At 46.6% G+C, this 1,025,762-nt stretch overlaps 2 protein-coding genes and 2 long non-coding RNA genes across 5 annotated transcripts; 3 read left to right on the forward strand and 1 right to left on the reverse strand.

Moving 5' to 3' along the window:
* The first annotated feature begins 106,897 nt into the window (after window positions 1–106,897).
* On the forward strand, window positions 106,898–144,578 carry LHFPL7 (LHFPL tetraspan subfamily member 7). Its single transcript, XM_063913462.1, has 3 exons — window positions 106,898–107,140; window positions 110,289–110,427; window positions 143,640–144,578. The coding sequence occupies exons 1-3, from the start codon at window positions 106,931–106,933 to the stop codon at window positions 143,897–143,899; spliced, it is 609 nt and encodes a 202-aa protein (XP_063769532.1). The 5' UTR covers window positions 106,898–106,930; the 3' UTR covers window positions 143,900–144,578.
* A 23,713-nt stretch (window positions 144,579–168,291) lies between these two features.
* SGSM1 (small G protein signaling modulator 1) lies at window positions 168,292–614,820 on the reverse strand. Of its 2 annotated transcripts, none has more exons than XM_063913222.1 (25): window positions 614,652–614,820; window positions 614,504–614,547; window positions 469,569–469,644; window positions 344,914–345,076; window positions 343,206–343,358; window positions 339,776–339,843; window positions 288,884–289,029; window positions 272,222–272,353; window positions 267,594–267,718; window positions 264,809–264,876; window positions 260,814–260,977; window positions 247,295–247,424; window positions 237,175–237,313; window positions 236,269–236,333; window positions 217,723–217,868; window positions 217,053–217,181; window positions 206,613–206,795; window positions 205,629–205,700; window positions 190,085–190,678; window positions 186,747–186,871; window positions 185,767–185,849; window positions 182,922–183,031; window positions 174,469–174,565; window positions 172,000–172,167; window positions 168,292–171,491 (listed from the first exon to the last, which is right to left on the reverse strand). In XM_063913222.1, exons 1-25 carry the CDS (start codon window positions 614,665–614,667, stop codon window positions 171,403–171,405), a joined length of 3,285 nt encoding a protein of 1,094 aa, XP_063769292.1. In that variant the 5' UTR covers window positions 614,668–614,820; the 3' UTR covers window positions 168,292–171,402. The 2 variants fall into 2 exon arrangements, with proteins under 2 accessions (XP_063769292.1, XP_063769291.1); XM_063913221.1 differs by having other exon boundaries at window positions 288,872–289,029.
* Window positions 430,692–431,215, forward strand: LOC134890632 (uncharacterized). Its single transcript, XR_010171383.1, has 3 exons — window positions 430,692–430,754; window positions 430,842–430,901; window positions 431,113–431,215. It is a non-coding gene; the product is annotated as an uncharacterized LOC134890632 (long non-coding RNA).
* LOC134890735 (uncharacterized) lies at window positions 435,020–435,543 on the forward strand. The gene is made up of 3 exons (XR_010171395.1): window positions 435,020–435,082; window positions 435,170–435,229; window positions 435,441–435,543. It is a non-coding gene; the product is annotated as an uncharacterized LOC134890735 (long non-coding RNA).
* Window positions 614,821–1,025,762: the final 410,942 nt, after the last annotated feature.

Consider the following 1,025,762-nt stretch of genomic DNA (forward strand, 5'->3'; position numbering starts at 1 on the left):
AAGTGCTGGAAGGAGCACCCGCAGTCCAGTTCCTGATAGTCAGATTGAAGATGTCAGTGTTGAAGTACACCAGGATGAGGAGGATATGGGTGTTGCTGGCGCTGGGGAGGAAATTGACAAGGAGGATTCTGATGGTGAGGTGGTTTGTTTAAGTCAGGCACCCGGGGAGACACCTGTTGTCCGTGGGAGGAATAGGGCCGTTGACATGCCTGGTGAAAATACCAAAAAAATCAGCTCTTCGGTGTGGAAGTATTTCACCAGAAATGCGGACAACATTTGTCAAGCCGTGTGTTGCCTTTGTCAAGCTGTAATAAGTAGGGGTAAGGACGTTAACCACCTCGGAACATCCTCCCTTATACGTCACCTGCAGCGCATTCATAATAAGTCAGTGACAAGTTCAAAAACTTTGGGCGACAGCGGAAGCAGTCCACTGACCAGTAAATCCCTTCCTCTTGTAACCAAGCTCACGCAAACCACCCCACCAACTCCCTCAGTGTCAATTTCCTCCTTCCCCAGGAATGCCAATAGTCCTGCATGCCATGTCACTGGCAATTCTGACGAGTCCTCTCCTGCCTGGGATTCCTCCGATGCATCCTTGCGTGTAACGCCTACTGCTGCTGGCGCTGCTGTTGTTGCTGCTGGGAGTCGATGGTCATCCCAGAGGGGAAGTCGTAAGCCCACTTTTACTACTTCCACCAAGCAATTGACTGTCCAACAGTCCTTTGCGAGGAAGATGAAATATCACAGCAGTCATCCTGTTGCAAAGCGGATAACTGAGGCCTTGACAACTATGTTGGTGTTAGACGTGCGTCCGGTATCCGCCGTTAGTTCACAGGGAACTAGACAATTTCTTGAGGCAGTGTGCCCCCGTTACCAAATACCATCTAGGTTCCACTTCTCTAGGCAGGCGATACCGAGAATGTACACGGACGTCAGAAAAAGACTCACCAGTGTCCTAAAAAATGCAGTTGTACCCAATGTCCACTTAACCACGGACATGTGGACAAGTGGAGCAGGGCAGGGTCAGGACTATATGACTGTGACAGCCCACTGGGTAGATGTATGGACTCCCGCCGCAAGAACAGCAGCGGCGGCACCAGTAGCAGCATCTCGCAAACGCCAACTCTTTCCTAGGCAGGCTACGCTTTGTATCACCGCTTTCCAGAATACGCACACAGCTGAAAACCTCTTACGGCAACTGAGGAAGATCATCGCGGAATGGCTTACCCCAATTGGACTCTCCTGTGGATTTGTGGCATCGGACAAAGCCAGCAATATTGTGTGTGCATTAAATATGGGCAAATTCCAGCACGTCCCATGTTTTGCACATACCTTGAATTTGGTGGTGCAGAATTTTTTAAAAAACGACAGGGGCGTGCCAGAGATGCTGTCGGTGGCCAGAAGAATTGCGGGACACTTTCGGCGTACAGGCACCACGTACAGAAGACTGGAGCACCACCAAAAACGCCTGAACCTGCCCTGCCATCATCTGAAGCAAGAAGTGGTAACGAGGTGGAATTCAACCCTCTATATGCTTCAGAGGTTGGAGGAGCAGCAAAAGGCCATTCAAGCCTATACAATTGAGCACGATATAGGAGGTGGAATGTACCTGTCTCAAGCGCAGTGGAGAATGATTTCAACGTTGTGCAAGGTTCTGCAACCTTTTGAACTTGCCACACGTGAAGTCAGTTCAGACACTGCCAGTCTGAGTCAGGTCATTCCCCTCATCAGGCTTTTGCAGAAGAAGCTGGAGGCATTGAAGGAGGAGCTAAAAGGGAGCGATTCCGCTAGGCATGTGGGACTTGTGGATGGAGCCCTTAATTCGCTTAACAAGGATTCACGGGTGGTCAATCTGTTGAAATCAGAGCACTACATTTTGGCCACCGTGCTCGATCCTAGATTTAAAACCTACCTTGGATCTCTCTTTCCGGCAGACACAAGTCTGCTGGGGTTCAAAGACCTGCTGGTGACAAAATTGTCAAGTCAAGCGGAACGCGACCTGTCAACATCTCCTCCTTCACATTCTCCCGCAACTGGGGGTGCGAGGAAAAGGCTCAGAATTCCGAGCCCACCCGCTGGCGGTGATGCAGGGCAGTCTGGAGCGACTGCTGATGCTGACATCTGGTCCGGACTGAAGGACCTGACAACGATTACGGACATGTCGTCTACTGTCACTGAATATGATTCTCTCACCATTGAAAGAATGGTGGAGGATTATATGAGTGACCGCATCCAAGTAGGCACGTCAGACAGTCCGTACTTATACTGGCAGGAAAAAGAGGCAATTTGGAGGCCCTTGCACAAACTGGCTTTATTCTACCTAAGTTGCCCTCCCACAAGTGTGTACTCCGAAAGAGTGTTTAGTGCCGCCGCTCACCTTGTCAGCAATCTGCGTACGAGGTTACTTCCAGAAAATGTGGAGAAGATGATGTTCATTAAAATGAATTATAATCAATTCCTCCGTGGAGACATTGACCAGCAGCAATTGCCTCCACAAAGTACACAGGGAGCTGAGATGGTGGATTCCAGTGGGGACGAATTGATAATCTGTGAGGAGCGGGATGTACACGGTGATATATCGGAGGATGATGATGAGGTGGACATCTTGCCTCTGTAGAGCCAGTTTGTGCAAGGAGAGATTAATTGCTTCTTTTTCGGTGGGGGTCCAAACCAACCCGTCATTTCAGTCACAGTCGTGTGGCAGACCCTGTCACTGAAATGATGGGTTGGTTAAAGTGTGCATGTCCTGTTTATACAACATAAGGGTGGGTGGGAGGGCCCAAGGACAATTCCATCTTGCACCTCTTTTTTCTTTCATTTTTATTTGCGTCATGTGCTGTTTGGGGAGTGTTTTTTGGAAGGGCCATCCTGCGTGACACTGCAGTGCCACTCCTAGATGGGCCAGGTGTTTGTGTCGGCCACTAGGGTCGCTTATCTTACTCACACAGCTACCTCATTGCGCCTCTTTTTTTCTTCTTTGCGTCATGTGTTGTTTGGGGAGTGTTTTTTGGAAGGGCCATCCTGCGTGACACTGCAGTGCCACTCCTAGATGGGCCAGGTGTTTGTGTCGGCCACTAGGGTCGCTTAGCTTACTCACACAGCTACCTCATTGCGCCTCTTTTTTTCTTCTTTGCGTCATGTGCTGTTTGGGGAGTGTTTTTTGGAAGGGCCATCCTGTGTGACACTGCAGTGCCACTCCTAGATGGGCCAGGTGTTTGTGTCGGCCACTAGGGTCGCTTAGCTTACTCACACAGCTACCTCATTGCGCCTCTTTTTTTCTTCTTTGCGTCATGTGCTGTTTGGGGAGTGTTTTTTGGAAGGGCCATCCTGCGTGACACTGCAGTGACACTCCTAGATGGGCCAGGTGTTTGTGTCGGCCACTAGGGTCGCTTAGCTTAGTCATCCAGCGACCTCGGTGCAAATTTTAGGACTAAAAATAATATTGTGAGGTGTGAGGTATTCAGAATAGACTGAAAATGAGTGGAAATTATGGTTTTTGAGGTTAATAATACTTTGGTATCAAAATGACCCCCAAATTCTATGATTTAAGCTGTTTTTTTAGGGTTTTTTGAAAAAAACACCCGAATCCAAAACACACCCGAATCCGACAAAAAAAATTCGGTGAGGTTTTGCCAAAACGCGGTCGAACCCAAAACACGGCCGCGGAACCGAACCCAAAACCAAAACCCGAAAAATTTCAAGTGCACATCCCTACTGTATATCACGGTGACTAGTGTTCCTAGGCACACTATATTATACTATAGCAGGGGTGGGGAACCTTTTTTCTACCAAGGGCCATTTGGATATTTATAAAATCCTTCGGGGGCCATACAAAAATTATCAACTTAAAAATTAGCCTGCCCTCAGTTAGTAGTTATGCCCCCAATCACTTGTTATGCCAAATTAGATTTGCCCCCAATCAGTTGTTATGCCCCATTAGATATGCCCACTGTCAGTTGTTTTGGCCCATTAGATATGCCCTGTCAGTTGTTATGCCCCATTAAATATGCCCCCTGTAGTTATGCCCCATTAGATATGCCCCCTGTAGTTATGCCCCATTAGATATGCCCCCTAGTAGTGTCGCTTACACACACACCTCCTCGGAACTATGGGAGAGATGTCATGACGTCTCTCCCATAGTGCCGCACAGCCACACATGTACACTGCCTGAGCCAGAAGCTGGAGCTCAGGAGTGAGCTCCTGCGTCCGGCTGCTGCTGAGGAGCCGGGCACCCGCTGGTGGTAAACTCTCAGCGGGCGCTCGGCATCTCCTCTCGTTTAGTTGAGCCGGGCCGGATCAAGTGGCTCTGAGGGCCTTATACGGCCCTCGGGCCTGAGGTTCCCCACCCCTGTACTATAGGGAGGGGAAGGCACATTATATTTTATACAATAGGCAGGGGGAGGCACATTATATTATACAGTATAATATAGTGTGCCTTCCCCTCCCTATTGTATAAAATATAATGTGCCTTCCCCTCCCTATAGTATAATATAGTGTGCCTCCCCCTCTCTATAGTATAATATAGTGTGCCTCCCCTCTCTCTATAGTATAATTTATACTATAGAGAGAGGGGAGGCACACTATATTATACTATAGAGAGGGGGAGGCACACTATATTATACTATAGGGAGGTGGGAGGCACATTATATTTTATACAAAGGGAGCGGGGAGGTACACTATATTATACTATAGGGAGGGGGGAGGCCCAATTATAATATACTACAGGTAGGGGGGAGGCACATTATTTCTCTAATGTCCTAAGTGGATGCTGGGGACTCCGTAAGGACCATGGGGAATAGCGGCTCCGCAGGAGACTGGCCACATCTAAAGAAAGCTTTAGGACTATCTGGTGTGCACTGGCTCCTCCCCCTATGACCCTCCTCCAAGCCTCAGTTAGATCTTTGTGCCCGAACGAGAAGGGTGCACACTAGGGGCTCTCCTGAGCTTCTTAGTGAAAGTTTTAGTTTAGGTTTTTTATTTTCAGTGAGACCTGCTGGCAACAGGCTCACTGCATCGAGGGACTAAGGGGAGAAGAAGCGAACTCACCTGCGTGCAGAGTGGATTGGGCTTCTTAGGCTACTGGACATTAGCTCCAGAGGGACGATCACAGGCCCAGCTTGGATGGGTCCCAGAGCCGCGCCGCCGGCCCCCTTACAGAGCCAGAAGGCAGAAGAGGTCCGGAAATTTGGCGGCAGAAGACGTCCTGTCTTCAACAAGGTAGCGCACAGCACTGCAGCTGTGCGCCATTGCTCTCAGCACACTTCACACTCCGGTCACTGAGGGTGCAGGGCGCTGGGGGGGGGCGCCCTGAGACGCAATAAAAACACCTTGGATGGCAAAAAAATGCATCACATATAGCTCCTGGGCTATATGGATGCATTTAACCCCTGCCAGAATACATAGAAAAACGGGAGATAAGGCCGCCGATAAGGGGGCGGAGCCTATCTCCTCAGCACACTGGCGCCATTTTCCCTCACAGCTCCGTTGGAGGGAAACTCCCTGGCTCTCCCCTGCAGTCACTACACTACAGAAAGGGTTAAAAAAGAGAGGGGGGCACTAATTAGGCACAGTATTAACTATACAGCAGCTATAAGGGGAAAAACACTTATATAAGGTTATCCCTGTATATATATAGCGCTCTGGTGTGTGCTGGCAAACTCTCCCTCTGTCTCCCCAAAGGGCTAGTGGGGTCCTGTCCTCTATCAGAGCATTCCCTGTGTGTGTGCTGTATGTCGGTACTTTTGTGTCGACGTGTATGAGGAGAAAAATGATGTGGAGACGGAGCAGATTGCCTGTAATAGTGATGTCACCCCCTAGGGGGTCGACACCTGAGTGGATGAACTGTTGGAAGGAATTACGTGACAGTGTCAGCTCTGTATAAAAGACAGTGGTTGACATGAGACAGCCGGCTACTCAGCTTGTGCCTGTCCAGACGTCTCATAGGCCATCAGGGGCTCTAAAGCGCCCGTTACCTCAGATGGCAGATATAGACGCCGACACGGATACTGACTCCAGTGTCGACGGTGAAGAGACAAATGTGACTTCCAGTAGGGCCACACGTTACATGATTGAGGCAATGAAAAATGTTTTACACATTTCTGATAATACGAGTACCACCAAAAAGGGGTATTATGTTCGGTGAGGAAAAACTACCTGTAGTTTTCCTGAATCTGAGAAATTAAATGAGGTGTGTGATGATGCGTGGGTTTCCCCCGATAACAACTGATAATTTCTAAAATGTTATTGGCATTATATCCTTTCCCGCCAGAGGTTAGGGTGCGTTGGGAAACACCCCCTAGGGTGGATAAAGCGCTCACACGCTTGTAAGGGCTCTACCCTCTCCTGAGATGGCCGCCCTTAAGGATCCTGCTGATAGAAAGCAGGAGGGTATCCTAAAATGTATATTACACACATACTGGTGTTATACTGCGACCAGCAATCGCCTCAGCCTGGATGTGCAGTGCTGGGTTGGCGTGGTCGGATTCCCTGACTGAAAATATTGATACCCTTGATAGGGACAGTATATTTTTGCCTATAGAGCATTTAAAAGATGCATTTCTATATATGCGTGATGCACAGCGGAATATTTGCCGACTGGCATCAAGTCTAAGTGCGTTGTCCATTTCTACCAGTAGAGGGTTATGGACACGTCAGTGGTCAGGTGATGCGTATTCCAAACGGCATTTGGAAGTATTGCCTTATTAAGGGGAGGAGTTATTGGGGTCGGTCTTTCAGACCTGGTGGCCACGGCAACAGCTGGGAAATCCACGTTTGTACCCCAGGTCGCCTCTCAACATGAGAAGACGCCGTATTATCAGGCGCAGTCTTTTCGTGGACAAGCGGGCAAAAGGTTCCTCATTTCTGCCCCGTGACAGAGGGAGAGGAAAAAGGCTGCAGAAATCAGCCAGTTCCCAGGAACAGAAACCCTCTCCCGCCTCTGCCAAGCCCTCAGTATACGCTGGGGCTTTACAAGCAGAATCAGGCACGGTGAGGGGCCCGTCTCAATGAATTTCAGCGCGCAGTGGGCTCACTCGCAAGTAGACCCCTGGATCCTTCAGGTGATATCTCAGGGGTACAAATTAGAATTCGAGACGTCTCCCCCTCGCCGTTTCCTAAAGTCGGCTTTACCGATGTCTCCTTCTGACAGGGAGACAGTTTTGGAAGCCATTCACAAGCTGTATTCCCAGCAGGTGATAATCAAGATACCCCTCCTGCAACAGGGAACGGGGTATTATTCCACACTGTTGTGGTACCGAAGCCGGACGGCTCGGTGAGACCGATTCTAAATCTAAAATCTTTGAACACTTACATACAGAGGTTAAAATTCAAGATTGAGTCACTCAGAGCAGTGATTGCGACCTGGAAGAAGGGGACTACATGATGTCTCGGGACATCAAGGATGCTTACCTTCATGTCAAAATTTACCCTTCTTACCAAGGGTACCTCAGGTTTATGGTACAGAACTGTCACTATCAGTTCAGACGCTGCCGTATGGATGGTCCACGGCACCCCGGGTCTTTACCAAGGTAATGGCCGAAATGATAATATTCCTTCGAAGGAAGGGAATTTTAGTTATCCCTTACTTGGACAATTCCCTGATAAGGGTAAGATCCAGGGAACAGTTGGAGGTCGGTGTAGCACTATCTCAGGTAGTGTTGCGGCAGCACGATTGGATTCTCAATATTCCAAAATCGCAGCTGGTTCCGACGACTTGTCTTCTGTTCCTAGGGATGATCCTGGACACAGTCCAGAAAAAGGTGTTTCTCCCGGAGGAGAAAGCCAGGGAGTTATCCGAGCTAGTCAGGAACCTCCTAAAACCGAGCCAAGTCTCAGTGCATCAATGCACAAGGGTTCTGGGTAAAATGGTGGCTTCCTACGAAGCAATCCCATTCGGCAGATTCCACGCAAGAACTTTCCAGTTGGACCTGCTGGACAAATGGTCCGGGTCGCATCTTCAGATGCATCAGCGGATAACCCTGTCACCAAGGACAAGGGTGTCCCTCCTGTGGTGGTTGCAGAGTGCTCATCTTCTAGAGGGCCGCAGATTCGGCATTCAGGACTGGGTCCTGGTGACCACGGATGCCAGCCTGCGAGGCTGGGGAGCAGTCACACAGGGAAGGAATATCCAGGGCTTATGGTCAAGCCTGGAGACATCACTTCACATAAATATCCTGAAGCTAAGGGCCATTTACAATGCTCTAAGCTTAGCAAGACCTCTGCTTCAAGGTCAGCCGGTGTTGATCCAGTCGGACAACATCACGGCAGTCACCCACGTAAACAGACAGGGTGGCACAAGAAGCAGGAGGGCAATGGCAGAAGCTGCAAGGATTCATCGCTGGGCGGAAAATCATGTGATAGCACTGTCAGCAGTATTCATTCCGGGAGTGGACAACTGGGAAGCAAACTTCCTCAGCACGACCTCCACCCGGGAGAGTGGGGTCTTCACCCAGAAGTCTTCCACATGATTATAAACCGTTGGGAAAAACTCGACAGGTATTGCGCCAGGTCCAGGGACCCTCAGGCAATAGCTGTAGACGCTCTGGTAACACAGTGGGTGTACCAGTCAGGGTATGTGTTCCCTCCTCTGCCTCTCATACCCAAGGTACTGAGATTGATAAGATGGAGAGGAGTAAGCACTATATTCATGGCTCCGGATTGGCCAAGGAGGACTTGGTAACCGGAACTTCCGGAGATGCTCACGGAGGATCCGGGGCCTCTACCTCTAAGAAGGGACCTGCTCCAGCAAGGACCCTGTCTGTTCCAAGACTTACCGCGGCTGCGTTTGACGGCATGGCGGTTGAACGCCGGATCCTGAAGGAAAAAAGGCATTCCGGATGAAGTCATCCCTATCCTGATCAAAGCCAGGAAGGATGTAACCGCAAAAACATTATCACCGCAATTGGCGAAAATATGTTGCGTGGTGCGAGGCCAGTAAGGCCCGACGGAGGAAATTCAACTGGGTCGATTCCTACATTTCCTGCAAACAGGAGTGTCTATGGGCCTGAAATTGGGGTCCATTAAGGTTCAAATTTCGGCCCTGTCAATTTTCTTCCAAAAAGAACTAACTTCAGTCCCTGAAGTTCAGACGTTTGTAAAAGGGGTACTGCATATACAGCCTCCTTTTGTGCCTCCAGTGGCACTTTGGGATCTCAATGTAGTTCTGGGTTCCAAAAGTCACATTGGTTTGAACCACTTAAATCTGTGGAGTTAAAATATCTCACATGGAAAGTGGTCATGCTGTTGGCCCTGGCCTGGGCCAGGCGCGTGTCAGAATTGGCGGCTTTATCCTGAAAAAGCCCTTATCTGATTTTCCTTTCGGACAGGGCGGAATTGAGGACTCGTCCTCAGTTTCTCCCTAAGGTGGTTTCAGCGTTTCACCTGAACCAACCTATTTGTGGTGCCTGCGGCTACTAGGGACTTGGAGGAATCCAAGTTGCTAGACGTTGTCAGGGCCCTGAAAATATATGTTTCCAGGACGGCTGGAGTCAGGAAATCTGACTCGCTGTTTATCCTGTATGCACCCAACAAGCTGGGTGCTCCTGCTTCTAAGCAGACTATTGCTCGTTGGATTTGTAGTACAATTCAGCTTGCACATTCTGTGGCAGGCCTGCCACAGCCAAAAATCTGTAAATGCCCACTCCACAAGGAAGGTGGGCTCATCTTGGGCGGCTGCCCGAGGGGTCTCGGCTTTACAACTTTGCCGAGCAGCTACTTGGTCAGGAGCAAATACGTTTGTAAAATTCTACAAAATTGATATCCTGGCTGAGGAGGACCTGGAGTTCTCTCATTTGGTGCTGCAGAGTCATCCGCACTCTCCCGCCCGTTTGGGAGCTTTGGTATAATCCCCATGGTCCTTACGGAGTCCCCAGCATCCACTTAGGACGTTAGAGAAAATAAGAATTTACTTACCGATAATTCTATTTCTCGTAGTCCGTAGTGGATGCTGGGCGCCCATCCCAAGTGCGGATTGTCTGCAATACTGGTACATAGTTATTGTTACCAAAAAATCGGGTTATTGCTGTAGTGAGCCATCTTTTCTAGAGGCTCCTCTGTTATCATGCTGTTAACTGGGTTCAGATCACAAGTTGTACGGTGTGATTGGTGTGGCTGGTATGAGTCTTACCCGGGATTCAAAATCCTTCCTTATTGTGTACGCTCGTCCGGGCACAGTATCCTAACTGAGGCTTGGAGGAGGGTCATAGGGGGAGGAGCCAGTGCACACCAGATAGTCCTAAAGCTTTCTTTAGATGTGCCCAGTCTCCTGCGGAGCCGCTATTCCCCATGGTCCTTACAGAGTCCCCAGCATCCACTACGGACTACGAGAAATAGAATTATCGGTAAGTAAATTCTTATTATTATACTGTAGGTAGGGGGGAGGCACATTATATTATACTATAGCATACCTCCCAACTGTCACGATTTTCGCGGGACAGTCCCTTTTTTTGGGACTGTCCCACCAAGACAGGCTAAAGCCATGTGTGTTTTACTGAGTAATCCAGTTTGTTTTTTTAGGGAAGGAACCTTAAAAAAAAATCTTATCATGGGTGGGTACTGATACAAATTATTTGCTGTATGATGTTTGCTTCCCTTTTATATGTGACCATACTGTAGTATTACATTTTCAAAAACCAATGTACAGCAATAATATTAATTGAAACAATGCAGATTTCAACATAATATGCAGGAAGATATGAACAACTGTTATGGAGCCCATATGTAATATATCACTATTGGGTAATCAATCATTTTAAAGTCATAAGTTACTGAGGTACCAATTGTGGAGCAACGGCGGATCAAATGGGGTGGCGGGGTGATGCACAATAAGTAAATGTTATATTTTGTGTGGTTTAATACTGCATCCAGATGAAAGGTAAAGCGTTTAGTCCAACTTTTTGCAAAATAGCATACAAACATTCAAACATCACTTTACAGGCATTTTTCTGTACCACAAAATGGTAAAAAGGCTTTAATTAGGCTTTAATAAGCTTGGACACTGGGGTGGATGCGGCCAGTGGTCTGGGGGGACGGGTCACAACTCCGCAGAGAGAGGGAGGGGAGGTAGCATAGCACACCTGAGCATAATTGAGCTTCTATGCATGAAGCCGTCTTCCAACACTGCCCAAATGGAGCTGAGCTCTGATCGCGGCAGCCGGCCAACCTGGCGAAGTGGAGAGTGAAGGCCACTGAGGGGATGTTGGGACCAGCCACTGAGGGGACGTTGGGACCGACCAAACGGGGGTGGGTGCGGCATCTCATTCCACCCCTGGAGCAGACACATCAAGTGGATGATCAGTAAGTATGTATGTAAGAATCGGCCACTTGGTCGGCGGATATAGCAGTCGACAGACAGGTCAGAAAAGTATGTACCCAGCAGTGATGTTCGTTCAGGTGAGGTAGAGCCTCTTCTGTCATACTCCAGAATATTCAAGAGTTTTGGCTATAAAAATTATATGAAAAATACAAGATGATATTATAAATATCTTCTTTTGTATTATTTTAATATTTTTTATAGTCAAAACTCTGGAGTATACTGGTTTATGACAGGAGTGCTCTGCCTCACCTGCCTACCTTGTCAACACATCTCTGATGAAAACCAACCAAAGTTCCAGCAGTATATACCATTGTATGATGCCCACATGATCCCTTGGACTCATATATTGTGTGTAAATCTGGCTCTGGTACTAGCCTGTGCCTCACTAGCCATTTTCATTTCCCCACTGGGCATATAGGCCAGGCACTAGGACCCAGGAAGGTCTGTCCTCCAATCTGATCACTGCTGAGCATGTGCAGGGGCCATCTTGTGATCCTAGTCAGTGTGTGTGAGGCAGTGAGTGTAATGTGATAATGGTTGAGAAGATACATGTCTCCAGGTTGATGCTAGATCCACGTGTCTCCATGCTTAGCTTTAGAGAGACCTGCACATGAAGCTGTTCTAGCACCTTTGGTCCACTACCTGTTTGCAGTATACACTCACTGGCTGTATGAAACCCTGCTACACCACAAGATCCCTTCATCAGCAGTGTGCATAGTGAGCATGGCTGTCCCTGTTCTATTTCAATAAACCAGCACCACTACTAGTCACCCACTGGTGTGTGCCTGTATAACTCTACAAATAACAACACCTGCACGCACATCATTCCCAACTTTAACCTACGTACTTGCCTATTCACCCGGAACGGTTGAGAGGCTCCCATAAATCAGGTGGTGCTCCCGGCCTCCAGGAAAAGTGGGCAAGTCTCCTGAGCCAGCTGCCACCTGCAAGCCACCAACCTACCTGGTAAAAGTGGCCAGATGAAGCAGCATTGTGTAGCACTTTTGCCCACTTTCCAGAAACATGCCCCTTTCCCCACTGATCTGACCTGGCATCCCCATCCTGAAGGGGGGAACGAGGAAATCGGAAAGCATGGTGTGCTATAAAACATTCTGTTCTCAGTCATCAGTATCCTGCACCAAGCATGTCCACTTAACACCACATGGATCGCTTTTCAGCATTCCATCCATTGTATAACTCCCAAGACAATATCCAATACCCACCGATATATCGCTAGCAGGTCAATGAGTGTATACAAACTATATGTCTGTGAAGATTGGGCGATATATCTTCAGAAATATCGGCACATCTGGCTGTGTGTAGATCAGTCCATCGACCGCCCATACACTTGCTGCAGGGGCTGAAATCACAGCTTGGTGGGCAAATTAAAAAGAAAAGCCTGCCCAGCTGGATGACAGGACTGACACATCAAGCGGCTGATCTTTAAGTGTATATACTTAACCAGATCAGCTGCTCTGTCGGCGTGACAGTGGGTCCACTGGTAGGTCGTTACGATGTGTACCCAGACTAAGCCATAACTGGCATGTTGCTAGAATATCCAGTGAAAATGTTCTGGAGCATCTACAGACATCACACAGAAGTATAAGCAGTTCAAGGAGTTGGCTAAAGAGCTTTGTGTTGGCAACGATTTCTTTAAATTTGATGATCAGATGACACTTGCAATAATTGAACTTTGTGGATGTTTTTGTATTTAATTAACTTGAATATATGCAATAGGAACAATACCAAATACTTTTTAGAAAGAAAAAAAATATGTATACAGTATGTATACACAGTAGAAGCAATGACATTTTACAACTTTGTAAATCACATACTGAACAACTGAATCCTGTATGTAAATAGCATATGGTCATACAAAGAGAGCAACAAAATAATTACTCATCAGGGGACTAGACAAGTTCCTCATTGGGGCTGAACTTGTAGCCTTAAATTAATACACCGGTGAATAAACCTAGAATATAAAGATGCTAGTAACATAGCTTTAAAAATCCTATAGGGAATGATCATACAATTTCCTCCTATTGTAGCTAGTAACCAAACAGAATGCTGTGTTTGAGGCAATGCGCTTGGCCTGACAGATAAAGAGCCTGATTGCGAGTTGATCGCACGAAGCTGCTTTTCTCTAACGTCCTAAGTGGATGCTGGGGACTCCGTAAGGACCATGGGGAATAGCGGCTCCGCAGGAGACTGGGCACAAAGTAAAAGCTTTAGGACTAGCTGGTGTGCACTGGCTCCTCCCCCTATGACCCTCCTCCAAGCCTCAGTTAAGATTTTGTGCCCGAACGAGAAGGGTGCAATCTAGGTGGCTCTCCTGAGCTGCTTAGAGTAAAAGTTTAAATAGGTTTTTTTATTTTCAGTGAGACCTGCTGGCAACAGGCTCACTGCACCGAGGGACTAAGGGGAGAAGAAGCGAACTCACCTGCGTGCAGAGTGGATTGGGCTTCTTAGGCTACTGGACATTAGCTCCAGAGGGACGATCACAGGCCCAGCCATGGATGGGTCCCAGAGCCGCGCCGCCGTCCCCCTTACAGAGCCAGAAGACGGAAGAGGTCCGGAAAATCGGCGGAAGAAGACGTCCTGTCTTCAATAAGGTAGCGCACAGCACTGCAGCTGTGCGCCATTGCTCTCAGCACACTTCACACTCCGGTCACTGAGGGTGCAGGGCGCTGGGGGGGGGCGCCCTGAGACGCAATAAAAACACCTTTTTGGCAAAAAATACATCACATATAGCTCCTGGGCTATATGGATGTATTTAACCCCTGCCTATTTTTACATAAAAAAGCGGGAGAAAGGCCGCCGAAAAAGGGGCGGAGCCTATCTCCTCAGCACACTGGCGCCATTTTTTCCTCACAGCTCCGTTGGAGGAAGGCTCCCTGACTCTCCCCTGCAGTCCTGCACTACAGAAACAGGGTAAAACAAGAGAGGGGGGGCATTAAATTGGCATATAAATATATACAGCAGCTATATTAGGGAAAAACACTTATATAAGGTTATCCCTGTATATATATATATATATAGCGCTCTGGTGTGTGCTGGCAAACTCTCCCTCTGTCTCCCCAAAGGGCTAGTGGGGTCCTGTCCTCTATCAGAGCATTCCCTGTGTGTGTGGTGTGTGTCGGTACGTTGTGTCGACATGTATGAGGAGGAAAATGGTGTGGAGGCGGAGCAATTGCCTGTGTTAGTGATGTCACCCCCTAGGGAGTCGACACCTGACTGGATGGTCTTATGGAAAGAATTACGTGATAGTGTCAGCACTTTACAAAAGACTGTTGACGACATGAGACAGCCGGCAAATCAGTTAATACCTGTACAGGCGTCTCAAACACCGTCAGGGGCTCTAAAGTGCCCGTTACCTCAGGTCGATACAGACACAGACACGGACACTGACTCCAGTGTCGACAGTGAGGAAACAAACGTATTTTCCAGTAGGGCCACACGTTACATGATCACGGCAATGAAGGAGGTTTTGAACATTTCTGATACTACAAGTACCACTAAAAAGGGTATTATGTGGGGTGTGAAAAAACTACCCGTAGTTTTTCCCGAATCAGATGAATTAAATGAGGTGTGTGATGAAGTGTGGGTTTCCCCCGATAAAAAACTGCTAATTTCTAAAAAGTTATTGGCATTATACCCTTTCCCGCCAGAGGTTAGGGCGCGTTGGGAAACACCCCCTAGCGTAGATAAGGCGCTCACACGCTTATCAAAACAAGTGGCGTTACCGTCCCCTGATACGGCCGCCCTCAAGGAACCAGCTGATAGGAAGCTGGAAAATACCCTTAAAAGTATATACACACATACTGGTATTATACTGCGACCAGCAATCGCCTCAGCCTGGATGTGCAGTGCTGGGGTGGCTTGGTCGGATTCCCTGACTGAAAATATTGATACCCTGGACAGGGACAATATATTATTGACTATAGAGCATTTAAAGGATGCATTTCTATATATGCGAGATGCACAGAGGGATATTTGCACTCTGGCATCAAGAGTAAGTGCGATGTCCATTTCTGCCAGAAGAGGATTATGGACGCGACAGTGGTCAGGAGATGCGGATTCCAAACGGCATATGGAAGTATTGCCGTATAAAGGGGAGGAGTTATTTGGGGTCGGTCTATCGGACCTGGTGGCCACGGCAACGGCTGGAAAATCCACCTTTTTACCCCAAGTCACCTCGCAGCAGAAAAAGATACCGTCTTTTCAGGCTCAGTCCTTTCGTCCCCATAAGGGCAAGCGGGCAAAAGGCCACTCATATCTGCCCCGGGGCAGAGGAAGGGGAAAAAGACTGCAGCAGTCAGCCTCTTCCCACGAACAGAAGCCCTCCCCCGCTTCTGCCAAGTCCTCAGCATGACGCTGGGGCCTTACAAGCGGACTCAGGCACGGTGGGGGCCCGTCTCAAGAATTTCAGCGCGCAGTGGGCTCACTCGCAAGTGGACCCCTGGATCCTGCAGGTAGTATCTCAAGGGTACAAATTGGAATTCGAGACGTCTCCCCCTCGCCGGTTCCTGAAGTCTGCTTTACCAACGTCTCCCCCCGACAGGGAGGCGGTATTGGAAGCCATTCACAAGCTGTATTCCCAGCAGGTGATAATCAAGGTACCCCTCCTACAACAGGGAAAGGGGTATTATTCCACGCTGTTTGTGGTACCGAAGCCGGACGGCTCGGTGAGACCCATTTTAAATCTGAAATCCTTGAACACTTACATAAAAAGGTTCAAGTTCAAGATGGAGTCACTCAGAGCAGTGATAGCGAACCTGGAAGAAGGGGACTATATGGTGTCTCTGGACATCAAGGATGCTTACCTCCATGTCCCAATTTGCCCTTCTCACCAAGGGTACCTCAGGTTTGTGGTACAGAACTGTCACTATCAGTTTCAGACGCTGCCGTTTGGATTGTCCACGGCACCCCGGGTCTTTACCAAGGTAATGGCCGAAATGATGATTCTTCTTCGAAGAAAAGGCGTCTTAATTATCCCTTACTTGGACGATCTCCTGATAAGGGCAAGGTCCAGAGAACAGTTAGAGGTCGGAGTAGCACTATCTCAAGTAGTACTACGACAGCACGGATGGATTCTAAATATTCCAAAATCGCAGATGATTCCGACGACACGTCTGCTGTTCCTAGGGATGATTCTGGACACAGTACAGAAAAAGGTGTTTCTCCCGGAGGAGAAAGCCAAGGAGTTATCCGACCTAGTCAGGAACCTCCTAAGACCAGGCCAAGTGTCAGTACATCAATGCACAAGGGTCCTGGGAAAGATGGTGGCTTCTTACGAAGCGATTCCATTCGGCAGATTCCACGCAAGAACTTTTCAGTGGGATCTGCTGGACAAATGGTCCGGATCGCATCTTCAAATGCATCAGCGGATAACCCTGTCTTCAAGGACAAGGGTGTCTCTCCTGTGGTGGTTACAGAGTGCTCATCTCCTAGAGGGCCGCAGATTCGGCATTCAGGATTGGGTCCTGGTGACCACGGATGCCAGCCTGAGAGGCTGGGGAGCAGTCACACAGGGAAGAAATTTCCAGGGCTTGTGGTCAAGCATGGAAACGTCACTTCACATAAGTATCCTGGAACTAAGGGCCATTTACAATGCCCTAAGTCAGGCAAGACCTCTGCTTCAGGGTCAGCCGGTGTTGATCCAGTCGGACAACATCACGGCAGTCGCCCACGTAAACAGACAGGGCGGCACAAGAAGCAGGAGGGCAATGATGGAAGTGGCAAGGATTCTTCGCTGGGCGGAGAATCATGTGATAGCACTGTCAGCAGTGTTCATTCCGGGAGTGGACAACTGGGAAGCAGACTTCCTCAGCAGACACGATCTTCACCCGGGGGAGTGGGGACTTCACCCAGAAGTCTTCCACATGATTGTGAACCGTTGAGAAAAACCAAAGGTGGACATGATGGCGTCCCGCCTCAACAAAAAACTAGACAGATATTGCGCCAGGTCAAGGGACCCTCAGGCAATAGCGGTGGACGCTCTGGTAACACCGTGGGTGTACCAGTCAGTGTATGTGTTCCCTCCTCTGCCTCTCATACCCAAGGTACTGAGAATCATAAGAAGGAGAGGAGTAAGAACTATACTCGTGGCTCCGGATTGGCCAAGGAGGACTTGGTACCCGGAACTTCAAGAGATGCTCACGGAGGACCCGTGGCCTCTACCTCTAAGAAGGGACCTGCTCCTGCAGGGACCCTGTCTGTTCCAAGACTTACCGCGGCTGCGTTTGACGGCATGGCGGTTGAACGCCGGATCCTGAAGGAAAAAGGCATTCCGGATGAAGTCATCCCTACCCTGATCAAAGCCAGGAAGGATGTAACCGTGCAACATTATCACCGTATCTGGCGTAAATATGTTGCGTGGTGTGAGGCCAGGAAGGCCCCTACAGCGGAATTTCAACTGGGTCGTTTCCTGCATTTCCTGCAAACAGGACTGTCTATGGGCCTAAAATTAGGGTCCATTAAGGTTCAAATTTCGGCCCTGTCGATTTTCTTCCAAAAAGAACTAGCTTCACTTCCTGAAGTTCAGACGTTTGTCAAAGGGGTACAGCATATACAGCCTCCTTTTGTGCCTCCAGTGGCACCTTGGGATCTCAATGTGGTGTTGGGATTCCTAAAATCACATTGGTTTGAACCACTCACCACTGTGGACTTAAAATACCTCACATGGAAAGTGGTAATGCTGTTAGCCCTGGCTTCAGCCAGGCGTGTTTCAGAATTGGCGGCTTTATCTTATAAAAGCCCTTACCTAATTTTCCATACGGACAGGGCAGAATTGAGGACTCGTCCTCAATTTCTCCCTAAGGTGGTTTCAGCATTTCACTTGAACTAGCCTATTGTGGTGCCTGCGGCTACTAGGGACTTGGAAGATTCCAAGTTGCTGGACGTGGTCAGGGCCCTGAAAATATATGTTTCCAGGACGGCTGGAGTCAGAAAATCTGACTCGCTGTTTATCCTGTATGCACCCAACAAGCTGGGTGCTCCTGCTTCTAAGCAGACTATTGCTCGTTGGATTTGTAGTACAATTCAGCTTGCACATTCTGTGGCAGGCCTGCCACAGCCAAAATCTATAAAAGCCCATTCCACAAGGAAAGTGGGCTCATCTTGGGCGGCTGCCTGAGGGGTCTCGGCTTTACAACTTTGCCGAGCAGCTACTTGGTCAGGGGCAAACACGTTTGCTAAATTCTACAAATTTGATACCCTGGCTGAGGAGGACCTGGAGTTCTCTCATTCGGTGCTGCAGAGTCATCCGCACTCTCCCGCCCGTTTGGGAGCTTTGGTATAATCCCCATGGTCCTTACGGAGTCCCCAGCATCCACTTAGGACGTTAGAGAAAATAAGAATTTACTTACCGATAATTCTATTTCTCATAGTCCGTAGTGGATGCTGGGCGCCCAACCCAAGTGCGGATTGTCTGCAATACTTGTACATAGTTATTGTTACAAAATCGGGTTATTATTGTTGTGAGCCATCTTGTCAGAGGCTCCTTTGTTATCATGCTGTTAACTGGGTTCAGATCATAGGTTGTACGGTGTGATTGGTGTGGCTGGTATGAGTCTTACCCGGGATTCAAAATCCTTCCTTATTGTGTACGCTCGTCCGGGCACAGTATCCTAACTGAGGCTTGGAGGAGGGTCATAGGGGGAGGAGCCAGTGCACACCAGCTAGTCCTAAAGCTTTTACTTTGTGCCCAGTCTCCTGCGGAGCCGCTATTCCCCATTGTCCTTACGGAGTCCCCAGCATCCACTACGGACTATGAGAAATAGAATTATCGGTAAGTAAATTCTTATTTTTGCAGCCCGTGCGATCAACTATACTCCGCCTATGGGGGTGTTTTTTTTCCCATAGCAAGGCTGCGATTGCTTGTGTAGCCCTGCTTTGGGGGGGAAAAATTGTGCAGTTTCTAAGTAGGTCTAGACATATTTACCAGCCGCAACGTTTTCAGCCTGTTCGGTCCTGGCTCTGACGTCAAACACCCGCCCTGGGCATGCCTGCGTTTTTCTTACCACGCCCAGAAAACGATTCCGAACGCTGTGTTGCCGCCCAGGAACGCCCACCCCCTGTCAATCTTCAAGCGATCGCCGCAGCGATCACTTTCTTCGTTCCCTTCGTCATTGCCCGTCGCCAGGCAATGACGCACGTGCGCATTATGGCCCCCGCGCATGCGCAGCAGTGACCCAGTCGCAGCTGTGCGAGCGAAAGCACGCTGCAATCGGGTCGTAATGACCCCCAAAGTGTACATGTATGCTAAGGAAAATGTCTTCAGTATGAACTATTATGTCTTACTAGGCTTTAAATATAGAGAACCATGCGGCTCTTGTAGTGTTGTAGTATAAGAGTATGGGTGGTATCCATGCAATTTCATCTGATCGAAATGACCAGACATTGCGATTAATGTATACAAAAGATTGGCGCTCTACAATACACACACTATATGTGGTTGGATTCAGACGGCTGCTCACCAGTTGTGGGCGGGCTGCCCCAACAATGGATCAAAGTAAGTGTGAAAAAAGAAAGAGTGGGAGCGCAGAATGAATCCAATATATTGTTTTATTTAAAATATCAATATGTCATCCACATAAAAATGCAATACATGAACTAGCCTAAGAATAAACAATTGATATTATATAAATGTAAACGAGACTGCCATATCTCCTAAACAAATATGAATAAAAAACCTTTAATAAACCCTAGTTAGGGCTGCATTAATGCTTCATGAAAATCAGCCGTGCGTCCACGAGCTGAAATGATTGTAAAAAGGAGACTGATAAAAAGTGCCTCTGTTATAAGTCACTGTCCTCCTTATACACAATAGAATCTCATTGGTAGAGAGTGTCCCAGTACTGGACTTGCGGACAACCGTGCTGTAGTATTATGTGGCAAATGGATAGTGATGGTCAAATTCACTTTGTGGTATATCACCTGATGTAGAAGCCTCTCCGTCAAAGGCGCTGTACTGAGCCGGGTTTGCAGCGGCTCTGTGCAGTGAACGTACAGCTGGTCTCGTCACCGGTGAACCATCCAGATGAACACGGTTGTTTAATTCTGCTGAAGGATGCTGTACCAGTCTGGATATGCAACAGTGTAAAAAGACTGGAGCAGCAGATTCTCCGGCCGCTGGTGGAAGAATCCGTATTATTTGCGGCTACGGTCCACTCGATGCATGCGGCTCACAGGGTGTCAGGAGAATATAGCAGTCCAAATGAGGTCCTTCAAAGGAGTACCTTAACGCGTTTCTCGGCCCACAACGCTGGCCGTTTCATCAGAAGGAAATTCATTTCCTTCTGATGAAACGGCCAGCGTTGTGGGCCGAGAAACGCGTTAAGGTACTCCTTTGAAGGACCTCATTTGGACTGCTATATTCTCCTGACACCCTGTGAGCCGCATGCATCGAGTGGACCGTAGCCGCAAATAATACGGATTCTTCCACCAGCGGCCGGAGAATCTGCTGCTCCAGTCTTTTTACACTGTTGCATATCCAGACTGGTACAGCATCCTTCAGCAGAATTAAACAACCGTGTTCATCTGGATGGTTCACCGGTGACGAGACCAGCTGTACGTTCACTGCACAGAGCCGCTGCAAACCCGGCTCAGTACAGCGCCTTTGACGGAGAGGCTTCTACATCAGGTGATATACCACAAAGTGAATTTGACCATCACTATCCATTTGCCACATAATACTACAGCACGGTTGTCCGCAAGTCCAGTACTGGGACACTCTCTACCAATGAGATTCTATTGTGTATAAGGAGGACAGTGACTTATAACAGAGGCACTTTTTATCAGTCTCCTTTTTACAATCATTTCAGCTCGTGGACGCACGGCTGATTTTCATGAAGCATTAATGCAGCCCTAACTAGGGTTTATTAAAGGTTTTTTATTCATATTTGTTTAGGAGATATGGCAGTCTCGTTTACATTTATATAATATCAATTGCGATTAATGACCAATGGTCATTATCCAGGTATCCAATTAGAGTCCGTTTTGGACCTGCCATCGCACAAAAACACATGGGATCGGGGATAAGTTCCTGATCCCATGTGTTATCATCGCTCCTGCGGACCCTTATCACGGATTATGCATCGGGTACCTAAAGCACCCGAAACATAATCCCCGATAAGTGCCGTCAGCGGAAGAAAACATTGTCGGCATCAGGGCTAATAAGATAACCCCGGCATCCTATTAGCAGCGGGAAAGTACCGCTGCTAATTGGATACCGCCCTATGAGTGGCTACGTCACCACAACACATTGGCCATGATTCCAGTGAGGTTGCTTAGAAGCAGCATCTATTCTTTCATATTCTTTCATATTTTTATGCAGCAGAAGGGTCTGGTATAAGTAGACGCCTCCTGTATGCATATGTGATCCACTGCTGCATCTGAGGACACAGCATCGGATCACCTGCGGCACCATAAGCCGGCTGATTAAACCATGATGTCATGCAGATCAGCTGCTGCAGCTCTGTGCTCTGTCGCTTGGGCCAGGAAATCTCTGTTGGAAGACGGACACGCTAGCTGCGAGCCTCCCACAAAACGGAGGCGACACGCCTACATTTTGGGAAATGGAGACCTTTGCTGCCCCCTTCCCGCCCTCAAACATCAGTTGATTGACAGTTTGCAGTCTTACTACATCTAAGGTTGCAATATCCACACTACACATGCACAATGTACTGAATATTGGTACATTGTGTACTTCTTTAGATTGTGACCGACCCGAATCAGGCCCATTGCTTTTAGGTACATTTACACACTCCCACTGTACTCAGGTTATGGGGCCAATTCAGTAAGGTTAGCAAATTCTGCTAATCAGCAGAATTTGCTAACCATTAGCACGCATGCTGGGGGCCGCCCAGCACTGGGCAAGGCCACCCAGCATGCTGACCGGCGCCTCCCCCCCTACTTCAAGCAGAAATTGCGAACAGCACGCAATTTCTGCTTGTTAGCAGAAATTAAGGATGACTCCTGCCGGCACAGCTTAGCTGCGGCTGCAGGAGTCCCAGCGCCATTTTTGCTGTCGCAGCGGCTGCGTGTGATGTCACGCAGCCACTGCGGCCGCACCCACGACAAGCCCCCGTTCGCGCGTACCAGCCCACCGTTTGGGCTGGCATGCCCCTGCGTTGCCGCCCCCATCCAGCCCCGCGACTGCCTCTGCCTGATTGACAGGCAGAGGCGATCGTATTTTCTGCGGCTCCCCGCAGAAAATGCAGGCGCATGCGCAGTAGGGCCTGCTGCGCATGCACCCTCGGCCCCTCAGCAAAAATTCCATACGAATCGCTACTTGCGATTCATACTGAATTTGCCCCTATGTCCCCTGCCTCCTTCTCTCCCAATTCCACCTGTACAAGCACAGAGAGATGCAATGGGTAGATACATCTGAGATGTAGTCCTGCACTGCACATGGAATCCTTACAGGTCCTGATTCCGTGTTGTACGCTAATGTACGCTATTGTAATTGTGATATTGTAGACTACGGAGCTGCAAACGTTAGCAAGTGAAGCTGCTGCCCACCAGACCCATCGCAAACTCATTTCCAACTGTGTTCATATTCGCATCCTACACACAAGAACGAGGAACATTGATTGTAAGAGTAGCCTCATGGCTACACAGACTGACCGCAGCAGTAGCAACGCAGACGCCATGTTGTATGTACGAGCTGCAGCTGACAGCAGATACAAGCCCCAAAAACGGGCATGACATGCCTGCGTATTTGCAACCACTCCCAGTTAACACCTACAAATGGTCACTTCCTGTCAATCACATTGCAAAGAAATCCTCATTGCGTGTATGATCACAGCTGCACCTTGACGCAGCGCAGTGCGAACGCTGCACTTGTGTGAACATCAGCCATAGTGTACAAATCAACTCTGAATTATGCTCATAGGTGGTCATTCCGAGTTGTTCGCTCTGTAATTTTCTTCGCATCGCAGCGATTTTCCGCTAATTGCGCATGCGCAATGTTCGCACTGCGACTGCGCCAAGTAAATTTGCTATGCAGTTAGGAATTTTACTCACGGCATTACGAGGTTTTTTCTTCGTTCTGGTGATCGTAATGTGATTGACAGGAAGTGGGTGTTTCTGGGCGGAAACTGGACGTTTTATGGGTGTGTGTGAAAAAACGCTGCAGTTTCTGGGAAAAACGCGGAAGTGTCTGAAGAAACGGGGGAGTGTCTGGGCGAACGCTGGGAGTGTTTGTGACGTCAAACCAGGAACGAAACTGACTGAACTGATCGCAGTTGCCGATTAAGTGTGGAGCTACTCAGAAACTGCTAAGAAGTGTCTATTCGCAATTCTGCTAATCTTTTGTTCGCAATTTTACTATGCTAAGATTCACTCCCAGTAGGCGGCGGCTTAGCGTGTGCAAAGCTGCTAAAAGCAGCTTGCGAGCGAACAACTCGGAATGAGGACCATAGTCTCCCACAATACTTTCCTAAAAACAAAGAAAAACACAACACACACATGAGATCATAATAACTACTACTTTTGGAGCATGGAGTTTTTGCGTAAATTACATTCAGTTCAGCATAGGCCCCCATGCAGAGCCGGCCCTAGGCATAGGCAAACTAGGCAAATGCCATGGGTATTTGGTATGCCTAGGGGCACAAGCAGCTTCTGCTGATTAAAATGATATGAGGCATGCCTTTATTCTGTGTGTGACTGTGGCTGTATCTGCATACGAAACACTACATTACAGTGTATTCCTGGAAATCACTGTAGCATTTCATATGCAGATACAGCCACAGTCGCAAATAGGCATGCCGCATATCATTTTAACAGGCACCCCCTAATGTCCAACCCCCCCCCCCCCCCGCACACCCGTCTGCTGCTACTGCTGCCGCCGATTCCCGTCTCTTCTGCCCCTCACTGTGTCGCCGTCTCCGGAAGTCATTTAAAATGTCTCTCAGCTGTCAGCCAATCAGAGCTTGCGGTCCGGCTCTTGATTGGCTGCCGGCCGTGAGCTTTTATTGGCTTACAAGCCAGCAGAGGAGGGTGAGCACAAATGGGGGCATTTGTGTATCTGGCACCACTGGGTGCATATATGTATCTGGCACCCCTGGGGGCATATGTATCTGGCACCACTGGGGCATATATGTATCTGGCAACACTTGGGGCATATATGTATCTGGCACTGCTGAGGGCATATGTGTATCTGGCACCACTGAGGGCATATGTGTATCTGGCACCACTGAGGGCATATGTGTATCTGGCACCACTGGGGGCATATATGTATCTGGCACTACCGTGGGCTTATGTGTATCTCGCGCCACTGGGAACATTGAGTAAGAGGCACCACTGGGGCATATGTGTATCTGGCACCACTGGGGGCATATGTGTATCTGGCATTGCTGGGGGCATAGGTGTATCTGGCACTACTGGGAGCATATGTGTATCTGACACCACTGGGAGCATATATGTATCTGGCACCACTGGGAGCATTTGTGTATCTGGTACCACTGGGGGCATATGTGTATCTGGCAACACTGGGGGCATATATGTATCTGGCACTGCTGAGGGCATATGTGTATCTGGCACCACTGAGGGCATATGTGTATCTGGCACCACTGGGGGCATATATGTATCTGGCACTACCGGGGGCTTATGTGTATCTCGCGCCACTGGGAACATTGAGTAAGAGGCACCACTGGGGCATATGTGTATCTGGCACCACTGGGGGCATATGTGTATCTGGCATTGCTGGGGGCATAGGTGTATCTGGCACTACTGGGAGCATATGTGTATCTGACACCACTGGGAGCATATATGTATCTGGCACCACTGGGAGCATTTGTGTATCTGGTACCACTGGGGGCATATGTGTATCTTGCACCACTGGGAGGGGCACCGCATATGTGAATCTGTCACCGCCGGGGGCATATGTGTTTCTGGCACCACTAGGGGCATATGTGTATCTGGCACTATGGGGCAGTATGTTTATCTGGCACCACTGGGGTCATATGTGTATATGGCACCATTGGCAGCATTGTGTAAGGGGCACCACTGGGGCATATGTGTATCTGGCACTATGGGGGCAGTATATTTATGTGGCACCACTGGGGTCATATGTGTATATTAGACCACTGGGAGCATTGTGTAAGGGGCACCATTGGGGGCATATGTGTATCTGGAACCGCTGGGGGCATATGTGCATCTGGCATCGCTGGAGGCATATGTGTATCTGACACCACTGGGGGGGATATGTGTAACTGGCACCACTGGATGCATATGTGTATCTGGCACTATGTGGGCATATGTGTATCTGGCACCGATGGGGGCATTTGTGTATCTGGCACAACTGGGGGCAGGCTGACAGTCACAGAGTGAAGGGGGCAGGCTGAGAGGCAGAGTGCAGGGTGGGAGGTTGAGAGGCACAGAGTGAAGGGGGGAGACAGAGGCACAAAGTGAGGCGGATTGAAAGAGATGCGTGACAGGTAGACGCAGGCGGGAGATGAATGTGGATGAGAGACAATGCCAGGAGGGGATAATGGTGGGGGTGAAAGACAACACAGGGAGGGGAGGAGATTGTGTGGCTGGGAGATGAGGGTGTGGCTGAGAGACACAGGGAGGAGATGATGATGTAGAGACACAGGGGGTAGGAGGTGACATGAGTCTGGTTGATCCTCTGTGACATGATGATGATCTTGGTTATATTCTTACACAGAAAGGCATCTGCTGGTCCATGTAATTTGCTACATGAATAGTGATTACAGATAGAAGATGCTTTCTGCCCAGGGAGGACATTTCTTCAATGGAACCCCGTTGTGACAAAACACCATATACTGTAAGTAAGGTGCATATGGAATGGAAAGGAATGCTCCAAGAGTGATGAGAAACAGGTGGTGTGTCATGTTGACACGCTCACATTTGCAGTGGCCACGCCCCTTGTGGTATGTGATTTATATGGCTTTGAGTTCCAATGGGAGGTGCTAGACACGCCCAGTAGGTGTTGCTAAACACACCCCTCCGAAGGTGCACCCTCAAATAAAATGTTCTGCGCACGCCTAGGATTGTAGTCAGAGCCGGCCATAGGCATAGACAAACTAGGCAATTGCCTAGGGCATTTGATATGCCTAGGGGCATCATCAGCTTCTGCTGATTAAAATGATATGCGACATGCCTATATTCTGTATGTAGCATTTCATATGCAGATACAGCCACAGTCTCACACAGTATATAGGCATGCTGCATATCAGTTTAATCAGCAGAAGCTGCTTGTGCATCCTAGCCACATAGCAATGCAAATAAGATGCATTTTCATAAAAAAAAGGTGCCCAACATTAGCATTGAGGCAAGATTTATGAGGACACATCTGTATCCAAGCAGAGGCAGAGGTCACAGTGTTAGTGGCAGTGTGAGTGCTGTGTGCATGTGAGTGGGTCCGTTGTGCAGTAGTGTTCGGAATATGTGTAAGGAGCATTATGTGTGTCATGTAAAAATGCATTAATAATGTGCAACATATGTGTAAAGGGGCACTGTGTGTGTCATTATGTGTATAAGGGTATTAATAATGTGCGGCATATGTGTAACAGGGTACTACTGTATGTGTGTCATTATGTGTATAGGGGCACTAATAATGTGCAGCAAATGTGTAGGGGGCACTGTGTGTGTCATTATGTGTATAAGGGCATTAATAATGTGCGGCATATGTGTAAGGGACATTATGTGTAAAAGGGCATTAATAAAGGTTGTCATAATGTATAAGGCGCATTCTATTTATAAGGACATTAATAATGTGTCTCATATGTGTAAGGGCCATTACTGTGTGGAATTATGTGTATAAATGCATTACTAATGTGTGGCATTATGTGTATAAGGTGCTCTACTATGTGGCGTTGCATATAGAAAGGGCACTACTGTGTCGTCTAATGTGAATAAAGAGCAATAGGGTGTGGTGTTATGTGAATAATGAGCAATTCAGTGTGATGTAATATGAATAAGGGGCTCTACTGTGAGGAGTAACGTTTATAAGGTAAAGTGATACTACTGTGGGATGTAATATCAATTATGGACACTATCGCATGATCAAATGTGAATAAAGTTGCAGTACTGTGTGGTGTAATTGGAATTGGGGTTACTATTGTGTGGCCATGCCCCTTGCCAGCAAAAACACACCCCTTTTTGGGCTATGCGCCAAATGTGCGAACTGTTCCTATTTAAAATATAGGGGGTACAAACACCAAAATAAGGACTGCTATGGGTGAGGGGTGATAGTGCTGGGAAAGAGGTGCAAGGTCAGAGGTGGAACCAGCGGTGGTGCTAGGGGGCACCAGCCAAAATCTTGCCTAGGGCATCATATTTGGTTAGGGCCGGCTCTGATTGTAGTGTTATTAATATGTTTCTATAAAGCAACACACAAGCAATTGCCTGTTCTTTGCTTTAAAATCAGTAATACAAACACAGATGGATTGCACTTCTCCAGTAATATTGGGCCTAATTCAGAGTTGATCGCAGCAGCAAATTTGTTAGCAGTTGGGCAAAGCCATGGGCCTACTTCAGACCTGATCGCTCGCAAGCCATTTTTGCACTGCTGTGATCAGATAATCGCCGCCTACAGGAAGAGTGTATTTTAGCTGTGCAAGTGTTGGAACGCATGTGTTGCAGAACTGTACAAACCAGTGACGTGCAGTGAGGTCTGTGGCAGGGGAGGCACTGGATGAATCACTAGCGCCGCCGCCCCTCCCCCCCCTCCCCCTTTAATATAAAAAAAAAAAAATGGGGCTCCCCCTATTTAAGAAAAACCAGCACCAGGCTGAACCAGCCAGGGAGAGTAATGCCATAGCAGGGGAGACACTCGGTATGGGGTCCCCCTGCCATAGCATTAAACACCCCCCAAACCAGTCAACCCAGGGCTGAAATTACTCGGAAAGTAGGGACCCCAGAAAAATTGAACGGGGTTCCCCCTCCCGAGCAACAACCAGCACTGGGCTGTAGTGCTATGCCCCGCACACCTGGTGGCGGTGGGTGCGGGGTTCATGCCATGCTAATATTGTTCAGCATGCCGGCACTTGGAGAACCATAAGTGCCAGCAGCCCCGACATAAAGTGCCTGCTGGCACCTGTAGTCCTCCTGTAAAGAAAAAATGAAAATAAACACACAACACATTTAAAACAAAAAAAGGTTATTGTACAGGTTCTTCACTTGGGGGGCGGCAACCTTTGGGCAGCTCTTTGGCATGGCCGCCGCCTCCCCAGGGCTTCCACTGCGTCTTCTGGCTTCACCTGATGGGCGGCGGACGGACAGCCACTCCCTCGCACTGACTTATAAGTCAGCCAGAGGAGGCGGAACGATGACGCTGCGAGCCGTGATTGGCTCATGGCTGCCATCTTGAATTTCAAAAATGGCGCTGAGGCGCCATTTTTGAAATTGGAAGCCACTCTCCGCTGCCGAACACTGCAAAGTGGCTGGCAGGGGCTGGATCCTCTGCGCAGGTTAGACCTGATCACAGGCTGTACGAAAACGCAGCCTAGTGATCAGGTCTGAATTAGGCCCATGGTTTTGCCCATCTTCTAACAAATTTGCTGCTACGATCAGGTCTGAATTAGGCCCAATGTGCACTGCAGGTGTGGCAGATATAACATGTGCAGAGAGAGTTAGATTTCGGTGGTTATTTTGTTTCTGTGCAGGGTAAATACTGGCTGCTTTACTTTTACACTGCAATTTATATTTTAGTTTGAACACACCCCACCCAAATCTAACTCTCTCTGCACATGTTATATGTGCTCCAGCAGCAGTGCACATGGGGCCATATTCAGACCTGATCGCTAGCAAGCAATTTTTGCACTGCTGCGATCAGATAGTCACCGCCTAGCTGTGCAAGTGTGTGAACGCATGTGTAGCAGAGGTGTACAAAGAGATTTTGTGCAGTCGCTGCGCAGCCCAGGACTTGCTCAGCCGCTGCGATCACATCAGCTTGTCCGGGACCGGAATTGATGTGAGGAACCCTCCCTGCAAACGCATGGACATGCCTGCATTTTTCCAGACACTCCCTGAAAACGGTCAGTTGACACCCACAAGCGCCTTCTTCCTGACAATCTCCTTGCGTTAGCCCATGCATCTCTGTAATCAACTAGTTTCACCTTGTGCAGGCTTTGCAGATGATACAGAGATACTGATCCCGAACAGAGCCGCACCAGTGCACTCAGCGGACTGCTCGGTAAGCTCCGCCGGCGGACACCCAGCAAACCTGACCGATCTCTGCAGCCAGGAGGACCGAGAAGCCCCATAAGCCGTGACAACTTGCCGCAAAAGGTACTTACCAGCACCCACTTCCACACAAGCCACTTCAACATTCATTCACTGGCAGCGTGTGTTTTCAATGAACATCTACTTTCCAGCATGAGGGCCTGACATTGCAGAAAAAAGCACACCAACCTCCTAATAGGCTTTGGGGCACTCGTTCATCACTGGTGCCCCGTCGCCTGTGCATGCAGGCCAATATGGACGATCTCGTCCATATTTGCCTGCACTTCTATGGAGCCGGGTGACGAGGGGAGTGAAGAAACTTAACTCCCCCCTTCACTGCCCTCCCGCCGCCGGGTCTCCCGTTGGCCGTATCCCCGTCGGGCAGCTCGGCGGCGCATCGCGCTATGTATAGGGCCCATAGGGAAAACTTTGTGATTTCAATAACAGCCATCCAGACCTCCAAAGTATCTTTTTTACTGCAATTTACTTTACCTTTCTATATATGCGTGTTATTTGTTTTGGTTTGTGGATTAGTTTGTCTACCAGTACTAGGAACACTCCCCGCAAATAGCAATTATACCCAAGAAATTCATTTTTTAAGACCAGTAATAATAACAACAGCCTGGTCTAGGCTCACATCATTTACTTGCCTTAGAATAGATCTTAGAAATTCCACAATGCCACGATGATTTTAAGCTGTTTTGTGAATTTGTGTACAATAAATACACCCTCTTTTAAGTATTGTGTGTTTATCCACGGTAGCGCTAGGAGTACACTCCCCTTTTATGTACCCTGCAGGGACGTGCAGTCAGGGTACATAAAATAATATTAAAATAATAAAAAGAAGATATTTATAACACAGAGTCTGTGATAAATATCTTCTTTTATTATTTTAATAATTTTTTCCCTGTGACTATGCCTGCATCTTAGGGTGGGAGGCAGCGGGAGAGGTGCCTCCCGCTGCTAACATTAAAGTCCGGGCAGCTGGGGGCGGGCAGGGGGCAGGGCTAAGCAATGGGCTGTAAAAGCCCATTGAAAATGCATGGTGAAGCTGCACCTATACTGGTGCCTCAATGACAGGGGCATGCATTCAGCCCACATGAATGTACGCCCCTGTCAGTCCCCCAGATGTGGCGCGACGCGGCGGGCATCGTGGTGGCAGGACGCAAGGGTGGCTGGCGGCAGACCTGGATCCGAGAGGATCCAGCCCCTGCCCGCCACTTTGCAGAGTTCGGCAGCGGAGAGCGGCTTCCAATTGAAAAAATGGCGCCTCTGCGCCATTTTTGAAATTAAGGTGGCCGCCGCGAGTCAATCACGGCTCGCCGCGTCATCGCTCCACCCCTTATAAGTCAGTGCGAGGGAGCGGCTGTCAGTCTGACGGCGGAGGAGGAGCAGAGAAGAGCCCCTGAAGCCAGAAGACGCCGTGGAAGTCCTGGATGGGCGGCGGCCATGCAAAAGAGCTTAACGGCCGCCGCCCACCAGTGAAGCCAGAAGATGCCGCGGAAGCCCGGGGGATGCTGCCGCCATGCAAAAGAGTTGCCCAAAGGTTGCCGCCCCCCAGGTGAAGAAACTGTACAATAAACCTTTTTTTTTTTTAATGTGTTGTGTGTTTATTTTAATATTTTCTTTACAGGAGGACTACAGGTGCCAGCAGGCACTTTATGTCCAGGCTGCTGGCACTTGTGGTTCTCCAAGTGCCGGCATGCTGGGGCAGGCTTGCTGGGACCTGTAGGCCCCCTGTAAAGAACAATATTAGCATGGCATGAACCCCGCACCCACCGCCACCATGGTTGTTGCTCGGGAGGGGGAACCCCATTAAATTTTTCTGGTGTCCCCACTTTCCGAGTAATTTCAGCCCTGGGCTGACTGGTTTGGGGGGTGTTTAATGCTATGGCAGGGGGACCCCATGCTGAGTGTCTTCCCTGCTATGGCATTACTCCCCCTGGCTGGTTCAGTCTGGTGCTGGTTTTTGTTAAATAGGGGGAGCCTCATTTTTCTTTTTTATATATTAAAGGGGGTGTGGGGGGGGGGGTGCTAGTGATTCATCCAGTGCCTCCCCAGCCACAGACCTCTCCGCATGTCACTGGTACCCTGGCCACGACCTGTTTGAAATGCCCCCATCAGGCATGCGTTTCAGGTCCATTCTCGCCAGGACGACCAGAACCACTAAATGCTTCTTCCCACTAGCTGTTCATGTACTAAACAATGTCTAAAATGTCTGGTGCTATGTACTGAATGCAATTTTACACAGTATTCCCACAGTAAAGCATGTTATGTATGTATGTATGTATGTATACATGTATGTTATGTATCACGTTTGTATCTCCCCTTAATGTTGTTATTTGGCGATGCATTGTAACCACAAACAATTCCTAGTAAACGCAAGTGTACCTGGCCAATAAAGCTGATTCTGATATGCGATTAACATCACAATGCGGTGACGGAGGCCCCCAGCGATACCTGTGAGGTAGTGTGCGTGGGTCTCCGTCACCTCCCTGGGGTCGTCATATCCTCCCTGCACGGCATGCAGGCAGCAGGCTGTCTCGGACGCCTCTTCCTCCCTGCAGCCGGAGGGACCTCCAGCTGTGTTGCTAGGGGGAGGAGGAGTTTGGTTTCCGGGACCAGGGCTTCCTGGACGGAGGTATGCTGGGGGAAGGGGGGTCGGCGTCAGCGGGGCGGCAGAGGCGGCGGGTTGCGGTGGCCGGCAGTAAGAAGCTGATAGGCTTCTATAGGGTATCGCCATCTTTTGATGGAGATACCCTCAGGGGCGAAAACGTGGCGGCCAGGGGTTAGTACATATGAAAATGCAGATGTTTACCGCATGTTCCCTTTAGTACCTCCCACCCTAAGTGTCTCTGCCTACAACCACCTCACAGCTGTCACCCTCTGTCTCTCCCTATCACACCCTGTCTCTCCCCGTCACCCTCTGCCTCTCCCCGTCACCCACTGACTCTCCCTGTCACCAACTGACTCCCCAGTCACCCCAGGATGTTGCAGGTCCAAGCAGAAGGCTAGGACATCTCTGTCCTCTGACAAAGATTCTGGCCTCGTCCCTCCCCACAATAGTGGCGACACACCTTTGTTTTGAGAAGTTGCTGCCCACTCCCTGCCCCCAAATGGCATCAGACTGTCAATCATTAACAGTCTTATGCCGTACTGCAACCAACATTGCAGACTCGTACTGCACATCAGCAGTATAGGTCCAGCGCATGCACAAAGTACCAAACATCTGTACCTTGCGCTATGCACAGCAACTCCATCCACATCTTAATAAGGCCCATTGACTTTCAGGAGCTATGACCCATTTCTCCTTAGAGAGCTGCTTTGATTCATGCACTATTAATCCATGTGTAATTGTACAGTATAAAATACTTTTGTTTATGGACTGTGCTTTCCACTTTACTTTCTGCTGAGGGTTCTCGGGCAGCGTGCTGTGCAACGAATACAACGAATACACAAGTAGCTATTACCAGGGTGTGATCGGGAGGAACCCACTCCTGGTAAATTATGTGATATGTAGTTTTTAGGATGAAATGGTATTTGGTAAATCTCAATATTCCAGGTTCCATAGAGTTCCTCTGATGTCTATATTTTGTGGGTAAAACAATTTCTCTGTACTGGCTGCAAATACATGTACAGCAGTTCTACACAGGATCATGATCAGTGCTAACTAACAATCCATGCCTGGAATTTGAACCCTTTTTTTTTTTCTGTACCTTGTTTATAATGTGGGAGTATTTTTTTTCAGTAGTAAATCAGGATAATATTGAACAATGTGGGTAGTATATGAAAACGTACATTTTGGGGTGTAGTTGTTGTTTAAGAACAATTGGGAAGCTAGGGGGTTATTGAGAGTTGTTAGAAAACCAAAAAAATGTTGGCAATTGGACAAAACCATGTTGCACTGCAGGTGGGGCAGATGTAACATGTGAAAGGGGTGCCCACTTTCACCCTTACTCTATGCCCTATGTATCAAACCTTTGGCGGCTAATGTTAGAATTAACTCTGCCATTAACAGTATCTCAGTCCAGGGATAACAGTATATAGTATCCTTATTTGCTGATGATGTGCTGTTATTAATATTATTGTCCCCACTGACCTCACTACCTAACTTGCAGTCAGAACTATATGTGTATGGTGGACTCTCAGGCCATAAGCTTAATAATTCTAAATTGGAGGCTTTGGCTCTTCACCTTCCTTCCCCCACGCTGCAACTAATAGAATTGAATTTTGATTATATTTGATGCTCACAGCCAATTAATTACTTAGGGATCCACATTACGAAGATGTATGACCAACTATACACAGCTAATTACATTCCCCTGTTACAATGCATTAAGGAAGATCTGGATGGCTGGGCTCCACTATGTATATCTTGGACTGGTAGAATTAATTCAGTTAAAATAAATATATTGCCTACCTGTTCCAAACTGTCCCTATAGTTGCCCCGGCTCTTTACTTCGGAGAGTACAGTCCTTGTGTAGCAAGTTCATTTGGTCACATAAAAAACCTAGGCAATGCAGAGAGTATCTAGCTAAACCAGCTGTCAATGGGAGTGTCACAACTGAGGGCCTGAGCTGACGGGAGGCAGCCTCAGTTGTAGGGGCTGAGATGTACCGAAACCTGGGAGGTTGTATCAGACCCCTGGACATGTAAGTTACATGAATAATAACTGCCCGAAGGCGTGACCACGACAACTTGGATAAAAGTCAATGATGTTTATTATGACAACTCCGCAACACAGCAGCAGTAAAAGAAAACGTAAAAGTCAGCAAATAATAAATACAGTTTCTGGGTACTACAGGATGGCAGGAGCCACAGGGCACTGGTAGTGTGAGATAGTTCTTATGATCTTCTAGATGGAAAGTCCTTACCAGGCCCGACTGTAGCAATGGAGATAACCCAGGATTGTGCCAGCTGATGTTCCAGGAAAAGCTGGGTTGCTGAAGGTAAAACAGCTGCTGTGGATACTGGCTGGAACCAGACTGTTGTTAGCACGGAGTGGATACTGGCTGGAACCAGTTAAATAATAGATGAACTTGGGAGCGATGAAATATGAACTGAAATGTAGAACTTGAGAGCGGAGAAATAATAATACCGGTGGAGAGTGGTAAAGTGTAGAAAGGACACCGGCCCTTTAAGGGAAGCTGTACTCTGCTGGAAGCTGAGCTGGAAGCAGGTAATGCTGTAGCTGGAAACAGATGAATCCACAATGGATTGGAGAGTCAGGCTACACCGCAGGTGGAATGCTGGTGCGGGTCTCTATGGTGGAAGTCTTGAGACAGGAGCTGGAACCTGGAAGACAATCACAGGAGAGAGACAAACAGGAACTAGGTTTGACAACCAAAGCACTGACGCCTTCCTTGCTCAGGCACAGTGTATTTATACCTGCAGCAAGGAAGGGATTGGCTAGGCAATTATGCAGATTAACAATACTGACAACAGATTGGAGGAAATGATCAGCTGACAGAATCCAAGATGGCTGCGCCCATGCAGACACTTGGAGGGAAGTTTGGTTTGTAATCCATGTGGTAATGAAAACAGTAATGGCGGCGCCGGCCACTGGAGACAGGAGACGCCAGGCTGACAAGTGCACATCCAACCACGCGGACACAGCGGAGGCCGCGGCTGACGTAATCGCCACTCTGACACTCTGCATGCAGAAGCTCAGGGACGGCGGCGGAGGCCGCGGGAGACGCCATGCCAGATGTAATAAGGCGTTACTGTGACAGCGTCTCAGAGAGACAGGAGAGGATGCAGGAATGTGAACATTAGGATAACAGATGGGATCCGGTCCTGGAGCGCTGAGCCAGCCTTAGGAGGCATCTGATGGGTAAGAAATGGCGTCCAGATACCCGGATCGTGACAGCACCCCCCCCTTTAGGAGTGGCCCCAGGACACTTCTTTGGCTTTTGAGGAAACTTGGAATGGAATCTCCGGACCAAGGCAGGAGCATGGACATCAGAAGCATTGGTCCATGAACGTTCCTCAGGGCCGTAACCCTTCCAGTCAATAAGATACTGTAGTTGACCGTAACGGTGACGTGAGTCCAGGATCTTGGCCACTTCATACTCAACGCCTCGTTGAGTTTGGACTTTCGGAGTTGGAGGAAGTGAGGAATGAAACCGATTCAAGATCAGCGGTTTCAACAGGGAAACATGGAATGTCCTGGGTATTTTTAAGAAGGGAGGCAACTGGAGTCTGTAAGCAACAGGATTGATGACTTGTTCAATCTTGAAAGGACCGATATAGCGAGGTGCAAACTTCATACTGGGAACTCTTAACCTCAAATTCTTCGTGGATAACCATACCCGATCACCCACCTTGAGAGCAGGAACTGCTCGACGCTTCTTATCCGCAAACTTCTTGTACCTGAACGATGCCTTGAGCAGAGCTGATCGTACGCTCTTCCAGATATTGGCAAACTGATGCAAGGTGATATCCACTGCGGGAACAGAAGTTGCTGGAAGCGGTTGGAACTCAGGGACTTTAGGGTGGAATCCAAAGTTGGTGAAGAATGGTGTTGAAGAAGATGAAGAATGATACTGGTTGTTATGACAGAACTCGGCCCAGGGAAGTAATTGAACCCAGTCATCTTGAGAGGAGGACACATAGATGCGGAGGAAGGCCTCCAAGTCCTGATTCACCCTCTCGGTTTGACCATTGGTCTGAGGATGGTAAGCCGTGGAAAACTTTAGCTTGACTTGGAGGACTTGACATAAACTTCGCCAGAATTTGGCTGTGAATTGAACTCCTCGATCTGAGATAATTTCTTCAGGAAGACCGTGGAGTCGGAAGATCTCTTGTATGAATACTTGAGCCAACTTGGAAGCTGACGGAAGACCGGTGAGAGGAATGAAGTGTGCCATCTTGGTGAACCGGTCAACTACCACCCAGATGGTATTGAACTTGTTGCACATGGGTAAGTCTGTAATGAAATCCATCGACAAGTGGGTCCATGGTCGACGGGGAACGGATAGTGGAACCAGTTGCCCCGCAGGCGACTGGCGGGATACTTTATGTTGGGCACACTTTGGGCAAGATGCAATAAACTCCAAGACGTCTTTTTTCAGAGTTGGCCACCAATAGGACCTAGAGATAAACTCCAGGGTTTTTTGGATACCTGTATGTCCGGCAAAACGGGAAGCATGGGCCCAATGCATGAGCTTCTTCCTTAGCATCGGCTTCACAAAACTTTTCCCTGATGGGGGCGTAGAGTCCATCCCTACCGTGGAGAATGCCAACGGATTTATAATAGGATGCTTGTCTGAAGACTCTGACTCATTTTCTTGCTCCCATGAGCGGGAAAGGGCATCGGCCTTGCGATTCTGAGAGCCCGGACAGAACTGGAGTTTAAAGTCGAACCTGGAAAAGAAAAGTGCCCATCTGGCCTGACGAGGGTTGAGACATTGTGCGCCCTTCAGGTATAAAAGGTTCTTGTGGTCTGTAAGTATGGTGATTAAATGAGAAGCTCCCTCCAACAGATACCTCCACTCTTCTAGAGCGAGCTTGATGGCTAGCAACTCCTGGTCGCCAATGGCATAGTTGCGCTCAGCTGGGGAGAACTTCCGGGAGAAGAAACTGCAAGGATGTAAATGGCCATCTTTAGCCCTCTGAGATAACACCGCTCCTACTCCAACGGAGGAGGCATCCACCTCTAGGATGAAAGGAGAGTCGATGTCAGGCTGTTTCAGGACAGGCGCAGAGATGAACCTCTGTTTTAAAAGATGAAAAGCTTGCATGGCTTCTTCAGACCACTTGGACGGGTTAGCACCCTTCTTGGTGAAAGCAGTAATAGGCGCCACAATGGTGGAAAAGTCTCGTATAAACTTTCGGTAATAATTGGCGAACCCTAAGAACCTCTGGACCCCTTTGAGGGTTAAGGGTACCGGCCAATTCTGAATTGCTTGTAGTTTCTCAGGATCCATCTCTAGTCCGGAACCGGACACAATGTACCCTAGAAACGGAATGGACTTGACTTCAAAGACGCATTTTTCTAATTTGCAATAGAGATGATTGACACGGAGACGGGACAGAACCTCTTTAACCCAAAAACGATGTTCCTCTAAATCGTTGGCAAAAATGAGGATATCGTCTAGATAGACCACGACATGACGGTATAGAATGTCTCTGAAGATCTCATTGACAAAATGCTGGAAGACAGCTGGAGCATTGCTCAATCCGAAGGGCATGACGAGGTACTCATAATGTCCGTCACGGGTGTTAAAGGCGGTCTTCCACTCGTCACCCTCACGGATCCGGATGAGATTGTATGCACCTCGCAAGTCCAGCTTTGTAAAGATGGTAGCTCCGCTAACTCTGTCAAAGAGCTCAGTAATCAGGGGTAAAGGATAACGGTTCTTGATGGTAATGTCGTTCAAACCTCTGTAGTCGATGCACGGCCGCAGACCACCATCTTTCTTTTTTACAAAAAGGAAGCCTGCGCCGGCTGGGGAAGAAGAAGGTCGAATGAACCCCTTTGCTAGGTTCTCTTTAATGTATTCCTCCATAGAATGCGTCTCAGGCAGAGACAACGGGTAAGTTCGGCCTCGAGGTGGAACCTTCCCTGGAACGAGATCAATCGGGCAGTCCCATTCTCTATGAGGAGGAAGGATATCAGCAGAAGCTTTACTGAACACATCCGTGAAATCTTGATATGGAGGAGGTGGAACATCAGACGACCTGGGGGAGGAAGAACAGACAGGCAATACTTTAAACAAACATGTCTCTGCACAGGAGGAACCCCATGCCAGGATTTGCGTAGTCGTCCAATCAATTGTAGGATTGTGAAGACGGAGCCATGGAAGGCCCAGGACCACAGGATGTGTGGCTCTTGGAATCACTAAAAGTGAAATAAGTTCGGAATGAAGAACTCCCACTCTCAGACGAACTGGTAGAGTCCTTAGAGCAATAACAGTATCAAAAATTTTACTGCCATCCACGGCAGTTAAGGAAAAGGAGGAAGGAAGTCTCTCGGTGGGTAGGGACCACAGTTTAACATAGGCTTCAGTAATAAAGTTCCCAGCTGCTCCGGAATCAAGGAGGGCAATGACGTTCCGATAACGTTGAGCAACTTGAAGCGAGACTGGGAGATTACAATCATGAGGAGATGGAGAGGAGATCATTACTCCTAGCCGGCCCTCTCCTGGGCGAGCTAGGGTTTGGAGTTTTCCCGGACGTTCGGGACAGGCATTGATGGTGTGAGACGGAGCTGCACAGTAAAGACAAAGAGACTCAGAGAGGCGTCTTCGGCGCTCAGCAGGAGTTAAACGGGAACGGCCAATTTGCATGGGCTCATCTTTAGATGGTGACAGTTGACGAGGAGGAGGAGCAGAAGATTTTGGAGCAGATGATCTTCCACGCTCAGTTGCTCTCTCTCTGAAACGTAAATCAACTTTCGTGCAGAGTGAGATTAGCTCATCTAACTTAGAAGGTAAGTCTCTGGTAGCTAACTCATCTTTAATAAGCTCAGATAAGCCATGCCAGAATGCAGCATACAGGGCCTCGTCGTTCCATGCCAGTTCGGATGCCAGGATCTGGAACTGTATCAGATATTGTCCTACAGTACGTGACCCCTGGCGTAAACGGAGAATCTCGGATGAAGCTGAGGTTACCCGGCCTGGCTCGTCGAAGATGCGCCTGAATGTTGACACGAATGCAGGGTGTCGGACCTCTCCCATAACGGTGATGCCCAGTCAAGGGCGGAGCCACTGAGAAGAGAGATAATGTAGGCAATTTTTGTACGGTCACTGGGAAAATTGCCAGGTTGTAGCTCAAACTGAATCTCACACTGGTTGAGAAATCCCCTGCAGAATCTTGGAGATCCGTCAAATTTTGCTGGCGTTGGAAGATGAAGACGTGGAGCAGAAATGGGTAAGGTGGGTGGGGTTATAACTGGAGTCACTGTGGTTGACGCACCAGATGCGCCTGATCCACGGAGAGTTGTCTGAATCCCATCCAGCCGAGTAGAGAGATCCTGGAGACAGCGGATGATGTGGTAACATGAATAATAACTGCCCGAAGGCGTGACCACGACAACTTGGATAAAAGTCAATGATGTTTATTATGACAACTCCGCAACACAGCAGCAGTAAAAGAAAACGTAAAAGTCAGCAAATAATAAATACAGTTCCTGGGTACTACAGGATGGCAGGAGCCACAGGGCACTGGTAGTGTGAGATAGTTCTTATGATCTTCTAGATGGAAAGTCCTTACCAGGCCCGACTGTAGCAATGGAGATTACCCAGGATTGTGCCAGCTGATGTTCCAGGAAAAGCTGGGTTGCTGAAGGTAAAACAGCTGCTGTGGATACTGGCTGGAACCAGACTGTTGTTAGCACGGAGTGGATACTGGCTGGAACAAGTTAAATAATAGATGAACTTGGGAGCGATGAAATATGAACTGAAATGTAGAACTTGAGAGCAGAGAAATAATAATACCGGTGGAGAGTGGTAAAGTGTAGAAAGGACACCGGCCCTTTAAGGGAAGCTGTACTCTGCTGGAAGCTGAGCTGGAAGCAGGTAATGCTGTAGCTGGAAACAGATGAATCCACAATGGATTGGAGAGTCAGGCTACACCGCAGGTGGAATGCTGGTGCGGGTCTCTATGGTGGAAGTCTTGAGACAGGAGCTGGAACCTGGAAGACAATCACAGGAGAGAGACAAACAGGAACTAGGTTTGACAACCAAAGCACTGACGCCTTCCTTGCTCAGGCACAGTGTATTTATACCTGCAGCAAGGAAGGGATTGGCTAGGCAATTATGCAGATTAACAATACTGACAACAGATTGGAGGAAATGATCAGCTGACAGAATCCAAGATGGCTGCGCCCATGCAGACACTTGGAGGGAAGTTTGGTTTGTAATCCATGTGGTAATGAAAACAGTAATGGCGGCGCCGGCCACTGGAGACAGGAGACGCCAGGCTGACAAGTGCACATCCAACCACGCGGACACAGCGGAGGCCGCGGCTGACGTAATCGCCACTCTGACACTCTGCATGCAGAAGCTCAGGGACGGCGGCGGAGGCCGCGGGAGACGCCATGCCAGATGTAATAAGGCGTTACTGTGACAGCGTCTCAGAGAGACAGGAGAGGATGCAGGAATGTGAACATTAGGATAACAGATGGGATCCGGTCCTGGAGCGCTGAGCCAGCCTTAGGAGGCATCTGATGGGTAAGAAATGGCGTCCAGATACCCGGATCGTGACAGGGAGTCTAGGCCTTCTCATCTTTGAATGTTACTTTACCTCCACCCAGCTGAGCCATATTATGTCCTGGCGCACAAGGGAAGGTTTCAAGAAATGGGTGTCCATTGAGAATGGAACATAGTCAGTGGCTCTCTCCTGGCTCTTTCCGCGTTTGAGACCAGCCTCAACACATGGGGTCTAAAGATTTGGGATAGAGTAAATAATAGATTGGAGTTAGCACCTTACCTCTCTCCTCTGACTCCTCTCTGATGACATCCACATTTCATGTTGTGTTGTTTGTCATCCAACATTTGTCCTTGAGCCTTGTTTGGTATAACTAGGTTCCTACACATTTTGGGAGACTTTGCTCCCCTTAACTCCGAGGGAATGTACAGTTTGCAGGTTGAGCGCCAGTTTGCATACATTCAAATAACTGACTTCTTTCAGACTGAAAGTCGAGCAAATTTAGGAATACCAGCCCATTTGAACATCTATACATACATGACCCAAGCCGTATGGGTGCTATTTTAATTTTATATTCCCTTTTGACCACCCCATCCATAACTTTCAAAGCACCATTCAAACAGACCTGGGAGCAAGATTTGGGGATTGCCATAGATGACTCAGATTAGTCAGAGTTTAGACAATGGGTTTCCAAAACTTACTTCTAACATCAAAGAAAATTCTTACAAAATGTATTTGCGTTGCCACCTGGGGGTACATTTACTAAAGCTTCTAAAACCGAGAATTGGTGATGTTGCCCATAGCAACCAATCAGATGCTGTCTATCATTTCTCTATTGCCTTTTAGAAAATGATAGACAGTATCTGATTGGTTGCTATGGGCAACATCACCAATTCTCTGTTTTAGAAGCTTTAGTAAATTTACCCCCTGGTCCCTGAAAAGGTACGTTGCATGTACCCTTCATTTTCTGCTCTATGGTAAGACAGTGCGGGCAGATAGGGATTTATAAACATATTTTGTGGGATTTTCTACTGATATCGTCTTACTGGAATGATGTTATCTCCCTGATTAGTGTTATGCACACCAGTGCCTGCAGGAAAGTACTGGTGTCAGAACTGCTATGCACTCCAGTGTCTGCAGTAATGTACTGGTGTTAGAACTGTAATGCAAAACAGATGGACTCACAGACAAACTGGGGGATATGACATAATGTACACAGAAGGTGATAGGGTAACAAAATACACACAAAGTGAACAGAGAAGCCCAGAGGCTAAGGAACTGGGTATCTCCCTTGTATTAGAACTGCTCAGATGGAAAAGCAAGATGTTGTGTTTTAATACGTAGAGAACCCGAAATGCTGTTGCTAAGGGCAACAGCAAAACCCTAAAGGGTTACCAACGGGTGTGGCAGTAAACTCCTTGGTCAGAGATGGAATGATAGACACAAGGAGAATCTCCACAATCCTAATTCTCACTTGCAGTGCACAGGTTTTAGCTTACTGCCACTAAACTGACCCCTGACACCTAGCACAGTGAGACAGGATTAGACAGGCAAGTCTTAGAATACAGCCGCAAACTTGCTAAGTTCACAGAGTAGTAACAGAACCCCAGCAAGCTAAACGACTGACTCCAGTCTTACTGCTAGGTCTGGATTGGCAGAGTGTAATACCAAATCCCCAGGCCTATTTGCAGTAAGCAACAAACAAATACAAAGCTACACAGTACTGGCTAACTTTCATGAACTGACTAACCAACAAAGATTCAGCAGCATCTGCTTACCCTGAAAAGAGGCCTTGTAAAGCAGGTGCTGTCCACGCCCCACTCAGACCTCACAGACTGTGAGCACAAAAACCAGCACCGGATCCCCTGCCGTGCACAGAGCCTATAACCACTGCACAGCAAAAGACCCGAACCGGAGTATCAGCTGCGCTCAGGTTACTCCACTAGCACTTGTCTCCCGGTTGCCATGACGACGTGGCAGCACAGGGCAGGAGACCCTAACAGTACCCCCCCTCTGACGAGGGGTCAAAGAACCCCTACCACCGGGTTTATCGGGGAACTGCGAGAAGAAAGAGCGTATCAGTCTGGGGGCATGAAGATCACAACTGCGCACCCACGACCGCTCCTCCGGGCCATACCCCTTCCAGTGCACCAAAAATGACAGCCGACCCCGAACCACCTTGGAGTCAAGAATCCTTTCAACAACAAACTCCCTCTGGCCACGTATCAGAAGAGGGGAAGGTCTTCCACTGGAAGAAGGATTACTAATCGCCCGTTTTAAAAGGGAACAATGAAATGTTTTATTGATACCCAAAGATCGGGGCAGATCTAACTGAAATGCCACCGGATTGATAACCCTGGTGATCTTATAAGGGCCGATGAACCGGGGCCCTAACTTATGAGATGGCTGTCTCAACTTCAAATTCTTGGTAGACAACCAGACGAAGTCTCCTAATTTGAAGCTGCAGGGTCTTTTCCGCTTATCAAAAACCCTTTTGGTCACTAATGACACAGACACAAGGGCTTTCTTCACTTTCCGCCAAATACCTCTAAGGACCGAAACCACAGAGGAACCACCAGGCGTGGAGTCCAGGGGGTCAAAAGAATTGGCCTTAGGATGATGCCCATACACACAAAGGAAGGGAGAGATCCCTGTAGCAGAGTGAGCCGCGTTGTTATAGGCAAACTCCGCCATGGACAGATGAGCAACCCAGTCAGTCTGACACTTGGAGACATAACACCTGAGGAACTGCTCCAAGGACTGGTTCACCCTTTCAGTCTGCCCATTAGACTGCGGATGGTAGCCTGACGACAAGCTGACAGAAATCTGGAGATCGGAACAAAATGCCCTCCAGAATTTGGCCACAAACTGGGATCCGCGGTCAGAGACCACATCAAGTGGCAACCCGTGGAGACGCACAACATGCAGCATAAATAATTCAGACAGGCGTCTGGCTGATGGCAGCCCAACCAGTGGAACGAAGTGCGCCATCTTCGAAAACCTGTCAACGACAACCCAGATGGCTGTCATCCCCGAGGATTTGGGCAAGTCCACCACAAAATCCATTGAAATGTGGGTCCATGGCTTAGATGGGATAGAGAGTGGATGTAATGGGCCAACAGGAACCCCTCTAGGAGTCTTATTTCGGGCACAGATGTCACATGCCCGAACCCACTGATCCACATCCTTAGCCACCGAGGGCCACCACACCGCCCTAGATAGCAACTCCCGAGTTCTGGCAATACCCGGGTGACCTGCCGACTTCTTGGCATGGAATTCCAGGAACACTCGCTGTCTTAACCTAGGAGGCACAAACAAAAGACCTACCGGAAGGTCTGGAGGAGCCTGCTCCTGTGCTCTAAGGACTAATGATAAGAGGTCCTGGGTAATGCCCACTTTAATACATGATGGGGAAACAATGGGCAACGGCTCCTCGGTGGTATCCTGGATTGGAGCAAAACTCCGCGAGAGTGCATCAGCCTTGATGTTTTTTGACCCAGGGCGATATGTTATCAAAAAATTAAAGCGAGCAAAAAACAAAGCCCATCGTGCCTGCCTGGCATTGAGACGCTTCGCTGACTCTAAATATGCCAGATTCTTATGGTCAGTGAGAATTGAGACCACAAACTTAGCCCCCTCAAGCCAGTGTCTCCACTCCTCGAGTGCATCCTTAATAGCCAACAATTCCCGGTTACCCACGTCATAATTCATCTCGGCAGGCGAAAATTTACGGGAAAAGTAAGCACAGGGATGAAGGCGATTATCAGACACTCCCATCTGAGAAAGCACTGCCCCAATACCCATCTCAGAGGCATCCACCTCCACCACAAAAGGACGCTCTGGATCTGGGTGTCGCAGCACCTTGGCCGAAACAAATGCCCTTTTGAGACGGGCAAAAGCCGCTTTAGCCTCACAAGACCAGTGAGCAACATCCGCCCCTTTCTTAGTGAGTGCCACCAAGGGCGCCACTATAGACGAAAATCCAGCGATAAATCGTCTATAAAAATTCGCAAAGCCCAGGAAACGCTGAAGCGCCTTCAAACTAGTGGGCTGCACCCAATCCAGGACTGCCTGTACCTTGGAACCCTCCATTTGGAAACCTTCTGGGGAGATAATATATCCTAGAAATGCGATTTGCTGAACTTCAAATTCGCACTTCTCCAGCTTCGCCCCAAGCCGGTGGTCTCTGAGTTTCTGGAGGACTAAGCGTACATGCTTCCGATGTTCCTCCAGGGAATGGGAGAAGATTAGGATGTCATCTAAGTATACAACTAAGAATCTATCCAAATATTCCCTGAGCACATCATTCATGAAATCCTGGAAGACTGCCGGGGCATTACAGAGCCCAAAAGGCATCACCAAATATTCATAATGCCCTGAGTGGGTATTAAAGGCAGTCTTCCATTCATCCCCCTCTCTTATTCGGATTAGATTGTACGCACCGCGTAGGTCAATCTTAGAAAAAATGGTGGCAGTACGAAGCTGGTCAAACAAGACCGAAATGAGAGGCAGTGGGTATGAGTTTTTAATCGTGATACGGTTCAATTCCCTGAAGTCGATGCAGGGTCGCAACGAACCGTCCTTTTTACCCACGAAGAAGAACCCCGACCCAACTGGAGACTGTGAAGGTCTGATAAATCCCTTAGCCAAGTTCTCCTGAATGTACTCTGCCATAGCCTGAGTCTCAGGACGTGACAGGGAGTACAACCTGCTCTTGGGAAGCTTAGCATTTTGCAACAAATCAATGGCACAGTCATAGGGGCGATGGGGAGGTAGTACCTCTGCAACTTTTTTGGAGAACACGTCCGCAAAATCTGCATAACACCCTGGCAATCCTGGCAAACTTAGCTGCGAGAGCCTGACTGGAAGGCTCAAGCAACTCCTGAAACAATCAGTACCCCAACTAAGAATCTCCCCAGAGACCCAGTCAAATTGAGGATTGTGGGCCCTTAACCAGGGTAACCCCAACACCAATGGGGCAAAAGTACAGACAGTCACATAAAAGGACAATTTTTCAGAGTGTGTGGCTCCAATAAACAAAGAAATCTGGCTAGTGCAAGAGGTAATTTTACCTTGGGATAATGGTTCCCCGTTTAACCCACAAATCTCAATTTCCGATGCCAAGGGTACTAAGGGAACAGAGTGTTTCAGGGCAAATTGGCGGTCCATAAAAACCCCGTCGGCCCCACTGTCCACAAAGGCCTCAGTCTTGACAGTTTGACCGAGGATCTTCAAGGTCACCGGAATGATAAAAGTCTTCTTGGGAAATTCTGACTTCTGGCCTGACAGGATATTTCCCATCACCCTCAGGCCCTGAAGTTTTCCGGCTTTTCTGGGCATGATACTACCACATGACCTTTATTCCCACAGTACAAACACAACCCCTGCTGTCTCCTCCGCGTCTTCTCACGCGAGGAGAGGCGGGTAGCCCCAATCTGCATAGGCTCCTCAGAAAATTCCTCAGAGTCTGAGGTTCCCTTGGGAAGGAAGGGAATCTCAGTCTCCCTTTCAAGCCTACGCTCTCTCAGCCGTCTATCCACCCGGATGGATAACTGCATGAGCTGATCCAAGCTATCAGGCAAGGGATATTGTACCAGTTGGTCCTTTATCTGGTTAGAAAGACCTCTTCGGTACTGGTGTCTCAGGGCAGGGTCATTCCACTGGGTATCATGGGCCAACCTCCGAAACTCCGTACAGTAAACCTCAACTGGCCTTCGCCCTTGCTTAAGGATCGAAATCTGAGCCTCGGCTGAGGCCGTCTTGTCAGGGTCATCATACAACATGCCCAGTGCCGTAAAAAAAGCATCAACACTTTTAAGCGACGGACAGTCAGGCTGCAACCCATATGCCCAGACCTGTGGGTCTCCTTGTAGCAAGGAAATCACTATGCCCACCCGCTGAATCTCCGACCCAGAAGACTGAGCCCTAAGCCGGAAGTATAGCTTGCAGCTCTCCTTGAAACAAAAGAACTGCGAGCGATCTCCAGAAAAACGATCCGGGAGATTTACTTTCGGCTCCTTAACCCCTGCAGGTGCTGCTGCTGCGGGAGCTCCGCCAGCAGCCTGGGAGGTGTGCATTTTAATGGACAAATCATTAAATTGTCGAGTCAGGACCTGCACCTGATCGACCACCTGTTGCAACGTATTTTGAGGGGTATGCTCCATATTCCCACAAAATTTCAACAGGAGTATTAGGCTGCTGAATATGTTATGCACACCAGTGCCTGCAGGAAAGTACTGGTGTCAGAACTGCTATGCACTCCAGTGTCTGCAGTAATGTACTGGTGTTAGAACTGTAATGCAAAACAGATGGACTCACAGACAAACTGGGGGATATGACATAATGTACACAGAAGGTGATAGGGTAACAAAATACACACAAAGTGAACAGAGAAGCCCAGAGGCTAAGGAACTGGGTATCTCCCTTGTATTAGAACTGCTCAGATGGAAAAGCAAGATGTTGTGTTTTAATACGTAGAGAACCCGAAATGCTGTTGCTAAGGGCAACAGCAAAACCCTAAAGGGTTACCAACGGGTGTGGCAGTAAACTCCTTGGTCAGAGATGGAATGATAGACACAAGGAGAATCTCCACAATCCTAATTCTCACTTGCAGTGCACAGGTTTTAGCTTACTGCCACTAAACTGACCCCTGACATCTAGCACAGTGAGACAGGATTAGACAGGCAAGTCTTAGAATACAGCCGCAAACTTGCTAAGTTCACAGAGTAGTAACAGAACCCCAGCAAGCTAAACGACTGACTCCAGTCTTACTGCTAGGTCTGGATTGGCAGAGTGTAATACCAAATCCCCAGGCCTATTTGCAGTAAGCAACAAACAAATACAAAGCTACACAGTACTGGCTAACTTTCATGAACTGACTAACCAACAAAGATTCAGCAGCATCTGCTTACCCTGAAAAGAGGCCTTATAAAGCAGGTGCTGTCCACGCCCCACTCAGACCTCACAGACTGTGAGCACAAAAACCAGCACCGGATCCCCTGCCGTGCACAGAGCCTATAACCACTGCACAGCAAAAGACCCGAACCGGAGTATCAGCTGCGCTCAGGTTACTCCACTAGCACTTGTCTCCCGGTTGCCATGACGACGTGGCAGCACAGGGCAGGAGACCCTAACAATTAGCAAGGTGGCTGACTACTCTCTTCCCAATAACCAATAAAAGAAGTTTCCAATTTCATGAACAAACTCAGTAATCATATATTTATTGGGGGTAAACGTCTAGTTTCTGCCAATTGGAAACACTTCGCCCATGCAGGCCTTAATTAACAAAATCTGGTATAAAGCCTCTATGGAATATGTTACTGCTCTTCTGCATGACAAAGTAGGCACATTTCATGCTATCTGGGGCCCCTGGTATTCCTACTTTCCCAGACAGATCCCTGGAAACATTTAGATAACGGTGTGATGGTAATCGCAATGAAATAGGTTTCTAGTGTTTTGGCCTCTTCTCTAAAATTATTGGTCTTAGTCCTTATATAGTGACTGCCTATATCCATGTACCTTTTTCCTTTCCCCCAGTTCAGTATCTACAGAGACTATAAATACACTTTTCCACTAAACACTAAACAACCATCTAAAGCGTGGAGGTGAGATGATATGATTTATTCTTATTGGTTCTGATAAAAAGAAATGGTTCAATTGCATACGACCTTAGAAACCTTTCTGTGGAGGTTTCAATAAAACAATCAGAATAAAAAAGAAAAGAAAGGTCGCGCTAGAGAACCTTTAAATTTATCACTGCCAGCGGTTTTGTAATCAATATTTATTATTGTGTTTTCTTTATATAAAAATATTTAAAAAATACAATTTATACTAATAAACATACATTTAAAAAAGATATTTCATGAATGGAATTATATGTATCAAGGTCAATCCTCTAGGGAGAATTATTTGTATAAATTCCTCCATTAGAAACTATGTTATAAATGGATAGTTACTATCAGAAGTCAATCCTCTAGGGAGAGTTGTTTTGTATAAATTCCTCCACTACAGACAATGTTATAAATGGATAGTTCCTATTCCGAGTAGTAACATTCGTTAAACAATGAATATTATGGGTCATTCCGAGTTGTTCGCTCGTTGCCGATTTTCGCTATACTGCGATTAGTCGCTTACTGCGCATGCGCTTAGTTATTTTACACAAAAGTTAGGTATTTTACTCACGGCATAACGAAGCTTTTTCATCGTTCTGCTGATCGGTGAGTGATTGACAGGAAGTGGGTGTTTCTGGGCGGAAACTGACCGTTTTCTGGGAGTGTGCGGAAAAACGCAGGCGTTTCAGGGAAAAACGCGGGAGTGTCTGGAGAAACGGGGGGAGTGTCTGGCTGAACGCTGGGTGTGTTTGTGACGTCAAACCAGGAACGAAACTGACTGAACTGATCGCAATGTAGGAGTAAGTCTGGAGCTACTCAGAAACTGCTAAGAAATTTCTATTCGCAATTCTGCTAATCTTTCGTTTGCAATTCTGCTAAGGTAAGATACACTCCCAGAGGGCGGCGGCTTAGCGTGTGCAATGCTGCTAAAAGCAGCTAGTGAGCGAACTCGGAATGAGGGCCATTGACGGGGTTATTATCACCGGAGTCCAGGATAAAAACAAAGATGGAGTTGTACTTCTGGGTAAACAGTACTTTAATACCCGCCTGGAGAGTTCTATGTATTATGTCCGTTAGGAATCCCGGTATCAGAAACGTCTGTCCGTTAGGAATCCCGGTATCAGAAACGTCTGATTGCAAGAAAGGTTCGGTTACATTTACTCACTCTATCCCGACAAGCAGGGACCTATAACAAAGTTGGAGGAGGAGGCCGTGTTCCGAGCGTCCCCGGGTGCAGCGGCAGTCAATTACTCAGTGTCTCCGAACATCAGCGGGATGATTTTTAGGTTCCTCAGCGGGCGGCTCTCCAGGGTTAACGTATCCGAGCTCCGATATGACCCTCAATTGTAATAATGGGCGGTAACAAATGGGAGTCCTAGATGCGTTTCGTCACCTCCGGTGACTTTCTCAGTAGGTCCTCAGTAGGTTATCATGCAATATACAGTACAGTATCTTGTTACTTTTTGTCTATTTTACTGAACGTATTTCAATTATCTTTCATACTGTTTTATATCTGTCAACCACAGCTATAAAGAGAATTTTTTTTTAAATGGTAGGTATTAGCAATTATCATGGTCAAACCAGTGCATGTGTGAAAACAATTTAGTAGAGAATAGACAATAGGGTAAAAATAAACAACACATTGTTTATGTGACAGCACCTAGAAGGTCTTGAATTAAAGATGGTATTTACACAGGCCAAAGATGGTATATACACCTGCCACACATTGCTGGTTAACATAATTATAGAAATCTCGGTAGACCAACACAGTATGGGAAATCAAAGTCAAAGAGCAGATTTCAGGAGAAAGTATTATTTTGGACCGCACTATCTTTCATGTGCTGGAGAGTGGCAGTAACACGCGATTCATCAGTGAATGAGCAAGGAGCATTGTCAAGTTGGGGAACTGCCACTATATCCAAGGCAAAAGAAAATTCTGCTCCAGTAGATTAAGACAGTTGTGACTCTACCAGAGTTCCTGGGGTGTCCAGTGACTGAAAGGGTGCTGGTTTCATAAACATTTAGGAACGTCAGCCTCCTCATGAAATGATGGAGGGATTTTTATTTGCTTTGTTCAAGTTTGTGGATTCCAGTTTAGTATGAGCACCAGTCCCTAAATCCATCTATCAATATGGGCAGTGACGGCTTCTGTCAGCTCCAGACTGGGAATAACTGGGAATAATCAGGAAATATTCTCAGACCAGGCTTAAGATACACGTTAAATCTCAACGACCTTTGTGGGAGAATAATGGTCTGAAAAGCCTAATTTGGGCCCACTCAATCTAGTGTTTGAGATGTAAGCTACAATATGTCAATACACAACAACACTGATGCAATTATCAATATAGAGAGTGGTAAACAACCTGTAATGTGTTGGGGAGTACAGTAGAGCAGGGCAGCCTGGACTCAAATAATGAGCAAAATATGAACAAGTATAGAAATCCCTGGACTATTTTAAAGTATTATATGAAATATAAATGGAGGTTTATCACTGGCAGAATGAACAGTCAACAATAAGTAATTATTAGTATGTATAATAAATACTTGTAGGTTTACAGAACCTACAAACTTTAAATAAGGGTGACCATATTAAAAAAACAAAATTGTAATGGGAAATAATATGAAAAAGAAAAGACCATGGTGGTCATTCCGAGTTGTTCGCTCGTTGCCGTTTTTTGCAATGCAGCGATTAGGTGGAAAATGCGCATGGTACACAGCGTGCATGCGCTAAGTTATTTAACACAAAACTTAGTAGATTTGCACGTGTTCGTGCGGCGCTTTTCAGTCGCACTGCTGAACGGTGAGTGATTGACAGGAAAGGGGCGTTTCTGGGAGGTAACTGAGCGTTTTCCGGGAGTGTGCTAAAAAACGCAGGCGTGCCAGGGAAAATGCAGGAGTGGCTGGAGAAACGGGGGCGTGGCTGGCCGAACGCAGGGCGTGTTTGTGACGTCAAACCAGGACTGAGGTGATCGTAATCTAGGAGTAGGTCTGGAGCTACTCAGAAACTGCATGAAAATTTTTAGTAGCAATTCTGCTACTCTTTCGTTCGCAATTCTGCTAAGCTAAGATAAATCGTGAGATGACCACCATCTGCTTTCTTTCACCCTCTCATCTTCCCCTCTCTGCTCCACACCCAGACCCACCATCACCAGACGCAATCTCGGGTCCCTCAACCCCGCTATCATGTCCTCCCTCGAGACCTTCCTCTCTCCTCTTTCCACTATGACTTGTCCCAACCAGGCAGCCTCCTTCTATAACTCTTCCCTTACTGCTGCTCTTGACTCTGTGGCCCCCCTCTCATCTGTCCCCTTCCGCCGCTCCAAACCCCAACCCTGGCACACCAAACTCACACGATTCCTACAAAAATGTTCACGGTCTGCAGAACGCTCCTGGAGGAGATCCCACTCTCTGGCGGACTTTCTCCATTTCAAGTTTATCCTCTCTTCCTATAGCTCTGCTCTTTCTCTCGCCAAGCAATCCTTTTTCCAAACACTCATCTCTTCTCAGTCCTCCAGTCCACGCCGACTCTTTGAAACTTTCAACACTCTCCTTCGCCCTCCTCCTCCTCCTCCCCTCCCCTCTTCCCTCACTCCCACTGACTTTGACTCCTTCTTCATCTCCAAAATTGAGGATATTCAAAATTACATCTCCTCCCGTCACCCCTCTGCTGCCCCCCTGCTCCCACCATCCCTCCCGTCCATCTATCCCACCCTGTCCTGCTTCCGTCCCACCTCAGACAAGGAAGTCCACTCCCTCATCTTATCCTCTCCCCCCACAACCTGCCACTTGGACCCCCTCCCCTCCCGTCTTCTCCGCTCCCTCCCCCCCACTGCCTGCTCCCACCTTGCTCACCTCTTTAACCTATCGCTCTCTACTGGCATCTTTCCCTCACCATTCAAAAATGCTCTGGTGTCCCCTATTCTCAAAAAAGCCAACCTCGACCCTTCATCACTCACTAGCTACCGCCCCATCTCTCTTCTCCCTTTCGCCTCCAAACTACTTGAACGACTGGTCTACAGCCGTCTCACAAGCTACCTCTCTGACCACTCCATCCTTGATCCACTACAATCTGGCTTTCGCCCACTCCACTCCACCGAGACTGCCCTGGTGAAAGTCACCAGTGACCTGCTTTCGGCCAAATCCAAGGGCCACTTCTCTTTGCTCATCCTTCTGGACCTCTCTGCTGCGTTTGAAACCGTGGATCACCCTCTCCTCCTCCGCACACTCCAAAATGTTGGCCTCTCTAGCACCGTCCTTGACTGGTTTACCTCATACCTCACTAACCACTCTTTCTCCGTGTCTGCCTCCGGAACCACCTCACACCCTTCCATCCTTCCTGTTGGTGTCCCTCAGGGTTCTGTCCTAGGCCCCCTTCTGTTCTCCCTCTACACCTCTTCCCTGGGTGCGCTCATTAACTCCTTTGGCCTTCAATACCACCTCTATGCTGATGACACACAACTCTACCTCTCCTCTCCTGATCTGTCCCCCTCTCTCCTCTCTCAGGTCTCCAGCTGCCTCTCTGCCATCTCCTCCTGGATATCTGAGCGCTCTCTGAAGCTCAACATGGATAAAACTGAACTTATTATCTTTCCCCCAGCCAGAGCAACACCCCCTACAAACATCTCTATCACTGTTGACAACACTATCATCTCCCCCGTTCCCCAACTCCGCTGCCTGGGCGTCACTCTTGACTCCTCCCTCTCCTTTGCACCCTACATCCAAGCTCTGGCGCAATCTTGTCGGTTCCAGCTACGCAACATTGCTCGCATCAGGCCATTTCTCTCCCAGAGTGCAACTAAACTTATCATCCACTCACTGGTCATCTCACGACTTGACTACTGCAATGTGCTCCTCACTGGCCTCACTTGCTCCCACATCGCTCCCCTCCAATCTGTCCTCAACTCTGCAGCTAGGCTCATCTTCCTCTCCCGCCGCTCCACTTCTGCCACTCCCCTTCAACAAAATCTACACTGGCTCCCATTCCCCTACAGAATCCTCTTCAAACTATTCACCCTCACATACAAGGCCATCTCTAATTCCACTGCTCCCTACATCTCCAACCTCCTATCCCTTCATACTCCCTCCCGCCCACTACGGTCGGCTGATGACCGTCGCCTCTCCTCTGCCTTGGTCACTGCTTCCCATGCACGAGTTCAGGATTTTGCCCGTGCTGCACCCCTTCAGTGGAATGCGCTCCCCCGCTCCATTAGACTCACCCCGACCTTGCAAAGCTTCAAACGGGCATTGAAAACCCACCTATTCATCAAAGCGTACCCCTCCAATGCATAACCTAGTCCTTAGGCTGCTCCTCCATCCCCCTGCCCCATGCCTTGGACATCTCTGCTTTGCTCGCATACCACCATCAGGCTTCTACCTGCTTGCACCTCATGTCATCTGTCTGTTGCCCCTCCCCACTAGATTGTTAGCTCTTCAGAGCAGGGCCCTCTTTCCTCTTGTCTAAACCCTCTTCTTGACACATTTCACTCAGCGACCATCTTTACCTGCTTTCTCTCCTGCTGGTAAAGGCTCATCTCTATCTATGGCCGCCAGCCCCAAGTAGTACAATGATTACTCCTTCGCTACTTACATCTAAGCTGTATTATGTTTTGAGAATTGTGTTGCTCTTTGTTACCTGCACTCCATTTTTGTTATTTATTTACTGTTATGCTAAGTTTTGTCTCCCTGTACTGTCCTTTGTACGGCGCTGCGAAACACTTGTGGCGCCCTATAAATAAAATGTAATAATAATAATAATAAACTCCCAGAGGGCGGCGGCTTAGCGTGTGCAATGCTGCTAAAAGCAGCTAGCGAGCGAACAACTCGGAATGAGGGCCCATATCCAATCCCAGTCTGCAGAAGTAAATGGCAGTTATGTAGAAGCACTGTAGACAAAGTACATGGGCCCTCATTCCGAGTTGATCGCTCGCTAGCTACTTTTAGCAGCCATGCAAACGCATAGTCGCCACCCACGAGGGAGTGTCTTTTCGCTTTGCAAGTGTGCGAATGCCTTTGCAGCTCTGCTGTGCAAAAACATTTTGTGCAAAACAAGACTAACCCTGCAATTACTTATCCTGTGCTATGAATCCAGCGACTAAGGTCCCGGAATTGACGTCAGACACCCGCCCTGCAAACACCTGGACACGCCTGTGTTTTTCCAAACACTCCCAGAAAACGGTCAGTTGACACCCATAAACGCCCTCTTCCTGTCAATCTCCTTGCGATCGGCTGTGCTAATGGATTCTTCACTAAAACCATTGCACAGCAACGATGCTCTTTGTACCCGTACGACACGCGTGTGCATTGCGGTGCATACGCATGCGCAGTTTTGCCATTTTTTTAAATGATTGCTGCACAGCTAGCAATCAACTCGGAATGACCCCCATAGCCCAGTGTGTAAATGTCCAGATTTAAGTGATTCTACCTATCTGAGGAGTCAGCAAACCCTCAAACTTTTTTCAGCAAGAGGTAAGAGGTGTGAACCCAACCGTAGGCACCCAGGCGTAGGATTGAGATTTGCAGACTTAAGCTGGGTACACAGTAGACAACATGTTGCTCGTTCCTGTGAATTGGAGCGACATATCGGGTATATCTTCAAGTACATACCCATGATATGCGCGCTTCTGTGCAGCAGGGCCGTCGGGGGGAGGGGGGGGGGTGTCGCTAGCAATTACATGCTGCGGAAAGCAGCATATAACTTGTCTTCCCCTTATTGGACCCAGCATCAGCAAGTGTGTATGTATGCATTTGCCTCATGCTGGGTCCAATTGGCGCCTTTGCCAGGCTTGGTACACATCACTTAGAAGAGATGAACATGTAGATCCAGCACTGCAGCGTCTGTGCAGTAGACAAGGTGCCATTCAGATGTGATGGTGTGCATCCCAGCACAGTAGCTCCACAGTAGACCCCAGTCACAGGGCACAAGTATCAACAACCGGGCAGCAGGCACCAGAGGGAATCCACCACTGCAGCAGAATCACCCAGCAAGATGGTTCACCCAAGCACCCTGCATGATCACAGCTGCCAGGAGACAACAGTGGCACCCAGGGAGAGCACAACACCAGCAGGACAGGCCACAAAGAAAAGCTCCCCTCAAACTCTGTAGCCAGAACTTCAAGAGCCGCCGATCAGAGCAAGTTAGAGACCTGGGACTCACACCTACAGGACACACCAAGTTTTCCAAGCACAGGAGGATGACAGCAGTCCGTTCCCGACACCCATGACTGGACACCAGATTCGGGCTGGAAGTGGGACACCTGACTAGGTAGCACAACCTCAACGCCACCTGACGATCGCCAGTCATAGGAACCTCCAGTGGTTTTTCAGGGGTAGATGCTAGAAGGGCCTAGTAGATAAGCTGACAGTCAGTCACTGGGGATAAAATATATCATCCGGGGATAAAACATAGCTCCTATAAAAATAAAGGCATCAGCAGCAACCTCTGGTTTTCCATATTAAGCAAATCTAAAAATATCAAAGAAAGCAGCTATAGTAGAGGTAGGATGGCGTTAGATTTAGGAGAAGCTGGAGGAGCCCATCGGAACTCAGTCCGACCTGTGATTTTTAATATCTTTATTAGTGACATTGCAAGTAGTATTGAAGGGAAAGTATGCCTTTTTGCAGATGACACAAACATATGCAACAACGTAGACACCGGGAGAGGTGAAACAAATGATTGGGGACCTAGGTAGACTAGAGGAATGGTCATGACCGTGGCCACTACAGTTTAATGCCAAAAAAATGCAAAATCATGCACTTGGGTCTAAAAAACCCAAAGGCTAAATATAGTATTAATGGCACTAAAATGGAAACTACTGGGGAGGAAAGGGATATAGTTGTCACTATTTCAGGTGACTTAATGGCAGATAAGCAATGTAACAAAGCAATGAGGAAGGCTAGTCTGATGCTTGGTTACATAAGGAGAGGAATCAGCAGCAGAAAGAAAGAAGTAATTATGGCACTGTATAAGTAATTGGTACAGCCACATCTACAATACTGTGTTCAGTTCTACAGGCCATATCTCGAAAAGGATATTAATGCATTAAAGACTGTACTAAAATGGTGCATGGTCTACATCACAAAACTTACCTGGAAAGACTAAAAAAATCTTAATATGTATAGTTTGGAGCAGAGAAGGGAAAGGGGGGAAGGGTTGAAACTTTTAAATATATCAAGGGTTTTGACAAGGTACAGGAGGGAAACATTCTTCAAAGCAGAGGCGTAGCTAGGGTTTTCGGAGCCCAGGGCAAGATGGAAAATGGCGCCTCCCCCCCCCCCCCAAAAAAAAAAAACCCACCAAAAGAAGCATGTGCGCGTGCCGAAAAATGGGCGTGGTCACACACCAGAAGGGGTGTGGCCACTGAAAATGGCCCACAGTGCCAGTTACATTGCCCCACAGTGCCAGTTACATGCCCCACAGTGCCAGATACATGCCCCACAGTGCCAGATACATGCCCCACAGCGCCAGTTACATTGCCCCACAGTGCCAGTTACATTGCCCCACTGTGCCAGATACATGCCCCACTGTGCCAGATACATGCCCCACAGTGCCAGTTACATTGCCCCACAGTGCCAGTTACATGCCCCACAGTGCCAGATACATGCCCCACAGTGCCAGTTACATTGCCCCACAGTGCCAGATACATGCCCCACAGTGCCAGTTATATTGCCCCACAGTGCCAGTTACATTGCCCCACAGTGCCAGAAACATGCCTCACTGTGCCAGATACATGCCCCACAGTGCCAGTTACATTGCCCCACAGTGCCAGATACATGCCCCACAGTGCCATTTACATTGCCCCACTGTGCCAGATACATGCCCCACTGTGCCAGTTACATTGCCCCACAGTGCCAGTTACATTGCCCCACTGTGCCAGATACATGCCCCACTGTGCCAGTTACATTGCCCCACAGTGCCAGTTACATGCCCCACAGTGCCAGTTACATGCCCCACTGTGCCAGATACATGCCCCACTATGCTCTCCCCCCCCCCCTCCCCGGTCACTCACCGCTTGTGGCTCCACTGGCTCGCCTCTGATATGTGAGGGGAGCGCAGCACAGCGCCTCTCCTTCCCCCCACCGCTCCAGGTCTCCGGCCGGCGGTGGCTGTGTGGCGCCGGTTCGCTAGCCAATCAGAGCTCGCGGACCGGCAGCCAATCAGGAGCTGGTCCGCAAGCTCTGATTGGCTAACGCCGCCGGAGACCGGACACACGCAGCGCTGCTGGCAGCGGTGGTGAGGGGAGGGAGAGACGCTGCCAGCACTAGCGAGTGGGTACGTGCCCCACTCACCCTACCCTAGTTACGCCTCTGATTCAAAGGAAGATAAGTATTAGAACCAGGGCTTAAAGTGGTCCTGGAGAGGTGGGGGAACTCACCTCGCCCGCAACGCAGCAGAAAGGGGTGTGGCCTCACAAGGAAGGGGCGTGGCCACACAAAAGTACCACCAATTCAAAATAAAGCTTTACAGTAGCACAATCTTATTCACATTTCCCGCCCCACAGACTAGTGCCCTTTACACACACACAATGCCCACAATAGCAGAGTCCCCCTTTTACACAGTACAGCAGACAGAGCCCCATTTTACACAGTACGGCAGACAGAGCCCCCTTTTACACAGTACGGCAGACAGAGCCCCCTTTTATACATTACGGCAGGCAGAGCCCCATTTTAGACAGTAGAGCAGGTAGAGCCCCCTCCAAGGACAAACGCAGGATTTTATGAGGGGGTTTTCCAGATAGATATACGTGTATATATATATATATATATATATACTGCTCAAAACAATAAAGGGAACACTTAAACAACACAATGTAACTCCAAGTCAATGACACTTCTGTGAAATCAAACTGTCCACTTAGGAAGCAACACTGATTGACAATCAATTTCACATGCTGTTGTGTAAATGGAATAGACAACAGGTGGAAATTATAGGCAATTAGCAAGATACCCCCAACAAAGGAGTTGTTCTGCAGGTGGTGACCACAGACCACTTCTCAGCTCCTATGCTTTCTGGCTGATGTTTTGGTCACTTTTGAAAGCTGGCGGTGCTTTCACTCTAGTGGTAGCATGAGACGGAGTCTACAACCCACACAAGTGGCTCAGGTAGTGCAGCTCATCCAGGATAGCACATCAATGCGAGCTGTGGCAAGAAGATTTGCTGTGTCCGTCAGCGTAGTGTCCAGAGCATGGAGGCGCTACCAGGAGACAGGCCAGTCCATCAGGAGATGTGGAGGAGGCCGTAGGAGGGCAACAACCCAGCAGCAGGACCGATACCTCCGCCTTTGTGCAAGGAGGAACAGGAGGAGCACTGCCAGAGCCCTGCAAAATGACCTCCAGCAAGCCACAAATGTGCATGTGTCTACTCAAATGATCAGAAACAGACTCCATGAGGGTGGTATGAGGGCCCGACGTCCACAGGTGGGGGTTGTGCTTACAGCCCAACACCGTGCAGGACGTTTGGCATTTGCCAGAGAACACCAAGATTGGCAAATTCGCCACTGGCGCCCTGTGCTCTTCACAGATGAAAGCAGGTTCTCACTGAGCACATGTGACAGACGTGACAGAGTCTGTAGACGCCAAGGAGAATGTTCTGCTGCCTGCAACATCCTCCAGCATGACCGGTTTGGCAGTGGGTCAGTAATGGTGTGGAGTGGCATTTCTTTGGGGGGCAGCACAGCCCTCCATGTGCTCGCCAGAGGTAGCCTGACCGCCATTAGGTACCGAGATGAGATCCTCAGACCCCTTGTGAGACATATGCTGGTGCGGTTGGCCCTGGGTTCCTCCTAATGCAAGACAATGCTAGACCACATGTGGCTGGAGTGTGTCAGCAGTTCCTGCAAGACGAAGGCATTGATGCTATGGACTGGCCCGCCCGTTCCCCAGACCTGAATCCAATTGAGCACATCTGGGACATCATGTCCCCCTCATGCACCACAGACTGTCTAGGAGTTGGCGGATGCTTTAGTACAGGTCTGGGAGGAGATCCCTCAGGAGACCATCCGCCACCTCATCAGGACCATGCCAAGGTGATGTAGGGAGGTCATACAGGCACGTGGAGGCCACACACACTACTGAGCCTCATTTTGACTTGTTTTAAGGACATTACATCAAAGTTGGATCAGCCTGTAGTGTGTTTTTCCACTTTCATTTTGAGTGTGACTCCAAATCCAGACCACCGTGGGTTAATAAATTTGATATCCATTGATAATTTTGGTGTGATTTTGTTGTCAGCACATTCAACTATGTAAAGAACAAAGTATTTAATAAGAATATTTCATTCATTCAGATCTAGGATGTGTTATTTTAGTGTTCCCTTTATTTTTTTGAGCAGTGTATATAGGCACTCAGAGTTTTGAAAAAGTGCAAAAACAGACAAAAAGAGTGACATGGCAAGAGAGAGAGAGAGAGAATATCATCACCAGCAGCAGAAAGGGGTGTAGTATGGCTGACCGGCGGTCTCCTGACCGCCGGTCAGCTTACCGACGCCGGGATCCCGGCAACATACCGACGCCGGGATCCCGGCGGGGAGGGGCGAGTGCAGCAAGCCCCTTGCGGGCTCGCTGCGCTCGCCACGCTGCGGGCTCGGTGGCGACCTGCGGTCACCACGGGTTCTATTCCCACTCTATGGGTGTCGTGGACACCCACGAGTGGAAATAGTCCCTGTTGGTCGGCATGCCGACCATCGGGAAAGTGAGCCGTCAGGCTCGTGGAGGAGGTCATGTGACTGTCGGTCAGCTGACCGGCGGTCACATGAATACCACCCGCAGAAAGACTGGGCACCCAGAGCTGTGAAATGTAGCAGCAGTTACCTGGAGGTCTTCATGTGGAGGGTGAGTTGTCTCTCCTGCCAGACGCCCAGGGGTGTGCCACGGTTAGGGCCTCGGACCATCATTCACTTGCAGTGGAGGTGGGGAGGGCATTACAGGCCGCGAGTCACTAAGCCTAGGGGTGGGGTGAACTTTAAGCTGCTGCGCTGGCAGGGAGATGGGGAGTGGGCACGGGCATTACTGGCCGCCGCTCAGCCTCACAGTAAACTCCGGCGGCTGCGGGGGGATCGGGCGTTACAGCCCGTGGCTCACACTCCGGCTGCTGCGGCGGAGGGGGGGGGGAGAGAGGGCACTTTGAATCTGGCGCCAACTGTGCACCATTCACGGTTCATGGACCGCCAGCTAATGAGAAGCTGCCACTTGGCAGCTTCTCATTGGCTGGCGGTCTGCGAGCCATGATTGGCTCGCGCCAGATTTTATAAAAGCCTCCCCTTCTTCTGATTGGTGCTGCAGCCGGTCCGCGAGCCGTGATTGGCTGGCGGCCGCTGCTACGTTTACAATGGAACAGGGACATGATGCTGTGGCCGGGCGGAGGCAGAACTGGTTCCGCCTGCAATTAGAGGTGACGGAATGCAGTTCCGCCCCATTCCGGAACACTTTAACCCCTGATTAGAACACAAGGACATGCACTGAGACTGGAGGGAGATAGGTTTAGGGGAAATTTGATGGAAAATTACTTCACAGAAAAGGTAGTGGACAAGTGGAATAGCCTCCTATCAGAGGCTAAGACAGTACAGCAATTTAAACATGCATGGAATAGACATAAGGATATCCTTACAAAGAAATAAGGATCTAATAGGGTTTGAGGTAACAGTGTAGTTAAAATTCTATGTTTCTATATTAGCAATATACGCCTGCAGATACAATTTATCCTAGTATCAGCTGGCCATACACTTGTGCGATGCCCCACGATGTCGCATCTGAACTGCCAAAGTGATTACCATGCGATCATTCGATAGATCCCATGGTAATCACGTGATGAGCACGTCACCGCAGAGAGGGGAGCGGCCAGAGTGCCCATCGCGCATCGCAGTGCGATATATTGCATGTGTTTTTAAAAACACATGCAATCGCACTGCGATGCGATAAATATTAAGTGCAGCACATAGGTGGTCATTCCGAGTTGTTCGCTCGTTGCCGTTTTTCGCTGCGCAGCGATCAAGTGAAAAATCGGCAATTATGCGCATGCGCATGGTACGCAGCGCGCATGCGCTAAGTACTTTCACACAAAACTTCGTAGTTTTACCCAAGCTCCAGCGACGTTTTTCAGTCGCTCAAGTGTTCGTAGTTTGATTCACAGGAAGTGGGTGTTTCTGGGCGGAATCTGGCCGTTTTCAGGGAGTGTGCTAAAAAACGCAGGCGTGTCAGGGTAAAACGCAGGAGTGTCTGGCCAAACGCAGGGTGTGTTTGTGACGTCAAAAAAGGAACTAAACGGACTGAGGTGATCGCAATCTAGGAGTAGGTCTGGAGCTACTCAGAAACTGCAAGGAATTATTTATTAGCAGTTCTGCTAATCTTTCGTTCGCTATTCTGCTAAGCTAAGATACACTCCCAGAGGGCGGCAGCCTAGCGTTTGCAATGCTGCTAAAAGCAGCTAGCGAGCGAACAACTCGGAATTACCACCATAAGACCATGCGACGGGACATTCGACCGGTGTGTACGCACATCGCGTCACATGGTACCTAAAATGTGCATACAATTTCGATTTATCTCACAGATGTGGTCGAAATCGAAGGATTGTATGCCGTATCGCACAAGTGTATGGGCTACATAAGAGTTAAAGCGGTGTAAAAATCAAATAGAAGGTGAGAGGAAGGAGGGGCGGGGAAAAGCCACAATTATTTATTTCAATCCTTTTCAACAGAGCAAACATGTGAAGGTCATTTTCCTCTGTACCAGAAAAGCTAATGGAAAGTTGAAAAGTCAACAATGATAAAATAGGAACCTAAGAACAGTGTTTCTGAGATCTGATGTGCAGACATATTATTGCCACTGTAGGAGCGGAAAGGACATAATATGGATTGATACATACATGGATGAAAGTAAGTTGGGTGGAGATATCTAGAGACAGAGCATTGATAATTCTATAAGCAATATAATGTGCACAGCTTATTGAGATAAAATGTGTTCATATGCAATAAATCCATGTCAATTTAGAACTACCATAAGTATGGCTTACACTATAATATAGTCATTTTCAGTTTCATGATCCCTCATTGCTGGTAATATTTGTCAGGAGCCAGCTTGCAATCATGTAATTAGACACAATTAACATTGTTGTTTCTGTATCTTAACTTTTTCATTTTTGTTTTGTTACTGTACTGAATGTAAAACCTCCTGTAAGAGTAAACACACAATGGAAATCATTCCCTCTTGGAAATAATCAATGGGAATTATAGTTTAAGTAAAATGTAGATACAACATACCTCCCAATGCTAATACCATGTGTAGGTCCTCATTATCCAGCAGACAAGTTACCCACACACAGTAAAGAACTGCTAATCAAACATGACATTATTAACAAATCAAAGCAGACTGTAGGATCATAGTGGACATCTCTCCCTAATATACTGTACATGGAGAGTCTTGTCTTCATTTACACAAGCTCCATATCATTTAAGTTTTAAGACAATTCATGTTGTTAACATATGTACATCCTCTGTCCATCTGATCAGTTACAAATGTTGTCTTGCAAAACAAAATCTCCTTTTTAATGGGTAGTTCAGCAAAGCATTGTACTTGTATGTAAACGTGTACCCCTCACCCCATGTGCATAACATGCTGGTAACGCCACCTGACTGCATGCACAACCAAGTGAAGACAGTAATAGGAAAATATACATAGTTGTGGCAGTGTTTATTTGTGTGTCTGCCCAGTGTTGCATCTGTGGTATGGAGGACAAAAAAGACTAAACAACATGGAGAAGTGAAGCTGCCACAAACCCTGAAATACGGGGGTATGGCTCAATGGGTCGACCCAACTTAGGTCGACAGTCATTAGGTCGACCACTATAGGTTGACATGCATTAGGTCGACAGGGACACTAAGTCGACATAGTCATTAGGTCGACTTGGGCTAGGTCGACAGGTCAAAAGGTCGACATGAGTGGCTCTCTCTCTGGGTCTCCCCCTTCTCTCTCTGTGGGTCTGTCTTTTCTCTCTCTCTGTGTGTGGGTCTCCCCTTCTCTCTCTCTCTGGGACTCCCCCTTCTCTCTCTCTCTCTGTGGGTTTCCCCCTTCTCTCTCTCTCTCTCTCTCTGGGTCCCCCCTTCTCTCTCTCTGCCCTCTTTTATCACTCTCTCTCTCTCTCTCTCTCTCTCTGGGTCTCCCCCTTATCTCTCTCTCTCTCTCTCTGTGGGTCTCCCCCTTACCTCTCTCTCTCTGTGGGTCTCCCCCTCCTCTCTCTCTCTCTCTGGGTCTCCCCCTTCTATCTCTCTCTCTGTGGGTCTCCCCCTTCTACCTCTCTCTCTCTCTCTCTCTCTCTCTCTCTCTCTCAGTGGGTCTCACCTTCTATATCTCTCTCTCTGTGGGTCTACCCCTTGTCTTTCTCTCTCTCTCTCTCTCTCTGGGCCACCCTCTCTCTCTGGGTCTCCCCCTTCTCTCTCTCTCGGTGGGTCTCCCCCTTCTCTCTCTCTCCTCTCTCTCTGTGTGCCCCCCCCTCCCTCTCTCTCTGGGTCTCCCCCTTCTCTCTCTCTCTCTGGGTCTCTCCTCTTTCTCTCTCTGTGGTTCACTCCCTTTTTCTCTACGTGTGTCTCCGCACTTCACTCTCTGTCTCTCCCTCTCTTTCCCTCCCTCTCTCTCTGTCTCCCCCTTTCACTTTGTCTCTCCCCTTCTCTCTCTCCCCCCCTTTTCCCTCTCTCTCCCCCTTCTCTCTTTCCCCTCCTCTCTCTCTTCTCCCCTCCCCCTCTTCTCTCTCTGTGTGTCTCCTCCCCTTCTCTCTCTCTCTGTCTCCCCTTTCTCTCTCCCTCTCTCTCTCTGGCTCCACTTCTCCCTCTCTCTGTGTATCTCCCCCCTTTTCTCTCTCTCTCTGCCTACCTCTTGTGTCTCCCCGCATCACTCTTTGTGTCTCTCTCTGTACCTACCCCTTTATCTCTCTCCCACTTCTCTACCCTCTCCCTATTCCCACCCCCCCCCCCCTTTGTCTCCTCCCTTCTCTCTCCCCCACTCATTCTCTTTCCCCCCTTTCACTAATATAAGTATGGCAGGGAAGGTCAGTGTTAGGCTGCGGGAGGGTAAGGTTAGAATTAGGCAGGGAAGGGGAAGGTTAGGGTTAGACTGCATGAGGAGAGGGTTAGGTAATGGATAAGGGGTAGGGTTAGTTTACTTACCAAGAAGTGTCAGTATTCTGACTGCCGGCATCCTCTGTTGGGATGCCATACCCAACTCATAGAGGGGCTCATACAGACATAAGCACATACAGACATATGTACATATGGACATACAGGAGCACATTCAGACGTAGGCACGTAGAGACATAGCAGAGCACATATACTTCGGGCACATATGGACATACAGGAGCGCATACGGACATAGAGGAACCCATACGAACATAGAGGAGCACATACAGACATAGGCACATAAAGACACATACGGACACCCCTGGATGCTGCCCCACAGCACAGTTAACACCTCCACATCAGTAGTCACGCTGCCACAGCACTGGTCACACCCCTGTCGTGGCACACAATAGGCCCTTCAGCAATTTCAGCTCGAGGCCCATGTGGACCTTAATCTATCACTGACCAGCCCCACCATCTTCCAACTGATCTTGGGACAGTATGACATGAGGCGCAATCTAATGGCTGTGAGGGGAAGCAGTGGTCTACCTGTTCTGGCCTGGCGGGAAATTAGATTGAAAAAGAAAACATTACACACGTGAGATGAAGTCTTTTACCTTACTTACTGAACCATTCTCGTATGTATAACATGTATGAATATATTCAGCCTGCAGCCTTTTACGTATATGGCCATAGAATTTATCAATGACTTGTAATATCCTTATATTTGACAGTAGGAGATGCATTATCCCTTGTATCTTCAGACACTGGGAGTTATCAGTGTCCCTTATATAAAGTATATTGTAATGTGATGTGATCATGTATTGCTGAGATATGTAGCAATGTATAATAATAGCTGATGCTCACACAATATAGATTCCTTGGTATGAATTTATTAATTCATTATTAAGAAACTACTAATACCCCTTTCACACCACACAAATAACCCGGTATCGACATGGGTCGGTGTGCGGTGTGAAGGGGCCATGGTCAAATTTCCGGGTCACCTGACCTGGTAATTCAATTTGGGAATAAAGCAGTGTTATTCCCGGTTTGAATACCAGGTCAGTGGCAGCGTGAACAGGTTCGACCCGGGACCCGTTCACTACATAGGGAGAGGCGGCACGAAGATGAGCTCATCCCTCAGCACTGCCTCCGCTCCTGCTTTCCTTATCTGTTCTATTCTAATTTTATCTAGGCTGCATGACCAAATCCCCCCCACCCCACCCCCTTCCCCAGTAAAATCTGCCACACCATTGAAAACCTTCCCATTTGAAGCGCTCACTGCTAATAATATGATGCACAGGTTGTCACGGAGGGAGGTGTTTTTTCCTGCTGGGTCTGCCAGCCTGGACTGCAATTAGCAGAGTGACTGCTTCCAATGAGAAACCACACCATTGCTATAATGGCAGAGGCTGCAGATGATACAGTCCCTAGAAGACTATGCACATTTCAGACAGGCAGACGTCCAGTGAAACATAGGTAATGTTTATAACCATTAACTGTCTGGGTAGTTCAGTGATTGTCACCATTTCACATTGGTGGAGATTCCCTGACATAGGGGGTCATTCCGAGTTGTTCGCTTGTTGCCGATTTTCGCAACGGAGCGGTTAAGGCAAAAATGCGCATGCGCATGGTATGCAGCGCGCATGCGCTAAGTATTTTAGCACAAAACGTAGTAAATTTACTCACGTCCGAACGAAGAATTTTCATTGTTGAAGTGATCGGAGTGTGATTGACAGGAAGTGGGTATTTCTGGGCGGAAACTGACCGTTTTCTGGGAGTGTGCGGAAAAATGCAGGCGTGCCAGGATAAAACGCGGGAGTGTCTGGAGAAACGGGGGAGTGGCTGGCTGAACGCAGGGCGTGTTTGTGACGTCAAACCAGGAATGAAACGGGCTGAGCTGATCGCAGTGTAGGAGTAAGTCTCGAGCTACTCAGAAACTGCTAAGAATTATTTATTCGCAATTCTGCTAATCTTTCGTTCGCTATTCTGCTAAGCTAAGATACACTCCCAGAGGGCGGCGGCCTAGCGTGTGCAATGCTGCTAAAAGCAGCTAGTGAGCGAACAACTCGGAATGAGGGCCATAGTATCATGCTCATTATTGTGGTTGTGATACTGCTGCACAGTGTTTTACTTTTGTGCTTGTTCATGAAAATGATATGGAACCTTGCCATTGGCTCGTTGTGTTTGTGTCAGTATTAGACTGAATTTGTATTTCCTATATATGCTTAGGTATTCACACTAACCCTTGATAAGCCATTACTACACAAGCAGAAGTCCTGGCGGCATCCAAGTATTAGTAAGCATAGAGTATGTGGCTTGGAGGGAGAGTCACCCACAAGAGCACCATCACTTCTACCAGCCAAACAGATGTATTTGTTATGGTATATAATGTGGATTGTTTGTATGAAACTTATTTCTTCTAGAACCTGAACATAAATAGAATAGTTCTACATTTTCTTCTCTTCTAAATTCAGGTAAATAATGTTTCAAAAATAATAAAAAAAAATAGGCAGTTTTACCTATTGAATAGAATGCAAATGTATATTAAGCCAAGTGAATGCTCTAATTAAAGAAACCCATGCATGGTGATATTGTATTTCACACATGAAGTCATGACCATCTGTCCTCCTCACTGCAATACATTATGTAATATTCTCATTACATAACACAGAAGTAACTCTTAGCCCTAAAAAACAAAGCACTAATACAGAATGCTGCCTCCAGAAAACAGCCTGGTCGCAGCGGCTGCGTGTGACGTCCCGCAGCCGCTGCGACCCCCCCCCCCCCCCGCATGGTCAACGCCTGCATTGGCTGGACCGTGCCCCCAAAATGGCGGGCAAACGCTGCCGTGCCGCCCCCTCCCGCCCAGCGACCGCCTCTACCTGTCAATCAGGCAGAGGCGATCGCTAGGAAATGACGGCCTTCAGCTGTCTGGAATGTGTAGGCGCACAACGGCGCCAGCGCAGTTCTGACCCGATCACTGCGCTGCGAACAACTGCAGCGAGTGATCGGGTTGGAATGACCCCCATTGAGCGATGTTAATGAAGGATGGAATGATCACTGTTCTGTCCCTCATTAGCATGCATGTTGTCGCTAGCGATATCGTCAGGTTTGATGTGCAGCGATCGTGCATACCTGCATATCGGGCACACACATTGCCCGATATGTGCCGATGCGAGTAATAATCCTAATCCTTAACCATCCCCTTCCCCCAGCCCTATACCTAGTTGTGCGGTATACTTACTATGGTCGGGATGCCGGCTGTTGGGATTCCAGCATTGGTCTCCTGACCGCATCCTGTACGACTGATTTTTTTTTTCACCTTGCACCTTGAACTACCCTATGCTTACTGTAACACACGGACACATTGAGCCTGATTCTAAGTGATATTCTCGCTAATTGTCAGTTCTTTTCAACCTTGTGTGTGTCTGTCACTAAAAGTCGCTCGCAGCAGCTTTGTAAATGCAGTCCTTAGTAATGCAAATGCAGGAGGATGCGCACGGCGCCTCCTTCCTGCATTAGCAATGCGATCGCATATGGGATTTGTCGCGATGTTCTACGATGGCAGGCTTAGTTAGCCTGGGCTTACTGAGGCTTGCTGTCACAGGGCACCTTGCGAGGCCAAGGAAACTGCATCTCTCGATGCAGTCCTTGGCCTCACCACTTCCAGAAACCAGGCGCAACACCCCCCCCATTTCTGGCAACACCACCGGATCCCGTCCCTCCCTGCAAACTCCTCTGCCTGTCAAGTCATGCAGAGGCGATCGCGTTCCTCCAATGCGATCACAGGGCCCGTTCTACAGATGCACAGAAAGGGTCCTGCACATGCACAGTTTCCCGACTATTGGGAAACTGCAGTAAGGATCACGGACGCAATCCTTACTGAATCAGGGCCTGAGGCACATTAGCAATTGAGACACGTGGTCTCATAGAACTTTAATCCAGTGGTTCCCAAACTCTGTCCCCAACAGTGCAGGTTTTAAAGACATCTCAATGCAGATGGTTTGTCATATTGACTGAGGTACTGATTAAGTCACCTGTGGCCAAGCATGGATATACCCAAAACCTGGACCGTTAGGGCACCTTGAGTACCTCTGTTCTTATTTATAGCTTACGGTGATATAAATTAGGTTATCTGTATGTGGTACAGTAACTAGGCAATTGCATCTCCCTTAAGTCTAAAGGTAGAAGCCAGCAATGGTCCTCACACAGTAAGCCTTAATATGCCTTGCATCACGTGACGCCTGGCATGAGTAAGCTGTGCCGAGCGGTCTAGGGTTTCTTTAAATTTGGGCTGAGCTCAGTCTAGATGTTTGAGGGCAGGAGTGGATACCTGTGTGCGGAGTTGATGCTGAAGCAGAAGCTGGCCACATAGGTTAGACACTGACTGACCCTAGTGCTAGTGGCTGCAGGGGTGCACCATTGCTGTGATGGAGGGGACAAATGGATCTGGAGGTTAAAGTGACATGGGGCTGGAGGGGACACAAGGCATGTGGCTAAGGTGACACAGGGGGCAACATGGCTGGTGTGACACTGCGCAAGAGGGAACATGGAGCATGTGGCTTGACTGACGGGGCAGGAGGGGACAGGTGGAGCATGTGACATGAGTGACATGGGGATAGAGTGACACAGGGAATATGTGGCCGTAAAGACATGGGGCTGAAGAGGACATTGGGTATGTGGAGGGAGTAAAATAGGGGGCATGTGTCTGGACTGACACAGGGACCTGTATGGGACAAAGGGAGTATGTGGCTGGAAAGACACAGTGGTCTGGTGGAGTGACACAGGAGGCTGTAAAGGACACAGGGCGCAAATCTGGTTGAACCTCTGTTGTATGACGATGACATTGGTTATATTCTTACAGAAACAAGCTCTTCCGGACCATGTAATATCCTACCTAAATAGTGAATACCAACTGAAGACACTGTTTGTCCAGAGAGGATCAATTTCTTGAGAGGTTTACTGTTGCAGAGAAACCACCATACAGGTAAGATGTATTTTTATTTAGTACACACAAAGAGTCAGTCTATCTATCTATCTACTTTTTTTTTTTCAAGGAAGACACCCAAGGGACTTTGAGCACCAGCATAATAAAGCAGACTGGTAAGTTAGACTGGCAGAAATGATATAGAAATTGGAGTTATTTTTATTATTTACAGAAGATGGGACTGCAGAGCAATATATGCCGTGGCGCTGAAGGGGGGCGGGGTGTACAAATTACTTGGGCCCGGGCTGATGGAGGGGGTCTGGGTCCGATACCACAGACTTCCCCCCAGTATACCTGTCCTGTTGTTAGCGGACATTCCGAGCGCCGGCATTTCGATCAATGTCTGGATGCCTGCGTCGGCATTCTGAGTAGTGTCCGGATTCCAGCGTCGTTATTTCGCCTGCCGGGAACTCAAACTCCAGTATCTTGAACGGATCCCGTTTGGCCTCAGCTAGTTCTTTAGCTCTGACTATGATCCTGTGCTGCCTACACTGAACTGGAGTGTTTTTGATCGATTTAGCTAAGCTTCTGTTTCCTTATCTTCTCTATTTACAACCATTAATTCTCTGGGTATTTTAGTGGTTGTCACCAATGGTGGAGTTTCCCTAGTATAATGCTTTATTCTGGATGTGATACTGCTGCAGAACCTCTTTTCAGAGGGTTTTACTTTTACGTTGAATCATTATAATTATATTTAACTATTTAACCTTACCATTTGCTTTTTGTATTTGTTTCAGTAGTAGACCTGATTTTAATGTCCCATATGTGCTTTGTCCAAGAATTGGTAAGCATATGTAGCTTTGAGGGAGAGGTCGCTGTTATAGGTGAAGCAATTGGATTATAGTTCTAGAGGCGGTGTAACAGGTCGGCATGCATCCTGTGCCAGCCCCGCCCCTGAGCACATTACAACATGACTTCATGCAGAGGGAGCAGGGAAGGCAGCACCGGAAAGTGCAGCACTGATCAGAGCATCCCAAGGATGCAGCTGTAAAGAGGGCTGCTCCCAGAGTGGAGACAGGAAAAGTAGGAAAGCATGATCTATCCCTTGTATGTCTGTAAAAGGCAGAATTTTCAGGATGCGTAGTAGAACATAAATTTACATTACATTGAACATGTACTTGCAGTCCTGTACGTGTGAACATTATGTACAGCATTTGTATGTACAGATACAGTAGGTACAGTGACTCCCTAAAAATGCATCCTTGTTACAGCAGGCCACGTCAATAGATACAGATGTGTCCTCATACATCTAGCCACTATACACCATGCAGTGGGAGATGTCTAGTATGAGTGAGTCACCAGGTCCCGTGCATTTCCCGAGACTTTCATACCGGGTAGACAACCCAGGTATAGTGTGAATGATGTGACCATGGATTTTACTCCCAGGTAGCACTCTGATAGGCTGTGTGGGCTGCCTGCGGGGAGTAGCGTTCATTATACAGGTAGGAGTTAGGGGCAGTGATGCAGGGAGGGGCAGGGGCCATTATACAGAAAGGGGGCGGAGCAGTGATGCAGGGATGGGGCTCTGGTCCATGTGTGTGATTGCTTGAATGTGTATGAGTGTGACATGTATGTATGTGTGACATGCATGTGTATGTATGTGTAACATGTATGTGTGTGTGTGTGTGTGTGTGTGTGTGTGTGTGTGTGTGTGTGTGTGTGTGTATTATTGTGACATGTGTGTATGACATGTATTCAGCCTGGCAGCCCTAGCTTGTAGAATGCCAGGGCAGACCCGGCTTTTGTGTGAAAGGAGACAACCCCCGTAATTTCCCTGGTTTCAGGTGTAGCTTTAACATTGGATTTTGCTGAAGTGAAAACCCTGCGTCTGAGCCCGGAAATTCCCAGGTCCTATGTCTGAAAGTGGTATTAGATGCCACATGGGGATGCGGTCAAGATCCCGCCGGACAGAATCCCGGCGGTCGAAATACCGACACCGAAATCCCAACCGGCACAATCCCGACATATTCTCCCTCCGTGGGTGTCCACGACACCCATAGAGGGAGAATAAATTATTGTGTCGAGCGTAGCGAGGCACCGTGCCTGCAGCGTGGTGAGCGCAGCGAGCCCGCAAGCGGTTGCGTTCCGCTCGCCACCCCTGTCGGGATTGTGCTGGTCGGGATTCCGGTGTCGGTATTTCGACCGTCGGGATCCCGTCCAGCGGGATTGCATACTGATCCCGCCACATGATGCGGCTAGGACTCACCAGGAGACTGTGTTGATTAATTTGATATGCTTGTATACACTTGAATATCTGTTTGTGACTGAGTCAGTATATAAAGCACAAGAGAACTTGGTATGTAAATAAGCCATGGATGCTGCATATTAGCAGTTTGTACACAGAGTGAGACTCAGTCGCACACTGATAAAGAAGTTTACTTATCAAATTAATCAGCACAGTCTCCTGGTGTGTCCTAGTTGCATCACATTGTGTCTAAAGGTGTGTACACACGGTGAGATTTCTCCTTTCGATTTTGACTATGTAGTCAAAATCGCAAGGAAAGTTAGTGGAAATCGCAAGGTGTAAGGCAGCTTGCGATACCGATTCGATCCAGATACGCACTCCCGCAGGGTCGGTATCGCAAGGCTAGATAGACTGTGCAGGCAAGTCAATCTTGACTATCTAGTGTACTGAAAAGGAAAAATAGAGGCGCTCATTTCATTTCAACACTGCAAAAATCTAAATTCATCACAACCAAGGGGTAATAAAAATTGAATATTTATTCTTAAATTAAATGAATAAAAATATATGTACAAAACCACTTTGTTATGCACAGAATATATATAAAAATCTCAGTTAATAATCCCTATTCTCACAAATTTGCCACATATACAATAAACCAATTAAATGGAAATATTTGTTGAATTACCTCTCCAGTTGGGCTAGAAGACCCGAGCGTCCTCAGGTCGATGCAAATTGCCCAATAAGCAGTGGAACGGAGGGTCTGTCCATACACTTCAGAATCCCGCAGTTGACTCCTCCCCCTTTCTCACCACTTGCCGCACGCTTTGGGATACCGTCTACAGCTCCAATTTACTGGTTATAGGAGCGAACGGTGAACGGTGGACGTAACCGCAGCATCAGCTCAGCATACGGGCAGCGGCCGGACGTCAACTTCTCTCCCTCTCACCACTCACGGACAGCACAAGTCCAGAGAGCATCAGAGAAGCATTACAGATTGCCGGATTCCCATAGCGGCTTCGAATTAATCAGCCGCACACCTGTCTCTCCCCACACACTGCAGCGGGCGGTGCACGCCCAGGGGAAGAATTAGACAACTGCGGGATTCTGAAGTGTATGGACAGACCCTCCGTTCCACTGCTTATTGGGCAATTTGCATCGACCTGAGGACGCTCGGGTCTTCTAGCCCAACTGGAGAGGTAATTCAACAAATATTTCCATTTAATTGGTTCCTGGAACATTGAGACATTGTATCATACATCCAAACATTCACAAGACGCAATTCATTGTCTTCAATATATGCACTCTCTTTCAGTAATTGTGCTCTACCTGACTGGTGGTTTATAACAGTCTTGGCTACAGTGTTACAACAGCTGATACACTGAGACTGCCGATAACTGATCAGTGTGTATCACTTTCTTAATTGTTTGTTATAGTAGCACAAGCAATTTATATGAGCACTTTATTGTATATGTGGCAAATTTGTGAGAATAGGGATTATTAACTGAGATTTTTATATATATTCTGTGCATAACAAAGTGGTTTTGTACATATATTTTTATTCATTTAATTTAAGAATAAATATTCAATTTTTATTACCCCTTGGTTGTGATGAATTTAGATTTTTGCAGTGTTGAAATGAAATGAGCGCCTCTATTTTTCCTTTTCTGTTCTATTAATTTTGAGAGTAACACATAACTCCCTATAGAGGCGAACGTATACATTTTTTGCACTGTAAAATTCGAGAATTAAGACATTAGTCTGGAATAATATATAAGTGATTGACACAGGCGCAGCAACTTTTTTTTTTTTTCCCCATTATCTAGTGTACTATCTAGTACAAAGTGTAGTCATAATCGGAAGTACAGATAGTCAAAATCTGTGCTATCTGGCCTCTGGGGGAGTTCAAGAGAAATGGCAGAGGGGGTCATTCCGAGTTGTTCGCTCGTTGCCGATTTTCGCAATGGAGCGATTAAGGCAAAAATGCGCATGCGCATTGTTCTCAATGCGCATGCGGTTAGTATTTTACCACAAAATTTAGTAGATTTACTCACGCCCGAACGAAGATTTTTCATCGTTGAAGTGATCGTAGTGTGATTGACAAGAAGTGGGTGTTTCTGGGCGGAAACTGGCCGTTTTCTGGGAGTGTGCGAAAAAACGCAGGTGTGCCAGGGAAAAACGCGGAAGTGTCTGGAGAAACGGGGGAGTGGCTGGCCGAACGCTGGGCGTGTGTGTGACGTCAAACCAGGAACGAAACTGACTGAACTGATCGCTATTTGTGAGTAAGTCTCGAGCTACTCAGAAACTGCTAAGAATTTTCTATTCGCAATTCTGCTAATCTTTCGTTCGCAATTCTGCTAAACTAAGATACACTCCCAGAGGGCGGCGGCTTAGCGTGTACAATGCTGCTAAAATCTGCTAGCGAGCGAACAACTCGGAATCACCCCCAGAGTCAAAATAGTACATAGACAAAATCGAAAGTACACATAGTCAAAATCTGTGCCATATGTGCCCTGGGGGATTTCAATGGAAATGGCATAGTCAAAATTGGGCATAGCAGGGATCTCACCGTGTGTACACATGCTGCATTTCTGGTAAAAAAAGACCTGGGCCAATATTTACTAAAAAATCGAGTTTGTCCGATTTGTGTTTTTTTTTCTAAGTCCCAACACGGGAATTCACTAAGCACAAATCTCGGCAGTGTTTGGGCTATTCGTAATGGTTTCAATGGCAAAGTTCAAAAATACGAATAAATAGACCATCGGTCAAACGCGGCTGTTATTTCATACAACACGGATATTCACTATTCATTCGTATTCGGGTGTTAGTCCCTGAGTGCTCAATCGCGGTCGCATTTTTTTGCGATTCGTTAAAAAAAGCGCAAAAAAATAGACCTGCTTTTTTCAGGCGTGTTTACATGTGTTGCAACTTACAAATCACTCACACCTGAATAAGGATGCCTATAAAAGGATATTAGGCCCATTTCAATCCACCTACACTCAGAAATGGCAGCAGGACTGTGGGCCAGTGATATTTTGTGTGCTGTGGGATTCATCAGACTCAGACATCAGCCTGTAAGTAACCAGGGCCAGGAAACTGAACATGGTCAGCAGGTTGTACAGGTTCCGCGGAGGCTGCGCAGGCCTCGTTTTTTTAGGGGGCGTTTAAACTTGAACGCATTGTCCGATGATACGGTCATACAGATGTTCCGTCTAAATTGTAACAACATTTTCTGTCTGTATGACCTTGTCAAACTGGGCCTAGACCTTGAGACAGCACGCTCTCGCTCTGTCTCAGGCCTGCACAAACTCCTGGCTGTGTTGCACTTTATGGCTACTGGGAGCTTTCAGGCTGTGTCTGGGGATGTCATAGGAATCTCACAGCCCTCATTTTCAAGAATATTAACACAGGTGATGTATACCTAACTACCTCCTCTGTTTTTTGTTGTTTAAAATTTCTCGGTGGCCAGTTCTGTCCTAAAATCTCATGTTTATTTTTCTTTCAAATATACACACAGGTGTTGGCTGTTTTGCAGCCCCACATCGATGCCTCAATCTGCTTCCCTACCCAGGAGTCTCAGTGGCATGCCGTCAGGGTAGATTTCTATGAGCTGGCTGGCATGCCCAATGTGCTGGGAGCCATAGATTGCACACACATTCAGCTGAGACCACCTAGGGGCAGGCAGCACATCTATACTAATCGTCATCTAGAGCACTCCACAAATGTGCAGGTGGTTTGTGATGCAAATCTCAAAATAATGAGTGTTGTTGCTGGTTACCCTGGGGGCTGCCATGACTCCTTCATCCTCAGTCAGTCATCCCTCTTTGATAAGTTTGAGGATGGACAAATGCCAGATGGGTGGCTGCTGGGTATGTAATTTGATATGTGTAGGCCTGCGTCTACTTTGTCCAAATACAGGGGCAGATGTATTAACCTGGAGAAGGCATAAGGAAGTGATAGACCAGTGATATGTGCAAGGTGATAAAGGCACAAGCCAATCAGCTCCAATATGTAAATTATCATTTAGGGACAGATTGCCAGCTGCCTTTATTACCTTGCACATATCACTGGTTTATCACTTCCTTATGCCTTCTCCAGGTTAATACATCTACCCCACAGTGTGTTACTTATGTGTTGCTGTATCTTAACATGAATCACGTTACTATAGGTGATGGAGGATATGGCTGCTTCTCTTGGCTTCTAACTCCATTGTCCCGACCTGATACCCCTGCTGAACACAATTACAATCATGCACATAAGTCCACGCGGAATGTGATAGAAAGATGTTTTGGTGTGCTGAAATCTAGGTTTCGGTGTCTGGATAAGTCTGGTGGCCTTTTGTTGTATAGTCCCTTGAAGGTGACTCAAATTGTGTTCTGCTGCTGCTTTCTTCATAACATGTGTTTGCAACAACATCTGCCACATGTTGAGGAGGAGGAGGATGAAGAAAGCAGCCAGCAAGCAGAGGAATTAGAGACATCTGGTGATACTTGGAGTACAGATGTAGGGAGGCAGGTTAGGCAAGACCTCATAAATCGTTATTTTTAAGGTAAGTTTTGTTTGCTTCTTTCATTTGTTGTGTAAGCATAAATATATGTTTCCCCATTTTTCAATTAAAACCATTACTCAGAATGTGTCTGTCTCCTTGAGACATACAAACATACCCTCGCTTTATGCTAGACAAATGTAGCATGTGTATTGTGTTTATTTTAAAACTCAAAACAACAGATTATGAGTGGTATGCATGAAGTCTGGATAAGTGTTAATAAACTTGGATTGAAAATTTATTACAAGCACACATAATCCACAGAGTAATTTATTTGGTATTTTACTTTATGATTGTGTGTAACGTCCTAATGCACAGGTTCTGAAACTCGGCACTCAGGACCCCACACAGTGCATGTTTTGCAGGTAACCCAGTAGAAGCACAGGTGTATGAATTACTCACAGACACATTTTAAAAGGTTCACAGGTGGAGCTAATTATGTCACTTGTGATTCTGTGAGGAGACCTGCAAAACATGCACTGTGTGTGGTCCTGAGGCCCGAGTTTAAGAACCTGTGTCCTAATTAAACAGTCCTCCACATATAATATGTTAGCCTTGAGGAATACATGTGTCCCTATGTGTGATGCTCCATCGTATTTAAGGGACACAAACTTAGTCTCATCCAAAATAATTTATTTCGTAATGTTCGCTGCAGTAAACTTGCTGATTTGTAAGTAAATACACAGTTTGCCACATATATACATTATTATACACATTTTTTTTTTTTTTTTTTAAACAAATTACATTTCTTTGTTTCTGCATCATGTGTAAGAAAGTGATTACTCATTTTTAACACACACAAACATGGCCCAAAAATAATGACATTCATTTTGGCACTGAATTATCTATATTCAATCACAACATATTAAAACCTTTTTAACCAACTTAATTGTGTTATTCTTGTAATGTTGTATATAGAAGAAAGGTAAAATAGTTAACAATCACATTGTAATTTGTATTGGCTGCAGGATATGAGAATGATTGGAATCTAGAAAGAGTAATGATTAGAAAAAAATAAAGTAGTCTGGTTACTTCCTGCTAAAGACATTCTGCCTGGCTGCTAATTATTGTGTCTGCAGGATATGAGAATGATTGGAATCTAGAAAGAGTAATGATTAGAAAAAAATCAAGTGGTCTGGTTACTTCCTGCTAACATCTATGTGCAGCTCAAACAACATTTCCCTCCTCCCAAAAAAATCAAAGATAGTAAAGAATAAATGTACGTACAAATTTCCTGTTGTTGTTTGTACCACTTATAATTAATGATGTTGTACAAATTGTCAAGGAGCTAAGTGTTATATCTATTTTGACAAACATACACTTACTAAGTATTTTGATTTACTTCTCTGAAATTAAAAATGTGTGGTTTATTTGTTAATTTTTTTTTGGGTCGCTGCTTGTCCTGCCCTTTGCCTTTACCACTGTCATGTTGGCGTGCTCTGGTGGAGCGTCTTGGTGGTGATGACACTGGCGTGATATTTGGAGTAGTCGTACCAGAACTGCTGCTTGTTTGCTGTTGGTGCATGGATCTGAGTGTTTCATTGAGGTTAGTGAGGGTGGCATTGAGTTCACGTGTAGCAGCATTTTGATTGTCTACAATTCGGAATAAAGTTTCATTTATCTTTTGATTGTTTTGAAAAATGTTCATATAGCTTTGCTGTTGTCTGTGCTGTTCTTCCATTAGTCTGTGCTGTTCTTCCATTATGCACTGTAAGTTGGCCATGACCTGTGTTATGTCTGCACGCATGAGTTCCATGGTATTGCCAATTCTCGTGGTTTGTTCATTGTCTACTCATATTTCTGGTTATTCTTCTGAGGTGACATGGTAGGCTTGCAAACATTTGTGTCTGCCTACGCAGGCAATCTTCATTAGTGGCCTGCTGTCTAGCCCAAATGTTCCAAAACACGTGATCAGGGCCTTGTGTTACTGGTGTTGTTGGGCTGTGTTGTGGTGGTGGTGTGCTTTGCTGTGGTGGTGTACTCACAGGTGCTGGGGGCTGATTCCTTGGCTTAATGGCTGCATTTCTAACATGATTGTCTCATCCATGTCACTGTGTTGCTGTTGTCTCGGAGGGATGCTGTTACCAGGAGTAGAAACTGAAATTTTGAAAAAATATCCGTTAGCTATCCATATCTTTGATAAATTATAACAAATCACTACACATGGAACACATGTCATTGACTGTTGCTTTCAGATATCCTGCCTAGCAACATCATCACTCATAACTTAAATACATACATATGCCTGTTTGTGGCAAATGTGTCTGGTTACTTCATTGTGAAAGCAAACACATTACTTTTATTGTAGATCAGACATACTCCACCATAAAAACACATTGTAATCCATAATGTGTTACCTTATAGCTTTTCAAAAACAAACATAGTAATGTTTTTATATGTATTTGGCAATGTTAGGTCAAACACACATGTGAAAATTTGTTAAACAACCTTACTATTTTCCAAAATTAAACATGAGTTTCTGTTGCAGCATCTTACACACAATGTGCTACTGTATGGCTGAAGTGGACATACATATATTTACAGGATGTGGACAAGGCCATTTCTGTAGGATTACATTTCATGTTTTACTGACTTTGGTAAGTATATCAGATTTTGATGTGTTTTGACTTAATGCGTTTAAGTAAAAATAAGATTTTAAACCTACCGGTAAATCTATTTCTCCTAGTCCGTAGAGGATGCTGGGGACTCCGTAAGGACCATGGGGTATAGACGGGCTCCGCAGGAGACATGGGCACGTAAAATAACTTTTCCTATGGGTGTGCACTGGCTCCTCCCTCTATGCCCCTCCTCCAGACCTCAGTTAGAGAACTGTGCCCAGAGGAGATGGACAATACGAGGGCAGGATTTTATAAATCCAAGGGCAAGATTCCTACCAGCCCACACCAATCATACCATGTAACCCGGAACATACATAACCAGTTAACAGTATGAACAAACAACAGTAGCGGTCCAAGACCGATTCCAACTGTAACATAACCCTTATGTAAACAACAACTATATACAAGTCTTGCAGAGTTTCCGCACTGGGACGGGCGCCCAGCATCCTCTATGGACTAGGAGAAATAGATTTACCGGTAGGTTTAAAATCTTATTTTCTCTTACGTCCTAGAGGATGCTGGGGACTCCGTAAGGACCATGGGGTTTATACCAAAGCTCCCAATCGGGTGGGAGAGTGCGTATGACTCTGCAGCACCGACTGAGCAAATGCTAGGTCCTCATCAGCCAGGGTATCAAACTTGTAGAATTTAGCAAAAGTGTTTGACCACGACCAAGTTGCTGCCCGGCAAAGCTGTAATGCCGAGACGCCCCGGGCAGCCGCCCAAGAAGAGCCCACCTTCCTAGTGGAATGGGCCTTAACCGAATGCGGTAACGGCAATCCAGCCGTAGAATGAGCCTGCTGAATCGTGTTACAGATCCAGCGTGCAATAGTCTGCTTCGAAGCAGGCGCGCCAATCTTGTTGGCAGCATACAGGACAAACAGAGCCTGTTTTCCTAATTCTAGCCATCCTGAATACATAAATCCTCAAGGCCCTGACTACATCCAGGGACCTGGAATCCTCCAAATCACTTGTAGCCACAGGCACCACAATGGGTTGGTTCAAATGGAATGAAGAAACCACCTTAGGCAAAAATTTAGGGCGTGTCCTCAATTCCGCTCTATCAACATGAAAAATCAAGTAGGGGCTCTTGTGAGACAAGGCCGCCAATTCTGACACTCGCCTTGCAGATGCTAAGGCCAACAACATGACCACCTTTCAGGTAAGAAATTTCAACTCAACCTTGTTAAGTGGTTCAAACCAGTGTGATTTTAGGAACTGCAACACCACGTTCAGGTCCCATGGTGCCACCGGAGGCACAAAAGGAGGCTGGATGTGTAGCACTCCCTTTACAAAAGTCTGGACTTCTGGAAGAGAAGCCAAATCCTTCTGAAAGAATATCGAGAGGGCCGAAATCTGTACCTTAACAGAGCCTAATTTCAGGCCCATATCCACTCCTGTCTGTAGGAAGTGGAGAAAACGACCCAAATGAAAATCTTCCATAGGGGCGTTCTTGGTTTCACACCAAGACACATATTTTCACCAGATACGGTGATAATGTTTTACAGTCACCTCCTTTCTAGCCTTTATTAGAGTAGGGATGACCTCCTCCGGAATCCCCTTCTCAGCTAGGATCCGGCGTTCAACCGCCATGCCGTCAAACGTAACCGCGGTAAGTCTTGGAACACGCAAGGATCCTGCTGCAACAGGTCCTACCTTAGAGGAAGAGGCCAGGGATCTCCTGTGAGCATCTCCTGAAGATCTGAGTACCAGGCCCTTCGAGGCCAGTCTGGAACAATGAGTATTGTCTGTACTCTTTTTCGCCTTATGATCCTCAACACCTTTATGATGAGAGGAAGAGGTGGAAACACGTAGACCAATTGGAACACCCATGGCGTTACCAGGGCATCTACTGCTACTGCCTGAGGGTCCCGGGACCTGGCACAATACCTCCGAAGCTTCTTGTTGAGGCGCGACGCCATCATGTCTATTTGAGGAACTCCCCAAAGACCCGTTATCACTGCATAGACTTCTTGATGAAGTCCCCACTCTCCTGGATGGAGATCGTGTCTGCTGAGGAAGTCTGCTTCCCAGTTGTCCACTCCCGGAATGAAGACAGCTGACAGAGCGCTTACGTGATTTTCCGCCCAGCGAAGAATCCTGGTTGCTTCCGCCATCGCGGCTCTGCTTCTTGTCCCGCCTTTGCGGTTCACATGAGCCACTGCTGTGACATTGTCTGATTGAATCAGAACCGGTATGGCTCTTAGCTCCAACACGTTGATGTGTAGACAGGACTCCTGGTCTGACCACAGTCCCTGAAAATTTCTTCCTTGGGTGACTGCTCCCCATCCTCGGAGGCTCGCGTCCGTGGTTACCAGGATCCAGTCCTGAATTCCGTACCTGCGACCCTCCAGAAGGTGAGCACTTTGCAGCCACCATAGAAGAGACACCCTGGTCCCGGGGGACAGTGTTATTTTCCGATGTAAATGTAGATGGGACCCGGACCATTTTTCCAGAAGGTCCCATTGAAACCTCCTTGCATGGAACCTGCCGAAGGGGATGGCCTCGTAGGCTGCCACCATTTTCCCCAGAACATGAGTGCATTGCTGAACTGACACTCTTTTTGGCTTTAGCAGGTCTCTGACCATGTTCTGGATGTCCTGGGCTTTTTCCAACGGGAGAAAAACTTTCTTTTGTTCTGTATCCAGTATCATACCTAGGAACGTTAGTAGAGTTGTCGGAATCAACTGTGACTTCGGTAGATTTAGAATACAACCGTGTTGCTGGAGCACTCTCAGAGAGAGTGTCACATTGCTCAGCAATTGCTCTCTTGATCTCGCCTTTATCAGGAGATCGTCCAAGTATGGGATAATTGTGACTCCATGCTTGCTCAGGACCACCATCATTTCCGCCATTATCTTGGTGAAAATCCTTGGGGCCGTGGAAAGCCCAAACGGCAACGTCTGAAATTGGTAATGACAATCCTGTACAGCGAATCTCAGGTACTCCAGATGGGAAGGATATATGGGGACATGAAGGTAAGCATCCTTTATGTCCAGTGACACCATAAACTCCCCCTCCTCCATGCTGGCTATTATCGCCCTGAGCGATTCCATCTTGAATTTGAATCTTTTCATGTACAGGTTTAGGGATTTTAGATTCAAAATAGGTCTGACTGAACCATCCGGTTTCGGGACCACAAAGAGGGTTGAATAGTACCCTCTTCCCTGTTGGTTCAAGGGAACCCTGATAATTACTTGCTGTTGACACAGCATTTGAATTGCAGCTAACACTACATCCCTGTCTGGGGTAGAAGCTGGTAAGGGCCTTGGGAAACTATTTCCAACGCCCAAGGATTCAGGTCTGAGCTGACCCAGACCTGGCTGAAGAGTCGAAGACGAGCCCCCACCATGCGGACTCCCGCAGGGGAGCCCCAGTGTCATGCAGTGGGTTTTGTAGAAACCGGGTAGGACTTCTGTTCCTGGGCACCAGCCGAAGCAGGTGTTCTTTTTCCTCTACCCTTACCTTTGGCAAGGAAGGAGGATCCCCGACCTCTTCTGAACTTTTGTGACCGAAAGGACTGCATCTGATATGTTGGAGTTTTCTTCTGCTGTTGGGGAATAAATGGTAAAAAGTTAGATTTACCTGCGGTAGCTGTGGAAACCAGGTCCGCCAGCCCATCCCCAAACAACACGTCTCCCCTATAGGGTAGAACCTCCATATGCTTTTTCGAATCCCCATCACCCGTCCACTGGCGGGTCCATAAGGATCTTCTCGCTGAAATAGCCATGGCATTGGCTCTGGAAGCCAGTAATCCAATGTCCCTTTGAGCGTCTCTCATATACAAGACTGCGTCTTTGATATGGGCTAGAATTAACAAAACAGTATCTCTATCCATGGTATCAAGGTCAGCCGACAGGTTATCTGTCCAGGCTGAAATTGCGCTACATACCCATGCCGACGCAATTGTCGGTCTTAGCAAAGCTCCAGTATGTGAATAAATAGACTTTAAAGTAGTCTCTTGCCTGCGATCCGCAGGATCCTTGAGGGCCGCTGTGTCTGGAGACGGTAGCGCCACTTTCTTTGACAGGCGCGTTAAAGCCTTGTCCACAGTGGGAGACGATTCCCAACGTACCCTGTCCTCTGTAGGGAAGGGGTATGCCATATTAATTCTTTTGGGAATCTGCGGTCTCTAATCCGGAGTCTCCCAAGCTTTTTCAAAAAACTCATTAAGTTCATGAGATGGGGGAAAGTTTATTATCTGTTTCTTTCACTTAAACATGTGTACCCTCGTGTCAGGAACAGAGGGTTCATCAGCAATATGCAACACATCTCATATTGCTATAATCATACACTGAATGCTCTTTGTCACCTTAGGGTGCAATTTAGCTTCATCATAGTCGACACTGGAATCAGAGTCCGTGTCAGTAGTTGTGTCCACAATTTTTGCCAAGGGATGCTTTTGAGACCCCGACGGGCCCTGTGAGTCGGTCCAATCCGAGGATTGACCCCCTGACGCCTCCCCGAATTCAGCCTTATCTAGCCTCTTATGTAAAGATGTCACACTTGCATTCAACATATGCCACATGTCCATCCATTCCAGAGTCGGCACTACCGACGGGGACACACCACTCATCTGCTCTACATCCTCCTTGGAGAAGCCTTCCGCTTCAGACATGTCGACATGCACGTACCGACCCCCCACACACACAGGGATATACCTATAAGGGGACAAAACCCCAACCAGGCCCTTAGGAGAGACAGAGGGGTAAATTTACTAAGATTCGTATTTTCCCGTTTCAGGTCAAAGTTCAATCACGAATGACATCGAAAGTGTAAAACTGCAACTTTTTGAATTGATTACGACTAATTTACTAAGCTGTCGTATTCGGGTTTTTCTTTTGTTCCGATGTCGATGTCATTCGTGGTTTTTTTTCTATTTTTACGGCAGTGATTAGCAAAACACTGCCGACTTTTTTACAATGAATCTCGGCCGGATCTGTGTGATCCGTGCTGGGGTTCATTTTTTTTGTTTTTTTTTAAATTAAACACTGTCAAATATTTAAAAAAAAATTGCGTGGGGTCCCCCCTCCTAAGCATAACCAGCCTCGGGCTCTTTGAGCTGATCCTGGTTGCCGAAATATGGGGAAAAAAATGACAGGGGTTCCCCCATATTTAAGCAACCAGCATCGGGCTCTGCGCCTGGTCCTGGTTCCAAAAATACGGGGGACAAAAAGAGTAGGGGTCCCCCGTATTTTTAAAACCAGCACCGGGCTCCACTAGCTGGACAGATAATGCCACAGCCGGGGGTCACTTTTATATAGTGCCCTGCGGCCGTGGCATCAAAAATCCAACTAGTCACCCCTGGCCGGGGTACCCTGGGGGAGTGGGGACCCCTTCAATCAAGGGGTCCCCCCCCAGCCACCCAAGGGCCAGGGGTGAAGCCCGAGGCTGTCCCCCCCCCATCCAATGGGCTGCGGATGGGGGGGCTGATAGCCTTTGTTGTAAAAGAAAAGATATTGTTTTTAGTAGCAGTACTACAAGTCCCAGCAAGCCTCCCCCGCATGCTGGTACTTGGAGAACCACAAGTACCAGCATGCGGTGGAAAAACGGGCCCGCTGGTACCTGTAGTACTACTACTAAAAAAATACCCAAAAAAACACAAGACACACACACCGTGAAAGTATAATTTTATTACATACATACACACATACATACATACATACTTACCTTATGTTCCCACGCAGGTCGGTCCTCTTCTCCAGTAGAATCCAAGGGGTACCTGTTGAAGAAATTATACTCACGAGATCCAGGGGTCCAGGGTCCTCGGGGAATCCAGGTGTAATCCACGTACTTGAAAAAAATAACAAAACGGACACCCGAGCCACGCACTAAAAGGGGACCCATGTTTGCACATGGATCCCCTTTTCCCGACTGCCAGAAACCCACTCTGACTGATGTCTAAGTGGGTTTCTTCAGCCAATCAGGGAGTGCCATGTTGTAGCACTCTCCTGATCGGCTGTGTGCTCCTGTACTGAGTGACAGGCGGCACACGGCAGTGTTACAATGTAGCGCCTATGCGCTCCATTGTAACCAATGCTGGGAACTTTCTGCTCAGCGGTGACGTCACTTTAGGTCAACCGCAGGGCAGAAAGTTCCCACCATTGGTTACAATGGAGCGCATAGGCGCTACATTGTAACACTGCCGTGTGCCGCCTGTCACTCAGTACAGGAGCACACAGCCGATCAGGAGAGTGCTACAACGTGGCACTCCCTGATTGGCTGAAGAAACCCACTTAGACATCAGTCAGAGTGGGTTTCTGGCAGTCGGGAAAAGGGGATCCATGTGCAAACATGGGTCCCCTTTTAGTGCGTGGCTCGGGTGTCCGTTTTGTTATTTTTTTCAAGTACGTGGATTACACCTGGATTCCCCGAGGACCCTGGACCCCTGGATCTCGTGAGTATAATTTCTTCAACAGGTACCCCTTGGATTCTACTGGAGAAGAGGACCGACCTGCGTGGGAACATAAGGTAAGTATGTATGTATGTGTGTATGTATGTAATAAAATTATACTTTCACGGTGTGTGTGTCTTGTGTTTTTTTGGGTATTTTTTTAGTAGTAGTACTACAGGTACCAGCGGGCCCGTTTTTCCGCCGCATGCTGGTACTTGTGGTTCTCCAAGTACCAGCATGCGGGGGAGGCTTGCTGGGACTTGTAGTACTGCTACTAAAAACAATATCTTTTCTTTTACAACAAAGGCTATCAGCCCCCCCATCCGCAGCCCATTGGATGGGGGGGGGGACAGCCTCGGGCTTCACCCCTGGCCCTTGGGTGGCTGGGGGGGGGGGACCCCTTGATTGAAGGGGTCCCCACTCCCCCAGGGTACCCCGGCCAGGGGTGACTAGTTGGATTTTTGATGCCACGGCCGCAGGGCACTATATAAAAGTGACCCCCGGCTGTGGCATTATCTGTCCAGCTAGTGGAGCCCGGTGCTGGTTTTAAAAATAAATACGGGGGACCCCTACTCTTTTTGTCCCCCGTATTTTTGGAACCAGGACCAGGCGCAGAGCCCGATGCTGGTTGCTTAAATATGGGGGAACCCCTGTCAATTTTTTCACCATATTTCTGCAACCAGGATCGGCTCAAAGAGCCCGAGGCTGGTTATGCTTAGGAGGGGGGACCCCACGCAATTTTTTTTGAAAAAATAAGCACTTTCCCACCCCTTCCCACTGATATACATGCACGGATCTCATGGATCCGTGCATGCCTATCCAATCACGAATAAAAAAAAAAGGTCTGTTTTTTTTTAGCACTTTTTTACGAGTTGTAATTTTTCACGGCAGTGTTTGGTTTTTTTTTGCTTTGCACTTCTTAGTAAATGACCGAGATTCATACTTAAACAGCCGCGTTTTGACCGATGGTGTATTCATTCGTGATTTTTTTCCTAGGACTTCAAAATATTACGAATGCCCTCATCACTGCCGTGATTATTGCTTAGTAAATTACCGAGATGACAATTTGATGTAAAAATGGCATCTCGGTCAAAATCGGGAGCTTAGTAAATTTACCCCAGAGAGAGAGTTGCCAGCACACACCCAGCGCCCAAATGACACTGGAAAAACCAGATAGCGCTTTTATATTATATATATATCCAATTTCCCACTCACTGCGCGCCAATGTGCCCCCCCCCTTTCTTTTTTCCAACCTCTGAAGCGTTCAGCAGGGGAGAGTTAGGGGAGCCAGCGTTTCTCATGCAGCTCTGTGGAGAAAATGGCGCTGGTTAGTGCTGAAGGATCAAGCTCCGCCCCCCCAGCGGCGGTCTTCGGTCCCCCTTCAATTTTCACAAAAATGGCGGGGGATCATCTATTTGCTGCCTCCGCAGCCTAATAGCACCTTATTGCCCAAAAACGAGGTTTATTGCTGCCCAGGGCGCCCCCCCCTGCGCCCTGCACCCATCAGTACTGTCTGTGTGTTGTGTATGGGAGCAATGGCGCGCAGCTTACCGCAGCGCGCCTTACCTCATGAAGATCTGAAGTCTTCTGCCACCTGAGATGTCTTCTTGTTTCTCATACTCACCCGGCTTCTATCTTCCGGCATCTGTGAGGAGGACGGCGGCGCGGCTCCGGGACGAACCCCAGGGTGAGACCTGTGTTCCGACTCCCTCTGGAGCTAATAGTGTCCAGTAGCCTAAGAAGCAAAGCCTATCAGTTAAGTAGGTCTGCTTCTCTCCCCTCAGTCCCACGATGCAGGGAGCCTGTTGCCAACAGGACTCCCTGAAAATAAAAAACCTAACAAAATTCTTTTTCCACAGAAAACTCAGGAGAGCTCTCTGCAGTGTACCCTTCTCCTCTGGGCACAGAATCTAACTGAGGTCTGGAGGAGGGGCATAGAGGGAGGAGCCAGTGCACACCCATAGGAAAAGTTCTTTTCGGTGCCCATGTCTCCTGCGGAGCCCGTCTATGCCCCATGGTCCTTACGGAGTCCCCAGCATCCCCTAGGACGTAAGAGAAAGTTTAATTAGGATCTGTAATTTCTTAAATTTATTTCAGTTTCATACTCACTATCAAGAAGAGGGGAGTGTGGTTCACGTCTTGGAGGTGTGTGCAAAATTTGGAGTGGGGGGACCGGACATACTGTCGATAATCTTCGTGGCGGGGTAGCCTGCTGTGGTTGGCCCTGGACATCAGACCTTGCTTTCTTTGCTGCCACATGTTTTTTTTGGTGGTGTGTTACAGAAGTCAGACTTATGCTGCTCCAGACTTCTTTTGATGGACCTAGTATTGAAAGTTAAATGTTGTTATGGCCATTCCTTTACAAACATACCCTATACTACAATGGACACTTAACCTGCTTCCGTAGCGTCATCATCATCAGATGTCATGGGAGTTACTGTAGGACGAGCAGTACTGCTTTTTTCCAACACTGTAAAACCAAAATAAAAACTCATGTATTCATGCTATTGTTGATACGTCCACCCATTATGCTTATAAACATTAATTCTGTAAAAAAAACGTAAACCAAAAAACCACTACATAAAACAAAAAACATTGTCCAATAGCCATATGCACTATGGAAAGTGCAACACAGGAAAACATGTACAGGACACAGACATAGGACACAAGTAAAAATACATACACTAACAACCAAGAAACACACACATCTTCATTTTGTAATGAAAGGAAAAATTTTACATATGCAATATAGAAATTGCTCTGTGATGTGGCACTCCAAACACACATTACCAGTGGCGGAACTGTGGGAGGCAGTGGAGTCGGCTGCCGCCGGGCTCCTGACCTCAAGGGGGCACATCTCCACCGTCTCCCGCTGCCTGACCATCGCCGCTGCTACTTTTTTTTTTTCAAATCATTCTTGCAGACGGAGGGGCTAGGGGCGGTTGGCCCAGAGGGACACCATGCGAGTCCCTGCTAGGTCGGTCCCATGCAAACATCCGCGGCCGGCTGACGCTTGCTGCTGGCCTCCGCGCTTCCGGGTTTGCATTCCAGCAGCTGAAACACAACACAGAAGCTATTACCTGCGCCATCTAGCTGCCACTTCCGGGTGCCGTTAGCCAAGAGCAGTGTGTGCGGCTGCTGGGCTCGAGCTGTGTGTTAGTGGAAACATGTGACATGCACACCTGTTTCCATTGCCATTTGCTGTGTAGGGGCCGTTGTGGCCGGACAGAGCTGCCAGGGTGGTCAGAGGTGAAGCTGCTCAATCACCAGCGTCAGGTAACTCACTGTCTCGGGACATCTCCACACACACTGACATCTGATCTGCATGGCCACAGTCGATCCATGTTGTGTGCAGCCCACTGCCTATTCAACTCCCCCTCCAGCAGCTTCTGCTGTTAACTGTTTGTTTACTGCAATTCCTAAAGCCAGGGCCCAGGGTGGGAGCGGGATCCAGGAGTATGAAAAAGAATATATACCAGCGCTGGCTGAACAAATTACTAAAAAGATGGTTTGCTTTATGTAAAAGAAATAACAATTTATTAACAAATCTCATATAGACAATTTAAAAGAAAAGGAATTCCTATTGCCACTAGGTGGCGATGTGAATTAAAATGTCTTATCTGGACAAGTTGATTGAATGAATTTATCACTCTCCTATATTGGCAATGTCCATTCCTAAAGGCTAGGACAGCCTCCCCATGTGCATTCACTGTATTAGGTAAATAATTACCAGATCCAAAAGGTGATGAGCATCAGCATTAGGATAAGTCCATTTATAGCTGTAGAAGTGGATCAGACCGGTTCGATGAATATATCCAGTGATGGGAGAGAAGTCCAAAATGTGCCGAGGGATGACAGAAACCTTGCAGGCCGGTTTGGAGAGTGAAGTCCAGATAAATGGAATAAGCTCAACGCGTTTCACTGGTATAATCCAGTTTCCTCAGGAGCATGAATCCCATGAACATTGGTTACTCTATTTATACCCTTCCTAATAATTTAATAAACACCACCTGTTTGGGCCTCCCCCTCACTCACACCCTCCACCTCACCCACCTCTGAGTCACACATAATTGTGTGTCTAAACACTTAACACAGAAAAATAAAAAGACAAACAACACACTCCTCCACTACCACTGCACAAATCACACACACACACACACACACACACACACACACACACACATACACACACACACACACACACACACACACACACACACACACACACAGTGACAAGGGACTATAAATAACAAATACTTGGACCAAAAATTAGACAAAACCACAAAAAACAAGACTACAAGAATGACAAGACGACTTTCAAACACAATACTACACTCAGAAATCGCAAACAACGCTCCTCACCAAACCAAAAACTCACCTACCTCCACAGCACAACCTCCCTCCTCACCACTAACTAAACCCACGAGGTGCGGACGGTTTGGGGCGTATTTATATTGTTGCGCACAGACACTCCTACATCTGAAACACAACCAATCACGAATGGGGATGAAAAACGAAACTAAAAGTGAAAATGCGGCCGGGGTTTAAAAAAACCCTGCCGCGTTTAACTTAGAAAATAAACCAGCAAAAACAACAAAAACACGTACGCAAACGACAATGACGGCTGTAAATGTGCCAAAAAAACCCGACTGGCATCGACATCGGAAAACACGAAAACCATAAAGTCGACTACTTCGTAACTTTGCGTATATAGTTTAAAAAAGTTGCATGAAAATGCACCCGATACAAAACGAGTTAAAACACTACACAAACCGGCTCAAACACGAATATTAGTAAATATTGGCCCTGATGTGCCAAGATGTGTTGTTTGGCGTGACTACAGCAAAGATCAATGAGGACATATTTGTACAGATGTTTCCACATGCATGTAGCCTCCTGTTATATTAAACAGTCCTTCTAGTCACGCCATGCTGTGGTGTAACTTGGTAGCGCTCAGCGTAATTTTTTGAGACTTTTTCCACTAAAATGCGTTCTTTGCAAATAGGATGTACACGCAGCTGATGCTAATAAAATGATATGCGGCATGCCTATATTCTGTGTGCAACCGTGGCTGTATCTGCATACGAAGGGCCCAATTCAGCAAGGATCACAAAGTAGCAAAAATCGCAGAAGATGCGGAAAATCGCAAAATCTGCACCATATACCACAAAAACGGAGAAAAAAAATGCAACTTCTGAGATGAAGCAAAAACTGCGTATGCACTACGAAAAACGAGTTTTATGGTAAGAACTTACCTTTGTTAAAACTCTTTCTGCGAGGTACACTGGGCTCCACAAGGAAAGACATAGGGGTGTAGAGTAGGCTCTTAATTCGAGGTACCAACAGGCTCAAAAGCTTTGACTGTTCCCAGAATGCACAGCGCCGCCTCCTCTATAACCCCGCCTACCTGCACAGGATCTCAGTTTTTAGTTAACCAGCTCAATGCAGTAGCAGGAAAAGAGACAACAACCGTTAGTAGCCACATACACCACACTCTCACGACAGGAGAAGTGTTAGCGGCTAATGCCATACTAACCCAAAGAAGCTAAGCGCCTTGTGGAGCCCAGTGTACCTCGCAGAAAGAGTTTTAACAAAGGTAAGTACTTACCATAAAACTCGTTTTCTGCTGCGGGGTACACTGGGCTCCACAAGGAAAGACATAGGGGATGTCCTAAAGCAGTTCCTCATGGGAAGGGACGCACTGTAGCGGGCACAAGAACCCGGCGTCCAAAGGAAGCATCCTGGGAAGCGGCAGTATCGAAGGCATAGAACCTTATGAACGTGGTCACAGAGGACCACGTAGCCGCCTTGCACAATTGTTCAAGGGTTGCACCACGGCGGGCCGCCCAAGAAGGTCCAACAGACCGAGAAGAATGGGCCGTAATGTGAGCAGGAGCTGACAGACCAGCCCTCACTTAAGCATGTGCAATCACCATTCTAATCCATCTGGCCAAAGTCTGCTTGTGAGCAGGCCAGCCCCGTTTGTGAAACCAAAACAGAATAAAGAGAGAATCAGATTTACTAATAGAAGCAGTTCTCTTCACATAGATACGGAGAGCCCGTACCACATCCAAAGACCGCTCTTTGGCTAATAGAAGCAGTTCTCTTCACATAGATACGGAGAGCCCGTACCACATCCAAAGACCGCTCTTTGGGAGACAGATCATGAGAGACAAAGACCGGTACCACAATCTCCTGATTAAGGTGGAACGAAGAAACCACCTTACGCAAATAACCGGGACGAGTCCTAAGAACCGCCCGGTCACGGTGAAATATCAGATATGGGGAACTACAAGACAAGGCTCCCAAATCCGACACTCTTCTAGCTGAAGCAATAGCCAGCAGAAACACCACCTTAAGGGAAAGCCACTTAAGATCAGCTGAACCAAGAGGTTCAAACGGAGACTCTTGTAATGCCTCCAAAACCACCGACAAGTCCCAAGGAGCCACAGGCGGGACATAAGGAGGTTGGATACGCAACACACCCTGAGTAAAGGTATGCACATCAGGTAAGGTCGCAATCTTTCTCTGAAACCACACCGACAAGGCAGATATTTGAACCTTGAGGGAGGCCAGACGCAGGCCGAAGTCCAGGCCCTGCTGAAGAAAGGCCAACAACTTGGCTATACTAAACTTGGAAGCATCATAATTGTTAGAAGCGCACCAAACAAAGTAAGAATGCCAGACCCTATAGTAAATCCGAGCAGAAGCCGGTTTCCGGGCCTGCAACATATACTGCTCAAAAAAATAAAGGGAACACTAAAATAACACATCCTAGATCTGAATGAATGAAATATTCTTATTAAATACTTTGTTCTTTACATAGTTGAATGTGCTGACAACAAAATCACACAAAAATGATCAATGGAAATCAAATTTATTAACCCATGGAGGTTTGGATTTGGAGTCACACTCAAAATTAAAGTGGAAAAACACACTACAGGCTGATCCAATTTTGATGTAATGTCCTTAAAACAAGTCAAAATGAGGCTCAGTAGTGTGTGTGGCCTCCACGTGCCTGTATGACCTCCCTACAACGCCTGGGCATGCTCCTGATCAGGTGGCGGATGGTCTCCTGAGGGATCTCCTCCCAGACCTGGACTAAAGCATCCGCCAACTCCTGGACAGTCTGTGGTGCAACGTGGCGCTGGTGGATGGAGCGAGACATGATGTCCCAGATGTGCTCAATTGGATTCAGGTCTGGGGAACGGGCAGGCCAGTCCATAGCATCAATGCCTTCGTCTTGCAGGAACTGCTGACACACTCCAGCCACATGAGGTCTAGCATTGTCTTGCATTAGGAGTAACCCAGGGCCAAACGCACCAGCATATGGTCTCACAAGGGGTCTGAGGATCTCATCTCAGTACCTAATGGCAGTCAGGCTACCTCTGGCGAGCACATGGAGGGCTGTGCGGCCCCCCAAAGAAATGCCACCCCACACCATTACTGACCCACTGCCAAACAGGTCATGCTGGAGCATGTTGCAGGCAGCAGAACGTTCTCCTTGGCGTCTCCAGACTCTGTCACTTCTGTCACATGTGCTCAGTGAGAACCTGCTTTCATCTGTGAAGAGCACAGGGCGCCAGTGGCGAATTTGCCAATCTTGGTGTTCTCTGGCAAATGTCAAACGCCCTGCACGGTGTTGGGCTGTAAGCACAACCCCCACCTGTGGACGTCAGGCCCTCATACCACTCTCATGGAGTCTGTTTCTGATCGTTTGAGTAGACACATGCACATTTGTGGCTTGCTGAGGTCATTTTGCAGGGCTCTGGCAGTGCTCCTCCTGTTCCTCCTTGCACAAAGGCGGAGGTAGCGGTCTTGCTGCTGGGTTGTTGCCCTTCTACGGCCTCCTCCACGTCTCCTGATGTACTGGCCTGTCTCCTGGTAGCGCCTCCATGCTCTGGACACTACGCTGACAGACACAGCAAACCTTCTTGCCACAGCTCGCATTGATGTGCCATCCTGGATGAGCTGCACTACCTGAGCCACTTTTGTGGGTTGTAGGGAGGTCATACAGGCACATGGAGGCCACACACACACACTACTGAGCCTCATTTTGACTTGTTTTAAGGACATTACATCAAAGTTGGATCAGCCTGTAGTGTGTTTTTCCACTTTAATTTTGAGTGTGACTCCAAATCCAGACCTCCATGGGTTAATAAATTTGATTTCCATTGATAATTTTTGTGTGATTTTGTTGTCAGCACATTCAACTATGTAAAGAACAAAGTATTTAATAAGAATATTTCATTCATTCAGATCTAGGATGTGTTATTTTAGTGTTCCCTTTATTTTTTTGAGCAGTGTAGTTTGAATGACAACCTCAGAAAACCCTTTAGCCCTTAAGACAGAAGCTTCAAGAGCCACGCTGTCAAAGACAGCCGGGTTAGGTCCTGGTAGACACAGGGGCACTGAACCAGGAGGTCTGGGCGTTGTGAAAGTAGAATTGGACGCTCTGGCGATAGGCCCTGCAGGTCTGAGAACCAGTGCCGTCTGGGCCACGCCGGAGCTATGAGAAGCAGAATTCCTCTTTTCTTGCTTGAACTTCCGAATTACCCTGGGCAGGAGTGACACCGGAGGGAACATGTACGGCAGCCAAAACCTCCATGGCACCGCCAGCGCATCCACGAATGCTGCTTGAAGATCCCTTGTCCTTGCTCCAAAGATCGGAACCTTGTGATTGTGTCGAGATGCCATCAGATCTACATCTGGAAGGCCCCACTTTTCCACTAGGAGTTGAAACACTTCTGGATGGAGGCCCCCACTCTCCAGCGTGTACGTCCTGAAGACTGAGAAAGTCCGCTTCCCAATTCAGGACTCCCGGAATGAATATTGCCGATATGGCCGGTAGATGGCGTTCCGCCCAATGTAGAATCTGTGGGACTTCCTTCATTGCCAAACGGCTTCGAGTGCCGCCTTGATGATTTATGTAAGCCACTGTGGTGGCATTGTCCGACTGTACTTGAACAGGACGGTTCTGAATGAAAAGCTGGCCCAGGTTAAACGCATTGAAGACCGCCCGCAATTCCAGAATGTTGATCGAGAGGAGAGATTCCTCCTTGGTCCACCGACCCTGAAGGGAGTGTTGCTCCAGCATCGCTCCCCAACCTCTTAGACTGGCATCTGTCGTCAACAGGACCCAGTCGGATATCCAGAAGGGACGGCCCCTGCACAATCGTTGGTCCTGGAGCCACCAGTGCAGCGACAGACGGACCTCCGGAGTCAATGAGATCATGTGAGACCTGATCCGGTGAGGCAGGCTGTCCCACTTGGCCAGAATCAGCCTCTGGAGGGGGCGAGAATGGAAATGAGCATACTCCACCATATCGAATGCTGATACCATGAGGCCCAGCACCTGCATCGCTGAATGTATCGACACTTGCGGATGAGAAAGGAAGCAACAAATCCCGTTCTGAAGCTTCAGGACTTTCTCCTGAGACAAGAACAACCTCTGGTTGTGAGTGTCCAATAGCGCTCCCAGGTGCACCATGCTCTGAGCAGGGACCAGGGAGGATTTCTTCCAGTTGATGAGCCACCCGTGGGCTTGTAGAAACTGGACAGTCATATCCAGATGACGTAGGAGAAGTTCTGGGGAATTTGCTAGGATTAACAAGTCGTCCAGATATGGCAGTATCCTGACCCCTTGACGGCGGAGTACCACCGTCATCACTGCCATGACTTTGGTGAAGACTCGCGGAGCCATAGTTAAACCAAAAGGTAACGCCCGAAACTGGTAATGGAGGTTGCCAATCGCAAACCTCAGGTATTGCTGATGTGACACTGCTATAGGAATATGCAGGTAAGCATCATGTATGTCCAGGGAGACCATGTAGTCCCCAGGTTACAAGGCCAGAACTATAGAGCGAAGGGTTTCCATACGGAACTTGGAAACTTTCACAAACCTGTTCAATGCCTTGAGGTTGAGAATGGGCCGGGAGGACCCATTCGGTTTCGGGACCAGAAACAGCGGAGAATAGTACCCCCGGCCCCTCTGAGCAATAGGCACCTGTACTACAACTCCTGTATCCAGGAGGGTCTGTACCACCGAATGTAGAGTGTTTGCCTTTGTCTGGTCCAACGGGACGTCTGTCAGGCAAAATCGATGAGGGGGACGGTTTTTGAAGGCTATGGCGTAACCTCGAGTGACGACTTCCCGTACCCAGGCATCTGAAGTGATCTTCAACCATTCCTGGGTATACCCTAGAAGCCGGCCCTCCACCCTGGGATCCCCCAGGGGGAGGCCCGCCCCGTCATGCAGCAGGCTTATCGGTCTTGGAAGCTGGCTGATGGGCAGCCCAGGCTCTTTTGGGCTTCGGCTTACCAGGTTTGGAAGTGCGGTCCTGCTTGATGTACGCCTGACCTTTTGCTTTACCTGAAGGACGAAAGGGGCGAAAGGAAGTACCTTTAGCCTTCGACACAGAAGGAGCGGTACTTGGCAGACAGGCAGTTTTGGCAGTAGCCAAGTCAGCCACTATCTTATTTAAGTCCTCCCCAAACAGAATATCTCCCTTGAAAGGGAGTACCTCCAGGGTTTTTCTAGAGTCCAGATCCACAGACTAGGATCTCAGTCACAATATCCGGCTAGCCAGGACTGATGTAGTAGAGGCCTTGGCTGCTAGAATACTGGTATCAGAAGCCGCCTCTTTAATATAGTGAGAAGCTGTGACAATATATGACAAGCATTGTCTAGCATGGTCAGAAGAAATTTCAGCTTCTAACTCTAGGAGCCATGCTTCAATAGCCTCTGCAGCCCATGTTGCTGCAATAGTGGGCCTTTGTGCAGCACCCGTGAGGGTGTAAATCGCTTTCAGACAACCCTCCACACATTTATCCGTAGGCTCTTTTAGAGACGTGATGGTAGTGACAGGTAGAGCTGAGGAAACCACCTTCCTAGCCACATGCGAGTCTACTGGAGGAGGCGTTTCCCAATTTTTAGAGAGCTCTGGCGCGAGGGGATAGCGAGCCAGCATCTTCTTTTGAGGCACAAACTTCTTTCCCGGGTTTCCCCAGGGTTCCTGACGTATATCCACTAGGTGGTCAGAGTGAGGTAAAACTTGTTTAACCACCTTCTGACGCTTGAACCTATCTGGTGTCTTAGGAGGGGCGGATGGCTCGGGATCATCCGTAATCTGTAAAATCAACTTAATAGCCTCCAAAAGATCAGGAACATCCACATGTGAACTACCCTCCCCCTCAGCAGTATCTGTGTCAGAATCTGTGGGGTCAGTGTAAGTTCCATCTTCATCATACGAGGTGTCAGTGACAGCAGCGGATTGTGAGGACATAAGAGCTCGCTTAGAGGACCCCTTGGTCTTAGGCGAGCGAGGGTCAGACTTTTTAGTAGTCAAGGACTGGTTCAACTTCTTCAATTGAGCAGACAAATTATCTGTCCACGGCGGGTTAGCTGCAGGGACCACATACGGTTGCACCGGCATAGGAGGTCCCATAGGGGGTGTTAGTTTAGTAACTAGCGTATGTAAAAGCGTGGAAAAAGTAGCCCACGGTGGGTCATTATGCACCCCCGTTGCCACAGTCCCACTGGGGGGCAAGGAGCCCCCAGTACCAGAGCCCACAGCTGCTATAGTCTCCTCATAGGGATCTGTGGCTTCAGCAACACCGGCAGTGTGTTCAGCCCCAGAACCCTTACCTTCAGAAGCAGACATGATGTAACTTGCAGTATCAGGTAACACAGTACAATTGTCAGCAGCACAATACCTCTTGCCCAAACCCTTGCACAGTGTAGTCAGCACAAGCAGGGATACAGGAGAGATATGGTGACTAAAATCACAGAGAAAAATACGTATTAAAGTATATCTTGTGAAAATCCTATATAATTATAAAACCTGACGCACCAAGCCCCCTCAGGTTATAGAATATAGGGATAGCAAGTTGAGTGAGAGACACGAAATGGAAACCACTCAGCAAGCTAATGCACACACATATAGTCACAGTTATACAATGCAGAGGTTATTACTAACAATAATACTGCACTGGACCAGCTTATATAGCTATGTAGTCAATAGATAACACTGAACAGTAAGAACTGGATGTATATCATAGGGTCTTGTACCAGAGAACCCTGACTAAATGCACTCTTTCTTAACTAACACTGTCTAATTGACATGTAGAATACTTAAGTGTCATGTAAAGTCACAGCGCTGACAACCAGGCGGCTTTACAAAGGAGGATTTGCCCAAGCAGTCCCAGGAACAGTGTAGCTGAGAGAAATGGCGCCCAAACACTTACAGGGAGTGAGGAAGAGACAGATATGCAGCTCCAGGGCGGGAACATTTGCTGGAAATGGCGCCCTGGGGCAGGGGCTCCAGGACTAAGTCTTTTCCCCTCTGCTGGCAAAACCACCAGGTACTGCGGGCTACCCACAAAAAGGTTTTAAGAGAAAACCTGACCTGCACCCATGCCCTGGTGATCTAGTGGGATCGCCTGTACTGCCACAGTGTCCACCGCCAGCGCGCGCAGCCCGCCTCCCACCGACCGCGCCGGATCGCGATAAAGTACGGGTCCCACTCACCACCTCCTGAAGCGCGACCACGCGATCCCGGAGAGCCCCCGTCGTGTGTCCCTGACCAGAAGAAAACCGGAGCCTCCTGCTGTAGTTACCCGGCAACCAGGGCTCGGGAGTGTACAGCGCCGCTGGGGAGAGATGGAGCTGCAGCAGTGAATGTCACTAGACATCTACACACTGCTACAGCCCTTGAAGTCTTCACATTTCTTCTCAAAAAAGCTTTTCTTAGGGCTGCCCAGAGCAGCCCCTCTGTTATGTGCCTGCTATCTGCGGCACCAACTACAAAACTGAGCTCCTGTGCAGGGAGGCGGGGTTATAGAGGAGACGGCGCTGTGCATTCTGGGAACAGTCAAACCTTTTAAGCCTGTTGGTGCCTCGGATCAAGATCCTACTCTACACCCCCATGTCTTTCCTTGTGGAGCCCAGTGTACCCCACAGCAGAAAGTAGGCGTGTAGAGGGCGTACTAAAGGGCTGGACTCACAAAAACTACGATCAGGGGCGTGTTGTGGGCGTATGCTGATGATCGGTGGGTGGTGCATTCGCGGGCTCAAGCGTTTTCAGGGAGGGTGTCTGACGTCGGCTCTGGCCCCAATCAGCAGGATTGAATTGCATAGGATAAGTAAGTCCTGGGCTGCGCAGAGACTACACAAAATCCGTTTGTGCAGCTCTGCTACACATGCGTTTGTACACTTGCACAACGATTTACCCCTCCCCCTGTAGGCGGCGCCTATCTGATCGCAGGGCAACAAAAACGCAGCCCAGCGATCAGATCTGAACTAGGCCCGTGTGATAGTAATAACCTCTTTAAAATACATTGGGGTATATTTACTAAATGTAAATTTTTATCTATTTAAAATCTATCTGAATTTATATTGTGTCTCAGGGGCTATAACACACCTTTACTAAGATATTATACTAGCTGAATACCTGTGCTTTGCTACGGGATGAGGATGGTAAATTAGAACTATAGTTGTTCGTTAATTTACTTTGGTTGGAGATCTAGAATATAGGGATCTAGAATATAGGCATATCTTGCTTCCCTGACCCACTTTGTGTAGTGGCCGGACCCCTTTTTGGTCCGCCAAGGGACCCTGCTCTTCCCACTATACAACTCTCATTCTGTGGCTTTCTGCTGCCTCCATTCCCTTCCTCACATCTTGTCAGTGCCTGGGAAATTATAGATTTATTTACAGTTTCTTATAAAGCACAGCACATTATGCATCTCCTGATATACTCTGTGCTGCTGGTGGTCCCTGCCACTTCCACTATATAACTCTCAGTGTATGGGTTCGTGCTACCTCCACTCCCCTCCTCACATCATGTCACTGCCCCTGTCACATGCAGCCCTGTCCTGCCTGACATATTATGCATCTCCTAATATACTGTGTGCTGCTGGGGACCCTGCTCCTCCCACTATATAACACTCAGTGTATGGCTTCCTGCTACACCCATTCCCCTCCTCACATCATATCACTACCACTGTCACATGCAGCCCTGACTTCACTGACATATCATGCATGTCCTGATATAGTCTGTGCTGCTGGCCCACCCCTAGGAGTGTGTTACCCCCACAGTGTTTGTTCCCAGATTGTAAGTCATATGTGTACCAATTTTTGTGTACATTGCTCCAGCAATTCCGGAGTTATGCTGTCTCCTGATATACTCTGTGCTGCTGTCCCCCCCTTAGGGGTATGATACCCCCACAGTGTTTGTTCCCAGATTGTAAGTCATATGTGTACCAAGTTTAGTGTAAATTGATCCAGGCATTCCAGAGTTATGCTGTCTGCTGAAATACTCTGTGCTGCCTCACCGCTAGGGGTGTCTTACCCCCACAGTGTTTGTTCTCAGATTGTAAGTTATATGTGTACCAAGTTTTGTGTAAATTGGTCCAGGCATTCCAGAGTTATGCTATCTCCTGATATACTATGTGCTCCTGTCCCACCCCTAGGGGTGCTAGGGGTGTCTTACCTCCACAGTGTTTGTTCCCATATTGTAAGTCATATGTGTACCAATTTTTGTGTGCATTGCTCCAGCCATTCCAGAGTTATGCTGTCTCCTGATATACTCTGTGCTGCTGTCCCCCCTAGGGGTGTGTTGCCCCCCCACAGTGTTTGTTCCCAGATTGTAAGTCATATGTGTACCAAGTTTGGTATAAATTGCTGCATGCATTCCAGAGTTATGCTGGAAAATACATATACACATACATAAATACATACATACACACATCCATTTTTGGCGATTACCGTGGATGGATAGTGACATTTGTAAAACCGGTTCTTAGCAAGCACCTGGGACCTAAGGAGAAGCTACCTGCCAAGTTACAAGATTGTAGGCCTTGTGGTTTAAGAGATTTCGTGATGAGTCAATCTCCTTTTTTGCCTTTTATATATATACATTTTTAAATGTTAGTACAGTACATGTGTGTTTCAGCCTGTGACACACCACATCATATTGTTTTACATCGCTATCCATAATTTGAAAATGATTAAAGACGTTCTAAATCGACCTCTAGTAAATATACCCCATTGTGTCATTATTCCTGTTCCCGTTGATGCTTTGCTGATGTCACCTAAGTTGTGCTTAGCTGACTTTCTCTTTGAGTGCAAACAGTTTCTACATGGTTAATGTGGGGTCCTTGGCCCTCATTCCGAGTTGATCGGTCGCAAGGCGAATTTAGCAGAGTTACACACGCTAAGCCGCCGCCTACTGGGAGTGAATCTTAGCTTCTTAAAATTGCGACCGATGTATTCGCAATATTGCGATTACTAACTACTTAGCAGTTTCAGAGTAGCTCCAGACTTACTCTGCCTGTGCGATCAGTTCAGTGCTTGTCGTTCCTGGTTGACGTCACAAACACACCCAGCGTTCGCCCAGGCACTCCCACCGTTTCCCCGGCCACTCCTGCGTTTTTTCTGGAAACGGTAGCGTTTTCAGCCACACGCCCCTGAAACGCCGTGTTTCCGCCCAGTAACACCCATTTCCTGTCAATCACATTACGATCGCCGGAGCGAAGAAAAAGCCGTGAGTAAAAATACTTTCTTCATAGTAAAGTTACTTGGCGCAGTCGCAGTGCGAACATTGCGCATGCGTACTAAGCGGATTTTCACTGCGATGCGATAAAAAATACCGAGCGAACAACTCGGAATGAGGGCCCTTATTCCATGTTCCTTTCAGTGTGTGTTAAGAAGTTTCCTATTACACTAGCTCACGCGAGGAAGGGAGGGGGGGGGGGGTGTTCTGAGTACCCAGAAACACCCCCCTTGCAGACCTAATAATTTTTTTCATCTACAGAAGCTGAAGCCGCAGCCCACTATTTAAGCCCCACCCCATGATTTGGCTCTGCTCCTTCAAAGACCCGCAAATTGCGGGTTGCCCATTTCTCCTAGCTGTCTTGGCACTTGGCAGCTGCTGTAATCTCCTGACTGCCTGAGTCTCTCCACTAGCTGCTGCTTCCTATTACTACAGCCCACTAACTGGTCCTCTTCCAGGTGGAACCTGTAAGTGATATTGGGGCAGATGTATTAACCTGGAGAAGGCATAAGGAAGTGATAAACCAGTGATATGTGCAAGGTGATAAAGGCACCAGCCAATCAGCTACAATATGTAAATTAACAGTTAGGATCTGATTGGCTGGTGCCTTTATCACCTTGCACATATCACTGGTTTATCACTTCCTTATGCCTTCTCCAGGTTAATACATCTGCCCCATAATTACAAAATTACATATACCTGTATATCTAGTATAATTTCAATTGTGTGTGTTTGTGTGTGTGTATACAAGTGTGTCACAAAAACATCAAACGCTTTGATGTTACTGTCACGCCCTTGAATTTAATTTTTTTTTGCATACAAGCCTAGTAGTGCCGCTGCCTGTTTTTTGGATAACCAATTCCACACAGAGGGCACTTGGGTACTTTAACAGGATCACTAGGAGTGCCGGATTACCTACGAGAAGAAAAATAAATAAAAATAACATATATATATATATATATATACATACACACACACACACACACACACACACACACACACACACACACACACACACAAAGGGTAGATGTATTAACCGTTGGCATGGAGGAGAAGGGCTAGTCTGCCCCGCATGTCAAGCTCTACCCCCCTTCCTGCAGAGATGCGAAAGCATTGCACGGTGTTGATGCTTTAGCACCTGGCGAGTGGCTTCCTTGCCTACGCAGCCTATCTGCGGTGGCAGGCGGCTACCAGCCATGTTTTGGGTCACAGTAGCTGCGTGTGACACCACGCAGCCTCTGCGGGCTGCTCCAGCAACGGTCCGGACACGACTGCGTTGTCCAGACCACGCCACCCCCCAACAGCAATTAAATGCCGCTGGCAGGCCCCCTTCCGCCCCGCGACCGTCTCTGCCTGTCAACCAGGCAGCTTTCGCATCTCACTGTGTGCGCACACGCAGTAGTTGCTCGAGGGTGACAGGGGACACCAACATTTTTCTTGCCTCCAGGCGGCTGGGACGAACTTACGCCACTGTTTACACACAATGGGGCAGATGTGTTAAGAAGGAATAGAGTGGTGTATTCATGAAGCAGTGAAACGTGTGGAGAAGTGAGCCAGTGGAGAAGTTGCCAATGGCAACCAATCAGCATTGAAGTAACATTTATAATTTGCATACTATACAATTGTACGGCGCAACTGATTGTTTGCCATAGGAAACTTCTCCACAGACTCACTTCTCCACTCTTTTCACTGCTTCATGAATAGATTCAAAAGAAGTGATAAAGCAGTGATAAGTGCAAGGTGATAACGCACCAGCCAGTCAGCTCCTAACTGTCATTTTTCAAATCTGTAATGATTGGCTGGTGTGTTATCACCTTGCACTTAAAGTATCACTGCTTTATCCCTTCTCCAGGCTTAATACATCTGGCCCAATATAAATTATGAGCCCAAAGGTTCGTGTGTGCATTATACAAAGGTGCAGCAGCATATAGTTTTGATCAGAGATGTGCGGAAAAGGTGCCTCACCTGCCATAGACTTTTGACTCCAGAGTTTTGACAATAAAAATTATTAAAATAATGCAAAGAGGATATTTATAATATATTCTTTGTATTTTTCATATACTATACTGTATATAGTCAAGACTCTGGCATATACTGGAGTATGACAGGAAAGGCTCTGCCTCCCCTAGCGGCACCTCACATCACTGATGCAAGTGTATTCGCCTACAGTGGCTGAATCCCTAAAGCCAGCCATATACTGAATGATTATTGGCCCTCATTCCGAGTTGTTCGCTCGCAAGGCGATTTTAGCAGTATTGCACACGCTAAGCCGCCGCCTACTGGGAGTGAATCTTAGCTTCTTAAAATTGCGAACGAAAGATTCGCAATATTGCGATTACACACCTCGTAGCAGTTTCAGAGTAGCTTCAGACTTACTCGGCATCTGCGATCAGTTCAGTGCTTATCGTTCCTGTTTGACGTCATAAACACACCCAGCGTTCGCCCAGACACTCCTCCGTTTCTCCAGCCACTCCCGCGTTTTTTCCGGAAACGGTAGCGTTTTTTCCCACACGCCCATAAAACGGCCTGTTTCCGCCCAGTAACACCCATTTCCTGTCAATCACACTACGATCGCCTGAGCGAAGAAAAAGCCGTGAGTAAAAATCCAAACTTCATAGCAAATTTACTTGGCGCAGTCGCAGTGCGGACATTGCGCATGCGCACTAAGCGGAAAAACGCTGCGATGCAAAGAAATTTTCCGAGCGAACGACTCGGAATGACCTCCCTTGTTCAGAGATAGCTGATGCACCACAGTCTTGAACGATTAGCTTTCAGTGTACCGTATGTAGGGGGTTAGTCAGAGATGGACACAGCGGCGCGGTTCTTTGCAGCGGCCGCGTCCATCTGGTCTGCACATGCGACCTTAGACATTGCTGTCAAATCCAGTAAGGATGCGGCCGCCGTGTGATTGACGGAGGGGCATCGTCGTGGCGTTGGTGGGAGGGGCATACCAAACGGGAGCGTGGCGTCACACGTAGCTGCTCCGGAAAAAAACATGGTTGCTGACCGCATGACAATTAGATTGCGGACACATCGGGAAGCGGCCCCACACATACTGGGTGGCCTTGCCCTGTGCAGGGCGGCCCTCAGCATGTGCAGAGATGAACGCAGATCTGGCTGTGTATTCAGCCATCTACGTTCATCTCTGAATAACCCCTGTAATGAACAACAGTCGTTCAGCTCTGAACATGGCAGAAAAACTGGATCCTATGATTTTTCAACATGCCGGATTGTTCAAACCACTGTTCTGCCACTTTCATTCACTGCTGCCCGTACAGAAAGCAGTGTATGGAGACACGCCGTGATAGCAGCATCTCTCAGTTCCCAGTTTGTCAGATCATCTATTAAAATTGTGTAGTGTATAGTTGGCAGTACCTAGGCCCAATCTCTTGGGATTGCAAAATAGAATTGTTAACAATTCGTACACAGACAATATGAACTTCATATATACAAAAGCAGTTGTCACATCTGCCCTAAAGTAAACTTGTGCTTGAACACCCTTGTGAACAGGGTAGCTACAATGTAGACTTACCCCCAATCAGCACTACAACTGATTGTACCAATGGACAAGAGCTTTCTGCTGAAATGCAGCCCCTTTCTCCTATAACCAGGCAAGGAGACAGAGCCCTCCTATTAGGAAGCATTTAGTGCACATACTGTACAGTATAAAACACAGAAAGAGAGGGCCTTGGGAGTCATTCTGACCCTTTTGCTTGCTGCTTTTTATCGCAGCCGAGAGAACGGGTACCCACTGTGCATTCACCGGCGCCGCAGTGCGCCGGCGTTTGCCAGACGGCCGTAGCTGGGCTGCGATCGCCTCTGCCTGATTGACAGGCAGAGGTGGTCGCTGGGCGGGAGAGGGCGGAATGGCGGCGTTTGGCCGCTGTTTCATGGGTGCGGTCCGGCCAACGCAGGCATGGCCGTACCGTGTGGGGAGCATCCTGCAGCGGCTGCGTGACGTCATACGCAGCCGCTGCAGGCCGGGGAGCGACGAGTAGCTCCCGGCCAGCACGCTAAAGCTGCGCTGGTCGGGAGCTACTCTTGAAGTGCAAAGGCATCGCCGCTGTGCAATGCCTTTGCACCTCTGCACGGGGGGGGGCGTCACTGACATGCGGGGCGGACTAGCCCTGTGCTGGGCGTCGCAGCTGTGCTAAATTTAGCACAGCTACGATCATCTCGGAATGACCCCCCTTGTCTGAGAGCTAACCTGTGCATTCATTGCCAGGGATTTGACTACATGTTTGCACATACACAGCCCTCGTTTACCTGGCATAATGTGTATAATGGGTTCTATCTGGCATAATGTGGACTCTATCTGGCATAATGTGGACTCTACCTGACATAATGTGGGCTGTACCTGGCATATTGTGTATAAGGCCTTTACCTGGCAAAATGTGACTCTAACACACACACACACACACACACACACACACACACACACACACACACACACCTATCTGGCATAATGTGTATCATGGATTCTAGCTTGCATAATGTGGGCTCTACCTGGCACAATGTGTATAAGGGCTCTACCTAATATAATGTGGTCTCTACTTGGCCTAATGTGTATTATGGGCTCTACCTGGCATAATGTGGGCTCGACCTGGCATACTGTGGACTCTATCTGGCATAATGTGGGCTCTACCTAGCATAATGTGTATAAGGTCTCTACCTGGCATAATATGTATCATGGGCTCTACCTGGCATAATGTGACTCTAACACACACACACACACACACACACACACACACACACACACACACACACACACACATATACCCCTCGTCTACCTGCATAATGTGTATTATGGGCTCTACCTAGCATAATGTGTTTAAGGACTCTGTCTGGCATAATGTGACTAACACACACACACCTCATCTATGTGGCATATTGTGTATCATGGGCGCTACCTGGCATAATGTGTATAAGGCCTCTGCCTGGCATAGTGAGACACACACCTCGTCTAACTGCCATAATGTGGGCTCTACCTGTCACAATGTGTATAAGTGCTCTACCTGGCATAATGTACATCATGGGCTCTATTTGGCATATGTTGGTTCTAGCTGGCATATTGTGTATAAGGGCTCTACTTGGCATACTGTGGGCTGTTCTTGGCATAATGTGACGCTAAGACACACCCACACCCCTCATCTACCTGGCATGTGTATCGTGGGCTGTACCTGGCATAATGTGGGCTGTACCTGGCATAATGTGTATAAGTGGCTCTACCGCGGCGTAACATGAATAAGGGTTACTACTGTGCCGTGTAACGTGTATTAGGTTTTCTACTGTGCTGTGTAATGCGAATTGCCAATATTCTGTGACCACTCCCCTTAAAGCCACGCCCTTATATTTTTGGCACGCCTTCCGCATGCACTGCCTCTATTTTCAATATGGCAGGAGAGGGGACACCAATTATTTTTCTGCCACTAAAAAAGTCTAGTATGGCATTGCTCATTGAGTTTTGTTTTCTTCAAATAACTGCAAAAAATATATTGTGGATTTCTAAATGTAAAATACACAAAATGGAAAGCTGCTCAATCAGATTGTAATGTCACTCAGGTGCTAAAAGGGGAGGGGTAATTCTGTGTAGGAAAAAAACTGTGTTCCCTAATGCACACCGAGTGAATAATATTACTATATAATAATAGTCAGATAATACGGAGATCTTAGTTGCGTATATCTGCAGATATAGGGTTAAGCCCCCAGGCCGATCGACAAGGCTTCTCCGTCACTGGGGGTCCCTAATACTAGGTATGGGCCTGGGGTGCAGGACCCCACGATGTCGGCACAGGTCGGCCACCCCAGGTCAGCACACAGGTGAAAATTAATAGGGGTTAATAAGAAGCACAGAAGTGCTATGTAAGTGGTGTGATTAAAATAATATATACAAAGTGATAGGAAAAATAACAAGTGTTAATAAAGTGTTAGGGTGTGCCGACCTGAAGCAGCCCAGCCATACCGACACAGGGGCCACCGCACCCCACACCCACCCCATAAATAATTACAAATATATCTGGGTTAAATTCCCAGTGTGACGGAGAAGCCTTGTCGATCGGCCTGGGGGCTTAACCCTATATCTGCAGATATACGCAACTAAGATCTCCGTATAATCTGACTATTATTATGTAGTAATATTATTCACTCGGTGTGCATTAGGGAACACAGGATTTCTAAATGTGACTGATTCTTTATATTGTTATTAGAACTCTTAAAAAAAATACAAATACTTTGTATTTTGCAGGCTATGAAGAACTGTATTATATTTTGATCCACTGTCCTGATGGTGTCGTGTATGGGATCTCTCTGGGCAGCCCTGTCTTTCATCTTATCCCTCATCTTAGGATTCAGTCTAATGTCTTCTGCGTGGTTTAAAAATGACAACTCATCCTTTGGGGTCTTTGTTCAGTGCAGCTGGCAAATCCGCTCTGCATGTAATCAGACCTGCATTGTTTTCAGGACCTTGGAGGAAATCCCTGATCTGTCTTGGAAGGTAAATCGAAATACTTAATAAATCAATGATGCCACAACACACTATGCACCAAATAGCTTTTGCACTCACCTAGAAGTGAGAACAGTGTTTCTCAGATCTATCCCATACTTGCCTACCCTCCCGGAAGCTGAGGGAGACTCACGATTTTTGGGGTAGTCCCCCGCAGCCCCGGAAGAGTAGGTGGGTCTACTGCATCCTGCCCGCTTCCAAGTGTTCCTGCCAGGATGGTGTGACAATTACTGGCAATCGCGGGGTGCTAGAAGGAAGCGGGGCTAAATGAGTGGCATATCGTCATTTAGCCCCACCCCTTTCCACAGACCCGCAAATCGCGGGTGATTTCTGCATTGGGGTGGGCCTATAGCTTCACCCCTCACTAATGACCCAAGAATTGAGGGTGTTTCCCAGTATTGGAGGCAGGGCCTAATGACGAGACAGTTCTGCTCTTCCCCATAAAGTGGCATGTCTGTAAAGGGCAGAATTTTCAGGATGCACAATAGAGCATAAATTAACATTACATTGAACATGTACTTGCAGTCCTGTACGTGTGAACATTATGTACGGTAGTTTTATGTACAGATACAGTAGGTGCAGTGACTCCCTAAAAATGCATTCTTGTTACAGCAGGCCACGTCCATAGATACAGATGTGTCCTCATACATCTAGTCACTATACACCATGCAGTGTGAGATGCCTGTCAAGAGTGAGCCGCCAGGTACCGTACATTTCCGCTAGCGCCTGGCATTTAATTTTGCCGAAAATATATCTAATACCCCTTTTCAGACATACTGTAAAATCCCGGGTTTTTGCACATGAACGAGCAACATCCTGGGTTTTTTGTAGAGATGAGCGGATTCGGTTTTACTCGGTTTTACTCGGTTCTCAAAACCGAATCTTATTGGCTATCCAAAACACGTGACATCCGTGAGCCAATTAGATGCCGTTTTGAGAACCGAGTAAAACCGAGTAAAACCGAACCCGCTCATCTCTAGTTTTTTGTTTATCTGAAAGGCACCAACCCAGGAACATATTTCCGGGTCGGTGCCCCTGCTATTCTCCAGGGACAACCCAGGTATAAAGTGAATGGTACGACCTTGGATTTTACTCCCAGGCTGCCTGGAGGGAGCAGCGTTCGTGATACAGGGAAGGGGCAGCATCCGTTTTACAGGGAGGGGACAGAGGCCATGATGCAGGGAGGGGCAGGGGCCGTTATACAGGGAGGGGGCAGGGGTCGTGATGCAAGAAGGGGGCTGTGGTCCATGTGTGTGATTGCTTGAATGTGTATGAGTGTGACATGTATGTGTATGTATGAGTGTGACATGTACAGTATGTGTGAGTGTATGACATGTATGCAGCCTGGTAGCCCCTGCTATAATCGTGCGCAACGTCTCCCATTTTCTATTACTGTGGGTGCATGGTCATGACCTCCAGGACCGGCGTTACCCGCTCAGCAAAGGGATGCAAAGCAGAGAGGTGCCAGGCTCAAGAGGCGCTCTCCCTGCTATGCATCCTTGTGCTGAGCTGTTCTCCCTGCTGCTGGCGGCTGCTGTGCCTGTCACACTCTATGACAGGCAGCGGTGCCAGAAACTTTAAGCCTCCATTCCCCTTCCTTGTGACAGTGCAGTGTGCGGACCTAAAAAGAGGCAGAGCTACACGGGAATAAGGAGTGAAGCTATACAGGACCAGGCTGCATGCTGCTACATAGGAGGATGAGCTGCTACAGCTTCAGCCAGCCCAACTTCCTTAAGTAAGTGGATGGAAAGAGAGTGAGTGAAAGTTTGTGTATGCATATGTATACAGTATCTGTGTATATGTATGTGTGTGTGTGTGTGTGTGTGTATGTATGTGTGGTGTGTGTATTTGTAACTGTGCAAAATAATGTGTATAAGTGGCACTGCTACGGTGGGTGTTACGTATGTAAGCGTCACTGGTACATTGGGCGTTACGTGTGTAAGCGTCACTGCTACAGGGGGCGTTACGTGTGTAAGTGTCCCTGGTACAGAGTTCATTGTGTGAATAAGCGGCACTGCTACAGGGGGCATTATGTGTATAAGTGTCACTGTTACATGGGGCATTATGTGTATAAGTATCACTGCTACAAGAGGCATTATGGGCCCAATTCAGACCTGATCGTTTTCGCACAGCAGGCGATTATCGAACTATTTCGCATGCATATGCAATGCAAGATGGACAGCAGCGACGGGAGGGTGCAAAAATTGCGATCACATTGGAGTTCACAAGGTGATTGTCAGTAAGATGCCATTTGTGGGTGTTAACTGAACGTTTTCTGGGAGTGTATGGAGAAATGCAGGCGTTCCCAAGCATTTTCCGGGAGGGTGTGTGACGTCAGCTACGGCCCTGATCAGCCTGCTTTTTTCACACTGGAGTGTACTGAGCTACGCACAGGCTGCACACACTGGAAAAATCAATAGATGGTGAGTGCGTTGCGAACAGATTTGCAGCTGTCCGTTGACTGAGGGGAATTTTCGCACAGAGTACAAATGCATTCGCACACTTGCATGGGGCGAATTTTCACTCCCCCTGGGCGGCGACTATCTGATCACAGCTAATTTGCAGCACAGGTCTGAATTAGGCCCTATGTGCGCTGTCCCTTTGAAAGTATGGGAGGGCGCAAATTTATAGTTTGCAGGGCGGCGCCAAACACCCAAGCACCGGCCCTGATGCCCCTTGTCCTTCTTTCCCATGAATAGATCCTATGTGCATGCGCACAGCATCTATTCACTAAGCTGCTCGGCTAAGCAGAGCAGCGAGTGACAGGGGGCCTCCCAACAGGATTGTCATGAGTCGGGACAGTTGGGAGAAATAAGTATTGTGCTGCAGTGCCATTGAAGGGGTGTATTTATGGTGGTTTAATCTTAGAATTAGTGTGCCGGTCCAGTCCAGTGTACTGTATATATGTACAGTATATAAAAGCGTTCGCTCTGCTAGCTTTGCAATATAGTTTGTTCTAGATACAGTACAAAGGGGTAGATGTATACACAGTGCTGGATTTCCCACTAGGCACGTGCTTAGGGGTGACAGAAGCATGGGGAACAGGAGCTATTTAGTTTTAGTACTATTGGATAATGTATGTCATCATATCATGCAGGGGATGACACAGTTTATACTTTGATACTTCTCTTTTCTTTAGATTGCAGCTGTGATACTATTTTCGGGATGGCTGCTGATGAGTTTTGGAGCTTTACTTGTTTTGTCATGGACTGTAATACCAGCAGGTCTGTGTCAGAGGAGGGTGTGCTCTCCAGCCAGATATACACAGATCACTGCAGGTACTGAAACCCAATATTTACTTACCTTTATATCAGAAAAGAATGTGAAGAATGCTGCCTTACTAAAGTAGTAGGATATACAGATGTGTCCACTTACTGTACATCTCACCTCCCTGCATGATAAACAGTCCTTCTAATTACGGGTGTGGTTCGTTTTATCGACAGTATCTAGGTCGACAATGTTTAGGTCGACCACTATAGGTCGACAGTCACTAGGTCGACATGGATGGAAGGTCGACAGGGTTTCTAGGTCGACATGTGCTAGGTCGACAGGTCTAAAGGTCGACATGAGGATTTTTTTTTTGTGTGTCGTTTTCTTCGTAAAGTGACCGGGATCCCAAATTAGTGCACCGCGTCCCCTCGCATGGCTCGCCATGCTTCGGGCATGGTGCCTTCGCTCCGCTACCGCTTCGCTCGGCACACTTTACCGTTCCAATCGTAGTCCACGTGGATCGTTAAGTATGAAAAAAATCCCAATTTTTATTTTATTTTAAAAACCTCATGTCGACCTTTAGACCTGTCGACCTAGCACATGTCGACCTAGAAACCCTGTCGACCTTCCATCCATGTTGACCTAGTGACTGTCGACCTATAGTGGTCGACCTAAACATTGTCGACCTAGACACTGTCGATCTTCAGACCGGATCCCCTAATTACGCCATGCTGTGGAGTGACTTGGTGGCATACGCAATACTGTTACAGTGTTTTCTCAGTGCTCACGGAGATGCACAGGACCTGTCAGCTCACTCACGCCAGGCATCTCCCGCTGTGTGGAGTGTTGAGATAAGATGTATGAGGACACATCTATAGGCATCGGATGTGACATTTATTTACCTTTATATCAGAAAAGAATGTGATGAATACGGACCTTACTAAAGTACTAGAATATAGGCATTGGATGTGCCATTTATACTTTTGTCCACTGCACATGTGGGGATATAATTACTACAGTGGGGGTTTATAAAGGTTGAGATGTTACCTATAGCAGCCAATCAGATTCTGGCTATTATGTTCTGATTAGTTGCTATAGGCAACATCTCCACATTTGAAAACCTGCACTTTAGTAAATATACCCCTGGAGTCTTACGGTGGGTACACACTGGCCGATATATCGGGCGTTCTATTGAACGTCCGATATATCGCGGGTCCATCGGCCAGTGTGTACGGGCGATATGTCTGTGAACTCCGTCGTTCACAGACATATCACGTCGGCCCTGCAGCACAGCCGACGGCCAATATATCTACCGATATATTGGCGCATCGCTGTGTGTGTACGGGCCACCGGCCGGCCGCCCATACACATGCTGTGGCAGCCCAGTTCATGACGTCGGTCCCCGACGGATCGGCCAGTGTGTATGCACAGCACACTGCCCGATCTGTCCATAGATATATCTGCAGATAAATTGATCTGCAGATATATCTATCAGTGTGTACCCACCTTTACTGTATTTCCACCTCTCCTCAACCTAGGTGCACTGCTAGTTTTTGGAAGAATCATGAGGTGAAAGCCAAGCGGTTCTGCAGTGCCCATCCAGTGTGTTTTGTAAATGACCCACGGCAGAACATAAATGGTGCTCTCATATTGGATACAGGGCCTAATTCATGTTTGTACGCAAATGCAAATGTGATTTTCTAGGTCACGGAACTGCTAATGTTAGCAAGTGAAGGTGCCGCCCAGAAATGAAGAGATGGTCACCGGAGATTCCACTAATTTACAGCTTTGTACATATGCGTGGGCTATACACAAAAATGAGGAACATCGACTGTAAGGGTTGCCCTATGTCTGCGCAGCAGTACCAGATGGACACAGCAGTACCAGCTGCCAAGGTTTTGCATGTACATGATCACAGCTGATGGCAGATACACGCCTCAAAATGGCAATGTCACGCCATTTCCTGTTACCACCCGTAAACGGTAAACTTCCTGTCAATTACTTTCCCATGAAATCCTCATTGCGAGCGGGATAGCAACAGACCCTTGACACATACGCAGACTGCCGATAATTTCTTACTTGCGTAAACATCGGCCATTGTGTACAAACATGATTTAGGCCTATAGTACGCAATAGTAATAAAAACCTACCACTGACTTATCCAAGCATACATTTACCACTTAACTGATGTTTTTTCCCCTCAATCCTGTTCATAACGTTGTTTGTTTGTTTTTTGAAATGTTATTTCATATACAGTAGTTTAAAAAGTATTTATTTATTTAAATATTTAAATATTATGCAGAAGAGATCTCGTCAGATATTGGGGGACACAGTGGGGCGGCGAGTTGCATGTGGTAAAGTGGTAACTACTGCACGCATTGCTGGTGTTTTCTGGATCACCTAAGCTGTGTCTGTCCCCAGTAAATGCTGATTTATACATAGAAATATATTTGTCTATATTATATCTTACATCTGAGTAAGAACAAACGTGCCTTCAACTTCAGATCTAGTGAGACATTTGTAATGTGCGTAAAATATTGCTCATGGTTATATTTATGTATTTACATTTTATTTTAAGCATTGCAGAGGTCCTTGCTGATAATCATCATCGGTTATCTTTGTTCCAAAGCTCCAGCACCCACAAGAGATATGGAAATCTGTGGGTAAATTCTAAGAAATCATTGCTTAGAAGTTAAGCACGGATCTCTCCGTGTGTATACCCCCGTTCCCTCTCTCGATCAGCACACACCACGCTGTGTGCTGAGTGGGGGGGAGAGGTGTGTGCTGAGCGGTCTGTGCTAGATTGCTCAGCACACATCACTGGGGAAATCTCCACGTCTGCACGGGGCTTAAGGGAGATATTTATTAACCTTTCTGGTGGATACCTGCAAAATGTATGCAACCCCAGGATGTATGTAAGGGGTAGGTTTCCATTGGGACTGCTATACTGTGACATTTACCATGCTCGGCCCTGGTAGCTAACGCATAAAGGCTACACACATCCCTTGAAATGCAAGTATTTGACCTACGTTTATTGTGTTGAATTCAGCATTAAATTTCCTTTCATTTGATATATGAATCATTGCACTGCGTGAAGTTTAACAGTTTTTATAAGCATTCAAAGTTGAAAAACACTCAAATTTCAAAAAGTGTCCGCAATTTTGGCCACCACTATGTATATATGTATATATATATATATATATATATATATATATAAAAACGAGATTTATGGTAAGAACTTACCGTTGTTAAATCTCTTTCTGCGAGGTACACTGGGCTCCACAAGGATTAACATCGGGGTGTGGAGTAGGATCTTGATCCGAGGCACCAACAGGCTCAAAGCTTTGACCTTCTTCCCAAGATGCATAGCGCCGCCTCCTATGTCACCCCGCCTCCATGCGCAGGAGCTCAGTTTCGTTGACCAGCCCAAAGCAGTAGCAGGTACCAAAGATGACAATCGCTCGTAGCCAATTACACCACACACTCGCCGCAGGAGAGGGTGTCAGCGGCTATGCCAATACCAACCCAAAGAAGCTAAGTGCGTCAGGGTGGACGCCTTGTGGAGCTCAGTGTACCTCGCAGAAAGAGATTTAACAACGGTAAGTTCTTACCATAAATCTCGTTTTCTGTTGCGGGGTACACTGGGCTCCACAAGGATTAACATCGGGGATGTCCTAAAGCAGTTCCTCATGGGAAGGGACGCACTGTAGCGGGCACAAGAACCCGGCGTCCAAAGGAAGCATCCTGGGAAGCGGGGGTATCGAAGGCAAAGAACATAATAAACGTTGTCTTTGAGGACCACGTAGCTGCCTTGCACAATGTTCAAGGGTCGCACCACGGTGGGCCGCCCAAGAAGGTCCAACCGACCGAGAATGGGATTTAATGGTAGCAGGAACCGGACGACCAGCCTGTACATAAGCATGTGCAATTACCATTCTAATCCATCTGGCCAAAGTCTGCATGGAAACAGGCCAGCCACGTTTGTGAAAACCAAACAATACAAAAAGAGAATCAGATTTCCTAACGGAGGAAGTTCTCTTTACATAGATACGGAGTGCCCATACCACATCCAAAGACTGTTCTTTGGGAGACAACTCAGGAGAATTAAAAGCTGGACCCACAATCTCCTGGTTAAGGTGGAAGACACCACCTTGGGTAAATAACCCGGTCGCGTTCTAAGAACCGCCCGATCCCGTGAAAAATCAAATAGGGAGACATGCAGGATAAGACATCCAAGTCCGAGACCCTTCTAGCTGAAGCAATAGCCAGCAAGAACAGGACCTTAAGGGAAAGCTACTTAAGGTCAGCAGAGGCAAGAGGCTCAAAGGGAGACACTTGCAAGGCCTCCAAAACCACCGACAAGTCCCAAGGGGCCACAGGTGGCACATAATGAGGCTGAATCCTCAACACACCCTGAGTGAATGTATGGACATCAGGTAGGGTGGCAATCTTTTTCTGAAACCAAACAGACAAAGCAGAAATGTGAACCTTGAGGGAGGCCAAACGCAGGCCTAAGTCCAGGCCTTGTTGTAGAAAGGCCAACAGGTTGGCCGTACTAAACTTGAAAACGTCATGATTGTGAGATGCACACCAAGTAAAGTAAGCATTCCAGACCCTATGGTAGATCCAAGCAGAAGCCAGCTTACGGGCCTTCAACATAGTTTGAACGACCGCCTCAGAAAAACCCTTGGCCCTCAGGACGGAAGCCTCAAGGGCCATGCCGTCAAAGCCAGACGGGCCAAATCCTGGTAAACACAAGGGCAACAAGGAGGTCTGGTCATTGTGGAAGGCGCCACGTGTCCACAAGAAGTTGAAACACCTCCGGATGGAGGCTCCACTCTCCTGCGTGTACGTCCTGACGACTGAGATAGTCCGCTTCCCAGTGCAGGACGCCCGGAATGAACACTGCGGATATGGCCGGCAGATGGCGTTCTGCCCACTGAAGAATCCGTGATACTTCCCTCATTGCCATGCGGCTTCGAGTGCCGCCTTGATGATTGATGTACGCCACCGTGGTGGCGTTGTCCGATTGTACTTGAACAGGTCTGTTCTGTATTAGATGCTGGGCCATTGTCAACGCATTGAACACTGCCCGCAGTTCCAGAGTATTTATCGGGAGTGGAGACTCCTCCTTGGTCCACCGACCTTGAAGATAGTGTTGTTCCAACGCCGCGCCCCAACCTCTCAGACTGGCATCCATTGTCAGAAAGACCCAGTCAGATAACCAGAAGGGACGGCCCCTGCTCAATTGTTGGTCCTGCAGCCACAAGCTCAGTGACAGGCAGCCCTCCGGAGACAATGAGATCATGTGAGATCTGATCCGGTGAGGCAGGCCGTCCCACTTGGCCAGAATTAACTTCTGCAGAGGTCGATAGTGGAACTGAGCATACTCCACCATGTCGAAAGACGACACCATGAGACCTAGCACTTGCAATGCCGAATGTATCGACACTTGCGGACGAGATAGGAAGCATCGAATCCTGTCCTGAAGCTTCAGGACTTTCTCCTGAGACAGGGACAACCGTTGGTTGTGAGTGTCCGATAACGCTCCCAGGTGCAATATGCTCCGAGCAGGAACCAGGGAGCATTTCTTCCAGTTGATCAGCCACCCGTGGGCTTTCATGCACTGGACCGTCAGATCGAGATGACACAGGAGAAATTCTGGGAAATTTGCCAGGATCAACAAATCGTCCAAGTACGGTAGGATCCTGACCCCTTGACGGCAGAGTGTAGCCGTCATGACCGCCATTACTTTGGTGAAAACTCTGGGAGCCGTTGTCAAACCAAAGGGTAACGCCCGAAATTGGTAATGAAGGTTGTCCACCGCAAACCTTAGGTTCTGCCGATGAGATATCGCAATAGGAATATGTAGGTAGGCATCCTGTATTTCCAGGGAGACCATATAGGCCCCAGGCTCCATGGCCAGAACAATAGAGCGCAGTGTTTCCATACGAACTTGGAGATCCGCACATGCATGTTTAAGGACTGCAGATTGAAAATGGGCCGCGAAGACACGTTTGGTTTCGGGACTAGGAACAACGGTGAATAGTACCCCTCGGCTCTTTGGGCCAGAGGCACCTGTACTACCACTCCTGTGGTCAGGAGGGAATGTACCACCGAGTGCAAAGTGTTTGCTTTTGCCGGATCCAGAGGAACATCTGTCAGGCAAAATCGATGAGGGGGACGATTCTTGAAGGGTATGGCGTAACCTCGAGCGACGATTTCCCTTACCCAGGTATCTGAAGTGGTCATCAACCATTCCTGGGCAAAACCTAGTAGTCGGCCCCCCACCCTGGGATCCCCCAGAGGGAGTCCCGCCCTGTCATGCGGCAGACTTGTCAGTTTTGGAAGCTGGCCGACGGGCGGCCCAGTCACGCTTCGGTCTGGGCTTGGTACGCCTGACCTTTTGCTTTTCCTGGAGGACGAAAGGGCCGAGGGAAAGTACTTTTAGCCTTCTGTGCGGAAGGAGCCGTACTAGGTAGGTAAGGTGTTTTAGCAGTAGCCAGATCAGCCACAATCTTATTGAGGACTTCTCCAAAGAGAATGTCTCCCTTGAAAGGAAGCACCTCCAGGGTTTTCTTGGAATCCATATCCACCGACCAGGATCTCAACCAAAGGATACGTCTGGCCAAGACAGACATAATAGTAGCTTGGCCACCAGCACCCCGGCATCGGAGGCCGCCTCCTTAAGGTACAGAGAAGCCGTGGTAATATAAAAGAGACATTGTTAAGCATGCTCAGATGCGTTAGAAGGCTACTCCGCTTCTAGCTTCTGAGCCCACGCCTCAACAGCCCAAGTCGCTGCAATGGTTGGCCTATGCACAGCCCCCGGTAGGGTGTAAATCGCTTTCAAACAACCCTCCACACGTTTGTCCGTCAGTTCCTTCAGAGAGGTGACGGTAGTTACTGGCAGAGCAGAGGAAACTACCATACGAGCCACATGAGAATCTACAGGGGGAGGAGTTTCCCAATTTTTTACATAGCTCCGCAGAGAGAGGATCGCGAGCCAACAGTCTCTTATGCGGTGTGAATTCAGTTCCCGGATTATTCCACAAGTCCTGACATATGTCAGCCAGGAGTTGAGAATGAGGTAAAACTTGTGTAACCACCTTCTTACGTTTAAACCTATCCGGCTTTTTATGGACAGCCTCAGGCTCAGGAACATCAGACACCTGAAGAATGAGCCTAATTGCTTCAATCACATCCGGGACATCCACCGATAATTTCCCTTCCCCACCAGAAACATCTGTGTCAGTGTCTGTGGGATCAGCATATGTACCGTCCTCCTCAGAGGAAGTGTCTGGGATAGCAGTGGATTGGGAGGAGGTAATGGCCCGTTTAGAAGACGACTTAGTCTTAGGCGGGCGAGAGTGACACTTAGATTCAGTCAGTGACCGGTTCAAATGCTGTAACTGAGTGGGGATTTGATCTGCCCATGGCGGATTAATACAGGGACCATAAATTGTTGCATCGGCACAGGTGGTCCCACAGGGGGTGCCAATTTAGTTACAAGTGTGTTTAACAGCGTAGAAAACGTAGCCCAAGGTGGGCCCTGTGAAGCCCCAGGTGCTACCGACCCACTGGGGGGAAAGGAACCCCCTGAACAAAAACTCTCAGCTGCCATATTTTCCTCCATCACGTCTGCGGCCTCACTACCACGCAGTGTGGGAGAAGCCCCAGCGTCTTTGCCACGTGTAGCAGACATAACTATGTGCACAATGGCCCTCATTCCGAGTTGTTCGCTCGCTAGCTGCTTTTAGCAGCATTGCAAACGCTAGGCCGCCGCCCTCTGGGAGTGTATCTTAGTTTAGTAGAATTGCTAACGAAAGGTTAGCAGTTCTGCTATTAAATATTTCCCTGCAGTTTCTGAGTAGCTCCAGACCTACTCCTAGATTGCGATCACTGCAGACTGTTTGGTTCCTGGTTTGACATCACAAACACGCCCTGCATTCGGCCAGCCACTCCCCCGTTTCCCCAGCCACTCCTGCGTTTTCGTCTGGCATGCCTGCGTTTTTTAGCACACTCCCGGAAAATGCTCAGTTAACACCCAGAAACACCCCTTTCCTGTCAATCACTCACCGATCAGCAGAGCGACTGAAAAGCGTTGCACGGCCCTGTGTAAAATTGCTTCGTTTTGTGTGAAAATACTTAGCGCGTGCGCCCTGCAGCCCATACGCATGCGCAGAACTGCCGTTTTTTAGCCTGACCGCAATTCTGCTAAAAACGGCAGCGAGTGATCAACTCGGAATGACCCCAATATTGGGAAACCAGGTACAAAGTGTAGCAGCACTATACCTATCAAGAACTCTCAGTAAAGCGTGCCTAAGGTAGCACAGACCGTGAGTTCAAGAGATATAGATTATATGGTGACTAAAAATCACAAGTAAAAATACACCTTTTGTATATCTTGTGATACAATCCTATATTAAACAGAAAGAAAACCTGAAACACTTGGCCCCCTCAGGTATAGCAATATAGGAATAGCCCACTGAGTGAAATACCCTTTAATAAGGCAACAATGCAGCAGCTACATGGACACACACGTATATGGATGGTCATTCTGAGTTGTTCGCTCGCTAGCTGCTTTTAGCAGCATTGCAAACGCTAGGCCGCTGCCCTCTAAGAGTGTATCTTAGGTTAGCAGAATTGCAAACGAAAGATTAGCAGAACTGCTACTAAAAATTTTCAAGCAGTTTCTGAGTAGCTCCAGACCTACTCCTACATTGCGATCACCTCAGTCCATTTAGTTCCTGGTTTGACATCACAAACACGCCCTGCGTTCGGCCAGCCACTCCGTTTCTCCAGACACTCCTGCGTAGAGCAGCCGTGAAGTGGCCTGGAGGCTTATCATATCTTTTACAAAACATATGTAATGAAGAGCTCTAAATTTTCTATTATTACATAGTATATAGTTCTTCTTACTAACAGCCAGCAGAGTGTGTGGGAAAATAAGATTTTAAACCTACCGGTAAATCTATTTCTCCTAGTCCGTAGAGGATGCTGGGGACTCCGTAAGGACCATGGGGTATAGACGGGCTCCGCAGGAGATAGGGCACCTAAAAAGAACTTTGACTATGGGTGTGCACTGGCTCCTCCCTATATGCCCATCCTCCAGACCTCAGTTAGAGAACTGTGCCCAGAGGAGATGGACAATACAAGGCAGGATTTAGCAATCCAAGGGCAAGATTCATACCAGCCCACACCAATCATACCATGTAACCTGGAACATACATAACCAGTTAACTTTATGAACAAACTACAGTAACGGTCCAAGACCGATGTCAACTGTAACATAACCCTTATGTAAGCAACAACTATATACAAGTCTTGCAGAGTTTCCGCACTGGGACGGGCGCCCAGCATCCTCTACGGACTAGGAGAAATAGATTTGCCGGTAGGTTTAAAATCTTATTTTCTCTTACGTCCTAGAGGATGCTGGGGACTCCGTAAGGACCATGGGGTTTATACCAAAGCATCCAATCGGGCGGGAGAGTGCGTATGACTCTGCAGCACCGACTGAGCAAACGCTAGGTCCTCATCAGCCAGGGTATCAACTTGTAGAATTTAGCAAAAGTGTTTGACCCCGACCAAGTCGCCGCTCGGCAAAGTTGTAAAGCCGAGACGCCTCGGGCAGCCGCCCAAGAAGAGCCCACCTTCCTAGTGGAATGGGCCTTAACCGAATTTGGTACCGGCAATCCAGCCGTAGAGTGAGCCTGCTGAATCGTATTACAGATCCAGCGAGCAATAGTCTGCTTCGAAGCAGGAGCGCCAATCTTATTGGCCGCATACAGGATAAACAGAGCCTCTGGTTTCCTAATTCTAGCCGTCCTGGCTACATAAATTTTGAAGGCGCTGACTACGTCCAGGGATCTGGAATCCTCCAGGTCACTTGTAGCCACAGGCACCACAATAGGTTGATTCATATGGAACGAAGAAACCACTTTAGGCAAAATTTGCGGACGTGTCCTCAATTCAGCTCGATCCACATGAAAAATCAAGTAGGGGCTCTTGTGTGACAAAGCCGCCAATTCTGACACTCGCCTTGCTGATGCTAATGCCAACAACATGACCACCTTCCAGGTAAGAAATTTCAAGTCAACCTTGTTAAGCGGTTCAAACCAGTGTGATTTTAGGAACTACAACACCACGTTCAGGTCCCATAGTGCCACTGGAGGCACAAAAGGGGGCTGGATGTGCAGCACTCCCTTTACAAACATCTGGACTTCTGGAAGAGAAGCCAATTCCTTCTGAAAGAAAATCGAGAGGGCCGAAATCTGTACCTTAACAGAGCCTAATTTCAGGCCCATATCCACTCCTGTCTGTAGGAAGTGGAGAAGACGACCCAGATGAAAATCTTCCGTAGGTGCATTCTTGGTCTCACACCAAGACACATACTTTCGCCAGATACGGTGATAATGTTTTATCGTCACCTCCTTCCTAGCCTTTATTAACGTAGGGATGACCTCTTCCGGAATCCCCTTTTTCGATAGGATTCGGCGTTCAACCGCCATGCCGTCAAACGTAACCGCGGTAAGTCTTGAAATACACAGGGCCCCTGCTGCAACAGGTCTTCCCTCAGAGGAAAAGGCCAGGGATCTCCTGTGAGCATCTCTTGTAGATCTGAGTACCAGGCCCTTCAAGGCCAGTCTGGGACGAGTATCGTTCGTACTCTTCTTCGTCTTATGATCCTCAACACTTTTGTGATGAGAGGAAGAGGAGGAAACACGTCGACCGATTTGAACACCCACGGTGTTACCAGAGCGTCCACTGCTATTGCCTGAGGGTCCCGAGACCTGGCGCAGTACCTCTGAAGTTTTTTGTTGAGGCGTGACGCCATCATGTCTATTTGAGGAGTTCCCCAAAGACGTGTTACGTCTGCAAAGACTTCTTGATGAAGTCCCTACTCTCCTGGATGGAAATCGTGTCTGCTGAGGAAGTCTGCTTCCCAGTTGTCCACTCCCGGAATGAAGACAGCTGACAGAGCGCTTACATGATTTTCCGCCCAGCGAAGGATCCTTGTGGCTTCCGCCATCGCGACTCTGCTTTTTGTCCCGCCTTGGCGGTTCACATGAGCCACTGCTGTGTCATTGTCTGATTGAATCAGAACCGGTAGGTTTCGAAGAAAACTCTCCGCTTGTCGAAGGCCGTTGTAAATGGCCCTGAGTTCCAACACATTGATGTGTAGACAGGACTCCTGGTCTGACCAAAGACCCTGAAAATGTTTTCCCTGTGTGACCGCTCCCCATCCTCGGAGGCTCGCATCCGTGGTAACCGGGATCCAATCCTGAATTCCGAACCTGCGACCCTCGAGGAGGTGAGCACTTTGCAACCACCACAGGAGGGACACTCTGGTCCCTGGGGACAGAGTTATTTTCCGATGTAAGTGCAGATGGTCCACTTGTCCAGAAGGTCCCATTGAAAAGTCCTTGCATGGAACCTGCCGTAGGGAATGGCCTCGTAGGCCGCCACCATTTTCCCCAGAACTCGAGTGCATTGGTGAACTGACACCCTTTTCGGTTTTAGCAGGTCTCTGACCATGTCCTGTATGTCTTGGGCTTTCTCTATTGGGAGGAAGACCTCCATTTGTACCGTATCCAGTATCATACCTAGGAACGGTAGTCGAGTTGTCGGAATCAACTGTGACTTCGGTAGATTTAGAATCCAACCGTGTTGCTGGAGCACTCTCAACGAGAGCGCCACACTGTTCAGCAATTTCTCCCTTGATCTCGCTTTTATCAGGAGATCGTCCAAGTATGGGATAATTGTGACTCCATGCTTGCGCAGGACCACCATCATTTCCGCCATTATCTTGGTGAAAATCCTCGGGGCCGTGGAGAGTCCAAACGGCAACGTCTGAAATTGGTAATGACAATCCTGTACAGCGAATCTCAGGTATTCCTGATGGGGGGCATATATGGGGACATGAAGGTACGCATCCTTTATGTCCAGAGACACCATAAACTCCCCCTCCCCCATGTTGGCTATTATCGCTCTGAGAGATTCCATTTTGAATTTGAATCTTCTTATGTACAGGTTTAGGGATTTCAGATTCAAAATAGGTCTGACCGAACCGTCCGGTTTCGGGACCACAAATAGGGTTGAATAGTAACCTCTTCCCTGCTGGTACAGGGGAACCTTGATTATCACTTGCTGTATACACAGCGTTTGAATTGCAGCTAACACTACCGTGTTTCCCCGATAATAAGACACTGTCTTATTATTATTTTTTTAAAGAAAAACACCAGAGGGCTTATTTTCAGGGGAGGGCTTATTTTAATGAACATTGACAGCAATTTTAATAAACAGGTAAATGTGAACAAAAGAAATGTACCTTTATTCAATAATGATCATGTCATCTTCTTCAACAACATCGTCATAAGTGTCCATACCCTGAATTCCGTCCTGGATGTCTTGCGCCTCCATTTCCTTCAGAAGAAGTGGACCCAATCTGTCATGTCCAGCAATATAGCTCTCTTTAAATGAACATGTCTTGTCCAGGTAACCTGCTCGTAGTGCCTTGGCGACACAGCTGTCAGTAATTTTATCCCATGACTTCTTCACCCAAGTCACGACTTCTTGCAGACAGGGCTTCACAAAGTTTCCACGCTGATTTCTTTCCATTCTATTTTCAATGTAGTCATTGACTTCCATGCGCAAATGGTCCTTGAATGGCTTGTTTATTGCAATATCAAGGGTCTGGAGATAGGCAGTCATTCCTGCAGGAATCATTACTTGATCTATTCTTCTCTCTGCAAGGAAGTTCTTCATGTCTTTAGCGCGGTGAGTGCTGGCTGAATCCCAGACTATCAGACCTCTTTGGTTACCTCGCATAACAAGTGGCAGCATTAAATCAACCCACTTTCTTATAACGGCTTGTGTACACCAGGCTTTTTCGGTTTCAAGAACGTAAATGCCTGATACACGTTCAATCTTATCTTTCTTGCCCTTACTGATGATTAGAGGTGTGACTTTCTTTCCATCCAAACGAATTGCCAAAACACAGGTGACCCGTGCACTTTCATAGCCAGTGGTGGGAATGTAGATTGACGTTGCACCCCTGTGATGAATTGTTGTTTGAGATCCTTGTCCCATAAACACTGCAGTTTCATCCATAGCAATCATATTGCAGGTTTGGTACTTGGAAATGTCGATCCTATCAATAAAGGACTTGAATGCAAGTGCACGTTTAATAACTTCAGCATCTTCCAGCTTAAACAGTGTTGTTGATCTTCTTAGGGACAGTTCATACCGTTGAAGGAAACCGTCCAACCAGTGTTGTGATGCTTTGAATCCTTCTGAGACCATTTCAAACTCTGGTGCCATTGAAAGGGCAAATGCTTGAATATCAGCCCTGCGCACAACCAAGGCCTTTGCTCTCCTGTCAGCAATCCATTCACCAATGAGGATCTCCAAGTCAGGATATAAGGGTTGCCGACCTGATCCAGACCTGCGCTTTTTCCCTTTTCCCTCATCCACCTGTTGATTGAGGTTATTATAATCTGCTCTCCATTTTCTGACCATTCGAAGATCCAAAAGTTTTTCTTTACAGAAAACTGCAAGATTCTTGCCATGTGACTCCTCTACAATTGCTTTCTTGTACTCAACAGTATAGCTCTTCCTTTTTGTACTCATGTCTGAGGGTCAAAACAGACAGAATAATAAAATTATGACCATCAGTCCTTCTTTTCACTCCATCATGCCCCTCAATAATGTTTTAACCCCATCATGCTCCCTGAGTGCTCCTTCTATCCTCCATCATGCCCCCTGAGTGCTTATTTTATCCTCCATCATGCCCCCTGAGTGCTTATTTTATCCTCCATCATGCCCCCTGAGTGCTTATTTTATCCTCCATCATGCCCCCTGAGTGCATATTTTATCCTCCATCATGCCCCCTGAGTGCTTATTTTATCCTCCATCATGCCCCCTGAGTGCTTATTTTATCCTCCATCATGCCCCCTCACTCCCGCTTACATACCGGGTTTTTTGTCCTGCCTCAGCTCTCCTCCGCGGCACTGCTCTCAATGGCGCCAGCAAGTACGGTAAATCACTGGGGAAGACAGGATGACGCGCTCACTGCTGCAGCTCTGATTGGATGCAGCTCGTAGCGCGGCGTGCGTTTCACCCGGGGGGGGGGGGGGGTGCATACAGAGGGTACCGTAATGTCGCGTGTACCGTAGCGCAGGGGATCACCTTCACTACAGTACCGTAGCAATCTCGGTAGGGCTTATTTTCGGGGGAGGGCTTATTTTAGAGGAATCTTACACAGTAAGGGGAGGGCTTATTTTCGGGATAGGTGTTATTATCGGGGAAACACGGTACATCCCTTTCCGATGTGGAAGCTGGTAGGGCCGATTTGAAAAATCGGCGCGGGGGCACCTCCTCGGATTCCAATTTGTAACCCTGGGAAACTATTTCCAACACCCAGGGATTCTGGTCCGAACTGACCCAGGCCTGACTGAAAAGTCGAAGACGTGCCCCCACCGATGCGGACTCCCTCAGGGAAGCCCCAGCGTCATGCTGTGGGTTTTGGAGCAGCCGGGGAGGACTTTGGTTCCTGGGCACCTGCCGAATCAGGTGCTGTCTTGCCTCTGCCCCTACCTCTGGCGAGGAAAGAGGATCCCCGACCTCTTTTGGACTTGTGCGACCGAAAGGACTGCATCTGATAGGGTGTTACTTTCTTTTGCTGTTGGGGAATATATGATAAAAAATTTGATTTACCTGCTGTGGCTGTGGAAACCAGGTCCGTCAGCCCATCCCCAAATAATACATCACCCTTGTAGGGTAGTACTTCCATATGTTTCTTGGAATCCGCATCACCCGTCCATTGGCGAGTCCATAAGGATCTTCTCGCTGAGACAGACATGGCATTGGCCCTAGAAGCTAGCAATCCAATGTCCCTTTGAGCATCCCTCATAAATAAGACTGCGTCTTTAATATGGCTAGAGTTAGGAATATAGTATCCTTATCCATATTATCAAATTGATCTGTCAGCTCATCTGTCCAAGCTGCCATTGCGCTACACACCCATGCCAACGCAATTGTCGGTCTTAGCACAGCACCCGTATGAGAATAAATACACTTTAAGGTAGTTTCTTGACTGCGATCTGCAGGGTCCTTAAGGGCTGCTGTGTCAGGAGACGGTAGCGCCACTTTCTTGGACAAGCGCGTCAGGGCTTTGTCCACAGTGGGGGGTGATTCCCAAATCTCCCTGTCCTGCTTAGGGAAAGGGTATGCCATATAAATTCTTTTGGGGATCTGCGGTCTCTTATCCGGAGTCTCCCAAGCTTTTCCAAAGAATTCATTTAATTCATGAGATGTGGGAAAGTTAATAATAAGAATTTACTCACCGGTAATTCTATTTCTCGTAGTCCGTAGTGGATGCTGGGAACTCCGTAAGGACCATGGGGAATAGACGGCTCCGCAGGAGACTGGGCACATCTAAAGAAAGATTTAGGACTATCTGGTGTGCACTGGCTCCTCCCCCTATGACCCTCCTCCAAGCCTCAGTTAGGACACTGTGCCCGGAAGAGCTGACACAAGAAGGAAGGATTTTGAATCCCGGGTAAGACTCATACCAGCCACAACAATCACACGTATAACTCATGATAGGAACCCCAGTTAACAGTATGATAACAAAAGGAGCCTCTGAACAGATGGCTCGCAATAATAACCCGATTTGTGTAACAATAACTATTTACAAGTTTTGCAGACAATCCGCACTTGGGATGGGCGCCCAGCATCCACTACGGACTACGAGAAATAGAATTACCGGTGAGTAAATTCTTATTTTCTCTGACGTCCTAGTGGATGCTGGGAACTCCGTAAGGACCATGGGGATTATACCAAAGCTCCCAAACGGGCGGGAGAGTGCGGACGACTCTGCAACACCGAATGAGAGAACTCCAGGTCCTCCTCAGCCAGGGTATCAAATTTGTAGAATTTTGCAAACGTGTTTGCCCCTGACCAAGTAGCTGTCACGATCCGGGTATCTGGACGCCATTTATTACCCATCAGATGCCTCCTAAGGCTGGCTCAGCGCTCCAGGACCGGATCCCATCTGTTATCCTGATGTGTACATTCCTGTATCCTCTCCTGTCACTCTGGGACGCTGTCACAGTAAATGCCATATTACACCTGGCATGGCGTCTCCCGCGGCCTCCACCGCCGTCCCTGAACTTCTGCATGCAGAGTGTCTGAGTGGCGATTACGTCAGCCGCGGCCTCCGCTGTGTCCGCGTGGTTGGATGTGCATCTGTCAGCCTGGCGCCTCCTGTCTCCGGTGGCCGGCGCCGCCATTACTGTTTTCATTACCACATGGATTACAAACCAAACTTCCCTCCAAGTGTCTGCATGGGCGCAGCCATCTTGGATTCTGTCAGCTGATCATTTCCACCAATCTGTTCTCAGTATTGATAATCTGCATAATTGCCTAGCCAATCCCTTCCTTGCTGCAGGTATAAATACACTGTGCCTGAGCAAGGAAGGCGTCAGTGCTTTGGTTGTCAAACCTAGTTCCTGTTTGTCTCTCTCCTGTGATTGTCTTCCAGGTTCCAGCTCCTGTCTCAAGACTTCCACCATAGAGACCCGCACCAGCATTCCACCTGCGGTGTAGCCTGACTCTCCAATCCATTGTGGATTCATCTGTTTCCAGCTACAGCATTACCTGCTTCCAGCTCAGCTTCCAGCAGAGTACAGCTTCTCTTAAAGGGCCGGTGTCCTTTCTACACTTTACCACTCTCCACCGGTATTATTATTTCTCCGCTCTCAAGTTCTACATTTCAGTTCATATTTCATCGCTCCCAAGTTCATTTATTATTTAACTGGTTCCAGCCAGTATCCACTCCGTGCTAACAACAGTCTGGTTCCAGCCAGTATCCACAGCAGCCGTTTTATCTTCAGCAACCCAGCTTTTCCTGGAACACCAGCTGGCACAATCCTGGGTTATCTCCATTGCTACAGTCGGGCCTGGTAAGGACTTTCCATCTAGAAGATTATAAGAACTATCTCACACTACCAGTGCCTGTGGCTCCTGCCATCCTGTAGTACCCAGGAACTGTATTTATTCTTTGCTGACTTTTACGTTTTCTTTTACTGCTGCTGTGTTGCGGAGTTGTCATAATAAACATCATTGACTTTTATCCAAGTTGTCGTGGTCACGCCTTCGGGCAGTTATTATTCATGTTACTTACATGTCCAGGGGTCTGATACAACCTCCCAGGTGCCGGTACATCTCAGCCCCTACAACTGAGGCTGCCTCCCGTCAGCTCAGGTCCTCAGTTGTGACAGTAAGCACTGACCTAATGAATCCAGCCGGAGACCAGGATCAAGCGGCCAGGCCGATGCAAGAACTGGCAGCCCGACTAGAACATCAGGAGGCTGCACAGGGCCACATCATCCGCTGTCTCCAGGATCTCTCTACTCGGCTGGATGGGATTCAGACAACTCTCCGTGGATCAGGCGCGTCTGGTGCGTCAACCACAGTGACTCCAGCTATAACCCCACCCACCTTACCCATTTCTGCTCCACGTCTTCATCTTCCAACGCCAGCAAAATTTGACGGATCTCCAAGATTCTGCAGGGGATTTCTCAACCAGTGTGAGATTCAGTTTGAGCTACAACCTGGCAATTTTCCCAGTGACCGTACAAAAATTGCCTACATTATTTCTCTTCTCAGTGGCTCAGCCCTTGATTGGGCATCACCGTTATGGGAGAGGTCCGACACCCTGCTATCTTCCTACACTGCCTTCGTGTCAACATTCAGGCGCATCTTCGACGAGCCAGGCCGGGTAACCTCAGCTTCATCCGAGATTCTCCGTTTACGCCAGGGGTCACGTACTGTAGGACAATATCTGATACAGTTCCAGATCCTGGCATCCGAACTGGCATGGAACGACGAGGCCCTGTATGCTGCATTCTGGCATGGCTTATCTGAGCGTATTAAAGATGAGTTAGCTACCAGAGACTTACCTTCTAAGTTAGATGAGCTAATCTCACTCTGCACGAAAGTTGATTTACGTTTCAGAGAGAGAGCAACTGAGCGTGGAAGATCATCTGCTCCAAAATCTTCTGCTTCTCCTCCTCGTCAACTGTCACCATCTAAAGATGAGCCCATGCTACTTGGCCGTTCCCGTTTAACTCCTGCTGAGCGCCGAAGACGTCTCTCCGAGTCTCTCTGTCTCTATTGTGCAGCTCCGTCTCACACCATTAATGCCTGTCCCAAACGTCCGGGAAACTCCAAATCCTAGCTCGCCAAGGAGAGGGCCGGCTAGGAGTAATGATCTCCTCTCCATCTCCTCAAGATTGTAATCTCCCAGTCTCGCTTCAAGTTGCTCAACGTTATCGGAACGTCATTGCCCTCCTTGATTCCGGAGCAGCTGGGAACTTTATTACCGAAGCCTATGTTAAACGGTGGTCCCTACCCACCGAGAGACTTCCTTCGTCCATTTCTTTGACTGCCGTGGATGGCAGCAAAATTTTTGATGCAGTTATTTCTTTAAGGACTCTACCAGTTCGTCTGAGAGTGGGAGTTCTTCATTCCGAACTTATTTCTTTTTTAGTGATTCCAAGAGCCACACATCCTGTGGTCCTGGGCCTTCCATGGCTCCGTCTTCACAATCCTACAATTGATTGGACGACTACGCAAATCCTGGCATGGGGTTCCTCCTGTGCTGAGACATGTTTGTTTAAAGTATTGCCTGTCTGTTCTTCCTCCCCCAGGTCGTCTGATGTTCCACCTCCTCCATATCAAGATTTCACGGATGTGTTCAGTAAAGCTTCTGCTGATATCCTTCCTCCTCATAGAGAATGGGACTGCCCGATTGATCTCGTTCCAGGGAAGGTTCCACCTCGAGGCCGAACTTATCCGTTGTCTCTGCCTGAGACGCATTCTATGGAGGAATATATTAAAGAGAACCTAGCAAAGGGGTTCATTCGACCTTCTTCTTCTCCAGCCGGCGCAGGCTTCTTTTTTGTAAAAAAGAAAGATGGTGGTCTGCGGCCGTGCATCGACTACAGAGGTTTGAACGACATTACCATCAAGAACCGTTATCCTTTACCCCTGATTACTGAGCTCTTTGACAGAGTTAGCGGAGCTACCATCTTTACAAAGCTGGACTTGAGAGGTGCATACAATCTCATCCGGATCCGTGAGGGTGACGAGTGGAAGACCGCCTTTAACACCCGTGACGGACATTATGAGTACCTCGTCATGCCCTTCGGATTGAGCAATGCTCCAGCTGTCTTCCAGCATTTTGTCAATGAGATCTTCAGAGACATTCTATACCGTCATGTCGTGGTCTATCTAGATGATATCCTCATTTTTGCCAACGATTTAGAGGAACATCGTTTTTGGGTTAAAGAGGTTCTGCCCCGTCTCCGTGTCAATCATCTCTATTGCAAATTAGAAAAATGCGTCTTTGAAGTCAAGTCCATTCCGTTTCTAGGGTACATTGTGTCCGGTTCCGGACTAGAGATGGATCCTGAGAAACTACAAGCAATCCAAAGTTGGCCTGTACCCTTAACCCTCAAAGGGGTCCAGAGGTTCTTAGGGTTCGCCAACTATTACCGAAAGTTTATACGAGACTTTTCCACCATTGTGGCGCCTATTACTGCTTTCACTAAGAAGGGTGCTAACCCGTCCAAGTGGTCTGAAGAAGCCATGCAAGCATTTCATCTTTTAAAACAAAGGTTCATCTCTGCGCCTGTTCTGAAACAGCCTGACATCGACTCTCCTTTCATCTTAGAGGTGGATGCCTCCTCCGTTGGAGTAGGAGCGGTGTTATCTCAGAGGGCTAAAGATGGCCATTTACACCCTTGCAGTTTCTTCTCCCGGAAGTTCTCCCCAGCTGAGCGCAACTATGCCATTGGCGACCAGGAGTTGCTAGCCATCAAGCTCGCTCTAGAAGAGTGGAGGTATCTGTTGGAGGGAGCTTCTCATTCAATCACCATACTTACAGACCACAAGAACCTTTTATATCTGAAAGGCGCACAATGTCTCAACCCTCGTCAGGCCAGATGGGCACTTTTCTTTTCCAGGTTCGACTTTAAACTCCAGTTCTGTCCGGGCTCTCAGAATCGCAAGGCCGATGCCCTTTCCCGCTCATGGGAGCAAGAAAATGAGTCAGAGTCTTCAGACAAGCATCCTATTATAAATCCGTTGGCATTCTCCACGGTAGGGATGGACTCTACGCCCCCATTAGGGAAAAGTTTTGTGAAACCGATGCTAAGGAAGAAGCTCATGCATTGGGCCCATGCTTCCCGTTTTGCCGGACATACAGGTATCCAAAAAACCCTGGAGTTTATCTCTAGGTCCTATTGGTGGCCAACTCTGAAAAAGGACGTCTTGGAGTTTATTGCATCTTGCCCAAAGTGTGCTCAACATAAGGTATCCCGCCAGTCGCCTGCGGGGCAACTGGTTCCACTATCTGTTCCCCGTCGACCTTGGACCCATTTGTCGATGGATTTTATTACAGATTTACCCATGTGCAACAAGTTCAATACCATCTGGGTGGTAGTTGACCGGTTCACCAAGATGGCACACTTCATTCCTCTCACCGGTCTTCCGTCAGCTTCCAAGTTGGCTCAAGTATTCATACAAGAGATCTTCCGACTCCACGGTCTTCCTGAAGAAATTATCTCAGATCGAGGAGTTCAGTTCACAGCCAAATTCTGGCGAAGTTTATGTCAAGTCCTCCAAGTCAAGCTAAAGTTTTCCACGGCTTACCATCCTCAGACCAATGGTCAAACCGAGAGGGTGAATCAGGACTTGGAGGCCTTCCTCCGCATCTATGTGTCCTCCTCTCAAGATGACTGGGTTCAATTACTTCCCTGGGCTGAGTTCTGTCATAACAACCAGTATCATTCTTCATCTGCTTCAACACCATTCTTCACTAACTTTGGATTCCACCCTAAAGTCCCTGAGTTCCAACCGCTTCCAGCAACTTCTGTTCCCGCAGTGGATATCACCTTGCATCAGTTTGCCAATATCTGGAAGAGCGTACGATCAGCTCTGCTCAAGGCATCGTTCAGGTACAAGAAGTTTGCGGATAAGAAGCGTCGAGCAGTTCCTGCTCTCAAGGTGGGTGATCGGGTATGGTTATCCACGAAGAATTTGAGGTTAAGAGTTCCCAGTATGAAGTTTGCACCTCGCTATATCGGTCCTTTCAAGATTGAACAAGTCATCAATCCTGTTGCTTACAGACTCCAGTTGCCTCCCTTCTTAAAAATACCCAGGACATTCCATGTTTCCCTGTTGAAACCGCTGATCTTGAATCGGTTTCATTCCTCACTTCCTCCAACTCCGAAAGTCCAAACTCAACGAGGCGTTGAGTATGAAGTGGCCAAGATCCTGGACTCACGTCACCGTTACGGTCAACTACAATATCTTATTGACTGGAAGGGTTATGGTCCTGAGGAACGTTCATGGACCAATGCTTCTGATGTCCATGCTCCTGCCTTGGTCCGGAGATTCCATTCCAAGTTTCCTCAAAAGCCAAAGAAGTGTCCTGGGGCCACTCCTAAAGGGGGGGGTGCTGTCACGATCCGGGTATCTGGACGCCATTTATTACCCATCAGATGCCTCCTAAGGCTGGCTCAGCGCTCCAGGACCGGATCCCATCTGTTATCCTGATGTGTACATTCCTGTATCCTCTCCTGTCACTCTGGGACGCTGTCACAGTAAACGCCATATTACACCTGGCATGGCGTCTCCCGCGGCCTCCGCCGCCGTCCCTGAACTTCTGCATGCAGAGTGTCTGAGTGGCGATTACGTCAGCCGCGGCCTCCGCTGTGTCCGCGTGGTTGGATGTGCATCTGTCAGCCTGGCGCCTCCTGTCTCCGGTGGCCGGCGCCGCCATTACTGTTTTCATTACCACATGGATTACAAACCAAACTTCCCTCCAAGTGTCTGCATGGGCGCAGCCATCTTGGATTCTGTCAGCTGATCATTTCCACCAATCTGTTCTCAGTATTGATAATCTGCATAATTGCCTAGCCAATCCCTTCCTTGCTGCAGGTATAAATACACTGTGCCTGAGCAAGGAAGGCGTCAGTGCTTTGGTTGTCAAACCTAGTTCCTGTTTGTCTCTCTCCTGTGATTGTCTTCCAGGTTCCAGCTCCTGTCTCAAGACTTCCACCATAGAGACCCGCACCAGCATTCCACCTGCGGTGTAGCCTGACTCTCCAATCCATTGTGGATTCATCTGTTTCCAGCTACAGCATTACCTGCTTCCAGCTCAGCTTCCAGCAGAGTACAGCTTCTCTTAAAGGGCCGGTGTCCTTTCTACACTTTACCACTCTCCACCGGTATTATTATTTCTCCGCTCTCAAGTTCTACATTTCAGTTCATATTTCATCGCTCCCAAGTTCATTTATTATTTAACTGGTTCCAGCCAGTATCCACTCCGTGCTAACAACAGTCTGGTTCCAGCCAGTATCCACAGCAGCCGTTTTATCTTCAGCAACCCAGCTTTTCCTGGAACACCAGCTGGCACAATCCTGGGTTATCTCCATTGCTACAGTCGGGCCTGGTAAGGACTTTCCATCTAGAAGATTATAAGAACTATCTCACACTACCAGTGCCTGTGGCTCCTGCCATCCTGTAGTACCCAGGAACTGTATTTATTCTTTGCTGACTTTTACGTTTTCTTTTACTGCTGCTGTGTTGCGGAGTTGTCATAATAAACATCATTGACTTTTATCCAAGTTGTCGTGGTCACGCCTTCGGGCAGTTATTATTCATGTTACTTACATGTCCAGGGGTCTGATACAACCTCCCAGGTTCCGGTACATCTCAGCCCCTACAACTGAGGCTGCCTCCCGTCAGCTCAGGCCCTCAGTTGTGACAGTAGCAGCTCGGCAAAGTTGTAAAGCCGAGACCCCTCGGGCAGCCACCCAAGATGAGCCCACCTTCCTTGTGGAATGGGCTTTTACAGATTTAGGCTGCGGTAGTCCCACCGTAGAATGCGCCAGCTGAATAGTGCTACAAATCCAGCGCGCGATAGTCTGCTTAGAAGCAGGAGTACCCAGTTTGTTGGGTGCATACAGGATAAACAGCGAGTCAGTTTTCCTGACTCCAGCCGTCCTGGAAACATAAATTTTCAGGGCCCTGACTACGTCCAGTAACTTGGAATCCTCCAAGTTCCCAGCAGCCGCAGGCACCACAATAGGCTGGTTCAAGTGAAACGCTGATACCAACTTCGGGAGAAACTGAGGACGAGTCCTCAATTCTGCCCTATCCATATGGAAAATCAGATAAGGGCTTTTATAGGACAAAGCCGCCAATTCTGACACACGCCTGGCCGAAGCCAGGGCCAACAGCATGACCACTTTCCACGTGAGATATTTCACATCCACAGTCTTAAGTGGTTCAAACCAATGTGATTTCAGGAACTCCAAAACCACATTGAGATCCCAAGGTGCCACTGGGGGCACAAAAGGAGGCTGAATATGCAGAACTCCCTTGACAAAAGTCTGAACTTCAGGCAGGGAAGCCAGTTCTTTCTGGAAGAAAATTGACAGGGCCGAAATCTGGACCTTAATGGACCCCAATTTGAGGCCCAACGTCACCCCTGCTTGTAGGAAATGCAGGAATCGCCCCAGTTGAAATTCCTCCGTTGGGGCCTTCCTGGCCTCACACCAAGCAACATATTTTCGCCAATGCGGTGATAATGTTTTGCGGTGACATCCTTCCTGGCTTTGATCAGGGTAGGGATGACTTCCTCCGGAATGCCCTTTTCCTTCAGGATCCGGTGTTCAACCGCCATGCCGTCAAACGCAGCCGCGGTAAGTCTTGGAACAGACAGGGCCCCTGCTGCAGCAGGTCCTGTCTGAGCGGCAGAGGCCAAGGGTCCTCTGAAAGCATCTCTTGAAGTTCCGGGTACCAAGCTCTTCTTGGCCAATCCGGAACCACGAGTATAGTTTTCACTCCTCGCCTTCGTATTACCTTGGGAATGAGAGGCAGAGGAGGAAACACATAAACCGACTGGTACACCCACGGTGTTACTAGAGCGTCCACAGCGATCGCCTGAGGGTCCCTTGACCTGGCGCAATTCCACCTGTGGTCTTTCCCACCGGTTTACCAGTATTTGGAAGACTTCTGGATGAAGTCCCCATTCTCCCGGGTGGAGGTCGTGCCTGCTGAGGAAGTCTGCTTCCCAGTTGTCCACTCCCGGAATGAACACTGCTGTCAGTGCTAACACATGATTTTCCGCCCATCGGAGAATCCTTGTGGCTTCTGCCATTGCCCTCCTGCTTCTTGTGCCGCCCTGTCTGTTTACATGGGCGACCGCCGTGATGTTGTCTGATTGGATCAGTACCGGCTGGTTCTTAAGCAGGGGCCTTGCTTGGTTTAGGGCATCGTAAATGGCCCTTAGCTCCAGAATATTTATGTGAAGCGAAATCTCCTGATTTGACCAGTCCTTGGAAATTTCTTCCCTGTGTGACTGCCCCCCAGCCCCGAAGGCTGGCATCCGTGGTCACCAGGACCCAGTCCTGTATTCCGAATCTGCAGCCCTCTAGTAGATGAGCCCTCTGCAGCCACCACAGCAGCGACACCCTGGTCCTTGCCGACAGGGTTATCCGCTGTTGCATCTGGAGATGGGACCCGGACCATTTGTCCAACAGGTCCCACTGGAAAGTCCTTGCGTGGAACCTTCCGAATGGAATTGCTTCGTACGAAGCTACCATTTTTCCCGGGACTCGTGTGCATTGATGTACCGACACCTGTCCCGGTTTTAGGAGGTCTCTGACTAGAGATGACAACTCCTCGGCTTTTTCCACTGGAAGAAACACTTTTTTCTGGTCTGTGTCCAGAATCATTCCCAGGAACAGAAGACGTGTCGTCGGGACCAGCTGTGACTTTGGAATATTGAGAATCCAGCCGTGCTGTTGTAGCACTTCCCGAGAAAGTGCTACCCCCACTACCAACTGTTCCTTGGACCTCGCCTTTATCAGGAGATCGTCCAAGTACGGGATAATTAAAACTCCCTTCTTGCGAAGGAGTATCATCATTTCGGCCATTACCCTGGTAAAGACCCTCGGTGCCGTGGATAACCCAAACGGCAGCGTCTGGACTGATAGTGACAGTCCTGTACCACAAATCTGAGGTACTCCTGGTGAGGGGGGTAAATGGGGACATGTAGGTACGCATCCTTGATGTCCAGGGAGACCATGTAATCCCCCTCGTCCAGGCTCGCAATAACCGCCCTGAGCGATTCCATCTTGAACTTGAACCTTTTGATATAAGCCTTAGAAACAGAGCCCAACTTGACAAGCCAGCTCTGCTTCTCTCTCCTCGGTCCCACGATGCAGGGAGCCTGTTGCCAACAGGACTCCCTGAAAATAAATACAAAGTAATACTCAGTATGGCTATATGTGATAACAGATATAACAAGCGCAGTAGGCACTGGATGTATATCACAGGGTGTTTGTACCACACAACCCTGACAGTATGCATTCTTTCTTAACTAGCACAGTCGCAGTGACAGGTAGAATACTCAAGTGTCCTGCAGGAAGCACAGCACTGGCAGTCAGGCGGTTCCACAGGAGGATTTGCTCGAGCAATCCCAGGAACAGCAAGGCTCTGTTTGTAATGGCTGCTGACCGGGAGGGAGAAGGAAGCATCTCCAGGGCGGGAACATTGCAGTAATGGCGCCCTGCGGCCGGGGGGAGGGGCCTCAGGTCCAGCCTGCTCCCCCTGCTGGCATCCCCACCGGGCGTGCGGGCAGTAATGAAAGCGTGGGGCATACTTACCTACCCTCCCGCATTCAGCGGGAGGCTCCCGTTTTTTAACTGAGCCTCCCGCTGCCCCGCAAACCCTCCCTGTCCTCCCGGTTTTTCACATTGTTTTTTTGTAAATACGAGCTGCGCATGCGCCTGGCCAAAGTGCCGGTGATGGAGGCGGAGCCTGCACAGCATGCTGCAGTCGCGGTGGGAGGCGAAGATCTGATTGGCAGGACCGTAGCTTGGTGCTTAGGAGCAAGTACAGGTGCCCCTAGGGTCCGGCTCTGGTGGTGGTTTGTGGGCACCCGCCACCCGCGGGTGGTTTGTGCAGAGCCACTGGAGGGTGGTTTGGTTTGTGCAGAGCCGCTGGAGGGTGGTTTGGTTTGTGCAGAGCCGCTGGCGGGTGGTTTGTGGCACCCGCCAGCGGCTCTGCATTTGTACTGTTACACGCCGCTGCCCATCTAAGCAGAGATCGGGCAGCAGCACGCAGGACAGCTCACACAGCCAGGGGCCGGTTAGCAGTAATATAAACATGCCGCTCCGTTTGGGCGGCCGCTGGCAGGGCAGCTCAGTAAGCTGATGTGAGCCAGCAGCAGCGGGGAGCGCCAGAACGGATGCGCGTCTGGCAATAGTAAAACCTGCCAGAGTGCAGAAGGGAGGAGGGGGGAGAAGGAGGAGAGAGGCTGCCTCTAACGCTAATTTACTGCACTGGCTGATGCCAGTAACAAATCTGGGCTCTGGTCCTGGGTAAAGGTTACATGCCCAGATGCAGCAGCTCCTCCTCCCTTGGGCATATGCTGTCAGCCAGCCACCGTGTCCCGCCTAGATCCTCCTGACTATGACCTGGGTCCACCGGCCTCCCCCAGTGACACCCTGCAGCTCACCTCGATGTTGATTGGACAAAGTGTGGTGAGTAACCTGATAGCCCTGTAGGTGACCCCCTACCTGTGTGTCTGAGCCCCTATACCCCCTACCTGTGTGTCTGAGCCCCTATACCCCCTACCTGGGTGTCTGAGCCCCTATACCTCCTACCTGTGTGTGTGACCCCATGTACCCCCAACCTGTGTGTGACCCCATGTACCCTCTACCTGTGTGTGTGAGACCCCATGTACCCCCTATGTGTGTGTGAGACCCATGTACCCCCGACCTGTGTGTGTGACCTCCTGTACTCCACTACCCCTGTGTATGTCACATTGTACCCCCCTACCCCAGTATGTGTGACACCTTGTACCCCCTAGTCCCCCCAGTGTTTGACACCCTGTACCCGCTACCTTTGTGTGTATGTCACCCTGTACCCCCATCCCCCATGTGTGATACACGGTGTGTGTGATACCCTATACTCCCTAACCCTCCCCCCGTGTATGACACACTGTACACCCTCTACCTCTGTGTGTCACCCTGGACCCCCCAACCTCATTCTCAGGGGTAATACGGGTGATTATATTTTTTGATCTGTGAGAGTTGTTAAATTAGTTTTTTATTGTAGTTTGTCCCCAACCTTCCTCTCCCTACTCATACCTTCTGTCCGTGGTTCCTAGTCAGCAACCCCCAACTCCTCTGTCCCCTGGTCACAGTCCATCACTCCACACCCTTTGACCCCAATCAAAGTCCGTCACCCCAAAATCTCTGCCTCACAGTCACAGCCCGGCACCCATAATCAAAAATATTGTCACCTCTGTCCCCCGGTCACAGAAACCTCGGCCTCACAGTCACAGCCTGTCACCCCACACCATCTACCCCTGCTCACATGCTATCACCTCACACAATCTGCCACCCGTCACAGTCTGTCATTCCACACATTTATCTACTTGACACAGTCCATCGCCCCACAACCTGTCCCCGTCACAGTCCGTCACCCCACAACCTCTGTCCCGCAGCCTGTTACCACACAACCTCTGATACTTTTAAATGTATTTTGTGTGAATCTGGCATTTTACTGTAGTTTTATGTGGATCTGGCTTTTTTTATGGTGTTTTATGTTCATCTGGTATTTTCAGTGGATCTGGATGTTTTCAATGTATTATGTGTATGTGGTATTTTCAATGTATTTTAATTTGGATGTATCTTTTTTTAATGTAGGCCAGAGTTTCACATACGCCGCCATCCAGTCCAGGTTTTAAGGATAGCCATACTTGAGCACAGGTGACGTAGGGCCTAATTCAGACCTGATCGCAAAAGCAAAATCTTTCTCTCTCTTATGGGCAAAACCATGTGCACTGCAGGTGTGGCAGATATAACATGTGCAGAGAGAGGTAGATTTGGGTGGGTTATTATGTTTCTGTGCAGGGTAAATATACTGGCTGCTTTATTTTTACACTGCAATTTAGATTTCAGTTTGAACACACCCCACCCAAATCTAACTCTCTCTGCACATGTTACATCTGGCCCCCCCCCTACCCCTGCACTGCACATGGTTTTGCCCATCAGAGAAATTTTTTTGCTGTTGCGATCAGGTCTGAATTAGGCCCTTAATTAGTAACACAGTCAATTTGATTTAACTATCTGGACTCAAGCATGGAAATCCTGAAAACCTGGACTGTAATGTCAGAGTTTGGGAAACTCTGATGGGACCCATAGTAGCGGTGTCATCAGTTCAAATTAAAGGTGATGAAATCAATCATCACTCTTCAAATCGATGGCGCGCCGCTGTGGCTACATCTCAAGCTATTTTCTGCTGGCTGTGCACAGCATGCTGGGAGGAGGGACGGCATTGTCTGCTAGGGGCACCAACAAAAATCTTGCCTAGGACATCAAATTGTCTAGGGCCAGCTCTGCGGGTGGGGCTCTGATATGAGTGACAGCGCTGCTGGGTACGTGAGGGTATTTTTTTAGCTTGTAGTTCCTCTCTGTGGAAGCCGGAGTGACAGAGAGAGGCGGGAGGAGAAGCAAGACAACCTCTGGGACTCAGGTGAAGGAGCTATGCAGGGTCATATAATCGGTATATTATAGTGAGTAGGGTATGCAGGGTGATATAATAGGTATATAGTGAATAGGGTACAGAGAGTATATACAATATATAGATATTATATCACCCTCTGTACCCTACTCACTATATACATATTATATAACCATCTGTACCCTACTCACTATATACATATTATATAACCCTCTGTACCGTACTCACTATATACATATTATATAACTTTGTGGTATGCTGCTCTTCGTACTGTAGTTTTCACCTGCCACTGCAGGACACACTCCTTAGTGGAAACAGACACGCCCCTTTGGCTGGAACATGACACGCCCCCTCAACGGTACTCCTACAATCTCCCTGAAACTACTTTTCAAAAGTAGGCAAGTATGGCGTGGGGTGGGGGTAATAGTACAACGTCCCCCCTGACCTGTGCCCATACAGAATCACCCTGGTGGCTAGTGGAACATCAGCCCAGTAATCTGTGTCCACGCCAGCACGCACACGGCCCGCCTCCTACGGCCGTGCGGGATCGCGGTGCAAAGTGTGGCACAGAAGCCCTTTACCTCCCCCTTTTCAGCGGCCCCGCGATCCGGGAGATGGTGGCGTGTGTGTGACTCACGGCAGAGAGAGGAAGAAGCCGGCGCCTCCGCTGTAGTGACCCGGAAACCGCGGCGCGGGAGTATACAGCGCCGCTGGGGGTGATGTAGCAGCAGCAGAGACGTCTATCAGACACAGCCTGCTGCAGCCCTTGTAAAATCCTCTTCATTTTTCTTTAAAGTTAAAGCTAAGAATAGGCTGCCTGAAGCATCCTCCTGTTAAGTGACCTACTACTGCAGGCACCAACTACAAACTGAGCTCCTGTGCATGGAGGCGGCGCTATGCATCTTGGGAAGAAGGTCAAAGCTTTGAGCCTGTTGGTGCCTCGGATCAAGATCCTACTCTACACCCCGATGTTAATCCTTGTGGAGCCCACTGTACCCAGCAGCAGAAATATACATATACATAGTGAAAAAACAAACGAGCCGCACACACATAATATCCTCTCCAGGGAGTGCTCAACACAACATAATGTCAATTTGTATAGCTAAAGGAGTAAGCCCCACCCATTTTTATGCAAACCCCCCCCCCCCCCCTTTATAAATCTTTACATAATGAGCAGTTACAGCCAAACGAGATCACAGTGGTGGGCATATTCATATAAGCAAGTACGTGCGGGGAAGAGCCTGTGGGCAGCCCGGTATCTCTGAGAGTGCTGGCCACGCCTCCAGAGTGATCAAAACTTATGGGGGGTACCATGAAACCACACCTCTTTGATGAGGTGAGATATAAGATCCGCAAAGTAGCAATTATTGCATATTTATTCATCTATGTGTACGCAGACGTTTTTTCAAAGAGCCAAAGTAGCTTTTCATCTTCCATTATAAGCATAACCTATAAATAGTTACTTTGAAAATATGAAAATGGTTAGGGTGCCTCTCTGACAGATATCTCTGAAGATGCAGGCTGATGTCAGGTCTGTGATTGAAAGACATGCATCCAAGAATGTGGTTTTCATGCGTTACATATGTGTGACTGCACCACGGGTGAACTCTGATGCATACCTCCCAATTATGCCAAGTTTGGGCATGACACCCCCCTTTGTAGGGCATGAAAGGGGACAGTTTTTACCAAAAGAGAATGTTTCTGGATAGGATTTGGGCATATTGGGGTCAGGGCTTATTTTTCCGGATATGACATGTTGGGGGGTATTCAGATGTGTGTACTGTATGTACATTATAACATTGTGTTTATTTGAAGCCGAATCTTTCTTCAAAATGCTCGCCAATTATATCTTTATTTACTTGTTTTTTCATGGTAAGAATGTGCACGTTTTATATAGACTCCTTTTATCACACTAGGGAACATTTATATAAACGGATAAACTGTGAAGAAAAGGCACAACACATCTAATATTTACTTTCACTTTCTAAACTGTACTGGAAAAATGATACACCAAACAGGCAGGAAAACAAACTCTGAGTTATTTAAGTTGTAACTCATAACCTATAATTTATAGTTTAAGTTTTTAACTTTGGTAGGGAAAAAAAACTCCACCCAAAACAATAATTGATGGGTATTTTCTTTGTTTTGTTTCTTAAAAAAGAAAAGAAAGATGTAATATACAGTACGGAAGGTAATCAGGAGACCGCTGTTGGGATCACGGCGGTCACAATGTCGACCCCAGAATCCCGATAGGCGGTGAAATGCCGCCGCCGGAATACCGGTGCCCCAGGCTTTTCTCCCTCTGTGGGTGTCCACGACACTCATAGAGGAAGAATAGATCCTGTTATGAGCGCAGCAAGCCACCGTGCACACATGGGGCTTTCTAGCGCTCGCCCCGTTGCCGGCATACCGGTGGCCAGGATCATGACAGGCAGGATCCCAGCCGCCGGTAAAAGGTATGTATTCCACACAGTACATAGTAGGAACTATCAATTAAAGTAAAACAATATGTACATGACCTTAAGGGGAATGTCCACTTAATCAGTGCAAGTACCCAAGCAATCACCATTACCTGAATCAACAAGTCTGGTCAGGTGGGTAGGGAGTTCAGTAAGTGTGGGCTTCGCTGGAGAAATGTTAGAGATGGGAGTGAGAGGTGGCTCTCAGAGAGGAGGAGTGGTGTGTGTCAGAGGCAGGTCACAAAGGGCAAGATGGCGTGTCTCTCGTTACGAGGTTAGAGATGTATAAAGGGAAGGAGTTGGTGAAGGTTTAGAAGATTAGTCTAACCACAATATCAGTCATAGGGTGGTGAAGCTGGATGAAAGATAGCCCCTATAGGGGTAGGTTACAGTGGACGCAGTGTCAAAGGCAGGACCATCTTAACAGCATTGTAGGTCCTGGGCAAAGTAATGCACTAGGGCTCCTACACACCCATACGCAGGAACCTATATGTAAAAACAACAAAAAAAACAACAACCCACATGCTTCCATACAGTGAATTGCTGTCAGCACTCTGATTGATTGGTGAAAAGTTCCAGCCATCAACCCATCACCATGCTACAGAATGATGCCTGGCCTTTCTGATTGTGTGAACACCACCCACCCCTGCCATCCCTCGAATTGTGGGGCCCTGGGCAGCTGCCTAGTTGCCTTTATGTAAAGATGGCCCAGGCCAGAGGGAGTGACAGAGGCAGATTTCAGAAATGGTACGGCAAAGTATAGATAGTGAATAGGTGCAATTCTGCTGCAGACAACTCTAGCCTCCCATAGCACTCTTTTCTAGACAAATGAAAATAGTGTTAGAAAGGCTGCGAGTACGTGGGAATTTTTTAAAATCTTTTTTTTTTTTTATATGGACAACAGAGGGAAATAATGTAGGTTGGTGAGAGGTTACCTGAACATAAGGTATATAAGTATAATCTAATACAACCAAGTTAACAATTTCACATAAATCCATTTTTATAGGGGGCAATTAGCATAATTATATAGAGAACAGAAAAGGGAGCATGCCCTACTACCAAGAGCTTGCAATCTATAGGGAATATGGGTGGATACAATAAGGAGAAGAGGTAAGAGTAGATCAGGACAGAGCCTGCAGAGTTAGGAGGAGGGATGGTCAGCTAGAATTAAAAATAAATAGCTTTAAGGCATGTTTGAAAGATGGGAGTCTGGAGAATAGTCTAGTGGAGACTGTTGGGTGGTGGTGGGGGGCACTCTAGAGCCTGAGAGCAGCCGGGAAAGACGTGGAATGTGAGAGTGGAAAGTGGTGATAAGGTAGTAGATGAGGGGGAAGTCATCCAGAGGTAGGTTAGTAAACTGTGCATGGATGGGTGGTACAAGAGACGATATGGGGATGAGAGTAAATTAATGAGCTAGAACAAGGCAGAGTAGGGAAGGTAATAAATAAGGAGGATGACTAGCAGGAGGAACATGGAGGAAGCGATAACTGAAAGGTAAGAGAGTGGTAACTGAGAGCTTGGATACGAAAATGTCAAAATACTGTAGTTATTCATGTAAAAAATAAACCAGAACATATGTAAGATGGAGTGAGAGGTAAGTAGCAGGGGTGCTTGAGGTGGTGGTCACAAACAGCAACAAAACTACAAGGTAAAAAGGCACTCACAGGACAGTGCTGGAGGTAATATCACTCCTAGGTTGCATACACACTAGGGGATATTTTAGACAATTTTCACCCTTCTGAAAATATTGTTTCAAATATCGCCCAGTGTGTATGCTACTGCCAATGGAAGATGCGTGTTCCCGTGGGTCGTTATTTACGCCCCCCTCTGTCATCTGTACATGCAGCTCAATTTGGACATATCGTCCAAACCTGCATATACGAGCTGGTCACGATATGACGTCACTGAACGATACCGTTATCGCTATCGTCCAGTATGTAATCACTATATCGGCTACCTGGGAGTCGAGGGAAAACACTAGATGATATTGCTCATGGAGCCTATCGTTAAGTGTGTTCCCACCATTACATTTTTATATAACATACTGTTCTTATACCAAATATTGTTACTTTTCTATTTTTAGTTGAAACAAGTCACCACCTTAAAATCGTATTGTTTGATATGGGCGTAAGTTACCTGAGGAAATACCACAATATTCTGGAGCAGCGTGTGGCTTATAATGTTGTCTCTCGGTTTATTGTTTTCAGTTGCCGCAACAATCCTGGGTCTGCTCCTGTATCCCTTCAGCCTGCGCTGTACATTTGCAAATCAGATCTGCGGCTCATCCTCTGAATACAAGAGTGGGGACTGTTCCCTTGGCTGGGGCTATATGATGGCCATCATTACAGTCATGCTCTCCTGCTTCCTGCCCATCATTGGCTGTTACAATTTGAATGAAATGAAGACAAAAATATTAAGGTCCAAATTAACCCAGCGTACGCTGGCTTGTGAGGAGCACATGTACTAATGTTTCCATTCACAGCTGCAAGTGAAAGACAATTCATCAGCTAGAGGAACAACAAGTTGTGCAACATGTTTTACCCTAAAAATGGACAGTCAGGACTAGAATTATACACGTCTGGAAATGCATAGATTAATGCTGAGCATATTTGCTTCCTTTTCTGATTTTGCATGTATATGTCTTGTGTGCCGGATTCAGAGATATACACCTGCCACTGCAGCTGTGCATTGGCTGAATGAATATAAGCGATTGTCGCAGCCACCAGGATATGTACTGAGACGCTCGCTGGCAGTGTCTGAGATCTGCCGCTTGTATAGGAGACATTGGTTGATAAGCGACTATCTGTGTAACCCTATGGACACACAGCCGTGCCGCAGGAAGACATACACTGGAGCCATTGTAACTGCATACCGGATCACACTCACATGCTAACATGCGTCACCCATGGCTGTGAGACACCCGTCCCCTGTTACCTCCCTCAGACGCCTCCTGTCTGTCACTCCAGTTGTGAATAAGTCCTGACTTCAACCACAAACGCGAGACCATCGCAGCGCATGAGCAGTGTGACACACAGTGACAACAAATCGCTCCACAGCGCACATCAACATTACGGCCATCTCTGAATCAGGCCCTATGTGTGTTAGAGAGAACTTGTAACATGCATACAATTGTACATCATACAACTATCGGAGAATACAAATATATACTGTTACTGTTTTTTTTTCTTTTTTTAAATAAATTACAATTTATTTAAAATTTAGCCCCTTCTGGGAAGTTATTAATCATTCTTGTCCGAGAGGTGACGGCCAGTGAGTCACACTAGTATGTCCCTGCGACCCACTGTACAATGCTGAAATCACCAGACTGCCCATATCACCGGGAATGAGGATGGGATGCAGAAGGTTGGTCTACTGACATCAAGCAGTTGTTCAGAGCTCATAATGGGGCTTAGCATACAGAAAGGGGTGCAGAGATGTCAGGGCCACTGATCCTGTGCTACTATGAGCTGACGTGAACCTGTACTGCTGTAACATATGCTGTTTGGAGAACTGCCTAATAAACTGAACTGCAAGCCTGGTGTATGAAGCTGTAACCTGCCTGTGCTGGTAATAGGGGGGTGTCAAAGTCGAAAAATATCGTAATACATATGCCTTGTACTAACCCCATGCACATGCCCGCTGCGCGTGCGCTCGCTCTGCCGTGCGTGCGCATATCCGCACTTTGCGTAACTGAGCTTTCACGGCCATGCGCCTTGGCGCGTGGTATGCGCATTTACGGTAGAGTTTGTGAGCGTGTAATGTGTTATTAGAACATTACATATTTAACCCATATAGCGTACATTTTAGATATAGTTCCCCTAGACCATGTCAGCGAGTATTACTAGTTTAAACAGTTCCTGGACAGAGAGATTCGCCTTTGCATGATAGGAAGGGTCAGATAAAGGTTGGAAGGTGATGTCTAGTATCCAGCTGTAGGGTATTTTGAGGGTAACATTCCGGTGTTAGTTAGAGAAAGATCGCTTGTTCCTGCGTATAGTTATGTACAAAAGTAGATTATGAACATTAACTGTATTTACTGTAAATTACATATGCGGCGGGAATCCAGAGGATACCACCCACAAGAGCAGTTGGGGAAAGACATCGCCCACCCTTTCAAATCCACCTATGACCTTTTCTGTAATGTAGAGACACATCTCTGTGTCCAATGAACAATGAGATTACAGTGACCATTGTATTGTGTATGCATGTTGTGTATAAAAGGACCATTGTTGCCTGGCCGGTCAGAAGACTCTGAACGCTATCTACCTGATGAGTGGAGGACCGGAGGCGGGTTGAGCTTGCGAATATTCTCACATACGTACATTCTCTGTAGCCATTATTCTGTTTAGATTTACTTGTTAGTCTGTAGTGTATAAATTGTATTGTTTTATCTTTTGGAATCAATCCACTGTGGCCTTAGAACCCGGTGGTTTCAACTACAATTCAGTGTTGTGTTTTCACTTTCCTGCATGGGCTTTAAAGTAGATTTATCTGTATAAGGTGTATAAGCATTGTTAAGGTGTACGCACTGCGGGTACATTGTACCGCCAGCGCTACTTAAGGTTTAAAGGTATAACATCATTACAGTACTTTACTGTTAAGGGTTTAAAGTGTAAGCATATCATTACATTGTATCACTAACAAGGTTTAAAGGTTATTCATTGTGTGCGCACGCTGAGCGTACTCCGTACACTCAGCGCGGCATGTGTACGTCAAGTACGTACCACGTACGGGACTCTGTACGCAAATAGCGTACGGAGTGCGTAGCACGTGCACGTAATATAGCGGCCATTAACGGCTCCACGGTAATAGTGTATTTAAAGGTATAGCTTTGCGGTCTAAGATAATATCGACATTATCAGGGGTAATTCAGAGTTGATCGCAGCAGCAAATTTGTTAGCAGTTGGGCAAAGCCATGTGCACTGCAGGAGGGGGGTGGTCTTCAGTATGCCGAATGTCGGGATCCCGGCGCACATTATACCGGCGCCGGAATCCCGACACACCAACAGCTATTCTCCCTCGTGGGGGTCCACGACCCCCCTGGAGGGAGAATAAAATAGTGTGGCGCGCATAGCGCGCAACCGTGCCAGCAGCATGGCGAGCGCAGCGAGCCCGCAAGGGGCTCCTTAGCGCTCGCCACGCTGTCGGTATGCTGGTGGTCGGGCTCCCGGCACCGGCATGCTGGTCGCCGGGAGCCCGAGCGCCGGCATACCGTACTACACCCCAGGAGGGAGGGGTGGGGGCATATATTTCTCTAACGTCCTAAGTGGATGCTGGGGACTCCGTAAGGACCATGGGGATTAGCGGCTCCGCAGGAGACTGGGCACAACTATAAAGAAAGCTTTTAGACTACTGGTGTGCACTGGCTCCTCCCACTAAGACCCTCCTCCAGACTTCAGTTAGATTCTTGTGCCCGGCTGAGCTGGATGCACACTAGGGGCTCTCCTGAGCACCTAGAAAGAAAGTATATTTAGGTTTTTTATTTTACAATGAGATCTGCTGGCAACAGACTCACTGCATCGAGGGACTAAGGGGAGAAGAAGCGAACCTACCTAACAGGTGGTAGTTTGGGCTTCTTAGGCTACTGGACACCATTAGCTCCAGAGGGATCGACCGCAGGACCCGACCTTGGTGTTCGTTCCCGGAGCCGCGCCGCCGTCCCCCTTACAGAGCCAGAAGCAACGAAGAGGTCCGGAAAATCGGCGGCAGAAGACTTCGGTCTTCACCAAGGTAGCGCACAGCACTGCAGCTGTGCGCCATTGCTCCTCATGTACACCTCACACTCCGGTCACTGATGGGTGCAGGGCGCTGGGGGGAGGGGGGGCGCGCCCTGAGGGCAATATATGACACCTTGGCTGGCAAATATACATCATATGTAGTCCTAGAGGCTATATAGATGTAAAAATACCCCTGCCAGTATTCCAGAAAAAGCGGGAGAAAGTCAGCCGAAAAGGGGGCGGGGCTTCTCCCTCAGCACACTGGCGCCATTTTTCCCTCACAGTTCCGCTGGAAGGAAGCTCCCTGGCTCTCCCCTGAAGTCTGAACACTACAGAAGGGTAAAAAAGAGAGGGGGGCACTAAATTTAGGCGCAGTATAGATAATATATATATATGATATATATAAAAAAGCAGCTATAAGGGAAAACACTCATTGATAGTGGGATCCCTGTGTTATATAGCGCTCTGGTGTGTGCTGGCATACTCTCTCTCTGTCTCCCCAAAGGGCTTTGTGGGGTCCTGTCCTCTGTCTGAGTATTCCCTGTGTGTTTGCGGTGTGTCGGTACGGCTGTGTCGACATGTTTGATGAGGAGGCTTATGTGGAGGCGGAGCAAATGCCTGTAAACGTGATGTCACCCCCTGCGGGGTCGACACCTGAGTGGATGGTGCTGTGGAAGGACTTACGCGACAGTGTCGACTCCTTGCATAAAAGGTTTGATGACATACCTATTGTGGGACAGCCGGCTTCTCAGCCTGTGCCTGCCCAGGCGTCTCAAAAGCCATCAGGGGCTCTAAAACGCCAGCTACCTCAGATGGCTGACACAGATGTCGACACTGATACTGACTCCAGTGTCGACGACGATGAGACTAATGTAACTTCCAGTAGGGCCACACGTTACATGATTGAGGCAATGAAAAATGTGTTGCACATTTCTGATGTTACCCCCGGTACCACAAAAAAGGGTATAATGTTTGGAGAGAAAAAAACTACCAGTAGCTTTTCCTCCACCTGAAGAGTTAAATGAAGTGTGTGAAGAAGCGTGGGCTTCCCCTGATTAAAAGCTGGTAATTTCTAAGAGGTTACTAATGGCGTACCCTTTCCCGCCAGAGGATAGGTCACGCTGGGAAACATCCCCTAGGGTGGATAAAGCGCTCACACGCTTGTCAAAGAAGGTGGCACTACCGTCTCCGGATACGGCCGCCCTGAAGGAATCTGCTGATAGAAAGCAGGAGGCTATCCTGAAATCTATATATACACACACAGGTGTTATACTGAGACCGGCTATTGCTTCAGCCTGGATGTGCAGTGCTGCTGCTGCATGGTCAGATTCCCTGTCAGAAAATATAGATACCCTAGACAGGGACACTATATTGCTAAACGTAGAGCATATAAAAGACGCACTTTTATACATGAGGGATGCACAGAGGGATATTTGCCGGCTGGCATCCAAAATTAGTGCAATGTCCATTTCTGCCAGGAGAGGGTTATGGACTCGGCAGTGGACAGGAGATGCAGATTCCAAACGACACATGGAAGTTCTGCCTTATAAGGGTGAGGAGTTGTTCGGGGATGGTCTCTCGGACCTCGTTTCCACAGCAACAGCTGGGAAGTCTACATTTTTACCCCATGTTCCCTCACAACCAAAGAAAGCACCGTATTATCAGGTACAGTCCTTTCGGCCCAATAGGGGCAAGCGGGTTAAAGGCGCGTCCTTTCTGCCCAGAGGCAGAGGTAGGGGAAAGAAGCTGCAGCATACAGCCAGTTCCCAGGAGCAAAAGTCCTCCCCCGCTTCCTCTAAGTCCACAGCATGACGCTGGGGCTTCACAGGCGGAGCCAGGTACGGTGGGGGCCCGTCTCAAAAACTTCAGCAATCAGTGGGCTCGCTCACGGGTGGATCCCTGGATCCTTCAAGTAGTATCTCAGGGGTACAAGCTGGAATTCTAGACGTCTCCCCCCGCCGTTTCCTCAAATCTGCCTTGCCAACCACTCCCTCAGGCAGGGAGGCAGTGTTACAGGCAATTCACAAGCTGTATTCGCAACAAGTGATAGTAAAGGTGCCCCTACTTCAACAAGGAAGGGGTTACTATTCCACAATGTTTGTGGTACCAAAACCGGACGGTTTGGTGAGACCCATTTTAAATTTGAAATCCTTGAACACATATATAAAAAAATTCAAGTTCAAGATGGAATCGCTCAGGGCGGTTATTGCAAGCCTGGACGAGGGGGATTACATGGTATCACTGGACATCAAGGATGCTTTCCTACATGTCCCCATTTACCATCCTCACCAGGAGTACCTCAGATTTGTGGTACAAGATTATCATTACCAATTCCAGACGTTGCCGTTCGGTCTATCCACGGCTCCGAGGGTCTTTACCAAGGTAATGGCCGAAATGATGATACTCCTTCGAAAGAAGGGAGTTTTAATTATCCCGTACTTGGACGATCTCCTGATAAAGGCGAGGTCCAGAGAGCAGTTGTTGGTAGGGGTAGCACTATCTCGGGAAGTGCTACAACAGCACGGCTGGATTCTAAACATTCCAAAGTCACAGCTGGTCCCTACGACACGTCTGCTGTTCCTAGGGATGGTTCTGGACACAGAACAGAGAAAAGTGTTTCTCCCGGAGGAGAAGGCCAAGGAGCTGCCATCTCTAGTCAGAGGCCTCCTAAAGCCAAAACAGGTGTCGGTGCATCACTGCACGCGGATCCTGGGAAAAATGGTAGCTTCCTACGAAGCAATTCCATTAGGCAGGTTTCATGCAAGAACCTTTCAGTGGGACCTGTTGGACAAGTGGTCCGGATCGCATCTTCAGATGCATCGTCTGATAACCCTGGCTCATCTTCAAGAGGGCCGCAGATTCGGCATACAGGACTGGGTCCTGGTGACCACGGATGCCAGCCTTCGAGGCTGGGGAGCAGTCACACAGGGAAGAAACTTCCAAGGACTATGGTCAAGTCAGGAGACTTCCCTGCACATAAATATTCTGGAACTAAGGGCCATTTACAATGCCCTAAGTCAGGCAAAACCCCTGCTTCAAAACCAGCCGGTACTGATCCAGTCAGACAACATCACGGCGGTCGCCCATGTAAATCGACAGGGCGGCACGAGAAGCAGGACGGCAATGGCAGAAGCCACAAGGATTCTCCGATGGGCGGAAAATCACGTATTAGCACTGTCAGCAGAGTTCATTCTGGGAGTGGACAACTGGGAAGCAGACTTCCTCAGCAGGCACGACCTCCACCCGGGAGAGTGGGGACTTCATCCAGAAGTCTTTCAAATGATTGTAAACCGGTGGAAAAAGCCACAGGTGGACATGATGGCGTCCCGCCTAAACAAAAAGCTAGAAAAATATTGCGCCAGGTCGAGAGACCCGCAGGCGATAGCTGTGGACGCTCTAGTAACACCGTGGGTGTACCGATCGGTTTATGTGTTCCCTCCTCTTCCTCTCATACCAAAAGGTACTGAGGATAATAAGGAGAAGAGGAGTAAGAACTATACTCATTGTTCCGGATTGGCCAAGAAGAGCTTGGTACCCGGAACTTCAAGAAATGATGTCAGAGGACCCATGGCCTCTACCGCTCAGACAAGATCTGCTGCAGCAGGGGCCCTGTCTGTTCCAAGACTTACCGCGGCTGTGTTTGACGGCATGGCGGTTGAACACCGGATCCTGAAGGAAAAGGGCATTCCGGAGGAAGTCATTCCTACGCTGATTAAAGCTAGGAAAGAAGTAACCGCAAACCATTATCACCGCATATGGCGAAAATATGTTGCGTGGTGTGAGGCCAGGAAGGCCCCAACAGAGGAATTTCAGCTGGCCGTTTCCTGCACTTCCTACAGTCAGGGGTGACTATGGGCCTTAAATTGGGTTGCATTAAGGTCCAGATTTCGGCTCTATCGATTTTCTTCCAGAGAGAACTGGCTTCACTACCTGAAGTTCAGACTTTTGTTAAGGGAGTGCTGCATATTCAGCCCCGTTTTGTGCCTCCAGTGGCACCTTGGGATCTCAACGTGGTGTTGGATTTCCTAAAGTCACATTGGTTTGAGCCACTGAAAACCGTGGATTTGAAATATCTCACGTGGAAAGTGGTCATGTTGTTGGCCTTGGCTTCGGCCAGGCGTGTATCAGAATTGGCGGCTTTGTCATGTAAAAGCCCTTATCTGATTTTCCATATGGATAGGGCAGAATTGAGGACTCGTCCCCAGTTTCTCCCCAAAGTGGTATCAGCTTTTCATCTGAACCAACCTATCGTGGTGCCTGCGGCTACAAATGACTTGGAGGCTTCCAAGTTGTTGGATGTAGTCAGGGCCCTAAAAATCTATGTTTCCAGGACAGCTGGAGTCAGAAAGACTGACTCGCTCTTTATCCTGTATGCGCCCAACCAGTTGGGTGCACCTGCTTCAAAGCAGACTATTGCTCGCTGGATCTGTAGTACGATTCAGCTTGCACATTCTGCGGCTGGACTGCCGCATCCTAAATCAGTAAAAGCCCATTCCACGAGGAAGGTGGGCTCTTCTTGGGCGGCTGCCCGAGGGGTCTCGGCTCTTCAACTTTGCCGAGCAGCTACTTGGTTGGGGTCAAACACGTTTGCTAAATTCTACAAGTTTGACACCCTGGCTAAGGAGGACCTTGAGTTTGCTCATTCGGTGCTGCAGAGTCATCCGCACTCTCCCGCCCGTTTGGGACCTCTGGTATAATCCCCATGGTCCTTACGGAGTCCCCAGCATCCACTTAGGACGTTAGAGAAAATAAGAATTTACTCACCGGTAATTCTATTTCTCATAGTCCGTAGTGGATGCTGGGCGCCCATCCCAAGTGCGGATTGTCTGCAATACTTGTATATAGTTATTGCTTAGCTAAAGGGTTATTGTTGAGCCATCTGTTGAGAGGCTCAGTTGTTATCATACTGTTAACTGGGTATTGTATCACGAGTTATACGGTGTGATTGGTGTGGCTGGTATGAGTCTTACCCGGGATTCAAAATCCTTCCTTATTGTGTCAGCTCTTCCGGGCACAGTATCCTAACTGAAGTCTGGAGGAGGGGCATAGAGGGAGGAGCCAGTGCACACCAGTAGTCTAAAAGCTTTCTTTATAGTTGTGCCCAGTCTCCTGCGGAGCCGCTAAACCCCATGGTCCTTACGGAGTCCCCAGCATCCACTACGGACTATGAGAAATAGAATTACCGGTGAGTAAATTCTTATTATCGTGCAGAGAGAGTTAGATTTGGGTGGGTTATTTTGTTTCTGTGCAGGGTAAATACTGGCTGCTTTATTTTTACACTGCAAGTTAGATTTGTTTGTACACACCCCACCCAAATCTAACTCTTTCTGCCCATGTTATATCTGCCTCCCCTGCAGTGCACATGGTTTTGCCCAACTGCAAACAAATTTGTTGCTGCAATCAACTCTGAATTACCCCCAAAGAGTGTCGGACTGGTATCCTGAATGCGATTTCTGGTCACAATGGTAGTAGTATAGCTGAGTGAAATACAGGAATATTTTATCTGTAATTAAATAAAGCATCTATTTCCATTTAAACACGTTACATTTTAAACATTTATTACATTGTTTCTTTCATTTTTTTTATTTTTACTTATTGTTTTTACATTTTGTAGAATCTGTACTGGTAGCCAAATACCAAGCCTCAAGGCACACCAACAGTACAGGTTTTAGTGATATCCAGGCTGCAGCACAGATGGTTAAATCAAAATAACTGAGCAACTAATTAAGTCACCTGTGCTGAAGCCTGGATATCACTAAAACCTGCACTGTTGGTGTGCCTTGAGGATCGTGGTTGGGAATGCCTGCTCTAGAGCTTACGAGACCCAGGTCACACAACCTTAGTAAAGGGCTCTACACATATGGCGATGTGCCGCCGAGGTGCCCGACGGCCGATACGGCCGACGGGCGACCCGGCGGCAGGGGGGGGGGGGGGCAGTGACGGGGGGAGTGAAGTTTCTTCACTCCCCCCGTCACCCGGCTCCATAGACGTGCAGGCAAATATGGACGAGATCGTCCATATTGGCCTGCATGCACAGCCGACGGGGGACCAGCGATGAACGAGCGCGGGGCCGCGCATCGTTCATCGCTGGAGCCTCCACACTGAAAGATATGAACGAGTTCTCGTTCATTTATGAACGAGATCGTTCATATCTTTCAAAAAATCGGCATGTGTGTAGGGCCTATAAGATCTTGACAGGGCCAGTATTGCCATAAAGTTGAATAACATTTTTTTTTTTTTAATTCTAACCCTAAATAGCTGGGCATCCATGACAGGACGGAGCAGGGGCCTTTTATGAATGCACTAGGCCTGCATGCAAGAATCAGGCACAAAATGCAGGATTACTACTTTAATGCTTTTTTAAAAACAAAATTCAGCAAAACTGGTGCAATAAACTAGAACAGACACATTTTTGGAGACCGTTTTATATACATAACAAGTACGGTTGAATCCAAAAGCATTGTTTATTCACGTAGTCTTATGTAATTAGATAAAATGTACATTTAAAAGGATAAAATAGTTTTTACAAACCATAAAATAGCATTTTACCTGCAGTGAATATAGCTGCATCCACCACACTATGGGGTAAATTTACTAAGATGGGAGTTCTATTTAAGATGGGATGTTGCCCAGAGCAACCAATCAGATTCTACTTCTCATTTATCTAGCACCTTCTAGAAGATAATACCTGGGATCTGATTGGTTGCTATGGGCAACATCCCATCTTAAATAGAACTCCCATCTTAGTAAATTTACCCCCATGTGTTTTAGGTGCTGTTAGGACTGCAGCAAGACACATTTACCATAGGAATAGGAGATCTTGCTGTGCCCACCATTTCCTCTATGACTCTATAGTTCTGCATTCTCATGGTTACCCAGTGTCTTTGAGCCCTTATATCAAATACTGTAAACTCAAACATTTACAATAACAGGCACAATTACACATATCCATGCTTGTGGGGGACTGCCACGGAGCACTGCTGTGTAATAGACACTTTCTGCAACGTTTGTCAGCAGATCCAGTAGGCAAGGAGCAGCGTAAGGATAAAGTGATTCAATGGACACCCTACGTCTCAGTGTGTATACAGTATTTGGAGATTTAGCTGCGTACCGTACATTAAGATGAGGTGTGGGATGTTAATGTCCACAGGGCAGAAGAAATGAATGGTTACAGCCTGTGGTTAGGGTTGCCCATCTATGGTTTTTCTGTCAATGATTTCATGCCATCAGTGGAAAGTAATGAAGACCCCATCAATGGCAAATCCTTCATAGAAAAGCAAGTATAGAAAACCCCACCATCTGATTGTGTCACAGGTTTTCTTACCTATAGCCCCAATGTTATAGCTGCAGAATGGTGAATACAGTTTAGCTGCTAGATGGGTTGGCAGACCTTGCACCTCTCACTCATTCTGTACCCGGTGTCAGTAAGCACTGCTATGTATGTATCCTTAATCTCTTATACCACTTTCAGACAGAAAAGTCTGAAAGTCCCGGCAATTACCAGGCATTTCAATGCCGGTTAGTTTTGCTGGGACCTGCCTGAACCCCCCTTTCACACGGACAAGCAAATTTGCAGATCAACACGGGTATTTTGTCTGTGTGAAAGGGTCAACCCGGGTCAAACTTCCTGTGTCTCAGACCCTGGTAAATTCCTTGGTCGAAGTACTGGGAATTTCAACCCAGGTTGACTCTTTCACACAGAAAAAGGACCCGGGTTTTTCATGAAATTACCGGGTCGAACTGCTTCACCCGGTAATTTCAGTTTCTGCGTGAAAGGGGGCTAAGTGATCCAATGCTCCACTCGTTCTGTACCCTGTGGCAGTAAGTACTGCTGTGTATCCTTAATCTGTATTAGTGATTCAACACTGTGCTTGTTCTGATAAAAAAATATCTACTTTCATATAATATCTTTATGTAAACTATACGTGTTTATTAAATACAAGCAGGTTAAAAAAAAAGTTAGAGAATTATATAGCCATCATGTTGTAGTTTTGGAATAACTAGTACCTAATAAATGTGTCATTCTTTAAGTAAATGAAATGTTGTGAAATATGCTTTTAGCTTGTGTCGATTGTTTGCACTCAGCAGGTTACGACCCCACCTATAGCTGTCATGTAGACAATAGAGGAAGGAATGCAACCACACCTGGGCCAGTCTATCTGGTTGCATGTCAGTTTGCTGTAACACAGGGGAAATAGGCAGTGTACATTGTGTTTCTGCCATATACTTGCACTTAAAGTTCCTGTGCACTGTGGATATCTTTTTTGACAAATAAATTATTTTATAGATTAATGCTATGAATCCATTTGCATGTGTTGTGCAGCCACTAATCAGTCCCCTCTGGCAACAGCACCATGTTCTGATATCTCAGCCACACCCAGGCTTGGATGGAACACTAAAAATGAGATTATTAAAGGCCATAATAAAGAAGCATATGTCTGTGCTAGTAACAACAAAGAGTTTTATTTGTTTGAAAATACATATACCATGTAGAATATATTCTTTTCATTTGCCTCTCTGAACAACAGTACAGAGAAATTTACATAAAAAATAAAATGTGAATAAAATAATATAAAATATTTACCATTGTTGAGTTCTGCAGGCAACTTAAATAGTAAAATCAATATAAATAATAAATCTAAGACTATACAAGTATAGCCTACCATGTTTTGTATCAAACTTTAAAAGTAGATTTTTCATAGGCTCCAAAACGGACTATTGCAATAAGACTGGCTGCAGCGAATATTGTCATGTATGCAGTAAACATTTAGCAATACAGATTATATCACACACACATGGTATGTATAGCATTGCTACAAGACCAAGTCAGCAACACGAGAAGTACAGTAGAGGTCACTAAAGGACATTCTGCAGCATCACATATCAAGGCTCATCCTAGGCGACAACTCTACTTGTGTAATGCATCTGCTAGTAACATCACCGTATGTATAAAGGATACAGGATGTTTTCATATATTCTGAGTCAGTCTGTGATCTATAAGAAGAGCAGGACCACTTGTAACAATTCAGGCTCACAATTTCTTATGCTATATTAAGAAAGACCATGGGGTGGGTACATTTACTAACTGGAGGTAATTTTAAACCAGCAATCGGAATAAATGCTAAACAAGCATGGCTTTGTATTTATTCCTATTTATTAACCCTCTTGTGGTAAAATATAGGACAAGCGTGTAGACAACTTTATATGTCCTAGTATGGGTATGCAAACAGCAAAATGGTTGGATCAACTTTTACCAGTGCCAGAACTGCTATTGGAATCTTGGGCCCCACTATAACTCCATCTATAGGCCCCATAAACATGCACTTTATATGTCCTAGTATGGGTATGCAAACAGCAAAATGGTTGGATCAACTTTTACCAGTGCCAGAACTGCTATTGGAATCTTGGGCCCCACTATAACTCCATCTATAGGCCCCATAAACATGCACTTCTTGCCTTAAGTAGGCTGGCTGACCATATTATCCCTTTAACCAGGGATACTCATGAATTACACAGGTTCTGTGGCTGCTTAAAACCAGGTGAAATGCAGGCTTGTAGTCAGCCAGCCACAGCACTTCTGTAATTCATGAGTGTCCCAGGTTAAAGGGATAATATGGTCAGCCTACGTGAAGCTGTGACAAACGGTCATTTGGAAGCTGAAAGCTTTTTCAGCTGGGACCATTAGCCAGCCTCATTAAACTTACCCTCCCCGCTATGGATGGAGCACATGGGGTACTTTATAGTTTAATATGACATGTAACATTGGGTGTACTGTGTATTTCTGGATTTTCTTAACCACTTGCCTGGCATGGTCGCATCAGATGCGACCACACCAGGCAGTGTTTTATCTGACCTGGTCGCGTCAGATAAAAGTGCTAGCAGCGGCAGGGAAGGGAAACTTCCCTTTGCTGCTGCTGTCAGGGGGACCGGAAGGTCCCTCTGCCATTCCTGCACCCTCCCCACAGTGTTGCTGTGCTGCCAATCATTGCTGATCGGTCAGTACGGCAGGAACCCCCCCACACACACACTCCCCCCGTCAGTGACTGCCCCAAGCCAGCCTATCCTGTGTACCTGGGCTGTCTGGGCTCTAAAAGGTAAAATCGCAATGTTACCAATGTTCGTTATGTTTCTGATCGATGTTTTTTTCTTTTTTAAACTAAAATCATTTTGCATAGGGTTAAATTCATGTTCTTAACCTTATTCACTCATAAAAAAAAAACAATTTCTGAGCGTTTTTTTTTTAGGAAAAAAATCGTCAGTTAAGTAATTAAGGGGGGTACACATGTACCGATGCGTGCTGAGCGATCTAGCACAGACCGCTCCACACACATCTCTTCCCCCTGCTCAGCGCGATGTGTGCTGAGCAAGGGGGACGGGGGGACACTCACTTCACCCAGCGGTGAAGTAAGCGTTCTAACTAGATTGTGCCTGTATGCAAGCCAATCTAGAACCGGCGATAGCGGCGCGTGGGGCCGCGCATCACTATCGCTATGGGGCATACACGCGGAGAGATGTGTGCTTAATTTCTAAGCAATCTAGCCAGATTGCTTAGAATTTAAGCACACATTGCTACGTGTGTACCCCCTTTAGTTCAGTCCAAGTACTTCCATGAATAAGGTTGCATCTATATTTTAACAAAGTGTTCAAAATAATATCTAGGTCTATGGAGATTTCACAGAATGTGAGGGCCACAAAGAGTTTAGGGAGATTTAGCTATGGGCCAGCTGTTGGACAGCCCCGTCTAAGCCCTGAATAAGGTTCTTATAGTCCCCGAGCATATTCAAAGCATCATGTCCAAATTACAGGATTCATGTCATGGTGTTGTTTATTTATTTTAAACAAATGATTCCATATAAATAAGTTCACACCTAGCAGTTTCTGAAGGAAAACAAATGTTAAAAGCCAGCCTTCCAAACTTAAACATCTATCTATGAACATACTCCCCTTTGTGGGATGTCATTATTTCAATGAAACTCAAGGGGTGGACAGAAAGTATTTGGGCCCCTAGACCATGGTTAGTGTGGGTCAAAGAGCATTTCTGCCAATGTAATAAAACTATTTTAAAAGACAACTCTCCTAAAAGTGCTCCCCTCGAATTTCCTCTCTCTTTTTATTGTTTTAAATCTATCTACCCGAGGCAAGTGGGCCTGGCCTAAACTAGACTTCATAAATGATCTGCACCTCACAGAGAGAAAACACTGCAGTGGGAAGGATGTAGTGACGTTGCTACACAGCAAAACAAGTACTTTCTGTAAAGGGTTTTATGTAGTATGGTGGATGTCTGGGATAGACTGGTGCATTTCCAATCTTTCCTTCCACTCTGCCTTCAGATCCAACTTACTTGACCACAAGCCCAAGTGTATCAGAGTGGGGATAGGCATGCATGCAAGCTAATACAATTAATAATCATCATCAAGTAACATGGTGGTGCGCTGTTCTCTCCCCTCCTCCTTGATCCTAGCCCTCCATTCAAATCTGAGATTGTGGGTTCCCGCTCCCCCTGCCTTATATATGTCCTTCTTCTGTTCTGAGCATTGGGGCTTTAACTACTGCAAAACTCAATGGGCTCCAGTTAACAAACTTAATGGTTATTAAAAACACAAAAGCTTGTGACTACAGAAGCACAGAATGTAATGTGATGCTGGCTTTGTGAGTAGAGACTATATATGATGCAAGGCCCCGGTATGCTGTTTTGGTCTTGGCTAAGTAGAACTCAACAATGGTGACACATTTTATAGAAGATTATTCAGTTTCTGAACACTCTCTAAAAGAATAGCACTCTAGAAAACATTAATCATTACCACTTTGAAATGCTTCACATAATACCAAGAAAGAAAGTATACAGTATTTATTTTGTTGCATCTTCATAACAGCTACACTGAGGTATTGTAGAATGCTTCCTAGGGAAATAGGCTATTTCTCTCCTGTGTCATGCTGATTTACAGAGGAGTATCACAGCCCCATGTCTTCTCATGTGCTCTAGTTCCCTGGCATCACAGAGGAGAAGCATTGCATTTGTATGTCCAGAATCACCTGTTGTTTTGGAATGCCAGTGGAAATGTGCACCTCTCACTTATCACAAGCAACTCACATACACAATGACAGCAAATCATGTAAATTGTTTTTCATTATTAGGGGATATTTTATAAAAGTTGAGGAACCTGAAACGTTTCTTTCAAAATGTTTTTGAGGAAACCACAGGATCTGACTCTATGCGAGCTTCAGCCTAATGTCAGTGAGCCACCACCTATGTCACTGAATGACAGTTTTCAGTCACAAGGGGGTTGTTAGCCTCTATAGGTGGAACTACTATATTATTTTATATCATATTAAATTACAGCGTATTACATTATTTAGGATGCAACAACTGAATTTTTTGGTCATTTTTTAGGTTATAAAAGAGGTACTTTTATGTGTATGTCCTTAAAACAATGAACATTTTATAGACACTTAGTTTCAGAAAGGTTCGGTTGAAAAACAAATACATGTAAAATATACATAATTTGTATTTTCCTAAATTAGTTTTTTTTGTGTGTTCATTAAAGAGGCAAAAAATGACAATAGAATTGCCCCTGATGGGAGGGTCAGAGCTGAACATCAGTTGGCAGGAATTACAGTTTACCTGCAATGTTTGCATGAAGGACACATACTGTAGAAGCATTGTAATATACTCACCTATTCGCTCGAAATGACTTTTCAGAAAGTCCACCGAATAAATGGGTGGATCTCTTGCACCCCGCTCACTTCCTAAGTGGGCAGGATGTGGCAAATAATACAGAAAATTACAGGTCCATAGCATGGGGATGGAGCCAACATGATGCATTTCTATGCGAATCACATCATTTCAGCCTCACACCCTCCACATGGACATGCACATTAGGCCGAGATGGGAACAGTCTAATTATGTCGAGATCAGCCCCACGCCTGCAGTGTTTGCCTATATCTCCTCTCTCCATACAGGTATGAGCTATACGCATCTCTATGTCTACATCACCAATGTACATATGCTTGGTATCATAGCAGCCATCATTATCTGCCCTATCGCTGGTGCAAGAGTCCTTCAAAAAGCAGGCGTATCTTAGCTCTGCATAGACCACAATGCCCTCAAAATGCCCTTGCTATACTTGTGAATAGAAACAGAGACTCTGACGGCAGATAAGAACCACATGGCCCCATCCAGTCTGTCCCTTTAGTGTTAGAGTATTAGGGTTAGGGTTATTAGCATTTCGCAAAACAGGCACAAAACTGTCACATGTAGTGAGTGATGCTAATAACATGATATGCTCTCTTTTTGACTGCTTTATTTAATAGGCTTGAATTGGTTTGAGCTTATGTTGGCATTAATGAAAGGGCACGGCATTTTGGTTTGGGAACTGGGGTCTATTAGTCAATACCTGCACGATGCATTTATTCCACAATCTCTGCTAGGTTATACTACAAGCTGCAGTTAATGAGTAGTCCTGAATGGAAGGTGACCTGGAGAAGCTACAGTACGGTGTGGTAACTGTGAACCACGGGAGAGGGGATGGGATATATGTCGCTACTATATACAACCAAAATAATAAGAATTTACTTACCGATAATTCTATTTCTCGTAGTCGGTAGTGGATGCTGGGGACTCCGTCAGGACCATGGGGAATAGCGGCTCCGCAGGAGACAGGGCACAAAAATAAAGCTTTAGGATTAGGTGGTGTGTACTGGCTCCTCCCCCTATGACCCTCCTCCAAGCCTCAGTTAGGATACTGTGCCCGGACGAGCGTACACAATAAGGAAGGATATTGAACCCCGGGTAAGACTCATACCAGCCACACCAATCACACCGTATAACTTGTGATCTGAACCCAGTTAACAGTATGACAAACGTAGGAGCCTCTGAACAGACGGCTCACAACAAATAACAACCCGATTTTTTTTGTAACAATAACTATGTACAAGTATTGCAGACAGTCCGCACTTGGGATGGGCGCCCAGCATCCACTACGGACTACGAGAAATAGAATTATCGGTAAGTAAATTCTTATTTTCTCTAACGTCCTAAGTGGATGCTGGGGACTCCGTCAGGACCATGGGGATTATACCAAAGCTCCCAAACGGGCGGGAGAGTGCGGATGACTCTGCAGCACCGAATGAGAGAACTCAAGGTCCTCCTCAGCCAGGGTATCAAATTTGTAGAATTTTGCAAACGTGTTTGCCCCTGACCAAGTAGCAGCTCGGCAGAGTTGTAATGCCGAGACTCCCCGGGCAGCCGCCCAGGATGAGCCCACTTTCCTTGTGGAATGGGCCTTGACAGATTTAGGTTGTGGCAAGCCTGCCACAGAATGTGCAAGTTGAATTGTGCTACAAATCCAACGAGCAATCGTCTGCTTAGAAGCAGGAGCACCCATCTTGTTGGGTGCATACAATATAAACAGTGAGTCAGACTTTCTGACTCCCGCCGTTCTTGAAATATATATTTTCAATGCCCGGACCACGTCCAACAACTTGGAATCCTCCAACTCGTTAGTAGCCGCAGGCACCACAATAGGCTGGTTCAGGTGAAACGCTGACACCACCTTAGGCAGAAAATGAGGACGCGTCCGCAGTTCTGCCCTGTCCGTATGGAAAATCAGATATGGGCTCTTATATGATAAGGCCGCCAATTCTGATACTCTCCTGGCTGAAGCCAGGGCCAGTAGCATGGTTACTTTCCATGTAAGATACTTCAACTCCACCGATTTGAGCGGCTCAAACCAATGGGATTTGAGAAAATCCAAGACTACATTAAGATCCCACGGTGCCACTGGGGGCACAACCGGGGGCTGTATATGTAGTACTCCTTTTACAAAAGTCTGGACTTCAGGAACTGAAGCCAATTCTTTCTGGAAGAAAATCGACAGGGCCGAAATTTGAACCTTAATGGACCCCAATTTGAGGCCCATAGACAATCCTGTTTGCAGGAAATGTAGGAATCGACCCAGTTGAAATTCCTCCGTGGGGGCCTTCCTGGCCTCACACCACGCAACATATTTTCTCCAAATGCGGTGATAATGTTGTGCAGTCACCTCCTTCCTGGCTTTTACCAGTGTAGGAATGACCTCTTCCGGAATGCCTTTTTCCCTTAGAATTCGGCGTTCAACCGCCATGCCGTCAAACGCAGCCGCGGTAAGTCTTGGAATAGACACGGTCCCTGCTGAAGCAGGTCCCGTCTTAGAGGTAGAGGCCACGGATCCTCCGTGAGCATCTCTTGAAGTTCCGGGTACCAAGTTCTTCTTGGCCAATCCGGAGCCACTAGTATCGTTCTTACTCCCTTTTGCCGTATAATTCTCAGTACTTTTGGTATGAGAGGCAGAGGAGGGAACACATACACTGACTGGAACACCCACGGTGTTACCAGAGCGTCCACAGCTATTGCCTGAGGATCTCTTGACCTGGCGCAATACCTGTCCAGTTTTTTGTTGAGGCGGGACGCCATCATATCCACCATTGGTTTTTCCCAACGGTTCACAATCATGTGGAAGACTTCTGGATGAAGTCCCCACTCTCCCGGGTGTAGATCGTGTCTGCTGAGGAAGTCTGCTTCCCAGTTGTCCACTCCCGGAATGAATACTGCTGACAGTGCTATCACATGATCTTCCGCCCAGCGAAGAATCCTTGCAGCTTCTGCCATTGCTGTCCTGCTTCTTGTGCCGCCCTGTCTGTTTACGTGGGCGACTGCCGTGATGTTGTCCGACTGGATCAACACCGGCTGACCCTGAAGCAGGGGTTTTGCCAGACTTAGAGCATTGTAAATCGCTCTTAGCTCCAGTATATTTATGTGAAGAGACATCTCCAGGCTTGACCATACTCCCTGGAAGTTTCTTCCCTGTGTGACCGCTCCCCAGCCTCTCAGACTGGCATCCGTGGTCACCAGGACCCAGTCCTGTATGCCGAATCTGCGGCCCTCTAACAGATGAGCACTCTGCAACCACCACAGAAGAGACACCCTTGTCCGTGGCGATAAGGTTATCCGCTGATGCATCTGCAGATGCGATCTGGACCATTTGTCCAGCAGATCCCACTGAAAAGTTCGTGCGTGGAATCTGCCGAATGGAATCGCTTCGTAAGAAGCCACCATCTTTCCCAGGACTCTTGTGCATTGATGCACAGACACTGTCCCTGGTTTTAGGAGGTTCCTGACAAGTTCGGATAACTCCCTGGCTTTCTCCTCCGGAAGAAACACCTTTTTCTGAACCGTGTCCAGAATCATTCCCAGGAACAGCAGACGTGTCGTCGGGGTCAACTGAGATTTTGGAAAATTCAGAATCCACCCGTGTTGTTGCAGCACTAGTTGGGTTAGTGCTACTCCGTCTTCCAGCTGTTCTCTGGACCTTGCCCTTATCAGGAGATCGTCCAAGTAAGGGATAATTAATACGCCTCTTCTTCGTAGAAGGATCATCATTTCGGCCATTACCTTGGTAAAGACCCGAGGTGCCGTGGACAATCCAAACGGCAGCGTCTGAAACTGATAATGACAGTTTTGCACCACGAACCTGAGGTACCCTTGATGTGAAGGGCAAATTGGGACATGCAGGTAAGCATCCTTTATGTCCAGGGACACCATAAAGTCCCCTTCTTCCAGATTCGCTATCACTGCTCTGAGTGACTCCATCTTGAACTTGAATTTTTGTATGTACAGGTTCAAAGATTTCAGATTTAGAATAGGTCTTACCGAGCCGTCCGGCTTCGGTACCACAAATAGCGTGGAGTAATACCCCTTTCCCTGTTGTAGGAGGGGTACCTTGACTATCACCTGCTGAGAAAACAGCTTGTGAATGGCTTCCAATACCGTCACCCTGTCTGAGGGAGACGTTGGCAAAGCAGACTTTAGGAACCGGCGAGGGGGAGACTTCTTGAATTCCAACCTGTAACCCTGAGATACTACCTGCAGAATCCAGGGGTCCACCTGTGAGCAAGCCCACTGTGCGCTGAAATTCTTGAGTCGACCCCCCACCGCTCCTGAGTCCGCTTGTAAGGCCCCAGCGTCATGCTGAGGGCTTTGCAGAACCCTGGGAGGGCTTCTGTTCCTGGGCAGGGGCTGCTTGCTGCCCTCTCTTACCCCTTCCTCTGCCCCGAGGCAGATATGACTGTCCTTTTGTCCGCTTGTTCTTATAGGACTGAAAGGACTGCGGCTGAAAAGACGGTGTCTTTTTCTGTTGGGAGGGGGTCTGAGGTAAAAAAGTGGATTTTCCGGCAGTTGCCGTGGCCACCAGATCCGATAGACCGACGCCAAATAATTCCTCCCCTTTATACGGCAATACTTCCATATGTCGTTTGGAATCCGCATCACCTGACCACTGTCGCGTCCATAAACTCCTTCTGGCAGATATGGACATCGCATTTACTCTCGATGCCAGAGTGCAAATATCTCTCTGCGCATCTCGCATATAAAGGAAAGCATCCTTTAATTGCTCTATAGTCAATAAAATACTGTCCCTATCCAGGGTATCAATATTTTCAGTCAGGGAATCCAACCAGACGACCCCAGCACTGCACATCCAGGCTGAGGCGATGGCTGGTCGCAGTATAACACCAGTATGTGTGTATATACTTTTTAGGGTAGTTTCCAGTCTCCTATCCGCTGGATCCTTGAGGGCGGCCGTATCAGGAGACGGTAACGCCACTTGTTTTGATAAGCGTGTGAGCGCCTTATCCACCCTAGGGGGTGTTTCCCAGCGCGCCCTAACCTCTGGCGGGAAAGGGTATAATGCTAATAACTTTTTTGAAATTAGCATTTTTCTATCTGGGTTAACCCACGCTTCATCACATACATCATTTAATTCCTCTGATTCAGGAAAAACTACAGGTAGTTTTTTCACCCCCCACATAATACCCCTTTTTGTGGTACTTGCAGCATCAGAGATATGCAAAGCCTCCTTCATTGCCGTGATCATATAACGTGTGGCCCTACTTGAAAATACGTTTGTTTCATCACCGTCGACACTAGATTCAGTGTCTGTGTCTGGGTCTGTGTCGACCGACTGAGGTAAAGGGCGCTTTACAGCCCCTGACGGTGTCTGAGACGCCTGGGCAGGTACTAACTGGTTTGCCGGCCGTCTCATGTCGTCAACTGATTTTTGTAATGTGCTGACATTATCACGTAATTCCATAAACAAAGCCATCCATTCCGGTGTCGACTCCCTGGGGGGTGACATCACCATTATCGGCAATTGCTCTGCCTCCACGCCAACATCGTCCTCATACATGTCGACACACACGTACCGACACACAGCAAACACACAGGGAATGCTCTTATCGAAGACAGGACCCCACTAGCCCTTTGGGGAGACAGAGGGAGAGTTTGCCAGCACACACCCAAGCGCTATAATATATATGGGAACAACCTTATATAAGTGTTGTTCCTTATAGCAGCTTAAATATATCCAATATATCGCCAAAAAATGCCCCCCCTCTCTGTTTTACCCTGTTTCTGTAGTGCAGTGCAGGGGAGAGTCCTGGGAGCCTTCCTCACAGCGGAGCTGAGCAGGAAAATGGCGCTGTGTGCTGAGGAGAATAAGCCCCGCCCCCTATTTCGGCGGGCTTTCCTCCCGTAGTTTTAGATAACTGGCATGGGTTAAATACATACATATAGCCTTAATGGCTATATGTGATGTATTCTTTTGCCATAAGGTATTAAAATATTGCTGCCCAGGGCGCCCCCAGCAGCGCCCTGCACCCTCCGTGACCGCTTGGTGTGAAGTGTGTGACAACAATGGCGCACAGCTGCAGTGCTGTGCGCTACCTTCATGAAGACTGAAGAGCCTTCTGCCGCCTGTTTCCGGACCTTCAATCTTCAGCATCTGTAAGGGGGGTCGGCGGCGCGGCTCCGGGACGAACCCCAGGGTGAGACCTGTGTTCCGACTCCCTCTGGAGCTAATGGTGTCCAGTAGCCTAAGAATCCAATCCATCCTGCACGCAGGTGAGTTGAAATTCTCTCCCCTAAGTCCCTCGATGCAGTGAGCCTGTTGCCAGCAGGACTCACTGAAAATAAAAAACCTAAAAAACTTTTTCTAAGCAGCTCTTTAAGAGAGCCACCTAGATTGCACCCTGCTCGGACGGGCACAAAAACCTAACTGAGGCTTGGAGGAGGGTCATAGGGGGAGGAGCCAGTACACACCACCTAATCCTAAAGCTTTATTTTTGTGCCCTGTCTCCTGCGGAGCCGCTATTCCCCATGGTCCTGACGGAGTCCCCAGCATCCACTTAGGACGTTAGAGAAAAGGCATTCCCCTCACCTTGAGCTGCTACGGCATAGCGCAGTAATACAGCAGCAGCTAATTTCAGTGCAAAACAGCAAAATGCATCTCTATCTCCTACAGAACACACATATTTTGTTCCTGTTTGGTGCATATCTCTGATATTATGCAATGCATAGATTTTACCCTTGGGGATGTCTGCAGGGCTGGTAAAATTGTAAATATTCACATGGCATAACTACAGCAGCTAAATTTGGGTTAGACGACCACGTACCAGATTTTGTTATGGCACATGACAGCACTAAAATTAGATTCAAGCAGTAGTTGCTATTTAGCCAAATGTAAGGTTCCTCCACAAAAGGCCTTGTTTTTATCCACGCAGGTGGTGGAAATCATTATTCTGCCTGAATTTTCAACCTAATTAAAACTATTTAAATACAAACAAGTGACAAATACAATCAGTCCAAATGTTCTCTCCCTCCTACGGGTGACTTAATGAATGAACGTGGCTGGCACAAGCAGTGTTTTAGTAAGCAAAACAAGTGTAAATTAATGAAGGAGGTGGCCCTAAAGTATTAGCAGGCAAAACTTCCAAGTGACATTTTCATTATTTATAACATCTGCATTTGTAGTCAGAACCCAGACATTTCCAAATCTGACATGCAAGTACGTCTCTGTACATCAGGCACAAAGGGCATTGGCAAATTAAATTATGTTGTAGCCTGCATTTTGTCCACTTTGCAAATAGTCCACACAGTCTGAAATGTATTAGAGTTACAAGTATACATTCCCTGAGGGAGGCAGAAAGGGGCATTTGGTGGATGGAAAGAACAGTGTTGGGAGAGTTCAGTTGTGTGAACACAAAATAAGTTTAAAAAAAAAAACTATTAAAATGGTTATGGATCAATGGGTCGATCTGCATAAGGTCGATAGTCAATTAGTCGACCACTATTGGTCGACATGGGAACAGGGTCGAAGGGTCGATACAGTGAAAAAGTTGGCACGGGACAGGTCAACACATAAAAAGGTCAACATCAGGTTTTTTGTATGTTTTTGGTGTCATTTTGTCCACAACATGACCAGGAACCCCAATTAGTGCACCGTGTCACCTTGCATGGCTCTGCTACCACTGTGCTTGGTACAAGTAACAATAGCCAATCGTAGTCCACGTGGATGGTAAATTATAAAAAAGTTAAAAAAGAAAAGAAAAACTAATTTCGACCTATTCATGTGTCAACCTTTTCACTGCGGCAACATTTTTCTAGTGTCGGCCTATTTCCCATGTTTACCTTGTCCATATCGACCAATAATGGCTATTGACTGTTGGGAATCCGGTCTGAAGGTCGACAATGTTTAGGTCGACCACTATAGGTCGACAGTCACTAGGTCGACAGGGTTTCTAGGTCGTAATGTGCTAGGTCGACAGGTGAAAAGGTCGACATCAGTTTTTCTAATTTTTTATCTTTTTTTTGAACTTTTTCATACTTATCGATACACGTGGACTACCATGCGAGGGGACACGGTGCACTAATTGGGGTTCCCGGTCACTCTACGATGAAAACGACACCAAAATAAAAATATCATGTCAACCTAGCACATGTCGACCTAAAAACCCTGTCGACCTTCCAACCCTATCGACCAAGTGACTGTCGACCTATAGTGGTCGACCTAAACATTGACGACCTAGACACTGTCGATCTAATGATCCACACCCGACTGTTGACCTAAGTGCTGTTGACCTACCATCCGGATACCTTTAAAACATAATTTAAACTGTTCATTTACTGAAAACAATTTACTAATGTGCACCTTTCCCTATGCCATGGCCACAGGAAATTGGGTGTATGTAGCAGCTTCTGTTCCGCTGTGCCAGCAACAATTTGCACCCTCGACCCCAACCCCCCCCCCACCCCCCAACCGGCCACCCTTGAAGAAAAATGCATTGTATGCAAATAAAGGAGGCATCTGTAGGAGTGTATAATGGGAGAACACTCTGCACAGCATGGTGTTATGAATGGCAGGCAAACATATCACTAATAGACTAACTGTGGTAATAACATTTCACACAAGCAGCAACCATATTATTTATACCTTACATATTTTATACAGTCTTTGAAAATTATAGAGCCAACTTAAAATGTATATCAAAATATTGGCTCCCATATGGCCTATTTAACAAATGTTTGAGAATCCAGCATGCCTCCAGAGCCTTGACATCATGTGACAGACGAGCCGTGCTATTCCCGCTCTAGAGAACATTCCACCATATTGCATAGTTGCTCTAATCCTCAGTGTTTAGGTTTGGCGTGTAACATAATGTATCAAGATTTTTTTACAGTTTTGGCAAAACAATGGCAAAAATGTTGTGCAGAGTTTCTGTAGATGCAACAAAATAAATACCTCAGATGATTAAACATAGATAAAGGCAATATATTGAGTATATGTTTTGTGATCCAGTCATAAAAACACAGATTTCCTTGGAAAAATAACACCACTTTGTGTTTTCTTCTCTTCTCACAAACAAATTTCTCAGAGCACATTTACAAGATATGTCTGCAACACTTAGGAGATAAAATGATTCACGCACTGACTTTTACACGGACACACGGAAATGTACAGGAAATAGAATAAATAAATAAATACTTTTAATCCTTGTCATAAGCTATTTAAAAACACTGATATTTGAGGACACAAATGTACTTTTCCAAACAGCCTAGGATAATTTGCAGATTACTATGTGGTAGCGTTAGAGCCATGGTTACATTGCTTAACACCTATGACGCTAAGCTGCTTTGCTTATAGGACCCTGAAGTCAAAATCCCAAATTTCATACTCAACAGAATTGTCAGTAGAATGATGTAGCCAAGAAACAGTAATTGCAGCTACTGAACAAGTTAGCTGATGTGGCAAATCGGTTTGTAGGCTCTATATAGATATAGTGGTGAGTGTCAGTACTCCCTGCACATGTCCCATTACCCCTAAGGTTTTCTCTTTGAGGATACATCACATTCAGAACAGCAAAATGAAAACAATTTAAGACAAATTGGTGAGACTGTTCCCAGGCTAGGCTTACTATCAATCAGTTAATGGCCATAAATCCTCGCCTGGAACAACTTCTGCTGATTTGTGGGTTGCAGCTCTTGGAAGATATAGTCTACAACTGGTTTTCTGATGACCGAGGAAGGTAAACGTCACAGTACAAAAGAACAAACTCGCTGACATGTGTATCATGGTGTTATGGCTGAAAGCATACTACAGTACATGAAAGAAGAATGCTTATGTTTTCACAAACATACAAGGGAAGCTGCCATAAAAATCTTTTCAGTTTTTTTGATTGCGCTGAGTAGTCTGCTGTATTACCACATACACATAGCTTTAATCTATTTAATCTTACTATTCCACTGACTCATTTCATTTTGTAAATATAGTATGTTCTGAGCTTCGTTAAATGCATTACAGTACACTGCTAAGAACAAATGCATTCTGTGGGCAGTATGCGCCATAGCAAAACTGGTGCAGAGGATATATTGTTTTAAATGCTACATAAATGGAGTCTTCTTCATTACCACTAGTGTGATCCTGGCATTCTGCTGCCTGAGGAAGCATACCTGTTCATCTGCTACACAAAGTTACCAACATGTCATGTAAACAATTAAATACAAATAGAATCACTTAAATCAATGTTATTACTCTCTTTTACTGACTTTGTACACGTTGCTTCTCCTCAAATCAGACAGTCAGTATAGGGGCAACACAGGCAAACGCAGGGGGATATGGATGCCAGGAAGTCTCTGCCTGGATCTGACCTCCTGATGAAAGGATGAAGAGAGCTGGTGGAAATTGCATTGCAGATGCATTTGAACTACTTTTTGCACCGCAGGACACATATGTCTATTTATAATGTATTCAGTGTCTATAGGATATACATGACCTGTGATGTTTTTCAGTGGAAATTCCCCCTGCAATTACCTCTTGGCCACCAAACTAAATGAGTTGCAACATTAAAATTGTCACTTTGAATAGGACCTTTAAAATGAAGCATTGTCTTATGCGTGGATTGCTCTAGTGAAGCCGCACTGCGGCTGCTGTTCTGTTGTAGTATAAACAGGAAAAGGATGGATAAGGTCAGGCTTGATCTTATCCACATAAACGTGAAGGATACTGCCCCTTGTATTGTAGCCTAACTACCCCTTTCCTGCCAAACTGCATCTCATATAGCTACAGGGCGCTGGTGATAGAAGTGTAAAATAATTGGCAACTGGCTCCTTAAATTTCAGCAACAAATTGATGAATTTTGATGACGCAATCATTCTCAAACTGTATATTCAGAAACATGTAAAACAATAAATTCAATAAAAAATAAATAATTTCTATATATATATTAATATTTTGCTATGCTAAACTCCAATAGATTGTGCCTATAATTCTTCCCTGCAATGATAAAGCTGTGGACAGGCAAACCAGAAGCCCCTCCTGGGGGCTTTGCATACATTAATGAGCAGCTGGTCCCTGCAGATAGGGGACTCACCATGGCAATCACTATAATCATCAGTGAGGGAAAATAAAACCATGTGCTCTATTTGTGCTAATGTGTGTTTTGTATCTATGGCCTTTGCAGATCCCTTGCTTGTAGTGTGTTTAATGACATCAGATGTCACCTCATTACCTCTACGTAAGGTTCACTAGTGAGCTTGCACTCACCAACATTTGCAGGCAGAATACGAAATCAGCAAGAAAAAGCAATCTTGTGTTGAGGTCTTTGGTTTTACAATAAAGTAACAAGGCCAAATGAAAAAATAATGCTAAATAAGGATAATTACGGGAAACCCTTTCTTGTAGTAGCTGTTTCCTCTGCTACTAGAACTGGCTTCAGTTTCTGGCACTTACTTAAGCAAAGAATCTGGAGATTGAGATATGTTATAACCCTTTCACTTCTGTTGGGACCTGATTGCATTGCTGAAAAAATGATTTCCAGGGCTCCATGGCAGTGGAAGTTTTCAGGTATGGTGGATGTGGCTGTGCTTCTCCCTCCGATAGACCCTCTATTTGTTCTCAATCAGCGTCTGGACCTTATAGACAAGATCCCGGGCAAGCTTCTGAATATGCTTTATGTTGTGCCTTTCTGCCATCTCTGAAACACAGAAAATAGCTAAAAGCGACAGCAAATGCTAATAAAGGATGACTTACATAACAAATGACACTCTGAGTTATGTTCTTTGGAACTTAATTAACACTAAACAATATAAAAAGGAGTCAACCAGTCTCAGTGAAGAGCACTTCCCCCACATAGCAGAACTGTCAGGGATGAACATATTTCATATAACTGACCTAACCATTTCTTTCATTGGTGCTCAGTACGGGATTTGTTCTAACAGCGAGCAGCATTTCCTATAACAACAATAACTCTGACCTGACTGTATACCATTTGTGAGCATGAGGATCAGAGTCTAGTGTAATATGACTCTGATAAATCCATTGTCAATGGCTGTTAGGATGTTACGTTGTTCATTCCATTTTCTAAAGATGTATTCCATAGAGAAGTTGTACCTGGTTCTTGAAAAGCTGATAAAACAATACTTATCTTTTCCCTTTGTAAGCCAGATAAAGAAGCCAAAAACAGCACTTTGGAAAACACTTACCGTTAAAGAACTTTATTATATCAGTAAAATCCATATTATTTTCCAGGATAATATCACGATAAACTTCCACCAGTGCCAAGGCAATGAAGAGGACAAAGTGAGAGGATGACACTTGCTTAGCAGCCCAGATGGTTTCCCATACTGAGAACACATCATCATACACAAGTTCTGTTAAAAATAGGGATGGGGTTATAGATAGCAACAAAAATATCTTTGCCTATATAAAACATTCTTAAGTTATTCTTTAACTTTTATTACATAAACAAAACTCTTAAGATAGTCACATATACTGCACTGGTCTGGGAACTGAAATCTATATGCATTTGATTTGTTTGTATCTGGTTTAACCTACTGGCCAAGAAGCCACAAATGGTCAGCAATGCTAAACTAGTGGGACAATAACTGCACACACATTTAACACCATGCCTGACAATAAGCCAACCATTGTCCACTGCATTATTATCAGGCATTGGGGCTGTTTAGTGCCACATTGCTGGTGTGTTACAGCTGGGGTTGGAGTATTCAGACTGGCTACCTGGTAAAACTATTTAGTAAAGAATATCTGGTATAAGCATCTGGTATAAGTAGATACCTCCTGCATGCATATGTAATACTATGCTGTGTCCGAGGACCTGCGACACCATTGGCTGGCTGAGTAACCCATGAGGTTGTGCAGGTTAGCTACTGCAGCCAGAATATCTCTGCTGAAATATAAAGACCATGGCCTTGGCAATCCCACAAAACATAGGTAAAATGGAGGCCATCGCTGCCTCTTCCACATCCCCAAATGGCTACAGACTGTCAATCAACTGACTATATGGAGGGAAGGGGGGGGGGGGTTATGGGTGCGCCTTGGACTTAAGAGTATGCAGCTGCATTTTCAATTTTTCTGTAGGCAACTTCTAGTCTCATCATGATTGTAGGCACTATGATGGCAAGTCTTGAATAAACTGATACCATTTGTTAGCTTTAGGGATTATTTCGGGGCATGGTGTCTCTTGGGTTGGTGTGGCCTGGCTGCTTTGGGGCATCACATTATAATACTTAATCTAGCACCTAATATTTTGTCTACCTATGTAACACCTTTTAACATTGTAATTATTACTTCTCACCTATGTAACACTCTAAACACATAGCTTCTGCTTCTTACTTATGTAACATGTATTAACAATTTAACCTCTCATTAGTGTGATACCCTTGGGGTGGCTGGGCTGTGCTGACTTGGGTGGTCCTGGGCCCTGGACTTTAACCTTAATATTATGGACCCACCAGATGTGGTTACCTGGTCATGGTTGGTGGACCTATACCTTTTGCCAAAAATGATGCTAAGTGCCGCAATTTTGCTCTATGTTATAATTATTCTGATTAGCAGTGCTTAGAACAATAGAGTGTGCATCTGCATTTTAATTTTTTTCTATATCAATAAACTGGCGTCTGCAGTCGCTCTACGTGCAATGACACAGTACGGGTCAGGGGTGCATCCATAAATTACCAAACATCAGTACTTGCTTTTTTACCACAGCAGTGTTGGGACTTGAATCAGGCCCAATGTGTGGGAACAGAATAGCTAAACATTAGTGGAAGTAGATCAAATGCTTATTTAAGAAAGTATTTATGGAGCTAACTGTAAATGTAATTGAAGGAAAACAATAAAGCATTAATAATCTCTTTATAAAGTGAAAAAATGTTTAATGTTTGAAAGAAAAGACCATATTACATAAAATTATGCCAATTTGTCCATAAATCTTTGGCTCTATGGTCCTATTTTGAATAGGTTTCTACTTTAATCCCCTATATTTTCATAATTACAAATTTATAATGTAATACAGGAATGCAATGAACACTGCTCTTAGCTTCAGTTACGCTTGTACCTTTCAACATTTGTGAGTGTTGCAAGGCCACTTCTTTAAGACACTCTGGGTTATTCAGAGTTGCTTGCAAACCAAAAACGTTAGCAATTGGGCACAACCATGTTGCACTGCAGGTGAGGCAGATGTAACATGTGCAGAGAGACTTAGATTTGGGTGTGTTATATTTCTGTGTGTGGTAATACTGTTTTCTTTATTTTTACAATGCAGTTTAGATTTCAGTTTGAACACACCCCACCCAAATCTAAATCTCTGTGCACGTTACCTCTGCCCCACCTGCAGTGCAACATGGTTTTGCCCATTAGTGTGCTTTTTTAGTTTGCTAATAACTCTGAATAAACCCTTCAGTATAGTCACATATTGCACCAGAGACCTACAACTAATACTATGGTCACATGGTTGCTCATACATCCTATCCTCAGGAAGTCCATGCTTATATAATCTGTGGTGAAGAGGAAAATAGTGCAAGTCATGGCCTTGGAGGAATAAGAGAGAGCATAGCATGGCCTTGGACACTTATAAAAGACAGAAGACAATTACATATTTATATATTCAAATATATTTACTGCCCTACATTGTATATATCTTGATCACTACTCACCTCTTTTGAAGTCTAAGAGGAACCAACGATAACAGAAGTAGAAGTGAGTATAGTCACCATTTTGATGCATGAGTTCAAAAAGCTCAGAATCCAAAATCTCATTTAAGAAAAGAAAGAAAGAAAGAAAATAAGTTATAGCCAACACACTGCCATACTTTACTATTCAAATACACTCTTAGGGTAATATTTATCAAAGCTTTCATAGAGATACAATAATGGGAGATAAAGTATCAACCAATCAGCTCCTATCATTTTTCAAACATAGTCTTTAAAATGTAAGTCAGAAGCGGATTGGCTGGTACTTTATAACAATTTTATCTCTCTTTGAGCGTTGATAAATACCCCCCTTAATCTAAGACACATGTGGGCTGCTTTTGAGTCACACGCAAAATAGCTACAGTTGTGGGCAGCTGCGGAAGCATGACTTACTAACTTATACTAATGCGAGTACCTGTTCTGCTATGTCATGCTAGATGCAAGAGATCTGTCAGAAGCAGGCTTGCCATCCCCGTACACACCAATCAGAATCACTTTTCATACATGTCTGGGGCACTCCCATAGGTCAGGGTGGTTATGTGCGATTATATTTTCATCATCCTCTTCCTGCCCTGAGATCCCTTATTTAATGGAAAAACAGATCTGGACAAGTTCTATCTGACTCAGAATAGAATGACATACGCAAAAGTGCATAAACTCACTTCTGTCTGGCTCTGAATCAGGTCTATGAACTGCAATCAATTAAATATTCAGTTACTTATTGCAAGCCCTGACATGACTTTGTACCACTGAGATTCATTAATTGAAAGATAACATGATAATATCTGTGTTAATATGTTTTACATCTACTATAATACACAGTTTGATTGTGCACCATGGGGAGATGTATCAAACCTTGGAGAGAAAAAGTGGACAGAGATAAAGTACCAACCAACCCAACATCTATCCTTTTACAGGCTGTGTTTGAAAAATGACAGTCAAAAGTGGATTGGTTGGTACTTTATCTCTGTCCATTGTTTGAGCTCCTCCCATTTTCTATAACTGTAAAGTATGTAATACATATGTCCAGTCAGCCCACTGAGAGGTCTGCGCAGTACAGTGAAAGATGACTTCCCACATCTTCAGGGAATTAAACACTAGATAATATTTCCTTATTTCATTTTGTGGGATCAAATGTCACTTATGCATTTCAAGGACCATAATTCAGTGCTCTCTCATTATACAGCTGTTTTCAGACTATGCACATGAAAAAAAAAGGATTTTAATTACCTACCGGTAAATCCTTTTCTCGTAGTCCGTAGGGGATACTGGGTATCCATTTAGTACCATGGGGTATAGACGGGTCCACTAGGAGCCATGGGCACTATAGAAGTTTGATTGTATGTGCTGGCTCCTCCCTCTATGACCTACCTACCAGACTCAGTCTAGGAAACTGTGCCCAAGGAGACGGACATACTTTGAGAGAAGGATATAGAAAAGGAAAGTAGTGAGAATTCGAACCAGCACAACCAGAACAAGAGGAAAGGCATGCTAACCAAACTTGCAAACAGGGACAGCAACAGCTGAACCAAACAACATTACAGTACTAGTTAAGCAAGTAACAGCGCTGGAAGAACGAAGCACCGGGCGGGTGCCCAGTATCCCCTACGGACTACGAGAAAAGGATTTACCGGTAGGTAATTAAAACTGTATTTTCTCTTACGTCCTAGGGGATACTGGGAATCCATTTAGTACCATGGGGAAGTACCAAAGCTCCCAAACCGGGTGGGAGAGTGCTGAGGTTCCTGCAGAACTGATTGACCAAACTGAAGGTCCTCAGAGGCCAAAGTATCGAAATTGTAAAACTTAGCAAACGTGTTCGAACCCGACCAAGTAGCTGCTCGGCAGAGCTGTAAAGCCGAGACACCCCGAGCAGTCGCTCAAGATGAACCCACTGACCTAGTAGAGTGGGCTTGATTAGATTTCAGAATCGGCAAACCTGCCGTGGAATAAGCATGCTGGATAGTGGGCCTGATCCAGCGCGCAATGGACTGCTTTGAAGCAGGACACCCAATTTTATTGGGATCATAAAGAACAAACAGCGAGTCCGATTTTCTGTGGCGAGCTGTTCTCGTCACATAGACCTTCAAAGCTCTTACAATATCCAAAGACTTTGAAGTAGCCGAGGCATCCGTAACATCAGGCATGGTACCAAAGATTTGGCGCATAGCTGAGGTAGTGCCTTTATTTAAAAAGGGAACAAAAAGCAATCCTGGAAACTATAGACCAGTTAGTTTAACCTCTATAGTGGGTAAAATATTGGTAGGCATTTTTAGGGCTAGCATAGAGGAGCACCTACAGGCTACTAAGTTTATTAGCAAAAGTCAGCATGGGTTTGTAAGGGACAGATCATGTCAAACCAACTTAATTAGCTTCTACGAGAAAGTGAGCGAGAATCTAGATCAGGGAAAAGCAGTGGATGTGGTGTATTTAGATTTTACAAAAGCCCTCGATACAGTGCCTCATAGGAGACTGATCAACAAACTAAGGGAACTTGTCCTAGGATATACTATTTGTAGATGGATAAGAAATTGGCTGGATAACAGAGTACAACGAGTAGTGGTCAATGGAATGCTCTCCAGCTGGGCACCAGTAGATAGCGGAATACCACAAGGGTCTGTACTTGGCCCGCTACTGTTCACTATATTTATCAATGATCTAGGAATAGGCCTGGAAAGCACAGTGTCAATCTTTGCAGATGATACTAAACTGTGTAAGGTAATTCATTCAGAAGGTGATGTGGAGTCTCTACAGAATTACTTATTTAAACTTCAAACCTGGGCGTCTAAATGGAGAATGAGGTTCAATATAGTAAAATGCAAAGTTATGCATTTTGGGACAAAAAACACACTTGCATACTATATTCTATATGGGGAAAATATAGGGGTAACTATGGTGGGAAAATATTTGGGGGTGATAATAGGCTTAATAACAGTACACAATGTCAAATTGCAGCAAAGAAGGCAAGTAAAGTGCTTGCGTGCATTAAACGGGGCATTGAGACAAGGGACGAGGATGTAATCCTGCCACTGTACAAATCATTGGTACAGTATGTCCGCACCTGGAATATTGTGTTCAGTTCTGGGCACCGTGTTATAAAAAAAAGATATCGGGGAACTAGAAAGAGGTCAAAGAAGAGCTACTAAATTGATTAAAGGGTTAGAAACACTGGAATATGAGGAAAGGCTTACTAGGTTAAATATGTATACACTAGAAAAGAGGCGACTAAGAGGAGACATTATTAATATCTTCAAAACGGTCATTACAAGGAGCTAGCAGCGGATTTGATTATTAAAAGAACTCTGTATAGGACGCGTGGGCACTCAATGAGGCTAGAGGAGAGAAAATTCCGTACACATCGTAGGAAAGGGTCCTTCACGGTAAGGGCAATTAAGATTTGGAACTCCCTGCCGGAGAAGGTAAAAATGGCAGACTCTGTAAATGCATTTAAATACATTTAAAAACGGATTGGGCAAATTTCTAACTGGAAAATGTATCCAGGGCTATAGCATTTAACATATTGACATTAAATTGTATGGGAGTGGTAAGATTCATAGCTGTCAATTGGTACTAAACCATTACTCTAACAGGCGCGTTATAATATGAACATCTTAACACAGAATACAGGTTGAACCCGATGGGCATTTTGCCTCTTTTCAACCTCACTGACTATGTAACTATGTAACAGCCGGAACCACAATAGGTTGGTTGATGTGAAACGCAGACACCACCTTAGGAAGAAATTACTGATGAGTCCTGAGTTCAGCTCTGTCCTCATGAAAAATTAAGTAGTGGCTCTTGTAAGACAATGTCCCCAACTCCGACACATGTCTTGCTGTAGCCAAGGCCAACAGTGTGATGGTCTTCCACGTAAGATACTTTACGTCTACCTCCTGTAACGGTTCAAAACAGTCCGATTGGAGGGACTGCAGCACCAAATTGAGATCCCGAGGTGCCATGGGAGACACAAAGGGAGGTTGGCTGTGCAGAACACCTTTCAGGAACGTCTGGACCTCAGGGAGAGAAGCCAATTGTTTCTGAAAGAAAATAGACAAGGCAAAAATCTGAACTTTTATGGAGCCTAGGCGTAGGCCCACATCCACTCCCGACTGCAGAAAAAGCAGGAAACGTCCCAGATGAAATTCCACCGTAGAATATTGTCTGCTCTCACACCAAGAGACATATTTCTTCCAGATACGATGGTAATGTTTAGATGTTACCCCCTTTCTGGCTTGGATCAGGATGTCCTTGTCAGGAATCCCTTTCCTGGCTAGAATCAGCCGTTCAACTTTCATGCCGTTAAACGTAGCCGTGGTAAGTCTTGACAGACGAACAGACCCTGTTGCAGAAGATCCTCTCAAAGAGGCAGAGGCCCCGGATCTTCAATCAGCATCTCGAAAAGTTCAGCATACCAGGCCTTTCGTGGCCAGTCCGGAGCAATGAGGATTGCTTGAACCTTTTCCCTTTTTAGAATTCTTGGGATCAGAGGAATGGGAGGAAACAAGTACACCAGCTGGTAGATCCATGGAAGCCTGTGGGTCCCTCGACCTGGAACAGTACCGATTGAGCTTCTTGTTGAGTCGAGAGGCCATCATGTCGATTTGTGGATACCCCCCACCGACATGTCAACCACCGGAACACCTCCGGGTGAAGGCCCCATTCTCCTGGGTGCCGATCATGTCTGCTGAGGAAGTCTGCTTCCCAGTTGTCTACTACTGGAATGAAGATCGCCGACAACCCCACGGCGTGTTTTTTCGCCCAGAGGAGAATTCTTGACACCTCTGAAATTGCGGCTCTGCTTTTCGTTCTGTACGTTACCGCCGTCACATTGTCCGACTGGACGTGAATGGCCTGATTCTGAAGAGACGAGGCCTGCAGAAGGGCGTTGTAGATAGCCACGAGTTCCAGGATGTTTATTGGAAGGATGACTTCCTGCTTTGACCATCTTCCCTGAAACTGCACCCCCTGGGTGACTGCTCCCCAACCTCTGAGGCTTGTGTCCGTGGTTGGCAGAATCCAATTCTGAATCCCGAACCTTCGACCCTCAACTAGGTGAGAAGTCTGTATCCACCACCGGAGGGAGATCTTGGCTTTTGATGACAGATGAATCCTCTGGTGCATGTGAAGATGCGATCTGGACCACTTGTCCAACAGACCCAGCTGGAAGGGCCTCGCATGAAACCTTCCGTACTGAATTGCTTCATAAGAAGCCACCATTTTCCCCAGAAGACGTATACAGAGATGCACTGAGATTCGGGACGGCTTCAAGACGGACCGAACCATCGACTGGATTTCTATTGCCTTTTCCAAGGGAAGGAATACTTTCTGAGACTCTGTGTCCAGTATCATTCCCAGGAACTGAAGCCTCTGCATTAGTAATAGGTGAGATTTTGACAGGTTCAGAATCCACCCATGATCCAGTAGTAGTCTGTTTAAGAGGGCAATGTTCTCCAACAGCTGTTCCCTGGACAGTGCCTTTATCAGAAGATCGTCCATGTATGGAACTATGTTCACTCCTTGTCTGCGGAGCAACATCACCATCTCTGCCTTCACTTTGGTGAACACCCCCAGTGCCGTGGAGACCAAATGGCAGGGCCTGAAACTGGTAGTGGCAGTCCTGCAGTGCAAACCGTAGATAAGCCTGATGAGGCGGCCAGATTGGAATATGAAGGTATGCATCCTTGACATCCAGAGACGCTAGGATTTCCCCCTCCTCCAGACCTGAGATTACCGCTCTCAACGACTCCATCTTGAATTTGAACACTCGTAAGTTTCAGTACTACATACAAGCTGGAATATTAACCCTTGTTGTGTAGATGAGGTGGAACTGGAATAATGACCTGGGTCTGTAACAGTTTTTGAATGGTGTCGTGTAAGTTTACTCCCACCTCTTTTGAAACTGGTAAACCTGATTTGAAGAATCTGTGAGGTGGGAACTCCTGGAACTCCAGTCTGTAGCCATGGGATATAAGGTTTATGATCCAGGAATCCTGGCATGATCATGTCCAGATGTGACTGAAGAATTTTAGCCGGGCTCCCACCCTCATGTCTTCCAGGCATCGCGGTCCACCATCATGCAGAAGATTTTGAGGAAGCAGAGCCTGAGCCCTGTTCCTGTGAACCAGCAGTCGCTGGTTTGCGTGGTTTACCTTTAGCACCTCTGGCAGTGGTAGAAGAACATCTGGCCTTGCCTCTAAACTTGGCAGTCTGAAAGGACTGTAGATTAAGTCCTGAGTAGGCTTTCCTTGCAGGCGGAGCTGCAGAAGGTATGTATGTAGACTTACCCGCAGTAGCTCGGGAGATCAATTTGTCGAGTTCATCTCCAAATAAGGCCTCTCCTGTGAAAGGTAGGCCTTCCACTCCTTTCCTGGAGTCCGCATCAGCAGTCCACTGACGTAGCCATAATCATCTGTGTGCCGACACTGCCATAGCTGTGGTGCGTGCATTAAGCAAACCTATTTCTTTTATGGCTTCCCCCATAAAGTTCGCAGAATCCTGTATATATTGCAGGAGCAAAATAATTTCCTCTTGAGGTAAAGTGTCTAACCCCTCAATTAAATTACCTGACCATTTAGCAATGGCTCGTGTAATCCACCCACATGCTATAGTGGGTCTCTGGGCCACCCCGGCAGCAGTATACAAAGATTTGAGTGTAGTCTCTATCTTGCGATCGGCCGCATCCTTTAGTGAGGATGCACCAGGCACAGGTAGTACAAGTTTACATGAGAGCCTGGAGACTGACAAATCCACTATCTGTGGATTTTCACATTTTTTCCTATCCTCAGGAGGAAAAGGAAAAGATAATAACAACCGACTGGGATTTTGAAATTTCTTATCTGAATTAACCCACGGTTCTTCAAACAGGGTATTTAGGTGGTCATTCCAAGTTGATCGCAGCCACCAACTTTTTGCTGCTGCTGCGACCAACTAGTATACGCCTATGGGGGAGTATATTTTAGCTTAGCAGGGCTGCGATCGCTTGTGCAGCCCTGCTAAGCTTAAAAAATTTCAAGAAAAAGAAGACTAGGCCTATACCTACTTACCCTGTGCGACGATCCCTGTGATGCTGGTGCCGGCTGTGACGTCAGACATCCGCCCTCCGTTCTCCTGGACACGCCTGCGTTTTCCTCACCACTCCCAGAAAATGGCAGCCAACGGTCCGGATCCGTCCTGGAACGCCTTCTTCCTGTCAATTTTCTTTGCGGTCGGCTCTGCGACCGCTTCCTTTGTTAGCCGCGACGTAACCTGGCAACCCCTGTCGCCGGGCAACGTCGCGCACGCGCACTGCGCCCGCTGCGCATTCTGTACCTGTTCGAACCGCAGCCATAAACCGATGCGTGCGAACGGGTCAGAATTACCCCCTTAGTTCTATAGTGCCTATGGCTCCTAGTGGACCCGTCTATCCCCCATGGTACTAAATTGTACCAGTACAGTATAGTATAGGTACTTAATGGATTCCCAGTATCCCCTAGGACGTAAGAGAAAAAAAAACACTTTTGAAAAATCAGTCGAGCATCTGTGACTTTATCCAAATGCTGCTACAAAGTCCTTCCCTGGTGTATATCTGTAAATATGACTGTGCAGGGACTGAGTTGCCCACTGTCAGCAACCAATTGGTGCATCTTTAGAAACATCACAGAAACTTCTACCTGCTCTATATCAGTTGCAGTCTGCACCACGAGTGGTTCAGCGTCTGTGTACGCAAACACTTTCACTGACATGCTCGCAGCAGATCCATAACATGGACCAAGTCCGTGTGTGCACTAAGCGACGTCTCTGTCACCACCCATCAATTTTTCAAAGACATTTCTGATACCATGCATCTCGATCACAACAATGCCTTTGTGTGTACACTGTTTGTAACACATACACCGTAAGGGTTTTTGCTTTGCGTACAACTCTGTATCTGGCCCAATACATTCCTAGACAACAGCTGTGTAAGTGTTTTCTAAGACTCTAATTCACAACAAAATTGAATATATACGACACCTGTAAGGGCTATCCCTATGATTTGAATGTCCCTTTTTCAGGCAATGTTTACCAGGTTTGTTTAAACAATTTTTGAAAGGGGGCATTGTGTCCATAAAGTGTATCTAAAGACTATGTAACCTTTAAACTATGTCCTTTATACACAATATTGTTATTTTCTTCTTCACAGAAATACTGTAGGTTCTGAAGCTGCTGTCCTGGATAACACAATGACACTGTAACTCTGCAATTCTCTTGTAACTCTTATCCCCGATCCCATGTATTACCGCGGGTCCGTTTTCGCCAGATGACGGCCTGTAATAGGATACCACGATAATGACCATCAGTCACTAATCACAATATACTGCCTTTTTTCATCCGCCAAAACGGCATCGCAGGCAACTGGATACCCCCCTTTGTGTGAGAGCTTGCTATAGAAGATGCTGTACCTGTATAAGAGATCTCATGTTGGCAAAGTGTGTATCCATGGCACCTCCGTGAGGGAAGTTCTGGTTCATTCTTTTCATAAGCTCAGTGAAGCAGCTGAATGCCAGGGCCTCTGAGGGAGAAATAACAGAGGACACACAAGAAAAACATTTGCAAGTTCATATTCATGCCCAGTATGTATCTATGGACTATACTGTGCCTGGCTGTCCTAGATGCTAAGACATTTGCAAGTCTGCACTACAGCATAGAACAGTGGTCGCCAACCTTAATTGGGGTTTGAGCTACTCAAAGAAAATAAAACCTCCTGAAAAGCTACTGAAATGAAAAAAATATATAAAAAAAAATCTGGCTAGTAACCCAAAAATTGAAGGTAATTTAATGAAATTGAATTTTTTCCCCATAGAATGTGTTTGTTAGATGGAATCTCACATATCATATATTTTGATGTGTGGGGCGGCTGACTCTCCAGTCGGTGTGCTCAATCCGCTCTTGCTGGCTTTTTCCTATGTTGTTATAATGCTGGTATTCGGGGACAAGGAGAAGTGTGGTTGAAACCGTACTTGTGGACAGCGGTCAGCAGGGAGTGGGGAGGATGCTGGCTTGCAGTGTGCTCAATACCCACTGCTCAGCGCAGGACCTGGGCTCACAACAGAAGGTTTCTGCCACATATTGCCTATGCTGTAGGCCCTACGGCAATCACCTGATGCACTTTCCTGTGGCTCCACCCACGGCTTCATCAGAGGTCACTTCCTAATAGTTGACTCAGCTGTACTGCAGCAAGACGAGCTAGCCAAATTACGACCGCTAGCGACCTGTACCTCGCAAGCTACAGGTTGGCGACCACTGGCATAAAACATTATTACCCAGATTTACATGTAAAGAACATTTAAAACAAATTAAGCCATATGTATGACCATTAGCCAATACTTCCACCAGAAAGATGCACTTGTGGATGGCTGTCCGTAGGCAACCTGTGTTTTTCCTTACAGCATTTATTGGAACTATATTGTATGATATGTATGTATGTATAATATGTATTTTCAGTTATTTTCTTATTTCTTAAAGATTATCATAAACATGTATATCCCTGAATTTTGAGTTACTGTGGGGCAGATGTATTAACCTAGAGAAGGCATAAGTAAGTGATAAACCAGTGATATGTGCAAGGTGATAAAGGCACCAGCCAATCAGCTCCAATATGTAAATTAACAGTTAGGATCTGATTGGCTGCTGCCTTTATCACCTTGCACATATCACTGGTTTATCACTTCCTTATGCCTTCTCCAGGTTAATACATCTGCCCCTGTATTTGTAAAATGAAAAACAGACCACCTTATAATTGTACCCTAAACTCACCTTTTACAAAGTTTCAACTGACATTCTATCCTACTGTACATTGCTCTACAGTATGTGAGATAGCCATTGTAGTTTCAGAATGTGGTAGGCAATATCTGTGTTTGGGGGTAGGTTTCTAGTTAGTACTTTATGGTATCTTAGACTATGGTTTGGGATGTCTGAACTCTTGCTAGGCCAAAAGGTTAAAGTCAGGCTTAGATTTTAGGTTAAAACAATTGTAGGACTATGGTTATAACCAGGGGTGTTTTAAGAGAGGAGGAGGCCCATGTACAGCCTCTGTCCGGGCCCCCTCCTCCCTAGCTAGCAGTGCTGTGAGCTCAGACTCTAATGGGCATGCGCAGATCTCTGGAAAAATGGAGCGGCAGCCATTTTCCCGGCGATTTCTCTACTGCGCAAAGAGGTGGGAAAATGGCTGTCGAGTAATTTTACTAGTGATTTGTGCTCTGTTGCTGCCACTGACGGGGACTCTGGACAGGAGAGTATTAAAGAAGTGGGTGCAGGGTGTGCAGTGTCTGCCCCCCTGGATCCAGGGGCCCGTGCACTGCACACACTGCACCCATTATAGATATGCCAGTGGTTTTAACACATGCACTCTAGTTGTAAGACCACAGAACATTTTGATATACAGTACATGTAAGTAAAATACATTTATGCTCATGATCTTCTATTGTTATTTAAGTCCTAATAGAATGGTGCTATACAAATAAACATAAGAATGGGCTAGATAAATACCTAATGGATAAGGATATACAGGGTTATGGTTTATAATCACGCACTATAGTTATAAAAAAAAGGAATAAGAAATAAACACAACGGCCGACATTATTAACAGACATAATTAGTCCGTGTAGGAGACCACAAATAGGTTGAACTTGATGGACAAATTGTCTTTTTTCAAGCTCAGAGACTACTATGGTCATTCTGAGTTGTTCGCTCGTTGCCGATTTTCGCAACGGAGCGATTAAGGCAAAAATGCGCATGCGCATGGTAGGCAGCGCGCATGCGCTAACTATTTTAGCACAAAACTTAGTAGATTTACTCACGTCCGAACAAAGAATTTTCATCGTTGAAGTGATCGGAGTGTGATTGACAGGAAGTGGGTGTTTCTGGGCGGAAACTGGCCGTTTTCTGGGAGTGTGCAGAAAAACGCAGTCGTGCCAGGATAAAACACAGGAGTGTCTGGAGAAACGGGGGAGTGGCTGGCCAAACGCAGGGCGTGTTTGTGACGTCAAACCAGGAACGAAACGGGCTGAGCTGATCGCAGTGTAGGAGTAAGTCTCAAGCTACTCAGAAACTACTAAGAATTATTTATTCGCAATTCTGCTAATCTTTCGTTCGCAATTCTGCTAAGTGAAGATACACTCCCAGAGGGCGGCGGCCTGGCGTGTGCAATGCTGCTAAAAGCAGCTAACGAGCGAACAACTCGGAACGAGGGCCTATGTTACTATAATCAGTACATACAGCAGATAGACCTGATAAAGAATTCCATACCATCATCAAGTATTACCAAGAGAGGAGCCAGAAGGTCACACATCCCTTGCACATAGCCGATCTCAATGTGCTGCCACACATAGCTGTAATATAAGCACAAAGAGAGGGTTAATGTCAGTGACACAAATGGCAGCAATCAATAGCTGAACAAATATATAGACATCCACATGTAGTTAATCTCATCGCACCCGTGGCATGGACGCGGGAGCACACATGGCGTGCCGTGCCACAGATGCTACTTAATATGGTAGGCTGCGACTATCCGCACCCCAATGTATTTCCTATGGCGGTGCATACACGCATCTTAGTACAGGGACACACTAGCCGTGCCAGCTTTGCTGCAACTAGGACGCTCAGCGGCAAAGCTGGGCACAGCTACACCTGTATCCGAAACAACACAGGATTTTGTGAACTATTCATCTTTTCAATATTTTTCCCACCATGGTTCTATGATAATACAATGATACTTTTTATATTTTGGATTTTCACAGTAGGCCACACAGTGTAACATAGTTACAGTAAGTAGTGTAGTAGTACTGCAAGGTGAAAGGATCATCATTTGCGTTTGTTTCATCCAGCTGGTCTCTGCAGACATGCCAAACTGCACAACCAGAGCGGAAAACATCCTGTCATTATGTAGTGAATTGTTTACTGATTTTCAACTTACTTCTGCCAAATGCATATAACTGTGGGGACACATGGTGGAGATATCTGCAGACCACTAGGGGTTGTGTCTGATTCCCCCCTGCTGACAACCAACAGAAGCAGAAGTGCAAACTGTTGTTTTATTTGTAACACAGGAGCTGACACCATGGCACACAGCTCTGACCAGGTATCGCCTGTGTTTGAACAACAACTGGAATTTTTATTCTTCTGAATTGTCAAGTGAGATGGTAGGGTATGGTAGATAAAATCATATTTGGTTGGAATATTGCTTAATAGCTAGACAGAGACTACTTGTATACTGTATGTGTGTGTACCTGCACATGACATTACGAAGCTTCTCCAGGTTGGTGGGTGTAAAATACCAATAGTTACGGTCACACCTCTGTACATCTTTCTCTATACGGTGCAAGTTGATAGTATACAGGTCCAGAACTTCTTGCTATATATAGTTGTGGGGAAAAATAAACCAGTTAGAAAAATTATAGTAATGCCAGTAAAAGACATAGGGGTATATGCAATTGCGGTCGAATTCCCGAAAATGTTGAAAAACGGGACATTTTTCGCCAAAAAAAAAAATTCGACCATGCAATACAGTACTTTTCGCAAAAAAAAACGGCCATTCCAAATTCGACTTTTTGAAATTCGACATTTGTCAAATTCGACATTTCTGCAATGGTACAAATGCGGCATTTCGACAAAAGTATATTCAATTGAAGATTGTAAATTTGACAACAGTGCTTTTAGACAGTAAATTCGTCATTTTCAATCCGCCACACTTTGCTGGCGGAATCTAATAAATTTTTTAAAAAACATGGTTTTTTTTGTGGTTTTTTTTTTGGTAATAGCATATCTATTTATATTAGAAGGGATTAGGTACTTGGTTTGTCTATTTAGGAAGCACAAGTATTATTTATATATTTTTAAAAATATAATTTTTTTTTTTTTTTTTTAATGGAATGGTGTAAAAATCAGAAGAAAAAAAATGCGTGGGGTCCCCTCTCCTAAGCATAACCAGCCTCGGGCTCTTTGAGCCGGTCCTGGTTGCCAAAATACGGGGAAAAAAATGACAGTGGATCCCCCGTATTTTAACAACCAGCACCGGGCTCTGCGCCTGGTCCTGGTGCAAAAAATACGGGGGACAAAAAGAGTAGGGGTCCCCCGTATTTTTTGTACCAGCACCGGGCTCCACTAGCTGGACAGATAATGCCACAGCCGGGGGTCACTTTTATACAGCGCCCTGCGGCCGTGGCATTAAATACCCAACTAGTCACCCCTGGCCGGGGTACCCTGGAGGAGTGGGGACCCCTTCAATCAAGGGGTCTCCCCCCAGCCACCCAAGGGCCACGGGTGAAGCCCGAGGCTGTCCCCCCCATCCAAGGGCTGCGGATGGGGGGCTGATAGCCTGGTTCAAAATGGAAGAATATTGGTTTTTGCAGAAGAACTACAAGTCCCAGCAAGCCTCCCCCGCAAGCCGGTACTTGGAGAACCACAAGTACCAGCATGCTGGGGGGAAACGGGCCCGCTGGTACCTGTAGTTCTACTGCAAAAAAAATACCCAAATAAAAACAGGACACAGACACCGTGAAAGTATAACTTTATTACATACATTCCGACACACATACTTACCTATGTTGACACGCCGACTCTGGGCTCGTCTCCAATGTCAACGTCCGGGGTACCTGAAAATAAAATTATACTCACCTGATCCAGTGTCCGGTTCTTTTATTGTAATCCATGTACTTGTCAAAAAAAAAAAAAAAACGCATACCCGAACCAGACGGACTGAAAGGGGTCCCATGTTTACACATGGGACCCCTTTCCCCGAATGCAGAGACCTCCCGTGACTCCTGTCACAGAAAGGTCCCTTCTGCCAATCAGGAAGCGCCACTTCGTGGCACTCTCCTGATTGGCTTTGCGCGTCTGAGCTGGCAGACAGCGCATCGCACAGCTCCCTCCATTAGTTTCAATGGTGGGAACTTTGCGGTCAGCGGTGAGGTCACCCCCTTTCAGTCTGTCTGGTTCGGGTATGCGTTTTTTTTTTTTGCCAAGTACGTGGATTATAATAAAAGAACAGGACACTGGATCAGGTGAGTATAATTTTATTTTCAGGTACCCCGGACGTCGACATTGGAGACGTGGACAGAGTCGGCGTGTCAACATAGGTAAGTATGTATGTGTCGGCATGTGTGAAATAAAGTTGTATTTTCACGGTGTCTATGTCCTGTTTTTATTTGGGTATTTTTTTTTGCAGTAGAACTACAGGTACCAGCGGGCCCGTTTCCCCCCTGCATGCTGGTACTTGTGGTTCTCCAAGTACCGGCTTGCGGGGGAGGCTTGCTGGGACTTGTAGTTCTTCTGCAAAAACCAATATTCTTCCATTTTGAACCAGGCTATCAGCCCCCCATCCGCAGCCCTTGGATGGGGGGGACAGCCTCGGGCTTCACCCGTGGCCCTTGGGTGGCTGGGGGGGGGACCCCTTGATTGAAGGGGTCCCCACTCCTCCAGGGTACCCCGGCCAGGGGTGACTAGTTGGGTATTTAATGCCACGGCCGCAGGGCACTGTATAAAAGTGACCCCCGGCTGTGGCATTATCTGTCCAGCTAGTGGAGCCCGGTGCTGGTCCAAAAAATACGGGGGACCCCTACTCTTTTTGTCCCCCGTATTTTTTGCACCAGGACCAGGCGCAGAGCCTGGTGCTGGTTGTTAAAATACGGGGGATCCCCTGTCATTTTTCCCCCCGTATTTTGGCAACCGGGACCGGCTCAAAGAGCCCGAGGCTGGTTATGCTTAGGAGGGGGGACCCCACGCAATTTTTTTCCGGGTTTTTTACCGTTTTTCCCCATTTTTTTAACATTTTTAAAAATCTAATCAAAATCCGTCAAAACGGACGTTTTTCGACAGCGGGACTGTCGAATTCGTTTTTTATTGAATATGTCGAATTCCGGCACCCACCTGCCGGAATTCGACGGTCGAATTGTGTCGAATTTAAAAACGGACGAAAAAGTGCCGCAATTCGCCCGGAATTGCATATACCCCATAGTGCACATATATTTACAGATAAAGCCATATGTCAAGAAAACAGTGACATATTTATAAAAAGTGTCTCATGCTATTTGTGAACGAAACAGGTCTGACAATGGTTTAGTTTATGAAGGGTTGTGCAAATGTTTTGCTCCTGTTGAGACACTGCAAAAACTATATTTTGTGATCAGTCTTCGGTGCCCAGTCAGGGTTTAGCTGCGTAAAGTGGCTAAACCCATGTAAACTAATGGGCGCAGGCAAAAAGTGGCATTTGGGCACACAAACGGGTCAATTCCAGTCACGCATTTCAGTTCACCACTCCCGAGGGCTACAAGCTGAAATGCTGGCTCTGGCAGCTGTTTGCGGCCAAACAAAGCAACAATTGAATTGCTCTATCGGAGACCCGGCAGTGAGAGCTGTGTCACATTAATTTCCAAAGGAAGATACATGATTGTACAGTATGTATTTTTTGACATAGATAAATCTGGAGAATGACATGGGATTGTCAACTATTAAGCACAGATATTATGGTGAAGTAGAACTCTGCAGGCTGATTATTTATAAAACGCTTATCTGTAATAAATCACCACACGTGAGGTAACATGGATAACAATGTTTGCAAGGTACTTACAGAATACGTCACTCCTGTTGAAGAGACAGGAGATACTTCAGATACAGTTGCATCAATGACAATCAATGAATCGTGTGGTGGATAAAGACTTTCCATTTCTGGCTCCTCTGACAAGTTGTCCTCACTTCCAACCAGACTTTCCTTCTCAGCTTCACTGTCTGGCCAAGCTTCCACAGAGAGCACTGCAGTCTCCTTATCAAGCAAGATGTCCTCTGTGCTTTCAGTAATTGATAAAAAGTCATCCAAGCTTTCGTTGGCTGTTGTTTCTGTGTCTAAGCTATCCTGAATTTTAAGTTCCTCTTCCATCTTTTTGTTATCCAACATACTGTCCAAGCTGTTCTGTTTCTTTCCACTTGTAGTTCCTGGTTTCATGTGCAGGTAAAGTGCATTTTTATTGGTCTCCATTGAGGCATTGTCATCTGTGCTGAAACTATGTTCTGAATAACCAGAAGTGATAGAGAAGTTCCTGGAGGATGGATGTCCTGAATCTGGAGAGCATGTCCCATTAGGTACTGTTCCATTGGGTATCTTCGACGGTTTATTGTCCTCACTTCTAGTGTCTGCTTGATCTGCTTCTTCTACCGACTCAAACACCTGCGCAGTGAAGATTATGTCCTGTTTAGCTACTGGAGACTGGGTTTTAGGCATGTCATGAAGAAAAAGAATCAGATCCTTGCAGTTGACAAAAATGGGATTGAACTCACATTTTTTCAACTGATACATTCCATTCTTTGAGACTTTGTCTTCATAACTACACAATTCAGGCTGCAGACAAAAACTATAACTGTTAGTATATTGGGCATACATTTTATAGTGGAGATTAAGGAGGTAAACAAGTGGCTGAGAAGTTGTGTTTTAGAGACCAGGGTCAGTTTTTCTCTTGGCTATAGGGATCTACAGTCAGGATGGACTAATTACAATGGAAAAGATGCAGCTGATACAGAGGAAAAATAGGATTTTAATACCTACCGGTAAATCCTTTTCTCTTAGTCCGTAGAGGATGCTGGGGATGCTTCAAGAACCATGGGGTATAGACGGGATCCGCAGGAGACATGGGCACACTATAAGACTTTGAATGGGTGTGAACTGGCTCCTCCCTCTATGCCCCTCCTCCAGACTCCAGTTATAGGAACTGTGCCCAGGGAGATGGACATTTCGAGGAAAAGGATTTAATTATTTTAAACTAAGGTGAGATACATACCAGCTCACACCAACAACACGCCGTACAACATGGCATTCACCAACAACGCATGTAACGGCATGACCAACAGCAGTCACAGACATGACTGAACTCAACGCAACATGAGCGTAACTATAACCAAACTGCAGATACAGCCCGCACTGGGATGGGCGCCCAGCATCCTCTACGGACTAAGAGAAAAGGATTTACCGGTAGGTATTAAAATCCTATTTTCTCATACGTCCTAGAGGATTCTGGGGATGCTTCAAGAACCATGGGGTTTATACCAAAGCTCTAGAACGGGCGGGAGAGTGCGGATGACTCTGAAGCACCGATTGACCAAACTGAAGCACCGATGCCAGGGCATCAAACTTGTAAAACTTCGCAAAGATGTTTGATCCCGACCAAGTAGCAGCTCGGCAAAGCTGTAATGCCGAGACCCCTCGGGCAGCCGCCCAGGATGAGCCCACCTTTCTGGTAGAATGGGCTTTCACCGATTTCGGCAACGGCAATCCTGCCGTAGAATGAGCCTGCTGAATCGTATTACAGATCCAGCGTGCAATAGTCTGCTTGGAAGCAGGAGCCCCAATATTGTTGGGAGCCCACAGGACAAACAGAGCCCTAGTTTTCCTAATCTGAGCCGTTCTGGCGACATAGATTTTCAAAGCTCTGACCACATCGAGAGACTTTGACTCCGCCAAGGCCTCAGTAGCCACTGGCACCACAATAGGCTGGTTTACGTGAAAAGATGAAACCACTTTTGGCAGAAATTGTTGACGAGTTCTCAACTCTGCCCTATCCGCATGGAAAATCAAATACGGGCTTTTGTGAGACAAAGCCACCAATTCAGACACTCGCCTTGCGGACGCCAAGGCCAACAACATTACCACTTTCCAAGTAAGGAATTTTAACTCAACCTTTCGCAAAGGTTCAAACCAATGTGATTGCAAAAATTGCAGCACCACATTAAGATCCCACGGTGCCACAGGAGGCACAAATAGAGGTTGGATGTGCAGCACGCCTTTTACGAAGGTCTGAACTTCTGGAAGAGAAGCCAATTCTTTCTGGAAAAAAAATCGACAAGGCTGAAATCTGTACTTTAATAGAGCCTAACTTTAGGCCCTCATCCACATCTGCTTGTAGGAAATGGAGCAAACGCCCCAGGTGAAATTCTTCCATAGGAGCCTTCTTGGATTCACACCAAGACACATATTTTCTCCAAATACGGTGGTAATGCTTTGCCGTTACTTCTTTTCTAGCCTGAAGAAGTGTGGGAATGATTTCATTGGGAATACCCTTTCGGGCTAGGATTTGGCGTTCAACCGCCACTGCGTCAAATGCAGCCGCGGTAAGTCCTGATACACGCACGGCCCCTGTTGTAACAGGTCCTCCCAAAGAGGCAAGGGATCTTCTATGAGCAACTCCTGAAGATCTGGATACCAAGCCCTTTTTGGCCAATCCGGAACAATGAGGATCGCCTGAACCCTTGTTCTTCTTATAATTTTTATCACCTTCGGAATGAGTGGAAGTGGAGGGAACACATATACCGACGGAAACACCCATGGTGTCATTAGGGCGTCCACCGCTATCGCTAGAGGGTCCCTTGACCTGGAACAATATCTCTGAAGTTTCTTGTTGAGGCGGAACGCCATCATGTCTACTTGAGGAACTCCATAACGACTTGTCACTTCTGCAAAGACCTCTTGATGAAGACCCCACTCTCCTGGATGGAGATCGTGTCTGCTGAGGAAGTCTGCTTCCCAGTTGTCCACTCCTGGAATGAAGACTGCTGACAGAGCGCTGGCATGTCAGAATCTTCGTGGCCTCGGCCATCACCGCTCTGCTCCTTGTTCCGCCTTGACGGTTTATGTACGCCACTGCTGTCACGTTGTCTGACTGAATCAAGACAGGCAGACCTCGAAGAAGATGTTCTGCTTGCAGTATGCCGTTGTAAATGGCTCTTAATTCCAGAATGTTTATGTGTAGACAAGTTTCCTGGCTCGACCACTTTCCCTGAAAGTTTCTTCCCTGTGTGACTGCTCCCCAGCCTCGAAGGCTTGCATCTGTGGTCACCAGGATCCAATCCTGAATCACGAACCTGCGTCCTTCCAGAAGGTGAGAACTGTGCAGCCACCACAGAAGGGAGATTCTGGTCCTGGGAGATAGAATTATTTTCCGGTGCATGTCCACTGGTCCAACAGGTTCCACTGAAACACCCTGGCATGGAACCTGCCATATGGAATGGCCTCGTAGGCCGCCACCATCTTCCCCAGCAACCGAGTGCATTGAAGAACTGACACCTTTGCTGGTTTCAGAATCTGTTTTACCATGTTCTGTATTTCCAGAGCTTTTTCCACTGGAAGAAAAACTCTCTGCAATTCTGTATCCAGAATCATACCCAGGAACAACAGCCATGTCGTCGGATCCAACTGTGACTTTGGCAAATCTAGGAGACAACCATGTCAGTGAAAGGGCAACATTCTTCAACAATTGGTCCTTGGACCTCGCCTTTATAAGGAGATCGTCCAAGTACGGGATAATTGTGATTCTTTGCTTGCGCAGGAGAACCATCATTTCCATCATTACTTTGGTGAGAATCCTCGGAGCCGTGGACAGACCAAACTGCAACGTCTGAAATTGGTAATGACAATCCTGCACAGCAAATCTCAGGTAAGCCTGATGAGGATATATGGGGACATGTAAGTAGGCATCTTTTATGTCGACAGACACCATAAAATCCCCCTATTCCAGACTGGAGATGACTGCTCGGAGAGATTCCATCTTGAATTTGAATTTTTTCAGAAAGAAATTGAGGGATTTTAGGCTCAGAATCGGTCTGACCGAGCCATCCGGCTTCGGGACCACGAACAGGCTCGAATAAAAGCCTTCCCCCTATTATGACGGGGGCACCGTGACAATTACTTGATTTTGACACGACTTTAGTATTGCAGCGCTGACTATCTCCCTTTCTAGAAGAGAAGCTGCCAAGGCGATTTGAAAAATCGGTGAGGGGGCACGTCTTGAAACTCTAACTTGTACCCTTGGGTTACTATGTCTACTATCCAAGGTTCCAGGTCCGAGTGCACCCAGACCTGACTGAAGAGTTGGAGACGTGCCCCCACCGGTGCGGACTCCCGCAGAGGAGCCCCAGCGTCATGCGGTGGATTTGGTAGAAGCCGGAGAGGACTTCTGCTCTTGGGAACTTGCCACAGCCTGTAACCTTTTTCCCCGTCCTCTCCCCCTCGCAGCAAGGAAGGAGGACCCACGTCCTTTTTTAAATTTATTGGGCCGAAAGGACTGCATCTGATAGTGAGGCGATTTCCTCTGCTGTGCAGGAACATAAGGTAAAAATGAGGACTTACCCGCGGTAGCCGTAGACACCAGGTCAGTGAGGCAGTCACTAAACGGTAGAGACTCCATCGCCTTTTTAGAGTCAGCATTCCATTGATGAATCCACAATGCTCTCCTTGCTGAGACTGCCATGGCATTGGCCCTTGATCCCAAAAGGCCAATATCCCTCACAGCTTCTTTTAAATATGCTGCAGCATCCCTGATATGACCCAGAGTGAAAAGCACACTATCCCTGTCTAGGGTATCTACCTCAGATGACAAGTTATCTGCCCACTTTTCAATAGTGCTACTCACCCATGCCGAAGCAACGGCAGGCCTGACTAGCGACCCCGTAGTGACATAAATGGATTTTAGCGTATTTTCCTGCTTACGATCCGCAGGATCCTTTAGGGCTGCCGTGTCAGGGGACGGAAGCGCCACCTTTTTGGATAGACGCGATAAAGCTTTGTCTACTGTGGGGATTGATTCCCACCTTTCCCTGTACCCAGAGGGGCACAGATATGCCACTGGAATTCTTTTGGGAACATGTATCTTTTTGTCAGGATTTTCCCAAGCCTTTTCAAAAAGTGCGCTCAGTTCATGAGAGGGAGGAAACATTACCTCAGGTTTCTTTCCTTTAAACACAGAGACTCTAGTGTCAGGAACAGCAGGGTCCGCAGTGATATGTAATACTTCTTTTTTCGCCACAATCATGTACTGAATACTCTTAGCCAGTTTTGGATGTAATCTGACATCACTATAGTCGACACTGGAATCAGAGTCCGTGTCGGTATCTGTATCTGCTATCTGTCGGTATCTGTATCTGCTATCTGGGTAAATGCACGTTTCTGTGACCCCGAAGGGGTCTGGGCCTGTGACAAAGCATCTTCCATGGACTTCCTCCACGTCTGGTTCTTAGACTCAGATTTATCAAATATCTTAGTCAACCTAGTCACATTTGCTTTTAAAACACTCAACATATTCACCCAATCATCCGTCGGCGGTGCCGACATGGCCACTCTCACAGTATTTTCAGTCCCCACTCCAGCCTCCTCCTGGGAAGAGCATTCAGCCTCAGACATGTCGACACACACGTACCGACACCCACAACCACACTGGGGCTATAGGAGACAGACCCACAATAAAGCCTGCAAGAGAGACACAGAGAGAGTTCTGCCAGCTCACACCCAGCACCTATCCCGGTACAGAAGCAAGTAACAAGACTGCCCAGACCTGTTAGCGCTTTCTATATATATATTCTAGCACCAAATCACTTGTGCCACCCCCCCCCCCCCCCCCCCCGTTTTGCACCCTGTTACTTGTACAGCAGTGTGGAGGTCAGGGCCAGCTGTGTGGGCTAAGCCCCGCCCACTATATGGCGTGCTTCAGTCCCGCTTAAAATTATCTTTATACTGGCGGGGGTCCCTTAACTAGTGCCTGGGCACTGTTATAACTTATGCCAGTGGAGTTTGTGGTGTTCATGCTGCCCAGGGCGCCCCTCCTGCGCCCTGCACCCTGCAGTGCCGGGTAATGTGTGGGAGCATGGCGCGCAGTGCGGCCGCTGCGTGGTACCTCAAACACCGTCTTCTGCCGTCACTGAAGTCTTCTGATCTTCTCATACTCACCCGGCTTCTGTCTTCTGGCTCTGTGAGGGGGTGATGGCGCGGCTCCGGGAACAAGTAGCTAGGTGTACCAAGTGATCGAAACCTCTGGAGCTAATGGTGTCCAGTAGCCTACGAAGCAGAGCCCTTGAACTCAGAAGAAGCAGGTCTGCATCTCTCCCCTCAGTCCCACGATGCAGGGAGCCTGTTGCCAGCAGGTCTCACTGAAAATAAGAAACCTAATAAAAGTCTTTTTCTGAGAAACTCTGGAAAGCTCCTCAGTGTGCATCCAGTCTCACTGGGCACAGAATATAACTGGAGTCTGGAGGAGGGGCATAGAGGGAGGAGCCAGTTCACACCCATTCAAAATCTTACAGTGTGCCCATGTCTCCTGCGGATCCCGTCTATACCCCATGGTTCTTGAAGCATCCCCAGTATCCTCTAGGACATATGACAAAGATTATTTGATAACAGGAGGAGATTGTAAAGTAAGAAATGGAGGAAGTGGAAGAGGAGTGGAGGGTGTTGAAGGCAGCAATGGTGGAGAAAAAGATTAGAAAACACAATAAAGAGGTTTGTGATATGTAAAATAGCAGTAAAAATAACAAAAGCTAAGAGTCTTCTAAAGAAAACAGGTGAATTGCAGTTGATGATGTTGGAAGAGAATTGTGATCTTGTGGGTATATCCAAGACCTGGCCGGACGACTGGGCAGCATGTTTAGAAGAATGGAGCATTTTTAGAAGAGGGTGCTGTGTATGTGTGTGAAGAATATGTCAAGTAAAGTCCTTAAAGAGAAAGGGGGTCCAGTAATGTACTGTTTGGAGTTTGTTATAAGCCTCCTAACATAACAACTGCAAAACAATTCAAAATGATTCTTACAAAATATGACCTGCTTCATGGGTACTTAAACTATACAGATCTAATTTACTGCAAAAATAGTGATTCTGACAAATGATTATAAAAAAACAACTGCCTTGGTTCTTCTAAGACTTGCTGGACTTGGTACTACTTAACAGAACAGATATTATATCTAGTGCAAAGGTTAGTGAAACTTTCGGAATAGTAATAAGAGCATGGTAACATTCCACTTAAATTGCAATAAAGAGTTTTGTACGAGACCTACAAAAAACTAGGAATTTTACAAGCATAACATCAGTCCAAAAGAGCATTGCAGCTTGAAGACTGGAAAGGACACCTTTATATAAAGGTTACCATATGGCAACAACACTTCTAAAAATAAATGACAACCAATATGATTAAATAATCAACTTAACCGACTGAAAATTGTCTATGGAAAAACTAGGGGGTACATTTTTTTTTTTTTTAGAACTGGTGTCCCATAGCAACCAATCAGATTATACTTACCATTTATCTAGCTACTTCTAGAAGGGAATAGATAGAATCTGATTGGTTGTAATGGGCAACATCCCCAGTTCTAAAAAAACCTCCCACCTTAGTAAATTTACTCCTAGGAGTGTAGCAAAAATGTGTAAAAGAGGTTAGCAAAGACTGAAGCTGACAAATTTGTTTCTAAAGGCAAAGGAAAAAGCCTAATCCCAAAACAACATTCAAATACATAAAAAAAATTATAATATTTGGTCACTATATAACAGTGGTTCCCAAACTCGATCCTCAAGGACCCCCACCAGTTCATATTTTCCAGGTCACCTAGCAGGTGCACAGGTGTATACATTACTCACTGACACATTTTAAAAGATCCATAGGTGGAGCAAATTATTTCACTCGTAATTCTGTGAGGAGATCTGGAAAATGTGAACTGTTGGGGTTCTTGAGGACTGAATTTGGGAACCACTGCTGTACAGTAACTATATAACGGTCAATAATGGATCAACCACTTTTTTTTTTACATTTACAGACATCTATAACTGGTTAAAAAAAGGGAACAAAATTGGAATCTGGAAATTATAGATGAGTGTGAGTCTGACTTTAGCTGTGAACTGGATAAATAAATTGGGATTCCTGAAGTGTGTAATAATAAGAATTTACTTACCGATAATTCTATTTCTCGGAGTCCGTAGTGGATGCTGGGGTTCCTGAAAGGACCATGGGGAATAGCGGCTCCGCAGGAGACAGGGCACAAAAGTAAAGCTTTCCGATCAGGTGGTGTGCACTGGCTCCTCCCCCTATGACCCTCCTCCAAGCCAGTTAGGTACTGTGCCCGGACGAGCGTACACAATAAGGGAGGAATTTTGAATCCCGGGTAAGACTCATACCAGCCACACCAATCACACCGTACAACTTGTGATCAAAACCAGTTAACAGTATGATAACAGAGGAGCCTCTGAAAGATGGCTTCTTAACAATAACCCGAATTAGTTAACAATAACTATGTACAATTATTGCAGATAATCCGCACTTGGGATGGGCGCCCAGCATCCACTACGGACTCCGAGAAATAGAATTATCGGTAAGTAAATTCTTATTTTCTCTATCGTCCTAGTGGATGCTGGGGTTCCTGAAAGGACCATGGGGATTATACCAAAGCTCCCAAACGGGCGGGAGAGTGCGGATGACTCTGCAGCACCGAATGAGAGAACTCCAGGTCCTCCTTAGCCAGAGTATCAAATTTGTAAAATTTTACAAACGTGTTCTCCCCTGACCACGTAGCTGCTCGGCAAAGTTGTAATGCCGAGACCCCTCGGGCAGCCGCCCAAGATGAGCCCACCTTCCTTGTGGAGTGGGCCTTTACAGATTTAGGCTGTGGCAGGCCTGCCACAGAATGTGCAAGTTGGATTGTGCTACAGATCCAACGAGCAATCGTCTGCTTAGACGCAGGAGCACCCATCTTGTTGGGTGCATACAATATAAACAACGAGTCAGATTTTCTGACTCCAGCTGTCCTTGCAATATATATTTTTAATGCTCTGACAACGTCCAGTAACTTGGAGTCCTCCAAGTCACTTGTAGCCGCAGGCACTACAATAGGCTGGTTCAGATGAAATGCTGACACCACCTTAGGGAGAAAATGCGGACGAGTCCGCAGTTCTGCCCTGTCCGAATGGAAAATCAGATATGGGCTTTTGTAAGATAAAGCTGCCAGTTCTGACACTCTCCTGGCCGAAGCCAGGGCTAGTAACATGGTCACTTTCCATGTGAGATATTTTAAATCCACCTTTTTTAGTGGTTCAAACCAATGAGATTTTAGAAATTCCAAAACCACATTGAGATCCCACGGTGCCACTGGAGGCACCACAGGAGGCTGTATATGCAGCACTCCCTTAACAAAAGTCTGGACTTCAGGAACTGAAGCCAATTCTTTTTGAAAGAAAATCGACAGGGCCGAAATTTGAACCTTAATAGATCCCAATTTGAGACCCATAGACAATCCTGATTGCAGGAAATGTAGGAATCGACCCAGTTGAAATTCCTCCGTCGGAGCACTCCGATCCTCGCACCACGCAACATATCTTCGCCAAATGCGGTGATAGTGTTGCACGGTTACTTCCTTCCTTGCTTTAATCAAAGTAGGAATGACTTCTTCCGGCATGCCTTTTTCCTTTAGGATCCGGCGTTCAACCGCCATGCCGTCAAACGCAGCCGCGGTAAGTCTTGAAACAGACAGGGACCCTGCTGAAGCAAGTCCCTCCTTAGAGGTAGAGGCCACGGATCTTCCGTGATCATCTCTTGAAGTTCCGGGTACCAAGTCCTTCTTGGCCAATCCGGAACCACTAGTATCGTTCTTACGCCTCTTTGCCGTATAATTCTCAATACTTTTGGTATGAGAGGCAGAGGAGGAAACACATACACCGACTGGTACACCCAAGGCGTTACCAGCGCGTCCACAGCTATTGCCTGCGGATCTCTTGACCTGGCGCAATACCTGTCCAGTTTTTTGTTGAGGCGAGACGCCATCATGTCCACCATTGGTCTTTCCCAACGGGTTACCAGCATGTGGAAGACTTCCGGATGAAGTCCCCACTCTCCCGGGTGAAGGACGTGTCTGCTGAGGAAGTCTGCTTCCCAGTTGTCCACTCCCGGGATGAACACTGCTGACAGTGCTATCACATGATTCTCTGCCCAGCGAAGAATCCTTGCAGCTTCTGCCATTGCACTCCTGCTTCTTGTGCCGCCCTGTCTGTTCACATGGGCGACTGCCGTGATGTTGTCCGACTGGATCAACACCGGTTTTCCTTGAAGCAGAGGTTCTGCCTGGCTTAGAGCATTGTAGATTGCTCTTAGTTCCAGAATGTTTATGTGAAGAGACGTTTCCAGGCTCGTCCACACTCCCTGGAAGTTTCTTCCTTGTGTGACTGCTCCCCAGCCTCTCAGGCTGGCGTCCGTGGTCACCAGGATCCAATCCTGTATGCCGAATCTGCGGCCCTCCAATAGATGAGCACTCTGCAACCACCACAGAAGAGATACCCTTGTCCTTGGAGACAGGGTTATCCGCTGGTGCATCTGAAGATGCGACCCTGACCATTTGTCTAACAGATCCCTCTGGAAAATTCGTGCATGGAATCTGCCGAATGGAATTGCTTCGTAAGAAGCCACCATTTTTCCCAGGACTCTTGTGCATTGATGTACAGACACCTTTCCTGGTTTTAGGAGGTTCCTGACAAGCTCGGACAACTCCTTGGCTTTTTCCTCCGGGAGAAAAACCTTTTTCTGAACCGTGTCCAGAATCATCCCTAGGAACAGCAGACGAGTTGTCGGCATTAACTGGGATTTTGGAATATTCAGAATCCAGCCGTGCTGTTTTAGCACTTCTTGAGACAGTGCTAATCCCCTCTCTAGCTGTTCTCTGGACCTTGCCCTTATTAGGAGATCGTCCAAGTATGGGATAATTAATACGCCTTTTCTTCGAAGAAGAATCATCATCTCGGCCATTACCTTTGTAAAGACCCGAGGTGCCGTGGACAATCCGAACGGCAGCGTCTGAAACTGATAGTGACAGTTTTGTACAACGAACCTGAGGTACCCCTGGTGTGAGGGGTAAATTGGAACGTGGAGGTACGCATCCTTGATGTCCAAGGACACCATAAAGTCCCCTTCTTCCAGGTTCGCTATCACTGCTCTGAGTGACTCCATTTTGAACTTGAACTTCTTTATGTACAGGTTCAAGGACTTCAGATTTAGAATAGGTCTTACCGAGCCGTCCGGCTTCGGTACCACAAATAGAGTGGAATAATACCCCTTTCCCTGTTGTAGAAGAGGTACCTTGACTATCACCTGCTGAGAGTACAGCTTGTGAATGGCTTCCAAAACCGTCTCCCTTTCGGAGGGGGACGTTGGTAAAGCAGACTTCAGGAAACGGCGAGGCGGATCTGTCTCTAGTTCCAACCTGTACCCCTGAGATATTATCTGCAGGATCCAGGGATCTACCTGCGAGTGAGCCCACTGCGCGCTGAAATGCTTGAGATGACCGCCCACCGCCCCCGAGTCCGCTTGAGAAGCCCCAGCGTCATGCTGAGGCTTTTGTAGAAGCGGGGGAGGGCTTCTGTTCCTGGGAAGGAGCTGCCTGTTGGTGTCTCTTCCCCCTTCCTCTGCCTCGTGGCAGATATGAATATCCCTTTGCTCTCTTGTTTTTAAAGGAACGAAAGGACTGCGGTTGAAAAGTCGGTGTCTTTTTCTGTTGGGGAGTAGCTTGAGGTAAAAAGGTGGATTTCCCGGCTGTAGCCGTGGCCACCAAATCTGATAGACCGACTCCAAATAACTCCTCCCCTTTATACGGCAAAACTTCCATATGCCGTTTTGAGTCCGCATCGCCTGACCACTGTCGCGTCCATAAACTTCTTCTGGCCGAAATGGACATAGCACTTACCCGTGATGCCAGTGTGCAGATATCCCTCTGTGCATCACGCATATAAAGAAATGCATCCTTTATTTGCTCTAAAGACAGTAAAACATTGTCCCTATCCAGGGTATCAATATTTTCAATCAGGGACTCTGACCAAACTACTCCAGCACTGCACATCCAGGCTGACGCTATAGCTGGTCGTAGTATAACACCTGTATGTGTGTATATACTTTTTTGGATATTTTCCATCCTCCTATCTGTTGGATCTTTAAGTGCGGCCGTCTCAGGAGAGGGTAACGCCACTTGTTTAGATAAGCGTGTGAGCGCCTTATCCACCCTAGGAGGTGTTTCCCAGCGCGCCCTAACCTCTGACGGGAAAGGGTATAAAGCTAATAACTTCTTTGAAATTAGCATCTTTTTATCGGGGGCAACCCACGCTTCATCACATACATCATTTAGTTCTTCTGATTCAGGAAAAACTATAGGTAGTTTTTTCACACCCCACATAATACCCTGTTTAGTGGTACCAGTAGTATCAGCTAAATGTAACGCCTCCTTCATTGCCAAAATCATATAACGTGTGGCCCTACTGGAAAATACGGTTGATTCGTCACCGTCGCCACTGGAATCAGTGCCTGTGTCTGGGTCTGTGTCGACCGACTGAGGCAAAGGGCGTTTTACAGCCCCTGACGGTGTTTGAGGCGCCTGGACAGGCACTAACTGATTGTCCGGCCGTCTCATGTCGACAAACGACTGCTTTAGCGTGTTGACACTATCCCGTAATTCCATAAATAAAGGCATCCATTCTGGTGTCGACCCCCTAGGAGGTGACATCCCCATATTTGGCAATTGCTCCGCCTCCACACCAATATCGTCCTCATACATGTCGACACACACGTACCGACACACAGCAGACACACAGGGAATGCTCTTAACGAAGACAGGACCCCACTAGCCCTTTGGGGAGACAGAGGGAGAGTTTGCCAGCACACACCAAAAGCGCTATATATGACAGGGATAGCCTTATAATAAGTGCTCCCTGTATAGCTGCTTTTATAATATAATTTTTGCCACTATTTTGCCCCCCCTCTCTTGTTTTACCCTGTTTCTGTAGTGCAGTGCAGGGGAGAGACCTGGGAGCCGTCCTGACCAGCGGAGCTGTGTAAGGAAAATGGCGCTGTGTGCTGAGGAGATAGGCCCCGCCCCTTTTCCGGCGAGCTCGTCTCCCGCTCTTTAGTGTATTCTGGCAGGGGTTAAATATCTCCATATAGCCCCGGAGGCTATATGTGAGGTATTTTTTAGCCAAATAGGTTTTCATTTGCCTCCCAGGGCGCTCCCCTCCCAGCGCCCTGCACCCTCAGTGACTGCCGTGTGAAGTGTGCTGAGAGGAAAATGGCGCACAGCTGCAGTGCTGTGCGCTACCTTTAGAAGACTGAGGAGTCTTCTGCCGCCGATTCTGGACCTCTTCATGTTTCAGCATCTGCAAGGGGGCCGGCGGCGAGGCTCCGGTGACCATCCAGGCTGTACCTGTGATCGTCCCTCTGGAGCTGATGTCCAGTAGCCAAGAAGCCAATCCATCCTGCACGCAGGTGAGTTCACTTCTTCTCCCCTAAGTCCCTCGTTGCAGTGATCCTGTTGCCAGCAGGACTCACTGTAAAATAAAAAACCTAAGCTAAACTTTCTCTAAGCAGCTCTTTAGGAGAGCCACCTAGATTGCACCCTTCTCGGCCGGGCACAAAAATCTAACTGGCTTGGAGGAGGGTCATAGGGGGAGGAGCCAGTGCACACCACCTGATCGGAAAGCTTTACTTTTGTGCCCTGTCTCCTGCGGAGCCGCTATTCCCCATGGTCCTTTCAGGAACCCCAGCATCCACTAGGACGATAGAGAAATTTAAATATATCGTAGAAAACTATTTCACAAATAACACAGGGCCTGATTCCAACTTGTATGGAATTGCAGTTGCAGGGAAGCGGCTGTGCAATTCTGTACAAATAAAATGCATCTGTGAGATCCGATTGCTGCAACTGAGCACACAGTAGCGGATCACCATCATAGCCATCGGCTACGACTCTTGATGTTAGCAGACCACGGTCAATCTGTGTAAGCTAAGTATACAGACAGCTGGATTCAGGAAGTCTGTATCTGAGATGATGTAGGCCCTGGGCCCAAAATGCATACACAACGTGGGTTACAAGAGAGCAGTGCGGGTTGTTGCCGCCCCAAATGAAATAATTGGACAGTGTATGCTTAGTATTAGGGATAGTAGTTGACAGATGGCAGGAGGACACAGAGCAAGGCAGCAGCTGCAAAGGCAAATAATGAGGGATAAATGCATATATCCCTCATTATTTGCCTTTGCAGCTGCTGCCTTGCTCTGTGTCTTCCTGCCATCCCAAATGCTTACTGGATTAGAATTTGCAATCCTTACTAAATTAGGCCCTTGGTGCAGAAATGTTAAGTCATTAGTGATTGGTCCATACAGCACAAGAGAAAAAGCTTTTTCCAGAAGCAGAAGCTGTGGGTCCCTATTTCCCAACCATAAGCTCCAACTGCTATTCCACTGAGTTACGTATGTTCCCTCAGCAATTATACTGTAAGCTCATTTAGGAAAAGGTAGCCTCTGACTTTTGTTTCATGTCATTGTATTTTATTTATTTGCATCATGATACCCCTTAATGAATAGTGTGGTGTAATATATTGTCACGATTAAAGTAATGGATTTTTTTTTTACAAAAATAATAATAATAATAATAATAATAAAAAAAATAATAATAATAATAGACTACATAATGAATTTGGGATATGGCGTTTGGGACCCCTGTAAAAAAGACATATAACTAAAGAGGGTTTAGAAGCAGGAAACATCATTAATAAATGATAAAGAGTGGGTACAAAGACTAGATTTGCTAGCTTTAGAGGTGACAAAATGTGAATGTATAAATATATTTGAAGTTAATATAAATAAAATATTTCTCTAATTAACTTCCTGTACCATTTACCATACATATGGCAAGTTGCATTGGTTTCACCACCTGCATAGGAAAGAGCTCTTTACTGTAAAGGAAGTGACATTACAGCATTCCTTACTATGAGGTGGTCTTGGCAAACGTAAACATAGGCTGTATGTCTGTCTTGGACGATATGCTATTTGTAGAATGCATTATTGGGGTGGTTGACCAAGGCTCTTTATCAGATTGCCCTTTTTGGAGTCACCTAAATGGATGGGGAACATTACCTATATATCCCTAAGGATCTTGCAGTCACATCAGATTTTTCTTTCTTTTTGCTCTCCAAAGATTTCTGGAGAATTGAAATTTCATGTTCTTACATATACTCCAAATGATTTCCAAAATCCTCAAAGTATTAAAACTTAAATGACCACAAGGAATGCAATTTCATATTTATAAATCTCCATATCATAAGAAGTTTAACAATGTATTTAGTTTTTGCTACACAGCTTAATGCAAGCTATTGTTATTTGTTATCAGCCTGGGAGAGACTCATTCCAGTGCACTTCAAAAGAAGCTCCAAAATAGTTTTGCATTTATTTGCAGATAATTTATAAAACTTTTTAGTAAAAAGCAACTCATACTGAAGTTTAGGGATCCTTAGAGCTCTGCTAGCAGCCACATGTCCACCATATGCATCTCTTGTACACATGCTGTGATGTTACCTGTGTACTTGTGCTGGAATCACTCTGTAGGCGTGCGTGGTCTTGTCTGTCAGAACTGCAGCTTTGGGAAGACTGAAAAGAAAGTAAATGGTTAAGGTTTAAAGATAATCTTTTTTTTATATCAGACGCTACAAGCATCAAGCAAAAAAACAAGAAACACCACCATAGAGTTAAACCTGGGAAAAGTGCCTTTGGATTATAAATAGCTATTCTGACGGGTTCATTATGATATACCACATGTCGGGATGCTGGCAGTCACATGACCGACACTGGCATCCTGACATTGAAGATCCTGATGTTGGAGGGAGTAAATATTTTTTTACCCCACCTCCCCTCCCCTAACCCTCAGGGATGGCGGTTAGGGCTAACCCCCCAGTTCCTAATCCTAACCTTCCCAACCGAGCCCTAACCACAATACTTATTTTTTGGTGTCGGCTAAACGCATCCCTTTCTCACAATGGTAGCGATGCCAAATATAATCTCTCTAATGGAGCTGGTATAATTGTGAGAGAAGTGCTTTGCTAAATGTACGCAACTCTGACTCGTATCCACTTGCAGATAAAGGATGTAACTGGATGGCAATGGGGCATTCGTGTATAGGCTAAGTTTAACAAGGATATGCTGACAGAACTGCGCACTATGCAGACTTCAGCTACATGGGAAGTTTATGAATCGGGGTTGTGCATTCCCATAGATGCGTACAAGTCTGCTTATGAGGAATAAACGCATTCATATTTATGCACACAAGGCAGGTGTAACTCTGAATTGGTCCCTTTATGCCTTTCTGGTTTTTGATAATTTCTGGATGCCGGATCCAGTTATACTTGTCTACTCCAATACCTATGTGCTTGTGTTTTAAAACTGCCAATATACAACAGCATGTAAGTTTTCCATTTGGTAATGTTATTAATGGCAAACTATTTCTACTTGACTCAATATATCACATGATGAGTATTTGCTGTATATAAGAGGTTTGCAGCTGACCTCATTGCTGACTGTGGAGTCTCTGTGCAACATCCTCTGGATCTGGATGTCTAAGCTGGCTCCAGAAGAGCACTTCAATAGAGCAGCTGCATGAGACTCCTTCTCCCTCTGACGCACAATAGCCTCACACCCGAGCCACTCTGCCATGGTTTGCTCGTAGCAGGCGCGGATTTGATCATCCACCTATGGTGATTGCAACAGGAAAAAGCAAAAGTATAATAACAGTTTATACTTACAGATGACATCATTAACTCCACATAACTCAAAGATTATCAGTATGGGCGACCTGCTACTTATTTTATCCTCAGCTTTGTAGAATCACAACTTCATATACAGTATATACAGTATATAGGTCCACGCATTAAAGAAATCACTACATTCTGTCCTCTTTATTGGTATCAGTTAGTGCTCTCAATTTTGGTTATTTACACATTGCTATGAGACAAAATGCTGCTCCGTTGTTTATTCTATGTCATGCACATCATGGTCCATTTGATTTGCCTGCAATGCTGGCTAGATTGTATTGTATTGTTTTGAGTGTTATTTTTCTGCACTGTCGTGGATATTTTTAATGTCACTTTGTATTTCTTTGTTTGAAAATAAGAATAGATTTTTTTTTTTAAAGAAATCACACAAAAAAAAAACAAGATTATGAGGGTATCCTATTAGCCACAAAAACAAAACAAAAATAGCAAAAAACACATAAGATCCACAAAAAGTTGTGGACCTATGTATTTTCCATGGCTGTGATGGGGGAAAAAAAGGCTTCTTATCACAGATTTGATGTTAGGGAGGCAAAACAAAATCCCTGATAAGTGCCGGCATCAGGACTAATTGGATAGTCCCAGACGCGGGAATTAAGCTACCGTGGCTAGTAGGATACCGCCTTATATATTCAGTCACAGAGATTCACCAAACTAACTTTAATAAACCTTACCATAGATAATGAAAGTACTTATAACTGCTACTTTGCTATTCTCAAAATAGTTATAGTAGATATTTAATAATGTGAAACGCAGATTAGAAGTAATCCAAAAATACTCAAACTGTTCACAATATATCCTAAAAAATAAGAATTTACTTACCGATAATTCTATTTCTCATAGTCCGTAGTGGATGCTGGGACTCCGTAAGGACCATGGGGAATAGCGGCTCCGCAGGAGACTGGGCACAAAAGTAAAAGCTTGAACTAGCTGGTGTGCACTGGCTCCTCCCCCTATGACCCTCCTCCAAGCCTCAGTTAGGATACTGTGCCCGGACGAGCGTACATAATAAGGAAGGATATTGAATCCCGGGTAAGACTCATACCAGCCACACCAATCACACCGTACAACCTGTGATCTGAACCCAGTTAACAGTATGATAAACGAAGGAGCCTCTGAAAAGATGGCTCACAACAATAATAACCCGAATTTTGTAACAATAACTATATACAAGTATTGCAGACAATCCGCACTTGGGATGGGCGCCCGGCATCCACTACGGACTATGAGAAATAGAATTATCGGTAAGTAAATTCTTATTTTCTCTAACGTCCTAAGTGGATGCTGGGACTCCGTAAGGACCATGGGGATTATACCAAAGCTCCCAAACGGGCGGGAGAGTGCGGATGACTCTGCAGCACCGAATGAGAGAACTCCAGGTCCTCCTCAGCCAGGGTATCAAATTTGTAGAATTTAGCAAACGTGTTTGCCCCTGACCAAGTAGCTGCTCGGCAAAGTTGTAAAGCCGAGACCCCTCGGGCAGCCGCCCAAGATGAGCCCACCTTCCTTGTGGAATGGGCTTTTACAGATTTTGGCTGTGGCAGGTCTGCCACAGAATGCGCAAGCTGAATTGTACTACAAATCCAACGAGCAATCGTCTGCTTAGAAGCAGGAGCACCCAGCTTGTTGGGTGCATACAGGATAAACAGCGAGTCAGATTTCCTGACTCCAGCCGTCCTGGAAATATATATTTTGAGGGCCCTGACTACGTCCAGTAACTTGGAGTCCTCCAAGTCCCTAGTAGCCGCAGGCACCACAATAGGCTGGTTCACGTGAAACGCTGAAACCACCTTTGGGAGAAATTGAGGACGAGTCCTCAATTCTGCCCTATCCGTGTGAAAAATCAGGTAAGGGCTTTTATAAGATAAAGCCGCCAATTCTGAGACACGCCTGGCTGAAGCCAGGGCTAACAGCATTACCACCTTCCATGTGAGATATTTTAATTCCACAGTGGTGAGTGGTTCAAACCAATGTGATTTTAGGAACCCCAAAACCACATTGAGATCCCAAGGTGCCACCGGGGGCACAAAAGGAGGCTGTATATGCAGTACACCTTTGACAAACGTCTGGACTTCAGGCACTGAAGCCAGTTCTTTTTGGAAGAAAATCGACAGGGCCGAAATTTGAACTTTAATGGACCCTAATTTTAGGCCTATAGACAGTCCTGTTTGCAGGAAATGTAGGAAGCGACCCAGTTGAAATTCCTCTGTAGGGGCCTCATTGGCCTCACACCATGCAACATATTTTCGCCAAATGCGGTGATAATGTTTTGCGGTTACATCCTTTCTGGCCTTTATCAGGGTAGGGATGACTTCTTCTGGAATGCCTTTTTCCTTCAGGATCCGGCGTTCAACCGCCATGCCGTCAAACGCAGCCGCGGTAAGTCTTGGAACAGACAAGGTCCCTGCTGGAGCAGGTCCTTTCTTAGAGGTAGAGGCCACGGGTCCTCCGTGAGCATCTCTTGAAGTTCCGGGTACCAAGTCCTTCTTGGCCAATCCGGAACCACGAGTATAGTTCTTACTCCTCTCCTTTTTATGATTCTCAGTACTTTTGGTATGAGAGGCAGAGGAGGGAACACATACACTGACTGGTACACCCATGGTGTTACCAGAGCGTCCACCGCTATTGCCTGAGGGTCCCTTGACCTGGCGCAATATCTGTCCAGTTTTTTGTTGAGACGGGACGCCATCATGTCCACCTTTGGTTTTTCCCAACGGTTTACCATCTCTTGGAAGACTTCTGGATGAAGTCCCCACTCCCCCGGGTGAAGGTCGTGTCTGCTGAGGAAGTCCGCTTCCCAGTTGTCCACTCCCGGAATGAACACTGCTGACAGTGCTATCACATGATTCTCCGCCCAGCGAAGAATCCTTGCAGCTTCTGCCATCGCCCTCCTGCTTCTCGTGCCGCCCTGTCTGTTTACGTGGGCGACTGACGTGATGTTGTCCGATTGGATCAATACCGCCTGACCCTGAAGCAGGGGTTTTGCTTGACTTAGGGCATTGTAAATGGCCCTTAGTTCCAGAATGTTTATATGTAGAGATGTTTCCATGCTTGACCACAAGCCCTGGAAATTTTGTCCCTGTGTGACTGCTCCCCAGCCTCTCAGGCTGGCATCTGTGGTCACCAGGATCCAATCCTGAATGCCGAATCTGCGGCCCTCTAGTAGATGAGCACTCTGCAGCCACCACAGAAGAGACACCCTTGTCCTTGGCGACAGGGTTATCCGCTGATGCATCTGAAGATGCGATCCGGACCATTTGTCCAGAAGATCCCACTGAAACGTTCTTGCATGGAATCTTCCAAATGGAATCGCTTCGTAAGAAGCCACCATTTTTCCCAGGACCCTCATGCACTGATGCACTGACACCTGGCCTGGTTTTAGGAGATTCCTGACTAGCTCGGATAACTCCCTGGCCTTCTCCTCTGGGAGAAACACCTTTTTCTGGACTGTGTCCAGAATCATTCCTAGGAACAGGAGACGTGTCGTTGGAATCAGCTGCGATTTTGGAATATTTAGGATCCACCCGTGCTGACGTAACACTAACTGAGATAGTGCTACTCCGACTTCTAACTGTTCCCTGGACCTTGCCCTTATCAGGAGATCGTCCAAGTAAGGGATAATTAAAACGCCTTTTCTTCGAAGAAGAATCATCATTTCGGCCATTACCTTGGTAAAGACCCGAGGTGCCGTGGACAACCCAAACGGCAGCGTCTGAAACTGATAATGACAGTTTTGTACTACAAACCTGAGGTACCCTTGGTGAGAAGGGTAGATTGGGACGTGGAGATAAGCATCTTTGATGTCCAGAGACACCATATAGTCCCCTTCTTCCAGGTTTGCTATCACTGCTCTGAGTGACTCCATCTTGAATTTGAACCTCTTTATGTAAGTGTTCAAGGATTTTAGATTTAAAATTGGTCTCACCGAGCCGTCCGGCTTCGGTACCACAAACAGCGTGGAATAATACCCCTTTCCCTGTTGTAGGAGAGGTACCTTGATTATCACCTGCTGGGAATACAGCTTGTGAATGGCTTCCAAAACTGCCTCCCTGTCGGAGGGAGACTTTGGTAGAGCAGACTTCAGGAACCGGCGAGGGGGAGACGTCTCGAATTCCAGTTTGTACCCCTGTGATACTACCTGCAGAATCCAGTGGTCCACTTGCGAGTGAGCCCACTGCGCGTTGAAATTTTTGAGACGGGCCCCCACCGTGTCCGAGTCCGCTTGTAAAGCCCCAGCGTCATGCTGAAGACTTGGCAGAAGCAGAGGAGGGCTTCTGCTCCTGGGAAGAGGCTGCCTGGTGCAGTCTTTTTCCTCTTCCTCTGCCCCGGGGCAGAAATGAGTGGCCTTTTGCCCGCCTGTACTTATGGGAACGAAAGGACTGAGTTTGAAAAGACGGTGTCTTTTTCTGCTGAGAGGTGACCTGGGGTAAAAAGGTGGACTTTCCGGCCGTTGCCGTGGCCACCAGGTCCGATAGACCGGCCCCAAATAACTCCTCTCCTTTAAACGGCAATACTTCCATATGTCGTTTGGAATCCGCATCCCCTGACCACTGTCGCGTCCATAACGCTCTTCTGGCAGAAATGGACATAGCACTCACTCTTGATGCCAGGGTGCAAATATCCCTCTGTGCATCACGCATATATAGTAATGCATCCTTCAAATGCTCTATAGTTAGTAATATACTGTCCCTATCCAGGGTATCAATATTTTCAGTCAGGGAATCCGACCACGCCACTCCAGCACTGCACATCCAGGCTGATGCGATTGCTGGTCGCAGTATAACACCAGTATGTGTGTATATACCCTTCAGGATATTTTCCAGCCTTCTATCCGCTGGTTCTTTGAGGGCGGCCGTATCAGGAGACGGTAACGCTACTGGTTTAGATAAACGTGTGAGCGCTTTATCTACTTTAGGGGGTGTTTCCCAACGCGCCCTAACCTCTGGCGGGAAAGGGTATAGTGCCAATAATTTATTAGAGATTAGCACTTTTTTATCGGGGGAAACCCACGCTTTATCACACACCTCATTTAATTCATCTGACTCAGGAAAAGCTACTGGTAGTTTTTTCACTCCCCACATAATACCCTTCTTTGTGGTACTTGTAGTGTCAGAAATGTTCAATGCCTCCTTCATTGCCGTGATCATGTAACGTGTGGCCCTACTGGACATTACGTTTGTCTCCTCACCGTCGACACTGGACTCAGTATCCGTGTCTGGGTCTGTGTCGACCCACTGAGGTAACGGGCGTTTTATCGCCCCTGACGGTGTCTGAGACGCCTGGACAGGCACTAATTGATTTGTCGGCTGTCTCATGTCGTCAACAGTTTTTTGTAAAGTGCTGACATTGTCACGTAGTTCTTTAAATACAACCATCCAGTCAGGTGTCGACTCCCTAGGGGGTGACATCACTAATACAGGCAGTTGCTCTGCTTCCACATCATTTTCCTCCTCATACATGTCGACACAATCGTACCGACACCCAGCACACACACAGGGAATGCTCTGATAGAGGACAGGACCCCACTAGCCCTTTGGGGAGACAGAGGGAGAGTTTGCCAGCACACACCAGAGCGCTATATATATATAGGGATAACCTTATATAAGTGTTACTCCCTTTTATAGCTGCTGTTTATAATTTAGCTGCCAATAGTGCCCCCCCTCTCTCGTTTTTACCCTGATTCTGTAGGGACTGCAGGGGAGAGTCAGGGAGCCGTCCTTCCAGCGGAACTGTGAGGGAAAATGGCGCTTGTGTGCTGAGGAGATAGGCTCCGCCCCTTCACGACGGCCTTATCTCCCGCTTTTTTCTGGAAAACTGGCAGGGGTTAAATACATCCATATAGCCCAGGAGCTATATGTGATGTATTTCTTTTGCCATCCTAAGGTATTTCTGTTTTTTATTGCGTCTCAGGGCGCTCCCCCCCAGCGCCCTGCACCCTCAGTGACCGGAGTGTGAAGTGTGCTGAGAGCAATGGCGCACAGCTGCAGTGCTGTGCGCTACCTTAGTTGAAGACAGGAACGTCTTCTGCCGCCGATTTCACCGGACCTCTTCGTTCTTCTGGCTCTGTAAGGGGGCCGGCGGCGCGGCTCCGGGACCCATCCAGGCTGAACCTGTGATCGTCCCTCTGGAGCTAATGTCCAGTAGCCTAAGAAACCCAATCCACTCTGCACGCAGGTGAGTTCGTTTCTTCTCCCCTTAGTCCCACGATGCAGTGAGCCTGTTGCCAGCAGGACTCACTGAAAATAAAAAACCTAAAATAAACTTTTACTCTAAGCAGCTCAGGAGAGCCACCTAGCATGCACCCTTCTCGTTCGGGCACAAAAATCTAACTGAGGCTTGGAGGAGGGTCATAGGGGGAGGAGCCAGTGCACACCAGCTAGTTCAAGCTTTTACTTTTGTGCCCAGTCTCCTGCGGAGCCGCTATTCCCCATGGTCCTTACGGAGTCCCAGCATCCACTTAGGACGTTAGAGAAATAAATGGAATTGAAGAGGGAAGTGTATGGAGGCTTTATGTAACAATCTTCTGAAAAATGTTTTGCTGTTTATTAATGGATGAAGATGTGACCTAGGGATTTTGGGGACTACTCAGAGATGGATGCAGATCTTGTCCATATACTCACAAGCTGGGGGCCGCTCAGCACAGGTCAAGGCCATCCAGCATGTGTGTTGCGTAATCGTTGCGTTTGCAATGTCATTGTGAACGCATCGATTAGAGGACGACCCCCTGCCTGCATAGCTTGGCTGTGCTGGCAAGCGGTGTGGCACCATCTTTTGTCTTGGAGCGGCTGTGTGTGACATCACGAAGCTGCCCCGAAAATGGTCCAGACACGCCTGCGTTGTCCGGATCACGCCCCACAAATGCTGCAGTGCCGCCCCCCACAACGCCCGCAGCTTTCAATTATTATGCGACCGCATCCGTACGGGATGCAATTGCATGGTGAAGGGTTGCACAGACCCGATGGATGCAGTCGCTGCATGTGAACGCAGCAGGCGCATCCATCTCTGATTAAGGCCCGTTAGTTTAAATGTTGGTATTCTATTTACTGATAAATGTGTGGGTAAAAGTGCTACAGAAAAGTCATCCACCTGCAAGTCGATTGCCACTACTAGCGTGCCCGCGGCCATGGAGGTGAACTGTCCATGCACCTGCGATCCATAGGATCACATGAGTGCGTGCGTTCCCGCGAACGGGTCGAAGGTAGCAGCGGCTAGTCGAAATACAATACATTGACATCAGCAGTTATTAGCATAGTATCAATTCTGCAAATCTCTTATAAATATATTCTATTGAAAGGCCGATATATCACGGGTCTGTCGGCCAGTGTGTACGAACGATATGTCTGTGAACGCTGTCGTTCAAAGACATATCGTGTCGGCCCTGCAGCACAGCCAATGACCAATATATCTACGGATATATTAGTGCATCGCTGTGTGTGTACGGGAGGGCCGCCGACCGCCCGTACACATGCTGCAGCAGCCGGCAGCGACTGACAGCTGAACTGGGCGGGCGCCCAGTTTGTGACGTCAGTCCCAACTGATCGGGCAGTGTGTATGCTCAACACTCTGCACGGTCCATCCATAGATATATCGGCAGATCAATTGATCTGCCGATATACAGTATCTACTAGTGTGTACCAAGCATTTCTTATCCATTAACCTGTGCTGGCAATCATAAATTAAGAGAAAAGTGCAGAAGCAGAGCATTTTGTCCCTCCTGGAGAGGGTCATGTTGGGAGGTATGTAATTATTATTATCCTTTATTTATATTGTGTCACAAGGGATCCGCAGCGCCCAATTACAGAGTACATAAATGAAAAATCAAAACAGGACAACAGTGACTTACAGTTGAAGACAATATAGGACAAGTACAGGGTAAATAACACTGACATAAGTATCAGAGTGGCAGAAAACCACAGGATTAGGTGCCGTTGAGGATGGTTTAAGTAAGAGAAGGATAAGCACATGAGGGTTAGGGGCCCTGCCCGTGAGAGCTTAGTGAGAATAGTGTATTTGCGAGAATCACCACATTGTAATACAGGTTGAGTCTCCCATATCCAAAATGCTTGGGACCAGAGGTATTTTGGATTTCAGATTTTTCGGTATTTTGGAATATTTGCATACCATACAGTAACTTGGGGATGGGACCCAAATCTAAACATGAAATGCATTTATGTTTCATACACACCTTATACCAGGCACTCCCAACCTCGACCCTCAAGGCACACTAACAGTCTAGGTTTTAGTGATAACCATGCTTGAGCACAGGTGACTTAATTAGTACCTTCAGTTATTTTGATTTAACCATCTGTGCTGAAGCCTGGATATCACTAAAACCTACACTGTTAGTGGTATATTTACTGAAGTGTGGGATTATGTTGCCTACAACAACTAATTAAATTCCACTTATTTATCTAGCACCTTTTAGAAGATAATATGCAGAATCTGATTGGTTGCTATGGGCAACATCTCCACTTCTATAAACCCAAACTTTAGTAAATATACCCCTTAGTGTTAATAAAATTTTGTGCACTTAGCGCTCCATTGAAAGGATAATAAAAATATTACTTCCCTTTTAAATTTTCTCCTGGGTCCATGAGTTTCATCAATATACAGAGGGTTTCTCCAGAGGGTATATAGAAAGTAAATAAAACAAAAAAAAATGGTGTGATCTGTACAGGCTGGGAAGCCGCGGCCTGACCTTGTCATTGCTTCCTCAGATCCCAATCATCAGTAAGGACAAGGTCAGGCCGCGGCTTCCCAGCCTGCACAGATCACACCATTGTTTTTATTGTTTTATTTACTTTTTATATACCCTCTGGAGAACCCCACTATATATTGATGAAACTCATGGGCCCAGGAGAAAATTTAAAAGGTAAGTAATATTTTTATTATCCTTTCAATAGAGCGCTAAGTGCACATATTTTATTAAAACTTTGTATCTCCAGCCAGTCCTTAGATAACACCTGGTCTCACTTACGGCTGCACTTTTTCTGCGCATTCGGGATAATTGTATTTTTACATATACCCCTTAGTGTGTGCCTTGAGGACTGAAGTTGGTAATGCCTGCTTTCTACACATAACTTGAAGGTAAATTTTTACAATATTTTTATTTTTTTGTGCATGAAACAAAGTTTGTGTACACTGAAACATCAGACAGCAAAAGTGTCACTATCTCAGTAGCGATCAGGCAATTACGTATTTTGGTATATTTCTTATTTCTGAACTCTGGATATGGGATACTCAACCTGTAGTTTTAATAGTGAACTCTTTGTTTCTGGTTTAGTTTATGTTTAGAATACAAACACATCATCACACATAGACTTATCAGTCTTGTCCTACCTACCACCCTTCCACATTAATGGATATGTAGCAGTCAATGTCTGCAATGGTATACTGTGTGCAGGATCTTCTTACAGTATGTCTTCAACTCTGGAATCATAATCATATGTGTATTGGAATCCCAACTAAACATAGGAGACAATCCTGAAGGCTTCCTAGATTTCCTGTTGCGTTTCATCAATAAAAGTTATTTCATCAGAGAATGCTTGCATTCATTTGGAAGTATGGTATCTAACAATGATGATGGTGAGAATCCATATTTAATAGTTATTTATACGATTTCTGCAGGTTTATCTTATGCTTTTAACTAATATTGGGGCAGATGTATTAAGCCTGGAGAAGTGATAAAGAAGTGATCAGTGGAAGGTGATTATGCACCAGCCAATCAGCTCCTATCTTTTTTCAAACCTGTAATGATTGGCTGGTGTCTTATCACCTTCCCCTGATCACTTCTTTATCACTTCTCCAGGCTTAATACATCTGCCCCATTATACTCTAAATGTATTTTACTTCTATTGATGTGTAATAAAATTAACTTTTATGAATAATGGGACAGTTTTAATATTGAGTACTTAGAATGTGTTTTAATTTTCTATATTTTATAGTCCATATTAAAGAAAGTAAGTCAGCCATGTAAATTAATGACTAAATAGCAAGTCCGCAATGTTCTCTAGACAACAGTCTAAGGTTTTTCCTAAGCAAATAGAATTATGTTACTAAAAGATATAGCAGAAAGGTGAAAAAAATATCAACCTTTTGTCAAAATGTGCAATTGATCAAAGCAGTGCGCCATGTCAATGCTATTGTGTGATATCAATCACCTCTGAGGAGCACCAACCTCTCTTCTCTCTGCTTCCATCATCCCAAACCGATAATGTCCAAGGAGAAAAGGCCAAACTTCCTTTCTGATCTCGTGCTGAATTCCCCCATAATAAATAAGACGTAACAGTTCCTGCTCTTCATAACTCTGATGGAAAGACAATACACAAATGCTTTACTGCGCCTACTATTTTCAACCAGTGATACAATGTACAGCATAGAAATGTAACATGACTTTGGAAACAAGCAAACTGACAAGCTTCTATAATTTAGATTTAACACTGCTGAATATCCCAAAAGTTCAGTAGATCACCAACTTTTGCCTAAAGGTCCATTGCTGAATATAAAGATGTTTTTGGAGTGCTTTACTTCGTCTTCAAGGGCACAATATTAACAGTGTAGTAAAATTACCTGCTTTTTATTAGTCTACAAAAAAATAAAAATTAAGATACAGAAAATAGTTCAGCAGAGAGGCAATATTTGGATAAAATCAGAGACGGCCCAGATGTCTTTATTACATGGTACTTTTCATGACAGTTCAGAGGAGATGCAGTCGATTTACCCCTGTAATACGCTGTTAATATTTTCTGTCCAAACGTCCTTCAACCATAATGCAAACTACATGCATGCACAATATGAGAACAGTTTCAAATTTCTTAATAATTTCTTAATCAAAATGTATTACTCACCGTACTGTCTTTTAAAAACGTTTGCCATATATCCACTGTTAGACCACAGCTGGCGTTACTCGGAACATCAGGATACACAATTGAATGATTTACCAAAGCTGATAAATGTGTTCTCACAGTAGACAGGTGTCTGCAGTAGGCAAGCCCTAGAATATTAAAAATGCACTATTCACCTGGAAATCATGTACTTAAAAAAATACTGAGATAAACAAAGAACTGTATTACAAAAATAAAGTTATCCCACTCACTTTGCAATCAGCATTAAGGTGCATACACATTGGGCGTTTTTGGTCAGCGTGTATGCACAGCGATGATTGCTGAGATCGCTGGGCTGAAAATCGCTCAGTGCATACACACTGAGCCAGTGCGGGACTGGCCCACAGGGGACTCCCGCGGTGGGCCAACCCCATCCTCTAGGGCAGTGATTTTCAACCTTTTTTTACTCGCGGCACACCAAACAATATTTTAAAATTTCCAAGGCGCACCATCAGTTACCCACAGAAAAAACACACACATTGGCCCTCACAGTAAAAACAAATCCACACATACATTGGCCTACACAGGAAAAACAATCACATTGCTCCTTACATAAATCCTATTGCTCCCCACATGAATTATTCACATTGTACCCCCATAAATCCTTTTTCTCCCCACATAAATCCTATTGAAATCCTGTTGTTCCCTACAGGAGAAATAAAATAACAAATATTAGCCCATACTGGTCAGCTGTCCTCCTCCCTGTTCCTCAGTGGCGTGGGTTGTTCATAGTGGAGTGCTGCGAATATTGAGCAGTGGGCGGTCGGCAAGGAAAGCTGTGTATGCAGGCGGGAACTGGAAGATGTGTATGCAGGTGGGTGGGCTGGCTGGGTGGTGGGACGCGGCAGCTGTGACCTATGATATCACAACGCCGCATCTTCAAGGCATAGGTCATGGTCGGAGCACGACTGATCCTTTAAGAAGAGCCTGGGCCAACAGTTCACTCTGAAGGTGCAGGAAGCTGCTCTGGCTCCGCGGCACACCTTGCAACTGGTCGCGGCACACTAGTGTGCCACGGCACATTGGTAGTAAAAAGCCTGCTCTAGGGATTAGGTTTCAGACACTATCCTAGTGCATTTTAATTATACATTATACATATGTTACATTACACTCTCAGGACTTTGGTGTATTTTCTACAGTGCATTACAATTATTTATCTGGTACATTATCATGCATGCAGTAGCAGTGTTTACTAAATATATTTATCAAGGGGCTCAGCCAATGCACTCTGTAATGCTTAGTCAAACCTCTGTGGTGATTGGCCACATCCCCATGGGAGCCTGGCCACACCCTTAAGCATGGGCCCCCTACCACTGCATTTCCCCGGTGGGCCCTTCATGACTCAGTCCGACACTGCACTGAGCGATTTTCCCCCCTGCCCAGCGATGTCAGCTGGGGGTGAACGGCTTTCCATAGCAGGACGCCATTCATCCTGCCGTTCATCTGCTGGTAATACCGGCAGATGAACGGCGGCCGCTGGCGCTGAAGTGGGGGCGCGCATCAGTGCTCATCGCTGGGGCAAAAAAAACATCGCTGGGGCATACACACTGGGCGGCTTTGAGCTGAAAGCAGCTCAAAACACCAAAAGTGACCTGCTTTCAGCTCAAAACCGCCCAGTGTGTATGGGCCTTAAGTCTCTGAGTTCTGAGCAGATGATATACATAACTGGCAGCAACCAAGGGTTGTAAAATGTTGTAGCTTGCATTCTGGCTGTGCTCAGTATTTGTTTCCATTATATTATATAACTATCATCTGGCACATGAACTAAGGAGCATTAACTGGTATACACTGGAAAGGGAGCATTAATGTTGTTTTTCCAACATATTACTATAAATATCACCCCAAACTGCTGTTGTGTATTATAGGTAGCATGATGGAAGGAATGGGCTACAGGAATCAAGTTGTGGAATATCGGGCCTACTTCAGACCTTATCACAGCAGCAAATTTGTTAGCAAATGGGCATGACCATGTGCACTGCAAGGGGGGGGGGGGGGGGGGGCAGATGTAACATGTGCAGAGAGAGTTAGATTTGGGTGGGGTGTGTTGAAACTGAAATCTAAATTGCAGTGTAAAAATAAAGCTGCCAGCATTTACCCTGCACATAAACAAAATAACCCACCCAAATCTAACTCTCTCTGCACATGTTACATCTGCAGCCCCTGCATTGCACATGGTTTTGCCCATTAGCTAACAAATCTGCTGCTGCAATCAGGTCTGAATTAGGCCCATTGTACCCAGAGGGGATGCTGAACATAAGTCCATTTGCTTAGTGTATCTTGTAAATGATTTGAAAATGTTTTCACACAACCATGGGCGATTCAGAGTCATATACAATTAGCGCACATTTGTGCTATGCAGAGTTTACCTGTTTTCATATGGATCTTTTGCACTAGGCATAAGGCTAATAATGGTGGCATCTATGAGAACATATGGATAAGGGCGGTCAGGATCAGACTGTCCTGCCGAGTGGCTGGGCTAATCCCTTGTACCCCCTTCTTCAGAGCTCCACCCACTACCATTGGGGCATGGCCTATGCAGGGGTAGACTGGTCCCTATAGTACTGCCTTTGGCCATTGTACATAGGTCACCTTTTGGTTACTACAGCTGCTGCTGTGTGCTTGTAAAGCTAAGGAGGGTGCAGGAACTCAAGAAACTCTATCCTCAGCATTGTCTGCTCAGCCGTGCTCTGAGTGACATATTAGGCACAGTCACTTATCCAATCGAAGCACAGACATGCCTCCATCCTTTACATCTCTGCTGTGAATGAAGTAAGCTGGCCGGGAGAAAGATGGAGCTGTGTAGATACTACTCATCTGCAGTGTCTGCAGAGAGTCACACTGGCACAGCTCCAACAAGGGGGGAGCGCCATGTTCTGCAGTCATACTAGTGTGACTGCAATGTCCTGCAGCCCTACTCATGTAAATACAATCTCCTGCAGCCTTCGGAGTAATGTCATGCAACTAACCCGTGTAAATGCTATGTCCTGCAGCTATACTAGGGTAAGTGCAGTGTCCTGCAACTATACTGGTGCGAGTACATCCTGCAACTCTAAGAGTAATGTCGTGCAGTCATACTGGTGGGAGTAATATCCTGCAATCATACTGGTGTTAGTGCAATGTCCTGCAGCCTTGGTAGTAATGTCCTGCAGTCATACTGTTCATACTTGCCCCCTGGGAGAGGACAGCCAGGTCAGCTCAGCTGGTGAGGTGGGTCATCATGGGAAAGTTGGCAAGATGACATGATTGTGTCATAGTGGAAAAATAAGAATTTACTTACCGATAATTCTATTTCTCATAGTCCGTAGTGGATGCTGGGACTTCCGTAAGGACCATGGGGAATAGCGGCTCCGCAGGAGACTGGGCACAAAAGTAAAAGCTTTAGACTAGCTGGTGTGCACTGGCTCCTCCCCCTATGACCCTCCTCCAAGCCTCAGTTAGGATACTGTGCCCGGACGAGCGTACATAATAAGGAAGGATTTTGAATCCCGGGTAAGACTCATACCAGCCACACCAATCACACTGTACAACCTGTGATCTGAACCCAGTTAACAGTATGATAAACGTAGGAGCCTCTGAAAAGATGGCTCACAACAATAAACAACCCAATTTTTTTGTAACAATAACTATATACAAGTATTGCAGACAATCCGCACTTGGGATGGGCGCCCAGCATCCACTACGGACTATGAGAAATAGAATTATCGGTAAGTAAATTCTTATTTTCTCTGACGTCCTAGTGGATGCTGGGACTTCCGTAAGGACCATGGGGATTATACCAAAGCTCCCAAACGGGCGGGAGAGTGCGGATGACTCTGCAGCACCGAATGAGAGAACTCCAGGTCCTCCTCAGCCAGGGTATCGAATTTGTAAAATTTTGCAAACGTGTTTGCCCCTGACCAAGTAGCTGCTCGGCAAAGTTGTAAAGCCGAGACCCCTCGGGCAGCCGCCCAAGATGAGCCCACTTTCCTTGTGGAATGGGCTTTAACAGATTTTGGCTGTGGCAGTCCTGCCACAGAATGTGCAAGCTGAATTGTACTACAAATCCAACGAGCAATCGTCTGCTTAGAAGCAGGAGCACCCAGCTTGTTGGGTGCATACAGGATAAACAGCGAGTCAGATTTTCTGACTCCAGCCGTCCTGGAAACATATATTTTCAGGGCCCTGACTACGTCCAACAACTTGGAGTCCTCCAAGTCCCTAGTAGCCGCAGGCACCACAATAGGTTGGTTCATGTGAAACGCTGAAACCACCTTTGGGAGAAATTGAGGACGAGTCCTCAATTCTGCCCTGTCTGAATGAAAAATTAGGTAAGGGCTTTTATATGACAAAGCCGCCAATTCTGAGACACGCCTGGCTGACGCCAGAGCTAACAGCATGACCACCTTCCATGTGAGATATTTTAATTCCACAGTGGTGAGTGGTTCAAACCAATGTGATTTTAGGAACCCTAAAACTACATTGAGATCCCAAGGTGCCACTGGTGGCACAAAAGGAGGCTGTATATGCAGTACCCCCTTGACAAACGTCTGAACTTCAGGCACTGAAGCCAGTTCTTTCTGGAAGAAGATCGACAGGGCCGAAAGTTGAACCTTAATGGATCCTAATTTTAGGCCCATAGACAGTCCTGCTTGCAGGAAATGCAGGAAACGACCCAGTTGAAATTCCTCTGTGGGGGCCTTCTTGGCCTCATACCAGGCAACATATTTTCGCCAAATGCGGTGATAATGTTTCGCGGTTACATCCTTCCTGGCTTTGATCAGGGTAGGGATGACTTCATCTGGAATGCCTTTTTCCATCAGGATCCGGCGTTCAACCGCCATGCCGTCAAACGCAGCCGCGGTAAGTCTTGGAACAGACAAGGTCCCTGCTGGAGCAGGTCCTTTCTTAGAGGTAGAGGCCACGGGTCCTCCGTGAGCATCTCTTGCAGTTCCGGGTACCAAGTTCTTCTTGGCCAATCCGGAGCCACGAGTATAGTCTTTACTCCTCTCCTTCTTATGATTCTCAGTACTTTTGGTATGAGAGGCAGAGGAGGGAACACATACACCGACTGGTACACCCACGGTGTTACCAGAGCGTCCACCGCTATTGCCTGAGGGTCCCTTGACCTGGCGCAATATCTGTCCAGTTTTTTGTTGAGACGGGACGCCATCATGTCCACCTTTGGTTTTTCCCAACGGTTTACAATCACTTGAAAGACTTCTGGGTGAAGTCCCCACTCCCCCGGGTGGAGGTCGTGTCTGCTGAGGAAGTCTGCTTCCCAGTTGTCCACTCCCGGAATGAACACTGCTGACAGTGCCACCACATGATTTTCCGCCCAGCGAAGAATCCTTGCAGCTTCTGCCATTGCCCTCCTGCTTCTTGTGCCGCCCTGTCTGTTGACGTGGGCGACTGCCGTGATGTTGTCCGATTGGATCAATACCGACTGACCCTGAAGCAGAGGCCTTGCTTGACTTAGGGCATTGTAAATGGCCCTTAGTTCCAGGATATTTATGTGAAGAGACGTTTCCATGCTTGACCACAAGCCCTGGAAATTTCTTCCCTGTGTGACTGCTCCCCAGCCTCTCAGGCTGGCATCGGTGGTCACCAGCATCCAATCCTGAATGCCGAATCTGCGGCCCTCTAGAAGATGAGCACTCTGTAACCACCACAGGAGAGACACCCTTGTCCTTGGAGATAGGGTTATCCGCTGATGCATCTGAAGATGCGATCCGGACCATTTGTCCAGCAGATCCCACTGAAAAGTTCTTGCATGGAATCTTCCGAATGGAATCGCTTCGTAAGAAGCCACCATTTTTCCCAGGACTCTCGTGCATTGATGCACTGACACTTGGCCTGGTTTTAGGAATTTCCTGACTAGCTCGGATAACTCCCTGGCCTTCTCCTCCGGGAGAAACACCTTTTTCTGGACTGTGTCCAGAATCATCCCCAGGAACAGTAGACGTGTTGTTGGAATCAGCTGTGATTTTGGGATATTTAGGATCCACCCGTGCTGACGTAGCACTACCTGAGATAGTGCTACTCCGACCTCTAACTGTTCCCTGGACCTTGCCCTTATCAGGAGATCGTCCAAGTAAGGGATAATTAAGACGCCTTTTCTTCGAAGAAGAATCATCATTTCGGTCATTACCTTGGTAAAGACCCGTGGTGCCGTGGACAATCCAAACGGCAGCGTCTGAAACTGATAATGACAGTTTTGTACCACAAACCTGAGGTACCCTTGGTGAGAAGGGTAGATTGGGACATGGAGATAAGCATCTTTGATGTCTAGAGATACCATATAGTCCCCTTCTTCCAGGTTCGCTATCACTGCTCTGAGTGACTCCATCTTGAATTTGAACCTTTTTATGTAAGTGTTCAAGGATTTTAGATTTAAAATTGGTCTCACCGAGCCGTCCGGCTTCGGTACCACAAACAGCGTGGAATAATACCCCTTTCCCTGTTGTAGGAGGGGTACCTTGATTATCACCTGCTGGGAATACAGCTTGTGAATAACTTCCACTACCGCCTCCCTGTCGGAGGGAGACGTTGGTAGAGCAGACTTCAGGAACCGGCGAGGGGGAGACGTCTCGAATTCCAATTTGTACCCCTGTGATACTACCTCCAGGATCCAGGGGTCCACTTGCGAGTGAGCCCACTGCGCGCTGAAATTCTTGAGACGGCCCCCCACCGTGCCTGAGTCCGCTTGTAGAGCCCCAGCGTCATGCTGAAGACTTGGCAGAAGCGGGGGAGGGCTTCTGCTCCTGGGAAGAGGCTGCCTGGTGCAGTCTTTTTCCCCTTCCTCTGCCCCGGGGCAGAAATGAGTGGCCTTTTGCCCGCTTGCCCTTATGGGAACGAAAGGACTGAGTTTGAAAAGACGGTGTCTTTTTCTGCTGAGAGGTGACCTGGGGTAAAAAGGTGGATTTTCCAGCCGTTGCCGTGGCCACCAGGTCCAATAGACCGACCCCAAATAACTCCTCCCCTTTATACGGCAATACTTCCATATGTCGTTTGGAATCCGCATCACCTGACCACTGTCGCGTCCATAACGCTCTTGTGGCAGAAATGGACATCGCACTCACTCTAGATGCCAGGGTGCAAATATCCCTCTGTGCATCTCGCATATATAGTAATGCATCCTTTAAATGCTCTATAGTTAATAATATACTGTCCCTATCCAGGGTATCAATATTTTCAGTCAGGGAATCCGACCAAGCCACTCCAGCGCTGTACATCCAGGCTGAGGCGATTGCTGGTCGCAGTATAACACCAGTATGTGTGTATATACCTTTTAGGATATTTTCCAGCCTTCTATCAGCTGGTTCCTTAAGGGCGGCCGTATCGGGAGACGGTAACGCCACTTGTTTTGATAAGCGTGTGAGCGCCTGATCTACCCTAGGAGGTGTTTCCCAACGTGCCCTAACCTCTGGCGGGAAAGGATATAGTGCCAATAATTTATTAGAAATCAGCAGTTTTTTATCGGGGGAAAACCACGCTTTATCACACACCTCATTTAATTCATCTGATTCAGGAAAAACTACTGGTAGTTTTTTCACACCCCACATAATACCCTTTTTTGTGGTACTTGTAGTGTCAGAAATATTCAATGCCTCCTTCATTGCCGTGATCATGTAACGTGTGGCCCTACTGGACATTACGTTTGTCTCCTCACCGTCGACACTGGATTCAGTATCCGTGTCTGGGTCTGTGTCGACCATCTGAGGTAACGGGCGTTTTAGCGCCCCCGACGGTGTCTGAGACGCCTGAACAGGCACTAATTGATTTGCCGGCTGTCTCATGTCGTCAACAGTTTTTTGCAAAGTGCTGACACTGTCACGTAATTCTTTAAATACGACCATCCAGTCAGGTGTCGACTCCCTAGGGGGTGACATCACTAACACAGGCAATTGCTCTGCTTCCACATCATTTTCCTCCTCATACATGTCGACACAATCGTACCGACACCCAGCACACACACAGGGAATGCTCTGAAAGAGGACAGGACCCCACGAGCCCTTTGGGGAGACAGAGGGAGAGTTTGCCAGCACACACCAGAGCGCTATATATATACAGGGATAACCTTATGTAAGTGTTACTCCCTTTATAGCTGCTGTTTTATATTAGCTGCCAATAGTGCCCCCCCTCTCTTGTTTTACCCTGATTCTTGTAGCAGGACTGCAGGGGAGAGTCAGGGAGCCGTCCTTCCAGCGGAGCTGTGAAAGAAAATGGCGCTTGTGTGCTGAGGAGAAAGGCTCCGCCCCCTTCACGGCGGCCTTTTCTCCCGCTTTTTTCAGGAAAACTGGCAGGGGTTAAATGCATCCATATAGCCCAGGAGCTATATGTGATGCATTTCTTTAGCCATATAAGGTTTTTATAGTGTTTTATTGCGTCTCAGGGCGCTCCCCCCCAGCGCCCTGCACCCTCAGTGACCGGAGTGTGAAGTGTGCTGAGAGCAATGGCGCACAGCTGCAGTGCTGTGCGCTACCTTATCTGAAGACAGGAACGTCTTCTGCCGCCGATTTCTCCGGACCTCTTCGCTCTTCTGGCTCTGTAAGGGGGCCGGCGGCGCGGCTCTGGGACCCATCCAGGCTGAACCTGTGATCGTCCCTCTGGAGCTAATGTCCAGTAGCCAAGAAGCCCAATCCACTCTGCACGCAGGTGAGTTCGCTTCTTCTCCCCTTAGTCCCACGATGCAGTGAGCCTGTTGCCAGCAGGACTCACTGAAAATAAAAAACCTATTTAAACTTTTACTTCTAAGCAGCTCAGGAGAGCCACCTAGCATGCACCCTTCTCGTTCGGGCACAAAAATCTAACTGAGGCTTGGAGGAGGGTCATAGGGGGAGGAGCCAGTGCACACCAGCTAGTCTAAAGCTTTTACTTTTGTGCCCAGTCTCCTGCGGAGCCGCTATTCCCCATGGTCCTTACGGAAGTCCCAGCATCCACTAGGACGTCAGAGAAATCACATTGTTTCATTAATCGCGAATCACATCAGCCGCCATTCGGATTGACCACTTTTGCTTGCTAAATTGGCGGATGACAGCTGGCTCTGGGAGACTCTTCCCCAGGGCATGATTTTCGTGAGCCTCCTGGCTGTTTCGGAAGAGTATGCAAGTATAATACTGTCATTAGTGCAATATCCTGCAGCCCTAGGACTAGGGCTGATATCATTGGTGTATTGTGGTGCAGCTCTGGAAGTAATGTCTTACAATTATAATTCTGTGAGTACAATGTCCTGCAACCCTAGGAGTAAAGTCCTGCAGTCATACTGGTAATAGTGTAATATGCTACAACCTTGGGGCTTATGCTACTAGTTTTGCTGTGCTTAGTGTGCTCCTGGCATCAGTGCGATGTTCTGCAGTACTTTGTATGTTGGGATCAAAGCAATATCCTGCAGTAATACTACTATGTCCTGCAGCACTACTTGTGGTTATACTAGCATTACTTGCAGTGTTCTGCAATACTTTTGCATAAACTCTTTCTTTATTGAATTGTTCTGATATGCTGGTATTAATGTCCTGCAGTACTGTACTTGTGATATGCTGTATGATGTATTATAAGTATGAATTACTACACTAATGGGTTATACATACTGTATAATGGGGTCATTCAGAGTTGATCGCTAGCTGCCGTTGTTCGCTGCGTAGCGATCAGTGTAAAAACGGCTAATCTGCGCATGCGTAGGCACCGCAATGCGCACACGCGTCTTACGGGTACAAAGTCCATTGTGGTTTTGCACTGGTTCTAGCGACGATTCCAACCGCACAGACGGCTGTAAGGTGATTGACAGAAAGAGGGCGTTTCTGGGTGTCAACTGACCGTTTTCAGGGAGTGCTTAGAAAAACACAGGCGTGGCTGGGCGGATGTGTGACGTCAAAAACCGTCGCTCCCTCGTTAGAATCAACGCACAGGATAAGTAACTAAAGGGCTGTTTTTGCACAAAAGGATTTTGCAGGCGCTCTGCTGCACAGGCGTACGCACTTCTGCAAAGCAAAAATACACTCACCGGTGGGCAGAGACAATGCGTTTGCACGGCTGCTAAAAACTGCTAGCGAGTGATAAACTCGGAATGACCCCCAATGTGTTAAATGTATGGCTTGTTTTATATGAAATATACTAAAGGGAACATTATATTTTTATTATTATTCTGATGGGAACATATTATAATAAGATTTTACTTACCGGTAAATCTATTTCTCGTAGTCCGTAGAGGATGCTGGGACTCCGTAAGGACCATGGGGAATAGACGGGCTCCGCAGGAGATAGGGCACTTTAAGAAAGCTTTGGACTCTGGGTGTGCACTGGCTCCTCCCTCTATGCCCCTCCTCCAGACCTCAGTTAGGGAAACTGTGCCCAGAGGAGATGGACAGTACGAGGAAGGATTTTTGTAAATCTAAGGGCGAGATCCATACCAGCCACACCAAACACACCGTATAACTTGTGATAAACTTACCCAGTTAACAGTATGAACAACAACATAGCCACGGTTCAACCGAAAAACTATAACATAACCCTTATGTAAGCAATAACTATATACAAGTCTTGCAGAAGAAGTCCGCACTTGGGACGGGCGCCAAACATCCTCTACGGACTACGAGAAATAGATTTACCGGTAAGTAAAATCTTATTTTCTCTAACGTCCTTGAGGATGCTGGGACTCCGTAAGGACCATGGGGATTATACCAAAGCTCCCAAACGGGCGGGAGAGTGCGGATGACTCTGCAGCACCGATTGAGCAAACAGGAGGTCCTCCTCAGCCAGGGTATCAAACTTATAGAACTTTGCAAAGGTGTTTGTCCCCGACCAAGTAGCTGCTTGGCACAAGTGTAATGCCGAGACCCCTCGGGCAGCCGCCCAAGAAGAGCCCACTTTCCTAGTGGAGTTGGCCTTAACCGATTTCGGTAACGGCAATCCTGCCGTAGAATGCGCCTGCTGAATCGTGTTACAGATCCAGCGAGCAATAGTCTGCTTTGAAGCAGGAGCGCCAACCTTGTTGGCCGCATACAGAACGAACAAAGCTTCAGTCTTCCTGATTCTAGCCGTTCTTGGTCACATAAATCTTCAAAGCCCTGACTACATCCAGGGACTCGGAATCCTCCAAGTCCCGTGTAGCCACAGGCACGACAATAGGTTGGTTCACATGAAAAGATGAGACCACTTTTGGCAGAAAGTGAGGGCGAGTCCTCAAGTCTGCCCTATCCACGTGAAAAACCAAGTATGGGCTTTTATGTGATAAAGCCGCCAATTCGGAAACACGTCTTACCGAAGCTGACGCCAACAACATGACCACTTTTCACGTGAGGTATTTCAACTCCACAGTTTTGAGTGGTTCAAACCAAGGTGACTTGAGGAAACGTAACACCACGTTAAGATCCCAAGGCGCCACCGGAGGCACAAAGGGAGGCTGAATATGCAGCACCCCCTTCACAAAGGTCTGTACTTCAGGAATAGAGGCCAATTCTCTTTGAAAGAAAATGGACAAGGCCGAAATCTGGACCTTTATGGACCCTAATTTTAGGCCCAAAGTCACTCCTGTTTGAAGGAAGTGAAGTAGACGGCCCAAATGGAACTCCTCCGTAGGAGCAGCTCTGGCCTCACACCAAGAAACATATTTCCGCCATATACGGTGATAATGTTTTAACGTCACGTCTTTCCTAGCCTTGATCAGGGTAGGAATGACTTCCTCCGGAATCCCTTTTTCCGCTAGGATCCGGTGTTCAACCGCCATGCTGTCAAACGCAGCCGCGGTAAGTCTTGGAACAGACAGGGCCCCTGCCGCAGCAGGTCCTGCCTTAGAGGAAGAGGCCACGGATCCCCTGCGAGCAACTCTTGCAGCTCCGGATACCAAGTCTTCCGTGGCCAATCCGGAACAATGAGTATTGTTCTGACCCTGCTTCTTCGTATTATTCTCAACACCTTGGGTATGAGAGGAAGAGGAGGAAACACATAGACCGATCTGAACACCCAAGGTGTCACCAAAGCGTCTACCGCTACCGCCTGAGGGTCCCTTGACCTGGCGCAATACCGCTTTAACTTTTTGTTGAGACGGGATGCCATCATGTCGATTTGAGGCAGTCCCCAACGATCCGTGATCTGTGCGAAGACTTCTTGATAAAGTCCCCACTCTCCCGGATGCAGGTCGTGCCTGCTGAGGAAGTCCGCCTCCCAGTTGTCCACCGCCGGGATGAACACCGCTGACAGCGCGCTTACATGGCCTTCCGCCCAGCGTAGAATCCTGGTCGCTTCTGCCATGGCCATTCTGCTCCTTGTTCCGCCTTGGCGGTTTATATGAGCCACTGTCGTGACATTGTCCGACTGAATCAGAACCGGTTTTCTCCGAAGCAATTCCTCCGCTTGACGCAGGGCGTTGTATATGGCCCTCAACTCCAGGTCGTTGATGTGGAGACAAGACTCTAGGCTTGACCAGAGACCTTGGAAATTTCTTCCCAGTGTCACTGCTCCCCAGCCTCGGAGGCTTGCGTCCGTGGTCACCAGGACCCAGTCCTGAATGCCGAACCTGCGACCCTCTAGTAGGTGAGCACTGTTCAGCCACCACAGGAGAGATACCCTGGTCCTGGGAGACAGGGTGATCCTTTGATGCATTTGTAAATGGGACCCGGACCACTTGTCCAAGAGGTCCCACTGAAAAGTCCTCGCATGGTACCTGCCGAAAGGGATGGCCTCGTAGGAAGCCACCATCTTCCCCTGGACCCGCGTGCAATGATGCACTGAAACCTTTTTTGGTTTTAATAGGTTCCTGACCATGGCTATGAGTTCCTGAACGTTTTCGATCGGAAGAAAAACCTTTTTCTGGTCTGTGTCTAGAATCAGCCCCAAAAAGGTCAGACGCGTTGTAGGGACTAGCTGGGACTTCGGTATATTGAGAATCCAGCCGTGTATCTGCAACGTCTTCATGGACAGAGACACGCTGTCCAGCAACCTCTCCCGAGATCTCGCCTTTATGAGGAGATCGTCCAAGTATGGGATAATTGTGACCCCCTGCCTGCGCAGGAGCACCATCATTTCCGCCATTACCTTGGTGAAAATTCTCGGGGCCGTGGAAAGACCAAACGGCAACGTCTGAAATTGGTAGTGACAGTCCTGCACTGCAAATCTCAGGAACGCCTGATGCGGGGGGAATATCGGAACATGAAGGTAAGCATCCTTTATGTCCAGGGACACCATCCAACCCCCCCCCCCCTCCAGGCTGGCGATGACCGCCCTGAGTGATTCCATTTTGAACTTGAACCTCTTCAAGTACAGGTTCAGAGATTTCAGGTTTAAAATGGGTCTGACCGAACCGTCCGGTTTTGGGACCACAAACAGGGTTGAGTAATATCCCTCTCCTTGCTGGAGATGAGGAACTGTGACAATCACCTGTTGAATATACAATTTTTGGATTGCTGCCAACACTATCTCCCTCTCTGACGGGGAAGCCGGCAGAGCCGATTTGAAACATCGGCGAGGAGGCAAGTCTTCGAATTCCAGCCTGTATCCCTGAGAAACAAACTCAAATGCCCAGGGATCCACCTGCAAGTGAACCCAGACGTGGCTGAAAAACCGAAGACGAGCCCCCACCAGATCTGCCTCGCCTCGGGAAGCCCCAGCGTCATGCGGTGGACTTTGCAGATGCAGGGGAGGACTTCTGCTCTTGGGAACTAGCTGTGTGCAGCTTTTTTCCCCTGCCTTTCCCTCTGGCAACAAAGGATGATCCCCGTACCTTCTTGTTCTTATTGGAACGAAAGGACTGCATTTGATAATGAGGTGCCTTTTTTGTATGCTGCGGGGGACATAAGGTAAGAAATTTGACTTACCAGCCGTAGCCGTAGAGACAAGATCCGAGAGGCCGTCTCCAAACAACTCCACCCCTTTGTAAGGCAAGGACTCCATATGCCGCTTTGAATCGGCATCTCCCGTCCACTGTCGGGTCCACAAGAGCCGCCTAGCAGAAATAGACATAGCATTTATTCTGGAGCTTAATAAACAAATGTCTCTCTGAGCATCCCTCATATACAAGGCAGCATCTCTGATATGCTCTATGGTCATTTGAATGGCGTCCCTATCTAAGGTGTCAATTTCCGTAGATAAGGAATCTGCCCATGCCACAACCGCACTACAAACCCAGGCCGACGCCATAGCCGGTCAAACAATAGTACCGGATTGATTGTAAATGTGCTTTAAGGTAATTTCCTGCCTGCGATCAGCAGGTTCCTTGAGGGAAGCCGTATCCTGAGAAGGCAGTGCCACCTTTTTGGACAAACGTGTCAGCGCCTTGTCAACTTTTGGCGTAGATTCCCAGCGTATCCTATCAGTTTGTGGAAAAGGATACGCCATGAGAATCTTTTTGGGAACTTGTGGTCTCCTATCCGGAGATTCCCAAGCCTTTTCGCACAAGTCACTAAATTCAAATGAGGATGGAAAAGTGACCTCAGGCTTTTTCCCTTTATACATGTGTACCCTCGTGTCAGGGACAGGGGGTTCCTCAGTAATATGCAAAACCTCTTTAATGGCAATAATCATGTACCGTATACCCTTAGCCACCTTCGGCTGTAATTTTGCATCTTCATAGTCGACACTAGAGTTAGTGTCTGTGTCGGTATCTGTGTCATCGATCTGGGATATGGTGCGCTTCTGAGACCCCGAAGGACCTGGCGCCCCAGGGACAGGCATGGACTGGCTACCTGACTGATCCCTAGCTTCTGCCTTGTCTAACCTTTTATTCAATAGATTGACATTTGCATTCAAGACATTCAGCATATCCACCCATTCCAGTGTCGGCGTTGCCGACGGCGACCAGACATTCAAGCACTCCCCCTCCACATTAAGCGAGCCTTCCTCGTCAAACATGTCGACACACGCTTACCGACACACTTCACACACACACACACACACACACACACACACACACACACACACACACACACACACACACACAGGGAACCCCTTTCCTGAAGACAGTATCCCTGTCAAGGCCCTTTGGAGAGACAGAGAGAGTGTATGCCAGCACACACCCCAGCGCAATAACCCTGGAGACCAACACAAAATGTTTTTCCCCAGCAGCGCTGTATAATATGTAAACCGCCAATTATGTGCCCCCCCCCTCTCTTTTAAGCACCCTTTCACCGTGTGTAAGCAGGGGAGAGTCCGGGGAGCTTCCTCTCAGCAGTGCTGTGGAGAGAAAATGGCGCTGGTGAGTGCTGAGGGAGAAGCTCCGCCCCCGCGGCGGCGGGCTTCTGTCCCGCTCAAACTTAGTAAAATATGGCAGGGGCTCTTTTATATACATGTACAGAGCCCACCTGTACATGTATATAGTCTTTTTGCCATGCAGAGGTTTATATTGCTGCCCAGGGCGCCCCCCCCTGCGCCCTGCACCCTTACAGTGACCGGAGTATGTGAGGTGTATGGGAGCAATGACGCACAGCTGCAGTGCTGTGCGTTACCTCAGTGAAGCTGAAGGCTTCTGCCGCCTGACGACTTCTGTCTTCTGTACTTCTAGCTCTGCGAGGAGAACGGCGGTGCGGCTCCGGGGGTGGATGCCCAGTAAGAACCTGCGTTCACCCCCTCTGGAGCTAATGGTGTCCAGTAGCCGAGGAAGCAGAGCCTATCTTTGACAAGAAGGTCTGCTCCTCTCTCCTCAGTCCCTCGATGCAGGGAGCCTGTTGCCAGCAGTGCTCCCTGTGAAAAAGTAGTAAAAGGTAGAAAAAAATCCAAACAAAAATGCATCTAGGCAGAGAACTCTGGAGAGCTCTCTACAGTGCACCCATCTTGCTCTGGGCACAGTGTAAAACTGAGGTCTGGAGGAGGGGCATAGAGGGAGGAGCCAGTGCACACCCAGAGTCCAAAGCTTTCTTAAAGTGCCCTATCTCCTGCGGAGCCCGTCTATTCCCCATGGTCCTTACGGAGTCCCAGCATCCCCAAGGACGTTAGAGAAATTCAAAAGCTTTACTCTTCTAATAAAGCAGGCACATATTATTACTATTATTATTCTTCTATTATTACTATTATTATTCTACTAAAAAGGGAAACATTATGATAGTAGACTAAAAGGGGTACAGATTACCTTATTAGACTAATGCTGGCACAGATTATTATACTATGAACGCGGCCACAAATTATTGTTATTAGACTAATCGAGGCACATATAAATGTATTAGATAAATTGGGAATGTGAGGGCGTGTACTTTGTGGGATGGCCATGCCCCTCCAGTTGATGACCACACCCGAGTTGTGGGTAAGCGGCGATAACTAGGGCATTATGTGTAAGCGGCGCTACTACTGGGGGTATTATGTGTAAGCGGCGCTACTACTGGGGCGTTATGAGTAAGTGCCACTACTACTAGGGCTTTATGTGTAAGCGGCACTACTACTGGGGCGCTATGCGTAAGCGGCGCTACTACTGGTGTGTTATATGTCAGCTGAGCTACTACTGGGGCATTATGTGTAAGCGGCGCTACTACTGGGGCGTTACGTGTAAGCGGTGCTTCTACTGGGGCGTTACGTGTAAGCGGTGCTACTACTGGGGCATTATGCGTAAGCTGCGCTACTACTGTGGGCATTATGCATATGTGGGGCTACTACTGGGGGTGTCATGCGTAAGCTGCGCTACTACTGGGGCATTATGTGAAAGTGGAGCTACTACTGGGGGCGTTATGCATAAGTTGCGCTACTACTGGGTCATTATGTATATGCGGCGCTACTACTGCAGCGTTATGTGTAAGCAGCGCCACTACTGGAGCATTTGAATTAGCAGCATTACTACTGGGGGAATTATGTGTATAAACAGCACTACTACTTGCAGTGTAATGTGAATAAGATTGAGCTACTGTGTGGCGTAATTTGAAATGGGGGTACTATTGTGTGGCCATGCCCCTTCCTTGTGAGACCCCCCCTTTTTTTTGACGAGCGATGTCCCTTTGTAAAGTAAGGGAGGGCGCAAATTTATAGTTTGCAGGGGTGTGCTAAACACCCCAGCACAGGCCCTGGTGGTCAGCATACATGAGACTTGCATTCCACTCTGCATTCTGTCCTTTGCATTTTTGACATAGAGTTGTTCACTGCAAAAGCTGAGATGCTGTTTTGTTACACTTTTTCATTCTTAACTATGTCATACTGTAGATAGAAATTATAAGGCTATCGGTACAATCCTTATGTGCATTATTTTGTTTATGAAACTAAACTTCTGTAGATTTTTATTGCATTACACACTATGGTTCATTAGACACTATTTCAACCTTTTCAGTATTATTTTTTTTATAAATATACTTTACACACCACAAAGACCAGAATACTACATGCAGTTAAAAGCCCCATTTATTAACATAATAATCATCATCATCATCATCATCATCATAATAAGTACATTTGCTATGGATTTAGGGGGTCATTCCGAGTTGTTCGCTCGCAAGCGGATTTTAGCAGATTTGCTCATGCTAAGCCGCCGCCTACTGGGAGTGAATCTTAGCATCTTAAAATTGCGAACGATGTATTCGCAATATTGCGATTACACACCTCGTAGCAGTTTCTGAGTAGCTTCAGACTTACTCGGCATCTGCGATCATTTCAGTGCTTGTCGTTCCTGGTTTGACGTCACAAACACACCCAGCGTTCGCCCAGACACTCCCCCGTTTCTCCGGCCACTCCTGCGTTTTTTCCGGAAACGGTAGCGTTTTTTCCCACACGCCCATAAAACGGCCTGTTTCCGCCCAGTAACACCCATTTCCTGTCAATCACATTACGATCGCCAGAACGATGAAAAAGCCGTGAGTAAAAATCCTAACTGCATAGCAAATTTACTTGGCGCAGTCGCAGTGCGGACATTGCGCATGCGCATTAAGCGGAAAATCGCTGCGATGCGAAGAATTTTACCGAGCGAACAACTCGGAATGACCCCCTTAGTACAGATAGGTAACCCTTACTCTGCTGTGCGTCAGTGGATACAATGTATATTTTCCATCTTCGGAAGTTGATTGTTTGTTTGCAGTTCTATATAGTTGAAGAATCAAAAGGAACAATTTGAGTGACAGCCGCGAGCTGCTGGTGAACTGACTGTTTTTCCGGCAACTCGTGACCATCAACATCGCAGATTTTTGTCCTCCCACAATGTCAGACTGGGATATGAACTGGGATTCATATCCCCCACTGAGGGAATGAAATGGTAGGCACAGGCTGGAACCTGATACCTAGATGAGGAGGAGGTGGGCCCCTCAGACAGAGGGTCGCGCTAGGGGTTTCCCCTGTACCCCTGTGAGCCAGTACAACCCTGCTTGAACCCCACAGATGTGAACAGGGAAATCTGCATTGTTGGGCTACCGTAATTCTAAGGCATCTGAGCAGCTGTATGTTGCCACCATACATCGCTTGGAATTGAATTGTCATCGAATTGAATTGAATTGTCGTCTAATAATAATAATAATAATAATAATAATAATAATAATAATACATTTGCTATAATATAAGGTTAGTGAAAGTTCGAAATTTGTCTCCAAAAGGCATCAGCAGCCAAGTAATGCACAAATAAAACACAAAAAGCATACTTACACCCATAAAAGGCTCTTGAAACAATCTGATACTTCATATTGTCACATAACATTTTAAGAGGTGCTCTGAAAATAAAAAATCATGTATTATATAAAACAATACCTGATGTTTAGTCATGTTTCTTTGTTAATGTGTTTCTCATTTCATATTGAGTCTGTCCATTTAACTATAACTCATGAATCTGCTGCTCCCTACCAGTGGAACTCTCTCCCTCCCCCATCAGACTCTGCACCTAAATTTGAAGTTTCAAATGGGACCTTAAGATCCACTTTTAACAAAGCCTTCCAGCTCTCATTCTAACTCACTGCCCCATGCTCCTTGCTTGCTGTTTGTCCCGTGTGTCACTTCTCTTTGCCTGCCACTTCCCTTTAGTTTGCAAGCTCTCACAAACAGGATCCTCTTCCATCATGTGCTTTTCCTTCCTTTAATTATACCATGCGTATATCATTGATTACAGATATTGCATTTAAAATAAATGGAATGCACATAAGAGGAGATTTGATTCTCTGCGATGTTCTGTTGCAATGTTCGGCTGTGCACATCACTATATATTCGCCAAACATTACTAATTTTCCTGTGCACCTCTATGAGGAAATTTGTTTTGAAGTTGTTGGTCATGAATTACCTCACCCATGTACTCCGGGAGGGCAATCGCAGACAATTGAATCTCCCCCATGGACTGACCACATTTGCAGATTGGGAGGGCCTGTAATTGTAGTAAAAATGACTAACATTTTGCAACAATTTCTTATCCTTTAAAAGAAAAAGTTCATAAATATTAATTTTCATTTATTTCTATTTACAGCACTTAAGAAATTATTGCTAATTTACATTGATTCCTTTTTCCATTTACGACAGTATAATCTAGACAAGTGGATCTGCCAGGCTTATATCATAATTACGTACCTCTCATGATTGCAGCCATTGGCTGGACCTCCATCTGAAGACCCACTCTGAGAGCAAGAGGAACAGGAGGATTTGCGTGTACTGGGTTGCCACATGGAGGGTAATCCGACACCCTGAGGATCTATAAAATCCTGAGGCACTAAAGAGAAACAAAAAGAAATCAAATAACGTTCCTGTTCTACCACATATTTTTATAATCCCATCTCCACTGAAGCAAATCACTGACTGCAGGTGACCATACCAAATGAATAGGAATTTATTGTACAACAATGAAAGTGCATAGTCCATAAGAATTGTGTCTGCCAATACAGCGCTAATTCTCTTGGTAAATCTATGGTACCTGAAAGGAGGTGAGGAACTAAGAGAGGCAGAATTCATGGGTTGACACAACCAGTAAAAAACATCTTATGGTCAAGGAAAAACAAATATACTGAAATGTGGAATTATATGTGTTTTAATGAAATTTAAGTGACTTAATAGATGATATTTGTACTCTTATTTTGGAGCTAGATCCACCTCATCACACTTATCTCCTTTGGGTTCTAGAGCAAATATTTAAAAAAAAGTTTTAACTTTTATTATTTCTTTATGCACTGGACATTACGAAATAATGGAATTTTAGGTTTGTTACAAACAGTAGGTCGACCTAAGTGTATCAGATTTATGGGATGTTGAAAGCATGGACAAAAATAACTCTAATATGTTAATTTAACCTTACGACACCATTTAGTTGTGCATAAATATTTATATTTACAATATGAAATGTCAAAGGCCAATTAGATTCCTTATGCCTTGCTCCAATGCAGATAAGATGAAATATGCTAATTGAAGCACATTTAAATAAAACTCAGTTTAATATCTTGAAAGGGAACTCCATTTTTTTTTTTTATTAAACCAACCAATTTTAAACAATAATAATAATAATAATAATAATAAAAAATAAAAATCAACCTTATGGTTGCGGAATAAAGTACTCTTTCTGTGATTTGCTGCTCTAAAAGCCATGACAATTTCCAATCTACTGTAATTAAAAATCAATGCTTTGGGTTAATACCAGCTGGCTGCAGAAACACAATGTATTAACCAGAAACACAATGCATTGACTCTCAATTATATTTGAAATTGTCTCCGTTATAAGACCATTAAAAAGCAGGGAGCTGAGCACCTGGTGATAGAGGATGACTATATCCCATACTGCAAACATGGAAAACCCACTGTTTTACTATGGACGGTCCCTGTAGGAAAGTGGATTTGGATTTTCTCCTGCGTCTTTCTTCCCTCTTCTATTTTATTGACAGATCAATTCTTAGTGCACATTATAGGTCAGTGCCTGTAAAATAACGCAGTGATGTGACACAGTGGGAGGCGATTCCAGTGGAAGCACATTCATACGTATTTAAATTGCTCATATACCAGCAGTAAAATGGTTATTTGCATAAAAATTTTGTATCAGCTGACAGATATAAATAACAAATTGATGGGATCCCAATTAATTTTGTGATTGAGAGTTACAGTACAAGTTAGACTACAGACAACAGATCATGATTAGACATTACTGTGAAAGAAGTGATTTATGTTCATTTAGCACATCACACCAATTTCTTTAGCTTTGATTTGCATAATCAGAATGCAAGAGAATATCAGAAGCAGCACACCCATATTTACCAAGAAGCAATAAGTATTGTAGCACAGGTACAGTAGCTCAAGTGGTGCTATACTGTTTATTACAGCTGCCATTCCAGATTGGCAGAAGGGAAGCAATATGAGCTGGTGGTCACCATGTTGCCCTTTGTTGAAAATATTAAGCAGATGGTAGAAAATAAGATCATGACCATGTGAATTAATAGTTAAACATAAAATACTGTCTTTTTGGTGCTTTGTCACGGTTATCAATAAACCAGATTAAAAAATGTATACTAATTATCAATACAACCCCAAATGCTTTACCACTTGGCATGTGCAAGCAGCAATTCAGTATCACTGTATAATTCTTGTCAGTTCAGCATCAAAGTGGTGCATTTGTAGAAAATTCATGAATGTGGATACAAAAGGTATATAAAATATTACAAATTAAGTTATGGGATTATGTATTCCCTAATGTAGGATGCAATATTAGGAGTAGATATGTGACCAGATACAGGCAGTAACAGACAGGGCTCATGTAGGTGAAACTCTTAAGCACTAAATTTTAATCCGTAATTTTCCAAACTCTGCATGTGCAATGTGTACCTGTCTGATCCGACGAGTGACAGGATCGTGCATCGTGCGGTGCACGATGCAGGGGACGATGGTGCGATGTAGGATGCCATGTAGCATGGCATCATACACAATTATCTATTGGTTGGCCGTGCAGCACGGCTGACCGGAAGATATTGCATCTGACCCGGGGAGCATGCAATTGGGCATACACACTTAATGATATACCTGATTTGTCATTCCCAGAACACACAAATGATACTGGCCTGAATTGTTGTTTTTGGGCAAATCGGAATGACAAATCAGGCATATCGTTAAGTGTTTATGTCCGATTGTGCACTCCCTGGGTCACATGTGATATCTTCCTGTCAGTGTGCTGCATGGCCAACCAGAAGATATTGTATACAATGCCATGCTGCCAAATGCAGAATGGTATCCTACACTGCGTTGTCGTCCCCTGCATTGTGCAAGTGTGTGTACTGTGCAAGATGCAGGATCCCGTTGCCCATTGGATTGGCTGGGTACACATCGTTCTAATGTGTACCCAGTCTTAGAGAGGCAGAACAGGGGAGGGAAGGGGCAGTCTAGCATAGCCTGAGTATAGTAAGGGCATTCCACACACCAGGGGCCAAATGTAAAGCAGCGCGAGACAGCCGGAGCTCCGAAATTCCAGCCGAACTCGTACGTTTTTTTAAAAAAAGCGGCAATCATTTACAAGGCAAAATCAGGTGCGTTCTACTTAAATGATTATCACTTTAAAGAAGTACAAGTTTGGCTGGAATCTCAAAGCTCCGGTCGTCTGGCACTGATTTACATCTGGCCCCATATGTCTATAAAGGGGTAAAAAGAGGTGATTCTCCCTGGTGTAATACACACTTTATGATAATAATCAGACTGACCTTGATTAGCACAAAAAGAACGAAAATAAGAATTTACTTACCGATAATTCTATTTCTCGTAGTCCGTAGTGGATGCTGGGAACTCCGTAAGGACCATGGGGAATAGCGGCTCCGCAGGAGACTGGGCACAAAAGTAAAAGCTTTAGGACTACCTGGTGTGCACTGGCTCCTCCCCCTATGACCCTCCTCCAAGCCTCAGTTAGGATACTGTGCCCGGACGAGCGTACACAATAAGGAAGGATTTTGAATCCCGGGTAAGACTCATACCAGCCACACCAATCACACCGTACAACTTGTGATCTGAACCCAGTTAACAGTATGATAACAGAGGAGCCTCTGAAAAGATGGCTCACAACAATAATAACCCGATTTTTGTAACAATAACTATGTACAAGTATTGCAGACAATCCGCACTTGGGATGGGCACCCAGCATCCACTACGGACTACGAGAAATAGAATTATCGGTAAGTAAATTCTTATTTTCTCTGACGTCCTAGTGGATGCTGGGAACTCCGTAAGGACCATGGGGATTATACCAAAGCTCCCAAACGGGCGGGAGAGTGCGGATGACTCTGCAGCACCGAATGAGAGAACTCAAGGTCCTCCTCAGCCAGGGTATCAAATTTGTAGAATTTAGCAAACGTGTTTGCCCCTGACCAAGTAGCTGCTCGGCAAAGTTGTAAAGCCGAGACCCCTCGGGCAGCCGCCCAAGATGAGCCCACCTTCCTTGTGGAATGGGCTTTTACAGGTTTTGGCTGTGGCAGGCCTGCCACAGAATGTGCAAGCTGAATTGTACTACAAATCCAACGAGCAATAGTCTGCTTAGAAGCAGGAGCACCCAGCTTGTTGGGTGCATACAGGATAAACAGCGAGTCAGATTTCCTGACTCCAGCCGTCCTGGAAACATATATTTTCAGGGCCCTGACTACGTCCAGCAACTTGGAGTCCTCCAAGTCCCTAGTAGCCGCAGGTACCACAATAGGCTGGTTCAAGTGAAACGCTGAAACCACCTTAGGGAGAAATTGAGGACGAGTCCTCAATTCTGCCCTGTCCGTATGAAAAATTAGGTAAGGGCTTTTATAGGATAAAGCCGCCAATTCTGAGACACGCCTGGCTGAAGCCAGGGCTAACAGCATTACCACTTTCCAAGTGAGATATTTTAAGTCCACAGTGGAGAGTGGTTCAAACCAATGTGATTTTAGGAACCCCAAAACTACATTGAGATCCCAAGGTGCCACTGGAGGCACAAAAGGAGGCTGTATATGCAGTACCCCCTTGACAAACGTCTGAACTTCAGGAACTGAAGCCAGTTCTTTCTGGAAGAAAATCGACAGGGCCGAAATTTGAACCTTAATGGACCCTAATTTTAGGCCCATAGACAGTCCTGTTTGCAGGAAATGCAGGAAACGACCCAGTTGAAATTCCTCTGTAGGGGCCTTCCTGGCCTCGCACCACGCAACATATTTACGCCAAATACGGTGATAATGCTGTACGGTTACATCCTTCCTGGCTTTGATCAGGGTAGGGATGACTTCATCCGGAATGCCTTTTTCCTTCAGGATCCGGCGTTCAACCGCCATGCCGTCAAACGCAGCCGCGGTAAGTCTTGGAACAGACAGGGTCCCTGCTGGAGCAGGTCCTTTCTTAGAGGTAGAGGCCACGGGTCCTCTGTGAGCATCTCTTGAAGTTCCGGGTACCAAGTCCTTCTTGGCCAATCCGGAGCCACGAGTATAGTCTTTACTCCTCTCCTTCTTATGATTCTCAGTACCTTGGGTATGAGAGGCAGAGGAGGGAACACATACACTGACTGGTACACCCACGGTGTTACCAGAGCGTCCACAGCTATTGCCTGAGGGTCCCTTGACCTAGCGCAATACCTGTCTAGTTTTTTGTTGAGGCGGGACGCCATCATGTCCACCTTTGGTTTTTCCCAACGGTTCACAATCATGTGGAAGACTTCTGGGTGAAGTCCCCACTCCCCCGGGTGGAGGTCGTGTCTGCTGAGGAAGTCTGCTTCCCTGTTGTCCACTCCTGGAATGAACACTGCTGACAGTGCTATCACATGATTTTCCGCCCAGCGAAGAATCCTTGCAACTTCTGTCATTGCCCTCCTGCTTCTTGTGCCGCCCTGTCTGTTTACGTGGGCGACTGCCGTGATGTTGTCTGACTGGATCAGCACCCGCTGACCTTGAAGCAGAGGTCTTGCTAGGCTTAGAGCATTGTAGATGGCCCTTAGCTCCAGGATATTTATGTGAAGTAATGTCTCCAGGCTTGACCACAAGCCCTGGAAATTTCTTCCCTGTGTGACTGCTCCCCAGCCTCTCAGGCTGGCATCCGTGGTCACCAGGACCCAGTCCTGAATGCCGAATCTGCGGCCCTCTAGAAGATGAGCACTCTGCAACCACCACAGGAGAGACACCCTTGTCCTTGGTGACAAGATTATCCGCTGATGCATCTGAAGATGCGACCCGGACCATTTGTCTAGCAGATCCCACTGGAAGGTTCTTGCGTGGAATCTGCCGAATGGGATTGCTTCGTAAGAAGCCACCATCTTTCCCAGGACCCTTGTGCATTGATGCACTGAGACTTGGCCTGGTTTTAGGAGATTTCTGACTAGTTCGGATAACGCCCTGGCTTTCTCCTCCGGGAGAAACACCTTTTTCTGGACTGTGTCCAGGATCATCCCTAGGAATAGAAGTCGTGTCGTCGGGATCAGCTGTGATTTTGGAATATTGAGAATCCAACCGTGCTGGCGCAGCACTATCTGAGATAGTGCTACCCCGACTTCCAACTGTTCCCTGGATCTTGCCCTTATCAGGAGATCGTCCAAGTAAGGGATAACTAAAACTCCCTTCCTTCGAAGGAGTATCATCATTTCGGCCATTACCTTGGTAAAGACCCGGGGTGCCGTGGACAATCCAAACGGCAGCGTCTGAAACTGATAGTGACAGTTCTGTACCACAAACCTGAGGTACCCTTGGTGAGAAGGGTAAATTGGGACATGTAGGTAAGCATCTTTGATGTCCAGAGACACCATATAGTCCCCTTCTTCCAGGTTTGCAATCACTGCTCTGAGTGACTCCATCTTGAATTTGAACCTTTGTATGTAAGTGTTCAAGGATTTTAGGTTTAAAATTGGTCTCACCGAGCCGTCCGGCTTCGGTACCACAAATAGTGTGGAATAGTACCCCATTCCCTGTTGTAGGAGGGGTACCTTGATTATCACCTGCTGGGAATACAGCTTGTGAATGGCTTCCAATACTGCCTCCCTGTCTGAGGGAGACGTCGGTAAAGCAGACTTTAGAAAACGGCGAGGGGGAGACGTCTCGAATTCCAATTTGTACCCCTGAGATACCACTTGAAGGATCCAGGGGTCCACTTGCGAGTGGGCCCACTGCGCACTGAACTTCTTGAGACGGGCCCCCACCGTGCCTGAGTCTGCTTGTAAAGCCCCAGCGTCATGCTGAGGACTTTGCGGAGGCGGGAGAGGGCTTTTGTTCCTGGGAACTGGCTGTTTGTTGCAGCCTTTTTCCTCTCCCTCTGCCACGGGGCAGAAATGAGGCGCCTTTTGCCCGCTTGCCCTTATGGGGCCGAAAGGACTGCGCCTGATAATACGGCGTCTTCTTAGGTTGAGAAGCTACCTGGGGTAAAAATGTGGATTTTCCAGCAGTTGCCGTGGCTACCAGGTCTGATAGACCTACCCCAAATAACTCCTCCCCCTTATAAGGCAATACTTCCATGTGCCTTTTAGAATCCGCATCACCTGACCACTGCCGCGTCCATAAACCTCTTCTTGCAGAAATGGACAGCGCGCTAACTCTTGATGCCAGTCGGCAAATATCCCTCTGTGCATCACGCATATATAGAAATGCATCCTTCAAATGCTCTATAGTCAGTAATATACTGTCCCTATCTAGGGTATCAATATTTTCAGTCAGGGAATCCGACCACGCCAGGCCCGCACTGCACATCCAGGCTGAGGCGATTGCTGGTCGCAGTATAACACCCGTGTGAGAGTATATACATTTTAGGATATTCTCCAGCTTTCTATCGGCAGGTTCCTTTAGGGCGGCCGTATCAGGAGAGGGTAGTGCTACCTGTTTAGACAAGCGTGTGAGCGCTTTATCCACCCTAGGGGTGTTTCCCAACGTGCCCTATCCTCTGGCGGGAAAGGGTACGATGCCAATAACCTTTTAGGAATTATCAGTTTTTTATCGGGGGAAACCCACGCCTCATCACACACTTCATTTAATTCCTCGGATACAGGAAAAACTACAGGCAGTTTTTTCTCACCAAACATAATACCCTTTTTAGTGGTACTTGTATTATCAGAGATATGCAATACATTTTTCATTGCTTCAATCATGTAACGTGTGGCCCTAGTGGAAGTCACGTTTGTCTCCTCATCATCGACACTGGAGTCAGTATCCGTGTCTGTGTCTGCCATTTGAGGTAACGGCGTTTTAAAGCCCCTGATGGCGTTTGAGACCCCTGGACAGGCACAAGCTGAGTAGCCGGCTGTCTCATGTCGTCAACTGTCTGTCGTAAAGAGCTGACACTGTCACGCAATTCCTTCCATAAGGTCATCCACTCAGGTGTCGACTCCCTAGGGGGTGACAACTGTATAACAGGCAATTGCTCCGCCTCCATCTCATTTTCCTCCTCAAACATGTCGACACAATCGTACCGACACACCGCACACACACAGGGAATGCTCTGATAGAGGACAGGACCCCACTAGCCCTTTGGGGAGACAGAGGGAGAGTATGCCAGCACACACCAGAGCGCTATATATAGACAGGAATACCACTATAAAATGTGCTTTTCCCTTTATAGCTGCTGTTAGTATCAAAACTGCGCCAAATTAGTGCCCCCCTCTCTTTTTTACCCTTTTCTGTAGTGCAGGACTGCAGGGGAGAGTCAGGGAGACGTCCTTCCAGCGGAGCCGTGATGGAAAATGGCGCCCGTGTGCTGAGGAGATAGGCTCCGCCCCCTTCTCGGCGGCCTTTTCTCCCGCTTTTTTGGTGAGTTCTGGCAGGGGTTAAAATACATCCATATAGCCCTGGGGGTTATATGTGGTGTATTTATGCCAGCCAAGGTGTTTTACATTGCTGCTCAGGGCGCCCCCCCCTAGCGCCCTGCACCCTCAGTGACCGGAGTGTGAAGTGTGCCTGAGTAACAATGGCGCACAGCTGCAGTGCTGTGCGCTACCTTGTTGAAGACTGATGTCTTCTGCTGCCGATTTTTCCGGACCTCTTCTTGCTTCTGGCTCTGTAAGGGGGCCGGCGGCGCGGCTCTGGGACCGAGCTCCGAGGCTGGGCCTGTGTTCGGTCCCTCTGGAGCTAATGGTGTCCAGTAGCCTAAGAAGCCCAATCCACTCTGCACGCAGGTGAGTTCGCTTCTTCTCCCCTTAGTCCCTCGATGCAGTGAGCCTGTTGCCAGCAGGACTCACTGAAAATAAAAAACCTAAAACTAAACTTTCACTAAGAAGCTCAGGAGAGCCCCTAGTGTGCACCCTTCTCGGCCGGGCACAAAAATCTAACTGAGGCTTGGAGGAGGGTCATAGGAGGAGGAGCCAGTGCACACCAGGTAGTCCTAAAGCTTTTACTTTTGTGCCCAGTCTCCTGCGGAGCCGCTATTCCCCATGGTCCTTACGGAGTTCCCAGCATCCACTAGGACGTCAGAGAAACATGTTTTAGAAGTGCGCCCCAAAAGTCAAGCTTTGGCCATGACAGATTAGGTTAATATCAGCAAAATGGGTGGGGGGGGGGAGTTAATAAGAACACAATACCTAATTTGACGAAGCATCACTTGGACTGCAATGTAACCGTCATTCTGTGGCTAATACAGAGCAAGGCATGGAATGACTGATGGGCCACAAGAAGAGGACTTCCTGCATCCCAGAGTTAAGTGAGCCAAAAAGAGTTACAGAGCATCATATGAAGATGTCTTTATAATGAAAATTTTAGCATGCTGTTCTTTTTTAAAGCATTTATCCAAGGTCCACTACAGGTCCCAAGTGGGTTTTGGATGGCAGGGCATTCCCTGGCAGTCACGAGTTTGCTGCCACTTGTAATACCACAAATGTCAGCATCCCAATCACTTTAAAGGATCCAGTGCATGCTGACACCAGTAGTATGTAAATTACTACAATATCACTTAATTTTTTTTCTTGTTTTTTGTTTACTATAAATATGTCTGTTTACCTGATTTTGATGATTGCCTTCTGTTAAAAACGATACGCTAAACTAGTAGAGACCAATTTAAGCCCATGCTCATTATGCACATTAAACAATGCTGCAGCTATCTAAATGCACCTTAGCCTGCACAGTCTACAAGCGGATTCTGACTTTGAAGCAAAGTAAACAAAGCGCAAGTAACTGTGCACCTTGGGGAAACCATGTTGGCTGGCAGGTTTACAATGTGCAGAGACACTTAAGCTGGGTACATATTTAGCAATGTGTACCCAGTCCGACATCATCGTCGCAGGGACCCGGCATACAGCAAGTGTATACACACTTGCTGACGCCTGTTCCGACAGGAGGGATGTGGGACATAGCCCTGCTTTGCCGGGATTTCATCTGTCGACATTGTCGGCTGTTGGGATTCCGGCGTCTGTATCTTGACCACCAGGATCCAGACAGCCGCCAAATTGAATGCATCCCGATTTATTTATTACAGCAAAGCAGCCTGTCTGTGAGTATCCCCAGAGCATATCTGGCAAATACCCAAATCCCAATACTATTACTATTTTAGTGTCAGTACTAGACAAATCCCTATAAGTGAAGGTATTCATCAGACTGTGGAGCCAGGCAAGACCAGCATTTACACCATGACTGCTGGCACTAAGCAATTTTTCTAAGCCAATGCTTTATATACTGAAATGTGGTGGAAATACATTTATGATACAATGTGATGCACGGCAACACTAACCTGCCTTACCTTCTAAAGATGATAATATAAAACAAAATATATTTTAATAAGCACAAAACTATAAAAATTGTCTCTATTAGAAGATCCATACCAAACTCAGACTGGCTCCCGGGGTAGATTATTCTGAACACATAGTCCGTTGCTTCATCTTCTTCTTTATCTGAGGTGGATTCTGAGGACCCCTGAGGACTTCTCTTTCTCAGCTTGGGAAACACTTTACCCTGTGTATTACACAGATGAAATTAAGAAGAATATCTTTCCATGACTTTAGAAGAGTGGAAAATCATAGTGTGCAAACATCAAACTGGGGTCATTTAGAACGGCTCTTCACAGTGTAAGAAAGAGCATCTCTTCTCTCCCTATTGTGCCCATATTCATGTAGTGCACACGTCTATACTGTGTTGTGTCTAATATGGTTTCACCTGGATGCATACCAGGGCCGGTGCTAGGGTGTATGGCCCCCCCTGCAAACTATAAATGTGCGCCCTCCATCCCATACTTAATAAAGGGACAGCAACTGGTAAAGGGGTGCACTGCAAAAAGGGCTGTGTGGGCTCACAAAGAAGGGGCGTGGTGAGATCCGGTGCTAGGGTGTTTGGCACCCTCCTGCAAACTATAAATTTGCGCCCTCAGTAAAGGAACAGCGCGTCAAAGGGGCACACAGCAAAAAGGGGTGTGGTCTCACAAGAAAGGGGCGTAGCCACACAAAAGTACCCACATTTCACATTACATCACACAGTAGCACAATCTTTTTCACATTACACCACATAGTAGTCTACCTTATTCACATATGTAGTGCCCCTAACGACACACAGTAGTGCCCTTATTCATGTTACGCTACACAGTAGTATCCCTTATACACAATGCCCACAGTAGTAGTGCCACTTGCTGTAAGTTGAGTGGAGACCCCATGGAAGGGTAGAGAGAAGAAACCAATCTGTGCGCAACAGGATCACAATTAAATATAAATTGTTTTATTAATAATCCAATATTGGATATAGATTTGAAAAATATAAAATGTAATATATAATCTTTAGGAGTGACCACACAATTATAATAATAAAACAATTATCACAAATAAATTTTAAACCATCTAAAACTCATAAGTAAAACCCGCAAAGATATCGCAGTCTCTCTGAGATAGAACTAATCTGAACTGGTGTTGGTACAATAATTCAGAATATATTCCCCAAATAATAATCTCAATTCAGTGCACTGATTCATTTATTATGAACTGTCCACATAGGCTGGCCAGCCTGTATTTAAATGAGATGTAATTCACCAAAAAAGTTCATCCAAAGGAGTCAGTTAATTTGTATGGAAAAGTGTCTGTGACACAATACTGGAATTAGAGTAATGAAGAAAAGGTCACCGTGCAGTAGGACCGCTTACATACCGACCAATTCAGTAGCGTAGGTATATAACGAGTGTCCATCTACCTCTGATGAAACGACTGGGGCTAAAGGTCGAGAAACGCGTTAGGTGACGGCTTTGGAATTACCTCTTCATTTGGATCATCTAATACTGCCGTATTGCTGGGTAATAATTATAACATTTAAACCCGCTGCAAGGGACTCCGTATATTTCTGTACATTGGATTCCGGCTCTAAAGGACTACCCAGCCGCGCTATCTGGCTAGCACCCAGGCAGCGCGGTGAATGCCGTTACGTGGAGTACAGACAGCGGAGGTCTCGGGTGATCCCAGCAAGCTAACCAGTGCGGGTGTCGGCAAGAGGCAGCACGAGACGGTTGCTTGACATAATTATCCCCAACAAACAGCTCTATACACCAGCGGCACGGGGAGGATAAATACCGCTCGGCTGGATGGGACACTCGTTATATACCTACGCTACTCAATTGGTCGGTATGTAAGCGGTCCTACTGCACGGTGACCTTTTCTTCATTACTCTAATTCCAGTATTGTGTCACAGACACTTTTCCATACAAATTAACTGACTCCTTTGGATGAACTTTTTTGGTGAATTACATCTCATTTAAATACAGGCTGGCCAGCCTATGTGGACAGTTCATAATAAATGAATCAGTGCACTGAATTGAGATTATTATTTGGGGAATATATTCTGAATTATTGTACCAACACCAGTTCAGATTAGTTCTATCTCAGAGAGACTGCGATATCTTTGCGGGTTTTACTTATGAGTTTTAGATGGTGTAAAATTTATTTGTGATAATTGTTTTATTATCATAATTGTGTGGTCACTCCTAAAGATTATATATTACATTTTATATTTTTCTTATCTATATCCAATATTGGATTATTAATAAAACAATGTATATTTAATTGTGATCCTGTTGCGCACCGATTGGTTTTTTCTGCTTATTTCGTTTTTGGGGGTTAGCAACCTTCCCCCCTTTTGGCCAAATTGTGCAGCATTAGGAAGTTCCCATAGGGTTGAAGGCGACGGGCGCCCATTTACCTTGGTTTATTTTTTGAAGGTTAGAGAGAGTCCAATCAGGTGGGGGGCCCGGGCAATGTGCTCACCTGCATTCAGCACCCTCGAGTATGGACTCACTGGTGGCGACTGCCGCTGGTTGGGAGTAGGTGCTGAGTGGGAGTCGTCGGTCAGAAAATACATGCAGGAAGGAGTGGGGGAGTGGGCCAGCTCAGCACTCTTTGGTGCAGGGGCTGGCTGGCAAATTTTATCTTGGGGGTCAAGGCCAAAGCACTGGCCCATAGATACGTCCAGAGGCACATATGGGCAAAGGGAGTGGCACGCATGTGCAGGAGCAGAGGTACACATAGTTAAGAACAGATGAAGACAGGTGCACAAATTGGTGATAAAGTGGAAAAACATTGAGGAGGGTGAGGGGAGTGACAGCTACTGGCACACGGGAGGGAGGGGACCGACAGCAGGCACAGATGTTTGGGGCAGACAGATGTGGGCTGAGGGAATTGGTCAGGGCAGTTGGGACAATGTGTAGCCGTGATGGGCTTGGAGCAGATGTGGACATTTGGTCAATTACACCTTTAGTTGCTGGTCCTCCTGTACTGTGCGGTCTTCGACGTGTATGCAAAATGCAGGGCAGGCATTACATATATCATTCTGTCAATGGAGGCACATGTAAAGTAAATCACAGCAACATTTTATTCTATCGATGTTTCAGCGTTTTAATGCACTTTATTAAAAATCATAATGATGTGCAGTCAGCTGTATAGCTGAAGTATAAGGAAGGCACATGGCAAATACCATACTAAGGAGTGCAGCTGAGTGCCAGTACCCAGTCGGTCACCACGGGATATACAGATCACAATGGGAGTGGGTGGAGAGGCCATGGCAGAGATGGGGAGCCACTCTTCAAGCTGCCTGCACTGCTGTGCTGTCATACAGTCATAGTGTGACAGGCGCAGTGGCAGCAGGCAGTAACAGTGCACAGCAGCAGACTAACAGAGCAGGGAGAGCGCCTCTCCAGTCCGTCGCCTCCCTGCTTGGCAGACTCTTCTGAGCGGGTAGCGCCGGGCCTGGGCACACAATAGCACCCACAATTAAAATTATGCCACACGGTAGCACAATCTTATTCACATGACACGTCACATAGTGCCTGATTCATATTACACCACATCCATTATTCACATTATAACATAGTGCCCCTTATTCATGTTATGTCACACAGTAGTACCCCTTATACACATTACGCCACACATTAGTGCCCCTTATACACAATGTCCACAGTAGTGCCCCATATACACAATGCCCACAGTAGTGCCACTTATATACAATGCCAACAATAGTCCCCCTTATACACAATGCCCAAAGTAGTGCCCCTTAATGAACACAGTAGTAGTGCCACTTATACACATAGTGCCCACAGTAGTAGTACCTCTTACACATATTGCAATAAGTAGTAGTGTTCCTTATACACATAATGTCCACAGTAGTAGTGCCCCTTACACTTAATGCCCACAGTAGCAGGGTTTATACACAATGCCCACAGTAGTAGTGCTCCTCACACATAATGCCCACAGTTGTGCCACTTATGCACATAATGCACACTGTAGTGTCCCTTATATACATAATGTCCACAATAGTAGTGTCCCTTTCACATAATGCCCACAGTAGTAGTGCTGCTTATACACATAATACCCACAGTAGTCGTGACCCTTATACACATAATGTCCACAGTAGTAGTGTTCCTTACACATAATGTCCACAGTAGTAGTGTTGCTTACATATAATGCCCACAGCAGTAGTGCCCCTTATACGTATAATGCCCACGGTAGTAGTGTCCCTTACACATAATGCCCACAGTAGTAGTGCTCCTTACACATAATGTCCAAAGTAGTTGTGCCCCTTATACACATAATGCCCACAGTAGTAGTGCCCCTTGCACATAATGAACACAGTAGGTGAAAGGAGAGAGGAAGTTGGTTGGTGCTAAAGACTGAAGTGCCTGCACCGCTGCTTGTCCGTCATACAGATGCAGCGGGGAGGAGAGGGGAGGGAGAGCGGGACCTGACATGGGAAATTAGTGGGTGGACTGTAATCTGAAGAGCCGCGCTTCACGTTGGACAGCAGCAGGGCAGCAGAGCCAGGAGAGCGGCTCTCCTGCCTGGCGCCTCCCTGCTTTGCATACTCTGCACTGGGCATAATGCATACAATTCTCTTTTAGTCCAAATGTATAAACTCATGTTTAAACACTGTCCACCTATGTTATTTCAAACCTTACCAACGTTAAAGAAATCCCCCAAACACTGTAAGACTGTGTTATTATATTAATTTGACAAATTTTCTACTGGTACTGCTCTGCTCTGCTTTTAAAAGCTGTTTCCATTGCACTGATGTAAGGTGAGGTACATAAGGTCAATAGGGGTCATTCAGAGATGAGGCAAAAAAAAAAGGCACTGCTGGCCGCAGAGTGATTGACAGGAAGAGGGCGTTTCTGGGTGTCAACTGACAGTTTTCAGGAAGTGTTCGAAAAAACGCAGGCGTGCCAGGAAAAACGAAGGCGTGGCTGGGCGAACGCAGGGCGTGTTCGTGACGTCAAAACAGGAACTGAATAGTTTGAAGTGATCGCAAGCGCTGAGTAGGTATTGAGCTACTCTAAAACTGCACAAAAATTTTTTGGTGCCGCTCTGCAATCCTTTCGTTCGCACTTCTGCTAAGCTAAAATACAGTCCCAGTGGGCAGCGGCATAGCGTTTGCACGGCTGCTAAAAACTGCTAGCAAGCGAACAACTCGGAATGACCACCTATGTTCATTGTGTTGACATTCTGTCCCTGGTGGTCTAGCAGTGACCTACCTGCTCATGGCGGTAATGGCATCTCCAGTGGTGCCTTATGGTCCAGAGGTCATGAGCAGAGCAGTTCCAGTGCAGACCTCTGTCGGAGCGCGCGGTTCTGGTATTTTTTTCCCCTATGCCCAACCCCTATCTCTAATTCTAAGCCTATAACCCTACCCCTAGCGCTTCCACAGCCTAACAATAATGTTGACATTCTGAAGATGTTGGGACTTCACATGTCAACATGTTCCCTGCTGCCATTTCACCAATATGGACATCATAACGGTCGATAATATGAATGTTGCCCTTATGACTGCATACATTACTGCTCTTTTTAACAATCACTATCATTACAGGACATTCGGAAAATAATACAAAAAATAAGAATTTACTTACCGATAATTCTATTTCTCGTAGTCCGTAGTGGATGCTGGGGACTCCGTCAGGACCATGGGGAATAGCGGCTCCGCAGGAGACAGGGCACAAAATTAAAAGTTTGACCACTAGGTGGTGTGCACTGGCTCCTCCCCCTATGACCCTCCTCCAAGCCTCAGTTAGGATACTGTGCCCAGACGAGCGTACACAATAAGGAAGGATTTTGAATCCCGGGTAAGACTCATACCAGCCACACCAATCACACTGTACAACTTGAGATCTGAACCCAGTTAACAGCATGATAACAGAGGAGCCTCTGAAAAGATGGCTTCCAACAATAATAACCCGATTTTTGTAACAATAACTATGTACCAGTATTGCAGACAATCCGCACTTGGGATGGGCGCCCAGCATCCACTACGGACTACGAGAAATAGAATTATCGGTAAGTAAATTCTTATTTTCTCTGACGTCCTAAGTGGATGCTGGGGACTCCGTCAGGACCATGGGGATTATACCAAAGCTCCCAAACGGGCGGGAGAGTGCGGATGACTCTGCAGCACCGAATGAGAGAACTCCAGGTCCTCCTTAGCCAGGGTATCAAATTTGTAGAATTTTACAAACGTGTTCTCCCCTGACCACGTAACTGCTCGGCAGCGTTGTAATGCCGAGACCCCTCGGGCAGCCGCCCAAGGTGAGCCCACCTTCCTTGTGGAGTGGGCATTTACAGATTTTGGCTGTGGCAGGCCCTGCCACAGAATGCGCAAGTTGAATTGTGCTACAAATCCAACGAGCAATCGTCTGCTTAGACGCAGGAACACCCAGCTTGTTGGGTGCATACAGTATAAACAGCGAGTCAGACTTTCTGACTCCAGCCGTCCTTGAAATATATATATATATATATATATATATTTTTAAGGCTCTGACAACGTCGAACAACTTGGAGTCCTCCAAGTCGCTAGAAGCCGCAGGCACTACAATAGGTTGGTTCAGGTGAAACGCTGATACCACCTTAGGGAGAAACTGAGGACGCGTCCGCAGTTCTGCCCTGTCCCAATGGAAAATCAGATATGGCTTTTATACGAAAAAGCCGCCAATTCTGACACTCTCCTGGCTGAAGCCAGGGCCAGTAGCATGGTCACTTTCCATGTAAGATATTTCAAATCCACCGATTTGAGTGTCTCAACCAATGGGATTTGAGGAATCCCAAAACTACATTGAGATCCCACGGTGCCACTGGAGGCACAACCGGGGCTGTATATGTAGTACTCCTTTGACAAAAGCTTGGACTTCAGGAACTGAAGCCAATTCTTTCTGGAAGAAAATCGACAGGGCCGAAATTTGAACCTTAATGGACCCCAATTTGAGGCCCATAGACAATCCTGTTTGCAGGAAATGTAGGAATCGACCCAGTTGAAATTCCTCCGTCGGAGCCCTCTCCTTCAGGATCCGGCGTTCAACCGCCATGCCGTCAAACGCAGCCGCGGTAAGTCTAGAGGTAGAGTGCACGGATCCTCCGTGCGCATCTCTTGAAGTTCCGGGTACCAAGTCTTTCTTGGCAAATCCGGAACCACGAGTATCGTTCTTACTCCCCTTCGCCTTATAATTCTCAGTACCTTGGGTATGAGAGGCAGAGGGGGGAACACATACATTGACTGGTACACCCATGGTGTTACCAACGAGTCCACAGCTATTGCCTGAGGGTCTCTTGACCTGGCGCAATACCTGTCCAGTTTTTTGTTGAGGCGGGACGCCATCATGTCCACCTTTGGTTTTTCCCAACGGTTCACAAACATGTGGAAGACTTCTGGATGAAGTCCCCACTCTCCCGGGTGGTGATCGTGTCTGCTGAGGAAGTCTGCTTCCCAGTTGTCCACTCCCGGAATGAACACTGCTGACAGTGCTATCACATGATTTTCTGCCCAGTGAAAAATCCTTGCAGCTTCTGCCATTGCCCTCCTGCTTCTTGTGTCGCCCTGTCTGTTTACGTGGGCGACTGCCGTGGTGTTGCCCTACTGGTTCAACACCGGCTGACCCTGAAGCAGAGGTCTTGCCATGCTTAGAGCATTGTAAATTGCCCTTAGCTCCAGTATATTTATGTGAAGTGAAGTCTCCAGGCTTGACCACACTCCCTGGAAATTTCTTCCCTGTGTGACTGCTCCCCAGCCTCTCAGGCTGGCATTCGTGGTCACCAGGACCCAGTCCTGAATGCCGAATCTGCGGCCCTCCAAAAAGGTGAGCACTCTGCAACCACCACAGAAGAGACCCCCTTGTTCTTGGAGACGGGGCTATCCGCTGATGCATCTGAAGATGCGATCCGGACCATTCGTCCAGCAGATTCCACTGAAAGGTTCTTGCGTGGAATCTGCCGAATGGAATCGCTTCGTAAGAAGCCATCATTTACCCAGGACTCTTGTGCATTGATGCACTGACACTTTTCCTGGTTATAGGAGGTTCCTGACTAGCTCGGATAACTCCCTGGCTTTCTCCTCCGGGAGAAAAACCTTTTTCTGAACTGTGTCCAGAATCATCCCTAGGAACAGCAGACGTGTCGTCGGGCTCAGCTGGGATTTTGGAAAATTTAGAATCCACCCATGCTGTTGCAGCATTACTTGGGTTAGTGCTACACCGGCCTCTAACTGTTCTCTGGATCTTGCCCTTATCAGGAGATCGTCCAAGTAAGGGATAATTAATACGCCTTTTCTTCGAAGAAGAATCATCATTTCGGCCATTACCTTGGTAAAGACCCGGGGTGCCGTGGACAATCCAAACGGCAACGTCTGAAACTGATAGTGACAGTTTTGTACCACGAACCTGAGGTACCCTTGGTTTGAAGGGCAAATTGGGACATGGAGGTAAGCATCCTTGATGTCCAAGGACACCATAAAGTCCCCTTCTTCCAGATTCGCTATCACTGCTCTGAGTGATTTCATCTTGAACTTGAACCTTTGTATGTAAGTGTTCTAAAGATTTCAGACTTAGAATAGGTCTCACCGAGCCGTCCGGCTTCGGTACCACAAACAGCGTGGAATAATACCCCTTTCCTTGTTGTAGTAGGGGTACCTTGACTATTACTTGCTGGGAATACAGCTTGTAAATAGCTTCCAACACCGTCTCCCTGTCGGAGGGAGATGTTGGTAAAGCAGACTTCAGGAATCTGCGAGGAAGAGACGTCTCGAATTCCAATCTGTACCCCTGTGATACTACCTGCAGGATCCAGGAGTCGACTTGCGAGTGAGCCCACTGCGCGCTGAAATTCTTGAGACGACCCCCCCACCGGACCTGAGTCCGCTTGTAAGACCCCAGCGACATGCTGAGGACTTTTCAGAAGCGGGGGAGTGCTTCTGCTCCTGGGAAGGAGCTGCTTGCTGCAGTCTCTTACCCTTTCCTTTGCCTCGGGCAGATATGAATGGCCTTTTGCCCGCTTGTTCTTATGAGAACGAAAGGACTGAGGCTGAAAAGACGGTGTCTTTTTCTGTTGGGAGGTGACCTGAGGTAAAAAAGGTGGATTTTCCGGCTGTTGCCGTGGCCACCAAGTCCGATAGACCGACCCCAAATAATTCCTTTCCTTTATACGGCAAACTTCCATATGCCGCTTGGAATCCGCATCACCTGACCACTGTCGCGTCCATAAACTTCTTCTGGCAGAAATGGACAGCGCACTTACCCTTGATGCCAGAGTGCAAATATCCCTCTGTGCATCTCGCATATAAAGAAAATGCATCCTTTAAATGCTCTATAGTCAATAAAATATTGTCGCTATTCAGGGTATCAATATTTCCAGTCAGAGATTCCGACCAAACCCCCCCAGCACTGCACATCCATGCTGGGGCGATTGCTGGTCGCAGTATAACATCAGTATGTGTGTATATACTTTTTAGAGTATTTTCCAGCCTCCTATCAGCTGGATTTTGAGGGCGGCCGTATCAGGAGACGGTAACGCCACTTGTTTTGATAAGCGTGTGAGCGCCTTATCTACCCTAGAGGGTGTTTCCCAGCGCGCCCTAACCTCTGGCGGGAAAGGGTATAATGCCAATAACTTCTCTGAAATTAGCAACTTCCTATCGGGGGTAACCCACGCTTCATCACACACTTCAATCAATTCATCTGATTTCAGGAAAAACTACAGGTAGTTTTTTCACACCCCACATAATACCCATTTTTGTGGTACTTGTAGTATCAGAAATATGTAACGCCTCCTTCATTGCCGTGATTATGTAACGTGTGGCCCTACTGGAAAATACGTTTGTTTCTTCACCGTCGACACTGGAGTCAGTGTCCGTGTCTGTCGACCGACTGAGGTAATGGGCGTTTTAAAGCCCCTGACGGTGTTTGAGACGCCTGGACAGGTTCTAATTGGTTTGTCGGCCGTCTCATATCGTCAACCGACCTTGTAGCGTGTTGACACTATCACGTAATTCCATAAATAAAGCCATCCATTCCGGTGTCGACTCCCTAGGGGGTGACATCCCATTACAGGCAATTGCTCCGCCTCCACACCAACATCGTCCTCATACCTGTCGACACACACGTACCGACACACAGCACACACACAGGGAATGCTCTGATAGAGGACAGGACCCCACTAGCCCTTTGGGGAGACAGAGGGAGAGTTTGCCAGCACACACCAAAGCGCTATAATTATACAGGGACCACCTTATAGTAAGTGTTTTCCCTTATAGCAGCTTAATATATAATAATATCGCCAAAAAATGCCCCCCCTCTCTGTTTTAACCCTGTTTCTGTAGTGCAGTGCAGGGGAGAGCCTGGGAGCCTTCCCACCAGCGGATCTGTGTGGGAAAAATGGCGCTGTGTGCTGAGGAGATAGGCCCCGCCCCCTTCACGGCGGGCTCTTCTCCCGTTTTTTTCTGTAATCCTGGCAGGGGTTAAATACATCCATATAGCCCAGGGGCTATATGTGATGTATTTTTAGCCAGTAAAGGTAATTACATTGCTGCCCAGGGCGCCCCCCCCCCAGCGCCCTGCACCTTCAGTGACCGCGGTGTGAAGTGTGCTGAGAGCAATGGCGCACAGCTGCAGTGCTGTGCGCTACCTTAAGAAGACTGGGAAGTCTTCAGCCGCCGATTTCTGGACCTCTTCTCTCTTCAGCATCTGTAAGGGGGCCGGCGGCGCGGCTCCGGTGACCCATCCAGGCTGTACCTGTGATCGTCCCTCTGGAGCTAGTGTCCAGTAGCCTAAGAAGCCAATCCATCCTGCACGCAGGTGAGTTCGCTTCTTCTCCCCTTAGTCCCGCGTTGCAGTGAGCCTGTTGCCAGCAGGACTCACTGAAAATAAAAAACCTAACAAACTTTTATTCTAAGCAGCTCTTTAGGAGAGCCACCTAGATTGCACCCTTCTCGGCCGGGCACAAAAACCTAACTGAGGCTTGGAGGAGGGTCATAGGGGGAGGAGCCAGTGCACACCACCTAGTGGTCAAACTTTTAATTTTGTGCCCTGTCTCCTGCGCTATTCCCCATGGTCCTGACGGAGTCCCCAGCATCCACTTAGGACGTCAGAGAAAATAAAAGGAAATGTTGGAGCTTCATGTAACTGCCTCTGAAATTGCAGTTTAGCAATGGATGCACATACAGTATATCACTAATTTGTGCATCTGGAAAGCTGCGGGCCCCAAATGCAAAACAAAGGGGCTGAATCAGAGGTGGACGCAGATCACTGCATATGCATGCTGGTGGCCTCCCAGCACAGGGCAAGGCCGCCCAGCATACGTGATGGGCCGCCTACCGATGCGTCCGCAATTAGATTGTGGATGCATCAAACGAAGGTTGACCCCTGGTGCACTGTCAGGTGGTCGGCCGTCATTTTTTTAATTGGAGTGGATGTTCCTTCCCCCAGAAAAACGGTTATGGCAAACCCCTGTTCAGACCGCTCCGCCACCCCAACGCTACAGCGCTGATCCGCGAACAGCCGCCACTGTGAATCATCTTGCAGCCGCATCCTTCCTCAATGCGGTCGCAAGGAGAAGGGTGGCGCACATGCACTGCAAAGTTTCGCTTTCTGGAGCTTAGTGCATATAGGAAGTGCAGTCAAACCTATGGAAACTGCATTTTTGTAGGTTTGACCACATTTTTTACTTTGATTCATCCTACCCAGAGAGAAAGAGAAGAGAAGACAGACAAGTAGATAAATAATAAAACACTAATTATGGATTTCTGGCAGGTTTTCCTATGTAACACACACACATGAAATAATCAGGAAAAAAAAAAGCGTCTTAGCTGTCCTAAAATTAAATAAAAATTCCCTCTGTCTGAATAAATTAAAACCTATTGTAGTGAAAAAAACACCCTGTCTTGAAATTTAATTTGTAACCTTCTCCAAGGAACAAATCTGTTAAAGTTTGCTTTGCTGGTACAGTATGTCATTTATTTGAACTGAAATGTCTCTGAAATTAGTCCTCTGTCAGTAAACCTTTCAATGAATGCAATGGGTTCTGAATATCGACAGCAGTGCCGTAACTAGACATTTTAGCGCTGTGTGCAAAAAACGGCATCGGCGCTCCCCCCTTACGTAATATAAGGAAAGTGCGCGCCGCAGGCGCTCGCAAAAAATATAGGGGTGTGGCTTCATGGGGAAGGGGTGTGGCCACAAAATAATACCAATTCATATTACGGTGCACAGTATTCAAATTACGTGACACAGTAGCACCACTACATCACGTAGAGCCCCTTTTACACATTACGGCGTACAGCGTCCCCTTTTTACACATTACGGCAGACAGAGTCCCCTTTTACACATTACGGCAGACAGCGTCCCCCTTTTTACACATTACGGCAGACAGCGTCCCCTTTTTACACATTACGGCAGACAACGTCCCCTTTTTACACATTACGGCAGACAGCGTCCCCTTTTTACACATTACAGCAGACAGCATCCCCTTTTTACACATTACAGCAGACAGCGTCCCCTTATTACACATTACGGCAGGCAGCGCCCCCTTATTACACATTACGGCAGATAGCGTGCCGTTTTTTTACACATTACGGCAGCCAGTCCCCCTTTTACAAATTGGATAGATAGATAGACAGAATAGACTTACCATCTCTCCGCTGGCTCAGGCAGTCAGGTTCCTCTGTGCTGGCAGCTCCGGAGGCAGGGGAGGAGGAGGAGGAGGGAGGGGGACTCGGAAGCCACAGCAGCGCACTGTAACTGGTAGCGGCGCTGCTGCAGCAGTCCCTCTCCTTCCGCATTGGCTGTCCGCCCTGAATTTTGGGATGAGGGAAGCGCATCCCAGTATACTCAGCAGCGGCGGCCAGCCTATGGTGGAAGGAGAGGGACAGCTGCCACCAATTACATAGCACTGCTGCGACTCCCTCCTCCTCCCTCCTCCTCCCCTGTCCCCGGAGTTGCTCCTCTCCGGCGGCAGCACATGCACACAGGCGGCTTGTAATGAGTCAGTTTGACTCGTTACAATGCCGCTGATGACTTTAAGGAATGTGGGCAGTTGCGCCCTCAGGGCGGCTGCGCTGTGTGCCAGGCATATTCAGGTATCACTATTTTCCTTGCTGACCTTATGTCCATGATAACATTCTAACGAGACATTCTGATTGGAATAATTTTAATTCCTTACATAAATAGCTAAAAATGCTCTAGAGCAGGCATTCCCAGCCTCGAATCCTCAAGGCACACTAACAGTTGAGGTCTTAGTGATATCCATGCTTGAGCACAGGTGACTCAGGGGTCTATTTACAAAGCCTTCGAGAGCGATAAAGTGGATGGAGATAAAGTACCAGCCAAACAGCTCCTAACCGCCATGTTACAGGCTGTGTTTCAAAAATGACAGTTGGTTGGTACTTTTGTCACTGTCTACTTTATCTCTCTCCAAGGCTTCGTAAATAAACCCCTTAATTAGTAATTCGGTTATTTCGATGTAACCATCTGTGGTGAAGCCTGGATATCACTAAAACCTGCACTGTTAGTTTGCCTTGAGGACAGAGGTTGGGAATATCTGCTCTAGGGTGAAGCTACAATATCATAAATACCTTTCCTCTTTGGGACCACAATGGTGGATCGAGTTGTCCATGCGGGAGTAGACCATTTTCTAAACATGAAAGAAATTGAAGGAGATGTCCGCCACGGGGAAACCTGAGAGGAGGTCTCTGTATTCCATCCTGACTGACCAGAACAACAGTGCCACCGCTGTCTACTTTTGATGGAAGACATAAACAAACATTAGCAACAGCAACAGATTAGATATCAGGATTATGTTAATGATAGATATTTATTACTTCATGTCTAAAATAGTGTTTCTTACCATTTCTTTACTTTTTTTTGGGTTATGACCAAATAAACCACCAATGTACTGTATCACTTTTAATGAATAATAATTATTTTGCTTTTATTTCTATATAATGATTGAACAAAAGAGGAAATGCAGGAAGATAGCTAATTTTAACAAAATACTGAGAGCTCACCACACTCAGAGGGTGGGAACAGCGCTCACCCCCCTGCCAGCATTCTGGCGGCCAGTAACCCGGCGTCGGCATTCTGACCGCCAGTCTCCCGAACCCAACCCGACAGTACTGCTATTTTGTTGAGAAGGTTTAGCAATAAAACCTGGATTTTTTTAGTATGTTACTGTATATAAAGCCTACATTTAATGCAATGGAAACTTGATGAACACAATTATGAGTTAAATTGGTTGCATTTAATCAGTTTTTAAATATTTAAAAGGATATTTATAAAAAATTACATTTATTAAACATTTAATAGAAATCACATACTGTAAAAGGGGAAAATTTGTTTTAACAGAAAAAAAAAAAATATCCCGGCAGAAATTAAGAAACATGAAGAAATATTTCCAGTGAGTTTGCAATCCAAACACCCACATTTATTATCCAGCAGACTGTATAAAATATGAGCGCTAACTAAAATCAGTGGCAGTGTGCTGCAATTTAAAACTTCTACATCACATCTGGTTTATAGAAAAGGTTTCTATTCTTGTGTGATTGATGGTTACCATGGGAGCAGGGCTGCCAAGAGAAATCCTGGGGCCCGGTACAACAACTTCCCAGGACCCCCCCTAGAGTGGGTGTGGCCACAGTGTGTCTATCTATCTATCTATCTATCTATCTATCTATCTATCTATCTATATATAATACTAACATTAATGGTAATGTATGGCTGCATGTATTATAGAATATTTGTATAGAATTTTTAAGACCCAGTGCTGTGTCTGTCACTCACAGTCACAGTTCTCAGCTCACAGTGTTTCAGCCTAACAGGCTAGCTCCCGACAAGGTGACCAGCCCTTCTGCTGATTCTTACAACTGAGCTGAGCCACTTCTTAAACCCACGGCAACGCCCAGCCAGCTGCATGCCTGCCCATCCCAGTCCCTGCCACCTCCTAGAGCTTGCTGATTCTGAAGACGCCATCCAGAGCCAGTTGCAGAGATTGATTCGTGAGATGATGATATCATCTCACGAAATCCTAGCAGCGGTGCGGCAGCTGGAAGTGGCTGTAAGGGACGTCCACGACAAGGAACAAACAGCCAGGTGACACACACATACATTCCCCCTCCCGGTGGCCCGACCCCTTGCTTGCACGCCAGCCCACTGACTTATAATAAAGAAAAAAAAAATGATCCCACAAAAAAAATGGCTACTGGTGTGCTCTGGCCCAGGCCCCTGGCATGGCCGGGCCAGGTAATCTGTACCCCCTCCCCACCTCTTTCAACAACACTGCATGGGAGGCATTTGATATGCCAGCTGTCGGGATTCCGGCGCTCAGTATACCGGCGCCAGAATCCAGACAGCCGGCATACCGACAACTATTCAAGTCCCCCCTGGAGGGAGAATAAATTGCAAGGCGCTCGTAGCAAGGGGCTCTTTTGCGCTCTCCCCGCTGCCGGCATGCCAGCGGTCGGGATCCTGGCGCCGGAATCCCGACAGCTGGCATAACATATTACACCCGTTACCATAGTTGAATGAAAGGAAATGTACCTATTTAGTGAATAAAAGCTATAGCAATAAATATAGCATGTACCGCATTGCTTTAAATAATGTAATCTGACCCATTACATAAGTACCCCATTTCTATTAAAAGATATTACACAGAAACATAGGGGTAAATTTACTAAAGTGGGAGTTTTTTTTAGAACTGGTGATGTTGCTCTTGGCAACCAATCAGAATCTACTTTTATCTAACTGTTTCTAGAAGATAATAGAATCTGATTGGTTGCTATGGGTAACATCACCAGTCCTAAAAAAAACTCTCACCTTAGTAAATTATCCCATAGAATTTGATGGCAGATAAGAACCACTTGGCCGATCTAGTCTGCCCTTTTTTTTTTTTTATCCTTTAGGTAACCCCAACCCTGTTTGATCTTTAAGGGTAGATGTAAGAAATGTAGTTATGGTGGAGAAGCGGTATCGGTGCCGTTATGTGCGCTGATACTGCTTCTGCCCCATGTATGAAGGAAGACATATGTGCCCAGTGACAACATAAACGCCAATATTGTGGGCAACGTATGAACGGTCACTATCGATTTCAAGAGATGTCGTTGCTCATCTGCCACAGCCAGTGATAGCTGTGTCCCTGGCTGTGGCAGCTTCCGGCTGCGGACTGCATGTGAGATCTCGCGAGAGTAGCAAGACTTTGCGCATGCGTACCGGAGTTGGATGGGGAGCGACTCAGCGAATCAGTTATAAGCTGCTGCACTGTGGGGCACAGGCAGCAGCAAAGCAAGACGCGTTATACCCGCATGATAAGTGTGGGTATAATACATGCCCCCCTTAGTTCTTTGTAAGCATATTCATACTTTATGCCTATCCCAAACATGCTCAAGTTGCTCCACTGTCTTAGCATCTACCACTTCTGACGGCAGGCTTTTCCACATATCCACTACACTACTATTAGTGTATATTGTAACGATTTTGCCGATTTGTATTTTTGGAATATAAAACAATCGATGCCAATGTGCAGTGGATTGGGACTGAAAATGGTGGTTTTGCAGGGCTATTTCTTTGACAAATCCTGCGCCTTGTACATTTGCGTAAGAGGGGTAGTTCTAAGATTGTGATGCTTATTCTAAAGTTAGTGATGGCAAATTGTGTATGCACTTTACAATTAAGGATTCTTATTTTTTTTTAACAGAATAAAATATAGAAAATCTCAACAAATAACTTCTTGGTTATAACAGATCCTTCTGCATAATGCTCCTGCACTTCAACAAGTACCGGCCCTCCCACTGGTGCTGCTCACACAATAATCAGATGGGCAATTTGATTTTAGGCGCAGTGCACTGGCTTCCTGCTTCATTGTCTCATGACTGCATCAGGGCACTGGGGGTTTCCCCTTAGGCTCCAAAACCACTGCAATTCATTTGTTGGTGAAACAATACATAAATGCTCTGCTGCTATAATAAAGAAGTGCATCAGATTAGTGTGAGGTGGCAAGTGGTACTGGAACTGAATAGGAGTAGAGTCTCTGAAATATTTTGCACTTATTGAAGTATCCTCAAGTGAAATAGTAACTAAGAATAAGTTACACACAAAATATGTCTTATTTGTGTGTAACTTATAGTAACTAAGAATAAGTTGCACACAAATAATGCCTTAATTCACGGAGGAATGACATAATTAAGTATTATTTATTTATTATTTTATTTATATAGCGCACACATATTCCGCAGCGTTTTATAGAGAATATTTGGCCATTCACATCAGTGGAGCTTACAATCTATACATGTACACACAGACACATTCATGCTAGGGTTAATTTTGTTGGGATCCAATTAAAATACCAGTATATTTTGGATTGTGGGAGGAAACCGGAGTACCCGGAGGAAACCCATACAAGTACGGGGAGAATATACAAACTCCACACAGTTAGTGCCATGGTGGGAATTGAACCCATGACCTCAGTGCTGTGAGGCAGTAATGCTAAGCATTACCCCATCCGTAAGTAGTAGAAAGCAATGTATATGTAATAATAACTCTGGAATAACAATACCATACAAATTTGTCAAATACATACCTTGCTGATGGCAATGCAGATATACTATTTCTTCTAGACGAATAGTCATTGCATAGTCCCAGTAAACACTAAAAAATAAATACAGTTATAAATGAGAGTAGAAAAAAAAAACAACTAAAAAAGCATTTTAACAAAGTTAAAAAAAGAACAAATGTATAACCCTTTAGTGATATCATGTAGATTTAATGTATAATAGTAAAATGTAATTACTCAATATAACCTCTTTGCTTTTAGTGAAATTATATTAAGCCCTGCAAAGAGCCTTTAAATTATATTAATCACTGGAAAGGGCTTTAAAATGCATTATAACTGACCCCAAATATTTATTTTTTTAAAAATCAGGATGCGTCTGTATTTATGGCCTAGCAAGGTCAGTCATTTTAAAATTGCTTTTAGCATACATATCACAAAAGCACGATCCCTTAAATACAATATTCTATGGGTACGGTATTATTATACGTATCAATACATGTATCAATTACATAAAAGCAAACCGAAGAACTGGTTTCTCTCTCTAAGCTCTGCAATGGAAATGTCAGCTCTATATGTGGATAAAGGAAAATAAGTTGAAAATAAGTAATTGTGGGAGATGTATTAAGTCTTGGAGAGTGATAAAGTGAAGAGAGATAAAGTACCAACCAATCAGCTCCTAACACAGCCTGTAACATGGCAGTTAGGAGCAGATTGGCTGGTACTTTATCACTCTTCACTTTATCACCCTACAAGGCTTAGTATATCTACCCCATAATGTCCTCTATAGCAGCAATTATCTACAGGCTAAATCAGAGGTTCTCAAACTCGGTCCTCGGGGGCCCACACAGTGCATGTTTTGCAGGTCTCCTCACAGACTCACAAGTGAAATAATTAGCTCCACCTGTGGACCTTTTAAAATGTGTCAGTGAGTAATGAATACACCTGTGCACCTGCTGGGTTACCTGCAAAACATGCACTGTGTGGGCTCCCGAGGACCGAGTTTGAGAACCTCTGCGCTAAATCAACAGAACTGTACTGATTCCTGAGACTTGCAGGCTATTAAGATGGGAGAAATATCATCCGGAGTACTTCACATACAGTATGTTATTTAGTAAGTTGACATAAATCCATGGCTGAAGGAAACTCACATGACATCTTGCCTACAGTTTGCCAGAATGCACTAGAACAGACAAAGGCAACATGGAGGAAGAGTATATGGTCTGGCCATAATGCTAGACAGAAGCCTGACACAGTACATACTGTACATCATCACTGGAACATTATCAGAATATCCCCTAGTAAATGTATTATTAAACACACATGACTTGAAATATATAAATAAATAATTATATAATACGTCATTATGTCAACCCCCTTTTCATCCCCCTAGTGGAGGTTTATTAAAATTCTAATTACGCAGTTTTCCTATTTCCCACCTGAAGAATACCTACTGTATGTTAAATTTTAGCTTCCTAACATATCGGGAAGTAAGAGAATTAATGATGAGTCAGTCAGTCAGCGAGTGAGTGAGTGAGAGAATTCTACACAATGGAGGTGCAATCCAAATTTGATCCGATTATCCCTTTGGGCCGCTATCGTTCACGCAAGTCATGCATCGGTAATGATGTCATTATGTCAACCCCCTTTTCATCCCCTTAGGGGAGGTTTATTACAATTCTAATTACATAGTTTTCCTATTTAACCCCTGAAGAATACCTATGTTAATTTTCAGCTTCCCAAGATACTGTATCGGAAAGTAAGAGAATTAGTGATTAGTCAGTGAGTGAGTGAGTGAATGAGGGCTTTCGCACACACACACACACACACACATATATATATATATATATATATTAAATACAAATAAATATAAAAAATAAATTCTAATGCAAATATGGAGCATCACCATATAATGCCCCTTGCACCTTATTAAGTCCCCACAGTAATGCCCCTGACACCATATTATGCCCGCACAATTATGTCCGTCGCAATATTATGCCCAGCACAGTAATGTCCATAACATCATATTATGCTCCCCCATTAATGCCCTTGTCATCATATACCTACACAGTAAATATTGCAGTACCTGCTCGTTGTCAGGGGCTCTGTGCGTTGTCAGGGGCTCTGCTCATTGTCAAGGGGTTCTGCTCATTGTCAGGCCTCCCAACCGGCCACCGCTGCCGTAGCGGGTCTGCGGTTCGCTCCTGCCTGCTCAAACTATTGAAAAAGTCCCTCCCAAAATGGCCACCACCTCAGAGGAGACAGTTATTAAAAATAATAGAGCCTCCTCTAGTATATTTAATAACTGTCTCCTCTGAGGCGGCAGCCATTTTTGGAGGGACATTTTTAATAGAGCAAAGTGGCAGAAGGATAAGGACGGACAGTGGATGGCGTCATGAGCAGCTCGGGCCCTCTCCTCTCTGTCAGAGAGGCTGGGTCCAGGACAGCTGTGCCCCCAGTACCCCGTAATGGCCGCCCTGACTTGAGCACTGTCAGGATAGTGAATGTGGAGCCATTAACACTCTCCTAGGCAGCAACGTACAATACGAATTTAATTACACTGATGGTCAAACATAAATCTGCCAGCTTTTATAGTTCTCGAGCTCACACTTCCCTGTCTTTGTTAAACCGAGTGATCACAACAAAGTCTCTAAGGTTGATGAAGTATTGTCACTTTCATTACATAAATTATTTTCACTTTCACATCATTCTATACGAATATATATACGAATATATTTGCTACAAAATTAATTTAATTAATGACACAGATTTTCGAACCACAATTCATATAGATAGCCAAACAAAATGCAATTACCTTTTCTCATAATCTAAATCTCCCACTGAGCCATTCATAAGTTGGTTTGGTGTCCATTTTAAGGTCATGATATCTGCAGTCTGATGAAGCGACAAGTACCCTGGGATAGCTTCCATGTCATCTCTCTAACCAAGGAATGAACAAACATAAGGTTAGAAAATAATATCCCATTTCTCCCATATGAAGGATAAGAAGCATAAGCTATCCGTTACAGAAAATATAGGTTTTCCCACCTTAAGGAGCTGTCTTTGTAGTTTTTCTTTTTTTCTATATCCTTCTTTTTCATACCGTCTTGCGAGAAGATGACCACTTCACCTTAACCTTATGTATGGTATACTTAATGACACTATTTTACTATACTAAACCTTGACCCTTTTAACTTTGGGTATTTTAGACCCCAGGCCTTATCGAATGATTTTGTGACGTTTATACCCTACTTTTACACTCTGACCCTGCCATATTTATTTTACATGCCCAGGTGGTCTATGTGCCTTAGGGCATCTTGTAAAATATTAGTCACTCATAGCTGTTTTTGCTATATATACGGAAGTTTGCATTGTCAGCATATTGCTGCAGTGAAGGGTCCTCACTTCTGATGTCCGTTTTGTTACCTATTATTGTTTCTTTTATTATGGTTTTATTCTAAATTTTCTTATTGCGCTGTGTTTTAGATCTTTGGGAAGGGGTTAGTTTTAGGGAGTACTTACGGTCTCAGTGCAGTAAATCTGTATAGTCTATTGCCTATGTAGTGCTACTGTTTGTCCACTTTGAAGGTCTGTTCATTTAATGTAGGAGGGATTAACTTCCCTATTAAACGCAAGAAGATTCTTTTATATTTGAAAAAAACGCAGGTACAGTAGATGTACCAATGTTACAGGAAACTCATTTTATGGATCTTGAAAATGTCAAGCTGGAAATTCTGGATTATACTGTAGCTGCCTATGCCTCATATTCCTCTAATGCTAGGGGGTGGCTGTTTTAGTCAGGAAATCCCCTTTAATTCTCGGATTACGCTCATCTACCCTGACTCTGAAGGCCGTTTCGTTAATACAGAAATTGTAATACTTACAGGTAAATTTGTTAATTGCATTGTGTATGCCCCTACCAATTATTCTAAGGTCTTTATTCAAAGATTATTGTCAAAGTTATATCCCTACAGTATGTTGATGCACAATTGTTTGGGGGGTGGAATTAAAATATGGTAGAACTTCCTTTAATGGACAAGTCTTCTCGCCCTAAATGTTCTTCTCCTAACCCTCCAATGGGAGTCCGCTATTTTATTGATCAGTTACACCTAATAGATTACTGGTGGGCCCTCCATTCAACTGACAGAGACTTAATGTGCATTTCTTCTGCACATGGAGCCCTATCCCATATAGAGTACTTACTGCCTGCGGCTACTATTTTTTTCTAAAGTGCTAGATGTGGGTATTGCTCCAATCTGTATCTTGGATCATGCCCTAGCTTGGTGTACCATAGCGACTGCAATGGGGCTTCCCTTCTTATCTATGGGCAACTAGTCAGTTACTCAGGTCTGTTAGCAAACCAATAAAGTTAGCAATTAGGCTAAACCATGTTGCACTGCAGGTGGGGCAGAATGTAACGTGCACAGAGAGTTGGATTTCGGTGGGGTGTGTTCAGACTGAAATCTAAATTGCAGTTAGGAAATTAAGCAGCCACTATTTACCCTACACAGAAACAATATAACTCTCCCAAATCTAAATCTCTCTGCAAATGTTACATTTCCCCCACCTGTAATGCAACATGGTTTTTCCCAATTGCTTACTATTTTGGTTTGCTAACAAACCTGAATAACTCCAATAGTTCTGCATCTCTACTTTGCATATGTGGCATACAACTTGGTAAACTCAGTGAGTGAACTTTCTGATATCACTAAAATTGGCATGGAAACATGCCCCATACCAGTGGCGGCTCCTACATGCAGTCTTCAGTTATGTATATGTCACTGCACAGTCATCTTCTGGGGGCCTTTTACTGTATGTACAGAGACCAGCTTACCATAACAGCCCCACGCACCACCTCTGGTAACTCCACCCCTTTTCTATAAGCTCCCTCCAAAGTCTGCGATTAAGGCTTTTTATTGCAGGAATAAAGGTGCAATCAGAAAAAAAAAAAAAAAACACAAACAAGAGAGTGCTGCCGCACGGCTACAGTTACAGCAGAGTTTAGCCGCACATTCCCTGACATCGGCACGCATGCGCACTGACTTCGATGGTCTGGACCAGATGCAGCCCATAAAAACATTATCACTTGCGGGGAGAACTTGCGCAACTGCACCCCTCTTCTTACCTGCAGTTTCTAGGGACTGTGTCAGCTACAACTCTAGAAGCACAAGAGCTGGCAAAAAGGCTTCCCAGTGGAAGCTGTATCCAGCAATCACTATGGACTTACTAGTGGTGGCGGCTTATTACTGGTGCTGCAGCCCCTAGGTAAAATCCACCACAGCCCAATACCATAACATTGCATTCACTAGTTTGAAGAGTTGTGACGATGCAAGAAGGATCTATGCTTTTGTGATGTTGTCTCCATAACCTACCCTATCACCTGCATGGTGTTATTGAAAAAAACACATGACCCATCTCCAATCATTTACTGTCCAATTCATGTGTGCCTGTGCAAACTGGAGGTGTTTCACTTTGTTTGCAGCTTATAGCACTGGCATACGGACAGTCCATATGATGTAACGTGTGGCGTACTGTTTGTTCAGGAGCCATCTGAATTGGTTCCTGATGCAGATTATCCATATAATTTGGCAGCACTGTTGCCTGCCTGTGGTACTGAACAAATCGGCCCACTCTCTGTTCTGCTTAAGCATTCAGTAATCTTTTATGACCATATGCCATGCACTTAGACCCAGTTTTTTTGGCTGCTGGTCCACTCCGTGTACACTTTCACAACTGCAGTTCTCAAACAATTCACCAGTGCAGCCATTTTACTAATGCTCACACAATCATTCCACATCTTTCAAAATACAAAGATTTAGTAACTAGATATGCTATACTAGAAATATCTTCTCTGTATTATTCTAAAAGTTTTAATAGTCAAAACTGTGGAGTAAAAAGTGTATGGCAGGTGAGACAGTGCTTCCCATGCCTACCTTTTCCTCACATCTCTGATCAAAAATCACCAAATTTACAGCAGTACATACTGCTGCACCTGTGTATAATGCCCACATGAACACTTTGGCACAGATATTGTGTAGAAATCTGGGTCTGGTACTTGCCAGTGCCTCCTCAGCCATTTAGCTTACTGCACATCCTTGGTGTGGTATGATATGTCAACATTCAACATGAAAATGTGGACATGGTCACAATGTCGACACTGATCAAATGACAACATGGTAGAATGTTCACATTATCGTCCCTGGTGTCACAGTGATCACATACCTGGGCTACAAGGTCCTGGTGGTCATGTGACACTCCCCCATCCCTAACGCAAACTCTCCTACTAATGCCTAACCCCCTCCTCCCCATAGCCTATCCCTAACCTCCCCCTGGTACCTAACCCTAATCATCCCACTGACTTACCCTAATGTCAACATACTGAGAATGTAAGGATATCACCTGTCAACAGTTAAGATGCTGACATTGAGAATTATGTTGACATGATGCCTATCGACATTTTAACAATGATGACTGTATAACTGTCAACATTATTATTGTCAACCTTATGACTAGTAGTCTCTGCATACTTTTGCCTTTCTGTTTTTATACACTCATACATCCTATGTCAGCATTATCTGCAGAATAGTTACTTTGCATAAAATCGCCTGGTGGTCATAGTAATTTGGCCATTCAGTGTATGTCTCTGCACTGAGAAATGTCAAGTGGAATACAGTATTGTGATGAATAAAATCTCTAGTTAATACGAATATTTACTTATAGTATATGCCATGCAAACAGTCCAAGATTTTTATCAGAGTTTTTGTCCACTCAGTGGCAGAGTTCTTGGCGCTGAATAATAAAAATAGCATTTTACCCTATACCCATATGATTTACCGCATAGAGAAAAGAAGAAAGTGTAAAAATCCTCTACTTTCAATGGTATATCCCCATTTAGCAAGGACCTTTAGTACTGAGACATCCATAGAACCTTGTAATCAATTAATAAATGTTCACAGTGCTGCTGTTGAACAAGCTTTCTCCTGCACTATAACGCTTTTGAACATACTTATGGGGAAATGTAATTACCTACTGTAAAATAACAAACAGTCTTTAATGGAGAAGGCTATTCAATTAGCCTCCCTGACTTATCCCAAAAGACTGGTTAGCGCCCATTAACTTTGTGTGTTAACAGGCTTTAACATGGGTCATCAGTCATGGAATGCATGAAAAGTTCATGGATTCCAGTGTTAACAGGGTCTCAGGACTCGATAACTCCTATGTATTGGCTTATTATGTATTGAACACTCATACTTTACAGACAACCAATTAGAACTGAGACATTTAAATATGGTGCTTTCTTCAGAACATAATAAAACTCACAAACTTATAGTCTTACATCTATTATATAACTGTCACACTTTATGAAGAAAACGTATTCATGCCATTAAAAAAAGATCAGAAAAAAAGCTGAAAGTATCATACATTACAAGGCGTTCTACTTACTGGTTGAACCATAACATTATTTTTGCCATAAAGAAGAGTTGCCCTTGAATTTTGATGTAATGATTCAACATAATCACGTGCTGACATTGATGGTCTGTCATCCATACTTCCACTTGAGTGCCTTTTCTGGATCTGGTATTGAAACAGAATATATACAGTATAAATACAAGCAAATAGGGGGCATTTGGGTGTTAAAGGCTTGGCAATTGAGGAGACTTTATAAGCTTCAATAAGTAAGGACCTATAAGAGCACTTTACCCAACTAAAGAAGAGATGTTGATATTTTAGCAAATAGAACACTAACAATACTTAAAAAACATCTGCACATGCACAGAAGTAATTTTTTTAAAGTAATACTCTTGTGTTTCTGCATCCATTATGCAAATACTGTATGTAAAACTGCTAGTAGCAGCACTTCAACACTAAAGGAGACAATAAGCACTACATACATACAGAACTTATTTTCTCTCCATTCTCCCTGAGCTATGTGACAGTTGCCAAGTAGAAGCACTGTTATGTATCATTCTTAAAAGTTTTTTGCTGTGACCTCCAACATCACATGGTATTTTGGAGGACAAGAATGCTTTGCGTGTTTGACATTCTGCAGCGCAAAATACAAAGGTGCTCAGAGGGGATCACCAATCCCCTCCAAAAAGAGCTCAGCTATATAGTAAGTTCATGAATATGATGTCATGGTGATGCCCCACTGCACTATCCACATGTACGGATTGGATAATGTTGAATGGAGGCAAGATAATAGGGGATAATGATGATGATGATGAAAATAGGATTTTAATTACCTACCGGTAAATCCTTTACTCGTAGTTCGTAGAGGACACTTGGGTCCATTTAGTACCATGGGGTATAGACGGGTCCATTAGGAGCCATGGGCACTTTAAGAATTTGATAGTGTGGGCTGGCTCCTCCCTCTATGCCCCTCCTACCAGACTCAGTCCAGGAAACTGTGCCCGAGGAGACTGACATACTTCGAGAGAAGGCTAGATAAGGTTAGTGGTGAGATTCTGAACCATCACACACAACAAGAGGAAAGACATGCTAATCAAACATGAAACAGGAACAGCAACAGCTGAACCAGTATCATACTTTGAGAGAGGGATAGATAAGGATAGTGGTGAGATTCCGAACCAGCACACACAAAAGGAAAGCCAAGCTAACCAAACTTGAAATAGGAACAGCAACGGCTGAACCAACATTACTTAACCAAGTAACAGTGCAGGAAGAACGAAGCACCGGGCGGGCGCCCAGTATCCTCTACGGACTACGAGAAAAGGATTTACCGGTAGGCAACTAAAATCCTATTTTCTCTTATGTCCTAGAGGATACTGGGGTCCATTTAATACCATGGGGATGTACCAAAGCTCCCAAACCGGGTGGGAGAGTGCTGAGGATTCCGCAGAACTGATTGACCAAACTGAAGGTCCTCAGAGGCCAAAGTATCGAACTTGTAGAACTTAGCAAACGCGTTCGAACCTGACCAAGTAGCCACTCGGCAGAGCTGTAAAGCCGAGACACCCCGGGCAGCCACCCAGGAAGAACCCACCAACCTAGTTGAGTGGGCCTGTACAGATTTTGGACACAGCAAACCTGCCGTGGAATAAGCATGCTGAATAGTAAGCCTGATCCAGTGTGCAATGGCCTGCTTTGAAGCAGGATACCCAATTTTATTAGGATCATAAAGAACAAACAGCGAGTCAGATTTTCTGTGACGAGCTGTTCGCTTTAAATACACCTTCAAAGCCCTCACAACATCCAAAGACTTTGAAGTAGCAGAGGTGTCGGTGACAAATGGAACCACAATAGGTTGGTTGATGTGAAATGCGGACACCACTTTAGGAAGAAATTTCTGACAAGTTCTGAGTTCAGCTCTGTCCTCATGGAAAATTAAATAAGAGACTTTTGTGAGACAAAGCCCCCAGCTCCGACACACGTCTTGCTGAAGCCAAGGCCAACAGTGTGACAGTCTTTCACGTAAGATATTTTACGTCCACCTCCTGTAATGGGTCAAACCAGTCCGATTGGAGGAACTGCAGCACCACATTGAGATCCCAAGGTGCCGTGGGAGGCACAAAAGGAGACTGGATGTGCAGAATACCTTTCAAGAACATCTGGACCTCCGGGAGAGAAGCCATTTGTTTCTAAAAGGAAATGGACAAGGCCCAAATCTGGACTTTTGTGGAGCCCAGACGCAGGCCCACATCCACGCCTGCAGAAAAAGCAGGAAACGCCCCAGATGAAATTCCACCGCAGAATAATTTCTGCTCTCACAACAAGAGACGTATTTCTTACAAATACGATGGTAAGGCGTTAGACGTTACCCCCTTCCTGGCTTGGATCATAGTCGGGATAACCTTGTGAGGGATCCCTCTCCTGGCTGGAATCAACTTCCATGCCGTCAAACGTAGCTGCGGTAAGTTCTGAAAGACGAACGGGCCCTGTTGCAGAAGATCCTCGAGAAGAGGCAGAGACCAGGGATCTTCGAGGAGCATCTCCAGAAGGTCCGCGTACCAGGCCCTTCTTGAATATTGCTTGAACACTTTCCCTTTTTATTCTCTTTAGAATTCTTATGATCAGAGGAAGTGGAGGAAACACGTACACCCTCTGATAGACCCATGGAATTGTCAAGGCGTCCACCACCTCTGCCTGTGGGTCTCTCAACCTGGAACAATACCGCTTGAGCTTCTTGTTGAGATGAGAGACCATCATGTCGATCTGTGGATATCCCCATTGACCTGTCAAGCACCTGAACACTTCCGGGTGAAAGCCCCACTCCCCCGGGTGCAGGTCGTGTCTGCTGAGGAAGTCTGCTTCCCAGTTGTCTACTCCCGGAATGAAGACCGCTGACAACGCCACAGCGTTTCTTTCTGCCCAGAGGAGAATTCTTGACACCTCTGACATTGCTGCTCTGCTTTTCATTCCGACCTGTCGGTTTATGGACGTCACTGCCGTCAAATTGTCCGACTGGACCTGAATGGCCCGATCTTGAAGAAGATGTGCGGCCTGCAGAAGGGCGTTGTATATGGCCCCGAGTTCCAGAATGTTGACTGGAAGGACGACATCCTGACTTGACCATCTTCCTTAAAACTGCACCTCTTGAGTGACTGCTCCCCAACCTCTGAGAATTGCGTCTGTGGTTAATAGAATCTAGTTCTGAATTCCGAACCTCTGACCCTCGACGAGGTGAGAAGTCTGTAGCCACCACAGAAGGGAGATCCTGGCTTTTGGCGACAGACGGATCATCTGGTGCATGTGAAGATGCGATCCGGATCATTTGTCCAACAGATCGAGCTGGAAGGGTCTTGCGTGAAACCTTCCGTATTGAAGCACCTCATAAGAGGCTACCATTTTCCCCAGAAGGCAAATGCATAGATGCACCGATATCCGAGGTTGGCTTCAGGACATCCTGAACCATCGACTGGATTACCAATACCTTTTCCAATGGAATGAACACTTTCTGCGACTCCATGTCCAGTATAATTCCCAGGAATGGGAGGATCCTTGTTGGCTCTAGGTGAGACTTTGGAAGGTTCAGAATCCACCCGTGATCCTGGCGGAGTTTGGTTGAGAGACCAATGCTGGCCAGCAACATTTCCCTGGACGGTGCTTTTACCAGAAGATCGTCCAGGTATGGAATTATGTTCACTCACTGTTTGTGGAGCAGAAACATCATCTCTGCCATCACTTTGGTGAACACCCTCGGTGCCGTGGAGAGACCAAATGGCAGGGCCTGGAACTGGTAGTGACAGTCCTGCAATGCAAACCGAAGATAAGCCTGATGAGGCGGCCAGATCGGAATGTGAAGGTACGCATCCTTGATACCCAGAGACAATAGGAATTCCCCCTCCTACAGACCTAAGATTACCGCTCTCAGAGACTCCATCTTGAATTTGAACACTCGTAAGTACGGGCTCAAAGACTTGAGGTTCAGAATCGGTCTTACCGAACCGTCCGGTTTCAGTACTACAAACAAGTTGCAGTAGTACCCCTTGTTGAGCAGATGAGGTAGAACTGGAACAATGACCTGAGTCTGTACCAGTTTTTGGATGGCATGCCGTAAAGTAATACTTGCCTCTTGTGAAACTAGCAAGCCTGATTTGAAGAATCTGTGAGGTGGGAGCTTTTGGCACTCCAGTCTGTAGCCCTGGGAAATAAGATCTATGACCCAGGGATCCTGGAACGAACGTGACCAGATCTGACTGAAGAATCGTAGGTGGGCTCCCACCTCACAGCCTTCCAGGCATTGTGGTCCACAGTCATGCTGAAGTCTTTGAGGAAGCAGAGCCTGAGCTCTGTTCCTGAGCAACTGCAGTGGCTGGTTTACATGGTTTACCTCTTGCGCCACTGGAGGACGTAGAAGCACCTCTGGATTTGCCCTTGAACTTGGCCGTCCGAAAGGACTGTAACTTAGAAGGTGAATAAGTCTTATTGGTTGGGAGGGGGGGCGGGGGCTGCAGAAGGAAAATACGTAGACTTATCTGCAGTAGCTGTGGAGATCCATTTGTTTAGTTCATATCCAAACAAGGCCTCTCCTGTGAATGGTAGGCCTCCCACGCCTTTCCTGGAGTTCGCGTCAGCAGTCCACTGGCGTATCCACAAGCCCATGCATGCTGACACTGCCATAGCGGTGATGCGTGCGTTAAGCAAGCCTCTCTTTTTTTATGGATTCCACCATAAAGTTCGCAGAGTCCTGTATATGCTGCAGGAGTAAAACATCCCCCTAGACAAGGATTCCCTCAATTAGGTTACCTGACCATTTTGCAATGGCTTTTGTGATTCATGCACATGCAAGAGTGGGTCTTTGGACCACCCTCAGCAGCTGTGTACAATGATTTGAGTGTAGTCTCAATTTTACGATCAGCCTTGTCTTTTAGGGAGGCTGCTCCTGGAACAGGCAATACAATTTTTCGTGACAGCCTAGAGACTGATTTGTCCACTATTGGTGGATTTTCCCATTTTTTCCTATCCAGAGGAAAGGGAAAAGATGAGAGTAACCTTTTAGGGATCTGAAATTTCTTATCAAGATTAATCCACGGTTCTTCAAACAGGGTATTCATTTCCTTTGACACAGACTTCTTTTGTACATTAAAATAAGATTCCTCACACTCCTCTGACACCTTATCAGGAATATGCAGAACATCTCTGATAGCCTCTATAAGAGCCTCTATTGCTTGTGACAGAGCAGCATCCCCCTCCCCCCTCCAAGACCACCTCACCCTGCTCCAAGTCTGACCCATCAGCGTCAGAGTCAGATTCCAGGATATGGGCCAGAGATCGCTTTTGCAGACAAATGGGAGAGGATTGAGAGGCTGTTTTGGGGACTGAGTCTTTGTTCATAAACTCATTCACAGTCTGTTTTAAGTATTGCGTCTCTTTCTCATTGCAGGACAATTTTGTAGAAAGAGTGTGAATCATTCCTTTAAGAGAATTAACCCACTCCGGTTCAGCCCCGCTATTCTGTGAACCCTGAGTATCCAGTAGTGAGCCCCCTGGTAAAGAGGGACACTCCGCTGTACAAGAAACACACTCTTTGCCTGACATAATGTAAATGTGACAACAAACACACACACACACACACACACACACACACGAAACGGTTAAGCACAAGTAACCCACAAAGAGCCCTTCAGGGAGACACAGAGTCTGGGTCGCAGACCAAGTCCCGCTAACCGGGACGCCGACTCAGTACTCACCACTCTTCATTCTTCTGGCTCTGTTAGGGGTGGCTGCGTGCTGCGTGAATGTGCGCTTGCCGTAGTGGGGCTTGCGAATAGTTCCCTCAGAAGCTCAGTGTACTGTCAGAACGGGACCATTAACCCTTCAAGAGGTTGGGTCGTTTACCCCCCTAAGTCCCACAAAGCAGGCAGGCTGATGCCAACCAGCCTTGCCTGAACATAACAAACAGAAAATAAATGCAGAAAACTCTTCAGGAGCTTCCTTTAGCGTGACCGGGTCCTCCGGGGCACATTTTCTAAACTGAGTCTGGTAGGAGGGGCATAAAGGGAGGAGCCAGCCCACACTAGCAAATTCTTAAAGTGCACATGGCTTCTAGTGGACCTGTCTATACCCCATGGTACTAATTAGACCCCAGTATTCTCTAGGACATAAGAGAAAGGTAGCATGGTGAACCAGAGGATTATGATGATGATAAAAGGTGGCATAATTATGAAATGGATATGACATGCAGTGATAAGGAATGATAATTTTTGGGACCACAATGCAATTAATAATTCATGTGAATAGTCCCTACAGGGAGATTATGATGACGGACATAATAAAAGAGTATGATGATGGAACGGAGTAAAGATGGAAGGAGCCATGATAGGAAGGATGATGATGATAGTAAACAAGATAAAGGAAGGTTGTGATTCAAGGCTTAAAAGATGGAAGGGCGGTGATGAAAAAACAGGGGGAAAGGTGATAATTATTAAGGGGAAAGATGAGGATGATTATAGACACATACAGTACCGAAAGCACTGAGAGCACCAGAAGACTGTGCAGATAGTCACAATCAATTAAAAACTTTAGCCGGTATCCTAATAGCCGCTGTAAATTACCGTGGCTAAAGGTCTCGCCGGGGAGTATCCTATTGGCTCCGATAAACCGGCACGAGGCGCGCCTTATCTGTAATTTTTTTTTAACCTGCTTAGGCATGCGAAAACAGGGCTGTTTTTACTGAAAATACACAGGTTTCACTGAACCTTTGTGTTTTCTGGAGGAAAGCTGTTTTTTTTTTTTTACAGGCGATCCTAATTGGATAGCCTGCATAAAAACATCGGTAAAACATCAGAAAAAAATTTGAAAAACGAATGTTTTTCGCACGCGATATTTTATCTCCTTTATTAAGATACCGTCCTTTGAAAGTTATAGATGCCCCGTGTGTCTCAGGAATCTACCTGATCAAACTCCAAAGAAAGAGTATGCTGCGATGGAAGACTGCGATCCACAAAGGCTTGGCTCGAGTATAGGGATTAAGGGTTCATGTAGTAATTGGGGAGAGAGGGCAGGTTCCATTCCTAAAACCCAGTTCAAGTTTCCTGGCCTCCCAGCCGGACACCAATCTGCAGTTGCAGATTGTAAATGGGTATTCCAATATCGGGATCACACAGTTTATGATACCCACAATATCCAGGTATTACAGAATTTAAAACACACTGGGGCTTGGCCAGTGGGCTACTCACGTTCTCATCAGTGGGTGCGATGTCTGGTCCTCTGCCAGCCACCACAATAGAAGAGCTGGAGTCTCATAGCAGTCCATGTGATGCGGTGGCTCTCTGTCACTAAAAGACTGGTTGCATGCCACATGGTAACCTAATCAGTGACCGAGAACAGCCGCATTATGTAATCCAGTTCTTTTACTGCAACTGGGCCAGGGAGAGAGCTGACAATGCACCAACTGACGAGAGAAGCTCCTTTCACTGTGTGTACAAGGTAAATGAAATAGGAGATATACCTCTATGGGGAGAAGGATAGCAGGTGATAGTTAATGAGGAAATGTAATGCTTTTTTAATCCCATTTCCCCTTAATCCCAATCCCGAGATTGGATCCCAGTAATCCAGAAATTGGAGGATTGATAAATAGTTTTGGGAATGGAATCCCTAGTATTAAATATAAGACAGTATTTGTCTTGTATATTAGATCAGAAGCTGTAGGGAATGATGTACACTGTAGCGCCATATTGGAGGATATTGAGGTCCTTGTAAATTATCTCTTAATTTTTAAAACATATGAATGTTAGACCCAATATAGGGACTATTTGGGGGTCATTCAGGTGCAGTCGCAGAGCCGTGACTGTACGCACAGCGATCAATGTTTTCGCATTGCACATGCGTTTGAGCCGCAGTTGTCACGATCCGGGTATCTGGACGCCATTTCTTACCCATCAGATGCCTCCTAAGGCTGGCTCAGCGCTCCAGGACCGGATCCCATCTGTTATCCTGATGTGTACATTCCTGTATCCTCTCCTGTCACTCTGGGACGCTGTCACAGTAAACGCCATATTACACCTGGCATGGCGTCTCCCGCGGCCTCCGCCGCCGTCTCTGAACTTCTGCATGCAGAGTGTCTGAGTGGCGATTACGTCAGCCGCGGCCTCCGCTGTGTCCGCGTGGTTGGATGTGCATCTGTCAGCCTGGCGCCTCTTGTCTCCGGTGGCCGGCGCCGCCATTACTGTTTTCATTACCACATGGATTACAAACCAAACTTCCCTCCAAGTGTCTGCATGGGCGCAGCCATCTTGGATTCTGTCAGCTGATCATTTCCACCAATCTGTTCTCAGTATTGATAATCTGCATAATTGCCTAGCCAATCCCTTCCTTGCTGCGGGTATAAATACACTGTGCCTGAGCAAGGAAGGCGTCAGTGCTTTGGTTGTCAAACCTAGTTCCTGTTTGTCTCTCTCCTGTGATTGTCTTCCAGGTTCCAGCTCCTGTCTCAAGACTTCCACCATAGAGACCCGCACCAGCATTCCACCTGCGGTGTAGCCTGACTCTCCAATCCATTGTGGATTCATCTGTTTCCAGCTACAACATTACCTGCTTCCAGCTCAGCTTCCAGCAGAGTACAGCTTCCCTTAAAGGGCCGGTGTCCTTTCTACACTTTACCACTCTCCACCGGTATTATTATTTCTCCGCTCTCAAGTTCTACATTTCAGTTCATATTTCATCGCTCCCAAGTTCATTTATTATTTAACTGGTTCCAGCCAGTATCCACTCCGCGCTAACAACAGTCTGGTTCCAGCCAGTATCCACAGCAGCTGTTTTATCTTCAGCAACCCAGCTTTTCCTGGAACACCAGCTGGCACAATCCTGGGTTATCTCCATTGCTACAGTCGGGCCTGGTAAGGACTTTCCATCTAGAAGATCATAAGAACTATCTCACACTACCAGTGCCCTGTGGCTCCTGCCATCCTGTAGTACCCAGGAACTGTATTTATTCTTTGCTGACTTTTACGTTTTCTTTTACTGCTGCTGTGTTGCGGAGTTGTCATAATAAACATCATTGACTTTTATCCAAGTTGTCGTGGTCACGCCTTCGGGCAGTTATTATTCATGTTACTTACATGTCCAGGGGTCTGATACAACCTCCCAGGTTCCGGTACATCTCAGCCCCTACAACTGAGGCTGCCTCCCGTCAGCTCAGGCCCTCAGTTGTGACAGTAAGCACTGACCTAATGAATCCAGCCGGAGACCAGGATCAAGCGGCCAGGCCGATGCAAGAACTGGCAGCCCGACTAGAACATCAGGAGGCTGCACAGGGCCACATCATCCGCTGTCTCCAGGATCTCTCTACTCGGCTGGATGGGATTCAGACAACTCTCCGTGGATCAGGCGCGTCTGGTGCGTCAACCACAGTGACTCCAGCTATAACCCCACCCACCTTACCCATTTCTGCTCCACGTCTTCATCTTCCAACGCCAGCAAAATTTGACGGATCTCCAAGATTCTGCAGGGGATTTCTCAACCAGTGTGAGATTCAGTTTGAGCTACAACCTGGCAATTTTCCCAGTGACCGTACAAAAATTGCCTACATTATTTCTCTTCTCAGTGGCTCAGCCCTTGATTGGGCATCACCGTTATGGGAGAGGTCCGACACCCTGCTATCTTCCTACACTGCCTTCGTGTCAACATTCAGGCGCATCTTCGACGAGCCAGGCCGGGTAACCTCAGCTTCATCCGAGATTCTCCGTTTACGCCAGGGGTCACGTACTGTAGGACAATATCTGATACAGTTCCAGATCCTGGCATCCGAACTGGCATGGAACGACGAGGCCCTGTATGCTGCATTCTGGCATGGCTTATCTGAGCGTATTAAAGATGAGTTAGCTACCAGAGACTTACCTTCTAAGTTAGATGAGCTAATCTCACTCTGCACGAAAGTGGATTTACGTTTCAGAGAGAGAGCAACTGAGCGTGGAAGATCATCTGCTCCAAAATCTTCTGCTCCTCCTCCTCGTCAACTGTCACCATCTAAAGATGAGCCCATGCAACTTGGCCGTTCCCGTTTAACTCCTGCTGAGCGCCGAAGACGTCTCTCCGAGTTTCTCTGTCTCTATTGTGCAGCTCCGTCTCACACCATTAATGCCTGTCCCAAACGTCCGGGAAACTCCAAATCCTAGCTCGCCAAGGAGAGGGCCGGCTAGGAGTAATGATCTCCTCTCCATCTCCTCAAGATTGTAATCTCCCAGTCTCGCTTCAAGTTGCTCAACGTTATCGGAACGTCATTTCCCTCCTTGATTCCGGAGCAGCTGGGAACTTTATTACCGAAGCCTATGTTAAACGGTGGTCCCTACCCACCGAGAGACTTCCTTCGTCCATTTCTTTAACTGCCGTGGATGGCAGCAAAATTTTTGATGCAGTTATTTCTTTAAGGACTCTACCAGTTCGTCTGAGAGTGGGAGTTCTTCATTCCGAACTTATTTCTTTTTTAGTGATTCCAAGAGCCACACATCCTGTGGTCCTGGGCCTTCCATGGCTCCGTCTTCACAATCCTACAATTGATTGGACGACTACGCAAATCCTGGCATGGGGTTCCTCCTGTGCTGAGACATGTTTGTTTAAAGTATTGCCTGTCTGTTCTTCCTCCCCCAGGTCGTCTGATGTTCCACCTCCTCCATATCAAGATTTCACGGATGTGTTCAGTAAAGCTTCTGCTGATATCCTTCCTCCTCATAGAGAATGGGACTGTCCGATTGATCTCGTTCCAGGGAAGGTTCCACCTCGAGGCCGAACTTATCCGTTGTCTCTGCCTGAGACGCATTCTATGGAGGAATATATTAAAGAGAACCTAGCAAAGGGGTTCATTCGACCTTCTTCTTCTCCAGCCGGCGCAGGCTTCTTTTTTGTAAAAAAGAAAGATGGTGGTCTGCGGCCGTGCATCGACTACAGAGGTTTGAACGACATTACCATCAAGAACCGTTATCCTTTACCCCTGATTACTGAGCTCTTTGACAGAGTTAGCGGAGCTACCATCTTTACAAAGCTGGACTTGCGAGGTGCATACAATCTCATCCGGATCCGTGAGGGTGACGAGTGGAAGACCGCCTTTAACACCCGTGACGGACATTATGAGTACCTCGTCATGCCCTTCGGATTGAGCAATGCTCCAGCTGTCTTCCAGCATTTTGTCAATGAGATCTTCAGAGACATTCTATACCGTCATGTCGTGGTCTATCTAGACGATATCCTCATTTTTGCCAACGATTTAGAGGAACATCGTTTTTGGGTTAAAGAGGTTCTGTCCCGTCTCCGTGTCAATCATCTCTATTGCAAATTAAAAAAATGCGTCTTTGAAGTCAAGTCCATTCCGTTTCTAGGGTACATTGTGTCCGGTTCCGGACTAGAGATGGATCCTGAGAAACTACAAGCAATCCAAAATTGGCCGGTACCCATAACCCTCAAAGGGGTCCAGAGGTTCTTAGGGTTCACCAACTATTACCGAAAGTTTATACGAGACTTTTCCACCATTGTGGCGCCTATTACTGCTTTCACTAAGAAGGGTGCTAACCCGTCCAAGTGGTCTGAAGAAGCCATGCAAGCATTTCATCTTTTAAAACAAAGGTTCATCTCTGCGCCTGTTCTGAAACAGCCTGACATCGACTCTCCTTTCATCTTAGAGGTGGATGCCTCCTCCGTTGGAGTAGGAGCGGTGTTATCTCAGAGGGCTAAAGATGGCCATTTACACCCTTGCAGTTTCTTCTCCCGGAAGTTCTCCCCAGCTGAGCGCAACTATGCCATTGGCGACCAGGAGTTGCTAGCCATCAAGCTCGCTCTAGAAGAGTGGAGGTATCTGTTGGAGGGAGCTTCTCATTCAATCACCATACTTACAGACCACAAGAACCTTTTATACCTGAAGGGCGCACAATGTCTCAACCCTCGTCAGGCCAGATGGGCACTTTTCTTTTCCAGGTTCGACTTTAAACTCCAGTTCTGTCCGGGCTCTCAGAATCGCAAGGCCGATGCCCTTTCCCGCTCATGGGAGCAAGAAAATGAGTCAGAGTCTTCAGACAAGCATCCTATTATAAATCCGTTGGCATTCTCCACGGTAGGGATGGACTCTACGCCCCCATCAGGGAAAAGTTTTGTGAAGCCGATGCTAAGGAAGAAGCTCATGCATTGGGCCCATGCTTCCCGTTTTGCCGGACATACAGGTATCCAAAAAACCCTGGAGTTTATCTCTAGGTCCTATTGGTGGCCAACTCTGAAAAAGGACGTCTTGGAGTTTATTGCATCTTGCCCAAAGTGTGCCCAACATAAAGTATCCCGCCAGTCGCCTGCGGGGCAACTGGTTCCACTATCCGTTCCCCGTCGACCATGGACCCACTTGTCGATGGATTTCATTACAGACTTACCCATGTGCAACAAGTTCAATACCATCTGGGTGGTAGTTGACCGGTTCACCAAGATGGCACACTTCATTCCTCTCACCGGTCTTCCGTCAGCTTCCAAGTTGGCTCAAGTATTCATACAAGAGATCTTCCGACTCCACGGTCTTCCTGAAGAAATTATATCAGATCGAGGAGTTCAATTCACAGCCAAATTCTGGCGAAGTTTATGTCAAGTCCTCCAAGTCAAGCTAAAGTTTTCCACGGCTTACCATCCTCAGACCAATGGTCAAACCGAGAGGGTGAATCAGGACTTGGAGGCCTTCCTCCGCATCTATGTGTCCTCCTCTCAAGATGACTGGGTTCAATTACTTCCCTGGGCCGAGTTCTGTCATAACAACCAGTATCATTCTTCATCTGCTTCAACACCATTCTTCACTAACTTTGGATTCCATCCTAAAGTCCCTGAGTTCCAACCGCTTCCAGCAACTTCTGTTCCCGCAGTGGATATCACCTTGCATCAGTTTGCCAATATCTGGAAGAGCGCACGATCAGCTCTGCTCAAGGCATCGTTCAGGTACAAGAAGTTTGCGGATAAGAAGCATCGAGCAGTTCCTGCTCTCAAGGTGGGTGATCGGGTATGGTTATCCACGAAGAATTTGAGGTTAAGAGTTCCCAGTATGAAGTTTGCACCTCGCTATATCGGTCCTTTCAAGATTGAACAAGTCATCAATCCTGTTGCTTACAGACTCCAGTTGCCTCCCTTCTTAAAAATACCCAGGACATTCCATGTTTCCCTGTTGAAACCGCTGATCTTGAATCGGTTTCATTCCTCACTTCCTCCAACTCCGAAAGTCCAAACTCAACGAGGCGTTGAGTATGAAGTGGCCAAGATCCTGGACTCACGTCACCGTTACGGTCAACTACAATATCTTATTGACTGGAAGGGTTATGGTCCTGAGGAACGTTCATGGACCAATGCTTCTGATGTCCATGCTCCTGCCTTGGTCCGGAGATTCCATTCCAAGTTTCCTCAAAAGCCAAAGAAGTGTCCTGGGGCCACTCCTAAAGGGGGGGGTGCTGTCACGATCCGGGTATCTGGACGCCATTTCTTACCCATCAGATGCCTCCTAAGGCTGGCTCAGCGCTCCAGGACCGGATCCCATCTGTTATCCTGATGTGTACATTCCTGTATCCTCTCCTGTCACTCTGGGACGCTGTCACAGTAAACGCCATATTACACCTGGCATGGCGTCTCCCGCGGCCTCCGCCGCCGTCTCTGAACTTCTGCATGCAGAGTGTCTGAGTGGCGATTACGTCAGCCGCGGCCTCCGCTGTGTCCGCGTGGTTGGATGTGCATCTGTCAGCCTGGCGCCTCTTGTCTCCGGTGGCCGGCGCCGCCATTACTGTTTTCATTACCACATGGATTACAAACCAAACTTCCCTCCAAGTGTCTGCATGGGCGCAGCCATCTTGGATTCTGTCAGCTGATCATTTCCACCAATCTGTTCTCAGTATTGATAATCTGCATAATTGCCTAGCCAATCCCTTCCTTGCTGCGGGTATAAATACACTGTGCCTGAGCAAGGAAGGCGTCAGTGCTTTGGTTGTCAAACCTAGTTCCTGTTTGCCTCTCTCCTGTGATTGTCTTCCAGGTTCCAGCTCCTGTCTCAAGACTTCCACCATAGAGACCCGCACCAGCATTCCACCTGCGGTGTAGCCTGACTCTCCAATCCATTGTGGATTCATCTGTTTCCAGCTACAACATTACCTGCTTCCAGCTCAGCTTCCAGCAGAGTACAGCTTCCCTTAAAGGGCCGGTGTCCTTTCTACACTTTACCACTCTCCACCGGTATTATTATTTCTCCGCTCTCAAGTTCTACATTTCAGTTCATATTTCATCGCTCCCAAGTTCATTTATTATTTAACTGGTTCCAGCCAGTATCCGCTCCGCGCTAACAACAGTCTGGTTCCAGCCAGTATCCACAGCAGCTGTTTTATCTTCAGCAACCCAGCTTTTCCTGGAACACCAGCTGGCACAATCCTGGGTTATCTCCATTGCTACAGTCGGGCCTGGTAAGGACTTTCCATCTAGAAGATCATAAGAACTATCTCACACTACCAGTGCCCTGTGGCTCCTGCCATCCTGTAGTACCCAGGAACTGTATTTATTCTTTGCTGACTTTTACGTTTTCTTTTACTGCTGCTGTGTTGCGGAGTTGTCATAATAAACATCATTGACTTTTATCCAAGTTGTCGTGGTCACGCCTTCGGGCAGTTATTATTCATGTTACTTACATGTCCAGGGGTCTGATACAACCTCCCAGGTTCCGGTACATCTCAGCCCCTACAACTGAGGCTGCCTCCCGTCAGCTCAGGCCCTCAGTTGTGACAGCAGTGAGCACATGCAGTGAGTGATTTGCGAGTGCGATCACAGCGAGATTTTAGTCACAAAGTGAGTGACAGGAAGTCAGCATTTGGGGGTGGTAATGGGAAGTGGTCATGTGAACGCACGTCTAGAGATGTACTCGGGCTCTCCATGGCGGCCTGATGTGCGATGATGTAAACTGTGTTTCTGCAATCATGTGGCACCGTACGTAAATAATGAGATTGCAGTAGGCGTTCTTTTGCACAGGTTAGCTTTTGCCCATATTAGCATATAATCACAACTGCATAGAGCAAATCATTGCAACAGGAGTAGGAATAACAATCGCACCTGAATGACTCCCCTTGTTTAGAGTTAGGAATACCCATATCAGAGATGCCTTGACATGGCAGATAGCTTATCATATATTTCTTAAAGTTTGCAACTGCGTCTTTTTCATTTTATTTACATGTAGAATGTGGCTATTATACTGATTTATAGCAGTGTGCTGGAGGAAACTTATGTTGTGTCTTTTCTTGTCTAGATAGATGCACCTGTGTAATCCAATGTACTGATTGAGCAGCTTATATTTTGTGTATATTTTTTTTGGTCTTAGTACCTGGGGAAAGATGAAGCAAATGCAGAAGAGGGATTTACTGTAACTTAGACCATTGTGTATGTGTTATATGTGTATTACAAAGTTAGCAGACGTGTATTTCAAAGTACTGTACATAGAACAGATTTAGCATTGAAGACAAGATCTCATCAGGTAATAAGGACTATCTTTGTATCATATAAACTACACTTCATAAAGAACAAAAAGGACAATCTAGAAGACATTAAACTAATATTAGGATTGCCTGGTAATGTCCATTGGGATGTTTAATCTTTTTGACCTTTCATTAAATGTAATGGGATTTAGCGAATAGCTAATAATGTGGTAGCATTTTTATTTGCATATCAATTACATACTTTCAGCATTAAGTAACATCAATGTGCTACTAAAGAAGGGAGTCAAGAGCTCTTACTTATCTTTAACAATAACCTCTTAGTATTAGATAAACCTTAAAGACTTTAATGACCTGTTAACATTACTTAAATTATATGATAAAGTTAAGGTCACCAGGGCCTACAGTATGTTACCGGATGTACAACCAAGATCTATATCATGCTGTACAACTAGGTGGATCTGTTATACATTAATTAATGTAGAGAAAGAGGCTTTATTTACTAGTACATAATCTAAAAGTGCATGGAATACAGTTTATTTTCGATTGCTTTTGAATGTGAGATCATCATTTCTTGCCGTATAGCAGCCTTCAGGTCATTAATATTTCTAGGTCGATGTTTGCAGACCTCAGCTGTCAGATGGCCTCGTTGTCTGTGTAGAGGCCTTTCATGGAACTGATGAGGATTGTTTTCCGTCCTGTAACGAAAATTCTGCGTGTTGACGTAATCAGACAAATGAAAGTGAGCTTCGTCAAGACATTGCAGCAATAATGCCGGAAATGACTCACCAAGTGATGCAAAACTTCAGAAATCAGCTACAAATGTGTATCATGAATGAAGGCCACCATCTGGACGATATCATATTCAAAACCAATTGAAAATAATCTGTATTGCAAGCACTTATAGATTATGTACAAACATTTTGAATAGCATTTACCATGCCCTTTTTGTTAACCGTCAAAATGAGGATTTTTTTTTTTTTTTTTTTATCACTGTACATAGAAGCTTCTGTATAGAAACATATGGCTGCAGGCCAGTAATTACAACAAATGCAAATATAAATTGCTGAAGTAATACTATGTATAAATCCCTGGAAGATAAACACATACAATTGAGTCCCTGATTCTTCAAATGAAATTGCTTTATGTCAAAGTTTCCACACCAACATGATGCTATGTGACATGCTTCATGTAAAAGTAAGGTCAGAGACAGACATACTGGGTGACTCACACACAGGGCAGGCCTCTTAGTGGGAGAGTCTTGCCGGCAGTGGGAACCATGGATTCGGTGTCTCTGAACAAGCTCATCTGCGGATGGGTCAGTCCAGAAGTGATCTGCTGTCTTCATTTTTGTATACTCCAAGGCACAGGGACCAACTGTAAGGCATTCATACAGTAAATAAGCTGTATTAAAATGTCTCCAACATATACAGTAATTATTCAATAATAATAAAGACAGCAAAAAACTGGAATTATTAACGTAATACATTTTTATAGATAGCTGAAACATGTGAAATGTATACTTCTAAAGGGCTCTACACAGTGTCTTCACTCCCCCTGTCACCCGATCCATAGCACGGCATGCTAATGTGGATGAGATTGTCCATATCGACTTCCATGTTTAAACGAGCAGGCACTAACGATGATCGAGCGCGGGGGTCGCGCATCGTTCATCGTTGGTGCATACACACTGAAATAAATTAATAATATCTTGTTCATTAATGAACGAGATCGTTCATATCTATAAGTGAAATCGCTAAGTGTGTAGGGCCTATAAGATTAATTTCCACAAAGAATCTAAACAATGTAAAAAGTTGAGGACCAATGCTGGAAAACACAGATAAATAAATAATACAGTTTAATACATTTTTGTATACGAACATGGAGGAGGCTACAACAAACCGTTATCTCCATAAGCAATCTTTAGATAAAACTTTGTCTCTGAAAACCAGGTGGCCAACCATAATAGTTGCTATGGGCGACATTACCAGTTCTAAAAAACCCTATCCGTTTGATAGATAGACAGTGTCTAGTTAGACAGTCAATAGATAGACACCATATTAGACAGACATTAGGTCGACAGGGTCAAAAGGTCGACAGGGTCAAAATGTCGACATGGAAAAAGTCGACAGGTCAAAGGGTCGACATGGTCAAAAGGTCGACATGAAAATGGTCGACATAAAAAAGATAGACAAGTGTTTTTTTTTTAATGTAACATGTTTCTGGATTATTTCATACTTTCTCTATCCATGTCGGCATAGAGTTGGTTATAAACCTTGTGGCGAGCGCAGCGAGCCACCGTGCCCGAAGCGTGGCGAGCGAAGCGAGCCCCGCGAGGGTATGCCTTTCTACAATTGGGGGTCCCAGATGACAAAACTATCCACACAAACGACAAAAATGCAAAAAACATGGTGTCTACCTTTTCCATGTCGACCATTTTCATGTCGACCTTTTGACCCTGTCGACCTTTTGACCCTGTCGACCTTTTCCATGTCAACCTTTTGACCCTGTCGACCTAATGCCCATCTAACATATGGTGTCTATCTATTGACTGTCTAACAGACACTATCTATCTTTCATACCGGAACCCTAAAAAACTCCCACCTTAGTAAATTTACCCCATGACTGTGAACTGTGACGGAAGGCAAATGTATCATAAAGACAATTTTCACGTTTACCTTGTGCGTCAATACTGCAGTACACCACACTGAATCTGTGTATGATTAGGAAAGTCCAGCACATGGTCTATGACGTTCTGCTGTCAATATTTTATAAAGCAAAGATGCGAGGCTGATGGGGTTTCTATGGGCAATTCTTACTGGAGCCAAATACTATCACATGGAAACTTAACCAGCCACTGAGAAGCTGGCATATGGAACTTTTCACTGTATGTTGGCATACTTTCAACAAAACCTCATCTAAATTCTATCCCGGACATGCTCCCGGCCAGAGATGACCCAAGCCCAATTTTTTGGGTAAGCAAATATATATTTTGGTGCCCCTTAGAGGAATAAATTATTATACACAGATAAAGATAAACCATTATGGGGCTTATTTATCAAGGCAGTCCTGTCCATCTGCAGATAGGATGGAAGGACAATACACAAAAAGCGGGATAGTGTGAAATATTCAAATTTGATTTCTTATTACATTAAAGATCTGGCTTCTCATTCATGACTCACAATCTTTGTCTATGATACTGTATGGCTATAAAGGCAACCCTCAGACTTGACACCCAACATAGTGCATTCTGGTAACTTTAATAGAAGAACCTTAATTTAATTAAAATATCATTTACTTGTACAAGCTTATGGTTCCACAATTAGGCTGAAGTTCAGAACATGGGACCCCCTCGGCTAGCATAACTAAACTGCCTCAGAGCACTATCCACGTGGACATCTATTGGGAATAGTAACCTATAGTGAGCAAAGCAAGACACCGAGCCCGAATCGTGGCGAGTAAAGCGAGCCTGCGAAGGTACACGTTTTAATGTTGTGAACAAGTTTGATCATGTTCTGAAGCAGTTTAGTTATGCTAATCCAGGGGTCCCATGTTCTGAACTTGAACCACACGATTAAACCACCATCACATTAATATTTATCATGATTGGCTAGAAGGCGCTGTAGCACCAAGCTGCAACCATATTAAACAGTGATTTAAAAGTCCCGGTGGTCTCCCCTCCATCTTCCCAATGGGGAAGGGTTGCTGGGAGGCTCTGGTGCTGCTGGTAGAGGTAGTCCTCCCAGCAGCCGACTTTGGGGATGACACTGTATGGTGGTGGTGTTGTTGGTAAACACATACTTACACAACACTACATACTCATCGCTGCTACAGACGACCGGATCCCAATGCTAGAGGAGAAGCCACCGCTTCGGAAGGTGAGTAATTACAGACTAATTAAGCTAACAGTAAACTTCAAATTGCTTAATTCATCCTCGGAGGGGGGCAGGGAAGGAGGGGTTGCCGCGAGGGTGCCAGAGGTAGCGCCTGTGATTTTTCCTAAAAAATAGTAATTTAAGGAAAAATCTGACATGCTCTAGAGGTGCGAGAAAAAAAGATGCAGTAATTTCTAGAGAAATCACTGCTTCCTATTTTCAGTCCTCTAATTGAATTGGAAAACCCAGCAACTGTGAGAAAAATTCAGCACCGCAGGGTTTTTCAAATTTCCTGCCATAAAGTGAATTACCCCTAGGTCTGCAGGTGTAGATAGTCAGCAGGGGGAATCGCCACATACCCTGGCTATGCTACTGGGCATAGTTCTTATTTTAAATAGTACTAGGTCCCTCTCTAAATCATTTACATGACGGTGATAGGCCCCTCCGGCCCCCACAGCTTCTCTGTGGGCATGATCATATTATCCAATATTTCATTGTGGCTTCCTGGTGCCCTTAATGAAAATGACCTAATTCTTTTTACAAAATGAATTGCTAAAATTAAAATATATTTCATACACAAATCCATTAAAATGTGTGCACAGCAAAAACAATGCAAATCCTTCAAAACACCATTACAAAGTCAAAGATTCCAGGCAACTATAAGTTCATAATTTTAAAAAGATAATATTAAAATGCCAGAGTCCTATAAGCTAATAAAGCAACTTAATTTGAAAAATCAAATCAAATGCATTGTCTTGATATATGCAAGGAATATATAGGACAAATAATAATGGATGATCATACTAACACAACGCAAATATTAACAGTGACACGTAAAAATAAATAGATAAGGAAAAAAACAGTTGGGTACTATACAATGTGAATAAAAAAAAAAATTACAGCCGGCACCCCCCTCACACCCCCCCCCCCCCCAAAGAAAAAAAAAAAACCCCTCAAGCAATTTGGGGTGGAGGATGTCACATCTGGCTAGCCAATTCTCCAGATATGTAAATCTGAAAATTGCAACCAGTGACTATTGGTTGTTTCAGAGGAAAACATACTGGAGACCGGCAGACAGGATGCTGCCGTCTGTATAGTGAGCCAGAATCCCAGCAGTGAGTCCCCTCGCGGGCTCGCCACACTTCGGTCCGGTGGCGAGCCTCACTCGCCACAGGTTATATTCCCACTCGGGTGATTTCACCATCTGTCAGGTTTCCGCATCGGTATCCTGAACGCCGCCGGGATCACGACAGGTGATATTTTAACCACATCCCGCTTCAGACACGGTAATTGCTAACAGCAAGAGGAATTCAGTGTTATGACACTAGGTAATCTTAGCTTCTACCTACAAAGACAATTATTAATATTTCACGAAAACAGGTAACATGAGTTACACAGGGCCGTAGGTCTAAGAATACAGAAAATCAGAACTAGAAATAAGGATTTAACTTTAGAGTTTACAGTTACAAAACTGGATTACAAAGAGTACATGATTATTTTAAAAGTACACACAGATATCAGACAATCTCAGAGAAAATAATAAAAGTATAAACAAACCCAGAGTTCTCATTACGCAAGATGAGAACTCTTGTTGTGCAGGAGTCATGTTAGGAGTGGTCGATACACAACCAGTCACGCTGGACTCTCCTTAAGTAATGCACACTGGATTTAGCTAAATAGGAAGATTTACTGTATCTCCAGTACTGCTGCTTGGTCACAACCCTTGGGAATTTTTAACCCTTTCAAAACCAGTTGATTGTTTTTGCTTAGGTATCTGAAGGTCTCCAGGGTTTTCCCAGTCAAACAAGCTGGGGCTCTTACTTATCTTGGTTCATTCTGATTGAAGACTAAGACCTGTGATTTACCAATACAGATGTAGCCACGGTCATTGAGTCTACAGCTTGCATGTTCACGACAATTCTGGGCATTGCAAGTGTGCACGCAACTAGGATGCGTGCGTGTGTCTAAGTATGCATGTCCATAGAATATATGGACAGCGTAATAAGTTGCACCCGCGCCTCTAAGCGGCACGTGCCGCAGGCTGGATGAGCATGGCCACTTCAGTATACTGGGCAGATTATTGGTTTCAGTCAGGAAAGAGATCCTCTGATCAGATGCCTCCTTGAGAAAGTTCTACAAACTTCTTTCAAAAGAAGGTCCTGACTTCTCTTTGGGATGGTTGGAACGATAGGGTCAGCTTCATGCGACCTCCTGCAATGTACAGTAAACATAAATTTCCTTTTACAATCCAAACGACCCCTGACTCAATTCAACTACCGTGAGGCTTACATGCTTGTAATTTGTCAAACAGCATGAAAGCACTTTGATTCATAAAGAATAGACATTGATTTAACGTGATGCAGTTATATTACCGGCAGTCGGGATCTCGGCGGTCAGGTTACTGACTCCGGAAACCTGACTGCTGACAATGCTGCCAGAGGGGCTATTCCCCACTCGTGGGTGTCCACGACACCCACAGAGTGGGAATAGAAACTGTGGCGAGCGCAACAAGCCTGCAAGGGGCTTTCTAGTGCTCGCCCCACTGCCAGCATACTGACAGCCGGCATCCCGACCATCGGTAGTACATACTGATCCCGATACAACATACAATTTGAATAATACCATACTTTGGGATCAGATAACATGATGGATCATGACAGAGGGGTTGAGAAAAAAAGGGGGGCCTAGTAAAGTATGGGCATATAAGTAAAAATCTGATACTAGACGAGGGAGAGTATTGTTGTTATACCATGAGGAGTATACAGAATGAAACTCGTCCACTATTGTTTTGAAGTCTAGTTATATACTCCACTATAGATACAAACCAAATTGTGTTTAGAAGTACCTGATGGACTGGAGGGTAAGACTTCTTCCAATTACGGGCCAGCTGGTATTTCACAGCATGAGATATGGTGGACCAACTTGTTGACGTGTTTAACAATCTGACAGACTGGGACACACAAAAGTAAATTAGCAGGAGAAAAGGGGGTAGTAAGGGAAGTCACAGAAGATATGAGTGACAGGACCATATTCCAAAATGGAAGAATATTTGGATATGCCCAGCAAATGTGGATAAACATACCAGTTTAGCCACAGTGTCTCTAACAGAGGTGGTAGCACATATCTGGTGAATATGCTATGTGTCACGGCTGTGGTTATTTGTGAATCCGGTCTAGGCATGGTCTCTGGGTCTGGACTTGAGAGTTGTGGACAGAATTGCGCAGGCTTAAGATACGATCTCCTCATGCTGACGTGGCAGATGGCTTAGGAACATAAGAGATGAAGTGACCAGCTATTTGGGTACTGAAACACTGGTGGCGTGAACCACCAGTGCAATAGGTAGCTGGATAGTCACTAAGAATGGAAAGTCTATGAAGACTAGCAGTAGGAATGCTGGGAGTCACCAGCAAACAGATTTGCATAAGGCTGGATGGAACCAGCATGGCAGGACGGAACCAACATGGCAGGTTGGTTCCGTCCAGATGCTGGACGGAACCAACAGAGTAGATTTGCAGAAGGCTGGGCGGAACCAGCACAGCAGGTTTTCTAGATGCTGGACAGAACCAGCAAAGTAGATTTGCAGAAGGCTGGGCGGAACCAGCAGAGCAAGTTTTTCCAGGATTCGGGATTGGCTTTCCGACAAGGCAGGTTTTCCAGATGTCAGGATTGGCAATCCGACAAGGCAGGTTTTCCAGATGTCGGGATTGGCTTTCCGACAAGGCAGGTTTTCCAGATGTCGGGACTGGCTTTCCGACAAAGGCAGGCTTTCAGGATTCTGGACGGAACCAGCACGAGTTCTGGATGCTGGACGGAACCAGCTGGGCAGGAGTTTCTGGAGTGCTGGCCGGGACCAGCAATGCAGGTTTTCTATGAATGATGGATGGAGACAGCAATGCAGTTTTTCTGGAATGCTGGGTGAAGACATCAATGCAGGTTTTCAGGAATGCTGGATATAGACAGTAATGCAGGTTTTCTGGAGAGCTGGACGGAACCAGCAGTGCAGTTTTACTGTGAATGCTGGATGAAGATAGCAATGCAGGTTTTCTGAATGTTGGGCGGAGCCAACAAGGTAGGTGTTCAGAATGCTGGACGGAACCAGAAAGGCATAGATGCCGCAATGGAATGCAGAACAGTCTTTTGGTGCACTAGGATGGCATACCAGTGCTGTGATAGAAATAGCAGTACAGCCCTGTAATATCAGCCAGAGAGTCAGGTGGTGCTGTGATGGTAATAGCAGTCTGTCTAATACAGCTGAAGATGCAGGAGCTCATTACAGACTGAGAGACAACTGACAGCTTGACAGTGCTGGGACTTGGAACTTATACCCCTTGCTCCATGTTGACTGGATGAGGGAGGAAGTGATTCCGGATTGGGCCCAGGAAGGTCAACTGACCAGGAACTGTCATGGCGACGTACATAGCTGGTTTTAGAGGGAACTCCAGCGTGGTGTAGTTTGCAGAGATAGACAGTAATGGCCGCAGGCCTAAGAGCACAAGGAGTTGTAACTGGTGACCACGGAAGTATAGGACAGCATGCAGAGACTTGCTGAATTGAGCATTCACACAGAAGGTTAATTATCACAAGTGGATCTCGTTAGCTAGTCTTACTTTCCAGATAGAGAACTCAGCACTCAGGGAACTCATGGTACTGATGAGCTGTTTATCCCAGCCAGCAGAAAACACACAGGATACAGGACAGATGGCAGAGGTAAGTCACCAAATTATATGATTTTAGTGAGGATTGTGACACTATGGAACCAAATACCACCTGGTAAAGACCATATACAAATTTTCCATAATAGTCATATACTAATACAGCATTTCGATATGGTGGGTCATATCACATCACAAGTGTTATCATCCAGCGAGAGTCCCGAATTCATCTCCCTTGCAATTCATAGTCGGCAACAAGTGGGAACTCCAATGCCTGAACAGAATGGTATATGAATGAAACTGTTCTACTATCATTGGGTCTATATACCGTATAAAGTCTTTCTATTGGGGAAGGGCTACAAAGCGGGGTAGTGGGTAATGAGTTTACAAAATGGCACATTTTCTCTGCAACAGCTATTTCTCCAGATAAAAGGAGATTCACTACAAAAATAACAAGTGTTGTAACAGATACTCTTCTCTGCCAAAATTACCTCTCCAAATGAAAGGAAAATAATGGTCTGACTATCACTACCTTTACAAACTGTAATAGGAGGCTATCCCGGACAATTAAACAGTATATACAACCTACACTGAAGTGCCGAAGTCATGGGATAGCAGTATGTAGATGGGAGCACTACCAAACTGTGATGTCTTGGAAATGCCCAAACCTGCATCAGTTGCAATATGACATCTTGTGAGTCAGTATTAACACCGGTTAGGCTGCTCACGGCAAGATAACATGAAATGTCAGGAGTTTGGATGGGCCTGATAGTGGGTGGTAGATGGATGGGACATTCCATTTCCAGAGATGTGCAGACATTCAACATTCAAATTACGGTGCCACCGGGAATACATCATGGAAAGCATTACCAACCACCGTGGACAGCGCAGTGGCCAAGCAGAGGTGCTTAATGATCGAGACCAGCGGCAACTGCCCTGAATTGTAAAAGACAAGCAACAATGGCTCAGTGCAGTGTTCTTTAGCTTCCATGTGATATGGGAGCAGAAGACAAACCAGAATTCCTGTTAACTCTACAACACCGGACACAATGCCTTACCGGGGTTCGAGACTTCACTACTTGGACCCCGGAGGACTGGCAACATGTGGTGTGTTATGATAAGTCACAGTTACAGTTGTTTCGGGCTGATGGTAGGGTACAGGTGTGAAGCATGAGCCCATGGACCCCACTTGTCAAGAAGGCACCATACAGGTTGGTTTTGGATCTATAATGGCACTGAATCTGTTCAAGTGGCATGGGTTGGGTATGGTGACCACTACGTTGCAATGTTTGGTGACCATCTGCAGCCCTTCATGGCCTTCCTGTACCCCCACAATGATAGAGTATTCCAGGAAGATGGTGCAAAGTGTCATAGGTCCCAAGTTGTGCAGAATTGGTTTGAGGAGCATTCTGGAGAGTTCTGTGTAATGGTTTGGCCACCACGTTTGCGTGACATGAACCCAAGCGAGCATTTATAGGAAGAGGTGGAATGGTCCATTTGCTTCCAAAAGCCTGCACCCACATATATCAGGGAGTTGTGTGCAGCTATCCAGATTGAATGAGTCAACATCTCTCCAGAGGTTTACCGTTCACTTGTGGAATCAACGCCACGTCGAGTTGCTGCACTTTGGCCCTCATTCCGAGTTGTTCGCTCGATAATTTTCTTCGCATCGCAGCGATTTTCCGCTAATTGCGCATGCGCAATGTTCGCACTGCGACTGCGCCAAGTAAATTTGCTAAGAAGTTTGGTATTTTACTCACGGCATTACAAGGTTTTTTCTTCGTACTGGTGATCGGAGTGTGATTGACAGGAAGTGGGTGTTTCTGGGCGGAAACTGGCCGTTTTCTGGGAGTGTGTGAAAAAACGCTGCCGTTTCTGGAAAAAACGCGGGAGTGGCTGAAGAAACGGGGGAGTGTCTGGGCGAACGCTGGGTGTGTTTGTGACGTCAAACCAGGAACGACAAGCACTGAACTGATCGCACTGGAAGAGTAAGTCTCGAGCTACTCAGAAACTGCACAGATAAATCTTTTCGCAATATTGCGAATCTTTCGTTCGCAATTCTGCTAAGCTAAGATTCACTCCCAGTAGGCGGCGGCTTAGCGTGTGCAATGCTGCTAAAAGCAGCTTGCGAGCGAACAACTCGGAATGAGGGCCTTTGTTGGGCTAGAGGGAGTCCTACACGATACTAGGCAACTATCCCATGACTTTCGGCCCTTCAGTGTAACCCATAACAGCTATTCAAACAAGTAATCATATTTCAGGAAACCACAGCAGTTATACTTTTAATATACAGTTTTTTTCTAATTTTATTCACTCACTCTATGTGAAGATGTATATAAATTAGCAAAATAATTCTGCTTAAAGGAGGAACACTTGTAGAAAAAACTATACATCACTCTGACAAGAAATTTCGACATTAAACTATCTGGGTATGTTCATCATTCTGGTCAACTCATTAAAATTTGGTAAACAGAATGGTGTGATTTTGGATCTGTTCAGGATCCTGGCAGTCAAAATACCCGTGGAATCCCGACACTTCTCTTAACGCCTGCTCCTAGATCCCAACATTTATCAATATACTGGCGCTGGGATACAACCAACCAGGATCCCAAACTATGCTGTCACATGCCGCCAGGGAGGTAAGCCATGAGGGGGGTGGGTTGGGTTTAACTGCAGGGAGGGAGGGGGGTGGGGCAAGGGGGGTTTGGTTTAGGCTACGAGAAAGGTGGGGTTAGTGTTAGGGGGGTTAAGGATCAGGGTTAGCTTTTCAATTTAGCCTGTGTCGGGATTTTAATCATGCCGACAACCGCCATCCCAACCGCCGGGATCTGGATACTAGCACTTGAATATTAGATGATTATTGACACTGTTCTTTCTACTCAAGCATCCTACTTTCTGTAGGAATACATTCTGTTATGTATTATTTGAATAAGTCTAATCTGTTGGAACTTCTTTTCAAGCAAATAGTTTTCTTTTGACTCGCAACATTTTTTTAATGATATTTTTCTAGTTGTGTTGTGTCATTGCCCATTTTGTGGTGTCTTTTGCAAACGTATAGAATAATTCCTTTAATCGATAAATGTAATTTTCTAAGCATTTTATTGAGGACTCTGGGCCTGATTCAGAGGTGTACGCAAATGGAGCTGTGAGTGTAGCTTTGCATGAAGTCCGACAGCACCACACTTATGCTAATACCTCAGCCGCGGGAATCTGAACAGAGACAACTACCGGCTGCGTCTCTAATCCTCCTGTTGCATACAAAGATGCACCATCAGTCACACCATCAAACTTTTGAGAATCTCTATAGCTGCTGAGAATGACCGTCGGAACTAAGCTGCAGGGGCCATTACAACTGAGTGTTCAGATGCAGTCATTGGCGGCGACACGCCCATAAGACGCTTGCAACATGTCTGGCCACTCGCTGTTACTTCCCATAAACGCACACTGATTATCAATCAGTCTGTGTCCAACTTCTCACTGTGCCCAAAACTATCTCAGACACAGTGCAGTACAAACAACATTCTTCTACTGCACAAACATCGACATACTGTAGCGTTCACCTCTGAATTAGGCCCTTGAATGGGTGATGTGTATTTTCCACACTTTATCACTTATCTCAATCTGAGCTGCTCAAAGATCAGGATTACTTACATTTCAAAAATCAAGCATTAATTACTTTGATATTCCGTTGACAGGCCATTCATTAGGTACATTTATATTGCAAAAAGAACACACAATTTAATTTTAATGTCTAACAGTGTTAATACTAGGCGTGTAATTTAGACTCTGCAGTGGGGACAGTTAATTAGAGTTAGACATTCGATTAGACCAATCCACCTTCAAACGTAGAGCTAATGAATTAGCTAGCAAACCTACTGAGAGATTATCATTCTCAATTTGTCTGTAAATTTTGGGAAAATTAGTTAGCTAGGTTATCTCTTCATCTTAGTATGAATCAGAGTACTGATACTAGGCAACAATTGTGCATACCAAAGTTATACAGTTTATGTGTACATGCTTGGATTAAGCAAATATATATTTGTTGTGGTGGAATAGTGGGTGCATTTTCCTTAGGTTGGATGTCTTATATTTACCCAGGAATCTAGTGCGGTAGCTTTAGGTTCTACTTCTCTGTTCTGCTTCAGTGCCTAACTCTCCAGTCCCATAGCTGTAACCGTCACTATAGTGACTAACCCTAAACATTTCACATTTTGACATGGACTGCTTCCCCTCCCGAGGAAATGGCATTTCCTTGATATTGTGAAGAGGATTTATACTGTTATAGTTTTCATTTATTTTGTCACTATGTAAAACTAGTCCCAGCCTGGTCATCATGTGCCAGAACATCTCTCAAACAATTGGTGACGGAGCCTTCTCGCAAAGATAATTTAAATTCATGCATTCAAAAGGTGACAAAGTGTCAGATACAAGGGTGGGTGAGAATGTAGAATCCAGTGAGTAATCAAACAGTATGGTCTACAGACAGAGGCTGACTCATACCACACAAACATAATGGCGTTGGATTTTAAGAGGACAGACGTTGAAGAGATAGAAAATATAGGATTCTTTGGGAGTGAAAGAGTGGAGTGCAGCAAAGGGGATAAAAATTAAAACGTACTATGCTAAAAGAAACAGACATCATAACAAACAAGTTAGGAAAAGTACAAACAAAACAAAGCTAATTAGGTTCACAAAATAGCTAGCAAGTAACGAAGTAGAAGGACCTAGACACATCTTCACTTATAGAAAGGAAGCTTATACGTAACTCAGCTCTGAAAACTGCTTTTTTGGGGAGTACGGATAGATTTACCCACTTTTCACGGTAACAACATTTTGGCTCAATTGCATTTGAATAGGACGAATCGCAGGAGCAAAAAAGGCAATCGCTGTAAAATGCCGCAATTTCGCCACTAACTGAATTCCCCTCAGAGAGCTTAAAGTGGTGTTTATTCAGCCTGTCACTAATAACAGGCACAATTTCAGAGGAATGGAAAAAAAAATAACTGTTGAATAACAGTGGTGCTCTTTTAGCACCTAAGAAACCTGGCTACAGTTTATTTTTATAACACCACCTCTACTAAATGTTCTCATTTATCTGTCCGATCTGTCTGCTGGGTATAAAACTCTGGTAATGTATAGAAGCAAATAACAATTAACCATTTGCTCCCAAACAAATGTATCCAAACAATCATTTTTATCCAATTTCCAGTATTTGGGAGCAAATGGTTCATAGGGCCTAATTCAGACCTGATCATAGCAGCAAATTTGTTAGCAGTTGGGCAAAACCATGTGCCCTGCAGGGGAGGCAGATATAACATGTGCAGAAAGAGTTAGATTTGGGCGGGTTATATTGTATCTGTGCACGGTAAATACTGGCTGCTTTATATTTAAAGTCAATAATTTTTATTGAATTTTACAACAAATGTAAAAAAAGGGGGGGGGGGTACAAAAAAAGAATAGGGAGGGGGGGATGTACACGTCAATAAAGTCAAACATATATATGAAACAGGGAACATAGCGACTGAGCAGGTATTCAGGTTCATTAGTCATACAAACAGATAAATGTATACAGAGCTAGATCAATAGGGTTTACCAGCCCCAGCCCAAGTACCAGAAGGGGAAAAACTAATAATACCACAGGTACAACAGCCAACAAAAACCTAGAGAAAAAGGATGAAAAATTAATCAATTAAGAAGTAGTAGATTTTTCGTTCAGGCTAAATTGTAGAGGGGATGTCCTCAATGGATGTGATATAAGGGCAGAACCTTCTCCCTCCGTGACGTAATCATGCCAATGGAACCATTTCATAATGGGAGAGGAGACAGAGGGGGAATATGGCACACATTCAGTTTCCATGATATAGTGAAAATGAACCTTATGAAATACTTTTAGAGCAGGAGGCACTACCACTTGTTTCCAAGCTTGGGCTAAAGTTGCCCGTGCTGCTATACAGATGTGTCCCAATAAATACCTTTGGGAGGCTGGAACCTCCGAAGGATATATATGGAGGAGTGCCAAAGTGGGGGATGGGCTTAAAAATAAACGTAAAACTTTATTTATCAGCTTAAACACTTCTGCCCAAAAAATTTGTAGAAGGGGACATGTCCAGAAAATATGATACAAATGCCCTATTTCACCGCAATTCCTCCAACAGAGTAAGGAGCAGGAGGGCTAAAATGTATGCAATCTATCTGGGGTCAGATACAATCTATTCAGTAATTTAACATGCATTTCTGAATGGTTTAAACATCTTGACATGTGGAATGTTGAACAATATAATTTCTCCCATTGTGTCTCTGTAATAGGAATGTCTAAATCCTTCTCCCAACGCTTCTGGGCATTAGACTTTTGGTACGGAACCAATGAGATGAGTGTACTGTACCAATAAGTTATACCTTTAGAGGATGTAAGCAATACCACACGGGATAGAACAGACTGAACTATAGAGCTGGGGGGAGTTTGTAAAATGGGTAAGCTCTTAAACCAGTGTCTGATTTGAAAATAGTGAAATAGTTCAGTATGCAGGAGGGAGAATTTGTCGTGTAACTGAGCAAATTAAAGAAAAGCAGTTCCATCCAATTAATCTTCGATGGTATGACTATTGCAAGCATTCCACGCAGAAATATGTAAATTGGGAATTAATTTACTCACAGCTTTAAGTGAAAGAGCAGCATAAGGGGCAGTAAAGCCAGTGAGCTTACTTATTAAATTATCCCATACTCGTAGAGAAGAAGCCGTAGAGGGAAGAATGGACAAATTAATGGGGCGTAGGGCTTTTGGAGTCCACAACAGATCTGCTAAGGGGTAACCTATGCAGCCAAGGACACGGAATGTGAGAGATTCCAGGATTTAATTTGAGCAAGCAAACAAGCTTCTTAAGTTCAAATCGGGTAGTGCGAGACCTCCTCTGTGTCGAGGGAGGGTCATTCTAGCGTGTGCCAATTTAGGGGGGCATGATTTCCATAGGTATCTTGTCAAAATAACCCTGCATTTAACGAGATAAGGTTTGGAGAAAGAATAAGGTATGGTGTGAAATAAATACATAAGTTTGGGTAGTAAAGACATTTTAAAGGCAGACAAACGACCTAGCCAGGATATTTCATATAAAAGCCAAGATGATGTCAGGGTTTGGTGGGTAAGTATCAGGGGAGGAAGATTCACATCGAAAACTGTAGAGGCGGAAGGGGGAATATTTATCCCAAGATATGTAAGCGAGTCAAGTTTCCAGTTTTATGAGTATTGAGATCGTAAAGCAGCCGTGAGTGTATCTGGTAAATGAACAGGTAAAGCGTCAGTTTTAGTTGTGTTCAATTTATAATATGAGGCCTCGCTAAAACCGTGTAGTAAAGAGTATAGATGAGGAAGAGAGGAGGAGGGGCGAGATACAAATAGAAGCACGTCGTCAGCAAAAAGACAAAGCTTATGAGAAAGTTGTCCATGAGTCAAACCAGGAAATGCAGTGTCTGATCTAATTTTAGCAGCCAGGGGCTCAATCCCAAGGACATATATCAAAGGTCAGAGAGGGCAACCCTGACGGGTTCCATTAGTAATTGGGAAAGCGTCCGACAGGAATCCATTACTAAACACCCTTGCAGACGGTAAGGTATATAATGCTAAGATTGACGACAAAATCTGGTCCGAAAAAACAAATTTAACTAAAACAGTACGCATATATAGCCAAGTTAATCTGTCGAACGCTTTCTCGGCATCCAGTGAAAGTAAAAGAAATCCCTCGGTGTCAGAGGCCCTATCTATCAAATTAAAGACTCTGCTGGTGTTATCGGAGGCCTGCCTGCCAGATACAAACCCAACCTGGTCATGATGAATCAACAAGGGTAAAAGCATAAAGCTTAACACCACTGTTAAGCAGTGCAATTGGCCGATAATTGTGGCAATGGGCAGGGTTTTCCCCAGGTTTGGCTATAGCTACCACTTGGGCCTCCAGCATTTCTCTAGGAAAAGCACCAATACCGGTGATATCATTAAATAGAGCGGTTAAGATAGGAGAGAGACGGTCTGTAAAGGTAACATAGAAATCGTTAATAAACCCATCGGGGCCAGGGGCCTTGTTTATAGGAAGGGATTTAAATCGCTGATTCGACCTCAAGTGCGGTCCAGGGGGCATTTAAGGTATCCAACTGATCAGGGGTCAAAGAGGGAAGGTTAACAGAGGAAAGAAAGGACTGTATAGAGTCAGAGGTAGGCTGGAATATGAGGGGGTCGGAGTGTAAATTATATAATTGAGTGTAGTAATCTGCAAATTGATTAGCAATATCTAGTGGGTTCGGAAGCTTAGAACCTGTGGAGGAAAGGATAAATTTAATTCTGTTGCGAGCTCGTTGGGCACGTAGTCTGCGAGCAAGCATTTTACCAGGTCTGTTACCCACCAAATAAATTTTTTGTCATAATCTATTTAGAGCTGCTTGGGTTCTGAAAACTAAAAGTTTTTGTAGCTGGCTACGAATGTCATAAAGTTCCTTACGCAAGAGCCGAGTGGGGTGCTGCTTGTTTTTATCTTCACCTACTTTAAGTCTATGTTCTAGATCTAGTTGGAGTTGTTTGGCTTGTTTTTTAAGTGTAACCCCAGCCTTTATAGCGGAACCGCGGACTACTGCTTTAAATGCACACCATTAGTTTGGCAAAGAAGTATCTGAGGGGGAATTAGTATCTATGTAGAGAGAGATGCAGTCCGAGATAATTTTTTTTGCCAACGGGTCAGACAAGAGATGTGGAGATAGTCGCCATGGTCTAGGGGGCATGGAAGCAGAATTAATATTCCATTTCCAATATAACGGTGCGTGGTCGGACCAGGTGATGGGTAAGATATCCACTGTACCAGAGTCCTGTAAGGTCCATTTATCACATAACACTAGGTCAATTAGCGAATATGAATTATGAACTGATGAGAAGAACGTATAGTCTCTGCCGGAGGGATTGCGGATGCGCCAGACGTCATACAAATCAAACTCAGCTAACACATTGCGTAGCGCCAATGAAGGACCAAGGCGGGATTTGGATGCAGCCGAGGAAGTCTGAGTCGATTTATCTAGTTTTGGATCTAATACTAAATTAAAATCTCCTAGGAGAATTAGGGAGCCGACTCGAACCTTTTGGATAAGCAAGCATAGCTTCCGAATAAAGGCCACCTGATTCGAATTGGGTGCGTATAATGAGACTATAGTAACAGATTTATTTTCCAAAATACCGGTGAGAATCAAGTAGCGACCTGCTTTATCCGCAATTTGAGAGTGGAGGGTAAAGGGAACATTATCCCTAAATAAAACAGCTACTCCGTTTCTTTTAAAGGGACCGTTAGCAAAATATCCTACAGGATATCTGTGGTCTTTCAATACAGGAGGGTTGTGGGAGGAAAAATTAGTTTCTTGCAAGGCGACTATATCTGCTTTATACTTATAGAAAGAGGACAGAGCTAACCATCGTTTATTACGGGAATTTAATCCTTTAACATTCAACGAAAGAATACCTACCATAATTATTCAGTCATAATGCTATGTAGGTGACGGCATCCCAGCAGGAAGGGGGGGGGGGGAGGGGGATAGAAAGGGCAATAGAACCAGGAACAGTATAACAAAGGGGAAGGAAAAACAAAATGACCCAATACATCGGGTCTGCATAGCTACTGCAGGGGAAATATAAATGCAGTAGATAAACGAGGGGCAGGCGGACTCGACAAGCCACCCAGGGTCAGGGAAAAAAACAAAAAACCTATGTGAAGAAAGAATAAAAGCACATCTCCAGCTATATAAAAGTGGCGCACAAAAAATAAAAAAAATACAAAATAGAAAGGCATATCTGGACAGGAGAGATGCAACCTTCATCTATAGTCAGCGTGTGCTACAAAGATAGGCTAATAAACATATAAACTAAGGTTTAGACCTATCAAATACACATAAACAGTAGAGCATATACAGTAAGAACCAGCAGGGAGAGAATGTAACTCACCTAGAAGAGTACAATAATCAGAACAGGAACAATAGTCATACTCACTGTAAGACCTATAACTCTAACGGAGTATAGAAAAACAGAATAGAACACCAATTACGGAACACGTTCAAGCAGTAGATCATTCCAAACGAGGAGGAGGACGTCTCTCGGGAGGGGATGGTAGTTTTACGGAGATGTCCCAGTCCGCAAGCAGTTTCGCTTCGGCTTCTAGCTCCGATATAATAAACGAGGAACCATCATAAGTGACAATCAGCTTCACTGGGAAGCCCCATCTAGATCGAATTTCTTGGGCCTGGAGGGCGGATGTGATCAGAGCGAAGCTACGCCTTTTAGAGAGAGTAAATGCGGAAAAGTCCGGAAACAGTTGCAATCCTCCTAAAGTGTTCTCTGCGTCACGAGTTGCTTGGAGAATACGTTCTCTGACGGTAAAGAAGTGCACCCGGAGTAATGTGTCTCTAGGTGAGGAGTTAGAAAGAAATCGAGGCTTAGGCAGGCGATGAATCAGGTCAATGAGCAGTTCTGCATCAGGTACGCCTGGTAGAAGTTTACGGAACAGGGCCATAGCATAGTCCATCAGATCCGTGTTATCTACCGAGTCAGGTATTCCACGTATTTTGATATTGTTCCGTCTGGAGAGGTCCTCTATATCCGCCATTTTGTTTTTGAACGCTTCCATATCGCTTTGTTGCTGGTCATGAGCTGTAATGAGTTCATTATGTGACGTCACCAGTTCCTCCAATTTGCGCTCGAGAGTGTCGGTTCTGTCCCCGATGGCTGTAAGCTCAACTTTGAATTTACGTATAACAGCTGACAGGTCGTAAGGTCTGATTTGAAGGCCGTCAAGACCAGACAGAGGATCTTTACAGTGAGGGGATCATCAGAGTTAGGATCTACACCCGATACTGAAAGCGAACTGGTCAAGTCTGTCGGATAAGGGCTTTTCGTAGAAGGAACCAACACTACTCGAGATGGGGGAGACACCTGAGGTTGTTTTCGAATTAGGAAGGATATCGGAGGAGGCAGCGAGCCTTTTGCTCTTTTAGGCGGCATAATGGAAAAATCAATAAAGGGCCGGAGAGTAATGCAGCAGATGGAGGCCTCTAGGCTGGTGCGTTATAAAGTAGACAGAGTGCTGGATTTAAATGACATCACATATTTAGCAATAAGACCCTGGGTGGAAAAGGCACATATTAGGGATCACATTTTGACGTACTGTAGGGGTGCAGAGGTGAGGGCAATCTCAAACCCTGATTATGATGGTAGAAAAACACCAGACGAAACAAGATGACAGTCACGGGTTAGTGTGAAAAAGGCACTTTTAGATGAAAAAGCAGGCCGTGATCAAAAAAGGGCTCAAATGTGATACTGTGTGGTCAATGTATAAAGGAAAGGCACAAAATGCACATCCAATCAACTGGAGCCAGCAGTGTATACTATGTCTCCAAAAGACTGAGGGCAATTGCAGATGCACAGCAGGCACGTTTTGTGAGATTGAAAGAAAACTGCAAGGCTGCTGTGAGGCTCCTTTACTGAATGCTGCCTGTGACAGTAGCAGCTAAGGGCATTCCAAGATGGCCGCCGCCAGCATTACATGCAGGGGATCACTCCCTGTAACTGCAATCCCTGGCCCTGGAGGGGGATTTCCAACTATAATCAGGTACCTGGGGGTCTGGAGCGGGTCTTCGCCGAGCACAGAGTGTGAGGGGCGTCCACAGGCAGCAAGCCGGGTCCCGCCGCGGCCACAATCCGGTCCCGGAGCTCGTCGCCGGGATGCCTCCAAAGTCAAGGCCCCGGTTTCCGGACGGGGGGTAGGCCGCAGTCCCGAAGCGGCGTAGAGGGCCCCACAGCAGCGCGGCACTCTGCCACAAGTAGCCCACAGCTGTGAGCAGCTCCCTGGGTAGCAACAGGAGCCAGAGGGGACTGTAAAAAACAGCACTTTGGGCACAATTAGCAGGAGCCCCAGTGCTGCAGGTCTGCACTGCACAGCGTCCAAGCCACGCCCCCGGCTGCTTTATTTTTACACTGCAATTTAGATTTCAGTTTCAACACACCCCACCCAAATCTAACTCTCTCTGCACACGTTATAGCTGCCTCCCCTGCAAAGCACATGGTTTTGGCCATCTGCTAACAAATTTGCTGCTACGATCAGTTCTGAATTAGGCCCATTGTCCCATATATTACCAGTTTTCTGGGGATGTAGTTATGTGACTGACGGTCACATAACCTCCCCATAAATCCCGCCCCCTCACAATCCCGACGGTCGGCATGCCGACCAACAGGGACTATTCCCATTCGTGGGTGTCCACGACACCCATAGAGTGGGAATAGAACCCGTGGGACCGCAAGCAGCCACCGAGCCCGCAAGGGGCTTGTTGCGCTGCCCCCCACCCCCATGCCGGCATTCCGCTGCCGAGATCCAGGCGGAGGTATGCTGACTGGCGGTCACGCATACCACACTCGTTATCTGTCACCACAAGACAGAATGGACAGATAAATCTCTAGGTGTGTACCCAGCTTTAACCTCTTTGATTGTACATTCTTTATCTTTTGATTCATATTACTGTATGTTATTTATTTGTATCACAATTGCCTCCATATACAGTGCTAAACAACATGTTGACGCTTTGTAAATAAACCATAATAATACATTGAATTCAACAATATATTTATAGTGTAGTTTGAGTTGCACATTCATAATATCAGTGCTATTTTTGTAGTAAAATAGGTTCAGGAACTCCCAGCGGTGAGCAGCGGTAGGGGGGAGCTGTGGGTAATGTGGGGGGAGCTATGTAAGAAGAAAGAATTTGCGCAGCCCCAAAAGGGTGTGACACCTCACTGTAAGGGGTGTGACCTCGCTGTAAGGGTCGTGATCTTTTAGGAAAAAATCTTATACCCCAGTTTGGCAACCTGCATGCCCAGACATTGGCCACCACAGGGAAAAATAAGATTTTACTCACCGGTAAATCTATTTCTCGTAGTCCGTAGTGGATGCTGGGACTCCGTAAGGACCATGGGGAATAGCGGCTCCGCAGGAGACTGGGCACAACTAAAGAAAGCTTTAGGACTACCTGGTGTGCACTGGCTCCTCCCTCTATGACCCTCCTCCAGACCTCAGTTAGGATACTGTGCCCGGAAGAGCTGACACAATAAGGAAGGATTTTGAATCCCGGGTAAGACTCATACCAGCCACACCAATCACACCGTATAACTCGTGATACTATACCCAGTTAACAGTATGAATAATAACTGAGCCTCTCAACAGATGGCTCAACAATAACCCTTTAGTTAAACAATAACTATATACAAGTATTGCAGACAATCCGCGCTTGGGATGGGCGCCCAGCATCCACTACGGACTACGAGAAATAGATTTACCGGTGAGTAAAATCTTATTTTCTCTGACGTCCTAAGTGGATGCTGGGACTCCGTAAGGACCATGGGGATTATACCAAAGCTCCCAAACGGGCGGGAGAGTGCGGATGACTCTGCAGCACCGAATGGGCAAACTCTAGGTCCTCCTCAGCCAGGGTGTCAAACTTGTAGAATTTAGCAAATGTGTTTGACCCCGACCAAGTAGCTGCTCGGCAAAGTTGTAAAGCCGAGACCCCTCGGGCAGCCGCCCAAGAAGAGCCCACCTTTCTCATGGAATGGGCTTTCACTGATTTAAGATGCGGCAGTCCATCCGCAGAATGTGCAAACTGAATCGTACTACAGATCCAGCGAGCAATAGTCTGCTTTGAAGCAGGAGCACCCAGCTTGGTGGGTGCATACAGGATAAATAGCGAGTCAGTTTTCCTGACACTAGCCGTCCTGGAAACATACATTTTCAGGGCCCTGACTACGTCCAACAACTTGGAAGCCTCCAAGTCTTTAGTAGCCGCAGGCACCACGATAGGTTGGTTCAAATGAAAGGCTGATACCACCTTAGGGAGAAACTGGGGACGAGTCCTCAATTCTGCCCTATCCATATGGAAAATCAGATAAGGGCTTTTACATGAGAAAGCCGCCAATTCTGACACACGCCTGGCCGAAGCCAAGGCCAACAGCATGACCACTTTCCACGTGAGATATTTTAACTCCACGGTTTTAAGTGGCTCAAACCAATGTGACTTTAGGAAATCCAACACCACGTTGAGATCCCAAGGTGCCACTGGAGGCACAAAAGGGGGCTGAATATGCAGGACTCCCTTAACAAAAGTCTGAACTTCAGGTAGTGAAGCCAGTTCTCTCTGGAAGAAAATCGATAGAGCCGAAATCTGGACCTTAATGGAACCCAATTTTAGGCCCATAGTCACCCCTGATTGTAGGAAGTGCAGAAAACGGCCCAGCTGAAATTCCTCCGTTGGGGCCTTCCTGGCCTCACACAACGCAACATACTTTCGCCAAATGTGGTGATAATGGTTTGCGGTCACTTCTTTCCTAGCTTTAATCAGCGTAGGAATGACTTCCTCCGGAATGCCCTTTTCCTTCAGGATCCGGTGTTCAACCGCCATGCCGTCAAACGCAGCCGCGGTAAGTCTTGGAACAGACAGGGCCCCTGCTGCAGCAGGTCCTGTCTGAGCGGCAGAGGCCATGGGTCCTCTGAGATCATTTCTTGAAGTTCCGAGTACCAAGCTCTTCTTGGCCAATCCGGAACAATGAGTATAGTTCTTACTCCTCTTCTCCTTATTATCCTCAGTACCTTGGGTATGAGAGGAAGAGGAGGGAACACATAAACTGACCGGTATACCCATGGTGTCACTAGAGCGTCCACAGCTATCGCCTGAGGGTCTCTATGACCTGGCGCAATATCTTTCTAGCTTTTTGTTGAGGCGGGACGCCATCATGTCCACCTGTGGCCTTTCCCAACGGTTTACAATCAGTTGGAAGACTTCTGGATGAAGTCCCCACTCTCCCGGGTGGAGGTCGTGCCTGCTGAGGAAGTCTGCTTCCCAGTTGTCCACTCCCGGAATGAACACTGCTGACAGTGCTAACACGTGATTTTCCGCCCATCGGAGAATCCTTGTGGCTTCTGCCATCGCAGTCCTGCTTCTTGTGCCGCCCTGTCGGTTTACATGGGCGACTGCCGTGATGTTGTCTGACTGGATCAGTACCGGCTGGTTTTGAAGCAGGGGTTTTGCCTGACTTAGGGCATTGTAAATGGCCCTCAGTTCCAGAATATTTATGTGTAGGGAAGTCTCATGACTCGACCATAGTCCTTGGAAGTTTCTTCCCTGTGTGACTGCCCCCCAGCCTCGAAGGCTGGCATCCGTGGTCACCAGGACCCAGTCCTGTATGCCGAATCTGCGGCCCTCTTGAAGATGAGCACTTTGCAGCCACCACAGCAGAGACACCCTGGTCCTTGGAGACAGGGTTATCAGCTGATGCATCTGAAGATGCGATCCGGACCACTTGTCCAACAGGTCCCACTGAAAAGTCCTTGCATGGAACCTGCCGAATGGAATTGCTTCGTAGGAAGCTACCATTTTTCCCAGGACTCGCGTGCAGTGATACACCGACACCTGTTTTGGTTTCAGGAGGCCTCTGACTAGAGATGACAGCTCCTTGGCTTTCTCCTCCGGGAGAAACACTTTTTTCTGTTCTGTGTCCAGAACCATCCCCAGGAACAGTAGACGTGTCGTAGGGACCAGCTGTGACTTTGGAATATTTAGAATCCAACCGTGCTGTTGTAGCACCTCCCGAGATAGTGCTACCCGACCAACAACTGCTCCCTGGACCTCGCCTTTATCACGAGATCGTCCAAGTACGGGATAATTAAAACTCCCTTTTTTCGAAGGAGTATCATCATTTCGGCCATTACCTTGGTAAATACCCTCGGTGCCGTGGACAGACCAAACGGCAACGTCTGGAATTGGTAATGACAATCCTGTACCACAAATCTGAGGTACTCCTGGTGAGGATGGTAAATGGGGACATGCAGGTAAGCATCCTTGATGTCCAGTGATACCATGTAATCCCCCTCGTCCAGGCTTGAAATCACCGCCCTGAGCGATTCCATCTTGAACTTGAATTTTTTTATATAAGTGTTCAAGGATTTCAAATTTAAAATGGGTCTCACCGAACCGTCCGGTTTCGGTACCACAAACATTGTGGAATAGTAACCCCGTCCTTGTTGAAGGAGGGGCACCTTGACTATCACCTGCTGGGAATACAGCTTGTGAATTGCCTCTAGCACTGCCTCCCTGCCTGAGGGAGTTGTTGGCAAGGCAGATTTGAGGAAACGGCGGGGGGGAGACGTCTCGAATTCCAGCTTGTACCCTTGAGATACCACTTGAAGGATCCAGGGATCCACCCGTGAGCAAGCCCACTGATTGCTGAAGTTTTTGAGACGGGCCCCCACCGTACCTGGCTCCGCCTGTGGAGCCCCAGCGTCATGCGGTGGACTTGGAGGAAGCGGGGGAGGACTTTTGCTGTTGGGAACTGGCTGTATGCTGCAGCTTTTTCCCTCTACCTCTGCCTCTGGGCAGAAAGGACGCGCATTTAACCCGCTTGCCTTTCTGGGGCCGAAAGGACTGTACCTGATAATACGGTGCTTTCTTTGGCTGTGAGGGAACATGGGGTAAAAATGCTGACTTCCCAGCTGTGGCTGTGGAAACGAGGTCCGAGAGACCATCCCTAAACAACTCCTCACCTTTATAAGGCAAAACTTCCATGTGCCTTTTAGAATCTGCATCACCTGTCCACTGCCGAGTCCATAATCCTCTCCTGGCAGAAATGGACATTGCACTTATTTTAGATGCCAGCCGGCAAATATCCCTCTGTGCATCTCTCATGTATAAGACTGCGTCTTTTATATGCTCTACGGTTAGCAATATAGTGTCCCTGTCTAGGGTATCAATATTTTCTGACAGGGAATCTGACCACGCAGCTGCAGCACTGCACATCCATGCTGAAGCAATAGCCGGTCTCAATATAATACCTGAGTGTGTATACACAGACTTCAGGATAGCCTCCTGCTTCCTATCAGCAGGCTCCTTTAGGGCGGCCGTATCCGGAGACGGTAGTGCCACCTTCTTTGACAGGCGTGTGAGCGCTTTATCCACCCTAGGGGATGTTTCCCAACGTGACCTATCCTCTGGCGGGAAAGGGTACACCATTAGTAACCTTTTAGAAATTACCAGTTTCTTATCGGGGGAAGCCCACGCTTCTTCACACACTTCATTTAATTCCTCAGATGGGGGAAAAACCACTGGTAGTTTTTTCTCCCCAAACATAATACCCTTTTTTGTGGTACCTGGGGTAACATCAGAAATGTGCAAAACATTTTTCATTGCCTCAATCATGTAACGTGTGGCCCTATTGGAAGTTACATTAGTCTCATCGTCGTCGACACTGGATTCAGTATCCGTGTCGACATCTGTGTCTGCCATCTGAGGTAGCGGGCGTTTTAGAGCCCCTGATGGCTTTTGAGACAGTTGGGCAGGCACGAGCTGAGAAGCCGGCTGTCCCACATCTGCTATGTCGTCAAACCTTTTATGTAAGGAGTTGACACTTTCACGTAATTCCTTCCACAAGTCCATCCACTCAGGTGTCGGCCCCACAGGGGGTGACATCACATTTATCGGCAACTGCTCCGCCTCCACATAAGCCTCCTCATCAAATATGTCGACACAGCCGTACCGACACACCGCACACACACAGGGAATGCTCTGACTGAGGACAGGACCCCACAAAGCCCTTTGGGGAGACAGAGAGAGAGTATGCCAGCACACACCAGAGCGCTATATAACACAGGGATTAACACTGTAACTGAGTGATTTTCCCAATAGCTGCTTGTATACACAATATTGCGCCTAAATTTAGTGCCCCCGCTCTCTTTTTTACCCTATGTAGTCTGGAAACTGCAGGGGAGAGCCTGGGAGCGATCCTTCCAGCGGAGCTGTGAGGGAAAATGGCGCCAGCGTGCTGAGGGAGATAGCCCCGCCCCTTTTCCGGCGGACTTCTCCCGCTTTTTTGTAGGTATATCTGGCAGGGGATTTTACACATATATAGTCTCTATGACTATATTATGTGTAGTTTTGCCAGCCAAGGTACTTAATATTGCAGCCCAGGGCGCCCCCCCCAGCGCCCTGCACCCATCAGTGACCGGAGTGTGAGGTGTGCATGGGAAGCAATGGCGCACAGCTGCAGTGCTGTGCGCTACCTTGATGAAGACCGAAGTCTTCTGCCGCCGATTTCCAGGACTGTCTTCTTGCTTCTGGCTCTGTAAGGGGGACGGCGGCGCGGCTCCGGGACCGGACGATCGAGGTCGGGCCCTGTGTTCGATCCCTCTGGAGCTAATGGTGTCCAGTAGCCTAGAAGCCCAAGCTAGCTGCAAGCAGGTAGGTTCGCTTCTCTCCCCTTAGTCCCTCGTAGCAGTGAGTCTGTTGCCAGCAGATCTCACTGAAAATAAAAAACCTAAAATAAACTTTCTTTTTCTAGGAGCTCAGGAGAGCCCCTAGTGTGCATCCAGCTCAGCCGGGCACAAGATTCTAACTGAGGTCTGGAGGAGGGTCATAGAGGGAGGAGCCAGTGCACACCAGGTAGTCCTAAAGCTTTCTTTAGTTGTGCCCAGTCTCCTGCGGAGCCGCTATTCCCCATGGTCTTTACGGAGTCCCAACATCCACTTAGGACGTCAGAGAAATAAAATTCCTGATTCATGCTCCTAACTTTATTTGTCATTTTTCATCCTTATAGTAATGCCACTTACACATTGTGCCACACACTGCAATGATCATTGCACATTATACCACACACCGTAATGCCCCTTATACATTATGCCACACTGCAATGCCCATTACACAATGACACACCATAATGCCCATTACACTATTTGCCACACCGTAATGTCCATTACACATTATGCCACACACTGTAATGCCCATTACATATTATGTCACACACTGTAATGCCCATTACATAGTATGCCACACACCGTTAGGCCCATTACGTATTATGCAACACACCGTAATACCTATTACACATTATGCCACACACCATAATGCCCATTACATATTATGTGACACACTATAATGCCCATTACACGTTATGCTCCACACACAAATTATGCCCCAGAGTAAGGCTTCTAATTACTTTTAAATTGCCTGCTCGTTGTCAGGGGTCTCATGCTAATTGGCAAGGGTTCCATGTTCGTTGCCAGGGGTTTCATGATCTGGGTTCCATGCTTGTTGCCAGGGATTTCCCTGCTCGCTGCCAGGGGTTTTCCTGCTCGCTGCTAGGGGTCTCATGCTCATTGCAAAAGGATTTCACTGCTCACTGCCAGGTGTCTCATGCTCATTACCAAGGGGTTTCCCTGCTTGCTGCCAGGCATCTCATGCTCATTGCCAAGGGAATTCCCTGCTCACTGCCAGGGGTCTCATGCTCATTGCCAAGGGGTTTCCTTGCTTGCTGCTAGGTGTCTTATGCTCGTTGCCAAGGGGTTTCTTGTTTGTTGCCAAGGGGTTCAACTGCTTGCTGCCAGGTGTCTCATGCTCGTGGCCAAGGGGTTTCCTGCTGGGTTTTCCTGCTCTACAGAGAGCTCTATGAGCAGCTGGGGGTGGTCTGCAGTGTAAAAAACAAGCCCACCCAAAATGGCCAAAGCGGAGCAGGAGACAGATGCTAGAGGTCCAGTAGGAGCAACTGGAAGAGCCCATCGCTGACCAGCAAGAACAAGTTAGCACTGGCTGCGCCACGGCAGGTTGTGCAGCAGTTAACTAATTTTGAAATTCCAGCATTGCTGCTGCAGAATCCTGAGATTGAGGCTATATCCTGGGGATCGGGGTCCCGGTACTGGCTTCCTAGTCAGTATTTTCTGAGCAGATGCTTCATACACACAGGCACCTAACAATGATAGCCTCTTTACACATAGACGTTTGGAGAAATCAACCACCTCAATTCATCTATTCCATACCCAACCCCTGGACTCCAAATAAAAAGGCTGAGGGAACAGTGATGAATGACTATTATGTGGAAGGAATGATTGGGACTCATATTCATAGATAATGCTCAGAATGATGTAATATGTGGATATACTGTAGGCGCACACAGAAGCACATACCTAGGAACACATGGGAGTATATGTATGAGGTTATAGGTATTCTTATACTAATTAGAATAGAGGAGAGTAGTGTAAAATTAGCCAATTTTTATTTATGTTGTCCTCTAGGCAAGGAAAAATGAGACAAAATAAAAAAAAAAAATCTACTTTTATTTCATGATGTCTTCTGACAATCTAAATTATAAGAATGCATCTACTGTATGACAAAGGGCTGTGAAAATACAACTTCTCCAAAAACAGTGGTCTTGTGCCTCAATTTACCCCAGATTAGGGATAAATTGATCCGAGGCATTGGGTAAACTGAGCCATCTGGGAGTAAAGGTCCGAACACATTAGACGATGTCGCTGTATGAGCGATGTCGTCTAATTTTTCCCCTCCCGGGCCGGCCGGTCGGCGGCCGACTGTACACACTGAGCAAAATGACCGCTCATATCGCTCAGTGACGTCACGCCTCCGCCCGCTGTGCATGCAGGTCCTGGACGACAGTCCAGATCCTGCATGCATGCACTGCCGACAGCAATGAACGTTGCCGACCCGCGGGGGCGCGCATCGGTCGTCGCTGGCGGCATACACACTTGCCGATAAAATGAGCGACGTCGCTCAGGGAGGGGGAAAATTGAGCGACGTCGCTCATTTTATCGGTAAGTGTGTATGGGCCTTAAATTGGCCAATTGACTTTTCAAGTTTAAACATGAGTATAACTAAAAAAAAATATATTTACCTAATAGTCTTATTTAGTTTCTTAAAGGTAACTTTAAACAATGTAAAGTCAACCGAATAATGTTTATCATTCAACAATTTTCATACATCATCTGTTTGACATGTCAACGACTATTTAACATTCCACCCATCAACGTTGCAGGGAAATATGAAGCGTTGCTCCCTCTACTCTAACCTTTTAAGGTTGGAGTAGCTTCTTAAGAAAATCACTTTGGTATAGATTTATCAAAGCTGGGACAGAGATAAAGTGGAGAGGCATAAAGTACCAATTAATAAGCTTCTGTCATTTTACAGGCTGTGTTTGAAAAATGACAGGAAATGATTGGTTGGAACTTTATCTCTCTCCAAGCATTGGTAAATGTCCCCCTTTGTGAGAACAATGTCGTATTAAAATGCGTTTCTCTTTGCTAGTACTCCCTGGATTCTGGTTCCACTGCCACCATTTTGGAAACAACTGCCTATATTAGCAATTGAGGGTAATCTTTAGCTACATGATCCACATGGTTGTACACAGTGGCAAATCACCAACATATATGACATATTTTTAGACCTGGATAAATTTGCTTTGACATAACAGTCATTATACCCGACATGTAGAAAACGTACTTGACAAGCAAAAAAATGTCTACGGACTACGAGAAAAGGATTTACCGGTAGGTAACCAAAATCCTATTTTCTCTTACGTCCTGGAGGATGCTGGGGTCCACATTCGTACCATGGGGATGTAGCAAAGCTCCCAGAATGGGAGGGAAAGCGCGGAGGCTCCTACAGAACTGATTGACTAATCTTCAGATCATCAGAGGCCAAAGTATCGAACTTGTAGAACTTTGCAAACGTGTTCGACCCAGACCAACTTGCAGCTCGGCAAAGTTGTAACGCAGAGACACCCCGGGCAGCCGCCCAGGAAGACCCCACCTTACGAGTAGAGTGGGCCTTGACAGTCGTAGGACACGGCAATCCTGCCATAGAAAACACATGCTGGATAGTGAACCTGATCCAGCGAGAGATCGTCTGCTTAGAAGCAGGTCACCCAATTTTCTTGGGATCATACAGGACAAAGAGAGAGATTTTCTGTGATGAGCAGTCTTCTTCACATAGATTTTCAGAGCCCTTACAACATCCAAGGACTTTGATGAAATTGAGGAGTCAGTAGCCACTGGCACCACAATAGGTTGGTTGATATAAACTGCCGTCATGTCTGGAGCTCAGCTCTATCTTCATGGAAGATCAAGTATGGGCTTTTACAAAGCCCCCAACTCCGACACACGTCTAGCAGAAGCTAAAGCCAACAATGTGACGAGCCTCAACCTCCTGTAGAGGCTCGAACCAGTCTGACTGGAGGAACTGCAACACCACGTTAAGGTGCCAAGGGGCCGTAGGCGGTACAAAGGGAGGTTGGATGTGCAGAACTCCCTTCAAAAAGGTCTGAACCTCAGGGAGTGCAGCCAATTGGTTCTGGAAGAACATGGATAGGGCCGAAATCTGGACCTTCACAGATCCCAACCTCAGGCCCATAACCACACCAGCTTGTAGGAAGAGTAGAAACCGTCCCAGTTGAAACTCCACTGCAGGAAATTTCTTGGACTCACACAAAGATATTTTTTCCAAATTTGATGGTAATGTTTAGACGTTACTCCTTTCCTAGCATGTATCAGGGTAGGAATAACCTTGTGCGGAATGCCCTTCCGAGCTAGTATCAGGCGTTCAACCTCCATGCCGTCAAACATAGCCGCGGTAAGTCTTGATAGGCAAACGGCCCCTGCTGCAGCAGGTCCTCCCGAAGAGGGAGAGGCCTCGGCTCTTCTTGTAGAAGATCCAGAAGATCCGCATACCAAGCCCTTCTTGGCCAGTCTGGAGCAATGAGGATGGCTTGAACCTTTGTTCTCCTTATGAGTTTTAGAACCCTTGGGATGAGTGGAAGTGGAGGAAACATGTACACTGACTGGAACATCCACGGAGTCACTAGGGCGTCCACTGCCACTGCTTGCGGGTCCCTCGACCTGGAACAATACCGCCGAAGCTTCTTGTTGAGACAAGAGGCCATCATGTTGATCTGGGGTACGCCCCAAACATCTGTTACCTCCTTGAACACCTCTGTATGGAGACCCCACTCCTCTGGATGGAGCTCGTGTCTGCTAAGGAAGTCCGCTTCCCAGTTGTCTACTCCCGGAATGAAGACTGCTGATAGCACCAACGCGTGCTTTTCTGTCCAGAGGATGATTCTTGTAACCTCTGACATTGCAGCTCTGCTCTTCGTTCCGCCCTGTCGGTTTATGTAATCCCACTGTTGTTACATTGTCCGACTGCACTTGTATGGCCCGATTTCTCAGAAGATGGGCCGCTTGGAGAAGACCGTTGTAGATGGCTCTTAATTCCAGAATGTTTATTGGCAGGCTGACTTCCAGACTTGACCACCTTCCTTGGAAGGTTTCCCCTTGAGTGACTGCGCCCCAGCCCCGGAGACTTGCATCCGTGGTTAGAAGGATCCAGTCCTGAATCCTCAACCTGCGGCCCTCCAGAAGGTGAGGTAATTGCAGCCACCAGAGGAGGGAAATCCTGGCCTTTGGCGACAGACGTATTCTCTGGTGCATGTGTAGATGGGATCCCGACCACTTGTCCTGGAGATCCAGTTGGAAGAACCGAGCGTGAAACCTCCCATACTGCAGAGCCTCATAAGAGGCCCCCATCTTCCCCAGAAGGCGAATGCACTGATGAACTGACACCCGGGCTGGCTTCAGGACATCCTGGACCATCGTTTGAATCACCAACGCTTTTTCCTCTGGGAGAAACACCCTCTGCACCTCCGTGTCGAGGATCATTCCCAGAAAGGACAACCTCCTGGTTGGTTCCAGTTGTGATTTTAGAAGATTCGGGATCCAACCATGTTCCCTGACATGCTGGGTCGTGAGTGTTATGGACCGTAACAGCTTCTCCTTGGACGATGCCTTCATCAGCAGATCGTCCACATACGGAATTATGTTCACCCCCTGTCTGCGGAGGAGAATCATCATTTCCGCCATTACCTTGGTGAATACCCTCTGTGTTGTGGAGAGCCCGAATGGGAGGGCCTGGAACTGAAAATGACAGTCCAACAATGCAAATAGAAAATAAGCTTGATGTGGCAGACAAATCGGAATGTGGAGGTACGCATCCTTGATATCCAGGGATACTAGGAACTCCCCCTCCTCCAGACCTGATATCACTACCCTTAGAGACTCCATTTTGAACTTGAACTCCCTCAGAAAGGGGTTTAGTGATTTTAAGTCCAGAATGGGTCTGACCGAACCATCCGGTTTCGGTACCACGAAAAGGTTTAAATAGTAACCTTTGTTTTGCATATGAGGTGGTACTGGCACAATAACTTGTGCCTCCACCAACTTCTGGACGGCTTCTTGCAGGACAGTCCTGTCTGCCAGCAGAGCTGGCAAGCCTGATCTGAAAAATCGGTGAGGAGATTTTGAAATAACAGCCTGTACCCCCGGGACACAATATCTTGCACCCAGGGGTCCAGGCCGGAGGACACCCAGACATGACTGAAATGTCTGAGTCTCGCTCCCACCGGCCCCACCTCCGGGGCGTGCAGGCAACCGTCATGCGGAGGACTTTGGTGTACCTGAAGCAGGTTTCCGTTCCTGGGAACCTGCAGCCGCAGGTTTCTTGAACTTGGGCCGACCTTCCCGAAAGGTGGTGTTGGACGGCTTGGCCTTTCTGGGCTTGTTAGACCGAAATGGCTGTGATGTAACAGAAGAAAAGGGTTTCTTCAGAACAGGTGTAGCTGAGGGAAGAAAGGTGACTTACCAGCCGTAGCCGTGGAGATCCACGCATCTAACACTTCCCCAAAGAGAGCCTGACCTGTGTAGGGTAGGGTCTCCACACTTCTCCTGAATTCCGCGTCGGCAGACCACTGGTGCAACCACAGTTCTCAATGAGCTGATACGGACATGGAGGAAATTCCCGCAGCCATGGAACCCAGGTCTTTCATGGATTCTACCAGAAATCCTGCCGAATCCTGAATGTTACATAAAAACAATTCAACGTCACATTTCTCCATAGTATTTAAGTCCTCAAGTAATGTGCCTGACCACTTTACTATAGCTTTGGCAATCCAAGCACTGGCAATAGTGGGATGTAGGATTGTCCCAGAAGCCATGTACATGGATATGAGCGTATTATCAATTTTACGATCAGCCGGCTCTTTCAAGGCGGTAGATCCTGGAACAGGTAAAACCACCTTTCTTGAGTCTGGATACTGACGCGTCAACAATAGGCGGGTTTTCCCATTTTTCTATCTTCTACCAGGAAAGGAAATGCCACCAGAACCCTTTTAGGTATCTGGAATTTTTTATCCGGGTTTTCCCAAGCCTTTTCAAATAATAAGATTTTACTCACCGGTAAATCTATTTCTCGTAGTCCGTAGTGGATGCTGGGACTCCGTAAGGACCATGGGGAATAGCGGCTCCGCAGGAGACTGGGCACAACTAAGAAAGCTTTAGGACTAACTGGTGTGCACTGGCTCCTCCCACTATGACCCTCCTCCAGACCTCAGTTAGGATACTGTGCCCGGAAGAGCTGACACAATAAGGAAGGATTTTGAATCCCGGATAAGACTCAATCCAGCCACACCAATCACACCGTATAACTCGTGATATTATACCCAGTTAACAGTATGAACATAACAGAGCCTCTCAACAGATGGCTCAACAATAACCCTTTAGTTAACAATAACTATATACAGACAGTCCGCACTTGGGACGGGCGCCCAGCATCCACTACGGACTACGAGAAATAGATTTACCGGTGAGTAAAATCTTATTTTCTCTGACGTCCTAAGTGGATGCTGGGACTCCGTAAGGACCATGGGGATTATACCAAAGCTCCCAAACGGGCGGGAGAGCGCGGATGACTCTGCAGCACCGAATGAGAGAACTCAAGGTCCTCCTCAGCCAGGGTATCAAATTTGTAGAATTTTGCAAACGTGTTTGCCCCTGACCAAATAGCAGCTCGGCAAAGTTGTAAAGCCGAGACCTCTCGGGCAGCCGCCCAAGAAGAGCCCACTTTCCTTGTGGAATGGGCTTTTACAGATTTAGGCTGCGGCAGGCCAGCCGCAGAATGCGCAAGCTGAATCATGCTACAAATCCAGCGAGCAATAGTCTGCTTCGAAGCAGGAGCACCCAGTTTGTTGGGTGCATACAGGATAAATAGCGAGTCAGTCTTCCTGACTCCAGCCGTCCTGGAAACATACATTTTCAAGGCCCTGACTACGTCCAGTAACTTGGAGTCCTCCAAGTCCCTAGTAGCCGCAGGCACAACAATAGGTTGGTTCAAGTGAAAAGCTGATACCACCTTAGGGAGAAACTGGGGACGAGTCCTCAATTCTGCCCTATCCATATGGAAAATCAAATAGGGGCTTTTACATGACAAAGCCGCCAATTCTGACACTCGCCTAGCCGAAACCAAGGCCAAAAGCATGACCACTTTCCACGTGAGATATTTTAAATCCACGGTTTTTAGTGGCTCAAACCAATGTGACTTCAGGAAACCTAACACCACGTTGAGGTCCCACGGTGCCACTGGAGGCACAAAAGGAGGCTGAATATGCAGCACTCCCTTAACAAATGTCTGAACTTCAGGCAGTGAATCCAGTTCTTTTTGGAAGAAAATCGACAGAGCCGAAATCTGGACCTTAATGGAACCCAGTTTTAGGCCCATAGTCACCCCTGACTGTAGGAAGTGCAGAAATCGACACAGCTGAAATTCCTCCGTTGGGGCCCTCCTGGCCTCACACCACGCAACATATTTTCGCCATATGTGGTGATAATGTTGTATGGTCACATCTTTTCTAGCTTTAATCAGCGTAGGAATGACTTCCTCCGGAATACCTTTTTCTTTTAGGATCCGGTGTTCAACCGCCATGCCGTCAAACGCAGCCGCGGTAAGTCTTGGAACAGACAGGGCCCCTGCAGCAGCAGGTCCTGTCTGAGCGGCAGAGGCCATGAGTCCTCTGAGATCAATTCTTGAAGTTCCGGGTACCAAGCTCTTCTTGGCCAATCCGGAACAATGAGTATAGTTCTTACTCCTCTTTTCCTTATTATCCTCAGTACCTTGGGTATGAGAGGAAGAGGGGGGAACACATAAACCGACCGGTACACCCACGGTGTCACTAGAGCGTCTACAGCTATCGCCTGAGGGTCCCTTGACCTGGCGCAATATTTTTCTAGCTTTTTGTTTAGGCGGGACGCCATCATGTCCACCTGTGGCCTTTCCCAACGGTTTACAATCAGTTGGAAGACTTCTGGATGAAGTCCCCACTCTCCCGGGTGGAGGTCGTGCCTGCTGAGGAAGTCTGCTTCCCAGTTGTCCACTCCCGGAATGAACACTGCTGACAGTGCTAACACGTGACTTTCCGCCCATCGGAGAATCCTTGTGGCTTCTGCCATCGCCGTCCTGCTTCTTGTGCCGCCCTGTCGGTTTACATGGGCGACTGCCGTGATGTTGTCTGACTGGATCAGAACCGGATGGTTTTGAAGCAGGGGTTTTGCCTGACTTAGGGCATTGTAAATGGCCCTCAGTTCCAGAACATTTATGTGTAGGGAAGTCTCATGACTTGACCAAAGTCCTTGGAAGTTTCTTCCCTGTGTGACTGCCCCCCAGCCTCGAAGGCTGGCATCCGTGGTCACCAGGACCCAGTCCTGTATGCCGAATCTGCGGCCCTCTTGAAGATGAGCACTTTGCAGCCACCACAGCAGAGATACCCTGGTCCTTGGAGACAGGGTTATCAACCGATGCATCTGAAGATGCGATCCGGACCACTTGTCCAACAGGTCCCACTGAAAAGTTCTGGCATGGAACCTGCCGAATGGAATTGCTTCGTAGGATGCTACCATCTTTCCCAGGACTCGCGTGCAGTGATGCACCGACACCTGTTTTGGTTTCAGGAGGCCTCTGACTAGAGATGACAGCTCCTTGGCTTTCTCCTCTGGTAGAAACACTTTTTTCTGGACTGTGTCCAGAATCATCCCCAGGAACAGTAGACGTGTCGCAGGAACCAGCTGTGACTTTGGAATATTTAGAATCCAACTGTGCTGGTGTAGCACCTCCTGAGATAGTGCTACGCCGACCAACAACTGCTCCCTGGACCTCGCCTTTATCAGGAGATCGTCCAAGTATGGGATAATTAAAACTCCCTTTTTTCGAAGGAGTATCATCATTTCGGCCATTACCTTGGTAAATACCCTCGGTGCCGTGGACAGGCCGAACGGCAACGTCTGGAATTGGTAATGACAATCCTGTACCACAAATCTGAGGTACTCCTGGTGAGGATGGTAAATGGGGACATGCAGGTAAGCATCCTTGATGTCCAGTGATACCATGTAATCCCCCTCTTCCAGGCTTGCAATAACCGCCCTGAGCGATTCCATCTTGAACTTGAATTTTTTTATATATGTGTTCAAGGATTTCAAATTTAAAATGGGTCTCACCGAACCGTCCGTTTTCTGTACCACAAACATTGTGGAATAGTAACCCCGTCCTTGTTGAAGTAGGGGCACCTTGACTATCACCTGCTGGGAATACAGCTTGTGAATTGCCTCTATCACAGCCTCCCTGCCTGAGGGAGTTGTTGGCAAGGTAGATTTGAGGAAACGGCGGGGGGGGGAAATGTCTCGAATTCCAGCCTGTACCCCTGAGATACCACTTGAAGGATCCAGGGATCTACTTGTGAGCGAGCCCACTGATTACTGAAGTTTTTGAGACGGGCCCCCACCGTACCTGGCTCCGCCTGTTGAGCCCCAGCGTCATGCGGCGGACTTAGAAGAAGAAGCGGGGGAGGACTTTTGCTCCTGGGAACTGGCTGTATGCTGCAGCTTTTTTCCCCTACCTCTGCCTCTGGGCAGAAAGGACGCGCCTCTACCCTGCCTGCTCTTTTGGGGACGAAAGGACTGTACCTGATAATACGGTGCTTTCTTTGGTTGTGAGGGGACATGTGGTAAAAATGCTGACTTCCCAGCCGTTGCTGTGGACACTAGGTCTGAAAGACCATCCCCGAACAACTCCTCACCCTTATAAGGCAAAACTTCCCTGTGCCTTTTAGAATCTGCATCCCCTGTCCACTGCCGAGTCCATAACCCTCTCCTGGCAGAAATGGACAGTGCACTTATTTTAGATGCCAGCCGGCAAATATCCCTCTGTGCATCTCTCATGTATAAGACAGCGTCTTTAATATGCTCTATGTTTAGCAATATAGTGTCCCTGTCTAGGGTGTCAATGTTTTCTGACAGGGAATCTGACCACGCAGTTGCAGCACTGCACATCCATGCTGAAGCAATAGCTGGTCTCAGTATAATACCAGTGTGTGTATATATAGCCTTCAGGAGAGCCTCCTGCTTTCTATCAGCAGGTTCCTTTAGGGCGTCCGTATCCGGAGACGGTAGTGCCACCTTTTTTGATAAGCGTGTAAGCGCTTTATCCACCCTTGGGGGTGTTTCCCAACGTGACCTATCCTCTGGCGGGAAAGGGTACGCCATTAGTAACTTTTTAGAAATTACCAATTTTTTATCTGGGCAAGCCCACGCTACTTCACACACTTCATTCAACTCTTCAGAAGGGGGAAAAACTACTGGTAGTTTTTTCTCTCCAAACCCTTTTTTGTGGTACCTGGGGTCACATCAGAAATGTGTAAAACATTTTTCATTGCCTCAATCATGTAACGAGTGGCCCTATTGGACATTACATTAGTCTCTTCGTCGTCGACACTGGTATCTGTATCCGTGTCGACATCTGTGTCTGCCATCTGAGGTAGCGGGCGTTTTAGAGCCCCTGATGGCTTTTGAGACGTCTGGGCAGGCACGAGCTGAGAAGCCGGCTGTCCCGCATTTGGCATGTCATCAAATTTTTTATGTAAGGAGTCGACACTTTCACGTAATTCCTTCCACAAGTCCATCCACTCAGGTGTCTGCCCCGCAGGGGGTGACAACACATTTATAGGCATCTGCTCCCCCTCCACATAAGCCTCCTCATCAAACATGTCGACACAGCCGTACCGACACACCGCACACACACAGGGAATGCTCTGACAGGAGACAGAACCCCACAAAGCCCTTTGGAGAGACAGAGAGAGAGTATGCCAGCATACACCAGAGCGCTATATAATACAGGGATCAACTAAATTATATCCCCTTATAGCTGCTATATATGTATATTGCGCCTAAATTTAGTGCCCCCCCTCTCTTTTTTACCCTTCTGTAGTGTAGACTGCAGGGGAGAGCCAGGGAGCTTCCTTCCAGCGGAGCTGTGAGGGAGAAATGGCGCCAGTGTGCCCCTTTTTCGCGGACTTCTCCCGCTTTTTTCAGGAATTCTGGCAGGGGTAATTTATCACATATATAGCCTCTGGGGCTATATATTGTGATGATTTTGCCATGCAAGGTGTTTATATTGCTGCTCAGGGCGCCCCCCCCCCCCCCCCCTGCACCCATCAGTGACCGCAGTGTGAGGTGTGCATGAGGAGCAATGGCGCACAGCTGCAGTGCTGTGCGCTACCTTGTTGAAGACAGGAGTCTTCTGCCGCCGATTTTTCGGATCACTTCTTGCTTCTGGCTCTGTAAGGGGGCCGGCGGCGCGGCTCCGGGACCGAACATCAAGGCCGGTTCCATGCGGTCGATCCCTCTGGAGCTAATGGTGTCCAGTAGCCTAAGAAGCCCAAGCTACCACCAGTTAGGTAGGTTCGCTTCTTCTACCCCTTAGTCCCTCGCTGCAGTGAGTCTGTTGCCAGCAGATCTCACTGTAAAATAAAAAAATAAGATTTTACTTACCGATAAATCTATTTCTCGTAGTCCGTAGTGGATGCTGGGACTCCGTAAGGACCATGGGGAATAGCGGCTCCGCAGGAGACAGGGCACAAGAATAAAAGCTTTAGGATCAGGTGGTGTGCACTGGCTCCTCCCCCTATGACCCTCCTCCAAGCCTCAGTTAGGATACTGTGCCCGGACGAGCGTACATAATAAGGAAGGATATTGAATCCCGGGTAAGACTCATACCAGCCACACCAATCACACCGTACAACTCGTGATCTGAACCCAGTTAACAGTATGATAAAACGAAAGGGAGCCTCTGAAAAGATGGCTCACAACAATAATAACCCGAATTTTTGTAACAATAACTATATACAAGTATTGCAGACAATCCGCACTTGGGATGGGCGCCCAGCATCCACTACGGACTACGAGAAATAGATTTATCGGTAAGTAAAATCTTATTTTCTCTGACGTCCTAGTGGATGCTGGGACTCCGTAAGGACCATGGGGATTATACCAAAGCTCCCAAACGGGCGGGAGAGTGCGGATGACTCTGCAGCACCGAATGAGAGAACTCCAGGTCCTCCTCAGCCAGGGTATCAAATTTGTAGAATTTTAGCAAACGTGTTTGCCCCTGACCAAGTAGCTGCTCGGCAAAGTTGTAAAGCCGAGACCCCTCGGGCAGCCGCCCAAGATGAGCCCACTTTCCTTGTGGAATGGGCTTTTACCGATTTTGGCTGTGGCAGGCCTGCCACAGAATGTGCAAGCTGAATTGTACTACAAATCCAACGAGCAATCGTCTGCTTAGAAGCAGGAGCACCCAGTTTGTTGGGTGCATACAGGATAAACAGTGAGTCAGATTTTCTGACTCCAGCCGTCCTGGAAACATATATTTTCAGGGCCCTGACAACGTCAAGCAACTTAGAGTCCTCCAAGTCCCTAGTAGCCGCAGGTACCACAATAGGTTGGTTCATGTGAAATGCAGAAACCACCTTAGGTAGAAATTGAGGACGAGTCCTCAATTCTGCCCTGTCAGAATGAAAAATTAAGTAAGGGCTTTTATATGATAAAGCCGCCAATTCTGACACACGCCTGGCTGAAGCCAGGGCTAACAGCATCGTCACCTTCCATGTGAGATATTTTAAGTCCACAGTGGTGAGTGGTTCAAACCAATGTGACTTTAGGAAACTCAACACAACATTGAGATCCCAAGGTGCCACTGGAGGCACAAAAGGAGGCTGTATATGCAGTACCCCTTTTACAAATGTCTGAACTTCAGGCACTGAAGCCAGTTCTTTCTGGAAGAAAATCGACAGGGCCGAAATTTGAACCTTAATGGACCCTAATTTTAGGCCCATAGATAGTCCTGTTTGCAGGAAATGGAGGAAACGACCCAGTTGAAATTCCTCTGTAGGGGCCTTCTTGGCCTCACACCACGCAACATATTTTCGCCAAATGCGGTGATAATGTTTTGCAGTTACGTCCTTCCTGGCCTTGACCAGGGTAGGGATGACTTCATCTGGAATGCCTTTTTCCTTCAGGATCCGGCGTTCAACCGCCATGCCGTCAAACGCAGCCGCGGTAAGTCTTGGAACAGACAAGGCCCCTGCTGGAGCAGGTCCTTTCTTAGAGGTAGAGGCCACGGTTCGTCCGTGAGCATCTCTTGAAGTTCCGGGTACCAAGTCCTTCTTGGCCAATCCGGAACCACGAGTATAGTTCTTACTCCTCTCCTTCTTATGATTCTCAGTACTTTTGGTATGAGAGGCAGAGGAGGGAACACATACACTGACTGGTACACCCACGGCGTTACCAGAGCGTCCACCGCTATTGCCTGAGGGTCCCTTGACCTGGCGCAATATCTGTCTAGTTTTTTGTTTAGACGGGACGCCATCATGTCCACCTTTGGTTTTTCCCAACGGTTTACTATCAGGTGGAAGACTTCTGGGTGAAGTCCCCACTCTCCCGGGTGGAGGTCGTGTCTGCTGAGGAAGTCTGCTTCCCAGTTGTCCACTCCCGGAATGAACACTGCTGACAGTGCTATCACATGATTTTCCGCCCAGCGAAGAATCCTTGCAGCTTCTGCCATTGCCCTCCTGCTTCTCGTGCCGCCCTGTCTGTTTACGTGGGCGACTGACGTGATGTTGTCCGATTGGATCAATACCGCCTGACCCTGAAGCAGGGGTTTCGCTTGACTTAGGGCATTGTAAATGGCCCTTAGTTCCAGAATGTTTATATGAAGAGATGTTTCCATGCTTGACCACAAGCCCTGGAAATTTCTTCCCTGTGTGACTGCTCCCCAGCCTCTCAGGCTTGCATCCGTGGTCACCAGGATCCAATCCTGAATGCCAAATCTGCGGCCCTCTAGTAGATGAGCACTCTGCAGCCACCACAGAAGAGACACCCTTGTCCTTGGCGACAGGGTTATCCGCTGATGCATCTGAAGATGCGATCCGGACCATTTGTCCAGTAGATCCCACTGAAACGTTCTTGCATGGAATCTTCCGAATGGAATCGCTTCGTAAGAAGCCACCATTTTTCCCAGGACCCTCGTGCACTGATGCACTGACACCTGGCCTGGTTTTAGGAGGTTCCTGACTAGCTCGGATAACTCCCTGGCCTTCTCCTCCGGGAGAAACACCTTCTTCTGGACTGTGTCCAGAATCATTCCTAGGAACAGTAGACGTGTCGTTGGAATCAGCTGCGATTTTGGAATATTTAGGATCCACCCGTGCTGACGTAACACTACCTGAGATAGTGCTACTCCGACTTCTAACTGTTCCCTGGACCTTGCCCTTATCAGGAGATCGTCCAAGTAAGGGATAATTAAGATGCCTTTCTTCGAAGAAGAATCATCATTTCGGCCATTACCTTGGTAAAGACCCGAGGTGCCGTGGACAACCCAAACGGCAGCGTCTGAAACTGATAATGACAGTTTTGTACTACAAACCTGAGGTACCCTTGGTGAGAAGGGTAGATTGGGACGTGGAGATAAGCATCTTTGATGTCCAGAGACACCATATAGTCCCCTTCTTCCAGGTTCGCTATCACCGCTCTGAGTGACTCCATCTTGAATTTGAACCTTTTTATGTAAGTGTTCAAGGATTTCAGATTTAAAATTGGTCTCACCGAGCCGTCCGGCTTCGGTACCACAAACAGCGTGGAATAATACCCCTTTTTTTTCCTCTTTCTCTGCCCCGGGGCAGAAAAGAGTGGCCTTTTGCTCGCTTGTACTTATGGGAACGAAAGGACTGAGTTTGAAAAGACGGTGTCTTTTTCTGCTGATGTGAAGTGACCTGGGGTAAAAAGGTGGACTTTCCAGCCGTTGCCGTGGCCACCAGGTCCGATAGACCAGCCCCAAATAACTCCTCCCCTTTATACGGCAATACTTCCATATGTCGTTTGGAATCCGCATCCCCTGACCACTGTCGCGTCCATAACGCTCTTCTGGCAGAAATGGACATAGCACTTACTCTTGATGCCAGGGTGCAAATATCCCTCTGTGCATCACGCATATATAGTAATGCATCCTTCAAATGCTCTATAGTTAACAATATATTGTCCCTATCCAGGGTATCAATATTTTCAGTCAGGGAATCCGACCACGCGACTCCAGCACTGCACATCCAGGCTGAAGCGATTGCTGGTCGCAGTATAACACCAGTATGTGTGTATATACTTTTTAGGATATTTTCCAGCCTTCTATCAGCTGGTTCTTTGAGGGTGGCCGTATCAGGAGACGGTAACGCTACTTGTTTAGATAAACGTGTGAGCGCCTTATCTACCCTAGGGGGTGTTTCCCAACGCGTCCTAACCTCTGACGGGAAAGGATATAGTGCCAATAATTTATTAGAAATTAGCAGTTTTTTGTCGGGGGAAACCCACGCTTTATCACACACCTCATTTAATTCATCTGACTCAGGAAAAACTATTGGTAGTTTTTTCACACCCCACATAATACCCTTCTTTGTGGTACTTGTAGTGTCAGAAATGTTCAATGCCTCCTTCATTGCCGTGATCATGTAACGTGTGGCCCTACTGGACATTACGTTTGTCTCCTCACCGTCGACACTAGACTCAGTATCTGTGTCTGGGTCTGTGTCGACCCACTGAGGTAACGGGCGTTTTAGGGCCCCTGACGGTGTCTGAGACGCCTGGACAGGCACTAATTGATTTGCCGGCTGTCTCATGTCGTCAACAGTTTTTTGCAAAGTGCTGACATTATCACTTAATTCTTTAAATACGATCATCCAGTCAGGTGTCGACTCCCTAGGGGGTAACATCACTAACCCAGGCAATTGCTCCGCCTCCACATCATTTTCCTCCTCATACATGTCGACACACACGTACCGACACACAGCACACACACCGGGAATGCTCTGATAGAGGACAGGACCCCACTAGCCCTTTGGAGAGACAGAGGGAGAGTCTGCCAGCACACACCAAGCGCTATATATATATACAGGGAAAACCTTATATAAGTGTTATTCCCTTATAGCTGCTGTTTATTATTATTAGCTGCCAATAGTGCCCCCCCTTCTCTTTTTTACCCTGATTCTGTAGCAGGTCTGCAGGGGAGAGTCAGGGAGCCGTCCTTCCAGCGGAGCTGTGAGGGAAAATGGCGCTTGTGTGCTGAGGAGATAGGCTCCGCCCCTTCACGACGTCCTTATCTCCCGCTCTTTTCTGTAAAAATGGCAGGGGTTAAAATACATCCATATAGCCCAGGAGCTATATGTGATGTATTCTTTTGCCAACCTAAGGTATTATCTGTTTATATTGCGTCTCAGGGCGCTCCCCCCCCAGCGCCCTGCACCCTCAGTGACCGGAGTGTGAAGTGTGCTGAGAGCAATGGCGCACAGCTGCGGTGCTGTGCGCTACCTTAGTCTGAAGACAGGACCGTCTTCTGCCGCCGATTTCACCGGACCTCTTCGCTCTTCTGGCTCTGTAAGGGGGCCGGCGGCGCGGCTCCGGGACCCATCCAGGCTGAACCTGTGATCGTCCCTCTGGAGCTAATGTCCAGTAGCCTAAGAAGCCCAATCCACTCTGCACGCAGGTGAGTTCGCTTCTTCTCCCCTTAGTCCCACGATGCAGTGAGCCTGTTGCCAGCAGGACTCACTGAAAATAAAAAACCTAAAATAAACTTTTATTCTAAGCAGCTCAGGAGAGCCACCTAGCCTGCACCCTTCTCGTTCGGGCACAAAAATCTAACTGAGGCTTGGAGGAGGGTCATAGGGGGAGGAGCCAGTGCACACCACCTGATCCTAAAGCTTTTATTCTTGTGCCCTGTCTCCTGCGGAGCCGCTATTCCCCATGGTCCTTACGGAGTCCCAGCATCCACTAGGACGTCAGAGAAAACTAAAAATAAGAATTTACTTACCGATAATTCTATTTCTCGTAGTCCGTAGTGGATGCTGGGGACTCCGTCAGGACCATGGGGATTAGCGGCTCCGCAGGAGACAGGGCACAAAAGTAAAAGCTTTAGGATCAGGTGGTGTGCACTGGCTCCTCCCCCTATGACCCTCCTCCAAGCCTCAGTTAGGATACTGTGCCCGGACGAGCGTACACAATAAGGAAGGATTTTGAATCCCGGGTAAGACTCACACCAGCCACACCAATCACACTGTACAACCTGTGATCTGAACCCAGTTAACAGCATGATAACAGCGGAGCCTCTGAAAGATGGCTCACAACAATAATAACCCGATATTTGTAACAATAACTATGTACAAGTATTGCAGACAATCCGCACTTGGGATGGGCGCCCAGCATCCACTACGGACTACGAGAAATAGAATTATCGGTAAGTAAATTCTTATTTTCTCTGACGTCCTAAGTGGATGCTGGGGACTCCGTCAGGACCATGGGGATTATACCAAAGCTCCCAAACGGGCGGGAGAGTGCGGATGACTCTGCAGCACCGAATGAGAGAACTCCCGGTCCTCCTCAGTCAGGGTGTGCCCCTGACCAAGTAGCTGCTCGGCAAAGTTGTAAAGCCGAGACCCCTCGGGCAGCCGCCCAAGATGAGCCCACCTTCCTTGTGGAATGGGCATTTACATATTTTGGCTGTGGCAGGACTGCCACAGCATGTGCAAGCTGAATTGTACTACACATCCAACTAGCAATCGTCTGCTTAGAATCAAGAGCACCCAGTTTATTGGGTGCATACAGGATAACAGCAAGTCAGTTTTCCTGACTCCAGCCGTCCTGGAAACCTATATTTTCAGGGCCCTGACAACATCTAGCAACTTGGAGTCCTCCAAGTCCCTAGTAGCCGCAGGTACCACAATAAGCTGGTTCAGGTGAAACACTGACACCACCTTAGGGAGAAACTGGGGACGAGTCCGCAGCTCTGCCCTGTCCGAATGGACAATCAGATATGGGCTTTTGTGAGACAAAGCCGGCAATTCTGACACTCGCCTGGCCGAGGCCAGGGCCAACAGCATGGTCACTTTCCATGTGAAATATTTCAAATCCACAGATTTGAGCGGTTTAAACCAATGTGATTTGAGGAATCCCAGAACTACGTTGAGATCCCACAGTGCCACTGGAGGCACAAAAGGGGGTTGTATATGCAGTACTCCCTTGACAAACTTCTGGACTTCAGGAACTGAAGCCAATTCTTTTTGGAAGAAAATCGACAGGGCCGAAATTTGAACCTTAATGGACCCCAATTTGAGGCCCCTAGACACTCCTGTTTGCAGGAAATGCAGGAATCGACAGAGTTGAAATTTCTTCGTGGGGCCTTCCTGGCCTCACACCACGCAACATATTTTCGCCACATGTGGTGATAATGTTGTGCGGTCACCTCCTTCCTGGCTTTGACCAGGGTAGGAATGACCTCTTCCGGAATGCCTTTTTCCCTTAGGATCCGGCGTTCAACCGCCATGCCGTCAAACGCAGCCGCGGTAAGTCTTGGAACAGACATGGTACTTGCTGAAGCAAGTCCCTTCTTAGCGGCAGAGGCCATGAGTCCTCTGTGAGCATCTCTTGAAGTTCCAGGTACCAAGTCCTTCTTGGCCAATCCGGAGCCACGAGTATAGTTCTTACTCCTCTACGTCTTATAATTCTCAGTACCTTGGGTATGAGAAGCAGAGGAGGGAACACATACACTGACTGGTACACCCACGGTGTTACCAGAGCATCCACAGCTATTGCCTGAGGGTCTCTTGACCTGGCGCAATACCTGTCCAGTTTTTTGTTCAGGCGGGACGCCATCATGTCCACCTTTGGTCTTTCCCAATGGTTCACAATCATGTGGAAGACTTCCCGATGAAATCCCCACTCTCCCGGGCGTCGGAATGAACACTGCTGACAGTGCTATCACCTGATTTTCCGCCCAGCGAAGAATCCTTGCAGTTTCTGCTATTGCCCTTCTGCTTCTTGTGCCGCCCTGTCTGTTTACGTGGGCGACTGCCGTGATGTTGTCCCACTGGATCAATACCGGCTGACCTTGAAGCAGAGGTCTTGCTAAGCTTAGAGCATTGTAACTTGCCCTTAGCTCCAGTATATTTATGTGGAGAGAATTCTCCAGACTTGATCACACTCCCTGGAAATTTTTTCCCTGTGTGACTGCTCCCCAGCCTCTCAGGCTGGCATCCCTGGTCACCAGGACCCTTCCTGAATGCCGAATCTGCGGCCCATTAGTAGATGAGTACTTTGCAGCCACCGCAGAAGAAACACCCTTGTCCTTGGAGACAGGGTTATCCGCTGATGCATCTGAAGATGCGATCCGGACCATTTTTCCAGCAGATCCCACTGAAAAGTTCTTGCGTGAAAACTGCCGAATGGAATCGCTTCGTAAGAAGCCACCATTTTCCCCAGGACCCTTGTGCAATGATGCACTGACACTTTTCCTGGTTTTAGGAGGTTCCTGACTAGCTCGGATAACTCCCTGGCTTTCTTCTCCGGGAGAAACACCCTTTTCTGGACTGTGTCCAGAATCATCCCTAGGAACAGCCGATGTGTCGTCGGAAACAACTGCGGTTTTGGAATATTTAGAATCCACCCGTGCTGTCGTAGAACTACTTGAGATAGTGCTACTCCGACCTCCAACTGTTCTCTGGACCTTGCTCTTATCAGGAGGTCGTCCATTTTCTTTGAAGAAGAATCATCATTTCGGCCATTACCTTGGTAAAGACCCGGGGTGTCGTGGACAATCCAAACGGCAGCGTCTGAAACTGTTAGTGACAGTTCTGTGCCACGAACCTGAGGTACCCTTGGTGAGAAGGGCAAATTGGGACATGGAGGTAAGTATCCCTGATGTCCCGGGACACCCTTCCTGGTTCGCTATCACTGCTCTGAGTGACTCCATCTTGATTTGAACCTTTGTAAGTGTTCAAATATTTCAGATTTAGAATAGGTCTCACCGAGCCTTCTGGCTTCAGTACCACAACATAGTGTGGAATAATACCCCTTTCCTTGTTGTAGGAGGGGTACTTTGATTATCACCTGCTGGGAATACAGCTTGTGAATTGTTTCCAATACTGCCTCCCTGTCGGAGGGAGACGTTGGTAAAGCAGACTTCAGGAACCTGCGAGGGGGAAACGTCTCGACTTTCCAATCTGTACCCCTGGGATCCTACTTGTAGGATCCAGGGGTCCTGTACGGCCCCAGCGTCATGCTGAGAAACTTGGCAGAAGCGGTGGAGGCTTCTGTTCCTGGGAATGGGCTGCCTGCTGCAGTCTTCTTCCCTTTCCTCTATCCCTGGGCAGATATGACTCTTATGGGGACGAAAGGACTGAGGCTGAAAAGACGGTGTCTTTTTCTGCAGAGATGTGACTTAGGGTAAAAACGGTGGATTTTCCAGCAGTTGCCGTGGCCCCCAGGTCCGATGGACCGACCCCAAATAACTCCTCCCCTTTATACGGCAATACTTCTTTGTGCCGTTTGGAATCTGCATCACCTGACCACTGTCGTGTCCATAAACATCTTCTGGCAGATATGGACATCGCACTTACTCTTGATGCCAGAGTGCAAATATCCCTCTGTGCATCTCGTATATATAGAAATGCATCCTTTAAATGCTCTATAGTCAATAAAATACTGTCCCTGTCAAGGGTATCAATATTTTTAGTCAGGGAATCCGACCAAGCCACCCCAGCTCTGCACATCCAGGCTGAGGCGATCGCTGGTCGCAGTATAACACCAGTATGTGTGTATATACTTCTTAGGATATTTTCCAGCCTCCTATCAGTTGGCTCCTTGAGGACGGCCCTATCCGGAGACGGTACCGCCACTTGTTTTGATAAGCGTGTGAGCGCCTTATCCACCCTAAGGGGTGTTTCCCAACGCGCCCTAACTTCTGGCGGGAAAGGGTATACCGCCAATAATTTTCTATCGGGGGAAACCCACGCATCATCACACACTTCATTTAATTTATCTGATTCAGGAAAAACTACAGGTAGTTTTTTCACACCCCACATAATACCCTTTTTTGTGGTACTTGTAGTATCAGAAATATGTAACACCTCCTTCATTGCCCTTAACAAGTAACGTGTGGCCCTAAAGGAAAATACGTTTGTTTCTTCACCGTCGACACTGAAATCAGTGTCCGTGTCTGTGTCTGTGTCGACCGACTGAGGTAAATGGGCGTTTTAAAGCCCCTGACGGTGTTTGAGACGCCTGGACAGGTACTATTTTTTTGCCGGCCGTCTCTGTTGACATTATCACGTAATTCCTTGAATAAGCCATCCATTCCGGTGTCAACTCCCTAGAGAGTGACATCACCATTACAGGCAATTGCTCCGCCTCCTCACCAACATCGTCCTCATACATGTCGACACACACGTACCGACACACAGCACACACACAGGGAATGCTCTGATAGAGGACAGGACCCCACTAGCCCTTTGGGGAGACAGAGGGAGAGTTTGCCAGCACACACCAAAAACGCTATAATTATACAGGGACAACCTTTATATAAGTGTTTTTCCCTTATAGCATTTTAATATATATAGTCATATCGCCAAATAAGTGCCCCCCCTCTCTGTTTTAACCCTGTTTCTGTAGTGCAGTGCAGGGGAGAGCCTGGGAGCCTTCCCACCAGCATTTCTGTGAGGGAAAATGGCGCTGTGTGCTGAGGAGAATAGGCCCCGCCCCCTTTTCGGCGGGCTTCTTCTCCCGTTTTTCTGAGACCTGGCAGGGGTTAAATACATCCATATAGCCCCCAGGGGCTATATGTGATGTATTTTTAGCCAGAATAAGGTACTATCATTGCTGCCCAGGGCGCCCCCCCCAGCGCCCTGCACCCTCAGTGACCGCTGCTATGAAGTGTGCTGACAACAATGGCGCACAGCTGCAGTGCTGTGCGCTACCTTATGAAGACTGAAAAGTCTTCTGCCGCCGGTTTCTGGACCTCTTCACTTTTCGGCATCTGCAAGGGGGTCGGCGGCGCGGCTCCGGGACGAACCCCAGGGTGAGACCTGTGTTCCGACTCCCTCTGGAGCTAATGGTGTCCAGTAGCCTAAGAAGCCAATCTATCCTGCACGCAGGTGAGTTCACTTCTCTCCCCTAAGTCCCTCGATGCAGTGAGCCTGTTGCCAGCAGGACTCACTGAAAATAAAAAACCTAACAAAACTTTTACTCTAAGCAGCTCTTTAGGAGAGCCACCTAGATTGCACCCTTCTCGGCCGGGCACAAAAATCTAACTGAGGCTTGGAGGAGGGTCATAGGGGGAGGAGCCAGTGCACACCACCTGATCCTAAAGCTTTTACTTTTGTGCCCTGTCTCCTGCGGAGCCGCTAATCCCCATGGTCCAGACGGAGTCCCCAGCATCCACTTAGGACGTCAGAGAAATATACTTTCTCTCTAGGAGCTCAGGAGAGCCCCTAGTGTGCATCCAGCTCAGCCGGGCACAAGATTCTAACTGAGGTCTGGAGGAGGGTCATAGTGGGAGGAGCCAGTGCACACCAGTTAGTCCTAAAGCTTTCTTAGTTGTGCCCAGTCTCCCGCGGAGCCGCTATTCCCCATGGTCCTTACGGAGTCCCAGCATCCACTTAGGACGTCAGAGAAATAGCATTTAATTCCTTTGACGCAGGGAAGGTTAGCGATGCTTTCTTATTTTCAGTGAAGTAAACCTCCTCAACCTGCTCGGGTGTTGTATTAGCAATATTCAACACATCCCTTATAGCCTCTATCATCAACTGCACCCCTTTTGCAAGAGATGCAGACCGCCGTAACACATCCCCGTCACCGTTTGCAGTATCAGAATCGGTATCATCCTGCATGATCTGAGCAAGAGCACGTTTATGTGAATATACAGTGGGAGCCCTGATGTACCAGAACTGGGCCAGACTGCCTTAGAGTTCTGTAAAGCCTGAGTTGCAGATTCACTTTGCGCAACCCTATTTGAAATCTGAGAAATCATAGATTTGATACAGGATAAACACTCAGGCTCCCTTGCTGGTATCTGTGCTAAACCAGTGCAATCCTGATTACATGGAATGGGATCATCCTGAGAGGACATATCCTCTGCAGCATATGACACAGAGTCCCTGGACATAGCTTAATGGAGACCACAGACACTCCACACACACACAGGGGAGGACAGACAGAGTTTCACCCCCAAGAATGGCAAGAGAGACACAGAGATTGGAGCCAACCCACACACAGCGCTTTTAATATAAACGGAGACCCCCTATCAGCGCTGACTGTGCACCTTAATAGGTTACACAGTCATTTTGCAGCGTCCCCCCCCTTCTACAACCCCCTGGTACTGTGATAGATAGCTGGAGTTGCTGTGGAGGGACTTGCTCTTCACTGACAGAGTTGTGCAGGCAGGAAAATGGCGCTGAACGCTGCTGGGTCTGCTCTGAGGAGAAGCTCTGCCCCCAAAATGGTGCTGTCTTCCCGCTCTTCATAGGATTATACTGGCCTGATGATTTATGCTGGCTAAAATCCGGGGACCCCGACAGGCTGTGTGACCAGTGTAGGGTGTAAGCGCTGGCTCAGGGCACTCCTCACAGCGCCTCACTATGTACCGCTGAGCCTCCGGAGCGCAGTTAATACTGCGCTCCTACCCTTATGCTGCCACCTTCAAACCGGCCCCCCGCTTGCTAGGGGGGTCGGTGACTCACTCGGCATGCTGCTGGGGTGAGCGATCCCCTGCGGTGGGGAACGATCTATCCCCTCTGGAGCTCGGTGTCTAGTCAGCGGAGATAGTGGCTCAGACTCCGCAGGGCGGACACTACTCCCCCCCCCCCCCCCCCCCCCTCCTTAGTCCCATGAAGCAGGGAGGCTGTTGCTAGCAGCCTCCCTGTAAAATAATAAACTCTAAGATAAACTTTACTAGAGAAGCTCCTAAGAGCTCCCCTAGCTGTGACCGGCTCGCCACTATCTGTGTATTTCCTTCTCTCGAAGTATGTCGTCTCCTCAGGTACATTTTCTAAACTGAGTCTGGTAGGAGGGGCACAGAGAATGGGGCCAGCCCACACTCTCAAACTCTTAAAGTGCCAATGGCTCCTGGTGTACCCGTCTATACCCCATGGTACTAATGTGGACCCCAGCATCCTCTAGGACGTAAGAGAAATAACAAGTATCATGTGCTTGTAATGTGTTATGTGTGTTTACACATATACAGATGGAGCTGCGCTCATCTGAGGCGGTGCCATCGCAGGCGTGTACCCCCGGCGTGACTAGGCGACCCGTTCGCCTAGTCACGCCAGAGGTGCACAAAGACGCTCCCATTCTGAGCGTCTCCGTCCGGTCATGCGCGCCCGCCTGGATGGAGACGCTCTCCATTCAAGTGAATAAGGCGCATTTCCGTTGCGGGCGCGCGCGCCTGGCCAGAGATGCTCTCTGCTTTAGGCGCACCCGACTACCGTGGCTCCATCTGTTTCTAACATAAAGAGATAGCTTGGAGCAGAAATGGAACAGTATTTCTTGGCAAACTGGAAATAGTTTTCTGTGAGTAGTTAATTAATACGATTAGTTATTAAATGGTTATAACAAATTTGCCATGCTATTAGTCACACAGTTACAGTGGCTCTTAGTACACTTAATTTCACTGGACCCACATTAACAGAACTTTCAAGCAAGTATTTTTGCATTTGCTACACTTTCAAGCAAATGCATTTGATACACTATTTACCGAGCAAAGAGGCAAGGATGGGTCCTTCCACGGGATCCACTAAAAGTGCTTCTTTTTCATAATATTTGCTAAGAAGACAAACAAAAAGATAGCATTGGTTACGCACATTGTAAAGAAGCAGTTGTTGCATCATCAGCTCACAAGTTAATAGGGGTAAATTTACTAAAGCTTCTAAAAGAGAATTGATGTTGCCCATAGCAACCAATCAGATGCTGTCTATCATTTTTCTATTGCCTCTTAGAAAATTAAAGACAGCATCTGATCGGTTGCTATGGGAAACATCACAAGTTATCTGTTTTAGTATCTTTAGTAAATTTACATCATAATTAGTACTGTATACAAGTATTATCCATTTAATATTTTATTGCAAATAAATAAAACTTTGGCCTGGGGATCCCATAGCAGGCGGAACAGGATATTTTGGATTTGCCATAAATGCATTCAGTAAACCTTTTAGTTCTATCTGATTTGAGCAGTGACATCATGTTGGATATGTGATACATGAGGCGGTTTCTGACATACTGTACTGTACTACTGATAATTCTGCATGGAGAAGCATATGCTGGCATGTCTCACTGACTGAGTTGAAAAGAACTGACAGTAATAACTGAGCACAATTCACTAACATAAATAAGAGATTGGATGATTCAACCCGGTATAACATAATAAAACATCTTCAGAGTTAAATTCCAATTAAAGGCTGACTAATAGTGTGTGTATATATATATATTCAATTTATTCAACAAGGAACTGCATATATACAGCCAAACCTGGTTAAGTGGGATCTCAAGGGACGGCACGTTTTGTCTCACTTAAAGAGGTATCTCACTTATCCAGTTTCAAAAAGTGTTTGTCTCACTTATAGAGGTTCTCACTTATGCAGGTTCAAACACAGTGACGTGCGGTGGGATCACAGGTTGGGGAGGCACTGGCAGCTAACAAGCCCCCCCCCCCCGGAAAAAAAAAAGTGTGGTCCCCCAACACATCAGGAAAACCAGCACTAGGCAGAACCAGCCAGGGGGAGTAATGCCATAGCAGGGGAGACACTCAGTGTGGGGTCCCCCTGCCATAACATTAATCTGCCCCCCAGCCAGTCAGCCCAGGGTTGGAATTCCTCGGAAAGTGGGAACCCCAAAAAATAAAAATGGGGTCCCCCCTCCCGAGCAATAACCAGCACTGGGCTGATAGCCCAGTGCTATGCCCCGCACCCCTGGTGGCGGTGGGTGTGGGGTTCATTGTGTGTTAATATTGTTCTTTACAGGTGGCCTACAGGTCCCAGCAAGCCTGCCCCAGCATGCTGGCACTTGGAGAACCACAAGTGCCAGCATGCCCGGACATAAAGGGCCTGCTGGCACCTGTAGTCCACCTGCAAAGAATAGTAATATTGTTCTTTACAGGTAGCCTACAGGTCCCAGCAAGCCTGCCCCAGCATGCTGGCACTTGGAGAACCACAAGTGCCAGCATGCCCGGACATAAAGGGCCCGCTGGCACCTATAGTCCACCTGTAAAGAAAATATTAAAATAAAACGCCACACGTCTTGAAAAGAAGCTTTATTTAACTGGGTCTTCACCCTGGGGCGGCGGCCGTTAAGCTCTTTTGCGTGGCCGCCGCCTTCCCAGGGCTTCCGGCGTCTTCACCTGGGGGGCGCCACCCCCCCAGGGCTTCCAGCGTCTTCACCTGGTGGGCGGCGGCTGCTAAGCTCTTTTGCATAGCCGCCGCCCAGCCAGGACTTCCAGCCGTCTTCTTTCTTCAGGAGCTCTTCACAGCTCCTCCTCCGCCGTCGGACTGACTCTCCTCCGCCTCGCGCTGACTTATATAAGTCAGCCGGAGGGGGCGGGGCGATGACGCGGCGAGCCGTGATTGGCTCGCGGCGGCCATCTTGAATTTCAAAAATGACGCTGAGGCGCCACTTTTGAAACTGGAACCGCTCCGCTGCCAAACTCTGCAGATAAAGGTAATTTTCCGCCGCCGCAACCCGCCGCCTGCTCCACCGCCGCCCGCACCACCGCCGCCGCATCCCGCCGCCCGCAGCCGCCCGCACAGTGATTGACAGCGGATCCAGTGACGGATCCGCTGGCCAATCACTGTAGCCTCACTGACAGGGACGTGCTTTCATAGGTTGAAAGCACGTCCCTGTAGGAAAGCGGCACCACTAATGGTGCCGCTTTCCCATACATTTTCAATGGGCTTTTACAGCCCATGGCTAGTCCCCGCCCGTGTCCGCCCCCCGCTCCCCATATTATCCCCAGAGATAACGGGAGGCACCACGATCGGTGCCTCCCAAACACATAAGGAGGGGAGCAATGATCAGAATAATATTAAGAAGATACATATGACACAGAATATGTGTCATATGCATCTTCTTTGTATTATCTTAATCATTAATGACAGGGGAGGCACTGCCTCCCCTGCCTCCCCTGACTGCACGTCCCTGTTCAAACAGGATACCCCTATAAGTCCAGATACAGGGTACTTTAGTGGGGTATCACATAGAGACTTGTCAAAACCTGTACTAATATCAGCTACAGAGGTTCTAATGGCAGTACTCACATTTATGGAGGTTAATAAACTGCACTAATCTCTCTTAAAGAGATTCTAACAGCAATCGTCTCAGTTATAGAGGTGATTATTCCTAACAATCGAGAAAAATCAGTCTCGGTTAAAGTGTTTTGACAGTCTCACGAACAAAGTCTTTTGGAGGCAAAAAATGCCGGGACCTCATAATTAGTTCCAGTAATAACGGTTTCCCACTTATCCAGGTTTGACTGTACCTACATTTGAAGCTTCTACAGGTCCTAGAAAAAAATATATATAGTCACTGCAAACAAATATTTATTTTCATAGCTTTCTGAATATTGGCATAGTATATTGCTAGATTTTAGAACTCTACTTTTGTGTATCCTCCTCACAATATCACATCGACATCATATTACTTTGTAAAAGTAAATGACCGAATGTTAACTTATTGGTTAATTTTCAGCTTTGCTTCTACATCATACTATGGGCTTGATTCTCAACATGTTTTTCTCAGATGGACACGATTTAACAGATTGGGGCAGATTTAACGAGATTTAATTATTGTTATCACTCATTACAAATGATAAATGGTGCTCCAGGTAATCAGCTCCTAAATGTCATTTTTTCAAACATATGACAGTAGTTGATTGGCTTGAGCACCATTTATCAATTGTAACGAGTGATAAGAAGAATCTCACTCATTGTTAAATCTGGCCCATAATTTCTAATTAAGATTTAACTAAATATTGTCTCTTCACTTGTCTCGCATAAGAAGGATGTCAAATACATTTTTGTTTACAATATAATACAAATAATAAGTAACTCAGCAGAACTAACCAATTAGATCAAGTGAGTAACATGATGTTTACAATGAACCATTTCCTTATATAGTAGATATGGATTAACACAAACCTGCAATTCTCCACTAGGTACAGAACAATCTTATCTAAGACTTTTTCGATGAGAGCTGTACGTATCCATAGATGCTTAATAGCCTGAGGGGATAGATTGGGAAGTCTCTGTGTCTTACGCACAATGTCCTGGACACCTTGCATCTGATTTCTCCTGCAGATAAAGGTCAGACAGAAGTGTTAGAGTGACGATAGTGATGGCTAGATAAGGAGCGGTGTGACATATAGTCAGTGGCATTTAGAGGGTCATTCAGGTGCAGTTGCACAGAAGCATCGGTGATAGTAACTCCACCCACATCTGAATAAGCCTCTTAATGCTATATCTGCAACCTACTTGCAGAAAATTATCATGGCGGTCTCTTACAAATATCTATACAATCGTTAAATCTGTGACCTTAGGACAACAAAAAAGAACATGTGTTAATCTCTTTCACAAAGTCACTTAACGGAAGAATTGGTGAGGTTATTAATATCCATTACTATGAAAGCAATGCTCCACAAAGACACACTGGGCCTGATCCTGAGCCTGCAGCGCAAATGTGTGCTTGCATTTCAGTATGTATTCACATCAGCTATACGCCCTCAGCACTCCCATAACAAGCCCTTAAGATCGTCCAATTTCATGCGTCTGAATAGCCAAGTGCCAGTCACAGCACAGGAATGCCCTGCTGATACTATGCATTTCACTTGCAAGTGCACCTCTGTATGTACACGCATGTGCATTTTAGCGATTTAGATGCATACACAGCAGAAGAAAATTGTTCAGCTCCATGAACCTCGGCATTGTGTGTGGCTCAGGCCCACTGTCTTCAACAAAACAATCATTAAGACATTTGTGACTATGTACAGGGAATACAACATAGAGTAGATACACTGGGCTATATGTAACAGCATCCGAGATTACAGAGCTCCGGGATTTTGCCCGAGAAGGCCATATTTTTAAAGTGCCAATCATTTACAAGGCAAAACCAGGTTAGTTTTTGCCTTGTAAACGATTGCTACTTTAAAAATACGCCCATTCTCGGACCTCTGTAAACTTGGATGCTATTACATATACCCCACTGTATCTACTCTATGTTGTATTCTTGTATTAAATAAAAATCCAATCACTAATACATTGACTTCCCCAATACAATCATTAACTAACAAAATGACTACAACAATATCACACTGATATCCACGAAACAATAAGAATTACACTGACGTCAATAAAACATTCACTATCACACTGATTTAAAGAAGACATTCAGTACCTACAGATTTTAACAATTAACAACACCATTGATATCTGGAAAAAAACTATTGCACTAACTTCAACAACACAATCACTATCACACTGACATTTAACAATTAAAGAGCACAATCATTTTGAGAGTACAACCACTAACGCAGATTTCAACAAGAAAATCAAAATAATTGTATTCAAAAACTGCTTATCAACAGTGACCTCAAAACCAGACAGTAATAATACAAGGCCATGACTAGCAATCACATTGACACAACAAAGTTATGTTCAGCAAACGCAGCAGAAGTACATTGGAGCACTACTGCCATTGCTGCATTGTTAGGACTGAAATGCATAAGAGGACATTGATTTTGGAAGCAATTTACTGTTAGTGCAAAGATGGTAACTGTCCACAAATTTGATATTTTTTATTTTCTGATCATGATAATATCAAAACTAAATAAAAAGTAGTAAAAGGTCTTACTTGCTCTCTAATAGTTGTTCAATGTCTTGCACCTTCCTGCAAAGATCTTCTGCGAGAGGAAAGCTCTTTCCCACTTTCATAAATAAGGCAGCGATTTTGTTGCTGCGTAGGAAACCAGACGCCCTACGCCTCAGTCCATGAAGTACACAAGCTTCCACTGCAGCTGTAAGGAGACAAAGCAGAAGCTTCCAGTAGGTTTTATTTACTTATTTATTCCACCCGTCCAAAGGGCTCTCCTCGTGTCATGTTATTTACTTTTGTATGCTTTTTAGAGCAGGCCCAGTACTACCCGCTCAGCAAAGGGATGCCGGACAGGTAGGCGCAAGGCTGGAGACACGCTCTCCCTGCTCTGCATCCCCGCTGCTGCGCCTGGCCTCCCTACAGCTGCCCACTGCTATGCCTGTCGCTGCATGACAGGCAGCAGCGCCGGCAGCTTAAAGCCTCCTCTTCCCCTCCTGTAACAGACGCAGTGACTGATCGATCGACGAAAAGGGGGTGGAGCGTCATGGCTGGATGGGGCGGAGCTACACAGGACCAGCAGTCTGCAGTGCCACAGAGGAGGACATGCTGCTCCAGATCCTGACAGCCAGGGAGAGTAAGTGAGAAAGTCTGTGTGTATGTATGTATGTATTTATGTATGTATGTGTATGTGTGCGGGGGAGTGGTGTGTGAATAAACTGCACTTCTGTGGGTGTTATGTGCAAGTTGCCCTACTACAGGGGCATTACGTGTAAGCTGTGCTACTACTGGGTTTATGGGTAAGCAGTGCTACTACTGGGTTTATGTGTAAGCAGTGCTACTACTGGGGTCATTATGTGTAAGCTGCGCTACTACTGGGGCGTTACGTGTAAGCTGCGCTACTACTGGGTTTATGGGTAAGCAGTGCTACTACTGGGTTTATGTGTAAGCAGTGCTACTACTGGGGTCATTATGTGTAAGCTGCGCTACTACTGGGGCGTTACGTGTAAGCTGCGCTACTACTGGGTTTATGTGTAAGCAGTGCTACTACTGGGGTCATTATGTGTAAGCTGCGCTACTACTGGGGCATTACGTGTAAGCTGCGCTACTACTGGGTTTATGTGTAAGCAGTGCTACTACTGGGGTCATTATGTGTAAGCTGCGCTACCAGTGGGGTCATTATGTGTAAGCGGCACTACTACTGGGCGTTACGTGTAAGCTGTGCTACAACTGGGGCATTATGTGCAAGCAGCGCCACTACTGGGGGTTTTAAATGGGGGTACTATTGTTTGGCAAAATATGGGAGGACGCAAATTTATAGTTTTCAAGGGGGTGCCGAACACCCTAGCACCGGCCCTGTATAGAGTTTAGCTTTGTTACATTATTAACTGTGCAATTTCCCCATTAGTTCCTTTTTATACAGAAATATTTATAAAAAAAAGCAAGTGAACAGTTAAACAGAAACTGATTTGTGTTTAAACATCATTCATCATAATACTTACAGTAGTCCATATGTTAACATTCTCCATAATAAAAACAAAGTGAACCACATACTTCATATTCCTAAACTCTTAGATGTTGTTACCCACACAGGAAGAAATATGATGATTCAGAGCACACTGTTTTGTTTATGAGTCATTCATATATCTATATTATTATTTCGGAAATAAAAGAAGAGACAACTGCAAATTTATTGTGGATGCAATCAATCTCATGCAGGGAATGATACAATGTACTGTATACCCTTCACCACAGTTGTGAAACTACATTCAAACTTTACACCCCATACACATCAATTTATCTGTAAATAAGGAATAGAAGCTTTCAGCAGACATGCGGCCAGGTTCCAAATCAGCAGTCTTACATGTTGGGAGGTTTGTTATGCTACAACCTGTAACATTATATGGATACCTACTTTATTGTATATTAAGCTGACTGAGTGTAAGAATTTATATATATATATATATATATATATATATATATATATATATCTATCTATCTAGAGAAAAAGACAGAGGGGGCGCTCTATAGTGCAGTAAGGTTTAATTCATAAAAGCACAGAACTCGTGTTAAAATCACAACGTTATTGCTCGTACCAAAACAACCTCCGCTGTGGGCTTAATACCACATGATTTAAAACACACACATCCCCAGCAATACTGCAAACCTCCGGTGATCATCCAGGACAGGACCTCAAACTCGTGCCGCTAAACCGCTACAGTCAGCCGCCGTACGCCGGGACACCGTCACTCGCCGATACCAGGGAAGGCAGCAGGGGGCTCAATCGCACACGTCAGCGTGGCCTGCTGACGTGTGCGACTGACAAACCTAGTCAGAGAATCACAACCTAGTCTGTAAAGATACTCCCTGTCGAGCTCGCACCTTGCAAAAGGTGAGGGGATATCTAGATTCCACCTTACAAACGTGTTGGCTGTGTACTCTTTTAGTTGCATTTTATTGACACAATTTTATACTTTGAACTGTGTATACGTTATTAAAATAACTTTTTACTAATTGGCCTGTTGGCCTCTTGTTTGGGTGACTATTTGGTGAGGGGTGTCTGTTACAGGTCCCCAGATTTAAATACCCTCCAGTCTACATTCCGCCGAAAATAACGCTGGAAGAACTGTGTAATTACATTCCACTTTAGCGCACTTGGGAATTTGTGTTTATTCTTGTATGCTCTTGAGGTCTCCCAACAAAGATCTCGCCCGTGGTGCCGCTTCTAGGTTGGCGCGAGATAAAGATACTACTGTGTTTTTATATATATATATATATATATATATATATATATATATATATATATATATATATATATATATATATACTCACACTGCTCAAAAAAATAAAGGGAACACTTAAACAACACAATGTAACTCCAAGTCAATCAAACTTCTGTGAAATCAAACTGTCCACTTAGGAAGCAACACTGATTGACAATCAATTTCACATGCTGTTGTGCAAATGGAATAGACAACAGGTGGAAATTATAGGCAATTAGCAAGACACCCCCAATAAAGGAGTTGTTCTGCAGGTGGTGACCACAGACCACTTCTCAGCTCCTATGCTTTCTGACTGATGTTTTGGTCACTTTTGAAAGCTGGTGGTGCTTTCACTCTAGTGGTAGCATGAGACGGAGTCTACAACCCACACAAGTGGCTCAGGTAGTGCAGCTCATCCAGGATGGCACATCAATGGGAGCTGTGGCAAGAAGGTTTGCTGTGTCTGTCAGCGTAGTGTCCAGAGCATGGAGGCGCTACCAGGAGACAGGCCAGTACATCAGGAGACGTGGAGGAGGCCGTAGGAGGGCAACAACCCAGCAGCAGGACCGCTACCTCCGCCTTTGTGCAAGGAGGAACAGTAGGAGCACTGCCAGAGCCCTGCAAAATGACCTCCAGCAAGCCACAAATGTGCATGTGTCTACTCAAACGATCAGAAACAGACTCCATGAGGGTGGTATGAGGGCTCGACGTCCACAGGTGGGGGTTGTGCTTACAGCTCAACACCGTGCAGGACGTTTGGCATTTGCCAGAGAACACCAAGATTGGCAAATTCGCCACTGGCACCCTGTGCTCTTCACAGATGAAAGCAGGTTCTCACTGAGCACATGTGACAGACGTGACAGAGTCTGGAGACGCCAAGGAGAACATTCTGCTGCCTGCAACATCCTCCAGCATGACCGGTTTGGCAGTGGGTCAGTAATGGTGTGGGGTGGCATTTATTTGGGGGGCCGCACAGCCCTCCATGTGCTCGCCAGAGGTAGCCTGACTGCCATTAGGTACCGAGATGAGATCCTCAGACCCCTTGTGAGACCATATGCTGGTGCGGTTGGCCCTGGGTTCCTCCTAATGCAAGACAATGCTAGACCTCATGTGGCTGGAGTGTGTCAGCAGTTCCTGCAAGACGAAGGCATTGATGCTATGAACTGGCCCGCCCATTCCCCAGACCTGAATCCAATTGAGCACATCTGGGACATCATGTCTCGCTCCATCCACCAACGTCACGTTGCACCACAGACTGTCCAGGAGTTGGCGGATGCTTTAGTCCAGGTCTGGGAGGAGATCCCTCAGGAGACCATCCGCCAGCTCATCAGGAGCATGCCCAGGCATTGTAGGGAGGTCATAAGTCACGTGGAGGCCACACACACTACTGAGCCTCATTTTTACTTGTTTTAAGGACATTACATCAAAGTTGGATCAGCCTGTAGTGTTTTTCCACTTTAATTTTGAGTGTGACTCCAAATCCAGACCTCCATGGGTCAATAAATTTGATTTCCATTGATAATTTTTGTGTGATTTTGTTGTCAGCACATTCAACTATGTAAAGAACAAAGTATTTAATAAGAATATTTCATTCATTCAGATCTAGGATGTGTTATTTTAGTGTTCCCTTTATTTTTTTGAGCAGTGTATATACATACATATACACACACACACACACACACACACACACACACACACACACACACACACACACACACACACACACATAAATAAATATATAAAATACACAGTATACAATAACCAATGCTTCCCATCCAACCTGATGGAGCTTGAGAGGTGCTGCAAAGAGGAATGGGTGAAACTGCCCAAAGATAGGTGTGCCAAGCTTGTGGCATCATATTCAAAAAGACTTGAGGCTGTAATTGCTGCCATAGGTGCATCAACAAAGTATTGAGCAAAGACTGTGAATATGTACCAATGATTTTTTATTTTTCATAAATTTGCAAAAACAAAACAAAACTTTTTTCACGTCATTATGGGGTATTGAGTGTAGAATTTTGAGGGAAAAAATAAATTTATTCCAGTTTGGAATAAGGCTGTAACACAACAAAATGTGGAAAAAGTGAAGCGCTGTTAATACTTTCTGGATGCACTGTATATACATATGCGTATGTGTCTATATATACACACACAAACACACACACACACACACACATATATATATATATATATATATATATATATATACATATTTAGTTTTTGGCCACACCTGTTAATTATTGAAGTCAGGTGTTTCACAAGTGTGTAAAATCAAGCACCTGGCCATACAGTCTCCATTTACAAACATCTGTGATACAAAATGGGTAGTTCTGAAGAGCTTAGTGACTTCAAGAGTGGTACTGTGAGAGGATCCCACATTTGCAATAAGATGGTTCATGAAATTTCATCCCAGCTATGATATTATTAGAAAGTGAAAGCATTAAAGGAACAACAGCAACTCAACCACGAAGCGGAAGACCACATTAACAACTGCCAAGGCGCATGGTGCGTAAAAGTCGCCAACGCTCTGCTGATTCCATAGCTAAAGAGTTCTGAACTTCCACTGGCATAAATGTAAGAACAAAAACTGTGCGGTGGGAGCTAAATAGAATGGGTTTCCATGGCCAAGCGGATGAATGCAAGCCACACATAACCAAATCCAATGCCAAGCGTCGGATGGGATGGTGTAAAGCACACTGACACTGGACTGTGGAGCAGTGGAAACGTGTTCTGTAGAGTGTTGAATCACACTTCTCTGTTGGTAGTCAGATGGCGAGTCTGGGTTTGGTGGATGCCAGGAGAACGTTACCTGCCTGACTGCATTATGCCAACTGTTAAGTTTGGTGGAGGTGGGATAATAGTATGAGGCTATTTTTGGGGGTTTGGGCTAGGCCCCTTCTCTCCAGTGAAGGGCATTCTTAATGCTTCAGCATACCAATACATTTTGGACAATGCTATGCTTCCAACTTTGTGGCAACAGTTTAGGGAAGGCCCTTTTCTATTCCAACATGACTGCCCCAGTGCACAAAGCAAGGACTATAAAGACATGATTTGATGAGTTCAGTGTGGAAGAACTTGACTGGCCCACATAAAAAAAATAATGTATGTGGTTTTAATTTTTTTTTAATTATGTATGGGAAAATATTACTTTAAGCTTTTGAGTATCTTTATTTATCTGATCATTTGCATTTGAATATTAAAGTCAGCATGCATTTTGAAGCAAATACAGTAACATCTAAGCTAATGTTAATGCATACTAAAAGGACCATACACAAGGGCTCTCTCACCCAGTAGCGAATTTCCCATTAGGCACGTGCCTAGGGGCGGCACTTGGATGCTTGTGTTGGTACTGTCAGCCCAAAAACTACCAGTTACTGCAAAATATTTCCACTGTACTGTATGTATATATGCCATCTTCAGTGGGGTGTAAATGGGTAGGACATGCACATTCTGCCCCTGTAAGCTGTCCTACTTAATACATATGTATACATAATTAAAAAAAAATAAAAAAAATTAATAGTCTTTTTATTATTGTTCTATTAAATTGGGTATCCTAAAATCAATAAAATTAATCAGGCGGGGGCGTCCGTTACTGTTGTCCCTAGGGGCACCCTCACCCCTAAATCCACCCCTGCTCTCACCTCTACGTACACCGTAGTGATTTCATCACTGAGGATTCCAATGGAAATAAAAGTGAATGTGGTTTCCAGGCTCAGTGCTTTTCACTGACTGCTGCACAGTAATAATTTACCATCTTAGAACTACTCATTATGGTTCCTGGTCTAGCAGCTACCAATGACAACTTGTTTCCTGAGCAGGTGGTGTGCTATTACAAGTGTCATACATACAGTAATAAACTTATATGTAACATTACAATTTTGCAGCATTATGAGGCCAGACAAGCATAATTGGCAACTTTCTAACCTCTACTGACACTATCCTTTCTTGAGCATATCTCAATTGATACTGTCTTGGTATTAGACCATGGAAAACTACACTGTCTATTTGTGTATAACAAATATTAGTTGGGATGAATAAACACATAAATGACACATCAGCACATGAATATTCTTTGGACAAAGTAGTCCCCATATATCAGTTCAACTAAAACTGAAAACTAGAATATTCAAGAGACAAAAGATTGTGTAGACATTCCTTAAACCTTCCTTAAAGTTGATGAGGAGGTTCCAGAGCCCAACTAATGGTAAACATGAATATGGGACTAGTACTTCAGCCAGCAGAGCAGTTCTATGATTCCTCTTCATAATAAAGATTATGAGAAACATATTAATCTGTAAAGACTGCCACAAAACTGTATTCTGCTAACCAAAACCAGTATGTGGTATGTGTGATGTGAAAGAAAATCTACTGAATACTATCTCAGTTAAATTGCTGGATCCATTGACGTAAAATGTCATTGCTACGGGATGTACAGTAGTTAATATCCTGGATGTTGGAATTCCAACAGGCGAGAATGCCGACAGCCTTGCCAGGGCTATTCCCACTCGTGGGTGTCCACGACATCCAAAGAGTGGGAATAGAACCTGTGGCGAGCGCAGAGGCTTCATAGCACTCACCCCACTACCAACATTCAACCGGCATTTCACATCCAACCCATTGCTACTACTATCTCAGGAATTCATTTGGTGATCTCAGCTGCTGTAGCGGGTGTAGTATGGTATACCGACAGTGTGGCAAGCGCAAATGAGCCCCTTGCGGGCTCTCTGCGCTTGCCATGCTGCGGGCACGGTGGCGCTATTTTATTCTCCCTCCAGGGGGGTCGTGGACCCCCACAAGGGAGAATAAATGTTGGTATGCTGGCTGTCGGGATTCCGGCGCCGGTATACTGTGCGCCGGGATCCCGACAGCCGGCATACTGAAGACCACCCGCTGTAGCTCATGGGATACAGAAGTAATATGCAAAGTTCCTACAAATTAGAAGTTAAACACAACAATACCCATTTAGCAAAAAAATAAATTAAAGACCAGAAGAGGTTCAGTTATTATAAATAGTAAATGACAGCAGCTGGCTTTAAGGTTTCTACGGTGCCTGCTTCTTGTTTTGTGTCTGAAACATGACACACCACCATTAGCTATAAAGAAATACCATTCACTAAGGCTGCTTTGTTATTGGCAGCTGACACTGCTGTTGCCTTTAGTAACACACACTTTGCTATCCAGCTGCTACTGTACTACAATTCGCATTATGCTTTATAAACTAAAATCGCAAGATAATTGAGACAGGGGGGTTTATTTACTAATATTCGTGTTTTTGCCGTTTTTAAGGGTGTTTGAACTCGAATGGTATCGGGTGCAATTTACTGCAACTTTTTTAATCCTGATACGGTCATTCACTAAGCTGGCGAGTTTTGCACAATTGTTTTTTCCGATGTCGATATGATTCGTAATGTCAGGCAGTGTTTTACGGGAGTGATGAGTAAAACACTGCCTGACAAAACACAAGGAATCCCGGCCGGATCTGTGAGATCCGCGCAGGGCTTCATTGTGTACCTTAAAAATGTGTTTTAATTGATTTTAAATCTGAAAAAAATTGCGTGGGGTCCCCCCTCCTAAGCATAACCAGCCTCGGGCTCTTTGAGCCGGCTCTGGTTGAAAAAATATGGGGGAAAAATGACAGCGGTTCCCCCATATTTCATCAACCAGCACCGGGCTCTGCGCCTGGTCCTGGTGCAAAAAATACGGGGGACAAAAAGAGTAGGGGTCCCCCGTATTTTTTGTACCAGCACCGGGCTCCACTAGCTGGACAGATAATGCCACAGCCGGGGGTCACTTTTATACAGCGCCCTGCGGCCGTGGCATTAAATACCCAACTAGTCATCCCTGGCCGGGGTACCCTGGAGGAGTGGGGACCCCTTCAATCAAGGGGTCCCCCCCCAGCCACCCAAGGGCCAGGGGTGAAGCCCGAGGCTGTCCCTCCCATCCAAGGGCTGCGGATGGGGGGCTGATAGCCTTGTTGAGAATGTAAGAATATTGTTTTTTGCAGAAGAACTACAAGTCCCAGCAAGCCTCCCCCGCAAGCCGGTACTTGGAGAACCACAAGTACCAGCATGCGGGGGGAAAACGGGCCCGCTGGTACCTGTAGTTCTAATGCAAAAAAAATACCCCCCAAAAAACAGGACACACACACCGTGAAAGTACAACTTTATTACATTCATTCCGACACACATACTTACCTATGTTGACACGCCGACTCAGGCCACGTCTTCGTCTGTCGGCGTCTCCAAGTCGAATCCGGGGTACCTGAAAATTAAATTATACTCACCTAAAGCCAGTGTGTCCTGTTCTTTTTTTTGTAATCCACGTACTTGGCAAAAAAAAAAAAAAAAAAAACGGAAACCCGACCACGCACTGAAAGGGGCCCCATGTTTACACATGGGACCCCTTTCCCCGACTGCCAGGACACCCCCTGACTACTGTCAAAGAGGGTCCCTTCTGCCAATCAGGGAGTGCCACGTCGTGGCACCCTCCTGATTGGCTGTGTGCTCCTGTAGTGTCTGTCAGGCAGCACACGGCACAGATACAATGTAGCGCCTATGCGCTCCATTGTAGCCAATGGTGGGAACTTTGCGGTCAGCGGTTGACCGAAAGTAACCTCACCGCTGACCGCAAAGTTCCCACCATTGGCTACAATGGAGCGCATAGGCGCTACATTGTATCTGTGCCGTGTGCTGCCTGACAGACACTACAGGAGCACACAGCCAATCAGGAGAGTGCCACGACGTGGCGCTCCCTGATTGGCTGAAGGGACCCTCTTTGACAGTAGTCAGGGGGGGTCCTGGCAGTCGGGGAGAGGGGTCCCATGTGTAAACATGGGGCCCCTTTCAGTGTGTGGTCGGGTTTCCGTTTTATTATTTTGCCAAGTACAAGGATTATACAAAGGTCTGATTCTACACTGGATTATGTGAGTATAATTTTTTCACAGGTATCCCGAGGATTCTGGCAAAAAATGTATTGAGGAGAGATCAAAGGCGCTACTTGACAAATTACAATAATAAAAAAAAATTAAATATACATCACATGAGTTCTTTGAGTGAATTTCTCTTTCACCAGTATCAAAGGTGATTTTTCTTTTTTTGGTTTTCAATTCAGCAACTCCCAGATGTTACATACATGGAGAGAACAAAAAACACAATATGTGTAATATTGTTTGCCACAGTGTAGTGATTAGAATGTCCCGTGACTTCCTCAAAAAGGAAACAGAGCCCTGTATGGTGGGAATCTTGATAGTCGAGAAAAGGATAGTTCCTCACCACCTCCTCATGTCAACGTAAACGTAGCAAGACTCACTTAAAGGGATATAACACCATGTCTATAAAGGTATCTTTAATGCTTTTCAATGAAAAGATACCTTTATAGACATGGCACAGAATCTATTCCCACTCTATGAGTGCCTGTACACCCACGAGTGGGAATAGTCCTGTTGCGCCGGGATTCTTGCTGGCGGCATTGTCGGCTGTTGGGATTCCAGCATCGGTATCCTGACCGCCGGGATCCCGACAGTCGGCAACCTAAACGCATCCCGTCCCCACCATAGGCTGCTGTTAGACACCACCTTATCTAGGATATGTGGATCTTACCTGCGAGGAGTTAATCTTCTCATTGCTGCATTATGTTCACCTGCTCATCAGCTGTTATAAACAACCCACTGACAGTGTGCTGATGCTGGTCATTATTATGTTTTGTTTGTCCTGTCTGAATCCATTGTATGTTACCAGTATGTTTTACCTTGTACTACTGATTAAGTATACGAGGGGTATATATCCCTGTCTTACACCCCAGGAAATTGCAAGCATCTGTCAGTAGTTTTGACACTTACAGACTCTACTTTGTGCGTATGTTTCACATACTGACCAGCATTCAAAGGGTATCCATTTGGATGGTCAACCATGTTAAGGTCGACAGTAATTAGGTCGACCACTACTGGTCGACATTGACATGGTCAACATAATAGGCCCTCATTCCGAGTTGATCGCTTGCTAGCTACTTTTAGACGCATATTCGCCGCCCACGGGGGAGTGTATTTTCGCTTTGCAGAAGTGCAAACGCCTGTGCAGCCGCGCAGCAGCAAACACTTTCTGTGCAGAACAAGACCAGCCCTGTAGTTACTTATCCTGTGCGATGATTGCTGCGACGAGTGACACGGTAATGACGTCAGATACCCGCCCAGCAAACGCCCAGCCACGCCTGCGTTTTTCCAAACACTCCCAGAAAACGGTCAGTTGCCACCCAGAAACTCGCACTTCCTCTCTATCTTCTTGCGTTCGGCTGTGCGATTGGGATCGTCGTTAGAACCAGTGCAAAACCACAAAGGACTTCGTACCTGTACGATGCGCATGCGCATTGCGGTGCATATGCATGCGCAGATTAGCCATTTTTTTCACTGATCGCTACGCAGCGACCAACGGCAGCTAGCGATCAACTCGGAATGAGGGCCATAGTCAACACAGGACAGGTCGACACATGAAAAGATTGACGTGACTTTAAAAAAAAAATATATAGGAATTTAATACCTACCTGTAAATCCTTTTCTCCTAGTCCGTAGTGGATACTGGGGTCTTGTACTTTAGTAACATGGGGTATAGATCGGGTCCACTGGAGTCTGGCACTTTAAAAACTCTTAGTGTGTGCATGTGTGTGCTGGCTCCTCCCCTCTATGCCCCTCCTATCAGACTCAGTCTAGGAAACTGTGCCCGAGGAGACGGACATAATCTGAGAGAAGAACAAAACAACAGCGGTGAGGCAATAAGCCAACACACAACCATAAACGAAAGGAGGGCGCTAACCAGAATAGAGGATAGCAACACCAAGCTAACCAGGATAGCACAGCTATCCCAGCAACAGAAGAGGACTGTAACATCAGTCCAACCAAAAATTTACACAGGTAAGCAGGAACTAAGCACTGAGGCGGGCGCCCAGTATCCACTACGGACTAGGAGAAAAGGAATTACCAGTAGGTTCCTATTTTCTCTTATGTCCTAGTGGATACTGGGGTCTTGTATTTTAGTAGTAAGGAGATTTTAGTAAATTTTTATTCGGCCATTTTAGAGAGTGTCCTTACATACTGCATTATGGTATGGTTTGGTAATTGCACTGCCGTAGAACGCAAGTCCCTTCAGAGAGTGGTTAAAACTGAGAGTAGAGTTATTGGAGTTAGTTTGCCCTGTATTCAGGATATATATGAAAAAAGGCTCCTCACTAAGGTGAGAAGTATCTTGGGAGATACTCATACTTGGGAGATATCTCATCCTAATGTGGGGATGTTTTCTGTGCTGCCATCTAATAGGCGTTATCGTTCTATTCTTTGTCGGACTAACCGGTTAAGGGGTCGTTTTTTCCCAACAGCAATAAACATGTTAAACCGGACAAAATCGAGATAATTGAGAGTGTCTTGGTTTGAGAAGTGCTCTTTCTGCTCTTATGGTCTTTGTATATGCTTGTTTTTAGTTTCGTTGATTGTTCATGTCTTTCTTGAACTACTGATGATAATAAAGTATTATTATTATTAGTACCATGGGGAAGTCCCAAAGCTCCTAAACGGGCGGGAGAGTGCTGAGACCCCTGCAAAACCACCTGACCAAACTGAAGATCATCCTTGGCCAAGGTATCGAACCTATAGAATTTAACAAATGTGTTTGAACCAGACCAAGTTGCAGCTCGGCAAAATTGTAGGGCCGAGACACCCCGGGCAGCCGCCCAGGAGGACCCCACCGACCTCGTTGAGAGGGCCTGAACAGATATCGGCAAGGGCAGAGCCGCCGAAGTATAGGCCTGTTGAATGGTCGACCTGAGCCAACGAGCAATAGATTGCTTAGAAGTTGGCCGACCAATCTTGGAGGCATCATAAAGGACAAACAGCGAGTCAGATTTCAGATGACGTGCCGTCCTTTTGACATAAATCTTCAGATCCCTGACCACATCCAAGGACCCACAGAAGCATCAGACAACACTGGAACCACAATAGGCTGGTTCACATGAAAGGCAGACACCACTTTAGGCAAAAACGGAGGACGGGTCTGAAGTTCCGCTCTGTCTACATGAAAAATCAAGTAAGGGATTTTACAGGATAAGGCCCCTAATTCAGAGACATGTCTGGCAGACTCCAATGCCAATAACATCAACGTTTTACAGGTGAGAAATTTCAATTCCACCCTATGTAAGGATTCAAACCAGTCCGATTGGAGATAGGATAGAACCACACTGAGGTCCCATGGAGCCATGGGAGGAACAAAGGGTGGTTGCATAAGAAGAACTCCCTTCAGGAAAGTCTGTAATTCTGGTAACAGGAGCAGTTGTTTCTGGAATAAAATAGAGAGTGCCGAACTCTGGACTTTAATGGAGCCTAGATGTAGGCTCATATCCACTCCCGCTTGTAGGAAAAGCCAAAAATGACCAAGTTTAAACTCCACAGGAGAAACCTTTCTACTTTCACACCAGGAAACATATTTTTTCCAGATACGATGATAGTGTTTTGAGATAACCATCTTCCTGGCCTGGAAAGCGGTGTAAATAACCTGAGAGGGAAGACCTTTCTTTGCTAGAATCTCCCTCTCAACTTCCAAGCCGTCAAAAGTAGCCACTGTAAGTCTAGATAGATGAACGGACCTTGCTTAAGAAAAACTTCTTGGAGCGGCAGAGGCCAGGGATCCTCCAGAGACATTGGGGGTGATTCCGAGTTGTTCGCTCGCTAGCTGCTTTTAGCAGCATTGCACACGCTAAGCCGCCGCCTACTGGGAGTGTATCTTAGCATAGCAGAATTGCTAACGAAAGCTTCGCTAATTTTCTCGTAACGATTACCCCGCAGTTTCTGAGTAGCTCCAGACTGACTCAGCCATTGCGACCAGCTCAGTCCTTTTCATTCCTAGTTTCCCGTCACAAACACACTCAGCGTTCGCCCAGCCACTCCCCCGTTTCTCCAGCCACTCCTGCGTTTTGCAACTCGAACGCCTGCGTTTTTCCGCACACTCCCATAAAACGGCCAGTTTCCGCCCAGAAACACCCACTTCCTGTCAATCACACTACGATCAGCACAGCGATGAAAAAGCTTTGTTATGCCGTGAGTAAAATACCTAACTTTTGTGTAAAATAACTAAGCGCATGCGCTCTGCGAACCTTGCGCATGCACAGTAAGCGACTAATCGCAGTATAGCGAAAATCGGCAATGAGCAAACAACTCGGAATGACCCCCATGGTCAGGAGGTCCGAGTACCATGACCGTCAAGGCCAATCTGGGGAAATTAGAATTGCCTGAATGCTTTCCCTTCTTAGTCCTTTGAGAACCCTTGGGATTAGCGATAGAGGAGGGAACAGGTACACAAACTGGTACATCCAGTGTGTCATCAGCGCGTCCACTGTTACAGCCTGCGGATCCCTCATTCTGGAACAGTAACGGCATAGCTTCTTGTTGAGTCTAGAAGCCATCAGATCTATCTGTGGACAGCCCCACCGGTGAATTAACTGTTGAAACACCTTGGGATGTAGGCCCCATTCCCCCGGATGAAGGTCGTGCCTGCTGAGGAAGTCAAGTTCCCAGTTGTCCACTCCCGGAATGATTATGGCGGAGATGGCCAATGCGTTTGCCTCCGCCTAGAGGAGGATCTTCAACACCTCTCGCATCGCCGCTCTGCTTCTTGTTGTTCCCCTTGTCGGTTGATGTACGCCACTGCCATGGCGTTGTCTGACTGAACCTGGGTTGCCTGTTCCTTCAGGAGATGAGAAGCCTGCAGAAGAGCATTGCAAACTGCCCTGAGTCCCAGGATGTTTATTGGTAGGGCAGATTCCTGTCGTGATCAAATCCCCTGGAACTGGGCTCTGGGGTCACATCCCCCCAACCCCGGAGGCTGGCATCCGTTGTCAGTAAAATCCACGGGTGGATATTGAAACTCCTGCCCTCCACCAGGTGAGGAACCTGTATCCACCATAAAAGAGAAATACGGACTTGCGGGGACAACTTCACTTCCTGATGCATGTGAAGGTAAACCATGACCATTTGTCCAGCTGAAATGGTCGGGCATGAAATCTGGCGTATTGGATTGCCTCGTAACCAGCTTTGCGAGGAACAAGCACCGAGTGAACCATAGCACGGATAGTCAAGGCTTTGTCCCTCAGGAGAAACACATTTTGAGACACAGTATGCAGTATCATTCCCAGGAACTGAAGACGTTGGATCGGTTCCAGGTGAGATTTCTGAAAATTTAGGATCCACCCATTATCCGTCAGTAGTCGAGTTGTCAGATCAATGCTGTCTTTAGATGCTCCCTGGACACAGCCTTTATTAGGAGATCTTCCAAGTAGGGGACTATGTGCACTCCCATCATGCGGAGCTGCAGAATCATCTCCGCCATGACCTTAGTGAAAACCCTTGGAGCTGTGAATAATCTAAAGGGTAAGGCCTGAAATGGAAAAGGTCGTTCAATATGGCGAACCTGAGGTAAGCCTGATGAGGGGGTCACATGGTAATGCGTAGGAAGGCATCCTTGAAATCCAGAGATACCATGAACTCCCCCTCCTTCAGCGCGGACACCACCGCACACAGGGATTCCATCTTGAATTTGAATACCCGCAGATACGGGTTTAGAGACTTTAAGTTCAAGATGGGGCGCACCGAACCGTCTGGTTTGGGTACGACAAAAAGACTGGAGTAAAAACCCCAAAAAGGGCAGGACTTCACCAGCATGAAGTCAATAGGACAGTTGTAATGCCAATGTGGCTGAAGCGTTTCTGACAGTTTCTTGTCAAAGATATACATTGTAAATTTCAGGTAACTTTCCCTCATCGTGGCCTAATGGCCCACACACATTAGGTGACAAACATTGCTTGATACAATGCTGTGATTGAAAAAGAATTGTTGAGTAATGTTAGTTAATCGTGGGACTATGGTGGTAATTCAGACCTGTTTGTAGCAGCAAATTTGTTAGCAGTTGGGCAAAACCATGTGCACTGCAGGTGTGGCAGAAAAAACATTTGCAGAGAGAGTTAGATTTGGGTGGGTTATAGTGTTTCTGTGCAGGGTAAATACTGTCTGCTTTATTTTTAAACTGCAAATTAGATTTCAGTTTGAACACACCCCACCCAAAACTCCCCCCCCACAGTGCACATGGTTTTGCCCAACGGCTAACAAATTTGCTGCTACGATCAGGTCTGAATCATCCCCTATGTTTCCTTAGTTAAGATATTCCCAGAATGACCGGGAAGCAAGGTAAATGAACAAAACATTCAAGGCTAATTGTTCCCGGTGACCCTGTAGGGTTCCAGGGTTAAGGCAACCATCTCTTGTGAAACTGAGCCAGAGAAGATTGGTGTTTCATCAACTGTTTTTAGTGAAATCACTTCCATCTTGGTTGCCAGTGGCAGTTGTAGCGGCTTTACTAAAGCTGGGTCATACAAAGTTTTCTGTTGAATTTTCATCAAACTGGGGTTGAAGGGGTAGGCACAAGTAGCATGTAGGAATTGTGTAGGTTGGAGTGGAGGTTTTGGAGTATCCCAAAGGTTTTCTTCTATTTGGGCACTGAGCTAAATAATGAGCAGCACTACCAACGTTTTTCCTGAGGTGTGAGAGTTCCCCAGATACTTCCTATTTTGCATAGGTTCTGGTTTCGTATGCTCTGAAACTGAAGGTGTTTTTTTGCCTATTTGAAGATGACCAGGCACCCTGTACAATGGGCCTTATTCAGAGTTGATCACAGCAGCAAATTTGTTAGCAGTTGGGCAAAACCATGTGCACTGCAGAGGGGGCAGATATAACATGTGCAGAGAGAGTTAGATTTGGGTGGGGTGTGTTCAAACTGAAATCTAAATTGCAGTGTAAAAATAAAGTAGCCAGTATTTACCCTGCACAGAAACAATATAACCCACCCAAATCTAACTCTCTCTGCAAATGTTATATCTGCCCCACCTGCAGTGCACATGGTTTTGCCCAACTGCTAACAAATTTGCTGCTGCGATCAACTCAGAATTACCCCCAATAAACGCTTTCCCCTTCTTCTTTCTATTTGATGGGCAAACAAGAATCAATAATACAATAAATGAACTAAACGATAATCCAATCAATGAACTCTTTGAAGCCTGTTGGTGAATCCAGACAAACGAATAAATTTTTGATGTCATAGTTTAGGCCCTGATAGAATTGGTGGCGTTTTGCTGCAGAATTCCATTCTGTATCCACCATACAGGTATGGAACTCGAAGGATTAGTTTAAGTCTGAACGGGACCCTGAAGCAGACTAGACAATGAAGCGGATCTCTGTCGGTCGTCGAAGGCTTGTCCGAAAGCTTGCAGGAGCAGCCTCATGGAGTCCAATATCGGATTGTTTTATTCCATGTACGGAGTTGCCCATGCTAATGCTTTACACTTAAGGAAAATCAGAATCATTCCCACTGTGTATCACTGTCTCATTTGAAAAACCAGTGAACAACAGGCAAGAAATAGTTTATTCTGAAAAATATCTCATCCTATCTTTATCTGGCAACTTGACTGGAGACTAGAAAACGGAAACCAGAGGCACTGGGATCAGATTTTCCTGTCGCAGAGGGTTTGGAGGCTAGACTGCACAAGCGGCTTGTATTTTATCTAGATGTCCCTGCAGTAGAGTTAACTGTGCTTGTAAAGAATGTACAGCTTGAATCAAGGTCGCTTCCATAGTCTGGGCATTGGGTCTGGAATTGTAAATTTTATGGCTTGATTATTCAGTCATGGTTGATGAGAATATTTTCTCATGTTGATGGTATTGGACTCTATAGGCTAGAACCCATGTACTTCAAGTGTAGGTTCTTCCATCGAATGATTGCATGGTACAGACAAGGGAGGTATATTTACTAAAGTCCCGATTTTGTCAGAGTTTTATTTTTTCTCTAAGTGTCATCTCTGGAATTTACTAAACACAAATCTCGGCAGTGTTAGGGCTATTCGTATTCGAGATACACTGCTGAACACAAATACGAATCAATAGACCATCGGTTAAACACGGCTGTTATTTGATACAACTCGGTAAGTTACTAGAAATTTGTATTCTCAATCACTGCCGACAATTGCCAAACTCTGCCGGGAAAGCATAGAATTCGTAAAAAAAAAAAGCAGCTTAAAAATAGACCTGCTTTTTCCTGGCGTGATTGGATAGTCATGCACGGGTCAGTGAGATCTGTGCATGCTTATCTGTGGGAAAGGGTAATACAGGGGACAAAAGATGTAGGGGTCCCCCGTATTTTTTAAACCAGCACTGGGCTCCACTAGCCAGAGAGATAATGCCACAGCCGGGGGACACTTTTATATAGGTCCCTGTGGCTGTAGTCACCCCTGGCCGGGGTTCCCTGGAGGAGTGGGGATCCCTTGAATCAAGGGGTCTCCCCTGTCAGGTACCCAAGGGCCAGGGGTGAAGCCCGAGGCTGTCCCCGGCACCCCTTGGGTGGTGGGTGCCGGGCTGATAGCCTTTGTTTGTGTAAAAAGAGAATATTGTTTTTGTCGTAGAACTACAAGTCCCAGCAAGCCTCCCCCTGCAAGCTGGTACCAGGAGAACCACAAGTACCAGCATGCTGGGAAATAACAGGCCCGCTGGTACCTGTAGTTCTACAACAACAAAAAAATACTCCCCAAAAAAAACACAAGACAAACACAGTGAAAGTAACATTTTATTCAGACACACTTACACACTCACATACTTACCTACATCCAACGCTGAGAATCACGTCCACTTGTCCATGTAGAATCCACGGGGTACCTGTAAAAAATAAGATTTTAAACCTACCGGTAAATCTTTTTCTCGTAGTCCATAGAGGGTGCTGGGGACTCCCTAAGGACCATGGGGATAGATGGGCTCCGCAGGAGACATGGGCACTTTAAGGAATACTTTAGGTATGGGTGTGCACTGGCTCCTACCTCTATGCCCCTCCTCCAGACCTAAGTTAGAGAAACTGTGCCCAGAGGAGATGGACAGTACGAGGAAAGGATTTTTGTTAAACCAAGGGCAAGATTCATACCAGCCCACACCATTCACACCGTATAACTTGTGATAAACTCACAAGTTAACAGTATGAAAAAACAACATAGCATCAGTCGGAGACCGATGAAAACTATAACATAACCCTTATGTAAGCAAAACTATATACAAGTCTTGCAGAAGCAGTCCACACTTGGGACGGGCGCCCAGCATCCACTACGGACTACGAGAAAAAGATTTCCCGGTAGGTTTAAAATCTTATTTTCTCTTACGTCCTAGAGGATGCTGGGGACTCCGTAAGAACCATGGGGATTATACCAAAGCTCCCAAACGGGCGGGAGAGTGCGGATGACTCTGCAGCACCGATTGAGCAAACATGAGGTCCTCCTCAGCCAGGGTATCAAACTTATAGAACTTTGCAAAGGCGTTTGAACCCAACCAAGTAGCAGCTCGGCACAGCTGTAGTGCCGAGACCCCTCGGGCAGCCGCCCAAGACGAGCCCACCTTCCTAGTGGAATGGGCCTTGACCGATTCTGGTAACGGCAATCCAGCCGTCGCATGTGCCTGCTGAATCGTGTTACAGATCCAGCGAGCAATAGTCTGCTTTGAAGCAGGAGTGCCAACCTTGTTGGCTGCATACAGGACAAACAGTGCTTCTGTTTTTCTGACTCTAGCCGTTCTGGCCACGTAAATTTTCAAAGCACTGACAACATCAAGGGACTCGGAATCCTCCAAGTCTCGTGTAGCCACAGGCACCACAAAAGGTTGGTTCATATGAAAAGATGACACCACCATAGGCAAAAATTGAGGACGGGTCCGCAATTCCGCTCTATCCATATGGAAAACTAGATAGAGGCTTTTATGAGACAAAGCCGCCAATTCCGACACTCGCCTAGCCGAAGCCAAGGCTAACAACATGACCACTTTCCAAGTGAGATATTTTAACTCCACCGTTTTAAGTGGTTCAAACCAGTGCGACTTAAGGAAACTCAACACCACGTTAAGGTCCCAAGGCGCCACCGGAGGTACAAAAGGAGGCTGAATATGCAGCACTCCCTTCACAAAAGTCTGTACTTCTGGGAGAGAAGCCAATTCTTTTTGAAAGAAAATGGATAAGGTCGAAATCTGAACCTTAATGGAGCCTAATTCTAGGCCCAAATTCACTCAAGTCTGTAGGAAGTGAAGGAAACGGCCCAGATGGAATTCTTCCGTAGGAGTATTCCTGGCCTCACACCAAGAAACATATTTTCGCCATATACGGTGATAATGTTTAGCTGTCACGTCCTTCCTAACCTTTATCAGAGTAGGAATGACCTCATCCGGAATGCCCTTTTCCGCTAGGATCCGGCGTCCAACCGCCATGCCGTCAAACGCAGCCGCGGTAAGTCTTGGAACAGACAGGGCCCCTGTTGCAACAGGTCCTGTCTTAGAGGAAGAGGCCACGGATCTTCTGTGAGCATCTCCTGCAGATCAGGATACCAGGCCCTTCGTGACCAATCTGGTACAATGAGAATTGTCTGTACTCCTCTTTTACTTATTATTCTCAACACCTTTGGGATGAGAGGAAGAGGAGGAAACACATAGACCGACTGGAACACCCACGGTGTCACTAGGGCGTCCATAGCTACCGCCTGAGGGTCTCTTGACCTGGCGCAATACCTCTGCAGCTTTTTGTTGAGGCGGGACGCCATCATGTCTATCTGGGGCAGTCCCCACTGACTTGCAATCTGTGCGAAGACTTCCTGATGAAGTCCCCAATCTCCTGGATGCAGGTCGCGTCTGCTGAGGAAGTCTGCTTCCCAGTTGTCCACTCCCGGAATGAACACTGCTGACAGTGCGCTTACATGATTTTCCGCCCAGCGAAGAATCCTGGTGGCTTCCGTCATTGCCACTCTGCTGCTTGTGCCGGCCTGGCGGTTTACATGAGCCACTGCGGTGATGTCTGACTGGATCAGAACTGGTAAGTCGCGAAGCAAAGTCTCCGCTTGACGAAGGGCGTTGTATATGGCCCTCTGCTCCAGGACGTTGATGTGAAGACAAGTTTCTTGACTTGACCAAAGACCCTGGAAGTTTCTTCCTTGTGTGACTGCTCCCCAACCTCGGAGGCTCGCGTCCGTGGTCACCAGAACCCAGTCCTGAATGCCGAACCTGCGGCCCTCTAGAAGGTGAGCACTCTGCAGCCACCACAGGAGAGATACCCTGGCCCTGGGGGACAGTGTGATCAACCGATTAATCTGTAGATGTGACCCGGACCACTTGTCCAGTAGGTCCTCGCATGGAACCTGCCGAACGGGATGGCCTCGTAAGATGCCATCATCTTTCCCAGGACTCGAGTGCAGTGATGCACTGACACCTGTTTTGGTTTCAATAGGTTCCTGACCAAAGTTATGAGTTCTTGAGCCTTTTCCGTTGGAAGATAAACCCTTTTCAGGTCCGTATCCAGAATCATGCCCAAGAAGGTCAGACGAGTCGTAGGAACCAGCTGCGACTTCGGGATATTGAGAATCCAGCCGTGTTGCTGTAACACTCTCAGTGAAAGTGACACGCTGCTCAGCAACTGCTCTCTTGGTCTCGCTTTTATGAGGAGATCATCCAAGTACGGGATAATTGTCACCCCCTGCTTGCGCAGGAGCACCATCATTTCCGCCATTACCTTGGTGAAAATCCTCGGGGCCGTGGAAAGCCCAAACGGCAACGTCTGAAATTGGTAATGACAATCCTGTACCGCAAATCTCAGGTACGCCTGATGAGGTGGATATATTGGAACATGAAGGTATGCATCCTTTATGTCTAGGGATACCATAAAATCCCCCACTTCCAGGCTGGCGATGACCGCTCTGAGTGATTCCATCTTGAACTTGAACCTTTTCAAGTATAGGTTCAGGGATTTTAAATTTAAAATGGGTCTGACCGAACCGTCCGGTTTCGGGACTACAAACAGGGTTGAGTAATATCCCCTCCCTTGTTGCAGTAGGGGAACCTTGACCACCACCTGTTGAAGATACAATTTGTGAATTGCATTTAACACTAACTCCCTTTCTGAGGGAGAAGCTGGCAGGGCCAATTTGAAAAACCGGCGAGGAGGCACCTCTTCGAATTCCAGCTCGTAACCCTGAGAAACAATTTCTACTGCTGAGGGATCCACCTGTGAGTGAACCCAGATGTGGCTGAAAAGTCGAAGACGTGCCCCCACTGGGGCGGACTCCACGTATCGGAGCCCCAGCGTCATACGGTGGATTTTGTGGAGGCCGGGGAGGACTTCTGTTCCTGGGAACTAGCTGTGTTGTGCAGCTTCTTTCCTCTGCCCTTACCTCTGGCAAGAAAGGACGCACCTCGTACTTTCTTGTTTCTCTGTGACCGAAAGGACTGCATCTGATAATGTGGCGCTTTCTTAGGCTGTGAGGGAATATAAGGCAAAAAATTGGATTTACCAGCTGTAGCTGTGGAGACCAGGTCCGAGAGACCTTCTCCAAACAATTCCTCACCCTTGTAAGGTAAAACCTCCATATGCCTTTTTGAGTCGGCATCACCTGTCCATTGCCGGGTCCATAGGACTCGTCTAGCAGAAATCGACATAGCGTTGATTCTAGAACCCAATAGACCAATGTCTCTTTGAGCATCTCTCATACATAAGACAGCATCTTTTATATGTCCTAGGGTCAATAAGATGGTATCCTTATCCAGGGTTTCAATTTCCGCTGATAAGGTATCCGTCCATGCTGCTACAGCGCTACACACCCAGGCCGACGCAATAGCCGGTCTGAGTAAGGTACCCGAATGCGTGTATATGGACTTCAAGGTAACCTCCTGCTTGCGATCAGCAGGTTCCCTGAGGGTAGCCGTATCCTGGGATGGCAGCGCTACCTTCTTGGATAAGCGTGTCAACGCTTTGTCCACTCTAGGGGAGGATTCCGACCATATCCTGTCCTTTGGCGGGAAAGGATACGCCATAAGAATCCTTTTGGGAATCTGCAGTTTTTTGTCTGGAGATTCCCAAGCTTTTTCACATAACTCGTTTAGCTCATGTGAGGGAGGAAAGGTTACTTCAGGTTTCTTTTCCTTATACATGTGTACCCTCGTGTCAGGGACAGGGGGTTCCTCTGTGATATGCAAAACATCTTTTATTGCAATAATCATATATCGAATACTTTAGCCAATTTTGGCTGTAACTTTGCATCATCGTAGTCGACACTGGAGTCAGAATCCGTGTCGGTATCTGTGTCTACTATTTGGGATAGTGGGCGCTTTTGAGACCCCGAAGGTCCCTGCGACATAGAGACAGACATGGGTTGATTCCCTGGCTGTTCCCTAGCTTCCGCTTTGTCTAATCTTTTGTGCAATAAATTTACATTAGCACTTAAAACATTCCACATATCCATCCAGTCAGGTGTCGGCGTTGTCGACGGAGACACCACATTCATTTTCTCCTCCTCCTCCCCCGGAAAGCCTTCTACCTCAGACATGTCGACACACGCGTACCGACACAATACACACTCAGGGAATCCTCTTATCTGAAGACAGTTCCCCCACAAGGCCCTTTGGAGAGACAGAGAGAGTATGCCAGCACACTCCCAGCGCTATATGACCCAGGAAAAAACACAATATGTTTACCTAGATAGCGCTGTAATCTGTATATTGCGCCAAATATGTGCCCCCCCCCCTCTTTAAAACCCTCTTTAACCGTGGATAAGCAGGGGAGAGTCCGGGGAGCTTCCTCTCAGCACTGTGCTGTGGAGAAAATGGCGCTGGGGAGTGCTGAGGAAGAAGCCCCGCCCCCTCAGCGGCGGGCTTCTGTCCCGCTCGAATATGTAAAAAACCTGGCTGGGGCTCTTTATATATACAGTGCTCAGCTGTATATATATACTTTTGCCAGAAAACGAGGTTTATTGCTGCCCAGGGCGCCCCCCCTGCGCCCTGCACCCTTACAGTGTCTGCCTGTATGTGCTGTGTGGGAGCAATGGCGCACAGCTTTACTGCTGTGCGTTACCTCAGTGAAGATCTGAAGTCTTCTGCCGCCTCTGAAGTCTTCTTACTTCTCATACTCACCCGGCTTCTATCTTCCGGCTCTGCGAGGAGGATGGCAGCGCAGCTCTGGGACGGACGGCGAGGGTGAGACCTGCGTACCGATCCCTCTGGAGCTAATGGTGTCCAGTAGCCTAAGAAGCAGAGCCTTGAAACTCACAGAAGTAGGTCTGCTTCTCTCAACTCAGTCCCACGATGCAGGGAGTCTGTTGCCAGCAGGCTCCCTGAAAATAAAAAACTTAACAAAATACTTTCTTTCAGGAAATTCAAGAGAGCTCCCTGTAATGCACCCAGTCTCCTCTGGGCACAGTAGTAAACTGAGGTCTGGAGGAGGGGCATAGAGGGAGGAGCCAGTGCACACCCATACCTAAAGTCTTTCTTAAAGTGCTCATGTCTCCTGCGGAGCCCGTCTATCCCCATGGTCCTTACGGAGTCCCCAGCATCCTCTAGGACGTAAGAGAAATAAAATTATACTTACAACCAATCCAGTGAAAATCTGTCCTCTTCTTTCACGAAGTAATCCAGGGACTTGAATAAAATAAAAAATAAGAATTTACTTACCGATAATTCTATTTCTCGGAGTCCGTAGTGGATGCTGGGGTTCCTGAAAGGACCATGGGGAATAGCGGCTCCGCAGGAGACAGGGCACAAAAAGTAAAGCTTTAGGATCAGGTGGTGTGCACTGGCTCCTCCCCCTATGACCCTCCTCCAAGCCTCAGTTAGGATACTGTGCCCGGACGAGCGTACACAATAAGGAAGGATTTTGAATCCCGGGTAAGACTCATACCAGCCACACCAATCACACTGTACAACCTGTGATCTGAACCCAGTTAACAGTATGATAACAGCGGAGCCTCTGAAAAGATGGCTCATAACAATAATAACCCGATTTTTGTAACTATGTACAAGTATTGCAGATAATCCGCACTTGGGATGGGCGCCCAGCATCCACTACGGACTCCGAGAAATAGAATTATCGGTAAGTAAATTCTTATTTTCTCTATCGTCCTAGTGGATGCTGGGGTTCCTGAAAGGACCATGGGGATAATACCAAAGCTCCCAAACGGGCGGGAGAGTGCGGATGACTCTGCAGCACCGAATGAGAGAACTCCAGGTCCTCCTTAGCCAGGGTATCAAATTTGTAGGATTTTACCAACGTGTTTGCCCCTGACTAAATAGCCGCTCGGCAAAGTTGTAAAGCCGAGACCCCTCGGGCAGCCGCCCAAGATAAGCCCACCTTCCTTGTGGAATGGGCATTTACATATTTTGGCTGTGGCAGGCCTGCCACAGAATGTGCAAGCTGAATTGTATTACACATCCAACTAGCAATAGTCTGCTTAGAAGCAAGAGCACCCAGTTTGTTGGGTGCATACAGGATAACAGCAAGTCAGTGTTCCTGACTCCAGCCGTCCTGGAACCTATATTTACAGGGCCCTGACAACATCTAGCAACCTGGAGTCCTCCAAGTCCCTAGTAGGCGCAAGGCACCAAAATAAGCTGGTTCAGGTGAAACACTGACACCACCTTAGGGAGAGAACTGGGGACGAGTCCGCAGCTCTGCCCTGTCCAAATGGACAACCAGATATGGGCTTTTTTGAGAAAAAAACCACCAATTTGACACTCGCCTGGTCCAGGCCAGGGCCAAGAGCATGGTCACTTTTCATGTGAGATGCTTCAAATCCACAGATCTGACTGGTTTTAAACCAATGTGATTTGAGGAATCCCAGAACTACGTTGAGATCCCACAGTGCCACTGGAGGCACAAAAGGGGGTTGTATATGCAATACTCCCTTGACAAACTTCTGGACTTCAGGAACTGAAGCCACTTCTTTCTGGAAGAAAATCGACAGGGCCGAAATTTGAACCTTAATGGACCCCAATTTGAGGCCCATAGACACTCCTGTTTGCAGGAAATGCAGGAATCGACCGAGTTGAAATTTCTTCGTGGGGCCTTTCTGGCCTCACACCACGCAACATATTTTTGCCACATGTGGTGATAATGTTGTGCGGTCACCTCCTTTCTGGCTTTGACCAGGGTAGGAATGACCTCTTCCGGAATGCCTTTTTCCCTTAGGATCCGGCGTTCCACCGCCATGCCGTCAAACGCAGCTGCGGTAAGTCTTGGAACAGACATGGTACTTGCTGAAACAAGTCCCTTCTTAGCGGCAGAGGCCATAAGTCCTCTGTGAGCATCTCTTGAAGTTCCGGGTACCAAGTCCTTCTTGGCCAATCCGGAGCCATGAGTATAGTTCTTACTCCTCTACGTCTTATAAGTCTCAGTACCTTAGGTATGAGAAGCAGAGGATGGAACACATACACCGACTGGTACATCCATGGTGTTACCAGAACGTCCACAGCTATTGCCTGAGGGTCTCTTAACCTGGCGCAATACCTGTCCCGTTTTTTGTTCAGACGGGACGCCATCATGTCCACCTTTGGTATTTCCCAACGGTTTACAATCATGTGGAAAACTTCCCGATGAAGTTTCCATTCTGCCGGGTGGAGGTCGTGCCTGCTGAGGAAGTCTGCTTCCCAGTTTCCATTCCCGGAATGAAACACTGCTGACAGTGCTATCACATGATTTTCCGCCCAGCGAAAAGTCCTTGCAGTTTTTGCTATTGCCCTCCTGCTTCTTGTGCCGCCCTGTCTATTTACGTGGGCGACTGCCGTGATGTTTTTCCCACTGGATCAATACCGGCTGACCTTGAAGCAGAGGTCTTGCTAAGCTTAGAGTATTATAAATTTACCCTTAGCTCCAGTATATTTATGCGGAGAAAAGTCTCCAGACTTGATCACACTCCCTGGAAATTTTTTCCTTGTGTGACTGCTCCCCAGCCTCTCGGGCTGGCCTCCGTGGTCACCAGCATCCAATCCTGAATGCCGAATCTGCGGCCCTCTAGAAGATGAGCACTCTGTAACCACCACAGGAGAGACACCCTTGTCCTTGGATATAGGGTTATCCGCTGATGCATCTGAAGATGCGATCCGGACCATTTGTCCAGCAGATCCCACTGAAAAATTCTTGCGTGAAATCTGCCGAATGGAATTGCTTCGTAGGAAGTCACCATCTTTACCAGGACCCTTGTGCAATGATGCACTGATTTTAGGAGGTTCCTGACTAGCTCGGATAACTCCCTGGCTTTCTCTTCCGGGAGAAACACCTTTTTCTGGACTGTGTCCAGAATCATCCCTAGGCACAGCAGACTTGTCGTCGGGATCAGCTGCGATTTTGGAATATTTAGAATCCACCCGTGCTGTTGTAGCAGTATCCGAGATAGTGCTACTCCGACCTCCAACTGTTCCCTGGACTTTGCCCTTATCAGGAGATCGTCCAAGTAAGGGATAATTAAGACGCCTTTTCTTCGAAGAATCATCATCATTTCGGCGATTACCTTGGTAAAGACCCGGGGTGCCGTGGACAATCCAAACGGCAGCGTCTGAAACTGATAGTGACAGTTCTGTACCACGAACCTGAGGTACCCTTAGTGAGAAGGGCAAATTTTGGACATGGAGGTAAGCATCCCTGATGTCTCGGGACACTATATAGTCCCCTTCTTCCTGGTTCGTTATCACTGCTCTGAGTGACTCCATCTTGATTTGAACCTTTGTAAGTGTTCAAATTTTTTTTTTTTTTTTTTTTTTTTAGATTTAGAATAGGTCTCACCTAGCCTTCTGGCTTCAGTACCACAATATAATGTGGAATAATACCCCTTTTCTTGTTGTAGGAGGGGTAATTTGATTATCACCTGCTGGGAATACAGCTTGTGAATTGTTTCCCATACTGCCTCCTTGTCGGAGGGAGACCTTGGTAAACCAGACTTCAGGAGCCTGCGAAGGGGAAACGTCTCGACATTCCAATCTGTACCCCTGGGATACTACATGTAGGATCCAGGGGTCCTGTACGGTCCCAGCGTCATGCTGAGAGCTTGGCAGAAGCGGTGGAACGCTTCTGTTCCTGGGAATGGGCTGCCTGCTGCAGTCTTCTTCCCTTTCCTCTATCCCTGGGCAGATATGACTCTTATAGGGACGAAAGGACTGAGGCTGAAAAGACGGTGTCTTTTTCTGCAGAGATGTGATAAAGGGTAAAAACGGTGGATTTTCCAGCAGTTGCCGTGGCCACCAGGTCCGATGGACCGACCCCAAATAACTCCTCTTCCTTTATACGGCAATACACCTTTGTGCCGTTTGGAATCTGCATCACCTGACCACTGTCGTGTCCATAAACATCTTCTGGCAGATATGGACATCGCACTTACTCTTGATGCCAGAGTGCAAATATCCCTCTGTGCATCTCGCATATATAGAAAATGCATCCTTTAAATGCTCTATAGTCAATAAAATACTGTCCCTGTCAAGGGTATCAATATTTTTAGTCAGGGAATCCGACCAAGCCACCGCAGCTCTGCACATCCAGGCTGAGGCGATCGCTGGTCGCAGTATAACACCAGTATGTGTGTATATACTTTTTATGATATTTTCCAGCCTCCTGTCAGCTGGCTCCTTGAGGACGGCCCTATCTATAGACGGTACCGCCACTTGTTTTGATAAGCGTGTGAGCGCCTTATCCACCCTAAGGGGTGTTTCCCAACGCGCCCTAACTTCTGGCGGGAAAGGGTATACCGCCCATAATTTTCTATCGGGGGGAACCCACGCATCATCACACACTTCATTTAATTTATCTGATTCAGGAAAAACTACGGTAGTTTTTTCACATCCCACATAATACCCTCTTTTGTGGTACTTGTAGTATCAGAAATATGTAACACCTCCTTCATTGCCCTTAACGTGTGGCCCTAATAAGGAATACGTTTGTTTATTCACCGTCGACACTGGATTCAGTGTCCGTGTCTGTGTCGACCGACTAAAGTAAACGGGCGTTTTAAAACCCCTGACGGTGTTTCTGAGACGTCTGGACCGGTACTAATTGTTTGTCGGCCGTCTCATGTCGTCAACCGACCTTGCAGCGTGTTGACATTATCACGTAATTCCCTAAATAAGCCATCCATTCCGGTGTCGACTCCCTAGAGAGTGACATCACCATTACAGGCAATTGCTCCGCCTCCTCACCAACATCGTCCTCATACATGTCGACACACACGTACCGACACACAGCACACACACAGGGAATGCTCTGATAGAGGACAGGACCCACTAGCCCTTTGGAGAGACAGAGGGAGAGTTTGCCAGCACACACCAAAAACGCTATAATTATATAGGGACAACCTTATATAAGTGTTTTCCCTTATAGCATCTTTTATATATTTTTAACGCCAAATTAGTGCCCCCCCTCTCTGTTTTAACCCTGTTTCTGTAGTGCAGTGCAGGGGAGAGCCTGGGAGCCTTCCCTCCAGCCTTTCTGTGAGGGAAAATGGCGCTGTGTGCTGAGGAGATAGGCCCCGCCCCTTTTTCGGCGGGCTCGTCTCCCGCTCTTTAATGGATTCTGGCAGGGGTTAAATATCTCCATATAGCCCCCGGAGGCTATATGTGAGGTATTTTTAGCCAAAAAAGGTTTTCATTTGCCTCCCAGGGCGCCCCCCTCCCAGCGCCCTGCACCCTCAGTGACTGCCGTGTGAAGTGTGCTGAGAGGAAATGGCGCACAGCTGCAGTGCTGTGCGCTACCTTAAGAAGACTGAGGAGTCTTCTGCCGCCGATTCTGGACCTCTTCTCGTTTCAGCATCTGCAAGGGGGCCGGCGGCGAGGCTCCGGTGACCATCCAGGCTGTACCTGTGATCGTCCCTCTGGAGCTAATGTCCAGTAGCCAAAGAAGCCAATCCATCCTGCACGCAGGTGAGTTCACTTCTTCTCCCCTAAGTCCCTCGTTGCAGTGATCCTGTTGCCAGCAGGACTCACTGTAAAATAAAAAACCTAAGCTAAACTTTTCTAAGCAGCTCTTTAGGAGAGCCACCTAGATTGCACCCTTCTCGGCCGGGCACAAAAATCTAACTGAGGCTTGGAGGAGGGTCATAGGGGGAGGAGCCAGTGCACACCACCTGATCCTAAAGCTTTACTTTTTGTGCCCTGTCTCCTGCGGAGCCGCTATTCCCCATGGTCCTTTCAGGAACCCCAGCATCCACTAGGACGATAGAGAAAAACGAAAACCCGATCCATGCACCTAAAGGGGTTCCATGTTTACACATGGAAACCCTTTCCCCGAATGCCGGGACCCCCCGTGACTTCTGTCACTGCAGGTCCCGCTAGCCAATCAGGGAGCGCCACTAGAGTGACTCCAATTATCTTTGCGGTTTACCGCAGACCACAAAGTTCCCATCATTGGGTAGAATGGAGCTGCGCTAAGCTCCATTTTAGCCAGTGCTTTCCTCCTGATTGACAGGCTAGGAGCGCACAGGCAATCATGAGAACGCTATGACGTGGCGCTCCCCGATTGGCTGGCGGGACCTTTAGTGACAGAAGTCACGGGGGGTCCCGGCATTCGGGGAAAGGGGTTCCATGTGTAAACATGGAACCCCTTTAGGTGCGTGGATCGGGTTTTCATTTTTTTATTTTATTCAACTCCATGGATTACTTTGTGAAAGAAGAGGACAGATCTTCACTGGATTGGTTGTAAGTATAATTTTATTTTTACAGGTACCCCGTGGATTCTACATGGACAAGTGGACGTGATTCTCAGCGTTGGATGTAGGCAAGTATGTGAGTGTGTCTGAATAAAATTTTACTTTCACGGTGTGTGTCTTGTGGGTTTTTTTGGAGTATTTTTTGTTGTTGTCGAACTACAGGTACCAGCGGGCCCGTTATTTCCCTGCATGCTGGTACTTGTGGTTCTCCAAGTACCAGCTTGCAGGGGGAGGCTTGCTGGGACTTGTAGTTCTATGACAAAAAAACAATATTCTCTTTTTACACAAAGGCTATCAGCCCGGCACCCACCGCCCAGCGGTGTCGGGGACAGCCTCGGGCTTCACCCCTGGCCCTTGGGTACCTGGAGGGGGGGACCCCTTGATTTAAGTGGTCCTCACTCCTCCAGGGAACCCCGGCCAGGGGTGACTAGTTTGGGGGGGGTAATGCCACGGCCGCAGGGACCTATATAAAAGTGTCCCCCGGCTGTGGCATTATCTCTCTGGCTAGCCCGGTGCTGGTTTAAAAAATACGGGGGACCCCTACATCTTTTGTCCCCTGTATTTTTTGAACCAGGACCGGACTCAGAGCCCGGTGCTGGTTGTATAAATATGGGGGGACCCTACGCATTTTTCCCCCTGTATTTTTACAACCAGGACCGCCTCAAAGAGCCCGAGGATGGTTACGCTTAGGAGGGGGACCTCACGCAATTATTTTTTATTTACTTTAACACTTTAAATACTGTACACAATGAAGCCCTGTACGGATCTCACTGATCCGGCCAGGCTTCATTGTGTGATGTCCCGCAATGTTTTACTAATCACTCCTGTAAAACATTGCCCGACAATACGAAGGACATCGACATCGGTGAGAAAAACTCGGCAGCTTAGTAAATTCCCAAAAATGAGTTCAAAAAGTTGCAGTAAAATACGTCCGATAAAATTCGAGATTAAACTCCCATCAAATCGGCACAAACACACATTTTAGTAAATATACCCCTAGGACTAAATAATAATACTTTGGTACATGCGGAGTCAATGAGACTGGCGAGGTACAGGCAAAGAGGAGACAGTAAGTCTTATGGTACACATGGAGTAAATGAGACTGGCGAGGTACAGGCAAAGATGAGACAGAAGTCTAACGGTACACATGGAGTAAATGAGACTGGCGAGGTACAGGCAAAGATGAGAGAGAAGTCTTATGGTACACATGGAGTAAATGAGACTGGTGAGGTACAGGCAAGGATTAGACAGCATGCCCTTGGTACACGTGGAGTAAATCATACTGGCAAAGTACAGACAAGAGCATAGATAACAAGGCTTTGGTTCACAGAGGTTTATACTGAAAACAAGAGCAAAAGTAAGGATTAACTGGAAACAGGGAGCTTGAGAGGATAGCAGGTACACCCTGACATCAGACAGGCTTCTACAATAACCAAGCACTGGAAGCTGGTCTAAGTTCTCTTAAATAGGATAATGGCTGTCTGACGTCAACATCCTGAAGTTAGAAGTGGGACCTGCAAGAGGCACGCATTTGCCATGTTTTCCATGTTTTGAGGAGGAAGATGAAGCTTTCCCCATGCTGCCTGATTGTAATGGCAGCGGCTGGCTGTGTAGTATGCCAGAGGTCACGGCACCTGAACCAGACAGTCCACCAGGGTAGCAAGTAGCTGCCTGGGACCCCCCTGAATGACTGCCCTGCGGACTGTTCCAGCTCCACTTGTCCCACTTTAGATCTAATTATTAAAAAATATTGACTACTGTAATGAAAAGTTAATTGATCCAGTAAGCAAAAAAAAAAAATAAATAGCAAAAATAGACAAAACATAGCGAATCCCATTGTCATTGGGCGGATAAACATGTCAGTACCTTCCATTGTCAGATTCCATGCATGTGAAACACAAAAAAGAAGAAAGCAAGTGAAGTGGCACAGTGAGTGGCAATGAAACACAGTATCACACCTTCATCAAAAACGTCATAGGAGATGCTGTGTTGCACTGTCTCCTACAAGATATGTGCATAAGGGGAGTCAGGGTTATGGGATGGAGACTCCATACACATATCGAGGGGGAAGCCTTAAATTTCAGCTGCGTGTTCAATCTCTGCGCTTGTTCTAAATCATGATACAGTGACTATACATCTTCTTTTGATGAGTAACATTCTTTGGCCTACGCCACTGACTGCATACACACTGTTTGTGCAAGGCTGCTTAAACTATATAATTAATTGAATTCATTTTAGTAAACTAATCCGGTCTCCAGTGAATTTTACTCTTACAGTATATATGTCTGGATTTGTGCCTTCTGATTAATTGGATATTATTGTCTATGGCCACAGATTAATAGGTACCTTGTTTTTAGCTTCTTTCTCGGTCCTGCATGATGCACGTGTGATGTTTTATATCACACACACACACATATATATATATATATATATATACACACACACACACACACACACACACACATACATATACACATATACACTGCTCAAAAAAATAAAGGGAACACTAAAATAACACATCCTAGATCTGAATGAATGAAATATTCTTATTAAATACTTTGTTCTTTACATAGTTAAATGTGCTGACAACAAAATCACACAAAAATTATCAATGGAAATCAAATTTATTAACCCATGGAGGTCTGGATTTGGAGTCACACTCAAAATGAAAGTGGAAAAGCACACTACAGGCTGATCCAACTTTGATGTAATGTTCTTAAAACAAGTCAAAATGAGGCTAAGTAGTGTGTGTGACCTCCACGTGCCTGTATGACCTCCCTACAACGCCTGGGCATGCTCCTGATGAGGTGGCGGATGGTCTCCTGAGGGATCTACTCCCAGACCTGGACTAAAGCATCCGCCAACTCCTGGACAGTCTGTGGTGCAACGTGGCGTTGGTGGATGGAGCGAGAAATGATGTCCCAGATGTGCTCAATTGGATTCAGGTCTGGGAAACGGGCGGGCCAGTCAATAGCATCAATGCCTTCGTCTTGCAGGAACTGCTGACACACTCCAGCCACATGAGGTCTAGAATTGTCTTGCATTAGGAGGAACCCAGGGCCAACCGCACCAGCATATGGTCTCACAAGGGGTCTGAGGATCTCATCTCGGTACCTAATGGCAGTCAGGCTACCTCTGGCGAGCACATGGAGGGCTGTGCGGCCCCCCAAAGAAATGCCACCCCACACCATTACAGATCCATTGCCAAACATATCATGCTGGAGGATGTTGCAGGCAGCAGAATGTTCTCCTTGGCGTCTCCAGACTCTGTCACGTCTGTCACATGTGCTAAGTGAGAACCTGCTCTCATCTGTGAAGAGCACAGGGCGCCAGTGGCAAATTTGCCAATCTTGGTGTTCTCTGGCAAATGCCAAACGTCCTGCACGGTGTTGGGCTGTAAGCACAACCCCCACCTGTGGACGTCGGGCCCTCATACCACCCTCATGGAGTCCGTTTCTGATCGGTTGAGTAGACACATGCACATTTGTGGCTTGCTGGAGGTCATTTTGCAGGGCTCTGGCAGTGCTCCTCCTGTTCCTCCTTGCACAAAGGCGGAGGTAGCGGTCCTGCTGCTGGGTTGTTGCCCTCCTACGGCCTCCTCCACGTCTCCTGATGTACTGGCCTGTCTCCTGGTAGCGCCTCCATGCTCTGGACCCTACGCTGACAGACACAGCAAACCTTCTTGTCACAGCTCGCATTGATGTGCCATCCTGGATGAGCTGCACTACCTGAGCCACTTGCGTGGGTTGTAGACTCCGTCTCATGCTACCACTAGAGTGAAAGCACCGCCAACTTTCAAAAGTGACCAAAACATCAGCCAGAAAGCATAGGAGCTGAGAAGTGGTCTGTCGTCACCACCTGCAGAACAACTCCTTTATTGGGGGTGTCTTGCTAATTGCCTATAATTTCCACCTGTTGTCTATTCCATTTGCACAACAGCATGTGAAATTTATTGTCAATCAGTGTTGCTTCCTAAGTGGACAGTTTGATTTCACAGAAGTGTGATTGACTTGGAGTTACATTGTGTTGTTTAAGTTTTCCCTTTATTTTTTTGAGCAGTGTAAATATATTTTTTTTTACACATTACGTACTACAATTATACTGTAAATAGTCCAGGATGATAGTGTTTGTTACACTGATACGATATCGTCTACTGATATGACGACGCTGGATAATGCAATCTCTAGGATGGGTGACTATGAGATGCCCCACTCATTCTTACTATTTTTCTACGTGTAAATATGCCAATGCTATGCTCTAACATTTTTGCAATGCACTTTATATTGGATTAAAGAGACTATTTTTCTGGATGAATATTGGAGTGCTGGTTCTTGTGCAATATCCTTGCGGATGTTAGCATTCACCTTTATCTATTATATTACCAGCACCCACAAAATGCTTCAAGGACCTGTGTGGATTCCTCAAGTTTTATAACTATATATATATATATATATATATATATATATATATATATATATATAGATAGAGAGAGAGAGAGCGAGAGAGACTATCATTTTGGTCTCTGTCTAATTCATCTACACGCTGGAGTGCCGTCCGTCACACCCCACCTTATATATATATATATATATATATATATATATATATATATAAATACACAGCAATAGCTCGGCACTCCACGGTCAGGTAGTGTATCAGCTCTCCGGGTGCCTTCAACCGTAAACCTCCATTTACATAAACAAACTCCAATTAGAAGCGGCACTCTGTGGTATAATTACAAATGACAGACACACACACTGCACGTGTGTATAGCAACGTTTCACCTGACGACGGTTGAATAAAACGAAACGTTGCTATACACACGTGCAGTGTGTCTGGCTGTCCTTTGCAATCATTCCACAGGGTGCCGCTTCTAATTGAAGTTTATATATATATATATATATATATATATATATATAAAAATATATATACATACATACATATATACACAGTGGGGCAAAAAAAGTATTTGGACAGCCACCGTTTGTGCAAGTTGACCCACTTAAAAAGATGAGAGAGGTCTGTAATTTCCATCATAGTTACACTTCAACTGTGAGAGGCAGAATCTGAAAAAACAAACAGGAAATCACATTGCATGATTTTTAAACAATTTACTTGTATATTCTTGTGGAAAATAAATATTTGGACACCTACCAAGCAGCAAGATTTCTGGCTCTCACAGACCTGTTACTTCTTCTTTAAGAAGCTCTTCTATCCTCCACTTGTTACCTGTATTAATGGCACCTGTTTGAACTGGTTATCTGTATAAAAGACACCTGTCCACACCCTCAAACAGTCACTACACCATGGCCAAGACCAGAGAGCTGTCTAAGGACACCAGGGACAAAATTGTGGAGCTGCACAAGGCTGGGATGAGCTACTCGACAATAGGCAAGCAGCTTGGTGAGAAGAGATCAACTGTTGGCGCAATTATTAAAAAATGGAAGAAATACAAGATCACTGACAATCTCCCTCGACCTGGGGCTCCATGCAAGATCTCACCTCGTGGAGTATCAATGATCTTGAGAACGGTTAGGAATCAGCCCAGAACTACACGGGGGGGACCTGGTCAATGACCTCAAGAGAGCTGGGACCACAGTCACAAAGGTTACCATTAGTAACACACTACGTCGTCATAGATTGAAATCCTGCAGCGCCCGAAAGGTCCCCCTGCTTAAGCCAGCACATGACCAGGCCTGTCTAAAGTTTGCCAGTGACCATCCAGATGATCCAGAGGAGGATTGGGAGAATGTAATGTGGTCAGATGAGAGCAAAATTAAACTTTTTGGTATAAAATCCACTCGCCGTGTTTGGAGGGAGAAGAATGATAAATGGCATCCCAAGAGCACCACACCCACTGTGAAGCATGAGGGTGGAAACATCATGCTTTGGGGCTGCTTTTCTGCAAAGGGGACAGGACGAATTATCTGTATTAAGGAGATGATGAATGGGGCCATGTACCGTGAGATTTTGGGCAAAAACCTCCTTTTCTCAGTAAGAGCATTGAAGGTGGAACGCGGCTGGGTCTTCCAGCATGACAATGACCCCAAACACACTGCCCGGGCAACTAAGGAGTGGCTCCGTAAGAAGCATTTCAAGGTCCTGGAGTGGCCTAGCCAGTCTCCAGACCTCAACCCAATAGAAAATCTGTGGAGGGAGTTGAAAGTCTGTGTTGCCCGGCGACAGCCCCAAAACAAGACAGATCTAGAGAACATCTGCATGGAAGAGTGGGCCAAAATACCTGCTACAATGTGTGCAAACCTGGTCAAGAACTACAGGAAACGTTTGACCTCTGTAATTGTCAACCAAGGTTATATTACAAAGTATTGAGTTAAACTTTTTGTTTTGATTGTCCAAATATTTATTTTCCGCAAGAATATACAAATGAATTGTTTAAAAATCATACAATGTGATTTCCTATTTTTTTTTTAGATTCTGTCTCTCACAGTTGTGCAGACCTCTCTCATCTTTTTAAGTGAGTCAACTTGCACAATCTCGCTGTCCAAATACTTTTTTGCCCCACTGTATATGTGTGTGTGTGTGTGTGTGTATATATGTATATATATATATATATATATATATATATATATATATATGTGTATGTATATATATATATATATATATATATATATAAAACTCTTTATTTATATGGCGCCACAGGGGATCCATAGCGCCCATTACACAGTACATAAACAAATGAGCAAAACTGCACTTACAGTTCAAGGCAATATAGGACAAGTACAGAAAAGCAGGGGTTAGGTGACATTAAAGGTAGCATGTAATATAGGATAGTGTAAGTAAGAGAAGGAAAGGCACAAAGGGAGAAGGCGCTGCTCTTGCGAGATTACTATATTATATATAGTTCTCCTCTTCAGCCTGGGGCAGCTGAAAGCATTTCATTAATCAACCAGAGCTGCTGTGAAGCGTTTTATTTTAAAGGCAAAGGGGGGTATCCTATTATATCCGATCAGTTTTCGGTGGGTGAAAATGGACAGATATCGCGATTATCACGGTATACAATTAGGGACCTGCAATCGCGTGAAAACACATGGAATCGGTGCTAAATCTCCGATCCCATGTGTTGTTGCGGCTCCAGCAGCCGCTTATTGCGGATTATGCTCCGGGTGCCTGAAGTGGGGTGGGGGGAGCCCGCTGCCGCATCAGGGTTGATAGGATAGCCCTTCGCGATATAACTGGTTACCCCCAAAGTGGGAGTGTCATTTGCCTCTCAGTCTGGGAAGGGGAGGAGTCGAAGGTATAACAGGCTGCTGGGGGGGGATTTATGATGATGACCAATACTGTGAAATCTGGCCAGTGACTAGGGTGTAGATCTCAGTTAGTGACAGGGCCATGAACATTTACTGTGTAATGGTTACTGGTCTGCGGTCACTCTGACAAAATAAAGCCATAGTGGCGAAGTCCGGAGTCAGTGTGTGCTTCCACTACACAGCTTCTTAAATTTTTTATATGTGTATGCAGAAAATGATGGTCAGTGGTTTGAAGGTAAGAATACGTTGCAGAGGGTATCACCTAGGGACAGATGGAGTGAATGGAGCTACAGCTCCAGGTCTCCACATAGAAACAGGCACATCATCATGACAGCATGATAATAACCAGACATCCAGCTGGCCAAAAACAATATATGGACAAAAGTATTCGGATGCCTGACCATTACACCAACAGGGACTGTAATGACATTGTATTCAAATACTTTAATATAGAGTTGGTACCCTTTTTGTAGCTATAACAGCTTCCACTCTTCTTGAAAAGCTTTCCACAAGATTTTGGAGTGTTTCTGTGGGAATTTGTGCCCATTTATTCTGTAGAGCATTTATGAGGTCAGGCACTGATGTTGGACGAGAAGGCCTGGCTCGCAATCTCCATTCCAGTTCATCCCAAAGCTGCTCGATGAGGTTAAGGTCAGGGCTCTGTGCAGGCCAGTCAAATTCTTCTATCCAAACTCATCAAACCATGTGTTTATTAGTTCTTTGTTCAGTGGGGCAGTCATGTTGGAATAGAAAAGGGCCTTCCTCAAACTGTTGCCACAAAGTTGGAAGCATAAAATTGTCCAAAATGTCTTGGTATGTTGAAGCATTAAAATCGCCCTTCACTGGGGATAAGGGGCCAAGCCCTAGCCCAAACCCTGACTCTAACCTGATATATGTTAGAGTTGTGTTATTTAAGTTATTGTGTTACCTTGTTGGATCTCCATCTTGTGTACATAATAAAACTGCACTGAACTGGTCTGAGTGATTTAAGGAACCCGAATCCCTTACAGATACTTTTTCACTACTTTATCAAAATAATCCAAAATTTCAAGTAAAGAGACAATTAAGAGTCATCAGTTTTAAACAATAAGATAACAATCAGGGGTGAGTTTAGATCATCCTGCCCAATTTCTAAAAAACTAAAACTAAACACATAAGCCTGAGCCTACACTACCAAAATCTGGTAATCACCACACAAGTTTACATTCCAAGGAAATGCCAAAGGATCTGCAGTCTACTATAAGACAAACACTGAACAAGAATATTGTGAAAGTCAAAACCTTCCAAGAACACTGCTGCCAATTGAGGTTTGCTAAAGGTCACCTGGATCAGCCAGAAAAGTACTGGGAGACTGTTCTGTAGATAGATGTACCAAAAATTTAACTTTTTTTTCTAAATAACAAATGTTGTGTTTGGAGAATACTGCATTCCAATGTAAGAACCTCATCCCGAACATGAAACATGGTAGTGGCAGTATTATGATTTGGGGCTGTTTGCTCCCACAGGACCAGGACAGCTTGCCACCATTGATGGAACTAGGAATTCTGGAATGCAGATTATCAGGGTATATGTCCATGAACTGAATGACCTAGAACAAGTTAACATGGGGCATCATTCTACTGACTGATCTTACTAACAAACAAAAATTTTGCACTTACGTGCTTCTCAAATGAGTGCCACAGATACTTCAATCTCCGGGTGGCCACCCTGGTTGCATATGTAAGCAGTGAAAGAACAACACCCTTTACATTTACACATATAAAAAAACTGCAGATACAAGTTGCACACCAGGAGATATTCATGAATAGTAGAATGGACATACACTATATGGACAAAAGTATTTGACCACATCTGTTAATTATTTAAGTCAGTAGTTTCAATCAGACCCGTTGTCACAGGAGTATAAAATCAAGCACCTGGCCATGCAGTCTCCTTTTGCAAACATTTGTGATACAAAATGGGTCTTTCTGAAGAGCTCAGTGACTTTAAGCGTGGTACTGTAATAGGATGCGACCTTTGCAATAAGGTGGTTCGTGAAATTATGTCCCTGCAGGATATTCCACAGTCAACTGTAAGTGATATTATTAGAAAGTGGAGGTGTTCAGGAACAACTGCAACTCAGCCACGAAGCAGAAGACCACATAAAGTCAGAGAGCAAGGTCAACAACTGCTAAGACGCATGGTTCCTAAAAGTCGCTAATGCTCTGCTGGTTCCATAGCTAAAGAGTTCCGAACTTCCACTGGTATTAATGTAAGCGCAAAAGCTGTGCGGCAGGAGCTTAATGGAATGGGTTTCCATGGCGATGTAGCTGCATGCAAACCTCACATCACCAAGTCCAATGTCAAACATCGGATGCAGTTGTGTAAAGCACACTGCACTGGAGTGTAGAGCAGTGGAAACGTGTTCTGTGGAGTGATGAATCGCGCTTCTCTGTTTGTCAGATGGGCGAGTCTGGGTTTGGCAGATGCTGGGGGAACGTTACCTGCCTGACTGCATTATGCCAACTGTGAAGTTTGGTGGAGGAGGGATAATGGTATGGGGCTGGTTTCCAGGGGTTGGGCTAGGCCCCTTCTCTCCAGTGAAGGGCAATCTTAATGATTCAGCATACCAAGGCATTTTGGAAAATGCTATGCTTCCAACTTTGTGACAACAGTCTGAGGAAAGCCCTTTTCAATTCCAACATGACTGTGCCCTAGTGTACAAAGCAAGGACTATAAAGACATGGTTTGAGGAGATCGGTGTGGAAGAACTTGCCTGGCCCACACCTGACCTCCAGGGACATGTGGTGAGGTAAATGGCTAAAGGAGGCCATTTACCTCACGAGAGCCAGATTTAAACACAAAATATGAGCCAGCAGTATACACTGCTGGAAATTTTTTGAGTTTTGATCAGAAATGTGCAGGAATAATAGACAGGGGAGGCACTGACTCACCTGCCATAGACTTTTTACTCCAAAAATTGACTATAAAAATAATTAGAATAATACAAAAAAGATATTTCTAATATGTCCTTTCTGTTTTTCATAGACTTTATATAGTAAAAGCTCTGGCGTGTTCGTTGGTATGACAGGAAAGGCTCTGCCTTACCTGCCTCACCTCACGTCACTGCTGACCTCAACCTCATCGAGCACCTTTGGGATGAACAGGAATGGAGATTGCTAGCCAGGCCTTCTCGTCCAACATCAGTGCCTGACCTCATACTGTAGATGCTCTACAGAATTAATGGGCACAAATTCCCACAGAAACACTCCAAAATCTTGTGGAAAGCCTCCCAAGAAGAGTGGAAGCTGTTATAGCTGCAAAAGGGGTACCAACTCCATATTAAAGTATATGTATTTGAATACAATGTCATTACAGTCCCTGTTGGTGTAATAGTCAGGCGTCCGAATACTTTTGTCAATATTCCGGATGAGCTGGACTGTATTCACATACATAGTCCCAATGATACCTTTTCAGCTAATTGAATCATCCATGGTTTAGGAGTACCATGAAGAAATTATTGAAGGCCTAGGGGTGACGTGAACCAAGAAAATTTGCGAACCACTGTGTTACCCTATTCTAGGTATATTCCACAGCAAGTTTCATCCATCTGAATTATTATGCTCTATTGGTTTGAGTCGCAGTGGTGTGATTTAGTGATCCCAGTGCTACTAATTAAATTATCTAAAATTGCCAGGTCAGCACAAATGACCGAAAGTGTGTTGATTCTGATGCATGTTTTCAGATAATGATGAAGTGAGTACTCTTTAAAGTCTCTTGTGGATATGCCCTGGTTCATGGATACACTGTATTTCAAATTTTATATAGTAAAAAAATAAGAATTTACTCACTGGTAATTCTATTTCTCGTAGTCCGTAGTGGATGCTGGGAACTCCGTAAGGACCATGGGGAATAGACGGGCTCCGCAGGAGACTGGGCACTCTAAAAGAAAGATTAGGTACTATCTGGTGTGCACTGGCTCCTCCCTCTATGCCCCTCCTCCAGACCTCAGTCAGGGAAACTGTGCCCGGAAGAGCTGACACAACAAGGAAAGGATTTGGAATCCAGGGTAAGACTCATACCAGCCACACCAATCACACTGTACAACTTGTGATAACCATACCCAGTTAACAGTATGAACAACAACTGAGCCTCATTTAACGGATGGCTCATAACAATAACCCTTTAGTTAAGCAATAACTATATACATGTATTGCAGAGAGTCTGCACTTGGGACGGGCGCCCAGCATCCACTACGGACGACGAGAAATAGAATTACCGGTGAGTAAATTCTTATTTTCTCTGACGTCCTAGTGGATGCTGGGAACTCCGTAAGGACCATGGGGATTATACCAAAGCTCCCAAACGGGCGGGAGAGTGCGGATGACTCTGAGGCACCGCATGAGCAAACTCAAGGTTCTCCTCAGCCAGGGTATCAAACTTGTAGAACTTAGCAAACTTGTTTGACCCCGACCAAGTAGCAGCTCGGCAAAGCTGTAAAGCCGAGACCCCTCGGCAGCCGCCCAAGAAGAGCCCACCTTCCTTGTGGAATGGGCTTTCACCATTTTGGATGCGGCAATCCAGCCGCAGAGTGAACCAGCTGAATCGTGCTATAGATCCAGCGAGCAATAGTCTGCTTCGAAGCAGGAGCGCCAACCTTGTTGGCTGCATACAGAATAAACAGCGAGTCAAACTTTCTGACTCCCGCCGTTCCGGAAACATAAATTTTCAAAGCCCTGACTACGTCCAGCAACTTGGAATCCTCCAAGTCCCTAGTATCCGCAGGCACCACAATAGGCTGGTTCAAATGAAACGATAATACCACCCTAGGGAGAAATTGGGGACGAGTCCTCAATTCTGCCCTGTCCATTTGGAAGATCAGATAAGGGCTTTTACATGACAAAACCGCCAATTCTGACACACGCCTAGCCGAAGCTAAGGCCAATAGCATGACCACTTTCCACGTGAGATATTTTAGCTCCACGGTCTTAAGTGGCTCAAACCAGTGGGATTTCAGGAAATCCAACACAACGTTAAGATCCCAAGGTGCCACCGGTGGCCCAAAAGGAGGCTGAATATGCAGCACCCCCGGAACAACGTCTGAACTGCAGGCAGTGAAGCCAGTTCTTTTTGAGAGAAAATGGATAGGGCCGAAATCTTGACCTTTATGGATCCTAATTTTAGGCCCATAGTCACTCCTGACTGTAGGAAGTGCAGGAATCGACCCCGCTGGAATTCCTCTGTAGGGCCTTCCCGGCCTCACACCAAGCAACCTATTTTCGCTATATGCAGTGAAAAAGTCTTGCTGTCACGTCTTTCCTAGCCTTTATCAGCGTAAGAATAACTGCATCCGGAATGCCCTTTTCCGCTATGATCCGGCGTTCAACCGCCATGCCGTCAAATGCAGCCGCGGTAAGTCTTGGAACAGACAGGGCCCCTGTTGCAACATGTCCTGTCTGAGAGGCAGAAGCCCTGAGTCCTCTGAGAGCATTTCTTGCAGCTCCGGGTACCGAGTCCTTCTTGGCCAATTCGGAGCAAAGAATATTGTTCTCACTCCTCCTTTTATTACAATTCTCAGCCCTTGGGTATGAGAGGAAGAGGAGGGAATACATAGACCGACTGGAACACCCACGGTGTTACTAGTGCGACCACAGCTATCACCTGAGGGTCCCTTGACCCGGCGTAAAACCTTTTTTAGCTTTTTATTGAGGTGGGACGCCATCTAGTCCACCTGAGGCAGTTCCCATCAATTTGCAAACTGCGTGAAGACTTCCTGATGAAGTCCCCATTTTCCCGGGTGGAGGTCGTGCCTGCTGAGGAAGTCTGCTTCCCAGTTGTCCACTCCCGGAATGAACACTGCTGACAGTGCGCTTACTTGATTCTCCGCCCAGCGAAGAATTCTGGTGGCTTCTACCCTCGCCACCCTGCTCCTTGTGCCGCCTTGGCGGTTTACATGAACCCCTGCGGTCTGACTGGATCAGAACCGGTTGGTCGCGAAGCAGGATCTCCGCTTGACTTAGGGCGTTGTATATGGCCCTTAGTTCCAGGATATTGATGTGGAGGCAAGTCTGTTGACTTGACCACAGACCTTGGAAATTTCTTCCCTGTGTAACTACCCCCCACCCTCGGAGGCTTGCATCTGTGGTCACCAGGATCCAGTCCTGAATGCCGAATCTGCGGCCCTCGAGAAGGTGAGCACTCTGCAGCCACCACAGGAGAGACACCCTGGCCCTGGGGGATAGGGTGATTAACCGATGCATCTGAAAAGGTGATCCGGACCACTTGTCCAGTAAGTCCCATTGGAAGGTCCTCGCATGGAACCTGCCGAAGGGGATGGCCTCGTATGATGCCACCATCCTTCCCAGGACTCGAGTGCAGTGATGCACTGACACTTGTTTTGGTTTTAATAGATTCCTGACCAGTGTCCTGAGCTCCTGAGCTCTCTCTATCGGGAGATAAACCCTTTTCTGGTCTGTGTCTAGGGTCGTGCCTAGGAGAGTCAGATGAGCTGTAGGAACCAACTGCGACTTTGGAATATATAGAATCCAGCCGTGTTGCCGTTACACTTCCAGAGAAAGTGATACGCTGTTCAGCAACTGCTCTCTTGATCTCGCTTGTATGAGGAGATCGTCCAAGTACGTGATAATAGCGACACCTTGCTTCCGCAGGAGCACAATCATATCCGCCATTACCTTGGTTATGACAATCCCGTACCGCAATTCTGAGGTACGCCTAATGAGGTGGATAAATGGGGACATGAAGGTATGCATCCCTTATGACCCGATTCACGATAAAGTCTCCCTCTTTTTAGGCTTGCCCTGACCGCTCTTAGCGATTCCATCTTGAACTTGAACCTTCTCAGGTATATGTTAAGGGATTTTTAATTCAATATGGGTCTGACCAAACCGTCTGGTTTCGGGATTACAACATGGTCGAATAATAACACCCTCTTGTTGAAGGAGGGGACCCTTGACCACCAACTGTTAAAGATACAATTTGTGAATTGCAGTTAACACTGGCTCCCTCTCTTGGGGGGAAGCCCGCAGGGCCGTCGGTGAGGGGGCATCTTCTCACAGTCCAGCTTGTATCCCTGAGACACAATATCTATTGCCCAGGGACCTAACAGGGAGTGAACCCACTTGTGGCTGAACTTACGAAGGCGTGTCCCCACCGGGCCTAGCTCTGCCTGTGGAGCCCCAGCGGCATAGGTGGATTTTTGTAGGGGCCGGGGAGGACTTCTGTTCCTGGGAACTAGCTGTGTTGATCCCGGCTCTGACAAGAAAGGATGCACCTCAGACTTTCTTGTTACTTTATTCGAAAGGCTGCATTTAATAATGTCGTGCTTTCTTAGGCTTAGTGCTATAAACCTATGCCGACACAATCGCCGGTCTGGGTAGTATACTAGAATGTGCACGCTATCTGCAGGATCCCTGAGAATAGCAAGTGCTACCATCTGTGCAAACAGGACACCCTAGGGGAAGATTCTCAACACATCCTGGCCCTAGTGGGGAAAGGATACAGCCTGAGAATTCTCTTGTGGGAAGATGCCGTCTCTTGTCTGGAGATTCCCGCTCTTTTTCCTCATGAGAGGAGGGAAATTTACCTCAGCATTATTCCCCTTAAACATGTGTACTCTCGTGTCAGGGACAGATGAGTCATCAGTGATATGCAAATCATCTTTTATTTCAATAATCATATATTGAATACCTTCTAGCCATCTTGGCTGTAACTTTGCATTATCGTAGTCGACAGTGGAGTTAAACTCCGTGTCGATACCAGTGTTTGTTATTTTGGATAGTGAGCATTGTGAGACTATGAAGGTCTCTGTGACATAGGGACAGACATGGGTAGATTTCCTGTCTGTTCCCTAACCATTTGTGCAATAAATTCACCTTAGCACTTACACATATCCAAACAGGTGTCGGCGTTGTCGACAGAGACACCCTCTCACACACATATCCGCTCTATCACCTCCTTAGAGGAGCCTTTTACCTCAGACATGTCGACACACGTGTACCGACACACCACACACACAGGGGATGCTCTATTTGAGGACAGTTCCCCCACAAGGCCCTTTGGAGAGACAGAGAGAGAGTATGCCAGCACACACCCCAGCGCTATATAACCCAGGGATTACACTACAACTCAGTGTTTACCCAGTAGCTGCTGTATATACAATTTTTGCGCCTAAATTTATGTGCCCCCCCCTCTCTTTTCACCCTTTGTGTACCAGGATACTGCAGGGGAGAGCCTGGGGAGCTTCCTTCCAGCGCAGCTGTGAAGAGAAAATGGCGCTGGTGTGCTGAGGAAGAAGGCCCCGCCCCCTCAGCGGCGGGCTTCTGTCCTGTTTCTGACTAAAAATGGCGGGGGTTTACACATATACAGTCACAGACTGTATTATGTGTATTTTTATGCCAAAGGTATTTTTATTGCTGCCCAGGCCGCCCCCCCCCCAGCGCCCTGCACCCTACAGTGACCGGAGTGTGTGGTGTGCTGTGGGAGCAATGGCGCACAGCTGCGGTGCTGTGCGCTACCTTAATAAAGACAGGAGTCTTCTGCCGCCGATTTCATCGCTTCTCTTCTGTCTTCTGGCTCTGCAAGGGGGACGGCGGCGCGGCTCCGGGAACGGACGATCGAGGTCAGGCCCTGTGTTCGAACCCTCTGGAGCTAATGGTGTCCAGTAGCCTAAGAAGCACAAGCTAGCTGCAAGCAGGTAGGTTTGCTTCTCTCCCCTCAGTCCTACGTAGCAGTGAGTCTGCTGCCAGCAGATCTCACTGAAAATAAAAAACCTAACAAATACTTTCTTTCTAGCAAGCTCAGGAGAGCCCACTAGGAGCACCCAGCTCTGGCCGGGCACAGATTCTAACTGAGGTCTGGAGGAGGGGCATAGAGGGAGGAGCCAGTGCACACCAGATAGTACCTAATCTTTCTTTTAGAGTGCCCAGTCTCCTGCGGAGCCCGTCTATTCCCCATGGTCCTTACGGAGTTCCCAGCATCCACTAGGACGTCAGAGAAATAAGATTTTACTTACCGGTAAATCTATTTCTCGTAGTCCGTAGTGGATGCTGGGGACTCCGTAAGGACCATGGGGAATAGACGGGCTCCGCAGAAGACAGGGCACTTTAAGAAAGAATTTGGATTCTGGTGTGTTCTGGCTCCTCCCTCTATGTCCCTCCTCCAGACCTCAGTTAGAGAAACTGTGCCCGGAAGAGCTCACAGTACAAGGAAAGGATTTTGGAATCCAGGGCAAGACTCATACCAGTCACACCGTATAACCTGTGATAAACATACCCAGTTAACAGTATGAACAACAACGGATCATCAGATCAACCCTGATGCAACCATAACATAACCCTTATTTAAGCAATAACTATATACAAGTATTGCAGAAGAAGTCCGCACTTGGGACGGGCGCCCAGCATCCACTACGGACTACGAGAAATAGATTTACCGGTAAGTAAAATCTTATTTTCTCTAACGTCCTAGTGGATGCTGGGGACTCCGTAAGGACCATGGGGATTATACCAAAGCTCCCAAAAGGGCGGGAGAGTGCGGATGACTCTGCAGCACCGAATGAGCAAACACAAGGTCCTCCTCAGCCAGGGTATCAAACTTGTAGAACTTTGCAAAGGTGTTTGAACCTGACCAAGTAGCTGCTCGGCAAAGAAGAGCCCACCTTCCTTGTGGAATGGGCCTTAACTGATTTAGGCAGCGGCAACCCAGCCGCAGAATGAGCCTGCTGAATCGTGTTACAGATCCAGCGAGCAATAGTTTGCTTTGAAGCAGGCGCCCCAAGCTTGTTGGAAGCATACAGGATTAACAAAGATTCTGTTTTCCTGACCTTAGCCGTTCTGGCTACATAAACCTTCAAAGCCCCGACTACATCCAGTGACTCGGAATCCTCCAAGTCAGTAGTAGCCACAGGCACCACAATAGGTTGGTTTATATGAAAGGATGAAACCACTTTTTGGCAGAAATTGTGGGCGGTCCGCAATTCTGCTCTATCCGCATGGAAAACCAAAGAAGGGCTTTTATGTGACAAAGCCGCCAATTCTGACACACGCCTAGCCGAAGCCAAGGCTAATAGCATGACCACCTTCCACGTGAGATATTTTACTTCCATCGTTTTGAGTGGTTCAAACCAGTGTGATTTCAGGAAACAACACCACGTTAAGATCCCAAGGTGCCACTGGAGGCACAGAAGGGGGCTGAATATGCAGAACTACCTTTACAAATGTTTGAACTTCAGGAAGAGAAGCCAGTTCTTTTTGAAAGAAAATGGATAAGGCCGAAATCTGAACCTTAATGGAACCCAATTTAAGGCCCAAAGTCACTCCCGACTGTAGGAAGTGAAGGAAAAGGCCCAGCTGGAATTCCTCCGTAGGGGCATTCCTGGCCTCACACCAAGCCACATATTTTCGCCATATACGGTGATAATGTTGAGCCGTCACATCCTTCCTAGCCTCTATCAGCGTAGGAATGATCTCATCCGGAATGCCTTTTTCTGCTAGGATCCGGCGTTCAACCGCCATGCCGTCAAACGCAGCCGACGTAAGTCTTGGAACAGACAGGGCTCCTGTTGCACAAGTCCTGTCCTAGAGGCAGAGGCCACGGGTCCTCTGTGAGCATTTCTTGCAGATCTGGATACCAAGTCCTTCTTGGCCAATCCGGAACAATAAGTATTGTTCTCACTCCTCGTTTCCTTATGATTCTCAGCACCTTGGGTATGAGAGGAAGAGGAGGAAATACATAGACCGACTGGAACACCCACGGTGTCACCAGTGCGTCCACAGTTATCGCCTGAGGGTCTCTTGACCTGGCGCATTATCTTTGCAGTTTTATGTTGAGGCGGGATGCCATCATGTCCACCTGTGGCAGTTCCCACCGACTTGCAATCTGCGTGAAGACTTCTTGATGAAGTCCCCACTCTCACGGGTGGAGGTCGTGCCTGCTGAGGAAGTCTGCTTCCCAGTTGTCCACTCCCGGAATGAACACTGCTGACAGTGCGCTTACGTTATTCTCCGCCCAGCGAAGAATTCTGGTGGCTTCTACCATCGCCACCCTGCTCCTTGTGCCGCCTTGGCGGTTTACATGAGCCACTGCGGTGATGTTGTCTGACTGAATCAGAACCGGTTGGTCGCGAAGCAGGGACTCCGCTTGACGTAGGGCGTTGTATATGGCCCTTAGTTCCAGGATGCTGATGTGAAGGCAAGTCTCCTGACTTGACCACAGCCCTTGGAAATTTCTTCCCTGTGTGACTGCCCCCCACCCTCGGAGACCTGCATCCGTGGTCACCAGGACCCAGTCCTGAATGCCGAATCTGCAACCTTTGAGAAGGTGAGCACTCTGCAGCCACCACAGGAGAGACACCCTGGCCCTGGGGGATAGGGTGATTGACCGATGCATCTGAAGATGTGATCCGGACCATTTGTCCAGTAAGTCCCATTGGAAGGTCCTCGCATGGAACCTGCCGAAGGGAATGGCCTCGTATGATGCCACCATCCTTCCCAGGACTCGAGTGCAGTGATGCACTGACACCTGTTTTGGTTTTAATAGATTCCTGACCAGTGTCACGAGCTCCTGAGCTCTCTCCATCGGGAGATAAACCCTTTTCTGGTCTGTATCTAGGATTATGCCTAGGAGAGGCAGAAGAGCTGTAGGAACCAACTGCGACTTTGGAATATATAGACTCCAGCCGTGTTTCCGTTACACTTCCAGAGAAAGTGATACGCTGTTCAGCAACTGCTCTCTTGATCTCGCTTTTATGAGGAGATCGTCCAAGTACGTGATAATAGTGACACCTTGCTTCCGCAGGAGCACCATCATTTCCGCCATTACCTTGGTGAATATTCTCGGGGCCGTGGAGAGACCAAACGGCAACGTCTGAAATTGGTAATGACAATCCCGTACCGCAATTCTGAGGTACGCCTGATGAGGTGGATAAATGGGGACATGAAGGTATGCATCCTTTATGTCCAGAGTCACCATAAAATCTCCCCCTTTCAGGCTTGCAATGACCGCTCTTAGCTATTCCATCTTGAACTTGAACCTTTTCAGGTATATGTTCAGGGATTTTAAATTCAATATGGGTCTGACCGAACCGTCTGGTTTCGGGACTACAACATGGTCGAATAATAACCCCCTCCTTGTTGAAGGAGGGGAACCTTGACCACCACCTGTTGAAGATACAATTTGTGAATTGCAGTTAACACTGTTTCCCTCTCGTGGGGGGAAGCCGGCAGGGCCGTCGGTGAGGGGGCATCTCCTTAAAGTCCAGCTTGTATCCCTGAGACACAATATCTATTTCCCAGGGATCTAACAGGGAGAGAACCCACTTGTGGCTGAACTTACGAAGGCGTGCCCCCACCGGGCCTAGCTCCGCCTGTGGAGCCCCAGCGACATGCAGTGGATTTTGTAGAGGCCGGGGAGGACTTCTGTTCCTGGGAACTAGCTGTGTTGTGCAGCTTCTTTCCTCTGCCAAGAAAGGACGCACCTTGGACTTTCTTGTTTCTTTGTTCGAAAGGCTGCATTTGATAATGTCGTGTTTTCCTAGGCTGTGCAGGAATATAAGGCAAAATATCAGAATTACCAGCTATAGCTGTGGAGACCAGGTCCGAGAACCCTTTTCCACACAATCCTCAGCCTTCCATATGCCTCTTAAGTCGGCATCATCTGTCCATTGCATATTCTACAGGACACGTCAAGCAGAAATCGACATAGCTTTGTCTCTAGGACCCAGTAGACTCATGTCTCTTTGGGCATGTTTTATATATATATATCTCTTAAGACAGCATCTTTAATATATATATCTCTATATATACATATATATATATATATATATATATATATCTCCACAGGTGGTCCGGCTCTCCATATTCAGATGTTACCAGCCCGGGTGCCCCCACTCCTATTTGCAATATATATATATACATACTAAGGTCTCAATCTCTGCTGATAAGGTACCTGTCCACGCTGCCACAGCGCTATAAACCCATGCCGACACAATCGCCGGTCTGAGTAGTGTACCAGAATGCGCACGCTATCTGCAGGATCCCTGAGAATAGCTGTTACGTCAGGGCTACCTTTTGGGCAAACGTGACACCCTAGGGGAAGATTCCCATCGTATCCTGGCCCTAGTGGGGAAAGGATACTCCCTGAAAATTCTTTGTGGGGAACTGCAGTCTCTTGTCTGGAGATTCCCGCTCTTTTTCCTCATGAGAGGAGGGAAATTTACCTCAGCTTTCTTCCCCTTAAACATGTGTACCCTTGTGTCAGGGACAGATGAGTCATCAGTGATATGCAAATCCTCTTTTATTACAATAATCATATATTGAATACTTTTCTGCCATTTTGGCTGTAACTTTGCATTATCGTAGTCGACACTGGAGTCAGACTCCGTGCCGATATCAGTGTCTATTATTTTGGATAGTGAGCATTGAGAGACTCTGAAGGTCTCTGCGACATAGGGACAGACATGGGTAGATTCCCTGTCTGTTCTCTAATCCTTTGTGCAATAAATTCACCTTAGCACTTAATTACACATATCCAAACAGGTGTCGGCGTTGTCGACGGAGACACCCTCTCAAACACATATTTGCTCCATCTCTTCCTTAGGGGAGCCTTTTACCTCAGACATGTCGACACACACGTACCGACACACCACACACTCAGGGAATGCTCATCTGAAGACAATTCCCCCATAAGGCCCTTTGGAGAGACAGAGAGAGAGTATGCCAGCACACACCCCAGCGCTATTAACCCAGGAATAACACAGTAACTTAATGTTAACCCAGTAGCTGCTGTTTATATTGATTTTTGCGCCTAATTATGTGCCCCCCCCCTCTCTTTTTACCCTCTTCTACCGCGTAACTGCAGGGGAGAGGCTAGGGAGCCTCCTCTCAGCGGTGCTGTGGAGAAAAAACATGGCGCTGGTGAGTGCTGAGGAAGAAGACCCGCCCCCTCGACGGCGGGCTTCTGTCCCGCTTTCATGTACAATTTTTGGTGGGGGCTCATGCATATATACAGTGCCCAACTGTATATATGCCCACTTTTGCCAAGAGGTCCTAATTGCTGCACAGGGCGCCCCCCCCTGCGCCCTGCACCCTACAATGACCGGAGTATGTGGGTGTAGTGTGGGAGCAATGGCGCACAGCTGCAGTGCTGTGCGCTACCTCAGTTTGAAGACTGGAGTCTTCTGCCGCCGATTTCGAAGTCTTCTTGCTTCTTTCATCCGGCTTCTGTCTTCCGGCTCTGCGAGGGGGACGGCGGCGCGGCTCCGGGATCGGACGACAAAGGGTGAGATCCTGTGTACGATCCCTCTGGAGCTAATGGTGTCCAGTAGCCTAAGAAGCAGGACCTATCTTCAGAGAGTAGGGCTGCTTCTCTCCCCTCAGTCCCACGATGCAGGGAGTCTGTTGCCAGCAGATCTCCCTGAAAATAAAAAAACCTAACAAAATACTTTCTTATAGCAAGCTCAGGAGAGCTCACTAAGTAGCACCCAGCTCGTCCGGGCACAGATTCAAACTGAGGTCTGGAGGAGGGACATAGTGGGAGGAGCCAGAACACACCAGAATCCAATTTTTTTCTTAAAGTGCCCTGTCTCTTGCGGAGCCCGTCTATTCCGCATGGTCCTTACGGAGTCCCCAGCATCCACTAGGACGTAAGAGAAAAGTAAATGAATCTACAGTATTTGTGCTATCCAAGCTACTGTTTTTGGTTGGTGAATATTTTTGAGAGGCGAGGCAATCACCTCTTTTGGATTAGCTGTTGTATCAGGCCCAGCCTTATAATTACGCATAGAATACAGCAGGGACGTACAGTCAGGATAGGTAGTGGAAGCAGAGCCTCCCCTGTCATACTCCCTATAAAGCCCCTAATATTTTATATAAAAATGATTAGAATAATACAAAGAATATATTTATAACATAAACATCTTCTTTGTTTATTGCAATTCTTTTTATAGTTAACACCAGCTTTGTGGAGATCAGCGGAGCTTCAGGGAGACGAGAAATTAGGCAGCAACAGCCCTGCCTCGGTTCTACAGTCAGACACTGCTTTGCAGAGCTGGGGGTGGGGCCACACCATGGGCAGTTACATTGCACAGAAAGAGAGCTAATAGAGGCATGCCTCTGAGTGTGGGGGCAGGCCTTGTGCACTGATGGACACTTAGATATGTCATGTGACCAGGAAGTGCACTGTAGTCAGAGCTCAGTCAGCAGCAGCAAAGCAGCAAGAGAAGACACAGGAATGCAGGTAGGAGATTTAATAGACACTGTAGCTTAGTTTAGTGAGGGGAGAGTTACAGACCCATCCCAATGTACTGCTCCCCAGCCATTCACCTCATTGAATGTCACTGGGATACAGGTGCGTTCGGCGCCACACTGTGAACTGACAGCCTGCTGCTGTTAAGATGAGTTAAGATTTCTGGAGTGGAGGCTGCACTTCAAGGGCGACATAACTGGGTGGTGGAGCTGCTCATTCAAGGAGCCATTTGGGCTGGCCCTTTCATAGAGACTTGTGAGTGACTGTGAGAACTGATTCTGCAGTCCTCTCAGTCAGGAGGACCCACAGCCTACCCCGTCCTAGAGTGTAAAAGTCTTCTGTTCCAGCCAGACACCAAGCCACATGGAGGACTAGGGAAGCCAATCCCGGGCCATTTTTTCAATCCCGGGTATCGGGATTGAAAAATGGTCAATCCCGGGATTCCCGGGATTGGCTTTAGACTGTATCCGGCCGTCGGCCCGCCCCTCCCCACCCGCCCTGCAGACATAAAAAAAACCTACAAACCTGCACAGCAAGGTAGCGGGTGAGGAGGATCTGGCAGGTGAGTGATGGGGAGCCAGCGAGTGAGTAGTTGGGAGCTGGAAGGAGTCGGCGGGTGAATGCAGGGGGAGCCGAGACGAGGCGGCGGGTGAAGTCCACCGTACTTTCCGGCTCTGAGGCTGCTGACAGCACAGCGTGACCTCACAGGCACAGGTCACGCTGCGCAGGGGGAGACAGGAGGAGGGAGCCGGGCAGCGTCTGAGCATCCTGAGGACGCTCAACGCTGATCCCTCAATCCCCGGGATTGGAGCTTCCAATCCTGGGATTGAATCCCGGCCGTTTTTGGGCCTAAATCTTGGGATCCCGCCGATCCCGGGATTGGCCTCCCTATGGAGGACCCCAGAACTTACAAGCAGAACACCTTCCTAAAGTGTGATTGTCTTGTGTTCCAGACAGACAGTGGCTGATTGTGAGTCACTTGTGTTTTCCTATTGGACCAATATGTTCGTTATTTTTCACGTGAAGCTTATGTGTTATATTATTTTCCTGTGGGGCAAATATGTTTGTTATTTTTCATGTCAAGCTGTGTTATATTATTTTCCTGTGGGGCCAATATGTTTGTTATTTTTCATATGAAGCTTATGTGTTTTTATTTTTTTCCTATTTTTACACTGTGCTGTCAATGATCATCAATGCTGGGTCTATCACTTACATGACAATTGGGGCTTGTGTGTTTGTATGTAAGCAGAACAGTCCTGCTTTTCGGACACTGTAAAGCAGGACCCCTCTCATATGTTGCCCTGCTTAGCTGAGCAAGCGATGAATAGGTGTTGTGCACATAAGCATGATGCCTATCACTGGAGGAACTGGGGGCACCTTACGGAGCATTCCCCCAGCATGATAAAAAAGGGAAGGGGGTGTGGCTCGTGGGTATGACATTTCCCGAAAGTCTGCACCCCTTTTCTTTTTTGGACACACGCCAAAGGCAAAAGTCAACCAACAAATTTAGCCACCGGCCGGCACTGTGTTCTATTATGAATTTATTAACCTCTTTGGTAGTTCCTTCCATGTTTACTTTTATTAGCACTTGTTTCAAATCTATTGTTCATGCAAAAAAGCCCCCAACATCCATATAACAGTTATGTAGAGAAAAATTTGCTGAAATTAGGGTACTGATCAACAATTACAGTATTGGTTGAAGTCACGGATACTCAAGGGGACACACTATTTACTGAATCCTAAATGTTCACATACTGGCAAACAGGAAATTCCAAAGGGTTAACAAAGTTTCCATGATCACTGAACATTTTTTTTTAAATCTAAACATGTTTTTATTGAACACAAAGGTAAATACAGAGGTGCATATGCAATAACAGAAAAAGAAAGGGAATAAAAAAAACTCCACAGCAATGTCACATGAAAAGAACAACACGAACATTTAGGAAAACCATAAATAACATACATTACATATGTATAGGTCTACAAAGGAAGAAAATATGCGAAACAAAGAAATTGCAACTATGCCAGAGTATTCATGAACGATAATTCCAAGTAGAGCCAACACAAAAAAATTTTAGAAGGAAAAACAAGAACTGGGTTAAGGGGGGAGGAAAATAAATGATGTATTAAAGAATAAATGCTTAAATTCCACCCAAAATAATGTTAGAACTATGGGGGTCATTCAGACCTGATCACTCGCTAGCTGGTTTTTGCAGTCCTGCGTTCGCATAGTCGCCGCCCACCGGGGAGTGTATTTTAGCTGTGCAAGTGTGCGACCACATGTGCAGCCGAGCGGTACAAAAAAACTTTGTGCAGTTTCTGAGTTGCTCAGAACTTACTCAGCCGCTGCGATCATTTCAGCCTGTCTGGTGCCGGAATTGATGTCAGACACCCGCCCTGCAAACACTTCGACACGCCTGCATTTTTCTAACCACTCCCAGAAAACGGTCAGTTGCCACCCACAAACGCCTTCTTCCTGTCAATCTCCTTGCGGTCGTTATGCGAATGGATTCTTCGTAAAACCCATCGCACAGCAACGATCCGCTTTGTACCCATGCAACGTGCCTGCGCATTGCGGTGCATACGCAGTTCTGACCTGATCGCAGCGTTGCAAAAAACGCTAGCGAGCGATCAGGTCTGAATGACCCCCTATGTTCTATGAACAGGTTATGATTTGGAGGCAAGGATAAACCTAGACAACACCATGAATAAACAGGCTTATGGGTGATTCTCCAGAAAGTGAACAGTAAGTCCTGTGCATCACACTTTTAATGTTTTTTTTCCTTTTAAACTGGTCTGTTAAGAAATTGTTGTCATATGAGAACATAATTGCTTAGTAGCAATGCCTTACCCTATACTAAAATCTTGGTACTGTGGCGAAGTATGTTGTTTGAATTTGTGTAGCTGTCCTGTGCATCACGGAGAATCGCCCTTACTAATATGGATCTATTAAGCAAAAAAAAAATCTCTGTAAATTAGTGTATATGGCCAATTTACTCTCTGCTCTCTTTCTGGCTATCTTGTCTTTTGAAATCTCTGAAAATACATGGGGTAATAAAGAAGAAGCAGATAAAACAGCTTTGGAAATGGATCTTTAATTTACTACAGCCATAAAACATTTTGCACATAACACAGGATAGGTTTTAGACCTGTACCAACAAAACCTGTACCAACAAAAGCATCTCACAACACAGTCAGGTAAATGTATTATAGCAGCACGCATCGTGCCGCTATAATACTTCCTGCTTCCGAGGCGAAGCAGGAAGGGATATCAACAAGATGTATTAACATCTTGTCTGCTAAAGCGTTTCGAACGCCACCCCTCCGGCGATGCCACCCTGAGCACACAGCGCATCAGCCCGGCTCCTCTGTGCATGCGCGGGATCTCGCTACTCACACGAGATCCCCTAGTGCAATCCGGAGCTGGCACCCACCACAGCCACAGACAGCTCTGTCCCTGCTGCGTGTATGGGCATTGACACCATGCAGTTGGCGAAATAGATACTGTAGTTGCTGTTGTCGGAACGGTCAGCGATGCTGACCCTTCATACATTGCCCGCGCATATCGGCCTGCTATCTTTAAGATAGGAGCGCCGTTAATGACAGGGCCACATATCGCTCCTGTCACTGGACAATCACCGCGGCTAACATACATGAGGGGGAAGCGGTATAGCGCACATAACGTGCGCTGATACCACTTTTCACCCATATCGACAGTTCTTACATTTACACCTGTCTCACATATAAGACACAACACCATAGAGCAGCACACTGGTATCTATGTACTCTCAGCTTATACACAAACATTGTAAACTCAATAAGTACAAATAAGAATTTACTTATCGATAATTCTATTTCTCATAGTCCGTAGTGGATGCTGGGGACTCCGTAAGGACCATGGGGAATAGCGGCTCCGCAGGAGACTGGGCACATCTAAAGAAAGCTTTAGGACTATCTGGTGTGCACTGGCTCCTCCCCCTATGACCCTCCTCCAAGCCTCAGTTAGGATACTGTGCCCGGACGAGCGTACACAATAAGGAAGGATTTTGAATCCCGGGTAAGACTCATACCAGCCACACCAATCACACCGTACAACCTGTGATCTGAACCCAGTTAACAGCATGATAACAGAGGAGCCTCTGAAAGATGGCTCACAACAATAATAACCCGATTTTTGTAACAATAACTATGTACAAGTATTGCAGACAATCCGCACTTGGGATGGGCGCCCAGCATCCACTACGGACTATGAGAAATAGAATTATCGGTAAGTAAATTCTTATTTTCTCTAACGTCCTAAGTGGATGCTGGGGACTCCGTAAGGACCATGGGGATTATACCAAAGCTCCCAAACGGGCGGGAGAGTGCGGATGACTCTGCAGCACCAAATGAGAGAACTCCAGGTCCTCCTCAGCCAGGATATCAATTTTGTAGAATTTTACAAACGTATTTGCTCCTGACCAAGTAGCTGCTCGGCAAAGTTGTAAAGCCGAGACCCCTCGGGCAGCCGCCCAAGATGAGCCCACCTTCCTTGTGGAGTGGGCATTTACAGATTTTTGGCTGTGGCAGGCCTGCCACAGAATGTGCAAGCTGAATTGTACTACAAATCCAACGAGCAATAGTCTGCTTAGAAGCAGGAGCACCCAGCTTGTTGGGTGCACACAGGATAAACAGCGAGTCAGATTTCCTGACTCCAGCCGTCCTGGAAACATATATTTTCAGGGCACTGACAACGTCTAGCAACTTGGAGGCCTCCAAGTCCCTAGTAGCCGCAGGCACCACCAATAGGTTGGTTCAGGTGAGACGCTGAAACCACCTTGGGGAGAAACTGAGGACGAGTCCTCAATTCCGCCCTGTCCGAATGGAAAATCAGATAAGGGCTTTTTCAGGATAAAGCCGCCAATTCTGACACGCGCCTGGCCCAGGCCAGGGCCAACAGCATGACCACTTTCCATGTGAGATATTTTAACTCCACAGATTTAAGTGGTTCAAACCAATGTGACTTTTGGAACCCAAAACTACATTGAGATCCCAAAGTGCCACTGGAGGCACAAAAGGAGGCTGTATATGCAGTACCCCTTTTACAACGTCTGAACTTCAGGGACTGAAGCTAGTTCTTTTTGGAAGAAAATTGACAGGGCCGAAATTTGAACCTTAATGGACCCCAATTTCAGGCCCATAGACACTCCTGTTTGCAGGAAATGTAGGAATCGACCCAGTTGAATTTCCTCCGTCGGGCCTTACTGGCCTCGCACCACGCAACATATTTTCGCCAATTGCGGTGATAATGTTTTTGCGGTTACATCCTTCCTGGCTTTGATCAGGATAGGGATGACTTCATCCGGAATGCCTTTTTTCCTTCAGGATCCGGCGTTCAACCGCCATGCCGTCAAACGCAGCCGCGGTAAGTCTTGGAACAGACAGGGTCCTTGCTGGAGCAGGTCCCTTCTTAGAGGTAGAGGCCACGGATCCTCCGTGAGCATCTCCTGAAGTTCCGGTTACCAAGTCCTTCTTGGCCAATCCGGAACCACGAATATAGTGCTTACTCCTCTCCATCTTATCAATCTCAGTACCTTGGGTATGAGAGGCATAGGAGGGAACACATACCCTGACTGGTACACCCACGGTGTTACCAGAGCATCTACAGCTTATTGCCTGAGGGTCCCTGGACCTGGCGCAATACCTGTCGAGTTTTTAATCATGTGGAAGACTTCTGGGTGAAGTCCCCACTCTCCCGGGTGGAGGTCGTGCTGAGGAAGTCTGCTTCCCAGTTGTCCACTCCCGGAATGAATACTGCTGACAGTGCTATCACATGATTTTCCGCCCAGCGAAGAATCCTTGCAGCTTCTGCCATTGCCCTCCTGCTTCTTGTGCCACCCTGTCTGTTTACGTGGGTGACTGCCGTGATGTTGTCCGACTGGATCAACACCGGCTGACCTTGAAGCAGAGGTCTTGCTAAGCTTAGAGCATTGTAAATGGCCCTTAGCTTCAGGATATGTATGTGAAGTGATGTCTCCAGGCTTGACCATAAGCCCTGGATATTCCTTCCCTGTGTGACTGCTCCCCAGCCTCGCAGGCTGGCATCCGTGGTCACCAGGACCCAGTCCTGAATGCCTAATCTGCGGCCCTCTAGAAGATGAGCACTCTGCAACCACCACAGGAGGGACACCCTTGTCCTTGGTGACAGGGTTATCCGCTGATGCATCTGAAGATGCGATCCGGACCATTTGTCCAGCAGGTCCCACTGGAAAGTTCTTGCGTGGAATCTGCCGAATGGGATTGCTTCGTAGGAAGCCACCATTTTACCCAGAACCCTTGTGCATTGATGCACTGAGACTTGGCTCGGTTTTAGGAGGTTCCTGACTAGCTCGGATAACTCCCTGGCTTTCTCCTCCGGGAGAAACACCTTTTTCTGGACTGTGTCCAGGATCATCCCTAGGAACAGAAGACACGTCGTCGGAACCAGGTGCGATTTTGGAATATTGAGAATCCAATCGTGCTGCCGCAACACTACCTGAGATAGTGCTACACCGACCTCCAACTGTTCCCTGGATCTTACCCTTATCAGGGAATTGTCCAAGGAAGGGATAACTAAAATTCACTTCCTTCGAAGGAATATCATCATTACCTTGGTAAAGACCCGGGGTGCCGTGTACCATCCATACGGCAGCGTCTGAACTGATAGTGACAGTTCTGTACCATAAACCTGAGGTACCCTTGGTGAGAAGGGTAAATTTGGACATGAAGGTAGCATCCTTGATGTCCCGAGACATCATGTAGTCCCCTTCTTCCAGGTTCGCAATCACTGCTCTGAGTGACTTAATCTTGAATTTGAACCTCTGTACGTAAGTGTTCAAAGATTTTAGATTTAGAATCGGTCTCACCGAGCCGTCCGGCTTCGGTACCACAACAGTGTGGAATAATACCCCGTTCCCTGTTGCAGGAGGGGTATCTTGATTATCACCTGCTGGGAATACAGCTTGTGAATGGCTTCCAAAACTGTCTCCCTGTCAGAAGGAGACATCGGTAAAGCCGACTTTAGGAAACGGCGAGGGGGAGACGTCTCGAATTCTAATTTGTACCCCTGAGATATCACCTGAAGGATCCAGGGGTCTACTTGCGAGTGAGCCCACTGCGCGCTGAAATTCATTGAGACGGGCCCCCCACCGTGCCTGATTCTGCTTGTAAAGCCCCAGCGTATACTGAGGGCTTGGCAGAGGCGGGAGAGGGTTTCTGTTCCTGGGAACTGGCTGATTTCTGCAGCCTTTTTCCTCTCCCTCTGTCACGGGGCAGAAATGAGGAACCTTTTGCCCGCTTGTCCACGAAAAGACTGCGCCTGATAATACGGCGTCTTCTCATGTTGAGAGGCGACCTGGGGTACAAACGTGGAATTCCCAGCTGTTGCCGTGGCCACCAGGTCTGAAAGACCGACCCCAAATAACTCCTCCCTTAATAAAGCAATACTTCCAAATGCCGTTTGGAATACGCATCACCTGACCACTGACGTGTCCATAACCCTCTACTGGTAGAAATGGACAACGCGCTTAGACTTGATGCCAGTCGGCAAATATTCCGCTGTGCATCACGCATATATAAAAATGCATCTTTTAAATGCTCTATAGGCAAAAATATACTGTCCCTATCTAGGGTATCAATATTTTCAGTCAGGGAATCCGACCACGCCAACCCAGCACTGCACATCCAGGCTGAGGCGATTGCTGGTCGCAGTATAACACCAGTATGTGTGTAAATACCTTTTAGGATACCCTCCTGCTTTCTATCAGCAGGATCCTTAAGGGCGGCCATCTCAGGCGAAGGTAGAGCCCTTACAAGCGTGTGAGCGCTTTATCCCCCCTAGGGGGTGTTTCCCAACGCACCCTAACCTCTGGCGGGAAAGGATATAATGCCAATAACATTTTAGAAATTATCCGTTGGTATCGGGGGAAACCCACGCATCATCACACACCTCATTTAATTTCTCAGATTCAGGAAAACTACAGGTAGTTTTTCCTCACCGAACATAATACCCCTTTTTTGGTGGTACTCGTATTATCAGAAATGTGTAAAACATTTTTCATTGCCTCAATCATGTAACGTGTGGCCCTACTGGAAGTCACATTCGTCTCTTCACCGTCGACACTGGAGTCAGTATCCGTGTCGGCGTCTATATCTGCCATCTGAGGTAACGGGCGCTTTAGAGCCCCTGACGGCCTATGAGACGTCTGGACAGGCACAAGCTGAGTAGCCGGCTGTCTCATGTCAACCACTGTCTTTTATACAGAGCTGACACTGTCACGTAATTCCTTCCAACAGTTCATCCACTCAGGTGTCGACCCCCTAGGGGGTGACATCACTATTACAGGCAATCTGCTCCGTCTCCACATCATTTTTCTCCTCATACATGTCGACACAAAAGTACCGACATACAGCACACACACAGGGAATGCTCTGATAGAGGACAGGACCCCACTAGCCCTTTGGGGAGACAGAGGGAGAGTTTGCCAGCACACACCAGAGCGCTATATATATACAGGGATAACCTTATATAAGTGTTTTTCCCCTTATAGCTGCTGTATAGTTAATACTGCGCCTAATTAGTGCCCCCCTCTCTTTTTTTAACCCTTTCTGTAGTGTAGTGACTGCAGGGGAGAGACAGGGAGCTTCCCTCCAACGGAGCTGTGAGGGAAAATGGCGCCAGTGTGCTGAGGAGATAGGCCCCGCCCCTTTTTCGCGGACTTTTCTCCTGCTTTTTTATGGATTCTGGCAGGGGTTAAATGCATCCATATAGCCCAGGAGCTATATGTGATGCATTTTTTTTGCCATCCAAGGTGTTTTTATTGCGTCTCAGGGCGCCCCCCCCCCAGCGCCCTGCACCCTCAGTGACCGAAGTGTGAAGTGTGCTGAGAGCAATGGCGCACAGCTGCAGTGCTGTGCGCTACCTTGTTGAAGACAGGACGTCTTCTGCCGCCGATTTTCCGGACCTCTTCTGCCTTCTGGCTCTGTAAGGGGGCCGGCGGCGCGGCTCTGGGACCCATCCAAGCTGGGCCTGTGATCGTCCCTCTGGAGCTAATGTCCAGTAGCCTAAGAAGCCCAATCCACTCTGCACGCAAGTGAGTTCGCTTCTTCTCCCCTTAGTCCCTCGATGCAGTGAGCCTGTTGCCAGCAGGTCTCACTGAAAATAAAAAACCTAATCTAAAACTTTCACTAAGAAGCTCAGGAGAGCCCCTAGTGTGCACCCTTCTCGTTCGGGCACAGAGATCTAACTGAGGCTTGGAGGAGGGTCATGGGGGGAGGAGCCAGTGCACACCAGCTAGTCCTAAAGCTTTCTTTAGATGTGCCCAGTCTCCTGCGGAGCCGCTATTCCCCATGGTCCTTACGGAGTCCCCAGCATCCACTTAGGACGTTAGAGAAAATAAGAATTTACTTACCGATAATTCTATTTCTCGGAGTCCGTAGTGGATGCTGGGGTTCCTGAAAGGACCATGGGGAATAGCGGCTCCGCAGGAGACAGGGCACAAAAAGTAAAGCTTTTCCAGATCAGGTGGTGTGCACTGGCTCCTCCCCCTATGACCCTCCTCCAGACTCCAGTTAGGTACTGTGCCCGGACGAGCGTACACAATAAGGGAGGATTTTGAATCCCGGGTAAGACGCATACCAGCCACACCAATCACACCGTACAACTTGTGATCTAAACCCAGTTAACAGTATGATAACAGAAGAGCCTCTGAAAGATGGCTCCCTAAACAATAACCCGAATTAGTTAACAATAACTATGTACAAGTATTGCAGATAATCCGCACTTGGGATGGGCGCCCAGCATCCACTACGGACTCCGAGAAATAGAATTATCGGTAAGTAAATTCTTATTTTCTCTATCGTCCTAGTGGATGCTGGGGTTCCTGAAAGGACCATGGGGATTATACCAAAGCTCCCAAACGGGCGGGAGAGTGCGGATGACTCTGCAGCACCGAATGAGAGAACTCCAGGTCCTCCTTTGCCAGGGTATCAAATTTGTAGAATTTTACAAACGTGTTCTACCCTGACCACGTAGCTGCTCGGCAGAGTTGTAATGCCGAGACCCCTCGGGCAGCCGCCCAAGATGAGCCCACCTTCCTTGTGGAATGGGCCTTAACAGATTTAGGCTGTGGCAGGCCTGCCACAGAATGTGCAAGTTGAATTGTGTTACAAATCCAACGAGCAATCGACTGCTTAGAAGCAGGCGCACCCAACTTGTTGGGTGCATACAGTATAAACAGCGAGTCAGATTTTCTGACTCCAGCCGTCCTTGAAATGTATATTTTTAAAGCTCTGACAACGTCCAACAACTTGGAGTCCTCCAAGTCGCTTGTAGCCGCAGGCACTACAATAGGCTGGTTCAGGTGAAACGCTGATACCACCTTAGGGAGAAAATGCGGACGCGTCCGCAGCTCTGCCCTATCCGAATGGAAAATTAAATAAGGGCTTTTATAAGATAAAGCCGCCAGTTCAGATACTCTCCTGGCGGACGCCAGGGCCAGTAACATAGTCACTTTCCATGTGAGATATTTCAAATCCACATTTTTTAGTGGTTCAAACCAATGGGATTTGAGGAAATCTAAAACTACATTTAGATCCCACGGTGCCACCGGAGGCACCACAGGAGGCTGTATATGCAGTACTCCTTTGACAAAAGTCTGGACCTCAGGAACTGAGGCCAATTCTTTTTGGAAGAATATTGACAGGGCCGAAATTTGAACCTTAATAGATCCCAATTTGAGACCCATAGACAATCCTGATTGCAGGAAATGTAGGAAACGACCCAGTTGAAATTCCTCCGTCGGAGCACTCCGATCCTCGCACCACGCAACATATTTCCGCCAAATGCGGTGATAATGCTTCGCGGTGACTTCCTTTCTTGCCTTAATCAAGGTAGGAATGACTTCTTCTGGAATGCCTTTTCCTTTTAGGATCTGGCGTTCAACCGCCATGCCGTCAAACGCAGCCGCGGTAAGTCTTGGAATAGACACGGTCCCTGCTGAAGCAGGTCCTGTCTTAGAGGTAGAGGCCACGGATCGTCCGTGACCATCTCTTGAAGTTCCGGGTACCAAGACCTTCTTGGCCAATCCGGAGCCACTAGTATCGTTCTTACTCCGCTTTGCCGTATGATTCTCAATACCTTTGGTATGAGAGGCAGAGGAGGAAACACATACACCGACTGGTACACCCAAGGTGTTACCAGCGCGTCCACAGCTATTGCCTGCGGATCTCTTGACCTGGCGCAATACCTGTCCAGTTTTTTGTTGAGGCGAGACGCCATCATGTCCACCATTGGTCTTTCCCAACGGTTTATTAGCATGTGGAAAACTTCTGGATGAAGTCCCCACTCTCCCGGGTGAAGATCGTGTCTGCTGAGGAAGTCTGCTTCCCAGTTGTCCACTCCCGGGATGAACACTGCTGACAGTGCTATCACGTGATTCTCCGCCCAGCGAAGGATCCTGGCAGCTTCTGCCATTGCACTCCTGCTTCTTGTGCCGCCCTGTCTGTTTACATGGGCGACTGCCGTGATGTTGTCCGACTGGATCAACACCGGTCTTCCTTGAAGCAGAGGTTCCGCCTGGCTTAGAGCATTGTAGATTGCTCTTAGTTCCAGAATGTTTATGTGAAGAGACTTTTCCAGGCTCGACCACACTCCCTGGAAGTTTCTTCCTTGTGTGACTGCTCCCCAGCCTCTCAGGCTGGCGTCCGTGGTCACCAGGATCCAATCCTGTATGCCGAATCTGCGGCCCTCCAATAGATGAGCCCTCTGCAACCACCACAGAAGAGATACCCTTGTCCTTGGAGACAGGGTTATCCGCAGGTGCATCTGAAGATGCGTGCATTGATGTACAGACACCTTTCCTGGTTTTAGGAGATTCCTGACCAGGTCGGATAACTCCTTGGCTTTTTCCTCGGGAAGAAAAACCTTTTTCTGAACCGTGTCCAGAATCATCCCTAGGAACAGCAGACGAGTTGTCGGCATTAATTTGGATTTTGGAATATTCAGAATCCATCCGTTCTGCTTTAGCACCTCTTGAGATATTGCTAATCCCATCTCTAGCTGTTCTCTGGACCTTGCCCTTATTAGGAGATCGTCCAAGTATGGGATAATTAATACGCCTTTTCTTCGAAGAAGAATCATCATCTCGGCCATTACCTTTGTAAAGACCCGAGGTGCCGTGGACAAACCAAACGGCAGCGTCTGAAACTGATAGTGACAGTTTTGTACAACGAACCTGAGGTACCCCTGGTGTGAGGGGTAAATTGGAACGTGGAGATACGCATCCTTGATGTCCAAGGATACCATAAAGTCCCCTTCTTCCAGGTTCGCTATCACTGCTCTGAGTGACTCCATCTTGAACTTGAACTTCTTTATGTACAGGTTCAAGGACTTCAGATTTAGAATAGGCCTTACCGAGCCATCCGGCTTCGGTACCACAAATAGAGTGGAATAATACCCCTTCCCTTGTTGTAGAAGAGGTACCTTGACTATCACCTGCTGAGAGTACAGCTTGTGAATGGCTTCCAAAACCGTCTCCCTTTCGGAAGGGGACGTTGGTAAAGCAGACTTCAGGAAACGGCGAGGTGGATCTGTCTCTAATTCCAACCTGTACCCCTGAGATATTATCTGCAGGATCCAGGGATCTACCTGCGAGTGAGCCCACTGCGCGCTGTAATTTTTGAGACGACCTCCCACCGTCCCCGAGTCCGCTTGAGAAGCCCCAGCGTCATGCTGAGGCTTTTGTAGAAGCCGGGGAGGGCTTCTGTTCCTGGGAAGGAGCTGCCTGTTGCTGTTTCTTCCCTCGACCTCTGCCTCGTGGCAGATATGAATAGCCCTTTGCTCTCTTATTTTTAAAGGAACGAAAGGGCTGCGGTTGAAAAGTCGGTGCCTTTTTCTGTTGGGGAGTGACTTGAGGTAGAAAGGTGGATTTCCCGGCTGTAGCCGTGGCCACCAAATCTGATAGACCGACTCCAAATAACTCCTCCCCTTTATACGGCAAAACTTCCATATGCCGTTTTGAATCCGCATCGCCTGTCCACTGTCGCGTCCATAAAGCTCTTCTGGCCGAAATGGACATAGCACTTACCCGTGATGCCAGTGTGCAGATATCCCTCTGTGCATCACGCATATAAAGAAATGCATCCTTTATTTGTTCTAACGACAGTAAAATATTGTCCCTGTCCAGGGTATCAATATTTTCAATCAGGGACTCTGACCAAACTACCCCAGCACTGCACATCCAGGCAGTCGCTATAGCTGGTCGTAGTATAACACCTGCATGTGTGTATATACTTTTTTGGATATTTTCCATCCTCCTATCTGATGGATCTTTAAGTGCGGCCGTCTCAGGAGAAGGTAACGCCACTTGTTTTGATAAGCGTGTTAGCGCCTTGTCCACCCTAGGAGGTGTTTCCCAGCGCTCCCTAACCTCTGGCGGGAAAGGGTATAATGCCAATAATTTCTTTGAAATTATCAGCTTTTTATCAGGGGCAACCCACGCTTCATCACACACGTCATTTAATTCTTCTGATTCAGGAAAAACTATAGGTAGTTTTTTCACACCCCACATAATACCCTGTTTAGTGGTACCTGTAGTATCAGCTAAATGTAACGCCTCCTTCATTGCCAAAATCATATAACGTGTGGCCCTACTGGAAAATACGGTTGATTCGTCACCACTGGAATCAGTGCCTGTGTCTGGGTCTGTGTCGACCGACTGAGGCAAAGGGCGTTTTACAGCCCCTGACGGTGTTTGAGGCGCCTGGACAGGCACTAATTGATTGTCCGGCCGCCTCATGTCGTCAAACGACTGCTTTAGCGTGTTGACACTATCCCGTAATTCCATAAATAAAGGCATCCATTCTGGTGTCGACCCCCTAGGAGGTGACATCCCCATATTTGGCAATTGCTCCGCCTCCACACCAATATCGTCCTCATACATGTCAACACACACGTACCGACACACAGCAGACACACAGGGAATGCTCTAAACGAAGACAGGACCCACTAGCCCTTTGGGGAGACAGAGGGAGAGTCTGCCAGCACACACCAAAAAGCGCTATATATGACAGGGATAGCCTTATAATAAGTGCTCCCTTATAGCTGCTTTATATATATCAAGATATTGCCATTAAATTTGCCCCCCCTCTCTGTTTTACCCTGTTTCTGTAGTGCAGTGCAGGGGAGAGACCTGGGAGCCGTCCTGACCAGCGGAGCTGTGAGAGGAAATGGCGCCGTGTGCTGAGGAGATAGGCCCCGCCCCTTTTTCGGCGGGCTCGTCTCCCGCTATTTTGTGAATACAGGCAGGGGTTAAATATCTCCATATAGCCTCTGGGGGCTATATGTGAGGTATTTTTAGCCTTTATATAGGTTTACATTTGCCTCCCAGGGCGCCCCCCCCCAGCGCCCTGCACCCTCAGTGACTGCGTGTGAAGTGTGCTGAGAGGAAAATGGCGCACAGCTGCAGTGCTGTGCGCTACCTTTAGAAGACTGCAGGAGTCTTCAGCCGCCGATTCTGGACCTCTTCTTACTTCAGCATCTGCAAGGGGGCCGGCGGCGCGGCTCCGGTGACCATCCAGGCTGTACCTGTGATCGTCCCTCTGGAGCTGATGTCCAGTAGCCAAGAAGCCAATCCATCCTGCACGCAGGTGAGTTCACTTCTTCTCCCCTCTGTCCCTCGTTGCAGTGATCCTGTTGCCAGCAGGAATCACTGTAAAATAAAAAACCTAAGCTAAACTTTCTCTAAGCAGCTCTTTATGAGAGCCACCTAGAATTGCACCCTTCTCGGCCGGGCACAAAAATCTAACTGGAGTCTGGAGGAGGGTCATAGGGGGAGGAGCCAGTGCACACCACCTGATCTGGAAAAGCTTTACTTTTTGTGCCCTGTCTCCTGCGGAGCCGCTATTCCCCATGGTCCTTTCAGGAACCCCAGCATCCACTAGGACGATAGAGAAAAGTAATTACTCTAAATATAATCTACACATAAGAATACAGAATGAAAACGTGTGCACAAAACACTCCAACCTGACCCGTGTCCACTGGGAAATATATTTGCTTCCATATTTAGCAGTGACTTTCTGAATCATTAAGCATGAGCTTAGGTGATTCATTCACAGCCAGAGCAACACGTGTGTCTGCTTACAAACATGTTTACACAAATAACATATGCAGACACAAACAGCAGAAAAAACATGCCTGCACACAAACACGAAAAGGCACACTATTTGTGGCAGAGCCACTATTGACATTATGAGCTTGATTTAGATTTGAATGGAAAGATGCCACTTCTGTTTCCGTACCTGCATACTGAGTAGTTCACAATTAAAAAGAAATTAAGGTTATTCTTGAATTAGAAGCTAATTTCAGTCGAGAGAAATTTGTACCATTATAAAAAAAAAATATATATACCAAGTGAAAGCATTGGAATGTTTACTGCAACACCGAGTATTTCAAAAGACCTGTGATCATCTTGGCAGAGACAGGGATGGGGTCATGATGGACAATTTTGTGATGACTACGTCTACAACTTGGAGGCCAATAGTCGGTCCACTTTGTCCCCCTTTTCGTAAAGTCCCCGTAAAGTCTATTACACTTTAGCGGTCAAGGAGATTCAGCTCCCCACTGGCTGCCACCATTTTGGAACAATCCTTCACTAGCTGGGAAGATTTACGGGTGGCTATTGCTATATTTTCATGTAAGCAATACAACCAATATATCACTTTTTGGGGTTTATGTGACTAGGTTAGGGTCTATAATTTATTGTGGGATGTGAGTCATAGGCCCTCAAAATGTTACAAAGGGGCTCTCCTAAACGACATTTACTGTAGCCTGACCCCCTCTTTGAACCGTGTAAGGGGCAAAATGTCAAGAAGGCTTTTTAATGTAGCCGACAATAATGGTCACCCAACAGAGGAAAGTACAGTATGTTTGCTGCATTTAGGGAGACAATTAACTTTATTAACTGTGTTCCTCAAGCCTGGAATGCAAGTTGATGTACAGGTTGTTAATATTTAAAATGATTAATTTTAAAAGAATCTTGGATGACAACATTTAAAAAGGGTATCTGCATATGGGTAGGTCATTTTGGTATCTGCATATGGGTAAGTCATTTTGGTATCTGCATATGGGTAGGTCGTTTTGGTATCTGCATATGAGTAGGTCGTTTTGGTATCTGCATATGGGTAGATCGTTTGGATATCTGCATATGAGTAGGTCATTTGAGTATCTGCATATGGGTAGGTCATTTGGCCACAGGCACGGACAGTTGCTCTTTTTTGTGTTTATATATTGCAACAACAATGATAATAATTTGTCTTGTTTTCCAGTCAGCGGTTTTAAAATGCAATTGAAGCATGGCCACTGCTGTTTACACCACTGCTTTCCAATAAAAACACTAATCTCTCACAACACACACATTTATGTAATTGTATTTATTGGTTTTATCTTAAGCTGGGGTATTTATAGACCCATGAAAAGGTAAAATGGTAACTGAATAAGACTTCTGAAAAACAGGCCTTAGGACAATTTAATCAAGTCAAGCAGTAAAGCTAATATATTTCAATAAATTTAGACACAGCAGGCTGGAGCAAAGCTTACAGTTACATAAAGGCATTTATTGTATGGATTTCCAGGCTATTAAACTTACTGTAGCTCGCCTGCAGTCAAGCTTGACTATATTACTGCTAATAATATAGGGGCTGATTGTAAGGTAGGTGCATATTTTGCCCAGGTGCTGAATTTCAGGCACTTCATGTGGTAGTGCAAATACAAACTTTTTGTATGCAGGATACTACACATCACTGAATCCTGCACAGTTACTGCCCTGGGCTACTTTAAATACAGCCTCATAATCCTAAATCAGTTTGTATATTTTATTTACTGTATACAAAAAAATAAAAAAATATTACCACCCAATAACTGTATTTGCTTTTAACCGTTAACCGAGTTTGTAATGCAAAACTAAAAATGTAAGAGAGGAATAAGTAATTAATCTAACTATATATTTAGAAAAAAAACACACATTTTGCATTCTAATGCAAAGAATATGCATTGCTATCTTACATTTATGCTCTTTTTGAATTCCATAATATCCATTTAGGGCCTTACCCATAGGCATGTACACACAGCGTCTGATTTGTTTATCTAAATTAAATATAGAACATGTAAGCAGTTATTTCCTGTGTGCCCATATTTATTTGCGTTCATAAATTTGTGTTATGGCACAGCTTTGGGGCTGCGTGCTTCATTGCACTGCATCCCAAGCACATCCACTGGAGATTAATATGGGAGCCTACAAAAACACTGTGTATTTGTGCCGGGTGTTCAGTGGGTATGGGTAAGATATACCGGCTGACTGGATTCCGGCTGTCAGTATACTGACAGCGGCATCCTGTCTGCCGGTTTAGCGAGTCCGCTCGCCAGGCTTCAGGCCCGGTGGTGAGCAATGCTCGTCACAGGTTCTGCTCCTACTCGGTTGGTGGTATGGACCCACCGACCGAGTGGGAATTATGGGGGTGTGTCGGCATTTCGACTGCCAGTAATATGTCAGCTGTCAGGATTCCGTTGTTGGGCTCCTGAACGCCGGGATCCCGACAGCCGGCATTATAACTACATCCCTTTCAGGGAATATATACTGTAAATTCCACTGTGACTGGAAGTGATATTAATGATTAATCATTTTCTGTGAAGTGCCCCATAATCCTGATGAAGCTGGATGTCCTGTAACCAGCAAAACGCGTAGAGCCTGTTATTGAGAACCGGTAGCCTGCAACTGAGAGCCGACACCACACGAGACATCTTGGACTCCTGTCATCCACCCCTGGCACTAATTGGACAATCGCTCCACCATCTGGATTAACAGCTAAGCATTTTTTCATTTGGATTCCCCTCTGGCCACAAATGGATAATCCCTAAAACTGAGAGTACATCAAGGGACAAACCTAATCGATTTCTGGTAATATCCATTGCTTATATGCCGATTACTATCCTCTGGAGGAGGTCCTAGCCAAATGAGGACATATTTGAAACTGTTAATAAATAAATAAATATTTGTATTTAGCATCTCAATTTGATGACATTATCAATTATTTTAATTTGATGGCACTGGCTATTTTACTAAAACAACTTTTATCTAATGTGTATACCCTTTTTTTATATATTCTTCTGAATGTGTATTGATAAATAAATTGTCTTTTATTTATTTTATTACAAACCATCCATATTGTTGAAATTTTTACAGCCAGCGCTGTTTTCCATATTGTTTTTGTTCTATTACTGTTATTCTAATTGTAAAGCGCAACGGAATATGCTGCGCTATATAAGAAACTGTTAATAAATAAATAATTGTTTGGAACAGACAGTGCCTTCCAGTACATCATTGGATAGTGGGCACTTCCGTTACACAGGGGACGTGAATAAAAGGAACAAAACACTGAAGGCCAGGACAACACATTTGTTGATTGGTTTTGTTTCATGAAATGTACCAACATATCTTGTTCCTCCTCATTACATTAAATTACTGTATATACCCAATATACCAGATGTTATTGTACACTGCTGCTATGTATGTTCCAGGTTGCAGAACACTTTTGTCTACATTTTTTGTGACTGTGGTCATAATGACACTAAAGGGGTTATGCAATTTGCCACGGTAAATTAACATGGCTAATTATCCCGCCATGGCCTATCCAATTAGCCCCATAAAGCCGCAGCTCGCGCCAGCATATGAAGGAATTTGTTTCACCAAATCCACGGAAACGGAGCTGTTTCTACCAAAAACACAAAGTTTTCACTGAACCTGTGTGTTTTTGGGAGATAGTGTATTTTTTTTTTTTTTTACAGGCGACCAAATTGGATAGCCTGTAAAAAAATATGGGTAAAACATTGGGAAAAATCTCCCGATGTATTTTCACCTGGAATTGGATACCTCCCAAACTGTGGTTCCTGCTGTCTTCATGTCGTCTGATGACAATCAGAATATGTGTAGTTCATCATAACTAATAGGCCGAAATTGGTGATGAGCAAGTGTTCCTACCACAGTCTTTGCTATTTCTAGATGGCTATGCAGCTTGGTTTTGCAGTCTTGTATTTCATTTTGTGACACATAGAAAAACTTTATGCCATGTGTCTTTTCAGCCCAGCTGTACAGGTCCAAAGGTGTCAAGATGTGATGAGTTTCCACAGTTTGCAGACTGGTGCGGGTGGCTAGACATTTACTAGCACCATCACTAAAGTAGTGAACATACTCCAGTTTTAGTAATAGTTCCTCTAAGTGTTTCATAACCACCGTAATGAAGGCATGCACAGTTATGGCTACATGGTCATCACTGGTATCACTTAAAACACACAGACTCACATTTTAAAGTGTCACACAATCACCTTGCCTAAAAAACAGATGTAGCCACGCTAATCGTTGCCTCGCAACAAGTGTGCCCGCAAATGCACGCCAATGGAAGCCTATGGAGTGAACACTGGCTGTGATCAGTCGCAGCACAGCGCATTCGCACTATGCCACAATGCATATGCCATGCGCACGCATCACAGCATGGATAAGCGTGGCTCTATCTGTATACAGCAAATGGGTGAAGTGTTGCTTGTGAAGTGTCCCAGTGGAATCCTTGAATTTCATCCTGACACACAAATTAATAATTTTCTGTAAAATCTAGTAATACAATATCTTCTGTTTCTGGACGAATGGTTTTCTTCAGCTGGAGTAGGTATTCAGCTTGCGACTTTGCTGTATACAGATAGGCTGTTGCATCATCAACAGCACTACAAATAACTTAATGGAATTGTTCCACAGTACTAGTGATTGTAACCAATGTACTTTGGTGAGTGTGGACCCACTGCTTATAAACAATTGTGTTCTCATCATCCATGTCACTATCATGAATAAGTTTTTCAACTATTTTCTGAAGTGCTTCCAGACCTGGGCATTTATCACATTGATAAAGCATACAAGTGTTTGAGACTGAAGAACAAACAAGGATTTCAGTTAGGTCTTTGTAGTCCATCTTTAGTGGTGGAGCCGCAACCAATAATTTTTTTACGTTTTGGTGAGTTTGCAAACACACACAGAATGCATACCTCTTGCAGCAACGCTAACTAACACACCATGTAGGTCATAAGGAACCTACATGGTACCTTACAACTTGACTGTCTGGAAAACTATTTTTAAGTAAGATAAAGCTCTTTCAAGTTTACTAGGAGTAGCCTTTTCTGTTTGTGAATTCTTTTTCCTCCTGGGACTTTATTCCCAGGGCACATCTGAGAATTTTCATCATCTTCGTAAAACTGCTGTACCTGATGAACAGGAAGGGCTTTCCCTCTAGATTTTTCAGGTTCTGCCAGTATGCCATGGGTTTCTTTAAGTTTTCTTGATTGTTTTACTATATATTCTGTGACACTAAATAAGTTATGGACTCAAGTTATGTTTAAGTAATTGAACATCAACTTCATGATTTTTTTTCTCCACTATGAAAGAGAGTACCATGCCGATTTTTGTGTGGTGATAATGTATACCTTTGTTAAGCACCTAAAAAAATGTGGGATATCTAATGCTGATTGCACCTAGCGTTTTTAAGATTTTTCTAAAAACTTGCATTTTTACCGTAACGCAAAACGTAAAGCAGATATAGTAGTTTGGTTTTGATTTTTGAATTCGGGAGAAAGAGTTACCTTAGGGGTCCAAATTTCATGGTTATTCCTTAATAAACACCCATGATACTTCAAATAAACTGGATAAAGAAGCCGCGATTAGTAAATAATTTAATAAATTTAAAAATCAATATTTAATAAATGAATTGTCAGACAGTCGAGATATTTGTCAGAAATAGTTTTTTTTACATCCTCTCTTAACTAAAAAAATATTTAAAAAAATTTGAGATGGGTGGTGGACATTTCATTTTTTGGGGGGTGATTTCATGTAGAATGACCTTGTGCTGGGAATACACCTACTGTAACTTGTGTTAAAGCTGGAGCATTGGTAGAAAGGGTGCTCCAGTGTATTCATCAGCAGCAGCTTTTTGGGGTGAGCGCAAGGTTCAATTATTGTATATTGTTATTGTGGATAACTGTTTGTGATTGGCTGAATAGCAAAAGACAAAGAATTCATATGGATTAAAAATTAAGGAAATTTTATGTGGAATACAAGAAGCAGATTCCTTGGATAACAACTAGATATACTTCTTTTTCCTTTTTCCCTCACAATGTGACAATGGGGCCGATTCAGACCTGATCGCTGCTGTGCGTTTTCGCCCAGCGGGTGATCATGTCTGAATTGCGCATGTGTATGCACCGCAATGCGCAGGCGCGACTGACTGCAGCGACAGGGAGCGATGGACAGTTGCGAAAAAAGTGATTGCACGGGACGATCGCAAGGTGACTGACAGGAAGAGAGCATTTGTGGGTGGCAACTGACCATTTTAGTGGAGTCTGCGGAAAAACGCAGGAGGGACCAGGCGTTTGGAGGGAGTGTTTCTGATGTCAGCTCCGGCCCCGATCCTCGCACTGGAAGAGTAAGTCCTGGGCTGTGCAGAGACTGCACAAACTCCTGTATCTCCAGCTCTCCTGCACATGCGATCGCACCCCTGCACAACGATTTCCCCCTCCCGCTGTAAGCGGCGACTACCTGATCGCAGGGATGCAAAAAACGCACCCTAGCGATCAGGTCTGAATTAGGCCCCGTGATAAATATGGTCAAGTTACGTCTGACTCTAAAAAGTTTCTTTTGCGCATATGCTGTATGCAAATCTCATAGTTTGAGTCCATGAAGAAAGATCTGTGTGACTCAGAATCAGCTCCTAAGTGTGGCAATCATACACATTGTGTCATACTGCATATGGCCGGTTTAACATACATGTGGCAATCATACACAAATTACATACTTATATTAGTACAGGAGAACATTGATTATCTCCATTGTCAATTATTGAAAACACCAATTATCCAGGCTTAGTCTTCAACTGCCTGTAATCTGTCTATAGGGGGTTATTCAGGTTTGTTAGCAAACCAATAAAGTAAGCAATTGGGCAAACTCATGTTACAGTGCAGGTGGGGCAGATGTAACATGTGCAGAAAGAGTTATATTTGGGTGTGGTGTGTTCAAACTGAAATCTAAATTGCAGTGTAGAATTTAAGAAGCCAGTATTTACCCTGCACAGAAACAATATAATCCACCCAAATCTAACTCTCTCTCTGCACATGTTACATCAGTTTTCCCATATATGCACTGGGCCCTTGTATGGCTCACCTCCCACAGTGTAACCTTCGAAGTGCCCCAACATGGCTGCCACATCTGGTACGCTTGTGGATGGGATGAAAAATACACAGACCTGGTGGTTTTGTTGGAACCCTACTCTGAATTTTAGGACTCTGAAATCACCCCCATTTTGTATCATCTCTTCTAGGGGGTAGACTATTCCACCCTGGGTAATCCTACGCTGTGCGCCCAAGATGGCTGCTGCACCTGGTACCTGTATATAAATAAAATTATTATAATTACTACATCTGCCCCACCTGCACTGTAACATGGTTTTGCACAATTGCTAACTTTTTTGATTTGCTAACAAACCTGAATAAGTCCCATAACCCCAGAGTTTACACAAAAACCACACTCTGGTACCAGAACCCCTTACCTAGTCTCCTTTCAAGTTTCCAATGTGTGGTGGAAAACAGATGTAACCTCCTAAAGTGGCAGCCAGTGATGACTTGCCTGTTATAACATCTCTGTCACTGCAGTTACATTAAATGATTCCTAACCCCATTACTGTACATACCCAGTGAACTGATCACTCATCTAGAGGTACCACCAGACCCTCATTCAACCTCTCTCTATACCATCTTAATAATTTTAATTATTTTGTGGCATTTTCTCTCCCTCATGCACCCTTTATTAACTATTTCTTGATTTTGTGCCTCCACCCTCACCGATAAAAGCCACACCCCCTCATGTTCTTCACTCCAGTTCTACAACATAATTTCTTCCTTTGCTCAGAATTCATTAACATGTCAACACTGAGCAACGGTACATCAGGGATCTCCTCTCCAAACAGTTTTGTGGTCTCTAATACTGAGTCAATACACACACTAGTACATCGTCATAACACTTTATGCGGTTTGTATTACATGAAGCCTTGTATTCAAGAGACAATCCCTGAGAATTACATCATGTGGAGAATGTGTCTGTTGTACATGTACTGTATGTGTATAGAGGGCACACAACTTTTATAAGGAGAGGGATTACCCTGTCATGTTTAATTACAAATATCTGTAAAATCCTGTTCTTTTCACACTCTGAGGAATGCAATTATTGCCTTACAGTATATACCAATTCAAACTAAATTTCAGTCATACACAGAGATCAAGACGGGCGAAATATAAGGTGTCCTATAGTGATGATGACAAAATTATACCCTTTTCAGACAGAAATCCCGTCAATTGCCCAGGATATCAGTGCAGGGTTGTTTTGCCGTTCTCTGCCTAATCATTCTTTCACACAGACAAGCAAATTACTGGGTCAAGAATTTCTACCTGGTAATTTGCGGATCAAAACGGGTAGTTTGTCTGTGTGAAAGGGTCAATGCGGGTCAAAATTCCCAGGTCTCCAACCCTGGTAAATTCCTGAATCAAAGTCCCTGGAATTTCAACCCGGGTTGACCCTTTCACACAGAAAAAGGAAGTGTGTTTTTCGGCAAATTACCGGGAAGAAGTTTTTCAACCGGGAAATTCATTTTCTGTGTGAAAGGGGTATAAAGATGACACCTAAAGCTTCTACAATAGACAAGTGATGTTGCCCATAGCAGCCAATCAGATTTTGTATATTATTTTCTAGAATGCAATAGCGAAATAGCTAAAATCTGATTCACTGCTATTGGCCTCACCACCGCTTTTTTCCCCCCCCAGTAAATATACCTCTTGGTCATTAAGGCATCTCTTAAGCCCATAATGTAGGTGTATAACTCGAAGTAAACTGGGCAGACCATCCAGGATTACAGTGTAACACCAAGCCATTTCTGCAGCTTGCCTCATAAACGACCACCAACTGGGTTGGCTGCTGGACATCCCGAAATAAGATCTATGACTCAGGGATCCCGGTACGAACTTGACCAGATGTGACTGAAGAATCGTAGTCGGGCTCCTACCTGACAGCCCTCCAGGCATCGCGGTCCACCGTCATGCTGAAGGTTTTGAGGAAGCAGAGTCTGAGCTGTTCCTGAGCACCTGCTGGTTTGCCTCTTGCGCCTCTGGAGGCCGTAGTAGAAGTACCTCTGGATTCGCCCTTAAACTTGGCCGTCCGAAAGGACTGTAAATTTGAGGCTGAATTAGCCGTCCTGGCTGGGGGAGCTGCGGAAGGAAGATACGTAGACTTACCTGCAGTAGCTTTGGAGATCCATTTGTCTAGTTCATCTCTAAACAGGCCCTCTCCTGTGAATGGTAGGCCTTCCACGCCTTTCCTGGAGTCCGCGTCAGCAGTCCACTGGCGTAGCTACAAGCCCCTGCATGCTGACACTGCCATAGCTGTGGTGCGTGCATTAAGCAAGCCTATCTCTTTTATGGCTTCCACCATAAAGTTTGCAGAGTCCTGTATATGCTGCAGGAGTAAAACAACATCACTCCTAGACAAGGAATCTAATCCCTCAATTTGGTTACCTGACCATTAATCAATAGCCTTTCTGATCCATGCACATGCAATAGTGGGCCTCTGAGCCACCCCAGCAGTTGTGTACAATGATTTGAGTGTAGTCTCAATTTCACGATCAGCCGTGTCTTTTAGGGAGGTTGCAACAGGGACAGGTAATACAATTTTACGTGACAGCCTAGAGACTGATGCGTCCACTATTGGTGTATTTTCCAATTTTTTCCTATCCTCCAGAGGAAAAGGAAAAGATGAGAGCAACCTTTTAGGGATTTGAAATGTGTTATTAGGATTAACCCACGGTTCTTCAAACAGGGAATTTAATTCATTTGACACAGCTAAAGTGACTGAGGACTTCATATTAAAATAAGATTCCTCACACTCCACTGACACCTTATCAGGAATTTGCAGAACATCTCTAATAGCCTCTATAAGAGCTTCTATTCCCTGTGACAGTTGCATCCCCCCCTCCAAATCCACCTCACCCTCCTCCATGTCTGACCCATCAGCGTCAGAGTCGGACTGCAGGATATGGGCCAGAGATCGTTTTTGCAGACAAATGGGAGGGGATTGAGACGCTGGTTTGGGGACGGAGACTCTGTTCATAAACTCATCCACAGTCTGTCTTACGTCTCTTTCTCATTGCGGGACAATTTCGTAGGAATACTGGAGATCATTCTTTAAGGGAATTAACCCACTCCGACTCAGCCCTGCTATTCTAGGAAGGTACACTGCCCTGAGTACCCTGTAGTGAGCCCCCTGGTGAAGAGGTACACTCTGCTGTAAAAGAAACACACTCTTTGCCTGACATAATGTAAATGTGACAGCACACACACACACAGGAAAGGTTAAGCACAATTAACCCACAAAGAGCCCTTCAGGGAGACACAGAGTTATTTGGAGCCAGCCCCTCACCGCGCCCTTATCGCTAATGCCAAGCTTAGCCGTGTCGCTGACTGAGTGCCCTGATAGGGGACTTAGTACACTACTAATCGCTCCCCCCTTGCTATGACCCCCTGGTACCGCTGAGGTAAACTGGAGTCACTCCGGAGGAGGTGCGCTTCCCTGTCAGTCAGCGTCTGTGTTCACTGCAGAGGGAGAAAATGGTGCTGGTGAGCTGCTGGATCCGCTCATAGTGAAGGCCCCGCCCCCTCAATGGCGCGCAGTCTACCCGCTTTTTAATACTGCCTGAGGTAATTTGGTGCTTAAAATGGAGAGAAAAACGTTTTGAGGCGGTTTTTGCCAGTGTAGGTACTGTGTACAGTGTACTGAGACGTCACGTGTCACACGCACTGACGGGCGGAGACGCGGCCAGCAGCAGTCGGGAAGCAGGAGCGGGCAGGTGAGTAATTTTTTTTCTTTTCTGTTTGCGGCGCTACCAGGGGGCACAGCTACAGGGGCATAATTACTCTGGGCACACCTACTGGGGGCACAGCTACAAGGGACACAACTACTCCGGGCACAGCTACAGGGGGCACAACTGCTCCGGGCACATCTACAGGGGCACATCTACAGGGGGCACATCAACTCCGGGCACAGCTACAGGGGGCACAACTACTGGGGGGAAAATCTACAGGGGGCACAAACCAGGGTGCACAATTACTCTGGGCACACCTACTGTGGACACACCTACTAGGGGCACAGCTACAGGGGGCACAACTACTGGGTCCATTACTACAGGGGGCATAACTGTGGTCACGCCCCTTCCCTATGAAGCCACGCTCCTATGTTTGACCTATGGATATGTGGGGGGGTGGGGCGGCAAGGAAACTTTAGCTCTGGTTGCCACAAGGTCTAGAACCGGCCCTGGTGGCCACGCCCCCAATTCAGTACAGGGGAGGGGGGCGCCGAAACATACCTTGCTCCAGGCACCATGACACCTTGCTACACCTCTGCACACTAGGGTTAATTTTTTGTCAGGATCCAACTAACCTACCAGTATATGTTTGTGGGAAGAAACCGGAGTACCTGAAAAAAATTCACACAAGTACAGGGTGAATATGTAAACTCCACACAGTTAGGGCCGTGGTGGGAATTGAACCCATGACCTCAGTGCTGAGAGACAGTAATGCTAACCAATACACCATCTGTACTGCTCTGAACTAATACTTTTGTGACTCCCTATTCAAATTAAATGGGAGCTGGATTTCCAGGAAACTGGAAGAATGAGGTTGGGAAAACCATAGGGGGGTTTAAAATAGCTAGCTGTAATAATCATGCAGATGCTCTTTAACAGGCTATAGCTCTTCCCAGAAAAACACATAAGACCTGTCCCATGTTCGTGCAATTGCAGGTTTATTGGTGACATTATACTGTACATGTTTTCTGGGCTTGTCCTGGAGTTTGGCACTTTTGGAGAAAAATAGTTGGCCTATCCCTGACCTTGACCCGTGATGTAGCTCTCCATCGTTATTCATTACCTGTCCTGGCCACGACAGGTATCTGCTTGTACATATTCTTATTGCTATCAAATGCTATTGGCCGTAAGTGGAAGCAAATCCTCTCCCCCCCCCCCCCCCCCTTCCTGCCCACTCACCGTTTTCAATGGTTGCTTTCAAAATTCATAGAAACGTTAAGCTGCAAACAGCTAATTGCCCTGACTCCACTACTAGCTTTTCCCCGGGAATAAAGGGTTTTAGTAGCATGAGTTTGTTACCGGATGTACCAATGATGCTTCCACTTAACCTTTAACCAAGTGCTATTGTCCACATTGTGCTTTGCACCATACTAATAGTGTGTATTATCATGGCTACCTCAAATATCTCTTATACGAGATCTTTGAGGTAGGATATTCTGATGTTTACACTGACTGTGTGACATTTGCACATCCGAGTCCCATTTCATTCTTTTCCCCTTCTGTATCCATCATGGTTTTTTTTTATTAAATTGCAATAAAATTAGTATTCAATAAATAATTAAGAAGGGATCCAGACACACACACAAACATCGATGGGGTACGATGCAAAGCTTAACAGCAGACAGGCTTCTATCAATGTAATGAGCATTTGGAATTCAGAACAATACAAGGTACACTTAATAACAAAACAGTCTCTGTAGAGCTGGTTTGTGCAGAAGTGCTGGAGTGCAGGCAACACAGAAATAAACTGGGAATAGAGTATTCGCATATACTGTAGAAGAATAGTGAATCCTAATAACCAACTGTAGTCTGAGCTGGCTGAAGAGAAGAGATGACTGAGTCACAAGGAGATGATCAACAGGCAGAGGGAGTTCGTGCAAATCTAATATACAAAGTGAAGGTCGGAGGCAGGCATAGCTCATAACAAATCGTGAAATACACATGAAGGTCAGAGGGAGGCCGAGTTCATAACAGGTCAATAAACAGTCCAGGTCATAACGGGGATCCCACAGTAACACAGGATACAAAGGCAGACTTCAAGGACACAGCACAGACAGGTAATCCATGGGACACACAATGATCTGCACTGAGTGCAGAGGGAGGCAGAAGCACAGCTGGTCCTATTACCAAGAGATGTAGTGTTTAACTGCTGCAGTGCTGGACATCAGAAAACAAGTCAGCAGATATTCTTTAGCACCAGTGATGAGCTACCACAGAGGTTCCCAAACGTGGTCCTCAAGGCACCCCTACGGTCTAGGTTTTAGGTATATCCAGTGAACAGCACAGATGGTTAAATCAAATTGACTGATGTGCTGATTAAGTCACCTGTGGCCAAGCATGGGAAAACTTAAAACCTGGACTGTTTGGGTGCTTTGAGGACCGCGTTTCAGAACCTCTGAGCTACCAGAAATGGTCACATGTATGCAGTCACCTTCTAATCATGGTGTCTGAACTATGTGACTATGACCTGCTAATATTTTGATAAGTGTGCACATTTGTAGAAAGTGTAACTGCAACGTGGAACCTACTAGTCCCTTGTGGAATCATTGGTTAATTATAAGCTTACCACGTCACCAGCCACTTCAGAAAGAGAATTGATCTGGCTAACCTCAAACATTATCTGACACCGGTCATTTTTTATTACAAAATGAAAGTACATTACAGCATGCATAAGACACATATTAAATAAAGTTCAAATATTTAGAAAGTGCAAGTAGTTTAGCATGGAATGGCTTAGAAATTGAAATAAAGAATTCTAGGATACGATGAACCCCCGAATGTTATTAAATCTAAAAAAATAATAATAATAACATTTACTGTTTAAGCAAAGACACTGCAGGAAAGAATAGTGTGAAATATTTTAATGGTTTAATTAATGCCCTTTACAGGTTAGTGTATTAAATATTACAAACGTTAGAAAGTGAAACTGGAAAAACGGTAAACGAATCATATTCTCTGTAGCTAACGTATTACACATGGTTAGTTATGCATGGCTAGGATTGCAAAACGCAAAGCAAAGCAAACTGTGCTGTAAAATGAACAACTATCCAAACTAAACCAGATGAGATGTGTTCTTATTTTACTTCATTGAAAAGAAAGGAGTTTCAAGTAATATTGATTTTTAATGACTGACATACCATACAGTACATACTGTATGACCTTGGAGGTGGCATCTGTCAAAGCAGCATTGTTCTGAAGGCACTGGAGCCTTAAAATAGCATTTTCCCAGTAATTATATTTAAAAAAAACAGAACAAAACCCTCTACTGTGATTCATTTTTATGGGGCAGCCTTGAGATTGTGAAGCTCTACAGCCTCCTGTCAATAATAAAACTGTCAGCCTGTACAATAGCACTCTGTAGCTTCTTGCGGGCATCACACATCTCGCACTAGAAGATCACGGCTAATTTCACTGCAACCAACCATGTCATTCATAGAAACATAACTCATTGCTGCTAACTAAAACTGCATATAATATATGAAGATAATATATTATGCAAAATATTAAAAGAAACAGGGTTTAGTCCAAATTTAAGTTACTTGGTTTTAAAAAGAAAAACACATTACTAACACTCCTGGTTACTTGGAACACTTGTGCGTGCTAGGAGTCTAAATGTCATGGCTCCCATCTCTCATTATCACAACTCTTGCATTTAATTGCTTAGCTTGTTTCCTGCCTGCTCTAATATTTCCAGTGCTCCAGTAAATCCCATCAGCAAACAGGATTAGATGTACACATGCTGTACTGTTTAACAAGGCATGGAAATGTTTTCATTTACAATGCTTTCCAGTAGGATTCATTGTAACATCTGATCCAGGATTGGTTTGTTTTTCTTTTGTACCTGGATCAACATCGATCATCTCTGGAAGCACATCAACAGACACACTGTAACTACTGAAATTATTTCCAAAAATGTGCCAAAAAGATTGTTTACTCAATCATTTGCAAGATATCATCTTGGTTAGGTATTGACCGTTACTATTATCTCTCTCATATATATATATATATATATATATATATATATATATATATATATATATATATATATATATATATATATATATATATACATATATACACGTATCTATATAAAACCACAAAGTATCTGCAACTCTGAACAAGGGGTAAACATAACAGTTTTGGTTCAGTAGATCTACAGTTAGAAGGTCTACAAGTAATAGGTCGACACCAAATAGTTGACAGTGAAAAGGTCAACATGGACAAAAGGCCGACATTGTCATTGGGTGAACGTCTAAAAGGTCGACACATGAAAAAATCGACATGAAAAATGGTCAAAATAGAAAAGGGTCGACACTTTAAAAAAACAACAACACTTTTGTATTTGGGAAGGGGGGGAAGATTTTCACCATCACAGCACAGGTAACACCAATCAGTGTACTGCACCCCCTCACATGGCTCGCTTCACTTGCCACATGCTTTGGAACAGGTTACTATTCCCAATCATAGTCCACGTGGATGGTATAGAATGAAAATGTATAAAAAAAAAAAAAAAAAAACCTCATGTCGACCATTTGAACTTGTCAACCTCTTGCACCTGTCAACCATACAAGTACTGTCGACTATTTATATTTCGACCTAATGACCATGGTGCCCTTTTGAACATGTTGACCTAATGCATGTTGACCATTTGGTGTTGACCTACTGTCTGTCTATCTAGACACTGTAGATCTACATATGTGTCCACATACACCTTTCCTATCCTATATCCTGCCATGTAGGATGCCATTTAGCATGCCACAGACTCAGAGTTTTAGCCATGCTTTGTGATTTTTCTTAATTTGCTTCTTTAATATGCTACTTCATACATATTCTATTATGGAAAACAAAAATGTAAAAATAAATCCACTTGCTACTCATGAAGTAAAGCTTAGCCGTGTTATGCATGGCGTGCCAAAGTGAGCAAAGTATAAAGGTGTATGTAGACACATCTGTAAAGACGGGTTGGTAATGGTTTGCCGGCGCCCAGGATCCCGGAGGTCAGCATACGGACCGTAGGATCCCGGCAGCAGAATGCCGGCAGGAAGGGGGGGGGGGGTGAGCACAACAGAGCCCCTTGCGGGCTCGCTGCGCTCTGCACTCAGCGAGCTCGTTGGCTCACTGTGTTCACCACAGGTTCTACTCCCACTCCATGGGTGTCGTGGACACCCACAAGTGGGAATAGACCCTGTGTGTCGGCATTCTGGCATGCAGCATTGTGATCGCTCGGGATTCCGGGTGGCGTCATGGTGACCATTGGGATCCCAATCGCCGGTCACATAACCGCATCACGTATAGACCACATACAGAACATAAATACACAACCAAATTACAGAGCATAAGTACAATATACTATTGTTAGCTAAAGTACAGAGCGGAGATCACAACCTACAGTAATGCTGGGTACATACCTACAGATATATCTGCGATATCTAAAGCCGGATCGGGCAGCGTGCTATGCATACACACTGATCAATTTGTCGGGGACTGACTTCATGAGCTGGGCAGGCATTTACACACGCCCGCCCAGTTCAGCTGTCAGTCACCGCGGGCTGCTGCAGCTTGTGTACGGGCGGTCAGCTGACCATCCGTACACACACTGACGTGCCAATATATCTAACGATATATTGGCCGTCGGCTGTGCAGCAGGGCCGACGCGATAGGTCTGTGAACAATGGAGTTCACAGACATATCGCTCATACACGCTGGCTGATGGACCCGTGATATACCAGCCGTTCAAGAGAACGGCCGATATATCGGCAAGTGTGTACGCACCTTAACATCACATGGTGGTTGAGCACTCAGGTATCAAAGCACTAAATGTTTTAAGGTGGAGTAAATTTGAAAGCACATACAATAATTGCATTTCAAACAAATACTAACAAATTGCCTGTGGCTTCACTTGCGTGGATGTCTGCAATTGTTCAGTGGAACTAATTTTACAAAGACAATAATGCCATCTAATATTGTGATGTATATTTTAGACTGTACCCATTGATCACAAAATTTCTTTGGAAACCATATTTGCAGTTTTTCTTGAGGGAGTAACACAAAAAGATGCTTGGGGATACTGGCTTGTGAGCAAGCCACGTATAGCTGCCATGGGAGAAGCAGCTGGTCCTAAAATCTACACCTGTCACCCTGAGCGTTTGCCCCTTCGACTTGCTGATTGTCATAGCGAAGTACACACTTCTAGGAAACTGCAGGCACAGGAATTTAACATTAAACTGCTATGTGCACGTTTGTCTGTGGGTTACAGTACCTTATTACTGTGCACCAGTTTTCATAAATGACTCATGGTAAAAAAAAAAATGAATACTAAATAATAATAATAAATAATGATAATCTGTATATGACATATGAAAAATAACAGATAATGAAAACTACTGATAGCCCCTTCCAAGAGAATCATAAAACCACAAGTAAGTAACAAGAAGAAATAACAGTCCATGATAAAGCATATCGACCAACATCATACCACCGAACTGTGCAGATTATAAAAAGAACATTCACAATGTGAGGGGTCTTTTCCACTAGGCCCATCTGGAAAGCTGTGTCTCGCAGGTCAGAAAGTTGGAATGTAGATGCCAATCTCTACTGTTCTGTATTGAAGAACAGTAGAGTGGAACGCAGGGACTTCCTGCCGGTGGAACGCAAAAGACGCGTCTCCGGCTTTTGCCACGTTAAACTACAAAATTTTCCCATATTTAAGTCGCTTATCCTAGCGATACATTATTAGCCTGTCTTGTAGGCTTTGTAGCATTTACTCAGTGGGTCTGGTTGTGATCTCTGAGCAGCAATCTTTTGAAGCGTGGTTTAGTCTATGTTAATTTTTCTAATTGGCACTTCCTGTGGTTGATCCTTAAATAGCTGTCAGCTGAGGCTGAACTACATGCAGCTCTCATTTGGCTCTGGACACTTGAACAGTGAGTATGGTTCTCCTGCAGCTACTCTCTGACATAGGACTATGGTTGGTGATCATTTCTTTTTTGCCTTTTAATTACAGATTTAGTGTTTGAAATATGCTTTGAGCCTTCAGCTGCCATGTGCTGTTCCTATAAATGACTAGGTATGATTTTCAATGGGTGGCCTTAGGTGTTTGCCTTATACCATTTAGTTATTTGTAATTTATCTAATAGGTTATCATTTCTTGCAGCATCTTCACTATGTTGAAAAAGCTATCTAGTACATCAGTGTGATCTGGTATGTTGTCCAGGTAACTACTTGTTGAGAAAGAATATTTACTCAGTGTAAGGTGATATCTAAGGGTGGAGGCGTCTCTAAATCACACATGGATTGAGATATTTTTTAAAGCACGATTTTGCTGTTTGGTGACAGTCCTTAGGGCCTGGGAGGCACTGGTGGTGCTGGTGTTGAATAATCTGGGTTCTTATACATATTAATTTTAATTGTTTCTGATTGTATAGGTGTTTTAAGTGCCAATCTTGATAAAGGTCCTCACATGGACCGAAACGTCGATGAAAAACGGCATCAACAGTGAACCTGAATAAAATTATATTGAATTTACAAGTGAATTCAGAGACTGATTTCTGGGCGTGAGTGCACCTTCCACCCAGGTGGTAGTTGCGGTATATTGGTGGCCTCTTTGGTCATTAGGAGCACCCGCCGTCGTTACCATATATTGATGAGAGTGCAGGACTTTCCAAGGATATGTTTGTTTGAACTACTATTTGCAGTTCTTACTTCCTGACACCCATCCAGCACACCGGATTGGACTTCTTCACCGATCACCACCATTACATCCGGGAATCTTATATGTTCTGTTTGTCGTTTCAGGTTTAGTATGTCATTAGCTTAACCATAACCCTTGTTCAAATTTTCAGTCAATTAGTGTTATGACTCAAAGTGGGGTATATTTGTTGGACGATGGCCTACTGGCCCAAGCCGAGACTGGTATAGTTTCGTTTACTGACGAGGACACTGAAAAACTATTATTCGATAAATTAGAGTTTGAGGCCTTACCAGCTGAAACTCCTGTGGATTTATTTTACAAAGTGCTTAAACACAAACAAAGAGAGGTTGATTTGACTTTACATGGTCAATTTTTGTCGGAATACCTCAGGAGAAAGCAAATCCCCCGAGGTTTCCGTATCTCAAATGTTCCAACATTGGGAAGAAACAACCCTGTCTTCTGCAGCCGGTGGTGTGGAGTATTGAACAAATGTTCGCTTGACCTCATGACCTTGGTAGTGGAGGAAGTTGGCATTGAGTTAAAGAAATTGTCAACTGAAGTAGATATCACCATCAAGTCCCACACCGCCGTGCTGCAGAATGATAAGACCCAGAATTGGATCGAACGCCTACAGACACAGGTGGACAACTATAAGCGTGATCTAATTTCTTTCAAACTGAAGAAATTGTCCACTGTAACCAACGATTACCAAACTCATACAGTATATCGCTGGTTACTTGGAAATAATACTAGTGAACGTCAGAATAGACAATACACTAGACGAAGGGCCCAACCATTCGCCCATGATTTTGCTTCCTCCGCCTCTACCTCAGATACTGATTATTACGAAGGAAATAATGACTCTACTCGTTTTTTAGATCGAGGAGGAGAGGCTTCCTCCACCCGCTCCAGGGTACTAAGAAGCGGCACAGACCGCACCCGAGGAGAGGGGGGTACCAAGAGAAGAGGGAGGAGACAATAAGTAACAATGTCTTTAACCTATCTAGTGTAGAATTGAGTCCAGCTGAAACTAAACTCCTTGCACGAGGTTTATCTTTCGTTCCTACGTGCAGAATTAATTCATTTCAAAAAACAATAGATCAGTATAAATTTGGCCGTTCCCTCCGTTTGCGGGAGTTCTTTGCTAATAAACCCACTAATAAAGAGAAATCAGAATTCAGGCCTAAATCGACATTCGATCCTCCATCCTCTAACCCTAGCATCAAAACCTATTTACGGTTAGTCCAAAGAGACTCCGAGATCTCGCCTCCTAAAAAAATGTTTGATAATCTTTCCACAGCTGAGAGGAAAGCACTTAAAACACTAAGAGATTCTCCTAATATAGTCATCCGTCCTGCGGATAAGGGAGGAGCAATAGTCGTCCAAGATTGGACAGACTATGACATTGAGATCAACCGACAATTATCAGATGATATGACCTACCAGAAATTAACCACCAATCCGGTTCCCAAAATTAAATCTAGGATCGACCAATTTCTGAAGTTAGGTTTTGAGCAGGGGTATATTAGTGAGGACCTATTAAATTATCTGACTACTAATTCACCAAGGTGTCCTATCCTATATACACTGCCTAAGATTCATAAAACATTAGTTCATCCTCCCGGCAGACCCATTATTGCCGCGGAAGGCTCTTTGTTACAGCCGATTGCTATCTTTGTTGACAGTATCTTACAGCCTTTGGTACTAAAAACTGACAGTTACTTAAAGGACACTGGTGATTTCCTCACACATCTACGTAAGTTTACCAAACTTAGTGAACATACTCTTTTGGCTACAATGGATGTAGGTTCCCTCTATACCGTCATACCACACCATCAAGGTATGGAAGTTATACGCAAATTCCTTTCCAGCTCTCCCTGCAAAGATTACCCCACCGAGTTTGTGTTGGAATTGACCTCACTGGTTCTGACGTGCAACCACTTTATGTATAAAAATGATTATTTTCTCCAAATTGCCGGAACTGCGATGGGGTCTAATTTGGCCCCCGCTTACGCAAATTTGTTCATGGCGCATTATGAAAATACTAATTTGCTGCCTAGATATGGGCACAAGATTGCTTTCTTTAAACGGTTCATCGATGACGTCTTTTTGCTTTGGGAAGGCACAGAGTCTGAATTTCTTGACATGGTGAACCAATTGAATGCATTAGATAGTCCCATCAAGTTCACATACTCTGTATCTGCCACTAATATCAATTTCCTGGATGTCAGCATCACCAGAACTGGTGATCGACTGGACACCTCCATGTACCGTAAACCTACGGATCGCAATCTGACGCTGCACGCAAATAGCCACCATCCCCCAGCTCTTAAAGAGGGATTGCCCATATCCCAGTATCTCAGAGCTATTAGGATCAATTCCAACCCAACACTCAAAGACCAGCAATGTACAAACAGAGGGAAAGTTTTTGGATACACAAACTCAACACGGTGTCTCCAAGGGGCCTCAATGAGGCCAACCCCCTTAACATTTTTCTTTAGAGTCCAATTCCTTTTCGGATGTTGGATTCTATTGAAGATGTCTTGTGTTTTGAGGACGAAGGGCATTCTGATATGATTATCATATAAGGAGTGGGTCTAAACTTGTGTTTTTATGTTTTATGTTTTATGTTTTTTATGTATGTTTTTTTCTATGTATAGTGATTAAGAAAGTAAGGGCATCTATTTATGTGTCTTTGCTTATGTTTTATATGTTTTTTATGTTTCCCGGAGCCATCCCAGGTCCTTGACATGTCATGAGGGCTCATTGAATCCAATGATCGCACCACCCCCTGTACCCTTGACCACCTATTATCACTAAAACTTTTTTGCTATAATATTATACTAATGTAGTATTCAATATGTTCTATTGACTAGATGTATGTCGGTTTAGATGTATTGGGTGAGTGTGGTCATTGGATCTGGGGCCCTCTTATTATCCTATTTTCTTATTGACATATACGTGACGTTTCTGGTGATTGACAGCCTCCACATGGGCTAGCCCAGTATAGTGTATGATGTCACTTCCGGCTAAGCGGATAGTAGTTGTGATCCTCACGTTCTCTCAAGTTATGTGCGGACTGGATTATTGAACTTCTAACCCGGGTGGATGTTCGCCATTTGTGAGCACCCCTCATCTAGTTACACATTTTTTCTATGAGTATGTAGTCCGTTGGTGAGCCGAGCAACGGCTTCTCCTTCGAGTGGAACGCAGGGACTTCCCGCCGGTGGAACGCAGAGTAGCGGTACTTCCGCTGAGTGGAACGCAGGGACTTCCTGCCGGTGGAACGCAAAAGACGCGTCTCCGGCTTTTGCCACGTTAAACTACAAAATTTTCCCATATTTAAGTCGCTTATCCTAGCGATACATTATTAGCCTGTCTTGTAGGCTTTGTAGCATTTACTCAGTGGGTCTGGTTGTGATCTCTGAGCAGCAATCTTTTGAAGCGTGGTTTAGTCTATGTTAATTTTTCTAATTGGCACTTCCTGTGGTTGATCCTTAAATAGCTGTCAGCTGAGGCTGGACTACATGCAGCTCTCATTTGGCTCTGGACACTTGAACAGTGAGTATGGTTCTCCTGCAGCTACTCTCTGACATAGGACTATGATTGGTGATCATTTCTTTTTTGCCTTTTAATTACAGATTTAGTGTTTGAAATATGCTTTGAGCCTTCAGCTGCCATGTGCTGTTCCTATAAATGACTAGGTATGATTTTCAATGGGTGGCCTTAGGTGTTTGCCTTATACCATTTAGTTATTTGTAATTTATCTAATAGGTTATCATTTCTTGCAGCATCTTCACTATGTTGAAAAAGCTATCTAGTACATCAGTGTGATCTGGTATGTTGTCCAGGTAACTACTTGTTGAGAAAGAATATTTACTCAGTGTAAGGTAATATCTAAGGGTGGAGGCGTCTCTAAATCACACATGGATTGAGATATTTTTTAAAGCACGATTTTGCTGTTTGGTGACAGTCCTTAGGGCCTGGGAGGCACTGGTGGTGCTGGTGTTGAATAATCTGGGTTCTTATACATATTAATTTTAATTGTTTCTGATTGTATAGGTGTTTTAAGTGCCAATCTTGATAAAGGTCCTCACATGGACCGAAACGTCGATGAAAAACGGCATCAACAGTGAACCTGAATAAAATTATATTGAATTTACAAGTGAATTCAGAGACTGATTTCTGGGCGTGAGTGCACCTTCCACCCAGGTGGTAGTTGCGGTATATATATATATATATATATATATATATATATATATATATATATATACACACACACACACACACACACACACACACACACACACACACACACACACACACATCAACCATAACATTAAAGCCACTTACAGATGAAGTGAATTACATTTATTATCTTGTTACAATGGCACCTGTCAAGTGGTGGGATATACTGTATGAGGCTCAAGTGAACAGTCAGTCCTTCAAGTTGATGCGCTGGAAGGATGTGTAAGGATCTGAGTGACTTTGACAAGTGACAAGTTGTAATGGCTAAATAACTGGGTCAGAGAATATCTAAAACATCTGCTGTCCACACAAGCAAAGTGTGAAATTAGATTTTTGAAGGCAGATCTAGTAGAGGGTTCCTGCTGTTTCCAGTGTTTGGCTATTCAATCTTTCACACCTATACAAACGTTAGTTCTTTCATTTGTACACTCATATTGTTTGGAGGCCATGAAAGTAAAGATGCCCAAAGATCTTTAGACATGTCTGATAAATAATCCAATAGAAGTACTTTATTTCAGAACATTATGATGCATAGGTAAGTCTATAATACGTGGAGAAAAGTGCACCTTTGACTATAGTTCCATAAGCAACTCAGAACGAAGGATAAAAACATTTAGAATAACTTTTAATTGGTATTGTAGATCTTATATGCGGTCTCTTTTATTTAAGTTGATATTGCGCTAGAGGCAATCAATCATCATATCTCAACTACATTTAAAAACAATGGGAGATTCTACATTGCAGACTGAGCAATCTAGATCTGTCATATGAGCTCACAAAAGTGGTCATGTAGGACTGATGTTGCATTGCAAAGTTTCTTACTTCACTTTACTCTTTGTTTTACCATTAATCTAATGAGCAGACATGAGATTCAGTGAATTAGCTCTATTCAGAATTAGTCTGATTTGTATGTGAACTGGACGAGTCTATGCGTTTTTCAAGTTACTAATTTGTGTACTGTGCATGATTATGGATTATTCAAGTCTAAGAAAACATTTCTAATTAATGTATTTCAAATAGCAAGCCTGATGATAAAATAACTACTAGTGAAAGTCAAAAAGTGCCAACATTTTAGTGCTAGAATTATTATCCACAATTAATGCCTCAGTAATAATTTACAATACATAGAAAGAGAACCAAATAAGAGGCATCTTATGAACAGTAGAATATAGTCATCTTTACTTTGTATAAAAATGTATCATTGTAGAGAAACAGTCCCCTGTATTAATAAACAAAAAAAATATTTGCCATCAAGCTGTTCTCTAGTCTACAGGGTTTATTTACTAAGTAGTGGCTTGTAAAAGCCACCCAGCTTCCAGGCATGTTTAATGCCTGAAATTTAAAAGCACAATACTTTTAACAACAAAACACTGCTACTACATTTTATCCTTAAACATCACAGGAAGCACTGCAGCTTAGTCAATAAACCTTTACATCTTACCTAGCCTATCTAGTTTAGTGGTTCTTAACTCCGAACCTTAAGTACCCCCAAACAGGTCATATTTTCAGGATTTCTTTCTGTGGAAACAGGTGGGATAATTGCTTTCCCAGCAAAATAGAGTAACTCACTTTTGCATAATTAAAGACATGCAGCAAAAATGACCTGTTGGGGTATTTAGGACCGGTGTTCTACTGAAATGATAGGACAATCACTGTTTAAGAGGGTGTGGTATAAAAAGTAGACATCTGAATGTAACATGTTCTGTATGTCGACATTCAGAATGTCAGCATGAATGGTATGTTAACATTCAGTGTTGACACAGCCAGAATGTTGACACTACAAGAATGTCCATAGCTAACTGTAAATCTAACCCTAACCACAGACCATATTTTTGTCTACAGAAAGCTTTGATTTGATGCTGTCTAACTTACTATATATCATTCAATAAAGTAGTGACATCTGAGAATCAAGTTTACCTGTACATAGAAATTTCAAATATAATTTATTAAAAGTTTCTTATGTAGCTCATTAAATTCTGTTGCGCTTTACATTTGGAAACAACAATGATACAACAAAACTGGGTAATAACAGATAGTCATAGTGGTAGGAAGGCAATGCTTGCAAGATTACAATCTATAGGAAAATAGGCATTATTACACAAGGATCGGTGTTATCTATTTTATAATTGTCCACCAGATTGCAAAGGTTCTTGGTGGGCTGCATGATATGGTTACACAGCAATGATGAACCAGGGTCAGGAGGAAGGGTTAAGTGAAGAAAGAGAAAATATGCGTGAACTTTACAGTGGTGATGTAATTGGATAGGAAAGCTTATGAGGTTTGGCTATGGAATTTGATAAGCTTGCCCAAAGAGGAGAATTTTTAGGGAACACTTGAAGGTTTGGATCTAGAGGAAAGTCTTATTTTGCGTGGTAGGGCATTCCACAGAGTGGGGACAGCCCGAAGAAAGTTCTGCAGTCGTGAATGGGAGCGAATAATTAGTGTGGGTGAGAGACATAGATCTTGTGAAGAGTGGAGAGATCGGGTTTGGAGATATTTTGAGATAAGCGAAGAGATGTACGTTAGTGTAGTTTGGGTAATGGCCTTGCGTATGAATAAAAGTATTTTATACTGAATACGGTAGCATACAGGTAACCAACAGAGGAACTGACAAGAGTGGATCTGCAGATGATGAACGTCTTGTGAGGAAGATTAGCCTCACAGCTGCATTCAGAATGAACTGTAGTAGTAAGAGTCTCTTTTTGGTAAGGCCAGTAAGAAGACTACTGCAATAATCAATACAGGATATAAGGAGAGCATGGAGTAGAGCAGCCGTGGCCAACCTGTGGCTCTTGAGCCGCATGCGGCTCTTTCTTTACTCAAATGTGGCTCCCGAAACTCAGTCACCCGACCACAACAGATCCTGGAAACTGGTGCACTCCAACCAGACACACAGCAGTAATAAGACGACTGAAAACTGAGGGAGCCAGATACTGGGCTGTAGTGACACAAGGGGGAGCTGGCTGGAGTGACACAGAAAGATCCTGGTAGGAGAGACATAATGGGGGAGCCGACTGGAGCGATACAGGAGGGTGCTGGCAAGAGTGACACAATGGGGAGCTGGCTGGAGTGACAAAGGAGAATAATTACAAGGGAGATGGGGGATAGGGATATCTTCTGCACCAGACAGTTTTTAATGTTTACATATTTTGTCAAGAAATTCCCCAAAATCATATGATTACAGGAAGTTTTTCCTTCTATCCTTCATAAACTGGGGGTGCTGCCATAGACAATAAAATTGAAGAACAACAAAAACAGAGAAAGATTGTCTCTTTGTTGGCGCACTTAAGAAACGATGAAAAAAGAAATATATTTATGTATTCTGAATTTTTATAAAATATAACTTTTATTAATATTAAACTTAAAATATAGCAATTGAGAAAAATGTGATTATGTGAAAAAAGTGAAAATATTTAATAATATTCAATATTAAAAACTGATCCACTGTGCTCAAACTTTTTTTGCTCGTTTTGTATATCATATACGGTATTTCATGTAGGTATTCTGTGCTTCAAGACAATAAAACCGATTTCTTATACTCCAACTGTTGTCATTCGCTTTAATTGTATTTTAAACATATACAGTTCTGAAATTATTAACATATGTAGTAATTATTAAATGGATATACGTATAGACTGATATGGACATAAACTGATGAGACTGGAAGGTAGTTAGTTACTACCACATATATCTTAACACAGACTGGATCGATCATATAACTTCGTTAAGAGGAGATCCCCCAATAAGATCAGTCCAAAATCTTATAATTATTTGGACCAAAATTAACTGACAAGTGATCCCATTAACACATTGTTTTAATTATTCATAAGCAATGAGACCGTAGTTATCTTAAGGATCGAATTATAATTAAAATTATATCAATAAGAATATACCAGAGAGCTGCTAAATATCTCCCTCAACATATTGAAGAGTTATGTCAGATAGAGATTCTGATTTTTGGTTTCATTAGAGCTGCATTAATTTAATTAAAGAGAATTATACAGAGCACTTTACTAAGCAAGATGGTGTGGTAAATACGAACAGGGTTGTAGATGTGGTATTCCTCACCAATTCATTTGCATAAATATATGATGTGAGGTACTATAATTATTCACTATAAAGTAATGGTTATACACCCTAAGCCTTCTTTGATAAAGTCACTGCGGGCCTGGTGATCGCTGGAGTCCAGACTGGCAGCGCGGCGCTGCGGACTTGGTGATTGTAGGAATCCAGACGGGCAGCGCGGTTGTAGATACAACGTCTACATGTTAAATTAAATAAACACTCTTGAAACCTTATGTGAGCATTTGTGAAGTGTATTAACAATATAGAAGCTCAGCATAAAATTGCATTGGCACACTTAATTTGGGAAACAACTAGTGGAACCATATATTAGGTTTCCATAAATCAATATAGGTTAAAATGCATTTCATCAAGTATGATAAAATTTAAAGATGATAGTCCTTACACTGAAGGTCTGACACTATAGGTATATACAGATACAGGTTTTGGGCGGCAGATGTGAACAGGGTTGCGGAGTGATTATTCTCTATCAATTCATTAGTGTTTGATTTTATGTAAATTTTGATGAGGAATATCATAATTATTTACCACAAACTAATTGTTAATATACCCTAAGCCACCTTTATAAAGCCGCTGCGGACTTGGAGATCATTTGGTTCAGTTCCTGTCATGCTGCCTTGAGGAAGGGAGAGGTCCCGAAACGCGTCGGCATTGTATGACAGGAGCTCCATCATTGTTGGGAATCTTTACCATACGGACAGAGTTCTTTTGGACCAAGGAGACAGGTTCCGGAGCCGTTTTCTCCTTCCCATTTGATACATCTTAAGGTCCATACCTCATGGAAGTCTGGTAAACCCCCACCTTGATTAATTACTTTGTGATGTGATCTTTTATCCAATTTAGTATTATACAAGGCGTATATACCACTTCTATCTGGTAAACCTCCATCTGTACCACTTACGTATATTGCCTTATTTTACGGTTTTATTATTTGCAATTTATTACATTTTCTTGTTTTGAACGTACTACACTATTTGTGGAATATTTTTTCCTTCTATATGGATTCCGAACGTATGTTATACGTACAAAGTCTTACGACAGAAAACCTATGAGGGAAACATATCTTAAGGTCCATACTTCATTGAAATCTGGTAAACCTCCATCTTGATTAATTATCACATGGTGTGTGAACTTATGCACATTCACTTCCAATAGGCTTCAATACAAGGTTTTTTTACTCTACCTATCTGGTAAACCTCCATCTACAACTTTAAGTGTTTAAAGCTTATCATTTGTATCGGCTTATTGTATCTAAGTTTGTTATACGGAACATACTACACTATTTTTGGAAATATTTCTGTTTTTTTTATATATGGATTTCGGGTTCATGAAATATACATGAAGCTTCATGGAAGAATATTTATGAGGGAAGTATTATCTGCTTATTCACTGTCATTCTAGCGCATTTCAGCTGGTCTAAATCTTATCATTCACGCTTGGAGATCGTGGAGTCCAGGCGGGCAGTATGGTTGTAGCTGCGGCTTATGTAAGGTACACCGAATAAACATCTTCAAGACCCTGTGTGGGTATCTGCGAGGTGTGTCAGTAATACAGTAGCTCAGCACAGAATTGTAGTGACATATCAAACTTGAGTGGAACTATACAGTAGGCTTCCAAATTAATGTATGTACAGAAAGCAATTTGAAGTACGTATAGACGAATGAATAGGGCTCATTTATAATTATACAGTTAAGATTATTATAAGGGAAATACACAGGGAAACTATCCCTAAAACATGGGACATTGATAAATAACTGATGAGGTGTGTGACAGTTAACCATTGACAGTGGTGATAAATAAAGCTATTAAGGCTTTTAACCACGTATTGGACATAATAAAAGACGTGACCCCATTTATGCACGAAAGTTTGATGCAATTTATTATTCAGAGACCAGTAGTGGATCATGTTATAATTCGATCTTTAAGATAACTACGGTCTCATTGCTTATGAATAATTAAAACAATGTGTTAATGGGATCACTTGTCAGTTAATTTTGGTCCAAATAATTATAAGATTTTGGACTGATCTTATTGGGGGATCTCCTCTTAACGAAGTTATATGATCGTTCCAGTCTGTGTTAAGATATACGTGGTAGTAACTAACTACCTTCCAGTCTCATCAGTTTATGTCCATATCAGTCTATACGTATATCCATTTAATAATTACTACATATGTTAATAATTTCAGAACTGTATATGTTTAAAATACAATTAAAGCGAATGACAACAGTTGGAGTATAAGAAATCGGTTTTATTGTCTTGAAGCACAGAATACCTACATGAAATACCGTATATGATATAAAAAACGAGCAAAAAAAGTTTGAGCACAGTGGATCAGTTTTTAATATTGAATATTATTAAATATTTTCACTTTTTTCACATAATCACATTTTTCTCAATTGCTATATTTTAAGTTTAATATTAATAAAAGTTATATTTTATAAAAATTCAGAATACATAAATATATTTCTTTTTCATCGTTTCTTAAGTGCGCCAACAAAGAGACAATCTTTCTCTGTTTTTGTTGTGTGACAAAGGAGAATCCTGGCTGGAGTGACACATGGGGGAGCTGAAGTGTATTATGTGAATATGGCTTTTTCAATATGTTATGTGGATCTGGATTTTTTAATTATTTTATGTGGAAGTGTCTTTTTCAATGTATTTTATGTGGATCTGGCATTTTCATTGTCTTTTATACCAGGAGTGTGGCCTAGCAGGCACAAGGTCACACCCCTATTTTTGAACACACGCCTTTGGCTTGATGTCGGCTCTTTGACGTACCTAACAAGATTTTTTGGCTCTTTGTATCTGACTGGTTGGCCACCCCTGGAGTAGAGTTTTTGCAGTGTCATGTCTCTTGTGTAACGTATGGTCGTATTTTGGATATGTTTTTTTTTTAATGCATATAACATGATTTTGAGACATATTGAATGTGAGGAACAAAGGACAGATCAGAGTAAAAAATGACACCTAGGAAGCGAGCTTGTGGGGTAGGACAGACTCTCGAGTTCTCAACAGTGATAGAGATATCAGGTTGGTAACTACATTTGGCCGGTAAAAAGAAAATTTATATATATATATATATATATATATATATATATATAAATGGATATGAGACCCTGTTTATATTACAAACAAGTGACCCAACACTCCCCTTTAAGTGAGATATTGTGCTGCGGTGCCCTCCCAGAGAAATACTTGGTTCCTCAATACTGCATAGGAGAATCAAGCGGCACTCAGGCAGACTGCAATGCAAAAATGAAGATGGTCAGTTTAATGTACCAACATGTTTTGGGGATACAACTCCGTCCTCAGTGCCAGAAGAGGACGGGGTTGAATCCCCGAAAACATGTTGTTACATTAAACTGACCATCTTCGTGTATGTGTGTATATATATATATATATATATATATATATATATACATATATATATATATATATATATACATACATACACACACACATACATACTAGGATGGTGCTCATACTGCCAAACATTTTCACTGTCCAAATCAGTACAGACCCCCCAGGGCATAATGTTTCTGAAACCGTAAGTTGACTCCATCCCCTAAAACAACACAAAAAAAACAAAGCATGCGCTGCAGTGTGCACCGATGCACAACTCCTGCTAGGTACAGTTCCACATACATTCGGACAGGTAATGTGTAAATGTACTGGCATTAAAAGTGCAGTTATAATATAGAACAGGTGAAAAATTTTATATGTTGCAGCAAATGATCAAACACAGTATTTTGTACTACACATATAAAATATTGCTTTGTTTGTAAAAAAAAGTATTATATAGCACATGCTAGAACATTGCAAAAATATCAGTCAGGCTACTTCCAACTCTGAACACTGTAATCCCCCCAGCAATTTATACATGTATATAAACATGCCATAAAAACAGTAATTCAATAGATGCAGGAATTTATTGTTTGCGCATCTTGGGCCTGATACAGCCGTGACCACTTTTCTGTTCAGCTGCATCAGTCTTCTTACTTCCTCATGCTAATGCAAGAATGAACATGTGTACACTGAGAATCTCTGCCACTGCATGTGGAAGTCTATCCCATCCACTATTTCGGCCACAACTAAAACAGGCGTCATTAGTATATAGTCTAGGACTCACCTCACGCTTGGTACACTAGATGTGTCTGAAACAGGGTCTCATATCCATTCACATGCCATGAACGATCAAGTTCCATGACACTCCCATGACATGGAACAGTTCTGTGCGATCACACTGCTCTATGTCCAGTTCCTGCCCAGAAAAGCTTATTTCAAGGGAGTTCTAGCAATCTCAGTTCATGTGCATATGCCATATAAGTCAAAAACATCTTCCTTCAGTGCATGTGCAGTATGCTGGAATCCAGAGCCAGCCATAACCAGTTTGATTCCCTAAGCAAGATTCTGGCTGGTGCCACCTAGCACCACCGCTATTTTCACCTCTGACCCAGTAACACTCTCCCAACATAGCACCCATGACCTACAGTAAGGTAAATGGCTGGTGAGACACTGGCTAGTATCAGAGCCAGTTTTACACAAAATATATGAGCCTGACGTTTCATGGTGGCATTATACAAGGGTATAAATCCCCTTACATCTTGCTTCAATACTCCATGCAGTGGGAGATGCCTGGTATAAGTGAGCTGACAGATCCCGTGCAACTCATTTAGCGTCAGGTGTCTTTTTTTTCTCATTGCAATGTAATTATTGGGCGCTGCGGAACCCTTGTGGCGCCATATAAATAAAGGATAATAATAATAATAATAATAATAATAATAATTATGACGCACAAGTAGACTCTGCTGATTAAAATGATATGCGGCATGCTTATATTCTCTGTGCGTCTAGGCTGTATCTGCATACAAAATGCTATGTTACAGTGCTTTCTAGGAAAACACTCTTATGCAGTTACAGCCACTGTCGCACACAGAATATAAGCATGTCGCATATCATTTTAATGAGCATAAGCTGCGTGTGTGTGTCCTATTCACATCGTTTTGTGAACAAGGCACATTTTAATAGAAAAAGTCGCATGAAAATACGATCTGCGCAACCAAGTCACACCACGACATGGCATGACTAGAAGGGCTGTTCAACATGCCAGGAGGCTAGATGCAAGTGGACACATCTGTACTGCTGGAAATTTGGTGAGTTTTGATCAGAGATGTGCGTATAAAGTAGACTTTTTAATCCAGAGTTTCGACTATAAAAAGGATTAGAATAATACAAAAAATATTTATAGTATTTTCTTTGTATTTTTCATATGCTTTTTATAGTAAAAAATCTGGAGTATACTGGAGTATGACTGAAAAGGATCTACCTCTGCTGACTGCACGTCTGTGCCTATCACCCAGCAGCACAGATCAGAGCAGCAGCCAGCAACACCCCTCACCCATTGCAATCTTCATTTTGAACATTAATGCCCCTACCCCCTATATTTTAAAAAGGTACAGTGCGCTTTAGAGTTGACTTAGGATGTGTCCTCCATCCAACTCTTTCTGTACATTAAAAATGTTCGCCTCTAGCAATGCAACATATTTGTTTTTGATCATTTTAGGCCCCCATCCACTAGTCAGATTTGGGCAATTTTCTTCAGATTTCGATGCATCTGACCGTCATATCTGAAGAAAAGTGTCACATTGGATGGCTCTTCAGATCCAATGCTCACTCCCGTGTCAGATATATCTGAACTACAGATCTCTTACACTTTCAAGGTGGATTTACTGCGAACACTTAATGAGGCCAGCGTCTATTGCCATTCACGAATAAAATGGTTGGAATTCTAAACAGCATGTTTGCATTTCTTACTTACTCCTACCGGGAAGAAGCTCCTTAATTTCCTAAGATACTTAACTTCCAAATGAAAAGCGGGAACCTGGTGTAAAGGCATGAATATGAGATGCAATATGCTGTTCAAGCCACAGGCGTTATTGCAATATCATACTGGAAAGAGCTTTCTTGATCGTGGAGTGGTGGATTGCAAATCTTTCTTTCAGCATACTTACTGGGGGCCTAATTCAGAATTGTATATAAATTTGATGGTCACAATGCTGATCCAAGGCTGCATCCTCAGATGCATAACTCAGGGCCTAATCCAGATTTGAATGCAAACTGATGGTTAAGGTACAAATGCAATGGTGCGGGGTCTGCGCAGGCGCAAGACCCATTCTCCGCATGTGCACAATGGGTCTTGCAATGTCATTTCACCCCGTCGGGATTACAGCGTCGTATTGTTACAGCCGGGATTCTGAGTGGCGGAATTGTAACTGCTTCCCTATACCTTATCCCTGACCCAGTCACCTCCTTCTCTCTCCTGGTAGCAGCAGTGGGGCAGAGTCTGTCTGGAACAAATTCCGTCTCTGAACCAGAGGTGCATGTGTGTGGAGGGGGATGGGGCTGCCAGCTGGTGTGTGAAAGGAGAGCAGCATTTCGCTATAACGTGCTCGTAGTGTGCCGGGATTGCACAGAGAAAGCCTGGAAGCTGGCCTTGCTCTGGCACCCGGGGGAGAAGCAGTCACTGGCGAGGACAGACACCCCCTCCTGTCCTTACACCCTTGGGAATGTCAGACCACTGGTGCACATAGTTGGGCATTTGGTCAGCTGGTAAAGAAAGAGTATTAAACAATGGTGTGAGATAATTGAGAATGGTAATGTATGGTGAGTGTGTACTCTTAAGGTAAAATATCTGTGGGGTGTTGAAACAAAGGAAATAATGTACAATAGCACCCCAAGACATAGGATAAATACATTATTATTAATTGTCAAAAATTATAAATGTCTGTCTATGGGAAATCTCACACATTTACATTATACAGTAAAATGGTTGCAAACTTAGTTCAGTAAAAGTATGCAAAGAAACACATAACTATAACTGGATGCCATCCGCAGTTCTTGCAGTGTGACACGGGCGCATCACATGCGATTGTGTACCACCGACGGCTGCTGGAGGGCGATCTCCAGTCAGCCACCTTGCTCAGCACAGTGTGCCTGCCCCTCAGCTAGACATGACTGGTACTGAAATGAATCTCCTCACCATCATCTACTCATCTCACATTAAAGTAAATCTTGTGAACTTAAAAATGCATGACTCTGTGTTATGGTGTGTACACACACTGAGATATTTTCTTACGATTTTGACTACATAGTCAAAATCGTAAGAAAAGTTAGTGCAGATCGCAAGGTGACTTTCACCTTGCGATCCCGATTCGATGCTGATGCTCGGCTCCGCGCGGTCAGCATCGCAAGACTAGATAGTCAAAATTGACTTGCCTGCACAGTCTATAGAAGACATAGTCAAAATTGACACTTAAACAAAATCGCACATAAGTCAGTATCACAAGCACACTCATTATGTGCTTGCGATGCCGACCTAGCCCCTGTCGCATAGTGAGAATTGGGCCTAGCCCGAATCTCACCATGTGTATGGGCCTTTAGGGATATGTCTCAATTGCAAAATACAAAAAACAACTTACCCTCTAGCCAGGGCTCTCTAAAATATCGCCTCCACCCACTATAGTTTTAATCAAAGTTCAACTTCCCACAAAGTAGTTGAACTGTATACTGTATGGTGTTGAACCTGCAGCACCTTGGCACTGCTTTGTCACAGGTTTTATGACACATCAAGGATGGCTATTTGTTAAGATTTGAGGATATGTATATGTGAACACATCTCTACTAAGGGGGAAAATTATTTGAAAGGGAAACTCTTGCCTTTCGAGAAAGGGTGCCCTCATTTGTGTGTGTGCGGACCAGCACTGAGGAGATAGGATCCAAAGTGCTCTTCCACCATCTATGGATAAAAAAAAAAACATTTTGACGGGGCTAAAACAATCACCCCATTAAATTAAAAGGAATTTTCACTGCACCGAGGGACTAAGGGGAGAAGAAGCGAACCTACCTAAGTGGTGGTAGCTTGGGCTTCTTAGGCTACTGGACACCATTAGCTCCAGAGGGATCGAACACAGGACTCGACCTCGTCGTCCGTTCCCGGAGCCGCGCCGCCGTCCCCCTTACAGAGCCAGAAGCAAGAAGGTGGTCCGGAAAATCGGCGGCTGAAGACTTCTGTCTTCTCCAAGGTAGCGCACAGCACTGCAGCTGTGCGCCATTGCTCCTCATGCACACCACACACTGCGGTCACTGATGGGTGCAGGGCGCTGGGGGGGGGGCACCCTGAGCAGCAATATGAACACCTTGGCTGGTGAACTGACACCATATATAGCCCCAGGGGCTATATAGGTGTTTATTAACCCCTGCCAGAACTTTTACAATAGCGGGAGAAAGCCCGCCGAAAAAGGGGCGGAGCCATCTCCCTCAGCACACTGGCGCCATTTTCCCTCACAGCTCTGCTGGAGGGATCGCTCCCTGGCTCTCCCCTGCAGTCCTGCACTACAGAAAAGGGTTAAAAAGAGAGGGGGGGCACAAAAATTAGGCGCAGTATATATATATATTATGCAGCTATAAGGGAAAACACTCTCTATAGGTGATATCCCTGTGATATATAGCGCTCTGGTGTGTGCTGGCATACTCTCCCTCTGTCTCCCCAAAGGGCTTTGTGGGATCCTGTCCTCTGTCAGAGCATTCCCTGTGTGTGTGCTGTGTGTCGGTACTGCTGTGTCGACATGTATGATGAGGATAATGATGTGGAGGCGGAGCAAATGCCTGTGAATGGATGTCACCCCCTGCGGGGTCGACACCGGTGTGGATGGACTTATGGAAGGAATTACGTGACAGTGTCAACTCCTTACATAAAAGGTTTGACGACATAGGACAGCCGGCTGCTCAGCTTGTGCCTGTCCAAGCGTCTCACATGTCATCAGGGGCTCTAAAACGTCTGCTACCTCAGATGGCAGACACAGATGTTGACACGGATACCGACTCCAGTGTCGACGACGATGAGACTAGTGTACCTTCCAATAGGGCCACCCGTTACATGATTGAGGCAATTAAAAATGTATTACACATTTCTGATAATACCCCAGATACCACAAAAAAGGGTATTATGTTTGGTGACAGAAAACTACCAGTAGTTTTCCTGCATCTGAGAAATTGATATGAGGTGTGTGAGGAAGCGTGGACTTCCCCCGATAAGAAATTGATAATTTCTAAGCAGCGTACCCTTTTCCGCCAGAGGCTAGGTCACGTTGGGAAATAACCCCTAGGGTAGATAAAGCGGTTACACGCTTATTAAAAAAGGTGGCACTACTGTCACGGATACGGCCGCCCTGAAGGACCTGCTGATAGAAAGCAGAAAACTACCCTTAAAGCTATATACACACACACGGGCATTATATTGAGACCTGCTATTGCCTCGGCATGGATGTGCAGTGCGGCAGCTGCGTGGTCAGATTCCCTGTCGGATAATATTTATACTATAGATAGGGACAATATTTTGCTGAAAATAGAGCATATAAAAGACGCCGTCTTATACATGCGTGATGCACAGAGGGATATTTGCCGACTGGCATCACTAATAAGCGCTATTTAAAACCATTGCCGCCAGACGGGGTTTATGGACTCGGCAATGGTCGGGCGATGCCGATTCAAAACGGCACATGGAAGTTTGCCCTAGAAGGGGGTGGAACTGTTTGGGGATGGTCTTTCAGACCTCGTTTCCACAGCTACGGCTGGGAAATCAAAACTTTTGCCACAAGCTACCCCACAGCAAAAGTAAGCACTGTATTATCAGGTACAGTCCCTTCGGCCCCAGAAAAGTAGAGGGCTAGAGGCTCATCTTTTCTGCCAAGAGGAAAAGGTAGAGGGAAAAAGCTGCAGCACACAGCTAGTTCCCGGGAGCAGAAGTCCTCCCCTGCGTCCGGTAAGTCCACAGCATGACGCTGGGGCTGCTCAGGCGGACCCGGGTACGGTGGGGGCCCGTCTCAGAAATTTCAGCGCACAGTGGGCTCTCTCACAGGTGGATCCCTGGGTTCTTCAAACAGTATCTCAGAGGTACAGGCTGGAATTCGAGACGTCTCCCTCCCCGCCGTTTCCTAAAATCTGCCTTACCGGCAACTCCCTCTGCCAGGGAGGCAGTGTTGGTGGCTATCCAAAAAACTGTATTCACAGCAAGTGATTATCAAGGTACCCCTCCTTCAACAGGAAAAGGGTTACTTTTCCACAATGTTTGTGGTACCGAAACCGGACGGTTCGGCGAGACCCATCTTAAATTTAAAGTCCTTGAACACATATAACAAAAGAGTCAAGTTCAAGATGGAATCGCTCAGGGTGATTATTGCGATCCTGGACGAGAGGGATTACAGGGTCTCTCTGGACATCAAGGATACTTACCTGCATGTCCCCATTTACCCTCCTCACCAGGAGTACCTCAAGATTGTGGTACCGGACTGTCACTATCAGTTCCAGACGCTGCCGTTTGGATTATCCACGGCACCGAGGGTCTTTACCATGGGTAATGACCGAAATGATGATACTCCTTCGCAAGAAGGGAGTTTTAATTATCCCGTACTTGGACGATCTCCTGATAAAGGCGAGGTCCAAGGAACAGTTGGTAAGGGGGTAGCACTTTCTCGGGAAGTGCTGCAACAGCAGGACTGGATTCTCAATTCCAAAGTCACAGCTGGTCCCTACGACACGTCTTCTGTTCCTGGGAATGATTCTGGAAACAGACCAGAAAAAAGTGTTTCTTCCAATGGAAAAAGCCGAGGAGTTGTCATCTCTAGTCAGAAACCTCCTAAGACCGGGACAGGTGTCGGTACATCAATGCACACGAGTCCTGGGAAAAATGGTAGCTTCGTACGAAGCAATTCCATTCGGAAAGTTCCACGCAAGGATTTTCCAGTGGGACCTGTTGGACAAATGGTCCGGGTCCCATCTCCAGATACAGCAGCGGATAACCCGATCGGCAAGAACCAGGGTGTCGCTGCGGTGGTGGCTGCAGAGGGTTCATCTGCTAGAGGGCCGCAGATTCGGAATACAGGACTGGGTCCTGGGGACCATGGATGCCAGCCTTCGGGGTTGGGGTGCAGTCACACAGGGAATAAAATCCCAAGGACTATGGTCCAAAACAGGAGTTTTCACTTAACATAAATTTTCTGGAGATAAGAGCCATTTACAAGGCCCTAAGCAAAACAAGGCCCCTGCTTCACCAGCCGTACTGATCCAATCAGGCAACATCACGGCGCTCGCCCATGTAAACAGGCAGGGCGGCACAAGAAGCAGGAGGGCGATGGCAGAAGCCACAAGGATTCCCCGTTGGGCGGAAAATCATGTGGTAGCACTGGCAGCAGTGTTCATTCCGGGAGTGGACAACTGGGAAGCAGACTTCCGCAGCAGACTCCACCCGGGAGAATAGGGACTTCATCCAGAAGTCTTCCAAATGCTGGTAAACCGTTGGGAAAGACCACAGGTGGACATGTTGGCGTCCCGCCTCAATAAAAAAGATATTGCGCCAGGTCAAGGGAACCTCAGGCGATCGCTGTGGACGCTCTAGTGACACCGCGGGTGTACCAGTCGGTTTATGTGTTCCCTCCTCTCCCTCTCATACCCAAGGTACTTAGAATAATAAGGAAAAGAGGAGTAAGAACTATACTCATGGTTCCGGATTGGCCAAGAAGGGCTTGGTACCTGGAACTTCAGGAGTTGATCTCAGAGGACCCATGGCCTCTGCCACTCAGACAGGATCTGCTGCAGCAGGGGCCCTGTCTGTTCAAAGACTTACCGCGGCTGCATTGACGGCATGGCGGTTGAACACCGGATCCTGAGTGAAAAAGGCATTCCGGAGGAAGTCATTCTTATCCTGATCAAAGCCAGGAAGGATGTCAGCCTGAAGTGCAGACGTTGTAAGGGAGTGCTGCATATTCAGCCCCTTTTTTGTGCCCCAGTGGCACCTTGGGATCTCAATGTGGTTTTGAAGTTCCTGGAATCACATTGGTTTGAGCCACTTAAAACCGTGGATTTGAAATATCTCACATGAAAAGTGGTCATGTGTTGGCTCTGGCTTCGGCCAGGCATGTGTCAGAATTGGCGGCTTCGTCATAAAAAAAGCCCTTACCTGACTTTCCATATGGATAGGGCAGAGTTGAGGACTCGTCCTCACTTTCTCCCGAAGGTGGTATCAGGTTTTCACTTGTACCAACCTATTGTGGTGCCTGCGGCTACTAGGGACCTGGAGGATTCCAAGTTACTGGACGTAGTCAGGGCCCTGAAAAATTATATTTCCAGGACGGCTGGAGTCCGGAAAACTGACTCGCTGGTTATCCTAGATGCACCCAACATGCTGGGTGCTCCTGCTTCTAAGCAGACTATAGCGCGCTGGATTTGTAGCACTATTCAGCTTGCGCATTCTGCGGTGGGACTACCGCAGCCTAAATCTGTAAAAGCCCATTCCACATGGAAGGGGGCTCATCTTGGGCGGCTGCCCGAGGGGTCTCGGCTTTACAACTTTGCCGAGCTGCTACTTGGTCAGGGGCAAACACGTTGCAAAATTCTACAAATTTGATACCCTGGCTGAGAAGGACCTTGAGTTCTCTCATTCGGTGCTGCAGAGTCATCCGCACTCTCCCGCCCGTTTGGGAGCTTTGGTATAATCCCCATGGTCCTTACGGAGTCCCCAGCATCCACTAGGACGTCAGAGAAAATAAGATTTTACTCACCGGTAAATCTATTTCTCGTAGTCCGTAGTGGATGCTGGGCGCCCATCCCTAGTGCGGATTGTCTGCAATACTTGTAAATAGTTATTGTTACACAAATCGGGTTGTTATTGCGAACCATCTATTCAGAGGTTCCATTGTTATCATACTGTTAACCGGGGTTCCTATCACGAGTTATATGGTGTGAGTGGTGTGGCTGGTATGAGTCTTACCCGGGATTCAAAATCCTTCCTTATTGTGTCAGCTCTTCCGGGCACAGTGTCCTAACTGAGGCTTGGAGGAGGGTCATAGGGGGAGGAGCCAGTGCACACCAGATAGTCCTAAAGCTTTCTTTAGATGTGCCCAGTCTCCTGCTGAGCCGTCTATTCCCCATGGTCCTTACGGAGTCCCCAGCATCCACTACGGACTACGAGAAATAGATTTACCGGTGAGTAAAATCTTATTTTTAAAATGGCTAGCTACAACACAGAGAAAGTAAAAGGTAAAACTTTAATTCACTGATGGCCTGATTCAGATGTGGTCGCTATTTAGATATTTATGCAGCTGAGCGATTATCGTCCAACTGGATATGCATCTTAGCTGCAATGTACACGAGCAGTGACTGAGTTGCTATCAAATGCGGTTACGCTTGCAGTGAGGATTTATTCTTAAGTGATTGACAGACTTGGGCCGTTTTGTGGATTGGACCAGGGAATGGCGGCAAAAACGCAGGTGTTGTGATCGTTTTGGTGGCATGTATCTGCTTACATCTGAAAAACATGCACAAAACATGGCGCCAACATCTCAGCACCCTCAGAAATTCTGTGTTACCTTAGGGATACTTAAATGGTCAATTATTGAATGAACTGCGACCAAAGCTGCGTGTTTGTACACTGGCCCTCATTCCGAGTTGTTCGCTCGCAAGCTGCTTTTAGCAGCATTGCACACGCTAAGCCGCCGCCTACTGGGAGTGAATCTTAGCTTATCAAAATTGCGAACGAAAGATTCGCAATATTGCGAAAAGACTTCTCTGTGCAGTTTCTGAGTAGCTCGAGACTTATTCCGCCAGTGCGATCAGTTCAGTGCTTGTCGTTCCTGGTTTGACGTCACAAACACACCCAGCGTTCGCCCAGACACTCCTCCGTTTCTCCAGCCACTCCCGCGTTTTTCCCAGAAACGGTAGCGTTTTTTCAAACACTCCCATAAAACGGCCAGTTTCCGCCCAGAAACACCCACTTCCTGTCAATCACATTACGATCACCAGAACGAAGAAAAAACCTTGTAATGCCGTGAGTAAAATACCTAACTGCATAGCAAATTTACTTGGCGCAGTTCGAACATTGCGCATGCGCAGTTAGCGGATAATCACTGCGATGCGAAGAAAATTACCGAGCGAACAACTCGGAATGACCACCACTGTTGCTTAGATCCGAGAGTCCACCACTTGCCCTCTCAATACATTCCCAGGCGGCTGTAGCATTAACATATTTTCGCACGGCAGGGGAATAAAAAAAATTGCAGTTGTGATTGCATTAGCAACCACATTTGAATCGGGCTCCGTGATCCGGTCATCTAGGACGGTATGAAAATTTTAGGATAGGGAGACAAAGGCCCTTGACAAGTTTGAGAGCCACAACGCTGGAGTTTAGCACTAACAGCCAATTCACATGATAAAATAAAGCAATACAACAAAATTTGTGTAAAAATGAAACATTTATAGAATATAAACAAGAAATTATAGTATCAAATCACACATTTAAACAAAACTCTTCCAGAACAATAAATATACAATTTCTACTCATTTATGTGATTCTACCTTAAATGTTAAAGCAGATATAAATTGTCCACCATTTCAACATTTATTTACGTATTATAAAAGTATACAGTACATTGGTTCTACTAATTTCTTAAAACACAGAATATTAATAAAACTAGGCTTGAACACATCAAGTTTACTGTAGAATGTTACCCAAACGGTTTTAAAGTGGTAATGTGCATTAACACAAACAGAAAGACAATTTAACGAGAATACTGCAGCACCAAAAACATAATCTACCGACCATCAGCAAGAGCATGTATTTTACTGTGTTTTGTCCCAACAGATATCACAAATCCCAAAGTTATACTTTTGGGAGTGCACCCGAAAAGATGAGATGGTTGTTTCATGCTGGGAGCGCCCGTGAACAACACTGAAGTGTGCCTCCTCCTCTAGTGGATCTGAAATGTTTGGCCATGCACAACTCCCCTCCCCTAAAACACCCCTGAACTGCTGGAAACATCAGTCTTAAGACCCCCACACACGGCACGATATACCTGTCGATCTAACAAATTGGTACGATATAGTAGCTATATAGTTCATGTGTGGGCATGATGTCATCCATTACACACACATGTGAGCTCTTCCGCCCGCAGGACTAGATCTTTCTGATGCTGGCAGACGATCCCATGCAGTGCTATGCGTAGGAGGGCCAGTACAGCACGTGGACAGGCACCGGTTCGCCTAGTGTTCACTCTAGGTGTCTTTCACAGGGCGCTGCGCCCTGCCCCTTTTTTAGACACCTGAATGCCGCCCTGCCCATTTGTGTGCGCCCTCCCGCCCCGCACTTTGCTGCCCGCCGGACCCCGCCAAGCCACCGGACACATTACTGCAGTAATCCAGTGTGCTTAATCACAGTCACACTGTCTCCCTGCATGAGAGACAGAGACCTCCGCGGCCCGCCCCGTCTGTACCGCCCCATCTGTCCCGCCCACCTCGTCCGTCCTTAGTTGTCAGCCGCCGCATCTCCCCTCCTCTGCGAGAGACAGGAGGGCTGGGTTTGCCTCTCCCGCCGAGGCAAACCCAGCCCTCCCTCCTCTCTGTGTGCATGGCCAGACACCCGCGGGCAGCCCCCATCTCCCACCAGCCAGTGCCACTGGCCAGCGTACCCATCTACCGGAGTGTGACCCTCAGCTGCCAGAGTGTGAGTAAGTAGATACACACAAAGTAATGAACATGTATTTTAATGCATTGCCATATCCTGCCCCCACCCCCTGCATGTGACCCCATTTACCCCCAGCCTTTGTGTGTGGCACACTTTACCCCCCTCACCCTGGTTTGTGCGCCCCCCCCCCCCCCCCGTGTGTGTGACACCTTGTGCCCTCCTGCCCCCCCCAACCCCCTGTGTGTGGCCCCACTACTCCTTGTCTTATGTGTGTGCGGAACCATCTACCCCCCCCCCCCCCCTCCTCCTCCAATGTGTCTCAGTGCTTTCTACCTGGTGCAATGTTTCTCGGTGCTCTCTACCTGGTGCAATGTTTCTCGGTGCTCTCTACCTGGTGCAATGTTTCTCGGTGCTCTCTACCTGGTGCAATGTTTCTCGGTGCTCTCTACCTGGTGCAATGTTTCTCGGTGCTCTCTACCTGGTGCAATGTTTCTCGGTGCTCTCTACCTGGTGCAATGTTTCTCGGTGCTCTCTACCTGGTGCAATGTTTCTCGGTGCTCTCTACCTGGTGCAATGTTTCTCAGTGCTCTCTACCTGGTGCAATGTTTCTCAGTGCTCTCTACCTGGTGCAATGTTTCTCAGTGCTCTCTACCTGGTGCAATGTTTCTCGGTGCTCTCTACCTGGTGCAATGTTTCTCAGTGCTCTCTACCTGGTGCAATGTTTCTCGGTGCTCTCTACCTGGTGCAGTGTGTCTCAGTGCTCTCTACCTGGTGCAGTGTGTCTCAGTGCTCTCTACCTGGTGCAGTGTGTCTCAGTGCTCTCTACCTGGTGCAGTGTGTCTCAGTGCTCTCTACCTGGTGCAGTGTGTCTCAGTGCTCTCTACCTGGCGCAATGTGTATAACGTGCTCTGCCTGGCGCAAAGTGTAGAATGTGCTCTGCCTGGCGCAATATGTATAACGTGCTCTACCTGTCGCAGTGTGTATAGGAGGTTCTACCTGGTGCAGTGTGTATTAGCTGCACTATTGTGTGGTGTAATGTGAATTGCCACTATTATGTGGCCATGCCCCTAACCCCACGAAAAACAACGCCCCTAAATTTTCGCCTTTGGCGCGCACTGCCCATTCTTTATCATGTGGGAATGGGAGGACCAAGCATTATAGTATGTACCTAATTTTGCCCTTCTAATTGAAAAATGTGCCCTCCCGAACGAAAAATGTGCCCTCCCGAATGAAAAATGTGCCCTACCCGTGATCAGCACCCTGCCCTAAAAAATTCCTAGAGTGAACACTATCGCCCCAAGTATGGGGACCGCCCGTATGTCGGCCCTCTTATGCTCCTTTTGCATCAGCCGCACACATCACTCCGTGTGTGACCGGCTTTATGCTGGGTACATGCCAGAACGACTGGCAAACAAAGTCATTAAAGATTTCCCTTGAACTCCTCGGCAGTTCCCAGGCAGTCCTTGACAAACGACATAGGGGGTAATTCAGAGTTTATCACAGCAGCTAATTTGTTAGCAGTTGGGCAAAACCATGTGCAGAGAGAGTTAGATTTGGGTGGGGTGTGTTCAAAGTGAAATCTAAACTGCAGTGTAAAAACAAAGCAGCCAATATTTACCATGCACAGAAACAAAATAACCCACCCAAATCTAACGCTCTCTACAAATGTTATATCTGCCCCCCCCCCCTGCAGTGCACATGGTTTTGCCTAACTGCTAACAGAGTTGTTGCTACGATCAGGTTTGAATTAGGCCCATAGTGCACTACACAAAAGATAGATCTTACAGCTCTTGCAAAAGATCTAGGATGGCCACATCCAGGAGCATGCTGTCGTTAACAATAGCTTCAGTTCTTCCCTGCAGCAAGGAAGATCTAGAGATACGACAAACGACTCGCGGGACCGCGCATCGGTTAGTTATCGTTAGTGAAAGGTACACAATTTGTGCTTTTACTAACGATATATTGATCTGATGTATCAAAATCATGCACTCGTGCCTGGTGTGTACCCAGATTTAGTTCCACATGGCACCTGCTCACCTTCATGAGACACAACTCTCCGAAGTCCTTGAGTCTCCAAACTGCTGGGATACAGAACCAAAAGTGCATGCTCTATTTGGCAACTACCTCTTCTTGAGTACACATTAGTGACTAGGCGAGGAAAGTCTGACCAGGCATGATTCCTGATTGGCAATTGCAATCTATTTAAAAGGGGCTTACTCAGATTTTTATCGGTTCAAGTTAGTTGTATTTCGGATGCTGAATTTTTGCTATTTTCTGCTTTGATTCTTGCCTAAATCCTTGACTTCTTTTGTATCATGTCAGCCCAGACTTGTGCTCTGCTCCTAACTGTCGCTCCTCGCTACCTGCCCCCAACCGTCTTTCTAGTAAGACCTTGCCTTATGACCTCTCATTCTGCCTGATTCATATAAAAAAGGATCTGCGGCCCATGTTGCTTAGTACCAATGTGCAGTACGGCTCCTGCACTATCAGAAGCAGAATGGCTGCAGAGGTCAGTTGACTGACAGTCTGCAGCCATTTGAGGTTTTTTGGGGAGTGCAGAGGTCAGGAACTCTGTCTTCAAACTGAGATTTCCTGGCCTCTTTGTAGGTGCTGCGGTGGTCGGCTTGCATGAACCCATGGGTCACACAGCTGTCTGATGGTGTCATAAGTGATCCGATGCTACATCCTAGGACACAGCTCTGGATCACAAATGCATGTAAGAGGCGTCTACTTATACCAGACGCCTCCTGCTGCATTACCATACCTGTACATTGCAGCATTGCACACTCCCACCACATCTGAATCAGGCCCACTGTCTTTTTTTTTTTTTTTTTTTGCAAATCGTTTTAACGAATATTTTACAGATACTTTAGATTCATAAAGGAAGATGACATAAAATAAATTCTCCTCATCACACACAAAGGGCCATATTCAATTAGCAGTGATAACGGACTTTTCACGTGAAAAGTACGGTTTTCGGGTGAAAAACCGGACTTTTCACGTGAAATGCAATTACAGCCTATTCAATTATCCTGGAAAATGTATCGGTGATCATGTTTTCACTAATTTCACTTCACCTTCTCTGAAGCAGGTGAAAAGTTGGGAAAAGTCACTATTTTAAGGTAAAAAATTTTGGATATGGTACAGAACTCCTGGGACACCCCCCTTTATGACTAATTAGGCACGTTGAAGTTTTTAATTATTTTTAATTGGCCAATAATGACGTCATTTTCGGGGTGAAAAAGTAAAAAGTGATGGAAATTGGGGTTCAAGGTATGGGACAGGTATATTGGGGTGCTTTATGAGTGGGACAGGTGTTTTTTAGGCTTGCAGATGGGAGTAATCGGTCTGTTTCCACTTTTTTTTAAAGTACCCTAAAATGACCCAAATATATACTTATACCCATTTTCATGTACCCCAAATTTAATGAGAGCATTTATTTTGCTCAAAAAAACTTGCTTTCTATCATTTTTTTGCATTTAAAAAAAAATGCATATAACCGCCATTTCACACAATTTAAGTCCCCAAAAACTCTCTAATATGATTTCTAACACACTTCTCTTCTGTTTTCCTATGTTAGTTTAGCATTTTTTGGGGTACAGGCTGATTTCCCCATTTTCACCTGAACTTTTCACTGCAAGAATTTTCACGTGAAACCCGGTCGGAATTGAATAGGTCGAAAAATGGAGCGTTTTCGCGGCAATTTTCGGCCGATTACCGCGAAAAAATTTCGGGCGAAAAATTGCCGCGAATTTGCGGATAATTGAATATCCCCCAAAATCTGATACGTTGTATCAAAATTTTAGGTCACGGTAAACAGTAGATTTTGGAAAAACGCAGGCATGTCCATGCTTTTGCAGGGAAGGGTCCTGAAGTGGCTGAAGTGATCGCAGCGGCTGAGTAAGTCCTCGGCTGCGCAGAGACTGCACAAAATCTGTTTGTACAGCTCTGCTACACATGCGATCGCACACTTGCATGGCAAAAATACACCCCCTCCCCGTAGGCGTTGACTATCCAATTGCAGGGCTGCAAAAATCAGGTCTGAATTAGCCCCCTGGATAGAACCATAGTAGGAAAGAAAGGAAAGAAAAGTTAAGTAGTAAAAGGAGGGGGAGAGGACAGAACAAAAAGAGAGCTTTGCAACGCCAGGATAAAAATCATTTGTACGATTTAGGATAAAGGAAAATAAAGGGGGAGCTAGCAATGTCTTTTTGTACAGTAGCAGTGAAATTCTGATTATTAGATGACAGGAAGGAAATAAGATTGTCCATAATAAAATAATGGTCTATCCTAGCACACCATTCAGACATGGAGGGGACAACATTGGACATCCAGTGCCCCGGGATCACTGCTTTAGAGGAACTGAGAATGTGGTAGAGAAGTGTTTTTTTGAATTGGGATTGAGGGCATTTTAGTAGGTTAAGCAGCCAAAAACTAGGGCATGAAGGGAGGTCCTCCCCAAAAATAAGACTGGCCATCTCTATTACTTTCTGGCAGTATGGTTTAAGCAGGGGACATTCCCACCAGATATGCAAGGGAGTTTCCACCATCTACTTGCATCTCCAGGAAGTGTTTGGGACCCCTGGGTACATTTTAGCCAGCAGACTAGGGCAGTGGTACCATCTTGTCAGTACTTTATAGTGCGTTTCCATCATCATTATATTCAAAGATGAAAACTTAAAATTTCAGTCCAGTCATCATCCCCTATCAAGCCATTCAGATCAGCCTCCCAATAGCCAACAAATTTGGGTTTGGTATGAAAGGCAAGTTTAATTAAAAATGTATAAATGGTTGAGAGGGAATGACGTGGATAAGATTGGGAGAGGCACATGTTCTCAAAAGGGGTAGTCGAATGCAAGGTAGTTCCAGGAAGGCTTAAGCTAGATAAGAAATGCTTGATCTGCAGATACATCCAGATTTCTTTATTAAGTGGATCCCAGGTAGATTGAATTGCTGGGAAGCTCAGAATGCCCGTAGAGTCCAAAAGTTGATCTATCCTATAAATACCTCTAAGGCACCACCAATAAAATGAGGAGTCCGGGAACCCAGGGGGGAAATCCGGGTTTCTGTATAAAGGCATAAAAGGTGAGGGGATGGACGAAAGAAGGAGTAGGGAACGTAAACGATGCCAACACCTAAGCATTGGATTTACTAATTGGTGGGTAACGGAAGGTAGCATCAAAAGCCAAGGAAGGCTAAGGGCTAAAGAGGGGAGTGTAATTCAATCTCTACTCAATGGCCTTCATTCCGGGTTGATCACTAGCTGCTTTTGTTCGCAGCGCAGCGATCAGGCAAAAAAAACGCAATTCTGCGCACTGCGCACGCGCGACGTACTTTCACAAAAGCTGATGCAGTTTTACACAAGCTCTAGCGATGCTTTTCAGTCACACTGCTGGCCGCAGAGTGATTGACAGGAAGTGGGTGTTTCTGGATGGTAACTGACCGTTTGAGGAGTGTGAAAAAACGCAGGCGTGCCAGATAAAAAAGCAGGAGTGGCTGGAAAAACGTAGGCGTGGCTGGGAGAACGCAGGGCGTGTTTGTGACGTCAAAACAGGAACTAAATAGTCTGAAGTGTTTTTTTTTGTAACAGTGCTGCTATCCTTTCGTTCGCACTTCTGCTAAGCTAAGATACACTCCCAGAGGGCGGCGGCTTAGCATTTGCACGGCTGCTAAAAGCAGCTAGCGAGCGAACAACTCGGAATGAGGGCCAATGCTTCCTCTCAAGCGCACAACTCCTTTCCATCATCCTAGTGATAAGGAACACATAATGATAGGAAAGGAAGTGGGGCAGTTGAAGACCACCTTGATGCTTCCTTCTAAATAATATTTCATGTTTAAATCTGGGTTTACACCCTGCCCAGATGTAGTCCCTAATTTTCCTTTGGAGCACGGTAAACCAGGCGTGAGGGATCACGATAGCCAAGGTCTGGTGGAGATAAGAGTAGTCTAGGTAAAATGTTCATTTTAACAACTCCAATACGTCCTACCCAAGATATTCTCTTGGCACCCCAGGCAGAAAGATCAGATTGAAGTTTAGCCAACAAAGGAGGAAAATTTGAAGTAAATGTTTGAGAAATGTCTCTGTTCAAGATAACCCCTAAATATTTAAGCTGCGTGGGTTGCCATGAAAAAGGAGATATGGATTGGAGCACGCTCAGGCTTGTCTGGTCAAGAGTAAGATTCAAAGCCACAGATTTAGATAAATTAACCTTAAAGTTGGATAGCACTCCAAAGTGTCTAAATTCTGAAAGAAGATTTGGAAATCGACGTTAGAGGTTTGGAGATTACCGCTAATAGGTCATCAGCGAACAAAGCAAGTTTATATTCTGTCTCCCCAACTCTCAACCCTTGTATATTCGCATTTTGTCGAATGGCCCTCACCAGGGCTTCCATACATAATACAAAGATCAAAGGCGATAGAGGACATCCCTGACGAGTGCCATTCGAAATCGGAAACTGTTCCGAACGGTCACCATTTATGCGCATAGGGTGAGCATACAAGGCATGGATCCTCTATAAACCACTTGTTTCAGATCCAAATGTTCCAGCACCCCTGTGATGAAGTCCAAATCAACCCTGTCAAATGCTTTCTCTGCATCTGTGGAAAACAGGATCAACGGGGGCTAAATTTGGAGGATAAATGGATCAAATCCAAAACTTTGGTAGTGTTGTCCCTGGCCTCACGACCAGGGACAAAATCCACCTGGTCAGTATGGATTAAATATGGGAGTAGTTGCTTTATACAGTTAGCAATCAATTTAGCAAACAGCTTCAAGTCTATGTTTAACAGGGAGATGGGTCTGTAACTGGTACCATGGCCGGGTCTTTGGCCTCCTTCAGAATGACAGAGATGTATGCAAGTAGGGATTGGGAAGAAAAGGGAGAGTCTTCCGAGATCTGAGTAAACGCTCGCAATAACATAGGGGCAAGTATGCCTCCGAATAATTTATAATAAGCTATCGAATACCAATCTGGCAGGCCCACTGTCTTATGCATGTACAAAAAATAAGATTTTACTTACCGATAAATCTATTTCTCGTAGTCCGTAGTGGATGCTGGGACTCCGTCAGGACCATGGGGAATAGCGGCTCCGCAGGAGACAGGGCACAAAATTTAAAAGTTTGACCACTAGGTGGTGTGTACTGGCTCCTCCCCCTATGACCCTCCTCCAAGCCTCAGTTAGGATACTGTGCCCGGACGAGCGTACACAATAAGGAAGGATTTTGAATCCCGGGTAAGACTCATACCAGCCACACCAATCACACCGTACAACTTGTGATCTGAACCCAGTTAACAGTATGACAAACGTAGGAGCCTCTGAACAGACGGCTCACAACAATAACAACCCGATTTTTTTGTAACAATAACTATGTACAAGTATTGCAGACAATCCGCACTTGGGATGGGCGCCCAGCATCCACTACGGACTACGAGAAATAGATTTATCGGTAAGTAAAATCTTATTTTCTCTGACGTCCTAGTGGATGCTGGGACTCCGTCAGGACCATGGGGATTATACCAAAGCTCCCAAACGGGCGGGAGAGTGCGGATGACTCTGCAGCACCGAATGAGAGAACTCCAGGTCCTCCTTAGCCAGGGTATCAAATTTGTAGAATTTTACAAACGTGTTCTCCCCTGACCACGTAGCTGCTCGGCAGAGTTGTAATGCCGAGACCCCTCGGGCAGCCGCCCAAGATGAGCCCACCTTCCTTGTGGAATGGGCCGTGACAGATTTAGGCTGTGGCAGGCCTGCCACAGAATGTGCAAGTTCAATTGTGCTACAAATCCAACGAGCAATCGTCTGCTTAGAAGCAGGAGCACCCAGCTTGTTGGGTGCATACAGTATAAACAGCGAGTCAGATTTTCTGACTCCAGCCGTCCTTGAAATATATATTTTCAATGCTCTGACAACGTCCAGCAACTTGGAATCCTCCAAATCGCTAGTAGCCGCAGGCACCACAATAGGCTGGTTCAGGTGAAACGCTGAAACCACCTTAGGCAGAAAGTGAGGACGCGTCCGCAGTTCTGCCCTGTCCGAATGGAAAATCAGATATGGGCTTTTATACGATAAAGCCGCCAATTCTGACACTCTCCTGGCTGAAGCCAGGGCCAGTAGCATGGTTACTTTCCATGTAAGATATTTCAAATCCACCGATTTGAGTGGCTCAAACCAATGGGATTTGAGAAAATCCAAAACTACATTAAGATCCCACGGTGCCACTGGGGGCACAACCGGGGGCTGTATATGTAGTACTCCTTTTACAAAAGTCTGGACTTCAGGAACTGAAGCCAATTCTTTCTGGAAGAAAATCGACAGGGCCGAAATTTGAACCTTAATGGACCCTAATTTGAGGCCCATAGACAATCCTGTTTGCAGGAAATGTAGGAATCGACCCAGTTGAAATTCCTCCGTCGGGGCCTTCCTGGCCTCACACCACGCAACATATTTTCTCCAAATGCGGTGATAATGTTGTGCAGTCACCTCCTTCCTGGCTTACCAGGGTAGGGATGACCTCTTCCGGAATGCCTTTTTCCCTTAGGATTCGGCGTTCAACCGCCATGCCGTCAAACGCAGCCGCGGTAAGTCTTGGAATAGACACGGTCCCTGCTGAAGCAGGTCCCGTCTTAGAGGTAGAGGCCACGGATCTTCCGTGAGCATCTCCTGAAGTTCCGGGTACCAAGTTCTTCTTGGCCAATCCGGAGCCACGAGTATCGTTCTTACTCCCCTTTGCCGTATAATTCTCAGTACTTTTGGTATGAGAGGCAGAGGAGGAAACACATACACTGACTGGTACACCCATGGTGTTACCAGAGCTTCTACAGCTATTGCCTGAGGGTCTCTTGACCTGGCGCAATACCTGTCCAGTTTTTTGTTGAGGCGGGACGCCATCATATCCACCATTGGTCTTTCCCAATGGACCGCAATCATGTGGAAGACTTCTGGATGAAGTCCCCACTCTCCCGGGTGCAGATCGTGTCTGCTGAGGAAGTCTGCTTCCCAGTTGTCCACTCCCGGGATAAACACAGCTGACAGTGCTAACACATGATTTTCTGCCCAGCGGAGAATCCTTGCAGCTTCTGCCATTGCCCTCCTGCTTCTTGTGCCGCCCTGTCTGTTTACGTGGGCGACTGCCGTGATGTTGTCCGACTGAATCAACACCGGCTGACCCTGAAGCAGAGGTTTTGCCAGGCTTAGAGCATTGTAGATTGCTCTTAGCTCCAGTATATTTATGTGAAGAGACGTCTCCAGGCTTGAAGATCGTCCAAGTAAGGGATAATTAAGACGCCTTCTCTTCGAAGAAGGATCATCATTTCGGCCATTACCTTGGTAAAGACCCGGGGTGCCGTGGACAATCCAAACGGCAGCGTCTGAAACTGATAATGACAGTTTTGGACCACGAACCTGAGGTACACTTGGTGTGAAGGACAAATTGGAACATGAAGGTAAGCATCCTTGATGTCCAAGGACACCATAAAATCCCCTTCTTCCAGATTCGCTATCACTGCTCTGAGTGACTCCATCTTGAACTTGAATTTTTGTATGTACAGGTTCAGAGATTTTAGATTTAGAATCGGTCTTACCGAGCCGTCCGGCTTCGGTACCACAAATAGCGTGGAGTAATACCCCTGTCCCTGTTGTAGGAGGGGTACCTTGACTATCACCTGCTGAGAATACAGCTTGTGAATGGCCTCCAATACCGTCGCCCTGTCGGAGGGAGACGTTGGCAAAGCAGACTTTAGGAAACGGCGAGGAGGGGACTTCTCGAATTCCAACCTGTAACCCTGAGATACTACCTGCAGGATCCAGGTGTCCACCTGCGAGTGAGCCCACTGTGCGCTGAAATGTTTGAGGCGACCCCCCACCGCCCCTGAGTCTGCTTGTAAGGTCCCAGCGTCATGCTGACGCCTTTGTAGAAGCCGGGGAGGGCTTCTGCTCCTGGGAAGGAGCTGCTTGTTGCAGTCTCTTACCCTTTCCTTTGCCTCGGGGCAAATAGGAATGTCCTTTTGCTCGTTTGTTCTTATAGGAACGAAAGGACTGCAGCTGAAAAGCCTGCGGCTTTTTCTGCTGGGAGGTGACCTGGGGTAAAAAAGGTGGATTTTCCGGCCGTTGCCGTGGCCACCAGATCCGATAGACCGACCCCAAATAATTCCTCCCCCTTATACGGCAATACTTCCATATGTCGTTTGGAATCCGCATCACCTGACCACTGGCGCGTCCATAAACTTCTTCTGGCAGATATGGACATCGCACTTACTCTTGATGCCAGAGTGCAAATATCTCTCTGTGCATCTCGCATATAAAGAAATGCATCCTTTAACTGCTCTATAGTCAGTAAAATACTGTCCCTATCCAGGGTATCAATATTTTCAGACAGTGACTCCGACCAAGCCACGCCAGCACTGCACATCCAGGCTGAGGCGATTGCTGGTCTCAGTATAACACCCGTATGTGTGTATATACTTTTTAATGTATTCTCCAGCCTCCTATCAGCTGGATCCTTGAGGGCGGCCGTATCAGGAGACGGTAACGCCACTTGCTTTGATAAGCGTGTGAGCGCCTTATCCACCCTAGGAGGTGTTTCCCAGCGCGCCCTAACCTCTGGCGGGAAAGGGTATAATGCCAATAACTTCTTTGAAATTAGCAGTTTTCTATCTGGGGTAACCCACGCTTCATCACACACTTCATTCAGTTCCTCTGATTCAGGAAAAACTATCGGTAGTTTTTTCACACCCCACATAATACCCCTTTTTGTGGTACTTGCAGTATCAGAGATATGCAAAGCCTCCTTCATTGCCGTGATCATATAACGTGTGGCCCTACTGGAAAATACGTTTGTTTCTTCACCGTCGACACTGGATTCAGTGTCAGTGTCTGTGTCGACCGACTGAGGTAAAGGGCGTTTTACAGCCCCTGACGGTGTCTGAGACGCCTGGACAGGTACTAACTGGTTTGCCGGCTGTCTCATGTCGTCAACCGACTTTTGTAGCGTGCTGACACTATCTCGTAATTCCATAAACAAAGCCATCCATTCTGGTGTCGACTCCCTAGGGGGTGACATCACCATTACAGGCAATTGCTCCGCCTCCACGCCAACATCGTCCTCATACATGTCGACACACACGTACCGACACACAGCAGACACACAGGGAATGCTCTGATAGAAGACAGGACCCCACTAGCCCTTTGGGGAGACAGAGGGAGAGTTTGCCAGCACACACCCAAGCGCTATAAATATATATAGGGACAACCTTAATAAGTGTGTTCCCTTTATAGCAGCTCAAATATCATAAATATCGCCAATAAGTGCCCCCCCTCTCTGTTTTTACCCTGTTTCTGTAGTGCAGTGCAGGGGAGAGTCCTGGGAGCCTTCCTCGCAGCGGAGCTGGGCAGGAAAATGGCGCTGTGTGCTGAGGAGAATAGGCCCCGCCCCCTTTTCGGCGGGCTTCTTCTCCCGGTTTTTTTGGAACCTGGCAGGGGTTAAATACATCCATATAGCCCCAGGGGCTATATGTGATATATTTTAGCCAGAATAGGTATATTACATTGCTGCCCAGGGCGCCCCCCCCAGCGCCCTGCACCCTCAGTGACCGCTGGTGTGAAGTGTGCGGAGAGCAATGGCGCACAGCTGCAGTGCTGTGCGCTACCTCATGAAGACTGAGACGTCTTCTGCCGCCGGTTTCTGGACCTCTTCTCTATTCGGCATCTGCAAGGGGGTCGGCGGCGCGGCTCCGGTGACCCATCCAGGCTGTACCTGTGATCGTCCCTCTGGAGCTAGTGTCCAGTAGCCTAAGAAGCAAATCCATCCTGCACGCAGGTGAGTTCACTTCTTCTCCCCTAAGTCCCTCGTTGCAGTGAGCCTGTTGCCAGCAGGACTCACTGAAAATAAAAAACCTAACAAACTTTTTCTAAGCAGCTCTTTAGGAGAGCCACCTAGATTGCACCCTGCTCGGACGGGCACAAAAACCTAACTGAGGCTTGGAGGAGGGTCATAGGGGGAGGAGCCAGTACACACCACCTAGTGGTCAAACTTTTAAATTTTGTGCCCTGTCTCCTGCGGAGCCGCTATTCCCCATGGTCCTGACGGAGTCCCAGCATCCACTAGGACGTCAGAGAAATTATTGATTTTTTTTTTTTTAAACTGCACTACAGACAAAAGTCTTTTGGTGAATAATTTATTTCTACACTATGTAATAAACACCTACAGCTGCAAACCTGTTACTCCTTGAGGCAAGATTATCACTGAGCTTATACCATTATGAAGGAAAAAAGTCTGCTACAGGTAAAAAGAATGAATAGATTGGTTGGTGGTATTCACAGAAAGAGTTCTGAGTAGATGAATGTTACGCACTAAAAGTCCATTGACTAAACAAAAACAGAACAAGAGAGCTTGTGTTGTGCGGTTTACCTGTGTACAATGTATTGGGAGTGGCTGGATTTTGGAACTCATTGTTGAAGGTAGAGTAATTACTAACTGCAGGAATAGGTTCCTATATATTATAGTTTGTAAATGTGTGTTGTAACACTGGAAACACAACATAACTTTAGATCGATTTTCATCAAATTGAAATCAATAAAAATCGAACTTTAGTAAATATACCCCCATGAGTACCAAGTGTATTATGGACTATGTGATACAGTCACACAGTAATGCTGGTCGGGGATCAGTGGGTTATTAGAGTATAGAAATTACAGGTACATGTCTATGTGAGCAGGCATAGAGAAGAACATTTCTACATTGAAAATCAATCTAGTTGCTGCCTTCAAAATAAATTATAGGTGTGGAAGCCTGGTTGGGGAAAACCAATATGGAAGATACTGTCATTGTCAGTAGGGGATGAGTGCATAAATTAAAGTTTACGTGTGATATAGGTGTTTCTTTTGCAAATGTTTCTCAGATGCAATTAACAGGATTTACATACAGATTCAAACTGGGGGAAGGACAGGTCTAGGGGTAGGGTTTATTGTTGTGTTGTCAACAGAAATAGAGATGTCAGGTACAGTAGGTAACATCAGTTGGCTGGTGGGAATATTATGAACTTAATGTCTGAAATATTGATATTGACATGGCGATAGGACATCCAGTATGGAATGGCAAAAAAATGTAAAAAAAAAATTCAGGAGAGGAGCAATCACAGCATGCAAGAAAGATAGAAAGATTATACATTAGCAAAGATGAGTTGGAATATAAGAAGAGTAAATAATCTGTGCGAATAGATGAAGAAAAGATGAAAGGCAGGGAAAGAATTGGATGAGCCGGGTGGAAGCTGCCGTGAGGTCGGGCGGCTGAGTGACATCCTGCTGCAGCGCTACTGTAGCGCTGATCTCCCTGTATGCCCGCCGGCTGTCCCCCGCTGGTCTCCCCCCCTTCTCCTCCTCTGTGTCCCATCTAAATTCGACTTGAAAAAGTCGAATTAAGATGCGATTGAATAGGGGTTGTCGGATCCATTCCGACAAATACATGTCGGAATGGATCCGACTTTAATTGAATATACCCCTAAGTATCCTTGGTAAACTTTGTTGGTTTCAAACCGCTTTATTAGCTGATGCTTAGTAAATCTAGCTCATGTGGATTTTTGCATAACCCAGCTAAAAAAAGACATTCACAATCCAACCACCATTATTTCCAGTTAATTCAGCACTGCCGTGATCCATTTGCATTAGAAATACCCATTTGTTTTTAAAAGTTGAATACGGATGTTTATATTTAATTGAACTAAGTTATTACATTAATATTGAATTTGAGAATCTATGTATATTTTACATAGCAAATTCAACTTATTATTTATTGGTAACACTGTCCAGACGCAGTGTTGTGTATGTTTTATTAATGAAAGTACTATATAGTGTATGAATTGTGTACTGTTACTTTAAAATGTATTGCGGACACTGTCAGACAACATCGGTGAGAACCAGTTGCATAAATTACTGTTTTGTGCTAGAGTCAATGTGACACATGTACCATTGTTCACTACTGGTGACTACTGGTAAAGCTGGCACATAGTTCTAAATGAAACATTTATAGATGAAGCAGTATGTTTTCCATGGAATCAGATAGGGGTCAACTCAATTAGGAGCAAGTGGAACAAAATGCTGTCGCAAAAGGGTAGAAATGCAGTCAATGGCACCTCATCTCGCCCTGGACTTGTGGATTTTTGTATGAATCCCTAAGGGGCTGCAAACAAAATTCTGCAAGTCCAAGGCTACAGGAAGTGCAACAAATGGTTGCACTTAGTTGCGACGCAAGCAGACTTGTGATTAATTGAATTGACCCCACAGTTTTAAATATACTGTTATATTATAGAAATATATATTAAATATATTATAGCGTTAAATATAAACTTACCACAAAAAGAGATGATATGGCTGCTGTCTTCGTGGACAAATTTTCTGGTAACAGCTTCTTCCATGATTTGTTTTACCTACAAACAGCACAAAAGAAAAGTTACTGCAATAGTATGCAAACTAACGATTGTTCCAGATTATTTCCTTTCTCTATAATCATCCTTCATAGGGGGGAATTTAATTGTTCCGGATAATTTTTCGCACAGTAAAAACTGAACTTTTTTGGGGGTAATGTTTTTACTGTGCACACATTACCCATTTTTGAGTGAAAACACACAGGATCCCGGGATAAGATCCCAGATCTATATGTTTTCGCATTCTCGGCCACCAAAAAGGGTCAGTTATCGGAGATGTTGTTTCTCCTCCCTTTGGGCAGGTGAAACAAAATCCTTGATAATGCCGGCTATAATTTGAAAAGAGTGGAGTCCCCTCTTGCATATGTGTATGCCTCCATGTGTACAGGTGCAATTATGGGCTTGATAGGGAACATAGTGCCCTCCGATCCATGTACAGAAAATGTTTGTTTTCCGCAGTGCAGATTAATACTGACTGGCGATCACAGTTGATCACCTGCCAAATGCTACTGGGAAGCACATAATTTAAGGAGGACTGCCCCGTTTCGTTTGTGGTTTCAGGTGCAATTATGGGTGTGATAGAGACTGCTCCCATGGCTGCCTGATAATCCCCACTGCAGTTTAGTCCCAGTGGAAAGCAGGTAGGTGGTATTTGTTTTTTCATGGGACACTTTGCTGCAGATGCAGATATGATATGTCCAACACAGCTAAAGCGTTAAAGTGAATATTTTGCAGAACAGCGTGGTACAAAAATAGGATTTTAATACCTACCGGTAAATCCTTTTCTCTTAGTCCGTAGAGGATGCTGGGGACTCCAAAAGGACCATGGGGTATAGACGGGATCCGCAGGAGACATGGGCACACTATAAGACTTTGAATGGGTGTGAACTGGCTCCTCCCTCTATGCCCCTCCTCCAGACCTCAGTTAGAAAACTGTGCCCAGGGAGACGGACATTTCGAGGAAAGAATTTATTGTTTAAACACGGTGAGTGTTATACCAGCTCACACCTCGGACATGCCGCAGAACGTGGCATTCAATAGAACACCAGCTGACGGCATGGAAAAACATACAGCAATATGCTGATCAAAATGTAACACAACCTGTGCGTAAACACGACCAATAATTACATACCGCATGCCATGGCATGAATAACAGCAGCAACAGACTTGACTGAAAAGAAACACCACTTGAGTGTAACCAGAACCAATAGCTGCAGATATAGTATGCACTGGGACGGGCGCCCAGCATCCTCTATGGACTAAGAGAAAAGGATTTACCGGTAGGTATTAAAATCCTATTTTCTCATACGTCCTAGAGGATGCTGTGGACTCCAAAAGGACCATGGGGTCTATACTAAAGCTGCAGACCGGGCGGGAGAGTGCGGACGACTCTGCAGCACCGATTGAGCAAACATGAGGTCCTCATCAGCCAGGGTATCAAACTTGTAGAACTTATCAGAAGTGTTTGAACCCAACCAAGTAGCCGCTCGGCAAAGTTGAACCGCCGAGACTCCTCGGGCATCTGCCCCAAGAAGAGCACACCGACCTGGTAGAATGGGCCTTCCCCGACTTCGGCACCGGCAATTCAGCCGTAGAATAAGCATGCCGAATCGTATCACAGATCCAGCGTGAAACAGACTGCTTAGAAGCAGGGGCCCCACTATTGTTGGGAGCATACAGGATAAACAGAGCGACTGTTTTTCCAATCTGAGCCGTTCTGGCGACAAATATTCAAAACTCTGACTACATCGAGAGACTTCGAATCAGCCAAGGCTTCAGTAGCCACAGGCACCACAATAGGTTGGTTCATGTGAAAAGCAGAAACCACTTTTGGCAGAAATTGTTGCCGAGTTCTCAATTCCGCTCTATCTACATGGAAGATCCAATAGTGGCTCTTGTGAGACAAAGCCGCTAATTCAGACACCCGCCTTGCGGACACCAAGGCCAATAGCATGACCACTTTCCAAGTGAGAAATTTTAACTCAACCTCATAAAAGGTTCCAAGCAGTGTGACATAAGAAACTGCAACACCACGTTAAGGTCCCATGGCGCCACTGGGGGCACAAATGGAGGTTGGATGTGCAGCACTCCTTTCACGAAAGTCTGAACTTCTGGAAGGGTGGCCAATTCCTTTTGAAAGAAAATTGAAAAGGCCGAAATCTGCACTTTAATGGAGCCTAGCTTTAGGCCTGCATCCACACCTGCTTGCAAAAAATGGAGAAACCACCCAGCTGAAATTCTTCCGTAGGAGCCTTCTTGGATACACACCAAGACACATACTTCCTTCAAATACGGAGGCAAAGCTACGCCATTACTCCTTTCCTAGCCTGAAGCAATGTGGGAATGACTTCCCCGGAAATGCCCTTTCGGGCTAGGATATGGCGTTCAAACGCCATGCCGTCAAACACAGCTGCGGTAAGCCTTGATACACGCCCAGTCCTTGCTGTAACAGGTCCTCTCGTAGAGGAAGAGGCCAGGGATCTTTTATGAGTAAGTCTTGAAGATCTGGATACCAAGCCCACTTTGGCTAGACCAGAACAATGAGGATCGCCTGAACCATTATTTTTCTTAAGTTTATCACCTTCGGAAAGAGTGAAAGAGGAGGGAACACATAGACCGACTGAAAACACTCAAGGTGTCACGAGAGCGTCCACCGCTATTGCTTGAGTGTCCCTCGACCCGGAACAATATCCCTGAAGTCTCATTTTGAGGCGAGACGCCAGCATATCCAATCGAGGAATTCGCCAGAGACTTGTCACTTCTGTGAAAACTTCTTGATGAAGACCCCACTCTCCTGGATGGAGATCGTGTCTGCTGAGGAAGTCTATTTCTCTGTTGTCTTCACCCGGAACGACGACCTCTAATAGAGCGTTTACATGCCTTTTCGCTCCTCGGGAACTTTTTTGCTTTGCACCTCGTTCTGCCCTAGCGGCTTACTTGCGCCACTGCTGTTTAGTCGACAGAAATAAGACGGGCAGAACACGAAGAAGATGTTCCGTTGTAAATAGCGTCTAATCGAAGAATGCTTATTGCAGACAAGCTTCCCGGCTTGATCCTTTCCCCCTGGAAAGACTGCTCCCCAGCCTCGGAGACTTGTATCCATGGACACCAGGATCTAATCCTGAATCCCGAACTTTCGTCCCTCTAGGAGGTGAGAACTGAGAAGCCACTACAGGAGATATATCCTGGTCCTGGAAAATAGGATTATTCTCCGATGCATGTGCAGGTAAGGCCCCGACCACCTGGTCCCGCAAAACAACTCTGGCATTTGACCGCTCACTGAATGGCCTCGTAGGCCGCAACCATCTTCTGCATCAACGGAACGTATTGACGGGTTTACCCTGTTGCAAATCTGATCCGACTCTGGATCATCAGATCTCTTTCCGCAGGAAAAAAGAAACTCTTAACAGATCAGTATCTAATCTTATTCCCAACTCCAACCTCTACGTCGGAGGGATCAACAACAATTTTTTTGTGTTTAAGAACTGTCAGAGAGAAACAACGAATTGTACCACTTGTTTCTTGACCTCGCCTTAGTCAGGAGAGCGTCCCAGTACAGGATAATAATGGTCCTTACTATAGAAGGAAAACCATCATACTGCTATCACTCCAGTGAAATGGCAATGACAATCCTGAATAGCAAAACTAGGTAAGCTTAATGCGGATGACCGCATTTAAACCCTCTTTCTACTTCTACAGGATGGAGATCCGGGCCTTGAGAGATTCCATCTTGTAGTTCATTTTCTTGAGTAGAAATATTTTATGGAATTCTTCTGACCGAGCTGTCCTGGTTCAGAAGCACGAAAAAGCTTGAATAACAGCTTTTTTTTTTTTTTTGTGACAGGGACAGCAGGACAATGTCCTGATTCTGACCCAACACTTGTAAGGCGTCGCATACTACCTCTTCCGAGGAGAATCGGTAAGATCAATTTGGAAATTCAGTGAGGGGAATCATTTGGACAACTCGAGTATGTCCCCCCTTGGACTTTATTCTTAACTCACTGTGTCAAGTCCATTCTAGGACTGACTGAAGAGTATTAGTCGAGTTCCCTCCGGTGTGGGCTCCAGCAAGACCGACCCAGCAACCAGCTGAGGATGTGGTAGACATAGGACGATATCAGGTTCTGTGCATTTGAAAAGGCTGCTTACCTTTCCACCTCCCTCTCCCTACAAAGAGGGGGAATAACAACGGTATCCAACCGGTCAAAATGACTGCATCCCACAACAAATGCGTCACCAACCGTCGTGATGGAACATAGCCCAAGAAGGTAGACTTACCAGTGGTATCTGCAGAGATCAACTTAACCAAGTCATCCCCAAACCAGATTATCCCTGCATAGGGAAGATACCCCCGTTTTTCTCGGAGTCAGCCCATACCTCTTGTAGTCGCATGGCAGCAAGCTGCAATGTACTAGATAAGACCCAAGGAATATCCCATTTCTCCCCAGGGTAATTATATCGGCTAACAAGGTAATCGACCATCTCTGAATACAAGCACTCCCCCATGCGTATGTAATGCAAATATCATCAGAGCATATAATTAAAATATCACTTAGCTTCCTGTATGCGATACATTGTGACAGGGCCCCGTGCAGACCAGGGATTGACTTTAACTTTATCCTATCCACGGCGGGAAAAGAATAAACGCTCGGACTCCTCGTGAGGATTCGAGACCATCTTGTCACGGCTGACCTAGAGCTTCATCAACAGAGCAACCAGCACATGAGAAGGAATAGCTTTACTTCAGCATTCATAATAAACTGTAATATCAATGTACACATTTAAATACACATATAGCTATATATACACATCTCATATATATATATATATATATATATATATATATATATAAAATATCTGTCAGGAACATCAGGGTCCCTAGTGACATTAATGTGTATGAACATGTACTGGATGCCAATGTTGCGGATATAATCAGGAAACATTATGGCCGACATAGAACACAGTATTCGTGTCGACAACGGGGAGTATTAACTGGGCAAAATAACATCTTTGTGACCCCGAGGGGTCTGAGGGAAACATATACCTAAGTTCACTAGGACGCCCCCATAAATACTATTGTACTCGAGCTACAGCTCAATGCAAACGTACCATATATATATAAATAATAAGAATTTACTTACCAATAATTCTATTTCTCGTAGTCCGTAGTGGATGCTGGGGACTCCGTAAGGACCATGGGGAAAAGCGGCTCCGCAGGAGACTGGGCACAAAAGTAAAGCTTTAGAACTACCTGGTGTGCACTGGCTCCTCCCCCTATGACCCTCCTCCAAGCCTCAGTTAGGATACTGTGCCCGGACGAGCTGACACAATAAGGAAGGATTTTGAATCCCGGGTAAGACTCATACCAGCCACACCAATCACACCGTACAACTCGTGATCTAAACCCAGTTAACAGCATGATAACAGAGGAGCCTCTAGAAAAGATGGCTCACTACAGCAATAACCCGATTTTTTGGTAACAATAACTATGTACCAGTATTGCAGACAATCCGCACTTGGGATGGGCGCCCAGCATCCACTACGGACTACGAGAAATAGAATTATCGGTAAGTAAATTCTTATTTTCTCTAACGTCCTAAGTGGATGCTGGGGACTCCGTAAGGACCATGGGGATTATACCAAAGCTCCCAAACGGGCGGGAGAGTGCGGATGACTCTGCAGCACCACATGAGAGAACTCCAGGTCCTCCTCAGCCAGGGTATCAATTTTGTAGAATTTTACAAACGTATTTGCTCCTGACCAAGTAGCTGCTCGGCAAAGTTGTAAAGCCGAGACCCCTCGGGCAGCCGCCCAAGATGAGCCCATCTTCCTTGTGGAGTGGGCATTTACAGATTTTTGGCTGTGGCAGGCCTGCCACAGAATGTGCAAGCTGAATTGTACTACAAATCCAACGAGCAATAGTCTGCTTAGAAGCAGGAGCACCCAGCTTGTTGGGTGCATACAGGATAAACAGCGAGTCAGATTTTCTGACTCCAGCCGTCCTGGAAACATACATTTTCAGGGCCCTGATAACGTCTAGCAACTTGGAGTCCTCCAAGTCCCTAGTAGCCGCAGGCACCACAATAGGTTGGTTCAGGTGAAACGCTGAAACCACCTTAGGGAGAAACTGAGGACGAGTCCTCAATTCCGCCCTGTCCGAATGGAAAATCAGATAAGGGCTTTTACAGGATAAAGCCGCCAATTCTGACACGCGCCTGGCCCAGGCCAGGGCCAACAGCATGACCACTTTCCATGTGAGATATTTTAACTCCACAGATTTAAGTGGTTCAAACCAATGTGACTTTTGGAACCCAAAAACTACATTGAGATCTCAAGGTGCCACTGGAGGCACAAAAGGAGGCTGTATATGCAGTACCCCTTTTACAACGTCTGAACTTCAGGGACTGAAGCTAGTTCTTTTTGGAAGAAAATTGACAGGGCCGAAATTTGAACCTTAATGGACCCCAATTTCAGGCCCATAGACACTCCTGTTTGCAGGAAATGTAGGAATCGACCCAGTTGAATTTCCTCCGTCGGGCCTTACTGGCCTCGCACCACGCAACATATTTTCGCCAAATGCGGTGATAATGTTTTGCGGTTACATCCTTCCTGGCTTTGATCAGGATAGGGATGACTTCATCCGGAATGCCTTTTTCCTTCAGGATCCGGCGTTCAACCGCCATGCCGTCAAACGCAGCCGCGGTAAGTCTTGGAACAGACAGGGTCCTTGCTGGAGCAGGTCCCTTCTTAGAGGTAGAGGCCACGGATCCTCCGTGAGCATCTCTTGAAGTTCCGGTTACCAAGTCCTTCTTGGCCAATCCGGAGCCACGAATATAGTGCTTACTCCTCTCCATCTTATCAATCTCAGTACCTTGGGTATGAGAGGCAGATGAGGGAACACATACACTGACTGGTACACCCACAGTGTTACCAGAGCGTCTACAGCTATTGCCTGAGGGTCCCTTGACCTGGCGCAATACCTGTCGAGTTTTTCCCAACGGTTTATAATCATGTGGAAGACTTCTGGGTGAAGTCCCCACTCTCCCGGGTGGAGGTCGTGTCTGCTGAGGAAGTCTGCTTCCCAGTTGTCCACTCCCGGGATTGCTGACAGTGCTATCACATGATTTTCCGCCCAGCGAAGAATCCTTGCAGCTTCTGCCATTGCCCTCCTGCTTCTTGTGCCACCCTGTCTGTTTACGTGGGTGACTGCCGTGATGTTGTCCGACTGGATCAACACCGGCTGACCTTGAAGCAGAGGTCTTGCTAAGCTTAGAGCATTGTAAATGGCCCTTAGCTTCAGGATATTTATGTGAAGTGATGTCTCCAGGCTTGACCATAAGCCCTGGAAATTCCTTCCCTGTGTGACTGCTCCCCAGCCTCGCAGGCTGGCATCCGTGGTCACCAGGACCCAGTCCTGAATGCCGAATCTGCGGCCCTCTAGAAGATGAGCACTCTGCAACCAACACAGGAGGGACACCCTTGTTCTTGGTGACAGGGTTATCCGCTGATGCATCTGAAGATGCGACCCGGACCATTTGTCCAGCAGGTCCCACTGGAAAGTTCTTGCGTGGAATCTGCCGAATGGGATTGCTTCGTAGGAAGCCACCATTTTACCCAGAACCCTTGTGCATTGATGCACTGAGACTTGGCTCGGTTTTAGGAGGTTCCTGACTAGCTCGGATAACTCCCTGGCTTTCTCCTCCGGGAGAAACACCTTTTTCTGGACTGTGTCCAGGATCATCCCTAGGAACAGAAGACGAGTCGTCGGAACCAGCTGCGATTTTGGAATATTGAGAATCCAATCGTGCTGCCGCAACACTACCTGAGATAGTGCTACACCGACCTCCAACTGTTCCCTGGGTCTTACCCTTATCAGGGAATCGTCCAAGTAAGGGATAACTAAAATTCCCTTCCTTCGAAGGAATATCATCATTTCGGCCATTATCTTGGTAAAGACCCGGGGTGCCGTGGACCATCCATACGGCAGCGTCTGAACTGATAGTGACAGTTCTGTACCATAAACCTGAGGTACCCTTGGTGAGAAGGGTAAATTTGGACATGAAGGTAAGCATCCTCGATGTCCCGAGACATCATGTAGTCCCCTTCTTCCAGGTTCGCAATCACTGCTCTGAGTGACTCAATCTTGAATTTGAACCTCTGTATGTAAGTGTTCAAAGATTTTAGATTTAGAATCGGTCTCACCGAGCCGTCCGGCTTCGGTACCACAACAGTGTGGAATAATACCCCGTTCCCTGTTGCAGGAGGGGTACCTTGATTATCACCTGCTGGGAATACAGCTTGTGAATGGCTTCCAAAACTGTCTCCCTGTCAGAAGGAGACATCGGTAAAGCCGACTTTAGGAAACGGCGAGGGGGAGACGTCTCGAATTCCAATTTGTACCCCTGAGATATCACCTGAAGGATCCAGGGGTCTACTTGCGAGTGAGCCCACTGCGCGCTGAAATTCATTGAAACGGGCCCCCCACCGTGCCTGATTCTGCTTGTAAAGCCCCAGCGTCATACTGAGGGCTTGGCAGAGGCGGGAGAGGGTTTCTGTTCCTGGGAACTGGCTGATTTCTGCAGCCTTTTTCCTCTCCCTCTGTCACGGGGCAGAAATGAGGAACCTTTTGCCCGCTTGTCCACGAAAAGACTGCGCCTGATAATACGGCGTCTTCTCATGTTGCTTCCAAATGCCGTTTGAAATCCGCATCACCTGACCACTGTCGTGTCCATAACCCTCTACTGGTAGAAATGGACAACGCACTTAGACTTGATGCCAGTCTGCAAATATTCCGCTGTGCATCACGCATATATAGAAATGCATCTTTTAAATGCTCTATAGGCAAAAATATACTGTCCCTATCTAGGGTATCAATATTTTCAGTCAGGGAATCCGACCACGCCAACCCAGCACTGCACATCCAGGCTGAGGCGATTGCTGGTCGCAGTATAACACCAGTATGTGTGTAAATACATTTTAGGATACCCTCCTGCTTTCTATCAGCAGGATCCTTAAGGGCGGCCATCTCAGGAGAGGGTAGAGCCCTTACAAGCGTGTGAGCGCTTTATCCACCCTAGGGGGTGTTTCCCAACGCACCCTAACCTCTGGCGGGAAAGGATAGAACGCCAATAACATTTTAGAAATTATCAGTTGTTATCGGGGGAAACCCACGCATCATCACACACCTCATTTAATTTCTCAGATTCAGGAAAACTACAGGTAGTTTTTCCTCACCGAACATAATACCCCTTTTTGGTGGTACTCGTATTATCAGAAATGTGTAAAACATTTTTCATTGCCTCCATCATGTAACGTGTGGCCCTACTGGAAGTCACATTTGTCTCTTCACCGTCGACACTGGAGTCAGTATCCGTGTCGGCGTCTATATCTGCCATCTGAGGTAACGGGCGCTTTAGAGCCCCTGACGGCCTATGAGACGTCTGGACAGGCACAAGCTGAGTAGCCGGCTGTCTCATGTCAACCACTGTCTTTTATACAGAGCTGACACTGTCACGTAATTCCTTCCAACAGTTCATCCACTCAGGTGTAGACCCCCTAGGGGGTGACATCACTATTACAGGCAATCTGCTCCGTCTCCACATCATTTTTCTCCTCATACATGTCGACACAAACGTACCGACATACAGCACACACACAGGGAATGCTCTGATAGAGGACAGGACCCCACTAGCCCTTTGGGGAGACAGAGGGAGAGTTTGCCAGCACACACCAGAGCGCTATATATATACAGGGATAACCTTATATAAGTGTTTTTCCCCTTATAGCTGCTGTATCTTTAATACTGCGCGTAATTAGTGCCCCCCCTCTCTTTTTTAACCCTTTCTGTAGTGTAGTGACTGCAGGGGAGAGCCAGGGAGCTTCCCTCCAACGGAGCTGTGAGGGAAAATGGCGCCAGTGTGCTGAGGAGATAAGGCCGCCGATAAGGGGGCGGAGCCTATCTCCCGTTTTTCTATGTATTCTGGCAGGGGTTAAATGCATCCATATAGCCCAGGAGCTATATGTGATGCATTTTTTGCCATCCAAGGTGTTTTTATTGCGTCTCAGGGCGCCCCCCCCCCAGCGCCCTGCACCCTCAGTGACCGGAGTGTGAAGTGTGCTGAGAGCAATGGCGCACAGCTGCAGTGCTGTGCGCTACCTTGTTGAAGACAGGACGTCTTCTGCCGCCGATTTTCCGGACCTCTTCTGTCTTCTGGCTCTGTAAGGGGGCCGGCGGCGCGGCTCTGGGACCCATCCATGGCTGTGCCTGTGATCGTCCCTCTGGAGCTAATGTCCAGTAGCCTAAGAAGCCCAATCCACTCTGCACGCAGGTGAGTTCGCTTCTTCTCCCCTTAGTCCCTCGATGCAGTGAGCCTGTTGCCAGCAGGTCTCACTGAAAATAAAAAACCTAAAACTAAACTTTTCACTAAGCAGCTCAGGAGAGCCACCTAGTGTGCACCCTTCTCGTTCGGGCACAAAATCCCAACTGAGGCTTGGAGGAGGGTCATAGGGGGAGGAGCCAGTGCACACCAGGTAGTTCTAAAGCTTTACTTTTGTGCCCAGTCTCCTGCGGAGCCGCTATTCCCCATGGTCCTTACGGAGTCCCCAGCATCCACTTAGGACGTTAGAGAAAAACAGTTATAGGTTTTTTACATTATTGTACACCCAGTCCTAATAGGTGGTGCCGACAGGGTCACCCACATACGTCTGTGTCTCCCAAACAGTGTGTACTTTAGAAAAGCTTACACTACTGACCTACTGACACTTAATCACATGAATCATGTACCATCTGAAGTCGGCAAAGCCGACACAGAGGGATTCCCCTATCTGTTTGTGGTAGAGCACTGACACACGTGTACTAAACCCCCACCAACATTGTTAAAAAGGCAGATTTCTGACAGGGAAAACACAGAAATTTTAAGCAACTCACTTTACACACGCCCCTTATATATACATACATACATACATACATATATATATATATAGTGCTTCATGCCTATTACTGCACTTAATAACTGTGCCCCCCCTTCTTTTACACTGGAAACAGTTTTAGCAGTGTTTTTGGCGGGCGCAGCATCTCTGTGAGGAGAAAATGGCGCTGTATAGAGTTGTGAGGGCTAAACCACTTCCCCTTCTCAGCGCGCTTTAGTCCCTATATTCCTGTGTATTTTTATACTGGCGGGGGTCATTATACAGTGCCTAAGCACTGTATATTACTTTGCCAGGTCAGAGCCAAGAGGTAAATTGCTGCCCAGGGCGCCCCCCCCCTGCGCCCTGCACCCATATAGTGCTGCCTGTGTGTGTGGGAGCAATGGCGCGCAGCGCGACCGCTGCGCGGTACCTCAGAGATCTGAAGTCTTCTGCCGTCACTGAAGTCTTCTGATGTTCTTTATACTCACCCGGCTTCTTTCTTCTGGCTCTGTGAGGGGGTTGACGGCGCGGCTCCGGGAACAAGTAGCTAGGCGCACCAAGTGATCGAACCCTCTGGAGCTAATGGTGTCCAGTAGCCTAAGAAGCAGAGCCCTTAACTCAGAAGAAGTAGGTCTGACTTCTCTCCCCTCACTCCCACGAATTAGAGAGCCTGTAGCCAGCAGGTCTCTTTGAAAATAAAAAAGCCTAACATAAAGTCTTTTCAGAGAAACTCAGTAGAGCTCCACTAGTGTGTGTCCAGTCTCTCCTGGGCACAGAATCTAACTGAAGTCTGGAGGAGGGGCATAGAGGGAGGAGCCAGTTCACACCCATTCAAAGTATTATAGTGTGCCCATGTCTCCTGCGGATCCCGTCTATACCCCATGGTCCTTTTGGAGTCCCCAGCATCCTCTAGGACGTATCAGAAACAAGAGTTTAATGTAATATAACAATAAGATAACACTGCAATTAACACCAATCTAAAAGGTCCCTAAATGTTGTTATCCAGTTATAAACCAAAAAGTGTGTATTATACATCATCCTTTTCTAACACAATCCTGACTAGCAGGCAGGGGCATTGGCATTACTATTATCTGTGGTGACCAAGCTCTAAGGGTAGTCCAGCATGAAGAGTTGTTTGCTATGATACCCATCAATAGTGTGCACTTGAACCACCTTATCCTAATGTTTAGAAACATGCATATTTACGCTTCAGATCAGCTCTGCATAGCCCACAATTCCACCTATACTGAACATTGCCTACCCGTGAATGACCCATTACAACCCAGTTGCTCCCCTTCAGTCACAAGTGGAGATACAACTGTAATGCATAAGACTGCCACTCCTGCACTTGTGTGTGATGCACACTTTGAAAACTCAACTACTTTTATGCAGCCAAAAAACTTTACTTGGCATGAGGTGTGGCACAATAACTAACATTAGTCACAGTAACAATTTCTTTATTTCTTCTCGCAGAAACTCTTACTTTGCAGAGGTTCTTGAACACATTCAGACTCCACCAAAATATTTGGGTTTCTTTCCCAATCACCTTCTTCTGTACAACTCAATCTTAACACTTTTTAACCACAGTATTTATACAGCCCAATTTATGACACACTTTCAAATGTATGAGGTGACTCAGAGCCTCTGTATGGCAACTCCGCTCGTGGCTCAGTGGGCGGACTGCGCGGCAGTTGGTCGTTGACAAAAAGGATAAGTGTATCATTGGTGTGTAGGCTGAATTCCAGCTATGGAGAGGTGCATTGTTTTTTCTTAAGGCAACATAATAAAAACCTATACCATAGATAATCTACAGTATTGCACAGATACCTTTCATATCTCTGTAGGGATATAGCCACCTGATTTCAGATGGCTCTCACATGAGGATGGAAGGAGACGGTGCGGTCACACATGAGCAGATGACTCAGACGAAGAGCTACATTTATTTCTGAGCATGGAAGGTGGCTGCAGTTTGTGGTTAAGCTTTGCATGACTAAGTCTACACATATGCACAAAACATTATAGTTTAAACAGGTCATAAAAAGCTGTAACTCACCACCTTCTTGGGTTTGTTGCAGCTGGATTCTGCACAAAGATCAATACAAAGCATCCATGCATTTTTTTTTATTGGGTTATCCCAGAACATACACATTGAAATACTTCTCGCGGGGCACTCTATTACGTATTAAAGCCTACGAAGATGTGAGTGGCAGGGCCAAAAAGAAGCTGCAAGCTCAGAGGGGTTGATATTGCGTGGCATCCAGGCAGCGGAATGGGGGCGGGGGAGCGCAACAAGCCCTTTGCGGGCTCACTGCGCTCACCACGCTGCGGGCTTAGTGGTGACCAGAATCTATTCCCACTCTATGGGTGTCGTGGGGACAACCGCAAGTGGGAGTAGTCCCTGTTGGCCGGCATGTCGCCCGTCGGGATTGTGAGGGGGGGGATGTAGCGGGAGGTAATGGAGACCGCCAGTCACATAATTACATCCCATTCTAACTCTGATGCTGTTCTACAGAAATAGAAGAGCCCACAGAAAAATGTATTTTAGAGTATAATTAACAGAAGGAGCAGGTCAGCAAAAACTGAACTGCTGGTTTCAATACATTACGTATTCTTTGATAATCTTCAGCTGGGATAGCACTTTCCAATAACTGCTTCAAACTCAATTGTCCATCTGCTCAGAACCATGCTCATTGCACCTTGTTTGCTACAAACACCCTCTGCATAATGTAAAATAGTAAACAAGTTTTATAAATTAATTAAGTTTGTTTCACTTAGAAATGAGGCGGCTTTTTCTCATCTGCATCTGAAATAAATGCTTTGATGAAACTGTCACAAAGGGAAATGAAGAAGACTAATGAATTCAGCTTTAGAAGGCTATTGTAGACTAGCTATTTGGAGAGGAAGCAATCTAGAAGCAATATTTGTTTGTGTTTTCCATGTTATAAAAGATACTCTAAAGGAGCAGGGCTGGTGCAAGGTTTCTAGACACCCTGGGCAATGTTACACAATACTGCCTCTGCTCCCCTTAATACCCCAATGCAGCTACTCACACACATAATTTACTTCTTTAAATATTAGATTAAGTTTTACATGCATCAACAACATAAATTATATAAATAATAACACTATAAACAATAACATTAACAATGTCTACAAGACCCCATGTCATACTAAGAGCATTTAAGTGACCACCATATGATACGGTGAACATTTAAGTGAACACCAGACAATACTAGGATCATTACTGTGACCGCCATACAATAGTGACAACATTTTAGTGACCTCCCCCAATACTAAGAGCATTTTTGTGACCGCCATGCATATAATCCCTTCATTAAATATCCTTCCTTAAAAATTAATTTCTTCAGCAACATAATTAGCCACTTAATAATCATAAGCCCCCTCATATCCTACATTAATTACATTGATATTCATTAAGCACCTCAATCCGCTCAATGAATCTATTATTAACCCCAGTTAAACCAACCATACAGCATTAACCATTACCCTGTAATAAAACCCACATAGCTTACTCTCTCATACTGATTAACTTTACTAAACTATGCCCATGCCCCCCCTCCCTCCATTCTCCCCAGCTCCACATACACTTAACTGGTGATGATCCTCACTGTGGTGTCACCACTGTTGCCATCTGCAGTCAGACAGGATTCGGGATGAAGTATAGCCATTGGAGAGGAAATGATTGGGACCCTCTGCCCAATGCAGTGATTTATAACCTCTTTTAATGTAAAGGAGGTGCATGCGGGCCGCCGGCATCCCCTTGCCTCCAACATTACATAACCCTGGCAGCCGGTACACAGTGGATGTCCAAGCAGTGGGGAAGGAAGTTCAATCAAGCCAATGCTGGTCAGCCCAGCTCATCATGCCATCCTATGCAGCAGCTGATTACCCAGTTCATCAAGGAAGGAAGGAGAGAACAAAGGCCGAGAGCACACCCCGCACAGGCAACACTGGCTGGATAACAGCATCCGACATGTCATGTGTTCTATGTGTGGCCAGCCTGCACCATACCGGAGAGAGCTGAGCTACAGGGGCAAATAGTGAAGGCTGCAATTAGTTAGATCGGCACCCACCACCACCATCATGCACATAAAGGATGTCTATCTAGTTCAAAGATAGACTTCATTTTTGTGGTAGGAGGATCCAGAGGCACCCCAAAGGAGCCAGCAGCCCTAGGCAGCTGTAGAAGAGGTTAGCAAAAAATGATTTTACATCTTCATCACTAAGGCTTTTCTCATCCCTGTACTGAGCATATTTTGGCTCTTATTGGGTTATTCACATTCCAACATCAATATCAGTCATGTTTTATGCAGTACAAAAACAAAAAAATAGTAGGGCTTGTTTAAGTAGATTTGTAATTTTTAGACTATATAACTCCAATTTGCTTACTCTTGCTGACACAACAAATAAAAAAAAAATAAACCATTCTCAGTAAATGTTAACAGTTAAATACAAGAAAATTAACTATTATTAAAGCAAATGGGTGTATTTCTTCTAACCACCGAGAAAAACCTGTGGTTCTTGCTGTGCCATTAATAACACTGTCCAAGCCAGCAAAAAGTAGGACTCTTTTATTACGAAAAAATAACAATTGTGTAAAATTATTACAAAAAATCAATTACATTTTAAAAAGGAGTATATTTTTTCCACCACGAGTTTTGTCCTTATAAATATTTTAATTTTGGGTTACCACTACTGTACATTGTGCAGCAATCCTATTGACTCACATTTACCTACGTAGAAACAAACATAAACTGAAATTAATCACACCCAAATGACAAGGACAGCAGATAAAAGCAAAAACAAGTATCATGTTATAAATGGTAATGGTGTGAAAAATATTTACCAATTTTGGCACACTGCACGAAAAGTGAACACTTAAAATGTTATTTATTAAATTTATGTAGCTTTAAAATGTTGGGGATTTCTTTGTGGTTTTTGTTAAGCAGCTGACGCAAAAGCAAAGGAAATTAAGCTTCAGAAAAAATAAACTGCTGGCAAACATCATCCTTTATACAATCAATATGGTTAATGTCTCTAATGCAAGTAGACATTTGAATAAAACAGTCCATGCAGTTTTCCATACTAAAATTTTAATTATTATCAACAGCCAGGAATCTCAAAGTAGTCAGACACATAATTAGAATTTTTATTTCCAAAAACCTAAATGAGGTATTTCAAGGGTAATAATTAATAAGAATTGGAGACCTCATTCTACTCCGTCTGCGTTCAAAAAGAACCAACGCAGCAGGAGGATGTTGTACATGTGGGCTGCTGGGGGGCACAAGACAGTACAGTCTATTAGCGGTGGAGAGAGAAGAAAAAAAGAAGTGTAAAATAAACTAACACAAAAATATGTAATCAATAAATAAAGCAAACTAACAATTATTAGAAACTGTGGGTAAGAACATAAATAAAAAAGAAAAATGGAAATCCAAACATGCGGGCAAAAAAGTATAATCATAGATTTTCTCCACATTGCTGTATAGTAGGAAGGAACAGGATATACAGATTTGCCCATGGTCAGCTAGAATGCTTGCCACCCCAATCGCAAGTAGATTGCCACGACAAGTGTGCCCACTGCCGACAGAAACGTATTGGTGCGTATGCACCCGTGGGTGGCTATTGCGATGCGTGAACCTACCTGTACATAAAACAGGGACATACATGGTAGGCAAGATAAATGCAGACATGAATACAAAAGGTTTGGAGGGCCCTGCATATGAAAAAGCTCACATTTTAATTGAAAGAGGACACAGCTGAACGGAGCAATTGAAGTTCAGAGAGGGGACGGATTTACCAGAAAGTTTGTACGAGAAGAGAAAATTATACCCAGAGAGGAAATGGTGTGGGTAGGTTAGATTAGAGGTGGCAACTACTACACTGTGGTTTAGATACAATAATTAACATAAAATGACATAAGGAAAGAATTGCATACATATAATAAGATTTTACTTACCGGTAAATCTATTTCTCGCAGTCCGTAGTGGATGCTGGGGACTCCGTAAGGACCATGGGGAATAGACGGGCTCCGCAGGAGACATGAGCACTTTAAGAAAGAATTTAGATTCTGGTGTGCTCTGGCTCCTCCCTCTATGTCCCTCCTCCAGACCTCAGTTAGAGAAACTGTGCCCGGAAGAGCTGACAGTACAAGGAAAGGATTTTGGGAATCCAAGACTCATACCAGCCACACCGTATAACTTGTGATAACTTTACCCAGTTAACAGTATGAACAATCACAGAGCATCAGATAAACCCTGATGCAACTATAACATAACCCTTATTTAAGCAATAACTATATACAAGCATTGCAGAAGAAGTCCGCACTTGGGACGGGCGCCCAGCATCCACTACGGACTACGAGAAATAGATTTACCGGTAAGTAAAATCTTATTTTCTCTAACGTCCTAGTGGATGCTGGGGACTCCGTAAGGACCATGGGGATTATACCAAAGCTCCCAAACGGGCGGGAGAGTGCGGATGACTCTGCAGCACCGAATGAGCAAACACAAGGTCCTCCTCAGCCAGGGTATCAAACTTGTAGAACTTTGCAAAGGTGTTTGAACCTGACCAAGTAGCCGCTCGGCAAAGCTGTAATGCCGAGACCCCTCGGGCAGCCGCCCAAGAAGAGCCCACCTACCTTGTGGAATGGGCCTTAACTGATTCAGGCAGCGGCAACCCAGCCGCAGAATGAGCCTGCTGAATCGTGTTACAGATCCAGCGAGCAATAGTTTGCTTTGAAGCAGGCGCCCCAAGTTTGTTGGAAGGATACAGGATAAACAAAGATTCTGTTTTCCTGACCTTAGCCTTTCTGGCTACATAAACCTTCAAAGCCCTGACCACATCCAGTGACTCGGAATCCTCCATGTCAGTAGTAGCCACAGGCACCACAATAGGTTGTTTTATATGAAAGGATGAAACCACTTTCGGCAGAAATTGTGGGCGGGTCCGCAATTCTGCTCTATCCGCATGGAAAACCAGATAAGGGCTTTTATGTGACAAAGCCGCCAATTCTGACATACGCCTAGCCGAAGCCAAGGCTAATAGCATGACCACCTTCCACGTGAGATATTTTACTTCCACCGTTCTGAGTGGTTCAAACCAGTGTGATTTCAGGAAACTCAACACCACGTTAAGATCCTAAGGTGCCACTGGAGGCACAAAAGGAGGCTGAATATGCAGCACTCCCTTTACAAACGTCTGAACTTCAGGCAGAGAAGCCAGTTCTTTTTGAAAGAAAATGGATAAGGCCAAAATCTGAACCTTAATGGAACCCAATTTAAGGCCCAAAGTCACTCCCGACTGTAGGAAGTGAAGGAAACGGCCCAGCTGGAATTCCTCCGTAGGGGCATTCCTGGCCTCACACCAAGCCACATATTTTCACCATATACGGTGATATTGTTGAGCTGTCACATCCTTCCTAGCCTCTATCAGCGTAGGAATGACCTCATCCGGAATGCCTTTTTCTGTTAGGATCCGGCATTCAACCGCCATGCCGTCAAACGCAGCCGCGGTAAGTCTTGGAACAGACAGGGCCACTGTTGCACAAGTCCCGTCTTAGAGGCAGAGGCCACGGGTCCTCTGTGAGCATTTCTTGCAGATCTGGATACCAAGTCCTTCTTGGCCAATCCGGAACAATGAGTATTGTTCTCACTCCTCTTTTTCTTATGATTCTCAGCACCTTGGGTATGAGAGGAAGAGGAGGAAATACATAGACCGACTGGAACACCCACGGTGTCACCAATGCGTCCACAGCTATCGCCTGAGGGTCTCTTGACCTGGCGCAATATCTCTGCAGCTTTTTGTTGAGACGGGATGCCATCATGTCCACCTGTGGCAGTTCCCACCAACTTGCAATCTGCGTGAAGACTTCTTGATGAAGTCCCCACTCTCCTGGGTGGAGGTCGTGCCTGCTGAGGAAGTCTGCTTCCCAGTTGTCCACTCCCGGAATGAACACTGCTGACAGTGCGCTTACGTGATTCTCCGCCCAGCGAAGAATTCTGGTGGCTTCTACCATCGCCACCCTGCCCCTTTGCCGCCTTGGCGGTTTACATGAGCCACTGCGGTGATGTGGTCTGACTGAATCAGAACCGGTTGGTCGCGAAGCAGGGACTCTGCTTGACGTAGGGCGTTGTATATGGCCCTTAGTTCCAGGATGTTGATGTGAAGGCAAGTCTCCTGACTTGACCACAGCCCTTGGAAATTTCTTCCCTGTGTGACTGCCCCCCACCCTCGGAGGCTTGCATCAGTGGTCACCAGGACACAGTCCTGAATGCCGAATCTGCGACCTTCGAGAAGGTGAGCACTCTGCAGCCACCACAGGAGAGACACCCTGGCCCTGGGGGATAGGGTGATTAACCGATGCATCTGAAGATGTGATTCGGACCACTTGTCCATTAAGTCCCATTGGAAGGTCCTCGCACGGAACCTGCCGAAGGGAATGGCCTCGTATGATGCCACCATCCTTCCCGGGACTCGAGTGCAGTGATGCACTGACACCTGTTTTGGTTTTAAAAGATTCCTGACCAGTGTCATGAGCTCCTGAGCTCTCTGTATCGGGAGATAAACCCTTTTCTGGTCTGTGTCTAGGATCATGCCTAGGAGAGGCAGATGAGCTGTAGGAACCAACTGCGACTTTGGAATATATAGAATCCAGCCATGTTGCCGTTACACTTCCAGAGAAAGTGATACGCTGTTCAGCAACTGCTCTCTTGATCTCGCTTTTATGAGGAGATCGTCCAAGTACGGGATAATAGTGACACCTTGCTTCCGCAGGAGCACCATCATTTCCGCCATTACCTTGGTGAATATTCTCGGGGCCGTGGAGAGACCAAACGGCAACGTCTGAAATTGGTAATGACAATCCCGTACCGCAATTCTGAGGTACGCCTGATGAGGTGGATAAATGGGGACATGAAGGTATGCATCCTTTATGTCCAGAGTCACCATAAAATCTCCCCCTTTCAGGCTTGCAATGACCGCTCTTAGCGATTCCATCTTGAACTTGAACCTTTTCAGGTATATGTTCAGGGATTTTAAATTCAATATGGGTCTGACCGAACCGTCCGGTTTCGGGACTACAACATGGTCGAATAATAACCCCCTCCTTGTTGAAGGAGGGGAACCTTGACCACCACCTGTTGAAGATACAATTTGTGAATTGCAGTTAACACTGTTTCCCTCTCGTGGGGGGAAGCCGGCAGTGAACCCACTTGTGGCTGAACTTACGAAGGCGTGCCCCCACCGGGCCTAGCTCCGCCTGTGGAGCCCCAGCGACATGCGGTGGATTTTGTAGAGGCCGGGGAGGACTTCTGTTCCTGGGAACTAGCTGTGTTGTGCAGCTTCTTTCCTCTGCCCCTGCCTCTGGCAAGAAAGGACGCACCTCGGACTTTCTTGTTTCTTTGTTCGAAAGGCTGCATTTGACAATGTCGTGCTTTCCTAGGCTGTGCAGGAATATAAGGCAAAATATCAGAATTACCAGCTATAGCTGTGGAGACCAGGTCCGAGAACCCTTCTCCACACAATCCTCAGCCTTCCATATGCCTCTTAAGTCGGCATCATCTGTCCATTGCATATTCTACAGGACACGTCAAGCAGAAATCGACATAGCTTTGACTCTAGGACCCAGTAGACTCATGTCACTTTGGGCATGTTTTATATATATATATATATATATATATATATATCTCTTAAGACAGCATCTTTAATATATGTATCTCTATATATACATATATATATACACATACTAGGGTCTCAATCTCTGCTGATAAGGTACCTGTCCACGCTGCCCCAGCGCTATAAACCCATGCCGACACAATCGCCGGTCTGAGTAGTGTACCAGAATGTGCACGCTATCTGCAGGATCCCTGAGGATAGCGGTTACGTCAGGGCTACCTTTTGGACAAACGTGAAACACTAGGGGAAGATTCCCATCGTATCCTGGCCCTAGCAGGGAAAGGATACTCCCTGAGAATTCTTTGTGGGAAACTGCAGTCTCTTGTCTGGAGATTCCCGCTCTTTTTCATCATGAGAGGAGGGAAATTTACCTCAGCTTTCTTCCCCTTAAACATGTGTACCCTTGTGTCAGGGACAGATGAGTCATCAGTGATATGCAAAACATCTTTTATTACAATAATCATATATTGAATACTTTTCTGCCATTTTGGCTGTAACTTTGCATTATCGTAGTCGACACTGGAGTCAGACTCCGTGTCGATATCAGTGTCTATTATATTGGATAGTGATCATTGACTGACTTTGAAGGTCTCTGCGACATAGGGACAGACATGGGTAGATTCCCTGTCTGTTCTCTAATCTTTTGTGCAATAAATTCACCTTAGCACTTAATTACACATATCCAAACAGGTGTCGGCGTTGTCGACGGAAACACCCTCTCACGCACATATCTGCTCCATCTCCTCCTTAGGGGAGCCTTTTACCTCAGACATGTCGACACACACGTACCGACACACCACACACTCAGGGAATGCTCATCTGAAGACAATTCCCCCATAAGGCCCTTTGGAGAGACAGAGAGAGAGTATGCCAGCACACACCCCAGCGCTATTAACCCAGGAATAACACAGTAACTTAATGTTAACCCAGTAGCTGCTGTTTATATTGATTTTTGCGCCTAATTATGTGCCCCCCCCCCTCTCTTTTTACCCTCTTCTACCGTGTAACTGCAGGGGAGAGGCTGGGGAGCTTCCTCTCAGCGGTGCTGTGGAGAAAAAACATGGCGCTGGTGAGTGCTGAGGAAGAAGCCCCGCCCCCTCGACGGCGGGCTTCTGTCCCGCTTTCATGTACAATTTTTGGCGGGGGCTTATACATATATACAGTGCCCAACTGTATACAGTGATCGCGCCAAGCGAAAAAAATTGTGGGTCCCAGGGACCCATTACGTTAAAAAATTGGGGTCCTACTCCACTGTTTCGGGGTCCTATCACGTATTATGGGGGTAGAAGCAGGGGGAAGCTGGTTAGAGCTGGAGGTAGAGGCAGGGAGAAGTTAGGGTAGAGCTAGGGGTAGAAGGGGTAAGGGCAGGAAGTGCTGGGGGTAGAGAGGGGTAAGTGCAGACAGCAGTTGGGATAGTGCTGAGGGGCAAGGAAGGGGATAGGGGCAGGCAGTGCTGGGGGTAGTGAGGGGCTAAAGGTAGATAGCAGTTGGGGTAGTACTGGGGGGGCAAGACGGGGGTTAGGGGCAGTCAATACTGGGGGTAAGGAGGAGGAAAGGATAGATAGCAGCAGGGGCAAGTAGTGTTCAATGCTGTAAGTGTAATAACACTTAAAAAAATCCTGTGATCCTAGCTCACCGCTCTCACTACAGCCGCACACTGCAATCACTGCACCCTTACTAAAGACACACACTATAATCACTGCACCCCCACTACTGCCACACACTGCGATCACTGCGCCCTCACTGCAATCACTGCACCCTTACTAAAGACACACTATAATCCCTGCACCCCCACTACTGCCACACACTGTAATCACTGCGCTCTCACTACTGCCACACACTGCAATCACTGCGCTCTCACTACTGCCACACACTGCAATCACTGCGCTCTCACTACTGCCACACACTCCAATCACTGCGCTCTCTCTACTGCCACACACTGCAATCACTGCGCCCTCACTACTGCCACACACCGCAATCACTACTACCCTGCCACTACAGCGACACACTGCCTTCTGTGTACTTTCTCTGCTTCCCCTTCTCCGTTCTTATTGCAACTATGTCCTGCCTGCAGCGGCCCGTCACCTTGTGGATGCCAGCCTCTGGCGGTCCTGGCCTCTGTTGGAGGTCCCCGCGAGGTGAGGCATCGGCCTGTCTGGTTCACCAATCCAGGGGGCAGTGCTCTCAGGTGGCCAGCTCCCCTCTGCCGATAGCACAGCAGAACGGTCTGTGGAGAACTGTGGAGCGGCGCTGAGGCCACGGGATATCGGCAGGGGCATAACTAGAACTTTGGGAGCCCCATAGCAAAATTTTGTAAAGGGTCACCTTTATACAGAGAGGGGAGGTAGAGGGTGACAAAAACCCAAGGATAGAGTGGGAGTACAGCGTAACACAGAAACGGGTAGCGTGTGCGTACAAGGTGGCATAAACACACAGAAGGATAGGGTGTACAGAGTGTGACACAGGGGTAAGGGGTACAGAGTGCCATACACATATGGGTAGAGGAGTACAAACACACACACACCAACACACACACACACACACACACACACACACACACACACACACGGGGTAATGGGTGCAGGGTGTCACGCACAGTGGGAAGGGTGTGTACATTGTGTTACACATACACAGGGTAGGGGGTACAGTGCAGGGTGTCATACACTGGGTGGGGGTTCAAGGTGTCACATACACAGAGGGGTACAGGGTGTCACACAGGGGAAGGGGGTGTACACTGTCACACATGGGAGTATAGGGGGGTACAGTGTGTCACACATACAGTACAGGGTGTCATACACTGGGTAGGTACAAGAAATAACACACACACACACACACACACACACACACACACACACACACACACACACACACAGTGGTAGTTTGTCACACAATGACTGCATGGGCAGTAACAGGCAGGGTACGGTCCCCGGGCTGTAAGTTACCTGTGTCCAGCACCCAGCAGTTCAGCGTTGTCCTGGTACTGCTAGCCCTGGCTCCCGGGCACACATCAATTCACAAGCTGTAGGATCAGTACGTATGTCTGGCGGGAAGAGCTGCCCATGTCCCCCTGGGACACCCGGCAGCTCCTGCTTGGCTCCCCACTCATGCAGGGCCAGCCGTACGTGTGACCGCTCACAAAGAATACCCCACAACCTGGGCACAGCAGATTCCGCCCAGTGGTGGGTCCCTCTGCGCAGTCTCTCCGAACTGCAGCCACCGCTTCAGCACCGCTAGAAGGGATGTTTGCAGTGTGTCTGGTGCGGGGGATGCGGCCCACGGTATCGGGATTCCAGCGGCTCTGGCATCGGCTGCAGGTGCTGTTCGCGCGGGAGGGACTAGTGGGCAGGCGGAAGTTAACGCTCCTGATCGCGGCTCCCTGCTGACGGCACATATACTTTTTCAGAATGGGTGGGGGTCAGTGGGGACGCGTCCTGTGGGATTGGCTATAAGTTTAATCAACGTCTGCCTTGCCCGGCAGCTCCTCCTCCACTTGTAAAGTCCTCTCTGCAGCTGGGCAAGGGAGACATCAATTATTAAACCTGTAGCCAATCCAGGCGGAGCGCGTCCCCGGGGAACCACCCACTTTGAAAAAGTGAGTCACCGGGCACCAATATCGCGTAAAATACGCGCCATAGCGAGTTTTTGCGAACACTGCTGTATATATGCAAACTTTTGCCAAAGAGGTCTCTTAATTGCTGCCCAGGGCGCCCCCCCCTGCGCCCTGCACCCTTACAGTGACCGGAGTATGTGGGTGTAGTGTGGGAGCAATGGCGCACAGCTGCAGTGCTGTGCGCTACCTCAGTGAAGACTGGAGTCTTCTGCCGCCGATTTCGAAGTCTTCTTGCTTCTTTCACCCGGCTTGTGTCTTCCGGCTCTGCGAGGGGGACGGCGGCGCGGCTCCGGGATCGGACGACGAGGGTGAGATCCTGTGTACAATCCCTCTGGAGCTAATGGTGTCCAGTACACTAAGAAGCAGGACCTATCTGCAGAGAGTAGGGCTGCTTCTCTCCCCTCAGTCCCACGATGCAGGGAGTCTGTTGCCAGCAGAGCTCCCTGAAAATAAAAAAACCCAACAAAATACTTTCTTATAGCAAGCTCAGGAGAGCTCACTAAACAGCACCCAGCTCGTCCGGGCACAGATTCAAACTGAGGTCTGGAGGAGGGATATAGAGGGAGGAGCCAGAGCACACCAGAATCTAAATTCTTTCTTAAAGTGCCCATGTCTCCTGCGGAGCCCGTCTATTCCCCATGGTCCTTACGGAGTCCCCAGCATCCACTAGGACGTTAGAGAAATGATCTATTATCTTATTATCTCTGTTGCGAGGGTAGATTTGTTTCATGTATGTAGGGTGTTGGAGAGACTGCAAATATGTTATGTACTACAAGGATCATCTAAAATTCATTCAGACAGGATTCAGTCATTATGTCAACATTTACATGGTTATGTTGAAAATGACAAAACCGAACATATAAATATCTGCAGAATGTCAACTTGTTTATAATACAATTCCAGATGAACCAAAGGGCTAGGGTTAGGCTGTAGCAGCTTATGCACTGGGGGTGGGGCGTACAGATGCCAGACTCAAAAGACACAGCTGGATCCGCCGGACCAATGGACTTTGCAAGTCACTGCTAGACCACCAGGAATGTTTTGTTGACATTTCATCAGCATGATGAATGCGGACGTGGTCAATGTCAACATACCAGGCACGTCAACATTACGACCATGTCAACATTATAAAGGTAGTGTTCATTCTAGCACCCTGCACCTTTCAAAACACGTGCAGTTCCTCTTTCCTGCTTGTGGTGTCGCTCTCTACTCTGGTGCTTCTCAGCACTTTCTGGTGCGTATTTTAGTGCTGCGATACAGAGCAGAGTGTTCTGAGAAGTACCAGAGCAGAGAGCGACACCCCAGGCAGGAAAGAGAAAACTGCACGTGTTTTAAAAGGTGCATAGTGCTATAATGAACACTAATAAAGGTCTACAATATATACCGAACCCCTTTCAGACTCTTACCCAAGCAGGTTTCAAATATGCAAAGTAATATAATCACAGCAAACAGATGTTGCACATCAGCTTCTTGCATATACAGTGGTAATATGTAAAATTGCAGAATGGATTAAACATACATTATGTTCCCAATCACCTTCCTGCGGATAATGACTAAACTATTTTTCATTTCCCTTTATTTTACAGGTGAAATGAAAATGCTAACTAATTTTACTGAGTAATGGATTTTAGTATATAAAAACACACCATTCATTCAGGTAGGGTTCAAATAGTATTGCACTGCATGACAAATTGTAAAAGAGTAACAGATTTACTGCTGCTGTGTTCATGCACTATCTAGATATATATTTCAGTAGGAAGAACAATGTATCTGTTGATTACAGTTTAGCAGTGCTGTCACAAGGCGGGTGCAGGGTGTGCAGCTTGCATCCGGGTGTGAAACCTGGAAGGGGTGACACCACACTGCGGGCTCCTCCACAGTGACAGGAGCAAGGTGCTGTAGTGTGAAAGTCTGCTACAGCACCAAGCTCCTGTCACAGAAGTGGAGCCGACAGCGCTAGGAGACAGTCTTCGGGGGCAGCCCAGTACAGCCCAGCATCTCCGAAGATGCTGGGCACGCCCCCGGAGTGACGATCCTGTGAAGCCACGCCCCTTTTATTTGCAATGAGCGCTGGGATTGCAAGGGTGCACACCGGATGTCACCACACTCGGTGACGCATCTGCAGTTTAGGACAATGTTGCTAATGAAATTGTTACAGTAAATAGAAACAGCAAGAGTTCTTTATATATAAGTGCAACAGTTTAATAATTCACCAACAGATGACTTACACTCTAGGAATTCCTTGTTAGAGCTAAATAACAGACACACATCTTCAATCTATTCTATATAAAGGAAACAAATTGTTGGATATTCCTGCTTATCAAGAGACTAGACCAATTGGTGGGCATTACAATAAATATTTTAAGGGGAACAGATACTTAATTGTTCAAACTAGGCCTAGGTAAGCTCGTTATATACTGTTCTATACATTTTAAATAATTTCCGGAATGTTTGTTTGTAGATGTGCGTTTTTTGTTTTCTTTAATAAAAGTTAGGTTTTAATTATAACTAAAAGTGCCCCCCCAAAAAGTTTTATTTTTCTTCCTTCCTTTCGATTATATACACAACTATAGGGAGCACCACAGGTTCCTCAAATTGCTCTATATACTCTATACATTAAGTATTTTATCAATTTAAGATCTAATATAATTCCGGTACATGGTATAAGTCCAGCGCGCTTATCCCAAAACCTTATCCTTTTCAGTATCTATATATTTCATCCACTTGCTGGAAAACGCATTGAATTTTTCTCTTGAACTGTATCCATGAAGTCGAGCAAGTGGACGAAATCCGTAGGGTCGTCAACGCACCAGCCTGCATCCACCATAGCAGACATTCCCCTATGAGCTCACACCCGTGAGGTGATAAGACAAATTACTCCTGAAGTGTGGTAGGTTATGTGTTATTATAACAGAGGAACCTTATCTGGACTTATCTTGTGGTGGACTATTGAGTATCCGGAACTCTGTGGGACCCTTGGAACTACAGTGCTTTGCTAAAATATTCACCCCCCTTGGCTTTTTTCCTATTTTGTTACATTACAACCTGTAATTTATTTATTTTAATCTGAATTTTATGTGATGGATCTGCACAAAATAGTCTAAGTTGGTGACATGAAATGAGAAAAATTTATATAATTTTTTTTAATGAAAATTGGCATGTGCATATGTATTCACCCCCTTTGCTATGAAGCCCCTCAAAAGTTCTGGTGCAACCAATTACCTTCAGAAGTCACATAATTAGTGAAATGAAGTCCACCTGTGTGCAATATAAGTGTCATATGATCTGTCAGTATAAACACACCTTCTCTGAAAGGCCCCAGGGGCTGCAAAACCACTAAGCAAGAGGCATGAAGACCAAGGAGCTCTCCAAACAAGTCAGGAACAAAGTTGTTGAGAAGTACAAGTAAGGGTTGGGTTATAAAAAAATATCCAAATCTTTGATGATCCCCCGGAGCACCATCAAATCCATCATCTTCAAATGGAAAGAACATAGTACTACAATAAACCTGCAAAGAGAGGGCTGGCCACCAAATCTCACAGAGCGTGCAAGGAGGGCATTAATCAGAGAGGCAGCACAGAGACTAAAGGTAACACTGAAGGAGCTGCAGAGTTCCACAGCAGAGACTGATGTATCTGCGCATGTGACCACAATAAGCCATACACGCCATAGAGCGGTGCTGTATAGAAGAGTGGCCAGAAAAAAAGCCATTACTTAGTGTTAAAAATAAGAAGGCACGTTTTGAGTTTGCAAAAAGGCATGTTAATGACTCCCCAAATGTATGGAGGAAGGTACTCTGGTCAGATGAGACTAAAATTTTGCTTTTTGGCCACCAAGGAAAACGCTATATCTGGCACAAACCCAACACATATCACTAAGCTAATGGAGCATCTGCCACACTATATATGTCTGTTGTGAGAGGCAGAGAGGTTCCTGCATTAGGAGAAGGTGCAGGCCCTGACATGCCATATGGAGCATTATGGAGTTGCTCCAAAGTAGGTAGCTCTTAGCTTAGATATATTTAAGTAAGAGGCCATTATCATGTGGCTCCTTGCTGGTTAATCATAGACCCAGATTGAGGTGTGGGGTGTGGTGCCTCTGGACTGGTTGAGCTGGATGGCTTTAGTGTGGCATACTTTTACATTCTATTAACACTTTTCACATACCAATTTCTTCAACACTATTTCTCCATTTTAATTACATCTAATTTTTGTATCACCTTCTTTATAGCTTCAGCTGCCTAACACTAATTTATTAACACTATAGTTTTTTCACTGGTATGCTGCCCTGGGCTTTCTGGCTTATGCTGGTGTTTTGGGGTGCCACACCCTGCACCTAGATATAGCGCTAGGGACCCCCAAATATACAGAGACGCCTTGATGCGGCTTTGGGGCTTATTCATGCATTTGCGCAAATATATGTAACCGAGATCTCTGAATTCTAATATTGTGTGGGATTTAAATCTGGTTACTGTTCTCATTCAGGGTGCTGGGTAAAACCAAATGCCTTTTTTTCTTGCTTAGAAACACCCATTCCTTTCAAGCACCTGAATGATATCACTAAGCTAATTGAGCATCTGCCACACTATATACAAACTCAACACATCCCATCACCCCAAGAACACCATGGCGCTGGCAGCATCATGATGTGGGGATGTTTTTCAGCAGCAGGGACTGGGAAACTGTTTCGAGTCGACGGAAAGATGGATGTTGCTAAATACAGGGATATTCTTGAGCAAAAACCTGTTTCAGTCTGAATTCTAATATTGTGTGGGATTTAAATCTGGTTACGGTTATCATTCAGGTTGATGGGAGAAACCAAATGCCTTTTTTTCTTGATTAGAAACACCTCTCCCTTTCAAGCACCTGAATGATATCACTAAGCTAATTGAGCATCTGCCACACTATATACAAACTCAACACATCCCATCACCCCATGGTGCTGGCAGCATCATGCTGTGGGGATGTTTTTCAGCAGCAGGGACTGGGACACTGTTTCGAGTCGAGGGAAAGATGGATGTTGCTAAATACAGGGATATTCTTGAGCAAAAACCTGTTTCAGACCTGTTTCAGTCTGCCTGTGATTTGAGACTGGGACGGAGGTTCACTTTCCAGCAGGACAATGACCCGGAGCATACTGCTAAAGCAACACTCGAGTGGTTTAAGGGGAAACATTTAAATGTGTTGGAATGGCCTAGTCAAAGCCCAGATCTCAATCCAATTGAGAATCTGTGGTCAGACTTGAAGATTGCTGTTCACAAGTGGAAACTAACCAACATGAAGGAGCTGGACCAGTTTTGCTTTGAAGAATGGACAAAAATCCCAGTGGCAATATGTGACAAGCTCAGAGACTTATACAAAGCGACTTGCAGCTATAATTGCCTCAAAAGGTGGCTCTACAAACTACTGACTTTAGGGGGGTGAATAGTTATGCACGCTGAAGTTTTGTGTTATTTTGTCCTATTTGTTGTTCTCTTCACAATAAAAAAAAAACATCTTCAAAGTTGTAGCCATGTTCTGTGAATGAAATGATGCAAACCTTCAAACTATCCATTTAAATTCCAGGTTGTTTGGCAACAAAACATGAAAAATGCAAAGGGGGGTGAATACTTTAGCAAGGCAGTGTATATTGGGGGTCATTCCGAGTTGATCGCTCGCTAGCTACTTTTAGCAGCTGTGCAAATGCATTGTCACCGCCCACCGGGGAGTGTATTTTCGCTTTGCAGAAGTGCAAACGTCTGTGTAGCAGAGCGGCTGCACAATCATTTAGTGCAAAACAAGACCAGCCCTGTAGTTACTCTTCATGTGCATTGTTTCTAACGACGGAGGGACTGCTTTGGACGTCACACACCCGCCCATCGTTCGACCAGCCACACCTGCGTTTTCCCCGACACGCCTGCGTTTTTCTAAGCACTTCCATAAAACGGTCGGTTGCCACCCAGAAACGCCCAGTTCATGTCAACCTTCCTGCGTTCTGCCGTGCGACTGAAAGCTTCGCTAGAACCTGTGCAAAACCACAAAGGAATTTGTACCCGTACGTCGCGCGTGCGCATTGCGGTGCATACGCATGCGTAAAAATGCAGATTTTTAGCCTTGAACGCTGCGCTGCGAACAACGGCAGCTAGCGATCAACTCGGAATGACCTCCATTATCCGATGAGTATATGTGGACCTCTGTTACCAGTCAATTGTGACATGTTTTTTGATTTATGAATGTTTGTGAGTGCATCTAATTTTTAATTAAATATTTTTCCCTATAAGTGGGTGTCCGCACTATTGTGTTCATTCTATTTTCCAGTGTTCTTATCAATTCGATTTGAGAAGTTATCAAGAGATCAACATGATTTGATGTGTTGCCATGCACCAGCTATTTACTACATGCTTTATTATTTGGATGCTTGTGAGTGCAAATTGTAAACCATTAAAAAAAGCCATTCTTTCTCTAACGTACTAGTGGATGCTGGGGACTCCGTAAGGACCACGGGGAACAGACGGGCTCCGCAGGAGACAGGGCACTTTAAGAAAGAATTAGGATACCGGTGTGCACTGGCTCCTCCCTCTATGTCCCTCCTCCAGACCTCAGTTTGAATCTGTGCCCGGACGAGCTGGGTGCACCTTAGTGAGCTCTCCTGGGCTTGCTAGAAAAGAAAGTATTTTGTTAGGATTTTTTATTTTCAGAGAGATCTGCTGGCAACAGACTCTCTGCTACGTGGGACTGAGGGGAGAGAAGCAGCCCTACTGACTAGAAGATAGGTCCTGCTTCTTAGGCTACTGGACACCATTAGCTCCAGAGGGATCGTACACAGGAACGCACCCTTGGTCGTCCGATCCTGGAGCCGTGCCGCCGTCCCCCTCGCAGAGCCAGTAGACAGAAGCTGGCGTGAGAAGCAAGAAGACTTCGAAATCGGCGGCAGAAGACTCCAGTCTTCATATGAGGTAGCGCACAGCACTGCAACTGTGCGCCATTGCTCCCACACTAAACCCACACACTCCGGTCACTGTAGGGTGCAGGGTGCAGGGGGGGCGCCCTGGGCAGCAATTAGGTACCTCTTGGCAAAAGCAGCTTATATACAGTTGGGCACTATATATATGCATGAGCCCCCGCCATTATTTTTGCACAAAACGCGGGACAGAAGCCCGCCGCTGAGGGGGCGGGGCTTCTTCCTCAGCACTCACCAGCGCCATTTTCTCTCCACAGCTCAGCTGAGAGGAAGCTCCCCAGGCTCTCCCCTACAGAAGCACGATAGAAGAGGGGGAAAAAGAGAGGGGGGGGGGGACGACATAAATTTGGCGTAAAAACAATATATACAGCAGCTACTGGGTTAACACTAAGTTACTGTGTAATTCCTGGGTCATATAGCGCTGGGGTGTGTGCTGGCATACTCTCTCTCTCTGTCTCTGTCTCTCCAAAGGGCCTTGTGGGGGAACTGTCTTCATATAGAGCATCCCCTGTGTGTATGGTGTGTCGGTACGCTTGTGTCGGCATGTTTGACGAGGAAGGCTATGTGGAAACAGAGCGGGTACAAATGAATGTGGGGTCGCCACCGACGGCGCCGACACCCGATTGGATGGATATGTGGAAGGTTTTAAATGATAATGTTAATTCCTTGCATAAAAGGTTGGATAAAGCTGAAGCCTTGGGACAGTCAGGGTCTCAACCCATGCCTGATCCTACAGCGCAGAGGCCGTCAGGGTCTCAGAAGCGCCCACTATCCCAGATTGTTGACACAGATATCGACACGGATTCGGACTCCAGTGTCGATGGCAATGATGCAAAGTTGCAGCCTAAAATGGCTAAAGCCATCCACTACATGATTATAGCAATGAAAGATGTGTTACACATCACAGAGGAAACCCCAGTCCCTGACAAGAGGGTTTATATGTATGGGGAAAAAAGGCAAGAGGTGACCTTTCCCCCTTCACAGGAGTTAAATGAGTTATGTGAAAAGGCTTGGGAATCTCCAGATAGGAAACTGCAGATTTCCAAACGGATGATTATGGCGTATCCTTTCCCGCCAACGGACAGGTTACGCTGGGAATCCTCCCCTAGGGTAGACAATGCTTTAACACGCTTATCTAAGAGGGCAGCCCTGCCGTCACAGGATACGGCCACCCTAAAAGATGCTGCAGATTGAAAGCAGGAGGGTATCCTGAAATCCATTTATACACATTCAGGTACCCTGCTAAGGCCGGCAATTGCGTCGGCCTGCATGTGTAGTGCTGTAGCAGCATGGACAGATACCTTATCTGAGGAACTTGATACCTTGGACAAGGATACTATAATACTGACCCTGGGGCATATAAAAGACGCTGTCCTATATATGAGAGATGCCCAAAGAGACATTAGCCTACTGGGCTCTAGAATAAATGCTATGTCGATTTCTGCCAGAAGGGTCCTGTGGACTCGGCAATGGACAGGCGATGCCGACTCGAAAAGGCACATGGAGGTTTTACCTTATAAGGGTGAGGAATTGTTTGGGGACGATCTCTCGGATCTGGTCTCCACAGCTACGGCTGGAAAGTCAAATTTTTTGCCATATATTCCCTCACAACCTAAGAAAGCACCGTATTACCAAATGCAGTCCGTTCGATCACAAAAAGGCAAGAAAGTCCGAGGTGCGTCCTTTCTTGCCAGAGGCAGGGGTAGAGGAAAGAAGCTGCACAATACAGCTAGTTCCCAGCAACAGAAGTCCTCCCCGGCTTCCACTAAATCCACCGCATGACGCTGGGGCTCCACAGGCGGAGCCAGGCCCGGTGGGGGCGCGTCTCCGAAATTTCAGCCACAAGTGGGTTCACTCACAGGTGGATCCCTGGGCTATAGAGATTGTGTCTCAGGGATACAAGCTGGAATTCGAAGTGATGCCCCCTCACTGTTACCTCAAATCGGCCCTGCCAGCTTCCCCCATAGAGAGGAAAATAGTGTTAGCAGCGATTCACAAATTGTATCTCCAGCAGGTGGTGGTAAAGGTTCCCCTCCTTCAACAGGGAAGGGGTTACTATTCGACAATGTTTGTGGTACCGAAACCGGACGGTTCGGTCAGACCCATATTGAATTTAAAATCCCTTAACATATACCTGAAACGGTTCAAGTTCAAGATGGAATCGCTCAGAGCGGTCATCGCAAGCCTGGAGGAGGGGGATTTTATGGTGTCTCTGGACATAAAGGATGCTTACCTTCATGTCCCCATTTATCCACCTCATCAGGAGTACCTCAGATTTGTGGTACAGGATTGTCATTACCAATTCCAGACGTTGCCGTTTGGTCTGTCCACGGCACCGAGAATATTTACCAAGGTAATGGCAGAAAAGATGGTGCTCCTGCGAAAGCAGGGAGTCACAATTATCCCATACTTGGACGATCTCCTCATAAAGGCGAGGTCCAGAGAGCAGTTGCTGATCAGCTTAGCACGCTCTCGGGAAGTGTTACAACAGCACGGCTGGATTCTGAATATTCCAAAGTCGCAGCTGATTCCTACGACGCGTCTGCCCTTCCTGGGCATGATTCTGGACACGGACCAGAAGAAGGTTTTTCTCCCGACGGAGAAGGCTCAGGTACTCATGACACTGGTCAGAGACCTCTTAAAACCAAAACAGGTGTCGGTGCATCACTGCACACGAATACTGGGAAAGATGGTGGCGTCATACGAGGCCATTCCCTTCAGCAGGTTCCATGCGAGGACTTTTCAATGGGATCTGTTGGACAAGTGGTCCGGATCGCATCTACAGATGCATCGGCTGATCACCCTATCCCCCAGGGCCAGGGTGTCTCTTCTGTGGTGGCTGCAGAGTGCTCACCTTCTCGAGGGCCGCAGATTCGGCATTCAGGACTGGGTCCTGGTGACCACGGATGCAAGCCTCTGAGGGTGGGGGGCAGTCACACAGGGAAGAAATTTCCAGGGTCTGTGGTCAAGTCAGGAGACTTGCCTTCACATCAATATCCTGGAACTAAGGGCCATATACAACGCCCTAAGTCAAGCGGAGACCCTGCTTCGCAACCAATCGGTGCTGATTCAATCAGACAACATCACCGCAGTGGCTCATGTAAACCGCCAAGGCGGCACAAGGAGCAGGGTGGCGATGGGGAAGCCACCAGAATTTTTTGTTGGGCGGAGAATCACGTACGAGCACTGTCAGCAGTGTTCATTCCGGGAGTGGACAACTGAGAAGCAGACTTCCTCAGCAGGCACGACCTCCACCCGGGAGAGTGGGGACTTCATCAAGAAGTCTTCACGTAGATTGCAAGGCGATGGGAACTGCCACAGGTGGACATGATGGCATCCCGCCTCAACAAAAAGCTACAGAGGTATTGCGCCAGGTCAAGAGACCCTCAGGCGATAGCTGTAGACGCACTAGTGACACCGTGGGTGTTCCAGTCGGTTTATGTGTTTCCTCCTCTTCCTCTCATACCCAAGGTACTGAGAATCATAAGAAAAAGAGGAGTGAGAACAATACTCATTGTTCCGGATTGGCCAAGAAGGACTTGGTATCCAGAGCTACAAGAAATGCTCACAGAGGACCCATGGCCTCTACCTCTAAGACAGGATCTGTTACAGCAGGGGCCCTGTCTGTTCCAAGACTTACCGCGGCTGCGTTTGACGGCATGGCGGTTGAACGCCGGATCCTAGCAGAAAAAGGCATTCCGGATGAGGTTATTCCTACGCTGATAAAGGCTAGGAAGGACATGACAGCTAAACATTATCACCGTATATGGCGAAAATATGTTGCTTGGTGTGAGGCCAGGAATGCCCCTACAGAGGAATTCCAGCTGGGCCGTTTCCTTCACTTCCTACAGTCGGGAGTGACTTTGGGCCTAAAATTGGGGTCCATTAAGGTCCAGATTTCGGCCCTATCCATTTTCTTTCAAAAATAACTGGCTTCTCTTCCTGAAGTTCACACGTTTGTAAAGGGAGTGCTGCATATTCAGCCCCCGTTTGTGCCTCCAGTGGCACCTTGGGATCTTAACGTGGTGTTGAGTTTCCTGAAATCACACTGGTTTGAGCCACTTAAAACCGTGGAGTTAAAATATCTCACGTGGAAGGTGGTCATGCTATTAGCCTTGGCTTCGGCTAGGCTTGTGTCAGAATTGGCGGCTTTGTCACATAAAAGCCCCTATCTGGTTTTCCATATGGACAGGGCAGAATTACGGACCCGTCCGCAATTTCTGCCAAAAGTGGTGTCATCTTTTCATATGAACCAACCTATTGTGGTGCCTGTGGCTACTCGTGACTTGGAGGATTCCGAGTTACTGGATGTAGTCAGGGCTTTGAAGATTTATGTTGCCAGAACGGCTAGAGTCAGGAAAACTGAGTCGCTGTTTATCCTGTATGCATCCAACAAGCTGGGTGCTCCTGCTTCAAAGCAAACTATTGCTCGCTGGATCTGTAACACGATTCAGCAGGCTCATTCTGCGGCTGGATTGCCGCTTCCAAAATCAGTAAAAGCCCACTCCACAAGGAAGGTGGGCTCATCTAGGGCGGCTGCCCGAGGGGTCTCGGCATTACAGCTTTGCCGAGCGGCTACTTGGTCAGGTTCAAACACTTTTGCAAAATTCTACAAGTTTGATACCCTGGCTGAGGAGGACCTTGTGTTTGCTCATTCGGTGCTGCAGAGTCATCCGCACTCTCCCGCCCGTTTGGGAGCTTTGGTATAATCCCCATGGTCCTTACGGAGTCCCCAGCATCCACTAGGACGTTAGAGAAAATAAGATTTTACTTACCGGTAAATCTATTTCTCGTACTCCGTAGTGGATGCTGGGCGCCCGTCCCAAGTGCAGACTTCTTCTGCAATACTTGTATATAGTTATTGCTTAAATAAGGGTTATGTTATGGTTGCATCAGGGTTATCTGATGCTCTGTTGTTGTTCATACTGTTAACTGGGTAAGTTTATCACGAGTTATACGTGTGATTGGTGTGGCTGGTATGAGTCTTACCCTGGATTCCAAAATCCTTTCCTTGTACTGTCAGCTCTTCCGGGCACAGTTTCCTTAACTGAGGTCTGGAGGAGGGACATAGAGGGAGGAGCCAGTGCACACCGGTATCCTAATTCTTTCTTAAAGTGCCCTGCCTCCTGCAGAGCCCGTCTATTCCCCATGGTCCTTACGGAGTCCCCAGCATCCACTACGGACTACGAGAAATAGATTTACCGGTTAGTAAAATCTTATTTTTTATTTGGTTGCCTGCACTATTGCGTCCCTTCTTTTCTTGCAGTCTAGTCATCTCTTTGTTGGATCTTATCTGAAGGCATAATTCTGCTTTGAAAAGGATTGTTTGTGCTTCCTCTATGAATTTTCATGAAAGAAGAAGGCTGACCACGATACCCTTCAGGAGATTCATACTATGAGTGATGTTCTACTGTATATGTAATCATGCTAACAGGGTATGTGCAATTATACATGTAATTTTTTGTCTATGTAATTGTATGGGAAATAAGTGAATTTTCCTATAGTGCATATGCTGCTATACTTTACTGTTTAATCAGCACAGAAAATATTTTTTCAGTATCCAGAATGTTGAGCCAAGATCTTCCATTTTTTTACAAGCGAGGTAAGGAGTCCAGAGCTTCCCTGTGTCTAGCAGGCATACAAATTGCCAAAGTCGTCAGTCTTCCATTATGAGGGCAATAACAGTGATTCTCCAATCAGCCCAAATGGGGGCGTTACCCTTAGTGAGAGCGGTTCAGGAAAGAGAGAGAGAGAGCACATCTGAAACCTAAATCATGATTAAGCGGGAGAGGTAGCTAGAGCACAAAGCTTTTTAGTGTAGGAGTTCCCATACTGTGTGTGTGTGTTGGTGTGTGTGGACATAGATGTTTTGGAAGCCATAATATAAAAGTGATGGAGAACCTGTGTACTTACATTTTATGCTAACCTGGACATTTGTCCCAGCAGAGGTGGGCCACTGAAAACAAACTTGACAAGCGTACCCAGTCACTTAACTTCCGTTGGCTAACCTTTGGAAAATGGATTGTTTGAATTGGAGGCACTTATTTACACATCAAGATCAACCTCGTTTTGCAGTGTAAGTGACTGCCACTTTAAAAAAAAGACTGAAAAACCTTACCAAATCTTTCATTTTCTGAAACTCTCACTCTATTACATTTGGCCCTCAGTGTTAGAATTCCTAATGGTAGTTTCTATCTATGTGTCCTTAGCCCAGACTTCATTTAATCCCAAATACTTCCAGTCATCAATGTAAAAAGGAGTGTGTAACAGTAATCGACAAGGCGCCTCAGATATAGGATGTATAAAATTCACGTGTACATTCCTTGTTGACAAATGACAATTCCTCCTTTGCAAAGAGATCCTCCAATAGTGATCAACAGCACATGTAGAGAGAACAGAATCTCATCATGTGTAGTAATAACATTTAATGATACATCACAGATCACAATAAAACAATTGACATACAGTGTTTGAAATAAAAATGAAGAGGTCCCCCTATGTTCCTGTGCAATGGAAAAGAGGGGAGCATCATTACCAGAAGGTGTTGAGAACTGTTAAGAAAGCAGTTCTCAAAATACGTGTGTTAACAGTCACCAGGTGTCCCCCCGGGTGGGTAATCTGGGATTTTCCTTCGGGCAAAGCAGCTCCAGAGTCTCCAGTCCCACAAAGAGACAGCGGGGTCCCCCTCCTGTGGCATCCAACACGTTTCAACCCTTAAGCCGTGGGTCTTTGTCAAGGCTTTCTTAACAGTTCTCAACACCTTCTGGTAATTACGCTCCCCTCTTTTTCATTGCACACGAACATAGGGGGACCTCTTCATTTTTATTTCAAACACTGTATGTCAATTGTTTTATTGTGATCTGTGATGTATCATTAAATGTTATTACTACACATGATGAGATTCTGTTCTCTCTACATGTGCTGTTGATCACTATTAGAGGATCTCTTTGCAAAGGAGGAATTGTCATTCGTCAACAAGGAATGTACACGTTAATTTTATACATCCTATATCTGAGGCGCCTTGTCGATTACTGTTACACACTCCTTTTTACATAGTTGTATTCTGGTGTTTTGGGAGAGACACTTAATTGGGTAACTGGTTCTCCAAGGCTGACCAGATTGCGCAGTTTGCACATCACCCTACCCTTTGTTTGCACTTCCAGTCATCAATCTTCAGACTTTTGGACATCCTGCATTATTAATTCCAAGGACTTTCTGCTCTGTCTTCTGACATCCGGTAATCTGAATTGCCTAATACAGTCTGTAATTCCTTACAAGACCCTGAGCATACCTGCACTGTCTGGCCCATCTTCCTATAGGAAAACTCTTAGCAAACTTGTAATACTTGCAAGCCGCTATTATTACAAAGATCCCATCTGCAATATCAAACATGCATTATTTTCCCAACTCCTTGTTTAAACTGCAATATATTTAATCAACATTGCTAAGTATCCTGATTATTTGGAATATATTTCCATTCTGTTCCTGACAAGTATTCTGATTGTCTATAATATAACTCCACTACCACCATAGTGCCTGTGCTGCTCTACAACCAGTACTGTTTAGCTAATGCTCTTACAGACTGTTTAGCGGATGCTATTTATCATCGGTGAAGTTCTGCTTTGCAAATTATCTGCATATTTCAAATACTTGTTTCAGTAAATGCTCCGTTTAAAACAATTGTCTAACCATCCCTGATTCCTGTCCTAAGTGCGTTAAATAAACTATGATCTTCTATTTCTGGCTGCATTGTTAACTTTACTTCAGGTAACTTCATGCACGCACATGAGAGAAACGTTACACTGTAGTTCCTATGCATTTGCCATAGTTTATTTCCTATGTTCCAGCCAAAGGTTCTTCGCACTATTGAGACCTATTAAGAAATATCCTTTGCTTCCTTAGTTGTCAGGGCATTTCTAACCATACTGTGTCTGCCACTGCTCCTGTGGACATTGTGGTGTCTCATGCCCCAGTGTTATAGACTCTAATAATAATAATAATCATTTTATTTAGATAGGGCTCTTTCTCCATTAGGACTCAAGGCGCTTATACTGACATCCTCCCAGAATCTCTCAGAGCTACAAGGTTCCAGTCTATTTCACTGACTTCTGCCTCATAACTTCTAGTTATCTCACGCCTTGCAAACCCTGATGATCACGTCTGGTGCTTTCCTGGAGGGCGTAAACCTTTCACGTCTGGTGCTTTCCTGGAGGGTGTAAATCCACAAAAGATGACAAACCACCTTTTGTGGTGATTCCTGGCAAAGACCTGTGCACACATTGGACTGCATACTGCTAGGGAAGCAGTATCAGATCAGCACTGACTGAATTGACTCAATATTTCCTTGTACTTGTGACAGTGAAAGAGCACAATACATTTGGGTCCATGAATGTACATAGGGGGTCATTCCGAGTTGTTCGCTCGTTATTTTTTTCTTGCAACGGAGCTAATAGTCGCTAATGCGCATGCGCAATGTCCGCACTGCGACTGCGCCAAGTAAATTTGCTATGCAGTTTGGAGTTTTACTCACGGCATTACAAGGTTTTTTCTTCGTTCTGGTGATCGGAGTGTGATTGACAGGAAGTGGGTGTTTCTGGGCGGAAACAGGCCGTTTTATGGGAGTGTGTGAAAAAACACTACCGTTTCTGGGAAAAATGCGGGAGTGGCTGGAGAAACGGAGGAGTGTCTGGGCGAACGCTGGGTGTGTTTGTGACGTCAAACCAAGAACGACAAGCACTGAACTGATCGCAGATGCCGAGTAAGTCTGGAGCTACTCAGAAACTGCTAAGAAGTGTCTATTCGCAATTCTGCTAATCTTTCGTTCGCAATTTTAATAAGCTAAGATTCACTCCCAGTAGGCGGCGGCTTAGCGTGTGCAAAGCTGCTAAAAGCAGCTTGCGAGCGAACAACTCGGAATGACCCCCATAGTAAGGTGTGAGTTGGGGCAAAAGACTGCAGCTATGAGGGTGGACAGAGAGTAAAGAATTCTGTACAAATACAAGTTAGCAGACAGATATCATGGGTGTGTGAGGGTTGGTCAATATAGCCACTATGTGAAGAGAGTTCTGAAGACTAACATGGGTAAAGAAACAAGATGGGGAACAAAGATAATCCTCCCTTGACATAAGTGGAAGGTTTGGCAAGAGTACCTCAGCAAGGAAGAAGGTAAAACGGAAAAATAAAACTGTTCTCAAATGAGAACTGCAAATGCCTAAGACTGCACTTTGGAAAGATATAGTTACAAATTGATTAATTAAAACAATTTCTGAAAACTAGAGACTGTGGAGAAATCCTCTGCAAAACAAGGGGGAACTGGGAAAGGCTAGTCAGCTCAACAACAGTCAGATTAACATGCAGTTGTAGCATCTCTAGCTGAACCAAGACAAACATATTTTTAAAGTAGAAACACATTAATGTATGCGGAGCAACCTGCTGTGAGCATGATTTGACATCTTGGTTACGGAATTATCTTGGATCTTCTATAGGGGGGTGAATGGATTAGTGTCAGTCAAATTAGGAACAGCGACAATTTCCAAATTAGTAAGAATAGTTCAGACTTGTTTTACCATCTTAATAATGCACATTTACATCCGTTTAGATTTTCCAAAGGAGGCTTTTGTCTGAGAGGTCAATGGGCTCTGAGATCCTGAATTGGGACAGATCTCTGCGTACAGATGTAAAAGTTGAGGTTTTACATACAGCACATGTGCAGATGCAAATCTACATGTTTTGTGCATATATGTCTGCCCTTGAGTCGGACAGAACTTAGGTGGATACGTCTTTCCATGAAATTGGATGTAACCGTCTGGCAACAGGATGGCAAGATGCGAGCGCATAGAACAATCCAGTCTTGGGAAAGTGTTATGGGAGTCTGGGGAGAACTATTTCAAATAGATATCTTGCATCTAGTATTTATATTTATGAAGACAGTGAAGGCTGCTTGCCTAAAATTAATGAGTGACAAGGGTTTCCACTTGCAGATGCACAAACCCTTGCATTAAATTAACAGAATCTCACATAAGGTAGTCAATCAGGCTTCCATGGCTGCTTGAAATCAGACAAATGAGTGTGGCTGGTCACATAGAAATAGAGCTACTGTTTAACCTGGAATGACTAATCAAAAGCCGTGACTACACTAAACGGGATTACGCCTTGGTGCTGTGGTTACTACATGAACAACTGTGTGATGGCCACCTAAGTGAAGACTATTTCCTAAGTAGACAAGGTAATTATTGTACACTACTCAATTGGTGTTTCCCTAGACAGGATTCTGTTGCAAATACTGCATGTAGAATATGTACTGGTATTTATGAAACTATATATGCATCCAATCTAATTTGACTATTAAGATACTGGAGTCCACTGGACACAGAAATGTTCTGTTGTTGGATAGGTAACACCATTGTAGCTTTATATAAATTTATATGACTTTTACAGGTATATATACGTTTCTGTGCAGGTCTGCATCTGTTAGCAACTACATAAAGTACCCTTTACTGTACTCCGCTTACGTTAGAAAACCACATCCCTACCACTAGCATACTGTATGTTACACTACACAAACTGGCCTAAGTCACACTCAGCATCAGACCCAGAGTATATAGCCATGTGTGGATAAGTAGTTTAAATATAAAGTATGGCACTTGGTATACATGCAAGTATTGAAACACGAGTCCATGTATGTTCAGCATACTCTACATGTAAGCACTGCAATGAAACAAAGAGAGAAAAGAAAATAGAGCAGATTTTGCAGATGAATGGCCATGTGTAATCTGGAATTCTCTGCAGACTGGCAAACTCCTACAGCAGCACTGCACATTGGGGGTAATTCCAAGTTGATCGCAGCAGGAATTTTTTTAGCAGTTGTGCAAAACCATGTGCACTGCAGGGGAGGCAGATATAACATGTGCAGAGAGAGTTAAGAGTTGTGTGGTGTGTTCAATCTGCAATCTAATTTGCAGTGTAAAAAATAAGATTTTAAACCTATTGTAAATCTTTTTCTCGTAGTCCGTAGAGGAATCTGGGACTCCGTAAGGACCAAGGGGATAGACGGGCTCCGCAGGAGACATGGGCACTTTAAGAAAGACTTTGACTCTGGGTGTGCACTGGCTCCTCCCTCTATGCCCCTCCTCCAGACCTCAGTTAGAGAAACTGTGCCCAGAGGAGACGAACAGTACAAGGAAAGGATTTTTGTAATCCAAGGGCAAGATTCATACCAGCCACACCAATCACACCGTATAACTTGTGATATACTATCTAGTTAACAGTATGAAGAACAACATATCATCGGACCCAAAACCGATGAAACTATAACATAACCCTTATGTAAGCAATAACTATATACAAGTCTTGCAGAAGTTGTCCGCACTTGGGACGGGCGCCCAGCATCCTCTACGGACTACGAGAAAAAGATTTACCGGTAGGTTTAAAATCTTATTTTCTCTAACGTCCTAGAGGATGCTGGGACTCCGTAAGGACCATGGGGATTATACCAAAGCTCCTAAACGGGCGGAAGAGTGCAAATGACTCTGCAGCACCGATTGAGCAAACAGGAGGTCCTCCTCAGCCAGGGTATCAAACTTATAGAACTTTGCAAAGGTGTTTGACCCCGACCAAGTAGCAGCTCGGCACAGCTGTAGTGCCGAGACCCCTCGGGCAGCCGCCCAAGACGAGCCCACCTTCCTAGTGGAATGGGCCTTAACCGATTTCGGTAACGGCAATCCTGCCGTAGAATGCACCTGCTGAATCGTGTTACAGATCCAGCGAGCAATAGTCTGCTTTGAAGCAGGGCCGCCAACCTTGTTGGCTGCATGCAGGACAAACAGTGCTTCTGTTTTTCTGATCCTAGCCGTTCTGGCCACGTAAATTTTCAAAGCCCTGACCACATCAAGGGACTCTGAATCCTCCAAGTTACGTATCGCCACAGGCACGACAATAGGTTGGTTCATATGAAAGGATGAGACCACCTTAGGTAGGAATTGAGGACGGGTCCGCAACTCCGCTCTATCCATATGGAAAACCAGATAGGGGCTTTTATGTGATAAAGCCGCCAATTCCGAAACTCGCCTAGCCGAAGCCAAGGCTAACAACATGACCACCTTCCAAGTTAGATATTTCAACTCCACTGTTTTAAGTGGTTCAAACCAATGTGACTTAAGGAAACTTAACACCACGTTAAGGTCCCAAGGCGCCACCGGAGGTACAAAAGGAGGCTGAATATGCAGCACTCCCTTCACAAAAGTCTGTACTTCAGGTAAAGAGGCAAATTCCTTTTGAAAGAAAATGGATAAGGCCGAAATCTGAACTTTAATGGAGCCTAATTTTAGGCCCAAATTCACTCCAGTTTGTAGGAAGTGAAGAAAACGGCCTAGATGGAATTCTTCCGTAGGAGCATTCCTGGCCTCACACCAAGAAACATATTTTCGCCATATTCGGTGATAATGTTTAGACGTCACGTCCTTCCTAACCTTTATTAGCGTAGGAATGACCTCATCCGGAATACCTTTTTCCGCTAGGATCTGGCGTTCAACCGCCATGCCGTCAAACGCAGCCGTGGTAAGTATTGGAACAGACAGGGACCTTGTTGTAACAGGTCCTGCCTTAGAGGAAGAGGCCACGTATCTTCTGTGAGCATTTCTTGCAGATCCGGATACCAGGTCCTTCGTGGCCAATCTGGAACAATGAGAATTGTTCTCACTCCTCTTTTTCTTATTATCCTCAACACCTTGTGTATGAGAGGAAGAGGAGGAAACACATATACCGACTGGAACACCCACGGTGTCACTAGGGCGTCCACAGCTACCGCCTGAGGGTCTCTTGACCTGGCGCAATACCTATGTAGCTTTTTGTTGAGACGGGATGCCATCATGTCTATTTGGGGTAGTCCCCACCGACTTGCAATCTGCGCGAAGACTTCCTGATGAAGTCCCCACTCTACCGGATGCAGATCGTGTCTGCTGAGGAAGTCTGCTTCCCAGTTGTCCACTCCCGGAATGAACACTGCTGACAGAGCGCTTACATGATTCTCCGCCCAGCGAAGAATTCTGGTGGCTTCCGCCATTGCCACTCTGCTCCTTGTGCCGCCTTGGCGGTTTACATGAGCTACTGCGGTGATGTTGTCTGACTGGATCAGAACTGGTCGATTGCGAAGTAAGATCTCCGCTTGACGTAGGGAGTTGTATATGGCCCTTAGTTCCAGGATGTTGATGTGAAGACAAGTCTCTTGACTTGACCAAAGTCCTTGGAAATTTCTTCCCTGTGTGACTGCTCCCCAACCTCGGAGGCTCTCATCCGTGGTCACCAGGATCCAGTCCTGAATGCCGAACCTGCGGCCCTCTAGAAGGTGAGCACTGTTTAGCCACCACAGGAGAGATAGTCTGGCACTGGGGGACAGGGTGATCCGCTGATGCAATTGCAGATGCGACCCGGACCAATTGTCCAATAGGTCCCATTGGAAGGTCCTTGCATGGAATCTGCCGTATGGAATGGCTTCGTAAGTTGCCACCATCTTTCCCAGAACTTGAGTGCAATGATGTACTGACACTTGTTTTGGTTTCAACAGGTTCATGACTAGAGTCATGAGTTCCTGCGCTTTTTCCGTCGGAAGAAAAACCCTTTTCTGGTTTGTGTCCAGAATCATGCCCAAGAAGGGTAGACGAGTTGTAGGATTCAGCTGCGACTTTGGAATATTGAGAATCCAGCCGTGTCGCTGTAACACATTCAGTGAAAGTGATACGCTGTTCAGCAACTTCTCCCGTGATCTCGCTTTTATGAGGAGATCGTCCAAGTACGGGATAATTGTGACACCCTGCTTGCGCAGGAGCACCATCATTTACGCCACTACCTTGGTGAAAATTCTCGGGGCCGTGGAAAGCCCAAACAGCAACGTCTGAAATTGGTAATGACAATCCTGTACCGCAAATCTCAGGTACGCCTGATGAGGAGGATATATGGGTACATGCAGGTATGCATCCTTTATGTCCAGAGATATCAAAAAATCTCCCCCTTCTAGGCTGGCGATGACCGCCCTGAGCGATTCCATTTTGAATTTGAACCGTTTTATGTAAAGGTTCAGGGATTGTAAAATGGGTCTGACCAAACCGTCCGGTTTCGGAACCACAAACAGAGTTGAGTAGTACCCCTGCCGTCTTTGAAGCAGGGGAACCTCTACCACCACTTGTTGAAGACACAATTTGTGAATCGCATGTAACACTATCTCCCTTTCCAGGGGTTGTTTCGGTAGGGCCGATTTGAAAAACCGGCGAGTAGGCACTTCTCCGAATTCCAGCTTGTAACCCAGGGAAACTTTTTCTATTGCCCATGGATCCACCTGTGAGTGGACCCAGACGTGGCTGAACAGTCGAAGAAGTGCCCCCACGGGAGCTGACTCCCTCAGGGGAGCCCCAGCGTCATGCGGTGGATTTTGCAGAGGCCGGGGAGGACTTTTGTTCCTGGGAACTAGCTGTGTTATGCAGCTTTTTCCCTCTGCCCTTACCTCTGGCAAGAAAGGACGATCCACGTGCTCTCTTGCTTTTATTGGAACGAAAGGACTGCATTTGATAATGAGGCGCTTTCTTAGATTGTGAGGGAATATATGGCAAAAAAATTGATTTACCTGCCGTAGCCGTGGAGACGAGGTCCAAGAGTCCCTCTCCAAACAATTCCTCACCCTTGTAAGGCAACAACTCCATATGTCTCTTGGAGTCGGCATCACCAGTCCACTGTCGGGTCCATAAGACACGCCTAGCAGAAATAGACAGAGCGTTTATCCTGGAACCCAGTAAACTAATGTCTCTTTGAGCATCCCTCATATACAAGACCGCATCTTTTATATGCCCTAGGGTCAATAAAATGGTATCCTTATCAAGAGTCTCAATATCCGTTGATAAGGAATCTGTCCATGCTGCTACAGCACTACACACCCAGGCCGACGCAATAGCCGGTCTGAGTAACGTACCAGAATGTGTGTAAATGGACTTCAGGGTAACCTCCTGCTTGCGGTCAGCAGGATACTTGAGGGTAGCCGTATCTTGGGATGGAAGCGCTATCTTTTTTGATAAGCGCGTCAAGGCCTTGTCCACCCTAGGGGATGATTCCCACCGTATCCTGTCCTGTGACGGGAAAGGATACGCTGTTAGGATCCTTTTGGGAATCTGCAGTTTTTTGTCTGGAGTTTCCCACGCTTTTTCACATACTTCGTTCAGCTCATGTGAGGAGGGAAAGGAGACCTCAGGTTTCCTTCCTTTATACATGTGTACCCTCGTGTCAGGGACAGGGGGTTCCTCAGTGATATGCAACACATCTTTTATTGCGATAATCATACATCGAATACCTTTAGCCACCTTTGGCTGAAATTTTGTATCATCGTAATCGACACTGGAGTCTGAATCCGTGTCGGTATCTGTGTCAACTATTTGGGATAGTGGGCGCTTCTGAGACCCCGAAGGTCCCGGCGACATAGGGACAGGCATGGGTTGACTCCCTGACTGTGCCCCAGCTTCGTCTAGCCTTTTGTGCAATAAATTAACAAATTAACATTTGCACTTAAAACATTCCACATATCCATCCAGTCCGGCGTTGGCACCGCCGATGGAGACCTAACATTCATACACTCCCCCTTCGGTGAGCCCTCAACCTCAGACATGTCGACACACACGTACCGACAGACCACACATACACAGGGAAGCTCTTTTCTGAAGACAGGTTCCCCACCAGGCCCTTTGGAGAGACAGAGAGAGAGTATGCCAGCACACACCCCAGCGCTATATGACCCAGGAATAACACAGTAAATTAATGAATACCCAGTAGCGCTGTTTTATGTATCTACGCCAATTATGTGCCCCCCCTCTACTTTAAAACCTTCTGTCACCGTGTGTCAAGCAGGGGAGAGTCCGGGGAGCTTCCTCTCAGCGGTGCTATGGAGAAAAATGGCGCTGGTGAGTGCTGAGGGAGAAGCCCCGCCCCCTCGGCGAAGGGCTTCTGTCACGCTCAATTTTTTCAATACATGGCGGGGGCTCTTTTTATACATGTACAGTGCCCAGCTGTACATGTATATATACATCTGTGCCATAAAAGAGGTTTATATTGCTGCCCAGGGCGCCCCCCCCCCCTGCGCCCTGCACCCTTACAGTGACCGGAGTGTGTGAGGTGAAGGGGAGCAATGACGCACAGCTGCAGTGCTGTGCGTTACCTCAGTGAAGATCCAAGTGTCTTCTGCCGCCTCAGATGGGTCTTTTCCTCACATACTCACCGGCTTCTTTCTTCCGGCTCTGCAAGGAGGACGGCGGCGCAGCTCTGGGACGGACGGCGAGGGTGAGACCTGCGTACCGATCCCTCTGGAGCTAATGGTGTCCAGTAGCCTAAGAAACAGAGCCCTGAACTCAGAAGTGGGTCTGTTTCTCTCTCCTCAGTCCCTCGATGCAGGGAGTCTGTTGCCAGCAGGCTCCCTGAAAATAAAAAACCTAACAAAAATGCTTTCTTACAGGAAACTCAGGAGAGCGCCTGAAATGCACCCAGTCTCCACTGGGCACAGTATCAAACTGAGGTCTGGAGGAGGGGCATAGAGGGAGGAGCCAGTGCACACCCAGAGTCAAAGTCATTCTTAAAGTGCCCATGTCTCCTGCGGAGCCCGTCTATCCCCATGGTCCTTACGGAGTCCCAGCATCCTCTAGGACGTAGCGAAATAAAGCAGCCAGTATTTACCCTGCACAGAAATAAAATAACCCACCCAAATCTACCTCTTTCTGCACGTGTTATATCTGCCCCCCCTGCAGTGCACATGGTTTTGCCCAACTGCTAAAAAATTTCCTGCTGCGATCAACTTGGAATTACCCCCCTTGTGGACAGATTCTGAGGTGGGAACAAAGCAAAAGAGAGCAAGTGACTGTGCTACTTGGTAAAACCATGTTGCACTGCAAGTAGGGACAGATGTAACATGTGCAGAAATATTAGATTTGGGATGGGTGCGTCCAACCCCAAAATTAAATTAGCAGTGTAAAATAAGCTACACAGCATTTATGGGTTCCATGCAAAAGCAGACAATATTTACCCCGCATGCAAAATAAATCTATTTGCACCCCTTGCATTGCAACGTGGTTTGTCCAGGTGCACAGATACTTTTTTGTTTTACTCCCATCTCAGAATCAGGACCTGTATTACAGAAGTAATAGAAAACTGTATGGTTCACCGTAACATTCATAGCATTAAACCATTTTATGTTTAAATGACTTGTGTGGCACACTAAAATATACAATTGTAGTGTGTTGATCCATAGCATATAAGAATAAATAGATGTAATAGTCAAATTGTAATGTACAAAATTCAGTAACAATAGTAATAATAAGTGATACTTTATTTTATTTGCACTAATATGTTTGGAAAGCTTTCCAAGAGATGCCTTCTCGGCAGCTTGTTCTTCTATCATCAGATCAAGCACTGAAGTGAAAAAAGAGGATAGCTGCTCAACCCAAACAAGGGAGAACAACTTTTGAAAGCTTGTCTTAAAAATTAACCGTAAGGCAACGTGAACGCTGAAGCGAAGGTAATTTGCCCTTGCCCCAGGGGAGCTGAGATATGTTTATCATGAATATCAAAATTACACTACAGTATTGTGTAATATACAGTAGTGCTATAACAGGCACTCAATTACTTCATTATTTTTCAATGTCCGTTAACAATTGTGCTGCAGTTGAAAATTATGCGATGTTAACCAAGGCAAAAGCTGATCCTCCCCCAAAAAAGAAGATTTATGGTAGACTTACCATGGTACCTAACAATGTACCTGGTACCTAACAATGTACCTTTCTGCGAGGTACATTGTTTCCACAGGGAAACATTGGGGTGTAGAGATGGATCTTGATCCAGAGGCACCAACAGGGTAAAGCTTTAGACTGTCCCAGGATGCATTGGGGCCTCCTTTATAACCCCGCCTCCAGACACTGTGAGCTCAGTTTCGTTAACCAGTCCAATGCAGGAGCAGGTAAAAGAGAAGGCAGATGTTAGTCGCGCAGAACCACATTATCACGACAGGAGAAGGGACCAGTGGCTAATGCCATACAAACCCATAGAAGCTAGGTGTGTCAGGGTGGGCGACCTGTGGAACCCAATGTACCTCGCAGAAAGAGTTAACAATGGTAAGTCTACCATAACTCTCCTTTTCTGCAGCAGGTTAAATTGGTTTCCACAGGAAACATCGGGGATGTCCTAAAGCAGTTCCTCAAGGGAGGGGACGTGCATTAGTGGAGTCCAAAGGAAGCATCCTGGGAGGCAGAAGTATCAAAGGCATAGAACCTAATAATCGTTTTCACAGAGAACCAATGCCGTCTGGCCCACGCTGGAGCGACTAGAAGTAGAAATCCTCATTCTTGTTTGAACTTCCGCAGGACCATGGGCAGGAGTGACACTGGAGGGAACACGTAGTGGAGCCGAAAATTCCATGGAATTGCCAGTGCATCCACGAACGAGGATAGCGAGCCAAGGTCCGTTTAGACAGAGGGGATTTCTTCCCTGGATTAGACCAGGGCTCTTGCCTGATGTCCACCAAATTGTCAGAATGGGGTAACAGATTTTTAACCACCTTCTGCCGGTTAAACATATCAGTTTTCTTAGCTACAGTAGTGGAATCCTCATCATCAGTGATTTGTAGGATTTGCTTAATAGAAACCACAAGTGAAGGGACATCAATTTGCAACGGAGAATCCTAGTCAGAAACACCTGATTCAGTGTCTGACAGGACAGTATGCTTCCCCTTCTCTTAAGATGAAACATCTGAGTGATTTGTGGATTGTGAGGAGGAAGCAGCCCGCTTAGATGACCCAGAGACACTAGAGTGACCTGGAGTAGATTTTTGGCAGACCAGGGAATGATTTAATTGCTGCAACTGGCTAGACTAATTTTCCGCCCAAGGCGGATTAACCATAGGGTCAATTTATGGGTGTAATGGCACAGGTGGTCCCATAGGGGGCGTAAGGCGTTTCACCAGAGTACCCAGTAGGTTTGTGAACGCAGCCCAGGGTGGCTCCTGATTGGTTACAGGAGCTGCGGACTGACTGGGAGATGTATGATACATAGTACACAGACCATCACACACAGCTTCCCCCTCTGGAAAATCTTTTGGCGCATGCTCTTCTGCCCTTCTTGTTAGACGTTGTACACAAATGCAACAACAGATCGAAATAGTACGATAAAGCCAGAGTATAATACCTGCGAATAAATGCGTTAGTATGTGACTGTGGACACAGTACACAACACCAGTGAATAAATACGGTATTATGTGACTTAGTACAAAGTATTATACACGTAATAGGTAAAAACTCTGACGCACCTAGTCCCCTAGGGTACAGAATATAGTGATAGATAAACCTGCAAAACACTGAAAGTGAAACCACACAGCAGATACAGGTAATGCAGATAATTAGTATGACAATAAAACTGCACTGGACAACGGTGTATGTATGTATGTATATGTATATACAAGATCACAGGTGTCGGCACTCCATTGCAAAAAACATTACTTGCCCTGGTGCCCTCTCGGGTCTTCTGAACCCCAATCTATCCGGTCTGTATAGGGTGGCACTCACGAGACTTGCTGTACATGAATGAAGGACTGTCCGAGTCAGTTCAGTTCAACGTTTCGGTTTATCACCTTTTTCAAGAACTCCATACATACCAGAAAACAGACATGTCTTTTATGCACACCTCAGCCCTCCATTTTCCAGCGTGTGCCAGCCCGCCGGTGCGTCCCTCCCTGATGACATCATACGGCTGCGTCCGTTGCTGTAGCAACCTCTCCACACTAACGTCCCTGCGCTATTCAGCGCTGAACACGCCTAGCCACGTCATAGATCAGGCGGACACTATCCAGGAAGTGGCTTCACACGTATCACGGGGTTACTAGGCAACAGCATAACAAATCACAATAACCACCAAAAGACACAATCTAGAACACAATATAACACACATTATGGTGCTGCTACCACCACCACCACCACCACCACCAGTGAACAAAAATATGCCCCCAGTGGAAGACAAACAAATGTAAAACAAAACACAACATATATTTGACATAAAAATGCCGCTGCATAATGCTGCAGAATACAGAAATCCGCTGGACCTACTATCTGAAGGGCATATATTATACATTATCTATCTGCTTATATATATATATATATATATATATATATATATATATATATATATATATCAAATCCCAAAACAGGGCTATAGATTCATAAACCAGCTGTATTTCATAAATTCCTACCTGTGCATAAGAAACGGCATAAGAAAGAGCACCAAAGGCACAATCCGGTAAACCCAAGTATATGTCTTAAGAGTGTCTCCTGATGTGTTCATTACATAAGGTCACTTGTATGTGACCCCTACTGCCAAGTGGGACTAAGGCCTGGCTATAACTTATAAAACAAAAACCACCGCCCAGGTCATGCACAAAAGACACCACCGAGTGTGCGTCCACCAGTATAAGGTCAAGCTTAATGTGGCTAGATATAACTTAATCCGACCCACATGAGCCTAACAAACCTTCTCCCCGTACCAAGCCAGAGGTGATATACATCAAATACTGTAAACTGTCAGATACATTACTTCCATTATGTGCAAAAACAATCTACCCATCCAGTACACCTGCCGGCATCTGAAAATAAAAGGTTAGAGAAAAATGGAACAACATCAACTTATTCCAAAAAGTAAGACAAGGAGATTGTTTCATTAAGGCCCAATGGACTTAGGGTGTTCAACGTGTGGATCCAATAGGATTCCACCTGAAGTAATCTTCTTTCTCGATCTCCTCCACACTTCATAATAGGAACATGATCGATTATTTTATACGATAAAGTTGCCAAGGAATGTCTCTTCTCTCTAAAGTGGCGAGCCACAGGTTGGTCTATATCTTGTCCCGCTAAAGATTTTCTGATGGCAGACTGATGCTGGGTCATCCGTTCTCTGAAATTGCACACAGTCTTGCCAACATAAAGAAGGCTGCAGGGACATTTTATATAATAAACAACATATTTGCTCATACAGGACAAGATATGGCGTATAGGCATCTTTTTGCCAGATCGTGTATGCACAATGACACCACCCACTTCCAGATAGCTACATGTGGTGCATCCTGTACAGCGATAGCACCAGTGGCGTAACTAGAAATTTTTCTCCCCCAAGCCAAAAAATCCTTCGGCGCCCCCCCCCCCCATACACCCCGTAATTGCCTGCGGCGCGCGCTGGCAAAAAGGGTGTGTGGCTTTGTCGAAATGGGCGTGGCTTTGCGTGGAGGGCGTGGCATTGCAGGAAAAGACTACCTTATACCCCAGTTTTGCAACCTGCACGCCCAGACGTTGGCCACCACAGGAAAGAAAAATAATCCTGATTCATGCCCCTTACATTATTTGTCATTTTTCCTCCTTATAGTAATGCCCAGTATACATTATTCCACATACTGCAATGGCCCTTAGACATTATTCCACACACAATCAGTGATCGCGCTGAGCCAAAAAAAAAGTGGGTCCCAGGGACCCTTCACTTTTAAAAATTGGGGTCCTACCGGTCTTTTTCTGGGTCCCATCGGAATGAAGGTTCTTATTAATTTTAATCTTGTTTGGACACTACAAAAGTGTTGCAAGATGGGGGGGATGGGGTGACAATGCTGCTGGGCTGTGTAGCATGCAGGACACCCTGCACCAGAGCTGTAACTAGACATTTTGGTGCCCTTAGGCAGAAAGTGAATTGGTGTTAGACCACTCAGACCAAAAAGCACAGGTAGTGCGCGCCGTAGGCGCGCTGCAAAATTTTAGGGGCATGGCTTCATAGGGAAGGGGCGTGGCCACATAATAGTGTCAATTCACATTACACCACACAGTAGTGGCGCTTATACACATTGCACCAGGTAGAACCTCCTATGCACACTGATCCAGGTAGATCACGTCATACACTTTGCTCCAGGTACAGCACGTCATACACTTTGCACCAGGTACAGCACGTCATACACTTTGCACCAGGTACAGCACGTCATACACTTTGCACCAGGTAGAGCACGTTATCATACACATTGCCGCTAGGTAGAGCACGTTATCATACACAGTGCGCCAGGTAGAACACGTTATACACACTGCGCCAGGTAGAGCACGTTATCATACACATTGCGCCAGGTAGAGCATGTTATCATACACATTGCCGCTAGGTAGAGCAAGTTATCATACACATTGCATCAGGTAGAGCATGTTATCATACACATTGCCGCTAGGTAGAGCAAGTTATCATACACATTGCCGCTAGGTAGAGCAAGTTATCATACACATTGCGTCAGGTAGAACACGTTATTATACACATTGCGCCAGGTAGAGCACGTTATTATACACAATGCGCCTGGTAGAGCACGTTATCAGCCACATTGCGCCAGGTAGAACACGTTATTATACACAATGCGCCTGGTAGAGCACATTATCATACACATTGCGCCAGGTAGAACACGTTATTATACACAATGCGCCTGGTAGAGCACGTTATAATACACATTGCACTAGGTAGAGCACGTTATCATACACATTGCGCCAGGTAGAACACGTTATCATACACATTGCGCCAGGTAGAACACGTTATCATACACATTGCGCCAGGTAGAGCACGTTATCATACACATTGCGCCAGGTAGAACACGTTATTATACACAATGCGCCTGGTAGAGCACGTTATAATACACATTGCACTAGGTAGAACACGTTATTATACACAATGCGCCTGGTAGAGCACGTTATTATACACATTGCACTAGGTAGAGCACGTTACCATACACATTGCGCCTGGTAGAGCACGTTATTATACACATTGCACCAGGTAGAGCACGTTATCATACACATTGCGCCAGGTAGAACACGTTATCATACACATTGCGCCAGGTAGAACACGTTATCATACACATTGCGCCAGGTAGAATACGTTATCATACACATTGCGCCAGGTAGAGCACATTATCATACACATTGCGCCAGGTAGAACACGTTATTATACACATTGCGCCAGGTAGAACACGTTATTATACACATTGCGCCAGGTAGAACACGTTATTATACACAATGCGCCTGGTAGAGCACTGAGGCACATTGCAGTAACCACTCACTTATCACCTCCAGTTGCACGAAGGGGCCGTTTGACACAAGTGGTTCCGCCCCCAGCAGCAACTCACTGACACTCACCATTTTTTCTGACAGCACAGTGCAGTGAGTGCACTGGCACAAGTAGCCAGCCTGCGCCTGTAGTAGCCGCAGCCTGGAGGAGCTCTATGTGAAATCGCAAGCAGAGGCTGTTCTCTGGCAAGAAGGAGCTCGTCCAATCGCTTCCCCTGACGGGCTGGCCACTGCTAAATATACCGATAATCAGTTCCAACTGTGTCAAAGTAGTGGAGCCCCAGGTGCAATGGGAAAGTCAGTGTCACTGCACAGTTGTACTGATATACTGGTATATTTAGCAGTGGCCAGCCCGTCAGGGGAAGCGATCGGAGGAGCTCCTTCTTGCCAGCCTCTGCTTGCGATTTCACAGATAGCTCCTTCATGCTGCGGCGCCGGCTGGCTACTTGTGCCAGTGCACTCACTGCACTGTGCAGTCAGAAAAAAGGTGTCAGTGAGGCCCTGACACTCTGAGCGGCCTCACATTGCACACACGGAGCTTGCAGCCCCCGGACATCCCGCATCTGCACCAGCTACTCCAGGTGAAGCGGGGCGATGCAGCACTGTCTACTGCTTACCTACAGCGGGAGCTGCGCAGCCCGGACGGCTCCTGCTGGAAGGTAGTTGTCGGGTCTCGGTGGGGCGTTGAGCGGGTCCCGGGTAGGGGGGTTGGCGGCGGGCAGATTCGGAGCTGTACTCCCAGTCGCAGAGGAGGGTGCTGGCGGCAGAGCGGCAGTGGAGCCGGATGAGCGGGGCCAGTCTGTCAGCCCTGCAGCACAGATTCATGTGCTGGCGGGGAGCAGGATTCAAAGCGGGAGATGCTGCAGGCTGTGATTGGATGGAGACTACAGGAGGTGATTGGCCGAGGAAACAGCCAGTCACCTCCTGCATTCCGCTGACAGGCTTAACACATGCAAACACATATTCAGATGAGCGCGTCCTGTGGGACCCGCTCATCTTCTAAATGTGAGTCCCGGGCGGCTGTTTCTGGGTAAAATACGCGCCATGGCGCGTTTTTGCGATCACTGACAATAATGCACATGACACAATATGCACACACCGTAATGCCCCCTACACATTATGCCACACACCGTAATGCCCCCGACACATTATGCCACACACCGTAATGCCCCCGACACATTATGCCACACACCGTAATGCCTGTGACACATTATGACAGGAATCGCAATGCCAGTTATACATTATGCTACACACTGCAATGCCCCTGATACATTATAGCACACACAATGTCTGTGACACAGTATGACACACACCACAATGATCCTGAGACATTATACCACATACCACAATGCCCGTGATATAGTATACAACACACCGTAATGCCTGATACATTATGACACACACCGCAATGTCCGTGATACATTATGCCACACACCGTAATGCCCATTACACATTAAGTTCTACAGTAAGGCTTCCAATTACTTTTAAATTACCTCCTCGTTGCCAGGGGTTTCATGCTCTTGGTTCCATGCACGGTGCCAGGGGTTTTCATGCTCAGGGTGTCATGCTCGTTGCCAGGGGTTTCATGCACTGGGTGTCCTGCTCGTTGCTAGGGGGTAGTGCTTGTTGCTAGGGCCGTGCTCCCAGTGCCACATATGCTCCCAGTGCCAGATATTCCCCCACAGTGCCAGGTATATGCACCCAGTGCCAGATATTCCCCCACAGTGCCAGGTATATGCCCCCCCCCCCCAGTGCCAGATATTCCCCCCACAGTGCCTGCTTCCCCCCCAGTGCCAGATATTCCCCCCCAGTGCCAGGTATATGCCCCCAGTGCCAGATATCCCCCCCTCCAGTGCCAGGTATATGCCCCCAGTGCCAGGTATATGACCCCCCAGTGCCAGATATTCCCCCCCCCCAGTGCCAGGTATATGCCCCCAGTGCCAGATATTCCCCCACAGTGCCAGGCATATGCCCCCAGTGCCAGATATTCCCTCCCAGTGCCTGCTTCCCCCCCCAGTGCCAGGTATATGCCCCCCCAGTCACGGGTATATGCCCCCAGTGCCAGGTATATGCCCCCCAGTGCCAGGTATATTCCCCCAGTGCCAGGTATATGCCCCCCCAGTGCCAGGTATATGCCCCCAGTGCCAGGTATATGCCCCCCCAGTGCCAGATATTCTCCCAGTGCCAGATATTCCCCCCCAGTGCCAGGTATATGCCCCCAGTGCCCAGTACATGCCCCCCCAGTGTCAGTTATATGCCCCCAGTGCCAGGTATATGCCCCCAGTGCCAGATATTCCCCCCCAGTGCCTGCTTCCCCCCCAGTGCCAGGTATATGCCCCCAGTGCCGGGTATATGCCCCCCCAGTGCCAGGTATATGCCCCCAGTGCCGGGTATATGCCCCCCCAGTGCCGGGTATATGCCCCCAGTGCCAGGTACATGCCCCCAGTGCCAGATATTCCCCCCTAGTGCCTGCTTCCCCCCCAGTGCCAGGTATATGCCTCCAGTGCCGGGTATATGCCCCCCCAGTGCCAGGTATATGCCCCCCAGTGCCGGGTATATGCCCCCAGTGCCAGGTACATGCCCCCAGTGCCGGGTATATGCCCCCCAGTGCCAGGTATATGCCCCCAGTGCCAGGTACATGCCCCCAGTGCCAGGTACATGCCCCCAGTGCCAGGTACATGCCCCCCCAGTGCCAGGTATATGTCCCCAGTGCCTGCTCCTCCGGCCCCCCCCCTATGTGTTGGAGGGACACGAGCGCATCGCGCGTCTCTCCTGTGTCCCTCCTGGCTCTCCCCCAGCTGTCTAATAAAGGAAGTGCCGTTCGTGAGCCAATCAGAGCTCACGAACGGCACTTGCTTCCTTAGACCGGCCGGGGGAGAGCCAGGAGGGACACAGGAGAGACGCGCGATGCGCTCGTGTCCCTCCAACACATGGGGGGGGGGAGAGCCGGGGGAGCAGGCACCGCAGCAAGGAGGGAGAGGAGATCGCAGATTGACATGCGGACGAGCCCGCATGTCAATCTGTTCTAAATCAGTGGCGCCCCCGCAGCCCCTCGCCCCCAAGCCACCGCGAGGACTGCGGGGGCAGTAGTTACGCCACTGGATAGCACCCTGGCTTTCTCCTCAAAAAATGTTGGTCATCCTTATTGTCAACTCTTTCACTGATGTCATTGTGAACTAACCAGTCCTTTAAATTCTTTCCCCTTTTGTGGCACATCATGGTTTTTGACCCCAGTGGTGCTGGAATATGTTGATCTGTATTCACTGAAGGCCATAGCCTTTTTGTCGTGTTGTTATCAAACTTACTGGCAGTATTAAACTTCGTGACAAACGGAATTGTTTTCCCACTACGTTTTGTTTCTGTGGAAATCAACTCCGTACGTGATAGCTTCATCACCTTAATTTTAGCAATTTCAAGATCTTTCAACAAATATCCTCTTTGTGAAAATTTGTTTGTATATATATATATATATATATATATATATATATATATATATATATATATATATAAATATATACATACACACACATACTGCTCAAAAAAATAATGGGGAACACTTACACTACACATCCTAGATCTAAATGAATGAAATATTCTTATTAAATACTTTGTTCTTTACATAGTTGAATGTGCTGACAACAAAATCACACAAAAATTATCAATGGAAATCAATTTTATTAACCCATGGAGGTCTGGATTTGGAGTTGCACTCAAAATTAAAGTAGAAAAACACACTACAGGCTGATCCAACTTTGCCAACTCCTGTACAGTCTGTGGTGCAACGTGGCGTTAGTGGATGGAGCGAGACAGGATGTCCCAGATGTGCTCAATTGGATTCGGGTCTGGGGAATGGGCGGGCCAGTCCATAGCATCAATGCCCTCGTCTTGCAGGAACTGCTGACACACTCCAGCCACATGAAGTCTAGCATTGTCTTGCATTAGGAGGAACCCAGGGCCAACCGCACCAGCATATGGTCTCACAATGGGTCTGAGGATCTCATCTCAGTACCTAATGGCAGTCAGGCTACCTCTGGCGACCACATGGAGGGCTGTGCAGCCCCCCAAAGAAATGCCACCCCACACCATTACTGACCCGCTACCAAACCGTTCATGCTGGAGGATGTTGCAGGCAGTGCCGTATCTAGCCATTTTAGCGCTGTGTGCAAGAAACAACAGTGGCGCCACCCCCCCCCCCCATGTAAGACAGGGGCAGTAAAATTTATAGGGGTGTGGCTTCACGGGGAAGGGGCGTGGCCACAAAATAACAGCAATTCATACTACGGTGCACAGTAGTCTACATTATTCAAATTACGCTGCACAGTAGCGCCACTACACCAGGTAGAGCCCCTTTTATACATTACAGCAGACAGCGTCCCCCTATTTACACATTGCGGCAGCCAGTCCCCCTCTTTAAACATTGCGGCAGCCAGGCCCCCTCTTTACACATTGCTGCAGCCAGGACCCCATTTTACACATTGCGGCAGCCAGGACCCCCCTTTTTACACATTACGGCAGCCAGTCCCCCTCTTTACACATTGCGGCAGCCAGGCCCCCTCTTTACACATTGCGGCAGCCAGGCACCCTTTTTACACATTGCGGCAGCCAGACCCCCTTTTTATACATTGTGGCAGCCAGACCCCCTTTTTATACATTGTGGCAGCCAGTCCCCCTTTCTACACATTGCGGCAGCCAGTCCCCCTTTTTACACATTGCGGCAGCCAGGCCCCCTTTTTACACATTGCGGCAGCCAGTCCCCCTTTTTACACATTGCGGCAGCCAGGACCCCATTTTACACATTGCGGCAGCCAGGCCCCCTTTTTACACATTGCGGCAGCCAGACCCCCTTTTTATACATTGCGGCAGCCAGGACCCCTTTTTACACATTGCGGCAGACGGTGTCCCCCTGAGAGAGAGAGAGAGAGAGAGAGAGAGAGAAAGGGAGAGAGAAAGAGAAAGAGAGAGACATACTTACCTTCTCCCCGCTGACAGGCTCATCGTGCAGCTCCCTCTCGGTGCAGGCTGTGTGAGGTGAGAAGGAGGAGGAGGGAGGGGGAGCAGGGAGCCGCAGCAGCGCTATTTGATTGGTAGTAAGCGCCGCTGCAGCATCCCCCTCTCCTTCTGTATTGGTTGCCTGGCGCTGCTGTGGATGCTGGGATGAAGGAACCGCATCCCAGCATCCATAGCAGCGCCGGGCAGCCAATACAGAAGGAGAGGGGGATGCTGCAGCGGCGCTTACTACCAATCAAATAGCGCTGCTGCGGCTCAGTGCTCCCCCTCCCTCCTCCTCCTTGAACCCGGCGCTGGTCTCTCTCCTCCAGCACGGCGCACGGCGCACACAGAGGCGGCATGTAATGAGTCAATTTGACTCATTACATGCCGCTGGCCGTTGCGCCCCCAGGGCAACTGCGCTGTGTGCCAAGCCCCCTTGGCACACACGTAGTTACGGCCCTGGTTGCAGGCAGCAGAACATTATCCTTGGCGTCTCCAGACTCTGTCACGTCTGTCAGTGAGAACCTGCTTTCATCTGTGAAGAGCACCAGTGGCGAATTTGCCAATCTTGGTGTTCTCTGGCATATGCCAAACGACCTGCACGGTGTTGGGCTGTAAGCACAACCCCCACCTGTGGACGTCGGGCCCTCATACCCACCCTCATGGAGTCTGTTTCTAATCGTTTGAGTAGACACATGCACATTTGTGGCTTGCTGGAGGTCATTTTGCAGGGCTCTGGCAGTGCTCCTCCTGTTCCCCCTTGCACAAAGGCGGAGGTAGCGGTCCTGCTGCTGGGTTGTTGCCCTCCTACGGCCTCCTCCACGTCTCCTGATGTACTGGCCTGTCACCTGGTAGCGCCTCCATGCTCTGGGGTATCCGTTCACATAGACACATGGTCGACACATGAAAATGGTCGACACATGAAAGGTCGACACATGAAAAGGTTGACATGAGTTTTTTAACTTTTTTTTCTTACGATGAACTTTTCCATACTTTACGATCCACATGGACAACGATTGGAACGGTAAAGTGTGCCGAGCGAAGCGAAGGCACCATGCGAGGGGACGCGGTGCACTAATTGGGGTTCCCAGTCACTTTACGCAAAAAACGACACCAAAAAAAAGTAAAAAAACCCATGTCGACCTTTTCATATGTCGACCTTTCATGTGTCGACCATGTGTCCATGTCAATGTCGACCAAGAGTGGTCGACCTAATGACTGTCGACCATAACATGGTCGACCATTCATACCGGAACCATGCTCTGGACACTACACTGACAGACACAGCAAACCTTCTTGCCGCAGCTCGCATTGATGTGCCATCCTGGATGAGCTGCACTACCTGAGCCACTTGTGTGGGTTGTAGACTCCGTCTCATGCTACCACTAGAGTGAAAGTACCGCCAGCTTTCAAAAGTGACCAAAACATCAGCCAGAAAACATAGGAGCTGAGAAGTGGTCTGTGGTCACCACCTGCAGAACAACTCCTTTATTGGGGGTGTCTTGCTAATTGCCTATAATTTCCACCTGTTGTCTATTCCATTTGCACAACAACATGTGAAATTGATTATCAATCAGTGTTGCTTCCTAAGTGGACAGTTTGATTTCACAGAAGTGTGATTGACTTGGAGTTATATTGTGTTGTTTAAGTGTTCCCTTTATTTTTTTTGAGCAGTGTATATATAAAAACACAGCAAGGTCCTAGACCGGAGGTATATATCAGTATACCCGTACAATATATCCTGTAATAGGTACACTTTTTCTTAACTAACGCTGTCTGTATGAAGACATGTAGAATACTCATGTGTTTGTAAAGTCACAGTGCCGTATACAGGTGTCTTTACAAGGGAGACTTTGCCCTGCAGTCCCAGAGATTAGGCGCAACTATGCTTATAAGATGGCGTCCCAGTCAGCAAGTGAGAGTGTGTGAGGCAGCTCCAGGGCGGGAAAATCTGAAGTAGATGTCGCCATGGGCCGGGGGAAAGGCTACAGGACAAGCGCCAGCTCCCCTATGCTGGACTTCCACCCCAGGAACTAGCAAGCCTTATTAAATGGGGCGTTAGTAAACCCGACCTGTGCTCTATTGCCCTGGTGGTCTAGTGGGGTCCCTGCTCGGTGACAGTATCCACGCCAGCTCCACGACCCATCTCCCTAGGTCGCGGATGGAATGAGATTTAATAGCGGTCCCCTCTTACCTCCTCCCAGTAGCAGCCACGCAAGCCAGGGAGAGCGACTGCGACCGTGTGCCTAAAGCTGGAGCGTCTCCGCAGCAACTACCCGGGAACAGGCCGCGGGAGTAAGTGACGCCGCTTGGGAGGTGATGGAGCTGCAGCGCTGAAGTGTCACCATGACATACAGAGCTGACAGCTCACTTTTGAAGACGTTTTCTGACACAAAAAGCTTTTTCAGGGCTGTCCAGTACAGCCCACCTGTTAAGTGACCTGCTGCTGCAGACACCATCTGTAACTGAGCTCACAGTGCCTGGAGGAGAGGTTATAGAAGAGACCACAATGCATCCTGGGACAGGCTGCCACTGTACACCCCGATTATTTCCCTGTGGAAACCAATGTAACCTGCTGCAGAAATGTAAATCGGAAAGTATTGAAGAAATATTAAAACGGATTCTCCCCCCCCCCCCCCCCCACATCGCCATTTAAACAATATACAATAAATGTCACACATAGCACTCTTTATAATAATTTGTACATAAAGCTATGGTCAAGTTTTACTGATGTATTTTCAAAGTGTTTTCTGCAAGTGTTGCACTAATAATAGGATTTTAATTACCTACCAGTAAATCCTTTTCTCGTAGTCCATAGGGGATGATGGGGTCCACATTAGTACCATGGGGTATAGATGGGTCCACTAGGAGCCATTGGCACTTTAAGAGTTTGAGAGTGTGGGCTGGATCCTCCCTCTATGCCCCTCCTACCAGACCCAGTCTAGAAACTGTGCCCGAGGAGACGGACATCTTCGAGAGAAGGATTACACAGATAGTGGCGAGATTCACACCAGCTCACACACAAGGCAACCCAAGCTAACTAGCTTGAAACATCAGCAACGGCTGAACAAGAACTAAGCAGTACTGAACTAAATAACCACTGCAGGATAACAAAGCGCTGGGCGGGCGCACAGCATCCTCTGCTGACTACGAGAAAAGGATTTACCGGTAGGTAATTAAAATCCTATTTTCTCTTACGTCCTAGAGGATACTGGGGTCCACATTAGCACCATGGGGATGTACCAAAGCTTCCAGAATGGGAGGGAGAGTGCGGAGGCTCCTGCAAAACCAATTGACCAAACTTCAGGTCCTCAAAGGCCAAAGTATCCAACTTGTAGAACTTTGCGAACGTGTTCGACCCCGACCAAGTAGCTGCTCGGCAGAGTTGTAAAGCTGAGACACCCCGGGCAGCCGCCCAGGAAGAACCCACCTTACGAGTAGAGTGGGCCTTAACAGAAGTAGGACACGGCAAGCCTGCCGTAGAATACGCATGCTGGATAATGAACCTGATCCAGCGAGAGATCGTCTGCTTAGAAGCAGGACACCCAATCTTCTTGGGATTATACAGGACAAACAGAGAGGCCGACTTTGTGTGTGACGAGCAGTCCTCCTCACATATCTTTAGAGCCCTTACAACATCTAAGGACCTTGAGGAAATTGAGGAGTCAGTCGCAACTGGCACCACAATAGGTTGGTTGATATGAAATGCCGACACAACCTTCGGAAGAAACTGCTGACGTGTCCGAAGCTCAGCTCTATCTTCATGGAAGATTCCTCCCAAAGAGGTAGAGGCCTCGGCTCTTCTAGCAGTAGATCCAGAAGATCCGCTTACCAAGCCCTTCTCGGCCAGTCCGGAGCGATGAGGATTGCTTGAACTCTTGTTCTCCTTATAAGTTTGAGAACTCTTGGAATAAGTGGGAGTGGAGGAAACACGTACACCGACTGGAACACCCACGGAGTCACTAGGGCATCCACAGCCACTGCTTGCGGGTCCCTCAACCTGGAACAATACCGCCAAAGCTTCTTGCTGAGATGAGAGAGGCCATCATGTCGATCTGGGACATGTCCCAAAGATCTGTTACCTCCTTGAACACCTCCAGATGGAGGCCCCATTCCCCGGGATGGAGATCGTGTCTGCTGAGGAAGTACGCTTCCCAGTTGTCTACTCCCGGAATGAAGATTGCTGACAGAGCCAACGCGTGTTTTTCTGCCCAGAGGATGATCCTTTTTACCTCTGACATTGCAGCTCTGCTCTTCGTTCTGCCCTGTCAGTTTATGTAAGCCACTGTCGTTACATTGTCCGACTGCACTTGAATGGCCCGATTTCTCAGTAGAGGGGCCGCTTGGAGAAGACTGTTGTAGACGGCTCTTAGTTCCAGAATGTTTATTGGCAGGCCGGCTTCCAGACTTGTCCACCTTCCTTGGAAGGTTTCCCCTTGAGTGACTGCGTCCCAGCCCCGGAGACTTGCATCTGTGGTTAGAAGGATCCAGTCCTGAATCCCGAACCTGCGGCCCTCCAGAAGGTGAGGTAATTGCAGCCACCAGAGAAGTGAAATCCTGGCCTTTGGCGACAGACATATTCTCTGGTGCATGTGTAGATGGGATCCCGACCAGTTGCCCAGGAGATCTAGTTGGAAGGACCGAGCATGAATTCTCCCGTACTGCAGAGCCTCGTAAGAGGCCACCATCTTTCCCAGAAGGCGAATGCACTGATGAACTAACACCCGGGCTGGCTTCAGGACATCCCGGACCATTGTTTGTATCACCAACGCTTTTTACTCTGGAAGAAACACCCTCTGCACTTCCGTGTCGAGGATCATTCCCAGAAAGGACAACCTCCTGGTTGGTTCCAAATGTGATTTTGGGATACTCAGGATCCAACCATGTTGCCTGAGAAGCTGGGTCGTGAAAGCTATCGACTGTAACAGCTTCTCCTTGGACGAAGCCTTTATCAGCAGATCATCCAGATACGGAATTATGTTCACCCCCTGCTTGTGGAGAACCATTATTTCCACCATCACCTTGGTGAATACCCTCGGCGCTGTGGAGCGGCTGAATGGTAGGGCCTGGAACTGAAAATGACAGTCCAACAGAGCGAATCGTAGATAAGCTTGATGCGGCAGCCAAATAGGAATGTGGAGGTATGCATCCTTGATATCCAGGGATACCAGGAATTCCCCCTCTTCCAGACCTGATATCACCGCCCTTAGAGACTCTATTTTGAACTTGAACTCCCTCAGAAAGGGGTTCAGTGATTTTAAGTTCAGAATGGGCCTGACCGAACCATCCGGTTTCAGTACCACAAAAAGGTTTGAATAGTAACCAGTGTGTTGCATTTGAGGAGGGACTGGTACAATGACCTGTGCCTCCACCATCTTCTGGGTGGCCCCCTGTAGAGTAGCCCTGTCTGCCGGCAAAGCTGGCAAGCCAGATGTGAAGAACCGATGAGGAGGGAGATCTTGAAATTCCAGCCGGTACCCCTGGGACACAACATCTAGTACCCAGGGGTCCAGTCCGGACGACACCTAGACGTGACTGAAATGTCTGAGTCTTGCCCCCACCAGCCCTACCTCCAGGCTGCGCTGTCCACAGTCATGCGGAGGACTTTGGCGCACCTGAAGCAGGCTTCTGTTCCTGGGAACCCGCCGCAGCAGGTTTCTTGGATTTTGGTCAGCCCCCTCTAAATAAGGTGTTGGCCGGTTTGACCTTTCTTGGTTTAGAAACCCGAAAGGACTGAGATGCAAGTGAAGAAAAAGGTTTCTTCGTAGCAGGAGCTGCCGAGGGAAGAAAAGGGGACTTACCCGCTGTAGCCGTGGTGATCCACGCACCAATGCTTTCCCAAATAGAGCCTGACCTGTGTAGGGTAGGGTCTTCACACCTCTCCTGGATTCCGCGTCGGCAGACCACTGGCGCAGCCACAGTCCTTGACGAGCTGAGATGGATATAGAAGAAATTCCTGCAGCCATTGAACCCAGGTCTTTCATGGATTCCACCATAAAACCTGCAGAATCCTGAATGTTACGGAGAAACAATTCAATGTCACTCTTATCTAACGTATCCTAATCCTCAAGTAACGTGCCTGACCACTTTACTATAGCTTTGGAAATCCATGCACAGGCAATAGTAGGACGTAGTATCGTCCCTGAAGCCGTGTACATGGATTTAAGCGTAGTATCAATTTTGCGATCAGCCGGCTCCTTCTTTTTGAGAGTCTGGATACAGACGCGTCCACTATGGGTGGGTTTTCCCATTTCTTTCTATCCTCCTCAGGGAAGGGGAAAGCAACCAGAACCTTCCTAGGGATCTGGAATTTTTTCTCTGGATTTTCCCATGCTTTTCCAAAAATAGCATTTAATTCTTTGGACGCAGGGAAGGTTAGCGAGGCTTTCTTATTGTCAGTGAAGTAAGCCTCCTCAACCTGCTCAGGTGTTGTATCAGTAATATTCAACACATCTCTAATAGCCTCTATCATCAACTGCACCCCCTTTGCAAGAGATGCGGCCCCCCTTAGTACGTCCCCATCACCGTCTGCCGTGTCAGAGTCGGTATCCGTGTCGTCTTGCATGATCTGGGCAAGAGCACGTTTGTGGGAACCCACAGAGGGGGGTCCTGAGGTAACAGAACCAGACCAAACTGCCAAAGAATTCTGAAAAATCTGGAGTTGCAGATTCATTTTGAGCAACCCTAGCAGAAATCTGAGAAATCATAGTTTTGATAGAGGATAACCACTCAGGCTCCCTTGCTGGTATCTGCGCTACAACAGTGCAATCCTGATTACATGGAAAGAGATCATCCTGAGAAGACATGTCCTCAGCTGCATATGACACAGAGTCCCTGGGCATAGCTAACTGGAGACCCCAAACACTACACACACACACACACACACACACACACACACAGGGTAGGTTAGACAGAGTTTCTCCCCTGAGAATGGCAAGAGAGACACAGAGATTGGAGCCAACCCACACACAGCGCTGTTATATATAAAGGACACCCCTTATCAGCGCCCACTGTGTTCTGCAAGAGTTGCACAGATCTAATTCACGGCCTCTTCCCCCTTCTACAACCCCCTGGTACCGCACAGGATAGCTGGAGTTGCTTGGAGGGACAGCTCTGTCAGCGTCTGTGTACAGGAACTGCAGGCAGGAAAATGGCGCTGAACGCTGCTGGGTCCGCTCTGAGGAGAAGCTCCACCCCTTGAAGATGGTGCGTCTTCCCGAACAAATTCTTTATACTGGCCTGAGGACTCCGTTGCAAGGCGGGGGATTCCGTCCGCTGTTGAGCGTCTGAGCACGGAGGATTGTCACAATTCAGTCTCCGGTTAGCGTCTGTGACCAGTGTAGGGTATTAAGACGCTGGCTCAGGACGCCCCTCAAAGTGCCAACACTGTGTGCCGCTGAGCCTTCCCGGAGCGCAGCCGCTCAGAGCTGCGCTCCTACCCTTGTGCCGCCATATCTCGCCTCTTCTGATCTTCTGGCTCTGTAAGGGGGTGGAGACATGCTGCCGGGGTGAGCTATCCCCTGTGGCGGGGAATGTTCGATCCCCTCAGGAGCTCAGTGTCCTGTCAGCGGGGATAGTGGCTCAGACCCCGCAGGGCTGCCACTACTCCCCCCCTTAGTCCCTGGAAGCAGGGAGACTGTTGCCAGCAGCCTCCCTGTAAAATAATAAACTCTAAAACAAACTTTTACTAAAGAAGCTCTGTAGAGCTCCCCTAGCTGTGACCGCTCCTCCGGGGACATTTTCTAAACTGGGTCTGGTAGGATGGGCATAGAGGGAGGAGCCAGCGAACACTCTCAAACTCTTAAAGTGCCAATGTCTCCTAGAGGACCCCGTCTATACCCCATGGTACTAATGGGGACCACAGCATCATCTAGGACGTAAGAGAAATCAGTATTATCATACATGCCTTTACTTTTGACCTCCTTCTAGGATCTCTGTGATCTCCTTGGGCAGAGGAGCAAGACTCAAGCGCAGAGGTGAAGCAAGTTACATCACCATGGCTTCAACCTGCTGCACAAAGATGCTACTCATTATGCAGGAGATGGTGGGTACTTTATGGAGAGGTATCATTGTGCAGTGGGGCTATGATAACGCTTTTCACATCATCAATGCTGTGACTTCTTCTCAAATGTGTAAGTGTAATCCATTCTCTCTGAACTACCTAAACTTCAGACGTCTCCTGGACATTCCTGGAAAGTAGGCAAGTATAAAATTGGCACTAATTTTTAGAATGCAACATTTCAAATTGAGTTGTTTCCATTATTTTATTGAGTTGCCTATAGGTGGGCACACACTTGCCGATAAAGCAAACAACTTTGCTCATTTTGCCATTCCTAAGGAGACAACGTTTAATATATCGACTAGAGGGTACGCTGACGAACGATGAGCGGACCGCGGTTCATTAATGATCCTCTCTGTTGGCCGTGCATGCAGCTCAGTTTGGATTGTGGTCCAAAAACTGCATGAACGGCCCAGAGTCTGTGTGACGTCACCATGTGATATCGTTTGCATATCGCTTAGTGTGTATGCACTGCCGCCGACCGCCCCTGTAGGGAAGGGAACACACTAGGCGACGTCACTCATAGAGCACATTAACACCCAACACTTAACAGGTTGTCAATAGATGAAAATTATAATACTGAAAAACTTGCATAATACAATTGCCTTAATTGCAATGTTGATTGTAATTAAAGATGTGTATCTACAGTGCATCTGGAAAGTATTCACAGCGCTTCACTTTTTCCACACTTTGTTGTTATAGCCTTATTCCAAAATGGAATAAAATTATTTTAAGTTTAAGGAACTCGTACTCTGAGCCAGTACAGAAAGAAGCTGAGAGAAATAAAACTATAAGATATTCATTTCTGATCATACACATAGCTAAAAATGCATATTGGGGGTAATTTCAAGTTGATCGCAGCAGGAATTTTTTTAGCAGTTGGGCAAAACCATGTGCACTGCAGGGGGGGCAGATATAACATGTGCAGAGAGAGATAGATTTGGGTGTGGTGAGTTCAATCTGCAATCTAAATTGCAGTATAAAAATAAAGCAGCCAGTATTTACCCTGCACGGAAACAAAATAACCCACCCAAATCTAACTCTCTCTGCAAATGTTATATCTGCCCCCTCTGCAGTGCACATGGGCCCTCATTCCGAGTTGTTCGCTCGCTAGCTGTTTTTAGCAGCATTGCACACGCTAAGCCGCCGCCCTCTGGGAGTGTATCTTAGCTTAGCAGAATTGCGAACGAAAGATTCGCAAAATTGCGAATAGAAATTTCATAGCAGTTTCTGAGTAGCTCGACACTTACTCTGCCACTGCGATCAGTTCAGTCAGTTTCGTTCCTGGTTTGACGTCACAAACACACCCAGCGTTCGCCCTGACACTACCCCGTTTCTCCAGCCACTCCCGCGTTTTTCCCAGAAACTGCAGCGTTTTTTCACACACCCATAAAACGGCCAGTTTCTGCCCAGAAACACCCACTTCCTGTCAATCACACTCCGATCACCAGAACGAAGAAAAATCCTCGTAATGCCGTGAGTAAAATACCTAACTGTTGAGTAAAATAACTAAGTGCATGCGCTCTGCGAACATTGCGCATGCGCAGTAAGCGACTAATCGCAATATAGAGAAAATCGGCAACGAGCGAACAACTCGGAATGAGGGCCTTGGTTTTGCCCAACTGCTAAAAAATTTCCTGCTGCGATCAACTTGGAATTACCCCTATTGTCTTTTTACGAAAGGTATTTGTGTAATAAAAAAAAAAATAGGATTTTGATAACCTACCGGTAAATCCTTTTCTCCTAGTCCGTAGAGGATGCTGGGGACGACATCAAGACCATGGGGTATAGACGGGATCCGCAGGAGACATGTGCACTCCAAAGACTTTTCATTGTGTGTGAACTGGCTCCTCCCTCTATGCCCCTCCTCCAGACCTCAGTTGTAGGAACTGTGCTCAGGGAGACTGACATTTCAAGGAAAGGAATTACTTAACTAGTGGTGAGATATCTACCAACTCACACCCTCAACCATGCCGCACACATGGCATTCAACATAACACACGCCAACAGGCATGAACTAATTGCAGCAACATGCTGAAACCAAGATAACACAACTTGTGTAACTGTAATAACTAAACTGCAGGTAAAGTACGCACTGGGACGGGCGCCCAGCATCCTCTACGGACTAGGAGAAAAGGATTTACCGGTAGGTTATCAAAATCCTATTTTCTCATACGTCCTAGAGGATGCTGGGGATGACATCAAGACCATGGGGTCTATACCAAAGCTCCAGTACGGGCGGGAGAGTGCGGATGACCCTGCAGCACCGATTGACCAAACTTTAGGTCCTCATCGGCCAAGGTGTCAAACTTGTAGAACTTAGCAAATGTGTTTGAGCCTGACCAAGTAGATGCACGGCAAAGTTGTAATGCCGAGACCCCCCGGGCAGCCGCCCAGGATGAGCCCACCTTCCTAGTGAAGTGGGCCTTTACCGACGTCGGTAACGGCAATCCAGCCGTAGTATGAGCTTGCTGAATCGTATTTCTAATCCAACGTGCAATAGTCTGCTTGGAAACAGGACAGCCAGTCTTGTTGTGATCATACAGAACAAACAGAGCCTCCGTTTTCCGTATACGAGCTATTCTAGCAACATAGATTTTCAAAGCTCTAACCACATATAGAGACTTTGAATCAGTGAATGGGTCAGTAACTACTGGCACCACAATAGGTTGGTTTATGTGAAAAGCAGAAAACACCTTTGGAAGAAAATGTTGGCGAGTTCGCAACTCTGCCCTATCTTCATGGAAAATCAGTTAAGGGCTCTTGTGAGACAAGGCCCCCAATTCCGACACCCGCCTTGCGGATGCCAATGCCAAAAGCATCACCACTTTCCAAGTGACAAACTTTAACTCTATCTTTTGTTGAGGCTCAAACCAATCCGATTGAAGGAACTGCAATACCACGTTAAGGTCCCATGGTGCCACTGGAGGCACGAATGGAGGCTGGATGTGCAGAACCCCTTTCACGAAGGTCTGAACCTCTGTAAGAGAGGCCAATTGTTTTTGGAAGAACACTGACAAGGCCGAAATCTGGACCTTGATTGATCCCAATCGTAGGCCCGTCTCCACACCATCCTGCAAAAAAATGGAGAAAACGTCCTAAGTGAAACTCTTCCTTAGGAGCTTTCTTGGATTCACACCAAGACACATATTTTCTCCAAATACGGTGGTAATGTTTTGACGTTACTCCCTTTCTGGCCTGAATAAGGGTGGGGATGACCTCCTTAGGAATACCCTTCCTGGCTAGGATACGGCGCTCAACAGCCATGCCGTCAAACGTAGTCGCGGTAAGTCTTGGTACACACATGGCCCCTGCTGCAGCAGGTCCTCCCGAGGAGAAAGAGGCCGAGGATCTCCTATGAGTAACTGCTGAAGATCTGGGTACCAAGCCCTTCTTGGCCAGTCTGGGGCAATGAAGATTGCTCGAACCCTTGTCTTTCTTATGATCCTGAGTACTTTTGGGATCAGCGGAAGTGGAGGGAAAACATACACTGACGGAAACACCCACTGGGTTACCAGTGCATCCACTGCTACTGCTTGAGGGTCTCTCGACTTGGAACAGTATCTCTGAAGCTTCTTGTTGAGACGAGACGCCATCATGTCTATTTGAGGAACTCCCCAAAGACTTGTCACCTCTGCGTAGACTTCTTGGTGGATGCCCCACTCTCCTGGATGGAGATCGTGTCTGCTGAGGAAGTCTGCTTCCCAGTTGTCTACTCCCAGAATGAATATTGCCGACAGAGCTTGTAGATGTTTTCCTGCCCAGCGGAGGATTTTTGTCGCCTCTGCTATTGCCGCTCTGCTTTTCGTTCCGCCCTGCCGTTTATGTATGCGACTGCTGTTACATTGTCCGCCTGGATCTGTACGGGGCGGTCTTGAAGAAGATGTACCGCTTGTTGAAGACCGTTGTAAATGGCTCTTAGCAACAGAACGTTTATGTGAAGGCAGGCTTCCTGTTGTGACCAACGTCCCTGGAAGTTTTCTCCCTGAAAGACTGCTCCCCAGCCTCGGAGACTTGCATCCGTGGTTACTAGTACCCAGTCTTGAATCCCGAACCTGCGTCCTTATTATTATTTATTTATTAACAGTTTCTTATATAGCGCAGCAAATTCCATTGCACTTTACAATTTGAAATAACAATAACAAAATGGGTGATAACAAACAGTCATAGAGGTAGGAAGGCCCTGCTCGCAAGCTTACAATCTATAGCAGGTGAGAGCTGTGCAACCACCACAGGAGCGAAATCCTGGTTTTTGACGACAGGATTAGCTTTCTGTGCATGTGTAGGTGTGACCCCGACCACTTGTCCAACAGGTCCCACTGGAATACTCTGGCATGGAACCTGACAAACTGTATGGCCTCGTAGGCCGCCACCAACTTCCCCAACAACCGAATGCACTGATGGATCGACACATTTGATGGTTTCAATATCTGTTTTACCATTTACTGGATTTCCAGAGCCTTTTCCAGCGGAAGAAATACTCTCTGAACTTCTGTGTCCAGATTCATCCCGAAGAAAGACAACCTTGTCGTCGGTTCCAACTGTGACTTTGGGTAATTTATGATCCACCCGTGTTGTTGGAGTATTGACAGGGAGAGGGATATGTTTTGTAATAACTGCTCCCTGGATCTTGCCTTTATCAGGAGGTCGTCCATATAAGGGATTATATTGACTCCTTTCTGACGAAGGAGGACCATCATCTCCGCCATCACCTTGGTGAATACCCTCGGCACCGTGGAGAGACCGAAAGGTAACGTCTGGAATTGGTAATGGGAATCCTGAATCGTGAATCTCAGATAAGCCTGGTGAGGAGGATAAATGGGAACATGCAGGTAAGCATCCTTTATGTCCACCGACACTAAGTAGTGCCCCTCCTCCAGACTGGCAATCACCGCCCGAAGTGATTCCATCTTGAACTTGAACCTTTTCAGGAAGAAATTCAGATCTTTTAGATTTAGGATCGGTCTGTCCGAGCCGTCCGGCTTCGGAACAACAAAGAGGCTTGAATAAAAACGCTCTGTGAGCGACATCGTCTAATGTTTCCCCTACCCGGGCCGGCGGCCGACTGTACACACTGAGCGATATGACCGCTCATATCGCTCAGTAACGTCACACCTCCGGCAGCACTGCATGCAGGTCGTGGACGACAGTCCAGATCCTGCATGCATGCCCTACCGACAGCGACGATCGTTGCCGACCCGCGTATCGGTCGTCGCTGGCGGCATACACACTTGACGATAAAATGAGCGACGTCGCTCAGGGAGGGGGAAAATGAGCGACGTGGCTCATTTTATCGTCAAGTGTGTATGGACCTTTAGAATTACTTTTGTTCACTTATGAAAGCCGACAACAATTATAGGGTGCTAAAAAGGTTGAGAAGTATTGGAGTGCACAAAATAATCTTTACGGTGAATAACAAATTGTTTCAAAGACTGTTACATTTTGTACATCTGTGAAAATATCTAATATCAATAGTGTAAGCTTAACACCAAATCCATGGTTTTTTTGTTGTTGTTTTTTTTATTTCACCACGAGGAAATGAGTCATTCTTACATCAGCAGTGCTCAGTTATACCCGTACACGGAGACACAAATGACGAGGAATTAAAAACAAAACAAAACCCTGCTCGCAGGAAGATATGTATTTGAGACAGACAATGGTGAAAAGACGCCCAATGAATGACTCACTCTTATGATTACACAGATGAACTGTGTCCATACCATGAGGCTGCACACAAGAACATGTTCCACAAAATCTGCACTTTCATTATCACAAAATAGAAATAATATGAAAAAGAGACCAGGATAGCAGTACAAACAATCTGCATATGCAGTGTTGTAGTTTTGACATGAAAGGTACACGACATGCACTGTTTATCCATCAAAACTAGTACTGCAGTTTTTGACAAATGCTGTTGTATTGAAAGTTCTGCATGACCATATGAGTATAATGGGCCCTACACATCGGCCGATCCGCCGCCGAGCTGCCCGACGGCGGATACGGCCAATGGGCGACGGGGGGGGGGGGGGGGGGGGGGGTTGGACATGACGGGGGGAGTGAAGTTTCTTCACTCCCCCCGTCACCCGGCTCCGTAGCAGTACAGGCAAATATGGACGAGATTGTCCATATTGGCCTGCATGCACAGCCGACGGGGCACCAGCGATGAACGAGCGCGTGGCCGTGCATCGTTCATCGCTGGTGCCTCCACACTCAAAGATATGAATGGTATTTCGTTCATTAATGAACGAGATCGTTCATTTTTTTGAGTGATGTCGGCCAGTGTGTAGGGCCTATAAGGAGATTTACCTTTCTGCGAGGTACACTGGGTTCCACAGGGATAACATCGGGTTTGTAGAGTAGGATCTTGATCAGAGGGCACCAACAGGCTAAAGCTTTGACTGTTCTCAAGATGCTCAGCGTCACCTCCTTTATAACCACGCCTCCGTGCACAGGAGCTCAGTTTTGTTAACCAGTCCAATGCAGTAGCAGGTAAAAGACGCCAACCGTTATTAGCCACATACACCACATTCTCACGACAGGAGAAGGTATCAGCGGCTAATGCCATACAAACCCAAAAGAAGCAAAGTGTGTCATGCTGGGAGCCCTTTGGAACCCAATGTACCTCGCAGAAAGAGATTTAACAAAGGTAAGTTCTTACCATAAATCTAATTTTCTACAGCGGGGTACACTGGGTTCCACAGGGATAAAATCGGGGATGTCCTAAAGCAGTTCCTCATGGGCGGGGACACACAAGAACCTCCGTATCCTGGGAGGCGGAAGTATCGAAGGCATAGAACCTTATGAACGTGTTCACTGAGGACTACAGAGCCACCTTGCACAATTGTTCAAGGGTCACACTACGGCGGGCCGCCCAAGAAGATCCAACCAACCGAGTAGAATGGGCTTTGATGGTAGCAGGAGCTGGAAGACCAGCCTGTACATAAGCTTGTGCAATCACCATTCTAATCCATCTGGCCAGGGTCTGTTTATTCGCAGGCCAGCCATGTTTGTGAAAAACAAAAAGTACGAAAAGAGAATCAGACTTCCTAACAGAGGCTGTCCTCTTCACATAGATACGGAGAGCCCGTACCACATCCAAAGACCGCTCTTTGGAAGACAAATCAAGAGAGATAAAGGCTGGAACAACAATCTCTTGGTTAAGGTGGAAAGAAGACACTACCTTAGGTAGATAACCAGGGCGCGTCCAAAGAACAGCCCGGTCACGGTGAAAAATCAGAAAAGGTGACCGACAGGATATGGCATCCAAATCTGAACCTGTCTGGCAGAGGCAATAGCCAGCAGTAATAAGACCTTAAGAGTAAGCCACTTAAGGTCCACAGATTCAAGAGGTTCAAACGGAGGCTCTTGTAAGGCCTCCAGAGCAACCTACAAATCACAAGGAGCCACGGGCGGGACATAGGGAGGTTTAATCCGTAAAACACCCTGAGTGAACGTATGAACATCAGGCAGAGTCGCAATCTTTCTCTGAAACCATACCGAAAAGGCAGAAATATGAACCTTGAGGGAGGCCAGACGAAGGCCTAAGCCTAGGCCCTGTTGCAGGAAAGCCAGAATTTTGGCTGTACTAAACTTGTAAGCATCATGATTGTTAGATGCGCACCACGCAAAGTAAGAATTCCAGACCCTATGATAAATCCGAGCCGAAGCCGGCTTACGGGCCTTCAAGTTTGAATAACCGTCTCAGAAAAACCTTTGGCTCTCAGGACTGAAGCTTCAAGAGCCACGCCGTCAAAGCCAGCCGGGCCAAATCCTGGTATATACAAGGGCCCTGAACGAGGAGGTCTGGATGTTGCGGAAGCAGAAGAGGACGCTCTATAACGAGAGACCCTGTAGGTCTGAGAACCAATGGCGTCTGGGCCACGCTGGAGCGATCAAAAGTAGGATAACTCCTTCTTGTTTGAACTTCCTTATTACTCTGAGCAGGAGTGACACCGGAGGGAACACGTACTGCATCCGAAAGTTCCACGGAATTGTCAGTGTGTCCACAAACGCCGCTTGAGGATCCCTTGTTTTTGCTCCGAAGACCGGAACCTTGTGATTGTGTCGAGATGCCATCAGGTCTACGTCTGGTAGGCCCCACTTGTCCACTAGGAGTTGAAATACTTCTGGATGGAAACTCCACTCTCCGGTGTGAACGTCCTGACGACTGAGGAAGTCCGCTTCTCTGTTGAGGACCCCCGGAATGAACACTGCCGACATGGCTGGCAGATGGCGTTCCGCCCACTGAAGAATCCTTGACACTTCCATCATTGCTATGCGGCTTCGAGTGCCGCCTTGATGATTTATGTACACCACCATGATGACGTTGTCCGACTGTACTTGAACAGGCCTGTTCTTTATCAGATGCTGGGCCAGGTTCAGAGCATTGAACACCGCCTGCATTTCCAGAATGTTTATCGGGAGGAGAGACTCCTCCCTGATCCACCGACCCTGAAGAGAGAGTGTTGATCCAACACGGCACCCCAACCCCTCAGACTGGCATCCGTTGTCAGGAGGACCCAGTTGGAGATCCAGAAGGGACGACCCCTGCTCAAACGTTGGTCCTGTAGCCACCAGCTCAGTGACAGACAAACCTCCGGAGACAAGGAGATCATGCGAGACCTGATCCGGTGAGGCAGGCCGCCCCACTTGGCAAGAATCAGCTTCTGCAGAGGGCGGGAATGAAATTGAGTGTACTCTACCATATCGAAAGCCGACAACATGAGGCCTAGTACTTGCATCGCTGAGTGTATCGACACTCGCGGGCGAGAGAGGAAGCATCGAATCATGTCCTGAAGGTTCAGGCCCTTCTCCTGAGATAAGATCAACCGCTGGTTGTGTCCAACAATGTCCCCAGGTGCACCATGCTCTGAGCAGGGACCAAGGAAGATTCCTTCCAGTTGATGAGCCAACCGTGGGCTTGAAGAAACTGGACCGTCAAATCCAGATGACGGAGGAGAACTTCTGGGGAATTCGCCAGGATCAGCAAGTTGTCCAGATACGGTAGGATTCTGACACCCTGACGGCGGAGTAAGGCCGTCATCACCGCCAAGACCTTGGTGAAGACTCGCGGAGCCATGGTCAATCCAAAAGGTAAGGCCCGGAATTGATAATGGAAGTTGCCAATAGCAAACCGCAGGTATTGCTGATGCAACATGGCAATAGGAATATGAAGGTAAGCATCCTGTATGTCCAGGGAGACCATATAGTCCCTGGGTTCCAAAGCCAGAACAATAGAGCGAAGAGTTTCCATACAAAACTTGGAAACCCTCACAAATTTGTTCAAGGATTTGAGGTTGAGAATGGGCCGGGAGGAACCATTCAGTTTCGAAACTAGGAACAGCAGTGAATAGTACCCCTCACCTCTCTGAGCCAGAGGCACCGGCACTACCACTCCTGTGTCCAGGAGGGACTGTACCACCAAATGAAGAGTTTTTGCCTTTGCCTGATCCGAAGGGATGTTTGTTAGGCAAAAATGATGAGGGGGACGTTTCTTGAAAGATATGGCGTATCTGTGAGTGACGACTTCCCTTACCCAGGCATCGGAAGTGTTCTTCAACCATACCTGGGTAAACCGTAGAAGTCGGCCTCCCACCCTGGTATCCCCCGTAGGGAGGCCCACCCCGTCGTGCAGTAGGCTTGTCTGATTTGGAAGCAGGCTGACGGGCAGCCCAGGCACGTTTAGGTTTGGGCTTAGTGGCTTTGGAAGTGCGAGGCTGTTTTGGGTACGCCTGACTCTTTGCTTTACCTGGAGGTCGAAAGGAAGTACTCTTAACCTTCGGAGCCGAAGGAGCAGTACTAGGCAAACATGATGTCTTGGCAGATGCTAAGTCAGCAACAATCTCTCACCAAAAAGTATGTTTCCCTTAAAAGGGAGCACCTCCAGGGCTTTCTTAGTCCAGATCCACAGACCAGGACCGCAACCAGAGAATCCGGCGAGCCAAAATGGACGTACTAGAGGCCTTGTCCACCAGAACACCGGCATCAGAAGCCGCCTCCTTAATGTAATGAGAGGATGTGACAATATACGAAAGACATTGTCTAGCATTATCAGTAAAAAATTGGACGGCAGCTCTGCTACCACCTCCTGAGCCCAATAGCTTCTGCAGCCCAAGTAGCCGCAATAGTGGACAGACGCACAGCTCCTGCAAGGGTATAAATAGATTTTAAGCAACCCTCCACACGCTTATCCGTTAGCTCCTTCAGAGAGGTGACGGTAGTGACAGACAGAGCAGAGGACACCACAAGCCGAGCGACTTGCGAATCCACCGGCGGTGGCGTTTCCCAATTTTTACTTAACTCCGCAGCGAGGGGGTAGCGAGCTAGCATCTTCTTGTGAGGTGTGAATTTCTTTCCTGGATTCTCCCAGGATTACTGACGTACATCAACCAAGTGGTCAGAATGAGGTAAAATTAATTTGGTAACCTTCTGACGTTTGAATCTATCAGGTTTCTTAGAGGCAACAACAGGTTCTGGGCCATCATGAATTTGAAGAATCAGCCTGATAGCCTATAATAGGTCAGGAACATCCACCTGTGAAACAGACTCCCCATCAGAAGTGTCTGGGTCAGTGTCTGAAGGGTCAGTATGCACGCCATCCTCATCGGACAAAGTATCTGAAACATGAGTGGATTGTGAGGAAGTAATAGCCCACTTAGAGGACCCCTTGGTCTTAGGCGGACGAGGGTTAGATTTTTGTGATTCAATTGCTGTAACTGAGTGGACAGGAGATCTACCCATGGCGGATTAGCCGCAGGGACGATATGTGGCTGTAAAGGCACTTGAGGTCCCATAGGACTAGTTACCAGTGTAACTAGTCCTAGTTACCAGTGTAGTACGTAAATTAGAGAAAGTAGCCCAAGGTGGGTCGTGATGTGCCCCCATTGATACAGACTGACCTGGGGGGTAAGGAACCCCCTGAACCCTCCGCTGCTATGTTTTCCTCTAAGGTATCTGTGGCCTCACCACCGCGTACTACAGAATAAGCCACAGAACCATCGCCCCTTGTAGCGGACATAATATGAAAGCATAAACCAGGGGCAACACAGTACAAAATCAGCAGATATAATACCTAACCAAGAACCCCCTGTGCAGCGTGACAGCACAAACAGAGGATTCAGGAGGTATATGGTGACTGAGAATCACAGAGAAAAATACAAAATAAGTATGGGGGTAATTCTGAGTTGATCGCAGCAGGAACTTTGGTAGCAGTTGGGCAAAACCATGTGCACTGCAGGGGAGGCAGATATAACATGTGCATAGAGAGTTAGATTTGGGTGGGTTATATTGTTTCTGTGCAGGGTAAATACTGGCTGCTTTATTTTTACACTGCAATTTAGATTGCAAATTGAACACACCCCACCCAAATCTGTCTCCCCTGCAGTGCACATGGTTTTGCCCAACTGCTAACAAAATTCCTGCTGCGATCAACTCAGAATTACCCCCTATATCCTGTGAAATACCTATATCAAATAATCAGAGCCGGCCATAGGCATAGGCAAACTAGGCAATTGCTTAGGGCATTTGATATGCCGAGGGGCATCAGTAGCTTCTGCTGATTAAAATGATATGCGGCATGCCTATATTCTGTTTGTAGCATTTCATATGCAGATATAGCCACAGTCTCACACAGTATATAGGCATGCTGCATATCATTTTAATCAGCAGAAGCTGCTTGTGCATCCTAGCCACATAGCAATGCAAATAAGATGCATTTTCATAAAAAAATGTGTCCGACGTTAGCATTGAGGCAAGATTTATGAGGACACATCTGTATCCAAGCAGAGGCAGAGGTCACAGTGTTAGTGGCAGTGTGAGTGCTGTGTGCATGTGAGTGGGTTGGTTGTGCAGTAGTGTTCGGAATATATGTAAGGAGCATTATGCGTGTCATGTAAAAATGCATTAATAATGTGCAACACATGTGTAAGGGACACTGTGTGTGTTATTATGTGTATAAGGGCATTAATAATGTGCAGCATATGTGTAACAGGGTACTACTGTATGTGTGTCATTATGTGTCTAGGGGCACTAATAATGTGCAGCAAATGTGTAAGGGGCACTATGTGTGTCATTATGTGTATAAAGGCATTAACAATGTGTGGCATATGTGTAAGGGACACTATGGGGTCGATTCTATTCGGCAACTTAAGAATAGCGCCGTGAATTAGCTCCCGACGCTATTCAATTCAGCTGCTAGTGATCCGCAATTGTCGGGAATTCTTCTCTCATCCCCGGGGGATGAGAGAAGAAACCCGACAAAAGTGCTGCCTCGCGCCGGGGAGTTAAGTCGGAGAATGCCCGTTCTCCCGACAAAACTACCTGTTAAGTCGGCGAGAACGGGACATCGCCGACTTAACTGGAGCTGAATTGAATAGCGTCGGGAGCTAATTCCCGGCGCTATTCTTAAGTTGCCGAATAGAATCGACCCCTATGTGTATAAGGGCATTAATAAAGGTTGTCATAATGTATAATGCGCATTATTTTTATAAGGAAATTAATAATGTGTCTCATATGTGTAAGGGGCATTACTGTGTGGAATTATGTGTATAAATGCATTACTAATGTGTGGCATTATGTGTGTAAGGTGCTCTACTATGTGGTGTTGCGTATAGAAAGAGCACTACTGTGTCATCTAAAGTGAATAAAGAGCAATAGGGTGTGGTGTAATGTGAATAAGGAGCAATTTAGTGTGATGTAATGTGAATAAGGGGCTCTACTGTGAGGAGTAACGTTTATAAGGTAAAGTGATACTACTGTGGGATGTAATATGAATTATGGACACTATCGCATGATCAAATGTGAATAAAGTTGCAGTACTGTGTGGCGTAATTGGAATTGGGGTTACTATTGTGTGGCCATGCCCCTTGCCAGCAAAAACACACCCCTTTTTGGGCTGTGCGCCAAATGTGCGAACTGTTCCTATTTAAAATATAAGGGGTACAAACACCAAAATAAGGACTGCTATGGGTGAGGGGTGATGGTGCTGGGAAAGAGGTGCAAGGTCAGAGGCGGAACCAGCGGTGGTGCTAGGGGGCACCAGCCAAAATCTTGCCTACGGCATCATATAGGTTAGGGCCGGCTCTGCAAATAATAACCCTGACGCACTTAGGGGTATATTCAATTAGCGTCGGATCCATTCCATGCAACCCCTATTCAAATCTCATCTCAATTCGACTTTTTCAAGTCAAATTGAAATAAGGGACCCAGAGGAGGGGGGGGCGGGGACAGACACCGGCAGACGGAGGAGATCAGCGCTAACAGTAGCGCTGCAGGAGGATGTCACACAGCCGCCCGACCTCACGGCAGTGTCCACCCGGCTCTAGCAAGCGTGAGCTCACTTGCTGGAGCCGAGTGGAAGCTGCCGTGAGCGGCGCGGCTGTGTGACATCCTGCTGCAGCGCTGTGCTGTAGCGCTGATCTCCTCTATATGCCCGCGGCTGTCCCCCATCTCCCTGCGGCTCCCCCCCACCCCCTCCCCTGCTCTAATCCCTCATCTCAGTCCGACATTTTTTCATGTCGGACTGAGATGGTAAAAAAAGGGGCCAAAACCGACACAAGCACGTGGTTCGGCAGCTATTCCGCCGAGCCACATGCTTTTCGACATATTTCGACTTGTCGAAAAATTTTGTGATATATTGAATAGGTCGAATCACGATTCGACCTTAAAAAGTCGAAAAATGCCGTCTTTTCGACAGACGGCAGCTTTCAACTTTAATTGAATATACGCTTTAGCCCCCCTCAGGGTACAGAGTATAGGGATAGCAGTATGAGTGGGATACACGAAATAGATATCACACAGCAGATATATGCACACACATAGTCACATGTACAATGCAGAAATTATGACAAACAATAAAACTGCACTGGACTAGCAAAAGTAGTACTAGGTAAAGCTAGAGAAACTTATAGATATATCAATGCACAGTAAAGACTGGATGTATATCACGGGGTACTTGTACTAAATAACCCTGAATGAATGCACTGTTTCTTAACTAACACTGTCAAAAGACATGTAGAATACTGTAGTGTCCTGTAAATGCACAGTGCTGTTGATGTAGGCGGCTTTACAGAGGAGACTTTGCCCAGCAGTCCCAGAATCAGCTCAGCATGCAGTAATGGCGCCCAAACACTGACAGGGAGTGAGGGAGACAGGGAGATGCAGCTCCAGGGCGGGAACATTTACTCTAAATGGCGCCCTGGGGGAGGGGCTACAGGTCCGAGCCTTATAGCCTTGCTGGACTTCACCACCGGGTACTGCGGGCCTATGTGAAATGGATTATACCTTAATCCGACCTGTGCCCTTGCCCTGATTGTCTAGTGGGGTCCCTGTACCAACACAGTGTCCACGCCAGCACGCACGGCCCCTCTCCTAATGGCCGCACCAGATCGCGATTTGCAGCCGGTCCCGCCTGAGAGACCCTCTTACCTCCTCCCTTGATGCAGCCACGCGATCCCAGAGAGCTGTGGCGAGTGTGTGTATGTCCCTGATGAACGAGACCGAAGCCCTCCACTGTAAGTACCCGGCAACCAGGGCGTGGGAGTATACAGCGCCGCCGGGGGAGGTGATGGAGGTGCAGCATGAGATGTCAAAATTATATCTAGCACTAAGAGTGCCTATGCTGCAGCCCTTGAAGTCTTCTATCTTCTGTTTAAAAGCTCTTTTCAGGGCTGCTCCGTTAGTGTCCTGCACTGCAGGCACCAACTTACAAACTGAGCTCCTGTGCACGGAGGCGAGGTTATAGAGGAGGCGGCACTGAGCATCTTGGGAACAGTCAAAGCTTTACCCTGTTGGTGCCCTCGGATCAAGATCCCACTCTACAACCCAATGTTATCCCTGTGGAACCCAGTGTACCCCGCGGCAAAAATAGCAATGCAGAATGTATAGTACTTTCAGATACATGCAAAATACACAAACATACTAATCCAACTCTGCCAACAATTCCCTGTTTGACATACAAATGTGTCCTCCTCACACACCCTTTTTGAGCCATATGGTACAAGACGCCTGGTGTGATTCCTGTACTACGTGCTCTTTTTTTCAATTTTGCTACTTTTTCCTCAACAGAGCTAGTTTTTCCTGCTACTTCTTGCACAATCTTGCATCTAATACCCCTCTCGGACTGACAATAGCCGGGTCGCACCCGGGAATGTGTACACAAGTGCTTCTCAGGTGCGACTCGGCTTGAGACCCCTTCAGACTTGTGGCCCGACCCGAAACATTGCCGGGTTGGTGACGTCACCGCTGACGTTACCGGAGGCGGTTCTTGGAGATAATAATCTTCAAGCACCGCCTCCTCCTATGCAGGGAACGGGTGCCGGTTCGCCTTGACCCGGCTTACCCGTTCACACTGCACCGCATCCCAGGTCGATTACGGATTCAACCCAGGTCGAGACCTGGGATGAAATGTCAGGACGCTCGACCCGGGATATTCTGTCAGGACCCTTTCACACTGAGCAAATTCCCGGGTTGATGCGCGTTCATGTGCAATAACCAGGGAAATATTTGTCAGTGCGAAAGGGGTATTAGTATGCAAATAGTGTAAAAATGACACCATTAGCAGAATCACTAGAACAGTGGCAGCAGTATTCCGTCTCACAGCAGTGAATTGGCTTGGATTTCTAGTAAAGTCAATATAGCTGAAATGTTCAGTAGGCCCAGTTTTGTGGATGACTAGGGGTCTAATTCAGACCTGATCGCAGCAGCAAATTTGTTAGCTAATGGGCAAAACCATGTTGCACTGCAGGTGTGGCAGAGATAAGATGTGCAGAGAGAGTTAGATTTGGGTGGGTTATATTGTTTCGGTGCAGGGTAAATACTGGCTGCTTTATTTATACACTGCAATTTAGATTTCAGTTTGAACACACCCCACCCAAATCTAACTCTCTCTGCACATGTTATATTTGCACCACCTGCACTGCACATGGTTTTGCCCATTAGCTAACAAATTTGCTGCTGCGACCAGGTCTGCATTAGGCCAATTATTAGAAGAGACTGCAGACTCTTCATTGAATGACTAGGCGAATGTGAAGACTTCCCCCTCCCTCTTGAAACAACGATGCTTTGGTAGCTGCAGATCCAGCCTTTGTCATGGCATACAACAGAGACTATGCTCGCCCGACTGAAGATGGTGCGGAAGTCTTGCCATTTCACTTCCCTTGTACAATTTTCACTGTTACAGCAACACTGGATAGCACCCACAGATGGATGCCTTTGCAGCAGACACCATAGACACTTTGAATCCTTCTGGGGATTCAACCGGTGGGGTTGGGTATGAAATGCCAGGTGTCAGGATGCCAGCGGTCAGGAGACTGACATCGGAATCCTGACAAAGGTTCTTAAGTGCTGTTGCCCTCCCCACACCCTACCCTAACCCTCCACAGCCTAATCCTAACCTCCCCCACCTCGCGCACTGAACCTAACTGCCCCCCCTTCCCGCAGCCTTACCTTAAGTCCCCCAGGGGTGGCCTAATCCTAACCGCCCTATCCCCGTCGTAGTACTTACCAGGACTACTGTGGATACGTTCGGGATACCGTCATCTGTGTTTTGTGTCCCTTTGGGATTCCGGCACTGGTACAGTATATTGTGCCCCGGGATCCCAACTGTCAGGATATTAACCTAATCCCCATCCAGTTTTGTAGTGTTCCAAATGAGCATGGATGTTCAAGCTGCAAATGCTACAGATGAGAATAGCCCAAATGCCAGCCCACAGCTGTCTCGTGATTGGCAATATCACACTGCTATGAGGATATCCTGAGAAGAACTTGATGACTGTAACCTTACAATCCATGTAGTTCTGCTGTGAAGAGGGTCTGGACATTGAGACGTGTGGGTACATCCGTCCCAAACCAACTCTGGAGGGTCCAAAGTACATATGGACATGTGTAATGATACTGGCATGGTGGCAACAGCTTCCTGTTTTCCTGCATTGGGACAGATGAGGTTCTGCGTAACTGTGGTAACAATAGCGCTGAAGCTCCTAAAAGAGGGGAGGGGACTTTTTTTTTTTTTTTTTAAGGTTGCCAGGGACAAATAATACCCCTTTCACACCGCACAAATAACCCAGTATCCACCCAGCATAGTGCGGTGTGAAAGGGCCATGGTCGAATTCCCGGGTCGCTTGACCCGGTAATTCAACCCGGGAATAAAGCAGTTTTATTCCCGGGGTGAATACTGGGTCAGTGGTAGTGTGAACGGGCTCCCGGGTCGACCAATTCACTACAATAGGGAGAGGAGGCGCGGAGATGAGCTCATCTCCCAGGGCCGCCCCCACTGCCGGCTCCACCCCTTGCCGCTATGGCAACCGGGCCAGCATATTTCCATATTTAGGGTCCAATGCCAGATCCCACCCGGGAAGGACCCGTTTCCAATTACCGGGTGGGTTCCGCATTAGCGGTGTGAAAGGGGTATTAGACGCACATGACATAGCATCAACTAGCACCCATGCAGTGTTAGGCCAGGGCAAATTTACAGTCATAATATGTGGTTAATAAGCTGCAGTGCACCCATTCCTAATGCTGAGTACACACTGGTAGATATCAATTGATCTGCAGATATATCTATAGCCGGAACAGGTAGTGTGTTGTGCACACCCATACCAGCTCACACCTCATCACGCCGTACAACATGACAATTAACAAAACTCCAGTTAACAGCATGAACAAAGTCAGCAACTGGCTGACTATAATCATAACACATGAAAATGTGGGTGTGTTACACTGCGCTTACCATATAGCTTTACAAGTGGCAGTTTTACTCACAGTAATAACAGGTGTCCGTAGTGAGCAAAGATTCATCAGATCCTGGGTTCAGGCGAAACCGGTCGATCTCAGCACAAGTGATTCAGTCTGCCGGCAGACTCTTGGATTTCTTCCCTTTTCAGCACCAGTGACGGAGAACTTTTCTGCATACCAGGGACAATCTATGCTCACTACGGACACCTGTTATTACTGTGAGTAAAACTGCTCTCGTATACAACATTGACTTTGATTTCTGGACATAAGAAATGGATTTGCATCCCAGCAAAGGGTTTTTTATAGAAACATTCAGGCACTTATACTCGTGCCTCATTCTCCAGTTAATCCAATTGGACTTTTATTATGGGGGACGAGTAAAACGCAATTCTGTGTATCTACCCCACAAAATACCATCCTTTTTTATGTTTTGTGTTTTTGTGTTTGTCTATATGTTTTGTCCTACCTGTATAGTATACCGGTATTAGGTTATTATAATCTTTTATCTTATTATTAATAAACATTTGTGTATATTTACATGCTTCCTCTTGATTTTGTATATATTGGAATACAGTTTTTCACTAAAATTTGCCACTTGTAAAGCTATATGGTAAGCGCAGTGTAACACACCCACATTTTCATTGTCTATATCGGAAGGGAGTGTGGATCCCCTCCATTTGCTTGCACAGCTGCTGCCTAAATATAGCTGGTGATTAAGCGCAGCCCTCACCTCTACCCATTCCTATAATCATAACACAACCCGTGTGTAAATAGAACTAATAACTAAAAATTGCAGAGTGTCCGCACTGGGACGGGCGCCCAGCATCCTCTACGGACTAAGAGAAAAGGATTTACCGGTAGGTATTAAAATCCTATTTTCTCATACGTCCTAGAGGATGCTGGGGACACCAAAAGGACCATGGGGTTTATACCAAAGCTCCAGAACGGGCGGGAGAGTGCGGATGACTCTGCAGCACCGATTGGCCAAACATGAGGTCCTCATCAGCCAGGGTATCAAACTTGTAAAACTTCGCAAAAAAGTGTTTGAACCCGACCAAGTAGCTGCTCGGCAGAGCTGCAATGCCGAGACCCCTCGGGCAGCCGCCCAGGATGAGCCCACCTTTCTGGTAGAGTGGGCCTTCACTGATTTCGGTAACGGCAATCCAGCCGTAGAATGAGCATGTCGAATCGTAGTACAGATCCAGCGTGCAATAGTCTGCTTGGATCCAATCTTGTTGGGAGCATAGAGGACAAACAGAGCGTCTGTTTTCCTCAAATGAGCCGTCCTGGCGACATAAATCTTTAACGCCCTAACCACATCTAAAGATTTTGACTCAGCGAAGGAGTCAGTAGCCACTGGCACCACAATAGGTTGGTTCATGTGGAATGATGAACCCACCTTTGGCAGAAATTGTTGACGAGTCCTCAACTCTGCTCTATCTTCATGGAAAATTAAATACGGGCTCCTGTGAGACAAGGCCGCTAACTCAGACACCCGACTTGCGGATGCTAAGGCTAATAGCATGACCACTTTCCACGTGAGAAAATTCAACTCTATCTTCTGCAAAGGTTCAAACCAAGTTGATTTAAGGAACTGCAACACCACATTAAGATCCCATGGTGCCACTGGGGGCACAAATGGAGGTTGGATGTGCAGCACGCCTTTCAAGAAAGTCTGAACTTCTGGAAGGGAGACCAATTCTTTTTGAAAGAAAATTGATAAGGCCGAAATTTGTACTTTAATTGAGCCTAAACTTTAGGCCCGCATCCACACCTGCTTGTAGAAAATGGAGAAAACGCCTTAGATGAAATTCTTCCGCAGGAGCTTTCTTGGACTCACACCAAGACACAGATTTTGTCCAAATACGGTGGTAATGTTTTGCCGTTACTTCTTTCCTAGCTCGGAGAAGTGTGGGGATGACTTTCCTGGGAATACCCTTTCGGGCTAGGATCCGACGTTCAACCACCAAGCCGTCAAACGTAGCCACGGTAAGTCTTGATACACGCACGGCCCCTGCAGTAACAGGTCCTCTCGTAGAGGAAGGGGCCAGGGATCTCCTATGAGCAATTCCTGAAGATCTGGATGCCAAGCCCTCCTTGGCCAGTCCGGAACAATGAGGATCGCATGAACCTTTGTTCTTCTTATGATCTTTAGCACTTTTGGAATGAGTGGAATCGGAGGGAACACGTACACGGACTGAAACACCCATGGTGTCACTAGGGCGTCCACTGCTATTGCCTGAGGGTCTCTCGACCTGGAACAATATCTCTGAAGTTTCTTGTTGAGGCGAGACGCCATCATATCTATTTGAGGAATCCCCCAAAGACTTGTCACTTCTGCGAAGACCTCTTGATGAAGACCCCGCTCTCCCGGATGGAGATCGTGTCTGCTGAGGAAGTCTGCTTCCCAGTTGTCTACTCCTGGAATGAAGACCGCTGACAGCGCGCTTGTATGCTTTTCCGCCCAGCGGAGAACTTTTGCGGCCTCTGCCATCGCCGCTCTGCTCTTTGTTCCGCCCTGGCGGTTTATGTGTGCTACCGCCGTTATATTGTTCGACTGGATCAGGACGGGTAAGTTGCGAAGACGTTCCGCCTGAAGAAGGCTGTTGTAAATGGCCCTTAACTCCAACACATTTATGTGTAGAGAAACTTCCTGGCTTGACCATTTTCCCTGGAAGGTTTCCCCCTGTGTGACTGCACCCCAGCCTCGGAGACTCGCATCCGTGGTCACTAGGATCCAGTCCTGGATCCCAAACCTGCGACCCTCTTGGAGGTGAGAGCTGTGCAGCCACCACAGGAGTGAGATCCTGGTCCTGGAGGACAGTATTATTTTCCGGTGCATGTGCAGATGAGATCCGGACCACTTGTCCAACAGATCCCACTGAAACACTCTGGCATGGAACCTGCCAAATTGAATGGCCTCGTAGGCCACCACCATCTTCCCCAGCAATCGAGTGCATTGATGGATAGACACTCTTGCTGGTTTCAAAATTTGTTTGACCAGACTCTGAATTTCTAGAGCCTTCTCTTCTGGAAGAAAAACCCTCTGTAATTCCGTGTCCAGAATCATTCCCAAAAACGACAGTCTTTTCGTCGGATTCAACGGTGACTTTGGCAAGTTTAGGAGCCAACCATGTTGTTGCAGAATTGTCAGGGAGAGCGTAATGCTCTGCAGCAATTGGTCCTTGGATCTCGCCTTTATCAGGAGATCGTCCAAGTACGGGATAATTGTGACTCCTTGCTTGCGCAGGAGAACCATCATTTCCGCCATAACTTTGGTGAAAACCCTCGGAGCCGTGGACAGACCAAACAGCAACGAAATTGGTAATGACAATCCTGAACTGCAAACCTCAGGTAAGCCTGATGCGGAGGATATATGGGAATGTGTAAGTAGGCATCCTTTATGTCGACCGACACCATAAAATCCCCTTCCTCCAGACTGGAGATCACTGCTGCGGCGTCCCTGATATAACCCAGTGTTAAAAGGATGGTATCCATATCTAGGGTATCAATATCAGATGACAAGTTATCTGCCCACTTTTCGAAAGCACTACTCACCCACGCAGATGCAATAGCTGGTCTGAGTAATGTACCTGTGGTGACGTAAATGGATTTTAGCGTATTTTCCGGTCTACGATCCGCAGGATCTTTAAGGGCTGCCGTATCAGAAGACGGCAGAGTCACCTTTTTAGACAACCTTGATAGCGCCTTGTGCACAATGGGAGGTGATTCCCACTTTTCTCTATCCCCGGAGGGGAACGGATACGCCATTTGAATCCTTTTGGGAATCAGAAACTTTTTATACATACAGAACCTAGTATCAGGAACAGCAGGGTCCTCGGTGATATGCAACACGTCTTTTATTGCCACAATCATGTACTGAATGCTCTTTGCCAATTTTGTGTCTAATTTGGTATCACCATAGTCGACACTGGAGTCAGTGTCCGTGCCGGTATCTGTGTCTGCTAACTGAGCAAACGAACGTTTATGTGACCCCGAGGGGGTCTGGACTTGTGACAACACATCCTCCACAGATTTTTTCCAAACCTGGTTCTGAGACTCAGATTTATCTAATCTCTTATTAATTAAAGCCACATTGCCATTCAAAGTATTCAACACATTAACCCAATCAGGAGTCTGCGTTGCCGACTCCCACAGCCGTTTCTGCCCCTAACCCAGTCTCCTCCTGGGAAGAGCACTCCGCTTCAGACATGCCGACAAACCTGTACCGACACCCACAGACACACTGGCCAACAGGGGGACAGACCCACGGTAAAGCCTGTCAGAGAAACACAGAGGGAGTTTGCCAGCTCACAACCCAACGCCTGACCCGATTCTGAAACTCTAATATATAATGCCTCAGACCTGCAGCGCTTTATACACACTCAATTTTGCATCAATCCTGCTTTGCCCCCCCCCCCCCCTTCCCGTTTTGCACCCTGTTACTTGGATAGCAGTGGTGAGGAAGGACCAGCGTCTCTGAAGCTCCGGAGAGAAAATCGCGCTGAGTAGAGCTGTGAGGGCTAAGCCCCGCCCCCTCCCGGAGCGCTTCAGCCCGCTCTTTTTAAAATTAAAAACGCTGGCGGGGGTAAGAAATTTAGTGTCCCTGCGCCGCCCCCCCCCACCCGTGCCCTGCACCCTGTAGTGCCTTTCTGTGTGTGGGAGCATGGTGCGCAGCGCGATCGCTGTGCGGTACCTCAAAACCGTCACTGAAGTCTTCTTTTCTTCTTCTACTCACCTGTCTTCTGACTTCTGGCTCTGCAAGGGGGGTGACGGCGGAATGAACCCTTAGGCGTACCTAGTGTTCCAAACCCTCAGGAGCTAATGGTGTCCTGTAGCCAAGAAGTAGAGCCTTTAAACTCACTAGAAGTAGGTCTGACTTCTCTCCCCTAAGTCCCACGATGCAGGGAGACTGTCGCCAGCAGTTCTCCCTGAAAATAAAAAACTTAACAAAGTCTTTTCCGAGAAACTCAGGAGAGCTCCTCAGTGTGCATCCAGTCTGCCTGGGCACAGATCTAAAACTGGAGTCTGGAGGAGGGGCATAGAGGGAGGAGCCAGTTCACACCCCTTTTTCAAAGTCTTAAAGTGCCCATGTCTCCTGCGGATCCCGTCTAGACCCCATGGTCCTTTTGGTGTCCCCAGCATCCTCTAGGACGTATGAGAAATATATATTTCCAAGACAGAAATGTACGCCGTCCTACCGTCATTGTAAGTTTTCCTTTAGACCCCATCGAGGGGCTATGGAAAATTTGCAATGTCAGAACTACTGTAATTGGCGATATATATGCATTTGGGCATTGCGGAGAGTCCTGATGACATATCATGTCAATTACCCCCCCTCCCTTCACTATAATGTGTCATAAAACACATTAATTTGCACAGCTACAGACAGGACACTACAGACATACACAGAATATGAATGTTTCAGCATCCACTTTAATTTTTTTTTCTGTGAACTTTCCATTATCATAGCTCTTATGGGGGGTCACATATAATTATGGGGGTTATCAACCAATATGGATTCTCCTCCAGGAAGATCACATACAAATGTCAGCATTATTTTGACGTAAAAAAAAAAAAAATCTTCAAAGAAGGACTTACAAAAAAAAAAGATAGTAAAAAAAAAATAGTACCCAATTTTTGGTAGGACATACTGAGGAGTAGATCATAGATTTTCTGTTACAGAGAAGTGACAAATGAAAGGTAAATCATATACACCATCTGTTTTATAACATCATGAGCTAATAGGTATGAAAGACCTTTTGTTTGGTTGCTACGTCTATTCAACAAGGACAAGGAGATGAATACAGGTATTCAACAAAAATCTATGAACATTTCATTTGCTTTTCCAATCAGTACTTCAATATATCATCCAATGAAATATACTGTATGAAAGCAATACAAACTAGTGTGAGTTACGAGTCATATTTTATATTGTCACTGTGAAAATTTTAAGAGAACTGCTTTTTTGATTATCACTCATGACACCAAATAAAAGTGTTTTGCTTAAAGCAAGGCATCATAAAAAGGTTCCTGAAACATCTACTATACATAGCAGGCCTCAGTTGTTATCGGAAGCGGTTCTTGGAGGGGGCAAGCAGTGCCTGCGCCCGGGACGCTGCGGCCTGCGGGCACGGCCGCAGTCACCCCGCAGCCTACCTGCACCCCACATCCTGCTCCCCGGCTGTAGCAGGCGCCGTGGGTTGTGTGGGCACCCGCTGCAGCCAGCTCCATCGTCAGACACTAGAGGTCATAATTGACCTCTAGTTTCTGTGCGGCGATGCTATGGGAGAGACTTCATGAAACGCCAGTGGAAACTTTCGCCCTGGGCACCACAAAGTGTAGAACCGTTCCTGGTTGTTATATTAGCATATTGCAATGGTATAAGTGTAACTATTGTGCTGTACTATCCAATTTGACATTGGAATGCAATATACAATAATACTAAACAAAATGTCCACCTTTGGGCAACATTTGCTATGTAGGGACAGGTATTCCTTTGGTGAGGGTCTCCACTTCCATATACTGGAAGCGCCACAACATCAGATTGCAGCCGCACTAAAACTGGTTAAAAACTAAGACGATATGTACTGGGATGATATGGCGGCCGACGGGCTGACATATCGGAACACACAAGAATGATCAAATATGCTTTCTAATTAATTTGTAAAACTGTATGTTCTGTTAATTACAGGGATGCTAATTCTGTGGACTTTAACTTTATTTATTTTTTAAACTTTTTTAATTTGAATGAACTAGAAACTGTCAAAACTTAAAGTAACATGCAATATCATAGGCTTATGTCATTGTCAAGTTCTGATATTAGGAGCTCTGTTAGCGTTTCTGGGTGAAATGGCCAGGGGCGGGGGAGAAGGAAACAGAAATAGAAGAAAAACTCAATGTGTGGGACATCCTTGTAATCGTTAAAAACTTAACTTTTATTTATTTACATTTAAAATTATTAGCGCTGGAAGAAACAACGCACTAACATACATAGTGATATTAGTAAAGAATAGTGTGAGGCTTTGGAAATTAGCCTCCTATATACAAAGAGGAAATAATAGGATTTTAATTACCTATCAGTAAATCCTTTTCTAAGGGCTAGGGATCAGGCATTTCGGATCTTCCTTTCATTTTGGCTCTCCTTGTTCTGGGAGAGCGGCTCTCCCCCTCCTGTAAACGGGTCTCAGGTTGGACAACCTGGGTTACCCGGGTGAACCCTTTCTCACTGACCTAAATCCCAGGATGCTGCGTGTTCATGTACAATAACCCAGGATTTTAAGGTCAGTGGAAAAGGGGTATTAGTTAGTCTATTACATAACTGCAGCCTTGCTTATCACGGGAACCATTGCCATGTTATAACGCGCTACAACAAGTTACTTCAACCAACCCCTCCGGCACTCACCACCTTATCTCAGGAGAGCTATAAACATCCAATTTGCTTTATACTGTTTGAAATCCTTGCACACATATAACATTTTGTAATATCTATATTACATTTTAGTGCTTGATTTGTTCCATTTTATGTTTTATCTACTGCAAGCGAACTGCTTCCATAACTCCCTCCCCTTTTTTTTCTGTGCAGTACATTTGTTCTTTATTATTTTCTATGATTTCTAGGGAGACAGTCACTGCCTGCATGTCTCCCTCTTAATATGGCAACCTGCAGTAGAAGAGTAGATAGAACATAGGGGAATATTCAAGACGGCACTTTCCACCGATAATCTGCACTTTTCGTCACTTCAATATTTGATTGAAGTGCCGGTTTTACGCCTTTCCAAATTTCCGAAATGTTGAAAAACACATGCATGAGCGGAATCTCTGCTCATCCATGTTTTTCGTCCCCGCCGCGGTCGAAAACAGGTCCGTTTTTAGCAATTCATTTTCACCCATAAGAAAGGGCAAAAATGAATGGTCGGAATCAGGGGGAAAACGGCCCGCAATACAACACTAAAGTGTCGGATCCTCAATTGAACACTCCCAATAATCTTCAAACTTCATTAGGAATAAAGCATCTGTACTGTATATTTTTCAGACTTTGGAATTAGTGTTGTCATAAAATAGCTTTGCAATCTCTCCATGCACATTGTAGATAGTCCCTCGTGTGCACTAAATGGGAACGGAAAAGGGGGTAATGCACACTCTTTCATAGTATAGTAACTGGAAAATAAAAGCACACAGCACTGTCTGTAGTTGTCTATAATGCTTTTTCCTCAGTCTTGTCAGAACAAGACTAGGTTTGGAAAAAACCAGTACTAAAACACACAACTCATATTTGCTACACATCTCCAAGTGCATTTAAAATAAAAATAAAAAAACAACACTTTTTCTGAGTCTTTTGTTATGAGTTTTGCAAGTCTGTTAGTGGCAAATTTTATGGACAGTCAAAAACTATGGTGGTTGAAGCAGCATTTACCTACATAGGTACTAAATTACTTCTAATTAACGTATAGCATTATGGATAGGATTCTGAGTTGGAAGTAAATCAAAAGAAGCACATAACTTTGCACCCTGGCAAAACCATTTTGCACTGCAGATTATAAAATGTGCAGTGACAATTAGATTTCAGAGGGGTGTGTCCAAACCCAAATATAAATTGCAGTGTAAAAATAAAGCTGTCCAGCATTTGTGGGCTACATGCAAAAGCAGCCAGTACATTGCAATATGATTCTTCCAAGTGCAAAGTTACTTGCTTTTCTTGTTTTTCACCCAACTCAGAATCAGCCACTATGAGTGGTATCCTACTAGGTGTGGTGATTTACCGCATGGTAATAACGGGATTTTTAGACTGATCGAGCTAACGGCTTTCCAATTTTACCATTTGTACCATGCGGTAACTCACCCGTTATCGGCCGATAACACATGGGATCCATGATAACATCGCAGACCCATGTAACATAGTAACATAGTTAATGGAGGTTGAAAAAAGACAAGTTGTCCGAGTTCAACCTGTATTATATTACCTACACTATTCTACAGGTTACTATAATTATGACCCAGGCATTAAGTTTATAGTCTAAATGACAGCTATAATCCATGCTGTTACTAAAATACACTCATTTTAAATGCCATATCCCTGGATATCCTTTTCAGTTGGAAATGTATCTAACCCATTTTTAAACATAATATTGGGGGGGATTCAAATGTTTGAAAAGTCAGTTGGGTGTTTGCTTGTTTTCCTGTCTATAAAGTTGTGTGCACACTGACAGATTTATCTGTCCAATCTGTCTCTGGTCAGAACAAAAATCTGGAAATGTATGGGAGCAAATGAAAATTGACTATTTACTCCCAACCACTGGAAAACAGACAATGGTTGTTCAAACAAATAGATTAAATCAGTTTGATTTAACAAATTTATCCGAAAATTGGGAGAAAATTGTGATTGTCATCTGCTCCCATACATTACCAGATTTTTGTTCTGACCAGACCGATTGGACAGATAAATCTAACGCTGGGTACACACCTTAAGATAGGAAAAAACAGACACCCAACTGACTTTTGAAACAAATGAATACCCCCCATTGACTGAGTCTGCCTTTACTACCTTCTCTGGCAGAGAATTCCAAATCCTTACTGTGAAGAACCCCTTCCTTCACTGGGTATGTAATTTCCTCTCCTCTGACCTCAGAGGGTGTCCGCGTGTCTTGTGTAGAGATCTCTAATAAACAAATTGCCTGATAGCTCCATGTAATGTTCCTTTATATATTTGTAAATATTAATCATATCTCCTCTTAAGGCCCATACACATTAGACGATGTCGCTCTGTGAGCGACATCGTCTAACGTTTCCCCCTCCCGGGCCGGCCGGTCGGCGGCCGCCTGTACGCACTGAGCGATATGACCGCTCATATCGCTCAGTGACGTCACGCCCCCGCCAGCCCTGCATGAAGGTCGTGGACGACAGTCCACATCCTTCATGCATGCCCTACCGACAGCGACGATCGTTGCCGACCCGCGGGGCCGCGCATCGGTCGTCGCTGGCGGCATACACACTTAACGATAAAATGAGCGACGTCGCTCAAGGAGGGGGAAAATGAGCGACGTCGCTCATTATATCGTTAAGTGTGTACGGACCTTTAGACGCCTCTTTTCTAGTGTAAACATATCTAACCGCCTTTCCTCATAATCCAGTGCCTTTGACAGGTTTTTGGTCCAATTTTGTCCATGCCGATTCGACACAAAAAAAAAAAAAAAATCGAAAAGGCATGGCGAAATCAGAGCAAAAACCTGTTGAAAATGCCTACAATTGAGTAGCCAACAGTCGAATTAATGCTGGTTGGATTGAATACCGCTTAATGTCCTAATGGGACTGACAAAGTTAAGAAAAAAACTGAGTTGCTGTGACATCACTGTCATCCTCCTGAGTATGAATCAACCATTTCCCACTGTGCATTTCTGCAATTTAGCCTGGCTGTCAGTAACTGTGGTGCTTCTTCTTAATATGGAAACATGCTGCAGAAGAATGAAAGAGAATGGTTGACCTATTTTGCCTGAACTCCTCCATAATTTTGTGTATATTATTCATATAAGTAATACACAGACTTTGTTTGATAAATGAACATCAAATAGTGGCTGTACTTGCTTGCTGATTATCTGTGACCAGTCCATAATAATGGCAGCAACTTCCTTGTGCATTGCACAGCCACTTCACATGTGTTATAAGGAAGAAGGAGCTAAGGCATGTCCTCTTTATTTTCCAGTTACTCAACCAACTAATACACAATTTTTTTCTCCAAGATTCTTCTGCTTATGTCAACGTCATTGTTTCATGTAACAAGCGAAGAAATGTTACCTACTTTATTCAACCTATGCGCATACTATGGGCCTGATGCCGATGCGGTTGCAATGGCGACGCAGCAGCGATCTATTTTTAGCGACTGAACTAAGAGGGAACGCAAGTAAAGCAGCCCTGTACAAGTGAATACAAACGTCCACCAAAGCAATCGCAACATTCTCAGCAAAAGCGTACTCAGTCATAACCGTGATGCAGTTGCGAGTAACAGCCACTCCCTAAGTGCCCCTGTGGCCGTGCAGAATGGACACGCGAGTTGCTATACCGCAGCTATTTTTTTAAGAGTACGAGATCGCAGTCAGACACTGAGACACCCCCCAAAAATAGTTATGACAAGCCCGCTTTTTTACAGACACACCCTATTACTTCCCCCAAACTGCTTGTCCCTCACTCTTTGACTTATTCCTTACTGCGAGCGGCATGGCAAAGGTATCTTGGCTCGTGAACACTGTGGTCGTGATGCATGCACAGTCCGCAGATGATCGCTCAGCTGCGACACCCTAGAAGATGCAACCATATCGGAATGAGGCCCCGTGAGCCTGATTTAGTGTTAAAATGTAAAATTGCAACTGTTGCATACATGAAAGAATGTGCCTATACACTTACATTTCTGCTGCAGTATTTTCAGTTGCATATATTAAGATATGTAGGTAAAGCCATCTCTAAATCAAGCCCTACATGCATTTCTGCACATGAATTAATCACTGGAAGCAGTAACCAAGACCTGGTTTGTGCTATGCACAGTAAGCAAGAAAACAAGCCAATTATTATTAAGAATTATTTTTGCCTATTTCAAAATCTAAAAATCCATAAAATATGTGGACACAGAACATTTAAGTGTCATACAATTACACATTATTGTCCAACTAATGGATGGCAAGGAGCATGCCATAATTCTGTTTTTTTTTTTATTTTAGGTGCTCCTATAACATTAGACTGGGGCTATTTTTACACCACTGTATACAGAAACAAAAAAAACTTACTTCAAAGCCCAGCTTAATACACTTCAGAACCACGCTTCTTAAATTTAAACTCATTTAAATCTCCTTAAATATTGCATTTCCCCACTTTCAAAAGTACTTTGTTCTAAATACTCAATAACAGTACTTTGGTGGTACCCGCCCCTGAAATCCTCACTAATTATACTTTTTAGCAGGGTTTGTGTGTTCACATATAGCCAAGACTTCTGCCGATATCCTTAAATGGTGCGTGACTCCCTCTGTGGCAGAGGATATCCCAACACAGCAGTTTTAAAGCTTTCAATTCCATTTTAAAGGCCAATTCTGCTGGCTTCATGGGAGGCTTTTCCATACAGGCAGCATAATGTCGGTTGAAAACACATGCCGGCAGGAGCGAGGACTGCCAGACTGCAGTAGACATCAGGGGAGCCATTAGATTGGGAGCAATGCATGTAAGTAACTTACTGGATTATTGCTTTATTTATGATCTTCGCACAAAGCTGAATTTCTAGTTTTGTGTGGAGTTATACATTTGTTATTGTTATAAGTACACTTTCCTTAAAAAAATAAAACTGCACTTCAAAAGGCATATGGGGGAAATGCCCCATGTCATCCATGATGTGGCCTGCAGTTTTCTCACTTAGTAAATCACCATAAGGGTCGAATTCAATTAGCAACTGCAATTTGCGGCAGGAAAAGGGTGGTAGCCTTGGCCTTTAACGCCTAGGGATATTCAATTACAGCCCATTTTCTAGTGCTGTAAATTACCCAGATACGGCACGTTAGCACATAGAATCCGGGATAATTCCTGGGGCTATGTTTTAACAGGATGCGGCACCCGCGATCAGGGCAGTTAACATGTTTTTCTGTGAGAGTCCCTCCGTCATGCTCGAACAGAAATCCACATTAACTGCAGCCTGATTGCGGGCTACACCTGAATAGGCCAGGCAGATCAATTAGCCTGAAGTAATTAACTACGACTTACTGAATTCGGCCCTTACTGTCATTTTATTATGCTTGTACAGAAGTCTCAAGTACAAACTGAATACTTTAACTGCAAATGCACCTGCCAATAAGTAGTTATTTTAATATAAAACAATTATCACAAGCAGAACTCAGATTTCCCAACAGTATAGATAATAAAATACAGTGCACTGACATTTTCTTCTTCAAGATAAAGGGGTATATGCAATTCCGGGCGTATTGCGGCAATTTTTCGCCCGTTTTTTAATTCAACACAATTCGACCGTCGAATTCCGGCAGGTGGGTGCCGGAATTCGACATATTCAATAAAAAACGGATTTGACAGACCCGCTGTTGAAAAACGGCCGATTTGACGGATTTTGATTAGATTTTTAAAAATGTTAAAAAAACGGTATAAAACCAGAAAAAACTTTGCATGGGGTCCCCCCTCCTAAGCATAACCAGCCTCGGGCTCTATGAGCCGGTCCTGGTTGCCAAAATACGGGGAGGGGGGGGAAATGACAGGGGATCACCCATATTTTAACAACCAGCACCGGGCTCTGCGCCTGGTCCTGGTGCAAAAAATACGGGGGACAAAAAGAGTAGGGGTCCCCCGTATTTTTTGTACCAGCACCGGGCTCCACTAGCTGGACAGATAATGCCACAGCCGGGGGTCACTTTTATACAGCGCCCTGCGGCCATGGCATTAAATATCCAACTAGTCACCCCTGGCCGGGGTACCCTGGAGGAGTGGGGACCCCTTCAATCAAGGGGTCCCCCCCCCAGCCACCCAAGTGCGAGGGGTGAAGGCCGAGGCTGTCCCCCACCATCCAAGGGCTGCGGATGGGGGGCTGATAGCCTTGAGTAAAATGTAAGAATATTGTTTTTTGCAGAAGAACTACAAGTCCCAGGAAGCCTCCCCGCAAGCCGGTACTTGAAGAACCACAAGTACCAGCATGCGGGGGGAAACGGGCCCGCTGGTACCTGTAGTTCTACTGCAAAAAAAATACCCAAATAAAAACAGGACACATACACCGTGAAAATACAACTTTATTTCACACATGCCGACACATACATACTTACCTATGTTGACACGCCGACTCTGGCCACGTCTCCGTCTGTCGACGTCCGGGGTACCTGCAAATAAAATTATACTCACCTAAATGCAGTGTCCTGTGATATTTGTAATCCACGTACTTGGCAAAACAAAAAAACGCATACCCACTCCACACGGACTGAAAGGGGTCCAATGTTTACACATGGGACCCCTTTCCCCGAATGCAGAGACCCCCCGTGACTCCTGTCACAGAGAGTCTCTTCAGCCAATCAGGTAGTGCCACGTCGTGGCACTCTCCTGATTGGCTGTATGCGCGTCTCAGCTGTCAGACAGCGCATCGCACAGCCCCCTCCATTATCTTCAATGGTGGGAACTTTGCGGTCAGCGGTGAGGTCACCCGCGGTCAGCGGCTGACCGTGGGTAACCCCACCGCTGACCGCAAAGTTCCCACCATTGAAACTAATGGAGGTGCTGTGCGATGCGCTGTCTGCCAGCTCAGACGCGCATAGGGAATCAGGAGAGTGCCAGGACGTGGCGCTACCTGAAGGGACTCTCTGTGACAGGAGTCACAGGGGGTCTCAGCATTCGGGGAAAGGGGTCCCATGTGTAAACATGGGACCCCTTTCAGTCCGTGTGGAGCGGGTATGCATTTTTTTGTTTTGCCAAGTACGTGGATTACAATAAAAGAACCGGACACTGGATCAGGTGAGTATATAATTTTATTTTCAGGTACCCCGGACGTCGACAGACGGGAGACGTGGCCAGAGTCGGCGTGTCAACATAGGTAAGTATGTATGTGTCGGCATGTATGTAATAAAGTTTTACTTTCAAGGTGTGTGTATCCTGTTTTTATTTGGGTATTTTTTTTGCAGTAGAACTACAGGTACCAGCGGGCCCGTTTCCCCCCAGCATGCTGGTACTTGTGGTTCTCCAAGTTCCGGCTTGCGGGGGAGGCTTGCTGGGACTTGTAGTTCTTCTGCAAAAAACAATATTCTTACATTTTTACACAAGGCTATCAGCCCCCCATCCGCAGCCCTTGGATGGGGGGGGACAGCCTCGGGCTTCACCCCTGGCCCTTGGGTAGCTGGGGGGGTGGGCCCCTTGATTGAAGGGGTCCCCACTCCTCCAGGGTACCCCGGCCAGGGGTGACTAGTTGGATATTTAATGCCACGGCCGCAGGGCGCTGTATAAAATGGACCCCCGGCTGTGGCATTATCTGTCCAGCTAGTGGAGCCCGGTGCTGGTACAAAAAATACGGGGGACCCCTACGCTTTTTGTCCCCCGTATTTTTTGCACCAGGACCAGGCACAGAGCCCGGTGCTGGTTGTTAAAATACGGGGGATCCCGTCATTTTTCCCCCCGTATTTTGGCAACCAGGACCGGCTCAAAGAGCCCGAGGCTGGTTATGCTTAGGAGGGGGGACCCCACGTATTTTTTTTCTGAATTTTACCCCATTCCATTAAAAAAAATAAAAATATATATATATATATATATATATATATATATTTTTTTTTTTTTTTTTTTTTAATATATAAATAATACTTGTGCCTCCTAAATAGACAAACCAAGTACCTAATCCCTTCTAATATAAATAGATATGCTATTACCAATAAAAAAAAACCACAAAAAAAAACATGTTTTTAAAATTTTTTATTAGATTCCGCCAGCAAAGTGTGGCGGATTGAAAATTACGAATTTACTGTCTAAAAGTACTGTTGTCGAATTTACAATCTTCAATTGAATATACTTTTGTCGAATTGCCGCATTTGTACCATTGCAGAAATGTCGAATTTGACAAATGTTGAATTTCAAAAAGTCGAATTTGGAAAGTCCGTTTTTTTGACGAAAAGTACTGAATTGCATTGTCGAAAAAAAATTTGGGGCGAAAATGTCCCGTTTTTCGACATTTTCGGGAATTCGACCGCAATTGCATATACCCCAAAGAATCATTAAAGATTTGCCATCTTCCTGAAAGTAATATACAGCAGAGAAAGGAGTCTGTCTGCTACAATGTAATTTTAGGTCTATATACTGTATGCTCTACTTCTTCAAGTTCTTCACTACCCAGAATCTGCTGCCATCAAATGCATTCAGAATTTATTCTATAAATATAGCTAAAGCCCCATTCACACTAGAAGATATTTTGAAAGCTATAGCTCGGAAAGCCCTCTCTGAACGATATCGTTCAAAATATCCTCTAGTGTGTACGCTCAATATCATTAACAATGCACTCTCTCGTGCATCGTTAACGAGCATAGCTGTCTTCCGGACATGCATGTCAATGTAGACAATATCGTTCATGTCGTTTGTGTCACGTCTAGCAAAGTTTGAGGATCCGGCAGCTGAGATTTGCCCGAGGAGGTAGCAGGCTGTGAATGAACCAGATGAGGGGGCTGGATATAGTTCCTTCGCATGGGACACGGAGCAAAGAAGAACGTAGGCGGGGTTTGAGAGTCAATGGAAAGTATTTATTATGTACAGGGCTGAGGTAAAGAACCGAGGCTGGTTAAAGACGTGGCTAGGGGCGAAGAACTGTGGACTGTGATTTGAAAGACGAGACTGTAGATGATGAACTGTGGAACTGTGGATGGTGGTTAAAGACGTGGCTGGAGACAAGGACTGTGGACTGTAGTTTGGAAAACGAGGCTGAAGGTAATCTGCAGGCTATGGTCGGTGGTACAAAGGCGTGGCTGGTTAAAGAGATCTGTGGAGTGTGGCTTGAAAGACGAGTCAGAAGATCCGGGGCCGACTGTGCCCAAAGAATCTTACTGGACCGGGTTTTCCAGGAGCGATTCCACAGGCAGTAGCAGGCTAGAAATGGCAGGGCTGCAGCAGCAACAGAGAACCGACCAAGCAGGATCAGGAGGAACCAGAATACAGCAGGAATCCTGGGAGCACAGGCTAAAGCACCTACAACAGGGTTGTAACTTGAAGCACTGGCATCCCTGTCCTAAACCAGCCCCCTTTTATAGGGAGAGCTTCCCCTGGATTGGCTGGAAGAAACAGGAAACAGGAACTATGCTTAAAACTTGGTCTCCAACATGGCGGCGCCCAGTAATGCAGACCTTTTTGCAAAGCCACAATGCTCACTGCCCCTGGTCTCCTAGCAACGGCTCAGCAAGAGCGACCCGCTGTAGAGGCGTCCCGCCGCCACGAGCGGACCCCCTCACCACTGCAACTGCTGCCCACGGATCCGGCGCAGCAGCCCACCTCCGCCACTGCCCGCACATCGCCAAGGAAGCCAGCCCCGCGGCCCCAGCATACCGGTAAGACTCCGGACGCTGACAGTTGTGCATATCATTCAGTGTGTATGCCGTGAACGATGAACAACATGAACGATATTGTCATATAGCCACTCCCCTGACACTCCCCAGCACCATTTTCAGGCTGATACTGAAGAGGAAAAAGGTGTGCGCCTTCACAACAAAAATATTTTTGCGTATTTTAGGCCAGTGGCCACCAATGTATATATATTATGCACCCACCCCACTGCCCACCAATGTTGTGCATGCATTTTTAAAACATGCATGCACCCACTGCCCACCAATGTTGTGCATGCATGTTCTAAACATACATGCACCCACTGCCCACCAATATTGTGCATGCATGTTCTAAACATACATGCACCTACTGCCCACCAATATTGTGCATGCATGTTCTAAACATACATGCACCCACTGCCCACCAATGTTGTGCATGCATTTTTAAAACATGCATGCACCCACTGCCCACCAATGTTGTGCATGCATTTTTTAAAACATGCATGCACCCACTGCCCACCAATGTTGTGCATGCATGTTCTAAACATACATGCACCCACTGCCCACCAATATTGTGCATGCATGTTCTAAACATACATGCACCTACTGCCCACCAATATTGTGCATGCATGTTCTAAACATACATGCACCCACTGCCCACCAATGTTGTGCATGCAAGTTTAAAAATAAGATTTTACTTACCGGTAAATCTATTTCTCGTAGTCCGTAGTGGATGCTGGGGACTCCGTAAGGACCATGGTGAATAGCGGGCTCCGCAGGAGACTGGGCACTCTAAAGAAAGATTCAGTACTATCTGGTGTGCACTGGCTCCTCCCTTTATGCCCCTCCTCCAGACCTCAGTTAAGGAAACTGTGCCCGGAAGAGCAGACATTATAAGGAAAGGATTTTGGTATCTCGGGTAAGACTCATACCAGCCACACCAATCACACCGTATAACTTGTGATATACTTATCCAGTCAACAGTATGGACAACAACAGGGCATCAACAATGGATGCCAACACAACATAACCCATTATTAAGCAATAACTATGTACACGTATTGCAGAAAGTCCGCACTTGGGACGGGCGCCCAGCATCCACTACGGACTACGAGAAATAGATTTACCGGTAAGTAAAAATAAGAATTTACTTACCAATAATTCTATTTCTCGTAGTCCGTAGTGGATGCTGGGGACTCCGTCAGGACCATGGGGTTTAGCGGCTCCGCAGGAGACAGGGCACAATAATAAAAGCTTTAGGATCAGGTGGTGTGCACTGGCTCCTCCCCCTATGACCCTCCTCCAAGCCTCAGTTAGGATACTGTGCCCGGACGAGCGTGCATAATAAGGAAGGATATTGAATCCCGGGTAAGACTCATACCAGCCCCACCAATCACACCGTACAACCTGTGATCTGAACCCAGTTAACAGTATGATAACAACGAAGGAGCCTCTGAAAAGATGGCTCACAACAAGAATAACCCGATTTTTGTAACAATAACTATGTACAAGTATTGCAGACAATCCGCACTTGGGATGGGCGCCCAGCATCCACTACGGACTACGAGAAATAGAATTATCGGTAAGTAAATTCTTATTTTCTCTAACGTCCTAAGTGGATGCTGGGGACTCCGTCAGGACCATGGGGATTATACCAAAGCTCCCAAACGGGCGGGAGAGTGCGGATGACTCTGCAGCACCGAATGAGAGAACTCCAGGTCCTCCTCAGTCAGGGTGTGCCCCTGACCAAGTAGCAGCTCGGCAAAGTTGTAAAGCCGAGACCCCTCGGGCAGCCGCCCAAGATGAGCCCACTTCCTTGTGGAATGGGCTTTTACTGATTTTGGCTGTGGCAAGCCTGCCACAGAATGTGCAAGCTGAATTGTACTACAAATCCAGCGAGCAATCGTCTGCTTAGAAGCAGGAACACCCATCTTGTTGGGTGCATACAGGCTAAACAGCGAGTCAGATTTTCTGACTCCAGTCGTCCTGGAAACATATATTTTCAGGGCCCTGACAACGTCAAGTAACTTGGAGTCCTCCAAGTCCCTAGTAGCCGCAGGTACCACAATAGGTTGGTTCATGTGAAAAACAGAAAACACCTTAAGGAGAAATTGAGGACGAGTCCTCAATTCTGCCCTGTCAGAATGAAAAATTAAGTAAGGGCTTTTATATGATAAAGCCGCCCATTCTGACACACGCCTGGCTGAAGCCAGGGCTAATAGAATCTTCACCTTCCATGTGAAATATTTTAATTCCACAGTGGTGAGTGGATCAAACCAATGTGACTTTAGGAAACTCAAAACAACATTGAGATCCCAAGGTGCCACTGGGGGCACAAAAGGAGGCTGTATATGCAGTACCCCTTTTACAAACGTCTGAACTTCAGGCACTGAAGCCAGTTCTTTCTGGAAGAAATTCGACAGGGTCAAAATTTGAACCTTAATGGACCCTAATTTTAGGCCCATAGACAGTCCTGTTTTCAGGAAATGTAGGAAACGACCCAGTTGGAATTCCTCTGTAGGGACCTTCTTGGCCTCACACCACGCAACATATTTTCGCCAAATGCGGTGAACATGTTTTGCGGTTACATCCTTCCTGGCTTCGACCAGGGTAGGGATGACTTCATCTGGAATGCCCTTCCAGGATCCGGCGTTCAACTGCCATGCCGTCAAACGCAGCCGCGGTAAGTCTTGGAACAGACAAGGCCCCTGCTGGAGCAGGTCCTCTCTTAAAGGTAGAGGCCACGGTTCTTCCGTGAGCATCTCTTGAAGTTCCGGGTACCAAGTCCTTCTTGACCCATCCGGAACCACGAGTATCGTTCTTACTCATCTCCTTCTTATGATTCTCAGTACTTTTGGTATGAGATGCATAGGAGGGAACACATACCCTGACTGGTACACCCACAGTGTTACCAGAGCGTCCACCGCTATTGCCTGAGGGTCCCTTGACCTGGCGCAATATCTGTCTAGTTTTTTGTTCAGGCGGGACGCCATCATGTCCACCTTTGGTTTTTCCCAACGGTTTACAATCATGTGGAAGACTTCCCGCTGAAGTCCCCACTCTCCCGGGTGGAGGTTATGCCTGCTGAGGAAGTCTGCTTCCCAGTTTTCCACTCCCGGAATTAACACTGCTGAGAGTGTTATCACATGATTTTTCGCCCAGCGAAGAATCCTTGCAGTTTCTGCCATTTCCCTCCTGCTTCATGTGCCGCCCTGTCTGTTTACGTGGGCGACTGCCGTGATGTTGTCCCACTGGATCAATACCGGCTGACCTTGAAGCAGAGGTCTTGCTAAGCTTAGAGCCTTGTAAATTGCCCTTAGCTCCAGTATATTTATGTGGAGAGAAGTCTCCAGACTTGATCACACTCCCTGGAATTTTTTTTCCTTGTGTGACTGCTCCCCAGCCACTCAGGCTGGCATCCGTGGTCACCAGGACCCAGTCCTGAATGTCGAATCTGCGGCCCTTTCATAGATGAGCATTCTGCAGCGACCGCAGAAGAAAACACCCTTGTCCTTGGAGACAGGGTTATCCGCTGATGCATCTGAAGATGCGATCCGGACCATTTTCCCAGCAGATTCCACTGAAAGGTTCTTGCGTGAAATCTACCGAATGGGATCGCTTTGTAAGAAACCACCATTTTTCACAGGACCCTTGTGCAATGATGCACTGATACTTTTCCTGGTTTTAGGAGGTTCCTGACTAGCTCGGATAACTCCCTGGCCTTCTTCTCCGGGAGAAAACATCCTTTTCTGGACTGTGTCCAGAATCATTCCTAGGAACATTAGACGTGTCGTCGGAAAAAGCTGCGATTTTGGAATATTTAGAATCCACTCGTGCTGTCGTAGAACTACTTGAGATAGTGCTACTCCGACCGCCAACTGTTCTCTGGACCTTGCCCTTATCAGGAAAGCGTCCATATTTCTTTTAGGAAGAATCATCATTTCGGCCATTACCATGGTAAAGACCCGGGGTGCCGTGGACAATCCAAACGGCAGCGTCTGAACTGATAGTGACAGTTCTGTACCACGAACCTGAGATACCCTTGGTGAGAAGGGCAAAATTTGGACATGTAGGTAAGCGTCCCTGATATCCAGTGACACCATATCGTCCTGGTTCGCTATCACTGCTCTGAGTGACTCCATCTTGATTTGAACCCTTGTATGTAATTGTTCAAATCTTTTAGATCTCACCGAGCCGTTTGGCTTCAGTACCACAATATAGTGTGGAACAATACCCCTTCCCTTGTTGTAGGAGGGGTACTTTGATTATCACCTGCTGGGAATACAGCCTGTGAATTTTTTCCCAATACTGCCTCCCTGTCGGAGGGAGACGTTGGTAAAGCAGACTTCAGGAACTTGTGAGGGGAAGACGTCTCGAATTTCCAATGTACACCTGGGATACTACGTGTAGGATCCAGGAGTCCACTTGCGAGTGAGCCCACTGTGTGCTGAAACTCTCGAGATGACCCCCCCCACCGCACCTGAGTCCGCTTGTATGGCCCCAGCGTCATGCTGCGGACTTGGCAGAAGCTGTGGAGGACTTCTGTTCCTGGGAATGGGCTGCCTGCTGCAGTCTTCTTCCCTTTCCTCTAACCCTGGGCAGATATGACTGGCCTTTTGCCCGCCTGCCTTTATGGGTACGAAAGGACTGAGACTGAAAAGACGGTGTCCTTTTCTGCTGAGATGTGACTTGGGGTAACAAAAGTGGATTTTCCAGCTGTTGCCATGGCCAGCAGGACCGATGGACCGCCCCTTTATACGGCAATACTTCCATGTGCCGTCTGGAATCTGCATCACCTGACCACTGTCGTGTCTATAAACATCGTCTGGCAGATATGGACATCACATCTACTCTTGATGCCAGAATGCAAATATCCCTCTGCGCATCTCGCATATATAGAAATGCATCCTTAAAATGCTCTATAGTCAATAAAATAAGATTTTACTTACCGATAAATCTATTTCTCGGAGTCCGTAGTGGATGCTGGGGTTCCTGAAAGGACCATGGGGAATAGCGGCTCCGCAGGAGACAGGGCACAAAAAGTAAAGCTTTTCCAGATCAGGTGGTGTGCACTGGCTCCTCCCCCTATGACCCTCCTCCAGACTCCAGTTAGGTACTGTGCCCGGACGAGCGTACACAATAAGGGAGGATTTTGAATCCCGGGTAAGACTCATACCAGCCACACCAATCACACCGTACAACCTGTGATCTAAACCCAGTTAACAGTATGATAACAGCGGAGCCTCTGAAAGATGGCTTCCTTCAACAATAACCCGAATTAGTTAACAATAACTATGTACAATTTATGCAGATAATCCGCACTTGGGATGGGCGCCCAGCATCCACTACGGACTCCGAGAAATAGATTTATCGGTAAGTAAAATCTTATTTTCTCTATCGTCCTAGTGGATGCTGGGGTTCCTGAAAGGACCATGGGGATTATACCAAAGCTCCCAAACGGGCGGGAGAGTGCGGATGACTCTGCAGCACCGAATGAGAGAACTCCAGGTCCTCCTTAGCCAGAGTATCAAATTTGTAAAATTTTACAAACGTGTTCTCCCCTGACCACGTAGCTGCTCGGCAAAGTTGTAATGCGAGACCCCTCGGGCAGCCGCCCAAGATGAGCCCACCTTCCTTGTGGAGTGGGCCTTTACAGATTTAGGCTGTGGCAGGCCTGCCACAGAATGTGCAAGTTGGATTGTGCTACAGATCCAACGAGCAATCGTCTGCTTAGACGCAGGAGCACCCATCTTGTTGGGTGCATACAATATAAACAACGAGTCAGATTTTCTGACTCCAGCTGTCCTTGCAATATATATTTTTAATGCTCTGACAACGTCCAGTAACTTGGAGTCCTCCAAGTCACTTGTAGCCGCAGGCACTACAATAGGCTGGTTCAGATGAAATGCTGACACCACCTTAGGGAGAAAATGCGGACGAGTCCGCAGTTCTGCCCTGTCCGAATGGAAAATCAGATATGGGCTTTTGTAAGATAAAGCTGCCAATTCTGATACTCTCCTGGCAGAAGCCAGGGCTAGAAGCATGGTCACTTTCCAAGTGAGATATTTCAAATCCACCTTTTTTAGTGGTTCAAACCAATGAGATTTTAGAAAGTCCAAAACCACATTGAGATCCCACGGTGCCACTGGAGGCACCACAGGAGGCTGTATATGCAGCACTCCCTTAACAAAGGTCTGGACTTCAGGGACTGAAGCCAATTCTTTTTGAAAGAAAATCGACAGGGCCGAAATTTGAACCTTAATAGATCCCAATTTGAGACCCATAGACAATCCTGATTGCAGGAAATGTAGGAATCGACCCAGTTGAAATTCCTCCGTCGGAGCACTCCGATCTTCGCACCACGCAACATATTTTCGCCAAATTCGGTGATAATGTTGCACGGTTACTTCCTTCCTTGCTTTAATCAAAGTAGGAATGACTTCTTCCAGCATGCCTTTTTCCTTTAGGATCCGGCGTTCAACCGCCATGCCGTCAAACGCAGCCGCGGTAAGTCTTGAAACAGACAGGGACCCTGCTGAAGCAAGTCCCTCCTTAGAGGCAGAGGCCACGGATCTTCCGTGATCATCTCTTGAAGTTCCGGGTACCAAGTCCTTCTTGGCCAATCCGGAACCACTAGTATCGTTCTTACGCCTCTTTGCCGTATAATTCTCAATACTTTTGGTATGAGAGGCAGAGGAGGAAACACATACACCGACTGGTACACCCAAGGCGTTACCAGCGCGTCCACAGCTATTGCCTGCGGATCTCTTGACCTGGCGCAATACCTGTCCAGTTTTTTGTTGAGGCGAGACGCCATCATGTCCACCATTGGTCTTTCCCAACGGGTTACCAGCATGTGGAAGACTTCTGGATGAAGTCCCCACTCTCCCGGGTGAAGATCGTGTCTGCTGAGGAAGTCTGCTTCCCAGTTGTCCACTCCCGGGATGAACACTGCTGACAGTGCTATCACATGATTCTCTGCCCAGCGAAGAATCCTTGCAGCTTCTGCCATTGCACTCCTGCTTCTTGTGCCGCCCTGTCTGTTCACATGGGCGACTGCCGTGATGTTGTCCGACTGGATCAACACCGGTTTTCCCTGAAGCAGAGGTTCTGCCTGGCTTAGAGCATTGTATATTGCTCTTAGTTCCAGAATGTTTATGTGAAGAGACGTTTCCAGACTCGTCCATACTCCCTGGAAGTTTCTTCCTTGTGTGACTGCTCCCCAGCCTCTCAGGCTGGCGTCCGTGGTCACCAGGATCCAATCCTGTATGCCGAATCTGCGGCCCTCCAATAGATGAGGACTCTGCAACCACCACAGAAGAGACACCCTTGTCCTTGGAGACAGGGTTATCCGTAGGTGCATCTGAAGATGCGACCCTGACCATTTGTCCAACAGATCCCTTTGGAAAATTCTTGCGTGGAATCTGCCGAATGGAATTGCTTCGTAAGAAGCCACCATTTTTCCCAGGACTCTTGTGCATTGATGTACAGACACCTTTCCTGGTTTTAGGAGGTTCCTGACAAGCTCGGATAACTCCTTGGCTTTTTCCTCCGGGAGAAAAACCTTTTTCTGAACCGTGTCCAGAATCATCCCTAGGAACAGCAGACGAGTTGTCGGCATTAACTGGGATTTTGGAATATTCAGAATCCACCCGTGCTGTTTTAGCACTTCTTGAGACAGTGCTAATCCCATCTCTAGCTGTTCTCTGGACCTTGCCCTTATTAGGAGATCGTCCAAGTATGGGATAATTAATATGCCTTTTCTTCGAAGAAGAATCATCATCTCGGCCATTACCTTTGTAAAGATCCGAGGTGCCGTGGACAATCCGAACGGCAGCGTCTGAAACTGATAGTGACAGTTTTGTACAACGAACCTGAGGTACCCCTGGTGTGAGGGGTAAATTGGAACGTGGAGATACGCATCCTTGATGTCCAAGGATACCATAAAGTCCCCCTCTTCCAGGTTCGCTATCACTGCTCTGAGTGACTCCATCTTGAACTTGAACTTCTTTATGTACAGGTTCAAGGACTTCAGATTTAGAATAGGCCTTACCGAGCCATCCGGCTTCGGTACCACAAAAAGAGTGGAATAATACCCCTTCCCTTGTTGTAGAAGAGGTACCTTGACTATCACCTGCTGAGAGTACAGCTTGTGAATGGCTTCCAAAACCGTCTCCCTTTCGGAGGGGGACGTTGGTAAAGCAGACTTCAGGAAACGGCGAGGTGGATCTGTCTCTAATTCCAACCTGTACCCTTGAGATATTATCTGCAGGATCCAGGGATCTACCTGCGAGTGAGCCCACTGCGCGCTGTAATTTTTGAGACGACCGCCCCCCGAGTCCGCTTGAGAAGCCCCAGCGTCATGCTGAGGCTTTTGTAGAAGCCGGGGAGGGCTTCTGTTCCTGAGAAGGAGCTGCGTGTTGCTGTCTCTTCCCTCGACCTCTGCCTCGTGGCAGATATGAATAGCCCTTTGCTCTCTTATTTTTAAAGGAACGAAAGGGCTGCGGTTGAAAAGTCGGTGCCTTTTTCTGTTGGGGAGTGACTTGAGGTAGAAAGGTGGATTTCCCGGCTGTAGCCGTGGCCACCAAATCTGATAGACCGACTCCAAATAACTCCTCCCCTTTATACGGCAAAACTTCCATATGCCGTTTTGAATCCGCATCGCCTGTCCACTGTCGCGTCCATAAAGCTCTTCTGGCCGAAATGGACATAGCACTTACCCGTGATGCCAGTGTGCAGATATCCCTCTGTGCATCACGCATATAAAGAAATGCATCCTTTATTTGTTCTAACGACAGTAAAATATTGTCCCTGTCCAGGGTATCAATATTTTCAATCAGGGACTCTGACCAAACTACCCCAGCACTGCACATCCAGGCAGTCGCTACAGCTGGTCGTAGTATAACACCTGCATGTGTGTATATACTTTTTTGGATATTTTCCATCCTCCTATCTGATGGATCTTTAAGTGCGGCCGTCTCAGGAGAGGGTAACGCCACTTGTTTAGATAAGCGTGTTAGCGCCTTGTCCACCCTAGGAGGTGTTTCCCAGCGCTCCCTAACCTCTGGCGGGAAAGGGTATAATGCCAATAATTTCTTTGAAATTATCAGCTTTTTATCAGGGGCAACCCACGCTTCATTACACACGTCATTTAATTCTTCTGATTCAGGAAAAACTATAGGTAGTTTTTTCACACCCCACATAATACCCTGTTTAGTGGTACCTGTAGTATCAGCTAAATGTAACGCCTCCTTCATTGCCAAAATCATATAACGTGTGGCCCTACTGGAAAATACGGTTGATTCGTCACCGTCACCACTGGAGTCAGTGCCTGTGTCTGGGTCTGTGTCGACCGACTGAGGCAAAGGGCGTTTCACAGCCCCTGACGGTGTTTGAGTCGCCTGGACAGGCACTAATTGATTGTCCGGCCGCCTCATGTCGTCAAACGACTGCTTTAGCGTGTTGACACTATCCCGTAATTCCATAAATAAAGGCATCCATTCTGGTGTCGACTCCCTAGGGGGTGACATCCTCATATTTGGCAATTGCTCCGCCTCCACACCAATATCGTCCTCATACATGTCGACACACACGTACCGACACACAGCAGACACACAGGGAATGCTCCTAACGAAGACAGGACCCACTAGCCCTTTGGGGAGACAGAGGGAGAGTTTGCCAGCACACACCAAAAGCGCTATATATATATCAGGGATAGCCTTATAATAAGTGCTCCCTTATAGCTGCTTTGTTATATCAAAATATCGCCATAAATTTGCCCCCCCCTCTCTGTTTTACCCTGTTTCTGTAGTGCAGTGCAGGGGAGAGACTTGGGAGCCGTCCTGACCAGCGGAGCTGTGAGAGGAAATGGCGCCGTGTGCTGAGGAGATAGGCCCCGCCCCTTTTCTGGCGGGCTCGTCTCCCGCTATTTAGAGAAATCAGGCAGGGGTTAAATATCTCCATATAGCCTCTAGGGGCTATATGTGAGGTATTTTTAGCCTTTATATAGGTTACATTTGCCTCCCAGGGCGCCCCCCCCCAGCGCCCTGCACCCTCAGTGACCGCGTGTGAAGTGTGCTGAGAGGAAAATGGCGCACAGCTGCAGTGCTGTGCGCTACCTTTAGAAGACTGCAGGAGTCTTCAGCCGCCGATTCTGGACCTCTTCTGACTTCAGCATCTGCAAGGGGGCCGGCGGCGCGGCTCCGGTGACCATCCAGGCTGTACCTGTGATCGTCCCTCTGGAGCTTGATGTCCAGTAGCCAAGAAGCCAATCCATCCTGCACGCAGGTGAGTTGACTCCTTCTCCCCTCAGTCCCTCGCTGCAGTGATCCTGTTGCCAGCAGGAATCACTGTAAAATAAAAAACCTAGCTAAACTTTTTCTAAGCAGCTCTTTAGGAGAGCCACCTAGATTGCACCCTTCTCGGCCGGGCACAAAAATCTAACTGGAGTCTGGAGGAGGGTCATAGGGGGAGGAGCCAGTGCACACCACCTGATCTGGAAAAGCTTTACTTTTTGTGCCCTGTCTCCTGCGGAGCCGCTATTCCCCATGGTCCTTTCAGGAACCCCAGCATCCACTAGGACGATAGAGAAAATATTGTTCCTGTCAAGGGTATCAATATTTTCAGTCAGGAAATCCGACCAAGCCCCCCCAGCGCTGCACATCCAGGCTGAGGCGATTGCTGGTCGTAGTATAACACCAGTATGTGTGTATATACTTTTTAGGATATTTTTCAGCTTCCTATCAGCTGGCTCCTTGAGGGCGGCCGTATCTGGAGACGGTAACGCCACTTGTTTTTATAAGCGTGTGAGCGCCTTATCCACCCTAAGGTGTGTTTCCCAACTCGCCCTCACTTCTGGCGGGAAAGGGTATACCTCCAATAATTTTCTATCGGAGGAAACCCACGTATCATCACACACTTTAATTTATCTGATTCAGGAAAAACTACAAGTAGATTATTCCCACCCTACATAATACCCTTATTTGTGGTACTTGTAGTATCAGAAATATATAACACCTCCTTCATTGCCCTTAACATGTAACGTGTGGCCCTAAAGGAAAATACGTTTGTTTCTTCACCGTCGACACTGAAGTCAGTGTCCGTGTCTGTGTCGACCAACTGAGGTAAATGGGCGTTTTTACAAGCCCCTGACGGTGTCTGAGACGCCTGGACAGGTACTAATTTATTTGCCGGCCGTCTCATGTCGTCAACCGACCTTGCATCGTGTTGACATTATCACGTAATTCCTAAATAAGCCATCCATTCCGGTGTCGACTCCCTAGAGAGTGACATCACCAATACAGGCAATTTGCTCCGCCTCCTCACCAACATCGTCCTCCTACATGTCGACACACACGTACCGACACACAGCACACACACAGGGAATGCTCTGATAGAGGACAGGACCCCACTAGCCCTTTGGGGAGACAGTGGGAGAGTTTGCCAGCACACACCAAAAACGCTATAATTATACAGGGACAACCCCTTATACAAGTGTTTTCCCTTATAGCATTTTCACATATGTAATCATATCGCCAAATAAGTGCCCCCCCTCTCTGTTTTAACCCTGTTTCTGTAGTGCAGAGCCTGGGAGCCTTCCTCACAGCAGAGCTGAGCAGGAAAATGGCGCCGTGTGCTGAGGAGAATAGGCCCCGCCCCCTAAAACGGCGGGCTCTTCTCCCGGAGTTTGTGAGATCTGGCAGGGGTTAAATACATCCATATAGCCTCAAGGGCTATATGTGATGTATTTTAGCCATAAAAAAGGTATAATACATTGCTGCCCAGGGCGCCCCCCCCCAGCGCCCTGCACCCTCAGTGACCGCTGGTATGAAGTGTGCTGACAACAATGGCGCACAGCTGCAGTGCTGTGCGCTACCTTATGAAGACAAAGTCTTCTGCCGCCTGTTTCTGGACCTCTTCAACTTCGGCATCTGCAAGGGGGGTCGGCGGCACGGCTCCGGGACGAACCCCAGGGTGAGACCTGTGTTCCGACTCCCTCTGGAGCTAATGGTGTCCAGTAGCCTAAGAAGCAAATCCATCCTGCACGCAGGTGAGTTTTCTTCTCTCCCCTAAGTCCCTCGTAGCAGTGAGCCTGTTGCCAGCAGGACTCACTGAAAATAAAAAACCTAACTTAAACTTTTATTCTAAGCAGCTCAGGAGAGCCACCTAGATTGCACCCTTCTCGGCCGGGCACAAAAATCTAACTGAGGCTTGGAGGAGGGTCATAGGGGGAGGAGCCAGTGCACACCACCTGATCCTAAAGCTTTTATTATTGTGCCCTGTCTCCTGCGGAGCCGCTAAACCCCATGGTCCTGACGGAGTCCCCAGCATCCACTTAGGACGTTAGAGAAATCTTATTTTCTCTGACGTCCTAGTGGATGCTGGGGACTCCGTAAGGACCATGGGGATTATACCAAAGCTCCCAAACGGGCGGGAGAGTGCGGATGACTCTGCAGCACCGAATGGGCAAACTCAAGGTCCTCCTCAGCCAGGGTATCAAACTTGTAGAATTTTGCAAATGTGTTTGAACCCAACCAAGTAGCAGCTCGGCAAAGCTGTAAAGCCGACACCCCTCGGGCAGCCGCCCAAGAAGAGCCCACCTTCCTTGTGGAGTGGGCTTTCACTGATTTTGGATGCGGCAATCCAGCCGCAGAATGAGCCTGCTGAATCGTGTTACAGATCCAGCGGGCAACGGTTTGTTTTGAAGCAGGAGCCCCCAACTTGTAGGGGGCATATAGGATAAACAGCGAGTCAGTTTTCCTGACTCCAGCCGTTCTGGCTACATAAATCTTCAAAACCCTGACTACATCTAGTAACCTGGAATCCTCCAAGTCACGAGTAGCCACAGGCACTACAATAGGTTGGTTCAAATGAAAAGAGGACACCACCTTTGGCAGAAATTGGGGACGAGTCCGCAATTCTGCCCTGTCCATATGAAAAACCAGATAAGGGCTTTTGCATGACAAAGCCGCCAATTCTGACACACGCCTAGCCGAAGCTAAGGCCAATAGCATGACCACCTTCCACGTGAGATACTTTAGCTCCACAGTCTTAAGTGGTTCAAACCAGTGGGATTTTAGGAAACGCAACACCACGTTGAGATCCCAAGGTGCCACTGGTGGCACAAAAGGGGGCTGAATATGTAGCACTCCCTTAACAAACGTCTGAACTTCAGGAAGAGACGCCAGTTCCTTTTGAAAGAAAATGGATAGGGCCGAAATCTGGACCTTTATGGATCCCAACTTCAAGCCCATAGTCACTCCAGACTGTAGAAAGTGCAGAAATCTGCCCAGTTGGAATTCCTCTGTAGGGGCCTTCCTGGCCTCACACCAAGCAACATATTTTCGCCATATGCGGTGATAATGCTTTGCTGTTACGTCCTTCCTAGCCTTTATCAGCGTAGGAACAACTTCCTCCGGAATGCCTTTTTCCGCTAGGATCCGGCGTTCAACCGCCATGCCGTCAAACACAGCCGCGGTAAGTCTTGGAACAGGCAGGGCCCCTGTTGCAACAGGTCCTGTCTGAGAGGTAAAGGCCATGGGTCCTCTGTGAGCATTTCTTGCAGTTCCGGGTACCAAGGCCTTCGTGGCCAATCTGGAACAATGAGTATTGTTCTCACTCCTTTTCTTCTTACGATTCTCAGCACCTTGGGTATGAGAGGAAGAGGAGGAAACACATAGACCGATTGGAACACCCACGGTGTTACCAGGGCGTCCACAGCTATCGCCTGAGGGTCTCTTGACCTGGCGCAATACCGTTGCAGCTTTTTGTTGAGACGGGACGCCATCATGTCTACCTGTGGCAGTTCCCATCGATTTGTAATCTGAATGAAGACTTCGTGATGAAGTCCCCACTCTCCCGGGTGAAGGTCGTGCCTGCTGAGGAAGTCTGCTTCCCAGTTGTTCACCCCCGGAATGAACACTGCTGACAGTGCTTGTACGTGATTCTCCGCCCACCGAAGAATCCTGGTGGCCTCCGCCATCGCGACTCTGCTTCTTGTGCCGCCCTGGCGGTTTACATGAGCCACCGCGGTGATGTTGTCTGACTGAATCAGCACCGGTTGGTTGCGAAGCAGGGGCTCCGCTTGACTCAGGGCGTTGAATATGGCCCTTAGTTCCAGGATATTGATGTGCAGACAAGTTTCCTGACTTGACCACAACCCTTGGAAGTTTCTTCCCTGAGTGACTGCCCCACACCCTCGGAGGCTCGCATCCGTGGTCACCAGGACCCAGTCCTGTATGCCGAATCTGCGGCCCTCAAGAAGGTGAGCACTCTGTAGCCACCACAGAAGAGACACCCTGGCCCTGGGGGACAGGGTGATCAGCCGATGCATCTGAAGATGCGATCCGGACCATTTGTCCAACAGATCCCATTGAAAGATCCTCGCATGGAACCTGCCAAAGGGAATGGCTTCGTACGATGCCACCATCTTTCCCAGGACTCGCGTGCAGTGATGCACCGTCACCTGTTTCGGTTTTAAGAGGTCTCTGACTAGAGTCACAAGCTCTTGAGCCTTCTCCGTCGGGAGAAACACCTTCTTCTGGTCTGTGTCCAGAATCATGCCCAGAAAGGGCAGACGCGTCGTAGGAATCAGCTGCGACTTTGGGATATTCAGAATCCAGCCATGCTGTTGCAACACTTCCTGTGAGTGCGCTGATCTGCAACTGCTCCCTCGACCTCGCCTTTATGAGGAGATCGTCCAAGTATGGGATAACTGTGACTCCTTGCTTTCTCAGGATCACCATCATTTCTGCCATTACCTTGGTAAATACTCCTGATGAGGCGGATAAATGGGGACATGCAAGTAAGCATCCTTGATGTCCAGAGACACCATAAAATCCCCCTCTTCCAGGCTTGCAATGACCGCTCTGAGAGATTCCATTTTGAACTTGAATCTTTTCAGATAAATGTTCAGGGACTTTAAACTTAATATAGGTCTGACCTAACCGTCCGGTTTCGGTACCACAAACATTGTGGAATAGTATCCCTTCCCCTGTTGAGGAAGGGGAACCTTTACCACCACCTGCTGGAGAAATAGCTTGTGAATTGCCGCTACCACTACTTCCCTTTCTATGGGGGAAGCTGGCAGGGCCGATTTTAGGTAACGTTAAGGGGGCATCACCTCGAATTCCAGCTTGTATCCCTGAGACACAATCTGTATAGCCCAGGGATCCACCCGTGAGCGAACCCACTGGTGGCTGAAATGTCGGAGACGCGCCCCCACGGCTCCTGGCTCCACCCGTGGAGCCCCAGCGTCATGCGGTGGATTTAGTGGAAGCCGGGGAGGACTCATATATAGGACGGTGTCTTTTATATGCCCCAGGGTCAGCATAATGGTAACCCTGTCTAAGGTATCCATTTCCTCAGATAGATTATCTGTCCACGCTGCTACAGCACTACACATCCACGCCGACCCAATTGCCGGCCTCAGTAGAGTCCCTGAATGTGTATAAACAGATTTCAGGATACTTTCCTGCTTTCTATCTGCAGGATCCTTTAGGGTGGCCGTATCCTGCGACGGCAGGGCCACCTTCTTAGATAAGCGTGTCAGAGCTTTATCTACCCTAGGGGAGGATTCCCAGCGCACCCTGTCCTCTGGCGGGAAAGGGTATGCCATAAGTAACCTTTTGGAAATCAGGACTTTCTTATCTGGGGAATCCCACGCTCTTTCACATAACTCATTTAACTCATGTGAAGGGGGAAAAGTCACCTCTTGCTTTTTCTCCCCATACATATAAACCCTCTTGTCAGGGACAGGGTTTACCTCTGATATGTGTAAAATATCCTTCATCGCTATAATCATGTAACGTATAGCTTTTGTCATTTTTGGTTGCAATTTTGCATCATCGTCGTCGACACTGGAGTCAGAATCCGTGTCGACATCTGTGTCAACCATTTTGGATAGTGGGCGCTTTTGAGACCCTAAGGGCCTCTGCGCTGTAGGATCAGGCATGGGTTGAGACCCTGACTGGTCCGAGGTATCAGCTTTATCCAACCTTTTATGGAGTTTACATTATCATTTAACACCTTCCATATATCCATCCAATCAGGTGTCGGCACCGTCGGCGGCGACACGTCAGTCAACTGCACTTGCTCTGCCTCCACATAGCCCTCTTCGTCAAACATGTCGACACACGCGTACCGACACACCACACACACAGGGGAAGCTCTAAATGAGGACAGGACCCCCACAATGCCTTTTGGAGAGATCGAGAGAGAGTTTGCCAGCACACACCCCAGCGCTATATAACCCAGGGATTACACAGTAACTTAGTGTTTACCCAGTAGCTGCTGTATTATGATTTATGCGCCTAAATTTATGTGCCCCCCCTCTCTTTTTTACCCTTCTACCGTGATTCTGCAGGGGAGAGCCTGGGGAGCTTCCTCTCAGCGGAGCTGTGGAAGGAAAATGGCGCTGGTGAGTGCTGAGGAAGAAGGCCCCGCCCCCTCAGCGGCGGGCTTCTGTCCCGCGATTTCTTGTAAAATAAATGGCGGGGGCTCATACATATAACAGTGTGCCACTGTCTATATGCAGCATTCGCCAGGAGGTAACAATTGCTGCCCAGGGCGCCCCCCCTGCGCCCTGCACCCTACAGTGACCGGAGTGTGTGGGTTAGTGTGGGCGCAATGGCGCACAGCTGCAGTGCTGTGCGCTACCTCATGTGAAGACAGGAGTCTTCTGCCGCCGATTTTGATGTCTTCTCCGCTTCTGCCGGCTTCTGTCTTCTGGCTCTGCGAGGGGGACAGCGGCGCGGCTCCGGGAACGGACGACAAGGTCAGGTCCTGTGTTCGATCCCTCTGGAGCTAATGGTGTCCAGTAGCCTAAGAAGCGCAACCTAGCCGCAGTTAGTAGGTTTGCTTCTCTTTCCTCAGTCCCTCGTAGCAGAGAGTCTGTTGCCAGCAGAAGCTCTCTGAAAATAAAAAAACTAACTAAAATACTTTCTTATTAGCAAGCTCAGGAGTGCTCACTAAAAGCACCCAGCTCTGTCCGGGCACAGATTCTAACTGAGGTCTGGAGGAGGGGCATAGAGGGAGGAGCCAGTGCACACCAGATAGTACTGAATCTTTCTTTAGAGTGCCCAGTCTCCTGTGGAGCCCGCTATTCCCCATGGTCCTTACGGAGTCCCCAGCATCCACTAGGACGTCAGAGAAATATGCATGCACCCACTGCTCACCAATGTTGTACATGCATGTTTAAAATATGCATGCACCCACTGCCCACCAATGTTGTGCATGCATGTTCTAAACATACATGCACCCAGTGCCCACCGATATTGTGCACGCATGTTCTAAACATACATGCACCTACTGCCCACCAATATTGTGCATGCATGTTCTAAACATACATGCACCCAGTGCCCACCAATGTTGTGCATGCATGTTTAAAATATGCATGCGCCCACCAATGTTGTGCATGCAAGTTTAAAACATACATGCACCCACTGCCCACCAATATAGCCTACATGTACACTATATTTTACACGCTGCTGCCAATGTATAGCCTACATGTACGCTATTTTTTACATGTATTTGCCAATGTGTAGCCTACATGTACACGCTGTCCGCCATTGTGTAGCCTACATGTACGCTACATGTACACGCTGTCCGCCATTGTGTAGCCTACATGTATACGCTATCTGCCATTGTGTAGGCCACATGTACCGTATCTGCAGCATGCTGTCCATAAATGTGTATAATAACCTTTGTTATTTCTTATACTTTTTTTAGACCATGACTGCCGACAGAGAATTCTAGACCTGAATTATTGAACTGCATGAGGCCAACGATTGCCTATGGCATATAAAAAGCAAGGACTACGCCAACCGGCCTAAGAAAAATGTAGCCTTAGAGAAACTCGCCCAGTACAGTAAAGACCATGATAGTGATGTTATGGATGAAAAAGAAGATCCAAAATTTGCGAACAGTCTTTTAGAAGGGACATAAAAAATAAAAAGATTTGCAGCTTTCAGGAGCGGGGGCCGATGAAGTACGTAAACTGTCATTGTGGTACTACGACATGGTCCTGTTTACCCTTGATCAAGAACCTGAGAGAGACCCCCGGTGTTCTACTAATCCCAACTCTCCTGTGCCGGAGGCAGTAGTGGAAGAAACGGAGAGTCTGGATCAGTTAAGTAGGAACATATAGTAATAAATACACCCTGCTAATTTTTGCATAAAACTAATGTGGTTTGTGTTTTTACAAGATGAGACTCTGGATACGGATACCACCACGAGCAAACAGCCCAAAGTCCCAAAGTGGAAGGTGCTGAATTGCGTGGCCAACCGGAGCCGGCACCTCTGCTATCCCCCACCCTCCCAAGAATGTGAAGTTTTCGGAGAAGGCATCCAGTTCATCTAAGTCCAGGTCCAAATTAGTTTTAAAACATGCGGAGGAGATTCTGCAAAAGCCTCTGGATAAACGGACCATTTTGCCTCAGGTTTGGCTAGCGAGATGCGTAACCTGGCCCAAGATCAATTTGCCTGTGTCAAGTCTTTGATACATGATGTTATGCGGCATGCCTCTCATGGCAGATTGGTTGCGGTATGCCACATAGCGTTCCCATCAAGGCAGCATCTGGCCCCACCACTGTCCCCATCCCACCTCACCCACTCACATTCTGTGCCAGTTCCACCTCCGATTCCCAACATCTACGCGGTGGGCCCCAGCTATAATCACCCACCCTCCTATCCCAGCAGCAGTGGCATGTACTCAGATATGAGTACACAGTCCACTCACCATGGCGAGCCCAGTTTTTTCAAAATGTAATTTTTTTAAATTGTGGTTTTTTTTTTTATGTTTTAGAAATAGTTTGGTCTTGTTTGTTGGTACCATAACGACAGTTGAATGTACTTCATTTGCCTCTGTGAATGACGTTGTAAATTGTTTATATTTCTTATGTTCCTGAAAAAAGACTGTTCTAAAATTCTGTTTCTTCTATTTTACCCAAATGATGTAGGCATTACTATTTATGGCCTTTACTGTACTGGATTATTTGTTGAATTGACCGGTTGGCGTAATCCCTGCTACAGAGGTAATTGTTGGCCTCATTATAGTAAATAAATCCAATCCGGAGTTCTATTATCTTAATAATTTATTTTGTCAAAATAACTTATTGAGTTGTGTTATTCTTTGGACAGGGGCTAGGTGGCCAGGAAAAACATATAAGGGGCAGTGTACCAGCATTTAACTTTGCTATGTTTAGTTTTATGTCTATTTAAAGCCTAGGTAATTTAAGAACAATTTAGCATGTCACTCATATTACAATATATCATTTATGAAGAAAATTTATTTTTGAATATAATTTATTTTTTTAAATGCCAGCCCTTTATTTAAATGTAATGTTTCATAACAGACCATTATTTAAATGAGGTGTCCCAGAAGATTTAGCCAATATCTTTAATATCTTTCATAAAATCGTTTAAGGTGCATACATAGTGAGCGATTTTCCCTGTGCCAGCAATGTTCACGGCGGGGTGAAGCACTTTCAACAGTAGGAGACTGTGGAAAGTGCTTCACTCGGCTGTACAAACAGCCCGACGGACTATGGCGGCTAGCGATGATATGGGAGCGCGCATCAGCGCTCATCGCTAGCCCATACACACTGGACGAGTTTGAGCTCAAAATGCCAAAAGTGAGCTTTGAGCTCAAAATCGTCCAGTGTATGCACAATATCTTAAAGGGCCCTACACATTGAGCGATCCGCTGCCGAGCTGCCCGACGGTGGATACGGCCGATGGGCGACCCGGCAGCGGGGGGGCAGTGAAGGGGGGGAGTGAAGTTTCTTCACTCCCCCCGTTACCCGGCTCCATAGAAATGCAGGCAAATATGGACAAGATCGTCCATATTGGCCTGCATGCACAAGCGACGGGGCACCAGCGATGAACGAGCGCGGGGCTGCGCATCGTTCATCATTGGTGCCTCCACACTCAAAGATATGAACGGTATCTTGTTCGTTAATGAACGAGATTGTTCATATCTTTGAGTATTATCGGGTAGTATGTAGGGCCTATTAGTGTGTATGCAAATTATCTTTCATGATCCATATCTGGGAGCTCATATCTTCTAGTGTGCATGGGCCTAACATGGAAACATTATATTTATTACCTCTACAAAGAAAACAGTCACCAGTGTAAAAAACAAAAACAAAAAAAATCTTGATTTCTCAACTAGTGACTGTATTTCCTAATGAAAAGCAAAATGTAAGCTTTGTATACGAAAGCCTATACTCCAGTACATCTGCTTACTGTCAAGTTTTGAATTTGTAAAAACATATTGTGTCTTTCCAATTTAAGGATGGTAGTCAAGGCAACGAGAAGTCTGTCTTTTCACACTACACATTTACCAAAGGAGCAGCATACAAAGGAATATGTCTTCCTGGCACTCACTGAGCATCTCATGTAATTGTTTTCCAATATGAACAGTGAATATACAGCATAGCATTATTTAATACTCTGTAAAATGTCTATCTTGTTCAGCAATATGTTTACTTAATGCAAGTGTCTAAACACAGAAAATTTAATTATAATATAAATTAAAATAGCTGCAAGTAATTTGTTTTTCAGACTCAACATCATATACAGTGCTGCAAGCATAACCAAGTAGCTACACAGCCCAATATTGTTGTTTCCTTAATTTTATATTTGCTTTTTTGCACATCATTAAAATGTGCTAGAAGGAGCATATGCTGTCCACTGAAATTGATGGTTTAAGCCTGGTTTTGTAGATGGTTAACTGTGGAGCATAAAACAACCACATCAGTATATTATTGGGAGGATATATGTGGATTAATATCCTTGCACGACTGATTTATCTGTACTGCACTATTAGATTTTGGTTCATTTTAACAGCCTATATCTATATACAGAATGAACAACACTGGGTAAACAGACATTATATCAACTAACCATGCTTTATTGTTGGATCAGTCAACCATGTTGTGTTATTGTTACAGTGAAATGGTAAGTCATTAGCCATGCTGACAGCTAAGTTGTACACAAAGAGCAGCCATCCTTTATATCTTGAAACCTCTTTCTCAGTAACAGTGCATATCAGCTTTTCCTCTGGCATCTCCATCACTTTTAAGCAAGACAGTCCTGGTATATTTGGTGTTCAGGAAATAATTCAGTGCACACCAGTCTCCATGCACATATTACATAATCACATTTTGAGGCTGTGTGTGTGCAGCTCACTGAAGCCTCAACATTAGAATGCCTTGGGAGAATGGTCTATTACAAAGCTACGAGAAATTACAGCAGAATGGCAATTTCTGATGCCAGTGAAGTAGGAAATAATAGGATTTTACTTACCGGTAAATCGATTTCTCGTAGTCCGTAGAGGATGCTGGGACTCCGTAAGGACCATGGGGAATAGACGGGCTCCGCAGGAGATAGGGCACTTTAAGAAAGCTTTGGATTCTGGGTGTGCACTGGCTCCTCCCTCTATGCCCCTCCTCCAGACCTCAGTTAGGGAAACTGTGCCCAGAGGAGATGGACAGTACGAGGAAGGATTTTTGTAAATCTAAGGGCGAGATTCATACCAGCCACACCAATCACACCGTATAACTTGTGATAAACTACCCAGTTAACAGTATGAACAACAACATAGCCTCGGTCCAACCGATAAAACTATAACATAACCCTTATGTAAGCAATAACTATATACAAGTCATGCAGAAGAAGCCCGCACTTGGGACGGGCGCCCAGCATCCTCTACGGACTACGAGAAATAGATTTACCGGTAAGTAAAATCCTATTTTCTCTAACGTCCTAGAGGATGCTGGGACTCCGTAAGGACCATGGGGATTATACCAAAGCTCCCAAACGGGCGGGAGAGTGCGGATGACTCTGCAGCACCGATTGAGCAAACAGGAGGTCCTCCTCAGCCAGGGTATCAAACTTATAGAACTTCGCAAAGGTGTTTGACCCCGACCAAGTAGCTGCTCGGCACAACTGTAATGCCGAGACCCCTCGGGCAGCCACCCAAGAAGAGCCCACCTTCCTAGTGGAATGGGCCTTAACCGATTTAGACAATGGCAATCCTGCCGTAGAATGCGCCTGCTGAATCGTGTTACAGATCCAGCGAGCAATAGTCTGCTTTGAAGCAGGAGCGCCAACCTTGTTGGCCGCATACAGTACAAACAGAGCCTCAGTCTTCCTGATCCTAGCTGTTCTGGTCACATAAATCTTCAAAGCCCTGACCACATCTAGGGACTCGGAATCCTCCAAGTCCCGTGAAGCCACAGGCACGACAATAGGTTGGTTCATATGAAAAGATGAGACCACTTTTGGCAGAAATTGAGGACGAGTCCTCAACTCCACCCTATCCACGTGAAAAACCAGGTATGGGCTTTTATGTGATAAAGCCGCCAACTCTGAAACACTACCTTGAAAAAGGGACTTTGATGTCCCAAAACGCGTTGGTGTCTGCCTACCAGTGCTCTGGACTTCCAAGGACGTTTTTGGACTCAGTTTATACCACAGGGAAAATCTCGCCTTCCGGAGCCTTATGCAGGGTATCTTTCCCGGGTATACCTTGCATATAACACCTGCGGCTCCGGCCACCATCTTGGTAGGATTCTCTGTGTTATCTACTTCCATTTTATATGTGTTTTGATTTTAAGTGTTTGTTTAAATTAAAACAGAGATTGTTTTTACATAACACTAGACACATGCTTTATTTCCAACCAATCATGGCTCAATCATAATGTTTTATGTGGGTGTTATCTGACAAGCGCCAATCAGGAGTAGTCCTCTTTCTGTATTGCATATATCCAACTCTGAAACACGCCTTGCCGAAGCTAATGCCAACAACATGACGACTTTCCAAGTGAGGTATTTCAACTCCACTGTTTTGAGTGGTTCAAACCAAGGGGACTTGAGGAAATGTAATACCACGTTAAGATCCCAAGGCGCCACCGGAGGTACAAAAGGAGGCTGAATATGCAGCACCCCCTTAACAAAAGTCTGTACTTCAGGAAGAGAGGCCAATTCTCATTGAAATAAAATGAATAAGGCCGAAATTTGGACCTTTATGGACCCTAGTTTAAGGCCCAAATTCACTCCTGTTTGAAGGAAGTGAAGTAGACGGCCCAAATGGAACTCCTCCGTAGGAGCAGCTCTGGCCTCACACCAAGAAACATATTTTCGCCACATACAGTGATAATGTTTCGATGTCACGTCCTTCCTAGCCTTGATCAGGGTAGGAATGACATCTTCCGGAATCCCTTTTTCCGCTAGGATCCGGCGTTCAACCGCCATGCCGTCAAACGCAGCCGCGGTAAGTCTTGGCTGCAGCAGGTCCTGCCTTAGCGGAAGAGGCCACGGATCTTCTGTGAGCAACTCTTGCAGCTCCGGATACCAAGTCCTCCGTGGCCAATCTGGAACAATGAGGATTGTTCTGACCCTGCTTATTCTTATTATTCTCAACACCTTGGGTATGAGAGGTAGAGGAGGAAACACATAGACCGATCTGAACACCCAAGGTGTCACCAGAGCATCTACCGCTACCGCCTGAGGGTCTCTTGACCTGGCGCAATACCGCTTTAGCTTTTTGTTGAGACGGGATGCCATCATGTCTATCTGAGGCAGTCCCCACCGACCCGTGATCTGTGCGAAGACTTCTTGATGAAGTCCCCACTCTCCCGGATGCAGGTCGTGCCTGCTGAGGAAGTCCGCCTCCCAGTTGTCCACCCCCGGGATGAACACTGATGATAGTGCGCTTACATGGCCTTCCGCCCAGCGTAGAATCCTGGTCGCTTCTGCCATGGCCACTCTGCTCCTTGTTCCGCCTTGCCGGTTTACATGAGCCACTGCCGTGACATTGTCTGACTAAATCAGAACCGGTTTGTCCCGAAGCAATTCCTCCGCCTGACGTAGGGCGTTGTATATGGCCCTCAACTCCAGGACACTGATGTGGAGACAAGTCTCCAGATTTGACCAGAGACCTTGGAAATTTCTTCCTAGCGTGACCGCTCCCCAGCCTCGGAGGCTTGCGACCCAGTCCTGAATGCCGAACCTGCGACCCTCTAGTAGGTGAGCACTGTGCAGCCACCACAGGAGAGATACCCTGGTTCTGGGAGACAGGGTGATCCTTTGATGCATTTGTAAATGGGACCCGGACCATTTGTCCAATAGGTCCCATTGAAAGGTCCTCGTATGGAACCTGCCGAGGGGGATGGCCTCGTATGAAGCCACCATCTTCCCCAGAACCCGTGTGCAATGATGCACTGAAACCTTTTTTGGCTTCAATAGGTTCCTGACCAGGGCTATGAGCTCCTGGACCTTTTCCATCGGAAAAAAAACCCTCTTCTGGTCTGTGTCTAGAATCAGGCCCAAAAAGTTCAGACGCGTTGCAGGGACTAGCTGGGACTTCGGTATATTGAGAATCCAGCCGTGCATTTGCAACGTCTTCATGGACAGAGACACGCTGTCCAGCAACTTCTCCCGAGATCTCGCCTTTATGAGGAGATCGTCCAAGTATGGGATAATTGTGACACCCTGCTTGCGCAGGAGCACCATCATTTCCGCCATTACCTTGGTGAAAATTCTCGGGGCCGTTGAAAGCCCAAACGGCAACGTCTGAAATTAGTAGTGACAGTCCTGTACTGCAAATCTCAGGAACGCCTGGTGAGGAGGGAAAATCGGAACATGAAGGTATGCATCCTTTATGTCCAGGAACACCATCCAATCCCCCCCCCCCCCTCCAGGCTGGCGATGATCGCCCTGAGTGATTCCATTTTGAACTTGAATCTCTTCAAGTACAGGTTCAGGGATTTTAGATTTAAAATGGGTCTGACCGAACCGTCCGGTTTCGGGACCACAAACAGGGTTGAGCAATATCCCTCTCCTTGTTGGAGATGAGGAACTTTGACTATCACCTGTTGAATATACAATTTTTGTATTGCAGCTAACACTAGCTCCCTCTCTGACGGGGAAGTCGGCAGAGCCGATTTGAGAAACCGGCGAGGAGGCATGTCTTCGAATTCCAGTCTGTATCCCTGAGAAACAATCTCTAATGCCCAGGGATCCACCTGCGAGTGAACCCAGACGTGGCTGAAAAATCGAAGACGTGCCCCCACTTGATCTGCTTCCCCCCCCGGGAAGCCCCAGCGTCATGCGGTGGACTTTGCAGATGCAGGGGAGGACTTCTGCTCCTGGGGACTAGCTGCGTGCAGCTTTTTTCCCTTGCCTTTACCTCTGGCAAAAAAGGACGATCCCCGTACCTTCTTGCTCTTATTGGAACGAAAGGACTGCATCTGATAATGGGGTACCTTCTTAGCATGCTGCGGGGGAACATAAGGTAAAAAATTCGATTTACCGGCCGTAGCAGTAGAGACAAGGTCCAAGAGGCCGTCTCCAAACTACTCTTCCCCCTTGTAAGGCAATGACTCCATATGCCGCTTTGAGTCGGCGTCTCCCGTCCACGGGCCCTCAATCTGAGTTGTTCGCTCGCTAGCTGCTTTTAGCAGCATTGCTCACGCTAAGCCGCCGCCTACTGGGAGTGAATCTTAGCTTTACAGAATTGCGAACGAAAGATTCGCATAATTGCGAATAGAAATTTCTTTGCAGTTTCTGAGTAGCTCGGGACTTACTCTGCCACTGCGATCAGTTTAGTCAGTTTCGTTCCTGGTTTGACGTCACAAACACACCCAGCATTCGCCCAGACACCCCCCCATTTCTCCAGCCACTCCCGCGTTTTTCCCAGAAACGGCAGCGTTTTTCCGCACACACCCATAAAACGGCCAGTTTCCGCCCAGAAACACCCACTTCCTGTCAATCACACTCCGATCACCAGAACGATGAAAAAATAAGAATTTACTTACCGATAATTCTATTTCTCGTAGTCCGTAGTGGATGCTGGGAACTCCGTAAGGACCATGGGGAACAGCGGCTCCGCAGGAGACTGGGCACAAAAGTAAAGCTTTAGGACTACCTGGTGTGCACTGGCTCCTCCCCCTATGACCCTCCTCCAAGCCTCAGTTAGGATACTGTGCCCGGACGAGCGTACACAATAAGGAAGGATTTTGAATCCCGGGTAAGACTCATACCAGCCACACCAATCACACCGTACAACCTGTGATCTGAACTCAGTTAACAGCATGATAACAGAGGAGCCTCTGGAAAGATGGCTCACAACAACAATAACCCGATTTAGTTAACAATAACTATGTACAAGTATTGCAGACAATCCGCACTTGGGATGGGCGCCCAGCATCCACTACGGACTACGAGAAATAGAATTATCGGTAAGTAAATTCTTATTTTCTCTGACGTCCTAGTGGATGCTGGGAACTCCGTAAGGACCATGGGGATTATACCAAAGCTCCCAAACGGGCGGGAGAGTGCGGATGACTCTGCAGCACCGAATGAGAGAACTCCAGGTCCTCCTCAGCCAGGGTATCAAATTTGTAGAATTTAGCAAACGTGTTTGCCCCTGACCAAGTAGCTGCTCGGCAAAGTTGTAAAGCCGAGACCCCTCGGGCAGCCGCCCAAGATGAGCCCACCTTCCTTGTGGAATGGGCTTTTACAGATTTTGGCTGTGGCAGGCCTGCCACAGAATGTGCAAGCTGAATTGTATTACAAATCCAACGAGCAATAGTCTGCTTAGAAGCAGGAGCACCCAGCTTGTTGGGTGCATACAGGATAAACAGCGAGTCAGATTTTCTGACTCCAGCCGTCCTGGAAACATATATTTTCAGGGCCCTGACTACGTCCAACAACTTGGAGTCCTCCAAGTCCCTAGTAGCCGCAGGTACCACAATAGGTTGGTTCAGATGAAATGCTGAAACCACCTTAGGGAGAAAATGAGGACGAGTCCTCAATTCCGCCCTGTCTGAATGGAAGATCAGATAAGGGCTTTTACAGGATAAAGCCGCCAATTCTGACACGCGCCTGGCCGAGGCCAGGGCCAACAGCATGACCACTTTCCATGTGAGATATTTTAACTCCACAGATTCAAGTGGTTCAAACCAATGTGACTTTAGGAACCTCAAAACTACATTGAGATCCCAAGGTGCCACTGGAGGCACAAAAGGAGGCTGTATATGCAGTACCCCTTTTACAAACGTCTGAACTTCAGGAACTGAAGCTAGTTCTTTCTGGAAGAAAATTGACAGGGCCGAAATTTGAACCTTAATGGACCCCAATTTTAGGCCCATAGACACTCCTGTTTGCAGGAAATGCAGGAATCGACCTAGTTGAAATTCCTCCATTGGGGCCTTACTGGCCTCGCACCGCGCAACATATTTTCGCCAAATGCGGCGATAATGCTTTGCGGTTACATCCTTCCTGGCTTTGATCAGGGTAGGGATAACTTCATCCGGAATGCCTTTTTCCTTCAGGATCCGGCGTTCAACCACCCTGCCGTCAAACGCAGCCGCGGTAAGTCTTGGAATAGACAGGGTCCTTGCTGGAGCAGGTCCCTTCTTAGAGGTAGAGGCCACGGGTCCTCCGTGAGCATCTCTTGAAATTCCGGGTACCAAGTCCTTCTTGGCCAATCCGGAGCCACGAGTATAGTTCTTACTCCCCTCCGTCTTATAATTCTCAGTACTTTTGGTATACGAGGAAGAGGAGGGAACACATACACTGACTGGTACACCCACGGTGTTACCAGAGCGTCCACAGCTATTGCCTGAGGGTCCCTTGACCTTGCGCAATACCTGTCCAATTTTTTGTTTAGGCGGGACGCCATCATGTCCACCTTTGGTTTTTCCCAACGGTTTACAATCATGTGGAAGACTTCTGGGTGAAGTCCCCACTCTCCCGGGTGGAGGTCGTGCCTGCTGAGGAAGTCTGCTTCCCAGTTGTCCACTCCCGGAATGAACACTGCTGACAATGCTATCACATGATTTTCCGCCCAGCGAAAAATCCTTGCAGCTTCTGCCATTGCCCTCCTGCTTCTTGTGCCGCCCTGTCTGTTTACGTGGGCGACTGCCGTGATGTTGTCCGACTGGATCAGCACCGGCTGACCTTGAAGCAGAGGTCTTGCTTGGCTTAGGGCATTGTAAATTTATGTGAAGTGATGTCTCCAGGCTTGACCACAAGCCCTGGAAATTTCTTCCCTGTGTGATTGCTCCCCAGCCTCGCAGGCTGGCATCCGTGGTCACCAGGACCCAGTCCTGAATGCCGAATCTGCGGCCCTCTAGAAGATGAGCACTCTGCAACCACCACAGGAGAGACACCCTTGTCTTTGGTGACAGGGTTATCCGCTGATGCATCTGAAGATGCGATCCGGACCATTTGTCCAGCAGGTCCCACTGGAAAGTTCTTGCGTGGAATCTGCCGAATGGAATTGCTTCGTAGGAAGCCACCATTTTTCCCAGGACCCTTGTGCACTGATGCACTGACACTTGGCCTGGTTTTAGGAGGTTTCTGACTAGTTCGGATACCTCCCTGGCTTTCTCCTCCGGGAGAAACCCCTTTTTCTGGACTGTGTCCAGGATCATCCCTAGGAATAGAAGACGTGTCGTCGGGATCAGCTGCAATTTTGGAATAATGAGAATCCAACCGTGCTGCCGCAACACTACTTGAGATAGTGCTACCCCGACTACCAACTGTTCCCTGGATCTTGCCCTTATCAGGAGATCATCCAAGTAAGGGATAACTAAAACTCCCTTCCTTCGAAGGAGTATCATCATTTCGGCCATTACTTTGGTAAAGACCCGGGGTGCCGTGGACAAACCAAACGGCAGCGTCTGAAACTGATAGTGACAGTTCTGTACCACAAACCTGAGGTACCCTTGGTGTGAAGGGTAAATTGGGACATGTAGGTAAGCATCCTTGATGTCCAGAGACACCATATAATCCCCTTCTTCCAGGTTTGCAATCACTGCTCTGAGTGACTCCATCTTGAATTTGAACCTCTGTATGTAAGTGTTCAAGGATTTTAGATTTTAAATAGGTCTCACCGAGCCGTCCGGCTTCGGTACCACAAATAGCGTGGAATAATACCCCTTTCCCTGTTGTAGGAGGGGTACCTTGATTATCACCTGCTGGGAATACAGCTTGTGAATGGCTTCCAATACCGCCTCCCTGTCGGAGGGAGACGTCGGTAAAGCAGACTTTAGGAAACGGCGAAGGGGAGACGTCTCGAATTCCAATTTGTACCCCTGAGATACCACCTGAAGGATCCAGGGGTCCACCTGTGAGTGAGCCCACTGCACGCTGAAATTTTTGAGACGGGCCCCCACCGTGCCTGAGTCCGCTTGTAAAGCCCCAGCGTCATGCTGAGGACTTGGCAGAAACGGGAGAGGGCTTCTGTTCCTGGGAACTGGCTGTTTGCTGCAGCCTTTTTCCTCTCCCTCTGCCACGGGGCAGAAATGAGGAGCCTTTTGCCCGCTTGCCCTTATGGGGCCGAAAGGACTTATGTTGAGAGGCTACCTGGGGTAAAAATGTGGATTTCCCAGCCGTTGCCAGCAGGTCTGTTAGACCTACCCCAAATAACTCCTCCCTTTTATAAGGCGATACTTCCATATGCCTTTTCTGGCAGAAATGGACAGCGCACTTACTCTTGATGCCAGTCGGCAAATATCCCTCTGTGCATCACGCATATATAGAAATGCATCTTTTAAATGCTCTATAGTCAGTAATATACTGTCCCTATCTAGGGTATCAATATTGTCAGTCAGGGAATCCGACCAAGCCACCCCAGCACTGTACAATCAGGCTGAGGCGATTGCTGGTCGCAGTATCACACCCGTGTGAGTGTATATACATTTTAGGATATTTTCCTGCTTTCTGTCAGCAGGTTCCTTAAGGGCGGCCGTATCCGGGGACGGTAGTGCCACCTGTTTAGACAAGCGTGTGAGCGCTTTATCCACCCTAAGGGGTGTTTCCCAACGTGCCCTATCCTCTGGCGGGAAGGGGTATGATGCTAATAACTTTTTAGGAATTAACAGTTTTTATCGGGGGAAACCCACGCATCATCACACACTTCATTTAATTCCTCAGATGCAGGAAAAACTACAGGCAGTTTTTTCTCACCCCACATAATACCCTTTTTAGTGGTACTGGTATTATCAGAAATATGTAAAACATTTTCCATAGCCTCAATCATGTAACGTGTGGCCCTACTGGAAGTCACATTCGTCTCTTAATCGTCGACACTGGAGTCAGTATCCGTGTCGGCGTCTGTATCTGCCATCTGAGGTAACGGGCGTTTTAGAGCCCCTGATGGCTTTTGAGACACCTTGACAGGCACAGGCTGAGTAGCCGGCTGTCTCATGTCATCAATCTTTTGTAAAGAGCTGACACTGTCACGTAATTCCTTCCATAAGCTCAGCCACTCAGGTGTCGACTCCCTAGGGGGTGACATCTCCATTACAGGCAATTGCTCCGCCTCCACACCATTTTCCTCTTCATACATGTCGACACAATCGTACCGACACACAGCACACACACAGGGAATGCTCTGATAGAGGACAGGACCCCACTAGCCCTTTGGGGAGACAGAGGGAGAGTATGCCAGCACACACCAGAGCGCTATATATATACACAGGGATAACCTTATAGAAGGATTTTTCCCCTTATAGCTGCTGTTTTATTAATACTGCGCCTAATTAGTGCCCCCCTCTCTTTTTTTAACCCCTTTCTGTAGTGTAGTAACTGCAGAGGAGAGCCAGGGAGCTTCCCTCCAACGGAGCTGTGAGAGAAAATGGCGCCAGTGTGCTGAGGAGATAGGCTCCGCCCCTTTTTCGGGGACTTTTCTCCTGCATTTTTATGGATTCTGGCAGGGGTTAAAATACATCCATATAGCCCTGGGGGTTATATGTGATGTATGTTTGCCAGCCAAGGTGTTTTTATTGCTGCTCAGGGCGCCCCCCCCCAGCGCCCTGCACCCTCAGTGACTGCAGTGTGAGGTGTGTATGAGGAGCAATGGCGCACAGCTGCAGTGCTGTGCGCTACCTTGGTGAAGACTGATGTGTTCTGCCGCCGATTTTCCGGACCTCTTCTTGCTTCTGGCTCTGTAAGGGGGCCGGCGGCGCAGCTCTGGGACCGAGCTCCGAGGCTGGGCCTGTGTTCGGTCCCTCTGGAGCTAATGGTGTCCAGTAGCCTAAGAAGCCCAAGCTGGCTGCAAGCAGGCAGGTTCGCTTCTTTTCCCCTTAGTCCCTCGATGCAGTGAGCCTGTTGCCGGCAGGTCTCACTGAAAATAAAAAACCTAAAACTAAACTTTCACTAAGAAGCTCAGGAGAGCCCCTAGTGTGCACCCTTCTCGGCCGGGCACAAAAATCTAACTGAGGCTTGGAGGAGGGTCATAGGGGGAGGAGCCAGTGCACACCAGGTAGTCCTAAAGCTTTACTTTTGAGCCCAGTCTCCTGCGGAGCCGCTGTTCCCCATGGTCCTTACGGAGTTCCCAGCATCCACTAGGACGTCAGAGAAATCCTTGTTATGCCGTGAGTAAAATACCTAACTTTTGTGTAAAATAACTAAGCGCAGCGAACCTTGCGCATCCGCAGTAAGCGACTAATCGCTATATAGCGAAACTAGGCAACGAGCGAACAACTCGGAATGAGGGCCACTGTCGGGTCCACAAGAGTCGCCTAGCAGAAATAGACATAGCGTTTATTCTGGAGCTTAGTAAACAAATGTCTCTTTGAGCATCTCTCATATACAAGGCAGCATCTCTGATATGCTCTTTGGTCATTAAAATGGCATCCCTATCTAAGGTGTCAAGCTCCGTAGAGAAGGAATCTGCCCATGCCACGACAGCACTACAAACCCAGGCCGACGCCATAGCCGGTCTAACAATAGTACCTGAATGTGTGTAAAGTGCTTCATGGTAATTTCCTGCTTGCGATCAGCAGGATCCTTGAGGGAAGCTGTATCCTGAGAAGGTAGTGCCACCTTCTTGGATAAGCGTGTCAGCGCCTTGTCTACTTTAGGCGAAGATTCCCATCGTATCCTATCCTTTTGTGGAAAGGGATACGCCATAAGAATCCTTTGGGAACTTGTAGTCTCCTATCTGGAGATTCCCAAGCCTTTTCGCACAATTCGCTTAGCTCAAATGAGGACGGAAAAGTGACCTCAGGCTTTTTCCCTTTATACATGTGTACCCTCGTGTCAGGGACTGGGGGTTCCTCAGTGATATGCAAAACCTCTTTAATGGCAATAATCATGTACCGAATACCCTTTGCCACCTTCAGCTGTAATTTTGCATCTTCATAGTCGACACTAGAGTCAGTATCTGTGTCGGTATCTGTGTCATCGACCTGGGATATGGTGCGCTTGTGAGACCCCAAAGGTCCTGGCGCCACAGGGACAGGCATGGTCTGGCTACCTGACTGATCCCTAGCTTCAGCCTTGTCTAACCTTTTATGCAGTAAATTTACATTTGCATTTAAGACATTCAGCATATCCACCCAGTCCGGTGTCGGCGTTGCCGACGGCGACCTGACATTCAAGCACTCCCCCTCCACATTAAGCGAGCCTTTCTCGTCAAACATGTCGACACAGCGTACCGACACACTCCACCCACACAGGGAAACTCTTTTCTGAAGACAGTATCCCCTTTAAGGCCCTTTGGAGAGACAGAGAGAGAGTATGCCAGCACACACCCCAGCGCTATACCCCTGGAAAGAAACACAGAATGCTTTTTCCCCAGTAGCGCTGTGTAGTAATAAAACGCCAATTATGTGCCCCCCCCCCCCTCCTTCAAAACCCCCTTTCACCGTGTGTAAAGCAGGGGAGAGTCCGGGGAGCTTCCTCTCAGCGGTGCTGTGGAGAGAAAATGGCGCTAGTGAGTGCTGAGGGAGAAGCCCCGCCCCCTCGGCGGCGGGCTTCTGTCCCGCTCAAAGTTATTTAAAAAATGGCGGGGGCTCTTTTATATACATGTACAGTGCCCACCTGTACATGTATATAGTTTTTTGCCATAAGAGAGGTGTTTATATTGCTGCCCAGGGCGCCCCCCCTGCGCCCTGCACCCTTACAGTGACCGGAGTGTGTGAGGTGTGTGGAGCAATGACGCACAGCTGCAATGCTGTGCGTTACCTCAGTGAAGCTCTGAAGGCTTCTGCCGCCTGAGACGTCTACTGACTTCTTTTCTTCTGGCTCTGTGAGAACGGCGTCGCGGCTCTGGGAGTGAACGCCCAGGACGAACCTGAGTTCGCCCCCTCTGGAGCTAATGGTGTCCAGTAGCCGAGGAAGCAGAGCCTACCATTTAAGTAGGTCTGCCCCTCTCTCCTCAGTCCCTCAATGCAGGGAGCCTGTTGCCAGCAGTGCTCCCTGTAAAAAATAGAGAAAAAATCCAAACAAAAATAAGATTTTACTTACCGATAAATCTATTTCTCGGAGTCCGTAGTGGATGCTGGGGTTCCTGAAAGGACCATGGGGAATAGCGGCTCCGCAGGAGACAGGGCACAAAAAGTAAAGCTTTTCCAGATCAGGTGGTGTGCACTGGCTCCTCCCCCTATGACCCTCCTCCAGACTCCAGTTAGGTACTGTGCCCGGACGAGCGTACACAATAAGGGAGGATTTTGAATCCCGGGTAAGACTCATACCAGCCACACCAATCACACCGTACAACCTGTGATCTAAACCCAGTTAACAGTATGATAACAGCGGAGCCTCTGAAAGATGGCTTCCTTCAACAATAACCCGAATTAGTTAACAATAACTATGTACAATTATTGCAGATAATCCGCACTTGGGATGGGCGCCCAGCATCCACTACGGACTCCGAGAAATAGATTTATCGGTAAGTAAAATCTTATTTTCTCTATCGTCCTAGTGGATGCTGGGGTTCCTGAAAGGACCATGGGGATTATACCAAAGCTCCCAAACGGGCGGGAGAGTGCGGATGACTCTGCAGCACCGAATGAGAGAACTCCAGGTCCTCCTTAGCCAGAGTATCAAATTTGTAAAATTTTACAAACGTGTTCTCCCCTGACCACGTAGCTGCTCGGCAAAGTTGTAATGCCGAGACCCCTCGGGCAGCCGCCCAAGATGAGCCCACCTTCCTTGTGGAGTGGGCCTTTACAGATTTAGGCTGTGGCAGGCCTGCCACAGAATGTGCAAGTTGGATTGTGCTACAGATCCAACGAGCAATCGTCTGCTTAGACGCAGGAGCACCCATCTTGTTGGGTGCATACAATATAAACAACGAGTCAGATTTTCTGACTCCAGCTGTCCTTGCAATATATATTTTTAATGCTCTGACAACGTCCAGTAACTTGGAGTCCTCCAAGTCACTTGTAGCCGCAGGCACTACAATAGGCTGGTTCAGATGAAATGCTGACACCACCTTAGGGAGAAAATGCGGACGAGTCCGCAGTTCTGCCCTGTCCGAATGGAAAATCAGATATGGGCTTTTGTAAGATAAAGCTGCCAGTTCTGACACTCTCCTGGCCGAAGCCAGGGCTAGAAGCATGGTCACTTTCCATGTGAGATATTTCAAATCCACCTTCTTTAGTGGTTCAAACCAATGAGATTTTAGAAAGTCCAAAACCACATTGAGATCCCACGGTGCCACTGGAGGCACCACAGGAGGCTGTATATGTAGCACTCCCTTAACAAAGGTCTGGACTTCAGGGACTGAAGCCAATTCTTTTTGAAAGAAAATCGACAGGGCCGAAATTTGAACCTTAATAGATCCCAATTTGAGACCCATAGACAATCCTGATTGCAGGAAATGTAGGAATCGACCCAGTTGAAATTCCTCCGTCGGAGCACTCCGATCTTCGCACCACGCAACATATTTTCGCCAAATTCGGTGATAATGTTGCACGGTTACTTCCTTCCTTGCTTTAATCAAAGTAGGAATGACTTCTTCCGGCATGCCTTTTTCCTTTAGGATCCGGCGTTCAACCACCATGCCGTCAAACGCAGCCGCGGTAAGTCTTGAAACAGACAGGGACCCTGCTGAAGCAAGTCCCTCCTTAGAGGTAGAGGCCACGGATCTTCCGTGATCATCTCTTGAAGTTCCGGGTACCAAGTCCTTCTTGGCCAATCCGGAACCACTAGTATCGTCCTTACGCCTCTTTGCCGTATAATTCTCAATACTTTTGGTATGAGAGGCAGAGGAGGAAACACATACACCGACTGGTACACCCAAGGCGTTACCAGCGCGTCCACAGCTATTGCCTGCGGATCTCTTGACCTGGTGCAATACCTGTCCAGTTTTTTGTTGAGGCGAGACGCCATCATGTCCACTATTGGTCTTTCCCAACGGGTTACCAGCAAGTGGAAGACTTCTGGATGAAGTCCCCACTCTCCCGGGTGAAGATCGTGTCTGCTGAGGAAGTCTGCTTCCCAGTTGTCCACTCCCGGGATGAACACTGCTGACAGTGCTATCACATGATTCTCTGCCCAGCGAAGAATCCTTGCAGCTTCTGCCATTGCACTCCTGCTTCTTGTGCCGCCCTGTCTGTTCACATGGGCGACTGCCGTGATGTTGTCCGACTGGATCAACACCGGTTTTCCCTGAAGCAGAGGTTCTGCCTGGCTTAGAGCATTGTATATTGCTCTTAGTTCCAGAATGTTTATGTGAAGAGACGTTTCCAGGCTCGTCCATACTCCCTGGAAGTTTCTTCCTTGTGTGACTGCTCCCCAGCCTCTCAGGCTGGCGTCCGTGGTCACCAGGATCCAATCCTGTATGCCGAATCTGCGGCCCTCCAATAGATGAGCACTCTGCAACCACCACAGAAGAGACACCCTTGTCCTTGGAGACAGGGTTATCCGCAGGTGCATCTGAAGATGCGACCCTGACCATTTGTCCAACAGATCCCTTTGGAAAATTCTTGCGTGGAATCTGCCGAATGGAATTGCTTCGTAAGAAGCCACCATTTTTCCCAGGACTCTTGTGCATTGATGTACAGACACCTTTCCTGGTTTTAGGAGGTTCCTGACAAGCTCGGATAACTCCTTGGCTTTTTCCTCCGGGAGAAAAACCTTTTTCTGAACCGTGTCCAGAATCATCCCTAGGAACAGCAGACGAGTTGTCGGCATTAACTGGGATTTTGGAATATTCAGAATCCACCCGTGCTGTTTTAGCACTTCTTGCGACAGTGCTAATCCCATCTCTAGCTGTTCTCTGGACCTTGCCCTTATTAGGAGATCGTCCAAGTATGGGATAATTAATACGCCTTTTCTTCGAAGAAGAATCATCATCTCGGCCATTACCTTTGTAAAGACCCGAGGTGCCGTGGACAATCCGAACGGCAGCGTCTGAAACTGATAGTGACAGTTTTGTACAACGAACCTGAGGTACCCCTGGTGTGAGGGGTAAATTGGAACGTGGAGATACGCATCCTTGATGTCCAAGGATACCATAAAGTCCCCCTCTTCCAGGTTCGCTATCACTGCTCTGAGTGACTCCATCTTGAACTTGAACTTCTTTATGTACAGGTTCAAGGACTTCAGATTTAGAATAGGCCTTACCGAGCCATCCGGCTTCGGTACCACAAAAAGAGTGGAATAATACCCCTTCCCTTGTTGTAGAAGAGGTACCTTGACTATCACCTGCTGAGAGTACAGCTTGTGAATGGCTTCCAAAACCGTCTCCCTTTCGGAGGGGGACGTTGGTAAAGCAGACTTCAGGAAACGGCGAGGTGGATCTGTCTCTAATTTCAACCTGTACCCCTGAGATATTATCTGCAGGATCCAGGGATCTACCTGCGAGTGAGCCCACTGCGCGCTGTAATTTTTGAGACGACCACCCACCGTCCCCGAGTCCGCTTGAGAAGCCCCAGCGTCATGCTGAGGCTTTTGTAGAAGCCGGGGAAGGCTTCTGTTCCTGGGAAGGAGCTGCCTGTTGCTGTCTCTTCCCTCGACCTCTGCCTCGTGGCAGATATGAATAGCCCTTTGCTCTCTTATTTTTAAAGGAACGAAAGGGCTGCGGTTGAAAAGTCGGTGCCTTTTTCTGTTGGGGAGTGACTTGAGGTAGAAAGGTGGATTTCCCGGCTGTAGCCGTGGCCACCAAATCTGATAGACCGACTCCAAATAACTCCTCCCCTTTATACGGCAAAACTTCCATATGTCGTTTTGAATCCGCATCGCCTGTCCACTGTCGCGTCCATAAAGCTCTTCTGGCCGAAATGGACATAGCACTTACCCGTGATGCCAGTGTGCAGATATCCCTCTGTGCATCACGCATATAAAGAAATGCATCCTTTATTTGTTCTAACGACAGTAAAATATTGTCCCTGTCCAGGGTATCAATATTTTCAATCAGGGACTCTGACCAAACTACCCCAGCACTGCACATCCAGGCAGTCGCTATAGCTGGTCGTAGTATAACACCTGCATGTGTGTATATACTTTTTTGGATATTTTCCATCCTCCTATCTGATGGATCTTTAAGTGCGGCCGTCTCAGGAGAGGGTAACGCCACTTGTTTAGATAAGCGTGTTAGCGCCTTGTCCACCCTAGGAGGTGTTTCCCAGCGCTCCCTAACCTCTGGCGGGAAAGGGTATAATGCCAATAATTTCTTTGAAATTATCAGCTTTTTATCAGGGGCAACCCACGCTTCATTACACACGTCATTTAATTCTTCTGATTCAGGAAAAACTATAGGTAGTTTTTTCACACCCCACATAATACCCTGTTTAGTGGTACCTGTAGTATCAGCTAAATGTAACGCCTCCTTCATTGCCAAAATCATATAACGTGTGGCCCTACTGGAAAATACGGTTGATTCGTCACCGTCACCACTGGAGTCAGTGCCTGTGTCTGGGTCTGTGTCGACCGACTGAGGCAAAGGGCGTTTCACAGCCCGACGGTGTTTGAGTCGCCTGGACAGGCACTAATTGATTGTCCGGCCGTCTCATGTCGTCAAACGACTGCTTTAGCGTGTTGACACTATCCCGTAGTTCCATAAATAAAGGCATCCATTCTGGTGTCGACTCCCTAGGGGGTGACATCCTCATATTTGGCAATTGCTCCGCCTCCACACCAATATCGTCCTCATACATGTCGACACACACGTACCGACACACAGCAGACACACAGGGAATGCTCCTAACGAAGACAGGACCCACTAGCCCTTTGAGGAGACAGAGGGAGAGTTTGCCAGCACACACCAAAAGCGCTATATATAACAGGGATAGCCTTATAATAAGTGCTCCCTTATAGCTGCTTTATATATATCAAAATATCGCCATAAATTTGCCCCCCCTCTCTGTTTTACCCTGTTTCTGTAGTGCAGTGCAGGGGAGAGACCTGGGAGCCGTCCTGACCAGCGGAGCTGTGAGAGGAAATGGCGCCGTGTGCTGAGGAGATAGGCCCCGCCCCTTTTCCGGCGGGCTCGTCTCCCGCTATTTAGTGAATCCAGGCAGGGGTTAAATATCTCCATATAGCCTCTGGGGGCTATATGTGAGGTATTTTTAGCCTTTATATAGGTTACATTTGCCTCCCAGGGCGCCCCCCCCCAGCGCCCTGCACCCTCAGTGACTGCGTGTGAAGTGTGCTGAGAGGAAAATGGCGCACAGCTGCAGTGCTGTGCGCTACCTTTAGAAGACTGCAGGAGTCTTCAGCCGCCGATTCTGGACCTCTTCTGACTTCAGCATCTGTAAGGGGGCCGGCGGCGCGGCTCCGGTGACCATCCAGGCTGTACCTGTGATCGTCCCTCTGGAGCCGATGTCCAGTAGCCAAGAAGCCAATCCATCCTGCACGCAGGTGAGTTCACTTCTTCTCCCCTCAGTCCCTCGTTGCAGTGATCCTGTTGCCAGCAGGACTCACTGTAAAATAAAAAACCTAAGCTAAACTTTTTCTAAGCAGCTCTTTAGGAGAGCCACCTAGATTGCACCCTTCTCGGCCGGGCACAAAAATCTAACTGGAGTCTGGAGGAGGGTCATAGGGGGAGGAGCCAGTGCACACCACCTGATCTGGAAAAGCTTTACTTTTTGTGCCCTGTCTCCTGCGGAGCCGCTATTCCCCATGGTCCTTTCAGGAACCCCAGCATCCACTAGGACGATAGAGAAAATGCTTTCTAGGCAGAGAACTCAGGGGAGCTCCCTGCAGTGCACCCATTTCCCTCTGGGCACAGTGTAAAACTGAGGTCTGGAGGAGGGGCATAGAGGGAGGAGACAGTGCACACCCAGAATCCAAAGCTTTCTTAAAGTGCCCTATCTCCTGCGGAGCCCGTCTATTCCCCATGGTCCTTACGGAGTCCCACCATCCTCTAGGACGTTAGAGAAAAGTAAATACTGATGGGAAATTAATCAACTTGATTTACAAAAAAAAAAGGTCTGCCCATCTTATGCTCTCTACACCAATACCTTTTGGTGTCGTTTTCTTTGTAAAGTGACGGGAAACCCCAATTAGTGCACCGTGTTCGCTCGCCATGCTTCGGGCGAGGTGCCTCGCTTCGCTCGGCACAGGTTACCGTTCCAATCATAGTCCACGTGGATTGTCAAGTATGGAAAAATCAAAAAAAAATCAAAAAATAAATAACATTTTGAAAAACTCATGTCGACCTTTTGACCTAATGCTCCTGTCAACCTTCAGTGGTTGACCTAATGACTGTCGACCTAACGACCGTATCCCATGGTCATCCACCCCCCCTTCCCCTCCCCATTTCCGACTTTCATTCCCCCTTCTGACTGCGGTTTCAGAAGTTCTTATTTACACCAAAATTTGGTCAAATGTTTATGCCTCATGTTATTTATCCATGTCCCCTTAACTTTTTGTTCCCACATTGGACCGCATCTCACTGTGATATTGACACTTGTATCACTTGCCTCTCTGTATGCACCACTGCATAACTGTGTCTCTTTCTGTATTTTTGACTAACCGCATAAAATAAAGAATTATTAAAAAATAAAAACATTTTTTATAAAAAGACTGGTTCAACCCATAACTTTTTGTGAATCTACAATTCTCAGACTGCTACAGCATATGATAAAAGGACCTATACATAACCTGTATCAGTGCACGTACCTTTAGATCATCCCTATTTTATTTTAAAAAAACGTACACAGCTCCAGTAGCCATTACATAAGGATTGAGACTTTATGTGGTATATAATAATAAATCAAGATTGTAAATACCCATGGAGTAAGGGTAGGGCCACACATAGCGGCCAAATGGGTCCCGTTCAGCAGGACCTGCTTGGCCGGAAGGAGACTGCACATGGGCGCCTATGCAGGCGCCAACACATGTGCGGCAGTCCCGCCGCCGCCGGATCCAAAGGGATTTCAGTGTGAACACATACATTTCAATGTAAGTGTTCACACAGTGCAGCTGTGTTCTATGAAAATCCTGTGTGTCACTGACTGGATCCTGTTCTGCGGCATCCCGCAGAACAGGATCCGTGTGAACACAAAAAAAACCCTCCCAGCTAAGCGGGTCTCGCTAAACGGAACCCGCTTGGCCGCTATGTGTGGCCGTAGCCTAAGCTAGATGCAAATCTCACAGAATAGTGAAAGTCGCAAAACACATATAGGGGCATATGTAATAGGGTCCGAGTTTGCTAGAGGTGCGAGATGCTGGACGATCTCTGAGGGTTTTTTTTAAAGTGGCAATCATTTACAAGGCATAGTTTTGCCTTCTAAATGATTGCTGCTTTGAAAAAAAGTCTGATATCAGCTGGCATCCTGCACCTCCAGCAAACTCAGACCCTATTACATATGCCCCATTCCGTGCCAAGTAGACAAAGGACTCACTCACACATAGTTTGTGTCATCTAAAGTCTCTCTTTATGAATCTACCGGGTAAATTTAATTAGGAGCGATCGCTGCTTAAAATCTAAGCAATCTGACTAGATTGCTTAGATTTTAAGCAGTGATCACTCCGTGCGTACCCCCACAGCGATAGCGATGCGTGGCCCCGTGCATCACTATCGCTGGTGCTAGATTGGCCTGCATGCAGGCTCAATCTAGCAGGTCGCTCATTTCACCCACTGGGTGAAATGAGCAGCCCCCCTCGTCTCCCCCCGCACGCTCAGCACACATCGCTCTCTGCTGAGCAGGGGGAGAGATGTGTGCTGAGCGGATCGCTCAGCACACATCTCTCCCCAAATTGGGCCGTGAATACGGCCTTATTAATTTTATTTGCAACTCAATTCCAAACTTGCATTGCACTTTCTGAGGAAATTAAAAAATTTTGGGCAGGTGAATCGGGGTGTAGTATGTCTGATCGGAGGTCAGCATACCGACGCCAGGATCCCGGCGGGGAGGGGCGAGTGCAGCAAGCCCCTTGCGGGCTCGGTGGCAACCTGCGGTCGCCACGGGTTCTATTCCCACTCTATGGGTGTCGTGGACACCCACGAGTGGAAATAGTCCCTGTTGGTCGGGATAGTGAGGGGGCGGGATGTCGGTGGAGGTCATGTGACCGTCGGTCTCCCGACCACCAGTCACATGAATACCACCCAGTGAATCGGGTAAATTTTTACTTTAAAGTAAAAATTTCAGGACACAGTGCAGAACCTCTGGTATACCCCTGCCAGTTAATATTTATGCACTTTGAGGGGTTTAAATAGCAGCATTTCGCCAATAAAACATCTGTTTTCATGTAACTTTCTATAAAAAGCTCCACAAAGGGTAAGGTGAGATAGGCATGATGAGGTATTTTATTGATGGGAAAGGAGTTTTTGAACTTGCAGATGGGGGCTAAAATAGGGGGGGGGGGGGGGGTTTCAACTTTTTACAAATTTTATAAAAACACTAAAAAAAAAAAAACTACAAACATTTTTCCATGCCACAAAATACTGTATAGACTTTGAATTGCTGTAATATACTAGCTGGCTATAATTTTTATACCATTTATATTTTAAAAAAAAAACAGCCATTTCACATCTTTCAAGAACCTCCAGTACTTTCCTTATGAAAGACCACTAACAGCCTTCTATATTGTCGGGCTATGTCAGTTGTCCCTTTTTGTGGTTCAGTGTGGTTTCCCGCGTAATTGTATTTCTTAATAAATCTCCCATTTCTCTGGTGTGCGCATTCACATGATGCAGCCAAGTTTTATGATGAGAATTTGATTTCACAAACTCGCTTCTAATTGAATTGACTCAAATAAGTACAGTAGGTAAGAATAAACAAAAACAATACAAATTACTGTAGTACTGTTGAAACTAGATTTTGAATATCACAAAACAAAAATCCGCCAAATGATAATAAACTATCAATGTATCTTATTACTGTACCAAGAAGTGATTCATAACCATTATAAAGATACCTACTGTATATACAGCTGTCTAAAGAAGTAAGGTTAACGTTACATGGTGTTGTGTGATACAGTCGGTGTGGATGATCGATGTATCCTTAACATTGTTGACACTGACACAACACAGGCATGGCTGACAATCCATGGTACAGTACATATATGTAGAGGCATACACCCTCACCTGCAAACTACATGTGACACAGATGTAAATGTTCCAGGTAATAAAGGTATAATATCTCCTAACCTTGCTCATAATCAAATAGCTATATACTGTTAGGGCAAAACATCAGCAAGTCAGAGAGCTGTTACTAATGACTACAAAATATGCTGTATTATGTATGTCATTGTGATGGCAATACTGCTAACACCACAAGTGCCACTGTCAAAGCCAATGAATGAAAATGATGTATGAATTCTGGTCTGCTAGCAGTGACAAGGCGTGTGCATTGCTTCTGCCCAGAGCCCATTGCACCCATTGGGACAGCTGTGTGGCACTGTACTACAGCGACACAAGTGACCAGAAGCTGCCAGCTGTGTACATGTAACACACCCTCAGAGCCTGCTCGCATACACACAGCACACATACACTTGCACACGTCAGGGTCCCTTAATACGCATCAAGCTGAATGTAAATGGAGATCACAGAGGAAGATGCTGCCGTGGGGTCACCTACCTCCTTCTTGACAGTCTTCAGCAGCCTCTGCCTGGTCTCTGCCTCTGTGGAAGACAAGCTCACGGTTTATTTCATGCATAAAGCTGCCTATCTGCCAGGCGAGGGTGAGGGCAAAGGATGTATGGGTGACTGTGCTGTCTGCGCTCACCTGTCCCCGTTGCCATGTTTGCACCTTCCTCGTTCCTGTCCTCTGCAGACTCGGCTCTAGGAAGGCTCAGCAGCTGCTGCTCAGGCGGGTGCACGCTGGATCCCGTGACGTCAGTGCGCGGACCCGCCCGGGATCGCGCAGCTGAGGGAGAAGTTCCCGCGAACCGATACTGGTGTGCGGGTCAGGGCTGGCAGCGCAGGTACATGTTTATTCCATATAATGCCGAACTAAAATGTAGGGAGAATATTTCTAATTACCAGTAAAAACATTTGGAATTAGTGAATTAGTATGATTTCTTTCTTTTTAAATTTGTCTGTTTTACCAAAGAGATTTGTTATAAAACTGTTATTTTGTATAAATGTAAGAGGTGCGGGGGTGGGGCACTGCGAAATGAACTCACTTACCCAGCTTACGTACCTCCCGCAACTCAGACGGCACTGGACAAGAACTTCCTGGGGTGGTCTGAAAAGAATGGGGGACACGCCCAAAGGGAGAGCACCCCCTGTGTAGGGTGTCCCCCAGTGAATGGTCATCATTGGCAATTGCGGCCTCAAACTGGGTGCTCCCGTAGTGGTGCAAAGCACCAGGCGTGACCCTGAACGAAAACGCCCAAAGGGAAGGTGGGGGAAAGGGGCAACATATACACACAGGGGTCGATTCTATTCGGCAACTAATGAATAGCGCCGGGAATTAGCTCCCGACGCTATTCAATTCAGCAACTAGTTACGTCGGCGATGGCCCGTTCTCGCCGACAAAACAGGTTGAATTGTCGGGAGAACGGGCATTCTCCGACTTAACTCCCCGGCGCGAGGCTGATTCCCGACAGAATCAGCCTCGCGCCGGCCGCGAGGCAGTACTTTTGTCGGGTTTCTCTTCTCATCCCCCGGGGATGAGAGAAGAATTCCCGACAATTGCAGGTAATTAGTTGCTGAATTGAATAGCGTCGGGAGCTAATTCCCGGCGCTATTCATTAGTTGCCGAATAGAATCGACCCCACAGAACACAAAAAAAACACAATTATGCTCACAAGCTATACCCTCAGATTCCTGCCAGGCGACGCCCTTCTTCTATGCACCTGTAATAGAACACACAATGCAGCCCATGGGACGTGGCACTGCTTACGCGATACAACGGAGAGACACTTATGCAGAGGTAATGACACAGTACAGTTATACTGTTTCAACCATGCGATACCAGCACGTAACTTCCGACAGCTTACCTTTTATGGGGGCCTGGCTGTGGGGGGGGAAACTTCAGTACTTACCTCAGTCTACCTTTAATGGGGGCCTGAATGTACACTCTAAACCTATGGGTCTAGTGGCCTTGCGCCAGATCCAGAGATACCACAGCTTAGTACCCACTTACCACACCAGCGGCGTAGCAACGACTTACCCAACCTGCAGCCTAGCTCCGGATCAAGAGGTACCACGGCCTAGTGCCTACTTACCAGTCCTGCAGTTAATCGCACTTCTGGGCCTTGTGCCCTGGCCTATACCAATCCTAGCGTCCACACAATAGCTATGGGCTTCCCGCCCACTGTGCCTATTGTTGCCTATCTGGGGGACATGCTATTGGGCCTGTTGCCCACCTATCTAACCCTACATAGTAGCGTTGGCCTTATGCCCTATGTGACCCGGTCTACTGTTGCCGTTGGGGGCCAAGCCTAAACTTAGTGGCTTAACACACACACACGTCCTATTTGGCCTAGTGCCCCTATTGCTTCCTGGGCCTAGTGCCTGCCTACTGTGCAATTCTATTGGGCCTAATGCCCTCTTATGTCCCCGGGCCTAGTGCCCGCCTACTGTGCCTCAGGCCTAGTGCCTGCTATGCCCCACGGGCCTAGTGCCCGAACCCTGGTGGTCTAGGAAAGGCGGGCCACTTGGACTCACCCGTCCTAAGGGCAGTGGCTGGACCAAGCTTGGTCCGGCCCCACCCACCACATGGTCTTCGGCGGAGGCGGGGCGGCTCTCACCACCTCTGGGCTTCCTGGAGTCTTCATCTGCGCAGCGGTGGCCAGTGCAAGCTCTTTTCCGTCGCACACCACTGTCCCAGGGCTTCCGACGTCTTCACTGACGGGCGCCGGCTCTTTATACTTTACCCGGGGGGCGGCAGCGTGTAACAGCTCTTTCACAATGGCTGCCGCCCTCCAGGACTTCCAACACCTTCTTCTATTATCTTCAATCTTCTGGAGCTCTTCTCCGCTCCCTCCCGGCGCTGGCTAATATCATCCAGGGGGCGGGGCTGTGACGTGGCGAGCCTGGATTGGCTAACCGCCGCCACTCCTGATTGGCCACCAGCCAGTGAGCCATGATTGGCTCACAGTGGACGACAAATTCAAACTGCGGTGCTGGAATTGGCCGAGCCTGCAACCGGGCAGATGCAGGCCTGCCGCCATTGCCCACATGGAGCGGCGATCCGGATCCCGTCTCGTCCCGGACAAGTGATAGGGCGCACAGTAGCAGGGTCAGTGGCAGCGCTAGCACACTGGCCCTTGCTACATTATTATAGGTCACAAGTGAATACTTGTAATTCAGAATTTTGCGATGATATTGCCTATGTCTAAACAAAGCTACAGTAATAAAGTATTCACTTAATCATTAAAAACGAACTATAATTATGTAACTTTTATTTATTAATCTATACAGTATGGGTACAGTGCAAACAACAGTAAAGATTTTGATCGTGATTTTTATTGAGTGGTGGATGTATAAAATAATAAGATTTTAAACCTACCGGTAAATCTTTTTCTCCTAGTCCGTAGAGGATGCTGGGGACTCCATAAAGACCATGGGGTATAGACGGGCTCCGCAGGAGACATGGGCACTATAAAGAACTTTAGAATGGGTGTGCACTGGCTTCTCCCTCTATGCCCCTCCTCCAGATCTCAGTTAGAGAAACTGTGCCCAGAGGAGATGGACAATACGAGGAAAGGATTTTGTTAATCTAAGGGCAAGATTCATAACAGCCCACACCATCCACACCGTATAACCTGGAATATACGCAACCAGTTAACAGTATGAACAAAACAGTTATCAGCTAAAGACTGATTTCAACTGTAACATAACTCTTATGTAAGCAACAACTATATACAAGCCTTGCAGATTTTGTCCGCACTGGGACGGGCGCCCAGCATCATCTACGGACTAGGAGAATAAGATTTACCGGTAGGTTTAAAATCTTATTTTCTCTTACATCCTAGAGGATGCTGGGGACTCCGTAAGGACCATGGGGTTTATACCAAAGCTCCAGACCGTGTGGGAGAGTGCGGACGACTCTGCAGCACCGACTGAGCAAACGCAAGGTCCTCATCAGCCAGGGTATCAAACTTATAGAACCTTGCAAAAGTGTTTGAACCCGACCAGGTAGTGCTCGGCAAAGCGCCGAGACTCCTCAGGCAGCCGCCCAAGAAGAGCCCACCTTTCTTGTGGAATGGGCCTTTACAGAATTTGGTAACGGCAATCCTACCGTAGAATGAGCCTGCTGAATCATGTTACAGATCCAGCGAGCAATAGTCTGCTTCGAAGCAGGAGCGTCAACTTTGTTGGCTGCATACAGGTCAAACCGTGCTTCTGTTTTCCTAACCCGAGCCGTCCTGGCTACATAGATTCTTAAAGCCCTGACTACATCCAGGGACTTGGAATCCACCAAGTCATCCGTAGCCATAGGCACCACAATAGGTTGGTTCATATGAAATGAAGAAACCACCTTAGGCAAAAATTGAGGACGCCAATTCGGACACCCGCCTTGCAGATGCCAAGGCCAACAACATGACCACCTTCCAAGTGAGAAACTTTAATTCAACCGTTTGAAGAGGTTCAAACCAGTGAGACTTCAGGAACCGTAACACCACGTTAAGGGCCCATGGTGCCACTGGGGGCACAAAAGGAGGCTGGATGTGCAGCACTCCCTTTACAAAAGTCTGGACTTCTGGGAGAGAAGCCAATTCCTTCTGAAAGATAATAGACAGGGCCGAAATCTGTACCTTAATGGAGCCTAATTTTAGGCCCATATCCACTTCTGCCTGTAGAAAGTGGAGAAAACGGCCCAGATGGAAATCTTCCACAGGAGCATTCATGGCTTCATACCAAGAAACATACTTCCTCCAAATACGGTGATAATGTTTCGCCGTCACCTCCTTCCTAGCCTTTATCAGAGTAGGGATGACTTCCTCCGGAATACCTTTCCCAGCTAGGATTCCGTGTTCAACCGCCATGCCGTCAAACGTAACCGCGGTAAGTCTTGGAACACGCAGGGCCCCTGTTGCAACAGGTCCTCCCTGAAAGGAAGAGGCCACGGATCTTCTGTGAGCATCTCCTGAAGATCTGAATACCAGGCCCTTCGAGGCCAATCTGGAACAATGAGTATTGTTTTCACTCTTTTTTGTCTTATGATTCTCAATATTTTTGAGATGAGAGGAAGAGGGGGGAATACATAGACCGACTGAAACACCCATGGTGTCACCAGGGCATCCACCGCTACTGCCTGAGCGTCCCTTGACCTGGCACAATACCTCCGAAGCTTCTTGTTGAGGCGGGACGCCATCATGTCTATGTGAGGAATTCCCCAAAGACTTGTTATCTCTGTAAAAACTTCCTGATGAAATCCCCACTCTCCTGGATGGAGATCGTGTCTGCTGAGGAAGTCTGCTTCCCAGTTGTCCACTCCCGGAATGAAGACCGCTGACAGATCGCTTACGTGATTTTCCACCCAGCGAAGAATCCTGGTGGCTTCCGCCATTGCCACTCTGCTCCTTGTCCCGCGTTGGCGGTTTACATGAGCCACGGCTGTGACGTTGTCCGATTGAATCAGAACCGGTAGGTTGCAAAGAAGATTCTCCGCTTGTCGTAGGCCGTTGTATATGGCCCTCAGCTCCAGGACGTTGATGTGTAGACAGGCCTCCTGGCTTGACCATAGCCCCTGAAAATTTCTTCCTTGTGTGACTGCTCCCCATCTTCGTAGGCTCGTGTCCGTGGTCACCAGAACCCAGTCTTGAATGCCGAACCTGCGACCCTCTAGAAGGTGAGCACTTTGCAGCCACCACAGGAGAGACACCCTGGCCCTGGGGGACAGGCTTATCTTCTGATGTATTTGTAGATGGGACTGGACCACTTGTCCAGGAGGTCCCACTGAAACGTACTTGCATGAAACCTGCCGAAGGGGATGGCCTCGTAGGCTGCCACCATTTTCCCCAGAACACGAGTGCATTGATGAACAGACACTCTTTTTGGTTTTAGCAGGTCTCTGACCATGTTCTGGAGGTTCCGGGCTTTTTCCATCGAGAGAAAAACCCTCTTCTGATCCGTGTCCAGAATCATGACTAGGAATGATAGTCGAGTCGTTGGAAACAATTGTGACTTTGGCAGATTGATAATCCAACCGTGTTGTTGTAGCACTCTCAGGGAGAGCGACACGCTCCTCTGCAATTGATCTCTCGATCTCGCCTTTATCAGGAGATCGTCCAAGTATGGGATAATTGTGACTCCCTGCCTGCACAGGAGCACCATCATCTCCGCCATCACCTTGGTGAAAATCCTCGGGGCCGTTGAAAGCCCAAACGGCAACGTCTGAAACCAGTAATGACAGTCCTGTACAGCGGATCTCAGGTACGCCTGATGAGGAGGATTTATGGGGACATGAAGGTATGCATACTTTATGTCGAGTGACACCATAAAATCCCCTCCTTCCAGACTGGAGATCACCGCCCGGAGCGATTCCATCTTAAATTTGAACTTTTTCAAGTACAGGTTTAGGGATTTTAGATTTAAAATGGGTCTGACCGAACCATCCGGCTTCGGGACCACGAACAGGGTTGAATAGTACCCTTTCCCCTGTTGGACTAGGGGAACCCTGACAACCACTTGCTGTTGACACAGCTTTTGAATTGCAGCTAACACTACTTCCTATTCTGGGGGAGAAGCTGGCAAGGCCGACTTGAAAAATCGGCGAGGGGGCACCTCTTCGAATTCCAGTTTGTAGCCTTGGAATACAATATCCATCGCCCAAGGATCCACGTCTGACAGAACCCAGACCTGGCTGAAGAGTCGAAGACGTGCCCCCACCGGTACGGACTCCCTCAGTGGAGCCCCAGCGTCATGCGGTTGATTTAGTAGAAGCCGGGGAGGATTTCTGCTCCTGGGAACTAGCTGGAGCAGGTGTTCTCTTCCCTCTACCCTTACCTCTGGCGAGGAAGGATGAGCCCCAACCTCTTCTGGACTTATGCGACCGAAAGGACTGCATCTGATATTGTGGAGTTTTCTTTTGCTGTGGGGGAACAAAAGGCAAAAAAGTACATTTACCCGCGGTAGCTGTAGCAACCAGGTCCGCGAGACCTTCCCCAAATAAAACTTCACCTTTGTATGGTAAAACATCCATATGCTTCTTTGAGTCGGCATCACCCGTCCATTGGCGGGTCCACAGGGCTCACCTAGCAGAAATCGCCATGGCGTTGGCTCTCAAACCTAGCAGTCCCAACGTCTCTTTGAGCGTCCCTCATATATAAGACTGCGTCTTTAATGTGACCTAAGGTCAATAAAATGGTATCCCTGTCTAGGGTATCAAGGTCAGCTGACAAGGTATCTGTCCAAGCTGCAACTGCGCTACATACCCATGCCGATGCTATTGCCGGTCTGAGTAAAGCACCCGTATGCGTATAGATAGGTTTTAAAGTAGTTTCCTGTCTGCGATCAGCAGGATCCTTGAGGGCGGCCGTGTCTGGAGACGGTAGCGCCACCTTCTTGGACAGGCGCGTTAAAGCCTTGTCCACCCTGGGTGAGGATTCCCACCGTACCGTGTCCTGTGCAGGGAAAGCATACGCCATAAGAATCCTCTTGGGAATCTGCAGCTTTTTGTCTGGAGTTTCCCAAACTTTTTCAAATAACTCGTTCAGCTCATTAGATGGGGGAAAGGTTACCTCAGGTTTCTTTTCCTTATACATGCGCACCCTCATGTCAGGGACAGAGGGGTCATCTGTGATATGCAAAACATCTTTTATTGCCATAATCATATAATGAATACTTTTGGCCACCTTTGGGTGTAACCTCGCATCATCGTAGTCGACACTGGAGTCATAATCCGTGTCGGTATCAGTGGGATAGGGTACGTTTTTGAGACCCAGAAGGGCCCTGTGACCCATTCGAAGCCGTGGATTGACTCTCTGCTTTTTCCCTGGACTCCTTATGTAATAAGGTCACATTTGCATTTAAAACATTCCACATGTCCAACCAATCATGAGTCGGCGTTGCCGACGGAGACACCACAATCATCTGCTGGACCTCCTCCTTAGATGAGCCTTCCGCATCAGACATGCCGACACACTCGTACCGACACCCACACACACACACAGGGATATAGTTATAAGGAGACAGTTCCCCAATTAGGCCCTTTGGAGAGACAGAGAGAGAGTATGCCAGCACACACCCAGCGCCAACTGACGCTTTTATATATATATATATATATATATATATAAATATAATTAACAGTGTAATATACTCACTGCGCCTTACAAGTGCCCCCCCCCCTCTTTTCAGCCCTGTGTCACCGTGTTCAGCAGGGGAGAGACCGGGGAGCCAGCTTCTCTACAGTTCTCTGTGGAGAAAATGGCGCTGGTTAGTGCTGAGGGACCAAGCTCCGCCCCCTCCACGGCGGGCTTCGGTCCAGCTCAGATGTATAAAACTGGTGGGGAATTTTTATAATTACTGCCTCCGCAGCCTATATACCTATAAATGCCAGACTTAGAGGTTTTATTGCTGCCCAGGGCGCCCCCACTGCGCCCTGCACCCATCAGTGCCTTGCTAGTGTGTGTTGTGTGTGGGAGCAATGGCGCGCAGCGTTACCGCTGCACGCTTACCTCAGGGAAGATCTGAAGTCTTCTGCCGCCTAAGAAGTCTTCTTTTCTTCTTATACTCACCCGGCTTCTATCTTCCGGCTCTGTGAGGAGGACGGCGTTGCGGCTCTGGGATGAACGGCGAGGGGAGACCTGCGTTCCGACTCCCTCTGGAGCTAATGGTGTCCAGTAGCCTAAGAAGCAGAGCCTATCACTTAAGTAGGTCTGCTTCTCTCTCCTCAGTCCCACGATGCAGGGAGCCTGTTGCCAGCAGTGCTCCCTGAAAATAAAAAAACCTAACAAAATTCTTTTTCAGAGAAACTCAGGAGAGCTCCCCTGTAATGCACCCAATCTCCTCTGGGCACAGGATCTAACTGAGGTCTGGAGGAGGAGCATAGATGGAGGAGCCAGTGCACACCCATTCTAAAGTTCTTTATAGTGCCCATGTCTCCTGCGGAGCCCGTCTATACCCCATGGTCCTTACGGAGTCCCCAGCATCCTCTAGGACACAGGTTCTCAAACTCGGTCCTCAGGACCCCACACGGTGCATGTTTTGCAGGTCTCCTCACAGAATCACAAGTGACATAATTAGCTCCACCTGTGGACCTTTTAAAATGTGTCAGTGAGTAATTAATACACCTGTGCACCTGCTGGGTTACCTGCAAAACATGCACTGTGTGGGGTCCTGAGGACCGAGTTTGAGAACCACTGCTCTAGGACGTAAGAGAAAAAAATTGTACTAATTTTAGAGGCATATGTACTAAGCCTAATGGTGGGTATACCCTAGGCCAGGCATTCCCAACCACGGTCCTCAAGGCACACTAACAGTGCAGGTTTTAGTGATATCCAGGCTTGAGCACAGGTGAATTAATTAGTAGCTCTGTTATTTTGATTTAACCATCTGTGCTGCAGCCTGGATATCACTAAAACCTGCACTGTTGGTGTGCCTTGAGGACCGTGGTTGGGAATGCCTGCCCTAGGCGATGTGCTCCGTGAGCGACATCACCTAATGGGGGTAATTCCAAGTTGATCGCAGCTGGAATTTTGTTAGCATTTGGGCAAAACCATGTGCAGGGGAGGAAGATTTAACATGTGCAGAGAGAGTTAGATTTGGGTGTGGTGTGTTCAATCTGCAATCTAATTTGCAGTGTAAAAATTTTTTTTTAAACCTACCGGTAAATCTTTTTCTCGTAGTCCGTAGAGGATGCTGGGGACTCCATAAGGACCATGGGGAATAGACGGGCTCCGCAGGAGATATGGGCACCTTAAGAAAGACTTTGACTCTGGGTGTGCACTGGCTCCTCCCTCTATGCCCCTCCTCCAGACCTCAGTTAGAGAAACTGTGCCCAGAGGAGACGGACAGTACATGGAAAGGATTTTTGTAATCCAAGGGCAAGATTCATACCAGCCACACCAATCACACCATATAACTTGTGATATACTACCCAGTTAACAGTATGAACAACAACATAGCATCAGTCCAAGACCGATGAAACTATAACATAACCCTTATGTAAGCAATAACTATATACAAGTCTTGCAGAAGTAGTCCGCACTTGGGACGGGCGCCCAGCATCCTCTACGGACTACGAGAAAAAGATTTACCGGTAGGGTTAAAATCTTATTTTCTCTAACGTCCTAGAGGATGCTGGGGACTCTGCAGCACCGATTGAGCAAACAGGAGGTCCTCCTCAGCCAGGGTATCAAACTTATAGAACTTTGCAAAGGTGTTTGACCCCGACCAAGTAGCAACCCGGCACAGCTGTAGTGCCGAGACCCCTCGGGCAGCCGCCCAAGAAGAGCCCACCTTCCTAGTGGAATGGGCCTTAACCGACTTTGGTAACGGCAATCCTGCCGTAGAATGCGCCTGCTGAATCGTGTTACAGATCCAGCGAGCAATAGTCTGCTTTGAAGCAGGGCCGCCAACTTTGTTGGCTGCATACAGGACAAACAGTGCTTCTGTTTTTCTGATCCTAGCCATTCTGGCCACGTAAATTAAATTTTCAAAGCCCTGACCACATCCAGGGACTCGGAATCCTCCAAGTCACGTGTAGCCACAGGCACGACAATAGGTTGGTTCATATGAAAGGATGAGACCACCTTAGGTAGGAATTGAGGACGGGTCCGCAATTCCGCTCTATCCATATGGAAAACAAGATAGGGGCTTTTATGTGATAAAGCCGCCAATTCCGAAACTCGCCTAGCCAAAGCCAAGGCTAACAACAGCACCACCTTCCAGGTGAGATATTTCAACTCCACTGTCTTAAATGGTTCAAAGCAATGTGACTTAAGGAAACTTAACACCACGTTAAGGTCCCAAGGCGCCACCGGAGGTACAAAAGGAGGCTGAATATGCAGTACTCCCTTCACAAAAGTTGTACTTCAGGTAATGAGGCCAATTCCTTTTGAAAGAAAATGAATAAGGCCGAAATCTGAACTTTTAATGGAGCCTAATTTTAGGCCCAAATTCACTCCAGTTTGTAGGAAGTGAAGAAAACGGCCCAGGTGGAATTCTTCCGTAGGAGCATTCCTGGCCTCACACCAAGAAACATATTTTCTCCATATTCGGTGATAATGTTTAGATGTCATGTCCCTCCTAGCCTTTATTTGCGTAGGAATGACCTCATCCGGAATACCTTTTTCCGCTAGGATCCGGCGTTCAACCGCTATGCCGTCAAACGCAGCAGCGGTAAGTCTTGGAACAGACAGGGACCTTGTTGTAACAAGTCCTGCCTTAGAGGAAGAGGCCACGGATCTTCTGTGAGCATTTCTTGCAGATCCGGATACCAGGTCCTTCGTGGCCAATCTGGAACAATGAGAATTGCTCTCACTCTTTTTCTTATTATCCTCAACACCTTGGGTATGAGAGGAAGAGGAGGAAATACATAGACCGGACCACGGGCGGCGGCGGAGGAGGGAGAGGCCCGTTCAAGCCGAGGAGCGGCGGCCATCTTGGAAGTGGCAAGACCAGCGCTGGCTGTGGAGTCCCTGCAGTTTCCCACCAGCAGAATCCTACTAGCCCTGTGCAGTGACAGCCTGAGGGGCTCTGAGCTGTGTGTGCACTGGGAGCTAGCTCATATGGTGCACTTAACACCGCATACTTTATAAGTCTCTCCAGCATTATATTGTCATTGCCTGGCCCTCATCCAATACTCGGTACTCCTTGGCCACCTGGTGGTGGCTCATAGATAGCTCAGTCACAGCATCTTCCTCACCTAAAAGAACAGGGGCACTATTTGACGAAAAGGAGACGTCGTCGGCTCCCGGCGGTTGTTGGGGTGTAAGCTGCGGCACATACAGGATGTAGACCCCTCTTCAATGAATCCTCACCGTCACCTCCCGCAGTCATTTTAGCTGATGTAATCTAGCACATGGCGTAAGAGGATACCTGCCGCCCTAGACCTTAGACGGAATTCTCCTTTCTACTGGAACCCTCCCATCCCCTCAAAGTAATACATGATGGCTCCAAGAAAGAATAAAGCCTCCAAGCCAATCTCTCAAGTTGCATTTTTCAAACCTTCCCCATATCGAAATAAATCTCAGGGTCCTGGATCTTCTGCCTCCGGATCGGATCTCCCGCCCACAACTTCATCGCCCATGATGGCATTATCTTCATCCCAGGATCCCCCTCCCTCTCCTCGCCTTGAAGATAGCGAAGCTTTAACGGTGGGCACCATGAAGCTATTGCTACACCAGTTTAAGGATGAGGTGGCGTCCGAATTTCGCACGATGTTGCAGTCTTGCCAGCGGTCCGTTGAGGAGCTGGGCGAGAGGACCGGACACTTGGAAACTAAGATGGGGGAGGTGGTAGGCTCGCATAATACCTTGATCGATTCCCATGATACTCTTGAAGCGGAGGTGGCGGCTCTGCGGGACAAAGTAGCGGACCTGGAAGACCGCTCCCGCAGAAATAATCTCAAGCTCCGAGGGGTACCAGAATCCGTATCTAATAGCAGCCTACATGACTATACAATCGAAATATTCAAGAAGCTGCTACCATCCGCTACATCGGCGGACTTGATATTGGACCGTATTCACAGGGTCCCGAAGGCCCGCAGTGCTCCTGAAGGAGCGTCAAGAGATGTTCTGATGAGAGTCCACTTTTTTCATATCAAGGAATCCCTACTTAAAGCAGCCAGACCTACTTCAGATACGGCGAGCGCGATGGGCCGGCTTCAGCTATTCGGAGATTTTTCACACTACACCCTCACCAGGAGAAGATCCTTTCAGCCGGTCACCATGGCCCTTAGGAAAGCTGGAATCGTATATAGGTGGGGTTTCCCCACGCGGCTATTGATTGCTAGAGAAGGATCCACGATAGTAGTGTCTTCGGTCGACGACGGCATGAGACTCCTCCACAAATGGAATATAGCTGGAGACCAGGAGTCCGACTCTCCAGACCGCCGACTTCAGCCGGACTGGTCGACGGTTGGGAAGTAGGCCCTTATCACTGCAATGTTTTCCCTGCCATTGATATCCATCTATAAGACTAGCGTTGTTTCAGTATGATTGTAATGACCTTAGAGCTTATTACAAGTTGCATGCCTGGTTATTACATGCTCTATATCCATTAGAATTATATATGGCAGGGTTGTTGAGTTGTTGGGGTTTCTTATTTTTCCCCTTTCTCTTGTTTCTCCTCAAAGGGCGGAATGGTTCCACGGGCTCCGGGACTGGGGTGTATACTCCTTGCTGAGTCCTATTATTATTATTATTAATATTGTTATTATTGTAGTATTTACAGTATTGCTCTGGGCCAGTTCCGGGACCCTGGGTCTCATTACTAATTAACCCATTATTACATTCCTTATGACACCCCGTTTATATGCCATGTGCGATTGTATTTACCATTTACAATTTACTAATACTATGACTACTTGATTGCGGGAAGGTTGGCCACTAACCTCCCTAATTTGTTAGGTGAGGCGCTGTATGTTTTGGCGCCTTACTATGACTTCGTATCTACACGAAGTTGACTATCCTTGCTTTGTGTACTTTATATTTCTCCTTTCTCTCTTTGTCCTCCTTAGTATGTCTCCTCGTGTGTCTCCCCCTCCCCCCCAGGACTCCTACCTCCTTACACATATGTTCAGGGAATTGTACCTATTGATCACATTATTTGGTTTCAGCGAATGCTCCGCCTCTTGGTTAGTTTATTATGGTTAACTTGGTATCATTGAACGTTAAGGGATTGAACTCCCCACAGAAACGCAAACTGGCCTTATCCTCCTTCTATAGAATGAAGGCGGATGTGGTCGCTATTCAGGAAACCCACTTTAGGAAATTAGACCCCCCCAGACTCTATAATAATCAATTTCCTACCTGTTACATGGCCAATGGCCCCGTAAAAAAAGCTGGAGTGGCTATACTAATATCTAACAATTGCCAATTTACCCTGGAATCTCAAATTGTAGACCCCGAGGGAAGGTATTTAATATTAATCGGAAAGCTGGAAGACTCAGTTGTCACCCTGGCCTCCTGCTATGCACCCAACTCTGGTCAACTCTCCTTCTGTAGGAATCTATTCTCCCTGATACAGAAGCACGCTAAAGGTGCAGTCATGCTACTGGGGGACTTTAATCTAGTTGTAGACCCCACTGTAGATAGATCTCTCCCCACTAGAAGTCCCTTAGCTAAATCCAGAACTTCCCCGATTAATACCCTTGGACTCAGACAACTACTAGGAGAATACGAACTTTACGATGCGTGGAGAACTAAACATCCTACGGTTAGGGATTACTCCTTTTATTCACATGTCCACTCCTCATACTCTAGAATTGATCTAGTACTAACAGACAGTGGGTCTTTACCGACTATTATGAAAATTAACATACTACCGATGACATGGTCAGACCACTCTCCGATTAAGGTCGTGTGGAAGCTCGAGGCACGTAGAGTTATCCCGAGTCCCTGGAGACTTGGAAACTTCCTGTTGGGCAATCTAGAAGCTTCACTGGCCTTGCAACAAACCTTAAGGGTATTCTTAGAAACTAACAAACCTGAAGACACTTCAGTCTTTAATAATTGGTGCTCTTGTAAGGCTGTTATGCGGGGGGCTGCCATTCAGGCCGCTTCACGACTGAAACGTTCTCAAATGGCCGAACGAGCTGAAGCCGAGAGCGAAGTTGCCAAACTAGAAATTGCACATAAAGCTGACCCACTTAATAAAACTGCCTTTAAGCTTTTGCTGACCGCAAGGGAAAGGGTAAACACTTTTTCTCTGCGGGAAGTACAACGAAACCTCGCTCGACTAAATCAGAGATTCTATGTATTTGGAAATAAGGCAGGGCGTCTTTTGGCGAGGAAACTGAGAGGTAGGCGAGCTAAGGCCAGAATCCACTTTGTTTATTCTCCCACGGGTTCAAAAGTCTATGATCCATATAGAATAGCAGATACTTTTGCAGAGTATTATTCCCGACTCTATAGCTTACAATCAGACCCTGATACCACCCAACCCATTGAAGCTGAAATTCAGTCATTTCTAAAAAATTTATCCCTGCCGACACTGAGCTCCGAGACCTGCCTGTCCCTTGGCTCCCCCTGGACGATGTCTGAACTTGAGGCGGCTATTGATGGTCTTCCACGAGATAAGGCACCGGGCCCAGACGGTTTTCCATCTAATTTTTACAAAACTTACAAAGCAGACTTGACCCCAGTCTTATTGGCTGTCTTTAACGAGGCATCAGAAGCAGGGAGGTTCCCGAAAGAGATGCTGGAAGCAAGGATAGTGGCTATCCCTAAACCGGGGAAATCTCCCACATCCGTTCAAAATTACAGACCGATAGCTTTGTTGAATACAGACGTCAAACTATTCGCTAAGTTAATTGCTAACCGTCTGTGCCCCTTACTGCCTACTCTTATAGCTGCTGACCAGGTTGGCTTCGTCCCGGGCAGGCAGGCCCCAGACAATACCCGGAGAGCTTATAACGTCATTGAATATTGTAATGCTAATAGAACGCCCCTCCTGGTCCTATCATTAGACGCAGAAAAGGCGTTTGATAGGCTACACTGGGGGTACCTAAGATCAGTTATGGGGAAGTTTGGATTTCAGGGTAGGTTTCTAGATTCCATCTTTGCATTATATTCTACCCCCTCCGCCAAGGTATATGTTAATGGGTGTCTCTCCAGGGGATTCGAAATTCTAAACGGCACAAGACAAGGGTGCCCTTTATCCCCACTAATCTTCGCTATGGCTATTGAGCCCCTGGCTGAGACTATTAGAACCGACACAGAAGTCTCGGGCCCTGAGATAGGGGGACTGAGCCATAAAATTAGTCTGTTTGCAGATGATATACTAGTATGCTTGACAAACCCCGAACCCTCCCTTATAGGACTCCACGCCATATTAGATAGGTACTCCAGATTGTCATTCTACAAATTGAATACTTCCAAAACGGAAGCCCTACCACTTCATATTCAGCCACATATCCTGGCCTTACTCAAGGATAGATACAGATATGCTTGGCAGGTGAGATCTATTAAATACTTAGGTATACATCTATCGCTTGATAAGGACCTTTTCGATTGTAACTACACTCCTTTATTTAGCGCCATCGACAAATTGATTAAAGAGTGGTCCCTACATGAAATCTCCTGGTTGGGGCGGATCTCTGCAACCAAAATGGTACTACTTCCGAAACTCCTCTACCTATTCCGGGCCATCCCCCGCCATTTCCCTAAAGCCCTTAGTGTTAAGGCTAATAAAATGTTATCACACTTTATTTGGAAAGGAGCGAAACCGCGGATCTCTAGGCAGGTTCTTTCATTACCCAAGAGCTTTGGTGGGGTAGCTTACCCCAACCTAGATGCATATCACTCTGCATGCCTACTCAGCCAAGCCCGAGATTGGTTTGTCGTGCATTCCCCCAAACCATGGGTTGTTATCGAAAAAGCCTTCTTAGGACCGATTAATATAACAGACCTATTTCTATTACCTACACAGAGTGTTCCGAAATGGTCAGGCCCTGGTGACGCGATTAGAAATACATTGAAGATATGGCACTCCGTGGTGGCATCTGACCCAACTATAAAACTACCTGCAGCAGACCTCTCTATCAGAACGGTCGCCTGTAATATCCCTGATCTTATTTTGGACACCTGGATCGACGCTGGAGTTGTGAGACTGAAAGATCTTTTTTCAAATGATAGCTTGATCCCGTTCTCCCAGCTTCAGTCGCGGTTTGGGATTTCAAAACATGATTTTTTTAAGTACCTACAGGTACGCCATTGGCTCCAATCGTATGTAAACGAGATTGGAGACCCACTTCCCTTACCGGCCATTATGCTCACCAGATTGTCATCACCTGGTCATAGGGGTGGGATATCCAGGTGGTACCAGTATATTGTCCTTTTGAATAAAAAAGGGAAGTTGCCTGCGCAGCTGAAGTGGGAGAGAGATCTCTCTTTGGTACTCCGAGAAGAAGAGTGGGATACAATTTCATCACTGTGCTTTAAAATTTCTAAATGTCTCCAGCATTCAGAAATGTTTTATAAATTATGCAATAGGGCGTACTTCACCCCGCAGAGGCTTCACCAAATCTGGCCCTCGACTTCCCAGCTATGCTGGAGAAAATGTGGTGGAGAGGGCTCCATTCTACATATCTTTTGGGACTGTCCAGTCCTGGGGCCTCTGTGGACGGAAGTATTCTCGCTCTTGGGGGAACTAGTGGGAACGACAGTGCCATTGGATCCAATGTTGGCTCTATTTCACTACCCCTCTCACACCTTCCTGAGCTGTGACAAATATATCGTAGGACATGTTTTAATATCAGCTAAAGCGGCAATAGGCCAACTATGGAAATCACAGTCCATACCCCACATTCAGACGGTTATTAATAATACCCATAAGCATTTTCTGTTTGAAACAGCGGGATGTGTATATTCTTCCTCCCCCTCTTCTATTTATATGAGATGGTTTAAATGGAGTGAATTCCGGGAGAGAAAAGGTCACTCCACAATTTTTAGTGATCCCATTGATACGGCAATACTACACCCTTCACAACCGGATGATGCCTAGGGCTGCAGAGGCCCTCCTAACTAACTAACTAACTAACTATCCATTTATCTCTATGTTACGATATTGGAGTAAGGTACCCCCCTGATACGCATACTCGCCTCCCTTTAACTTACCCTCATGTGTCGATGTCTTGTTTTGTCTTCCCCTTTCTACTGCTCTCTCGAGTCTATTATTCTTAAGGTTAAAGTCACGATTGATAGTCGTGAGAAGTAATGAACACGATTAGAGAACTGAGTCTCAAGATTCAGAGCTAGTTTATATGATTGTACCTGCTGTAACTTGCTCAAAGCTGAATTCATTTTTTGACCTTTGATCGTGAACAATTATTTGACTTTCCTTCTCTGTACTTGAAAATTAATAAAAAACTATTATTGAAAAAGAAATACATAGACCGACTGGAACAACCACGGTGTCACTAGGGCGTCTACAGCTACCGCCTGAGGGTGTTATGCACACCAGTGCCTGCAGGAATGTACTGGTGTCAGAACTGTTATGCACTCCAGTGCCTGCAGGAATGTACTGGTGTTTGAACTGTTATGCACACCAGTGCCTGCAGGAATGTACTGGTGTCTGAACGGATAGGTATGCAAAACAAATGAACTCACAGACAGACTGGGGAATATGACATTACGTACACAGAAGGTGATAGGGTAACAAAATACACACAAAGTGAACAGAGAAGCCCAGAGGCTAAGGAACTGGGTGTCTCCCTAGTATTAGTAATGCTCAGATGGGAAAAGCAAGATGTTGTGTTTTAATACGTAGAGAACCCGAAATGCTGTTGCTAAGGGCAACAGCAAAACCCTAAAGGGTTACCAACGGGTGTGGCAGTAAACTCCTTGGTCAGAGATGGAATGATAGACACAAGGAGAGTCTCCACAATCCTAATTCTCACTTGCAGTGCACAGGTTCAGCTTACTGCCACTAAACTGACACCTGACACCTTGCACAGTGAGACAGGATTTAGGCAGGCAAGTCTTAGAATACAGCCGCAAACTTGCTAAGTTCACAGAGTAGTAAAAGAACCCCAGCAAGTTAAACGACTGACTCCAGTCTTACTGCTAGGTCTGGATTGGCAGAGTGTAGTACCAAATCCCCAGGCCTATTTGCAGTAAGCAACAACAAATACAAAGCTACACAGTACTGGCTAACTTTCAGGAACTGACTAACCAACAAAGATTCAGCAGCTTCTGCTTAACCTGAGAAGAGGCCTTATAAAGCAGGTGCTGTCCACGCCCCACTCAGACCTCACAGACTGTGAGCACAAAAACCAGCACCGGATCCCCTGCCGTGCACAGAGCCTGTAACCACTGCACAGCAAAAGACCCGAACCGGAGTATCAGCTGCGCTCAGGTTACTCCGCTAGCACTTGTCTCCCGGTTGCCATGACGACGTGGCAGCACAGGGCAGGAGACCCTAACAGAGGGTCTCTTGATCTGGCGCAATACCTTTGTAGCTTTTTGTTGAGACGGGATGCCATCATGTCTATTTTGGGTAGTCCCCACCGATTTGCAATCTGCGCGAAGACTTCCTGATGAAGTCCCCACTCTCCCGGATGCAGAGCGTGTCTGCTGAGGAAGTCTGCTTCCCAGTTGTCCATTCCCGGAATGAACACTGCTGACAGAGCGCTTACATGATTCTCCGCCCAGCAAAGAACTCTAGTGGCTTCCGCCATTGCCACTCTGCTCCTTGTGCCGCCTTGGCGGTTTACATGAACCACTGCGGTGATGTTGTCTGACTGGATCAGAACTGGATGATTGCGAAGTAAGATCTCCGATTGACGTAGGGTGTTGTATATGGCCCTTAGTTCCAAGATGTTGATGTGAAGACAAGTCTCTTGACTTGACCAAAGTCCTTGGAAATTTCTTCCCTGTGCGACCGCTCCCCAACCTCGGAGGGTCACCAGGATCCAGTCCTGAATGCTGAACCTGCGGCCCTCTAGAACAGAGGTTCTCAAACTCGGTCCTCGGGGGCACACACAGTGCATGTTTTGCAGGTCTCCTCACAGAATCGCAAGTGAAATAATTAGCTCCACCTGTGGACCTTTTAAAATGTGTCAGTGAGTAATTAATACACCTGTGCACCTGCTGGGTTACCTGCTAAACATGCACTGTGTGTGCCCCCGAGGACCGAGTTTGAGAACCTCTGCTCTAGAAGGTGAGCACTGTTTAGCCACCACAGGAGAGATACTCTGGCCCTGGGGGACAGGGTGATCCGCTGACGCAATTGCAGATACGACCCGGACCATTTGTCCAATAGGTCCCATTGGAAGGTCCTTGCATGGAATCTGCCGTCTGGAATGGCTTCGTATGTTGCCACCATCTTTCCCAGAACTTGAGTGCAATGATGTACTGACACTTGTTTTGGTTTCAACAAGTTCATGACTAGAGTCATGAGTTCCTGCGCTTTTCCCTTCGGAAGAAAAACCCTTTTCCGGTCTGTGTCCAGAATCATGCCCAAGAAGGGCAGACGAGTTGTAGGATTCAGCTGCGACTTTGGAATATTGAGATTCCCGCCGTGTCGCTGTAACACAGTCAGTGAAAGTGATACGCTGTTCAGCAACTTCTCCCGTGATCTCGCTTTTATGAGGAGATCGTCCAAGTACGGGATAATTGTGACACCCTGCTTGCGCCGGAGCACCATCATTTCCGCCATTACCTTGGTGAAAATTCTCGGGGTGTGGAAAGCCCAAACGGCAACGTCTGAAATTGGTGATGACAATCCTGTACCGCAAATCTCAGGTACACCTGATGAGGAGGATATATGGGGACATGCAGGTATGCATCCTTTATGTCCAGAGATACCAAAAAATCTCCCTTTCTAGGCTGGCGATGACCGCCCTGAGTGATTCCATCTTGAACTTGAACCATTTTAAGTAAAGGTTCAGGGGTTTTAAATTTAAAATGGGTCTGACCGAACCGTCCGGTTTCGGAACCACAAACAGAGTTGAGTAGTACCCCTGCCCTCTTTGAAGCAGGGGAACCTCTACCACCACTTGTTGCAGACACAATTTGTGAATCGCATGTAACACTATCTCCCTTTCCAGGGATTGTTTCGGTAGGGCCGATTTGAAAAAAACGGCGAGGAGGCACTTCTTCGAATTCCAGCTTGTAACCCTGGGAAACTATTTCTATTGCCCATGTATCCACCTGTGAGTGGACCCAGACGTGGCTGAACAGTCGAAGACGTGCCCCCACAGGAGCTGACTCCCTCAGGGGAGCCCCAGCGTCATGCGGTGGATTTAGCAGAGGCCGGGGAGGACTTCTGTTCCTGGGAACTAGCTGTGTTGTGAAGCTTTTTCCCTCTGCCCTTACCTCTGGCAAGAAAGGACGAACCACGTGCTCTCTTGTTTTTATTGGAACGAAAGGACTGCATTTGATAATGAGGCGCTTTCTTAGATTGTGAGGGAATATATGTCAAAAAATTTTATTTACCTGCCGTAGCCATGGAGACGAGATCCGAGAGGCCCTCTCCGAACAATTCCTCACCCTTGTTTGACTCTAGAACCTTAACTAACGTCTCTTTGGGCATGTCTTATATATATATATATATATATATATATATATATATATATAGATATATATAGATATATATAAGACAACATCTTTTACATATAAATATATATATATATTTCTCTAACGTCCTAGTGGATGCTGGGGACTCCGTAAGGACCATGGGAATAGACGGGCTTCGCAGGAGATTGAGCACTCTAAGAAAGAATTAGTACTACTGGTTCTCTGGCTCCTACCTCTATGTCCCTCCTCCAGACCTCAGTTAGAATCTGTGCCCGGAAGGAGCTGGGTGCATTTTAGTGAGCTCTCCTGAGCTTGCTATTAAGAAAGTATTTTAGTTAGATTTTTTATTTTCAGAGAGCTTCTGCTGGCAACAGACTCTCTGCTACATGGGACTGAGGGGAGAGAAGCAAACCTACTAACTGCGGCTAGGTTGTGCTTCTTAGGCTACTGGACACCATTAGCTCCAGAGGGATCGAACACAGGAACTTAACCTTGGTCGTCCGTTCCCGGAGCCGCGTCGCCACCCCCATCGCAGAGCCAGAAGACAGAAGCCGGCGGGTGAAGCAAGAAGACAAAATCGGCGGCAGAAGACTCCTGTCTTCATATGAGGTAGCGCACAGCACTGCAGCTGTGCGCCATTGCTCCCACACTAACCCACACACTCCGGTCACTGTAGGGTGCATGGCGCAGGGGGCGGCGCCCTGGGCAGCAATTGAGTACCTCCTGGCAAAAAGCAGCATATATACAGCTGGGCACTGTATATATGCATGAGCCCCCACCATTTTTTACACCAAATCGCGGGACAGAAGCCCGCCGCTGACGGGGCGGGGCTTCTTCCTCAGCACTCACCAGCGCCATTTTCTCTCCACAGCTCCGCTGAGAGGAAGCTCTCCCCTGCAGACTCACGGTAGAAAGAGGGTAAAAAGAGAGGGGGGGAACATAAATTTAGCGCATTAATCATATATACAGCAGCTACTGGGTAAACACTAAGTTACTGTGTAATTCCTGGGTTATATAGCGCTGGGGTGTGTGCTGGCATACTCTCTCTCTGTCTCTCCAAAAGGCCTTGTGGGGGCCCTGTCCTCATATAGAGCATCCCATGTATGTGTGGTGTGTCGGTACGCTTGTGTCGACATGTTTAACGAGGAGGGCTATGTGGAAGCAGAGCGGGAGCAAATGAATGTGGAGGCAGAGCAGGTGCAGATGAATGAGATGTCTCCGCCGACGGCGCCGACACCTGATTGGATGGATATGTGGAAGGTGTTAAATGATAATGTAAACTCCTTGCATAAAAGGTTGGATAAAGCTGAAGCCTTGGGACAGTCAGGGTCTCAACCCATGCCTGATCCTACAGCGCAGAGGCCGTCAGGGTCTCAGAAGCGCCCACTATCCCAAATTGTTGACACGGATTCTGACTCCAGTGTCGATGGCGATGATACAAAGTTGCAGCCTAAAATAGCTAAAGCCATCCGCTACATGATTATAGCAATGAAGGATGTATTGCACATATCAGAGGTAAACCCTGTCCCTGACAAGAGGGTTTATATGTTTGAGGAGAAAAAGCAAGAGGTGACTTTTCCCCCTTCACGTGAGTTAAATGAGTTATGTGAAAAAGCGTGGGATTCTCATGATAGGAAAGTGCTGATTTCCAAAAGGTTACTTATGGCGTACCCTTTCCCGCCAACGGACAGGATGCGCTGGGAATCCTCCCCTAGGGTAGAGAAAGCTCTGACTCGCTTATCTAAGAAGGTGGCCCTGCCGTCACAGGATACGGCCTCCCTAAAGGATCCTGCGGATAGGAAGCAGGAAAGTATCCTGAAGTCTGTTTTTACACATTCAGGTACTCTACTGAGGCCGGCAATTGCGTCGGCCTGGATGTGTAGTGCTGTAGCAGCATGGACAGATACTCTGTCTGAGGAACTGTATACCTTGGACAAGGATACTATTTTACTGACCCTGGGGCATATAAAAGACGCTGTCCTATATATGAGGGATGCCCAAAGGGACATTTGCCTACTGGGCTCTAGAATAAATGCTAATTTTTTGCCATATATTCCCTCAGAGCCTAAGAAAGCACCGTATTACCAAATGCAGTCCTTTCGATCACAAAAAAGCAAGAAAGTCAGAGGTGAATCCTTTCTTGCCAGAGGCAGGGGTAGAGGAAAGAAGCTGCACCATACAGCTAGTTCCCAGGAACAGAAGTCCTCCCCGGCTTCCACTAAATCCACCGCATGACGCTGGGGCTCCACAGGTGGAGCCGGGAGCGGTGGGGGCGCGTCTCCGAAATTTCAGCCACCAGTGGGTTCGCTCACAGGTGGATCCCTGGGCTATACAGATTGTGTCTCAGGGATACAAGCTGGAATTCGAAGTGATGCCCACTCACCGTTACCTCAAATCGGCCCTGCCAGCTTCCCCCATGGAAAGGGAGGTAGTGTTAGCGGCAATTCACAAGTTATATCTCCAGCAGGTGGTGGTAAAGGTTCCCCTCCTTCAACAGGGAAGGGGTTACTATTCCACAATGTTTGTGGTACCGAAACCGGACGGTTCGGTCAGACCCATATTGAATTTAAAGTCCCTGAACATTTATCTGAAAAGATTCAAGTTCAAAATGGAATCGCTCAGAGCGGTCATTGCAAACCTGGAGGAGGGGGATTTTATGGTGTCTCTGGACATCAAGGATGCTTACTTGCATGTCCCCATTTATCCACCTCATCAGGAGTACCTCAGATTTGTGGTACAGGACTGTCATTACCAATTCCAGACGTTGCCGTTTGGTCTGTCCACGGCACCGAGAATATTTACCAAGGTAATGGCGGAAATGATGGTGCTGCTTCGAAAGCAAGGAGTCACAATTATCCCATACTTGGACGATCTCCTCATAAAGGCGAGGTCCAGAGAGCAGTTGCTGATCAGCGTAGCTGATTCCTACGACGCGTCTGCCCTTTCTGGGCATGATTCTGGACACAGACCAGAAGAAGGTGTTTCTCCCGGCGGAGAAGGCTCAGGAGCTCGTGACTCTAGTCAGAGACCTCTTAAAGCCAAAACAGGTGTCGGTGCATCACTGCACGCGAGTCCTGGGAAAGATGGTGGCGTCATACGAAGCCATTCCTTTCGGCAGGTTCTGTCACGATCCGGGTATCTGGACGCCATTACTTACCCTTCAGATGCCTCCTAAGGCTGGCTCAGCGTTCCAGTACCGGATCCCATCTGTTATACTGATGTCCACATTCCTGCCTCCTCTCCTGTCACTCTGAGACGCGGTCACCGCAACGCCTGTTACATCCGGAATGGCGTCTCCCGCGGCCTCTGCTGTGCCTGCGTGGTTAAATGTGCACTTATCAGTCTGGCGTCTCCTGTCTCCTGTGGCCGGCGCCGCCATTACTGTTTTAATTCCCACATGGATTACAAACCAAACTTCCCTCCAAGTGTCTGCATGGGCGCAGCCATCTTGGATTCTGTCATCTGTTCAATTCCACCAATCTGCTGTTTGCAATGTTAATCTGCATAATTGCCTAGCCAATCCCTTCCTTGCTGCAGGTATAAGTAATCTGTGCCTGAGCAAGGAAGGCGTCAGTGCTTTGGTTGTCAAACCTAGTTCCAGTTTGTCTCTCTCCTATGGTTGTTTTCCAGGTTCCAGTTCCTATCTCCAAACCTCCACTAAAGAGACCCGCACCAGCATTCCACCTGCGGTGTAGCCTGACTCTCCTATCCTCTTGGATTCATCTGCTTCCAGCCATAGATCCACCTGCTTACAGCAATCGGCTTCCAGCAGAGATCAGCTCTTCTTAAAGTGCCGGTACCCTTTTCTACAGATTACCATTTATCACCGGTATTATTATTTCACCGCTCTCAAGCTCCATATATCATTTCATATTTCATCGCTCTCAAGCTACATTTATTATTTAACTGGTTCCAGCCAGTATCCACTCCGTGCCAACATCAGTCTGGTTCCAGCCAGTATCCACAGCAGCCGTTTTATCCACAGCAGCCCAGCTCTTCCTGGAACACCAGCTGGTACGATCCTGGGCTATCTCCATTGCTACAGTCGGGCCTGGTAAGGACTTTCCAACTAGAAGATTATAAGAACTATCTCATACTACCAGAGCCCTGTGGCCCTTGCCACCCTGTAGTACCCAGGAACTGTATTATTTCCCTGCTGAGTTTTATGTTTTCTTATTTGCTGCTGTGTTACGGAGTATGTCATAATAAACATCATTGACTTTTATCCTGGTTGTCGTGGTCACGCCTTCGGGCAGTTATTCTACATGTTACTTACATGTCTAGGGGTCTGATACAACCTCCCAGGTTCCGTTACATTTCAGCCCCTACAACTGAGGCTGCCTCCCGTCAGCTCAGGCCCTCAGTTGTGACAGTAAGCACTGACCATATGAATCCAGCCGGAGACCAGGATCAAGCGGCCAGGCCGATGCAAGAACTGGCAGCCCGACTTGAACATCAGGAGGCTGCACAGGGCCACATCATCCGCTGTCTCCAGGATCTCTCTACTCGGCTGGATGGGATTCAGACAACCCTCCGTGGATCAGACGCGTCCGGTGCGTCAACCACAGTGACTCCAGCTATGACCCCACCCACCTTACCCATTTCTGCTCCACGTTTTCATCTTCCAACGCCAGCAAAATTTGACGGATTTCCAAGATTCTGCAGGGGATTTCTCAACCAGTGTGAGATTCAGTTTGAGCTACAACCTGGCAATTTTCCCAGTGACCGTACAAAAATTGCCTACATTATCTCTCTTCTCAGTGGCTCAGCCCTTGATTGGGCATCACCGTTATGGGAGAGGTCCGACACCCTGCTATCCTCCTACACTGCATTTGTGTCAACATTCAGGCGTATCTTCGACGAGCCCGGCCGGGTAATTTCAGCCTCATCTGAGATTCTCCGTTTACGCCAGGGATCACGTACTGTAGGACAATATCTTATACAGTTCCAGATCCTGGCATCCGAACTGGCATGGAACGACGAGGCCCTGTATGCTGCATTCTGGCATGGCTTATCTGAGCGTATTAAAGATGAGTTAGCTACCAGAGACTTACCTTCCAAGTTAGATGAGCTAATCTCACTCTGCACGAAAGTTGATTTACGTTTCAGAGAAAGAGCAACTGAGCGTGGAAGATCATCTGCTCCAAAATCTTCTGCTCCTCCTCCTCGCCAACTGTCACCATCTAAAGATGAGCCCATGCAACTTGGCCGTTCTCGTCTAACTCCTGCTGAGCGCCGAAGACGTCTCTCTGAGTCTCTTTGTCTTTATTGTGCAGCTCCGTCTCACACCATCAATGCCTGTCCCAACCGTCCGGGAAAATTCCAAATCCTAGCTCGCCAAGGAGAGGGCCGGCTAGGAGTAATGATCTCCTCTCCATCTCCTCACGATTGTAATCTCCCAGTCTCGCTTCAAGTTGCTCAACGTTATCGGAACGTCATTGCCCTCCTTGATTCCGGAGCAGCTGGGAACTTTATTACCGAAGCCTATGTTAAACGGTGGTCCCTACCCACCGAGAGACTTCCTTCGTCCATCTCCTTAACTGCCGTGGATGGCAGCAAGATTTTTGATGCAGTTATTTCTCTAAGGACTCTACCAGTTCGTCTGAGAGTGGGAGTTCTTCATTCCGAATTTATTTCTTTTTTAGTGATTCCAAGAGCCACACATCCTGTGGTCCTGGGCCTTCCATGGCTCCGTCTTCACAATCCATCTATTGATTGGACGACTACGCAGATTCTGGCATGGGGTCCCTCCTGTGCTGAGACATGTTTGTTTAAAGTATTGCCTGTCTGTTCTTCCTCCCCCAGGTCGTCTGATGTTCCTCCTCCTCCATATCAAGATTTCACGGATGTGTTCAGTAAGGCTTCTGCTGATATCCTTCCTCCTCATAGAGAATGGGACTGCCCGATTGATCTCGTTCCAGGGAAGGTTCCACCTCGAGGCCGAACTTACCCGTTGTCTCTGCCTGAGACTCATTCTATGGAGGAATACATTAAAGAGAACCTAGCAAAAGGGTTCATTCGACCTTCCTCTTCTCCAGCCGGCGCAGGCTTCTTTTTCGTAAAGAAAAAAGATGGTGGTCTGCGTCCGTGCATCGACTACAGAGGTCTGAACGACATTACCATCAAGAACCGCTATCCACTACCCCTGATTACTGAGCTCTTTGATAGAGTTAGCGGAGCTACCATCTTCACAAAGCTGGACTTGAGAAGTGCATAAAATCTCATCCGGATCCGTAAGGGTGACGAGTGGAAGACCGCCTTTAACACCCGTGACGGACATTATGAGTACCTCGTCATGCCCTTCGGATTGAGCAATGCTCCAGCAGTCTTCCAGCATTTTGTCAATGAGATCTTCAGAGACATTTTATACCGTCATGTCGTGGTCTATCTAGATGATATCCTCATTTTTGCCAACAATTTAGAGGAACATCGTTTTTGGGTAAAAGAGGTTCTGTCCCGTCTCCGTGTCAATCATCTCTATTGCAAATTAGAGAAATGCGTCTTTGAAGTCAAGTCCATTCCGTTTCTAGGTTACATTGTGTACGGTTCCGGACTAGAGATGGATCCTGAGAAACTACAAGCAATCCAGAATTGGCCGATACCCTTAACCCTCAAAGGGGTCCAGAGGTTCTTAGGGTTCGCCAATTATTACAGAAAGTTTATACGAGACTTTTCCACCATTGTGGCGCCTATTACTGCTTTAAGAAGGGTGCTAACCCGTCCAAGTGGTCTGAAGAAGCTACGCAAGCTTTTCATCTCTTAAAACAACGGTTCATCTCTGCACCAGTTCTGAAACAGCCCGACATCGACTCTCCTTTCATCTTAGAGGTGGATGCCTCCTCCGTTGGAGTAGGAGCGGTGTTATCTCAGAGGGCTAAAGATGGCCATTTACATCCTTGCAGTTTCTTCTCCCGGAAGTTCTCCCCAGCGGAGCGCAACTATGCCATTGGCGACCAGGAGTTGCTAGCCATCAAGCTCGCTCTAGAGGAGTGGAGATATCTGTTGGAGGGAGCTTCTCATTCAATTACCATACTTACAGACCACAAGAACCTTTGATATCTGAAAGGCGCACAATGTCTCAACCCTCGTCAGGCCAGATGGGCACTTTTCTTTTCCAGGTTCGACTTTAAACTCCAGTTCTGTCCGGGCTCTCAGAATCGCAAGGCCGATGCCCTTTCCCGCTCATGGGAGCAAGAAAATGAGTCAGAGTCTTCAGACAAGCATCCTATTATCAATCCGTTGGCATTCTTCACGGTAGGGATGGACTCTACGCCCCCACTAGGGAAAAGTTTTGTGAAGCCGGTACTGAGGAAGAAGCTCATGCATTGGGCCCATGCTTCCCGTTTTGCCGGACATACAGGTATCCAAAAAACCCTGGAGTTTATCTCTAGGTCCTATTGGTGGCCAACTCTGAGAAAGGACGTCATGGAGTTTATTGCATCTTGCCCAAAGTGTGCCCAACATAAAGTATCCCGCCAGTCGCCTGCGGGGCAACTGGTTCCACTATCCGTTCCCCGTCGACCATGGACCCATTTGTCGATGGATTTCATTTCAGACTTACCCATGTGCAACAAGTTCAATACCATCTGGGTGGTAGTTGACCGGTTCACCAAGATGGCACACTTCATTCCTCTCACCGGTCTTCCGTCAGCTTCCAAGTTGGCTCAAGTGTTCATACAAGAGATCTTCAGACTCCACGGTCTGCCTGAAGAAATTATCTCAGATCGAGGAGTTCAATTCACAGCCAAATTCTGGCGAAGTTTATGTCAAGTCTTCCAAGTCAAACTAAAGTTTTCCACGGCTTACCATCCTCAGACCAATGGTCAAACTGAGAGGGTGAATCAGGACTTGGAGGCCTTCCTCCGCATCTATGTGTCTTCCTCTCAAGATGACTGGGTTCAATTACTTCCCTGGGCCGAGTTCTGTCATAACAATCAGTTTCATTCCTCATCTTCTTCAACACCATTCTTCACCAACTTTGGATTCCACCCTAAAGTCCCTGAATTCCAACCGCTCCCAGCAACTTCTGTTCCAGCAGTGGATATCACCTTGCATCAGTTTGCAAACAACTGGAAGAGTGTACGAGCAGCTCTGCTCAAGGCATCGTTCAGGTATAAGAAGTTTGCGGACAAGAAGCGTAGAGCGGTTCCTGCTCTCAAGGTGGGTGATCGGGTATGGTTATCCACGAAGAATTTGAGGTTAAGAGTTCCCAGTATGAAGTTTGCACCTCGCTACATTGGTACTTTCAAAATTGAGCAAGTCATCAATCCTGTTGCTTACAGACTTCAGTTACCTCCCTTCTTAAAAATACCCAGGACAATCCATGTTTCCCTGTTGAAACCGCTGATTCTGAATCGGTTTCATTCCTCACTTCCTCCAACTCCGAAAGTCCAAACTCAACGAGGCGTTGAGTATGAAGTGGCCAAGATCCTGGACTCACGTCACCGTTACGGTCAACTACAGTATCTTATTGACTGGAAGGGTTCCTGCCTTGGTCCGGAGATTCCATTCCAAGTTTCCTCAAAAGCCAAAGAAGTGTCCTGGGGCCACTCCTAAAGGGGGGGGTGCTGTCACGATCCGGGTATCTGGACGCCATTACTTACCCTTCAGATGCCTCCTAAGGCTGGCTCAGCGTTCCAGGACCGGATCCCATCTGTTATACTGATGTCCACATTCCTGCCTCCTCTCCTGTCACTCTGAGACGCGGTCACCGCAACGCCTGTTACATCCGGAATGGCGTCTCCCGCGGCCTCCGCTGTGCCCGCGTGGTTAAATGTGCACTTATCAGTCTGGCGTCTCCTGTGGCCGGCGCCGCCATTACTGTTTTAATTCCCACATGGATTACAAACCAAACTTCCCTCCAAGTGTCTGCATGGGCGCAGCCATCTTGGATTCTGTCATCTGTTCATTTCCACCAATCTGCTGTTTGCAATGTTAATCTGCATAATTGCCTAGCCAATCCCTTCCTTGCTGCAGGTATAAGTAATCTGTGCCTGAGCAAGGAAGGCGTCAGTGCTTTGGTTGTCAAACCTAGTTCCAGTTTGTCTCTCTCCTGTGGTTGTTTTCCAGGTTCCAGTTCCTATCTCCAAACCTCCACTAAAGAGACCCGCACCAGCATTCCACCTGCGGTGTAGCCTGACTCTCCTATCCTCTTGGATTCATCTGCTTCCAGCCATAGATCCACCTGCTTACAGCAATCAGCTTCCAGCAGAGATTAGCTCTTCTTAAAGTGCCGGTACCCTTTTCTACAGATTACCATTTATCACCGGTATTATTATTTCACCGCTCTCAAGCTCCATATATCATTTCATATTTCATCGCTCTCAAGCTACATTTATTATTTAACTGGTTCCAGCCAGTATCCACTCCGTGCCAACATCAGTCTGGTTCCAGCCAGTATCCACAGCAGCCGTTTTATCCACAGCAGCCCAGCTCTTCCTGGAACACCAGCTGGTACGATCCTGGGCTATCTCCATTGCTACAGTCGGGCCTGGTAAGGACTTTCCAACTAGAAGATTATAAGAACTATCTCATACTACCAGAGCCCTGTGGCCCTTGCCACCCTGTAGTACCCAGGAACTGTATTATTTCCCTGCTGAGTTTTATGTTTTCTTATTTGCTGCTGTGTTACGGAGTATGTCATAATAAACATCATTGACTTTTATCCTGGTTGTCGTGGTCACGCCTTCGGGCAGTTATTCTACATGTTACTTACATGTCTAGGGGTCTGATACAACCTCCCAGGTTCCGTTACATTTCAGCCCCTACAACTGAGGCTGCCTCCCGTCAGCTCAGGCCCTCTGTTGTGACAGGTTCCATGCGAGGATCTTTCAGTGGGATCTGTTGGACAAGTGGTCCGGATCGCATCTTCAGATGCATTGGCTGATCACCCTATCCCCCAGGGCCAGGGTGTCTCTTCTGTGGTGGCTGCAGAGTGCTCACCTTCTCGAGGGCCGCAGGTTCGGCATACAGGACTGGGTCCTGGTGACCACGGATGCAAGCCTCCGAGGATGGGGGGCAGTCACTCTGGGAAGAAACTTCCAAGGGTTGTGGTCAAGTCAGGAGGCTTGTCTGCACATCAATATCCTGGAACTAAGGGCCATATACAATGCCCTGAGTCAAGCGGAGCCTCTGCTTCGCAACCAACCGGTGCTGATTCAGTCATACAACATTACCACAGTGGCTCATGTAAACCGCCAGGGCGGCACAAGAAGCAGGGTGGCGATGGCGGAAGCCACCAGGATTCTTTGTTGGGCGGAGAATCACGTGCAAGCACTGTCAGCAGTGTTCATTCCGGGAGTGGACAACTGGGAAGCAGACTTCCTCAGCAGGCACGACCTCCACCCGGGAGAGTGGGGACTTCATCAAGAAGTCTTCACGCAGATTACAAATCGATGGGAACTGCCACAGGTGGACATGATGGCATCCCACCTCAACAAAAAGCTAAAAAGGTATTGCGCCAGGTCAAGGGACCCTCAGGCGATAGCTGTGGACGCACTAGTAACACCGTGGGTGTTCCAGTCGGTCTATGTATTTCCTCTTCTTCCAAGGTGCTGAGAATCGTAAGAAAAAGAGGAGTGAGAACAATACTCATTGTTCCGGATTGGCCAAGAAGGACTTGGTACCCGGAACTGCAAGAAATGCTCACAGAAGACCCATGGCCTCTGCCTCTCAGACAGGACCTGTTGCAACAGGGGCCCTGTCTGTTCCAAGACTTACCGCGGCTGCGTTTGACGGCATGGCGGTTGAACGCCGGATCCTAGCGGATAAAAGGCATTCCGGATGAAGTTATTCCTACGCTAATAAAGGCTAGGAAGGACGTGACAGCAAAACACTATCACCGTATATGGCGAAAATATGTTGCTTGGTGTGAGGCCAGGAAGGCCCCTACAGAGGAATTCCAGCTGGGCCGGTTCCTGCACTTCCTACAGTCCGGAGTGAATTTGGGCCTAAAATTGGGTTCCATTAAGGTCCAGATTTCGGCCCTATCCATTTTCTTTCAAAAGGAGTTGGCTTTTCTACCTGAAGTTCAGACGTTTGTAAAGGGGGAGTGCTGCATATTCAGCCTCCTTTTGTGCCTCCAGGGGCACCTTGGGATCTTAACGTGGTGTTAAGTTTCCTGAAATCCCACTGGTTTGAACCACTTAAAACGGTGGAGTTGAAATATCTCACGTGGAAGGTGGTCATGCTATTAGCCTTGGCTTCGGCTAGGCGTGTGTCAGAGTTGGCAGCTTTGTCACATAAAAGCCCCTATCTGGTTTTCCATGTGGATAGAGCAGAATTGCGGACCCGTCCACAATTTCTGCCGAAAGTGGTTTCATCTTTTCATATAAACCAACCTATTGTGGTGCCTGTGGCTACTACTGACTTGGAGGATTCCGAGTTGCTTGATGTGGTCAGGGCTTTGAAGGTTTATGTAGCCAGAACGGCTAGGGTCAGGAAAACAGAGTCGTTGTTTATCCTGTATGCATCCAACAAGCTTGGTGCTCCTGCTTCAAAGCAAACTATTGCTCGCTGGATCTGTAACACGATTCAGCAGGCTCATTCTGCGGTTGGATTGCTGCTGCCAAAATCAGTTAAGGCCCATTCCACTAGGAAGGTGGGCTCTTCTTGGGCGGCTGCCCGAGGGGTCTCGGCATTACAACTTTGCCGAGCGGCTACTTGGTCAGGTTCAAACACTTTTGCAAAGTTCTACAAGTTTGATACCCTGGCTGAGGAGGACCTCTTGTTTGCTCAATCGGTGCTGCAGAGTCATCCGCACTCTCCCGCCCGTTTGGGAGCTTTGGTATAATCCCCATGGTCCTTACGGAGTCCCCAGCATCCACTAGGACGTTAGAGAAAATAAGATTTCTCTGACGTCCTAGTGGATGCTGGGAACTCCGTAAGGACCATGGGGAATAGCGGCTCCGCAGGAGTCTGGGCACATCTAAAGAAAGCTTTAGGATCACCTGGTGTGCACTGGCTCCTCCCCCTATGACCCTCCTCCAAGCCCCAGTTAGATCTCTGTGCCCGAACGAGAAGGGTGCACACTAGGGGCTCTCCTGAGCTCTTTGTGAAAGTTTTAGTTTAGGTTTATTATTTTCAGTGAGACCTGCTGGCAACAGGCTCACTGCATCGAGGGACTAAGGGGAGAAGAAGCGAACTCACCTGCGTGCAGAGTGGATTGGGCTTCTTGGCTACTGGACATTAGCTCCAGAGGGACGATCACAGGTTCAGCCTGGATGGGTCCCGGAGCCGCGTCGCCGGCCCCCTTACAGAGCCAGAAGAGCGAAGAGGTCCGGAAAATCGGCGGCAGAAGACGATCCTGTCTTCAGATAAGGTAGCGCACAGCACCGCAGCTGTGCGCCATTGCTCTCAGCACACTTCACACTCCGGTCACTGAGGGTGCAGGGCGCTGGGGGGGCAGCGCCCTGAGACGCAATAAATCGATAAAAACCTTATATGGCTAAAATAAATGCATCACATATAACTCCTGGGCTATATGGATGCATTTAACCCCTGCCAAAACATACAGAAAAACGGATGATAAGGACGCCGAGAAAGGGGCGGAGCCTATCTCCTCAGCACACTGGCGCCATTTTCCCTCACAGCTCAGTTGGAGGGAAGCTCCCTGGCTCTCCCCTGCAGTCACTACACTACAGAAAGGGGTTAAAAAAAGAGAGGGGGGCACAAATTAGGCGCAGTATAAACAATACAGCAGCTATAAAGGGAAAAACACTTATATAAGGTTATCCCTGTATATATATAGCGCTCTGGTGTGTGCTGGCAAACTCTCCCTCTGTCTCCCCAAAGGGCTAGTGGGGTCCTGTCCTCTATCAGAGCATTCCCTGTGTGTGTGCTGTGTGTCGGTACGTTTGTGTCGACATGTATGAGGAGAAAAATGATGTGGAGACGGAGTAGAGTGTCTGTAATAGTGTTGTCACCCCCTAGGGGGTCGACACCTGAGTGGATGTACTGTTGAAATTGCGTGACAGTGTCAACTTTGTATTAAAGACAGTGGTTGACATGAGACAGCCGGCTACTCAGCTTGTGCATGTCCAGACGTCTCATACAGGGGCTCTAAAGCGCCCGTTACCTCAGATACAGACGCCGACACGGATACTGACTCCTGTGTCGACGGTGAAGAGACAACCGTGATTTCCAATAGGGCCACACATTGCATGATTGAGGCAATGGAAAATGTTTACACTTTTCTGATAATATGAATACCACCAAAAAAGGGGTGTTATGTTTGGTGAGGAAAAACTTCCTGTAGTTTTCCTGAATCTGAGAAATAAAATGAGGTGTGTGATGATGCGTGGGTTTCCCCCCGATAACAATTGATAATTTCTAAAAAGTTATTGGCAGTATACCTTTTCCCGCCAGAGGTTAGGGTGCGTTGGGAAACACCCCCTAGGGGGGATAAGGCGCTCACACGCTTGTAAGAACAAGGGCTCTATCCTCTCCTGAGATGGCCGCCCTTAAGGATCCTGCTGATAGAAAGCAGGAGGGTATCCTAAAATGTATTTACACACATACTGGTATTATACTGCGACCAGCAATCGCCTCAGCCTGGATGTGCAGTGCTGGGTTGGCGTGGTCGGATTCCCTGACTGGAAATATTGATATCCTAGATAAGGACAGTATATTATTGCCTATAGAGCAATTAAAAGATGCATTTCTATATATGCATGATGCACAGCGGAATATTTGCCGACTGGCATCAAGTATAAGTGCGTTGTCCAATTCTACCAGTAAAGTGGTCAGGTGATGCGGATTCCAAACGGCATTTGGAAGTATTGCCTTAAAAAAAGGGGATGTACCCCTGGTCGCCTCTCAAAATAAGACGCCGTATTATCAGGCGCAGTCCTGGTTGGCAAGCGGACAAAAGGGTTCCTCTTTTCTGCACGTGACAGAGGGAGAGGAAAATGGCTGCAGAGATCAGCCAGTTCCCAGGAACAGAAACCCTTTTCTGCCTCTGCCAAGCCCTCAGTATGACGCTAGGGCTTTACAAGCTCAGGCACGGTGGGGGCCCGTTCTCAATGAATTTCAGTGCGCAGTGGGCTCACTCGCAAGTAGACCCCTGGATCCTTCAGGTAATATTTTCAGGGGTACAAATTGGAATTCGAGACGTATTCCCCTCGCCGTTTCCAAAAGTCTGTTTTACCGACGTCTCCCGCTGACAGGGAGGCAGTTTTGGAAGCCATTCACAAGCTGTATTCCCAGCAGGTGATAATTAAGGTACCCCTCCTGCAACAGGGAACGGGGTATTATTCCACACTATTGTGGTACCGAAGCCAGACGGCTCGGTGAGACCGATTTTAAAATCTAAAATCTATGAACACTTACATACAGAGGTTCAAATTCAAAATTTAGTCACTCAGAGCAGTGATTGCAAACCTGGAAGAAGGGGACTACATGATGTCTCGGGACATCAAGGATGCTTACCTTCATGTCAAAATTTACCCTTCTCACCAAGGGTATCTCAGGTTATGGTACAGAACTGTCACTATCAGTTCAGACGCTGCCGTAGGGATGGTCCACGGCACCCCGGGTCTTTACTGAAGTAATGACCGAAATGATGATATTCCTTCGAAGGAAGGGAATTTTAGTTATCCTTTACTTGGACGATTCCCTGATAAGGGTAAGATCCAGGGAACAGTTGGAGATCGGTGTAGCACTATCTCAGGTAGTGTTGCGGCAGCACGATTGGATTCTCAATATTCCAAAATCGCAGCTGGTTCCGACGACTTGTCTTCTGTTCCTAGGGATGATCCTGGACACAGTCCAGAAAGAAGGTGTTTCTCCCGGAGGAGAAAGCCAGGGAGTTATCCGAGCTAGTCAGGAACCTCCTAAAACCGAACCAAGTCTCAGTGCATCAATGCACAAGGGTTCTGGGTAAAAATGGTGGCTTCCTACGAAGCAATCCCATTCGGCAGATTCCACGCAAGACTTTCCAGTGGAACCTACTGGACAAATGGTCCGGGTCGCATCTTCAGATGCATCAGCGGATAACCCTGTCACCAGGGACAAGGGTATCCCTCCTGTGGTGGTTGCAGAGTGCTCATCTTCTAGAGGGCCGCAGATTCGGCATTCAGGACTGGGTCCTGGTGACCACGGATGCCAGCCTGCGAGGCTGGGGAGCAGTCACACAGGGAAGGAATATCCAGGGCTTATGGTCAAGCCTGGAGACATCACTTCACATAAATATCCTGAAGCTAAGGGCCATTTACAATGCTCTAAGCTTAGCAAGACCTCTGCTTCAAGGTCAGCCGGTGTTGATCCAGTCGGACAACATTACGGCAGTCACCCACGTAAACAGACAGGGTGCCACAAGAAGCAGGAGGGCAATGGCAGAAGCTGCAAGGATTCTTCGCTGGGCGAAAAACCATGTGATAGCACTGTCAGCAGTTTTCATTCCGGGAGTGGACAACTGGGAAGCAGATTTCCTCAGCACGACCTCCACCCGGGAGAGTAGGGACTTCACCCAGAAGTCTTCCACATGATTATAAACCGTTGGGAAAAACTCGACAGGTATTGCGCCAGGTCAAGGGACCCTCAGGCAATAGCTGTAGATGCTCTGGTAACACCGTGGGTGTACCAATCAGTGTATGGGTTCCCTCCTCTGCCTCTCATACCCAAGGTACTGAGATTGATAAGATGGAGAGGAGTAAGCACTATATTAGTGGCTCCGGATTGGCCAAGAAGGACTTGGTAACCGGAACTTCAACAGATGCTCACGGAGGATCCGTGGCCTCTACCTCTAAGAAGGGACCTGCTTCAGCGGGGACCTTGTCTGTTCCAAGACTTGCCGCGGCTGCGTTGACGGCATGGCGGTTGAACGCCGGATCCTGAAGGAAAAAGGCATTCCGGATGAAGTCATCCCTACCCTGATCAAGGCCGGGAAGGATGTAACCGCAAAATATTATCACCGCATTTGGCGAAAATATGTTGCGTGGTGCGAGGCCAGTAAGGCTCGACGGAGAAAATTCAACTGGGTCGATTCCTACATTTCCTGCAAACAGGAGTATCTATGGGCCTGAAATTGGGGTCCATTAAGGTTCAAATTTCGGCTCTGTCGATTTTCTTCCAAAAAAAAAAAAAAGAACTAGCTTCAGTCCCTGAAGTTCAGACGTTTGTTAAAGGGGTACTGCATATACAGCCTCCTTTTGTGCCTTCAGTGGCATTTTGGGATCTCAAGGTGGTTTTTTGGGTTCCAAAAGTCACATTGGTTTGACCCACTTAAATCTGTGGAGTTAAAATATCTCACAGAAAAAGTGGTCATGCTGTTGGCTCTGGCCTGGGCCAGGCGCGTGTCAGAATTGGTGGCTTTATCCTGTAAAAGCCCTTATCTGATTTTCCATTCGGACAGGGCGGAATTGTGGACTCGTCCTCAGTTTCTCCCTAAGGTGGTTTCAGCGTTCACCTGAACCAAACCTATTGTGGTGCCTGCGGCTACTAGGGACTTGGAGGACTCCAAGTTGCTGGACGTTGTCAGGACCCGGAAAATATATGTTTCCAGGACGGCTGGAGTCAGGAAATCTGACTCGCTGGTTATCCTGTATGCACCCAACTAGCTGGGTGCTCCTGCTTCTAAGCAGACTATTGCTCGTTGGATTTGTAGTACAATTCAGCTTGCACATTCTGTGGCAGGCCTGCCACAGCCAAAAAATCCGTAAATGCCCACTCCACAAGGAAGGTGGGCTCATCTTGGGCAGCTGCCCGAGGGGTCTCGGCTTTACAACTTTGCCGAGCAGTTACTTGGTCAGGAGCAAATACGTTTGTAAAATTCTACAAATTTGATACCCTGGCTGATGATAAAGCTAAATATTTATCGTATATAAAACACTTTAAGAGGTCTAAGAACACTGTACGCTATCTACGTAAGAAGTACCGTAAGGGTACGCAAGTTGCGTAACGATCGCTCAACCGTAGTCGAGACGCTCAAGCGTCACGTTCGCTTACGGCCCAGAGATCACAGGCAGGCACGCTAGTGGCTGCCGACTAACGTAATGATTCGCTATAGCGTAGCGGACGCTCGGGACCACGAGGAGATCACCAGCGGTGCAGACGCTTACAACGTTAAACCTTTATATCTATACCATTAACAGCGAAATGTACAGTAAACCTTAGTGTGGTGTTAGAGTGTAAATGCAACCTGGTGTAACCTGATTAACTACAAAGCTGCTTGGGCGTCACCGACGCTCAGGGAATACTTAACACTATAAGAAATACACAGATACCTGGGCTTAGGGTCCAAAACCTATTATATGTATTATGACTATTATACTTGCAAAAGAATCACAGAACAAATCATACACTACAATATAACATAGACTAACTAACCAGATAACTACACAGGAAATACAATGCAATACAATACAATACAATCAAGGGAAAATAAGGGAGAAAGAGGGGAGAGAGAGATGGCTTACAATAACATCAAGACAATATGATTGCGGAGAAAACTTACGCACAAGGGGAAACGATCGCAAGCGCCTCTGGACATCCAGCTCCCGATTATCAGCAATGAGAACCGTTTGAAGAGAAGTGAGTGCTGGATGCCACAGGCCTGTCTTATTTATGCTCCACACACAATACAATTCAATGGTCCCTACAATCTCATTGTTCATTGGACACAGGAATTCGGCTTCGCATTATAACAAAAGGTCATAGGTTGATTCATACAGGTGGGCTGTGACTGTTTCCAACTGTTCAGGTGGGTGGGATACTGGGTTTCCCGCCGCATGACTAAGTAAGAACAAATAATAGTAAATGGACATAAACTTCTTATGTCCATAACTATTCGCACGAGCGATTAATCCGCTCCACACCAACACCGGAATATTGCTATTTAAATACTCTTCCGATGGGTACCAAACACCACTGTATGACCCCTGTTAGACCCTTCGTACAATACAAAGAGGGATCCCTCTGTTCAGGAACATGCTATGTTAACCAAACTTTCAGAATCTATCAAAGGGACCATGATCTACAAAATACATTATTAGTGAAAATATGTAACGAATGAGTCGCACGCTACGATTACATAAACTCTACCGTAAATACGCATACCGTGCGCCTGCGGGTGCCCGCGACTGTGAGTATGCGCACACACGGGAGAGCGTACGCATGCGCAGCGCGGACCTGAATGAGGTGCAAATATGGCAGTGTGTATAGAGATATTTTTCTGACTTTGACAGTCCACCCTTTGGCAGTCAATAATAACTGCCACCTTCTAAAACATTTCAAAAGGAGAAAAATATATGTCAGGGGTTAATTCATTTCCATGGTTGGGTAAGGGAGGAGAGAGGAGTAGGTGGGAAGAGGGTATGACCTAGTGAGATAACAGAAGCATGTGTGTATGAGTCCATGTTTGGGGGGGTCATGTATCATCGTGCCGTACGTGTTGTAAATCAAGCTTCGAGGTATTGCGAAGTATACATTTGAATTCCTTCTTATCCCGTATTAAGGGTCTGTGGATGGGCTGTCAAACTCTACCGAGCTCATTTCGGCTTTCAGTTGTAACAAAATGGGGGAGCACATTTTAGTTGATGATACATGAAGGGGGGAGGTATGTGGTTGCTGATATCTGTGCCTGGATTCCCTATCGACTATGTGTGTCATTACCTGAGGGTTGTAGAAATGAAGATAAAGAACACTTATGGTAAATGCAGTGGTATTCTATGTCAGGTTAATGTACATCTGTCGGTTGAAGTTTTGTTCGGTATCAGTTGAAAGTCGTCTTCTTTGCGCTGTTTTGCCCATTAGGTGCGGGCAAAAAGCTTTGTCAATGCCAATAGATTTACAAAAATGTTGGGCTAGCGTGAGTTTAAGAATTCTAGGGAAACTGGGGATCCATGGCAAAGTTCATCAAATGTCCGTATCTAAAGTGGTCAAAACTTCTTCTTTGGTCAATCCGTTGTCTGTATAGTGTCTTGTCAACTTCCTCGTCCAAGGGGGTCTTTTTATCTTGGAGAAAAACAGAAAAACAGGTGAAAGAAACAGACCGTATAATCGCATTTTCATTGCATCATTGTTTCTATTGTTGGGTCATAGATCAAATCCAGGTTAATTACAGTTTCCTCACTCCTCAAACTCATCACTCTTGTACTTTGTTTGCACTTCATTAAAGCCTGACCGCATCTAAATATCAAGCCAATTGATATGACAACACCTAAGATACATAGGAGAAACTTCCCAACATCCATTATGACTCCTTGAGCCTAGTCTCCTAAACCGGAGAACCAATTTCGCGGGTTCAACCATGACACCCAACCAGTCAGCTCATTACCTACAGCAGCAAGAGTGAGATTGTGTTTTCGGCGAAATTCCCACTTCAATTGGAGAATATCGTCCATCTTTTGGTCTATGACCTCGACCGGATCCTCAGTGTTATTCGTGATATACGTGCAACACTTCACGCCGTACTGTGTTGCTAATGTAACACAATATCCGCCTGTCACTGCTGTGAGGTAATTGAGAACCATTCTATGCTGCACCAGTTCTGTTTTGTAAGCTTGAAGTTCCCTTCCAGTATACCTAAACGTGTCATCATACATTTCAGTGATATTATCTAACAAATTTGCAAGCGCCGATATGTATTTATAATTCAGCACTCCTCTAGCGGTGCGGGTGAAATCTAGCGCCACCAGAACCTGAATCCCGGTGGATTCATGGATCAGATCAGAGGCCGGATGCTCTGTCTTCTCTATCAGGTGCCTTTTAACAACGTGCTCGTAATGGGTGTGAGTATAAGGAGCTTGGGCACCACGGTGTATGTCTTTCATTTTGTCATGTGACACAGTCATTACTTCAGGCAATACTTTTCCAATATAACACAATCCTTCAGAGTTTGGGGCAAGCCACTTGTACGCCTTTCTCCCGCATATGAAATATGCATCATCGGGGAGAACATATGGGACGGAGTAGGACATAACCATATTACACACCTTCCATGTGAAATCTCCTAACCCTAATTCTTCCATCTGCTTAGTACACGTATCAGGTTGTACGATATGTGCACAGTATCCTGGTGATACTTCTCCAACTCTCGTAATTCTATTTCCTAAGGTGTACCTATACCGGAAAGATTTTCCTCTACTGGCTATGTGGCGTACAAGCTCTGTATCTGTAGGCATTCTATCTGCTCTGTGCGAAAAGGTCATGGTTTGGTTGCTCCATGACACTTCCCAATTTCCTGGCTTTCGGGGATTGGAGATGTTGAAACATAATAGGGACCTATCCACGTGGTATTGGTGGAGCTTTAAACTAGGAGGGCTGGAGATGTTAAACCTCCTGTCCACCGGTCTCCCACCACTTAACTCAAGTACCTCCCCTAACGTTAAAGGAAATGGTACTAGCCCTGATTTGCTATGACCTTGAGGTACTTGAGAGCATACCCAACAATCTGTTTTGTTTAACACACTACCCACTAAGGAGTGATAGTTACTCAATGGATGCCGGTCCATATGGATATTAAAACTGGATTGGCATTTCTTAATGCACCCATCCTCAATGATATTGTTACAGAGCCTACAGATACAGTTTTCTTCAGCCAACAATCCTTAAAAGAAAAATGTTTACAGATAACATGGCTGCTGGATCGTTTCCGGTACTCGCCTTTGCTTGGTGATTGGGTTGCTATTGGAAATTTACACCTCCGTCTCAGTCATCAGAACCTTTCTGGATCCTTTCTCGACCTCACTGGTACTCTCACCGAAACAGACTGCTCTGGTCAACATCAGGGTCAACATGAAAATCCATATCACAGTCTCTTGGGGCAAGTCCATCTTACAGGAGGAGAAAAGAAGAAATTTGTAAAGGGGGTATAAGAAAACAGTTTGTGGGGGAGAGAACTTGTTACGATAATAAGTTCTCTAGTCTTGTAGTTCTTCTTGTTCTGCTGTCATCTCAAAGGTGCTATCTCTCAGTCTTCCAAACGAACATTCTGGTGATGCAATATTCCTTCTTAACCAGCGATCTTTCTGTAAGGAGCAAAAATCTGGCATTACCATTGGTCCAACTGAGGGGTGACATACCATCTTTAAACCATGAAAACAGGAGTGAGAAGAGAGAGAGAACGAAAAAAAAAAACAAAAGAGATAGAGAACAATTCATATGCATATATATTTTACATAACTCGACAATAACCATCAATAGGAAAAGAGAAACAAAGCATTTTTAAAACATTGTCAGCATTAAGAAAACATTGTCAGATTATCAGGATGTCATATCTACGTGTCAAATGGTTTCCTTGAGCAGTCCCTCCCCACCAGCACCTGCATTACTCCACTGTCTGTATCTGGCCAGAATACATTGTGGCGGATAGGTCATGCTGGGGTTTGGTAGACTTCTGCAAGGACCAAGCGGATATGCAATGTTTGAATTCTTACCAATAATCGTCAGAGATGGGGATAGAAAAAGAAACATTTCACAGATACATTTACAACTTTTCACCCGGTCATTCCTGTGTCTTTAGTGAATGACCTCCCAATTTATTAACCGTTACCTCAGGCTTACCATCAGTCCTAATAATCACGTTTCCTGACTATATCTCATGGGTGTGGGCCAAAATTCTTCCTGTCTGATCTCTGATTATAATGGTGTGTGTTATAATTTTGCTCATTTCTTGGTCTAGGGGGTCTGACTTTATGTGGGTTATTACAGTTGCTGGCATAATGCCCTTCTCTTCTACAATGATAACAAATCCTTGGCTTTCTCCATGTGCTAGGGGCCTGGGATTCCGGTCGACTTGATGCATCCTCTAGTGCTTGGATGTTCAGTGCCATCAACCGCTCTCCCTGCGCTTCCCTGGTTCTTTGGATATTTCGGTCATGCTCGATAGCGGACTCTCTTAATGCCGCCACCGAGATACCTCTCCAATGTGGTATGGAAGTTTGTACCCTAATTTTTAGTGTGTCTTTTAAGTTGTTCATTAATACGGACACAGCTACCACTCTGTGGTGTACATTAGTTTCAATGTCATCTATACCAGTGTACCTAGCCATATCCTGCAGAGCCCGGTGAAAATACTCTGATGCGGATTCACCTTCTTTTTGTTTTATTGTAAAGATTTTATTCCACTTTACTACTGTAGGAAAATATTCTTTCAACTGTAGATTGATTCTTTTTACATTATCTTGGTTATACTCGTTTGTTAGAGGCACTTCCTCATCTAGCTTACAATCAGCGATAAATTTCAATGAATCAACATCGGGGGGTAAACATGCCCTCAAAACTGTCCTCCAATCTTTGTTATTTGGCTCTGCAGTGTGTCCTAGCACTCTAATGTATCTTTGACAAGCAACTAAGTCTTTCCTGGGATCAGGAAATTCAGACAGAATTGTTCTTAATTCTGTTCGGGAAAAAGGGCAGTACATGGCGATGTTCCTGACGGGGGTGACTCCTGAAGAGTCAGTTTTCCCATTTGGTACTGCAATTACCCTGACAGGATTAAGTCCAGTAACGTCATTCTGAATTGATTCTACAATATGAGGTACATTTGTTTGTGCGTAATGTATAATACCATACGTACCTGTGGACACGACCTCACCTGACCCTCCGTTAGGGGGTTTGATTACAGTCTTTACCGATTTGGTCGTGTCCACCTGGATGTCTTGTGTGATGGCTGCTGGAAAGGTGCCGACATCGTTCTGGGCTCGCTTTCTTGTTGGTGTTCCTGAGGAAAGTTTAACATGGGGTGCGACTTGCATGGGTTAATAGTTGTACATTTAACACTTTCATTTTTATAAACCTTATTACATTTTACACTTTCATTCTTAACACAGTTACTAAGTGCATTTTTATCACACCCCATTGTGCCTTTCTCCGCAACCATAATTCTCTCCCTTGCCATGTCTCTCCTCTCAAGATGAAAGTTAGGTATGTAAGTTACATTTCTCTGCATATCACTTTCCTGTAGCCATATCTGCAAACAATCATCATTTTTAACTCGTTGTTTCCAGGATTTTATGAGACCGATCCTCCGCCTTAAATTATGCAACACCTCTAAGTCAAAACTACCTATCCCGGGAAATGGTGCCTTATCCCCCGCAGTCATTCGTGTCCATTCATCACAAAAGGTCTCAGTGTGGGGACCATACCTCCTCCACATTACTAACCGAGCAGACCCTCGGGGTCTGCAAGCCTCTGGAGTCTGAATCCTGACCTCCGACCGTCTCTGTATTGTGCACTTGGCTGCCATTGTGGACCTTTCTAACACAGAAAAACTTCCTAAAATGCACCAAACACAGAACTTCGTTGGAAATCCTTAAAGCTCTTCCACTGAACTTCTTCTGCTCCGGGTATCTCCGGTCCGCCTTCTAGCAGACACGTGTAGCCGTTGCAGGCCCTATCTTTAGAGATTTTCCTGAGAAAATTCCCTTCCTTTTTCTTTACACAAATCACGCTTGCATGTGCTCCCTACAACACGTATGAGGGCAAGATATACGACCTCATATCACGTTGCGTTATTGGTCACACATACAACCGTGCGGTCCAATCGTACCACTTATAGACACTTGTTGCCCATAAATGGTAGGATCATTGGAGTCTCCCTACTGTGCTCCAAAACAGCCAGAGCGTAACACAACGAAAACTTTATCACACTCTGTTGCACGTTTTCACTTCAGGCCGTGCTCATAGATCACACAGATCACAAGGTCCACAAAGCGGGATTTAATACCGTTTTATCACATAGACCACAAAGTCCACAAAGCGGGATTCAATACACTCATACCGTTTTCAACCCACTATCATTCTTATAGTTTTCTGATCAGAAAAAAAATCATTTCCCGTAGTCTGATAGCTCTCCCCAGAGGTGTTGCAGTAAAGTAAGGTATTTAAACTAAGTTTTGGAAAGCTGAAATCAATTTGTGCTATTTATCACTTTGCGTTATTTACCGTGTTGCTCTACTTATCGCCTGTTGTTTGAGTTACGTGGGCGTACCCAGACGCTCCGTTGCGTAATATACGCTGCGTGCGTCGGCCTTTGGATTGCGTACGCAAGTCTTTGTTAGAGACACGTGTACGCAAAGCAAAGATCCACCGTAACACAATTTATACTTTTATCAATGTAGATGATCCTTGATCATCTACCACACACCACACTGACTTCGCCTTATCTCCCAGGCAAAAACTGTGTGTTTGTCTACACTTTAACTATATTACCTCTATTCTTAAACTATGAAATAACGGCAAATCTCTTTTAGCACGTTTATCAACTATAAACCTGGCAAACAGGAGAGTGATATACGAAAAATACACAAATGGAAAAGAAATGCAGATATATATGTGTGCGTGCGTGTGTACGCAAGACAGAAAAATAAACAGTTTTAAAAGACACTAGCGTTTTGCTCTTACCTCCGGTTCCCGGATTCCTTCAGCACCCTTTACCTAAGCGAAGCAGACGCTTATCCCGTCAGCACTACGAGGGATACAACCTCCCGCCCTTTGCTGATGGATAATGTCTGCTGATATTACCTAGTGCAGATATGTGAAGGACTGGACGGCCCCCAATTGATAAAGCTAAATATTTATCGTATATAAAACACTTTAAGAGGTCTAAGAACACTGTACGCTATCTACGTAAGAAGTACCGTAAGGGTACGCAAGTTGCGTAACGATCGCTCAACCGTAGTCGAGACGCTCAAGCGTCACGTTCGCTTACGGCCCAGAGATCACAGGCAGGCACGCTAGTGGCTGCCGACTAACGTAATGATTCGCTATAGCGTAGCGGACGCTCGGGACCACGAGGAGATCACCAGCGGTGCAGACGCTTACAACGTTAAACCTTTATATCTATACCATTAACAGCGAAATGTACAGTAAACCTTAGTGTGGTGTTAGAGTGTAAATGCAACCTGGTGTAACCTGATTAACTACAAAGCTGCTTGGGCGTCACCGACGCTCAGGGAATACTTAACACTATAAGAAATACACAGATACCTGGGCTTAGGGTCCAAAACCTATTATATGTATTATGACTATTATACTTGCAAAAGAATCACAGAACAAATCATACACTACAATATAACATAGACTAACTAACCAGATAACTACACAGGAAATACAATGCAATACAATACAATACAATCAAGGGAAAATAAGGGAGAAAGAGGGGAGAGAGAGATGGCTTACAATAACATCAAGACAATATGATTGCGGAGAAAACTTACGCACAAGGGGAAACGATCGCAAGCGCCTCTGGACATCCAGCTCCCGATTATCAGCAATGAGAACCGTTTGAAGAGAAGTGAGTGCTGGATGCCACAGGCCTGTCTTATTTATGCTCCACACACAATACAATTCAATGGTCCCTACAATCTCATTGTTCATTGGACACAGGAATTCGGCTTCGCATTATAACAAAAGGTCATAGGTTGATTCATACAGGTGGGCTGTGACTGTTTCCAACTGTTCAGGTGGGTGGGATACTGGGTTTCCCGCCGCATGACTAAGTAAGAACAAATAATAGTAAATGGACATAAACTTCTTATGTCCATAACTATTCGCACGAGCGATTAATCCGCTCCACACCAACACCGGAATATTGCTATTTAAATACTCTTCCGATGGGTACCAAACACCACTGTATGACCCCTGTTAGACCCTTCGTACAATACAAAGAGGGATCCCTCTGTTCAGGAACATGCTATGTTAACCAAACTTTCAGAATCTATCAAAGGGACCATGATCTACAAAATACATTATTAGTGAAAATATGTAACGAATGAGTCGCACGCTACGATTACATAAACTCTACCGTAAATACGCATACCGTGCGCCTGCGGGTGCCCGCGACTGTGAGTATGCGCACACACGGGAGAGCGTACGCATGCGCAGCGCGGACCTGAATGAGGTGCAAATATGGCAGTGTGTATAGAGATATTTTTCTGACTTTGACACTGAGGAGGACCGGGAGTTCTCTCATTGGGTGCTGCAGAGTCATCCGCACTCTCCCGCCCGTTTGGGAGCTTTGGTATAATCCCCATGGTCCTTACGGAGTTCCCAGCATCCACTAGGACGTCAGAGAAAATAAGAATTTACTTACCGATAATTCTATTTCTCGTAGTCCGTAGTGGATGCTGGGCGCCCATCCCAAGTGCGGATTGTCTGCAATACTGGTGCATAATTATTGTTACCAAAAAATTCGGGTTATTGCTGTAGTGAGCCATCTTTTCTAGAGGCTCCTCTATTATCATGCTGTTAACTGGGTTCAGATCACAAGTTGTACAGTGTGATTGGTGTGGCTGGTATGAGTCTTACCCGGGATTCAAAATCCTTCCTTATTGTGTACGCTCGTCCGGGCACAGTATCCTAACTGAGGCTTGGAGGAGGGTCATAGGGGGAGGAGCCAGTGCACACCAGGTGATCCTAAAGCTTTCTTTAGATGTGCCCAGACTCCTGCGGAGCCGCTATTCCCCATGGTCCTTACGGAGTTCCCAGCATCCACTACGGACTACGAGAAATAGAATTATCGGTAAGTAAATTCTTATTTTTTCTTACCGGTAAATCTATTTCTCGTAGTCCGTAGTGGATGTTGGGCGCCCGTCCCTAGTGCGGACTTCTTCTGCAATGCTTGTATATAGTTATTGCTTCAATAAGGGTTATGTTATGGTTGCATCAGGGTTTGACCTGATGCTCTGTCATTTGTCATACTGTTAACTGATTGTTTTCACTTGTTATACGGTGTGATTGGTGTGGCTGGTATGAATCTTGCCCTGGATTACCAAAATCCTTTCCTTGTACTGTCAGCTCTTCTGGGCACAGTTTCTCTAACTGAGGTCTGGAGGAGGGGCATAGAGGGAGGAGCCAGTGCACATCAGAACCTAAATTCTTTCTTAAAGTGCCCATGTCTCCTGCGGAGCCCGTCTATCCCCATGGTCCTTACGGAGTCCCCAGCATCCACTACGGACTACGAGAAATAGATTTACCGGTAAGTAAAATCTTATTTTTCAGGGAGCACTGCTGGCAACAGTCTCCCTGCATCATGGGACTGAGGGGAGAGAAGCAGACCTACTTCTGTGAATTTAAAGGCTTTTCTTCTTAGGCTACTGGACACCATTAGCTCCAGAGGGTCTGATCACTTGGTACGCCTAGCTGCTCGTTCCCGGAGCCGTGCCGTTATCCCCCTTGCAGAGCCAGAAGAAAGAAGCCGGGTGAGTAAATGAAGAACAGAAGACTTCAGTGACGGCAGAAGACTTTGTGACTCTGAGGTACCGTGCAGCGGGCGCGCTGCACGCCATTGCTCCCGCATATAAGCGGCACTACAAGGGCGCAGGGGGGGCTCCCCTGGGCAGCATGTATACCTCAGATAGAGACTGGCAAGAGAGATATTAAGTGCCTGGGCACTAAATACAGACCCCCGCCAGTATAAATATATAGAAAATAGCGGGACTGGTGCGTGCCATTAAGGGGGTGTGGCCTAGCCCTCACAGCTCTAACCAGCGCCATTTTCTCCTCAGAGACGCTGGCCCTGCTGAAGCACTGCTGAACAGATCACAGTGAAAAACGGGGGGGGGGGAGGGCACAGTGTTTAGTGCAATATATGTTAAAAATAAAGCACAATATATAATGAGTGTGGTGTAAAAGAGCTGGTAAACGTCTGTTGTGTTTCCCTGACAGAAAGTACTGGGTCTATCCCTTATAGTCGGCATGTCTGAGGCTGAGGGCTCTGCCGCAAACGGCTATCGGAATGTCTCTGTTGGCACCGCCGACTCCTGATGGTACTTGGTTCATGTAAATAAGTGTCAACATGTCAGTAGATGTATGCTTTTCCAATGAGAAAACTATATGAGAGACACAGACGTGTGTGGGTGACCCTGTCGGCACCAACTAATCTGACTGGGTAAAAATTGACATGACAATGTGATGCATTTCAGAAAGCTATACCTGTATGTATGTATATATATATATATATATATATATATATATGTATGGTACGGTTGCATAGATCTGTGGCTCGAACACAGACGTGGTAATTTTTGTGGAGGGCGTAATATTAATAATATATTTCCCTCAGACCCCTCGGGGTCGCAAACATTTTATTTTACCCAGTTACTACTCCCTGATATCGACACGAATACTATTTCTTATGTCGACCATGATGTTTCCTGATTAGATCCACAACATGGGCATTCAGTATATGTTTCATACACATTAAGAATGTATGAACGTCACTAGGGACCCTGCTGTTCCTGACAAAAAAATAATATATATATATACATATATATAGAATATCTATATATAGATATATGTGTCTATATGTGTTTTTAGATGTGTATATTAATTTAAAAATTTATAATGAATGCTGAAGTAAAGTTATTCCTCCTCATGTGCTGGTCGCTCTGTTGAAAAGCTCTAGGTCAGCCGTGACAAGATGGTTTCAAATCCTCACGAGGAGTCCGAGTGTTTATTCTTTTCCCGCCGTGGAGTGATCTGCACGGGGCCCTGTCACAAAGTATCGTATACAGGAAGCTAAGTGATATTTTAATTATATGCTTTGATTATATTTGCATTACATGCGCATGGGGGAGTGCTTGTATTCCGAAATGGTCAGTTACCTTGTCATCCGATATAATTACCCTGGGGAGAGATGGGATACTCCTTAAGTTGGGTCATATATAGAACATTGCAGCATACTGGCATGCGACTACAAGAGGTATGGGACTCTTGGGTTCGCGGGCCAATTCCATGGCGGTCTCAGCTAGGAGGGCGTTGTGGATTCACTAATGGAATGCTGAGGCTGACTCCGAGAAGTACTGGAGTATCTTCCCTAAGAAGGTGAAACCTGGTTTGGGGATGGCTATGTTATGTTGATCTCGGCAGATACCACTGGTAAGTCTACCTTCTTGAGCTATGTTCCCTCACAACGGTTGGTGACGCATTTTTGTAGGATGCAGTCATTTCGACCGGATGGATACGGTTTTTCCCCTTCTTTGCAGGTAGAGGAAGGTGAAAAGTTAAGAGGTCAGCAGCCTTTTCAAGTTCGCAGAAGCAGAAATCATTCTCTGTTTCTACCACATCCACCGCATGTCGCTGGGTCTATCTGTGGGAGCCCACGCCGGTGGGACCACGTCTAATACTCTTCAGTCAGTCCTGGAATGGACATGGACCAGTGAGTTAAGAATAGAGTCCCAAGGGGGACATACTGGAGTGTCCAGATAATTCCCCTCACTGATTTTTCAAATAGATCTTACCGATTCTCCTCTGGACGGGGAGGTAGTATGCGACTCCATACAAGAGTTGGGTCAGGATCAGGACATTATCCTGCTGTCCCTGTCACACACAAAAAAAAGCTGTTATTCAAGCTTTTTCGTGCTTCTGAGCCCATACAGCTCGGTCAGAACAATCCCAAAAATTTCTACTTAAGAAGTTGAACTACAAGATGGAATCTTTCAGGGCAGGGATCTCCAATCTTTTAAAGGAGAAAGAGGGTTTAAGTGCGGTTTCTTCCGCATTAGGCTTACCTGGGTTTGCTATTCAGGATTGTCATTGCCAATTCACAGGAGTGATGGCAGTATGATGGTTTTCCTTCAGTAGTAAAAGCCATTATTATTCTGTACTCCTGCTCTCCTGACTACGGCGAGGTCAAGAAACAAGTGGTGCAAATCGTTGGTTTCTCTCTGACAGTTCTTCAACACAGTGGTTGGCTCCTGAACTTGCCAGAATCACTGTTGATCCCAACGACGCAGATGTCGGAGTTGGGAATAAGGTTAGATACAGAACTGTTGAGAGTTTGTTTTTTCCAGTGGAAAGAGATCTGAGGATCCAGAGTCGGATCAGATTTGCAACAGTGTAAACCCATCATGAAGAATATGGTTGCGGCCTACGAGGCCATTCGGTGAGCAGGTTAAATGCCAGAGTGGTTTTAGCGGGACCAGTTGGACATGTTGTCCGTGTCTCACCTGCACATGCACCAGAAAATAATCCTATTTTCCAGGACCAGGATATCTCTCCTGTGGTGCCTGCACAGTTCTCACCTCCTAGAGGGACGAAGGTTCGGGATCCAGGAGTAGATCCTGGTGTCCATGGATACAAGTCTCCGAGGCTGGGGAGCAGTCTTTCCAGGGGAAGAATTTCCAGGGAAAAAGGTCAAGCCGGGAAGCTTGTCTGCAATAAACATTCTGGAATTAAGGGCTATTTACAATGGCCTTTTGCAAGCGGAACATCTTCTTCGTGATCTGCCCGTCTTAATTCAGTCGGACAACTTTACAGCAGTGGCGTAAGTAAACCGCTAGGGCGGAACGAAGAACAAAGCGGCAATGGCAGAAGCCACAAGAGTTTTCCGCTGGGCGGAAAGGCATGTAAACGCTCTATTAGCGGTCTTCATTCCGGGTGTAGACAACTGGGAAACAGACTTCCTCAGCAGACACGATCTCCATCCAGGAAAGTGGGGTCTTCATCAAGTGGTTTTCACAAAAGTGACAAGTCTTTGGGTAATTCCTCAAATAGACATGATGGCGTCTCGCCTGAACAAGAAACTTCAGAGATATGGTTCCAGGTCGAGGGACCCTCAAGCAATAGCGGTGGACGCCCTGGTGACACTGTGGGTGTTTCAGTCGGTCTATGTGTTCCCTCCATTTCCACTCTTCCGAAGGGATAAAGATCATAAGAAGAACAAAGGTACAGGCAATCCTCATTGTTCCGGATGGGCCAAGGAGGGCTTGCTATCCAGATCTTCAAGAATTACTCATAGAAGATCCCTGGCCTCTTCCTCTATGAGAGGACCTGTTACAGCAAAGACTGTGCGTGTATCAAGACTTACCGCGGCTGGGTTTGACGGCATGGCGGTTGAACGGCATATCCTAGCCTAAAAGGGTATTCCCAGTGAATTCATTCTAACACTGCTTCAGGCTAGAAAAGAAGTAACGGCGATGCTTTACCACCGTATTTGGAGAAAATATGTGTCTTGGTGTGAATCCAAGAAGACTCCTACGAAAAAAATTTCAGCTGGGGCGTTTGCTCCATTTTTTGCAAGCAGGTGTGGATGCGGGCCTAAAGTTAGGCTCCATTAATGTACAAATTTCGGCCTTATCTATTTTCTTTCAGAAAGAATTGGCCTCCCTTCCAGAAGTTCAGACCTTCGTGAAGGGCGTGCTGCACATCTAACCTCCCTTTGCGCCCCCTGTGGCACCGTGGGATCTTAACGTGGTGTTGCAGTTCCTTCAATCTCATTGGTTTGAACTAGAGATGAGCGGGTTCGGTTCCTCAAGATCCGAACCCCCCTGAACTTCACCCATTTTACACGGTTCCGAGGCAGCCTCGGATCTTCCCGCCTTGTTCGGTCAACCACAACGCGCCCGAACGTCATCATCCCGCTGTCGGATTCTCGCGAGATTCGTTTTCTATATAAGGAGCCGCGCGTCGCCGCCATTTTCACTCGTGCATTGGAGATTGAACGGAGAGGACGTGGCAGCGTTCTCTCCCTGAAAAGCTCCGTAATCTGTGCTCAATGTGCTGCAAATATCTGTGCTTAGTGTGCTGCAAATAATCTGTGCTCAGTGTGTTGAAAATATCTACGTTCTCTGCCTGAAAACGCTCCATATCTGTGCTCAGTGTGCTGCAAATATCTGATCAGTGTGCTGCATTGTGGGGACTGGGGACCACCAGTATATAATAATTATAGTAGTACAGTACAGTAGGCCATTGCTGTATCTTGCAGCTCTGTGTCACTGCACGTATCCATTCCATATCTGTGCAGCATTTTTGTGAGCAGTATATATAGTATTACAGTGCAGCATTTTGGTGACCCAACAGTATATAGTTGTGTACCGTCGGCCATTGCTGTATCTTGCAGCTCTGTGTCACTGAGTGCACGTATCCATTCCATATCTGTGCGGCATTTTTGTGAGCAGTATATATAGTATTACAGTGCAGCATTTTGGTGACCCAACAGTATATAGTTGTGTACAGTAGGCCATTGCTGTATCTTGCAGTTCTGTGTCACTGCACGTATCCATTCCATATCTGTGCAGCATTTTTGTGAGCAGTATATATAGTATTACAATGTAGCATTTTGGTGACCCAACAGTATATAGTTGTGTACAGTAGGCCATTGCTGTATCTTGCAGCTCTGTGTCACTGCACGTATCCATTCCATATCTGTGCAGCATTTTTGTGAGCAGTATATATAGTATTACAGTGCAGCATTTTGGTGACCCAACAGTATATAGTTGTGTACAGTAGGCCATTGCTGTATCTTGCAGCTCTGTGTCACTGCACGTATCCATTCCATATCTGTGCAGCATTTTTGTGAGCAGTATATATAGTATTACAGTGCAGCATTTTGGTGACCCAACAGTATACAGTTGTACAGTACAGTAGGCCGTTGCTGTATCTTGCTGTTAGGATCTCCTGCTCTGTGCTGCCACGTCGCCATGGCAACCGGGATGCAAGTGTTAGCGAAGTAACCTGAGCGCAGCTGATACTCCGGTCCGGGTTTTTACTGTGTAGTGGTTACAGGCTCTGTGCACGGCAGGGAATCCGGCGCTGGTTTTGTGCTCACAGTCTGTGAGGTCTGAGTGGGGCGTGGACAGCACCTGCTATATAAACCATCCTCTCAGGCTAGGCAAATGCTGCTGAATCTTTGTTTGTTAGTCAGTTCCAGAGAGTTAGCTAGTACTGTGTGACTTTGTATTTACTTGTTGCTTACTGCGAATAGGCCTACATTAAAATAAATGTTGCCAGCATGAGGGGTATCAAATGCAAAAAGGATATACAGCATATTCTCTTGCATACTGTACAGTATATCAGTGTGCCTAAGTTCACGGCTCCCTTATATTATAAATTATCATATGTCACTTCAAATGCTGCCATAATATCTAAAAGGGGGAGCTCTGCCTGCCGTAATATCTAAAAGGGGACTCCACCTGCCGTAATGTCATTTATCTCATTGAGTGCGAGTGTGGGCTATTTTATATAGGACGCACATCAAGAGCACTGAAAACACGTATGGGAGAACACGTGAGAAATATTATGAAGGGGTTAGAATCACACAATTTATCTAATCACTTTAAATTAAAACATCATTGTAAAACAAGTGCCATTAAACAATTCATAGGGATTCAACATATAAAAATCAACTGGAAAGATAGGGATTCAGAGAGTTTATTGGCAAAGGCGGAAATGAGGTGGATTTTTAACTTAAAAACCATTGTCCCAGCAGGATTGAATAAAGAATTCGAAATAAAATGGTTTCTATAAAACAAACAAAAAATCACCCCCCCATGGTCAAAATATACTTTTACATATAGGTATCTTAGTATAAATTGAGGTTGTTCATGCTAAATCTTTTAAAATCTACACTGTACATGGCATTATGATAGAGATGGTCATCTTACCCTTATGTTTTATATGTGCGGCCTCTATAACCAATATACTTTTATTTTACTATGAATAAGAAAACGAATGTATCAGTATGTCAGGAAATGCCTCTCAAGATTTGGAACGCATGCGTTCCACGGCGGAGTAGACGTGGAACGCAGAGCGAGTTTGATTTTAGAAACGTAAGCAGGGGCGATTCATGGTGATTTATGTTATATATGACTAATATGGAGATGGTTCAGGTAAATTCATGTTTCCGATTTTAAGCTGCTTTTATGGGAGAGGTACTTTTTATCTATTTATATCTCTTTTTATGACTTAGTATAGGACCATCACTTTAGGAAATGCCGTTCGACATCTGGCACGCATGCGCTCCACGACGGAGCCGCCGTGGAACGCATAGCGCTATTTTCTATAGAAACGGAAGTGCGTCACCGGAAAGGACCGGTGGAACGCATACAGCTTCCGGTTAGGACGATCGTGGAACGCACGGCGTTCCGAAACACAGCTAATTTCAATGTTTTAATGTTTTAAGTTAATAGTAAATGTGTCTGTATAACAAAATCCCTCAACATGAGTCTCTAAGAGGGGAATATATGTTTACTGCCTACCTGGAGGTCATTTTTTGAACAAATGGTACTTTGACCACCAGGAAGCACTTATGATATCTGTACAAAATATGATTTCTATAAGATGGACCCTATGTATTATTAATTTATATCCATATAACTATAATGAATTGTGTTATTCTGAGTTTTAAAGAATTTTTGTGAATGTATAGACAATTAAGGATTCACTTCCGGGTCATATTTCAGTATAAATAAGGATGCTTACAGGTATGGGATCATTCTGCCCTGAGGAAGAGTTGAGAACTCGAAACGCGTTGGCGGCATCCAGTGATCCTTTACCTGTACTTAGAACCAGAGGGGAACCTTGCCAGGTCCAGCGGTCAGCAGATTGCGTGAAGGGAGGAGGGAGGAATTCCGGAACCTTCCGATTATACTTTCTTCATTGCTCCATGCTGGGAGCTTGACACGGTACGGTTCCAATTTTATTAGAGAGTGGAGTTGTCACTTTTAATTGGATAAAAATATATTTTATGCCTTTTTGTCATTGAATAAATTAATTTTTTTGCCTAAAATACTACACTATATACGCCATTTCTTTCTTTTCATGAACTACACCGTCACACAAGAAAATTATAAATTCGAAGAGGAATGAACTTTTAGAAGAAGGAACAGTTCAAGCGAAGCGAGTGATCCTATTTGGGACTATTAATTAAGAACATTATATGATCTTTAGAAAGTGGTAGCGCCTAAAGGTGTATTCAATATCTGTTGTTGTGCATTAGTCTTTCCGGTGATTGGGAGTCACCAGAATATACCTTGGGCTGCTTTGTTTCCATTGAGCGCTATTTTCTATTCCATTCATATCTATCTCTTACTGCGAATAGGCCTTGGGATTCGGTACTTCATTCTGCCAATCCGGACCTAGCAGTAAGACTGGAGTCAGTTGTTTGACCTGCTGGGGTTCTTTTGCTATTCTGTGAACCCAGCAGGTTTACGGCTGTACTCTCAGACCTGCTTGCTTAATCCTCCCTCACTGTGCAGAGCGTCCAGGTGTCAGTTTAGTGGCAGTAAGCTGAACCTGTGCCCTGCAAGTGGGGGTTAGGATTGTGGATACTCTCCTTGTGTCTATATTTCTATCTCTGACCAAGGAGTTTATTTCCACACCCGTTGGTAACCCTTTGGGGTTTTCTCTGTTGCTCTTAGCAACATAATTTCGGGTGCTCCACATGTTAAATCACTACACCTCGCTTCTTTGTCCGCTCTATTCCATCTGAGCATTCCTGACACTAGGGAGACACCCAATTCCTGAGCCTTTGGGCTTCTCCGTTCACTTTGTGTTTATTAGTTATTCCCTCACCTCCTGTGTATGTTATGTTGTACTGTCTGTGAGTTCGTTTGCTTCGCTTCCCTCTCTGTTCATACACCGGTATACTCCTGTTAGCACTGGTGTGCGTAACATATTCAGCAGCCCTACTCCTGTTGAAATTTTGTGGGAATATGGAGCATACCCCTCAAAATACTTTGCAACAGGTGGTCGATCAGGTGCAGGTCCTGACTCGACAATTTAATGAGATGTCCATTAAAATGAACACCCCGCAGGCCGCTAGCGGAGCTCCCGCAGCAGCATCGGCAAATTCAGGGGTTAAGGAGCCGAAAGTAAATCTTCCGGATCGTTTTTCTGGAGATCGCTCGCAGTTCTTTTGTTTCAAGGAGAGCTGTAAGCTATATTTCAGACTTAGGCCCCAGTCTTCTGGGTCGGAGATTCAGCGGGTGGGCATGGTGATTTCCTTGCTACAAGGAGACCCACAGGTCTGGGCATATGGGTTGCAGCCTGACTGTCCGTCGCTTAAAAGTGTTGATGCTTTTTTTACGGCACTGGGCATTTTGTATGATGACCCTGACAAGATGGCTTCAGCCGAGGCTCAGATTACGGTCCTTAAGCAAGGGCGACGGCCAGCTGAGGTTTATAGTACGGAGTTTCGGAGGTTGGCTCATGATACCCAGTGGAATGACCCAGCCCTGAGAAACCAGTACCGAAGGGGCCTTTCTGACCAGATAAAAGACCAACTGGTACAATATCCCTCGCCTGATAGCTTAGATCAGCTCATGCAGTTATCCATCCGGGTGGATAGACGGCTGAGAGAGCGTAGGCTTGAAAGGGAGACCGCAGTTTCCTTTTTTCCCAAGGGAACCTCAGACTCTAAGGAATATTCCGAGAAGCCTATGCAGATTGGGGCTACCCGCCTCTCCTCGCGTGAGAAGACGCGGAGGAGACAGCAGGGTTTGTGTTTGTACTGTGGGAACAAAGGTCATGTTGTAGTATCATGCCCAGAAAAAATGGAAAACTTCAGGGCCTGAGGGTGATGGGAAATATCCTGTCAGGCCAGAAGTCAGAATTTCCCAGAAAGACTTTTCTCATTCCGGTGACTTTGGAGATCCTCGGTCAAACTGTCAAGACTGAGGCCTTTGTTGACAGTGGGGCCGATGGGGTTTTCATGGACCGTCAATTCGCCCTGGAACACTCTGTTCCCTCAGTACCTTTGGCATCAGAGATTGAGATCTGTGGGTTAAACGGGGAACCATTGTCCCAGGGTAAAATTACCTCCTGCACCAGCCAAATTCCTTTGTTTATTGGAGCCACACACTCTGAAAAATTGTCTTTCTATGTGACTGTCTGTTCTTTTGCCCCATTGGTTTTGGGGTTACCCTGGTTAAGGGCCCATAACCCTCAATTTGACTGGGTCTCTGGGGAGATTCTTAGTTGGGGTAGTGATTGTTTCAGGAGTTGCTTGAGCCTTCCAGTCAGGCTCTCGCAGCTAAGTTTGCCAGGATTGCCTGGATGTTATGCAGATTTTGCGGATGTGTTCTCCAAAAAAGTTGCGGAGGTACTACCTCCCCATCGCCCCTATGACTGTGTCATTGATTTGTTGCCGGATGCTAAGCTTCCCAAGAGCAGGTTGTACTCCCTGTCACGTCCTGAGACTCAGGCTATGGCAGAGTACATTCAGGAGAACTTGGCTAAGGGATTAATCAGACCCTCACAGTCCCCAGTTGTGTCGGGGTTCTTCTTCGTGGGTAAAAAGGACGGTTCGTTGCGACCCTGCATCGACTTCAGGGAATTGAACCGTATCACGATTAAAAACTCGTACCCACTGCCTCTCATTTCGGTTTTGTTTGACCAGCTTCGTACTGCCACCATTTTTTCTAAGATTGACCTACGCGGTGTTTACAATCTAATCCGAATAAGAGAGGGGGATGAATGGAAGACTGCCTTTAATACCCACTCAGGGCATTATGAATATTTGGTGATGCCTTTTGGGCTCTCTAATGCCCCAGCAGTCTTCCAGGAATTCATGAACGATGTGCTCAGGGAATATTTGGATAGATTCTTAGTTGTTTATCTAGATGACATCCTAATCTTCTCTCATTCCCTGGAGGAACATCAGAAGCATGTACGCTTAGTCTTCCAGAAACTTTGAGACCACCAGCTTGGGGCGAAGCTGGAGAAGTGCAAATTTGAAGCCCAGCAAATCGCATTTCTAGGGTATATTATCTCCTCAGAAGGTTTCCAAATGGAGGGTTCTAAGGTACAGGCAGTCCTGGATTGGGTGCAGCCCACTAGTTTGAAGGCGCTTCAGCGTTTTCTGGGCTTTGCGAATTTTTATAGACGGTTTATCGCTGGATTTTCGTCTATAGTGGCCCCCTTGGTGGCACTCACTAAGAAAGGGGCGGATGTTGCTCACTGGTCTTGTGAGACCAAAGCGGCCTTTGCTCGTCTCAAAAGGTCATTTGTCTCAGCCAAGGTGCTGCGACACCCAGATCCAGAGCGTCCTTTTGTGGTAGAAGTGGATGCCTCTGAGATAGGTATTGGGGCAGTGCTCTCTCAGATGGGGGTGTCTGATAATCGCCTTCATCCCTGTGCTTACTTTTCCCGTAAATTTTCGTCTGCCGAGATGAATTATGATGTGGGTAACCGGGAATTGTTGGCTATAAAGGATGCACTCGGGGAATGGAGACACTGGCTTGAGGGGGCTAAGTTTGTGGTCTCAATTCTCACCGACCCTAAGAATCTGGCATATTTAGAGTCAGCGAAGCGGCTCAATGCCAGGCAGGCACGATGGGCTTTGTTTTTTGCTCGCTTTAATTTTTTGATAACATATCGCCCTGGGTCAAAAAACATCAAGGCTGATGCGCTCTCGCTGAGTTTTGCTCCAGTCCAAGAGACCACCGAGGAGCCATTGCCCATTGTGTCCCCATCATGTATTAAAGTGGGCATTACCTAGGACCTCTTGTCATTAGTCCTTAGAGCACAGGAGCAGGCTCCTCCAGACCTTCCGGTAGGTCTCTTGTTTGTGCCTCCTAGGTTAAGACAGCGAGTGTTCCTGGAATTCCATGCCAAGAGGTCGGCAGGGCATCCGGGTATTGCCAGAACTCGGGAGTTGCTGTTTAGGGCGGTGTGGTGGCCCTCGGTGGATAGGGATGTGGATCAGTGGGTTCGGGCATGTGACGTTTGTGCCCGAAATAAAACTCCTAGAGGGGTTCCTGTCGGCCCATTACATCCACTCTCTATTCCATCTAAGCCATGGACCCACATTTCCATGGATTTTGTGGTGGACTTGCCCAAATCCTCGGGAATGACAGCCATTTGGGTGGTCGTTGACAGGTTTTCGAAGATGGCGCATTTCGTTCCACTGGTTGGGTTGCCATCGGCCAGACGCCTGTCTGAGTTATTTATGCAGCATGTTGTGCGCCTCCACGGGTTGCCACTTGATGTGGTCTCTGACCGTGGATCCCAGTTTGTGGCCAAATTCTGGAGGGCATTTTGTTCTGATCTCCAGATTTCTGTGAGCTTGTCGTCAGGCTACCATCTACAGTCCAATGGGCAGACTGAGAGGGTGAACCAGTCCTTGGAGCAGTTCCTCAGGTGTTATGTCTCCAAGTGTCATACTGACTGGGTTGCTCATCTGTCCATGGCGGAGTTTGCCTATAACAACGCAGCTCACTCTGCTACAGGGATCTCTCCCTTCCTTTGTGTGTATGGGCATCATCCTAAGGCCAATCTTTTGACCCCCTGAATTCCACGCCTGGTGGTTCCTCTGTGGTTTCGGCCCTTAGGGGTATTTGGAGGAAAGTGAAGAAAGCCCTTGTGTCTGTGTCATTAGTGACCAAAAGGGTTTTTGATAAGCGGAGAAGACCCTGCAGCTTCAAATTAGGAGACTTCGTCTGGTTGTCCACCAAGAATTTGAAGTTGAGACAGCCATCTCATAAGTTAGGCCCCTGGTTCATCGGCCCTTATAAGATCACCAGGGTTATCAATCCGGAGGCATTTCAGTTAGATATGCCCCGTTCATTGGGTATCAATAAAACATTTCATTGTTCCCTTTTAAAACTGGCGGTTAGTAATCCTTCTTCCAGTGGAAGACCTTCTCCTCTTCTGATACGGGGTCAGAGGGAGTTTGTAGTTGAAAGGGTTCTTGACTCCAAGATGGTTCGGGGTCGGCTGTCATTTTTGGTGCACTGGAAGGGGTATGGTCCGGAGGAGCGGTCGTGGGTGCGCAGTTGTGATCTTCATGCCCCCAGACTGATACGCTCTTTCTTCTCGCAGTTCCCCGATAAACCCGGTGGTAGGGGTTCTTTGACCCCTCGTCAGAGGGGGGGTACTGTTAGGATCTCCTGCTCTGTGCTGCCACGTCGCCATGGCAACCGGGAGGCAAGTGTTCGCAAAGTAACCTGAGCGCAGCTGATACTCCGGTCCGGGTTTTTACTGTGTAGTGGTTACAGGCTCTGTGCACGGCAGGGAATCCGGCGCTGGTTTTGTGCTCACAGTCTGTGAGGTCTGAGTGGGGAGTGGACAGCACCTGCTATATAAACCATCCTCTCAGGCTAGGCAAATGCTGCTGAATCTTTGTTTGTTAGTCAGTTCCAGAGAGTTAGCTAGTACTGTGTGACTTTGTATTTACTTGTTGCTTACTGTGAATAGGCCTTGGGATTCGGTACTTCATTCTGCCAATCCGGACCTAGCAGTAAGACTGGAGTCAGTTGTTTGACCTGCTGGGGTTCTTTTGCTATTCTGTGAACCCAGCAGGTTTACGGCTGTACTCTCAGACCTGCTTGCTTAATCCTCCCTCACTGTGCAGAGCGTCCAGGTGTCAGTTTAGTGGCAGTAAGCTGAACCTGTGCCCTGCAAGTGGGGGTTAGGATTGTGGATACTCTCCTTGTGTCTATATTTCTATCTCTGACCAAGGAGTTTATTTCCACACCCGTTGGTAACCCTTTGGGGTTTTCTCTGTTGCTCTTAGCAACATAATTTCGGGTGCTCCACATGTTAAATCACTACACCTCGCTTCTTTGTCCGCTCTATTCCATCTGAGCATTCCTGACACTAGGGAGACACCCAATTCCTGAGCCTTTGGGCTTCTCCGTTCACTTTGTGTTTATTAGTTATTCCCTCACCTCCTGTGTATGTTATGTTATACTGTCTGTGAGTTCGTTTGCTTCGCTTCCCTCTCTGTTCATACACCGGTATACTCCTGTTAGCACTGGTGTGCGTAACACTTGCAGCTCTGTGTCACTGCACGTATCCATTCCATATCTGTGCGGTATTTTTGTGAGCAGTATATGTAGTATTACAGTGCAGCATTTTGGTGACCCAACAGTATATAGTTGTGTACAGTCGGCCATTGCTGTATCTTGCAGCTCTGTGTCACTGCACGTATCCATTCCATATCTGTGCGGTATTTTTGTGAGCAGTATATATAGTATTACAGTACACAAGGTGGAAAGCTGCTCAATCAGATTGTAATGTCACTCAGGTGCTAAAAGGGGAGGGGTAATTCTGTGTAGGAAAAAAAACTGTGTTCCCTAATGCACACCGAGTGAATAATATTACTATATAATAATAGTCAGATAATACGGAGATCTTAGTTGCGTATATCTGCAGATATAGGGTTAAGCCCCCAGGCCGATCGACAAGGCTTCTCCGTCACTGGGGGTCCATAATACTAGGTATGGGCCTGGGGCGCAGGACCCCACAATGTCGGCACAGGTCGGCCACCCCAGGTTAGCACACAGGTGAAAATTAATAGGGGTTAATAAGAAGCACAGAAGTGCTATGTAAGTGGTGTGATTAAAATATATACAAAGTGATAGGAAAAATAATAAGTGTTAATAAAGTGTTAGGGTGTGCCGACCTGCAGCAGCCCACCCATACCGACACAGGGGCCACTGCACCCCACACCCACCCCATAAATAATTACATATATATATCTGGGTTAAATTCCCAGTGTAAGGCCACATGGTAATGGCACCTACAGCATCTGAGAGCCAGCTTACCTGGGGATACCCCTGACTTCCCCTATGGCACTACTAGAATCAGCAATCCCTCCTAATGCTGACCCATTTGTGCCTCTCTATATACAATACACAAGGTGGAAAGCTGCTCAATCAGATTGTAATGTCACTCAGGTGCTAAAAGGGGAGGGGTAATTCTGTGTAGGAAAAAAAACTGTGTTCCCTAATGCACACCGAGTGAATAATATTACTATATAATAATAGTCAGATAATACGGAGATCTTAGTTGCGTATATCTGCAGATATAGGGTTAAGCCCCCAGGCCGATCGACAAGGCTTCTCCGTCACTGGGGGTCCCTAATACTAGGTATGGGCCTGGGGCGCAGGACCCCACAATGTCGGCACAGGTCGGCCACCCCAGGTTAGCACACAGGTGAAAATTAATAGGGGTTAATAAGAAGCACAGAAGTGCTATGTAAGTGGTGTGATTAAAATATATACAAAGTGATAGGAAAAATAATAAGTGTTAATAAAGTGTTAGGGTGTGCCGACCTGCAGCAGCCCACCCATACCGACACAGGGGCCACTGCACCCCACACCCACCCCATAAATAATTACATATATATATCTGGGTTAAATTCCCAGTATAAGGCCACATGGTAATGGCACCTACAGCATCTGAGAGCCAGCTTACCTGGGGATACCCCTGACTTCCCCTATGGCACTACTAGAATCAGCAATCCCTCCTAATGCTGACCCATTTGTGCCTCTCTATATACAATACACAAGGTGGAAAGCTGCTCAATCAGATTGTAATGTCACTCAGGTGCTAAAAGGGGAGGGGTAATTCTGTGTAGGAAAAAAAACTGTGTTCCCTAATGCACACCGAGTGAATAATATTACTATATAATAATAGTCAGATAATACGGAGATCTTAGTTGCGTATATCTGCAGATATAGGGTTAAGCCCCCAGGCCGATCGACAAGGCTTCTCCGTCACTGGGGGTCCCTAATACTAGGTATGGGCCTGGGGCGCAGGACCCCACAATGTCGGCACAGGTCGGCCACCCCAGGTTAGCACACAGGTGAAAATTAATAGGGGTTAATAAGAAGCACAGAAGTGCTATGTAAGTGGTGTGATTAAAATATATACAAAGTGATAGGAAAAATAATAAGTGTTAATAAAGTGTTAGGGTGTGCCGACCTGCAGCAGCCCACCCATACCGACACAGGGGCCACTGCACCCCACACCCACCCCATAAATAATTACATATATATATCTGGGTTAAATCCCCAGTGTAAGGCCACATGGTAATGGCACCTACAGCATCTGAGAGCCAGCTTACCTGGGGATACCCCTGACTTCCCCTATGGCACTACTAGAGTCAGCAATCCCTCCTAATGCTGACCCATTTGTGCCTCTCTATATACAATACACAAGGTGGAAAGCTGCTCAATCAGATTGTAATGTCACTCAGGTGCTAAAAGGGGAGGGGTAATTCTGTGTAGGAAAAAAAACTGTGTTCCCTAATGCACACCGAGTGAATAATATTACTATATAATAATAGTCAGATAATACGGAGATCTTAGTTGCGTATATCTGCAGATATAGGGTTAAGCCCCCAGGCCGATCGACAAGGCTTCTCCGTCACTGGGGGTCCCTAATACTAGGTATGGGCCTGGGGCGCAGGACCCCACAATGTCGGCACAGGTCGGCCACCCCAGGTTAGCACACAGGTGAAAATTAATAGGGGTTAATAAGAAGCACAGAAGTGCTATGTAAGTGGTGTGATTAAAATATATACAAAGTGATAGGAAAAATAATAAGTGTTAATAAAGTGTTAGGGTGTGCCGACCTGCAGCAGCCCACCCATACCGACACAGGGGCCACTGCACCCCACACCCACCCCATAAATAATTACATATATATATCTGGGTTAAATTCCCAGTGTAAGGCCACATGGTAATGGCACCTACAGCATCTGAGAGCCAGCTTACCTGGGGATACCCCTGACTTCCCCTATGGCACTACTAGAATCAGCAATCCCTCCTAATGCTGACCCATTTGTGCCTCTCTATATACAATACACAAGGTGGAAAGCTGCTCAATCAGATTGTAATGTCACTCAGGTGCTAAAAGGGGAGGGGTAAAAACACAGTTTTTTTTCCTACACAGAATTACCCCTCCCCTTTTAGCACCTGAGTGACATTACAATCTGATTGAGCAGCTTTCCACCTTGTGTATTGTATATAGAGAGGCACAAATGGGTCAGCATTAGGAGGGATTGCTGATTCTAGTAGTGCCATAGGGGAAGTCAGGGGTATCCCCAGGTAAGCTGGCTCTCAGATGCTGTAGGTGCCATTACCATGTGGCCTTACACTGGGAATTTAACCCAGATATATATATGTAATTATTTATGGGGTGGGTGTGGGGTGCAGTGGCCCCTGTGTCGGTATGGGTGGGCTGCTGCAGGTCGGCACACCCTAACACTTTATTAACCCTTATTATTTTTCCTATCACTTTGTATATATTTTAATCACACCACTTACATAGCACTTCTGTGCTTCTTATTAACCCCTATTAATTTTCACCTGTGTGCTAACCTGGGGTGGCCGACCTGTGCCGACATTGTGGGGTCCTGCGCCCCAGGCCCATACCTAGTATTAGGGACCCCCAGTGACGGAGAAGCCTTGTCGATCGGCCTGGGGGCTTAACCCTATATCTGCAGATATACGCAACTAAGATCTCCGTATTATCTGACTATTATTATATAGTAATATTATTCACTCGGTGTGCATTAGGGAACACAGTTTTTTTTTTTTTCCTATATAGTATTACAGTGCAGCATTTTGGTGACCCAACAGTATATAGTTGTGTACAGTCGGCCATTGCTGTATCTTGCAGCTCCGTGTCACTGAGTGCACGTATCCATTCCATATCTGTGCGGCATTTTTGTGAGCAGTATATATAGTATTACAGTGCAGCATTTTGGTGACCCAACAGTATATAGTTGTGTACAGTAGGCCATTGCTGTATTTTGCAGCTCTGTGTCACTGCACGTATCCATTCCATATCTGTGCAGCATTTTTGTGAGCAGTATATATAGTATTACAATGTAGCATTTTGGTGACCCAACAGTATATAGTTGTGTACAGTAGGCCATTGCTGTATCTTGCAGCTCTGTGTCACTGAGTGCACGTATCCATTCCATATCTGTGCAGCATTTTTGTGAGCAGTATATATAGTATTACAGTGCAGCATTTTGGTGACCCAACAGTATATAGTTGTGTACAGTAGGCCATTGCTGTATCTTGCAGCTCTGTGTCACTGCACGTATCCTTTCCATATCTGTGCAGCATTTTTGTGAGCAGTATATATAGTATTACAATGTAGCATTTTGGTGACCCAACAGTATATAGTTGTGTACAGTAGGCCATTGCTGTATCTTGCAGCTCTGTGTCACTGCACGTATCCATTCCATGTCTGTGCAGCATTTTTGTGAGCAGTATATATAGTATTACAGTGCAGCATTTTGGTGACCCAACAGTATATAGTTGTGTACAGTAGGCCATTGCTGTATCTTGCAGCTCTGTGTCACTGCACGTATCCATTCCATATCTGTGTGGTATTTTTGTGAGCAGTATATATAGTATTACAGTGCAGCATTTTGGTGTCCAACAGTATACATATATAGTACAGTACAGTAGGCCATTGCTATTGATATATTACTGGCATATAATTCCACACATTAAAAAATGGAGAACAAAAATGTGGAGAGTAAAATAGGGAAAGATCAAGATCCACTTTCACCTCGTGCTGAAGCTGCTGCCACTAGTCATGGCCGAGACAATGAAATGCCATCAACGTCATCTGCCAAGGCCGATGCCCAATGTCATAGTAGAGAGCATGTAAAATACAAAAAACAAAAGTTCAGTAAAATGACCCAAAAATCTAAATTAAAAGCGTCTGAGGAGAAGCGTAAACTTGCCAATATGCCATTTACGACACGGAGTGGCAAGGAACAGCTGAGGCCCTGGCCTATGTTCATTGCTAGTGGTTCAGCTTCACATGAGGATGGAAGCACTCATCCTCCCGCTAGAAAAATTAAAAGACTTAAGCTGGCAAAAGCACAGCAAAGAACTGTGCATTCTTCTAAATCACAAATCCCCAAGGAGAGTCCAATTGTGTCGGTTGCGATGCCTGACCTTCACAACACTGGACGGGAAGAGGTTGCGCCTTCCACCATTTGCACGCCCCCTGCAAGTGCTGGAAAGAGCACCCGCAGTCCAGTTCCTGATAGTCAAATTGAAGATGTCACTGTTGAAGTACACCAGGATGAGAATATGGGTGTTGCTGGCGCTGAGGAGGAAATTGACAAGGATGATTCTGATGGTGAGGTGGTTTGTTTAAGTCAGGCACCCGGGGAGACACCTGTTGTCCGTGGGACGAATATGGCCATTGACATGCCTGGTCAAATTACAAAAAAAAAATCACCTCTTCGGTGTGGAATTATTTCAACAGAAATGCGGACAACAGGTGTCAAGCCGTGTGTTGCCTTTTTCAAGCTGTAATAAGTAGGGGTAATGACGTTAACCACATAGGAACATCCTCCCTTTTACGTCACCTGGAGCACATTCATCGGAAGTCATTGACAAGTTCAAAAACTTTGGATGACAGCGGAAGCAGTCCACTGACAACTAAATCCCTTCCTTTTGTAACCAAGCTACTGCAAACCACACCACTAACTCCCTCAGTTTCAATTTCCTCATTAGACAGGAAAACCATTAGTCCTGCAGGCCATGTCACTGGCAAGTCTGACGAGTCCTCTCCTGCCTGGGATTCCTCCGATGCATCCTTGGGTACAACTGCATTTTTTAGGACACTGGTGACTCTTTTTCTGACGTCTGTGTACATTCTCGGTATCGCCTCCTAGAGAAATGGAACCTAGATGGTATTTGGTACCGGGGACACCGTACCTCAAACAATTCTCTAATTCCCTGTGAATTAATGGTGGATACCGGACACACGTTTAACACCAACGCAGCTGCCAAGACCTGAGTTATCCGCTTTGCAGCAGGATGACTGCTGTGATATTTCATCTTCCTCGCAAAGGACTGTTGGACAGTCAGTTTCTTACTGGAAGTAGTACAAGTGGTCTTCCGACTTCCCCTCTGGGATGACGATCGACTCCCAACAGCAGCACCAGCAGCAGTAGGCGTTACGCCTACTGCTGCTGGTGCTGCTGTTGTTGCTGCTGGGAGTCGATCGTCATCCCAGAGGGGAAGTCGGAAGACCACTTGTACTACTTCCAGTAAGCAACTGACTGTCCAACAGTCCTTTGCGAGGAAGATGAAATATCACAGCAGTCATCCTGCTGCAAAGCGGATAACTCAGGTCTTGGCAGCTGCGTTGGTGTTAAACGTGTGTCCGGTATCCACCATTAATTCACAGGGAATTAGAGAATTGTTTGAGGTACGGTGTCCCCGTTACCAAATACCATCTAGGTTCCATTTCTCTAGGAGGCGATACCGAGAATGTACACAGACGTCAGAAAAAGAGTCACCAGTGTCCTAAAAAAATGCAGTTGTACCCAATGTCCACTTAACCACGGACATGTGGACAAGTGGAGCAGGGCAGACTCAGGACTATATGACTGTGACAGCCCACTGGGTAGATGTATTGCCTCCCGCAGCAAGAACAGCAGCGGCGGCACCAGTAGCAGCATCTCGCAAACGCCAAATCGTTCCTAGGCAGGCTACGCTTTGTATCACCGCTTTTCATAAGAGGCACACAGCTGACAACCTCTTACGGAAACTGAGGAACATCATCGCAGAATGACTTACCCCAATTGGACTCTCCTGGGGATTTGTGACATCGGACAACGCCAGCAATATTGTGCGTGCATTACATGTGGGCAAATTCCAGCACATCCCATGTTTTGCACATACATTGAATTTGGTGGTGCAGAATTTTTTTTAAAACGACAGGGGCGTGCAAGAGATGCGGTCGGTGACCCGAAGAATTGCGGGCCACTTTCGGCATTCAGCCACCGCGTGCCGAAGACTGGAGCATCAGCAAACACTCCTGAACCTGCCCCGCCATCAGCTGAAGCAAGAGGTGGTAACGAGGTGGAATTCAACCCTCTATATGCTTCAGAGGATGGAGGAGCAGCAAAAGGCCATTTAAGCCTATACATCTAACTACGATATAGGCAAAGGAGGGGGAATGCACCTGACTCAAGCGCAGTGGAGAATGATTTCAACGTTGTGCAAGGTTCTGCAACCCTTTCAACTTGCCACACGTTAAGTCAGTTCAGACACTGCCAGCCTGAGTCAGGTCATTCCCCTCATCAGGCTTTTGCAGAAGAAGCTGGAGACATTGAAGGAGGAGCTAAAACAGAGCGATTCCGCTAGGCATGTGGGACTTGTGGATGGAGCCCTTAATTCGCTTAACCAGGATTCACGGGTGGTCAATCTGTTGAAATCAGAGCACTACATTTTGGCCACCGTGCTCGATCCTAGGTTTAAAGCCTACGTTGTATCTCTCTTTCCGGCAGACACAAGTCTGCAGATGTTCAAAGACCTGCTGGTGAGACACTTGTCAACTCAAGCGGAACGTGACCCGTCAACAGCTCCTCCTTCACATTCTCCCGCAACTGGGGCTGCGAGGAAAAGGCTAAGAATTCCGAGCCCACCCGCTGGCGGTGATGCAGGGCAGTCTGGAGCGAGTGCTGACATCTGGTCCGGACTGAAGGGCCTGCCAACAATTACTGACATGTCGTCTACTGTCACTGCATATGATTCTGTCACCATTGAAAGAAGTAGGCACGTCAGACAGTCCGTACGTATACTGGCAGGAAAAAGAGGCAATTTGGAGGCCCTTGCACAAACTGGCTTTATTTTACCTAAGTTGCCCCCCCTCCAGTGTGTAGTCCGAAAGAATGTTTAGTGCAGCCGGTCACCTTGTCAGCAATCGGCGTACGAGGTTACTTCCAGAAAATGTGGAGAAGATGATATTCATCAAAATTTATTCTAATCAATTCCTCCGTGGAGACATTCACCATCAATTGCCTCAAGAAGTTACACAGGGACCTGAGATGGTGGATTCCAGTGGGGACGAATTAATAATCTGTGAGGAGGGGGATGTACACAGTGAAAGGGGTGAGGAATCGGACGATGAGGAGGAGGTGGACATCTTGCCTCTGTAGAGCCAGTTTGTGCAAGGAGAGATTGATTGCTTCTTTTTTGGTGGGGGCCCAAACCAACCAGACATTTCAGCCACAGTCGTGTGGCAGACCCCGTCACTGAAATGATGGGTTTGTTAAAGTGTGCATGTCCTGTTTATACAACATAGGGGTGGGTGGGAGGGCCCAAGGACAATTCCATCTTGCACCTCTTTTTTTTTTAATTTATCTTTGCATCGTGTGATGTTTGGGGCCAATTTTTTGAAGTGCCATCCTGTCTGACACTGCAGTGCAACTCCTAGATGGTGAACCATTTTTACAAAGGAAAAGGGTGGGATGGGAAAACTACTGCACTAGTACCGTATTCTAAATTGAACAATGAAGAAACCCCAACTTACAATTCATAACAATTCCTTGTCTTGTGTATCAACTGAGGGTGCTGCCACACATATATTGTTGCCAATATATATAGATAGGTTTTGGAACATGGAAGAAAAGATTGGTCTTAGGTGATGCACTAATACAAATTATTTTAAATTTTAAATATAACTTTTATTTCATATACTTAAAAAGCCTGTAACTGTGAAATATTAAAATGAATAAAAGGACAAGTGAAAGACAAAGTGCAACCTGTGATTATTAGCCCTGAGGAAACTAACTGTGAAACACGTGTTGGCGATTCACACCTCACCCACATGCTTTACTAAAATGTGCTTGTCAATGATATGTGCTTTATTCAGAATATGATTTGAGGAATATGAACTTTAGACAATAGGGGACCATGATTAGGCTTATATTATAGGTGCAAAGTGTGCTTACAAACCATAGAATGAATATCTTAAGCTGAACACTGCACCCACGATTAAGGGCCATTAAGCTATCACGCAGCAGCTTTAACACACTGCATATTCATTTGCATATGTAGGACTGTGCAATACTGACAGCCTGATAATATGTAACAGCTTGAAATCCCAATGTATTAAAAGCTGTGAAACACATTGTATATAATTAAAGCTTATTACAACATTCTCTGATACATTTAGGGATAAAGTGTGTATATATAACACAGTCTGATAATATGTAACAGTCTGAAATCCCAGTGTATCAGTCTGCAACCGCAGACTAAAAGCTGTAAAATATATTGTGCATAATTAAAGCCTGTCACAACATCCTCTGATACACTTAGGGATAGAGTGTATACATAAACCTGCATGACAAATACTGCAGTAAGCTGCTGGCCTGGATTCTGTGAACTATGATGATTGAAATCATATAGATACACAGGAGGGGTATTTAGCACATAAAGCTTATTTAAGCTTATTTCACAATATTATTTTTTAGTGCATCTCTTGTGTATGGAATATCCTAATTAGCTCCTGAACCTGATCTAAAACACGCTGATACTAAAACACCCTTTTCTCTCCCACATTACTAATTACTAGGACAACTCTCACTGTTATTAAGAAATCGAGCAGAATACTGACAATTTATTAATTTTTGATCTGTATTCCCAGATAAAGTTGCAGTAACAGGTTACTTGCCAACCGTAATTAACAAGAGGGGATTTAACCAGAATTATTGTACCCAAATGGATACATAGCGCTATACTAGGCAGCATCGACAACCGAGATTGAGAACGCTAGCCACATGAGGAATTTTTATTACATTCACGGTGTTTGAATAAGCAATTTGCCAACAGCAACTAACAAGAGGGCACTGAAAGTTACGTACTGTGTGCTATACCAGTACAATTGCATTGCATGAGGCAGCGTTGACAGCAGAGGCTGAGAACGCTAGCCAGGTACAATAGTTCTGTCCCCAAATTATCTACACGATTGGGCAAGCTGCCAATAGTTATTTGTAGAAGGAAATTACAAGAACAGCACTCTACAATACAGTACAATGCACCATATGGGACAGCACTGACAGCAGAGTCTGGAAATGCTGACCAACATTGTACTTTTATATAATTGTCAGTACAAATTTGATTGATGCTCATCAGTGGTGATACAGCATTATGTGTTAATATAAAGAGATCAATTAGTATCAAGAAGGATAGTGGTATAGCGAATATTGTGGGAACATCGGATGATGTAGTCACAATTTTGACAGGCAAGGAGCTAATTGGGACATATTGAGTTTATTCGGTCTACCCTATCAGATCTAACGTCTAATAACATACATGTTACAGTACACTTAAGGAGCCCATATCATATTAAATTGATTGACAGAATTGTGGTTCACTTAGGTGGAACTTTTGTTTCTCTGAAAAGCACGCATATTCATAATCGAGGTCATTTTACACAATAATTGAAGTATTTTATATAGAGACACTGCACAGCATAGTGGGTGTAGTGTGTGGTTTTTTAATAATCACAGTCTTTCACTTTGTCTTTCACTTGACCTTTAATTCATTTTAATATTTCACAGTTACAGGCTTTTTAAGTATATGAAATAAAAGTTTTATTTTAAATTTAAAATCATTTGTATTAGTGCGCCACCTAAGACCAATCTTTTCTTCCTTGTTCCAAAACCACTCCTAGATGGGCCAGGTGTTTGTGCCGGCCACTTGGATCGCTTAGCTTAGTCATCCAGCGACCTCGGTGCAAATTTTAGGACTAGAAATAATATTGTGAGGTGTTCAGAATAGACTGGAAATGAGTGGAAATTATGGTTATTGAGGTTAATAATACTATGCGATCAAAATTACCCCCAAATTCTATGATTTAAGCTGTTTTTGATGTTTTTTTTTTAAAAAAAACCTGAATCCATAACACACCTGAATCCGACAAAAAAATTTCAGGGAGGTTTTGCAAAACGCGTCCGAATCCAAAACACGGCCGCCGAACCGAATCCAAAACCAAAACACAGAACCAGAAAAATGTCCGGTACACATCTCTAGTTTGAACCTTTGCGTAAGGTTGAGTTGAAATTCCTTACTTGGAAAGTGGTCATGCTGTTGGCGTTGGCATCCGCAAGGCGGGTGTCTGAATTGGCGGCTTTGTCTCACAAAAGCCCCTATTTAATCTTCCATGCAGATAGAGCGGAGTTGAGAACTCGTCAGCAATTTTCTGCCAAAAGTGGTTTCATCGTTTCACGTAAACCAGCCTATTGTGGTGCCAGTGGCTACTGACGCCTTGGCAGAAATGAAGTCTCTCGATGTGGTCAGAGCTTTGACAATCTATGTCGCCAGAACGGCTCAGGTTAGGAAAACAGAGGCTCTGTTTGTCCTGTGGGCTCCCAACAAGATTGGAGCTCCTGCTTCCAAGCAGACTATTGCACGCTGGATATGTAATACGTTTCAGCAGGCTCATTCTACGGCGGGATTGCCGTTACCGAAATCGATGTAGGGCCATTCTACCAGAGAGATGGACTCATCCTGGGCGGCTGCCGAGGGGTCTCGGCATTACAGCTTTGCTGAGCTGCTATTTGGTCGGGATCAAATACCTTTGCGAAGTTTACAAGTTTGATACCCTGGCTGAGGAGGACCTCTTGTTTGGTCAATCGGTGCTGCAGAGTCATCCGCACTCTCCCGCCCGTTCTAGAGCTTTGGTATAAACTAGTGATGTGCACCGGACATTTTTCGGGTTTTGTGTTTTGGTTTTGGGTTCGGTTCCGCGGACGTGTTTTGGATTCGGACGCGTTTTGGTAAAACCTCACCGAAAAATTTTTTTCGGATTCGGGTGTGTTTTGGATTCGGGTGTTTTTTTTCCAAAAAACCCTAAAAAACAGCTTAAATCATAGAATTTGGGGGTCATTTTGATCCCATAGTATTATTAACCTCAATTACCATAATTTCCACTCATTTCCAGTCTATTCTGAACACCTCACAATATTATTTTTAGTCCTACAATTTGCACCGAGGTCGCTGGATGGCTAAGCTAAGCGACACAAGTGGCCGACACAAACACCTGGCCCATCTAGGAGTGGCACTGCAGTGTCAGGCAGGATGGCACTTCAAAAAAATAGTCCCCAAACAGCACATGATGCAAAGAAAAAAAGAGGCGCACCAAGGTCGCTGTGTGACTAAGCTAAGCGACACAAGTGGCCGACAAACACCTGGCCCATCTAGGAGTGGCACTGCAGTGTCAGGCAGGATGGCACTTCAAAAAAATAGTCCCCAAACAGCACATGATGCAAAGAAAAAAAGAGGCGCACCAAGGTCGCTGTGTGACTAAGCTAAGCGACACAAGTGGCCGACACAAACACCTGGCCCATCTAGGAGTGGCACTGCAGTGTCAGGCAGGATGGCACTTCAAAAAAATAGTCCCCAAACAGCACATGATGCAAAGAAAAAAAGAGGCGCACCAAGGTCGCTGGATGGCTAAGCTAAGCGACACAAGTGGCCGACACAAACACCTGGCCCATCTAGGAGTGGCACTGCAGTGTCAGGCAGGATGGCACTTCAAAAAAATAGTCCCCAAACAGCACATGATGCAAAGAAAAAAAGAGGCGCACCAAGGTCGCTGTGTGACTAAGCTAAGCGACACAAGTGGCCGACACAAACACCTGGCCCATCTAGGAGTGGCACTGCAGTGTCAGGCAGGATGGCACTTCAAAAAAATAGTCCCCAAACAGCACATGATGCAAAGAAAAAAAGAGGCGCACCAAGGTCGCTGTGTGACTAAGCTAAGCGACACAAGTGGCCGACACAAACACCTGGCCCATCTAGGAGTGGCACTGCAGTGTCAGGCAGGATGGCACTTCAAAAAAATAGTCCCCAAACAGCACATGATGCAAAGAAAAAAAGAGGTGCACCAAGGTCGCTGTGTGACTAAGCTAAGCGACACAAGTGGCCGACACAAACACCTGGCCCATCTAGGAGTGGCACTGCAGTATCAGGCAGGATGGCTCTTCAAAAAAATAGTGCCCAAACAGCACATGATGCAAAGAAAATAAGAGGCGCACCAAGGTCGCTGTATATATACTGGTGGTCACTGTGTCAGCAAACTGCAAAACTAAAATGCACCACAGGTATAGAATGTAGATGGATAGTATACTTAATGACGACACAGAGGTAGGCACAGCAGTGGCCTTCCGTATCGTACTGCTATATATAGTATACTGGTGGTCACTGTGTCGGCAAACTGCAAAACTAAAATGCACCACAGGTATGGAATGTAGATGGATAGTATACTTAATGACGACACAGAGGTAGGCACAGCAGTGGCCTTCCGTATCGTACTGCTATATATAGTATACTGGTGGTCACTGTGTCGGCAAACTGCAAAACTAAAATGCACCACAGGTATAGAATGTAGATGGATAGTATACTTAATGACGACACAGAGGTAGGCACAGCAGTGGCCTTCCGTATCGTACTGCTATATATAGTATACTGGTGGTCACTGTGTCGGCAAACTGCAAAACTAAAATGCACCACAGGTATAGAATGTAGATGGATAGTATACTTAATGACGACACAGAGGTAGGCACAGCAGTGGCCTTCCGTATCGTACTGCTATATATAGTATACTGGTGGTCACTGTGTCGGCAAACTGCAAAACTAAAATGCACCACAGGTATAGAATGTAGATGGATAGTATACTTAATGACGACACAGAGGTAGGCACAGCAGTGGCCTTCCGTATCGTACTGCTATATATAGTATACTGGTGGTCACTGTGTCGGCAAACTGCAAAACTAAAATGCACCACAGGTATAGAATGTAGATGGATAGTATACTTAATGACGACACAGAGGTAGGCACAGCAGTGGCCTTCCGTATCGTACTGCTATATATAGTATACTGGTGGTCACTGTGTCGGCAAACTGCAAAACTAAAATGCACCACAGGTATAGAATGTAGATGGATAGTATGCTTAATGACGACACAGAGGTAGGCACAGCAGTGGCCTTCCATATCGTACTGCTATATATAGTATACTGGTGGTCACTGTGTCGGCAAACTGCAAAACTAAAATGCACCACAGGTATAGAATGTAGATGGATAGTATACTTAATGACGATACAGAGGTAGGCACAGCAGTGGCCTTCCGTATCGTACTGCTATATATAGTATACTGGTGGACACTGTGTCGGCAAACTGCAAAACTAAAATGCACCACAGGTATAGAATGTAGATGGATAGTATACTCAATGACGACACAGAGGTAGGCACAGCAGTGGCCTTCCGTATCGTACTGCTATATATAGTATACTGGTGGTCACTGTGTCGGCAAACTGCAAAACTAAAATGCACCACAGGTATAGAATGTAGATGGATAGTATACTTAATGACGACACAGAGGTAGGCACAGCAGTGGCCTTCCGTATCGTACTGCTATATATAGTATACTGGTGGTCACTGTGTCGGCAAACTGCAAAACTAAAATGCACCACAGGTATAGAATGTAGATGGATAGTATACTTAATGACGACACAGAGGTAGGTACAGCAGTGGCGTTCCGTATCGTACTGCTATATATAGTATACTGGTGGTCACTCTGCACTGTACTCCTCCTATATAATATTAATTATACTGGTGGTCCCCAGTCCCCACAATAAAGCAGCACACTGAGCACAGATATGGAGTGTTTTTCAGGCAGACAACGTATACTGGTGGTCACTGTCAGCAAAACTCTGCACTGTACTCCTGCTATATAATACAGCTGCTCCCCAGTCCCCACAATTAAGCAGTGTGAGCACAGATATATTATTATGCAGCACACTGAGCACAGATATGGACCGTTTTTTTCAGGCAGAGGACGGACTGGTGGTCACTGATCAGCAAAACTCTGCACTGTACTCCTCCTAACAGCTGCTCCCCAGTCCTCCCCACAATTAAGCAATCAAGTTCAACAATAAAGTGAATAAACGGAGAGGACGCCAGCCACGTCCTCTCCCTATCATCTCCAATGCACGAGTGAAAATGGCGGCGACGCGCGGCTGCTTATATAGAATCCGAATCTTGCGAGAATCCGACAGCGGGATGATGACGTTCGGGCGCGCTCGGGTTAGCCGAGCAAGGCGGGAAGGTTCGAACCTGCCTCGGACCCGTGTAAAATGGGTGAAGTTCGGGGGGGTTCGGTTTCCGAGAAACCGAACCCGCTCATCACTAGTTTAAACCCCATGGTTCTTGAAGCATTCCCAGCATCCTCTAGGACGTATGAGAAAATAGGATTTTAATACCTCCTGGTAAATCCTTTTCTCTTAGTCCGTAGAGGATGCTGGGCGCCCGTCCCAGTGCGTACTGTATCTGCAGTCATTGGGTATTGTTTACACACATGGAGTGCTGTGTTTAAGTCAGCCTGCTACTGACGATATTCAGGCCATAGCATGCGTTATGCTGTTACTGGTTGTATTTACACACATAGGTTGTGTTACGTTTTTATGTCAGCGTATTGCTGCATATTCTTCATGCCGTTGGCTGATATTCTATTGCAGTGGTTCTCAAACTCGGTCCTCAGGACCCCACACAGTGCATGTTTTGCAGGTAACCCAGCAAGTGCACAGGTGTATTAATTACTCACTGACACATTTTAAAAGGTCCACATGTGGAGCTAATTATGTCACTTGTGATTCTGTGAGGAGACCTGCAAAACATGCACCATGTGGGGTCCTGAGGACCGAGTTTGAGAACCTGTGTTCTATTGAATACATTCTGCGGCATACTGGAGGTGTGAGCTGGTAAAATGCTCACCGTGGTTTAACAATAAATCCTTTTCTTCGGAATGTCCGTCTCCCTGGGCACAGTTCCTATAACTGGAGTCTGGAGGAGGGGTATAGAGGGAGGAGCCAGTTCACACCCCTTTTAAAGTCTCAAAGTGCCCATGTCTCCCGCGGATCCCGTCTATACCGCATGGTTCTTGAAGCATCCCCAGGATTCTCTACGGATTTAGAGAAAAGGATTTACCAGTAGGTATTAAAATCCTATTTTACCCTGTACTTGTCCTTTATTGTCGTCAACTGTAAGTTGCTGTTTTCCTGTTTTGATTATTTGTTTATGTTCTCTGTAATTGGGCGCTGCGGAACCCTTGTGTAATTGGGCGATGCGGAACCGTATTTGTTTATGTACTCTGTAATTGGGTGCTCCGGAACCCTTGCGCCATATAAATAAAGGATAATAATAACTAGAACCAGCATAACCAGGGTTAATTGCAGGTCAGAGTATCAGGATTGCACACAGGTGAATATCAGACAATTAACCACAACAGCTAGACTTGTAGTAATAGCAGCAACTCAGAATCCACATAATTTGTAATGGAATAGCTTTTATAAATAATATAGCAGCATAAAGTCCAGCACAGAACACACTTGAAAAGCAGAGGTACTACTAGTTCAAGATGGTAATCAGCAGAATGGTAATCACTGAGTAAGCATGGACACATATGGCTTTTGCGGTTGGTAATCAGCATAGATAAATATCATTGTGTACAATAATACCCCTTTCACGCTGACAAAAATTTCCTGGGTTATTGCACATGAACGCGCATCAACCCGGGAATTTGCTCAGTGTGAAAGGGTCCTGTAAGAATATCCCGGGACGAGCATCCCGGCATTTCATCCCAGGTCTCGACCAGGGTTGAATCCGGAATCGTCCCGGGATGCGTTGCAGTGTGAATGGGTATGCCGGGTCAAGGCAACACGGCACCCTTTCTCTACATAGGAGGAGGCGGTGCTCCGGTGGTCCGACCCGTATTTAACCCTTTAACCCAGGTTGAAATGCAGGGTTGCTCGACTCGGGTTATTCACTTTGACGCTTTCACACTGCACCTTGACCCGGGTCGGCTCAGCAACAACCCGGGAATTTCCCGAGTTTATTTTGGCTTTGTGAAAGGGGTATGAGTAGATACAAGAATAATACCCCTTTCTCTTACGTCCTAGAGGATGCTGGGGTTCATTTTAGTACCATGGGGTATGGACGGTTTCGTAGGAGCCTTCGGCACTTTAAGACTTTTAAACAGTGTGAACTGGCTCCTCCCTCTATGCCCCTCCTCCAGTCCTCAGTTTAGAAAATGTTCCCAGGAGACTGGATGCACACTAGTGGAGCTCTACAGAGCTTTGCTGGAAAAAGGCTCTCTTAGGTTTTTTATTTTACAGGGAAGCTGCTGGCAACAGCTTCCCTGCTTCGTGGGACTTAGGGGGGGAAGTAGGAACCAACTTCTCGATTAGTTAATGGTTCTGCTTCCGCTGACAGGACACCATTAGCTCCTGTAGGGTACTGAACACAGCCCAAGCCAGCGTTCACTCCCACAGCACTGCCGCCACCCCCTAACAGAGCCAGAAGTCAAAAGGCTGGTGAGTATATAACCGGAGTCCTGCAGAGAGGGGATCCTCCGGTCATCGTTGGCAGCATACAGGTACACGCACAGTGTGCGCCATGTCTCTCAGCACAAGGGTGCAGAGCGGGGGGGGGGGGGGGGCGCTCTGAGGGCATGTTTTAAAACCTTACTCTCACTGGCAAAAAAGGTACATACATGTACAGCTACTGATGTGCCATCTCCAGCCAGTGTAAATAATACATTGCTGAGGCTGAAGGGCGGGGCTTCTCAAACTTGCCAGAACACTCACTGGGTGCCATTTTCTCCTGCAGAAACTCCAGTGTGATGCTCCTGAATGCTGTTTCTCCTCATGACAACGCTGATACAAGTACAGAGTGTTACAGAAGAGTGTTCATTATAATTAGGTCGGTGGGCCTATTATTGGTATATGCGCTGTAAGTGGGTAATATTTCCACAATTCACAATGAGGCGCAGTGTGTGGACTGCCAGATCCCTCTGCGTCTCTCTGACAGACTTCAGTGTGGGTCTGTCCCCAATACCTCGTTCGTGTGTGTGTGTGTGTGTGTGTGTGTGTGTGTGTGTGTGTGTGTGTGTGTGTGTGTGTGTGTGTACAAGTGTGTAACATGTCAGACATTGGGGAGGGTTCTTCCCATCAAGAACCCATTTTAGATGCACAAGAGGGTAATGTGGTGGCCCTTCCCTCTCAGAAGGAGCCGGAGTGGGTGAGAATGTTGCAAAAGAATATGTCAATGCTTGCAAAGAAATTCTCTGAGTCTGAACAACAGACTAAATATTGGAGGCAGTCTGTGGAGGATGCACTGTTTACTGACCCCCTACATATCATCCACTCGGGTCCCATCCAGTTCCCAGAAAAGGTCTCTGGCCCAGGTAATGCAAGGGGACACAGACACAGATTCCGACTCTGACGTCGACACTGGGGATTTGAGAGGGGTAGACCCCAAATTAGCCAAAAGCATACAATGTATGATAGTTGCTATAAAGGAAGTGTTGGAGTTTCCTGAAACAACACTGGTCCCAGAGGAAAAGGATTATTTTAAATTAAATAAAAAGCAGGTTGTGACTTTTCCTCCTTCAAAGGATTTGAATGCGTTCTTTGAAGAATCCTGGGCTAATCCTGAGAAGAAATTTACCCTTCCCAGAAGGATACGTGTAGCGTACCCTTTCCCTGAGGAAGACAGGCACAAATGGGAGACACCGCCAATGATAGACACCTCAATTTCTCGGCTGTCTAAGAAAATAGTTTTACCTGCCCCTGGTTCAGCCTCTGTAAAAGATCCAGCTGACCGTAAATTAGAAACAACCCTAAAATCCATACATACGGCTAACGGAATGGTGCTCAGGCCCACCATTGTTTGTGCGTGGGTAGGTAACGCTGTGGAAAAATGGTCTGACAACTTGCTTGTTAACATAGACACAGTTGACAGGGATGAAATAGTCCTAACTCTCGACCATATCAAAGATGATGCAGGTTACTTAGTTGAAGCTATGAAGGATATTGGGTTGCTGAGTTCAAGATCCTCCGCTATGGCGATTTCAGTCCACAGGGCGCTGTGGATCCACCAATGGAAAGCTGATGCGGAATCAAAAAAGAATATTGAGGCGCTTCCTTACAATGGAGAAGCCCTCTTTGGAGACAAGTTGGATGCCATGATTTCAACAACTACATCAGGCAAGTCAGCATTTCTGCCTTCCGCAGCTGCTCCACCTAGGAAAGGATTTAATTCTCATCGATGCAATCCTTTCGGCCCAACAAGTCCAAAAAGGCAAAGGTTACCCCCTTCTTCGCAGGAAGAGGTCGTGGAAGAGGTAAAAAATCTACACCACCATCAGGCTCGCAGGAGCAGAAATTAACAGCTACTTCTGCTAAAACCTCAGCATGACGCTGGGGCTCCCCTGCGGGAGTACGATCGGGTGGAGGCACGTCTACTGTCTTTCAGCCAGGTCTGGGTTCACTCAGATCTGGATCCTTGGGTATTGCAGATAGTATCCCAAGGGTACAAATTGGAATTTCAGGACCTTCCCCCATGCCGATTTTTTCAAATCAGCCTTACCAGCTTCTGTTCAGGACAGATCAAAAGTGCTGAACGCAATACAGAAATTATGTAAAGACAATGTAATTTCCTTAGTTCCTGTGTCGCAACTAGAAAAAGGGTTTTATTTAAGCCTGTTTGTAGTGCCGAAACCGGATGGCTCGGTCAGACCGATTTTAAACCTAAAGACTCTGAACCTTTATTTGAAAAGGTTCAAATTCAAGATGGAATCCCTGAGAGCGGTGATCTCCAGCTTGGAGGAAAAGGAATTTCTGGTATCGATGGACATCAAAGATGCTTTTTTACATGTTTCCATTTACCCGCCGCATCAGGCATACCTGAGGTTTGCGTTGCAGACTGCCACTACCATTTCCAAACATTGCCTTTCGGGCTCTCCACGGCTCCGAGAATATTCACCAAGGTGATGGCGGAGATGATGGTTCTTCTTCGCAAGAAAGGAGTCAAAGTCATCCCATACTTGGACAATCTCCTCATAAAAGCGAGATCCAGGGAGAAACTAGTGCAGAACATTGCACTTTCCCTGACGGTGCTTCATAAACCTTCCAAAATCACAATTGGAACCCACAATGAGGTTATCATTTCTGGGAATGATATTGGACACGGAAGCACAGAAAGTATTCCTACTGGTGGAAAAGGCTCTGGAGATCCAGGGGATGGTCAAACAAGTTTTAAAACCAGCACGCGTATCGATTCATCAGTGCATCTGCCTGCTGGGGAAGATGGTAGCGGCCTACGAGGCTCTACAATTTGGTCGATTCCATGCCAGGGTGTTCCAATGGGACCTACTGGACAAGTTGTCCGGATCGCACCTACACATGCACCGGAGGATAATCCTGTCAACAAAAGCCAGTTTCTCTGACGTCCTAGTGGATGCTGGGACTCCGTAAGGACCATGGGGAATAGACGGCTCCGCAGGAGACTGGGCACATCTAAAGAAAGCTTTAGGACTATCTGGTGTGCACTGGCTCCTCCCCCTATGACCCTCCTCCAAGCCTCAGTTAGATTTCTGTGCCCGGCTGAGCTGGATGCACACTAGGGGCTCTCCTGAGCTCCTAGGAAGAAAGTATATGTTAGGTTTTTTATTTCAGTGAGACCTGCTGGCAACAGGCTCACTGCACCGAGGGACTAAGGGGAGAAGAAGCGAACCTACCTAAGTGGTGGTAGCTTGGGCTTCTTAGGCTACTGGACACCATTAGCTCCAGGGGGATCGAACACAGGACCCGACCTCGTCGTCCGTTCCCGGAGCCGCGCCGCCGTCCCCCTTACAGAGCCAGAAGCAAGAAGGTGGTCCGGAAAATCGGCGGCTGAAGACTTCTGTCTTCTCCAAGGTAGCGCACAGTGTCAACTCCTTACATAAAAGGTTTGACGACATAGGACAGCCGGCTGCTCAGCTTGTGCCTGTCCAAGCGTCTCACATGTCATCAGGGGCTCTAAAAACGCCCGCTACCTCAGATGGCAGACACAGATGTTGACACGGATACCGACTCCAGTGTCGACGACGATGAGACTAGTGTACCTTCCAATAGGGCCACCCGTTACATGATTGAGGCAATGAAAAATGTATTACACATTTCTGATAATACCCCAGATACCACAAAAAAGGGTATTATGTTTGGTGACAGAAAACTACCAGTAGTTTTCCTGCATCTGAGGAATTGATATGAGGTGTGTGAGGAAGCGTGGACTTCCCCCGATAAGAAATTGATAATTTCTAAGCAGCGTACCCTTTTCCGCCAGAGGATAGGTCACGTTGGGAAATAACCCCTAGGGTAGATAAAGCGGTTACGCGCTTATTAAAAAAAGGTGGCACTACCGTCACGGATACGGCCGTCCCGAAGGACCTGCTGATAGAAAGCAGAAAACTACCCTTAAAGCTATATACACACACACGGGCATTATATTGAGACCTGCTATTGCCTCGGCATGGATGTGCAATGCGGCAGCTGCGTGGTCAGATTCCCTGTCGGATAATATTTATACTATAGATAGGGACAATATTTTGCTGAAAATAGAGCATATAAAAGACGCTGTCTTATACATGCGTGATGCACAGAGGGATATTTGCCGACTGGCATCACTAATAAGCGCTATGTAAAACCATTGCCGCCAGACGGGGGTTATGGACTCGGCAATGGTCGGGCGATGCCGGTTCAAAACGGCACATGGAAGTTTGCCCTAGAAGGGGGTGGAACTGTTTGGGGATGGTCTTTCAGACCTCGTTTCCACAGCTACGGCTGGGAAATCAAAACTTTTGCCACAAGCTACCCCACAGCAAAAGTAAGCACTGTATTATCAGGTACAGTCCCTTCGGCCCCAGAAAAGTAGAGGGCTAGAGGCTCATCTTTTCTGCCAAGAGGAAAAGGTAGAGGGAAAAAGCTGCAGCACACAGCTAGTTCCCGGGAGCAGAAGTCCTCCCCTGCGTCGGTAAGTCCACAGCATGACGCTGGGGCTGCTCAGGCGGACCCGGGTACGGTGGGGGCCCGTCTCAGAAATTTCAGCGCACAATGGGCTCTCTCACAGGTGGATCCCTGGGTTCTTCAAACAGTATCTCAGAGGTACAGGCTGGAATTCGAGACGTCTCCCCCCCCCCCCCCCCCCCCCGTTTCCTAAAATCTGCCTTACCGGCAACTCCCTCTGCCAGGGAGGCAGTGTTGGTGGCTATCCAAAAAACTGTATTCACAGCAAGTGATTATCAAGGTACCCCTCCTTCAACAGGAAAAGGGTTACTTTTCCACAATGTTTGTGGTACCGAAACCGGACGGTTCGGTGAGACCCATCTTAACTTTAAAATCCTTGAACACATATAACAAAAGATTCAAGTTCAAGATGGAATCGCTCAGGGCGATTATTGCGATCCTGGACGAGGGGGATTACAGGGTCTCTCTGGACATCAAGGATACTTACCTGCATGTCCCCATTTACCCTCCTCACCAGGAGTACCTCAAGATTGTGGTACAGGACTGTCACTATCAGTTCCAGACGCTGCCGTTTGGATTATCCACGGCACCGAGGGTCTTTACCATGGGTAATGACCGAAATGATGATACTCCTTCGCAAGAAGGGAGTTTTAATTATCCCGTACTTGGACGATCTCCTGATAAAGGCGAGGTCCAAGGAACAGTTGGTAAGGGGATAGCACTTTCTCGGGAAGTGCTGCAACAGCAGGACTGGATTCTCAATTCCAAAGTCACAGCTGGTCCCGACGACACGTCTTCTGTTCCTGGGAATGATTCTGGAAACAGACCAGAGGAAAGTGTTTCTTCCAATGGAAAAAGCCGAGGAGTTGTCATCTCTAGTCAGAAACCTCCTAAGACCGGGACAGGTGTCGGTACATCAATGCACACGAGTCCTGGGAAAAATGGTAGCTTCGTACGAAGCAATTCCATTCGGAAAGTACCACGCAAGGGGACCTGTTGGACAAATGGTCCGGGTCCCATCTCCAGATACAGCAGCGGATAACCCGGTCGGCAAGAACCAGGGTGTCGCTGCGGTGGTGGCTGCACAGGGCTCATCTACTAGAGGGCCGCAGATTCGGAATACAGGACTGGGTCCTGGTGACCACGGATGCCAGCCTTCGGGGCTGGGGTGCAGTCACACAGGGAATAAAATTCCAAGGACTATGTCCAAACAGGAGTTTTTTCACTTAACATAAATTTTCTGGAGATAAGAGCCATTTACAAGGCCCTAAGCAAAACAAGGCCCCTGCTTCACCAGCCGTACTGATCCAATCAGACAACATCACGGCGCTCGCCCATGTAAACAGGCAGGGCGGCACAAGAAGCAGGAGGGCGATGATAGAAGCCACAGGGATTCCCCGTTGGGCGGAAAATCATGTGGTAGCACTGGCAGCAGTGTTCATTCCGGGAGTGGACAACTGGGAAGCAGACTTCCGCAGCAGACTCCACCCGGGAGAATAGGGACTTCATCCAGAAGTCTTCCAAATGCTGGTAAACCGTTGGGAAAGACCACAGGTGGACATAATGGCGTCCCGCCTCAATAAAAAAGATATTGCGCCAGGTCAAGGCGATCGCTGTGGACGCTCTAGTGACACCGCGGGTGTACCAGTCGGTTTATGTGTTCCCTCCTCTCCCTCTCATACCCAAGGTACTGAGGATAATAAGAAAAAGAGGAGTAAGAACTATACTCATTGTTCCGGATTGGCCAAGAAGGGCTTGGTACCTGGAACTTCAGGAGATGATCTCAGAGGACCCATGGCCTCGGTCACTCAGACAGGATCTGCTGCAGCAGGGGCCCTGTCTGTTCAAAGACTTACCGCTGCTGCATTGACGGCATGGCGGTTGAACACCGGATCCTGAGTGAAAAAGGCATTCCGGAGGAAGTCATTCTTATCCTGATCAAAGCCAGGAAGGATGTCAGCCTGAAGTTCAGACGTTGTAAGGGAGTGCTGCATATTCAGCCCCTTCTTTGTGCCCCAGTGGCACCTTGGGATCTCAATGTGGTTTTGGAGTTCCTGGAATCACATTGGTTTGAGCCACTTAAAACCGTGGATTTGAAATATCTCACATGAAAAGTGGTCATGTGTTGGCTCTGGCTTCGGCCAGGCATGTGTCAGAATTGGCGGCTTTGTCATAAAAAAAGCCCTTACCTGACTTTCCATATGGATAGGGCAGAGTTGAGGACTCGTCCTCACTTTCTCCCGAAGGTGGTATCAGGTTTTCACTTGTACCAACCTATTGTGGTGCCTGCGGCTACTAGGGACCTGGAGGATTCCAAGTTACTGGACGTAGTCAGGGCCCTGAAAAATTATATTTCCAGGACGGCTGGAGTCAGGAAAACTGACTAGCTGTTTATCCTAGATGCACTCAACAAGCTGGGTGCTCCTGCTTCTAAGCAGACTATAGCGCGCTGGATTTGTAGCACTATTCAGCTTGCGCATTCTGCGGTGGGACTACCGCAGCCTAAATCTCTAAAAGCCCATTCCACAAGGAAGGTGGGCTCATCTTGGGCGGCTGCCCGAGGGGTCTCGGCTTTACAACTTGGCCGAGCTGCTACTTGGTCAGGGGCAAACACGTTTGCAAAATTTTATAAATTTGATACCCTGGCTGAGGAGGACCTGGAGTTCTCTCATTCGGTGCTGCAGAGTCATCCGCACTCTCCCGCCCGTTTGGGAGCTTTGGTATAATCCCCATGGTCCTTACGGAGTCCCCAGCATCCACTAGGACGTCAGAGAAAATAAGATTTTACTCACCGGTAAATCTATTTCTCGTAGTCCGTAGTGGATGCTGGGCGCCCATCCCAAGTGCGGATTGTCTGCAATACTTGTAAATAGTTATTGTTACACAAATCGGGTTGTTATTGCGAACCATCTATTCAGAGGTTCCATTGTTATCATACTGTTAACCGGGGTTCCTATCACGAGTTATACGGTGTGATTGGTGTGGCTGGTATGAGTCTTACCCGGGATTCAAAATCCTTCCTTATTGTGTCAGCTCTTCCGGGCACAGTGTCCTAACTGAGGCTTGGAGGAGGGTCATAGGGGGAGGAGCCAGTGCACACCAGATAGTCCTAAAGCTTTCTTTAGATGTGCCCAGTCTCCTGCGGAGCCGTCTATTCCCCATGGTCCTTACGGAGTCCCCAGCATCCACTACGGACTACGAGAAATAGATTTACCGGTGAGTAAAATCTTATTATTTCACTCTTGTGGTGGCTTCAAAGTTCTCACCTCCTGGAGGGACGCAGGTTCGGGATTCAGACTTGGATCCTGGTGACCACAGATGCAAGCCTCCGAGGTTGGGGAGCAGTGACGCAAGGGGAAAGCTTCCAAGGACGATGGTCAAGTCAAGAAGTACTCCTTCACATAAACATTCTGGAATTGAGAGCTGTGTACAACAGCCTTCATCAAGCGGCACACCTTCTTCAAGGTCGTCCCATACAGATCCAGTCAGACAATGTAACGGCAGTAGCTTACATAAACCACCAGGGCGGAACTAAAAAAACAGAGTGGCAATGGCAGAGGTGACAAATATACTCCTCTGGGCAGAAAGACATGCAAAAGCTCTGTCGGCAATTTTCATTCCGGGAGTGGACAACTGGGAAGCAGACTTCCTTAGCAGACACGATCTCCATCCAGGAGAATGGGTCCTCCACCCAGAAGTCTTTGCAGAGGTAGCAGATCGTTGGGGCGTTCCTCAAGTAGATATGATGGCATCACGTCTCAACAAGAAGCTTCAGAAATATTGTTCCAGGTCGAGAGACCCACAAGCAATAGCAATGGATGCACTGGTGACCCAGTGGGTGTTTCAGTCGATGTATCTGTTCCCTCCACTTCCACTAATACCAAAAGTTCTCAAGATCATCAGTAGAACGAGGATTCGCGGAATTCTCATTGCTCCAGACTGGCCAAGGAGGGCTTGGTATCCAGATCTTCAGGAGTTATTACTAGAAGATCCTCAGCCTCTTCCTCTTCGCGAGGACCTGCTTCAGCAGGGGCCGTTTGTTTATCAAGACTTACCGCGGCTGCCTTTGACGGCATGGCTGTTGAGCGCCAGATCCTAGCCCATAAGGGTATTCCCAATGAAGTCATTCCCACACTTATTCTGGCCAGGAAAGTGGTAACGTCCAAACATTACCATCGTATTTGGAGAAAATATGTATCTTGGTGTGAATCCAAGAAGTCTCCTGTGGTGGAGTTTAAATTAGGACGTCTTCTCCTATTTCTACAGGCGGGTGTGGATGCTGGCTTGAGATTAGGGTCTATCAAGGTCCAAATTTCGGCCTTGTCCATTTTCTTTCAGAAACAGTTGGCTTCCCTTCCTGGGGTCCAGACATTCGTGAAGGGGGTTCTGCACATCCAACCTCCCTTTGTGCCTCCTGCGGCGCCATGGGATCTTAATGTGGTGTTGCAGTTCCTTAAATCGGTCTGTTTTGAGCCTCTACAAGAGGTAGAGTTGAAGTTTCTCACTTGGAAAGTGGTCATGCTGTTGGACTTGGCCTCAGGCAGACGAGTGTCTTAATTAGGGGCTCTGTCACACAAGAGTCCTTATTTGAGTTTTCATGAAGATAGAGCTGAACTGCGGACACGTCAGCATTTTCTTCCAAATGTTGTGTCTTATTTCCATATCAACCAACCTGTGGTGGTGCCAGTGGCTTCTGACACCTCAGCCGTTTCAAAGTCCTTGGATGTCGTCAGAGCGTTGAGGACTTCTGTTGCAAGAACGGCTCGGATAAGGAAAACAATCTTTGTTTGTCCTCTATGACCCCAAGAAGATTTAGGATCCTGCTTCTAAGCAGACTATTGCGCGCTGGATCAGAGGTACCATTCAGCACGCTTATTCCACGGCAGGATTGCCGTTACCGAGTTCAGTAAAGGCCCACTCGACAAGGAAAGTGATTTCTTCCTGGACGGCTGCCCGGGGTGTCTCGGCGTTGCAAATTTGCAAAGCAGCTAGTTGGTCAGGAGCAAACACGTTTGCTAACTTTTACAGGTTTGACACCTTGGCTGCTGACGACCTTCAGTTTGGTCAGTCAGTTCTACAGGAACATTAGCACTTTCCCACCCGTATTGGGAGCTTTGGTACATCCCCATGGTACTAAAATGGACCCCAGCATCCTCTAGGACGTAAGAGAAAATAGGATTTTAATTACCTACTGGTAAATCCTTTTCTCGTAGTCCGTAGAGGATGCAGTGCTCATTTTTCCTGCAAATTACGTTTTGTCTTTTTACACAGGTTCTCATGTGTTAAGATGTTTTACAGCAGTTGCTGTTACGTTATGCATGCACGTTAGCATGGGTTATGTTAAAGGACATGTTAGGCAACATGTTTTTGGTTTGGTATGAGCTGGTGTGAATCTCGCCACTAGTTTAATGTCAATTCTTCTCTCGAAGTGGTCCGTCTCCTTGGGCACAGTTCCTATACTGAGGTCTGGAGGAGGGGCATAGAGGGAGGAGCCAGTTCACACTGGTGAAAAGTCTTAAAGTGCCGAAGGCTCCTGCGGAACCGTCTATACCCCATGGTACTAAAATGGACCCCAGCATCCTCTACGGACTACGAGAAAAGGATTTACCAGTAGGTAATTAAAATCCTATTTTCAGACTGCCTGAGGCAGGTCGCACACGGGAGCTTGACACGTGCAACCCGCCTCAGGCTCCCTGCCGCTGCTGACTGCAACCCGACATATTGCCGGGTTGTTGACGTCAGGCGGTGGTGGCGCATGGAGATCACATGATACCCAAGCGCTGCCCGTACACAGAGAGTAAATGGGAAACGGGTCGCATCGACCCGGTTCCCGTTCACACCATACAGTGAGCCGGGTTGAAGACGTGTTTAACCCTGCTCACGACCAGGGTTGAAATACCGGGTCACTCGACCCAGTACTTCAACCCTCGCACCTTTCAGACCGCACATGAACACGGGTTATGTGCGTTCATGTGCCAATAACCCGTGTTCAGAGGTGGCGGTCTGAAAGGGGTATAAAGGGCCTAATTCAGACCTGATCGCTGTGCTGCAAATTTGCAGAGGTCTGCGATCAGATAGTCACCGCCAAGGGAGAGTAAAAATCCACCCCGTGCAAGTCTGTGAATGCATGTGTACGCCGTGCAAAAATTCCGCCAGACAGCTGCAAATCCGTTTGCAACTCACTCACTATCAAATTTATTTTCCAGTCTGTGCATAGCCCAAGACTTACTCCTACAGTGCGATATAAGCAGGCCGATCAGGACCAGAGCTGACGTCACACATCCGCCCTGAAAAGGCTTGAGAACACCTGCATTTTTCCTGACACTCCCTGAAAACGGGCAATTACCAAAACGTCCTCTTCTTGTCAATCATCTTGTGAATGCCTTGCGATTGAAACTTTCACACCATCCCTTCGCTGTTTGGCGACGCGCCTGAACATTGCGGAGCATGCGCAGTCATTCGATAATCGTCCGCTGTGCGAATTCGCACAACAGCGATCAGGTCTGAATCGGGCCCAAAGTTGCACAAGAACGTAGAAACTGGAAACAGAAACGGCAGGCATATGCAGAGCAGAAGACCAAAGCAACGACACACATGGAACAAACTAGGCAGCAAGACTAAAGGGCCCTACACATTTAAGGGCCCTACACAATGGGCGATATTACGCAAAGATATGAACGATTTCGTTCATTAATGAACGAGATACCGTTCATATCTTTGAGTGTGGAGGCACAAGCGATGAACGATGCGCGGCCCTTCACTCTCCCCCCCCCCCCCCCCCGTCACCCGGCTCCATAGAAATGCAGGAGGCAAATATGGACGAGATCATCCATATTGGCCTGCATGCACAGCCGACGGGGCACCAGCGATGAACGAGCGCGGGGCCGCGCATCGTTCATCGCTTGTGCCTCCACACTCAAAGATATGAACGGTATCTCGTTCATTAATGAACGAAATCGTTCATATCTTTGCGTGATATCGCCCATTGTGTAGGGCCTTTAAGGTATACGCTATCAACAGCGTTGGATGTGCAGCACTGCCTGAGTAATAACAAAGGTAAGAATCAATAGGCAGCTGTGAAGAGAGCCAGTCTCCCTAATGAGATACATCAGTTGTGCGAAGGTACGTACTGCTAAACTCTGGCTGTCAAGTTAATCTATACCTAGAGTGCCCTGCGGCCACCCGGCTTCTTGGTCGCTTAGCAACCGGTGGGACCAGCAGCACTTGCGGTGGAGTGACGCTGCTTTTCGACTGCCTAGCAACTGCTAGAACTCGCTGAAGTGATGAGCCATGCTGGTGGCTCATAACAGTTGGGCGTTTTTTTTTTTTTTTTTGCCGAAAATGCATTGTATTTGCATAGAAAACACTGTAACGTAACATTTAGTATGCAGATATAGCCACAGTCGCACGCAGAATATAGGGCCTAATAAGTGGCGTAATTAGAAATTTTTCTTCCCTAAGCCAAATAATTCTCTGCCCCCCCGCCCCATAATTGCCACTAGTAAAGCGATAAATCTGTGCGCGCCGCAAAAAAGGGGCATGGCTTTGTTAAAATAGGCGTGGCTTTGCATAAAGGGGTGTGGCATAGCAGGAAAAGACTACCTTATACCCCAGTTTTGCAACCTGCACGCCCAGACGTTGGCCACCACAGGAAAGAAAACGAATCCTGACTCATGCCTCTTACATTATTTGTAATTTTTCCTCCTTAGAGTAATGCCCAGTATACATTATGCCACATACTGCAATGGCCATTAGACATTATGCCGCACACAATAATGCCCATGACACAATATGCCACACACCATAATGCCCCTGACATATTATGCCACACACCGTAATGCTTGTGACACATTATGCCACGCATCGCAATGCCCGTTATACATTACGTTACACACTGCAATGCCCTGATACATTATAGCACATACAATGCCTGTGACACAATATGACACACACCGCAATGACCCTGAGACATTATACCACATACCAAAATGCCCGTGATATAGTAAACCACACACCGTAATGCCTGTATCACATACCGCAATGCCCGTTATACCCTATGCCACACACCGCAATGCCCGTTATACATTATGCCACACTGCAATGCCCCTGAGACATTATACCACAATGCCCGTGATATAGTATGCCACACACTGTAATGCCTGTGACACATACCGCAATGCCCGTTATACCCTATGCCACACACCGCAATGCCCGTTATACATTATGCCACACTGCAATGCCCCTGAGACATTATACCACATACCACAATGCCCGTGATATAGTATGCCACACACCGTAATGCGTGTGACACATTATGACACACACCGCAATGTCCGTGATACATTATGCCACACACCGCAATGCCCATTACACATTAAGTCCTACAGTAAGGCTTCTAATTACTTTTCTCTGACGTCCTAGTGGATGCTGGGAACTCCGTAAGGACCATGGGAAATAGCGGGCTCCGAAGGAGGCTGGGCACTCTAGAAAGATTTATGACTACCTGGTGTGCACTGGCTCCTCCCACCATGACCCTCCTCCAAGCCTCAGTTAGATTTTGTGCCCGGCCGAGGTTGGATGCACACTAGGGGCTCTCCTGAGCCCTTAGAAAGAAAGTATAGATTTAGGTTTTTTATTTTCAGTGAGACCTGCTGGCAACAGGCTCACTGCAGCGAGGGACTAAAGGGGAGAAGAAGCGAACTCGCCTGCTTGCAGCCGGATTGGGCTTCTTAGGCTACTGGACACCATTAGCTCCAGAGGGATCGACCGCAGGCCCAGTCCTTGGTGTTCGGTCCCGGAGCCGCGCCGCCGTCCCCCTTACAGAGCCAGAAGCAAGAAGAGGTCCGGAAAATCGGCGGCAGAAGACATCAGTCTTCACCAAGGTAGCGCACAGCACTGCAGCTGTGCGCCATTGCTCCTCACACACACTTCACACTCCGGTCACTGAGGGTGCAGGGCGCTGTGGGGGGGCGCCCTGAGAAGCAATTATAACACCTTGGCTGGCAAAAATACCACAATATATAGCCCTAGAGGCTATATATGTGGAAAATACCCCTGCCAGAATCCAGAAAAAAGCGGGAGAATAGGCCGCGGAAAAGGGGCGGAGCTATCTCCTGCAGCACACTGGCGCCATTTCTCTTTCACAGATCCGCTGGAAGGAAGCTCCCTGACTCTCCCCTGCAGTCTACACGACAGAAAAGGGTAAAAAAAGAGAGGGGGGGCACTAAATTTAGGCGCTGTATAAATTATATAGAAAAAGCAGCTATAGGGGACATAACTCAGTTAGTCCCTGCATTATATAGCGCTCTGGTGTGTGCTGGCATACTCTCACTCTGTCCCCCCAAAGGGCTTTTGTGGGTCCTGTCCTCTGTTGGAGCATTCCTTGTGTGTGTGCGGTGTGTCGGTACGGCTGTGTCGACATGTTTGATGAGGATAATGATGTAGAGACGGAGCAGATGCCTTTAGAAGGGATGTCACCCCCTGCGGGGCAGACACCTGAGTGGTTGAGCTTATGGAAAGAAATGAGTGCACGTATAGACTCCTTACATAAGAAATTTGACGACATGCCAAATGTGGGACAGCCGACTTCTCAGCTCGTGCCTGTCCAGGCGTCGCACAGGTCATCAGGGGCTCTAAAACGCCCGCTACTTCAGACCGCAGACCCAGATGTCGACACTGATACTGACACCAGTGTCGACGACGATGAGTCTAATCTGATGCCCCCTAAGGCCATTCACTGCATGATTGAGGCAATGAAAGAGGTGTTACACATTTCTGATATAAATACAGGTACCACTAAAAAGGGTATTATGTTTGGGGAGAAAAAACTACCCGTAGTTTTTCCCCCATCAGATGAATTAAATGAAGTGTGTGAAGAAGCGTGGGCTTTCCCTGATAAAAAATTGGTAATTCCTAAGAAGGTACTAATGGCGTTCCCTTTCCCGCCAGAGGATAGGTCACGTTGGGAAACACCTCCTAGGGTGGATAAAGCGCTTACACGTTTGTCTAAAAAGGTGGCACTACCGTCTCCGGATACGGCCGCCCTCAAGGAACCTGCTGATAGAAAGCAGGAGGCGATCCTGAAGTATGTATATACACACTCAGGCATTATACTTAGGCCAGCTATTGCGTCAGCTTGGATGTGCAGTGCTGCCGCTGCGTGGTCAGATAAACTGTCAGAAAATATTGACACATTAGACAGAGACACGATCCTGTTAACCATAGACCATATAAAAGACTCGGTCTTATATATGAGAGATGCACAGAGGGAAATCTGCCGACTGGCATCTAAAGTTAGTGCATTGTCCATTTCTGCTAGGAGAGGCTTATGGACTCGCCAGTGGACAGGAGATGCAGATTCTAAAAGGCACATGGAAGTGTTGCCATATAAGGGTGAGGAATTATTTGGGGATGGTCTCTCGGACCTAGTTTCCACAGCAACGTCTGGGAAGTCAGCATTTTTACCCCATGTCCCCTCACAGCCTAAGAAGGCGCCGTTTTATCAGGTTCAGTCCTTTCGGACCCAGAAAAACAGGCGTGGAAAAGGCGGGTCTTTTCTATCCAGAGGCAGAGGTAGGGGAAAAAGGCTGCAACAAACAGCAGGTTCCCAGGAGCAAAAGTCCTCCCCCGCTTCTTCTGCCAAGTCCGCCGCATGACGGTGGGGCTCCACAGGCGGAGCCTGGTACGGTGGGGGGCCGCCTCAAGAATTTCAGCGATCAGTGGGCTCGCTCACAGGTGGATCCCTGGATCCTTCAAATAGTATCTCAGGGGTGCAAACTGGAATTCGAGGCGTCTCCACCCCACCGGTTCCTAAAATCTGCCTTGCCGATTGCTCCCTCAGACAGGGAGGCGGTGCTAGCGGCAATTCACAAGCAGGTGATAATCAAGGTACCCCTACTTCAACAAGGCCGGGGTTACTATTCCACACTATTTGTGGTACCGAAACCGGACGGTTCGGTGAGACCCATTTTAAATTTGAAATCCTTGAACACATACATAAAAAAATTCAAGTTCAAGATGGAATCGCTCAGGGCGGTTATTGCGAGCCTGGAAGAGGGGGATTACATGGTATCCCTGGACATCAAGGATGCTTACTTGCATGTCCCCATTTTCCATCCTCACCAGGAGTACCTCAGATTTGTGGTACAGGATTGCCATTACCAATTCCAGACGCTGCCGTTTGGACTGTCCACGGCACCGAGGGTATTTACCAAGGTGATGGCGGAAATGATGATACTCCTTCGAAAAAAGGGAGTTTTAATTATCCCGTACTTGGACGATCTCCTAATAAAAGCGAGGTCCAAGTAACAGTTGTTGGTGGGAGTAGCACTATCTCAGGAGGTGCTGCACCAGCACGGCTGGATTCTGAATATCCCGAAGTCACAGCTGGTTCCGACGACACGGCTACTGTTCCTGGGTATGATTCTGGATACAGTCCAGAAAAAAGTGTTTCTCCCGGAGGAGAAAGCCAGGGAGTTGTCATCTCTAGTCAGAGACCTCCTGAAACCAAAACAGGTATCAGTGCATCGCTGCACGCGGGTCCTGGGAAAGATTGTGGCTTCTTACGAAGCAATTCCCTTCGGCAGGTTCCATGCCAGAATCTTTCAGTGGGACCTGTTGGACCAGTGGTCCGGATCGCATCTTCAGATGCATCGCTTGATAACCCTGTCTCCAAGAACCAGGGTGTCTCTACTGTGGTGGCTGCAGAGTGCCCATCTTCTAGAGGGCCGCAGGTTCGGCATACAGGACTGGGTCCTGGTGACCACGGATGCCAGCCTTCGAGGCTGGGGGGCAGTCACACAGGGAAGAAACTTCTAAGGACTATGGTCGAGTCAGGAGACTTCCCTTCACATAAATATTCTGGAACTAAGGGCCATCTACAATGCCCTAAGTCAAGCAAAATCCCTGCTCCTACACCAGCCGGTGCTGATCCAGTCAGACAACATCACGGCAGTCGCCCATGTAAATCGACAGGGCGGCACAAGAAGCAGGATGGCGATGGCAGAAGCCACAAGAATCCTCCGATGGGCGGAGAATCATGTACTAGCACTGTCAGCAGTGTTCATTCCGGGAGTGGACAACTGGGAAGCAGACTTCCTCAGCAGACACGACCTCCACCCGGGAGAGTGGGGACTTCATCCAGAAGTCTTCCAGATGCTGGTAAACCATTGGGAAAAACCACAGGTGGACATGATGGCGTCCCGCCTCAACAAAAAGTTAAAAAGATATTGCGCCAGGTCAAGGGACCCTCAGGCGGTAGCTGTGGACGCTCTAGTGACACCGTGGGTGTACCAGTCGGTTTATGTGTTCCCTCCTCTGCCTCTCATACCAAAGGTATTGAGAATAATAAGAAAGCGAGGAGTAAACACAATTCTCGTGGTTCCGGATTGGCCAAGACGAGCGTGGTACCCGGAACTTCAAGAGATGCTCTCAGAGGACCCGTGGCCTCTACCGCTCAGACAGGACCTGCTACAGCAGGGGCCCTGTATGTTCCAAGACTTACCGCGGCTGCGTTTGACGGCATGGCGGTTGAACACCGGATCCTAAAGGAAAAGCGTATTCCGGAAGAAGTCATTCCTACGCTTATTAAGGCCAGGAAAGATGTTACAGCAAAGCATTATCACCGCATATGGCGGAAATATGTTGCATGGTGCGAGGCCAAAAAGGCCCCAACAGAGGAATTTCAACTAGGTCGATTTCTGCATTTCCTGCAAGCAGGAGTGAATATGGGCCTAAAACTAGGCTCCATTAAAGTACAGATCTCGGATCTGTCGATTTTCTTTCAAAAAGAACTAGCTTCAGTACCTGAAGTTCAGACATTTGTGAAAGGAGTGCTGCATATTCAGCCCCCGTTTGTGCCTCCTGTGGCACCTTGGGATCTCAACGTGGTGTTGAGTTTCTTAAAATCACATTGGTTTGAGCCACTAAAAACCGTGGATCTGAAATATCTCACGTGGAAAGTGGTCATGTTATTGGCCTTGGCTTCAGCCAGGCGAGTGTCAGAATTGGCGGCTTTATCATGTAAAAGCCCTTATCTGATTTTCCATATGGATAGGGCAGAATTGAGGACTCGTCCCCAATTTCTCCCTAAGGTGGTGTCAGCGTTTCACCTGAACCAGCCTATTGTGGTGCCTGCGGCTACTAAGGATTTGGAGGACTCCAAGTTGCTAGACGTTGTCAGGGCCCTGAAAATATATGTTTCCAGGACGGCTGGAGTCAGAAAATCTGACTCGCTGTTTATCCTGTATGCACCCAACAAGCTGGGTGCTCCTGCTTCTAAGCAGTCTATTGCTCAGTGGATTTGTAGTACAATTCAGCTTGCACATTCTGTGGCAGGCCTGCCACAGCCAAAATCTGTAAATGCCCATTCCACAAGGAAGGTGGGCTCATCTTGGGCGGCTGCCCGAGGGGTCTCGGCTTTACAACTTTGCCGAGCAGCTACTTGGTCAGGGGCAAACACGTTTGCAAAATTCTACAAATTTGATACCCTGGCTGAGGAGGACCTGGAGTTCTCTCATTCGGTGCCGCAGAGTCATCCGCACTCTCTCGCCCGTTTGGGAGCTTTGGTATAATCCCCATGGTCCTTACGGAGTTCCCAGCATCCACTAGGACGTCAGAGAAAATAAGAATTTACTCACCGGTAATTCCATTTCTCGTAGTCCATAGTGGATGCTGGGCGCCCATCCCAAATGCGGATTGTCTGCAATACTTGTAAATAGTTATTGTTAACTAATGGGTTATTGTTGAGCCATCTGTTGAGAGGCTCAGTTGTTTTCAAACTGTCAAACTGGATATAGTATCACGAGTTGTACGGTGTGATTGGTGTGGCTGGTAAGAGTCTTACCCGGGATTCTAAATCCTTCCTTATTATGTCAGCTCGTCCGGGCACAGTGTCCTAACTGAGGCTTGGAGGAGGGTCATGGTGGGAGGAGCCAGTGCACACCAGGTAGTCATAAATCTTTCTAGAGTGCCCAGCCTCCTTCGGAGCCCGCTATTCCCCATAGTCCTTTACGGAGTTCCCAGCATCCACTACGGACTACGAGAAATAGAATTACCGGTGAGTAAATTCTTATTTTAAATTACCTGCTCATTGCCAGGGGTTTCATGCTCTTGGTTCCATGCATGGTGCCAGGGGTTTTCATGCTCAGGGTGTCATGCTCGTTGCCAGGGGTTTCATGCACTGGGTGTCATGCTCGTTGCCAGGGGTTTCACGCGCTGGGTGTCATGCTCGTTGCTAGGGGGTAATGCTTGTTGCTAGGGCTGTGCTCCCAGTGCCACATATGCCCCCAGTGCCAGATATTCCCCCACAGTGCCAGGTACACACATGGCCTCAATGCCAAATATGCCCCCTCCCCAGTGCCAGGTACACATATACCCCCAGTGCCAAATATGCTCCCCCAGTGCCACATATGCCCCCCCAAGTGCCAAATATGCTCCCCCAGTGCAGGTACAACTCCCCGCTGTTTTTTGAAGGAGGGACACGGAGGGCACAGCGGGCGCCTCTCCTGCGTCTCCAGCGTGTCTGTTAAATGAAGTGCCGGTTCGTGAGCCAATCAGAGCTCACGAACGGGCACTTCATTCAATAGACACGCCGGAGACGCAGGAGGGACACAGGAGAGGCGCGCGCTGTGCCCTCCGTGTCCCTCCTTCACAGCAGAGATCAGTGGCGGCTAGGGCGCCCTGCGCTCCCCCAAGCGAGCGCAGTGGCTGCGGACCCCTAGTTACGCCACTGGGCCTAATTCAGTAAGGATTGCAAATTCTGCTAACTAAAGAGTTATTGGTTTTCAAACTCGTGGTACAGAAAGTAGATATACCTTCTCACATAGCGAGCAATTTTATTCAATTTCTGTGAATGTACAAATGGCATAAAATTTATAATTTACCCATTGTGAAGTTAGAACTTTGTTTAGAATATGTTACAAAAATAAAGAAAAAAGAATAAAAGTATTAGTTTTATTTTTATTTTGTCACGGGTGGGACACAGTACAAAATAATTCTCAGTAACACCAATTTTATGCATGTAAAACATTTTTAGTGCTTTAGAAAATAATTTTTTTTGTAATTTAACATATTAATCTTATTACAAATATTATTGTTTTAACTACAGATTTTTTTTATTTTTACATTCCACTTTTAACCCTGTTCAAACACATCTACCATAGCAGGAAACCCATTAAAAAAACTGTCTCTAACTTTTTTAACAACTGGTGTTGGTAACACTATAAGAATCTGATCAACATTTACAAAATTAATATACATTTTCATTTGTTTTGAACAGTATTCCATTTTCCCCAACATCCTTCAAAAACATTACTTTCACTGAACCATCATCTTCGCAGAAGCTCTGTGCAATGCCAGTGTACAGTATCTGTAGTGGAAAGATGTTTCTGGAAGATGTTTCTGGAACTATCATTTAATAATAACAAAGCCCAAGGATAGGGAATAGGAGGAAAGGGGGAGAAGACCAAGGGGTATATTTACTAAGATTCGTGTTTCTGCCGAATTGGTGGGAGTTTAAACTCAAATTTTATCGGACATATTTTTCCGCAACTTTTTGTAATCCTTTTCGGGAATTTTCGTATTTTCCAATGTCGATGTTTTCTGCTGCGGGGTACACTGGGCTCCACAAGGAATGGACAATGGGGTGTAGAGTAGGATCTTGATCCGAGGCACCAACAGGCTCAAAGCTTTGACTGTTCCCAGAATGCATAGCGCTGCCTCCTATATCACCCCGCCTCCCTGCACAGGATCTCAGTTTTGTAGTTGGTGCTGCAGTAGCAGGCACTTAACAGAGTGGCTGCTCCAGGCAGCCCTAAGAAGAGCTTTTTTTCTGAGGAAAATAGTGAAGACTTCAAGGGCAGCAGCAGTGTTACATGTCAGTGGACATTCACGGCTGCAGCTCCGGCTCTCCCCAGCGGCGCTGTACACTCCCGAGTCCTGGTTGCCGGGTACCTACAGCAGGAGGCTCCGGTTTTCTTCTTGTCAGGCACACACGACGGGGGCTCTCCGGGATCGCGTGGCCGTGCTTCAGGAGGTGGTAAGTGGGTCCCGCTTGCGGGATCTGGTCTTTATCGCGATCTGGAGCGGTCAGTGGGAGGCGGGCCACGCGTGCTGGCGGTGGACACTGTGGCAGTACAGGCGATCCCACTAGATCACCAGGGCATGGGACAGGTCAGGTTTTCTCTATAAACCGTTTTATTAAAGCCCACAGTACCCGGTGGTTTTGCCAGCAGGGGGATAGAGCTTGGACCTGAAGCCCCTCCCCCAGCCCCAGGGAGGCATTTTCTGCAAATGTTCCTGCCCTGGAGCTGCATATCTGTCTCTCCCTCACTCCCTGGCAGTGTCTGCGGTGCCATTATCCCTCAGCTCACTGTTCTTGGGAATGCTTGGGCAAATCCTCCTATGTAAAGCCACCTGGTTGTCAGTGCTGTGACTTTACAAGACACTTAAGTATTCTACCTGCCTTTTTTAGTCAGTGTTAGTTAAGAAAGAGTGCATTTAGTCAGGGTTTCCTAGTACAATTACCCTGTGATATACATCCAGTTCTTACTGTGTACTGTTATATCTATTGTTATATAGCTGTGTAAGCTAGTCCAGTGCAGTATTATTGTTGGTAATAACCTCTGCATTGTGCAAACTGTGACTATTTGTGTGTGCATTTGATAGCTGAGTGGTGTCCATTTCGTGTCTTTCACTCAACCTGCTATCCCTATATTCTATAACCTGAGGGGGCTTGGTGCGTCAGGTTTTATCTAATATAGGATTTTCTCTGACGTCCTAGTGGATGCTGGGGACTCCGTCAGGACCATGGGGATTAGCGGCTCCGCAGGAGACAGGGCACAAAAATAAAGCTTTAGGATCAGGTGGTGTGCACTGGCTCCTCCCCCTATGACCCTCCTCCAAGCCTCAGTTAGGTTTTTGTGCCCGTCCGAGCAGGGTGCAATCTAGGTGGCTCTCCTAAAGAGCTGCTTAGAAAAAGTTTTTAGGTTTTTTATTTTACAGTGAGTCCTGCTGGCAACAGGCTCACTGCAACGAGGGACTTAGGGGAGAAGAAGTGAACTCACCTGCGTGCAGGATGGATTGGCTTCTTAGGCTACTGGACACCATTAGCTCCAGAGGGATCGAACACAGGCCCAGCCATGGAGTCCGGTCCCGGAGCCGCGCCGCCGACCCCCTTGCAGATGCCGAAAAGTGAAGAGGTCCAGAAACCGGCGGCAGAAGACTTTTCAGTCTTCATGAGGTAGCGCACAGCACTGCAGCTGTGCGCCATTGTTGTCACACACTTCACACCAGCGGTCACTGAGGGTGCAGGGCGCTGTGGGGGGCGCCCTGGGCAGCAATGAAATACCTATACTGGCTAAAAGATACATCACATATAGCCCCTGGGGCTATATGGATGTATTTAACCCCTGCCAGGTCTCAGAAAAACGGGAGAAGAAGCCCGACGAAAAGGGGGCGGGGCCTATTCTCCTCAGCACACAGCGCCATTTTCCCTCACAGAAATGCTGGTGGGAAGGCTCCCAGGCTCTCCCCTGCACTGCACTACAGAAACAGGGTTAAAACAGAGAGGGGGGGCACTTATTTGGCGATATGATTATATATATATTAAGATGCTATAAGGGAAAAACACTTATATAAAGGTTGTCCCTGTATAATTATAGCGTTTTGGTGTGTGCTGGCAAACTCTCCCTCTGTCTCTCCAAAGGGCTAGTGGGGTCCTGTCCTCTATCAGAGCATTCCCTGTGTGTGTGCTGTGTGTCGGTACATGTGTGTCGACATGTATGAGGACGATGTTGGTGAGGAGGCGGAGCAATTGCCTGTAATGGTGATGTCACTCTCTAGGGAGTCGACACCGGAATGGATGGCTTATTTAAGGAATTACGTGATAATGTCAACACGCTGCAAGGTCGGTTGACGACATGAGACGGCCGGCAAACCAATTAGTACCTGTCCAGGCGTCTCAAACACCGTCAGGGGCGTTAAAACGTCTTTTTACCTCAGTCGGTCGACACAGACACGGACACTGACTCCAGTGTCGACGGTGAAGAAACAAACGTATTTTTCTTTTAGGGCCACACGTTACTTGTTAAGGGCAATGAAGGAGGTGTTACATATTTCTGATACTACAAGTACCACAAAAAAGGGTATTTTGTGGAGTGTGAAAAAACTACCTGTAGTTTTTCCTGAATCAGATAAATTAAATGAAGTGTGTGATGATGCGTGGGTTTCCCCCGATAGAAAATTATTGGCGGTATACCCTTTCCCGCCAGAAGTTAGGGCGCGTTGGGAAACACCCCTTAGGGTGGATAAGGCGCTCACACGCTTATCAAAACAAGTGGCGGTACCGTCTCCAGATAGGGCCGCCCTCAAGGAGCCAGCTGATAGGAGGCTGGAAAATATCCTAAAAAGTATATACACACATACTGGTGTTATACTGCGACCAGCGATCGCCTCAGCCTGGATGTGCAGCGCTGGGGTGGCTTGGTCGGATTCCCTGACTGAAAATATTGATACCCTTGACAGGGACAGTATTTTATTGACTATAGAGCATATAAAGGATGCATTTCTATATATGCGAGATGCACAGAGGGATATTTGCACTCTGGCATCAAGAGTAAGTGCGATGTCCATATCTGCCAGAAGTTGTTTATGGACACGACAGTGGTCAGGTGATGCAGATTCCAAACGGCACATGGAAGTATTGCCGTATAAAGGAGAAAAAGACAACGTCTTTTCAGCCTCAGTCCTTTCGTCCCCATAAGGGCAAGCGGTCAAAAGGCCAGTCATATCTGCCATGGGATAGAGGAAAGGGAAGAAGACTGCAGCAGGCAGCCCATTCCCAGGAACAGAAGCCCTCCACCGCTTCTGCCAAGTCCTCAGCATGACGCTGGGGCCGTACAAGCGGACTCAGGTGCGGTGGGGGGTCGTCTCAAGAGTTTCAGCACGCAGTGGGCGCACTCGCAAGTGGACCCCTGGATCCTACAAGTAGTATCCCAGGGGTACAGATTGGAAATTCGAGACGTCTCCCCCTCGCAGGTTCCTGAAGTCTGCTTTACCAACGTCTCCCTCCGACAGGGAGGCAGTAGTGGAAACAATTCACAAGCTGTATTCCCAGCAGGTGATAATCAAAGTACCCCTCCTACAACAAGGAAAGGGGTATTATTCCACACTATATTGTGGTACTGAAGCCAGACGGCTTGGTGAGACCTATTCTAAATCTGAAATATTTGAACACTTACATAAAAAGGTTCAAATCAAGATGGAGTCACTCAGAGCAGTGATAGCGAACCAGGAAAAAGAGGACTGTATGGTGTCCCGGGACAGATGCTTACCTCCATGTCCCAATTTGCCCTTCTCACCAAGGGTACCTCAGGTTCGTGGTACAGAACTGTCACTATCAGTTTCAGACGCTGCGGGTTGGATTGTCCACGGCACCCCGGGTCCTTACCAAGGTAATGGCCGAAATGATGATTCTTCTTCAAAGAAAATGGACGATCTCCTGATAAGGGCAAGGTCCAGAGAACAGTTGGAGGTCGGAGTAGCACTATCTCAAGTAGTTCTACGACAGCACGGGTGGATTCTAAATATTCCAAAACCGCAGCTGTTTCCGACGACACGTCTGCTGTTCCTAGGGATGATTCTGGACACAGTCCAGAAAAAGGTGTTTCTCCCGGAGAAGAAAGCCAGGGAGTTATCCGAGCTAGTCAGGAACCTCCTAAAACCAGGAAAAGTGTCAGTGCATCATTGCACAAGGGTCCTGGGAAAAATGGTGGCTTCTTACGAAGCGATTCCATTCGGCAGATTTCACGCAAGAACTTTTCAGTGGGATCTGCTGGACAAATGGTCCGGATCGCATCTGCAGATGCATCAGCGGATAACCTTATCGCCACGGACAAGGGTGTCTCTTCTGTGGTGGTTGCAGAGTGCTCATCTGTTAGAGGGCCGCAGATTCGGCATACAGGACTGGGTCCTGGTGACCACGGATGCCAGTCTGAGAGGCTGGGGAGCGGTCACACAGGGAAGAAACTTCCAGGGAGTATGGTCAAGCCTGGAGATGTCTCTTCACATAAATATACTGGAGCTAAGAGCGATTTACAATGCTCTAAGCCTGGCAAAACCCCTGCTTCAGGGTCAGCCGGTGTTGATCCAGTCGGACAACATCACGGCAGTCGCCCACGTAAACAGACAGGGCGGCACAAGAAGCAGGAGAGCAATGGCAGAAGCTGCAAGGATTCTTCGCTGGGCGGAAGATCATGTGATAGCACTGTCAGCAGTGTTCATTCCGGGAGTGGACAACTGGGAAGCAGACTTCCTCAGCAGACACGACCTACACCCGGGAGAGTGGGGACTTCATCCAGAAGTCTTCCACATGATTGTGAACCGTTGGGAAAAACCAAAGGTGGATATGATGGCGTCTCGCCTCAACAAAAAACTGGACAGGTATTGCGCCAGGTCAAGAGACCCTCAGGCAATAGCTGTGGACGCTCTGGTAACACCGTGGGTGTTCCAGTCAGTGTATGTGTTTCCTCCTCTGCCTCTCATACCAAAAGTACTGAGAATTATACGGCAAAGGGGAGTAAGAACGATACTCGTGGCTCCGGATTGGCCAAGAAGAACTTGGTACCCGGAACTTCAGGAGATGCTCACGGAAGATCCGTGGCCTCTACCTCTAAGACGGGACCTGCTTCAGCAGGGACCGTGTCTATTCCAAGACTTACCGCGGCTGCGTTTGACAGCATGGCGGTTGAACGCCGAATTCTAAGGGAAAAAGGCATTCCGGAAGAGGTCATTTCTACACTGGTAAAAGCCAGGAAGGAGGTGACTGCACAACATTATCACCGCATTTGGAGAAAATATGTTGCGTGGTGTGAGGCCAGGAAGGCCCCCACGGAGGAATTTCAATTGGGTCGATTCCTACATTTCCTGCAAACAGGATTGTCTATGGGCCTCAAATTGGGGTCCATTAAGGTTCAAATTTCGGCCCTGTCGATTTTCTTCCAGAAAGAATTGGCTTCAGTTCCTGAAGTCCAGACTTTTGTAAAAGGAGTACTACATATACAGCCCCCGGTTGTGCCCCCAGTGGCTCCGTGGGACCTTAATGTAGTTTTGGATTTTCTCAAATCCCATTGGTTTGAGCCACTCAAATCGGTGGATTTGAAATATCTTACATGGAAAGTAACCATGCTACTGGCCCTGGCTTCAGCCAGGAGAGTGTCAAAATTGGCGGCTTTATCGTATAAAAGCCCATATCTGATTTTCCATTCGGACAGGGCAGAACTGCGGACGCGTCCTCAGTTTCTGCCTAAGGAGGTGTCAGCGTTTCACCTGAACCAGCCTATTGTGGTGCCTGCGGCTACTAGCGATTTGGAGGATTCCAAGTTGCTGGACGTTGTCAGGGCATTGAAAATATATATTTCAAGGACGGCTGGAGTCAGAAAATCTGACTCGCTGTTTATACTGTATGCACCCAACAAGCTGGGTGCTCCTGCTTCTAAGCAGACGATTGCTCGTTGGATTTGTAGCACAATTCAACTTGCACATTCTGTGGCAGGCCTGCCACAGCCTAAATCTGTCAAGGCCCATTCCACAAGGAAGGTGGGCTCATCCTGGGCGGCTGCCCGAGGGGTCTCGGCATTACAACTCTGCCGAGCAGCTACGTGGTCGGGGGAGAACACGTTTGTAAAATTCTACAAATTTGATACCCTGGCTAAAGAGGACCTGGAGTTCTCTCATTCGGTGCTGCAGAGTCATCCGCACTCTCCCGCCCGTTTGGGAGCTTTGGTATAATCCCCATGGTCCTGACGGAGTCCCCAGCATCCACTAGGACGTCAGAGAAAATAAGATTTTACTTACCGATAAATCTATTTCTCGTAGTCCGTAGTGGATGCTGGGCGCCCATCCCAAGTGCGGATTGTCTGCAATACTTGTACATAGTTATTGTTACAAAAAAATCGGGTTGTTATTGTTGTGAGCCGTCTGTTCAGAGGCTCCTACGTTTGTCATACTGTTAACTGGGTTCAGATCACAAGTTGTACGGTGTGATTGGTGTGGCTGGTATGAATCTTACCCGGGATTCAAAATCCTTCCTTATTGTGTACGCTCGTCCGGGCACAGTATCCTAACTGAGGCTTGGAGGAGGGTCATAGGGGGAGGAGCCAGTGCACACCACCTGATCCTAAAGCTTTATTTCTCTATCGTCCTAGTGGATGCTGGGGTTCCTGAAAGGACCATGGGGAATAGCGGCTCCGCAGGAGACAGGGCACAAAAAGTAAAGCTTTTCCGATCAGGTGGTGTGCACTGGCTCCTCCCCCTATGACCCTCCTCCAGACTCCAGTTAGATTTTTGTGCCCGGCCGAGAAGGGTGCAATTCTAGGTGGCTCTCATAAAGAGCTGCTTAGAGAAGTTTAGCTTAGGTTTTTTATTTTACAGTGATTCCTGCTGGCAACAGGATCACTGCAACGAGGGACAGAGGGGAGAAGAAGTAAACTCACCTGCGTGCAGGATGGATTGGCTTCTTGGCTACTGGACATGAAGCTCCAGAGGGACGATCACAGGTACAGCCTGGATGGTCACCGGAGCCTCGCCGCCGGCCCCCTCGCAGATGCTGAAGCAAGAAGAGGTCCAGAATCGGCGGCTGAAGACTCCTGTAGTCTTCTAAAGGTAGCGCACAGCACTGCAGCTGTGCGCCATTTTCCTCTCAGCACACTTCACACGGCAGTCACTGAGGGTGCAGGGCGCTGGGGGGGGGCGCCCTGGGAGGCAAATGTAAACCTATATAAGGCTAAAAATACCTCACATATAGCCCCCAGAGGCTATATGGAGATATTTAACCCCTGCCTAAATACAATAAATAGCGGGAGACGAGCCCGCCGAAAAAGGGGCGGGGCCTATCTCCTCAGCACACAGCGCCATTTTCTCTCACAGAAAGGCTGGAGAGAAGGCTCCCAGGCTCTCCCCTGCACTGCACTACAGAAACAGGGTTTAAACAGAGAGGGGGGGCACTAAATTGGCGACATAAATATATTAAAGATGCTATAAGGGAGAAACACTTATATAAGGTTGTCCCTATGTAATTATAGCGTTTTTTTGGTGTGTGCTGGCAAACTCTCCCTCTGTCTCTCCAAAGGGCTAGTGGGGTCCTGTCCTCTGTCAGAGCATTCCCGGTGTGTGTGCTGTGTGTCGGTACGTGTGTGTCGACATGTATGAGGACGATGTTGGAGGAGGCGGAGCAATTGCCTATGATGGTGATGTCACTCTCTAGGGAGTCGACACCGGTATGGATGGCTTATTTAGGGAATTACGTAGAATGTCAACACGCTGCAAGGTCGGTTGACGACATGAGACGGCCGACAAACAATTAGTACCGGTCCAGGCGTCTCAGAAACACCGTCAGGGGTTTTTAATAACGCCCATTTACCTCAGTCGGTCGACACAGACACAGACACCGACACTGAATCCAGTGTCGACGGTGAATAAACAAACGTATTCCTTATTAGGGCCACACGTTAAGGGCAATGAAGGAGGTGTTACATATTTCTGATACTACAAGTACCACAAAAAAGGGTATTATGTGGGAGTGAAAAAACTACCTGTAGTTTTTCCTGAATCAGATAAAATAAAATAAAGTGTGTGATGATGCGTGGGTTTACCCCGATAGCAAATATTGGCGTTATACCCTTTCCCGCCAGAAGTTAGGGCGCGTTGGGAATGAATAAGGCGCTCACACGCTTATCAAGTGGCGTTACCGTCGCCAGATACGGCCGCCCTCAAGGAGCCAGCTGATAGGCAGCTGGAAAAATATCCTAAAAAGTATATACACACATAAGGTGGTTATACTGCGACCAGCGATCGCCATCAGCCTGGAGATGCAGTGCTGGGTTGGCTTGGTCGGTTTCCCTGACTGAAAATATTTGATTGATATAGAGCATTTAATAGGATGCATTATATATTTATGTATGCGAGATGCACAGAGGGATATGTGCACTCTGGCATCAAAATAAGTGCGTGATCCATATCTCCCAGAAGATGTCATGGACACGACAGTGGTCAGGTGATACATATCCCATACGACACATGGAAGTATGGCCGTATAAAGGGAAAGAGTTATTTGGGGTCGGTCCAACAGACCTGGGGGTCTCGGCAACAGCTGGAAATCCAACCTTTTTACCCCAAGTTACATCTCAGCAGAAACAGACACCGTCTTTTCAGCCTCAATCCTTCCGTTCCCATGAGGGCAAGCGGGCAAAAGGCCAGTCATATCTGCCCAGACATAGAGGAAAGGGAAGTAGACTGCAGCAGACAGCTCCTTCCCAGGAAAGGAAGCCTTCCACCGCGTCTGCCAAGTCCCCAGCATGACGCTGGGGCCGTGTAAGCGGACTCAGGTTAGGTGGGGGTGTAGTCTCAAGAGTCTCAACGCGCAGTGGGATCACTCGCAAGTTGACCCCTGGATCGTACTAGTATTATCCCAGGGGTACAGATTGGAGAGTCGAGACATCTTTTCCTCGCAGGTTCCTGAAGTCTGCGTTACCAACGGCTCCCTCCAACAGGGAGGCAGTATTGGGAAAAATTCACAAGCTGTATTTCCAGCAGGTGATAATCAAAGTACCCCTCCTACAACAAGGAAAAGGGTATTAGTCTTCCACACTATATGGTGGTACTGAAGCCAGACGGCTTGGTGAGACATAGTCTAAATCTGAAATCTTTGAACACTTACATAAAGGTTCAAATCAAGATGGAGTCACTCAGAGCAGTGATAGCGAACCGGAAAGAAGGGGACTATATGGTGTCCCTGGACATCAAGGATTACCTCCATGTCCAAATTTGCCCTTCTCAACAAGGGTACATCGGGTTCGTGATACAGAACTGTCAATATCAGTTTCAAAAGTTGCCGTTGAATTATCCACGGCACCCCGGGCCTTTACCAAGGTAATGGCCGAAAAGATGACTCTCTTCAAAGAAAAGGGCATCTTAATTATCCCTTACTTGGACGATATCCTGAAAGGGGCAAGTTCCAGAGAACAGTTGGAGGTCGGAAAAGAACTATCTAAAGTAGTTCTACGATAGCACGAGTGGATTCTAAATATTCCAAAAATCGCAGCTGTGTTTTCCGATGATACGTCTGCTGTTCCCAGGAATGATTCTGGGCATAGTCCAGAAAAAGGTATTTCTCCTGGAGGGGAAAGCCAGGGAGTTATCCGACCTAGTCAGAAACCTCCTAAAACCAGGCCAAGTATCAGTGCATTAATGCACAGGAGGCCTGGGAAAAATGGTGGCTTCTTACGAAGCGATTCCATTAGGCAGATCTCACGCAAAACATTTTCAGGGAGATTTGCTGGACGAATGGTCCGGATCGCATCTTCAGATGCATCAGCGGATAACCCTGTCTCCAAGGACAAGGGTATCTCTTCTGTGGTGGTTGCGGAAGGCTCATCTACTGGAGGGCCGCAGATTCGGCATACAGGATTGGATCCTGGTGACCACGGACGCCAGCCTGAGAGGCTGGGGAGCAGTCACACAGGGAAGAAACTTCCAGGGAGTGTGGACGAGCCTGGAAAAGTCTCTTCACATAAACATTCTGGAACTAAGAGCAATCTACAATGCTCTAAACCAGGCGGAACCTCTGCTTCAAGGAAGACCGGTGTTGATCCAGTCGGACAACATCACGGCAGTCGCCCATGTAAACAGACAGGGCGGCACAAGAAGCAGGAGTGCAATGGCAGAAGCTGCCAGGATCCTTCGCTGGGCGGAGAATCACGTGATAGCATTGTCAGCAGTATTCATCCCGGACGTGGACAACTGGGAAGCAGACTTCCTCAGCAGACACGATCTTCACCCGGGAGAGTGGGGACTTCATTCAGAAGTTTTCCTCATGATAATAAACCGTTGGGAAAAACCAATGGTGGACATGATGGCGTCTCGCCTCAACAAAAAACTGGACAGGTATTGCGCCAGGTCAAGAGATCCGCAGGCAATAGCTGTGGATGCGCTGGTAACACCTTGGGTGTACCAGTCGGATATGTGTTTCCTCCTCTGCCTCTCATACCAAAGGTATTGAGGATTATACGGCAAAGAGGAGTAAGAACGATACTAGTGGCTCCGGATTGGCCAAGAAGGACTTGGTACCCGGAACTTCAAGAGATGGTCACGGACGATCCGTGGCCTCTACCTCTGAGAAGGGACCTGCCTCAGCAGGGTCCTTGTCTTTTTCAAGACTTACCGCGGCTGCGTTTGACGGCATGGCGGTTGAACGCCAGATTCTAAAAGAAAAAGGCATTCCTGAAGAAGTCATTCCTACCTTGATTAAGGCAACGAAAGAAGTCACCGCAAAGCATTATCACCGCATTTGGCGGAAATATGTGGCATGGTGCGAGGGTCGGAATGCTCCGACGAAGGAATTTCAACTGGGTCGTTTCCTACATTTCCTGCAATCAGGATTGTCTATGGGTCTCAAATTGGGATCTATTAAGGTTCAAATTTCGGCCCTGTCTATATTCTTCCAAAAAGAATTGGCCTCAGTTCCTGAGGTCCAGACTTTTGTCAAAGGAGTACTGCATATACAGCCTCCTGTGGTGCCTCCGGTGGCACCGTGGGATCTAAATGTAGTTTTAGATTTCCTCAAATCCCATTGGTTTGAACCACTTAAGAAGGTGGATTTGAAATATCTCACATGGAAAGTGACTATGTTACTGGCCCTGGCTTCGGCCAGGAGAGTATCAGAACTGGCGGCTTTATCTTATAAAAGTCCTTATTTAAGTTTCCATTCAGATAGGGCAGAGCTGCGGACGCGTCCGCATTTTCTCCCGAAGGTGGTGTCAGCGTTTCACCTGAACCAGCCTATTGTAGTGCCTGCGGCTACAAACGACTTGGAAGACTCCAAGTTGTTGGACGTTGTCAGAGCTTTAAAGATATACATTTCAAGGACGGCTGGAGTCAGAAAATCTGACTCGCTGTTTATACTGTATGCACCCAACAAGTTGGGTGCACCTGCTTCTAAGCAGTCGATTGCTCGTTGGATTTGTAACACGATTCAACTTGCACATTCTGTGGCAGGCCTACCACAGCCTAATTCTGTTAAGGCCCATTCCACAAGGAAGGTGGGCTCATCCTGGGCGGCTGCCCGAGGGGTCTCGGCATTACAACTCTGCCGAGCAGCTACGTGGTCAGGGGAGAACACGTTTGTAAAATTTTACAAATTTGATACCCTGGCAAAAAGAGGACCTGGAGTTCTCTCATTCGGTGCTGCAGAGTCATCCGCACTCTCCCGCCCGTTTGGGAGCTTTGGTATAATCCCCATGGTCCTTTCAGGAACCCCAGCATCCACTAGGACGATAGAGAAAATAAGATTTTACTTACCGATAAATCTATTTCTCGGAGTCCGTAGTGGATGCTGGGCGCCCATCCCAAGTGCGGATTATCTGCATAAGTTGTACATAGTTATTGTTAACTAATTCGGGTTATTGTTGACGGAAGCCATCTTTCAGAGGCTCCGCTGTTATCATACTGTTAACTGGGTTTAGATCACAAGTTGTACGGTGTGATTGGTGTGGCTGGTATGAGTCTTACCCGGGATTCAAAATCCTCCCTTATTGTGTACGCTCGTCCGGGCACAGTACCTAACTGGAGTCTGGAGGAGGGTCATAGGGGGAGGAGCCAGTGCACACCACCTGATCGGAAAAGCTTTACTTTTTGTGCCCTGTCTCCTGCGGAGCCGCTATTCCCCATGGTCCTTTCAGGAACCCCAGCATCCACTACGGACTCCGAGAAATAGATTTATCGGTAAGTAAAATCTTATTTTTTGTGCCCTGTCTCCTGCGGAGCCGCTAATCCCCATGGTCCTGACGGAGTCCCCAGCATCCACTACGGACTACGAGAAATAGATTTATCGGTAAGTAAAATCTTATTTTCACAAAGATATACTGTATTACGTATTTTTCTCTGTGATTTAGTCACCATATCTCTCCTTTATCTCTGCTGGTGCTGACTACACTGCGCAGGGGTTTGGGCTAGAGGTATTGTGCTGCTGACAAATTGTACTGTGTTACCTGATACTGCAAGTTATATCATGTCTGCTTCTGAGGGTAACGGTTCTGGGGCTGTGTCACGATCCAGGTAATTCCTTATCAGTATTTACCTTCCAAATGTCTCCTGAGACTGTCCCAGTGTTCCAAGCCTGGATTCCATCTGCACTGTCTGTGTGCAGGACGCTGCATCTCATTGTCTCTAATCTCCTTACTGTGATTCTGGCAGCTTCATGGTTAAAACTCACATGGAAGTTACAAACAGTCTTTCCCTCCAAGTTCAAACATGGGCGCAGCCATGTTTGTTTTAATCACATGATACCTTTCAGCCTATCAGCTGCACTCTGCTCTCAGCCTGATTACCCAGCAGCTGCACTCTGGTCTCTGGTTAATCAGCCAGCCAATCCCTGTTTCCCAGCTGGTATAAATATCTTGTTCCTGGGGTGAAAAGATGTCAGTGCTTCAATTGTCTTCAGTGATCCCAGTGTGCAGTCCTCCCATGGACTTTCTCTGCAGTACAGCCTGACTCTGCAGTGTCTCATCATTGCATCCTGTGACTGGCAGTTACCGACACCAGCTTTCAGCAGTGCTCTGCCCTGCCAGTAACCATCGGTGTTCCACCATCGATCTCCAGTGACCATCGGTGTTCCGCCATCGATCCCAAGTCTCCATCGGTGTTCCGCCATCGATCCCAAGTCACCATCGGTGTTCTGCCATCGATCCCCAGTAACCATCGGTGTTCCGCCATCGATCCCCAGTAACCATCGGTGTTCCGCCATCGATCCCAAGTCTCCATCGGTGTTCCGCCATCGATCCCAAGTCTCCATCGGTGTTCCGCCATCGATCCCAAGTCTCCATCGGTGTTCCGCCATCGATCCCAAGTCTCCATCGGTGTTCCGCCATCGATCCCAAGTCACCATCGGTGTTCCGCCATCGATCCCAAGTCACCATCGGTGTTCCGTCATTGATCCCAAGTATTTATCTGAACTGTGATTCCTGTTACCTGTACCAAGTCATCAGTATTCCTCTGAACTGTGTTTAATAAACCTTTGAACTTTCCTTCGTTGTCTTGGTCACGCCTTCGGGCATTTGTTCTAAAGGTTCCCTGCATGTCTAAGAACCCTGTACTGCCTCCCAGGTACACATATACCTCAGCCCCTACAACTGAGGCTTCCCCCTGGTCAGCACCAGCCCTCAGTTGTGACAGGCTGAACATACTGCCGGTATTGCTGAAGCCGCAGATACCTATGAGGAGAATATAGCAGCTTTGGGCTCTGGTTCTGGGGGCTCCTTGCCCCCCAGTGGGACGGTGGCAACGGGGGCAAATAATGACCCGCCGTGGGCCGCTTTTTCCACGCTTCTGCATACGCTAGTTCATAAACTAACACCCCCTAATGTTATGATTCCAGCACTCCTGACCAGAGGAGATCTTATGACAATGACCAGAGCGCTGGAATGGAATGCTGGTAACGGGAGCAGGAAAGACTAGTTGCCCCTGGCGCCCTAACTCTATTGTCTCACCCGTGCCATCGGAAATCCCTTGCGAGACTATGGTTTCTTGAGCCCTTGGCAGCCACGTTTGAAGGGCGGATTATGTCTGCCCAACTCCGGTGCCCCCCGGTCTTAATGAGAGACAAAGGGAAATCCGAGGCAGGATGATAACAAGAGGACCTCTGACTGACAACAGGCCAGGGGCAACAAGCTAACTAGCAAAGACCTGAAGTATGTGCGGAAAAACCGCCAGGGAAAAGGACAACCAAAAATCCACTTGTCCAATACTCCTACCCAGCACCGCCGGATACCAGAGTGGACCTGTGGAAGCGGAACCCTCCGCAAAATGCTCCAAAACACAAATAATAAATGGTAAAGCGGCCAAGCCGCAACACACGGCAAAGCCGCGACTCACGAACACCACTGGATGTTAAACGGTGATCAGTCAGGACTCCAGGAACAAGATGACAACTTCCGAGTACAGGACTACTGGAGACTGGAACGACCGTATTCAGCAAGACTGGAAACAGACTCTCAGCAAACAAGGACAGCATGCAGGAAGCTATTACCGGCGTCTGTGAGAAGCCCTGAGAGTGAATATAAACAGGAGTCCTCCAATCAGCTGCTGACAGGGCTGATTACATAAATGCCGTGCAGCTGCCTTGCTGCACGGCCAGGAAACAGGTGCACAATCATTTTAACTGGACCCAGCAACGGGGAACGCGGTCCGCCAGTGGCGTCCCCGTTGCTAGGGTCCGTGCGGCTCAGTACGCCCGGCGTCTAGCATTGCCAGGGAGCCGGCGGCTGTACGCGTACGGCGTCCCTGGTTGATAGGCGCCGGGCCGCACCGACGAGCGGACCCCGGCGCCTAACAGTACCCCCCCCCCCTTGAGGAGGGGTCAAGGAACCCCTAAAGCCAGGCTTCCGAGGAAATTCCCGAAAAAATGCCCTCTTGAGCCTCGGGGCATGAAGATCCTTATCCAGGACCCAAGACCTTTCCTCTGGACCATAGCCTCTCCAGTGAACCAGAAAATAAAGCCTGCCCCGGGACAATTTGGAATCGAGAACCTTCTCCACCAGGAACTCCTGTTGTCCCTGTACATCCACTGGAGATCTTCCCTGAGAGATCTTCCGAGGAAATCTACTGGAAGAAACGTATGGTTTCAACAGGGAGCAATGAAACGTATTTCCAATCCGGAGAGATCTTGGTAAACGTAACCGGAAAGCAACTGGGTTGACTTTTTTAATAATATGAAATGGTCCAATAAATTTGGGTCCCAATCTAGCCGAGGATTGTCGAAGTCTAATGTTACGAGTCGACAACCATACCCTATCTCCCACCTTAAAAGTGCAAGGACGTCGGAGCCTGTCAGAAAAAAATTTCTCTTGAAAGGCCGCTTTTCTGAGAGCAAGGTGCACTTTTTTCCAAATGGCTCTGAGATGGGAGGTTAAGGTTAGCGAGGAAACTGAGGAATGTTGAAAAAAAGAATTAGCTCTGGGGTGAAAACCAAAAACTGAAAAGAATGGAGACACATTAGTGGAGGAATGACAAGAATTATTGTAAGCAAACTCCGCCAATGGAAGAAACTCGGACCAATCATTCTGGAGTTTGGCTGAGTACAAACGCAAATACTGTTTCAATGATTGGTTAACTCGCTCGGTTTGCCCGTTGGATTGGGGGTGGTAACCGGATGTTAATGACAATTTCATCTTTAATGAAGCACAAAAACACTTCCAGAATTGTGCAATGAATTGTGGACCCCGATCAGAAACAATATCAGTGGGCAACTCATGAAGTCTGAAAACATGGCGGAGAAACAAAACTGCCAATCCTTGGGCAGATGGCAGTCGGGGAAGAGCAATGAAATGAGCCATCTTGCTAAAACGGTCCACTACCACCCATATGACTCGGAATCCGGCTGAAAGGGGAAGGTCTACCACAAAATCCATGGAAATATGAGACCATGGCCTGAGGGGGATATTTAAGGGCATAAGTTGCCCGATAGGCAAGGAACGGGGAACCTTATTCTGTGCACAAACCTGACATGAAAAAACAAACTCCTTAACGTCTTTAGAAAGACCAGGCCACCATACTGAGCGGGAGACTAACTCCAAAGTCTTAGAGATCCCCGGATGCCCGGAAACTTTGTTATCATGGAACTCAGTCAAAACAGTAGCTCTCAAAAACTCAGGGACGTAAAGACGACCAGCAGGAGTATTTCCAGGAGCTTGGTGTTGAAGCTGTTTTAACTGGGTAAATAAATCTTGTGTGAGGCCTGCCCAAATGACTGAAGATGGAAGTATGGGAGTAACAGGACTGTTATTGTGAACCGGAATAAAACTGCGTGACAGGGCATCCGCCTTGGTATTCTTGGAACCTGGCCTGAAAGTGATAATAAATTTGAAACGAGTAAAGAATAAAGCCCAACGAGCCTGCCGGGCATTCAGCCGCTTAGCTGATTCGATGTATTGCAGGTTTTTATGGTCAGTCAATACTGAAATAGTATGTGTTGCTCCCTCCAGCCAATACCTCCACTCCTCGAAAAGCCCATTTTATTGCCAGTAACTCCCGGTTACCAACGTCATAGTTGGATTCAGCGGAGGAGAATTTCCTGGACATAAAGGCACAAGGATGTAGTTCCAGAGACTCCGGATCCTTTTGAGATAGGATAGCCCCCACTCCAACCTCCGAGGCATCAACCTCCACAACGAAGGGCAATTCTGGATTGGGATGTCTGAGGACTGGAGCCGAGACAAAAGCTTGTTTCAGGGCCCGAAAGGACAACTCAGCTTCACGCGACCAGTTGGTAGGATCCGCTCCTTTCTTTGTCAGAGCCACAATGGGAGCAACCAGGTCGGAAAAAGAATGAATGAACCTCCTATAATAATTCGCAAACCCTAAAAAGCGCTGAATTGCTTTTAAATTGGTGGGTTGCGCCCAACTAAGGATGGCCTGGAGCTTCTTAGGTTCCATGAAAAATCCCCGAGGGGAAATAATGTACCCTAAAAAAGATACCTCCGTGACATGAAACTCACATTTCTCCAGCTTGGCATATAGATGATTCTCACGTAACTTTTGAAGAACCTGACGCACCTGGGTAACATGTTGTTCAATTGAGTCAGAATAAATCAGGATGTCGTCTAAGTAAACGACCACGAATTTCCCTAGGAAGTCACGGAGCACATCGTTAATGAGGTCCTGGAAAACTGCTGGAGCGTTAGACAAGCCGAACGGCATCACCAGGTACTCGTAGTGACCCGACTGAGTACTGAAGGCCGTCTTCCACTCATCTCCAGACTTGATTCGGATGAGGTTATACGCTCCTCTTAGGTCAATTTTAGAAAAAATCACAGCCGAACGCAGCTGATCAAAGAGGACAGAAATCAGCGGCAGAGGATAAGTATTTTTTACTGAGATTTTATTCAGGGCTCTAAAGTCAATGCAAGGTCTAAGCGAGCCATCCTTTTTCTCCACAAAGAAGAAGCCTGCACTTAAAGGAGATTTTGATGGCCTAATAAATCCTTTCCCTAGGCTCTCCTTAACATAATCATTCATGGCCGCAGTTTCTGGCCCGGATAAAGCATATAGCCTTCCCTTTGGCAATGCGGCACCAGGAATTAGCTCAATAGCACAATCATAAGGCCGATGTGGAGGCAGAATGTCTGCATTGCCCTTGGAGAACACATCAGCAAACTCTTGGTATTCCACGGGAATGAGTTCAGGAATGGCAGCTGCTATTCTGACTGGAAACGTAATACATTCCTTATCACAGAAGGTACCCCATTGTGAAATCTCCCCCGACCGCCAATCAATGGTGGGATTATGAAAGGCCAGCCAAGGGTGACCCAGAACCACTGGAACTGCTGGGCAATGGGTAAGGAAGAACTCGATTTTTTCAGAATGAAGAGCTCCTACCGTAAGTAGTACAGGGGGTGTACAGAGGGAAATAACCCCATTGGACAGTGGACTCCCATCTAAGCCATGCATGGTGACACACCTACCCAAAGATAACTGAGGAATGCCTAAGGCCTTCGCCCAAGTTAAATCCATAAAGTTTCCTGCAGCTCCACTGTCAACAAAAGCCGACACCGAAGAACTGAGGCTGCCAAAGGAAACTTTAGCTGGGACTAAAAGGGAGTTATTCGAGGAGATAAGCTGCAGACCTAGGTCAACCCCCTCACAATTCAAAAAAGGAGAGAGAGATGGTGTGACTGCGCTGGATTTGATGAATACAACACTAGTAATAAAATAACAAATTTATTCCTAAAATTGTACAATAGGTAAATAATATCAATAAAATATGCACATAGATAAACTAATAAAAAATGCAAGTGCTAAAATATGGACTAACATCCTATGGGACCACCCAGTTTGCCAGGTAGGAAATTTGGACTTTCTGGAGATGTATGCAATGACCGTTCCTGATGTATTTCCCCTGTGTTATAGTCCAGCTTAAACAATAGTCTCAGAATATAGGCAGGGTCCAAATTAATGGACTAGTTACCGTTAGAGGATATAGTGCTCCGGAATTTGTAGTGGTGAGCTCCTCATGCGTTACGGTTATATGCTGTCCTTTGTATGGTGTTTGCCGTTAAGGATCTGAGCGTTGAGAAGATCGTCTGGACAAGCTTGGGGAATGGTTCGGTCCTCCTTGAAGTCACTTCCTGGTTGGGGTCCCTGGATCACCTGACGCGTTTCGCTGCAACCAACTGGCAGCTTTCTCAAAGGTTTGACCTTTGAGAAAGCTGCCAGTTGGTTGCAGCGAAACGCGTCAGGTGATCCAGGGACCCCAACCAGGAAGTGACTTCAAGGAGGACCGAACCATTCCCCAAGCTTGTCCAGACGATCTTCTCAACGCTCAGATCCTTAACGGCAAACACCATACAAAGGACAGCATATAACCGTAACGCATGAGGAGCTCACCACTACAAATTCCGGAGCACTATATCCTCTAACGGTAACTAGTCCATTAATTTGGACCCTGCCTATATTCTGAGACTATTGTTTAAGCTGGACTATAACACAGGGGAAATACATCAGGAACGGTCATTGCATACATCTCCAGAAAGTCCAAATTTCCTACCTGGCAAACTGGGTGGTCCCATAGGATGTTAGTCCATATTTTAGCACTTGCATTTTTTATTAGTTTATCTATGTGCATATTTTATTGATATTATTTACCTATTGTACAATTTTAGGAATAAATTTGTTATTTTATTACTAGTGTTGTATTCATCAAATCCAGCGCAGTCACACCATCTCTCTCTCCTTTTTTGCAACATAACGGGAGTGACTCTCCCTCTTTTTTGTGACTGCAGCTCGGCGAAGCATCTCACACCCTAAGCGTCCAAGTACCTTCGGGTAAATCCATTTTTCTACCCCCTCACAATTCACCTGGTCGAGGCATTTCCCGACTTGTTCGGACAATTACGAGCAAAATGTCCCTTACCCCCACAGTACAAACAAAGACCAGAGTTTTGCCTTCTGGCTCTTTCTTCAGGAGACAGCTGGGAGAGACCCATCTGCATGGGCTCCTCTACGTCCTCAGGAATGGAATATACACATGGAGTTGACCTGACAGGTGCTCCTTTTTCAGCCCTCCGCTCTCTGAGACGACGATCAATCTTAATAGAAAGCTCCATGAGTTTATCGAGAGTCTCAGGAGCGGGATACTGAAGGAGACTGTCTTTTATAGACTCTGATAAGCCGAGGCGAAACTGACTGCGCAGGGCTGGGTCATTCCAGCCACAGTCGTTCGACCAACGGCGAAACTCCGTACAATAAACCTCTGCAGGATTCCTACCCTGTCTGAGAGCGCGCAACTGACCTTCAGCGGATGCCTCTCTATCAGGGTCATCATACAATAGCCCTAAAGACCCAAAAAAGGCGTCTACTGACAACAAGGCCGGATCCTCTGCTTTTAAACCAAATGCCCAGGTCTGAGGATCCCCCTGAAGCAAAGAAATAATAATCCCAACCCGCTGAGATTCAGTACCCGAGGAGATCGGTCTTAAACGAAAATAAAGTTTACAGGATTCTTTAAAATTAAAAAACTCTTTCCTACACCAGAAAAACGGTCAGGCAAATGCATCTTTGGTTCAGGGACTACCCTCGGGGAAGTTCGCAAAAGATCTTCCTGCGACTTCACCCGAAGGGAAAGATCCTGAACCATCTGAGTAAGTTCTTGAATCTGGCTGACTAAGAGCTGACCAGGATTTGGCCCTAAACCTGTTGGATTCATGAGGCCGATAAACTCTTACAAAACTGAATGAGAAAAAAATTAAACCCCGTTTAATTTTAAGTTTTGGTGTGGCCGGTAATAATGTTATGATTCCAGCACTCCTGACCAGAGGAGATCTTATGACAATGACCAGAGCGCTGGAATGGAATGCTGGTAACGGGAGCAGGAAAGACTAGTTGCCCCTGGCGCCCTAACTCTATTGTCTCACCCGTGCTATCGGAAATCCCTTGCGAGACTATGGTTTCTTGAGCCCTTGGCAGCCACGTTTGAAGGGCGGATTATGTCTGCCCAACTCCGGTGCCCCCCGGTCTTAATGAGAGACAAAGGGAAATCCGAGGCAGGATGATAACAAGAGGACCTCTGACTGACAACAGGCCAGGGGCAACAAGCTAACTAGCAAAGACCTGAAGTATGTGCGGAAAAACCGCCAGGGAAAAGGACAACCAAAAATCCACTTGTCCAATACTCCTACCCAGCACCGCCGGATACCAGAGTGGACCTGTGGAAGCGGAACCCTCCGCAAAATGCTCCAAAACACAAATAATAAATGGTAAAGCGGCCAAGCCGCAACACACGGCAAAGCCGCGACTCACGAACACCACTGGATGTTAAACGGTGATCAGTCAGGACTCCAGGAACAAGATGACAACTTCCGAGTACAGGACTACTGGAGACTGGAACGACCGGATACAGCAAGACTGGAAACAGACTCTCAGCAAACAAGGACAGCATGCAGGAAGCTATTACCGGCGTCTGTGAGAAGCCCTGAGAGTGCATATAAACAGGAGTCCTCCAATCAGCTGCTGACAGGGCTGATTACATAAATGCCGTGCAGCTGCCTTGCTGCACGGCCAGGAAACAGGTGCACAATCATTTTAACTGGACCCAGCAACGGGGAACGCGGTCCGCCAGTGGCGTCCCCGTTGCTAGGGTCCGTGCGGCTCAGTGCGCCCGGCGTCTAGCGTTGCCAGGGAGCCGGCGGCTGTACGCGTACGGCGTCCCTGGTTGCTAGGCGCCGGGCCGCACCGACGAGCGGACCCCGGCGCCTAACACCTATGGGACCCCAATGCCGGTACAACCGTTTGTGGTCCCTGCAGCTAACCCGCCGTGGGCGGACGATTTATCTGCTCAAATAAAGAAGTTGAACCAGTCCCTGACTACTAAAAAGTCTGACCGTCGCTCGCCTACGTCCAAGGGGTCCTCTAAGCGAGCCCTTGTCTCCACACAATCCACTGCTGTCACTGACACCTCGTTGGATGAAGACGGCACTTACACTGACCCCACAGGTTCTGACTCAGATACGGCTGATGGGGAGGGTGGTTCACATGTGGATGTTCCTGATCTTTTGGAGGCTATTTAGTTAATTTTACAGATCACGGATGATCCCGAGCCATCCGTTCCTCCTAAGAAACCAGATAGGTTCAAGCGTCAGAAGGTGATTAAACAAGTTTTACCTCATTGATATACGTCAGGAACCCTGGGAAAACCCGGGTACGAAGTTTGTGCCTCAAAAGAAGATGCTGGCTCGCTATCCCCTCGCGCCGGAGCTGTCTAAGAATTGGGAAACGCCTCCTCCAGTGGACTCACATGTGGCTAGGATGATTCCTCAGCTCTGCCGGTCACCACCGTCACGTCTCTAAAAGAGCCTACGGATAAACGTGTGGAGGGTTGTCTGAAAGCGATTTACACCCTCACAGGTGCTGCACAAAGGCCCACTATTGCAGCTACTTGGGCTGCAGAGGCCATTGAAGCATGGGCCTTGGAGTTAGATGCTGAAATCTCCTCTGACCATGCTAGACAATGCTTGTCTTATATTGTCACAGCTTCTCGTTATATTAAAGAGGCGGCTTCTGATGCCGGTATCCTGGCAGCCAAGGCCTCTACTACGTCAGTCCTGGCTCGCCGGATATTGTGGCTGAGATCCTGGTCTGTGGATCTGGACTCTAGAAAAACCCTGGAGGTACTCCCTTTTAAGGGAGATATTCTGTTTGGGGAGGATTTAAATAAGATTGTGGCTGACTTGGTTACTTCCAAAACTGCCTGTCTGCCAAGTACCGCTCCTTCTGTGTCGAAGGCTAAAGGTACTTCCTTTCGCCCCTTTCGTCCTTCAGGTAAAGCAAAAGGTCAGGCGTACAACAAGCAAGACCGCACTTCCAAACCTGGTAAGCCTAAGCCCAAAAGAGCCTGGGCGGCCCGTCAGCCAGCTTCCAAGACAGATAAGCCTGCCGAATGACGGGGCGGGCCTCCCTCTGGGGGATCCCAGGGTGGGGGGCCGGCTTCTAGGGTATACCCAGGAATGGTTGAAGACCACTTCAGATGCCTGGGTACGGGAAGTCGTCACTCTAGGTTACACCATAGCCTTCAAAAACCGACCCCCTCATCGATTTTGCCAGACAGATGTCCCGTTGGACAAGACAAAGGCAAACACTCTACATTCGGTGGTACAGACCCTCCTGGATACAGGAGTCGTAGTACAGGTGCCTCTTGCGCAGAGGGGCCGGGGGTACTATTCTCCGCTGTTTCTAGTCCCGAAACCGAATGGGTCCTCCCGGCCCATTCTCAACCTCAAGGCATTGAACAAGTTTGTGAAGGTTTCCAAGTTCCGGATGGAAACCCTTCACTCTATAGTTCTGGCCTTGGAACCTGGGGACTTCATGGTCTCCCTGGATATACAGGATGCTTACCTGCATATTCCTATAGCAGTGTCTCATCAGCAATACCTGAGATTTGCGATTGGCAACTGCCATTACCAGCTTCGGGCATTACCTTTTGGTTTAACAACAGCTCCTCGAGTCTTTACAAAAGTCATGGCGGTGATGACGGTGGTACTCCGCCGTCAAGGGGTCAGGATACTGCCGTATTTGGACGACTTGTTAATCCTGGCAAGTTCCCCAGAACTTCTCCTGCGTCATCTAGATGTGATGGTCCGGTTTCTGCAAGCCCACAGGTGGCTCATCAACTGGAAGAAGTCATCCCTGATCCCTGCTCAGATCATGTTGCATCTGGGAGCACTATTGGACACTCACAACCAGCCGTTGTTCCTGTCTCAGGAGAAAGTCCTGAAACTTCAGTACAGGATTTGTTGCTTCCTATCTCGTCCGCAAGTGTCGATACATTCTACGATGCAGGTACTGGGCCTCATGGTGTCAGCATTCGACATGGTGGAGTACGCTCAATTTCACTCTCACCCTCTCCAGAGGCTGATTCTAGCCAAATGGGACGGCCTGCCTCACCGGATCAGGTCTCAAATGATCTCATTGACTCCGGAGGTCTGTCTGTCGCTGCTCTGGTGGCTCCGGGACTAACAACTGTGCAGGGGCCGTCCCTTCTGGATATCCGACTGGGTCCTGTTGACGACAGATGCCAGTCTAAGAGGTTGGGGCGCGGTGCTGGAGCAACACTCCCTTCAGGGGCGGTGGACCAAGGAGGAGTCCCTCCTCTCGATCAATATTCTGGAGTTGCGGGCAGTCTTCAATGCCTTGAACCTAGCCCAGCATTTAATTCAGAACCGTCCTGTTCAAGTACAGTCGGTCAACGCCACCACAGTGGCTTACATAAATCATCAAGGCGGCACCCGAAGCCGCCTAGCAATGAAGGAAGTCTCACGGATTCTACAGTGGGCAGAACGCCATCTACCGGCCATATCGGCAATATTCATTCCGGGAGTCCTGAATTGGGAAGCGAACTTTCTCAGTCGTCAGGACGTGCATGCTGGCGAGTGGGGCCTCCATCCAGAAGTGTTTTAACTCCTAGAGGAAAGCTGGGGCCTTCCAGACGTAGATCTAATGGCGTCTTGACACAATCACAAGGTTCCGGTCTTCGGAGCAAGGACAAGGGATCCTGAAGCAGCATTCGTGGATGCGTACGTGTTCCCTCCGGTGTCACTTCTGCCCAGGGTAATTCAGAAGTTCAAGCAAGAAAAAGGAATTCTGCTTCTCATAGCTCCAGCGTGGCCCAGACGGCACTGGTTCTCAGACCTGCAAGGCCTATCGTCAGAGCGTCCAATTCTACTTCCACAACGCCCAGACCTCCTCGTTCAGGGACCCTGTGTCTACCAAGACCTAGCCCGGCTGTCTTTGACGGCGTGGCTCTTGAAGCTTCCGTCTTAAGGGCTAAAGGGTTTTCTGAGGTGGTCATTCAAACTATGTTGCGGGCCCGGAAACTGGCTTCGGCACGGATTTACTATAGGGTCTGGCATTCTTACTTTGTTTGGTGCGCATCTAACGATTATGACGCTTCCAAGTTTAGTATAGCCAAGTTGTTGGCTTTCCTTCAGCAGGGCCTGGACTTAGGCCTGCGTCTGGCCTCCCTCAAGGTTCAAATATCTGCTTTGTCGGTGTGGTTTCAGAGAAAATTTGCGACCTTACCTGATGTGCATACCTTTACTCAGGGCGTGTTGGAGGCGTTACAAGAGTCTCCGTTTGAACCTCTTGGTTTAGCTGACCTTAAGTGGCTTTCCCTTAAGGTGGTGTTTCTGCTGGCTATTGCTTCAGCTAGAAGAGTGTCGGATTTGGGTGCCTTGTCCTGTAGTTCCCCATATCTGATATTTTACCGTGACCGGGCGGTTTCTCCTGATCTGTCTCCCAAAGAGCGGTCTTTGGATGTGGTACGGGCTCTCCGTATCTATGTGAAGAGAACTGCTCCTATTAGGAAATCTGATTCTCTTTTTGTTGTGTTTGGGTTTCACAAACGTGGCTGGCCTGCTCACAAGCAAACTCTGGCCAGATGGATTAGAATGGTGATTGCACATGCTTATGTGAAGGCTGGTCTCTCTGCTCCTGATCACATTAAGGCCCATTCTACACGGTCTGTTGGACCTTCTTGGGCGGCCCAACGTGGTGCGACCCTTGAACAATTGTGCAAGGCGGCTACATGGTCCTCTGTGAACACGTTCATAAGGTTCTATGCCTTCGATACTGCCGCTTCCCAGGATACTTCCTTTGGACGCCAGGTTCTTGTGCCCGCTACAGTGCGTCCCATCCCATAAGGAACTGCTTTAGGACATCCCCCTTGTCCATTCCATGTAGAGCTCAGTGTACCCCGCAGCAGAAAACGAGTTTTATGGTAAGAACTTACCTTTGTTAAAACTCTTTCTGAGAAGTACACTGGGCTCCACAAGGCGCCCACCATGACGCACTTAGCTACTTTGGGTTGGTATAGCATTAGCCGCTGACACGTCTCCTGATGTGAGAATGCGGTGTTGTGGCTACTAACCGTTGTAGTCTCTTTTCCTGCTACTGCATTGGACTGGTTAACTAAAAACTGAGATCCTGTGCAGGGAGGCGGGGTAATATAGGAGGCGGCGCTATTCATTCTGGGAACAGTCAAAGCTTTGAGCCTGTTGGTGCCTCGGATCAAGATCCTACTCTACACCCCATTGTCCATTCCTTGTTGAGCCCCGTGTACCTCGCAGAAAGAGTTTTAACAAAGGTAAGTTCTTACCATAAAACTCGTTTTTCGTATTGTCGGGCATTTTTTTACGGGAGTGATGAGTAAAACACTGCCGGACATAACACAATGAAGTCCGGCCGGATCAGTGAGATCCGTGCAGGGCTTCATTGTGTACAGTATTAAAAGAGTTAAAACAGTTAAAAGTGTTTTTTTTTTAAATGCGTGGGGTCCCCCCTCCTAAGCATAACCAGTCTCGGGCTCTTTAAGCCGGTCCTGGTTGTTTAAATACCGGGGGAAAATTGACTGGGGTCCCCCCGTATTTAGAAAACCAGCACCGGGCTCTTGGGCCTGCCCTGGTTCCAAAAATCTGGGGGACAAAAGACGCAGGGGTCCCCCGTATTTTTAAAACCAGCCCCGGGTTTCACTAGCCGAGAAGATAATGCCACAGCCGGGGGACACTTTTTTTATACTGGTCCCTGCGGCCATGGCATTACCCCCCCCCCAACTAGTCACCCCTGCCCGGGGTACTCTTGAGGAGTGGGCCCCCCCTCCAGGCACCCAAGGGCCAGGGGTGAAGCCCGAGGCGGTCCCCCCTCCATCCCCGGGTGGTGGATGGGGGGCTGATAGCCTTTTTGTGTGTAAAGAAAGAAAGAAAGAACATTGTCTTTTGTTGTAGAACTACAAGTCCCAACAAGCCTCCCCCGCTTGCTGGTACTTGGAGAACCACAAGTACCAGCATGCGGGGAAATAACATGCCCGCTGGTACCTGTAGTTCTACAACAAAATAAATACCCAAATAAATACAAGACACACACCGTGATAGTACAAATTTATTAAAACACACTTACACACTCATACATACTTACCTACATCCCACGCCGCCCAATCACGTCCCCTACTCCATGTAGAATCCAAACGTTTACCAGTAAATCCAAAATTCCAATATACTCACCTAATATCCAGTGATGATCGGTCCTCTTCGTTCCTGCAGTAATCCACGGCCTTGTCAAAAACAAACAAACTGAAAGCCCGATCCACGCCACTAAAGGGGTTCCATGTTTACAGAAGGGGACGTGATTGGGCGGCGTGGGATGTAGGTAAGTATGAATGAGTGTGTAAATGTGTTTTAATAAATTTGTACTATCACGGTGTGTGTGTCTTGTATTTATTTGGGTATTTATTTTTTTGTAGAACTACAGGTACCAGTGGGCCCGTTATTTCCCCGCATGGTGGTACTTGTGGTTCTCCAAGTATGGAGGGGGAGGCTTGCTGGGACCTGTAGTTCTGCAACAAAAGACAATATTCTTTTTTACACCCAAAAAGGCTATCAGCCCCCCATCCACCACCCAGGGATGGAGGGGGGACCGCCTCGGGCTTCACCCCTGGCCCTTGAGTGCCTGGAGGGGGGATCCCTTGATTTAAGGGGTCCCCACTCCTCCAGGGTACCCCGGGCTGGGGTGCCTATTTGGTGGGGTAATGCCATGGCCGCAGGGACCAGTATAAAAGTGTCCCCCAGCTGTGGCATTATCTTCTCGGCTAGTGGAGCCGGTGCTGGTTTTAAAAATACGGGGGACCCCTACGTCTTTTGTCCCCCATATTTTTGGAACCAGGGCCGGCCCAAGAGCCCAGTGCTGGTTGTCTAAATACGGGGTGACCCCAGTCAATGTTTCCCCGGTATTTAAACAACCAGGACAGGCTCAAAGAGCCCGAGACTGGTTATGCTTAGGAGGGGGACCCCACGCAATTTTTTGTTTTTTTTAGTTTTAACTATTTCAGACCCTTTTCCACAGATATGCATGCACGGATCTCACTGATCCATGCATGACTATCTGAACACGCCAGCAAAAAGCAGGTCTATTTGAAAGCTCCTTTTTTTTTCTTTTCTTTTTTTATGAATTCTATGCTTTCCCAGCAGTATTTGGCTATTGTCGGCAGTGATTGAGAATACGAACTCTTAGTAAATTACTGAGTTGTATCAAATAACAGCCGTGTTTGACCGATGGTCTATTCATTCGTATTTGTGAACTCTGCCGGGAAAAACAATACGAATAGCCCCAAAACTGCCGAGATTTCTGTTTAGAAGAAAAATACAAACTCTAATTAAATCGGGACCTTAGTAAATATACCCCTAGGTGCAAAGAAACAAGCCCCTGAACAGTAGTTGGCAGACCTGGATTTTTATATGTCCCATAGAATAACCCCTTAACCAATTAGTAGTAAAGGAGTAATGAGCGAAGGACCACATAGATGTCTTGCAGAGATGTTCTGCAGAGAGAGAGAGAGAGCTCAGCCACTAAGGAGGCACCCAGCAACCAAGTGGAATGTTCCGTAGCAATTCCAAAAGCTCCTGGACCCCACTATACATTAGTTATGTCCCTGATCACCCCTTAGTACACACACAGAATCCTTTATAATACCATTCAGTATACATAACACCCGCCATAATACCACTCAGTATGCACAAACCCCCCATAATACCACTCAGTATACACATCACCTCACATAATACTCCGTATACACAGCACCCCCCTTTATACTTTGATTATACACAGTGCCCTCCACCATAACACCTCTCAGTGCACACAGCACCCTGATTTTACAGTCCAGTATACACATCCCCTCTCCCTCCCCACACTACCCCTCAGTACATACAGTACAATCATTATCTATTCCAGTATACACAGACCCCTCTCCTCCATACTACCCCTCGGTACACACAGCACCCTCATATTACATTCCATTATACACAGCCCCCTCTCCATATTACCCCTAATACACACAATGGGTGGTCTTCAGTATGCCGGCTGTCGGGATCCCGGCGCACAGTATACCGGCGCCGGGATCCCGACAGCTGGCATGCCGACACCTATTCTCCCTCGTGGTGGTCCACGACCCCCCTGGAGAGAGAATAAAATAGCGTGGCACGTGTAGAGCACCACCGTGCCCGCAGCGTGGCGAGCGCAGCGAGCCCGCAAGGGGCTCATTTGCTCTCGCCACACTGTCGGTATGCCCGCAGTCGAGCTCCCGGCGCCGGTATGCTGGTCGCCGGGAGCCCGACCGCCGGCATACAATACTACACCCCACACAATATAACCATATTGCATTCCATACATTCAAACATCGATCTTGACAGTCTAACTATAAAGAGCAATTGACAATTTGAAGTTCGCTAATACTGATATTTAATTAACTATGGCTTTATTTTAGTTTTAACTTGCAGGAAACAATAAAAAAGGCAAACTCCTTTCATGACAATAAATTTAGCCTAAAAACTAAACTGTTGGTTTCAATCTTGGTGTTTAATTTGTCATGGGTGGAACAATTTAAAGGTTAAAATCCCGATAATGCAACTGTATAACCCAGTAAATGATTTTTAGAGGTAATGAATTTAAGCAAATGCTTAATTCTTACCAACTGTACCCGTAACCTCAAAACCATTATCTCACTACAAATATTTATGCAGCAGGTTACATTGGTTTCCACAGGGAAAACATCAGGGTGTAGAGTGGATCTTGATCCAGAGGCACCATAAAGCTAAGGCTTTAGCTGTCCCAGGATGCATTGGGGCCTTCTCTATAACCCTGCCTCCAGGCACTGAGAGCTCAGTTTCGAGATGGTACCTGCAGCAGCATGTCACCTAACAGGAGGGCTGCACTGGGCAGCCCTGAAAAGCTTTTCTGAAAGAAGATTTCTTCATCTTTGGCTGGGCTATCAGCATTGTACAGTATCTCATAGTGACATTGTCTGACTGAATCAGAACCGTTTTTTCCCGAAGCAGAAGAGACGGACCAGAAATAGGTTTTTCTTCCGATTAAAAAGGTTCAGGAGCTCATAGCCCTGGTCAGGGCCCTATTAAAACCAAAGAAGGTTTCAGTGCATCATTGCACGCGGGTCCTGGGGAAGATGGTGGCTTCATACGAGGCCATCCCTTTCGGCAGGTTCCATGCGAGGACTTTTGAATGGGACCTCTTGGACAAGTGGTCCGGGTCCCATTTACAAATGCATCGAAGGATCACCCTGTCTCCCAGGACCAGAGTATCTCTTCTGTGGTGGCTGCACAGTGCTCACCTACTGGAGGGTCGCAGGGTCGGCATTCAGGACTGGGTCCTGGTGACTACGGACGCAAGCCTCCGAGGCTGGGGAGCAGTCACACCGGGAAGAAATTTCCAAGGTCTCTGGTCAAATCTAGAGACTTGTCTCCACATCAACGTCCTGGAGTTGAGGGCCATATACAATGCCCTGCGTCAAGCGGAGAAATTGCTTCGGGAAAAAACGGTTCTGATTCAGTCAGACAATATCACGGCAGTGGCTCATATAAACCGCCAAGGCGGAACAAGGAGCAGAGTGGCCATGGCGGAAGCGACCAGGATCCTACGCTGGGCGGAAGGCCATGTAAGCGCGCTGTCAGCAGTCTTCATTCCGGGGAGGGAAAACTGGGAGGCGGACTTCCTCAGCAGGCACGACCTGCATCCGGGAGAGTGGGGACTTCATCAAGAAGTCTTCGCACAGATCACGGATCGGTGGGGACTGCCTCAAATAGACATGATGGCATCCCGTCTCAACAAAAAGCTAAGGCGGTATTGCGCCAGGACAAGGGACCCTCAGGCGGTAGCGGTAGACGCTCTGGTGACACCTTGGGTGTTCAGATCGGTCTATGTGTTTCCTCATCTTCCTCTCATACCCAAAGTGTTGAGAATAATAAGAATAAGCAGGGTCAGATTGGCCACGGAGGACTTGGTATCCGGAGCTGCAAGAGTTGCTCACAGAAGATCCGTGGCCTCTTCCTCTAAGGCAGGACCTGCTGCGGCAGGGGCCCTGTCTGTTCCAAGACTTACCGCGGCTGCGTTTGACGGCATGGCGGTTGAACGCCGGATCCTAGCGGAAAAAGGGATTCCGGAGGAGGTCATTCCTACCCTGGTCAAGGCTAGAAAAGACGTGACGTTAAAACATTATCACCGTATATGGCGAAAATATGTTTCTTGGTGTGAGGCCAGAGCTGCTCCTACGGAGGAGTTCCATTTGGGCCGTCTGCTTCACTTCCTTCAAACAGGAGTGACTTTGGGCCTAAAATTAGGGTCCATAAAGGTCCAAATTTCGGCCTTATCCATTTTCTTTCAAAGAGAATTATCCTCTCTTCCTGAAGTACAGACTTTTGTGAAGGGGGTGCTGCATATTCAGCCTCCCTTTTGTGCCTCCGGTGGCACCTTGGGATCTTAACGTGGTGTTACGTTTCCTCAAGTCACCTTGGTTTGAACCACTCAAAACTGTGGAGTTGAAATACCTCACATGGAAAGTGGTCATGTTGTTGGCGTTCGCTTCGGCTAGACGTGTTTCAGAATTGGCGGCTTTATCACATAAAAGCCCATACTTGGTTTTTCACGTGGATAGGGCAGAGTTGAGGACTCAATCGGGACTGTAACAGCAGCAAAAATAAAGAGAATAGGCTCTTAAGTCAAGTTTAACGTTTCAGTTATATTTGAACTTTCGTCAGAACTCAGACAACATTAACAAACACATACCTTTATACCTCAACCTCTCCTCGTGCAGACGCCCTTCTGGCCCGGTGCGTCGGCGGGGGTGGATGACGTAATTGCTCACCGCCGCGTGCAGCGCGCTCAAAGCCCCGTCCTCGCTCCGGTAACCTAGCGAACCAATAAACAATTACCAATACAGTTTAATACATGTGAATACCTTCTCTCACAAGTGTCAAATTAGACCACATATGTACAATAACAAGTCATACAAATAAGTAAATATTGACAGGTTAATGCATTAACATAATTACATATAAGCAAGTCTTAGATCATTTATGGCCCATTCACAAGTAGCTATTTATGTATCAAATTTCTCTACTTAAAACAATTCAATGAAAGTTGTTCATAAAGTTTGGATTTCTACTCGAAACTTAAGACTCAAGGTCCCTTCCAAGAAATTTCCCCCCAGATTCATTGGACCATATCCTGTTGAAAAAGTATTGAATCCAGTAGCATACAAAGTGACGTTGCCTTCATACTTGAAGATCCCAAATGTATTTCACATCTCCTTACTGAAGCCTCTCATACTGAACCGTTTTCAGCCTGCGCTCCCTAGACCTCCCAAGGTGCAAGCTGCTCAGGGAGAAGAATTTGAAGTTCATAGGATCCTTGACTGTCGTAAAAGATATGGATGTCTCCAATATCTTATTGATTGGAAGGGATATGGACCGGAGGAAAGGTCCTGGGTTTCTGAAGAGGACGTCCATGCTCCAAGATTAGTCCGGGCCTTTCATACCAAGAATCCGATGATAGCACAAGGGTGTTCAGAGCCCTCCCTAAAAAGGGGGGGGGGTACTCTCAGGCTCTGGAGCCTTACCTCCGGCGGGTGCTCCCGCGGGTTACCATTCCGCTGGTTGGCGCGGCGGCGGGTCCTTCTGGACGGATGTGCGGCTTCCGAGGGTCTGGAGAGCCAGGCGCTGCGGCGGGGATCGCTGCGGTAAGGTCCTCTAGTGGTTACACAGTATAGTGTGTCAGAGACAGAAGCTGGCTAAAGCTGTGTGCTAAAAGCTAAGTATGTCTGCTGTGCTGTGGCAGCCATGTTGGAGACCAGAGTATTACCAATGAAGTTCCCAATCTGTGTCCAGCCAATCCTGCGTGTTCTCCCCTTACAAAAGGGGGCTGGCTCAGAGGGAGAGTGCCAGTGCTTCATGTTACCTCCTTGTGAAAGGTTCTCCAGCTCTGTGCTCCCAGGTTACTTCTTGTTCCCTGGTCCTGGTTGCTCTCATCCATCGGTTACCTAAATGTTGCTGCAGTCCCTCCCCCCACACTCCTGTCATCTGCCTGGGGGACTTCAACAATGTGTTGGATGTCTCTATAGACAGATGGAGGACTCCTCTGGATCCAGGGGCGGGGGGCGACCCGAATTCATCTAGATCTAAGTTTGCGGATTTTCTAGATAGTATGCAGTGGGTGGATGTCTGGAGGACTCGGTATCCTACGCTTCGGCAATACTCCTGCTTCTCTAGTACGCACGGCTCCTTTTCCAGAATCGACCTGGCCCTGGTCTCACCTGAGCTTTTGCCTGGTGTAGCGGATGTTCATTACGAGGCACGGGGGGTGTCTGATCACTCACCCCTGGTGCTGTCGCTGGATGGGGACTGCCAGAGGGGACAGTCGTATTGGAGGTTGCATCCGTCTTGGTTGGCCCAGCTGGGCGACTGCCCGGATTTAGCGTCCATGTGGGAGGGTTTTTTTGCGGATAATGTGGGCACGGCCCCGGCCCCCGTTGTTTGGGATGCATTCAAGGCTTATTTACGTGGTACTTTGATTGGCAAAATTGCTGCCTGCAAGGTAGCTCATAGGGCGACGGAGAGACAGCTTGAGTCTGAGTGTAGGGACCTGGAGACACGCTATCTGACCGAGGGTACCCCTGCGCTAAAGGCCAGTTGGCTGATGGCTCAGGAGGCCTGGCTGGCTCACCTTTCAGACAAAAATGCATGCTCCCTCTTGTTTAGGGCCACTAATATATATATGCAGGCGGACAGACCAAGTAGATTGCTGGCCCATTTGGTGCATTATGACCGACCTGGGACTACGATAGCGCGGCTGCTTGGCCCTGACGGCTCCACGGTAGATAACACCCCTGACATTGCACGGATGTTCCTCCTTTACTTTAGGGAGGTTTATGATAGTCAGCTGACATGCTCCATGGAGTACTTGGACCTGTACCTGACAAATATACCCCTTTCTAAACTTTCCCCTGAGTCTAGGGATGCTTTAGACGCGCCTTTGACTCTGGAGGAGGTGACGGCAGCGGTGGAGGTGTCTCCTAGTGGTAAATCCCTGGGTAGTGACGGTATTCCCATGGAACTGTATAAACAGTACATTAAGTTCTTTGGTCCTAAGCTGCATGACATGTATGTTGATATGTTTGCCGCTTACCGCCTTCCTCCCTCAATGTCCGAGGCTGTCCTTATAATGCTCCCAAAACCTGGTAAGGACCCTAAACTTTTGGAGTCCTATAGGCCGATCTCCCTCATCCCCACCGATGCCAAGATCCTGGCGAAAATTCTCGCGGTCCGGCTTAACTTAGTTATCGAATCTATAATTCATCCGGATCAATCGGGCTTCATGCCTGGGAAATCCACGTCCATTAATTTGCGCAGGCTGTACACTATTTTGCAGGCTCCTCATGACTTCCCCTCGGACGCGGTTGTGGTCTCATTGGATGCGGCCAAGGCATTCGACAGCGTTGAGTGGCCCTACCTGTGGGGAGTCATGAGGGACATGGGCTTTGGCCCTAATTTTATACAATGGATCAAATTGTTATATCAAAATCCACGCGCCAGGGTCCTGGTAAACGGCTACATCTCCTCTTCCTTTCCTTTGACACGGGGCACCAGACAGGGTTGCCCCCTCTCTCCTGCCTTGTTTGCCATAGCCATCGAGCCTCTGGCTTGTTTGATTAGGTCGCACCCGGACATTGGGGGAATTGATACGGGTTCATGCACCGACAAAATAGCCCTTTATGCGGATGACTTGCAGTTATTCCTCCGAGACTACGCGGTGGATATGCCTACTGTGTTGCAGGTCATAGAGACCTTTGGTGGGTTCTCAGGTCTCCGCATAAACTGGTCCAAATCATTTATTATGCCCATTATGGGCTCTCCCCCCCAGGTTCCGAGACTATCCCTGCCGCTATGTTGGACAGACCAGTTTGGGATCCTAGTTACTAACGATCCATCAGACTTTGTGCCCTTGAACCTTGATCCTCTTGTACAGTCATTTGTGCGCAAGTCGAGAGCTTGGTGTAAGCTTCCGCTGACAGTGACGGGCAGGGTTGGCCTCATTAAAATGGTAGTTTTGCCCAAACTACTGTATGCTCTCTTGCAATCCCCTGTGTACATCTTTCCAGCCTTCTTCAGGAAATTAAATAGTGTCATAACGTCCTTGATCTGGGCCAATAAAAGGCCTAGAATAAAATTATCTACCCTTACCAGACAAAAGACGGACGGCGGCTTGGCCTTGCCTCACTTCCAATTGTATTACTACGCTGCTCAGTTGTCACATATCGGTATTTGGCTCCGAGGAGGGGAGGAGGCTGGCTTATGCTGGGCGTTCCTTAGGTGTTATTACCCGGATCTCTCCCCGGCACAGGTCCTGGTGGGGGGGGGGGGGGAGTACTTCTAGATTCTTACCTCCTATTGTCTTTCAGGCCATGAAGATATGGCTAGCTTTGAAGGGCCTGCTCGGGTATGAGGGCATGGACCCAGACACTCCCCTATGGCACTCCACATCGCTCAGTGAACTGGGGTCTCTCGAGGGTAGGGAGGTGTGGGCTCCGTATTCGATAATTTCAATGTCTCAGCTATATAGCGATGGTTCATTGAAATCGTTTCAGCAATTAAAGAGTTTGGACTTCCGAACTCTCACTTTTACAGATTCTTACAGCTCAGGCACGCCTTGCAGGCACAGTTTGGAGATTCTCCCCCGGCGCTCCTCCCCTTCCCCATAAAAACATTTCTACACTCACTGGGTCGAGTCAAGGTGATCTCCTTCACCTACTCGTACCTTCTTCAAACAATTCATGCAGACCCGCTCTCGAATCTTCGGGAGCGCTGGGAGTGTGACTTGGGCCCCATAAACGGGGAAGATTGGGAGGGTGCTCTGGGTAACTCGAGCCAGGTCACCAAATCACTGCGGTTCCAACAGATACAGCTCTTCATTCTGCACAGATCATATATGACGCCAAGCAGGCTGGCCAGATTTAGGACTGATAGTGTTGATGTTTGTCCTAAGTGCGGGGCCGCCGGAGGTACCTTCTGGCACCTTACATGGGAGTGCCCATTGCTGCAGGCGTTCTGGGCTGGGGTCGGGTCGATTCTGGAACATACGGGGATACCGAGAGGCTTGCTGACTCCGAGATTTTGTATTTTGGGGGTGGGCAATCCTGACCCTGGGTCTCGTTGGGAGGGCATATATGCCCGCAGTATGTGCGCTCTTGCTAAGGTGTGTATTGCGCGGGCATGGATGGCTCCGCATCCCCCCACGATACCTGCATTCAAGGGTTTGGTAAATGATACCATATTGAAAGACCGCTATGTATATATGAAATATAATGCCCTTACCAAATACGAGAAAATATGGTCTCCTTGGATCAATTCCACATACTCATCCCTTGCCCTTCGGATTTAGGGGGCACTGGCCGTCACCGTGGTGCGTTATTTGGGCCCTGGGGCGCTGAGTCGGACCTCTCTCTCTCCTTTATCATATCTTGTTTAATTATTTTGCTACTGTACCACACCTCACACACTTTAGGTTGGCTAGGTTTGAGTTTGTTTAAGGGGGTTTTGTTTTGGGTTAGAGGGGTTGTGGGCTATAACTGGCCTACGAGACGGGGTATTTACAATAATGGTTCGGGGAGAAAATATCTAAAATGTTAAGTATGTGGATCATGATCTGTTTACGGACTTCAGAAAATATGTATTATGTGGGAAGGATGCACGGGAACAGCAATACTGGGAACGTCCTTTGTATATGTATATCCTTGGAGAAGTGTATGGTTCAGTATACTGATTAATGTCAAATGTGCTTCCCAGTGTACACTGAAATGTCTGTATCATTAATTATGTTGTTGAATAAAAACACTCTATTCAAAAAAATGTTGCTGCAGTCCTGCTGTCTAGGTCCGTTGCCACTCGTGGAAGCGCTCACGGGGTCCCAGGTCGTAGAGGAGCTCCAGGTGCTAACAGCGGTTCCCGCAGATGTCTTAATTTCTTCAAAGTCCAAGTTCTTCAGCCTCGTCTTTCAATCACAAACCACAGTCCTCATTTCTTCAAAGTCCAAGTTCTTCAGCCTCGTCTTTCAATCACAAGCCACAGTCTTCATTTCTTCAAAGTCCAAGTTCTTCAGCCTCGTCTTTCAATCACAAACTATAGTCCTCATTTCTTCAAAGTCCAAGTTCTTCAGCCTTGTCTTTTAATCATAAAACACAGTCTGCAGTTCTTCTTTACTGGAGTTCTTCAGCTTCACTTTTCAAGTCATTTAACCATAGACTCTAATTCTTCCAGTTTCTTCAATTGCTCCAATATTCGTGTACAGCCTGATTATTCATTAAAACTACAGTTATCTTCCTACGAAGTCCTCCTTTTCTTTACGCCCTCCTCCCATGAGGAGGAATTACATTCAGCCACCTTGTTTACTCTCCTCACAGGTAGCTGTCCCTTCAGCCAAAACTCAGTTGTCGGAACCCCAACTTACGCTGAGCGTGACATTTATCTGTTTGTTTATAGATGTGAACCTCTGTACAAGGGGGATCTTATTCTCTAGTGACGTAGACTAATACCCCTTTTCCACCTCTAAAGCACGGGTCGCAGCCGGGAGCCTGACACGTGTGCTACCCTGCTGCGGCCCGTGCTCAGCCCCTTTCCCACTGCGCTCACCAACCCGGCATATTGCCGGGTTGGTGACGCTGCTAGTGACACGGCAGGGGCGGCACTGGGAGATCACATGATCTCCCAGCGCCACCTTTCCATAGACTGTGAACGGGAGCCGTGTCGCATCGACACGAATTCCGTTTACGCGGCACATCTTACCAGGTTGAACTCGTGTTCAACCCGGTAAGCTACCCGAGTAGGATTCCCGGATCACTTGATCCGGGTTGACCGTTTTCCACTAGCAAAAAACACGGGTAAATGCGCGCCCCCCCCCCCCGTGCATTTACTCATGTTTTTTGAGCTAGTGGAAAAGGGGTATTATTGCTTGTACCCTGAAGGAGCTTCATTCTATTCAAACTAAAAAGTTTTGCTTTAGTTTTCATTAATTTGGCCCAATTGTAACCTCTAGCCCTGAATCTCAAAGCCATATCATTAATCTCAGCCTCTGTGTTCACTAAATTATCCGAAATTCTGTGTACCCTAAGGAATTGCGAGTATGGCAAGCTAAACTTAGTGGATGACGGATGAAAACTGGATGCCTGCAACAATGTATTTTTGTCTGTAAGTTTTTTTATACAGATTAGTGTGGATATACCCTTCACTTAATAAAATTTCTACATCAAAATAGTTGAATCTTTCCTCAATGGTGATCGTCCAGGGCACTACTGAATTGCTCTTCAGTGCTAGACCAGATAAGGAAAAGGTCATCTATGCACCTAACAAAAAATAAAATCCTATTGGCAATGTCGGAGTCAGTAAAAAACAAATCCTTCTCAATCTCAAACATAAAGCAGTTGGCAAAGGCAGGAGAGACAACTGCCCAGAGCACATCTGCCGTTGCTCAAACCACTTATTGTCAAACAAAAAATAATTATGAGCAAGCGTGAGCATTAAGAAGTTTAAAAAAATTGGATTTTAATTACCTACCGGTAAATACTTTTCTCGTAGTCTGTAGAGGATGCTGGGGTCCATTTTAGTACCATGGGGTACTATGCCCCTCCTCCTGACCTCAGTATAGGAACTGTGCCCGAGGAGACTGACAACTTCGAGAGAAGAATTTACATTAAACTAGTGGCGAGATTCACACCAGCTCACACCATAAAAAACATGCCGTCTAATATGGCTTTCAACATAACCCATGCATAATGCAACAGCAACAGCTGTGAACATCTTAACACATGAGAACCTGTGTAAAAAGATAAAACATAATTCTGCAGGAAAAATGAGCACTGGGCGGGCGCCCAGCATCCTCTACGGACTACGAGAAATCCTATTTCTCTAACGTCCTAGTGGATGCTGGGGACTCCGTAAGGACCATGGGGAATAGACGGGCTCCGCAGGAGACTGGGCACTCTAAAGAAAGATTAGGTACTATCTAGTGTGCGCTGGCTCCTCCCTCTATGCCCCTCCTCCAGACCTCAGTTACAATCTGTGCCCGGCCAGAGCTGGGTGCTCCTAGTGGGCTCTCCTGAGCTTACTAGTAAAGAAAGTATTTTGTTAGGTTTTTTTATTTTCAGAGAGCTTCTGCTGGCAACAGACTCTCTGCTACGTGGGACTGAGGGGAGAGAAGCAAACCTACTAACTGTGGCTAGGTTGCGCTTCTTAGGCTACTGGACACCATTAGCTCCAGAGGGATCGAACACAGGAACCTAACGGCACTGTATATATGTACGATCCCCCGCCATTATTTTTACACAGAAACGGGACAGAAGCCCGCCGCTGAGGGGGCGGGGCCTTCTTCCTCAGCACTCACCAGCGCCATTTTCTCTCCACAGATCCGCTGAGAGAAGCTCCCCAGGCTCTCCCCTGCATAGAAGAGGGTAAAAAGAGAGGGGGGGCACATAAATTTGGTGCAAAAACAATATATACTGTGTGATTCCTGGGTCATATAGCGCTGGGGTGTGTGCTGGCTTACTCTCTCTCTGTCTCTCCAAAGGGCCTTGTGGGGGAACTGTCTTCAAATAGAGCATCCCCTGTGTGTGTGGTGTGTCGGTACGTGTGTGTCGACATGTCTGAGGTAAAAGGCTCCCCTAAGGAGGAGATGGAGCGAATATGTGTGTGAGAGGGTGTCTCCGTCGACAACGCCGACACCTGTTTGGATATGTGTAAGTGCTAAGGGAATTTATTGCACAAAAGATTAGGGAACAGACAGGAAATCTACCCATGTCTGTCCCTATGGCACAGAGCCCTGCAGAGGTTCACAATGCTCACTATCCAAAATAATAAACACTGATATCGACACGGAGTTTGACTCCAGTGTCGACTACGATGATGCAAAGTTACAGCCAGAATGTATTCAATATATGATTATTGTAATATAAGATGATTTGCATATCACTGATGACTCATCTGTCCCTGACACAAGGGTACACATGTTAAGGGGAAGAAAGCTGAGGTAAATTTCCCTCCTCTCATGAGGAAAAAGAGCGGGAATCTCCAGACAAGAGACTGCAGCTTCCCACAAAGTATTCTCAGGCAGTATCCTTTCCCCACTAGGGCCAGGATGTGATGGGAATCTTCCCCCTAGGGTGTCACGTTTGCCCAGAAGGTAGCCCTAGCTATTCTCAGGGATCCTGCAAATAGCGTGCACATTCTGGTGCACTACTCAGACTGGCGATTGTGTCGGCATGGGTTTATAGCGCTGTGGCAGCGTGGACAGATACCTTATCAGATTGAGACACTAGTATACATATAGATATGTATAGGTATATATAGATAAAGATGCTGTCTTAAGAGATATGTATATATATATATATATATAAGACATGCCCAAGGAGACATGTGTATACTGGGTCCTAGAGTCAAAGCTATGTCGATTTCTGCTTGAAGGGACAGATGATGCCGACTTAAGAGGCATGTGGAAGGCTGAGGATTGTGTGGAGAAGGGTTCTCGGACTTGGTCTCCACAGCTGTAGCTGGTAATTCTGATATTTTGCCTTATATTCCTGCACAGCCTAGGAAAGCACGACTTTATCAAATGCAGCCTTTCGAATAAAGAAACAAGAAAGTCCGAGGTGCGTCCTTTCTTGCCAGAGGCGGGGGCAGAGGAGAGAAGCTGCGCAACACAGCTAGTTCCCAGGAACAGAAGTCCTCCCCGGCCTCTACAAAAATCCACCGCATGTCGCTGGGGCTCCACAGGCGGAGCTAGGCCCGGTGGGGGCACGCCTTCGTAAGTTCAGCCACAAGTGGGTTCACTCCCTGTTAGATCCCTGGGCAATAGATATTGTGTCTCAGGGATACAAGCTGGACTTTGAGAAGATGCCCCCTCACCGACGGCCCTGCCGGCTTCCCCCCACGAGAGGGAAATAGTGTTAACTGCAATTCATAATTTGTATCTTCAACAGGTGGTGGTCAAGGTTCCCCTCCTTCAACAAGGAGGGGGTTATTATTCGACCATGTTGTAGTCCCGAAACCAGACGGTTCGGTCGGACCCATATTGAATTTAAAATCCCTGAACATATACCTGAACGGGTTCAAGTTCAAGATAGAATCGCTAAGACCGGTTATTGCAAGCCTGAAGACATAAAGGATGCATACCTTCATGTCCCCATTTATCCACCTCATCAGGCGTACCTCAGATTTGCGGTACGGGATGGTCATTACCAATTTCGGACGTTGCCGTTTGGTCTCTCCGCGGCCGTGAGAATATTCACCAAGGTAATGGCGGAAATGATGGTGCTCCTGCGGAAGCAAGGTGTCACTATTATCACGTACTTGGACGATCTCCTCATAAAAGCGAGATCAAGTGAGCAGTTGCTGAACAGCGTATCACTTTCTCTGGAAGTGAAACGGCAACACGGCTGGATTCTATATATTCCAAAGTCGCAGTTGGTTCTTACAGCTCATCTGCCTCTCCTAAGCATGATCCTAGACACAGACCAGAAAAGGGTTTATCTCCCGATAGAGAGAGCTCAGGAGCTCGTGACACTGGTCAGGAATCTATTAAAACCAAAACAGGTGTCAGTGCATCACTGCACTCGAGTCCTGGGAAGGAGGGTGGCATCATTCGAGGCCATTCCCTTCGGCAGGTTCCATACGAGGACCTTCCAATGGGACTTACTGGACAAGTGGTCCGGATCACATCTTCGGATGCATCGGTTAATCACCCTATCCCCCAGAGCCAGGGTGTCTCTCCTGTGGTGACTGCAGAGTGCTCACCTTCTCGAAGGTCGCAGATTCGGCATTCAGGACTGGGTCCTGGTGACCACGGATGCAAGCCTCCGAGGGTGGGGGGCAGTCACACAAGGAAGAAATTTCCAAGGGCTGTGGTCAAGGCAAGAGGCTTGCCTTCACATCAATATCCTGGAACTAAGGGCCATATACAACGCCCTAAGTCAAGCGGAGACCCTGCTTCGCGACCAACCGGTTCTGATCCAGTCAGACCGCGGGGGCTCATGTAAACCGCCAAGGCGGCACAAGGAGCAGGGTGGCGATGGTAGAAGCCACCAGAATTCTTCGCTGGGCGGAGAATCTCGTAAGCGCACTGTCAGCAGTGTTCATTCCGGGAGTGGACAACTGGGAAGCAGACTTCCTCAGCAGACACGACCTCCACCCGGGAGAGTGGGGACTTCATCAAGAAGTCTTCACACAGATTGCAAATCGATGGAAATTGCCACAGGTGGACATGATGGCGTCCCGCCTCAACAAAGCTAAAAAGATATTGCGCCAGGTCAAGGGACCCTCAGGCGATAGCTGTGGACGCACTAGTAACAGTCGGTCTACGTGTTTCCTCCTCTTCCTCTCATACCCAAGGTGCTGAGAATAGTAAGAAAAAGAGGAGTGAGAACAATACTCATTGTTCCGGATTGGCCAAGAAGGACTTGGTACCCAGATCTACAAGAGATGATCACAGAGGACTTATGGCCTCTGCCTCTCAGACAGGACCTGTTGCAACAGGGGCCCTGTCTGTTCCAAGACTTACCGCGGCTGCGTTTGACGGCATGGCGGTTGAACGCCGGATCCTAACAGAAAAGGGCATTCCGGATAAAGTTATTCCTACGCTGATAAGGGCTAGGAAGGACGTGACAGCAAAGCATTATCACCGTATATGGCGAAAATATGTTGCTTGGTGTGAGGCCAGGAAGGCCCCTACAGAGGAATTCCAGCTGGGTCGATTCCTGCACTTCCTACAGTCAGGGGTGACTATAGGCCTAAAATTGGGGTCCATAAAGGTCCAGATTTCGGCCCTATCCATTTTCTTTCAAAAAGAACTGGCTTCACTGCCTGAGGTTCAGACGTTTGTTAAGGGAGTCCTGCATATTCAGCCCCCTTTTGTGCCACCAGTGGCACCTTGGGATCTTAATGTGGTGTTGGATTTCCTGAAATCCCACTGGTTTGAACCACTTAAGACCGTGGAGTTAAAATATCTCACGTGGAAAGTGATCATGCTGTTGGCCTTAGCTTCGGCTAGGCGGGTGTCAGAATTGGCGGCTTTGTCGTGTAAAAGCCCCTATCTGGTTTTCCATATGGACAGGGCAGAATTGCGCACTCTCCCGCCCGTTTGGGAGCTTTGGTATAATCCCCATGGTCCTTACGGAGTCCCCAGCATCCACTAGGACGTTAGAGAAAATAAGAATTTACTCACCGGTAATTCTATTTCTCGTAGTCCGTAGTGGATGCTGGGCGCCCGTCCCAAGTGCGGACTTTCTGCAATACGTGTATATAGTTATTGCTTAATAAAGGGTTATTGTTATGAGCCATCCGTTGAGTGAGGCTCAGTTGTTGTTCATACTGTTAACTAGGTAAGGTTATCACAAGTTGTACGGTGTGATTGGTGTGGCTGGTATGAGTCTTACCCTGGATTCCAAAATCCTTTCCTTGTAATGTCAGCTCTTCCGGGCACAGTTTCCCTAACTGAGGTCTGGAGGAGGGGCATAGAGGGAGGAGCCAGTGCACACCAGATAGTACCTAATCTTTCTTTAGAGTGCCCAGTCTCCTGCGGAGCCCGTCTATTCCCCATGGATCCTTACGGAGTCCCCAGCATCCACTACGGACTACGAGAAATAGAATTACCGGTGAGTAAATTCTTATTTTCTCTTACGTCCTAGAGGGTGCTGGGGACTCCGTAAGGACCATGGGGTACAGACGGGCTCCGCAGGAGACATGGGCACCTAAAAGAACTTTCTAGTATGGTGTGCACTGGCTCCTCCCTCTATGCCCCTCCTCCAGACCTCAGTTAGATCTTGTGCCCAGAGGAGATAGGGTGCATTACAGGGAGCTCTCCTGAGTTTTCTGTAAAAATAATTTTGTTAGGTTTTTTATTTTCAGGGAGCTCTGCTGGCAACAGACTCCCTGCATCGTGGGACTGAGGGGAGAGAAGCAGACCCACTTCTTAAGAGTTTAAGGGATCGGCTTCTTAGGCTACTGGACACCATTAGCTCCAGAGGGAGTCGGAACACAGGTCTCACCCTGGGGTTCGTCCCGGAGCCGCGCCGCCATCCTCCTCACAGATGCCGGAAAAAAGAAGCCGGGTGAGTATGAAAGACATAAGAAGACGTCAGGCGGCAGAAGACTTCAGATCTTCATGAGGTAAGCGCGCAGCAGGAAGCTGCGCGCCATTGCTCCCACACTTACACACACACTGGGCACTGATGGGTGCAGGGCGCAGGGGGGGCGCCCTGGGCAGCAATAAACCTCGTTTTGGGCATTAAAGCATTTAGTTAGGCTGCGGAGGCAGTAAACTACAGAACCCCGCCATTTTTTCAAATTTACGAGCGGGACCGAAGCCCGCCGCGCGAGGGGGCAGTGCTTGATCCCTCAGCGCCATTTTCTCCACAGAGGCTGCAGAGAATGCTGGCTCCCCGGACTCCCCTGCTGAGCATCAGAGGGCTGAAAAAAAGAGAGGGGGGCCCATATTTGGCGCAGTGAGTGGGGGAAATCTATATATATATTATATATATATATATATAATATATATATATATAAGCGCTATCAGGTTTTTTTTTCCTGGGTCAGTTTGGCGCTGGTGTGTGCTGGCATACTCTCTCTCTGTCTCTCCAAAGGGCCTGCTTTAGGGAATTGTCCCCTCATAGCTATATCCCTGTGTGTGGGGGGTGTCGGTACGTGTGTCGGCATGTCTGAAACGGAAGGCTTATCCAAAGAGGAGGTGGAACAGATGAGTGGTGTGTCTCAATCGGCGGTGCCGACTCAGGATTGGATGGATATGTGGCATATGTTAAATGCTAGTGTAGCTTCACTGCATAAAAGGCTGGACAAAGCAGAGTCCAGCGCGTCGGCAGGTAATCAATCTACGGATTGTACCGACTCACAGGACCCGTCGGGGTTTCAGAAACGTCCCTTCTCACAAATAAGGGACACAGATACCGACACGGACTCTGATTCCAGTGTCGACTATGATGAAGCAAAATTGCACCCCAGGGTGACAAAAAGTATTCAGTGCATGATTATTGCAATAAAAGATGTGTTACATATCACTGATGAGCCCTCGGTGCCCGACACGAGGATACACATGTTTAAGGGAAAGAAACAGGTTATAAACTTTCCTCCTTCACATGAAATTAATGAGTTATGTGAAAAAGCATGGGAAACTCCAGATAAGAAGCTGCAGATTCCTAAAAGGGTGCTTATGGCGTACCCTTTCCCTACACAGGACAGGGTACGTTGGGAATCCTTTCCCACAGTGGACAAAGCCTTAACACGCCTTTCCAAGAAGGTGGCGCTACCGTCCCCTGACACAGCGGCCCTCAAGGATCCTGCGGACCGCAGGCAAGAGACTACATTAAAGTCTATCTACACTCATACTGGTACTTTGCTTAGACCGGCAATTGCGTCGGCATGGGTATGTAGTCCAGTAGCAGATTGGACAGATACACTGTCAGCTGACCTTGATACCCTAGATAGGGATACAATTTTGTTAACATTAGCTCATATTAAGGACGCAGTCTTATATATGAGGGACGCTCAAAGAGACATTGGATTACTGGGTTCAAGAGCCAATGCTATGGCTATTTCGGCAAGAAGAGCCTTATGGATCCGCCAATGGACGGGGGATGCAGACTCAAAAAGGCTTATGGAGGTTTTACCTTACAAAGGTGATGTATTGTTTGGAGACGGCCTCGCGGACCTGGTTTCTACAGCTACCGCGGGTAAGTCGACCTTTTTACCTTTTGTTCCCCAACAGCAAAAGAAACCCCCACAATATCAGATGCAGTCCTTTCGGTCGCATAGATCCAGAAGAGGTCGGGGCTCCTCTTTCCTCGCCAGAGGTAAGGGTAGAGGCAAGAGGACACCTACTGCGGCTGGTTCCCAAGAGCAGAAGTCCTCCCCGGCTTCCGCTAAGTCTACCGCATGACGCTGGGGCTCCCCTGCGGGAGTCCGCACAGGTGGGGGCACGCCTTCGACTATTCAGCCAAGTCTGGGTTCAGTCAGACGTGGACCCTTGGGTGATAGAAATAGTCTCCCAGGGCTACAAGCTGGAATTCGAAGAGGTGCCCCCTCGCCGATTGTTCAAGTCGGCCTTACCAGCTTCTACCCCAGAGCGGGAAGTAGTGCTAGCTGCAATTCAAACGCTGTGCAACAGCGAGTGATTATCAGGGTTCCCCTGAGCCAACAGGGAAAAGGGTATTATTCAACCCTATTTGTGGTTCCGAAGCCAGATGGTTCGGTCAGGCCCATTTTAAACCTAAAATCCCTGAACCTGTACCTGAAAAGATTCAAATTCAAGATGGAATCTCTCCGAGCGGTGATAGCCTGCCTGGAAGGGGGGGATTTTATGGTGTCACTGGACATAAAGGATGCTTACCTTCATGTCCCCATATATCCCTCTCATCAGGAGTTCCTGAGATTCGCGGTACAGGATTGTCATTATCAGTTTCAGACGTTGCCGTTTGGGCTATCCACGGCCCCGAGGATTTTCACCAAGTTAATGGCGGAATTTATGGTGATCCTGCACAAGCAAGCAGTCACAATTATCCCATACTTGGAAGATCTCCTGATAAAAGCGAGATCAAGAGAGCAGTTACTGGAGAACGTGTCACTCTCTCAGAGAGTGCTTCAGCATCATGGGTGGATTCTCAATCTACCAAAGTCACAGTTGGTTCCGACAACTCGACTAGCGTTCCTAGGCATGATACTGGACATGGAACAAAAGAAAGTTTTCCTCCCGTTGGAAAAAGTCCAGGACCTCCAGAACATGGTCCAAGAACTACTAAAGCCACAAAGAGTGTCAGCTCATCAATGCACTCGGGTTCTGGGGGAAATGGTGGCAACTTACGAGGCCATTCCCTTCGGCAGGTTCCATGCAAAGACGTTTCAATTGGATCTTCTGGACAAATGGTCCGGGTCCCATCTACAATTACATCAAAAAATAACACTGTCCCCCAGAGCCAGGATGTCCCTTCTATGGTGGCTGCAAAGTGCTCACCTTCCAGAGGGTTGCAGGTTCGGCATTCAGGACTGGATCCTGGTAACCACGGACGCGAGCCTCTGAGGATGGGGAGCAGTCACCCAAGGAAGAAATTTTCAGGGACTGTGGTCAGACCAGGAGTCCTGTCTACACATCAACTTGTTGGAGCTAAGGGCTATATACAACGGCCTTCGACAAGCGGAGAATCTTCTTCGCAGCCTACCGGTTCTGATTCAATCATACAATGTCACAGCAGTAGCTCATGTGAACCGCCAAGGCAGGACAAGAAGCAGAGTTGCGATGGCGGAAGCCACCAGGATTCTTCGCTGGGCGGAAAATCACGTAAGCGCTCTGTCAGCTGTCTTCATTCCGGGAGTGGACAACTGGGAAGCAGACTTCCTCAGCAGACACGATCTCTATCCAGGAGAGTGGGGACTTCATCAAGAAGTCTTTGCAGAGATAACGGGTCTCTGGGGAGTTCCTCAAATAGACATGATGGCGTCACGCCTCAACAAGAAGCTTCGGAGGTATTGTGCCAGGTCCCGGGACCCTCAGGCAATAGCAGTAGACGCTCTGGTAACGCCATGGGTGTTCCAGTCGGTCTATGTGTTTCCTCCTCTTCCTCTCATCACAAAAGTGTTGAGGATCATAAGACGAAAAAGAGTACAGACTCTCATTACTCATTGTTCCAGACTGTCCTCGAAGGGCCTGGTACTCAGATCTTCAGGAGATGCTCACGGAAGATCCCTGGCCTCTTCCTCTAAGGGAAGACCTGTTACAGCAGGGGCCCTGCATGTTCCAAGACTTACCGCGTTACGTTTGACGGCATGGCGGTTGAACGCCGGATCCTAGCAGAGAAGGGTATTCCGGAGGAGGTCATACCTACTCTAATAAAGGCTAGGAAAGAGGTGCCGGCAAAACATTATCACCGTATCTGGCGGAAATATGTCTCTTTGTGTGAAACCAAGAATGCTCCTACGGAAGATTTCCATCTGGGTCGTTTTCTCCACTTCCTACAGACAGGAGTGGATATGGGCCTAAAGTTAGGCTCTGTTAAAGTACAGATTTCGGCCTTGTCAATATTCTTTCAGAAGGAATCAGCTTCTCTCCCAGAAGTCCAGACGTTTGTAAAAGGAGTACTGCACATCCATCCTCCTTTTGTGCCCCCAGTGGCACCATGGGACCTGAACGTGGTGTTGCAGTTCCTTAAATCACATTGGTTTGAACCCCTTAAAACGGTGGAGTTGAAATTTCTCCCCTGGAAGGTGGTCATGTTGTTAGCCTTGGCATCTGCAAGGCGTGTGTCAGAATTGGCGGCCTTGTCTTACAAGAGCCCTTCCTTGATTTTTGATGTGGATAGAGCGGAATTGAGGACTCGTCCTCAATTTTTACCTAAGGTGGTGTCTTCATTTCATATGAACCAACCTATAGTGGTGCCTGTGGCTACGAGTGACTTGGAGGATTCCATGTTCCTGGATGTAGTCAGGGCCTTAAAAATTTATGTAGCCAGGACGGCTAGAATTAGGAAAACAGATGCATTGTTTGTCCTGTATGCTGCCAACAAGATTGACGTGCCTGCTTCGAAGCAGACTATTGCTCGCTGGATCTGTAACACAATTCACCAGGCTTATGTTATGGCTGGATTGCCGTTACCGCATTCAGTAAAGGCCCATCCCACTAGGAAGGTGGGCTCTTCTGGGGCGGCTGCCCGGGGCGTCTCGGCATTACAGCTTTGCCGAGCAGCAACTTGGTCGGGGTCAAACACTTTTGCTAAATTCTACAAGTTTGATACCCTGGCTGATGAGGACCTAGCGTTTGCTCAGTCGGTGCTGCAGAGTCATCCGCACTCTCCCGCCCGATTGGGAGCTTTGGTATAAACCCCATGGTCCTTTCGAAGTCCCCAGCATCCTCTAGGACGTAAGAGAAAATAAGATTTTAAACCTACCGGTAAATCTTTTTCTCCTAGTCCGTAGAGGATGCTAAACGCCTGTCCCAGTGCGGAAAATCTGCAAGACTTGTATATAGTTATTGCTTACATAAGGGTTATGTTACAGTTAGAATCGGTCTTGGACCGATACTGTTGTTTTGTTCATACTGTTAACTGGTTATATGTATTCCAGGTTATATGGTATGATTGGTGTGGGCTGGTATGAATCTTGCCCTTAGATTAACAAAATCCTTTCCTTGTATTGTCCATCTCCTCTGGGCACAGTTCTCTAACTGAGGTCTGTAGGAGGGGCATAGAGGGAGGAGCCAGTGCACACCATACTAGAAAGTTCTTTTAGGTGCCCATGTCTCCTGCGGAGCCCGTCTGTACCCCATGGTCCTTACGGAGTCCCCAGCATCCTCTACGGTCTAGGAGAAAAAGATTTACCGGTAGGTTTAAAATCTTATTTTTCTCTTACGTCCTAGAAGATGCTGGGGTCCATTTTAGTACCATGGGGATGTACCAAAGCTCCCAGTATGGGCGGGAAAGAGCTAATGTTCCTGTAGAACTGACTGACCAAACTGAAAGTCGTCAGCAGCCAAGGTGTCAAACCTGTAAAAGTTAGCAAACGTGTTTGCCCCTGACCAAGTAGCTGCTCGGCCAATTTGCAACGCCGAGACACCCCGGGAGCTGCCCAGGAAAAACCCACTTTCCTTGGAGAGTGGGCCTTTACCGAACTCGGTAACGGCAATCCTGCCATGGAATAAGCGTGCTGAATGGTACCTCTGATCCAGCGCGCAATAGTCTGCTTAGAAGCAGGACTGTCAATCTTGTTGGGGTCATAGAGGACAAACAAAGATTCTGTTTTCCTTATCCGAGCCGTTCTTGCAACATAGTCCTCAACGCTCTGACGACATCCAAGGACTTTTGAAACGGCTGAGGTGTCAGAAGCCACTGGCACCACCACAGGTTGGTTGATATGGAAATAAGATACAACCTTAGGAAGAAAATGCTGACGCATCCGCAGTTCAGCTCTATCTTCATGAAAAATCAAATAAGGACTCTTGTGTGACAGAGCCCCTAATTCAGACACTCGTCTGCCTGAGGCCAAGGCCAACAGCATGACCACTTTCCAAGTGAGAAACTTCAACTCTACCTCTTGTAGAGGCTCAAACCAGTCCAATTTAAGGAACTGCAACACCACATTAAGATCCCATGGCGCCGCAGGAAGCACAAAGGGCGGTTGGATGAGCAGAACCCCCTTCACGAACGTGTGGACCTCAGGAAGGGAAGCCAACTGTTTCTGAAAGAAAATGGACAAGGCCGAAATTTGGACCTTGACAGACCCTAATCTCAAGCCAGCATCCACACCCGCCTGTAGAAATAGGAGAAGACGTCCTAATTTAAACTCCATCGCAGGAGACTTCTTGGATTCACACCAAGATACATATTTTCTCCAAATACGATGGTAATGTTTGGACGTTACCCCTTTCGTGGCCAGAATAAGTGTGGGAATGACTTAATTGGGAATATCCTTACGAGCTAGGATCTGGCGTTCAACAGCCATGCCGTCAAACGCAGAAGCGGTAAGTCTTGATAAACAAACTGCTGAAGCAGGTCCTCGCGAAGAGGAAGAGGCTGAGGATCTTCCAGTAATAACTCCTGAAGATCTGGATACCAAGCCCTCCTTGGCCAATCTGGAGCAATGAGAATTGCTCGAACCCTCATTCTTCTGATGATCTTGAGAACTTTTGGTATTAGTGGAAGTGGAGGGAACAGATATGCCGACTGAAAAACCCACTGGGTCACCAGTGCATCCACTGCTATTGCTTGTGGGTCTTTCGACCTGGAACAATATTTCTGAAGCTTCTTCGTGAGACGTGATGCCATCATATCTACTTAAGGAACGCCCCAACGTTCTGCTACTTTGAAGCCACCACAAGAGTGAAATTTTGGGTTTTCTTGACAAGATTATCCTCCGGTGCATGTGTAGGTGCGATCCGAACCACTTGTCCAGTAGGTCCCATTGGAACACCCTGGCATGCAATCGGCCAAATTGTAGAGCCTCGTAGGCCGCTACCTTCTTCCCCAGCAGGCGCATGCACTGATGAATCGATACGCGTGCTGGTTTTAAAACTTGTTTGACCATCCTCTGGATCTCCAGAGCCTTTTCCACCGGTAGGAATTCTTTCTGTGCTTCCGTGTCCAATATCATTCTCAGAAATGATAACCTCATTGTGGGTTCCAATTGTGATTTTGGAAGGTTTATGATCCAACCGTGCTGTTGAAGCACCGTCAGGGAAAGTGCAATGTTCTGCACTAGTTTCTCCCTGGATCTCGCCTTTATGAGGAGATCGTCCAAGTATGGGATGACTTTGACTCCTTTCTTGCGAAGTAGAACCATCATCTCCGCCATCACCTTGGTGAATATTCTCGGAGCCGTGGAGAGCCCGAAAGGCAATGTTTGGAAATGGTAGTGGCAGTCCTGCACCGCAAACCTCAGGTATGCCTGATGAGGCAGGTAGATGGAAACATGTAAATAAGCATCTTTGATGTCCATCGATACCAGAAATTCCTTTTCCTCCAAGCTGGAGATCACCGCTCTCAGGGATTCCATCTTGAATTTGAACCTTTTCAAATAAAGGTTCAGAATCTTTAGATTTAAAATCGGTCTGACTGAGCCATCCGGTTTCGGCACTACAAACAGGCTTGAATAAAACCCTTTTTCCTGTTGTGACACAGGAACTAAGGAAATGACGTTGTCTTGACATAATTTCTGTATTGCGTTCAGCACTTTTGCTCTGTCTTGAACAGAAGCTGGTAAGGCTGATTTGAAAAATTGGCATGGGGGAAGGTCCTGAAATTCCAGTTTGTACCCTTGGGATACTATCTGCATTACCCAAGGATCCAGATCTTAGTGAACCCAGACCTTGCTGAAAGACAGTAGATGTGCCCCCACCCGATCGTACTCCCGCAGGGGAGCCCCGGCGTCATGCTGAGGTTTTAGCAGAAGTAGCTGTTGACTTCTGCTCCTGCGAGCCTGATGGTGTTGTAGATTTTTTACCTTTTCCTCACCCTCTTCCTGCGAAGAAGGGGGTACCCTTTGCCTTTTTGGACTTGTTGGGCCGAAAGGATTGCATCGTATGAGAATGAAATCCTTTCCTAGGTGTAGCAGCTGCGGAAGGCAGAAATGCTGACTTGCCTGATGTAGTTGTTGAAATCATGCCATCCGGCTTGTGTCCAAAGAGGGCTTCTCCGTTGTAAGGAAGCGCCTCAATATTCTTTTTTGATTCAGCATCAGCATTCCATTGGCGGATCCACAGCGCCCTGCGGGCTGAAATTGCCATAGCGGAGGATCTTGAACTCAGCAACCCAATATCCTTCATAGCTTCAACTAAGTAACCTGCAGCATCTTTGATATGGCCAAGAGTTAGGACTATTTCATCCCTGTCAACTGTGTATGTTAACAAGCAAGTTGTCAGACCATTTTTCCACAGCGTTACCTACCCACGCACAAGCAGTGGTGGGCCTGAGCACCGTTCCGTTAGCCGTATATATGGATTTTAGGGTTGTTTCTAATTTACGGTCAGCTGGATCTTTTAAAGCGGCTGAACCAGGGGCAGGCAAAACTATTTTCTTAGACAGCCGAGAAACTGAGGTGTCTATCATTGGGGGTGTCTCCCATTTGTGCCTGTCTTCCTCAGGGAAAGGGTACGCTACACGTATCCTTCTGGGAATAGTAAATTTCTTCTCAGGGTTAGACCAGGATTCTTCAAAGAACGCATTCAAATCCTTTGAAGGAGGAAAAGTCACAACCTGCTTTTTATTTAATTTAAAATAATTATTTTCCTCTGGGACCAGTGTTGTTTCCTTTATAGCAACTATTATACATTGTATGTTTTTGGCTAATTTGGGGTCTACCCCTCTCAAATCCCCAGTGTTGACGTCAGAGTCGGAATCTGTGTCTGTGTCCCCTTGCATTATCTGGGACAGAGACCTTTTCTGGGAACTGGATGGGACTCGAGTGGATGATATGGAGGGGTCAGTAAACAGTGCATCCTCCACAGACTGCCTCCAATATTTAGTCTGTTGTTCAGACTCAGGGAGTTTCTCTGCAAGCATTGACATATTCTTTTGCAACATTCTCACCCACTCCGGCTCCTTCTGAGCGGGAAGGGCCACCACATTACCCTCGTGTATCTAAAATGGGTTCTTTATGGGAAGAACCCTCCCCAATGTCTGACATGTTACACACTTGTGTACACACACACACACACACACACACCTATCACACAGGGGAGCTATTGGGGACAGACCCACACTAAAGTCTGTCAGAGAGACACAGAGGGATCTGCCAGTCCACAAACTGCGCCTTATTGTGAATTGTGGAAATATTACCCACTTACAGCGCATATACCAATAATAAGCCCACAGACCTAATTATAATGAACACTCTCTGCCCCTTCTATAACACCCCGTACTTGTATCAGCGTTGTCATGAGGAGAAACAGCGTTCAGGAGTTTTACACTAGAGTTTCTGCAGGAGAAAATGGCACCCAGTGAGTGTTCTGGCAAGTCTGAGGAGAAGCCCCGCCCTTCAGCCTCAGCAATGTAATATTTATACTGGCTGGGGATGGCACATCAGCGGCTGTACATGTATGCACCCTTTTTGCCAGTGAGAGTAAGGTTTTAAAACATGCCCTCAGAGCGTGCCCCCCCCCCCCCCCCGTGCTCTGCACCCTTGTGCTGAGAGACATGGCGCGCAGCGTCCCTCCGCTGCGCGTGTACCTGTATGCCGCCAGCAATGACCAGAGGATCCCCTCTCTGCAGGACTCCGGTAATATACTCACCAGCCTTCTGACTTCTGTCTCTGTTAGGGGGTGGCGGCAGTGCTGTGGGAGTGAACGCTGGCCAGGCTTGGGCTGTGTTCAGTACCCTTCAGGAGCTAATGGTGTCCTGTCAGCGGAAGCAGAACCATTAACTAATTGAGAAGTTGGTTCCTACTTCCCCCGAAGCAGGGAAGCTGTTGCCAGCAGCTTCCCTGTAAAATAAAAAACCTAAGAAAGTATTTTTCCAGCAAAGCTCTGTAGAGCTCCACAAGTGTACATCCAGTCTCCTGGGCACATTTTCTAAACTGAGGTCTTGAGGAGGGGCATAGAGGAAGGAGCAAGTTCACACTGTTGAAAAGTCTTAAAGTGCAGAAGGCTCCTGCGGAACAGTCTATACCCCATGGTACTAAAATGTACCCCAGCATCCTCTAGGACGTAAGAGACAAAGTCAGGGCCATCATAAACCACACTAGTGGAAAGAAGTCGTCTGGCTGCCTCAACACCTCTCTCATGTGGGATATTGGTATAGAGGATAGATATATATATATATATATATATATATATATATATATATATATATATATATACTGTAGATACACACACATACACATATACACACTCCCTTACAGGGGCTATTCATAGACCCAATATAGCTGCCTACTGGGCTGCAAAAAGAGGCGTGGGTTCAAGCATTAGAGGAAGAGCTGCCCATGGATATATCTGACATTGTCAGACAATTCCTGTCTAGCAAACCACGACCGCCTATTACATTCAAAAGGCAGCCTCTGAGGCGGGTGTAATGGCAGCCAAGACTTCGTCCAAGTTTGTCCTGGCTCGCCGCATATTGTGGTTGAGGTCATGGAAAGTGGACCTAGACTCCAAAAAGACATTGGAGGTACTCCCCTTCACTGGAGACATTTTGATTGGGGAAGACCTAAATAAAATAGTGTCTGAAGTGCAGCCACTAAGACGGCATGTTTCCCCACTACTAATCCTTCTGCACAGAAGGTAAAAGTTACCACTTTTCATTCCTTTCAGCCTCAAGGGAAAGCAAAAGGTCAGGCATACCCGACACAATCTCGTGCTTCCAAAACCACAAAGTCCAAGGCCAAACAATCCTTGGCAGCCCGTCAGCCTGCTTCAAACTATGACAAGCCTTTTCAACAGTGTGAACTGGGCAGGCCTCCTCCTGGGAGATCCCAGGGTGGGAGGCAGACTTCTACAGTTCACCCACGTCTGGTTAAAGACCACTTTAAATGCATGGGTACTGGATGTTGTCTCTCATGGGTACACTGTCTCCTTCAAGAGACATCCCCCACGCCAGATCTGCACTACGGCCCTCCCTTCGGATCCGTTAAAAGTGCAAGCTCTACAAACAGTTGTGAGTTCCCTCCTTATTACAGGAGTGGTTGTGCCGGTACTTCAGTCCCAATGGGTCCTTCCGGCCTATACTAAACCTCAAATCTCTAAACAAGTTTGTGAGAGTGTCCAAGTGTCATATGGAAATGCTGCGCTCCATTGTACTGGCTATGGAACCCGTAGATTATATGGCATCCCTGGATGTACAGGATGCATATCTGCATATTCCTATTGCCATGTCGCATCCGCGGTTCCTGCGGTTTGCTATTGGCAACCTTCACTACCTATTCCAGGCTCTACCATTTGGACTGGCTACAGATCCTCTGATCTTCACCAAGGTCATGGCCGTGATAACGGCCTATCTCCGTTGCCAGGGAGTCAGGATCCTGCCGTTCTTGGACGACCTGTTGATTATGGCAAATTCCCACAAAGTTTTCCTCAGTCATCTGCAACTGACAGTGACCTTTCTGCAAGCCCATGGGTGGCTAATCAATTGGAAGAAGTCCTTGCTGGTCCCAGCTCTGAGTGTGGTGCACCTAGGGGCACTCTTGGACACGCACAGTCAAAGACTGTTTCTGTCTCCAAACAAAGTCCCGAAGCTTCAGGACAGGATTAGATGCTTCCTTCATCGCCCCAGAGTGTCAATACGCTCGGCAATGCAAGTACTTGGCCTGATGGTGTCAACCTTAGACATGGTAGAGTACGCTCAATTTCATTCCCGCCCACTACAACGGATAATCCTTTCCTAGCCTCTGGTGCAGAACAAGCCTGTTCAAATACAGTCAGACAACTCCACCATGGTCACAAAAACTGAAACCAGGCGCTAGTGGATAACTAGTCACAAATATATAATTTAAAAAAAACTATTTCAAGCTGCAAAAGAATTACTGACTTGGGGTAATCAAGTCAGAATAATTAGCACTAGAAACCCATATGCTAAACCCACAACAACAACTCTTAACAATTAACCTCTTGCGCTATAAAATAAGATATGGCTGATATTCAAATAACCAAACTATTCAGTAAATTTCATACGTTTTAATACGGTGGCATACATAAACCATCAAGGCAGCACCCGAAGCCGCATGGCAAGGTTGGAAGTGTAAAAAATCCTTTGTTGTGCGGAACGCCTTCTGCCAGCCATATCGGCAGTGTTCATTCCGGGCGTCCTGAACTGGGAAGTGGACTTCCTCAGTCACCAGGACGTGCATGACAAAGAGTGGAGTCTTCATCCAGAAGTCTTTCGACTCCTAGTGGACAGGCTGGGCCTACCAGACGTAGACCTCATGGAGTCTCGACACAATCACAAGGTTCCGGTCTTCGGATTTCAGACCAGGGATCCTCAAGCAGCGTTTGTGGTTTCATGGAACTTTCGGTTGCCCTACGTGTTCCCTCCAGTGTCACTCCTGCCCAGGGTCCTACGGAAGTTCAAACAAGAAGGAGGAATACTACTTCTAGTCGCTCCAGCATGGCCCAAATAGCAGTGGTTCTCAGATCTGCAGGGTCTGTCAACAGTGTCCCCTTTTTCTTCCTTAGCGACCAGATCTCCACATACAGGGCTCTTGTCTCTACCCAGAGCTGGCCAGACTGGCTTTGAAGCATCACTCCTGAGGGCCAAAAGATTTTCCGAGGCAGTTATTCAAACTATGTTGAAGGCCCGCAAAACGGCCTCTGCTCGGATTTATTACAGTGCCTGGAATTCTTACTTCACCTGGTGTGCTGATAAGAATTCTGATGCCTATAGATCAGAACTTCCAGAATTTGGGCTTTTCTGCAAAAAGGCCTGGACTTAGGTCTTCATCTGGCCTCCCTCAAGGTTCACATATCTGCCTTGTCGGTATGGTTTCAGAGAAAAATTGCATCTATACCTGACCTTCATACATTCACACAGGGTGTCTTGCGGATTCTGCCTCCCTACGCCCCTCCTGTAGCTCCATGGGATCTGTCTGTTGTTCTGCTTGCCCTGTAAGAGTTTCTAAATGAACCTCTTGTATCAGTGGACCTTAAATGGCTCACGGCCAAGGTCCTGTTCTTGCTGGCTATTGCCTCCGCAAGATGGGTATTGGACATAGGCGCTTTGTCTTGTCGTACACCTTTTCTGATGTTTCACTGTGACCGGGCGGTTCTACGAACGCGACCAGGTTATTTACCTAAATGGGTGTCATCTTTTCACTTTAACCAAGAGATTGTGGTTCCGGCCTTTATCTCTTCGGACTTGTCTCCCAAAGAACGTTCTTTGGATGTGGTTAGAGCTCTCCGTATCTATGTGGAGAGGACTGCCTCTATCAGGAGGTCAGATGCACTTTTTGTCCTGTTTGGTTTCCACAAACATGGCTGGCCTGTGAATATGCAAACCTTGGCCAGATGGATTAGAATGGTGGTTGCACAAGCTTATGCGCAGGCTGGACTCCCAGCTCCTGCTGCTATTAAAGCCCATTCTACTTGGTTTATTGGACCTTTTTGGACGGCCCACCGTGACGCGTCCGCAGAACAATTGTGCAAGGCGGCTATGTGGTCCTCTGTGAACATGTTTCTTAGGTTCTATGCCTTGGATACCTTCACCTCCCAAGATGTTTCCTTTGGACGCCAGATTCTCATATCCGCTAAGGCGTGTCCCCTCCCTTGAGGAACTGCTTTAGGACATCGCCGATGTTTTCCCTGTGGAAACCAATGTAACCTGCTGCAGAAAAGGAGAGTTATAGTAGACTTACCATTGTTAGCTCTCTTTCTGTGAGGTACATTGCGTTCCTCAGGGCGCCCACCCTGACGCACCTAGCTTCTTTGGGTTGTATGGCATTAGCCGCTGGTACCTTCTCCTGTCGTGAGAATGTGGTTCTATGTGACTAATATCTGCCTTCTCTCTTACCTGCTCCTGCACTGGACTGGTTAACGAAACTGAGCTCTCAGTGCCTGGAGGCGGGGTTATAGAGGAGGCCCCAATGCATCCTGGGACAGCTAAAGCTTTAGCCTGTTAGTGCCTCTGGATCAAGATCCACTCTACACCCCGATGTTTTCCCTGTGGAACCCAATGTACTTTGCAGAAAGAGAGTTAACAATGGTAAGTCTACCATAACTCTCCTTTTTTGTATGTTTTTTGTCAAAGGCGGGACAATTTGAACACTCTGTGCTGCACGGTAAATCAAGCAGTATCGAGTGTGCGGCTGTGTAGTGTAAAGAAGGACGGAATGAGGTACCGTTCCGTCGTTCATTACATCATGTAGTGTGTATTGGTAATCTTGCATGTAACAGGACAAAGGGAATTCATCCCAACCATTGGCAAGATTTAAAGGTTTAAATGTGTACCCGGCCTTATAGCTACCTACTGCCATTAAGTTTCTCAGACAGTCAAGAATAAACTGGAAGGCTGTTCTATCCTTCCTTGACAAATTCATTGTCGTTTTAACAAAAATGATGTCCACAGTAGAAATTATTCTTAGGGGGAAAAATGCTCTACATTACAGTGCCATTGAAGAGTATAATTACAGGGATGCAGAACTGATCATTTCCTATTTCTGTATGGGCCTTGCTAATGGAACACATTTCCTTATGGGTTTTTTCCAAATTATTAAATATTTTTTTCTTGTCCTGACTCCAATAACACCTTCCAGTAACCAAATGGAATTTGGGAAGCCCACTGTTAGGTTTATTCATTTAAACAATACTTGATTTGATAAATTTGTCCATTACATTGGTGGTTTTGGACTTGCAGTCTCGTCCATACATTCACAATTTACAAATGTCTTCTGCAAACCCAAAACTGAAACTGAACCGGAGGTTGCTTATAAGGCTACCTTTTTACCAATTCAAAACTCAAGTCATGTTATTATTATTATTATTACATATATTTATAAGGCGCCACAAGTGTTTCGCATCACTGTACAAAGGGCATACAATAGAACAGTACAGGGAGACAGAACTTAACATTACAGTAAATAAATAACAAAAATAGAGTACAGGTAACAAAGAGCACCACAATTCTCAATACATAATACAGCTTAGATGTAAGAAGCGAGGGCGTAATTGGCGTACTACTAGGGGCTGGCGGCCATAGATAGAGGTGAGCCTTTACCAGCTGCGAAAATGAGGGTAAAGATGGTCGCTGAGTAGGAGAGAGCTGTGAGTGAAATGTGTCGAAGAAGAGGGCTTTGACAACAAGAGGATAGAGGGCTCTGAGTAGCTAACAATCTAGTGGGAAGGGGCGACAGATGACATGAGGTGCATGTTGAGGAGATTCATCCATATGTATTTTATAAACTCTGCATGGGCACATGCTGCAAAGTCAACCTTAATAAAGAAGAAAACTAGCGGACGATTGCCTTAACATGAACAATGCTAATTTTTAAATATCTTGTCATGCCTTTCAGGCTGTGCAATCCCCCAGCAGTCTTTCAACATTATGTTAATGAAATGTTTCAAAACCATCTTTCTCTAACGTCCTAGTGGATGCTGGGGACTCCGTCAGGACCATGGGGAATAGCGGCTCCGCAGGAGACAGGGCACAAAAGCAAGCTTTTAGGATCACATGGTGTGTACTGGCTCCTCCCCCTATGACCCTCCTCCAAGCCTCAGTTAGGTTTTTGTGCCCGGCCGAGAAGGGTGCAATCTAGGTGGCTCTCTTAAAGAGTTGCTTAGAAAAAGTTTTTAGGTTCTTTATTTTCAGTGAGTCCTGCTGGCAACAGGCTCACTGCATCGAGGGACTTAAGGGAGAGAAGTGAACTCACCTGCGTGCAGGATGGATTGGCTTCTTAGGCTACTGGACACCATTAGCTCCAGAGGGAGTCGGAACACAGGTCTCGCCCTGGGGTTCGTCCCGGAGCCGCGCCGCCGACCCCCCTTGCAGATGCTGAAGATTGAAGAGGTCCGGAACCAGGCGGCAGAAGACTCTCAGTCTTCATCAGGTAGCGCACAGCACTGCAGCTGTGCGCCATTGTTGTCAGCACACTTCACACAGCGGTCACGGAGGGTGCAGGGCGCTGGGGGGGGGCGCCCTGGGCAGCAATGTATAATACCTGTATGGCGAAAAATACATCACATATAGCCCTTGAGGCTATATGGATGTATTTAACCCCTGCCAGATATCTAAAACTCCGGAGAAGAAGCCCACCGAAAAGGGGGCGGGGCCTATTCTCCTCAGCACACAGCGCCATTTTCCCTCACAGAAAGGCTGGTGGGAAGGCTCCCATGCTCTCCCCTGCACTGCACTACAGAAACAGGGTTAAAACAGAGAGGGGGGGACACTGATTTGGCGATATGTATATATATTAAAATGCTATAAGGGAGGAACACTTATATAAAGGTTGTCCCTGGATAATTATAGCGTTTTGGTGTGTGCTGGCAAACTCTCCCTCTGTCTCCCCAAAGGGCTAGTGGGTCCTGTCCTCTATCAGAGCATTCCCTATGTGTGTGCTGTATGTCGGTACGTGTGTGTCGACATGTATGAGGAAAATATTGGTGAGGAGGCGGAGCAAATTGCCTGTAATGGTGATGTCACTCTCTAGGGAGTCGACACCGGAATGGATGGCTTATTTATGGAATTACGTGACAATGTCAACACGCTGCAAGCCGGTTGACGACATGAGAGGGCCGGCGAACAAATTAGTATCTGTCCAGGCGTCTCAAACACCGTCAGGGGCTGTAAAATGCCCATTTACCTCAGTCGGTCGACACAGACCCAGACACGGACACTGATTTCAGTGTCGACGGTGAAGAAACAAACGTATTTTCTTTTAGGGCCACACGTTAAGGGCAATGAAGGAGGTGTTACATATTTCTGATACTCCAAGTACCACAAAAAAGGGTATTATGTGTGAGGTGAAAAAACTACCTGTAGTTTTTCCTGAATCAGATAAATTAAATGAAGTGTGTGATGATGCGTGGGTTTCCCCCGATAGAAAATTATTGGCGGTATACCCTTTCCCGCCAGAAGTTAAGGCGCGGTGGGAAACACCCCTAAGGGTGGATAAGGCGCTCACACGCTTATCAGAACAAGTGGCGGTACCATCTACGGATAGGGCCGTACTTAAGGAGCCAGCTGATAGGAGGCTGAAAAATATCCTAAAAAGTATACACACACATGCTGGTGTTATACTGCGACCAGCGATCGCCTCAGCCTGGATGTGCAGAGCTGAGGTGGCTTGGTCGGACTCCGAGAAATAGAATTATCGGTAAGTAAATTCTTATTTTATTGACTATAGAGCATTTAAAGGATGCATTTCTATATATGCGAGATGCGCAGAGGGATATTTGCACTCTGGCATCAAGAGTAAATGCGATGTCCATATCTGCAAGAAGATGTTTATGGACACGACAGTGGTCAGGTGATGCAGATTCCAAACGGCACAAAGATGTATTGCCGTATAAAGGGGAGGAGTTATTTGGGGTCGGTCCATGGGACCTGGTGGCCAGGGCAACTGCTGGAAAATCCACCGTTTCTTACCCTAAGTCACATCTCTGCAGAAAAAGACACCGTCTTTTCAGCCTCAGTCCTTTCGTCCCTATAAGAGTCATATCTGCCCAGGGATAGAGGAAAGGGAAGAAGACTGCAGCAGGCAGCCCATTCCCAGGAACAGAAGCCCTCCACCGCTTCTACCAAGTTCTCAGCATGACGCTGGGACCGTACAGGACCCCTGGATCCTACAAGTAGTATCCAAGGGGTACAGATTGGAATGTCGAGAGGTTTCCCCCCTCGCAGGTTCCTGTAGTCTGCTGTACCAATGTCTCCCTCCGACAGGGAGGCAGTATTGAAAACAATTCACAAGCTGTATTCCCAGCAGGTGATAATAAAATTACCCCTCCGACAACAAGGAAAGGGGTATTACTCCACACTATATGGTGGTACTGAAGGCTAGGTGAGACCTATTCTAAATCTGGAAAATTTGAACACTTACAAGGGTTCAAATCCAGATGGAGTCACTCAGAGCAGTGATAGCAAAGAACAAGGGGACTATATGGTGTCCCGGGACATCAGGGATGCTTACCTCCATGTCCCAAAATTTGCCTTTTCTCACCAAGGGTACCTCAGGTTCGTGGTACAGAACTGTCACTATCAGTTTCAAGACGATGCCGTTGGATTGTCCAAGGCACCCCGGGTCCTTACCAAGGTAATGACCGAAAGGAGGATTCGTCTTCAAAGAAAATGGACGACCTCCTGATAAGAACAAGGTCCAGAGAACAGTTGGAGGTCGGAGTAGCACTATATCAAGTAGTTCTACGACAGCACGGGTGGATTCTAAATATTCCAAAACCGCAGTTGTTCCGACGACACGTCTGCTGGTCCGAGGGATGATTCTGGACACAGTCCAGGAAAAGGTGTTTCTCCCAGAGGAGAAAGCCAGGGAGTTATCCGAGCTAATCGGGATCCTCCTAAAACCAGGAAAAGTGTCAGTTCATCATTGCACAAGAGTCCTGGTAAAAATGGTGGCTTATTACGAAGCGATTCCATTCGGCAGATTTCACGCAAGAACTCTTCAGTGGGATCTGCTGGACAAATGGTCCGGATCGCATCTTCAGATGCATCAGCGGATAACCCTATATCCAAGGACAAGGGTGTCTCTCCTGTGGTGATTACAGAGTGCTCATCTTCTAGAGGGCCGCAGATTCGGCATTCAGGATTGGATGCTGGTGACCACGGAGGCCAGCCTGAGAGGCTGGGGAGCAGTCACACAAGGAGTGTTGGGAAAGACCAAAGGTGGACATGATGGCGTCCCGCCCGAACAAAAAATGGGACAGGTATTGCGCCAGGTCACGAGACCTTCAGGCGATAGCTGTGGACGTCCTGGTAACACCGTGGGTGTAACAGTCGGTGTATGTGTTCCCTCCTCTGCTTCTCATAACCAAGGTATTGAGAATTATAAGACATAGAGGAGTAAGAACTATACTCGTGGCTCCGGATTGGCCAAGAGGGACTTGGTAACCGGAACTTCAAGAGATGCTCACAGAGGACTAATGGCCTCGGGAGCTAAGAAGGGATTTGCTTTCAGCAAGTACCATGTCTGTTCCAAGAGGAACCGTGGCATCGGCCTTTAAGAAAGGACCTGCTCCAGCAGGGACCTTGTCTGTTCCAAGACTTACCGCGACTGCGTTTGACGGCATGGCGGTTGAACGCCGGATCCTAAGGGAAAAGGCATTCCGGAAGAGGTCATACCTACCCTGGTCAAAGCCAGGAAGGAGGTGACCGCACAACGTTATCACCACATGTGGTGAAAATATGTTGCGTGGGTGAGACCAGGAAGGCCCCACGAAAAAATTTCAACTAGGTCGTTTTCTGCACTTCCTGCAAACAGGAGTGTCTATGAGCCTCAAATTGGGGTCCATTAAGGTTCAAGTTTCGGCCCTATAGATTTTCTTCCGAAAAGAATTGGCTTCAGTTCCTGAAGTCCAGACGTTTGTCAAGGGATTATTGCATATACAGCCCTTGTGTGCCTCCAGTGGCACCGTGGGATCTCAACGTAGTGTTGGGATTCCTCAAATCATATTGGTTTGAACCATTCAAATCTGTGGATTTGAAATATCTCACATGGAAAGTGACCATGCTGTTGGCCCTGGCCTGGGCCAGGCGATTGTTAAAATTGGCGGCTTTGTCTTACAAAAGCCCATATTTGATTTTCCATTCGGACAGGGCAGAACTGCGGACTCGTCCCCAGTTTCTTCCTAAGGTGGTGTCAGCGTTTCACCTGAAACAACCTATTGTGGTGCCTGCGGCTACTAGGGACTTGGAGGACTCCAAGTTGCTAGACGTTGTCAGGGCCCTGAAAATATATATATATATATATAATTCCAGGACGGCTGGAGTCAGAAAGTCTGACTTGCTGTTTATATTGTAGGCACCCAAAAAGCTGGGTGCTCCTGCTTCTAAGCAGACTATTGCTCGTTGGATTTGTAGTACAATTCAGCTTGCACATTCTGTGGCAGGCCTGCCACAGCCAAAATCTGTAAATGCCCATTCCACAAGGAAGGTGGGCTCATCTTGGGCGGCTGCCCGAGGGGTCTCGGCTTTACAACTTTGCCGAGCAGCTACTTGGTCAGGGGCAAACACGTTTGCTAAATTCTACAAAATTGATACCCTGGCTGAGGAGGACCTGGAGTTCTCTCATTCGGTGCTGCAGAGTCATCCGCACTCTCCCGCCCGTTTGGGAGCTTTGGTATAATCCCCATGGTCCTGACGGAGTCCCCAGCATCCACTAGGACGTTAGAGAAAATAAGATTTTACTTACCGATAAATCTATTTCTCATAGTCCGTAGTGGATGCTGGGCGCCCATCCCAAGTGCGGATTGTCTGCATTACTTGTACATAGTCATTGTTACAAAAAATCGGGTTATTATTGTTGTGAGCCATCTTTTTTAGAGGCTACTTCATTGTTATCATACTGTTAACTGGGTTCAAATCACAAGTTGTACGGTGTGATTGGTGTGGCTGGTATGAGTCTTACCCGGGATTCAAGATCCTTCCTTATTGTGTACGCTCGTCCGGGCACAGTACCTAACTGAGGCTTGGAGGAGGGTCATAGGGGGAGGAGCCAGTACACACCATGTGATCCTAAAAGCTTGCTTTTGTGTCCTGTCTCCTGCGGAGCCGCTATTCCCCATGGTCCTGACGGAGTCCCCAGCATCCACTACGGACTATGAGAAATAGATTTATCGGTAAGTAAAATCTTATTTTAGCAGTTTGTTTTTGTTTACTTATGTGAAATTCTGAATTACTCATCAGTTTTAAGGCCCCCCATCCAGATCCGATTTACCCCCGATCTGCCCGACAGCTTCCCGGGAGTCCTGCGATTATGATGTACTATTTGAGTATATTTTTTTTTTTGACATCCGATATATCGCATGCTGCTGCTACTGCTGGACGTGTGGATGGGTGTGTTCAAGGTGCCAGTCAAGTGACTCCTCCGAGCTATCATCAAAATGCACTTCGATGTGTACCTTTTTACCTCCAATTTCGATAAATATTAATGGCAGCCATGACGATCTGTGACTCCGATCCGAGAAGCATGGGAACACGCTTTAGATCGGTGTCCGAGAAAAAGGACATGCATTGTGACACTTTTCTTCCGATCCCTTATTCTTAAAGCTCAGAATCGGATGAAAAGTAGCCATGACGCTCTAGTGGATGGTTGTCTTTAGTCTCACAACGCTATAATGCTAATCCTATTCAATCAAATGCTTCGATTTAATTACCCACAAAAATATTTTGCACAAATAAAAGTTATTTTTGCACTTTTTACCAGTTGGACATTATCGGGCTATTCAATTAAAGCCCCTTTTTATCACAGACAAAATGACCCTTTTTCGCGTGAAAACACAGGATCTGGTATAAATTCCCAGACCATGTGTTTTTGTAATCGTGAGAAATTGGGCCTCGGGCAAGTTAAAAAAATCCCTGATAACTGCCAAATTACGGGGCTAATTGGATTGCCTCCAGGGGATCAAATAGCCACGGTAATTTACAGCGGCTATTTGGATGCCACCCAAAATCTGTGCTGTACAATTGTTTTGAAACTGCATTTCTCATACGTCCTAGAGGATGCTGGGGTCCACTTCAGTACCATGGGGTATAGACGGTTTCGCAGGAGCCATAGGCACTTTAAGACTTTTCAAGGGTGTGAACTGGCTCCTCCCTCTATGCCCCTCCTCCAGACCTCAGTTTTAAAAATGTGCCCAGGCAGACTGGATGCACTCCAGAGGAGCTCTACTGAGTTTCTCTGAAAAGACTTATGTTAGGTTTTTTATTTTGCAAGGAGAACTGCTGGCAACAGTCTCCCTGCTTCGTGGGACTGAGGGGGCAGAAGTAGGAACCAACTTCCTAAAGAGTTTCATGGCTCTGCTTCTGGCTGACAGGACACCATTAGCTCCTGAAGGGAACTGAACGCTAGCCGTGCCTAGATGCTCTCTCCCACAGCACGTCATCACCCCCTCACAGAGCCAGAAGTCAGAAGACAGGCGAGTGTTAGAAGACAGATCTTCAATCAAGAAAGTGACGGCTAAAGGTACTGCGCGGCTGGCGGGAGTGCAGAGCGCCATGTTGCCCACACACACAGGCACTGCAGGGTGCAGGCTGGGCGCCCTGGGCAGCATGAAACCTATGGAAACTGGCATAAATATGGGGCATAAGTTGCTGAGGCACAGTCCTACCCCTGCCAGTATAATGACCTCATAAAAGGTGAGGAGAAACACGCCATTGTAAAGTGGAGCTTCCTCCTCAGTCAGCCAGCACACTGCTCAGCGCCATTTTCTCTCCTTCCAGGCTGCTGAGAAGAACGCTGGTTCTCCTCCACTGCTGAACAAGTATCAGGGTGCAAAACAGGGGGGCCACAGTGAAATTGGTGCTATATAATTGTGTGATTAGCATTATAAAAGCGCTGCATGTCAGTGGGCATTTTGTGTTCACAGACATTGTGTTACTGGCGCTGAGTTGTGAACTGGCAAATCCTATCTGTGTCCCTCTGACAGATTTTACTGTGGGTCTGTCCCCTATAAGCCCCGGAGTGTCTGTGGTGTGGTTGTGCACGTGTGTGACATGTCTGTGGCAGGGAACTCTTCCTCTGTGGGAGACATGTTAGGGACACAGGTGTAATATGACACCTAGAGCCTGACTGGGTGAAAGGTTACATGATAGTGTGAATCATATCAGTAAGTGGTTGGACTGAATCTAATATAGAAAACTGAAAATAATCTGTTGAAGATGTGATTTTTAATAGTTCTGCCTTTCATCCACAGGGACCCCTCTGGGTCACATACAAATTTGCACAAGTAGTACAAACTAATACCGACACGGACTCTGATTCCTGTGTCGACACTAGTGATTCCAGGGGAATAGGTCCTAAGTTAGCAAAAAAGCATTTATAGCTAAAACATGTTTTAGCTATAAAGGTGGTGTTAGAAGTTACGAAGCCCCCTCTTTTACCACAAGGAGAGGGTTTACTTTAGTAAAGAAGTAATGTAATTTTCCCTCCACCTCAGGAGTTGAACAGTCTCTTGGAGGGAGTCTGATTTAACCTGAAAAGAAATTTCAGATTCCCAAAAGGAATTCAGGCAGCTTACCTTTTTCCAAAAGGTGGGAGTCACCCCGCATTTTAGACAGGGCCCTGTCATAAAAGAGAAAAGGTGTTTGTCCCTGCGCCTGGAATGGCTTCACTTAAGGAGCCGACAGAACGCAAGTGAGTGAGGTGATCTACTGATGTGGCCAATGGGACACTACTCAGGCCTACCATTGTCTGTGCGTGGGTGAGTAGTGCTATTGAAAAGTGGTAAAAAAACTTGTCATTAGACACAATAGATGGAGACGAGATACTCCTAACGTTAGGTCATATCAAAGACGCTGCTGCGTACGTACTACAAACCATGAAATATATTGGTCTCTTGGGATCAAGAACCACTACCATGGCAGTATCAGCTCAGAGGGCGTTGTGGATTCGCCAGTGGAATGCTGATGCAGATTCCAAAAGAAATATGGAGGCTCTCCCGTATAAAGGTGAGGCCTTGTTTGGTGATGGGCTGGATGCGTTAGTCTCGGCAGCTACCGCAGGTAAGTCAACATTCTTGCCTTATGCTCCTACACCGACGAAAAAGACAAATCACTCTCACATGCAGTCCTTTCGGCCCAACAAATATAAAAAGGCCAAAGGTTCCCCCTTTTTTGCAGGTAGGGGAAGGGGGAAAGGAAAGAAATCTGCAGCGTCTCCCGGATCGCAGGAGCAGAAGTCCACCCCTGCTTCTGCCAAATCTGCAGCATGACGCTGGGGCTCCCTTGCGGGAGTCCGTTTGGGTGGGAGCACGTCTGAAACTTTTCAGTCAAATCTGGATTCAATCTGGCCTGGACCCATGGGTCTTACAAATAGTGTCCCATGGGTACAAACTAGAGTTTCAAGACGTCCCCCCATGCTGATTTTTCAAATCGACCTTGCCAGCTTCTCTTCCAGAAAGAGAGGCAGTAACAACGGTCATTGTCCTGGTACCCTTGTCACAGCAAGGAGAAGGTTTTTATTCAAGCCTCTTCGTAGTTCCGAAGCCGGACGGCTCGGTCAGACCGATTTTAAACCTGAAAAATCTGAATCTCTACCTGAAAAGGTTCAAGTTCAAGATGGAATCCCTTGGGGTAGTGATTTCCAGTCTGGAGGACTTCATGGTGTCAGTAGACATAAAGGATGCTTACTTGCATGTTCCCATTTATCCTCCTCACCAAGCTTATCTGAGATTCGCAGTACAGGATTACCATTACCAGTTCCAGACGTTGCCGTTCGGACTCTCCGCGGCACCGAAGGTATTCACCAAGGTGATGACACAGATGATGGTCCTCCTTCGTCAAAAAGGAGTCAATATAATTCCTTATCTGGACGATCTCCTGATAAAAGCGAGATCCAGGGAACAGTTGGTGCAGAACATTGCACTCTCCCTGTCAATACTCCAACAACACGGTTGGATCATGAATTTTCCAAAGTCGCAGTTGGAACCGACGACAAGATTGTCCTTTTTAGGGATGATTCTGGACACAGAAGTACAGAGAGTATTTCTTCCAATGGAAAAGGCTCTAGAAATCCAGAAAGTGGTCAAACAAATATTGAAACCAACAATGCATTCGGTTGTTGGGGAAAATGGTAGCGGCATACAGTTTGGACGATTTCATGCCAGAGTATTCCAGTGGGACCTGTTGGACAAGTGGTCCGGATCCCACCTACACATGCACCAGAAAATAATCCTGTCCCTCAAAGCCAGGATTTCGCTCCTGTGGTGGCTACAGAGTTCTCACCTACTAGAGAGACGCAGGTTTGGGATTCACGACTGGGTCCTAATAACCACGGATGCAAGTCTCCGAGGCTGAGGAGCTGTCACACAGGGGGAAAGCTTCCAAGGAAAATGGTCAAGTCAGGATGCTTGCCTTCACATAAACGTTCTGGAATTGAGAGCCATTTACAACGGCCTTCTACAAGCGGTACATCTTCTTCAAGATCATCCCGTGCAGATCCAGTCGGACAATGTAACAGCAGTCGCATACATAAACAGGCAAGGCAGAACGAAAAGCAGAGCGGCAATGGCAGAGGTGACAAAGATTCTCCTCTGGGCAGAAAGACATGTAAAAGCTCCGTCAGCAATTTTCATTCCGGGAGGTGGACAACTGGGAAGCAGACTTCCTCTGCAGACACGATCTCCATCCAGGAGAGTGGGGCCTCCACCAAGAAGTCTTCGCAGAGGTGACAAGTCTTTGGGGCGTTCCTCAAGTAGACATGATGGCATCTCGTCTAAACAAGAAGCTTCAGAGATATTGTTTCAGGTGGAGAGACCCTCAAGCAATAGCAGTGGATGCACTGGTGATCCAGTTGGTGTTTCGGTGTGTATATGTTTTCCCTCCACTTCCACGGATTCCAGAAGTTCTCAAAATAATAAGAAGAACAAGAGTTCGAGCAATCTTCATTGCCCCAGACTGGCCAAGGAGGGCTTGGTATCCAGATCTTCAGGAGTTGCTCATAGAAGATCCTCGGCCTCTTCCTCCTCGAGAGGACCTACTACAGCAGGGGCCGTGTGTGTATCAAGACTTACCGCAGCTACGTTTGACGGCATGGCTGTTGAGCGTCGGATCCTAGCCCGAAAGGGTATTCTCAAGGAAGTCATCCCCACTCTTATTCAGGCCAGGAAAGGAGTAACGTCTAAACATTACCACCGTATTTGGAGAAAATATGTGTCTTGGTGTGAATCCAAGAAGGCTCCTATGGAAGAGTTTGAGTTGGGACTTTTTCCCCATTTTCTGCAGGCTGGTGTGGAAGCGGGCGTTAGATTGGAGTCAATCAAGGTCCAGATTTCGGCCTTATCAGTTTTATTTCGAAAACAATTGGCCTCCTTTCCAGAAGTTCAGACGTTCGTGAAAGGGGTTCTGCACATCCATCCTCCATTTGTGCCTCCAGTGGCACCATGGGACCTTAATGTGGTGTTGCAGTTCCTTCAATCAAATTGGTTTGAACCTCTGCAGGAGATAGAATTGAAAGTTCTCACTTGGAAAGTGGTGATGCTTTTGGCCTTGGCATCCACAAGGCGGGTGTCTGAGTTGGGGGCCTTGTCTCACAAGAGCCCTTACCTGATCTTCCATGAAGATAGGGCAGAGTTAAGAACTCGTCAACAATTTCTTTCAAAGGTGGTTTCGTCCTTCCACATAAACCAACCTATTGTGGTGCCAGTAGCTACTGACACTTTCACTGAGTCACAGTCTCTACATGTGGTTAGAGCTTTGAAGATTTAGGTCGCAAGAACAGCTCAGTTACGGAAAACAGAGGCTCTGTTTGTCCTGTATGCTCCCAGCAAGATTGGGTGTCCTGTTTCTAAGCAGACTATTGCGCGCTGGGACAATTCAGCACGCTCATTCTACGGCAGGCTTGCCGTTACCGATGTCGATGAAGGCCCATTCTACTAGGAAAGTGGGCTCATCCTGGGCGGCTGCCCGGGGCGTCTCGGCTTTATAACTTTACCGAGCAGCTACTTGGTCAGGGTCAAACACATTTGCAAAATTTCATAAATTTGACACTTTGGCCGATGAGGACCTCAGGTTTGGTCAGTCGGTGCTGCAGGGTCATCCGCACTCTCCCGCCCATACTGGAGCTTTGGTATAACCCCATGGTACTGAAGTGGACCCCAGCATCCTCTAGGACGTATGAGAAAATAGGGTTTTAATACCTACCGGTAAACCCTTTTCTCCTAGTCCGTAGAGGATGCTGGGCACCCAACCCAGTGCGTACTTTACCTGCAGTTTGGTCTTTCTAGTTACACAAGTTGTGTTTCTTTTGTTTTCAGCATGTTGCTGTAAATGGTTCATGCCGAGTCGGCATGTGTCATGTTGAATGCCATGTTGTGCGGCATGGTTTAGGTGTGAGTTGGTATTAATCTCACCATTAGTATAAAAGTAAATCCTTTCCTCGAAATGTCCGTCTCCCTGGGCACAGTTCCTATAACTGAGGTCTGGAGGAGAGGCATAGAGGGAGGAGCCAGTTCACACCCTTGAAAAGTCTTAAAGTGCCCATGGCTCCTGCGGAACCGTCTATACCCCATGGTACTGAAGTGAACCCCAGCATCCTCTACGGACTAGTAGAAAACTATTTACCGGTAGGTATTAAAATCCTATTTTTAAGACAGGTTTGAAAACAGTTGTTTTTCAATAGTCACAGGTATACATTGCTTCAGAGTCTTGGCTTCGAATGGATCCTGAGAAAGTATTGGTAGTACTGCACTTGACACAACGGGATGCGGTCAGGATCTAAGTGGCTGAATTCCGAACAATCAGAATCCCAATGGAATGCGAACCGCAAAATTCCGATGGTCAGAATCCCGACGGAAGTACTGGGGTAAAGGTTAGGCAGTAGTGGCGGTTCATGTTACGCTGCGGGAGAAGATTGTTAGGGTGGGATTTGTAAAGATCTGTCAGGATTTGACCGTGGGGAAGCCGCTGTCTGCATTCCAGTGGTGCAAGTAGAAAAAATGTCTTATAAGTACTGTGTGTGTGTACCAAAAAATTGGGTGTGGCCAAATGCCACGTGGGGCGTGGCCAATGAAAATGGGGGCCAGGTACACATTTGACCCCAAAAGTGCCAGATACACATATGACCCCACCGTGCCAAATACGCCCCCACAGTGCCAAATACACAAATGCCCCACAGTGCCAGATACGTCCCCACAGTGCCAGATACACATTGCCCTAGAGTGCCAGATACACATTGCCTCACAGTGCCAGATACACATTGCCCGATACACATTGCTCCACAGGGCCAGATACACTGTGAATTGATGATTAAAGTAGTAATACTACTGTTCCTCAGGCTCCGAGAGATGAGCCTGCTCCTGCCACCCTGACCCCTGCAACCTGGGCTGGTCAGCAAGGAGAGATGCGGGTAGCCCAAGAAGAAGCGCCAAAACCAGCCCAGCCTGCTACCAGGGTCCTCTGCATGTACGCCGCGGGAGCGTGATTAAGTCCCGGTCACGCTCCCAGCAGGCTGGGAAGGGGAAGAGGAGCACAGCGGCAGCATTTCCAGTAATAGCTGCTAATGGCGACTTTGGTGAGCGGTGGTGGGTACGGTGTACCGGCAGCTAAATTGTTAATGGTACGCCATACCCGAGCGTACTGCCACACTTGCAGCCCTGCTCCATTCTGACCTTCGGGATTTCAACCACCAGGATATCGATATCATCCTGACACAACCAATTGGCCTAAAATGTATGCAGTGGTGTCTTTGCAAACGGTCATCAACAATTTATTAATCTAGCAGAGCTCCTGCATGAAGGTATCAAGCGAGTTGTATAAGCACATTAGTAAACTGTAACTTTATGTGGAAGTGCAGCTTTATATTTGCTCTACATTGTTAGAAATGTACATTCTCATATAAAGAAGTAAAGTCAAAGGTGTAGGCTATCTTTCCACGAGGATGTAGAAAAAAAAAAAACAGTCCTAAAGTATTGCAGAGAGAAAAATGCTTTGCTATCCACAAATTAGGAAATGCCCCACCTTGAATCTCATTGAAACATCTGATACCACAATACAACGCCTTGTTTTTGCATATGGGCATAACATTTAGTACACTAAGGGCCTTATTCAGAGATGAACACAGATGGCTGCATACACAGCCAGATCTGTGTTCATCTCCACACATGCTGGGAGCCGCCCAGCATGTGTAAGGCCGCCCTCCGGGGTGGTCTTTAGTATGCCGGCTGTTGGGATCCCGGCACACAGTATACCTGCGCCGGAATCCCGACACCCGGCATACCGACACTTTTTCTCCCTCTTGGGGGTCCACGACCTCCCTGGAGGGAGAATAGAGTGGCGAGCGCAGTGAGCCCGCAAGAGGCTCATTTGCACTTGTGCAGCTGTCGGTTTGCCGGAGGTCAGGATTCTGGCGCCGGTATTCTAGCCGCCAGGAGCCCGCCCGCCGGCATACCCTACTACACCCGCCCTCTGATGTGTCTGCAATCTAATTGTGGAGGCATCAGATCTAAGGTTGACCCCTGGTCAGCTGCCATCTGTTTTTTTTTTTTTTCAGAGTGGCTGTGTGTGACATCATGCAGCCACCCGAAAACACTCCCAGAACGTCACCGTTCGCCCATCCCCCCAAAGACGCACCCCCGCCCAAGAACGCCTGCCGCTGTCAATCACACTGTGGCCACACCCTTCATGGATGCGGCTGCAATGTGTATGTCCGCGGGGCTGCAATGTGTATGTCCGCGCGGCTGCTGCACATGCGCAGTTTGCCGCCACTGGCAAACTGCGCTGTGAGCCGCAAAAGCGGCAGGATCTGAATGACCCCCTAAGTTCCTTCTCTCAGAACTTTCCACAGGCATTACTAATTTTAGTGCAAACTACATGTACAATGCACAAACCAGACATAGACATCTACTGTATGTTGAAAAGATTCCCCTTCACATTGTTTGTTTTATTATAAATCTTTCTTTATTATTCTTGTGCTACAGTATTTTTGTTCCTTAATTTACTATATTGTTTAATCAAACAGCTCAACCAGGTACTGTTGCAAGAGAATTATTTGAAGCAACTTCTGTCACCACACCTACCCCGTTCATTGCAACTGAACAATCCTTTCACCCAGTTTCACTCTTAAATACATACTATAACATTTTTATTGCATTCACAACAGGGAGAATGATTACATCAAGTAGGAAGAAGCAGGTCTAACAACTTGGGAAGCTCTGCTACAGATTTTCAGTCTTGTCCCTCACCACATAACTAAACCTAAGGATGACATATAAACACAATGGTGGTCATTCCGAGTTGTTCGCTCGGTATTTTTTTTCGCATCGCAGCGATTTTCCGCTTATTGCGCATGCGCAATGTTCGCACTGCGACTGCGCCAAGTAAATTTGCTATGCAGTTAGGTATTTTACTCACGTTTTTTTCTTCGTTCTGGTGATCGTAATGTGATTGACAGGAAGTGGGTGTTTCTGGGCGGAAACTGGTCGTTTTATGGGCGTGTGCGAAAACGCGGGAGTGGCCGGAGAAACGGAGGAGTGTCTGGGCGAACGCTGGGTGTGTTTGTGACGTCAAACCAGGAACGACAAGCACTGAACTGATCGCACTGGCAGAGTAAGTCTCGAGCTACTCAGAAACTGCACAGAGAAGTATTTTTGCAATATTGCAAATCTTTTGTTCGCAATTTTGAGAAGCTAAGATTCACTCCCAGTAGGCGGCGGCTTAGCGTGTGCAAAGCTGCTAAAAGCAGCTTGCGAGCGAACAACTCGGAATGAGGGCCAATGTACTTAATTTAATATTGCTTTGTAAATTTCGCAACAAATAAACTTTTGGCCTAGGAGTGCTGTGAAAAAAATCATGATACTCTAGGGCTTTGTGATTTAAAAACGTTTGTGAACCACTGTCTTAGTTCAAAGTTTGATAGGAAATGTACAGTATCTCTGCCACTTGACCGTTAGAACCAAGGGGTGTAGCGCCGGGATCCTGACCGCCGGCATGCAGGCAGCGGGCTGAGCGCAAAAGAGCCTCTTGCGGGCCACGCTATTTATTCTCCCTGTACGGGTGTTATGGACACCCCAAGAGGGAGAATAGTTGACGGTATACGAGCTGTCGGGATCCCGGTGCCAGTATGCTGAGCGCCAGGATCCTGACAACCGGCATATCAAATGCCTCCCGAACCAAGAGTAGCTCACTGTGTATTTAATACAGAAGGTCTGCACCTCATAGCTAATAATGGATCTTATCTTTAAATGTAAATAAAGGTTGGTTAGAAGTTTTCCAACCTTGTAAGTATAAAAAGGTGTGCAGTGACATTTTTGTCATGATGAAGTATATCTGTGGGAAATTATAAAACAAAGCAGACAGTATATGTTAAAACATATTCAATGTCAACATTGTTGAAATGTCAACAAATTACTTTCTTTTTTTTTCAATTCAATACGTTTATTGATTTTCAAGACATACAAACAAAAAACAACGTATGCAATATCGTTACAGAGTGCAAAATACGAATGATATATGCATAAACAGTCAATAAAGAAAAATTGCAAACCATCAAAATATACAATAGAGTGGTGTGATCTCTTATTAGTAACCCATAAAGTAGTTTCAGAAATGGTGACCAGACGTTAGTGCGTTACAGAGACACAAGTACACTGATTAAGTGGAGAAGATAACCACTTATCCCACACTTTATAAAAAAAATTCCGGGGCCTTCCTAGAAATATAGACAAATTTTTCATGGGACACAACCGAATTCACAAGCGGGATCCACTGATTAATATCAGGGCCTGTAGTCGCCATCCATGAGCGTGCTATCAATACTTTGGCCAAAGCACATAAATTAAAGATGTATCTTCTAGAATGTACATCCAGTATCTCCTCATCTAACACTCCAAGGATACACATAAGGGGGGTAAACACATCAGAGTGGATTCCCATAGAAGTTATTATCCGTATCACTGCTTGCCAGAAGGCTTGCACCACCTGACAAGACCACAGTAGATGCCAGAAGGTACCATCCGAGGAGGCACACTTCGGGCACCTAGAGTCACCACGTTCTCCTATGTTAGCGAGACAGATGGGGGTAATATAGACTCTATTGAGTATAAATAAGTGTATTTGTTGGAAGCGAGCCGAGGTGGTAGCTGTATGCGAGGCCCCCAAAGCCTCTTTCCATGTGTCTAAAGAAACAGCCCAAATAAATTTCCCATTTAGACTTAAGGTGAAGGAGACTACCAGAATGATGGTCACCGTGCAGAGCAGCGTAAAGGGTAGAAACAGCCCCGGATTTTACAATATTAGTCAAAAGCAGGTGAACAGGTGATGCCTGAAGGAGAGGTGGAGCAGCACTGAACTTGGATGCGCATGCATGACGAAGCTGAAGATATCGAAAATAATATGATGTGGGTATGTTAAACTCCACTTGTAGTTGTCCAAAAGATTTAAGTGTACCCGAGGAGTACAAGTGATTAAGGGAACAAATACCCCAGCACCCCCACACCGACCCCATTTGTAAGGAAGCGAAATGAGGAAGGGCACGAGTGTAGGTCAGTGGAGTGTCAGAGTCCCCCCGCAACATGAAATGTACCTGCCTCCGTAGTAACAAGCGGCATTGTGAGGAGAGTAACATTATCACTAAGTAAAAGCGGCAGTGGTGACAGATTCGTCCCAGATACTGATAGTACACTGGAGATTAATGTATCCCCAGAGGGGTTGGTAACCCAGGAAATTAGATGGAATAACTGAGCCGCCAGGTAGTAGAATCTAAATTTGGGAAGGGCAAGACCACCTGAGACACAGGGTCTAGTTAGAGTATCTAATTTAATCCGAGCCCTACGGTTAGACCAAACTAGTGAGGACAAGAGACCATCTATAGTAGCAAATAACTTCTGGGGGAGGTAGACAGGGGAATGCTGGAGGACAAAGCATTTTTGGTAGTACAACCATTTTAATTAAATTCTACCTGTGACAGTGAGTGGCAATTTACCCCATACCCTAATACGAGACCGTAGATAGTCCAATTGTGGACATATATTCAAGTCAGTAAATTGTGAAGACTGGTTAGTAATCCATACACCCAAGTATTTAAAAGAGTCCACACAGCGAAGCGGCAGGTCCCCGGAGGGGCAAGCAGGACAGAGGCCTCTAAGCGGAAGGATGCAGGACTTGTCCCAGTTAATATCAAACCAGAGAATTCCCCAAAATTATCAATTATTTCCAAAACATGAGGCATAGTAGTGGAATAATCAGATATAAAAAAGAGAATGTCATCACCATAAAGAGCAATTTTGTCTGTCCTGCCACCCAACAGGAAACCCGCCATCTGCGAGGAGGATCTAACAATACAGGCCAATGGTTCTATGGCTAGGGCAAAAAGGATCGGGGATAGAGGACACCCCTGCCTTGTCCCTCTTTGTAGAGGAAAGGTGGAGGAGATGTGGCCATTAATAGAAACCCTAGCCGTGGGAGCAGAGTATAGTAGTTGGACCCATTTTTTAAAATTGGGTCCAATGCCAAATCGGTCCAAGGTCCCCCACAAGAAGCCCCACTCCACTGAGTCAAATGCCTTAGCAGCATCCAAAGAACCAATAACTGAGGAGCAGGAACTCTCGTGAGGGGCCTAGAGGTGAGTATAGAGTCTACGTAGATTAGGTACAGTGGACCGGCCCGGCATGAACCCTGATTGGTCATCATGAATCACCTGCATAATCACAGAGCTTAGCCTCGTCGCCAGAATCTTAATGTCAGTTGTTAATAAAGATATTGGACAGTAAGACTCAACCCGTTCCGGGTCCTTATCCGGCTTCAGGAGAACTATGATTAGGGCCTCCGCCTTAGAATCAGGCAGTATTCCCCATACAAAGAAATGATTATATGGTTCAAGAAGTTTAGGGCCATAAAAAGGTAAGTGTTTTTTATAAAGTTCTAGGGGTATCCCATCAAGACCTGGGGTTTTCCCTCCAGGAAAAGCGTTAACAGCGGATTCCAACTCAGTCAATGTTAGGGGGGAATCTAAAAATTCAATAGCATCGAGAGACAGTGTGGGTAATGGAATGTCAGCCAAGTACGTCACCATTTCCGTTGCAGTATGGTCTAGTCTAGAGCTACACAGCCGTTGATAGTACTCTACAAAGTCTCCTACAATATCATCGTGAGTTTTAAAATGAGTCACATTGTCGCTAGTACGGATAGCAGGCACCGTAGTGGATGCCCTACCAGCACCCGCCAATTTTGCTATTAAACTACCAGGCCGATCACCCGTTGCATAATACGTGTGTTGGATATAAAGCAAACGATATTTAGCTTTGTCAGCCAAGTAGTCATGTCAGTTAGCCTATGCAAGCAACCACCTCTCCCTCGTGGTGTCAAGACTATCAGCAAGATACTGAAGTTCCAGCCTCCTGCAACTTGCCTCAAGTTCACGTTCCCTCTGTGCATAACCAGATTTTAAAACAGCCACCGATTTAATCAGGGTACCACGTACATACGCTCTGAAGGTGTCCCACAAAACAGTAACAGGCACTGAGCCCTGATTCGTCAGTAAAAAGGTCTCCCACATCTCCACCAGCTCCGCCCCAGTACCCATCTGAGTCAACCAAAAGGAGTTAAACCTCCAAAACAGCGCACCCCTAACATCCCCCATATCCAAACAGTATTATCGGGGAATGACCTGAGATTCCCCCCTAGTAGCATACTGGACATCAACCAACCCCGGCAGCAAACATTTAGAGGTGAGGGCCAGATCTATTCTAGAGAAGGATGAGTAAGTAGGAGAAAAGAAAGAATATTGACGTATGCCGGGGTGGTGAACTCTCCACGCATCAACCAAGCCCAAGCTTTCCAACAGAAGTGCAAAGTCCCCCCTGCACACCACAGGGGCGTCAGAGGATATTCTAGTTCTATCCAAAGCATGATCAATTACATTATTAAAATCGCCAAGACATACAATAGAAACATTAGGTTACAATGCAATAAACTCAGCTGCCTTCTTGAGAACTTCTGAGGAAAAAGGGGGCGGCACATAAACAGCAAGGACAAGCAATGACATTGAATATACCTGACATTTCAGAAAAACATTTCGGCCCCACTGGTCCAGTTGGACGCGGTCAAGGACAAACGGGACTGATCGTCGGACTAAAATCGACACACCCCACGAGTGAGATGTATGGGTGGAGTGGTAAGCCCAACCCACCCATGTCTTTTTGAGAGCCAGGACTTTTGCCCCCACCAGGTGGGTCTCTATAAGACAAATAATGTCCGTACCATATTGTTTAAGGGAACGTTTAACTTTATCGTTTAATCCCCGGACATTCCAGGCTAAAACTTTAAAGGTGATTAGAGGCCATAAGTCAAGCTAAAACAAAATATAGGATCAGTCCCATGTATCCCGTACTGGCCACTAACACCAGCACCGGAAACAATCAAAGAGATCGAAGAGATCACTTCGTTTTCAATACAAAAAGAAAAAAACAAACAACCAAATACAATCCCTCCCGTCCTGACCCCCCTCCCTGTATACCCACCCAGAGGCATACCTTATCCTAGTAAAATTGTTACCCTAACAAATAAAAAAAACTATACCAACATTAAAAGGCAATGAATAAAATGACTTAAAGACAAAGGTGCAGGCCTCCCACCCTCACATGAGGAAAGTGGGGAGACACCACTCCGAGCCCTTAAAAAACATCAGTGGAGTGAGATAACAAACACAGAATCATCCGGGTAACATACTGCAATATCAGCAACTAACAGTAGCCAAGATAAAACAAGGAAATAAACGAACAAGCATTATTGATCAGCTGCAAGTGCCCGTCTAGCCAAGGCCCAGTGGTCTAGTCACAGGGCAGCGTCCCGAGGTGTAGCAAAGAATTCCATTTCACCGTCTGCTACTACCCTAAGCCTAGAGGGAAAAAGCATTGCATGCTGTAAATTAAGATCCCTGAGATGCCTTTTAATCTGAATAAACTTTGCACAGTCTTTTTGCACCTCCAGCGCAAAGTCAGGAAACACAGAAATTTTGGAACCGTTCCATAACAAGAGGCCCTTGGTGCGCACCAAAGACAGAACAGCATCCCGGTTCCAATAATGGAGAAATTTTGATATCAGGGTGGCAGTGGTCTGAAAGGAATCCTGTGAGCCCGTTAAACCGTGCAAAATGGCGTAAAGGAGTCAGTACCAAAAGAATTCGTCAGCCAAGTCTCAAGGAACTTCTCCGGGTCAGTACCCTCCTCTTTTTCTGGCAGCCCCACAAATCGGACATTATTCCTCCTGAGTCTGCCAGCCATATCTAGCATTTTGCCTTTAATATCTGACAGCTGACCATCAATGGCGGTGACACAGGAGCTAAGCAGTGAGATTTTATCCTCCAAAGTAGAAGTATGGGTTTCAACCTCCCCAACCCGCTCTCTGACTTTTTAGATATCGTGATGTATTGTGGTCAAGTCAGCCTGGACTTGACCTATCTTGTCAGAGAAACGAGACTCGCTAGCCGCTAGGACCTCCAACACTTTCTGTAGCACATCATCAGTAGCCTCGACAGAAGAAGACTGACTGGGAGAGGCTGGAGGGGGGTTGCCACATTCCTTCCAGGGTGGGGGGTGTGGGGTACGCGAGTACTGTGCGAGCCGGGCCGCAGCAGATTTGTGGTTATTACTCACCATAATTAGATATATTGAAGCAAAACAAGTTGAGCAGCTCAGGGAAGGCACAGCAACTGCAGGATATGAAGCAGAATCAATAAAAGAACGGTGCACCAAAAGGACAGTAACGGTTACAGGTCCAATGAGGCAGCTGTAAGAAATCCTCAGAATATGAGCATAAAAACTATGGAGGAGGAGCAGGATGCAGCACCAGTCCTGGGTAAAGAAATAGTTATGGAGCTCAGTGTGCAATATGGGGGAAGCACACAATATTTGTAGGACCCACAGCAGGGCACTGTAAAACATAATATTAAATAAAAAAGGGGGCAGGGTAATGGCTCCAGGAGAAAATATGCCTTCAGTAAAGGAGTCCGTGCCTGTCACTCCCTACGTGGGGAGAGTAAAGCCAGTTGTGCAGAGTCACCCAGGCAGCCCCCCGGCCCCATTTGCACACAGTCAGCACAGAGGGGTTCTAAACTCACTGCAGTCCTCAGCTGTGGTGTCTGGCGCAGAGCAGACTCAGGAGACTGGCAATCAGGGTCTTGTAAGGCAGGAACATGTCCCTGAAGGGAGGCAGAGTCACCCAGGCCCCATTGCACACAGGCAGCACAGGTGGGGGTTAAACACACCGCGGGCCCCAGTTGGGATGTCCAGCGCAGAGCAGGCTCAGGAGACCGGCAGGCAGGGTCTGGCAACGCAGGAAGATATCCCTGGATGTATATGCAGGCCCAGCATGGCACACGCTGTAGAGACGCGCAGCAGGGCCGGAAGTCACGGCGCCATCTTGGGAGACCCGGACTGGAGAGAAAAGGCGCCCAGCAACCCATCAAACACCGCTCGTCAGGCGGTCTGTAGCAGCTCCCCGGCGACATGGCACCTTCCCCCACCGGTTGTGTGAAAGTGGGCTCGGGGGGCTCCTCAGGATATGCAGTACGGATGGTGTAGGTGGAGAGCGCCCACACTGAGCCGCTACTCCATGCCCTGCTAGGCCACGCCCCGTCAACAAATGACTTTTGGTCAAATTCAATCCCTACAGTAACTTTAACCCTAATCCTTTCTGATGTTACAGGCAGGGTGTAGAGAGTCCAGGTAATGTAGGGGACGTGGCCTAATCACACAGATATGGCCACACCTCCAACAAAAGAAAAGTCTGCATAAAATGAGGATCCATGAGGAAGGTACAATCAATTCAATCACTCTACCCCCACATCAGGTGTAGGCAGAGGAGACTGTTGCTGTGGTCAGTGGCAGCAGCCTCCCTTGATCCATCTGGGGAGGCAGCGGACACAGAGCCCCCCCAACAAGCCCGGTCCTGGTTAAGTAGTACCTGACGACCCCCCCCTAGCGACACTGGTTACAGGCATCAACATTACTGATGTCAACATTTTAACAGTTTTGACATCATCAATGTCTACCCTCTGCTATGAACATTTTGAATATCGACATTTTGTTTGGCAACTACAATACTGTGTATCAATGGAATATCATCGTAGATTTAGGTAGGAGAAGTTATGTTAGAATACTAAGAAGCAAAACCGTCTTTATGAAGTATTACTTGCCACATTCAATTGTACATGTCTTCTCTTTAGGCATACTGCATTCCTCACAATACTGGGATAGGACAAGTCTAAATGCAGGATTTCTAGTGGGAGATGCATGCTATGCTGCCAGAATTATCATTATTTATAAGGCACTACTAATTAGATGCATTGGACAGTCAGATGAAGTAGGTGCATTACAAGTCATGTAAACAAACAAATATGCTAAGAACATACTAGATAAACAGAGGAGGTGCGGGCAAGGGTATTACTGTAATTTTAACCAGAGTGAGGCCACCTTCCAAACCCATCAACTTCAAAGAAAACCCCTCAGTCAAATTAGTTTATATCTCAAAATGAATGCATTTATGAGCTTCTCATGTTGTCTTTTTGGGGGATTCATTATGATCAATGTATTTGTCAATAGTGAATTTCAGTTGGAGTCTTGAAGAAATAAATCATTGAAGTGTCTCAGGGCCTCCTCAGAGGCATCTGCTAGAGCAGCCCTGGCCAACCTGTGGCTCATTAATGGGCATAATATGAGAGAGAGAGTACTCAGGGGACTTCAGGGACCAGTGCGGTAATTCCTGATAGCACAAGATGGTAACTGAGCAACCAGCAGAGTATCCACAGTATGCACTGGGTTCCAGCATAGCATACACACAAGACACTGGAGAGCAGGACAGATTCCAGCAGAGTATAGGCATCAGCAAAATAGCGGCGCCCAGTGGGATGCTGACAAAGGTGAGACCTGTTGAAGCCAATGGAGTGTCAGCTACAGAGAAGGTGGCCAAAGCCCTGAGACCACCAGCGAGACCTCCTTCCGCGGTGAGTGACAGCATTGCAGTGTCTGACACTGTTATTGTGGCTAAAGGCTTTGGTGTCTTAAGTGCCTAATGCCTTCTGTAATTACTTTGGTTGTGAAACTACACATCCCAGCATGCCCTGCCACAGTTTTACCATTCCCTAATAGCAAAACAGTGGCAGGGCATGCTTGCTTTTGTAGTATTGCAACAGCATGAGAGGGATGCGGTGAAGATCCCGCCGGACGGGATCCCTGCGGTCAGATTACCGACACCGGGATCCCGACCGGCACAATCCCGACATATTCTCCATCTGTGGGTGTCCACGACACCCATAGAGGGAGAATAAATTAGGGTGCCGAGCGTAGCGAGGCACCATGCCTACAGCGTGGCGAGCGAAGCGTGCAAGGGGCTGCGTTGCGCTCGCTCCCGTCGGGATTGTGTCGGTCGGGATCCCGGTGTCAGTATTCCGACTGCCGGGATCCCGTCCGGCGGGATCTCGTACTGATTCCGCATGAGAGCCACAGGTTGGTCAGGCCTGCGCTATAGGTTCTATCATTCAATTAGTTCCACTTTCCAGAACCAAAACACATTTGAGAAGTTGCAACTTATCCAATATTTTAGGAGTAATAGATAGTACTTGTAAGACGCATAATGATTCGGAAAGGAATTTTATTGACAAAAAAACTGTGTACTTCACCAAGGGAACCTCCTGCCAAAGAAGGTGAATTAAATTTGTCATTGGTAGGTATTTGGAAAGCAGAATGGGTAATTTATCCCAATTGATGAATTACTATATGAGGCATATGGGTAATTCTAACAGTGAATTTGTAAGTGCAGAAAGAATGTAAGGCTCTTGACCTTTTTCTCACTATTACACTAAACACTATGCACTAAAGATATTATTCAAATATTACTTGTATGCAGACAGTACTCTTTCATTGTTTGTGTGAGTTAATGGTATCTTGTGCACCTCTAGTAAATATTAGAGATGTGCGCCGGACCCGATGATTTGAATTCGTCAGTGGGATTTGGATTTGACAAACAGCCTGACGGGATTTGGATAAAAAAAAAAAAATTGTCAAAAAACGCCAATATCACATGTTTGCATTTTTTTTGTCCCTATAATATTATTAACCTCAATAATATTAATTTACAGACATTTGCAGACAATTTTGACCACCTTATAGTCACAATGTTGTTTTCATCCACTTTGGGTCAATGTCTGCAGCGAGCTGGCTGGTTATTTACTACTAGGCGACAGAGCAGCGGCACAAACTGACGGCAATTTGTAGCATATCTATGAAACACTGCCACACAGCTAAATGAACGGTGATGCAAGATGGAATTGTCCTTGGGCCCTCCCACCCACCCTTATGTTGGTTATTAAACAGGAAATACAAAGTTTAACAAACCAATCATTTCACAACAAGGACTGCCAAACTTGTGGCTGAAATGTGTAAGGATGTGCCCTGTGGGCACATCCATGTTGTGGTCCCTAGCTGGGGCAGCTTGTCTGTCCCCAGCGCTTGGTGCGTGGCGGCGGGTGTCCGGTGCAGGGATTACCCTTTTCCCTACACCGAACAGGAGGCTGCAGGAGGATTTAAATCTTGGCGCCCTCCGGGAGCCAATCGCGGCTCCCGGAGCGGCAGCCAATTGGAGAGTGACGCGGCGAGCCAATCGGCGCTCGCCGCGTCATAGGCCCCGCCCCCGGCGTCAGACGCCGGGCGGGAGCCTGAAGAAAAGGCCGCGCCGAAGAGCGGCAGAAGAGTCGTCGGGCGGAAGAAGAGGAAGGAAGACGCCGCGCGGAGGAGAGGAGAAGAGCTCCGGTGGCCGCTGAAGAGGCCTGAAGAATCCAGCCCTCGGAAAGAAGATGCCCAGCGGCGGCTGGACGCGGCGAGACGATGGCGGCGCCGCTGGCCAGGACGGGCCAGCGGCCGAAGATTAAAGAAGAGCGCCGGAGGGGTCACCAGGGGTGGGAAGCAAAGTTCTGCCGAAGCTCCCCCCTGGTGCCTCTCCCAGCGGGTCAGGTAGGCCCTTCTCAGGTGCCCCTGTACCCGCCCCTCCCTAGACCACCGGGTGTTCGGGCATTAGGCCCGTGGGCAGAGTCAGGCCCTCTCGGCCTGTGGGCATTCAGTCGGGCCCTCTCGGCCCGTGGGCACATAGTCGGGCCCTCTCGGCCCGTGGGCACATAGTCGGGCCCTCCTGGCCCGTGGCCAAGTAGGGACACATTAAGGTGACCCTGGGCATTAGGCCCAGGTCACCCAACGGGCACCAGTTAGGCGGGCACTAGGCCCGGGGCACAATCCAGGCACTAGGCCTGTGGGACATTAGAGGGCATTAGGCCCTAGTGTATTTTGGCCATTAGGGAATATTAAGGTGACCCTGGGCACAAGGCCCAGGTCACCCAACGGCAACAAGTTAGGCGGGCGCTAGGCCCGTGGGCGAAGTCAGGCCTCCGGCCTGTGTGCAGTTAGGGGGCGCTAGGCCCAGCTAATCAGTGTTTCCCCGAGGTGAGTACAGGTGGCCCTGGGTGCTAGGCCCAGGCCACCCTGAGGTATTTAGGTGGGTGAGCTGTGCGGCCCCCACTACGGGGTGTTCTGAGTCGGGTAGATAAAGGGACAACACCGTGTTAAGTTGTATTCCGATGTGTGTGGTTACCGTGCAGGGCAAATTGCTGTTATGAGGTTTGTGCTAGTTATGTTGCACCACACCCACAGAGCTAGTTTGAGGGCTCTGCCGTTGTAGATAGTATAGGGTGTGACACTAGAGTAGATTTAGGCCCTGCACGGCTGTTTCTCTTTGCCTCCTTACAGGGACCTGTAAGTGGAGAAGATCGGAGTGCAAGACTTGTGCCGGTGAGTAGCATCCGTGTACGTTTGTCCCTTGTTTGTCCCCGAGCGCCGGAGTCGGGATTGCTCACGGACGTGAGAATCCTTTTCATCACACTACGTGCGAAAGCGCGAGTGTGTGAAAACTGGGTGGCTGAGGCTTTGTGCCGGTGATGACCATTCACCCAACCGGTGAAGGTCGCGGCCACCCCTGGGGTATCCCCTGTTCCAGCGGAAGAAGGGTCGATACCCCCTTTAATGTAGACCATTCTCTCCTCAGCTCAGTCGTCGGTCAGCTCCGAGAGGGAATCGCCGCGTCCGGATCCGAGTGAAGATTTCCAGGTCCGTTGAGGGTTCCGGTACCTGAAGGTGAGAGAGAGCGGCGCCTGGTGAGTACCGAGTCTACACCTGCACGGCAGCAGGCACCACACGCACGCACCGCAGCCCCCGCACCTCTCACAAATGATTGGTTTGTTTGGGGGGGAAAATAAAACAAGCTACCAATTGCCTTAAAGCAACAGCTCTATAGTGTCTAGAACAGGGCTGGCCAAACCAGTCCTCGAGATCTACCAACAGTTCACATTTTCCAGACCACCTAGCTGGTGCACAGGTGTAGTCATTACTAATTAAGATGTGCTGCATTCATTCCTAACTGACAATTCTACAGATCTCCAGGAGGCCTGGAAAACATGAACTGTTGGTAGATCTCGAGGACCGGTTTGGCCAGCCCTGGTCTAGAAGATGTCATCATCACTGCCATCCTCACCCTCATCAGTGTGTACATCCTAATCATCATCCAATATTAATTCCTTCCCGCTGGAGTCCGCCATTACAGATGTCTCTGTATTTCGATGTAATTGCTGGGAAAGGTCTTCCAGGTGGAATTTCTAGTTCATTTTGATGAACATCATCTTTTCCACATTTTGAGGAAGTAGCCTCCTACGCTGTTCACGCACAAGGTTTCCAGCTGTGCTGAAAACTCTCTCCAAGGACACCCTGGAGCGTGTGCAGCTTAAGTAATACAAAGTCAGTTTGTACAAGGGCCTCCATATTGACTTTTTTCATTCCAGTACATGAAGGGACTCTGTAACATTATAGAGAAAAAAATTATGTGCTGCCTGAATCAATATAACATTTAAAACATATAATACATTAATTACAATACTACACGGCTGGTGATTAAATTGATCAAATTCGTTCAGATATATTATTAACTCAGCCACTCTATAATGAACTAGATGCTGGTAGCAGTATAATGGTAATGATAGTATAATTAAAGTCCATTAATCCAACAAGCCCGGGTTAAACGCAAGTTCCATTGAAAAGCACTGTTAATTCAGTATAGTCTATATGAGTATAAATGCTTGCAAGCTCATAACCACAGTCTGTTTGTTAGTACTATGTCCATAAGTTGGAAATACTTGCGTGGCCACGTTGTAGTTTTTACCACCACTCAGCGTGCATCAGACCGGTAAACAGCTATTAGTCGGGTGACGTCTCACCCTCTTTGTAAGCCTCCAGTCCTCGCACTGCCAGTGTAGGGATTTTGTGTATAAATACCACCGCTGTGGGGACAGGGCCTGTTTTGGGGCTTCTGGCGCCCCGGGCGGCATTGGGGGCGTGGCTTCATACAGGGGGCGTGGTCATTTACGCCCCCTGTACAGACTGGAATGATGCGCGGTGCGCGATGACGTCATCGCGCACCGCACATCAAAGGTCCTCTCCACGAAGGGAAACTAGACGCGTAGCGTCTAGTTCCCTTCGTGGAGAGGACCTTGGCTGTGCGGTGCGCGATGACGTCATCGCGCACCGCACAGTAAAGGACCTCTCTACGAAGGGAAACTAGACGCGTACGCGTCTAGTTTCCCTTCCCAGCGGCCAGCGGCAGCAGGGCGACAGCGGGGGCCAGGGGGGCACACACTGCAGCAGCGGATCTTGCCCTGGTGCGGCGCCCTCCGGATGGCGCCCTGCGCCCTCCGGAAGGCGGCGTCCCGGGCAAAAGTCCTGCTTGCCCGCTACTGTGTGGGGACGATGGCTGTGCGAGGACTGGAGGCTTACAAAGAGGGTGAGACGTCACCCGACTAATAGCTGTATACCGGTCTGATGCACGCTGAGTGCTGGTAAAAACTACAACATGGCCACGCAAGTATTTCCAACTTATGGAGATAGTACTAACAAATGGACTGTGGTTATGAGCTTGCAAGCATTTATACTAATATAGACAATGGGGACCTTATATAGAGAGGTGTGTTCCTTCCCAAATCATGTCCAATCAACTAAATTTACCACAGGTGGACTCCAATTAAGCTGTAGAAACATTCTCAAGGATGATCAGTGGAAACAGGATGCACCTGAGCTCAATTTTGAGCTTCATGGCAAAGGCTGTGAATTCTTATGTACATGTGATTTTTTTAGTTTTTTAATAAATTAGCAAAAATCTCAAAAACACTTTCATCACGTTGTCATTATGGGGTATTAGGCCTAATTCAGACCTGATCGCTGCGTGTGTTTTCGCACAGTAGCTGACCAGGTCTGAACTGCGTTGACTGACAGGCAGAGGCAGTCGCTGAGCGGGAGGGGGCGGGCCGGCGGCGTTTGGCCACCATTTTAGGGGTGCAGTCCGGGCAACGCAGGCGTGCCCAGACCGTGTGGGAGGCGGGTCACGTGACGTCACACACAGGCACTGCAACGCGGATAGCGACAAGTAGCTCCCTGCGAGCACGTAGGAGCTGCGCTGGTAGGGAGCTACTCTACAAGTACAAAAGCACTTTTGAACTTGCACGGTGGGTTAGGGCCTGACATGCTGGGCGGACTAGCCCTGTGCCGGGCGTCCCCCCCTCATATCAGGGAAGCTGATCGTAGATGTGCTAAATTTATCACATCTACAATCAACAATGAATTAGGCCCATTGTGTGTAGAATTTTGAGGGGTTTTTTTTTTTCCATTTTGGAATAAGGCTGTAACACATAGGTTCTCAAACTCGGTCCTCGGGGGCACACACAGTGCATGTTTTGCAGGTAACCCAGCAGGTGCACAGGTGTATTCATTACTCACTGACACATTTTAAAAGGTCCACAGGTGGAGCTAATTATTTCACTTGCGATTCTGTGAGGAGACCTGCAAAACATGCACCGTGTGGGGTCCTGAGGACCGAGTTTGAGAACCTCTGCTGTAACATATCAAAATGTGGAAAAAGTGAAGCGATGTGAATACTTTCCGGATGCCCTGTATGTCCCAATGGGAATTGGAGGGATCAAGGTCGTTTTCTGTATTTATATGGGATGGTTCTGTTTGTATTTTACATTTTTAGTACTGACACCCAATTCATTTCGGGTTCCCAATGCAAATTGGTCCTACAAAAAAAATATAGAGGCACATCGATGGATACTAGGGGGTAAATTTATTAAGATGGGAGTTCTATTTTAGATGGGATGTTGCCCATAGCAACCACTCAGAATCCAGGTATTATCTTCTAGAAGGTGCTAGATAAATGAGAAGTAGAATCTGATTGGTTGTTATGGGCAACATCCCAGCATAACTAGAACTCCCATCTTTGTAAATTTACCCCTAGGTTTGCAGGCACCGGGTTTAACTTTGCAAAGCGGCTAAAACTGTCTAAACTATAAGGAATGCTGCCAAAACACCGATTTGGGTACCAAATAGAGGGGCATTTAGCCGATTTCTGCTTGCCACCTCAGGAATATCTCCATTGGATGGTCATTAATTAGAGCACCCAAAAAAACTATTGAATTACCCCCTAAGACATCTTTAACAGTGTAATTTCAGAATATTATCAAGATACAATTACGTCTGTTTTGTAATTTAAAGTACACTAAGTGACAATATAGGTCAGCGGTTCCCAACCTGATGTACGATTTCTCACAGGTGTACTCACAGTGATGTTCAGGAATACTTGAAACACTTTCTGTTTCTGTTCGGCTGGGGAGAGCAGGAAATCCAGATGATAGTTAGTTATAGAAACATAGAATTTGATGGCAGATAAGAACCACTTGGCCCATCTAGACTGCCCCTTTTTTTACCATATTTTTATCTCAAACCTTATTTGATCCTTATTTCTTTGTAAGGATATGCTTATGGTAGCATCTAGTTTGCCTTTGTGGAGAGGAACTTTCCCATAAGCCCCTGGGTCCATGTCACATTTCTTACCTGCCTTTAAGTCACATAGGGGTCTATTTACCGAGCATTGGATGGAGATAAAGTGGACGGAGATAAAGTATCAGCCAATCAGCTCCTAACCGCCATGTCACAGACTGGGGGGCAGATGTATTAACCTGGAGAAGGCATAAGGAAGTGATAAACCAGTGATATGTGCAAGGTGATAAAGGAACCAGCCAGTCAGATCCTAACTGTTAATTTACATATTGGAGCTGATTGGCTTGTGCCTTTATCACCTTGCACATGTCACTGGTTTATCACTTCCTTATGCCTTCTCCAGGTTAATACATCTGCCCCAGAGTTTGAAAAATGACATTTATGAGACGATGGCTGTTACTTTATCTCCATCCACTTTAGTAAATAGACCTCTTAGATATAGAGACATTTAACAGGTCACATAGTGAAAGTGCAGTGTCCCAGGGATGTCTATCCCCATGTATCACAAACCCTGATATAACAGGTAAGAAAATACAGTTATATGATCACTGGTGTTTCCTGCATGAAAGAGATTATCTGAATATAATGAAGTGTTGTTAATTTCTGACACAGCACTAGTAATGTCAGAAGTTGTAACTATCACATTAGTCTATGATATTGCATGTTATATACAGTGACGGCTCCTACTTACTTTAAGTAGAGAGGCTGCGCTACGGGGAGCACAAGTACTGGCAGCTGCGCAATGAATATAGCAGGTGCCGGGACCAGCGCATGTGCAGACACTGCGATGCAATTGCACATGCGTAAACCCCAGCTTCTGTGAACTACATCTGCTGCAGCCCATAAATGATGGATAGTATTGGGCTGCGCCATGGGCAGGGAGTGGCTTCCTACAGGAAGCCAGCTCTCTGCCTATCACAGCCCATTCTAGCAGTCCCAGAGGGAGGTAACACCTCCCATTCGGACTGCCTGTAGTGTTTGTGACTGACAGGTAGGACTTCCAATAGGAAGTCACTGCCAGTCACAGTGAAGCCAGTGCAGTCACGGACTGCATCTGGCTTCACTGACACTGAGCTGGCTGATGGATTTTACCTTGAGGGGCAGCCCATAAGTAAAATCTGCCACTGGTCAGATAAAATGTATCTGGTTCTAGTTGAGTCAGAATAATAAAGTTGTAAAAAAATAAACAACAAAAAAAACCTAATCATGAAAGCTCTAAAATAATTAAAATCTATCCCTTTCTGCAGTAGGGTACACTGTGTTCCACAGGGAAAACATCGGGTGTAAATTGTATCTTGATCCAGAGGCACCAACAGGCTAAAGCTTTAGGCTGTCCAAGGATGCATTGGGGCCTCCAATGTAACCCCGCCTCCAGGCACTGTTAGCTCAGTTTTTTAGTTGGTGCTGCAGCAGCAGGTCACCATAACAGGAGGGCTGCACTGGGCAGCCCTGAAAAAGCTTTTTCTGACAGAAATTTCTTCAAAACTGGACTGTCAGCGCTGTATTTCATAGTGACATTTCAGCGCTGCAGCTCCATCACCTCCCAAGCGGCGTCACATACTCCAGCGGCCTGTTCCCGGGTACTAGCGGTGGAGACTCTCCGGTGTTAGGCACACGGTCGCAGACGCTCTCCTGGTTCACGTGGCTCCTACGGGGAGGAGGTAAGAGGGCCCCCAGGTGGGACCAGCCATTAAATCACGTTCCGATCGCATGTCTAGGGAGACGGACTGCGACGCTGGCGTGTACACCGTCACCGAGCAGGAACCCCACTATATCCACCAGGGCGGGTGTACTAATGCTCCTGTTAATAAGGCTCCATAGTACTGGCTGTGAGGCCCAGCATAGGGGAGTCGGCGCTTGACCTGTAGCCCCTCCCAGGCCCAGGGTGACATCTGCAGATTTTCCCACCCTGGAGCTTCCTCACACTCTCCCTCACTCCCTGACTGAGACGCTGGGTGCCATCTTAGGTATAGCTGCGGCTGGTCTCCGGGACTGCAGGGCAAGGTCTCCCTTGTAAAGACACCTGTATACAGCGCTGTGACTTTACAAACACTTGAGTATTCTACATGTCTTTATACAGACAGCGTTAGTTAAGAAAAAAAAGTGTACCGATTACAGAATATATTGTACGAGTATTCTGATATATACCTCCGGTCTAGGACTGTGCTGTGTTTTATATATATTGTAACAAGCGACCTTCCACCAGACAAGACGCGGGCACAGTTGCATGAAATAAAAGCCGTCCGTTTACTTCTACAGCACAGTAAACAGACTTTTCAAAGCAAGTTTAAGGGGTACCTTAATTAGACACCAGCTCACAAACAGCATGTACACAATCTCAGGCTCCCTTTCTCTAACCCACTGGCCATGGGCGGATTGGGATGGAAAACCAGTCTGGGAAATTGATGGAAGCAGCCCTAATGGGGGTGCAGTCTGATGAGGGGGTGGGGTCTGTTGAGAGTGGCGGCATCCTACCTCACAGGGCCTGGCTGTATGCAATTGTGGCATTCCATGCATCTTTTGCTGCAGTCCAGGGGCGGATTGGGAACTAAAAGTGCCCCTGTAAGAGTTTGTGGAAGTGGCTCGACATGGACAGCAAAAGAGGTATAAAATACTGTGTAGCCATGGCGGCATCACTGGATGGCAGAGTTGCTTTACTGCAGAGGTCGTATTACAGAATGAATGGTGACAATGCAGTGCACTGAGTGTGGTTGGCTGCCTGTCATGTGGGAGGTGGGGCCCCATCCTCACAACACACAAAACTGGCCCCACATACACATCGGCCTACCAGGAATCTTCCTGGTGAGCCTGATGGCCAATACGCCCCTGCCACTGGCCCACCCTCTATCGCCTGGCCACTTGTTGGCATCAGGAGCCCTTGCCCTAACGAGCTTTATAAAAGTGTAGCACAGGTGTGTCTGATTGCTGGGAGCGCTTGCTCCAATACCTGGACTGGACTTGCATGGATGTGATCTTATGTATGAAACTGCAGGGTATTTCTGTGTATCAATAGCAATACAATAATGTAATTTCCAACTGCCAGATAATCCTTGACATAACATTAAAGAGACAACCTGCTGTGTCCCAACACCTCCCTGGGGCTTCCTCTTGGTCCAGTCCTAAACCCAGGTCGCCTCAGCCTGGGGCACACGAACTGTTGTGCCCTGTCTTGCAAACACCTGGGGTGGCATCCGGACTGGACTGCCACATATCCTCCCCCTAAGCTTCGAAGCTTCGAGCCTACGGGTGAAGCCGAGTCCTTTGGCGCACATACCTCCTCACCAATCTCAGCAAGCGTACCCCTTTTCGGTTCGGTCTCTCTCCGAGTCCTCCCCCCCCCCTCTAGCTTCACCCCACATGGATCTGCACCTTTTGAGGAGAGGAACTTTCTTGAAAGGGCATCCACGTTGCCCTGTAATCCTCCTGCTCTGTGCTGGACCTTGAAGCGGTATGGCAAGGAACCGCCATGTTACCCGGGCGTTGGGCTCCTTATTTGGGCACATCCATTGGAGCGGAGCGTGATCGGTGATTAAGGTGAACTCCCATCTTAGGAGATAGTACCTCAGAATCTCCACTGCCCACTTCATAGCCAGACATTCCTGCTCTACCGTGGCATATCGCTGTTCCCTAGGCAGTAGTTTCTCTTCCCCACCTACCTCCTGAGACAACACTGCACCGAGGCCTGTTCCTGAAGCATCCGTCTGCAGGATGAACCTTTTATCAAAGTCCAGGGCTATCAACCCTGGTGCTTTACACGGGGCACTTTTTAAGTCCTTCCAGGCCTCATGTACCTGGAACATCCACACAAGCTTGTCCGGACTTTGCTTTTTCAAGCAATGAGTGAGCGGGGCTGCTCTGCTGGCAAAGTTCGGGATAAACTTGCGGTAATATCCCACTAGGCCTCAGAAGGCCCTGAGTTGGGTTTTCCTCTCAGGCCTTGGCCAGGCAGCAACCGCCTCCACTTTATTGACCTGAGGTTTGATTTCGCCCCGGCCCACCACGAACCCCAAGTACTTAGCCTCCGACTTACTTATCGCACACTTCTCCGGGGTTGGCCGCGAGGCCGTGGAAGCGCTAAGACTTTAATACAGCTTCCACTTTGGCCAGATGAGACTCCCAGTCATCGCTGAAGATAACAATGTCATGTAGGTTCGCAGCTACTTTTGGTGGGGCTGGAGGAGATTATTCATAGCCCGCTGGAACGTGGCTGGGGCCCAGTGAAGACCAAATGGCAAGATTCGATACTGAAACAGGCCATCTGCGGTGGAAAAAGCCATTTTTGCCTTGGCAGCCTGTGTGTCGCCTAACGGGTCCAGATCCGATAGCTAAGGCTCTGAGGGAACACTGCGGACTGACTTGCGGCACGTATATATTGAGTCTCCAAGGAGGGAACGCATTATGGTGAGAGCTACCAGTTCCATTGGGAGACTCTAACTGCAACAGCAAGGAAACAATGGGGGGTAATTCCAAGTTGATCGCAGCAGGAATTCTGTTAGCAATTGGGCAAAACCATATGCACTGCAGGGTAGGCAGATATAACATGTGCAGAGAGAGTTAAATTTGGGTGTGGTGTGTTCAATCTGCAGCCAGTATTTACCCTGCAGAGAAACAAAATAATCCACCCAAATCTAACTCTCTCTGCACATGTTATATCTGCCCCCCCTGCAGTGCACATGGTTTTGCCCAACTGCTAAAAAAAATTCCTGCTGCGATCAACTTGGAATTACCCCCAATGTCCAAATAACAACTGTGTCCCATACTCTATCTAAGACGTGACCTTATGAGTGTGACCTAGCTAAAAAATACTGTGAATACTAACTGCCTGAATTGACAGACTGCACTGATTATTAACATACTAATGCTTGCTGGACTCTGATTACTGATATATTAACAACTGCTGGACTCATGAGATGAGGCTAACTAACAACCATAATTCCATATGAGTGAGAGCTGCGCAAAAAGTGCATATTGATATACCAGCCAGAGCTGACTGCTCTAATTAAGAGACTGTGGGGCAGATGTATTAACATGGAGAATGCATAAGGAAGTGATAAACCAGTGATATGTGCAAGGTGATTAAGGCACCAGCCAATCAGATCCTAACTGTTAATTTACATATTGGTGCTGATTGGCTGGTGCCTTTATCACCTTGCACATATCACTGGTTTATCACTTCCTTATGCCTTCTCCAGGTTAATACATCTGGCCCTGTGTTTCTAATCAAAAGGATAGTTGGAAAAGACTGTTGGACTCACTAGAGCACAGGTTCTCAAACTCGGTCCTCAGGACCCCACACAGTGCATGTTTTGCAGGTCTCCTCACAGAATTGCAAGTGAAATAATTAGCTCCACCTGTGGACCTTTTGAAATGTGTCAGTGAGTAATTAATACACCTGTGCACCTGCTGGGTTACCTGCAAAACATGCACTGTGTGGGGTCCTGAGGACCGAGTTTGAGAACCCCTGCACTAGAGGATTTCAGCTACTAATTATAATCTCATGTGACTGTGAACATTCGGAAAAAGTGTACACTAATATACTAACTTAAATCAAATGAGCTCTAGTTAAGAGACTGCCTGACTAACTAAACGGATGATTATAAGAAACAGCAGAGATAAATAATTTAGTGCCAATTTCAGGCTAATCATTGTTTTAAAGGTTCAATTTGATCAGTAGGAACATAAGTATTGTTTACTTCTGATTTATTGCCTGATATTATTCATGTTTGAGGGCTAAATTAAGCATCATAGAAATGAAATTGTTGTAATGAACATTGGTTATTTAGATTGGATTCTTTATTCATTTATTGTGTTGGGGGGGATTTTATCTTTCCAGCTAAGCATTAATTAATTGCTCCCTATGAGAAGGTGGTTGAATCATCTAATGAAATGACCAATGATTCATTGTGGTGTTTTATTTAAATGTTTTAATGAAATATTCACACCGGCTGTGTGTGGTTTTTTGTTTTTGTTTTTATGTATTTTTGTTATAGGATATGGTGGGATAAATAATAAATTGAATTTTAAACAAAAGATTCTGGTAATACAGCGCTTCATTAGTTGTATTTCTTTCTTTTTTGGTCTTGTGGAGATACAGTGATCTCCTTATGAAGCAGCAGTATACCAGGATTGATTAAATCTTAAAATTTAGATTGTCCCGGATTAGTCAGCGCCCGGTATTTGTTGTTGTTTTTGTTTAGAATCTGCCAATAGCCTTTAGTAAGGTCAAGAGTGGTCAGGTATTGGCTTTGGTCCAGTTGCTCGATCATCTCAACGCGTGGCATGGGGTAGGTATCAAATTTAGATACTTGGTTCAACCTGCGGAAGTTGTTGCAGAACCGTAGTGCTCCGGACGGCTTGGAAACCAGCACTATGGGGTTATTCCACACGCTGGTGGACTCTTCAGTATCCCCCAGGCTTAACATTTCCTCCACTTCCTTGCATACTGCGTCCCTCTTTGCCTCGGGTATCCGGTACGGCCGCAGATTGACCACTACCCCTGGAGGAGTAACGATATCGTTCTCGATGATCTTTGTCCTCCCTGGAATCATAGAAAAGACATCTGAATTCCTGCTGACCATGTTTTGAGCTTGATGCGTCTTGACCTCGTCGAGCAATCTGTCAATTGGAACCCCACATGCCGAGATCTTGGCCACTCTTGCAGTTGCTGTCTCTGAGCTTTCCTTCCAAGGCTTCAACAGATTTATATGATAGATCTGTGTAAGCTTTCACTTTCCCGGTTGGCTCACATGATAAGTCACAGGTCCCACAGCCTCGAGCACTGTATATGGCCCTTGCCAATGGGCACAAAGCTTGCCTTCCACTGTGGGTATCAGGACCAAGACCTTAACTCCAGGGTTAAAACTCTGTTTTTCAGCTGGGTCATTATAATGATGTTTCTGCCTAGACTGGGCCTGAGTCATATGGTGCCTGACCAATGGAGCCATCTGCTGGAACCGCCCATAGAGCTGGTGAACGAACTGTACTATATTTGGCTCCTGGGACGTCTGTTGTTCCCATCCCTCCTTCAGGAGGTCCAGGATTCCATGGGGCTGTCTGCTGTACAACAGCTCAAAGGGGCTGAAGTCCGTAGAGGACTGGAGAACCTCTCGGATGGCGAACATCAGAAAAGGTAGGAGCTGGTCCCAATCCCCTTTGTCCTGGGCGACTGCCCTCCCGAGCATCTGGTTGAGTGTGTGGTTAAAATGCTCCACCAAGCCATCAGTCTGCAGATGATACACTGAGGTGCAAATCTTCTTAACCCCCAGCAGCCAATATAGGTCGCTCATCAGCCTGGACATAAAGGGGGTCCTCTGGTCAGTGATGACCTCCTTAGGTATGCCCAAGCAGGAAAAGATCAGCATTAGTTTTTTGGCAATGGTTGCTGTCTTCATGTTTCTTATAGGGATGGCTTCAGGGTATCGTGTGGCATAATCAAGGAGGACTAAGAAATACTGATGTCCTTGCTGATTTTTCTACTGGCCCCACAATATCCATCCCAATCCTTTCAAAGGGAACGGAAATTACCAGAAGAGGGATGAGGGGAGCTCTGTACTGGGGCTTTGGTTCGGTACGCTGGCAGATGGGACACTCCTGACAGTACTTTGCTACCGACGCTCGGATTCCTGGCCAGAAAAAACGCTGCTGTATACTTCAGAGTTTTCTCCTCCCCACAACTGTGAATGAGCAGCTTCCAGGACCAGTGGATGATGGACCCGTGGTACTACAAGCTGCTCAACTTTCTTGCCCCACTCCTCGACAACCCGATATAGTAAATCCTTCTCTACTATGAAATAAGGGCCGATGCGACCCAGTATGGCAGCCGCCGGGAGATCATGGTACGCTTTCTGGGGATCCCCTGTCAAATATGGGGCCAGCTTATTCGCCCAGCTATCCTCTGGCCATCCCAGGAGTGCGGCCGCACGCTCAAAGGTCCCCAGGTAGGCTTCCACATCGTCTGAGGGACACCTCTTTTGCAACGGCCTAGGCTCCTGGTGATGCTGTCGCAGGAGACCCACTTCATTACGAATCAGGCACAGGGTTTCCTGCTGAGCATGTACTTGTGTTTGGAGAAGCTGCATCTGGAATAGTTGCACCGCAGCCACATTAGTTAGGGCCCTTAGCAACTCCTCCATGGTGGACGTGATGGATGCACAATATATGAATCTCGCTTCCCTTAACATATACCACCACCAAACCACAATTCAACAACAATTGGCGGGCGCCAATTTGTAACAAGCGACCTTCCACCAGACAAGACGCTGACACAGTTGCATGAACTAAAAGCAGTCCGTTTACTTCCATAGCACAGTAAACAGACTTTTCACAGCAAGTTCAAGGGGTACCTTAATTAGGCACCAGCTCACAAACAGCATGTACATGATCTCAGGCTCCCTGTCTCTAACCCACTGGCCCGCCATCTATCGCCTTGCCACTTGTTGGCATCAGAAGCCCTGAGCCCTTGCCCTAACAAGCGTTATAAAAGTGTGGCTCAGGTGTGCCTGATTGCTGGGAGCACTTGCTCCAATACCTGGACCGGACCTGCATGGATGGGATCTCATGTATGAAACTGCAGGGTATTTCTGTGTATCAACAGCAATACAATAATGTGATTTCCAACTGCCAGATAATCTTTGACATAACACTAAAGAGACAACCTGCTGCGTCCCAACACCTCCTTGGGGCTTCCTCTTGGTCCAGTCCTAAACCCAGGTCGCCTTAGCCCGGGGCACCCGAACTGTTGTGCCCTGTCCTGCAAACACCCGGGGTGGCATCCGGACTGGACTGCCACAATTTATATATATATATATGTGTATATATATGTGTATATATATATATATATATATATATATATATACACACATATATTACTTCAGTGCAGTTTTATTGTAATATAATTATCTGCATTGCTGATGGGACTAGGTACGTCAGAGTAATTTATATAGTGCATCACAGTATTTACCTATTACGTGTATTCTACTGCGTACGCAGTCACTTGATACTGGATTTATTTGCAGGTGTTGTGTACTGGGGACTCAGTCACATACTATAGGATTTATTCGCAGGTATTATACTTTGTCTGGCTTCATCGTACTAAACCGCTCTGTGTTGTATTTGTGTACAATTTCTAACAGAAATGGCAGTAAGTCTGTGGACGCTCCTGCATCAAGCAGAGCATGCGCCAAGGATTTACCAGAGGGGGAAGTTGTGTATGATGGTCTGTGTACTATGTGCCATACACCCCCTAGTCAGTGCGTGGCTCCTGTAACCAATCAAGAGCCATCCTAGGCCGCATTCTCAAACCTACTGGGTACTCTAGTGGAATGCCTAACCCTGTGGGACCACCTGTACCATTACAGCCTCAAATAGTCCCTATGGTCAATCCGCCTCGGGCGGACAACCTGTCTAACCAGTTGCAGCAGTTGACTCATTCCTTGGTCAGACAAAAATCTAACCCAGGTCAATCCCGTGTCTCTGGGTCATCTAAGCGGTCTGCTTCCTCCTCACAATCCAAAAATCTCTCAGATTTTCATCTAAAGAGGAGGGGGAACATACTGTCCTGTCAGACACTGAATCAAGCGTTTCTGATGAGGTTCTACAGTGCAAGTTGACGTCCCTGGTCTATTGGTTGCTATTAAGCAAATACTACAAATCACTGATGATGAGGATTCCACTATTATCGTCAAGAAAACTGACATGTTTAAACGGCAGAAGGTGGCTAAATATCTATTATCCCATTTTGACCATTTGGTAGACAGGCAGGAACCCTGGTCTAATCCAGGGAAGAAATTCCCTCTCTCCAAACGGGCCTTAGCTCGCTATCCTCTCCCGGCAGAGTTATGTAACAAGTGGGAAAATTCACCGCCGGTGGATTCTCATGTCACCCACCTAGTGGTGTCATCCACTCTGCCTGTCACCACTGTTACTTCACTGAAAGAACCGACAGATAAGTGGATGCAGGGATGCCTGAAATCTATTTCTCCCTGACAGCACGTACATAGACCCACTATTGTTGCCTCCTGGGCTGCTAAAGGTATTGAAACATGGGTTCAGGCATTAGAGGGAGAGCTGCCCGAGGATATATCTGACAATGCCAGACAATACCTGTCTCACATCACCACCGCCTCTTATTATATTCAAGAGGTGTCCTCTGAGGTGGGTGTGTTGGCGGCCAAGGTGTCGACTACGTCTGTCCTGGCTCACGGCATTCTGTGGTTGAGGTCATGTGGTTAAGGATACATCTTGTTTGGGGAAGACTTAAATAAAATTGTGTCTGAACTGGCGGCTGCTAAGACTGCCTTTCTCCCAAATACTAATCCTTCTGCACAAAAGGCAAAAGGTACCACTTTTAGTTCCTTTCGACCTCAAGGGAAAGCAAAAGGTCAGGCATACCCGAGGCAATCTCGTGCTTCCAAAACAACTAAGCCCAAGGCAAAGCAGTCCTGGATGGCCCGTCAGCCTCTGGAGGAACCCAGGGTGGGAGGCCAACTACTGCAGTTCACCCAGGTCTGGTTAAAGACCACTTCAGACGTATGGTTGCGAGAAGTTGTCTCTCACGGGTACGCAGTCTCTTTCAAGAGACGTCCCCCTCACCAGCTTTGCACCAGGGTCACCCCTTCGGATCCACTACAGGCAACCTACTAACCCAATCTTTATATATAGACGTGCCCCATCCCTTAAAGACAAACTTGATAAAAGCTCGATTGATGAAGTAAAAAGAACCAGTGTTAGAACAATTGGTTTTCATAGGTGCGGGCTGTGCACTATGTGCAAATTAGTGAAAGGACCCAGCAAGATAAAAGAATTTTGTGTCAAAGATAAGTCATATCCGATTAGAGAATTCCTGACCTGTAATACTAAAAATGTGGTTTACGGTTTAGAGTGTAAATGCGGCTTGGTTTACATAGGGAAAACCAGTAGAAGTTTAAAAGTGAGACTGGCAGAGCACTCTTATAATATTAAAAAGGGTCTTGAAAGTCACACTGTGTCCGCACACTTTAAGAAAATGCATAATTCAAGCCCCACTGCTATTAAGGCCTTCTGGGGGATACAAGGTATTTCCTCCTCATGGAGGAATAAAGATACTGAAAGTATTTTAGCAAAAGCTGAGATGAAGTGGATCTTCCTTTTAAAAACTCTTTCTCCTGGAGGCCTGAATGGGGACTTTGAACTAAAGTGGTTCCTCTAGCCTTTTATGATGAATTTTATTCTGCCGGTTTTATTTTATAGTGTATATTTTACATTGTTCTTATTATAAATTTTTTGATCTCATCTCCTCCATAATTAATTTTTTTTAAATAATTAAAAAAAAAAAATCTTTTATCTCCTCTCTTCCATAACTAATGAATGAATTTATTAAATCTTTTGTATTTATGAGAACAATAGTTCACATATTCTGTCTTTTGTGTGTTCTTTCCTATGTATTACTGTATGGACATGGACTTATCGTTATTGATCAGGAGGATTTTTATCTAATTTAAATGTGGAAGTTTTCACGTCCAATCCACTGTATTATGGCATGGAACGCATGATGAATTTCCGGTGGAGACGCTGGAACGCATGATGAACTTACGGTAGAGACGCTGGAATGCATGATCACTTCCGGTTCCGGTCACGTAATTTCCGGCCGCGAACGGCCGTCCGGCGTTGCTGTGTGGCGGGAGAATGCCACACACATGGACTGCATCATGCAATTATGTTTAGGATATATATATGTATAAGTGCTCATTTGCCACCAAGCTTCTGAGGAAGGACAGGCACTGTCCGAAACGCGTCAAGTTGGTGGCGTTCTTCGTTTTACTGTGGATGCTGTGTGACTTCTGACTTCAAAGCCTACTCCAAACTGGTGTGCTATCCGGAACCGCCAGTGGTGTCCCAATACCATTCTGGGAGGGTAACGTGATGATGTTAGAGGCCTACACCCCCACCTATACCATTTGATTGGTTACATGCTGTTTCTTTTTATGTTAATTGTGAGTGTCCTGTGTAAAATAAAACGTATTGTCCCTCCAAATTTGATCTACACCATGATCTATTCTTTTTCCATTGAGATACATAAAACCACTTGATTGATCATACGGTGGATTGGGAACCTAAGAACACAGACTGTGACACTTCTGGAACATTTATCATTCAGAGGACATTATCTATGTAGGTCCTTTGCGCCCACTTGTAAACTTCTAGCTTTACCATAATATACTGTACCATCACTAATAACTACGCATCTCCTACATCCTCCTACAGCCTTGTTGTAGTCATGTTAAAGAGCCCTTCTGGTTGCGCCTAGTCGCGAAAGCATTTACCAATGCCAGGCGTCTTTTTGTGTATAAGACACATTTTCGCCAAAAAAAGATACCCAAAGTTAGCAGACGTGCCGGCTCACTCACAGCAGGCAACTCGCAGTGCATGGCATATTGAGGATAGATGTATGAGGACACATATGTACCAGCCAGTACCCTAACCATATAATAGTGTAAGTGTATCCACACATCACCCAGTACCCCGCACATATTTGTCATTATGCCTCTAAAACAAGCAGAAACATACCATCAAATTGTCACAATGATATAATGGCTCTATTGTTAAAAAGTGTAGTGTAGAGCCCTCAGTTCACTTTTCACTAGACAGATTCACATTTCACATTATGGTACATAATGCCCCTGTTACACATTATGCCACTCAGTCCCCTTAGTTCACATTTAAGACAGTGCCAAAAATAAGATTTTACTTACCGGTAAATCTATTTCTCGTAGTCCGTAGTGGATGCTGGGGACTCCGTAAGGACCATGGGGGGATAGACGGGCTCCGCAGGAGACAGGGCACTTTAAGAAAGACTTCGGATACTGGTGTGCTCCGGCTCCTCCCTCTATGTCCCTCCTCCAGACCTCAGTTAGAGAAACTGTGCCCGGAAGAGCTGACAGTACAAGGAAAGGATTTTGGAATCCAGGGCAAGACTCATACCAGTCACACCAATCACACCGTATAACTTGTGATAAACTTACCCAGTTAACAGTATGAACAACAACGGAGCATCAGATCAACCCTGATGCAACCATAACATAACCCTTATTTAAGCAATAACTATATACAAGTATTGCAGAAGAAGTCCGCACTTGGGACGGGCGCCCAGCATCCACTACGGACTACGAGAAATAGATTTACCGGTAAGTAAAATCTTATTTTCTCTAACGTCCTAGTGGATGCTGGGGACTCCGTAAGGACCATGGGGATTATACCAAAGCTCCCAAACGGGCGGGAGAGTGCGGATGACTCTGCAGCACCGAATGAGCAAACACAAGGTCCTCCTCAGCCAGGGTATCAAACTTGTAGAACTTTCCAAAGTGTTCGAACCTGACCAAGTAGCCGCTCGGCAAAGCTGTAATGCTGAGACCCCTCGGGCAGCCGCCCAAGAAGAGCCCACCTTCCTTGTGGAGTGGGCTTTTACCGATTTTGGAAGCGGCAACCCAGCCGCAGAATGAGCTTGCTGAATCGTGTTACAGATCCAGCGAGCAATAGTTTGCTTTGAAGCAGGAGCACCCAGCTTGTTGGGTGCATACAGGATAAACAGCGACTCAGTTTTCCTGACTCTAGCCGTTCTGGCTACATAAACCTTCAAAGCCCTGACCACATCTAGTAACTCGGAATCCTCCAAATCACGAGTAGCCACAGGCACCACAATAGGTTGGTTCATATGAAAGGATGAAACCACTTTTGGCAGAAATTGTGGACGGGTCCGCAGTTATGCCCTGTCCATATGGAAAACCAGATAGGGGCTTTTATGTGACAAAGCCGCTAATTCTGACACACGCCTAGCCGAAGCCAAGGCTAATAGCATGACCACCTTCCACGTGAGACATTTTAACTCCACGGTTTTGAGTGGCTCAAACCAGTGTGACTTCAGGAAACTCAACACCACGTTAAGATCCCAAGGTGCCACTGGAGGCACAAAAGGAGGCTGAATATGCAGCACTCCCTTTACAAACGTCTGGACTTCAGGAAGAGAAGCCAGTTATTTTTTAAAGAAAATGGATAGGGCCGAAATCTGGACCTTAATGGAACCCAATTTTAGGCCCAAAGTCACTCCCGACTGTAGGAAGTGAAGGAACCGGCCCAGCTGGAATTCCTCCATAGGGGCCTTCCTGGCCTCACACCAAGCAACATATTTTCGCCATATACGGTGATAATGTTTAGCCGTCACGTCCTTCCTAGCCTTTATCAGCGTAGGAATAACCTCATCCGGAATGCCTTTTTCTGCTAGGATCCGGCGTTCAACTGCCATGCCGTCAAACGCAGCCGCGGTTAGTCTTGGAACAGACAGGGCCCCTGTTGCAACAGGTCCTGTCTTAGAGGCAGAGGCCAAGGGTCCTCTGTGAGCATTTCTTGCAGCTCTGGATACCAAGTCCTTCTTGGCCAATCCGGAACAATGAGTATTGTTCTCACTCCTCTTTTTCTTATGATTCTCAGCACCTTGGGTATGAGAGGAAGAGGAGGAAATACATAAACCGACTGGAACACCCACGGTGTCACTAGTGCGTCTACAGCTATCGCCTGAGGGTCTCTTGACCTGGCGCAATACCTCTGTAGCTTTTTGTTGAGGCGGGATGCCATCATGTCCACCTGTGGCAGTTCCCACCGACTTTCAATCTGCGCGAAGACTTCTTGATGAAGTCCCCACTCTCCCGGGTGGAGGTCGTGCCTGCTGAGGAAGTCTGCTTCCCAGTTGTCCACTCCCGGAATGAACACTGCTGACAGTGCTTTTACGTGATTCTCCGCCCAGCAAAGAATTCTGGTGGCTTCCGCCATCGCCACCCTGCTCCTTGTGCCGCCTTGGCGGTTTACATGAGCCACTGCAGTGATGTTGTCTGATTGAATCAGCACCAATTGGTCGCGAAGCAGGGTCTCCGCTTGACTTAGGGCGTTGTATATGGCCCTTAGTTCCAGGATATTGATGTGAAGGCAAGTCCCCTGACTTGACCACAGACCTTGGAAATTTCTTCCCTGTGTGACTGCCCCCCACCCTCGGAGGCTTGCATCCGTGGTCACCAGGACCCAGTCCTGAATGCCGAATCTGCGGCCCTCGAGAAGGTGAGCACTCTGCAGCCACCACAGAAGAGACACCCTGGCCCTGGGGGATAGGGTGATCAGCCGATGCATCTGTAGATGTGATCCGGACCACTTGTCCAACAGATCCCATTGAAAGGTCCTCGCATGGAACCTGCCAAATGGAATGGCCTCGTATGATGCCACCATCTTTCCCAGGACTCGCGTCCAGTGATGCACCGACACCTGTTTTGGTTTTAAGAGGTCTCTGACCAGTGTCATGAGTTCCTGAGCCTTCTCCGTCGGGAGAAAAACCTTCTTCTGGTCTGTGTCCAGAATCATGCCCAGGAAGGGCAGACGCGTCGTAGGAATCAGCTGCGACTTTGGAATATTCAGAATCCAGCCGTGCTGTTGTAACACTTCCCGAGAGTGTGCTATGCTGATCAGCTACTGCTCTCTGGACCTCGCCTTTATGAGGAGATCGTCCAAGTATGGGATAATTGTGACCCCTTGCTTTCGCAGGAGCACCATCATTTCCGCCATTACCTTGGTGAAAATTCTCGGTGCCGTGGAGAGACCAAACGGCAACGTCTGGAATTGGTAATGACAATCCTGTACCACAAATCTGAGGTACGCCTGATGAGGTGGATAAATGGGGACATGAAGGTATGCATCCTTTATGTCCAGAGACACCATAAAATCCCCCCTTCCAGGCTTGCGATGACCGCTCTGAGCGATTCCATCTTGAACTTGAACCTTTTAAGGTATATGTTCAGGGATTTTAAATTCAATATGGGTCTGACCGAACCGTCCGGTTTCGGTACCACAAACATGGTCGAATAGTAACCCCTTCCCTGTTGAAGGAGGGGAACCTTTACCACCACCTGCTGAAGATACAATTCGTGAATTGCAGCTAACACTATTTTCCTCTCTAAGGGGGAAGCTGGCAGGGCTGATTTGAGGTAACGGTGAGGGGGCATCTCTTCGAATTCCAGCTTGTATCCCTGAGACACAATTTCTATAGCCCAGGGATCCACCTGGGAGTGAACCCACTTGTGGCTGAAATTTCGGAGACGCGCCCCCACCGGGCCTAGCTCCGCCTGTGGAGCCCCAGCATCATGCGGTGGATTTAGTGGAAGCCGGGGAGGACTTCTGTTCCTGGGAACTAGATGTATTGTGCAGCTTCTTTCCTATACCCCTGCCTCTGGCAAGAAAGGATGCACCTCGGACTTTCTTGCCTTTTTGTGACCGAAAGAACTGCATTTGGTAATACGGTGCTTTCTTAGGTTGTGAGGGAACATATGGCAAAAAATTTGACTTTCCAGCCGTAGCTGTGGAGACCAGGTCTGAGAGACCGTCCCCAAACAACTCCTCACCCTTGTAAGGTAAAACCTCCATATGCCTTTTTTGAGTCAGCATCGCCAGTCCATTGCCGAGTCCACAGGACCCTTCTGGCAGAAATCGACATTGCATTTATTCTAGAGCCCAGTAGGCTAATGTCTCTTTGAACATCCCTTATATATAGGACAGCATCTTATCAAGTTCCTCAGATAAGGTATCTGTCCATGCTGCTACCGCACTACACATCCAGGCCGACTTCAGGATACCCTCCTGCTTTCTATCCGCAGCATCTTTTAGGGTGGCCATATCCTGTGACGGCAGGGTTACCCTCTTGGATAAGCGTGTTAAAGCTTTGTCTACCCTAGGGGAGGATTCCCAGCGTAACCGAAGGGATACGCCATAAGCATCCGTTTGGAAATCTGCAGTTTTCTATCTGGAGATTCCCAAGCCTTTTCACATAACTCATTTAACTCATGTGAAGGGGGAAAGGTCACCTCTTGCCGTTTTTCCCCATACATATAAACCCTCTTGTCAGGGACTGGGGTTTCCTCTGTGATGTGCAACACATCTTTCATTGCTATAATCATGTAACGGATGGCTTTAGCCATTTTAGTCTGTAACTTTGCATCATCGCCATCGACACTGGAGTCAGAATCCATGTAGATATCTGTGTCAACAATTTGGGATAGTGGGCGCTTCTGAGACCCTGACGGCCTCTGCGACATAGGATCAGGCATGGGCTGAGACCCCGGCTGTCCCTAGGCTTCAGCTTTATCCAACCTTTTATGCAAGGAAGTAACATTATCATTTAAAACCTTCCACATATCCATCCAATCGGGTGTCGGCGCCGTCGGCGGCGACCCCACATTCATTTGTTCCCGCTCTGTTTCCACATAGCCTTCCTCGTCAAACATGCCGACACAAACGTACCGACACACCACACACACAGGGGATGCTCTATTTGAAGACAGTTCCCCCACAAGGCCTTTTGGAGAGACAGAGAGAGAGTATGCCAGCACACACCCCAGCGCTATATGTCCCAGGAACCACACAGTAACTTAGTGTTAACCCAGTAGCTGCTGTATATACTGTTTTTGCGCCAAATTTATGTGCCCCCCCCCTCTCTTTTTACCCTCTTCTACCGTGATTCTGCAGGGGAGAGCCTGGGGAGCTTCCTCTCAGCGGAGCTGTGGAGAGAAAATGGCGCTGGTGAGTGCTGAGGAAGAAGCCCCGCCCCCTCAGCGGCGGGCTTCTGTCCCGGGTTTGTGTGTAAAATAATGGCGGGGGCTCATGAATATATACAGTGCCCAACTGTATATATGCTGCTTTTTGCCAAGAGGTTCCTAATTGCTGCCCAGGGCGCCCCCCCCTGCGCCCTGCACCCTACAGTGACCGAAGTGTGTGAGTTTAGTGTGGGAGCAATGGCGCACAGCTGCAGTGCTGTGTGCTACCTCATATGAAGACTGGAATCTTCTGCCGCCGATTTCGAAGTCTTCTTGCTTCTGTCACCGGCTTCTGTCTTCTGGCTCTGCGAGGGGGACGGCGGCGCGGCTCCGGGATCGGACGACCAAGGGTGCGATCCTGTGTACGATCCCTCTGGAGCTAATGGTGTCCAGTAGCCTAAGAAGCAGGACCTATCTTCAGAGAGTAGGGCTGCTTCTCTCCCCTCAGTCCCACGTAGCAGAGAGTCTGTTGCCAGCAGATCACTCTGAAAATAAAAAAACCTAACAAAATACTTTCTTTTTTAGCAAGCTCAGGAGAGCTCACACATACCCCTTTTCCACTAGCTCAAAAAACATGGGTAAATGCACGGGGGCGCGCATTTACCCGTGTTTTTTGCAAGTGGAAAAGGGTAAACCCGGATCAAGTGACCCGTGAATCCTACCCGGCTATTTACCTGGGTAGGACACGGGACTGATCCGGGTAGGGTTGTAGTGTAAACGGGAGCCGTGTCGATGCGACACGGCTCCCATTTACACTGTATGGAAGGGCGGCGCTGGGAGATCATGTGATCTCCCTGCGCCGCCCCTGCCGCGTCACTAGAAGCGTCACCAACCCGGCATATGCCGGTTTGTGACTGCTGATGGGAAAGGGGCCGAGCACGGGTCGCAGCAGGGGGCAGCTCCCGTGTCAGGCTCCCGGCTGCGACCCGTGCTCGTAAGTGGAAAAGGGGTATAAGTAGCACCCAGCTCGTCCGGGCACAGATTCAAACTGAGGTCTGGAGGAGGGAGATAGAGGGAGGAGCCAGAGCACACCAGTATCCAAATTCTTTCTTAAAGTGCCCTGTCTCCTGCGGAGCCCGTCTATCCCCCCATGGTCCTTACGGAGTCCCCAGCATCCACTAGGACGTTAGAGAAATTAACATGATGCCATACTGAAGTCCACCAGTTCACACATGATGCCACAATGGAATGCTCCCAGTTCCCATTTCACACAGTCTCCCCATTTTACAATATTGGCAAACAGTGCCTCCAGACCACACAGTGCTGTGCAACCAGTAAACAGCACTGCCACACAGTGCTCCTAGCTCACAGTATTGCCACACAGTGGGCCTGATTCAATGTTGTATGCTAAAGTGCATGTAGCAGCGTCTATTGGCAGTTGCCCATCTGTGACTTTATGCAAATGTCGCTACAGATTCCTTCCATTGTGTACGCTTGTGCTGTCGAATGTACAAGGACTGAGATGCTCACTTTCAGTGTCTGTACACGCAGTAATACCGATTGGTGGGTCCTTATATACCACTGTTGTTGCACCATCGGCATGGCAGGTGCAGTTGTGAATGTGGCCTCCTATGTCTGCGGCTGTGTATGCAGCCGCTTTCATTGACACACCTGCACGCCTCTCCCATAACATGCCCACTGAATGGACCATTGTTGCTTGCATTTTAGCATTTTAGCATTCGCCCAGAAACACCCATCACTTTTCCACAACATTCCTGATACCATGCATCTGGATCGCAACACGTACACTCTGTATAATCCATGTGCTGTAGGAGTTTTTTTTTCCCCACACACACACACAGTTGCAAAATTGTTCAACTTCGTGAACATTGGCATTGTGTGCGGTTTTTATGCGACTCAGGCCCAGTGCCTCCAGTTCATATTACTGCCACACAGTGGCCCTAGTACACATTATGCATCGCCATTGCTACTCACCTGCCTTTGTGTTGTGTGATCCTGCTGACTCGGTTGATCAGTCTAAAATTCCAGAATCTTCCGTCTGCAGTAGGATCTTTGAGGTAGCACCTTCTATGTCGCAGCCTTACTATTGCTGCCATCTGGGTCCTTCTGGTTCCTCCCCATGCTCCTTCCACTCTCCCCCTCACCCCTGTGTGCTCATAGGTGACCTTTCTGCCAGTATTCCAGCTTTGCCCAGTTGCCGGTAATAGCAGTACCTTGCAGATAACCTGAGCCCCTCAACAGTGGAGTTCTGTTACAGTAGGAACCAATGGGTCAGTACAGCCCTGTTTCCATATTCATGGTTTCTTGGTTTTTGATTTGTGCTATTGTCTATAATTATTAATCTTATAATTGTGTATCTTGATTAAGCTATTGAACAGAGTTTTATTATACTTTTTGAGGTTTGTGATCAGCATAAACAACTTTTGCACATTAATTGTTATTTTAGGAAACAAGTCTTGTCACACGACTCATTTTGAAAGTGTTTCATGATGGAAGGCATAACAGTCTTCACCGAGTAGACACATCTGTAGTAATATTACCTCTTAATAGAACAAATTGTTTTTCATATTACTATTTTTTTTCCCAAAAGACTTTAAATTCTTGAAATCCATACTATGCTATTTAGAGAAATATCTATTTTTCTTTATTTGATAGCAATCAGTTCTGTCTGAAAGGTCTGTTTGGTATTAATCTGTGAAACTGATATACTAAGTTTTATCTGCAGAGGGCACTTTAGACAATGGAATAAACATCTTGCATATCTGCCTATCAGCAATTATCTATTTCAACACTGATGAATATTGGCTGGAAGGTTAAAGGCTGAAGTTTCACTTCCCACAAAAGACACACGTCTATTATGCTTTTTACCCACATATCACTTTCATAGGGATGAACAATGAAAACATGTAATTTATGTCAGTAGAAGAAAAAAACTGACATTGTACTTGACGTTATGCTGCACCACTTTAAGTTTCTCATGCTGTCATTCACATGAATTTTGTCCTCTATGAAGTCTCCCCAGGCAAAATTCATCGATCTCTGGCAGATGCTACAATATTCACTGGATTGGTTCCTTGTACTGCACCTTCTGCCATTCCTTCTTTTCTTGTGTGGCAGAAGAGATATTTGTACTGTATTTACACCAAGAGGTTACCATTCAAACAGACAGTTACTTATCTTTTACTTGCTGATGTACATTATAACCTGATAATATAAATATTTTTTACTTTGCTTTAGATCAGTTTCAATTATTGCTTACTAAAGTATATTGAGGTATGGGAAACTTATGTAACATATAGGGTCTATTTCAGAGATGTCCATAAACCAATGGTTTACGTACATCTCCGATGTTTGTTGGATTGCACATGTGCAGTTTGGGTCCTGTGTCATCAGACAAAGTGTGGCTGCAGGCATCAGGTGAGAGATGGAGAGGAGATGGCGACGATGGAGCATGTTCGAGGCGTGCTGAAGAAAGTGTCTGCATCTTCAACTAAAGCTGCACTGACCCTGGAAGCATTAATTTCCTGGCCATCCTGAGTAGTCAGGTGACCGATGTTCATGCAGGTGATCCGATACTGCATTTTCGGACACAACAGCAGATCTCAAAAGCCAACAGGAGGCGTCATTTTTCTGGAGTTACAGTATATAACAAAATGCAGCAAAGGAGAGCGTACCCCTACACCACACAGCGTAAACCCTGTAAAAATTATTGGGATTAAATATTAATAACCCCTTTATTTGGAGTAAATAATATACAGCACCACTGAACTTATATGGCAGCACCACTGGACTGGACATATACGGCAGTACCACTGGACATATATACGGCAGTATCACTGGACTTATACAGCAGTATCACTGGACTTATACTAGAGATGTGCACCGGAAATTTTTCGGGTTTTGTGTTTTGGCTTTGGATTCGGTTCCGCGGCTGTGTTTTGGATTCGGACGCGTTTTGCCAATACATCCCTGAAAATTTTTTGTCGGATTCGGGTGTGTTTTGGGTTCGGGTGTTTTTTTACAAAAAACCCTCAAAAACAGCTTAAATCATAGAATGTGGGGGTAATTTTGATCCTATGGTATTATTAACCTCAATAACCATAATTGACACTAATTTTCAGTCTATTCTGAACACCTCACAATATTATTTTTAGTCCTAAAATTTGCACCAAGGTCGCTGGATGGCTAAGCTAAGCGACACAAGTGGCCGACACAAACACCTGGCCCATCTAGGAGTGGCACTGCAGTGTCAGGCAGGATGGCACTTCAAAAAAATAGTCCCCAAACAGCACATGATGCAAAGAAAAAAAGAGGCGCACCAAGGTCGCTGTGTGACTAAGCTAAGCGACACAAGTGGCCGACACAAACACCTGGCCCATCTAGGAGTGGCACTGCAGTGTCAGACAGGATGGCAGATTTAAAAAATAGTCCCCAAACAGCACATGATGCAAAGAAAAAAAGAGGTGCAATGAGGTAGCTGTGTGACTAAGCTAAGCGACCCAAGTGGCCGACACAAACACCTGGCCCATCTACGAGTGGCACTGCAGTTTTCTAGCGAGAGGATGAGTGCTTCCATCCTCATATGAATCTGAACCACTAGCCATGAACATAGGCCAAGGCCTCAGCCGTTCCTTGGCACTCCGTGTCGTAAATGGCATATTGGCAAGTTTACGCTTCTCATCAGATGCTTTTAATTTAGATTTTTGGGTCATTTAACTGAACTTTTGTTTTTTGGATTTTACATGCTCTCTACTATGACATTGGGCATCGGCCTTGGCAGACGACGTTGATGGCATTTCATCGTCTCGGCCATGACTAGTGGCAGCAGCTTCAGCACGAGGTGGAAGTGGATCTTGATCTTTCCCTATTTTAACCTCCACATTTTTGTTCTCCATTTTTTAATGTGTGGAATTATATGCCAGTATCAATAGCAATGGCCTACTACTATATATACTGCGCACAACTGAAATGCACCACAGGTATGGATGGATAGTATACTTGACGACACAGAGGTAGGTAGAGCAGTGGCCTTCCGTACCGTACTGCTATATATACTGGTGGCCACTGTCAGCAAACTGCAAAACTAAAATGCACCACAGGTATAGAATCTAGATGGATAGTATACTTGACGACACAGAGGTAGGTAGAGCAGTGGCCTTCCGTACCGTACTGCTATATATACTGGTGGTCACTGTCAGCAAACTGCAAAACTAAAATGCACCACAGGTATAGATCTAGATGGATAGTATACTTGACGACACAGAGGTAGGTAGAGCAGTGGCCTTCCGTACCGTACTGCTATATATACTGGTGGTCACTGTCAGCAAACTGCAAAACTAAAATGCACCACAGGTATAGAATCTAGATGGATAGTATACTTGACGACACAGAGGTAGGTAGAGCGGTGGCCTTCCGTACTGTACTGCTATATATACTGGTGGTCACTGTCAGCAAACTGCAAAACTAAAATGCACCACAGGCATAGAATCTAGATGGATAGTATACTTGATGACACAAAGGTAGGTAGAGCAGTGGCCTTCCGTACCGTACTGCTATATATACTGGTGGTCACTGTCAGCAAACTGCAAAACTAAAATGCACCACAGGTATAGAATCTAGATGGATAGTATACTTGACGACACAGAGGTAGGTAGAGCAGTGGCCTTCCGTACCGTACTGCTATATATACTGGTGGTCACTGTCAGCAAAACTCTGCACTGTACTCCTCCTATATAATACTGCTGGTCCCCAGTCCCCACAATAAAGCAGTGTGAGCACAGATATATGCAGCACACTGAGCACAGATATGGAGCGTTTTTCAGGCAGACAACGTATAATACTGGTGGTCACTGGTCAGCAAAACTCTGCACTGTACTCCTATATAATACTGCTGGTCCCCAGTCCCCACAATAAAGCAGTGTGAGCACAGATATATGCAGCACACTGAGCACAGATATGGAGCGTTTTTCAGGCAGACAACGTATAATACTGGTGGTCACTGATCAGCAAAACTCTGCACTGTACTCCTCCTATATAATACAGCTGCTCCCCAGTCCCCGCAATTAAGCAATAAGCACAAATATTTTCAGCAACATTAATAAACGGAGAGGACGCCAGCCACGTCCTCTCCCTAACATTTCCAATGCACGAGTGAAAATGGCGGCGACGCGCGGCTCCTTATATAGAATCCGAATCTCGCGAGAATCCGACAGCTGGATGATGATGTTCGGGCGCACTCGGGTTAACCGAGCCATACGGGAGAATCCGAGTATGCCTCGGACCCGTGTAAAATGGGTGAAGTTCGGGGGGGTTCGGTTTCCGAGGAACCGAACCCGCTCATCACTAACTTATACGGCAGTATCACTGGACTGTATTTATACGGCAGTACCACTGGACATATACGTTAGTATCTGTCACGCTCGGCGTCAGTTGGGGTTCCGACAACCGAGTTTTGGCTGAATGGACAGCTACCTGTGAGGAGAGTAAACGAGGTGGCTGAATGTAATTCCTCCTCATGGGGTGGAAGCCAAACTAAGTGTTAACGTTGCCGGAGGGCGTAAAGAAAAGGAGGACTTCATAGGAAGATAACTGTAGTTTTAATGAATAATCAGACTGTACACGAATATTGGAGAAATAGAAGAAACTGGAAGAATTAGAGTCTATGGTTAAATGACTTGAAGAGTGAAGCTGAAGAACTCCGGTAAAGAAGAACTGAAGACTGAGTTTTATGATTAAAAGACTAGGCTGAATTATTTGGACTTTGAAGAAATGAAGACGTGGTTTGTTATTGAAAGACGAGGCTGAAGAACTTGGACTTTGAAGAAATGAAGACTGTGGTTTGTGATTGGAAGATGAGGCTAAAGAACTTGGACTTTGAAGAAATGAAGACTGTGGTTTGTGACTGAAAGACGAGGCTGAAGAACTTGGACTTTGAAGAAATGAAGACGTCTGCGGGAACTGCCGTTAGCACCTGGAGCTCCTCTATGACCTGGGACCCCGTGAGCGCTACCACGAGTGGCAACAGACTTAGACAGCAGGACTGCAGCAGCGCTTATGTAACCGATGGATGAGAGCAACCAGGACCAGGGAACCAGAAGTAACCTGGGAGCACAGAGCTGGAGAACCTTTCACAAGGAGGTAACTGGAAGCACTGGCACTTTCCCTCTGAGCCAGCCCCCTTTTGTAAGGGGGGAACACGCAGGATTGGCAGGACACAGATTGGGAACGTCATTGGTAATACTCTGGTCTCCAACATGGCTGCCCCCAGCACAGCAGACATACTTAGCTGTTAGCACACAGCTTTAGCCAGCTTATGTCTCTGACACACTATACTGTGTCACAGCTAGAGAACCTTACCGCAGCGATCCCCACCGCAGCGCCCGGCTCTCCAGACCCTCGGCCCCCGGCCCTTGGCAGCCGCACATCCGTCCAGGAGGACACACCTCCAGCATCTCCCTGCCGCCGCAGCCGTGCCAACCAGCGGGATGGTAACCCGCAGGAGCACCCGCCGGAGGTAATGCTCGGGATTCTGACAGTATCACTGGATTTATATGACAGTATCACTGGACTTATACGGCAGTATCAGTGGAATTATATGGCAGTACCACTGGACATATATGGCAGTATCACTGGACTGGATTTATACGCCAGTACCACTGGATTTATACAGCAGTATAACTGGATTTATACGGCAGTATCATTGTTTGAGAAAACATCAGTGCACACCAATACATAATTCAAATTTATACAGGGTGTTAACTGTACGAAGTCGATTTTTGTTACCTGAAAAAGGTCCATCTGCAGGAGGAGTATGGGATGGCTCTGTTGGTGCTACCTTACCAAATGTTCTTCCTCATGCAAGTAAGACAGGTCATTGCTTTCCTGCTTGCCTGAGAAGAGAACCCTGGTACATGTCAGTAAGCTCTTACCAATTTGCACATACCTTCCTTACCCTAAGTGAGTGATAATGCTGATATTATCTTAGACAGTAAAGCTATACCTCTTGATACACTGTTACCTTGGAGCTGCTATGGCCGCTAAACTGAATACACGTGCTACGTACTTTGTACGCTATTTGCGTACAGAGTCCCGCACGTGGAACGTACTTGGCATACACCCGCCGCGCTGAGTGTACAGAGTACACACAGCGCACGCACACACAATTGATAACCTTTAAACCTTTTAGTGGTATAATGCAATGATATGATTACACTTTAAACCCTTAGTAGCAAAGTACTGCAACGATGTTATACCTTAAACCTTAAGTAGCGCTGACGGTATAAAGTACCCGCAGTGCGTACACCTTATCAATACTTATAAACCTTATACAGATAAATATGCTTTTAAACCCTTGCAGGAAAGTGAAGACACAACACCGATTTGTAGTTGAAACCACAGGGTTCTAAGGCCACCGTGGATTATTCCAAAAGGTAAAACAGTACAAATCATACACTACAGGCTAACAAGATAAATCTAAACAGAATAATGGCTACAGAGAATGTACATACGTGAGAATGTTCGCAAGCGCAACCCGGCCGGTCCTCCGCTAGTCAGATAGAAAGCGTTCAGAGTCTTCTGACCGGCCAGGCAACAACGCTCTTTTTATACACAACTTACATACGCAATACAATGGTCACTGTAATCCCATTGTCCATTGGACACAGAGATGTGTCTTTATATTACAGGTGAGGTCATAGGTTGATTTGAAAAGGTGGGCGATGTCTTTTCCCCAACTGCTCTGGTGGGTGGTATCCTCTGGATTCCCGCCGCATACATAATATACAGTAAATACAGTTTATATATATATTCTACTTCTGCACATAACTATACGCTGGAACATGCAATCTTTCTCTAACCAACACCGAAATGTTACCCTCAAAATACCCTACAGCTGGATACTAGACATCACCTTCCAACCTTTATCTGACCCTTCCTATCATGCAAAGGCGAATCTCCTAGTCCTGGAACTGTTTAAACTATTAATACTCGCTGATGTGGTGTAGGGGAACATGGGTACAAAATGCACTATTTGGGTTAAATATGTAATGTTCTAATAACCCTCTATGCGCTCACAAACTCCGCCGTAAATTCCCATATCACGCGCATGATCGCAGGAGTGGTCCTACGCAAATTGCGGATATGTGCACGCACGGCGGACTGAGTGCACGTGCAGCGGGCATGTGCATGGGGTTAGTACAGGGTATATGCATTACAATATTTTTCGACTTTGACAGGAGTCAGACCATGTGCCGCCTCAGCTAGGCCTGGGAAATACGTCCTGGGGGCTTCTGGCTTACCTTGTCCATCTCTCCAGAGTCCTGAGGACTCCTGACCATACCCTTTCGACTTCCAGACCTCCTTTTCCTGTAGGGAACACAAATTTGCATCTCAATTTAATTGTGTGTTTGCAAATGTAGAGTACCATGAGCATCATGTAAAAAAGAAAAGAAAAAACATCTCTAGAGAAGAAAAAGAAGAAGAGAAAAAAAAATCAGGTCTGCGTTCACCAACGGGCTGTCACTTATGTCTGGTCTCGTAGAAAAGGTCTGATTCAGATATTCCATACCATCATGCATATCAGTGTCTATACAAAATTTTCCTTCACCAGTATTCTCATCCTCCACCCTTTGTGCATGGCAAGGCACACTGCAGTAATACTGGTGCCATCATGCTGAGGAGACATACCGGGTTCGGGCAGAACTTTGAAGGACCAATACGGCATGTAGTATATGAACTGTCAAATCATGTACAGTACTACGTCCCAGGTATTTGACCCTTGTCCTACACAACTGTAGTTTATCCCTTGAGACCTGGTGTCCTGTTTGGAAGAGACAAAACAGAAACTGTTTCGTATCTGCCAGGGATGACTCAAATGAATTGGCGCACAACAACTAGTCATCAACATATTGTATCAGCACCGACCCACTCTCAGGCTGAAAGGACTGTAAACAGTCATGTAGGGCTTGGGAGACAATACTCAAGCTGTCACTCGAAACCTTGGGAGAATTGGGTCCATGTATTGTACCCCCTTATGTGAACGCAAAAGATGAAGAGGAGGGGGGCGTGGCTTGACAGCAGACCCGAGTAGATGTGCTGAGCTGGAGCTCCTGCCTTGGGAATATATTTTACCCTATTTAAACTGCTCCCTGGTGATTTGGGGTACACTCTCCCGCATATTGAAGACCCCCTGCATCGACTGGTGTGGTTTGAGGAGCAGAGGGATGTGTCCTGCATTTGTATAAACTGCGGCCTACCATCCCTTCAGAAGCCGGGGCCTCAATTTGTGCAGTGACCCGTAACAAAAGTCCCTCAACCTCACCTTACACCCCTGTTGTGCCCTCTGGCTTCCCCTGCCACCCCTGGGTCTGCCCACGGCTGTGAGAGGGTACCTGCTGTGCCGTGCACCGTTTCTGCAGCTTCCCGAAACCACGGCCTGCTGCACCTCCGGAGGCCGGGGACTAAAGTTGCGGGACTGCCCAGAGACGAGCTCCATGAGCGCGGCGCGGCCCGACGGAAGCTCCTGACGACCTGCAAACATCTCCCCCACCTGCCGCGGCCCTCCCTGCTGCCTCCACACCTTAGTGTGATCCCCCCAGAGACCCGCCGGCCGCTATCCCTGTGCCGCACCGTCCGCGGCATCCTCCGGCGGCCCGCGGCCTACACATCCTCCGGAGACCGGGACCTGGAGTTCGGAGGTTCCCCATCGCGGACTTCCGGGGGGCACAGGTGGCGGCTGTTTGGGACCCAGACAGTATACCCTGGTCCCCGTTGGCCTCCGCACTCCCTCACCACCCCTCCTGCAGCTCTGGCCAGGCTCTTACCTGTGGTAGCATCTCCAGAGGGCCTCTCTGCTCCTGGGCCCTGTGTTGCAGCAGCCATCACCCCTTCTCTGCTGGTCAGATGTCAGAGGGGCATCATCCTGCTGCTGCCTGAGCCCTGTCCTGCCTGGCCTGCACTGGAGGGAGCCCCGGAGCCAAGTGGTAACCACCGTCATCGGTGCCGCACATTGGGGGTCAGCTGCATTGGAATTGCAAACTCCGAGCCACCAGCTCCTGTCTCTCCCCCCCTGATACAGCGTAATCCACGCTTGCCCCAGCCTGCAGGGAATCAAACCTCTGGATACCAATATTTCAGGGCGGCTCCTGTCCTTTGCACATCTCCCAGGACAATGACCTAATACTGCAATTTGTCCTACCTGGACCGCGACAATTCTTTTAATACCTAACACACCTTTCTACTTAACTTACATCTACTAAGCAGAGTTTGTGTCTCCCTTCTTTTTATTTTTATTTTTATCTACCCGCCTATCCTATCAGTCCACAATGGCGCAAAAAAATAAAAAAAATTCACAGGCCCCCACAAATTTTTTTGGGACAAAAGCCAAAGGCCCACCCCCTCCTGCATTGCTCACGGACTCTCCTTCCTCCCCCTGTTCATCAGAGATGGGTATAGACCCACAGATCCAAGCAGTTATGACAAGTTTACTTGAGGGGGTCCAGTCTGCCTTTAAGCAAGAACTCTCCACAGCTATTGCCGACTTCAAATCTGACCTTACGGCTCTTGGCAACCGCACAGACGCACTTGAATCCAAGACGGACGACCTATGCCGCTCTCAGCAACGCCTAGACTCTGAACTCTCTAGACTCCATGATGAGAAGGAGGAACTCAAAGAACGACAAGAAGATCAGGAGAATCGTTCCAGTCGCAATAATTTGCGTATCCGCAATATAGCGGAATCGATTCTTAGCTCGACCCTACCGTCCTTTCTGAAAGGTTTCTTTCAACACGTATTGCCTGACCTTTCTGATAGCGATTGTCTATGCGACAGGGCACACAGAGCGCTCCAAGCGAAACCAGCTCCTTCACAACCGCCCAGAGATGTCACAGTGCGTCTACATTATTTTCGCTCAAAGGAACGGATCCTAATGTCTGTTCGAGACTCCCCAGTGATTGACTTCCGGGATATGCAACTGCAGGTCTTCCAGGATCTAGCCCCGTCTACTATTCAGAAACGCCGTGATCTCCAGCCCGTTACTAGGATTCTACGGCAGCATCAAATACGGTACAGATGGGGATTCCCTTTCATGCTGCAGATTACGGTGAACAACTCCACCCACTCCGTTAAAACCTTAGCTCAGGGTCAGGATTTGTTGGCTAAGCTGGACCTCCTCCCTGTACCGCCACCTGATAGCGAGACTGCCTCTCCCTCTGGTCCACGACACCCTCGGATCCCACCGCCTGAATGGACAAGGGTGACCCGTCATCGCAATGGCACTACTGACCCTCCCTGATCTTAGTAGACACTCTTGATTACAACAAGATAGTTCTCTTTATTCTAGAGATATGTCTCCTCCTCAAATGTTCTTTGTTGGCAGGTGGGGGCCACGGCCCCCGTCTTACCTTTTTCACTCAACTGTTATTGGTTATTATATGGTTTATCGGGCTTTGGTATAGGTTATATGTTGAGCCTAGCTCTATGATATTGTGCTGAGCTGGCTTTGCTTACCCCGATTTTCCCTTGTCTCCTTTTCTCTCCCCTATTCCCCCCCCCCCCCCCTTTTACCCCCGTACCCCTCCCTCTTTTATTTCCCCCCCCCCCCCCCTTTTTATTCAATTTTTTTTTTTTTTTTTACGACACAGTACGTTTTTCTTTCTCTTTTGTGTGTGTTCCGAGTTATGTAGCTGAATTTTCGGCTGTTGCCGATATAACTGTTGCGGTCCAGAGGGACCTGGTTTTCTGCTCCCACTACCCCCGTGCTCCCTTTATCTGTGCTTAAGTATATAATGTTTATTATTTGTGTAGCGGTCCTTGACTGGGACCCTATGTTTCAGGGTTCTTTCCCGTATGGGTTTTCTATCACTCTCTCTTTCTCTATATCTCTACTCCTTGTTTCTTGCTGTCCCTTCTCTCTCTCCTTCTCTCTTCCTCCCCGGGATGGGTCTCTGTTGATTCTTTTCCATTCTTTGGTATCACATGGCACTTAAGTTGTTCTCTGTAAATGTTAACGGGCTTAATTCTCCCAAGAAACGTACAGTGATGTTATCCGCCTGCAGGAGGGAAAAGGCTGACATAGTCTTCCTTCAGGAAACCCACTTCACTGGTACACACTCTCGACTTCAAGGTAAGCAGTTTGCACAAACCTTTTTTGCTTCTGCCGATTGTAAGAAACGGGGGGTGGCTATACTGATTCATCGTAGTATCCCATTTGTACATACTGCAACAATAGCTGACCCCACAGGCAGGTACGTTATGGTAATTGGCACGCTTCGCACAGAAACTCTAACACTTGTGTCCATATATGCCCCGAATCAAGACCAATCACGTTTTTTCCGCACACTCTTTCAGCGCCTTAACAGAGTAGCGCAGGGCCACATCATTTTAGGTGGGGATTTTAATACCGTGATCGATCCCCTCTTAGATAAATCTAACCCTCCTAAAAATAAGAAGGAAGCATCCCCGACTGAGGCCTCTCTCACGTTAATTTCCTCCCTGGCACAGCTTAATCTGAGAGATACCTGGCGTCTTAAACACTCCACTGCTAGGGATTATACTCACTTCTCTGCACCTCATCAACATTACTCTCGGATCGATATGATCCAAGTGTCTCAATCACTCACGACAATGATTTCTGATACAGGTATCACCCCTTGCTCATGGACAGACCATGCGGGGGTCTATGTCCTCATAGAAATCTATAGAACCCCTAATAAAACACGTAAATGGCGTCTAGATGACACCCTTCTTACACATTCCTCCACTCTTTTAGACACCAAATCAACTTTGGAATTTTTTTTCAAGGAAAACGCCTCCCCAGAAGTCTCTCCTAGTCTGGTTTGGGAAGCGCACAAAGCCACTATCCGTGGTCACTTCATGTCCAAGGCCTCTGCTATACGTAAGAAAGCAGCACAGGAAATTTCCTCATTAGAATCAAAAATTTCTGCGCTCTTAACCCAACATAAAAATACCCCAAGCGACTCCCTACGCTCCCAGATTGATAGCTTCAGAGGTCAGTTAAATGCCCTTTTATCGCGACGCGCAGCTGCTATACTACAGAAGCTCCGTCAGAAATTCTATGATAAAGTGGATAAAATTGATAGTCTCTTGGCCAACAAATTGAGAAGCAAGCGTGCTACGGGAATGATAGAAAAACTTCACTCCAATACATTGAATATGCCTACTTATGACCCAAGACAAATGGTAGAGGAATTTCGGGAGTTTTATAGTTCCTTATATAACCTTCCTGCCCCTCCTCTCTCCTCTGATGGTCCAGAGGGTATATGCTCATACCTATTAAACACCCCCCTGCCACGTCTGACAGAGAGACAGATCTCTCTTCTTAACGAGTCTATCTCGTTGGAAGAGACGGTTGCCGCTATCAAATCCATGCGTTCGTCAGCCGCACCTGGCCCAGATGGCTTCACCGCCCAGTATTACAAAACTTTCCACGCAGAATTGGCCCCTTACCTTACCTCGCTCTTTAATAAAGTTTTAGAGGGGGCATCGTTTGCGCCGGCAACTGTGCGCGCTGACATTATTGTGATCCCGAAGCCGGAGAGAGACCCCACACAATGTTCCAATTATCGCCCGATATCATTACTAAATGTTGATCTTAAGATTTACGCAAAAATCTTGGCCAATCGACTAGCTCCCCTGCTTACACAATTGATACACCCAGACCAAGTGGGCTTTATTCCTGGCCGACAAGCCTCCGATAATACCAGGAGAGCTATAGATCTGATATGTTCTATTCATAAACAAAAATTACCCTCATTGTTACTAGCACTGGATGCCGAGAAGGCATTTGACAGGATATCTTGGTCCTTCACCTTCTCGGTACTCCGAAAGATGGGCTTCTCTGGCAAATTCCTGGAAGGTGTCTCGGCGCTTTATAGATCCCCTACTGCTACGGTTTCTGTCAACCGCCTCACCTCCGCCGTTTTCGGAATCACTAATGGCACCAGACAGGGATGCCCGCTCTCCCCCCTATTATTTGCCCTGGTTATGGAACCACTGGCAGCAAGGATCCAAGCTAATACAGATATAGCTGGAGTGCGGGTAGGCCAATCTGAGCATAAAATTGCATTATACGCAGACGACGTCCTCTTGTCCCTTGGATCCCCGACTCAGTCGCTGCAGCCGCTTCTCTCTGAAATTGACCTCTACTCTAAACACTCAGGCTACAAAATCAACGCGAGTAAAACCGAAGTATTGAATTTTTACATTCCTGGCCCGGTTAAGCTCTCTTTAGAAAAAACCTTTCCATTTCAGTGGCACAAACAAAAGATTAAATATTTAGGCATTTTCCTAACACATAGCCACCACCAACTATACCAGGCTAATTTCCCTAGACTTTTAGACCGCATTAAATCGGATTTGTCCTCTTGGTCCGGCCTTTTTCTCTCTTGGATAGGTAGAGTGAATTCAGTAAAGATGAACGTGCTCCCTCGGATACTATACCTATTCCAAACTCTCCCGATATTTATCCCCCCATCTGCCTTCAAATTCTTACAGTTTCACACATCACAATTTATATGGGCGAATAAGCGTCCCCGAGTCAGACTGAAACTATTACAGCGCCCCTCATGTAGTGGCGGTTTGGGCATCCCAGATTTTAGAAGATACTATTTAGCCGCGCAGCTCTCACACTGTGTGCAATGGTGTAATCCAGAGTCACAGAGGGTCTGGGTATCTATAGAAGCTGCTGAATTAGGTCTCTCTACTCTCTCTTCTCTCCTTTGGCTCCCGAAACCCCGCCGCCCTAGAAATGTGGCCTCTCACCCGTTGGTGTCTCGCTCACTGACGATTTGGGACTTTGCCAATAAAAAATACAGCTTGGCCCCGGCCCCCTCCCCCATCATCCCTATATTACACAACCCTGCATTTACCCCTGGTACACACAAATCACTATTTGCCCCTTGGCAAGATAGAGGTATTTTATATCTGAATGATATCACCAAAGACACTAGTTTTCCTCAGTTTTCCCAGATTCAGGAAGATATTGATATCCCGCCCAAATATTTTTACCAATATTTACAACTTAGGCACTTTCATTCCGCAATGAGCCACATCCTCTCTAGCAGACCTCTGACCACGTTCGAGGCAGTGTGTTTGAGACGTCACTCAACCAAAGGTTTAACTTCCCTCCTATATGCCGCCCTCGACAGAGAACCACCCTCTCAACGTGATCCTCACGAGAGAGCATGGGAACTGGATCTGGGCTCGGCCTTAGATGATGAGGAATGGACTGAGGCCTGGGGTAACGCCGCATCTAGCTCCATATGCGTCCGAATCAAAGAAAACGTCTACAAATTATTATATAGATGGTACTATGTACCGTCTCGCCTAAGCAGAATGTACCCGGATACATCGGATAGATGCTGGAGAGGATGTGGCGCAGAGGGCTCTTTCCTACATATATGGTGGTCGTGCCCTAAAATTGTAAATGTTTGGAGAGAGGTGATTGATCTCATTACTAATTTGCTACAGATTTCCATCCCTTATGATCCTAAATACATTCTTCTCACCCTAAACCTGCCAACGCTGTCAAGCCACCAAAATAAACTACTGCGGCATATAGTTTCGGCAATGACATGTCAATTGGCCGCGGATTGGAAAAACCCCACTCCACCTTCCATGCAGTCTATAATCACCCGCATATGGTACGTTTACCGTATGGACTATATGACTAGTATCATTAATTGCTCCTCCAAGTCATTTGATAAAATATGGGGTCCCTGGCTGACTACACAACATCCCCCTTCACCTTTCAACTAATACCCTATGTTATACCTGATAGAATCCTCCTTGCCATCTGTTGGTTTCTGTTTGCTGTCTATGATCTCAAGAATAAAAATTACATTAAAAAAAAAAAAAAAAAGATGAAGAGGAAACTGTGAAGAAAAACAGAATAGAGGTTGGTGACAGATAAGTTTGTAGAGGTGGAGAGGATTTTATTAAAATGACAACTGGATTGGGCACTATGGGGAATTGGTTAACTACTTGGTCTACCCCCCTTAAAGCTTGTGCTTGCTGTGTCACTACTGGGACTACCTCAGCCATCAATCCAGTGTCCTGTCCATCCTAAGTTCATAGGGAGCCCGGTATCTGTGAGATAATTTCCTCTACCTGTGATGGACATGAATCTAGAACAGTGGAATGCAACATTAGTCTTTGAGGAGTATCTAACATACCTTGTACTTCCTGAGCGGGAGTACAATATATGTATTTCACATTTCAATTTACATAACAAAATCTCTGTCGATTAAGTTAGTCAGGGACCACTGCTGCTAGGAAAAAAAAGAAAAGGGTTTAGCATCATAGAGGCCCAATCGTAACTTCTGCAGATTTTGTCAAAGGGTAATGTTGCACTTCTCTCTTTCCTCCCATTTGCCAAATTAGTGTTTACCAGTGGTCTTATCCTGACGGAGAATTTTCTAGTACTGCAAAAAAAACAAAAAAAAACAAGCTTCTAGGTTATGCAAAGTATTCATTCAATCCTTCTCATCCCTATTAAGGGTCTGTATATGGTCCAACAAACATTTCCGAGCTTATCTAGACAAGGGCATTCCTAGAAATGAGTACTTCTTATGTGGTAATTAAAAAAAGAAATACCCGGGGGTTACCTTATCTCTGTCCGCTTTCCTACTGGGAAATACTAATGTGCGGACAAGATAGTCTCCATTTATGATGTTATACTTTCTTGATTTTTGTTTTATATTTGGGTTTTACTATATATGTACTTGAATGGCTCCATACTTACCAGTTCCACTGGTCTCAGCCACGTCCCCTGCAGGCTACAGCTCCTCTTTTACCAGTTGGATACTCCTCTGAGTGCATGAGAAATGTCTGAAACCGGTCAGGTCACCTTCTCCTCCTAAATAAAACTTTGACATTCATTAGTACATATATAGGTTACATTCACATTTTTCATATTTTTATTATATTCTGTAGTTTGTATGCTGGCTGTAACTGCTTCCACATCTACATATGGCGGTGTACTTGCTTTCTCTTTTTTTCTACTTATTTATTGTTGCTACAAGTTCAAACGGTTATTATGTTTTCGTTCTTGTCTTATATGACTTTCGTTAAACATACTACCTGCAATACCTCAGGATCAAAACCATCAATCACTGGAAATGATGCACTATCATCCATGGTCATTCGTACCCATTCATCACAAAAATCCTCACCGTGTGGATCATACTTCCCACACACTATAAACCAAGCGGGCCCTCTAGGCCTCTGCTCTCCAGCCTGAACCCTGGCTGCCGAACGATTCTCGCTTGTGCACTTGGCTCCCATCGTGGGCTTTTTTCACACGATCCCCAAATGGACAATACGAGCAAACGGTGAAAGTCCTCCGAGTTCTCTCACCAACTCCTTCTCTGCTGGAATGTACCACGACTCACTCCAATAGTGACCACTGCGTACCCAGTGAAGATCCCTACCAGACCCCTCATCACTGTAAGTATTAACATATTAATACTTACTTAAATCAATACGCCACCTTTTTCAATGGAGGTTAAACAGCCTGATCTTTTTTGGTATCTAGCCACTGAAATTTTCTTGGGTGAGAAACAACTTATCGATCACCCTTTCCAGCGAATGTCTACCTAGGAAGATTTCCTGAGAGAGAGTCAGCAAAAAATTCCTTCTACCCTACACAAATCACATTTGCATATGCTCTACACAGCGCATATGATGATGCAATTTGCACAAAAGAACGCAAATGGTATCACGTTGCGCCACGTATTGCACACACAGACGTGCGGTCCAATTGCACAGCTTATAGACACTTGTTATCTATACGCCCTACGATCACAGGAGTAGAATTCTACTAGCTGCGCTCCACAGCCGGAGCGTAACACCAAAAACCTTAAATCAGTACTTCACAATCTATCATGCTCCTCCACAAGTTTCCTCACTACTTGCATATTTCTCTATAACGTAAGGTCGCTAGCCTTCACGCCACCAAGCCTCTGCTAACTCAGTGTCTTCTACGGGAACCCGATTTGGTCATGGAGTTCAATGCATTCACACTTACTTTCAACCCACACTAATACACAATGTTTTCTGTACAGAAAAATATCACTCCCTTTGATTGATAGCCTGTCCCAGAGGTAGTACACTGCAAACAAATATTGTAGCAATCTGCTTTTGAAATCGGATAGTTACTTGTTAATTGTATAACTATGTCTTCTATTCCGCCTTAAATTGAACTTCTATTGTGTGGATAAAAACCTGCGCTCGCTACTTTACGCAACCTTGCGTAAGCACGCAACCATGCGCATAACTTGCGCCACGTGCGCGTTCCCGTACTCTTACCTCACATACTTTTCCTACTGTACCTCGTGTACACCGTGCGTTCGCACCTAAATATTCCACAGTTATCATGATCAATGTAAGCAATGCAACAAATTTATGTTTCTACTGCTTTTGCTTAATACACGATACACCTTTGTTCCCTCACACACGCTGGAAGTCGCCCACGAGGATAACTGCCGTTGTGTGCTGCCCAAACTTTTAGGCCCGAACAGAGTCCTGTATGTGTTTTACAATTTACCCACTTAAACAAATACACAAAATGTATAACAAATAAACGTATCCAATTCTATGCAGATCTATAATGACTATTGACTATAATTTAAATGCTATGATTCAGATTGGATAGCTATCTTGCAGAACATATACTGATATAAATACCCATATTTTATATAATAATATATATATATATATATATACACCATTGACTCTCATAGAACACCCACCCAGTACACACATACTGAATGAATGCAGTTCCTTCAGAGCCTCTAATTTGCATATCAACAGAGGTTCATATGCTTGTACCAGTGTTGAATAGGTTAATTAACATTTCAATTGCTTGTAGCAATTAGAGGGTTAACAAATCCTGAAAAAAACAACAACTTTATATCTGTGTGTAATTCTTACATCAAGTATTCATCTCACTATTAACTCTCACTAGGCCCAATTGAAACTATTTGTAATTGATTATGGCATGGGTTAGTTAAATTCATTGGTAGCTTTTAAATGGTGTTGGATTTGTACATGTATATTGTTTATCTATGACAAAGGAAACTGATTGGTTTAAACACACTGAAAGTCAGCTGTTAGCTAGGTGGATAGTGACCTTACCTAAAATGGCCACTGCTCCTCCCCCTTATTCCCAGCCATGTGCATGGACAAAATGGTGGCGACCCTGCGGCTAGCTCTTTTGTCACAAATAAATCACAAATTATACAAGCACCGTAAGTTTGTTACTTTAGGCCTGCGTTAGCAGTATGCGAATAGGCCTCAGCATGCTAGCACAGCTATATCATAACTATGCACCAACTTTTAAATGCTCTTTAAATTTACTTAACAGCTAAACAATCCAATCTGAATCAAACACAATATGACTTATTTGAACTTTGTTTTGCAACAATAAAAATACGCTGTAGCATTGTAAATATAGTGCTTTTTATTTTCACACTCACGCATCAAATAAATATATTGTCCCTTAAATTTCATATTAGCGCCTTAATGATAACACAAAAAAACAAACGGCATGTGGTTCAGCAGCATCAAGGTGCGTCCATCGTTAGCTGGTAGACCACAGCGGCGTCTGTACAGTGCATCATTAAGTACGTGATATCTCGTTTGCGAGCCCCCAACTGAGAAGTTCAGATTATTTCTAATAAATATTTAAGATGCCAGCGTTAATATATGTTGCAGACACAAGGCGCATCTTATTACCATATATGATAAAAGTGCGCTGTACGTCGCAAACACTACATCCCTTAAGAGAAAACAAGCACTCGCACACATTGTATTAGTTCCAACGCTCAGAGATGTATATATTTGATATTAAAAGGATATGTATACAAAATATCACATGTAAAGTATATATCATTCAGTTATAATGTTGTAATTACACAAAAAGCAGATAGTTACAAAAGAATCCATTACAGCCACAGCCAGCATACTTTACCCTGTCCCTCAATGCACACTCCATTCCATAACAGCATACAACAGCAACTAACCCTCTAAATCTAGAAACTGCTTATTTCAAAACAGTGGGAGTTAACAGGTTGTTGGTTTCAGGCTCCTTCCATTGGTACAGGAGAGGGAGGTCTCTCATTCCTTGTGCGTTATTGGTCAGTTCATATGCAAGCAACGTCCAGCCTTGAAGAAGACATAGGGGTTGGCCACTGGTTTCCTGCCCACATGATTTCTTGGAATGTTCTTTGTTCTAATAAGAGTGACTTTAAATTTCATACATTTAATCATAACTAATCGTTGCAATGTGCTACAATCTAACCACAGCTATCAAATTAATCCACACATTCTCCTAATTATTTTGACACCAAGCATGACATGTTTATCTTGTTCTGTTCCATTAGTACATATATATATATATATGATGTTATACTCTATTATATAAATACATTATAATGTCTGGTGCTTGACATGTTTAATTTATGTGTGGTATGAAATATTTGTCTGTGTGCGTCTTTATGGCGTTTCTCAGTGATTGCGCATTGTCCTTACGCTACAACCGAGAAGCGCCAATCTGTGTGTAGTTTGTATTGTCATCTTTTTCTGACTTCGACAGGTGACTTGCACAGCATCAGCACTTCAAATCTGCACTTTTGAATGTAAGCTTTTTAATTTTGGTTTTATATTATGTGGTGTGTATAAATAAAACTCCAGGCGAATTAACACACTGTGGGAGTAATTGTCTTCTATATCCACATGGTATATACTTACTGAGTGCTGCTGGATATGGGGAATAAGAGGAACAGAAGGGACCATTTCTGAAGGCTCTGGGTGTACCCTGGGCATTCCACGATGACAGCATAGTATACAATTCAGTAGGTGAGTGTGGCACTCACAGCTGATGGATGACGGACTAAATCACACAGACAACCACAGTCTAAATCAATTTTTCAATCTGTAAGGATTGTCTTCACGTATTTCAGGACACCTGAAGACAATCCTTACAGACAGAAATGTTGATTGAGACTGCGGTGGTCTGTGTGATATATTCCGTCATCCATCAGCCACGGGTGCCGCACCTACCTACTGAACTGTATGAAACCCCATTTGCTGAGGGCACCTGGTCCAGTTGATTTTGAATATTGGGAGTGCCGGACATATTGGATTAATATATATATATATATATATATATATATACCCAACTCGAACAGCCGGCACTCCACGGAAAAGTAGCAAATAACCTGCCAGGGTGCTCTCTAGAGGACAGCCAACCCCTGTAATACTCTCCAAATGATAGAGGCACTCCCGGACTACCAACTTAGTGAAAATTCATGGTGATTTATTCTTCAACGTTTCGGGGTACTGCCCCCCGTCATCAGGACACACATAACACTCAGTGCATAACAAATGGTGCTTAAATACAAAAAACTTACAGGTCCCCAGATCACGTTTACCGCCTCCCATCGTGTGTCCCGGCGTTTGTCCACCCACTTCCGGTCCCGTCTGTGACGTCACACCGGAAGTGACGTCCGCCGGCCCACAACGACAGAGCTGTATATGTTTCCATAGCGATGTGGCTGCAAGCGTCCCATCGCTATGTAACCTGAGAAATTCAAAAAACATAATTACATAGGAATAAAACAAACAAACAAACAAACTTAAACAACATCTACTGTAATTCATTTACAAAATCAACAACAATCACAAACAGAATAGCATTGTGAATAAATATATATATATATATATATATAAAATTTGATTTGTGTTTATCAGTTGTATTGGATTCAACATGTCACCTGTTCAGTACTGGTATTGTAAGATCCTTCCACATAAAGTTGCCTATTTGGGGTTGACAGCTTGCCTGCCAGAGGCAAGCTACAGACGTACCAGTTGGTGGGAGGGCCCAGTGTTGGCAGCAGAAGTACAGGTGGTGCAGCAGGTGCAATGCACTGGAGTCCAGGTCACTAATACCCCTTTTCCACTAGCTCAAAAAACCGGGTAAATGCACTGGGGCGCGCATTTACCCGTGTTTTTTGCAAGTGGAAAAGGGTAAACCCGGATCGAGTGACCCGTGAATCCTACCCGGCTATCTACCTGGGTAGGACACGGGAATGATCCGGGTAGGGTTGTAGTGTAAACGGGAGCCGCAGAGCCGGCCATAGGCATAGGCAAACTAGGCAATTGCCTAGGGCATTTGATATGCCTTTGGGGCATCAGCAGCTTCTGCTGATTAAAATGATATGCGACATGCCTATATTCTGTATGTAACATTTCATATGCAGATACAGCCACAGTCTCACACAGTATATAGGCATGCTGCATATCAGTTTAATCAGCAGAAGCTGCTTGTGCATCCTAGCCACATAGCAATGCAAATAAGATGCATTTTCATAAAAAAAGGTGCCTGACGTTAGCATTGAGGCAAGATTTATGAGAACACATCTGTATCCAAGCAGAGGCAGAGGTCACAGTGTTAGTGGCAGTGTGAGTGCTGTGTGCATGTGAGTGGGTTGGCTGTGCAGTAGTGTTCGGAATATGTGTAAGGAGCATTATGTGTGTCATGTAAAAATGCATTAATAATGTGCAATATATGTGTAAAGGGGCACTATGTGTGTCATTAGGTGTATAAGGGCATTAATAATGTGCGGCATATGTGTAACAGGGTACTACTGTATATGTGTCATTATGTGTATAGGGGCACTAATAATGTGCAGCAAATGTGTAGGGGCACTATGTGTGTCATTATGTGTATAAGGGCATTAATAATGTGTGGTATATGTGTAAGGGACATTATGTGTAAAAGGGCATTAATAAAGGTTGTCATAATGTGTAAGGCACATTATGTTTATAAGGACATTAATGTGTCTCATATGTGTAAGGGGCATTACTGTGTGGAATTGAGTATAAATGCATTACTAATGTGTGGCATTATGTGTATAAGGTGCTCTACTATGTGGCGTTGCGTATAGAAAGGGCACTACTGTGTCATCTAATGTGAATAAAGAGCAATAGGGTGTGGTGTAATGTGAATAAGGAGCAATTCAGTGTGATGTAATGTGAATAAGGGGCTCTACTGTGAGGAGTAACGTTTATAAGGTAAAGTGATACTACTGTGGGATGTAATATGAATTATGGACACTATCGCATGATAAAATGTGAATAAAGTTGCAGCACTGTGTGGCGTAATTGGAATTGGGGATACTATTGTGTGGCCATGCCCCTTGCCAGCAAAAACACATCCCTTTTTGGGCTGTGCGCCAAATGTGCAAACTGTTCCTATTTAAAATATAGGGGGTACAAACACCAAAATAAGGACTGTTATGGGTGAGGGGTGATGGTGCTGGGAAAGAGGTGCAAGGTCAGAGGCGGAACCAGCGGTGGTGCTAGGGGGCACCAGCCAAAATCTTGCCTAGGGCATCATATTGGTTAGGGCCGGCTCTGGGGAGCCGTGTCGATGCGACACGGCTCCCGTTTACACTGTATGGAAGGGCGGTGCTGGGAGATCATGTGATCTCCCTGCTCCGCCCCTGCCGCGTCACTAGAAGCGTCACCAACCCGGCATATGCCGGGTTGTGACTGCTGATGGGAAAGGGGCCGAGCACGGGTCGCAGCAGGGGGCAGCTCCCGTGTCAGGCTCCCGGCTGCGACCCGTGCTCGTAGGTGGAAAAGGGGTATTAGAGGTACACTGATGCAGTTAATTTGCCTCTGAGCTGTCCATTTGTGACTGCTACTTATGTCTTTGCACCATTTAGCATGCACAAGAATGAAGGGGAATCTTATTTAATGAATCACCGGTAAGTCGTTGCACTAAAGTACAATATCCCGCTCCAGGCTCCATAGGTTTTTGGTGGTGCAGCGTACTTTATGTTATGATGTTGCACTGCTGAAGAAAAGAGGAGCCATGAAGAGGGATAGTTGCGAGCCAAAAGACAAAAAATGTAGCATGAAATTATGAACTAGGGGGAAGTATGGCCAGAAAGGGGAATGTGCTGAAGAGACACTGGAGGCATGAGAGTCACAGGGAAATGAGGTTGAAGAGACATGGAGACATGAGGCTAGAGAAACAGATAGCATGAGGCTGGAGAGAAAAGGTAGTGTGAGGATGGATAGACACATGGGGGTATATTTATAAAAATAAGATTTGAAACCTACCGGTAAATCTTTTTTTCCTAGTCCTTAGAGGATGCTGGGGACTCTGTAAGGACTGTGGGGTATAGACGGGCTCCGCAGGAGACATGGGCACTATAAAGAACTTTAGAATGGGTGTGCACTGGCTCCTCCCTCTATGCCCCTCCTCCAGACCTCAGTTAGAGAAACTGTGCCCAGAGGAGACGGAACAGTACGAGGAAAGGATTTTTGTTAATCCAAGGGCAAGAGTCATACCAGCCCACAACATCCACACCGTATAACATGGAATATACGCAACCAGTTAACAGTATGAAACAAAACAGTATCAGCCAACGACTGATCTTAACTGTAACATAACCCTTATGTAAGCAATAACTATATACAAGTCATGCAGAAATATGTCCGCACTGGGACGGGCGCCCAGCATCCTCTACGGACTAGGAGAAAAAGATTTACCGGTAGGTTTAAAATCTTATTTTCTCTTACGTCCTAGAGGATGCTGGGGACTTCGTAAGGACCATGGGGATTATACCAAAGCTCCAAACCGGGCGGGAGAGTGCGGATGACTCTGCAGCACCGATTGAGCAAACATGAGGTCCTCCTCAGCCAGGGTATCAAACTTGTAGAATTTTGCAAAAGCGTTTGAACCCGACCAAGTAGCTGCTCGGCAAAGCTGTAAGGCCGAGACGCCTCGGGCAGCCGCCCAAGAAGAGCCCACCTTCCTAGTGGAATGGGCCTTCACTGAATTTGGTAACGGCAATCCAGCCATAGAATGAGCCTGCTGAATCGTGTTACAGATCCAGCGAGCAATAGTCTGCTTAGAAGCAGGAGCGCCAACCTTGTTGGCTGCATACAGGACAAACAGTGCCTCTGTTTTCCTAACTCGAGCCGTCCTGGCTACGTAAATTTTTAAGGCCCTGACTACATCAAGGGATTTGGAATCCTCCAAGTCTCCATAATAGGTTGGTTCATATGAAACGATGACACCACCTTAGGCAAAAATTGAGTCCTCAACTCTGCTCTATCCTCATGGAAAATGAGATAGGGGCTCCTATGAGATAAGGCCGCCAATTCGGACACCCGCCTTGCAGATACCAAGGCCAACAACATGACCACCTTCCAAGTGAGAAACTTTAATTCAACTGTTTGAAGAGGTTCAAACCAGTGAGATTTTAGGAACTGTAACACCACGTTAAGGTCCCATGGTGCCACTGGGGGCACAAAAGGAGGCTGGATGTGTAGCACTCCCTTTACAAAAGTTTGGACTTCTGGGAGAGAAGCCAATTCCTTCTGGAAGAATATAGAAAGGGCCGAAATCTGTACCTTAATTGAGCCTAGCTTTAGGCCCATATCCACTCCTGTCTGTAGAAAGTGGAGAAAACGGCCCAAGTGGATATCTTCCGTAGTAGCATTCTTGGCTTCACACCAAGATACATACTTCCTCCAGATACGGTGATAATGTTTCGCCGTTACTTACTTCCTAGCCTTTATCAGAGTAGGGATGACTTCTTCCGGAATACCCTTCCCCGCTAGGATTCGGTGTTCAACCGCCATGCCGTCAAACGTAACCGCGGTAAGTCTTGGAACTTGCAGGGCCCCTGCTGCAACAGGTCCTCTCTGAGAGGAAGAGGCCACGGATCTCCTGTGAGCATCTCCTGAAGATCTGAATACCAGGCCCTTCGAGGCCAATCTGGAACAATGAGTATTGTCCGTACTCTTTTTCGTCTTATGATTCTCAATATTTTTGAGATGAGAGGAAGAGGAGAGAACACATAGACCGACTGAAACACCCATGGTGACACCAGGGCGTCCACCGCTACTGCCTGAGGATCCTTTGACCTGGCACAATACCGCCGAAGCTTCTTGTTGAGGCGTGATGCCATCATGTCTATTTGAGGAAGTCCCCAAAGACTTGTTATTTCTGCAAAGACTTCTTGATGAAGACCCCACTCTCCTGGATGGAGATTGTGTCTGCTGAGGAAGGCTGCTTCCCAGTTGTCCACTCCTGGAATTAATACCGCTGACAGAGCGCTTATGTGATTTTCTGCCCAGCGCAGAATCCTGGTGGCTTCCGCCATTGCCACTCTGCTCCTTGTCCCGCCTTGGCAGTTTACATGAGCCACGGCTGTGACGTTGTCTGATGGAATCAGAACCGGTAGGTCGCGAAGAAGATTCTCCGCTTTTCGTAGGCCGTTGTATATGGCCCTTAATTCCAGTATGTTGATGTGTAGACAACCTCCTGGCTTGACCACAGTCCCTGAAAATTCCTGCCTTGTGTGACTGCTCCCCATCCTCGGTGGCTCGCGTCCGTGGTCACCAGAACCCAGTTCTTAATGCTGAACCTGCGACCTTCTAGAAGGTGAGCACTCTGCAACCACCACAGGAGAGACACCCTGGCCCTGGGGGATAGGGTTATTTTCTGATGTATTTGAAGGTGGGACCCGGACCACTTGTCCAGAAGGTCCCATTGAAAAGTCCTCGCATGAAACCTGCCGAAGGGGATGGCCTCGTAGGTCGCCACCATTTTTCCCAGTACCCGAGTGCATTGATGTACTGACACTCTTTTTGGTTTTAACAGGTCTCTGACCATGTTCTGGAGTTCCTGGGCTTTTTCCATCGGGAGAAAAACCCTCTTTTGTTCTGTGTCCAGAATCATGCCTAAGAAAGACAGCCGAGTTGTTGGAACCAACTGTGACTTTGGTAGATTTAGGATCCAGCCATGTCGCTGCAGCACTCTCAGGGAGAGCGACACGCTTTTCTGTAACTGTTCCTTTGATCTCGCTTTTATCAGGAGATCGTCCAAGTACGGGATAATTGTGACTCCTTGCCTGCGCAGGAGTACCATCATTTCCGCCATTATCTTGGTGAAAACCCTCGGGGCCGTGGAAAGCCCAAATGGCAACGTCTGAAATTGGTAATGACAGTCCTGTACAGCGAATCTCAGGTACGCCTGATGAGGAGGATAAATAGGGACATGAAGGTATGCATCCTTTATGTCTAGTGACACCATAAAATCCCCCCCTTCCAGGCTGGAGATCACTGCCCTTAGCGATTCCATCTTGAACTTGAACCTTTTTAAGTACAGGTTCAGTGATTTTAAGTTTAGAATGGGTCTGACCGAGCCATCCGGTTTCGGGACCACAAATAGGGTTGAATAGTACCCTTTTCCCTGTTGTATTAACCTTGATAATCACTTGCTGTAGACACAGCTTTTGAATTGCAGCTAAAACTATCTCCCTCTCTGGGGGAGACGGTAAAGCCGATTTGAAGAATCGGCGGGGAGGCACGTCTTCGAATTCCAGCTTGTAGCCTTGGGATACAATTTCCATCAACCAAGGATCCACGTCCGACTGAATCCTGACGTGGCTGAAGAGTCGAAGACGTGCCCCCACCGGAGCGAACTCTCCCAGTGGAGCCCCAGCATCATGCGGTGGATTTAGTAGAAGCCGGGGAGGACTTCTGTTCCTGGGAACTGGCAGTAGCAGGCATTCTTTTCCCTTTACCCTTACCTCTGGCGAGAAAGGAAGAGCCCCGACCTCTTCTGGACTTATGCGACCGAAAGGACTGCATCTGATACTGCGGCATTTTCTTTTGCTGTGGGGGAACATACGGCAAAAAAGTAGATTTACCCGCGGTAGCTGTGGAAACCAGGTCCGCAAAACCTTCCCCAAATAAAACCTCACCCTTGTAAGGTAAAACTTCCATATGCCTTTTTGAGTCGGCATCACTCGTCCACTGGTGGGTCCACAGTGCTCGCCTAGCAGAAATCGCCATGGCGTTGGCCCTTGAACCTAGTAGGCCGACGTCTCTCTGAGTGTCCCTCAACAAAATGGTATCCCTATCTAGGGTATCCATATCAGCTGACAAGGTATCTGTCCAAGCTGCTACCGCGCTACAAACCCAAGCCGATGCTATTGCCAGTTTGAGCAAAGCACCCGTATGTGTATAAATGGATTTTAAAGTCGTTTCCTGTCTGCTCTCAGCAGGATCCTTGAGGGCTGCCGTGTCTGGAGACGGTAGCACCACCTTCTTGGATAAGCGCGTCAAAGCCTTGTCTACCCTGGGCGAGGATTCCCACCGTACCCTGTCCTGTGCCGGGAAAGGATACGCCATAAGAATTCTTTTGGGAATCTGCAGTTTTTTGTCTGGAGTTACCCAAGCTTTTTCAAATAATGTGTTCAGCTCATGAGATGGGGGAAATGTCACCTCAGGTTTCTTTTCCTTAAACATGTGTACCCTCGTGTCAGGGACAGAGGGGTCATCTGTGATATGCAAAACATCTTTTATTGCAATAATCATATAATGAATACTTTTTGCCACCCTTGGGTGTAATCTTGCACATCATCGTTGTCGACACTGGAGTCAGAATCCGTGTCGGTATCAGTGTCTGCCATTTGGGAAAGGGGACATTTTTGAGACCCTGAAGGGCTCTGTGACACAGTCAAAGCCATGGATTGACTCCCTGCTTTTTCCCTGGACTCTGCTTTGTCCAACCTCTTATGTAATAATGTCACATTTGCATTTAAAACATTCCACATGTCCAACCAATCAGGTGTCGGCGTTGCCGACGGAGACACCACAATCATCTGCTCGACCTCCTCCTTAGAAGAGCCTTCCGCTTCAGACATGCCGACACACTCGTACCGACACCCACACAAACACAGGGATATTTATATGGAGACAGATCCCCAATAAGGCCCTTTGGAGAGACAGAGAGAGAGTATGCCAGCACACACCCAGCGCCAACTGACACTGGAAAAACCAATTGCCAGCTAAATAACGCTTTTATATAATTATGTGCGTATTATACACCCACTGCGCCCTACAAGTGCCCCCCCCCCCTTTCCTGCCCTGTGTCACCGTGTTCAGCAGGGGAGAGTCTGGGGAGCCAGCTTCTCTGCAGTGTCTGTGGAGAAAATGGCGCTGGTTAGTGCTGAGGGATCAAGCTCCGCCCCCTCAGCGGCGTGCTTCGGTCCCGCTCAATTTCTTTAAATACTGGCGGGGGATTTACTATATACAGCCCACGGAGCCTATATATTCATTTTAGCCAGTCCTAGAGGTTTAAAATTGCTGCCCAGGGCGCCCCCCCTGCGCCCTACACCCATCAGTGCCTGCCGTGTGTGTTGTGTGTGGGAGCAATGGCGCGCCTTTGAAGTCTTCTTTCTTCTTATACTCACCTGGCTTCTATCTTCCGGCTCTGTGAGGAGGACGGCGGCGCGGCTCCGGGACGAACGGCGAGGGGAGACCTGCGTTCCGACTCCCTCTGGAGCTAATGGTGTCCAGTAGCCTAAGAAGCAGAGCCTATCATTTAAGTAGGTCTGCTTCTCTCTCCTCAGTCCCACGATGCAGGGAGCCTGTTGCCAGCAGTGCTCCCTGAAAATAAAAAACCTAACAAAATTCTTTTTTCAGAGAAACTCAGGAGAGCTCCCTGTAATGCACCCAGTCTCCTCTTGGCACAGGATCTAACTGAGGTCTGGAGGAGGGGCATAGAGGGAGGAGCCAGTGCACACCCATTCTAAAGTTCTTTATAGTGCCCATGTCTCCTGCGGAGCCCGTCTATACCCCATGGTCCTTACGGAGTCCCCAGCATCATCTAGGACGTAAGAGAAAAGTCGTTTCCTGTCTGCTCTCAGCAGGATCCTTGAGGGCTGCCGCGTCTGGAGACGGTAGCACCACCTTCTTGGATAAGCGCGTCAAAGCCTTGTCTACCCTGGGCGAGGATTCCCACCGTACCCTGTCCTGTGCAGTTTCAGTCCATTTTGAGAAGATTTTGAGGTAATTTGGTGGTGCACTTGACAATCAGGTATTTACTAAAGGCCAAACTGACTCAAAATCCTTCACACACAAAAAGAACTTCAAAGAGACCATCAGTACTTCAGCACAGACATCAATAGAAAAAGCTCATTTACTAACAGTCGATTTGGAAATAGAACCTCAATAGAACCAAAAATCGACCCAAAATCACCATTTTCAATAGAACCATCAGAAACATTTGTTTTTCAATCATGTGAAATTGTCTGAAACCTCAATATAATGGAAAAAACATGGGAGAGAAGCATTTGGGGCGCTCTGGCTGCATATATCAAATCATGGAAAGGCACAGCAATGATTTTAAAAAATCACGGATATGCAAATTAGCACAGGAATGAAAGTGTTTGTGGGTAATACAATGCATGTGACAGTGCATGTGGCCAATAGGAATGTTTTTGTATAATTTTGTCTATTTTGGGTAAATTTTTGATACATTTTTTTTACTTTTTTTTTATTTTTAGTGAATAGAACACATTTAGAACTTTAAATAGAACTCACATCACCCAGTGGTTTTAAAATAGAACTCAGAATTGACTTTTAGTAAACGAGCTATTTGGAATAGAAACACTGTAATTGATTTTGTGGGGATGTTGGTTCCATTCTGGTCGATTTTAAATAGACCCAAAATCGACTTTTAGTAAATATACCTCTAGGCATGAATTAGAGGTGTGCAGAGAGCATGAGGCTCGAGAGACATGGCCATGAAGTTGGAGAGGCAGGCGGCATAAGAGAGACACAGGGTCATGCGAATGGAGAGATACAGGAGGCATGAGTCTAAACCAGTGGTTCTCAAACTCGGTCCTCAGGACCCCACATGGTTCACGTTTTCCATGTCACCCAGCAGCTGCACTGTGTATCACCAACTGTCACATTTTAACATATACAGGTGACCTGCAAAACATGAACTGTGTGGAGTCCTGAGGACCGAGTTTGAGAACCTGTGGTCTAGACAGATACTAGGAGAATGAGGCCGGAGAGATAGGGACGAGGCTGGAGTGCCACTGGGGCATAAGGATGAGCAGGGCTGGCTCTACCATTAGGCAGCTTTAGGCGACTGCCTAGGGGCGCAGGCCCCTGGAGGGCGCCACTGAATTCATCTAACAAAAAACTGAAGGATCGCTGTATGCGGCCTCCTCCTTTTACACTGTGCTGGCTGCTGCTGCTGCGAGTCTAATCAGGTGCAGTCGCTGCTATCAGGCTGTCCCAACATAGGGGTAAATTTACTAAGATGTGAGTTCTAGTTAAGATGGGATGTTGCACCAAGTAACCAATCAGATTCCAGGTGTTAGCTTCTAGAAGGTGCTAGATAAATGAAAAGTAGAATCTGATTGGTTGCTATGGGCAAGATGATCCCATCTTAAATAGAATTCCCATCTTAGTAAATTTACCCCATAGTGTCTCAGCGCTTCCTCCGTACCGACATGTGTAACATCAAGTCATGTGAAGTCAATTAGGAGGCAAATGTAAGTATGGCTCCCGAGGGGCACCCCCATGGCCACTCCTCATAGCCCTGATGCACCTCCTCCAGGCCCCTGGATCCTGGCTCTCCAGCAGCAAGCAGCACCTGACTACAGGTCTGCACCCAGCAGTGTCGCTGGGTAATTTTGTGACTTTGGGGCCTATTTACTAAGCCTTGGAAGGAGATAAAATGCACGGAGATAAAGTACCAGCCAACCAGCTCCTAACTGTCACTTTTCAAACATAGCCTGTAACATGGCAGTTAGGAGCTGATTGGTTGGTTCTTATCTCTGTACAAAGCTTAGTAAATAGACCCCTTTGTTTACAATATGCTTTTTCACTTTAAATGTCCTTGAGTGTATATGTACACGTAAAATGAGGCAATTCACCCCAGCCCACATAGTGGTTACCTGCATCTCCCCTCAGAGAGGTGGTGGTGGTGGGATTGCAGGTTAGGGGGCGCTAGGCTGAAGCTTTGCCTAGGGTGCAGAGAGACTTTGCACCGGCCCTGAGGATGAGACACAGTGGACATGAGGCTAGAGAGACACATGGGCCAATATTTACTAAGAATTCGAGTTTGTCCGATTTGTGTTTTTTTTTCTAAGTCCCAATCCGGGAATTCACTAAGCACCAATCTCGGCAGTGTTTGGACTATTCATAATGGTTTGATTTGCAAAGTTCCGAAATACGAATGAATAGACCATCGGTCAAACGCGGCTGTTATTTCATACAATACGGACATTCACTATTCATTCGTATTTGGGTGTTAGTTTCTGAGTGCTCAAGTGCGGGTCTGTTTTTTTTCGATTCGTTAAAAAAAGCAGCAAAAAAATAGACCTGCTTTTCCCAGTCGAGTTTGGATAACCATGCACGGTCAGAGGTTGACCGAAAGTAACCTCACCGCTGACCGCAAAGTTCCCACCATTGGCTACAATGGAGCGCATAGGCGCTACATTGTATCTGTGCCGTGTGCTGCCTGACAGACACTACAGGAGCACACAGCCAATCAGGAGAGTGCCACGACGTGGCACTCCCTGATTGGCTGAAGGGACCCTCTTTGACAGGAGTCAGGGGGGGTCCTGGCAGTCGGGGAAAGTGGTCCCTTGTGTAAACATGGGACCCCTTTCAGTGCGTGGTCGGGTTTCCGTTTTATTTTTTTGCCAAGTACGTGGATTACTCAAAGGTCGGATTCTACACTGGATTATGTGAGTATAATTTTTTTCACAGGTACCCCAAGGATTCTACATGGAGAAGAGGAATGAGCCTCGTGGGAACATAGGTAAGTATGTATGTATGGAGGTGTGCATGTATGTAATAAACTTATACTTTCACGGTGTGTGTGTCCTGTTTTTTTTGGGGTATTTTTTTAGTAGTAGTACTACAGGTACCAGCGGGCCCGGTTTTCCACCGCATGCTGGTACTTGTGGTTCTCCAAGTACCAGCTTGCAGGGGAGGCTTGCTGGGACTTGTAGTACTGTTACTAAAAACAATATTCACATTTTTTCACAAGGCTATCAGCCCCCCATCCGCCGCCCTTGGATGAGGGGGACAGCCTCGGGCTTCACCCCTGGCCCTTGAGTGGCTGGAGGGGGGGACCCCTTGATTTAAGGGGTTCCCACTCCTCCAGGGTACCCCGGCCAGGGGTGACTAGTTGGGTATGTAATGCCAGGGCTGCAGGGACCAGTATAAAAGTGTCCCCCGGCTGTGGCATTATGTACCTGGCTAGTGGAGCCCGGTGCTGGTTTCAAAAATATGGGGGACCCCTACGCTTTTTGTCCCCCGTATTTTTGGAACCAGGACCAGGCGCAGAGCCCGGTGCTGGTTGATTAAATATGGGGGATCCCCTGTCATTTTCCCCCCCATATTTTTTCAACCAGGACCGGCTCAAAGTGCCCGAGGCTGGTTGTGCTTAGGAGGGGGGACCCCACGCAATTTTTTTCAGATATGTTAAGACTTTAAACAACTTTTTAAGGTACACAATGAAGCCCTGCACGGATCTCACAGATCCGGCCGGGATTCCTTGTGTTTTGTCAGGCAGTGTTTTACTCATCACTCCCGTAAAACACTGCCTGATATTACGAATCACATCGACATCGGAAAAAACGATTGTGCAAAACTCGGCAGCTTAGTGAATGATCGTATCAGGATTCAAAAAGTTGCAGTAAAATGCACCCGATACCATTCGAGTTCAAACACCCTTCAAAACGTCCAAAATATGTAAATATACCCCATGGAGATGAGCCTGGAGACACTGGGCATTAGGTTGAAGTGATAAAGGGGGGAAGGGACTAGTAAGAGATCAGTGGCGGTTCTTGCCACGGGCAAGCAGTACTTTTGCCCGGGGCGCCGCCTTCTTGAGGGCGCCGGCGCCATCCGGAGGGCGCCGCACCAGGGCAAGATCCGCCACTGTGCCCCCCGCAGTGCCCAGCTGTGCCCCCCGCTTTGAAGGGAACCAGACGCGTAGCGTCTAGTTTCCCTTCATTGAGAGGACCTTAGTTGTGCGGTGCGCGATGACGTCATCGCGCACTGCACAGCAAAGGTCCTCTCCATGAAGGGAAACTAGACGCTACAGCAAAGGTCCTCTCCATGAAGGGAAACTAGACGCTACGGTCTAGTTTCCCTTCATGGAGAGGACCTTTGCTGTGCAGTGCGCGATGACGTCATCGCGCACCGCACAGCATAGTGGCACAGACACTAGGGGTCATAATTGACCTCTAGTGTCTATGCTGTTCTATGGGAGAGACGTAATAACGTCTCTCCCATAGATCGAGGAAAGGAGAGAAGAAGAGCGGCGCCGGCGGAGGAGGTCTGCAGCGGTCTGGATCAGGAACGGGGATGGTAAATATACTTTTTTTTATTTTATTTTTTCTTTCAGCGTCGCTACAGGGGCATAAATGGGGGTGTAACCAGGGCTGTTTCTAGCCAATTTGGCTCCCAGTGCGAGATTTAAAAATGCGCCCCCCCCCCCCCCCCTGACATAAAAATAATGCCCCCCCCCCCATAGATATAAAGCTAACTAATTTGCGCACCCGGTAAGGGTGTGTGGCCTCGTTAAAATGGGTGTGGCCTCAACTGAAAAGACTACCTAACGGCAGGCAAGAGTCCCCATTTTACACATTGCGGCAGGCAAGAGTCCCCATTTTACACATTACGGCAGGCAAGAGTCCCCATTTTACACATTGCGGCAGGCAAGAGTCCCCATTTTACACATTGCGGCAGGCAAGAGTCCCCATTTTACACATTACGGCAGGCAAGAGTCCCTATTTTACAAATTACGGCAGGCAAGAAACCCCATTTTACACATTACGGCAGGCAAGAGACCCCATTTTACAAATTATGGCAGGCAAGAGACCCCATTTTACACATTACGGCAGACATAGTCCCAATTTTACACATTACAGCAGGCAAAAGTCCCCATTTTACACATTATAGCAGGCAGAGTCCCCTTCTACAAAGAGAGAGAGAGAGAGAGAGAGAAAAAAAAGAGAGAGGGTGTTACACTTACGTTTGCAGCGGCATCCGCCGGCCAGAGGTCCATTTCCATCCCGCATCCCGCTCTTCGGCACGCCTCTTCCTCCTCTTGGCTTGCCCGCCTTGTCCTGGCTCCCCTTCCTCCCCGTCATCAGTACTCTGCTCGGGGGCGGAGTTTCGTGTAATGACGCGTTTGCGTCGTGACGTCACGATGCAAATGCGTCATTTCATGAAACGCCCCCCCCCCCCAAGCGGAGTAGTAATGATGGGGAGCACAAACTGAGCCACCAAGAGCCGAGGCGGGCGCCCCGTGCGAATGCACGTCTCGCCCGCCACAAGAAACGGCTCTTTTACACACACCCACACACACACCCAAGAGCGACAGATGGAGAGAGAGAGCCATGAGGAGAGAGATGGGAGCATTGGGAGAGGGAGAAAAAAAGGAGGCATGGGGAGAGATAGGCATTGGGAGGGAGAGAGAGGAGGGCAAGGGGAGTGAGAGAGTGTGGGGGCATGGGGGGAGAGAGAGAGTCATATGGAGAGAGAGGGGTGTGTGGAGAGAGAGGGAGAGAGGCATCAGCTAGTTCGTAGTGTCCCTGCACTGTCAGCACTGTCTCCCTGGACTACATTTCCCATGATGCACACACAGGAGGAATCAAGGGCAGAGCATTATGGGAAATGTAGTCCACAAACCACACAGTGGAATACAGTGAGTGCTCGCCTCACCGGAAGGTACTGCTCACCCGACCCCCTGCATGCGTGACACATATGCCGAGCACTCCGCTCGCGGGGGCGGAGTTTCACGCAATGACGCGGTTGCGTCATGACGTCACAACGCAACCGCGTCAATGCGCAAAACTCCGCCCCCGCGAGCGGAGTACTCGGGAGGAGGGGAAAGCAGGGAGCCAGAGAGCCAGAGAAGTGCCGCGGCGAGCGCCCCGTGCGATTGCACGGCTCGCACGCCGCAAGAAACGGCACTGGGTGTAACTGACCACGCCCCCATTTGAAGCCATGCCCCTATACTTTGCCCGGGGCGCCACAATCCCAAGAACCGGCCCTGTAAGAGATATAGGCGTTGAAGGGCCTCATTCTGAGCTGAGAATAAAATAAGGAAGAGCAAATAACTGTACTGCTGGTGAGACAGATTTAAAATGTGCAGACAGATATAGATTTGAGAGAGGCAAGTCAAAACTGAAATCTGAATTGCAGTATAAAAATTAAGCTATCCAACATTTGTGGGCTACATGCAAAAGCAGGCAGTATTTACCCCACATGCAAAAAAAAGCCAGTATATATTTGCACCCCTTACACAGAGAACCAGATTAAGGTCCACATGGGCCTGGAGCTGAAATCTACTAAGGGCCTATTATGTGCTGCCACAAGGGATGTGACCAGCATCACGGGCGTGTGATTAATTATGTGGAGGGCATAACCAGTGCTTTGGGGAATGATCTGTACAATGGGTGTGGCTACCTGTCGCCCATCAATCAATGCTGTATACAGAACCTCTTACCTACTACTACTCATAGATACCATCCCTCAAATGCTGAAATACCTCTCACTCACCACCACTCCCTAACCCCACATTAACCACCTGAAATTCCTCTCACCACCCCTCCCTGACCCTGTAACTGACACACTGAACTACCCCTCACTCATCGTCATGCCCTGAGCACACAACAGACACACTAATACCCCTCACTCACCATCATGCCCTGACCACACGACACACAAATACCCTTTACAAGATCTGACAACAAACATAAAACCCAAAACAAAATTGGATAACATTCTAATTTCTTAAATTCATTTGTCCTACATCTTAGTGGACCCGTTGTTATTCATTCCTCCTGCCGCCAGATGCTTCTTAGTTTGTGATGTTGCTGTTATCCAACAATGGCCTGGGACACAGTGGTAGCCCATTTTAAAGGGGGGTTCATAAAGAGCAAAAAAAACAAATACAGTATATAAATACGCACACAGGTAAATAGAATATATATTATGATTCTAAAAATAAAGTTAATATAAAGGTTACTTATCTAATTATATTAACCTCAAAATATCTTATAGAGAAGGTAAATGCGGTCAAGTAATAATAACTGACTATACTTACTGCAGCCCCTTTTACCTTTTTTGGGCTTATATATTAGATTGCCTATAATCTAACATTACTATTGCAGTCATAATACACATTCTATTTACTGTAGATTATTCTTTCATTTTTGTCCTTTAAATTGTCCTCCATCCTTTCATATATGATTGTACCCCTTTACATCTCAATGTTCTGGATTGTTCTCCACCTTCCTCCCATACCTGTATGTGTTGCACTAAGCTTCCCCCTTCATCTGTATATTCTGTATTGGGCTACCCCCTCATCTGTATGTTCTGTACTGTGCTACCCCCTCATCTGTATATTCTGTACTCTACTGTGCTACCCCCTCATCTGTATATTCTGTACTGTGCTACCCCCTCATCTGTATATTCTGTGCTGTGCTACCCCCTCATCTGTATATTCTGTGCTGTGCTACCCCCTCATCTCTATGTTCTGTACTGTGCTACCCCCTCATCTGTATGTTCTGTACTGTGCTACCCCCTCATCTGTATATTCTGTACTGTGCTAACCCTTCATCTGTATGTTTTGCATTGTGCTACCTCCTCATCTATTTATTCTGTACTGTGCTACCCCCTCATCTGTATATTCTGTACTCTACTGTGCTACCCCCTCATCTGTATATTCTGTACTGTGCTACCCCCTCATCTGTATATTCTGTACTGTGCTACCCCCTCATCTGTATATTCTGTACTGTGCTACCCCCTCATCTGTATATTCTGTACTGTGCTACCCCCTCATCTGTATATTCTGTACTGTGCTACCCCCTCATCTGTATGTTCTGTACTGTGCTACCCCCTCATCTGTATATTCTGTACTGTGCTACCCCCTCATCTGTATATTCTGTACTGTGCTACCCCCTCATCTGTATATTCTGTGCTGTGCTACCCCCTCATCTGTATATTCTGTACTGTGCTAACCCCTCATCTGTATGTTTTGCATTGTGCTACCCCCCTTATCTGTATATTCTGTACTGTGCTACCCCCTCATCTGTATATTCTGTGCTGTGCTACCCCCTCATCTGTATGTTCTGTACTGTGCTACCCCCTAATCTGTATATTCTGTACTGTGCTACACCCTCATCTGTATATTCTGTACTGCGCTAACCCCTCATCTGTATATTCTGTGCTGTGCTACCCCCTCATCTGTATATTCTGTGCTGTGCTAACCAGCTGCGTTTCTAGAGAGGAGGGGACCCGTGTGCAGACTCCATGTGTGGGCCCTCTCCTCTCCTCTCCTGTAGCCGTCACCGCCCCTGACTGCCGCTGTCAGCACTGAGGCTCTGGCACAGTGCCAGAGTCTACAGCGCATGCGCAAGACTCCAAAAAATGGCAGCTGCACCATTTTTCCGGGGTCCTGCGCATGCGCTGTACACTCTGGCACTGTGCCAGAGTCTCTAGCGCTCAGTGCGTTAGTAGCGGTGGTGACGGCTACAGGAGAGGACGGGGCCCACACAGTCACCGATGGACACCGGAAAGGTAAGTATAGAAGAAATGGGTGTAGTGTGTGCTGTGTGGGCCCCCTCTGGACTCAGGGGCCCGTGTGCACCGCACACACTGCACCCATTATAGATACGCCAGTGGTGCTAACCCCTCATCTGTATATTCTGTACTGTGCTACCCCCTCATCTGTATATTCTGTACTGTGCTAACCCCTTTTCTCTGACGTCCTAGTGGATGCTGGGTACTCCGTAAGGACCATGGAGAATAGACGGGCTCCGCAGGAGACTGGGCACTCTAAGAAAGATTAGGTACTATCTGGTGTGCACTGGCTCCTCCCTCTATGCCCCTCCTCCAGACCTCAGTTAGAATCTGTGCCCGGCCCGAGCTGGTTGCACACTAGGGGCTCTCCTGAGCTTCTAGAAAAGAAAGTATTTGTTAGGTTTTTTATTTTCAGTGAGATCTGCTGGCAACAGACTCACTGCTACGAGGGACTGAGGGGAGAGAAGCGAACCTACCTGCTTGCAGCTAGCTTGGGCTTCTAAGGCTACTGGACACCATTAGCTCCAGAGGGATCGAACACAGGGCCCGACCTCGATCGTCCGGTCCCGAAGCCGCGCCGCCGTCCCCCTTGCAGAGCCAGAAGACAGAAGAGAATCCTGAAAATCGGCGGCTGAAGACTTCGGTCTTCATTAAGGTAGCGCACAGCACTGCAGCTGTGCGCCATTGCTCCCTATGCACACCACATACTCCGGTCACTGATGGGTGCAGGGCGCTGGGGGGGGGCGCCCTGGGCAGCAATTAGAGTACCTTACATGGCTAATTGACACATAATACAGCTTTTAAGCTGTATATGTGCATAATCCCCCGCCATTATACAGATAAAAAAGCGGGAGAAGTCCACCGAGAAAGGGGCGGGGCTATCTTCTTCAGCACACCGGCGCCATTTTCTCTTCACAGCTCCGCTGGAAGACAGCTCCCCAGGCTCTCCCCTGCAGTTTCCAGGCATCAAGGGTTAAAAAGAGAGGGGGGGCACTAAATTTAGGCGCATACTATATATAAAAGCAGCTAAAGGGAAAATCGCTTTTGTTAGTGTAAATCCCTGATTATATAGCGCTGTGGTGTGTGCTGGCATACTCTCTCTCTGTCTCCCCAAAGGACTTTGTGGGGTCCTGTCCTCAGTCAGAGCATTCCCTGTGTGTGTGCGGTGTGTCGGTACGGCTGTGTCGACATGTTTGATGAGGAGGGTTACGTGGAGGCGGAGCAGGAGCCGATAAGTGTGATGTCGCCCCTGCGGGGCCGACACCGGAGTGGATGGATATGTGGAAGGTTTTAACCGACAGTGTCAACTCCTTACATAAAAGGTTTGACGACGTGACAGCCATGGGACAGTCGGCATCTCAGCCCGCACCTGCCCAGGCGTCTCAGAGGCCATCAGGGGCTCAAAAACGCCCGCTGACTCAGATGGCAGACACAAATGTCGACATGGAGTCTGACTCCAGTGTTGACGAGGATGAGATAAATGTACAGTCCACAAGGGCCATCCGATGTATGATTACGGCTATGAAAGATGTTTTACACATTGCTGACATAAACCCGGTTACCACAAAAAAAGGGTATTATGTTTGGGGAGAAAAAGCAGCCAGTGACTTTTCCCCCATCTGATGAGTTGAATGAACTGTGTGAAGAAGCGTGGTGTTCCCCAGATAAGAAACTAGTAATTTCTAAGCGGTTACTAATGGCGTACCCTTTCCCGCCAACGGATAGGTTACGCTGGGAGCAGAGGCGGAACTACCGGCAGTGCAAGCAGTGCGTTGCACTGGGGCCCGCCTCTGTTCAAGGGCCCAAGCATGTAATGAGTCAAACTGACTCATTACATGCCGCTGTGCGCTGCGGGCAACCGCTGCCCGCAGCGCACAGCCGCCCGGAGAGAGAGGAGAGGAGCGGCGCGGACTGCAGCGGTACGGGGTAAGGTGGAGGACGGAGGTGAAGGAGGGAGCCGCAGCAGCGCTTTGTTACTGGTGGAGGCGCTGCTGCTGCTGCTCCTCTGCTTCACTATAGGCTGTCTCTGAGAACAGCCTATAGTGAAGCAGAGGGGCAGCAGCAGCAGCGCCTCCACCAATAACACAGCGCTGCTGCGGCTCCCTCCTCCACCTCCCTCCTCCTTCTTCTCTACTGCCCGGGAAGATGCACAAGGAGCCTGAGCCAACAGAGAGGGTAAGTATAATTTTTCTTTCTTTCTTTCTTTCTTTCTTTCTTTCTTTCTTTCTTTCTTTCTTTCTTTCTTTCTGTCTCTTTCTTTTTTTATTTGTTGGGACTGCCTGCCGCAATGTGTAAAAAGGGGGAATCAGCCTGCCGCAATGTGTAAAAAGGGGGGACTGCCTGCCGCTATGTATAAAAATGGGGAATCTGCCTGCCGCTATGTGTAAAAAGGTAGAATCTGCCTGCCGTAATGTGTAAAAAGGGCACGCTGTCTGCCGTTATGTGTAAAAAGTGTATGCTGTCTGCCGTAATGTGTAAAATGGGGATGCTGTCTGCCGTTATGTGTAAAAAGTGTATGCTGTCTGCCGTAATGTGTAAAATGGGGACGCTGTCTGCCGTAATGTGTAAAAAGTGCACGCTGTCTGTCGCTATGTGTAACGAGGGCACGCTGTCTGCCGCTATGTGTAACGAGGGCACGCTGTCTGCCATTATGTGTAAAAAGTGTATGCTGTCTGCCGTAATGTGTAAAAAGGGGATGCTGTCTGCCGCTATGTGTAACGAGGGCACGCTGTCTGCCATTATGTGTAAAAAGTGTATGCTGTCTGCCGTAATGTGTAAAATAGGGACGCTGTCTGCCGTAATGTGTAAAAAGTGCACGCTGTCTGCCGCTATGTGTAACGAGGGCACGCTGTCTGCCGTTATGTGTAAAAAGTGCACGCTGTCTGCCGTTATGTGTAAAAAGGGGAATCTGTTCGCTGTAAGGTGTAAAAGGGTCTCTACCTGGTGTAGTGGTGCTACTGTGCGGCGTAATTTGAAGAATGGAGACTACTGTGCACCGTTTTATGAATTGGTATTATTTTGTGGACACACCCCTTCCCCACGAAGCCACGCCACTATGTATTTTTGTGCGCGCCTACGGCGCGCACTACCCATGGGGTGGACTTGGATGGGATGGGGGGGGCAAAGCATTTTGTCGCACCTGGGCCCACCGCTTGCTTGTTCCGCCACTGGCTGGGAGACATCCCCTAAGGTGGACAAGGCGCTCACACGCTTATCAAAAAAGGTGGCACTGCCTTCTCAGGATACGGCCGCCTTAAAGGAGCCTGCAGATAGAAAGCAGGAGGCTATCCTGAAGTCTGTGTATACACACTCAGGTACTATGCTGAGACCTACTATTGCTTCAGCATGGATGTGTAGTTCTGCAGCAGCGTGGTCTGATTCCCTGTCTGATAACATTGATTCCCTGGACAGGGACACTATATTGCTAACCATAGAGCATATTAAAGACGTAGTCTTATATATGAGAGATGCACAGAGGGACATTTGCCGGCTGGCATCTAGAATTAATGCAATGTCCATTTCTGCCAGGAGAGTATTATGGACTCGGCAGTGGACAGGTGATGCTGATTCTAAAAGGCACATGGAAATTTTGCCTTATAAGGGTGAGGAATTGTTTGGGGACGGTCTTTCCGACCTCGTATCCACAGCAACAGCTGGGAAGTCGACTTTTTTACCTCAGGTTCCCTCACAGCCTAAGAAAGCACCGTATTATCAAGTACAGTCCTTTCGGCCTCAGAAAGGCAAGCGAGTTAGAGGCGCGTCCTTTCTGCCCAGAGGCAGGGGTAGAGGGAAAAAGCTGCACCATACAGCCAGTTCCCAAGAACAAAAATCATCCCCTGCTTCCACTAAGTCCACCGCATGACGCTGGGGCTCCACATGTGGAGCCAGGTGCGGTGAGGGCCCGTCTCCGGAACTTCAGCGACCAGTGGGTTCGCTCACAGGTGGATCTCTGGGTTCTACAAGTGGTATCTCAGGGATACAAGCTGGAATTCGAGACGTCTCCCCCTCGCCGTTACCTCAAATCAGCCTTGCCAGCTACTCCCCAGGACAGGGAGGTAGTACTGGCGGCAATTCACAAGCTGTACCTCCAGCGGGTGATAATCAAAGTTCCCCTCCTTCAACAGGGACGGGGTTACTATTCCACAATGTTTGTGGTACCGAAACCAGACGGTTCGGTGAGACCCATTCTAAATTTGAAATCCTTGAACACTTATATAAGGAAGTTCAAGTTCAAAATGGAATCGCTCAGGGCGGTTATTGCAAGCCTGGAAGAGGGGGATTACATGGTATCACTGGACATCAAGGATGCTTACCTACATGTCCCCATTTACCCACCTCACCAGGTGTACCTCCGTTTTGTGGTACAGGACTGCCATTACCAATTCCAGACGTTGCCGTTTGGTCTGTCCACGGCACCGAGGGTATTTACCAAAGTAATGGCCGAAATGATGATACTCCTTCGAAAGAAGGGAGTTATAATTATCCCGTACTTGGACGATCTCCTTATAAAGGCGAGGTCCAGGGAGCAGTTGTTGGTCGGAGTAGCACTATCTCAGGAAGTGCTACAACAGCACGGCTGGATTCTGAATATCCCGAAGTCGCAGCTGGTTCCTACGACGCGTCTGCTGTTCCTGGGTATGATTCTGGACACAGAACAGAAGAAGGGGTTTCTCCCGGAGGAGAAGGCCAAGGAGTTGTCATCTCTGGTCAGAGACCTCCTAAAACCAAAACAGGTGTCGGTGCATCACTGCACGCGAGTCCTGGGAAAGATGGTAGCTTCTTACGAGGCAATTCCATTCGGCAGGTTCCATGCACGGATCTTTCAGTGGGATCTGTTAGACAAGTGGTCCGGATCGCATCTTCAGATGCATCGGCTGATCACCCTGTCCCCGAGGGCCAGGGTGTCTCTGCTGTGGTGGCTGCAGAGTGCTCATCTTCTCGAGGGCCGCAGATTCGGCATACAGGATTGGATCCTGGTGACCACGGATGCAAGCCTCCGAGGTTGGGGGGCAGTCACTCAGGGAAGAAACTTCCAAGGACAATGGTCGAGTCAGGAAGCTTCCCTACACATAAATATTCTGGAACTAAGAGCCATTTACAATGCCCTAAGTCAGGCAAGACCCCTGCTTCAAAACCAGCCGGTGCTGATTCAGTCAGACAACATCACGGCGGTCGCCCATGTAAACCGACAGGGCGGCACAAGAAGCAGGATGGCGATGGCAGAAGCCACAAGGATTCTCCGATGGGCGGAAAATCACGTGATAGCACTGTCAGCAGTGTTCATTCCGGGAGTGGACAACTGGGAAGCAGACTTCCTCAGCAGGCACGACCTCCACCCGGGAGAGTGGGGACTTCATCCAGAAGTCTTCCAGCTGATTGTAAATCGTTGGGAAAGGCCACAGGTGGACATGATGGCGTCCCGCCTCAAAAAAAAAAAAGCTAAAAAGATATTGCGCCAGGTCAAGGGACCCTCAGGCGATAGCTGTGGACGCTCGAGTGACACCGTGGGTGTACCAGTCGGTTTATGTGTTCCCTCCTCTTCCTCTCATACCAAAGGTACTGAGGATAATAAGAAAGAGAGGAGTAAGAACTATTCTCATCGTTCCGGATTGGCCAAGAAGGACTTGGTTCCCGGAACTACAAGAAATGATCTCAGAGGACCCTTGGCCTCTGCCTCTCAGACGGGACCTGCTACAGCAGGGGCCCTGTCTGTTCCAAGACTTACCGCGGCTGCGTTTGACGGCATGGCGGTTGAACACCGGATCCTGACGGAAAAGGGCATTCTGGTTGAAGTCATTCCTACGCTGATAAAAGCTAGGAAGGATGTGACAGCAAAACATTATCACCGCATATGGCGAAAATATGTTGCTTGGTGTGAGGCTATGAAGGCCCCAACAGAAGAATTTCAGCTGGGTCGATCTCTGCACTTCCTACAGTCAGGAGTGACTATGGGCCTAAAATTGGGATCCATTAAAGCCCAGATTTCGGCCCTGTCTATTTTCTTTAAAAAAGAACTGGCTTCACTGCCTGAAGTTCAGACGTTTGTTAAGGGAGTGCTGCATGTTCAGCCCCCTTTTGTGCCCCCAGTGGCACCTTGGGATCTCAACGTTGTGTTGGATTTCCTAAAATCACCTTGGTTTGAGCCACTTCAGACCGTGGAGTTGAAATATCTCACGTGGAAAGTGGTTATGCTTTTGGCCTTGGCTTCGGCTAGGCGTGTGTCAGCATTGGCGGCTTTGTCATGCAAAAGCCCCTATCTGATCTTCCATATGGACAGGGCAGAATTGAGGACTCGTCCCCAATTTTTCCCTAAGGTGGTATCAGCGTTTCATTTGAACCAACCTATTGTGGTGCCTGCGGCTACTCGGGACTTGGAGGCTTCCAAGTTGCTGGATGTAGTCCGGGCCCTGAAAATCTATGTTTCCAGGACGGCTAGAGTCAGAAAAACTGACTCGCTGTTTATCCTGCATGCACCCAACAAGCTGGGTGCTCCTGCTTCAAAGCAGACTATTGCTCGCTGGATCTGTTGCACGATTCAACTTGCACATTCTGCGGCTGGACTGCCGCATCCTAAATCAGTCAAAGCCCATTCCACGAGGAAGGTGGGCTCTTCTTGGGCGGCTGCCCGAGGGGTCTCGGCTTTACAACTTTGCCGAGCTGCTACCTGGTCGGGATCAAACACGTTTGCAAAATTCTACAAGTTTGATACCCTGGCTGAGGAGGACCTTGAGTTTGCTCATGCGGTGCTGCAGAGTCATCCGCACTCTCCCGCCCGTTTGGGAGCTTTGGTATAATCCCCATGGTCCTTACGGAGTACCCAGCATCCACTAGGACGTCAGAGAAAATAAGAATTTACTCACCGGTAATTCTATTTCTCGTAGTCCGTAGTGGATGCTGGGAGCCCGTCCCAAGTGCGGATTTTCTGCAATACTTGTATATAGTTATTGCTTAACTAAAGGGTTATTGTTATGAGCCATCTGTTCAGTGAGGCTCAGTTGTTATTCATACTGTTAACTGGGTATAGTTATCACGAGTTGTACGGTGTGATTGGTGTGGCTGGTATGAGTCTTACCCGGGATTCCAAATCCTTTCCTTGTAGTGTCAGTTCTTTCGGGCACAGTTTCCCTAACTGAGGTCTGGAGGAGGGGCATAGAGGGAGGAGCCAGTGCACACCAGATAGTACCTAATCTTTCTTTTAGAGTGCCCAGTCTCCTGCGGAGCCCGTCTATTCCCCATGGTCCTTACGGAGTACCCAGCATCCGCTACGGACTACGAGAAATAGAATTACCGGTGAGTAAATTCTTATTATCTGTATGTTCTGCATTGTGCTACCTGCTCATCTGTATGTTCTGTAGTGTGCTACTCCCTCATCTGTATGTTCTGCCTTGTGCTACCTCCTCATCTGTATATTCTGTACTGTGCTACCTCCTCATCTGTATATTCTGTACTGTGCTACCTCCTCATCTGTATATTCTGTACCGTGCTAACCCCTCATCTGTATATTCTGTAGTGTGCTACTATACCTCCTCATCTGTATATTCTGTACTGTGCTACCCTCATCTGTATGTTCTGTACTGTGCTAACCCCTCATCTGTATGTTCTGTACTGTGCTAACCCCTCATCTGTATATTCTGTACTGTGCTCTTCCCTCATCTGTATGTTCTGCATTGTGCTACTATACCTCCTCATCTGTATATTCTGTACTGTGCTACCCTCATCTGTATGTTCTGTACTGTGTTAACCCCTCACCTGTATGTTCTGCATTGTGCTACTGTACCTCCTCAGCTGTATATTCTGTACTGTGCTACTCCCTCATCTGTATATTCTGTACTGTGCTCTTCCCTCATCTGTATGTTCTGTACTGTACTAAACCCTCATCTGTATGTTCTGCATTGTGCTACCTCCTCATCTGTATATTCTGTACTGTGCTCTTCCCTCATCTGTATATTCTGTACTGTGCTCTTCCCTCATCTGTATGTCCTGTACTGTACTAAACCCTCATCTGTATATTCTGTACTGTGCTACCCCCTCATCTGTATATTCTGCACTGTGCTACCTCCTCATCCGTATATTCTGTACAGTGCTACCCCCTCATCTGTATATTCTGTACTGTGCTACCCCCTCATCTGTATGTTCTGCCTTGTGCTACCTCCTCATCTATTTATTCTGTACTGTGCTACCTCCTTATCTGTATATTCTGCACTGTGCTACCTCCTCATCTGTATATTCTGTACAGTGCTACCCCCTCATCTGTATATTCTGTACTGTGCTACCCCCTCATCTGTATGTTCTGCCTTGTGCTACCTCCTCATCTATTTATTCTGTACTGTGCTACCTCCTCATCTGTATATTCTTTACTGTGCTACTCCCTCATCTGTATATTCTGTACTGTAGTAAACCCTCATCTGTATGTTCTGCATTGTGCTACCCCCTCATCTGTATGTTCTGCTTTGTGCTACCCCCTCATCTGTATGTTCTGCATTGTGCTACCCCCTCATCTGTATGATCTGCTTTGTGCTACCTCCTCATCTGTATATTCTGTACTGTGCTACCCCCTCATCTATATATTCTGTACTGTGCTACCTCCTCATCTGTATGTTCTGTACTGTGCTACCCCCTCATCTGTATATTCTGTACTGTGCTACCCCCTCATCTGTATGTCCTGTACTGTGCTAACCCTTCATATGTATGTTCTGCATTGTGCTACCCCCTCATCTGTCTATTCTGTATTGTACTACCCCCTCATCTGTATGTTCTGTACTGTGCTGCCCCCTCATCTGTATATTCTATATTGTGCTACCCCCTCATCTGTATGTTCTGTACTGTGCTACCCCCTCATCTGTATGTTCTGCATTGTACTACCCCCTCATCTGTATATTCTGTACTGTGCTACCCCCTCATCTGTATGTTCTGTATTGTGCTACCTCCTCATCTGTATGCAGGGGCGGATTGGGATGGAAAACCAGCCCGGGAAATTTCTGGTAGCAGCCCTAATGGAGGCGGGGTCTGTTGAAGGGGTGGGGTATGTTGAAAGGGGTGGGATACTCTTCATAGAGCCTGACACAGCCGTCCTTGCATCTTTTGCTGCAGTTGGGCCTCTACCATTTATGCTAATTCTACTACATAACCCTTCCATGGTGGCATTTGTCTATTCTCACTATATACAGTACTTTACTGTCCTAATCAGTGGTCATTGCTTAGTCTGGCTCAAGTTCAGAACATGGGAACCCTGGTCTATTAGTTTCACTATTCACGTGGACATCTAATGGGAACAGTAACCTGTGGCAAGCAAAGTGGAGCGAGCCGCCCCGCCCGAAGTATGGCAAGCGACGCAAGCCCACGATGGTACATTTATTGTTTTGACCAGTGTAGTTATACTAATCCAAGGGATCCCATATTCTGAACTTGAATCCTTAGTTCTGCTAGATTCCTTATGCTCCTACACTATATTTTTGTTACATTCTGTGGTATGCGGTTAACTCGTCGAGATCCCGACTGTCACAATACCGATGCCGGGATCCCGATGGCGGGGGGCACCATGCTGCCGCCAGTATACCAGTGAAGTAGATCATTTCCCTTCTATGGGTGTCCATAACACCCATAGAGGGAGAATAGAACCTGAGGTGATTGAAGCTTGCCACCGAGCCTGCAAGGGGCTTCGTTTTGCTCGACCCCCTGCCGGCATTCTACCGCTCAGGATGCCGATGTCGGGATACAGATGGTAAATTATACCGAACAGCACTGTCTCATCTGTACTTTTTATCCTCTTTCTTCTTTGTACATTCTGTCATGCCCTACACTTTACTCTTGTTCCACTTCACTTATTATATAGTCTCTCCTTTATTTTATCATAGTAATATTCATTATCTTTACTCTTCGTCCTTTACTTTCTCCAAATTTCTCTTTTTAGTTTCCTTAATTTTTTATCTGCCCACGCTCTCATACTACATACTCATACTATATTATACCGCACACATATCCCTTTCCCTCTATATTACAAAACACGCAAGTACCTGTCCCTCTATACTACAACACACACAAGTCCCTGTCCCTCTGTGTTAGAAAACACACAAATCCTTATCCCTTTATATTACCAAACCCAAGTACATGTCCCTATATATTACAACACACGCAAGTACCTGTCCCTCTATAGTACAACAGTCCATGTCCCTCTACATTACAACTCACGCAAGTCCCTGTCCTTCTATATTACAACACACGCAAGTCCCTGTCCCGCTATATTAGAACACACAAGTCCCTGTCCCTCTATATTACAACATACACATGTCCCTATCCCTCTATATTACAACTCACAAGTGCCTGTCTCTCTATATTACAACATGCAAGTCCCTGTCCCTTTATATTACAACATGCAAGTCCCTGTCCCTTTATATTACAACATGTAAGTCCCTGTCACTCTGTATTACAACACACACAAGTACTTGTCCCTCTATATTACAACACGCAAGTCCCTGTCCCTCTATATTACAACACGCAAGTGCCTGTCTCTCTATATTACAACACGCAAGTCCCTGTTCCTCTATATTGCAACACACAAGTACCTGTCCCTCTATATTACAACACGCAAGTACCTGTCTCTCTATATTACAACACGCAAGTCCCTGTTCCTCTATATTGCAACACACAAGTACCTGTCCCTCTATATTACAACACGCAAGTACCTGTCTCTCTATATTACAACATGCAAATACTTGTCCCTCTATATTACAACACACAAGTCCCTGTCACTTTATATTACAACCGCAAGTAAGTCCCTGTCCCTCTATATTACAACATGCAAGTACCTGTTCCCTTTTCTTGACTCTTTACTCTCTTTGAAGCCTCTTTAGTCTTTATACTTTAGTCTCATTTATTTTGTCTTCCTTTTTCTCCATAATAGCTTACTGACATATTTTCCTTCCTAATCCCTGACATAGAGCCTCTTACTTGCCTTATTCTCTCTCTCTCTCTCTCTCTCTATCACATACTTTTCTTTGCCACCTAAATTTATTTTCTTTCACTCCACTTTTATTTTCATTAGTAATCCATATACCTCTCTGTCCTCTCCCTCATCCCTTCTTCTACTACATCTTACTGTACTTTACCTTGCACTGAGCTACTGAACCTCTTTCTGCCCCTGTAGTCGGTTCAGTCACTTCTCTGCAGCAGAGCAGTGCCGAGTGCTAGCCACGCCCCCTACATGACGTCATGCCTAGTCCGGAGCTTGCTGTATGAGGAAGTGCTGCACGGACTGCAGCATCACTGGCAGTTGCTGTGCACTGTGTGCAGGGGCCGTTTCCAAGCTCTGCCTGATCGGAGCTGAGCTCCGATCGCGGCCGGAGGCCAGGTGGAGGGGTGAGTCAGCCTGCTAAGGGGACAATGGGACCGGCCAACCAGGAACTAGCCCGGTGTCCCGGCGTCCCAATCCGCCCCTGTCTGTATGTCCTGTATTGTGCTACCCCCTCATCTGTATGTCCTGTATTGTGCTACCCCCTCATCTGTATGTCCTGTATTGTGCTACCCCCTCATCTGTATGTCCTGTATTGTGCTACCTCCTCATCTGTATATTCTGTACTGTGCTACCCCCTCATCTGTATGTCCTGTATTGTGCTACCCCCTCATCTGTATGTTCTGTACTGTGCTACCCCCTCATCTGTATGTTCTGCATTGTACTACCCCCTCATCTGTATATTCTGTACTGTGCTACCCCCTCATCTGTATGTTCTGTACTGTGCTACCTCCTCATCTGTATGTTCTGTATTGTGCTACCTCCTCATCTGTATGTTCTGTATTGTGCTACCCCCTCATCTGTATGTTCTGTACTGTGCTACCCCCTCATCTGTATATTCTGTACTGTGCTACCTCCTCATCTGTATGTCCTGTATTGTGCTACCCCCTCATCTGTATGTTCTGTACTGTGCTACCCCCTCATCTGTATGTTCTGCATTGTACTACCCCCTCATCTGTATATTCTGTACTGTGCTACCCCCTCATCTGTATGTTCTGTACTGTGCTACCTCCTCATCTGTATGTTCTGTATTGTGCTACCTCCTCATCTGTATGTTCTGTATTGTGCTACCCCCTCATCTGTATGTTCTGTACTGTGCTACCCCCTCATCTGTATATTCTGTACTGTGCTACCCCCTCATCTGTATGTTCTGTACTGTGCTACCTCCTCATCTGTATGTCCTGTATTGTGCTACCCCCTCATCTGTATGTCCTGCATTGTACTACCCCCTCATCTGTATATTCTGTACTGTGCTACCCACTCATCTGTATGTTCTGTACTGTGCTACCTCCTCATCTGTATGTTCTGTATTGTGCTACCTCCTCATCTGTATGTTCTGTATTGTGCGGTACCTGAACTTGCAAACTTTAAGAGACAATTTACATATAGGAGTCTCCTATTAATGAACAAAACGTGGTCTGGTAACTTATCCTATATTACTCATCTGCAGTATATATACTGTAAGTAGATTTTTGAATGAACTGTAATTATGTTTTTCCTACAACAAAGGTGAAACCATTTGCGCCCTATATGAACAAGCTAATTTAGCTAAAAAGGGCTTTGATATTTGTGTTTTTATATATGTCTATGTGAATTTTGTGTATGTTTCTCTGACGTCCTAGTGGATGCTGGGGACTCCGTCAGGACCATGCTGGGGACTCCGTCAGGACCATGGGGAATAGCGGCTCCGCAGGAGACAGGGCACAAAATTTAAAAGTTTGACCACTAGGTGGTGTGTACTGGCTCCTCCCCCCATGACCCTCCTCCAAGCCTCAGTTAGGTTTTTGTGCCCGTCCGAGCAGGGTGCAATCTAGGTGGCTCTCATAAAGAGCTGCTTAGAGTAAAAGTTTTGATAGTTTTATTATTTTCAGTGAGTCCTGCTGGCAACAGGCTCACTGCAACGAGGGACCTAGGGGAGAAGAAGTGAACTCACCTGCGTGCAGGATGGATTTGCTTCTTAGGCTACTGGACACTAGCTCCAGAGGGACGATCACAGGTACAGCCTGGATGGGTCACCGGAGCCGCGCCGCCGACCCCCTTGCAGATGCCGAAGTAAGAAGAGGTCCAGAAACGGCGGCTGAAGGCTTTTCAGTCTTCATGAGGTAGCGCACAGCACTGCAGCTGTGCGCCATTGCGCTCAGGCACACTTCACACCGGCGGTCACTGAGGGTGCAGGGCGCTGGGGGGGGCGCCCTGGGCAGCAATGTTAATACCTTTCTGGCTAAAAAGAATACATCACATATAGTCCATGAGGCTATATGGATGTATTTCACCCCTGCCAGGTCTCAGAAAAACCGGGAGAAGAGCCCGCCGGAATAGGGGGCGGGGCCTATCTCCTCAGCACACAGCGCCATTTTCCTACACAGCTCCGCTGCTAGGAAGGCTCCCAGGCTCTCCCCTGCACTGCACTACAGAAACAGGGTAAAAAACAGAGAGGGGGGCATTTTTTGGCGATATTATATATATTTAAGCAGCTATAAGGAAACAACACTTATATAAGGTTGTTCCTATATAATTATAGCGCTTTGGTGTGTGCTGGCAAACTCTCCCTCTGTCTCCCCAAAGGGCTAGTGGGGTCCTGTCTTCTATCAGAGCATTCCCTGTGTGTCTGCTGTGTGTCGGTACGTGTGTGTCGACATGTATGAGGACGATGTTGGTGTGGAGGCGGAGCAATTGCCGGTAATGGTGATGTCACCCCCTAGGGAGTCGACACCGGAATGGATGGCTTTGTTTATGGAATTACGTGATAATGTCAGCACGCTGCAAAAGTCGGTTGACGACATGAGACGACCGGCAAACCAGTTAGTACCTGTACAGGCGTCTCAAACACCGTCAGGGGCTGTAAAACGCCCTTTGCCTCAGTCGGTCGACACAGACCCAGACACGGACACCGAATCTAGTGTCGACGGTGAAGAAACGAACGTATTTTCCAGTAGGGCCACACGTTATATGATCACGGCAATGAAGGAGGCTTTGCATATCTCTGATACTGCAAGTACCACAAAAAGGGGTATTATGTGGGGTCTGAAAAAACTACCTGTAGTTTTTCCTGAATCAGAGGAATTGAATGACGTGTGTGATGAAGCGTGGGTTACCCCTGATAAAAAACTGCTAATTTCAAAGAAGTTATTGGCGTTATACCCTTTCCCGCCAGAGGTTAGGGCGCGCTGGGAAACACCCCCTAGGGTGGACAAGGCGCTCACACGTTTATCCAAACAAGTGGCGTTACCGTCTCCTGATACGGCCGCCCTCAAGGATCCAGCTGATAGGAGGCTGGAAAATACTCTAAAAAGTATATACACACATACTGGTGTTATACTGCGACCAGCAATCACCTCAGCCTGGATGTGCAGTGCTGGGGTGGCTTGGTCGGATTCCCTGACTGAAAATATTGATACCCTGGATAGGGACAGTATTTTATTGACTATAGAGCAATTAAAGGATGCATTCCTTTATATGCGAGATGCACAGAGGGATATCTGCACTCTGGCATCAAGAGTAAGTGCGATGTCCATATCTGCCAGAAGAAGTCTATGGACACGACAGTGGTCAGGCGATGCGGATTCCAAACGGCATATGGAAGTATTGCCGTATAAAGGGGAGGAATTATTTGGGGTCGGTCTATCGGATTTGGTAGCCACGGCAACAGCCGGGAAGTCCACCTTTTTACCTCAAGTCCCCTCCCAGCAGAAAAAGACGCAGTCTTTTCAGCCGCAGTCCTTTCGTTCCTATAAGAACAAGCGAGCAAAAGGACATTCATATTTGCCCCGAGGCAAAGGAAAGGGTAAGAGACTGCAGCAAGCAGCCCCTTCCCAGGAGCAGAAGTCCTCCCTGGCTTCTGCAAAGGCCTCAGCATGACGCTGGGACCTTACAAGCGGACTCAGGGGCGGTGGGGGGTCGCCTCAAGAATTTCAGCGCACAGTGGGCTCACTCGCAGGTGGACCCCTGGATCCTGCAGGTAGTATCTCAGGGTTACAGGTTGGAATTCGAGAAGTCTCCCCCTCGCCGGTTCCTAAAATCTGCTTTGCCAACGTCTCCCTCAGACAGGGCGACGGTATTGGAAGCCATTCACAAGCTGTATTCTCAGCAGGTGATAATCAAGGTACCCCTTCTACAACAGGGAAAGGGGTATTACTCCACGCTATTTGTGGTACCGAAGCCGGACGGCTCGGTAAGACCTATTCTAAATCTGAAATCTCTGAACCTGTACATACAAAAATTCAAGTTCAAGATGGAGTCACTCAGAGCAGTGATAGCGAATCTGGAAGAAGGGGATTTTATGGTGTCCTTGGACATCAAGGATGCTTACCTTCATGTCCCAATTTGCCCTTCACACCAAGGGTATATAATTAAACTATAGTGTGCAGTCTGTCATATAGAATAATTGACTCAGTAGAATTAAAGTTGTAACAATAAATTCTTTATCTAATAAAAAAAGATGTCCTGAGGAAGTCTCCGGTTACCTAGGAGACGAAACGCGTTGACGCCCACTTTTCCAAGTTCAGCTGTTCGGTATTACCCGCTGGTCGATCCTGCTAACGGCCACACAGCTAACCTCTTTCACAGCCTCATCTTATCACGGTTTGGATTCACGCCGGGCGCTTCAGCCGGCGGCTCCCGGCAAGTGCACTGATTCCATTCTATGTGCCGCACTGTAGATGTCCGGTTTTCCGCTCACCTGCTCCAAGTGACTGCTACGTGCCGTACTGCAGACATCCAGTTCTCCGCTCACCCGCACCGAGTGACTGCTACTGGCCTCCGCAGTGAGGTCTAACACCCGGTTTGAGGAAGCGAGCCTCTTGGAAATCCTTACACAGGTTATCAAGAATTTTTATTTATTCGAAGCACAACAGTGATAAATAGACGGCTTTTTCCAAACCAGCTACAGTCAGCTAAATTTATTTATACCCATATATGTGCACAGACATTTTAACGGACCCTGTTTATTCATAATCTCAGGAACCAGCACATGGGTAATTATACCTCAATATATACAAAAGTTCATCACGAATAAGGCTGTGATTAATTTTATGAGACATTTATTAAACACTGGGACGCCAGTGCATTTCAGTTTTATTTAGCATTATAGCCAAGATATTTTATCTCATTATATGCTATACTAATTGTGATCACAAATCAATTGTTGCTTAATATATGCTGCTTGTCTTGTATGAAATGCACATCTTTTTTTATTAGATAAAGAATTTATTGTTACAACTTTAATTCTACTGAGTCAATTATTCTATATGACAGACTGCACACTATAGTTTAATTATATACAGTGTACATATAGCGCGGAGTATACACCCCTTTTCTCCTTGTTTTTCAATTACTTGGCAACCTAGCTAGTTGTCTTACTCAGCTGCTTTTGATACACTTTAATTAATCATTAATTATTATCAGCGCCGGAAGAATAACAGTTAAGGACTGGTGTCCTGTTCTGTTTATTCCTTTGAAAACACTTCACACCAAGGGTACCTCAGGTTCGTGGTACAAAACTGTCATTATCAGTTTCAGACGCTGCCGTTTGGATTGTCCACGGCACCCAGGGTCTTTACCAAGGTAATGGCCGAAATGATGATCCTTCTTCGAAGAGAAGGCGTATTAATTATCCCTTACTTGGACGATCTCCTGATAAGGGCAAGATCCAGAGAACAGCTGGAGGTCGGAGTAGCACTAACTCAAGTAGTGCTCCAACAGCACGGGTGGATTCTGAATTTTCCAAAATCCCAACTGATCCCGACGACACGTCTGCTGTTCCTAGGGATGATTCTGGACACTGTTCAGAAAAAGGTATTTCTTCCGGAGGAGAAAGCCAGGGAGTTATCCGAACTCGTCAGGAACCTCCTAAAACCAGGGACAGTGTCTGTGCATCAATGCACAAGAGTCCTGGGAAAAATGGTGGCTTCTTACGAAGCGATTCCATTCGGCAGATTCCATGCACGAATTTTTCAGTGGGATCTGCTAGACAAATGGTCCGGATCGCATCTGCAGATGCATCAGCGGATAAAATTGTCGACAAGGACAAGGGTCTCTCTGCTATGGTGGTTGCAGAGTGCTCATCTGTTAGAGGGCCGCAGATTCGGCATACAGAACTGGGTCCTAGTGACCACGGATGCCAGCCTGAGAGGCTGGGGAGCGGTCACACAAGGAAGAAACTTCCAGGGCGTGTGGTCAAGCCTGGAAACGTCTCTTCACATAAATATACTGGAACTAAGAGCAATCTACAATGCTCTAAGCCTGGCAAAACCTCTGCTTCAGGGTCAGCCGGTGTTGATCCAGTCGGACAACATCACGGCAGTCGCCCACGTAAACAGACAGGGCGGCACAAGAAGCAGGAGGGCAATGGCAGAAGCTGCAAGGATTCTTCGCTGGGCGGAAAATCATGTGATAGCACTGTCAGGAGTGTTCATCCCGGGAGTGGACAACTGGGAAGCAGACTTCCTCAGCAGACACGATCTTCACCCGGGAGAGTGGGGACTTCATCCAGAAGTCTTCCACATGATTGTAGTCCATTGGGAAAGACCAATGGTGGACATGATGGCGTCCCGCCTCAACAAAAAACTGGACAGGTATTGCGCCAGGTCAAGAGACCCTCAGGCAATAGCTGTGGACGCTCTGGTAACACCATGGGTGTACCAGTCAGTGTATGTGTTCCCTCCTCTGCCTCTCATACCCAAGGTACTGAGAATTATACGGCAAAGGGGAGTAAGAACGATACTAGTGGCTCCGGACTGGCCAAGAAGGACTTGGTACCCGGAACTTCAGGAGATGCTCACGGAAGATCCGTGGCCTCTACCTCTAAGAAGGGATCTGCTTCAGCAGGGACCGTGTCTATTCCAAGACTTACCGCGGCTGCGTTTGACGGCATGGCGGTTGAACGCCGGATCCTAAGGGAAAAAGGCATTCCGGAAGAGGTCATCCCTACCCTGGTCAAAGCCAGGAAGGAGGTGACTGCACAACATTATCACCGCATTTGGAGAAAATATGTTGCATGGTGTGAGGCCAGGAAGGCCCCGACAGAGGAATTTCAACTGGGTCGATTCCTACATTTCCTGCAAACAGGATTATCTATGGGCCTCAAATTAGGGTCCATTAAGGTTCAAATTTCGGCCCTGTCGATTTTCTTCCAGAAAGAATTGGCTTCAGTTCCTGAAGTCCAGACTTTTGTAAAAGGAGTACTACATATACAGCCCCCGGTTGTGCCCCCAGTGGCACCGTGGGATCTCAATGTAGTTTTGGATTTTCTCAAATCCCATTGGTTTGAGCCACTCAAATCGGTAGATTTGAAATATCTTACATGGAAAGTAACCATGCTACTGGCCCTGGCTTCAGCCAGGAGAGTGTCGGAATTGGCGGCTTTATCGTATAAAAGCCCATATCTGATTTTCCATTCGGACAGGGCAGAATTGAGGACGCGTCCTCATTTTCTGCCTAGGGTGGTATCAGCGTTTCACCTGAACCAGCCTATTGTGGTGCCTGCGGCTACTAGCGATTTGGAGGATTCCAAGTTGCTGGACGTTGTCAGAGCATTGAAAATATATATTTCAATCAATGCCCACTCCACAAGGAAGGTGGGCTCATCTTGGGCGGCTGCCCGAGGGGTCTCGGCATTACAACTCTGCCGAGCAGCTACGTGGTCAGGGGAGAACACGTTTGTAAAATTCTACAAATTTGATACCCTGGCTAAGGAGGACCTGGAGTTCTCTCATTCGGTGCTGCAGAGTCATCCGCACTCTCCCGCCCGTTTGGGAGCTTTGGTATAATCCCCATGGTCCTGACGGAGTCCCCAGCATCCACTAGGACGTCAGAGAAAATAAGAATTTACTCACCGGTAATTCTATTTCTCGTAGTCCGTAGTGGATGCTGGGCGCCCATCCCAAGTGCGGATTGTCTGCAATACTTGTACATAGTTATTGTTACAAAAAAATCGGGTTGTTTATTGTTGTGAGCCATCTTTTCAGAGGCTCCTACGTTATCATACTGTTAACTGGGTTCAGATCACAAGTTGTACGGTGTGATTGGTGTGGCTGGTATGAGTCTTACCCGGGATTCAAAATCCTTCCTTATTGTGTACGCTCGTCCGGGCACAAAAACATAACTGAGGCTTGGAGGAGGGTCATGGGGGGAGGAGCCAGTACACACCACCTAGTGGTCAAACTTTTAAATTTTGTGCCCTGTCTCCTGCGGAGCCGCTATTCCCCATGGTCCTGACGGAGTCCCCAGCATGGTCCTGACGGAGTCCCCAGCATCCACTACGGACTACGAGAAATAGAATTACCGGTGAGTAAATTCTTATTTTTATATATGTTCATTATAATAAATATTATTTTATTTGTATAAAGAGAAGCCTATCAGTTTTATCAATAGGCAGATACATACTAACAATATTTTGAACAGTTTTCCCCCCCTTTTATTGTGTTTTTTGTAGGGCAAGTCAGGCAACAGACTATAAGGTTCAATTGATAAATGAGCCCATATCTACCTAACTGTAGTCTAATTGTCATTATATAACAATTTTATATTTTAAGATAAGTATATTATATATAACCAGGAATAGATGCTTCTAGTGAGCAATAACTGTTTGCTCTTGATTTTTGCATTGTTCACCCTCCTCTGTGTCCATTGCTATGTCGTCCCCCCTGTGTCCATTACTATGTCATTATCCCCGTGTCCATTACTATGTCATCCCCCCTCTGTGTCCATTACTATGTCGTCCACCCTCTGTGTCCACTACTATGTCACCCCCCCCCCCCTCTGTGTTCATTAAAATGTCGTCCACCATGTGTCCATTACTATGTCGTCCCTCCTCTGTGTCCATTACTTTGTCATGGCCGTAACTAGGGGGGGGGGGGGGGGCTAGGGGGGCCCACGTCCCGGACGCTGGCTTTAAGGGGATGCAAGCTGTCACCCTCCCCACCCCCAACACTGCAGCATCCTCTCCTCTCCTGGTCACCGGCATACATATAGAAGCTATATCCATGTGCCTCGCTCCCAGCGTCGTTACTGCTGCCTGTGTGGGTGTCGTGCGCTCAGTCTCTCCCGGGCTGGGGAATCCTTGGGAAATTTTTGCAGTGTCCCAGCCAGTCAGTGGGCTGGGACTTCTATACAGGGCTGTGCATGGTCCCACCCCACACTGCTCTCCTCCAATCACAAAGCAGGACAGGAGCTGTGAGTGTACACAAAGACACAGACACCGGAGGCAGCAGCTGCTGAGTTCCAGCACTGACCACACACCCTGCTCTTCTGAGTATCATCAGAGCAGCAGCTCACTGCCCTCACACCGGCCCCAAGGCGGCCACCTTTGTGTATGGGAGATCACAGCCACTACAGTGACTGAGAGCATCTTTAGTGAGCTCATCCATAGGGATTGCATTTATAGGAAATGTATAGATATCAGGAGTAAATCTAGAAGCAGTACATCTTTCAGAGTACCTTTAAAGAGTGTATCTATTGGGAGCATAAATAGAGGGGAAAGCATCTAATGAGGGCACAACTATAGGGAGCGTGTCTATATGGAATATGTCCTAGAGTACATAGATGTGTGCTTGCTGGGGGGGGCGCCACATTACTGCCTTGCCCCTAGTGACAAGAGTCCTAGTTTCAGCCTCGACTTTGTTGTCCCCCTCTGTGTTCATTACTATGTTGTCCCCTCTCTGTGTCCATTACTATGTCGTCCATTCTCTGAGTCCATTACTATGTCTTCCCCTTCTGTGTCCATTAATATGTGTCCACCCTGTGTCCATTATTATTCCTGTCCATTTATATGCCCCCCCCCCCTTGTGTCCTTTATTAATTCTCCTCTCTCTGTGTCCATTATTAGGCTACCCCACCCCCGTGCCCATTAATTTTTCTAACACTACTGTGTCCATAATGGTGTCCTCCCTTTCCCCTTTTTAGATTTAGTGTATTGGTCTCTCCACCCTCAAAATCACTTACCTTCTTCTCTGTTCCTCTGACTCAGTTCCTTCTCCCGGCTTACACTGTCCATGGCTCTTGTGTCCACTGAAAGATGATGACAAGAAGGCTGTTGCCAGCAGTTAGGAGGATCCACAGACGCCTCCTATCCTTATGGTCAGTCATCGGCGGCTCCCACGCAGAGCCCTGCACGGTGGCGCATATGTGACATCATGCGGCACAATGTCACATGGTGCAGAGAAGGGGGAGGCGCACTATGCGGTGCAGAAATGGCATAGGAAGCATTCCACTGTGCCGCCCATTGAATGTAAGTCTGGTCTCCGGGTGGCCTGTGGTGGTTGTTCTTGGAGGTGGGCAGTGCCTCGGTTGGCTGCTGTTGGTGACCGTAAAATATTTGTTCCTGTCTCCAGCAGATCCTCCTCGGTGGCGTGGTCCTATTTTCATTGGGGGCCTAGAGCTGCAGGTCCATCCGCCCCATTGTTAATCTTGCCCCGCCCTTACATAGCAACATTGTTTGTCCATGTACAGTTACTTACTCTTTCTTCCTATATTCCCAGCTCAGATTCAGGCCAGAAACACATTAAATGTTCCACTTTTTCGGAATAAACCAATTACTATATACAGTAGTTGCCCCCACCCCCACCTCCCCACACACACGCGCGCACACACACACACACACACAATGTTACAATTAAATTTTGTCTGAAAATTATTTTACTTTCTTAGGGTAAGCCTGCAGAGGGGAGATGGTTAGGTTTAGGGTGCGGGGAGGGGGGGTTAGATTTAGGTAGCACCCGGGGCTATAGGGATAGGCTGCAGGGGAGGGGGTCAGTAGGGTTAGGCACCTAAAAGGGAGGGGTAGGGTAGAGGGAGGGTTACACTCGTGGGTGTAGTATGGTATGCCGGCGGTCGGGCTCCCGGCGACCAGCATACCGGCGCCGGGAGCACGACCGCCGGCTTACCGACAGTGTGGCGAGCGCAAATGAGCCCCTTTCAGGCTCACTGCGCTCGCCACGCTGTGGGCACGGTTGCTACGTGCGCCACGCTATTTTATTCTCCCTCCAGGGGGGTCGTGGACCCCCACGAGGGAGAATAAGTGTCGGTATGTCGGCTGTCGGGATTCCGGCGCCAGTATACTGTGCGCCGGGAACCCGACAGCCGGCATACTGAAGACCACCCACACTCGTTAACACCCCATTTCGGAATATAGACTGTCAGATGTCGCTGTTGGTCTCCTGACCATCGACTTCCCAATAGCTGGCAGTTCGTTACCAATCCATGATGACAGTATTGCATAATTTATACAAAACAGATATATAACATATATGATTTAATACTGCCATGCATCTGGTACCCTGTACAATATGGGTAAAACCGAGCGCGAGCATATGTCTTTTCTGTTTTGTTTCAAAAACTTTGCCTACTGATATTATCATAGCTGCTTTTAACCAGGGCTGTAAGAGGACTAGTTGGGAGTGGCTTACAAGCCAGCTCCTGTACAGACAGATGTTTCCCTCTGTATCTGAGAGAACCAAAGTGGATAGGTTTAACTGCAATGTAATGGTGAGATGGTCACATATGCTAGTGTAGCAATTTGCAGAGAATTAGGGTCCCTTAACGATGGACTACAAGTTTAAATATTTTGTACAAAATATGAACAAAATCAACCCCCATGTTTTTATTTGCTAGACACACAATTTTGCAGTATATTAATGTTAAGTCAATAGCAAAACTGTTTCTGTTTGAATATATGGCATTAATATTGTTGGAGACCCTTATTTGGCACCACAAATACTGCACCTCTGACCAATCTAACTGGACACAATTCCCCATGTTTTATACTATTGAAGTATAGTACTCAGACATCAGCTACAGTATGTCCTTCTGCCTTTCTGACCCCCCTGCTCTCTCCTCTGTCCTGCAGTCCCCTGTCGCATGTACCAGCTGAAACAGGCATGATGTTAGGCAGTTTTTCAGCCACTGTATATACACTGACAGTGTTGGACTGGGGCAAGAAGGGCCCACTGGAAAAATGCACTGATATGTGCCCATGCTTAATGGGGTGTGGTCGTCAGCCACCACAGACACTTGCCTAACCATTAGGTGATTCTTAGTGTAGTATAGAGATGGCCATCGGTGGGTTATCCATTGATGGTTACCATCGATAGTACCATTGTTGGATAACCTCAATGGTGGGAAACCATCTGTAAGGGAACCATCGATGGTTTCGCCCATTAATGGTCACCCTTACTTTAGTATTGAGTGAGTCACGGGCCAATCAGGGCCCGGGGGCGTGGCTTTGCAGGTGTCGGGGGGCAGAGCTGTTCTTCGTATCCCGACACCCTGGAGAGAAAAAAGAAATAAATATTTGATAGCTCTTTATTGTCGATGGCGGGAAACCATCTGGTTCTTCCCCATAGATAGTAAAAGTAGTTACCATCGGTCAAAGACCAGCGATGATATAGTATAGTATCTATAGAAAAGAACTAGGAACCCCTGTGTAACAGTGGTCCTGCTCCTTCATATAACTGACCCTCTAATAGAGTAATAATATTTAAATTGAATTCACAGTCTGAAAAATGACCCCTAAAGGAGGTGGTGGTGCCCTCAGTCAGTCGGGCCCACCACAGATTTTCCCTGCAGGCTAGTTAGGTCCTCTACAGTGATATCAAACTTATGAGCTATTTAGTGCTGTGTTTGCTAGTTTGCTCTTTAGACTATTACAGTTTTTGGGACAGAGTATTATAACACGCTGTTTGATGCCAATTCCCCAACCTTTAATGTGCTTCAATTAAATGCTAACTAAAAAAAGTGTCTTAAGAAGCCAGAAAGACCCTGCATGTATATTTCCTTTCATTTCAGCAGTTTATGCCCTGCAGCACTAAACGGACAAATCTAAAAGTAATATAAACCAAAGTGTGTATGCAACAAGGTTTTACTTACATGAATTACATAGCATAATACAATTTTGGCAGTAAATAGTAAGGAAATGGGCTCTATATTTTACTCTTGCATTGATGATTTTATGCAGCTATTTTGGTAGGTGGTAAAGTAAACGTTATTTATAAAACAGTGTTAAAATGTTTGTAAACATTGGTTTCCTCTCGGAAAGGTGGGCAAGTGTTCTGCTTTTGCTGGTAGCCCCCCTGCACTCCCCCTTGGCTTCCCACATGGCAGAGAACAAGTGGGCGGTCCGAGGGGGATACAATTATTATTATTATTACATTTATAGGGCGCCACAAGTGTTTCGCATCGCTGTACAAAGGACAGTACAGGGAGACAAAACTTAGCATTACAGTAAATAAATAACAAAAATAGAGTACAGGTAACAAAGAGCACCACAATTCTCAAAACATAATACAGCTAAGATGTAAGTAGCGAGAGAGTAATCATTGTACTACTTGGGGCTGGCGGCCATAGATAAAGAAGAACCTTTACCAGCAGGAGAAAAAGCTGGTAATTGAGTAGGAGAGAGCTGTGAGCAGGGCATGTGCCCTGGGCGCCGTGGCAGCCCCAGCAGAGGGGGGTGCCACCGGCACCTACACGGCCCGCTCGCCCCATGCAACAGGGTTTCCGCCGGCGATACCCGTGGCGCTCTCCATGTCTCCCTAGCCCCGGCTGCTGAGCCTCCCCCTACTCCACCCCCCCCTGCAGTGTCTCCATATCGCATGCGCGACCTCGGAGGTGCGCGGCCTCGGTGGTGCAGGTGAGCAGGCCGCAGCAGTTTACGGTCGGGAGAGGAGGGGGGGGGGTACGGGACAGTGTGAGTGCGTGTCAATTTTTGCATTCCAGTGTGTGTGGGGGAGGGGAAAGTATGAGAATGTGTGTGTAGTCTGAGTGGGTGTGTGTGGAGTTTGGGGGTGGCCCGTCTGTGTGTGTGTAATCTACAGCAGAGGCGTAACTAAGGGGGGTCGAGCAGGCCCAGCAGAGGGGTGTGCCGCAGGCGGCCAGGGCATCATGCCCTCTCGCCCCCGCTATTGCTCTACACTGAATTTTATATCGCTGCGCACCGCCGCGGGCCATTATGAACAGGAGGAGGCAGTCCGGCTGGAGGAGCAGGCGGGAGCCCACTCCCCTTCCCTCCCCTCCTCCTCTCTGACAAACACGCACCTCCCGGGTCAGTAATGCATTTGCTGACCGGGAGGACGTTCCACACGCTGCAGCTCCCAGGCACCGCCCCCCCTCACGTATCAACCATTGCAGCATCGCATGATGTCACGTCGCCCTCATCCGTTCAGCCTCCACAGCTCTGAGGCACTGAGGTGGAGCCATGAACTTGCCTGAATGATGGTCCGCCCACTAGCGAACGCCCGCCAGCCTGCTTGAATATCCGCAGCCCGCGTGTCTGACTGCGGTGCAGTCTGTGGTGGAAAGTGCCCGAGGCCATGAGCAGAAGAGTACCGCCCTCTCCCCTTCCCATGCTGTCTGACTACCTGCCAGAGCTATCCTTTCAAACTACAAGTCTCAGTGATGGTGTGCTGAGAGAAGACACAGTGGGGTAGGTGATGGTGTGCTGAGTGACGACGCAGGGGTAGGTGATGGTGTGCTGAATGACGACGCAAGGGAAGGTGATGGTGTGCTGAGTGACGATGCAGGGGAGGTGATGGTGTGCTGAGTGATGACGCAGGGGGAGGTGATGGTGTGCTGAGTGACGACGCAGGGGTAGGTGATGGTGTGCTGAGTGACGATGCAGGGGTAGGTGATGGCGTGCTGAGTGATGACGCAGGGGGAGGTGATGGTGTGCTGAGTGGCGACGCAGGGGAGGTGATGGTGTGCTGAGTGACGAAGCAGGGGTAGGTGATGGTGTGCTGAGTGACGATGCAGGGGTAGGTGATGGTGTGCTGAGTGATGACGCAAGGGGAGGTGATGGTGTGCTGAGTGACGATGCAGGGGAGGTGATGGTGTGCTGAGTGATGACGCAGGGGGAGGTGATGGTGTGCTGAGTGACGACGCAGGGGAGGTGATGGTGTGCTGAGTGATGACGCAGGGGGAGCTGATGGTGTGCTGAGTGATGACGCAGGGGTAGGTGATGGTGTGTGCTGAGTGACGACGCAGGGGGAGGTAATGGTGTGCTGAGTGACGATGCAGGGGGAAGTGATGGTGTGCTGAGTGACGACGCAGGGGGAGGTGATGGTGTGCTGAGTGAGAGACGACCAGAGGCGTAACTAACTAACTTATTTTTTAATTAGCAGACAGCAGCAGCACGTAGGAGGGAAGCCCTTGAGGATTCACGCCTGCACCTGTCACAGGAGCGACCAGAGCCGTCCGCGCTGAGTGGAGAAGATGCCACAGAAGAGTAGTCCAGCCAACCGCAGGACCGGGGAAGGACAGCCAACCTTCGGTGGACCGGGACACTGCAGCAAGGGAGGAGACTGACCAGCGATGGGAGCACCGGCAGAAGACCCTGGCTGGCTTAAAAAAGACGGCACGGAACAGCGGGGAGGACGGTGCAGATCGGGATCCTGCAGCAGGAGAGAAGATTCCCCTTCGGAGCGCAGCAGACCACACTGAAAAGGTTGCATCCCCGGTGCAGTGCTCTGCATCCCGGGTGGCGCCGAAGACGTGGAGTGTCGGAGGTGGCAGAAGCACCGCAGCTTGGGGTGAGAAATCGCTGCAACCCTTCTGCTGCTAAACTCTGCAATTAGTCAATTAAGGGGGTAGGCTCCCCTCACCACAGTGCCCCACAGGCCTTGTTAATTAAGGGGGTAGGATCCCCTCACTCTAGAATGTGAATTTCGGCTCCTACCGTGTGTTATAATATGAAAGGGGCACTCTTTTCCAGAGCGCGCGCCTTCGGCGCCCGCATAATTCAAACCTTCACTTTTTCATACCCCCCTTCAAAAATTACACTTCCACCACTGCACCTACATCTATACATACATACCCTGACATCTTTATATACAGTGACACCTATTTGTGCAGGAGATGATGATGGTAAGGTGCATGTGGAATTGAAAAGAATGTTCCCAGTATGACTTGAAACAGCTGGCGAGTCATGTTGGCACATCGCCATTGGCGTGCGCACATACTTTCCTTTTGTATTTTTTTGGGGGGAGGGCGCCATTATTGATCTTGTCTTGGGCTCCAAAACCCCTAGTTACGCCTCTGATAAGTGGCACTGCTACCGTGGGCATGCATATAAGTGGCACTGCTACCATGGGTATGTGTATAAATGGCACTGCTACCACGGGCATGTGTATAAGTGGCACTGCTACCGTGGGCATGTACATAAGCGGCACAGATACCATGGGTATGAGTATAAGTGGCATTGCTTCCGTGGGCATGTGTATAAGTGGCACTGCTACCGTGGGCATGTATATAAGTGGCACAGATACCGTGGGTATGAGTATAAGTGGCACTGCTACCGTGGGCATGTATATAAGTGGCACTGCTACCGTGGGCATGTACATAAGTGGCACTGCTACTGTGGGCATGTATATAAGCAGCACAGATAAAGCGACACTGCTACCGTGGGCATGTGTATAAGCGGCACTGCTATCGTGTGCATGTGTATAAGTGGCACTGCTACCGTGAGCATGTGTGTAAGGAGCACTGCTACCGTGGGCATGTGTATAAGCGGCACTGCTACCGTGGGCATGTATATAAGCGGGCACTGCTACTGTTGGCATTGTTATGTGTATAAGCGGCACTGATATGGTAGGCATGTGTATAAAGGGCACTTCTACTGTGGGCATTATTATTATTACTACATGCGGTGTAATGACAATAAGATTGTGCTACTGTGTGGCGTACTTTGAATTGGGTTTCTATTGTGTGGCCATGCTCCTTCCTTGTGATACCACACCTTCTCTTCTCTCACCCCGCAAAGAAGTGCAAGTACTGTATATACCGCACTACGGTACCATTGGATTCGCAGATCATTTCTTGCAATACACTATATACCTAGAAACATCGATTTTTACTGCAGCCATTAGGGTTAGTTTAGGGGTATGGGTTAGGGTCAGGGCCAGCAACAGAAATCTTGGGGCCCAGTACACTGATATCTCTGGGGCCCCCTCAACCTCCCTTAACTTGGCAGAGGGGATCTTTTAAAAAAAATAGAGCCTTTAACTCAGCCTGTCAGTGAGCCCGGCAGGTGGTTTTCATACTTGGCTACCCGGCTCTTCGGTGGTGGTGGCAGGGACATACAGAAAAGCCCGAGCGTAGCGACATGCATAATGATGGCAATACAGTATGGACCACAGGGATTGGACAAAGTGATGGGGTAAAAGGAGGTGGCCTGTTAATTGTTTTTCTGCTTAAATTGAGCAGCTGGAGCATACACTTTAAAAAACAATATTGGCACTGTGACCCCCTTTATTTCTGTCCTTAATACTTGGGGCCCCCCTGAACCTTGGGGCCCTGAACAAGTGTCCCCTTTGTCCCCCGTGTCGCCATGCCTGTTCAGGCCTTACCTATGGAGAAGCTGCGACATGACATCCTAGGACACGCAACTGCACCATGCATCACCATTATATTTGAGTGTGCCTTGGCAATATTTAAATCTTGTTCAGTGTACTGCGAGTTGTAAAAGGTAGAAAATCTCTGTGCTACAGTGTCATCACCATGTTGTTATAAAAACGCTGCTTAAAACTCCAAAATACGTGCATTAGGTGAGGGGCTGCTGGAGGGGCCTAGAAGGGGCCCCAGTTTGCTACCCCCCCCCCCCCCTCCCCCACAGTATGCCCTTGCTGTAGCCAGTGGAAGGGGCGCCATCTTCCCAGTGATCACTTTGGGAAGATGGCGCCACACATACAAAGCAAAGACTCTGGCACAGCTCCTGATTGGCTGCCAGTCCACGATCTCTGATTGGCTCACGAACTGGCGCCTGATTTAAGATACCCGCGCCTCCACCGGAGACCGGACTGAGGAGCAGGATAAGTGCGTGCTGCACTCTCCTGCCCTCGCTGCAAGCAAGGTGGTCAGGCCACTAAAAGACCCCTGCCCGTGGGCCGCAAAAGGATGCGGTAGGGGAGGCATGCGGCCCACGGTCCGCGGGTGTGACACCCCTGCACTAGAGTATCAGTATTAGCTTCACGGCACCCCTAGGCCAAAGTTTCTTATTGAGAAGTTCAGAAAAAAATATAAAATGAAGTCAATTGTGTTTATGATATGTCATCCTTAGGTTCAGTTACTCTATGTGGTGAGGGACTGGTTTTGTTAATTTAATTAAGTATAAATAATTTGAAATGGTCCTGCTCCACCAGACTATGGTACTACTGCAAGGTCCCCCTAACACCCCCCCCCCCCCCCCCCTCCATCCCCTTTCCCGAGGCACCCCAGGGTGTCACGGCCCCCAGTTTGGAAACTACTGCCATAAAATAAACTTTTTTTTTTTAAAATGTAATACACCTTAAATCTCAGTTCCTATACGGGTTTGAATCCTTGCATACAGTAAACTACACATATTTGAAAATACTACACCAAGCACAAGTAGTCATTCAGGTGCGTTGGATATGGTTGACCGGCAGCCGAGATTCTGGTGGTCAGCATACCAGCGTCGGGATCCCTGGCTGCCAGAATGCCGGCAGGGGGGGGGGGGGGTAAGCGAAACGAAGCTCCTTGCGGGCTCACAGCGTTCTCCACATTGTGGACTCGGTGGCTTGCTGCGCTCGCCACAGGTTCTATTCCCACTTAATGGGTGTCATGGACACCCACGAGTGGGAATAGTCCTTGGCCCCCTGCCGGCATTCTGGTGGCCAGGATCCGGCGGCATTATGCTGACCGCCGGGATGGTGACTACATCCCATTTAGATGACTATGTGGGAGTTTTATCATTATTATCCTATTTGCATGTAAAAAGTGTTGAAAGGGGAGAGCGCTACTGTGCAGATTCCATTCTATTTCTTCAGGGAGGCTTCACTCCCTGTACCAAGATGGTTGCTGACCGAAAATACTGCACATAAGTGCGGCACCATCTTGTCAATGTCTTAGAGCATCACAGTGGGAGACAGTAGTTTTTCACTTAACATCTCAGAGACCTGAGATTATCAGAGATCCACAACACTTCCAGTGATCCTGCACTGCTATCTGTTGCATACATTCATCAGCTGGGGAGCCGAATGACACCCCTCTCGTCTCAACCTCCGCTCAGTGAGAACCAGTGTGTAACAGTGATTATGTGGGATTCATATAAATATTTTATGCAATTCACAATATGAGCTTACCATCTTTGGAGTGTTGGAGAATTATTACACATTTTTATTTTTTGGTCCGATATAGTTTTTTTTTATTATTATTGTTTCAAAATGTGACTGGACCCTCTTTTCTCATTTTCACCTCAGCTCACTTTAAAAATGTTATAAAAGAGAAAATTGTCTAAAAGCAATTATAGAGTAAGACCATTTTCCTTACTGTGTAAGCTGCAGAACTAGGTGTCCTGTTAGTTGCTTTTTATTTTACACTTGTATGCCTTACTGCCATGTTTTGCTTATCGCACAGTGTAACCTATGTAGTGCACCCAACATGGCTGCCTCGCCTGGTACTCTCTTGTGTAGAATAAACAATGGATAGCACTGAACTCTCCTAATATATCTGTTTTCCCAAACATGTGTAATTTCTTCACCTTTTGAGAGAATTTATTAATAAAGACAACTTCAAGCAAAATACGTTTAAAAAATAAATGTCTTTTTATTTTAAGTAAAATTTAGTCACTTCTTTTTTTTCTTTTTCTTCTTCTTCGTCTTATGATGATTATTATTATTTTGTAATTATTCATATTATTATTTACTCTGCATTCTAAAATAGGTAATTTCGAACTAAGATTGGTCCATTAATCTTACAAAGTTGTCCTATAAGAGGAATAAGATGGCGGGAGCCTCATGACTCATGAAGAGTCATCCCTCAGCACTCAGGAGAGGAAAAACCCCCTTGTGGAGGAAACCTCTGGGGACCCATGGCTAAAGGACTGCCTGTCCCTCTAGGCATTAAGAGACTATGCAGAGTTTGCCCAGACCACCCGCCCACCCACTAACCTTGCCTAACCCAGTCATCCCTTCTGTCACCACAAATCTGCTATTTTGACCTATTTACCCAGAGAAAAACGCACCTACACGTCAATGGTGAGAGAGTGAAGAAAGAGAGCAAGAGATGAATGGGAGTGAGGGGAAGGGGGACGGTCATAACCACCATAGCATTAATTTCTGACGCTAACAGGGATTACAACTGTACAAATGTACCCCCCAAACTAGTCACCCCTGGCTGGGGTTCTCTGGAGGAGTGGGGACCCCTTAAATCAAGGGGTCCCCCTCTCCAGGCACCCAAGGGCCAGGGTTGAAGCCCGAGGCTGTCCCCAGCACCCCAGGGCGGTGGGTGCCTGGCTGATAGCCATAACTGTGTCAAACAAATAAATATTGTTTTTTGTTGTGGAACTACAAGGCCCAGCAAGCCTCCCCCGCTTGCTGGTACTTGGAGAACCTCAAGTACCAGCATGCGGGGAAATAACGGGCTCGCTGTTACCTGTAGTTCTACAACAAAAAAACAACCAAATAAAAACACACAACACACACCGTGAAAGTAAAGATTTATTAAAACACACTTACACACTCACACATACTTACCTACATCCCACGCCGATCACGTCCACTTGTCCATGTAGATCCCAATAGGGGTACCTGTAAAAATGAAAATTATATTTACAATGTGGTTGTTAGGTAACAGTACTGTCCCAGTAGGTGTGAGATTTTGTTTATATCCAATACTTTGCTTTCCCCAAGGTCATAAGTCATATATTATAATAGTCATGCTATAAGTCTGCCGACGATTCGAATTAAGCTGCTCGTATCTTTGTCCAGTCACTAATACCCCTTTCACACCGCAGCTTGTACCCGGTAATTTGCCGTTTTTACTGGCTTCCTAAACGGTTCGAGCTGCGATGTGAAAGGGTCACCTTCAATTTACCGTTTACAAAATACCGGTATTTTGAAACGGTAAAAAAGCAGGGTCCTACCCGTTTCAGACCCGTTTAATTGTGCAGTGTGAAAGGGTCTGAAACAGTATTTGCAAGCCCCAGAAGGTGATAGGCTGTCTCCATGTGTGATCTCACCAGGCAGAAGCAGGAAATAAACATTTAAAATGACAACCACTGTTTTGTATGGGTGAAACGGGTACAGTGTGAAAGGTACCAAAACGGTAATGAAATGGTAATATACTGGTTACAACATGCGATGTGAAGGGGGTTTAACTGCTCAGACCCATTTTAAGAACCGTTTAAAGAACCGTTTCAAAAGCAGGTTTTGCGATGTGAAAGCAACATAACCTTCTACCAGTGTGCTATGCCGTGCCAGGCCTCTTATGCATATGCAAGAGACAGCAACAGCAGAGCCCTGTATAGGCAGTTGCCATTATGACATCAAAGCATAACCTCACACAACCCACCAGACCGGCTAAGACTGGTTATTTCTGGTTTGAGGCCCTTGTTGTCTATTATGGAAAAAAGTTTACAGGAAATAGCGCATAATTCTTTTCCAATCAAAATGAGGGTATACTTAGTCCTTTAGTCCATTACATACAAGGATGTAACCCAATTTTCTTTTTATCGGTTTCTCATTCATATATGGAATCCATCGTCCGTCAAAACGAAGATCCTCAAAAGTAAAACCAGAAAACAGAAAATATAGTGTAGTATATTTGATATTTCTGGAGACACCCTCCACCAAAGAGTATAGTGATGATTATGCTGAATCCATATAACAGGTACAGCATACCCAAACTCACGTAGTGATGAGGTCACTTTTTTTTACTCACGGCTTTTTCTTCGCTCCGGCGATCGTAGTGTGATTGACTGGAAATGGGTGTTACTGGGCGGAAACACGGCGTTTTATGGGCGTGTGGATAAAAACGCTACCGTTTCCGGAAAAAACGCGGGAGTGGCTGGAGAAACGGAGGAGTGTCTGGGCGAACGCTGGGTGTGTTTATGACGTCAAACCAGGAACGACAAGCACTGAACTGATCGCAGATGCCGAGTAAGTCTGAAGCTACTCTGAAACTGCTAAGTAGTTTGTAATCGCAATATTGCGAAAACATCGTTCGCAATTTTAAGAAGCTAAGATTCACTCCCAGTAGGCGGCGGCTTAGCGTGTGTAACTCTGCTAAAATCGCCTTGCGAGCGAACAACTCGGAATGAGGCCAATATACGGAAATAGGGATCTGTAAGGAACAAAGAAACTGCTACGGGATTGCAGCTACATATTGTTATGTAAGTAAGGTACTTCTGTGCATCATGATGTTTTAAATGAAGGCCATTAGTGTATTTATGCGGTGACTTATTTTAAAGATACATATTGGCATGCTTGTATAAATGAGCCTGCACCAACGATGAACGAGCGCTGGGGTCGCATATCGTTCATGATTGGTGCCTACACACTGAAAGATATGAACGATATCTCGTTCATTAATGAACAAGATCATTCATATCTTTCAGTGTTATCGCGTAGTGTGTAGGGCCTATTACCGTTTGTTTATACGTATAGATTTTTTTTGTAGGGTTTCCCTATTTATCTTTGGCTATGTAAGGCTTTGTTCGAACCCAATTTCCACTGTTATGTTGTTTGTTACTGTTACAGTGTTTCAGTGGTAACCTCATTTTAGGACAAAACGATGAAAAAATTGGAGTAAATCTGTGAAAAGCACAAACATAATCCGATTGGTCTGATTCTGCATATGCTACAGCAGTGTTTTTTAACCACTGTGCCATGGAGCAGTCTCCAGGTGTGCCGTCATAGAAGCAGAGCCAGGCCCGTCAGTGTTTTGCCGCTACTGAGGCCTTGGAATGATCAATACTGGTGGGTTTAGTGGTTGCAGAGCCAGTTCTAATTTTGGGCCCGGGCAATGTTGGGCTCTTCTGGCTTTCTCATATGTGGCTCAGGCGCAGGGCCAGAAACAGAGATCTTGGGGCCCAGTACACCGATTTCTCTAGGACACTCCAACCCCCATTAACTTGGCAGAGGGGAGCTTTAAAAAAAAATAGTACTCTCTCTCTCTCTCTCTCTCTCTCTCTCTCTCTCACTCTGTCATCCTTAGTTTCAGTTATATGTTAGGGCAAAGCCGGCGCTACCCGCTCAGCAGATTCTGCAAAGCAAGAGAGGCACTCTCCCTGATCTGCGACCCTGTTGCTGTGCGCTGCTGCTGGCTCCGCTGCACCTGTCAGACTCTGTGACAGGCAGCGCTTCAACGGCGCTGGCAGAATGAAGCTCCAGTCCAGATCACCCACTGATCTCCTTTCCTCTCCTGCCTCCCAGTAGAGTAGAGCACGCAGTGGCAGGAGGGGTTACATAACAGTCTGAAACTCCTTCTGTCCACAGGGGCTGTCTAGTTTCAGTTTCTGTTCCTGCTGCAGTGCTGGTGATTTAAGCAAGGAACAGTTCTCCCTGCACTCAGATTTTTGAGCCCTTCCCCCTTCTACATGCTGATGCACTTCAACACAACAGTGAGTTTAACTCCTTGAAAACTTTGTTCTCTACAGAAATTTTATGAATCCTTCAGTGTGTGTGCTTCCAATTTTGTCTGAATACTTTTTTTAAGCGGCACTGCTACCGTGGGCATGTATATAAGTGGCACTGCTACCGTGGGGATGTGTATAAGTGGCACTGCTACCATGGGCATGCATATAAGTGGCACAGATACCATGGGTATGTGTATAAGTGGCACTGCTACCACGGGCATGTGTATAAGTGGCACTGCTAACGTGGGCATGTACATAAGTAGCACAGATACCGTGTGTATGTGTATAAGTGGCACTGCTACCGTGGGCATGTTTATAAATGGCACTGCTACCGTGGGCATGTATAAAAGCAGCACAGATACCGTGTGTATGTGTATAAGTGGCACTGCTACCATGGGCATGTGTATAAGTGGCATTGCTACCATGGGCATGCATATAAATGGCACTGCTACCGTAGGTATGTGTATAAATGCCACTGCTACCACGGGCATGTGTATAAGTGGCACTGCTACCGTGGGCATGCACATAAGTGGCACTATAACCGTGGGTATGAGTATAAGTGGCACTGCTACCAAGGGCATGTATATAATGGACACATATACCGTGGGTATGAGTATAAGTTGCACTACTACCATGGGCATGTATATAAGTGGCACTGCTACTGTGGGCATGTATGTGAGCAGCACTGCTATCGTGGGCATGTATATAAGTCGCACTGCTATCGTGGGCATGTATATAAGCAGCACAGATAAAGCGACACTGCTACCGTGGGCATGTGTATAAGCGGCACTGCTATCATGTGCATGTGTATAAGTGGTACTGCTACCGTGAGCATGTGTGTAAGGCGCACTGCTACCGTGTACATGTGTATAAGCGGCACTGCTACCGTGGGCATTTATATAAGTGGCACTGCTACTGTTGGCATTATTATGTGTATAAGCGGCACTGATATGGTGGGCATGTGTATAAAGGGCACTTCTACTGTGGGCATTATTATTTTTATTACATGCGGTGTAATGACAATTAACGTCCTTTTTGTATACACAACCACTCCCACACCAACGTGTGTGGACTGGTGTGTATACTCTGGGGCGCTGGTTCCTGTCAGAAAAATGGAGATCGAATATCAGTGCTCACTGCTGCTCCTAATAAAGGATAATTGTAATCCTCAAAGAGACCAAAAAATGTACTAACTACAAGGGTGTAACACCCTGTAGAAAATCAGGAGCGCTGTCTGCACTGATAAAGGAGACTACTTAGTACCATACAATTAGACTAGTGACAATGTCAAATCATTAGCAGATTTTTATTTAAAAATGAATAAAATTTATTATTATACAGTAATACAACCTGAATGGCCTTCAATCAACCTAAATATTACGTAATTGATATCATCATACAACCAATATATGAACAACCATTATTATGGCTGAGCGATACTATGTTTATGAGGCTTGGAATTTAATGTGGCTACAGTTACTAATGTCCACTTGTTGGAAAATGAACAGGCTATGATTAGCATTCCAAACACTGAATGTGTTTGGGGATCCTCAGTTCTTTAAACGTTCCAATTCGAACATGTGTGCACACATATAGCGATGAATTAAATATTTACCATCCAGTAATGGCATAGGTTTACCTCCAGGCTAATGAATAAAGCTGTGACAGTCCCGAAAAAACTCCCTCTGCTGGTGCTTTACCGTCAGTTGCAGAATATCCGGAGAAGATGTAAATGGGGACTCATCCACAGTATTCAGGCTCCCTCTGCTGGCAGTCAGCCGAAATTGCAGGTGCACTGATAAGTTATCAACCACACGACGGTGTTTCAGTCGGTGAAGGGAGGTAAATGTCCTGGATGGCGGTCACTCAAAAACGCGTTTCTCCGCCTTCTCGGTCCTCTCAGCGGCTTCCTCAGTTTGAAATGACCGAACTCGCCAGGCTATGTTTATATAGCCACCCTAATTTGTAATTCCCGCGGCCGTCCGCGCATGCGCACTCCGGCGTGCGTTCCAAGCCTCATTTTCGTTCTACTTCTTAAATAGACTCCGGTGGCCATATTGGATTTGCCTGTCAGGTCTCACTTTCGTATGAAATTAAAGGTCTCTACCATGTAATCCAAGCCTCGTTTTTGCGTTAGGAAGCTACATCAAGCCTCTCTTTCATGGACTGTTTAATCTTAATCATATTGTGTCTGAGCCTCGTTTCTAGCCAAATTAGGTTGACCTGCATCACATGATCAGTGCAGTTTATTATCAATCTCAATTCAATGCATTTACATAATACTTTAAATAATAAAAAATATATAATAATAATAAAAAAAGTCATAACAGAACACGCTCATAAAAAGTGCATAAAATTTAATATGTACCCATATCACAGGTACGGGTACTATTTTCAAAAACCCTTTCCATTTATAAAGTGCATCTACATAAATGCATAAGATACGAAGTCTCCATCTCCATCTTTCTGTATCACAAGGAACCGTGCAATCTCTGTATATATTTATATATTTATATATTTATATATTAATATAACTTATAATCTTCTGATCTCATAGTGTACGTTTTTCCACAAAAACAAGGGGAAGAAAAGAAAAAAAGGGGGGGGGGGGGGAGGGTGGGTGGGGGGGGGAAAGGGGGGGGGAAGAAAGAGGTTGAGGGTAAGTAAGGGGGAGGGGGGGGGGAGGGGTAGGGGAGGGGGGGAAGAGGGGGGAGAAGGGAGTGAGGGTGGGGGGGGGAAGAGAGGATGGTCTTGAGGGAGGGGAGGGGTGTTAGGGTGAGGAGGGTTAAATTTTATTGAGCTCAACCGAATCATTCAGACCCTGGGGGATCAGAGTTTTGAGATTAAAAATCCAAAATGCCTCCTTTTTACACAACCTCCTAAACCTATCCCCCCCTCTATTGGTTACTGCTACCTGTTCAATGGCCATGATATTTAATTTCTCACTTGACCCCTCACTACAATCCAATATGTGACGATAAAGGTGAGTATTCCCTAATTTTTTATTTATCTGTCGTTTGTGCTCCATAAATCTGACGTGGAGCGTCCGAGTGGTACGCCCCACGTATTGTGCTCCACAGCCGCACTGCAATACATAAATAACGTATGTTGACCTACAGTTCAAAAAACTTTTTACATTAAATTTCTCACCTGATATATTTGAGGAGAATTGTGTCACTTTCTTAGCTGTGTGTTTACATGTTACACAATTTGTTCTCCCACACTTGTGGAATCCACTCGGAGGTTTGGGTAACCAAGTATCAACTTGTCCCCCTTGTGCTCCTAATGATGCAGGTTTCTCACCAGGTCTGTCAAAAAAACTGGGTGCTAGTACAGATTTTAAGCTATCAGATTTTCGAAAGATGACTTGTTCGCTGAGCTCTACGTTGGCATTCAGTACTTCATCCAGTTTAAGAAATGAAGAATTCTTTTTTATAATCTTTTTTATCTCATATGCGCTCGTATTATATTTTGTTACAAAACTTGTTGTCCTATCTATCTTCTTTTTATTCAGGTTTTTCCTGACTTCGGATCCAGTAATATCCAATAAGGTGTCCCTCTTTAGCCCTTCCACTTCCTTCAAGGCTTTATCCAGCACATCTTTTGGATAGCCCTGAGTCAAGAATGCCCCATATAAAGATTCCATTTGTTCTTTCGCCCCTTCATTCGAGGAGCAATTCCTTTTTACCCGAAGGAACTGGCCCTTGGGTATATTGTCTTTCCATCGCTGTAAATGACTACTTTTATAGTGCAAATACCGATTCTGGTCTACTTCCTTAACAAACGTGCTGGTTACTATACTTTCATTTTCAATTTTTAGCGCTATATCCAGAAAAGTCACATGTGTACGGTGACAGTGCCCCGTAAATTTTATACCAAATTTATTTTGATTAAGACTAATAATAAATGACTCAGCTGATTCAGTGCTCCCCTCCCAAACAAAAAACAAATCATCTATGAAACGGCCATAGAGGACCAGACTCGCCCCGAGACCGCCACCCCACACATGTTGTTCCTCGAACCGCCCCATGAACAGGTTGGCGAAACTCGGAGCAAATCTGGTCCCCATGGCCGTCCCCCTCAACTGTAAATAATACCGTTTATCAAAAATGAAATAATTGTGTTGTAATATGAACCTAATACTCTCCAAAATTAACCCTCTCAATTCCTCCCCTATATTGGGATCTCTTGCCAAATAAAATTCTACTGCTTCAATCCCCAAGTGGTGTTCGATATTTGAATAAAGTGATTCTACATCACACGTGATGAAACAATAATTTGACTGCCATTTAATGGTTTTAATTAAATTCAAGAAAAAAGTGGTGTCCTTAATGTGAGATTTAAGTTTACTAACATAACCCTGTAAAAAACTATCAATAAAAAATGATAAGTTACTTGTCAGTGAATCCACACCCGCAATAATGGGGCGCCCTGGCGGGTTCGTTAACGTTTTATGCACCTTAGGCAGACAATAATATGTGGGAACCACCGGGTTCTCACAGAACAAAAAACGTTGTGTTTCCCTGGATATAGCGCCTGTATCTATTGCTTTTTTTAATAAGGTTTTTAATTCCTCCTGGAATTGGGCGGTGGGGTTGTGGGTTAACTTGGAATACAAGTTGGCGTCACCCAATTGTCTAATCGCCTCTGCCAAATACATAACTGTATCCATTACCACAACCCCACCGCCCTTATCAGCTTGTTTGATAGTCAAGGAGGAATCTCCCTTCAACGTTTTTAATGCTGATCGTTCTTGTCTATTGAGATTATCCTTCAGCGACTGTTTGTCGGATTTGTAGCACATCACCCTGAACTGTTCTAAAGTTGATTTGTAAAAACTCTCGATATATGGTCCTCTGTATGCCAACGGATAGAACTCAGACTTATTTTTGAACTTAGTGGTTTCATTCGCATCATATATTTTAATGCAAGCCCCCTTACTCGAATTGTTCATTGATTCCTCAGCCAATGATTCTAACATACTAACCATTAATTGGTCCTCTTGATCCAATATAATAGGGATCCCTTCATTACCTTTTTTCTTCATGTTTTTTATCGCGAAATATCGCTTCCTACTCAGGGTCCTGATGTATCTATTCAAATCAACGAACAACTCGAACAAGTTGGGCTTTTGGGCGGGGGCAAAATTTAAACCCTTTTCTAACAATCTTAACTGGTCGTCATTCAGTTTTTTAGAAGATAGATTAAACACCCCTTTACCTTTTACTTCAGTTTCATATTTTTTACTTGACCTATTCTTTCTCCCTCTCTTTCCTCTAACTCTTGTTCTCTTTGTCTTTTCCCTGACCACCCTACTCCTTCGCACTTTTTGTATGGGCGGTTTTGAAATCTGTGGCTGTCCTCCAAAAAATTATCCGTACTTTCATGAGCATTATATACTGGTCTATTTCTTACTCCCACATCTAACCGCTCGTCATTCCCTTGGTTTCTACTATTCCATTTGGAATGTATAGCTGGGGATCTAGTATTGTTGGGTTGTGATAAGACAACATATCTATTTTTATTCAGCCGAAATTCACAATTCTCCTCACCATAATTCCTATACCCCCTGGGCTCTCTATAGCCTGAATGGGTTCTTTCTTCCCTAAACTGATACGGCCTGTGATCAAACTTTTGTGTGTCCTTTTTAATAGCTCCCATCTCTCTTTGGGAAGGCCTATATTCAAATGTATTCTCCCTTTTTCTATTAAAGGTATGTATCTCACCCTTTTGATAATCCAACTTATCCCGATTTAGTTTAGTATTTTTCCTGAAGACTAAGGTTTTTTCAAAATCCTCCACTTTACGATTAACTCTAAGGTCTCTATCATTAAACCCCTTATCCTCAGAGAATGGTTTTAATAAGTCATGGGTTTTCTCAATCTCTTTTTGTATCCCATTGACTTTTTCTTCCCTATATTTGACCAAAAGCTTCATAAGATTTATGGAGCAATTGTCCAATAGACAATTAGACTGTGCTACTGTGTGGCGTACTTTGAATTGGGTTTCTATTGTCTGGCCATGCCCCTTCCTTGTGGTACCACACCTTCTCTTTGAAGGCGTGCGCTGTCCCTTTATTAAGTATTGGAGAGAGGGCGCAAATTTATAGTTTGCAGGGAAGCGCCAAACACCCTAGCACTGGCCCTGTGGTAGGGGACAGGATTTGCTTCTGTTTGTGTACATATGTTATGATTGCCAGCCACCAGCACTGGTTTTGCCTATAACACTAACTATAAATAATTTGAATTTGTCCTGGACCACCAATCCAAGGCACCCCTGCAAGTGTCCTGAGGCACCCCAGGATACAGTTTGAGAACCACTAGTCTAGTGTGTACCCAGCATAATTATTGCAGCTGGTCTGTGGGTTACAGCTCCGAGCTCCACTTCTGGAAAAAATGTAACAATGTAATTTGTGTGACAAACTGCAGAGATGAACCCTTTCTGTTCATCTTTCTGTTCGGGATCACACAACCTCTATTCATAGGGCTGAATTCACTTAGGGGAAAAGTTCTCACCCGCAAAGAAGTGCAAGTACTGTATATACCGCACTTATGGTACCATTGGATTCGCAGATCATTTCTTGCAATACACTATATACATAGAAACCTCGATTTTTACTGCAGCCATTAGGGTTAGTTTAGGGGTATGGGTTAGGGCCAGTAACAGAAATCTTGGGGCCCAGTACACTGATATCTCTGGGGCCCCCTCAACCTCCCTTAACTTGGCAGAGGGGATCTTTTTAAAAAAATAGAGCCTTTAACTCAGCCTGTCAGTGAGCCCGGCAGGTGGTTTTCATACTGGGCTACCCGGCTCTTCGGTGGTGGTGGCAGGGACATGCAGAAAAGCCCGAGCGTAGCGACATGCATAATGATGGCAATACAGTATGGACCACAGGGATTGGACAAAGTGATGGGGTAAAAGGAGGTGGCCTGTTAATTGTTTTCCTGCTTAAATTGAGCAGCTGGAGCATACACTTTAAAAAACAATATTGGCACTGTGACCCCCTTTATTTCTGTCCTTAATACTTGGGGCACCCCTGAACCTTGGGGCCCTGCACAAGTGTCCCCTTTGTCCCCCCTGTCACCATGCCTGTTCAGGCCTTACCTATGGAGAAGCTGCGACATGACATCCTAGGACACGCAACTGCACCATGCATCACCATTATCTTTGAGTGTGCCTTGGCAATATTTAAATCTTGTTCTGTGTGCTGCGAGTTGTAAAAGGTTGAAAATCTCTGTGCTACAGTGTCATCACCATGTTGTTATAAAAACGCCCCAAAAACTCCAAAATACGTGCATTGGGGGAGGGGCTTCTGGAGGGGCCAGTAGGGGCCCCAGTTTGCTACCCCCCCCCATCCCCCCAGTTTGCCCTTGCTGTAGCCATTGGAAGGGGCGCCATCTTCCCAGTGATCTCTTCGGGAAGATGGCGCTATACATACAAATCAAAGACTCTGGCACAGCTCCTGAATTGGCTGCCGGTCCACGATCTCTGTTGGCTCACGAACTGGCGCCTGATTTAAGATACCCGCGCCTCCACCGGAGACCGGACTGAGGAACAGGATAAGTGCGTGCTGCACTCTCCTGCCCTCGCTGCAAGCAAGATGGTCAGGCCGCTAAAGAACCTCTGCCCATGGGCCGCAAAAGGATGCGGTAGGGGAGGCATGCGGCCCACGGTCCACGGGTGTGACACCCCTGCACTAGAGTATCAGAATTAGCTTCAAGGCACCCCTAGGCCAAAGTTTCTTATTGAGAAGTTCAGAAAGAAATATAAAATGAAGTCAATTGTGTTTATGATATGTCATCCTTAGGTTCAGTTACTGTATGTGGTGAGGGACTGGTTTTGCCAATTTAATTAAGTATAAATAATTTGAATTGGTCTTGCACCACCAAACTATGGCACTACTGCAAGGTCCCCCTAACACCCCCCCCCCCCTCCATCCCCTTTCCCGAGGCACCCCAGGGTGTCACGGCCCCCAGTTTGGAAACTACTGCCATAAAATAAACTTTTTTTTTTTAACTAAATGTAATACACCTTAAATCTCAGTTCCTATATGGGTTTAAATCCTTGCATACAGTAAACTTCACATATTTGAAAATACTACACCAAGCACAAGTAGTCATTCAGGTGCATTGGATATGGTTGACCGGCAGCCGAGATTCTGGTGGTCAGCATACCAGCGTCGGAATCCCTGGCTGCCGGAATGCCAGCAGGGGGGGGCGAGCGAAACGAAGCTCCTAGCGCGCTCACAGCGTTCTCCACTTTGTGGGCTCGGTGGCTTGCTGCGCTCGCCACAGGTTCTATTCCTACTTACTGGGTGTCATGGACACCCACGAGTGGGAATAGTCCTCGGCCCCCTGCCGGCATTCTGGTGGCCGGCATCCGGCGGCACTATGCTGACCGCCGGGATGTTGACTACATCCCATTTAGATGACTATGTGGGAGTTTTATCATTATTATCCTATTTGCATGTAAAAAGTGTTGAAAGGGGAGAGCGCTACTGTACAAATTCCATACTATTCCTTCAGGGAGGCTTCACTCCCTGTACCAAGATGGTTGCTGACCGAAAATACTGCACATAAGTGCGGCACCATCTTGTCAGTGTCTTAGAGCATCACAGTGGGAGACAGTAGTTTTTCACTTAACTTCTCAGAAACCTGAGATTATCAGAGATCCACAACACTTCCAGTGATCCTGCACTGCTCTCTGTTGCATACGTTCATCAGCTGGGGAGCCGAATGACACCCTTCTCGTCTCAACCTCCGCTCAGTGAGAACCAGTGTGTAACAGTGATTATGTGGGATTCATATAAATATTTTATGCAATTCACAATATGAGCTTACCATCTTCGGAGTGTTGGAGAATTATTATACATTTTTATTTTTTGGTCAGATATAGTTTTTTTTTATTATTATTGTTTCAAAATGTGACTGGACCCTCTTATGTCATTTTCACCTCAGCTCACTTTAAAATTTTTATTAAAAAGAAAATTATCTAAAAGCAATTATAGAGTAAGACCATTTTCCTTACTGTGTAAGCTGCAGAACTAGGTGTCCTGTTAGTTGCTTTTTATTTTACACTTGTATGCCTTACTGCTATGTTTTGCTTATCGCACAGTGTAACCTATGTAGTGCACCCAACATGGCTGCCTCGCCTGGTACTCTCTTGTGTAGAATAAACAATGCATGGTTCTGAACTCTCCTAATATATTTGTCTCCCCAAATATGTCATTTCTTCACCTTTTGAGAGAATTTATTAATAAAGACAACTTCAAGAAAAATTTGTTTAAAAAATAAATGTCTATTTTTATTTTAAGTAAAATGTAGTCACTTCTTTTTCTTCTTCTTCTTCTTCGTCTTATGATGATTATTATTATTTTGTAATTATTCATGTTATTATTTACTCTGCATTCTAAAATAGGTAATTTCGAACTAAGATTGGTCCATTAATCTTACAAACTTGTCCTATAAGAGGAATAAGATGGCGGGAGCCTCATGACTCATGAAGAGTCATCCTTCAGCACTCAGGAGAGGAAAAACCCCCTTGTGGAGGAAACCTCTGGGGACCCATGGCTGAAGGATTGCCTGTCCCTCTAGGCATTAAGAGACTATGCAGAGTTTGCCCAGACCACCCGCCCACCCACTAACCTTGCCTAACCCAGTCATCCCTTCTGTCACCACAAATCTGCTATTTTGACCTATTTACCCAGCCGGAGAAAAACGCACCTACACGTCAATGGTGAGAGAGTGAAGAAAGAGAGCAAGATATGAATGGGAGTGAGGGGAAGGGGGACAGTCATAACCACCATAGCATTCATTTCTGACGCTAACAGGGATTACAACTGTACAAATGTACCCCCCCAACTAGTCACCCCTGGCTGGGGTTCTCTGGAGGAGTGGGGACCCCTTAAATCAAGGGGTCCCCCTCTCCAGGCACCCAAGGGCCAGGGTTGAAGCCCGAGGCTGTCCCCAGCACCCCTGGGCGATGGGTGCCTGGCTGATAGCCATAAGTGTGTCAAACAAATAAATATTGTTTTTTGTTGTGGAACTACAAGGCCCAGCAAGCCTCTCCCGCTTGCTGGTACTTGGAGAACCTCAAGTACCAGCATGCGGGGAAATAACGAGCTCGCTGTTACCTGTAGTTCTACAACAAAAAAACAACCAAATAAAAACACACAACACACACCGTGAAAGTAAAGATTTATTAAAACACACTTACACACTCACACATACTTACCTACATCCCACGCCAATCACATCCACTTGTCCATGTAGAATCCAATATGGGTACCTGTAAAAATGAAAATTATATTTACAATGTGGTTGTTAGGTAACAGTACTGTCCCAGTAGGTGTGAGATTTTGTTTATATCCAATACTTTGCTATCCCCAAGGTCATAAGTCATATATTATAAAAGTCATGCTAAAAGTCTGCCGACAATTCGAATTAAGCTGCTCTTATCTTTGTCCAGTCACTAACCTACCAGTGTGCTATGCCATGCCAGGCCTCTGAGGCATTTGCAAGAGACAGCAACAGCAGAGCCCTGTATAGGCAGTTGCCATTATGACATCACAGCATGACCTCACACAACCCACCAGACTGGCTAAGACTGGTTATTTCTGGTTTGAGGCCCTTGTTGTCTATTATGGAAAAAAGTTTACAGGAAATAGCGCATAATTCTTTTCCAATCAAAATGAGGGTATACTTAGTCCTTTAGTCCATTAAATACAAGGATGTAACCCAATTTTCTTTTTATCGGTTTCTCATTCATATATGGAATCTATCGTCCATCAAAATGAAGATCCTCAAAAGTAAAACCAGAAAACAGAAAATATAGTGTAGTATATTTGATATTTCTGGAGACAACCTCCACCAAAGAGTATAGTGATGATTATGCTGAATCCATATAACAGGTACAGCGTACCTAAATGCACGTAGTGATGAGGTCACTTAGGCTCATAAAGGTATCTTTAGCTTTAACACCATGGGGGAAATTTACTAAGGTGGGAGATTTTTTAGAACTAGTGATGTTGCCCATAGCAACCAATCAGATTATATCTATTATCTGCTAGAAGCAGCTAGATAAATGGTAAGCAGAATCTGATTGGTTGCCATGGGCAACATCACCAGTTCTAAAAATCTCCCACCTTAGTAAATTTACCCCCCAGTGTGAACCGACAAAATCAGATACTTCAACTTCGTCTTTCCCAAAACGAAAGACGTACCGTACTCACACAGGATGAAGTGGTTCAAAACACGTAGCAGTTTCTTTAGTCTTTGATACTTGTATAAGTTCCCACTTTATGATGTGGTTAAACTCAGAAAAAAAAGCTAAAAGATATATGGTGTAGTACGTTTACAACACAACAAGATTACACTCAAAAGGTGCACAGGATATCAATATGCATATGTACAGCGTTCCGAAACTCACACTGCAGTGGGGTACTTTAGACTTATCAAGGTATCTTTAAAACAAAGCCACCATATGTAAAAACCAGCAGTGGTGAATGGGCATACATATAAAAATAGAAAAAGCTCTCTGCCTCTATTTTTTATGTATGTCCATTCACCACTGCTGGTTTTTACATATGGTGGCTTTGTTTTGTATGTAATCGGCCGTTATTCCATCACACAGGCCATTAATGCATTCATTCTGGCATTTTGGTGGATTTTTAATGTTTTAATAAAACATCCGTTTTAGAGTAAGCAAGTCCATTCCCTTCCTTACAATGGGGGTAATTCCAAGTTGATCGCAGCAGGAAATTTTTTAGCAGTTGGGCAAAACCATGTGCACTGCAGGGGAGGCAGATATAACATGTGCAGAGAGAGTTAGATTTGGGTGTGGTGTGTTCAATCTGCAATCTAAATTGCAGTGTAAAAATAAAGCAGCCAGTATTTACCCTGCACAGAAACAAAATAATCCACCCAAATCTAACTCTCTCTGCACATGTTATATCTGCCTCCCCTGCAGTGCACATGGTTTTGTCCAATTGCTAAAAAATTTCCTGCTGCGATCAACTTGGAATTACCCCTAATATACAGAAATAGGGATCTGTATGGAACAAAGAAACTGCTACGGGATTACAGCTACATATTGGTATGTAAGTAAGGTACGTCTGTGCATCATGATGTTTTAAATGAAGCCCATTAGTGTATTTATGCAGTGACTTATTTTAAAGATACATATTGGCATGCATGTATAAATGAGTCCGCACCAACGATGAATGAGCGCAGGGGTCGCATATTGTTAATGATTGGTGCCTACACACTGAAAGATATGAACGATATCTCGTTCATTAATGAACAAGATCATTCATATTCCTCAGTGTTATCGCGTAGTGTGTAGGGCCTATTACCGTTTGTTTATACGTATAGATTTTTATTGTAGGGTTTCCCTATTTATCTTTGGCTATGTAAGGCTTTGTTCGAACCCAATTTCCACTGTTGTTATGTTGTTTATTACTGTTACAGTGTTTCAGTGATAACCTCATTTAAGGACAAAACGATGAAAAAATCGGAGTAAATCTGTGAAAAGCACAAACATAATCCGATTGGTCTGATTCTGCATATGCTACAGCAGTGTTTTTTAACCACTGTGCCGTGGAGCAGTCTCCAGGTGTGCCGTCATAGAAGCAGAGACAGGCCCGTCAGTGTTTTGCCGCTACTGAGGCCTTGGAATGATCAATACTGGTGGGTATAGTGGTTGCAAAGCCAGTTCTAATTTTGAGCCTTGGCATTGTTGGGCTCATCTTGCTTTCTCAGATGTGGCTCAGTCGCAGGTCCAGAAACAGAAATCTTGGGGCCCAGTACACTGATATCTCTGGGCCCCCTCCACCCTCCTTAACTTGCAAGAGGGGAGCTTTAAAAAAAATAGTATATTTCTCTCTCTCTCTCTCTCTCTCTCTCTCACTCTCACGCAGTGGCAGGAGGGGTTACATAACAGTCTGAAACTCCTTCTGTCCGCAGGGGCTGTCTAATTTCAGTTTCTGTACCTGCTGCTGGTGATTTAAGCAAGGAACAGTTCTCCCTGCACTCAGGTTTTTGAGCCCATCCCCCTCTACATGCTGATGCACTTGTCTGTGTTCAGGGCAGCCCAACACAACAGCATACCTCCCAGCTTTGTCCACTAGGAAAGAGGGATATCTGCACGCGCCTGCCAAAAAGGGGCATGGCCTATGAAAATAGACGTGGTTTTGCGGAGGACCCTTGTTTTCGTCAATGAGGGGGCATGCCCAGTGCTCTGTGAGCTGCTGGCATGCCCCCTTTACTCCTGTCTGCACTGAATAGCAGTAAGAAGAGCAGCGACTGCAGGAGCCTTCCATCTGCCCCCACACACCGCGTGACACTGCGGCCCGCTGGTGGGACAGCGGGTCAGTCCCAAAAAAACGGGACTGTTGTGCGAAAATCGGGACAGTTGGAAGGTATGCAACAGTGAGTTTAACTCTTTGGAAACCTTGTTCTCTACAAAAGATGTTTTGTCCAGTACTGCGCTGAATCCTAAATTATATGAATGATTTTATCTGATAATGTTGTCCCAACATAGATAACTGTACCCCTTAATACCTATAAAAAAGGCTATAGTAACTTGGTTTCTTTATAGGTTTTACTTGTTAAATGTAATGGTATAATACAATTTATGTAGTTTAACATGCAATAGAACGAAATCAAAACAAAAATGGATTATAGTGGAGTAGAATGGATATACAGGTCAATCCACACTTGGTCAAGCCCTGCTGAGCACTTGTTATGCAGAATACGCGTATCTGTTAAAATATTTCATGAAATAAAGATAGGAATTTTAAATCCAAATGCACTGTCGATAGTTCACTACAGTTCAATGACAGACTGCAACACCCCGCACGTCTGTAAGGTGTGAGCGCTCTAACTTTGAAGAATAGAAGATGATGGAAATAAGGTAGATGGTATCGGGCCTTCACGGTGTATGACTGCTGGTGTATGCTGCAAGGAGTGGAATAACGTAGGGGCTCCTCTCTCCCTTACCCCAGTTTTCAGTGGTGCGCCCAGGTTTAGACACTCCCCTGGAGGCCGGTCGGTTTAGGAGGTGGACACTGTCTAGGGCGAAGGAAATCACAGTCACCGCTCCTCAAAGCTGCTTCCTGTGTGACCCTCGCCACATTATTTATTATTAACAGTTTCTTATATAGCGCAGCAAATTCTGTTGCGCTTTACAACTAGACACAAATATAAGACAAAAATGGGTAAAAACAAACAGTCATAGGAGGTCCTGCTCGCAAGCTTACAATCTATGGGACATACGGAGACTCACCTGCTGCCGCTTCTCGCTGTCCACCACGTCTGTTCACCGGCTTCTTCCCCCTGTCCTCCGTACTCCGGTTGCCTAGTGACGCCACTTGCTTCCGGGTTCCTGTGTCACGTGACCGGGTAGTTTTTTTTCCTTTGTGGTGTGCGCTCCGTAAAGTTTGCAAATCACTTAAACTGTGTTAGTTGTACTCCAACGCGTTTCAGCCCCCTTGGGGCCTTCCTCTGGGAGAAGTGTGTGATTGTGAGAGGGATTTGTTCAGGTTTTAAGGGCTGTACGTGTGTATTCCCCCAGTCACGTGATGTGAATCGCTCATTTTCACTGGTCTAGCCATCTCTTGATCAAATTATGGTCTCTTTGTGCATTTTTCAAGTGTTAAAGTATATATTGTTATCTACAGAAATTTTATGAATCCTTCTGTTGCAAGCGTGTACCTTCATTTTTTTCTGAATTTTTTTAAAGCAGCACAGCTTCCGTGGGCATGTAAATAAGTGGCACTGCTACCGTGGGCATGTGTATAAGTGCACTGCTACCGTGGGCATGTATATAAGCAGCACAGTTACCGTGGGTATGTGTATAAGTGGCATTGCTATGGTGGGCATGTGTATAAGTGGTGCTGCTACCATGGGCATGTATATAAGTGGCACAGATACTGTGGGTATGTGTATAAGTGGCACTGCTACCGTGGGCATGTATATATATGGAACTGCTACCATGGGCATGTATGTAAGCGGCACTGCTACTGTGGGCAAGTAAATAAGCGGCACAGATAAAGCAGCATTGCTACCGTGGGCATGGGTATAAGCAGCACTGCTACAGTGGACATGTGTATAAAGGGCACTGCTACCGTGAGCATGTGTATAAGGGGCACTGCTACTGTGGACATGTGTATAAGCGGCACTGCTAACGTGGGCATGTATATAAGCGGCACTGCTTCCGTGGGCATGTGTAAAAGTGGGACTGCTACTGTGGCCATGTGTATAAGTGGCACTGCTACCGTGGGCATGTGTATAAGTGGAACTGCTACTGTTGGCATTATTATGTATATAAAGGGCACTGATGGGTGGGTATGTGTATTATTATTATTACTACATGTAATGATAATAAGATTGTGCTACTGTGTGGCGTATTTTGAATTGGGGTGCTATTGTGTGACCATGCCCCTTTCTTGTGATAGCACACTTTCTTTTTGAAGGTGCGCGCTGTCCCTTTATTGGAGGATTGGAATGAGGGCACAAATTTATAGTTTGCAGGGAGGCGCCAAACACCGTAACACTGGCCCTGTGGTAGGGGACAGGATTTGTTTCTGTTTGTGTACATATGCTTTGATCGCCAGCCACCAGCACTGATTTTGCCTATAAAACTAACTATAAATATTTTTAATTGGTCCTGGACCACCAATCCAAGGCACCCCTGCAAGTGTCCTGAGGCACCCCAGGATACAGTTTGAGAACCACTGGTCTAGTGTGTACCCAGCATAATTATTGCAGCTGGTCTCCGAGTTACAACTCCCAGGTCCATTTCTGGGAAAAAATGCAACAATGTAATTTTAATGACAAACTGCAGAGATTAACCCTTTCTGTGACTGCTGCACAGGGATCACACAACCTCTATTCGTAGGGCTGAATTCACTTAGGGGAGAGGTTCTCACTCTGCAAAGAAGTGCAAGTATATACCACACTTACGGTACCATTGGATTCACAGATTTTTTCTTGCAATACACTATATACATAGAAACATCGATTTCTCTAACGTCCTAGTGGATGCTGGGGACTCCGTCAGGACCATGGGGATTAGCGGCTCCGCAGGAGACAGGGCACAAAAAGTAAGCTTTTAGGATCACATGGTGTGTACTGGCTCCTCCCCCTATGACCCTCCTCCAAGCCTCAGTTAGGTTTTTGTGCCCGTCCGAGCAGGGTGCAATCTAGGTGGCTCTCTTAAAGAGTTGCTTAGAAAAAGTTTTTAGGTTCTTTATTTTCAGTGAGTCCTGCTGGCAACAGGCTCACTGCTACGAGGGACTTAGGGGAGAGAAGTGAACTCACCTGCGTGCAGGATGGATTGGCTTCTTAGGCTACTGGACACCATTAGCTCCAGAGGGAGTCGGAACACAGGTCTCGCCCTGGGGTTCGTCCCGGAGCCGCGCCGCCGACCCCCCTTGCAGATGCTGAAGATTGAAGAGGTCCGGAACCAGGCGGCAGAAGACTTTCAGTCTTCATCAGGTAGCGCACAGCACTGCAGCTGTGCGCCATTGTTGTCAGCACACTTCACACAGCGGTCACGGAGGGTGCAGGGCGCGGGGGGGGGCGCCCTGGGCAGCAATGTATAATACCTGTATGGCGAAAAATACATCACATATAGCCCTTGAGGCTATATGGATGTATTTAACCCCTGCCAGATATCACAAACTCCGGAGAAGAAGCCCGCCGAAAAGGGGGCGGGGCCTATTCTCCTCAGCACACAGCGCCATTTTCCCTCACAGAAATGCTGGTGGGAAGGCTCCCATGCTCTCCCCTGCACTGCACTACAGAAACAGGGTTAAAACAGAGAGGGGGGGCACTGATTTGGCGATATGAATATATATTAAATGCTATAAGGGAGGAACACTTATATAAAGGTTGTCCCTGTATAATTATAGCGTTTTGGTGTGTGCTGGCAAACTCTCCCTCTGTCTCCCCAAAGGGCTAGTGGGTCCTGTCCTCTATCAGAGCATTCCCTATGTGTGTGCTGTATGTCGGTACGTGTGTGTCGACATGTATGAGGAAAATGTTGGTGAGGAGGCGGAGCAAATTGCCTGTAATGGTGATGTCACTCTCTAGGGAGTCGACACCGGAATGGATGGCTTATTTATGGAATTACGTGATAATGTCAACACGCTGCAAGCCGGTTGACGACATGAGACGGCCGGCGATCAAATTAGTACCTGTCCAGGCGTCTCAAACACCGTCAGGGGCTGTATAACGCCCATTTACCTCAGTCGGTCGACACAGACCCAGACACGGACACTGATTTCAGTGTCGACGGTGAAGAAACAAACGTATTTTCCTTTAGGGCCACACGTTAAGGGCAATGAAGGAGGTGTTACATATTTCTGATACTACAAGTACCACAAAAAAGGGTATTATGTGGGATGTGAAAAAACTACCTGTAGTTTTTCCTGAATCAGATAAATTAAATGAAGTGTGTGATGATGCGTGGGTTTCCCCCGATAGAAAATTATTGGCGGTATACCCTTTCCCGCCAGAAGTTAGGGCGCGTTGGGAAACACCCCTTAGGGTGGATAAGGCGCTCACATGCTTATCAGAACAAGTGGCGGTACCATCTACAGATAGGGCCGTACTTAAGGAGCCAGCTGATAGGAGGCTGGAAAATATCCTAAAAAGTATACACACACATGCTGGTGTTATACTGCGACCAGCGATCGCCTCAGCCTGGATGTGCAGAGCTGAGGTGGCTTGGTCGGATTCCCTGACTAAAAATATTGATACCCTTGACAGGGACAGTATTTTATTGACTATAGAGCATTTAAAGGATGCATTTCTATATATGCGAGATGCGCAGAGGGATATTTGCACTCTGGCATCAAGAGTAAATGCGATGTCCATATCTGCAAGAAGATGTTTATGGACACGACAGTGGTCAGGTGATGCAGATTCCAAACGGCACAAAGATGTATTGCCGTATAAAGGGGAGGAGTTATTTGGGGTCGGTCCATGGGACCTGGTGGCCACGGCAACTGCTGGAAAATCCACCGTTTTTTACCCTAAGTCACATCTCTGCAGAAAAAGACACCGTCTTTTCAGCCTCAGTCCTTTCGTCCCTATAAGAGTCATATCTGCCCAGGGATAGAGGAAAGGGAAGAAGACTGCAGCAGGCAGCCCATTCCCAGGAACAGAAGCCCTCCACCGCTTCTACCAAGTTCTCAGCATGACGCTAGGACCGTACAGGACCCCTGGATCCTACAAGTAGTATCCAAGGGGTACAGATTGGAATGTCGAGACGTTTCCCCCTCGCAGGTTCCTGTAGTCTGCTGTACCAATGTCTCCCTCCGACAGGGAGGCAGTATTGAAAACAATTCACAAGCTGTATTCCCAGCAGGTGATAATAAAATGACCCCTCCTACAACAGGGAAAGGGGTATTATTCCACACTATATTGTGGTACTGAAGCCATAAGGCTAGGTGAGACCTATTCTAAATCTGAAATATTTGAACACTTACAAAGGTTCAAATCCAGATGGAGTCACTCAGAGCAGTGATAGCGAACCGGGAAGAAGGGGACTATATGGTGTCCCGGGACATCAGGGATGCTTACCTCCATGTCCCAAAATTTGCCTTTCTCACCAAGGGTATCTCAGGTTCGTGGTACAGAACTGTCACTATCAGTTTCAGACGATGCCGTTGGATTGTCCAAGGCACCCCGGGTCCTTACCAAGGTAATGACCGAAATGAGGATTCGTCTTCAAAGAAAATGGACGACCTCCTGATAAGAACAAGGTCCAGAGAACAGTTGGAGGTCGGAGTAGCACTATCTCAAGTAGTTCTACGACAACACGGGTGGATTCTAAATATTCCAAAACCGCAGTTGTTCCGACGACACGTCTGCTGGTCCTAGGGATGATTCTGGACACAGTCCAGAAAAAGGTGTTTCTCCCAGAGGAGAAAGCCAGGGAGTTATCCGAGCTAATCGGGATCCTCCTAAAACCAGGAAAAGTGTCAGTGCATCATTGCACAAGAGTCCTGGTAAAAATGGTGGCTTATTACGAAGCGATTCCATTCGGCAGATTTCACGCAAGAACTCTTCAGTGGGATCTGCTGGACAAATGGTCCGGATCGCATCTTCAGATGCATCAGCGGATAACCCTATATCCAAGGACAAGGGTGTCTCTCCTGTGGTGATTACAGAGTGCTCATCTTCTAGAGGGCCGTAGATTCGGCATTCAGGATTGGATGCTGGTGACCACGGAGGCCAGCCTGAGAGGCTGGGGAGCAGTCACACAGGGAAAAAATTTCCAGGGAGTGTGATCAAGTCTGGAGAATTCTCTCCACATAAATATACTGGAGCTAAGAGCAAATTTATAATGCTCTAAACTTAGCAAGACCTCTGCTTCAAGGTCAGCCGGTATTGATCCAGTGGGATAACATCACGGCAGTCGCCCACGTAAACAGAAAGGGCGGCACAAGAAGCAGGAGGGCAGTGGCAAAACTGCAAGGATTTTTCGCTAGGCGGAAAATCATGTGATAGCACTGTCAGCAGTGTTCATTCCGGGAGTGGACGACTGGGAAGCAGACTTCCTCAGCAGGCACGACCTCCACCCGGGAGAGTGGGAACTTCATAGGGAAGTTTTCCGCATGATTGTGAACCGTTGGGAAAGACCAAAGGTGGACATGATGGCGTCCCGCCCGAACAAAAAACGGGACAGGTATTGCGCCAGGTCACGAGACCTTCAGGCGATAGCTGTGGATGTCCTGGTAACACCGTGGGTGTAACAGTCGGTGTATGTGTTCCCTCCTCTGCTTCTCATAACCAAGGTATTGAGAATTATAAGACGTAGAGGAGTAAGAACTATACTCGTGGCTCCGGATTGGCCAAGAGGGACTTGGTACCCGGAACTTCAAGAGATGCTCACAGAGGACTAATGGCCTCAGGAGCTAAGAAGGGACTTGCTTCAGCAAGTACCATGTCTGTTCCAAGACTTACCGCGGCTGCGGTTGACGGCATGGCGGTTGAACGCCGGATTCTAAGGGAAAAGGCATTCCGGAAGAGGTCATACCTACCCTGGTCAAAGCCAGGAAGGAGGTGACCGCACAACGTTATCACCACATGTGGTGAAAATATGTTGCGTGGGTGAGGCCAGGAAGGCCCCACGAAGAAATTTCAACTAGGTCGATTTCTGCACTTCCTGAAAACAGGAGTGTCTATGAGCCTCAAATTGGGGTCCATTAAGGTTCAAGTTTCGGCCCTGTAGATTTTCTTCCAGAAAGAATTGGCTTCAGTTCCTGAAGTCCAGACATTTGTCAAGGGAGTATTGCATATACAGCCCCTTTTGTGCCTCCAGTGGCACCGTGGGATCTCAAAGTAGTGTTGGGATTCCTCAAATCATATTGGTTTGAACCGCTCAAATCTGTGGATTTGAAATATCTCACATGGAAAGTGACCATGCTGTTGGCCCTGGCCTCGGCCAGGCGATTGTCAGAATTGGCGGCTTTGTCTTACAAAAGCCCATATTTGATTTTCCATTCGGACGGGGCAGAACTGGGACTCGTCCCCAGTTTCTTCCTAAGGGGGTGTCAGCGTTTCACCTGAAACAACCTATTGTGGTGCCTGCGGCTACTAGGGACTTGGAGGACTCCAAGTTGCTAGACGTTGTCAGGGCCCTGAAAATATATATATTTATATATATATATATAATTCCAGGACGGCTGGAGTCAGAAAGTCTGACATGCTGTTTATATTGTATGCACCCAAAATCTGTAAATGCCCATTCCACAAGGAAGGTGGGCTCATCTTGGGCGGCTGCCCGAGGGGTCTCGGCTTTACAACTTTGCCGAGCAGCTACGTGGTCAGGCGGGAACACGTTTTGTAAAATTCTACAAATTTGATATCCTGGCTGAGGAGGACCTTGAGTTCTCTCATTCGGTGCTGCAGAGTCATCCGCACTCTCCCGCCCGTTTGGGAGCTTTGGTATAATCCCCATGGTCCTGACGGAGTCCCCAGCATCCACTAGGACGTTAGAGAAAATAAGATTTTACTTACCGATAAATCTATTTCTCATAGTCCGTAGTGGATGCTGGGCGCCCATCCCAAGTGCGGATTGTCTGCATTACTTGTATATAATTATTGTTACAAAAATCGGGTTATTATTGTTGTGGGCCATCTTTTCAGAGGCTCCTTCGTTGTTATCATACTGTTAACTGGGTTCAAATCACAGGTTGTACGGTGTGATTGGTGTGGCTGGTATGAGTCTTACCCGGGATTCAAGATCCTTCCTTATTGTGTACGCTCGTCCGGGCACAGTACCTAACTGAGGCTTGGAGGAGGGTCATAGGGGGAGGAGCCAGTACACACCATGTGATCCTAAAAGCTTACTTTTTGTGCCCTGTCTCCTGCGGAGCCGCTAATCCCCATGGTCCTGACGGAGTCCCCAGCATCCACTACGGACTATGAGAAATAGATTTATCGGTAAGTAAAATCTTATTTTTTACTGCAAGCATTAGGGTTAGTTTAGGGGTATGGGTTGGGGTCAGGGCCAGCAACAGAAATCTTGGGGCCCAGTACACTGATATCTCAGGGCCCCCCTCAACCCCCCTTAACTTGACAGAGGGAATCTTTAATAAAAAAATGGAGCCTTTGACTCAGCCTGTCAGTGAGCCCGGCAGGTGGTTTTCATGCTGGGCTACCCGGCTCTTTGGTGGCGGTGGCAGAGACATACAGAGAAGCGCCAGCTCAGCGACATGCATAATGATGGCAATACAGTATGGAGGACCACAGGGCCTGGACAAAGTGATGGGATAAAAGGAGGGGGGAGGGTTTAGGTGGCCTGTTAATTGTTTTCCTGCTTAAATTGAGCAGTTGGAGCATACACTTTAAAAAGGAATATTGGCACTGTGGCCCCATTATTTCTGTCCTTAATACATTGGGCTCCCCTGAACCTCGGGGGTTTGCACAAGTGTCCCATTTGTCCCCCCGCTGTTGCCGGCCCTGCCTGCATCACCGTAAACACCATCAGCTGCCTGTGATTTTGCAATTATTAGCTTGACCATTGGAAACGTTTGCTTCTGCCATCAGTACTTCCACAGTTTGCATAGCTCTATAGCTACTCATCCTGTGCTGCTGAAGCCTTTGCAATTTTTGCAATATGTTATATTGTGATTGCAACACCTACGACACACCCACTACACGCCCCGCATTGCAGAAATTGCGTACTCACTCCACTGACATTCCTCCACCACTCCTTTTTATCGTTGTTAAATGCGACCCCTACCATGTCCTTGAAAACAGCCAAGACATGCCTGTGTTTCCAGCACCACTCCCCACCAATTCCGCCGCCCCCCGACCACCCACCGCCTGTCAATCACATTACAATCGCATCCTTTGGGTCGACAGGGTCAGAAGGTCGACATGAAAATGTTCATCACAAAGAAAGGTAGACACCAATTTTTTGCATTTTTGTGGCTTGTGTGGATAGTTTTGTCATCTGGGACCCCCAATTGTAGAAAGGCATCCCCTCGCGGTGCTAGCTTCGCTCACCATGCTTCGGGCTCGGTGGCTTGCTGTGCTCGCCACATGGTTTATGACCAACTCTGTGCCAACATGGATAGAGAAGGTATGATATAGTCCAAAAACACATGTAATATATTTTTTTTTAAAGTGTCTACCTTTTTTTATGTCGACAATTTTCATGTCGACCTTTTGACCCTGTCAACCCTTTGTGCTGTCTACCCTTTGACCCTGTCGACCTACTGTCTGTCTAACATATGGTGTCTATCTATTGACTGTCTAACTGTCAAATTATGAGGTACAGAGGATAAGGTCACATATTTGTGAAAGCCTGTGTGGTGGTGGTTGCAGCCGTGCCAGTTAAGCAGTGACGTGCGGTGAGGTCAGACACTGGGGAGGCATTGCCAGCTAACCAAACACCCCCACCCTCCCACCCCCTTAGAGAAATTTAAAAAAATGTAGTCCCCCATATATCACTAAAACCAGCACTAGGCTGAACCAGCCGGGAGGGGTAATGCCGTAGCAGGGGAGACACTGAGTGTGGGATCCCCTTGCCATAACATTAAAGAACCCCCCCCCCCCAAGCCAGTCAACCCAGGGCTGGAAATTCTCGGATAGTGGTCCCCCATAAAATAAAACTGGGGTCCCCCTTCCCGAGTAACAATCAGCACTGGGCTGATAGCCCAGTGCTATGCCCCGCACCTCTGGTGGCGGTGGGTGCGTGGTTCATGGCAGAATAATATTGTTCTTTACAGGTGGCCTACAGGTCCCGGCATGCCAGCACTTTGAGAACCAAAGGGCCCGCTGGCACCTGTAGTCCGCCTATAAAGAAAATATAAAAATAAATGACACCACACGTTTAAAAAAAAAGTTTTATTATTCAGGGTCTTCACCTGGGGGCGGCGTCCTTTAAGCTCTTTTGCGCGGCCGCCACTTTCCCAGGGCTTCTGACGTCTTCACCTTGGAGGTGGCGGCCTTTAAGCTCTTTTGCGTGGCTGCCGCCTTCCCAGGGCTTCCTGCATCTTCACCTGGTAGGTGGCGGCCCTTAAGCTCTTTTGCGCGGCCGCTGCCTTCCCAGGGCATCCGGCGTCTTCACCTGGTGGGCGGTGGCTGTTAAGCTCTTTTGCATGGCCGCCGCCCAGCCAGGACTTTCAGCGTCTTCTGTCTTCTGGAGATCTTCACTGCTCATCCTCCGCCGTCGGATTGACACCGCTGCCTCGCGCTGACTTATATAAGTCAGCCAGACGGGACGTGGTGATGATGCGGCGAGCCATGATGCTGGGAGCCATTGCTGACAAACTCTGCAGAATGGCAGGCAGGGATCTCGGATCTTTGCCTGCCACTATGGCTACCTCCGCTCCCGCTCCACCGCGTCCCGCCGCCAATGTCATCCGCACCTCCGCTGCGTCCCGCCTCCTCTGAATCCCTCATCTCCGCCGCGCCCACAGTGATGGCAGTGGATCCAGTGACGGATCCGCTGGCCAATCACTGTGGCCTCACTGACAGGGATGTGCTTTCATAGGTTGAAAGCATGTCCCTGTAGCAAAACTACACTTTAGTAGGTGCCGCTTTGTAATAGATTTTGAATGGGCTTTTACAGCCTGTGGCTTGCGCCCGCCCCCGAGCCTGCCAGTATCCCATTCACATAAGTATCTTCTTTATATTATTTTAATCATTAATGACAGGGGAGGCACTGCCTCCCCTGACTGCACGTCCCTGCAGTTAAGTGGTTAACAAAAAAAAGTAGCACCAGCCGGGCATGCTGCTCCCACAACATGTGTACCATGCCTGGGCAGTGGCGTAACTAGGGGGCCGCAGCCACTGCGGTTGCTTGGAGGCACGCAGGGCTGCGGGGGCGCCGCCACCGCCGACACTGATTGAGGCTGTTTTGGGAAGGAGGACACGGAGGGCATCAGCGTGTCTGTTAAATGAAGTGCCCGTACGTGAGCTCTGATTGGCTCACAAACCAGCACTTCATTTGACAGACATGCCGCTGCCGCTGAAGACACAGGAGGGACACACAGGAGAGGCACATGCTGTGCACTCCATGTCCTCCTTCCCAAAACGCACATCAGCGGGGGAGCCCAGGGGTGGGGGGTGGTGGTGGTACCTGGCACTGGGGTAGCCTATTTGGCACTGGGGTAGCCTATTTGGCACTGGGGGGCATATTTGGCATTTGATGTATATGTGTACCTGGCACAGGGAGGGTGCATATTTGGCACTGGGTGTATATGTGTACCTGGTACTGGGGGGGGGTGGGGGGGGCATATTTGGCACGGGGGGGTATATGTGTACTTTGTACTGGGGGAAGTATATTTGGCACTAGGGGTATATGTGTACCTGGCACTGGGGGGGCATATTTGGCACTGGGGGTATGTGTGTACCTGGCACTGGGGGAGCATATGGGGCACTGGGGGCATATGTGTACCTGGCATTGTGGGGGAATATCTGGCAATGGGGGCATATGTGGCACTGTGAGCACAGCCCTAGCAACAAGCATTACCCCTTGGTTACAAGCACAGCACCCAGCTCATGAAATCCCTGGCAACAGGCATTACTCCCTAGCAATAAGCATGACACCCAGTGCATGAAACCCCTGGCAATTAATATTTCCCCCTGGCAACAAGTTTGACACCCAGCACATGATACCTCTGGCAACAAGCATAACACCTACCGCATGACACCCTAAGCATGAAAACCCCTGGCACCGTGCATGGAACCAAGAGCATGAAACCCCTGGCAATGAGCAGATCATTTAAAAGTAATAAGAAGCCTTACTGTAGGACTTAATGTGTAATGGGCATTGCGGTGTGTGGCATAATGTATCACGGACATTGCGGTGTGTGTCATAATGTGTCACAGGCATTATGGTGTGTGGCATACTATATCACGGGCATTGTGGTATGTGGTATAATGTCTCAGGGGCATTGCAGTGTGTGGCATAATGTATAATGGGCATTGCGGTGTGTGGTATAGGGTATAACGGGCATTGCGATATGTGTCACAGGCATTACGGTGTGTGGTATACTATATCACGGGCATTGTGGTATGTGGTATAATGTCTCAGGGTCATTGCAGTGTGTGGCATAATGTATCACGGACATTGCGGTGTGCGTCATAATGTGTCACAGGCATTGTATGTGCTATAATGTATCAGGGGCATTGCAGTGTGTAGCATAATGTATAATGGGCATTGCGATGCGTGTCATAATGTGTCACAGGCATTACGCTGTGTGGCATAATGTGTTGGGGGCATTATGGTGTGTGGCATATTGTGTCATGGGCATTATTGTGTGTGGTATAATGTCTAGGGGCCATTGCAGTATGTGGTATAATGTATACTGGGCATCACTATAAGAAGGAAAAATGACAAATAACGTCTGGGCGAGCAGGTTGCAAAACTGGGGCATAAGGTAGTCTTTTCCTGCAAAACCACGCCCCTTTATGCAAAGCCACGCCCATTTCAGCAAGGTTATACCCCTTTTGGCGCGCGCAGATTCATCACTTTACTAGTGGCAATTATTGTGTGGGGGGGGGGGGGGGGGGGCACCAGAGAATGTTTTGGATTGGGGGAGAAACATTTCTAGTTATGCCACTGTGCCTGGGCAACCCTGGGTTCATATAAATTCTGCCTACATGGAAAACTAGGCAATCTTTGTTTAGATTGCATATTGGGGGTCATTCCGAGTTGTTCGCTCGCAAGCGGATTTTAGCAGATTTGCTCATGCTTAGCCGCCGCCTACTGGGAGTGAATCTTAGCATCTTAAAATTGCGAACGACGTATTCGCAATATTGCGATTACACACCTCGTAGCAGTTTCTGAGTAGCTCCAGACTTACTCGGCATCTGCGATCAGTTCACTGCTTGTCGTTCCTGGTTTGACGTCACAAACACACCCAGCGTTCGCCCAGACACTCCTCCGTTTCTCCGGCCACTCCTGCGTTTTTTCCGGAAACGGTAGCGTTTTTTCCCACACGCCCATAAAACGGCCTGTTTCCGCCCAGTAACACCCATTTCCTGTCAATCACATTACGATCGCCAGAACGATGAAAAAGCCGTGAGTAAAAATCCTAACTGCATAGCAAATTTACTTGGCGCAGTCGCAGTGCGGACATTGCGCATGCGCATTAAGCGGAAAATCGCTGCGATGCGAAGATTTTTACCGAGCGAACAACTCGGAATGACCCCCTTTGTGTGTTGGAGATTAAATCACTTTTTGCATCACCTGCATTCCTCTTGCATAATTTACTGCTGTCATTTGAATTGCAATAGCAATAATTCTGAATCATAATCAATGATAAATAGATGTTTGGGCTTCATATGGTTCAGCGCTGAACTGGCCATCTTGCACTTCTGGCAAATGATAGAAAGGCAGATGGCCTGATAGGATGGCCCGATCAGACTGGCAAGGTAAGGGGATGAGTAAATCCTTCAGAGCTACTTTGAGGGAATATGGTACAACTGTTCACAATTTATCGAACATAGGGGGTCATTCTGACCCATTCGCAACGCAGCAGTTCTTTCCTGCGGCGTGAACGGGTCAGAACTGCATCTGCGCGGCACCTGCAATGTGCACGCGCGTTGCCGGGCAGCGGCCAGAACAAAGAAGAAAGTGATCGCTAGTGCGATTGCAAGAAGATTGACAGGGAGCAGGCGTTCCGGTACGTCTACTCACCGTTTCCAAGGCGTGGTGAGGCAAACGCAGGCGGAGCAAGGCGTTTGGAGGGCTAATATCAGTTCCCATGTTCTAACAGAATATGAGAAGAATGTCCTGGAAAAAGGCCTCAAATATGCCCCAGCTATCCCTATTAATAAATTTGAGACTTTTGTAGACATCCACAAGTTCATCCGGAAGTTATGTATTAGAAAATTCTTCTTATTAAAAGAAACAGTAGAAGAAGTAGGTAATATGGAACTGGTAGAGCATATGCCATTCAAACCGAAGTCTGTCTTTTATCCTGCTCATGTTAAAAGAAACTTAATTGATATTTCTTGTCAACTGGTACAAGGAGATTTGAGAGAGATCAGACCGACAGGGGTCAAGTATAATTTTACCTGGAAAGAGAGGGCTGCCTTGAAAGATCTGAAGCTGAATACAGAGCTTGTAATCAAGCCGGCAGACAAAGGGGGTGGGGTACTCGTAATGGAAAGAGAGTGGTATACAAAGGAAGTTGAAAACCATTTGGGAGATTGGTACACTTCTCAGAAACTTAGGTCAGATCCAACAGAAAGGATTGACACCAATTTTATAGATCTTATAAAGAAGTACAGTGACCTACGGGTTTTGGAGGAAAGGGAGGCTAAATTTCTTTCTAAATGAAAAAGCTATAGTGCCCACCTTGTATCTGTTGCCCAAAGTACATAAATATCCTACCCACCCCCCAGGCAGACCAATAGTCTCCGGGATAGATTCGGTGACAGCGAATCTGTCAGAGTACATTGATTACTTCTTGCAGCCTCTGGTTTTAAAAAATATCTCACATCTTAAGGACACGAAAGACCTTTTAAATCTACTATCCACGGTCCCGTGGGAGGAGAATTTAATACTGGTCACAGCCGATGTAAAATCTCTATATTCTATTATTAGACATGAGACTGGTATTAGAGCCATAACTTCTGCCTTGCACAATAGCACTTTAGAGGAAGGAATACAAAATTTCTTTTTAGAAGGGATCCATTTTATTCTCAACAATAATTATTTTACCATAGAAAGGGATTTCTATATTCAGAAGGTCGGCACAGCCAGGGGCACCAGGTTCGCTCCAAGTTACGCCAACATTTTCATGGGGCAATGGGAAATAGATTGTATTTGGAACAACAACCCATTTGGAGCGGACCTGCTGTCCAGGAGAAGATATATCGACGATATACTTTTTATATGGAGAGGGAGTAGGGAAGCACTTGACCTTTTTTGTACGTATTTAAATAACAATGATTTAAGTACAGAACTTACATTCAATATAGATGTTAATAAAGTTGATTTTTTGGATATTACCCTCTCTCAGGAAAATGAGAAATTTTGCACTAAAACCTTCATCAAGAAGACAGACTCACAGGCGTATATAAACATAAATAGTTACCATCATCCCAATTGGCTTAATTCAAACCCCCATGGCCAATTGAAGAGGTGTAAAATAAATTGTACGAGTGATGAGGTTTATTAACAACAAGCTAACCAACTGAAGTGTAGGTTTGAGAAAAGTGGATATAATAGTGAGAAGATCGAAAAAGCCATTCACGAAGTAGGGTTACTCGATAGGAAAGAAATCCTGTGCAGTAAACCCCAAGAACAACATAAGAAAAATAAAAAAAGGAATTTTGAATCGGCTTTTACTACCAGTTACAATGCACAACATAGAATACTTGAGAGATTGTTCAGGAAGAATTGGAATATTTTAAAAAAGGACCCGGTCGTTGGAAGTGTGATTCCCGATCGTCCTGTTTTTATATATAGAAAGGCTCCTAATTGAAAACTCTTTGGTAAGAAGTTACCTTCCCCTAAAAAGAAGAGAAGGCAGAATCCTAACGAAAGGTTTCCATCGGTGTGGAGTCTGTATTGGATGTAGGGAAATTAAAGCTGATGGTTCTAAAAATTTGGATACAGTGTGTATTAATGGGAAGATGGCTAAGTTACAAGATTTTATTACCTGCAACGTTAAGAACGCTATATATTTTATTGAGTGTACTTGTCACTTATTTTTAGAGATGTGCACCGGAAATTTTTCGGGTTTTGTGTTTTGGTTTTGGATTTGGTTCCGCTGCCGTGTTTTGGATTCGGACGCGTTTTGCCAAAACCTCACCGAAATTTTTTTGTCGGATTCGGGTGTGTTTTGGATTCGGGTGTTTTTTTTACAAAAAAACCCTCAAAAACAGCTTAAATCATAGAATTTGGGGGTCATTTTGATCCCATAGTATTATTAACCTCAATAACCATAATTTACACTCATTTTCAGTCTATTCTGAACACCTCACACCTCACAATATTATTTTTAGTCCTAAAATTTGCACCGAGGTCGCTGGATGGATAAGCTAAGCGACACAAGTGGCCGACACAAACACTTGGCCCATCTAGGAGTGGCACTGCAGTGTCAGGCAGGATGGCACTTCAAAAAAATAGTCCCCAAACAGCACATGATGCAAAGAAAAAAGAGGCGCACCAAGGTCGCTGTGTGACTAAGCTAATTGACACAAGTGGCCGACACAAACACCTGGCCCATCTAGGAGTGGCACTGCAGTGTCAGACAGGATGGCACTTCAAAAAAATAGTCCCCAAACAGCACATGATGCAGAGAAAAAAAGAGGCACAATGAGGTAGCTGTGTGACTAAGCTAAGCGACCCAAGTGGCCGACACAAACACCTGGCCCATCTAGGAGTGGCACTGCAGTGTCAGACAAGATGGCACTTCAAAAAAATAGTCCCCAAACAGCACATGATGCAAAGAAAAAAAGAGGCGCAATGAGGTAGCTGTGTGACTAAGCTAAGCGACCCAAGTGGCCGACACAAACACCTGGCCCATCTAGGAGTGGCACTGCAGTTTTCTAGCGAGAGGATGAGTGCTTCCATCCTCATGTGAAGCTGAACCACTAGCCATGAACATAGGCCAGGGCCTCAGCCGTTCCTTGCCACTCCGTGTCGTAAATGGCATATTGGCAAGTTTACGCTTCTCATCAGACGCTTTCAATTTTGATTTTTGGATCATTTTACTGAACTTTTGTTTTTTGGATTTTACATGCTCTCTACTATGACATTGGGCATCGGCCTTGGCAGACGACGTTGATGGCATTTCATCATCTCGGCCATGACTAGTGGCAGCAGCTTCAGCACGAGGTGGAAGCGGATCTTGATCTTTCCCTATTTTAACCTCCACATTTTTGTTCTCCATTTTTTAATGTGTGGAATTATATGCCAGTATCAATAGCAATGGCCTACTACTATATATACTGCGCACAACTGAAATGCACACAGGTATGGATGGATAGTATACTTGACGACACAGAGGTAGGTAGAGCAGTGGCCTTCCGTACCGTACTGCTATATATACTGGTGGTCACTGTCAGCAAACTGCAAAACTAAAATGCACCACAGGTATAGAATCTAGATGGATAGTATACTTGATGACACAGAGGTAGGTAGAGCAGTGGCCTTCCGTACCGTACTGCTATATATACTGGTGGTCACTGTCCGCAAACTGTAAAACTAAAATGCACCACAGGTATAGAATCTAGATGGATAGTATACTTGACGTCACAGAGGTAGGTAGAGCAGTGGCCTTCCGTACCATACTGCTATATATACTGGTGGTCACTGTCAGCAAACTGCAAAACTAAAATGCAGCACAGGTATAGAATCTAGATGGATAGTATACTTGACGACACAGAGGTAGGTAGAGCAGTGGCCTTCCGTACCGTACTGCTATATATACTGGTGGTCACTGTCAGCAAACTGCAAAACTAAAATGCACCACAGGTATAGAATCTAGATGGATAGTATACTTGACGACACAGAGGTAGGTAGAGCAGTGGCCTTCCGTACTGTACTGCTATATATACTGGTGGTCACTGTCAGCAAACTGCAAAACTAAAATGCACCACAGTAATAGAATCTAGATGGATAGTATACTTGACGACACAGAGGTAGGTAGAGCAGTGGCCTTCCGTACCATACTGCTATATATACTGGTGGTCACTGTCAGCAAACTGCAAAACTAAAATGCAACACAGGTATAGAATCTAGATGGATAGTATACTTGACGACACAGAGGTAGGTAGAGCAGTGGCCTTCCGTACTGTACTGCTATATATACTGGTGGTCACTGTCAGCAAACTGCAAAACTAAAATGCACCACAGTAATAGAATCTAGATGGATAGTATACTTGACGACACAGAGGTAGGTAGAGCAGTTGCCCTTCCGTACCGTACTGCTATATATACTGGTGGTCACTGGTCAGCAAAACTCTGCACTGTACTCCTCCTATATAATATACTGGTGGTCCCCAGTACCCACAATAAAGCAGTGTGAGCACAGATATATGCAGCACACTGAGCACAGATATGGAGCGTTTTTCAGGCAGAGAACGGATAAAACTGGTGGTCACTGATCAGCAAAACTCTGCACTGTACTCCTCCTATATAATACAGCTGCTCCCCAGTCCCCACAATTAAGCAATAAGCACAAATGGAGAGGACGCCAGCCACGTCCTCTCCCTAACATTTCCAATGCACGAGTGAAAATGGCGGCGACGCGTGGCTCCTTATATAGAATCCGAATCTCGCGAGAATCCGACAGCGGGATGATGACGTTCGGGCGCGCTCGGATTAACCGAGCCATACGGGAGAATCCGAGTATGCCTCGGACCCGTGTAAAATGGGTGAAGTTCGGGGGAACCGAACCCGCTCATCACTACTTATTTTATAAAAAAAAAAAAAAAAAAAAAGAATTGTATAGGTTGCTGCGCTGTAAGAGCTGCTCAGGTTATTGAAAATACGGAGTTGAATTATAATGGACCGAGCGCTGTGTATGCTAGTAGGTAGTGTTCTGTGCCAAAAATTACTGATACTAATAATAAAAATAAAAATAAAAATAAAAAATAAAATAATAAAATGAAATAAAATAAAAAATAAAATAAATTAAAATAAATAGAAATAAAGGGGTTAGAGTAAAGGAGGGAAAGGTTTAAGAATAAATGCAATGTTTACAGCTCCTCTGTGGGTATGTGGAGCTAGGAGACACTTATTCAGCAGGGAAGAAAATACAGTCTTTTAAATTGAAGCTATCCCTGTCTTACCCTAGGAAATTATTTTTGGTGGTTCCAATGTTCTTTGTTGGGACAGGTGGGAAGGCTTCTTCTGTAGTAGTAGCTGTGACTGTTTCCCTGTTCTCTCCCCCGCTGGCCGCACTATAGCCGCTATTCTGTCCGAATCGTCGCGACCGGAAGTTCGGGTCTTTACTTCCGGTTGTTCGTGAGCTGGCGGCAATAGCGGTTCTAGCGTCTTGTGTGTCTGCTCCTTATTATGTTCCAACGCGTTTCAAATCCAATTCGGATTCTTTTTCAAGGAAGTGATGAAATTTCTGTCGTTGTGTTACTTTTTATAGGATAACTTTATTAAAAAAACAGGAAGTGACCGGAACCGGAAATGGGGTTACCGGCGGCATCCTCATGGTAAAAAAGAAGGGAATATCTACCATAGTATTCCCAAGGTTTAAAAAGTATTGCATTTACGGAAAAAGGAAGTGGGGAATCTCAAGGAAGATAAAGAAAAACTAAAGTAATAAGAATAAAAATAAAATGAAAATGAAAATAAAAATAAATATGAAAATAAAAATAAAAATAAAATAAAAATAAAATGAAATGAAAAACTTAAAATTAATTAAAATTAAAAATACGAAATAAAATATAATAAAATGAAAAAATAAAATAATGACAAAATTTATGTGTGGTGATGATGTGTTATAAAAAGACATTTAACTCTATGTCGATATTTAGACCATGTGGTTCTAGAGTCTTCATTTTGTATATCCACTCTGTTTCTTTTTTCTTTAGTGTTTTTACTATATCCTCTCCTCTCCAATGGGGTTCAACATTTTGGATCCCAATGAATTTTAACCCAGCCGGATCTTGATTGTGTTTTGTGAGGAAGTGGGCTGACACACTATGTGTTTTTAAACCTCTTTTTTTTTTTTTTTGCAAATAGTTTTTATTGAAGTTTCGAAATGGGCAAAAAACAAGAAGTTGCAGAGACATTACTATATCATCTAGTACCATCAGAGGGACATCCTCTGGAGAAACTCAGTACCACGTATAACAGAAAGACCCGTGAAGGGGGATATCTCTCCTCCACATATGCATCACGTCTCCAGAGAAAGAAATATACACAAGGCATAAAGGAGTATGGTCTAATACATTTCGTGGATTACAACTTCTTGAAGCAAAAGAGAAAGAGTAGAAGTAGGAGAGGAAAGAAGGGTAGCGGGAGGTAGGAAGAAAAAGAAAGGGATTAGGAGTAGTGTTACTCTCAATGTAGAGGAGTAAAAGGAAGGATAGCGTAGAGAGACAAGGTTTGGGATGGGGGGGGGGGTTCTCCTCCTAACCTAAGGAGCTTTAACCGTGATTTATATCATATAACTACTGGAGGCATGGCGGATGGGTTTCTCTTAAAGAGAGGATTTGTGATGTGTTGTGGCTTTGTATTCCAGCCATGGGCTCCAAGTAGCTATGAAGGAAGTGTTTCTCATTTCCAAAGATAGAATAAGGTCTTCCATTGCCATATAGTGATCTAAGCAGGCCGTCCATTCACTCATAGTGGGGGACACTGTTGATTTCCAGTGAACTGGGATCACTGCCTTAGAGGCACTCAAAATATGGCGAAGTAGTGATTTCTTGAGATGATGTCTAGGTATACACGTGTGATTTAATAACCAAAAACCCGGGCAAAAGGGTAAGTCTTCCCCAAGGATAATGCTAGCTGTCTCCACCACCTTGCGCCAAAATGGTTGCAAAAGCGAGCATTCCCACCATATGTGTAGTGGGGTACCTAATGCGGTCCCGCATCTCCAGCACGTGTTGGGTACTCCAGGATAAATTTTCGCAAGGATATTTGGGCATCTATACCACCTTGTAAGTACCTTGTAGTGAGTTTCCAAGACTAGCACATTTGTAGTTAATGAGAAGGTATTTTTATAAATACCCTCCCAATCATCTGTGGTCACCAAACCCCCCAGGTCTAGCTCCCAGTCCCTGACAAATTTCGGTTGGGAAGAAAATCTATGGTTCAAGATCCATTTGTAGAACGTGGAGAGAGTGTGTCTAGGGTATGTGTGGGAGAGGCACATCTGTTCAAATAGAGTCAGTGCTCGTATACCCTTTCCAGAAGAGCAAAAAGTCTGTAGATAATGTTTAATTTAGAGATATCTCCAGATTTCCTTATTGGGTAAATTCCATTTATTTTGCAGTTCGGGAAAAGGTGTTATACCAGATGAGTCCAGCAGTTGATTAGTTCTCAGGATGCCCCTTTCCTGCCACAAATAAAACGACAGGGAGTGACACCCTGGGGGGAACTCTGGATTCCCAAACAACGGTGAGAGTGGGGAGGGGTGTGCTGAAAGATGCGGGAGGGAGCGTAAAAGGCGCCAGCACGAAAAGATGGGGCCAGCTAGTGGGTGCAATACCTGGGGGACCTTAGAAAGCCAGGGGGAGTTCTGGTTAAGAGAGGAAAGAGAGGCCAGTTCAATATCTACCCATTGTTTCCTGTGGAGTTCTCTACTCCACTCCATGACCCTCGTAAGGAGTACTGCATGGTAGTAGGATAGAAAGTGGGGGAGCTGAAGGCCTCCTTGATGTTTTCGTCTAAAGAGGATCTCATGCTTAAATCGGGGTTTACGCCCCGCCCAAATATAGTCTCTGATCTTTCGTTGTAGTAAGAGAAACCATGGTCGAGGGATAGTGACCGGCAGAGTTTGTAGTAGATAAAGAATTCTGGGCAAAATATTCATTTTGATTACCGCTATTCTCCCTATCCATGAGATTTTTTTCCCACCCCAATTGGAGAGGTCAGATTGAAGTTTTGATAGTAATGGGGGGAAATTTAATTGGTAAATCTGGGAAAGATCCCTGTGTAGGATTACTCCTAGATATTTTAATTGTGTTGGGTGCCATGCAAAGGGCGAGATAGATTGTAGTACTTGGAGGCTGGTCTGGTCTAGTGTTAAATTCATTGCTGTAGATTTTGACAAATTAATTTTAAAATTGGAGAGAGTTCCAAAACGCTTGAACTCTTTAAGAAGGTTGGGTATAGAGGTCAAAGGATTAGAAATCACTGCAAGGAGGTCATCTGCAAACAGGGCAAGCTTGTACTCCTTCGTCCCCACCTGCAGCCCTGTGATGTCAACATTCTGGCGGATGGCCCTCGCCAGGGCCTCCATACAAAGCACAAAAATAAGTGGTGACAGAGGACACCCCTGGCGAGTGCCATTCCGTATCTGAAACGGGTCTGATAGTTCACCATTGATACGAACGCGAGCAGCGGGGCCGGAGTACAGGGCCCTAATTCTCTGGAGGCCTACCCTGCCCATGCCCATGTGCTCCAACACCCCCAACAGGAAATCCCAGTCCACTCTGTCAAACGCTTTTTCTGCGTCTGTTGAGAGGAGGATGGAGGGGGATTTACAAGTTGATGCGTAATAAATTAAATCCAGCACCTTCGTGGTGTTGTCCCTGGCCTCGCGGCCCGGAACGAAACCCACCTGGTCCGAGTGTATTAGTTTTGGGAGTAAGAGTTTTAAGCGATTCGCCATTAATTTGGCGAAGAGCTTCAAGTCCACATTTAGCAGGGAAATGGGTCTATAGCTGGAACATTGTGACGGGTCTTTGCCCTCCTTATGACTCGCTGTGATATGTGCTAACATAGACTGGGGGGAGAAGAGGGACTGGTCTGAAACCTGATTAAAGGCTCTAAGCATCAGAGGTAGCAAAACATCCCCAAATGTCTTATAATATGCTAAAGAGAAGCCGTCAGGGCCCGGACTCCTGCCATTCGGGGTGGCTTTGACAGCCTCTTCAAGCTCTGCCAGAGTGTAGGGGTTCTCAAGTGACTCGACTTCTTCAGGTGTAAGAGTGGGGAAATTAATTTCACGTAAAAACTCTGCAATAGAGGCCTTTCGGGAGAGGTCAGATTCTGCCTCCGTGGGGCCTCTTAGATTGTATAACTGGGTGTAATAGTGTCGGAAGGCTGCTGCTATCTCAGTCGTGGTGTGTTGTGTTGTTCCCGTATGCGATTTTACTTTAGGTATAAACGATGCCGCGCGCTGGGCCTGGAGAGCCCGCGCCAGCAGCTTCCCAGGCTTGTTCCCCCATAGAAAATAACGACTACGGCATTTCCTAGCTTCTAACTTCAATCTGTGGGACATAAGCGAGTCCAATTCCTTCCGCGCCTTTAGTAATGATTGGAGGTTGTCATCAAACATGGTAGATTTATGGAGAAGTTCTAAGGCTTGAATTTTTTGTAACAAGGCCTCCCGTGCCGCCATATGTTGTTTTTTCCTATGGGCGCCCAGTTGAATAAGTTTTCCCCTTATTACACATTTATGGGCCTCCCAGACTACCACTTTAGAGATTCCCTCTGTGTCGTTAACTTCGATATAGTTGGCTATAGCCTCTCTGATCTGCTGCTGGCAACCGGGATCCTGGATGATCATCTCGTTTAGTCTCCACGTGTAGGAATTCGGGCGAGCAGGGGACAGACGAATCCCCAAAGAGACAGGAGCATGGTCTGTCCAGGACATGTTGCCCACAGCAGATGCCTCAGCCAGGTGCAAAAATCTATGCGGGATAAATAAGTAGTCAATCCTAGTGTAAGTATTGTGAGGGTGTGAATAAAAGGTAAAATCTCGAGTGGAGGGGTGTTGTATCCTCCAGACATCCATGAGTTGAAAGTTATGTAGAATCCTCCTAACCCTACGGTGCAATTTGTCCGAATACCTAGGGGAGGGGTTGGAGGAGTCTAGTCTGGGTTCCAAGGACCAGTTTAAATCCCCGCCAAAGAGCAGAACCCCATTAATGTGGGGTTGGGCTTGTGTGAGAACTCTTTCCAAAAAGCCCGGCTGTATCTTGTTGGGGGCATAAACATTAAGAAAGGTAAAAGCTCTATTGGCGATAGTGCAGTTTATAAGCAGAGCCCTGCCAGGGACAAGTTTATGGCAAACAACATCTGCCAGGGCGACATGTCTGGCAAATAGAATCGCTACCCCCAGAGTCTTACCCTCCACGTTATTGGAGAAATACCCTGTAGGGAAGTCTCGATTCCCGAGAGAGGGGGCCACCCCCTCTTTAAAGTGGGTTTCTTGCACAAAGGCAACGTCTGCTTTTTCGGCTTTCAATTCTCGTAAGGCCCTTGACCTCTTCTCAGGAATGTTGAGTCCCCGGGCATTAATAGAAACTACTTTTAGTAACGCCATTTACCTGTTCCAAAAAGAAATAGTAAGTCTGGTCTGACAACGGTCCCATCGGCATAGGGTAGGGCTTGGGCGTTGGTGTGCCTAGGTAGTTTTGGAAGGGAGGAGAGAACCTGAAGAAGAGAAGGGGAGAAAGTAGCGGACAGAGGAAGAACAATAGAACAGAAAAGCAAAACAATATAGAACATTTGAACAAATGAAGACATAACACCGCTCCTGGTGAAACGAACGACGGGGACAGTGTTCCCGTCGATCGTACCAGGACCAAACATTGCGGTGTAAGTGGGGTAACCAGGAAGGGACGGATCCGCCCTCCAACACGAACTGTGTCAGTGTAACATAATTAGCGACCACGGTAATATGAACATTGCATGTCACAACAATAAGGGCAATACTGTAACCGAACTATGGTAATGCAGTTGAGACCGTGACAAAGTTGCTTCTATCTCACTCTATTCGGGAAACTGAGATGACTAGGTCCCTCGGGCATGATGTGACTATCAAACATAGAGACGGTGATCCGAGAGGCATCGTGTCCCTCAACCTCAGGGTGCCTCAAGGGAGGGAGTCTTCCTGTAGGAGCCGTGGTCCCTCCCGCAGTGACTCGACATATTGAAGCAGTCCTCTTTATTCCAATCAATCGTGGGTAGTGAGAAAAAGATGCCACTCCAAAGGTGGGGTGATTAGGTCTTCGTAGCCGAGTAGGATGATGAAGATGACGGGGACGGAAGGGAGCGATTCCGTTTCTGTGCTGCTGAGGGGGATCCCACAGTTTGGAAAGGTATATCAGCCTGGGGAGGTTGGGGGGGGCGAATCCTCGAGCCTACGGATTGCCATTCGGGGACCTGTACTGGGTCAATAGATAGGGTGGAGCAGAAGGGGGCGACATCCTCAGGGGTCCTGATCGTTGCAGACCGGCCATCATTAGTTGCTGTGATGCTGAAGGGAAATCCCCATCTGTATTTGATGTTGTTTTTGCGGAGGGCATCTGTTAGTGGTTTTAATTGACGTCTAGACTGTAGGGTGTGGCGAGAAAGGTCCTGGAAGACCTGGATAGGTGAGCCGTTGAAGTCTAGGTCACCGGCGTTACGAAGTTTCCTGATTATCTCTTATTTTTGGCTGTAGTAGTGTAGACGGCAAATAATGTCTCTTGGGCGGTCGGACTGCAAGCCTCTGGGGCGCAGTGCTCTGTGTGCCCTGTCAAAGACGATGGGGTCGTTCGGGTCGGTTTCCAGGACTGCACCAAAGATCTTATTAAGGGCATCCGGGATGCTTTGCTGTGGTATGTCTTCAGGGATGCCCCTCACCCGCAGGTTGTTCCTACGACCCCTGTTGTCTATATCATCAAGATGGTCGTGCAACTTCTGAATCTCCTCTGCTTGAAGTCTGATAGTATCCACCAATGCGTGTTGGAATGCGTTGGAGTCATCTCCCCTGGTCTCCAATATTTCAATGCGAGAGCCCAGCTGAGTCAGTTCCGACCGGAGTGAGGACACCTCAGAGTGGACCACATCCCGCAGTTTACTCTCCAAAGATGTGAAGTCCGCTTTAGTGGGCAGGGTCTGTAGGAGGGCGAGAACCTTCTGCATGTCCTGCTGTCCAGCGGGGCTCCTATCTGGTGTAATCACCCTGGGTTCGCCTTGCTTCTCCAACCTCTCAGCATGTGCCGGAGAGGAAGGCGTCGATGGAGTCGCCATATCTGTATCTTTCCGGAGATTGAGAAACCTTCTTAAATCTGCGCGGGGGGTGACGTCAGACTGGCAAGCAGAGGTTTTCACTCCCCTACGTCTCCTGCGACTCATGGGTGGTAGGAAGGGGATTTGGGCGTCGGAACCTGCACGGCCAGTACTGGAGCAGGGGTGTCGGGCGACCCAGTACTTCAGGTCACACCTTGATTACTCCCCCGGACCCGTATCCCAGGGCTTGGGGCTGATATTCACAAATCCCTATGTCGCCACCTTGTAGAAGAGAGTGTCATATGCAGTGGTGAGTGCGTTCGGTAAGTCGCTTAATTACAGACATGCCTGGGTGGATGCGTTATCATGTCGGACCTAGCGAGAGACTGAAGAGTCCGCAAGTCAGATCTGTGGTCGTTTGGGTGATAGAACGTGTCAAAAGGCGTCAGCCGGCATCCCTCGAGACGGCCCTACATGGCGGCAGGAGGAGGCATCTATTTTCTTTTGAGTGGAGACTTGCTGGTCGTACTGTGGTGAATATTCATAGGCAAGGTGCTTTGTTATAATACAGACAAGTATAACAATAGGAGAGGTGAGATGTGATAGGGATCCACAAGGGGGAGCCTCACTTCTCTATGTCGGGCTAAGAATGTGCATTCAGGGTTAGGCTGGAGTTCTGTGTTGGCAGCTCCCTTCCCCGACACCTTAGTTGGCCGCAGGGCTAGAAATCCCCCCAGTTCAGCTACTCTTATTGTGGGTGCTTTTCCAGGCTGCTATTCCTAGCTGTTAGAGGTGACTGCCAGGGTCCAAGATGGCGCCGCCAGGTCACCCGCTTCAGGTGCCTGTTATATGCCCCATATATATATATATAGACCCCTCTTGCGGGGTACACTCAGTGGTGGCAGTGGCTTGGATCTCCGGAGCCCAGGAGGGGTCCCAGGAGACTCGCTGAGTGTAGCGGCGGCCGCGTTCGGCCCCGGCAGCGGCACCACGTGACCGGCGTCTCTCGCACCAAGCTGACCGCTGGGTACACGGGGGATCGCCGCACCGAGCGGCTCGGCCAGGGAGAGACTCACCCAGGTTAGATGCAGAGTGGTGAGTGGTGTGGGGGCTCCAGGGGTAATGGGGACAGCTCCTTCTTGGCCCTCCGCCGCAGGGCACCGAACTTCCGGTCCGGGGCTGCTCCGAGCGCAAGGTCCCGGCTCCAGCTAGCAGGGTAGGCCGCAACCCGCACGGGTACAGGGGGCACCCGCCGGCTCCGCAACCACCCTGATCGATGCTTGGGGGGCCCGGGTAGATAGATGGGGGGTAATAATTCCCCGAGTAAAAGAGCAATTGAGCAGTTAAAACTGCTACTGTCTCAGGAGCTCGTGTGCTACACAGCCTCCTGCATCCACGGCCAGGCCACGCCCCTTTTAAACCTCTTTTTATGTTGTAGATATGTTCTGCTATCCTTATTCTCAATTTTCGTTTGGTTTGTCCCACGTATTGTTTGCCGCAGGGACATTCCAAAATGTAGATAACCCCTTCTGTATGGCAAGTTAGTTGATCTCTGATTGTGAATTCTTCTTTTGTTATGTTTGAATGAAAAGTATTTGTTGGTTTTGTGGTCGTTTGTTGATTTTTACAACCAGAACAAGTTGTGCAATGATGGAATCCTTTACTTTTTTTTATGATTCTTTGGTTCTTGAGGAATCGGTAGAAAGCTTTGAGTCAGTTGTTGTTTTAAATTATTTGCTTTTTTATAGACTACTTTTGGTTTGTGTTGAATGGATTCCTTGAGATCTTCATCAAGGGAAAGAATGTGCCAATGTTTTTCTAGGATTTTTTCAATATCCTTGTAATTACTATTAAACTGTGTTATGAATGTTACAGGTAGTTCTGTCTTGTCTTTATGTTTGAAATTTAATAATTCTTTTCTTTCAAGGATTTTAACTTTTTCCAGTTGTTGTGTCAAATGATTTTCTTTGTATCCTTTTTGGAGAAATTTATTCTTCATTTCAAGTGCCTGCTGTTCAAATATTTTCTCATCTGTGCAATTCCTCTTTAGTCGACGTAATTGCCCTCCTGGAATATTTTCTATCCATTGTCTATGATGGTTGCTGTTATGTGAAAGCATATTGTTTCCATTTACTTTTTTAAAATGGGTACTTGTGAAAATTTTATTGGCTTCAATGTAGATTTCCAAATCTAGAAAAATTACTGTATTTTTACTGTGTGTGGTGGTGAATTCTAGGTTCATGTTATTGTTGTTGATGTACTCTGAATTGTAGTAATTCTTCTTCAGTTCCTTTCCAAATGAAGAACACGTCGTCTATGTAGCGATGCCAACTAACGATGTTTGATAGAAAGGGGTTATGTTCCCAGATGTTCAAGTCTTCCCAATGTGAGACGAAAAGGTTCGCATAACTAGGAGCAAATTATGTTCCCATGGCTGTCCCGCATTGTTGCAGGAAAAAATCGCCATCGTACCAAAAATAGTTGTTGTAAGGGATGTACTCAATACTGTCCATAATAAGATTAATTTGGGTATTGGTAATGGTCGTTTGTGTACAAAGAAAATGACGGGTTGCTTCACATCCTGCTTGATGGTTGATTACAGTATACAGAGATTTGATATCACTTGTACATAGTATGTATCCCTCCTGCCATTTGATATTGTTAAGAACTTGCAGTATACTTGTGGTGTCTTTAAGATAACTTTTTTGTTTTCCTACAATATCCTGAAGAAAATAATCAATGTATTTTGATAAGTTCGAGGAAATTGAACAGATACCGGATACAATAGGTCTCCCTGGCGGTCTTTCCAGGTTTTTGTGGATTTTTGGGAGGTAGTAAAAAGTTGGAATATTTGGGTCTTTAATACAGATGTAGTCGTATTCTTTCTTATTGATAACTCCTATTTCTAGGCCTTCTTCCATTTGTTCTATTAGTTTTAATGAAAATTCATATGTTGGGTCTTTAGTCAATTTCTTATATGTAACTGTATCTGAGAGTAATCTTTCTGCTTCTTGTTTGTAGGTGTCCAGATCTAAAATGACCACTCCTCCCCCTTTGTCTGCCGGTTTTATGACGATGGTGTTGTCTTCCTTCAGACTTTTCAGGGCATTCCTTTCTTCTTTTGTAAAGTTGAATCCTTGCTTTGGTCTTGTTGATAAGTTTTCTATTTCCTTTTCTACTAAATTTTGAAATGTAGTAATGTGGGGACCCTTTATATGATTGGGGAAGAAGGTAGATGTGGGCTTCAAGTCTGTGTGTTGAAACTCGGTATTGACTATTTGTGTTCTTTTTGTAAGTTGTTCTTGGTTTTTTGCGAAGAATTTTTTTATACACAGTTTTCTTACGAACTTTTGTGTATCAATGAAGAGGTTGAATTTGTTAGTGCCTGATTGTGGGGCGAATTTGAGGCCCTTTAGCAAAACTTTCTCCTCGTCAATTGTTAGTACTCTTTTGCTGAGGTTGAATATGGTCTCTGAGGTGGGTGACGTGTCTGTTTTTACTTTCTTTGTGATCTTTTTTCTCTTTCCTCCTCTTGTGCCTCTTTTCCTGAATTGGCGTTTCTCATCTTTTTTGTTGCCGATAGTACATAATCTGGTGGTTTCTCTGGGCCCCAAACTGTGTCTAAAAAATTTTGATCGTCATCTTCTTCTTCTTCGCTTGTTGAGTCGTGTTCAAGATGTCGTTTTTTCTGTCTATTTCTTCCCTTATCTTCTTCCTTTCTCTCGATTTTCTTTATTAGTTCCTCAAGATCTTTAGTTTCATCTCTTCTTGCTTGTTCGACTCCATTGTTGTATGATTGTCTTATTAATTGGTACGGATTATTTGGACGGTGATTGATATTTTGTTCTCTCTCCCATGTTGGTCTTGTCCGGGTTTTTTGAAATTGTGTTCTTTTTGGAGTATAAGGTCTTCATGATTGTGATCTGGGTGCCTGTTGGTCCCTGTAACTTGGTTACTTCTGCATCCAGTTTTTTAGTGGTTGTTTGTATACTTGTCTTTTAGTGTTTTGCTGAAATTGGTAATGTTTCTTTTCTTCTTGATCTCTTTTATATTTCTTTTGTTTTTGTATTATAATGTTATCTTCCAACTTCTCCATTTTCTTGTGGGTTAGGTTCATTAGGGTGACGTAGTCTTCCATTGTGTGGAGGGGTTCAAACTTTTTTTCAATGTCTGTAATGGAATTTGTGATGTTTTTTAAGGATATTTTTCGTTCTTCTATAATTACATTCATTAATTGTTTTGAACAATTATCGAGGATATCGGTCCATTTCTTGTGAAAATTTGAATCTGCTGGATCAAATGTACACTGTTTCTGTATGCGTAATCCTTTGGGGATCATTTCTTGTTCCATATATTTTGTTAAGGTGGTTAATTTCCACCACTGTTTAATTTCCTTTGTGTAGAGTTTTTCCAGTTTTAGGAATTGGCTGCAGATGCGTTCATCTTCTACCCTTGTTTCTGCAATTGGCAAAGTATTGGTTGTGGAGAAGATTTCATCCAATTTCAAAAAACCCGGACAAGGCCAACATGGGAGAGAGAACAAAATATCAATCACCGTCCAAATAATCCATACCAATTAATAAGACAATCATACAACAATGGAGTCGAACAAGCAAGAAGAGATGAAACTAAAGATCTTGAGGAACTAATAAAGAAAATCGAGAGAAAGGAAGAAGATAAGGGAAGAAATAGACAGAAAAAACGACATCTTGAACACGACTCAACAAGCGAAGAAGAAGAAGATGACGATCAAAATTTTTTAGACACAGTTTGGGGCCCAGAGAAACCACCAGATTATGTACTATCGGCAACAAAAAAGATGAGAAACGCCAATTCAGGAAAAGAGGCACAAGAGGAGGAAAGAGAAAAAAGATCACAAAGAAAGTAACAACAGACACGTCACCCACCTCAGAGACCATATTCAACCTCAGCAAAAGAGTACTAACAATTGACGAGGAGAAAGTTTTGCTAAAGGGCCTCAAATTCGCCCCACAATCAGGCACTAACAAATTCAACCTCTTCATTGATACACAAAAGTTCGTAAGAAAACTGTGTATAAAAAAATTCTTCGCAAAAAACCAAGAACAACTTACAAAAAGAACACAGATAGTCAATACCGAGTTTCAACACACAGACTTGAAGCCCACATCTACCTTCTTCCCCAATCATATAAAGGGTCCCCACATTACTACATTTCAAAATTTAGTAGAAAAGGAAATAGAAAACTTATCAACAAGACCAAAGCAAGGATTCAACTTTACAAAAGAAGAAAGGAATGCCCTGAAAAGTCTGAAGGAAGACAACACCATAGTCATAAAACCGGCAGACAAAGGGGGAGGAGTGGTCATTTTAGATCTGGACACCTACAAACAAGAAGCAGAAAGATTACTCTCAGATACAGTTACATATAAGAAATTGACTAAAGACCCAACATATGAATTTTCATTAAAACTAATAGAACAAATGGAAGAAGGCCTAGAAATAGGAGTTATCAATAAGAAAGAATACGACTACATCTGTATTAAAGACCCAAAAATTCCAACTTTTTACTACCTCCCAAAAATCCACAAAAACCTGGAAAGACCACCAGGGAGACCTATTGTATCCGGTATCTGTTCAATTTCCTCGAACTTATCAAAATACATTGATTATTTTCTTCAGGATATTGTAGGAAAACAAAAAACGTTTTCTTAAAGACACCACAAGTATACTGCAAGTTCTTAACAATATCAAATGGCAGGAGGGATACATACTATGTACAAGTGATATCAAATCTCTGTATACTGTAATCAACCATCAAGCAGGATGTGAAGCAACCCGTCATTTTCTTTGTACACAAATGACCATTACCAATACCCAAATTAATTTTATTATGGACAGTATTGAGTACATCCCTTACAACAACTATTTTTGGTACGATGGCGATTTTTTCCTGCAACAATGTGGGACAGCCATGGGAACATCATTTGCTCCTAGTTATGCGAACCTTTTCGTCTTACATTGGGAAGACTTGAACATCTGGGAACATAACCCCTTTCTATCAAACATCGTTAGTTGGCATCGCTACATAGACGACGTGTTCTTCATTTGGAAAGGAACTGAAGAAGAATTACTACAATTCAAAGAGTACATCAACAACAATAACATGAACCTAGAATTCACCACCACACACAGTAAAAATACAGTAATTTTTCTAGATTTGGAAATCTACATTGAAGCCAATAAAATTTTCACAAGAACCCATTTTAAAAAAGTAAATGGAAACAATATGCTTTCACATAACAGCAACCATCATAGACAATGGATAGAAAATATTCCAGGAGGGCAATTCCGTCGACTAAAGAGGAATTGCACAGATGAGAAAATATTTGAACAGCAGGCACTTGAAATGAAGAATAAATTTCTCCAAAAAGGATACAAAGAAAATCATTTGACACAACAACTGGAAAAAGTTAAAATCCTTGAAAGAAAAGAATTATTAAATTTCAAACATAAAGACAAAAAAGAACTACCTGTAACATTCATAACACAGTTTAATAGTAATTACAAGGATATTGAAGAAATCCTAGAAAAACATTGGCACATTCTTTCCCTTGATGAAGATCTCAAGGAATCCATTCAACACAAACCAAAAGTAGTCTATAAAAAAGCAAATAATTTAAAACAACAACTGACTCAAAGCTTTCTACCGATTCCTCAAGAACCAAAGAATCATAAAAAAAGTAAAGGATTCCATCATTGCACAACTTGTTCTGGTTGTAAAAATAAACAAACGACCACAAAACCAACAATTACCTTTCATTCAAACATAACAAAAGAAGAATTCACAATAAGAGATCAAGTAACTTGCCATACAGAAGGGGTTATCTACATTATGGAATGTCCCTGCGGCAAACAATACGTGGGACAAACCAAACGAAAATTGAGAATAAGGATAGCAGAACATATCTACAACATAAAAAGAGGTTTAAAAACACATAGTGTGTCAGCCCACTTCCTCACAAAACACAATCAAGATCCGGCTGGGTTAAAATTCATTGGGATCCAAAATGTTGAACCCCATTGGAGAGGAGAGGATATAGTAAAAACACTAAAGAAAAAAGAAACAGAGTGGATATACAAAATGAAGACTCTAGAACCACATGGTCTAAATATCGACATAGAGTTAAATGTCTTTTTATAACACATCATCACCACACATAAATTTTGTCATTATTTTATTTTTTCATTTTATTATATTTTATTTCTTATTTTTAATTTTAATTAATTTTAAGTTTTTCATTTCATTTTATTTTTATTGTTATTTTATTTTTATTTTTATTTTCATATTTATTTTATTTTTATTTTATTTTTATTTTTATTCTTATTACTTTAGTTTTTCTTTATCTTCCTTGAGATTCCCCACTTCCTTTTTCCGTAAATGCAATACTTTTTAAACCTTGGGAATACTATGGTAGATATTCCCTTCTTTTTTACCATGAGGATGCCGCCGGTAACCCCATTTCCGGTTCCGGTCACTTCCTGTTTTTTAATAAAGTTATCCTATAAAAAGTAACACAACGACAGAAATTTCATCACTTCCTTGAAAAAGAATACGAATTGGATTTGAAACGCGTTGGAACATAATAAGGAGCAGACACACAAGACGCTAGAACCGCTATTGCCGCCAGCTCACGAACAACCGGAAGTAAAAACCCGAACTTCCGGTCGCGACGATTCGGACAGAATAGCGGCTATAGTGCGGCCAGCGGGGGAGAGAACAGGGAAACAGTCACAGCTACTACTACAGAAGAAGCCTTCCCACCTGTCCCAACAAAGAACATTGGAACCACCAAAAATAATTTCCTAGGGTAAGACAGGGATAGCTTCAATTTAAAAGACTGTATTTTCTTCCCTGCTGAATAAGCGTCTCCTAGCCCCACATACCCACAGAGGAGCTGTAAACATTGCATTTATTCTTAAACCTTTCCCTCCTTTACTCTAACCCCTTTATTTCTATTTATTTTAATTTATTTAATTTTTTATTTTATTTCATTTTATTATTTTATTTTTATTTTTTATTTTTATTTTTATTATTAGTATCAGTAATTTTTGGCACAGAACACTACCTACTAGCATACACAGCGCTCGGTCCATTATAATTCAACTGCTTATTTTATATCGGACTTACTACTAGACCACTAAAGATACGTGTAAGTGAACACTGCAGGAATATCAAGAAAGGGTTAACCACCCATGCTTTATCAAATCATTTTAAAACCCATCATAATAGCTCTGTGAAACATATTATTAGATTTGCAGGGTTTAAATTAATCAAGTGGACTAACCAACAAAAAGATATTATGACGGTTTTAGCTAAGAATGAGATGCAGGCTATTTATGAGTTCAACACACTGCATCCATTCGGATTAAATAACGACTTTGAATTAAAGTGGTTTTTATAGTATTTTATTATAGCAATCTGCTAAGCTTTTTATATTGTATTAAATTTATGGTTTTAAATTTATTGATTGTTAAGTATTTATATTGTTTTAAATTCTAGAATTTTCGGACAACGTGGAGGAATATGGACTCTGTTTCAAAGTTGAGTCAAAGTTATAGAGGATTAGTTCCCTCTCTTCTTTGTATTAGAAGCATTCGTTGGATTTTTTCCCTTGCGGTTGTCATGGAGATGGAATGGGGAAAAGAACAGAAGCTTTAAGCACTGCTGGGCGACACTTCTGGAATTGGTTGGCAAAAGCGGTATTGTAAGGGTTGGCGGAAGCCGCAGATACAATACATACATCCCCGGATAAGGTGACAACGATTGGTAAACACATAGCACGGTGGCTGTCGGAAACGGCACTGAGTGTGAGACCGCGCCCCCGGAAGTGACGCGACGGGAGTGCGGACGGGCTCCTGTCCGGATTGGAAGATATCATCTCCATGACAACCGGAGGGACTTTGAAATTGAATTTCCAGCTGAACCCGATTATGTATTAGTATCTTGATTGGTTGAACAATGGTATAAAGATATGGATTAGTTGAATGTCCCTTACTTCACCTTGAGAAAGACCCGTAGCATTTCGGGTGGAAACGCGTCGGTTAATAAGGCACATAAAACGGACCCCATAGTTCCTGTCTACAAACAACTGGATTGCTGAACCATTACCAGAAATCAGTTACAGTGGACTTTTCCGGAGAGACGCTTGGCGACTGTTAATAAGAACTGTTTTGAGAACTGTTTATAACCAGTTCTCAAACCTGCTGGTAATTATTTCGGCTCTCCGCTATAGCAGGACTTTTGGAAGTCCTTTCTGCATGTTTTATATGTTATTCCATGTGTGTTAGTATGTACAATTAAACTGTGAATTTACTACACATGCCACTTATTCTTCTTTTTCATATCAACCTATTTATGGTAATACATTGACTGAGGGCGGACTCATGTGGATGTTCATCTCAGGATAAGGGATGTATAATTTCTTTGACCTTATTTATATATTTTTGTGTCGATTTTAATTATGGTGGTGGGCGCTTGAGGGAACACTTCTCCGTCATTTTTCAATATTTCTATTAGATTTTGGAGTACTTTGGAAAGGTACCACTTAGGGATTGTGTGTACCTAGAAGCTGCCCTGTGATCTTTGCGCAATTTAGAGGTTATCCAAAAGAACTATCTTGTGTTTTTCAGTTTGGAGGGCGGATGTCTGGCATCAATCCCAGGACCTTCGTTGCTGGATCTGTCACAGAGGGTAAGTAGGTCTGACCCTGGTCTTGTTTTGCAGGAAACTTTTTTAGCATAGCAGGGCTGCACAAGCGATCGCAGCCCTGCTATGCTAAAATACACTACCCCATAAGCGGCATCAAGTTGATCGCACAAGCAGCAAAAAGTTGCTGCGTCGATCAACTCAGAATGACTCCCATTTCCAGTATACTGCAGGCACCTTTACTGTATTGTTCTATCGTGGACATCATTTGGGATGTGGAAGTCTGCCTACCTTCACTGACATGCACCTATGGTGGCCAATCCCGGGATCGGGATCAGCGGGATCCCGAGATTTAGGGCCAAAAATGGCTGGGATTCAATCCCGGGATTGGAAGCTCCAATCCCGGGGATTGAGGGACCAGCGTTGAGCATCCACAGGACGCTCAGACGCTGCCCGGCTTCCTCCTTCCGGCTCCCCAGCGCAGCGTGAGAGGTCACGCTGCTCTGTCAGCCGCTGCCAGCAGCGATCAGAGGAAGTTTACCTCCCACACGCCCCCGGTATACGGTGAGTTATATGTGCGGGGCGGGGAGGGGCGAGGGGGCGGCCACCTAGCTAAAAGCCAATCCCGGGTATCCCGGGAATCCCGGGATTAGCCATTTTTCAATCCCGATACCCGGGATTGAAAAAATGGCCCGTGATTGGCTTCCCTACATGCACCATCATGGAGGACAGTCAGGCAGGATGAACAGGGTGGGAGCCAGAATAAGAAACTAAATGAAAGATGAGCCTGAAGCAAGGGGTTAGCAACCATCTGATAGTATATTTGAGTTATAAACAACTGTTGCCATTTTGGAAATGAGCTGATGCCAGTGTCATTTTAAAATAAAGTTAATTTAAAACAGAAAATTTGGAGGGGTGACCGTCAGAGCTGTGGAGACAGGAGAGCTGGGGGGGACTCCGCTGCACAGTGAAAAGCAGCTTAGAGACTCAGAGAAACATATAAGAGTGGCTGGAACTTGTAATGTCACATAGCAAGCCAAGCTAAGCATCCTGCCCATTTGTTGTGCCTACCTTTTGGAAGTGATGTTGCACCTGATTTAGGTCCTCAGATTTGGTGAAAGGAACCTGCTGTCATGATCCGGGTAAATGGACACCATTTCCTACCAGTTAGGTGTCTCCTGAGATTGGCTCAGCGTGCCAGGGCCGGGTCATAACTATGTTTTGTCTTACATTTCATTTTTGTGTTACCCGCAGCGCTGGTTCAGCGGCCTTCGTAGTGTTTTCACTTAGCTTAGTATGGCGCTCTCAGTCCCGTCGCGGCCGTCACCGCCACACCCGCGATCTTGCCGCATGAAAGCTGAGTGTAGCGTCCTCTGTCTGCCGCCACCGCCGTCATCCCTGTGGCCGCTGTGCGTTTGTAGGAGAGCGTGGAGTCTTCTGCTGCTGCGGTCTCCGCCGCCATTGTTGTTTGGCACATGGTTCTTTCCCCTTCAAACTCGGTCATGGGCGCAGCCATGTTGGATAAAGTCAAATGTCATTCTTCTCACCAATCTGCAGCACTGCTGGTGCCTGTGTCTAGTTGTCAGCCAATACCTGCACACCAGCAGGTATAATAAATATCCTGTCCCAGCACCCAAGTGCTTCAATTGTCTTTTCAGTGATGCCAGTCTTCAGCTTCACTAGAGACTCTCCTGTAATTAGACTCTGCTGTGCAGCCTGCTTCTCCTGTGGTTACACTCTGCGGTACAGCCTGACTCCCTCGTGACTATACTCTGCGGTGCAGCCTGCTTCCCCTGTGACTACACTCTGCGGTGCAGCCTGCTTCTCCTGTTAATACCCCTATGGCGCAGTCTGACTTTCTTGCCATTGCACCCAGCATTGGCAGAGTATATGCCTTGGCTTCCAGTAGCCTTTCTCCAGCGGTATCCTGTTCTCATTTGTCTACTATTGCAGCTAAGTGCAGTTCCTGCGATCCCTAGCATCACTTTAACCCTTCACCTACGATCTCAAGCATCATAACTCACCTTGACAGCTAAGTGCTGTCCCTGCGATCCCTAGCATCACTTTAAACCTTCACCCACGATCTCAAGCATCATAATACACCTTGAACCAAGTCCTAAAGTAACTGGTCTCCAACCAGTGGGAATTCAGAGACTCTCTTTGATGGTTTTTGTTTTGTTGCACCTTCTATGACTTTTATTATTTAATAAAAACCGTAAACTCACTTCCAGTTGTCGTGGTCACGCCTTCGGGCATTGGTGCTGCAGCTCCTGCGCATGTCTAGGAGTCCCATCTCACCTCCTAAGTTTAAGTACCCATCAGCCCCTACAACTGAGGCTTCCCGCTACCAACACCAGCCCTCAGTTGTGACACCTATTATTACACACAGCTTATGTTATACAGAAAAACTGCTCCTACTTTATATATCAGCTCTGCAACATTGCTAGTTGACCATCAGTTGTAAATACATCTGCACCCAACGTGTACACAAAGAGTTAACTATAACCCAGGTTATCAATAACCAGTCCACCAAAATGACAGAACAACATAACAGTAAAGTAAGCGCCGGCTGTGTGTACCCAAACAGAGCAACAACTGACTTGCAAAAAAACTTGAATTCCCTCTATAGAGGTGAGGAGCAGCATTAGCCTTTTATTATATAGGATATGTCATCTGAATTTGTTATTGGGACATTCTAGTGGTGTAGTGTAGGCACTGGGGAGTCTTCCATGCTCCTCCTCCGTGCTGCTGCCTGGGATTTAGTTTATACCACTATTTGCTTAAACTCAACATCTTATAGTAGATGGATCTGATATTGGTGGTAGGTTGCTCTCACACATCGGGATCTTAACCTCACGTACCCCTCTGCTACTCACATATTTTGGTTGCCGGCAGCATTCCTGATCAGCTATTTGTTTTAATTTCCTGGCCATCATGGGTGAGCCATGTTGGATGTAGTCAGGTGACTGGTCCATCCAATCAGATTCTGAATGTTGCACTCACATGACCTCTGTATCCAATGACAACCAGAAGTGTACTATTTAAACCTGCTCTGGACACTAGAGCATTAACAGAACAATTCACTTCATAGTAGAGATTCTCCCTGGTTCCCAGTCTTGCTTCGTCTGCAAGTGTCAATTCTCCTGTTAAACCCACAATTGACAGCACTCCTGCTTTTCTAAGTTCCTGCTATTTTCTCTATGGGCTGGATCTGGGTTCCTGCTACAGCAAGTATACCTGCTGTATTTGGAAGTGCACCATCTCCTGCTGCATCAGTTCTCCTGTTTAACCCACAGTTGCCAACATTCCTGCTGTATCTAGGTTCCTGTTTACTCTAAGGTTGACTGTGCTGCTGCATTGTCCTTCTGCTCTAGTGTCTGTGTGTATCCTGGCCCCGCTTATAGCTCAATCTTTTGGGACTCACCACCAAAGTCCTAGGGGTATATTTACTCATGTGCAGGGCTATAGAAGTGGAATGGTTGCCTATAGTGTCTGATGCCAGTAAAAACACTGTGTTTCACAGGAAAACCTGCCTACCGAGTCCTTATTTCCAGTACCCATTTTACATATGGTGGCCCGTACTCTGGGGCAAATGTGCGCAGCTGAGTCGCCGCACAAAAGCCAGACGCCTCCACCATGTCCAAGGATTTGAAGGCAAACATTCCGGTTTATGTGAGTAATGGTTGGTGGACCTAAATAACCATTGTTATATTAAATCACTGGGTAAGCTGAGTGTATTGTGATGCATGGCTTGCCACTGTGGAGAGAAACAATTGCTTGTGCTGTTTTTAACTCATGGGTTCAAATGCTCTCTGCTATTCAAAATATAGGTTTGGCTACTGTGTAATCAAGTACACCTAATAATTGAACAGAGCAGAGCACACATATTGAAGTCTAATTAAGCACTGCACTGCTGAAGGGAAAGAAGAAACCCAGGGTTTTTTTGTGTTCTGTTTAACGCCTGCATTGTCGGTTAGTTCACTGTGTGCAGTACTAAAGACATACATATTGGTGTAAACTGGCTTCTTATTTAAAGGCACCAAAGTTCATGCACACATCTCTCTCTGTAGAAATGGAGGTACTTTTCTGTACTGCAGTAAGTTTACTAGCCTGTATAAGAATATATAATCAGATGATCTCTGCGCGCTGGAAGCGGCTTTAGTGGGTGTGGGCAGTAATGTGTCACCAAACACATGAAAATACAGACAAAACAAATGTGTGCTCACACTCTCAGAAGTGCTTCACATATAATGCCATGAATATCATATTCCAATCTAAATAAAAAACAATAAGAAAACCGTCTCTTATGGCTTATTCTTATCCAATGAGTGATTAGTTCTTGAATCTCCGTGAAGGGGCATATGTAAGACACAAAAGATATATGGAACGTCTTGGTACATACTCTCTATAGTCTTATGGATATGAGTGCAACTTGAGGATCCAAATTTTCTCCCGTATGGGTGGTGGTATTAAACTTTAGGGGTTCACCTCTGTGTTAGCTTATCACTGGATGCTCACTTTATTCTTACATAATATGTGTAAGTGATGAGCTCATAAAGGTACCTTTTTAGTTCCTTCCTGGGAATGATGTATATAGTGCTCACTTGTATGCTTACACAAATATTCAAATTCTTGTACACATCAAGGTATCTTTTGGTCCTCCTTCTGAATCTTTTATCCCCCGCTCATACCATTCGTGGTGAATAACATATGAAAAATAAACAAAAGCACGATCAGCATCAGCTGAAACCTAGTAGGTGTATCTCCCTTAAAGGGCCCTTGCAAATCAATGGGGTGTGAGATGTAGTAGATTTTATGGGATCACCTCTTCTGTGCCAGTAGATTAATAACACTCACATGTATGCTTACATGTGTAACACTGCGGTAAAGGTATCTTTTACCGCTACCCCAATCAGGATATGTGAACCAAGATGATACTAAATGTGCTCACTTGTATGCTTACATATGTGGTGTGGAATCTTCCTTATACAGGTATCTTTTCCCTGATGCAGTAGGTTATTCCCAATGGATTCTAAAAAGTCCACTTCTTTAAAATCTTCAGTATTTATTCCACATAAAACATGACATAAAATTCAACATAAAAGGACTTTGTCACATAATCCTTCATAGGATACCCTCCAGACCGAATGCACAGATGGTAAACAACAAGCTTTAGGAGAAGAGAATAAACCCGGGTTTCTCACCCCACTGGTTCGTTGTGGCAACAGTATTTGAGGTATGGATATCCTTTCAGCTCCTCACCAACGCGTTTCGACCGTGAGTGTGATCTTATTCAAGGTGTATGGAGGAGAGCTGAAAGTGGGGCTTTTATACTCTATTTCCTGGGTTGTACTTCCAGTGTAGGTGTGTCCAATAGTGAAAGGGAAACTTTAATAATATTACATTTGTATGGTATTCTCTATTGTATATTTACAGTATAATATATTTATTTGTAAGAGGTTGAATTAAATGACCTCACTGAAACAATTATAACTTGTAATAAAAATGTTTCTTACAGCCCTATATTGCTGTTTCCTCTGGAAGTGTGAATTCCAGTGGAATGCATCCGTTTCCGTCCGATGTTCTTCCACTGTAATTACTACATATATATTGTAATAGCTTAGTAGTCCCCATAGCATGCTTGATGTAATTTTATTAGAAACGAGGATAGATTGGCATGCCCCGATCCATCTACGTTCCTACCTGAAATAGCATGTCCCGGTGGAACGCACATGGACCGCAAAGCCTTCCGCTTTAGATACTCCTTCCGCGGGGGTAATTGCAAATAGCCCGAATCTAAAAGCCACAGTGATCCAACACAATACAATAGATAAAAAAGAGCGCTCCTTCACTTCATACAAAGTGCGCGCGCCTCCCACGGAAGTGCTGATTCTGGTGGAACGCATGCGAGGACTTCCGCCGGATATTGTAGTCCGGCTGTCACTTAGGGTGATGAATATGTTTCACCATCCTAATGCGCTTGCGCACCATAGTAGTCCTAGGGAGGGCTATTTTTTTTTAGGTTTGCAGCATGGTATATACATAAAGGATTACCTCTTATTTTCCTAAATTGCAATAATAAAATACATTTTAAGTACATTATGAGTGAAAGGTTGTATATAAATCGTTCTGAACATATACTGGGAGCAAACTGGATTTTTTTGCCCTTAAAATATAAAACTATACTTTGCTAAAAGGTGTATTCCTAACTGTAAATGAATTAAATGTATTTTTTGTGATACCTCTTTCTATGAGCCAACTATATAAAGATGAAGGGAGCTTCCTCCTGGAATGAAGGGGACTTCCTCCTGGGTTAGGTGGATATAATATATGGACTCCTAAACGTACTACTGGTTAACCTATCTTGCTAGTAATTAGGCACTGTATCATAGAAACCACTTAGTTTCGAAGTCCAAATTTAGACCACCAGGGTCCCTGCATTGAAAATGCACCTCATTTCTATTTTGGCCAGTGTCTTCTCCGTGTCATTCTTCCTCCAGTTATTTCTTACGGTTTGGATACCACAAAAACTTTTCAATTCCAAAGGGTTGCAGTTATGTACTTCCTTAAAATGTGCCGATAGTCCATGTGTGGTTACACCTTCTTTTATATTTCTGATATGTTCAGTCATCCTCTCTCTTAATTTTCTGGTGGTTCTTCCTATGTACTGCTTATTACAAGAACTCTGTATGAGATATACTACATTCTTACTGTTACATGTGATGAATTGATTTATCTTGGAACTCTTATTTTTACTTGTGGATGTGAATTCCATGATCTTTGATGTTTCACTCTTACAATTCCTACACATGGCACAGCTTCCACAGTGGTGGAACCTTTGGTGAGTATCGCCCCTTTTCTATCTGGTTCCTGAATGTGGCTCTTCACCAAATGGTTTTTAAATTGTCGGCTCTTCTGAGGTTTCTCTGTTAGTGTCTCTTTTAGTACTGGGTCTCTAAGTAATGTTCCCCAGTTCTTCTTAATAATTCGATCTACTAGTTTATGATGACTGTTGAATTTAGTGATGCATGGAATGGTCTGCATATTCGATTTTCCTTTATCTTGTTTATTTCTGTTGTTGGACAGTAGATCTCGTCTTTCTGTTTCTCTGTATTTGGTGAATGGTTTTTCTACCGTATGTGGGTTGTATCCCTTGGCCACCAGTTATTTTTGCAGATTCCCTCCTTGTTCTACATAATCCTCTAGCTTGGAGCAATTCTTTCTGATATGGTGAAACTGGCTATTTGGGACTGAAGTAAGCCAATTTTTATGATGATTGCTGTTGAATGGAATGAAGGAATTGCAGTCAGTTGGCTTCATATATGTTTTTGTATGTATGATGCCTTCTTCTATGAAAATTTCTAAATCCAAAAAATGTACTGTTGTTCGACTTATTTCAAAAGTTAGGGTGATATTTTTCTGATTTGAATTTAGATATGTGCAGAAGTCCTCTAAGGATGATGACTCGCCCTTCCATATGAAAAATATATTGTCAATGTATCTGTTCCAGATCACCAGGTTTGCCCCTTTGTCATGCCCACCGTAAACCACCTCTTCCTCCCATAATGCCATAAACAAGTTGGCATACCTTGGGGCGAACCTGGTACCCATAGCTGTTCCATTGAGCTGTAGGTAATAGGTGCCATCATAACTGAAAAAATTATTTTTCGGAATTAATTCAATCCCTTCCATAGTCAGATCCAATTGTGAGAGAAGATTGGTATCCATGGAAATGTAGTGAGATACCGCGTTCAGTCCATCTTTATGGTTAATGATAATGTATAGTGAGGACACATCTGCTGTTACTATGAAAAATTCTGGTTCCCTCACTATACTTGATAATTTGTTAATAAGATTGGTGGAGTCTTTAAAAAATGATGGTGTTTGACTGACTATGGGCTGAAAAATGTGATCAGTGTAGTGCGATAGGTTTGATAGCATGGATTCTGTTCCGGCTACTATCGGTCTGCCTGGTGGGGTTTCCTTATTTTATGTATTTTTGGTAATATGTATAATACCGGTATAGATGGTTCAGATATGTTGATATATTTACAATTCTTTTCGGTGATGGTTCCTTTCAATTTGTGTTTCTCCAGATATTGGTGGAGTTTCTTTTCAATATTGACAGTTGGGTTCCCTCTGAGTCTTTTGTAGGTGTTTGTATCATTAAGTTGTCGCATCACCTCGATATCATATTTTTCTTTATCCATGACAACTATCCCACCCCCTTGTCTGCTGGTTTTATGACAATGGAGGAGTTATTCTTCAATTCCTGTAATGCCAGCCTATCCTGTTTAGTGAAGTTACAATTATTCTTCTTACATTCGAATTTCTCTCTTTCTAAGTCTTCCTTTACTGCTTTTTCGAATGTTTTGACAAAACAACCCTTTTTATATATGAGGGAAAAAAGTGGATTTAGGTTTAAATAGGTCCTCCTGGACTATGGTCTTGGCAGGTGGTTGGTCCGCGAAGAATTTTTTCAACGTCAGTTTTCTGACGAATCTTTGTAAGTCGACAAAAACTTCAAATGGATCTACCATGTTTTCAGGTGCAAATTTTAATCCACGTCTCAGAACTTTCTCTTCATTTTCTGACAACTGATGACTGCTGAGATTGAATATCTTCACATATTTGAGGTCAGTAGTTTTTTCATCCTCTGTCTGTTCTTCCTCCATGCCGGTCTGTAGTTGGTGGTTTGATGTTATATCTTTTTTCTTTTTCTTTCTTTTGCTGTTTTTTTGTTGACCCCCTCTCTTTCCTCTTTTGGTTTTCCCCTTGGGGTTTATCCTAAAAAAAACTCCTCATCCTCTTTCCTTAATTTCTCATATCTCTCTGATGCCCTTGATCTAAATGGGGATCTTTCTCGATGGGAAGATCTTCTCTCTCTCCTATATTCTCTCCTTCTTGGGCTGAACGGTTGAACGTAGGTGTCTCATCTAAACAGTCTATCTCTGTGTTCTCCTTGATAGGATGGTCTTCTAAATCTACCCTCCTTCAATGTTTGGAAGTATTGGGGTGTAACTGTATATTCAGCATTCTGAAACTTATCTTCACTTCTTCGACTCTCTAACCTTTTTCTATATGGTTCTGTGCTCTCATAATTCTTATAATTCTTACGTCTCTGGTCATACTCCAATTGATGATTGGGAGTTGTATGGGTTGGTCTTCTTTCGAAACTTTGGCCCTCATTCCGAGTCGTTCGCTCGGTATTTTTCATCGCATCGCAGTGAAATTCCGCTTAGTGCGCATGCGCAATATTCGCACTGCGACTGCGCCAAGTATCTTTGCTATGAAGAAAGTATTTTTACTCACGGCTTTCTCATCGCTCCGGCAAACGTAATGTGATTGACAGGAAATGGGTGTTACTGGGCGGAAACACGGCGTTTTATGGGCGTGTGGCTGAAAACGCTACCGTTTCCGGAAAAAACGCAGGAGTGGCCGGAGAAACGGGGGAGTGGTTGGGCGAACGCTGGGTGTGTTTGTGACGTCAAACCAGGAACGACAAGCACTGAACTGATCGCACAGGCAGAGTAAGTCTGGAGCTACTCTAAAACTGCTAAGTAGTTTGTGCTCGCAATATTGCGAATACATCGGTCGCAATTTTAAGATGCTAAGATACACTCCCAGTAGGCGGCGGCTTAGCGTGTGTAACTCTGCTAAATTCGCCTTGCGACCGATCAACTCGGAATGAGGGCCTTTGTTTTCTCCTGTTCTTATGACTTGCAGTATTTTCTTCAAATCTAACCCTATTTCCTCTATTTGAAGGATTAAACTGGGTGTTGTGGGGATTTTTTTTGTTTCCTTATAGGGGGGTGTCGTTCCCCTTCTTTGAAATCATTGACATCCCTCATGTATTTTTTTCTCTTCTTTTACATGAGTTCTTTTTCATTTTGTTTTATTTTCTCTATAATATCCTGCTCCATTTCCTGATAGTCCTCAAGGTCTTTAAAAGGTTCCAGGTTGATTTTTAAGGACTCTATTTCTTCTTCCAAGCTTTTTAATTCCTTTCTTCTTTCTTTCACTTTCAGCCTCATCAGTGCTATGGAGCAGGAATCCAAGATGGTCATCCATTCCTTCTTGAATTCCATGGATTTATTCGTGAAGGAAGGGGGCTTATCAATCCTTAGACCCCTCGGAACCAGGTCTTCAGAAATGTAGCTTTCTAGGGCTATCAGTTCCCACCAAATTTTTCCTTCTTTTTTTTTTTTTTAAACATTAGATTTTTATTGAAAATTTTTCACACAGAAATGGGGAACAGAAAAATGAGTAAAGGGGAACATAGGGGTAGTCTGGAATGGTTACCATAATACAGTTGGATGAATATACAATCGGTTACATTGGGCGTTCAGAATCAAGAAGAAGAGGAAAAAAAACACAAAACACAAAAAAGAGGCTTAGCACAAACCAACAAAAATATTTTTTTTTTCTCCTTCCTTTTTTTTCCCCTAAAGAAATTGTCTGATAACACAACATTCTTTAAAGAGGTCAATCTAGGTGGGGTGAAGCACAGAAAAATCAATTGGAGAGCTATAGACAGTTAGCCTAAATTCTCTCCCCCTATAGTCGGAACTACCTAACCATTTCAGGTGAATAGAATTAGCTGAGGAAGAGTATTTAGCTTCCGCTGTTTCAAAAATAAAATGTTTGTGAATCTTATTTTGAATAAATGCTAGAGAAGGGAGATTCTCAGATTTTCACAATTGGGCTATAGCAGCTTTAGTGGCTATCAGAATATGCCCCAAGACGTAACGATCACCTATAGAGAGGTGGTCTACGAACAAATGAAATAATGCTAAAGCTGGGTCCAGGGGGATGGTGAATCCTAAAATCATGCTAACCATACTGAAAACCTCTCTCCAAAGTGGTTGTATAAGTGGGCACGCCCAGAAGATATGAAAGATATCCCCCGTTGAGCCACATTTCCTCCAACATAATTTAGATTGTGAAGGCCAGATTCTATTTTGTCTTTCAGGGGTGAAGTAGGCCCTCTGTATAAGCTTATAGAACATTTTGGAGTGGTTAATACATTTGGAGACTTTAAAACAAGACCTAAATATACTGTCCCATTCTGCATCAGTAAAGGATCTATTAAAATCTCTTTCCGATAGAATCTGAGCTTTGAATTTAGACTGTGTGCTGTCAGTTAATTGAAATTGATACCACCACGTAATCCCATATTTATGTGAGGGCATCTCCAGTCGGCTTTTAATGTAAGCCGGAAAAGAAGGTTTGCAAAGATGCGGAGCAAGTGAGCGTAACCAACTTCTCACCTGCAAATATTTGAAAAAGTCTTGGGCCCGAATCCCAAATCTCTCTTGTATTTGAGAAAAGGACATCAAGACGTCACCTATAAAAAAATCGCCCACAGTGGAGAGGCCCTTCCGAATCCAATCTACTAGGGAAATATTAGGAATCAATGACATAAGAGCGGATAACGACAGACAGGGGGACGGTAATACAATCTCTTCCGAAGAAGACACTAGTTTATGCCATGAATCTAGGGTCGTTTTAATAGACTTGCAAGATCCGGACCAGCTTTGGGCAGCAGAAGGGGGCAACCAAAACAAATCAGGAAGAGTAACAGTGTTCAAATAAGAAGCTTCCAGAATGACCCAAGGTTTCAGGCTCGAGGTGTCAAACCAGTCTCTAGACTGACTTAACAGACAAGCAGCATGGTACTTTTCTATGTCAGGGAAAGCTACCCCACCAGATTGTTTGGGCAGAATAAGAATCTTTTTACAATTTTCGGCCTAGATCCTCCCCACACGTATCTAATCAGGACCTGGTTAAATTTATTATAGAAGAGTTTAGGAAGGGGTCTTGGTATGGCGCGAAACAGATATATTAATTTTGGCAATAAGACCATTTTGGCAGCGGCAATCCTACCCAGCCAAGACACCTCCTGCAGCATCCACTCCCCAGTCAGCTCCGTAAAGGCTTTTAATAATGGGGCATAATTACATTCAATTAAATTATCTTCACTGGATAAATTAATCCCTAGATATCTCAGGGAGCAGGACTTCCAGGCATATTTGTACGATTACTTCAACCTAGAGACCACAGTCGGAGATATATTGAGTGGGAGGGCCTCAGTTTTATTAGTATTTAATTTATAAAAGGAAACATCCGAATAGTCTTGAAGAACGGCATGAAGAACTGGCAGGGAAGTCTCAGGATTGGAAAGACATAATAAAATATCGTCCGCAAATAAGCTGATTTTGTGGGAAATGCCCCCTATAATAGGGCCCCTAATCGAGTCCTGGGATCTAATGCAAGCAGCCAGGGGTTCTATCGCCAACGCAAAAATAATAGGAGATAACGGGCAGCCCTGACGAGTGCCATTAGAGATATTAAAGGGTGAAGAAAGACATCCATTAACAAAGACCCTCGCACAGGGCGTGGAATAGAGAGCCAGGATAGAGTCTAAGATCCTTCCAGAGAAGCCAAATTTGTCCAGAGTTAATATCATAAAGTCCCAGTTCAACCTATCGAACGCCTTTTCGGCATCCAGAGATAGAACTAGGAGGGGTTCTTTTCTACAGGCAGAATGTTCAATGACATTAATCACCCTTCGCATATTATCTGAGGCCTGTCTGTTTAAGACGAAGCCCACTTGATCAGGGTTGATAAGAGAGGGGAGGAGGGGACTGATACGGTTAGCAATTAATTTGGCATAAAGTTTTAAATCCGTATTTAATAGAGCAATTGGTCTAAAATTTTGGACTGAGGTGGGAGTTTTTCCCGGTTTGGGGATGGTGATGATTCGAGCTTCCAGCATTTCCTTGGGGAAGCGTCCAACTTCTGAGGATTCATTAAACACTGATAAGAGCACCGGGGCCAAACTCTCCTTAAAAGATTTATAGAAACCAGAAGGATAACCGGTTTGGGGATGGTGATGATTCGAGCTTCCAGCATTTCCTTGGGGAAGCGTCCAACTTCTGAGGATTCATTAAACACTGATAAGAGCACCGGGGCCAAACTCTCCTTAAAAGATTTATAGAAACAAGAAGGATAACCGTAGGGACACAGGGCCTTATCTGCTGGAAGGGAGTCAATAGCCTTTTCGACTTCCGCTAAAGTCCAAGGCGCACTAAGAGAGCTACAATACTCCGGTGACAGTGAAGGGAGGGGAAATTTGCCCAGGAAATTCTGAACATCCGTGCCTGAAGGTTGAAAAGTGGAGGAATCCTCCTTCAAGTTATATAGTTTGGCATAATAAGATGCAAAGACTTTCGCAATTTCGTCAGGATCATAGACTCTCCTGCCCCTAGCCGAATGGATAATGTGAATTTTTTCCTTAGCTTTCCTGCCCCTCAACCTCCTCGCCAGCATCCTACCAGCCCGGTTACCATAAACATAGAATTTTTGGTTTAGTCTATGCAGGTTGCGTTGGACTTCCGCTAAATAGAAAACGTTTACCGCCTCTCTGGCTTCTTGCAATGATTTAAGAAGGGTTTTATCATGTGGATGTGCCTTGTGAGAACTCTCCAAGGAAGCGACTGCAAGCTCAGCTTGTTCAAATTTTTTACGATATTCCCTCTTAAGTTTAGCCGCTGTTTGAATCGCTGTCCCTCGTGTTACTGCTTTGAGGGCACACCAGAATGTGAAGACGGATGTCTCCCGAGGAGAGTTCTCAGAGAGGTAATAATCCATAGTGGTTTGGATAGCCTGCTTGGTCTCTGGCTGAAGAAGACTTTGTTTACCTAAGCGCCAGGGGGCCGGGGTAATCTTTCTACTACTAATATCCAATTCGATGAATAGTGGGGAGTGATCCGACCATGACATGGGGAGAATAGAAATTTTACGGATGGACTGTAGAGTCCACTTATCTGCTAAGACTAGGTCTATTCTGGAATAAGAGGCATGTACTGGAGAATAAAATGTATAGTCTCTGTCCATTGGGTGTCTAACGCGCCAAAGGTCTAAAAGATCATTTTCCGCTAATAACTGACGGAAGCCCTTTGCATTCCTATGGAGCTGACTGGAGAGTGAGGGCTGCTTGCCAGAGTTATCAACCAAAGGGTCAAGGGTCAAATTAAAGTCTCCCAAGAGAAGTAGAGCACCCTTGGCCAATTGTTGTACCTTAGCACAGAGTTTCCTACAAAATGCTAATTGCTTGGTGTTCGGGGCATAGCAGGAAACTATCGTCACCTCTTTATTTTCAAGAGTACCCACTAAAATTAGAATTCTCCCCTCAGGGTCGCAGTATTGTGATGTGAGGGAAAACGCGCAATGTTGAGACACTAAGATTGCCACCCGCGCCTTCTTCGCTGGTCCATTGGCCAAATAGCAATGAGGAAATCTCATATTAGTAAACCGTGGAGGGGTAGATTTAATAAAATGCGTCTCTTGGAAGGCTATGATTTGAGCCTTAATTTTATGAAAATAATTGAGTGCTAACTTCCTCTTATGTGGGGAATTAAGACCCTTCGCATTTATAGAAACAATGTTAACCATACTGCAAAAGAATCGAAGATTGCATAGTTATCATCAAGCAGCTGGCATATAGGAAGTATGAGCAACAATTTCTGGACAGAAGGAGAGGAAAAGGGAAAGAAAGGATAAGAAAAAGGAGAATAACAGTTAAAGGAAACATAACATTAACCCCTTTCAGGGGCACGGTTGGACGCCTAGCCATGGCGACTCAGAATTAATCTGTGGGGGGTAGTGGTCAATCTGCCAACACCTGAACTAAAATTCAACAAGATGCAGTTCCTCGGGCCTCTATCTCTGGTCCCCCGCACCGCCAGCCTCCGGGACTAAAAAAAAGAGAATCATTTTTCTAGGGTAGAATACCCAGCTACCAAAGAGACGTGGGCGGCAGATGGGGCAGCAGAGGCAGACAACAAACAGTAAATCATCGGTGTCGAGGCATCGCCTGAAAACAGTTTAACAATATTCAAATCGGCCTTACATAAACACCCGTAATAAGCAATCGCCAAGGAACTGGTGTAAAATAGAAAACATGACATAAAACGATTAGAAAGATATAAAAACAATGCAAGTATAGTAGAACAGACGATTCTCAAAGCTCAGCAGCCGACGAGGCCCAGTCCCGCTGAAGGCCTCGTTCGGGAGAGGTGTGTGTAGATGAGCTTGCAGAGTTCCATGACGCGAGGATCTTTTTACCCTCCTCAACGTTTGTTATAACGACAGTAGATCCTTCTCGAGAAATAAGCAACTTTGTAGGAAATCCCCATCTATATAGAATGTTCTCTTTGCGTAACACTGACGTGATGGGGTAGAGAGAGCACCTTTTCGCTAGGGTAGCAGGGGACAGGTCTCCGAATATCTGAAGTGAGCACAAAGCCTCCGAAGCAGTATCCGAGGGTCTAGCAGCTTTCAGAATTGCCTACTTCACGTGGAAATAATGTACCCTCATAAGAACGTCCCGGGGGACCCCATCAGGAGCGTTCCTGGCTTTGGGGAGCCTATGGATGCAGTCAATCAGAAAGTCCGCCGAGCGGTATGAGGGAAGGAGTTTGCTAAAGAGGTCAACTGCAAAATCGTTTAAAGTGCTATTGGCGGCAGCCTCCGGGACACCTCGCAACTTTATATTGTTACGTCTCGATCTGTCCTCTAGTTCAGAAAGCTTGTCCCTGAGTGTTGTGACCTCGTTTTGAAGCAGTTCATGGGAGGAGATCAGGTCATTATGCGACGACACCACTTCACCCATTTTCGTTTCTAGGTGATCGGTGCGGCCATCAATCTCATCAATAGATCTTTGGCATTCCTTCATAGTTGCTCTAAATTCAGCCGCAACTTCATCCTTAAATTGCGTTAGGAGATGCTTCATAGCGCCCACCGTAAGCGAGTCACTATCCTCGATAGAGCTGGTGTGTGTGGTAACAGTGGTAGGGGCAGACGCATCTCGAGGCGACGAGGACACAGGGACAACAGACCAAGAGGGGCCACTCCGTACCTCTTTTGATTTAGCGGCTTGAGAAGAAGGTTTAAAGAACGCCACTTGGGAAACAGTTTTAGCGGCCTTATATTTCTTGGGAGGCATAATAAAGCTGACTGGCACAAATAGAGGAACTGGAGATAGGAGACGTCAGTAATATCAATCAGAGAAGGATCCACTGGAAGGTTGAATTGTCATATCATGTCAAAGGAGCAGTCGGGTGGAGGAAGAATTATCTCAGAGCAGTCACATCATAATAGCGTGGTCATTCCACCATGGGGACAACGCATCTGATATTCACGGCAGGTGCTGGGAAAGCTGCGTTCCTATGTAGACTGCAGTATAATATGTATTATGTATCGAGTATATTGTGGGAGAAGTGCATGCAGTTACACCCAGTGGCCACAAGATGGGGCGGTTGTAGTAGAAGAAGATACTGCTGAGTGAAATTCTAAAGCTCCACAGAGAAGGTTAATGCCCAGATCCCTTAACAGAGGCCCCAGAATGGGAACACAGCCAAACTTGTGCCAGAGGCCCACCAGACCCAGTGCAGACCCAGTCCAGAGTCCCCCACAGCACACAAACACAACTACCTCTTATTATCCAGCTCCTCCAGAGAATCCAAAATGGCTGCCGCATCTCCTGGGCGCCTGTCCCTCTGCTGTCCCCCACTGCCAGATGCCTCCTCTGACTGCTGCCCACGGGAGGTGACCACTCTGGGGGGTCCTGAGGAGACAGCCACTGGTGCCTGTAGCCGGGGGGGGGGTCCACGCCGCTTCCCAGCGCCGCGTCCCCGCTATGGAGCTCCAAACGCGGGTAAAGAAAGTACGCGAGGCCCCGGCTTCTGGAGGTGCATAGGCCGCAACCTGCGGGAGCAGTGAGAACTGCTCCCCAGCTATGCGGCTATCTCTAAAGGCCTCTGGTGAGTTACAGGGGGGAAGGGGAGCCCCCGGAGGGTGTCCACAGGGGGTACTTACCCTAGAAAAAGCAGTTAGTGAAGGTGGGTAGAGGAGCCAGGCAGAAGCACGTCTGCGCTCCTCGCCAGTCAGACCACACCCCCAATTTTTCCTTCTTCAATGAGGGCTGTTTGTAGTTTATCCATGATATTTTCTAAATTCTCATCTACTATTTCAATAGAACCAGATTCTTTGGAGAATATTTAATTAAACTTCTCCCTTTTCACATTTCTATGGGCAAACATTTCTATTGGCTGCTGAGATCAACTCCTAGGTGATGGGAAGACTGTATTAGAATATAAAATGAGATGATCTCTGCGCGCTGGAAGCAATTCTTCGGGCCACCGACAGCATCTCTTGCACGCCCCTGTCGTTTTTTAAATAATTCTGCACCACCAAATTCAATGTATGTGCAAAACATGGACGTGCTGGAATTTGCCCAGATGTAATGCACGCACAATATTGCTGGCGTTGTCCGATGTCACAAATCCCCAGGAGAGTCCATTTGGGGTAAGCCATTCTGCGATGATGTTCCTCAGTTTCCGTAAGAGGTTGTCAGCTGTGTGCCTCTTCTGGAAAGCGGTGATACAAAGCGTAGCCTGCCTAGGAACGAGTTGGCGTTTGCGAGATGCTGCTACTGGTGCCGCCGCTGCTGTTCTTGCTGCGGGAGGCAATACATCTACCCAGTGGCCTGTCACAGTCATATAGTCCTGAGTCTGCCCTGCTCCACTTGTCCACATGGCTGTGGTTAAGTGGACATTGGGTACAACTGTATTTTTTAGGACACTGGTGACTATTTTTCTGAGGTCTGTGTACATTTTCGGTATCGCCTGCCTAGAGAAATGGAACCTAGATGGTATTTGGTACCGGGGACACAGTATCTCAATCAAGTCTGTAGTTGCCTGTGAATTAACGGTGGATACCGGAAACACGTTTCTCACCGCCCAGGCTGCCAAGGCCTGAGTTATCCACTTTGCAGCAGGATGACTGCTGTGATATTTCATCTTCCTCGCAAAGGACTGTTGGACAGTCAATTGCTTACTGGAAGTAGTACAAGTGGTCTTCCGACTTCCCCTCTGGGATGACGATCGACTCCCAGCAGCAACAACAGCAGCGCCAGCAGCAGTAGGCGTTACACTCAAGGATGCATCGGAGGAATCCCAGGCAGGAGAGGACTCGTCAGACTTGCCAGTGACATGGCCTGCAGGACTATTGGCTTTCCTGTGTAAGGAGGAAATTGACACTGAGGGAGTTGGTGGTGTGGTTTGCAGGAGCTTGGTTACAAGAGGAAGGGATTTAGTAGTCAGTGGACTGCTTCCTCTGTCATCCAAAGTTTTTGAACTTGTCACTGACTTATGATGAATGCGCTGCAGGTGACGTATAAGGGAGGATGTTCCGAGGTGGTTAACGTCCTTACCCCTACTTATTACAGCTTGACAAAGGCAACACACGGCTTGACACCTGTTGTCCGCATTTGTGTTAAAATAATTCCACACCGAAGAGGTGATTTTTTTTGTAATTTGACCAGGCATGTCAATGGCCATATTCGTCCCACGGACAACAGGTGTCTCCCCGGGTGCCTGACTTAAACAAACCACCTCACCATCAGAATCCTCCTTGTCAATTTCCTCCTTAGCGCCAGCAACACCCATATCCTCATCCTGGTGTACTTCAACAGTGACATCTTCAATTTGACTAACAGGAACTGGACTGCGGGTGCTCCTTCCAGCACTTGCAGGGGGCGTGCAAATGGTGGAAGGCGCCACCTCTTCCCGTCCAGTGTTGGGATGGTCAGGCATCGCAGCCGACACAATTGGACTCTCCTTGGGGATTTGTGATTTAGAAGAACGCACAGTTCTTTGCTGTGCTTTTGCCAGCTTAAGTCTTTTCATTTTTCTAGTGAGAGGATGAGTGCTTCCATCCTCATGTGAAGCTGAACCACTAGCCATGAACATAGGCCAGGGCCTCAGCCGTTCCTTGCCACTCCGTGTCGTACAGTAAATGGCATATTGGCAAGTTTACGCTTCTCTTTAGATGCTTTTAATTTTGATTTTTGGGTCATTTTACTGAACTTTTGTGTTTTGGATTTTACATGCTCTCTACTATGACATTGGGCATCGGCCTTGGCAGACGACGTTGATGGCATTTCATCGTCTCGGCCATGACTAGTGGCAGCAGCTTCAGCACGAGGTGGAAGTGGATCTTGATCTTTCCCTATTTTACCCTCCACATTTTTGTTCTCCATTTTTTAATGTGTGGAATTATATGCCAGTATCAATAGCAATGGCCTACTACTATATATACTGCGCACAACTGAAATGCACCACAGGTATGGATGGATAGTATACTTGACGACACAGAGGTAGGTAGAGCAGTGGCCTACTGTACCGTACTGCTATATATTATATACTGGTGGTCAGCAAACTGTGCAAAACTGAATTGCACCACAGGTATGGATGGATAGTATACTTGACGACACAGAGGTAGGTAGAGCAGTGGCCTACTGTACCGTAATGCTATATATTATATACTGGTGGTCAGCAAACTGTGCAAAACTGAAATGCACCACAGGTATGAATGGATAGTATACTTGACGACACAGAGGTAGGTAGAGCAGTGGCCTACTGTACCGTACTGCTATATATTATATACTGGTGGTCAGCAAACTGTGCAAAACTTAAATGCACAACAGGTATGGATGGATAGTATACTTGACGACGACACAGAGGTAGGTAGAGCAGTGGCCTACTGTACCGTACTGCTATATATTATATACTGGTGGTCAGCAAACTGTGCAAAACTGAAATGCACCACAGGTATGGATGGATAGTATACTTGACGACACAGAGGTAGGTAGAGCAGTGGCCTACTGTACCGTACTGCTATATATTATATACTGGCGGTCAGCAAACTGTGCAAAACTGAAATGCACCACAGGTATGGATGGATAGTATACTTGACGACACAGAGGTAGGTAGAGCAGTGGCCTACTGTACCGTACTGTTATATATTATATACTGGTGGTCAGCAAACTGTGCAAAACTTAAATGGACCACAGGTATGGATGGATAGTATACTTGACGACACAGAGGTAGGTAGAGCAGTGGCCTACTGTACCGTACTGCTATATATTATATACTGGTGGTCAGCAAACTGTGCAAAACTTAAATGCACCACAGGTATGGATGGATAGTATACTTGACGACACAGAGGTAGGTAGAGCAGTGGCCTACTGTACCGTACTGCTATATGTTATATACTGGTGGTCAGCAAACTGTGCAAAACTGAAATGCACCACAGGTATGGATGGATAGTATACTTGACGACACAGAGGTAGGTAGAGCAGTGGCCTACTGTACCGTACTGCTATATATTATATACTGGTGGTCAGCAAACTGTGCAAAACTGAAATGCACCACAGGTATGGATGGATAGTATACTTGACGACGCAGAGGTAGGTAGAGCAGTGGTCTACTGTACCGTACTGCTATATATTATATACTGGTGGTCAGCAAACTGTGCAAAACTGAAATGCACCACAGGTATGGATGGATAGTATACTTGACGACACAGAGGTAGGTAGAGCAGTGGCCTTCTGTACCATACTCCTATATATTATATACTGGTGGTCAGCAAAATTATGCACTGTACTCCTACTATATACTACAATGCAGCACAGATATGGAGCGTTTTTCAGGCAGAGAACGTATAATACTGGTGGTCACTGGTCAGCAAAGCTCTGCACTGTACTCCTCCTATATAATACTGCTGGTCCCCAGTCCCCACAATAAAGCCGTGTGAGCACAGATATATGCAGCACACTGAGCACAGATATGGAGCGTTTTTCAGGCAGAGAACGTATAATACTGGTGGTCACTGGTCAGCAAAACTCTGACTGTACTCCTCCTATATAATACTGCTGGTCCCCAGTCCCCACAATAAAGCAGTGTGAGCACAGATATATGCAGCACACGGAGCACAGATATGGAGCGTTTTTCAGGCAGACAACGTATACTGGTGGTCACTGGTCAGCAAAACTCTGCACTGTACTCCTCCTATAATACTGCTGGTCCCCAGTCCCCACAATAAAGCAGTGTGAGCACAGATATATGCAGCACACTGAGCACAGATATGGAGCGTTTTTCAGGTAGAGAACGTATAATACTGGTGGTCACTGGTCAGCAAAACTCTGCACTGTACTCCTCCTATATAATACTGCTGGTCCCCAGTCCCCACAAGAAAGCAGTGTGAGCACAGATATATGCAGCACACTGAGCACAGATATGGAGTGTTTTTCAGGCAGACAACGTATAATACTGGTAGTCACTGGTCAGCAAAACTCTGCACTGTACTCCTCCTATAATACTGCTGGTCCCCAGAATAAAGATATGCAGCCCCCTGAAACAAAGTGAGAGGACGCCAGCCAGGTCCTCTCACTATCATTTCCAATGCACGAGTGAAAAATGGCGGCGACGCGCGGCTCCTTATATAGAATCCGAATCTCGTGAGAATCCGACAGCGGGATGATGACTTTCGGGCGCGCTCGGGTTAATCGAGCCATACGGGAGAATCCGAGTATGCCTCGGACCCGTGTAAAATGTGTGAAGTTCGGGGGGGTTCGGATTCCGAGGAACCGAACCCGCTCATCTCTAGAAAATACAGACAAAACAAATGTGTGCTCACACTCTCAGAAGCGCTTCACATATAATGCCATGAATATCATATTCCAATCTAAATAAAAAACAATAAGAAAACCGTCTCTTATGTCTGGTCTTATTCTTCTCCAATGAGTGGTTGGTTCTTGAATCTCCGTGAAGGGGGATATGTAAGACACAAAAGATATATGGAATGTCTTAGTATATACTCTCTATAGTCTTATGGATATGAGTGCATCTTGAGGATGCAAATTTTCTCCCGTATGGGTGGTGGTATTAAACTTTAGGGGTTCACCTTTGTGTTAGCTTATCACTGGATACTCACTTTATTCTTACATAATATGTGTAAGTGATGAGCTCATAAAGGTACCTTTTTAATTCCTTCCTAGGAATGATGTATATAGTGCTCACTTGTATGCTTACACAAATATGGAAATTCTTGTACACATCAAGGTATCTTTTGGTCCTCCTTCTGAATCTTTTATCCCCCGCTCATACCATTCGTGGTGAATAACATATGAAAAATAAACAAAAGCACGATCAGCATCAGCGGAAACCTAGTAGGTGTATCTCCCTTAAAGGGCCCTTGCAAATCAATGGGGTGTGAGATGTAGTAGATTTTATGGGATCACCTCTTCTGTGCCAGTAGATTAATAACACTCACATGTATGCTTACATGTGAAACACTGCGGATATACATATAAAGGTATCTTTTACCGCTACCCCAATCAGGATATGTGAACCAAGATGATACTCAATGTGCTTACTTGTATGCTTACATATGTGGTGTGGATTCTTCCTTATAAAGTTTACTAGCATACAACAACAGATATTAAATACACCTTTAGGCGCTACCACTCTCTATATGATCACGTAATGTTCTTAATCAATAGTCCCAAATAGGATCACTTGTTCCACTTGAAATGTTCCTCCTTCTAGAAGTTCGTTCCTCTTCGAGTTCACAATTTTCTTATGTGAAGATGTGATTCATAAAAAGAAAGAATGACGTATATGGTGTAGTAGATTTAAGCAAAAAATTGAATTTATTCAATAGTAAAATACATAAAATCTATTTTCATCCAATTAAAAGTGACAACTCCACTCTCTGATAAAATTGGAACCGTACCGTGTCAAGCTCCCAGCATGGAGCAATGAAGAAAGTATAATTGGAAGGTTCCGGAATTCCTCCCTCCTCCCTTCACGCAATCTGCTGACCACTGGACCTGGCAAGGTTCCCCTCTGGTTCGTAGTACAGGTAAAGGATCACTGGATCCTTTAGGCGGCATCCAGTGATCCTTTACCTGTACTACGAACCAGAGGGGAACCTTGCCAGGTCCAGTGGTCAGCAGATTGCGTGAAGGGAGGAGGGAGGAATTCCGGAACCTTCCAATTATACTTTCTTCATTGCTCCATGCTGGGAGCTTGACACGGTACGGTTCCAATTTTATCAGAGAGTGGAGTTGTCACTTTTAATTGGATGAAAATAGATTTTATGTATTTTACTATTGAATAAATTCAATTTTTTGCTTAAATCTACTACACCATATACGTCATTCTTTCTTTTTATGAATCACATCTTCACATAAGAAAATTGTGAACTCGAAGAGGAACGAACTTCTAGAAGGAGGAACATTTCAAGTGGAACAAGTGATCCTATTTGGGACTATTGATTAAGAACATTACGTGATCATATAGAGAGTGGTAGCGCCTAAAGGTGTATTCAATATCTGTTGTTGTATATTAGTCTTTCCGGTGATTGGGAGTCACCAGAATATATCTTGGGCTGCTTTGTTTCCACCAAGCGCTATTTTCTATTCCACTCATATATTTTCTGTAGTTTACTAGCATAACATCAAAAGACAGAGGAGCAAACGATACAATTAGTGATCCAATTAATGTGCACAAAAAATGCTGCAGGGCATCTGAAGAAAATGTCTGCTTCAGATGACCCAGAGGCATATTTGTTAATATTTGAGAGGGTGGCACAGCGATTGAAAATGGCCAGTGTATACTTGGGCAGATAAGCTTGCCCCCTATCTTATTGGTGAGGCCCAGAAAGCCTATGCAGATCTATCATCTGCCTATGCAGAAAAATATGACTTAGTTAAAAGTACCAATTCTACCCTGGTCAGGGTTCACTTCTTCTGGAAAAGCACAGCGCTTCCACGAATGGACCCTATTACCTGGGGTCCCAATTCAGAAGCAGGTGGCAGGACTTCCCAGACAGCGGCAGAGTTAGCTCCAGCCAGAAGAGCACACTGACGGTCAGATTGTAGAGATGGTGGTTATTGACCAGTGTATAAGAATCCTAGGGTGGAATATGCAGCGCTGGGTCATACATGCTGATCTTGAGAATTTAGAGGAATTAATTACAGTACTGGAGCAGTGCAGGAAATGTGACAAAGTTGTCAGAACACAAACCAGGTAATGGGGACTAGTTAAGATGGCACCCTAGTGGGCTGTGACCCCATCTGTCACCCCTCCTCAGGAAAACCCAGCTGGAGATGCTAGGGTCATTTGTTATGAATGCATATAAGGTGGAACTGTCCTAGAAAAACAGAGCCTATGGAGTGTGGGGTTGCTAGTATGGGTACCACATATCCCACTTTTGTACGATGGTTTATCTGGATTCCAGACCCCGTTAATGTGGGAAACCGTGTTACTGAATGGCCGAGAACTCCCAGCTATTATAGACTCAGGGAGTGAGCTGACCCTGATCTCAGAGGCTGTCCTGCCCAGTCCAGTGGAAAAGATGGAAGGATTAGTTGAAGTACTCTGCGTACATTGGGTCCACAGAAAACTTCTCCCAGTAGCGCGTGTCCTCTCATTTTGGGATGTAGTTTCCCAGGATTTAGTAAGCTCTTAAAGGAACCACAGAGACAAAGCCACTGTAGAGTCTCCAAGGCCCTACCTTGTAAAAGGGAGAAGGGTGGAAAAGCACAGACAGTCTATATTTCTCTTACGTCCTAGAAGATACTGGGGTCCACATTAGTACCATGGTGTATAGACGTGTCCACTAGGAGCCTTGGACACTTTAAGAAATCAATAGTGTGCTCTGGCTCCTCCCTCTATGCCCCTCATATGAGACTCGGTTTAGAAAATGTGCCCAGAGGTGGCGGTCATGCTTAGGGAAGCTCCTGAAGAGTTTTCTGTATTAATTTTTTGTTTGTTTTGTTCTACAGTCATTGCTGGTTGGCAGGCGAGTGTTGTTGAATACTAAGTCCTCTGAAGGGACTTAGTGTGACGACCCAGCTCAGTTTTACTTAGCTAAAGGGGTGCGGTGTGGCTGGCTCCAATTTCTGTGTCTCCCTGCGGGCTCTGTGAAGGTTGTACTGTGTTTCACCTTCTGTGTGTGAGTGTGTGTGTGTGTGTGTGTCCCTTCATGTTACCATGTCCAGGGACTGTGTTTCCAGCACAGCAGAGTGTCTGTCCTCCCCCGGAGACTCGCTACCCTGTACCCAGAATAGTGCATATTCTCAGGCTAGTGGGTCAGAACCCCCATGGTTAGATTCCATAAAGGGGATGATATGTATTATTTCTACTAAATTAGCCCATACTGAGAAAATATTTAAGACTATGGATGACATAGTAACATAGTAACATAGTTGTTTAGGTTGAAAAGAGGCAAAATGCCCATCAGGTTCAACCTGTATTCTGTGTTTAGCTGTGCACATTATAATGCACCAGCTGAAGTAACGGTTTCATACCTATTATCAACTATATTTCGTACAACTCCCAGATACTTAATGTCAATATATTAAATGCTGTAGCCTTGGATACCTTTTTCAGCTAGAAAGCTGTCCAATCTGTTTTTGAATGCATTTACAGAGTACGCTATTAATACCTTCTCCGGCAGGGAGTTCCAAATCCTTATTGCCCTTACCGTGAAGAACCCTTTCCTACGTTTTGTACGGAATTTTCTCTCCTCTAACCTCAGTGAGTGTCCATGTGTCCTATACAGAGTTCTATTAATAAACAAATCTCCTGCTAACTCCTTGTAATGACCCTTTACATATTTGAAGATATTAATAATATCTCCTCTTAGACGCCTCTTTTCTAGTGTATACATATTTAACCTACTGTAGTTAGCCTTTCCTCGTACTCCAGTATCTCTAACCCTTTAATCAGTTTAGTAGCGCGCCTTTGAACTCTTTCAAGTTCCCCAATATCCTTTTATAATATGGTGCCCAGAATTGAACACAATATTCCAGGTGCGGGCGTACCAATGATTTGTACAGCGGCAGGATTACATCCTCATCCCTGGTCTCAATACCCCGTTTTATGCAAGCAAGGACTTTACTTGCCTTCTTCACTGCATTTTGACATTTTGTACTGTTATTGAGCCTTTAATCTATGAGCACCCCCAAATCTATATTTTCCCCATTAAGTGATTAGGATGCAAGTTTGTTTTTAATCCCAAAATGCATAATTTTGCATTTTTCAATATTGAACCTCATTCCACATTTAGATGCCCAGGAGTCAAGTTTAAATAAGTAATTCTGTAGAGACTCCACATCTATTTCCGAATTAATTACCTTCCACAGTTTAGTATCATCTGCAAAGGTTGATACTGTGCTTCCCAGGCCCATTCCTAGGTCATTAATAAATATATTGAACAGTAGTGGGCCAAGTACGGACCCTTGTGACTACTGGTACCCAGTTGAAGAACATCCCATTGACCACTACTCATTGTACCCTGTTATCCAGCCAATTACTTATCCATGTACAAACAGTATATCCTAGGCCAAGTTCCCTTAATTTGATGATCAGTGTCTTGTGAGGCACTGTAGCGAAGGCTTTTGCAAAATCTAAATAGACATCCACTGCTTTTCCCTGGTCAAGATTATTGCTCACTTCCTCGTAGAAGCTAATTAAGTTAGTTTGACATGATCTGTCCCTCACGAACCCATGCTGACTCTTGCTAATAAACTTAGCATTCCGCAGATAATCCTCTATGCTATCCCTCAAAATTCCTTCCAATATTTTACCCACTATAGAGGTTAAACTAACTGGTCTATAGTTCCCAGGAGGGATTTTTAGATCCCTTTTTAAATAATGGCACTACCTCAGCTATACGCCAATCCCTCGGTACCATACCCGATTTAATGGAACTATAGAAAATCAAGTATAAGGGTCTTGCAAGCTGTGCCTTTAAGCTCCATAATAACCCTCGAATGAAAACCATCTGGTCCCGGTGATTTATTAATCTTTATGTTGCTTAGTCTCTCCAGGACTACTTCCTCAGTTAAACAAGCATCTAGCCAAGAATCATTACCGTCACTGTCGTTATGCACTACTAACACCATCTGTTCCTCCCTGGTGAATACTGATGAAAAAAAGCTGTTCAATATATCCGCTTTTATTTTGTCATTGTTTATCAAGGCTCCTAGTTCATCTTTTAGTGGGCCTACGTTCTTTTTTTAACCTTTTACTGTTTATGTGTTTATAAAGCTTTTTGGGATTGGCTTTACTCTCTATAGCGATTTGTTTTTCGTTTACAATTTTAGCTGCTCTTATTAATTTTTTGCATCTTTTATTGCATTCCTTGTAATACTGGAATGACTCCTCCCCTCCATTAGATTTAAATGTTTTGAAAACACGCCTATTTTTAGCCATTGCTTCTTTGACATCCTTATTAAGCCACATTGGTTTGAGTTTAGTACTCCTTTGTTTACTGCCCAAGGGTATGAATTTGTGAATATTGCTATCAAGCAACCCTTTTAAAGCATCCCACATTTCTGATGTGTCTTTACCATGAAACAAAACTTCCCAGTCAATGCTGTTTAGTGCCTGTCACAGCATATTGAAGTTGGCTTTTCTAAAGTTTAATGTTTTGGTTGATCCCTTATAGCTATGTTTCTTGAAACTGATGCTGAATGTGATCACTGTTTCCCAAGATCTCCCCAACTGTAATGTTTGATATAATGTCCACATTTTTGGTTTTAACTAGAAACCAGAATATTATCACCTCCGATTGGGTCCTCGACAAATTGAGACAAGTATTGATCCTTTAATGTGTTTAGAAACCTGCTGCTCCTAATTTTTACACATGAATCGTTACTCCAATTTATATCCGGATAGTTAAAATCCCCTAACACTAGGATGTCCCCCATTCCCGCAGCTTTTTCAATTTGCTGTAAGAGTAGTTCATCATCATGTATGCTAATATCTGGTTGCTTGTAGCATGTGCCAATGACTAGTTTCTTTATTTCAGTGCCCCCACTAGTGATCTCAACCCTTAGTAATTCCACATTATCACCAGTCCCCTCGTAAATAACATCTATTAAGTTTGGTTTAAGAGATGTTTTTACATAGAGACATACCCCTCCTCCCCTTTTGGTAGCCCTGTCCCTCCTGAAAAGTAAATATCCCTCCAAATTAGTAACCTAGTCGTGAGAGTAGTCCCGCCATGTTTCCGTAATACCTATAATATCATACTGATTTTTTGATACGAGCCATTCCAATTCCCCCATTTTACCTGATGAACAGAGATTCAGTTCTCATACCAATGTGTCAGACCCCTGCCATTTGCCTACAAAAGTGTACCCAGCTCATGCAGGCTGATATTGATGATGATACATCATACGCAGAGGATGTGAATGGAGGGGATGCTGTCCTGTCACAAGAAATACAGGCTCTGATAGAAGCTATTAGAGATGTCCTGCACATTCCTGACAAGGTGGCGGAGGTAGAGGAGGAATCTTATTTTAATGTAAAAAAGGAATCCTCAGCTACTTTTCAAGCATCAAAGGAGTTGAATGCTCTGTTTGAAGAAACTTCGGCTAATCCTGATAAAAAATTTCAGATTCCTAAATGGTTGCTTACATCCTTTCCCTTTCCTCTCAAGGATAGGAAGAAATGGGAAAAACACGCCGATTGTGGACGCATCGGTATCTAGGTTGTCACGTAAGATAGTCTTACCTGTTCCTGGGGCAGCATCCTTAAAGGACACGGCTGACCGCAAGATTGAGACCACTCTCAAATCTTTATATACTGCTGCTGGGGTGGCCCACAGACCCACTATTGCTTGCTCGTGGATCACTAGGGCCATTGCTAAATGGTCAGGTAACCTAATTGACGGTTTAGATTCCCTACCCAGGGGGGAGATCATTTTACTCCTACAGCATATTCAGGACTCTGCTAACTTTATGGTGGAGGCCTTAAAGGAAATTGGTCTGGTCAATGCAAGTAACACTGCCATGGCAGTGTATGCACGCAGGGGCTTGTGGCTACGCCAATTGACTGCAGATGCGGATTCCAGAAAAGGCGTGGAAAGCCTACCATTCACAGGTGAGGCCCTTTTGGGGGATGAACTGGATACGTGGATATCCAAGGCTACAGCGGGTAAGTCTACATACCTTCCTTCCGAAGCACCCCCAGCTAGGAAAACCTACTCTGCTCCAACTCTGCAGTCCTTTTGGACAGTGAAATTTAAGGGCAAATCCAAGGGTTCATCTACAGCCTTCAAAGGCAACAGAGGTAAGCCCAGAAAACCAGCAGCTGCAGGTTCACAGGAACAGACCTCAGGGTTTGCTTCCACAAAGCCTTCAGCATGACGGTGGACCGCACTGCCTGGAAGACAGGCAGGTGGGAGCCTGGTTACGTTTTTTTTAGTCACGTTTGGGCAACATCATGCCAGGATCCCTGGGTCAAGGACCTTATCGCTCAGGGATACAGACTGGACTTTCAGGAGCTCCCACCTCACAGATTCTTCAAATCAGGATTACCAGCTTCTCCAGAAGCAGGTGCGACTTTGCAGGCTGCAATTCAGAAACTGGTACAGAGTCAGGTCATTGTCCCAGTTCCACTTCAACTACAGAACAAAGGTTATTACTCCAACCTGTTTGTGGTTCTGAAACCGGACGGTTAAATAAGGCCCATTTTAAACCTCAAGTCACTGAACCTATACTTCAAGTTTAAGATGGAATCTCTACGAGCAATGATCTCAGGTCTAGAGGAGGGAGAATTTCTGGTGTCCCTGGACATCAAGGATGCGTACCTTCATATTCCGATTTGGCCGCCTCATCAGGCTTACCTACGGTTTGCACTACAAGACTGTCACTACCAGTTCCAGGCCCTGCCATTTGTTAGGGTCTCCTGCTCTGTGCTGCCACGTCGTCATGGCAACCGGGAGACAAGTGCTAGCGGAGTAACCTGAGCGTAGCTGATACTCCTGTGCAGTGGTTACAGGCTCTGTGCACGGCAGGGGATCCGGTGCTGGTTTTTGTGCTCACAGTCTGTGAGGTCTGAGTGGGGCGTGGACAGCACCTGCTATATAAACCCTCTTCTCAGGTTAGGCAGATGCTGCTGAATCTTTGTTGGTTAGTCAGTTCCTGAAAGCTAGCTAGTACTGTGTAAACTTTGTATTTGTTTGTTGCTTACTGCAAATAGGCCTTGGGATTTGGTATTACACTCTGCCAATCCAGACCTAGCAGTAAGACTGGAGTCAGTCGTTTAACCTGCTGGGGTTCTTTTGCTACTCTGTGAACCTAGCAAGTTTGCGGCTGTATTCTCAGACTTGCCTGCCAAAATCCTTTCTCACTGTGCAAGGTGTTCAGGTGTCAGTTTAGTGGCAGTAAGCTGAACCAGTGCACTGCAAGTGAGGACTAGGATTGTGGAGACTCTCCTTGTGTCTATTATTCCATCTCTGACCAAGGAGTTTACTGCCACACCCGTTGGTAACCCTTTAGGGTTTTGCTGTTGCCCTTAGCAACAGCATTTCGGGTTCTCTACGTATTAAATCACAACATCTCGCTTCTTTCCATCTGAGCATTCCTAATACTAGGGAGACACCCAGTTTCTTAGCCTTTGGGCTTCTCTGTTCACTTTGTGTTTATTTTGTTACCCTATCACCTTCTATGTATGTAATGTCATATTCCCCAGTCTGTCTGTGAGTTCATTTGTTTTGCATCCCTCTCCGTTCAGACACCAGTACATTCCTGCTGGCACTGGTGTGCATAACATATTCAGCAGCCTAATACTCCTGTTGAAATTTTGTGGGAATATGGAGCATACCCCTCAAAATACTTTGCAACAGGTGGTCGATCAGGTGCAGGTCCTGACTCGACAATTTAATGATTTGTCCATTAAAATGCACACCTCGCAGGCTGCTGGCGGAGCTCCCGCAGCAGCAGTGCCTTCAGAAGTTAAGGAGCCGAAAGTAAATCTCCCGGATCGTTTTTCTGGAGATCGCTCGCAGTTCTTTTGTTTCAAGGAGAGCTGCAAGCTATATTTCCAGCTTAGGCCTCAGTCTTCTGGGTCGGAGATTCAGCGGGTGGGCATAGTGATTTCCTTGCTACAAGGAGACCCACAGGTCTGGGCATATGGGTTGCAGCCTGACTGTCCGTCGCTTAAAAGTGTTGATGCTTTTTTACGGCACTGGGCATGTTGTATGATGACCCTGACAAGACGGCCTCAGCCAAGGCTCAGATTTCGATCCTTAAGCAAGGGCGAAGGCCAGTTGAGGTTTATTGTACGGAGTTTTGGAGGTTGGCCCATGATACCCAGTGGAATGACCCAGCCCTGAGACACCAGTACCGAAGAGGTCTTTCTAACCAGTTAAAAGACCAACTGGTACAATATCCCTTGCCTGATAGCTTGGATCAGCTCATGCAGTTATCCATTCGGCATTCGGGTGGATAGACGGCTGAGAGAGCGCAGGCTTGAAAGGGAGACCGAGGTTTCCTTCTTTCCCGAGGGAACCTCAGACTCTGAGGAATTTTCCGAGGAGCCTATGCAGATTGGGGCTACCCGCCTCTCCTCGCGTGAGAAGACGCGGAGGAGACAGCAGGGGTTATGTTTGTACTGTGGGAATAAAGGTCATGTGGTAGTATCATGCCCAGAAAAGCCGGAAAACTTCAGGGCCTGAGGGTGATGGGAAATATCCTGTCAGGCCAGAAGTCAGAATTTCCCAAGAAGACTTTTATCATTCCGGTGACCTTGAAGATCCTCGGTCAAACTGTCAAGACTAAGGCCTTTGTGGACAGTGGGGCCGACGGGGTTTTTATGGACCGCCAATTCGCCCTGAAACACTCTGTTCCCTTAGTACCCTTGGCATCGGAAATTGAGATTTGTGGGTTAAACGGGGAACCATTATCCCAGGGTAAAATTACCTCTTGCACTAGCCAGATTTCTTTGTTTATTGGAGCCACACACTCTGAAAAATTGTCCTTTTATGTGACTGTCTGTACTTTTGCCCCATTGGTGTTGGGGTTACCCTGGTTAAGGGCCCACAATCCTCAATTTGACTGGGTCTCTGGGGAGATTCTTAGTTGGGGTACTGATTGTTTCAGGAGTTGCTTGAGCCTTCCAGTCAGGCTTTCGCCGCTAAGTTTGCCAGGATTGCCAGGATGTTATGCAGATTTTGCGGACCTGTTCTCCAAAAGAGTTGCAGAGGTACTACCTCCCCATCGCCCCTATGACTGTGCCATTGATTTGTTGCCGAATGCTAAGCTTCCCAAGAGCAGGTTGTACTCCCTGTCACGTCCTGAGACTCAGGCTATGGCAGAGTACATTCAGGAGAACTTGGCTAAGGGATTTATCAGACCTTCACAGTCTCCAGTTGGGTCAGGGTTCTTCTTTGTGGGTAAAAAGGACGGTTCGTTGCGACCCTGCATCGACTTCAGGGAATTGAACCGTATCACGATTAAAAACTCATACCCACTGCCTCTCATTTCGGTCTTATTTGACCAGCTTCGTACTGCCACCATTTTTTCTAAGATTGACCTACGCGGTGCGTACAATCTAATCCGAATAAGAGAGGGGGATGAATGGAAGACTGCCTTTAATACCCACTCAGGGCATTATGAATATTTGGTGATGCCTTTTGGGCTCTGTAATGCCCCGGCAGTCTTCCAGGACTTCATGAACGATGTGCTCAGGGAATATTTGGATAGATTCTTAGTTGTATACTTAGATGACATCCTAATCTTCTCCCATTCCCTGGAGGAACATCGGAAGCATGTACGCTTAGTCCTCCAGAAACTCAGAGACCACCGGCTTGGGGCGAAGCTGGAGAAGTGCGAATTTGAAGTTCAGCAAATCGCATTTCTAGGATATATTATCTCCCCAGAAGGTTTCCAAATGGAGGGTTCCAAGGTACAGGCAGTCCTGGATTGGGTGCAGCCCACTAGTTTGAAGGCGCTTCAGCGTTTTCTGGGCTTTGCAAATTTTTATAGACGATTTATCGCTGGATTTTCATCTATAGTGGCGCCCTTGGTGGCACTCACTAAGAAAGGGGTGGATGTTGCTCACTGGTCTTGTGAGGCCAAAGCGGATTTTGCCCGTCTCAAAAGGGCATTTGTCTCGGCCAAGGTGCTGCGACACCCAGATCCAGAGCGTCCTTTTGTGGTGGAGGTGGATGCCTCTGAGATGGGTATTGGGGCAGTGCTCTCTCAGATGGGGGTGTCTGATAATCGCCTTCCTCCCTGTGCTTACTTTTCCCGTAAATTTTCGCCTGCCGAGATGAATTATGACGTGGGTAACCGGGAATTGTTGGCTATTAAGGATGCACTCGAGGAGTGGAGACACTGGCTTGAGGGGGCTAAGTTTGTGGTCTCAATTCTCACCGACCATAAGAATTTGGCATATTTAGAGTCAGCGAAGCGCCTCAATGCCAGGCAGGCATGATGGGCTTTGTTTTTTGCTCGCTTTAATTTTTTGATAACATATCGCCCTGGGTCAAAAAACATCAAGGCTGATGCGCTCTCGCGGAGTTTTGCTCCAATCCAGGAGACCACCGAGGAGCCATTGCCCATTGTGTCCCCATCATGTATTAAAGTGGGCATTACCCAGGACCTCTTGTCATTAGTCCTTAGAGCACAGGAGCAGGCTCCTCCAGACCTTCCGGTAGGTCTTTTGTTTGTGCCTCCTAGGTTAAGACAGCGAGTGTTCCTGGAATTCCATGCCAAGAAGTCGGCAGGTCACCCGGGTATTGCCAGAACTCGGGAGTTGCTATCTAGGGCGGTGTGGTGGCCCTCGGTGGCTAGGGATGTGGATCAGTGGGTTCGGGCATGTGACATCTGTGCCCGAAATAAGACTCCTAGAGGGGTTCCTGTTGGCCCATTACATCCACTCTCTATTCCATCTAAGCCATGGACCCACATTTCAATGGATTTTGTGGTGGACTTGCCCAAATCCTCGGGGATGACAGCCATCTGGGTTGTCGTTGACAGGTTTTCGAAGATGGCGCACTTCGTTCCATTGGTTGGGCTGCCATCGGCCAGACGCCTGTCTGAATTATTTATGCTGCATGTTGTGCGCCTCCACGGGTTGCCACTTGATGTGGTCTCTGACCGCGGATCCCAGTTTGTGGCCAAATTCTGGAGGGCATTTTGTTCCGATCTCCAGATTTCTGTCAGCTTGTCGTCAGGCTACCATCCGCAGTCTAATGGGCAGACTGAAAGGGTGAACCAGTCCTTGGAGCAGTTCCTCAGGTGTTATGTCTCCAAGTGTCAGACTGACTGGGTTGCTCATCTGTCCATGGCGGAGTTTGCCTATAACAACGCGGCTCACTCTGCTACAGGGATCTCTCCCTTCCTTTGTGTGTATGGGCATCATCCTAAGGCCAATTCTTTTGACCCCCAGGACTCCACGCCTGGTGGTTCCTCTGTGGTTTCGGTCCTTAGAGGTATTTGGAGGAAAGTGAAGAAAGCCCTTGTGTCTGTGTCATTAGTGACCAAAAGGGTTTTTGATAAGCGGAAAAGACCCTGCAGCTTCAAATTAGGAGACTTCGTCTGGTTGTCTACCAAGAATTTGAAGTTGAGACAGCCATCTCATAAGTTAGGCCCCCGGTTCATCGGCCCTAATAAGATCACTAGGGTTATCAATCCGGTGGCATTTCAGTTAGATCTACCCCGTTCTTTGGGTATCAATAAAACATTTCATTGTTCCCTTTTAAAACGGGCGATTAGTAATCCTTCTTCCAGTGGAAGACCTTCCCCTCTTCTGATACGTGGCCAGAAGGAGTTTGTTGTTGAAAGGATTCTTGACTCCAAGATGGTTCGGGGTCGGCTGTCATTTTTGGTGCACTGGAAGGGGTATGGCCCGGAGGAGCGGTCGTGGGTGCGCAGTTGTGATCTTCATGCCCCCAGACTGTTACGCTCTTTCTTCTCGCAGTTCCCCGATAAACCCGGTGGTAGGGGTTCTTTGACCCCTCGTCAGAGGGGGGGTACTGTTAGGGTCTCCTGCTCTGTGCTGCCACGTCGTCATGGCAACCGGGAGACAAGTGCTAGCGGAGTAACCTGAGCGTAGCTGATACTCCGGTTCGGGTCTTTTGCTGTGCAGTGGTTACAGGCTCTGTGCACGGCAGGGGATCCGGTGCTGGTTTTTGTGCTCACAGTCTGTGAGGTCTGAGTGGGGCGTGGACAGCACCTGCTATATAAACCCTCTTCTCAGGTTAGGCAGATGCTGCTGAATCTTTGTTGGTTAGTCAGTTCCTGAAAGCTAGCTAGTACAGTGTAAACTTTGTATTTGTTTGTTGCTTACTGCAAAACGCTTCTGAGGAAGGACAAATCGTGTCTGAAACGCGTTAAGCGTACGTGTCTCCCTGGTGTACTCTGCGTGGACTTACATCTTCAGCTGGCATCGGGTTGCTGACCTGGACCGTGGTTTCCGGAGCCCGTATCCTTGGTTCCATTTTCCATCTGGAGCATTCAGAACCCTGTTTCCTGCTGCTGCTGAATCCATTTGGAGACACTTTTCTTTGTTCTTTAACGTCTGTGTTGGTGTAAGTGCGATGTTTTAAAATAAATGTGTATGCTTTTAAAAGGTTAATTGCATTATTGCACTTTTTATCATTTATACCCCCCACGAGTGATTCATACACATATAGGTGTGAAGGGGTTACACCTTGGTATTGAAATATCCATCCGTGGAGTCTCGATCTACAACCTTCAGAGATTCTGTCACCTGTTGCTCTTATTGCCTATGAGGATGTCTATACGCCAATGACTGCTTTTCGTTAGGTACAAATGTGATGGATCAAATAAATTCTTTATTGTAAAAAAGATAATTTGCACTATTGCACTTTCTCTTTTCTACTCCCTTTTTGAGCCGTAAAAAGCTCTTTTAGGTGAAGGAACTACAAACCCATTACAAAGTCTGAAAATTGTGTATCGATATTATATATCACGGTACTGCTATCTGTTTATTTTTTCACCGTTTGGTGTACATTTATAACCTTGGGTGTTATTGGAGCGCTTTGATCTATTTTTCAACTTCTATACTATATTTGTTACAATTTTTGGTGCAAAGGGATATGCACTGTGAACTATAGATTTTAGCTGCACTGGTAACGTTTGCGCAGATTCTCATTATCTTTCTATTTCTTGTTACTGCAAATAGGCCTTGGGATTTGGTATTACACTCTGCCAATCCAGACCTAGCAGTAAGACTGGAGTCAGTCGTTTAACCTGCTGGGGTTCTTTTGCTACTCTGTGAACCTAGCAAGTTTGCGGCTGTATTCTCAGACTTGCCTGCCAAAATCCTTTCTCACTGTGCAAGGTGTTCAGGTGTCAGTTTAGTGGCAGTAAGCTGAACCAGTGCACTGCAAGTGAGGACTAGGATTGTGGAGACTCTCCTTGTGTCTATTATTCCATCTCTGACCAAGGAGTTTACTGCCACACCCGTTGGTAACCCTTTAGGGTTTTGCTGTTGCCCTTAGCAACAGCATTTCGGGTTCTCTACGTATTAAATCACAACATCTCGCTTCTTTCCATCTGAGCATTCCTAATACTAGGGAGACACCCAGTTTCTTAGCCTTTGGGCTTCTCTGTTCACTTTGTGTTTATTTTGTTACCCTATCACCTTCTATGTATGTAATGTCATATTCCCCAGTCTGTCTGTGAGTTCATTTGTTTTGCATCCCTCTCCGTTCAGACACCAGTACATTCCTGCTGGCACTGGTGTGCATAACACCATTTTGGCCTCTCCACGGCACTGAGGGTGTTCACCAAGGTAATGGCAGAATTGATGTTTCTCCTCCGCAGGCAGGGGTGAACATAATTCCGTACCTGGACGATCTGCTGATAAAAGCATCATCCAGGGAGAGGTTGTTGGACAGCATTGCCCTCTCAACCCGACTACTCCAGGATCACAGGTGGATTCTGAACCTGCCGAAATCCCACCTGGAACCAACACGGAAGCTTCCATTCCTGGGGATGATACTGGATATGGAGGCACAGAAGGTATTCCTTCCATTGGAAAAGGCATTGGTGATCCAGTCGATGGTGCGGGATGTTCTGAAATCAACCTGGATTTCGGTACATCTATGCATTCATCTTCTTGGGAAGATGGTAGGCTCTTTCGAGGCTCTACAATATGGAAGGTTTCACCCAAGGCCCTACCAGTTAGATCTGTTGGACAAATGGTCCGGATTGCATCTTTACATGCACCAGAGTCCACGTTTGTCGCCGAAGACCAGTATTTATCTTCAGACTTCTCACCTGACCGAGGGTCGACAGTTCGGGATTCAAAATTGGATTCTGCTGACCACAGACGCAAGCCTCAGAGGTTGGGGAGCAATTACCCAGGGGGAACAGTTCCAAAGAAAATGGTTAAGTCAGGAAGCCATTCTTCCGATCAACGTTCTGGAACTAAGGGCCATATACAAATCCCTTCTACAGGCTTCGCATCTTCTTCAAGATCACGCCATTCAAGTTCAATCGGACAATGTGACGGCAGTAACGTACATAAACCGACGGGGCGGAACGAAGAGCAGAGCAGCAATGTCAGAGGTAACAAGGATTCTCCTCTGGGCAGAAAGACATGCGGTGGCGCTGTCGGCAATCTTCATTTCGGGAGTAGACAATTAGGAAGCAGACTTCCTTAGAAGACACGACCTCCACCCAGGAGAGTGGGGCCTTTACCAGCAGGTGATCGAGTCCTTGACACATCGGTGGGGAATTCCACAAATAAACATGATGGCCTCTTGTCTCAACAAGAAGCTCATGCGGTATTGTTCCAGGCGGAGGGACCCACAAGCAGTAGCAGTGGATGCTCTGGTGGCTCCATGGGTTTACCAGATGGTTTACGTGTTTCCACCTCTTCCATTGATTCCAAGAATTCTCAAAACAATAAAAAGGGAAAAAGTTCATGCAATTCTCATTGCTCCGGACTGGCCAAGAAGGGCCTGGTACGCGGATCTTCTGGAGATGCTCCTTGAGGACCCGTGGCCTCTGCCTCTTTGCGGGGATCTTCTACAACAGGGGACGTTCGTTTATCAAGACTTACCATGGCTACGTTTGACAGCATGGAGGTAGAGCATCAAATTTTAGCCTGGAAGGGGATCCCAGACAAGGTTATTCCAACCCTGTTCCAGGCCAGGAAAGGGGTCACGTCTAAGCATTGCCACCGTATTTGGGAAAAATATGTCTCGTGGTGTAAAAACAGGAAATTTCCTGCAGTGGACTTTAACTGGGATGTTTCCTCCTTTTTCTGCAGTCAGGTGTGGATGTGGGCCTACGTTTGGGCACCTTGAAAGTCCAGATTTCAGCCTTATCCATTTTCTTCCAGAAACAATTGGCTTCCCTCCCTGAGGTTCAGATGTTCTTGAAAGGTGTTCTGTACATCCAATCACCCTTTGTGCCTCCCACGGCACCTTGTTGCAGTTTCTACAGTCAGAATGGTTTGACTTTGAGCCTTTACAGGAGGTTGGCGTAAAGTTTCTTATGTGGTAGACCGTCACACTGTTGGCTTTGGCTTCGGCGAGACGTGTGTCGGAATTGGAAGCGTTGTCTCACAAAAGCCCCTATTTAATTTTTCATGAAGATAGAGCTGAACTTAGAACGCGTCAGCAATTTCTTCCTAAGGTGGTGTCTGCGTTTCACATCAACCAACCTATTGTGGTTCCAGTGCTTACAGACTCCTCTGCTTTCTCAAAGTCCTTGGATGTTGTGAGGGCTTTGGGGATCTATGTGAAGCGGACAGCCCATCTCAGAAAGTCGGACTCGCTGTTCTCTATGATCCCAAGAAAATTGGGTGTCCTGCTTCAAAGCAGTCTATTGCTCGTTGGATCAGGTGTACTATCCAGCAGGCTTATTCTACGGCAGGATTGCCGATTCCTAAAGTACAGGCCCACTCTACTAGATCGGTGGGTTCTTCCTGGGCGGCTGCCTGCGGTGTCTCGGCTTTATAGCTCTGCCGAGCAGCTACTTGGTCGGGGTCGAACGCGTTTGCTAAGTTCTACAAGTTTGATACTTTGGCCTCTGAGGACCTTCAGTTGGGTCAATCAGTTCTGCAGGAACCTCAGCACTTTCTCACCCGGTTTGGGAGCTTTGGTACATCCCCATGATACTAATGTGGACCCCAGTATCCTCTAGGACGTAAGAGAAAATAGGATTTAATTACCTACCGGTAAATCCTTTTCTCGTAGTCCGTAGAGGATACTGGGTGCCCGCCCAGTGCTTTGTGTTTCCTGCACTGTTACTTCATTAAGTATTGTTGTTGGTTCAGCTGTTGCTGTTCCTGTTCAGGTTTGGTTAGCATGGCTTTCCTCTTGTTTGTGTGTGCTGGTTTGACTCTCACCACTGTTTTGTTAAATCCTTCCTCAAGATATGTCCGTCTTCTCGGGCACAGCTTCTAGACTGAGGGGCAGATTTATTAAGCCTGGTGAAGTGATAAAGTGGAAGGTGATAAAGTACTAGCCAATCAGATCCTAACTTTCATGTCACAGGCTGGGTTTGAAAAATGGTAGTTAGGAGCTGGTCAGGCTGGTTCTTTATCACCTTCTACTTTATCACTTCATCAGGCTTAATAAATCTACCCCTATGTCTGGTAGGAGGGGCATAGAGGGAGGAGCCAGTACACACTATTGATTTCTTAAAGTGCCTAAGGCTCCTAGTGAACCTGTCTATACCCCATGGTACTAATGTGTATCCTCAACGGACTACGAGAAAAGGATTTACCGGTAGGTAATTAAAATTCTGCTTTTGCTAACATACCAATAAATATTAGCTATTTAGCATTACATTGGGGTAGTTACAGTGGAAAACAAATGTGTTATTATAAAATTGGTAGTTATAACAGACTGAGTTTCTTTATTACTGTTAGCTCTCAAATAAAATTAACTACACAATCATATTCATTTGGCACTGTGGAGGTGGAGAATCCCTCTTGTGGTGAACACTCCTCTTTTTCTCTTTGCCTCTTATCATCAGCCTTAAGAAATCCTCCCTTTACTTTCACTTATTCAGCTGAAAACCTGCCTAGATAGCAAGAGACACAGCATGTCAGATCAGAACTCCACAGCTCCTGCAGACATGCACCTTAAGCAGGATGCACCTACCCCCAACAATAACTCCTTACCCCTTTCAGTTTCTCAGACTGACTCACGGGATAAATGGAGCAAAAAGATGGACTTTCTACTATCTGTCATTGGTTTTGCTGTAGACTTGGGAAATGTATGGAGGTTTCCATACATCTGTTACCAGAATGGTGGAGGTGGGTAATATATTTGCTACTTTCACCTGGAAAAAATGCAGTCAATTTACAAATGATCTAGTTTTTCAACAATTTAGTTAGTTATTGTTTCAGCAAGTATTCAGTATGTAAACATTAGTCATATTTAAAAATTGTTAATGCACAAAACCGGATCTTTGCATGTTTAAATATATTATTACCAAAATGTTAGCATTTACAGAATTGTGTATTTTATAATTTAACACTTCAGATTTTGGATGCAGTTAAATGGCCCTTAATTGTATTTTCTCGTGATGACAGGTATAATTTTATACAATTACTGTAGTTTGGTTTGGTCAGCAAATAATGTCCCAGAATACATATAAACTTACTTAATACAAATACTATTATATTTACATTTTAATAAAGTATTTCAACTTGTGCTTTCCCTTACACTATACTGTATATAGATAGTTGCTGTTTTTGATTCAATGAAAAGTCAATTAAATTGTATTATAATTAAGTGGCCTACCCACTATGCTATGCTAGTGGATAGCAACAAGTTTCCTCACAATTATGAAATTGTATCTATGTATACGTTTGTTTATATGGCAACACATAGTTAAGAAAAGCAAAACATTATTGGGAAAACTAAACACTATGGGGGAGATTCAAATGTTTGAAAAGTCGGTTGGGTGTCTGTTTTTTCCTGTCTATTAGATAGGAAAAAACAGACTCCCAACTGACTTTTCAAACATTTGAATCTCCCCGAATGACTGTAGAAATGATAATATAAAGAACATTGCTCCAAAGAATTTATAATCTCTGTGATTAGATTTAGGAGGCAAATTGTGATTCAGTGACCTACTGTAGGAGCTGAAAGGTGATCCACTGCACAAGCAGCTTCTAAATCATCACTGCTGTATGCATATTATAGCGAGCCCTACTTATACAAATAAATACTGTTTTTCTATTAATGCAGCAGTGTGCATTTACAGAAACAAATAATGAGATCATATATTATCTAAATACACTAGAAAAGACACTACTACCCCAATGAGTATTCTGCAATCATGCAGTACAGGAAATGTATATTTGTATATATTATAATGAAATAACATTACCAAATAAATATTTAAAAAACAATTATACAATCAAATGAAGCAACATTATTACATTGCATGTTTGCATTTATTAGTGTTCATTTGAGCTCACTCTAGCTTTTTGCTACTTTGTGGTTAAATTAATCATTTAGACTACAAAGTAATATCTGCTCCAATAACCAAATTATTACGATCAAATGAAAAATATTTGCTAGGCTTTTTCTTGCTTTTGAACAAAACACCTTTTATGCAGGAAAATATATATATATATTTTTATGAACAGGTGCTCTACAAGGTATGTATAATAGTTGTATATAAACAAAACCAAGTTCATTATTGGCCTTGCCACTGAAATCACATAAATACTCTAAACCAAGCAATATGAATATTTTTTTTTTTAAATGGTCTAATCAGAACTCCACTCTGAAGAGCTGTACTGAGAATCTGCTGTTTGCGGTTTGCTGTAAAGTGGATGTATATTCATTACTAAATAGAAGAGAAAGGAACACTTTCTTTAAAGGTGGCAATGTCTCTTTAGAGGATGTATTTTCGAAGTAAATTATGTTTATGTCCGTTTACCTCCAAACTGCCAGTGTTAATACATTTGATGGTAAGTGATCCACAAGTGGCCTTACTTCTTTTGAGGCATGTACCTTTTGTGTCCAATAAAAGCCAGCTTTGATCAATAAATAAATGTAATTAATTATTTCTGCAGTGGGGTACAGTGGTATTCCACAGGGAATAACATTGGGGTGTAGAGTTGGATCTTGATCCGAGGCACCAACAGGCTAAAGCTTTGACTTTTCCCAGGATGCACTGCACCGCCTCCTCTATATCCCCGCCTCCGGGCACTGGAGCTCAGTTTGTAAGTTGGTGCCTGCAGTGCAGGCAGCTTACAGGGAGGGCTGCGCTAGGCAGCCCTGAAAAGAGCTTTTCTGACAAGAAAGAAGACTTCAAGGGCCTCGGCACTTCGTGCTATATGTCATGCTGACATATCGTGCTGCAGCTCCCTCACCTCCCCTGGCGGCACTGTATACTCCCGCGCCCTGGTTGCAGGGTACTTACAGGCACTCCAGTCTCATCAGGCACACATACCGCTGCTGCTCTCCTGGATCGCGTGGCCGCACGATAGGCTGGAGGTAAGAGGGTGCCCCAGACGGAACCTGCCAAAATCGTGAACCGGTCGCGGTCTCCGGAGACGGACCGCGCCACTGGCGTGGACACTATGGCTGTGCAGGGACCCCACTATATCCACCAGGGCAAGGAGCACAGGTCGGATTTACTAAAATCCGTTTAGTACAGGCTACATAGTACCCGGTGGTGAAGTCCAGCAGAGGGGATAAGGCTCTGACCTGTAGCCCCTCCTCCAGCCCCAGGCGCCATCTACAGCAGATGTTCCCGCCCTGGAGCTGCATCTCTCTCTCCCTCTCGCCCTGTCAGCGTTTAGGTGCCATTACACAGAGCTGCACTGATTTTGGGACTGCTGGGCACTGTCTCCTCTGTAAAGCCGCCTGCCTCATCAGCGCTGTGCATTTACAGGACGTTTAAGTATTCTACATGTCGTTTAGACAGTGTTAGTTAAGAACAAGTGCATAACTACAGGAATATTTAGTACAAGTATTCTGTGATATACATCCAGTATTTACTGTGCATTGTTATATCGGGTGGTCTTCAGTATGCCGAATGTCGGGATCCCGGCGCACAGTATACCGGCGCCGGAATCCCGACACCCGGCATACCGACAGCTATTCTCCCTCGTGGGGGTCCACGACCCCCCTGCAGGGAGAATAAAATAGTGTGGCGTGCTTAGCACGCCACCGTGCCTGTAAAGGGCTCCTTTGCGCTCACCACGCTGTCGGTATGCCGGCGGTCGGGCTCCCGGCGCCGGTATGCTGGTCGCCGGGAGCCCGAGCGCAGGCATACTTTACTACACCCGTTATATCTGTATACATACATAGCTTTAAGTAGTATTGCTAGTCCAGTGCAGTTTTATTGTTTCTTTCTGCATTGTACATGTGACTGTGTGTGCCTGTAGCTGCCGTGTGGTTCCTATTCCGCGTATCTCACACATATTGCTATCCCTATATTCTGTACCCTGACAGGGGCTAAGTTCATCAGGGTCCTATATATATATATATGTATTTTTCTCTGTGTATTTCAGTCACTTAAATCCTCTGTTTGTGATCTGCATTTGCAGTCACATTCCACAGGGTTTTTTTTTGTCAGGTACTGTCTGGCTATATTGTACTGTTACGTCCTAGGGCTACATTCTCCAGTGCAGGCAGCTAACAGGGAGGGCTGCGCTAGGCAGCCCTGAAAAGAGCTTTTCTGACAAGAAAGAAGACTTCAAGGGCCGCAGCATCGGCACTTTATGCTATATGTCATGCTGACATATCGTGCTGCGGCTCCCTCACCTCCCCTGGCGGCGCTGTATACTCCCGCGCCCTGGTTGCCGGGTACTTACAGGCACTCCAGTCTCATCAGGCACACATACCGCTGCTGCTCTCCTATATATATAGTTTTTCACAGGATATACTGTTTGGTATTTTTCTCTGTGTATTACTTTATACCACTTAAATCCTCTGTTTGTGATCTGCATTTGCAGTCACATTCCACAGGTTTTTTTTTTGTCAGGTATTGTGTCTGGCTATGTTGTACTGTTACGCCCTAGGGCTACATTCTCCAATAATGTCTGCGTCACAGGGCGGGAGATCCATGGCTGATCCTGCGTCATGCAGTGCTGACGCCGTGGATTTATCTGAGAAAAATATTCCAGCTGAGGGTCCAGGTAGTGGGGGTTCTGTACCCCTCTGTCAGCCTGCAGCACCAGTGGCACACCAAGACCCACCTTGGGCTGCTTTTTCTAATTTACTGACTACGCTAGTAACGAGACTTGTGCCCCCTGTGGGACCTCCTGTGCCTGTACAATCACATATTTTCCCTGTTGTAAATCCACCATGGGTGGATACTCTGTCTACTCAGTTACAGCAGTTAAATCAGACTTTGGTTAAACAAAAGCCTGACCCTCGCCCTCCTAGGACCAGAGGGTCATCTAAGCGAGCCATTTCTTCCTCACAGTCCACGCATGTTTTGGATACTTCATCCGATTAAGATGGCGTATATATTGACCCATCAGACACTGATGCAGATGCCTCTGATGGGGAATCTACAACACAGGTGGATGTTCCTAACCTCTTGGAGGCTATCAAACTGATTCTTCAGATTGATGATGAACCTGGGCTTCCATATACGTCTAAGAAACCTGATAATTTCAAATGTCAGAAGGTTACTAAATTAGTGTTGCCACATTCTGATCATTTAGTTGACATACATCAGGAATCCTGGGAGTCTCCAGGAAAGAAATTCTCCCTGTCTAAAAAGATGCTAACTCGTTATCCCCTCACTGCAGAGTTAAGCAAAAACTGGGAAACACCGCTGCTGGTGGACTTACATGTTGCACGTCTGGTGGTGTCTTCTACTCTGCCTGTCACTACCGTCAACTCTCTAAAGGAACCGACAGATAAGCACGTCGAGGGTTGCTTGAAGTCTATTTACACTCTTGCAGGTGCTGTGCATAGACCTACTATAGTAGCTTCTTGGGCTGCAAAAGCTATTGAAGCCTGGGATCAAGAAGTTGAAGTGGAGCTGCCTCCGAATTTTTCTGATAATGCCAGACAGTGTCTTTCATATATTACCACAGCCTCTTATTACATTCAGGAGGCGGCCTCTGATGCCGGAGTGCTGGCAGCCAAAGCATCTACTACATCCATTCTGGCTCACCGGATTCTGTGGTTACGGTCCTGGTCTGTGGATCTGGACTCTAAAAAGACCTTGGAGGTGATCCCTTTTAAGGGAAACATCCTTTTTGGGGAAGATCTGAACAAGATTGTTGCTGACTTAGCATTTACTAAAACTGCATGTCTGCCGAGTACTAATCCTTCGGGTCCGAAGGCTAAGAGTACCATCTTCGTTCCTTTTGACCTCCAAGTAAAGCAAAGGGTCAAACAGGCTCGCACTTCCAAAACCTCTAAGCCCAAACCTAAACATTCCTAGGCTGCCTGTCAGCCTGCTTCCAAACTAGACAAGCCTGCTGCATGACGGGGGTGGGCCTTCCCCTGGGGGACCCAAGGGTGGGAGGCCGACTTCTGCGGTTCGCCCAGGTATGGTTACAGACCACTTCAGGCGTCTGGGTGAGGGAAGTCGTTACTCACAGATACGCCATCTCTTTCAAATAACGCCCCCCTCGCCAGTTTTGCTCGACAAATATCCCTTCGGATCCATTGAAAGCAAAAACTCTACATTTGGTGGTACAATCCCTCATGGACACAGGAGTGATAGTGCCGGTGCCTCTGGCTCAGAGAGGCAGAGGGTACTATTAACCGCTGTTCCTAGTTCCGAAATGAAATGGATCATCCCGACCCATTCTCAACCTCAAGTTTTGAACAAATTTGTGAAGGTATCCAAATTCCGTATGGAAACTCTTCGCTCTATTGTTCTGGCCTTGAAGCCCAAGGTCTATATGGTATCCCTGGACATACAGGATGCTTACCTACATATACCTATTGCCATATTGCATCAGCAATATCTGCGGTTTGCTATTGGCAACCTACATTATCAATTCCAGGCCTTGCCTTCTGGACTGACCACGGCTCCACGAATCTTCACCAAGGTCATGACGGTCATGACGGCCCTTCTCCGCCATCAGGGTATCAGGAGCCTGCCGTATCTAAACGACTTGTTGATCATGGCGAACTCCCCAGAGGTTCTCCTCTGTCATCTGGAACTGACGATCCAATTCCTGCAAGCCCACGGGTGGCTCATCAACTGGAAGAAATCCTCGCTGGTTCCTGCTCAGAGCATGGTGCACCTGGGGCTGTTACTGGACACACACAACCAACGGTTGTTTTTGTCTCCGGAGAAGGTCCTGAAACTTCTGGACAGGAAAAGATGCTTTCTGTCTCGCCCATGTGTGTCAATACACTCAGCGATGCAAGTACTAGGCCTCATGGTGTCGGCTTTCGACATGGTGGAGTACGCTCAATTTCATTCCCGCCCTCTGCAGCAGTTAATTCTTTCCAAGTGGGACGGCCTGCCTCACCGGATCAGGTCTCACATGATTTCCTTGACTCCGGAAGTTCGTCTGTCTCAGAGCTGGTGGCTCCAGGACCAACGATTGAGCAGGGGTCGTCCCTTCTGGATCTCCAACTGGGTCCTCCTAACGACGGATGCCAGTCTGCGAGGTTGGGGCGTGGTGTTGGAGCAACACTCTTCAGGGTCGGTGGACCAGGGAGGAATCTCTCCTTCCCATAAACATTCTGGAGCTGCGGGCAGTGTTCAATGCTCTGAAACTTGCCCTGCCTCTGGTACAGAACAGGCCTGTTCAAGTACAGTCGGACAACGCCACCACAGTGGCGTACATAAATCATCAAGGCGGCACTCGAAGCGCATGGCAGTGATGGAAGTGTCAAAGATTCTTCTATGGGCGGAACACCATCTGCCAGCCATATCGGCAGTGTCATTCTGGGGGTCCTCAACTGGGAAGCGGACTTCCTCAGTTGTCAGGACATACATGCCGGAGAGTGGAGCCTTCATCCGTAAGTCTTTCAACTCCTCGTGGACAAGTGGGGCCTACCAGATGTAGACCTGATGGCGTCTCGACACAATCACAAGGTTCCAGTCTTCGGAGCAAGGACAAGGGATCCTCAAGCAGCGTTCGTGGAACTTTCGGCTGCCGTATGTGTTCCCTCCGGTGTCACTCCTGCCCAGGGTAATAAGTAAGTTCAAGCAAGAAGGAGGAATATTACTTCTAATCGCTCTGGCGTGGCCTAGATGGCATTGGTTCTCAGACCTGCAGAGTCTCTCGATAGCATGTCCTCTTTTACTTCCGCAACGCCCAGACCTCCTCGTTCAGGGTCCTTGAGTCTACCAGGATCTGGCCCGACTGGCTCTTGAAGCTTCAGTTCTGAGGGCCAAAGGATTTTCTGAGGCGGTCATTCAAACTATGTTGAAAGCCCGTAAACCGGCTTCGGCTCGGATTTATTATAGGGTCTGGAATTCTTACTTCACCTGGTGTGCAGCTAAGAATTATGATGCATACAAGTACAGTACTGGCAAACTTTTGGCTTTTCTGCAACAGGGCCTGGACTTAGGCCTTCGTCTGGCCTCCCTCAAGGTTCATATTTCAGCCTTGTTGGTGTGGTTTCAGAGAAAGATTGCATCTCTGCCTGACGTTCATACTTTCACTCAGGGTGTTTTATGGATTCAACCTCCCTATGTCCTGCCTGTGGCTCCTTGTGATTTGTCGGTTGTTCTGGATGCCCTACAAGAGTCTCCGTTTGAACCTCTTGAATCTGTGGAACTTAAGTGGCTTACACGTAAGGTCTTGTTTTTGCTGGCTATTGCCTCTGCTAAAAGGGTTTAAGATTTGGGTGCCTTATCCTGTCGGTCACCCTATCTGATTTTTCACCGTGACGTGCGGTTCTTAGAACTCGGCCTGGTTATCTGCCTAAGGTGGTGTCATCTTTCCACCTTAACCAAGAGATTGTGGTTCCGGCCTTTATCTCTCCTGGTTTGTCTTCCAAATAATGGTCTTTGGATGTGGTACGGGCTCTCCGTATATATGTGAAGAGAACCGCCTCTCTTAGGAGATCTGATTCTCTCTGTGTCCTTTTTGGTTTTCACAAATGTGGCTGGCCTGTGAATAAGCAGACCGTGGCCAGATGGATTAGAATGGTGATTGCACATGCATATGTGCAGGCTGGATCTCTATAGCGTGTAGCTCCTGCTACTATCAAGGCCCATTCTACTCGGTCTGTTGGACCTTCTTGGGCGGCCCGCCGTGGCGCGTTCCTAGAACAATTGTGCAAGGCGGCTAGGTGTTTCTCAGTGAACATGTTCATCAGGTTCAATGCCTTTGATACTTCCGCCTCCCAGGATGCTTCCTTTGGATGCCGGGTTCTTGTGCCCGCTACAGTGCTTTCCCTCCCATGAGGAACTGCTTTAGGACATCCCCGATGTTATTCCCTGTGGAATACCACTGTACCCCGCTGCAGAAAAGCAGATTTATGGTAAAACTTACCATTGTTAAATCTCTTTCTGCGAGGTACACTGGATTCCACAGGGCGCCCACCCTGATGCACTTAGCTTCTTTGGGTTTGTATGGCATTAGCCGCTGGTACCTTCTCCTGTCATGAGAATGTGGTTATCTGTGGAATACTAACTACTGTTGTCTCTTTTACCTGCTACTGCATTGGACTGAGCTCCAGTGCCTGGAGGCGGGGATATAGAGGAGGTGGTGCAGTGCATCCTGGGAACAGTCAAAGCTTTAGCCTGTTGGTGCCTCGGATCAAGATCCAACTCTACACCCTGAAGTTATTCCCTGAGGAATCCAGTGCACCTCGCAGAAAGATATTTAACAATGGTAAGTCTTACCATAAATCTCCTTTTCTGCTTTATGTTTTACAGTTTGTGCTATCAGTAATATTGTATAACTAGCTGTTGTGCGTGATGTTTCCTGGATCTCCTTTTTTTTTCTCTCTCTCTTATGTTCTTTAATAGAATGCTTATTTACCACAGTGGAGCACACATTATTGCACTGCTTGGCACAATGTGGCATTCTAAACCTGCAGTGTCTTCCTTGTCTAGACTGGTCGTCAACAACCAACTCGTGGTGCACTGGACCTGAACCACTCAGCATGGCTAGTTTAACATTGAACACTAGGCTCCGCTAATATTATATGGTAGTTGGGTATAATGTTCCGATGAACAAAATCCTGACACCAAAATACAGACTCTCATAATACCGACATGGGCAGAATACCAACAGCCACAATACCAACATGGACACAATAATGAAATAGACAGAATACTGACAACAACAATGCCGACATGGACAAAATCCCGATATGGACAGAATACCAACAACCAAATACTGATTGCCAAAATCCAGACAGGTTCAAACACTGACAACCAAAATCCCGACATATCAATTACTGAAATTGTATTAAAAAAAATCAGATTACTGAAATAGTGGACAAAATAGAGAAAAAAATCCTCAAAACTATAACCAGCACCAGGCTCTTTGAGCCAGCTCTGTGGTTGTCGTATTCTGTCCATGTTGGTATTATGTGTGTCAGTATTTTAGTGTCAGGATTATTGTATGTCTACGGGGATTATATCTGCCGGGATTACGACTACCTCCCTTATATAGTGGTAGGCCAAGGATTACATAATTAGCACCAGAGCTGTAGCAGGACAACAATTGGGAACCACATATATGATCTTATGATGTCATGAAAAGGGGGCCGGGCAGTCACTGTGACCAGGAATATGAGCTCCTGGCACATCCTAAAGATATGCAAGGCTGGTTTGCAGGGTGCAGTCCAAGTTATTGGCACTAGCACTCAATGATCCTATGAACTCTGTGGGGGGACAGGAAGTGCCAAAGTCTCTGACTGGAAGGGGAAAGCACACTGGAGATAAGGATGGTGAGAGACAAGAGGGAGGAAGGTCCTGTTCTTAAGTGTTTACAGTCTATGGCAGGGGTGGGCAACCAGTCATAGACGAAGAGCCAAAAAATCTTGTTAGGTACATCTAAGAGCCGACATCGAACCAAACTTGCGTGTACAAAAATGGGGTGTGGCCTTGTGCCTGCTAGGCCACACCCCTGGTGAAAAAAAATACATTTATAAAGCTAGATCCACATAAAATACATTTAAAAACCAGATCCACAATCAAATATATTGAAAAAGATTCACATAATACACTTCAGCTCCACCATGTGTCACTCCAGCCAGCTCCACCCATGTGTCACTCCTACCAGCACCATCCTGTGTCACTCCAGCCAGCTCCCCATGTGTCACTCCAGCCAGCTCCACCCATGTGTCCCTCCTACAGCACCATCCTGTGTCACTTCAGCCAGCTCCCCCATGTGTCACTCCTGCCAGCACCCTCCTTTGTCACTTCAGCCAGCTCCCCATGTGACACTCCTGCCAGCACCCTCCTTTGTCACTTCAGCCAGCTCCCCCATGTGTCATTCCTGCCAGGACCCTCCTGTGTCACTTCAGCCAGCTCCCCCATGTGTCATTCCTGCCAGCACCCTCCTGTGTCACTCCAGCCAGCTCCCCCATGTGTCACTCCTGCCAGCACCCTCCTTTGTCACTTCAGCCAGCTCCCCCATGTGTCACTCCTGCCAGGACCCTCCTGTGTCACTTCAGCCAGCTCACCCATGTGTCATTCCTGCCAGCAACCTCCTGTGTCACTTCAGCCAGCTCCCTCATGTGTCACTCCTGCCAGCACCCTCCTTTGTCACTTCAGCCAGCTCCCCCATGTGTCACTCCTGCCAGCACCCTCCTGTGTCACTTCAGCCAGCTCCCCCATGTGTCATTCCTGCCAGCACCCTCCTGTGTCACTCCAGCCAGCTCCCCCATGTGTCACTCCTGCCAGGACCCTCCTATGTCACTCCAGTCAGCTCCCCCATGTGTCACTCCTGCCAGGACCCTCCTATGTCACTCCAGCCAGCTCCACCCATGTGTCCCTCCTACCAGCACCATCCTGTGTCACTTCAGCCAGCTCCCCCATGTGTCATTCCTGCCAGCACCCTCCTGTGTCACTTCAGCCAGCTCCCCCATGTGTCACTCCAGCCAGCACTCTCCTGTGTCACTCCAGCCAGCTCCCCCATGTGTCACTCTTGCCAGGACCCTCCTATGTCACTCCAGTCACCTCACCCATGTGTCACTCTTGCCAGGACCCTCCTGTGTCACTCCAGTCAGCTCCCCCATGTGTCACTACTGCCAGGACCCTCCTACAGTATGTCACTCCAGTCAGCTCACCCATGTGTCACTCCTGCCAGCACCCTCCTGTGTCACTCCAGCCAGCTCCCCCATGTGTCACTACAGCCCCCCAACTCTTGCCATTGCAGCAGCACCTTATTTGTCCTCTGTTTGCCGTTGGGTGTTTCACTTCTAGTATCTGGTTCCCTCAGTTGTCAGTCCCCATAGAGCTGCTGCGTGTCTGGCTGGAGTGCAGCGGTTTCTGGAACTGTTGTGGACCTCGAGTGTCGGGAGCCACATTTCAATAAAGAAAGAGCCACATGAGGCTCAAGAGCCACAGGTTGGCCACCGCTGGTCTATGGTATGGCTGTTGATACGGCAACTAACTTTGCAGTGGGTGGGTGATTGTTAGGACCCGGTCCTATGAACAAGATCCCCAAGCTACTCCTGGCTAATAATTTGAGTGTAAGCGGGGGTTGGAAATCAGAATATTTGTTTTTTTGTGGCATGAAGAGTGACAGCATTGGGTATGTTCTGGGCTTGCGCTAGGCACATTAAGTCCCAAATGCATGCTCATGTGATTAAGTATTTTTATCACCTCAAGAAAATATAGAATATATTATATTATCATCCCTGACAAGTATTTTCTCTTTTATACAACAAAAGAAACATTATCTCTATCTATCTATCTATCTATCTATCTATCTATCTATCTATCTATCTATCTATCTGTCTCCAGTGCTGGATTAGTCCCAAATAGGGCTGGCAGTGGTTACCATACTTCAGAAGCACTCCCTCCACCAGCAAGCTTCATATTTGTTTTCCTGCAACCCAAGCAACAGTGTCACTGCTGATATTGGTAATAGGAACTGCAAAATCACCAGGGTCGGAGATCAGTGACCTCTGTGCGGCTTTCTTAAAAAGAGGGTGAACACGTGAGCTGGTTGGGGTGATGAGCCAGAGGGAATGAGGCATGCAGAGAGAGAGAGCAATGTGAGGCAAAAAGAAGGCAAGTAAGGAGGATTTGAGCTAGAAAGGAGAGGTGTAAGGTGAGCTAAGAAGAGTGAAGCCTGTCAAAAGAGAGATACTTGTCCCTGTCACTAATATGACTGTGCAATTTAGAGCTTCATGTAGATGCATACATGATGCATGGATTTCAGCAGTTTGCTATTGCGTGTACATGTAAATTCCTAAAGACTCCTACAGAGCAAGCGTTACATGGTGTTGCAGTAGCTATTGGGATGCATGGTGTGTGAAATGTATTGGGCAATCCTGGGTAGTGACTGGGAGGTGGCTGATCAGACGTTACGGAGATGTGTTGCATTCATGTTGCTGAACTGTTTGCGAACTCAGACACTTAATTATTCATATTGGAAGTTAGAACCTGATTGAGATTCTGTACTACAGTAGCATGTGGCAGGTGCAAGTTTCAATGTTGTGACCGATGGTTGCTTTTAAAGAAAACTATATAATAGTTTATCTGACTTTACATATTTCAAATAAATGATGGTATAGACTTATTCACTGATTTTTCTCTCTGAAGAGCAGTCAGCAAGCATATTGATTGTTGATACCATGGCCAATATTTACTAAGAATTCGAGTTTGTCCGATTTGTGTTTTTTTTTCTAAGTCCCAATCCGGGAATTCACTAAGCACCAATCTCGGCAGTGTTTGGACTATTCTTAATGGTTTGATTTGCAAAGTTCCGAAATACGAATGAATAGACCATCGGTCAAATGCGGCTGATATTTCATACAATACGGGCATTCACTATTCATTCGTATTTGGGTGTTGGTTTCTGAGTGCTCAAGTGCGGGTCTGTTTTTTTTTCGAATCGTTAAAAAAAGCAGCAAAAAAATAGACCTGCTTTTTCCAGTCGAGTTTGGATAACCATGCACGGATCAGTGAGATCTGTGCATGGTTATCTATGGGAAAGGGTCTGTTTAGTGTAAAAAGTGAGAAAAAATTGCGTGGGGTCCCCCCTCCTAAGCATAACCAGCCTCGGGCTCTTTGAGCCGGTCCTGGTTGATAAAATATGGGGCGGGAAATGACAGGGGTTCCCGCATATTTAATCAACCAGCACCGGGCTCTGCGCCTGGTACTGGTTCCAAAAATACGGGGGACAAAAAGCGTAGGGGTCCCCCATATTTTTGAAACCAGCACCGGGCTCCACTAGCCAGGTACATAATGCCACAGCCGGGGGACACTTTTATACTGGTCCCTGTGGCCCTGGCATTACATACCCAAATAGTCACCCCTGGCCGGGGTACCCTGGAGGAGTGGGAACCCCTTAAATCAAGGGGTCCCCCCCTCCAGCCACCTAAGGGCCAGGGGTGAAGCCCGAGGCTGTCCCCCCCATCCAAGGGCGGCGGATGGGGGGCTGATAGCCTTGTGAAAAAATGTGAATATTGTTTTTAGTAGCAGTACTACAAGTCCCAGCAAGCCTCCCCCGCAAGCTGATACTTGGAGAACCACAAGTACCAGCATGCGGTGGAAAACCGGGACTGCTGGTACCTGTAGTACTACTACTAAAAAAATACCCCCCAAAAAACAGGACACACACACCGTGAAAGTATAAGTTTATTACATACATGCACACCTCCATACATACATACTTACCTATATTCCCACGAGGCTCGGTCCTCTTCTCCATGTAGAATCCTTGGGGTACCTGTGAAAAAAATGATACTCAAATAATCCAGTGTAGAATCCGACCTTTGAATAATCCACGTACTTGGCAAAAAAATAAAACGGAAACCCGACCACGCACTGAAAGGGGTCCCATGTTTACACATGGGACCCCTTTCGCCGACTGCCAGGACCCCCCCTGACTCCTGTCAAAGAGGGTCCCTTCAGCCAATCATGGAGCGCCACGTCGTGGCACTCTCCTGATTGGCTGTGTGCTCCTGTAGTGTCTGTCAGGCAGCACACGGCACAGATACAATGTAGCGCCTATGCGCTCCATTGTAGCCAATGGTGGGAACTTTGCGGTCAGAGGTTGACCGAAAGTAACCTCACCGCTGACCGCAAAGTTCCCACCATTGGCTACAATGGAGCGCATAGGCGCTACATTGTATCTGTGCCGTGTGCTGCCTGACAGACACTACAGGAGCACACAGCCAATCTGGAGAGTGCCACGACGTGGTTCTCCCTGATTGGCTGAAGGGACCCTCTTTGACAGGAGTCAGGGGGGGTCCTGGCAGTCGGGGAAAGGGGTCCCATGTGTAAACATGGGACCCCTTTCAGTGCGTGGTCGGGTTTCCGTTTTATTTTTTTGCCAAGTACGTGGATTATTCAAAGGTCGGATTCTACACTGGATTATGTGAGTATATTTTTTTTCACAGGTACCCCAAGGATGCTACATGGAGAAGAGGACCGAGCCTCGTGGGAACATAGGTAAGTATGTATGTATGGAGGTGTGCATGTATGTAATAAACTTATACTTTCTTGGTGTGTGTGTGTGTCCTGTTTTTTTGGGGGTATTTTTTTTAGTAGTAGTACTACAGGTAACAGGTTTTCCACCGCATGCTGGTACTTGTGGTTCTCCAAGTACCAGCTTGCGGGGGAGGCTTGCTGGGACTTGTAGTACTGCTACTAAAAACAATATTCACATTTTTTCACAAGGCTATCAGCCCCCCATCCGCCACCCTTGTATGGGGGGGACAGCCTTGGGCTTCACCCCTGGCCCTTGGGTGGCTGGAAGGGGGGGACCCCTTGATTTAAGGGGTTCCCACTCCTCCAGGGTACCCCGCCCAGGGCTGACTAGTTGGGTATGTAATGCCAGGGCCGCAGGGACCAGTATAAAAGTGTCCCCCGGCTGTGGCATTATGTACCTGGCTAGTGGAGCCCGGTGCTGGTTTCAAAAATACGGGGGACCCCTACGCTTTTTGTCCCCCGTATTTTTGGAACCAGGACCAGGCGCAGAGCCCGGTGCTGGTTGATTAAATATGGGGGGACCCCTGTCATTTTCCCCCCCATATTTTATCAACCAGGACCGGCTCAAAGAGCCCGAGGCGGGTTGTGCTTAGGAGGGGGGACCCCACGCAAATTTTTACACATTTTTTAAGACTTTAAACAACTTTTTAAGGTACACAATGAAGCCCTGCACGGATCTCACAGATCCGGCCGGGATTCTTTGTGTTTTGTCAGGCAGTGTTTTACTCATCACTCCCGTAAAACACTGCCTGATATTACGAATCACATCGACATCGGAAAAAACGATTGTGCAAAACTCGGCAGCTTAGTGAATGATCGTATATACCCCCATGTCTATATGCTTGGCGGGATGGAGCCACCTGTAGATGTTTTCTAAGCATTCAAGATATTTACTTATATATTCAAAGTCAAATTAAAATCTTGAAAATGATTGGTCTGTAAAGTAAGTCTAGTCCTTGTTTACCCCTCAGTTATTATTACCAGCTATTTAGAGCTTACAATCGATATTCCCTATCACATGTACACGCACACACATTCACACTAGGGTTAATTTTTGTTGGGAGCCAATTAACCTACCAGTATATTTTTGGGTTGTGGGAGGAAACCGGAGTACCCGGAGGAAACCCACACAAGTACGGGGAGAATATACAAACTCCACACAGTTAGGGCCATGGTGGGGATCAAACCCATGACCTCAGTGCTGTGAGGCAGTAATGCTAACCATTACATCTTCTGTGTTCACTGTTTCCCCAAGTACTTTTAAACTACTCTTTGCTCCTTCCCATACTGTATATGTTAGCCTCTTAGCTGTGTCTAATCCTTGTTATTCAGGGATTGGGTCAGTTTTGCTAATCAGTGGTGAATGCAGGCCTACAGTAGCTAAAACAAAGCCTTAACATGTTTTGAGCTCTCCATGGTACTGATCTAACAAAATCTCTTCTATGCGTTGTCACAAAGTACATTTGTGGCTCAATAAAAATCATCAATCAGACCCAGGAATATGTTATTTTCTAACAAACACTTTTTCTCAGTATAGAAAAGAATAATGGCTTTATTTGTCTGCTTGTCTGTAGGAAAATTCATGTTTATTGAAATTGTCTACAAATGTCTTATATTCTTGGTTATTTCCTTAGCTGTTATAGTGTATGTGAAATGCTCAATTATCAGTGCTATTTATTAATGTCTTTGCTAGGGTACAATTTTGCAGCACACACAGATCCAAATCATAGCAAAAGCTATGCATGATAAGTGAACATAATTTATCTTTTTATAGTCACTGCGATATGCATTACAAACAAGAATACACCCTCTGACATAGATACAATTACCATGGTGTTCCAGCCAGTGGCGGAACTAGCGAGCGGTGGGCCCATGTGCGACAAAATGGCTTGGGCCCCCCCATCCCATCCAAGTCCACCCCCTCACCCCTGGAGAGGATCTGGTGAGGGGGACCTGCTCAGGGAAGTGGATACCTAGCAACAGTGCCGTAACTAGACATTTTAGCACTGTGTGCAAGAAACAGCATTGGAGCCCCACCCCTGCATGCAAAACAGGGGCAGTGCGCGCCGTAGGCGTGCGCAAAAATACATAGTGGCGTGGCTTCGTGGGGAAGGGGTGTGGCCACAAAATAATACAAATTCATAAAACGGTGCACAGTAGTCTCCATTATTCAAATTACGCCGCACAGTAGCACCACTACACCAGGTAGAGACCCTTTTACACCTTACGGTGGACAGATTCCTCTTTTTACACATTACAGCAGACAGCGTCCCCTTTTTACACATTACGGCAGACAGCGTCCCCCTTTTTTACACATAACGGCAGACAGCGTGCCCTTTTTACACATAACGGCAGACAGTGTGCCCTTGTTACACATAGCGGCAGACAGCGTGCCCTTGTTACACATAGCGGCAGACAGCGTACACTTTTTGCAAATAACGGCAGACAGCGTGCCCTTGTTACACATAGCGGCAGACAGCGTACACTTTTTACAAATAACGGCAGACAGCGTGCCCTTGTTACACATAGCGGCAGACAGCGTGCCCTTGATACACATAGCGGCAGACAGCGTGCCCTTGTTACACATAGCGTCAGACAGCGTACACTTTTTACAAATAACGGCAGACAGCGTGCCCTTGTTAAACATAGCGGCAGACAGCGTACACTTTTTACAAATAACGGCAGACAGCGTGCCCTTGTTAAACATAGCGGCAGACAGCGTACACTTTTTACAAATAACGGCAGACAGCGTGCCCTTGTTAAACATAGCGGCAGACAGCGTACACTTTTTTCACATAACGGCAGACAGCGTGCCCTTGTTAAACATAGCGGCAGACAGCGTACACTTTTTTCACATAACGGCAGACAGCGTGCCCTTGTTAAACATAACGGCAGACAGCGTACACTTTTTTCACATAACGGCAGACAGCGTGCCCTTGTTACACATTACGGCAGGCAGATTCCCCCTTTTTACACATTGCGGCAGACAGCGTGCCCTTGTTACACATTACGGCAGGCAGATTCCCCCTTTTTACACATTGCGGCAGACAGCGTGCCCTTGTTACACATTACGGCAGACAGCGTGCCCTTGTTACATATTGCGGCAGGCAGATTCCCCCTTTTTACACATTGCGGCAGGCAGATTCCCCGTTTTTACACATTGTGGCAGGCAGATTCCCCGTTTTTACACATTGCGGCACACAGTCCCCCCTTTTTTGTAGGAAAGAAAGAAAGAAAGAAAGAAAGAAAGAAAGAAAGAAAGAAAGAAAGAAAGAAAGAAAGAAAGAAGAATTATACTTACCCTCTCCGCTGGCTCAGGCTCCTCGGTGCAGCGTCAGACGATTCCCGGGCAGTAGAGGAGGTGGAGGAGGGAGGTGGAGGAGGGAGCCGCAGCAGCGCTGTGTTAATGGTGGAGGCGCTGCTGCTGCTGCCCCTCTGCTTCACTATAGGCTGTTCTCGGAAGACAGCCTATAGTGAAGCAGAGGGGCAGCAGCAGCAGCGCCTCCACCAGTAGTAAAGCGCTGCTGCGGCTCCCTCCTCCACCTCCCTCCTCCTCCTTCCCCCGTACCGCTGCTCCTCTCATCTACGGGTGGCTGTGCGCTACGGGCAGCGGTTGCCCGCAGCGCACAGCGGCATGTAATGAGTCAGTTTGACTCATTACATGCTTGGGCCCCTGGACAGAGGCGGGCCCCAGTGCAACGCACTGCTTGCACTGGCGTTAGTTCCGCCTCTGGTTCCAGCATTATATATAGTCTCAGAACTCATTTATGACTTTTTAGTATTCCAATGTACAGAAAAGAATAGTCTACTCTACATTATATTGCAATTCTTTTACTATTGTATTATACATGTAATATACACATCTGCAATAGGTTACAATAGGTTGTGTTGTAAACTCTTGCATTGCAGTTTTATAATCCACAAGCATCCTTTCCAGAATGGTGTATTATTTGTTGAGATTAGTGAAAATATATAACGTATCCCAAACAATTGTTCTCTTAATCCTAAAGAAGAGCAGGAAATTCTTTCATTAGTTACACTTATCTTTATTTAATGTCCTGTTTTTGAAGAATAATTTTCCAAGTAATTAGATAGCTGAAAACAAAACAGAAAACAGAAGGACAATTACAGTAAATGGTGCAGTATATCAAAGAAACATACACAGTAGTGCGTGAAGAAAGAACAAGGACGAACAAATGTTCCAAATGGTAAAACTATTAAAACTGTGTTAAAGCCCTTGCTAGTTGGCTCTTTTCCCTTTATGAGATTCATGTAATCTAGCTACAGAGGATGAGAATGCAGCTTTACCGGCCTTGTTTGGCATAAAGTATTGCCTTCAAAATTGGAGGGAACTAATACAGTGATCTACTTATTGCCTAAAAGGCATCATGAAAATGAGTAATCAGCTGAAACACCTCATTATGGCACGGGGACCCGCAGAATCACCAAAGAAAATGTGGGATTGAATGATAGGAGGATTATGGTGTAACTAGACCTTGAGCCTGATTAAGAGTTGGACGCTGCTGTATGGGAGTCACGGATGTGATATTATGCTAATGCTAGTTTCAGCCTTTCCCCTGTGTACTAGCATGTGCCTGAATGTGCAAGCACTGAGCCACCCACTTTCTGTGCCTCTAACACCACCTGTGATTCTTTACATGCCATCATCGGTGCACCTTCGTCACTTAAAGGCAGATGCAGTGTCTCTGTCTAAACATTGGGGGTCATTCCGAGTTGTTCGCTCGGTAAATTTCTTTGCATCGCAGCGATTTTCCGCTTAGTGCGCATGCGCAATGTCCACACTGCAACTGCGCCAAGTAAATTTGCTATGCAGTTAGGAATTTTACTCACGTTTTTTTCTTTGTTCTGGTGATCGTAATGTGATTGACAGGAAGTGGGTGTTTCTGGGCGGAAACTGGCCGTTTTATGGGAGTGTGTGAAAAAACGCTACCGTTTCTGGGAAAAACGCGGGAGTGGCTGGAGAAACGGAGGAGTGTCTGGGCGAACGCTGGGTGTGTTTGTGACGTCGAACCAGGAACAACAAGCACTGAACTGATCGCACTGGCAGAGTAAGTCTCGAGTTACTCAGAAACTGCACAGAGATGTCTTATCGCAAAATTGCGAATCTTTCGTTCGCAATTTTAAGAAGCTAAGATTCACTCCCAGTAGGCGGCGGCTTAGCGTGTGCAAAGCTGCTAAAAGCAGCTTGCGAGCGAACAACTCGGAATGACCCCCCATGGTCTCTATGGAATCACTTGCTCTCATTGTCTTGCCCGTGGACACTCCCACAACACGCCCATAAAAGGGACTTTTTTGTGTTCACTTTAAGCCAGCTCTTAGTCACCACCCAGAAATGTCCATTGCTTAGCAGCTCAATTACTGATATCATCTGAGCCATATTGCTCCTTTGTGTGTACACTCAAAGTAACGCATGTGCCATTGTTGTTTTCTGAATGTTTCACTCATGTGCAATAGCGAATAATTGCACAACTACGCGAGCATTGGCATTGCGTGCAGTTTGCGTGCCCCTCTGAATCAGGCCCATTGTTTGAGGAACACAATGATATTCTCTCGCACATAAATAAAGTAAAAAGTATACTGCGGCAGGAGGTTTTAACAGTGTGAATCATGTTGGGGACATGTTATGTAGGCATATGACAAGTTACAGTAGAGTAGTAGGGTAGATGTATTAAAATACATGCTTCAGCCGTTATGTGTAAGCACTCTCTTCACCTCCTGATTGCAGTGAAGTGGGTCCACATATCGAGTCGACAGCATGCATTAATAACAAGTGTGCCGAAGAGGTAGAGTGTTAAACTACCTGTCTTCCAATGTGCCCTCTCCCTCATCAGTTGATCTGACCAGCGCTTGCATACCTTGTGAACACGCACCAGTCAGAAATCTCCCAGCAGCCCCCCAGCAGCATTAGTGAAAAATAAAACATTATTGTTTTGTGTATACACAGTCCCCGGTTGTCGGAGACGATAGCCAGGGATAGTGCTGTGCGCCGGGCAACAACACCTGCAGCTGTCGAAATTGATAGGTGCAACTGTCAGAAAGGTCAGTGCCACTGACCGTTCATACATTGCCCGACATATCGGCGTGGTATCTTAAAGATAGCAGCGCCGATAATGAAAGGGGTGATTATACATGGGGGACAAGCGGTATTGCGCAGATACCACTTCTCCCCCGTAAAGACACTTAATACATTGACCCCTGAGTGAAAAATGATTGATTGTGTAAGGGCATGCAGTATGCTTTATTTGTGTGGCTGAGAACTTCATTCGGAGCTGATCTTGCTTCTTTTGGTTAGAATTTGGTATCTCTAGTGTCCATGTAGACTAGCCAATTATATGAACTCCCTTTGTTTGTATTTAGCAATAATATAATGAATCTTCAATTTAAAAAATAGTGGAAAGAGTATTACTCAAACACTCTGTAGATACAGTAGGACCATGACCACTTATTTGGGTATCTTCCCCCCCCCCCCCCCCACACACACACAGAAAGCTCTAAATGGCACTAAAGAAGAATACCAGGGTACATGCTGTTACTCTAAGTGTGTCTGAGCAGTGTAAGAATAAAAGTCTCCAGACAGCAGAGGAGGGTCACTCAGTTGTGAGAAACGGTGAAGTAAAACAAGGGTGTAAAGGTCCAACGCAGATTGTTGAAACAAGGCACACATAATTCCTCTTAAAGATTAGATTTTTCAGTTCTATATGGAAAATCTGTACACCTTCCAAAAGACAAATAGCCTGATTCTGAGTCGGATGTAGCAGCAATGTCAGACACAGTGGAGTGATGGTTTTCATTTTGATTTTGCATCCCAATTTAGTTTTTACAGAGTCATACACCAAATTTAGATGTATGGTAATAAAAAAGTAAGGTGAGTTCCTGGACTGTGACTGGGAGGTATCGGGGGGTGTATAAAAAGACGCATGATGCTGTTGCATCCTACGGGAGTGTTGTAAGCACATCACTGAAAGTGGCTGCATACAGAGACAAACAGCTGCCCACATAGGAGGGCGTACTCAGACGGAGAAACTGCCCCTGCCATTAGGCTGATTCATGTTTTGATGATGTAGCAATGGTGCCTCTAATGCACCAGATGGTAGTGCAGTATCTATAGGTGCTGTGAGTCAGTAGCTCAGTAATTGCACAATTGCAGATGTACACCAGGGAAAGTCCAAATAGTTCCACAGTGGAAAAATAAAGGCACCTCCAGGTATCCTTTTTTGGCTCACTCACACAATTAATCAAATGAGAATAAAATAACTTATTTCTTATATTCCTCTAAGTTAAATAACACCTATTATGTTTAATTTCCTCAGATACGAAATGTAGGAAGAAATAAAAAAAGAAAATATATCTCCTGTAACACTTACCCGGACCTGACCAGACTGGCTTTGACGGCGTGGCTCTTGAAGCAACACTCCTAAGGGCCAAAGGGTTTTCTGAGGCTGTTATTCAGACTATGCTGAAGGCCCGCTAACCGGCTTCTGCCTGGATTTATTACAGAGTTTGGCATTCTTACTTCACCTGATGTGCCGATAAGAATTATGACGCCTATCGATTCAGGCCCCTCAGAATTCTGTCTTTTCAGCAAAGAGGCTTGGACTTAGGTCTTCATCTGGCCTCCCTCAAAGTTCACATATCTGCCTTGTCAGTGTGGTTTCAACACAAGATTGCCTCTATACCTGATGTACATACGTCCATTCAGGGTTTTCTACATATTCAGCCTCCCTTTGTCCCTCCAGTGGCTCTGTGGGATCTGTCTATTGTATTGAAAGCCCTTCAAGAGTCTCCATTCGAACTTCTTGAATAGGTGGACCTCAAATGGCTAATGGCCAAGGTTATGTTCTTGCTGGCTTTTGCCTCTGCAAGAAGAGTCTCGGACTTAGGCACTCTGTCCTGTCGTCCGCCCCTTTCTGATTTTACACCGTGTCGTGGCGGTTCTCCGAACCTGGGCCGGTTACTTACCTAAGGTGATGTAATCTTCTCACCATAACCAAAAGATTGTGGTCCCAGCCTTTATCTCTTCGGACTTGTCGGCTAAAGAACGGTCTTTAGATGTGGTTAGGGCTCTCTGTGTCTATGTGGACAGGACCACTTTTAATAGATGGTCTGATGCCCTATTTGTCCTGTTTGGATTCCACAAACGTGGCTGGCCTTTGAATAAGCAAACCTTTGCCAGATGGATTACAGTGGTGAATGCACATGCTTATGCGCATGCTGGTCTTCCAGCTCCTGCTGCGATTAAGGCCCATTCTACCCGGTCTGTTGGACCATCTTTGGCGACCCGCCATGGCGCGTCCCTAGAACAATTGTACAAGGTGGCTACGTGGTCCTCAGTGAACACGTTTCTTAGGTTCTATGTTTTTGATACGTTCGGCACCCACAATACTTCCTTTGGCCTTCTGCGGCTGTCACTTCAGCAGCTCACCACCTATGTCCCTCCAGTCCCCTCATCTTGTCTTTACCGTGCACAGAGCCGGATCCTTTTCATGGTACTTCTTCACTTCAGCGGTGGTGATGGCATGACATCACATATGCCATGCCAGAAAAGGAAGCTGCTGGGACCTGAGGAGGGGATGAACACAGTCCGACAGACGCAGCGTGTGGGAATACCAGGTGGGACGGGCTGCAGGTGAAGGAGGACCATGGACCTGAGGAAGGGAGAGGTGGCTGCAGCTCGTCAGGAACACTAGCACAACCTCTATTGACGTGGGTGGCGGGGCGGGCTTTTCTGTTGGAATTACTGTGCAGGGCCATGGAGGAGGTGGAACTAGTTCCACCTACCATTTCAGGTGGTAGAACTCAGTTCCACACCGTCTCCCCCCGTCCCCCCCACTTTAACCCCTGGTGTGCAGGCACAGTATAGAAATGTGTATCTTACTCAAATAAAGACATATGCCCATCTCTACATGAGTCCCAAAAAGTACATCTTTACTTGCAATGATAAATGAGGCCCAGAAGTGCAAGGTCTGTATAAAGTTCTATTATGTGCTGTGTAAGTGTGCCTGGATTTATATCAAAGAATTTGCAGAAGAACAGGAGTTTGTACACGCTGAGTGGAGGAGCAGAGCAGAGTGAGGGCAGTCTTTGGTAAGTACAGAGTAAGCACAGGAGGTGCACCTATGTTTGTGCTGCTGTGTAGAAACAAGATTTCCTTATGTGGCATGAGCTTATTAAAATTGGATAAAGATAAGGAGAAAATGTATTTTAGTGACATTACTTACTGTGCACAAGAGACAATGGTTATGCACAGCAAAACAAAGTATAATTTGCACTTAGCATCCCACTAAAATAAGTGAGCAGCACTCTGTTATAGCTTTAGTGGTAACCAACCATAACAAGTGTGTGGTTCCCTTGCAGCTACAACCAGGTTATGCCAGGCTGGTCTGGACACCAGAACAAGGAGACTCATGGCACGGGGTCCTCTGGGCTGGTATGACATCATTACAGGGGCACCACATACTGCAGGCCTTCCTGGTATAGCGTGCCTGATACTATTTGCCACTTTTAGTGCAGGTGCTGGTTCCTAATCTTGGAGAGGGGTGCACACACAATTATTCAGTTATCCTATTCCAGGGAATGCGGTTAATATGCCGGCTGTCAAGAACCCAAAACCCATCAGAATACCGACGTTGGAATTCCGAAAGGGTCAGGACACCGACGTCGGAATCCCAACCGTAGTAAGTATAGCGCGAATTAGGTTCGAGACCGGGTGGTGGGGTGGGAGGAAAGGGGGCTAGTTTAGGCACCACCCGGGGTAGTTAGGGTTAGGCTGCGGCATGGGACATGTTAGAGTTAGGCTGCGAGAAGGGGGGTTTAGGGTTGTACACCCCTGAGGAGGGTTAGACTGCGGGGACGGAGGGTTGGGTTTAGGCTGCGGGGAGATGGGCTAGGTTTAATCACCACCGGAGGGAAATCTTGGACAAGGCACTAAGGGGCTGGTTAGGGTTAGGCAGTGGGACAGGTGGGTTAGGGTGTAGGGGAGAATAGCCCATACTCACCCCTCTCCGTATTTCATTCATCAGGATCCCAGTGTTGGTATTATGACCGCCAGGATCCCAGCTGCCAGCAAATAATACTGAACCCTATTCTAGGTATAGACAATGTTTTTTCCTTTAGAGGGAGAACTTTTAAAATTATTATACAGATGGTAGAAGGACTAACTGTAGCTGAGTTATGAAGCCAGTGTTTATGTTTTCCAGTTTGGGGAGGCCCTAGCACTCCAAAACAGGTCTAGTACTGTATGTGAGGGCAGGAGGAGAATAGTAACACAACACAAATATTAGGATTGACTGACCCCATGAGTAGCACTCAAACATCATTGAGTGTCACCTTATGGTATTGGTGCCAAGAGTTGCCTAGACTTGAATATCTTGAAATACGCACATTATCCTGCAATTTGCAGCTGTAGGCTTATGCCTGTTTCAGGCCGCAAAATTACAGCAAATCTAAATGTAACCTATAATAAAACTCTTTCAGACATAATATAAATTAGAAAATTAATCCTATAATAGAGCCTAGAATATGACTTTTTTTGCTGTCTTTTTCCATAATGAACCATTTTTGTAATTTCTTGTATAAATTGTTGTTTCTAAAGCCATAGTTCCATCATGACCCACTTTTATTAATCACAATAATTAAGAAGCATAGAATTGCACATTTTAATATACATTTTTATGCAACCTACACTAAAGGAATCAGTTTATATATTTTTTTGTCTGATGAGCCTTAGGCACACTTTAAATAATCCCAGAAGTAAACTTCTCAAGTATGCAGGAGTGCAAAGTTATCATCATCATATATCATAAAGTGGTCCTTTTAAGATAATTACTATTTTGTTTTTAATTATGTAAAATTAACTATAAAATATTTACACCAGGAACATAGAGACAAAAATGGGTGAATATATTTTTTTCATAGTTTCCTAAAATCACTTCAAAGTTCTTTTACACTAGGGAATTAACCCATTTGTCACCAGAAGGCTTTGATGGTTATTCATTCTAAAAATGTATGAGCAATCATTAAAGCTATACTTATTATGAAATGCATACTTATTATGTGTGCATACTAAACTATATATATTCAGGTCATTTATTTTTCAAATTATTTTACTTATTTACTTTACATTTAAGAAGTGAATATTTGTGGATTTTATTAATTGGTTATGTTTGTGACAGTGTTTTTTTTAATACTAAAGAAATATATATGATCACATACACTGGGTATAGGGGATAATTCAAATCTGATCGTAGATGTGCTAAATTTAGCACATCTACGATCATTTACTCAGACATGCGGGGGGGACGCCCAGCACAGGTCTAGTTCGTCCCGCATGTCAGGCCCTACCCCCCTGCAAGGGTGCAAAAGCATCGCACGGAGGCGATGCTTTTACACCCGGCGAGTAGCTTCCTGCCAGCGCAGCTCCTGCACGCTGGCAGGGGGCTACCCGGCCGTCACGTCCCGGGTCACATTGGCTGCGTGTGACGTCTTGCAGCCACCGCGGTCCGCCCCCGCAATGGCCCGGACACGTCTGCATTGTCCGCACCACGCCCCGCCCCATGACTGCCTCTGCCTGTCAATCCGGCAAAGGTGATCGCAGCCCAGAGATGCTGTTAGCATTTTACTGGGCTCCCGGGGTGCGCATGCAAAGGGGTACAGACTGCGATCGCTGCCGATGCAGCGATCCAGTGTGAATTACCCCCCTAATTCAAGCAACAGGTTTATTCTTTCTCCAGAAGTTAGATCACTCACAAGGTATAACAGCAGTTCACAATAGGTTACAAGTTGCAGCATAACATTCCATGTTCTGACAATCAAAGATGGTACACGCCAACGACGCCTCCTAATGTAACGCATACTTGCCTACCTGACCCTCTCCATGAGGGAGAAAATGCTCTGTTCCTGGACTTTCCTGGTAATGTATGATTGCCATCACCTGTGGTGAAACACCTTTCTTATCAATTAACTAGCTCACCACAGGTGATGGCAATCATACATTACCAGGAAAGTCCAGGAACAGAGCATTGTCTCCCTCATGGAGAGGGTCAGGTAGGCAAGTATGATGTAACGACACCCCCCCAGCCTATCGCCTAGCCAGCTTGTTCAGCATCAGGAGCATTATCCCTGTGTACTGACAGTGTTCTCAAAGGCAGCTAACAGGTGCTACTAATCTTGGCTGCAGTTCTTTCTTGACCTCAAAGAAAACCTGGACTGGATCCATCTTCAGCTGCTGCCATTTAAACAAGTGAAATCCTGCTCTCCCTGCCACTATTTACACACACACACACACACACACACACACACACACACACACACACACACACACACACACACACACACACACACACACATTGTGTATGTATAGATATAAATATATATTTATATATTTTTTATTATTTTTTATTTATTTATACCGTGTGTGTGTGTGTGTGTGTGTGTGTGTGTGTATATATATATATATATATATATATATCCCATTTGGTGCTTACTTGCCAACCTGACCCTCTCCATCAGGGAGTAAATGCTCTGTTCCTGGACTTTCCTGGTAATGTATGATTGCCATCACCTGTGGTGAAACACCTTTTTTAATCAATTAACTAGCTCACCACAGGTGATGGCAATCATACATTACCAGGAAAGTCCAGGAACAGAGCATTTACTCCCTCATGGAGAGGGTCAGGTAGGCAAGTATGATTTGGTGTGTATACTGGTGCTTTGATTCTGCAATGCATCCACATATGAGGTGTGTTCCTTTAACATAAATCACTATGGTAATCTTTGTTCCTTTTTCCATTGATTTGTGACTCAGCCACTGCTAACAAGTTCATGACATACAGTCAGAGCCATTTCTTGCGGCGGGCGAGGCGTGCATTCGCACGGGGCGCCCGCCGCAGCTCTAGGTGGCTCAGTTTGCTGCTCCCCCTCCTCCCCGTCATTACTACTCCGCTCGGGGATGGCGGAGTTTTGAGTAATGATGCATTTGCGTCGTGTCACCACGACCCAAATGAGTCATTACACTAAACTCAGCTCCAGAGTGGAGTACTGATGACGGGGAGGAGGGGTAGCTACCCGGGAAGCCTGCCAGCAAGCTAGGAAGAGGGAGAGGCGGACCGGCGTGGGCCGAAGAGCAGGAAGCGGGAGGACCGCTGCAAACGTAAGTATAACTTTCTCTCTCTCTCTCTCTCTTTCTTTGTAGAAGGGGACTCTGACTGCCGTAATGTGTAAAATGGGGACTCTTGCCTGTCGTAATGTGTAAAATGGGGACTCTTGCCTGCCGTAATGTGTAAAGTGGGGACTCTTGCCTGCTGTAATGTGTAAAATGGGGACACTTGCCTGCCGTAATGTGTAAAATGGGGACACTTGCCTGCCGTAATGTGTAAAATGGGGACACTTGCCTGCCGTAATGTGTAAAATCGGGACACTTGCCTGCCGTAATGTGTAAAATGGGGATATAATGTATTAAGGGCATTGCAGTGTGTGGCATAATATGGTGCAGGGGGCATTACTGTGTGGGGCTTAATATGGTAGATATTTTTTTTTCCTGTGGTGGCCGTGATCTTTTGGTGCAGGGTCAAAAACTGGGGTGTAAGATAGTCTTGTTATCCGGACTCTAGGTCGACACCACTTAGGTCGACACCAATTGGTCGACGTGGACAAAAGGCCGACCTGAACAAGGTCGGCATGGAAAAAGGTCGACATTAGTTTTTCACAATTTTGTTTCTTTTTTTCACTTTTTCATACTTTACGATCCACGTGGACTACAATTGGGAACAGCAACCTGTACCGAGCGAAGCGAGGCACCTTGCCCGAAGCATGGCGAGCGAAAAACGACACCAAAAAAACATAAAAAACTCATGTCAACCTTTTTCCATGTCGACCTTGTTCATGTCGACCTTTTGTCCATGTCGGCCTAAGGTGTGTCGACCAGAGTGGTGTCGACCTATTTGGTGTTGACCCTGAGTCCCAGACCCGGTAGTCTTTCCAGATGAGGCCACTCCCATTTTAATGAGACCACACCCATTTTATCAAGGCCACACACACTTTAACAATTTTTTTTCTTTTTTAGATTTATGGGGGGGGGCGGGCATTTTTTTAGGGCAATGGGGGAAGGGGGGGGGGTCACATTTTTAAATCTCTCCCTGGGAGCCAAATTGCCTAGAGACAGCCCTGCATACAGTTTGACATAGTGATCAGAAAGGCACTTGGAGAGCTTTCCCAACTTTTATGTTGCTGAGACCCCTATCCTCCCACTCTCTAATTATATGAGCTTAAAATACTTCATTCTAACTTAAGGAAATATATTCAGCATGCATATTTGCCCATTTAACTCCATTCCGTATTTCCCTGTCACTGAAGCATAGCTGTTTATGAGACAGGGAAATAAGCTTAATACACCTTTCACAATGCAGCAGGAAGCGATATAAGATTGCTTCTGATTTGAGTAGTCTCATTTGACAACTTGAAGTGACTCTGACGTATTCTGCTAGGATAAGCTCAGCATTGAACCTATGTGATAAAGGGCGGGATGTACTAAAGCAAAAATGCGGTAAAACCCCCTGGCTTACCTTCCTCCAGGCTGCCCTGGACCCGGAAGGTAGTGTCCTCCTCCCAAAAAGAAATTAGAGTGATAGTGTGACAGATTGCGCAGAAATAGGCAGCTCAATCAACAGATACCCAAATAAGTGTCTCTCCAGTACACTCAGTGGGACAAATAGTGCAGAATGGGTGGTATCAATTTACACAGAGCGCCACATGAGGACCAACATACCCAAAACACTAAATGGGGGGTGGTACAATGCAATTATATAGAATACTTAAGTACACATCCTTTTTTCCACGGAGATTAAATCTTCACAATATTCTCCTCTTCTCCCGTGTATTCAATATATGGGGAGGAAACAAATAGTGCAAAATGTGTAGTACAGTACTTTTAATTCCACAAAAACATACACACATAAAAATTAATTTGTTTGTGCAAATAGCAAAAGACTTCAGAGCAGTAATATCCAGAGTATTTGGAGGCAAAAGTGGATAAATTGTACAATTACCAGAAATAATAGAGAACCGGTGGAAAACAGTTCTCAATATACGTTCTTAATTAATCACCAGTACGTTCCTCCCGGGTGGGTCGTCAGGGATAAGTTTCTGGTAGTGGTTAAATCCTCCACCTCTCTCCAGCCAAACTGCAGGATGTACTGTTCCCAACAGGAGCCAACGCGTTTCAACCCTGTACCTAGGGTCTTTCTCAAGGCAATGAACAATATCTTAATGTTCCTTCCTTTTAACTAACATTATAACCAATCATAAAGTCTAATAAGTCCACATCATTGGTTTAACCAATTGAAAATGTCCATCTTCGGTTGCTGAGCAACATCCCATTCTTGACGTGGCCATCTCCGGCCCGCCGTGACGTCACTTCCGCAATCCCGCGGATGCACGTCATCGGCGCCGTTACCATGGTGATCTTGGGGCTTCCGTGGTCGTCTTCGGCTCTCCGCGACGTCACTTCCGCAATTGAGCGGAAGTATGTCATCGGAGCCGTTTCCATAGCAATCTCCATTGCTTCGTGGTTCTCTCGGCCACTACGTTGTTGCTATGGTTTCCCCTTGTTGTCAGAACAATCGTCTAGGGGACCGGGGCGCCGTCATAAGTGTATACTTCTGGCGTTTCCCGTCTCCCTCCGATCTCATCTCTCCACACGGATTCTCCTTTAGCCATGGTGGCCACGTCCTTGGTTTTTATTTCTTAACCTTAAAGTGACATATAAAAATATCATATAAGTATCACAATTTTAATACAGAAGTCAAAACTCCATTTTATCATAAAAGATACCTAATAAAATCCGAAATGTATATTAACTGAGGATAGATTGAATCTAAGTGGTATTTTAATATAAAAACATGTTCTTTGAGCTGGAAGGGTTTTTTTTTTTGATAAATCTTAGTTCTAATGTAAAATACATGAAAAAACCTGAAATAATCATTCCACCAAAATTTATTATTGTACTATAAAAACCATTTTAACTCGAAGTCATTGTTGAGTCCATAAGGATGCAATGTATTAAAATCATAAATACATTGCATTTCGCATTTAGCGAGGAGGGAGGCTAGATCTTTCTGTCTAGAATTACCCCTCACTAGCCGCAGTCCTGCAAATCGTACAATGTCCTTTACTGAACTATTGTGACATTTCTTAAAATGGTTGGACAAAGCGTGTGTTTCCAACCCTTTGCGAATATTGCGGCAATGCTCTCCGATCCTGATTTTCAGTGTTCGGGATGTACGTCCAATATAAAAGAGGTGACATGTACATTCAATAAAATAGACCACATTGGTCATATTGCATGTAATAAAATCAGTAAGTTTAAAACTTTTCCCATTTATTATTATGCTTTCTAATTTTTTGGTGCCATCACTTTTTATCTCTCTGCACCCCACACATGAGCCACAACGGTGAAAACCAGTGGTGGCAATTCTTCCTTCTCGTTTTTTTGGTTTTAAAAAACTGTTGACTAACTTTTGTTTAATGTTGGGTGCTTTTTTATAAATAAATATTGGACGATCTGGAATTTCTTTGCCAATAACTGGATCTTTTTTTAGAAGACTCCAGTTTTTTTTGATTGATCTCTCTAATATGCGATACTGAGAGTTAAAACTTGTGATAAAGGCCCACTCATATTTATTCTGTTTGGGTCTTTTATCTATTTGTGGACCTAAGAGGTCTTTTCTCTCTATTTCATTTGTTTTCTGAAAGGCTAATTCCACCTTCTCCTTTTTATATCCGTTATTACTAAACCTATTTTTTTATTCTATTGCCTGTTGTTTATAGACTGATTCTTCCGTACAATTTCGCTTCAGTCTTTTTAATTGGCCATAAGGAATAGAATCCAACCAATTCATATGGTGGCAACTGTCGTACTCTATGTATGACCTTGAATCGGTTTGTTTAGTAAAGGTTTTAGTTTGTATTGAATTGTCCTTTATGAAAACTGTAATGTCTAAAAAGTCCACACTTGTGTCATCAATATTAAAAGTAAAATTGATATTTAAACAGTTACTATTCAAATACACACAGAAATCATCTAAAAGGGGTTTGCTTCCCTTCCATATAAAAAATACATCATCTATATATCTACGCCATGACACCAGGTTCGCTCCAAATGGGTTGTTTGTCCAGATTGTATCCTGTTCCCATTGGCCCATGAAAATATTGGCATAGCTCGGAGCGAACCTGGTGCCCATGGCTGTACCCATTTTTTGGATATAAAAATCTCCATTGAATAAAAAATAATTGTTATGAAGAATAAAATGAACACCTTTTTATACTAAACAAACTGATTCAAGGTCATACATAGAGTACGACAGTTGCCACCATATGAATTGGTTGGATTCTATTCCTTATGGCCAATTAAAAAGACTGAAGCGAAATTGTACGGAAGAATCAGTCTATAAACAACAGGCAATAGAATTAAAAAATAGGTTTAGTAATAACGGATATAAAAAGGAGAAGGTGGAATTAGCCTTTCAGAAAACAAATGAAATAGAGAGAAAAGACCTCTTAGGTCCACAAATAGATAAAAGACCCAAACAGAATAAATATGAGTGGGCCTTTATCACAAGTTTTAACTCTCAGTATCGCATATTAGAAAGATCAATCAAAAAAAACTGGAGTCTTCTAAAAAAAGATCCAGTTATTGGCAAAGAAATTCCAGATCGTCCAATATGTATTTATAAAAAAGCACCCAACATTAAACAAAAGTTAGTCAACAGTTTTTTAAAACAAAAAAAACGAGAAGGAAGAATTGCCACCACTGGTTTTCACCGTTGTGGCTCATGTGTGGGGTGCAGAGAGATAAAAAGTGATGGCACCAAAAAATTAGAAAGCATAATAATAAATGGGAAAAGTTTTAAACTTACTGATTTTATTACATGCAATATGACCAATGTGGTCTATTTTATTGAATGTACATGTCACCTCTTTTATATTGGACGTACATCCCGAACACTGAAAATCAGGATCGGAGAGCATTGCCGCAATATTCGCAAAGGGTTGGAAACACACGCTTTGTCCAACCATTTTAAGAAATGTCACAATAGTTCAGTAAAGGACATTGTACGATTTGCAGGACTGCGGCTAGTGAGGGGTAATTCTAGACAGAAAGATCTAGCCTCCCTCCTCGCTAAATGCGAAATGCAATGTATTTATGATTTTAATACATTGCATCCTTATGGACTCAACAATGACTTCGAGTTAAAATGGTTTTTATAGTACAATAATAAATTTTGGTGGAATGATTATTTCAGGTTTTTTCATGTATTTTACATTAGAACTAAGATTTATCAAAAAAAAAACCCTTCCAGCTCAAAGAACATGTTTTTATATTAAAATACCACTTAGATTCAATCTATCCTCAGTTAATATACATTTCGGATTTTATTAGGTATCTTTTATGATAAAATGGAGTTTTGACTTCTGTATTAAAATTGTGATACTTATATGATATTTTTATATGTCACTTTAAGGTTAAGAAATAAAAACCAAGGACGTGGCCACCATGGCTAAAGGAGAATCCGTGTGGAGAGATGAGATCGGAGGGAGACGGGAAACGCCAGAAGTATACACTTATGACGGCGCCCCGGTCCCCTAGACGATTGTTCTGACAACAAGGGGAAACCATAGCAACAACGTAGTGGCCGAGAGAACCACGAAGCAATGGAGATTGCTATGGAAACGGCTCCGATGACATACTCCCGCTCAATTGCGGAAGTGACGTCGCGGAGAGCCGAAGACGACCACGGAAGCCCCAAGATCACCATGGTAACGGCGCCGATGACGTGCATCCGCGGGATTGCGGAAGTGACGTCACGGCGGGCCGGAGATGGCCACGTCAAGAATGGGATGTTGCTCAGCAACCGAAGATGGACATTTTCAATTGGTTAAACCAATGATGTGGACTTATTAGACTTTATGATTGGTTATAATGTTAGTTAAAAGGAAGGAACATTAAGATATTGTTCATTGCCTTGAGAAAGACCTTAGGTACAGGGTTGAAACGCGTTGGCTCCTGTTGGGAACAGTACATCCTGCAGTTTGGCTGGAGAGAGGTGGAGGATTTAACCACTACCAGAAACTTATCCCTGACGACCCACCCGGGAGGAACGTACTGGTGATTAATTAAGAACGTATATTGAGAACTGTTTTCCACCGGTTCTCAATTATTTCTGGTAATTGTACAATTTATCCACTTTTGCCTCCAAATACTCTGGATATTACTGCTCTGAAGTCTTTTGCTATTTGCACAAACAAATTAATTTTTATGTGTGTATGTTTTTGTGGAATTAAAAGTACTGTACTACACATTTTGCACTATTTGTTTCCTCCCCATATATTGAATACACGGGAGAAGAGGAGAATATTGTGAAGATTTAATCTCCGTGGAAAAAAGGATGTGTACTTAAGTATTCTATATAATTGCATTGTACCACCCCCCATTTAGTGTTTTGGGTATGTTGGTCCTCATGTGGCGCTCTGTGTAAATTGATACCACCCATTCTGCACTAAGTGTCCTCCTCCCCCTAGCAACGCAGCCGGACGTCCTTCCGGCTGCAGGGGGGAGGAGGAGGTGCCGGGGGCAGCCTGCTGCTGCTTCCCGGCATCTAGCCAGTGTGGGGACCCCGGGGAGGTGACGGAGACCCCCCGCAGACCACCTAACAGGTATCGCGGGGGGCCTCCGTCACCGCATCGCGATGTTGATCGCATATGTTAGTACATATGCGATCAACATCGCTGCGGTAACCGGCGAGGGGCGGCGATGTATGTTAATACATCCCGCCCAAAGAGAGTAAAAACTAGAGATGAGCGGGTTCGGTTTCTCTGAATCCGAACCCGCACGAACTTCATGTTTTTTTCACGGGTCCGAGCAGACTCGGATCCTCCCGCCTTGCTCGGTTAACCCGAGCGCGCCCGAACGTCATCATGACGCTGTCGGATTCTCGCCAGACTCGGATTCTATATAAGGAGCCGCGCGTCGCCGCCATTTTCACACGTGCATTGAGATTGATAGGGAGAGGACGTGGCTGGCGTCCTCTCCATTTAGATTAGGGTTGAGAGAGAGAGAGAGAGATTGACCTGAGGCTGTGATACTGTAGAAGAGAGTGCAGAGTTTAGTGACTGACGACCACAGTGACCACCAGACAGTGCAGTTGTTTGTTTTATTTAATATATCCGTTCTCTGCCTGAAAAAAACGATACACACAGTGACTCAGTCACATACCATATCTGTGTGCACTGCTCAGCCCAGTGTGCTGCATCAATGTATATATATATCTGACTGTGCTCAGCTCACACAGCTTATAATTGTGGGGGAGACTGGGGAGCACTGCAGTGCCAGTTATAGGTTATAGCAGGAGCCAGGAGTACATAATATTATATTAAAATTAAACAGTGCACACTTTTGCTGCAGGAGTGCCACTGCCAGTGTGACTAGTGACCAGTGACCTGACCACCAGTATATATAATATTAGTAGTATACTATCTCTTTATCAACCAGTCTATATTAGCAGCAGACACAGTACAGTGCGGTAGTTCACGGCTGTGGCTACCTCTGTGTCGGCACTCGGCAGCCCGTCCATAATTGTATATACCACCTAACCGTGGTTTTTTTTTCTTTCTTTATAGTCATACTAGTTACGAGTATACTATCTCTTTATCAACCAGTCTATATTAGCAGCAGACACAGTACAGTGCGGTAGTTCACGGCTGTGGCTACCTCTGTGTCGGCACTCGGCAGCCCGTCCATAATTGTATATACCACCTAACCGTGTTTTTTTTTTCTTTCTTTATACATACATACTAGTTACGAGTATACTATCTCTTTATCAACCAGTCTATATTAGCAGCAGACACAGTACAGTGCGGTAGTTCACGGCTGTGGCTACCTCTGTGTCGGCACTCGGCAGCCCGTCCATAATTGTATATACCACCTAACCGTGGTTTTTTTTTCTTTCTTTATACATACATACTAGTTACGAGTATACTATCTCTTTATCAACCAGTCTATATATTAGCAGCAGACACAGTACAGTGCGGTAGTTCACGGCTGTGGCTACCTCTGTGTCGGCACTCGGCAGCCCGTCCATAATTGTATATACCACCTAACCGTGGTTTTTTTTTCTTTCTTTATACATACATACTAGTTACGAGTATACTATCTCTTTATCAACCAGTCTATATATTAGCAGCAGACACAGTACAGTGCGGTAGTTCACGGCTGTGGCTACCTCTGTGTCGGCACTCGGCAGCCCGTCCATAATTGTATATACCACCTAACCGTGGTTTTTTTTTCTTTCTTTATACATACATACTAGTTACGAGTATACTATCTCTTTATCAACCAGTCTATATTAGCAGCAGACACAGTACAGTGCGGTAGTTCACGGCTGTGGCTACCTCTGTGTCGGCACTCGGCAGCCCGTCCATAATTGTATATACCACCTAACCGTGGTTTTTTTTTTCTTTCTTTATACATACATACTAGTTACGAGTATACTATCTCTTTATCAACCAGTCTATATATTAGCAGCAGACACAGTACAGTGCGGTAGTTCACGGCTGTGGCTACCTCTGTGTCGGCACTCGGCAGCCCGTCCATAATTGTATATACCACCTAACCGTGGTTTTTTTTTCTTTCTTTATACATACATACTAGTTACGAGTATACTATCTCTTTATCAACCAGTCTATATTAGCAGCAGACACAGTACAGTGCGGTAGTTCACGGCTGTGGCTACCTCTGTGTCGGCACTCGGCAGCCCGTCCATAATTGTATATACCACCTAACCGTGGTTTTTTTTTCTTTCTTTATACATACATACTAGTTACGAGTATACTATCTCTTTATCAACCAGTCTATATATTAGCAGCAGACACAGTACAGTGCGGTAGTTCACGGCTGTGGCTACCTCTGTGTCGGCACTCGGCAGCCCGTCCATAATTGTATATACCACCTAACCGTGGTTTTTTTTTCTTTCTTTATAGTCATACTAGTTACGAGTATACTATCTCTTTATCAACCAGTCTATATTAGCAGCAGACACAGTACAGTGCGGTAGTTCACGGCTGTGGCTACCTCTGTGTCGGCACTCGGCAGCCCGTCCATAATTGTATATACCACCTAACCGTGGTTTTTTTTCTTTCTTTATACATACATACTAGTTACGAGTATACTATCTCTTTATCAACCAGTCTATATATTAGCAGCAGACACAGTACAGTGCGGTAGTTCACGGCTGTGGCTACCTCTGTGTCGGCACTCGGCAGCCCGTCCATAATTGTATATACCACCTAACCGTGGTTTTTTTTTTTTTCTTTATACATACATACTAGTTACGAGTATACTATCTCTTTATCAACCAGTCTATATATTAGCAGCAGACACAGTACAGTGCGGTAGTTCACGGCTGTGGCTACCTCTGTGTCGGCACTCGGCAGCCCGTCCATAATTGTATACTAGTATCCAATCCATCCATCTCCATTGTTTACCTGAGGTGCCTTTTAGTTGTGCCTATTAAAATATGGAGAACAAAAATGTTGAGGTTCCAAAATTAGGGAAAGATCAAGATCCACTTCCACCTCGTGCTGAAGCTGCTGCCACTAGTCATGGCCGAGACGATGAAATGCCAGCAACGTCGTCTGCCAAGGCCGATGCCCAATGTCATAGTACAGAGCATGTCAAATCCAAAACACCAAATATCAGTAAAAAAAGGACTCCAAAACCTAAAATAAAATTGTCGGAGGAGAAGCGTAAACTTGCCAATATGCCATTTACCACACGGAGTGGCAAGGAACGGCTGAGGCCCTGGCCTATGTTCATGGCTAGTGGTTCAGCTTCACATGAGGATGGAAGCACTCAGCCTTTCGCTAGAAAAATGAAAAGACTAAAGCTGGCAAAAGCAGTAGCACCGCAAAGAACTGTGCGTTCTTCGAAATCCCAAATCCACAAGGAGAGTCCGACTCCAATTGTGTCGGTTGCGATGCCTGACCTTCCCAACACTGGACGTGAAGAGCATGCGCCTTCCACCATTTGCACGCCCCCTGCAAGTGATGGAAGGAGCACCCGCAGTCCAGTTCCTGATAGTCAGATTGAAGATGTCAGTGTTGAAGTACACCAGGATGAGGAGGATATGGGTGTTGCTGGCGCTGGGGAGGAAATTGACCAGGAGGATTCTGATGGTGAGGTGGTTTGTTTAAGTCAGGCACCCGGGGAGACACCTGTTGTCCGTGGTAGGAATATGGCCGTTGACATGCCTGGTGAAAATACCAAAAAAATCAGCTCTTCGGTGTGGAAGTATTTCACCAGAAATGCGGACAACAGGTGTCAAGCCGTGTGTTCCCTTTGTCAAGCTGTAATAAGTAGGGGTAAGGACGTTAACCACCTCGGAACATCCTCCCTTATACGTCACCTGCAGCGCATTCATAATAAGTCAGTGACAAGTTCAAAAACTTGGGCCGACAGCGGAAGCAGTCCACTGACCAGTAAATCCCTTCCTCTTGTAACCAAGCTCACGCAAACCACCCCACCAACTCCCTCAGTGTCAATTTCCTCCTTCCCCAGGAATGCCAATAGTCCTGCAGGCCATGTCACTGGCAATTCTGACGAGTCCTCTCCTGCCTGGGATTCCTCCGATGCATCCTTGCGTGTAACGCCTACTGCTGCTGGCGCTGCTGTTGTTGCTGCTGGGAGTCGATGGTCATCCCAGAGGGGAAGTCGTAAGACCACTTTTACTACTTCCACCAAGCAATTGACTGTCCAACAGTCCTTTGCGAGGAAGATGAAATATCACAGCAGTCATCCTACTGCAAAGCGGATAACTGAGGCCTTGACATCCTGGGTGGTGAGAAACGTGGTTCCGGTATCCATCATTACTGCAGTGCCAACTAGAGACTTGTTGGAGGTACTGTGTCCCCGGTACCAAATACCATCTAGGTTCCATTTCTCTAGGCAGGCGATACCGAAAATGTACACAGACCTCAGAAAAAGATTCACCAGTGTCCTAAAAAATGCAGCTGTACCCAATGTCCACTTAACCACGGACATGTGGACAAGTGGAGCAGGGCAGGGTCAGGACTATATGACTGTGACAGCCCACTGGGTAGATGTATGGACTCCCGCCGCAAGAACAGCAGCGGCGGCACCAGTAGCAGCATCTCGCAAACGCCAACTCTTTCCTAGGCAGGCTACGCTTTGTATCACCGCTTTCCAGAATACGCACACAGCTGAAAACCTCTTACGGCAACTGAGGAAGATCATCGCGGAATGGCTTACCCCAATTGGACTCTCCTGTGGATTTGTGGCATCGGACAACGCCAGCAATATTGTGTGTGCATTAAATCTGGGCCAATTCCAGCACGTCCCATGTTTTGCACATACCTTGAATTTGGTGGTGCAGAATTTTTTAAAAAACGACAGGGGCGTGCAAGAGATGCTGTCGGTGGCCAGAAGAATTGCGGGACACTTTCGGCGTAGAGGCACCACGTACAGAAAACTGGAGCACCACCAAAAACTACTGAACCTGCCCTGCCATCATCTGAAGCAAGAAGTGGTAACGAGGTGGAATTCAACCCTGTATATGCTTCAGAGGTTGGAGGAGCAGCAAAAGGCCATTCAAGCCTATACAATTGAGCACGATATAGGAGGTGGGATGCACCTGTCTCAAGCGCAGTGGAGAATGATTTCAACGTTGTGCAAGGTTCTGATGCCCTTTGAACTTGCCACACGTGAAGTCAGTTCAGACACTGCCAGCCTGAGTCAGGTCATTCCCCTCATCAGGCTTTTGCAGAAGAAGCTGGAGACATTGAAGGAGGAGCTAACACGGAGCGATTCCGCTAGGCATGTGGGACTTGTGGATGGAGCCCTTAATTCGCTTAGCAAGGATTCACGGGTGGTCAATCTGTTGAAATCAGAGCACTACATTTTGGCCACCGTGCTCGATCCTAGATTTAAAGCCTACCTTGGATCTCTCTTTCCGGCAGACACAAGTCTGCTGGGGTTCAAACACCTGCTGGTGAGTAAATTGTCAAGTCAAGCGGAACGCGACCTGTCAACAACATCTCCTCCTTCACATTTTCCCGCAACTGGGGGTGCGAGGAAAAGGCTCAGAATTCCGAGCCCACCCGCTGGCGGTGATGCAGGGCAGTCTGGAGCGACTGCTGATGCTGACATCTGGTCCGGACTGAAGGACCTGACAACGATTACGGACATGTCGTCTACTGTCACTGCATATGATTCTCTCCCCATTGAAAGAATGGTGGAGGATTATATGAGTGACCGCATCCAAGTAGGCACGTCACACAGTCCGTACTTATACTGGCAGGAAAAAGAGGCAATTTGGAGGCCCTTGCACAAACTGGCTTTATTCTACCTAAGTTGCCCTCCCACAAGTGTGTACTCCGAAAGAGTGTTTAGTGCCGCCGCTCACCTTGTCAGCAATCGGCGTACGAGGTTACATCCAGAAAATGTGGAGAAGATGATGTTCATTAAAATGAATTATAATCAATTCCTCCGTGGAGACATTGACCAGCAGCAATTGCCTCCACAAAGTACACAGGGAGCTGAGATGGTGGATTCCAGTGGGGACGAATTGATAATCTGTGAGGAGGGGGATGTACACGGTGATATATCGGAGGATGATGATGAGGTGGACATCTTGCCTCTGTAGAGCCAGTTTGTGCAAGGAGAGATTAATTGCTTCTTTTTTGGTGGGGGTCCAAACCAACCCGTCATATCAGTCACAGTCGTGTGGCAGACCCTGTCACTGAAATGATGGGTTGGTTAAAGTGTGCATGTCCTGTTTATACAACATAAGGGTGGGTGGGAGGGCCCAAGGACAATTCCATCTTGCACCTCTTTTTTCTTTTCTTTTTCTTTGCGTCATGTGCTGTTTGGGGAGGGTTTTTTGGAAGGGACATCCTGCGTGACACTGCAGTGCCACTCCTAGATGGGCCCGGTGTTTGTGTCGGCCACTAGGGTCGCTTATCTTACTCACACAGCTACCTCATTGCGCCTCTTTTTTTCTTTGCGTCATGTGCTGTTTGGGGAGGGTTTTTTGGAAGGGACATCCTGCGTGACACTGCAGTGACACTCCTAGATGGGCCCGGTGTTTGTGTCGGCCACTAGGGTCGCTTATCTTACTCACACAGCTACCTCATTGCGCCTCTTTTTTTCTTTGCGTCATGTGCTGTTTGGGGAGGGTTTTTTGGAAGGGACATCCTGCGTGACACTGCAGTGCCACTCCTAGATGGGCCCGGTGTTTGTGTCGGCCACTAGGGTCGCTAATCTTACTCACACAGCTACCTCATTGCGCCTCTTTTTTTCTTTGCGTCATGTGCTGTTTGGGGAGGGTTTTTTGGAAGGGCCATCCTGCGTGACACTGCAGTGACACTCCTAGATGGGCCCGGTGTTTGTGTCGGCCACTAGGGTCGCTTATCTTACTCACACAGCGACCTCGGTGCAAATTTTAGGACTAAAAATAATATTGTGAGGTGTGAGGTATTCAGAATAGACTGAAAATGAGTGGAAATTATGGTTTTTGAGGTTAATAATACTTTGGGATCAAAATGACCGCCAAATTCTATGATTTAAGCTGTTTTTTAGGTTTTTTGGAAAAAAACACCCGAATCCAAAACACACCCGAATCCGACAAAAAACATTCGGTGAGGTTTTGCCAAAACGCGGTCGAACCCAAAACACGGCCGCGGAACCGAACCCAAAACCAAAACACAAAACCCGAAAAATTTCCGGCGCTCATCTCTAGTAAAAACTGCACCAGTCTATGGGGTAAATGCAGTTTGTGTTATACTTATTGAGCTACAATCTTCAAACTTGTATGGTGTTCCCAAATACCAATTTCAAACTAGTTCATTGTTAAAGCTTGAATAAGAAAGGACGGAACCATACCAGTCTGTGGAGGACAAATCATGTGTGTTGTTTATTTTTTATGGTAAAACATAACTTTTATTGGCATGAAAAATAAAAACTTCTGTTAATCAAATTGTTAAAAGGTAGTGGAATATATAAAAAATATAGAATATGCAAATATTGTGTGCACTGATATAGAAAATGTATATACAAAGAAAGTATTAAAATACCCCGAATGTGTTCCTTAGAATGAGTGGGAATAGTCCCTGTTGGTCAGCATGCCGACCGGCGGGATTTTCAGATGCCAGGATCCCGGCGTCCGTATTGTGAACGGCGGTCTTGTGACTGCCGGTCACATAACCGCATACCCATACAGAGTCTTTACCTAAGCAGAATGTTTACCTAAACAGATATTCAATGTTCTATTATTTACAGATGTATCAGCGACCACACCTATCGGCCCCTGTACGTCTGAATTACACCCATAGTGTACTAGGTATATAGAATTATCTGTTTTGTACAAAGGAATTGGTTTTAGATCGCAGATTAGCCATAACAACGAGGCATGGCACGGGTTACTTGTATCAGACCTGTCTTTTGCTTGTTTAACCTAGATTGTATACTTTCCCCAACTTTGCCCCTTTTTCCTTCATTGTGCTACTTTTTCCTCAGTTTTGCATCTTAGTTTGCTTATAGCCTACTAGGTATTTGCAATTAGTGTTTTTGCACAGCTATCTAGCAATGTTTGTGACACGCTACACAGGGCTGTTTGGTGCTACACAGGACTCTGCACCAGAGATATGGGTGATGAGTGCATTTTATCTATCCTATCAACAACTTAACCAGCACCCAAAGATAAGTGCAAACAAATATTATCTTTTTTTCATAATATGTATAAAAGCAAACGACCTGAGTTCTGATTTTATTAATTATCTACCTGCGCTAAATCATAGAAACAAGACATAACTATTCTGTTACAACAGATCATACCAAATATATGCTTTGGATTGTGTTATATAACTTATATGCTGTAGACACATAGGGGTATATTCAATTTATTATACATTATTATTATTAATAACATTCATTTGTCGGAATGGATCCGACCTGGTCTATTCAAATGACATTTCAATTCGACTTTTGAAAAAGACGAATTGAGATGTGAGGGGGGAGAGCCGCGGGCAAACGGGGGAGAGCAGCGCAACAGTAGCGGCTGCTGCTGCTCTCCCCCGTCTGCCCGCGGCTCTCCCCCCCCCCCCCGCTCTCTGCCTCTCCCTCTCCCTGTCAGCAGCGGGACCAGTCACTCAGCGGCGGCTGGGGAACCTGTCAGCGGAGGCCGGGGGACCTGTCAGCGGCGACCGGTAGACCTGTCAGCGGCGACCGGTAGACCTGTCAGCGGCGACCGGTAGACCTGTCAGCGGCGGCCGGTGGACCTGTCAGCGGCGGCCGGGGGCGCCTATCGGAGGTATTGCTCTGCAGCCCGCCGCCCCGCTCCCGTCCCTGCATCACAGCCGCTGCTCCCGGCAGCGTCCACCCGGCTCCAGTAAGCAAGAGACCTCGCTTGCTGGAGCCAGGTGGACGCTGCCGGGAGCGGCGGCTGTGATACATCCTCCAGCACTGCTCCCCTCCCGGCGGCTCTCCCCCCGTCTCCCTGCAGCTCTCCCCACGTCCTTCACTAAGGTCCCGCATCTCAGTTCGACATCTTTTGATGTCGGACTGAGATGGTTGAAAAGAGGGCCAAAACCTGTCGGATTTGGCCCCGTTTTCGACATTAACACGTGGATCGGCAGCTACTCCGCCGATCCACGTGCTTTTCGACAAGTCAATTTTATCGACTTGTCGAAAAATTTAGCACAATATTGAATATGTCGAATCAGGATTCGACCATAAAAAGTCGAAAAACTGCCTTCTTTTCGACAGACGGCAGTTTTCGACTTCAATTGAATATACCCCATAGTCACCCTTCACTAATCAAATATTTTTGTCACATTCGAATACAGGGGCATATTTATTATAGATTGGGATCTAGACTTAATAATTATAATTTGTTTTTGCTCCTTATCAAGGCAATAATAAATGAATTGCCTGAAAATATAAAAATACACGTGCAGGGACAGGAGCACCGATAGGAGCCCATCCTTGCGATGTGTTAGAAGTGACATGATCGCTAATGTGATCACTTTGCTTCTTCAGACACTGCTGTGCTACTACGCATGCGCGGTCACATTACTGTGCATATGCTAGTGGCCATTGCCGGGGAGGGATCCTATGGATCCCTATCCCAGGAACTATTGTGGAGTGCAACCTACAGGCTACAATGGCTAACACCTTATGAAGATGGCATTAACATAGGGGCGTAACTCCCAGAGGCAATGGAGACACCTGCCTCTGGGCTTTAAGCCCTGAAGGGGCATCTGCAAGTACAGTAGCACCTTTGTTGGTTAACAGCGGGATCCAAGTATGACTGCTGCTTTTCCAACAAAGCTCTGCAGCAAACCTGCTGCTGCTGCAGAGTTAATTGGCTCTAACCCTGGAGCCCTGCTAACACCTACTATAGGGGCAAGATGGCTCCCACCTTGTACTGCTCAGCTTGCGCTGCAGCAAGTGACAGTGCACCTGCCGCTGCTGGACGGTGAGATGGGACCCACTGGCGACCGCTGATTCTGCATGCTGCAGATGGCTGAATTTCGTGAGTCTGACCCCAATTTTGCGCACACACACACACACACACACACACACACACACACACACACACACACACACCATATTTGTTTTCCATTTTTATTAAGGGGAGGGGAGCACCAAACTCCAACTTGCCTCCGGGCGACTGGGACGAAGTTATGCCCCTACATTAACAACTGGTGCCAAGCTTCGGAATTTTTATCTTCTTATCAAAAAAGATATGATTATCTTTCAAGCCAGGCAGTGGCAGTTATTAGCTGACACACAGGTGGCCA

The sequence above is a fragment of the Pseudophryne corroboree genome, chromosome 1, assembly GCF_028390025.1.
Source record: "Pseudophryne corroboree isolate aPseCor3 chromosome 1, aPseCor3.hap2, whole genome shotgun sequence".
NCBI lineage: Eukaryota > Metazoa > Chordata > Amphibia > Anura > Myobatrachidae > Pseudophryne > Pseudophryne corroboree.

Coding starts and splice junctions, on each gene's coding strand:
- LHFPL7 (XM_063913462.1), top strand. CDS start 106,931: ATGGTGTCGTGTATGGGATCTCTCTGGGCAGCCCTGTCTTTCATCTTA. Junction 107,141..110,288: donor TCCCTGATCTGTCTTGGAAG/GTAAATCGAAAT, acceptor TCTTTTCTTTAG/ATTGCAGCTGTGATACTATT. Junction 110,428..143,639: donor ATATACACAGATCACTGCAG/GTACTGAAACCC, acceptor TATTGTTTTCAG/TTGCCGCAACAATCCTGGGT.
- SGSM1 (XM_063913221.1), bottom strand. Junction 236,334..237,174: donor AATGGCTGCAATCATGAGAG/GTACGTAATTAT, acceptor TTTTATTTTCAG/AGCACCTCTTAAAATGTTAT. Junction 206,796..217,052: donor TGGAAGCAGAGAGAAGAGAG/GTTGGTGCTCCT, acceptor CAATCACCATAG/GTGGATGATCAAATCCGCGC.